Below are 1090622 nucleotides of genomic sequence, written 5' to 3'. Positions count from 1 at the left end.
AAGAAGATTTCCAGGGGTACTTGGAAGGCAGTCGAGTTTTTGTGTGTTGTTGTTTTTATTATCCTTTATTACTGCCAGAGGAAAAAGCTTATCAATTGAAACGTAGATTTTCACTGATCTTGCGTTAGTGTGATTGTGACGCAACAATGTGGTATTCACGGCTTTGCAGGCAAACTGAAATCTCTAAGACAGCGTGCAACGAGCATTAGAGAAAGTGATCTTGCGTATTAAAACTTGGAACGATGCTACGCCGCCGACCCGATTAAAACTTGCTTCGTGACTCGGGGGGTACTTGACAGAAAAAAGGTTGAGAGCCCCTTACTTAGACAGATTGCGGAACGTTCACACACAATGAAAAACACTTATTTCTCAATAACTCACTACAGAAAATAGTCATATGTCAGAATTGCATTGAAAAAATATGGCTTCAATAAAAACAAAATGTGTAATTCACCTCGACCATTGGCGGAATGAAAAAAAAAACAAGATGGCGGCGATTCAAAATTTGGCTCTGAAGCGATTCGAATAATTTACTATTCGATTCGAAGTGCCCAGGTCCGGTGGAGAACGGATAACGTGGGTTTACAAATTGACTTAACGATCTAAAAGCGTTTCATGCTACTTCTTGGTGCGCATACTTCAGGAGTACCGAAAATTGTAATGTGGGATACAGAAAAATGTTTGTTTTTTTATATTTCAAAAGTGGGGATTCAACCTCACCCCTGGCTACGTCCTTGCCTGCACGGTTAATTGAAACAAGTTCTTTAACATCCGATGCCGATAAAGAGCAATCCTCAACAATAAGGCAATCACGCCTATGATATACAGGGTCGTCATTAAGTCTCAATTTTTTTTAAATTGAAAAAAAACTTACGGCTAAAATTTACCAGGTCCAAGGTCCGTGAGTTGACAAGCTGATAAATAGACACGTGGATTAGTTTGGCCAATGACATCATTTACTCTATAGCAGTGGTTCTTAACTAGGGCTGGGCATTTCGAATCAAATATTCGAATCGAATCGAATAGTAAATTATTCGAATCGGTTGAGAGCAAATTTTCGAATCGCCGCCATCTTGTTTCACTCTTTCCGCCAATGGTGGAGGTAAATTTTTCAATTTTTTTTTCATTGAAGCCATATTTTTTTAACACAATTCTGACATATGACTCTTTTCTGTATTGAGGTAATGATGAAAACGTGTTTTTTTATTGTCAGGGATGTATTCTATGTTTCCAGTAATTTATGTGTCTGGAGGACCTAAAATAATAAGAAAGTTACATACAATTTCATACTTTTCAAGTATTCGAGATTCGATTCAATTCGAAAAAATTATTCGATTCGATTCTGAAATCATCAGATATTCGAAAATGCCCAGCCCTATTTTTAACCTTTACTGAACCCCTAAGTGACCCTGGAATCTGGACCTCCTGAAGTATGCGCACCAAGATGGCGCACAACCTGAACCCAGGTTGTGTACCAGGTTAGGGTTTAGTTTATGCGACATATTGGTGCGCATACTTCAGCTTTCGTCGAACCCCAAACCGCCTTCAATAGACGGAGTACAAATTTGTTGGGTATGAGGCCACATAAATTGCAACAAGACAACAAATAGACATGGCAAAAATTGCAACTTTTGAAATCCAAAAGCTAAAATTATTCTGGAGGATCTTCGTCGAACCCCTGAAACAGCTCCACCAAACTCTAGGGTTCGATCAAACCCAGGTTAAGAAACACTATTCTATAGTTCAACACTTTCGATGCCAAGGACGTATATATACGTCATTTGGCGCCAACCGTTCCGTGCCATCAATGCAAAATGACGTATATATACGTCATTCGAAAAGGAAAAAGTTTAATAGATAGAAGAAGGTCGAGTTCAGGTATTTGCCGTCTTTTTTCTTCTCTCTCTCTCTCTTGTTGTCAAGTTGGGGGGAAAGAATGACGTCGTCAGCCAATCGCGTCATTCAAGAAATACCAAGATGGAAGGAGGGTCTGCCATGAAGTAAATTATCAACTTATTTAGCATGGCCGAGGTACATATTAGCCGCAAATTATCATCAAAAATTTGTACGAGACCGACTGACGCCAACACACGGTTTCAACTTTTTACGGTGAAATGATTGAAAGGTGTGAGGAGAGATGATAATATTATCAATCATGTTACGAAGATGTAGAAAAACATTACTAAACCGGGAAATAATTCGAATATTTTTATATGCATGATCGTCGTCTTATTGGCAGGACGATGAAATGATTCAAAATGTTGGTATTTTTGAACGTTTTTTTAATTTTTTATCATTTTTGGGTAACGGATTGACGGACATCTGCAACGAAAGCAAGTTTTATCGTCCTGAGAGGTGAAATGTTACATTTTGAAATAATAAAGTGAGAAATTGATATTATTCGGAACATATATTTTTCTACTTGTCAGTGAGATATGATCCGAGATATAGTAATTTAGTGGGAAATATATTACCAATAACACAGAGCCCCTCGTATGCTTTCAGCTCATATTGAATTACTTCCGTAGCTATTGTATAACCATAATTATAGCAAAATTTGCAATCCTACGACTTTGTGTCGGATGAACAAGTTCAATAAGCAGCCATGGCGTAATGATTACGTAGCTACGCAATAGCGATCACGTGTCTGGCGCCACGAAGACGGGACTACGTGCAGTCGAGACGACTTGCGTAGCAAATTGCGTGAGATGACAATTTCGGAAAATCGTGTTCCTGACAGATCAACTGACGAATTTCGATGAAACTTTAAACCTTTTTATTATGTCAACTTAGAGACACTGGATGCGTATAATGAATATTGAAATTGCATTTGGAAATACTTCATTTGCACGCCAATATTAGTTCAAATATCCACACAAATAAGTATTTGCTCGCTATAAATACCAGATTGAATGAAATGTTTGCCGATGCAGGTAAAGACTTCGAATTTCATCGTTTACTGACTGAACTCACCAAATCTGGAAGCGCCCGACGAAAACTCAGGAGCAATACTAAGATACAAACGCACCTGAAATGTATTACGCATGTTTCGGTATTATCCGACACATCAGTCGTAGGTGAAAGAACTCACCTACACATGCGTATCTATCAAATCCTTGAGTCATTTCACGTGACAAAGTTAAAATCCAGGTGTGTTGGCGCCAATCGGACTCCACACATATTTTTTATATTTCTATTTGCGATTCATCGGCCAAGCTAGATATGTTGATAGTTTAGTGCATGGTAGACGCTAACTTCACCAAACCATAATTCGAAAGAGGCAACATATTGACTACGTCTGTGATTCCATAGCGTTTTTGACAAATTCCTCGATTGATGTATTATTTTATGCACCACCATACTGCACATTAATTTTTTATAATCGAGGAATTTGTCAAAAACGCTATACGATTTTGTTTTCTTTGTTCAAATTTGATATTTTCGTATAATAAAAAGATTCTGATTGCTGAATAAAATGTTCGAATTGAATCTTTATCGCAATGAGAGATCAAGACAAGTTATCATCAACTTATGTTATAATAGCATGAGAGAGCAATTCCGACAAGATACGCGTGTGTAGGTGAGTTCTTTCACCTACGACTGAAGTGTCGGAATGAACGATAACTGATGACACCGCTGGGTTCGCCCCTTTCCCGATGAATCAAAAACTAAATACGAGAGAGAATGAATAGGAGAGAACTCTCTCGTTTTCACCTTGGCACGGAACGGAAAAATTGAAAAAACTGATCTTGGCATCGAAAGTGTTAATTTACTATAACAGGGGCTCCCGAAGTATGTGAACCAAGATGGCGGACATCGGAATGTAATATATGTACTAGGTTAGGGTTAGGCCGTAATTTTAGGTATAAATACTACGGGAGGCTCTTGGCTAGTCTTCGAACTGATAATAGGACTAAAATAAGGTAAATTGGAAAGAAATTATCGCCTAACCCTAACCTGTTACGTTCCGATGTCCGCCATCTTGGTTCGCATACTTCGGGAGCACCCTATAAAAATTTATTAAAGGTTTGTTGATTTCTTTTGACGCTGAATATGGTTCATAAGAAATTGAGATTGAAAACCAATGATTTAGCCAATAATAATTCAACTCACACATTCGACTCATAAACAAAACTTATTTAATCAGCGGTATCGAAACCAACCAACGACAACATCTGCTTAAAAATGCGGAATATCGGGTGTTCCATCTCGATAAGGAAAACTTTTAAAAAATACAAAAAATACCCCAACATTTCAAAGTTAGTATATTTACCGAAAACAGAAGTTATTTCGGATATAAAATATATGCTTCTACAGGTAATTTGCGCTGAAGACTTTATAGTTCTGATGATCTTAACATCGCAGGTTCCAATCCCATGCCCGCTATCTTCTTCATGGGGTAATACATTGGGTAGAGTAGATATTGCCAAAATGAAAAATTTCTGACCCTTTCAAAGATGGTAATTTTTACATACCAGTAGCTGCATGCAAAGAGCCTTGTTCATTACAAATAAGCAAAACGCATTATGTAAAAAATCCCCCCCCTCCCTGTTTTATAATTTTTTTTTAAATATCTAACACATAAATTCAATGTAAATTAAACTACCTTTCTGAAAAGTAGTCCTTGTTTATTTTCAAAATACCAGCCTCCTTGAAACGCACTCTCGCAATTAGCCCTGAGGCCTATTTAATGAAACACAACATTTTTGCTTTGTAATTATAAACAGTATGTTTAACTGCTAATTTTTAAATCAAAACTCTTTTCTTGGGGTCAAAAACGGTTTTTAGGGTTAGGCTGATCAGTTTAAGATAGTTCAGTTTTCAAGGAGAGAGTGTGTGGGGATTGTGGGGATTGTGTTTTGGAGGGTTTGGATGAATAAAAATAAAAAGGGTCAGATGTGTCAAAATATTAAAAAAAAATCAAAAATATTGCTTTTTGGATAAATATGTTATATATAATAAATAACTCAGGAAATCGAAATGTTGTTGTTTTTTTTTGGTTCGGGGATTTTCTGAAATGTTGTATGAATTGAGAATGTTTTCATAACTTTCAGTGTACAGCAGAACTCCTCAATCACTTAGAATAGTCATCGTTGTGTAACTGTAAATCCTCTCTTATCCTTGCATTATACGCAAACAGATTCACAAATGCAAAAGCAAAGAATGAGGATAAAAAGCTAGTGTTAGTGTGCAGCAACACTCTTGAATTAGGCATTAGAATACCCACCTATTCTTGCATTATATACATGCAGATCCGCCAACACAAAACATAGAAGAAAGCTATGCGGCCACTTTCACGTAACTAATAGGTTAACTTTAATTACAACGAAAACTGCTGTGGAATGAATGAGCGCATATATTTCGAAACCGAAAATTAATTATCGAAATAAATCTATGATTGAAATGCTATGATTTGAATTTTTTTTGAGATCAATGAATTTGCCAGGGTGAGGCTGACGAGTCCAGACTAGTATATTTAGTATATTTTATTTTAGACTAGTATATTTTAAGCAAAATTTAAACATTCATTTCAAATTTAGAAATTTATTTTGATACATTTTCATAATTGTTTACAGCGTATAACTCGGTTATTGTAATTGTGTGCAATGAAGTTTCAAATTCGACAGTTTTTCGTTTTATTTGTATCTTTAGCAGGTATGTGATTTCAAACATATTTTTAATATATTCATAGGCTTTTATAATGTGCAAGACCGTATGTCAGAAAATTCCATTCCTAAGGTGCAACTATTTTGGTAGGGCTGTTTCTTCCATCAGCAAACGCTATAGGTGAGAGCAGTGGTCAGCCATAATTTATTTACTATGCAATGGCTAATCTCATCTTCACGTGCATGTAATGGCTGATCCGGCCTGGGTTAATACACATTTAGGGTGTATTCTGGCAATACATTGTCAAGACCCTCATGTTTCTAGCCTGTAAGACGCGGGTGTGGAACTATAGGGCAGTTGTTCCAAACTCAATTAACAAGTTACTTTTGCCCTCCAAACTTCTTAACATTTTATGTTTCCAATTTTGCGTTCTAGATATCGTTCGTAACAATTGAATTATACCGGTATCTTGATACCTGCATCGGTATCGGCTCTTTGGAGGGCTCCCCTTTCCTGGCCCGCTAATATCCTTCCGCTTCTAATTTTGACCCCCGGTCAATCAACTTTGGGAACCATTGCTCTATGTGTTGTGAACTAAACTAAATTGGCAACGCAGGTTAGGGGTTATCGGGGTCAATTTCATGCTTTTACAGTAGCAGTGGCTGTTACGTACGTACCAGAGTTTTAGGCAGAGCATTCATCGGGCTGAAATGCTTCTAAATACGACGTCGTTGAGCGTTGGGGCTTTTTTGAAGTTTTCCTCGTTTTGTAAATTATGTTATTCTATTGCAGACATTGTAAACACGTGCTACATTGAACTGACAGACGAGAAATCCGTGGAATACCCTGCCATTATAAACTCTTCTGCTTTGCCTAACTATGAGAAATGGTGGGGAGCTGTGTCAGATAAAGAATGCATGATATATAGAAAGCTAAAACCAAGATGGACGACGAAAATGGAAATTATAGATTTGGATATTTCAGAGAAGGGAATCGGGGTAAGGCAATAATATCGTCCAACCGAATCTTCCTGAAAACTCTTGCATTCATATGAAAGAATGTTGCTTTTTTTTGAGGGACGGTTATTCATGACTTTCGCTCTGATTAAGGCTTCATACAAGCAGCCACCGATATCTGACGATATGTAAAGAGTTACAATCATTTGGGAGGACCAGAGTCTCTCCGGTTCGGTACTGCCTGCCTAATTTATTACAGCATGAAGTTGAGCACGAGTTGAAATCCCGTACCACCCGGAACGAGAATATATATGCCTTTCAGAATACTATATCTCTTCCATGGGCGTAGCCAGAGGAGGAGGGTCGGAACCATTGTTTGGATTCAGCCGGTTCGCACCGGTTCTATAGAACCGTCTCACGGAATTTTATGAGATCAGCGAACCGGTTAGCATTACTAAAAAAAACATGTAACAGAACCGCCCGGAAAATATGACGTTTGTGATGGAACCGGCTGACAAAAGAATTTGTATCCCACAACATAGCAACCCCCCCCCCCCCCCCCCCCCAAGACACAGAGTTTGAAATGTAAAAAAAATATATTTTGCAGTCTGTCACAGACTTGCTTGGCATCTAGAAATCCCCCCTCAAAAATTCCTGGCAACGTACCTGGCCCCTTACCCAGCGGTAACTGCTTCTACATCGCCTTGTTCGAAGTGGTAATTATTTAAAACGTCGTATACACATATAAAGATGTTGACATTCTCGAGTGTTAGTATCTCAATTCACTATCGCTCCTATGATCTCGGAATGAACCTCTTGGCGCCGGGTTATATTATCGGCTTTCCTCTCGCATAGATAAATAACTATCTTTCCTACCCTTCTTCTCACACTTCTCGAATCAAATCGAATTTATGGAAAGTTTTCTATTTGGGTCCGAAATGGAGTCATTCTCTGAGCGAAGGCTGTAATATGGATAGGATAGGATTTACATATTTATCCCAGGGGAGAGGAAAGCCGATAAGACGGCTTATCCATATGGCGAACCACGGCCTCTCATCCGGTTACCATTCCAAGTCGGGTATGGGATTAGTTATATTGTTTGTTTTCGGAAGCATGGACTTGGTGGTGGAGGAAGCCGTAACCGACCAGCGGTTACGTGAACCACCCAACGACGGCGAGGAGTCCAGCAATCCTCTCGCACATAACCATCCCTGCATGGGATTCGAACCTGCGAACCCATGCAGAGTAATTAGAGGTGCGGTGGCGAGCGTATTCCTAACGCTTAGCCCGTTGAGCCACTCCGCTGCGCGGAAAATATGGAAATTCTCATCTCTTTCTTTCTACTATCACGTCACTCTCAACCAGCTTCAATCTTGTAATTTCATTCTTAAATCTTTTTATTAAGATATTCGTAAATAAACGAGAATCGAAGAAATCATGGCGTCCGTTAGAACAGATCAACCCAAACCAGAAGAAAATTTATTTCAACTTAAATGATTGGAAAAGCTTGAAAATTATAGCAAGAAAAAGTGACAAATTTAAAGTAGAATTTTCAAGTGAGTACAATTAAGATTTAATCGATATTGGGTGCAAGTATCTAAATCTCGAGTTCATCCGAGTCACGTCCTCTTGTTGTCTCATCAAAGTATGTACAAGAATTATGGGGACCAGCAAACTTTGGGGTTAAATATCACGTCCCAGACAATCTCAAAAAAATTGGAAACAGAGTAATAGCATTCTAGCAGCTTCTTCCATCTTGATGCTCTAAAAACTTCAAATTTATCATTCCATTATTTACGAAGGAGAGCGATTTGTTTCATCTACCAAAAATGTTTCCACAACAACCATTGATTAGCAAAACGACCCACATGATCGGTCAGTTTGTGTCCAATAACGAGATATGACGTTTTTACTTAGATTTCATTTGTCGCTTCATAAGTATGTGTACCGATATAGAGATACCTAAATTTGTTCGCCTACTTTACATCAAGTTGTATAAAGGGACTGAAGCCCATGGACAGGGGGTATATTCACTTGGCTAACACAGACAGTCTCCGACGTGTAATAGAACTAAAATAAGGGAAATCGGAATAAAATTATGACCTAACCCTAATCTGGTACATATACTACGGGAGTAGCTGCTCTTTTTGTCTCAAACATTTTTCATAGTGGGTCAATTAATTCACATTGTCAATATTCCCATATTTTTACAGATGTACACTGCCCACTACCGGTTGGTGCAAAATTAGGAAATTGCTCAGAGAAGCAAGACTGGTTGTCGTTCTGTACCTTTCAATGTGATGAACCCGATTTCATCCCCATCAAAGCAAATAGCAAACCATACTTTGCGTATTGCAGGTTAGTAGTATTTGTACCGGATATTGGCCTACTTTTTTCTGGTTATCTATTTCATTACATTTCAGTGTTAACAGAATAGCACAGTTTTTCATTTCTGTTCAGAAAGAATCGGACTTGGTCGGCGGAAACCGGTAGATATTGTATCTCAATGGATAAAGTCGTGAAGAATTGTCTGAGCGTTGAAGCTATCAAGGTATCAATGGTTTGCGTTGAGAATGTATGATGTTATGAAAATATTGGATCAAACTGATTCTTTATTTTTTGTCTGACTGCTGTTAAAATCGGACGTGTTGCTTTGTGTTCTATTTGTTCAAATCCGTACAATTTTGCTGAGAAATAAAGTTCTTCAATGGCGTCATCATCATAATATCGAACCTATTATGTGGCTTTGCAGCACACTATATTTTCTGAGGGTGTTACTTAGCGGACAAACTTATTTGTGAATCCACACCGCTGCAATATATATACCAATTATGCTTACACTCTGTTACATTCAGACCGATTGCCCGTATGACGATGACTTCTTACTTGACCTTTTCCCGGAACCGGATATCGATAAGGAAGAAGAGCCTTGGTTGATTGAGATGCTCGCAGAAATTTCAAGAGTAGGTAAACTTTTCTGTTTTCCTAATTTCCCGGCCATTCACATGGGAAGAAGAAAACCGATAAGACGGTTGTCAGTCCATGGCAGGTGCGGCAATATACACAATAAGCCCTCCACACATAATTATTTTACACGTATTTGACCTTGCGAAACCACACAGGGAAATCCAGGGTGCAAAGGCAAGTACGTTGCTAACGCTTGATAAATTTCGCGAATTGTTGAGCTTATTCATATACGTAACTAGGAGAGGCCAAACTGTCACACAATTATGGGTACTGTCGTAGTATGTGTACCAGGTTAGGGTTAGGCCATAATTTTATGCCGATTTTTCTTATTTTAGTTCTCTTACTAGTTTGAGGACTGTTTTAGTTAGCCTAGTGAATATACCTTCTGCTCATAGGTTTAAGTCTTTTTACACAACTTGATGTAAAATAGTGGAACAAAATTAGTTACCTCCATATTGGTACACGCAATCCGAACTGATCAATGGCGCAAAAGGCTACCAGATTTGAAGTTATTAGCGCCATAAACTATATAACAAAAACTACCTGACCTATCTTTAAGATAAACTTGCGATCACGCTCATTACTTCTTATATCTTCTTTCAGACAGAGAACGAAGACATAGACTTGACGATAGGAGGTACAAAAACGTTTGTTGTCGAGAGAGGAATATTTAGAACCTCAGTTATCAGAGACTGCTTAGAATATTGCTTGAGAAGCAGACGAACACGGAGATTTATACTGAAATGTGGCAACTGGCAATTGAGTACGTTCTTTCTACACAAGTTTTGTTGGAGCTCTAGTACAGAGCCCTTCACCGAAAACGCAAAAATGTGAAATTTAAGAAAAACACTCTCGCCGCGTTTTAAAATTATAAAAAAAAAATTAATTTCGGCGCAATCTGCATTCCTAACCCAACCCGAACTTTCATGTCTCGTGGCCCCCTTCCAGAGTCTTTTGTACATATGACCCCCCCCCCTCTGTTTATCATTTCCATTTCATCCTTCATGTTTCGTCTAGCATTGTGACCCCTGCAACTGCTTAGTGGACCCCGATTAGGAACCGCTGGTGTAGAGATTCCTGATGCAAGAATTTTGATGCTAAGGGCTGTTTATTGGTTCATAAGCGCAAGACAATGGGAGCTCCCAAAGTATGTGCACCAAGTTGGCGCACAACCTGAACATAGTATGTGTACCAGGTTAGAGTTAAGGTTGTGCGCCATCTTGGTACACATAGTTCAGGAGCGATCACAAATGTTTGTAGTTAGCGTCAGACATGGGAATTTTTATACAAATTTTCTCAAAGAAAAAAATTCCCGTTCAACTAAAAGAGGTGTGGCCAGGGAGTGGTTTTGCGGGTTTGAACCAGTGGTGGGTTTGCACCGGTTCAATAGAACCGTCTCACGGAATTTTATGAGATCAGCGAACCGTTACTGTCAATGTTCTGTTTGTAACAGAACCAGCTGAAAATATGACTTTTTTGCAAGAACCAGCTGACAAAAAATTTGAATTCCACCACTGGTTGGAATCCCCCCCCCCCCCTTTTGAAATGGGAAAAAATCAAACATAGACAATTTTTCGTGGTTTGAAAATTGGCAATTAGAAATTTCCGAATCCCCCATTTAAAAATTCTCCCATATTACTGACATAGGTCCTACCCAATTTACATTAATAAAAATTATATTTTATTTCAGGTTCTTCCCGGAAACGAGATTGTTTGATGTGTCGACACGTTTACAAAGTTTGTCGAAAAAGATTTATTTTTGTTTAGAAATCAGAAATGTGAATATTTATTGATTAAAATAAAATGTAAAATTATTGTATTGAAATGAGTGGCGAAGTTGTGCATTGTGCTGTCATAGTAGGGACTGTATTTACAAGGTCTCAGCTGCTGATTCCAGTGTATTTTAAAACCTTCAGGACAGGGGTTTTCAAACGGCGGGGCACGTCACAAAGAGGGCGTAGTCAATTTTTTGAAAGACGTGAAGATAATTAAAATTAAAAATATTTGTTAGATTTTAATCTTGCCGCCTTATTTTGGATATTTATATTTCAGCGATACGAGAGTATGTGTACCAATGTGGATGTAACTAATTTCGATTGCCTGCTTTACATCAAGTTGTGTAGAGACGGAAGCATATGGGCAGGGGGTATAATCATTTGACTAACACAAACAAGCAAAATCGCAATAGAACTAAAATAAGGAAAATTAGATTAAAATTATGGCCTAACCCTAACCTGGTACACATACTACTGGAGTACCTACATATTTGAGAGAGTGTAGATGGCTGTTGTGTTTGTATCTTTATTATCTTTAACGTGAAGCATCTTTAGGAGTTCAACTTCATTCTGTTAGTTCACAGATTCTAGAACATGCTTTCGCCTTACCATCAGTTATTTGTAGCTTATTGTTAGCTAGTTATTTTTGAGGCGCGACATCAAAATGTTTTAGGAATTAGCTAATATTTTTTTTTATTGACTAGGATTCACAGGAAGAGTTGCCATCGAATTTTTACACCCATAGCATAGCATGAGCATCCGTTTAAAATAAAAACATTGAATGATTAATGTCACCTTCTGACATATAATTTAAGAGAAAGTGACTCTAGCACAGGTTGTACCGTATGGTCGTGTCGCTCTCCCAAGTCTATACCGAATAACTTTGCGTATATTGTTGTATATATTTCTTATTGTTGCCTTGCTTGTTTTTCTGGTTGACGAATAATAAATCTCTCTCTCTATCATGGGCCGTCCTGAATTCAGGTTTAAATTTCATAAATCCATCTCGAAAACAGTGAAGAAAAATTGTAGATAATAAATGTAGTTTATTAGAGTAAATCATGCAATAAAAACTTATTCAGTTATTCAGGTTTGAAATAGACTAAATCGCCAGGACAAAATCTTTCTCTCAGTATTCTCTTCATGCAAAAACGGATCTTCGGTCGCAAATCTTTTTTATATGTCGACATTTTACACATTTTCCTTTGTCAGCAGCGCCTGAAAAAAGGAGAGAAATGTGTCACAATTTAAATGGTACTCCCGAAGTATGTGAACCAAGATGGTGGACATCGAAACGTAGTATGTGTACCAGATTAGGGCCAAGTGACTTGGCTAGGGTCAAGTGACTAGTATTTGTACCTAAAATTATGGCCCCAACCCTAACCTGGTACACATACTACGTTCCGGTGTCTGCCATCTTGGTTTATATACTTCGGGATTACTGTTTAATTTATGCTACTGTGGTTGTAAGATCAGAAGAACCAAGATTCCGGGTTATTTATTTAAAACAGCAACTTGACACTGTAAATAGTAGAAGCCTCAAACACAATTAAAACACAGCCGACCTTCATCCCAATGGCCGAAGCAGAAATATATTTTATTCTTGCACGTATCATTCCTGGTCGGGGTCTTATAAAACAATTGGAAAATTGAGATTTATTCACAATCTAAACAAATTCTTTGAGCTATTTTTAGCTGAAACATCAAATTTTGGGTTTAGTTTGGTTGTGGCAGCATCGTGCAGGTTGAATTACCCAACGTGCCGGATTTGGCTCGCAGGCTTTAATTTGCCCGTGTCAGCCATAACCTGTTGGCCATTACGCTAACTTGTATCGGAAAAGGGCCATATCTTTACGTATTATCGAATAACTCACTCAAATCAGGATTTCCACATGACGTCATGTACACACTAGTCGCTTTACTACGTAGGCAAAACTTATAACAATCGTCTCCTGGGCGATAAGCACGGGCGGAAATGGAACTGTCGAGTTTCCAATCGATGTCTTTATGCATCTCCTGTAAAAAAAAATCGAAGTTTTTTTTTATGTAAAGAGCGCTAGCGTACAAGAGCGTAGCAAGCCAAAAAATGGGACGGGCAATTTTTGGTACTCCCGAAGTATGCGCACCAAGATGTCGCACAACCTGAACCCTAACCTTGTACACAACCTGAGTTCCGGTTGTGCGCCATTTTGGTGCGCATACTTCAGGAGGTTCCAATTTTTTTTTTGTATAGTGAGATATTACGACGCTTACTTGTGTCTTTTGCTCCGTGCAAGGCTAGATGAAAGCAGACATTGAAATCTTACAATATCTTAAAGAATCTCTCTACAGACTTTCTTTGCTGTCGAAGTTATCCAAGACATATAAGCGCGCATTTTCGTCTATCTCGCTTGGTTAATTTGGTAAAGGATTATTGATAGCAAGTCGGAAAAGTCAGTTTTCAGTAAATCGTCCAACAATAGAGTAAAATCTAAGTCTATGCTATGTGCACTGAACTGCAAGTCTTTTCTCCTTGTTACCTCCCTACTTCGAATCCGTACGTGTCAGTGGCCTCAAGATGCTTGAACGAGATAATATTATAAAGATAAACAAGGGAGTGATACTCAAATGAATGTACACGAAGTAGCACAGATATATTCTATCACAGTAGCTTACGGATATCTAGTGTTCACGACTTCGTCGGACCACAAGATCTCTGACGCGAAGGCGTAATTTTTAATTTTGATGACGTCATCGCACACACAAAACGAATCTTATAGAATCCTCAGTAATTTTTGGAAAAAAATTAAAAAAAAAGCCTTCTAGCGAAAAATACAAACTTTACCTAATGAAAATTTGGACCTCCTGAAGTATGCGCACCAAGATGGCGCAAAACCTGAACACACGTTGTGTACCTGGTTAGAGTTCAGGTTATGCGACATCTTGGTGCGCATACATCAGGAGCACCGAAAATTTTAAGGCAATTGGTTCAGTAGTTTGGGCTAATGACAATAGAATTTATTTTCTGTATTTTTTTAGAAGTTGGAAATACCAAAATGAACTTGCCAACTAATAAACGAGAATATCGGTCGGAGACCGAAGACTTATCGATCTTAGATCGGTAATTAGTTAATAACTCGCTAATTATACGACATAATTAACCGATAATAAATCGATAGGCGTCTGGTCCGAGGTAAGGTGCATGCACATGCAAAATTTGGAGCAGATTCAACCACGCGTTCGTGAGATATCGCGTTCATCTAACAGACACACACACACACACACACAGACAGACATACAAATACCTATCAATATACTTACCGATCTTAAGATCGATAAGTAATGATTAGAATACTTCTACAGGATCAGATTGCTCTAGTTGATTTTACTGAAATTACTTTTCAGAAAGTTACAAAGCGATTTTAGTAGAGACATAGCTGACATAGCCATTTTATGAAAACACGTTAGTTTGCTGGTGCAATGCGTTACTGCTATGGTAGTTTAGCATTGGAGGAGACTATAATCATATTCATCATAGTTTGTTATTTGTGATTTGTTTCTTGTCTCAATCTTATTTTGCTTAACTAATAGTTCAATAGATCTACTTGCTGCACTGAACTCGGAATTACTGAATTGCAGCCTGTCCTGCATGTTGATTGTTTTGTGAGTTTAATATATTTAACTGCATCTGAGCCGTCATACACGACAGTGGCGTTGCCAGGGGGGTAGTTTTGCGGGTCGACCCCCCCCCCCCTTATTTGGGGGGGGGGGGGGGAATGTCAAAAAAATGAAATCATCTTCCTTCCATCATACAAAGCAATTTCCCGTTGCTTGAAATACTTTCTAGTCCCCCAAGACTACTGAAAACACGCGTATTCCAGCGTTCGGTCGGACCCGCTAGCTGTCTCGCTAATTTGGCAAAAAAAAAAAATTGGAACCCCCCTCCCCCCCCCCCTCTTTGAAAATTTCTGACTACGCCCCTGATACACGTGTCCCATTCGAACAAATTACTGTTTGAATTGATTTAGCAACAGCAATTCATAGATTCTCTTCGCGTCTAAAAATTAGATTCTTACCCTTGTAGCTCCAGCTAGGAATTCCACAAGTCCGATCGGAGAATTATCTGTAATTTCGGGTTCTGGGAAGAGCGTCACCAAGTGATCAATACCAAATGGGCATTCCTCCTAAATCAAAACAAAACCAGTTATTTGGAGTTCGCGGTAGCGCTTTTTGTAATCCGAAGACACAATTTATTATACGGTGCCTATTCGCGCCTTTCAGGATTTGTACAAGCAAGAACCCACTGGTGATTACACCACCCTACAGAGAATGAAAACCCTAATCCCCCATCAAAAATTTTATTTTTAAACACATACGCATTGTTTCAAGTTACAAATAATTTTATCACTAATAGGGAAATATCAATCACCCCTTAAATTTGGAAACACTCCGCTGAAATGAAATGGAAGCATACTGTGTTCGAACATTGGCGCTTAGTTAATGAGAAGTCGAATCATTCTTTTTGAAATAGATGACTTGAGTCTTTGATTGGTTAGCCGGGTAATCGGTTAACCGATTTTGAATTGTTAACGGTTACGATTTATTTTGACCGTCAACTAACATCTCAGGAACAATTAATTCAAAAATATTTAGTTTATTCCAAATTTATCTCCTGTGGCGTTTAATTCAACGGTAATAAAGTCGAATTTCCTTTTCTATGCGCCGTGATTTGTATTAAAGTTTGAGTTTAAAAAGAAAGAAGTTTCATATTTTCGAAGTACGCTTAAAATTTTTTGCAGTAGACTGAGTAGAGCGATTATGGAACTATCTCGATTCGTGAATAATTTCGAGCGATACCAGGATAAGATCACGCAAAATTACTTTGGAACCATTGTGGCGTGAGAAGCTTAAATTATGACTTAAATACGTCAAACGTCACGCTGCGAGTAACCGGATAATTTTACCGGGTAACGGTTCAAGTGTTTCCCCTTGAATTCCTATCCCTGTCTTTGACACATGGCGACTGGACAACGGTTTGTGCTATTAACGCCTCTTTAGAGCGTTTTTCGGACAGAAACAAGAATTAACATCTCTATTAGACACCACCTACCTCTGTTGAGTACTTTGACAAACATAAGTCGATAACTTTTGCTAATGAAATGCATTTGTGACTGCTATCTAGAGTCCAAGTAAAATTTCGTCTGAAAAAATGGATTCATTATTTTTTGAATGTCCAAAGGCCGTGCACAAGGGAGTTATTGACAAGTACTGAGAGCTATAAGGTACTATGGTAGTGTATTACGCGAAATTACTCAGATGCAAATAGGACTTATCTTCGAACAAAGTTACGGGCAATTATTCAGAAGTCATATACAATCACTACGATGAGAGTTATCTGCGTAAATTTTAAGGATAGAGTTCTATTCTGTATCGAGACCACTAACAGCAGGTTCCCTGATTTTAGAAAATGAATATATATCATGGGAACCGGTTCGTTAACTACCACAATATTCCAATAACGGGTTCGCTTGAAACCACCACTGGGCATCAGTACATTTTGCATATAGAACTAGTTATCCAGTTTTTTAATTCAGAATGAAAAAAATTTAAACCAAACCTGCATTTAACTCTGAACGCTTTCTTGTCTTTATTTAACGACACGTATTCCGGGTCGTTGCATTTGAAACTGCAAGTTGAACCTCTGTTGCGTTTCTTTGTGCAACTGTCAACTTTAACTGACTCGGGTACCGGGCAGTAAGAACCTTTAAAATCGTAATATTTTTGTATTATTTCAAAACATACATTTTTTTGAACATTTTTTATGACACCTGGCACACTTTTTTATGACATCTTGTAGCACTTTTATATGAATTTTGCTGGAAACACTTTTTATGACACCTGGCACAATTTTATGACATCCTGTAGCACTTTTATATGAATTTTGCTGGAAACACTTTTTATGCCACCTGGCACAATTTTATGACATCTTGTAGCACTTAGATATGAATTTTGCTGGGAACACTTTTTATGACACCTGGCACGCTTTCTCATGACATCTTGTAGTACTTATATATGAATTTTGTTGGGAACACTTTTTATGACACCGGGCACATTTTATGACATCTTGTAGCACTTTTATATGAATTTTGTTGGGAACAATTTTTTTGACATCTGGCACACGTTCTTATGACATCTTGTAGCACTTTTATATGAATTTTGTTGGGAACAATTTTTTTGACATCTGGCACACTTTCTTATGACATCTTGTAGCACTTTTATATGAATTTTGTTGGGAACACTTTTTATGACACACGGCACACTTCCTTGTGACAACTTGACGCACTTTTAAATTTGTTTTGTCTTCGTGTTCATATACACGAGCACTACTCCTAAACTTACTTTTATAATTCAACTTAAACTGGTCTTTCTTGCTTCCCACAATCTTCACAGCCCTGTATCCGTTGAAAACCAGCTTCGTATTGTTACCGAACGATGAATTGAATGAACGCATCAACTCCCAAGACTTCCAGTAGAAACGTTTGTTGACATATACCTGATAAATTTAAGATAAAGAAGGAATTTCATATTCATTTTTGGAGAGAGAAAAAGAGATTATATGGCTTGATTATATGGTGAGCATAAAACTCTTGATTTCCAATAACGTCGTTTGTTGACATAAATCTACTAATCTAGTGGATTAGATAGATATACTGGTAATTGTTAGTCAGCCGAAGTTATTTTCATTTTTTTTTATAAACAATTTACTCTAAGCAAGACTGTACACCAGTCCGTGCATCTGAAAACAAATAACTGACTAACTAATCTCATACTCGACATGGACTGGTTACCGGACGAAAGGCGAGGTTCGCCATATGATTAAGCTGTCTTATCGGCTTTCCTCTCCTCCTGGGTAAATATGAACTTTTTTTATAACAACTGTATAATACCAACCTGTATCTCCTCATCAAAAAGGTTCATTTCCTTAAACTCTAATTCAGTTGTGAGTCTTGGATTTAGCCGCTTCGCGATCGCGCATCTTTCCTTCTTAACTTCCCCAAACCATCTCGTCAGCGGGACGGGGGCAGCGGTTTCGATCATCGATGAGAAATCGAGGTCGCCTTCATTTTTAATCTCGATGTAACAGGATTGAGAGAAACCTGGAATGGAAAAGGCGATGCTTTAATGAATCTCACATTTGGTTATCCTGAATTCTGAGTCGATTAACTCAAAATCCAGAGGAGTTCGTTCGGAGCATAGGCGTAGCCAGGAAGAGCCTACGGGGTCATGCTTTTTTGTGTCTTGCCCTGACTTCTTTTGATCACTGGGATCTGGCAACCCTGCTCAACACCTTCACTACTCACCTAGGCATAACACAATGATAAAACATATTCTAATGTGGATGTCCATTCTAAATAATCGTCTGTTATTCCAATATCAGCATGTAGGTTACTGTACTAGATTAAGCTGTCTTTCTAGAAAATAAAGATAATAATGATTCCAGTCAGTAATTTCCGAGTGACGCGCGACTAAATCAACCCAATCATAATGCTAATCATTTATTAGAACTGTCTTGCAGTCAGTTTCTTCCATAACGGTAGGTTAGGAGCTTTTAGTATCGCATAAAACACCTCTTTGCCTTAGAAAAGACCTTAGCATTATTTTAATGTAGGGGTGTGCAACCTACGGCCCGCGGGCCAAATGCGGCCGATATGGAAATAGTGTGCGACCCGTGGAGAAGCGCCAATTTTAAATGCGTCCCGGGAAACGAGTTAATAATTAAGTTTAATCTGCGAGTAATTGCAATACGATCGCAGCTACAGCCCATGGTAAATGAAGGTGCGGCCCGCGGTATTTGTATCTTGCCTTTTTGCATTAAAGGTTGCACACCCATGTTCTAATGAATTCAAAGCACTTTATCAAGTCCAAGTTTAGTCATCTTACGAACAGTCGGCATTTATTGCGCGTAAAGCATCTCGATAATTCTATATATGGTTCAAGGTTTAAAGTAGATCTTGACATTCCAGTGGTCGCCATAACGACGCTGCCAAAGTATGTGAACCAAGATGGCGGACACCAGAACGTAGTATGTGCACCAGATTAGGTCCATAATTTTATTCCAATTTTCCTTATTTTAGTTCTATCACGAGTTCGGGGACTAGCCAAGTGACTCCCGTAGTATTTGTACCTGAAAATATGGCCTAACCCTAACCTGGTACACATACTACGTTCCGGTGTCCGCTATCTTGGTTCACATACTTCGGGAGTACCGCCATAACTATACTTATAGATAAGTTACTTCCAGTCGATTCACATGGCATTTCTTTGAACAAATTTTGCAAAAATCTCCACACTCGGCCTCCTCGACCAGTAGTCTGATAATTAATCATGTAACTAACCACTTCTACTCGCAAAAAAATCCTAAACTATCCTTGCCACGCGTTCTTACAGGGCTGGATTAATTTGATTCTATGATTACAGTTATATATATATATCTCACTAGCGAGGGTACTTTGGTAGATGTACTTATTCGACCTATTTGTATATTTATCTTACGTACCACATAGTTTTGCCTTTCTCTATAAATCTCTACAAATAAATCTAGAATACGTCTTGAAAGTAACTCTGGTTTCCTATTTTTCTGTACCAATATATTCTAAAAAAAGCTTAAAATTTGAAATTGCATTTCAAGGAAAACCCGCAAGCGCATCTCTTTACGTACTTATTCAACCCTTTGTGTATTTATAATACTTTGAAAACTGTTTCGCGTTACTCTATTATGGTTTGCTATTGAAAAGGAACGCCAATTTTACTTTTATTTATATGTATAAAGATTATTTTTTAATTAGCTATATTAGAGCCAAATTTACACTTTTGCAAACAGTTCAAATAGCCTCAGCCGCATGTTCACCACGTAAATAGCCTTAAGGCAGCGATAAATGAAAAGCATTAGATGCTTATCGTGTCTGTCAAATCACATTAAACCGCCGATCTGTCATCTAAGACTTAAACCGGCTTAAGACATTGTTGCGCGGATGTCTGGTCCACGCATCGCCCATATATGATTTTCAAAAAAAGGAGTTGTATGAATAAAAATTTAAATTTTAGCTTTAAATAACCGATTAACACGTTGGCGGGCTGTTAAAAAAATCGTATTGCCTCAACGAGTTGTTTTTCGCGACAATACGAACAAGGCTAAATCAGCAGCGAGTCATCGTCGAATCTCGAGTTGATTCGAGTTGAGTTGATTCGAGTGTCTAATTTGGCAATTAGGAATTTCGGAACCAACTTCCCTCCCCTTTTGTGAATCCCTTGCGCCCGACCTTGAAGCAACAAAACGATCAAGCGAGGTTAAACATTAGATTGCATCAATGTTATTTGACAAGCTTGATTGGCATCGATGAGTAGTAAATACCGAATCTATATACATGATATGTAATTAACATTCTATAGCGTTTTTAACCCCGCCTCTCTGGACTTGGCTCTGAACAATAAGCCACTCCCATCTACGCTCCATAATTTGGAGGAATTAGTTCGGAAAGTTCGGCTGGGGACGACGCTGTTAATTTTGCTTTGAATAGGGCTTGGAATGGTTAACCGGTTAATCGGATAACCAATTTTAGATGGTTAACGGTTACGATTTATTTTAACTGTTAACTGACATGCCAGGCATAAATCATCTTTATAATAAACAATTTCTTCAAAAATGATTAGTTCATCGCGAAGTTATCTCCCGTGGCGTGTAATTCAAAGAAATATCACTAATTGTATTGGAAAGGACCCAATAAATGGGGGAAACTATTTGAAATACAAATATTACTGATTATGAAAATTTGACAACGACAAATTCAGATTCAGTTTTTGGTCAAAATATATTGCTCACGATTTTATTGCAAAAGGGCCAATGTCACTCAACAAGTGCGCAGTTGCTACAGTTTTTGTTTGTGATATCTCAAAGTAGAATTTGCTGGGTGGAAGATTGCGTACCAAGATGGTGTCTACCAGGTTAGGGTTTGACCATAATTTTATTTCAATTTTCCCTATTTTAGTTCCATTACAAGTTCGGGGACTAGCCAGGTGACTCCCGTAGTATTTTTACCTAAACTTATGGCCTAACTCTAACCTGGTACACATACTATGTTCCGGTGTCCACCATCTTGGTACGCATACTTTCGGAGTAACAGATTGCATACCTGAACTACTTCGTTTCGACTTTCGTGCCCATTTATTTGAGCATCGCTCTCTTGTGCGTGGATGTAATGCTCAATAGTCAAATATAGTTCATTTCATTGAAAAAAAAAACATGCTCGGTTTCGACTTGGCGCTGAAACTGTAAACAGCATGACAGCCAGTGATACGGAATTGGCCACTGTTCCTGGAACGACCAAAATTTAACATTAGAATTTCATTTGATTTATGTGTTTACATGTTTTGTTTGAGGCATCTCTGACGTCAAAAGATTTTCGATTTCCCAGAAAGTCGGTATTTTTAGAAATGACTTTACTTTGTTAATGCCTCTTATTGTAAATATAAACAGCTCAGAGTGAAATTAATTAGGAACGCGATTAAATAGGCGTTAGAACGAGCTATAATTATAAGTTTTGAAAAAAAAAATTTAAGTAGGCTCTGGAACAGACACAGGCAAAGTACGTTTACGTCACCCTTTAATGGCCCGCCAGTCTGAGTAGGCAAACTTTCTGGCCCTTGTTCAAAAACCTTGCCCACCCCTGCTCGGGAATGAGATTATTTTATTGGACACGAAGTGGACATAACGATCGTTTCAATATTATGTTGTTGTTGTTGTTCTTGTTCTTGTTCTTTGACACGTTTTTAAAAAGTCGCTTTTCTCTTCGAATACTGGACCAATTGCTTTATAAATTTTCAGTGGTTAAAGATTAATTTTTTCGCTAGAAGGCTATTACTTTTATTTATTTCAAAATTTTGCGTGAATTCTATGGAATTTGATATTTCGTCTAAAATTTTGCTGTATTATTTTTTATCCATGGGAACACGGATTTTAGTCAGTGTCATGACTGGCTGTACGTTTTGATTCTGCAAAATTCTTGCTACTGGAAATTCAGAGCTTTTTTGAGGGTACCGGTAGCGTCAAAGGTACCGGTAAGGACTGATTCGCTCTGGTCTAACGTGTCCATATATTTGCGCGTAGCTCTCTTGTTCTGAATGAAAACGTTTTTGATAAAAATATTAGAGAATTGTCCGAAAACCCGAACACATGGTTGTCCGAAAGATTACTAAAATCGCGACAGAAAATTCTCATTTGTTATTGTATTTAAAGCTTTTATTCAAACTAGAAAAAGATAAAAGTTAAAATCCCATTCATGACAAGGCTCAGTATTTGTTGGTTAGTAACGAACTATTATTTTGGAACGAACAGAATCTTTGAGATTCGTCATCGCCCTGACCAGTTCGTTGTCCAATGACTCAAAAATCAATTTAATTTGTTCAATACTCCCGTTGTGATAGGAATTTATAAAGACATGGCTAATTTGAAGTAGGCAATATCAGTTTTGATGTAAATAAACAATTTTTGAAAAAAAAACGTAAAAATATAAACAGGAGGTGGTACCGTTACCTTGAACGTATACCGTTTCGTTAAAAGCTAGATCCGAGGGATCGTGATCAAAAATCGACGTTTAGTAAGGGCCCTTGAGCCATAGTTTCGTTACCGCGTAAACCCTTTAGTTTAACGCTAGATTCGCGGAATCGCAATGGAAAATCGGCATTTAGTTTCATGTTCTTCGTAATTGTCTAGAAATAAACGAAATCTAACGATGAAGTAATCAAAATACAAATGTGATTACCGCTGCAGTTAAAGAGAAGAGCGGTAACGATTAACAATAACAATAAGCAATGCTTAAATATATGGGCACGAAATCCAATACATCATTTGAATATACCGTGTTTCCCCCAAAATAAGTCCTCCCCTTAAAATAAGACCTAGTCAGGCCGCAATTTTTTTTTGACCTAGTCGATAGCAAGAAATCTCTCCTACACGTTTTAATATATTAATCTAAAACGTGTGAAAGAGAAAAACGTGTTATTATTAATTAAATGGATATCGGTTTTCACATTATGTATAATTGGAAATTTCGTAATTCTCTACTTTGTAATTTCGATTTTGATAAATTGAAATAAAACACGATGAAAATAAGCCCTAGTGTTATTTTTCGAAAGAAAATTGAAATGAGATCAAGTCATCTTTCCGGGGAAACACGGTAGTGAACTATTTCCTCTCATCCATCACCATTCATGTCGGATAGGAAAATAGTTAGGAGGGTATTTTTTAGACAAATGACAAAAAATTCTAAATTAATTCGTGCTTTAATTACGCAAAAAGCATTTTTTACTCGCCAAAAAGTCACCGAAGCAAGAGCAATAATAAGACTAACAACAACAGTTTTGCGCAAAGTGCGACACTCAAATATATGGACACGAAAGTTGAAACGAAGAAGGTATGTAATCTGTATCACGGCTGGCCACCAAAAACCAACTTACGCGAGAGAAAAACCGTCAAAAGAAGTCAATTTCAAATTTTGATTAGTCGTCGCTCACAAAAAGCGAATCTCATGGAGTCCACAGAAATTTTTGAAATAAATAAAAGTGATAGCCTTCTGGCGAAAAATACAATACTAAATCACTGAGAATTTCAAAGCAATCGGTCGAGAAATTGTAGAGAAGAGCGATTTTCATAACGCTAAGAAGAAAAATGAAGAACAACGACAACATAATAACAAAACAATCCATATGTACATTTCGTGTCCAAAACGACTCATGTGGCTGCTTCATCCGGATTTCGATTCTCCCCTGTCACCTTTTTATTCGCCACGCATACTTATTTATATATTATTTGAATACAACCAAAAACGGATAAAACAAATTAAATATATTTAACATAAATAAATAAACCTATTTTATTGTCGTTTTCCTTAAAAATAAGATAACACTACATTGCTATTTCATGAAATCTAACGATTTTTTTGTCTCCATGGCAGCGTGTCAACACCTGACGTCAGACGTCAACAAAATACGAAGATACTAAATTACGGAAAGATGTCCGTTGATTGTAACTTAAGGTAACTTTCATTGTGCTTATTAGTACATTTCCACCGGTTTGGAAAAGTATTTCACTGCAGTGGCGTGCTGAACAGAGAGCGATATTCCAGGAATTCAAAGTTAGCGTTTGGGGCAAGAAAAAGTCCATTGATGAGAATGACATGTTATAATAAAGTACACCAGGTTTGTGACAATCAATTTTATTCTCAAGTTTCATAATTCTGTAATTAGAGAATTACGCTAGAATTGCAAGACTGACTGTACGGTAAGTCTGTAAGTGTGAGACCTGTTATAACGCCATGCTGTTGTGCAGCTAGCTATAGGCTACCGGTACTGTGTAAAATGCAACAGGAAATTGTGTACTGTTAGACAGGGTGTGGGTGAATCAATGGTAACTTATCTTCAGAACCTAGCCTATCATAATTCAGTACCTAATTCTCAGTCTGTTAGTCACGTCTGTAATTATCAACTACTGAAGTAGATACAGTCTCAAGCAAATGTTTCCGTTTTTCGTATTGTTTTCACAGTGCAATCCAGTGGTGACATTTTTGCACTTTTCTCAGTTTGTTGCACAGTGCTGGTTTGCAGATTCTTGTCGATATGGAGGCCCAGACTGTCTCTCAAAGAGGGGGTTGCAATTACTGTTATAATCGATGTCTTCTAATGTGGGGGTTACTCTTGAATTAGAGAACAGTGCCATACTGATAGAAGAATGAATTTTGAGCTATTTGTTCTAGATGCATTGGATTCACTCAATTTTCTTTTTCAATTCTCTCATTATTTTTTGTTCTCCTGTTAGATTTTGAATTATTTTCTTTATTTAATCATGAATTGAAATTTGATAAAAATCATGTCTCATCACCATCGCCGCAGATCTTCTATGTCAAGCTATGAAGAGGAAAGAATTCTGGATGAATATCGGAAAAAATTTGATGAAAAAACAAGGAAAATGATGGACCAACCAAGAGAAAGGTTAGAATAATGGCATTTTGTTGAATCTTATTTTATATTGAACTTATTTTTTAATATGGCTCGGCAGTGTGGCTCATCATGCTAATCGTTAGGAATACGCTTCCCACTGCACCTCTGATTACCCTGCTTGGGTTCGCAGGTTTGAATCCCATGTGGAGATAATTATGTGCGAGAGCATTGCTGGACTCCTCGTCACCGTTGGGTAGTTCACGTAACCGCTGGTTGGTTACAGCTTCCTCAACCATCAAGTCCATGCATCTGAAAAAAATCTACCTAACTAATCTCGTACCTTACATGGACTGGTGACCGGACGAGAGCCGGTAGTTTGTCATATGATTAAGTCGTGATGCCGGCTTTCCTCTCCCCTGGCTAAATATGTAAATCTTATCCTATCCTTCATTGCTCTTGCTTTTGAACAAGACTGATAAAAAGCATTCACAGCTAATGATTGGCCAACCTAAGGAAAGATTAGGTCACAGTGGTTCTCAAACTGATCCATGGGGCAAGGATTCCCAATATTTGTGGGGCTGTGTCAAACTTTTCTGCTGCCCAAGGCGAGTTTCTGATGATGCTGCCCCATATACCAAACTTCAAAATAATTCGGGGGATGAATTGTAGATGTTGTACTACATGGGAATGAATAAATTAAAGGTCAAGTAAAAGTGAAATGTTTGTATTACTGTATTGCGCTCTCACGCAATGACCAGACAAGCACATTGGCGGGAAATGGCAGTCAGCTATTGCTGACTCACCATCACCAAAAGCAGTCACACAATACTATACACATAATGTCAGCTTTTACTTGAAAACACATAGAGAAAATGTGTAATATCACAAATTTTACAGCTTCGATCTGCTGCCCCTTGTTGCTGCCCTTATGGCCCTCCCCTAGGACCGCCTCTGCTCTTTTACAGAAATACATAGTTTTGATTTTAGTTATTTTTTGCATCACATTTAAAAGTCAAAGATTCAAACAAATGATTTACTTGAAATTAATTAAATCAACACGAGTGATACTTCCCTGCATATTACCAAAAAATTTCACCAACCAATACTATGTAATAAATTTAATAATATAAACTTTGTATTTTTTACTCGCAGGCCTCCATCAATCAGTCCATATCTACAATCTGTTGCACCAAGAAATGTTTCAGCGTTTTCAAGGGTGAGTGCTGTGGTAATTTATATTGCATATCCTCTTATTCTTAACTTTATCTGTTTACTGGCAACAGTAATTTTACCTGCTTGATTTTATCTGAGTCATGTTTTATTGGTGCTTCGTCATTTTATTGTGTACTGCTAAAGTGCTGCCAATATTTAAATGAATTAAGGCCTAATATTGGTGAAACTCAAAGATTTGTTTGTGAAGTAATAAACTAAACTTACCTAGGTTATGACAAGTTTAGGTTTAAACCAGTGATAAATATGACTTGGCACAGGTATCTTTGAAAATTTTTGAAACGACTTTAGTTGAAGATTTTGATGAATTTCTACTCACATAATTGAATTCAACTAACCCAGAGAACTTATTGGAACCCAAAATCTTAAATGTGTGATACCAACTTGATAACAAATTAATCGAACCCGATATTTTCACTCTTTATATATTCGGCAGCCTTCAAATAGCTACTTTTCATATATCATTCCATTAACCGCGGTTGTCATGGTTACTCCACCTGTCGTGTCTGGGGTCATTTTCTTCCATTGGAACGAGCGATACTGGAAATATCTGGTCACCTAAACGTATCTTTTGTCAGTATCTTCGGCTTTTTTTCAGCATTATTCAATGTTAGACTCGCTCATAGGTGACGCTGCTCGATAACCATCAGTGGTTCCTTCCACGCGAAAATGCATTTTTCGTATTTTTGAAATGTGATAAAATAAACTACTGACTGACTATTCAATATTTTATCAATCGTACAGCGACCCCAGTCAGCTCAGAAACATGTCAGGCGTAAACGACACACAAGTTTCGCAAAAGACAGCTCAACACAATTCATGTCAAAGTCATTTGAAGGTCGAACTAACGGAGGGGATTACTCATCTTCATTTGAAAGCAGCGACAGTGACGTCAGTAATTTGTATTATTATTATTTAGCACTTTTTTCGATACTACCGTAGTATATGTACCAGGGCAAATAGGGATTAGGGTTAGGCCATAATTTTATTTCGATTTTCTTTAAGCTTTCAAGTTGAACTGAGAATATTCTTACAAGTTCAGGGACTGTTTGTGTGAGCCAAGTAAATATAACTCCTGGCCATAGTTTTCAGTCCCTTTACACAACTTGATGTAAAGTAGGCGAACAAAATTAGTTACCTCCATATTGGTACATACACTTCTGGAGCGCCCCTTTTTCTTCTATTGATTACCTCAAGTGCAGGCATTTTCAAACTTGCATCTTTTCAGAAGGAGGGATGAGGTGGGGACCACTATCAATGGTTTTCACTGTGTACCATTCAGGATTGATAAATTTATTCAACCTGAATTAACTGTGAATATCACTAGACCTTAAATAAATTTACCCGGACTCAACTTTGGATAGGATAGGGTTTACATATTTATCCCAGAGAAGAAGAAAGCCGGTAAGACTGCTTAATGTAATCAGATGTGCGGTGGCGGTGAAGCCATGAACTTATGACTCGAACTTTGAAATTTGCTAGAAATTCAAACTCGGATGATGTGAGACCTTATTTGACCAATCACTAGAGACCGACATTAGAATTTTTCATTATATTAAATCATATTAACATTTTTAATGTTTCGATTGTTTTCCTGTAGGACTCGAATGAAAAAGAGAATCACCCAGATAGAGGAATGAAACAAATGAAATCGATATTGAGGAACAGGCCTTCATCTGCACCTATGCATAGAAGAAGGTTGGGTAGGATTTTATTTTGAAGGAAGGGGGATCCCCCCCCCTGACTGTCTAATCCGCTGGTTCTCAACCAGTGGGCCATGGCTCACTGTCGGCCCATAGAGTCTTTTCAAATGGCCACAAGCCTATTAAAAATTACTACGGTTATTGAAAAGTTTGGTTTCATTTGTGTCATTATAGTCAAATATTTATTGTAGTAGCAATGAGTCTTTTTTTTTCTTGTAGTTTTTCCCTTGCATGAGAAATTTAGTGGGCAACAGAATTTTCATGCAACGAAAATGGGCCACGAGGAAAAAAAGGTTGAGAACCACTGGTCTAATCCAATGGTTCCCAAACGTTTTAGGACTTGTGTCTCCCTTCCTGATGGGTTTTAGCACTCTCTTGGCCCCCTGTTTATCATTCCAGTGGTATTTATAGTGTTATTCTGATTGGAAGATTCCAAATCCCATTATGTTCAAACAATTAATGCTCAACAAAGCGAAAACACCCTGTGAAATAACCTTATCAACAATAAAACCAGGGAGAACGAGGAGTTTTCCTGTAAAGTGAATTTTTCAACGAATCGATTGTAAATCAAACTGACTCCACAGCCCCGATTCCAAAAATTGACTTCACTTAACGGCAACGAAAAAATGTCATGAATTTGAGCAAATACCTTATGATAATACTTTGATTGGGAACCGCTGTTTTATAATAATACTTCCAGACACACACATGAAGGATCCATCGACTCAGTATCCATAACATCAGAGAGAAAGAGAGATCTTCCAGTATTCAAGCGTCAACCTGTGACCATCAGATGCACAGCTTATAGGAATGGATCTCTCACTGATCCCGCTACCCTCGTAGCACCGAATGTTAAACAGGTACTTGTGCTCTGAACTTTGCTCCTAACCGAGTGAGGAATCCCATCTCCAGTATCGTTATAGTGATTACCTGTGACTTAGGGATGAGTCTATTTTACTTCTCAGTTTGCGCTGCCATAATTTTATATAGAATTTCAATATCTCTTGCCATCCCCATAGTCGCCTGTAATTTGATTAGAGATGCATGCGTGTTGGAAAAGTCCATGGGTTGGATAGGTAGACGGGCGAAAAGTTTGTAGGCCTGTACTAGATCTTGTTACTCTTAGTTACTTATTACATCACTGGTTACGGCTTCCAAAGTACAATAACTATTAACTAGGCTAATTCTCTATCCAAAAATGAAGCACTGTAGCATGGCCACACGAACTTAAAAACGGGCTTGAAATGGTTAGTAATCGCACACTTAAACCTCAGATTCGAAGGTCGAACACAAGATATAAAGTTATTTAATCATAAATTTTTTGAAGATTACAAGAACATCGACAGCAAAGTTCAGCAATGCTCTCTCACATAATAATCTCCCAGATTATTCAAACCCTCAAACCAAAAACACAAATCTTTAATTTTATTTCAATTTTCCAGCTTTTAGTCGAAGCAACTCGCAAGCTTGGCCTTAACACAGCGGCAAGAAGAGTTTACCTTGACAATGGAGCAGAAGCCTTCAGAGCCAAAGATATCCCGTACAATGCTGATGTCTTCATATCATGTGGAGAGCAGTTCAAAGACCCAAAGAAAGTGCTGAACAGTAAGTTGATATATTTATATTGAAATATGAGAGAGAGTGGTAAAGCCTTCTGCTTGCACATATAAATATTGCATTGACTTCTTCCATTTACCAACTCAAACCAGTGAGTGAATGATGAGACCCAACAAACATGCCCAAAATCTAAGAATGAAGGCGATACTAATGGTTTGGCGTGCGATGCATCATGCTAAGGATCAGTAATATGCTCGTCACCGCACTTCAGATTACTCTGCATGAATTTGCAGTTCGAATGCTGTGGGGAATAATTAAGCACAAGAGGATTTTGGACGTCGTCGTGGGGTATTTTGCGTAACCACTGGTCAGTTATGGCCACCTTATCGTTTTTTCTCTTCTCGGGATAATTATGTAAACCAGAGGTCGGCAACCTTTTGTCGCTCGCGGGCCAGAATAAAGGTTGCAAATCATTGGCGGGCCGCACATATTTTTAGAAAGTTTATAACCGAACGGAACGGGTTTCGATCTGTTTTCAGTAATTGGCTATATCCCGAAGTTTGTCCAAAGATTATATTAGTCAATTATTCTGAAGTGCTGTTTACCCACCTCAAGTGTGATAGCCTGTCATTGTTTAAATACCTCTTCATAAGTGGATGAATAGGCAAATTTAGGTCAAGTGTTTTCTGGGGAGCGTTTATACAGCGTTTTCACACCTCCACTTCGAGGAGGAGCTCTTTTTTGGAATGACCAGGAATCTTACTGATTGCTTGGCATTGCTTGCGCAATTTATTACACCCAGGTTTAAAATATAAATTTTTAATCTATGTAGTGAATTAGAACCTTGATATCATGCTCTATTCAGCTTAATCCTAAAGCTTATTTAGAATAAATCTGAAGAAAAACACAAAATGTTACTAAATAAGAAAAACAAATACATATCGAATTGCTGACGCTAACAGTAAGCTCGTCGATTGTAAAATAAGTAAGGTTGAATGAGGTAACAACACAATACAGCACAATTATTGCCGCCTGATTTTAAACCTGCGGCCCACCCCCCCTGCCTTCTTGGATGATTTTAAAGTGATTTCTCGTAACTTTGCTTAGAGATCAGTCAGTTTTCTTACCATCCTAGTGATTGGGGGCGAGCTTGCTTATAATAAATTCCCTTATGAAAAAGTATAAAATTTGAATTTTTTTAAAGACTCAGGCAGTCTCATTGCTTCAAACTCCTGGACAATGAAAGGTGTTGTGTTGGACGGTGAACGACGACCAGTGCGCAGAACAATGACAAATCGACTGAGACGTCTCGCAGGAAAAAAGTCGTCTAGGATTCTTGTCTTCTTGAATGGTGATGGAGCAAATGGGCACGATGTGATTCATTTAACTTCAGATGGATATAATAGGGTAAGTTTCCTTGCTGATCTTGGTTTTGAAAATGCTTTAGACCAGTGCTTGTCAAACAGGAGGTCCTATCTCTCAAGGGTCACAAAAAGATTTGGGAAATTATAAAGTTTGTATGAACGGGGTAAAAACAAGTCTAGTCTTGAAATATACTAATTTTAGTTTAAGCAGTGGTTCTCGAACTTTTTAATTCGCGCCCCCTTTTAAAAAATTGTGAAGTCTCGCGCCCCACCTCTAAAATAACTAGATAACAATAATCTACAAATGACAGATAGTAAAGCGGAAGTATGTTTTCATTCAAAAAAACATGTTAAAAATATGTGGGTGGAATTAAATCTATAAACAATGAAGAAATGGAAATATCTAAAATAAGACGGGCAAAATCTAATCGAGTAAATATTTTTATTTTCAATCAGCTTCGCGCCCCCTCAAAAATTATCCATGTCCATATTGTTCTTGCCCTTCGCCACATCGTTTGAGAACCACTGTTTGCGTGGGCTGGGATATTGGAAACCACATGTTCAGCAACCCTCTAACACTTGAATATCCTTCACGGTGTTCGCACTGTGTATCGAATTGGCCAATTTAACTTCATTGACTTCGGTTTATAAACTTATGAAATTATTTATTTTAGCTTCTTGATCAATCCACATCAAAATTAAAAATGACTTCTGCAGCTCGCACGACTTATGGATGGGATGGGAGAGAAGTCTGCAATCTTGAGGAAGGTAGGCACGAACCATTGTTGGCTAAAACGAATCAAATCATTTTCCACTCAATAAAAGTTATATACTATACTCGGCATAGGTAAATTACGCTACTGCTAGATATGCTCAAAAGCAGGGTCGGCCAACCTTTTTGGCCGACGGGCCACATTTAGTTTACTAATAATTGCGCGGGCCACCTAACATGGTAATTATGTTCTAGTTTTGCTACACTGACCAAAAGTTAATAAAAAAACAAACAAAACCCTTGCACCAAACTTTCTCAATATTAAGAACAATGAAAAAACAAAGATACAGCAAAGTCAACAAAGTTTTTTCTACACGTAGACATTTTAGTGTGAAGTTTGGCACTGTTTTTCGCTAACAAGTTTGTCAATAGTCGCTGAAAAGGACGATGTAGCAATGCGAAACGAATTTTCCATATGACTGTCAGAAATTAGTGATCTCACAGGGGATTTGACATGGTTCATCTGTGAAAAAACTTGCTTGTACGAGTACGTGCTGTCAAATTATGAGGTCATCAAAACTGCCATTCTGCTCTAGTGTGTAAGCTACTATTTATGTATCGATATCTTCCAGTTGGTGATGACACTCATGGCACGTTTGAAAGGGCTAGCAGAGCGCATTTCAGGAAAATGAACAACTTGTTTGTATCAAAACTTCATATTAACTACATCACTCCAAAAATACAAGTTTTACTAAATTTTTTTTTATTTAATTCCGAAAATACAGTGCGGGCCACTCGAAACTCCTCGGGCCACGGGTTTGACGACCCTGCTCAAAAGCTTAGTGAAACTTGTATTATATGGAATAAAACTTTACTCTTTCGTTGCTGTTAACTTCAATTATCTTAATCTTATTGCAAACTATGCTAACTTTTCGTTAGAGAAAATGGATGTATGGGATAGAATAGTCCATGCATCTGTACTTAACTGGCCAACTGTTCTGATGAAGGCCTGCACCAGAAAGTTCAAAAGAATCGTACTTCTTGTGATTGTAGCATTTGTAGGGTATTTCATTACATATAACCCATATTATTTTATTGCCAAAATCGACAGTCACCGGAAGGGTCGTTGCTCACCATATAATTAGTCATATTATCAGCTTTCTTCTCCCCCCTAATAAATCTCAATTTTTTGCTTTATTTTCAGTTCGACAACTTGACTCCTGCATGAAGAACGGTTCAAGTCTAATCCTGGGTCCAATATGGGTCAGTGCGGGTGAGGGATTCAACCCAACGGGGGCTCTCAACTTTGTGGAAGGCATCTTATGGGGACTCAAACAGAGGCTGGAGGCTGCAAAGATCAGAAGGTGTTTGACTTAGTCTGGATTTTCGACGCTCATGAAGTATGTGCACCAAGATGGCACACAACCTGAACCCTATCCTGGTACACATACTATGTTCAGATAGTTTGCCATCTTGGTTCACATACTTATGGAGCTCCGGATTATCTTAATTTTTCGAGCGAAAGTTTCCTATATTGAACTCGAGCTTTTCTTCCCAGATCTTCTCGCAACATAGGATAGAATTTACATATTTATTTCTCAAGAAGCCGATTGGACGGCCTAATCATATGGCGAACCACAGTCTCTCGTCCGGTTACCATTCCATGTTGGATATGGGATTAGTTAGTCAGTTATGTGTTTCAGATGAATAGACTTGATGATGGAGGAAGCCGTAATCGACCAACGGTTACGCGAACCACCCTTCGGCAACATGGAGACCAGCAATGGTCTCACACTTACGGTAAATACCCCTTAAATAGGATTTAAGCCTAGAAACCTACACAGGGTAATCAGAGGTGCAGTGATGAGCGTATTCCTAACACTTAGCCCGATGCACCAGATCACTGAGACTCTAATTTCGGTACTCCCGAAGTATGTGGACCAAGATGGCGGACACTGGAATGTAGTATGTGCACCAGGTTAGGGTTAGGTCATAATTTCAGGTACAAATACCACGGAAGTCATTTGGCTAGTCCCCGAACTAGTAATAGAACTAAAATAGAAAAAAATGGAATAAAATTATGGCCTAACCCTAACCTGGTACATATACTACATTCCAGTGTCCGCCATCTTGGTTCACATACTTCGGGAGTACTCAAACTTCAATTACCAAACAAGATTAAATAGCATATTTGTGATTCTTTTAATAAAAAAAATTTCTTGCGCCTTGAAACCTCAGGATATTTCCACAGCTAGGAATTAAACCTTGCCATTATCACAGTGAACAGTTGGACCATGCATGTAATGGGGATATGAATAAAGTCACACAACCTGATATCGTGATAATGTCTATGGAAGAGATATACAGCAATATTGAACAGGTAACAAACAGTCTTTTTCAATGGTTCTCAAAATTTAAAATTTGTGAAAAACTACCAAAAACATTGAAAAACTGTGAAATACCGCTAAAAATCTTGTAAAATTGTGAAAAATCGTCAAAAACATTGGAAAACTGTGAAAAACCGCCAAAAATCTTGTAAAATTGTGAAAAATCGTCAAAAACATTGTAAAATTGTGAAAAATCGTCAAAAACATTGGAAAACTGTGAAAAACCGCCAAAAATCTTGTAAAATTGTGAAAAATCGTCAAAAACATTGTAAAATTGTGAAAAATCGTCAAAAACATTGGAAAACTGTGAAAAACCGCCAAAAATCTTGTAAAATTGTGAAAAATCGTCAAAAACATTGTAAAATTGTGAAAAATCGTCAAAAACATTGGAAAACTGTGAAAAACCGCCAAAAATCTTGTAAAATTGTGAAAAATCGTCAAAAACATTGTAAAATTGTGAAAAATCGTCAAAAACATTGGAAAACTGTGAAAAACCGCCAAAAATCTTGTAAAATTGTCAAAAACATTGTAAAATTGTGAAAAATCGTCAAAAACATTGGAAAACTGTGAAAAACCGCCAAAAATCTTGTAAAATTGTGAAAAATCGTCAAAAACATTGTAAAATTGTGAAAAATCGTCAAAAACATTGGAAAACTGTGAAAAACCGCCAAAAATCTTGTAAAATTGTGAAAAATCGTCAAAAACATTGTAAAATTGTGAAAAATCGTCAAAAACATTGGAAAACTGTGAAAAACCGCCAAAAATCTTGTAAAATTGTGAAAAATCGTCAAAAACATTGTAAAATTGTGAAAAATCGTCAAAAACATTGGAAAACTGTGAAAAACCGCCAAAAATCTTGTAAAATTGTGAAAAATCGTCAAAAACATTGTAAAATTGTGAAAAATCGTCAAAAACATTGGAAAACTGTGAAAAACCGCCAAAAATCTTGTAAAATTGTGAAAAATCGTCAAAAACATTGTAAAATTGTGAAAAATCGTCAAAAACATTGGAAAACTGTGAAAAACCGCCAAAAATCTTGTAAAATTGTGAAAAATCGTCAAAAACATTGTAAAATTGTGAAAAATCGTCAAAAATCTTGGAAAACTGTGAAAAATCGTCAAAAACATTGGAAAACTGTGAAAAACCGCCAAAAATCTTGTAAAATTGTGAAAAATCGTCAAAAACATTGTAAAATTGTGAAAAATCGTCAAAAATCATGGAAAGCTGTGAAAAACCACTAAAAACTTTGCGAAAACCAAAAAGCGCCTATTTCTTTTAAATGTTTCAAAATAAAACTCTTTTGAAATTACAACATTTGCCTTATTGTCTTGAAACAATAACTAATCCCTATTGTCTTCAAATTTCTCTTCCTTGGTCAAGATTTCATTTCTTTCTGAAATTCATCCTTTTTATTATTTCTACAGCTTGATGAAGAAATAGAAGATATGAAGAAAGCACAGAAAAAATATAAGGAAAGAAGGAAAGTACTGAAAGAAATGGATGAAAAGCAAAGAAAGCAGGGAAACAATTACACTATGCAACATATTAAAGAGATAAGTGAGTAATTAATATTACCGTATTTATTCAATTATAACGCGCACTCGTGTATAACGCGCACCTTTAAATTTTGAATGAAAATTGGTATAAAATTTTTTTTTTTATTTTTTCTCTACTAACTACTGGTAAGCACATAAGGTAACAACTCACAGCATGAACAAAAATTTATTAAAAGCACACAGTAATTCAAAACTCTTCAAAATCGGATTCAGTCTCTGATTCACCAAACAACTGTTCGATTTCTGTTTGGGTTATGTTTAAATCAGTGTCCCAATCGGCGGGAACATCACTTTCAACCTCTTCTTCTGACCCTGATTTTGAATCCCACAACAAGTCGTCTTCTGTACCATCCATACTATTGCTAATGCTCTGGTACATTGAATTCTCTAGAAGCTTTTCTATTTCCATGAGTTTCCGCATAATCAACAACCTCCAGTTTGAATGCAGCCCTATATGCAGAACGTTCGCATGTGCGTGTGCTTGCACGAAATCGTCCTGCATTGGAATGTGCATGCGCGAGCGCACGCACGTTTCAGATGTTTAAAACCACATTTTCAATACCGCATTTCTCAGACCTCGTGTATAACGTGCAGCATTGATTTTTGCCTAAAATTCAGTTCAAAATTTTGCGCGTTATAATCGAATAAATACGGTATAACTTAAAACAAGCTGCTCTATCAAATCATGCCATGCTCTTACTTTGCTTTTCTTTCGCTTTTAACTATTCAATTGAAAATTTCGTACGATTTTATAGTAATGACAATTATAAGTTTAAATAAATTTCCTTGTATGATCTACAAGCAAAATAAGAACTGTTAATAAACAAAGACAAAGAGGGGCTCCCGAAGAATGCGAACCAATATGGCGGACATCGGAATGTAATATGTGTACTAGGTTAGGGTTAGGCCATAATTTTAGGTATAAATACTACGGGAGGCTCTTGGCTAGTCTTCGAACTGATAATAGGACTAAAATAAGGAAAATTGGAAAAAAATTATCGCCTAACCCTAACCTGTTACCCATGTTACGTTTCGATGTCCGCCATCTTGGATCGCATACTTCGGGAGCCCCGACAAAGAAATATTTAATTGTTATTAATATAAAATCGGGAGAAATATTCTGGACACCCTGTATTCACACTTCCTCACAAGTTTTCAGCATATTATATCTGCCAAAGCCTTTTCTAATCTTCGAGCATCATTCCAAAGCTCACAAAATTTGAATTTAGCCTTATTTTGCAGTTTTCTGAATTCTTGTTTTACTCTCCCAGAATCTGATGACCGAATTGTTGGGCAACATGGTCTTCGTCTTAAAATTTATGAGAACGGGAAAGACATCAATGCTCAGATGGTTTTCGTGAATATGAGGGAAATCCTGCGAGGAACTGGACAGGACCAGGACACAGAGAAATTAGTTAGAACTAGGGTAAGTGCATTAAAATTTTTACTCTGAGCAAGGACTGCCTTTTGAGTTTTCAATTTTTGACTAGCTATTCTTATACATTCATAAGGCCAATATAGTTTTTAGCGCTTCTGTGAGTTCTTACAACCTTTCTATCAGTTCTCCACTTGGGATCGCGTTCCAAGCAAACTTACATCTGTTTTATTAGTTTACTTTCTCCTTTTTGAGGGCTCAGGACTTTGCTTTGGGCAAACTTGCAACTCTTCTATTAGTACCATTCCCACTTTTAGTTGAAGGCTCAAGACATTGCTTTAAGCAAACTTGCAACTCTTTTATTAGTTTTCTTCCTACTTTTTTTTTGAAGAATCTTCTTTGAGATTTTTCTTTGAGCGAACTTTGATAGATATATCACTTATTAACAAGTCAAATAATGAGTTTCTAATGTATTTAATGCCTTGACTTCTAGTTTTTTTTTTTTTTTCAGTTCTTGGAACATCTGTCTCACTGGCACAAACCAGTCGATCCAACAGGGCCTGCGAAGAGTTCAATGGTTCGGAGAATGTTTGATAAACATGGTGAAGAGATCATGAATGTACATGAGTTACAGAATGAACAGGAGGTGAGTACAGAGTTGTCAAAAAACAATTGAATCTCTAGAAGTATGTGTAACAATATGGAGATAACTAATTTTGTTGGCCTACTTTACATCAAGTTGTTTAAAAGGACTAAAAACCTATTGGCAGGGGGTATATTCACTTAGTAAACATCAGTGTAACTTTCTCAGAATTTCCACAATAATCCTGACCTTGTTTCTTGCCTTAGATCTGGCTTTCCTATGGCGAAGAGTTCAAGTCAGCTCATGTTATGGCTCTTCATGTCCAGTTGCATCCAGTAATGGCATTCAGACTGAAGAATGATGAGAAAATCGTCATCAAAACTAACGCAGAAGTTCAAGCAAACACTAAATGGAAGGCTACAAACGGTTTCCCAGAAGATTATAATTGTCTGCGTGTTGAGAATATTGATGAGGTGTGTTTTATTTGCCCCCATTCTTTCGATTGTTTTTACTTATCGATCTTGATCGGTAAGTATATTGATAGGTATTTGTTTGTTTGTCTGTTAGATACACGCGATATCTCACGAAAGGTTGGGTTGAATCTGGTTGGTTTAAAGTAAATTGAAGACTTGTGGGGCCAACACCATTACAAATTGGCACTACTCCGCTGGTCGCACAATATTTTCTTGTGGGATTTTCTATGTCAAGAAAGTCACTAAAAACTAAATTTAGTTGCCAAACTATGTCACCCAAGGCCTGAAACATGCTGCCCTTTTTATTATTAATATCCAAAGTGAGGTGCAGGGTCATAAAGTTTGTTTTCCTGGGATAAATATCGGTGCTCCCGAAGTATGCGAACCAAGATGGCGGACATCGAAACGTAACATGGGTAACAGGTTAGGGTTAGGCGATAATTTTTTTCCAATTTTCCCTATTTTAGTCCTATTATCAGTTCGAAGACTAGCCAAGAGTCTCCCGTAGTATTTATACCTAAAATTATGGCCTAACCCTAACCTAGTACACATATTACATTCCGATGTCCGCCATCTTGGTTCGTATACTTCGGGAGCCCCTAAATATCGAAATCCCATATTTCTAACTTATTGATATTATACATCTCTTGATCACAGAAATCCGAGACATTCCCATCGGCTGATCATTACCTGCAATCAAAGGAAGATTCTCAAATTGTTGTCAAACCAATGCTCATGGGAGATCAGAAAACAGAGAAGAAGGAACCTGGGACTTCACAGGTTAGCTAGAACTGGGATCAAGGCTATATAATTTCTATAACCCTTTTACGTTGTTGTCCGTAACTTTGCTCAGAGATAAGTCACCTTTACTTTGGGTGAGTGCCTGGACTGAGCTACCTTAATTTAATTTATGCATCTCTTGGCAGTTGTCATCTATTAGTTGCCACGGGTAACCTCTCTCAAAGATGAGTCCCATTCATCTGAGTGGGTGAGCTTTGAAAAATATTTTTTTTTTAAAATTACAATGTTCCCAGCGCAAAGCAGTATGTCCCAACCGCAGAACAAAGCATAAAGAGAAACAAATTTCATTTTGCAGGCGTGGTTGATTCATCGAAGTGGTCTAATCACATCTAGGAATTACCCTCAACTGGCACTCTCATTGGATGAAGATCAACCAATCACAGTTGAGATGAGTTGTGGGGCGGAGGTCACTGGTTACGCTCTAACACTCCAGAAAAAGACTCGTGGAAACCCAGCTCAGCAGTGGGAATTCAATCCGTCCGGACAGATTTGTTCGTTGCATAGTCAGAGTGCAACACAGGTATGGAGATAAAATTATTGGACATGGTGTGGACCTATAGATCATGTTGTTCTTACTTATCGATCTTTAGATCGGTAAGTATGTTGATTGGTATTTGTCTGTCTGTATGAATGTCTGTTAGATGCACGCGATATCTCACGAAAGCGACGTTGAATCTGCTCCAAATTTTGCATGTGCATTCATCATATCTCGGTCCAGGAACCTATTGATTTTGGATGAGCTATGTCGTATAATAATGCAAGTTAATAATTAATTAGTGATTAGTGTTATTATTTAATTAGTTTCGATCGATAAGTCTCCGGTCTCCGACCAATTTTCTCGTTTTGTTGTTGTTATGGAAAAATCACTTTTCTCTTCAACGACTGGACCAATTGCTCTGAAATTTTCAGTGGTTAAGGTTCACATATTTAATATCATTGTGTCAGGAATCAAAGTAAAGCAATTAACACACATAAAAAAAAATTACAAAAACAACACATTGATTCATAGTAATTGATGAGTACTCAGTGAGTCATCTAGTTAGCGACACCTTGTTGCTGAATTCAAGCAGCAAATAAAGCTTGTTGTTGTTGCTGGAAAGCTAATACTTTTATTTATTTCAAAAATTTTGTGGTTCCCATATGTGCGATAACGTCATTAAAATAAAAATTGCACACCTTGTGGCGGTTCCGCGTTCGCATTCATTGTATCTGGTGTCCATGCTTCTGAAAACAAATACCTGTCCAACTAATCTCACACCCGACCAGGATCGGTAACCAGACGAAACCGACAAATAAATGGTTATCTAATCCCATTCCTGATATGAAAGTAACCCGTTGAGAAACCCCAGTCCACCATACGATTAAGCTGTCATAGCGGCTTTCGTCTTCCTGAGATAAATATATAAATCCTATCCTATGTTTTTGCATGACTAGTTTAGAAAGACTGCCAAAAATTTAAATTCTACCCCCCCCTCAGTTCATCAATTTTAAACGGGATGTTTTATATTTAGGTTATAACCATGCTCGATCCTGATCATTTCTCAAGTGTGGGTTGCAAAGGTCAAAGGACGGAGATTAAAGGTCATAAGGAAATGGAGCAGGAAGTTGGCAAAAATCAGGATCAAACTATACAAAACCAAGAAAATGCTGGAACTTCCGTAAGTCCAACTTCTATGAATTTTCTTTATTCACAGTTTTTAAACTATGCGCCCCTTCATTTAGGTAGCATTTTATATACATCAGAGAGATAAAATTTTGGCAAAAACATCCAGATAGGCCTATTTTAATGTTGTAAGCATGACGTATGCAAGACCATACTGACTTAAAACAAGAGTGTATGAGTTTATCGCGATTCCATGATCAACATAACAGGCGATAAAATTATTGATAGATAATCACACACACACAACCATAGGGCTATAATGAAGTTAGAAAAAAGAGAAAAGCTTTAGATAAATTAAATGGTAAACAAAAATAAAAAAAATATAAATAAATAATGAATTACTTGCCACACCATATTATTAGTTTTATAATCATTGCTATTTGTACATGTGCATGTTAAATTTCTTATATCTTCTTAAATATTTTTACCTTTTTTGCGATTGGATTTTTTAAATGAATGAATATAAAACGTTTTCTTACCTTTACAGGTGAAAATTGTAGTTCTTGAAAAAATGTCAGGATCGCGAGCTAAATTCCAAAGATGGGCTTTGAAACAGGATAGCATACCTAACCAATGGAAACATACTAAGGTATGCTTGACAAATGCTATTGATTCCGCTGATAATTAGGATACGATTTACATATTAATCCCGAGCGAAAAACCAATAAGATGGTATAATGGCGTACCATGGCCTCTTATCCAAAGACCGATGAATGGTTATCTGAATCACCCTACAGTGGCGAGAAGCCCAGCAACCCTTTCAACATAATTATCCCCGCACATAGTTGAGGAAGAGAACTTTACATTTGGAATTTTCTAATGGGTGAACAATAGAATAAAGATTGAGAACCCCTGTCCCCAGCTGGTTATTATCGCCCCTAATCAGTCCACGTAATGTCCCTCATTAAGGAATAATTCTTTTTCTTAAAGGTTGCAAATCCAACATGGAAGAAACTAGCTTATTCCTGGCCAGTGTTGCCAGACGGAAACTGGAATTTGGAATACAAATGGCCAATGGAAGGGACGTTTCTGAATTGTCCTCCGCCACTCAGAGGAGGGGGGGCAAAGAGTGAGACTACTGGTACCGTTCCACTCAAGGTTATGAGGAATGGGGAAAAGAACATGGACAGGTTGGTTTGTAAATTTGTTTGAATAGTTCCAATACTGTAGAGCTGGTATGAAATTGTTGTGGCCTTTCTTTTTATACCTCGGCTCGAACCAGTGTTTACATTACAACCCAACAGCGGTGAGGAGTCCAACTTTCCTCCATGGAATTTGAATTTGTGAAACCACACATAGTAATTAGATATGCAGTGGCGAGCGATTTCTAACCCTTAGCAAGATCGCCACACCACGGAGCAAGTCTACAATGTGAACAGTTCTTTCGTTAAGCTTTTTATATGAGCAGAGCAAGAATCGCCACATAATTGTAGTTTGGTGTTCTGAATTTTATTTATACTCATGTAGAGCGAAATTGTCAAAATCCCCCGAACAAAAACAATGTACCATACCTTAATCATATGGTAGGTTGTGGAAACACTTCATTTAAAACAAATATTGAAACTCAAATTTACAGATTTGTGACAGTTGTTGTTCCCGATCTCTCTTCGTCCTCTCTTGCAAACGAGAAAAATTCTCCCGATTCGGAGACAAATGTCATAAAGCTTGAAATGAACATGTTCCTGGAACGAGCCACGAGTTTACTGAATTTACCATTTGCGGCAAGGTTGGTATTGATGAGAACTATGCTTTATTCAAATTCTGTCACGCTATCGTATGGAGGTTTATTTCGAAAGATTTGAATCATTTTATTGCGACCCATTTTAACCGCTTTCGACTCATACATGCTGTGATGTGTAATTAGTGAGTAGTGATCGACTTTCTGCCTCCGACTTTCATTGAATCCCCATTGCTTCTAACAAAAAACTGCTCTAGCCACTTGTGAAGAAACAGCAGTTAACAGCGAAAACCACCAAAACCATTCAAAAACGTGCTGATGCACATGAGCCAGAACTACGAGAACAAAGAGAAGGCTACATGCGGCTTCGTAGAAGCATGTTGTCGGTTGCTGACTTAGAGCAATATTATTATTATTATTTTAATGGTGCTTATCACTGGCTTAGTTTTGTGCACCAGGCTGGCTTATAGTATCATTCTCATTCTGGCGAATATTTTTTTTATCCCTTTTCAGACGAATTTTCAATGATCGTGGTGTTGAAGTCTACTCCCTTCGTAAATTGAAACGGAATCAAGTCGTTTTCGTTACTTGTGGAGAAACCTGGCAGAACCCCACTGTGACTAAATCAGAAGCTCAACGACGCCAACTACTTGCTAAGTTGACAGCGGACGTCAAGAAAATCAACGATTATTGTATTCTAAGAGAACCGGGAGATGTGAGGATGATATTTTGCAATTTGCATTGTTTAGAATTTAGCTTGAACTGCTTCAAATTTAGTGTTAATCTGCATTGACTGACACACAATTCGCCATCATATTCAAAGAGCTGTCGTTATTTTAGTGGTCGTTTATAATTTTGCTCACGGACAAGTTGAGTGCGTCATCTTTCCGTTGGTTTAGTGTCATCTGTGCCAACATTTTTAGAAATGATCTGACTATTGTAGCATTGCTCGGCATAGCGAAAACGATTATCTGAGGCTGTAGCAAAACCCTTTAAGACAGGAGCGAGCGAATGACGGCCCGTGGGTTGGATCTCGTCCACTTGTCTCTGCTGAAATTATGACTATAGTTTTCATAGATATAAATTCACATTGAAAATCTCTATGAAAATAACGTCATAATGACCCTGATTGTTACATTGTTTTTCCCTTTTATATAAACGTTATAACAACGCCTAGCTGTTGTAAATGAACTGTTTTTTATTCTGTGTTCCATATTGAGCCTTCGACCCAGTAACCAAGTATATTATCAGTAACTGGCCAACTCAGAAAGTAATTGCCCATCCCTGTTTTAAGAAGACATGTAAGTATGCTTTATTTTTTCAGGTTGTTGTAACAATGGAATCAGGAGCTGTCGTAGGATCTCGCCTTGTTGTTACTCAACAGGTCAAAGTTCAGGATCCAGCTACAGGTTTGTGATTAGTTGATTTTTGGAAGTTGATTTCACTTCAGAATGTTCTTAATATAAATAGTAAATTATTATACTGTTCAGAAAAATACTTTTTTTTTTTACATTTCGAAAGAGGAGGAGGGTTTCGACCAGCAAAACCATCCCCTGGGTACGCTTCGATTACAACTTATAACAGGGATGGCGAACCACTGACCCGCGGGTCACAAAGTGACCCACCGCGTTTTATTCGTGACCCGCTAAGGCACGAATAAAATGCTAATATATCAGTGATAAAACCGGCCTCAAATTAATCTAACAATAACTAAACTATTATAATGTACCGTCAGTTGGGCAGTCAGGACTGCGATCGCTTATATTCAAATTGTTAATTTTTCGGTATGTTAATTTTCAAAACCCATAATCTTGGACGCATGTCTGCACCGTTGCGTGCCGATATTCAGCTATTGGCTCTGACATCGTTTATGACATAACAATGCAATTGATGTTCATTTCTCGCAACGTCTTGTCTCTTTCAGAAATGCATCCGCCGACAGTTTTAGGGGATATACGAGAACTAGATGCTACTCTGCATTTTATTAGTTTCTCGCCTACAATGCTGTTGAGAATACAAAATCTTTCAGACTTGAAATAAAAATCTAGCTAACAATGGGGCTGTGTAAAATTGCTTTTAATATGGTTAAAGCCGATAGAAAAATATAACACTATCAGAGTGGAATTCCCACCAAACTCTTTGGAACTTTGAAATAATTTGCCGCATCATCCTAAAAGTAATTTATATGCGTACTCTAATTTCATAAATTCGAGTGCCATAAAAAGTCCATGATACAAGTGCTGTATAAGTAAAGCCCTAAACTACACCAACATTAACAACCGCTAAATTACATCAACATTAACAAGCACTGTATCATGATTTGTTTCAGAAGTTTCTTATAGATACAAACATTGATTAAATATCTATCTGTGCTGACCCACTCTCTTCTGTTCCGCGATAAAAATATAATTTTTGACCCATTCATTGAAAAAGGTTTGCCATCCCTGTCTTATAACAACAACTGTATGGAATATTATTGACTGATACATGGGGTAATTCGGGCGATTGGTTACAAATTAATCTATTAAAGTCTATACTTCTGGAGCAAGTACACAGTTTCCCATTTCATCATAATATAAAGTCATCTTATCGACTTTCCCCCATCTCCTTGATATAAGGGTGTCCATTGAATATTGAGAAATTTTTAAATTGTAAAGGGAATATATCGATACCATATATTGTTCTGGCCCTCACAGATGTATTGAATGAAGTAAAAATACTTTATTAATTACGGATTAGAAATGGACAAAAAAAACTTTATGGACAACACCCTGTATATGAAAATCCAATGATTAATCCATTTGGTCAACTTTCCTCTCCTCGGGATGAATATTAAATTTACATCTAATATTATCCAGAAAATCAAGAAATTAAAAAAGAAACAAAAGAATCTGAAGCAGAGGACCGACTTTCAACAGAGGAGAAAGAAAAAAATGAAAAATCCTGGCATCAGAAATCCCATGAGTTTTCAGACAACTGGATGATGTCACGGAAGTATCCATGGCAACTTGAGAAAACTACTGAAGTGGAACCAGAAAAACAAAGTGAAGAAAAAAAGTCGCCAGGGACACCTAGATCTGGACGAAGGTCGATTTTAATTTCTTTACTTTTCATGAATTTGTTTTCTCTCTGGCTATGGACATGAATCAGCGGGCCCGAGGGCAGTTGGAGGGGTCCCCAATGATTGCCGCATGACTGATTTTACTTTTCCCTTCTTAGTTTCACAGGGTGTTTTCACTTTGTTGAGCATGAGTTGTTTGAACACAATGTGATTTGGAATCTACCAATGAAAATAACACTATAAATACAACTGGAAGGATAAACAGGGGGCCATAGGTGATAAAAGCACCCGGAAGGGGGCCACAATATATAAAGCATAAAATAAGAGCTGAAATATAAACAAAACAATGTATGGAATTGGGTGAAATTTTTTGAACATCCTGTTTTCACAGGGCCTTGTTCTAAGTAAAACCTATGAAACTTGTTTTATGAATTACATTCACTCACAGATCTCCAAGACCTTGGCAAAAGAATCCCACTGTGCTTCAGAAGTTGGTGTTCAAGGATGGGTACCTGATGCCTGAGATTGACCCAACTCTAGCTGTTGGGGTCCCTGGAGTTGATCTGGAAGGATTGACTGGAACCACTGAAGTTAGATTGTGCAGGAAAGACAAGGATGATATGAGTGAGTGACCAGTTTTTATAGTGTTTGGTTAGACCGTTTGTCACTGTTTTTAAGCCCTGCTAAAACGCTTAAAAACAGTGAAAAACAGGGCTTTTCTCAAAGCAAATTTACTCATTGCTAAATTTTTACTACATAACGCCTAATAGTGGAATCACTCTACATTTACAATTTCCTCTGCACCCCACATACTCATGATAACTTTTATTGTCTTCAGCTCAACGTTGGGAGATTTGTAGCGATGGCACCATTCGTCTGGTCTGTGACCATTCTGCTGGTTTGTCTGTCTGTCTGCCAGTAATAAACAATGATGAAGAACCTTCACCTAAGAACTATGCTGTTGTTCTACAGAAACTAAGGTCTGTCTGTCTGATTGTTTGGCTGGTTTGTCTGTCTGATTGTTCGGCTGCTTTGTCTGCCTGTGTGATGATTTTTTCTGTCTGTGTGTCTGATCATCCAGATGTCTGTTTGTCTGACTGATAGCTGGTTTGTCTATCTGTCTGAGGGTAACGAACAATCAGGAAGAACATTCAACCAAGAATTACACAGTTGTTCTATAAAGACTAATTCTAGTGATTGTATAGAATTTTCATGTCTCATATTTTTACCAGGAAGTTACTATCGAATTTCCTTTGTTTCAGAACTCAATCAGCAGGTTCAGCGAATCAACACTGGAAACTCGAACCAGAAAGTCATTTATTGAAAGCTTTTTACTCGAGTGTTGTGGATAAAGAAGTCACAGCAGCTAATCATGTGAGTGGTTTTGTTATTTCAGGAGATGTTCACTCAATGTCACTCTGAACAAGCTTATGTACAAACAGTCACTGATATGTAATGAACCCCTCACTTTGAGAGAGCTGTATATCTTTCATGGCTGAGCCAGGATGGTGCATAGTTATTAGCGTTAGAAATGCACTCGCCACAGCACCCCTGATAACCTTGTTTAGGTTGCAGGTTTGAATATGTAACTGCTGGTCGGTTACGACTTCCTCTACCATCAAGTCCATGCATCTGAAACTGATAGCTGGCTAACTAATACTTACTCGACATGTACTTGTAACCGGGAAATAGATTGTTGTTTATCATATGATTAAGTTGTCTTATCGGCTTCATGCTTCCTTGGAATAAATATGTAAATCCTTTCCTATGGCTGAGGTGGAGGCCACAGGAGATAAATTCTCGATCTTCAACCGGTGGTGCCAACATAGTAAAGTTAGACTGTAACCAACCAGCAGTTATGTGAACCACCTACGAGGAATTCTCTTGCACATAATTATTCTCCACTAGATTCGAACATGCATCCCGACGTGAGGTAGAGCTAAGATCAGGAGCCCGAGCCCCAGCCCGACCCGACCTGATATTTCGGGTCGGGTCGGGCCTGAAATATCAAGCATTGCGTTCGGGTCGGGCCTGAAATGACAATCATTACGTTCGGGTCGGGCTTATATATCGCTGGATTTTTATAAGTAAATATATGTTTATTAGAAACTATTTTTCAGAGTGGTTCCGATTTCATAAATATTAAATTTCGAAATTTAAAGTTTCGTAGTTCTTTGGATGATGATGCTTATTCATTGCTTTTTAACGGCATACCTCGTTTAATTTAATGTGCCGCACAAGTGGAGTGCAGCGGGACATTTGACACGTTTTTGAATGCCTCTTGATGATAATATGTGTGTCGCTAGGGAATTTCTTAGTTTGCCCAGTAAAACCTTTAGCTACCCTCTATCCATTAGCCCCGCATTGTCAAATGAATGTGCAGATTATAGAGCTCACAAAAGAAGAAATATGTCCCAGCATTCCCCTATACTGTACTAACCTCTTGCAATGACAATTCGAAGAACTCCTAAATAAAATATGAAATTTCGGGCCTGCGAATCCATATAATTTGTTGGGCTCAGGTCGGGTCTGCAAATCCATTTAATTAGTCGGGCTCAGGTCGGGCCTGCAAAGCCAGTTAGTTAGTCGGGTCAGGCCTGCAAATCCATTTAATTAGTTGGGCTCAGGTCGGGTCTGCAAATCCATTTAATTAGTCGGGCTCAGGTCGGGCCTGCAAATCCAGTTAATTAGTTGGGCTCGGGTCGGGTCTGCAAATCCAGTTAATTAGTCGGGCTCGGGTCGGGTCTGCAAATCCATTTAATTAGTCGGGCTCAGGTCGGGCCTGCAAATCCAGTTAATTAGTCGGGCTCTGGTCGGGTCGGGTTTAACACCCGCGGGCCGGAGTCTGGTCGGGCTGGAATTTTTTATCCCGATCTCACCTCTAACGTGAGGTAATCAAAGTTGCTATTGCAAACGCCTATCAGGATGCGCTGAATGCCAAAATGAGACATGAAATCTCATCTCTACTGTTCCTTCGTCAATATTTTATTCTCATAAAATCACCCTTTTCCTCTTGAATTTTAGTTCCCAAATTGTGATTATTTTATTTATGGTAACTACTTTTAAAACTGTTTGAAGTCATCTGCTGCTGAAAAATTGTGTCGCTGACTCGATAACTTTGATAGTCTTTTCGCGCCCCTCACCTATTGCAGTTGATGTCTGATTGTTTGACCTGTCATTTTGTGTGTTTGATTTGTCTGTTTGTTCCCTTTTGTTGCATATCGAAAAAAATCTGAATCTGTTCTAAGATTTGCTATTGCTCATCTCCTAGGTATCAATATGCACTCACACAGTACGTGGGCCAGAGCCGCTGAATCAAGACGGATATATAGTAGAGTTAAAAGGAGCGTCGCCTAGCAACCCAGTCATGGTCTGTCGATCATGCGCGACCGTCATGCGTGGACGATTCACACTCACACACGCCCCTTCTAATTGGTTATTCATATGTGCGATGGGGAATCCAAAGAAAAATGGTAAATATATACATGATATAAGTTTTTAATTTTATTTTTTTCCGGAGTCGAAGCCAGAAATTTGTTCTCACTCAATATTCATTGAGTTGCAGCGGCTTGAATCTTTCGGCTTCGACTTTGCATGCCATGCTTTTATTCCGACATGACCCAGTACAAGCAACTGATACGAAAAGAGGTCTTGTCAAAAATGGTTTTAACTTGGACCCTTAAGTTCAAATCGATTCCATATTTCCCTCCCCCAATGATGTCTGATCAGCTTACCTTTCCCTCGGGTAAATCTCAATCTTTAACCTATTTTTGCCAGGCCTCAAACTCCACGGATCGTTCAAATGCTTAAATGGGAAAGTCGATTTGTCAACATATGAAGCCGAGCCAACGTTAAAACACTGGGTGGCGCAGTTGCATACTCTACGACAAGAATCAAGTGTGAGATCAATCAACCGTGACCTGAACAATGCAGAATGCAATCAAGCGTGGAGATTACTAATCAGGCGTAACGGAGAAGGATATAAAAGTAAACCTGAAATTGTCGTTGGGAGTAGCGTAACTGGAGTAAGTTTTTTTATTATAAATTCTAGATTTATGGCCAAAAAATTTTCGGCAATTTTGAAACAAAATGTTATTGTTTGTGAATTTATTTACAATACGGCACATTAGTACAAAAGCAACGGGGAGTCCAGCAATCTCTCTCACATAATTATCCAGGCAAGGGATTCCAACCTGGCAACCCATGCAGGGTATTCAGAGGTGTGGCGGTAAGCATATTCCTCACACTCGACAAGGTGCGCCACACTGTCGATCCTTATTTTGAGCCATATTCAAAGCACAAAACGCCTCCAAACGAATAAACTACTTTTAACAGATTTTAGACCAATGTTCACACAAGCTTAGAATCTCGTCTGCGGCTCGGCGTTTGTACACAGAGGATGGGACTCAGATATTACATATGGACCAGTTAAAGCAGTGGGTTCAGAAAGTTGGCAAAAAAATGAAAAAGATTGCCATTGTGAAGCAACCTGATGTGAACACTGATAATGAACAGAATGGGAACACTACAGAAGTTAAAACTGATAAAGCAAATGATGGTAAAAATTTTTCTCTGAAAAAGGCCCTGAAAACGCAGTTATCCAAGTACTTATACTGGGTAAAAACCAATAGCATATTCACCCTTTTCAAGTGCATTATGTGTCTGATTCCAATTTCAATCTGGACTGGTGGTCAAATGAGTAGCTGTGGATAAAAATATAAATGACTCTTTCATGGGTCAGAGGAAAGTCGGTCAAGCGTCATATAGTCATATGGCGAACTACCATTTCTTGTACAGACCATGTCCACTTATTTGTTTCAAATACATGATGGTGGAGCAAGCTATAATTTACAATTTAATTTATTTATACCGGTAGTTTGAATCTTTAAAAATATTCAATTTGTTTTGGACAGCCATTAGTTCATAGTTCACCACGTGATTAAGCCCTACTATCAGCTTTCTCTGCAATGACGTCTTATCACGTTTCTAATTATAAAAATCTTATCTTAAATCGCCAAATCTACATTCACAGGGACAAACTCTACAGAAGGGACACCAGATCACAGTACGGCTGAGTTTGCCGCTCAAGATTTGACAAGGAAAAGTAAAAAGACGAAGCCCGCTCATGTGCAACCAACCATGACCGAAAGTTTTGCACAAGAATTACCCGCGTTACCGATAGTTGAAATATGGGTCTCGTGTGGAGAGAATTTTATTAACCCTGTCATGGCAGACAAGATGTCACAGGTATACTTAAACATAGAAAATAGGGCACTCCAGTAATGTGTATACCAGGTTAGGGTTGGGTGATAATGGTATTCCGATTTTCCTTATTTTAGTTCTATTACGAGTTCGGGGACTGTCTGTGTTAGCCAAGTGAATATACCCCCTGCCCATAGGCTTCAGTCCCTTTACACAACTTGATGTAAAGTAGGCCAACGAAATTAGTTACCTCCATATCGGTACACACACTTCTGGAGCGCCAAAAATAGCGTCGGGATATATGGGTTAGAGCAGTGAGTGATTCTTCCTGAGGCTCTCATTAATCTTTAGAAATTGATCGTTTTTTGATGAAAATTTTTCTTTGAAGATTAATCAATGACTTAAAATTGAAAGACTGAAATTAAGTAGTTGAATTGATGTTATCGTAGCTGCTAGGTTTTTTGTTTTCAACTTTTTTTTCTATTTCATAGTGTTTTTTCCCACAATGTTTGGGGTACCTTTCATTGCACTGATTGCACTGTTTCTTCAACTATTTATAACTCATAATAAAAAACATTTTGTGACAGTTTATAGAAAAGGGTGGTACACCCTTGCACTAGGCCATTGCATTCACTGAATACTGTTTTACCTTTTTCTCCCCCCTCAGGAAAGCCTTGCAGTCCATACTGAACGTAACGCCAAGAATCTAGTAGTTGACACTCAGCGTCACGTTATTCGTCAAATCCATGGTCGAAGACGAGTGCAAATGGCACCAGCTGAACTCATTCCAACTAAAGATACAAGGCAGCCTGTTGTGGTCACTGGAGGGTGGACAGAGGCGACTAGAGAAGAGGTGGTGCATTTTTCATGTTTTTCACATTTCGTTTCCAACAACACTTTAGCTCGGACATGGGGAGACTACAGCCTGCAAGCCAAATCCGGCCAGTAGGGTAATTCATTCTGGCCCGCCTGATAATGTCACCACCAAACTAAAACTTAATTTATAATGTTTTATCTAAAAATAGTATAAGTAGCTTATAGTATTCGGGAATTATTTGAAGGATCAGAATATTTTGGTTCAAAAAATTAGGTTTTTCCCGATCATGGCCCTGTAAAGGTAAACTTAGAGCTTATTACTTACTGCTTATTACTCTTACTTTTTGATCAAGATATCGCAATGCCCAAAGTTTTGGTACTCCCGTAGTGTGTGTACCAGGTTAGGTTTAGGGCATAATTTTATTTTGATTCTCCGTATTTTAGTTTTATTATGAGTTCGGAGACTGTGTTAGCCAAGTGAATATACCCCCTGCCTATAGGTTTCAGTCACTTTACACAACTTGATGTAAAATGTAAAATAGGCGGTGACCGTACATTTGAACCCATGTGTATATCTACTGGTTCAATCTATATGCGGGTGCTAAATCCCATGGGTTAGGGTTAGTATGGGTTCAACTATCCGTAAAACAAAAACAAAATCCTAGGTACAATAGCATACAGGTGCAATTGTCATGGGTTCAAATGTACGTGGGTTCAAATGTAATGGAACCAAAATAGGCGAATAAAATTAGTTAATTTCATATTGGTACTCACACACTGGAGCGTCGAAGTTTTTCCCACTTTTCATTCAGAAATTATTTTTTTGGAAATTCAGGATGAGCGAGCCGTCATCATGAACCAGGTAAAAGAAGATCAGAAGCCTAAACGACCTAAATCTGCTTCAAGACTGAAGAGTGGGATCTATAAACAACCACAAATGGTGAGAACAAGGATATGATGTGTATATTTATCATAAGGAGTAGATAGCTGATAGGTTGGCTCAGTCATATGGTGATAAAGAGCTTTTATCAAGTGCGAGTGAGCGCTTATAAAATAATTTAATAATTTTAGGTGAGTGAACACGTACCACTTCTTCTTGGCAAAACCTTCCATCTTATATACATTCTGTACGTTTTAAACCTTATCTAAGGTTTCATTTGCCATCCTGATTTCAAAATCAGTTTTTATTTGATTGTTTTATTGTTATGCTGTTTATAGAATTGAAATAAATTTATACTCATACTTTTATTCTTTCTGCCAACTATACTATAGCCCAGAGGTGGGCAAGTTTTATAAACCAGGAGCCAAAAATTTTGTAAGCGTGAGGTAAAAAGTTACTTTTACTGAACAATATTTACAGTGTCACAAAGCAAAGATGTAAAACAATAAGTCTCATGCCAAAACAAAATTTAATCGCAACAAATTCCTTGAGCTATTTTAACTGAAACATCAAAATTTGATTTCACTTTGGTTGTGGCAGCATCAAGCAGGCCAGATTGAATTACCCAAAGGGCTGGATTTGGCCTAGGGCCTCAGACTTTGCCTATGTCTGCTATAGCTTCTCCTCACTTTATTTTCAAATCTTAAAAAAATATGACACGTTTATCTTTTTAGAAACGAATCACAGTGAGACCAGTGGATGACCAAGCGGTGTCCGTCTACGCCTGGGGAAACTCGTTAGATTCAATGTTGGATGATGCAGCATCTCGTCTCGGAATTCGACGAATTGCTCGTGTTTTTTACACCAAGGAGGGAGTAAAAATAAAAAATTTTGAAGAAATTGAAAGAAATGCTGAGTTATTGGTTAATCCGAAACGTAAGCCTGCTTCTTGATTAGTTTTTACGCTGAACGAAGCTCTTGTCAAGCAGCCATATACGTGATACATCTAATATATTCTGAGTCATTAGGTGGAAATACCAATGCAGGGCTCTGTATGGAGCACTTTGAGAATCTATGGTCTGAATCAGGGTTCCCCAAACTTGGGTCTGGTGTCGATACAAAAAATCATTTTTTAATGATTGAACTATTGTATTTTTTTGATTGAGTGGACGAATACCCATTGCTGTCATTGTCAGAATTCTATTGCTGGAAATTGATAAATTGTGCGGGAAACTGAAGCCTCATCCATCACATCAATCGTTTATGTTGTAAATGAAACATCATCTATCTCTGTAAGTTTGGCACAAAAATTGGGATGGGAGTCTGCATAACTAAGATTCACAAACAGGGGTTCGTGGCACAAAAAGTTTGGGAAACTCTGGTCTTAACCTCTAGTCCACTAATTCATATTCTGAAATATTCCAAATGCAATATAACATAAAATAAAAATACCAACAAGAACAGCAGCTCTCTGCAATAAATAGATGTAAAATACCCAAAATAAAGTCGGCAAGATCAAATCTAACAAATATTTTCATTTTCAATTAGCTTTGTGTCTCCTCAAAAAATGGTGCGTGCCACCATTCGAGAACCACTGGTCTAAATTAATAGTCCATTTATTTATATTCTGAAATATTTCTCGTTCAGGTCCAGGAAGTACAATACGTATGAAGACAATTTGGGCCAGGACTCGTAAAGCCCATGGACCATCAGCTACAGAGATTGTACTCAATCACCCAACAAAGGATACAGCGCTGTCTTACGTCCCCCCATCTAATGTTATTGTTGATACCACTAGTAGTAGTAGCAGCTCCTCTGAGTCTGATGGTTAACTTTTCTTCTTACGGGAATTTCAAAATGTAAAGTCATGGACTCTCAATCGAAAATGGGGCTGTGGGGTCAAATAGAATTTATTTTTAACTCTAAAACATTTAAAATAAACAACTCGAGATCATTGGAAATTTGGTGACTTGCTCAGAGATGAGTCTTCTTTACTTTTGATTGAGTGCTCGTAGCTTTGCTTAGAGATGAGTCTCCTTTACTCTATCTAGAGTGAGTGTCTGTAACTTTGCTCACAGATTAGTCTCCTTTACTTCTGATTGAGTGCCTGTAGCTTTGCTGAGAGATGAGTCCTTTTTTATTCTGAGTGAGTGCCTGTAACTTTGCTCAGAGATGAGTCTCCTTTATTTCTGAGTGAGTGTGCGTAACTCGGGAAAATCTAATTTTGATGATAAAAAACTTTGCACACGCAAGCTACTCAAAGGGTTTATAAAATATTGACTAATATAAATTATATAAAATTTTGTCCGATTTTATAGAAGAGTTCAAATAACTGCAAGCCTAATAAGAACTATTATTAAACAAATACAAAGAAATTTTCAATTGTTATTACTATAAAATCCGGCGTAATTTTTTGGACCATTAAGTTTTGCTGTTGTTTTCAAGTCTATAAATTTAAGCGAATCAATTCATAGAATAAATGTTCATATTTTCATACTCTTATTGGATTTTATGATTTTTTAAATTCAAATTTTTTGCACTATTTTTTTTGTTAATGCTAATTTGATTTAAATTGACTTCAATTTTTTGTCAAAAATCTTCAGATTTTATTTTTCATGTGATTCTGTTTTACTGTATTATATTATTACTATTGGACACAAAATGGAACATCTCGCTGAATTGGTTTTGTAAAAATCTTCTTTTTCTGCACTTAATGGAGCAATCAATTTTATTACTTAAAAATGGAAGAAACCGTATAAAGGCTAGAACTCTACAAGGCGCCAAAATTTCACCCTCGATTTGGCTCTATATTTATATTGCACCAAACCTATTGCTCTACGCTTCTGTTTTCATATAATTTCTCATTTTACGCATTAGATTTTTCACGTATGCAATTCCAGAGTCCTGTTGCACACTAACACAAATGTATTTCTGTAACGTTGCATCTGGTTAAAGTCATCAGATTGTCCTCAAGTTGTTGTAAACTGCTTGTCTGAGTAAGTCTGATTTTGATCAGACGAAACGTTACAGAGAATACATTTGTGTTAGTGTGCAGCAGGACTCTTGAATTGCATATTATGATATTTTTATTCCTGCTACAGCATCCTTGCATTGTGAGCATACAGATCCATCTCGCAAAGTCATTGAGTAAGAATTGTGTGTTAGTCTCGCGCGATCTCTACTGATAGTTAGATTTCTCATCATTGCTAATTTTTAAGCATGAAGTTTTTTATTTCATTTTGTTTACTTCTTTTTAATTTCAAGTCAGTCTGCAGATCTTTTCATCGAACTCTGTGCTCTCAAGCCCTATCGTATGTTCATATGTTTGAGTATTGCTATCTTGTTTTAATTAAATTAAAACTAATGTTTTCCAATTTTTACCCAATTTTTTGATGTTTTCAATCTTTGCACTAGAATTCTTATTCATGTTAATTTTTTAAGAAATAAAATTATCTTCAATTTTTTTTTTGCTATTTTAGTTGTGAGCACTTCTAAAATCTCAAACAAAAATTTGCTCTTCATGTATTATGTGAATATTTATATTTTTTAATTACCGTATTCTTTTGTGCCTTTCAACATAGGTCGCTATATATTACAGTTTTAATGACAAGTCACAGCGCAGTCAAAATTCCTGGTTAATTTTGTTTTTGGGGGGAATGTCTAAGGCAATTTATCTTTATATAAATATATTAAACTTTATATTAAATCCTTTTAAAAGTTGTTTTCATGTAATATTCTCGCTCTTTTTCACTATGTTGCTGCAGTATTCTCACATTCAGTGCACATGGGCCTATAACACAAAGGCATAGAGAAGGGAGAGGTCGATTGTGCCCAACCTTCCATGGTTTGTGGTCCCCTTCCGCTATAATGGCTCCCTGTTTATTGGACACGTTTAGTGGCCATAACGATCGTTTCAAAATTTTGTTGTTATTGTTATTTTCCTTCGTCATTATCATTAAAAAATCGCTTTTCTCTTCGAATACTAGACCAATTCCTTTGAAATATTCAGTGGTTAAAGATAAAATTTTTCTCCAGTAGGCTATTACTTTTTTTTTCTTGCTATGACGTCATCAAAGTTATTGCCATTGGGTGGCGCTACGTGTCCATATATTTGAGCATAGCTCTCTTGTTATTCCAGTGGTATTTTGATTGGTAGATCCCGAATTTTCAAAGAATTAAAGAATTCAGGCACAACCACCCTGTGAAATGATCTTATCAATTAATAAAATTAGGAAGAACAGGAACTTTTCTTGTAAAGTGAAAAGTAAACTCAGTTTTGCGTCTAACCTTGTGGCCCTACTTCAATTGCTCTGTGGCCCTCTTGCTGGGCCACATGGCCCCGGTTGATGGTTTTGCACACTCCATTAAGAAACTTGTTTTGTATTTTGTGAATGTTTTCATTTAAAAATTTATTTTTGTGCCTTTTCACTTTTTCATATAGTTCTGTAGTATTTGCACTGTGTCTAATGTGATTGTTTGCGTTTGAAAATAAAATTAAAAAAAAACATCTTTATTTTTCAGAAAAAATTTTTTTTTAAACATGTGTAGTTTAAAACTCATCTTATTCCAGGCGACTTGAACAACATTTCAAAATCTTATCTTATATGAAGTAACTTTGATATTTTTTCACTCTGAGCCGGTCGAACGTTACTATCTTTAGAAATACTAGTATCTTTGGCAGGGGATCCAGAAGTGTATGTACCAATATGGCGGTAACTAATTTTGTTCGTCTACTTCACATCAAGTTGTGTGAAGGGACTGAAACCTATGGGCAGGGAGTATATTCACTTGTCTAACACAGACAGTCCCCAAACTCCTAATAGAACTAAAATAAGGGAATCGGAATAAAATTATGACCTAACCCCAACCTGGTACTCATACTACGGGATTACCCATCGACGGTACCTACCCAATTATTGCACCCTTGACTGGGGGGGCAACCACCATGCCAACATTGTTAAGTCTAACACTCTGACAAATAGACCATTGTGCTGACTCACTACTCTGAATAGGGCTTCAGGCAAGCACATACTTAGTTATCAATGGAGCACGCAATACCCATAAATTTACAACATTGAGTCAAATTTAATAAAAAAAGTTGTTCAATATCATATTATCGAATTTGTCATGAAATAATAGAAAAATCCACAAATAAAACATACAAGATAAATTGCAACAAATTTTTGTTCTCCCCCCCCCCACATAAAAACAATTACACAAACTCCTCTTCTCTGTAAATCTTTCCTCTCCTGCGGACATATCTCGTTTTTAGTTTAACTCTATTTTTTGCTGATGTCAGCTCTTTTGTGCAAGTGCATTTTGTCTTTTTATCTTTGTTTTTCTTCTGTTTGCGTCCACTTTTTTTACCTTTTTTATGTTTATTTTTGCGCGACTTTGGCGCATTATTTTGTTCGTCGTCAAGCTCCGACTCGTCTATTTGTTTTCCCTTTTTTCCGCGACCCTTCTGCGCGAACTGAACCCCATTTTTGTGCACGTTACATTGCTTAAACCCCTTTTTCCAAAGCTTTTTTGCGTTCTTTTTTTTCTGTTTCGAAGTAACCTTTTTTAGCTTTTTATTTTTTCCATGTTTCCCGGCACCCTTTCCCAGAACAGCAACTGTTGTCTTCTTAACAAGTCTTGACTTTGTGAAGTAATAATGACCTGACCATGCGCGCAATACTCGCATGTCCACCATCCACTCCAAGATGTAATTCAATAAATTATCGTTTTTTACTCTGTATCGTAACTCAATGTACTTTGAAATCGCTTCCATGGATGTTATTTTAAACGGTCTCAAATCTCGGATAGCTGTTTTTATCATGACGATAAAAGTAGGCAAACGGTGACTGCATGAAGGGGGAGGGGAGGCCTGTAACTCCGCCTCTAGCGCAATTTGTAATTCGATATCTGACGCTTTTGCGCTTGGTATCGGCGCCATATTTCTGCCCCCGACGATTCTTTTTATCAGTGTGTTTAAATCTTGGCCCGTTGGCTCGGCTTGGTTCACTTTTTTTACGCTCTTCGCCCCTGTGCTTGGAAATAAAATTGAGCTAACACTTTTACCACGTGTTGGTCTGCCAGTGGTTCTTATGATTCTGCGTGTTTTTTGCGCGTGAGAACGCGTTTCCGGGAGCATTTTTTTTGGTGCGTTGGAAGTTTGCTGCCCAATTGATTTCGTTATGCACCCGGCACTCCCGCTCGGCGCAACACTCTTTCTTCGAGCTGACATTGCGCGCAGGATACTCTTCAAACGCTTCATTGAGATATGTTTTCTGTATCTTTTGTCTCCGTTGTCAAATAAATCTTCCGGCACAAGGTGCTCAAGTTCTGATAAAGTCATGAAAAACTCACCACAGCAAGCGCAACGCGTATCCGGCTCAAGTTTTCGGATTCTTTTATGCAGTGTGCTATCAGAACTGAACAATTTGGAACCTGTTTTACTTAGGACATATCTCAATAAGCTCAGATTTTTATTCGCTCCTTTGGTTTTACGTTTCATCCGCTTTTGCTGTCTCTTACCTTTCTGTGTTTTCGATGTTATTTTTGTAAGTGAATTCGCGCTCAGGCAAGTCGAACATGTAACATTGCTGCGATTCTTTTTTGCTTCTTTTTTCTTTCCCGCGGTATTTGAACGTTTTTTCTTGGGCTGTTTTCCTTTCTTGAACAGCAAGTCTATTCCGCGATGTCGGCTACGAACTGTGTCGCTGTCTTCAGCGTCGCTGCGAACGCAGTTTTCGCACTCACATCCTCCACCGCTAGACGATGACGAAGAGTAACATTTCCTATATTTTCGTTTCTTCTTACGACCTCGTTTTCGCGACACTTGCTTCCTATTGCGATTTTTCGCGGCAAGAGACCCCAGCAAGCTTTCTTCCGACGACCCGGCTCTATGTCGGGAATACCTTCGCCCTGATCTCGTTTTACATGGCTGTCGTAGAAACGTGCTCACGAACTTTGACTTCTTTTGTCCGACTTTCCGGGGGATAGACTTCGAATTTTTCATTTTCCTACCCAAAAACCTAATTCCTAGAGCTTCCCAAATCGCTAAACTACGCGAAAACACTAAATATCGCCTATTTAAACAATTCATAAAAATCTATTATGTCGTCACCATACCTGTCAATTTTGACGTCATAGTATCATTTCAAGAAATCGGAAAAGCTCTTATAAAGGCAATTCCTTGTAATAACGTGATGCGCCGAATGCCCGCGAAAATATTTGATATAATTATGACGTCACGATGTGCTCGTTCGTGTGAAACGTTAAATTTGCTTACATTGTTGTTTATGCGCGTAAAATGGCTATTTATGGGGTTTTCATGTACATGCTGGTTTATTAGCTCGGCAATCTAGCGTTTGGAATACGCTTGTACAGCACCTCTGATTACCCTGCGTGGGTTCGCAATTTTCGAATCGCTTGGGGGGCAATTATGTGCGAGAGGATTGCTTGACTGCTCGCCGCCATAGAATTGTTCACATAACCACTGGTCGGTTACGGCTTCCTCCACTATTAAATCCATCCATCTGAATAAGTTAACTGGCAAACTAATCTCATACCCGACATGGACTGGTAATCGGACGAGTTGCGTGGTTCGCCATATGATTGAACCGTATTATCAGTTTTTTTCCCCGTGATAAATGTGAAAATCCTATCCTAATATTAATCGTCTTTTACTAACATACAGTCAACTACGAAGCAACTGGAATCTATTACAATAAACACAACAAAAAAGTCTGAATTTCTCTACAATTGCTGCAATTTTTACGTATTTACTAACAGTAACTGGTACAACCGGCACGTAATCGAGCCTCCAGGCAATGAACTAGCAAGTAAATGTAAGTGGTTCGAATTTTTTGCATCACATTTCACAAATTTCATTTTGTAAAGTGTAGACTGGCCGAAACTAGACTTTGTCAGACAACAATAATATTGCTACAGTGCCAGTACAGTCGGTCAGTTCTTGGGATTAATTAGGTGCGCGCTACTCCAATTAATTAGGTCTTGCTTACCGGGTTGCTTGTCAAAACCGGGACGTATGGTAAGCCTAATATTACCTATAAATGGATGTCTTCACAGCTTTGTATAGAACGAAGAAAGTCGCGAAAATAAATAAATATCTCATCCAAGCAAAATATTCTATCTTTTATTCCAGTTATAACCATAATACACACCCAATACGGTAACTTGATAAAGAATACTGCAAGTGCTCAATGGATTTAATCTACCATTTTGTGTTGATTTTGATTACGTTTGGGAGACTCACAAGCGCAGGTAAGATCATGAGAATTATTGTTGCCATAGGTATTGAATTTTTTGCCTGGGTATAAAGAAATTGGGGGATGTTCGTAAACATATGAAAATAATTGTTATACTGCGGTAAATCAGAAATGTAATAACTGCAATAAACTTGAGTAATATGAAATGTGTTTTCTGAAGAATAACGTTTAGAATATCACGCGAAAAAGGGGAGTTTTTCTCCCCTCCCCCCAAAAAGAAAGTCCGGGAGGACACTGGCGGAGTGGCTGTGTAAAATTTGTGTTCTTTCATGTTTCAGCGGACTTATGCCTAAGAGAGCTCCGTGGATGGGAAGGGTCTTTCACGTTCCCGGATACGAAGCCTTCAGAGACTTATGACAACCCTTTCTATACTAAGGGAGAGAACATGGAAGCAGATTGTGTGTTCTATATGGAAACTTATGGATCCAGAGACACTGTATTGACTTTCAGGAATATAAAAGTTGGGAAAAGTAACATTGAGGTAATGGGCCTATGTATCTATAGGCTAGTAAACATGGTGTATCAAACTTTACTGATGCCCGGAGCGAATTTTTGATAATGATGTCCCTTACGAAGTTAGAATTGAATGTTTGTAATACTATTAATCAAATCAACAAACTGAGCAATAATCTCACTTCTATAACGCGCTACCCGGGCGGATTCTCTAGAGTCTAGACTCACTCTGTCGCCACTCAAATCAGAGTGATGAAAATGCCGAATCAGGTATTCCAAAATGTACATCGTTTACGAAGTAAAAGTGAAATGTTCGTATAATAATTCTTTAAATCATCAAACTAAGCAACAATCTCACCCCTATAACGTGCTTCTCGGGGCGACTCATCCCGGAGCGCTAAAAAAAACGAATCAGGTTTTTCAAAATATAATAGTATTTTAAAATCTTCTACGCACCCGTGAAAACCTACCTGGAGCCTTGTTTAGAGCTAAATTCTAAAAACATCATATAAAAGACCTATGTTATAAATTTCCCTCTCAACAGATCAAAGAGTTAATAGAAGCAGAGGGCAAACAGACATGGCAGACTCTTCAAACATTGAGTGGTAACATCCCAAGAATTGACGTTCACGCTACAAAGGCAAATGTTAAAATTGTGGTTCCGAAGAACGCTGGATCTTTCGCCATGGATTACAAATGTGAGTGGAAATAAAACAATTTTTAACTCAAAAAATCGCTATTTTGTTATAAAAAAAACATAGAAAGAAGAAAGAGGTCGTCAGAACTTCCCACGTTCTAATATTTTTCATATTTTTGCTCCTACTGATCCTAATATTTCACCCGAAATCATGTAAGATTTTATAAATCATGGGAACACCCACATATGACATTCGGCACAATTCTTTTATCACTTGGCCTCGATTTTTGCTTACTTAACATTGGATATATTAATTTATTTAACTTTCGTGACCATGAGTTCAAGAATTTCCTTCTTCTTAATTATAGTGATAACATGCTCTCCTCCTACACCCATGATGACCGCACTTGCCTGCACGAAGGGATTTCACATGAATTCACATTGTATATTTGGATGCGGAGAAGGATATTTTCCAGCTTTATTGGACGACCCAAGACGACATGCACATTGCACGTGAGTATATGTATGTGGAAGTATGTGTGTATTTATGTGTGTGTGGCGGATTCACATTGTATAGAATATGTGACAGCTTTATTGGACGACCCAAGACGACACGCGCATTGAACAAAAGTATGTGTATGCGGATTCACATTGTACTTTTGGCTGCGTAATTGGATATGTGCGTGCGTGTATTTGCATGTGTACATGTACGTGTATGTGCGTTTATGTGTGTGCGGTGGATTCACATTGTATATTTGGTTGCGGGGAAAGATATTTTCCCACTTTATTGAACAACTCAAGACTACATGCACATTACACGTGAGTATGTGTAATTGCGTGCGTGTTTTGGCATGTGTATGTGTACATGTATGTGTGTGCGTTGATTCCTATTGTATATTTGGTTGTGGTAAAGGAAATTTTTCCACTTTATTGAACGACCCAAGACAACATGCACAATGCGCGTGAGTATGTGAATGTACGTGCGTGTGTTTGCATGTGTATGTGTACATGTGAGTTTTTGTGTGTGTGTGTCAATGTGGGCATGTGTATGTGCGTGCGTATGTTCATGTATTTGAATGTGTGTGTGTGCTTTAGAAGCACCTTATATTCTTCCGCCTCTTATTCCACAGACGAGGTTTTCTGAGCATCGTAACGGGAGACTCGACTCACGGATGGGACTCTCATAGACGAAACTTGGAAACGGCCTGCATTGAAAAGTCTGTTGTGTACAGAGACTGCTTAGGAGAAAGGAAGCCCCGGCAGGTAACGTGTTGTTTTTAATTGGTTTAAGGTAAAGTATCGTCCATTCACTCAGAAAGTCATTTATTGCGACTTATCGCAACCAACATGAATTTTCAGGTTTGTCCATGGGAATAAGAATCTTATCAGATGGGCTGGGATCCACGGAATAGGCTTGAATGGAACAAAGTGTTCTATGGAAAAGCCCGCAAATATTACAAAGAACGGTGTAAAATAGTTTGTTGCAAGTCTTCTGGCAAACAACCGCTTACTTTTGACATAGTAGAACCATGGATTATTTTATTTTTAAAATTTAATTTAGGAGACGGGGATTTTCGTCGTGACGCTTTCACCATTGAAACAAAGAATACTTTTAACACATGCGGGTAAATTTGAGATGTGACCAAGATATTTCCAAAAATTTGAATCTGTTGAATATCCGAATCTTGTCTGTCTCAATAAAACACACCATGATCCATGCAAGGGGGGTCCGTTACTTTTCTGGGTGGGCCAGTTACAGATAATAGACTCAAAACTGAATATGAAAAACTATGTATAAAAGAGGTTAATTGCAACAGCTAGGCTAACGTTTTCATGTTAATCAGAAGCACAATTATGACTATATAAAACAACTTTAGTTGCTCGGTTAGATATGGCCTAACTCAGGAGTGGGCAATTACTTTGCTGTGTGGGTCGGTTCCAGATAATAGACTGGGCCGGATTCTCAAGGCTCAATATAAATAAAAACAGTTTGTTTACAAGTAACTAGCGTAACAGCAAATGTACAACAAACCACTAGTGCACCAATTCGCACAATGATTAATGATTCGGACGGGTATGAGGTATATGTGGCTCGTTTTACACACAATATACAAAACGTGGGCAATGACGTATCAATTTTAGCCGACGATACGTTATTTTCATCGATATTTTTAACAGAAATTTATATTCATAAAAACTATAGTCATAAATTTAGCAGCCACAAGTGGGCCGGATAAACACTTCAATGGGCTGGATCCGCCCCGCGGGCCGTAATTTGTCTACCCCTGATCTATGACTATTTGTTTGTAATAAATTCATCTGTAATTTCACTTTTTTTTTGCATTGTCGGGAGTGACGGTGATGTATAGGGTGATGTAAGAGGCTGGCGATTTATGAAAGTTTGAGAACCGATGGCCCAAATGAGACACTGCCGGCAAATTGAAAAATGGAACAAAATTAAGAGCTCCAGAAGTATGTGCACTAAGATGGCGCACATCCTGAACATAGTTGTGCGCCATCTTGGTACACATACTTCGGGAGCGCCCAAAATTATATACATATAGATTGCGCAACTGTCTATTTTTCGTTTTACGTTTATTAAAAATCGTTTTACGTTTATTTAGTTTAAACCCAACATTGTTTATTCCAGCCTGACAAGTGTCCGTATTCTCTTTCTGATTTGCTGCGATTGTTTGGCGAAGATGGATTGAAATCAGAAGGGTCAGAGGTCAGAGGATCAGGAGGGTCAGAGGTCAGAGAATCAGGGGGGTCAGAGGGAAATCAAGCACCGCAGGTGGCACCACATGAGGCGCTACAGGAGGCACCACGGATGGCGCCTGTCCTCCTTACGGTAAGAATTTTCAGTTCAGAAGTTCCTCATTGACTGTGAAAAATGACACAAAAATACGTCAAATGTCTAATGTATCTATACAGGTACCCCGCAAATGAAATATTAGTTTATCAACTAAAAGTGGACAGTCGTATCTGATACGAATTGGCACAAGACTCGCTAATTTCGTGTTGCTATTTTTGTAACTATAATGCAAGGATGCTGTAGCAGGAATAAAAATATCATACTATGCAAATCAAGAGTTCTGCTACACACTAACAACACAAATGTATTCTCTGTAACGTTTCTTCTGATCAAAATCAGTCTTTCTGAGACAAGCAGTTTACAACAATGTTATTTTTGTTGTTGTTGTTATTGTAGTTGTTGGGAAAATCACTTATTTTGGCAACGAATTGAACAATTGATTTCAACTATTCAGATGACAGTCGAATTTTTCAATTTATTTAAATGCCATGGGACTCGTTATTTCCCCGAGAAAATTTTGCAATTTCATCTTAATCCATGGGAACACCTTTTAAAATATGTAAACACTTATCTACTGTCACGCTTGACCGCCGATTGTTCCAGTAAACCCGGTGTTCAGTTAACCATCCAAAGCCATACCGGTACCGATGTGTACCCATGTTATTTAAGGATTGCTTTCTTGTTGCACACGAAGTGGATCGTTTTGGTAGTATTGATATGTTGTTGTGGTTTTTAATGTTGTTACGAAAAATTGCTTTTCTCGATCACTACTGGACTAATTGCTTTAATAAATTCGGTGGTTCAAGATCATATTTTTTTATTAGAAGGCTATTACTGCTATTTTTTTCCAAACTTTCTGTGGGATCTATGGGATTCGTTTTTCAATTAGAAGTTTGACGTCAAACTACCGGTACTGTAATAAATTTATTACTACCTCATTTAGGATTTTGTGTCTTTATATTTGATCATTGCTGTGGTTGAATCTGCTCCAAATTTTGCATGTGCATTCATCATATCTCGGACCAGAAGCCTATTGGATGAATTATGTCGTACAATTAGCGAATTATTAATTAATTAGTGATGGGACACAAGGTGTCACTATGGAGTGAAAGCGCTGTTTTTGGGGATCCCCTAACTTTCGATCAATAAGTCTTCGGTCTCTGACCGATATTCTCGGTATTAATTTATCACAAATTTTTCAGCAAAGTTTGAAACTGTACAAAGTTCCCCCGAAATGCAAAAAATATTGCAACAGGAGCGGAGGGATCTTCGATACACCGTGTTCTCTTCCGAAAGGTCAGTAATTTGTTTTTTACTCCTACTTATGAAATATATACCAAACTACAATATTAGTTTAATTTGCAAAACAGAGGTCTGGGAGTAAAAACTTTCAACTCCGATTCCGGAGACCGACTCCACTTGAATTATAAAACACAAAATCACTGTGTAATACTTGTAAGGGTGTAAGAAGAATTGTAACAGCAAACCTAATACTGGCAAAAAAATGAACTTCAAAGTGTAACAGGTTTAATAATATTGACAAACCGAATAGGGATGTGATTATATTTAAAATATACACTCCGGGAGTCATGAATTTCAAATCCGGCTCCGGAGAATGTGAAACGTGACTATTGTTCTGTTTTGACACCGAAAACACAAAAATCAGAGTATTTGAATAGTTTAATTTGAAACCCGGAGTCAGGGAGTCCCCGAATAATCTAATAACGTTACTATTGTTCTGTTCCGGAACCAGTAACGCCAAATCACTAGTACATAAATAGCTTAATTTAAATCCAGAGTGCGGGAGTCAAAATTTTCAACTCCGGCTCCGGAGAAGACCACCGGCACCACTAGAATTATAGAACGCAAAGATCTGAGTATATTTTGATCTTAAAAACGCGACTTCGATCAAGCACCCCGAAAACTTCTACAACTAATACCTTCATATTTTTTCCAGCATCAAAAGCAAAGCGAACTTGCATTCGATGCAGATATTCACCAAAACGTTTTTGTTCTGGAGGAGGCATTCTGCTTAAATGAGGAATTCCTGATTCGAGAAAGACAGTTGCCAGAAATTTGAGAGTTTCAAGACAAAAAATGCGAAAGCTGAATTTTATTTAAGAATATTGCAAATTATAAATAAATGCCGTTTAAGCTGGTTTCTAATATTAGTTTGGAGCAATAATCATCAAAATATTTCAATCAAAAGTTGAAAATTGTAAATATGCGTTTTCTTTATTTTCTCAAAACAGCTTCAGATGCTGTTCAGGCTGGTATCAAGTCAGAGTTTGAGGCCATATTGAGCAAAGTATTTTATTAGGGGTTGAAAAATTAAAAAAAATATTCGTTTATACATTTTCTCAAAACAGTTTTTCCTTGTTATAGTTGAACTATGTATGTCTGAAGAAGTCTGACCTTGGTCAGACGAAACGTTACAGAAATATATTTGTTTTAGTGTGCAGCAAGACTCTTGAATCACTTCGGATAGTTATCTCTACTCTTGCTACAGCATCCTTGCAATATATACATACGGATCCGCCGGCACAAAAGCATAGAAGAAGGATAAGTAGTTAGTCTCGCAGAAACAATATCATTAGCGCAAGCTTTCCTAGTGGGCTCAAGCCTTTGTATTGCCTTTTTAGTTCCACGAATTAGTTTTCATGTGATTTTGTGATTCCAAATAAATACTACTGTATGTTTGCATGAAATGGCTTTTTAATAAAGCGTTTCGCGCTTAGGTCCTGTACAGTCGTCCAATGATATGCAAGGAGGCGTAGCCAGGCGGACACGCCTTCTCTAACACCATTTTGCTCTATTCTTTTACGATTTATTGATACCTGGCTTGCTATCAATATTCCTTTACCAAATAAACCAAACGAGACGGATGAAAATTCGACGAAGAATGTCGTCTGTGAAGAGATTCTAGTTAGATATCTGTGGATGCTTTTATCTAGCCTTGTTCGGAGCAAAAAGCACGTGTGATCGTCGTATTACGTTATTATACAAAAAAAATCTTTAAAAACTCCTTTGGACCGTTTTCTAGGCTTTTACTTAAACATTACTGCTCTAATGAATTAAGAGAAAGAACAACTTACAAGATGTAGCGATCTTGGCCAAATAAAACCATCGCTTCGCCACACGACTATAACATTCTCAGATCGCTCGGTGATGATACCACGTTGGCCCCATTAGGTGGCGCTAATTCAATTTCATTACAGGCCCATTCCTTATTGGTACTCTCGTAGTATGTGTATAAGGTTAAGCCATAATTTTTTTCCGTTTTCCCTATTTTAGTTCTATTACGAGTGGGACTGTCTGTGTTAGCTAATGAATATAACCCCTGCCCATAGGTTTCAGTCCCTTTACACCAGGGGTTCCCAAACTTTTTCAGCTTGCGACACACTAACAACGAGATGAAAAAGCCGCGGCACATTTATTACAAATGAACGTTTTATTAACATTATGCGTTTCATCTGTAAATGAGATGGAAGCAAGATTTCGTGTTCTTAATCGTTTTTAGCTCTTAAGTTTTTTCAGCGCAGTAAAACTAATATTTGCAGCATCATGAAAATGCAAATGGAAAAATTACTTTGGTGTTCCATACATTGTGTATGTGTTATACCAATATATATATTTTCTAATAACGATTGTTGAACACTCGTTCTTTGAAATTGATGACAGGAAATCTACATATGTCGAAGTTTAATACCAAAATTTGTGGCAAAAGTAAGAACTCTACATATATATAGTTCACAGAGAAAATGTGAAAAATTATAAACGTAATGTCATTTTCAATAATTTTAGACCACAACCCAACAATGCAAGCTGACTGTGAAAAAAATTTGAGTTCGAAAACTTTCATATTCGTTGATACAAAAATGTCGAATGAAAATATTTGTATCTATAGCTATAGACAAGTAATCACTGATACTTGGGCGGCTACTAATTTCGGAAGTATTGCAATTTTCCTAATTCCACTTTGTTTACACAGTACTGCTCTGTAATTAGTCAAAGAGGCCCTACGGAAAATTTCTGCTTTGGGACAAATTATCGTTTCTATTGAAATCCTGGAACAATCCTGGAAACCCGGCTTTGCACAACTTGATGTCAAGTAGGCGAACAAAATTAGTTACCTCCATATCGGTTCACATATCTCTGGAATGCCCCCTAATTAGATGACGAAAGGCGTAATTTGTGTAATGATAATTTAAAAAAGTTTTTTTGAAATATTTGGTAAATTATCCAAAATAAACGTTCGTAATGAAAGAGCATCCACCACCGACATCCGCTTTGTTTGAAATTAAGTTGGAATTAAATTATTAAAAAGTGTGAAGTGATAATTAGTTTATAAATAAACAAATACCTATAGCTGCGTTGTTTTTTTCTGAGTGTACCTTTATATCTGTAATAATGTTATAGAGTACGTGTGCACTGGCTGCAAGTAGACTGTGGAATTACACAAGCTCAACTTTTTTTGACCCAAATTTAAAAAAATATATATATTTGTAAAATTTCGCGATCAAAGTATACACACAAATACTGAACGGCATGTAGTTCTTTTATTGCCGCGAATTAATTTATTTATACAAAACTATCGTTTTTACAGGGTATTTATTTTACCAGAAATTACTTCAAAGTGAGGAAGCACTAGAGTTTTTGAATTTGTAGCGTGGCTTTACTTACAAAAACCAGGAACTTTATTATAAATTGCGATGAATAAATGAAATTGTTTGAAAAACGAGCGACGAAAGAGAATTTTCAGGCGACCTATACTTTGAGAAACACTGTTGTACACCGTCCAAAATAGCAGTTTTTCAGTAATTGATTATGCAGAGCCTACTTAAAGTGAACGTGTGAAAACACACCATAGAAAAACACACCGAACAAAACGATGCAATTTGAGCCCGATAACAAAATCCTCAAATTTGAACGCCAAATATAACGCATAACTCAGCATTCCACCTAGAATGAAGGGCCTTGTATGTGTGACGTGAAATGTTACATTTTATGAACAATGTATATTTATAGTGTTACAAAAGAAAAAGTGGTAGACAATGAGCCTTGCGCCAAAAGTAAATTTAATTGCAATATCAACAAACTTCTTGCTCTAATCTTTAGCTAAAACATCAAAAGTTGGTTTTGGTTTAGTTGTGGCAGCATCAGGCGGGCCAGATTGAATTACTAAACGAGCTGGATTTGCCCCGCGAGCCGTAATTCGTCCACGTCCACGAGTTTGAATGATAAATATGACTCATAGCACAGAATTTTAATTTCATACAAAAACCCAATTCGCCCATTCACGCGTAGTTTACCATTAAAAGAATGCTTAAAATTTAGTTTTAATGAGCCCAAGTTATTTTTATATAAACAGAACTGACGTCCGGCGAAGGCTTACGCGTAACCCGGGGCGCGACAATTAATTATATGAGCGATAACACGTAAATATCACTTTGAAAAAACAGTAAAAATTTTATGTTCAATTGCATTTTAGTGTAAGTCAAAAATTGTCGAATAAAATCAGGCCACTAGAAGGCGTGCCACTAAAATTTTATTCAAAATTCACCCCCCGAAAAATTCTTACCCATAATTTTGTATAAATTTGCATTTTTAGTTTTGGGTGATAATTTCAACTAATGATAGTAAAATTGTGGTGATATACTGTTTAATCTTAAAAGTGTGATTTTAGTTGAGCCGATTGAAAAATGAAAAGCGCTATTGTGTTTAAATTGACCTGTTTGCGTTAGATTATTTGTCAGATTATGGGTTTTGATAGCTAGATGCCACATTTTGAGGCGGTGGGCAGTTTGTGGTTAGAAGGACCATGTTGTATTTGCGGGTTAAATGCATTTTCACGACGTCCAAACGCCCTGTGCATGAGGGCAATTTTTTTTCGTATATTGACTTAATACGTGCTTTTTTATGCTGATAAGGTTAAATGAAAGCAGGCGCTGATATCTAACAAGGTTCTGTGAACAGACTTATTTTTATCCAAGGTATAAAAGCGCGCATATCTTGTTTAGTACATTTGGGGAAAGAGTTATTGGACACGTAGTGGACATAACGATCGTTTCAAAATTTTATTGTTATTATTTGTCTCCGTCAACACGTTTGGAAGAAATCGCTTTTCTCTTCGAATACTGGACCAATTGCTTTGAAATTTTCAGTGGTTAAAGATAAAAATTTTCTCTAGAAGACTATTACTTTTTTCTTATTATGTGCAAAATTATGCTACGTGTCCATATATTTGAGCATAGCTCTCTTGTTGACAGTAAGCCAGGAAACGTCCGGTTTGCAGTAAGTCGATTAAAAATAAATTAAAATGGCGTTGAAAAAAGAGAAGGCGTAGGAATTTATCTTTCATTACAAATGCCGCAAAATTGTATTTCAAAAAAACAAAACATTAAAAATCTGAAAATTCTAATGGCCAAGTTAGATCGTAACAGCGAGCGGGTCCGACTAGGGGCCGGAAGAGGAGTCTAAAGAGCGTTTTATGCTATGAAAAATTTCTTTATATCAGGGGTTCCCAAACCACGGCCCGCGGGCCAAATCCGGCCCGCATAGCGATTTAAAATGGCCCCCTGAGCTCAGATGAAAAATTGGTCAACAGATTATGTTTGCGTTCTAGTGTGTTACGTGATTATCACAGTTCAGGTATGTGTTTATTGTAACAATTCAATTAATCATACGAACCAGTATTAGGATTACATAGGGCAGTAATTTAGTTATCAACCACATAAGAAAGCTTAGAGATATCAAAACACAAACGAAAACTAGACTCTGTAAACAGACATTTTTTGGCAACTGTCGCACACTTTCGGGCGCTACACTTATCCGGCCCTCGAACACCCCCGATTCTAATTTTGGCTCGCTACTAATAAAGTCTGGGAACACCTGCATGGTAGAGAAAAATGTTTTTGTTTTTTACATTTCAAAAAAGAGGGTGGAGTTCCGGAGAAACCATCCCCCTGATTACCCCCTGCAAACATGTGATCTCCTATACGTTGAGCGCGGCTTTGTGCTCTTATGTAGCTGAAACTTTCAAAGTGTAACATGATATTCGTAATAGTAGAAGTTTAAATAGGCATTTTCGGGGCGAATTATGTGTGATAGCAAGATAAGATAACGAAATTGGTCTGGGCAACGATTTATTTAAGCTCGGAAACCATACTTGAGTCAAATTTTTCACAGTCAAACCCAACAAAAAATCGAAGCCAGGGAATTAGATAAATGCATAGGGTCAGAGTTTAGGTTTTTTTTTCTAGTAACAAAATCAGATTTAGAGTTGAATTTTGAAATTTTTCAGAATTTGAATTTCAGACTCTTAATTGAAAGAGAATTGCAAGTGCGATCATCTTTTGTAGTCAAAATCTCCAAGTTGAGATTAGATAGTTCCGGAGTCAGAAGCGGTAGTTGGAGTAAAAATTAATGTGATAAGGAGAAATATTCTGAGATAAACCAGTTAGTTAGTTTTCGGGCAACAAAAATTTTCGAGCACTCGTAATAATTATACACTAGGACACCACGTTTTGCGCATTTACATACAACTAAGTAAAAATAGACAAATAGTTGAGCAACTAGTATGTACGGTATACTAGCCTGTTATTAAGGATACTTAGAATGTAAAATAATTCTGCTTACAAACACAAAAGTACCGTTACTATTCAGTTGTATCTTTGATTTAGAATGCCAATATTTGAAGCAGCGAAAATGGTGAATAATCTAGGTCTTGCGTCGTCCGCTGAAAACGAGATCGCCATAATTTATAAAACAGCAAGATTTGGGCAAATTCAGAAATCAGAGTTATTCGGTAGATCAAATTTTAAAACTGGAATTCCATTACTAAAAACAGTTCCTCAAGAAGTCGGAGAAAACGATTTTTTCCAACAATGAATGTAGCGTAACCAAAATAGGTAGATAGCGGTACTTAAATAGAAACAAATTAAACCTATAAACACGAAAGTATCGGTACATTTGCGTTGCGTAGTACGTTGAGCACGATATTTAATTTGATCGTAACAATAAAGGGGGCGATAATTTTCAAATTAGCGATATTCAGCATTATTTTGGGTGAGATGAGAGTTTTTATCCTGGATAAAATACAGAGAAAAAACATTCAATGTTCGTCTTGTCAGACATTGTTGGAATTGAATTTTCAACTGAAATTTGAAGCCCAAATACGCTAAAGTACAACTCCGAGTTGAGAGTCGACATTTTTGTTATTCCGGAGTTGAATACTCCGGGATTGGACTCCAAATCCGGCATTGACTGAAGTCAAACTTTGTATTGAGTCGTGATGCAAAGTTATCGGCTCTGGACTAAAAGCGGCAGACCGTCAATATTTGTTATCCTTGAGTTGCGTAGTCGGAGTCAAACTTTTCCCGGTCCGGATGGTCAATATCCGTGATATCAGTCAAAATAATTGTTATTTAAAATTTAACCGGTCAGTTTTTCAAAACTCTTTGAGTACTAGTAATAATTATACACTAAATGCCACGTTTTGCGTGTTTACGTACAATTAAAGGAATGAAAATAGCTAGAACATAACTAGAGGATACATTAGTCAGTCTGTTAATAAAATACTTGGTCGGTATGAAAATGATCATCGACAAAATATTTCGTAAAAATCCTGGCGGTATGACAATTTTTCAAACTAAAAAATTTGGGGCAAATGGGGAAATCTGGGATTTCTAGCTAAATTTGGGGATGAATGGTGAAATCTGGTCTTTCTAGCCAAATTTGGGGATGAATGGTGAAATCTGGGTTTTCTAGCCAAATTTGGGGATGAATGGTGAAATCTGGGTTTTCTAGCCAAATTTGGGAATGAATGGTGAAATCTGGTCTTTCTAGCTGAATTTGGGAATGAATGGTGAAATCTGGGTTTTATAGCCAAATTTGGGAATGAATGGTGAAATCTGGTCTTTCTAGCTGAATTTGGGAATGAATGGTGAAATCTGGGTTTTATAGCCAAATTTGGGGATGAATGGTGAAATCTGGGTTTTCTAGCCAAATTTGGGGCTAGAAAACGAGGCCCGTGTAATGTAACAGAAAATCAAAAACGGTTGAAGTCGATAGACCCATAGACGAATAGAATTCCAGCGAGGGAGGATTAAATTTGAAAAAAAATGTAGAATTCTGTGGCTAAAATACGAGTGGAAATGAAATTTTTAATTAAAATAGCAAAAATCAGAGATAACTGTTCTACAAGTTTTAAACATGTTGATGAGATGACTTTCTAGGGCCACTTTTAATTTTAACTACTGAAAATTTTAATGTGAACTACTGAAAATTTTAAATTTTAAAGAAAAAATTGTTCCTATCGATAACATTATAATTAACAAATACAATTTAGTGAAGCAACTTTTAGGATTGCTAGTGTACGATTAAAAAAGCATGGCATCGTGCATTCCATTTACATGTTTTGGTGAATGAAGTCACTAAAGACGTGCGGTAGCGCAATTTTTGAAACTAACAAAGTTCCGGCTTAATCAACGGGGTTCAAAAAATGAGGACTCAATTTGGAAACAAATGAAAGTAATAGTCTTCTCATGTGTACTTTTTTTAACTGCCAGAAATTTAACAGCAGCTGCTTGAGTAGTTAAAAAGTGATTGTGCTTTGGCGACAACTGTAACATGTGGAGTTAGATGAGGGATGATAAATATCTACAGAGAGATATGGTATACAAGCAAGTTATTGAAAAAATCTGGTATTCTCGAAGTATGCGTACCAAGATGGCGGAAACCGGAACGTAGTGTGTGAACCAGGTTAGGGTTAGGCCATAATTTTATTCCAATTTTCCTTATTTCAATTCTATTACGATTTCTGACTAGCCAAGTGACTCCCGTAGTATTTGTACTTAAAATTATGGCTTAACCTTAATCTGGTACACATACTACGTTCCGGTGTCCGCCATCTTGGTACGCTTACTTCAGGAACACCAAAAATCTGTTTGTTAAAATCTATAATAATCCAGATGGAATGGTAATTTTAAAACAGTAAAATATGGGGAAATAAATAGAGAAAATCGCGACGATATATACACAACAATACGAGGCAACAAAATTGTTTTAATTTGCCCTCGCAATTTATAACTTTGCGAGGCGTAGAAATCTTAATATAAAAACCCTTATTGTAATCGTGATGCACCAAGTTAATTATAGTTATAAACATAGCGATCTTATCGCGTAAGTGCGCGGGTGTTGAAAGCGAAAGTGATTGCTATCTGTGGTTGGTTACCTTGTTGGACTTGAATTCTGAAAATCAGATAAAAGCGGATCATTAATTTGATAATCAAGCCGATTCTCCTTGTTTGAACTAGAATGAAAGAAGCATTTTTATGCAAGATTTTTGTTTATTTAAACTAAGGGCCCCGACCCGATTCTTCAACTAAAATTGGGAAGTGCACGTACACGAAAGTTGTAAGCATCCGCCTATAAGCTAATGTTTATGACAGAAAAATTCCCTATTTTTCATACTAGCGAGTCAAGACGAGTCACCGTTCATTCGGGGTCGAGTCAAGTATCAATAGCGGTTAGTTGATTTCGAGTCATTCATTCAGACGACGTGATTCATTTCAAGTCTTTGATGGTTGGTAATTCGAGTTCAACTCGGGTCAGGTCAAAGCAAGGATGGATTACCCTTTAGGCAAAATAAGCACGTGCTTAGAGCACCAAGGGAAAGGGGACACCACACAGAAATTTCCGTAGACAATTTTCAATGGAGTCCCAATGTTAAATGTAACAATTCGGGTTGGTCAGACGATACAGACCTCAATATTGTCCGGGTTGAAATGAAGTTCTCAAGTATCATCTTAATCCCCTCTATCAACCTTCGTGAATATGAGAACTGTTTACAAAAAAATTATGCAAATTAATCGTAATTTGCCCTCCATTAGCAATGAATACTGAAACTTACTTATTCAATATCACATAACATACAACACCAGTTTCGTTATTATTATTTTTTACATATAGCTCACCAAAGTATTAGGTGCCTAGGGCCTCTGAAAAGCATGATCCGACCCTGTTTCAAAGACCCGAGCATTCCCAACATTGGATCAAAGTCAGAGACCTTACTTTGAGTATGTTTCCTCAAAAACTAAATTGATACTGTTTTTATTATCTCTCTAATTACTCAATTTATATTTATTTTCAGTTATTATTTATTAAGTTTAGATAGATCTATAATATGGAATTTATTTTACGTTTCACTTTTGTCATCTTTACGTCAATGACGTTAGGTAAGTGTATTTTTTCGTTTTTTTTGTTGTGGTTTCGTTTCAATGAATCTTCTTTCAAGTCTTGTGCAAATACTCAAACCCAGCGGCGAGCAATTACTTTCCTGCGTAGGCCACTTACACAAAACAGACTTAAAAACTGGGCCGGAGGTTCAAAACTCATTTAAAAAAAATGAATAAGTAAAACAGGGTAATTTACAACAGCTAACGTTTACATAATAATAAGAAGCACAAGGCGACAATCTGGGTCATTATGACGTAATTTTCATCGATATTTTCAACGAAATTTTATATCCATACAAACCTCAGTCGTGATTACAACAGACACACGTGGGCCATATAAATCACTTCGGTGGGCCGGATCCGACCCGAAGGCCATAATTTTTCCAAAGGAAGAGGAACTACTTGCCAGAAAACAAAAAATGTTAATGCACATACCATAAACTATTCGAATCGCGTATAAGCCGAAGTGCGAGTTGATTCCCGAAAATTCATTTAACGTGATTTGTAAACGCCTTTCCCTATGAATAAGGCTCTGTATAAGCAACCACTGATATGTGAGAAACCACGAACCATACTATCCACGGAGAGTTATTTTTACTTTCCTTTGACAACGAAATTCCCTTCTACCTAGTTTTATTGCTTGATAATGTTAGTGAGTTCGAAAACGTGAACCCAGGATATTCAAACTAGCTGATAAATATGAGGCGCTCCCGGCATATGTGAGCAAGATGGCGGACAACGGAACGTAGTATGTGTACCGGGTTAAATTTCCGGTACAAATACTACGGGTGTCATTTTGCTAGTCCCCAAACTCGTAATAGAACTAAAATAAGGAAAATTGGGAAAAAAAATTTGCCTGGTACACATATTTTCAGATTACCCATTATAGTAGAGCCAACCATTGTTTGATTGGCAAAATGTCGACAAAGTTGCTAGCAACACTAAATTTCGACGACTCATTGTCAACAGGGTCGTCCAAGGTCATTTATTGTTGTTCAAGGTCACGTCGCACGTCATTTATTCCTGTTGAACACGTAAATCAGATTATTCCGTTCCTTGTCGGAATGTCAAGTCTGACGTTTTTAAATTTCGGGACTTTTGATTATTTTTAAAGTTCGCGATTCTCCATTGTTCATACGCACAACTTGGTAAATCGAGCTAAAATTGTAGAAATTAATCAGAAAACCGCTCAAACGTACAAAAACTGTTAAACATCATAAAATACCGCTAAACCACCAAAACAGCCCAAAATAGGTAAATAAAAAGTCCATATTCTCAAGAAAGTAGGTTCTCAAATTGCCTCATACAGAGCTACAGGGCTCCGCGAGGGAGACTTGAGTTCTCGGTGATCTATTTGTTTGTAAACTACTGCGATTTTTGCACAACAACGAGAAGAAAAATACCAACAAGAACAACAACAACTTAATAACAAAACGATCCACATGTACACTACTCCAATAGAAGGGTATAAACCTATTTAACAACAACATTATATTTTATTTCAGTAACCACGACATCCCCGTGTCAACACTATCTATTGGGGCAATCAGGAAACGTTACATTTCCAAATGATTTACAACATACAGTTTTGCAATCATTTTACACGGACGGATTGAACCTCACTGCAAAATGCGTTTACGCTAAAACTATCAACATGAAATTGCTGGCTCTCACCTTCAAGGACATTGTAATAGAAGCGCCGGGAATAAAAGTAAATATTCTTATTTAATATTTTGGAGAAATCTGCTCAGAGCTAGCTCACTCACTCAAAAAAAATAAAATAAACCCACTCACTGAAATACTAAAGGCTACTGAACTATTTATAGTTATGTATTAGGCACACTCACTCAGAAGTAAGAGCAACGTTACGGCCGGCCATATAAAGATACGGCCGCCCATAGGCTTCAGAACCAAACAAAATTAGTTACCTCCAAATTGGTACACACACTTCTGGAACGCCAAAAATTGTGTGTTTGCTCGCTCATAGTCTAGAAGAGCAGATTCATTATGCCTTTTCCTTTATATTAGCGGGTATTAATTCTCATTTATATTCATTTTCATAAATATCAGCCAGGATTACTGTCCAAATTGCAGTGCTATTAGTAGTCAAAGGTAATTCAATGTCTCATGACAGCCACTCCTCGTTCATTCAGCCTTCAAATATCATTTACGGCAGTGTCCAGGACTCTCAATCATGAGCTTGCTTACTCTATAAAATTTCAAAGCTCGTATTTTGATTTTATAGATCGAGACAATCAAAAAGAACTTGAAATCACCATGGAAAACATACCGGGAATTAACAGGAAATTTGCCGGAAATAGTGATCGAAATCCGCGGCGTAAAGTATCTTAAAATCGTGGTACAGAAAAATGCAGGGTCATTTATACTGGACTACAAAGTTGAAAAACCGCCAGGTAAGAAAGTGTTGATAATAGTTTTAGACGAACAACCTAACCTTACATATGACGTCATGGTGATATGACGTCAAATATTGCTTTTGTGCCCGGACAACTTCTTCACGGTCTCCCATTAAATGAAATCGGAGGAAATTCACAACCAACGTTGAAACTGAACTTTGGTTCAGTCATCATCAAGTTAATGAAATCATCAAATATTACGCCATTAACTTTAAATGATCCCTCCAATGAGCTAAAGTTGTATAACGTCATCGAGTCATCATTACGTCATCGAATCAATCAATTTTAAATAATCCACCCCAAAAAATCAATGATGTCATCAAATACTACGTCATACATTTTATATTAGATTATCTAAATTTTATTTTTCGCCTTTTTCATCACTGCATTATTCTATCGAATATCAACTCTACAGATATCAAATGCAGAGCACTGCCCGACAAAGTCAAAACCATCAAATGCTCTAAAAGTCGCAAAGCAGGATCGAAATGCACTTTGACGTGTCGGGATGGATTCGTTCATCATGAGTTTATTAATATGAAGACAGAATCGGAATTTGGAGTTATTTGCAGGTGAGGAAATTTTATTCTATATGTAGCTACGCTTATTCGCTCCGAACAAGGCATTGTAAAAGAAGTCACTTTTACAAGAGCGTAGCCATTTCAAAATTTATCTACACTTGGGAGAAAGGTGAGAAAGCTTGTCAAGGTGACGGGCCGCGTCTGCATAGAACGAGTTGAACTTTGACAATAGTTGGTGTAAGCATATAACCAAGCCCTATTGCCAGAGGGGACGAAAGCCAGTGAAATAGTTTAGTCGTTTCAGTCGAACAAAAAAGCCCATATCATATACAAGTGTGGAACGAAGTCGATAAGCAATACAACCTCCCGTCAAACTGTCGATTTTTCTTTCAGAAAAATAAGTCGAAGATCAGCAATCTGGCAACCTTCATTAGATAAGACTTTGTGCCGGAATGGAAGAAAGATTAAGAAAGAATGCAAAAAGATAAAGGTCGGTGCAGTGGTTTCCAACCTTTTAGGTTAAATTTCTCCTTTTCCCTGTTTCTACTTGTTGTTCAATCTATTATGGATCGTCAGAGTTATGCCACAAGTTTCGGCGCCAGAAGTTGTGTACATCAAGTTTTGTAAAGGGACTGAAACCCATAGGCAGGGGGTATATTTACTTGCCTAACAGAGACAGTTCCCGAACTCGTAACAGAACTTAAATAAGGAAAATCGGAATAAAATTATGGCCTGACCCTAACCTGGTACATAGTACGGGAGTACCACTCTTATAATAAGTATTATAGTAATGATGAAGAACTAAAAAATATAAGTTATACTACAGCGAATACGAACCAAATTTCTCTCTAAGAATGTCAATATTGTCCCATGGTGAAGAATACTTCCCCGATTGGTAAACATGGGGTAAGTTTATTAGGGACCCCGTCCAATACAGTTGAATGATCCCTTGCTCCAATATGAACTATTGCTTTGATTCTAAGCAGTGTTAAGGATACTCAAGTTTCCCTTACTACTTCTGGTCGTGCCATCTGCCACGCACCTGAAACAAATAACTGGCTAACTAATCCCATACCCAACAAGGACTAGTAACTGGACGAAAGGCCGGGGTTCGCTATATAGGACCAAGTCGTCTTATCGCTTTTACTGAGTCATCCGTTGCGCACGAGGCTTTGAACAGACGTAACAATAAATATATTTCAAGATGTCTAATTATTTTTGCAGTTCTGCGTTCCTGTACCAGAGACCACATCACTTGTATTTATGAACAATATGAACGAAGAAACAACAAAGACAACAACGAAGATGAACAAAACAGAGACTGTGAAATCACCAACCACGGAAGAGACAACAAAACAAATTAAACCGGATACTACTCTAAAATTGACTCCTTCCACCACAGAAGAATTAAATTGGTTGCTGATAAAGCCTATAGCTCGCAACACAGAAACTCCGACCCAGTCAAAACAACAAAATCTAAATACCGAACCAGCGTTACCGGGGCAACCTATTTCAACAAGAAATCCAAATCCAACAATAATAAAAGTGCTAACGCGAAATGAAGACGGAGCAAAGCTCACCCCATTGACAGATATGAATAAAAATACAACAATACAATTTTTATCGGAAGAAATTGAACCAACGCCTCCGACACACCTCTACCCGACTCACTCCGATTCCAACATTGTGTCGAAACATACAGAGCCAACGCCCCCGTCACACCTATACCCAGATGTGCAATGGATGAATGTAATAGAACATACAACCACTTTTCCACCAGCTACTACTCCGACCACCACAACAACCACTCCGACTACCACAACAACCCCTCCGACTACCACAACAACCACTCCGACTACAAAAACCCCTCCGACTACCACAACAACCACTCCGACTACCACATCAACCATTCCGGCTACCACAACAACCATTCCGACTACCTCTACAACCACTCTGACTACCACAACAACCACTTCGACCACTACAAGAACGACTCCGACTACCACATCAACCACTCCGACTACTACTACAACCACTTCGACTACCACAACAACCACTCCGACTACTACTACAACCACTCCGACTACCACAACAACCACTCCTACTACCACTACAACCACTCCGACTACCACAACAACCACTCCTACTACCACAACAACTACTCCGACTACCACAACAACCACTCCAACTACTACGAGAACGACTCCAGCCACCAGCACTGTCACAACAATGCGAGCAACTGAATCTACTTCAGCTAGCACAACTACCGCAACCACCAGAACTACGACGACTACGCTTACAACTAAAGTCAACACACCCAGGGTCAGTATGCAGGTGGCCGTTGCTATTAGGATATGATGAGCTTTTTCATAATCTTCCCGGATAAGAAAAGCTGATGAGATGCTACAATCGCGACTACCATTAAGATAGAATCAAATTTTTTGTTCCAAGTTTATCTCGGTTAAAAGAAAAGCCGATAAAACGATATAATAATATTTTGAACCATAGTATACTACACACAAGGCAACTATATAGCTAATACTTTTAGGAAAGAAATATATTTTTCATTTTTATCAGGAGAGGAAAGTCGATAGAAAGGCTCAAATACATAGCGGTCCATTGTCTGATAGAATATTTGCTTTTATTTGTCTTACAGAACATTTAATTTCTCTTAGTGAATATAACACAAACAATTTTTTTCATCCCACAGATTATTCTCTCACCTCCGTTGACGATTAAATATTGCAAACGATTCTGCAAAAGGAAGAGATACACCATGGACTACGCTCATTCCTGCGGATATTTTAAAGGTATTTTTCAAAGTAGATTCGACACTTCTACTCACATGAGTCGCCACCATTTCTTCGTACCTCCCTTTACTATCAGTATCGCTTTTGTGGCTTTAAATTGTGACCCACTCAGAAAAATAATTTCCCACCCTCTGAGATAGAGTATACCAACGCTAAAAATATTTTATATTTTGTAACCTATTGTTGCTTGTCGGTGAGATTATCAAACTTTCTCTAGTCTTCGGCTTCTTTATCTTCTTCCGTTTATTGGAAACAGATTTATGGTTTATCGTAGGGGTGACGGCAAGTTGGCCAACAGAGTTTTGTAATTCAATCCCCGGCGCTCCAGAAGTATGTGTACCAATACGGAGGTATCTAAGTTTGTTTGCATACTTTACATCAAGTTGTGTAAAGTGACGTAAGCCTATGGACACTGGATATATTCACTTGGTTACAACAAACAGTCCCCGAACTCGTAATATACCTAAAATAGGGAAAATCGGAATAAAATTATGGCATAACCCTAACCTGGTACACATACTACCGGAGTACTCAATCGCCTACTTGAAAATACAGATTTGGGTTACTCAAAACAGAATTTTTGATATTCTAAAAGTAGTTCCGGTGTAGGGATTTTTAGGATTTTTTATGAACGTGGAGTCAATATCGATACATATTTGGGATCAAAGTTTACCAATTTTACCAATCCGGCCCTCCTCAGTAATTCTTTATTTCCTCTTATTTCAGGTATCGGGAAGAAAGAATTCTGCATGATGTGCCGGTACTCACAGTTCAAACCTTGCAAACAGTATTCACATTTTGTATGAAAGAGAAACAGCAGATACTATTTCAACCTGGGCAGGGGAGTCAAAGAAATTTTACGCTAAACTCCGATCAATTAAAAAAAGTTTCTGCGCTAGGTTACTCCGATTCCCGACTCAAAGTAAAAGAGGAATTCAACATCAGTTCAAGCTCCCAACTCCGAGAGGATCTAACCTCTACGGTTCCATATGACTCATAAACAATGTAAAAATGAAAAGAAATAGCCTCTTAGCCTTTTGTCCCATCTTTGAGTACTGGGAATATGAACTCGATTGCTTCATTAGTTGCAGGGGAACAACAATTTAACAAAATGATCAATAGGCTTTGTTTGTGTCCAACAATATGACAAACCATGCGACCTCTACTCCGGGATTATCGTCGGATGAATAAGCTGGCAACGACGATGGTATAATTAATATAACGTTTTAACTATCAGGCCCGTGGTTCCCAATTTTTGTCGGTTAAATAATTCCTTGTTCTGCGTATTTTGGAAATCTTTATTTCCAATCCTCCCTCACTAAGCATGGAATCCTGTTATCGTTATTTGTGTGATCTTGATGGGTCTGCAGCCAGTTTTACACACAACTCCCACTTTGGTACACCAAAACGTGCATCACAATATTATTAAATATATTTGTTAAACTACACAAATTGATAATTATTCCGAATAACATCAAAATTCCTCCCCGGTTAGGAAACGTTGCCCTACGCCAGCGATCGGCAACCTGTGATCGGGTCCAGATTGTTCTCGGAGTTCTGGCTCCTGTAAGTCAAAGCATAAACAACAGTTTTTTCATTAGGAGCAGTATGGATTCAGTGGAAATGTCGACATAAACCAGATACACTTCACCAATTACGCATCACGCCGGTTCCCAAAGTATAAGTCGAGAACGGTAAAAATAGGTCGCAAGTCTGTCAAAACACACTTCTAAGTGAGAACTAGATTCATGAGTTACTAAAGGTTGCCGACCCGTGCCTAGGTCAGGGCTACTCAACTATTTTTACCAAATATCCGCATACAAAACTTTAAATTATTTGAGTCCGATCTTTCCAGAAATTATATTTCGGCATCCTAAACGCGCACTTCCTCGACCGGCTGATGATTATTAGCTAATCAAGATTGCTCATTATGGCGTTATAGTTTTTATATATATTCAAAACTATAAACGTCATTTTATAAAAGGAAACTTCAAAAGTGGGGCCAATGATTCAAAATAAAGAATTAGGTGCGGTCCGAATCAAATACTCAAAACGTCCGGATTCGGTCTGCCAGGTGAGTAGCCCTGTACTAGATCATCGCGCTCTGTGCCCAGCAGCACGGCGGCTCTGATCTCATACTAGCAAAATAGATGTTTTATTTGCTAATGTTACTGCATTTATTTCCTCAGTTCCATTATTGTCTTCTTTCATGTATATATTTGGTAAATTGACCTCACTTTGTACTTTTCATTATATTCTGTTATATTTTATCTGGCTTTTATATATTTTGATTTGTGTTTTTTAGCGCTTTTATTGAAATAGTCCAATCGACGGTAACCACATGGTGACCCCCAAAAACAGAACCCAGGTAGTTTTAAGCTTAACTTTTGTGCAAATCTTTTTTTGGGTCACTTTGGTATTTTGGGTCACTCTGTGATTCTGATATGCCTTTAAGTAAGGTGTATATTCAACTGCATTAGTAACTATCTCTGTAATTTCCCGGATGTAAATTTTTAATTATATAAATATGTGCAATAATATAAATAATTGAATTGTTTTATTGGACGAGGTAGGTTGTGAGTCTTTTTGTATATTTGTAGTTGGCGAGTTTAGTTACATAAAATTGGTTGTCATTCCGACGAATATTGCGAACAGTGTTTTGTACCTGGGACCTTAGCCCACTGTCCACTACATTGCCAGCAATATAATCATCAAGTACGATCATCAAAGCCAGAAAACTTACTGAACTGATTTTGGAAGAAGTGATTATACATGGACATTATTGAAACTGTTATTGAATTCGTTTTTCTTATGAGCAGAAATATTTAGGAATAATTACTTATTATATATATTAATTGATTTAAATATATATTTATTTATTTTCTTATATTGCATAATATGTTAGTATTGGACCACTGAAGTTATAAGCGCCTTAAAACATATAGCAACAACATTAAAAAATTTGCTAAACACAGATTATTCAAAAATGGCCATATCATCATCAATGTCTTGTAAGTCACTAGAATCATAAATTCCAACGAATATTTCATTTAACTTACTTTTCGATATAAACTAGGTCTCATTTTGGTACTTCCGTAGTATGTGTACCAGGTTAGGGTTAGGCCATGATTTCATTCCGATTTTACTTATTGGACACGTTGTGGACATAGCAATCGTTTCAATATTATGTTGTTGTTGTTGTTCTTGTTGTTTTTTGACACGTTTTGAAGAAATCGCTTTTCTCTTCGAATACTGGACCAATTGCTTTGAAATTTTCAGTGGTTGAAGATAAAATTTTTCTCCAGAAGGCTATTACTTTTTTGTTGTTGCTATGACGTCATCAAAATTATTCCCACTGGGTGGCGCTACGTGTTCATATATTTGAGCATAGCTCTCTTGTTTTATTTATATTACGAGTTCAGGGACTGTCTATGTTAATGAATATAACCCCTGCCCATAGGCTTCCGTTCTTTTACACAACTCGATGTAAAGTAAGCGAACAAAATTAGTTACCTCTAGGTTAGGTCTTATTTTCGGGAAAACAAGGTATGTCCCAATCATGCGTGCATTGGATACTGATCGAAGGTCACCAGAGTCCCTGGGTCGGACATTCACTAATTAATATTTCATCTGTTAAATCGCCGCTAACTTATTGCCGATTGATCACTGTTGTGGAAATAAATGAAAAAGTCGATATTCGGGAAAGATCTATTTTTTTTAGACATAGTACGTACCAAATAATCTAAAATAATATTAAAATTCTGACCATGCCGTGTTCACTTCTTGCAACTCCTTTCTCACAATGGTTTGAGTATGATTGTTCGGTAATAAGCATCTAATCGTCACAATGACTAAATGTAAATGAAATCTGTGTTGTAATTTAATTTCCGAAATCAATAAGTAAAACAAATATAGCATCTTATATTTGGTGATGTATTGGATTAAAAAAATGCAGAAATACTGATTATACTAGATAAATCTAATTTTGTTGCAGGAGTTCAATCCGACAAAATGCTGTGAATGAAGCAGCGAATCTTACCGCTTACAAATTAACATGATATGGCAAGTCCAACAGTCTGTTTTCGGAAGGGACCCAGTCTGTATCTTAGCAGTTGGCTAATTAGATTTAGTGGTTATTTCGTTGTTACAGGCCGTAGTTGAGTTTTTATCAGCAGACTAAAGAGGCAACATTTGGTAGTCTATGCTTTTATGGGACTATTTGCCGGATCAAACTACGGGTAACGTTGCAGGTTCAGAACTAGTTAAAGTTGTTGGTATCATGGTACCGGTAAGTCGAAATATATATATATTATTTATTTTTATTTCTGTAACGGAATTTTCCGAATTCGACAATATAGCTCAAACATTATTTTAAGACCCCTCCGATCATCAGATTTCCAGCCTTTGGAAAAGCCCGACCACCTTAGCGTTCCATTTGCATGTGCGTTATTGACGAAAGAGGCCGTTGCTACCAGAGTTAACCATATTGTGACCGCCCAGTATTCCTCTTGCACGTCGCCATAATACAGTTCCAAGGTTTCTTCCATGCGATATCAAGTAGTCAGCTCAGAAGAAACCCCAATTTGTAAACTTAAAAAATCCGAATGTTTGAAAACACACACACTTTTTTTTTGTATCTTGTATGATATCGTAAAGTACTTCGAGTCCCGGTAACGTTATTGAGAATATAAATAGGTAAAACAAACAATTCTGAAGAGTTTAATAAACCTATTACGTCAATGATATTCAAATACTTTTGATAAGGACAATAAGGGATTGAGGATCGCGGATCATGCCTAGTACAACATGCTGGCAATACCGGTATCGAATCGGCAATTTTATTTAAAATATTCTAATGTAGTATATACGTGATGTAATGTTTTAATTGTCTATTTCAATACTCGTATCTCAGTATACCGAAGAGTGAAATTTCCAATGAAAGCACCAGTAATTTCATCTGGTTAGTGTTGGCGAAATATAGGTATCTGATAATTATAGTTAGCTATTGTTGCGGGCTGATTAGCAATATATTGAGAAAGGTTACAAACAGTTGAGTCGAAAAAAGTAAATGCAGCTGATCTGGTGTTAACAGTTACAGAATTTACAAGCATTGTAGCAAAATGCTTGAGGGGAGAGGGACTACCATAGCATTAGCATATAGTAGGGATTAAGCTCAATGCTTTGACCATTACCTGGCTAATCGCCCTTTCAAACTGTATTGCGGAATAATACAAGAACATTCTAGTACTGGCCTAACGATATCCCATGATAGCGCCATTGCCACTAAACAACTCGGAGATAATTATTAAAGTAGAATATATAAGACTCACAACTAATATTCAAATTACGATAATTATACCTAAGCAACCTGAACTTTGCTAGGTTGCCCGGGAGATGTTGTAATATGACGAAAGAACAATTATCTTCGCACGGGACGGCTGACCAAGGCGAACTACGGTGGTGTCACAATGCCATCAAGCCATTTAAAGGAAAAGTCTAATTTTAGCCGTCCAATATGCGACGTTGTGATCCATGCATGGCCCATGCATTGCTTGTGGCAAATTTTTATTTTACCTTGGAACAAATAAAAGCAAATTTCCGATAATATGTCACGTATTTACATATCATTTTAAAATTCCCATTAAAAGTCATATTTACCCGAAGATCTTGGAATATATAATCTCAATTTTTATGAGATCGGTTAAATGATGCTTGTTTAATTATTGTTTGGTCATATAAACAGGATAAGCACATAAATCGTGTTAGTCCCGCTAACGCTTGTTATTGTCAGAGGGGGGCCTATTCTATATTTATTTTATGGGCGTTAAAATGGCGCAAAGTCTATAAACCGCTTTATCGAACAATAAAGCGTACGCGATGGCGAGCAAAACACGTTAGAGAAAGTCAAATACTCTTGTTTACTGAAGGAGAGTTTTGGAGTGAGAGCTAAATGAAAAATCTTACGCAAAACTATTCAATATTAAAACAGGATTTTCTCGGATTTCGAAGTCGAAATTTTCTACAATGCAGAGTGGGGAGTCAATTTTTTTTAACTCGGTGTCGGGAATCGATGGTAAATTTTCCCCAACTTTACAGCCTTGTCATCAACTATGGTGTGGAATATGAGGCGAACATGACCCGTCTAGAACCGCACTGTAGATATCCCATAATAACGATATCACAGAGACACACCAAAACAGCAATTTGGAGAGTAATATTTTTTGTACAAAATCGTAATAACTCGTTGCTGTATAGTTTGCTAGAAAACACTTATATGTATCATCAGAGGTAAGCTAAATACACTAGCAATCTGAACTCTGAAAGGCGGTCTGGCAGACAAGGCGTAATTTGACAAAAAAAAAATCTTTTTTTCGCGTGGGAATGGGATTAAATTACTAAGGCATATTATGATGGTGCCGTACATGACATCAAGCAATGTTTAATATTACGCTTGTGCTATTTTACTTGTACCGTGCGTGCATGGCGGTGGGGTCAGTGCATGGTTCAACTATGGCTCTCGGTAGAATTAATCAGAAAGATTTGTTTGTTCTAAAACATCTCTTAAAAATATTGTCAATATTTACTAAAAGATTCGGAATATTTAACCCTATTGTTTTATAACAACGACTGAATAGCAGAGCTCTGTGTTAATCATTCACAGGTCATGTGAACGGGGCGAGTAAATAAACCCTTTTAGTTCCACAGAAGCTTATTGTGTCGTTGTCTGCGCGGTCTGAATCAGTACATATTCCAGAAAGGGTTATGGAAGTACAGCGTAACTATGTTGCAAAACAAATCGCCGCTCTCAGTATGCTGAGGTTCGTGTTTCAGAAAGCAGCGCTTTTGCTTCTCAAAGCAAGATGAGAGCCATTTGGTAGAAAAATGATAAAACTAGTGAGATTGTTATATTTTTTTTTATACACTCTAAATGTGAGTATTAGCAAAACTTTCAAATTAATAAAACTCTCAGCGGGTTTTATTGTACCTACGTGGATCTTCGATAAATCTTGAATTTGGAAAATGCACCAGAAATAGCAGCTGCACTCTTACAAAATATATATTATATGATATATAATACTATGTTTTATATATATATTTATTCTTTTTCATCAGGTATGCAGTCAGTTGCATGCATTACATTGATAAACAAATTACATTACACACAACTCTCGGCAGGTTTCATTGTACCTAAGTGCAATTTCAGAAATGCACCACAAATTACAGCCATACTCCTACCAAATATATATTATATGATATATAATACTATGTTAGTATGTATATATCCACAATATATATTTGTTTTCATCATGTATGCATTTGGAATGAATGTTTGATTGGTGAATATCAGAATATTTTTTATCTAAGAAAAATATTCTGTTCTGACAATCACGGTACCATTACTTCATTAGAAACAGAAAATAAAGTAGAAAGAGAGTTTTAGTAAAATAAGTTTTTGCGAGTCAAGGTTGTCAGTTAGGTAATACGCCAAGGAAGAACGAAGATATTTGGTAAGTTTAAAATATTTTCATATTGTGATTTGCATGAATAATTCAGCTGATTTGTATTTTATATATTTGACGTAGGTAGACTTGGTTCTTCCGGCATACACTTAGTATTTGATAGTCAAAGTTTCGCAATATTCTACAGGCTGTGGAGTTGGAAGCAAATAAAGGAGTTCCCGGAATCGTTAAAATTACGTCGACCCGACTCCATTTTTTCTTTGCTATACACTCTCACGTTATCTCTATTATCCGTTCTCTGTATTATCTTAGCTTGCGAAATCCGTACATTGCAAAAAAGTCGCATTCCTCTTTATTATCTCGTTTATTGCTGAGCGAAATGGCTGTCTGTCACAATTCAATTGCCATTTCGCGCCCAGGGTGGCCTAACATTCGTTTAAAAATCCGCGATACTTTGAACAACCAAGCAGATTGGCTGCACCAGCTCATAAATAAGCGTTCTCTTTAAACGTAGTGCGAATTCCATGGAATGCAGAATTCCAATAACGCTTTTTGTGACAATTCTATCTGATCCAAAAAATTGTATTCGAATAACTTTTTTTCATGTCTACTACTACAAATTTAAACATACCCATTCATTGTTGATTGAATGTTTTGAAATAAATTAGCGTGTACGAATCCCGAAAACGTACTACCCGGGCCACTATGATCATCCCCCTCTAGACACGCCCCTGTTATCCATGTCTATCTTTTGGTAATCTCGATGTATGTGAACAAAGGTGGCGGACACCGGAACGTGGTATGTGTACCAGGTTAGGGTAAGGCCATAATTTTATTCCAATTTTCCCTATTTTAGTTCTATTACGAGTTCGGGGACTGGCCAAGTGACTCCCGTAGTATTTGTACCTAAAATTATGGCCTGACTCTAACCTGGTACACATACTACGTTCCGGTGTCTGCCATCTTGGTTTACGTACTTCGGGATCATTTAGCATATTTGTACAGGCCGTTGTTGATACACAACGATGTGTAAAGAACTACTATTTTTAGGCATACCAGAATCTTCTGATTCGGCGTTGCCTACCCCATCCATTACATCTTGGGTGAAGTGAAATAAATGAATAGAATTGAAAACTCCACAGTCTGTAATGATATTTATCCTGATTTGATCTTTGAAGCCAAATTCTTTAGTATAGTAGAAAGAAGGTATCTTCTTATATATATAAGCTGTTATAATTAACACTGGGTTAAACTTACATATTCCACACCCATATCTTAACGTTCAATAAGCTGAGGAATGTAATTTGTCTCATTTCATTTTAATAGCTGTTTTACTAAGCTTTCTATTTAAGACTTAGATATTTTGGGATGTGGATACTGTTGAATATTAGTTAGTATCCTGTAAGTCAATATATATATTGGATGGACATACGCTGGAAGAAAAATATGTAATAGATATGTTATTGAATATTTGTGTAGGTTATTAAATATTTGTTGGTACCTGTTAGTCAGAATGCTTATTTTCAATGAGCCGATTGATATGCGCTGAAAGAGAAACATTTACTTTAATAATGAATTACTTCAAAAACAAAATGGCGGTTAGATCACCAAGCCTAAATGATAGCTTTGTTCGACCCATGTACTCTAAGTCTAAGTGCTTTGAGGCCAAATATACCAACAGTACGTAATTCTTGGCTATATAAATTATTTTGTAATATATCGTCTACATCACCAGTTTGAATAAAATCTATGTATACACATATATATATAACATTCATGGCCTTAACACTGAGTAATCTAACAGTCAGAGGTTTGAAATGAAAATTTTATTTGGTAAGTGAAGAAATTTCTAGTTTGAATTTAATTTGCCTGCTCGATTAATAATTGTTGGTTTTTAAGGTTGCAGACAGGGAGAGTAGAAGAACATTAGAAATTTCGAAAAGTTTTTATGACTAGAGAGGTTTTAGCTACAAAAGCACCGGCCACTGACGAATGCTCCTTGTAGTAATTTAAAAGACTCAGGCTCTTTGCAACATGAAATATAAAATTGCAATACAAGGTGTTAGACGAATGATGCTGAAATTACTTTTTGCTTGGTGTGCATGCTAACTATATAATGCAATCAATATATGTTGTACCATTGTGAAAATTTAATTTGCGATGCATGACATACAAGAATCGTGTTTAAATTTATTATATGAGGTAGCTAGTGCAAAGTTTTCGAATGTGTTTACAACGAGTTACGAAGAATATTCAAGTCGAGATAAGATTGTAGTTCTAACGTTATCAGTTATATAGCTGATCGTGGCACAATGCAACAAATTCACCTTTCTCAAAGACTAAAGACACTAGACTGATAATCCCATTTTGTTTTGTAGTCATTGCACACATACGCTATCAATTATTACGCGTTAACCAAACGATAGAGGTAAAACTTAATATAAAATATGTTTTTTCAATTAGGCTGAAATTTAACACCATCAAAAGCCTAAACCTTTCAGATATTCATGTTGGGTAATATGCAAAAATACACATCTTTTTTAGAAAGCATAATTTTTACTGAAAGTCACCTCTACAAAAAGAACTCGATCAAACGCCGATTGGATTGGTGAAACGAGAATAATTTTAACAAGTCTTGAAAATAATAAAAAAAGTGAAATTTGACCAATGTTGTATTAAGCGAAAATGTGGTTAAATAACATTGAATTCGCGCGAGATAGTCTGTTCGAAGGGTCTTATTAATACATTTCATTATTCAATCTCCCATGGTTCGTACTCGGCAAGTTACTTTGCTGAATCTCTGACTTGACTACAGGTGCACCAAAATATCATTGTACGTAGCGCTGACTGACATATTATGTTGAGACAGACATTTTACGTTCAGTCACGAATAGTCGCAGATAAAACTAATGAGAAATGCCAGTCGAATTGCAAAACACGTAAACGGTCTTGAATCAGAAAGGTGGCCTAAAATCTGTGATTAAAACAGCATAAATAAAAATATTTAATTCCACCAACTAATCACTCACGTCATCACAAATATGCGACTGTTTACCGACGTCTGCCTTGCTATACCGCGTGATACGTATTATATTATTATTGGACACGTAGTGGACATAGCGATCGTTTCAATATTATGTTCTTGTTCTTTGACACGTTTTTAAAAAGTCGCTTTTCTCTTTGATTACTGGACCAATTGCTTTGAAATTTTCAATGGTTAAAGATAAAAAATTTCTCCAGAAGGCTATTACTTTTTTTTTTCCTATGACGTCTTCAAAAGTATTGCTATTAGGTGGCGCTACGTGTCCATATATTTGAGCATAGCTCTCTTGTTTAATTAGTCTTAGTGTGGGTTCGGTCGCGGAGTAAATGTAAAAATTCTAATTGAAAAAAAAAAAAAATTTCTTATTGGATATATATGACGAATAAACCAAAATACCACCTAAACCTAAATGATGTCTAGCCAACCACGCTTGATGTGGTATCCAGTGAAAACAGTGATAGAACTTTTTGGATTGCCAATGAAATAAATCGTTGAAGTTTTGAGATTGTGTAACACATTGTGTAACACAACACATGTTTTGACCAGGATATTGCTACAAACTATGCTCATTATTGCAAAATGTCGCTGATGTAGTTGTAAAATATACATATCACCGTATCTTATTTTGATCGGAATATTTATGATTGCTGTCTACAAAATATACTCTTTAGTGCAAATTTCGATGATGTATAGAACATTTATAGATTGCGCAGTTTGTTTGGTAACATCACCTGATCACGATACGACGCCAATAAGTCTCGGCTGCTGTGTACAGCGCACACAAAACTTACTACGGCTTGGCAAAAAAGTATACACGATAGTAAATAGATTTCCAATAGAAAAGAGAAAATATATAAAATTATTTTATATATCATCATTTGGATGAGATTTACGTTTCCAATATGTGGGTTGTTAATATGCTTATTTTGCAGAAAGCATATACAAATGCAATATTTTGTTTTGACATTATATTATTAGAAGTATGCAACAAAACACATTTTTCGCAATTGATAACTACCCATTTAATATAGATCTGAAAACGGTTTTTAAAAAAGTTTTGTGTGATGCCTCTGTAAAAAAACGAGAAAGTATTTATTGACCTTCCGCAAATAGAGACAAAAACCGCCTAAATTGGCCCCGAAATTATTTATGTTCATTTCTTATTCTTTCCGATAATTTTATATTATTTGCATGTGAACACCACAATCCTGCTCAATGAAATAATCGATAAAGTATGTTTCGAATTTGCAATAAACGTCGACCAATAATCGCGTATTTTGCCCGAAAATAGTTTTGGTTTTTCATTCTATGTTCCAAATTGGATTTGTTATATTAATACCATACCTCCAAGAAACAAAGCGACAAAGTATTTATTTGACATATGGTAAAATAAAACGCATGATTGGCTCCAAAATAGTCTTTGTTAAAGGTTCCAACTTGGCATATTTCGTATCGACACTACTCTAAAACATGATTAAAATAGTATTTTGGTGGTTAAAGTTGTATATAGTTTCTTAATAAGCAAAATTTGTAACCACGTTGGTACGTCTCGGGAGCAGGGCCAAAGGTGATAGAATGTTTAATGGATTTGTCTTCGTGCAGAATTGGGTGGCGGATTTGGAGACGAACAGTTAACCCAAGTCTTAGAGTTGAAATAGAATGTAAAGAAAAACTTTGTATACAATATATATATTTCTATTTAACCTGAATTTCGGAACACCTGTGGCACAAATCTTCAGTCATTGAAGTTGTGTAAAACATATCAGAGCGCGTCTTCCTTTTTGACCGAAATATATGTTATTGCTTTATAACATACTCTTAATAACAATGCGGCATATTGGGTTATAGAGTATATGTCCGTAAATTATTAGAATCTGAACAGTTTGTTTGTTCAACATCAGCTGATTGCCGATCGACGCAAATGAGTCTCTGCTGCTGTGTACACCGCATTCAGGCGTCACTGTTTGTTGTCATAAAGTATATTTCACAATGGCAGATTCGCCGCGGATAAAAAGCAAACTTTAACCGGCGAAACGTCGTATTTATTAATACATATACATCGCAATCCAACTAGACTTAACGATCTTTGATATCGTTGATAAATCATTTTGTGTAACGCATATACAAATCCGGCGTTTATTAAACGCTTTTTACAAAACACATTTTTCGCGTTTGGTATTCATTTATTTTTTAATACTGATATCGATCCGAAAACCACAACATCGAAAAGTTCTTGTTTATTTTTTGCTGGTTTGTGTCCCGATCATAGCTGGCTCTGAAAGCGATGTCAGTTTAGTGTTCAGTTGTCTGTACTTTAATTTGCATGCGTGATTCAAAATATCATTTGCAAGAATGAAGAAAGACTGAAGAGACTGTGTTGGTTGGCGTGAAGAAGGTATGTTATACTCGGTATACCCCGAGGTTTTTTTCAAAAGTGGAAAAAACGCCACAATCACTCGTGCTGCTTTCAAAAATGCATTATGTATTAGTATTGAAATTTTTGTACATTTTGAGAAGTTGGTAAAATATTGACATCCTGAAAATATCGCTGTGATGTTCAAAATATTACAAGGGCTATATATTATAGGCTGGTTGAATTTCGAATCTCGAACACTTGAACGATAATAAAATCGAATATTTTTCGTATCGAATCTCGAACACTTGAAGGATATTCAAATCGAATATTTTTCGTATCGAATTTCGAACACTTAAGAGATATTCAAATCGAATATTTTTCAATTTGAATCTCGGATATTTCTTGAAAGATATTTCTGAGATCGTCTAACATCTTCTTGATACTTAGCGATCAAAAGGTACTAAACCCAACGCTAAAGAGCAATTCTTACAGACGCCAGCTAGCGGGTGAAAGGTGGTCACATGGTCACCCTTATAATGACCCTCTTGCTTCAACTGGAAACTAGTTTGCACTAGATGTTCAAAAACCGCGCATTATCATTTTGTTGAGCAGTCGGGACTTGGAAAATAGTTTTCAACTTCTTTTTCCAACTTCATAAGATGTTCAGTGAATCTTGTGGTCTCAAATTGGGGATTGTGGCACCGAAATTTACAGTACTGTTACAGTACTAAACGTAAGACGGTCCTAATATTTTTCCTTCGCAAAACTGAGTTTTGCTAGAAATGCTTTGACTTAATCTACGAACTCACACACTGTTAGGTCTTTTCTTCCAAGACCCTTATTTAGCATATTCTTAACATCAACATTATCAACAAGGATGGGCAGTTTTCACAAAGATTGTTAAGAGCACTCCATTTACACTGTCCATCATCTTAATCACTAGTGATGTAACGTCGACGAGTTCGGCAGAAAAGATTTTGCATGGCAATAAAAATTGCATACGGTTCAAAAATATCAGATGAGCTAAAAAGCCAGACTATTTTTGTTCAGACGTAGTTGCACCCCATTCAGTGCACACACCCAGACTCTAAGATTTTCCCATTTCAAACCATGTAACTTAAAGAAGTTACAATTTGAAATATGTCATATTCTTTAGTTGCTTCTAATGCCGCCTTCATCAAAAACTCTTAATCGGCGCCATTATCTACATATCGAACGTAAATAAGCGTCGGAGCACAGTTTGTTACATCTGTAGACTCGTCGAGCTGAATTGCGGATCCACTTTACTATATACAAATATTCAGTGACAATCTTTAATTCTTCAGTGGACTGAATTGTTACTCACTTTGAAACGACACAACCATAATTTATTATCTCATGAGACTTACCTTTTCCTCACATTTCATACACTCATAGTGTGTTGCCAGTTTTGAAAGTCTTTTTGTTGAATTGTTATGATTTCCATCGTTGGTATTCTAAAAATCTCTCTCTCTATCTACTACTGAACCATGATGGCCCATCGTTATCACACATAAAACGAAAAAAAATCTCAAAAACAAAATAAAAAAATTATATTCGCAAAATAAAAACGGGCTAAAAATATGATAATGCAAAAAAAATAGAAACCAAAAATAGAAAATAACAATTGAAATCAATATGGAAAAGGTTGACGGGCCATGGTTGCCATCCTTTTTATTTTCATTTTAATCCCTTTTTTATTTTATTTTTTTGGATTTTTATTATTTTTACTTCGTTTATTTATTTCAGTTTTCTTTTTCAAATTTTGTTTTTGAAATTTTTTCACGCGTGGCAACGATGGGCCACCATACTAGACCAATTAATTTCATATGTTAGCAGTGAAAAAACGGAATCCAAATCTTAAGCAGTAGTATACCCGTAACAGACTTTATTTTTCTCGTGTCCATATAATTGTGCATAGCTTTACTATTTCCTTGTGTTATATTCCAGAAATTAGCTGAAAACCAGTAGGGTAGAATAGTGTTTACAATAAACTTGATCAATTCACGCTGAGGAATAAACAATGGGTAAATATCTTTCTCAAGTCTGCTGAGATAATTTGATTAATACAACATGTCGTAAAGTTTTTTTCGTTTGTTTTAGGGATTGTTATCGTTGGGTTGGTGACACCTTTATTAAGTCTGCTGTGGGAAAATGGATTAAAACAACATGTTGTGAAGTTTTGTTCTTCATTTATTTTAGGGAATTTCTTCGGTGAGTTGCTGGTTTAAACAGAAAATATGCACGATGAGTATATTATTATTAGATGAGCCTTTATCGAATTTCGCTTGAATCCCTTTTCCAATTAATCGTAGAAAAATTATTAAACACCATGCTATGTATTAGATATTCTTTGTTAACTAATATACCTACCGCCTTTCATATTTAACTCACTCTTTAAATGTACATACAGCGAATTTTAATAAAATCCATTTTCCAATTAGTCGTAGAAAAATACATCGCAGTAAAATTAATAAACACCATGGTATATATCAGACATTTCTTCATTGAACTAAGAAAACTCTATACATACTTTACCTTACTCTTCAATTGCAAGGACTGCGTGTATCGCCAAACATGATTACACTGCATTCGTTGTTCTTTGTTACTCAAATAGAATATATGATATTTTCAGTTCGTCGACGTTTAATACGGGAGGTCAATGGGGCCACTCGGAAAATTACAACGCCTTCTAAGATTACTGGATTGAAGCAACATGATTTTCAAGTTACGCCTACTTTAGTGGAAGTTAATTTCTACGAAACTGGGGCCGACGAACGAGAATACAAACCCGAGAAATCATTTAGTCCACTTAAACATGCCCAGGGAGGAACAAATACTTCGCCAGACGAATTCTTCAAAGATCCGAATGTTAGAAGAGTCGCATTAATAGGGGGAGCTGGTTATGGTAAAACCGAGATGACGAAAAAATTTTCGAATGACATGATGGATGAAAAGATTCCAGGGCTAGAGGAAGTTGAAGTTATACAGCACATGAACTTTCGAGACGTTCATGGAAACGAGAAATTAACCCTGGGAAGTCTCCTGTTAGGAAACGTTAACATGGCTCCGAGTGACAGAACGAAAGATATTGAGTGGATCGCTAGGAATCCCAACAAATATATGCTAGTGCTGGATGGGGCAGATCAATACGAAAACATAAAAGATTTAGGAAAAAATCAAGGAACTAGTAATTATCGAGACAAAATGAATCCAACAGATATGCTGAATGGTTTATTGTCAGGGAATCTTCTTCCTGGAATCCGTGTTCTATATTCGTCTCGAGAACACGGAATACGAAGCTTTGATGGCAGTGTCCGCGCGGATAAAGTTATTGCTTTATCAGGCTTTTCATACGAATCGGTACAAATACTCGTCAAAAAGCTTGGGGGAGATGACGGCGATAAAATCTGGAATCATTTACAAGAGAAAGCACCGGCTTTGATTCCCATCTGTACGATACCGATGTTTTTAGTATTCACGGTTCTGGTGGTTTCCAGGCATAAAGAGAATCCACCTAAAACATTCAGTGAAATTCTTTTGCTGGTGTTACGCGATATGACAGTGTCCGAACACGTTCGTGCTAAGGAAGACATCCACAAAGTAATTGATGCTTTAAAGATAACATGTTTCCAGGCAACCAAAAAAGGTCAAGTCACTTTCACAAAAAAAGATTTACCCGGAGAAATAACAGTTGAAGATATACAAGATCTGATCATCATTTATCCAGGTACCAGTGGAATAAATCAGAAGCTTGTTGAAGGAAACTATAAGTATATATTATGCCACCAGAGCATTCAAGAAGCCCTGGCCAGTTTGGAAGTGATCGATATGACAATCGAGGAATTCCGAAAGTTCCTGAACGTTCTTCATACTGCACACTGGTCCATGGTTAGAAGAATAACAAGTGGAATCATTTTGAACGATAATACTCGCACATTAGTCAAGGGAAACGACCCATCAGTCAGTTTATTAAGAACAGGTATTCAATCTTTCATTCCAAAAAAAAAAATTGCGCGAACAAATTTCAATAACACATCGATGCATTGTATTAGATATCAAAAACATGAAAATTCAAGAACAATATTATTTATTTGCAGATTTCAAAATATTATCGTCCGGTGCTGAAAAAAATACATCTCAAAGGACAGTCACACATATTTACCAGGGTCCGGTTAATATTGGTAAAGTTATGAGTTTTTAGAATTCGAAGGTAATTGGACGACTAAGTTATTTACCATGTATTTTATTTAATACCAGAAAAGAAGAAGCATATTGTTGCAGCACAATATGTAGAGTCTGGTGCATCAGTAAGCGGCCCATACAAAGATGTTAGCTTTACAGGTAGGAGGTTTGAGCTCTGCTTGTTACCTTAACAGATGAATATAAATATATTTTAATCTTTACCAGCAATTGCGGGAACACCAACACCTTTACAAGATGCCACACCTGAACAAGCAAAAAAAGATAATACAGGTGAAGTCAAATAACAAATGAACAAAATAATCAATTGTTTTGACGAATCTCGCTCAAGTGTTTATGTTTTTATAGCATTGGCAGATTTTCTTACATTGAAGCAAGACCCTCTAAAGAAGAGTTTTCAAGAACAGTTCCGAAACCCAGAACTTGAGCAACCAGATCTTCTTGAACTTTTGCATTCTTTGCATCAATGCGGTGACAGCGCAAAAGAAATCGTAGCTGATTCGCCAATGGAATCGATCAACTTAAATAAACTGCAACTCTCGGCTGCGGACTTCCACGTCGTTTTCGGTGCGACTCAGTTTTTCAAAAAGGTCAAATCTCTTCGTCTTGGGACGATGAACGAAGAACAACTCAGTGATTTGAAAGGCTTTTTAGCTGAATCTCGGATTGCGGTGATTGAATTTTTGTGATTGGTACTTATGTCGAGTTAGATCTCTGAATTAGTTTCATCCCAAAGTATTGAGACTGCCGTATTGAAATTGCCAAATACTAAATTACCAGTTATTTTTGTATTCATCCGTTGTAAAATCTTATTAAGTATGTCTATATTTGAGACATAGTTCGAATATTGCCGCTTGCTTCATTAAAAAAATGTTTCGAGGTTGAAGAAACTTGATTGATAGTATTTCATTTTTTAATTCATTTAACATGACCTATCTCGCACACTCTTTTTCCGTACAGCTTTGTATTAGCCATCGACCAATAATGCTATTTTTATTGATACGACATTGTGAAAATATTTTACTACATAGTATATTTTGAGAAAATTTCGCCATTTTTATGGATACGAAATAATCCCGTTATATTCCATGGGCCATATCGACAGAAAGTAAGAACATTTCTGATAAATGTGGCATGAGCTACTTTGGGTTACTCCGGCGAAGACTGCTTCACGGCAAACACAAACTTATAAATCAAATAAGACCTGAAGTAATTCGTTCGTTTCTAAACTCAACAAATTAAATAATCCTTAACAGGTGAACATTACAACCATCAAACAAACGATCACTGACAGTGGCATCTTCTTAAATCTTCTGAAGGTGCTTGCCAAATACAAGAAAAAAATGCATTTTAATGCCGTTCAACTGAACACTTTGAATGAAATTCATATCCCGGATTTGGAGTGCGTTTTTCAAAACTTTGACACAACGGTAGGTGTCCATATAATATAACAAAACTTGTTGAATAAATAACTTGAATCGTGAATCTTTACGCTCGAATACTCTGCCATCTATTGTTTATATCGGAGGTTCTAAAAGTGGGTTCTGCAGACCCCTAAGAGGTCCGGGAATTAGTCTTAAGGGTAACGTGAAAGACTAGATACTCTAATAATTGAATTCATAAGTCTTTAATGGCATTCACTTTTAAAAAAAACTTTGCATTCAGTGAGTGTATGTATTTATGGCTAGATAATTCATCGTGGTCATCATTTTCATAACCAAATAATACAAGGTCCATAGTTCTGAATATTTTAAATAAACTCATGCGCTGCAAGAAGACATAGTTTTTAAAAGAATCTGCTTTTATTTGTCCTTTTGCTTCCAAAATATGACGGATTTGACATATCTTCGTCACTGAGCATTTGAAGACCTCTTGGAACCGCTAATGACTTAGATACATTCTTAACCAAACAATAAATATGAAGATCTTGTTAGTCTGCAATTTTTACCTTTCGAAAATATCATAGTTAAATATGATTGTTATTTGTCATCAGATAAATGCGAACTACGTCAAATTGTTGGACAAAAAGGATAGCGAATTACTCGAACTTCTGCAGAAGGTTTATATATTCAGAAATAGCTTTGAATGCAGAATTATGGAGTTAGGAACTCTCAATATCCAACACATCGATGTTCTGAAGAGTCTTCTCGAAGACACAAACGTTGCGGTAATGCAGTCGATTCAATATTAGATTATATATAAGTAATAATAAACATCATTCCAGTTTCAGAAGCACTTTGCCATCTCTAACAAATATCTTAGTGCTAGAGTGTATATTTTAGTTAATGTCGATATCAATGGGCAGTTTCTAAGTATTTGGCAGATTTCATATAGATAAACAGGAAATATGTGAACAGAAAACATAAGTATAAAGCTCTGAATTTGTATGCTTAGTGTATTCATAGAGGTTCACCCCATAGCCAAACGCAAAATGCTTAAAACGTAGTCCGGCGTTGGGAATTAATTAATTCTGTTTTCGGACAAAATTATTCAAAATTTCTGCAAGTAGGCGTTGTATGTTATTGCCGGAACCTGAAACCCGGATTACCAGCCTCGTCATGAGGTATTGATTTGTCTAAGGCCACGGTTTAAATATAATATGGCCTGACGTATTTCCGTTCCAGATATTCATTCAAAATTTATTTCCATTTGTGAAGACGTCTGAAACTTCGGGTTATTATCAGAATTAAGAATCAGCATGTAATTAGGTTTTACCATACGTCCCGTTTTTGGCGGGACAGTCCCACTTTTCCACGTCTTGTCCCGGCCGGACAGTTTAAAGTCCCACTCTGGCGTTCATTCAGTCATTATAATACTGTACACAAAGGGTTCCCAAAGTTTATTGACCGCGGGCCAAAATTTAAGCAAACGGATATTCGCGGACTAGAGAAGGGGCGCGGCGGTACGGTTTGAGCGCGCCTTAAGAATATTATAAAAATTAAGCAATACAAAGAGCTGCTAGCTTGATTTTAGATTCACCTAGCATCGCAATTTGTCATGTAATCAAATTAATAATTATAATAGTTGGTGATACCTGAGAAATAACAAGAACAAATATCAACGACGAATTTGCAACAGATAGTGACTAATGAAGTTTCTTGTACATCTGCAATACGACTATATGGATACTTATGGCTTGTTTCGTTACACAAAAACCATTCCAATGTAAATAAATATAAATCAACGACATATCCACATAATTAAGTTGTGTATTTTTGTATATAGCAGATATATAAAATAGGCTACGTGTAACTAGGGTTGGTTCGAAATAAGGTGTTCAGAACGTGGCTCGTATTTGGTACATTCTATCCGCAATAACGCATTCAAGTAATTATCTGTCTGTCTGGATCGAAGTTCTGATTTGTTGAGGTTCATAATTCTGCGTGTGCATAAGATATTTACCCGTTGTTAGAAAGACTGATGCCGGAAAATTTACTTTTTATATCCGGAGAAATGACTTTCAAAACTTGCAGCATACATTCGCGGGAAAATTTCCCTCCAACAAACAGGCGATACTTTTTAGCGATGTTGTGGGCTACAATATAACTGTCCAATAACGTGGTCTGTGTTATTGCAACACATAGAAGGCTAAACTTTGTCGTCTTCTCATCCAGATAAGAATTCATCGACTCACCGTGGATAGTAAAGAAGCGAATCAGATATTCATCGATCTTCACAAATACGGTGACAGAGTTCAGTATGATGAAATAAAGGAGATTGTTCTCCGCGTTGACGACCCTGATATCACTGCCTCGGTGTTGAGCCGTTGCTCAAAACTTCAGTATTTGTTATATCATTCGCCTCGGGAATCGTTTGTTAGAAACCTTCAATCTTTGACAAACTCAATGAAGATATCAAACATCAAAGTGAATATCATGTTAAATTTCTATTTCTTTGCACTCACGGACATTTGCACTCGTACATTTCTAGTATAGTTAGTTCCACTGGTACTTAAAGTGGGCGTGATCGTAACCTAACAATGTTTGCATATGTCATCCCTGACGCCAATCGGAATAGGTCATTCAAATATTAAAATTACGTCTAACCACGTCACAATGTCAATGCAAATGATTGCCGAAATACCGTATATACAATATTCCATAGGCTCGCGTTATCTTTTGTTTCGCCGCACAAATCCCTGAGTACAAAAATTCAGAACATTGGAAAGTTTTTATCAAATAATATTGTATATTTAATTTTGTATATAGCACTGTGGATTTTGGCTGTTAGCTTTTATTCAAGGACATGGTAACGATGAAAGTTGTATTCAAATATGCACTGTATCGCTTTCCGGTATTCCCGCTCCCTAAATTACAAGTGCATCTGAGGTAATCAATTCAACACATTATAATTATTGCGGCGATTCAGAGGCGCATGCAGTAACACCCGTTTCTTTCTGGGAAATTTCCATGTAGCGACTTCTAAAACAATAGCCGCGAATACGCCAATCGTTAAAAGAGCCGACTTTTCAGCTAAAGGCTAATTTTTTTCATGACCAGTAACAACGTCTAAACGCCAGTTCATACTGAATTCATGTAAGACGAGCTCGAGGTTGTGTCGATTTAACCGAGCCTATTTATTTGACATTACTTGAACAACAAAATCATCCTTCATAATGAAGATTAGTAAATGGAGACAATGTATTATGCTTGATGATAAAAAAGAAACGGCCACATACGCCGATAGGCTTTCAACACGGCGATAAAGGGTAATTTGAAGTTTAATGTGGTGGTGGGTTTATAGGCGGAAATGTGTATAGTTAGCCCACTAGTATACGAGTATATTTGCTGTCCACCAATATAACATACTACCAGTGGTTACACTAAAATTAGCCGTGTGAAAATTGCGAGCGTCATGACTTTTCCGGTTTCTTGAAAGTTTCCAAGGTGAGCGTTCATGTTTGTGTCTGTTGTCCAGAGCGAAAATGTAAAACACGTTGTATTTCATCCAATCATTGACATGATGTAATTAGTAGAAGTGAGTTGAGCTCTATTCTACACCAATCGTAAACGGGTAGGCAACCGTTTGTTGCTCGCGGGCCAAAATTAAGGGTTGCAAGTCATTGGCGGGCCGCACATATTTTTAAAATATTAAAAACCGAACGGATGGCTGATGAATCACAGTTCACACAGATCAAAAGTTAATTTTAACAGCGCGCCAAGACTTCCCAACTCGTAAACTCGACTTTTGAAGAAAAAATTTACAAATGACTTTTGATGTGACACCTTTTGTTGCAACACTCTTTTCTAGAGGGGGTACTGGATGAAGCCACGATTAAAACATTTCATTAATGGGAATCACTAATCCGATTTCTCAGCTTGTTCTTTCAAATGTTCATTTTCGAAAATAATTGTTCGCATGCATATGTACTTCAAAAAGTGAAATTTTTGCATGATTTGTTAAGTTTGGATAGAGTTTTCTATGAAGAAGATATTTTTATTATGAACATCAAGTAGTTATACATATCTCGAATAGGATATAGATTTATTTTCTCATTGCATCTCAAAAAAATCCATTTGGAATATTTTCTGCGCCATTGAACCCTTTGCACCTAGCATCAACCTTTCTTCGTTTTGTTGCTATTTGTCTAATTATAATTAAATTATAGACTTATCAAACGAGTAATTGTGAATTTTATACTTGTTAGGTTATACTATAATTTAGTCGACACGTGTCTCACAATAAATTCTGTTAGGTAAAAAGTATAATCGTCAAAACAGCCGTTTTGTTACTATAATTCAGTGAATCGTCGCGGACTGGATGATATTACTTCCTTAGGTTGCTACCTCCTGATTTAAAACAATAAGTTCTTGTCAAGCGCTTTGTTCTGGAAATAACTTTGAAACGCCCGATAAAAAAGTGTGGCATTGTTTATCACCCAATGCAGGACCCGACTATGTTTAAAATTTCAAGTAAATCAAAACAAGTGTGATAACATTGCTACAATAAAATTCATAGGTCGTCTGGGGTCTTCTTCTGAAATAAAACACGGAAGCTTTCCACTGAATTCGTGGTTCAATCTGACTCTTCGCTTGACGAAAAATATTTAGTAGATAAAACTGTAGTATAATACTCGCCCATTCTTATTTTTAATGTAATAAGCTAATTACAGTGATAGGAAATTCAGGAGGAGCGTTTTGCCTCTGATATTCCCTATCCGAAGGCAGTTAACAGTCAAATATAATTACAGCAGTAAACTATAAAAGACCAAGGATGTCCAATTCCCATCTGCACGCCGTATTTCCTTGTCCAATGAATACTGGAATGCTTTTTTATCAAGTTATTAAAGGGATTAGCCCAAGTGATTGAATGGTCTTGCTGCACACTAACAAAAATATATTTCTGTAACGTTTTGTCTGACCAAGGTCAGACTTCTTCAGACATACATAGTTCAACTATAACAAGAAAGGCAGTGCATGCATATTTAAACAATCAGTGTAAAACAGAGTATTATGCAGAGTATTCTATTACGCATGTGCGGCATGTACCCCGTTTAATAAGTATAAAATAAATCAGATAGGTATGTGTGTGTGGTAACAGGGGTAATGGCGGGGTATACAAAACTGTTCGTACAAAGGAGTTTGTGAGACAAAACAACATCTATAAATAGAGACACGATATGAAATACACTGCATGTTAACAAAATAATAAAATTAAGTATTTGGACGTAAATAAAACACCCTTGAGTGATGATACCACATACTATAAATAGGGGGTATAGTCAAGTTTCACAGGTAAGCGTAAAGTAATTGATGTAAGTTTCGAATTTGGAAATTATCACAATAACACTGTTAACACATTCTAGAAATTACTCTATATAAAAAATGCATGCTCAGCGTAATTACGCTTCCGTGAGTTCTCGGTTATGAAAGTTGAATCTCCTATAAGCTATGACTCAGTGGTTCTTAAACTTTTTCGAGCGCGACCCAAATCTGAGTTTTATGAATACTCGCGACCCAATCCTAAATAACGCAAAATGTGTTTTCAATGTTAGTACAGTTTGACTCAAATACAGACAACTATCAGGGGCGGACACCCGGGGGGGGGGGGGCGAGGGGGGGCGGTCGCCCCCCCAATAATTTCGTAAAAAAATTTAATACATGTTGTTTCCGCCTTACAAAATTATCATTTCCGAAAAGTGCGAGAGTCAAGCGCAATTAAACGGTTGATAGTTACCGATATTATAACTGTTTTCTTACAATAATGTGGACCAGAGCGCCTTGGAGCACCTCACATTTTTGTAAAACATGCACGCCCACACGGGTAATACTCCGTCTTCAAACGCACCGCCGATCACGCGCCACGGTTTTGCACAACTAATTCATTTTTGTACAATTTAATATGATTTTCTCATTGTGTTATTGTTGGCACTTGCGAGAGAAGTGAAAGAGGCAAACTGTGTTTCATTACAACAATTAATTATTATCGCTAAAAAATTAACTAGATCTAAAGTTGTTAAGTACAATTTTCACCGCTGGACGTATCTTTTCACGTTCTGGATTTCGTGCAAGGCCCAACATAATTTGCGGGCAAAGATCAAAGCATTTACTATGTCGAATGTTAAGAAGCGGCAATATAAAATACTAAAATTAAAACTGTAAACAATCAACAAAGTTTTGTTGAGGCCCGCGACAGTCTAACAACGCTTTTCTAGGCATCGAAAATTGCAAAATTTCGTGTGCCTGCGGTACAAATTATGTTTGCTTGACTTTTAAAAACATTTCGTCACTAAAATCGAAACACGGTCAATTGTGAGCGGGATTTGCCTTTTTACCCATTACTTTTAAATTGACGTCGAAAATTTTCGTGTTAACAAACAAAGCTGGGAACGCGACTTTTCCCCGGTTTGTGATGATATATAAGATAATTAAAGTATAATCGATCACTTTTTGTATTTATTTTATGTATTTTTATTGTACTGAAATAACTTCTACTACGTGAGAATTGACAGAAAATTTACGGATTTTTCGAAAGGTTTTATCTTTAAAAATAATCGGAGTGACAACATTGCGATTGAGCGGAGCCAGTGTGACAAGTACATCTCAAATTTATCGAATTCGCAAAATAGCAAAAATACGGATCAAAACAATATATAAACGGGCAGTTTACCACACATTTTTATGTCCGCGGATTGCCGTTGTGTTTTAGAGTGGCTCTTGTTTTGTCGACTCAGCCGCAGTTTAAATTGAAGACACTTAAATTAATAAATCAAGACATTTTGAATTTGCCCGTATCGGTCTTTGATTGATTACTTTGCACAAGGGAAAAATCATTTTTCGTTGATAAAGTTGGCTCTTTTAACAAGTGGCGTAATCGCGGCGACTGTTCCGCGTGGATTTCGAGGCGGTGAATTTGTATTTTTGATTTACTAGTATACTTTATAATTATTTTCATTGTATTAATTAAAATGGTACTATATGGGATTTTATATCAGATATCGATAACGAGTTCGGAAGATTGCAAAAATTTGTATCAAAATTAAATACATCAGGCAGCTTATCTCATATTTTTATGTCCACATATCGCCGTATTTTTTGACGTAAGAAGTCGCACGTTGCACACTATTAAATTAATATATAAGAACATTTTAGAATCTCGTGGCTGTCATGGATCAAAAGAAAAATCATTATACGCTTAAATAGGCGGCTCTTTTAACGAGCGCGTAATCGCGGTGCTTGTTGCAGACGGCAATGGGAAGTTCCGACTTTTACCCCCCCCCCCCCCAAGGCTTTTTTTTAAATCCTGGCTGCGCGCCTGAACTTGTGCCTGTTTATTTTCGTATTAAATTATAAATAAAAACCCTACAAAGTCATTGCGTGAATACTGAATGGTATTTCGAGTTCAAATGATGATTTAATAAATCGGCAATAATGGCAATTCTACTACTCAAATGATAATTCCTTGGTAAAATTTAGGAAAAAAATTCGCACAATAGCTTGTTACCTTGTTTTGCATTTCTAATTTTACGAAACGGCGTTAGTGCGCTTTATGCAGAACTAGGAATTGAAACAATAACCTAATACGACTCCTCAAATTTGGTATTTTCTGTTTGTTAGCAAGAGCAGTGGGCTAATTCTCGCGGAATTCAAGAAATTGGTTCAGTAACGCGCAAGTTCCGTGTCCGAGCAAAGCAGCCTAGGTACTCGATATATGAGTAGCGAAATGACATGCTAATACTTAGAGAATGACATCGACAGGTTATTGTGACGTGACGATACACGGCGGGGTGTTTTTCGGTAGGCGATCCAAGTTCGCCCCCCCAAAATTATGGATAGTGTCCGCCCCTGACAACTATTTATTAGAAACAGTCCATTGACTCAGTGAGATTGATGAAACTGAAATTTCCTTATCATTATATCTTCAATACACAGCTCTATTTTACTTAACGCAATACGCAAGTTGTCACGGGTATCGAGGCGATTGCGAGCTTAGTTTTGATAACCGTCAGTGCCAAATATCCTTGCTCGCACAAGTGCCTTGTCGCGAATTGTAGCAGAAAAGGCGTCCGCTGTCGGCGCAAACACGACATCCTAGCTGGCCTTCGGTATCTCTCGCAATTTACAACTTTTTACTCATCAAATGTGCACACACTGCTTCGCTTGCGGTAAATGGTGCCTCGAGATGAAGTTTTCTCTAGATATTGAATAATCTAATGTCGAGAAGCGAGCTTTTTCATTGCGTCGTCTATTACAATTTACACCCATTTTTGGTTATTTTAATCCACTAAGACGACATTCCACGCGGTCAACACAACGACAAGCGACGTGCATGGTTACCGATACCATAAAAATAATACACGTGACTGGCAAATCAGAATTGTGATGTAACAATGAGCTCAAGACAGTTCTTTCCGTGAATGACATTTTATATTTCATTATTTTTAAATACCAGAGTTTAGAAGCTAAATTGAAACATTGGGAAAGCTGAAAATTCTTCCTTCTCCTCTTAGATTGCCCTTGCATTGACGACCTTGTCGCGACCCATTTTTAAACCTTCCGCGACCCATACTTTAAGAACCACTGGGCTATGTGGTTCATATTCATTTTGAGCTCTGCAAAATGATACCGAAGCGATAGATATCGTGAGCGAATAGGACTTTTCGACTGTACGCCATTTCGGGATATTTTTTTGTATAATTTGGCAGTGTGATATGAAACAACGGGTTGGCGTGATATTTTGTCCCAGATGACCGCCAAGAATGACATATGAAACATTTTACGACACTCCAGCTGTTGGTACTTGTTAACCTTTCTAACAGATATACTATATGTAGTCAGGATTCAGGCTTCTTGTTGTGTAAAGTTACAAAACCAGCAATATTAATATTATAAATAAATCTGAACCAGAATTTTTGTTTATCGCAGGAGATTTCAAACAATGATGTTATTTTTTTAGATGAGCCACATGGATATCGGGTCTTATGATGTGGTGAGTTATTTTGTAAATAATATTCCGTCCAAATGAAAGGATAAAGTACACTCATACACTATTACGCATTATTTCAGTATGAATTCTTTACCAGACGTCGTTTGGTGAATATTTTGCTCGTCCCATTTCTACTCATCGTCGACCATTGATTAATACGTGATCAACGGGAACCATGTCGCTCTCGATTGTTTTATAAATAAGCTAGTTATTTCCCGATATTAATTCTTACGCAACGGCAAACATCGTAGTTTATTTTTATATTACGTTCAGGCACAACTGTTAGTTTACATCGGCGAAGATGATAAAAACAGCTATTAACAACCCAGCTATTAATTTCATTCCTATTTTTATCTTTTGCGTAGAATTTGATTTTCCAAATCATAATTTCTAATTTACGGTCCCAATTTTAATCGAACAATTATATCATTACTGACCTCGGGATGCGATATCTATGAAGCTGATAGACTTTTTTATACTTTTAATTTTAAATTGTGTCCGTGTTACTTTTGTATTGAATATTAACAATTGAAACCTCCGCAAATTGGTCTTCGTAACTTAGCTTTGAGAACAGCGTTTAAATATTCTACAAACTGACCGAAAAGCCAGTTTTTGTCCAAAAAAGCATGGAAATTCCAAAGCTGACTATTTCGAACAATCAATCGCGTAGTTAGGATAAAAATAAAAGAGTCAATTTAAAATACGAGCATATTCCTCTTCTGTCAATGCCTGGAACCAATATCTATCTCATATTCATCAAAATCATACAATATAATGTTCACACAGTCAAAATATTTTATTCGCATTTGAGTGTTTCGCAGATTCACGATTTTAAACTTGCATCAATTTGCAAAAAAACTTTTTTTTTGTTATCAGCCTTAGTAAACAAACTGGTTGTATGTAGATACGTTTTAGATTAGCAATATCGTAAAGTTAAAATTATTTCAAATTTATATGGAGTGGAGATTGTGAAATAAATACGAGTGAATTCAGAATATGAGTAAATTCTTTTTGTATCACAACTAAGCAATTTGACTTGATATCTACCGTAAATTAATTAAAATTATACAACGAAATGTCCACCGCAGATAAAACATTGAATTTGCGTTAAGTACCCGATAGATTCATGTTTTGGAATTTGCTTTCATTTAATTGGTTTAAAATATAAATTTATATCATTAAATTCAACCAATGAAAATTACTTTTAAGATATTCCAGGTAAGTCATTTTATTTAAAATATGCAGATTAGGATTATAGTAAATATATCGCAGATATACACACGATTTAAAATTCTGGTTTATAATGTGATTTTCATTTAACAAATAGATTCGACATTAAAATTCATGGTGATTCAAGAGTCTTGCTGCACACTAACACAAAGTTAGTGTGCAGCAAGACTCTTGAATCACTTTGGATGGTAATCTTTACTCTTGCTACAGCATCCTTGCATTATATGCATGCGGATCCGCCGGCACAAAAACATAGAAGAAGGATAAGTAGTTAGTCTCGCAGAAACCAAATCATTAAAATTCGAATATTAAAATAACTTCCCAACTTCTAATCTGCTATATCAATAAAGTCTGCGGATCCAGGAGATAATGCTGTTTCATACCTCCTTCAGTAATGAGAAAGCATGTCAGCAAATGATTTGTTATTTATTTATATTGTGATTACTTTATATTAAACGAAAGTCTTAGCAAAGTATAGCACTTGTATTATTAGGTCATCTTTGTAAAAAGTATGGAATAGCTCACAAAAAGTTGAAAATATTGGAGTTAATTTTTTTTTCTCAAAACATTCTTTATATTCAAGTAATAATGCAAGATATATTTTCACAAAATTGCTGTGTTTATCGAGTGATTATGGGTTTAATGTTGTACAAACGAAAATTCACACACCTAGTACACGTTGTAAATAAATGGAACATTTCACAATCTAGTTCTGATACAATTCATTTCCTTATTTAACTTTTTTTTTATATATTTTGAGTTCATAGGCTGAAGTATATACCATGTATATTTTTGTCTATCAATTATAAGCTCCCGCAAAGCACCCTTTCCATTCTGTTTCCTACTTCCTTCACTCAATTCAACTAGAGAGAAAGAAATGTATAAATATATCAACACGTGCCTTTGCCGATAGACTGTCGTCCCGTTCTACTTGAGTCCTGATTTCATAGCATTTCAAGTTACTCAAGAGTCCTGCTGCACACGAACATATTTCTGTAACATATTGTTTGACCAAGGTCAGACTTCCTCAGGCATACCTAGTTCAACTATAACGAGAAAAGCAGTTGCACGCATAAAAATATCATACATTTATCAAAATTATACAATGAAATGTCTGCCATAGATGAAACATTGAATTTTCGTTCTAGTATCCGAGAGTTTCACGAGTAGGAATTTACCTTAAGTTCAATAGGTTTAAAAGTAGAAGTTTATGTTATCAAAATTCAACCGATGAAAATTACTTTTCAGGGATTCCATGGCTCGATAAGTCAATTCTTTAAGATACAGATCAGGATTATAGTAAATATATAGCAGATATCCACACGATTCAAAATTTTGTTTTATGATGTGGTTTTTATTACACAATAGATTCGATATTCATAATATTAAAATTGAAATTATTTCCAAACTTCCATCACAATCGTTATACTATTTTAATAAAGTCTGCGGATCCGGTAGCTAATGCTGTTTCATATCTGCATCAGACATGAGAAAGCATGTCAGCAAATAAATTGTTATTATAGTGATTGAAAGCCTTAGCAAAAAAGGTTCAGCATATGCCTCATAGGCCTGTATTATTAGGTCATCTCTGTAAAAGTATGAATTAATTAGCTGATAAAATTTATAAAAATTGTAATAATTCATTTTTTCTTCAAGATATTTTATATTTAACAATAATGCAAGATAATTTTTCACAAAACTGCTCTGTGTGCCGAGTGATTATGGGTTGCAATTTTGTGCAAACGGAAATTATCACACCTAGTACTCGTTGCAAATAAATTGAACTTTCCACAGTCTGGTTCTGATAATATTCATTTCATATTTTAATTTTTCCACTGACGGAAAATAAGCTTAAATATATAATATGGATATTTTTGTCTATTAATTATCAGCTCACGCAAAGCTCCCTCTTACTTCCATTCTGTTTCCTACTTCCTTCACTCAATTCAACTAGTGAGAAATATATGTGCAAATATATCAACACCTGCCTTCACCGATAGACTGTCGTATCGTTCTACTGGAGTTCTGACAGCAGCCAGAGTCGTCAAAATAATCTAAGGCAGGGTGGTCCAAACCCAGGCCCGCGGGCCACATGTGGCCGCCGCTCCATTATCTGTGGCCCGCGCCGCATTGGCGGGAGGGTAAAAAAAACGCATTTGGTGTTGTTTCGTCATAAAAAAAAAAATTCGTGAGTTTTTTTGTGGTTTTTGCATGTTTTAGCTTGATAAATGACAAATATTGAAAAGCGTTTGTTTTGTATTGCACTGTTTACTTATTCTTAACACTATTTTGGCCCGCGAACAATACAAAAATAATAGTGTGGCCCGCGAGGTCGACAACCTTGGACCACCCTGATAAAGCCTACTATTCCTACGCATCATTCGAACATTAATAAATAGGTTTCAATTAAACTTTACCACAGTTGTCACGTGAAGAATCGGTTGTAGTGTGTGATTGCCTACCTCACGTCACTGATGAGTTAAAAATAGTGTACGACGTGGAACATGCAGAAATCAAGATGCTTCAAACAAAACTGAACTCTCTGCCTCCGACGGTAATTATTGAGTATTCACGTAAAATTTCCTCTGTGGAACCACAAATACAAATTTTATTGTCGAGGGCTGTCCGGCATTTTAATTAAATTATTTTATCGATGATTATCTTCAATAATGGCCAGTCTAGTGATGAACTGGTATCACAACAAGCACAGACGAGAACTATGTTCATCAGGGCGATATCAAGCTGCGACTGAATAATTTCCCAGATGTTCTGTAAAAAGCAGTGTCACATAGTTATGCAATTTAATATAATTATATGAAATATTTACAAGTCTGTGTTTTTGCATAAATAATGATTAAGTGTTCTAATCATGTAAATGTCACAAACCTGTTGTACTGGAGACTAAAGATACCCGATTTTCAGACTCGTTTAGTTCAATAGTTTTTGAATTTAACCTGGTCTATGTTTTACTGATTATATCATAAATATTGTGGTTTCTTTTGTTTACCAGAATCTGCAAATTGTACTCTTTGATGACCACACAAGAAAGTGGATAGGATTTTCCCAGAAACATCGTACGTGAAACATCTGTTTGCTGCTGCTCATAAACTGACGTTTCATTGAATTGGCAAATTTATTTTGAAAGTGAATTTCTGTGAGACTGGTACCTCAGAACAGAGTCTATCTGACTGGCATCAAATTTGACGATACACTTTATTTTAAATTCTTTGTGCATGGATAATATTATCTGATATTTTATTTGTAATTTTATATATATATATGATATTTGTGGTATTCTTTGAAATGTTATTTTAACACTAAAAAACAGTAATTAGCGTTCTGAGAATCTCAATATTTTCTTGTATGATTAAAATCTTATTACAATAAATTAATTTTTTATTTCTTCTTTATACGATTCATGTACTATATCATTCATTTATTAACCTATGGTAATCTATTAGAAATAAATTCTGATTAAGATTGTGAGTTATTGTTTGAGAGATTTCTAGGAAAAGTTTAGCTCGCAGGTTTCAATGTAATTGTGCATTGGCCTTGACTCGTGAAATCTCCTGGGTTTTGTATGGCTACTGGCGAGCAGTTTCCCTTTAATAAACTGCAACGAATGACGTTGGATACCCCGTGGGTCATTTGGAAATTCCAACAATGTGTTTACTTCCAGAAATATTACGTGACTAAAAGCAGCAACAATGGTGTTAAACAACGTCTATAACGAATTCATATTTCAAATATATTGAAAGTTTTTTGTGGCATGGTATAAAGGTAGAACGAGAATATCGGTTGGAAACCGAAGACTTATCGATCGATAGTTAGGGGATCCCCCAAAACAGAAACTGCAGTTTCGATTCATCCGCTCTTGTAACTTGCGCACTGCGCATCGCACACACACACTCGGCGGGTTTCAAAATTCTCTCGCTTTACAAAAATCTAGATCACTATATCAATAATTGATTGATAACTCGCTAATTATACGACATAATACACCCAAAATCAATAGGCTTCTGGTCCGAGATAAGATGAATGCACATGCAAAATTTGGAGCAGATTCAACCTCGCATTCGCGAGATATCGCGGTCATCTAACAGACACACAGACATACACACAGACAAATACCTATCAATATACTTACCGATCTTAAGATCGATAAGTAATAAAGTAATAACCAATTTTCAAATATATTGAGGCATGGTGCAAAAGCAGATTAAACTGTTAACCGTCCTTCAAGGTTATTGTTTCCTAAAGAAATTACTTACACCGTTATTCAAAAGAAGTTCTTGCTAAATCCACTCGGTTTTTCTCGTAATTCACTATTACATATACTATATGATGCTCATGTTCTCGAGAGTCGGGTAACGTTGAAAGTATAGGTGTTGTTGCATATAGGTGTTGTAGGCATATAATTTCGATCCAAGGCAAAATAAAATTATTCAATATTCCAGTTATTTAAAACTAAATTTTGAAACTGATGAACAACTGAGTTTTTCCAATTTTTTCTCTATAAGATGTAAATTTACCGAATATTATTAGCTGGGGTAGAAGAAGATATTTATAATAAAAATGTCTAATTCATTCCGATTGATGCTTACATGTATATTAATTTGTAGAAGATTGTCTGATCGTGGTAGCTTGATTAAATACCTACGCCATGAGGGTTATAGTAGTTCAAATAATAGGGCTGGGAATTGCAGTAAAAACACTTAAACCGATAATCCGGTAAAAATATTTGGTTGACCGCCTCGTAAAGTTTGACGTATTAAGTTACAATTTACGCTTGTTACGTCACGATGATTCCAAATCAATTTTTACTCAATAAGTGTTCGAACCCCCTTGGCACTCATAATTTCGTTAGGGTGAACACTGATTGACAATAAAGCCGAGATGGATAATTTGAGATATTGATATGAAAGTGGAAATTTACTCAAATATTGAATATCGTCATTTACAAATGAATACTTTGTTTCAATATTCTATAATCTATTATACTACCGTATCTCAAAGTGTGTTCTGTGAGCTTTTTCGGAGCATACCGCAATACAGGGATTAAAAGTTCGACTAAATTGGTGGCCATGGCGATCTCGGTCATACTTCGGCGACTCGACTTCGGGTCATAAATTTGTCTCCCAACAGGATGTGAACAATCCTCGTGTCACCCTGGAAAGCATGGAATTTTCGTTAACCGTCGGCTTAATTTTTTAGGTGTCAACAGCATTTTTTTTATTGTTTGCTTTTCAACTTTTCAATTTTACCATATAGGCTAAATTTTTTGCAAACCATCAATCAATTTCACCTTCTGATTACTTGGTGTTCCGTGAGACAAAATAGAAGCGTGGGCGTTCCGGGGCAAAAAAGTTTGAAACGCTGTTATATACTATTGAGCACATTGCGTATTTTGCGTTATAATAAAATTTCCAATTTGATATGCCAGCAGTTCGGCGATACGTGTTTCGAGTTCTCAAGTATGTATTTGCAGTCTCTTTTCGAAACTTTTCGTGCTATGTTTATTGAGCTCTTTAAATTATTATTTTTTTCTTATATATGTGACAAACTCTGTCTGGAGTTCAATTGTTGGAAAAAGTGTGAAGGGTAGACTATGGGTGCGTAAGATTTCCTAGTCTTCTAGTTGCTATGATATTCTTAACTTTGTCTGTTATATCCAATGGCGTATCTAGGGTATGGCAGCCATGGGCACCGTTTGGATAAGCGCCCCAAAAGAGCAAAATTTTTTAATCGTAAAAAAATAATTTAAAGTTAGAGATAAACGAAACTCGTATTTTAACTTGAATAATAATAAACAAAGATGTCATTTCAAAAACAACCGTCTATATTACGGTAACCGTAGTTTAACCCTGCGTGAGATCGCAGGTTCGAATCTCCTGTGGGGACAACTATGTGCGAGAGGATTGCAGGACTCATTGCTGCAGTAGGGAGGTTCACGTAGACGCTGGTCGATTGGGACTTCCCCCGCCATCAAGACCATGCTTCCGAAAATTGAATAACTGGCAACTGGCTGACTAATCCCATAGACTGGTAATCGAACAAGAAGCCGTAGTTCGCCATATAATTGAGCCGTCTTATAGTCGTATCCCTCAATGCCAAATTTCGACGAAGGCTCCAGCCACCAACTCCGAGAAAACCAAACCTTGATAACATTTACGGTTGTATTGGAATCATAAACAATGTAAAAATAAAATAGCCTCCTATTCTTTTCTCCCATCTTTATGAAAAAATATGAAATCGTTAGCTTAATTAGTTGCAGGGAACCAAAATTTGTCAAAATGATCAATAGTTCGTGTCCAACAATATGACGAACCATGCGACCTCTCTTCCGGAATTATCGTCGGATAAATAAGCTGGCAACGGTTAATTTGGTATAACGTTTTAACCACTAGGCCCGTAGTTTCAAGCTTTTTTTTCGGTACTACCGTAGTATTTAAACTAAGATGGCGGACACCGGAATGTAGTATGTGTACCAGGTTAGGGTTAGACCATGATTTCATGTACAAATACTACGGAAGTCTTTGGCTAGTCCCCGAATTTGTAATAGAACTAAAATGGGGAAAATTGGAATAAAAATTATGACCTAACCCTAACCTGGTACACATACTACGTTCCGGTGTCCGCCATCTTGGTGCAAATACTACGGTAGCGCCCTTTTTCGATAAATTTATTCTTTTAACTTTTCTGGACACCTTCATTCCTTCCTCACTAAACATAAAAACTTTGTTTCCACTATTTGTACGATCTTGATGGGTCTGAAGCTAGTTTTTTACACAACTCATACCGTGGCTTTAGCACAGTTTATATTATAACATAACCAAAATCACGTATCACAATATTACTAAATAACTTTGTGTTAAACTACACGAAATGAAAAGTGATATTTCCTTCCAATAACAGCATGAATCCTTCCCGGTTGGGAAATGTTGTCCTAGGCCAGCGATCGGCAACCTGTGGTTCCAGAGTCGCATGCGGCTATTTATGGCTCCCATGAATCACATCGGGCACAGCAGTTCCTTGGTAGAAGGCGGCATAAAACCGGATACTCCTCACTAATTACGCATCACAGCGGTTCCAAAAGTATAAGTCGAGAGCGATAAAAATGGGTCGCCGGTCTGTTAAAACACACTTCATAGTAAGAAATAGATTTATGGGTTGCTTAAAGTTGCCAACTCGTGTATCAGGCCATCGCGCTTTGTGCCCAGCAGCACCGACCTCATAACTGTGAAATCGATGTTTTATTCGCTAATGTTACTGCATTCATTTCATTTACCCTTCCTTATATTATTCCTCAGTTCCATGTTTTTCTTCTTTTATTAATATATTTTGTAAATCGACCTCACTTTGTACTTTTCATTATATTCTGTTATATTTTATCTGACTCTTATAAACTTGATCAATCTTTTTTAGCTATTTTATTGGAACAGCCCCATCGACAGTAATTACATGGTGACCCCAAAACACTACCCAGGTCATTTTAAACTTAACTTTTGAGCAAAGCGTCATAGATTACAAAAAGCTTTGGGTAAAAACATACACAAACAGAAGTTCAATGTTGAATACATTCTCTTTCCTTTAAGTAGTAGTAATTGAGAAATTACTAATGGATACTGGGTCACTATGTGTTTCTGATATGCCTTTAAGTAAAGTGTATATTTAAATGCATTTACTACGTAACTTGGGTAATCTCTAAAATTTCGGTAAAAATTTATATTTCATAACTATATAAATATGTGCAATAATATAAGTAAATGAATTGTTTCATTGGATGGGGTAGGTTGCAAGTCTTTTTATATGTTTGTAGTTGGTGAGTTACGAAAGTGAGTTGCCAAACCTGGTACACAATACACATACCACACGAGTACCGAAAGAAGTGCTAAGTAACATGGACGTTTTGAATTTGTTTCGTCTATGAAATACTCAGGATAAATTACCTAATATAATTGACTCAATTGTATAACTATTTATTTATAAATATTGTATAATATGTTTGTATGGGATTTTTTTATTCGAATTGATCAATGGCGCAAAAGACCAGTGAAGTAATAATATAGCAACAACAACATTTAAAAAAACTGCTGAACGTAGATTATTCAAAAATTGCCATATCATCATCAATGTCTTGCAAGTCACTGGATTCATAAATTTCAATGAATATTTCATTCAACTGAATTTTCGATATCGACTAGGTCTTATTTCGGTACTCCCGTAGTATGTGAACCATGTTAGAGTTAGGCCATAATTATATTCCGATTTTCCTTATTTAATTCTATTATGTGTTCGGGGACTGTCTGTGTTAGCCAAGCGAATTTTTCCTCTGCTCATAAGCTACCGTCCCTTTATACAACTTGATGTAAGATAGACGAGCAAAATTGGTTACCTCCATATTGGTACACATACTTCTGGAGCGCCCATATTTTAAGGGAAGGGCTTATATTAAATTCATTTTTAAAATTTAGGCTAGGTCTCATTTTTAGAGAAACACGGTATGTCCCAATCATGCGTGCATACCAATCAAAGGTCATTAGAATCTCTAGGTCTAGGCGAGTTAGTCACTTTGCAATAACTTAACTTTATGTTTTGATTTCCCAACTAAGTTAATATTTCATTGGTTGAATCACCGCTAAGTTATTGCCGATTGATCATTGTTGTGGGAATAAACGAAAAAGTCGATATTTGGGAAAGATTTATTATATTTCCACATTTCCATTATTATGTACCGAATAATCTGAAATAGAAAAAAAATCTGACCATGCCGTGTTCGCATCTGGCAACCCCTTTCTCACAATTGTTTGGGTATAATAGTTCGGTAATAAGCATAGAATCGTCACAATGACTAAATGTAAATGAAATTTGTGTTGCCAGGTAATTTCCGAAATCAAAGAATAAAATAAATATACCATCCTATATTTGGTGATGTATTGGATTTTAATAATTGCAAAAATACTAAATATACTGAATAAATCTAATTTTGTTTCTGGAGTTCAATCCGACAAAAATGTTGTGAAAGCAGCAGCGAATCTTACCGCTTACAAATGAACATGATACGGCAAGTCCAACAGTCTGTATTTGGGAGGGACTCACCTGACTTCTGTCTTATAGCAAATTAGATTTTGTGGTCGCTTCGTTGATATTGGCTGTAGTCGAGTGGTTACAGCAGACTAAGTATGTAAAATTTGGTCAGTTTATACCTTTGGAAAGCGGATTAAAAATCATGTAACGATGTTGGGTCAGAACTAGTCAAAGTGTGAGGGTGAGTTGAAATATATTATTTTCTACGTTTATTTTTAGTTCAGTAACTAGACAGATTTGGTTTTCCGAATTCGACAAAGTAGCTCAAACATTGTTTCACGACTCGTCCGATCATCAGATTTCCAGCCTTCGAAAAAGCCCTACCACATTAACGTTCCATTGTTTTGCTAGCAAATGGAGCCTTTTTCACCAGCGGTTACGCGAACCATATTGTGACTACCCAGCATTTTTCTTGCACGTGGCCATATTACATTCTCAAGGTTTCTTCAATACGATACGAGACTGAAATGTTCTACCAATACTTTTAACTGACGGGTTGTTGAATTATTTGAATACAATGATGGTTATGAACATGAAACCCAGTTTGTAAGTGCCATCTCGCAAAAAAACTCCCGAAATAATCCTTAGAAATTTTGCATTGGCAAAATATAGAAAAAAAATTTCTGCGGCGAAAGGTCTGGTAAACATCCCCTTATGCCATCGTAGCCGTCACGTCCTTGGATAGCAAAGCCGTTTGTGCCCTTTGGTGTTAAGCAGTGTTACGTCCTTTATTTAGAAGACACACTGCAAAAACCATTCAGCGTAATATAATTGCTACAGGGGAGAATCAAGACTTGTCATTGAACATGAATTGCAACTATGGTTTTGTTGTTGCTGATAATGTTAGTATTTTTCTTCTTGGCATTATGAAAAATCGTTTTTTCAACTGCTGGACCAATTGCTATAAAATTTCCAGCGGTTGAAGATGGTATTTTTCGCTAAAAGGCTATCTCTTTCATTTATTTCAAAAAGTTCTATTGGCTCTAAAAATTATTTTTGATCGATGACGTCATTATTAAAATGCGCTCCTTGTCGCGGATCTCCATTTTCGTCAGCGATCTTGTGGTTCGACAAAGTCGTGATCACTGTTGGTACCGCAAGGCTTTTGTGAAATACTGTACTCCCGTACTACCTTGTGTCCATATATTTGAGAATCGCTCTATTGTTTTAAAATACATGCGTACATTTTGTTACCATTTCAAATATTGGCCTCTTTACAACTTTACGGTTTGAAATTTGACTCTGGAGAGAAAAAGAACCACTGGTTTGATATATGAAAAGTAAATTTTATTTTATTATTTCACATGCAAAGCGAGAATTGACGAGTGGTTTTTGATAACCATTGGTGCGATGCACGGCGGTTTACGCTCGAGAGGGTTTTAAAATAGTGGGTTTACTGCGATATCGCCAGGTATAACTGGAAAAATACTGAGTGTTCACAACAAATTTTCATAAGACCTGATATGAAAGACAACGCAAATAAAAAAATTATAATGTTAATTATTTGAAACTAATATTGAGTAACAATGCCGTTTTCTACATGGCCGCTGAATAATTAGAACAGTTTGGGGCAAAAAATGCAAACATATCTATATGGGAACACTGAGTTAAATGTATCGACCACTGGAGGTAAAAAGAACCACTGGCTTGAAATATGAAAAGTAAATTTTATTTAAATATTTCACATGCAAAGCGAGCATTGACGAGTGGTTTTTGATAACCATTGGTGCGATGCATGGCGGTTTACGCTCGAGAGGGTTTTAAAATAGTGGGTTTACTGCGATATCGCCAGGTATAACTGGAAAAATACTGAGTGTTCACAACAAATTTTCATAAGACCTGATATGAAAGACAACGCAAATATAAAAATTATAATGTTAATTATTTGAAACTAATATTCAGTAACAATGCCGTTTTCTCCATGGCCGCTGAATAATTAGAACAGTTTTGGGCAAAAAATGCAAACATATCTATATGGGAACACTGAGTTAAATGTATCGACCGCGTGAGCGAACGGGGTAAAATAAATTTTCCAATTCGATAATCTTGTAACGCTCTGTCTGGGATTGAATTGGTTGTTTTTCGAGACAGGGTTTACTATTGTGCGTTGAGATATTTCTCATTAAATCGGTGACTTATAGCTTGAGAAAGATAAATGAAATAATGAAAATAGTTACCAATAATGAAAGTAAACTTAGTTAAACTTATGGTTCAGCAGTCAAGATTTTTCTATTTATGTATTCAACCAGAAACGTCGACTGCTATAGACGTAACTTGAAATAAGGCATAAGTTCAGGGTTTTTACTCACAAACCAAGATGGGTTCAAGTATGCAAATGCCTAGTCGTCTCGGTTTCGAGACATTCAGCCAATCACAAAGCAATGCTTCACGCCATAATTATGTTATGTATAAAACAGTGTGTATGTGTACTATATATACAGGGTGTCCATAAAGTCCCTTTACAATTTCAATTTTGTTATCAAGTCGGTTCTCAATATATCTCAACCAGGTTTGTTGTTTTTTAATCAGTAATTGTTCAAATATTTTTTACTTCATTTAATACATCTGCGAGGGCCGAAACAATATATGGTATAGATAAATTATCTATGCAATTTAAAAAGAGTTTAAGACTTTATGGACACCCTATACATTATATAGGCCTAGATCATATTTCTGTAATGGATGTAGGAAATTACAGTGCATTACATAGATAAATCATGAGAACATTTTTTTCATCTTATTATTGGAAGAGTTGCGGTAATTATTGTATTCTTTACATAAATAAGACTAACGTTGAGAACGAACTACAACTCACAGTTGTTAGCTCATGGCACTTCAGGTGTCGTTGTTGGTAACTTTGTTCAGGGATCAGTCTGAGTGAGTGTGCGTAACCTTGCTTTAGCAAATTAAAAATGCAATCACTCGTTTGTACGAAAAAAAAACAAAAATCTTCATCAAACATCAGACTTTTATTTATCCTATTTAAACGAATATGATAAATTTGTCATTTGTGTCAGGAAGTAGTTTTCAGCTAAAAGTTGATGTAGATCAGTTTATTATTATATGGATCTATATGGAATGGGATTATTATTCGGATGGTGAGCGATTCTAAAGTATTATTACATTTGCATTAAGAATCGACCTGCTTTGTGTTTGATTGGAAATGGGTATACCCAGGGGCGCAGCCAGCGGGGGGCTACGGGGTTCCTAATTTATGGAGTTTTTTATTATTTAATTAATACCAAAGTAACACGGACACGATATAAAATTAAAACATAAAAAAGTCAACTATAAGCTTAATAAATATCCACATTCAAGGGTCAGCAATGATAATTCTGCTTGCTTAAAATTAAAACCGTAATTTACAAACTATAATATGGAGGATAAAATTTATGCTGTGATGTCACTCCTTAATAGCAGTCTTCAACATTTTAGCTGATGTGAACTCAAAGTATTGCATGAAATATAAAAACCCAACGTCGATGTCCGCCTTTGCGTAAGAATTTATATTTGTGAATGAAAAAAGGCTTTAATATAGTTTAACAACATTAATTGGAATGCCGGCCACCAAAACAATCTCGGTGACAAAACCTATCCACGATTATGACAGAATTTAACGAGGAAAAAACGTTGCGTTGTTATTAGGGCTGTCCAAAATCGAATATTATTGCGCAATCCTAAATTTGTCTCTGATGTACAAAAAAAACTTCCTCTTCAATATTTTGATAACATATGTGCAGTTATATCTAAATTATTGCAAAAATTTTGCATAATTGTCATAGTAATAAATGGATGAAACAAAGTATTGCCATTAGAAGAAATTACAAATTCTATTGGAAAAAGGTATTGGACCTTTAAAACGTGTTTCAGTCATGTACCATGTTCCTTATGATTACTGTGGCAACAGCTACAAATCGATTCTATTTATAGAACTGGCGTTTTTTGTTTGCTGACACAAAATTTGCTATTTTCTCCTTGTGTTCTCTCAAAAAACGTCATTTTAAATCATTGTTTCCGATAACTTTTCATTTATGACCATGCATGAAATGGATAAATACATGTCACCGGGCATTAGGAGAGACCTTTTTACAGCAAAGAAAGCGATAAAAACATGTTTTTGCTTGCCCGGTGAAAAACGCGTGGCAAAGGTGGTCGTGAGGCGCATTATATACCAAATTTTAGCGATTCGTAAATTGGCCGAAAAAAGCGTCGAATAATTTGCGATCCGATTCGATTTCGAATATTCGGTTCGCTTGGACAGCCCTAGTTGTTACCGAATTTTCAGTCTTCTTGTAATTTTCGAAAGATGTATCAAACAATTTCTTAGGAAATGGATTGTTTGTTCGAAAACCACTGACATATATCATTTGTTTATTCTCTACATTCTTTTTTTTTCTATTTCGTTCTCGTTGTATTTCGTGTACTATCAACAGTCAACACGCTTGTGCAAGGCATGGGTTATATTTGGGCGCTCCAGAAGTTTACTTACCAATTAAAAGGTAACTAATTTTGTCCACCTACTGACATCAAATTATATAAAGGGAATTTTAGTTCTTCAAACGGCTTCGGGAATCGCACTTTTGGCACATTGTTTCAATCCCACCGTATGGTTCCATCTACAGTATATGGAATGGATATGAAATTATTTATTATAATTTGGGTTTATATGGATGGAATATATAGAAATACGCAGCAGAAAACTGAAGATATTTGGTGAGTGATTTTATATTACTATTATATTTTGCTTCGCATGTGTTGCATGAATAATAGGGTTGGTTTGTGGTCGTTGTGGAGTGGGTTTATATAGGCTTAGTGAAGACAATAACACAGTGATACAAAATTAGTACCTGAAAATAGAAGTTCCTCATTCTTTAATATTTCATAACGTTTTGGTTCGGAGCAAACATAAGCAAGCTGATTTCGGGATCATTTATATGAAATCTTATGAAGCTAATTCAAGTTAAGGAATTATATTTGTCTGCTATTGTATATATTTTTTTCAAACATTCCATATCTTGTTGATAACAAGGCTCTGTGAACAAGCAATTAAGATGTTGGCAGTTCTTGAGTGTGAAATTTTCCAAAGATAATTTGTAATTTGCCGACTGGTTATTCCATCGATCTGTCAATTAGATATAAATATATGTAGAAGGTTTTAGGTGATAAATATCAAAGATGAAAGCAATAGGCAAGAGCAATCGACATATCCAAGATTGTAATTAATCTCACGAAACTATTTAGCTTATCATTGGTCAAGTCAGGCGAATCGAGATATTGTATTCATATCTATGTTGAATAGCTTATTTTTGAAAAAAAATGGAGGTTTTGACAGAGCTTTTCAAATATAAATGATAATACACGCCGATGCCAGATGTTGAAATTCTTTCACGTTTGGTATAAGGTTACGTTACTATAAAGCAGGGGTGTGCACCCTTCTATACAAGAGGACCAGATACAAATAACTTGGTGAAACCACAGGCCACATCGTTATTTGCACGATAAATTGAACCGTTATTCAACATTTATTTAACAGGCTTTTTAGCTGTTGCGGGCACAAACATTTTGGTTAAGGATCGAATGGCATGCGTTGTTCGCTTTACATAAGCTAGTAGTTTGGGCATTGTAACGTCATAGACATATATAATAAGTTCTACTCAAGTATGGGCTTTGCAGCGCGAAGGGATTGGAATTACTAGCACGTAATAGATCAGGCATGTCCAACCTTTTTAGTGTCGCGGACCACTTTCTCATGGGGAAATTCATTGCGGGCCGCAAACGTTTTTACCAAATTTATACCAACCCAATTCCGATTTACGTTAGAATTTGAGCGTCGCTAAATCAAACGCTTGGATTTCCGAACACAAGATGCACACAAAGACCATGAATCTTGAAACTCAATTTCAACTCAACTTTTGTGCAAAATGCACATACATTGGCGTAAAAAATCAAAAGAAAAAAAATCAGTAATTTTTTTCTTCAACTAGTGTGAAACTTGCTTTTGATTGTCATTGCTCAACTGTTTAATATCAACGGGGAGTTTTGATACCGCACAATGTAACTAACTGGCTTGTCAAATTTCCGTTCGTCAGCCTACTTCTATGCTTCGAGTTCATAAATTTCAAATTATAAGACTTCAAGCTCGAAACAGATTTACGGCATATTAGGCATACATCGTTGTCTTACAGCTCTTCCCAATCCTTTTGATATTTCCGATTTTCATCCTCAAGCTTCATCGTTTTTGTTCCAGACATACCGGTGGATTTGTTTTTGTGGTTCAACAACCATCGATAAAACAAAGTAACGATATGTGACTTCAATCTTGATGACTTTACAATGGGTAGAAAACTCATTGTATCGCCACAGATGTTGCACGCTTGAGTGGCCCTCTGTGAAACCATGTTCTGTGCCGCTTAACAACGCTTTTCTTATGCCGGAGTTGCGTGAAATTATAGCCTAAATTCAAGTAAGATTTGATATCATACCGCGGGTTGGACATCCCTGTATTAGATTAAACTAATTTAAAAATTCGTTTCTCGGGGAGCTCACCATTCAAAATTGGCACTTCTCTGCGGACTGCACAATCTTTCCTTGGGAGTCGTATTTGGCCGACGGGTCACATGTTGCACAAGTTTGTTGGACATCCCTGTATTAGATTAAACTAATTTAAAAATTCGTTTCTCGGGGAGCTCACCATTCAAAATTGGCACTTCTCTGCGGACTGCACAATCTTTCCTTGGGAGTCGTATTTGGCCGACGGGTCACATGTTGCACAAGTTTGTTTTAAAGCATCGGTATATCGGAACTTCGCTATTTGGTTTATAACAGACAGTTTTCGTTCAAGGCATAATGTCGAAATTTTCTAACAATATTTTATTTGTGCGATAGCAAATTGATGAAAACACACACGGTCATATATCGCCCTTATAGTATATAACTCATTAGCAATAGCAGTTTGGTTTGCATTTGTTTCTAATCTAATTTGCATGCATGATTAACAAATCACGTATTGAAATGGAGAAGCACAGAAGAAACTGTATTTGAATGAAGAAGAAGGTGGGTCATAATTTTTACTGTTTGTGCCTGTCTTGAGGCTTTGTCTAAACACCCATTTAGGTATGTGATTGATTCTCAGTTGAATGAAAGCGTTACTGAATTGAAGGTTTCAATAAATTTTCTCTATTTAAAATGCTATTACACAATAAAAACAGTTAGATAAAATGTTATGTTATTCACAGGCTATAAGACTCAATGAATCTAACAATATTACCCATAAAAGTTGATGTATTTTAACTGCTGTGTTTTTCAAATCCTCATGCCAGGCTGGTATTTTTAGCAGTTTGTTTAATATATTACTAGAGAGTAAGAGGTGTTAGAAATAATATTTATAGTAGCTTCGTATTTGTCGCTCAGTAAAGATATACCATTCAGAATGTATCTAACATGGTATATACTTGAACGCAATTCATATACAGGTGTCATAAATTGAATATTTTATTTGACCAGACAGACCATTAGCCGTATCATCGGAAATTCTGAATGTGACACCCCTGCTCACGACTAAAATGAAGCAGGTCTTAGATCTGAATTGTATGATTTAAATAAATCCTAAATATATGATGGAACGTTTACCCCGGGTACAATAAACTAAATCAAATAACAAAATGAATGGAACATTACAAATATAAATTTTTGTGGCGATTTTTTTTAGGAATGCGCCCACACAGCAGAGCAGTTTGGCAGCATAATTTTTACGATCGTATTACGGAGCAGTCGTTCGCGAGTTGTTTTGAAGATTTTAGTCGTTCGCGTTAAAAAGTAAGTTCGCCATCCGTGTAATGTATAACTAGAGAGAGAGGGGATGTGTTGTTAGTAATAAGTATTCGTCGCCCGGGAAACATGTTATTCACTTAGATCTAACATTGTATATAGTTAGAACGCAATTCATGTACAGATATTTATAAAGATTACTAGGTATCAGAAGCGATATAGAGTAGAACTAATTCAATGCCTGGTGAATTATATTTAACCGATAGAGAAATGAAACCACGCATTTTTTTAAATAATTCTTAGGCCCTTGTTATCGCATTAGTGTTTTAATGATTCCATCAGCATTGTTTTGTCAATTAGGATATGCGTGTTCTATAACCCTTATCCATCATTTTCAGTAGTAAGTAACAATTCCGAAGATGATAATCAAACACAAATGTATGTTCGAATGTATTTTTACTTGTCTCTAGATGAAATTGCATCTGCAATAGTTATGCAGCATTTCCAGAAAGATATCACAATAGATTGTTGACAAGTATCCAATTTTCCGCGTGTGTTCTGCTAATTTACAAGAAAGTAATCATTTCTAGTCTAATTAAATATAACTTGATTCACCTAGAGTTTCAATCATTATTTTCTGTTTCTCAATTTCCGCCTAAATCTACTTGATATTCAATTTATCAAAGTTGTAAAGAAATTCCTGTTAATAAATACTTAGATGGAAAAACTAGTTCTTTCAAACAGAAGGCGTAAGGCCTAACTATAAGGAAACTGTTTCCTTGATATAGCTAGTGAATGGTTTCAGCAATCTGCGTACGATACCTGTTCAATAATCGACATTAAAATCCATCGCAATAATCTGCTTGAGGAAAATTTATGTATCTACAAATAGATTCAGCCTCTTACCGAAATTAAAAGCAAATAACTAAATAAGTGTCTTGAAATTCACGACAAAATGCGAGAGATGTCGCATGCTTTATGTTTACCATATTATTACATTTCACACTATCACAGAAATGGTACAACACAAATTTTCGTACGAGAATCGGTATCAGTAAATTGCTCTCACTGTATAAATTAGCATTTACCCCACGAGTGTGTTACAATATACATATACATTTCCCCTCACTCAGTTACTTTATCCCAAAGAAGTTGACCGGCCGCAGAAAAACGAATGACATGATTACAAAAAATTTCCATTCGATCGATAAAATTTGGATCACGTGTTTACATGCTAATAGACAGCTTTAACGTATAGTCTTCAACGGCCCAATGTATTCGGGAATTAATCTCTCGTTCCTAAAGTATTCCTTTTGTTACTTACATTCCAGATATAAGTTAGGCATTTTAATTAAAATAGTGTTTCCAATACCATCAAGCAATACGCGAAAATACGAAAGAATAAGAAATGGGTAAATATATTTATCAAGTTATTTTGGATGATTCGCATGTCTCATCATTTATAATAGAACTTGCTTCTTTTCTTTCAGGGAATACTCTTGGGAATTTCTTTGGTGAGTTACTGATTTAAACGCGATATATACACGATGGATGAGTGTTTTAGATAAGCCTTATGTGAACTTCATTCTGAATCTTCATCTTCAATTCATCATTTATAATAGAATTTGCTTCTTTTCTTTCAGGGAATACTCTTGGGAATTTCTTTGGTGAGTTACTGATTTAAACGCGATATATACACGATGGATGAGTGTTTTAGATAAGCCTTATGTGAACTTCATTCTGAATCTTCATCTTCAATTAATTGTAGAAAAATGTCGAATAAAATAAACGAACACCATGCTAAATATCAGATATTTCTTTATCGAATTGCGTTTCGTACTTAACTGTACAATGACTACGTGTATCGCCAAACATATTTACGCTGAACAGATATCTTTCGTTCATTAGCACGTATATATTTTCAGTTCGTCGACGCCTAATACGAGAAGTCAATGAGGCCACTCGAAAAAATACAAAGCCTTCTAAGATTGCAGGATTGAAGCAACATGATTTTCAAGTTACGCCTACTTTAGTGGAAGTTAATTTCTACGAAACTGGGGCCGACGAACGAGAATACAAACCCGAGAAATCATTTAGTCCACTTAAACATGCCCAGGGAGGAACAAATACTTCGCCAGACGAATTCTTCAAAGATCCGAATGTTAGAAGAGTCGCATTAATAGGAGGAGCTGGTTATGGTAAAACTGAGATGACGAAAAAATTTTCGAATGACATGATGGATGAAAAGATTCCAGGGCTAGAGGAAGTTGAAGTTATACAGCACATGAACTTTCGAGACTTTCATGGAGACGAGAAATTAACCCTGGGAAGTCTTCTGTTAGGAAACGTTAACATGGCTCCGAGTGACAGAACGAAAAGCATTGAGTGGATCGCTAGTAATCCCAACAAATATTTGCTAGTGCTGGATGGGGCAGATCAATACGAAAACATTAAAGATTTAGGAAAAAATCAAGGAACTAGTAATTATCGAGACAAAATGAATCCAACAGATATGCTGAATGGTTTATTGTCAGGGAATCTTCTTCCTGGAATCCGTGTTCTATATTCGTCTCGAGAACACGGAATAAGAAGCTTTGGTGGCAGTGTCCGCGCGGATAAAGTCATTGCTTTATCAGGCTTTTCATACGAATCAGTACAAATACTCGTCAAAAAGCTTGGGGGAGATGACGGCGATAAAATCTGGAATCATTTACAAGAGAAAGCACCGGCTTTGATTCCCATCTGCACGATACCGATGTTTTTAGTATTCACGGTCCTTGTGGTTTCCAGGCATAAAGAGAATCCACCTAAAACATTCAGTGAAATTCTTTTGCTTGTGTTACGCGATATGACAGTGTCCGAACACGTTCGTGCTAAGGAAGACATCCACAAAGTAATTGATGCTTTAAAGATAACATGTTTCCAGGCAACCAAAAAAGGTCAAGTCACTTTCACAAAAAAAGATTTACCCGAAGAAATAACAGTTGAAGATATACAAGATCTGATCATCATTTATCCAGGTACCAGTGGAATAAATCAGAAGCTTGTCGAAGGAAACTATAAGTATATATTATGCCACCAGAGCATTCAAGAAGCCCTGGCCAGTTTGGAAGTGATCGATATGACAATCGAGGAATTCCGAAAGTTCCTGAACGTTCTTCATACTCCACACTGGTCCATGGTTAGAAGAATAACAAGTGGAATCATTTTGAACGATAATACTCGCACATTAGTCAAGGGAAACGACCCATCAGTCAGTTTATTAAGAACAGGTATTCAATCTTTCATTCCAAAAAAAAAAAAAAATTCGCGAACAAATTTCAATAACACATCGATGCATTGTATTAGATATCAAAAACATGAAAATTCAAAAACATTATTATTTATTTGCAGATTTTAAAATATTATCGTCCGGTGCTGAAAAAAATTCATCTCAAATGACAGTCACACATATTTACCAGGGTCCGGTTAATATTGGTAAAGTTATGAGTTTTTAGAATTCGAAGGTAATTGGACGACTAAGTTATTTACCATGTATTTTTTTAATACCAGAAAAGAAGAAGCATATTGTCGCAGCACAATATGTAGAGTCTGGTGCATCAGTAAGCGGCCCATACAAAGATGTCAGCTTTACAGGTAGGAAGTTTGAGTTCTGCTTGTCACCTTAACAGATGAATATAAATATATTTTAACCTTTACCAGCAATTGCGGGAACACCAACACCGTTACAATTTGCTAAACAAGATGCCACACCTGAACAAGCAAAAAAAGAGAATACAGGTGAAGTCAAATAACGAATGAACAAAATAATCAATTGTTTTGACGAATCTCGCTCAGGTGTTTATGTTTTTATAGCACTGGCAGATTTTCTTACATTGAAGCAAGACGCTCTAAAGAAAAGTTTTCAAGAACAGTTCCGAAACCCAGAACTTGAGCAACCAGATCTTCTTGAACTTTTGCATTCTTTGCATCAATGCGGTGACAGCGCAAAAGAAATCGTAGCTGATTCGCCAATGGAATCGATCAACTTAAATAAACTGCAACTCTCGGCTGCGGACTTCCACGTCGTTTTCGGTGCGACTCAGTTTTTCAAAAAGGTCAAATCTCTTCGTCTTGGGACGATAAACGAAGAACAACTCAGTGATTTGAAAGGCTTTTTAGCTGAATCTCGGATTGCGGTGATTGAATTTTTGTGATTGGTACTTATGTCGAGTTAGATCTCTGAATTAGTTTCATCCCAAAGTATTGAGACTGCCGTATTGAAATTGCCAAATACTAAATTACCAGTTATTTTTGTATTCATCCGTTGTAAAATCTTATTAAGTATGTCTATATTTGAGACATAGTTCGAATATTGCCGCTTGCTTCATTAAAAAAATGTTTCGAGGTTGAAGAAACTTGATTGATAGTATTTCATTTTTTAATTCATTTAACATGACCTATCTCGCACACTCTTTTTCCGTACAGCTTTGTATTAGCCATCGACCAATAATGCTATTTTTATTGATACGACATTGTGAAAATATTTTACTACATAGTATATTTTGAGAAAATTTCGCCATTTTTATGGATACGAAATAATCCCGTTATATTCCATGGGCCATATCGACAGAAAGTAAGAACATTTCTGATAAATGTGGCATGAGCTACTTTGGGTTACTCCGGCGAAGACTGCTTCACGGCAAACACAAACTTATAAATCAAATAAGACCTGAAGTAATTCGTTCGTTTCTAAACTCAACAAATTAAATAATCCTTAACAGGTGAACATTACAACCATCAAACAAACGATCACTGACAGTGGCATCTTCTTAAATCTTCTGAAGGTGCTTGCCAAATACAAGAAAAAAATGCATTTTAATGCCGTTCAACTGAACACTTTGAATGAAATTCATATCCCGGATTTGGAGTGCGTTTTTGAAAACTTTGACACAACGGTAGGTTTTATAACATATAAAAACTCGCTGAATAAAAAATTTAGGCCATGAATCTTTACGCTCGATTACTCTGCTATATTTAGTTTATATCGGGGGTTCTAAAAGTGGGTTCTACAGACCCCTAATTCAAAGTCCAAAAAATAGTTTAAGGGTAACGTGAAAGACTAGATACTCTAATAATTGAATTCATAAGTCTTTAATGGCATCCACTTTTACCTATGAATTCTGTGAGTATATGTATTTATGGCTAGATAATTCATCGTGGTCATCATTTTCATAACCAAATAATACAAGGTCTATAGTTCTGAATATTTTAAATAAACTCATGCGCTGCAAAAAGACATAGTTTCTAAAGAATCTGCTTTTATTTGTCCTTTTGCTTCCAAAATATGACGGATTTGACATATCTTCGTCACTGAGCATTTGAAGACCTCTTGGAACCGCTAATGACTTAGATACATTAACCAAACATTAAATATGAAGATCTTGTTAGTCTGCAATTTTTACCTTTCGAAAATATCATAGTTAATTATGATTGTTATTTGTCATCAGATAAATGCGAACTATGTCAAATTGTTGGACAAAAAGGATAGCGAATTACTCGAACTTCTGCAAAAGGTTTATATGTTCAGAAATAGCTTTGAAGGCAGAATTATGGACGTAGGAACTCTCAATATCCAGCACATCCATGTTCTGAAGAGTCTTCTCGAAGACACAAACATTGCGGTAATGCAGTCGATTCAATATTAGATTATATATAAGTAATAATAAACATCATTCCAGTTTCAGAAGCACATGTCATTTCTAACAAATATCTCAGTGCTAGAGTGTATATATTAGTTAATTTCGATATCAATGGGTAGTTTCTAAGTACTTGGCAGATTCCATATAGATAAACAGGAAATAGGTGAACAGAAAACATAAGTATAAAGCTCTGAATTTGTATGCTTAGTGTATTTACAGAGGTTCACCACATAGCCAAACGCAAGGTGCTTAAAACGTAGTCTGCGGATCTGCCTCAAACCCGGATTAACAGCCTCGTCTTGAGCTCTTGATTTGTCTAATGCCACGGTTTAAATATAATATGGCCTGACGTATTTACGTTCCAGATATTCATTTAAAATTCATTTCCATTTGTGAAGACGTCTGAAACTTCAGGGTATTATCAGAATTAAGAATCAGCATGTAATTAGGTTTTACCATACGTCCCGTTTTTGGCGGGACAGTCCCACTTTTCAACGTCTTGTCCCGGCCGGACAATTTAAAGTCCCACTCTGGCGTTTATCCAGTCATTATAATACTGTACACAAGGGGTTCCCAAAGTTTATTGACCGCGGGCCAAAATTTAAGCAAACGGATATTCGCGGACTAGAGAAGGGGAGCGGCAAAAAGGGCGCGACGGTACGGTTTGAGCGCGCCTTAAGAATATTATAAAAATTAAGCACTACAATAGGCTGCAAGCTTGATTTTAGATACACCTAGCATCGCAATTTGTCATGTAATCAAATTAATAATTATGATAGTTGGGTGATACCTGAGGAATAACAAGCAAAAATATCAACAACGAATTTACAACAGATAGTGACTAATAAAGTTGCTTGTACATCTGGCATACGGCTAAATGGATACTTATGGCTTGTTTCGTTACACAAAAACCATTCCAATGTAAATAAATATGAAAAAACGACATATCCACAGAATTCAGTTGTGTATTTTTCTATATAGCATATATATAATATAGGCTACGTGTAATTAGGGTTTTATCGAAATAAGATGTTCAGAACGTGGCTCGTGTTTGGTACATTCTATTCGCAATAACGCATTCAAGTGATTATCTGTCAGTCTCGATCGAAGTTCTGCGGGAAAATTCCCCTCCAACAAACGGGCGATACTTTTTAGCGATGTTGTGGGCTACAATATAACTGTCCAATAACGTGGTCTGTGTTATTGCAACACATAGAAAGTTGAACATTTTCGCCTTCTCATCCAGATAAGAATTCATCGACTCACCGTGTATAGTAAAAAAGCAAAGAAGATATTTACTCATCTTCATAAATACGGTAACAGAGTTCAGTATGATGAAATAAAGGAGATTGAAGTTGTTTACGATGACGACCCTGATATCATTGCCTCGGTGTTCAGACGTTGCTCAAAACTTCAGTATTTGTCATATGAGGAGTCAATGGAATCGATTGTTAGAAACCTTCAACTTTTGACAATCTCAATGAAGAAATCGAACATCAAGGTGAATATCGTGTAAAATTTCTCCTCAGATAAAGCATCGATGTGCTTGTTATTAATTGCTCTGTTTGGCGCTATCTTGTCTAAAAATATGATACGAATCACTAAATTTTATATATCCTTTTCATGTGGTATTTAAGAGAGTCTCGAAAAAAAGCTCAATACCTAAAAGTGACATTGCGAATCGAGACAAAGGTCAATCATGGGGTAGTATAGTTAGTTCCACAGGTGCTTGAAGTAGACGTGATCGTAACTTAACAATGTTTGCATATGTCATCCCTGACACCAATCGGAATAGGTCATTCAAATATTAAAATTACGTCTAACCACGTCACAATGTCAATGCAAATGATTGCTGAAATACCGTATATACACTATCCCATAGGCTCGCGTTATCTTTTGTTTCGCCGCACAAATCCCTGAGTACAAAAATTCAGAACATTGGAAAGTTTTTATCAAATAATATTGTATATTTAATTTTGTATATAGCACTGTGGATTTTGGCTGTTAGCTTTTATTCAAGGACATGGTAACGATGAAAGTTGTATTCAAATATGCACTGTATCGCTTTCCGGTATTCCCGCTCCCTAAATTACAAGTGCATCTGAGGTAATCAATTCAACACATTATAATTATTGCGGCGATTCAGAGGCGCATGCAGTAACACCCGTTTCTTTCTGGGAACTTTCCATGTAGCGACTTCTAAAACAATAGCCGCGAATACGCCAATCGTTAAAAGAGCCGACTTTTCAGCTAAAGGCTAATTTTTTTCATGACCAGTAACAACATCTAAACGCCAGTTCATACTGAATTCATGTAAGACGAGCTCGAGGTTGTGTCGATTTAACCGAGCCTATTGATTTGACATTACTTGAACAACAAAATCATCCTTCATAATGAAGATTAGTAAATGGAGACAATGTATTGTGCTTGATGATAAAAAAGAAACGGCCACATACGCCGATAGGCTTTCAACACGGGGATAAAGGGTAATTTGAAGTTTAATGTGGTGGTGGGTTTATAGGCGGAAATGTGTATAGTTAGCCCACTAGTATACGAGTATATTTGCCGTCCACCAATATAACATACTACTAGTGGTTACACTAAAATTAGCCGTGTGAAAATTGCGAGCGTCATGACTTTTCCGGTTTCTTGGAAGTTTCCAAGGTGAGCGTTCATGTTTGTGTCTGTTGTCCTGAGCGAAAATGTAAAACACGTTGTATTTCATCCAATCATTGACATAATGTAATTAGTAAAAGTGAGTTGAGCTCTATTCTACACCAATCGTTTAAAACAGGGGTAGGCAACCGTTTGTTGCTCGCGGGCCAAAATTAAGGGTTGCAAGTCATTGGCGGGTCGCACATATTTTTAAAATGTTAAAAACCGAACGAATGGTCGATGAATCTCAGTTCACACAGATCAAAAGTTAATTTTAACAGCGCGCCAGAACTGCCCAACTCGTAATATCGACTTTAAAAAAAAAAATTTACAAAGGACATTTAATTTGATCCATTTGAATATTTTCGGCGCCATTGAACCCTTTGCACCTAGAATCAACTTTTCTTCGTTTTGTTGCTATTCGTCTAATTATAATTAAATTATAGGCTTATTAAACAAGTAATTGTGAATTGTATACTTGTTAGATTATACTATAATTTAGTCTACACTGTCTCACACAATAAATTCTCTTAGGTAAAAAGTATAATCGTCAAAACAGCCGTTTTTTACTATAATTCAGTGAATCGTCTCTGGCTGGAAGATATTACTACCCTAGGTTGCTACCCCCGGTTTAAAACAAGAAGCCTTTGTCTACTTGTCTAGCGCTTTGTTCTGGGAATCATTCCGTGCGTCCCACAGACCAATTTTAGCGTATATTTGTATCTAATAGCAGAACGTTTTTTCAGCTATTCCAACCTAGATCCCGAGATTTAAACCCTATTTTCTAACGCTTTGTGCCTTTATTTTAGTAAAAACACCCCTCTGTTTTCAAGCGTGGGCCATGTGACAGTAGCGAAACGCGAAGCCGACTTAATGCCGCGCAATCCAGTTTTATTTTAGCTAGGTCCCGAAATACCAACTTTGACAGACTTGGTTGTTATTTGACGATGGCACTAAGCTTGCTCACGTTGCAAGTTTTCAAATTACTCAACTATGACAATTCGTACAAAAATGAGTGTCACAAGAAAGGTGACATAAGGAAAACACGACGGAAATGTATTTCCCTGCCCATCACACAGTGTCTAGTTTGATTTCAAGTGATATCTGTCTCAAAAGAATATAATATGAAGCGACATCAAACGCGAGATGCGAAAAATACGACGGTAATTCTCGGGAATTAATTTTAAAATAACTGAAGACTTAATATATCTTATTTGAAAGAACGCCACTCATGCAGCATAATAATAGTCTGATTAGAACGGTAAACTCTCGTTGTTTATTAAATTTAAAGTAAGTAAACTCGCAATTTTTTGATCACTTTCGGGTTTTTTTCGACTAGCGGCCCGCGAGATCTCCTCAAAAGTTTTTGCGGTCATTTACCCTAGCAACCCTAAACCACCCTAAGGTAGACTACTAGGTACCGGTAAAGTTTCAAACTACAGTTGTCTCTTATATTCTTTGGTATTTTGATTCACGTTGAGACTGGAGGCAATCTTTATTGTCACCCGCCCTCAGCATTAAAGCTCAACCGATATATCGGCCCGATATTGCGTGTTTGACGATATATCATATCGGCAGTGACCGGCCGATACATATATCGGCTATATATAACAGTTAAAAAACCTAAAAATGTTCGTTCGTTCGTTTTATTTACTGTTGGTTGGGATTATTTTTAATGGATAATACACTTATGTGGTTTATTTTAATGTTTTTATAAATAAATTACACATAAAGGGGACACGAAAGTCTTTAGTGCTTAGGGCACCGAAGGGGCATAATCCGCCCGTGAATGTGGTGGTGTGTTTATAGGCGGAAATGTGTATAGTAAGCCCACTAATATACGAGTATATTTGCCGTCCACCAATATAACATACTACCAGTGGTTATACTAAAATTAGCCGTGTGAAAATTGCGAGCGTCATGACTTTTCCGGTTTCTTGGAAGTTTCCAAGGTTAGCGTTCATCTTTGTGTCTGTTGTCCAGAGAGAAAATGTAAAACACGTTGTATTTTATCCAATCATTGACATAATGTAATTAGTAGAAGTGAGTTGAGCTCTATTCTACACCAATCGTTTAAAACAGGGGTCGGCAACCGTTTTTTGCTCGCGGGCCAAAATTAAGGGTTGCAAGTCATTGGCGGGCCGCACATATTTTTAAAATGTTAAAAACCGAACGGATGACCGATGAAACACAGTTCACAGAGATCAAAAGTTAATTTTAACAGCGCGCCAAGACTGCCCAACTCGTAAACTTTTAAAGAAAAAATTTACAAATGACTTTTAATGTGACACTTTTTGTTGCAACACTCTTTTCTAAAGGGGACACTGGATGAAGCCAAGATTGAAACATTTCATTAATGGGAATCACTAGTCCGGTTTCTCAGTTAGTACTTTTTAGATTATACCATAATCCGGATACACGTGTCTCACACAATAAATTCTGTTAGGTAAAAAGTATAATCGTCAAAACAGCCGTTTTTTACTATAATTCAGTGAATCGTCTCTGGCTGGAAGATATTACTACCCTAGGTTGCTACCCCCGGTTTAAAACAAGAAGCCCTTGTCTACTTATCTAGCGCTTTGTTTTGGGAATGATCTTGAAACGCCGTATTTCCATGTCCAATGCACACTGAAATGATATTTTATTTAGCTATTAGAGTGATTAGCTCAAGTGATTCAAGAGTCTTGCTGCACACTAACACAAATATATTTCCGTAACGTTCCGTCTGACCAAGGTCAGACTTCTTCAGACATACATAGTTCAACTATAACAAGAAAGGCAGTGCACGCATATTTAAACCATCAGTGTAAAACTATGAGAGGTACGCACAATAAAATGGGTGAATTCTTGATTAAATAACAATGAGTTACTGAAATGAAAGGTCATTGATGAGACCTATCTCTTTAATTATAATTTAGTGATTGTTTGTCTGTTGATGACCTATCTGGACATGTATGATCCAACTGGGAAAAACATAATAACAAAATTAAAAATACTATAAATGGGGGGTATAGTCAAGTTTCAAAGGTAAGCGTAAAGTGATTGATGTAAGTTTCGAATTTGGAAATTATCATAATAACACATTATATTCTAGAAAATACTCTATCAAACAAAATACATGCTCAGGTTGTTTACGCTGTCGTGAGTTCCCGGTTATGAAAGTTGAATCTCCTGTTTGTTTGTGGTTCATATTCATTTTGAGCTCGGCAAAAAGATACCGAGGCGATAGATATCGTGACTCATGAGCGAATATGACTTTTCAACTGTACGCCATTTTGGGATATTTCTTGTATAATTTGGCAGTGTGATTTGAAACAACGGGTTGGCGTGATATTTTGTACCCAGATGGCCGCGAAGCATGACATTTGAAACATTTTACGACACTCCAGCTGTTGGTACTTGTTAACCTTTCTAGCGGATATACTATATGTAGTCAGGATTCAGGCTTCTTGTTGTGTCAAGTTACAAAACCAGCAATAATAATATTACAAATAAATCTGAACCAGAATTTTAGTTTATCGCATGAGATTTCAAACAATGATGTTATTTTTCTAGATCAGCATCATGAGGATCTGGTCTTATGGTGGGGTGAGTTATTTTGTAAATATTATTCCGTCCATATGAAAGGATAAAGTTACACTCATACACTATTATGCATTATTTTAGTATGAATTCTTTACCAGACGTCGTTTGGTGAATATTTTGCTTGTCCCATTTCTACTCATCGTCGACCATTAATTATTACGTGATCAACGGGAACCATGTCGCTCTCGAATGTTTCACAAATAAGCTAGTTATTTCCCGGTATCAATTCTGACGCAACGGCGAACATCGAAGTTTGTTTTGATATTCTGTTCAGGCACAACTGTTAGTTTACATCGGCGAAGATTTTGAAAACACCTATTAACAACCCAAATTAATTTCATTCCTATTTTTATTTTTTGCGTAGGATTTGATTTTCAATATCATAATTTGTAATTTACGGTCCCAATTTTAAACGAACAATAATATCATTACTGGCCTCGGGATGCGATATTTATGAAGCTGATTTTTTTTATGCTGTTAATTTTAAATTGTGTTAAATTACTTTTGTATTGAATAATAACAATTGAAACCGCCGCAAATTGGTCAACGTAACTCCTCTTTGAGAACAGCGCTGAGATTGTTAAATATTGTACTAACTAACCGAAAAGCCAGTTTTTGTACAAAAATGCATCGAATCTCCAAAGCTGACTATTTCGAACAATCAATCGCCTAGTTAGGAAAAAAGAATAAAAATGTCAATTCAAAATACGTGCATATTCCTCTTCTGTCAATGCCTGAAACCAATATCTATCTCATATTCATCAAAATCATACAATATAATGTTCACACAAGTAAAATTTTTTATTCGCATTTGAGTGTTTCGCAGATTTTAAACTTGCATCAATTTGCAAAAAAACTTTTTTTTGTTATCAGTAGCCTTAGTAAATAAACTGGTAGTATGTAGATACGTTTTAGATTAACAATACTGTAATGTTAAAATTATTTCGAATTTATATGAATTGGAGATTGTGGAATAAATACGAGTGAATTCAGAATATGAGTAAATTCCATTTGTATCACAAGTCCAGCAATTTGACTTGATATCTACCGTAATAACACAGCGAAATGTCCGCCGCAGATAAAACATTGAATTTGCGTTAAGTTATACCCGAGAGATTTATGTTTTGGAATTTACTTGTATTTAATTGGTTTAAAATGGAAATTTACTTTGTGCTAGTGTGCAGCAAGACTCTTAAATTACTTAGGATAGTTATCTTTACTCTTGTTACAGCATCCTTGCATTATCTACATTCGGATCCGCCGACACAAAAGAATAGAAGACGGATAAGTAGTTAGTCTCGCAGAAACCAAATCATTAAAATTCAAATATTGAAATAACTTCCCAACTTCCAATATGCTATATTAATAAAGTCTGCGGATCCAGGAGATAATGCGGTTTCATACCTCCATCAGATATGAGAAAGCATGTCAGCAAATGATTTGTTATTTATTAATATTTTGATTACTTTATATCAAACGAGGGTCTTAGCAAAGTATAGCACCTGTATTATTAGGTCATCCTTGTAAAAAGTATTGAAAAGCTCACAAAAAGTTGAAAATATTGAAGTTATATTTTTTTCTCAAAATATATATTCTTTATATCTAAGTAATAATGCAAGATATATTTTCATAAAATTGGTGTGTGTATCGAATGATTTATGGTTTTAATTTTGTACAAACGAAAATTCGCACACCTAGTACACGTTGTAAATAAATGAAACATTTCACAATCTAGTTCTGATAGAATTCATTTCGTTATTTTAAAATATTTATATATTTTAAGTTAATAGGCTGAAATATATATCATGTATATTTTTGTCTATTAATTATAAGCTCCCGCAAAGCCCGCATAGCATTTCAAGTTACTCAAGAGTCCTGCTGCACACGAACATATTTCTGTAACGTTTTGTTTGACCAAGGTCAGACCTCCTCAGGCATACCTAGTTCAACTATAACAAGAAAAGCAGTTGCACGCATAAAAATATCATAAATTTATAAAAGTTATACAATGAAATGTCTGCCATAGATGAAACATTGAATTTGCGTTCTAGTATCCGACAGTTTCACGAGTTGGAATTTACGTTAAGTTCAATAGATTGAAAGTACAAGTTTATATTATTAAAATTCAACCAATGAAAATTACTTTTCAGCTATACCCATCGGTAAGTCATTTTATTTTAAAATACAGATCAGGATTATTGTGAATATATAGCAGATATACACATGATTCAAAATTTTGGTTTATGATGTGGTTTTTATTTAACAAATTGATTCGATATTCATAATATTAAAATTCGAATATTAGAATCATTTCCCAACTTCCATCACAACGGTAAACTATTTTAATAAAGTCTGCGGATCCGGTAGCTAATGCTGTTTCATATCTGCATCAGACATGAGAAAGCATGTCAGCAAATAAATTGTTATTATAGTGATTGAAAGCCTTAGCAAAAAAGGTTCAGCATATGCCTCATAGGCCTGTATTATTAGGTCATCTCTGTAAAAGTATGAATTAATTAGCTGATAAAAAGTTATAAATATTGTAATAATTCATTTTTTTCTTCAAGATATTTTATATTTAAGTAATAATAAATTGCTCTGTGTGCCGAGTGATTATGGGTTCCAATTTTGTGCAAACGGAAATTATCACACCTAGTACTCGTTGCAAATAAATAGAACTTTCCACAGTCTGGTTCCGATAATATTCATTTCATATTTTAAAATTTCCACTGGCAGAAAATAAGCTTAAGTATATAATATGGATATTTTTGTCTATTAATTATCAGCTCACGCAAAGCTCCCTCTTACTTCCATTCTGTTTCCTACTTTCTTCACTCAATTCAACTAGTGAGAAATATATGTGCAAATATATCAACACCTGCCTTTACCGATAGACTGTCGTCTCGTTCTACTGAAGTTCTGACAGCAGCAAGAGTCGTCAAAATAATCTAAGGCAGGGTGGTCCAAACCCAGGCCCGCGGGCCACATGTGGCCGCCGCTCCATTATCTGTGGCCCGCGCCGCATTGGCGAGAGGGTAAATAAACGCATTTGGTGTTGTTTCGTCATAAAAAAAAAGTTTTCGTGAGTTTTTTTGTGTTTTTTTGCATGTTTTAGCTTGATAAATGACAAATATTGCAAAGCGTTTGTTTGTATTGCACTGTTTACTTATTCTTAACACTATTGTGGTCCGCGAACAATACAAAAATAATAGTGTGGCCCGCGAGGTCGACAACCTTGGACCACCCTGATCTAAGGGTTATCAGCACTTATAAAGCCTACTATTCCTACGCATCATTCGAACATTAATAAATAGTTTTCATCTAAACTTTACCATAGTTGTCACGGGAACAATCGGTTGCAGTGTGTGATTGCCTACCTCACGTCACTGATGAGTTAGAAATAGACTTCTTCGTGAAACATGCAGAAATAGAGATGATTCAAACAAAACTGAACTCTCTGCCTCCGACGGTAATTATTGAGTATTCACGTAAAATTTCCTCTGTGGAACCACAAATTTTATTGTCGCGGGCTGTCCGGCATTTTAATTAAATTATTTTATCGATGATTATCTTCAATAATGGTCAGTCTAGTGATAAACTGGTATCACAACAAGCACAGACGAGAACTATGTTCATCAGGACGATATCAAGCTGCGACTGAATAATTTCCTAGATGTTTTGTAAAAAGTATTGTCACATAGTTGTGCAATAAAATAATTATATGAAATATTTACAAGTCTGTGTTCTTGCATAGATAATGATTAAGTGTTCTAATTATGTAAATGTCACAAACCTGTTGTACTGGAGACTAAAGATAACCGATTTTCAGACTTGTTTAGTTCAATAGTTTTTTATTTAACCTGGTCTATGTTTTACTGATTATATCATAAATATTGTGGTTTCTTTTGTTTACCAGAATCTGCAAATTGAACTCCGTGATTACCACACAAAAAAGTGGATAAGATTTTCCCAGTAACATCGTACGTGAAACATCTGTTTGCTGCTGCTAATAAACTGACATTTCATTGAATTAGCAAATTTATTTCGAAAGTGAATTTCTGTGAGACTGGTACCTCAGAACAGAGTCTATCTGACTGGCATCAAATTTGACAATACACTTGATTTTAAATTCTTTGTGCATGGATAATATTATCTGATATTTTATTTGTAATTTTATATATATATGATATTTGTGGTATCCTTTGAAAAATTATTTTAACACTAAAAAACAGAAATTAGCGTTCTGAGAATCTCAATATTTTCTTGTATGATTAAAATCTTATTACAATGAATTAATTTTTTATTTCTCCTTTATACGATTTATGTACTATATCATTCATTTATCAACCTCTGGTAATCTATTAGAAATAAATTCTGATTAAGATTGTGAGTTATTGTTTGAGAGATTTCTGGGAAAAGTTTAGCTCGCAGGTTTCAATGTGATTGTGCATTGGTCTTGACTCGTGAAATCTCCTGGGTTTTGTATGGCTACTGGCGAGCAGTTTCCCTTTAATAAACTGCAACGAATGACGTTGGATACCCCGTGGGTCATTTGGAAATTTCAACAATGTGTTTGCTTCCAGAAAGATTCGTGATATTACGCGACTAAAAGCAGCAACAATGGTGTTAAACAACGTCTATAACGAATTCATATTTCAAATATATTGAAAGTTTTTTGTGGCATGGTATAAAGGTAGAATAAAGTAATAACCATTTTTCAAATATATTGAGGCATGGTGCAAAAGCAGATTAATCTGTTAACCGTCCTTCAAGGTTATTGTTTCCCGAAGCCCTTACTTACACCGTTATTCAAAAGAAGTTCTTGCTAAATTCACTCGGTATTTCTCGTAATTCACTATTACATATACTATATGATGCTCATGTTCTCGAGAGTCGGGTAACGTTGAAAGTATAGGTGTTGTTGCTAGGCATATAATTTCAATCCAAGGCAAAATAAAATAATTCATTATTCCAGTTATTTAAAGCTGAGTTTTGAAACTGATAAACAACTGAGTTTTTTCCATTTTTTTCTCCATAAGATGCAAATATACCGAATATTATTAGCTGGAGTAGAAGAAGATATTTATATTAAAAATGTCTTATTCATTCCGATTGATGATTACGTCTGATCGTGGTGGCTTGATTAAATACCTACGCCATGAGGGTTATGGTAGTTCAAATAATAGGGCTGGTAATTGCAGGAAAAACACTTAAATCAATAATCCGGTAAAAATATTCGGTTGTCCGCCTCGTAAAGTTTGACGTATTAAGGTACAATTTACGCTTGTTACGTCACGATCATTCCAAAGCAATTTTTACTCAATAAGTGTTTGAGGCCCCTTTGCACTAATAATTTCGTTACACTCTAAGAAATATTTACCGGCAATCGCCTGGCATTACATATTACTGGAATGTAGTTGTGAAATTTTAATGCGATTTTAAGGTAAATATCACAAGAATTTTCGGTAAAATTGCTGTTGATCACCTGCGAATATTACAGGATTTCCCTAGTAATCCTTACAATTTCTTTCCGGTAATTTTCACCGGCAATGCGTAGTAATATTAACCGACGCTAGCCTGTGAATTTACATTACAAATTAGGTGAATTTACATTCAGAACCCGGTAAAAATTACCGTAAATATCCTGGCATTACATTTTACAGGATATGATCAGTAAAAATCACAGATTATTGTATGAAATAAGGTTTATTCAAAAAATAAAAGTGAACGTGAAATGAATTATAAAACTTGGAAAAATGAGAAATTGTATAGTGAAAAGTTAGAAATGCGAGGTAGACAGAAACTTCTCGTTGAAGAAGTTTATGCTCGCAGGGTATCCGTTCACATCAAACAAGTCACTTTAAACAAGTCTCTATAGACAGCCTCTGTGAGAGAATATTCTATGGCAGAGGGGGAGTCTTTCCGGGTTAGTGTTGCCCATGCTGATTGTATTGCATTATCCATCTGCTTTTACGAACTCGTGGTATTTTATTCTCCATATCTTCAAGTTATCTGAAATGGAATGTACAAAGAGTTTTACCCAAACAACTCCAAAATTTAAAAATATTACTTAATTTTCGAATAAGATTTAACATTTTGCAGTATTCAATCAATCAATCAAATTCTTTTGCAAGTTGGAAATATCTAAAATTATTTAATTGCATGTACTAGCATTCATTACATCTTTCACCTATCCCACCTTTCTATAAACTTTCATATTTTCTTTTCCTCTTGGAGTTCAGGGACAAAAATCTGTGGGCAATCAATCGATACAGACTTTTCCAGTATTACCAAACTTTGTAGATCAGATGGAAGAGGTACCTAAAATAGTATTTAAATGGAATAAAATTAAAAGTCCCTAAATGATAAAAATTACACTCCTAATATTTTATTGTCAGAGCAGATGAGAAAGGTTCTCTTCTAACAATTTAAAATTAACATTATAACTAACCTCAAATACTTCTTCCTTGAAATAACATGTTAGTAAGAATCTCAAATATTATGAAGCCTTAGACATTGAATTTTTCACAGTTCAGAGTTGGGGCAGACAATTTGTTCGTGCCTGCATAATCAGATTCTTCAGTTTCTAAAGAGAAAACACTGTTAAAAAGAAATGTATTCATTCCCCAACTTCATTATATGTAATAGACTATGTTCAAATTCGGTCTTATTCAAAAGAGAAATTCAACTATATTTACAGAATTGGTTCTGGTAAATATACAGAATAAGATAGATAAATATTGTTTTGATAAATTTTCTATTCATAGTGTCATAAGTTAAAAGGAAATCTAGTGTTTTTATGTCAGATAAATGTGAATTGCCTAAAATTGCTCTTTTTGAAATGAAACTGTTCTGAATTAGTCCTAGAATCAATAATTTAAAATATCATAATCAAATACAAATCTGTCTGTCTGTAGATGATTTTCAATCACTGAATCAGTATGTAATTATATGAGTATATAATTAATTGATACCTGTTTATTTTAATGTCATATTCTTCAAGCCACGGTTTTGGGGTGTAGAGCAACGTCACCTCTCTCCCTGTCTGCCTGTTCATGTGTTTCCTGTAGTCCAGCCTGCACGTAGTCCAGTAGTCCGAGTTTGCGATCATCATAAAGCTGTTGATAATTTGACGGTTTATCTTGATTCAGTAATTAGATGCTAACATTTCAAAGTCTAGAGCTGTGAAGAGGCCATATTCAGATATTGTATTGCCATTTTAACATTTGCCAGTCTACTGACAATAAAAATTCAGATTCGGAAATACGAATCAAGCTCTGGCTGTGTTAAATATCGCCAGGCGTAACATGGATCTGCGGATTTACTGATGTAAGCTAGTCCAACCAACCTTATACCAGTACCGTATACTGCTGTACTGTTATAGCCAGTATGTATTCAAATATATATATATATTAATTCAGTTATTGGTACGGTAGATCTTACCCTACTTCCCGACTGTCCCATACTGCTATAATCACACTGAACAATACATTAATAACCAGCATTAAACAACACGACACCTACACTGACATTATTGAATCTAAGATGCATTGCCTTACAGAAATACTGCCAACGCAGTACTGCAGTAATAACAAAAGCGACCAAGATATAACTGTCGGCCGACCAAATATCGAAGTCCAAAAGTCTGGAATTCATCAAATGTCAAATCAAACGGACAAATTAAGGAGTGAAGCAACAAAAAAAACGCGCGTGATTAATTACGCGTTTGAAATATAGCTTCTGATAGGCTGCAATCCTTAACCAATGTGCGCGCGCAACATTGACTAACGCCACGCCTCCAATGTCGGTGATTATTACCGACATTTGTCGGTGAATCAGTTTACCGACCTCATTTTTTAATTTTTTACCCCTAAAATGACGGTAAAATTTACCGAACATTTCTTAGAGTGTAGAGTGAACACTGATTGACAATAAAGCCGAGATGGATAATTTGATTGTTATGGATATAAAAGTGGAAATTTACTCAAACATTGAATATCGTCATTTACAAATAAATACTCTGTTTCAATATTCTATAATCTATTATACTACCGTATCTCAAAGTTTGTTCTGCGAGATATTTCGGAGCACACCGCAATACAGGGATTAAAAGTGCGACTAAATTGGTCGCCATGGCGATCTCGGTCATACTTCCGCGACTCTGGGTCATAAATTTGTCTCCCAGCAAGAAGTGAACAAGCCTCGTGTCAGCCTGGGAGGCATGGAGTTTTCGTTAATCGTCGGCTTAATTTTTCAAGTGTCAACAGCATTTTTTTTAATTGTTTGCAGCATACTTTTCAATTTTACCATAGGCTGAATTTTTTGCAAACCACCAATCAATTTCACCTTCTAATTTCTTGGTGTTTCGTGAGGCGAGATAGAAGAGTGGGCGTTCCGGGGCAAAAATATTTGAAACGCTGGTCTATACTATTGAGCACATTGCGTGTTTTGCGTTATAATAAAATTTCCAATTTGATATGCCAGCAGTTCGGCGATACGTGTTTCGAGTTCTCAAGTATGTATTTGCAGTCTCTTTTTGAAACTTTTCGTGCTATGTTTATCGAGCTCTTTAAATTGTTTGTTGTGTTGTTTTATAAATGTGATAAACTATGTCTCGAATTTAATTGTTGGAAAAAGTGTGAAGGGTAGAAAAAGACTATACGTGCGTAAGATTTCCTAGTGTTCTAGTTGCTATGATATTCTAAATCTTGTCTGTTATAGCCAATGGCGTATCTAGGGTATGGCAGCCATGGGCACCGAATCCCTAATGGGGCGCCTATATCCAGGTGCCGTTGTCCACGTTTTGATTTAAAAACCTTTTGAAACATCCGAATTCTCCACTTACAAAGGCGCTCCCTGAACGAATTAATTTTGTAGGTAGAGTTTTCACTGCAATTCAATTTTGCGGCCCTAGAAGCACTCAGGGCCATTTAGTGTTTGCGCATATCCTTGGTCGAGAGATTTTCAGGGATTCATAATTTCACAGAATTTGGATTGCTTGGAAACAAGGTTTGTTACCACATAGCCGTCTTACATTGTTGCCCTTTTCCGCGAAAAGTATGAATACATCTGGAGCGCCAAAAATTCTGTGTTTGATCGCTCATTAGTCTCTAGGCGAAAAGACCCTTTTTGCCTTTCTTTTATATTGACGTGTATTAATTTTCATATGTATTCATTTCTACAATTACCAGCCACGGTTACTGGCTAAGTTTCTCTGAGAGTGGTCAATGGCAATTCGGCCTCTCATATTTGACAAGCATTTCTAATTCATTTATTTCTGCCTTCACATTCTTTAAGGCAGTTTCCACGACTTAATCATGATCTGGCTTACTCTAGGCCAGGGGTGGGCAAGGTTTTTGCACCAGGGGCCAAAAAATTTGCCCACCTAGACTGGCGGGCCATGAGAGTATGACGTAAAAATGTTTGCATTTTATGAACAATATTTACAGTGTTACAAAAGCAACCGTGCATGAACAATAGGCCTCGTACCAAAACAAAAATTAAACGGAATCTCAACGAATTCCATGAGCTTTTTTTCAGCTAAATCTTCAAAATTTGGTTTAGTTTGGTTGTGGCAGCATTATTCAAACCAGACTGAATCACTCAACGGGCCGTACTTTGCCCATGTCTGCTCTAGACTCAAATTTTTTTAAAGCTTCTATTTTTATTATTTATATGAATCGAGATAATCGAAATGAACTTGTAATCACCATGAAAAACATACCGGGAATTATCAGAAAATTTGCCGGAAAAAGTGATCAAAATTCGCGGCGTAAAATATGTTAAAATCGTGGTACAAAAAGATGCAGGGTCGTTTATACTAGACTACAAAGTTGAAAAACCACCAGGTAGGAAAGAGTTAACAATAATTTTAGACGAACAACTTGACGTTATATATGACGTCATTGTGATATGACGTCAAATATTGATTTTATGCTCGGACGAAACCTCCACTGTCTCTCGTTCAGTGAAATCGGAGGAAATTCCGAACACTGAACTTCGATTCTGTCATCATTAGGTTTATGGTGTCATCAAATATTACGTCATTAATTTTGAATGATCCCCCAATTAACAATGATGTCATCAAATATTACGTCAATAATTTTGAATGATATCTCCAATGAGTTGAAATTGTATTACAAGTCATCATTACGTCGTCAAATTAATCAATTTTAAATAATCCCTCCAATGAATCAATGATGTCATCAAATGTGACGTCATACAGTCTGAATATAAATTATTCAAATCCTTCGCCCTTTCAACCGCCCACATTAACCTACCTACTTTACAGATATCAAATGAAGAGCACTGCTTGACAAAGGCAAAACGATCAAATGTTCTAAAAGTCGCAAAGCAGGATCGAAATGCACTCTAATGTGTAGGAATGGATTCGTTCCTCATGAGTTTATCAATTTGAAGACAGAATCAGAATTTGGAGTTACTTGCAGGTGGGAGAGATTTTATTTTATACCTGACGGAGCTCATTCTAGCATTTTGCCCAGAACAAGGCATTTTAAAAGAAGTCACTATTACAAGAGCGTAGCCAGCCCAATTGATCTACACTTAGATGAAAAAGCCTGTCAAGATGACGGGCCGCGTCTGCAAACAAAACTTGAAACCAAACTTTGTCGAACAACTTGAACTTTGACATTAGTTGGTGTAAGCATATAACCAAGTCCTATTGCCAGGGGAGACGGAAGCCAATAAAATAGTTTAGTTCAGTCGTTTCAGTCGAACAAAATAAACGATAACATCTACAAGTGTGGAACGAAGCCGATAAGCAATACAACCTCTCGCCCATCGGTATAAGCGCGATTGTCTAAAAAAACTGTCGATTTTCCTTTCAGAAAAATGAGTCGAAGATCAGCAATCTAGCAACCTTCATTGGATAAGACTTTGTGCCGCAAAGGAAGAAAGATCAGAAAAGAATGCAGAAAGATAAAGGTCGGTGTAGTGGTTCTCAACCTTTTTAGTAAAATTCCTCCTTTCGCATGTTTCTACTTGTTATTTAATCTCTTATGGATCCTTATTATAGTTGTGCCACAAGCCTTACTCTCCGCTTCTGTATATATAGTTTATATTGTAAGTAATGGTAAAGGACTAAAGAATATAGGCAATACTACAGCGAATACGAATCAAAATTTTCCCCCAAGAATGGCAATATGGTCCCCTGGTAACGTATTCCTCCAAGATTTGGAAATGTGGGATTAGTTGATTAGGGACCCCGCCCCATACGGTACAAACGGCCCCTCGCTCCAATATGAACTATTGTTTTGGTTCTGAGTAGTCATACTCGAGTTTTCATTACTACCGCTGGTCGTGCCATCTGTCATGCACCCGAAACGAATAACTGTCTAACTAATCCCATACCCGACATGGACATGGTAACTGGGCGAGTGGCCGGGGTTCACTATACAGTATAGCAGGGGTGGCCAACCTGCTTTCGTCCGCGATCGACTAAAATCTTCAAAATAGCTCGCGATCGACTGATTGGTAATAAGGTCATATACAAAAACGAATGGTTACTGATTATGCATAGATTATTGCAAACACGCATACAAAAAAAATACAGCACTGCCAATAAGCTCAGCTCTGTGGGCACATTCTCAATTAAAACGCTACAAAAATTTGTATTATTTATGTTCCATTTAATTTGTTAATTTGATTATGTAATAGTAGCCGGAGAAATGTTTCATCATTCATTTTTTCAAATCATACAATTCAGACCTAACACATGCCTATTTTTAGCCCCGAGTGTCGTAAATTTCTCAAAAAACCTTGCCAAGTATTAGCGTACTATACAAATAGAGAAAAATAAATTTTCGAAAATCATCAATGAAACACTACTGCTCGATTTTCAGCATCTAATTTACAATAACTTAACTCACAGCACATTTGTCAACTAAAACACACAATATTCGGCAAGTTCAATTTAAACTTGGTAGCGGCGAAACTTGCATTTTTACGTAATAACATGTAAATGGGGCTTGTCCAGACTCAAATACTGTATGTCTATTTCTGCACATGTACAGTACTGTATTCGTTCTGTTTTAAAACACACAACAGGCGGTGCATGAAACTGCTTCAGGAAATTTTGGGGGTATGTTGTTAAATTTACCAACAATAGACGCGATCGACCACTCGACACGTGAAGATCGACCGGTCGATCGCGATCGACGTGTTGGCCATCCCTGCAGTATAGGACCAAGTCGTCTTGTCGTCATTACTCAGTTCTCCGTCGCGAACAAGGCCTTGAAAAAGCCTAATATTAAAAATATTTTGAGATGTTAAATTATTTTTGCAGTTTTGCGTTCCTGTACCAGAGACCACATCACTTGCATTTATTGACGAAGAAACGAGAATATCGGTCAGAGACGAAGACTTATCGATTGAAAGTTAGGGGATCCCCCAAAACAGCGGTCTTACTCCATAGTGACACCTTGTGTCCCACCACTAATTAATTAATAACTTGCTAATTAAACGACATAATCCATCCAAAATCAATCGGCTTCTGGTCCGACATATGATGAATGCACATGCAAAATCTGGAGCAGATTCAACTCGCTTTCGTGAGATATCGCGAGTATTTAACAAACAGACATACAGACAAATACCTATCAACATACTCACCGATTAAAATCGATAAGTAACAACGAAGATAAATAAAACAGAGACTGTGACATCTTCATCTACGAAAGAGACAACAAAACAAATTAAACCGGATAATACTATAAAACTGACTCTTTCCACCACAGATGAATTAAATTGGTTGCTGATAAAACATATAGCTCGCAACACAGAAACGCCAACTCAATCAAAAGAACAAAATCCAACAACGATAAAAATGCTAACGCAAAATGAAGAAGGGACAGAGCTAACCCCGTTGTCAGTTATTAAAGAAACTACAATACCAAATACAACATTACAATTTTTATCAGTGGAAATTGAACCAACGCCTCCGACACACCTCAACACGACTCACGCTGAATCCAACATTGTGTCAAAACAAACAGAGCCAACGCCCCCATTCCACCTATATCCAGATGTTCACTGGATAAATGTAATAGAACATACTACCACCCTTTGGCCAGCTACTACTCTGACTACAACAACAACCACTCCGATTACCACATCAACCACTCCGATTATCACAACAACCACTCCAACTACCACATCAACCACTCCGATTACCACAAAAACCACTCCGACTACCACAACAACCACTCCGACTACCACAACAACCACTCCGACTACTACAACAACCACTCCGACTACCACAACAACCACTCCGACTACCACAATCACAACTCCGACTACCACAACAACCACATCAACTACTCCGACTACCGCAACAACCACTCCGACTACCACAACAACCACAATAACTACTCCGACTACCACAACAACCACTCCGACTACCACAACAACAACTCCGACTACCACAACAACCACAATAACTACTCCGACTACCACAACAACCACTCCGACTACCACAATAACTACTCCGACTACCACTCCAACTACCACAACAACAACTCCGACTACCACAAAAACCACTCCGACAATCATTCCGACTACCCCAATAACAACTCCGACTACCACAACAACCACATCAACTACTCCGACTACCACAACAACTACTCCGACTACCACAATAACAACTCCGACTACCACAACAACTACTCCGACTACCACAACAACCACTCCGACTACCACAATAACCACTCCGACTACCACTACAACCACTCCGACTACCACAACAACTCCGACTACCACAACAACCACTCCGACTACCACAACAACCACTCCGACTACCACAACAACCACTCCGACTACCACAAAAATCACTCCGACTACCACAAAAACCACTCCGACTACTACGAGAACGACTCCAGCCACCAGCACTGTCACAACAATGAGAGCAACTGAATCTACTTCAGCTAGAACAACTACCGCAACCACCAGAACTACGACGACTACGCTTACAACTTAAGTCAACACACCTAGGGTCAGTATGCAGATAGCCGTTGCTATTAGGATATGATGAGCCTTTTCATAATCTTCCCGGATAAGAAACGCCGATGAGACGTTGCAATCGCGACTACCATTAGGGTAGAATCAATTATTTTATTTTAAGTTTATCCCGATTGAGAGAAAAGTCGATGAGACGGTTCAATCATATTTCCAATCATAGAACAACCATACAACACACAAGACAACTACTTCTAGGAAAAAAATTGAATTTTCATTTTTATCAGGAGAGAAATGCCGATAGGAAGGCTCAAATACGTAGCGGGCCATTGTCTGATATCGTGATAATCGCTTCTATTTTGGTTCACAAAAGATTCGATTTCTCCCTTAGTCGATACTTATAGAGCCTTGTTCTGAGAGAAACAGTTTAATTAAACAAGTTTACCAATTTCACAGATTATTCTCTCCCCTCCGTTGACGATTAAATATTGCAAACGATTCTGCAAAAGGAAGAGATACATCATGGACTACGCTCATTCTTGTAGATATTTTAAAGGTATTTTTCAAAGGAGATTCGACACTTCTTCTCACATGAGTCGACACAATTTCTTCATACGGTCCTTTATTACCGGTATCGCTTTTGCGGCATTAAACTCTGGCCCACACAGAAAAGTAATTGCCCACCTTTGAGATAGAATATACAACGCTAAAGATATTTTGTGACTTATTATTACTTGTCGGGTGTCGTTGGAAATCTTTTCAAACCCGCTCTAGTCTCCGGGTTCTTTATGTGCTTCCGTTTATTGGAACCAGATTTCTGGTTTACCGTAGGGGTGACCGCAAGATGGCCAACAGAGTTTTGGAGTTCAATTCCCGGCGCTCCAGAAGTATGTGTACCAATATGGAGGTATCTAAGTTTGTTCGCCCACTTTACATCAAGTTGTGTAAAGTGACGAAAGACTGTGGGCAGGCGGTATACTCGTAAGTATATTCATTTGGCTAACACAAACAATCCCCAAACTCGTAATAGAATTAAAATAAGGAGAATCGGAATAAAATTTTGGTCTAACCCCAACCTGGTACACATACTACGGGAGTACCCAATCCCCTACTTGAAAGTACAAATTTGGGTTACTCAACACAGAAGTTTTGATATTCTAAAATTATCCCCGACGCCAGATTTTGATGAACGTGGAGTCAGTATCGATACATATTTGGAACCAGAGTTGAAAATTTATCAATCCGGCACTCTTCTCTAGTTCTTTTATTTCCTTGTATTTCAGGTATCGGGATGAAAGAATTTTGCATGATGTGCCGGTACTCACAGTTCAAATCTTGCAAACAATATTCACATTTTGTATGAAAGAGAAACAGCTGATACTATTTCAACCTGGGATGAAGAGTCGAAGAAATTTCCGCCCAACTTCAAGCAATTAAAAATGACTCCGGTTTCTGCCCCTGGTTGAAGAACAAATTTCAACACCGACTCTAACTGCCAACTTTGAGGAAACCTAACCTTAACTACATCTACGGCATCTATATAACTCATAAAAAAAATAGCCTTCTAGCCTAACAGCTGATACAATTTCAACTTGAGAACTCCGACATATACAAAAATGACTCCGGTTCCCGACTTTAAGTAAAACAGGATTTCGACATCAGTTCAAGCTTCCAACTCCGAAAAAACCTAACCTCTACGGTTCTATATGACTCATAAAAATGTGAAAAATGAAAAGAAATACCCTTCTAGTCTTTTCTGCCATCTTTGAACACTGAAAATATGAAATCGATTGCTCCATAAGTTGAAGGGGAATAACAATTTAACAAAATGATAAATGTGTCCATTTCGTGACCTATAAAATTATGACGAACTATGCGACCTCTATTTTGGAATTATTGTCGGACAAATAAGCTGGCAACGACTGGTATAACACTAGGCCCGTGGTTCCCAGTATTTTTCGGTAAATTTCTTCTTCTGCCTATTTTTGACACCTTTATTCCTCCCTCACTAAGCATGAGAATTCTGTTCCCGTCATTTGTACGATCTTGTATCATGTATCATAATAATACTAAATACCTTTGTTGAATTACACAAAATGAAAAGTGATGTTTCCTCCCAATAACATTAAAATTATTCCACGCTTGGGAAACGTAGTCCTAGGCCAGCGATCGGCAACCTGTGGCTCCGGAGTCGCATGCGGCTATTTGTTCTCGAGTTCGGGCTCCCGTGAATCAAAGCGAACACAACAGTTTTTTGTTAGAAGCAGTGGGGATTTAATAAAAAGGGCGACATAAAGCCAGATAGATACTTCTCGCAGATTACGCATCACAGCGGTTCCAGAGTATAAGTCGAGAGCGATAAAAATGGGTCGCAGGCAAGGTTCCCTCTACGGTGCGCAACTGCACCATTGCGCAGTACCAACAGACGATGTGCGCAGTAAAATCACATTCTTTTGCAATTGCAACATTACGTTTTTAAATCATGGCTTTTTATATTTTCTAACGCCCAGCTAGAATGCTTATTCCGTCTTTTCGAGTTAAATGTGTAGCCTACTTTGTTCGAATTCTGATATTATATTATACTGTTGCAGACTCTGCCCAGCCTTAAAATATTCCTGCTCAGTAACTCCAACATTTGCTCAGTGTAACATTTTCTTGGAAGGAACACTGGTCGCAAGTCTGTCAATTCGCACTTCGTAGTAATAAATAATTTATGGGGTTGCTTAATGTTGTCGACCCGTGTACTAAGTCATTGCGCTTTGTGCCCACACGACGGCTCCGACCTCATACTAGTAAAATCGATGTTTTATTTGCTAATGTTACTGCATTTATTTACCCATTCTTATATTATTCCTCAGTTCCATTTTTGTCTTATTTTATTTATATATTTTGTAAATCGACCTCACTTTGTACTTTTCATCACATTCTGTTATATTTTATCTGATTCTTATATATTTGATTCGTGTAATTACCGTCTTTATTGGAACAGCCACATCAACAGTAATTACAACATAGTGACCCAAACTCAGGTCATTTTAAATTTAACTTTCTGTATTTTCGTAGAAGTAACTAGGAAATTAATGAATTTTTACCAAAATAAATATGTGCAATAATATAATACATAAGAAATAGAATTGTTTTATTGGATGGTGTAGGTTGCAAGTCTTTTTGTATGTTTGTACTTGGGTATGTTTAAAGCTACATAAATTGGTTGACATTCCGACGGATATCGCGAACAGTGTTTTGTACCAGGGAACTTGCAATATAATCATCAGGAAAGTAAGTTCATTCGCAAAATCAGAAAACTTAAATTGGAACTAACTTTGAAATAAGGGAGTTCCAGAAGTATTGAATCATATTGTGACTGCCCAGCTGTATCTTGTAAGATATCGTAAAGTACGTTGAGTCCCGGTGACGTTATTGAGAATATAAAAAGGTAGAACAAACAATTCTGAAGAGTTTAATAAACATATTACGTCAATGATATTTAAATACTTTTGATAAGGACAATAAGTGATTGAGTATGGCGGATGGTGTCTAGTCCAACATGCTGGCATTACCGGTATCGAATCTGCAATTTCATTAAAATATTCGGTACTCCCGTAGTATGTGAACCAAGGTGGCGGATACCGGAACGCAGTATACTATAATTTTAGATACAAATATACTGGAGTCATTTGGCTAGTCCCCGATCTCGTTATAGGGCTAAAATAAATAAAATTGGAATAAAATTATGGCCTAACCCTAACCTGGTACACACACTAACTATGTCCAGGTATCCGCCATCTTGGTTCACATTCTACGGGAGCGCCAAATATTCTAATGTAGTCTAATATACGTAATGTATTATTCTAATCGGCTATTTTAATACCGATATCTCAGTATGCCAGGAAGTGAAATTTTCAATGGCAGTGCTGGAAATTTTAACTGATTAGTGTTAGCGAAATATCGATATCTAATTATTTCTAGTGTAGTCATTGTCGCGGGCTGCTTAGCAATTTTCTGAGAAAAGGAAGGTTACATACGCTTGACTTGAAAAAAAGTAAATGCAGCTTATCTGGTGTTAGCAGTTGCAGAATTTACAGGCATTGTAGCAAAATCAAACAAATTCTGACATTAGACTTAAGCCGTATGGGGAGAGCGACTACCATTCGTACCTTTAGTAGGATTACGCTCAATGCTTTGACCATTATCTGGTTAATCGCCATTTTATACCTTATTGCGGAATAAAGCAAGAACAGTCTAGTACTGGCCTAACGATATCCCATCATAGCGCCATTGTCAAGACAGACCAAAACAACAACTCGGAGAAAAATATTACCTGTACATGGGTAGAACATTTGTAACTAATACTCAAATTATCGAAATTGGGATAATTACCTAAACCATGTGTGTACAAACTGCGGCCCGAAAGGAAAAATTGTGCGGCCCGTGGAGAAGTACCAGTTTTAAATGGTGTACCCGCGACACGAGATATTAGTTTAGTTAATCTGGTACGTGCGAGCAATTCCAATCTCTTTTCGTCGCAAAGCCTATACCAGTCCCTGAAGGCCACTGTAATACTAGCTGGCTAAATCCTGTTGAAAAATACACAATGTTATAAAGACGTGTTTCTCAATTAATTTTTTCGAAGTCGAGGTGACAATAAATTTGAATAGCAGTTTTCTTTAGAAATTTATGCGTTTTAATTCAACATTTCTGCAATGACACTAACATTGCGGTAAGATCAATACCAAAAAAAGTTGGGCTTGCTGCGGCTTCACCCAGTTACTTGTATCTGACACTCCAGTGCTAAAAGTTGCACACCTCTGGCCTAGGCAATCTGAACTTTCATAGGTGGTCTGGAAAAAACGCAATATGACGAAAAAATAATCACCGCTGCATGGGATGAGTTAAACTTTAAAAGAACCAATGCGAATTACGGTGGTGTCATAATAGCATCGAGTCAATTTGAGGAAAAGTTCAATTTTAGTTGTGGAATGTATGATTTGCGACGGTGTCGTCCCATGACCCATGCATTGTTTATAGCAAACTTTCATTTCACCTTGGAAATGCGAATAAGTGCGAATTTTCCATAAAATGTCATTTCTCTTTATATTATATAAAAATCATGTCATATTTATCCGAAGGATTTAGAATATACAACATCATTTTTTTATTATTTCAGCTAGATGATGCTTGTTTAATTATTGCTAGTGCATATGAACGGTATAAGCACATAAATCGTATTAGTCCCGCTAACATTTGTTATTTTGTTGTCAGACACTAACCAGAAAAAAGTGAATGTAACTCGTGTTATATGTAACAGAGAAAACTATGCAGAATACAGCTTGGCTATAAGAAACCCATTACACGAAGAAAAAAATGGGGCGGCATAATCTATGCGTTCTCAAACTTTTGCTGCTATGAAGCCCGCGATGAGGTTGACTGTTATTTACAGACCCCACAATTAATTTATAGAAATTATATCTTGGAACTTATAAATAATGTCATATTTGAATTATCACCTTGTTGCTGCATTTCGACGCTACTGTTTTCAAATCTCATTAATGCGGTGAATTCTTCTTTTGACAGCTACAAAATCAACGAGTCAGTATTTTAATAAGTAAACGAATAGACCGTGAAGCCCCTAGGTCTCTCACATAGAGCCCTGGGGCTCCGTGCGGAGCACTTCGAGAGCCTATGCCTCAAACAACATTTTTTAACGCCAGGCCACACTTTGTTCGAAGCTTAATTATTTTTTGAAGCGATTATGTGGCTGAATTGCCTTTTGATCGCCATAACCAGCCACGTGGAATCGAAGTTTGGCATATTTTCACCGGAGCTGAATTGGTATTTTCATCGGCGTCGATATTCTGATATGGTCGGCGTCGGGATTTTAAATTTTCGTTGATGGCAGAAACTCATTGAGCATTAGATTTACGAGGCGCTCTTAAAAATCTGAAGGCTAACATACGCGAAAAACTTGCTTATTAGGGAGTACATTTGATGGCTAATATTACTGCTGAACATTTAATACAACTTTTAGCCGTTGGGCGCAGTCGACGTTGTGATCCAGCGCATCCTCGAGATTCTAAGGTTGTCGCTGAATTTGATTAATTAAGTAGAGAAGGTAAAGCATTGTTTGCAACTTTTTAACAATTGAAAAACGGTTTTCAAAAATTGTTCGGTATTTCATTTTGTCCTAAAACATCTTTTAAAAATATTGTCGTGATTTACCCGAATATTTTGAATATTTAACCTTATTGTTTTATATTACAACCACTGAATGATACGGAGTTAATTAATTACAGGTCATATGAACGGGGTGGGTAAACAAACCCTTTCAGTCCCACCGACGCTTGTTGTTTCTTTTTCTGTGCGTTCTGAATCAATACATAGTTGATAAAGGGTTAAGAAAATACAGCGTAACTATGTTATGCAATAAATCTTGTGCAATGATGAGCAACACAAGTTGTCGCATAATATGCTGAGGTTCGTGTTTCAGAAAGCAGCGGTTTGCTTCCCAGAGTAAGATGAGATCCACTTAGTGGATAAATGGTAAAACGAGTGAGTTTGTTATATTTTTAATATCCACGTTAAATGTGAGTATTAGCAAATCTTATTGTTGAGCTGTCGAATTATCTAAATTCCATAAATAGATTCCACAGGGAGTTTTATTCCACCCAAGTGCAATCTTGGATTTGGAAAATGCACTAGAAATAACAGTCGTACTATTACAAAATATATATCCACAATATATATTTGTATTCTTTTTCATCGTGTATGCAGTCTGTTGCATTACATTGACAAAACAAATTACATTACACACAACTCTCGGTGGGTTTCATTGTACCTAAGTGCAATCTCGGATTCGGAAAATACAACAGAAATTACAGCCATACTCTTACCAAATATATATTATATGATATATAATACTATGTTAGTATGTATATATCCGCAATATATATTTGTACTCGTTTATTGCGTGTGCGGTACATTGTATTACATCGATAAAACAAAAGCAACATGAAATTTGGAATGTATGTTTGATTGGTAAATATCAGAATATTTTTTGTCTATGAAAAATATTCTGTTCTGTCAATCACGGCACCATTACTTCGTTAGGAAAAGGAAAATAAAGTAGAAAGTGAGTCTTTAAAATAAGTTTTTGCGAGTCGAAGTTGTCAGTTAGGTTTTACGCTAGGGAAGAACGAAGATATTTGGTGAGTGAATTTAAATTATTTTTATATTGTGATTTGCATGAATAATTCAGCTGGCTTGTAATTATTTTATAGGTTTAACAGTTGATGTAGTTTGACTTGGTGCTACGGGCATACATTTAGTATTTAATAGTCGAAGTTTCGCAATATTTTGCAGGCTGTGGGGCTAGAGCAAATGAAGGCGTTCCTGGAGTTAAATTACTTCGACCCAGACTTCATTTTTTCTTTCTTTCCTCTACACTCTCACGTTCTCTCTATTACCTCAGGTTGCAAAATACGCACGTTGCAGAAGTCGCATATTCCCCTTTATTCTCTCGTTTATTTCTGAGCGAAATGGCTGGCTGGAGACTATTATGCCACGTCATCGGCCGATCATTCGATTGCTGTCTACGAATTGCGTAATTTACAAAACACGTAATTGCCGTCTCGCCCCGAAGTTGGCCTAATATTCGTTGAAGAATCCACGATACTTTGAACAACTAATTAGATTGTCTGCATCAGCTTATCAATAAGCGTTGCCGAGGGAGTAACATGATTTCGCTATAAAAGTAGTGCAAATTCCATAAAATGCAGATTTCAGATAACGTCCATTGCAAGAGTTCTTTCTGATCCAAAAACTCCATTCAAAAAACTTTTTTCATTTCTAAGACTACAAGTTAAACCAGCATATTTTCAAATATCCATTCATTATTGATTATATATTTTGTAATGAATTAGCGCGTGTGAATGCTGAAATACAATCTATTTGCACATTCCAATCCAATATTGTACTGAAATGAACCCTACAAGATATAATACAGAAGGTGATCGGTATTCATCTCAGCCCTACCGACGATTGCACTAAGAATAGAAATCAGTAATTTTGAGGAGAGTTTCTGATAATGATGTCTTTTATACCTAACTTCATAAAGAAAAAATATTTAGGGGGATAAAAAAAATTATATATGTTGTTATACATCAGAATAAATAAACTAAAGATCAAGCAATAGTGAAATCTTCGTATTAATCATCAAACTAAGCAACAAACTCACCGCTATAACTTCTGCCTGGGCGGCTCTCCCTATGATCATTCCCCTCTAGACTCACCCCTGTTATCAATGTCTATCATTTTGCATAATTGAACACGCAATGGAAACGTACCAGTAGCTTGTTTTACACAATGCTGTTTCGCGCATTTCGCTCCGAATAAGGCGCTGTGGAATACTCTCATTAAAGCATTTCGTCCTAAACAAGACCTGTACATGTGTCCGCTACAGCTACAAATTTAGGTGAATTTTTGGTTCGGAGCCACAAAGCCCCGCTGACGCGGTTGTGGCAGACTATACATATTTTTTAAACGACGCTCATTTTGCGCATTTCGCTAAATACTGTGCCCTGTACATGCCGTTGTTGATATACAGCGGTGTGTAAAGTAATACGTTTGTCAAAAGGACCAGGATCTTTCGATTCGGCAATGCTTAACCCATTTATTACACTCTGGGTGAAGTGGGATAAATGCGTAGAATTGGAAACTGGAGTCTGAGTCAAAGGCATTTGCGAAAACTCCACAGCCCTGAGCATTTAACTATAGTGATATTTATCTTGATTGGGTTATTGGGACCAAAGTAGTCTTTGGTAGAGTAGAAAAAAAAGTATCTTCTTATACTAAGCTGTTTATAATTAACAGTGGGTTAAACTTACATATTTCTCACTCAATAATATATTGTCACAAAGTTCAATACGCTTATGAATACAATTTGTCGACTTATTATTTTAGTAGATTTATGTTAAACTAAGCTGCCTATATTAAGACTAAGTTGAACTTAAATATTTTAGGGTGTGAATGCTGTTAAATATTAGTTAGTAACCTGTTAGTCAGTATACATATATTGAAAGAGCAAATGGTTAGGATCTGAAAGTGAAATATTTATTGAAATATTTCGAAAATAAAATAGCGGTTGATTCATCGATTTTAAATGAAAACTTTGTTAGATGAGTATTCTGAGGCCGATTACACCAACAGTCTATATTCTTGTCTTTTTAAATTGCTTCTTGTAGAAATTTAAAAGACTCAGGTTCTTTGCAACGTGAAGTATAAAATTGTATACGATGTGTTTGTAGAATGATGTTGGAATTAATTTTTGCTTGGTGTGATGAATTACTTTATGCCTACTATATATTGCAATCGATATACGTTTACTATTGTGAAAATTTAATTTGCGATGCATGACATACAAGAATCGTGTTTAAATTTATTATATGAGGTAGCTAGTGCAAAGTTTTCGAATGTGTTTACAACGAGCTACGAAGAATACTCAAGTCGAGATAAAATTGTAGTTCTAACGTTATCAGTTATATAGCTGATCGTGGCACGATGCAACAAATTCACTCTTCTCAAAGACTAGAGACACTGATAATCCCAGTTTGTTTTGTAGTCATTGCACACTACGCTATTTGATTTGTAAAACGAGAATAATTTTAACAAGTCTTGAAAATAATAAAAAAAAGTGAAATTTGACCAATGTTGTATTAAACGCGAAAATGTGATTAAATAACCTTGGATTCGCGCGAGATAGTCTGTTTGAAGTGTATTATTAATACATTTCATGTATTCAATCTCCCATGGCTCGTACTCGGCAAGTTACTTTGCTGAATCTCTGACTCGACTACAGGTGCACCAAAATACCATTGTACGAAGCGCTGACTGACATATTATGTTGGGACAGATATTTTACATTCAGTCACGAATAGTCGCAGATAAAACTAATGAGAAATGCCAGTCGAATTGCAAAACACGTAAACGGTCTTGAATCAGAGAGGTTGCCTAAAATCTGTGATTAAAACAGCATAAATAAAAATATTTAATTCCACCAACTAATCACTCACGTCATCACAAATACGCGACTGTTTACCGACGTCTGCCTTGCTATACCGCGTGATACGTATTGTATTATTATTGGACACGTAGTGGACATAACGATCGTTTCAATATTATGTTCTTGTTCTTTGACACGTTTTTAAAAAGTCGCTTTTCTCTTTGATTACTGGACCAATTGCTTTGAAATTTTCAGTGGTTAAAGATAAAAATTTTCTCCAGAAGGCTATCACTTTTTTTTTTCCTATGACGTCTTCAAAAGTATTGCTATTAGGTGGCGCTACGTGTCCATATATTTGAGCATAGCTCTCTTGTTTAATTAGTCTTAGTGTGGGTACGGTCGCGGAGTAAATGTAAAAATTCTAATTGAAAAAAAAAAAAAATTCTTATTGGATATATATGACGAATAAACCAAAATACCACCTAAACCTAAATGATGTCTAGCCAACCACGCTTGATGTGGTATCCAGTGAAAACAGTGATAGAACTTTTTGGATTATCAGTGAAATAAATCGTTGAAGTTTTGAGGTTGTGTAACACATGGAAAGAGTACATCATATTATTTTGACCAGAATATTACTACAAACTATGCTCATTATTGCAAAATGTCGCTGATGTAGTTGTAAAATATACATATCACAGCATCTTATTTTGATCGGAATATTCAGGATTGCTGTCTACAAAATATACTCTTTAGTGCAAATTTCGCTGATGTATAGAAGAATATTTATAGATTGCGCAGTTTGTTTGTCAAACATCACCTGATCACGATACGACGCCAATAAGTCTCGGCTGCTGTGTACAGCGCACACAAAACTCACTACGGCTTGACAAAAAAGTATACACGATAGTGAATAGATTTCCAATAGAAAAGAGAAAATATATAAAATTATTTTATATATCATCATTTGGATGAGATTTACGTTTCAAATATGTGGGTTGTTAATATGCTTATTTTGCAGAAAGCATATACAAATGCAATATTTTGTTTTGACATTATATTATTAGAAGTATGCAACAAAACACATTTTTCGCAATTGATAACTACCCATTTAATATAGATCTGAAAACGGTTTTTAAAAAAGTTTTGTGTGATGCCTCTGTAAAAAAACGAGAAAGTATTTATTGACCTTCCGCAAATAGAGACAAAAACCGCCTAAATTGGCCCCGAAATTATTTATGTTCATTTCTTATTCTTTCCGATAATTTTATATTATTTGCATGTGAACACCACAATCCTGCTCAATGAAATAATCGATAAAGTATGTTTCGAATTTGCAATAAACGTCGACCAATAATCGCGTATTTTGCCCGAAAATAGTTTTGGTTTTTCATTCTATGTTCCAAATTGGATTTGTTATATTAATACCATACCTCCAAGAAACAAAGCGACAAAGTATTTATTTGACATATGGTAAAATAAAACGCATGATTGGCTCCAAAATAGTCTTTGTTAAAGGTTCCAACTTGGCATATTTCGTATCGACACTACTCTAAAACATGATTAAAATAGTATTTTGGTGGTTAAAGTTGTATATAGTTTCTTAATAAGCAAAATTTGTAACCACGTTGGTACGTCTCGGGAGCAGGGCCAAAGGTGATAGAATGTTTAATGGATTTGTCTTCGTGCAGAATTGGGTGGCGGATTTGGAGACGACCAGTTAACCCAAGTCTTAGAGTTGAAATAGAATGTAAAGAAAAACTTTGTATACAATATATATATTTCTATTTAACCTGAATTTCGGAACACCTGTGGCACAAATCTTCAGTCATTGAAGTTGTGTAAAACATATCAGAGCGCGTCATCCTTTTTGACCGAAATATATGTTATTGCTTTATAACATACTCTTAATAACAATGCGGCATATTGGGTTATAGAGTATATGTCCGTAAATTATTAGAATCTGAACAGTTTGTTTGTTCAACATCAGCTGATTGCCGATCGACGCAAATGAGTCTCTGCTGCTGTGTACACCGCATTCAGGCGTCACTGTTTGTTGTCCTAAAGTATATTTTACAATGGCAGATTCGCCGCGGATAAAAAGCAAACTTTAACCGGCGAAACGTCGTATTTATTAATACATATACATCGCAATCCAACTAGACTTAACGATCTTTGATATCGTTGATAAATCATTTTGTGTAACGCATATACAAATCCGGCGTTTATTAAACGCTTTTTACAAAACACATTTTTCGCGTTTGGTATTCATTTATTTTTTAATACTGATATCGATCCGAAAACCACAACATCGAAAAGTTCTTGTTTATTTTTTGCTGGTTTGTGTCCCGATCATAGCTGGCTCTGAAAGCGATGTCAGTTTAGTGTTCAGTTGTCTGTACTTTAATTTGCATGCGTGATTCAAAATATCATTTGCAAGAATGAAGAAAGACTGAAGATACTGTTGGTTGGCGTGAAGAAGGTATGTTATACTCGGTATACCCCGAGGTTTTTTTTTCAAAAGTGGAAAAAACGCCACAATCACTCGTGCTGCTTTCAAAAATGCATTATGTATTAGTATTGATATTTTTGTACATTTTGAGAAATTGGTAAAATATTGACATCCTGAAAATATCGCAGTGATGTTCAAAATATTACAAGGGCTATATATTATAGGCTGGTTGAATTTCGAATCTCGAACACTTGAACGATAATAAAATCGAATATTTTTCGTATCGAATCTCGAACACTTGAAGGATATTCAAATCGAATATTTTTCGTATCGAATTTCGAACACTTAAGAGATATTCAAATCGAATATTTTTCAATTTGAATCTCGGATATTTCTTGAAAGATATTTCTGAGATCGTCTAACATCTTCTTGATACTTAGCGATCAAAAGGTACTAAACCCAACGCTAAAGAGCAATTCTTACAGACGCCAGCTAGCGGGTGAGAGGTGGTCACATGGTCACCCTTATAATGACCCTCTTGCTTCAACTGGAAACTAGTTTGCACTAGATGTTCAAAAACCGCGCATTATCATTTTGTTGAGCAGTCGGGACTTGGAAAATAGTTTTAAACTTCTTTTTCCAACTTCATAAGATGTTCAGTGAATCTTGTGGTCTCAAATTGGGGATTGTGGCACCGAAATTTACAGTACTGTTACAGTACTAAACGTAAGACGGTCCTAATATTTTCCCTTCGCAAAACTGAGAAATGCTAGAAATGCTTTGACTTAATCTACGAACTCACACACTGTTAGGTCTTTTCTTCCAAGACCCTTATTTAGCATATTCTTAACATCAACATTATCAACAAGGATGGGCAGTTTTCACAAAGATTGTTAAGAGCACTCCATTTACACTGTCCATCATCTTAATCACTAGTGATGTAACGTCGACGAGTTCGGCAGAAAAGATTTTGCATGGCAATAAAAATTGCATACGGTTCAAAAATATCAGATGAGCTAAAAAGCCAGACTATTTTTGTTCAGACGTAGTTGCACCCCATTCAGTGCACACACCCAGACTCTAAGATTTTCCCATTTCAAACCATGTAACTTGAAGAAGTTACAATTTGAAATATATCATATTCTTTAGTTGCTTCTAATGCCGCCTTCAACAAAAACTCTTGTTCGGCGCCATTTTCTACATATCGAACGTAAATAGGCGTCGGAGCACAGTTTGTTACATCTGTAGACTCGTCGAGCTGAATTGCGGATCCACTTTACTATCTACAAATATCCAGTGACAATCTTAAATTCTTCAGTGGACTGAATTGTTACTCACTTTGAAACGACACAACCATAATTTATTATCTCATGAGACTTACATTTTCCTCACATTTCATACACTCATACAAACAGTATGTTGCCAGTTTTGAAAGTCTTTTTGTTGAATTGTTATGATTTCCATCGTTGGTATTCTAAAAATCTCTCTCTCTATCTACTACCGAACCATGATGGCCCATCGTTATCACACATAAAACGAAAAAAAATCTCAAAAACAAAATAAAAAAATTATATTCGCAAAATAAAAACGGGCTAAAAATATGATAATGCAAAAAAAATAGAAACCAAAAATAGAAAATAACAATTGAAATCAATATGGAAAAGGTTGACGGGCCATGGTTGCCATCCTTTTTATTTTCATTTTAAACCCTTTTTTTATTTTATTTTTTTGCATTTTTATTATTTTTACTTCGTTTATTTATTTCAGTTTTCTTTTTCAAATTTTGTTTTTGAAATTTTTTTACGCGTGGCAACGATGGGCCACCATACTAGACCAATTAATTTCATATGTTAGCAGTGAAAAAACGGAATCCAAATCTTAAGCAGTAGTATACCCGTAACAGACTTTATTTTTCTCGTGTCCATATAATTGTGCATAGCTTTACTATTTCCTTGTGTTATATTCCAGAAATTAGCTGAAAACCAGTAGGGTAGAATAGTGTTTACAATAAAATTGATCAATTCACGCTGAGGAATAAACAATGGGTAAATATCTTTCTCAAGTCTGCTGAGATAATTTGATTAATACAACATGTCGTAAAGTTTTCTTCGTTTGTTTTAGGGAATGTTATCGTTGGGTTGGTGACACCTTTATTAAGTCTGCTGTGGGAAAATGGATTAAAACAACATGTTGTGAAGTTTCGTTCTTTACTTTTAGGGGATTTGTTCGGTGAGTTGCTGATTTAAACAGAAAATATGCATGATAAGTATATTATTAGACGAGCCTTACTTAAATCCTTTTTCCATTTAATCGCAGTAAAATTAATAAACGTCACCAGATATTCTTTATCGAACTAAGACACCACCTTGCATACTTTACCTACCTCTTTATTTGTAGAGACAGCTTGTATCGCAAAACATGTTTACACTGCATTCGTTGTTCATTTTTACTCAAAGCAAATAAATGATATTTTCAGTCCGACACCTAAAACGAGAAGTCAATGAGGCCACTCGAAAAAATACAAAGCCTTCTAAGATTGCAGGATTGAAGCAACATGATTTTCAAGTTACGCCTACTTTAGTGAAAGTTCATTTCTACGAAACTGGGGCCGACGAACGAGAATACAAACCCGAGAAATCATTTAGTCCACTTAAACATGCCCAGGGGGGAACAAATACTTCGCCAGACAAATTCTTCAAAAATCCGAATGTTAGAAGAGTCGCATTGATAGGAGGAGCTGGTTATGGTAAAACCGAGATGACAAAAAAATTTTCGAATGATGTGATGGATAAAACGATTCCAGGACTAGAAGAAGTTGAAGTTATCCAGCACATATACTTTCGAGACATTCCTGCAGACAAAAAATTAACTCTGGAAAGTCTTCTATTAGGAAGCTTTAGCATGACTCCAAGTGACAAAACGAAAAGCATTGAATGGATCGCTAATAATCCAAACAAATATTTGCTAGTGCTGGATGGGGCGGATCAATATGAAAACGCAGAAGATTTGGGGAAGAAAACAAGAAATTTTACCCACCGCGACAAAATGAATCCAACAGATATACTGAATGGTTTGTTGTCAGGGAAGTTACTTCCTGGAATCCGTCTTCTGTATTCGTCTCGAGAACATGGAATAAGAGACTTCGATAGCGATGTCCGAGCTGATAAAGTCATTGCTTTATCAGGCTTTTCATACGAATCGGTACAAATACTCATCAAACAGCTTGGGGGAGATGACGGCGATGAAATCTGGAATCATTTACGAGAGAAAGCACCGGCTTTGATTCCCATCTGCACCATACCGATGTTTTTAGTATTCACAATTCTAGTAGTTTCCAGACACAAAGAGAATCCACCCAAAACATTCAGTGAAATTCTTGTGCTTGTGTTACGCGATATGACAGTATCCGAACACGCTCGCGCTAAGGTAAATATCTACGAAGAAGTAATTCATCCTCTAAAGACGACATGTTTCAAAGCAACCAAAAAAGGTCAAGTCACTTTCACAAAGAAAGATTTACCGAAAGAAATAACAGTTAAAAACTTACAAGATCTGGTCATCTGTTATCCAGGCACTAGTGGAATAAATCAAAAGCTTGTCGAAGGAAATTATAAGTATATATTATGTCATCAGACCATTCAAGAGGCCCTGGCCAGTTTGGAAGTGATCGATATGACAATCGAGGACTTCCGAAAGTTCCTGAACGATCTTCATACTGCACACTGGTCCATGGTTAGAAGAATAACGAGTGGAATCGTTTTAAACGATCATACTCGCGGGTTAGTCGAGGGAAACGACCCGTCAGTCAGTTTGTTAAGAACAGGTATTCCATATTTTAATTAAAACACATCGAAATATTGTTTTAGATATCAAAACCATGAACATTCAAAAACAATAATATTTATTTGCAGATTCCAAAATATTATCGTCCAGCGCTGAAAAAAACACATCTCAAACGCCAGTCACAAATATCTACCATGGATGTTTGTTCAATAATGGTAAAGTTATCAGATTTTTGAGTTCGAAGGTAATTAGACGACTAAGTTATTCACCATGTATTTTTTTTTAATACCAGAAAAGAAGAAGCATATTGTTGCAGCACAATATGTAGAGTCTGGTGCATCAGTAAGCGGCACATACAAAGATGTTAGCATTACAGGTAGGAAGTTTGAGCTCTGCTTGTTACCTTAACAGATGAATATAAATTTATTTTAACCTTTTCCAGCAATTGCGGGAACACCAACACCGCTACAATTTGCTAAACAAGATGCCACACCTGAACAAGCGAAAAAAGAGAATACAGGTGAAGTCAAATAACAAATGAACAAAATAATCAATTGTTTCGACGAATCTCGCTCAAGTGTTTATGTTTTTATAGCATTGGCATATTCTCTTACATTGAAGCAAGACGCTCTGAAGAAAAGTTTTCAAGAACAGTTCCGAAACCCACAACTTGAGCAACCTGATCTTCTTGAACTTTTGCATTCGTTGCATCAATGCGGTGACAGCGCAAAAGAAATCGTAGCTGATTCGCCAATGGAATTGATCAACTTAAATAAACTGCAACTCTCGGCTGCGGACTTCCACGTCGTTTTCGGTGCGACCCAGTTTTTCAATAGAGTTAAATCTCTTGATATTGGGTCGATAAACGGAGAACAACTCAGCGATTTAAAAGGCTTTCTAGCTGAATCTCAGATTATGGTGATTAAATTTTTGTGTTTGTTATTCACGTCGACTTAGATCTCTGAATTAGTTTCATCTCAAAAAATTGAGTATGCGGTATTGAAATGGTCAAATACTAAATAACGAGTTATTTTTGTTTTCCATCCGTTGTAAAATCATCTTAAGTATATCTATATTTAAGATATAGTTCGAATATTCCTGCTTGCTTTATTAAAAAATGTTTTGAGGTTGGAGAAAATTGATTATTAGTATTTCATTTTTCAAATCATTTTACATGACCCATGTCGCATGCCATTTTCCGTACAGCTTTGTATTAGCCATCGACCAATGATGCTATTTATATTGATACGACATTGTGAAATTATTTTACTACATAGTACATTTTGAGAAAATTTCGCCATTTTTATGGATACGAAATAATCCCGTTATATTCCATGGGCCATATCGACAGAAAGTAAAAAACATATCTGATAAATGTGGCATGAGATACTTTGGGTTACTTCGGCGAAGACTGCTTCACGACAAACACAAACTTGTAAATCAAATAAGACCTGAAGTAATTCGTTCGTTTCTAAACTCAACAAATTAAATAATCCTTAACAGGTGAACATTACAACCATCAAACAAACGATCGGTGACAGTGGCATCTTCTTAAATCTTCTGAAGGTGCTTACCAAATACAAGGAAAAATTGCATTTTAATGCCGTTCAACTGAACACTTTGAATGAAATTCATATCCCGGATTTGGAGTGCGTTTTTGAAAACTTTGACACAACGGTAGGTTTTAATATAACATATAAAAACTCGCTGAATAAAAAATTTAGGCCATGAATCTTTACGCTCGATTACTCTGCCATATTTAGTCTATATCGGGGGTTCTAAAGACCCCTAATTCAAAGTCCAAAAAAATAGTTTAAGGGTAACGTGAAAGACTAGATACTCTAATAATTGGATTCATAAGTCTTTAATGGCATCCACTTTTACCTATGAATTCTGTGAGTGTATGTATTTATGGCTGGATAATTCATTAAGGTTCCCAAAGTTTATCGACCTCGGGTCAAAATTTAAGTAAACGGATATTCGCGGACTAGAGAAGGGGAGCGGCAAAAAGGGCGCGACGGTACGGTTTGAGCGCGCCTGGAGAATATTATAAAAATTAAGCACTACAAAAAGATGCTAGCTTGATTTTAGATACACTTGGCATCCCAATTTGTCATGTAATCAAATTAATATTTATAATAGTTGGTGATACCTGAGGAATAACAAGCACAAATATCAACAACGAATTTACAACAGATAGTGACTAATAAAGTTGCTTGTACATCTGGCATACGACAAAATGGCTACTTATGGCTTGTTTCGTTACACAAAAACCATCCCAATGTATATAATATAAAAAAACGACATCTCAACATAATTCAGTTGTGTATTTTTGTATATAGCATATGTATAATATAGGCTACGTGTAATTAGGGTTGGTTCGAAATAAGGTGTTCAGAACGTGGCTCGTATTTGGTACATTCTATCCGCAATAACGCATTCAAGTAATTATCTGTCTGTCTGGATCGAAGTTCTGATTTGTTGAGGTTCATAATTCTGTGTGTGCATAAGATATTTACCCGTTGTTAGAAAGACTGATGCCGGAAAATTTACTTTTCATATCCGGAGAAATGACTTTCAAAACTTGCAACATACATTCGCGGAAAAATTCCCCTCCAACAAACCGGCGATACTTTCTAGCGATGTTGTGGGCTACAATATAACTGTCCAATAACGTGGTCTGTGTTATTGCAACACATAGAAAGTTAAACATTGTCGTCTTCTCATCCAGATAAGAATTCATCGACTCACCGTGGATAGTAAAGAAGCGAATCAGATATTCATCGATCTTCACAAATACGGTGACAGAGTTGAGTATGATGAAATAAAGGAGATCGAATTTCGCTACGGTGACGACCCTGATATCATTGCATCGGTGTTGAGCCGTTGCTCAAAACTTCAGTATTTGTTAATTGGAGAGGTTCGGGAATCGTTTGTTAGTGTCCTTCAATCTCTGACAAACTCAATGAGGAAATCAAACATCAAGGTGAATATCATGTGAACTTTCTATTTTATTTGCACTCACGGACATTTGCACTCATGTACATTTCTAGTATAGTTAATTCCACTGGTACTTAAAGTGGGCGTGATCGTAACCTAACAATGTTTGCATATGTCATTCCTAACACCAATTGAAATAAGTCATTTAAATATTAAAATTACGTCTATCACGTCATAATGTCAATGCAAATGATTGCCGAAATACCGCATATACAAAATTCCATACGCTCACGTTATCTTTTGTTTCGCCGCAGAAATCCCCGAGTACAAAAATATAGAATATTGCAAAGTTTTTATCAAATAACCTTGTATATTTAATTTTGTATATAGCCCTGTGGATTTTGGCTGTTAGCTTTTATTCAAGGACATGTTAACGCTGAAAGTTGTATTCCAATATGCAATGTATCGCTTTCCGGTGTTCCCGCTCCTTAAATTACAAGAACATCTGAAGTAATCAATTCAACACATTATAATTATTGCGGCGGTTCAGAGGCGCATGCAGTAATACCCGTTTCTTCCTGGGAAATTCCCATGTAGCGACTTCTAAAACAATAGCCGCGAATACGCCAATCGTTAGAAGAGCCGACTTTCCAGCTAAAGGCTAATTTTTTTTTACATGACCAGTAACAACATCTAAACGCCAGATCATACTGAATTCATGTAAGACGAGCTCGAGGTTGCGTCGATTTAACCGAGCCTATTGATTTGACATTACTTGAACAAAAAAAATCATCCTTCACATTGAGTAAGTAAATAGAGACAATGTACTGTACTTGATGATAAATACGAAACGGCCACAAACGCCGATAGGGTTTTACCACGGAGATAAAGGGTAATTTGAAGTTTAATGTGGTGGTGGGTTTATAGGCAGAAATGTGTATAGTTAGCCCACTAGTATACGAGTATATTTGCCATCCACCAATATAACATACTACCAGTGGTTATACTAAAATTAGCCGCGTGAAAATTGCGAACGTCATGGCTTTTCCGGTTTCTTGGAAGTTTTCAAGGTGAGCGTTCATGTTTGTGTCTGTTGGTCAGAGAGAAAATGTAAAACACGTTGTATTTCATCCAATCATTGACATAATGTAATTAGTAGAAGTGAGTTGAGCTCTATTCTACATCATTCGTAAACGGGTGGGCAACCGTTTGTTGCTCGCGGGCCAAAATTAAGGGTTGCAAGTCATTGGCGGGCCGCACATATTCTCAAAATGTTAAAAACCGAACGGATGGCCGATGAATCACAGTTCACACAGATCAAAATTAATTTTAACAGCGCGCCAGAACTGCCCAACTCGTAAACTCGACTTTAAAAAAAAGTTTTACAAATGACATTTAAGTTGATCCATTTGAATATTTTCGGCGTCTTTGAACCCTTTGCACCTAGCCTCAACTTTCTTTCGTTTTGTTGCTATTCGTCTAATTATAATTAAATTATAGGCTTATTAAACAAGTAATTGTGAATTATTCGTCAAAACAGCCTTTTTTTACTATAATTCAGTGAATCGTCTTTGGGTTGCTACTCCTGGTTTGAAACAATAATCCCTTGTCTACTTGCCTAGCCCTTTTGTCTGGGAATATTTTTGAAACGCCGTATTTCCATGTCCATTGCACACTGGAATGCTTTTTTATTTAGCTATTAGAGTAATTAGCCCAAGTGATTCAAGAGTCTTGCTGCACATTGACACAAATATATTTCTGTGTCAGACTTCTTAAAACACGAAAGGCAGTGCATGCATATTTAAACCATCAGTGTAAAACTATGGGAGGTACGCACAATAAAATGGGCGAATTCTTGATTAAATAACAATGAGTTACTGAAATGAAAGGTCATTGATAAGACCTATCACTTTAATTATAATTTAGTGATTGTTCGTCTGATGATGACCTATCTGGCCATGTATGATTCAACTGGGAAATACATAATAATAAAATTAAGAATTTGGACGTAAATAAAACACCCCTGAGTGATGATACCACATACTATAAATGGGGGGTATAATCAAGTTTCAAAGGTAAGTGTAAAGTAATTGATGTAAGTTTCGATTTTGGAAATTATCACAATAACACATGATATTCTAGAAAATACTCTATCAAACAAAATACTTGATCAGGGTGTTTACGCTGTCGTGAGTTCCCGGTTATGAAAGTTGAATCTCCTGTTTGTGGTGGTTCATATTCATTTTGAGCTCTGCAAAATGATACCGAGGCGATAGATATCGTGAGCGAATATGACTTTTCAACTGTACGCCATTTCGGGATATTTCCTGTATAATTTGGCAGTGTGATATGAAACAACGGGTTGGCGTGATATTTTGTACCCAGATGGCCGCCAAGAATGACATATGAAACATTTTACGACACTCCAGCTGTTGGTACCTGTTAACCTTTCTAACAGATATACTATATGTAGTCAGGATTCAGGCTTCTTGTTGTGTAAAGTTACAAAACCAGCAATATTATTATTATAAATAAATTAGAACCAGAAATTTTGTTTATCAAAGGGGATTTCAAATAATGATGTTATATTTCTAGATCAGCAACATGAAGATCGAGCTATTTGATTTTGTGAGTTATTTTGTAAATATTATTCCGTCCATATGAAAGGATAAAGTACACTCATACACTATTACGCATTATTTTAATATGATTTCTCCACCAGACGTCGTTTGGTGAATATTTTGCTCGTCCCATTTCTACTCATTGTCGACCATTAATCAATACGTGATTAACGGTAACCATGTCGCTCTCGATTGTTTCATAAATAAGCTAGTTATTTCCCGATATTAATTCTTACGCAACGGCAAACATCGTAGTTTGTTTTTATATTCCGTTCAGGCGGCACAACTGTTAGTTTACATCGGCGAAGATGATAAAAACAGCTATTAACAACCCAAATTAATTTCATTCCTATTTTTATCTTTTGCGTAGGATTTGATTTTCCATATCATAATTTGTAATTTATGGTCCCAATTTTAAACGAACAATAATATCATTACTGACCTCGGGATGCGATATTTATCAAGCTAATAGACTTTTTCACGATTTTAATTTTAAAATGTGTCCGTGTTACTTTTGTATTAAATAATAACAATTGAAACCTCCGCAAATTGGTCATCGTAACTCAGCTATGAGAACAGCGTTGAGATTGTTAAATGCATCGAAATTTCAAAGCTGACTATTTCGAACAATCAATCGCCTAGTTGAGATGAAAAGAAATATCTCTCATGTGTGAAGCATAGGTTGCAAAATGAAAAAGTCAATTTAAAATACGAGCATACGCCTTTTCTGTCAATGCCTGGAACCAATATCTATCTCGTATTCATCAAAATCATACAATATAATGTTCACACAGTTTTAACATATTTCATTCGCATTTGGTGGTTTCGCAGATTCACGATTTTAAATTTGCATCAATTTGCAAAAAAACTTATTTTTTATCAGTAGCCTTAGTAAATAAACTGGTAGTATGTAGATACGTTTTAGGTTAACAATACTGTAATGTTAAAATTATTTCGAATTTATATGAAGTGGAGATTGTGGAATAAATACGAGTGAATTCAGAATATGAGTAAATTCCATTTGTATCACAACTCAAGCAATTTGACTTGATATCTACCGTAATATTACAGCGAAATGTCCGCCGCAGATAAAACATTGAATTTGCGTTAAGTTATACCCGAGAGATTCATGTTTTGGAATTTGCTTTTATTTAATTGGTTCAAAATGGGAATTTACTTTGTGTTAGTGTGCAGCAAGACTCTTGTATCACTCAGGATAGTTATTTTTACTCTCGCTACAGCATCCTAGCACTCATACGGATGCGGATCTACCGGCACAAAAGCATAGAAGAAGGATAAGTAATTAGTCTCGCAGAAACCAAATCATTAAAATTCAAATATTGAAATAACTTCCCAACTTCCAATATGCTATTTTAATAAAGTCTGCGGATCCAGGAGATAAGGCTGTTTCATACCCTCAATCAGACATGAGAAAGCATGTCAGCAAATGATTTGGTATTAATTTATATTGTGATTACTTTATCGTAAATGAAAAAAGTCTTAGTAAAGTATAGCACCTGTATTATTAGGTCATCTTTGTAAAAAGTATGGAATAGCTCACAAAAAGTTGAAAATATTGAAGTTATTTTTTTTCTCCAAATATTCTTTATATTTAAGTAATAATGCAAGATATATTTTCACGAAATTGCTGTGTGCATCGAGTGATTATGGGTTTTAATTTTGTACAAACGCAAAATTAGCACACCTAGTACACGTTGTTAATAAATCAAACATTTCACAATCTAGTTCTGATACAATTCATTTCATTTTTTTAAATTTTTTCTATATTTTAAGTTTATAGGCTGAAGTATATACCATTTATATTTTTGTCTATCAATTATAAGCTCCCGCACAGCCCCCCCCCCCCTCACTTCCATTCGGTTTACTACTTCCTTCACTCAATTCAACTAGTGAGAAAGAAATGTACAATTATTTAAACATCTGCCTTTGCCGATAGACTGTCGTCCCGTTCTAATTGAGTCCTGATTTCATAGCATTTCAAGTTACTCAAGGGTCCTGCTGCACACGAACATATTTCTGTAACGTTTTGTTTGACCAAGGTCAGACTTCCTCAGGCATACCTAGTTCAACTATAACAAGAAAAGCAGTTGCACGCATAAAAATATCATACATTTATCAAAATTATACAATGAAATGTCTGCCATAGATGGAACATTGAATTTGTGTTCTAGTATTTGAGAGTTTCACGAGTTGGAATTTACGTTAAGTTCAATAGGTTTAAAAGTAGAAGTTTATCTTATTAAAATTCAACCAATGAAAATTACTTTTCAGAGACACCCATTGGTAAGTCATTTTATTTTTATATACAGATCAGGATTATAGTGAATATATAGCAGATATACACATGATTCAAAATTTTGGTTTATGATGTGGTTTTTATTTAATAAATTGATTCGATATTCATAATATTAAAATTCAAATATTGGAATTATTTCCCAACTTCCATCACAATCGTTATACTATTTTAATAAAATCCGCGGATCCGGTAGCTAATGCTGTTTCATATCTGCATCAGACATGAGAAAGCATGTCAGCAAATAAATTGTTATTATAGTGATTGAGAGCCTTAGCAAAAAAGGTTCAGCATATGCCTCATAGGCCTGTATTATTAGGTTATCTCTGTAAAAGTATGAATTAATTAGCTGATAAAAAGTTATAAATATTGTAATAATTCATTTTTTTCTCCAAGATATTTTATATTTAACAATAATTCAAGACAGTTTTTCACAAAACTGCTCTGTGTGCCGAGTGATTATGGGTTGCAATTTTGTGCAAACGGAAATTATCACACCTAGTACTCGTTGCATATAAATAGAACTTTCCACAGTCTGGTTCTGGAAATATTCATTTCATATTTTAAAATTTCCACTGACGGAAACTAAGCTTAAGTATATAATATGGATATTTTGTCTATCAATTATCGACTTACGCAAAGCCTCGTCTTACTTCCATTCTGTTTCCTACTTCCTTCACTCAATTGAACTAGTGAGAAATATATGTGCAAATATATCAACACCTGCCTTTGCCGATAGACTGTCGTCACGTTCTACTGAAGTCCAGATTTCATAGTATTTCAAGTTACTCAAGAGTCTTGCTGCACACGAACATATTTCTGTAACGTTTTGTTTGACCAAGGTCAGACTTCCTCAGACATACCTAGTTCAACTATAACAAGAAAAGTAGTTGCACTCATGAAAATATCATAAATTTATCAAAATTATACAATGAAATGTCTGCCATAGATGAAACATTGAATTTGCGTTCTAGTATCCGAGAGTTTCACGAGTTGGGATTTACGTTAAGTTTAATAGATTAAAAGTAGAAGTTTATATTATTAAAATTCAACCAATGAAAATTACTTTTCAGCTGGTCCGAGTGGTAAGTCATTTTATTTTTATATACAGATCAGGATTATAGTAAATATATCGCAGATATACACATGATTCAAAATTTTGGTTTATGATGTGGTTTTTATTTAACAAATTGATTCGATATTCATAATATTAAAATTCAAATATTGGAATTATTTCCCAACTTCCATCACAATCGTTATACTATTTTAATAAAATCTGCGGATCCGGTAGCTAATGCTGTTTCATACCTACATCAGACATGAGAAAGCATGTCAACAAATAAATTGTTATCATAGTGCTTGAGAGCCTTAGCAAAAAAGGTTCAGCATATGCCTCATAGGCCTGTATTATTAGGTCATCTCTGTTGCTGATAAAAAGTTATAAATATTGTAATAATTCATTTTTTTCTTCAAGATATTTTATATTTAAGTAATAATAAATTGCTCTGTGTGCCGAGTGATTATGGGTTCCAATTTTGTGCAAACGGAAATTATCACACCTAGTACACGTTGCAAATAAATAGAACTTTCCACAGTCTGGTTCTGATAATATTCATTTCATATTTTAAAATTTCCACTGACGGAAAATAAGCTTAAGTATATAATATGGATATTTTGTCTAACAATTATCAGCTTACGCAAAGCTCTCTCTCACTTTCATTCTGTCCCCCTATTTCTTCACTCAATTCAACTAGTGAGAAAGAAATCTACAAATATATCAAATCTACAAAACACCTGCATCTACCTATAGACTGTCGTCTCGTTCTACTGAAGTCCGATTTCATAGTATTTGTTGCGCGCTAATAGAAGTCAGAGCAGTTAAAATAATCTAAGCGTTACCAGAATTTATAAAGCCTACTATTTCTATTTCTCAGTCTACATCATTTGAACTTTATTAAATAGTTTTCAATTAAACTTTACCACAGTTATCACGTGAAGAACCGATTGCAGTGTGTGATTGCCTACCTCACGTCACTGATGAATTGAACATATCCATTTGCGTATGCGAAGCAGAAATCAAGATTATTCAAACAAAACTGAACTCTCTGCCTCCAACGGTAATCATTGATTTAGTATTCACGAAAATATTTCTCAGCGCAACCACGAATACAAGTTTTATTGTTGAGAGCTGACCGGCATTGTAATTAAGTTATTTTATCGATGATTATCTTCAATAATGGCCAGTCTAGTGATGAACTGGTATCACAACAAGCACAGATGATAACTATGTTCATCAGGGCGATATCACGCTGTGACTGAATAGTTTCCTAGATGTTCTGTAAAAAGTATTGTCACATAGTTGTGCAATAAAATAATTATATAAAATATTTGCAAGTCTGTGTTCTTGTATAGATAATGATTAAGTATTCTAACCATGTAAACGTGACAAACCTGTTGTACTGGAGACTAAAGATACCCGATTTTCAGACTCGTTTAGTTCAATAGTTTTTGAATTTAACCTGGTCTATGTTTTACTGATTATATGATAAATATAGTGATTTCTTTTGTTTACCAGAATCTGCAAATTAAACTCCTTGATTACCAAACATCGAAGTGGATAAGTTTTTCCCAGAAACATCGTACGTGAAACATCTGTTTGCTGCTGCTCTTAAACTGTCGTTTCATTGAATCGGCAAATTTATTTTGAAAGTGAATTTCTGTGAGACTGGTACCTCAGAATAGAGTCTATCTAACTGGCATCAAATTTGACAATACACTTGATTTTAAATTCTTTGTGCATGAACAATATTATCTGATATTTTATTTGTAATTTTTATATATATATATGAGATTTGTGGTATTCTTTGAAAAATTAAGTTAACACTGAAAAACAGAAATTAGCGTTCTGAGAATCTCAATATTTTCTTGTATGATTAAAATCTTATTACAAGAAAATTAATTTTTTATTTCTCCGCATATAATTTATGTACTATATCATTTATTAACCTCTGGTAATCTAATAGAAATAAATTCTGAATAAAATTTTGAGTTATTGTTTGAGAGATTTCTAGGAAACGATAAGATTAGCTCGCAGGATTCAATGTAATTTTGCATTACTTGTCTCGATTTCGTGAAATCTCCTGGGTTTTGTATGGCTACTGGCGAGCAGTTTTCCCTTTAAAAAACTGCAACGAATGACGTTGGATACCCCGTGGGTCATTTGGAAATTCCAACAATGAGTTAGTTTCAGAAAGATTCAAAAGAAATCGATGACAATCAGGGTGTCATTTTATTTGGAAATATTTGATGTAAAAACTGCAAAATTTGAGTTTAATTTCTGTAAACCTTTTTTTTTCTTTGTTAGGATTTCTTGTGTTTATTTTATTGAATATCAACATTCAAGCATTTGCTTTCAGTAGATCATACACCGGCTTAGGGTATCATACACCTTTTAAGTTCATTATCAACGAGTATATAATATATACAGCAATACAGAAAATCCTCAACATGAATAAAAATTCCGATTCCAATTTTGCGATAATGAAGATTACTTAACCATTATTTTGAAATGTTAATTAGGAAGTAATTTCAAAAATTTTCAGTTTATTTGCCAAAAAAATATAATTTTTTGTAACAGAACCGGCTGAAAAATATGACTTTTGTGATTGAACCGGCTGAGAGAAAATTTGAATCCCACCACTGGTCATAAGCTAATTTAAGGAATTTCTTTTTCCGTCTCAATCACTTTAATTAATACAAATCACAGCGCATTGAAAAGCAAAATAGAATTTATTAACATTAATTTACAACGAGTTACGGGTAAGAATTTTCCGACGACTATCGCTGACAGGTAGAAACGATAACTGTGAAAAAAAAAATTCCTTGCCCTTTCGCATCATATTTTTCAATTTCTAATTTTGCATAAAGCGTGTCAACATCGTTTTGTAAATTTAGAAACGTCGACCCAGATAAGTAAGACGGGTAAATAATGTATTTTATGAAAATTTCCCGATATATTTGGGATAAATATTATTTTGACCACATAGAAATGTCATCATTGCCGATTTATTCATTACCATTTTGCGGAGTTTTTAATTATTATTTGTAACACGGACACGATCTAAAATTAAAAGCATAAAAATGCCGACTATCCGCTTCACAAATATCGCGTCCCGGGGTCAGTAATGATAATATTGTTCGCTTAAGCCTTAAAGGGACCGTAATTACAAACTGTGATTCAAATTTTACATAGAAGATAAAAATCACAATAAAATTGATTTGTAATGTGAATGTACTTCTTAATAGTTGTCTTTAACATCTTCGCCGATGTGAACTCACAATTCTGTCCGAAATATAAAAACCAAACTACAATATCTTCCGTTGCGTGAGAATTAATATTTGCTATATAATTGGAATGTCGGTGCGAACGATATAAAAAATGCCGCATTGTTACGGTCTTCTAGTAAAATCCGAAAAAAATAAATTGTTGTCACGGCGATCGTTTCGGCGGCCGACATCCCAATCAATGTTGTTTAAAATGACAATACTCCTTCTTCGGTGTTCGCTAAAAATATTCGAATAACTCGATTAAAAAATTCTATTTTGCCCGTCACTAATCACGGCGCATGTAAATAATTATCGAATGATCAGCATCATCAATATCATCGATTAATGGTCAATGTTTGAAATAGGACTTGCAAAATTTTTACCAAATACCGATAGGCAAAGAGAGGGGAGCTACACGTAACTGTGAAATTTCGCTGTGAACGACCATACATTTTGGTTTATGGATCTTTCCCCGACCTTTGACCTTTATTGTTTTGATTTTGGTCGCTCAGACAAACATTGGAAATATTCAGGCTTGTGTAGGGCGATAGAGTGGTACGTTGCTCATTTTAGAGGCCTTCGAATGGCATTTCACTGGTGATGGCGGTATTTTCGTGCTTCTAAAGTTATAACATATTGTCAAGTGATCTATTGTAAACGTTATTCCGCCTTCACATTGCCGTTACCGTGCCTAACTTAGTTCCAAAAGCCCATTTAACATACAAAAATGGAATCACTCAGAGATTACTTGGTTCTGCAAGAACTTTACTTTCCACCAGCTGGAGAAGGATACAAAACTTTTCATTAAAAGGTGATATTTAAACTTTTATGGTTGAAGAATGTCAGAGGACTAGAAGACCTGCGTGACTACCGGTAGGTACCGTATCCCATGGTGAATAGACTAATAGATAGCGTCCGAATTAGGATTGAATTGGTGGGTTTAGTATAGAAACAAATGAAATGAAGGGTTTAAAAAGTCTTTTAAATACATTCTTGGAAACATTGCACAAACTACAGCAATCTGTTATTATGAACAGATGAATATTTTTTTCAGATACATTCATGATGGTTCAGTCGTCAATCTTGGTTCAACGCTAGATTTCAAAGCCAAGTGCTATAGATAAGTTCAGGAGTCTCTGCCACCACATCATCTTCAAATAGTAGTGTCGCTGGATAGTCGCCGAGTCTCTGATGCAGTTTGTACATGCTGGGTACGGTGAGGGCACTTAAGTTTATGTCGTATCATAGAAACACAGATTTATTAGCTCGGTAAGATGGGTGCAAATATGCTATTGAAAGATTAGATTCAACAGGTTTATTGAGGTATTATGATCGATTACATACCGCATAAAATTACAAGACCAATAATGTTATAGTGATAAGCATATTTTAAAAATTGTTACATATTCATCAGAACTACTGGTGCTTGTTGCCATATCGTTAGACTAACCAACAGATGAAATTGATGGGAATAAAAGATTTTCTGCTGAGCCAAGCATGTACAAGCCTTCCCCAGCATTGGTAACAACCTATATGCAGGGAACAAAATAGATCCAACAGTTTTGTCGTCTGTAGTTGGGGCTAAGCCCACAAAGTCAGATCGAGCCAGAGTTCCAATCATACCGGTTCAACCAAAAACAGTCGGGTATCTGTACAGGGTATCGGGTACCGGTACAGGTTTTACAATATAGTTTATTCATTCGGTGTCGAAATAGAATATAACAGATTATAAAAAAATATATGATGAGGGAACAAGCAAGAAAAAAAATCCAAGAAAATCACTACAAATTATACAGTTTTCCAGATATTGTGTTGTATAGGATGAAAATACACACCAGATATACCGTATGCTTTTAAGCACAACGAACAAAAACCATGAAAGCAATGGAACGTCAAAATAATAGAATTAAATTCATTTCACAATTCCATTCACAGACATAATGTATCACAATGATTTCACTGCTGAGTTATTTTATTGAAGCTGCCTGGTTTCATGTCCTGATAATATGGAAGAATTGCGCTCACTGAGCACTACCTCATTGTTATATAGTCAGCCCATAGTAAGATGGGCAAACACCCACCACTTGGTTCGGTTCTAAAGTTATCAGATGAATATGAACAAGTTGTAATTTATATGACAGTTATAAATGCAAAACAACCTAACAAAATAAGGATATTTATCACAAACCACAGTTACTACCAAGTGCAGGGCCAACTTCTGGAATCAGGAGCAGCTTGGTGTGACTTTGCAGTCCCCACAAAAAATGATATTACAATACCCAGGGTCACACCGGACATGGCATGCATGCGAAGCATCCTTCATAAAGTAACATCATTTCATCATCAATGGATTGTAATAGATTCTGCATGAAGTCCCAAGTGTTCAATATTAATTTTCCTTCTTTATTCATCATTTTTACATTTAGCAAATATGACACCAATGCTGAAAGAAGTGTGTGTTTTCTCATTTTGAATTACATTAAAAGTGTTGCTCGATTCTGAATCTTGTTAATTCTTTCGTGCCTTTTTATTATTATTGTTTCTTTTTCTGGTAGGTAGCCACGTACTTTTTGAAATCTATTTTAAGTTATGCTCACCTTCCAGGTTTTTTGTATGTTGACTTTTTGTGTGATTTTATGCCAGAGAAACAAAATAAAATGATGGTGATGATGCTTGCTTACATTTTTCTGCTGTCTGACAAAGCGCTGTCATTTTCATCAGCGGCACTTGAGGTAGTTTCAACTAAGGAGTCTGGGGGCAGGTCTAGTTGGATCACTGACAATCCCTTCTCACTTTCGTCAGATTCGCATGTCTCTGTATCAAATGAAGTATTTGGTGACAGATCCTGTCAAATTATGATCCAAAGTTAAATTATGGTATAAGTAATCCTTACCTCACAATTTGATGGTGCATGTTGGGCGACAAGAATCTGATATAGGGTCAGGGTATTCATCAGTTGGTCCATCGCCTCCATGAAAATGCATGATGAAACACATTGCTTGTATGAAAATTTATTTCATATAAGAATTAACATATTGAATATATCATAGGTATCTAAAACAATATTAATGTTGGCCTACCTTGGTACACACGTATGTATTTCTGGTGATTTTTCCTAGATTGAATTGACTGTAAGGCCTGTTGCATGCCTTTATCCACCTCATTGCTTTTTACAGCGGTCAATATGTGGTATATGTGAAAATAGCACAAATCTTACTCCATTTGAACGGCAGGGGTACCGTACAGGTTGTCAGACCGACAAATACCATATGCGCAGCGTTTACACATAGTTTGTCTACGGAAATAATTCACTAAGTAATAGATTCTGTTTAATAAAAATGCAACATCGTATCGAAAGCGAATTATTTCGTACAGACATACGGTAGGCTATCGGTACCCTTGATTGCATCAGCATGACTGTCTACTATTTTTTGGTTCGAAATAGCAGTTGGTTGACCTGTACAGTACGTACCGGTACCGTACCTCCTGTAATGTGCCAGCAACGGGTACAGCCTTTTAGTATAGATATATAGATTTCGTGAACGTGATTTGCGACAAGTAACATACATTATTACAGCTCTCTAATTCTCGCAGCCCTGTGAAGAAAACAAAAAGCGAAAAAAAAAGAACAAAGATCTGCCTAAACCGCCAGCAACCTGTGCGGAACGCGTCCAAGGTTGTCTGAGCGACTTTTCAGCGGAGAATGTTTGTTTACATCTGCTCGCTTGTGATTGGTTGAGAATACGGATGTTTTGATGTCGGGGAAAGATCCATTAAACGCATCACGTCGTCGTGAATTTTACTTTTGGTGCAATGTTTTAATTTCACCGTAACCCCCCGTTGGAAAAATCCTGGCTGCGCTCCTGCATTTTTCGGTTGTGAATTCTGCCAACAAATTTGAATTTTTCGCTTCGCCCCATTCAAAGGTCAAATTTCTACTCGGCGGCGGTGTGGCGCATCGTGCGTTAAGAATACGCTCGCCACCGCATCTCTGATTACACTTCTTGGGTTCACAGGTTCGAATCTCATGCGGGGATGATTATGTGCGAGAGGATTGCTGGACTCCTCGCCGCCGTAGAGTGGTTCAGGTAACCGCTGGTCGGTTACGGCTTCCTCCACCATCAAGTCTATGCTTCCGAAAAAACAAATACTTGGCTAACTAGTCCCATACCCGACCTGGACTGGTAACCGGACGAGAGGCCGTGGTTCGCCATATGATTGGGCCGTCTTATCGGCTTTCCTCTCCCCGGGATAAATATGTAAAATTCCATCCTATCCTACTAGTTTTATAGTAGTAACGGTAGACCGTGGGACGGTGGGACCTGATCTGGTAATAGACAAATGACTCGGATCAATTAGTTTTTCAATTCACGTTGAAACTGAATCAAAAAGCATGGATCATCGTAACAAAACCTGGGAAAACTACGCTACCTTGAAAAGCTATCCCGATACAGGTAGTGATGAGCTGGAAAAATCGTAACAACCGGAACGCATCAAATTCCTGAAAATGTAATATATATTTACAACACGACGCTACTATAAGGCAACAAAGATTCGACCCTATCTGCGTGTCCACACTCCCGTGTTATTGAACACACGTTAACAGAGTGTAACTCCGATCTTGACTCCTTCAGAGGTCAAAAAGCACACAATGTATTGAATTCCAATTGTTATATTGTAAAGTTGCACAATCGAATTGATCCAAATAACGAATTACACTTGAAACCTTAAAGCAAGTATATGTGATGAAACCAAATTTCTAACTAACAAAGAACGGCAAAGACAAGCTACACTGAGCGAGAAAAATATATCATAAAGGAAATGAATTGGGACAACGACCTTGTATCAGGCAAATAACATGCACTACTAACAATAAGTGGTGAAAATATTAAAATACACAGTAACTATCCTTATGTACTTGCTACACTACCAGTAATTTTGTCTGTCGTAAGATAGAGCCGAAGAACTACAATGAAATATGAAAAAATTACCTGAAATATGACTGTTCAAAATTGAAAAAAATGTTCATACTAATTCAATACAAATGTTATTATTAGAAAGGTATTGGATGAATTTTCACGGGTGTCAAGGGTCGGCGAAACATCCATTACAGTTACACGTTACTGCTGTGCACTAATTATTTGCCAGCTGTAATGCAAAAAGAATTATGATGCAACAAAACATCAATTAATAACTAAGTTTCCCGAAGAAATTAGACTTTTCGAATCATAATTTTATTTTTGAAAACAGGAACGCAAATGCGATAAAATGTCCAACAACCGGAACGCCGTTCCGGTGCATTCCGGCTACAGCTCACCACTGGATACAGGTGAATTAACGTTACTACCTATGATTTTGGGGAGTTTTTTTAGAAAATGGTAGACTGCGGCACCTGATCTGGTAATACAGAAGTGACTAGATCAGTTAGTTTTTCAATTCACGTTGAAACTGAATTAAGGAGAATGGATCATCGTCACAGGACCTGAAAAATCTACGATAGTTCCTGTTCCGTCTCGGTACCCCGATACAGGTACTGGTAAGTTACTTCATATTATTTTTGTGAAATTAGTGATGAAATTTTCAGTTTTGCCCACTGCGTCCACATATTTGAGCATAGCTGTCTTGTTTGATTTCAGATGCATGGACTTGGTGGTGGAAGACAAGCGGTTACGTTAACCACCCTACGCGCCGAAACCAAACCATTATCATCTCTACCAAATAAGGGGAAATATTAGGATTGGGTTTGTATCGAACTCATAAACAACAGTTATCCTGATTTCAGAAAATTATGCAGAACGTATATAGACTAAAAAACGTCTGGATCTGAATCATCTCCAAATACGCGACGACTAAAGTCACGCGCGAGGGTTTTACGTAACGTGCACGCTATATTTCCGTGTTTCTAAATTAGTTGCTAAATTTTCGTGACGTAGCTTTGATCCATAATTCTACGTGTCGCTATTTTTGCGTAATTACCCGAATTGTATACAATTCCATTCAAGTATAACCCTAATACTCAATAAATTAAATACCTAAGAAAGAATAACGGCGCAGGAAACAAATCGGAAAACAGTTATTTTGTCGCGCGGCTTCACGCATCATCGACTTTAGTCCCAATTAGCCAATCAGATTGCTCCAACACCGGGTGACGTCGTTTCAGGCACACGTTGCATTTCCATGGCCCGCTGCTTCACAAGAAAGATTTTGTCGTGATTTTTCGAATTTTATTGACTTTATGGCAGTATGAAGTTGGGTTTAGGTAGTTTGAAGAGGATTTATGTCGTCGTTAATAAATTTACATGTATGCTATTTGGTTGACAGAATTCTGAGTTGCGAATAAGTCTTTCGTGAATTATATTCAGGCACCGGTAATACCGCACAGCCGCCTGGCCGTATTTATAATTCAAGAATTGTAAGTCTGTAAGCGTAATTTATATTTTACCAGGGGTAATAAGACGATGAGATCTGAAAACTAGATATGTCACGATTTTAGATTTTTGCTATTAGACTGTATTAAGTTACAGTAGTCAAAATTCCTGTGCTTCAAGAACATGCTGACATCTGGACATGTTGTATGACAGGGAAAAATTTATGATTTTTTTATGTTATACCGGTACCGGTACCGGCCGGTAGGCTTACTGTCTGACTGTTAATCTAAGCAAACAACATTTGACTGTGTCAGGTTTATTAAGTGCAGAACTGAGCTATTCTCATACTAGGCCAGGGCTACTCAACTATTTTCACCAAAGGTCCGTTTACGAAACTTCAAAATTACTGGGGTCCGGACATTACAGAAAATTTATTCCATCAAATAAACGAAACTTAAAATGCAATATTAAATTAAATACAAGAGCAATGAATGGCTCGCAAATATGGACACAAATAATATCGCACATCGGTACCAGTACGATAAGCTGTATAGCTGTGTATTTAAATTGTATCAAAATCATCTAAAACTACAGAACTATGAAACGATGCTTATGCTGCCAAAATAAACAAGCAGAGCGGTCCAAATTTCATGGTCGAAAGGTCCGGATTCGGACCGCCAGTTGAGTAGCGCTGTACTAGACCATTCCTGGACTTTCTCCAGTCGGCCAGTTACACAGGCCAGTCTCCAGGTCTCTGAGTCTGCCAATTTTTGAATGTCAGGATGTAGTCAGGTGGGGGTTAGAAATAACATATGCGAAAATGCTTATGCCACGCCAACTAGAAGGAATTGATGGCGTTTAGTGAACTGGCCTCAAATTTTCCAGTCCTTACTTTGAAAGAGGGGTTTGCGAGTACAGTTTTCATATTCCAAGGATGTCGGGCCCGACTTTTTAATACATATGTGGGGTATGTCTCACAAACGAGGGTCGCCTGGCATGACGGCAGATGCGTCTCATCGTGCCAGGATTGTCTCGATAATAATCTTATATTATTGCGGCCGTCTGGCCGTATTTGCTGAAAACTCTTCAATGCCATGCTAAAAAATTTTTTATGGTAAATCAGATTTTTTTTTTAAAAGAATTCAATGATAACTTTTTTAAATTGCGCTTCTTAGTTTATTGTGTGACTTCATTTTACTGTATTTCTACTGATATCGAGAGACAACCATGTTCAAACGACCCTGAAAGGAGGGGTGTCTGTTCATCATCAAAATGGGATTCTCTGATACGAGGCATTGTCACTCAAGATCATTATAGTGAATAGAATTATTCTAACCATCTCACTTTGACAATTTCAGTCATTTATTACTTTTACACATACCGGTAGGATAGTTAGAAACAGAAACATGAAGTTACTTGATGTTTTTTCCTGTTTGGTTGCCGTGGCGATGGGGAGTGATGTCATAGAACTCACAGACAACGATTTCAAAAATAAGATTGGAACTTATGACATCGCACTTGTTGAATTTTTTGCACCATGGTATGTTCCATTATTTTATTCTTTAAATTATTTTTTGCTGCAGTTCTAAGCACTATTCTGCTCGCCATGGTCTAGTCTCAGATAAGGCTGCAAGCCTGCAACTAAGTTGAAGATGATCGATTATATGTTATTAAGTCCAACAAACGCTTCAAAAGGGACCATTGAGTTATGGAAAAGCATGCCAATGGTTCTCACCCTGCCTTTATTTCTGTCCCATCTTCAGCTTATGGTTAGTAATATAAACAGAAAAGTGAGGCAATACGTGCATATTGCCTGACCATTTTAACCTATTCTAATACAAGATTGACAGCATCAAAAAAAAAAAGATCAAAAAATTATAGGCAATGCAATAATAAAATTTAGAAAAAAAAATGGTTTTGTAAAAAATTGTAGCTGATCAAATTTTGCCATTTCCTTGGGCAGAATGATAACATGAAAAACCTTGCAAAAACTGTGGAATAACATCAAAAATGTGCAAAAAAATAAAGAGGTTAAAATGCCCCAGCCAGTACTGTTGTTTACCTTAATTAATTTATATTTTCTTGACCTCCCCAGGTGTGGGCATTGCAAAAGACTTGCACCCAAATATGAGAAAGCTGCAACTGCACTTAAGTCAGATAAGTCCAGTGCTGTTTTGATCAAGGTAAGCATCCCTTAATAATAGATTAATTTTTGGGCGCTCCAGAAGTATGTGTACCGATATTGTGGTAACTAATTTTGTTCACCTACTTTACATCAAGTTGTGTAAAGGGACTGAAGCCTATGGGCAGGGGGTATATTTACTTGGCTAACACAGACAGTCCCCGAACTCGTAATAGAACTGAAATTAAAAAAAAAAAACGGAATAAAATTATGGCCCAACAATTTTTGTACAATGTTGCTCAAAGCAGGATTGCGAGCTACGGGCTGAAAGTGGAAAGAGTTTTTTTGGCTCTTTTTTCAAAAATGATGTTTGAGCAGTCAGTCAATAAGGGTTGCCACAACTTTTGTCAGTATTCCTAAAGTATGTGTACCAAGATGGCGGACACCGTAATAGCCATAATTTCAGGTAAAAATACGAGAATCACTTGGCTAGTCCCCGAACTCGTAATAGAACTAAAATCAGAAAAATTGGAATAAAATTTTGGCCTAACTCTAACCTGGTACACATACCACATTCCGGTGTCCACCATCTTGGTTCACATACTACGGGAGTACCCTTTTGTCGAAGCTGATGTTAACAAACTGTGCAAGAACTCGAAAATTTAAGTCCCCCACTAAAATATTGAAAACATAAAATATTGTGAGTTTTTTTTAACCATTGTGTACATGGAATATTGCACACCCCTGGGGCAAGCAATGCCAAACTTGATAGATTCCAAAATAAAAGGGTAACCTGTTACTCATAAGTGAAAGTTTGCTTAGAGCTTTATTCAGAGCTCAAATACCCATGAAAAATTCCACTAACTTTCTGGCCAGGTAAATTGTGTTGCGAATAAAGAGGTGTGTCGCGAATACAAAGTGGGCGGGTACCCAACATTAAGAATATTTCACCGAGGAGAAATGGTGGCTCCGTACAGAGGCCGCAGGTTGGCAGGTGGCTTGGTGGTGGCCTACTACGTTTAATATGTGGGGTAGTTGGCTTAGTATAGATATGTGGTTTGGTGTTGGGAGGATATTTAGGTGTTACGTTTTTAAAATGCCTTCCCATACTAGAGGTGGAAAATTCTCTCATTGCAGTATTTAAAACGGTCTCCCGATCATCTGATTACAACTTATGATACAAGATTAGACTTTTTCAGCTGATATTGATTTTTCTTGCACATAATGCACAAATCACGGGACTCTGACAATAAGCAATTATACCAAAATTCGATACTTTATTAGCAACTTTTGTGGCTCAAGTATTTTAGATGGCGATTCTTATAGTTGGAACATCTAAAAAATTTATTTGGTTAACTATACCCATACTCGACATGGACTGGTAACCTTCCGATAAGTGGTTGAGCCATATTATCAACATGGATCTGGGCCTATAGGCCTATATATTGTTTTGAACAAATCTAGTAAAATACTCATTTAACCCCTTGCCTATCATCGGTTATTTGCTTGAAATTTTTGTTTAAACTTAAGAGCAAAAAATGAAAATATTTTTGTGGAAGTGTTATGAATAAATTCCACATACCAGAAGCTGCTTGTTACACGCCTTTTTCAAGCACCCCATACAACTAGTTTAGTGTGTGTAGTAGTTTCATAGTGTTTTTTTTCTGCATGGGGGTAGGTTGACTGCACGGCTAATACAGGAACATGCGGAGAGTACGGTGTATCTGGATACCCCACGCTCAAAATTTTCCAAGGAGGGAAAATGGCTTCCGATTACAGTGGGCCAAGGGAGGCAGGTAAATATGGAAATAGCGTAGATCTAAACTTAACACTCCATGGTTCGACCCTTTTAAAAAAATAATTAGTTTTCCTTTTATTTATTTCCATCATCATCCGGAGAATCTGTGCCAGAGATGTCATGGCAGGTGTCATATAGCTTCTCAGTGTGATAGATATTATGTTCCACAGAATTCGCAGCCTTCTACTGCGTATTCGGCCCAGCAAACGATCAATGGCCCGGTAGGATATTTTTCTCAAGGGAATAACTCAAATTCTGCCTGGGGTGGGAATGGCCAAACTCGTGACAGTGGGAATATTCCCCAGTTTCACGCTGCTCCCAAGAATAAGGATGTGCCTTTAAACAGAAATCAGTGGCACGGGGGTCCTCAGTTGCTACTGAAAAGATGACGAATTTATGCATGGACCATGACTTTGATAATTTGATTTGTTCTTTGAGATTACCCACTAGCTGGTATGCTATGGTTTATGTGGATAGCATTACTGTACGTTTTCTTATTGATTCTGGTAGCGCTGCTACGCTTATAGATTATGCAGTTTTTTGTTCTATTGGTGGAAAGGAGTGTGACTCGTCTCCTTGTGATGTTTGTTTTCAAACTGGTAATGGAACTTCTCTGAAAGCTCGTGGTATGATTGACTTGAAAATTTGTATTGATTCTGTGTGTGCTGTTCAGAGAGTGATTATTGCTGATCTTGGTGCCCCCTATGGTTTGCTTGGTATGGATTATTTCCAAGAGCATGACTGTGTTTTGCATATGTCTGTAGGTCAAATGGAAGTTGATGGTAAAACTGTTTCCCTGACTAAGCCTGTTTCGTCTGTTCCTAGTTGTAGAATTGTTGTAGATAAATGTGTGACTGTTCCCAGAGAGAGTGAGATGGTGATTTATGGTCGTTTGAATTGCCCGTGGACACCCAATAGTGACGTCCTAGCTGTGGCAGAAGCTGCGTGTGTGTTTGAGAGCGAGTATGGCCATCGTGGTTTATTTTTATTTCCCGGAGTAGTGGTCGCCTCATGCTCTCATGGTGGTCAATGTTAGCAAGGAAGCGGTAGAAATACCTGCGGATTTGCTGATCGGTTTACTATGCCCAAGAGAAAACCTAACTGTCTTTCTCTGGAACAAGTGGTGCCTGGTGATGTCATGGACACCAAGCTCGTCTACGATCCAGAAAATTTAACAGATGAACAGCGTCAAAGTGTTCATGATTTGCTCGTCGAATTTCAGGATGTTTTCGCTGGCCCTGATGGAAAACTTGGACGAACTTCTGTAGTCAAACATAAGATTAAAACGTCAACATCTGAAACAATTAAAGTTCCGCCTCGACGTATGGGATGGGCGAAGAGAGAAATTGCAGGGAAACAAGTACAGAGCATGCTTGATCAAGGTGTAATAGAACTGAGTGAAAGTCCCTACAATTCACCTATTGTTCTCGTTCCTAAGAAGTACGGAAGTTCTCGTTTTTGTATAGACTTTAGACATTTGAATCTTGTAACAATCAAAGACGCCTACAGTTTGCCAAGAATTGATGATTGATTGCAAGTGTGTATTTCGTAAATATTATGCTGTATATTTGCCATACTTTCAGGAATGCTTTCTACTGTTTTAATATTTCGTTTCACTGTGTTTCATATTTTGCTAATACCTGCTGATTGACACATTGTGTTTTCTACGAGTTTTGTATTCCTACTGTGTTAATACCTTTCTTCGGGGATGTTTTTATTTTTTGAGAGTAAATTTTTTGTGAATTTTCTCTAAACAAATGGGGGGTATTGGGGCGGGGCTAGAATTGTCCTATTTATTATTGTTTTGTATTTTATTTATATTTCGTCTCTAGTTATTGCATATGCATTGGTGTGTGGAGTCTGAGCCTTAATAGCCCGACAGTTGGTTTCAGTTACTCGACTCCAACCACCACTGCGTATGTGAACTGTGCTGCGAATTCGCAGTGTCAGACTCTTCTTGCTTCTGCTGTCGCTGGATGAGAACCGTATTTTGTCGCTCTAATTTTATCTGCTTTAAGCGTGGATTTTACACCATTTTATAAAGTCTCTTCGTTTGCATTGTGAACTTCGAATCTATTTGTCTGTCTTTGCAGCACACTGGATCGATCTTCTGAACTAATTATTACATTATTATTAGACTGTATTAGTGGCGAGCACCTACCGGTATACCGGTTGAATCGTACTGTGCAATATAGCGTCTAATTGGCTGCTCTCCTTAACCAGTGTGCGCGCGCATTATTGACTAATGCCACGCCTCCAATGTCGGTGATTATTACCGACATTTGTCGGTGAATCAGTTTACCGACCTCATTTTTTAATTTTTTACCCCTTAAATGACGGTAAAATTTACCGAGCATTTCTAAGAGTGCACGGAATGTACGTATGGATCGCTTTGTTATTATATTGTTGTCAATTTCTTTTTCTTCTTGTTGTGAAAAAATCGCTTTTTTACCCATTCGCTTTGAAATTTTTGTGTGCGATCACGTTATTACATTTAAAAATTACGCTTCTTGTGGCGATTCCTCTTTCGCGTAATTTGATTTTTGCTGGTCAGCTGTGGTACGGTACTACTGTGGCAGATTACATACCTACTTTGTGTCCATATATTTGAGCATTGATCTTTTGTTCAATTGTTCATCCTTAATAAATAAATACTACAGAAACGATGCTCTATGACCCGTCGTGGTTTTATTCCTGGCAGTGTTAGATACACTATCTAGTACACTGGTTCTCAAGCAGTGGGCCATGGCCACTTCTGGGACACAGGAACATTTTCAGCTGGGCCGCAAACCCATTGATAATAGCTAGAGTTGTTGAAATTATTTAAACTTTGATTGTAGTAGCAATGGATGGTACTCTAGAGGTCGCCACAGGGCCTTATTTAGGGTCTTAATTTGAGACAATGAGAGGCCCTTGGCTATGCCATTTGCTAGACTCCTCTAACAATGACGTCACAAATATTTCATTATGACGTGTGTATGATAAATTTGACAGAGCGTCATAAATAAAATGTTAAATTTCGCGAAACGTTAACAATTATCAGTTTTATGAAATTTCAAACCGGTCTTATTTTGGAGTAAGCCTTCACAATTTAAAATTAAACGTCGGGGCCCAAGGCTTCAGCATACCAGGCCTAACGTTAAATCCCGCACTGGACCGCCCGTAACTTCGCTAAGATATCAGTATTCTTTGCTTCTGAGTGAGTGCGAGTTCTCTTGTGCTGGGTTTCAGTAATTATCATTGAACAAAATATAAGGAAAACCTACAAACCCACGGGGCGAATATTTAATTTAAAATCGTCCCAATATCGAGTCGCATAGAAAAAAAAATCTGAATTTGAACGAATACATCGACCCAAGCTGTGTTTATAACTCCAACGCTTAAAATGACAGTGTTGAACTAAAATACAAGTAAATTAACCTACATTTTCAACAGTCGGCTGCGAAAGGTTGTTCATCTGAGCAGACTTACCTCAACAAAAAATTTATCCAGACGTAGAAATAGTGCATATAACCTTCAGTTCATCCATACTCCAGAATAAAACAAAAAGCCGTTGTTTGCTTTTTTAGGCTTTTTAGCCGGGCTTCGTACATGTTATTTGTCTACCTGAAGTTGCGATGTTCCGCTGGACATTTGCCGGGATTTCGCTCTCCAACATGGGACAATTACACGTTACAATGAAAATTAGGCCAAGTTTGAAAAATGTAACAAGTTTGCAACCACAATAAGCTTTTGCCAATTCTCCAATAAAATGCTTTAATTTCATCACTGAACAAAAACAATATTTCACTCATCGGCATCATCCTCTCACCTTAGAATATATACGTCATCGAGGCAGTTCAAATACTAGAGCTGGGAGTTTTAAAAAACACTTTAACCGTTAACCAGGTTAAAATAACTGGTTGACCGCCGCATGAGTTTGACGTAATGAGTTACAATTTCGGCTTGTTACGTCACAATGATTCTAAGGCAAATTCACGTGATAGTTTTGGTATCGCTCGATAATTGTTCGATACAATTGTTCTTTCATGGCCGCTCTTCTGCAAGAGATATGCACCGCATTTCACACATATGGGAGTATTTTAGTAAAACCGATTCTGATAAAACTACTTTCAGCGTTTGATGTGCAACTTCTACTTTGAGATATCATAGAGAAAAACAGCATCACTCCGGAGCTTTTAGCTTTGCCTTTACACACAACAAGTACTCTAATTTATGAACAGTTTATTATACAACCCAAATTAAGTATCACAATAATACTAAACAACTTTTTCAAACTACACAAAATACGAAGTGGTATTTCTTCCCAATATCATCAAAATTCCTCACCTGCTGGGAAACGTTGCTCTAGGTCAGCGATCGGCAACCTGTGACTCCAGATTGTTCTTGGAGCTCTGGCTCCCGTGAATCAAAGCATAAACAACAGTTTATTTTATTAGGAGCAATATGGATTCAATGAAAAAGTCGACATAAAGCCAGATACACCTCGCCAATTACGCATCACACCGGTTCCCAAAGTATAAGTCGAGAGCGGTAAAATAGGTCGGAAGTCTGTCAAAACACACTTCGAAGTGAGAACTAGATTCATGAGTTGCTAAAGGTTGCCGACCCGTGCCTAGGTCAGGACTACTCAACTATTTTTACCAAATATCCGCATACGAAACATCAAAATTATTTGAGTCCGGTTTTTCCAGAAATTATATTTCGGCATCCTTAAACGCGCACTTCCTCGACCGGCTGATGATTATTAGCTAATCAAGATTGCTTATTATGGCGTTATAGTTTTTATATATATTCAAAACTATAAACGTCATTTTATAAAAGGAAACTTCAAAAGTGGGGCTAATGATCCAAAATAAAGAATTAGGTGCGGTCCGAATCAAATACTCAAAACGTCCGGATTCAGTCTGCCAGGTGAGTAGCCCTGCACTAGGCCATCGCGCTTTGCGCCCAGCAGCTCTGATTTCATACTAGCAAAATTGATGTTTTATTTGCTAATGTTACTGCATTTATTTCCTCAGTTCCATTTTTTTGTCTTCTTTCATGTATATATTTGGTAAATTGACCTCACATTGTATTTTTCATTATATTCTGTTATATTTTATCTGGCTCTTATATATTTTGATTTGTGTTTTTTAGCGTTTTTATTAGAATAGTCCAATTGACGGTAATCACATGGTGACCCCAAAAATCAGAACCCAGTTAATTTTAAACTTAACTTTTGTGCAAATCGTCCCAGATTACTAAAACTTTTCGGTAAAATCACACACAATGAGAGGTTCAATGTAGAATAAATTCTCTTTCATTGAAGTAATTGAGAAATTATGAATGGATTTTGGGCGCTCCAGAAGTATGTGCACCAAGATGGCGCACAACCTGAACCCTAACCTGGTACACATACTATGTTCAGGTTGTGCGCCATCTTGGTGCACATGCTTCTGAAGGTCCGGATTTTGGGTCACTCTGTGTTTCTGATATGCCTTTAAGTAAAGTGTATATTCAACTGCATTAGTAACTATCTCTGTAATGTCCCGGATGTAAATTTTTAATTATATAAATATGTGCAATAATATAAATAATCGAATTGTTTTATTGGACGAGGTAGGTTGTGAGTCTTTTTGTATATTTGTAGTTGGCGAGTTTAGTTACATAAAATTAGTTGTCATTCCGACGAATATAGCGAACAGTGTTTTGTACCTGGGACCTTAGCCCACTGTCCACTACATTGCCAGCAATATAATCATCAAGTACGATCATCAAAGCCAGAAAACTTACTGAACTGATTTTGGAAGAAGTGATTATACATGGACATTATTGAAACTGTTATTGAATTCGTTTTTCTTATGGGCAGAAATATTTAGGAATAATTACTTATTATTGATAATAATTGATTTAAATATATAATTATTTATTTCCTTATATTGCATAATATGTTAGTATTGGACCACTGAAGTTATAAGCGCCTTAAAACATATAGCAACAACATTAAAAAAACTGCTAAACACAGATTATTCAAAAATGGCCATATCATCATTAATGTCTTGTAAGTCACTAAATTCATAAATTTCAATGAATATTTCATTTAACTGACTTTTCGATATAAACTAGGTCTCATTTTGGTGCTTCCGTAGTATGTGTACCAGGTTAGGATTAGGCAATGATTTCATTCCGATTTTACTTATTTTATTTCTATTACGAGTTCAGGGACTGTCTGTGTTAGTGAATATAACCCCTGCGCATAGGCTTCCGTCCCTTTACACAACTCGATGTAAAGAAGGCGAACAAAATTAGTTACCTCTAGGTTAGGTCTTATTTTCGGGAAACAAGGTATGTCCCAATCATGCGTGCATTGGATACTGATCAAAGATCATCAGAGTCCCCGGGTCAGACATTCACTAATTAATATTTCATCTGTTAAATCGCCGCTAACTTATTGCCGATTGATCATTGTTGTGGAAATAAACGAAAAACTCGATATTCGAGAAAGATCTATTTTATTTCCAAATAGCACGTACCAAATAATCTAAAATAATAATAAAATTCTGACCACGCCGTGTTCGTTTCTGGCAACCCCTTTCTCACATTGGTTTGAGTATGATTGTTCGGTAATAAGCATCTAATCGTCACAATAACTAAATGTAAATGAAATCTGTGTTGTTAGTTAATTTCCGAAATTAATAAGTAAAACAAATATAGCATCTTATAATTGGTGATGTATTGGATTAAAAAAAATGCAGAAATACTGATTATACTAGATGAATCTAATTTTGTTGCTGGAGTTCAATCCGACAAAATGCTGTGAACGAAGCAGCGAATCTTACCGCTTACAAATTAACATGATATGGCAAGTCCAACAGTCTGTTTTCGGAAGGGACCCAGTCTGCCTCTTAGCACTTTGACTAATTAGTTTTAGTGGTTATTTCATTGTTACTGGCCGTAGTTATGTAATTATCAGCAGACTAAAGTAGGTAAAATTTGGTAGTCTATGCTTTTATGGAACTATTTGCCGGATCAAACTACGGGTAACGTTGCAGGTTCAGAACTAGTCAAAGTTTGTTAGTATTATGGTACCGGTAAGTCGAAATATATATATTATTTTATTTATTTATTTTTAGTTCAGTAACTAAATTTTCCGAATTCGACAATATAGCTCAAACATTATTTTAAGACCCCTCCGATCATCAGACTTCCAGCCTTTGGAAAAGCCCGACCACCTTGGCGTTTCATTTGCATGTGCGTTATTGACGAAAGAGGCCGTTGCTTCCAGAGTTAACCATATCGTGACCGCCCAGTATTCCTCTTGCACGTCGCCCTAATACAGTTCCAAGGTTTCTTCCATGCGATATCAAATAGTCAGCTCAGAAGAAACCCCAATTTGTAAACTTAAAAAATCCGAATGTTTAAAAACACACACACTTTATTTATTTTTTTGTATCTTGTATGATATCGTAAAGTACTTCGAGTCCCGGTAACGTTATTGAGAATATAAATTGGTAAAACAAACAATTCTGAAGAGTTTAATAAGCCTATTACGTCAATGATATTTAAATACTTTTGATAAGGACAATAAGGGATTGAGGATCGCGGATCATGTCTAGTCTAACATGCCGGCAATACCGGAATCGAATCGGCAATATTATTCAAATACTCCAATGTAGTATATATATACGTAATCTAATATTCTGATTGGCTATTTTAAAACTGATATCTTAGTGTGCCATAAAGTGAAATTTTCAGTGAAAGTACCAGTAATTTTATCTGGTTAGTGTTGGCGAAATATAGATATCTGATTATTTATACAAGAGGAACTTGGATATTGTGTATTCAACTGCAGTCCTTCCTCCTTTTTGATTGTTTATAGTGTAGATATTGTCGCAGACTGCTAAGCAATTTACTTAGAAAAGAAAGGTTACATACGCTTGAATCGAAAAAATAAAATGCAGCTTATCTGGTTTTAGCAGTTACAGAATCTCCAAGCATTGTAGCAAAATCAAACAATTTTGAACATTAGCTCTTAAGTGGAGAGCGCCTACCATAGCATTAGTACCTTTAGTAGAATTACGCTCAATGCTTTGACCATTACCTTGTCGGCTAATCGCCTTTTTAAACTGTATTGCGGAATTAAAACAAGAACAGTCTAGTACTGGTCTAACGATATCCCATAATAGCGTCATTGCCACAACAGACCAAAACAACAACTCTGAGAAAAAATTCTAAACATAGGTAGAATATATAGGACTTACAACTAATATTCAAATTATCGGAATTACGATAATTACCTAAGCAACCTGAACTTTGCTAGTTAGCCCGAAAAAAAAACGCCTAACACGACGAAAAAATAATTATCTCCGCATGGGATGGGTGACCAAGGCGAATTATAGTGGTTTCATAAGGCCATCAGACCAATTTAAGTAAAGGTCTAATTTTGTGCCAAATATGCCAGTGTTTTCCAACCTATGGGTCAATCTCCATTGGTAGTTATAGAAAATTCTAACCTATCTCATTTCATTAGAAATCTAGCCAGATATTATTTGGGTCGCCTGATAAGAAAGGTTGGGAACCACTGATATATGCGACCGTGTGATCCATGCATGGCCCATGTCACGTATTTTTATATTATTTCAAAATTTTCATTAAAAGTCATATGTACCCGAAGATCTTGGAATATATAACGTCAATTTTTTATGAGATCAGCTAAATGATGCTTGTTCAATTATTCTTAGGTCATATGAACAGAATAAGCACATAAATCCTATTAGTCCCGCTAACGTTTGTTATTCTGTTGTCAGAGGCGGTATGATTCTATGTTTATTTTAGGGGCGTTAAGTAGTACAAAGTCTAGAAACAACGTCATCGGACAGTATAGCGTACGTGATGGTGAGCATAAGCTCTAGCTACAGTGGGTCAAATACACAAATGAATACGATCTTATGACTTCACACTAAATGTGAAGAGAAGATTTATGTGAGTCGGTGGATAAAGCTGAGAGTAACGCATATATCCAAATGTTCTGCTTTGTGTATTATTTTCAACATTGCACCCCACCGAGAAAACGAAGGTCACATAAATACCAACTAAGAAAAAAGGATATAAATATGACTTATTGTATTGTTGTATAAGCAACAGAGAAACTACGCAGAATACTGTGTAGCTTGGCTATCAGAAACACATTTCACATGGAAAAAATGGGGCGCCTCAAACCATGCGTTCTCGAACTTTTGGTGTTATGGAGCACGTGAAGAGGTTTATTTACGCAGCCCCACAATAAATATATAAAAATTATCTTTTGGAATTTATAGATAATGTCATATTTGAGTTACCACCCTGTTGCCACATTTCGACGCTACTGTTGTCAAATCTCATTAATGCGGTAAATGCTTCTTTGGACAGCTACAAAATTAACGCAGTCAGTATTTTAATAAGTAAACGAATAGATCGTGGAGATCCTATGTTTCTTTCATAGAGCCTTGGGGCTCGGCATCGAGTTTCTAAATGTTCGGTGATGGCAGAAACTCATTAGGCATCACCAAGCGTTTTTTACAGTCTGAAGGTTAAATAGGATTTTGACAGATTTCCGGGCGCTCCAGATGTATTCGTGCCAAGATGACGCACAACCTGAACAACCCTAACCTAGTACACATACTACGTTCAAGTTGTGCGCAATCTTAGTACGAATACTTCGGGAGCACCGATTTCAGAGCTGGAGTCGTAAGTCAAATGTTTCGGTACTCCCGTAGTATGTGTACCCGGCTGGGGTTTGGCCATAATTTTATTCCGTTTTCCCTATTTTATTTAGTTCCATTACGAGTTTTGGGACTGTCTGTGTTAGCCAAGTGAATATACCCCCTGCCTATACGTTCCAGTCACTTTACACAACTTGATGTGAAGTAGGCGAAATCATCTCTAAAAATATTGTCATAATTACCCGAAAATTTAGGAATAACTAACCTTTTTTTTCAAAACAACGAGTGGATGGTACGCTGGGTTAATTATTCACAGGTAATAAGGACGGGGCGAGTAAACAAACCCTGTCAGTCCCACCAACGCTTATTGTTTCTTTGTCTGAGCGATATTGATCAATATATATTTAATGAAGGGTTAAGAAAGTACAGCGTCACCATGTTATACAATAAATCTTGGGTAACGATAAACGAAACAAGTCGCTGCACAGTATGCTGAGGTTCGTGTTTCAGAAAGCAGCGCTTTTGCTTCTCAAAGCAGGATGAGAGCCATTTAGTAGACAAATGGTAAAACTAGTGAGATTTTTAATATCCACGCTAAATGTGAGTGAGTATTAGCAAAACCTTTTTGTTGAGTTGTCGATTTACCTAAATTACATCAATAGAACTCGCATCGGGTTTTATTGTACCTACGTGGATCTTCGTCAAATCTTAGATTTGGAAACTGCACCAGAAATACCAGCTGCACTCTTATAAAATATATCTTATATGATATATAATACAATGTTAGTATCCACAATATACATTACTATTCTTTTTCATCGTGTATGCAATCTGTTGCATTACATCGATAAACAAATTACATAACAGAGAACTCTGGGTGGGATTCATTGTACCTGAGTGCAATCTTAATACACGATAATACACTACGAATGACAGCCGTACCCTTACTAAATATATATTATATGATATATAATATTATGTTAGTATATATATATTTATATATCCACAATATATATTTGTATTTGTTTTTATCATGTATGCATTCCATTGTATTACATTGATAAAACAAAAGCAACATAAAATTTGGAATGTATGTTTGATTGGTGAATATCAGAATATTTTTCATCTGAGAAAAATATTCTGTTCTGGCAATCACGGTACCATCACGTCGTTAGAAAAAGAAAATAAAGTAGAAAGAGAGTTTTAGTAAAATACCGTTTTGCGAGTAGAAGTTGTCAGTTAGGTTTTACGCTAGGGAAGAACGAAGATATTTGGTGAGTGAATTCAAATTATTTATTTTTGCGATTTGCATGAATAATTCAGCTGTTTTTTTAATTATTTTATATATTTAACAGTTGACTTAGGTAGACTTGGTGTTACGGGCATACATTTAGTATTTAATAGTCGAAGTTTCGCAATATTTTACAGGCTGTGGGGCTAGAAGCAAATAAAGGCGTTCCTGGAATCGTTAAATGACATCGCCCATACTCCATTTTTTCTTTTCTCTACACTCTCACGTTCTCTCTATTACCTCAGGTTGCAAAATACGCACGTTGCAGAAGTCGCATATTTCCCTTTATTCTCTCGTTTATTTCTGAGCGAAATGGCTGGCTGAGGACTATTATGCCACGTCATCGGCCGATCATTCGATTGATGTCTACGAATTGCGTAATTTACAAAATACGGAATTGCCGTCTCGCCCCGAAGTTGGCCTAATATTCGTTGAAGAATCCGCGTTGCCGAGGGAGTAACATGGTTTCGCTATAAAAGTAGTGCGAATTCCATAAAATGCAGATTTCAGATAACGGTCCATTGCAAGAGTTCTTTCTGATCCAAAAACTCCATTCAAAAAACTTTTTCCATTTCTAAGACTACGAATTGAACCAGCATATTTTTACATATCCATTCATTGTTGATTATATATTTTGTAATGAATTAGCGCGTACGAATGCTGAAATCTATACAATCCAATATTCTACTGAAATGAACCCTACAAGATATACGGTAATACAGAAGGTGATGTTCGGTATTCATCACAGCCCTATCGACGTTTGCCCTAAGAATAGAAATCAGTAATTTTGTGGGGGGGTTCTGATAATGATGTCCTTTATACCTAACTTCAAAAATAATTAGGGGGATAAAAAAATATATATATATGTTGTAATACATCAGAATAAATAAACTAAAGATCAAGTAATAGTGAAATGTTCGTATTATTATTAGTTAAATCATCAAACTAAGCAACAAACTCACCGCTATATTTTCTGCCTGGGCGGCTCCCTATGATCATTCCCCTCTAGAATCACTTCTGTTATCAATGTCTATCATTTTGCATAATTGAACACGCAATGGAAACGTACCGGTAGCTTGTTTTACACAATGCTGTTTTGCGCAATACTCTCGTTAAAGCATTTCGTTCTGAACAAAACCAGTACAAGTGTCCACTACAGCTACAAATTTAGGTGAAATTCTGGTTCGGAGCCATGTGCTTCATTAATGTAAATGCTTTATTGAATGAAAAAAAATACTTTCAATTCACGAAACCCCGCTGACGCGGTTGTGACAAACTATACATATTTTTTAAACGACGCTCATTTGCGCATTTCGCTAGATACTGTGCCCTGTACAAGCCGTTGTTGATATACAGCGGTGTGTAAAGAAATACGTTTCTCAAAAGAACCAGGATCTTTCGATTCGGCAATGCTTAACCCATTTATTACACGTTGAGTGAAGTGGGATAAATGCGTAGAATTGAAAAACCGGAGTCTGAGTCAAATGTATTTGCGAAAACTCCACAGCCCTGATCATATAACTATAGTGAGATTTATCTTGATTGGTTATTGGGACCAAAGTAGTCTTTGGTAGAGTAGAAAAAAGTATCTTCTTATACTAAGCTGTTTATAATTAACAGTTTGTTAAACTTACATATTTCTCACTCATAATATTGTCACAAAGTTCAATACGCTTATGAATACAATTTGTCGACTTAATATTTTAGTAGTTTCTTGTTAAATTAAGCTGCTTATATTAAGACTATGTTGAACTTAGATATTTTAGGCTGTGAATGCTGTTAAATATTAGTTAGTAACCTGTTAGTCAGTTTACATATTTTGAAAGAGCAAATGGTAGGATCTGAAAGTGAAATATTTATTGAAATATTGAATTATTTCGAAAATAAAATAGCGGTTGATTCATCAATTTTAAATGAAAACTTTGTTAGATGAGTATTCTGAGGCCGATTACACCAACAGTCTATATTCTTGTCTATTTAAATTTCTTTGTGATATATCGTCAAATTGAATAAAAGCTATATATACAAACTGAATAGTATAAGTCAGCTACGGTCTTGGAATAATTAGACTGACTCGGTTGGTCCGAGATCTCTAACATTCATGGCCTTAACAGTAACACTAGGGCGACTAGGCCATCTAACCGTCAGCAGTTTGTGATGAAAAATTTTATTTAGTAACTGAAGAACTTTCTAGTTTGAATTTAATTTGCCTGCTCGATTATTGATTGTCGGTGTTCAAGCTTGCGGAAACGGAGAGTAAAAAGAACATTAGAATTTACATATTCCACGTAAATTTGGTAAAAGATATGTCTGTAGAGGTTTTTGCCACAAACGTACTGGCCACTGACGACTGCTTCTTGTAGAAATTTAAAAGGCTCAGGTTCTTTGCAACGTGAAGTATAAAATTGTATACGATGTGTTTGTAGAATGATGTTGGAATTAATTTTTGCTTGGTGTGATGAATTACTTTATGCCTACTATATATTGCAATCGATATACGTTTACTATTGTGAAAATTTAATTTGCGATGCATGACATACAAGAATCGTGTTTAAATTTATTATATGAGGTAGCTAGTGCAAAGTTTTCGAATGTGTTTACAACGAGCTACGAAGAATACTCAAGTCGAGATAAAATTGTAGTTCTAACGTTATCAGTTATATAGCTGATCGTGGCACGATGCAACAAATTCACTCTTCTCAAAGACTAGAGACACTGATAATCCCAGTTTGTTTTGTAGTCATTGCACACTACGCTATTTGATTTGTAAAACGAGAATAATTTTAACAAGTCTTGAAAATAATAAAAAAAAGTGAAATTTGACCAATGTTGTATTAAACGCGAAAATGTGATTAAATAACCTTGGATTCGCGCGAGATAGTCTGTTTGAAGTGTATTATTAATACATTTCATGTATTCAATCTCCCATGGCTCGTACTCGGCAAGTTACTTTGCTGAATCTCTGACTCGACTACAGGTGCACCAAAATACCATTGTACGAAGCGCTGACTGACATATTATGTTGGGACAGATATTTTACATTCAGTCACGAATAGTCGCAGATAAAACTAATGAAAAATGCCAGTCGAATTGCAAAACACGTAAACGGTCTTGAATCAGAGAGGTGGCCTAAAATCTGTGATTAAAACAGCATAAATAAAAATATTTAATTCCACCAACTAATCACTCACGTCATCACAAATACGCGACTGTTTACCGACGTCTGCCTTGCTATACCGCGTGATACGTATTGTATTATTATTGGACACGTAGTGGACATAACGATCGTTTCAATATTATGTTCTTGTTCTTTGACACGTTTTTAAAAAGTCGCTTTTCTCTTTGATTACTGGACCAATTGCTTTGAAATTTTCAGTGGTTAAAGATAAAAATTTTCTCCAGAAGGCTATTACTTTTTTTTTTTCCTATGACGTCTTCAAAAGTATTGCTATTAGGTGGCGCTACGTGTCCATATATTTGAGCATAGCTCTCTTGTTTAATTAGTCTTAGTGTGGGTACGGTCGCGGAGTAAATGTAAAAATTCTAATTAAAAAAAAAAAATAAAATTCCTATTGGATATATATGACGAATAAACCAAAATACCACCTAAACCTAAATGATGTCTAGCCAACCACGCTTGATGTGGTATCCAGTGAAAACAGTGATAGAACTTTTTGGATTGCCAATGAAATAAATCGTTGAAGTTTTGAGATTGTGTAACACATGTGAAGAGCACAGCATGTTGTTTTGGCCAGAATATTGCTACAAACTATGCTCATTATTGCAAAATGTCGCTGATATAGTTGTAAAATATACATATCACCGTATCTTATTTTGATCGGAATATTTATGATTGCTGTCTACAAAATATACTCTTTAGTGCAAATTTCGATGATGTATAGAACATTTATAGATTGCGCAGTTTGTTTGGTAACATCACCTGATCACGATACGACGCCAATAAGTCTCGGCTGCTGTGTACAGCGCACACAAAACTTACTACGGCTTGACAAAAAAGTATATACGATAGTAAATAGATTTCCAATAGAAAAGAGAAAATATATAAAATTATTTTATATATCATCATTTGGATGAGATTTACGTTTCAAATATGTGGGTTGTTAATATGCTTATTTTGCAGAAAGCATATACAAATGCAATATTTTGTTTTGACATTATATTATTAGAAGTATGCAACAAAACACATTTTTCGCAATTGATAACTACCTATTTAATATAGATCTAAAAACGGTTTTTAAAAAAGTTTTGTGTGATGCCTCTGTAAAAAAACGAGAAAGTATTTATTGACCTTCCGCAAATAGAGACAAAAACCGCCTAAATTGGCCCCGAAATTATTTATGTTCGTTTCTTATTCTTTCCGATAATTTTATATTATTTGCATGTGAACACCACAGTCCTGCTCAATGAAATAATCGATAAAGTATGTTTCGAATTTGCAATAAACGTCGACCAATAATCGCGTATTTTGCCCGAAAATAGTTTTGGTTTTTCATTATATGTTCCAAATTGTATTTGTTATATTAATACCATACCTCCAAGAAACAAAGCGACAAAGTATTTATTTGACATATGGTAAAATAAAACGCATGATTGGCTCCAAAATAGTCTTTGTTAAATGTTCCAACTTGGCATATTTCGTATCGACACTACTCTAAAACATGATTAAAATAGTATTTTGGTGGTTAAAGTTGTATATAGTTTCTTAATAAGCAAAATTTGTAACCACGTTGGTACGTCTCGGGAGCAGGGCCAAAGGTGATAGAATGTTTAATGGATTTGTCTTCGTGCAGAATTGGGTGGCGGATTTGGAGACGACCAGTTAACCCAAGTCTTAGAGTTGAAATAGAATGTAAAGAAAAACTTTGTACACAATATGTATATTTCTATTTAACCTGAATTTCGGAACACCTGTGGCACAAATCTTCAGTCATTGAAGTTGTGTAAAACATATCAGAGCGCGTCATCCTTTTTGACCGAAATATATGTGATTGCTTTATAACATACTCTTAAATACAATGCGGCATATTGGGTTATAGAGTATATGTCCGTAAATTATTAGAATCTGAACAGTTTGTTTGTTCAACATCAGCTGATTGCCGATCGACGCACATGAGTCTCCGCTGCTGTGTACACCGCATTCAGGCGTCACTGTTTGTTGTCATAAAGTATATTTCACAATGGCAGATTCGCCGCGGATAAAAAGCAAACTTTAACCGGCGAAACGTCGTATTTATTAATACATATACATCGCAATCCAACTAGACTTAACGATCTCCGATATCGTTGATAAATCATTTTTTGTAACGCATATACAAATCCGGCGTTTATTAAACGCTTTTTACAAAACACATTTTTCGCGTTTGGTATTCATTTATTTATTACTTATATCGATCCGAAAACTACAACTTCGAGAAGGTCTTGTGTCTTTTATTGCTAGTTTGTGTCCCAATCATAGCTGGCTCTGAAAGCGATGTCAGGTTAGTGTTCAGTTGTCTGTACTCTAATTTGCATGCGTGATTCAAAATATCATTTGCAAGAATGAAGAAAGACTGAAGATGACGTGAAGAAGGTATGTCCTACTCCGTGTACCCTGAGGTTTTGTTCGAAAGTGAAAAAAAACATTCGAGGAAACAAAAAATAATTTACAGATAAAACTGAAAAATTGGTATACTATTGACAGCCTGAAAATATCGCTGTAATGTTCAAAATATTACAAGGGCTATTTATCATAGGCTGGTTGAATTTGCAAGTCTCGAACACTTGAAAAATATTCAAATAGAATATGTTTTCAAATCGAATCTCGAAAAGTTGAAAATATTCAAATAGAATATGTTTTTAAATCAAATCTCGAAACCTTGAAAAATATTCAGATTGAATATTGGATATCAGATTGAATATTTTTTCGAATCGAATCTCGAACACTTGAAAGATATTCAGATTGAATATTTTTCGAATCGAATCTCGAACACTTGAAAGATATTCAAATCGAATATTTTTCGAATCAAATCTCGAACACTTAAAAAATATTCAGATTGAATATTTTTTTGAATCGAATTTCGAACACTTGAAAGATATTCAAATCGAATACTTTTTGGGAGATATTTCAAATAAATATTTCCGAATCGAATCTCAAATGCTTGGGGAAAAAAATATTTGAATTATTACAACGTAAATACATACTTCAGGGGCGGCAACTTTGACTAACATCTTCTTATACTTAGCGACCGGGGGGAACTAAATCTTGGACCCATCGCCAAAGAGTAATTCTTAAAAGGCGCTAGCTAGCGGGTGAAAGGTGGTCATATGGCCACTCTATAATGACCCTCTGGCTTCAGCCGGAGACTAGTTTGCACTAGATGTGCAAAAACCGCATCATGATTTCCTCGAGCGGAACTTGAAAAACAGGTGTCAAATTTCTTTTCCAGCCTCATAAGATGCCCAGCGAACCTTGTGTTTTCAAATTTGGGATTGTGACACAGAAATTCTGTTATAAACTTAAAAAGATGCCAGAATAAATATTTTCTTTCCGTAAAACTGAATTTTTCATATTCTTTAAACTCACACACTGTTATCTCTTTTCTTCCAAGGCCCTATTTGGCATATTCTTACCATAAAAAATCAAAACCATGGATCAAACAAGGATCAGCACTTTTTTCGAAGATATTTGTGAGCACTCGCTTTACACTGCCCAATGCCCATCATCTTAATCACTAGTGATGGAACGTCGAAGAGTTCAGCAGAAAAGATTTTTCATGACAATATAAACTGGTGGACCATACGGTGCAAATATATCAAATGAGCTATAAAGCCAGACTTTCTTCGTCCAAACATAGCTGCTCCCTATCCAGTGCCGTTAGATTTTCTCATTTTAAACCATGTTTGCTGAAAATAATCACAATTTGTGAATTTGAAATATATCATCTCCTTCAGTTGTTGCATCTAATGCCGCATTCATCAAGAACTCTTATCCAACGCCATTTTTGTTTACATATCGAACGAAAATTAGTAGCTGATCACAGTTTGGTACATCTGTAGACGCGTCAAGCTGAATTGCGGACCCACTTACCTGTCTACGAACATCACTAAGCACTTGCACAAATCAATAGGCTTCTGGTCCGAGATATGATGAATGCACATGCAAAATTTGGAGCAGATTTAACCTCGCTTTCGTGAGATATCGCGTGCAACTAACAGACAAACAAACAAACAGACAGACAAATACCTATCAACATACTTACCGATCAAGGTCGATAAGTAATGATGAAATTAAGGTTGCCCTGTGGAATGTTTAGTGTTTGTTCTTCAACCCGTTTCATTTACAGTGTTAATAATTTAATAATAAACAATCTAAGAATGAAACAGTTGTTTGAGCCTTCTTATTTGTCATTATATTGCATTAGTACGTTGGAGAGCATGTGATGATTTCAACTAAACAATTTGGACATCCTAAATCTCAATTTTTCAATGCAAAGTGTCTGCAATTGATATATAGCATACTATAGGACAGGGGTGGCAAACCTATTTCAATGAATAGGTCAAAAATTATATTTTTATCGCGGAACAGAAGAGAGTGGGTCACAGATATTTAATCAATGTTTGTATCTATATAAAAAAAACTTCTGAAACAAATCTTATAAGCTTCTGTTGGCGTAGTTTTGGGCTTTACTTATGCAGCATTTCTATCAAAGACATATTATGGCACTCGATTTTATGAAGTTAGAGTACGAAAACACGCATATGAACCACCAAAAACGTTTAGGATTATGCGGCAAAATATTTTACGGTTCCAAAGAGTTTGGAGGGAATTCCACTCTGATAGTGTTATATTTTCAGATCATCTTTCAACCACATTGAAGCACTTTTACACTGCCCCATTGTTATTTCAGATTTCTAGGTTTTTATTTCAATTCTGAAAGATTGTTGTTTTCTCAACGGCACTGTAGGCGAGAAACTAATAAAATGCAAAGTAGCATCTAGTTCACGTATAACCCCTAAACAGTCTCCAGATGCACTTCCGAAAGAGACAAGACGTTGCGAGAAATGAACAGATCAATTGATTTGTTATGTCAGAGCGGATAGCTGAATAACGGTACACGGCAGTGCAGACATGCGTCCAAGATTAAGGGTTTTGAAAATTACCGGCCAGAAAATTAACAATTTGAATATGAGCACTCGCAGCTCTGACTGCGCAACTGACGGTACAATATAATAGTTTAGTTATTGTTAGATTAATTCAAGGCCGGTTTTATCAATTTTTATCACTGATATGTTGTATGTATGTATGTTTATTCGTCTCGTAAAAGCAATATAAAACAAGTTGGTAATTATCAACATTGAAGACGGGATGAAAGTTTGGCAGTTTTTTTTTATTTTATTCGTGCCTTTGCGGTCACTTTGTGACCCGCGGGTCAATGGTTCCCCATCCCTGCTATAGGACGACACATCCATAATTTATTATCTCATGAGACTTGCATATTTCTTACATACCATACAAAACGGAGTAGTCCGATTTTTAACAAGAAGTTTTTTTGTTGAAATGTTATTATTTCTATTGTTGGTATTCTAAAAATCTCCTGTCTACTACAGCACTATTATCACTTGCAAATGTTAGAGGTAAAAAAACGAAAGTGGCTCTTAGTAAACTATCACATCAATTTATTTTCAAAAGATTGCGTAATCAACCAACATTGTAAACAGTAGTATACCCGTAACAGACTTTTTTCGTGTCGATATAATTGTGCATAGATTTATTATTTCCTTACTATTTCCTTATATTCCAGAAATTAGTTAAACAAGTAAAGTAGAATAGGGTTTTCAATATAATCGATCAATGCACGCTGAGGAATAGACAATGGGTAACTATCTTTCTTGAGTCTGCTGATATAATTTGATTAATAAAACATGTTGTGAATTTTTCTTCATTTATTTTAGGGAATTTCTTCGGTGAGTTGCTGGTTTAAACAGAAAATATGCACGATGAGTATATTATTATTAGATGAGCCTTTATCGAATTTCGCTTGAATCCCTTTTCCAATTAATCGTAGAAAAATTAATAAACACCATGCTATGTATCAGATATTCTTTGTTAACTAATATACCTACCGCCTTTCATATCTAACTCACTCTTTAAATGTACATACAGCGAATTTTAATAAAATCCATTTTCCAATTAGTCGTAGAAAAATACATCGCAGTAAAATTAATAAACAACATGGTATATATCAGACATTTCTTCATTGAACTAAGAAAACTCTATACTCTTCAATTGCAAGGACTGCGTGTATCGCCAAACATGATTACACTGCATTCGTTGTTCTTTGTTACTCAAATAGAATATATAATATTTTCAGTTCGTCGACGCTTAATAAAGAAAGTTAATGAGACCACTCGGAAAAATACAAAGCCTTCTAAGATTGCAGGATTGAAGCAACATGATTTTCAAGTTACGCCTACTTTAGTGGAAGTTAATTTCTACGAAACTGGGGCCGACGAACGAGAATACAAACCCGAGAAATCATTTAGTCCACTTAAACATGCCCAGGGAGGAACAAATACTTCGCCTGACGAATTCTTCAAAGATCCGAATGTTAGAAGAGTCGCATTAATAGGGGGAGCTGGTTATGGTAAAACTGAGATGACGAAAAATTTTCGAATGACATGATGGATGAAAAGATTCCAGGGCTAGAGGAAGTTGAAGTTATACAGCACATGAACTTTCGAGACTTTCATGGAGACGAGAAATTAACCCTGGGAAATCTCCTGTTAGGAAACGTTAACATGGCTCCGAGTGACAGAACGAAAAGTATTGAGTGGATCGCTAGTAATCCCAACAAATATATGCTAGTGCTGGATGGGGCAGATCAATACGAAAACATAAAAGATTTAGGAAAAAATCAAGGAACTAGTAATTATCGAGACAAAATGAATCCAACAGATATGCTGAATGGTTTATTGTCAGGGAATCTTCTTCCTGGAATCCGTGTTCTATATTCGTCTCGAGAACACGGAATAAGAAGCTTTGATGGCAGTGTCCGCGCGAATAAAGTCATTGCTTTATCAGGCTTTTCATACGAATCGGTACAAATACTCGTCAAAAAGCTTGGGGGAGATGACGGCGATAAAATCTGGAATCATTTACAAGAGAAAGCACCAGCTTTGATTCCCATCTGTACGATACCGATGTTTTTAGTATTCACGGTTCTGGTGGTTTCCAGACATAAAGAGAATCCACCCAAAACATTCAGTGAAATTCTTTTGCTTGTGTTACGCGATATGACAGTGTCCGAACACGTTCGTGCTAAGGAAGACATCCACAAAGTAATTGATGCTTTAAAGATAACATGTTTCCAGGCAACCAAAAAAGGTCAAGTCACTTTCACAAAAAAAGATTTACCCGAAGAAATAACAGTTGAAGATATACAAGATCTGATCATCATTTATCCAGGTACCAGTGGAATAAATCAGAAGCTTGTCGAAGGAAACTATAAGTATATATTATGCCACCAGAGCATTCAAGAGGCCCTGGCCAGTTTGGAAGTGATCGATATGACAATCGAGGAATTCCGAAAGTTCCTGAACGTTCTTCATACTGCACACTGGTCCATGGTTAGAAGAATAACAAGTGGAATCATTTTGAACGATAATACTCGCACATTAGTCAAGGGAAACGACCCGTCAGTCAGTTTATTAAGAACAGGTATTCAATCTTTCATTCTCAAAAAAAAAAAAATTGCGCGAACAAATTTCAATAACACATCGATGCATGGTATTAGATATCAAAAACATGAAAATTCAAAAACATTATTATTTATTTGCAGATTTTAAAATATTATCGTCCGGAGCTGAAAAAAATTCATCTCAAATGACAGTCACACATATTTACCATGGTCCGGTTAATATTGGTAAAGTTATTAGATTTTTGAATTCGAAGGTAATTAGACGACTAAGTTATTTACCATGTATTTTATTTAATACCAGAAAAGAAGAAGCATATTGTTGCAGCACAATATGTAGAGTCCGGTGCATCAGTAAGCAGCACATACAAAGATGTTAGCTTTACAGGTAGGAAATTTGAGCTCGGCTTGTTATGTCAAAAAAGATGAATATAAATATATTTTAACCTTTACCAGCAATTGCGGGAACACCAACACCTTTACAATTTGCTAAACAAGATGCCACACCTGAACAAGCAAAAAAAGAAAATACGGGTAAAGTCAAATAACAAATGATCAAAATAATCAATTGTTTCGACGAACCTCGCTCAAGTGTTTCTGTTTTTATAGCATTGGCAGATTCTCTTACATTGAAGCAAGACGCTCTAAAGAAAAGTTTTCAAGAACAGTTCCGAAACCCACAACTTGAGCAACCAGATCTTCTTGAACTTTTGCATTCGTTGCATCAATGCGGTGACAGCGCAAAAGAAATCGTAGCTGATTCGCCAATGGAATCGATCAACTTAAATAAACTGCAACTCTCGGCTGCGGACTTCCACGTCGTTTGCGGTGCAACTCAGTTTTTCAATAAAGTCAAATCTCTTGATATTGGGTCAATAAACGGAGAACAACTCAGTGATTTGAAAGGCTTTTTAGCTGAATCTCGGATTGCGGTGATTAAATTTTTGTGTTTGTTAGTCACGTGGACTTAGATCTCTGAATTAGTTTCATCCCAAAAAATTGAGTCTGCGGTATTGAAATGGTCAAATACTAAATAACGAGTTATTTTTGTATTCATCCGTTGTAAAATCATCTTAAGTATATCTATATTTAAGACATAGTTCGAATATTTCTACTTGCTTTATTAAAAAAATGTTTCGAGGTTGGAGAAACTTGATTATTAGTATTTCATTTTTCAAATCATTTAACGTGACCCATGTCGCATGCCCTTTTCCGTACAGCTTTGTATTAGCCATCGACCAATGATGCTATTTATATTGATACGACATTGGGAAATTATTTTACTACATAGTACATTTTAAGAAAATTTCGCCATTGGATACGAAATAATCCCGTTTTATTTCATGGTCCATATCGACAGAAAGTAAAAAACATATCTGATAAATGTGGCATGAGCTACTTTGGGTTACTTCGGCGAAGACTGCTTCACGGCAAACACAAACTTGTAAATCAAATAAGACCTGAAGTAATTCGTTCGTTTCTAAACTCAACAAATTAAATAATCCTTAACAGGTATACATTACAACTATCAAACGAATGATCACTGACAGTGGCATCTTCTTAAATCTTCTGAAGGTGCTTACCAAATACAAGAAAAAATTGCATTTTAATGCCGTTCAACTGAACACTTTGAACGAAATGCATATCCCGGATTTGGAGTGCGTTTTTGAAAACTTTGACACAACGCTAGGTTTTAATATAATATATAAAAACTAGCTGAATAAATAATTTAGGCCATGATCTTTACGCTCGATTGCTCTGCCATATTTAGTCTATATCGGGGGTTCTAAAAGTGGGTTCTACAGACCCCTAATCCAAAGTCCAAAAAATAGTTCAAGGGTAACGTGAAAGACTAGATACTCTAATAATTGAATTCATAAGTCTTTAATGGCATCCACTTTTAAAAAACTATGCATTCAGTGAGTGTATGTATTTATGGCTGGATAATTCATCGTGGTCATCATTTTCATAACCAAATAATACAAGGTCCATAGTTCTGAATATTTTAAATAAACTCATGCGCTGCAAAAGACATAGTTTCTAAAGATTCTGCTTTTATTTGTCCTTTTGCTTCCAAAATATGACGGATTTGACATATCTTCGTCACTGAGAATTTGAAGACCTTCTCTTGGACCGCTAATGACTTAGGTACATTCTTAACCAAACAATAAATATGAAGATCTTGTTAGTCTGCAATTTTTACCTTTTGAAAATATCATATTTAATTATCGGTATGATTGTTATTTGTCATCAGATAAATGCGAACTATGTCAAATTGTTGGCGAATTACTCGAACTTCTGCAAAAGGTTTATATATTCAGAAATAGCTTTGAATGCAGAATTATGCAGTCAGGAACTCTCAATATGCAACACATCGATGTTCTGAAGAGTCTTCTCGAAGACACAAACGTTGCGGCAATGCAGTCGATTCAATATTAGATTATATATAAGTAATAATAAACCTCATTCTAGTTTCAGAAGCACATTGCCATTTCTAACAAATATCTTAGTGCTAGAGTGTATATTTTAGTTAATGTCGATATCAATGGGCAGTTTCTAAGTATTTGGCAGATTTAACAGGAAATATGTGAACAGAAAACATAAGTATAAAGCTCTGAATTTGTATGCACAGTGTATTCATAGAGGTTCACCCCATAGCCAAACGCAAAGTGCTTACAACGTAGTCCGGCGTTGGAAATTAATTTATTCTTTCTTAATTTCTTCTGTTTTCGGGCGAGATTATTCAAAATTTCTGCAAGTAGGCGTTGTATGTTATTGCGGATCTGCCTGAAACCCGGATTACCAGCCTCGTCATGAGGTCTTGATTTGTCTAAGGCCACGGTTCAAATATAATATGGCCTGACGTATTTCCGTTCCAGATATTCATTAAAAATTTATTTCCATTTGTGAAGACGTCTGAAACTTCGGGTTATTATCAGAATTAAGAATCAGCATGTAATTAGGTTTTACCATACGTCCCGTTTTTGGCGGGACAGTCCCACTTTTCAACGTCTTGTCCCGGCTGGACAGTTTAAAATCCCACTCTGGCGTTTATTCAGTCAATATAATACTGTACACAAGGGGTTCCCAAAGTTTATTGACCGCGGGCAAAAATTTAAGCAAACGGATATTCGCGGACTAGAGAAGGGGAGCGGCAAAAAGGGCGCAACCGTACGGTTTGAGCACGCCCTGAGAATATTATAAAAATTAGGCACTACAATAGGCTGCAAGCTTGATTTTAGATACACCTAGCATCGCAATTTGTTATGTAATCAAATTAATATTTATAATAGTTGGTGATGCCTGAGGAATAACAAGCACAAATATCAACAACGAATTTACAACAGATAGTGACTAATAAAGTTGCATGTACATCTGCAATACGGCTAAATGGCTACTTATGGCTTGTTTTGTTACACAAAAACCACCCCAATGTATATAAATATAAAAAAACGACATCTCAACATAATTCGGTTGTGTATTTTTGTATATAGCACATATATAATATAGGCTACGTGTAATTACGGTTTTTTCGAAATAAGATGTTCAGAACGTGGCTCGTATTTGGTACATTCTATTCGCAATAACGCATTCAAGTGATTATCTGTCAGTCTCGATCGAAGTTCTGATTTGTTGATGTTCATAATTCTGTGTGTGCATAAGATGTTTACCCGTTGTTAGAAAAACTTATGCCGGAAAATTTACTTTTTATATCAAGAGAAATGACTTTCAAAACTTGCAGCATACATTCGCGGGAAAATTCCCCTCCAACAAACAGGCGATACTTTTTAGCGATGTTGTGGGCTACAATATAACTGTCCAATAACGTGGTCTGTGTTATTGCAACACATAGAAAGTTAAACATTGTCGCCTTCTCATCCAGATAAGAATTCATCGACTCACCGTGGATAGTAAAGAAGCAAAGCAGATATTTACTCATCTTCACAAATACGGTGACAGAGTTCAGTATGATGAAATAAAGAAGATTGAATTTCTCCACGCTGACGACCCTGATATCATTGCCTCGGTGTTGAGTCGTTGCTCAAAACTTCAGTATTTGACATATAACGAGTCAATGAGATCGAATGTTAGAAACCTTCAACTTTTGACAATCTCAATGAAGGAATCGAACATCAAGGTGAATATCGTGTAAAATTTCTCCTCAGATAAGCCATTGATGTGCTTGTCATTAATTGCTCTGTTTGGCGCTATCTTGTCTCGAATAGAGTATAGTATAGTTAGTTCCACAGGTGCTTGAAGTAGACGTGATCGTAACTCAACAATGTCTGCATATGTCATCCCTAACACCAATTGAAATAAGTCATTCAAATATTAGAATTACGTCTAACCACGTCACAATGTCAATGCAAATGATTGCCGAAATACCGCATATACAAAACTCCATACGCTCGCGTTATCTTTTGTTTCGCCGCACAAATCCCCGAGTACAAAAATTTAGAACATTGGAAAGTTTTTATCAAATAATCTTGTATATTTAATTTTGTATACAGCACTGTGGACTTTGGCTGTTAGCTTTTATTCAAGGATATGGTAACGATGAAAGTTGTATTCAAATATGCACTGTATCGCTTTCTGGTATTCCCGCTACTTGAATTACAAGTGCATCTGAGGCAATCACTTCAACACAATATAATTATTGTGGCGATTCAGAGGCGCATGCAGTAACACCCGTTTCTTTCTGGGAAATTTCCATGTAGCGACTTCTAAAACAACATCCGCGAATACGCTAATCGTTAAAAGAGCCGATTTTTCAGGTAAAGGCTAATATCTTTCCATAACCAGTAACAACATCTAAACGCCACTTCATACTGAATTCATGTAAGACGAGCTCGAGGTTGCGTCGATTTAACCGAGCCTATTGATTTGACATTACTTGAACAACAACATCATCCTTCACATCCATGATAAGTAAATAGAGACAATGTATAGTGCTTGATAATAAATAAGAAACGGCCACATACGCCGATAGGCTTTTAACACGGAGATAAAGGGTAATTTGAAGTTTAAAGTGGTGGTGTGTTCATAGGCAGAAATGTGTATAGTTAGCCCACTAGTATACGAACCAATATAACATACTACCAGTGATTATAATAAAATTAGCCGGGTGAAAATTGCAAACGTCATGGCTTTTCCGCGTTCATGTTTGTATCTGTTGGTCTGTTGTCCAGAGCGAAAATGTAAAACACGTTGTATTTCATCCAATCATTGACATAATGTAATTAGTAGAAGTGAGTTGAGCTCTATTCTACACCAATCGTAGACGGGTAGGCAACCGTTTGTTGCTCGCGGGCCAAAATTAAAGGTTGCAAGTCATTGAAACTTGTACATATTTTTGCAAACTTGCACATATTTTTAAAATGTTAAAAACCGAACGGATGGCTGATGAATCACAGTTCACACATATCAAAAGTTAATTTTAACAGCGCGCCAAGACTGCCCAACTCGTAAACTCGACTTTTAAAGAAAAAAATTTACATGACTTTTAATGTGACACTTTTTGTTGCATCACTCTTTTCTAAAGGGGACACTGGATGAAGCCACGATTAAAACATTTCATCAATGGGAATCAGTAGTCCGATTTCTCAGCTTGCTCTTTCAAATGTACATTTTCGAAAATAATTGTTCGCATGCATATGTACTTCAAAACATCGATTTGAAATTTTTGAATGATTTGTTAAATTTGGATAGAGTTTTCTATGAATAAGATACTTTTTTTTTTTATAAACATCAAGTAGTGATACATATCTCGAATAGAATATAGATTTATTTTTTCATTGCATTGCATCTCAAAAAAATCCATTTGAATATTTTCGGCGCCATTGAACCCTTTGCATCTAGCATCAACTTTTCTTCGTTTTTTTGCTCTTCGTCTAATTATAATTAAATTATAGGCTCATTAAACGAGTAATTGTAAATTATATACTTGCATAGGTTATACTATAATCCGGGTACACGTGTCTCACACAATAAATTCTGTTAGGTAAAAAGTATAATCGTCAAAACAGCCGTTTTTTTTACTGTAATTCAGTGAATCGTCGCGGGTTGGATGATATTACTTCCTTAGGTTGCTACCCCTGGTTTAAAACAATAAACCCTTGTCTACTTGTCTAGCGCTTTGTTCTGGGAATAATCTTGAAACGCCGTATTTCCATGTCCAATGCACACTGAAATGCTTTTTTATTTAGGTATTAGAGTGATTAGCCCAAGTGATTCAAGAGTCTTGCTGCACACTAACACAAATATATTTCTGTAACGTTCCGTCTGACCAAGGTCAGACTTCTTCAGACATACATAGTTCAACTATAACAAGAAAGGCAGTGCATGCATATTTAATTAATCAGTGTAAAACTATGGGAGGTACGCACAATAAAATGGGTGAATTCTTGATTAAATAACAATGAGTTACTGAAATGAAAGGTCATTGATGAGACCTATCTCTTTAATTATAATTTAGTGATTGTTTGTCTGTTGATGACCTATCTGGCCATGTATGATCCAACTGGGAAAAACATAATAACAAAATTAAAAATACTATAAATGGGGGGTATAGTCAAGTTTGAAAGGTAACGTAAAGTGATTGATGTAAGTTTCGAATTTGGAAATTATCACAATAACACATTATATTCTAGAAAATACTCTATCAAACAAAATACATGCTCAGGTTGTTTACGCTGTCGTGAGTTCCCGGTTATGAAAGTTGAATCTCCTGTTTGTTTGTGGTTCATATTCATTTTGAGCTCTGCAAAAAGATACCGAGGCGATAGATATCGTGACTCGTGAGCGAATATGACTTTTCAACTGTACGCCATTTTGGGATATTTCTTGTATAATTTGGCAGTGTGATTTGAAACAACGGGTTGGCGTGATATTTTGTACCCACATGGCCGCGAAGCATGACATTTGAAACATTTTACGACACTCCAGCTGTTGGTACTTGTTAACCTTTCTAACAGATATACTATATGTAGTCAGGATTCAGGCTTCTTGTTGTGTAAAGTTACAAAACCAGCAATATTAATATTATAAATAAATCTGAACCAGAATTTTTGTTTATCGCAGGAGATTTCAAACAATGATGTTATTTTTTTAGATGAGCCACATGGATATCGGGTCTTATGATGTGGTGAGTTATTTTGTAAATAATATTCCGTCCAAATGAAAGGATAAAGTACACTCATACACTATTATGCATTATTTTAGTATGAATTCTTTACCAGACGTCGTTTGGTGAATATTTTGCTCGTCCCATTTCTACTCATCGTCGACCATTAATTAATACGTGATTAACGGTAACCATGTCGCTCTCGATTGTTTCACAAATAAGCTAGTTATTTCCCGTTATCAATTCTGATGCAACGGCGAACATCGAAGTTTGTTTTGATATTCTGATACTTGCATCAATTTGCAAAAAAACTTTTTTTTGGTATCAGTAGCCTTAGTAAATAAACTGGTAGTATGTAGATACGTTTTAGATTAACAATACTGTAATGTTAAAATTATTTCAAATTTATATGAAGTGGAGATTGTGAAATAAATACGAGTGAATTCAGAATATGAGTAAGTTCCATTTGTATCACAACTCAGCAATTTGACTTGATATCTATCTACCGTAATTATACAACAAAATGTCCGCCGCAGATAAAACATTGAATTTGCGTTAAGTTATACCCGAGAGATTCATGTTTTGGAATTTGCTTTCATTTAATTGATTTGAAATAGAAATTTATATTGTTAGAATTCAACCAATGAAATTTACTTTTTAGGTATTCGGATCGGTAAGTCCATATAAGAGTCTAATACTATTTAAAATATGCGGACCAGGATTATAGTAAATATATTGCAGATCAACACACGACTAAAATTCTGGTTTATAATGTAATTTTCATTTAACAAATAGATTCGATATTCATAATATTAAAATTGGAAGCGATTCAAAAGTCTTGCTGCACACCAACACAAATAGGGTGCAGCAGGACTCTTGAATCACTCAGGATAGTTATCTTTACTCTTGCTACAGCATCCTTGCATTATATACATTCGGATCCACCGGCACAAAAACATAGAAGACGGATAAGTAGTTAGCCTCGCAGAAACCAAATCATTAAAATTCAAATATTGAAATAACTTCCCAACTTCCAATATTCTATTTTATTAAAGTCTGCGGATCCAGGAGATAATGCTGTTTCATACCCTCATTAGATATGAGAAAGCATGTCAGCAAATGATTTGTTATTTATTTATATTATGATTACTTTATCGTAAATGAAAGTCTCAGCAAAGTATAGCACATGTATTATTAGGTCATCTTTGTAAAAAGTATGAAATACCTCACAAAAAGTTGAAAATATTGAAGTTATATTTTTGTCTTAAAATATTCTTTATATCTAAGTAATAATGCAAGATATATTTTCACAAAATTGCTGTGTGTATCGAGTGATTATTGGTTTTAATTTTGTACAAACAAAAATTCGCACACCTAATACACGTTGTTAATAAATGGAACATTTCACAATCTAGTTCTGATACAATTCATTTCATTATTTTAAAATGTTTAATACATTTCAAGTTTATAGGCTGAAGTATATACCATGTATATTTTGTCTATCAATTATCAGCTCACGCAAAGCCCCCCCCCCCCCTCCTCACTTCCATTCGGTTTTTTACTTTTTTCACTCAATTCAACTAGTAAGAAAGAAATGTACAAAAATATATCAACATCTGCCTTTACCGATAGACTGTCGTCACGTTCTACTTATGTCCTGATTTCATAGCATTTCAAGTTACTCAAGAGTCCTGCTGCACACGAACATATTTCTGTAACGTTTTGTTTAACCAAGGTCAGACTTCCTCAGGCATACCTAGTTCAACTATAACAAGAAAAACAGTTGCACTCATAAAAATATCATAAATTTATCAAAGTTATACAATGAAATGTCTGCCATAGATGAAACATTGAATTTGCGTTCTAGTATTCAAGAGTTTCACGAGTTGGAATTTACCTTAAGTTCAATAGGTTTAAAAGTAGAAGTTTATATTATTAAAATTCAATCAATGAAAATTACTTTTCAGCAAAACCGATCGGTAAGTCATTTTATTTTAAGATACAGATCAGGATCATAGTAAATATATCGCAGATATACACACGATTTAAAAATCTGGTTTTTAATATGATTTTCATTTAACAAATAGATTAGATATTCATAATATTAAAATTGGAAGTGATTCAAAAGTCTTGCTGCACACCAACACAAATAGGGTGCAGCAGGACTCTTGAATCACTCAGGATAGTTATCTTTACTCTTGCTACAGCATCCTTGCATTATATACATTCGGATCCACCGGCACAAAAACATAGAAGACGGATAAGTAGTTAGTCTCGCAGAAACCAAATCATTAAAACTCAAATATTGAAATAATTTCCCAACTTCCAATATGCTATTTTAATAAAGTCTGCGGATCCAGGAGATAATGCTGTTTCATACCCTCATTAGATATGAGAAAGCATGTCAGCAAATGATTTGTTATTCATTTATATTGTGATTACTTTATCGTAAATGAAAGTCTCAGCAAAGTATAGCACATGTATTATTAGGTCATCTTTATAAAAAGTATGAAATACCTCACGAAAAGTTGAAAATATTGAAGTTATATTTTTGTCTTAAAATATTCTTTATATCTAAGTAATAATGCAAGATATATTTTCACAAAATTGCTGTGTGTATCGAGTGATTATTGGTTTTCATTTTGTACAAACGAAAATTCGCACACCTAGTACACGTTGTAAATAAATGTAACATTTCACAATCTAGTTCTGATACAATACTTTAAAATTTTTATATAATTCAAGTTTATAGGCTGAAGTATATACCATGTATATTCTTGTCTATCAATTATAAGCTCACGCAAATTTACGTTAAGTTCAATGGATTAAAAGTAGAAGTTTATATTATTAAAATTCAACCAATGAAAATTACTTTTTTAGGCACGCCTAGGGGTAAGTCATTTTATTTAAAATATGCAGACCAGGAATATAGTGCATATATTGCAGATCTACACACGATTAAAATTCTGGTTTATAATGTGATTTTCATTCAACAAATAGATTCGATATTCATAATGTTAAAATTTAAAGTGATTCAAGAATCTTGCTGCACACCAACACAAAGTAAGTGTGCAGCAAGACTCTTGAATCACTTAGGATAGTTATCTTTCCTCATGCTACAGCATCCTTGCATTATACCCATACGGATGCGCCGGCACAAAAGCATAGAAGAAGGATAAGTAATTAGTCTCGCAGAAACCAAATCATTTAAAAATTCAAATATCGAAATAATTTCCCAACTTCCAATATGCTATTTTAATGAAGTCTGCGGATCCAGGAGATAATGCTGTTTCATACCTCCATCAGATATGAGAAAGCATGTCAGCAAATGATTTGTTATTAATTTATATTGTGATTACTTTATATCAAACGAGGGTCTTAGCAAAGTATAGCACCTGTATTATTAGGTCATACTTGTAAAAAGTATTGAAAAGCTCACAAAAAGTTGAAAATATTGAAGTTATATTTTTTTCATAAAATATTCTTTGTATCTAAGTAATAATGCAAGATATATTTTCACAAAATTGCTGTGTTTATCGAGTGATTATGGGTTTTAATTTTGTACAAACGAAAATTCGCACACCTAGTACACGTTGTTAATAAATGGAACATTTCACAATCTAGTTCTGATACAATTCATTTTAATATTTTAAAATGTTTAATACATTTCAAGTTTATAGGCTGAAGTATATACCATGTATATTTTTGTCTATCAATTATCAGCTCACGCAAAGCCCCCCCCCCCCCCCTCACTTCCATTCGGTTTCCTACTTCTTTCACTCAATTCAACTAGTAAGAAAGAAATGTACAAAAATATATCAACATCTGCCTTTACCGATATGCTGTCGTCACGTTCTACTTATGTCCTGATTTCATAGCATTTCAAGTTACTCAAGAGTCCTGCTGCACACGAACATATTTCTGTAACGTTTTGTTTGACCAAGGTCAGACTTCCTCAAGCATACCCAGTTCAACTATAACAAGAAAAACAGTTGCACTCATAAAAATATCATAAATTTATCAAAGTTATACAATGAAATGTCTGCCATAGATGAAACATTGAATTTGCGTTCTAGTATCCGAGAGTTTCACGAGTTGGAATTTACGTTAAGTTCAATAGGTTTAAAAGTAGAAGTTTATCTTATTAAAATTCAACCAATGAAAATTACTTTTCAGAGACACCCATTGGTAAGTCATTTTATTTTTATATACAGATCAGGATCATAGTGAATATATAGCAGATATACACATGATTCAAAATTTTGGTTTATGATGTGGTTTTTATTTAATAAATTGATTCGATATTCATAATATTAAAATTCAAATATTGGAATTATTTCCCAACTTCCATCACAATCGTTATACTATTTTAATAAAATCCGCGGATCCGGTAGCTAATGCTGTTTCATATCTGCATCAGACATGAGAAAGCATGTCAGCAAATAAATTGTTATTATAGTGATTGAAAGCCTTAGCAAAAAAGGTTCAGCATATGCCTCATAGGCCTGTATTATTAGGTCATCTCTGTAAAAGTATGAATTAATTAGCTGATAAAATTTATAAAAATTGTAATAATTCATTTTTTCTTCAAGATATTTTATATTTAACAATAATGCAAGATAATTTTTCACAAAACTGCTCTGTGTGCCGAGTGATTATGGGTTGCAATTTTGTGCAAACGGAAATTATCACACCTAGTACTCGTTGCAAATAAATAAAACTTTCCACAGTCTGGTTCTGATAATATTCATTTCATATTTTAAAATTTCCACTGACGGAAAATAAGCTTAAGTATATAATATGGATATTTTGGCTAACAATTATCAGCTTACGCAAAGCTCGCTCTCACTTTCATTCTGTCCCCCTATTTCTTCACACAATTCAACTAGTGAGAAAGAAATCTACAAATATATCGACACCTGCATCTACCTATAGACCGTCGTCTCGTTCTACTGAAGTCCGATTTCATAGTATTTGTTGCGCGCTAATAGAAGTCAGAGCAGTTAAAATAATCTAAGCGTTACCAGAATTTATAAAGCCTACTATTTCTATTTCTCAGTCTACATCATTTGAACTTTATTAAATAGTTTTCAATTAAACTTTACCACAGTTATCACGTGAAGAACCGATTGCAGTGTGTGATTGCCTACCTCACGTCACTGATGAATTGAACATATCCATTTGCGTATGCGAAGCAGAAATCAAGATTATTCAAACAAAACTGAACTCTCTGCCTCCAACGGTAATCATTGATTTAGTATTCACGAAAATATTTCTCAGCGCAACCACGAATACAAGTTTTATTGTTGAGAGCTGACCGGCATTGTAATTAAGTTATTTTATCGATGATTATCTTCAATAATGGCCAGTCTAGTGATGAACTGGTATCACAACAAGCACAGATGATAACTATGTTCATCAGGGCGATATCACGCTGTGACTGAATAGTTTCCTAGATGTTCTGTAAAAAGTATTGTCACATAGTTGTGCAATAAAATAATTATATAAAATATTTGCAAGTCTGTGTTCTTGTATAGATAATGATTAAGTATTCTAACCATGTAAACGTCACAAACCTGTTGTACTGGAGACTAAAGATACCCGATTTTCAGACTCGTTTAGTTCAATAGTTTTTGAATTTAACCTGGTCTATGTTTTACTGATTATATCATAAATATTGGGATTTCTTTTGTTTACCAGAATCTGCAAATTAAACTCCTTGATTACCAAACATCGAAGTGGATAAGTTTTTCCCAGAAACATCGTACGTGAAACATCTGTTTGCTGCTGCTCTTAAACTGTCGTTTCATTGAATCGGCAAATTTATTTTGAAAGTGAATTTCTGTGAGACTGGTACCTCAGAATAGAGTCTATCTAACTGGCATCAAATTTGACAATACACTTGATTTTAAATTCTTTGTGCATGAACAATATTATCCGATATTTTATTTGTAATTTTTATATATATATATGAGATTTGTGGTATTCTTTGAAAAATTAAGTTAACACTGAAAAACAGAAATTAGCGTTCTGAGAATCTCAATATTTTCTTGTATGATTAAAATCTTATTACAAGAAAATTAATTTTTTATTTCCCCGCATATAATTTATGTACTATATCATTTATTAACCTCTGGTAATCTAATAGAAATAAATTCTGAATAAAATTTTGAGTTATTGTTTGAGAGATTTCTAGGAAACGATAAGATTAGCTCGCAGGATTCAATGTAATTTTGCATTACTTGTCTCGATTTCGTGAAATCTCCTGGGTTTTGTATGGCTACTGGCGAGCAGTTTTCCCTTCAAAAAACTGCAACGAATGACGTTGGATACCCCGTGGGTCATTTGGAAATTCCAACAATGAGTTAGTTTCAGAAAGATTCAAAAGAAATCGATGACAATCAGGGTGTCATTTTATTTGGAAATATTTGATGTAAAAACTGCAAAATTTGAGTTTAATTTCTGTAAACCTTTTTTTTTCTTTGTTAGGATTTCTTGTGTTTATTTTAATGAATATCAACATTCAAGCATTTGCTTTCAGTAGATCATACACCGGCTTAGGGTATCATACACCTTTTAAGTTCATTATCAACGAGTATATAATATATACAGCAATACAGAAAATCCGCAACATCAATAAAAATTCCGATTCCAATTTTGCGATAATGAAGATTACTTAACCATTATTTTGAAATGTTAATTAGGAAGTAATTTCAAAAATAATCAGTTTATTTGCCAAAAAAATATAATTTTTTGTAACAGAACCGGCTGAAAAATATGACTTTTGTGATTGAACCGGCTGACAAAAAATTTGAATCCCACCACTGGTCATAAGCTTATTTAAGGAATTTCTTGTTCCGTCTCAATCACTTTAATTAATACAAATCACAGCGCATTGAAAGGAAAATATAATTTATTAACATTAATTTACAACGAGTTACGGGTAAGAATTTTCCGACGGCTATCGCTGACAGGTAGAAACGATAACTGTGAAAAAAAAAGTAAGACGGGTGAATAATGTATTTTATGAAAATTTTCCGATATATTTGGGAGAAATATTATTTTGACCACATAGAAATGTCATTATTGCTGATTTATTCATTACCAATTTGCGGAGTTTTTAATTATTATTCGTAACACCGACACGATCTAAAATTAAAAGCATAAAAATGCCGACTATCTGCTTCACAAATATTAGTCCGGCAGAATCGGGCCCTAACATTGTTTTGGTACATAAAGTTTTTTTTATTGTTTAGATATAATGTATATGACATATATAATGAGATACCCAGATGGGTGTGGAGTATATGATGTTGAGCAATTTTTATTAATAAGTGGATTTAAAGTATTCGGCCCAAGATGACGCACATCCTGAACCCTAACCTGGTAAACATACAATGTTCAGGTTGTGCGCCATCTTGGTACGAATACTTCAGGAGCGCCTTTTTGTTAAAAACAATTATTTCATAACTACATGGTTTAGTTTTGCATACATGGTAACATTGAATCTCCTTACAATGTCAGAAATTCAATATTAGTAGAATAAATGGTAGTTTATTTCACTGATACAAGCCAAGATCCATCGACAGCATCCAGCTACTTTCTATTGCGCTCTTCAACCTACATTTGCGTTGCCGCGCGCATTCCGTTTTCCTAGTTTAAGCTTAGAGACTTGGGAAATATTTTATTAGTTGAATTGGATTGGAATATTTGACCTCGTCTTTCACTTCGAACAAGGCCATGTAAAACCATCCACTGGTATCTAAAGAAGTGTAACGTGTTTTCTTTTGGAAGAACCGCAACCTTTCAGTGCTGCATTGACTTTGGCAAAATTAATATATCCTTGTGGAGATAGGAGATATGCGTATGCAAAACACGGATGTGCATCTGTTATGCCAACATAGTTGAGTCAAACGTTTTGAATACTAGTACATCACACACATTTTCCTGTGTGCTTCGGTTGTACGTAGCAACGCGCATATTTTTGCGCACATGCATCAAATTCCACTTGATTATTGAGCTATAGGTTTTTGACGAGCTTTTGTGTATGATTTCATTCCATAGAATTTGTATGCTGTTCTAAAGAATACTAGTTTCAGCTTTTTCATTCATTCAAACCGCGTGTTGAAAGTAAGTTTTGTAATATAGCCTTAAATCGGTGATGCCAGTAAATCTTTAATACAAAAAGATCAGTAACATCTGCAATAAAACAGCAATACCCACTCAAATGACAGATGGGTGATGGATACTCTTAGTATCTGCTCCATCGCGTGCCTCTTACAGTCTTACCAGTTTACATGAGTGTCAATTGGTATCTAAGCTCAGCCAGAGACAAAAAGTTTTGGACTTCAGTTGGCGTGACGAAATGTTTTTAAATATATATTCTACAATAAGATTATTTGATTGCATACTACTGAAAGTTACGCTTTATATGTTTTTTCCCATTGCACTATTCCTTTACTGATATTCGATAATATGACGCTCATCTGACATATTTCTTAAGGTGTGTAGATGGGTATAATCTTTTCCACGCTGTTCAGATGAATATATATAAGAATTGCTAATATTGGTTTGCAATGCGATGAAATCCCATCTTGGCATTTCTGCCTCTCGCAATTGCTGCGTATACTTATCGGGCAAGTTCTGTGGCGTGGTTATCAAATGAAAAAAAAAACATGAGAGTATTTTTTCTACTTCTCTACTACTGTCAAACCTTGACATTTTGTGAAAACTTTTTTCAATGCAACCTTTCTTTAAAACATCCCCAACAACCACAATTAATTCAGTTATTAAAATTTCGAAACAAACACATAAAATCATCAACAGATACATATCACCAAGTAGATATTGCTGAATTGATCTTTATTTTAACATTTTTCATGTAATTCATTTTGGTAAACCTGTTATCTATCGTAAATACAGCACATTTGACAATGTTGTAGTGTGACTTTTTTGGCCTCACATTTTTGATATTTGTAGTTAGAGCTCTTGGGGCTCTTGCAAACAAAGTAACATACAAAATATTGGTTGTAAATTGCAAAACATGATCATGTCGTTGGAATAACTTGGCATTTTACCACCCGTATATCATTCATTGTTGAGAATATTAATAAAATCATAAAATTTAAAAATCCGTTTTCGTGAAATTTGTTGAGAGTCTTTGGTAGTTTGAAAAGCATTGGCATGGAACATAAGAATGAACTACATTCTTTCCCAGGGATATGCTATAAAATGTAGCAATTTTCTCATTCTTGTTCTTGTGATATCATTATCTTTCACTGCTTCGTCGTGATCATCCCGCTGCATAACAATTCTCGCTAACAAATAATTGACTGTTCTCCACCGGGTGTATATCCACTTGAACCACTGGCGACTACATTAGCAGGCTTGTATTGTTAATTGCAACAAAAACGGGTATTTCAAAATAGTACTCTTTATTTTACGCGTGTGTTTCGACAGTATTTTCATATACTGTATATGGGTCGCGACCCAAAGCTGGGCTCAACAAATATCTTAAAGTTATTGATTTTATTTCCTAGTAAATTTGCTTGCGTAGTTTGTGCCCCAAGATTGCGCACAACTTGAATATAGTATTGTAACAAGTTATGGTTCAGGTTGTGCGTCATTTGGTGCACATGTTTGACGAAAAACACTAATACAAATATCTCAATAAATACCTAAAAGTTATTGATTTTATTTCCTAGTAAATTTGGTGTTTGCGTAGTTTGTGCACCAAGATTGCGCACAACCTGAACATAGTATTGTAACAGGTTATGGTTCAGGTTGTGCGTCATTATGATGCACAGGTTTGACGAAAAACACTAATACAAATATCGCGCCGTAAAAAAAATTTCTCAAAGCTGCAAACCCTCCACACCCATGTAGAAATGATGGGAAATGACCCCAAGATGAATAATCACAAATAAAAAAACTTTATGTCTGAAATCAAACTTGGGCCAAAAATGTCTCCTTATCTGCCAGACTATATCGCGTCCCGGGGTCAGTAATAATAATATTGTTCGCTTAAGCCTTAAAGGTGAACTGTGATACAAATTTTACATAAAAGATAAGAATCACAATAAAATTAATTTGTGTTGTGAATGTACTTCTTAATAGTTGTCTTTAACATCTTCGCCGATGTGAACTCACAATTCTGTCTGAAATAAAAAACCAAACTACGATATCTGCCGTTGCGTGAGAATTAATATTTGCTATTAATTGGAATGTCGGTGCGAAACGCTCGCGGCGACGAAAAAATAATGCAGCCTTCGATTATAACATAATTATGAAATAAAAAACGCCGCATTGTTACGGTCTTCTAGTGAAACCCGAAAAAAATAAATTATTGTCACGGCGATCGTTTCGTCGGCCGACATCCCAATTAATATTGTTTGAAATGACAATACTCATTATTCGGTGTTCGCTAAAAATATTCGAATAACTCGATTAAAAAGTTCTATTTTGCCCGCCACTAATCACGGCGCATGTAAATAATTATCGAATGATCAGCATCATCAATATCATCGATTAATGGTCAATGGTCAATAGGACTTGCAAAATATTTACCAAATACCGTTAGGCAAAGAGAGGCGAGCTGCACGTAACTGTGGAATTTCGCTGTGAACGACCATACATTTTTGTTTATTAAACGCATCACGTCGTCGTGAATTTTACTTTTGGTGCAATGTTTTAATTTCACCGTAACCCCCCGTTGAAAAATCCTGGCTGCGCTCCTGCATTTTCGGTTGTGAATTCTGCCAACAAATTTGAATTTTTCGCTTCGCCCCATTCAAAGCCAAATTTCTACTCGGCGGCGGTGTGGCGCATCGTGCAGGGCGTTAGGAATACGCTCGCCACCGCATCTCTGATTACCCTTCTTGGGTTCACAGGTTCGAATCCCATGCGGGGATGATCATGTGCGAAAGGATTGCTGGACTCCTCGCCGCCGTAGGGTGGTTCAGGTAACCGCTGGTCGGTTACGGCTTCCTCCACCATCAAGTCTATGCTTCCGAAAAAACAAATACCTGGCTAACTAGTCCCATACCCGACCTGGACTGGTAACCGGACGAGAGGCCATGGTTCGCCATATGATTGGGCCGTCTTATCGGCTTTCCTCTCCTCGGGATAAATATGTAAAATTCTATCCTATCCTACTAGTTTTATAGGAGTAACGGTAGACCGTGGGACCTGATCTGGTAATAGACAAGTGACTCGGATCAGTTAGTTTTTCAATTCACGTCGAAACTGAATCAAAAAGCATGGATCATCGTAACAAAACCTGGGAAAACTACGCTACCTTGAAAAGCTATCCCGATACAGGCAGTGATGAGCTGGAAAAATCGTAACAACCGGAACGCACCAAATTCGTGAAAATGTAATATATATTTACAACACGACGCTACCAGTAATTTTGTCTGTCGTAAGATAGAGCCGAAGAACTACAATTAAAAAATAAGAAAAAATTACCTGAAATATGACTGTTCAAAATTGAAAGAATGTTCATACTAATTCAATACAAATGTTATTATTAGAAAGGTATTGGATGAATTTTCACGGGTTGCAAGGGTCGGCGAAACATCCATTACAGTTACACGTTACTGCTGTGCACTAATTATTTGCCAGCTGTAATGCAAAATGAATTATGATGCAACAAAACATCAATTAATAACTAAGTTTCCCGCAGAAATTAGACTTTTCGAATCATAATTTTATTTTTGGAAACAGGAACGCAAATGCGATAAAATGTCCAACAACCGGAACGCCGTTCCGGTGCGTTCCGGCTACAGCACAGATTCAGATTCAGATTCAGATATTTTATTTCGTCATGCAAGAATCAATATGAGGCAAAAGAAAACACAGTAAACTGAAAAAACGAAAAACATTGATTCATTGCAATTGACGCGGGGTCGCGAATAGACTCAATGAGTCATCTAGTCAGCGACACCTTGGTGCTGTATTAAAGCAGCAAATATAGCAATGAAGCATATAGAACAACAAAAAAACGAAAATTTATCTTCAGAAATACACTAATCATTGAAATACAACAATAGATTCGAAATAAAATACACAAATCATGGAAAGACAACAGTGGATTCGACAACAAAAAAGGAAAAATTATCTTCAAAAATACAAAAATCATGGAAAGACAACAATAGATCCGAAATAAAATGCACAAATCATGGAAAGACAACAATAGATTCGAAATAAATTTAATTGTAAATAACCACACTACAAGAACCGCCAGTACGATTCATTCAGAAGAAGGCTCATTAGCGACATCTGGTGTTTAAGATGCGCATCGATGAATTCAAAACATAAAATAATGCTGAGTCATACGACCCAGCACTAAAAAGGACTGAAGTAGCGTCCCAAGCAACTGGGTTGCCATTTGATAGCTATTATATGTGGAAAGTAGACGACGACGAGTTCCCGTCACAGTAAGGTGAAGTACCGGTATGCACTATATAAATTGCACATGAGAAGTTGGCAAAAAATGACATAGTAAAACATGAAACAGCCAGCAAAAGAGGTACAGCATTCAGCTGTCATAAAAAAAAAAATAATGGATACAGCTGTTCAGTAGAGGAACGTGGATGGGTACAGGAAACTTACTTATAACGGAACAAGTTAGACTGCTAGCACCTATAAGCTTCAAGGTATAAAGTTTTCAATTTACATTTAAAAGAATTATAGTTACTTGTACGAATTGTTTCAGGAAGCAAATTCCATAACTTTACTCCAATGAACTTGATTGAGCGTTGGGTTAGTTTGGTAGAAAAACGATTCAAAAAATATGAGCAACTGGTCGAGGACCTTGTTCCATATGAGTGAACATCACTCTGCTTCATAAAATAATTAGTGAATGCAGGAGGGAGTTTTTTGTTGTGATGTTGGTGCATTATTTTTAGCACTTCGAATTTATGCATATCCACCATTTTAATTATGCGAATACTGTGGTAAATAGGAGTCAGATGAGTGCGATAACCGACATTGGAGATAGCGCGAATTGCTCGATTCTGCATAATTTCAATATTACGTAATAAATTTTTATCAGCCAAGCCCCATGCAACAATGCCATATTGAATGTGTGACTGAAATAAGGAGTGGTAGACCATACGTAATGTTGTGAGTGAAGCAAATCGCCGAAGTCTATATAGTATCCCAACTGACTTGGATAGTTTAACAGCCAGTTTGGATATTTGAATGTCCCACTTCATTTTGTTATCAATATGAATACCCAGATATTTATAAAAATTTACATTTTCAAGTTCTGTGTCATCAATTTGGACTACTAAACCATTTTGTGCTTTACTTTTAGGTGATATTAACATAGTTTTAGATTTATTTATGTTTATTGTTAATTTGTTTGATCGCATCCAGTTTGCTACTTTAGCAATTTCAGTGTTCACCCTTAATTCAAGGGCTGCACAGGATTTGTCACTGTCAAGGAGATTGGTATCATCTGCAAATAATTTCGAGAATAATGAAGAACAATGAGTTATGTCATTAACATATACTAAAAATAACAATGGACCCAAACAGCTACCTTGTGGAACTCCATGAGTCACTGGTAAGGGAGGAGAACAATAAGAACCTACTTGAACATACTGTGATCGACCGCTTAAGTAACTAGAAATGAGTTTATTTGCTATACCCCTAATACCATAATGTTTCAACTTGTAAATCAGGATGTCATGATTTACAGTATCGAAAGCTTTTTTTAAGTCTAAAAAAGTTGCACTAACATACTCTTTCTGTTCTAGTCTATCATAGATAAATGATGTAGTGTCTAAAATAGCATGCGATGTGGAATGACTGTTTTGAAAACCGAATTGAGATTTATTTATGACATCATATTTATTGAAAAAACTAGTAAGCCTCTTATGAATCAGGCGTTCAAAAATTTTATCAATCGTTGAAAGGATTGATATCGGTCTATAATTTGACACGAGTTTTTTATTTCCAGATTTAAGAAGAGGAATTACTCTTGCAATTTTGAGAGAAGAAGGAAATATGCCGAGAGAGAGTGAGCAATTGAAGAACTCTGTCAGACATGGAGCGATGAGGTCAGCAACTAATTTAAGAAAACGAGCTGGAATATTATCTGGCCCAACTGCCTTCCTATCCTTCAAATTTTGAATTTCTACCAACAATTCATTAGAAGTAGTCGGACTCAAAAATATAGACTGGCTCAGAGGATTATGAAGAAGTTGTTTGAAGTTACCCGAATCATTAGAAAACTTTTCTGAGAGGCTGGACCCTATGGTTGAGAAGTACTCATTAAATTCAGTTGATATCGAAAAGTCATCTTTGGTGATACTGCCATTTTTCAGATAAATTTCCTTAACTTTTTGTCTTGATTTATTATGCGTGTGCGTAATTTGGTTAACTATTTGCCATGTCGATCTCGGGTTGCCTCTGTTTTGGGCAATAAGGTTTTGGTAATAAATTTGCTTTGCTCTATCTACAGTTCTTGTCAGAACATTCCGATAATTTTTAAAGTACGAGCATTGAGAGCTGTTACCCCTCAAAAAATGAGATTTGAATAATTTATTTTTGCGTCGAATACAAGTAATCAATCCTTTAGTAAGCCAGGGTTTTAGTCTTATTCTTTTCTGACGACGTGAAAGTGGTTGTAAAGGGGCATGTCGATCAATCAAAGAAACAAATGATTGTACAAATTCGTCAAAGACACTGTCAAAGTTTTGTGAATTTAATTGAAGTGTGGTGAATTGGTTGTTAAGAGTGCCTATTATATCTGAACGAAAAGTGTCCAGAGAGAATGTGGACATGTCCCTTGACAATACACAATTATTAGAAGATGTTGGTTTTATGCCATTCAGGCAACACATAATCGGAAAATGGTCTGTGATATCAGACAGAATGACATAAGAATTGATTTGTGAATTGCTCATATTAGTGTAGATGTGGTCAATTAACGTTGCTGAAGTACGACTTATTCTAGTGGGCTTTGTTATCAGGGAAGTGGCATTATGTGACATAAGCATGTTAACATAACTGGCAACTTGGGTATTAGTAGAAGTTGAAAATAAATTAATATTAAAATCCCCTACAATCAAAAAGTGTTTATGTGCCATTTTGGATAAAGAAGTTTCAAATGCATCAGTACTGGACACCACTGGATACAGGTGACTTAACGTTACTACCTATGATTTTGGGAAGTTTTTTTAGAGAATGGTAGACTGCGGCACCTGATCTGGTAATACAGAAGTGACTAGGATCAGTTAGTTTTTCAATGCACGTTGAAACTGAATTAAGGAGAATGAATCATCGTCACAGGACCTGAAAAATCTACCACAGTTCCAGTTCCGTCTCGGTACCCCGATACAGGTACTGGTAAGTTACTGCATATTATTTTTGTGAAATTGGTGATGAAACTTTCAGTTTTGCCCACTGCGTCCACATATTTGAGCATAGCTGTCTTGTTTGATTTCCGATGCATGGACTTGGTGGTGGAAGAAGCCTTAACCGACAAGCGGTTACGTTACCCACTCTATGCGCCGAAACCAAACCAATATCATCTCTACCAAATAAGGGGAAATATTAGGATTGGGTTTGTATCGAACTCATAAACAACAGTTATCCTGATTTCAGAAAATTATGCAGAACGTATATAGACTAAAAAACGTCTGAATCTGAATCATCTCCAAATACGCGACGACTAAAAAGTCACGCGCGAGGGTTCTACGTAACGTGCACGCTATATTTCCGTGTTTCTAAATTAGTTGCTAAATTTTCGTGACGTAGCTTTGATCTGTAATTCTACGTGTCGCTATTTTTGCGTAATTACCCGAATTGTATACAATTCCATTCAAGTATAACCCTAATACTCAATAAATTAAATACCTAATAAAGAATAACGGCGCAGGAAACAAATCGGAAAACAGTTATTTTGTCGGCGCGGCTTCACGCATCATCGACTTTAGTCCCAATTATCCAATCAGATTGCTCCAACACCGGGTGACGTCGTTTCAGGCACACGTTGCATTTCCATGGCCCGCTGCTTCACAAGAAAGATTTTGTTGTGATTTTTCGAATTTTATTGACTTTATGGCAGTATGAAGTTGGGTTTAGGTAGTTTGAAGAGGATTTATGTCGTCGTTAATAAATTTACATGTATGTTATTTGGTTGACAGAATTCTGAGTTGCGAATAAGTCTTCCGTGAATTATATTCAGGCACCGGTATTACAGCATAGCCGCCTGGTCGTATTTATAATTCAAGAATTGTAAATCTGTAAGCGTAATTTATATTTTACTAGCGGTAATAAGACGATGTGATCTGAAAACTAGATATGTCACGATTTTAGATTTTTGCTATTAGACTGTATTAAGTTACAGTAGTCAAAATTCCTGTACTTCAAGAACATGCTGATATGTTGTACGGTATGACAGCTGGACAGGGAAAAATTTATGATTTTTTTATGTTATACCGGTAGGCCTACTGTCTGACTGTTAATCTAAGCAAACAACATTTGACTGTGTCAGGTTTAATAAGTGCAGAAGTGAGCTATTCCCCTAGGCCAGGGCTACTCAACTATTTTCACCAAAAGTCCGTTTACGTAACTTCAAAATTACTGGGGTCCGGACATTGCAGAAAATTTATTCCATCAAATAAACGAAACTTAAAATGCAATATTAAATTAAATACAAGAGCAATGAATGGCTCGCAAATATGGACACAAATAATATCGCACATCGGTACCAGTACGATAAGCTGTACCGGTACCGTATAGCTGTGTATTTAAATTGTATCAAAATCATCTAAAACTACAGAACTATGAAACGATGCTTATGCTGCCAAAATAAACAAGCAGAGCGGTCCAAATTTCATGGTCGAAAGGTCCGGATTCGGACCGCGGTCCGCCAGTTGAGTAGCGCTGTACTAGACCATTCCTGGACTTTCTCCAGTCGGCCAGTTACACAGGCCAGTCTCCAGGTCTCTGAGTCTGCCAATTTTTGAATGTCAGGATGTAGTCAGGTGGGGGTTAGAAATAACATATGCGAAAATGCTTATGCCACGCCAACTAGAAGGAATTGATGGCGTTTAGTGAACTGGCCTCAAATTTTCCAGTCCTTACTTTGAAAGAGGGGTTTGCGAGTACAGTTTTCATATTCCAAGAATGTCGGGCCCGACTTTTTAATACATATGTGGGGTATGTCTCACAAACGAGGGTCGCCTGGCATGACGGCAGATGCGTCCCATCGTGCCAGGATTGTCTCGATAATAATCTTATATTATTGCGGCCGTCTGGCCGTATTTGCTGAAAACTCTTCAATGCCATGCTAAAAAAAATTTTATGGTAAATCAGATTTTTTTTTTAAAAGAATTCAATGATAACTTTTTTAAATTGCGCTTCTTAGTTTATTGTGTGACTTCATTTTACTGTATTTCTACTGATATCGAGAGACAACCATGTTCAAACGACCCTGAAAAGAGGGGTGTCTGTTCATCAGCAAAATGGGATTCTCTGATACGAGGCATTGTCACTCAAGATCATTATAGTGAATAGAATTATTCTAACCATCTCACTTTGACAATTTCAGTCATTTATTACTTTTACACATACCGGTAGGATAGTTAGAAACAGAAACATGAAGTTACTTGGTGTTTTTGCCTGTTTGGTTGCCGTGGCGATGGGGAGTGATGTCATAGAACTCACAGACAACGATTTCAAAAATAAGATTGGAACTTATGACATCGCACTTGTTGAATTTTTTGCACCATGGTATGTTCCATTATTTTATTCTTCAAATTATTTTTTGCTGCAGTTCTAAGCACTATTCTGCTCGCCATGGTCTAGTCTCAGATAAGGCTGCAAGCCTGCAACTAAGTTGAAGATGATCGATTATATGTATAAGTCCAACAAACGCTTCAAAAGGGACCATTGAGTTATGGGAAAGCATGCCAATGGTTCTCACCCTGCCTTTATTTCTGTCCCATCTTTAGCTTATGGTTAGTAACATAAACAGAAAAGTGAGGCAATACGTGCATATTGCCTGACCATTTTAACCTATCCTAATCCAAGATTGACAGCATAAAAAAAAAACAGATCAAAAAATTATAGGCAATGCAATAATAAAATTTAGAAAAAAAAATGGTTTTGTAAAAAATTGTAGCTGATCAAATTTTGCCATTTCCTTGGGCAGAATGATAACATGAAAAACCTTGCAAAAACTGTGGAATAACATCAAAAATGTGCAAAATAAATAAAGAGGTTATAATGCCCCAGCCAGTACTGTTGTTTACCTTAATTAATTTATATTTTCTTAACCTCCCCAGGTGTGGGCATTGCAAAAGACTTGCACCCGAATATGAGAAAGCTGCAACTGCACTTAAGTCAGATAAGTCCAGCGCTGTTTTGATCAAGGTAAGCATCCCTTAATAATAGATTAATTTTTGGGCGCTCCAGAAGTATGTGTACCGATATTGTGGTAACTAATTTTGTTCACCTACTTTACATCAAGTTGTGAGGAACTGAAGCCTATGGGCAGGGGGATATTTACTTGGCTAACACAGACAGTCCCCGAACTCGTAATAGAACTAAAATTTAATAAAAAAAACGGAATAAAATTATGGCCCAACAATTTTTGTACAATGTTGCTCAAAGCAGGTTTGCGAGCCACGGGCTGAAAGTGGAAAGAGTTTTTTTGGCTCTTTTTTCAAAAATGATGTTTGAGCAGTCAGTCAATAAGGGTTGCCACACTTTTGTCAGTGTTCCTAAAGTATGTGTACCAAGATGGTGGACACCGGAACGTAGTATATGTACCAGGTTAGGGTTAGGCCATAATTTCAGGTAAAAATACGAGAATCACTTGGCAAGTCCCCGAACTCGTAATAGAACAAAAATAAGGAAAATTGGAAAAAATTATGGCCTATCCCTAACCTGGTACACGAACTCGTAATAGAACTAAAATCAGAAAAATTGGAATAAAATTTTGGCCTAACCCTAACCTGGTACACATACTACGTTCCTGTGTCCACCATTTTGGTTCACATACTACGGGAGTACCCTTTTGTCGAAGCTGATGTTAACAAACTGTGCAAGAACTTTAAATTTCAAGTGCCCCACTAAAATGTTAAATACATAAAATTTTAAGATTGTGAGAATTTTTTAATCCATTGTGTACATGGAATAATGCACACTCCTGGGGCAAGCAATGCCAAATTGATAGATTCCAAAATAGAAGGGTTACTCATGAGTGGCAGTTTGCGCAAAAGCATTATTAAGAGCTAAAATACCCATGGAAAAATTTCACTAACTTTCTGGCCAGGTAAATTGTGTTGTGAATAAAGAGGTGTGTCGCGAGTACAAAGTGGGCGGGTACCCAACATTAAGAATATTTCAACGAGGAGAAATGGTGGCTCCGTACAGAGGCCGCAGGTTGGCAGGTGGGCTTGGTGGTGGCCTACTATGTTTGATATGTGGGGTAGTTGTATTAGTATAGATATGTGGTTTGGTATTGGAGGATATCTAGGTCTTACAATCTTAGACTTGCTTTATTAAGACTCCCCTACTAGATTTTAGAATTTTTCATACCAAAGATGGAAAGTTCTCTTATAGCAGCTTTTGAAATGGTCCCGCGATAATCATATTTAAACGCTCTATGCAAGAGCTGACTTTCTCAGCTGATATTGATTTTTCTAGCACATAATGCACAAATCATGGCCCTTTGACTGAAACAATAAGCAATTACGTTATTAGCAACTCTTTTGGCCTTTCTAAAAAGGGTTTTCACTATTATTATAGTTAGAATATCTGGAACATTTATTTGGCTAACATGGACTGATAACGTTAACCCAATGTTAGGCTGTTGTTTACCACATGGTAAAGCCATATTATCGACATGTATCTTGGCCTATAGGCCTGTTTGAACAAATCTAGTAAAACACTTATTTAAATAAATCGTTTGGCCTTCTCACAATATAGTAACCCCTAGCCCTGAATCCCCCCCCCCCCTCTTTTGTCTCGGCCATGTGCAAGTTTTCACTTCATACTTACATTTTTGCCCCTCGTTCAAAAACCTTGCCCACCCCTGTCATAAAACTAGTTTAGTGTGTGTAGTGGTTTCATAGTTTTTTTTTCTGCATGGGGGTAGGTTGACTGCACGGCTAATACAGGAACATGCGGAGAGTACGGTGTATCTGGATACCCCACGCTCAAAATTTTCCAAGGAGGGAAAATGGCTTCCGATTACAGTGGGCCAAGGGAGGCAGGTAAATATGGAAATAGCGTAGATCTAAACTTAACACCTTTTATAAAAATAATAAGTTTTCCTTTTATTTATTTCCATCATTTATTTTTAGTGTAATCTTTAATAATAAAAAAACAAACTAAATGAAACTGAAAATAAATTCATTACAGTCAAAGCATTGACTATAGCACTGTCGATTTACTTTGGTGTGATGCAGCCAATCTTTGTACTCCTACATGTTCCGGTACTTTCGTACAGTTTTAATTACAAATTAAATGTCCTTTAACAAGTTTATTATGTGGTTAAATTTGAATTTTCCAATAAAATTTTTGGGCCTCGAAACCTTTTACTATTTGGGGCTCAGTTAGAAGACTTTGCCGACCAGTGACTAGGCTTGCACGTAATTGACAAAAATCAATTCCGTAATTACGGCAGAATCAATTACGTAATGACCCCGTAACTGCGATATTTTTCCACGCATTTAAACCTATCATAACAACCAATTGAATCCACTTCTTTTCCGAATGGGACATTGAAGTTGGGTTTTCATATTCTTGGCAGTACTACACGCCGTCGGCAGATGTTAAAGACAAATATCAAGGAGTGAATTCAAATTAATTTTATTCTTGATTTTTATCTTTTGTGTTAGCTTTGGTTTTCCTTTATCACCTTCGCAAATTAACCGTCCCATTTTTATGCGATCAATTTTATTTTATTATTACCGACACTGGTATACGGATATTTATGGAAACGATAGTTTTTTAAAACCACCTTAGTGCTGAATAAAAATTACGGGTTTCTAATTTATTAACTAACGACGAGCGTATTCTCTCGTTTGATTATACTTGTGATTTCCTCGCGACGAAGACTTGTTTTTGCAGCGTCTTCTGCATTGTCCGATATTACTGCCTTGTTAGCATTTTATAATAATAATTATTGATGTCGACTTATTGACGATATTCCGATTACCATGCTTCATTTTACATTTAATCATTTCGCGGACTGAATGTTTATAACATTATTTGCGATAAATTTAAGATCAAATATTATTTATTTGAGTATAATTTAAATATGGAACTTATATGATATGCCTTCTCCGAAAACACAAAGTTATATCGCAAAACAATGCATTTTGTGACATTTATTTTACACTCACGAGATTTATTTGCTAACTCAAGCGTCGATCCTATCGGCCAAGATTGACACAAGTTTGGTCGAGTGCCGGTGGTATTCAAGTCGACGATAAATCAAATTAAGTTGCCGCATTTGGTAAGACAGTTAATCATATATGGCCGAAATATTGAGAGGAATTGTGAAAAACATCATGAGCAAGGCCAAGTCCGGACTGATATATAACGATAAAACCGTTAACAGAACATCAAGATTTTGTAATAGAAAATGGATCTCGCACAGAATAAACACACTGGCTCATATTTGATTATATATGATAGCAGTTAAATTTTTAGCGGTCCGCGAGGAATCCGTCGTTTTGCTGTTTCTCTGCCGTCTCAATCGCTTTACCGATGCCGAGAAGACGAAGTTGCGTCGGTTCATTACGCAATCTCTCTTTTGTCGTCATATTGCTATTTGATAAGCGCGACATTAATTATCACGGCGAGGTATTGGCGCGAGTGATCAATCGCTCTTTTCGCTTATTCGGTTCCAATTCGTCGCGAAAGCTCTTCGTTAAATTTCACAAGATCGTCGTGCTGAAAGGTTATGGATATTTTCCTGTTTATACCCCAAGTCTGAAATAAAACAGCCAAAAACAGTATGATATTCCATGTCCATATATCAAGTGTTGATATTAACAATAAAGAATGGTTAAGCATTGCTAATCCACACTTGGTGGGGAATTCCCACTATTTAAACGCGTGACTATAAAATAGAAACGGAACATATATATTATATACCATAAGTAACGGAAAACTGGAACAAGTAAATAGTAAATAAAAGTAAAATGGATACAAATGTTTGATAGACCATGTTTGATAGATTGATCTCCTGCGTTCATTAGTCATTTCACCCGAAGAAGTTGAAACTGGGCGTGTTAGCGTCCATCGGTCTTAACACAATTCTTCCCCCTATCTACGGTTATTATGTACATTGGCCATGGCCATGCTAGATAAGAAGCGAGAGAAGTTGAAACCAGGTGTGTTGGCGTCAATAGGTCTCAACGCAATTATATCCCTTATCTACGGTTAAGTTACGGGAGAAGTTAAAACCAGGTGTGTTGGCGTCAAACGGCCCTACTCAGTTCTTCCCCCTTAACTACGGTAATAATTTACATTGGCCATGCCAGAGAAGTTGATAATAGGTTAGTAAATGGCAACGCGTCAGGCCTTCCTTCACCTACGTAACAAGAGAGAGAAAAACGGCTGCGAATACCGGAACTCTCTTCTACTTGTTGAGCTTTCATTTTTCGCAATCGACGAAATTGACTGCTTTGAAGAAAGCTCGTTTCAATGCAATAATTACGACTTTACGTAATTCGTAACTTCCCTTCCGTAACTCCAAATAATTACGTAATTCCGTAAATCCGTAAATTACGTGCAAGCCTACCAGTGACCACTGGTTTAGAGACTTTTAATTATGATATTAGCACTTAATTTTATTTTCCTCAAAATTAGGCGATTATTCTGAAAAACTAAATTTGATCTATATCAGATCTATCTTATGTGATCCTCATTTCCCCTTTTCCTGATCTGATTGTACATTGCATTGCTCAGAGCAGTCAATTAGGCGGAATTTGAGTAACTCAAAAAACTTTGGATTTGACTCACAATTACAATTCGAAACATAAAATTAGAAAGCATACGCCAAAAGTATTTGTTAATTGTTTTGTTTGCAATTTGGGGTCAAAATTTTCTTCACCTGGATCTGTATATTCAAGCCAACTCCAAGTTGAGATTGGGTGTAAATTTCTGCGACTACATAGAATTGTGCGAAAGGCAAACCTTATTGTTTGTTTACGGCAGATGGAATTGTGAAACACATGAAAAAGGCAAGCCAACCAGCTACAACGGATCTCAAAGACGTTGAAGCATTCGAAAAATTCAAAACTGGGGATTCTGGAGTTCTTATTGGTAAGTGAAAAACGGATAGCCGTGAAGTATACAGGAAGTTTCACAATAAATAGTTATAGCGATCTAGCAAAGAATACAATCTTCGACCACTGAAAATTTCAAAGCAATTGGTCTAGTAGTTAATGAGAAATGCGATATTTTTTTCCATAACAACGGGAAGAAATAAATTAAATATACTAAAATTATTAACAACAACGCAATAATAACAAAATGATCGGTGGTCCCGAAGTATGTGAACCAAGATGGCGGACACCAAAGCGTAGTATGTGTACCAGGTCAGGGTTAGGCCATAATATCAGGTACAAATACTACGGAGTCACTTGTCTAGTCCCCGAATAGAACTAAAATAAGTAAAAATAGAATAAAATCATGGCCAAACCTTAACCTGATACACATACTACGTTATAAGTAAAATTAGAATAAAATCATGGCCAAACCTTAACCTGATACACATACTACGTTCCGGGGTCCGCCATCTTGATTCACATACTTTGAGAGTACCAAATGATCTATAGGTCCACTGCGGTAACCAAATATACTTTGGGGAGAAATCCTGGAAAAAAGTACAATCGTTTGGTAACACTGGATGAGCCATGTTATCAGTTTTCAACTCCCTGGAATTAATATGAAAATCTGGTCCTGCCGAAGTATGTGAACCAAGATAGCGGACACCGGAATGTAGTATGTGTACCATGTTAGGGTTAGGCCATAATTTTAGGTTCAAATACTACAGGAGTCACTTGGCTAGTCCCTGAACTCTTATAAAATAATGAAAATTGGAATAAAATTATGGCCAAATCTGGTACACATACTACGTTCCGGTGTCCACCATCTTGGTACATAGACTACGGGAGCGTCAAATTGGATTAGCCATGTTATCATCTCTCCTCTCCCTCGAATTAATATGAAAATCTTTACTTATAACGCGTTTCAAACTTCAATTTTCCAGGTTTCTTTTCCTCTGCTGATGATGATGATTTCAAAGCCTTTTCCTCAGCTTCATCTGCTCTACGTGACCATTATACTTTCGGACATTCGTTCAACGCTGATGTCTCGAAGAAAGCTGGATTTGAGGGGTGAGTTCTGGATGTGAAATTTGTGAAAATTCATGCGATTTCCAGAATGCGAGTCATGTCGAGAATTATCTTTAATAAAGCTATCAAAATTCTGGTGTATGCAACCTGTCTCCATTTGGCATATTTGTAATCGGTCCTCTAGACTTTCTTCTTTTCTTTTGGAATTAAATCCCGATATTGCCACACCAAGCAGCAGAGCGTACCCAAATGGGGTTTTGCGAGGTCGGAACCCCACTTTTCAAATGTAAAAAAATAACATTCTTCTGTATCATACCTGGCAACTTCTGTAGCTTTACATGCATTTTATTAGACCAGGGGTTCCCAAACCAGGGGTCGCGACCCCAAATTGGGTCGGAGTGATAAGTAGGTAGGGTCGCAAACAGGTCATGGGGTCGCCGAGGTATCGTAGATGATAGATACACAAATCATTTAAGATTTGACAAATCGTGTTAAATTTAGCAGTTTGTACCATGGCTTACTGTAAAACAGGCTCATAAGCATCGCTCTATGCTTAAGCTATATAAAATGTACGAGCTTATTGTGACATCACTGTTTGGTTTTAGCTCATTTTACTTAATACCACCACATGACCAAACTCAAAAGTCCAGTGAAAGAAATTCTAAACTGAAGTTTCATGAAAAATATATATATTGACCTGGGGTCGCACTGGATGCTTGAAAGTTCTTCTTGGGGTCGTCCTGAAAAAAGTTTGGGAACCCCTGTATTAGGTCATCAAGCCTCTGGCTGGACCCTATCCCGGGATCATCCAAGCAATAAACAATAACAATTCAGATATTGGAATAAAGTGTTGCAATAATTTGACCTCAAAGCTATTCAATTACTTTTCAAAATACTCACTTGGCTGATTTTGTAACTGTCCAATGAAACAATAACTGTAGCAATAGATAATAAATTGGCAATTTTTCTCGCCCGCACAATTTTTCATTAAGGGCCACATTTGGCCCGCGGGCCACAGGCTGCACACCCCTGTTGCAATAATAGTTTGCGTTTGTCTGACTGAGTTATCTGTGAATTCTTGCATTACAAAATAAATTTATTGTCTTGCATTGAATAATTGATACGATATCATTCTTTTATTTCAGTGGAGACGTGGTCTACTATCGTGCCCAGCATATGATCAGTAAATTCGAAGAAGCGGTTGTAAAGATGGACGGGAAAGTTGAAACTGAAACTATAAGATCATTCTTGAAGAAAAATTAGTAAGTTACTATCATTAGAGATTACGAGACTAACTCCTTTCTCAATGCCTTAATTATTAAGTTGGCTCCTACATATACCGTATTTGCTCGTTTTGTAGCCCGGGCCCATATTTTTTTTAACCAACTCACTAACCGGGCCCTTATTCAAACCGGCCCTTATTCAAGCACGGGCGCTTGTTATTTTCGATCGTGACAATAATTAATATATTGTTATTTCCAGTTCTCAAGTATGATTTAAACGAGAATAACGAAAATTTTGACTTTCTACGCACCGCAGGTACAAATCCGCAAAAGAAGAAAAGTTTTGCGACGCCCTATCAATATTGAAACGACGCACTTGAGAACCATGGTGTTACGTAATCAATGCTATCTGTTATGTACTTGGACGTCTAAGGCGTTGGTGTTATCTAACGGCGCTTAAAATTCAACAGCGTTGTGACAAAAGCGCTTCTTATTTCCTATCGTTCTCTACCACTGAATCAGCTTTTACATCGGGCGGGTATTCAAGCACCGGCCCTTATTTATTTTTATGTTTTGTTCACACGGGCGGCTATTCAAACGGGCCCTTAATCAAGACCTGGCGGTAAAATGAGCATATACGCCTTTATACGTATATTAAATGATATAAAAAAAGTTGGATGAACCTTTAAATTGAAATAGAGTAGCAGGGTTTGACAGTGTTGCGCATCATACAGAGCATTTGGAATATGCTTGCCACCGTGCCACTGATTACATGTAAGAGGATTGCTGGTCTACTCACCACAGGTGGTGTAACTTCTGTAGTGTTACAACTTCCTTCACCATCAAGTCCATGCTTCTGAAAACAAATAACTGGCTAACTGACTCCATGCAAGAGAATGTGGTTCACCATATGATTAAGTCGTCTTGTCGGTATCCCTCTCCTCCAGGATAAATATGTTAATCATATCCTACTTTTTGAACATCCTGTATATCTAATTATGCATCTAATCTAACTTGAATTTTTCAAACTTTTAAGCAACGGACTTTGCGGACATTTAACTCCCGATAATGCCGACTCCTTCAAGAAACCTTTGCTTACTGCCTTCTACAATGTTGACTACAAGAAGAATGTCAAAGGAACTAATTACTGGAGAAACAGGTTTGGTGTTTTTTATCTTTTCTAGAGCAGCGTTTCCCAAACTTTTTGGGCCGCGGACCCCTATTTGTGAATCTTATTTTTGACGCCCTCCGACCCCCCCCCATTCTATGCAGTATTAATTTTTGTGCCTAACCAACGAGGAAGAATAATGGTTCGTTTTCTTTTCAACACAAATGACATTAATGTGATGAATGAGGTTGCCTTTCACTGCACAATTTATTGATTCTTGGTGCAATTTGTGACAAGCAAACTCGTAGATCCAACTTCACTGCAAGTCTAGACTTGTATTTCTTCATCATATTGATAAGAAGTGAAAATGCTGCCTCATGTAGGTCGTTGCAGAAAGTAATAAATTTTCAATTTCTGACAAAAATGGATATTCGTACGCAATGCTCAACCAAAAAGAGGCAATGGCTTTTCGATTGAAATCAATCATTAAAGTCTGTCAGACGCTTTCATATCGTTGCGAACCCCCTGTGCAGTCATCAGGGACCCCACAGATCCCAGTTTGGGAAATCTTGTAGTAGTAGCAATAATATGTTAATTTCAGGTTTATGTTGTGACCAAAGTATTTCCACACTAAATGAAATCATTGAAACTTGAAATGCATGCTTGATAAAAGTTTTAGTAAACACATCATCATGTTGCTTTTGTTCATCTTCTATTTCACAACATGGTTTATTTTAAATGTGTAATTAAAAGTATGTCGAAGTCCAGAAATATACAAAGAATTTCTTTTTATGTGAAAGAGAGTATTTTGATCTTCTGCAAATAATAAACATAGAAAGATGCTTAGACAGCTTGCACGTAATGGTAAGCTGATACGTAAAGCTCAGATTCACTTCGATATCTCGTGTTTCGTTTCACTTTATATGGAGCTACCAAATTCAGACTAACATTCTCTCTTATGCTTAGCTTTACCCATCATTTTCTTTTTTTAAAGAGTCATGAAATTCGGGGCAAATGACAAAGACATCACTCTTTCTGTCGCAAGCGTTGATGACTTCGGACAACTTCTCACTGATGTCGGACTTCAGGATAAATTCAGTGAAAAACCTGTCGTTATGATCAGAGATGACAAAGACAAAAAGTACATCATGGAAGAGGAGTTCAGGTGGGTGTGGGCTATGAACTAGAGCTGCATTTCTTAACAGGGGGCCCGGGGCACAGCACAGGGGCCACAAAGCTAGGCACAAAACCGGTTTTCCTCTTCACTTTACAAGTAAATTCCTGTTCTTCCTAATTTCATTGCTTAATAAGGTTAATTCACAGGGTGTTTTATCGGAATGATAAACAGGGGGAGCATTAGTGCTAAAAGCCCCTGAAAGGGTGCCACGAGTAATTGAAGGTTTGGAACCACTGAACTGGGGTCTAGCCCAGCGTTTCCCAAACCTTTTTTTGGTCCCGGAACACCCATTACTTTTTATTTCGCCTTGCTAGACAACGAAGAAATAAGAAGGTAAAAATAGTGTAATGAATATACTTTGTACGTCAACTTGCACAGCCGGCTTATCATGACATCTTTTGAGGCTTCGAGGTTTAAGCCAACAATCCATTGAGAATGGTGGTTTCAAAAAATTTAGCCTTGTGGTTGTAAACTTGCCGGGCGATTAACGAAAACGCTATACGTTCCAGGCTTGCACGAAGCCTGTTTATTTTATATTTTTTTCATGTCTATCATGTATTAAACGCTAAACCTGATGCCAAATATGTTGGTGAATCATAAAGGTTCAGAGACCCTGTACTATGTGGTCATGTTCAGTAAGGTCACTATTCTATATTCAACACTTTTTAATATTTCCAGCACTGACAATTTGAAAGCTTTTGTAAAAGCTTACATCGATGGCAAGCTGACCGCAAAGATCAAATCCGAACCAGTCCCAGAGTCTCAGGATGGACCAGTTACCGTTGTCGTCGGGGAGTCTTTCGACCAGATCGTTAACGACCAAAACAAAGATGTTCTGATTGAATTCTACGCCCCGTGGTGCGGACATTGCAAGAGTCTGGCTCCGAAATTTGATGAACTTGGAGAAAAGGTGGGTGAAGCTACTGGATAGTATTTGTGAATGGGGGAGAGGGAATTCGGTGTGATCATTAACCATGAACTTCTGTCCGGTAACCAGTCCATGTCGGGTATGGTGACCAGGGAAAAGAAAAGCCTATATGAAGGCTTAATCATGGCTTCTTATTCACTGAACCAGTGCTTCTCAAATTTTTTTGCTCCTATGTTACGCCTATGCTTTTTTATCTCGCCTTGCGGAACACCAAGACCTTAGAAGGTAGAATCGATGGGGGTGTCCAATGTTCCCTCTAATTTTTTGTAGTATGTGTGCGCAGAAATTTTGGTGAGTGCGCACTTTTTTGGAAATGGCTAATATTTGTGCAAAAGCCAAAGAAGAAATTTTGGCGTTCTAACCGGGTAATGGGTGGGCCAACAACAAACTTTCTCAACCTGCCAATCGAGAACATTGTTACATTACATCGAAGTACTTCTGTGCGCAGGAAATCTATGCGTGTGCGCAGCCTCTGAAAGCTGTGTGTGCGCGCACATGCGCACACCTTAGAGCAGTGGTTCTTAAAGTATGGGTCGCGACCCAAACATGGGTCGCGGAAGGTTTATAAATGGGTCGCAACAAGGTCGTCAATGCAAGGGCATCTAAGAAGAGAAGGAAGAATTTTCAGCTTTCCCAATGTTTCAATTTAGCTTCTAAACTCTGGTATTTAAAAATAATGAAATATAAAATTTCATTCACGGAAAGAACTGTCTTGAGCTCATTGTTACATCACAATTCTGATATGCCAGTCACGTGTATTATTTTTATGGTATCGGTAACCATGCACGTCGCTTGTCGTTGTGTTGACCGCGTGGAATGTCGTCTTAGTGGATTAAAATAACCAAAAATGGGTGTTTTTTTAGTAATGTAAATTGTAATAGACGACGCAATGAAAAAGCTCGCTTCTCGACATTAGATTATTCAATATCTAGAGAAAATGTGACTTCATCTCGAGGCACCATTTACCGCGAACGAAGCAGTGTGTGCACATTTGATGAGTAAAAAGTTGTATATTGCGAGAGATACCGAAGGCCAGCTAGGATGTCGTGTTTGCGACGGACAGTGGACGCCTTTTCTGCTACAATTCGTGCGAGCGAGGATATTTGGCACTGACGGTTATCAAAACTAAGCTCGCAATCGCCTCGATACCCGTGACAACTTGCGTATTGCGTTAAGTAAAATAGAGCTGTCAGCTGTGTATTGAAGATATAATGAAAAGGAATTTTCAGTTTCATCAATCTCACTGAGTCAATGGACTGTTTCTAATAAATAGTTGTCTGTATTTGAGTCAAACTGTACTAACATTAAAAACACATTTTGCGTTATTTAGGATTGGGTCGCGAGTATTCATAAAACTCAGATTTGGGTCGCGCTCGAAAAAGTTTAAGAACCACTGCCTTAGAGGGAACTCTGGTGGTGTCCTGAAGATTTAGCCTATGATAAAACTAAAAGGTTTCCTGTAAACTTGAATTAGGAAGTTAGGCCGACGGTTAGCAATATTGTACGGTTAATAAGAACTTCATGACTGGCAAGTAGCCAGTCCGCCTGTTCAGATGGCAGAGTAGCCAAAGTACAACCGAGATCTCGATGGTGACCAATTTAGTCGCAATTTCCCTGTTCCGCTGAACACAGTTTGAGAAACGCTGCGCTAAACAGTCAAACTTGGATAGAATATTCATCCTGAGGGAGATATTACCAATCCATGTTGGGCATGGTAAGAGTTAGGGATAGGTTTTCATATTTATCTTGTGAGGAGAGAAGTCTATAAGCCTGGGGGCCACAGAGCAGTAAGTAGAGGGCCACAATGCTAGGCGCAGAACTGATTTTACTTTTTCCTTTATAATAAAATTCCCTGTTCTTCATAATTTCATCGCCTATTTCACAGGTCATTTCCGCTTTGTTGAGCATGAATTTTTTGAACCTAATAGGATTAGAAATCTACCAATCATAATAACAATATAAATACCACTGGAATGAAAACGTGGGGCGTGAGTGCGAATAGCTGCCGGAAGGGGGCGACTAGCTCAGTAAGGTTGGGAATCACAGGTTCATAAGATGGTTCAATTGTTTGCCTCACTACGTAAATGAGTCAAATCCCAAACCCCTTCATAGGATCAATTTTATAAATCATGTGAAATAACGGAAAGTTGTTAAAATTTCAGTTGAAAGCCGTTGATGATCTTGTGATTGCAAAGATGGACGCCACAGCTAACGAGGTTCCGTCTAATTACCAAGTCTCTGGATTCCCCACAATCTACTGGGCTCCCAAGGATAACAAGGAAAACCCTGTCAAGTACAATGTAAGTATAGTTGGATGCTATTTTTGCATACGGGGTAAAAAACACATACAGGGTGAGAAAATAGAGAACCTGGGTTATTTGGAACAGGTTCTAGAGCAGTGGTAGCGTACCACTAGTGGTACGCTGGGCCTTTCCCGTAGTACGCGACCAGCTTTGAATTATTGCAACAATTAACTTTTGAGTTGATAAAACATGCTCGCTTTCTCTATATCTTCCATAATGTATGTATTCGCTAAACAACGTTAATAGCGCTACCGGCCCTTTTTTTGAATATTTCATGTTTTATATAACAAAGGATGTGTCACATTATAAAATACTCCCATAGCGTGTTTCATGTGCCATTGTTCACTACCCCATAAAACAGAGGGCTTTGTTGGTGTTAGGCGACCAAAGTAAAAAAGCTGTAGCTACGCAGTCATGAGGTTGAGAGAACCACTTTTTTGGAGAGAACTAACTTTTGAGCAGCGCCCTGATTCACTGAAGAACCATTGGGTACAATCACACACAAACAATTTTGGTTTAATTAAGTTTGCCTCATTTTTGCAGTTGTAACTGAATAACGGAAAATCTCACCGCTAAAAATTTTTTTGTTTTGGGTTCATTCACGAAATTAACTCAAAGTTGAATTCCCACTTTACAGAAGATCTCGTTTCCCAATATAATTACTATTAGCGTTGTGGAATTCCATAATGTTTACCCTTTTCCCAGACAGTGGTAACTTTATACTCCGTAAACTGATGTACAATGATATCTCGGTAGTCGAATATATTTTGTTCAAGATTGGCGACCACTAACTTTTTTCCGTAATAAACAATGGTAATAAGTATTTTATTACGTTCTTTTGCATTTCAAAATACTCTAAATAAAATACCAATTATAATAACGATAAACAGCAACTGCATCAAGTCGTTAGACTACAGAGGTAACACTGCGTACCAATATCTGACAAGTTGTGTCGTGAATGCCCTGAAGTGTTGCTGAAGCATAATGGCCAGTTTTCAGTAATTTAGTTTTAATGGTCAACAGTCACTTTTACTCCGTGGTTTACTTCCAAATGAGTCATTGCATAAAACAATTTTTTTTATTTCAGGGAGGTCGGGAGGTACAAAATTTTGTCGACTACATCAAACAACACTCAAGCAGTGAAAAGTTGAAGAAAACAGAATTGTAATTCAGGGCTCAAGTTCAACAAGAAATTGTACAATGCCTGTGCTTATCAAATTATCAAACACAATCTAGGTTCTTCTCGCTGTTTTTCGACTCCACACCCTGAATTTTGTCATCCCCCTTAATAATATATCCATTTGTTAATTATGCAAGAAATGCAGCGCTAGAGTTGAAAAAAATTTACACCAACATTTTTTGTTTGAAATGTCTTGTAGTTATTTTGAATGTTGCATTTATACCGAGGTTAGAATATTTTGTGTACTGCAATGAAGTAGAGGATACTCTCTTGTTATTTTTCATTTGATTCTGTGTAGGAGGGGAAATTACCCAACCCAACTTATTTTAATCTAACATAAACTGAAACCGATTCTGAAAATTAATGATTGGGGCGAAAACGGGGTAGTATTCTAACTGAAAATGAGCAGAATGAAAAAAAAATTTTTTTTTAATTTCCCGCATATCGGGTAAGAGTATTTATTGCTTCACAACTAGAGCTGGGCATTTAAAATGTAAAATAATATTATTTGATGCTCTCGGAGATGGCGCACAACCTGATCGTAGTATTGTACCAGGTTAGGTTTCAGGTTGTGCACCAAGATGGTGCACATACCTTCGGATTTCCTATTTTTTCGAATCTAATCGAATCTCGAATATTTAGAAAATATTCAAATGTGACTTTTTAATCGTGATGGGTCCTCGGCACATAAATTACTGAAAACATAGAATCCATAACTCTTGGCAATTTCTCTGATTGTTCACAAACAATAAGATGATGTTTCTTCAACACCTCACAAGAAAGAAAAAATGTCAAAATCGCATTGTAAAAATATTGATTAAATGAAAAAATTGACCAACTCAACTGGAACATGTTTGGCCAAATAAAAAACAAAATGGCGGCGATTTCAAAATCCCGTTTGAACGATTCGAATAATTTACTATTTGCTTCAAACTGCCCAGCACTATTTACAACTAAATTTTCAGTTTTTTTTGTTCATTTTTGGTTATGTTAGGATATGTATGAAAACCTTGGGTTAAGGAAGTTTATCCCAACCTATACCAAGTAAAAGCTGCTAAACTGGGAGCCCAGAAAATGTTTATTTTTAGCTACAGTGCCCCCAATTTCCTTTTTTTCATATATCATGTCTTGTGCAGTGCTAAAGTTGAAATAAGTTTTAGTTTTGCTCGCTTTTATATTTGTCAATCAACGGACGACACTAGTAGTTCATGTTCCATTTTAATTTTTTTGTCAATATTTTCCCATTTATGACCAAATTAGGTAAATTGTGGTGTTGGTCGAGGTCTTTACAGGCCTGTTGCCCCAAAGCTTTCTTCATTTGGGCTTTCGAAGCCTGAAACGCCCTTTAACACACACCCTTTATTTGACCTTGAAACTGGAATAGACTTGACGGACACTTTCGTTATTTGTCCTTCAACATCCTCTTATTTGACCTCCCTACACACACCCCCCTTTATTTGACCGTTTCCTCCTAGTTCATCTCTACTGCTTAGCTATCTTCAATCGTTAATTTCCACGCCATAATCGTAAAATTGTGCAGTACGAAAAATTTCATGTAAAAATATAGCAAAACATGAAATGTAGAACTGGCTTGTGTTAATGAAGATTTACTACCTTGTTTAATAACGTTATTGCACGATTTGAGGTGTTTGGGTCAAAAATTGTCTTCTTGGCGAGAACCAGAGCGTCTCCTGGAAAGGCGAGAGAAGAAAATGCGACTATCGCTAAGTCTTCATGCATTATGTATTTTTACCCGGTACTCCCGAAGTCAATGAACAAAGATGGCGGACACCGGGACGTTATATGTGTACCAGGTCAGGGTTGGGCAATAATTCTAGGTACAAATACTACGGGAGTCGCTTCGCTGGTCCCCAGACTCGTAATATAACTGAGGTAAGGAAAATTGGGATGAAATTATGGATTCGTTCCAACTTGTTAAAAAATTGAGATAAAAAGGTAGGTATAGTGTACGAAGAACTTATTACTTTGTCCGGGGTTTTCAATACGTCCATGAGATTGCCTTCTAATGTCGAGCCTAAACATTCGTGCTGAAAAATGCGAATAGCTGCCGGAAGGGGGCGACTAGCTCCGTAAGGTTGGGAATCACAGGTTCATAAGATGGTTCAATCGTTTGCCTCACTACGTAAATGAGTCAAATCTCAAACCCCTTCATAGGATCAACTTTATAAATCATGTGAAATAACGGAAACTTGTTAAAATTTCAGTTGAAAGCCGTTGATGATCTTGTGATTGCAAAGATGGACGCCACAGCTAACGAGGTTCCGTCTAATTACCAAGTCTCTGGATTCCCCACAATCTACTGGGCTCCCAAGGATAACAAGGAAAATCCTGTCAAATACAATGTAAGTATAGTTGGATGCTATTTTTGCATACGGGGTAAAAAACACATACAGGGTGAGAAAATAGAGAACCTGGGTTATTTGGAACAGGTTCTAGAGCAGTGGTATCGTACCACGTGGTACGCCGGGGCTTTTCAAGTAGTACGCGACCAGCTTTGAATTATTGCAACAATTAACTTTTGAGTTGATAAAACATGCTCGCTTTCTCTATATCTTCCATAATGTATGTATTCGCTAAATAACGTTTATAGCGCTACCGGCCCTTTTTTTGAATATTCCATGTTTTATATAACAAAGGATGTGTCACATTATAAAACACTTCCATAGCTTGTTTCATGTGCCATTGTTCACTACCCCATAAAACGGGGGCTTTGTTGGTGTTAGGCGACCAGAGTAAAAAAACTGTAGGTACGCAGTCATTAAGAGGTTGACAGAACCACTGTTCTGGAGAGAACTAACTTTTGAGCAGCGTCCTGATTCACTGAAGAACCTTTTGGATACAATCACACACAAACAATTTTGATTTAATTAAGTTTGTCTCATTTTTGCAGTTGTAACTGAATAACGGAAAATCTCACCGCTAAAAATTTTTTTGTTTTGGGTTCATTCACGAAATTAACTCAAAGTTGAATTCCCACTTTACAGAAGATCTCGTTTCCCAATATAATTACTATTAGCGTTGTGGAATTCCATAATGTTTACCCTTTTCCCAGACAGTGGTAACTTTAAACTCCGAAAACTGATGTACAATGATATCTCGGTAGTCGAATATATTTTGTTCAAGATTGGCGACCATTGTAACTTTTTTCCGTAATAAACAATGCTAATAAGTATTTTATTACGTTCTTTTGCATTTCAAAATACTCTAAATAAAATACCAGTTATAAAAACGATAAACAGCAACTGCATCAAGTCGTTAAGACTACAGAGGTAACACTGCGTACCAATATCTGACAAGTTGTGTCGTGAATGCCCTGAAGTGTTGCTTAAGCATAATGGCCAGTTTTCAGTAATTCAGTTTTAAACAGACACTTTTACTTTGTGATTTACTTCTAAATGAGTCACTGCATACAACAAGTTGTCAAATTTTTTTATTCCAGGGAGGTCGCGAAGTACAAAATTTTGTCGACTACATCAAACAACACTCAAGCAGTGAAAAGTTGAAGAAAACAGAATTGTAATTCAGGGCTCAAGTTCAACAAGAAATTGTACAATGCCTGTGCTTATCAAATTATCAAACACAATCTAGGTTCTTCTCGCTGTTTTTTCGACTCCACACCCTGAATTTTGTCATCCCCCTTAATAATATATCCATTTGTTAATTATGCAAGAAATGCAGCGCTAGAGTTGAAAAAAATTTACACCAACATTTTTTGTTTGAAATGTCTTGTAGTTATTTTGAATGTTGCATTTATACCGAGGTTAGAATATTTTGTGTACTGCAATGAAGTAGAGGATACTCTCTTGTTTTTTTTCAATTGATTCTGTGTAGGAGGGGAAATTACCTAACCCAACTTAATTTAATCTAACATAAACTGAAACCGATTCTGAAAATTAATGATTGGGGCGAAAACGGGGTAGTATTCTAACTGAAAATGAGCAGAATGAGAAAAATATTTTTTTTAATTTCCCGCATATCGGGTAAGAGTATTTATTGCTTCACAACTAGAGCTGGGCATTTAAAATGTAAAATAATATTATTTGATGCTCTCGAAGATGGCGCACAACCTGAACGTAGTATTGTACCAGGTTAGGTTTCAGGTTGTGCACCATCTTGGTGCACATACCTTCGGATTTCCTATTTTTTCGAATCTAATCGAATCTCGAATATTTAGAAAATATTCAAATGTGACTTTTTAATCGTGATGGGTCCTCGGCACATAAATTACTGAAAACATAGAATCCATAACTCTTGGCAATTTCTCTGATTGTTCACAAACAATAAGATCATGTTTCGTCAACACCTCACAAGAAAGAAAAGATGTCAAAATCACATTGTAAAAATATCGATTCAATGAAACTCAACTGGAACATGATCGGCCAAATAAGAAACAAAATGGCGGCGATTTCAAAATCCCGTTTGAACGATTCGAATAATTTACTATTTGCTTCAAACTGCCCAGCACTATTTACAACTAAATTTTCAGTTTTTTTTTGTTCATTTTTGGTTATGTTAGGATATGTATGAAAACCTTGGGTTAAGGAAGTTTATCCCAACCTATACCAAGTAAAAGCTGCTAAACTGGGAGCCCAGAAAATGTTCATTTTTAGCTACAGTGCCCCCAATTTCCTTTTTTTCATATATCATGTCTTGTGCAGTGCTCAAGTTGAAATAAGTTTTAGTTTTGCTCGCTTTTATATTTGTCAATCAACGGACGACACTAGTAGTTCATGTTCCATTTTAATTTTTTTGTCAATATTTTCCCATTTAAGACCAAATTTGGTAAATTGTGGTGTGGGTCGAGGTCTTTACAGGCCTGTTGCCCCAAAGCTTTCTTCATTTGGGCTTTCGAAGCCTGAAACGCCTTTTAACACACACCCTTTATTTGACCTTGAAACGGGAATAGACTTGACGGACACTTTCGTTATTTGTCCTTCAACACCCTCTTGTTTGACCTTGAAACAGGAACCTCCCTACACACACCCCCCTTTATTTGACCGTTTCCCCCTAGTTCATCTCTACTGCTTAGCTATCTTCAATCGTTAATTTCCACGCCATAATCGTAAAATTGTGCAGTACGAAAAATTTCATGTAAAAATATAGCAAAACATGAAATGTAGAACTGGCTTGTGTTAATGAAGATTTACTACCTTGTTTAATAACGTTATTGCACGATTTGCTGTGATTGGGTCAAAAATTGTCTTCTTGGCGAGAACCAGAGCGTCTCCTGGAAAGGCGAGAGAAGAAAATGCGGCTATCGCTTAGACTTCATGCATTATGTATTTTTCCCCGGTACTCCCGAAGTCAATGAACAAAGATGGCGGACACCGGGACGTTATATGTGTACCAGGTCAGGGTTGGGCAATAATTCTAGGTACAAATACTACGGGAGTCGCTTGGCTGATCCCCAAACTCTTAATATAACTAAAGTAGAGAAAATTGGAATGAAATTATGGATTCGTTCCAAGTTGTTAAAAAATTGAAAAAAAAGGTAGATGTAGTGTGCGAAGAACTAATTACTTTGTCCGGGGTTTTCAATCCCGTCGGGACATATACGTCCATGAGATTGCCTTTTAATGTCGAACATTCGTGCTGAAAAAGCATCGAGACTGCTGGACTTCCCACGTAACCATTACTGCGTTACGGCTCTCTCCACCAAAATTCAATGCGTATGTGGAAGGACTGCTGGTCTCCATTACGGCTCTACTATAAGTCCATGCATATGGACTATCAGTTCTTTACACCACACCCAACAGACCGCTTTCTCGCGAGACTTGTTATCGACTCCCCGGGACAAAAATGAAAATGCGTTGAAACAGGAATCGCTGTAGACTTTTTTCACCGTGGTGATTTCTATTACAGATAGTAAATACGACAGAATTTTAAAAGTCTGGGAAATAAAACCAGAATTTCTGACAAATGACTGGACGCCAGAGAACGTACCACACTTTGCAATCCCTCGGCCCTCAGCAATGTGAAACTCGGTCCATCGTAAACGATTAACCTCAAGCACTCTTCACATTGTTAAACTATTGGTTCATATTTCCATACTTGACCACTTGTTGTTTGATGCCAGACAAAGGTGAAACAGGAATTCGATTCTGGTAGGCATTGTAAACTCATGATTGATCAGACATTTACTTCGGTAAGACAATTTATAGCAGAATTGTGAGTGATTTCATTATGGGTGTCCGTTTTGAATTCAAGAACTCAAACTTGATATACATTAAATTCCCATATATCTCGAAATGGCAATAAGCTTCTACTATATATATCGTTTTCGGTAGTTATTGACATATATGTGATTACCTGTATTTTTGCTCAGCGACGAGTCTCCATTACTTCTGAGTGAGTGTCTGTAACTTTGCTCAGAGATAAGTTTCCTTTATTTCTGAGTGAGTGTCCGTAACTTTGCTCAGAGATGAGTCTGCATTACTTCTGAGTGAGTGCCTGTAACTTTGCTTAAAGATGAGTCTTCTTTACTTCTGAGTGAGTGACCGTAACTTTGCTCAGAGATGAGTCTCCTTTATTTCTGAGTGAGTGTCCGTAACTTTGCTCAGAGATAAGTCTGCATTGCTTCTGAATGAGTGTCCGCAACTTTGCTCAGAGATAAGTCTGCATTACTTCTGAGTGAGTGCCTGTAACTTTGCTTAAAGATGAGTCTCCTTTACTTCTGAGTGAGTACCCTAACTTTGCCTAGAGATGAGTCTCTTTCTAAGTAAAAGCGCGTGGCCTTGCTATGACAGGACTCTCTGATATATATATATAATGTGTGTAAACCTCAGGCCATCGTAAACGATTAACCTCAAGCACTCTTCACACTGTAAAACTATTGATTGATATTTCCACACTTAACCACTTGTTGTTTGATATCCAGACAAAGGTGCCGTAGTGTTAGTATTTACTAAACATTGTAAATTGTAGTACAGGGTATGCATAAAGTTCTGTTGCAATTATTGGACACGAAATCTGCCTATGGATCGTTTTGTCATTTTGTATTCTTGTTTTTATGACAAAATCGCTTTCTCTTCAATTACTGGACCAAATTTTCAGCTGTTTAAGAATGTTATTTCGCTAGAAAGCTATTACTTCTATTAATTTCAAAGATTTCTGTGGGCTCTATAATTCTATATGATTAGATTAGTTTTTTTTTGTGCGATGACGACATCAAAATTAAAAACTACGCACTGTGTGGCGATTTCGGGTTCGTGCGATTCGATGTTAGAGTGATTTCAAAAGGAAAGTTGTGATTGTTCTGTTATTTCCAAATGAGAATTTTGGATTATGGAAGAGTTTTTTAGCAAATCAGCTACTGATACATAAGACGCCAGTGTTTTGGGAAAGGCGGAATCCTTCTGTTTCGGCTTTGGCCAACACCAGGGGTGTGCAACATTTTTGTTGGCGACCTATACAACCAACTGCCATCTTTTTTTTTCTTTTCGCCAAAGGTCGATGTGAATTTCTCAATTTTTATTTATTGTAGCCACCATTTTTCAACGCAATACTGACATATGACTATTTTCTGTAGTGAGTTATTGATGAAAAGTTTTTTTGTGTATTTGAGATTCGATTCGAAAAAAATATTCGATTCGATTCTGAAATCATCAGGTATTCGAAAATGCCCAGCCCTAGGTGTAACCCGCAAGTTCAACAAAATAAATACCAGATCATTGGGTCAACGAAAATCAAAACCGTCTGTTGCCACGACAACATCCAAACATAAAATCTGCCAGTCAAAGCGCTTTCACATCGATGATCGCTAATATTGACGAACGCGACCACAACTCCTATTCAGGCGAGTTAAATAAATAAGCTTATCGTTACGTTAATTTTTTGATACATTGTCACTTTTGTTAAAGGAAAAGAGCACTACCGCGCTTGTCTTATTCAATTTGAGTTTGAAGAGTACAGTTTTGCTATATGAAATTTTAAGTGACACACTCTTGCCCAGGCCAGACTTTCCCTAGACAACCGGATTAATATACCTTGGACATTAAAAACGTTACAGAAATACATTTGTAATATGCGCAGCAAGACCCTTGAATAATATAACTACAGCACCCATGCATTATTCGCAAATACGGATCTTTAAAAGGACAGGTAGAGGATCTCTTGAACAAAGCCCCCGTCCCTAATGAGATCTAAGGAAACACCCTCGCCACGTTTTGAAATAGAAAATCAGGAACTATTCAGTTTTAATTAGGGTTGAGGTTACGAATGATTTAAAAATTTCTCACGCAATCTGCATTTCTCACCCTAACTGTAGAACGAGAATATCGGTCAGAGACCGAAGACTTATCGATCGAAAGTTAGAGGATCCCAAAACAGCGCTCTTACTCCATAGTGACGCCTTGTGTCCCATCACTAATTAATTAATAACTCGCTAATTATACGACATAATTCGCCCAAAATCAATAGGCTTCTGATCCGAGATATGATGAATGCACATGCAAAATCTGGAGCAGATTCAATCTCGCTTTCGGGAGATATCGCGTGCATCTAACAGACAGACAAATACTTATCAACATACTTACCGATTAAAATCGATACGTAATTACTAATCTTCTTGTTTTGAACGTGGGCGAGGCTAATCTCGCAGCTAATCTCGTAGGAACCACTGGCCACGGATAATAGGTACCTATTGCCCCTTATTACGTCACTGATGCTCAATGAGCTGCTGTATTATTGGCACGTCCCGCTTCTACCTAGCCTTTTAACTCCGAGATATTATAATCCCACAATGCAAGCATACTTAGATCTAACGCTATCTCCGCTGGGTCACCTCGCGCGGTTTAGCGATACATTCCCGATTCAGATAAAGGTAAAGTACCACGCATTACAGTTTTGCACAATTTCTACTAAAATTTCTGGTATTTTTAATAGTATAAACACGGACTAACGCATTCGCAAAACCTGTTACGTCTAAATACATACCACAATGCCAATGAAATTTCCCATTTTATTAATAGTATAAACAGAGGCGCCTGTCTTGCGTCGCATTTGCCAACTTCGTTATATCAGTTGAAACGCGGAGGTCGGGGTTTGTTTTGAAATTATGGTTCGCGCGAAAATAAATTTCTAGCGAGAGGTGCTATCCTGGCTTGTTCAGGGTGATAAAGGGGTAAATGAATGAAGTGCAAGAAGCAAGCAATGTAGTTTAGATGGCTTAACGTTTCAAACCCCTATGGATATTCTATGTTACGGGTTTTTCCGAGCATCGATTTCCTTGTTTATTTCCGTAACAATGACAAATCAACAAACATCAACGGTGTCGTAACAATTGTACTTTTTGCAGTCGCTTTGATACTTCGTTCTCTCAGATAGATATTCAAGCATGCACTGCCTCGTTTTTGCGGTTTTGCGTGTTATTTGTCAGTTTTCAGTTGTGTTCCCAAAAATTAGTTGTAAATGAAGTATTTTGATTGTCTTAGATGCAATAATCAAAAATTAGCCCTGGAAAAGCTGAGATAGACTGTGATGAGCTATCATATTGGTAAAATGGTACGTGCAATCGGCACTTGATTGTATACTGTATTTGAAGTAATGGTTTTGAGCATGTAAACTCTCCAAAACACACGCAAAATCTAAATTAAGCATCTAAAATTTTGCTATAGTAAAGTGTAGGAAAAAAAATTCTGGGGTCAGGGGTCGGGAAAACATTCATACTGTACATTGGTTATTCGCTGCCATTGCGGAATTTGTCCACATGGCCATTCGAAACGTTGACTAAACTTGAATAGCTTGTTCCTCACCAGTTAAGCGCGGAAGTAAAGAAAGTTTATTCTTTTTTACAATTTCTACAACTTTTTGAATAACAGTATAGTATAGATCAGAGGCTCTTGAACGGCCCACAAAGAGAGCGTGGACAATTTTTTGAGGGACGTGAAGCTAATCAAAAATAAAAATGTTCGTTGAATTTGATCCTGCCCGCTTTACTTTAGATATTTACATTTCTTTATTTTAGTTATTCACGTTCCATCCACGTATTTTCAACGTGTTTTTTGAATAAAATAAACTTTTGTCTCACTATTTTATTATTTGTAGCATATTGTTAGTTAGTGATTTTCGAGATGGGGCTTGTCAAATTCTAAAAGAGAGGGTGCGGCTTAAAAAATTGAGAACTACTGGACTATAGATAAAACTTAAATAGTGTTCTTCTGTTTACTTTTCACTTTTCCAATTTCTAGAATTGAGAATGTATCGATAGCTAACTAACCTGACGACATTATTAGAATATGGCAACTCTGATGTCCGAAACACGAACTCAAGATGTTCGTTTGCAAAGACGAAGACGAACCGATCCCCAACATAAGAATAGGCTTACAGGTGAGTTATTTGTTTATCACAAATTGCTCTTATGGGACGTTCTCACTGATACGCAAAGGATTATCAAGTATGGAGGTACCATATTCATTTTGGGCCAGGGTTGCTTTCTCTTTGTTGAGCATGGATTGCTTTGAACATATTTGGATTTGGAATCTACCAATCAAATTATTACTATAAATACCACCGGAATGATAAACTGGGGGCCATGAGTTCTAAAAGCCTCCCATGAAAGCCTCCCATCTGTAAGATGATGGTCACGGGGCTTAAACAATCACTGATCGTTTGCCAGTGACTCAAGCATTATTTGATCCAAGGCTAAGCTACTGTAGTCTTTTTAGATTTCTCTAGTACCAAGGACTTTTTTTTAGCTTCCAGTCATTTCTTTCCGTTTGTATTGACTTTTGCTGTTGCCTCGGTTTCTTTCACATTCGAGCACTTTTTGGAAGTCTCCTTGATAACTCCAACAGCAACAGTCTGCCGCACGTCGCTTATCCATTTTCGCGCACAGGACCTTCCATGCACACTATCACAAATATATAGGGGGGAAGGACTATGTCAAAGGTTCTCACATGGGCCCTGGTGGCCGCTGATCGGTTCTTTTAGGGCTAGGCAAAGCCTCCACTGAGTACCATTCACGATAACTACATTAATCGGAAGTGATTATTTTGATTAGTTGTAGGGTATGTTGTTCTTATGTGGTTATGATTTATTCTTTTAAAATTGTTTCTTGGCATCTTATTATTGAACGTGGCGGATGAAATAACTGATGGAATCCAGTTCAAACTTAGACAGGGGCCCACAAGTGTTGAAAGTCGTTGAAACGGGCCACGGCAAGAGCATAGCCATCCCTAAATTGGGAGAGGGGGCCCATATTTTTTTGTATAATGACGTACTACGATGCTTACTCGTGCCTTTTTTGCCGAGCAAGCCTAGATAACAGCTGACACTAATTTCGCATTTTCATGCTCGTTATTATTGATTAGCAAGCCAAGAAACGTCCAGTTTTTATTTAGTAAATCGTTCAAGAATAGAGCAAAATCCTATTGGAAAAGGCATATGAATTTATGTCTTACGGCAAATGCCACATTGCACTTAGAAAATGTCAAAAAAAAAAAAAAAAAAAAAAAAATTGGGAGTCACTGTCTGTAATAACCCGCATGAACCCCCAGAGTAAGATAAACAGTTTAGTGTGATTTATTCAGTTTTAGTAAGAATTTCATAGGGCTCAGTAAATTTTAGTGAGTGTAGATTCAACAATCTCAGATAGTAATGGGTTTCTACTATGTAGATGAGTATTCCTTGCTATCAACACACTACGGTACCGGTACCCGCTACACACGATGCAAATATTAGTATAAGATTAGACAAATTGTGTAAACTAAAATTTGACATAATAGATATTTCATTGTTTGCTCGAAGTTTTATTGTAGACACAAAGTGATCCTGTCGATCGTTTCTCAAAAATTTTGGTTTTGTTGTGAAAAATTGTTTTATTTTTAACTACTGAACGAACGAAAACTCTTCCACGTTTTAAAGTATCAAATTGATAATTGTTCAGTTAGGGTTAGAAATGATTGGGAAATTTGAATTCCCATCGAAATTTTCATTATTAACCCTAACAAGGGAATTACTAAATATTTTTTTTATTTTGACCAGTGCAGGGGGTTGTTTTTTTATGGCAGGGGCTTTGTGCAAAAGATCCGAAAATAGTCGCAATAAGATTGTTATACTTTTTGTTTCAAGACTTCCCAGGTCCCACGTAGTTGTCTCATAATTCATACGTTTATATTTACAACGCTAATAATCGCCGCCAATAAATCATCCGAGCAATTCCCACATTTATAGCTCTAACAAGAACATCTAGACGGTACAAGGCCGGGTGAAGTTTGAACAAGGAAACAAATAAACGGTTTCGAACTGATAAATGAAGCAATAATGACTTTGCAAAGACGTCTACTACACAGCGTGTAATAAATTCAGTAAATAAGGCAGAACAAGAAGATCCCAGCCCTTTCAATAATAGTAGATCCTCGCATATCAGTGGTTTCTTATTCACAGTCTTGTTTGTGAGGGAAGATGTAAGAAAATGAAACTTTTTAGCCCTTAGCAGGCTATTTTGCTATAAAATCCGCCGATAAGCACTCCGGAATTCTATAAAAAAAAAAAAAAAGTTGAATTTTACTTAAAATAAAGTCGCCTCATCTGCATCAGGTCTTTAACGTGCTCCCGAAGTATTCGTACCAAGATGGCGCACAACCTGAATATAGTATGTGTACCAGGTTAGGGTTCAGGTTATGCGTCATCTTGATACGATTACTTCCGGAGCGCCCTTTTAAACATTCGAAATTTCTCATAAACCTATATCGTTTACTTCCTAGCAGCCTACTTTTTCCGGATTCGAGATCAAATTTTTTATTAACGCATAGTGTGTACCGGATCCGGATTGCTGAATACTCTGGAGTTGAGTGGAACTTCTCGCAATCCCCTATTTTTCTGATAAACCGAACGATTTTCAAAAATACTTAGCCAGATGGTGAAGTATAATATCCCATTATTCGGTAATAATGTATTCAAAGCCCTATTGTTACTTAACAAATCCCTCATTGAAAAGGGATTCAATCCTTTGGCTTAAATCAACAAAACCAAGTAGAAACGCCTCGAATAGTAAGAATTAGAAAATTATAAACTGTTAGAAAATAAAAGATTGTTACTCAATATTCCTCAGTAGGTTACGAGAATATCAACATTATTTCGCAAGACCATTAAACTACTAAAACAGCAAAATTGGAATGAAATACTAGGTCCCGTAGAAAAATTCAAAATATTTGAAAGCAATCGAAAATAATTCCATAAATGTACAATTTAAACACGCTGACCTGCACATGAATATAATTTAAGTGATTGACTTTAGTAATTCAGACCTGAAATTATTGCGGCGTCCAATGTGAACGCATAGTTTGCAGCCAGTGACGTATCTTACATAAAACTGCGCCCCCTTGATGGTTTGTTGGCAATTTAACATGACTGTTGTTCAAATTAGATACTTGTTCGTTATTATTCAAGTAAAAAAACGAGTTTAAATTAGTATCAATTTGAAATAATTTTATTGAGACATTTTACGATTGAGACAGTTCGCCCTTTTTGCGCCCCGTCCAAAACGCAATTTTGAATTCATTGTCAATCTTAAAACATGTTTGTTTCTATATATTCATTCCTTCATCAATGGCCTATGTTGAAACGGGAATAAAATTTATACCAACCGGTTAAATTTTATTATGATGATACAATCCAGATCTAAGCATTTCAATCTAATCCATTATAGAATCATAAAGGATTTTCAATATTTACTCGGCTTTTCTATTGTTCGATTGTGGTTCGAACGCGGTTACGGCTTTATTGTGACGTAACAATCAGGAAAAATTAGCAACAATAGACGTTTTGTTACGTAACAATGATTGTCGGGCCAGAAGAAGACACGGTCATTATAAATATTTGTCAAGTCCGTGTGGTTACGAGGTAGCGAGAGATCGATTATGAAAAACGTTTTATAAAATTATTTTTCATTATCGCTTAGAATGAGGCACTGTGCAAGCAGATAGGGTATAGATTAGGTAGCTCTTCACGTCTACTTATTTAGAGCCTTTTCATAAAAAAGTATTTAACATCAGCTTTTCGAGTTTTTCAAGCAAATATGCGGTAGTTATAGGTCTTGTGGCAATCCTTTTATCAAGGTATTTGTAGTATCGCTTAGAATAAGACTTACTAGGAATCACAAAAAAGCGGTTCACTTTCATGCATGCTTAAAAAGACAGAAATCTTTTCGCTTCATAGTCATGTGGTAACGTATTTAGTCGATCGAGTGAATGATTTTCAGTCTTGAAAGTCTTGAAAGCCCTGGAATTATCTCGGTTCCATATTGTTGTTCAGGGAAACGATGGCGAAAGGTTATTTATTGGACATGAAGTGGGAGTGCTTCCGAAGTGTGTGAACCAAGATGGCGCACAACCTGAACCCTAACCTGGTACACATATTATGTTCAGGTTGTGCGCCATTTTGGTTCACATACTTCGGAAGCTTCGAAGTGGGCCTATGAGTCGTTTTGTTATTATGTCGTTATTGATCATAATGTTGTTAGTTTCCTTGATGTTGTGGAAAAATTGTTTTTCTTCTTAATTATAGGACCGATTGCTTTGAAATTTTCTTTTTTTAAAGATTGTATTTTTCGCTAAAATACTATTACTTTTATTTATACCAAAAATTTCTGTAGACTTTTGAGTTCGTTTCTCGTGTGCGATTACGTCAGCAAAATTGCGACCTTGTCGCAGTTACGTTCGCATTAGTCGTGATGCGTTTTGGATTTCGTGTCCTTATACGCTCTCTTGTAGATTAATGTAATGAATTTGGCTGAACCTGTGAACTCACTTATAATCAATGATAGACACTTTATGTTAAAATATTTTTCCGGAGATTCCGTGGAATTCCCTGCCTCGTAGTTGTTTTATTTATAACACTTATTGATTTTTTGTATCAAAATGTCCTTTTTACTTTATAGGGGAGGTGCGTTACACATCATTGCATGCAAGAAAGGCGTGTCTGGAACTGGGAATACCAACCAATCAGCTTGCAAGTGTAGGGCCACGCCCTCCTAAACATAAAAAGGAAAAACCGGAAAAATCATTTGTGACGTCATATTGTCGTTCACTACGATTGAAATCCAAAAAAAGACGACCAGCAGCTGCGACTGTTATTATAGGACGATTACGTAGTGATTACGTCACGATTACGTCACAAGTATCTCATAAATCTGTGACATCACGAAATCGAAGATATTCCGAGAGCAAAGCTATGACTAAGAGTGATATAAAAGGTAAAAAGCCTCTAATTTTTAATCTAACATGCAATAAAGCCCTCATAAACCCAGCTCCGAGTTGATAAAAATCGACATCAATTCCGGATTCGAGCCTGATTTTAAATCTGTTTTGACTCCGACTCCGGCACACAATTCCGGTTCTCTACTCTGACCTCTAAACAATTCCAACACCGGTCGTGAAATTGTGATTGAAAACCCGGATCCCAATTTTTAAAACGAGTCGTCAGCTACAACTAGAAACAATCTGATGGGAGGATTTTAAGCCCCTAATGATCCAGAACTACATATAGTCATTGATATGAGTTTGCCCAAATCAAGGCTCATATCCCTAAACTACTAAGTAAAATTAGGTTGGAAAATTAGAAACATATAATGATTTCCCCACAGCCATAGCATCTAACTTCTAGCTGAAAGTATAAACAGTACTGATAGAAGCGTTGCAACTAACCACAGCCTAAGCAGCACTCATAACACTACTTATCATACTTCATAATTTTGCAGGAATCCTTTCTCAGACGAAACAAACCGAGAACAACAAACGAGTCACATTCAACGAGCAAGTCGAAATTGAAGAATTTAAACCAGCAAGCGCTATCATTGAACAAACAAAGAGCGCGGGAAAGAAAAATGACGTCACAAAGAAAAACAATTACGAAAGCACAAAGAACAATAACCACTCGGGAAATACACACTGTGACGTCATTAATGATGTAAACAATAAAAAATACAATACATCGAATGAATCGAACAAAAGCAATAATGACAAAACAAATGTAATAACAAACAATAGTGACGTCACAAATAAAACGTTAGAACTGAACAAAAACGAGCATACCACGATACCCGACATTACCGCAAGTACGGACGATTTAATTCCTGTTAAGTGGCCAATCGAAACGAAAGACCCGTCGTTAAGTGACCCTCAACAGGAAATTGACGATGAAAAGCCTCTTTTATTGATTCCTAGTGGGAATTCAGTGGCGAAAGTGACAGGTGCAAGACTGGAGAACATTGGTGGGAAATTAACTGGCGATACTTTGGGTTTAAACGAAACTGAGGGCATAGTAGAGGCAGATAAAGGCCAGATTGTAGAGAAAATTTCACCTGAAACCTCCGAGGACGATAATCCGGTAACTGAAACGAATAACGGTTATCTGGGTAATGGATATAATGACATTATGGATATAATAGATAACGGTGAACCGAATTCTACCAAGAATATCTACGTGCGAAAGCATCTTAAGAAAAAATACGGAGAAAAGGGCAATAATTTACCAGTTATAAGAGAAGAACTGAACTTTAGTGGAACTGGTCGCGGTGACGTCATAGGAACTAAAGACGTCATATCTAAGAATGACGTCATAAATGAAGATGCGATGACCTCAAAAGAACTTGTTTCGAGGGAAGAGGTTAGAAGCAAAGCGCGCCAGGACGCGAGATTAAGCGCACTGAGGGGACAAATTGCTGCGGATAAGGCGGCTTGGAGCTGCGTAGTCCGGTACCCAAGGCGCGCCACTTCCGAACCAAACAGTGGTAGTAGTTCACCTTTGACCTATGGGGTAAATTTTGGTGTCAAAAAAACGTCCCCACTGGAGTTTCACCGCGAAAAGAGCAATATGTTCCCGTTGAATGGCGGGAAAAAACTCGCAATATATAGGCATAATTTTGGACAAAAGTATCGTCTTACAAACAATCCTTCCCCTACACTACCCCCTTTGATGACGTCACCACCTAGTGACGTAAATTTGGTGACACAAAGAAGGAGCGGAGTATGGATGCCAGATTTATCGGTGGTATCGAAAGAGAAGCGATACAGAGTGAAAACAAAATCATCGGGGATTGTATCTCATGAAAACATAAGATGACTTTATTGGGCGCCATTTTAGCTAGACGAGAAGAAGTGGTTTCCGTATACTTAAGCTGCCTTATCGGCTTTCACATAACGAGCGTAGCCAGCCCAAAATATTTGGAGGGGTTCCCTTCCTCCATTTAAAATTGAAAAAAAAAAAATTTGTGTCATTCATGGCAATTTTGCCATTTCAAGATTCTTAAGAAATCACATTTTTCGAACCCCCTAGCTCTGGGGTTCCCAAGCTTTTTTCAGGACGACCCCAAAGACAACTTTCATGTGTCCAGTGCGACCCCAGGTCAATATATATATTTTTCATAAAACTTTAGAGCTTCTTTCACGGAGCTTTTGAGTTTGGTCATGTGGTGGTATTGAGTAAAATAAGCTATAACTAAACAGTGATGTCATAATAAGCGCTTACATTTTCTATAGCAAAAGCATAGAGCGATGCCTATAGGCTTGTTTTACAGTAAGCCATGGTACAAACTGCTGAATTTAACATGGCTTGTCAAATCTTAGATGTTTTGTACATTCATCCTCTATCATACCTCAGCGACCTCATCACTTGTTTGCGAACCTACCTTCTTATCACTCCGACCCAATTTGGGGTCACGACCCCTGATTTGCGAACCCCTGCTCTGGCTGTCACGGTCAAACTTGACAATTAGAAATTTCAGAACTTCCCACCCCCTTCTTGGAAATTTCCTCCTCTGATGTTATTAGAGTATGTTGCTAAATATGTTCTGAATAATTGAATACTGTGTAACGGATTGATCCGGTAAAGTTTAAAATCACCACACCTCAATTTTATCAATTTAAATTATCAATTTTATTTATTTTTGCGAATGAAAAAGCTTGGCTGCCTGAGAATATATACGATAGGAGTTTTATCTCCCGATAAAAACTTCTTTAATGGAAAAGATATCTTTTTTTTTATTTATGACAGAAGTTTTTTTTTAAATAAAAAATCAAATCTGATATTGGCTAATATTTTGATATGTATAGCCAACAGGGTAGGTCTTTAAGGTTGAAGGAATGTTATGTCTTTTTTAAATGAAAATACAAGCAAGAATCGACTACACAAGTAAATGTTATTAAACGAGAAAATAAATACGAATCGAATTGCTGATGCTGACACTAAGCGGATCAATAGTTAAATGAATGAAGTTGAAAGAATTAACACACTACATCTACAGCACAGCAATGATTTAAAACGCTAGAGCAACCATCGCTTGACTGCAGCTGTATGAACAAATAGTTACACTGAGTTACATTTACAAGTTATTGCACGAGGCAACTCCTAACTCTGAGTCATTCAACGTTCTGACTACAGCTCCGAAAAAAGTGTAATTTTTATCACGTAAACTTTGACGTACGCAAATCTTCTTTATTCATTTGTTAAGAACACTCGGCAAATATTTTTCTTTTCGATTTCCTGTTGAAAACCCTGACTTTGATTTACTCAAGATTTGACTTTCGATTCCAGTTTGAAATACAACTCCAATACCAGAAAATAGAGCAATGCTCAAATATATGGACACGATGGCTAAAACGAAGTAGAACGGATATGCAATTTGTCACAGTAGACTATCGCCACAAGGTGCGCAATTTCAATTATTTTGATTAGGTCATCGCAAACAAAAAACGAATTTCACGTAGCCAAAAATTTTTGAAATGAATGAAAGTAATAGCGTTCTAGCAAAAGTACAAACTACAAAAGGAACTCTTTCATAACAAGTAAAATACTAACATAGAAATGAACAAGAACAATAACATAATAATAACAAAACGTTCCATATATGTATTTCGTGTTCACTTATATCGCGGCAAAGTCCCACAGTATACACCTAACCTACAAAACGGCAGGCAGGCAAGTATTTCGGGAATTATAACAGCAACCTCCAGATGTTCGTTCGTATTGAACAACTTGTAATCACAAAGCACTACTATTTTACATTCGTTAGATGGCGATGAAGGTTAGCCATTGTAAATTTTCAAACAATCAGCTCGGACATATCAAATCCAACAATCAATTGTCCAAACGAATGTTAAAGCCTTGTATTGCCCACGCGGTAGGTGTTTTCAATGACTATAATTAATGAAAGAACAGGTATTTTACACTCGTTAGATGGCAACAAAGGTTGACCATTGTAAATTTCCAAACAATCTCACAATCAATCGTCCAAACGAATGCTATAGTGTTGAGTTGCTCAATGTCCAGTATCCGATGGCATCGCCTAACTGAACGAGAATCTGTTGAGTAACATCAGATTTGGTCATCATGAAGTATGGCACTCATTTCCTGGAAAAAGGCTCCGCACAATCTGATACGTAAGGAATTTACTGTAAACTGACTTCGTAAAGATAACAAACAGCCCAAATCGAAATTTAAAGTCCAGTATTGTCCATTGTCCATTAGCGTCGCCTACATGAGAGAACCACTGCAAGATGACATCCGGTTGTTTTTCATGAAGTATGAAACGCATTTCTCAAAAAGGGATTTAGAAAGCAGCCAGTGGCAATGCAACAAATCGCGCAAACGAACTGTATAAAGTTGGACTGTTCATTGCCCAGTACCCAATGGCGTCACTTAACTGAGAGGCCTCTGTTAAGTAACATCCGCTTGTTCTTTAAAAAGTATAAAGCTCATTTCACCAAAAAAGACTCTAGACGAGATGCTGATACGTGCGGAAAAACTATCTTCGTATGGACAACAAATCGCCCAAATGAAATCTATAGTCTTGTATTGCTCATTACATAATACTCGATGGCGTCGTCAGAGCAAGCATCTGTTCCGAAAAGTGCTTTGATGAAAAGGCCAATTTTACGTAAAAGGCTGTCATATTTGAAAACACTAGCGCACCGGTCCTCAGCCAGTGAGACACTTTCAGGTTGACCACAACCCTATTTAAGTCCCTAGAGTTAATAATGAATTCAGTTTCATCTGTAACACTAATTACTATAAGTCAATTTCGGTCGTAGTGGCAATGAACGATGGTGCTGTTTTTTGTTACTAAGGGGCAATTTCCCTTCTATTTTATAAAGTGAAAATGACTATTTCATTCTATATTTGAATTTTCTTTTTCTCTGTTGACGCGGGGACAATATTATTTTATCACCAATTTTTATTGCAATTAAACATGCATTGTTTCGCCATAACCAAAAGACTTCCAAAGCATTGAAGCGTTAATAATACTTAATTACCTCCCATCGCCTGTTTAGGTAATATAGATCTCGCATGGCCCAGACATAAATCGTGTAGTATTATCCACTTGCCATACAAGGCTGAGTTATCTACAAAAGATCATTAAGCGACATCCGTCAAATGGAGAGGATGTTTATTACATCACAAAGAGTTTATATGACGTGGATTGTTCATTTGTCAGCAAACAATCGTTCCATTGTGAGTAAATAATTAAATAGCCTTCAATTAGCGACATTGTTCTAATCAATCAAAGACTCAATTCGACGTAATGACTTACATAATAATTGTTTTTATGAGGCGGTTTCCGCTCCAAACAAGGCTCGACACAAGCAGTTACTGATGGCAGCTATTGTTTTGCTGGGACTAGAATCGAAGATTTTGTACAAAGCCCCTTAAAAATACATCCCCGCCACCGCTCAAAATGAGAAAATTAGAAATTATCCAGTTACGGTTAAGAATGCAGATTGCGCTATGAATCCAAATTTTCAAATCATTTCCAAACCAAACTGGATAGCTACTATTTTTTTTATTATTTAGCAGTAATTAAAAATTAGTCCCACAAAAATTGCGATAGACTATGCTTAAATTATCTATCAGTATCTGCCAGCGGCACCCGGTTGTATATTTTGATAAAAATGATAGTAACTCAGTTTGTAAGTGCTAACTCTCAAAAACGCTTGCAAAATAAGCATATAAAATTCTGGGCGCTCCCGTCGTATGTGTACCAAAATGGCGCACAACCTGATAACCCCTACCTGGTACACATACTACGTTCAGGTTGTGCGCCATCTTGGTACGCATACTACGGGAGCACCAAATTTTGTATCAATAAAAAAAGGGAGAATATTTATGGGGCCAAGGGTCGGGGAAATATTCATCGCAAAAGAGTTCAGGAGATAGAGAATTCAAAGTACCCTTCAATATCATTTTCAAAAAAGCGGTTGCCAAATTTAGAAATTAATGTAATTGTTTCTCCTCTTTCTTGTATCAATTTCATGACCTTTGACTTCTTATGCATGGAAACATCTGGCAACGCTGATATTTAATTAAAACACAAACAAGACACGGAGACACGCGCTCACAACGCAAAACACGTAAACAATATATTGCAAAGGGATGCGGACAAGTGTTTAGAAATGTATAATATAAATTGTATAATATTGTATATCGATCGATTTGCTTAATTGTTAGTGTTTTCTGAATAATACTTTTTTTTTTCTACGGAGCGCGATATTTCGCCCAACATTCTGCTGTTTTATTTCAACATTTAACAACTTCGTGTCCATGTATTTGCGCATTGCTCTCTTCTTTTTTGGAGGCAGTACCCTATTCCTAAAGTTCTTAAACTTCTTTGCTGCGCTGCGTTAAATTTTTCGCCGTTTTGCCCAGTGCATTTATTACTGTAAAGCTAATCTAGACCGCTTTCTCTTCTCGCTCCCTCCCTTTATTGTTCGGCCCAGCTAGATGTCTGAAGTTGGTTTTATGGCCCACCAACAAAAATGTCGCACACCCATGCTCTAGCCAGGGGGTTCCCAAGCTTTTTTCAGGACGACCCCGAAGACAACTTCCAAGAGTCCATTGCGACCCCAGGTCAATATGAATTTTCATGAAACTTTAGAGCTTCTTTCACTGGACTTTTAAGTTTGGTCATGTGGTGGTGTTAAGTAAAATAAGCTAAAACCCAACAGTGATGTCACAATAAGCACCTACATTTTCAACAAAAGCATAGAGTGATGCCTATTGACCTGTTTTACATTAAGCCATGGTACAAACTACTAAATTTAACATGGTTGTAAAATCTTAGATGAGTTGTACATCCATCCTCTACCATACCTCAGCGATCCCACCAACCCCATGACCTGGTTGCGACCCTACCTATTTATCACTCCGACCCAATTTGGGGTCGCGACCCCTGGTTTGGGAACCCCTGCCTAACCAATATGTATTGCGCCCCGATATGAATTAATCTGTTTAAGATGGAATGAAGCTTTCATATTTATTGCCTTCCCCAAAGAATAAACACAAATTATGGTTCATATTACTGCATCGCCATCAATGTAGGTATACCCAATGGCGTATCTATGTAATGGCAGCCGTGGCATGTGCCATGTGCGCCATTTGAGGAAAGAATAGAAAGAAAGTTAATAATTTAAAGTTAGTATTAAATGAAACTCGTATTTTTACCAGAATAAAACGATCAAGAACCTGATTTCACCAACAGTCATTAAAAATTGTCAGTCACGAATCAAGGAGGCGCATTTTTAAACTTTGCCATAGGCTTCATTTCACGTACATATACCACTGTGTGTACCAATGATCATATCGTTTGCCATATAGTTATAACGTGTTATCGACTTTCTTTACACCCGGGATAAAATTGAAGGCACCGTACCTCATTCTAATACAAAATTGTGAAAAATTGTACTCGCAAATGTTACAGTTTTATCGTGAACGATGTGGACATATTGATCGATTCGCTTGTCAGTGTTTTTCTGACTAATATTTTGTTTTTTCTGCGAAGCATGGGCATGTTAAAGGGGGTCACAGGAGCAGCCTCTTCGGGCAGCACGTTTTACGGGCGAGTTTGTTGCTCAGTTTAATGATTTATATATTAATAATAATAATACAAATATTTCACTATTACTTTACCTTTAATTTATTTATTCTCATGTACAACAACTTCTATAATTTGTTTATCCTCGTATTATTTTTGAAGTTGGGCATAAGGGGCATCATTATCAGAAACTCGCCCCGGGAAGCAGAAAAGTTTGAAACACCCCGCTCGTTTCCTCTCGCGCGGGATAAAAATGTAAAGCACTGTACACTCCTCATTCTACCGACCTCGCCTCGTTTTTGCGATAAAATCGTCGAAAACAAACAAATGCCACTTTGAAGCGTGCGGAGGATGTTACATTAATTTAGCAACAAATAAAACGTTTTAAAGATCTGGGTTTAATGTAACAAACTGAATAATTGATGAAATTTGTCATTTTGTAACAGTCACAAAAATGCAACTAAAACTTTAAGTTCGCTGGATTTGAGAGTGTTGCTACACACTAACACAAATTTATAGGGTGTCCATGAAGTCTTAAATTTTTTTGAATTGAAAGTGGAATTTATCGATACCGTATATTGTTTTGGCTCTTACAGATACATTAAAGGAAGTAAAAACACCTAAATAATTACTGATTAGAAAACAACAAATCTGGTTAAGATATATTGAGAACTGACTTCATAACTAAATTGAAATTGTGAAGGGGGGTTTATGGACACACTGTATATTTGTAAGTTTGCAATATAGATGACATGAGAATTTTCAAAGCAAAATTCCAATTCCCAAGTAGAAAAAGTGATGATAGAAGGATTATATTGGGATAACTACTGGGATATAACTACTGATGTGATGTGGCCTAAATGTAGGTATTCATGCAAGGCTGTCATCACTCAATTAAAAGCAGCTAAAAATATTCCATTGTTACAAAGAAAATGTTCTGGTGAATTTGTGGCCTTATGATGCAATAATGCTGTAGGAAGAATTGAGATGGTAGTTTCAAAGTGGTGATTCCCAACCGCATGTGCGCGTCAATCTTCCTGCCGGTCCGCGCAAAACTGATTTTACTTCTCTCTTGACAAGTAAACTCACCGTTCTTTCCAGTTTCATTGCTTGATAAAGTTATTTCACAGGATGTTTTCACTTTGTTGAGCATGAATTGTTTGAACATAATAAGATTGGAAATCTACCAATCAAAGTAACACTATAAATACCACTACAAGGATGAACATGGTTGGTAAAAGGTTGGGAGCTTCTGCTCTAATTGCCCAAGATGAACTCATTGTAACACAAGGTGGCAGTAGGTAGTTGTACTTTTTATACGAGGAAAGACAGAAAATGCGACGGAAATATATATTCTGGTACAAACTATTTGAAGCGTATCAATTTTCACTCTAGCGTGACGAAATTCTGTCCAAGGATGCCCAATAAAATGTTTTAAATTATTAAAAAGTCACTTAAAAGTATCGTCGACATAAACGACAACATTTCTTTGTTTCGGATTAAATTTAAATTATTAATGCTTAAAAGCGAACCACACAACTTAAATCAAGACTATGTTTATAGCTAAAAAGTAGATAAATTTAATTGCATTTTTATAGTTATATGAAGTTGGTAAATTTCTTTGGGGCTCCCGAAGTATGCGAACCAAGATGGCGGACATCGGAATGTACTATGTATACTTAGGGTTAGGCCATAATTTTAGGTATAAATACTACGGGAGGCTTTTGGCTAGTCTTCGAACTGATAATAGGACTAAAATAAGGAAAATTGGAAAAAAATTATCGCCTAACCCTAACCTGTTACCCATGTTACGTTCCGATGTCCGCCATCTTGGTTCGCATACTTCGGGAGCACCATTTCTTTTGTATAAGGTGTCTTTATGTCTTCACGAATCCGCTCTGAACAAGACAAAAATCTTTTGTACGAATCCTTCGCATCAAATGCAAAAATGTGAGATTTGAAAAACAATACTGCCGGGTATTGAAATAACAAATTAGTGATTATTCACTCAGGGCTGGGGAATGATTTAAAAGTTTGAATTTCAGCGCAATCTGAATTCCTAACTCAAACCCTAACTAGATAATTACTAATTTGCCTTATTTTGAGCGTTGGCGGGAATGTTTTTTTTTTGTTTTTTTTTGCGAGTGCTTTGTACAAAAGATCCCAAGACTTTATACAATTTCACTGATACCTCATAAGCTACCGCAAAAATTTGGGGGAATTTGGTTTCATTTTTCAGAACACAGCGCTTTTGCGCTCCACTCAAACAAGGTTTTACTAGCAGACAATGATACGCGAATATTTTACGAAGATTATTTTATGGAAAAAAAAACTTCGTTTCACAACTTCCCAGTCCATGCAATGCTTATGAGTGAGAGTCGAACCCCCTTTTTGAAATGTGAAAAATGCATTGGGTCTGTATCATACCTAGCTATTTGTGAATTCTTGAAACGCTTTTTAGACCTTCAATGGTCAAGACTCTTGAAAACCTGCTAGCTGGGCGTAACAGTTTCTGCTGGATATTACGGTCTAACTTGACAATTAGAAAGTTCAGAAACACCCCCCATCCCCTCCCACCGATTTTTCATGGTATATTATCAATGATTTTAATTCACGATTGTTTCAACATAATTAAATTCGCTACTGTTTCTATTTCGCAACAATCGTCATCAAATATTAACAGACTACCTGTCATCATCAATCGTAGGCGTGTATCATTGTTTTGAAATAATAATGAATATGACATCACAATGACAGTTGCATTCCGCGTTATTATGCAATAAGAGGGATTTAATAATAATTGACAGACAGAGACAATCGGATTCATTTATATAAAAGGTTCGAGAAAATGTAATTTAAAAGAATCAATTCTTTTTTTATTAGCTGAAGACGTGGGAACTTTACATCTATATATCTTCCATACCCAGGGGTTCCCAAACTTTTGTTGTTATGGGGCCCATGAAGAGATTGTCTATTATTCATGGAGCCCCACAATAAATTTTAAAAAAAATGTAACTTACCGAATAATATTCTTGAGTCTTGACTCGGATGTTCAACGAAAGAAAATTAAACGAAGCAAAAAAAAACTACCATTGTATTAGCTCACAAAAATACAAAAGTTAAAAATCAACATTTTTGTAAACGGGGAACACAGTATTTTGATGGTATATAAATTTTACAAAATGCGACCCGTGACAAATGGCGTCCGAAGACCGGACGAAATCGTGGCAACATCCTTTTACGAAGCGGCTCCTATGTATTAAAATAATAGGCAGTCAGTCCATCGTTTCAAATTTGAAGACCATATATTTTTTTGTTAAAGTATCATATAATGTGAACTCGTAGGACATAAAACAACCATGAAAAGAAAATAAACCACAGATAGCTGAAATTAGATAAACAGGGTGGGGCGCTCCGGAAGTATGTGCGCCAAGATGACGCACAACCTGAACTCTAACCTGGTACACATACTAAGTTCAGGTTGTGCGCCATCTTGGTACACATATTTCGGGTGGACCCACGGTTGTTAGATTAAATAATTTTAATTTACGATAAAGAACAAAAACTGCAACTATAATAAGAACTATTAATAAACAAAAACATAGAAATTCTTATTACTATATAATTGCAAGACATTTTTTTGGAACCTTGTATATATAAATAAAACGTAATACCAACTGCGATTTGAATGGCTCTTTCTATGATAAATGAGAACTACATGCACGATAAAAACTATTGATAAACAAAGAAAAATAAATTTTTAATTGGTATTACTATAAAATTGAATTTGAAACCTTGTATATATAAAGAAAACGTAATAACAATTGCAAATTTAAATAATTTAATTGTATGATAAATGAGAATTACATGCACAATAAGAACTATTGATAAACAAAAAAAAAGGAAGTTTAAATTGTTATTACTAAAAAATCGATATGAGGTGTAATAGGATATTGTGTACTAAATTGCAAATATACTCACTATTTCGTGGAAAGAGACTATGTTATTCTTATTTATCTTTACTATGAAATTGGGCGAATTTTTTTTAACACCCTTTATATTCCTTTTTATTCGTCCATTAAAATCATCATCTGACGATTTCAAATAATTCATGCAATCTTGGAGAAAATTCCCACAATGTAAATCCAGAATAGTTCGCACCCTGCTATTAAGGTGACGAACTGTTGAGATAGTGCATAATTGAGCATGGGAACTATAGCCAACAATCAATTAACATGATTAAATAAATATAAACATTCCGAAAAGTTTGAATCGGAAATTTTTTAGAATCTAATGATTATTTTATGCAAATACCCGTCGTTCTTAAAGCACATCTTCGGCCGTGTCTGAAATCTTCTAAATTTTAATCAATTAACTTCGTTTTATATGTGTGCCATGTAAGGGTGGGACAAAATATGAGAGTATATGTAAATTTTGTCGATGAAGACTTTTCCCGCGTAAATATGGTTTATTTTGACAAGGAATAATCGTTTTCCCGTTGTGATTATTACGTCACAGCTGGGAATTTTTGTCTGATGACACTCCAAGAATAAAACTTTGAGAAGCATTGTTACGTCATAACAGCTGGTCATTGTGCGTTCTATGAATTATTATGTCTTAACAATAGAAATCGCGGGGAGCGCTAAAGAGTCACGGAAGACATATGTTAAGCGAATGACAAAGGATCGGAGAAAATTACTTTAGTTTACAAGTAGGAACGATAAAGCAAAACTAAATTATTATAATTATAGTTATTATATTCGTGACGGTTTATATGTTGATGCGATTAAATAATGTACATTGTTATCCCATTATAGTTGATTGTTTCGTCTCGCATACGTCACAATAGGTGTTTTTATTTAAACTTCGTGGGCAGGGAAACGAAAGTCATGAATGGTTTACGTATTGTTAAACGCCACAATCTTAAATTTTGCTAATGCGGCTTAAGCGGATTCAAATATTTAATTTAAAATACATTTGTGTAAGTCTGCCACAAAACTGATAAAATACATAAAATAGTAATTTTCACTCTTTCTAAACAGTATCTTTGCATTATACCATGGGTTTTGTTATTATGGAGACCGTGAAGGGTTGATTAATATTTGCGGAACCCCACAATAAGTTTATAAAAATAAAAATAATCTATTGGAACTTTGAATAATAATGTCACATCTGAATTACCTACCGCCTTGTTGCCACAATTTTACGCTACCGCTGTCAAATTTAGTATATTGCTTCTTTGAAAAAATAAAAGTTATAAAATTAGCTAAGTTAGTACTTTGATAAGAAAACGAATAGCTCGTGGAGCCCCTAGGTTTTGCTCATGAAGGCCTTGGGCTCAGTACCGAGGACTTTGCGAACACATGCATTATAATGCGCATCCTATAGCAAATACGAGCACTAGTAATATATGAAAAAGCATGTATGCATGCATGTTTATTTGCCTCAAAAATGTAACAGTATCTGCATAATAATTAAACAGCGCAGCAGATTTAAATAATCTAGAAGCGCTTGTCTCGTTCCATTTATGGATAAATACCACAAATAAGACAATTTTTTGGAATTGGGTATCTATTCTCATACCAGACCCCAAAGTAGTAATGTATATGAAATCGTGTGGCGTCACGTGTTGAAACCATTATATCAGCTTCCCTCTCCTCGGTATGATAGAGCTATGATCAAGTATATGAACACCAAAAATACCATGAAAGCCTTCTAGCGAATAATACAATCTCTAACCATCAAAAATTTCAAAGCAATTTGTCTAGCAGTAATAATGAAAGCGATTTTTCATAACGACACGACAAAAATACTACAAACAACAACATAACAAAGCGATCTATAGGTACATTTCGTGTCCAATTACGCGATCGTCGCAAGGTGGTTTTAATTCATTTAATTTAACAAACAATCCTGTGTTATGTCATAAAGCTATAAATGGCATCACAAATAGAGGAAATAGAAGTACATTTACACGAGATAATTTATTTAATCAAGAAATTTAATTCAAATGTAAACATGTTTCAGAATTCATTATTTTATCACAAAACAATAAATGTAGTATTATTCAAACAATAGGATCAATTTTCGCGTCGCTAAAAATAACATTTACACCCCATGCCGTACCTGTCAGGTAGATAAATTTGTAAATTATCCACATATCAGACATGATCTGGGTAAAAATTGTTTAATTAAAATACATTTTTATCTTGAATATAAACAAGAATTGTATGTGTTTGCGTTTCTTAAAAGCATGTGCGTTTGAATAAAACAAACGAAGATTGTGTGTTCGAAAAGCAATCAAGCATGTATCACATTTCAATTAAGTAAACTTCTAGGGAATATAAGAAAAAGTCGGCGACTCGATTCTAAATTTTCAAAGCTTCTGGCAGAGAGAAAGTGTAGCTAACCCAGATCAGGACTCGATTCCTTAGATATAGACCAGGAGTTTCCAAGCTTTAGGTGTTGTGGAGCCTGTAAAGTCTTATAGATAATATCATATTTTAATTAACGCCACCATTGTAGAATCGTATTAGTGCCTTTATTGCTTCTTTGAACAGTTGCAAAATTAGCCATGTCATATTTTTTTGTCATTAGCCATGTATATTTTGTATTGTGACGTCACATTCTATTTGTAAGTTTTGATTGGTCTGAAACCCCATCGAAACACGCTTTTGCATTAAATTCTACACGTTTATTTACATACACAGAATCTTAACGTTAGAAAGTATGTATTTTGTATAAAGGTACAAGGGCGTTAACTTATGTTCCAAATTGTTTACAAAATTTTTAGTTTCACGGCCATCACAATCTGACGTAAACGTGTCGCTATCCGTGTCGATTTTTGTGATTCTCCAATTTTTTTTTCTATTTATTCTAAAATCTGCCAACATTTCTCATGTTCTTGTGCGATGGAACCGTATAATGCAATATTTCATGGTTAGGTTTTGTTTGTTTAACTAAGTCTGAATTAGGTCAGACAGACAGTTACAAAAATAAAAATTGCCCCATGGCAAAGTTTAAAAATGCGCGCCCTTGTATGTTGACAGACAATTTTTTAAGGCTGTTGTTGGAATGAGATACTTGTATACTAATATTTGAGAAAAAAAAAAGTTCCAATTAATCCCAATTTGAACTTATTATATTAAAACATTTTACGATTGAGAGTTTTACCCTTTTTGCGCCCTATCCAAACGACGTCCATGTCACGAGCCATGGCGGCCTAGATACGGCACTGTGAATACTTTCCCTTCTATGCTTTCACATATGAACTGCATATTTAAGCAAGGATGTTGCAAAAGTAAATATGAATATTTTAAGTGATACGTGGCCTTTGTTGCTGAAGTATATTTCTGTAATGTTTCATCTGACTTTATTCTAACTCTGGTGAGATAAAACGTTAAATAAATTTGTTTGCTTTTGTGTGCATCGATAAGGTTTAGTACTTAGTTCACAAAAACTATATGCAAACTGAACACAAGAATATATTGTGTTATGTACAGCATGATTCTCGAACTTTTTCATCTTTCCCACGTAATCTAGCAACATCAGGTCTTCTGCGCAAAACCTAAATATCAAAATCGTTTACAAATATACCGAAAATCGCGATGTTTTGGCCAAAATATACAACCTATATTTTGCTTGTTTTGTGCCTACAGAAGTCCGCCTTATGAACTACTGATGAAAGACCAATAGTATGTTTAATGAACAGATTTTTATTTGCAAACCACTTGTAACGCAGGCTAGTGACGTTTTATTTTTATAAAATTAAGTTTCGATTATGATGTAACAATAAACTTGATCTTACACGTTTTTCGATGCCGTCTGCTTACTATTGTAAATGTCACAAATGTGGTTTTGCAAAAACATGACCGCGCACTTGTGCGCAAACAATGCAAAATATATCTAGGAGAGAGAATATGCACAAAACGAGAGAACATGATTTGAGAGTGAGTAAATTATGAAATTTCAATACCTTTTTTTGGGGGGGAGGTCTTTCTGAAGGTTTACAAATATTTACGTCATAATACAAAAGCTGACATCATAATGGAAACTATGTTGTCATAATACCTTTCAAAGTTGCGTTTATTTTGCTGACGGAAATACTCGTTTTAAACGTTTTAAAATATAAATCGTTTTACGTTTTTTTCTATCGATGTGTAAATTACTGTTCAGCTTCATCAAAAGTGCAATTCGTTTCCCAAACTACTTTATAAAACACGGACTAATGGCAGGCCTATCCGGGTAACCAGCGGTCCAGCATAGCAAGCCCTATAATTGGTTATATTTTAGAAACTCTTTACCCAGAGATGAGCATCCTACACTTCTGAAAGGGCTCCCGTTTCATGATGGCGCACAACTTGCTAACCTCAACCTGGTACACATAGTATGTTCAGGTTGTGCGCCATCTTTGTACGAATCCTACGGCAGCACCTCTGAAAGAGTGCGCGCGAGTCGCTTCGAGGTAATATAATTAATCAAGCACTTAAATATGAAAATTCTGATTGGTTGAAAAAAATCATGCAAAATGACGCAAAAACAGTCCTCGCAAACATCGCTTCAACGTAAAAGTAAAGTGTTTGAATCTAATATAAAGCTTTAATCTTGTTTTTATTTATTTTCTAAATCTCGGATTTGGCTTCCTATTACTTTCGATCGTTGTTTACGAAAAACCAGGTCGGCCACCATTTTGATGTCTCGCGCTAGAGTAGCGTGTTTACTTGTAGACTTGTATAAATGTAACAGTGCAAAAGTACTGCTACAGTGCAAAAGCTTTTATCAACTTAATTTTTTCTGCGAATTTAAATCAATTAGTCTGCTGTTAGAATTGGGTTAAGGTAGAAATAAAACTACAGGCCAGTAGCGAAGATAAGCTTTGAAAATGTACATCTAACTAAGAATATGAGTGAGAAGGGGGTACAGGTGAAAATTGTATTTCTTATTGACCCGTATTACAACTACCATTGTTTCCGTTTGTCCATCCATGATAAGCTACGCTTTAGCCGCAACACTGATCCGCATTTATGTTTTTATTTCATTCCGTAGTATTCTCAATCCTACAACACACCAGTGCGTAATATTTCTCTAAGCAGACGAAAACTTAATTTTATTTTCGAATAAAAGCAAACGAAGGGGAACACATACTCATTGTTAAACTTCTTTGATTTGTAATAATAGGCAAGTTCATCCTGAAACGCCCACATTATGATGTGATAATATCGATTTATGACGTGACAATACACGATCAATTAGATGGATTAATTACTCTCTATTATCAGGATAACTAAACACGTGTCCAAATTTTCGTGCGTTTTCGATAACATAAACAACAATTATTGTGACATCATAAACCCACCGGTATTCTTACATCACAATGACTTTTAATAGAATTATCGCCATAAAGCTTCGCTTTCCGCTGGTACACGTATTTAATCGTTTTATGTCTAGTTTTGCTTATTCGAAGTATTTCTTGGTTTATTTAAGTTAATCCCTTTAATATAAATTAACTAATCGCATTAAAAAACTCTCTCACGCCCCCTTGTTGATTTATAACTTAATCCTACTTAATTTATATTAAATCAAAAGCGGGAACTTCAAGTTGGTACTTCCTTGTAGAATACTTTAAAATAATATTTTTTTAAATTTGATCAAAGCAAAGTCGCGCGCCCACTCAAAAAACAACAGAATAGAACAATGCTTAAATATATGGACGTTCATCGGTCGTTCATCGGTTCATGAAGTCGTTCATCGGTACCGGTGCGGTCCGGGTTTGCTGAAAACATCGGTAGCGCCGGTAACGGTAGCAACTCAAAATGATTATCCAAAAGCTTCGAATCAAAATTAGAAATCAAGTCCTATCGCGAAGCAATTCACATCGGTACCGGTATGGTCGTGCGCCGAGTAATACGTAATTAAAAGTGTTAACCGTGAATTGAAAAAACGCAAAATTTCGAATAAATTACCTGGTTCGAAAAGTCAGGGAATTAAAAAAATGCCCCTTAGCGGCCTTTTACATCCCTAAGTACTGAGAATTAGTTGTTGTTACTGGGGTTGTTATTGTGTTTTATTTGAATCCTACGCGATATTTCACCAAAACTTTGCTGGAATTCATAATTCATTCGGTACAACTTCATATGACATTCGGTACAATTCTTTTACATTTGACCGGAATAATGGTAACATTACGGCGCCCATATTAGTCATTCATCTTCGTGTCCATATATCTAAGAAATGGGCTTCTGTTTCACTTCTCTATCCAATAGGAGCACTGTTATATGACATCTTGAAATACTTTTATGGGACATTTGTTCTTTGATTGTTTTTTTGGCTACTCCCGAAGTATGTGGACCAAGATGGCGGACACCGGAACGTAGTATGTGTACCAGATTAGGTTTAAGGCATAATTTTATTCCAATTTTCCTTATTTTAGTTCTATTACGAGTTCGGGGTCTAGCCAAGTGACTCCCGTAGTATTTTCACCTGGAATTATGGCCTAACCCTAACCCGGTACACATACTACGCTCCGGTGTCCGCCATCTTGGTTCACATACTACGGGAGTAGCCTTTTTTGATGCCTGTAAAAATCTTATTAATGCAAATTGAATCTTAAAATAGCGCTATCGCGAGTGAGAATTATTTTTTCGATTTCTGTAATAATTATTTATCAACGTTCATTTGCATAATTGACAAATTTGACACGATATCAATAATATAGAAAACTGTATTTGAATTTGCGTGTGAATTTTATTCAAAATGTGCGTTTCGTGTGGCCAAGCATGAATTGTATATAAATCGTGTTCTTTTAGGTAAAATTATGTACGGCCACTAATATAAACACTATAAATATAACTACACGTCGAGGCAATTGAAATTTACTGATTTTTTTGCCTTACAGATTTGTAAGATAAATAAACAAACTAATTCAAAACACCTGTTACTAGATTGATCACTAATAAACATATGTTCGTATTGTGATTGAATAATTTGAAATAATATTCAATTTTTACCTATTTATTGATGCTGGGCATAGGTCAAACACAGAATAATACTCCCTGTTAATCCTCTTCATGACTTTTACTTTTGCAATTTTCTGCAACAACAACAACAACAACAACAACAACAACAACAACAACAACACGCTAACAAAATATGCAACCATGTGTACATAAGCGCGTAGCCAGCCCAAAATTATCAGGTGGGGGGGGGGGGGGGATAACTATTATTGTCTGTCAGTCAGTCAGTCACTCGCTCTGAACAAAGCCAGTTACAAGTAAACACTGACATGGGCGTAGTCAAGAGTGGTGAGCGTTGTTTTTCGTTCCTGGCAACGCTTTTTAGTCTCCCCGTAGACATTTAGAGGGAACATGAAGCCAGTTACAAATAAAATTATTTATCAGATTTGATCTTGCCCGCCTTACGGATATCTACATTTCTTTGTTGTTTAGAGCAGCGGTTCTCAACCGGGGGCCCTCGGCCCCCTAAGGGGGCCACAGAGGAGTTGGAGGGGAGCCACAAGGATGGGCTGTAATCTGAATTTACTTTTCACTTTAAAAGAAATCTCACAGTTTTTCCTAGTTTGCTGCTCAAAAGGTTATTCGCAGGGTGTTTTCGCTCTCTTTTGTGCAAATTGTTTTAACATAATGGGATTTGGAATCTATCAATGAAAATAACCCTATTAATACCTCTGGAATATTAAAGTGGGGGCCATGAGTGCTAAAAGCCTCCAAAAGGGGGCCACGAGTCATAAAGGGTTGAGAACCACTGGTTTAGAGATTGCGATTCCATCCGTATTTTCGACGAGTTTTTTGAATAAAACATACTTCCTCCTTATTATCTGTTGTTATTCGTAGTTTATTGTTAGCTAGCTATTTTTGAATGGAGCGCGAGAATTGACAAATTTTAAAAAGGGGGCGCGTCTTAAAAAAAAGTTTGTTAACCACTCTCAGCTGATATCTAACTTGGCAATTAGAAATGTCAGACATAAAAAATTCCAGGCTATGACTCTGGTGACTGATATGGCTTTTCAGGAACACATACGCTGTTTTTTGGGATTAAAGAACGTTTATGAATAATATTAAACAAAAACGTATATATTCACCAAATGACGTAATGTGACGTCATAAAATATTATATCCAACCCAAAATAAGATTTCATGATAGATAATAAATTAATCTCTGAGCTGATATTTAATTAAAAGATAATACTGATACCGAGAAAACAGTTTTTCAAACTTAAAAACAAAGTCGAACACGATTTCTAAACAATAAACAAAATTTTTGTATTTTAGTAAATTTTTTATTATGTGAACCCTCATTTTTGATGATAGGTAATTTGAAGCATAGCTCCAATAGTCTATGTGTTTAAATATATGTTAAAATATCATAATTAAATTAGTCAACTTTATCTATGTGTTGTATCTATTTCATTTATTTTAATGTATTTAGTAAGTTTTTTAATATGTGAACACTCAGTTTGTAAGATGTGTAACTTGAAGCGTAGCTCTAATAGTCTATGTGTTTGAATATATGTGAAATTATCATAATTGAGTCAGTAATATTTAGTTATCATAATGGAGTTAGTAATATTTACGTAAGTGTTGTATCTATTTCATTTATTTTAATGTATTTTAGTAAGATTATAAATATGTGAACACTCATTTTGTGTGATGTGTAACTTCAAGCTTCATTAAAAAATTTAGGTCTATGTGTTGACATATATGTGAAATTGTCATAATTGAGTCAGTAAGGTTTACCTATGTGTTGTATTTTTTGATATCAGATTGTTATCATGTGTCAGTACATATGTGAAATTTTGTGAGAGTTTTAAAATATGTGTTATTGAAAAAAGATTATTACACAGACTGTTCTGCTATAGGGTCTTATATCTACATGTGAAATTTAACATAGGTGAGTTTTTTTGTTATGTGTCAGTATATATGTGAAATTTATCTATTTGAGGGGCGCGATGTCCACTATGAATGGGTTGAGTGAAAGGTTTTCTCGCAAATATATCAATCAGTTATCTGGAATGTCAGCGTGTTTTAAATTTTGATAAAATGAATTTTGTATCAGTTGATTATTCAATGAATGAAATAATAGGACCTTTCCGAGGACGGATTTTCTGAGTGGATTTTTAGTTTGTTACCCCGAGTTTGTGCATAAGCAACACTGAGTAGACCGAACCTAAAGTAAGGCTGTAAGCGCACAAGCGATGTTTGCCTACTTAGTGTTGTATGTAATAGGCCCCAAAGCGAGTCGGGAAAAAACTCAATGGGGGCCGCGGTAAAAAAGATTTCGACTGTAAACTTATGTTGAAACAAAATATCGATCAAATTTGAAAGATTTAGAACCGGTGCTGAAACCCACCGTTATTGAAATAAAGCTAAAATTCAATCTTTTGTGCGAGAATATGCAAGCACATCAGTCTCATTGAAAGCATTGTCAATTTGTTTTTTTTATATATTTTCTGTATATTTAAATTTTAGCTTTAGAGGGTCTCTGAATAATTTGGAAGTTCCAAGTGGGTCGTGATGAAAAAAGTTTTAAGAATACTAGTTAGTATTACACGTGTTTGTTAATGCTACATATATGTTTAAAGCATCGGGATTTCCATAGTACTTAATTGGCATAATTTATCATAATTTTTCGTGCGGTTTTATTAGAGCACAATCGCCGGTTTGTGAACATAAAAACCTATTGTTAATTTTTGTCAAAAATCTGTTAATTTTCTTCATTTCTGCCCAAAAAGGGCGTCGTAAATAGGAATCGAAAGACGCCATATGATCAATTAATTGCTCTAATTATCATTTACCTGAAATTGCCGGGTTTTGGAGCATTTTATCTGAGTTGTTTTAAAAAAATTTTGTTTTAGTTTTTATGTAGCGAAGTTGTGGAATTCCATCACCAGCAATTTGGAGTAGTTAGTGCCATAATTTTTCGTTTTTTTCAATACACCACTATCTTGGATTGTAAAAATTTATCTGAGTGTTTTTAGAGAAATTCTGTTAAAGTTGTAATGTAGTAAAGTTGTTGAATTATCATTACCAGTAATTCAGTTTAGTAATAGGTTATAAATTTTTGATTTTTAAATATATCGCTATTTGAAATGGTCAGGCTATGAAGCATTTTTATTGCAGTTTATTTTGGACGTGAAGTTATGCAATTAATAGCCCGGGGGCGCAGGTCGTATAAATTATCCGTGTTCTTAATATACTTCATTTATTACGTTTGTTTTTCGTATTATGACGTATCTCAATAATTTGATAACCTCAGTAAACAGTTATACGACTACGAATTTTGCTTTTGGACAATTTTGTCAAACTGCATTATTCAGCTCAAGTTGCCATGTAGCAATCAAAAATATTTAACGATAAAAGCTATTATGATGGGGTCCTAGTAAATTCATGTGCTCACTACATTATCCAGAGTGTTTACTGCGAAGATGTGAAACAGTTTTCGAGGAATGTAAAAAAAATTTGAACTCTCTTCACTCAGTGGGTAGTAGTATAAAAAATAGTAATGCATTTCTTGTACCTTGTTCTGGGCTCAAGTATCAACACGTTTCAAAAAACTTAACTCAAGATATTTCAAACTCGTTTTACAATCACACATTGCAAAATATTCGTTCCGAAGTATTTACCTCGAAAAGCGAGCGAAATCGCTTGGGGCGACACGAGGCAGTAAGGCACCAATGCGGTCGCTATAAGTACTAAAGGTGTCTGGTTTGCAACCGCAATCCTTCCGCTAAATAAACGATTTTACGATTAGTTTATTAATGGCGTAAATGGTATAGCGATATACATCTACAACCAATGGGGTATGCATATGTATACAACTCTCATGCATATACAACCAATGGAAACATGTATGTATAGAAATGACTCACATTAGTCCATAGCGAAGCTGGTAACATTATATGCATATGTAGCCAATCCACGTTTATATACAACTAATCGGGTGAGTACATATAGAAAAACATAATTTGCATATACAGGATAGCACAAAAACAGAACCAAGCTTATTTATATCACATTCATAGAAAAAAATAAAGAAACTAATTTTTGACAAAGCGTCCTAGATCACTGAAACTTTTGGGTACGATCATACACAAACAGCAGTTCAAGTTAAATGAATTTTCTTCATTTTCGTGGAAGTATGAAGATGTGTTGACGTGTTGACGACCACAATCTTTCGCTAAAAAAATGAATCTAATATTATTTTGCCAGTGGTCATTCTGTAGGCCGATCGAAATTGAAACATATCACATGTAGCCACCTAAAGAAGACTAATTTGTGGACAAAGTCACAAACAACACCTGAAAGGAGCTACTGAACCTATATAGAATTATGGAGTTGCATTCAGTCAGAAGTAAAGCAGATTCATCTCTGAGAAAACATATATGAAACCACTGAAATTCCAAATGCTATTCAAAATATATAAAAGTATGAAAATCAAATATTACTAAGATTCAAATCGTTTCATTTGATCAAGCGTCTTTTCCAAGTGTTTAAGGCTCTGTAAAAAGGACTGGATGCAGCACATACAATTGTACAGTGAGAGAAAGGAATTGATTGCCCTGCTGCTAATTTCTGATTTTGTTTATCTTAGAGCTTTATTTAGAGCTAGGCGGTAATTTTAGTCGAAGCTCAGTTACCAAAAATAGTATAGTAACAAAAATATTTTAAAACAAACATTTCAAAGCAGTAAAACATGCATAACTATGGTTAGACGCAAACATTACAAAATCATTTATATTCTGATTCTTGTGTTACGAAGTTTGCCTGCATAGGCATGTAAATAACGAAACTTGGATCGTTTTAGGAAATTGAAAATCATACAGAAAAAGGCACTTTAATTGTACATACATATGGCCATGTAAGTATTTTAGTAGGTATTTGCATAATTCACGCCGAAGAGAAATGATTTGTCTTGGTCTTGGAATAATAAAATTGCTTCGAAGGCGGAGATAGGCGAGAATTTAATACATTTCAGAAAAAGGCAAGTTGATAAATATCAGAGAGAGAAAGATAGACAAGAAAAGTGGGAATTATAATAAAGAGAGAAAAAAGAGTGGGCGTGGAGTATTGAAACACTGCTTTTACGTGGTTGTTTTAATTAGCTTGTTTATTAATCATTTGAAAATGACGATAAACGAGAGAGAGAGACATGGTCAAAACGGTCATTGCTTATTCTCGCCATTCCTTGTCTCCGCGGATGAAAAAAAATGCGTTTGCGTTTCCAAATCCTTATGGACGTAGTCGCGATAAGTGATTCAAGAGTCTTGCTGCAAACTAACACAAATGTATTTCTGTTGCATAAACGTATTGTGTGCAAGGATGCTGTAGCAGAAGTGAAGATAACTATTATAGGTGATTCAAGAATCATGCTACACACTAACACAAATGTATTTCTGTAACGTTTAGTCTGACAGAAGTCAGACTATCCAATCGCATAGGAAAGTCATTTTTATCTCGCTACAGGATCCCTGCATTATACTCACACGGATTTACCAGTACAAACGCATAAAAGAAGTATAATTAGTTAGTGTCGAGAATGGTTGTCTGTATTTCAGATCACAATTAGAATATTATTCTATTTATTGCCATAAACGATCATCTTTAGCTTTAAAAATAAGATTTTTATAGTTATCCCGGGGGAGAGAAAAGCCGACAAGACGACCACGACTTGATTACTCGAAATCTCCCAAGCAGCCTTGGATGTGGACATCTTATCACACAAATGTGTAGTAAACGCTTCAGCAGAATCGTGAAATGTCTTTTTCACCCAGAAAAAATTAGAGGAATTTTAAAGAATAGATTAATAGTATCATCATTTATTCTGGAAGAGAAGAAAGTCGATAGTACGACTTGACCGTTACAAATTAACAAATAGATTAGTGGAGGAATCAGTGGCCAACTAGAAGAGATTTGAAACATTAGAGCAGATCTTTTCCGATTACCGGTTGACCATGTTAACGATTAACCAGTTCTAAGTGTTCAGTAATATACAGGGCGATTTCATTTTTATATATTAGTTATTGGTAGATACGTGTACTAATTAGTCGGCCCGGGATCAAACACTTTTACGATTCTCCGACTTCATTTTAATTTTGATAATTTCGTCAGATTTACGGTTGTTTATTGAAGTCATTTAATAACAATCTGAAGACTAAATTGCTATACTTTACCATGCATGGCCCTTTCAAAATTGTGATAATATAGGTCAAATTTTCTCCGGCCTATGTGTAACGGACCATTAAGTTTGGAAATTATTTTTTCTCTTTATAATTACCACAAATGGTAGTTTAAAATTTTTATGGCTTTCTCGGCACTTGTGGTTGATTAGTCACTCAATCATCGCTATCGAGGGTTTGATACTGTAGAGCAGAGAGCGAGGGGATTAAGTGGTTCCATTCGCTTTGCAACGTCGGAGAGGACGCTTCTCTTGTTTTGAGCGGCGTAGTGTAAGTGGATAAGTCGTCAAGTGAGAGTGCTTTGTCGATTTGTTAGTGAAGAGATGGATATATGATCCGCAACCGTGGGCCGCAGTAGAGGGACATCAGGTTGAAATCAGGATTGAATAGGATGACCCGATCTAGGTTCTAGGTGGTCCCTAATCAGCCATATAGATAGCAGATCAAAAAATAGATATATGGTTCCGATCTCCATTTGTATGGCTACTATGTGGAGGGCTATCATTTAAACAGAAAATAATAAATAGAGCAGACAAATTGATAGACTTTGAGTCTTATTGCGCACTTCCGCACTTGCGCACAAATCAAATTCTGTAACGTTTTATTTATGCAAATTCATACTTCTTACAAGACAAGCGGTTTATAATTTGTATTTTTTTTTTTGAGTATACATGCGCCTATCGGCCCCTAAAAACTTCAAGTCTCGTATGAATCTGTATTTACTGGGGCGTTACGTAGTTTTAGTATCTCAGGGGCCAGCGATAACTTCACCCAGAGATGAGCCTTTTAGTTCTGATCGAGTACGCGTGATCTTGCTTTGAGTAAACTTTTTTAAGACAAATTACATTGATAGTAATTTCAGACCACAGCTGACAAAATCGTCACGTCAAACGAGGGATAAATATTTCATTCTTTTGAGTCATTATTTTTTCAGTCAAGCGTAAATTTTTCATCAATTTGGGTTCAAAGGACCAAAAACAATCGTGATTTACACATTTATTTACCGTCTTACTAAATTTCGGGTAGATGAGTCATTAATTTACCGAGAATCGGGAAATTTTTTCATGTTTACTTCATTTCGAGTTTCATCCCGTGAGGAAGGTGTTAGTAATCGAGGGAAGATTGTATATTAGAATGAGATAGGATTTAAATTTTATTGTGGGGTAAGGAAAGGAAATTAAACGTTCCTTTTATTTATACAAAGCTGTTCAAAGCAAGGTCCTGAGCCCTCAACTAAAAGTAGAAGGAGTACTGATAGAAGAGTTGCAAGTTTGCTCAAAGCAAGGTTCTGAGCCCTCGACTAAGAAATTTTCAAGTTCATTCAAACCAAGGTACCGATCTCCCCATTAAAAAAATGGCTTCCGCGGAAAATTACAATATTTTATGAAAACGATATTCAACGTTTTTCGCCATTAAGCGAATTAGCAATGTTAAATGTTTCAGATAAAATGGCGCATCGCTTCATTACGTATGATGATATATCGTGTCTATCTATTAGTTAGAAATATGGATATATCTTGCCATTTGAATGGACTCCTCCGTGGAGAACAGGTCGGGCTGCCAAATAAACAGCGGGAGTGTTTTTATGGCAGCTTCATAAGCCGTGTACAGTTATTAAAGTGCAGAATGTGCAAGCCATGTAAAAGATATGATATTTTAGCAGAGTTCAAGTTTAACCGGAAGCAATGGCAAAATATTTTTGTCGTGTGCTGATTGAAGTTAAGTATGAAATGCCGTAAAACAAAATGTTAGGTAAGGACACGCTAGCAATATTAAAAGTATAAAAGATACATTAAATTAAATAAATGCTATGCAGAATTTTTTACATACACAGCCTAGACGCTTCTTATCCACAGGCCCGCGGAGTCCGCCATTTTAATATTTTCATCGAATTATCTTCGCCGCGGACGACGTCCATATGTCTATTGTTTGCGAATAACAGCGGGAGTTGTCGAGTGATTATGGCGTAACAATAATTGCTGGGTGTTGTTCGCCGTTTGCAATGTCTATGTCGTATGCCTAAATAAACTTTTTAGTTGAGAGATGTCAAATACGAAGACGGTTGTTCTCTGTAGAGTGATTACTTCGCAAACGATATTAACTTTTGATTAAGTTCAATTATCTGCACAGACGACCTTAGAGCAATGACTAGAAATAAGAAAGCTGAAATATATATATATAAACGACATATGTTTTGAGACGACTAACGAGTGGTTGCTACCGTGTTTATTTAGAGTTAGTAGATTTATAACTGGTAAGTCGCAGGTAATATAAGTTTTCGTTGTTGAAAAAGTATTGCTTTGTCAAAACTAGTCGTAATTTTTCGCTAGTATGGTGTCCTAATGTTGGACCATATGTGTTATCGCTGCGGGTTCATACGTACTCATAAATACGCCTCAAAAATATTTACATCGTAAACTGATTGGAAACACAGCTAGCTTTTTCTCTGGTTCGTATTTTGAGAATGTTATCAGCTTGTAGCGTATATGCAACGGAGATAAAATATTCAGATAACGCGAAAAGAAATTCGTTAGAATTCGTTTTAATATCAATAGACAAACTTTGATACTGTTGCGTATATGAGCTACTTAAATCAAAGATTTTATTCCAAGATGATATTGCAAATATAGTATAATTTCAGGGATATATTAGTTTATTGTACAAAAGTGAATACGGATCCACTGGCAAGAAAGAAAGAAGAAGTTAGTCCCGCAAAAATCAAATCATTATTTTAAACATAATACTGTAATATGGTGTTTATTCATACATATATTTATGTATATATACAGTTACGAAGAAAAGGGCTAGCCGGAATATTTAAAGTCCAAACATACCCAACATATTAGAAAAATTTGGAGTGTATTTGGCTTGTTGTAGCTTTAGTCTATGCAAAGCTTACTTCAAATTCCTGGGAACATAAGACTAACTGATATTTTTCATTATCCAGATACTAGACTAGATTATTAATTTTCGAGTGATCATTTTCGATTTCTGAAATCCTGCAAAAAGGAACTTCAAGAAAAGAAGAAAAACTCGAAAAAAAGATAAAAATTTTGACCATTATCTCGTGACGTCATTCATTGTATTACGTCACAAAATAAGACATTCTTCGCAAACAATTGAAAGATGATGCTGGGAAATTTAGCTCAGGTGAGATAAGCATATTTTGTAAATTATATCATGACATCATAACACTTTGCAAGTAAATTGTGGTAATATATAATCAAATGTGACGTCATAATGTTTTCATGTAACGTAATAATGAGTGAACAATCAAATCACTTGCCATCGGCGGGAAAACGACGGATCAGATCGCAATAAATTTCAATCGATAGATTCTGATTCCCAAAGCTAATATAAAATTAAACTACTCATGTATATACTTCCCAAGCTTGAATTTTCGTGAATTGAATTGCTTTTTATCTCCTTGCCATACAAGACAACAGATAATATAAGCATATCAAAATTTCTTATTAAAGTTCTCATCCGTTATATTGGCAATTTTATTCAACCCTCGACGATTTGATCTATCGAGCGGTTGTTTTATATTAAATTCTGTAATTAACCAGTTTGAGACATCGGTTCAATATTGCAAGTATAAGTAAATATTTTGCAATATGAGAGAGGGCTGGGAGTGTTGCATTGCTTAAAAGCCCTTTACTTAGTACTGGGCAATAGAGGATATACTGATGTTTATGTATAATATGGAGTTTGTTTGTTTAAACATTCGAAACACTGGCACTACTTTATCGTTTGCCTCTTACGATTAGTGCATGCATTACTATCAGTAGTGGGTAATTTATGATCATCCAAACCATTACATATCGGGGTTACGCTCATTTATTCGTCCTAGTTCAAGAAGTACTCGAAAGAGATTGCAAGACTTGGTATTCACTTCACGTAATACACAATTGAATTTATATATACACCTTGTCTATATTCACACACATTGCAATATGCTTTTTTGTTGCCTAATGCTTAGAAAGAGCCTAAATATATTTGCGTTGGTGTCCAATCAATCGGAGAAAGCCCAGCCCGTACAGAATAGTAGCTCCCAAATATCAGTATCTGCAAGCCTATATCATAGTTTAAAGTAAAATGTGGGCATAGTGCCGTGGCATACATATCAGTTCGCACTTTACTATATTCTTGTCTGGGGTGCGGTGTGAGCATATGTCCAGCATATCCATGCCTTGTTTAAAGCGCATTATTATATATCAATAATTCGAAATGGCCCTCAATATAAAATAAGCCCAGCAAACTTCCTTACAAACTACTCCTGAAGTGGGTAAAGGGTTAATTTATGGTTATTGCAATGCTTTCTTATTGCGGATACCCAATATTAACTGTCATAAAAATAAAATACTGGCATCGCTCAAAATTGGCGCGAAAATCAATGTTTATTTGACCTCTGCGTGTAATTCGACCTTCACGCTTAAATTCGATTGTCACAAAATTAAAATATGATGTCATAACAAGATTTCTCATTGCATTATGAACCGCACAATGATATTAATATGTCTTACGCCAACCCTTACACTTAGAACCCATATTCGAATATTCTTTTAATAGAATTTTATTCAGAATAACTACAATGGATTTGGCATATGGGAATATCACTGATTATCAAATTCCATTTCGTAGAAGGGTTACGGGCGAATGCTTGCATGTTGGTATATAAACGTTGAAAAAAAATTTATATCGTGTGAAAATTCAATTTTCGTTTGTATCTTATAAAATTATATTTTTCTTTTTCAAGCTAGCTCTTATCTAGCCAATTGTTACTTTCAGCTATTCTATAAGTACTTTTGGAATTTTCAGATCTTGCGACTTTACCTTTAGTAGACTCATATGAGAACCTATTAAGTCAGAGGTGCTTTCAAATCTTCTATCAATCTTTTTTTTCGATTTTCAGTAGAGTTCAGTTGTGTTTAGTTAAGTTAAATGAAAAAATTCCAATTTTTCGGTTTATTTTATGTAGGATTTTTGATTCCTGAAATATTCTGAAAATTTTAATTGCCTTGGGAGTAACCAATCATGCAAATTTTCCTTTATTGCCCAACAAGGCGGGGTTTAATAGATAACCATGTCTAATTGTCAACGACACACGTCACAAAAGACACACAGACATTAATTATTACGAAACAATTCACAATCGAACAAATCCTCTTTATTACCATCGTAATATAAATATCCAACTGTTTCGGTAGCGTCCGCCTTTGTACAAAATCGTTTCGTTCGCGACGGGAATAATTATTTTATTGATAAAGTGAATCAGCTTACTCGACGGGCAGTTACCTTGATTAACTACCGGTTCTTTGTTTATTCTAAATAATTAACACAGGTGGTGCCATCAACTACTAAGACGGGAGAAAATAATAATTCCCCTCCCTCGCTTCGGGATAAATAATTTTATCCGCTAATTAACAAGAATGAATGGAAATTAAATCAATAGAGTTAAAAATACTTCTTTATTTTCAAGAAGACCACATAGATATGTGTGTATATGTGATACACACACATGTTTAATGAAAATGCATTGGGACTTTTTCCCATTTTTAGTTTAGGGTTCGAACCTTGTAAACTTTCGACTCTTCTATCAGTACTCTTTCTACATTTAGTTGAGAGCTCGGGACCTTACTTTGAGAAAACGTGCAACGCTTTTTTTAGTACTCTTTCCACTTTCGGTTGGTAACTCTGGTTTTGACTTGGGTAAACTTGTATAACACCAAAAAGATTAGATAAAATTTAACATATAAGATTTGATTACAATCAGTATGTCAAAAAGAGTTGCAGGAAGAAAATTAACCCCTTGTATTTGTGCACAAGATGGAGTCAAGCTTTCCTTACAGCCTTTTTTTATGGGAAATTTTGTCACTATTTTTGATAAACTCGTTTTTGCGAGTAGTGACTTGTCTATAACCTGCTACTCCATAAAACATTGTTAGGAACGTTTTCCATATATTTGCTGGAGAGTTCTATTGCAATGAGTCGAGATTTTTCTACAGACAATGGTGCAAAGTTGGAATTAATTTTTTTGTGATTTTTTTGTGAATAGTCGCTTGTCCATGTCGATACCATTTTCATAATTATGATAACTCCCCGGTTGATAGGCGTGTCGCATGTTTTTAGACTTCTTAAGAGTGAAAATGCTTCAAAAAATTCATATTGGAAACGCCCATCGTGGAAATCTGTTAAAGTGCACTATTGCAATGACATTTTATATCTATAAAATATTCAACACTATCGCTCATAACAACGTTCGCATCACGAAAATTTTTTACAATCACTATAAGATCATAAATCACTTGAAAAATTGATGAAAATCGTTGAAATATGCATGAAATTGACACCAATACGAATAAATATTGAGAAGACAACTTTTTCCGCCAATCAAATCAAAACGCATCAATTCAATTATTCATGTAATAAAGGAAACCATTGTTTACGTTACAATTGATTATTATTTCGCAACAATCGCCACCTGACATGAAAAAACATTTGGTAATTACCTTAATCTCGAGCAGACCTTAGGGCTTGAAGACGATTAATATAATAAACAAACAATCAAAATCTCAAAAAAAGAAAAAGGGAGTAATTTGGTCAACGTATACGAGTAATTTCTATAAACAAACTAATTGATTTAGAAATTAACTCCAAGCAATTAACAAAATTATTAATTATTGTATATTTATTTTAATAAAGTATCTAAAACAGAAGGGTCTTTATCTTGGTTTGATAACTTAGAAAATATAAAAATATCTTTTACGTGGGATCACTGTATTTTTACGCGTGTTACCGTATGTAAATTTATGCAGAATTAATTCACTCTCTCCATTTTTGGTCCAAATTATTGATTGATTTATAATAAGAGTGAATGTTCCCTAATAAACAACGTTCCCTACGGTATTTTTGATTGATGGAGCAGATTATCACTCAAATTAGGCTGGGTCAAAGTAAAACAATAACTGTCGCTCACCTACGGTTTTGATATAGCGAAAAATGAACGTGGTATTACCCAGTGTGGGTTCGGCTTGTCCAAATGTGCGGAACTACCCAGAATACTTATAGAATTAAATCCAGCAATACTGGCCATATTTGCTTTATGAGAGCTGCATGTTATTTTATAATTAGTTCAAAGTCATCCTATATACGTCTCCTGGCTACGATTTTAATGCAAGTGAATAACCAACCGTAGTATTTCTCGAGTGGGTTTAGCTCTCTTGAACTATGTGCGTAGCTATAGAAGACTTTGAATCCCAAATGCAACAATATCGGACATATTTGCCTCGTTAGAGTCGCGTAGATAGCATTCAGATACATAGAAAGACTATATTATTCATTACATTTATGAAATTTGTCTGCAAAGACATTTTGAAATTTCGCTAAGGTTTGCTCCTTACCATTTGTGCCTAATGAGGATAATACATGTCATATGGATATAGTTCAAGAGCTATTTGAATATATCTAAGTATTAGCTAATGCATTTTACAATTAAAAATTTTGTTACGATTACTTAATTGTTATAGTTCGAATCTAATTAATTTGACTATACACTTCTATAACAGTTAGAATTCCCAATTCTACGAAACAATATACGAAAATATTTCAGAGACTATATGAAATGCGCATGGAATTTTATTTTTGTAATTCTGTCAAACCGAAAAAAAATATAACAGTTGCGATCACATATCTATAACATTGAATTTACAGTCTTTCTTATCAATATATACCCTTGGCAATCAAAGAAAGGTTTAAAATGTCATTTAAAGATAAATTTGAAATTGCGACTGCAAATCTAAATGATAAAGTTGATATATTGAAGTGGGACATCAATTAATGTATTATAATTCATATAAGAATGAATCTTAATCAAGCTGGCCTACTTGTCTTTCACGTCACATTGTTTGACATTGAAAAGGTTCCAGTTCACCACGAATCTATTAATGTATTACTGATATCAGCGTCTATGTCTGATAATGTAATATCAACTAAGATTTAAAGACCTTTTTATCAAAGGTACTTAATTAGGCGCCATTAAAATATTCAGAATCGTAAGTGCATGTGTTAGGACTAACTACCTTGGCATAGCACGTTTATGCCCCTGCTAAACAGAATCATAGGGAATAGATCAGTTTTTTTGGGGGGGGCGTAAATCAAAAATTCTTTTGCTAAACTCTAGTTCAATTTAAGTGAACACCGGCCTCAAAAATAACATACGTGAACACTACTAAAGACTACTTCAAATTTCAAGAGCTTTGGAATGTATAGTCAGAAAGTCCTTAAAGAAGTTCTTATGTTTCATTGAATCATTAAAGGTGTGAGACTGACTCGTTAAAGAACTTGACCTCGGCTTCTTGGTGGGCCTTGTGATTGTATTGTTTATTGAGCGGAAGCCGAAACAAGTTCTGTAATCGACAATTATCTATATCTTTGTTCAAAGCAAAGTCCGTGGCCCTTGGACTAAAAAAAGTACTGGTAGCAAAGCCAGTTGCAAGCACCAGTAACTCACTAAGATATATGGAATACATATTTGTTACCTGAGTTTTCTCAAACCAAAAACACAAAACAAAGACGGCAAGAATACAGATGAAAGAGTTGCTATCACTCATATCCAATATATAGTTTATTGCAAAAGATATGCTTGCTGATAGTAGCTGACATGACCATAATTTTCTTTGTTTCAAATTCATACGAAAAATTTGATTATAAACCTTAACATCTGAACTCTATTGTTTCGAGTCAATTGCCCTTCAATTAAACATTGTGATTAAACAATTTATATAATTGTTGTGGTGTTGTGTAATAATACTAAAATATGTTATTGTTATTAAATAACCGCAGTTCAAAAAACCCTCAATGGCAAAACAACGTTAGCTCTTGTTACAAAATAATACCCCTTGTTACGAAATAATTTACCTTGTTAGGAAATAATAGCGATTGTATAAACATTCTTTACGGCGGCTCAAAATTATTATGTTTGAATAAAATTGCTTTATTTGTGGTTTGGAATTTTATTTTGGCGAAAGGAGAGTGAAAAAAGCGTTTTTTAGTTTGAAAATTGGGGGTTAACTATGGACCCACACGACGGGACACCCACGTCACAATGCCCCAAGCCTCGTAATCTTTGTTTGATATAAATTAGATTGTCTTTGATCCATTCACTGTCATGGTTCGATTATGACGATCAAAATGAGCATTGTTTAGTTTCCCGCCGTGTGTGGAAGAGGCCTCTTGTGTTTTGCGAACGTGTCCAAAGGAATAACTTATTTGCAAGCCGTGAAAAAGAGGCCGAAATTTGTGTTTTAAAGTAATAACATTTAACTGAGTATATGGATTTTATATGTAATTGTACTTGAAGCAAGAATAAAAAAAATGAAAGGGTGCTGATAGAAAATAGGGAAAATTTGACAAGTTATAAATTACATATATGTAATGCAACTTGAGTACAAATTGAAACAGTACTCATAAAATTACTGGTAATCCTTATGCATCATACTTGCTGAAAGCAAGGTATCGATCTCTCGACAAACGGAATATTGATAAGTGATGGTAAAGAATACATGTCACCACTGAATAGCTACATCATCTAGCTATAAGATATTTATTTGTTATACAGATTCGAAAGTAAAGTCTCTAACCTGAAAGTTACATACAGAAAAGTTACAAGCAAGTGGTGACTTTTCTGTCAATAAGTAGTTTATTTCTTGCCAAAATGAAAATACATTTAATGCAAACAAAAACTAGAAAAAAAAACATGAAAGTGGCATCCCATGTATTTTTTGTAGTCCAAACAACATCTTCTTTCTGATTTTAAATACCGTTTATACCAATATCTTCTTATATTTTCAACATTAAATAGTGATGTCATACACAACTAAAGCCATTCGCAGCAACAGGCAAGTTTGCAAACACAAAACAAACAACAGAGGTTCAGTTTCGCTCACGATAAAACCACGTAGCGCGTATTCAAAGATAAGTTTATGCATGCCGTCTTATCTATATATCTGTGTATATAAACCCCATGATTACAACAGCACGTAATGCTGTAATCTTTGAGATATTACATATTATGTGATGGTGCATTGGATTATAGATAGAATATGATATCAACATTTTTTTCATTGTTTTTGTAAAACTATAGATTTTAGTAGGTTTTTCGTTGGACAACAAATGGAGGAGGAACCTCATCTTACAAGAGTGCAAATGAACTTAACTTACATGTTCAGGCTTCACTGCTTTTTTTTGCAATGTGAGCTTTTTGACGAAAAATAAATTTTGCACTTTTTATGAAGACCAAAGGACAAATTTAGTTGCTATAACAGTGAAATGGTCTTTAAGGCGCCATGTTTAGTCCTAATATTCGTTCAAAACTCTAATAATAAAATGCATTAAGAATAAAAAAAACTATTGAATCCAACACTATGGGGTTATTTAATATGAATCAAAATAAATGAGATTTTCATTTTTTTTTGTTTTCTCTGAATAGGTTTACAGACAAGCAGACTAGTTACAAATAGTCTATCAGTACAGCAGCAATCTGTATTCGATTTACAAAGCCTGACATACTTCATTTACACAAAAAGAAAAATCGTGAAAATTTCTTAAAATCAGCATATATTATAAACCAAATACGCTCAAGTATTCGCAATAAACAAATCCAGTTTAACTAATTGGCTAATTTACTAAAAATTTATATTATTTTAAAAATGTAAATCTTCACAAAAAATGTCCATTTTGTTGTTTTCGACACAAAAAATCTCTCCTTTAACAACAATCGAAAATTAAATCTTTTGATTTATAAAATTTCATTAAATTGAAAAAATAAGAATCGAAAATTAAAACCTGAAATTAAATCTTAATTACGAGTTACATTTAACCACTAAAGCTTTCAAAGGCTCCTTTATATCGTATAAAAAATATTTTATCATTTATTTTAAATTCGGCCATGTATGAATATTGTGTACTTTTCTAAAATGTATTGTGGATTTCAATAGATCAAGTATGGTACATAAATGAACGTGTATCATTATGGTATAGTTATATATGGCCGCACTCGATCGGTTTTGAAATTCTAAATCCCGAAAGTATTTAATTGATGTTTCCGATTCATGAGTGTTTTGTTTTGCAGTTGTATGGTTGTGGTGACACGAGTCTTAAATTGAGCCGGATTTGAAATCCTGAACTAGAATCGGAGATTTATTATGAAAAAGTTTATTATAACATAGTAAGGGACTCCAATTTTGACAAAAAACTCGCAACTTACTTCCATAAGTTGGAAGGTAGAGACTTTGAGCAAACTATTATAAAATAGAGCTAAAATCAACTCGGTGAGGCTCAAGTTTTTGATTAATTATATTTGAATTTGTATTTTCGCCTATTTCGACCCAGAAAATCAAATTGTTTTTGTCTGAAAATCGTTGCCAAGGAAACGTTTTTAAAATTACACATTTAGATAATCTCACATTTAGACACCTGTATATTTTGCCCCATTATGATCAAAGAATACCTTAAATTGTAACAATTAATGAATCCATTATTTCATAATAATTAAAACCTAAAAATGTTTTAAATTATGTGTGAACGCACAAAGAATTTGTCTATGACGTAAACAGAGACATGCCCTGACGTCAACCATTCACAAAAACAAGTTTCTAGATTCGATTCACCTATATTTAAAGCTTTGTATATAACAGATATAATTATTTCAATTGGAATTGATATATATGTCGGGCCAATTTTGGTAAAATTGAAAAATATTAAGATTGAAAATAGTCAGTCTGATATGGGAAATGAAGGTAAATCTCGGGATATATTCTACAATTCTGATCCCAAGGTTTGTGTCTTTCGTAATATCATTTGTAGAAATACGAGAATAGATAAACGATCATAGAACGTAAGGAAACATAATAAGTCTATAAAATTCAGTGTCTGTTGGCATTTCAGTGGACGCCCTTGAATCTTCTCTAAGATCGGTCTCCTTCACTTTTTAGTTAGCGTGTTCTTGCTCTGAACAAATTGTCTCAAGGAAAAGTCTCCCATCTTTAACTTATGAAAATATAAAAGCCGTTGTTTCAATAGTTCTAGGAAAAGGTATTTTTGCTCAATAACAACATTTTTTAGCAAAACGATCTTATACCAATTCTATGTTCAAAATATTACAATTTACCATATTCGCAATTAAATGGCAGACCACGATTAGCGAGAGACAAGTGAAAGTAATGTCGCCATTTTTATTGGCCGTGACCTTGACTAAATTTAATTTAAATGCCGGAAAAAATGCCTCGATTCACGGCCGTCCGGGATTATAAATTCCGGCGGAATTATTTGAAAGAAACGTGACAACGTAAGCTGCTATTTTGGGGAATTTATCGACTTGAAATAAGTTAAGATTTAAATTCCATGTTTATAGGGAGGGAAAGAGATTGAGGAGGGGGCTGCTATGGGAGGAAATAAAAGCTCTGGGTTAGAATGAATATAAAATAAAACTGTAAGAATATGAAGTGAGATTCATGTTATGATATGGTTTAGGACTAATATAAAACAGTGAGGAGGTTGTTGGAGCAGGTCTATAAATTAGAATTCGTGATCTATTTGAAAGTTTATAATATGTTCTGAGTTAGGATAGATATAAAACTTCAGACAAATGGTTACAGTAAACATATGGAGTGGAATTCGTGATAATTTTTGTGTTAAAATTAATATAAACCATTAAGAAAATGTTTAGTTTACGTATATGAAGAAGGATTATGTTCGTGTTATGTTCTGATTAACTATTTATTCAAGCTTTGAAAAATCCGAAATCTTAATTTATAAATTTGTTTTGATAAAGTTTCACGTTTTGTGTGGAGTAAATAATGCATGAATCACTGGAGTAGTTATTTGTTGAAATTCAGTATTTTGTAACAAACAGACACGAGATAAAATTACAATGATTTTTCTTAGAAGAGATTATTTTCTAGATTTCTGATTTTAATAGAAATAAGGCCTCGAACGACCCTAAATATAGTTTTACATTTAAAAATGAAATTACTTAATTAGACAAAAGAATGAATGTAACAGTACCATACACAAATAAATTCATTTGAGGTTTCGACTGCCAGCATTTTGTTGTTGTTATGATTCTTATTTATTTTAATTTGTATGTATAAAAAAACGAAGTAACGGAAAGTAATATAAAAGCAATTTAGTTTTAAAATTTTGTGGACTCGTGGTCTAGTTTTGGTCAAATCTAACGTTACAGAAATATATGTTTGTGTTAGTGCGCAACAAGACTCTTGAATTACTTAGAATAGTTATCTTTATTCTTCCTATACAACATCCTTGCATTTTAAATAAATATGGATCCATGAACACAAATGTGCCTGTAACGTTACTTCTGGGTAAATCGATATAAGTGTGAATATACTTGTAGAACTAAGTTTGAGCTTTCAGAAATATACATGAGTTAGCAGTCACCAAGGTTATAAAATGGGTAGTTGTTTACAATTCTTCATGAATGATTTAATGGACATTATAATCAGCTAAAAATGCTTATTTCCGTCATGTATTACAGAACCTCACGCCTCGGTCTAATCCTACGCATCAGAATCGCATAATCTTAAATTGCCTTACCTCTCATCGAAACTTTAAAGATTTAGCTGGATTAGACTTTCGATAGACAAATTTCAACCAACTCTTAATCTTTCAAGCTTGTCTAAACTGCAAACAGACTGAGAACGCAATTTATATGCTTGGTTAAACTTGTTCGTCCTCAGCATTGTTACTAATTCTTGGTATTGTGCCGTAAACAAACAACCATGTTTTTAGCATTATTACATAAACAATATACGGTCATCTTCTTCATGATTCTTAGATCTGGGTGACAGAAAGGTCGCAAAATTTATTCCTATGCGTAAAAAATAAAATATAATTTATTAAAATTATTGAGCAACCTGTTTTCTCTATATTGTAGTATATTGTATACCGATCTGACATAAAAATGCAATCGGGAACGAACATACTTTACCGCAGAAAACTAATTAAAGCAATAAAGGCTTTCACGATTTTTGAATCACTCACATTTTTTTGTATTAAAATTGCACAAATAATTTGAAGGCCAAATCAAATATAAAATAAATAAAGTACATTTTAATATAAAACTACTTAATCCGCTATAAAGAAAAAATGATAATTTAGGCACTCTTTTTCAGATAGATTATTATTTTTACAAAGTATCTTCAATTTATAATCATTTGTTTAATACGTTATCTCAATTGGATTTCTATGTGACCAACTACTTATCCTTCTTCAATTCTTTCTGTTATTTTGTTATAATTTTTAATAAAATCTAAGTATTATTGAAATATGTTCAATTTATAATCATTTGTTTTATATTTTGGAAAAGTTTGACAGAAATGACAATTACAAGTATTTAATTCAAAAAACGTGATGTATTTAAAATTTCCCGATTCAGCAGAATCAAAATTTTATTTGTGCTAAATATTTACGTCTATGTTTTGCGAATTTAAACCCAAATTTGAGTTAATACTGCTATTCAAATCAAGTTCATTTCGCGGTCAAAATAGGAACAATTCTCACTTTATTGTTCATAGACTACTCTACTAAAATTAAACAATACTTTTTTATAAAAATGCAGAATAAATTATTTTTGGGAAAAAATATCTAAAATTATAAAATATAATTGTAGTTTTAAATAAAAAAATCATAGTTTCTTTTTTTTAAATAAACTATATTGTTTTGTAATAAAAATCCTTTTGTGCCGTCACAAAATCGTTTTTTACTATCTCCCACGTAATAATAATAAGAGACTTAATTTCCAAACGTTAATAAAAGAGAAGATCGAATATCATGGGAGAGAAAAAATGCCAAGAGTGAAATTTGACTATTTCATCTCGGATTAAATCATTCCGCTTGTGAGGTATTTACTGGTAGTAAGCTAGTGAGCTATATCAGGAATAATAAGTCGAATAGATTGTTTTGAGACAAAGAGTTTTGAAATAGTGATTGTGATATCATAGATATATATCTGACATCATAGATGAATTGTTTATACGTAAGTGACTTTTTATTGTTAGATTATAATACCACTTTTTCAAATTTGTAAATTTAAGGAAGTACGCTCATAAATATTTTGCTCAAGAGTTTACCAGTTGGAACAAAATTAGGAAAATCAAATAAAGTGCTTTCAGTTTTTGTTCATGAGTTGTTCTTACTATTATGACATTGCGAGTTACCTATCATTGAATTCTTGTGTGCGACCTTGTTCTGGGCAAATGTTCAATAAAAGCCCTATAAAATATAGATGTAGCAATTATAGTGTTATTAATATAAACATAATTGCCTGATTAAAATCACATATTTCTACTTGAAACATTTCGATCGTTGATATTGCAAATTTATTTGGCGGGAATTTGTTTTCATTATGCATTATGTGATCATAATTATTGGACTTTTGTATATTTTGTCGCGCACTTAGCATTGTGATATAAGAATTAAGCTCAATTAATTCAAGTATCATTATGATGAAACAATCAATCGTTGCGTGGATACAATTGAGACGTCACAGATAACCCTTGGAGTGTGTTTATTCGCTAATAAAGTATTCATAAGTACCAAATCATAATCTCAAGAAATCTTTTCAATGAAATATTTGCTGAACTGATTATGAAAGAACAATCATCCTCTCTAAGCTAACAATGGATTGGTCACACCTCACTGATCGCATTGTTCCATCATAAATTACATCCAGAAAATGAATAATGCGGTAAACAATGTCCAAATATAGTTATTCATTGCAAATTTTACAAATTTTTGATCTTATGGATTCAAATAAACATTCGATTATACAATCTTTTAGCTATATTATGTTTGTTTTAAGAAGTCTGACCTTGGTAATACAAAACGTTATTAAGATACTTTTCCGTTAGTGGGGAAAAAGATGATCTCTTGATTCACAGACATATCATATTATGGGGATATTCACAACCCCACTTAAAATAAATTTCAAAAAAGCATCCATTTATGTCCTTTCTCAAAGCCCTGAACTATCAACAAAATTGGAAGGAGTACTAAAATAACAATAGTATCATATGAATATATCTTATCTTCTTGAAGATAACAAAGATTATTTTTTATCAACAGGCACAACAGGAACTGATAACCGGTCTAGGTGCTGGGTTGGGGCGAACTGGGGCCTCAACCATGAAACTAGAGGCCGTTATGGAAAACCTACAGCGCCAGCACGAACAACGAATGCGCGATCAGCAACATCTCAAATCACCAGGTTCTGATGACGTCACAAAGGTTGATGACGTAAATCATGACGACAATGGTAATGAAGACTCAGAAGATAGAAATGGAGGTGGGTTGAGTCAAAGACTTATGGGTTGAGTCAAAGACTTATGGGTTTCAATCATTATTCAAGCGGCATATTTTCATAATTTTTATGGCTTTATAGAATCGGGTTCGATAACTCAATTCCGAATATAAGTTTTAGAAGAGATACACCATCTCTCGAACAGGCATCTTTTCATAATTATATTGACCTTTTTGACAGCCGGTTTGAAGTAAAGACAACTGCATAAGTGAAGTAATAGTAGACAAATTCGAGAATAAATAACAATCCTTCCTCTAGTCTGCAAATTCGAATTGTGCTATGTACTACCAAATACTAAACTACTAGAAACAATCTGTAGGTTCTTGACAATGTCAGGTGCCCACATATCTTATTCTTAGATCTATTTAGCTTATTTTAGGTAAAATGTTTAATTAGTTCAATAATTAATTATTGACAAAACGGAGTCACTCTGTATATTTTGTTAGACAAAATTTTTGTTCAAATTTTCGCCGTTTTACTCGACATCTACATGCGGAATGTAATAAACACTGTATTGTGTGTGTTCTCGTTGTCCCAGCACGCACGAATACGTTTTGAATTAATACAAACAGGGCCACCATCGATAATTTGATTCGAAGGAAATCAAAATCAAACAACGCGAAACCTTTGCCAAAGCGTAACAAGTCAGTTGCTAAAACTATTTAGTATCAAATTTAGGTATCTTCGCAACCCAGAGACCGGCGCTATCTTCGCCGTGTTCAGGATCACCAAAAGCCGGCAGTTTGGTTGGAAGTCACCGAGGTGAAAACAGTGAAAACGGAGATATGACACCAGATAGACACCACCACGACCACGTAAGGATTATTTTAAAATTTCAAATATTTGGATCATTTATAAATAGTAATTAATAATTAATTAATCACAGATTTACCATAAAGACTAAATATTTTTATAATTTGTTAATTTTTGAAATTGAAAATAAAAATTAGAAAAAAAACTCGGCCCGCGCACACCCACTATGTACAGTACATTAATAACAGAAAATAACAAACAAAGTACAATCAATTTTTTCCCGATTGAATGTTTCAAATTCGAAAAAAATTGATGGTTTATCTATCAAACAACAAAATTGCAAAATATAAAGACTTTAAATTTGTAAATCCTAATTGGTGACGTGTGGTTGATTAGATTGGCATGTATCAACTACTTCAACTCCCCGCATACTTACTTGAGGGTGCAAAAATTGAAAATGGCTATACTGGAGGTCGAGATTCATGCATTACACTTTGACAATTGTAATTCTGCATCGTTGAGCTACATTGGTGGTCGTTGTGAATTGTAACTAACAACATCTGTCTAATGTTATGCGTTAGTGGATTCATATGGCACTGATACTATATCAAGAATAAAAATGTCCACTTTTCAACGTTTACAAATGATATTCAAAGAGTACATGAAATCATTTAAAATTTCGTAATTCAGAGACATGATGATGACGATGACAGTGAAATCAATTATGTGATGAATTCACCTCGTGAGAATCGTGAAATTGACTCCTTCTCACGAAGAAGAAGTGAATCTAATTCACCAAGATCGGATAAATCACTTGGCATGAAAGGACCAGGGTAGGTTCATAAAAAATTAATGAAGAATTCATAAAGGATTTTGTTATTTTAATTGCTTCCCTTAACATTACTAGGAGATTTGTCTCATTTACTTCTGAGTTGGTGGCATATTGCACTAAGATTTTATATGATTTCGGTAGATCTTTGCATTTCCGTGGTCTCCGATAACTTTGCCAAGAGCTACTAAAATTATAATAGTATTATTGCGGTACTTTACGCGTACAGTCACTCAAAGGTAAAGAGAATTCATCTCAGAGCAAACTCATGGACGAGTTTTGATAATATATATAGTACTACATTGTTTCAGATTAAGTTTTTGTGCGATATTACTACCCAATTCGACAATTTATATTCGTTCTCGACACCCGTAACATAACCGGAGACAAATTAGCGAATTCAATAAGCGAGCGACGCCATTTTAATATTTTTTGTGTATTACAGGAACGCAGCGGCCGTGGCCGTTGCTCAACAGGCAGCCCTAGCAGCGGCCTTTGCAGCAAGCGCAAACAGTAGAGATGGATCCCCAACCTCCAGTGCGGGAGTCAGCATGGCACAATTCTTTCCTGGAGCTATGGCAGCCGCTGCTGGGCATTCGTCTCTTGCAAACATGCAATCTGCAGCTGTGGCAAATACACTTGCACAACAGTTTGGACAATTCCCACCTGGAATGGGATTCGACCCCGCACAGCTAGCTCAGCTACCCCAAGTAAATACGACTACTTTATACACATACCATACATTGTACTTGAAAACTTTCAAAATCGACTTTCGGAGTTTCAACTTTTAAAAGTAAAATTTTGGCAAGTGAAATGTTACAGAAATACTTATGTGTTAATGTGCATCAAGGCTCTTTAATCACTTAGAATAGTCAACTTTATCCATGCTACAGCATCCCTCTTATGACCTGCATATGGATCCACCGGCATAAAAGCATAAAAGAGTAATAAACTTAGCCAGTTCAACAAACTGTTACACATTCAAATCTCCAAATTTGGAATTCATAATAACAATCTAAAAAATAAAAGTAATGGCCTTCTGGCGATCACCTCATTCTTCAAACACTGCAAATACAAATATAACGACAATTTAATAAAACGATTATTCATTGATGAAAGAGATTTCCATAAGAGCAACTCTAAGAAACGTAAAAAAACAACAACAATATAGCAAACGACCCATACGTTCACCTCGTTTCTAATAATGATCTTTTACATTTCTCAGGGTGTCAGAGAGTTTGCAATTCTTCAGCAACAGCAAATGGCAGCTCAACGAATGGCAGAAGCTCACAAAAGAATTCAAGAACAACACGCCATGTCCGTGCAACACCATGTAAGTATATCATACACAATACAGTAATTTTCAACAGCTCTTTACTTCTAAAAAGGCTCGGTTCAAGCAGTTACTGTAAGAAGCTTACTTGGGAAAGAACAGAAATCATTCGGCCCGACATTAATTACCCAATTCATCACATCTTAAGGTGGCGTATGAGTTTAATAATAACCTAGTACCCCAAATTGGAACAATGACAGTTACTTTTTTGATTTGCCAATAACGTGGAATCAGTATCCGTTCTGCTTCCTCCCTGACAGTAAGAACATGCATTGGTTCAAGTCTCGTGGCAATATACAATGACACATGATAAATTTCCACTTTTTTCTCAAGATTCACAACCTCGCTTTGACACTTGTTTTTAAGTTACTCTAATATAAAACCTCCACCTATCGCAGAATTCTCTCAGTATGCCTCTGATTGGAAGCAATGGCCCAGGACATACGTCATCAGCGTCATCGACTACGTCATCACCAACAAACACACAACAACATGGCGACAGAAGAGGAAGTCAACAGGAATGGACATTTGAAGAACAATTCAAACAAGTAATTTTTCGATTCTTTATTTTTTCCGTGTGGGGGGTGGGGTAATGAAGATTTACTTGATTATCTAGATTTTTACTTTGCGAGTGGTTTTGAGTAAGTTGTTCAGTTAAAATTCAATATATTAATACTGTTCGGCGTCTTAATAAAACCAGAAATTCTTACATATCAGATGAAAACTATAAGCAATTTGTAGTATTAATTATGTTGTACAATTTTAGTTAATCTACCTCTGGTGAGTTATAACATCATTGGGTCATGTACGGCCATACATACTCATTTAGCTAACTATAAAGTAACAAAAATTCCAAAATCGGTGACGCGTTAAATTTTTAAAAAATTGATATCTTGATGCTATCAACGGACACTACAAGATATATAGAGCGCATCCAGTTAATTTTGGCAAAATATTTTTGTTGAAAACATCAAATTTTTACACCTGATTTCACAATTTGACGGGGCGAAGCGAGCCAGTTAATCTGAGTCCATATCTATAAAGAATTTGGTTTTATAAACTCATTTCTGATGGAATTTTGATATGCGTTTACGAAAGTTAACAAATTGGTTGCAAAATAGGTAAACGAAGTTTTATTTGCATGCCACAGCGTCTCAAAAGGTTTGCCTAGTAGTACATTGCCAGTGATACCATTTAATCCTCTGAGCTGTTTTCTTTTTTCTTTTGTTTATCTTATGCTAGGTTAGGATAAGTTAGAAGCTGGACAATGAACTAACTCATCCTGACCTCAATGAACATAAAGAAAGAAAATTAGGATATGGCGTAATAATGGGTATTCATAAAACGTTTGTTTTGCAATAAAGAGGCAAATAATCTGGCGGCAATTATTCTTATAAACAACTTCTATCGATGTCAATTAAGCGAATTGCACTAAACATACAATGTTAACCGTTGGTATTAAAGTATTTGAAGTTTTCAACTGACATTGGTGTTCAAGTCGGGACCTAAAAATTCCCAATTTCTAATCTTGGGAGGGTTCATATTTACTTAAATCTCAATTTTAAAAACAATGTCAGATTTGCACGCTCAGATGCGGTAGAAATATGGTAATTAATGTCGGATATAAGTTGGCTAGGTTGGTGGTAAGAGGTTTGTTGAGTGAATAGGGATCTCGTAATGAATTTTCAATCACAAAGTAAAAATACATTATTACGTTACTAATTAAATTATTACATCATAGTTAAATAAATAGGTTGCTAGTATACACTTGTCACGCCACAATAGGGTTGTTGATTTATTTCGTACGTGCCGTGAAAAACATTAGTAAGTAGTGTTGATGACGATAAGCTGTTAAATTTTGTTAAATTCAGTGTATGACGTAACAATGGCTATCCATAAAACGTTTGTTTTGCAATAAAGCGGCAAATAATCTGGCGGGAATTATCCCTATAAACCACTTCTATCGCTGTCAATTAAGCGAAATGCACTAAACACACAATATCAACCGTTTCGGCGCCTTAATGGCGGAATTCTTCTTCGGTAGATTAAGCATAATATTTGACTAAGATAAATAAACTAAACTTTTATGGCAAAATCTAAACAATGTTGTTGGGGATTTGCCATTGAGTAAAATATATGATATGTAAAAATGTAAAAACTGTGGTTAAAAATTACAGTTAACTTATCTTGCATAAAATTTGGTAAAAATTTAGAAATTCGAAATACAAATTTTAGCACATCAAAAAAATGAAATATAAATAAAAATGGCGATTCTTTGATGGAGTGGGACTTGTTCAGGCATTTAAAAACAGACAAATAAATCCATATGTTTCATTTCATGATCTGGGTCCTGGAATATTTTATTTCACAACTTCATCTTGGATATATTAAATTGGTTAGATAATTAAAGATTATAGAAAGATTATGATCTAACAATGAGACACGGTAGCTCATTACGTAATAATAGTTTAATGTTCAGAGTCTTATTCGAAGCGAAACTTTCTAAAACTTTTAATGAATTTCCTCCCTGTCTATTTTTCTGACATTTTTGCTTTCAAAATGTCTAAATCTTCAAAAGCAAAGGATTTTTATCTCACGCAATATCGCAAATTTTTACGCTTGATATGTGCTAGACAGCGCGATACATTGTGATCGAGTTGACAACTTGTAACAACATATAGGATACTATTGAAATGTGTATATACATGTTTAAAATAGGGGATTCGTTGAGTAAGTATTCGTTGAGTAGCTCAACAGTCTTGCTACATGAACATAAATGATTTCTGTAACATATGTGTGTTTAATACAAGAAAACTGTGTCAAAAATAAAAATAATTATTCTCTGTGATTCAATTTTGTTACATTAACACAAACACATTTTTGCAACGTTCCATCCGAAGAAAGTCGGACTTTCTCAGTTGATTCAATAGTTTATTATGATCGTCCGAAGAAGTCTGACTTTGGTCGGACGAAATGCTAAAAATTTAAAAAGATTCATTTTTGCAAATACATTTCTGTAATTTTCATTTGGCCGAAATTCATTACTCAGACAAGCAGTTTTACAATACTGTGTGTGATGCAATAGACTTTTGAACCAATCTATATAGCCGTTTTAATTCACATTAATTCGTACTACAGTATCCTTTCAGGCAGTGCATGCGGTTCCACTGACACAAAGGCAAAGCTAGAGAAGCAGTAGTTATGTATACACTACCCCATTTGACAAAATATTTTATTTACTCATAAAACCCAGCTAATTAGCCAACATTATTATTCTCCAATCGAAGTCTAATCAATATAAATCAAAATTGACCAGAAAACGATTCTAAATTTGAAGATAATAAAACCGCGTGGGATTAAATTGATTTGGGAATAATTTATTTTTCAATTCTGTTTATTATTCTGGGGTTTGTATTCAAAGAGAAACGATCTACAGCTCAATATATTATAATTAACTAATAAAATCACTTCCGGGTTTATGATTACCTCTCACCCTCTCTACCTTATTATCGATATATAGTATTTGTAACTCGAATGGTCAGTGATTAAATGACCTTTGAACCCTTGGAATTTGGAAGCAATAATATCATTGGACCCTTTTCCGGAAATGTATATACATTTCCGTCTTAAATTCTTTAGTATTTTTTAAATATTGGTCAAATTTTAATAATAGTCGGGTCTAATTAGGTTATGTCTAATAAACATGAATATAATTATTGCTTAAGGCCGCAATATATCGGTATTGCGTCCATTTTAGTTGCTAGATAATAAATAATGTTATAAGGTTATGTTTAAACCCTAATTTTAAGCTTAAAGAAATTTGAATTTTGTGGAATTCAAATAATTTTCATCGTTTTATCGATTCGGGGCAATATGGCGTATAATTCTCCCTTTGTGACCTCAATAATTCAATTTAACATCGATCGAGCCAATCATAACGCGTGAAAATAATTTGAAAAATAACAACCATTATTACAGAATAATGAAGTTCATCAGTGATGATTGATATTACGATTTTGTATATTGTGAGAAAACAAAGAAAATCTCAGCCGAGAAATGGTCTATAAGATTTTAATTTCTAATATATTTTTGAACATTTTAACACATGCACATACAAATGATGTGTATTAATATACATACAGTTACTTATAGTTCACATAAAATAAATACACATAAACATGCTATCATAAATACTTTTAGTTTGGTTTGGTAGTATAACTATCCTAGCATTACGATAAATAGAATGAAAGAAGATTAGCGGGGGAAATAACACGAATGAGTGTCGAATATACATAGGTCAGATGCTATCCACGAAGGCAGATGCGAAACACAAAAATAAAACATTAAACTTTTATCTGCGATCAACGGTGTAACGTTACCAAGAGTATTTTGCATAATAGAAATTAAATGGATCCAAATATCTCAAGTCCGTCCTAACATGAAAAGTAGATAATAAGACGAGTTTATACTCGTTTTATCTCCGATCTTACATGATGAGAATTCCGAATAAAAAATTTAATTTATGAAATTAGAAGGAAGTTTTTCTAATTCTGTAACTTGATCCCTCCCATTTTAATCATTTATTACGTCACAACACATAATTACTTTTTCTTTGTTAGGAAACAATTAACAATACAACGTGGATTGTCCGTTATAATCACATCGCCAAAGGTGCATTATTACACCATAATCAACGGACGAAACCGAATACACGTCACAATCAGATCAAATAGGCGGGAAATAAATTATTTAAATAACTTTACAATGCGAATACGACACCTGTATAAACGTGTTTTAATCTATAAATAATTATCGTCCGTGAATGCGAGAAATACAAATAAAAAACTATCTTACTGATTGACCCAATCAACCCGGAACCCGGAAGTGATATATTATATTCAAACTTCGAATGAGGCTCTTTACAAATAGTCGTTTGTATGCAAAGACCCTGAATATGATAGTAATAGAAAATACATAATTTTTCAATCCCACTATTGTGAATTGGACAAAATTTAATATTTCCTAGATAATTAACTATGACATGACAGTTCAAGTACGAGTTAAAAGTGAATACTTCATAGGTAACTTCACTGAAGCGAAAAGGTCAAATGTCAATTGCATGTTCTACATCTATACGCATTATGGTTTGTCGGCCATTTTGGATTTTGGAATCTGTAACATTGAGCGATAGATACAAGAGATGGCCAAATATCAAGAACTGATTTAAAAAATATATATATATATATTCAAATATAATAATAGATTTGGTAAATTTCTTCCAGTTGAGTTTTTTGGGACTAACCACTTATCCTTCTTCTTTGTGCTGGTGAATCCGTATGAGAATAATGTGAACTAGCCATTCTAAAAGATTCAAAAGTCCTGCTGTACATTGACACAGTTATATTTCTGTAACATTTTTTTTAATTCATTTTTTTTTTCTCCATATAATGCAAGAATGCTTTAGTATGGATAAAACTACTACTCTATGTAATTCAAGAGTAAATATATATTTGTATTAATGTGCAACAAGACAAACAAATTACTTGAAATTTTTAAATTGTGATGAAAGAGTTAAAAACTATTCTATTCATAACGGGTTAATAAATAGATTAATGGATACTTTCAGTCAACCGTGACGATACTTCTAACCAACCGTGACGATTCTATGACCCATCAGAGCCTGGACATCATAGTGGGGTGTTTTATGTCATCAATATCAACATAATTCTCGCCAAAGTGGGGCCTACGTACTTAAGTGGAATTAGTAATACTTCCAGTCTGTTTACACCCTCAGACTTAGAAGATTTAAATCAGTAATTATGTTGAAATGGATGACTTATGAGTTTTATTACTTGTTGGGGTTTAATAGTCATTTTGTTTTGCCCATTTCGTCCCGAATAAGGCACCGAACACAGGAAATTAGGTACAAATGGTGGAACCATGTTTTTATTGCAAGCGAGGGTGTAAGACTTATTTCGTTATAAAGTGTTTCACTCCGAATAAGGGGCCGAACAAGGCAAATTAAGTAAGAATAAGTAACTCATGGGTTGTTGAGAGACATTTGTTGTAAAACGGTCCGACCCGGACAAGTTTTTATACAAAGCACCACGTGTACATTTGAAATATAGCTTAAATTAAATTCGACTTTGTTCTTTTATGCAATTTTTTTACAAACTATCTCAAAAATATATACATTTTTGAAAAATCAAATATTTCGCCAAAAAACACAATTTTTTAGCGGTTATTAAAATAATGAACTTTTCAACTTTATGAGTCCATCCATTGTAGAAAACATAATGAAATATTAACACAGACACAATTCGAGTAAAACATTTTTCCTCGAAGTTTCTTCAGACCCGAAACCAACAATAAAATTTAAAGTTTCGAAAACTTGACAAAGCCGATGATTATTTGTGCTAATTATTGCTGAAACAAAAATTAACCAAATAGTGGTAATGCAGAGTAATTTAAATCGTCTACTCGTATTGTTTATCATATTGGATAATAGTTTTTTGTGTCTATAACGTCTGAAATGTAATAGTAGTCTGAGGACGTTTTACTTTCGTTAGATGAAACGTTACTGAAATACATTCGTGTTAGTGTGTAGTAAAACTCTTAAATCACTTAGAATAACATCAAAATGTAGATAATTTTTTGAAATTTTTTGTGCCGTGATCATTTACTCTTCTATTCGGTCATAAATAACCACCCAAGTGTCGATTCTTAATGAATAAAAGGTTTAATTATGCGTTTCCCGCATTCATTTCCCGCCAAATTGATTTCTTTTATTACTTGAACAATGGGTAATGTAACCGCTGATTTATCGACATTCTGATTGGCTTAGAGATAGTCGCCAATAAAAAAAAATTATTTATGACCTCACCATGTGGCATTTGCGACATCACAATTGTATTTTATTATTGTTACATTGTTTGCGTAACAATTGATCAAATAAATTGGATTGTCCCGAGAGAGGTTCATTACCAGAAGATTATTACGCAATAATTATTCCATTGTTACGACACAGCAGGGATTTAAATAAAACAATCAAGAGTGTGTCAGGAGTCATAATCCAGCTTAATTAGCTTTATTATATATAATATATGTATATTTGGGCAGGAAAAGCGTCAGACGGTTTTATATCATTACATATGTTAATTACGCCGGATAAAAAACAAATATAATTCCTGAATTACAAAAATTTCGTCTGAAATCTTTCCGGGCTGATCATACAAGCGGAAATAACTTAATACAGATATAGGATAGATTTTTTTTCATATTTAATCCATGGGAGGAAAGCCAAAGAGCCGACTTAATCATAAATGGTGAACGTGCCCGAGTTATTAGTCGTTTTAATTGCGTTTTTGGCAAAAATCTTGTTTTCAGCAAAATTCGTTTTCCTGAGAGCAATTAAGCGAATAAGCTGAGACAACATTGAATGTAAGATATTAAGCAATCGGAACGCATAAGGTCAAGTGTCGTTTCGATGGAATCCGCCCCGGTATATAAAATAAGATTCAACACATGATAGTAATGCCAACAATTTCCTTTCTAGACAATAGATATTTTTTGTCAAAATTTGTAAGAAAAAAATTTAACAAAAATTTCGGTGAAAGATTTTTATAGACAACTGATCAAACAAGGAACTGTCAATCAAGAAAATCGGCCACCAATAAGAAGGTCGGAGGTTATAAATCAGCCAATTAGAACAGAAGGCGGGATTAAATACCGCCACGCCTCATTTAAGCCAGACATTTGCCCAAAAACTTAAACTTAACGTACAAGATTGTTAAAAATATCCGGTAAAATAACATACAATTTTGTAGTATTAAATCTCTCGATCGAGGGATAAATGTAAATACCTCGCTTTCAGAGTCGAGATATATAATTGCGAAAACACGATCGAACTTGCATCATTACTGAAATTTTGGAAGCAAATTTTTATGAATAACACAAAAAATAGTAAGAAATGTGATTTTTTCAACAGCATGGACTCGACGACATGACAAGATTCTCATTTATGTACACAGTCTGTTTGCTTAGGAGCAAATGGGGTTTTTACATTAAAATAAAAGACTGAATTATAATTTTAGGTGCAAGCATAAGAACTTGCCCAAACACAGATAGGTCATGGGACATTGGATAGACTGATTCGGGAAAGATAAAAATTAAATTAGAATTAAAGTAATTTGAGAAGCTATTGTCTCGACTTCCTTGTCTGAAATGTTTTATTGCGATGCCTTTTCATATTTTCACTCAGAACGAGGCTTAGAAAAGCTACCAATGTCTTCTTCGGATACGCCGGCATTTTTCTAGTCTTGTATTACCTACCTAATTTGTTACATTTTGTGAAGTACTATGGATCACTATCTAGATCTGTAACTTGATTGATATATTGTTCAACTTTTGTGTATTACAATCTCAAAAAGGTCACGAAAAACTACTAAATTTCAGTATTGGTAGCTGTTTCCACAGAACTGTTTAAAATTAATTAACTAAGAAAAAGAAAATTTAATCATTTTACATAAATATATTTCTGCTGTAAAACATAAAAAATGTTTGCCAAAAATCTTCTCTTTGTTGTGGGTTATTAGCACTTGGCACGGAATAGTATCAGTTACAATTTACAAATACAACCAGAATTCTCAGACTGGACGGTCAATTTCAAAGTGTGATCTTACACACTGTGAAACATGCTACAAAATATACTTAAATAATTCTGTGTTACGATTCCTTAACAGAAGACTAATAGCATTATTATATAAATATAGAAACAAAATTTTTTAGCCAGAATTTATTTTATTTTAATCCCACACGGAAAAATCTTAAAAAACTACTATTTACAAACTTCTTTCAAAAATTGAGATTTAAATTACAGAGAAAATTTGAAAAACTTTACAATTTTGTTCAAAAAGTGTTGAAGTATCTCCTTGTCATTAAGGCATTGTCACGGTCAGTTTAAGTTGAAGATTAAACATAAATTGGGGTCGTTTTGGGCCGGATAATTTCGTGCGAACTTTTGTGGTGTGTGATAGCCAGAATACGACTATTATTTGGCCTCATTTATTTAAGGTGTCTGTGCCCCCGAAAGCGCGAGAAAAAATAAACAAAGTGCGACATCTAGTTGACTTGCACTTCTTCAAGTCCAGGGTATCAATGACCATTTACTGACGAACAATGCATCACAATAACTTTATCTAGTTTGAGATGAGCTTTTGACATATGGCTGTCCGTAACTTTGCTCCGAGATGAGTATCCTTTACCTCTGAACAAGTGCACGCAACGTACCATTCTAGTGCTATATAAATTCAGTATCACTTCAGCTTTTCAGTTGCTGCTCGTGATTTGTGTAGAGATGAGTCTCTTTTATATATGAGCGAGTGCGCGTGACCTCATTTTAACATCGCCTATTTTCTAAAGTAATATTACTCAGAAAATTTAGTAAATTTCTACAATTTTTCAACAAATTTGTTGACAATTGAACAGTTAATGAAATGAAACGAAAGTCGCGAACTTGGGATCAAATGTTGCTGATTTATCATTTTTTTTTACGGTTGGGTTCAGGTTGTTTGACATTTTATTGTTTTTGTGACTTTACACGATATAATTGGATACCAACACGATATCGTGTGAATCTGACACTTTCTGTTCGTGGTATTTGAATAGGAATTAGTTGTTGGCATTACAGGTTGAAAATTCCAGAATTCAAACCGCGCGCCTTCCAAATAACTCAAGGTGTAATAAATTAGATAGGAGACACCTACCTACTTGTCTTGAGCCTTGTTCGTGATGAAAATAGCTTGTAAAATCTGACATTTTCCATCTTAACATGTAGCTTGCAATATTGGAACGTATTGTAATATACGTTTTGCCTTTTAATTTTTTTTTTTGACCTCTTTTTTATATTTAAACTAGAATTCGCATTTTTGTTGTTTTTCATTGTCGTATCAATCTGTTGTTCTTCCCCCCATATCTCTAGATCGTGAAGAAAATGAAAACAAAAAAAAAATTCCATTTCTACCTGACAAATTGTTCATAGCCTTGTTCGATGCTAAAAAACACTTATGTTCAAACGACACAACCTCAAAATCCATACACAAATCCCCCGATTAAATGAATAGTTGAAACCGTCTTGAAAACCAGCGATTATCTTGTCTTCGGGAGACAAATGATTTTCCACTTCAAGAAATCCCTGAAATCCGCCACTCTATAATTTTATGGTCAGTTCACTATTATTTATATAAAGCTTATTCTACGTTTTGAAGAAATAATATTGTTTACCTTAATTTTTGTACACTATTTCAAAATTTTGGGAGCTGCGTTTCGATAAATTAATGTTATTAATTTTAAATGTGGTTGAAGTGTTGGACTTAAGCAAGTCGGCATCTTCAACTGCAAGCACTTCACCCCATCCAGTGTGTAATAATTTCGAAAAAAGTTTGTAACAGGTCCGTAAATACCAGTTGTAGTTTGCCCAGAGCACTGTTTAAAGACGCTGTGTGAAAAAAAAAACATACTTTCTATTTATAAGCAATTTTGTGTGTAGCTTCGATCAAAACTAGATACGGAGACCTTCATGCATGCTTGATGCGTCATGTACCTATGTTTGATACTATTTCCCGAGAATTATGATGCAGCCAATTTTGCTGGCTATAAATTACAATAATGATAGTTCTATTCTAGGCGTTTGTACGAGTTACAAAAATTAGGCGTTTCCGAAAAATAAAGAACTTTTTCGGTTTCAAATTAGATAAACAGAAAAACAATGTTTTTTCCAAAATCTCTCGCTTTTTTCTGCCCATAATACGTCTTTAATCAACGTATTTTAGTAAAAATTAACTCCTTGAAACACGATCAACTTTTTGAGTAAAAAAATACAGTGTAAAGTCGGCCAAAGTGCTGAAAGAGTTAATCGATACCATTTGATATAAACTATTAAGATGTAATCCTAGTCTTCTGCTCATAATCGTGACTCTCAATGTAAATAAATAAAACTTTTTTATTCATGTTATACAACGAACTTTCGGCCGAGAGGTCAAAACTTTGTCAGTTTTTCATAATTCTGTGAAATAGACAAGTTATATAAGCGCCATGTTCTAAGTTTGATAATTTTATTCTAATTTTCATTATTCTAGTTCTATTACGACTTTGGAGACTAGCCAAATGACTCCCGTAGGATTTGTACCTGAAATTATTGCCTAATCCTAACCTGGTACATACTACGTCCCAGTGTCCGCCATCTCGGTCCACATACTACGGGAGCATCCATGTTTGTTGTTACAACCTGTTTTTGACAATATTGAAACTAGATGGTCATGGATTACACGCTTATTTACGTCTTTTTGTTTTTCTTAAAAAGCGTCTCAAAACGTGCAAAACGTGGTTTGTTTTGGTTTCAGGAAAACACGAAAACTCAGGCGGGTAATAACAAGGTCACGCTATCGTATTATTTTATTATATTTTAAAAGTCAAATCAAGAATATTTTTGGAAAAACCAGAATCTGGCTATGTTATGAGCTATATATTAGTAACTCAATGCGATAACATGAGACCTACTAATTTAAGAACGGCAATAAATATATTTGAACTGAATTCTTTTCAAAGTTATAGTATTGTTTATATTCTAATACTTGAATAGGAGAGTAAAAACTATAGAAAAGACTCTTTGTATACCTTCTTAGTCTTCATTTATACGGAACGCGTAGTAAAATTGAAAATGAAAGAAATTAGTTGAACAATTTATTCTCAACAAATTTGTCACAGCATGTAGATTATAAACTAGATATCGGGTTCACAAACTGTTGCAACCCATGTTTTGCATTTTTCCGAGCATTTTTCAAAATTAAATGATTCATTTTATTCTCTGAGACATAATATTTTGGGGATTTTAAACGTATAAATAATTCCATCTCAACCCAATATTATAAACATGAATATTCGCACTTTTAGACGTGCGATTTGATGAAAAATGTGGGGAAAAAAATTACAAATTCAATTTTTTGAATAAAATTGATAGTTTTGTGAAGAAGTGCTAGGTTACATCTCCTCCTTTGATCTCCTTGCTCATTATTTGTCTCCCGAAACCAAGACTTCCAATTAAAAATATATGCATAACCCCTGAACCCAGTAATCCACCGTGAAGACAAACCACCAATTTATTGGACTGTTACAATTTCTTGTTCGCAAATATTAATTTGATTTTTCTATATTCCCCTAAAACATGCAGAGACTTCATATACGTTTATAATGGCTTTGCTCAAAACTATGTCATAAGCAAGCAACTACTGTTGTACATGTGTAAAAATTTACATAAATCATGACTTTTCATCTAAAAATGGAAATATATGTGATTAAAATAAGTATTATATTTAAAAAAATTATTGTGCAAGTCACATAAATTCTAATATTTTATAAACAATCAAAGGCGTAGCAGGGGGGAGGGGGTGAGGCAATTTTTCGTATCTCGAAACGTTTTTTATTCTCGCTAGCTGTGACGTTCAACTTGGTAATTGAAAAATTTAAGAATTTCCCTTTAAAAATGCTGGGTACGACCTTTTAAACGATTGTTGAGTCATCCCGATCCATTCATTCATTTTCAGTGAAAAAATACTCAATTCAGATCGCTTGAGATAGAATTCATGGTAAAACAATAATTCGCACAAATGGCGCCAATTTCGTAAAAAGCACCGAACTCTCTGTCAGTTCATTTTAATCACTTAAAATATTTTTATTTTGACGAGAGGTTTTACAATTGTAACAATGTATTAAAAAGCCTTTATCAATCCATTTTATCAGTTTAAATTATTCAAAACAATTTAGAAAAGCGCGCGAAAAATCATTGTAATTGTTATTTCACAGATGATTTTTTGATTCCATTCTTAAATTAACTGTCATGTATGACATGGCTGGAAAATAAACTTAAAATTGGAAATATTCTAAAAAGGGGAGGAATACGCTAAAAGAAATGAGTGCCGCACTCCCGCGCTTTTGCACTTCCTATTTCAGTTTATCTTTTAAATCCGATCTAGATTGTGTCGTCACAAAGGATACAATTGCAATAATGAATGTAATTAAAAATTCATCTCCACGCTTTTTTCTATTCTAATGTTTTTTGTTTGTTACGAATAATGGAAAATTCATTTTAAATTTGACGAAAATTGACCCCAAAACCATTTTAATCACAATCCCTTATCTAAAAAGGTTTTCTAATTCCGGAGAGGTAACATATAAATAAAAAATGCAAATTACTTGCATTTTATTGTAATTTAATTTTGCCAGCTGACTGTAATACATTTTAGGCGGCGCTGTAAACAATGTATGGTATCAATAAATTCCTATTTCATTTTTGAAAATTTTTAAGGCTTTACAGACACCTTATATATCTTTTGCAACTCGTCTGTCAATGCCATTTCTGATTTTAGTCAAGGGCTCGCGACCTTGATTTGGACAAATATTGTTTGAAAAAGCCGCAATAATTTTAATCTCTCAAAATCGTGACTGCGCTCATAAAATCTTAAAAAAGAAAAAATAAAGGACAATATTTTGGGTTAAAACATTGCTTATTTGGTTGTATTTGTTAAATATTTTTATTTATGTTACTTTCAGCGATTTTCCGGGTTTTAATTCGATGTTGGTAATTTTATTTGAAACCCACAAAAGAGAATTTCCTTTTAAAAATTAGAAATTGAAATTTTGATGACAAAAATTTTCTTTCTGAAAAATTAAAAAAAAAATGGCGGTCGATCTTAAAATATCAAAACATAGAAATCTTCCAGGTAATTAAAATCATAACGGGTTCAGTATGTACTTTGATGACGAGTGGTATGTCATGGGTGGCTGCATACGCATGCACATAGCGCCAAAATGTCTGAAACATATTGTAAAGTCTATCATCACATTATTAAATCATTCAGCAAGTTTCAAAAAATTTTCTTTCTAATTTTCGGATTTTGGATAATTAATGAGTAAAAATCGCTGAAAGCCGAAAAACGCGTTTTTTCGTATTTATACGATAACGATTTGTGTTTTTTTATTCAAAATTCGCAAGTGTCTTGGTTTAACGATGAAAAAAATTGTGCTATCGGCAGAGATATTGGTATCCAAAATATTCTTTCATTGATGGTCTATACAAGTTTATATTCAATTTTATATTCATTTTTTTCAACTTCATAATCAACTCAAAATTGAGTATTTGTTGCCTTCAATATTTGATCCATTAATATTTTTATATGTGATTTTATTCCAATTCGACCTTGCCCTCGTATCACACACACACACACGCACTACTCACTCTCCTATTAACGTTAAGACCATTCGCTATTCAAGTCGTAATTTGATCCTTAGATTGTTTTTCGCTATAAAACACCAATTCGCATAATGCGTTCCCTAATATCATAATTGGAGTCCATTTCTACCCGATACTATTCGATCCGGAACGATATCATCTGCAATTTAAGTCAATAATTTGATTACTTTAGGCGCACTTAACGTACGAGTTACATTACTTATTATATATTACGAGAAAATTGAGAATAAATTAGGTTTTGAAAGCGAATATTAAGATTTAAAATGTTCAAAAGCTGTTCAAGCAGCTAATGAATGAGAAATATTAGAGTTCGTTGGAAATGAAATTCTGACATGGAATTTCTAGAGTGTTCTGATAAGCAGTATTAATATTTTCGCGTCTCGCTTCACCCTGAAATGGCCTTCTTGATTGCATTTTTATATTCTGTAAGTAGGTTAGCCTTTTATGACTCGTTGCCCCTTTCGGGGCTTTTAGCACTCATGGCCCCTGTTTGTCATTCCAGTTGTATTTATAGTGTTTTTTGATTGGTAGATTTCAAATCACATTGTCTTCAAACAATTCATGCTCAACAAAGTGAAAATGAAATCAGTGGCATTGTGGCCCCCAATAAGTTCTCTGTTTCCCCCTTAATCCCTCGTTGTAAACCTATGTTATAGTAGGGAGTCTTGTTTGTAGCGAGAAGGTAAAAACATTTTATGTAAAAATCTCATCCCCCTCATTTTTGTCGCTTGTAACAGGCCTTGTTCAGATCGCAACGCTACACAATACCTCTTACTTTCAATTTCTCTGTTGTTACCGAATAAGAAATGGACAAACACTTGAAAAGTGAAATAAAACTGTTGAAATTCCTGACAGCTATTGAACACACACTCCACAATAGATCGGGCACACTTTCAACTTATAAAACCACTTTTTATTGTTAACAACACGATGACAGGGAGGCGTTTAAGTGGACCTCGGAGTGTTCCCTTTAACTTGAACGATAAATTTGTGGAAGTTGGATCGAAGCTATAAAATTTTTTGTGATGTGATTTATTCAATTCCGTAAAAATCAAAAATCAGATTAAAAACAAGTTTATAGCCAGGGACAGAAGTCTGACATACATAGGACGAAATCTCACAGATACGTCAGTATGAAGCAACACTCTTAATTCACTTAGAATCGTTATTCTTGCTACTGTGTCCTTGTATTATACATATAAGTTACAGAAACACTTTCGTGTGCATCAAGGCTATTAATCAACTTAGAAAAGTCAACTATATTCTCTTTACAACGTCCTTGTATTATGCTTATACAAAAGCATAACTGATAGGTAGTTAGTACCTCAGAAACCCCGAATGACAATATATAATTCAGGTTGGGCTCTACGTGAATAACTATTTATTTTTTTGGTGCTCCCGAAGTATGCGAACCAAGATGGTGGACATCGGAGCGTAACATGGGTAACAGGTTAGGGTTAGGCGATAATTTTTTTCCAATTTTCCTTATTTTAGTCCTATTATCAGTTCGAAGACTAGCCAAGAGCCTCCCGTAGTATTTATACCTAAAATTATGGCCTAACCCTAACCTAGTACACATATTACATTCCGATGTCCGCCATCTTGGTTCGCATACTTCGGGAGCCCCATTTTTTTCCTATGGTTTGGGAATGGTAGATTCACTCGCATATAATGCATGGATGCTGTAGCAAGAATAAAGATGAATATTTTTTTTTTCGAGAATCTTCTTAACACAGATTTATTTCTGTTTCGTCTGTAACGTCCTCTATTTGTGTTAGTGCAGAGCAAGACTTCGGAACCACTTAAATTATTATCAATTAAGATCGTAAAATACGAAAGGGAACACTGTTTTCTGAAGTGCATCCTAATCACAATACAGTTCACTTTCATTTATTGATTTTTCAACCTTTTTATTAACTTTCATTCCAAGGTTTCGTGGTTTTATCTGCGGTTTGGATTCCGCTTTCAATAAATTCAAAAACAAAACAGAGTCAGTAAAAATATTTAAATACTCCAAATTGAAAAAAAAAACACAACCCCTAAAAACTATCATAATGAGCAAATTTGAGTGACAGAAAATTAAACTAAGAAATGAACGTTCGCCCCTAACCGTATCAATTTAGAATAATTTTTTATATTAGGTTGGTCAACGTAAGGTCCCGAAGCCACTGGCATTAGAAGAATTATATGTAGGTTTATACTTGCGACATAGATACCGGGGAATAATATCAAGTAATCAAGTTTGTAGAGTTTTGTTTGTTTTGTTATCTTTGCTACAGCGATTAACATGAGACTCAAAAATTACAAGGATATACTGTGCGGGAAACAACAGATAAATAAAAAAGAATCCCATTTTTTTAATTGACTATTTATTTTCTAAATGTTCGTGGATTCCACAGCTGCTCAGAACATAGTAATAAATTTAGTCCTTAAGAGGTTTCGAGTCGCCTTCTGACAAAGAATTTTAATTTTCCATTGTTAAAATGACCTCTAGAATTGTCCGCAAGGTCACTTGAAATGTCAGATGTGACAATAGAAATATTTAATTACTTAAAGAGGAATTCGAGACTGATTAAAAGGAAAATGGAGTTTGAATATTAAATTAGGTCTAAGAAGCACAGATTTGACTTATTAAAATGTACAGAATTGTGATAACTATTGGAAATCTGGTTTTGAATCCCGTGTATCTGAATCCAAAGCTCTAAAAAGCATCCAATTTTGTTCCATATACTGCAAGTTAATGCATTTTAGAAAAATAATTATTAATAACAGAAAAAGTAGTGGTTATTTTTAATTTTTCTAACAGTACTCTTTTTATTTTAAATTGAGTGCTCGAGACCTTGTCTTGAGCGAACTTGCAGCTCTTCTATCAGTACCTTCATTTGGGCAAACTTGCAATTTTTCTATTAGAACTCTTCCCACATTTAGTTGAGGGATCGGGACCTTACTTTGAGTAAACATGTATAACAAATACATAGCTCTTTGTGTATTAGTGTTTTCTCGCAACTTCTTTATCAGTAACTCTTCCCACTTTTAGTTGAACAATTACAATAGTTGTGAATATTAAATCCTATAAAATGGCTCGCACGTCCACTTATGCTTTTCAATGGCGGACAATGTCGCATAAGTGGCAAACAAAGGTTTGAGAGTTGTTCAGCCAAAAAGCTGGACTAATAAATGTAGAAATAATCTCTCACGACCGCTGAGGTTACAAATTAAAATCTGGCTTTGTTAAATGTATTTATATAAATAACTTTTACTGCCATAAGAGGTAGCTTATTCGTTCGATATTAAGCTCTTCACTCCAAGTTCTGTTAAGGAATAACTGACCGCTTTTCAAACGCACGACATAACACCCACTCTGAAGCTTATCTTTCTGAACAATGCTTCACCCTTTCGGGGCCACTCGCTGCCCAATTTGCGCTATGTTTTTAGGAGATTAGAGGGTTGGAATTATGGATAATGGCCGTTTTGTGAAGAGATGTATTTACACGCGTGTCCCAAAATGCCGCTAGTTTTCATCTTCCGATCACAGTGTCAGCTCGAAACGCTATAGTATCTCTACATTAGTCTTTCATGATCTTAATGAAACTCACAACTCTTCTATCAATACCTTTCAGTTGAGTTCTCTGTACTTTTCAAACTTTACAAAACATATATACTACCATATCTAACAGATTTATTTCCTTTTCCAGCTTTACGAAATCGACGATGATCCCGTACGAAAGCAATTCCTGGACGAGTTATTCACTTTCATGCAAAAACGAGGTAAGTTTTATAGTCAGTATGCGTCATTTCATGACGTCATTAAACTTAAGACGTCGTAGAGGCTCAAACATAAAAGATGGATTCCATAATAAATGACGTCACAAAGCCTCGTACGGCAAGATAGGTTCAAAATGAACCATAAAGATGATGCACATTATTGACGTCACAGACGATCGCTATAAAATTTAGATACAAAGATGACGTCACAGTTGATGACTATAAAATTAGGATACGAAGATGACGTAAATCACAATGTCACAGTGGCTCGTACTACAATTTGAATTAATATATAAATACAATTGATGGCGTCACAAAATCTCACACCTCTAGATGGATATAAATTTAAAATAAAATGACGTCTCTCGTATGACGTCATGATTTCATATCTACAAAATATACTGAAGCTTATACATAAATAATGCGGTCAAAAATAGAAAAAACTTCTATAATATATCAAAGATTGTTTTGATGATAAATGAAGTTAAATTATTGAGCGCACCCGCCGTAAATTTATCGAGTTTCCCAGGAAAATTAACAGGGCGCCATAAACACTTTGCTTCGGCGATAATGAAATAATATGATTATATCGACACTTACTTCGTTAGAAAAATTAGAAAACAAATTTAGTGCGATTGAATGGAATTTTATGGTTGATAATTTGTTAAAAAAGATAAATGGTATTACATCCCAGCAAATGCATCTGAAGTAATTTACTGGCTAACTAATCCCATAACCGACTTGGACTAGTAATAGGACAAAAGGCCATGGTTCGCCATAGCCATCTTATCGGCTTTCTTATCCCCGGGAAGAATATGGAAAACATTTGAAAATTTTTCTAAAATTCAACTTTGTAATTTAGTACTGAAAGCTTGTCTGGTCAGAATACACCCTTGTATGATCCATTAAGGAAATTCTGTCTCTTTACAGTCGACTGCACATTTACAAAATATTCTATTATCAATTTCAAGTCCGTTTGAAGTGAGAAAATTTGATTAGCAAAATTTATTGTTTTGCTGTCAATAAATATGAAGAAAATTAAGAAAAAATTATCGCTTTCATGTTTTTTCCAGAAAATTTAATTAACATAGTCTCCATATAATTATGTTTTAATAATAAAGAAAATTTCTTTTTTAAATGTATTAAAAAAAATTTTGGTTATTACTCAATATTTTTTCAAAGAAAACCTTTTATAAAACAGTAAATTAAATTGATGTGACAGATTTTGTGATCTAATAATACATTTGTAAATCATGGATTGTCACGCAATAATATATTTTTCTTTCAAATTCAAGCTCGTTTATTTCGTCATAAAGAGTCCAATCAACTTTATATTGTAACGCAACAAAAACCACTTTGTGGGGGGTCAATGACCTTTTCCATGGTACAGTAAGTTAATCCGGTACCTTTCGTGATCAGAAGATTTGAGACGCTTTTAGGAGACATCAAAAAAATTAGAACAAAATCAAGATCTTCTTATCAGAATATTTTCTCTTCAAATCAAATATAAAACATATATAACTAAGGTATTCAAAGGTATAAAGCATCTGTGGCCCAAATTATACTTCCGATGAGATACTATACAGCTATTATGGACATTTTGGCACCAGTATCACGGAGCATGAAGGTCCTCATTCCCTATTTGTCAATTCCGTGTCCCATTGAAATGTTTAGTCTCACTTTTGACAGGTTTAAGAACCGTATTTATGTATTCAGTGGGCTTAAAAGCTGATATACGATATGAGGTGTTTTTAATTGGGAGCTTTTGTAACTAGAAACGGATAGAGACTGAAAAAGGGTAATTTGAAATCGCACCATTCTAACTTCATTATTAGTTTAAAAAATGGCCCATTCGCGCATCTAAATTGTAATATGATGTTACAATAGGCTCTATGGCGTCAAATTATGTATTATGACGTCAATTCATATATTACAACGTCACATTTTGATTATTGCGTTAAACTTTGTGTTGTGACTTCATATACAATTTTTAATTCTCAACTCCTTCGTTCAGAACGAACATTTATGACGTTAAATTTTGCATTATGACGTATTTTTTTTGTAGATTTTCACTCCACCCCACTCCCCCTCGTAGGCTCCCTAAAAATTGGGTTACAAGAGACCCCGCCACCCAAATTCTCTTATCAGATATCAAATCTGAAATATGCCACCTTACACAAAAATTTATGACATCGTGCCAATATGGTCGTTCCGGTCGATTCCTTAATCCAAGGCGACGGTATTTAGTGACAACACGACAATGAATACAGGAGCGATTACCACCCGCGTATTTGGAGGGTCTCCTATTCAATACATTGTGTTTTCTCATTTGTAGCCATTTTTAAATGTATTTTATGAAATTTTGAGGAATATTATGAGGTGGAAAAATATTACAGCTATTTCCCTGGCAATATTGACTTGAATTATTTCGGGTTTCAATTTGGAGATTTACTGAAATCTTGGTCGCAAGGATAATCATACGTAGCAATCTCAGTGCATCATTGGCCGTTTGCAATCTTTCTATCAGTAGTCTTTTCAGTTTTTTAGAGCCCGAGACCCTTCATTTAAGAAAACTTGTTTAAAATAGGTCTCATTTCACATGTAATCAAAACTGGATAGCAAAGATTCCGGAGATATTTTTTACGAAGCATTATTGCAAAAAATGTGAGATTTGAAAAACCACCTCACCACGTTTTTGGTTCAGTAATTATCCGGTTGGGGTTAGGATTGATTTAAAAATTTCCAAATCCTAACCTTAACTGGACTAATTTTCTTATTTTGACGGTTGGGCGGTGTTTTTTGGGGCGGGTGCTTTGTACGAAATATCCGATACCGGACCTTCGTACAATGGGCTTCTTGTACAAGGCTTAGATCGAAGTGCAGGCGACAAAAAACTTTGATACCTATAAGCTGGTCAATCAAACTACCATACCTTGGTCAAAAAATTAAACTTTAGTTCACAACAGAACCGCATGCTTCAAATTTTCTGCCAAACAATTCTGTCGATAAAAATATTTAATCTGAGTCAGCGGTTAAATTTTGAGACAATTTTTAACCGGTACCATAAACAAGAAACTTATGCCACATAATTCGTCCTAATATGGAAAGACCACCTAGACAAAATTCACATATATTTGAATTACCACTGGCCGTATATAAATGGGCCTCTAATCTAGGAATTTATATGTGGGCGAAGCTTGTTTTTTACCTAATTTCCCGATACATTTTGCGCATATTTTGGGAACGAAATTCTATAATGCAACGTCAATTTTTGTTGTTACCACAAATAGTAGTTTATACATTTGATATGAAACCTTATCAGGAGGAATAGACATAGATTTCCATTCTGTTGACAATAAAAACATGATTGCAACGCATTCCATTAATATCGAGACATTCCAATGACAACCAAGATAAAATCACCTAATTTGGGGACGTAGACACGCTTGTGTTCTTTTTTTTTATGAGACATGTACAGCCTATTCGAGGTTTATTGTAGTAAACTGAAGTTGTGGTACCAAATGTGACGTCACACTACGACAATATGACTACACAATATATTTAGAAACTAATGTGATGTCATATTACAAGAAATGTCGCATAATACATTTTAAAAGTATATTGTGACGTCATATTAGGGGCATGGCGACATTTCAAATGCTAAGAACCCAATGAAACGGAGCAGAATGCGAAAAAGTTTAAACGAAAATATTCTGCGATCTTGGAACGAGTCATACCAGACTAATGTGTATGGTGACCTGTATGAGGTCGCAATTCCTGTATCGCTATAACACTATATTTCAGCGAGAAAAATCTAATTCGTTGTTTCATATAAGTGATTAGGTTGCGGTAAATCGCGCATACATTTTTCAACAGTAATCGGGGTTCTGTCACCTCGACCTAGAAATTTGGAATAGTACCAGTTCATAATTGTACAGGTCGAAGCACTTTATTGTATTAGTTTATTCGCTCATTTTGTGTTACAATATACTTTCTACTTCATTATTTATTCATTTTATCTGATTTAGAAGTGACATGCGTTACGGGAAACGCAAATCTACCAATTTTCACAAAATATATGATTTGAAATTTTAACCCAAAACAGTCAACAGCGTTTATTTCTGGATATGAATTTTGCTTAAAGCCCTCGACCGTGAAGGGACCTCGGACTTTGCTTTCAGCCAACTTGTATCATAAACTATATACATCACGTCAGCGCTTGTTTGCAACTATAATACGTACTCTTTCTAGTCGGGGCTCAGAACCTTGCCTTGAGCAAACTTGCAACTCCTCTATCAGTACTCTTTTTACTTTTAGTTGAGGGCTCGGGACCTTGCTTTGAGCAATCTTGCAACTCTTCTATCAGTACTCTTTCCACTTTTAGTTGAGGGCTCGGGACCTTGCTTTGAGCAATCTTGCAGCTCTTTTATCAGTACTTTTTCCACTTTTAGTTGAGGGCTTGGGGACTTTGCTTTTAGCAAACTTGCAACTCTTCTATCAGTACTGTTTCTACTTTTAGTTGAGGGCTCGGGACCTGGCTTTGAGCAAACTTGCAACTCTTCTATCAGTACTCTTTCCACTTTTAGTTGAGGGCTCGGGACCTTGCTTTGAGCAATCTTGCAGCTCTTTTATCAATATTTTTTCCACTTTTAGCTTGAGACCTTGCTAGTAACTTCAAGCAATACCCCGAACCCTCGGCAAAGCAATACCGCAAGGGGTTAGGATTCTATATTCATATTGTAACAAGCGTTGCCACATTCTTTATACTAAACATATATAATTTTACTAAAAACTCATTAAAAATTCATAACTCTTAACCGGCGTACGAACCCATTATAATTCGTTTTTAATTTTTCAAAATTCCGGATTTCAAGCAATGTTAAATATTTATGGATAAGTTACATTTTAAACACTGTCAAAAATTAACCCAAATCAACATGGTATTTCATGGTTAATATATATAAAATACTTTGTTATATAGCAGTGCTTGAACCAAGCTTTGTACGAGCTGAAAGGCGTGAATATGTACAATTACTTCATTACTTGTTTGCAGCCTTTTTCGAAGATAAATCAAAACCAAAATTTAAACCAATATATCATTTAGTTAGGTATCACAATATAATCGGTAACAACATTAGCTTTACAAAATATTTTGGGTGGCGGGTATGATATGTGTACGGTAATGGGGCGTGAATAAAAATCCAATACCGTGTTAGTGAATTATTATAAACAAAGTATAATCCCGACAGTTTCACGGATTAGAGTTGGGTTCCTTAGCAATGTCGGACTGGCTCATTAGACTGTTAAAGTTTTATCAAAATTCCAAACCCAGGCACCGTGAATGATTCCAGTGTTATTTTCTGATAACGCTCCTAATGCGGTATTTTTTGCGCATTAAGGTCATTTTGGTACTCAAGTATGGGGTGGTCGAAATTCATATTTCATGTTTGGCAGACAGGAAGGTTTTTGTGGGTCGTTATAGTACAATAGTAAAAAAAAATTCGGGCTAGTTACCCCCCATGTATGGGGAGGTCAAAAAATCATATTTTATGTTTGACACACTAAACTAAGAGTTTTTTTTAAATTTATTTAATACAGTAATGAAAATCTTTAGGACTAAGTTACCCCCATTATGCACAAGAAGGGAAAATTTAAGTTTGGCACACCGAAGTGCACCCTTTCAGACAATTTTAAGTTTATATCTTTATAATCGAAGTTAATAAGATAATTGGGGAACATGAAATACATCTGCGTGGAATTTTTGATTCATCTTAAATTATTATCGGATGTTTTTCTGTCAGGTTTACCCAATTCATCAAAATCAACTCGTATTAATGTAAATGGAAGCACTACTTTTCGTTAAAAATTTTCTATATCGGTAATTTGATACGCATTGCGGAATAAGTTAGTACAATTAGTCTGTTTTTGTTTTTGAAAATCCAATTTTTTTTTTTAAATAATTTTTAAATAAAGTGTATTGAAAGTAAATTGAATTTAGCCAATCAATCAAAAAATCTTGATTTTAGAAAAATTTTACTCTGCTCATGAAAACATGTTGTTACAGTAGCAAAAGTAGGGCAAATTAAATATTGTAACTACTTTAATTCTATTTGCTTGTTTTTCGCAAGAATTTTGATTAAAATATTGAAACCGTAGTTTCAACTTGACACCCCAAAGAGCGTATCCAGTCCCAAATTAGAGGGGGGGGGGCGCTCTGAACAAAGCTAGTATATAATTTGACTTTGTACTAACATTTTTTAATAATGAAAAAATTTATCGAAATTCTTTATAATAAATGATTTTTATTTAAGATACCCAAGTAAAAAAAAAACGTGCGTACCTAACGCCAAAACGAGCTGAGAATAGAAAATCAGTTCGCATTTTTAAATTCCAGTTGGATCCTTTATCTTTTTGAGGTAATTGCGTTTCTGAACGTTCGAGTCAGTGGTTCAATGGAACATAGTCTTAGTTATTAAAACTTTTTACAATAGATAAACCACGATTTAAATTAAGATTTTGTAGATATAAGTTTATGTATAAATATTATGACGCAAATATTTCTTCAAAATCTTTCCTACTTATTGCCACATAATTAGTATTATTTCATCATAAAAGGGATTTGCCATCAAGATTCTAAAATTCTTCTTTCATAATTAAGAAGGATTGTTTTGTAACAATCGTAACAATGGATTTATTGTATCAATTATGACGTTATGAGAAAGATCAAAGTTCATGCAATCAAGCGTAACGAAGCTGCATTTCTAAGGTATTAAATTTTGACAAAAACAATTTTTTGGGTATTAAGCACCAAAAATAAGATATTAATTTTAGAATTTTTAGCCAAAACGGCGCCAAAATTGCAATAAGTAATTTAATACTAACCAAATGCACCACATGCCACATGAAAGACATCTAATCTCACTTACCAGTGACCCGCACAAATTAGAATGAAATTTTAAAAATTACCGAGATTTTATTTTTTTATTCGGGGGGGGGGGGGGGGGGGGGTTACTACAGCAATAATCATGGGATTTGAAACCTGCAATTTCAACATTGAAGGTCTAATAAGTCTATTTACAATTTAAAAAAAAAATGATGAGACATCGCAATGAGTTTTTTTTTATGTTAATCGGTTAGTCTAATAGGCCAACACGCCGACATTCGGTGGCCTTAACGGTGGTTTAAAATGTCAGACAAAACTGTAAATTATCCCCAAATTCCCACCCACAGTGTGTGTGTGTGTATTGTCATCCGAAACTTTTGTTTGTTTTAATTTTTCATGATATTCGATACAAAAATTGAAAACAATCGTCTGATTCAGCTTCACCGCAGACAAGAAAAAGAACAAAAATTTCAGTAAAAGTTGAAAATGGGATTTATTAAGACGGTGAATAAATCGTTGAATTTAACATTGTTGTAAACTGCTTGTCTCAGAAACTCTGATTTTGGTCAGACAAAACGTTACAGAAATGCATTAGTGTTAGTGTGCAGCGAGACTTTTAAATTGCATATAACTTATTTATGTTGGCTTTATAATTGTTAAATTTAGTAGTTTACACTAGGAATTAGCGCGGGAATTATAAAAATGCGACCGCGCTGGCTGTCCTGCACGATACTTGATCGTCTGTAGGTATTGTGTTGTATTCAGTGAATGAATCGTTGAACTTAACCATGTTGACTTCCGGGTTCACAATTTCCGGTTCATGTCCAATGCCCACCATCTGCTCACCCAGGGTGTGAATATTGGGTAGCACTGCCGAGATGAAAAGATTGCAGTACTTGGACCGCTTGTGTTAAACTTTATTCCGTTAAAGTGTGACCGCACGTATTACCTGTTCAATCATTTCTTATCCTTCTTACACTAACATGGGAAAACTACGGCCCGCGGGCTAAATCCGGCCCGGTGGATAATTCAATCTGGCCCGACTGATGCTGCCACAACCAAACTAAAACTAAATTTTGATGTTTTAGCTAAGAATTAGCTCAAGGAATTTGTTGAAATTGCGATCAATTTGAGTTTGGGCACGAGGCATATTGTTTTCCACTTCTGCTTTTGTAACACTGTAAAGAATGTTCATGAATTTTAACTTTTTACGTCACACTTACATGGCCCGCCAGTTCAGGTGGGCACATTTTTTGGCCCCTAGTACTGAAACCTCGCCCACCCCTGTATAAACATTCAATAAATTCAATTAGTTCACGAAATGACATAATTTTCCCAATTCAGTGTGAGTTCGTGAAGGTACAAAATGACATCACAATACGTGTTGGAAAATCATATTCAATATCATAATTGGTCTTTGACGTCATTAATTAACTTTAATTATAATGACGTCATACAATCATGAAATCATAATGAAAACAATATTTACCACAAGTTTCTAGATAGATGAATTATATTGTCAAAGTGATGTATAGCATAGATTTGATAACCCATTAAAGCTTTCTTTCATCTCAAAAATTTTTGGGTAAAAAAATTACACTAAAAGCTAAAAAAATTGATTTTCTGACACTTTGATCAAATATGTTTTTACAACAAATATTTTTTCCCGCCATGCTTGTTCTTGAAATGTTTTTATTTTTAGACATTTTTTGGGCAAAAATCCATTAATTCTCAAAAAATTTGATTTTTATAGCGAACGCAAACTTGGATCAAATATGGATCGGTTTTCGCAAAAATAAGTTTTACTTATCCCCATACTTGTTCGAAGACTGTTTCAGTTTTCTCCTATTATTAATGGTTAGAGTACTTATCGAAGTTATATCACCGTGTTGTTTACATTATCGATAAAGCCAGGATTTCTGTAATTTGGTTGTTAAAAACTCATTATTTGATGTTTTCCCCCAAAAATTCCTTTACGGTTCATATTTTAATGCTTTTAGCGAGTTGTTTTTATTCCCCCTGTTCTACTGCCCGATATATCTTAATTATCAGAATTAAAACAACATAAACTCAACTTATTTTATCAACAAAAAAACTCCGTTTTTCTGTTTTCAAAAATATTTTTTTTTTACGCTCCACAGGAGTAAGTTTACACGAGTAATGGGTAAAAATGAAAAAAAATGAAAATTTTTTTTTTTCTGGAAAAATACTCAACAGTAGATTGAAATAATAAATGAATATTACATAATACTAAAATGCTGTTGTTTTTAGACATCTAGACAAGCAAATGTATGTGATAAGGAACTATTTTTCCGTTTTTTTATTGAAATGTAATCTCGTAACTTTGCTCAAAAATGAGTTGAGACATGCTATATTATTGTGTATTAAAATCCGTTTGCAACCTCTCACAATATCGCTATAAACAAAACTATAGACATGCACACGCAATACTTTATACTATTTTTCCTTTTCTTCTATTCAAATGTAACACCATATACCGTGTTAAGTTGGTTGAAAATACAAAAGAGACACACTCCGAGACATGTTAGCTCGTGGGTTAGCTTCCTCTCTATTGTGAAAGTGTGGTTTTGTCAATCTGTGGGCTTTTGTGTTTGTGAAAACGATTAACATTGGCTACTTGTTATTTTTCGTCTGGTGGCTTGAGAGCGTCGTATCAGTGGACGTTTGCATGTAGATTTAAAAGTGGGGGGAAACGTTTGGGAAAAAATCTGAAACGGAATTTTTTTTTTTTTATAAAACAAAGAATTTCTTACAGCAATAAAAATTTATTTTGTATATTCAACTAGTGACAAATGATTATTTTACCTTAAAATCTTCTGTATTTTATGAATTTTTTTAAACTCAGAGAAATTTTACCCCTTTTTATCTGGTTTGTCTTTATTCAAAACATTGTGTTATCTGGCGATGAAAGCTTAAACTTAATTGTATTCATGTCAACCTATTATAATTTGATTTGTCGCCCTATTATCCGTGTTTGGTACACATATACGAATTCTTCGGAGCTATTCATTGGAAACAAAATTATTTAACTATTGTAACAGGATTAAATTAACTTTCAATACGATTATTAATAAAGTCTTTAAAACGAGGGATCATGTATGATCTCCCTAAAACGGGGTAAATGTCTGTCACCTCCGACCCCTATCCTCTTGTATACGCATCTGTGGGATATTAAACTGTTTCCTTGATATTTTGGGCACTTGTTATATAATAATTAAAGTATCAGGGTTATCAAAGTCTTTGAAACGGGGGAGCATACTTATACTGTCGAAAAAGGCACAAATATTGCAATTTTTCGTTTTTCTTGCAAAAATGCAATTTTTCCTCTCGAGTGAAAAGTGAGAAATACCCAAAATTGAAAATTATTGACAAGACTATTAGTCGTTCATATCGCTACAAAAGTTAGATATTTAAATATCAAATCCTGTGCTCAAAATCACAAAAATAGCAAAACAACATTAATACATCATTTTCAAATTTTTACCAAATTTAGAAAAATATTGTATTTTAATAAATACCAACAAAAAGTTGTATAAAGTATAAATTTCAACGATTATGAACCAAAAATAGCGCACCAAGGGCATTAATAACAGTATACCCGTATATGAGAGAAACATTTGATTGATTACCTTTACAGTATGTGCGTTCAAGCAAATTAATCCCCAATTTACCTTTAAATTTTTCTGAGTTTTCTTTACTCGACCGAAAAAGCGCGTCAAACGTTGATGAAGTGGCAAAAATGAAATTTTATTTCCTGGTAGAAAGGGGGAGAGGAAAGCTGATTATACCACTGATTTCTTAATTTCCTTGACACATTCAATGTATCCAACTTGTTAGAAAATTTCCATGCATCTGAAACAAATAACTGGCTAACTAATACCGTACCCCCGCAATGGATTGCTTACCGGCCGTGCTTTTCCATATGATTAACCCTCCTCCCCCTCTCCTCTTTATCGGCTTTCCTTTCTTCCGAGATAAACATTTGAACCCTATAATACATAAGTATCGCATTATCTATACTTAAATTAAGTATTAGTGTAAAACCCACTAATAGACAACCATTCACATTACTATAAAATCAAAGTATATTTACTTCTTATTTTTTGTATCATCGCCTCTAACTAACCGTAAAAGCTTCCTTTGTAACGATTTGATGTGGCGTATTAATTATTGACCTTTAATCTTTGATATATAACCTTTTATCCGCGTAGGATTGAATAACGATGTTTAATATTTTGTAAACATGTATATTGCGCGCCAAATTAATCCATTACATGATATTTTGGCGCCATTGACGTCATAAAGTACGATAGTGATGCTATAATGACTTTGATAACAATAAAAAAATATGTTTCCATTTGTTTAAATTAGATTTGTTCACAACTATGAATGATGAATGGGATGTGATAAAAAAAAAGTTGCCAGCGACACTTAGTGATCATCCCGTAGCGAAAAATAAGCCCGGACATGTAAATTTCACTACATGATCGAAATTATGGAAAAAAGATTTCGAATTTTAGAATGATTGGGCCGTGAGAATAATTTCATACACAAGATGGCAGTATTGCACAATTATGAAAAAATTCAGTGAAAGTTTCGCCATTTTGCGCAAATTAATCATAATTGTTATCGCTCGACGAATAATGGAAACTCTATTCAGATAAAATGGAGATTTTCGATAATATTACCCAGGGGTTCTTGATTTAGTTAGGTTCCAATCCCGTATTTATGTACCTTGAACATGGTATTAAAATACTGAGTTAACTGTCTATGATGCGAAAAACTAGACTCTTAATAGCGCTTAGTATATCGGTGACTAGTCGTAATTCTTCTATAAAATAATAATAAACAAACTCTTGTTGTATAAGTGGTTGCTTTTAATTTTTTTAATTAGTATTCCTCCCTCCTTTATTTTGGCAGATTTTTGTAAAAATGAAAAATTTTAATCATCTCACTCGTTGTTTAATTTTGTTAAACGATAAATCAATATAAATGTGTGGTCCCCATTCCGGGTTCAGGGTGAATGGTCCCTAAAAGGGGGGATTTGACCCCGAACTTGACCCTGTACTGGATTCTTGGGATCAAATCTCAAATTTATAAGAGAAGAAAGTGGGAGCGATGTTAAAAAGCCGCAAAAAGTACAAAATTTCGCAAAATTGCGGATTTTGACCCAAAAATATTAAATTCTTGTTTTTGTAAATTTACCTAAATATGTGGCGGAACGCCGGCATTTTGGTTATAATGCGTGAAATTTGATATTTTTGAATGTTTTTGTCACCAAACCCGCCTAAATTTTGTACATTTCAACATTATAATAAAACAATCTCGAAACATAGAAGAAATTCTCTACAATTACGAATATTAAATACGATAACGCATGTTTTATATGTAACCAGACTCAATCCACAAAAAATTGTATTTCTCCTAAATTTTTGTCCTTATAAGCGTCTTTACCGCTAAAATAGAACCGTGCGTGCCTGTATACAGACCTACATGACCCTAAATAGTTGCAAAAAATGTATTCAAAATTGAACAGATAATGTAAGATATAATGTATTGGCATATGTTGAACAATAGAACACCGAAAAAATTGAATTTTTTCACAAAAATAATGCATATCGACACTAGAATACTCTGTAATAGACTCAATAGGTTAAATAAATGTTTTCAAAATTGAACATATAATCTACGATGTGTCAATAGTATTAGTATATTAAACAATTAAATACTAAAAATGTTTAGATTTTATATCGACGCTAAATTTTTTTATTAATAAGTTATATGATCCTTGAATCCTACAATTCCCAACAAGCCGAAATTTTCGGGAAGTATCGTGTGGTAAAGTCGACATGTTTCGGAAAATCTTAGTCCGAATCCATAACATTTTATACCGAATGCAATAATAAAGAAAGTTGACTAATTCTTGCCGTAGAGACACAATTTCGCTGCCAAACACGCATTCGCAACGATAAATATTCATTCTTGGCTAATATGCACAAAATGGCGAAAGGTTTAATGGACAAAGCACTTACATTCGTATGAAGCGTAACACATTAAATTGCTTCAAAATGGAGACGAATGGCTTCACTCATAAACAGTTTAACACTTCAGGTTTTTACTGTTTCATGTTCTAGATACCGCCAATTGTTACGTCATTATCACACACAAGCACGTGTTTATTCGTAACAATTCAATTATATCGGTATCTTAATTATACGTACCGGTATCGTCTTTTGCGTGCGCTCTCGTCTACCGGCCCGCGAATATCATTCCGCTCTTATAATTTTGGCCCTGTCAATCAACTTTGGGAACCCTTGAAATAGATAGATGCTATACCTTGCAATATCTCCATTTCTAATCATTGCCTTGATGAAGTAGAGACATCAAAAACGTAAGCTGAACTTCTTCCCGGTTGCGTACGTACATACCTACACCGGGTTAATATTGTTAATGGGTATTTTGGTTTGGCATAGTCTACCCAATTTATCACTAATGAATGTGGTGGTCTTGTGTACATACGTTATCGAACATGGCCCACAGAAAATCGAGTCTTTTATGCTATTATTATGGATCGTTTAAGCTTGGCCCGTGTGTATAATTCACAAAACCACTTTCTAATTTGAACTTGATGGTATTGTGTTGTCACAGAGACTGAATAATGCAAATCAAAACAATGATTGTGAAATACCAATCTGTATTATCATTGAGCATCCACGGGTTCCTATATAAGAATGAATATACTAATAAATTTTCCATTAAAGTTTTTTTCACAAAACATAACTTTTTCAACATAATTCCTCCTCTCTAACCATATTTACATTAAAGCAACTCAGCGGCTCGAATAATCACTTTAAAATATTTGAAAAATATTAAACAAAAAAGGCGATGCTTTATATAAAAGAAATTTCAATAGTACCATATATCATAAATAATTTTGTAAACACTTAAGAAGCAAAAAAGTCGCCGCAAAAATTTAAAATATCACACAAAATGCGTCAAACCAATCATTTGATACTTCAAAACGACCAGGAACTATTTTTCAAACCATACATACCTAATTCAGTGTAGGTCATATATGGGGGACTTTTAAAAGGGCGACATTTTAGCCAGACTGATATACAAATATGAGATTTCTAACCGAGTTAACCGCAGCCGCATATATCATATATCAAACAGAAGTTGAACCATAATAAGGCGACAATGTCACCCTAATATGAGAAAAACACATTTTGGAATTCCTCAATGTGTTATATTACTTACTTAGGATAATAATGAATGATAAATTCAACTAAATAATAAAGGAAAAAATGCACCAGGAAAAACAGCAAAAGCTTTAACGCAGGAACAAGAACGAAAAACCGGATTTTGATTTTATTCTTGATAAGAAGATATCTGAGTGTTGACAAGGGCCACATAGAATAGCTTGATGGGCCGGGTTGTGGCCCGCGGGTCGCCTGTTGCATACCCTTGTCATACCTTGTTGCATACCTTGCATAGCCTCATCAAAGTAGCGTAAACTCTGCTACAAATGTTAACAACACTAAACCTTACACTGCTAACTTCTTTTATGGGAACAAAAACTTACCACAAACCCACAGAGTAACAACAAAACCGCTTCAATTTATTCTGAACTCATCTAATGTCACCTCAAAATACTTGCATAAAAATGAAGTCAATTATGAATTTTCGTCTTCGACCAAATATACGCATCGATACCCAGACTGTGCTCAAATAAAAGCTTGGTGAATCTTACAATTTTCTACCTTTTCACTTTGCACCAGTGGTTGCTATGCGACTAAAGATACTATTTCCGCATTCAGGGGGCGATCTAGGTACATCGCTTTCAGCAATCTTGCATGAAAACCTACGAATAACCCCCAGCGTGTAATTATTTTTTCATTTTTAATTGAAAATTCAGAGCCAATTCAAGCAAGCTTGCATATTACATAAATAAAAACAAAATAATCCATTCAAAACACCATAAATGCTTCAACAATTACAGACCACCGCAACCGCATGGAGTCTAATACCCCAAAACCCCAACTCTTGCGAAATCGAAAAATTTACCTCCAAACTTGCCACCCATCCAGTATAAAGTAGGGGCCTGTTTATGTTTGGATATGAGTCACTTACATTTTACATTGATCAAGTTGTTAGACCCCACAAAGGAGGTTTTATATGGGTTTTTATTTTGGTATAAAAAGTTGTTTTAAATGAAATTACAGAAAGATTACAATTTGAAAGTGTTGCAATTTGAAATAATCTATTTGCGATTCAGATTATCAAATTTGTGGCGGGTGATAGAGATTTTTTGTTACATTTTTACCTTTAGTTTAAATGAAATACGAACTTAGATTATCGCATTGATACTTTTTTTACAAATTTTGAGATGAAATAGCGTTTTTATTTAATTTCAAGAATTGAAATTTGTGTATGACCTAATACTCTGCAAAAAATCCAGTCATGATAATTTTTTTATATTTATTTTTAAAAATTTTCAATTTTATGATAAATGGGATGAAAATGTGTTTGAAGTTGTTTGCAGATGACTCAATCATCAAAAATTTTGTGGGTTTAATATGATATCACAATGGCAACAAACGTAATGATTTGTGACAAAACAATGGAAGGAATTTTATGCCAAAACCGCTGATAAACACATTCTTGCGCTGAAAATCACTAAAATTTTCAATCTGGACTCATGTTTCGATCACAAGTAAAAATCGCTTGTAAATACGAGTTATCTATGATTTATAATCAGAACAAGCCTGAATTATCCCTGATTTAGGGGATATTATGAAACCGGTACCTTGAAATAAAGAATTCTGTATTCAAAGGTTTTAAGATTAATCTTACTGACACATGTCGAACCAAAACATAAAGAAAATTCTTGGGTAATGGGTGGTATGGTTTGAAATGCGGGATGTAATATCAGAAATAACCGTTAGCGGTTATATTACTTGAAAACCATAGAATGCTTAGGAGTGGTTAAAGAGAGTTTGCTTCATTAGACTTACTTATTACCACAATATGTATCTTAAAATCATGTCAATCGCGCAACACGTCTTCGCGAAAATGTTTTGATTGTAGCGTAACTATTAAAGTATATAGGCAATCCATGAAATCCTAATAATTTTTTTAATTTGCAAAGAGAATTTATTGATACCATATACTGTTTTGGCTCTCACAGATGTATTAAATGAAGTAAAAATACTTGAACAATTACTGATTAAAAAACAACAAACCTGGTTAAGATATATTGAGAACTTACTTCATAACAAAATTGAAATTTTAAGGGATTTCATGGACACCTGTACATTTAAAAGTAAAAATGCTTATCAGGAGCCAATTACCGGAACTGGAGCCGAATTTTTTTTTTATAATTCTCACAGTCTTGCTTTGGATATAGTTTAGTATCAATTTCTCCGTCTCATTATCGACCGTAATATAATTCTGGGATTTAAAAACTTCCAATACTTAATCCAGCAATTTCACAGTTGGGAATTGTAATAATTTTACTGTCAAAAAAAATGAAAAAAATTACAGTAATTGGACTATCATTAGAAGAACGCCTGGTAAAACTTACGCCACGATTTTTAAATTAAAATTATTTTGAATTACTTTTTAGTACATGTTAATTTACTGGAATGTTTTGATAGTGTGGATAAAATATTCAAGCTAAAAAGTTGACTTTCGACCTTCCCCGTTTAAGGGATTATCCTCGCTGTTTGTGACGTCACAAATGTTCACTTTATGAACGAATAAATGCGGTTAATTTTAGTATTAAAAGGATGAAATTTGACGCACGACCGCTGAAATAATGGCAAAAATTATATTTTTTTGAGAATATAATTATTTACTTAACGGGGAGTGGGATATATCGGAACAAAATTAAATTTTATTCGAAAATTTAACCTCCCCGCCCTCGCGTGTATAACCTGTTATTAAATGTGGGATATTAGGACATTTTTCTTTCAAAAAAACGCATTTTTTCTAAAAAATGACAAAAACATGGGTTTGTGTTGAGGGGGATCAATGGCAAAAGCGTAACAGTCTGTTAGGGATTTAGCATTATTACAAAATAATTGAACCGCTATGTAAACACGGTACGCTTCACTGCACACAAAATATCGACCTCGACTTAACATTGCTATAGTTCACCTCGTTATATTAGATAGTAAAACACATAAAACCGAGAAAAGTACGTTTGCGCGAAAACGTTTTCCACTTCGTTGGCGCAAAAAACAGATTTGAAGCATAATAGTCGCACATAAATAAAAATTTGACAGTATGTTTTGGGTAAGAAAAATAATAAAACAAACGCATGTTTGGAGCATATAAATAAGTATTGTGAGTACATTTACGCAAAAATGAAACATTTGCGCGAAGACGTTTTGCGCGAATAAAGAGAATGAAATGTAACATACATATTTTGTTAATAAGATGAGGCTCTGTGACAATGCTTCAAATGTATTTCAAAAAAAGAAACATATGCCGAACCGCAAGCCATCTGTTTATGATAGTAATTACCAAATCGAGGGATTGAAGTCCTGTTACTGATATTTGATCATAATCCCCAATTATAAGGAATAAATGCCGTAAATAAAACTATTATTGTAGCGTGAAAGTTTTGTGTTACTTGTGCACTTTGACACCGACAAATTCGCGCTCAGAAATCGAATATGTACAACATTTAAAGGACATAATTTTACTAATAAAACCAAGTCTTCGTATGTGTCAGCCTTGTTTGAGTTGAAGGCGTGAGAACGTCATGTAATAAGAATATTTTGGTACTATACTTTTATTGCCAAGCACCAATATAACACAAATTACGTTTCTGTAAGAAAAAATGACGTCGATAAGAGAAAAATGACGTCATTTTATTATGATGACGTCATTACAATTGTCTTTTGTCAATATATATATTGGGGTTTAAGAACGTCGAACCTTGCGTATTCAGAAACCAAAGTAGCTTAAATAAGTCAAACCTCTTAAATCTCAATTTTTTTGCAGGAACCCCAGTCAATCGTATTCCCATCATGGCAAAGCAAGTTCTCGACTTGTACCAGCTATATCGACTTGTCGTGGAAAAGGGGGGGCTGGTTGAAGTTATCAACAAGAAAATTTGGAGAGAAATCACTAAAGGACTCAACCTACCTTCGTCTATCACTAGTGCTGCTTTCACATTGAGAACACAGTATGTATTTGTTGCAAGTTTGCTCAAAGCAGGGTAGGGTCCTGAGCACTCGACCAAAAGTGGAAAATGTATTGGTTGAAAAGTTTGCTCGAAGTAAGTCCTGCGCGGTTACTAGAGACTAGAGACATGAAAAGACATACCGGTATAGCTATTCATACAAACCCGAAAGTTCGTAAAACATAAAAAAGTTCCCAATTTTTCCTGAATTTTATAAAATCAAAACTTTTCTTTTCAGATACATGAAATATTTGTACCCATTCGAATGCGAGAAAGAAAAGCTCTCACAACCGAGCGAACTTCAAGCCGCAATAGAAGGAAACAGGAGAGAAGGAAGAAGACCTAGCTACAGGTTCGATTTAATTGTTGTAAAAGTTGAAGATCGAGAGTGCAATCATTGCCCATCACGTTACCCATGTAGAAATAATTTGGTAGAACACATATATTTAATTGTAAAAATTCCGGGTCTACTGGCCCATAAATAGGTCAGCAACCGTTTGTATAGAATCTTGTTAGTAGTCAGCTATTTCAGTTAATTCTGGAAGAGCTATTTGTAAAGTTCTTAAGACGTCGTATTGGCTTACCAATCTCTTGCATCAAACATAAAATCATTTATTTCTACAGCTCACACATGTTCTCTTACTCCCCAAGTGCAGCAACTGGATTGACACCACCAAAGCTACCTTACCATTCACATAACGGACTTTCACAATTTCCAAAATATGGAGGTAAGTTATATGACGTCAGTATATCATTGACGTATATTCTTTGTAATGACGTCACTAAATTTTGTGAGTAATAATTGTGATTATTCCTATTTCAAAAGCATTAATATATTCTTCGCAGTGACGTCAGTAAATTCTACAAAACCATTGTACGTCACAATTACCAAATACGAAAGATAGTTTTGTGACGTCAACATATCGTTGCTGAATTCATTTTGTGACATCATAATATTGGTGTTACATCAAATTATTATTAACAAACAACGGTATTTTATTTCAGTTGTTCCCGGACAATGCGATCTACCCACCTCACCCACACAACAATTGGTCGCCCAACAACAACAACTGATCCAGGCCGCCAATGCTCAACACGTGGCTGCTATGGCAGCCTTAGAAGCAATTCAGCATCAAGCTAAGGCTAGGGTGAGTTTCATCATTTATTAAGCAAGCGGGCTCTGTTACTGAGCCATTACTCTACATAAAATTAATTGCCATCTAGCGACTTTAAAAACTGAAACTGTAAAATAATTAGCCCTGGCAAGAACGGAGAATTTTTATAATAACCACAACGAGAACAAGAACAACAATTTAACAAACCACTCTATAGGTTCGCTTCATGTTCAGATAATAATATAAACCCATATCCTTTCAGGCCGCACACGCAGCACAGCAAGCCGCACACCACGCTGCTCAACAAGCTGCACAGCATCATCTAGCGGTCAAGCACGAACGTAATCTCGACACCGATGACTCTGACATGGAGCCGCCACAGAAGAGAAAAGCTTCATCTGACGACATGGCCAGGTATGCGCATGATGTTTTATTACGTTTTTAAACAGGGATTCATCGTTTTTCAGGTAGAATCGACTTTAACCGCCTCAATTATCAATCAGCAATTACTTGTGCTGAATATTATATATATTAGATGAATATACAGGGTTTGATGTTTTCAAACCCTAATATAGATATTGGAAAAAGACAATGGTGGTCTCAGTTTATTACGTCATACCAAAATGACGTCTCATTGTGTCTCATCTTTTTCATTGTGACGTCATTTTTATTACAGAGACGTCGCGTAACTTTTATCACGTTGGCGCCATTTTATTACGTAACATCATATTTAATACATTAACGCCATTTTTCTTACATGACGTCATTTTCTTATATGACGTCATTTTTATAACAATAACGTCATTTTTACCTCACTAACAATTATTTTATACAACAGACGGCACCAAATCACAGAGCAAGATAGAGAGGATTCTCACCATCATCAACCTCACGCAGAGAGTTCACAATCTCGTGACCACAACTCTGAATCTGTCAGCAATATGAAGATTTTAATGTCACATAAAGGTTGGTTTTGTTATGGTTTCGTTAAGTGGACTAGACGGTTTAGTCACTAATGGTTCCCAAACCGCGACCCGTGGGCCAATTGTGGCCCGCGTAACAATTTAATATAGCCCGCCGAAGTGAATTGAAATAGTTTAACACAACGTGTTTTTTTTTCTCTTCGCGATACCGCCAGATTGTTACATCATTATCATAGTTAGCACGTATATTCGTAACAATTCAATTACACCGGCGCACCTCTCACCTGGCCCGCGAATATCCTTCCGCTTCTAATTTTTGCCCCAGGCGGTCAATTAACTTTGGGAACCACTGAACTTAAGTGGTTGAAATGTAGGGCCGAATCACGACCTTGCGTCTAGTTTCCCTACGATTGAGTCAGCTTTCCCTCTTCGGCATAAATGTTTCTTCTATATGAATATTAACAGTAAACTCACATTCTCTCCAGGTTCAACACAGAGCGACGCATCCATGACCGTAGAAACCCTTGCAGATAGCAACTGTATAAACATGAGCATTGACGTGAACGGAGTGAGATATCAGGTAAGATCACTTATCAAATAATAAGACAATGAAATAAGAGTTTGTGCACTGTTTTTTGGGGGAAGTGGAAGATTCGGGTTATTGTGCAGCAGGACTCCCGAATTGCACAGTATGGTCAAGTTTATTCCTGTTAGCTCAAAAAATAATTGACATTGGGAGTTAGTCTTGCGTAATCTCTACTGATAGTATCTTTATTATCAAATATTGAATTATGAACACTGATGTGATATATCAGATAAATAAACTGAGAAATATCATCATGTTATCGAACGATTGGATAAGATCATAGATCAAATCTATGAATAGCAAGGGACATTGAGACAAGCGGGTTGTATATATCTAATTGTTTCCCATATTTATCGAATCGCACGAGAGGCTAAGATATAACTTCAAGAAAGAGTAGCTACTGTTTTTAGGTGTGAAAACCTCATAAAAGTTATACGTTTTTCTTTGAGAATTATTTCAGTTTTTCTAATTTTGCAGGGAGTACTTTTCGCTCGCGGATCAGCATCAAGTCCACCACCTGTCAATCACATTGCTACCAGTGAAGCAAGACAAAACCACTCGCCTCACTCATTATAATTGTATCGTCACAATACTACAATTCGTGACGTCAGAATCTACATCTTCAAATAAATAATATTGCACCAAAAGGGAAAAACGTCGCGCCAAAAACTATAAATTGTATGTACGTCATAGCGGATGACGTCACAAATTCTTATTACGTCACGAGCAATGAGATACAAGAGAGAATTTTGTAAACTCTGATGTGTATTTTCTTCAAGCGAGCTGTACTTTTGCTACGAATTTATTCTTTATTTTCAAATTCTGTTTTTATTGATTATTTTGTTTTCATGTGCACTGCCGAAAAGCTGCCATAAAGCCATTTCGAAAATGCCATTACTTTGTGATTCAGAGCAATAAAAACCAGCGAAATATCTGGTCAGGTCAAATCATCAACATTTTTGCACTACGAGCTTTCCATCTGCCATTTGCAAACAAATTTTCCGCGTTTCTTACCAATCTTAAATAAATACTCAAATAATTTGATTTCCAAAACCAAATTCCGAAATTAAAAATCATTACATATATGTTGATCCGCCAATCCGAATTGATAAGTACACTACGCGCCACCAAATGCCGAATTGTTAGAACTATTATGACATCATTAATAATGACGTCCATTAATAATAATTTGCCACATTATCTAAAAACATAAACGAGTGTTATTTTTATACCTCAATTTCTTTATTTTTAATTTTATCTTTCATTTAGTATGATTACGTCATTACATACGTCATCGGCGACGTTACAACTGGCTCGATATTACAGCAACTTGCCATATTTTATTAGAGGATTTCAATAGAAAATAAGTGTTGGGGGTGATTTTTTTCATTTTTAACACTTCGCTCCAAACAAGGTTCGGGACAAGCAGCCAAATTTGGGGGTTCTGACCCAAAAATGAACTTTTTCTTTGATCGACTGCAATATGTTCGTGAATTTTGTGTTTTTTCGTCAACAGTTTGCTTGCACTCTTTTATTTTTTGCTTCAAAATAACTGTTTTGGCAAATTTATACTGTAAAAAATTAAAGTAACCTTTTTTGTTACGTTTTTGTGTTATTTTATCTCGGTTTGAAATTGAAAACTGTTTCCTCAATTTAATTTTTGGGGAGGATACGGTTCATTGATTTCAAACGAATATGCTACCTTTTACATTACCTATTTTTTTTTATGGGCGGATGTGTTACTACTGCCAACCGTTTTCTTGATGATGACGTCACAGTATGACGTCATTTATTATATTTTGAAATATGCTATTATCATTTCTGCCTGCTCGTTACTGAGCCATCAATAAAAACTGCCCGAATAAAAAATAATTTGTGAGTTATATTTGTTAATTAGAGGTTTCGGATACTAAACAGCGCCCAAAGGGTATCGCTAAGAGGGTGTTCGTTATTTTGAAAATGTGACGTGATATTATGACGTCATATTTTTTTACTCTCGCGTACGAAATGTCGGGTATATAAATACAAAGTATCAGTGTATGTTTACCAGTTATTGAAAATACTAAGTACCTGAAGGGAAATATAGTCGACTTATTTATACACGACCGGGCTTCTAATCCAGTTATTTATCAAGTTGAGATTTTTTGGGGGGGTTATTCCACGGGATAGAAAAGCCGATAAGATGACCTAATTATGGTATCTCGATTCAGCTAACTTTAAGTTGGGGGTTAGAATACGCTTTCATGTTTATGCAGGGAGGAGAGAAGAAGAGAAGGCCCATTGAATATTTGCGGCTCTCACGGCTTCTCGTTTCGGGGGCGGAAATAAATTTTATAGATAAAAGCCGTTAATACGGGTTATCTATGAACTAAATCATGGTCTTTCGCCCGGGTACCGGCCCAGTTACGTGTCATATCAGAAGAGCAAAATCGTCTAGTTAATCTACTTTTACGAGATGAATGTGTGGGGATGATAGAGAAACGTGTACAGCTGGCGCTTGCGTGGACCGCCATGATCATCAAGGGTCCAGCAACAACGTTGCCTATTTAAACCTAAATTAGTGCGAAGAAACGCGACAGTAACAACGTCACTAAGCACTTCGCCAAACAATATCATGCTCGATTTGTGAGAAGCAAACGGTTTAGTTAAGAGTACCTATATAATATCATTTCATTTTTACGATTTTTGTATGTTTTACTATGTATAAACCTCGTAGTTATCACTCGAGACCAATTCACCTTCGTTACTGTCCGTACTTTTATCACTATCAGTTGAGGGTTCGATATCTTGCTTTAGACCTCGACAACAGTCATGAATAAACGTACATATATTCCCAATACGGTACTACTCACGGTACAGGCAAGCGCCCTTGTTCACTCGAACTTTAATCATTTATTTCACTAGATTACTTGCCTCGAAGTTGTCGCATCGTTGAGGTGCCATGTCCCTCCCAAAATTTTCAACATTTTTTTTAATGGAATTTTACGGCATTTGCAGTAAGACATACATTCTTTCGTCTTTTTGACAACCACTTTACTCTATTATTGAACGATTTAATGAATGACTTTTCTTGGCTTGCTATCAAATAATCTTTCATCAAATGAACCAACCGAGATAGATGAAAAATTGTCCTACTACAATTTTAGGCTGGCTACGCTCGAATTACCCTAATTATCAGCGATAGAATTGCTGCCTCCGTGGAAGTCGCAAAGTGGCTCTCATGGCGGCCGATCGCTTAACAGTGGGGTCGTGCAGTAGTTTACGTCAATGGCCCCAAAACGTACAATTACGGCCGTAGCCAGGGGCGCGCCAAAACTTTCTGGTGCCCGGGCTAGTTTCTGACAATGATGCCCCTTGTACCATCCTCAAATATAATTCGAGGGATAAACAAATTATAGTCGTTGTTATACACGAGAATGAATAAATAAAAAGTCAAGTAAGAGGGAAATGTTTGTGTTAATATCCAGTAAATCATCAAACTCGCATCTGCTACCACGTGCTGTCCATGTGGGGGGACAAACCATCGTACAACGCTTCAGCTATCGCAATTAGCAGAGTGTTTTATAAAATGGCGATTGCACATATCTGGCTTACACCACTATCAGAGTCAATGCAAGTCCAACTCAACATGAAACATCAAATTGATTTTTTCAATACCTGGCAACGGAAAGAGGGGTCGTGGTTCTAATTAAATTCACTTGTAACTTCCCTCTTTCCCGGGATAGATATGTAAATCCTTTCCTACCGTTCTGCCCTCCAGCAGATTTGCACTGCCAGACTATAGCTAGCAAGCAAACCCCATGAACACACCAGGACAATATCCATTGTATGAATGTTTTGAACATCAACAATATAAAAACAGACATCCTGCTAAATAACAATATGATGTAACAATTGCCACATTGTGATGCAAATAGAATCACAAATTATGACATCAACAATAATTATTTATGATATAATAATACATTCGCAAACAATGAACTTAAGCAGGCGAATTAGGAAAAGGCACAAAGCACAGACAAATGCCTAGAAAGACAATGTTATTCACCCTATCGAATCTAATTTTCATCGACGTGTAGTAAGTACACGTATGTAGCATGTTTTACCTCTTAAGTGTTGGTAGCTTATCCAGATCAAACACTCAAGATCAACTTTTGTTGGAGAAAGCACACACATTCCCGTTCATGTGAGTTTTAGTGCAATTTTCCCTAAATCTTATCAAAGAAAAGACAGGTCGAAAAAACATCACTTTTATGTCCAGCGAGTATTCACATTAGAGTCGATGAATTTTTTAAAAATGAAATTTGATTAACCGTTTACAGCCTCTTCCATGAAAATGAACCAGCTCATGCCCTTAAACATTCAGCAATCAATAAACTCTGCATTTCCATTACTGTTAACTACACAAATTTGGTTAAATGGTTAACCAGCCCCACTCATGAAAGACTATGGTAAGTAGGGCAAAGCATCAAACTACCATTAACATTTTGAACGGTTAACCATATAAATTGATTGAATGGTTAACCATTCCCAGCCCAACTTAAGATTGGATGTCACTAAATATCAAGGAAGAAATCGGTTAATGAAATTTACAATCATTATCCCTATAAATTCTATTGACAATTATTTTTATTGGTTTACCACACAAATTTGGTTAAATGGTTTACCACAACTACAGCCTTTCCAATGAAATAACTTAATCGCAGTAAGCATTACATATATATATAATACAATCACAAAGAAGTAAACATTTAAAATAAATACAATAATATAAGCAATTGGCTAGCTACAAACTTGTAGTGAAATAGGTGTTCTATATTTTGTATCAGAAACAAGGGGGAGTAAAGGGACTTCCCCCATTTACTGCGTTACAAGAAAGGACACTGGATGACAGTATATATTTAAATTTTTCCACAAAGGGTACTTCTACATACACTATGATATCATAAACCAAAAAATTTCACCCCCTCTCTCAATTCTGACATCACACATAAGAGCAGTTTGCAGATGACACAAGTGACAAATAATATAATACAACAAGCAAATGATTTTTATTGAGAATATATCGGCGGTTGCTTCATCTTATACTATTGCATTGCGTTTCATGCACATTTTATCATAACAAACTGTCTCTGACTTGGGCTCAGGCCGTAGGTGGCTTATATGTTGAGTGCCCTATAACTCAGCTAAGCATGCAATCAAAAGTCTGTGGAGACTCGATTTGAGAAGGCCTGCCATTATCAAAGTTCGGTTTTATTGAAGTTTGGAGCTAAAATTAAAATTTTCTACACCCAGAGTCGGATGTGAATATCCCCCGACACGCAGTCTTGCAACATGAACAACTTTTTATATCTAAGAAGTATCCTGGTTTAGGGTAAAGTAAAATTTGGTATAGAGATGCACACATGTAGGCCTTTTTATTAGTTAGGAGGTAAAAGCTTTAAGCACTATCTGTAAATAGTTTGGTTATTTTTGGCAGGCATGCCAGAACCTCGCTCTGAACAAGGCTTTAGGAAAGCAGTCACTGATTAAATAGAGATTCCAATACGGGCACCAATTTCCTAAAAAATTTTCAAAATATTATAATTTTCAGCCAGAAAAATTTCTCCCGCCCAAAAAAAATTCATATTTTTACCCCTCGTTTTTGAGGAGGGTGAACCACCTACAACCTGCCCCCAGTGTTCTAGTTAGTAAATCATCTTGTGTAATAAACCCGATAATAGAGTGTCTTCGATCTCCACAGAGAGTAACTGTTATCAAACTTTAACAAATAAACTCCTCTACCCGGATACCTGTGAGACCCTGCATGAACCTGAAACATAAGTATCGTATTATTAAAAGCAAACTCTCATCTCTCTAGTCTTCTATAAAAATAGGTAGTTTTGAATTCAACGAACCGCCATCAGTTATTCCATGCGTCACATTTAATAATAAAACAGATGACAGAGGAAATAAAGAAGAATGGGACCTACTGAAGTATGCGCACCAAGATGGCGCAGAATCTGAACATAGTATGTGTGTACCGATTAGGATTAGGGTTGTGCGACATCTTGGTGCGCATTCTGGAGCACCGAAGAAGGAATGCATCACAGTCAATTTATTTTGAAATTAAAGCTGTCCTCATGTATGATGCCTAGTGATGGCCTATGCTCGTGGCTCCCGAGCGAGCGAAAGACTAATTTGAGAGACAAGCAATCACTGGACAGTTATGACTTTATGCTACGCCATCCAAGTCCATGAAGTGCACAGTGTTAGGAATATGCTTGTTATAGCACATTTCAGGTTCGAATCACTTGGGGGATAATTTTGTGTAAAAGGATCGCTGGACTCCTCTCCATCATAGGGTGGTTCATATGATCGCTCGTCAAATATGGCTTCCTTCAACATGAAAGTCCATGCATTTGGAAACAAATAACTTGTTATTTAACCCCATACCCGACATAGGTTGGTAACCAGATGAAAGGCCACAATCCTTTAAAACATAATTATCCCTCATGGAATGAATGCAAGCCCACACAGGGTATTCAAGATGTGCTATGGCAAGCGTATTCCTAACGCTTGGCACGATGCGCCAACCCGAGCCATTAAAATTGTAACACAGATAATATCTTTACCTCAGTATGGCATTCTCTTCTAAACACGGGAACAATTTCATCAGTCATTGGGCGATTAGATTTGGATTCGGATCCCATTTCTATGTCATCTGGCCCACCTGTAGCACCTGTGAAAAAGAAAGAATCTTGTAACAAGGACACACAAATAGGTAACCGAGCGAATTTCGTCCATAATAAACCTGTTTTAACTGCTTTTATCTAACCGAAACCAATCTGACATAAATCTATCCTAACCCTCAATATTACAAAACTTTGACAAGAAGCCGTGGTAAATAATCAACCAGCCTTGTCAGCTTTCCTCTTTCCTGCATACACCTGGTTGAGTAAGGGGGAAAAGTTTTTAAATAGGAGGTATAGTGGAATTCATATGTCCCAAGCCCAGCACATTTTTATGATTAGGTGAATACAGCAAAACTTGGGAAGAAAATTACAATCATTGGAAGTTATATGGCGATGGAAACCCAGCTCAAAGGCAAATATTGATTGAAAAAGTTGAATTTATGAAGTCCCACTACCTTGAAACTGCATTTGGGATGATGTTTGATGGTAGTGGGCAGTGGCCATCCTAAATACGCGCTGATGATTATGCAGCAGAGCACAGCTGAGAGTATAAAAAATGAAGCTCCTGTGCCAGAGTTGGAACTCTTCATTTATTCCATCTATGAGGGCCAAAACAATGTATAATATCGATAAATTCTGTTCGCAATTTCGAAAAATTTAAGACTTCATGAATTCCCCATACTTTGGGAGCTTGAGCCAGAGTACTCCTGTAGTATGTTCAGGCCATAATTTTATTCTGATTTTCCTTATTTTAGTTCTATTACGAGTTCAGGGACTGTCTGTGTTAGCCAAGTGAATATACCCCTTGCCCAGAGGTCTTAGTCGCTTTACACAACTTGATGTAATAGGCAGACCAAACTAGTTATACTCTTATTGGTAGACACACTTATGGAGCCAGAACCCTTGTGCTTTCAACTATCTTCCCAGCGCTGGTTATTCATCAAACAAATTACTCACCATCCCCTTCACCTTCATCTTCTGAGCCTTCCTCTTCCGAACTCTCGTTAACATGAACAGAAACTTGCTGTGCTACTGAGTCCGACCACTCAAAATAAACGCCGAACCCAAGATCGTAATAATCAGTCGCAAACTCCCAGAAAACATAAGCACCTGTGAAAAAAGATTTTAAAACTAACATCTCTGAACAATGCTCTTGATCGCTATCTAAGGAGCTACAAGTGATGAAATGGCCGAAATTATTTTAGTTTAGCACTGACGAAACAATTTATTAAATCCTTGGTGAAGTAGTGAACATGGAGGCTGAACCGCAATTCAAATTTATAGTAATAGCCTGCTAGCGACAGATCCACTGACGTAAAGACAGAGAGAAAGAAGTGGTGGATTTAGGATTAACATATTTATTCCGGACGAGAAGGAAGCTGTTATGACGACGTAATCATATGGACGAACCACGGCCTCTCGTACGGTTACCTGTCAATGTTGGGTATAGGAATAGTTAGCCAGTTATTTGTTTTCGGAAGCATGGACTTGATGGTGGAGAAAGCCGTACCCGACCAGCGGTTACGTGAACCATCCTAGTATCCTACAGCGGCAGTCTAGCAATCCTCTCACACATAATCATCCCCACATGGAATTGGAACCTGTGGACCCAGAGACAATCAGAGGTGCGGTTGCAAGCGTATTCCTAATGATTAATACGATGCACGACCTCGCCAAGCAGACAGGGGCACTACTTTAAACAAACATTACGGGAAAAATTCGATTGTAAAACTTCACGTTAAAATCCATCCAACCTTCTTCGTGTGTTGGAACCCTCACAGTGACGACTTCTCCTCGTCCAACAGTCAGAACAGACTCGGGATCGCGCTTGATCTGCTCTTTGAACTCACTTATCTGTGGCCGAGTCCAAACTGATGGCTCCGCAATTCTTGGTTGAGATTCTGTAGAAATTAATGTCATTGTGCGTGTATGAAATAGTTTTACTATCAGTTTGGGTTACAAGAGACTAAATACCGTTCTATGCCTTACAATTCATTTTCAAATACCATCGATATTAGTTTAAGATAGATATCAGGACAAGATGACCTAACTATGGTGCAACAAATAGTATATGTGTTCATCACCTTGATTTGAGCAAATTTACTCATTGAAAAGATTAAAGTATTAGACCAGAGGTGGGCAGGGTTTTTGAACCAGGGGCTAAATATTTGGCCCACCTAGATTGGCGGGCCATGTAAGTGTGACGTAAAACGTTACATTTGAAAGCAATATTTACAGTGTTACAAAATCAAAAGTGGAAAACAAAAATCCTCGTGCCAAAACTAAATTGAATCGCAATCCCAAAAATTTTTTGAGCTATTTTCAGCTAAAATATCAAATTTGGTTTTAGTTTGGTTGTGGCAGCACCAGGCGGGCCAGATTGAATTATCCAACGGGCCGGATTTCGTCTGCGGACCATAGTTCGCCCATCTTAGTAATAGATTCTTAATATTCATTTGGAAATTATCAGCGGTTAAAGATAGTATTTTTTGCTAAAAGGCTATTAATAATTTTATTGGCACGCTTATGGACGGGAGGAATATTCACTTGGCTAAAACAGACAGTCTCGAACTCAAATGAGAAAACTTGGAATAAAATTATGGACTAACCATAACCTGGTACACATACTACAGAAATACAGGCCTCTATGAATTCGGTTTTTGCATGTGATGAAAATATCATCTCTCAAAAATAATTGTCCTAGCCAGAATAACTCCAACATTCACAGCAGAAAGTCGGTGGAATAGGAGACTAGCTTTAGTATTGCAAGCGTAAAAAAAAATGCTGCACAACTAAGAACAATGCAGCACAGAGTGTTACTTGCTTAGATTTACTGGTCAGTATAAAATACATTATTGTAGTAATAAAGTAACCTAGCTTTTATGGTAAATTTAATTGTGGGCGTATTCAGGTATTTGGAATGGATCCAATAGTTGAATCATAACTTTACATCAGAGGTCGGCAACCTTTTGTCGCTCGCGGGCCAAAATAATGGTTGCAAGTAATTGGCGGGCCGCACATATTTCTAGAAAGTTGAAAACAGAACGGATGATACTTTTTATAATAAAAATGAAGCAGTGATAATCTCTCGAATAGAATATAGATTTATTTCCTCGTTGTATTGCATTTTTGGCGCCATTGAACCCTTTGCACTTAGGATCAACTTTTCTACGCTTTGTTGCCATTTGTCCCATTATATTTAAATTATAGGTTCATTAAACGAGTAATTGTGAATTATATCCTTGTTAGATTATAATATAATTTAGTCTATACACGTGTCTCACAATGAATTGTGTAACGTGAAAAATATAATCGTCAAAACAGCTGTTTTGTTACTATAATTCAAGGAAGCATCGCGGGCCGGATTATGTTACTCCGCGGGCCGTAGGCTGGCGACCCCTGCTTTACATCTTTATTTAAATATATTCTCTAGCCGCCAGAGTGAATTATTTGTTTTTTAAATTTGTCGTATTGATTTGTTTTGAGTATGCTTTAATACAGAATGTCCCAAAATACATATAACCCATTGATTATTTAGCAATTTTGTGGGTTTCATTTATTTTGGAACACCCTGCATTTCCTGACGACAGCAAAAAAATATAACTAATAACATATTTATCATCACTACTGTGGCCTTTCCCATGAATCCACAAAATTATTGCACATTATTTTTTCTTGGAACAAAATCCATTTTAGAATATATTTATTCCTTATTTGAAATAATTTTCATAGAATATACACGAAATATCAGATTAATTGACGTAGACCACTTCTGAAATAAATAGCTTCTTACCCCCCCCCCTTCACATAAAAAAAAAATTACCTTCAGATACATCAGATTCTTCAGATTTACTATCAGGAGAGACATTCTGTTGTTGTTGTGGTTGAGGAGGGGTATTCCCCAATCCTGGATTTTGATTCAATGTTCCTGGTAAAGGAGGTTGCTGGGGAGCCACAGCTGCACTCTGGAATTAAAATTTTTTGAAGTTATTTTTATTGAAAGACGGGACTTCAAATGAGAGAGCTTTCTCCATAACAGGGCTGACTGGATCACTTGACAACGAAATTTTCTATTCTATTTTCGCCAAGATTTCACTTTCATCCTATGTCACCGGAGAGATCACCCATGAAGTGCTTTTATAACTTATGTTTTAAACCTTGCTCAAACTTTTGACAACCATCTTCAATTTTTAAAAAGATCAGCATGGAAGCGCGTCGGAAAACGTGGAAAAAGGCTAATTTATAATATTTTCAAATTTCCTCTCGATTCCTATGAAACCTAATATTTCACCCAAAATATTGCAACTTTATTTAAATTTACAGGAACACTTTTCATAAAAATGGGAACACTTTCTCCAACACGATTAGTGGCCGATCTTCTCAGCAAATGCCCAGCTAAGGCAAACCTTCACGCCCGTATACTTGGGCATTGCACTCTTGTTATATTATTGCAAAACTGATGATGACAGAAAACCGGGTGGGCTGCATTTAACTCAGAGGAAGGTTTCTTGTGTAATTTAATATATGATTTAATTAAACAAATCTAATATTGCATGATCACTATTGTCTGCAATGTTGCAGAGAACAGTTTTTTTCGACGATGCAGATAAATGTTGCACAAAAATTAGAACGCCCATAAAAATATTTAATTAATCATTTTATCGCGAAATCGTTATTGGCTGCAATATTGCAGAAAATGTTTTTTTTTTCTGACGATGAAGATAAATGTCACATAAAAATTGGAATGTCTACAAAGATATTTAATTAAACCACATCCAGATGAAATTTAATTGGGTGGCCTATTAAAAAAAAGTATTATCAATATTTTTTACTCATTTAGTATTATTCTAACACATATTATTAAAACTGTAGAAAGGCAGAGCAAATGTATAGATATTTGAAACAGCTAATGAATTTTTTTTTCTCTATGGATCAGAGTAAAATCTGTTTAGGATCAGTATAACATTAATACACCATGTCCGAGTCATAAAGGCATTTCGCTTCATATGCATGTCATTGCTGATACAACAGTCATACTAATCTATTCCACCTAAGAACAAACCTAGGGTAGTGTTTTTAATTTATCAACAACAAAATGAACAGAAGCACACTCAAGTCCACCACTCATCAATAGAATTCAGACTTCTCAAGTGTCATTCCACACTATAGAATTTATTCATCATTTTGAATAATTAGCTGCTCTACATACTATGGCAAAAAGCTATTTTCAAACTTATTTCGGCAAATTCTCAATAAATGAAAAAAAGAATATATTCAAAAAAATTTTTCAACAGAGAAATTTTCTCAAATCATAACAAATTTTTTTTGATAAAATTATTTGATAAACATTGTTTTGATTGGTTTTAGATAGGAAGAGCAAATGTATTTGAAACAGCTAACCTAATTTATCATACCTTAGGAAAGGGCACAAATCTAGGTTAGTGTATTTAATTTTTCAAACAATAAAATCAGCCAAAACATGTGGGGCGGAGCAGAAGGGGGGGGGGAGAGATATCCTGTTTTGAAATGTAAAAAAAGAACATTTCGCTGTATCATATAAAGCACTTTTTCATAGTTTGAATCACATTTCAGACCCACGAGCCTTTTTTTACGGTCGGGTCCACTAGTTGTTACGGTCTAGCAATTCCAGATTCGAGACCCCCCCCCCTTTGAAAATTCCTGGCTATGCCACTGCAAGACACACGAGTCCACCGCCCATAACAATAAAATTCAATTCTGAAGTATCTTTAAATCATTACACAAGAGTCTGACTGTCGTGACTGGGATTTGTTCATATATATGAATAGTTTACTAATCTATGTTTCTGGCTAGTTACTGTTTTCAATTTCAAATAAATTTGAGTTCCAAATTTAATCAACTTTGATTTATGTCTGCAGTGAAAATCAGGGTCAGTGATATAGAAGTTAATGTATATTTAATGAATTTGAAAATGACTCTTGATTGATTCTAGATTATTTAGCTTTCAGAATATAAATGAGGACTTTTCAATATTACAGTAATTTGTCACAAAGTAATGAGGCAATTTACGAATCAAAACACACATTTTAATTTCAAATCTTCAAAAACATTATTATTACTATGATATCCATATTTTAACATTCCCAATGTATTACGACATCACAACAAATTTGAAATAACCTTAATTAAATCTTGGCAAAGCGAAGCCTTAGGTCATGTGGTTAGATAATATAAGTATACGTGGCATGTCTAATAAACTTGCAATACTTCTAATACCAATAATTAATGATCTTCATGTTTTACATACTGCCGAGTGCCAAGTCAATCTAATACACCCTAGACAAGGTGGTCGACATAAGGATTGAGCCAGAGAGCTTTTACCTGCGATGACAACATAGTTTGGACCAACAACTCTACATATTTGTCCACTGGAACAAATTATCATGTTTTAAATACCAAAATTACATCACCAGCCATCTTGAATGTTATTCCCGTAAAGGGCAGTTTCGCATCTTTAATCTAAACGAGGTTTTGCGCAGCCCTGGCATATAAGGAGCAACTATATCATGACGGAATCAAAATCTTCCAAGTTCAGCATTGCCAACCCAATTTAATACAAAAACATTAAATCCATTAGCTTACCCACTAACTAGGCGTCCCTAATCAATATTTCCTATGAAGTCATGCTAAGCCTATGATCTTAATTAATCTTGGATTAATGAAGGTTTTCATATAATACATTTTGCTAATCTTGTCAAGAGGTTTTTGTTGCCAAGTATACTAGTGGAGGATGGTTACATCCAATATTAGCAGAATAAATTCCTAATTAAACAAACCTGTTGTTGCTGTCTATATAACTGCATATATTGCTGATAATGTTGTTCTTGTAACTGAGCAATTAGGACTCCTTGCTGAAATATAAAATAACAAATTTATTGAACAAATTTAAAGCTCAAACAAGAATGGCCAAAATCCATCCAACTATTACAAATATATTTCTGAAATGTAGGTAAAGAATGCTTGGAATGATTTTCTAATTTTTTTCAAGCTTATGATAAAGAATTACTCTCATACTGCACACTTCATTGTAACCCTTATGACATTGCCTTTAATAAATATTTGGGATTGGATTTTCATATGCATCTGGTTAAAGAGGAAAGCCAATCAGATTCATACTAATCATATGAAGAACCAGGGCCTCTTATCTGGTAGCCAGTTCATGTCAAGAATGGAAATAGTTGAACAGTTATTTGTTCCCGATGTGTAATCCAACATTGGGTAAATCGACAGACAACGACAAGGGATCCAGCAATCTTATCCCACATAATTATCCCCCTCAGAATTCTAACCTGTGGACCCATACAGGGTAATCCGAAGTAATTTGGAAAGTATGTTTATAATGTCCAGTATAACGCCCCATCAGATCAATTTGCTGATTTCAATTTTCTTTATTTAAGTCTAAAATTTCAACTTTGGATAATTTAAAACCCGACATTCCTAGTTTGCTACAATTAACATGTTTAATAACAAAATTCCTGATTTTGACTCCCAGGAAAGAGTAATCATTAGTAAATAGCGAGTGTGTCCATGAAGTTTTGGGCGATAGGTAAAAAGCCAGCCAGCCGTCAGTTACAATAAAATCACCATAATACCTGATCTGGGTTCCCGGGATACTGCTGTGCTGCATATTGTTGGAATTGTTGGGCCGTTTGTTCATTCAAGGCTGCCATGATCTGTCGCCTGAAACAAGAAACAATTGTTTTGATTGGATGAAGAATGTCCAAAATGAATTAAATATTAAAATCGAGTTGAAATTAATTATATCAAATATCTTAAAAAAATTTTGATTTTGGAAATATTTCCGTTCATAAAAATTATAAATTAAAGTCTCACAGGAAGATAAAAAAGCCTTCATTTAATTTCAGAAAACTGTAAAAAATAAAAGACCCATCGAATCATCACAAAAAAACTAGAATAAAACCCTAATTTGAATTCTGAAAAATAAATTTCAAAATACCAACAATGCTTTTATAGACTACACTTTAACACATCATGAATGAATTATGAAGCTTGAATATTTTATTAAATAATATTTTCAAATATGGAATATTTATTCAAAATTTGGTCAAGTTAAACAGTGATTCAACTAATTTTCAGAAATTAAATGAAGACCTTCAAGGCTTTCATTCGCTTATAATGAAATTTATTCAAAATAACCTATTTGTAACATCAAGAATTCAAAATATTCAATACAATTAATTTTAAATCGACTTCTGTTTAAATTCTGTTTCAAATCCTCATGTGAAAATAAAAACAAGAATCCAAAACTTCCAACTGTACCTTCCATGAGACACATCTTGCTGCTGTTGTTCAGACATTGGGCAGTTTGGACACAAAATGGCAATATATGAACAGAATTGGACAAGATGCCTTTACCAACAGAATTACTGATGAAACCTTACACCAGCTATTGATTGTATTAACTCACTATGGCTATGAATGTATTGAAAGGAATAAAAATCGATGAGGTCAAGAATCTTTCCAGTATGGCATTGCCTATTTAATTTATAATACTCTGGATGAAGTAGTTTTTATGGGGTTGAGCCAGAGAATTTTAAACTGTCATACCAGCATAGTCAAGAGATGCAATCATGCAGCGCTGACTTACTAAAGTCAAATTCGACATGAAACTCTTATCAAGAGGTTTTGAGCGAGGAAAGCCCGGCCTATTCCGAATCCTTTAATTCGGTGGCACCAAAGTTGATTGACCGATCGGGTAGCAAAATTGAAAGCTGGAAGGAGATTCGCGAGCTAGGAGAAGGGAACGCTCGCAAAGGGCCGATGTCATGTGTACAATTAAGATTCCGGTATAATTGAATTATAACGAATATACCGTTTTTCAACTGTGAGAATAACGTAACAATTGGCGGTATCCAGAACGCAAAAAGGTAAGAGTGTTAAACTATTTCCCCCAAGTTCGGCGGGCCATATTAAATCATTACATGGGCCGTAATTAACCCACAGGCTGCAGTTTGAGAACTCTGATAGCAATCTCTGATAGAAATGATGCCACAAATGCCATCCAAACCATTAATAATACCTAAAAATAATATCCTATTAGAACTACCCAAGTCAATTTAAAAGCTAATAAACTAAAAGCTCATACTCCCACAGAATCAAATATTTCAGTATTTTGAACGAATAGCGAATAATTCTAAACTCCGATCAAGCTGAGACCAGGACACTGAGGGTTGATACACAGTCACCAACAGTGGATACTTTCAATGTCCTATATTATTTTCATCTAATACAGGGTGATCAAAAAAAACATTAATTTCCTGATTACTTCTTCTAAAACTGTGTGAGCAAACTACTGCCAGTGGCCAAATCCGGCCCGTTGGGTAATTTAATCTGGCCCGCCTGATGCAACGACAATCAAATCCAAACCAAATTTATATGTTCTAGCTGTAAAAAACTAAAGGAATTTGTTGAGATTGCGACACAATTTAGTTTTGGCATGAAACTTATTGTTTTCCACTTATGCTTTTGTAACACTGTAAATATCGTTCATAAAATGTTTTTTGCGTCACACTTACATGGCCCACCAGCATAGGTGGGCAAAAAATCTTGCCCTTCTCTGTTCTAACAAGAAAGAGAATGTATTCAACATTGAACTTCTGATTGTGTGTGATTGTAACCAAAAGTTTCAGTAATCATAGACGATTCGCACAAAGTTATGTTCTCTCTAGATATGTGCCAAATGACCTGGGTACTAGACCACCGGCGACCACTGTTAAAATCACATCACCCACATAATACAATAGAATTTAATTAAATATAGTCCTATATCTTATTGCAACTCCCAGAATTTTTAATTCAAAAGCTAATAAAGCCAATGCTCGTACTCCTACAAAACAAATTGATATTGAATCAAATAAAAATAAAAAGCACAACGAGTGTTAGCAAAACGATGTAATTTGCAGATGTTTCGAATACACCGGTTGTGCTTTATTCATCTTCGACATGAATATACCTGGTGGCAATCATGCGCTATTGAATCAAATAATTCAGTATTTTGAAAGAATAGCAAATAATTCTAATATCTGCAATATTGCAATTCCCATAATTTACAATTCAAAAGCTAATAAAACCTAACACCCATACTTTTAAGAAACAAATTTAATTGTGAAAAGATTCCCATACTTCTGCTCAATTTGTATTCTCTCCTGTTCCTGTCGAACTCTCTCTGCTTCTCTCATTTGCTCTTCTTTCTTTTGAGCTTCTTCTAATTCTCTCCTTTTGCTTTCCTCCTCTTCTTGACGAATTCTCTCTTCTTCGAGCCTAAAAAACAAATTAATTGTAAAAAAGGCTGAGCAAACATGGGAGGCGGGAAAAATTATAGTTTCAGTTGACCTTGGCATTTCAATGGTTGTTTGTAACTTTTCAGAAAAGAAAACAGAATCAAGAACTTACCAGTTTTTATATGACTATCAATTTATGGTGTGCTGGCCTAAACATGGATGCCTCACACACATGTGGACTTACAAAAGAAGCCAATCATAACGCTGTATACTGGACATGTCACTAAACAAAACACATGACCCAAATTCCAGCAAAGAAAACGCATCCCTCTGTTAGCTCCAGCCGTGGAAAATGCTTTTTTTTCGAAGCTGGACAAAATTCAACCCTGGCCTCCATTAAGAGGCTCCTTTAGGAGAAAATTTATGCATTGAATTTTCCAGAAAATGATAATTTTGTGCTCTCATTTTGAGATGGAGATATTCGATTAAAACAATGTCCTACTCCCATTATATAATTTCAAATAATTTGTGAAATATTCCAGAAGCGCTGAAACTAGGAGGCAAGTATTCATGCAAGTTGCAATCTTTGAAATGGTTAGTGCAATGATTTGTTTTTTCCGTCTCGTAAGTATGTGTACCAGGTTACAAGTTAGGACATAATTTTATCCTAATTTTCCTTATCTTAGTTCTATTATGAGTTCGGGGGGTACTCCCGAAGTATGCGAACCAAGATGGCGGACATCGGAACGTAACATGGGTAACAGGTTAGGGTTAGGCGATAATTTTTTTCCAATTTTCCTTATTTTAGTCCTATTATCAGTTCGAAGACTAGCCAAGAGCCTCCCGTAGTATTTATAGCTAAAATTATGGCCTAACCCAAAACCTAGTACACATATTACATTCCGATGTCCGCCATCTTGGTTCGCATACTTCGGGAGCCCCGTTCCGGGACTAGCCAAGTGACTTCCCGTAGTATTTGTACCTGAAATTATGGCCTAACCCTAACCTGGTACACATACTACGTTCCGGTATCCACCATCTTGGTTCACATATTACATGAGTACCAATATTGATTATATAAGAATGGGGCCATGAGTTTGAGAGTCTATGAAAAGGGGACAGGGCTGATCTTCATAAATTCACCGTTTTAAAAGCGTTTTAATAAGGTTGGATATATATGCGAGAATATTCGTGAAAAATAAAATGTTGTGAAAAATGAACTTTACCGTTTTCTCTCTTCTTCCTCCTTTTGTTTTTGATGGGCTGTCATAAAAGGAACAAAAACCGGCGCTAAATCTTGAAGATGTTTTATAAAATTCCTACGAGCATCGTTTGAGGAAATGTCTTCCAAGGATTCCCAAACTCTCCTGAAAAGTAGAATTTAAATAATTATTTTCAAGTAAACACAGGAATCTCCGAAAAGGAGATTGGGTGCTCCCGAAGTATGCGAACCAAGATGGCGGACATCGGAACGTAACATGGGTAACAGGTTAGGGTTAGGCGATAATTTCTTTCCAGTTTTCCTTATTTTAGTCCTATTATCAGTTCGAAGACTAGCCAAGAGCCTCCCGTAGTATTTATACCTAAAATTATGACCTAACCCTAACCTAGTACACATATTATATTCCGATGTCCGCCATCTTGGTTCGCATACTTCGGGAGCCCCGGAGATTGTATTGCAGCGCAGCTTAGATGTAGAATTTTTATGGCAAAAGTTTTTCCAAAGACTTCAGTTATGTGGAATCCCCGGCTTCATAGCTGTTTTCACGATTTTATTGCCTTTTACTCAGTGACGATCTTGAAAAATCATAACAACCGGAATGCACCTAATTCGTGAAACCGTGTTATATTTACAAAACGAGCGTGGACACTAACAGAAATTTTTGTCTGCCCTAAGTTAGAGCTGAGCCAAGTATATTTATAGCAATTCAATACAAATGTTAATATTAGAATAATATATGAAGAAATTTGACTTATTGCGCATATCTCTGATCGCACTCAAACAAGATGGCATTATGCTAACTTAATTCCATCAGCTACAACCCGTTCGGCAAGTCACGATTTGTCGGGTCGGCTTATATGCGAGGAATGAGGATATACGGTAATTAAAAAATCTAGTGTAAAACCAACCTTCGATCATTTCCAAACATATCTAAATATCCGACTTCAGGCAGTTGTGTTTGTTGTGCGAAAGGTCCGAGTGTTGCTTGCTTAGTTAATGCGGCGAGATATACTTTGTCTTCGTAGCTCATGTCAAACGTTCGTTTGCCTTCGTTTTCTGGGAAAATTAATATAATTTGCGATATTGCAGTTTTTCTATATTAAAAAATAGCCGTCTTTAGAATCAGAAAACTCATAATTTGGCTCGAATAATTTGGAAATATAACGCTGCCATGAGTGCTCGTAGCTTTGCTCAGAGATGATTTTCATCAAATCTGAGTGAGTGCCTGTAACTTTGCTCAGAGATGAGTCTCCTTTACTTTTGAGTGAGTGAGCGTAACTTTGCTTAGAGATGAGTCTGCTTTACTTCTGAGTGAGTGCCCATATTTTACTTCAGAATGAGTTCATTTAATCTTGCTTTGAGCGAATGCTGAAAAAATAAATAAAAAAAACTAGAAGTCTAACAAAATTATGAAATATCACCTTTATAAAATTTGATTGCCTTTTTATATGCTTCGTGTAACGAAAACCCCCAGTATGATTCTTCATCTTGTGTATCCGTTGATGCATAACTTGCTGTAGTATTTCCTGTTGGTGGTGTAACTTGGTCCGCAACTTCACCTTTGACCTCTGTATGACCCTCCGTGAGCGACACATTATTCATTTGTTGTGCAATATTATTTACAGCGACTGCAGCAGGCATCGCCTCTGCCATGGCTTAGTTCTAAATTTGATCGAAGAATTTATTGAGTGATTATTATGCTAAAGAAGAAATATATTGCAGTATGGTTTGCAGATCAAAAATCGGTACTACCATGGGCGCAAGTTCACCAATCGCCGCTCCATTTTAAAATAATATGATGGGTACCAGGTAATCCGAACGAAACGTGCAATTATGAGAAGGGCCAACAGGAAATACTACAGTACCACAGGTTGTCTCACCTGTTGATAATGTATGGACTAACGATGATTGACACAGAATGCAGCAGCGAGTTGTGAACATGGCCGCTACCTTGTAGTCTACCACTAAAGGCTCGACAGTAGGTGCATTGAGCTGTGTTTAGGAATCCTGAGACTGTGAGATGGATATATTGACAGAAAATATGTGTGAGAGGATTGCAGGATTGCCATAATCTTCATGTAACTGCTGGTTGATTACGGTTTTCTACACAAGCGTTTCTCAATATTTTTCGGCCACGGAACACGTACACTTTTTATCTCGCCTCACAAAACACCAAAAAATGAACTGTAAAATTGATATAGAAAAATTGTGTAATGTAGCGGTTCCCAATCGTGGCGAGTTGCCAAATGCGCCGCGAAAACTAACAGAATTGTGGTAAACATACCTAAAGTACTGTAGTATGATTGAATATTTTACATATTGCATTTATTATAAATGCTTTATTGTTTCTCAATTTAAAGGCTGTGTATATCCATCAATTCAATTCATTAATTCTACCATTCTATGTCGTTTACTTTCCATTACTCAGTGTTTGCCTTTAATGTTACGTCTATTGGAGATAGAAGTACTTGTCGCAATTTCATGAGCTGCAGACCAGCAGCTCTGTAATTTTTTCAGCCTTTCGAAGTAAAACCAGGCAGAGATAGAAGAAGAAGATTTGACCTTTTGCCTTTATTCTTTAGACCAGGGGTTCTCAACCTGGACCAGGGGTACTTGGATAGCAGTCGAATTTTATATTAATATCCTTAACAAAATGAAACTGACATACCCAAACAGCCAAAAGGATTGCTGTAAACTTGATATTGAACTTACTGACTTGAACAGTCAAAAAGCTAAGCCAACGGTTTTATGGTAGCATACCGTAAAAGCAGGTAACTTCGGATGATTTCACTATATTATGAACAATTTCTCCGCCGTTTATTGTTCAATTGAAGCCAAAATTGGAATATAATACAATGAAGCCTTTCTCTTCACGATAAACTCGGTTTCATATCAGTCAATACCTTTTTTCAATCAAATTATTGACTTTATTTGTCTGCAGATCTGTATTCCCAATGTTTCTAACTTCGGATGCCCACTTTTCGCTTTGCGTCACTTCGTCGTGAGAGAGAAATGTCTGCGTGATCAGTGACGCGTGATAACGTCGCTGCGTAGAACTTACGATGCCGTGATCCGTTTTGCGTGTCGCACACTGACGTTCATCTATGACGGCCGTTTTATTTTTTCCCGATTGTTAATTCTTTCGGGTCGGCGGGTATTGAAGTTTTATATATCTGGTCAATGACATTAGCAGCATGCTTAATGTCATTGATCTGGTATACCCGTGCGTTTACATCGGCAACAGCTCTTGAAGACAAGAAGGACTGATTTCAAAACCCAAATTAATTTTATTCTGATTTTTATCGTATGTGTTGGCTTTGATCTTATCACTGTTTGTATATTATTAATCGTTCGAGTTTAAAGAGAACGATGATATTATTATCGACACCGGGATGGAGATGTTTATTAAGACGATGATTGACGTTCTTATGCTTTGCACCTGCGATTGCACGAATCCTGAATTTTTATTTATTATAATAATTGAATAAATCGGTCGTTATGCATTTATACTTGTCATAAGGCTTTTGGTCCTAATAGCGGGTCGGACGCTAAATATATATAACTATTTCCCTCAGGTTTTAACGTATTTTTTTTGGACAAAACAATAACCCGACGGTTATTATAGCTAAAATCGTTACCGACTAACTCACAATTTTATCTACGGAATTTGCGAACTCAGCACTTTACCCGCCGATTTTGACAGTGTCACGCCATAATTATTACCGCTAAAATGCTTCAAAATACAACGCATGTAATAATTTATGATTATTTTGCCCATCGCTATTTCTGACATTTCGCAAAACTAAACCATTTACTTCTGACTATTCTTAATTTCATGAAAGTGCTAGATTTTGCTAATATGATCATTTTAATACAAAACAAAAATTAGACAACATGGGACAAATGAAAATAAAAAAACGGACGCATAAACTAAGTCGTAAAAATGGAAGTGGAAAACAATTTTTAATACGAAACAAAAATGAAACGAATGAAAATAATAAAAAAACGAATGATGAATTACGATAGGTAGTAAAAAATGGCAGTGGAAATGGAAAACAATACGGAACGGTGGAGCTTGTGGCTCGTGTTCATAATTCAGATATAATGTATTCACAGGCAGATAGACAAAGTCAAATGACATGAAACGGATAAAACGCCAAATAGAAACTTTGATACTCTTTTCTTCATTTAGCGACTTACTCGTATGTGGTCCAACCTGCTACTGAGTGCACCTGAGTTTCATGCTCACCTGTGCAACATTCTACGCTTAAGATATTATCATCGTAAACATACATACTTTATCATTGTGATAGTATAGAAACGCGTAACTGGCTGTTCATTAGCCTTACGTATCAACAACATCTATACGTTCGGAGAATGAATGCAAAAATATTGACGCACAAATTTGATGTGCTTTAAACGGATTCACAATGAATAAACAGCAGATGACTGGGGCTATAATGAAGTTTTTGTAGGATTTGGTGACTACAGGACTAGGATCAGGTAGGAGCTTTCACTTTATATTTAACTACACGTGGCGCCACATAGTCTGGCGTTCAAATGTCGCAGCGAGTTACGCACGAGCTACGCAATGTGACGTCGGCGTTAGATGGAGCGAAATTGAATCACGTTGTTGACGTCACGTTCAGTGTAAGCATCGTAACGTCGATATTTTGACGAAATTTTCAAATCAAAATAATATATTTTACTTGAATCGCACGCGACATCTCGTGATCACTGTAATTTTCCTTGTACATTGTGTATGCCCTCTAGCGATTGACGGTCTTTTAGTGAAGTTAGCGTCGGCAGAAGTCGCTATGTTAGCCGCTCAAAAACAAGGCTGCAAGGTGTCAATTTTTGGCTAAAATGTGATTTTTTGTGTCAAAAAATAAATAAGATTAGGCGATTGAAAATGATAACAGATTTAGATATATAAGGACTCTCTATAGAAACTGCCAGAAGCAAAATATGACGTAATTTAGTCAAGATATAAACGACTGAAAATTTCATCCTAAGTTACAAACCATCCGAAGTTACCTGCGTTTACGGTTAGGCTGTGTTTCCCCATACATGCCATATGATTAATCAGTCTAATCGACTTCACTCTCCACCAGGATAATTATGAAAATCCTATCCTATATGCCCGTGGCTTGGTGTTTTACCTAAGCCTACCGCCTGAACCTATACTGGTGTCGTACCGCCACCGAAACACCAGTCCAGGTTGACGGTCCTGCCTTGGCACCGGTACCGTAACTCTTGAAGGTCCGCCCGGCTACGGACTCGTAGGACAACGAGATAAGCGTCTAACAATATAATAAGGCTGTTTCATCAGCCAATATACGTCATCTTTGTGGAATTAATACTGTATATATAATTCTGATTCCTCAAAGTCTAAAACAAGCAAACCCAGAGATCCCGCACAAGTTTTCAAGACACGTACTCTGAATTAGCTACAGCAAATTCGCCGAGCTTGTGGTTGGTCTTTGACCCAAGGCGAAGATTAGGGATTACGAACTAACATTCAAAAAAGAAAAGAGATAACTCAATTCAATGAGCATATATACAATGAGTGGAAACTTGCAAAGATTTGCTCATTTTGGTATTGTTCCCTGCATTTTTTACGTCGTCCGGCTAAATGGTTCGTTGCATATTAAGAAAACGCATTGCTCGCTGCCAAAATCCCTTGCTTCAGCTGAGTCGGGTGCGAAATTGGCCGTATTGAGGTCTTTAATTCTTCAATACATATTTGGTTTTGGGTTTCGAAGTATGGTACGCTGAAAGCATACAACTATGAGCATATTCTTATTGGGAATGCATATCTATTAGACAGAAAACGTAGCTACAGTACAGAATATGAACCAATCGCCCAGTGGGGTGCGGTTATTTATGTATTTATTAGGATAATGAGAATAAGGATAAGACTTTACATATTTATCCCGGGGGAAAGGAAAGCCGATAAGACGACTTATCCATATGGCGAACCACGGCCTCTCGTCCGGTTACCATTCCAAGTCGGGTATGGGATTAGTAATATTGTTAGTTTTCGGAAGCATGGACTTGGTGGTGGAGGAAGCCGTAACCGACCAGCGGTTACGTGAATCACCCAACGGCGGCGAGGAGTCCAGCAATCCTCTTGCACATAACCATCCCTGCATGGGATTCGAACCTGCGGACCCATGCAGAGTAATTAGAGGTGCGGTGGCGAGCGTATTCCTAACGCTTAGCCCGTTGAGCCACACCGCCGCGCATGGGATTTACATATTTATCCAAAGGGAGAGGAAAGCCGAGAAGAATGCCTAAACATATGGCAAACCACGGCCTCTCTCAATCATAGCTCTGTGCTCCATATGAATCACATGGCTCTGCGAGCTATTCGTTTACTTATTAAAAATACTGATTTTAACTATTTCTCTGGGATATCTTGCCATTGGAAACAAAAGTCAGAAATTGGAAGAATAGCAGAGAATGAAATGTGTGTATTATGTAATGGAGAACCTGAGTTTGTTTCACATATTTTCATGTATTGTAAATTTACAAAAAATATTTATGAAGATTTTGTTTTAGATATATTAAAATTGATTAGAATAAATTTTGTTATCAATATGATTCTTGCATATTATTTAATTTCAACGATCCTTTATATAGTCATATAGATACTGTTGATTTGGATGCAATTATACTTTTGTAATCAATAGTGAGATATAAAATTTTGACCATGAGAAATTCTATTATATTCGAAAATAAAACACCCCATTTTGCCTTTCTCAAAAAGCAGATAAAAATGGCCATAATATGTAGAAAAATATAGAGAATTATGGAATAAACAACCCATTTGAGAGGGAATTGAAAAATTTATGTAAAGCGTTATTTCAAAAAGAAAATTATATGTTTATGATATGTATTTTATATTTACTAATTTCATTTTTTTTGTTTTATATCAATGCATTTATTAAAATAACCTAATTATGGTATGGATTACTACTGGAATTGAACAAAATAAATACTGAATCATGGATGCAAAATGGAATATGAACTTATTTATGTTATATATATTATTTTATATTAACCGTAATTAAAATCACTCATTGAGTGAACGAATGAGCATACTGTAATGCTTATTGGGAATACATACGATCTATTAGGCAGAAAACTTAACTACAGAGCAGGATATGAACCAGCCAAGTGGTGACCTGGGATATTGTATTCATTGATATAGATAGAGATAAAAAGTCCACAATCTGACAATACAAACAAATAAAAAATGGAGAGTTCTGGAGAGCGAGCAAAACCTTTAAAAAAGTTTAAAACACGATGAGTATCATGTGCCCGCCGTGTTATAGCAAGTAGTAATGTGTAATGAATTTAATTCACTGTGGTAAATGAATTGCTATCTTTTTATTTGTTATGAGCACACTTGCTGGAACTCCATAATCTATTATTTTATTTGTTAGTAACACTTTTTATAAAAATATCAAATTGTTTATCATACTTGCATCCATATTTCGCCCTAAATTCTATGACACTTTCTCTGTATCCAAATATCTATGTACATGACCACATTATTTATTTTTTAGTAATACTTCATTTAAAAGTATCTTAATGTTTATTATACTTGCTATTCTGGTATTTAATCAGTTTTTTGCCTTGATTTTTATACTATGATACTTGCTCTGTATCCAAATATCTATATGTATATGAGCACTTTATTTATTTTTTAGTACCGGTAATACATATTTAAAAATAACCTATTGTTTTATCATTGCTATTTCAGTATATTATGAATATTTCGCCTTAAAATTCAATCTATGATACGTGCTCTGTAGCCAAATATAGATATGTACATATATATATATATATATATATCTGCCGGAGAAGGGTCAAATCCTGATCATGTATTAATGTGTGTCACTATCCTCCAAATCACTTGCCAGTCATAATCAAGTATTATAATTTGATGTGTTCAAATTAGTGTATAAAGAAATATACTCATGATTTCATTACTATTATCAAATGTTTATAATTAAAGTGCTATATTAATAGAATTTTCCTCATCTTTGCTCATAAAAAACCCATTCATTTTTAGTAGACAAATTTTCCAAATAATAGGTATCCTTGCTAACCCATTTTTATGCAGTTGATATGCAATACATGTCAACTTATCAGCTGAATAAATGATGATCTTAGGACAAAACATGATTATTTAGTACTTTCCAAATCAAAAATTCTTGTGAATAATGTATATAGTGAATACGGTATATGAGAGCTATTGAAGAATTAAACACCGAACCTGTTAGATGACCCCAAATGTTGTAACGTTGTCTCCCAGTCAAACACCTGAGCATCTGTTTTTTTTTATCATAATTTATATATGTTCATGGTTTGACGAACGAAATAAACTCTCTCTCTCTATTAGTTTAAAATACTGACTTCTGGACTTGGCTAATTTTATACATATCAAAACTTGTAAATATTTGCATATCAAAACTTGTCATTTATTTCGTTCCATCCATGTATTTTCAACTGTTTTTCCAATAAAACGTACTTATGCCTTACTGTTACTACTGTTATTTGTAGCTTATTATTGTTAGCTAACTATTTTGAGGTGGGGCGCAAGACTTCACACATTCTAAAAAGGGGGTGCGGCTTGAAAAGTTTGTATGTAGTAGACCTGGTACACATGGTTCCGGTGTCTACCAACTGGGTTTACATACTTCAATTCGTATTACAGTTGTAAAACAGAAAAAAGCTGAATGTCGGTCTTATTCCATCTGTAAATTTACCAAAATCTCCACAAAGAATGAACAATGTGCCAGACCATGTGTATTATCGATGAAATGAAAAGTGACATAGAAAAAATACAGAAGCTGTAGAAAATATTTTGCATTCCAAAAAAATTAGTTCACATATTAAATATTTTACATTACAAAAAAAATGATGCTCCAGAAATATGTGTACCAATATGAAGGTAACTAATTTTGTTCGCCTATTTTATATCAAGTTGTGTAAATGGACTAAATTCTATCGGTAGGGGATATTCACTTGTGTAACACAGACAATTCCCGACCTTTTAATAGAACAAAAATAAGGAGAATCGTAACCTAACCTGGTACACATACTACAAGAGTACCGAAAAAACAGCCCACATAGTAAAAGCAGTTATGGAAATACTTTACATTACAGAAAAATTAATTCACATAGTAAATAGCAGACGCAAGATGTATTTTGCATTGCAGAAAAAATAGCTCACATAGTTAATAGCAGTCCTGAAATATATCTCACTATTGATAACAAAAGTATAATTGCATCCAAATCAACAGTATCTATATGACTATATAAAGGATCGTTAAAATTAAATGATATGCAAGAATCATATTGATAACAAAATGTATTCTAATCAATTTTAATATATCTAAAACAAATTCTTCATAAATATTTTTTGTAATTTACAATACATGAAAATATGTGAAACAAACTCAGGTTCTCCATTACATAATACACACATTTCATTCCCTGATTTTCTTCCAATTTCTGGCTTTTGTTTTCAAAGGCAAGATATCCCAGAGTAATTTATAGTTAAAATCAGTATTTTTAATAAGTAAACGAATAGCTCGCAGAGCCATGTGATTCATATGGAGGACAGAGCTATGATTGTGAGAGGCCGTGGTTCGCTATATATTTAGGCATTCTTCTCGGCTTTCCTCTCCCATGAATAAATATGTAAATCCCATGTTATATCAATGAATAAATACATAAATAACCGCACCCCTCTCGGCGACTGGTTCATATTCTGTTCTGTAGATACGTTTTCTGCCCAATAGATATGCATTCCCAATAAGCATATGCTCATAGTTGTATGCTTTCAGCGTACCATACTTCGAAACCCAAAACCAAATATGTATTGAAGAATTACAGACCTCAATACGGCCAATTTCGCACCCTACTCGGCTGGAGCAAGGGATTTTGGCAGCGAGCAATGCGTTTTCTTAATATGCAACGAACCATTTAGCTGGACGACGTAAAAATGCAGGGAACAATACCAAAATGAGCAAATCTTTGCAAGTTTCCACTCATTGTATATATGCTCATTGCTCAATTTGAACTCTGACATGATAAAATAAATGACAACATACAAGACAAGTACAGCGCACAGAAATTTAGAAGAGATGTTGAAAATTCAAATAAGATTCAAAGCATGAGACATAAAAGTACTACTTGAGAAACCTCACCCTGTGATCAATTACCGGCATAAATACAATTTTATTTCGATCTGGGACGCAGACCCCTGTTTGTGAATCTTATTTTAGACGGACCCTCATTTGTCCGCAACGCTCAACCAAAACGATGCAATCTCGGTGGGACCTTCACTTTTTGCATTTTATGCTTATCATAAGGGGTGTATGCCGCACGTTCATGTGTTTTAGGCCAGTATGGTCTTGTGTATACATCCCGTCTTCAATGTTGATATTTACTAACTCCTGTGTTTTTGCTTTTACGAGACGAATAAACATACATACATACATACAATGGCTTTTTAATTGAAACCAGTTATTAAAGATCTATCAGATGATATTTCGACTAGTTCTACTTCTCAACGGCCTGAAAGAACAGTTTTTGTCGCTAATTCTAATACGTGCTCCCTAGTTTTGGTAACCCGGCTCTAAAACATAGAACAAAAGATTAACAACACAGACAGGCGGTGGGAGGATCGGGAAAATAGGAAACATCTAGATGTAGGTTCATAACAAGTAGATAGATAGATAAAGGCAATAGCTGGATAAGAAAAAAAATCCACAAAAAACGATTGGCGCATCGTGATAAGTTAGCGGTTCCCGGTATTTCTCGTTAAATTCATCCCTTCTGGATCTTTTTATTCCCTCCTAACCATGCATTATTATTCCCCGATTGGGATACAATGCTAAGCTTTTAAAAAACACGCTTGCCATAGCGCCTTCTGAGGATGGTTTACGACTTCCTCTGTATATCGAGTCCATGCATCGGAAACGAGTAACTATTTTATGTACCAGAAATAAATTGGTGAGGTGGCCGTACATTTGAACCCATGTGTATCTCCGCGGGTTCAATCTATATACGGGTGCTAAAACCCATGGGTTAGGGCTAGTATGGGTTCAAATGTATGTATAGGTGTATTACCGGCTTTGCTTTGTCGGGGGTAAGTATGAAAATCACCCCCACGGCCCCACCCTCTAATGTACACAATGAAGATATCATGAAGAAATATGATTTTATTCTGAAGTTATATTATAGGAAGAGTTATGAAAACAGTAACTTATTAAAGACCATCAAAAATACATGCAAAGTATATTATGATGAAAAAATAAGAAAGACAATTATCGAATGTATGGATACTGACGTCAGGAATCCGCAGGGTAACCTTAGCTGTCTAGAAGAGAAGCGAGATAGATGTATGGATATGACCGAGTGTCATACAAAGGTGTGCCTGTGAAGTAAAAAAATATTTGGGTGGAATATCAGCCTGATTAAATTATCATTGCAGAGTATTCAAATTTTTGAAATAGATTGGTCCAGTTGCTAAAAAAATGCTGCTCCTCGTAACAAAAACAATCTTAAAGAAATCGCAAAATGATCCATGGGAACACTTCTGTCAAAAAACATTGTTAATGCAAAAGCTTGTCAAGCTATACCACACCATTGGTATTTTCATATTTAACATGGGGATAAGAGAAAGGAATATAAGAGCCACAACAGTTACACAAAGTTATTTTTTTTTTGTGAATAAGGAATATTGCATAAGAATTCATAAAAATATTCAAATCAACACAAAATTAATTACTATATGCAGTATATAAGGTTGATTTAGAGTACCTAGCACATATTGACCTACGATAACAGAACCAAAGAAAGTGTATCAAAATCTTATGGTTGGCGATGGTTTTTTTTGTTGTTACTAAATGGTAATTTTTATTTCAAGTGGAATTGCCTATCTTTGCGAATTTTTTTTCAATATTTTTTTCTTTGCATATGAAAGTACACGGGCCACCGAATTTTTTGTGCAACAGAAGTGGGCGACGATAAAAAGAAGGTTGTGAACCACTGTCCTAACCTAACCAGAGATGAACAACATTAAAGAAAATCGATCAAAAAATAAGTCATGTAGCAATAACATGAAAGTACAAAGTTGGAAATTAACCAGCCAGCATAACGTTCCATATGAATGCACATCGTCAGTAACATGTAAATGTACTATATTCCTAACTCACCGACATTATTTCGTAACAGAAGTATCACAAATAGAAACTAACGGTAAATAGAAAAAATATTCCTGACTATAAAATATATAACGACTTAGAAGGTAAAATCATTTATATTTTTTTATTTGAAAAATTCAAAAGGTGGAATATCATGTAACAGCTGTTAAGTACAACAGCAGGAAAATTTTTAAAATTGGGGGGTTCTGAATGTTTAATCGTAACAGCCAACGCATTCAGTTGGAGGCCGGAAAACGTGGATTTTCAGGAGTTTTGAGGGTCTAAAAAGCATTTTGATTTTTTTTTTTCACATTTCAAAAGGGGTGGGGGGGGGGGGGGTTCATTCTCTATCGCACTGTACAACAGCTATGCATACTTTTGTATCTTTTTATACTAAAAAAAGCCCAAATAAATTGGTACTCATCACTAAACGCTAATAGATGTAGAGCCACTATGATGCAATGAAGAATGATAATCTTAAGGCCATTCCCCAAACCATTCTTAAGGACAACATGACATCTCGCTTTAAATTGAATATTTTTCTTCACTGTAAAGCTGATAGTTACAAAATAATACAAATAAAAATATTTACCATTACGGCATACAAACTAAACAATGAAGGGGGTCAACAATAAGGGGATTCCCCCACACTAACAAAGGACAAACAAGTCAAATTTTGCATATTAACATCAAGATTTGCTTTTATATTACTCATTTCAAATTTCACAAAATATTTTTCCTGAACATTTTTGTTTCAAAGTTTACATCCATTTGTGTAAAATAACACTTGCCACTTACAGAGTGTTTTCTCTTTGTTGTGCCTAAATTGTTTGAACCTAATAGGATTTTGAATTAACCAAATAATATGCTGCTCTATGCTATACACAGGGAAACTTCACAGTATATGAGTATTGGACAAAACATGGCTGCAATATGTATTGTAGGGAAAAATAGGCAAGTTTTTATTTAGGGCTATAGATGAAGGGTTCAGACGGAAATTTCGAATCGCCGCCATCTTGTTTTTTGTCTGCCTACAGGTAGAGATGAATCCTTCATTTTTTTATTGATATCAAATTTCCCAAATGAAATTCTAAGATATGACTTTTTTCAGTTTTCAGTTATAGATGAAACATGTTTCTTACTGTGTCTGAACACTCAGCGAACTGTCTGAGTGATAAATTATGTGTTTTCCTAATTCATGTATCTGGAGGACCGATTACATTAAATCAGTCAATACAACTACATATATCCCAAGTATTAAAGATTCGATTTGAAAAAAATTAACAATTCGATTCTGAAATCATCAGGTATTCGAAAATGCCCAAACCTGGTTACAATATAAAGAAAAACTATAGTAGAAAGAATAGGAATGGAGTCTTGTGATATAATACTGTAAGTATCGGGAAGAGTACCAAAGCAGATAGTACATGTCAGAATAGGGAGTACAAAAATAAGAACAAAATTAATAAAGTTTGATGTATTACTGTCGTATCTCATAGCTGTTTATTAGTTTATGCTTAAGACTGAACCTATTGATTAAGGCAGTTGTTTCCAAAGTTATCTGGCCTGGGAGCCAAAATTCGAAACGAAGGATATTCGTGGGCCTGGGAGCCAAAATTAGAAACGGAAAGATATTCACCGGGCAAGGCGCCGATACAATTCTGTATAATTAAGATACAGAACCGAATATACACAAACTGTGATAATAACATAACTCATGAAGTGATAAATATTTTTTCACTTAAATTCGGCGAGACATATTGAATTGTCGCACAGACCGTAATTAGTTGACAAGAACCACTGTTTTAGGGTTTATGAGTACTTAAAAGGAAGAAAGGCTTAAAATGCCCATAACTTCTTTTTAACGCTGATAGGAGCGAAAGAGAGGAGAATCAATAACATGGCTCAATCATATGTCAAACCACTTCTTCGTATTAGGTTACCGGTCCTGGTGGGGCATGGGAGGAGGTTCATGTTTATTAGAAAGAGAGGAAAAAATATAAAACGGTTTAATCATACGCTGAACCACGGCCTCTCATTTGGTTAACAGTCCATGTCGGGTATGGGAATTGTAAACCAGTGAATTGTTCCATATGCATGGACTTAGGATTTAGAATATAGAGGTTAGGGTTTCCATATTTATTTTAGAGAGAGAAAATATGACTTAATCATATTCTGAACCACAGCCTCTCGTTTGGGTACCAGTCATGTCGGGTATGGGAATTGTTAGACAGTAACATGTTTCAGATGCATTAGTTCTAGGAAGCTGGGATTTGCATATTCATTTCGGATAGAAGGAAAGTTGATAACCCAACTTAATATTATAGCAAATCACAGCGTTTCGTTCCATACCCAGCCCTTGTTGGGTATATGCTTAGTCAGTCAGTTATTCGTTTCAGATGTATGGGGTTTAGGAAATCATACTATATCACCTTGGATTAAAAAAACTTTGAAAAAAATTTAAAGTACGTTGTCTGTCCTTTCTTTTTTACAAAAACTAAAATTTCTTTCTCCAGGGTACGTAACCATAGCAACACAGATGAAAAACGCGACTGCGTGGCAAATGGAAGCGACAAGTAACATTATTTTGACTCCCCCATATGATGTAATAATAGGTCCACTTATTGCAGCATAAATGAGATTTCCAGCGTACATCTGGCAAGCAAGGATTGCACAATCAGTTCCATATCCTCGCTTCGTGGCACCAGGGCTCTTCATTACATACTGAAAAAATAGAGTAGTGCATTATTGCAACTGTATTGCTCAGGAACTTGTCTCTCAACCTGGGCTCACAGTCCCTCTAAGAAGGCAATAGATTGGTTCTCCAGGGTCACATGCAAAGGCAATCACTAAATTCCATTTGAGATTACTTCAATTGATTATTTAAATTTGCTTTAATTATAATTAAAAGAAAGTAAATTGACAGTAGCATTTCATCTTATGCTTGTTGGCTTTTTATTAGCAATTGTTGCGCAAAGAATTAATGATTGAAACACGTTAAAAGCAGAAATAGTTATTTTTATAGAAGAGCAAAGAGCTCGCAAGTAAATTGAACAACAATTTTCCACTCACATCTTTTTCCTGGTGGTATTTTCCGACTAGAATATACGGAATTGTTAGAGAAGTACTGACAGTAATTCCGATTGTCCAACTCAGCATTAAGATGACATATTTGTTTGGGAACATGTACATAACAGCTGTAGATAATGCAGTGAGGAGTTGGCCACCAGCGTACACGACTCTGAGAGAAACTCTCGTCAGTATATCAAAGTATTCAAGAGTAACTAAAACAATAAAAACAGAGTTAGTTGAAGTCTTGGTACTCCTGAAGTATGCGTACCAAGGTGGCGGACACCGGAACGTAATATGTGTACCAGGTTAGAGCTAGGCCATAATTTTATTCTAATTTTCCCTATTTTGGTTCTATTATGAGTTTGGAGACTAGGCAAGTGATTCCTGTACTATTTGTACCTGAAATTATGGCCTAACCCTAACCTGGTACAGATATTACGCTTCGGTGTCCGCCATCTTGATGCGCATAGTTCAGGAGCGCCAAAGTTTTCACAAGGTGTTCCCACCTTTACTCTAAACAAGGCTCTGTATCAGCTACATAGCTCTCAGTTTAGACCTTTTATTATTCCAGAATTTGTTGTGGTTTTGTTATTGACTGCTTGCAACGCTTCAAAATTATGTATGAAATACAAAACGCTTCATATTTTCGATTTTTGTTTTAAGAAGTTTATTTAGCATCTCATACGATAAGATTACAATACTAAAATGTTCACCTTGATGCGGACTGATTAAAAAAAATGCAAATGCTTGTTAGGAAATGTTTGTTTAGAATTTTGTGTGGTATTTTTTGTTTACAAAGATGAGGTTTTTACCATTCATACAAAAAAAGCTCCGATAAAACAGTCATTTATACATAAAGATTTATTTTCTCTGAAATAACAGGCATCTTTACAAATACCCAATTTTTTACTCCTAGAAGAGGTGTTTGATATAGGAGTTCAATGCCTGATTCTTGTGATGTGATGTCAACATGGTTATGAATATATATATCAGAAGTCTTAGTTTACACAGATTAATTTCAATATCTTGTTATTTCTACAATTACTATTTCTGAAATAACCAGCCTTTTTACAATTACCCAATTAACTGTACTCTGGAAGCGATGATGGGTATGAAAGTTTGATCCAAGATTTAACCTGTCATGTCAACATAGTCAACCAAACACTCAAACCACTAGTCTTACCTGAGAAAATCATCATGGACACTGCATAGACTGTCAAGCCCCAACAACCCATATGAACTCCATCATTGTATAGTTTCAGTTCGGTTGAGTTCAAAGGTGCCTGGGAAGAAAGAAAATTTTAAACAAATAATATTAACTCATTCATAAGTCTCTTTACACTTTTACTCTAAGCTAGGCTCTGCACCAGCAGTACACAATCTGTAATAATTTGGGAAAGAATGAAAAGTTTCTGGTTTTTGCCCGAATGTTGACTAAAATACCTTCAGTCCAAACAAGGGACGGTGTAAATGGTTAAGGATAGATATATAAGGAGCTACTTGAGCTCACTGATACAGAGCTATTACTTTTAAGACTAGAATTCGGTTGGAAACCGAAGACTTATCGATCGAAGGTTAGGGGATCCCCCAAAACAGTGGTCTTACTCCATAGTGACACCGTGTGTCCCATCACTAATTAATTAATAACTCGCTAATTATACGACATAATCCATCCAAAATCAATAGGCTTCTGATCCGAGCTAAGATGAATGCACATGCAAAATTTGGAGCAGATTGAACCTCGCTTTTGTGAGATATCGCGTGCATCTAACACACAGACAATCAGACAGACAAATACCTATCAACAAACTTACCGATCAAGATCGATAAGTAACAACTGGAATCTTTCTGGCATTCGCTACTCAATGTATTACACACAAAGTTGGGTAGTGAGAATGGATTTTAGACAAGAGATCACTGTGATTCAGCATTGGCTTCTCAATTTATAACACCCAGAAAAAAATGGTGCGGTGTTGAATCCAAAATCTATAACTCCAACCTCGATCCCATTGTGCCCACAAAGTTGCAGTGAAAAACTGTTGATTGAAGAAAATACCCAATACTGACAAATATTACAAATCTTCAAATGCAAGTCATCACTCACCACTGGATCTCCTTTATAGACAACACTTCCAAATATATTGGTGTACCAGAGCAATAGAACTTCGATTCCTATGAAACTGGAAAGCAATGAAAAGCAGAGGTATCGCAACTTCATTGGCATTGTGAGAATGGAAAGCCATAACTTCCTAAAAGACACTGGTTTGGCTTCACCTAAAAAAATTGTCAGAAGGTTGAAAAATTATTAAAGGAGAGCGACCTTTATGAATTATCTACACAAGAATTGCATTGGACAGGATTGAATTAGTTTTAGTTATTTGTTTTTCGGAAGCATGGTGGAGGAAGCCGTGACCGACCAGCAGTTATGTGAACCATCCTATGACAGCGAGGAGTCCAGCAATCCTCTCGCACATAACTATCCCCGCATGGGATTCAAACCTGCGAACACACGCAGGGAAATCATACATGTAGTGGTGAACGTATTCCTAACGCTAAGAACCTAAGCCTATTGACTACTCAATTTATTACACCTTGGGTAGAGCTAAGAAATTAGGGTCGGGCTTGAAACGTCAATCATTACGTTCGGAATAGGGAGTACAAAATAGGGAGTACTTCTCTATCGCCTCTGACTTTCAAGTCCAGTTTATTAGTTGGGCTCGGGTCAGGTTTAATACCTACAGTCCCGGGTCAGGCCGGGCTAAAATTTTTGGACCCGATCTTACCTTTGACACTGGGTGATATGTGAGGTCATGAGAGATGTGCAATCTATGATGCATTTCAAGTTTGACATTGAGATTACAAAATGTTTTGACAAAAAGTGCAATTTAAACACAGGCTATCACACAAGACTTCTTACGCAAAGTAGTCAATGGATTCACAGGTGCGAGAAAAACTTGTCAAAGCATGAGTTATAAATAACAAATGCGCTCACCATCGTCTGCAGTAACCTCATCAACTTTCTTTTTCCTTTTCTCTCTATTTCGTAATCTCTCTCCTTTCTTTGAGGTCAATAGATCATCATTATCTTTAGAATCAAAATTTAATCTCCGTACTGCGCCATCATTATTGCAAGAGTCATTATTATTTTCTTTAAAAGGGAAATCCCCCTCCTTTTTGAAACAAGAGTTCTCAATTGCGTCAACGATGTATAATTTCCCATTTTGTTCATTATTACTGTTTTTAATTAAATTTTTTTCAGGCATGGACTCCTCCCCGGTTAAATTAAAATAATTTTTTGGGTCCACTTCACTCCCTGGGTTATTAATGTCTGTGTTACTTGAAAATGCATATATTTTGTTTTTTAATATTTCTAGAAATGTTGCGGGGTGACGATCGTTGCCTGATGATAGATTAGGCATGGAACTTCCATACTGGTCTTCATCTGTAAAAATATAAACAAAAAAATGGTTAGTGGAGGTAGCGCAAGACTAACTCCCATTCCTTCCTCAATGCCCTTGCGCTAGTGGATGCGTACAATGCAAGGATGCTGTAGCAGGAATAAAAATACCATTCTATGCAATTCAAGAGTCCACACTAACAGACTCTTGAATTGTATAACAAAAAATTGTGATGTTAATTTTCATTGATTATTGTATGAAGTAGTGGTGTCCATACTGGGGGGTAATTACCCCCAAAGAGGTAATTTGGTAATTTAATAAGATAATTATGATGTTAACTGTTTACCAATTTCTTTTGTAATCCCTGTACATTTGACAAGTCTGCAAAAAAGCTGAACATGCAATGCTCGCATCAATGAGCCTAGTCGTCTAATCACATGATTCGTAGGGTCGTAATAACAATAGAAGAATCGGATCATAAGATGCAATATGCGCTAGTATCACCACCATTTTTGGTCAAAGAAAAAGTGACATCGATATGACCAGTAGTTTTATGGAAGGGGTAATTGAGCTTTTGGTAATTCGCTTTCTCAAACTCGTGGCCCAGCTAAGCTTTTATTGTGGAAAACCTGAGAGCCCCAGACCCACCGAGACTCTACCTCCAGTGGCCCCTAGTTAAATTGAGTTTGAGACCCCCGTTTTAAGGGTAACAATATTAAAAATGGTATAGATTAATCCTAATGTTCTTTGGCACATTTATGGTCATTATCATTCACTTAGAGATATAATGCTTTCAAGAGATTCTAACCAATATGAGATTTTCCCAAAAATGACGAGTCATTCTCATCAGACGATGAGTCATCTTCTGTTGCTAGAGAAGTAGTAGTTGCCGTTGACAACGAGGCAGGATCATTTAATCCTTCTGGGCAAGACATTGTTAAAAATACACTTTTGCATAGCGACACTCGAGGCAGCAACGTGATACTTCGGACGGCTGGAGACATGAAAGCTGTACCTGTGAAAATTAAAATCTGTGATTATTCTTTTTTAACTTGTTAATCAAAGCAGGATTGCAAACAAACTCTGATGTACAAAGAGCTATAAACCTGACATGAGCAAACTACGGCCCACGGGCCAAATCTGGCCTGTTAGATGATTCAATCTGGCCCGTCTTACTAAGACCAAATTTTGATGTTTTAGCCAAAAATAGCTTAAGGAATTTGTTGAAATTGCTATTAAATTTACTTTTGCCATGAATGAGGCGTAGTTTCCCCCATTTGCTTTTGTAACACTGTAAATATTGTTCATAAAATGTAACTTATACGTCACACTTACATGGCCCGCCAGTATAGATGGGCAAAATTTTTCACCCCTGGTCCAGTAACCTGCAAGAGTTTACTACGGTCCTGAGACTGATAAAAAAAAATGCAAGTGTCCACTAATGCACAGAGAGCTATATATTTGTAATGCACGTTTACTCAAAACAAAGTCCTAACTGAAATAGCGAAGAGGACTGATAAAAGGGCGCTTCAGAAGTAATTGTACCAAGATGACGCACAACCTGAACCCTAAGCTGGTACACATACTATGTTCAGGTTGTGCGCCATCTTGGTACACATACTTCGGGAGCACCGATAAAAGAGTAGCTAGAAACCACTGAAGAAACATATCTTGGAGAGCAATATCTTGAGTTTGCTCGAGGAAACATCTTAAACCACTAACTACAGTAGCAAGGAGACTAATAAATAAGTTCCAAATGAATACTTACACTCTATAACAGGGCTACTCAACTGCCAGTCCAAACGGACCTTTCGAGTATTTTATTCGGACCGCAACTAATTCTTTATTTTGGATCATTAGCCCCACTTTTGAAGTTCCATATTATAAAATGTCTTTTATTGTTTTGAATAGATATGAAAAGAACATTAACACCATAATACACAATCTTGATTGACTAATAATCATTAGCCGGTCGTGGAAGTGCGCGTTTACGGATGCCGAAATATAATTTCTTAAAACACCGGACGCAAATATTTTTGAAGTTTTGTATGAGGATTTTCGGCAAAAATAGTTGAGTAGCCCTGATCTATAACAGGGATTCTCAACCTTTTTCCTGTCAAGTACCCTCAGAGTCACGAAACAATCATCTCGAACCCCCAGTAATCAGACACCAAACAAAGTTGTAATATATTGACTAACAATTTATAAATTTTACTGTAAAGAATATTTGTGTTGATGTTATTGCCCAGTTCCATAAAATATTTTAATATTAATTAATAGTTGATTAATTACTCGATGAATCATAATTACTTGAAAATATTACCCACCAATAATTTTTTCCTCTCGGCCTGCAATTTCCGATTCCTCATTCTCCAGAACTTCATTTTCACAAAACGTACCGTCAACATTAGAAAACAAAACTTTTGGTACACTGACTTCCTTGTTGAGGTCAGGGGTCACAGTATCTTCTTCCTCAAGCAGGGGTGACCGGCTTCTATCATCAACACTTCTACCGTGCTTCTGAAACTCAAGAAATAACAAGAGGTTTATAATTCATAAAAAGCAATTTCTGTGCATTTACATATCATCAAAATGCGCATTTGTGCGTTTACACTAAATGCTTGGTTCATGCGTAAGATTGCAAGCCATTATTGGGGAACACCCAGCAGTGTGGTGGGGTTTTGTTTGAGTGAGTATTATAGCTTTATATTTTCCTAAGTGGGGGCGGTAAATCCTATTGCATTAATATGTATGTCATTGTTGCTGGTTTTGTGGTTGCACAGCCTAACCTAAGGGGTTAGACCGGTGCCTTTAAGTACATGGGCATAGCGGGTTACCAATATCTGGTTTGAACCATACATCCACCAGGGTGCAATACATTGTGTGGCAACGCAGAACCAGTAATATTTCGGTCATTCCAAAAACAATAGACATATCGGGTTTATTTTAGAGCGTAGTTCAGAGTGAAATTGTCTCATAAACACAAATATAACTGTTATACAATTAATTTATGAATGTCCAGCTAGCTGTGAAAAGGATGGCACCCAACTGTCAGCCATATAGCATTGCCGAATTGGGCATGTCTGATATTAATATTCTGACCGCACCAAGCTAACAAAATTATAAAACTCACCGTTCCCAATTCTTTTAAATTCGTTACTGCAACATATGGTTCGGACAGTGACTTAAGAGCACCATTAGTGATGACCTTTGAATTCTCTTTATGCTTCACTGAACTTGATCTGCCAACAGTGTGTCTCTTTTCCCATTGAACCTCCTAAAAATGAAAAAAAAAATTAATTTTAAAAATCTTTTCCAAAATCTAAAACCTGTTCAAAACTTTTACTTCCCAGGTGAAACTAATTTTATTGAGCACAAGTTGGCATGGCCTATTTTATAGACATAGTACTATTTTCCATATTTAATCCTGGACGAAAAAGACGCCTTCATGAAGGCCGAATTATATGATATACAACGGTCTCTCGTCCAGTTACCAGTCCATGTTGTGTATGAGAATAGCTAAATGCACAAAAGTTCATCTCAGAACAAAGTTATGGACAATCACTGTATGTCTGCTGAAACGAGCTGCTGAAACGAAATAAAACTCACTCACCTTTATACTCAGCATCGTCATGGCAGCAGTTGTGATGTAAACAATGATGGCAAAAATATAAACGACTTTGATTTGAAATCCGATCACATAATATTCAAATATATCTTCCCACTTGATTCCGTCCACAATAAAACCCAGAGCCCCACCAAGACCTGGAATTGAACCAAATGAAATTTTATTGATGTTGAAGACCAAAATCGAATATTTACTATAATTACCTAATATTTTTGAGTGCTCGATATAAAATATTCTAATTTACGGAATATATTCTAAACATGGAATACATATTGGCAAACCAAATATTGCCTGAAATTTTTTTTTGAAAATGAAGTATCATAAATCCTAACTTGGGTCTTGTCAACAGAAATTCATATATAGCATAACAAAAAGTAATGTTTGACCCGATGACATCGACAAATGAGCAAGCAATGCAAAAGTCATTTCGTGTATAAAAATCCCACAACCCCTCACCCATAAATAGCGTCTGGATCGTAAAAGCTCTTTGCTGGTCCGCTGGTGAGCAAACATCGAGAGTGAACGCTCGCAGCGGAGTCTCGAGTTGATCAAGACAGAAATCCATGACTTGGGTCCCGAGAACTCCAATAACGATACCCAGTGTTCGCTGGTCGGGTGGATGATCAGTGATCGCCATCGCTGTTAAATAAAATTTAGTTTTTTTGAGCATTTGAACATTTTCAGTCTGAGCAAGGCTCTGTATGGAAAGACACTAAGACTGAATGCCCCGCCATAAATTGGCATAATTTCAGTAAATCTTGGGATTTCAGTGGCCGCCCATTAATTTTTTTCAGGTTTTTTTGGGTGTCGGGGAAGGGGCTTTTTTTTGTGTATTCTAAATGGTCTCATTACAAGGAATGTTATATTACGATTGTGACATCACTTCTGAATGAATGTGTCATCTTAATTGGATGTGGTTTCCTATGGTCTTACTTGGCTCAGCAATGATTCTCTTTTACCCCCATAATTCTATATAATTTCAGTAGCTCATGGATTTACAGTGTTCGGCTCCAAATATGCTCTTGAGTACTTTTAAGCAAGTGTAACTTTGCTTAAAAGAAGTTTTCTTTACTTCTGAATGAGTGAGCGTAACTTTTCTCAGAGATAAATTTTTTGGAGCTCCCGAAGTATGCGAACCAAGATGGCGGACATCGGAATGTAATATGTGTACTAGGTTAGGGTTAGGCCATAATTTTAGGTATAAATACTACGGGAGACTCTTGGCTAGTCTTCGAACTAATAATAGGACTAAAATAAGGAAAATTGGAAAAAAATTATCGCCTAACCCTAACCTGATACCCATGTTACGTTCCGATGTCTGCCATCTTGGTTCGCATACTTCGGGAGCACTAATTTTTTTGCTCTGGGTGAGTGCCTGTAACTTTGCTCAGAAAAATGAGTCTCATTTACTTCTGAGGGAGTGCCCGTAACTTAGATGATCAGAGATGAATCTCCTTCCCTTCTGAGTGAGTGCCCAAAACTTTGATCAGAGATGAATCTCCTTTATATCTGAGTGAGTGCACGTAACTTTGCTCAGAGCTAAGTCTCTTTTACCTCTGAGTGAGTGCATGTTATTTTGCTCAGATATGAATCATCCTTATTTTGTGTGCAGGTCACCATTTTGCGCAAATTTCATTGAAAAAGAAGATGAAAAACAACAACATCCACTCACCTAGATCTCTGCTAAATATCAGCAATGTGAGAGCGATAATCGTGCCCACCACAAACCCTAGGATAAACGGTCTCCTCCTTCCCCATTTCAAGGTGCATCTGTCACTCCAACTTCCCATGATTGGCCCGAGTAGAAGTCCGACTGTAGGACTACAGAACCAGATATAGCTGTAGACGCTCTCGGACATGCCTGGATGAAGAAAACAGGGTTAGAAATTAATAAAATTCATTCTGAATGAATAATGTACAATAGAAATCAAAGAAAATGGAATTGAATTAGAGCAAAGAAAACGTTGGACATTCTCAGACATGCCTAGATGAAGAATATAGAACCAAACAAGACATAGCTGTATATGTTTTTGGACGTTTCTTGAAGACAATACAGGGCCAAAAATGCATGAAAGTTTTGAGCAAATTTGAGCAAAAAAACAGATGGAGCCATAGACATACTTAGACATTCATGGATGTGAATGCAGGTAAACAAGTAGACACAGTTTTAGGAAATTAAACGAAAATATATTCATCTGTTAACTTTGAAATAGTCGGAAAGATGAATTTAATATTAAACTATTCTATGTTATTCTCAAATTCAAGAATTAATAATATCGAATTTATTTAATTCACAATAAATTTGAATACTCGATTCGCTGATTCTAAAACCTCTATATTTCGCTGAAGATATCTCTTTCTAAATTTTACTCTCAATATCCAGTTAACAATAGTATAGAATATAGATACATACCTAACTGCAGCATGATTGGTGTCACCAAAACGACTTCGATTGCGTACAAGAAATCTCGTCCACACATGAGGGCAGCATGGAGCCATAGTTGTCCCCATGGTCTGTGTTCTGGAATGTGTCTTATCTTTGTACCGCTTGAAGATTTGGTGCAGTGTTTCACAGTGGGTTCTGGAGAATAAATTTCATGATTTGGATGGGAATTCGATTTATTTATTCATGTTAATAATAAATAAGGGTTCACACCTCACACTCACTACCTCACCTAGGGAATAATAAATATGGCAGGGAATGGCGCCTGAAGAGATTCTCGGTGTTTCCGAAAAGCTGCTTATGAAGACAAGTTACGCATAGGATGCAGCTGGAAATGCTCTAGTTATAGTTATAAGGTTCAGGGCATGATGGCAAAGTAAATATATCATTGAGTCAGTCTATGTTGGTGTCACCCATAGGGTAGCAATCTTCAAACCCTGTGCCAACCGCAGGATGCAATAAATTTGATAGGTGAAGATAAGGGAGCCATGCATATTTGGCTGTGCGAAAAAATTTGAACGTGCCAAGTGGGTCGTGATGAAACAACTTTGAAAAACACTTGCATAGAAGAAATATCCTATATAATTAGTTTATCTTGTGTAACTAATAATAATCACGGTTCGTTTGCAGAATTGAATTTTCACCAATGTTATGTCATTTCTCATCAATAGTATTAGTAACACCACAGCATTATTGATCCAAAAGAACATTTTGAAAATCAATTATTTCCCTTCATAAGAAGGATTATCCTTCAACCTAAACCAACTAATCTCCCCTTACATAACCACAACAAAACCTTTCCTGTAGTGAGATAGATTATTATTATGTCGAAGCAAAATAATCTTCTCCTCCCAATCTAATCTCAGCTAATTAGCTGGTAGTGGATACTTACGCAGAGCCTTGTTCAGAGCAAATGACTATAAAAATGTATTGTGCTCCTGTTCGCCTACTTTACTTCAAGTTCTGTGAAGGGATGGAAGCCTATGGGCAGGGGGTATACTCACTTGGCTAACATAGACAGTCCTCTAACTCGTGATAGAACCAAAATAGGGAAAATCGGAATAAAAATATGGCCTAACCCTAACCTGGTACACACACTACAGAAGTACCCAAATGTTCTATATAAATGTAGCTTGGTATTCCATAAAGTAGTAAACTGTTTGTCATTATCTAGCAAAGAACACAACGGTAATATAACATCTCTTGTAACGGGACAACAATAAAAATGCCCCAAAAAAATTCCTCCTTGTTGGGAAACACTGCCATAACATATCCTTTCCTGTAGTAAGACCATCCAGGATACACAATAATAAAAAAAATCCTCTTCCTGACAACAAATATATATAATTCCTCCTCATTGGGAAACACTGCTATCACATAACCTATCCTGTAATGAGACCCATTCAGTATACAAACGGCTGTGAAGTTCAAAATTTGTCATGCTTTTATTGATATCGGAGCCATTTTTTGAGACGACTTTTGGGGATAATCAAGTCAAAATTTTTGACAGAAACTCAGAAAGCAAAAAGGTGACTGAAAATTTGCAACAGACACTTGAACAGAAGTACCTTTAGTGGCACCTTTAAAGTATACACATAAGCAGTTTGTTAGACAGGAAGCCAATCATGATAAAATGCATATTATCATGATAAAATGTGCCCAGGGCACCGTGAGAGAAACCTAGGGCTCCCTCAGCTATTCGTTCACTTATTATTACAATAATAAATATTTTTTAAATAGAATGCAGCAAATACATCAGAGTCATCAAATAAAGTAATTATGGTTAAGTAACAATCTGTTTTATTTTTTATTTTTATAAATTTATTGTGGGACTTCGTAAATAATAGTCAATCCTTTCACAGGTTCCATGAAACCAAAAGTTTGAGAATCTTCAGGGACTTATACAGAGATGAAAAAAAATTATGAAAATTCACTTTACCTTTTAACAAAGCGATCTCCTTTGATTTCTCTAGAGAAGAAGAATCGTCATCTTGTCCCTCACTTTCCATATTATGACAAAACTAAGATATTAAATTATCTTTCTGTGACAAATAATAGATAATAATAGGTTGTTTGTTAATATTTTCCAACACTTCACAAAATTTGTATAGGCCTACAGAATAAGAATTAAAATGGCTCAGATTTGAACAAGTTCCTTCAAAGTTATTAAGGCCAGATATATGACCCCATTTACTGTTGAATTGGCATACTCAATAGAGGCCTTCAATTCCATGATATTAGACAAAATGCATACGGCTGTGCCGTCTGTGTAACAATGACGCAAATTCTATAATAAAGACCCTTGCCCATTTAATGTCTCTCAAATCCTTACAATACTGCAAGTCTGCAATACATCAAAGTTTAATTTAAAATCCCCACACATTTGGATACCAATAACATTTAATAGCAGGATAATATTCAAATTTATTCAAAATTAAATAAATGCAATATTGCAATGCAATGTAAGTTTAACGCAAACACAAAATCATAAAATGTCAAGTCATTACATACGAACATCCTTCTGCAAGAATAATTGCTAAATATATCCACATTATCAGCACTCTAACATTTCTTTGTTTGAAAAACTCGAACGAAAAAATAATCAAAGTCCAGACGTCCAAAACCTGCTATTTTAGGCAATTTTCCAACAGCACTGGCACTTATGCAAAATAAATTGACCACTTCAGGCAATTTGGAAGGATGGTAATTTGTATCGTAGCCGTTAAATTATGATCTTTATCTTTTTATAACGTGGCCAAAAATAATGCCAAAAGCTCTTATATAAATTTGCTATTTTACATTTTCCATGACTTCAATGCAAAATAGTTCTATGTCTGCAGTCAACCTGTACAGACATTGGAAATGTTGACAAAACTTTATTTTTTTCTTTTTATCGTGCATGTGATACCACGAATAAGCATGGCGGCAAATACTCAGTATGGCCATCCCTGCATCAACTGTATTTTATTAAAAACATAAACACTACACGTCGAAAGCATCTCAATTGATTTTTGTGCAGCCGGATGATGTAGCATTTCGAGACTTTTGGAACTTTTTAAAACACGATATTAATTTTTTTATACACAACTGTTTTGATTTCTTTTATTAACATGGCCTAACCCAAGTAACGTCAGGATCTGTTCTTTATTTATCCAGCACGATAATCAGAATTGCTGCTTCTATATACTTTGCATTTTCCAAAAAATGTTTGCATATATCATGGCTTCAATGCAAAATAGTACTGTAATGTCTGTAATCAGTTTGTATAGACATTCGAAACCTCAGCTAAACAATACTGTTCACTTCTCACCAGTTGCGAATGTATTACCATGAGTAATGTCTGGTGGTATACACTCACTATGGCTTGGTGGTGTCTGTGGATCTGTAGTGCTATGTTGAAACAAGGATTAGTTTTAAGGGGATCCTTGTTTGTCTAGAAATGGTCAATTTTTAGTGATTTAATATATTCTCAAATATATTCTGAGGTAACATTTCGAAACCGTGTCATGTACTGCAGAGAAATTTCTGGTTCAGTTACTTTTTTTTGTCCCTAATCAGTAATGGCAAACCCTAATTCTGAACTACATATTTTATACTTTCCTAGTCCAAACTCAGCATACCTGCATGATACATCAACTGAATTTTATTCAAAACAAAAACAATGCATCTCAATTGACTTTTATGTAGTCGGGTAGTTGGATAATTCATCATTTCAAGAAATTTGTTGAATATTAAAATGGCATAGCCCAAATAATGTCAGAAATTTAAAGAAAATTCTCTTTTTAGGCAAAAGCTTGATATACTAACACTGAAATGAAGATTTACGTTCTATGTTTCATTGCTAAACTAGCATGATCTCAATGCTAAACGTGTCCAATTAGAGTATTTGATGTACATAATAACATTGACAAAACCATATCGTTTGCTTTTTAATGATTTATACAAGTATCATATTGAATAAACCGGGTTAAGGCTATCCCTACATTAACTAAACACAAATTAAATCAAAACGGCTCAATTGAATTTTGTGTATTTTGATGATGCGGCAATCCGAGACTTTCATACTATGATAACATAAATACTGTGAATTGTGTAATCATAACCTCATTTCCTGTGATTGATAATGCAGCCGTGTTTCAATGCAAAATGAAGAACAAAATATTCAAAGGAAGCAATTCATAAGAATTTGTGGCGTTTTGTGGTTGTTGGGCGCTCTGATCTAGTGGTTAAATATTAGACTCATCAAATACCCTCAGACCTCAATAACCAAAATTCTTGTGCCAGCAACTACTAGAAAGCCTATGTTAATAAATGAAGATGCGGCAACAGTTTCACCCAAATATTTGTATCTGGCCCTTCTTTATTAAAGCTTGCATTGGCTGATCTTTGATAACTTGTGATATGCTTAACTTGCGCTCTTGTCTTTGAATAGTTTGTAATGTGAGAATTGAAGTTTCCCTCCCTGAAATGGTATAGATCCACTATATGGAAGCCGCTGTTGTTAAACGATGCGTTAGACAATAAGTTGAGAAATACCATACCATTACCGAAAAAATCGTTTCCTTTTTGTCTCATCTGTGTTTAAAACTTGGCACAAAATGGTCAAATTTTTGCCAAATTAACATGGAAAGGAAATATCAGTGTCTAAATCGTGATATGATTGTCTATGAGCATCAACCATTAATGAGTTCACACATCACGTTGATGAGCATATTATGTTATATTGTTTTAATGTTATGAAAGTAAAATTTTTTTTTCAATGAGTCGTGATAAAATTAGAAAAAATGAGTCATGAGTTCACAAAGAATGGGAGCCTCTGGTTTAGATAATTTATTTGTAATCTTTCATGGTACAAAAAACAAGACATAAAAACAAGAAGAAAATTCGAATGAGACATAAACATACTACATGGCCAATCTTGCCGTGTGGAATAGCATAGGGGTGTGCAACCTTTAATACAGGAGTGTCAGATACAAGTAACTGGGATAAACTGCGGGCCGCACCTTTATTTAACATAGGATTTTTTAGTACGTACCAGATTGAAGTAAATTAAGGACTCGTTTTGCGGACCACACCATTCAAAATTGGCACTTCTTTGGAGACCACCCAATTTTTGCTTGTGGGCTGCATTTGGCCCGCAGCAGAAACACGATCAGATCCTGTCTAATCTTACTTACTCAAGATTGTAAAGAAGCTTAACAATGCATTGCAGTAGCAAGTAAACCATGTTGATAAGAAGCAAAGATTATAGTTTAACCAGCATTTTAAAAGTTTATACAATTATATGCATGAATAGGGTCCCCTGCATCTGAACAATTATCTAGAGCCAGGCCCTACAGCTTGGAACCCACGTTTCCACCCTTCGAGCCGACCTTGCTAGCTGTTACGGTCTGACTTGGCAATTAGAAATTTCAGAACTGACCCGTTGAAAATTCCTGGCTACAGCCCTGGTATAATTATTCAAAGGTTGAAAAACTAGATTAATACCAAAACACCAATATTACACGTGCATTTCACTAATACAAAGTAAATGAGAATATCGGTCAGAGACCGAAGACTTATCGATCGAAAGTTAGGGGTTCCCTCAAAACAGCGCTCTTACTCCATTGTGACACCTTGTGTCCCATCACTAATTAATTAATACCTCGCTAACTATACGACATAATTCATCCAAAATCAATAGGCTTCTGGTCCGACATATGATGAAAGCACATGCAAAATCTGGAGCAGATTCAATCTCGCTTTCGTGTGCATCTAACAGACAAACAGACAAATACCTATCAACATACTTACCGATCAAAATCGATAAGTAACAAGCCCATCTATTATTAAGAGACAGCAGACAATTATCGCACAGTCCAAAGTCCTCTGCCCTTGATTAAGGGAAACTGACACAGCTATATTTATAAGTGTTTATTCAGCAAACTAATTGCATAATATAATGTTATCCTAATTGAGATAAGTTGGATAGTCAACCCTGTATATACAAGAGATAAATTAAAATCAATTGAAAAATCATTTATATGAGCATTTGATATCAAATAGTCAGAAAATAAAATACAAAATAATATATTCCATTTCAAAAACATAAAAGACTATAACTGAAATACTGGTATATTTGAATTGTAACGGATACACACATGCTTAGACTTTAATAATGACGTAACAATTGTCGCTATCTAGAATTGCTGTATTTCCCGGCGAATAAGTCGCTTTTCTAGACCCAAGTTTTTGGCCTGATTTTTGGGGGGGGGGGTCGTCTTATTAGGCGAGTATGATAGTTTTCATTTTTGTGGTGTCGCCATTAGGTAATGTTCTTTTATGGTGGACGCAATCGCGAGTTGAACACAAGTAGATTAAAATTTAAAGACAGTTTGAATTCCCATAGTTATCATGGATTGAATATTACGCTATAAGAAAACCTCATTATAGGCTATTTTGACCCCGACTTATTGGCAGGTTATATGCAAAAACCCATTTTTTCAGGCTTGAAAACGCGCCTCGTCTTATTGACCGAGTAGACTTATTTGCCGGGAAATACGGTATTTCACATAAATTCGGCGGGACATATTAAACCGGCCCGCAAGTCACGATTTGGGAACCACTGCTCTAAATAAACAGACCAAACTTAATGGACAAAAACGAGAGATAAGCTGACCCTGCTCTGATGCTTTCTCTAACTGACTTTTGAGTTACTGAGCCAAGTTAAATAAGAAGGTCAGTTCGAAATCACCAATAAAAATGTGTAATTTACAGTTTTATGAGGTCATAAAGTAGAGAATGTACACCACAGTATTTGCTCATAAAAGGATTATTGCATTAGAAGTAGGCTAGGCTATAAATTGACAAATAATAACTTCGCTTTTGTGGAATTTGGACTGGAATGGAATAAAAATATAGTTCAAATTTAGTTTCGTTAATTACTAGAGGGAGTTGAATGGGCAACAGGATAATGGGTACCATTAAAGCTAAAAATATTTACTTCAAGGATGGCAGGGTTACGGTTGCCATGGTTATTGATGAAGTAATATGTAGTATATTGTTAAACTGAAATATGAATAAGAATAACAATCTCATTCCACAAAATAGCAAGTACATTTGCTTACCACTCTAATACTGTCTCGTTCAAATATCCTTGGCAATGGTTACAGACATATTCGAAGTAAGAAGTAAACAAGGCTCAACAGCTCAATACATAATATTCTACTATCTATCCTAGCACAACATCCATCCATTCCAAGCACAAAATCATAAGAGGATAGGTAGCTAGTCCTACAGACAGGGCCGATGCCAGGGGGCGAGGGATTTGAGGGTCGAAACCCCCTTTTTTAAATGTAAAAAAAACATTTTTCTATACTCTTGAAAACCTACGTTTCCAGCAGGGCCCCACTAGCTGATACGGTCTAACTTGGCAATTCAAGATTTCAAACCCCCCCTTGAAAATTCCTGCCTACAGACCCTAACTGATAGCACACATTTTTCATTCAATATATTGCCAAATACCCCACCAATGTGGTTAGTTTAATTTGTGTACAAAGCAAACAAGGCTATCAATTATGGTTTCGCAAGACTTCTGCATTTTTTTTCTGTTTGCTTTCCGTTTGGTGGATCTGTATGCGTATCATTCAAGGATGTTGTAGTAAGAATAAATATGATTCTGAGTGATTTCTGCATACTAACTAAATCCTGCACTGGTGGTAATGTATATGCATATAATGCAGGAATGATGAAGTGAAAATAAAAATGACTATTCTGCATGCTACAACAGTCATGTTGCAAACTAACACAAATGCATGAATGATCAAAATGGGCCGACATAAGTCAGACTACTTCAATTAGAATACACTTTTTCCTGTTGTCTGACCTCGCTTAGACAAACATTACAGAAATATATTTGTATTAGCGTGCAGCATCATTGGTAAAGCAAACAAACTTATCAAAAGCAAACACTTCAATCTTTGCTCTTTTAAAGAGGTTTTCAAGGACGCAAAATATTACACAATATGACATTACAAATATTACATAAGTACACATCACATTGCTAAACTGGCTAGTAAATTTCTTAAAACAAAGTGAAGCACACATATTAGCAGAGCTGGCTAAACCAAATAATCTGTTAATCTGCATACCGTACTCTCTGAAATACCGTAATATTTGAATATACATTACCAGCATTATTGAATATGTTCTAACTTCTGAACTTGCTGACTTGGGTCATGTTCAAGAAAAGTACAGCACAGTGTTTCTATTCCAAAAATAGCCACCACAGTCCTGCAGCCTGAAAGTAATATGCATAAAACTACCAGTGACCAGGGTACCGGTATTCAGTAATTGTTGAATTTGGGCATAATCACCACAGGCTAACAGTAAGAACATTCGGTACCGGTATACAGGTTTATCGCTAACTACAACCTGCCTACCGCAGGTAACTTACTAAATTAGCGCATGATTTCTTAATCAATCTAGAGCTATTTAAGGCCATGCACACAAAAGCTTTCCTATTACATTATTACCGGTGCCTCCCTTTTCTGTGTTTTCGGCACTCAAACACAAAATCGTAACCCAATAACGGTACCGTACCGTATTCGAAATGGACTGAACGAGATGCCGTGATGTACCATATGATTGAACCGTCTTATCGGCTTTCCTTTCCCCAGGATTACACTTGAAAAATATTACCCTATGCCCGGTATACTAAAACCAGAAAAGCGAGTACCGCTACAAAGCCTCGAGCGCCGGCCTTTGTTGTTGCCCAAAGTGACTACAAATAGTTTGGTTGTTGCGATTTGCGAATCAGCTGGGGATGCGCTTGACCGATTCTTGCAGAAATCGATTTAGGAGTGGCTGGAGTAAAAACTCCGGAAACGAACGCGGAAATCAATGAAATACTGTTTTTTATTGATTATGCAAACTCACTGAACCACGGATGATATTTTTACACCGATGTGTAGATTTTTTGCACCAGAGTCATAGTGCAGGATAATCCTTGGCGTCATTAACGTAGAAAGCAACTCAACGGTTGAGGCAAGCATCGAACTAAACTTTAGAAATACCGTAAATGCTCGTTTTAACGCCCGGTCCTGATTAAGGGCCCGTTTGAATAGCCGCCCGTGTGAACAGGACATAAAAATAAATAAGGGCCGGTGCTTGAATACCCGCCCGGTGTAAAAGTTTTTTTTTGCGGATTTGTACCTGCGGTGCGTAGAAAAGTCAAAATTTTCATTATTCTCGTTTAAATCATACTTGAGAAATGGAAATGACAATATACGGTATTAATTATTGTAATAGATAATGATTTATTTCCGATACAAGTACATAATACAATCAGCATGAGCAAATAACAATAAGCTTAAAAATGTATACGGAAGGGGACGTGCAAGACTTCCAAGATCAACAAGGTCGACCGACCCCTAAGGTAAGATTCTACCAAGACAGGACACTCTAAAGCAGGCATCATAATTACAATAGAAGAAATATAAATTTTTGAGTTTTAAGCCCGGTTAAGAGGCCCCAGAAATCAATTCCCCGAAAGTATTGGAATAGGAATAAGAATTACAGGAACAAGAACATCACATGATTACACAGATCATGTTTTTAATAGTAATTGAAAATGCGAGAAAGAATAAGAAGGGCGTCGGGCTAATTACAATTAATTATACTTTATGTTAGACACGAATCAAATCGTGAGAATGAGGCAATTTCTATGAATAGGTGAAAAATTAAAAATACCATACTTCCCAAGCTATATAGTGCATATAATTATTACTTCAGACTATATATAATAACATCTTCAATAATTTTCACAAAGACATATGAAAAATCCATATATAAGATTGTGAATTCCTATCCATTTTATAAATCTGATAGCATACACTAAGATTTGCATGATATTGCATCATATTATGATCCGCTGAAATGCTGTTTTAATTTGCAAATAGGGTGGTATCATTCAAAGATTGAAAATTACAAGAAAAAAGAACATCGCATGATTATGCAGGTTATACTTTTTTTTAATAGTAAATAAAATGCGAAAAGAAGTGAAAAATTAAGAAGAGCGTAAGCCTAATTATAATTTCCTCAAATTTAATTTTACTTTATGTTAGACAAAAATCAAATAGTGAGAATGAGGCAGTTTCTATGAATGGGTGAAAAATTTTAAATACCATATTTCCAAAGCTATATAGTACATATGAACACTTCAGACTATATATAATAGTATCTTCAATAATTTTCACAGAGACATACATCTATAAAATGGTGATTTCCTATCCATTTGATGAATCTGATAGCATACACTGAGATTTGAACGTCACTGCATCACATTATAATCCGCTAATAAATGTTGTTTTAGTTTGCGATCAAATAATTGTGGGGAACACTGTTTCATACTCTGTGGAATACTTTGCCATACATTGATACCTTCGTAACGATCGATCTTATCCACCGGTATTTTTGTGTGTAATTTTACTTCAAAAATAACAAGCGCCCCTGCTTGAATAAGGGCCCGGTTAGAGAGTATGTTTGAAAAAATAAGCGCCCGAGCTATTAAACGAGCAAATACGGTACGCAAGTCATCGATCGGCGAATGCGATACTTAGAGAAGCATGTCACACAGCGTGATGTGGATATAAGTTTATTTATTATTTTATGGATGCTTTTACATATCCTCGTTTGAGGCGAAGACGTCTCATATGTAATCATTGAAACATTTAACCATAATATTACACACCATAGCCCTCGCCCACTTACGAACTTTTTTAGATTATTTACTTACAATAACCGTTAATCTAGTACACAATAGTGAATATCGAGGGAACCGACTCTGATGACCGAACGCTCCTTAACACTCCTGCTACACACAGTCAAACACAACAAAGCACTGCAGCTCGTGACTAGGCACATGTTAACACAATAAATAAATGTTTTTGATGCCTTTCTGCGTGAAACGTCCAAGACTATGAGTGAATATGATCAACTTATCATGAGGTGTACTGTCTGATGAAGAATGTCCCTGTACTCCATTCCATGTGCTGGTTGTATACCACTCGGCAGTGGGATTCAGTGGCTTCTGGCGAATACATCGTTAGACAACCATAGCAAATTAATAAAGTGTCTACAATGAAGACTAGCGTTATATTTGACTTTACAAAAGTTATGTATTAGATTTATAAAGTGTTTAGTGTTGTAGCTTACGCAGTGATTCACATCTTTTCTGACATTAGGGCACCTATGGTTATTAAGTTTGAGAACCCGTCCCTAAAATTCCATCAAACCTCCAGAAAAGAGACTTATAACTGTCATTTTATTAAATTCATTATTACGATATATATTCTATATATTCCGGATATATGAATTGAAAAATATTACAAGAAGAATCACAGTGTAGATATCGAAACATTAACCATTAATATTGAATTTAAATGAACTACAAGAAGCTGAGCTCCCCGAGGTGGGGGGGATAATGAATGTCAATGAATGCAAAAAATTCAAGATGTTATAGATTACGGCTGTTGGGTCAGAGTTCAACATGTTTTATTGATGGTTTATCGTATTTTCTAGGGTAGATGTTTGAGTTAAAACTTTAGAATTCAAAGTCAAAATTCCTGACAGAAACACAAAAATTGCTTTGCAGATGTGACTAGGAATACATTTCCCCTCAGTATACAGAATGATACAAAATGACAGAATACTGCTTTGAAAATATTTGAATGCAACAATATAATGATAATACAAGTCGGTGTTGAGTGTTTTGTGCTAAGTGTTATGATTACACCTCTTATGCATGAGGTGCATGTTTGAAGTTTCATATCTATGGGGAGGATAGTTGTGTGTGAGAGGATTGCTAGGCTCTTTGCCATTGTAGGGTATTTCATGTAACTTCTGGTCAGTTACAGCTAGTTTCACCATCAAGTCGATACATCTGAAACAGATAACTGGCCAACTATTCTTTTGCTTTTTGATTAGACTGATAACTTGACATGTGGCTATGAGAGTAAGTTATCTTATCAGCGGAAAATTGTATGCAATGGCAGGTTATTTGCTAACAAATTTGGATTCCAAATGGACTAAGACATAAGTATGAAATCAGTTATTTCAGACACTGCGATGGCTCTTCACGTCTGAAAGCATTGTCAGATTTAAGCCCGTATTGCAACAATTGGGTGACGCAATGCCAAGATATTAACGAAATGAGCATGGGTTCAAATATTTTGGTAACCTGGATATAATTTATTTTGCTGTATTTTAACTCTTGAATTGTGTCTTGGATAATAATGAAATGTTTTGAGTTTTCATTCAGAAATGGCAGTCAAATTTTCATGTGCATGAAGTCAAATATTTTGAGGTAAATTTTATGAATGGATTAGAATTTGATGTCCCAAGACTCCAGATTGAAAATGCCTAAATATTAACGTAATTTGATGCGCGTGGAGACATTTTTTTCAGCTGTTTTGACTCGTGAGAGACGTCTTGAATAATAATAATATATTTGAGTTTTATTCATTGCTGGAAGTCGAATTTTTGGTGACCAAGTATAAAATTGTGAAAAGTTGAAGTTTGAAAAAAAAAAAAGTATCAGATTCCAGAGCACTGGCTCTGACATAGAATGTCACAAAAGATATTGTAAGCAAAGATGAAATAAAAACATAAAATATGCGGTACCCCTGAAGTATGCGTACCAAGATGGCGGACACCGAAACATAGTATGTGTACCAGGTTAAGGTTAAGCCATACTTTTATTCCAATTTTCCTTATTTTAGTTCTATTACGAGTTTGTGGACTAGCCAAGTGACTCCCGTAGTACTAGTACCTGAAATTATGGCCTCACCCTAGCCTGGTACACATACTATGTTCTGGTGTCCTCCATCTTGGTTCACATACTTTAGGAGTACTAAACATACAGCAATACATCTTGATCACACACTCATTTAGAGCCTTGATATCCAAAAAAGCATTTACAAAATCTCTAAAAGGCTTTGATTAGAATAAAAAAGAATGAGATGCAAGTAATACATAGTACGATGGAAAAATATAAGTACAAAATAATAAAAGCACTTGCAAAAGGAACATTATATTTGAATAAATACTGCAGTGTTTTGTGATGGTCGGAGAATGAAAAAAAAAACTTGCTCGATAATATGGATATATGTAGTAGGAAGTAGGAGAGATGAGACTTAACAGACTTGCAAATGATAAGTCTCTCAGTATGGTGAGGGATTAAAGTGCAAAATAATTATAGCACTTGCAAAAGGAACATTAAAGACAAATAAATACTGCGGTGTTTTGTGATAGACATGAAGCAAAAACTTGATCAAAATGACAGAGTCTTGAAACCCAGAATCATTTAGTACAGGGGTTCCCAAACCAGGGGTTGCGACCCCAAATTGGGTCGGAGTGATAAGTAGGTATGGTCACAAACAGGTCATTGGGTCTGTGGGGTCGCTGAGGTATGGTAGAGGGTGGATGTACAAAACATCTAAGATTTGACAAACCATGTTAAATTTAGCAGTTTGTACCATGGCTTACTGTAAAACAGGCCAATAGGCATCGCTTTATGCATATGCTATAGAAAATGCAAGTGCCTATTGTGACATCACTGTTCGGTTTTAGCTCATTTTACCTAGTACCACCACATGACCAAACTCAAAGTCCAGTAAAAGAAGCTCTTTAGAGTTTCATGAAAATATATATATTGACCTGGGGTCGCACTGGACACTTGAGAGTTGTCTTTGGGGTCGTCCTGAAAAAAGTTTGGGAACCCCTGATTTAGAATAAGCCGATAGGCGCCCAGGATCTCCGCTAATAGTTGAGGCCCGTACTTAAACAACCGGCACAATCCTCAAAGACTTGCGGATCTATAATGCGCTGTGATCAAGTGAACGAGTTACCGAAACTGCCAATTCATTACAAGTTCTGTGCGTTTTCTAAACATTCTTGCAAGATTGATATACTGTAGCTAAAAGTTAAAATAAAGTTCACTAAGGCTTGGATAGTTTATGGAGTATCAGGATGGAAAACGAGTTTGAGAAAGTTTTTTCTCTGTGGAAGGTAGCATTCTTGGAATTTCAATTTTCGACTTGGTTGGCAAGAAAACAGCGATGAATTGTAAAAAATTTGAAACTTTCATAACGACTGGCACGTTTTTCATTGTTGCCATAGAAACGAAACTACAATCCGAACTTTCTATGAAAAGCACATTACTAGGGTGACAAGATAACCCATGTGTACAATTTAATCTAGATCGGTCCAGCCGTTAAGATGCTAAAGCTTAGACACACAGACAGAACGACCGATAAGGGTTTTCTATAGCAGAGATCCAATAGTCATCTTTATCCTCGCTACAGTACACTTGCAAACATTGATTAATCCTTAAATCTTCTTTTTTCCTATTCCTTGCATAAATCGTTTCATTTTTGTCCGGAAAACTTTGAAATTCAAGTTCGAAGCATCAGCAGTTAGCAAGTGCCGGGCAATTCGGCGTTCAAATAAACCTGAAAAAAGATGTTTTTTATTCGATTTTTAGAGCCGTTTAATAAAACAGTTATGTTTTGAAGAAGCAGTTAATAAAGTGTTGACAAGGGACACATCAAATCGCTTGGCTGGTCAGGTTGTGCCCCACGAGCCTGTTGCACAACTGTGGACCAAAACCGTTCTGATTTGAAGTATGGTTTACGTAACATAATATATATAAAACACCTCATTTTTGGATTTTTTTTTCTCATCCTTGCTCTAAAAAAGTTTGGAACAAGCATGAGAAGAAGAGCTACTTTGTTTTAAAAGGGCCAATTTATAGCATCTCTGACTGTCATGTGTTCAAAAAGGCCTATTAAAATTATTTCTATTTTAAATTTTGTGCGGCTTTTTCACAACTTCGCTCCTAACAAGGGTTCACTAATTCATCTAAAGTTTTGGAAGGAAGTTTTGGAAAAAATCATTTTTGTGGAACATAAATTGCTCATATTAATAATTTTTCAACTAACTATTCTGAATCATTCCTAGAGGCAAGAATTTAAAATAATGAATAAAAATAGTCGTCTTAATCAAATATCAATGATAACAAACTCATATTTTACCTTCATAATCAGTGTTGGCCAATTCCCTTGAATGTATGAATCCATCAAACATCTGCGTTCCCATGAACAAATCAAGGAAACGTCGCAAACTACGAGATGTTACGTCTTCATAAAATGATATTCGATTAAAGTTTCGTTGAATTTTCCTGAAATTAAAAATTAAATTTCGATTCCATATAATATATACTTAGGATCATAGTATTTCTAACCAACCGGATAAGAAGCCCAAATACTTCTAAATGTTATCAGCAGAAGTTACGCGAGATTAACTACCAATCCTTCATCAATGCTTTTGCACTAATGGATCCGTATGCGTATAATGCAAGGATGCTGTAGCAAGAATAAACAAAAGATTTACATATTTATCTCGGGGGAGAGGAAAGACGGCTTAATCATATCTCAAACCACGGCCTCTCGTCCGGTTACCAGTCCAGGTCGGGTATGGGATTAGTTAGCCAGTTGTTTTTCGGAAGCATGGACTTGATGGTGGAGGAAGCCGTAACTGACCAGCGGTTACGTGAACCCACGAAGGGAAATCAGAGATGCGGTGGCGAGCGTATTCTTAATGCTTAGCATGATGCTCCGCACCACCGAGCCAATTGCTATATGTAATTCGAGAGTCCTGTTGCACACTAAGACAAATATAACTTTTCTACATACATAAAAGCTTTATAGCACTTACCCCCAACGAGTTTGTTGCTGTGTATTCGATTGCACGTCAGTTTGAAAATGACTCGGATAATGTCCGATCATCTCGACAAATAAATGCATGAAGGATTCCGAAATTACAGTGTTGCGTTCCGCTGATTCTAAGAAGATTATTCATCAATTATGTTTATTGGTATCATTTAACACAGGCAATAGGTAACATGAGAATATCGGTCAGAGACCGAAGACTTATTGATCGAAAGTTAGAGGATCCCCCAAAACAGTGCTCTTACCCCATAGTGACACCTTGTGTCACATCACTAATTAATTAATAACTCGCTAATTATTCGACATAATTCGCCCAAAATCAATAGGCTTCTGGTCCGAGATATGATGAATGCACATGCCAAATCTGGAGCAGATTCAATCTCGCTTTCATGAGATATCGCGTGCATCTAACAGACAGACAGATATACAAATACGTACCGATTAAAATCGATAAGTAATAAACAGTTCAGTTGTCACCACAAATACCAGAATATAAAATCAGACATAAGGTCAGTTAAAGAGTGGGAAACAGAATTAAAGCACAATTATCCAAGGATGATAATCTTCTGCATTATCAAGTTAACAAACACAAGTTAACAAATTAGAACAAGAAATGTGATGTGGGGCTGTGTGATGTGGAGCTGTGTGATGTGGGGCTGTGTGATGTGGGGCTGTGTGATGAACTGCCTTCATTCCACATCTGAATTCAGTGTAGCTGTTTACTTGGTTGTATTGACTTGAAGTAGTTTCATATCAATTGCCTTTTTGGCAAGTTAATTAAGCACAGACCATAATTCTATACAGTTTTAGTAGCCCAGGAGTGGCCAACCTATGGCGCATGCGCCAAACGTGGCGCATTGCATGATTAGAGGTGGCGCATTGTATCTTTAACCCTTTTCATGCCAAAATTGTTAATTGCACTTGAACAACCAGTTGAATTGCCCAAGCCTAAAAAAATTATTATAAATCAACCCACAACATGCTGAAAATGACCCCTAAATACCACCTTTTTCATCCAAACTTCAAAACTTCAAACCGTTGTCAACAAAAGCGAAGCGTAAAATCGTTTGCTGTGACGCAAGTACTAATCTCGAAGAAGCCTGGAGTAAAATCACGCGACGCTAGGCCAAACAGCTGATTAGCAAAGGCCAATTAGAATCGAGGGTAGAGTAGAGTAGATATTGATACTAAAGGCCTGTTGTCACAATATTACGCCTAACTTTACTTCTTATTCGTACCTTTTTCTCTTCGATGTTAAAAACAGCTTTATTGCGTAATGCTCATAAGACAGAATGCGTTTTTCTCCTACTTTCAGGACGGCTGTAGTTTTTACTTGAAAAGGGCGTCACAATGGTTCCCTGTTTCGTAATCAATCGTAATCTGTTTATCGTAAATTGCTCGAATTTTTGCGTGGATACGAGAATTTTCGTTGAGTTAACTATATATATGCGGCTGTCATTGAAATTTATTCATTCAGTGATTCGGTAATTCTCTAAATGAGTGGTTTTCTGTAAACAGCAGCAAAAGTCTCATAAAGGCGGTACTTAAATAAAATTGATCAGTTTTATTTATTATACTTCCTTGCTCAATTTCTATTCATGTGAAGTTTTAAATTGTAAAAACTACATATACGTGTGTATATATGTGTGTGTATTATAAATTTATATAATTTCAACAAGAAGCGGACATTAGGCGTGGGAATACAAGAGATTTACGGCGCATCTGAAACATTATTTTTAAAACGTGGCGCATGGTATGTGAAAGGTTGGCCACCCCTGTAGTAGCCTTTGCTCAGAAATGGATCTCTTTTACTTCCGAATAACTACGCATGATCTGGCCGTGAGCAAATTCTCTACAACACCAACAACTTACCATAATCTATTGCAAAATCATAGCTGGGCTCCATTCCTCCACTTTGAAAATTATTGGCAAAATTAGTTAACGAGTTAATTAACGGCGTTTGTAATTTTCGAGGCAAAATCTCCATCTCGTCACCAGCACTTGAAAGAACTTCTTGTGTCGACATATTAACGAGAAAAACCTGTGGAGACAAAAATAGAATGTTTGAATAAAAATTACACGCATGAAAACACAATGTTCACACCTATGGGGAATTGAGGGGCAATAAAGTTGTAAAATATTACACAAAGTAAACCCAATGAAATAACATTAATACACAATGAAAAGCATAATTACACTTGAAAAAGAAAAATGCCGGTGCCAACAAGTACGGAGAGTTTTGGAGAAAATTCTTGTAAATATGTTGTGTATAATCACGGTGGCGCAACACATTGGCAACACTTTTTCCAATAACCACAAGTTTTTTTCAAAAGCTATTGCATTGAAACGAAAGCATCGAACTGACTTGGGGTCTTGATTTTTATACTCACTTAAACAAGTCTTATCAAATATTATTGGTGGCTTTAGTACAGGGATTCCCAAACTTTATTGGTCGCGGGCCAAAACTTGAATCGGAGGGTTGTTCGCGGGCCGGAAGAGTGTAGCGCCTGAAAACGCGTGACATGTCTAAGCTCTTATGGTTCATAACTAAATTACTGCCCTATGTAATCATAATACCGGTACGAATAACTGAGATAACGCTTTAATTGAATTGTTACGATAAAAACACGTGCTTAAAGTGTGATAATGGCGTAACACTTGGCGCTATCTAGAATGAAAAAAGGTGAAGCAAAATCTGTTGCACTAACTCGCACACTATTTCACTCAAGCTCGGCGGGCCATTTTGAATCGTTACGCGGGCCGGATTTGGCCCGCGGTTTGGGAACCCCTGCTTTAGTATGTGGGTGATGAAAACCCTCTTGTAAACCAAAGTGGGTAATTCAGAAAAAAGGTTGGGAACCACCGATCTAGGCTAATTGAACGTTATGGTAACAGATCTGATAAATACAAGCCAAATTGCAAACTTCTCCAAAAAGTAATTATCATAAACAGCTGTTTGTGGCTAAAAATGACTGTCTGTGTAGAACAGGGACAAGAAAATTACGGCAAATTTCGGATCGGATCTGGCCTGCCAAAGTGTTTCATTCGACCGACTCTGCTGAAATTACAACTATAGTTTTATGGATATAAAATTCCGTTGAAAATACCGATGAAAATAACGTCATAATAACCCAATTGTTACATTGTGCTTCTCATTATTATATAAACGTTGGTCTAGCTGTTGTAAACAAACTGTTTTTTTATTCATAGTTTTTCATATTGAGTTTTGAGTTCCGGCCCCATAACTAACCAAGTCTATTGTCTGTTACTGACCCATTCAATAAATTAATTGCCCACCCCTGGTGTAGAAACTCGTTCAGAGGAAACACAAAAAACAAAATTAAATTCTTGAATATCACAAACCTCTTCCAATGGCAGTGTCCTCAATTTGTGTAATGACGTTTCTAAAATCCCGATGAGTAGCGGAGTTGGTGAGCAGCATAAGTCTACCATAGGCTGAGGTAGGACAGGAACAAATACGTGTTGCCATATAAAAGGGTACAGCAGGGCTCGGAAAGCATGAATGCAGGCAGTTAATGTGCTTAGTGATTTCCCACTGATGATAACTCTCCTTTCGAGTAGAAGGGAAGCAAATATCTGAATAAATAAAAGAGAGCTTGATTGACCAGATAAATGAGATAAACTGAAGAAAATATAGGTTATGATATGGTGACTATATTAAGTGATCCAAGAGTCCCGCTGTACGATAGTTGCTAACACAAATATATTTCTGTAATGTTACACTGTATTTTCGGAATGCTCTATGCATTTATTTGTTCAAATGATCGGACGTTATCAGTCATTTTCAAACTGACGTGCAAGCAAATACACAGCAACAAACTTGTTGGGGGAAAATAATATAGAGTTTTTGGTGATTTCTGCAACATGAGACATGTTCATAAATTATAAGTAAAAGTAAGTACGAGAATATCGGTTGGAAACCGAAGACTTATCGATCGATAGTCAGGGGATCCCCCAAAACAGAAACTGCAGTTTCGATTCATCCGCTCTTGTAACTTGCGCACTGCGCATCGCACACACACACTCGGCGGGTTTCAAAATTCTCTCGCTTTACAAAAATCTAGATCACTATATCAATAATTGATTGATAACTCGCTAATTATACGACATAATTCGCCCAAAATCAATAGGCTTCTGGTCCGAGATAAGATGAATGCACATGCAAAATCTGGAGCAGATTCAATCTCGCTTTCGTGAGATATCGCGTGCATCTAACAGACACACAGACAGACAAATACCTATCAATATACTTACCGATCTTAAGATCGATAAGTAATAAGTGATTGCTGCTTAGTCTTTGTATTAATAACCATATTCTAATGTTTGTAAAAGATTCAAATAAGTCACCTTTATAGTTATATCCACTCCAAGCTCAGACAACAAGCATTGCAGATCAACATGTTCTAACCTTGTGTCAAACGGCCGGCGTAAAACAAAATATGCTCTCCCATCTATGAGAATAAAAATTTGAAAGTTGAAATGATCCAGAAATATTGTAAAAATTTAATAGTTCAAAAAACATGAAAATATGAACATGATGAAATATCGGGAATTCAGACAGAGATGCAAAGCTTCAAAAAGCTGTTTTGAGCAAATTAGGTAAAAGTATTTTTGATTTTTTAACTTGAATACTTATATTATTTATTAAATATTTCTCCAAACTACGATTAGATTCCATTAAGACATTAATTTTGCTGATATTGAGGCCAGGCAAATTCTGTAAAAAGACCCAAATTTAAGCATGTGATCCAAATGAAATATAATAATATAATTTCTGTATGAATAGAGGTTGGCTTGTCTAAAGACTTGTTCAAAGTGATGATGAAAAACGCCAAATAATGGTGTCATCTTGAGTATTGCATTTGCAGCCAAAGTATGAATCCTCCCTCCCAAAAAAAAGAGAATCTGTCTGAGGATTAGACACAATTCAGCACTGTGGGGAATTTGAAGCACATGAGCTAGAGTTGTCAATTGTTACTGATAGCTCGAAAAATCCCCCCCTCATCTAAACAAAAAATTTCTAACCTGGTTCTTCAATTTCAACTCTGACGTTTCTCCCCGGTGCTGGAAATCTTTCAACGAAAAGTGATTCAATGAAAACTGAGACTTTCTTCAGAGAAACCTAGAATTTAGATCGGTGTTATCAAATTAATGCAGTGTTTCCCAATTGAGGAATTCAATGTTTTTTTTTGAAAAGAATATCCTCCACGAATTTGCGAAAAGCACAATTCTTATCCTCAAGAACTTCTATCAGTACTCTTCCTATTTATAGTTATTTACTATAGGATGGGATTAACTTATTTATCATAGGCAAATCAAATGGCTAATCACGACCTCTCATCCAGTTACCAGTCTATGTCGGGTATGGGATTAGTTGGCTAGTTATTTGTTTCGGAAGCATGGACTTGATGCCGAAACCGAATAACCGCAACCGTTATGCGAACTATCATACGGTGGCTAGGAGTCCAGCAATCGTTCAGCACATAACTATCCCCACATGGGATTCAAACCTGCAGACCCATGCAGGGTAATCAGAGGTGCGGTGGCGAGCGTATTCCTAATGCTTAGCACGATGAGCCACACTGCCGAAGGTACTTGGTTCAAGCAAACTTGCTCAAAAAGAAAAATCAGAATCCTCACCCTATGTCTTCTCTCCAGTTCGTCAAGTATTGTCTCATACAAACCAAAGCTTCCCATAGCACTGATCAGACAGTAGACTACCGGGTATCGAGGCTCGTTTCCTGGTGGCAGAATTCTGACAATAAAATTGCGGAGATGGCATAAAAATATCTTATATTTATACAATACAGAGCGACCATAAAGTCTCTTTACACTTCAAAATTCATTGACTTTATTTACACTTTGTATAAAACCATATTATTTCTAGTTGCATTGTGCCACCTTCTTAGAAAATTTATAACAACTTGACCATGGAAACGCAGCCTAAGTGCCGGAATTGAACGAATATAGTTAATTACGAAGTGGCCAAGTGTTCAAGTGGCCCAGAGATGAGTGTGTGTGGCTTAGCTTCAAGCAAATTCTCTGATCTTAATTTTTATCACATGAAATACAGAAAAGTGTGGCCGGATGGAGTATTTAAATGATATTAGATATCATGCATTCACAACACTAAAAACTAACTATAAACTTTCCTTTTAAGCAAGACATAAAGATCCTTTTCCACTCCAGTAACGCAAAACAGACCTACCTTCTACAATATCCGAACTTTCGTGTCCCATCTTCACGAGTCAGCATAAATGAGTAGCTATGACTCATCATTTCTCTACATGGCTGTATTTCACCGATATCAGGAAAACAAAAATGAGCCAAAGTTTTTTCATCCCCGACAGTTTTACCGGGAGGAGGGGCGGGAAATCGGTATGATACTTTGGAAGATATTTTACCGGTCGGATCTGGAATTGAAAAATAATTTATAATAATTTATGGGCGTTAAGGTCTAGTAGTGGTTTAGCAGGTGCGTCGATCTAGTGCAGAGTATATATCACACTGGGTCCCAGGACCTCTTGGGAGCCCATGAAGCCGTTATCTGGAAGCCACAAGCAAAAATGGCCTCTAACTGGTACAATTTGTGATGAATACATTGATTTGAAATAAAATTGACTGTTATTTGTTTAATTCTTTGATTGTAATTATTCCTTTACTTTCGTTTGTTGCCTTTTTATTATTGAACATGTCTCACAAAATAACTGATTGAAACGCCATAAAACACATTTTTCGAAAAGCAAGGACAACTTTTTGACGGGGGTCATAGATCGTGAAAGTGTGATAACGACTGGGTTAGGGGTTAAACAAACGAGTCTTACAACCATACCTGGAACCACTTTGCAAATCAAGACTTGCTCAAACACAGTCGATGCATCAGATCCTGACAATTCTCGTTCCAATGATTTGTATTTCAAAGTACTTCTGTATGTTTTCTGCATAGTACGAGTGCGATCAAGAGTTTGCCTGAAAAAAAGCTTGAATTTTTAACAAATTTGATATCAGGATGAGGTCATTGTAGTTTTTTAGGAGTCAGTTGTTTTTTATGAGGCCCTAATGTGTGATTTATTAGCCTTAAATAAAGAAAACTTGTATAAAAAAATGCGTATTCGAGGAGTCCATCTTCACTGGAACTCAGGGACTTGGCATCACATTCAGATGCAATGCCAACCGACCAAGTGATAGACTGGCATTTCTGGATCCATTTGTAGCTCTTAGAATGTCAGTTGCCGCTAACCACCCTTTTATCAGCAATCTGTTTCTTTTAATTGAGAGATGACAGCCTTGCCTGAATACCTACATATAGGTGATAGCACATCAATGGTGGATTATAATTCTTCTATCAGTACTTTTTCTACTTGGGGATTGGAATTTTGCCTTGAAAATTCCCATGCCATCTCTATTGCAAATATAAACTTACAAATATACAGGGTGTCCATAAAATCCCTTTACAATTTCTATTTTATTATGAAGTCAGTTCTCAATATGTCTTAACCAGGTTTGTTGTTTTTTTAAATCAGTAATTGTAAGTATTCTTATCTTATTTATTACATCTGTGATGGCCAAAGCAATTATGAGGTATCAATAACTCATCTTTGCAATTTTAAAGAATTTTAGGACTTCATGGACACCCTATATATGAGTTGTTGATTGTAATTTTCTTTAAAATATAATACCACTAGACAGCGATCCGAGACCACCGACTTATCGATCTCCCGCATGTTAAATATTTTACTCGACCTGACAAACAAAGTCGAAAAGAAAGAAAAACATAAAAAAAAAAAGCGACGAAAGTTGTGGTTTCCATTCCTTCGTTCTGACTCAATAGAGACACCGCGTGTCCCATCACTAATTAATTAATAACTCGCTAATTATACGACATAATTCATCCAATTCGTTGATAGGCTTCTGGTCTGAGATATGGAGAATGCACATGCAAAATTTGCAGCAGATTCAACCTCGTTTTTATAAGATATCGCGTAACATACGAAAGTGTCTAACAGACAAATATCTATCAACATACTTTCCGATCGAAATCGATAAGTAATAAGACCTACTCACATACCTATGTCTACTCATGTCCATCTCAGTATCTGAATCCTCGTCCCCACTTGAACTCAAGGACTTGACGTCACCATCAGACCCAGTTTCCTCTAGATTATATTTCCAATGGTGTTTATATTTTCTACTGATCTGACTGAAAGCTTCCCGAATTTTATCTGTGATCTGAAGGAAATATGAATATAATTATAAGTGAGAAATCTCTAGGATAGAATCAGCTCAATCCTATTACGGCATGACAACAAGAGGGCTTAATCATATGCCGAACACCTGCCTCTTGTCTGATTACCAGTCAATGTCGGGTACGGGAATATTTGATCAGTCACAAGGAACAAATCATCAGGTCGAGACAGGAATTTTATATTAAAAGCCGAAGCTCGTTCCAATAGAAATGCATCTGGAAATGGTCGTATAAAAAAATAATTCCAATTTTACCTGCAGTTTCACACCGGACTCCATACTTCTCTCTGACTTAGAAATACTGTTGGTTCGAAGCAGGATTTCACTCATGTCAGAATTTTGTTTCGATAATTTATTGTGTGGTGTTGCTGCTAAAGCTGATGGCTTGGTCTAGAAATAAAAAAAAAGTTTTAGTCATAGCATTGAATCCTGGCTACAGGTAATAAATCATAAGCCATGATTGAATTATGCTAAGCTTTAGTTTTTCCTACATGTAAAATCAGGAACTCCTCGCACCAGTGTGAATGAATATACATGCACATATAAGTAACGATCATCGACTTTACTATTTTGGACAAAGATTAGCGATTGCATGAAAAGGAAAATATTTTCTTTCAAAGTGTTTCCAACACAAGATGAAGCCCGCACAAGTAGCAAATAATATGCTTTAGTTTGCCATCATTGCTACATGACACCACATATGAATCTTTTCTTCAAATTCACTACTAAAGATCACACATAAGGCAAAGACTACAACACTGATCCCAATGAAGCAAATGGGTAATTGTTATTAATAGATGCTACAGAATGAAGCATAATAGGTTTGTCACACAGCCCCATAATTTAAATCATCTCTCTCGATACTTTTATAATAAATCAAACACACAAGGCAAATACGCCACTATATGGTCTCTATATACGCCAGTGAGTGATTTCAAATTAAAAACAGAAGGATGGATAGCTAATTTATCACATGACACCACAATACAAATTATTCCACTTGATAAGACCCTCAAAACAAAGCCCATATAAGAAAAGGCAGTTTGCTACACGACCACACGGTACAAATCATTTTTCTTCAAATTCACTATTAAAGACCACACGCGGGGGGATTGCGCAGTCAGGATTTTCAAAATCGGGAATTCCCACCCCCTTCTAAACAGTCCCCACGATTATGCGCTCGTTGAAAGAGCCGACTTTTACAGCTTAAAATGACTTTTCTGTCGCATAAAATATTCAATCCATGACAACTACAAGAATCTAAAATGTGTTGTTTCAATTTAATTGTGTTCAACGTACCTCACGGTTGCGTCTTCTCACAACAAAATAAAAACATTACTTTACTACTCTAAAACACTATGGCAGTCTGTGGACACTAAACTCTTATGTGTAACTCTTAATTCAATGAAACAGAATAGACAAAAGATAGACAGTTCATCTCGCTTAATACTTTTATAACAAAGAACACATATATGGGAAGCACTAATAGGCTACATTATACTGCTTTACATATATGATAATGAGTAATTCTCAAAAGTATAATAGACATAGAAACTATCACTTCCTAAGTGAAACCTTCATCAGTAACGCCCACACGTGACTTTGTCAAATGCAAAACATTGCTATAGGCATTCTATGCTTAATGTATGAATAATACATTACGAATATTTTGGCCTAGTGCAATGTTTCCCAAACTTTCTATTTGTGCGGTGCCAACTTATTTGGCAAGAAATCTCCTTACACGAAAAAAATTGCTGCCGTTAAATAAAACTCAATTTTGTAAACGTTATTAATGTGTACTTTATGTCTTTCAAAGTTTGTAAACATTATATGACCTAGGGAAAAAAGGCAAAAGAATAGAAAGTCTAGTGAGCAACACTGACACTAAATGATGAATCAATAATATGATATGGGAGTGAAAAAAAAAATAGAAACATATTTACACAAATGAGATGAATTAATATTGTTTTTTCAACTGGAACCTATATTTTGAGACACTCACATATGAGAACTGAACTGATCTGGACCGTTGGGAAAACCTGACTTAGGCAGTGGTTCTTATTAACTTTTCCGAACCCCTACGTTATTCTGCACGCTTATACCGAACCCCAACAATATTACCAGGAAAAGGTCTTCTTATTATAACAGTATTTAGAATCCATATTGCACAGCACATAATGGTACAAATTTCGTTCGGCATACTCATGGCTCCTGAGCCTTGTGTCAGTTAACCCTGATAAATAGTGTTTTGGTACATGTCATCTATTTCTACAAACAAGTAGTGTTATAGACATGCAAGAGATATAGCAAGCTACTACACTGAAAGTACGATATGACAAATTAAGAGAATTGGGTGTAACAATTCAATAACACACAGAACCTACGAAAGTTAGTACAAGCACAGTTCACAGCGGTACAAAATTATCGGGCATATTAGTGAAAAAGCGCCTTTCTCGACGGTCCAGAAGTATGTGTACCAATATGGCGGTAACTAATTTTGTTCGTCTACTTTACATCAAGTTGTGTAAAGGGACTGAAACCTATGGGCAGGGGGTATATTCACTTGACTAACACAGACAGTCCCCGAACTCGTAAATTATGGCCTAACCCTAACCTGGTACACAAGGAGCACCCGTTTCTGTGTGTCGGTACACCCTTAGTTGATATTGGTGCCATTGCATCTATTTGTCCCTACAAGCCACTGAAATTGCCTACCAAAACATCGCAATCATGTCGAATTCAAAACTGTGATGATGGTTAATTAAATAGCACACTGAAACACACATGAGATGAGTCACTCATACCTATTCAAACAAATTATGAAAGTAAAAAACCCATAAATTTTGGGCATATTTATATTTATGGTAGAATCTAAAGTTAAGTGAAATTAATGTGTTGCTAGATCTCTACTAATTGGCAAAATATTTGGTACTCCGTAGTATGTGAACCAAGATGGCGGACACTGGAACGTATTATGTGAACCAGGTTAGGGTTAGGCCATAATTCCAGGTGCAAAAACTACGGGAGTCACTTGGCTAGTCCCCAAACTCGTAATAGAACTGAAATAAAGAAAATTGGAATCAATTATGACCTAACCCTAACCTGGTACACATACTACGTTACGGTGTCCGCCATCTTGGTTCGCATACTACGAGAGTATCCTATATTCTAATGGCATTGTGCCATGGCAAACTACAACTATATAAAACTACATATGTGACATGAGTTAACAGAAATTAAACAACACACATGAGAAAAGAAGTGTGATATATGGAGAATTGAACATTGGTGCATCTTCAAAATCAAACTACAAACATGAGAACCAGACCACACTCTAACCTTCTTAGTAAACATTTGCCATTTTCTGACCCATTTTACAACAATGGTGTCAATGGTGTGAGATTTCTTAAGAAAAATTGTTTGTATATGAATATATTGGAGCATTGGAATTAACCCGGACTGTTATTCCGGTAGATCCCAGCCCTTCACATATCCGAGAGATGGCGAGATTGTGTAACTCGTTTGTCAGATGCTTGTGACATAGAATTGAATCTATATTTTCAGATATAGAATATCAAATGCATTCTAAACTGGCTCACGCTCGACAAAAACTTGCAGAAATCATCGTGAATTGTAATTAAAGTAATTAAATTTAGTCATCCAGAATAATTGATAAACATTGCTCAATTATATTTTCAATTTTAAAGTTTGTTAATTGACATCTATTTTATGCCTGACAGCCCTAATTTTTCAAATAAAAATATTCCGAATTCTATGTAGAATCCTAAAATTCTAGGAACAGGAACCTAGGTTGTGGCCAGGGCTTGGAAGAGCAACTGTGACATTTTGGTTGAGCTGTTCGAATATACGGCTCCCTGATTTCAAACCAGCCCTGGTTGTGGCCTATCCAGTATACAGAATATTCGTTTTTTTCCACTGCTCGTCTATGCTTTTATTTCCTCTTAACTCTCTTATCTCTATAATGAAATAGCACAGAACAGGTCACTCACCTCTCTAGGTTTTTGCAAATTCTGTCGGAAAGTCAGATGAGAATAATTACTGTCGAGATCAGATAAACTGAGAGGCCGAGCTGGTTTCTGAAGATCTATTCTATCATAGTTGCCCGAGTGTGGAAGAGAACCTGGATTTATTGGAAAATATAAAAAAAATTAGGGGCTTTCCAAAATTATAGTTCAAGCAACAGTACTCCTGTGTGTGTACCAGGTTGGGGTTAGGCCAGTTTTATTCCAATTTTCCTTATTTTAGTCCTATTACGAGTTTGGGGACTGTCTGTGTTAGCCAAGTGAATATACCCCCTGCTCATAGGTTGCAGTCTCTTCACACAACTTGACGTGAAGTAGGCGAACAAAAGTAGTTCATTGATTGTTACATGCACTTCTGGAGCGTTCAAGCAACTCATATGTGAGGACATACTATGGTTGGAAGAACTAGAATCCCAGTGGGAGGGTGCGTGTGGCGCAGCATGCAAAGCGTTAGGAATACTCTCGCCACCTCCGATTACCCTGCATGCGTTCAAATCTAGCGGGTAATAGTTATGTGCGAGAGGAATGCTGGACTTCTCGCCGCCATAAGGTGGTTGCCGTAACCACTGGTCAGTTACGGCTTCTTCAATCATCAAGTCCATGCATTTGGAAAACAAATAACTGGCTAACCAATCTCACACCCGACATGAACTGGTAACCGGACGAGAGGCCTTGGTTCAACATAATGATTAAGTCACCTCATCGTCTTTTTTTTCCCCCAAGGATAAAAATGATATGCTATCCTTTTCAGTTTGGCACTGCCCTCTCAATTTATTACCCCTGAGTGGACAGTAGTGTTGAATCTATGACATCAACATGATGAATAATGAGCAATGCTCTAACCACGAAGTCATCTGCCGCTTCTGCTAGAAACAAGACTCTAAACAAGGGGCAACTGATATGTAAGGTTTTCAAAAGAAAAGGAACATTTTCAGTTTGGCATTTTTTACACTCCAACCAGGGTAAGGGCAAAATTCTATATAGTTTCAGTAGCTCTTGGAATTTTAGTGGTGAGTTATCTTTTCCTTCCGAGTGCACCACCATGATTCTTTAAAGAGTTTCAGACGCTCTTAGTGTTACAATGGTTGCCCATAACTTTACTCAGAGATAATGAGTCACCTTTAGCTCTGATTGAGCACAATTAATGCACCATCAACCATTTTTACATTTTCAGTATTTCAGTTCTCGCCCATAACTTGTTTAACCTTAGTTCTGAGAGAAAGCTTATGACACTGCTTTGGGCGAGAGCACTTCAAAAAACCTTAATACCCCAATATGGCATCAGAAATAGAAGAGGATAAGCCATCTTAGCTCTTGAAACCTGTTTAAATGTATATTAACGCTCTAACACACAAAATTAGCTCTCTTGTCCTTTCTTACCCACCGGCATATGTAGCCAGCTCATTAATAATCTAAACCTTATGTAGGAAATGAGTCAAAACAATAACAGGATACCAGGAGTTGGTCAGCGTGCATAAAGCATAATAATATTAGTGTAAAAAGAGAGCTGTTTGACATATGCAAACTACTTTGATATTAGGTAAAGGGCGTATGTGTACCAATATGGAAGGTAATTAATTTTGTTCGCCTACTTTACATCAAGTTGTGTAAAGGGACTGAAACCTATGGGCAGGGGGTATATTCACTTGGCTAACACAGACAGTCACCTAACCCATGAAAGAACTAAAATAAGAAAATAAGAATAAAATTATGGCCTAACCCTAACCTGGTACACATACTACAGGAGTGAGGAAGGAATAAACAGGCAAAGAGAGGAATTTAGCAAACAATGTTGGGAATCACAGGTTTATGTTAAACAGCATAGGATTCATTTAGTTTCTGAAAACCGTGTGAAGACTAATTCATAGCAAATGTAAAAAACAACCAGATAAATGCTTAAAATCTATTTACCATTTGCATTGCTCATGAGCGTGAGATCTTCCACCTCCTCATAGTTGTGTTGTCGGTTCCATTTAGTCATTCTATTGTCTTCAGACATTTGTTGTTGTTGGCCAACTTAATATATTAATAAATTATTTAAATTATAATCCAAAGTAAATTACAAACGTAGTCACAAACCATTTTTTTCAAGCAGTTCAAGTCCCAAAATTTGCCAAACTAGGGTGTCGCACTCAAATGAAAAGACATTATGCTAACTTAATTCCAACAGCTACAACTTGAATTTGCTGTGATAGGTGGGTACAGCATGTTAAGAGTTGTAGGGTCGGTTTATATACAAATTTTCATAATTTTACTGTTTTAGGGCCATTTTTAGAGGATAAACATATATGCAAAGATATAAGGTAATAACTATTCATTAGATATCAGAGGCTACTCATCTGAAGCCTTGTTCAGAGTAAAGTCATAAAAAATGCAAAAAAGTACAGGGTGTCCATAAAGTCCTTTTACAATTTTGCTATAAAGTCAGTTCTCAATATATCTTAACCAGGTTTGTTGTCATTTTTAATTCGAAATTGTTCTGGTATTTTTACTTCATTTAATATATCTGTGAGGGCTATAACCATATACGGTATCGATAAATTCCCTTTGCAATTTCAAAAAAAAATTTATAACTTTATAGACACCCTATATTTATCAACTCACCATTTGGCTTGAAAAATGTGACTTCCTCATATCCTTCCTTAGGAGCTCTGGAGATAGAAGACAAATCTGGGTTAGACTGATATAGCCCAGGGTTTAGGAACGCTGTCTCTAAATTTCCTTGTATTCCGTCCCCCTTTACTGTGGTTAGATCAGACGAAACTCGGATGAGATTCCGATGTAATGGCCTGGGGGGCCGAACAGGACGCGGACTGGCATCAGCGGCACCAAATGTAAACGTTCTGTGTGGCTTTGGAAGGGGGTTAACGCCAGTATTATTGTTAGTGTCCTTTTTGTTCATTATTTTCCCGTTAAAAAATGCTGTTTTTGCACCAACCGAACCAAAATTTTCTTCTGATTGGGTTTTCGTTTCTTTTGGAGACTTCGGAGATGGGGGTGGGGTTTTGACAGCTAAAGGAGACACTGGTCGATTAGGGAATTCCCCTATCTTCAATTTTGCACCTACAGGAGTTGGCTTATGTTTTTGTGGGACACTGTATAAACTAGAAGACACTTTAGGTATCTCAGAAACTGGTCTATTGTTTGGAAAAGGGTTTGAGGGAATACGCAACCCCGATGCTGTTGTCATAAACCTTGGCCTTGATGGAACTACTGGTTTTTCTTCATTTTGTGGGGGTGAAATTTGCAGCCTATTTTTTGGTTTTAAACTTGGACTCGGAGGGGAAATCCCGGTTGGTTTATTCGGCGAGGACGGCCTTAAAGAATTTGAATTAGGAAAAGTATTTTTCGGCCCTAACTGGGGAGGGGAATCCATTTCTCCACTAATAGAATCAGTTTTTGAAGAAGAGATCGGTGAAAAAGTTTTTCCGTTAAATAAAGTTTTTCCGTTAAATGAGGGGGAGGTAGAATTCAAATTTGAATCTGATTTATAAGGAGTGAGCCCTCTAGTGGTAAAATTTCTTCTAGGTTCTAATTTATGTTCCCAATAGTTCCGTGCGTTTGTAATTCTTCTTTCCTCCTTTTTATCCATGTTTAAAAACGGACTCCTTGCACCACTGTTCGCAGTTCTTAGTAGATCTGGTGATTTTTGCCTGAAATTTTTATTTTCCGATGCAGTTATATTGCTATTTCGGTTTGACGACTGCACTATACCATCAGAATCAATAGCTGGTTTTTTATTTTGATTTGATGACACTTTTCCTGTTGAAAATTCGTTTTTATTGCTTCCTTGAAAATTTTGTTCCGAAAAATTCGCGGCGTTATTTCCAATCACCTTTGTGTTTGTTTCAGCAGTTTTTTGATTGTTTGAATTATTGCTCAATATTGTTCGTGTTGTATTTTGCTCTTTAGCTCTTTCATTGGAATGAGTCTCTTCCTTTAAGAATTGCTTTGGCACCCGTACAGATGTCCCTTCCTTTAAGAATGGCTTTGGCACTCGTATACCCACTGAAACAACATTTGTTCTACTTGGCGATTTTGGGCTGGTGACGGCATTGTTATGTCCGAATGTTTTATCACAATCAACGACTTCCTGCAATTCTTTCTCGTTGGCAAAAAACGTAGAATTTCTGACGCACGGTTTTGGCTTAATTGACGCAAAATCAACACCTTTTTCTCCGCTAAATAACTCAATCATAGACGTAACTTTTGAAGCACGAGATTTATTATTTTGCAACGGGCTGACTTGCGGTTTAGAACGTAACTTGACAACGTCACCTTCAAACTGTTTTTTCGTTTTGCTCTGCGCGAAAAACATTTCAGATCCCATGACTACGACTTCCTCTCGATGTCATCCAAATAGCGTCATAAAAAAACAAGATAAAATAGTTCTGTCCAATGAGTCATTCCATGCATATTATTGCATCAAATAATAGAGCATAAACTACATTACGTATGTCCTATTCAACTGCAATGAATTATAGTTCTGAATAATAGATGGATTTCGCTTCTCAATGTATGCTCTTGTATTGAACAGACAGGATATCATCGCATGTTAATTAACTCAATTTGTGCAGGGTGACCCCCCCAAAAAAAAAAATAGAACCCATATCATTTGTTCCAAATTACGGAAACTTTTGGGTACAATCCTAGTCAAACTCTGAAGTTTTGAGTGTTTATTGAAAAAAAAAAGTCCATTTTTGTATGAATTTATGAGGAAAGGGAATTTATGAGTTATTTTTTTGGGGTCAGCTTTTCTCTTATGCATGAATTTTCAGACGTAAAGTTGATTATCCAAACTTAATGAAGTTTCATTATATCACAAAAACTATAGATAAACGTTCCTAAAATGAACAATATCATATGGGCCTTATTGAACTGCAAAGCTGCAAATAAGCTCAGGACATAATTACATAATAATTCACTTAATTTTTAAAAGGTGACCCCCCCCTCCCCCCCAAAAAAAAAAATAAAAAATAATAATTTGGAACATTTGTTCCAGATTACTAAAACTTTTAAGTACACTCATACACAACACAGAGGTTTTAAAAATAATATATTTTTCATTTGTGTGGAAATAAGTAGAGATTTTATGAGTAACTTTTTTTCTGGGTCGGCCTGTCTGTATTACATGAATTTTCATACATAAAGTTAATTATCTAACTTAAGGAAGTTTCATTATATCGCTAAACTGTCTAACATAAACTGTATTAGATAGGTGTTAACTGCAAAGAAATATATTATAGAATAATAGAGTTTTGCTTCCCAATGTATTTTCATTGAGTGTTACTTGCTCTTTGAATAGATAGACTGAACTGATATTATAAAATAAAGGCATCACCGCATAATGGTTGACTTGTTTCATATCCACTACATAGATTGCCACATAATAGGGTTGTTATTAAAGGACCTTACATTGAATAGACTTGCTTAAAAAATTCTGAATTAATTCAAACTAGTTAGCGATCGTAGACCGCCGACTTATCGTTCTGTGGTTTCCATTCCTCCGCTCTGACTCAATAGCGACACCACGTGTCCCATCTCTAATTAATTAATAACTCGCTAATTATACGACATAATTCATCCAGAATCAATAGAGATATGATGAATGCACTTGCGAAATTTGAAGCAGATTCAACCGCTCTTTCGTGAGATATCGTGTAACATACGAAAGTGTCTAACAACAGATACTTACCAATCGAGATCGATAAGTAATAATGATGATGTCTTATTAACAGCCAACACTATATGTCTATATAACATTATTATGAACATATGCCCAGAGGCAGGAATGTAATTCTATACATACTGCTGCACCATACTCATGGGAATGAACACAGGCTGTTCTATTCCCAAAAGACGACTCATGACAGATAAGTAACATGGGATGTGCATAGTTCCATACATCTGGTATAATCATAACTGATTAACTACAAGGTGACCTTAAAAAAATCCGGGTCATCTGGGATATAATATGGAAAGAACATAGATAGCATTTATTACAAAGCCACTTGAATGGCTAAAACTTTCGGTACAATCGTACACAAACTGAAGTTCAAGTGTTAAATAAACTTTTCTCTTCTCATTTTCGTTGAAGTGTTTAATAAATTTATGGATTTTTTTTTGTGTAATGGATGAAAATAATACTGAATGCAATTAACTGTTCCCAAACCGATGTGGACTTTTAAGCGGACAATAGGCGTTCACCATATCATCCCGCGCACCAGATCTTGCCTGGTAACCGGATGGTTTGCATGAATGTGGTTTTACCATGTAGGTTTTCCTATTCCTTAGGATAATATAAATCCTAATCCTAAAGTACATTCACACCTTCTAAGAACCCAATGAGTTTATTTTTACCAATGTTTGTACAGACACAGGGAACATGTTGCCATGCGAAACAAATTTTTGACCACTATCAAGTGTAATTCAGAACACTTCAACTGCGGGGCCAAAATGGACATATCATAGATATTCATGGCTTTCATAAAATCATATTTTATAAAAAATCAGGTAAAAGAACTTTTTCTTGTGCTCAGTGCAACTAATGGGCATGGGAATAAAATAACTGCAATAAACACTTATTAATAAAATAAAACAAACCTTGTTAAGATATGTCGAGAACAGACATTTTTTTAAATTGTAACACAACTTTATAAAAAATGTGTATAAACACCTAAACAAAAATTTTCAAGGCAATCTTAGACATCTATGCTTCTGTCAACTTAGTATTACCAGTATATCCAACATAAGTTTCTCGGAACTATGTCTTACCACGACAAATACAGGATGTAATTATTATTCAACAGCTTGTAACCAACCACAAAAATGCCGAACAACAGCCTCGTATTCAATAGTTAAGCGTAAAGTTAACCAGTCTTTTGTTTCAGAAACATGAACTCGATGTCTAAGGAAGCCGTAACAGACCTCGGCAACTAACACACAAAAATTTGCCAAATTATGGTAGATCAAAGAGTGATAGTTGGTCTTTGAGTGTACACCATTTTTATACCAGAATGATTTCAAAATTTCATTCAACGTTATAATTTGTACGAAATATTTCAAGGCAAAAACAAAATGAGCATATAAATTACTATCATATCATTTCTTACTCCAATAAATTATTTCATCAAAAACTTTTCAAGTGACTCTTTTATGCCTTTCACTTCGGACAAAGCTGTGTACTCGAATCTATTGTCGAAAAAAATTCATTCAATCTATTCAAAAAACCAAAATCTTTCCGTTTGGAATTGCCCAGCGCGGCGATGGCACTTCTGTTTGCCCTATCTTCATGTATCATCTCATTTTGAATACAATAAATATCAAAATCTGAGGTTCTGTACTAGTAAATCACTCCTTCAATCCTAATCCAACTTAAGATCCATAATCTACATTGAAGGTATAATAGCCTATTGACGTACACTCTCTATTGTATCAGGTATTTTATTACGTTAACCCGGAAATGATTAAATCTCAGAATGTTTCCAAGAACCCAAGCATAGTGAGTAATATTCAACATGACATTACGCATGAATAGCCAGCTTATTATTACCAAAATTATTGAAGCATAACTGAACAGACAGGTCAATTCAAAAACTCAGTAGAGCATGAAATAAGCAGAATAAATAAATCTTGAAGGGAAGATGCCACTGCTGCAGGAAATTCAAACCTAACAAAAAAATCATTGAAGCATAACTGCCATAACTGGACAGAATTAATGAATTCAATATAAAAATATGTCAATGACCCAAGAGATTTATGTACAATATGTTCTTTACTTAGCGACAGCAGAAGAGACTGACACTGCGAATCCGCAGCAAAGTTCGCATATGCAGTGGTGGTTGGAGTTGAGTAACTGGGTCGACTATCGGTGAATTTGGGCTCAGACTCCACACACCAATGCATATGCAATAACTAGACAATGAAGCATAACTCTGACTGGGAAAACTAATGTCTAATACAGCAACATAACTTCATCCTTTCAGATACCAACCAGTGAAGCAAGCAGAAAAATAACCAAACGACAAAATTTCTAGCAAACAATCATTTAGGAACTACCAGCCTAGATAGCCTACATTTTTTTAATTTTATCATAGTAACTCAACTCCAAAATTATTGTGATTTTTATCATTGAAGTTATATCTTGTGAAGCATATAAATACATTCCCTAATTTGTGGGAAGAGATTATATTATTCTTCATTCATAGTTTGTCAATTATTTACAAATATTTCCTGTAGTCAGGAAAGCCACTTTTTGAAATGATTGCAGGCAATAAAAGTCAATGTTTGCCTATTTGCACAAGACTGTACTAATTCATGGGTAATAAAAAATTTATTGCCCCCTCAAGATAAGACTTGGAATGCAATAAAATAAACAATTTTATGAGCCTAAGTAGTTCATGTAAACTAGGATAGGACTCATGATATTTAATTAGGGAGAAAACCGATAATACTGGCTCTATGATTGGCACATTGTGCCGAGCATACACTTGCCATCACATCTACTATATTACTGTGACATAATTTTTGGATGGCGTAGTCAGGTGGGGGTTAGGATTGATACGTGAAAAAATTGTTATGCTACGCCCACTAGAAGTACGTTGGGTACTAAAACACACGAGACCCCTTTTGTCAACCAAATACAAATAAATTATAAAATATTAAATTCCACAACTGGGAGATGGCGATATGACCAAAGGTCATCAAAGTCAGTCAAAACCTATTCCAGCCAAATAATTATTGAAAAAGAAATAAAAAAATAACCGTCAACTAGTTACCTTCAAGATATATTTAAATAAAGGGTGCTCCTGAAGTATGCGCACCAAGATGTCGCATAACTTGAACTCTAACCTGGTACACAACCTGGGTTCAGGTTGTGTGCCATTTTGGTGCGCATACTTCAGGAGGTCCGATAAAGTATACAAAATATCAAAACAAATATAATGCAGAGGCAAGACGTATTAAGAAAAATAAGTTAATAGTTGAAAATTATTCAAAAAGAATAAAAAATTAAACATAGTGAGCAAATAGTGGATGGGGGATGAATGATCACAATATGTTTAGGTTCAGATCCGGGAGATAATTATGTACGACAGGGGCGTGGCCAGAAATTTTCATAGGGGAGGATTCTGAAAGTTCTTTTCTTTGAAAGTTAGATCCAAACAGCTAGCGAGTCTGGCGAGTACCACCAGTGCAGGAGCATATGGGGAGGAAAAACCAATTTGGTCACATGCAAATATATTTAGTTAGTATGCAGACTCTTGAATCACTCAGAATCATATTTATTCTTACTACAACATCCTTGAATGATACGCATACAAATCCACCAAACGGAAAGCAAACAGAAAAAAAATGCAGAAGTCCTGTGAAACCCTAATTGATAGTCTTGTTTGCTTTGTACACAAATTAAACCAACCACATTGGTCGGGTATCTGGCAATATATTGAATGAAAAATGTGCAATCAGTTGGGGTTTTTTAGGGGGGGGGGGCTGAAATTTTAATTGACAAGTTTGACTGTGACCGGGAAATGTGGGCTTTGAAGGATCTTGAGGTCTAAAAAGCGTTTCAAGCTTCGAAAAATTGCTATGTATGAAACAGAAATATGCTTTTATTTTGTTACATTTCAAAAAGGGGTGGTTCCAACCCCCAAAATACCCCCTTGGCTACGCCCCTACCAACGTAGGGTGGTTGACATAATTGATCACGATTTCCCCACCATCAGGTCACCGCGACTTCCCTTCCCCAATGAAAATGTGTGTTCGATTTTGTCAATTTCATATGTCATTTTTTACTGGATGGAAAAAAGAAACTGACTATGTCTGATACAAATAACCTACTAATCCAGTAATCCCTTATCGTACCTGAATGGAGACGAGACCATCCAAATTTGGAGTCTCCTGAAGTACACCCCACGCATATTTCTAGTTGGCCTGGCTCAACAATTTTTGCATATGTCATTCCTAACCCCCACGTGATTATGTTATCTGAAAATTACATCACTGCAACGTCGCATTGGGGGGAAATCCGGCCCTCCAAAGTATATGGATGGTTGCGCAGACAATCCAGCAATCATCCATAATCGAGCAAGCTATTTCTCTCGTTTTCTTGACAAAACGATACCGATAAGAGAGAGAACGCTGACGTTAGTGAGTTCATTATAGTCGTCACAGATGCCATTTCGGACGATACATACTAGCTATATTTAGCTCTATGACGCAATTGTGACGTCGCAATGATGTAATTTTTAGGGTGAAGTACCTACTCAGGTGGGGGTTAATATTAATAAAATCGTTAGGTTACACCCACTAAAAGTACTTGACGGCGCGTACTTCAGGAGACCCCAAATTTGATTAGATCCGATTGCAGCCTTCCCAGAAAATGAACATTTGCATAGAAAAATCATGAAAACAAATGAATCATACCGTACATCCACAATGAGAAGAACAAAAAAATAAAAACATATTACCCAATACCCATATTCACATCGTTGATGCAATTTTGATATTCCAGTCCATGTAATATTTCACTCATGGGTACCGGCATTCTAGGCTACATATAACACAGCAGCTCTCAGGGCAAAATTTTCATTTGCGATGTATCAGTGTCATCCCGGGAATTTAGACTAAAATTTAGCAAGTCAATGCTGACATCTTGCGGAAAGTGGTAACCTATCCCATTTGGCTCAGACGACACTTTCATCCACTTTTCTTTCCCTAAGATAAATATGGAAATCCGAACTATTCAACTACCTTCACCCTACAACGCTGGTAACTCGGCTAGAGGCCACGGTTCGTCATATGATGAAGCCGCCATATTCCTCTCCTCTCCACTGGAACAAATATGAAAATCCTACCTCAAAAGTACTTTATTATTCAATTGGATCTGCGAAATACAAGTTCCTAACCTTCCCGATACCTGCATTTGCACATTTTGTGATAATAAATACCTCTCTCTCTCCTCAAAGGACCATCGGCGACTTTATTCCGTATCATGCACATGTCAAAGGTGAGTTTTGCCACACAGGCAGATTTGGCGGTACGTTTTCGTGGTTTGGTGTTGCCGGTTCCGATACCGTATTCGTTTTCACATTTCAGGCTTTTTAGTCAGGTTTTCGAAGTTTAGGTTCAAATCGAATATCGAAATAATTTATATTGATTTTTTTCACGGTTTGTGATGATATATAAATTAATTAATCTAGAGCAGGGTCGTCCAACCCGTGGCCCGCCAAGGAGTTTCGAGTGGCCCGCGCTGTATTTTCGGAATTAAATGAAAAAAAATTTAGTAAAACTTCTATTTTTCGAGTGATGTAGTTAATATAAAGATTTGATACAAAAAAGTTGTTCATTTTCCTGAAATGCGCTCTGCTAGCCCTTTCAAACGAGCCATGAGTGCCATCACCAACTGGAAGATATCGATACATACGGTAAATAGTACCGGTACCGGTAGCTTACACATTTGGGCAGAATGGCAGTTTTAATGACCTCATAATTTGGCAGCACGTACTCGTACAAGCAAGTTTTTTCACAGATGAACCATTTCAAATCCCCTGTGAGATCACTAATTTCTGACAGTCATATGGAAAATTCGCTTCGCATTGCTACATCGTCTTTTTCAGCGAATATCGACAAACTTGTTAGCGAAAAACAGTGCCAAACTTCACACTAAAATGTCTACGTGTAAAAAAAAACTCTGTTGACTTTACTGTATCTTTGTTTTTTTTATTATTCTATTTATTGAGAAAGTTTGGTACGAGGGTTTTGTTTGTTTTTTCATTAACTTTTGGTCAGTGTAGCAAAACTAGAACATAATTACCATGTTAAGTGGCCCGCGCAGTTATCAGTAAACTAAATGTGGCCCGTCGGCCAAAAAGGTTGGCCGACCCTGATCTAGAGTATATCAACACTTTTTATTGTACCGAAATAAATTTTACTTCATGAGAATTTACAGCAGATTTACGGATTTTTCGAAAGGTTTTATCTTTAAGAATAATTAGAGTGGCAGCATTGCGATTGAACCAAGTCAGTGTTACAAGTACATCTCAAATTTGTCTATTTTGCAAAATAGAGAAATACGGATCAAAACTATATATAATCGGGCAGTCTACCACACACATTTTTATGTCCACGGAATTCCGTGGTGTTTTAGAGTGGCTCTTGTTTTGTAGATGCAACCGCAGGTTAAATTGAAGACAATTAAATTAATATAGCAAGACATTTTGAATATGCCCTTATCGGTCACGGATTGATTAATTTGCACAAGAGAATAATCATTCTTCGTTGAAATATGGCAGGCAGATTTGGCGGTGCGTTTTCATGGTTTGCTGTTGCCGGTACCGTATTCGTTTTCACATTCCAGGCTTTTTAGTCAGGTTTTTGAAGTTTAAATCGAATATTGAAATTGTTATTTTGCCATCTGAAGGATTTTTTTTCTGTTATAGTTTTCAATACCGGTAACTAGTAAGTAGGCTGTTTATCATCTAAACAAGGACGATCCAAGCGTGGCGCCGCCCGGGGGGGGGGGGAGTGGCTCGGGGTCGCCGATTGTTTTCATCAACGTAGCGTGTTATAAAGGCCGTAAATGCCCTTTACACTGGTGGTTATTCTTTCTAAATCACAAATTTGTGCCATGGTAAAAAGGCGAGGTTCTAAAGACAAATCAAGAAGTAAATCCACGATCTGAATTTTTTGATTAAAAAGCGACAATATAAAATACTGAAAATAAAACCGTAAACAATTTAAGTTTTGTTGAGTCTCGCGACAGTCTAAAAACGCTTTTCTAGGCATTGAAAATCGTAGCATTTTGTGTGCTACGGCACACATTATGTTTGGTCGCCGTTTAGGAACATACCGTCAATAAAATCGAAACACGGTTAATTGTGGGCGAGATATGCCTTCTTATTCATTAATTTACAATTGTTGTCGAAAATTTTCGTGTTATCATTAAACAAGGTTGAAAACGCGATTTTTTTCCAGGTTTGTGATGATATATATATTAATTAATCTAAAGTATGTCGATCAATTTTTATTGTACTGCAATAAATTTTACTCCATGAGAATTTACAGCAGATTTACGGATTTTTCGAAAGATTTTATCTTTAAGAATAATTGGAGTGGCAGCATTGCGATTGAACTGAGTCATTGTTATAAGTACATCTCAAATTTGTCGAATTTGCAAAATAGAAAAATAGGGATCAAAACAATATATAATCGAGCAGTCTATCACACATTTTTATGTCTGCGGAATTCTGTGTTGGGTTTTTAGAGTGGCTCTTGTTTTGTCGACGCAACCACAGGTTAAATTGAAGACAATTAAATTAATAAAAAAGGACATTTTAAATATGTCCTTATCGGTGATGGATTGATTACTTTGCACAAGAGAAAAATCATTCTTCGTTGAAAAAGTCAGCTCTTTTAACAAGTGGCGTAATCACGGCGACTGTTCGGTGTGGATTTTGGGGCAGTGAATTTGTATTTTTGATTCACTGGTATAGTTTATATTTATTTATATTCTATGAAGTAAAACTGTACTAAACGTGGGGGGGGGGGGAGGGGGCGGTCGCCCCCCAATAATTTCGCAAAAAATTTTAATACATGTTGTTTCCCCCTCACAAAATTATCATTTCCGAAAAGCGCGATAGTCAAGCGCAATTAAACGGTTACCGTATTTTCCCGAAATTACACATATCGAGAATAGGCAGACTCCCTAAAAACGGCCTTAAAACAACGATTTTATAAAAAATCGCACATAAGCCGGTCCTACGAATCATTACACGCCGGACGCTTCAAGGAAAACGTAGAAAGAGAACAAAATTACTGTGAAGCAAACATTTCTCTTATTTCTCGTTTCTGCATGTTAGCAAGGGCCGTAGGTGGATTATTACCTGTAACTCTTACTTGTTAATTTATGTTAATAAAGTCTATGTTGCTTTTCAATATGTCGTGATTGTGTCGGGAGATTAAATTGAGTTCCTAAATCAGCATAAAACAATTTCCTTTGATCGCCACAACGACGATTAATTTTCGTTCCTTGTCCGTTTCAAGGAAAGAAATAACGCTGTATTAACACATTCTTATAAATCGCTACGAAGCTTAACACGCCAGGCAATTAAGAAAGGCGCAGAAGGAAAACAAAATTACTGTAACACAAATATTTCTAACGTTTATCATTTCTGTTTGTTAGCGAAGGCCCTAGGTTTTTACTCGTAACTCTTACTTGTAAATTCATGTTAACGAAGTCTATATTGCTTTTCATGTGTCATGATTTGTATTAATGGAAGGGATTGTTGTCTGGAGTTTAAGAGAGTCCCTGAGTCAGCATAAAACAATTTCCTTTGATCGCCCACAACGCGGTTAATTTCGATAAGAGTCCTTATCACCGCCCCTTAACGGATAACATATCGTAAAGGTGATTAAAAGTCGCGCACCGTTAATTGCCACGAAAGTTTTCACCACAAAACAACTGGCCGTAAATCGACACTGTCGCTGTTATGTAAAAGAAACGCAAGCGAAAACAAACAATCACAGACTGTACAAGCCATCAGCTGTATGATAAGACAATCCACTTTCACAAGCGAGTGTGTGTGTGTGTGACGCTTTTTATCGTGAGAACTTGGTATGGTTTGAAGCTTTTGGAATTACCGGCAAGTCAGCATAATATCATCTCGTTGATCAAATTCTGTACGCGAATGAGCCGATTTTTGGTGCAATCTGAGTTATGCGAGAATGAGACGGTCCCTTAGTTTGGCAATTTTTTTTTTAGTTTTAAACTCGGCCTATTCGCGAGCATATACGGTAATAGTTACCGATATTATAACTGTTTTCTTACAATAATGTGGACCAGAGCGCCTTCGGAGCACCTCACATTTTCGTGAAACATGCGCGCCGCACGGGTAATACACCGTCTTCAAACGCGCCACGGTTTTGCACAACTAATTCATTTTTGTACAATTTATTATGGTTTTCTCATTGTCAAAATCTTTCAATAATGTTATTGTTGGCACTTGCGAGAGAACTGAAAGAGGCAAACTGTATTTCATTACAACAATTAATTATTATCGCTAAAAATTAACTAGAAATAAAGTTGTTATAAACAATTTTCACCGCTGGACATATCTTTTCACGGTGTGGATTTCGTGCAAGGCCCAGCATAATTTGCGAGCAAAGATCAAAGCAATTACTATGTCGAAACGCCTATTCGACTTTTCAGACCACAGAAACTACCTAAAAAAGAGACCCCCACCCCTTCTGAATTTTTTTGAAAACTGAAAAAGTCGCCAATAACGCGTGCAATTGCCTTTTGCTAAAATCGCCGATTGTTTTCATCATTGTGACCTATTATTTAGGTCGTAAACGCCTTTACGTTGGCGTTTATCCTTTCTAAATCACAAATTTGTGACACGATGACTATGATAATTATTTTGTTTTCGTTCAAGCACGGACTTATGAACCTGGCGAGAATTCTAATAAGTATCCATAAGTTGAAAAGCGGCAATATAAAATACTAAAAATAAAACTGTAAACAATATAAGTTTTATTGAGGCCCGCGACAGTCTAAAAACGCTTTTCTAGGCATCGAAAATCGCAAAATTTCGTGTGCCTACGGCACAAATTATAATTTCTTGACCTTTAAAAACTGTAGTCACAAAAATCGAAACTCGGCCAATTGTGAGCGGGATTTGCCTTTTTATCCATTACTTTTAAATTGACGTCGAAAATTTTCGTGTTAACATTAAACAAAGCTGAGAACGCGACTTTTTTCCAGTTTGTGATGATATATAAAATAATTAAAGCATATTCGATCAATTTTAGTATTTATTTATGTATTTTTATTGTACTGAAATAACTTTTACTACGTGAGAATTGACAGGAAATTTACGATTTTCTCGAAAGGTTTTATCTTTAAAAATAATCGGAGTGACAGACAACATTGCGATTGAGCGAAGCCAGAGTTACAAGTACATCTCAAATTTATCGAATTCGCAAAATAGCAAAAATACGGATCAAAACAATATATAAACGGGCAGTTTACTACACATTTTTATGTCCGCGGATTGCCATGATGTTTTAGAGTGGCTCTTGTTTTGTCGACTCAACCGTAAAATTGAAGACAATTAAATTAATAAATCAAGACATTTTGAATATGCCCGTATCGGTCTTTGATTGATTACTTTGCACAAGTGAAAAATCATTTTTCGTTGAAAAGTCAGCTCTTTTAACAAGTGGCGTAATCGCGACGACTGTTCCGCTTGGATTTCGAGGCGGTGAATTTGTATTTTTGATTTACTAGTATACTTTATAATTATTTTCATTGTATGAAGTAAAATTGTACTATATGGGATTTTATATCAGATATCGAGATATTTTTTAACGGTGATAACGAGTTCGGAAGATTGCAAAAATACGTAGCAAAATTAAATACATCGGGCAGCTTATCTCATATTTTTATGTCTACATATCGTCGTGGTACTTTAGTTTAGTAATATTTTTATTTTGATGTGAGAAGTCGCAACGTGGCTGTCATGGATTGAATATTTTACGCGACAGAAAAATCATTATACGCTTAAATAGGCTGCTCTCTTAACGAGCGCGTAATCGCGGTGCTTGTTGCAGACGGCAATGGGAAGTTTCGATTTTGACCCCAACCTTTTTGTTTTAAATCCTGGCTGCGCGCCTACCCTTGTGCCTGTTTATTTTCGTATTAAATTATAATTAAAAACCCTGCAAAGTCATTGCGTGAATCCTGAATGTTATTTCGAGTTCAAATGATGATTTAATAAATCGGCAATAATGGCAATTCTACTAGTCAAATGATAATTCCTTGGTAAAATTTAGGAAAAAAATTCGTACAATAGCTTGATACCTTGTTTTGCATTTCTAATTTCACGAAACGGCGTTAGTGCGCTTTATGCAGAACTAGGAATTGAAACAATAACCTAATACGACTCTTCAAATTTGTTATTTTCTGTTTGTTAGCAAGAGCCGTGTGCTAATTCTCGAGGAATTCAATAAATTGGTTCAGTGACGAGCAATTTACGTGTCTAAGCGAAGCATTGTAGGTACTCGATATATGAGTAGCAAAATGACATTCTAATACTTAGAGAATGACGTCGAAAGGTTATTGTTACGTGACGATACACGAAGCAGTGTTTTTCGGTAGGCTATCCAAGTTCGCCCCTCCAAAATTATGGAAAGTGTCCGCCCCTGTATATAAGGACATTTTAGAATCTCGTAGTTGTCATGAATTGAATATTTTACGTGACAGAAAATTCATTATACACTAAAAGGCGGCTCTATTAATGAGCGCATGATCGTGGGGACTATTACAGACGGCACTGGCAGTTTCCGATTTTGAAACCCCATTTCAAAAATCCTGGCTGCGCGCCTGGCTCCGAGTGACTTAGAAATTGCATGAAGTCGAATCACTGATTTCAAATGGCTGGTATGGTATGCAGGTATGAACTGAACTTCACTCACTATTCTCCATACTAAGGAGAAGCAATTGGTTGGCCATTATCTGTATCAGAGACTAAATTATTCTGGCTTTCTGCCAGTCACTGTTGTAACAGTGCGGCACACTATACCAGAAAAGCACCTAACTTTGGACAAATTTAGCAATAAATGTTCAATTACTTTGGTCATATACATTCAAATCGCTTCAAACTTGTATAGTGAGATGTGCATTCAGGGTGTGCTTTCCATGTTCTAAAATAATAAACTAATCTTGATATCTATTTGATGAATATTATTCGATTTTCTTACCTGGCATCTGATATCCTTCACTGCCTTAACTTGATAGAGGCTGCGTCACTCTTACGCAAAAAGAGTACAGAGCATGTGTAACGCCGTCTAACGCTACTAAATGACATGATACGAGCGTCGTTAATATTATCGCTCCATGTTATAGAACATGTATCATATATGCTCGCGAATGGGCCGAGTTTAAGATTCAAAAAAAAAGTTGCCAAACTAAGGGACCGTCTTATTCTCGCATAACTCAGATTGCACCAAAAAATCGGCTCATTCGCGTACAGAATTTGATCACGCAGTGAGATGATATTATGCTGACTTGCCGGTAATTCCAAAAGCTTCAAACCATATCAAGTTCTCACGATAAAAAGCGTGCACACACACACTCGCTTGTGAAATTGGATTGTCTTATCATACAGCTGATAGCTTGTACAGTCTGTGATTGGTTGTTTAACATGTGACGCTTGTACAGGCTGTGATTGTTTGTTTTCGCTTGCATTTCTTTACGGCCAGATATACGGCCAGTTGTTTCGTGGTGAAAACTTCACTATTTGGTGCACTATCGCCGTAGAGGCAATTAACGGTGCGCGACATTTAATCACCTTTACGATATGTTATCCGTTAAGGGGCGGTGATAAAGACTGTTATTGAAATTACCCGCGTTGTGGACGATCAAAGGAAATTGTTCTATGCTGACTCAACTTAAACTCCCGACAACAATCCCTCCCATTAATACAAATCACGACACATGAAAAGCAATATAGACTTTATTAACATGAATTTACAAGTAAGAGTTACGAGTAAGAATCTACGGCTTTCGCTAACAAACAGAAATGATAAACGTTAGAAATATTTGTGTTACAGCAATTTTGTTTTCTTTCTGCGCCTTTCTTAAGGCGTCTGGTGTGTTAAGATTCGTAGCGATTTATAAGAATGTGTTCATACAGCGTTATTTCTTTCCTTGAAACGGACAAGTAACGAAATTAATCGTCGTTAATTGTTTTGTGCTGATTCAGGAACTCTATTTTAATCTCCCGACACAATCACGACGCATTGAAAAGCAATATAGACTTTATTAACATAAACTAACAAGCAAGAGTTACGGGTAATAATCCGGGTAATAATCCACCTACGGCCCTCGCTAACATGCAGAAACGATATACGTGAGAAATGTTTGCGATACAGTCATTTTGTTCTCTTTCTACGTTTTTCTTGATGGGTCTGGCGTGTCACGATTCGTAAGACCGGCTTGTGTGCGATTTTTTATAAAATCGCTGTTTTTAGGGAGTTGCGCCTATTCGGGCGATATAGGCGTAATTTCGAGTAACTACGGTATATCTAAATTACCTGTACCTTTTAAATGTATTGCTATTTACCTCACAATGATACCTAATCACACTAATTTGAAACCACGTATCTTTTTCTAATTATTCTATGTATTACCAAGTACAAAAGTGAAAGTAAATGAAACGACTAAATGAAAAGTAACTACGTCAATTAGAGTTAAAAGATTAATAAATGATAAAAATTGGAAAATGGTAAAAAAACTTGAATTAAAATTTTCCACAAGGATCACGTGGATCTCTACAACAATTGTAATGAAACCATTACGTAACATCACATGATTCGCATCCAATCCATTTATCTTTTTAGCTTGAGCAGCCTCTAGGATCATTCCACAATTCACACGCTGTGCAAGAATTATCCGATGAAGTTGACTGTCCTGAGATTTTGTTTCGTCTATTCCCAATTATATTTTTTGGTCGAGCAGACATAAATTCCGCCCCGGCGTAATCTTTGGGCCTCTTCCGCGGCGCACTGGACTCGCAGTCTCTTTGTGCATTTGACTCAAATATTTAATGAAGCACGATGTGGTAATGCCGGGTTCACTTCCTTCTTCATCAAATACCGGTACTGAAATGTAATCAGTTTGGTTATGTGGCAAGTTCTTCAAAACAATCTCAGGGATGAATGGGTGGAGACCGCAAATTCAAAATCCCAAAATGAGATTTTTCGCCGCAGTTTTCTCTGTGTCTAAATTTAAAGTTTGTTATGAGGAAATGCTCATTTGGGAATCCCCTGAAACTTGTTTCCGTTTGCCATTGAGACAAAATTCCCCAAACGTTGACTTGAAGAAATGGAGAAAAAAACGAACAATCCAGTGGTTGCAAGATGTGGGTGCTGTATTATTGTGGCGATCGGCCATTTCGATTATGTCCATACTTAGGTGGGAAATTAGGTTATTTAAGAACTTCTTTTTTTGGAGTTGCTGGCAATGGGGAACAAGCAATTCTTTGAACCACCTTATGAATGTTCTATCAAACCGACCACTGAGTATGGCGTTGTATATAGTATCCGGTGGTGGACCATCAGACGTCCAGTAAGTATAGACGTTCATTGCAGCGTACACAACCATTGGAGAAAGCAGAACTCCAGCTGCTGATCCGCAGAACATTAGAGATATGGATGTTTTCGAATGCTCCTGTATTCTCTCGACCCTATTTGTTCCAAGCGGGACAATCAACCTCTTCCCAGGGTTGTCTTGGAGGTTAGTCTCGTCACAGTTGAAGATATTTGCTTTTGGAACTTAGCATAGTATGTGCTTCAGCTCTGCGAAATATGATTCAATTTCTTTGCGTCCGACTGCAGCTCTTGCCCGTTTTATGTTAGAAGCTAGATGTTTCGCTAACCGCTGTCTTTTGCAAAAGTTATTCATTCACTTAATGCCAGGTTTGTTCTCTGGGAATTCAGACTTCACCCCTTTTCTGTCCAATATGTTTGACGATGTTCCTTATGTCGTCTGGATCGACCGGAAACCCCAATCGAGCTACTATTTCCAGTCATGAAGCAAATCGGCACTCCTCTTCAGTCAGTTCTGTTGAATTTTTTTTGGATGACGGTTCTTCATTTTGTCATCTTAACCCCATGCAGTTTTGCATATTACATCCCCTTTTCGATGTCATACATTGCTCTTTTCAAGTCCTCCGAATTAAAGGAGTTGTAATCTCGTTTAGCCATATTTTCCAAGTCGTTAGAAGTTGTAGTAAATGACCAAAAACCATACCAAGAAATCTTTTTCTTTATTTCGAAATTTGCCAGTAAATGCTGGGATCTCCTGTTGAGCATGCCTGTACGGAGATATTCCGTCATTTCAGAGCATATCTATAGCCATGCGTAATTCATGATTTAATTTTTGTAATTTTATCATTGACTTTGACACTCAGTTTATCTTTTCTAGGCGGTTCGCCACTTTCAAATCCACGAACTTCAAAGAGTGTAATCGGCGCCCACATGACTGGTGTCAAAATGACGTCTGATTCAACATGATTGAAAACGACTAACGTGACGCCAACGTAACTATTGACGCAGGCACGAAATTCCATTATTTTTATGGAATTTAAAATTCAGAAATTTACATTTTACATGAATCTCGTGATCAGTTCAATGGATTATGTACATTGTTAGTTAGGCGCTTTTACGGTACAGCATTGTCTCGCTTCAGAAAAATCCATTTGACCGATGATCAGACCCCTCTCCTTTTGGAGGCGTCTGGACATTGTTGTTCCTCAATATGGGTAATAATACAGTATAATTAAGTTGCGCAAAATACTACCAAAAAGCGCAATTGAGCAAAATTCTTGCAATTTTGGATAGTGTGCTGTACACACTAACTTAGGACAAAAATTTTAAACAGCCATATCTGGACTAATAAGCGCCGTATATTGACAATTCCAATTATTATAGTTAGAGCTGTTATATATACATCTATTCTCAACTTTTTCAATGTTGCATAATTATTTTTTTCCCAAAATAACTGAAATATTGTCAAAAAACGATTGGCCATTATCAGGGTTGTCCAAAACGAATGGAATATTCGAATATCATAGTATTCGAATACCTTTTCGGCTGATTTTCGAATAATTCCGAATAGTAGCCACTTTTCGCCGTAAACGTGGTGTTTCGTTTTACGGGAATCTTCAAACAACTTTTTACGCTGTCTCACGTATTGTAATGACGATGAAATAGAATCGGCACTTTGATTGTTTATATTCTGAGCGATCGTACGTCGCATAGTGTTGCGACACATTTGCACGTTTGCGTGGGTGGACATTGCCGACATTCGTCCACGAGGCTTTTAATTTACAAATTCATTTCCATCACGTCGAAAAATTGACAATTACCGCTTTTCTAGGCCCAATTTTTTGGCCTGATTTTTTTTTGGGGGGCGTCTAATTGAGAAAGTATGTTTATTTTATTTCTATGTGGCCTGCTTATTAGTCTTCTCAAGCATGATTTGTGTAACCTTATATTTGGGTCTTAGGGTCTGCCAATCATGATATTTATTCGCAGGCCGGTTATTGTTACTTTAAAGAGAAACATGGCCACCGAGTGAAAGTGATTTGTGACCCTTTCGTTTTGCCGATTCAGCAGAACACGACAGGGACAGGAAAACACAGCTGTGAAATAACCCGTGGACGTACAGTGTAGTACTTATCACATTCCAAAATTATTTTAACATTCGGGTTAATAGGTTGTCCAAAATGATTGCCGCTTTACAACTTAAATTTACCGCTCAATTGTTAAAAATAGTTAATTCTGTGAGTATGATTCTACCAAACTAACATGATCTGGTTCTAAACATATAAAATTATTAGCGCATATCACAGGGACACATTTTTCTACCAGTCTTATTGGAGGCCTATATGGAAAAAACCCTTTTTTGAGTGCTAAAAATAGACATCGTCCTATTTGCCATGTGGACTTATTAGCCGGGAAATACGGTATTTATAGCCGTCATTGTTACGATATCCAATAAATTGGCACAAGTTGGAAAAACAAGTTGATTTATTAGAAAATAATTTCTGGCAAATAATTTTGATAACGATAGTTAAAAGTATCGATCCTTTACCAGGATGATTTTTTGTTGCGCAAAATAATCCAATCCTTGACTGGTACCAGCATTTAAAATGTCATGTCCTATTAATTTAATTCCGTTCAACGTAACTCAATGTTGTATGGACAATCTGTGGACATAAAATGTGTGGTAAACTGACCGATATTATTAAATATTGATTCCTATTTTCATATTGAGAAAATAATGAAAGTATTAATACCGAATACCACGGGTATTTGTGGACATGAAATACGTGGTAAACTGCCCAATTATATTTAATTTTGGATTCGTATTTACAAAATAATAAAACTATTATAATTCTAAAATGCAACGGCAATCTGTGGCCTTAAAATGTGTGGTACACTGCCCGATTTACCAACATTTGAGTTATGATTATAGAACTAAATTAACATGGTAAGGCATTTTAAATAGTGGTATCAGTCATGGATTCGAATATTTTACGCAGCACAAAATCATCCTAGTAAAAAGTCCATACTTTTAAATACAAATCAATGGCAACCATTATCCAAATTAGTTCCCAAAAAGCGAGATAAAGTATAAATTCTTTCTCCGACTTGTGACAATTTTTTCGTGAGTGCGAAAATAAGAATCAAAAACTAATTATATTCGGCACAATATCACGGCAATCTCGTGATAGATATTAATTTTTGATTCCTATTTTTGTATTAACAAAATACAACGGCGATCTGTGGACTTAGAAAAGTCGGAAAAATAACTCGTACTTTATCCCGCTTTTTGGCAAATAATTTGGATAATGGTTGATATTTAAAAGTATGGACGTTTTACTAGGATGATTTTGTGTTGCGCAAATATTCAAATCCATCACCGATACCACTATTGCCGTATTAATTTAATTCTGTTAACATGACTCAAGGTATATAAAATATATACTGCAATAATCTGCAAATATGAAATGCCTGGTAATATAACTAGGTTGTAACTTGTAGATACTAGGTAGTAACTTGTTATTCCATTGCTTATTGTATGGAAATTCCTACATACATTTAGATAAGCCTCAATTAGTGAATTTTATTTTCGAAGTATTCGAAATTTCATATTCGAAAAAAATAATTTCGAATGTATTCGAAATAGTGAACTATTCGGTATTGGCCATCCCTGGCCATTATTCAACGGCACAGAGCGTCGCTTCTACTTAGCTATTATCGTCAAAATACCATCATTGGTGGAGGTCGATAACAAGGTATATAATGTGTGATAGTGACCACGAGATGTCGTAGGAGTTTCGTTCAAATAAATGTGAAATTTTGAATTGTTATATTGTAATTTCGTTAAAATATTAAGATTTCATGAGACTGCGTCGCGGGAATGAATTTTGACGTCCGACACGACGACGCCAAATTTGCAATTCCCTTTTAAGTTAAAGACCCGCTCCAGTGTAATATTTTTGTATTTTGTTCGGTCCATGTGTGAACATATGCCAAATCACATTAACGAGAGAACATTTCTTATGAAATCAATGTCGTCAGGATTTGAAAATATAAAACTAGAAAAATGTGACGTCCTTATGGCATTATATACTGACTAAAACAACTATTTTATGCTTTGAAGTAAAAATCGACAGTTATTGAATACAATAGTGTGGGGAATTCATTTTATTTCTAATCAAAATCACGGGACCTATCTGAATGTTAATTAACCAGATTATATTGAAGATTAAACTTTACAATTGGGTTCGTGGTATGTTTGATGAAAAATTAATTACTTATAAAAGATAACAGCGCAACATCAACAAAGCACAACTTTGTCAAACCAATATTTTTCCGTATTACAATTTCAAGCATCAGGACATGTTTCAGTTTTCGATTGCATTCATGATTCGATTTTATAAACTTTGTGTTGTTTATGGAATTTATGTATTTTAAACCTCATGTTTTGTCTGATTTTCAGGTACTCTATCATTTTTATTTGAGCTTATTGTAGGGAATGAATAATAAGTACGTCGTGTTCCAACACAATTAATATGGAAAAAAAACCTCATGCTTGCGAAATATGTGGTAAAAAATTAACTAAGCCATGTTATTTGAAATACCACATGCGAACACATACAGGAGAAAAACTTCATACCTGTGAAATATGCGGAAAAGACTTTTATTGGTTGAGTAGATTAAAAATCCACAAACGAATTCATACTGGAGAAAAACCTCATGATTGTGAAATATGTAGAAAAGATTTTGTCAGTAAAGGTGAATTGAAAAATCACATGTATACGCATACTGGAGAACAACCTTATGCTTGCAAAATATGTGATAAAAAATTTACTAAGCCATCCTCTTTGAAATACCACATACGATACCATACTGGAGTAAAACCGTATGCTTGTGAAATATGTGGAAAAGATTTTACAACATTGGGTGTTTTGAAACAGCATATTCGAATCCACACTCAGGAAAAACCTCATGCATGTAAAATATGTGGAAAAGATTTTACATGGCCAAGTAATTTGAAACGCCACATACGCACACATACTGGAGAAAAGCGGTATTCTTGTGAAATATGTGGAAAAAATTTTGCCATCTCAAGTCATTTAAAAAAGCACATGCGGACACATACTGGAGAAAAACCTCATGTTTGTAAAATATGTGGGAAAGATTTTGCATTATTGAGTAATTTGAAACAACATATGCGAACTCATACTGGAGAAAAACTTCATGCTTGTAAAATATGTGGGAAATTTTTCGCATGGCTGAAAACTCTGAAAAACCACATGCGAACTCACACAGGTGAAAAACTTCATGCTTGTAAAATATGTGGAAAATATTTTTCATGGCTTAAAACCTTGAAATACCACATGCGTACGCATACAGGAGAAAAACCACATGCTTGTAAAATATGTGGAAAATGTTTCGCAATACCTGGTAACTTGAAACGCCACATTCGAATTCATACTGGAGAAAGACCTTATGCTTGTGAAATATGTGGGAAAGATTTCCCAAATACAAGTAATTTAAAAATGCACATGCGAACGCATACTAGAGAAAAACCTCATGTTTGTGAAAAATGTGGGAAAGATTTTTCCCGAAAAGGTAGTTTAGAAACACACATGCGAAGCCATACTGGAGAAAAACCTTATGCTTGTGAAATATGTGGGAAAGATTTCCCAAATACAAGTAATTTAAAAATGCACATGCGAATCCATACTGGAGAAAAACCTTATCCTTGTGAAAAATGTGGGAAAGATTTTTCCCGAAAAGGTAGTTTAGAAACACACATGCGAAGCCATACTGGAGAAAAACCTTATACTTGTGGAACATGTGGGAAAGATTTCTCAATTAGAGGTAATCTGAAAATTCACATGCAGAGGCATACTGGAGAAAAACCTCATGCTTGTGAAATATGTGGAAAAGATTTTGCACGACGAAAGACTTTGAAAAGCCACATGGGAGCACACACCAGTGAAAAACCTTGAGCTTGCAAATTAAACCTCATGATTGTACTGAAAGGCCACATTTAAACACATACTGGTAAAAAACCTTACACTCATGATTTTGTAAGATTTCATAAATTGAAAGAGCACATATGAAGCCATACTCTAAAAACACTAACACTTTATATATATTGGAAAATTTTTTCAAGATTAAATACCTCAGAAGCAAACTCATGTCGCAAAGGAATCTTCTTGAATAGGAAGCTTTTGTAGGCATGGGTGGTAAAAAAGTACCTATGTGATCTCATACTAAAAAAACTTCTAAGATAAGCGTTAAATGGAGAATTGGACTAACCTGAAAGTACTGATAACGCAGTGTTCTTGTGAAATACGTGAGAAAGGTTGTGCAATACCACACATGAACTGCATACTGAAACAAGCATTTGAAAGATGTGAGAAAGGTTTTACGGTCTGTTCATTTCGTTTAAAGCATCGAAACGGTAAAGACTTTTTAAGACCGTCTGTTCTTTTGTTTTTGTTGATTTTCTTTAACAATAGATTTCGGTAAAGGTTCTGTTTTGCTATTCAGCTTTTTGTCCTTTTGCTATTCTGTGAATCAGTGGTTCTTAAACTTTTCAAGTCATCCCCTTTTTAGAATTTGTGAAGTTTCGCACCCAAATTTAAAAATATCTATCTATAAGGCGAAAGTATGTTTTTTTTAAACACATTGAAAATATGTGTACATAATAAAGAAATGTAACTATCCAAAATAAAGATCAAATCTAAGAAACAAATGGCCAAACAAATATCACTTGTTATCAATAGTTTTCTATTAACTTGATACTACTTCCCCAAGAGTATAAGGCAATGAAACCTCCCAAATATCTGCCCCATTACATTGTGTATTTGTTGTTTAAATGATCTACATATTTTGCCTTCTTCTTTGTTCTGTGTTCAACCAATGAGTTTCTGCGAACTCCTAGCTGCATGTAACCATTATTATATTGTATCCTGGAAAGCATGCTTTTCAAGTATCACTAATTTCATTTTTTCTTGGATTAAATATAAAAAAATATACATTGCGCAGATACCACAATCTACGAATATATTGACACCAAGCGCAATTTGATGATTCAAAAAAAGCCCCCTATTGAAAGACATGAATTAAAAAAATCTGAGACTGCAGACTGCAGGCCCCACCTTCAAGAGACAGTTTAGGCTTCCATATGGGCAAAGCGGCAACGGATTTTCCAAGTTCTGTGATGATTCTGTTTCAAGATGAATTGAACTGATTCGAGTTGCAGTAGATACCGCAGTCTACAAATATATGGACACCAAGCGAAACAGTACCGTAAAACCGGCTAACTTTGGTTGGGTTGATTTCACTATACTTTAATCAATTACTCAGCCATTTGTTGTCCAATTTGCGTCAAACTTGAAATATATTACATTGATGTAATTCTCTGTACATGCATTTAATTTTCGAAAAAAACCTCATATTTGTGAAATATACAGAAAAGATTTTGTATGATGTGATTACTTGAAGAAACACATGTAAACCCTTATGGTGTAAAAATCTTTGAACTTTTTTTATTCACTGTCTGATTTTCTATAGCAATGGTTACCCTGTGATGTTTATTTAACCTTACTTTCTAGGTGGGTTTTGTGGATATAAATAGAAAGTACCCAGGTGTGATCTTATGAACAATCAAAGCAGTTACAAATCATATATCATTTGTTTCATATCAGTTTTGCTTTGAATTCATTTGCGCCAACTGTATAGAGTAGTGAAAGTATTCAATTAAATATCTTCTCACATTGTGTATGTATGCTCTAGAACAGGGTGGTGGGTTACGCGGGCCACAATAGTACCAAGAATAGGTAAACAGTGCAGTACAAAAAAAGCACTTCTATTGTGTAAACACATAGTTATCAGGCATTGCCAACCTAGGCTAAAGTTTTCTATTATGTCTAAATTGTTAGCACTAAAACGACAGAAATCCAGGTAACAATTTAGACTGCCCATCACATCTTCAACTCAGCTAGCTGCTTCAGCTAGCCATCATACTAGTCAATTCAGTCACAGAGAATGAAGCGACGTGCCACAAGTGGTCCGCGGGCCTGGGTTTGGACCACTCTCATCTAGAACAAGGTTTCTCCAACTGAACCTTTACAAAGAATCAGAACAGGTTGCTAGGGACAATGAGAAAAGGGTTTCACTATGTGCTCGACCACAATGACTACGTTAATTTGAAGTAAATTCATGTAGGTTTACATTATTTAATGTGATGCATATAATAATTGATGGAAACTTATTATGGCGAATCTGGCTATTAATATGGAATAACACGAATGTCGGAAGTCTCCATTTGCCTATGTCATGTGCCGCCAATAAGTCCAACTTTCAGCTTTGTGCAACCATTGTTGTCATTCATCCCAGTAACCCTTCTGAGCATGCTATTTAAATAATATTAATTCCATTTTTTTTTCTCACTTATACATATTTAACTCATTACATATCTGTGTTTAGGCCAGTAACGTTTTATCAATGATTTTGTCTTTAATAGGAAAAAAATAATAATAAAACAAATTTTTAAATAATAGTCAGTACCATTAATCCGAAAGTTGATATGGGAGAACAACATGATTGTGAAATACCTGGAAAAGATTTTACAAAACCAAGTATTTCGAAATTCCGCATGCGAATGCACACTGATAAAAAACCATATGCGTGTGAAATATGTGGGAAAGATTTTACCAGGACAAATGATTTGAAAAGGCACATGCGAATGCATACTGGTGAAAAACCATATGCTTGTGAAATATGTGAAAAAGATTTTGCCAGGAAAAGTGATTTGAAAAGGCACATACGAATGCATACTGGTGAAAAACCGTATGCTTGTGAAATATGTGGTAAGGGTTTTGCTTGGACAAGTGATTTAAAAAAGCACAGCCGAAAGCATACTGGTGAGAAACCCTATTTCTGTAGAATATGTGGAAGAGATTTTGCTTGGGCGAGTGCTTTGAAAAAACACATGGAAACGCATACTGGAAAGAAACCTTATACCTGTGAAATATGTGATAAAGAATATGTAAGGTTGCATCATTTTATATTCCACGTACAAACCCATACTAGAAAAAAACTTCATGTCTGTGAAATATGTGGGAAAGATTTGGCAAGGAAAGATCGTTTGAAAAAGCACATGCAAATGCATACTGGGGCACAACTTTATGCTTGTGAAATTTGTGGGAAAGATTTTGCCAGAACAAATTATTTGAAAAAGCACATGCGAACCCATACTGGAGAAAAGCTTAGTGCTTGCGAAATATGTGGAAATAATTTTGTCTGGACAAGTAATTTGAAAAGGCACATGCGAATGCATACTGGGGAAAAATCTCATGCTTGTGAAGTATGTGGGAAAGATTTTGCAAGATCAGATTACCTAAGGCTACACATAAAAAGTCATATTGTGTAAAACGTTTTTTCATTTATTTTTTTCTTTGTCTGATTTTCTCCAGAATTTTATTGTGACAAGTTAAAATACTTAGAAATCCGAAAAACACATGTAAACTCATATGGTGTAAAACTGTTTTAACTTTTTTTAGACAAGCGTTAGTTACCCTGTGATGTTTATTTAACTTTACTTTTCTGATCTTTCTAGGTAGGTGCTGTAGATATAAATAGATAGTACCCAGGTGTGATCTTATGCAAAAGCAATTGCAAATGATATATCAGTTTTGCTTTGAATTTAGTTGCGATAGTATTATAGAGTAGTGAAAGTTCTTAATATCACATCCTCTCATATTGTTTATATTTGTGTATGTGTTGTATGTAAGATATAGATTGGGGTTTCTCAAACTGAACCTTTACAAAGACACAGAACAGATCGTTATAGGCAATGAGCAAAGCAAGCCTATTTCTTTGACTGTAATGCATTTGTTCTTTCACTTTTGTTATTTGGTTTTTACTATTGAATGTGAAAACTGATGAACTTGTTAATCCAAAAATGGAAGAACCTCCGGTTACATATGTTGGTTTTCAGAAGGAGGTCACAGATCAGAAGTCCCTTCATTCCATTTGTCTATACTGTGCACCACCTATAATATGAGTAACTCAGCTGCTAGCAACCATTGTCATTCATCCCAGCAAGCCTTCTCTGTTCAATAACTATTGATTTCCTTTTTCTTTCACCCATACATATCTGTATTTAGACAAGTAATGTTTTGATTTTGTCTTTAATAGGAAAGGAATAACAATATACGAATATCTAATCAAGATAGCGATCGGAGACCGCCGACTTATCGATCTTTCGCATGTTCAGTTAGAGGATCCCGCAAAACAGAAACTGCTGTTTCGATTTCTTTGCCCTGACTCAGTACCGACGTGTCCCTAATTGATAAATAAATTGCTAATTCATCCAAAATCACTGAGATATGATGAATGCACATGCAAAATTTTAGTGAGATATCGCGTAACATACGAAAGTGACTAATCGACTGAATACAATTGATAAAGTTTATATGGATGAATCTTATGATTGTAAAATATGTGGGAAAGATTTTACAAAGCCAAATGTTTTGAAATATCACATGCTTAAGCACACTGATGAAAAACCATATACTTGTGAAGTATGTGAAAAAGGTTTTATCTGGACAAGTAATTTGAAAATGCATATGCGAACACATACTGGAGAAAAACCATATTCTTGCACAATATGTGGGAAAGATTTTACTTCGACAAGTGATTTGAATAAGCACATGCGAACACATACTGGGGAAAAACCTTATGCTTGTGAAATATGTGGGAAAGATTTTGCTATACATGGTAGTTTGAAAAGCCACATACAAACTCATACTGGAGAAAAACCTTACACTTGTCAAATATGTGGTAAAGGTTTTGCCCTGACAAGTTATTTAAAAAAGCATGGGCGAACACATACTGGAGATAAACCTTATGCTTGTGAAATATGTGGGAAAAATTTTGCTTGGACGTGTGATTTGAAAAAGCACATTCAAACACATACTGGAAAAAAACCTCATGCTTGTGAAATATGTGGAAAAGGTTTTGCAAGGCGGCAGCATTTGAAAAGTCACCTACTAACGCATACTGGTGAGAAACCATATTCTTGTAAAATATGTAGGAAAAATTTTGCCTGGGCAAGTTGTTGGAAAAACCACATGCGAACACATACTGGAGAAAAAATTTGTGCTTGTAAAATATGTGGAAAAAGTTTTGTCTGTATGGGTGATTTGAAAAGACACATGAGAACGCACACTGGAGAAAAACCACATGCCTGTAAATTATGTGGAAAAGATTTTGCTAGGAAAAGTCGTTTGAAATGCCACATGCAAACACATACTGGAGAAAAACCTCATGCATGTGAAATATGTGGAAAAGAATTTGCAAGGCTTCAGTATTTGAAACGGCACATACAATCCCATACTGGTAGAAAACCTTATCTCTGTAAAATATGTGGGAAAGGTTTTACCAGCACAAGTGATTTGAAAAAGCACATGCGAACACATACGGGAGAAAGACCTTATACTTGTAAAATATGTGAAAAAGCTTTTGCATGGCCAAATACTTTGAAATGCCACATGCGAACACATACTGGAGAAAGACCTCATACTTGTGAAATATGTGAAAAAGCTTTTGCATGGCCAAAAAATTTGAAACGCCACATGAAAACACATACTGGAGAAATACGTGGGAAAGACTTTTAAAGTCTGCATCATTCAGAAGGCCAGGAAAAAATTGGTAAAAAATGAGGGAAAGATTTTGCCTGGACAAGTAATTGTATATGCAGCCATATTTGTGAAGAGCCACAAAACCCACCAGACTCTCTTATAACTGTTTTGCAAAATAAAGATTATTACACTAACTACACCTGCGCCAGAATTGGTTAAATTTCTGGTAGAACTTGAGAAAGAGTCAGGAAAGGATATAAGCATGATAAAATTTTGTTCAATATTTTGGACAACATTAATCTAAATGATATGAGCATTGCTTTACGAAATAATATTACTTTGGATCATATTATTTAAAAACTCGTTGCTACCAAAAAGCTAGAGTTTTAAATTCAGTTCAACCACCCAAAAGATCAAAACATTGGCCTTCGCAAAGCATTGAAGGCAAAATTGGGTGGTGAGAAGCCATAATTTTTTATTCAATTAGCCCACTTAGATACTTCTGATCATGTGTGACATCTGGAAAATATATAGGTGTGTACGCAGTGGTTGGATTCAAATTTTTTGTCAGCCGGTTCCATCATACAAATGTCGGATTTTCAGGTGGTTCTGTTACAAAAAGTCATGCAATCACGGTTCGCTGATCTCATAAAATTCCGTGAGAGAGTTCTATAGAACCGGTGCAAAGCGGCTAAATCCCACTACTGTGTTTACGTTGGGGCAATGTTCTACCCAAAACCCGAAAAAGTTTTGTGCATATTTTCAATGCTATTTGTGAATGATCTCTTTTATGGTCAGGAGACTCGGTGATCTAACCCTCACAAATAATGGTAATTATTTTACTGTTTATTCAAATTTATCATAGTGCTGACATGGTTTGTGATAATAAAATGTCTCTCATTTTTCTTAAAGATAACTCTTTGTAGTACAGAAAAATTATATTAGTGCTGACATAGTGTGTGATTCTCTCGCATAAAACCAACTCAATTGTAGTACAAAAAAATGCATATTACAAGTTACAATTCCAGTAGTAATCCATACCATAATTAGGTTATTTTATTAAATGCATTGATAAAAAACAATAAAAATAAAATTAGTAAATATAAAATACATATCAGAAACATATAATTTTCTTTTTGAAATAATGCTTTACATAAATTTTCCAATTCCCTCACAAATGGGTTGTTTATTCTATAATTCTCTATATTATGGCCATTTTTATCTGCTTTTTGAGAAAGGCAAAATGTTGTGTTTTATTTTCGAATATAATAGAATTTCTCATGGTCAAAATTTTATATCTCACTATTGATAACAAAAGTATAATTGCATCCAAATCAACAGTATCTATACGACTATATAAAGGATCGTTAAAATTAAATAATATGCAAGAATCATATTGATAACAAAATGTATTCTAATCAATTTTAATATATCTAAAACAAAATCTTCATAAATATTTTTTGTAAATACACAATACATGAAAATATGTGAAACAAACTCAGGTTCTCTATTACATAATACACACATTTCATTCCCTGCTTTTCTTCCAATTTCTGGCTTTTTTTTTCAATGGCAAGATATCCCAGAGTAATTTATAGTTAAAATCAGTATTTTTAATAAGTAAACGAATAGCTCACAGAGCCATGTGATTCATATGGTGCACAGAGCTATGATTGAGAGAGGTCGTGGTTCGCCATATATTTAGGCCTTCTTTTCGGCTTTCCTCTCCCCTTGGATAAATATGTAAATCCCATGTTATATCAATTAATAAATACATAAATAACCGCACTCCTCTCGGCGACTGGTTCATATTCTGTTTTGTAGATACGTTTTCTGTCTAATAGATATGCATTCCCAATAAGCATATGCTCATAGTTGTATGCTTTCAGCGTACCATACTTCGAAACCCAAAATCAAATATGTATTGAAGAATTAAAGACCTCAAGTCAAGTTAATACGGCCAATTTCGCACCCGAGTCGGCTGAAGCAAGGGATTTTGGCAGCGAGCAATGCGTTTTCTTAATATGCAACGAACCATTTAGCTGGACGACGTAAAAATGCAGGGAACAATGCCACAATGAGCAAATCTTTGCAAGTTTCCACTCATTGTATATATGCTCATTGCTTAAACTTAAAAGAGTAATTATAGGAAACGAGATACGATCTCGCGGCGTGTATCCTTCGCCCTGACTCAATAGCGTGGAAAATTTCTCGACGGAAACTTGCGCATCGCGACGACGTCAAAGTTACAACAGAGATATGGACAATGCTTAAAGATTAATCACGAGATACAATCTAGCGGTGTGTATCTTTTGCTCTGACTCACTAGCGTGAAAACTTGCGCATCGGACACGCACACACACATTCAGCGCGTCTCAAAAATCTCTCGCTTTGTAAAAATCCAGATCTCTTCATCACTAATTAATTAATAACTCGCTAATTATACGACATAATTCATCCAAAATCAATAGGCTTCTGGTCCAAGATATGATGATTGCACATGCAATTTGGAGCAGATTCAACCACGCCTTCGTGAAATATCGCGTGTATCTAACAGACAGACAAATACCTATCAACATACTTACCGATTAAAATCGATAAGTAATGAAGTATTGGAGGTCGAAAATATTAGGTCCATATTATTAAGTTCATACAACATGCAGCTACCCGAAATCCATAATCCAACACATTCCCAAAAAATACTGGTTAGCTGAAATGAATGAACAGCTTTGGTGGCAAAAAAAGCTAGAGGTTTGGAGAACCGACTGACAAGACCTCTTGCATATATTTGCAATGCATGGTTAGCAGGTACTTTTTTTGCATTCCTGGAATCACCCATATCCACAAATCCCAGCATCTTATCTAATGAAGAGCTGTACACAATGTTTACTTTGACTGAAATTACAAGAATAAAAAACACCGAGAATATGCCTATTGCAATCAGTAACCACAAAGCCAATTCAAAATATAGAAATGTTCTAACTGTTTGCTTTTCTTATACGAGACTGACTATTGAGTCAATTTAAAAACATCTTACTCAATTTGCTCAGTTGAAAATAAATAAAATTTCTTCATATTTTTATCATATGCTCAACATTTTTCATCGACAACCTTTCAATGTTAAAAGTGATACTAGGCCCGTAGCTCAGAGCCTTTAATTATAAAGAGTAACACTGGCTGAAAGTGTGCGAGTATATTACCCTTTATTTCATCCATAGATAAAAGAACACAGGAAAACGCACGATGATTTTGGAAGCAATAATCTGTCTGAGCCTAGTCGGGCGTGACGGTGAATCCAACATCGGGACCAAATATCGGAAGTTACACGGGGTTGACTATCGTAGATATATACTACTACTGTACTATTACCATCGGGCAAAACGACGTTGGAAATATTAAAGCAGGCGCGCAGCCAGGATTTTTAAAAGGGGGGGGGGGGGGTTCAAAATCGGAAATTACCAATGCCGTCTGTAACAGTCACCGCGATCACGCGCTCGTCAATAGAGCCGCCTTTTCAGCTTCTGTCGCGTAAAATATTCAATTCATGACAACTATGAGATTCTAAAATGTCCTTACGTATATATTAATTTAATTGTCCCCAACGCAACTCGCGGTCTCGACTTTCTACGTCAAAATAAAAACATTACTGCCGTGGACATAAAACAATGAGATAAGCTGCCTGATATATTTATTTTGGATCCGTATTTTTGCAATCTTGTGACCTCGTTATCACCGTTAGTAAAATCTCGATATCTGATATAAAATCACGTTTAGTACAATTTTACTTCATACAATGAAAATAGATATAAAGTATACCAGTAAATCAAAAATACAATTTCACCGCCTCGAAATTCACGCCGGACAGTCGCCACGATTACGTCACTTGTTAAAAGAGCCGACTTTTCGAAACGAAAAATGATATTTCTCTTGCGCAAGGTAACCAATCCATGACCGATAAGGGCATATTTAAAATGTCCTGCTTTATTAATTTAATTGTCTTCAATTTAACCTGCGGTTGCGCCGACAAAACAAGAGCCACTCTAAAACACCACAGAATTCCGCATAAAAATGCGTGGTAAACTGCCCTATTATATATTGTTTTGATCCGTATTTTTTCTATTTTGCAAATTCGACAAATTTCAGATGTGCTTGTAACATTGACTCCGTTCAATCGCAATGCTGCCACTCCGATTATTTTTAAAGATAAAAGCTCCCGAAAAATTCGTAAATCTGCTGTAAATTCTCATGGAGCAAAATTTATTTCAGTACAATGAAAATTGATGGATATACTTCAGATTAATTATCTTATATATCATCACTAACGGAAAAAATCGCGTTTTCAACCTTGTTTAATGATAACACTAAAATTTTCGACAACAATTTTAAAGTAATGGATCCCACCCACAATTAACCGTGTTTCGATTTTAATGGCGGTATGTTCCTAAACAGCGAGGTGGGCACACGAAATTTTTCGATTTTCAAAAGCGTTTTTAGACTAGAAAAGCGTTTTTAGACTGTCGCGGGACTCACCAAATCTTATAGCCTACTGTTTACGGTTTTGTTTTCAGTATTTTATATTGTCGATTTTCAGTCAAATTTAGATCGCGGGTTTACTCTTTCATTTGTCTTTAGAACCTCGCCGCCGATGAACGTATAATAACTCTCACCGAATTCACAATTCCTTGCAAAGTACAAAAATAATCATCATGTTTATCGTGGCACAAATTTGTGATTTAGAGAGAATAAATACCGACGTAAAGGCGTTTACGGCCTAAATAACACACTGATGAAAACAATCGGCGATTTTAGCAGAAGGCAATTGCACGCTTTTTCAGTTTTCACAATTCCGTGCGAGTACAAAAATAAAATAAGTATAATTGTTCCCGTGGCACGCACAAATTTGTGATTTAGAGAGAATAAATACCAACGAGAAGGCGTTTACGGCCTAAATAACACGCCGCCTTGATGAAAACATACGGCGATTTTAGCAGAAAGCAATTGCACGCGTTATCGCCGACTTTTTCTGTTTTCAAGAAAATTCAAAAGGGGGGGTTCGACCCCGAAAACGTGTCGCGCGTACCAAGATGACCGCCGCGACCTTCAATTCGGCACAAAATCGCAAACGTCTAGCGCCGCCAATGCGCACTCTAGTTATATACACCTCAATGCTTATCCCTCGTAGCTCTGCGAAATTACACTAAAATGCGGCAACAAACAAAAAAGTTACGACCGTAGACCCGCCCGAAGAAAAAAACGGACCATTTTTTCATTCGCCAACTACCCATTGTTCCTTCAAAAAAGCTTGAAAATCTATACAAATATAAGAGATAAAAAGATGAAACTTGGCAGATGGGTAGAGTTGTGTTTCTTTTAACCATCCTTAAAGTTTCGTGTTTCAACATTTAAAAGAGGGGAAATAGGAAGGTGCGCATTTCCACCCTCCTATTTTCGAGTTGTGTTCGAAATAACCTCTCAAAATATATGACGGTCAGAAATGCAATTAGAAGCCCAGTTTTTTCACACATGGCTGCGTATGTCAAACCTCTCCCAGACAACAGTGGTGCCAAAGGTCAGTGCTAGTGTCACGGACCAAGATGTCGTTACCGTGGTTGTAGAATGAATCAGAAGACTCCAAGGTTCCGGATTGGTTGTTTATTGTACGGCAATTCCAAATCAAACTTAAAACAACACAAACAGACAACACAACAAAATATAACTAAGGAACCGAAAACACGACCGCCCGGCAGCCGGAGAAAAGAGATCGAAAGACAGTTTTTGCCTCACATGTAGTGAGAGGTCGGAGTCCAAATCCGACAAAACAGCATTAAACAAATGTCAACATAACAGTCTATAAATATATATATATACACAAAACATAAACGCGGACACTTCAGTCCGCGACTCTAGTCTCAACGCAGCATAAGCGATGTTCAAGGCTTGAAATCCGCGGTCGCACACTGGTCTTTCGGTCGCGAATACGTCCTTTGGTGGTTTGTATAGTTTTAACCCCAGGTCGTAGTTAATTTGAGGTTTACCGTATAGAATAAATGCAAATGCACCTACGGTGAAAAAATTACCGGGTTAGAAATATTAGTTTTTATTTTGTAGCGGTTTGAATGAAATCGTCCGCAGACTGGCTGCATGCCTGCACCACCCTACTTTCGCAGTTTATTTCTTGTGCGATTTCTGTATTTCTATGCGAATTACCGGGTATATTAAGTGTTTGCCGATAAGATAGGCTTTGTGCTATATCTTTAGTGTCATACTAGTTATTCCTATGTATTTCTAGGTATGTTTTGCCCGGTTTTTGTATATTCCATTATAGGTCAATAGTTTATGACTGTAACGTCATAGACCAATTCCTATTTTGTGTTCCATTTGTATGGTCTTTTGTGCCGTATTTTTATTTGTTTATTGTATTTCTTATTGGCGTATTTGGTTGTATTAAGTTCTTACAGGTGTATAATTAATCTAATTAGATAACTTAGTTACTCTGCTGTATTTGGAACCGCAAGAAGATTATTTTGTGATCAATATCAATTACAGTACAACTTCAGTGTCCGATAAGCTGGCAGAAACCTGAGTGGTGATACCAATACTGGTACGCCACAGTAGCAAACATTGCAAGAGATTTGGTGGAACAAACAGTGAATGGAGGAATATCAGTTCTGGAATCCGTTTTAGAATAAAATAATATGCTATTGTTTTTGAGTTTCAAAATCCCAGTGGTGAGGTAAATATTGCATCGCACTTTTTTTTCAAATCTCCAATTTCTTTATGGTATATCGGTAGCCTATAGTACTTTGATATTACCGTTTTTGTGGAGGTCTAATTGCATGAGTTTTGTTGTTTCCAATTTTGATAGGCATTTTTAATTTAGGAATTGCACACGGGAAAAACAAAATGCAGAGGACCTGGAGGACGGGCATAACTCAATAAAAAAGTTAAAAACATACAATATGTGTTTTAATAATGAGAAGCTTATATGCCACGTGGAAACCTGTTAAAAACGACAGAATAATTCACAGTGGTAAAATATTAACGTAATCCCGTTGTTATTGCGACGAAGGAGATTACATTCAGGGGCACAGCCAGAAATTTTTCAACGGGGGGTTACGGTGAAATTAAAACAGTGCACCAAAAGTGCAATTCACGACGACGTAATGCGTTTAATAAACTGAAAAGTATGCGTCCTTCACAGCGAAATTCCACAGTTACGTGTAGCACGCCTCTCTTTGCCTGATGGTGTTTGGTGAATATTTTGCAAGTCCTATTTCAAACATCGACCATTAATCCGTAGTCTGCGGGTACCTGCATTTAGAAATAAAACATCAAAAATTGCGCAAAGTGATTTTGGAGAGAACTTATAACTAGCGTAATTAAGGTTTCTACGTACAAAAACACGCTCGCATGTAGCGCCGATCAAATTCGTGAAATATGAAACTATCACTTGGAATTTATTGTCAATGAAGTTGATTTTTTATTGCCATCCAATGATTACCGTATTTTCCAGAAATTACGCCTATATCGAGAATAGGCCGACTCCCTAAAAACGGCCTTAAAACAACGATTTTATAAAAAATCGCACATAAGCCGGTCCTACGAATCGTTACACGCCGGACGCTTCAAGAAAAACGTAATAGAGAACAAAATTACTGTAACGCAAACATTTCTCACGTTTATCGTTTCTGCATGTTAGCGAGGGCCGTAGGTGGATTATTACCCGTAACTCTTACTTGTTAATTTATGTTAATAAAGTATATATTGCTTTTCAATGTGTCGTGATTGTGTCGGGAGTTTAAAATAAAGTTCCTGAATCAGCATAAAACAATTTCCTTTGATCGCCACAACGACGATTAACGGACGTTCCTTGTCCGTTTCAAGGAAAGAAATAACGCTGTATTAACACATTCTTATAAATCACTACAAATCTTAACACGCCAGACGCCTTAAGAAAGGCGCAGAAAGAAAACAAAATTGCTGTAACACAAATATTTCTAATGTTTATCATTTCGGTTTGTTAGCGACGGCCGTAGATCCTTACTCGTAACTCTTACTTGTAAATTCATGTTAATAACGTCTATATTGCTTTTCATGCGTCGTGATTTGTATTAATGGAAGGGATTGTTGTCGGGAGTTTAAGAGAGTCTCTGAGTCAGCATAAAACAATTTTCTTTGATCGTCCACAACGCGGTTAATTTCGATAAGAGTCCTTAACACCACCCCTTAACAGATAACATATCCATATCGTAAAGGTGATTAAAAGTCGTGCGCCGTTAATTGCCTCTACGGCGAAAGTGCACCAAATAATAAAGTTTTCACCACGAAACAACTGGCCGTAAATCGACACTGTTGCTGTTATATAAAAGAAACACAAGCGAAAACAAACAATCACAGCCTGTACAAGCGCCACGTGTTAAACAACCAATCACAGACTGTACTAGCCATCAGCTGTATGAAAAAACAATCCACTTTCACAAGCGTGTGTGTGTGTGCGCGACGCTTGTTATCGTGAGAACTTGGTATGGTTTGAAGCTTTTGGAATTACCGGCAAGTCAGCATAATATCATCTCGTTGCGTGATCAAATTCTGGTACGTGAATGAGCCGATTTTTTTGGTGCAATCTGAGTATGCGCGTATAAGACGGTCATTTAGTTGGGCAACTTTTTTTTTTAGTTTTAAACTCGGCGTATTATACGGTATTTACATGCGCCATGATTAGTGGCGGGCAAAATCGTATTTTGTATTCGAGGTATTCGAATATTCCAAACAACATTAATTGGGATGTCGGCCGCCGAAACGATCGTTGTGACAATAAATTTTTTTTTTCTGGATTTTACTCGAAGACTGAAAACTCCGTAACATTGCGGCGTTTTTTATTTCATAATTTTGTAATAATCGTAGGCTGTAGTAAATTTTTTGTCACCGCGATCGTTTCGGCGGCCGACACTCCAATTAATGTTGTTAAACTATATTTTTTAACTATACTAACTTAAACAACTTTTTTTTTATCCACTAGCAAAATTAATTTTCGCTCAACGGCGGATATCGTAGTTTGGTTTTTATATTTCGGACAGAATTGTGAGTTTGGCGAAGATGTTAAAGACAACTATTAAGGAGTGCATTCACAACAAAAATTAATTTTATTCCGATTTTTATCTTCTGTGTAGGATTTGTATCACAGCTTGTGAATTACTCTATTTATTGTAATCAATCCCATTTCTTGTATGGTCATTAAGCCCAAAAGACAGTTGAAATTATTCTTGACAACAGTAAATCTTACCTCTGCGACTTCATCATTTTGAGAATTTTTTTACCTTTAAAATTGTCTCACCAAGTGGCTTCATTTTCGTTTTATGCCACATCACAAAATTGTCAGTACTTGGTCTGATTTCGTTTTTCCGCACGTATTACTCGCATATTGTGTTGACATCTGCAGCCCTATCAATTTGAAATCTGACATCATTATTGACTTCCATCAGAGCAGTAATTCTTGAACTGTTGACGTTATTCACATTCTGCTCACGCTGATGGCCCTCAAGCGTTTCCTCATTTTGGTCATGTTTCTTCATTTGTCGAACATAGCTTGCGTTCCTACACTTCACCCGGAAATGATTTCTACCATACACATACTGGGGAAAAACCTCATACTTGGGAAATATGTGGCAGAAAATTGACGAGGCCATGTTATTTGAAATTCCAAATACGATCCCATACTGGAGAAAAGCCTTATGCTTGTGAAATATGTGAGAAAGATTTTGCACGCCGGAATACTTGAAGAGCCACATGCGAACACATATCAGTTAAAAACTTTGAGCTTGCAAAAAAACCTCATGATTGTGAAATATGTAAAAAAGATTTTGCAGGGCTTGGTAAATTGAAAAGCCACTTATAAACTCGTACTGGTAAAAAACCTGACACTGAGAATTTCCATATGAAGCCACAAGCAAAAACTCATGTCACAAAGGAATCTTCATGAATAAGAATAAGTAACCATGGGTGAGAAATGCGATCAAATACAAGAAAAACCCTTCACACTTATGAGATAATCGGAAAATGGAGAATTTTGCAGATAAAAATAGATAAGCATTTGTGACCTACTGGAAATTCGAAGCAATAAAAAACACTAGTTTTCCATTACCTTAATAATCTTTCTTCGAGAGTAAATATTATCGTTGTGAATAAATATGAGCAGGGCAATTTTTGAAATCTTAGTCATCATAATGTGGCCATGTATCCGCAACGAATAACTTGTACCTATTTTCATACCCAACATGAACTGGTCACCATATTATGATTATAAGGCTGTCACATCGGCTTCCAGTCCCCACAGGATAAATATGAAAATCCAATCCTATCTACTGGGAAATCAGTCTCCAATGTAAGAACCTGTGAAGTTTTCATTCTAAGGCAGATATGTCTACACAAAATGCCTATACATTGTTTCGGTTTTCCAAAGGTTGATTGTTGTATATTTTTGTAACTGACGGCACAGCACAACTTTGTCAAACCATTATTTGGTTTGTGTTACAACTCAATAAATTCATGAATTGATTTTACTGTTCGATGAACTTTGTGTTTTTCATGAAAATTGTGTATTTTAAATTTTATGTTTTGTCTGATTTCCAGGTTGTAGGAAATAAATAATCTAACAACTAATAATTTAGTAAATTCAATCTGGAGAAAAACCTCATTCTTGTGAAATATGCGAAAAAGATTTTGCAACTATAAGTGGCTCGCAAAGACACATTCGAATTCATACTGGAGAAAACTCCTGTGCTTGGGGAAGATTTTGTATGGTCAGGTAATTTGCAAACCCACATACGAACCTATACTGAAGAAAAACATAGTGCTTGTGAATTATGCGGGAAAGATTTTGCAAGATTAGATTACTTGAGGCTACACATAAAAACTCATATCGTGTGAACATTTTTTTTATTTTAGTTTATTCGTCGTCTGATTTGCTCCAACATTTTGTCAGTTTGAAACATTTGACATAGAGTTTTCAAGGATCACACAGGAGAAACTAATATGATGTAAAATTATTTGGAACTTTTTTCAATCACTGCCCTATTTTCTACAGCATTGGTTACCCTGTTATGTTTATTTACCTTTACTGCAGGGGTCACCAAACTCTTTTGACCGCGGGCCGGGTATGACTCAAACTGTGTTGAAACGGGCCGGACAAATATTTTTGTCAATGTAATACAATAAATTCACAAAAGTTGGGAAATTCATTCAATTTATTCAACAATATGTATTCTACATTTCTGAAGATTTGAATATTGAATTCTATCTATATCGCAGAATATAGATCGAGAACATCCTAGGAGAACAAATATACAAGATTTCTATATCTAGACAACTATCCTGAGTTTAGCTGTTATCAAAACGTTGCAGTCATGGATTAGGAATGTTACAACATCCGCCTTTTCGCGCCAAAAAATGTACGCATCACGTACCGTACGTACGTAAGTGCCGTTACGCCGTGTCGGAATACTGCTCATAAAAAACGACTACGGACTGCCTGCTGTAGCATTGAATTCCAAGAAATATTGGCATAATTAGATAAAATAAACAACTATTATCTGGTATTTGATTTTATAAATTCCCCAACATTCGGAGCTTTTAAAAATTACGCTCAAGTTATACGTAGTGCAAACTAATGATATTGTCCATGGGCACCAATAAAATTTAAGTCGACGTGTGTATTTCTTTCCTAACTTGATACTTACCAATTTTTATGAAGTTTGTACTATCAGAACATTGTTAATTATTACCCCCAATGAATCACTGTCAAACTGTCATGCACAACTCCAGCGTTTATTTGCACGATCTTTCGGCGGTGTCAAGACCGTTGCCAGAATAAAATCCTGAAATAGTCTCAATATTCCATAGTGACGCAATCGAAAGGTTAGTGATTGATATATATGTACATTTCATATTTATTACAGTTCTTATCAAAAAAGTAATAGAATCTTTATGGAAAAAATTGGCCTGTCGGGCGGTTCTAAAATTCCGATATCTCCGTAAACTTGGTATTGTTTTTCCTTTTCACTCAGATCTATCCAATGACGCAGTTTTTATTTAAATCGGATGAACTTTAATTTTTTTTGTAACATACCTACATGAATATCCGCATTTAGGCAGTACAAAAGTTAGTGTGACTTGTGAAATTGGAGCAGTACGCGAGGGATTACAGTTACTGTTAGCGCGACGTGCACATTCGGCATTAATTTCAGCACAAGAAGCGCAAACAGTTTCGCCCCACGAGTGCATCTTCCACAGAAACGTTGCGTACCCGGTAGAGAATTTCAGCCTATTTTGTCACAGCTATTTCTAGACTAATTTTTCATTACTACTATTAAAACTACAATCCCTAAGGAGACAAATGATGATTGACTTATTTGATTCATACTTAAATTTCCCAAACCCAACCAAAAACTAACGAATAGCATTCAAAATCGCAAAAGCGAATTATTGTTTACAACCACGACTGAAAATATGTCAGGGTGACAAAAGTGTCTGAGCGGATGCGGAAAAGAACAACGATGCTCGGGAAAATTTCTCTTGGAAAAAAATTTCGCTATTTTTTACGTGTTATTGCGGGCCGGATGCGGCCCCCGGGCCGTAGTTTGGTGACCCCTGCTTTACTGCCTTGGTTGCTATAGATAATTTTTGTTTATATAAATAGATAGTACGAAGTGTGACCTTATGCACAATCAAAGCAATTGCAAATCATGTATCATTTGCTTCATATCAGTTTTGCTTTGAATTCAATTGTGCTAATAGTATAAAGTTCTTAATGTCCTCTCATATTGTTTATAATTGTGTATGTGTTGTATGTACGATGTAGATTGAGGTTTCTCAAACTGAACCTTAACAAAGATATAGAATGGACCGATAGGGACAATGAGCAAAGGCATTCACTATTGATCGACCAGAATGACTGCATTAATTTTATGTAAGTTCATGAAAGTTGCTTATTAGTTTTTACTATTGAATGTGGATCATACAATAACTGATAATCATACAATAACTAGATTTCCTGTCCTGCCATTTGCCTATACTGTGCACCACTGATAAGTCAATGTAAACACTCAGCTGCTAACAAACATTGTTTACATTCATCCCAGCAACCCTTCTTAGCATTCTATTCAATGACTATTACAGTAGAAACTCTACCTACGAACAATTCTAGATATAAAATATCCAATTCTTTTGGTTGAAATATTGCTTTGACAAACGTAACGAAAGGCCGTAAATAAAAAATGTGTGTAGTGATATTTGTTCATTTTAGGTTAATTTAATGCAAAGCTTGAAGCAGAGATGTCCAATTCAAATATGAGGACTTTCAAATATCGTTTTTTGTGTTTATAAGAATACAGAATATGGCACACACCCTAACCAAAAGCAGACTTGTGCGGCGTGTCAATAAATTAAAGCCAACATGAGAGGGTTTCAATTAGGAGGATGTTTTTGAGTGAAAATATGTTACGAATATTATCATATATTTTAATTTTAAAGGGTTTTAATTATGGCTGACATGAAATATTTCAATCAGTGCCCTCGAAAAATGATTCTACACCATCGACTGATGGAAATTTGGGAATTGGGTTTACTCAGTTGATAATGAGGCCGCGTAATAACATTTGCGCTTTCCTGAATTAATGAATGATTCCATGACCAAAATTAATAGTCTGTGGTAGCTGCCCTGAAGACCACCGAGCAACTAGTTGTTATCACATTGGCCAGTTTGTTTCCCACAGTTTTCATTGCATTCTCTCAATTCCTCCGACCACTAACCACGGTCTGTCTTCGCTTAGTCAGCAAGCGCTGAAGGAAAAAAAAAGGTTCATAGTTTTTATTCATTATTTTCTGATTTTTCTTCTTTCCCTTTGTACATTTTCAATTTATTATGCAGTAAGTTAGTTTTGGCGTGTATTTGTTACAGGTTTTAATCATTCTTATAATTTATACAAATATTATGTCCTAGTTTTGTGGGAGCTTGGAACGAATAAGGGCATTTACAGGTGAAATATATTCCCCCTCTCATTTTCTACTTAGTCCGTAACGAATTAATTTTGCAGGTAGAGCAGAGTGGTCCAAGGTTGTTGCCTTCGCGGACCACAAAATTGTTTTTGCATTGTTCGCGGGCCACAATCGCGTCAGAAATAGGTAAAAAGGGCAATGCACAACAAAGACTCTAAAAGCGAAATCCCTTAAAATTTGAAAATGCTTATTGCTCCCATGATAGCAAAATGTAGTTTTAGATTATATTTTCCATAACTGCAGATTGATTGATTCTCAAATTTTACCAGATGTAAGGTGCAGGAGAGTAATTATTACAGGCCATAACTTTAATTAATTTAGTTATTATGTAGTTAGTTAGTAAACTGTTGAAATATATTCCCAACCAAAAAGATAGATAGTCAGTGAACAATTTGGACTACCCAAGCACACTATTCAACTTTGCTCTGGCTAGCCGTGATATTAGTCAATTTAGTGACATTAGGGATGTAACAAGATATCGGAAAGATTTTCTGATTATTTTTATGACGAAACAACACCAAATGCGATTTTTTAAATACCCTCCAGCAAAGGCAAGGCAAAGGCCACAAAAAATGACGCTGCGGCCTGGGTTTGGACCACCCTGAGGTAGAGTTTCTAATGTAATATTATTTTTCTTTCATACTTTTGTTTAGACCAGTAAGGTTTTGATTTTGTCTTTATTAGACAAGGAATAACAACACAACTAATCTTTGAATAATACTGAGAACAACTGATAAGAAATTCCATATGGATAAATCTTATGAGTGTGAAATATGTGGGAAAGAATTTGCCAGGACAGTTGATTGGAAAAAGCATATGCGAATCCATACTAGAGAAAAACTTTATGCTTGTGAAATATGTGGAGAAGATTTTGCCAGGACAAGTGATTTGAAAAAACATATGGGAATCCATACTGGAGAAAAACCTTATGCTTGTGAAATATGTGGGAAAGAATTTGCCAGGACAGATGATTTGAAAAAGCATATGCGAATCCATACTGGAGAAAAACTTTATGCTTGTGAAATATGTGGAGAAGATTTTACAACACTTTGTCAATTGAAAATGCACATGCGAATCCATACAGGAGAAAAAAATTATGCTTGTGAAATATGTGGAGAAGATTTTGCCAGGACAAGTGATTTGAAAAAACATATGGGAATCCATACTGGAGAAAAACCTTATGCTTGTGATATATGTGGGAAAGGTTTTGCCTGGAAAAGTAATTTAAAAATACACAAGCGAACCCATACCAGAGAAAAACCTCATGCTTGTGAAATATGTGGGAAAGATTTTACAACACTTTGGCATTTGAAAATACACATGCGAACGCATACTGGAGAAAAACCTCATGCTTGTGAAATATGTGGGAAAAGTTTTGCCCTGAAAATTAATTTGAAAATACACATACGAACGCATACTGGAGAACAGTGTTAACTCTAAGCAAATTATGAGTGCGAAAGTGCTTCGCAGTCGAAAAAAAAAGTGCGAAAGTGCTTTTGCCGATTTTAACAAGTTAGGTGCCCTAGCCTTTCATATAACCCATTTAAAACGGCATAGATACTCGAAAAAGCGCTCCTCCGGTTAATATTATGAATTACAGAGAAGCCTTTTCGTTAACCGAGTTCCCTTTAAGCGAATTCATGTTTAATTAAAACAAGCGAATTCATCGGCAACGAAATGACATCTGCTAACACCTGCCGCGGACAAAACTTCCATGCAATGTATCACGGTGTCAGTTGCTTACTCGCGTAAACAGCAAAGACTTTCACATTTGTTACTCCTTCCATCTAACAGACACGAGGCAGGCTGGAAACCATATTAGTTACAGGGTGGATCGTTTGTACAAATCCCGTGCAAAATAATCCCCCCCCCCCCAAATATAAATAGCAATCAACTAATTAGGGTTAGATGCGCTGGAAATTCAACTTTTCAATTTATCCCTAAACCTAATCTGATTATTATTAATTTGTGATTTTGATCCACTTTGAAAGTCGCCACCCGCTGTTGTAAAAGATAGGTTAACCTACGTTCTCTCCGAAATATTACGCAGGATACTCCCCTGTTTTAGGAGATAGGTTGACCTACTTTCCCTCTCAAACTTTTTCCTCCGAAATATTACACAAGATCACTTTGAAAATCCTCCCGGTTCGTGAACTAGCGTGACCTAATTTCTCATTTACATTTATATTATACTATTTCAGAGCTTACCCAAAGACAAGTAATTTTTAAATGTCGACATGCCTTGGTTTGCGTGCGAGTTAGTTTAAACCGGGCAGAAAACATCATATATTGGCAAAATGTTCAGTAATGTCATGTACTTTCAGCATTCATAAATAGCACTCTTTGTAATGCTGCTGACCTAGTATCAAATATTCGCATCACAACGCCACTTGCGAGGTTCCCATATATTTCAATTACACTAATAGGAACGATGACACCAAAGAGTTTTCTTTTGCTAAGGTACACTAAATATAACGAGGGTGATTCTTGAGAAAAACATGAATATAAAAAATAAACGAATGATATGATAGTGGATCCCAAATAATTTTGAGAGTGTCTCGAAATACCAATCCATTTGATAAATAATTTTTATTCGACCACATGACCGCTGATATCCTGAAAATTAATGTTGAAAGAGAATTACGCATTCTCAGATATCGGACATCCAGTCGCGATATTCAATCGTTTATCGTTTATATGCACAAATCTCACATTAATAGTAATTGCTACCCAAGTTTGTGAAGTTTAGAAACCAACAAACAGAAAATAACTTATCCTAAAACACAATTAAAATTCAGTCGGCAATAAATTCGTCGCCAAGACGATGTCATACAAAACAAAAAGATTTGGTCGCGAGAGTTACGTGCGTTGTTTTTTAAGCATAATGTAAAAAAATTTATAATTAATAAACGGGAGTTACGACGCCCTTAACACATCGTGTGTATTAAACTTCCCTTGTAAGTACTATTATTATTGTATTTATACACCTGTTGGAGTATTTCGGACAATTTCGAATTTAAAATAAATGAAAACCCGACATTTTATTCGACCATACATGGCCGGCGGGATGTTAAAATTGTAAACAAGAGAGAGGTAAAATCAATCGCGAGTTTCGTTATAACGGCTCGTTTACGAATTGTTGCGCCTGTTATCGTCGAAAATGATTACATTTGTTGTATTTTGAGGCATTTAAGCAGTAATAATTAGGGCATGACATCATCAAAATCGTCAAGTGAGATCTTGAAATTGCAAATTCCGTAAATAGGATTGTGAATTATTCGGTAACGAATTCAGCTTTAATGACCGTCGGGGTATTGTTTTGTTGAAAATGATTATTAATGTGAGAGCGCCAAAAACATACAGTCTATACCGATGCGACTGCAATTTATATGGTCGCAATTGGTGTGGCGCATTTATTAATAGTGTAAAATAAATTAAACGAATATCAATTATAACCAAGCCTGTCAGCGTGTTTATTTTCTGTGGGCAGGAATCGTAAAATACCACCTTGAGACAAATTCACTTCTATTATAAAATCTTAATTTTCAGTTATTATCGTTATACAAATACCGTGTGGCAACTTTTTAATTTATCGTCGACCGAAAAACCGCCCCACACTCGTCCAAACGTGTGTCGAGCTTGAACGACAGGAACAGATTCATCGACGACCTTAATTAGGGAAAATATGTATTTTATTGGGAATGCAAAATAAAAGTAACAAAACGCATTTTTTTGTGATATAACTTTGTATTTTCGGAAACGAGTTGCCGTGAAAGGTAAAATTTGATCTAAATTAATCGCAAAAAGGTTTTATTTTAAATGTAACAAAACACATTTCTCGAGATACAACTGTATTATCGGATACCGGGTGTCATGGAGTAAAATATGATCTGAATTAACCGTAAATAATGTTTCATTCCAAATGTATCATGACGCATTTTTTGCGATATAACTTTGTATTTTCGAAAACGGGGCGTCACGAAAATTATTAATCTAATGTTTTATCTATCGTCTAACTAACGTCTGGAACACATCATTTTCGGGGAGAACTCTAGCCCGCGAAACGTCATTTAATTTAAAATAGAGAATGTTTCACGCATTTCAAAACGGAAAATCACCAGTAAGTGGAGAGGGATTCAACCCTCCGGATTCAGTATTCTATATCCCCCCTGTCAGAACTTTCTGAAGAATGGAACAAGGAACCTGTCAAACCGCCGCCGAAGGAGGGGAGTATTTTTTGCACTAATAATTAGGGCGTGACATTATCAAAATCGTCAAGAAACTGGTGAATTTGCAAATTCCATAAATAAAATTGTGAATTGCTCGGTAACATTTTATCTATAATTATCGCCGGGGTATTGTTTTGTTGAAAACACGTTGAAACTTGAGGGAATTAGTTACAATTAGCGCCTGACCTCTATTAGGCACTCGAGCACTCAAAAAAAAAGCACTCGAACCCAATCTTTTTAGCATTAAGTCGCATAAGTAAAATATCCTGTAAAAGAAGTGCTGTTCATTAACGTCATCTCGTCTTATGACCACGCAGAAATGCCTTTATTGCCGAATTATTCGATCACTATTTTAAATCAACATTCAGGATTGTCACAATTTCAGATTTGCGAAGTTTATCACCATAGAAATACATGAGAAAGTTAATTATCGTCTTAATAAATATCTGCATCACGGTATGGACAATAATATTACCATTCCCATAAATTGGGACGGTAAATTTACAAATCTTGATAGGTAATATTAAAGCCAACGCAAATGTTAATTTGAGTCCTCAATGTCTTCAACAGCTGTTGCCGATGTGAACGAACGGGTAAACCCGAAATATAAAACTTCGATGTCCGCCGACCCACAAGAATTCATATTTGTAAAAAAGAGAGGGCGGGAATATAGATTACCCAAAACCTGGATATCGCCGCCAAAACGATCGGTGACAAGAACAATTAGCGATTACAACGGAATTAACCAGTAAAAAGGCTTTGTTGTCGATTTTTTAATGTTTTCACCACGTTTATTCGGTACTCCTTAAAAATATTCGATTCAAAAAAATATTGAATTTTGCCCACCCAACCTCGCATATCAATGAGAAATAGTTGTGTAAATATTGCAAAATTACGGAAAATGCCACTCCTTCCAACATTGTGATTACAATAAAATGGCACTTAATGGTATTTTGTGAATTTGGTGATTTTGCAAATCTGTGACATGCTGCTAAAAGTTTCGTCTGATTTGAAAATCGTGCAGTTTGGTCACAATTCATCCGAAGTGACTATAACACATAACACTTTTATAGTCATTTTGAATTCATCGATATCATTGATAGTCACATGACCACTCACTTCAAAGAAACGCACTGCACTGCCTATTATTCCAACATCTGGTTTCAATCACCCGGGAGCGTTTTTTGCGGGAGAAGCGGAATCGGTGTGCTTGTATAATAATCATATTATAAACAAGAATTTTGCCGTTAATGCAAAAGCTTTATCTCCTATGTCTGCATCTCATAGGTTAGAATTCCCGTAAATATCGTTATGATATGCAGATTTGAGTTACAAAAGTACTAGTATGTTACTTATTTGTCAACTTAATACTCGAAAATATTTGTTAACTTTAAAATTTTTATTCCATTCAAAATCGGAAAAAAGTGCTATTTCTCTTCAAAATCGGAAAAAAGTGCTATTTCGCAGTCCCTAAAAAAAGTTGCGAAAGTGCTTCGCAATTTTCGCAAAAAAGTGCGCTAATAGTGAACACTGCTGGAGAAAAACCTCATGCTTGTGAAATATGTGGGAAAGATTTTACCCAGATGAGTTATTTGAAAATACACATGCGAACACATACCGGAGAAAAACCTCATGCTTGCGGAATATGTGGGAAAAATTTTGCCAGGACAGGTGATTTGAAAAAACATATGCGAATCCATACTGGAGAAAAACCTTATGCTTGTAAAATATGTGGGAAAGATTTTACAACACTTTGTCATTTGAAAAAACATATGCGAATCCATACTGGAGAAAAACCTTATCCTTGTGAAATATGTGGGAAAGATTTTGCCAGGTCAGATGTTATGAAAAAACATATGCGAATCCATACTGGAGAAAAACCTTATGCTTGTGAAATATGTGGGAAAGATTTTGCCCAGATGAGTTATTTGAAAATACACATGCGAACACATACCGGAGAAAAACCTCATGCTTGCGGAATATGTGGGAAAGATTTTACAGCATTTGGTCACTTGAAAATGCACATGCGAACACATACTGGAGAAAAACCTCATGCCTGTGAAATATGTGGGAAAGATTTTGCCCAGAAAAGTCATTTGAAAATACACATGCGAACACATACTGGAGAAAAACCTCATGCTTGCAAAATATGTGGGAAAGATTTTGCCCAGAAAAGTTATTTGAAAATACACATGCGAACACATACTGGAGAAAAACCTCATGCTTGCAAAATATGTGGGAAAGATTTTGCCCAGAAAAGTAATTTGAAAATACACATGCAAACCCATACTGGTGAAAAACCACATGTAAAATGTTGCCAGGACAGTTAATTTGAAAATACATATTCGAATTCATTATGTTTTAAAAAAAAATTTAAATCGGAAATTTCCATGCAATGAGTTCTGAAACAGTCTTCATGATTACAACGTCTCTCTATATTTATTTGTGTTCAACGTAGGCTCAATCTCACGTCAGATTTGTGTTTGTTAAAAGTGTTTGTTTTGTATTGTTTACCTATTCTTGGTACTATTGTGGCCCGTGAACAATGCAAAAATAATTTTAGGGCCCCAAAGCTGACAACCTTGGAACACCCTGCTCCAGAATGTTACACCAAAACTACTGCTGTAGAAATAATTACCGGTATGTGCTTGACAATTTCTGAATCCCTCTTACTGGTAGCTGGGTGAGATGCGGTGGTTCATTTGGTTAATTAGGCAGTCATATCATCTTTCTCTCCCCACAGGTTAGATATGAGAATCCTATCTACTGAATGCATCAGTCCCAAAAGTAAAAACATGATAACTTACTGTTGTAGCGGCTATATTAAGCAGTACGACTATAAAATGCCCATACATTATTGTTTGGTTATCTACATGTCGACAAATCATATTTGTTTCTTTGTGTTATAATTTACTTTGTTTTGTTAATGAATATTTTAATTGTGTATATTTGAGTTTGTTAATTAATTTTGACCTAAAAATCAGAATGAGTGATGTCAATGAATATTGATTCGTGAGAAAGTACATCATGTTCCAGCAAAAATGATATGAAAATTCACATGCTTGTAAAATATGTGGCAAGAGAAATAGCAACCAAGCATATTCGGGCACATACTGTAGAAAAAAAGTCTTATGCTTGTGAAATATATGGAAAAGATTTTACGAGATTGGATATTCTGAAACGACATAATCTAATCTATACTCACACGGTACCTTTTGCTTGTGAAATATGTCGAAAAGATTTTGCATGATCAAGTAATTCAGAATGCCACATGCGAACACATACTGAAAAAACCTCATGCTTGTAAAGTATGTGGGAAAGATTTTGTAAGATCAGATCACTTTTTTCTTATTGTAATTTTTTTTTTTTTTCTGATTTGCTCAGAATTTTGCCTGTACAAGTTATTTGAAAAATCACATGCGAATATATGGAAAAGCTTCTGTATGATAACACATGCAATTTTCTCATATGGTGCAAAACTGTCTGATTTTTTATAGCATTAGTTACCCTGTGATGTTTATTTGGCTTCATATTTAGTTATTATGTAGTTAGTAAACTGTTGAAATATATTCCCAACCAAAAAGATAGATAGTCAGTGAACAATTTGGACTACCCAAGCACACTATTCAACTTTGCTAGTTGCTTCGGCTAGCCGTGACACTGGTCAATTTAGTGACATTAGGGATTCGGAAAGATTTTCTGATTATTTTTACGACGAAACAACACCAAATGCGGTTTTTTGAATACCCTTCAGCAAAGGCAATGAAGGCCACAGAAAATGACGCTGCGGCCTGGGTTTGGACCATCCTGAGGTAGAATTTCTAATGTAATATTATTTTTCTTTCATACTTTTGTTTAGACCCGTAATGTTTTGATTTTGTCTTCATTAGAAAAGGAATTACAATACAACTAATCTTTGAATAATACTGAGAAAAACTGATAGGAAATTTCATATGGATGAATCTCATGCTTGTGAAATATGTGGAAAAGAATTTGTCAGGACAGATGATTTGAAAAAGCATATGCGAATCCATACTGGAGAAAAACTTTATGCTTGTGAAATATGTGGGAACTCTTTTGCCAGGACAGATGATTTGAAAAAGCATATGCGAATCCATACTGGAGAAAAACCTTATGCTTGTGAAGTATGTGGGAAAGATTTTGCCAGGACAGGTACTGTGATAAAGCATATGCGAATCCATACTGGAGAAAAACCTTATGCTTGTGAAATATGTGGGAAATATTTTGCCCTGAAAGGTTATTTGAAAACACACGTGCGAACGCATACTGGAGAAAAACCTCATGCTTGTGAAGTATGTGGGAAAGATTTCACAACACTTGGTCATTTGAAAAAGCATATGCGAATCCATACTGGAGAAAAACCTTATGCTTGTGAAATATGTGGGAAAGATTTTGCCAGGACAGGTAGTGTGAAAAAGCATATGCGAATCCATACTGGAGAAAAACCTTATGCTTGTGAAATATGTGGGAAAGATTTTGCCAGGACAGGTGATTTGAAAAAGCATATGCAAATCCATACTGGAGAAAAACCCCATGCTTGTGAAATATGTGGGAAAGATTTTACAACACTTTGTCATTTGAAAATGCACATGCGAATCCATACTGGAGAAAAACCTTATGCTTGTGAAATATGTGGGAAAGATTTTGCCAGGACAGGTAATTTGAAAAGACATATGCGAATCCATACTGGAAAAAAACCTTATGCCTGTGAAATATGTGGGAAAGATTTTGCCCAGATAAGTTATTTGAAAATACACATGCGAACACATACTGGAGAAAAACCTCATGCTTGCGAAATATGTGGGAAAGATTTTACAACATTTGGTCACTTGCAAATGCACATACGAACACATACTGGAGAAAAACCTCATGCCTGTGAAATATGTGGGAAAGATTTTGCCCAGAAAAGTTATTTGAAAATACACATGCGAACACATACTGGAGAAAAACCTCATGCTTGCAAAATATGTGGGAAAGATTTTGCCCAGAAAAGTAATTTGAAAATACACATGCAAACCCATACTGGTGAAAAACCACATGTAAAATGTTGCCAGGACAATTAATTTGAAAATACATATTCGAATTCATAGTGGAGAAAACCCGTCTGCTTGTGAATAAAATTTAAAAGGGCACATGCGAACTCATTCTTGTGAAAATACACATGCGAATCCATACTGGAGAAAAACCCTATTCTTGTAAAATATGTGGGAAAGATTTTGCATGGCGAAGAACTTTGAAAAGCCACGTTCGAATACATACCAATGAAAATCTTGAGCTTTCGAAATGGACCTCATGATTGTAATATATGAAGAAAATATTTTTATAAAGGCCACATTTAAACTTTCTTATGTAAAACTGACTTATTACATTGTATATTGTTGTGTATGTGTTGTATATATCATCTGCATGTATAGTCCTCATTTGTAGTCTTTGTGAACTGTCAGCCATTATTATGGATATTGTGTCCATTTCATTTTTCTTCCATTATGTTTTAAAAAAAATTTCAAATCGGAAATTTCCATGCAATGAGTTCTGAAACAGTCTTCATGATTACAACGTCTCTCTATATTAATTTGTGTTCAACGTGGGCGCAATCTCACGTCAGATTTGTGTTTGTTAAAAGTGTTTGTTTTGTATTGTTTACCTATTCTTGGTACTATTGTGGCCCGTGATCAATGCAAAAATATTTTTAGGGCCCCAAAGCTGACAACCTTGAAACTTGTAAGAAGTTACACTGCCAAAATGGGTAAAAAACCACTGCTGTAGAAATAATTATGTGCTGGACAATTTCTGAATGCCTCTTACTGGTAGCTGGGTGAGATGCGGTGGTTCATATGATTAATTAGGCAGTCATATCATCTTTCTCTCCCCACAGGTTAGATATGAGAATCCTATCTACTGAATGCATCAGTCCCAAAAGTAAAAACATGGTAACTTACTGTTGTAGCGGCTATATTGAGCAGTACGACTATAAAATGCCCATACATTATTGTTTTGGTTATCTACATGTCGACAAATCATATTTATTTGACTTTCAGCACAACTTTGTCGAACCATTGTTTCTCTGTGTTATAATTTACTTTGTGTTGTTAATGAATATTTTAATTGTGTATATTTTTGAGTTTGTTAATTAATTTTGACTCGTGAGAAAGTACATCATGTTCCAGCAAATATGATATGAAAATTCACATGCTTGTAAAATATGTGGCAAGAAAAAAGGCACATAGCAACCAAGCATATTCGGGCACATACTGTAGAAAAAAAGTCTTATGCTTGTGAAATATGTGGCAAGAAAAAAGGCACATAGAAACCAAGCATATATGGACACATACTGTAGAAAAAAGTCTTATGCTTGTAAAATATTTGGCAAGAAAAAAGGCACATAGCAACCAAGCATATATGGACACATACTGTAGAAAAAAAGTCTGGAAAAGATTTCACGAGATTGGATATTCTAAAACGACATAATCTATACTCACACGGTACCTTATGCTTGTGAAATATGTCGAAAAGATTTTGCATGGTCAAGTAACTCGGAGTGCCACATGCGAACACATACTGGAAAGATTTTGTAAGATCGGTTACTTAAGGAGACACATGAAAACTCGTATGGTGTAAAACGTTTTTTTATTATAATTTTTTCTCTTTTTCTGATTTACTCAGAATTTTGCCTGTACAAGTTATTTTAAAATCACATGCGAACATATATATACTAGAGAAAAACCTCATATTTGTGAAATTTATGGAAAAGCTTCTGTATGATAACACATGCGATTTTCTCATATGGTGCAAAACTGTCTGATTTTTTACCATTATTTAGCATTAGTTACCCTGTGATGTTCATTTGACGTCACTGCCTTGGTTTTGTTATTTTACATTTTTGATACTGAGTTAGTTGAAATTTGATGATATAAATAAATAGTATCGGATGAGATTTATGAACAATCGGAGCAATTGTTCATAATAGTTTTGCTTTGAATTCAAATGCTCGAACAGTATAGAGTTGCGAGAGTTCTCAATATTACATCATCTCACATTGTTCATCATTGTGTATGTGCTGTATGTATGATTCAGAATCTAGATCGAGGTGTCTCAAACTAAACCTTTACAAAGACACAGAACAGATTGCTAGGGACAATGAGAAAAGGGTTTCACTATGTGCTCGACCACAATGACTACGTTAATTTGAAGTAAAGTCATGTTATTCACATATTTCTCTGACTGACTGTAGAGCCCTTGTTCTTTTATTTTTGCTCCTTGGATTTTACTATTGACTGTGAATCATACGATAACTGATGAACTTGTTAATACAAAAATGAATATTTTATGAAAAATCTTTGGGTCACATATGTTGGTTTTCGGAATGAGGTCACTGATCTAGATCAGGGGTCACCAAACTGTGTTGAAACGGGCCGGATGAATATTTTTGTCAATGCAATACAATAAATTCACAAAAGTTGGAAAATTCATACATTTTATTTAACAATATATATTGTACATTTCTGAAGACTTGAAATTTAAATTCTGTCTATATTGCAGAATATATGTCGAGAACATCATAGGAAAACAAATATACAAGATTTCTACTATTCTGAGTTTAGCTGGTATTAAAACGTTGCTGTCACGAATTAGGAATATTACAAAATCCGCTTTTTTCCGCAAAAAAATGTACGCATTATGTTTTATGCAAAAGCACAATTTTTTTCATGTAGGTGCGCTGTGAGTTTTCTTCCATGATGATTGGCGATCAATTGTTTGTTTTCTTATTATTCAGAAATCTATTGGAACTGCATTTGTATATACCCAAGTGACACTAAAATTCATTTCAGCCTTTTTTGTATCTCACGATCTGTTTGGCGAGCGGTATTGTGTTGGATAATACATTTAGTTGTATCCAGATGAGTAGACTGTTCTTTTTGGGGATTTGGAGAAAATAGACTGTAATATTCATTTCTGCGGGTGCCATTACTTTTGTTGATCAGTTGGGTGCTCCGTGCTAAGCATTAGGATACTGCATTCCTGAAAGAGTGGCTTGTTTAGTTTTAGTACTAATGAACAGTGCCGTAATACTATTGCTCATAATTATTCCTCACTGGATTCAACTTCACCGTGTAATAAAAGATGTGGGGGCAGGCGTGTACGCAACACTTGCATGGTGCGTTGGGTTACAAATCTGAACTGAGTAGAGGGCAATTATTGGATTACTGGAGTTTTTGCTAGACCAGGTTGATTTACCTAAACGCTGACCAATTATGATTTCCATATCTGGTTAACTATCCATCCGCAGGTTGATTTACCTAAACGCTGACCAATTATGATTTCCATATCTGGTTAACTATCCATCCGTACACCTGACTTGAATTCTCGTCATATGTTTTGCCAACTTTTCTTTCCCTTAGGATGAACTCAATCTCACTGCATCATTACTGGCAAACTTAATGTGAGAAGGTATCATAGCAGAATGGCAATATGATATCGCCTAAATCAATTTATTCAACACTTGTGTGTGCATGATTGTACCCAAAAGTTTCAGTAATCTAAAACGTTCTTCATAAAAGTTATGTTTTCTCAAGAATATATTCGAGTAATCTAGAACAATTCTCACAAAAGTCAAGTTCTCTAAAGAATAGGTCCCAAATGACTTGGGTTAGTCAAACGGTCGCACTTTAAATACTATTTACTTGTTTTTGAAAACTCTATACTCACTTTGCATCATCAATTAATGTATTATGTTCATACTAAAACAGACATTTTATAACAATGATATTCACAGCATAGAATTACACGAAAAGAGCAGTAACAGCAAAGACAAACGAAAGTGTATACAGAAAAAATTGGTAATACCTCCCGATATGCTGTGGATAGATAATTAGGCAAGTCGATCAATATTTACTAGAAAATTATTATATGCAAAAGTTCACAAGATGGCTTAATCATGCGGCAAACCATGGATTCTTGTCTGGTTAATAGTCCATGCCGATTTTGGCATTAGTAAGCAAATGTCAGATGCATGGACTTGATTGTGGAGAAAGCCATAATTGTTTGTTGTGACAGGATGTCTCTTAAATCATGATGACTAAGGATGTCTCCTTCTGCAAGGGTTAGAGCGTTGGTTGCGGTCTAAGGGCCATAGGAATGGGGCCACGAGTCATGAAAGGCCTTTTTACCCGAGAACTAGAGTTGTTTCGTTGGTTTTCCACTCGCCCAGTTTCAATATATGAATTGAGTCTCTCCAGGATGTCGAATACGGGTCATTTTTGTCTATCAGTAACATTCGACTGGGTTTACCCTGTTTGACTGTAGAATGGAAAATCGAAATCCACTTTCCCAGTGTGCCAACTTGTTCAAAGCCTTGCTCTGACCAAACATAGTGAAAAAAAAAATTACAGAAATATTCAGATGAACAAGAACAAAATATAAATTGACAGAGTAAAACATAGAAGACTGCATTTGAAATATGGAATGCAAAAAATTAGATGTAAAATATAAAAAAAAAATGTTGGACTAAAAGAAATTGAGGAGCTTTATCATTTATTGAATCCCCACCACTGAAAATTCAAACTCATTGCATATGCATCGACTCCTACAGAAAATGAGCCATTCTAAAATAGGTTGATTTCTCTATATACGAAACTATTTCAAACATATTTGGGATAGTCAAAATGTCGATCCAGAATTGTGTGTACCAATATGGAGGTAACTAATTTTGTTCGCCTACTTTACATCAAGTTGTGTAAAGGGACTCTGAAACCCATGGGCAGGGGTATATTTACTTGGCTAACACGGATAGTCCCTAAACTTGTTATATAACTAAAATACGGAAAATCAAAATAAAATTATACGCCCAACCTGGTTACACATTCTACAGGAGTACATTCGAGATCAAGTCATTTGTTGGTCATATACAGAGCTTATGCTATATTTTTAAGATATTTTTTTCGAGTTTCGTAATAGTCAACAAAAATAGAATAATTCGCTTTCGTTTAGACGAAAAAGCTTCCTTGATTCCCAATAATAGGGAAGAGATTAAAAAAGAAATTGGGAGTAAATTCCCACAAATAATAATATGAAACAGCTCATTATAATTTATGTTTCATTCACAAGAGCCTAGCACATGATGCACGACTATAATTCTGAACAGGTTCAGTTGCAATAAGTCTCCTTTACTTCTGAGTGAGCAATTTGTTGCTTTGCAAAACTCCTCAGAAAAAAAACAGGTCAGCATTTGGGATGGAATAGCAAAGAAACACTATTTCTACAGTAAAACAGTGAATATTAAATTTTTATACAACAAATCCCCCATTAATATTTCATTTGAAAAGGGGGGTGAAATATCAATTAAACTAATATTTGAAACTGTCCGCCTCGCTTTTTTAATTTGACCACGCCTCTCCCCCACCCCCAATCTGTTAATGGAGAAATCTAATCAACAGTGTAAAATAAATTGCTCTGGTTGCCAATAAAACATTTGCTCAATTATAAGATTGAAGTTTAATGCTGGGTTGCTCTTGATCCTTGGGCACATGTGTATAAATCAGTGATTCCCAAAAAATTAAGAGAGTAAGATATTCGCAGGACATGGAATGGCCATGTATAAAAGATACTGGTATAATTGAATTGTTACGAATGTACACATGCTTGAACTGATAATGACGTAACAATTGGCATATCTAGAACAGCTTAACAATAAAAAACATTAAGTGGTAAACTATTTCACTTGAGTTTGGCAGGCCAAATTGTTACATGGGCCATAGTTTGGGAACCACTGATATATATGGATCATTTTGTTTGAAGTGTTGTTATTATTGTTGTTGTTATTGAAACAAAAATCGCTTTCCTATGAAACTAATGAACCGATAGATTTCAAATTTCGAGTCCTTTTTTTACCTAGTCTAAGGACCTGATAATTCACCAAGATTTTGCTGCTTTTGTTAATTGAAGGGACGCAGTTTTTTTTCTGTTCATTTTTGTGACATAGGTCACATCATATGGATTCGTGTGTATAAGATAGCAGAATGAGGAATAGACATTACATCACTTTATCGAAAAAACACTCATCAAACAAGAATCGTCACTCGTCAAAACAAGAATAGTTAAAGCATTTAATACTGCATATTAAGGTCTACTGTAATCAGGGCTGTGAATTGTGAGTTTGGTTAGCTTTTACTGGAGTCATACCCGTTTTCAGAGACAGAATTTTCAAGTCAAAATTTTCTACATAAAGAGTGTTCTAAATGGACAGACAAAGAAACCAAAGTCTTTTTGATTTTCTCAAGAGTTTTAAGTCTTTTTCAACTCAAAGTAGGGAGCCGAAATCAAAACTTTTACGGCTTGAATTCAAGCGATGGTTTTAAATTTTTCAAAATCCATGGTAATGTACATCAACAGCCGGGAACATCATATTAGTTGACCCTCTCCATACCAGGATGTAGATTTTCCTAGACAGTAACAACTTGAATTGCTATAAATTGTTATGGAATTACACAAAAATTTTAAGTTTTTGTAAGTTCTGACGAATTATTGAAAGCAGGATTCCTGAAGCTTTTCCTCTTCAACATTGCTTTAACAAGAATCTGCAGAAGAAATGATTTCAAACATTATTTATACATTGACCAGTATAGTTCCTAGGTTTTCAAACAAAGACCTTCGCTAGACATCATTTGTGATGACTACATTAATCTGAAGTTCTCTAAATGTAATTTGTTCAACTCTTTGATTGTAATGCACTTGTTATGATGCCTATTATATCACTATTAAACTGTACAAAACACCGTGATTTTCCATATCATTAAGCTGTATTATGGTCTCTCCTATCCCCTGGGATAAATATGTAAATCTTATCCTAATATTATAAAGCCAACTCACTAAAGTATCGAGCCTGGGAATCTGTTTCACACAGGTTTTGACGTCTTCTTCTGTTACTGTCACTAGGTGGCAGTTGTCCTTCTCTGAGGTCAAAGGTGATGAACCATTACATGTGACCCATGGATGAACTTTGACCTCTGACATCTTGATACGCTTCAATGGATCCTTGATCAACATCTTTGTGATGAGATCTTTGCAGGAAGAACTGACTTTGGGGCTGGAAATACAAAAAAAATCAGTTCTACTTATGAATAGTACAACCCAGCCCACCAGGCCTTCATGATGTCGCTTTACTCAGAAAGAAATAGATAATACTTTGCATTCAGACAAAAAATAGAAACAGTGGATAACAGATTGCCCAATAACCTATTTTATACAATCTTCATTCTTCAAGCTTTTCTCTCTGAACAAGACCGTATAATAGCATTCACTGATATTTGTAATATCAGGTGAAATATTTAACAGGGTACTATCAGTAGTTTATATTTTCACCATACTGAAAGCACCAGATAAACAATTCACAATAAATTATGGATGAGCCTTTCCAAGGTGAAAGGAGCCTCGAAAAACCAAATTTGGTTATCGAGCATTGGCACCAATCGTATTTGGAAAGAAACAATGAATACGACAAGGCAACCTGGTATGCCCAGCAGTACTAAGACCGAAATCCTCCTTGTTTGGCATTGCCTATCCATCGTGCGACTACTATGTATACCTTTCACCGCCCAGTTACATTCAACCAATCAAAATACAATAAAGATTCAAACCAACCAATTAGAAATCAATAAATATTCAAACCTACCTATCAGGAAAGACCAGAGGATCCTCTTGTATCTTACTGTGTAACTCTAATATATGTTCGCTCTGAAACGGGCAATTCCCGTACATGAAGCAATACAGTGTGATACCAAGCGCCCAGATATCAAGCGGTTTTCCCTGGAAACAAAAAATATTTTGAATAAGGATAGAGTTTTATTGTTTTTATCTCATCTAGTTACCAGTCCATATTAAGTATGGGATTCGTTAGCCAGTTATTGCATCAACTTGATGATGGAGGAAGCCATAACCAACCAGCGGTAAAGTGAATCCTAGGGCAGGGAGAAGTCCAGCAATCTACTTGCACATGATGACCTGCAGAGTAATCAGAGGTGTGATGGATAGCGTATTCCTAATGCTTACATACACCAACAGCCGATTTGCTATCCATTCCCGACATGGACTGGTAACAGATGAGATGCTCAGGAATAAATATAAAAATATCTTCCATCCAGTTCATGCTAAGCAGAACATAATTAGCTACATACCTGATACTTTTCATCACTGCCCGATACTGCCTCCGGTGCATGGAATGCTGGTGTTCCTGCGGAAGTTGTTACTTCCAGGTCATGACCTATGAACTCTTGACTGACCCCTAAATCAGCAATCTGTGGAAACAGTTTGATCAAAATCAAATATTTAGCAATTGAGATTTGAATATCTTTGTCCTATGCTGAGCCATGCATGCTAAATTGAATATATGGAATTGAGTTTGACTATGGTTTTTGAGAAGGCGCATTGTCAGAAGAGTTAGGAATACAAACGGTATGGAACACTGCCTACCTATACAAGAGACAGAGGTTTTATTCTTGCAGATATTTGTGAGAGAGAGCACTTCCGATTGTGTGATAGTCATTCACTAACACATAATTCACTGCCATTCTATATGGTTTCAGTAGCCTTTGGCTATTCATTGATTGTTTGTAACTTTGCACAAAAAATGAGTCTACTTTATTTCTGGGTGAGTGTTTGTTATCTTGCTTGGAACAAATTCAAAAGTACATATATATGGAACCAATAACTGCTTAGATATTTTCATCCTTGACTTGGAGAGAATAGCGCTTCATATGATTAAGCCATCTCATTAGATTTCCACTTCCTTGGAATTAGTAATGAAATTATTTACCATTATGATTCATAACTAAACTAATCTGTTAGGTTGTTAAATCACCTTGACATGACCTTGATCGTCGATCAGTAGATTTGAAGGTTTTATATCTCTGTGGATAATCTTCTGGAAGTGCACTGGAGAAAGAAAAAAGTGTTAGGGTTTCGAGGTGGAGCCAGGACTTCTCAAAGAGAGGAAGGGGCTTCTGAGATTTCTAATTGCCAAGTTAAACCATAACGACTAGCAGGTCTGGTGGAGTTTTGAAGTTTTAAGAAGCGTTTCATGCTACGAAATTGCTATGTTTGGAACAGGAAAATTCAAATTTCAAAAAAGTGGTTCCAACCTTCAAACATGATTTAGAAATCCTAAAATAAAAATGTCCGACTCACAATACTCAAGTCCTAGCGTTGCATCTCTGAAATAATTTCTGGCTTTATCCTCAGTGAACGTTTCAGTTGTGGGAACATCCATCACTTCACTGGAAGAAAAAAAAAAAGTTTAATGAAATGTTTTCGCAGTGTTTACTCAAAGAAAGGTCACTCATTCAGAAGTAATTGAAACCTATCTCTGAACAGAGTTATGGGCGGCCAATGACAAGCCAAAAGCTGTTGAAACACAAATTTGCAAAATAACGAAATTAATTACAATTGAACTTCTGCTTGTCTATAATTGCACCAGAAAGTTTCGGTAATCGAGGGAGGATGTTTTGCATGAAAGTTATGTTCTCTCCAGAACAGTGGTTTTCAAACTTTTTACGCCACTCCCACTTTTTAGAATCCCACACCTAGAGGAAACCAGCTAACAATAAGCTACAAATAACAGATAGTAAGGCGAAGGTATGTTTTATTTAAAAAGCACGTTGAAAACATGTGGATGGAACGTAAATATTCAAAATAAGGCAGGTAAGATCGAATCTGACAAACATTTTCATCTTTAATTAGCTTCAAGCCCCCTCAAACAATTTTCTGCGTTCCTGTTGTTGGGCGCGCCCCACCATATAAGAACCACTGTTCTAGAATATGTTCCGAATGACCCGGATTCTGTTTTTATGTCGCCCTACAGAATTATTTCTTTGTCAGAAGTTTGGATACTGGAGTAGAATTTCCTCGACTCCACTTAGTTGGTGCAAGCAGCCGGGACTTAGTCATGTCCAATCCTATTATTTCAGCCTAACCCACTTACCCTTTTCTCATGAGTTCAAAAACCATGTATAACTTGTCTTGTCCAGGGTCATCTAGAACCTGGAAAGTAATTGAAAAATTATCATAATGAGTTTATCTTTAAATATGGCCGGAGTCAATTTAGTTAGGCGATTTGGTCTCCTTACAGCAGGGAGAACAGCAAAATTTTTTTCGACAGCCAACATTTAAAGTCAAAGCTTGGTTCTATATCACTTCCTAAAAGTGATTGGCAGTGATGCTTTTCATATAACATGATGTGATAGAACAAATTGCATCTGTCCGATTCGGCTGCGTGGCAAAAACCTTTGAGCAGCTGTTAATTTGCCGGCTTTTTCAGTGCAGAATTGATCAGTTTTGAAGGACAAAATTACAATGATGTATTAACCTCATATTCACTTTTAACAGGACTTATTACCCTGATTATAACCTCTGTTGGGGTGCCATATCTGCTATACATCTGTCAGATGGTGCGAGCCGCAGCCAATGGGGTGGCCAAAACCAGTGCCATGGAATTTTATAACACAGAGTGGCACTCAAATTTCAATCTTGAGCTGGGGTCTAATATAAATATTTTTCCTTCCCACAGCTTTGGGCAAAGTGAGGCCGCTTAGTAGGCCTGATCTCCAGTCACACCCACCTCAACTAGTTTAATAATATTTGGATGATCAAGTTTCTTCAGTAAAGCAATCTCTTGATAAACCTTATCGAGTGGTGTCGACATCTTCTTGCCTCCTTTACGTGGTGGAGGCCTCCCTGAGAAAAGAATCATTATGGTAATATTAGTAGGCGCTCAACTGGAAATATAGGATAGGATTTACATATTTATCCTGAGGAGATGAAAACCGATAAAATGGCATAACCACATGGCAAACCATAGCCTCTAGTCAGGTTACCAGCCAGTCAGGTGTTCAGTCCATGTCGGGAATGGGATTAGTTAGCCAGTTATTTGTTTCGGAGGCATGGACTTGAACAAATCAAAACCTCATCTGAAGATGGATAATGCATGATAGCCAAAATAGAATAATATTAACTTCGTTGACATCACAGAATAACATTTCAGGCCAAACCTCATTTCCGCCACCTCATCCACAGTGTGATATTTGTTTACCAATGCTGAACAAAAAAGATTCTCATCCCCCCCAAAAAAAAAATAACTTTGCTTACAAATCACCAAAATTCCAAATCTAAAAGTTTGTGAAAAATATAGCTCAATATGAATAACTTACTCAAGAAACCAGCTTGGCGAAGAAGTTTCTTTTTTGAGAGGATTTTCATTGCCTGAAAAGTAAAAAAATCTATTTTGTAAATTTTATTTGTGATGGTTCGAGATTCCCCTGTAAGAGATGAATTCGAAATATAGAGCAAAACATGTTGGATATTGATTTTTTTTACAGTATTATGATAAAAATTCAATAGTAGACTTGTAAGGCTCGGCGGTGTGGCGCATCATGATAAGGCTAAGCAATACGCCATCCACCACAACTTCGATTTCCCTGCGTGGGTACCATTGGGGACAATTATGTGCGACAGGATTGTTAGACTCCTCGCCGCCAAAGAGTGGTTCACGTAATCACTGGTCAGTTATGGCTTCCTCCACCACCAAATCCAACAAGTAACTAACTAATCCCATACCCGACATGGAACGGTAACCAGACGAGAGACCGTGGTTCGCCATAGGAATAAGCCGTTTTATCCTCTTTTCTCTCCCCTGGGATAAATATTGGAAATCCTATCCTGTCCTATTTCCAAGCATATAGTAATACTGAATAGACAATATGTACATAGATAGGCGGATAATAATCAATTCCATATGGCTCAGTAGCACTTGGCAGATCAATAGATGCTTGTAAAAAAAAGATTGCCAAATAATCCTTTGCGCAATAGGTGTTTAGAATAGTGCTCTTTCAAATAGTTCATTCACAGCACACTGGAAAAGTCAGTCTATGAGGGGGTAAACTGTAAACACTCGGAATTTCTCAGAATAGACAGTTTCCGCCTCTAAGGGGTTAAATTTGTCTTCCCAAACAAAGAGTTCAAAATGTTGGTCTGATCAAAGACCAGCACCCTTGTTGTACTTACATAATGGTTTTTATCATCTTCATTATACGCCAACCGCACCATCCCATACGATCCCTGGCCGAGATCTTCTTTCAGATGATACTGATTCAATTTCTCTGACTCCTAAACGAAAACAAAGTCAAGGTCACTGAAGGTCATGAAATTCAAGGTCACTGAAGATTACTCAAATTGGACCCAAATTTCTCTTGGTGGTGACAGAGCAATCGAAAATTTAAGTTGTGCACCCTGCTCTAGGTGACAGAGCAGTTGAAAATTTACAAAATATACCACATCGATTTAAATACTGGAGCTCAAAAATTAATAAAATCGAATGGTAGTGATGTAAAAGTACCACTGAAACACTAAGGGGTGTATATCGGGATTTTATTATTACAGATATGTCAGTGGGTCCACAAAAGATTCTGATCAGTGGCTCAGCCAGGAAGAAGGGGTTGTTTCTGGGTCGCCTAACCTTTGAAATTTGAAAGGCTTGAAAAGTCGATAATAACACAAGCGATTGCATTTTGCTAAAATCACCGATTGTTTTCGTCGGCGTGAGGAGTTATTAAGGTCATAAACACCTTTATGTCTGTGTTTATTCCATTTGATTTACAAATTTATGTTGAAAAAACAACTACTTTAACCAGCGCATAATCATGACGACTGTTTCAGAAGGAAATTAGAATTTCTGATTTTGAAAATCCTGAATGCGCCCCTGATTCTGATTATTGGCAAGCTGTATGCTTTGCATTATTCTTGCAATTATTATCAAAGACCATAATAATGATTAATCACAATTAGTGGGAATTCACAAAAAACATCACGCATGAAGCGATGATTCATACTAACCTGCGTACAATCAAAACTCATTTGCTTACAATTCATTTTGCATGAGTTTCAAAAGTTTTCTATTGTTTCAGGTATTTGCTAATTTTATTACTATTGCAGTTTACAAATTGTACATTATTCGAAAACTGATAAAGTCACAAAAAATTTTTAATTTAGTAATACAATAAAAGATAAAATAAAAACGATCAAAATATAACGAAGTGCTAAATAACAGCCATTATTAAGTCTGATTTCAAAGATTTCCTTACGAACTATCAATGTCACATTCGAATCCGCCTCCCTAAATCACGAATGGCAATCAAATAATCAATAAAAGTATATTAAAACAAGAGTCTGATTAGTCTCAATGAAACTGGCAGGCTTCAAACTGATGAATGGGATAGTGGGATTAAGCATGTAGTATGGATATATGGTTAAATCTCTCCACTTTAGCATTGATTAAACTGAAAGATGAGAGGGTGACTGACTCTCAGTACACTACAACAGGAGTAGCCAACCTATTGTGGACTGAGGTTGGTTGATCGATGATAGGGCCATGCACAAAAATAAATGACTTAGTGCAGTTTTACTATATAATGTCAAAATCCTAATAAATAATTTACTGTTACAAACATTCGAACCGTTATAATTTCATTTGAAATATTCAATATAGTAGATTCTTGATTTTAGAAATAATTTCATCAGAAAAATTATTCATTTTGAGCAATTGGAGTCAACCAGTGAAAAAATAAATCAATCAATAGCATTTATTTAATCAAACTTTCCTGCATTTCCAAATTCATACTTATTGAAATACATGGTATCCAAAAAATTGCGCCCGATTTTATGATAATAACAATTGTAAGTTCAAATAAATTTTATTGCATGATAAATGAGAACTACAAGCACAATAAGAACTATAAATAAACAAAAACAACATACTTTTCAATTGATATCACTATAAAACCGAGCAAGATTTTTTGGACACTTTGTATATTGAGTTCTATATGTTCTTTGTCGAATATGACACAATTTAATTTTCATTCCCTTCCATTTTATATTCAAAAATATTATTTGGAAAATACTAAAAATAGCATATTATTCGGTTTTGACCATTTTAGACCTGAATCTGAATATTCATTTTGTTTTCATGCAAAACATTCGGAAAATAATTGCAACGCTGTGCAAACGTGGGCTATAATTATTTTACATAATCAATAATAGATAGCATTCATTATATGACACGAAGCTATATTTAAAATGATTGAAAACAAATGTATACAGCACATTAGTGTGTAATTTTATAATACATGCAAATTGGTCAAGTCAATATAATGATAGGCTTGGTATTTCAGTGTTTTTCATTTTTGGATATAATGGATTATTGTATAATGTTCAATGCATCTGAAATGAACACCCGGACAAGTTGGGACAACCATCCACATATCCTACCAGAACTGGACAAGAGATCGCAGTTTGCAGCAGCGATGGTGAATTATAAACCAGCAAATATATTCTGTACATTTTAAACCTTGTCCAAGGTTTTGTTTGCTCTCCTGATTTCATAATCAGTTTTTATTTATTTGTCTTTATCAATCATTTTATTGCCTGCTATGCTGATTATGGGGTCAAAATAATCTTATACTTTTATGGGAAACCATACCACAGCCTTTTCCTTAAGTTAAAACATTAAACCGTCTTACTCAATCCCATATAATGCTATAAATTGTATTAAAATTGTAAACAGACATTAATGGGACACCTTCATACCACAGCCTTTTCCGTAAGTTAATACAACACAACACTGAACCACCTTATTGAGCATGAGCATAGCTGGCATTTCAATACTAAACAAATAAACCACCTAATTTTATTACTAGCTGGCAACTGCTTGCTATTTCCTCATATACTCCCTTGTCTGTTGCTTTATTATCAAATTGGCCTCTGCTTGTCTCACAGGAAATTATCTCAGCATGAATAGCTTTTTATAGGACAATCAATGATATCAATACTGGTGAAGAGAAGATATGCAGGCCTCATTCAAGAATGAAATTGAATTTATGAGCTGCAGAAGTGTTTGTAGTTACAATATGGTTGTGAATGTTTTACTTACACAAACTTTCATAAATTCATGTTGTTGTCGTTGACACGAATCATTTTTTTCTAGATCTATTAAACCCCGATTAATTTTTAATTTTCAGTATTTGAAAATGGGAGAATGGTCACCAGAAGGCTATCACTTTTATTTCACACGAATTAGGCTCATAGTTGTTTCGGTAATAATTTATTGTTGTTAGGAAAAAAAATCTTTTTGTTTCTAACTAATAGACCAATTAATTTTAGATCTCCATTACTTATTAAAGATGATTGAAGCTACTTATACACAATAAACGAACATACATTTTTTAAAATTAGTTAAGCCTGTATCAAGTAAGAATTCGGGAGTGCTATAATTGTGTAGGGTGGTAAGAACAAGATGTGGTTTTGCCAAAATTTCCAATATCCATAATGACATACTTCATCACGAAACCATCCTCATCAATCATTAAGGTTGCTGAAACACCATAAATGAACTGAAACCATGGCAACTCCTAATAAACAGATGCACAACACAGAACATCTATTCCGACAGCTTCAGCAATGACTACCGGTAATCTTATTATTATTAAAGTTGCAAAAGAAATGCACTAAACCATGATGATTCAGTCTGTCTTACAGTCATCCCACTCGCTACCGTTACGTTTATTGCTTCCTCTTACATGAATAGCACTGGTGGACAAACAGTTACACAAAGTTTGTTTTCAATCAAACAAGGCTCTATATAAGAATTCAAAGCTGTCATTTTTTTAAAGAACTGGACTCTTTATAACACCTGTTTAGCATTGCAACCTAATAAGAATGATTCAAAACTGAACATATTGACTAATGTGAATTTTACTTCATATTTGCTTGTAGTATTACCAAAAAGAAATTTAAATTAAAAATGCTATATACCGGTAATAAAAAAACGACCAAATCTTCTTGTTCAGTATTGCCTGCCTAAACAGGTTTTCATTTTTTTTTTCAACTTTGACATTTTTCGAATCAAATAAACAGATTCGGAATTATTTATATATATTTACTTTGGATCTTGAATATAATTTCTTTAGTTTCATCCCAAAAATTATTAATTTGGGAAATTGGAGTCTCACTGTATGATTGAAAAAGGCAACTAAATTTTATTTTTTATAATTATTATAAGAAATACAAAGCACTTTAGACAACTTCAGAAAATATGTCACTCCAATGTGATGAAAAAAAACACTTTAAACTATACCGATCTAAATTTCAATCACTGTTTATCTCAACTTTCCTGCATTCCAATTTGCAACTATTCATTGATAAGCAATTGAACATATAACTCAAACAAACTAAATTGACCGTCCTAATATAGTAATAAAACGAACATTTCTTTTCTTTCTGTTGCCCACTAATGATTTGCTATCATCAGGCATTTTTGATAATGCCAAAACACTTTGTTATTACCCCACCACTGGCACTGATGCAGTGGTGTATCTGGGTAAAAAATGGCGCCCATGCCAAAGTTTAAGTTGATCATTGACTATCAATTTTTAACGACTGTTGTTGAATTGAAATACCTAAAAGAGTTTAACATATTCCCAATCTTGTTTCACCTTTTATATATTCCCATAAAACATTTCACCATTAAAACTTTTACCCATTTTGCGTCCCAATCCAAACAGCGCCCATAACACGAGCCATACAGCAGATACACCACTGCACTGATAATCACATAACTATTCCAAATATAGTAAACTGGAAATCAGTGCTTCAGCATAACAAGATAAGTGCCTTTTGCTGCAATACCGAAGAAGTGCAATTCTGAATAAAAAAAATTAATTCCCAATTATCTATATTCCTAAGAACTCCCACAAAATTATGTGATTTCAAATTTTCACTTCCAAACTAAAGCACTGTATTTTATGGATCTACTTTCTAATGGGTGATACAGAACATCAAACAAGAAGAGCGCCTGCACATCTATGAATAATTTAACACATTTATAAAAAGATAACATCGCTGTCTGAAAGGTTTTTTTCATCCCTTGTTTACATGAAAAGCAATGTTTAACTGGAGTGGATCTAATTTCTGAATAAAAATGATTTATTTTTGATATTACAAATTCTGAATTTTAGGAATAACTTGATAAACAAAATAGATCATCTAGCATTCGATGTTTAGGCTAGGCTAACCTTTTCCTGCCCACAAAAATTTATAATATTGTTGCGAGGCTGTTAGCTGTTTTTCTAGTCCAAAAAGACCTAAATATCTTAAATAATAGAAACTTAAAACTTCAAGAAAAAATATAAAATATTACTATTGGAAAACATTTGCTTGATAGGACAAAGATAAATTATTTGAATCTATCATACAGAAAAACTAGAGTAATTTAAACAACCTTGATTGAAAAGCAGTTGTTTTAAAATAAATCACCACCAGCCATTGTTCTACATAATTTCAGTAAATCCTAGCATTTCAGTTGCTTTCAACATTGCTCACAGATGAGTCTCCTTTACTTCTGAGTTAGTGCCCGTAACTTTGCTCAGAGATGAGTCTCCTTTACTTCTGAGTTAGTGCCCGTAACTTTGCTCAGAGATGAGTCTCCTTTACTTCTAAGTGAGTGCCCGTAACTTTACTCAGAGATGAGTCTCCTTTACTTCTGAGTGAGTGCCCGTAACTTTGCTCAGAGATGAGTCTCCTTTACTTCTGAGTGAGTGCCCGTAACTTTACTCAGAGATGAGTCTCATTTACTTCTGAGTGAGTGCCCGTAACTTTGCTCAGAGATGAGTCTCCTTTACTTCTGAGTGAGTGCCCGTAACTTTGCTCAGAGATGAGTCTCCTTTACTTCTGTGTGAGTGCCCGTAACTTTGCTCAGAGATGAGTCTCATTTACTTCTGAGTGAGTGCCCGTAACTTTGCTCAGAGATGAGTCTCCTTTACTTCTGAGTGAGTGCCCGTAACTTTGCTCAGAGATGAGTCTCATTTACTTCTGAGTGAGTGCCCGTAACTTTGCTCAGAGATGAGTCTCCTTTACTTCTGAGTGAGTGCCCGTAACTTTGCTCAGAGATGAGTCTCCTTTACTTCTGTGTGAGTGCCCGTAACTTTGCTCAGAGATGAGTCTCATTTACTTCTGAGTGAGTGCCCGTAACTTTGCTCAGAGATGAGTCTCCTTTACTTCTGAGTGAGTGCCCGTAACTTTGCTCAGAGATGAGTCTCCTTTACTTCTAAGTGAGTGCCCGTAACTTTGCTCAGAGATGAGTCTCCTTTACTTCTGAGTTAGTGCCCGTAACTTTGCTCAGAGATGAGTCTCCTTTACTTCTAAGTGAGTGCCCGTAACTTTGCTCAGAGATGAGTCTCCTTCACTTCTAAGTGAGTGCCCGTAACTTTGCTCAGAGATGAGTCTCCTTCACTTCTGAATGAGTGCCCGTAACTTTGCGCAGAGATGAGTTTCCTTTACTTCTGAATGAGTGCATTTAATTTTGCTCAGAGATGAGTCTCCTTCACTTCTGAATGAGTGCCCGTAACTTTGCTCAGAGATAAGTCTCCTCTACTTCTGATTGAGTGCATGTAACTTTACTCAGAGATGAGTCTCCTTCACTTCTGAATGAGTGCATGTAACTTTGCTCAGAGATGAGTCTCCTTTACTTCTAAGTGAGTGCCCGTAACTTTGCTCAGAGATGAGTCTCCTTTACTTCTAAGTGAGTGCCCGTAACTTTGCTCAGAGATGAGTCTCCTTTACTTCTGAGTGAGTGCCCATAGTTTTGCTCAGAGATGAGTCTCCTTTACTTCTAAGTGAGTGCCCGTAACTTTGCTCAGAGATGAGTCTCCTTTACTTCTGAGTGAGTGCCCGTAACTTTGCTCAGAGATGAGTCTCCTTTGCCTCTGAGTGAGTGCCCATAAATTTGCTCAGAGATGGCTTTCCCTTACTTCTAACTGGTTGTAAATTCTCTTGAAAAATTTTATTACAAAAAATTCTTATGACCTCACAACGTCACGAGCTACAATACCTATAAATGATCCACTAAAAATCAATCCTAACATCGTCATATTCGAGCAATAAATACACTAAACAAACATTGTGCGCGTCTTACAGGTTCTGAACAAATATTGAGGGAATGACATTTTTTCTTTGTCACTAACAACAAATACTTGATGCTACTGGGAAATGGTTTCAGGGCTTCAAATTTCCAATTAAAATGTCATTATAAAATATAGCAGTGGTTCCCAAACCACGTCCTGTCGGCCAATTGCGGTCTGTGTAACAATTGTTTTTCCATGAATAGATAGCCAATTGTTACACTGTTATAACAGTTTAAGAACATGTATATTCGTAACAAATTAGTTCTTTATCTTTACAATTCGCCTCACTGGACACTCCCCACAGATTTCCATAGGTAAAGAAGCTTTCAGTGGGAAATTAATATGGAACCTTTCTTCAGTTCTTCCACAAATAGTAGGTCCTTGTATGAATGCTTGCTTGTCAGAAGCCTAGTTCAGAGTGAATGTATGAAAGCTTCATAAAAACACCCAAAACTTTTCACATTGAGTGTCAGCTTTATCTTGTGGTAAATTCCAGCTTTTAAGTCAATTCAACTTCAAACAATTCTCTATTTTATCCTTTAGTTCCCTTTGTTTATTTAAAATTAGTGAAAGGCCTATACTGTAAGCCGATGAAACCAAAGTATAAATACCACAGTTTATATTGCAAACGTAAGCCTATTGTCCACAAAACAAACTAAAACCTCTGGTTGTCCAATTCTTTTCAAGAAAATTTGCTCAAAGTAAGATCACGCCCAAGATTGATTTTTGAAAAAAGTTACGAGCAATTGATGAAGTGTCAAGAGCCACTGAGATGATAAACAATTATAGTGGTGAACAACCAGCGAGTAAGGGTGGAATAAGATTGGATTTACATATTTATCCCAGGGGGGAGGGAAAGGCGATAATGCTTCATAATTATGGCTTAATAATTTTGGCGAACCACGGCCTCCCCTCCGGTTAACACTCCATGTCGAATATGGGATTAGTTAGCCAGTTATTTGTTTTCGGAAGCATGGACTTGGTGCTGGAGGAATTCGTAACCAACTAGCATAGACCGCCCTACGGCGGCGAGGAGTTCAGAATCCTCTCGCATACAATTATCCCAGCATGGGATTCGAACCAGGGAACCAGTTCAAGTCAATACAACCAAGAAAAAACACCTATGAGGTGATGTAGGTAGGAGGTGGATGATGTAAAAAAAACTGGTGCTAAACAATATTGGGGATCCGACTTGATTAAATATTAAATTCAAAACCACTGCCGTTTACCTCATCCACACAAGAAAAATCACTGGTGCATGACCAGTCAGAATAAACTTAATTAACCAAATCAATGGTGCTTAACTGGTCAGAATATACTTAATAAACCAAATCAATGATGCGTAACTAGTCAGAATAACTTGATAAACTGAATCAATGGTGCGTAACTGGTCAGAATAAACTCATCAATCCAAAATTCCTAATGAAGCTTGACAATAAAATTAAAATCTATTAGTGAATCTAATACAATTGTGCCCATTCATTAAGAAAAACCAATGATGCATGGCAGGCCGGAATAATCTCATTAAATCAGAAAAGCCTACACATGAGAAACATATGTAGTTCGAATAATTAAATTATGATTCTGGCTATCTACCAAGGAAAATCAATGAACTACTTCCATGAATAAGAACTGAATAAAGTTAGTCAATAAAATTGAAATCTTATATTGAATATATTACGATTCCAGTCAACTATATTTTCAATAACTAATATGATCACCAATAAAAATTGAAAACTTTATTAGGAATATTGAAAATCCGCTCTCCAAACAGTACATGAACCACTCTTTTTATATCAATGTTACAATAATATTTGCTCATACCAGTATCAACAAAACCCTTTTAGCTGTATAAACAGAAAGCAATGAAAAGATTTCTATCAATAAATCTATAATACCTGTTCAATACTGTTTTTTCACAACCCAAGATTGTTCTGTGGGTATAGCACACAGCCATAATTTTAAATAGTTTTCTTAGCTCGTGGCATTCGAGTAGGCGCACAGAGATGAGTCTCCTTCACTTTGGAGTGAATGCGATTGACCTTGTTATGAGCTCATTCTCTTGCCCGACCAATATTTTTTCAATTACAGGAAACAAAGTTCATACAAAGCCCTTTTAGTCATATAAGAAAGAAGTTTGATGGAATTTTAGTTCAACTCTACAAAAATTATCAAGTTTATCCAATTTACAGGCTAATTTTTGATATGTGACACAAATGTGAGGTGTTGACATAGAAAACCAGAATCATATTTCAATTTTTATTGACGAGTTACATAATACTGTGGTTCTCATTTACTGGCTTTTCTGGTTCAATGAGTCTATGCCACACTATCACTTTTGCGAGACAAACTTCTTTTTTTCACCATAATATTCTGTCCCTAAGTTGCAAACAATTAACGAAGAACTACTAAGAGTTGCATATATATGAATTCATTTATGCTGAGCACCAGTTGACATGAGAATTGAATAATTCAATACACTACAACGTCGTGGAAATTTGGATGAGGATGTATGTAGACCTGACATGAACAAACTATGGCTCGTAACCAGGGTTATTCAATCTGGCCCGCCTGATGTTGCCACAACCAAACTAAAACCAAATTTTAATGTTTTAGTTAAAAAATAGCTCAAGGAATTTGTTGAGATTGTGATCAAATTTAATTTTGGCACAAGGCTTATTGTTTTCCACTTTTGCTTTTGTAACACTGTAAATATTGTTTATAAAATGTAACTCTTCACGCCACACACACATGGCTCGCCAGTCTAACGGCCGCTGGTCCAAAAACCTTGCTCACCCCTGATGTAGATGATGTCAAGTAAACCTTCCATTATTCCCAACTGAATAGTTGCAAGCAATCATTGAGGACTAAGCGCATGTAGATTTATTTATATGTAGAAGCCAGTTAACACGAAACTTGAACAATTCAAAGTTAAAACTGTTATCGCTTTAGACCTTTTCAAGAAACCTGAACAATTCAAAGTTAAAACTGTTATCACCTCATACCTTTTCAAGATTTTGCAAGAATTCCGCTTTACCATCAATACTTTTAGCCGAAGATCCCTGAGAACCATTAAAAGGATTGGTTGAGTGAGGGCTGCTATGTCCACTGTCACTTTCTTTGGATGCCTGAAAATAGGATTGGATTTTCAATTTAATACTGTAATACTTGGGGAGAGTTGGTAAGATGGCTTAATCATATGGCAGAGCATGGCCTTTCGTCTGGTCCCTAATCCATTTTTGATTGCACAGACTTAAAGGCGGAGGAAGCCGTTTCGCAAACTATGATTCCCAACTGTTTTTTTTACAATCTATCTCAAGGGAGAGAAAAGTCGATGAGACGGCGTAACCGGCGATGCACAGCCTCTCGTCCGAATAACTGTATCTATAGGATTAGTCAGCCAGTTAATTGTATCAGTGACTGGTGCGCATAATTATTCCCCACGTGTGAACCCACGCAGGGTGATCAGAGATGCAAAAGAAAACAATATTTTTACTACTTAGCACGTTGCATCAAACGGCCGCCAAACAAAGGAAGAGAATGAGTGATATCAATAATCAGACACCCACATATCTGCACATTCTTATGTGAATATTTCCATTTTTCTGAAAATGAGTAGCTCCTTACATTTCAGTTGTTGCTTATTTCTGTATTTGGAGCCTTGCTTGGAGTGAACGTGTGATTAATGATCCATAAAAATGACTATGAGTTGGTTGTTAACGGGCTTTCCCTTTACCTCAGTACTTGGAGTTGAATAAAAAATCTTGTCTCAAAAGTCACATGATTTGGCATAGATAGAAATATTTTACAATATAATCACCTTCAGTGCATTTACATCATCCCTGTTCTCACTCCCTTCATTACTTGGGAGCAAAATCCCGCTATCGCTTCGGTTTCCTAGTTTCACTTTGGACAATTTCTTCTCTGTGTCTTTCAATGCATTCTCCATGATATTCTCTGGGAATTTTCAATAAAATACGGCGTTTCAAAATTAACGAATCTTTTTATGTTATTTTTTCTGGTTGATAGACTATATATAAGGCGAAAACGATTTTTCTCTCTCTTCTAAACTGCCTATTTCTTCCCCAAACTTCGAAATATTAGAAACACGAGACTTCAAAACAATAAGCGACAGGCGACGTATCGCGAATATCAAACGAATGGCACAGGAAAAGATTAATTTTTGTTTACAAATTCTCAGCGCTAGCGGTCAGACATGAGGGTTTGAGCATTTCACATTCGGGTATATTTTTTTTCTTTTATGATATAAGATAAGATTTAACATCAGAATGAATCTCTCAAATTGAATGCGCTAATTCAAACAACATTTTGAATAGAACTGTCGAATAGTCATCTCATAAACTTACGAAAATAATAAGTCGTAAATGATAGGTTTTCGTATGTTTGCTCTCCTTTCTCTGTTATCAAGTTTTATTTGGTTTTATCTATTATTTTATCGCCCGTCATGCTGATTATAATGAATCGAAATAAACCTATACCTAATAAAAACAGATATATTCATTTCATTGACGCAGATCTAATGGATTGAATAAACAGTCGTAACACTTATTGATTTTAGAAAAACCGCCGACGTGACGAAAACACCGTACGCGTTCACAAGAAATTAGACACCTGAAATACGTCAAACAATCGCCTCAAAACAAATACTGGTACAAATTTTTGCCCACATTATTTTTAGAATTGGACTGAAATTTATTCATTAATTAAGAATAATAATAAAAACTCTGAAAATCATACGAATAAAACAACAATAAAATGATTCTTCAAATTTATCTCTTTTTCTACCAGTTTCATGTATTTATACGTGTTTTAAACCCTACTCGAGGTTTTGCCTGTTTTCCTGATTTCCCATTATTCTGTGTGTTTGTTTTATGTGTTCATTATTTGTTATGTGTATGTTTTTTTGGGGAAATCAAAATAAAGATTATTATTATTATTATTTCTGGAATCTATTCATTTGTTTGTAGTGGTGTCGCTGCTGAACAACAGCACCGGAATTGTTGCTTATGACCTTCCACGAATTTTGTTTGGAATTTGTCGCGATGTTTTTCGTGCAAATTCTGACTGTAAGTTGGCGATGTTTGGCGAGTAGAATGAATTTTATTAAAATTAGAATTAGATTGGACGATTACCGTATTGCATACCGGTATCTCTACCGGCTATAGGCAATTTTTGGTACCGGTATTCTACAGCGCAATTTTACAGTGTTTAGTTTCATAGACTACGGTACCTAGTTGACGAAAGCCTTTACTGGCTACCGGTAGCAGGTTCTAAGGACCAAAATACAAAAATAAAAGCATGTGTGGATAGCCTAAAACTAAATAATCTTGGCTAGATTGTCTATCATTGCTGCATTGGCTGGGCATTCCTGCATTCACATCTTTCTTTACCTACAAAACTGGCTCGATTGCAAGTTCTGGAGATATAGAAATGACGCTCTTACACCCAAATATCTTCAAATTGAACTGCAATAAAAATTAGTGTCTCAAACTATACTTTTTCGGATATTTAGAAGGGGTCTGGTATAGTTTAGTACCACATGCACTTCTAGTTGGCCTGGCTCAACAATTTTTGCTTATGTCGATCCTAACCTGACTACGGTACGTCACCGAAAAATTACGTCATTTGGACGTCACGGTGGCGTAATAAGACCCACCAAAGTATGCGGATGGTCGTCCAATACGCGCATACGATCACTCGAAATCGAGCAAGCTATTTCTCTCGTTTTTTCGTCACAACGATCACCGTAGGAGAGAGATCGTCGGCGTTAGCGAGTTCATTATCGGCGGCGCAGATGCCTTTTTGGGCGATTGTAATTATACTTTGGCAAGCCATATGACGTGATGGTGACGTCATAGTGACGTAATTTTTGGATGGCATAGTCTGGTGGGGGTTAGGAATAACATTTGCAATATTCGTTATGCTACACCCACTGGAAGTACTTGTGGTACTTAACTATACTAGACCCATTTAGAAGTATACGGTACCGGTGGCGGTACTGGTGTGAGTGAATTTATTTGGTTGCTCATTTCAGAATTCGGATTTCTTCAAAGACCTTTTTCATTTGGTTTAAGGTAACGTGGTTAGACTACAATATGCCTTTGTTTGCTGGGCATTTACCTGTACAGGAAAAAGATTTTGATGACGCTCCACAAATAGCTAACCAATTGGATCCTGAAACAAAAGAGACTTTGCAATATTTAAAGAGAGGGGATCTCGGGATCCCAAACCATGCTCTAAGATGTGCGGCTTATCAGTATGCTGGTCAATGTGTTGATGTAAACAGAGAATACATGTTGTGCAAACAGGAAGAGGGAGACCCAAGAAAATGCTTGAAGTATGGAGACAGAGTCAGTGAGTGTGCTGCAAATTTTTTCCGTAATGTTTCAGAGGCTTGTACGGATCAATTTGTGAAAATGGCGCAATGCGTTGAGAAAACAAATTCTCGTAAATTGATTTATTGCCGCGCTGAACAACTCGCTCTCGACACTTGCATGTTCGAAAAACTAGGATATGATAAGCTTCCGGACGCAGGAGTCTACTCGGATATAGAAGTGAAAACAGATCGTCCCAAGCCGAAAAATCCTTACAACTTCCGACCCATTATTGACAGCAGGAGACTTCCGGCAGAAGATTACTTTGAGCGCCCAATCGGACAAACGAGAGACGGCGACGAAAAGAAATAAATATTGATATTGAACTTCACAAAACTAAATAACTTTTTAATTATTTATTATCTTGAGTTCCATAGACTTGAAAAACTTGGTGTTTTTGATTATTTGCAACTGAGCAAAAAGGATCCCCTTATTGTTATATACATGCACAACTGGCATGAAATCAAATTTGTGTCAGTTTTGTTAAAGATTCAAAAGTTTATACGCACACATCTTTCTTGGGATATTTGTAAGCATTTGGAATGTTTGCAACCCTGTATTGTTTGTAAAGTGGGAAAATTATCTTGTTGGCCTTTTCACTAAGTGTGCATATATTTAACATAAGTCTGGCAGCAACCTACTTCTCTTTAAACCTAACCATCTTTATCCTATTTCAATTGAGTTATTCAAAAAATAAAGTGTCGTGCTGTCCTGCACTATATTTGAATTATGTTGTCAGCAAAATGCCACCATTTTCATGTTTCATTGATATCCCGCCATTTTATGCTCCTTTGGTTTTTGATGAAAAACTGGGCCAGATTAAACTAGATAAGACCGATCTTTCCAAATGATATATTGTGTTTTTTTGCTGAAGGATTTTTAAAAAGGACATTGAATCTAAGCGAAGTAGTTTTTCTTCTATTTTTCATTGAACTGCAAATGGCAAGACGGAGATTGCAAGCGGCTGTTGCTCTTGGAAAAGAAATAGATCTATCCAACTGGGCGGCAACTCCTCATTGTGAGGATGAAGTTAATTTGTCAAAGATCGAAAATGTGAAGGTGAATTTGAATTTTTATCTTTTGTGCATTCTGTGATTTATTTTATAGGCGCAGTGGTAAGTTTCAACTACAGGGGCACCGCAAGGTAAAAATCTCGATTTCACCATGCCGCCCGGGAATTTGATAAATAAGAGTCTGGGCCTTACTAATATATTAGTTTGTGCGTCAGTATAGTTAGATGCGTGTACAAGGTCTTGTCTGTTTAATTGTTTGAAGATTCTTAATGAATGGGCTTGAATATGTCTGTCCAAAATTTGCTTCATGATTGCAATTTTCCCTGTTTTTCCTAACAGTATTGGCTTAACTTCTTTTAGATCTCATATCAACAGTTGCTTTGAGCAAACTCTCATGTGTAAGTGGGCACTTATAATTCTTCCATTGGTATATTTGGATGTGGGTCATCAGGTTAAGCACAAGTATAAATTCTATTTTTTATTCAGAGCCATGCGCTACCTCTCCTCGACAAATGGGGAATCTACAGTCTACAATACAGCCATGACGGAAAATCACTGGCGGTTGGATTTGGAAACGGAGGGGTTCTGAGCATCGATAACGAAACAGGACATCTACGAGAGCTAAGCCTCGGCCACCAGCGAGACGGGCTTGCGATTATGGCTCTCTATCACCACCCTAACAAAGCAAACATGCTTTTATCCGCTGGAGCTTCCGGGAACATCCATCTTTGGGATTTAGCCAGTGCTGGCTCGTATGAACCGGTTGAAACCGTCGTCGAGGACAATGAAATTAACGCTCTTGATTTCAGTCTCGATGGTTTTGTCTTTGGCACAGTCGGAAGAGATAGGAAAATCCGAATTTATGACGGAAAGACTTTACATCTGCTGAAAGAGCTGGAAGGACCTGAGTATTCTACAACTGATGATACGAGTGTCTATAGGTGAGAATATATGTTTGTTTTGGTGCTCCTGAAGTATGCGCACCAAGAGGTCATATAACCTGATACACATACTATGTTCAGGCTGTGCGCCATCTTGGTGCACATACTTCAGAAGGTCCGTTTGTTTCTTTATGTCTTGAACTCTAACACAGCCAAAAGTTTTTATTTTTGGAAATTCTCATACTGTACTCTAAAATTTCACTGCAAATGCTCTTGAAATACACACCTGGTAACAAGAATTGCTGAAAGAGCTGATTTTTAAACCTGATATTTTATTGCGGAAAGTAGAGAATCTATGGCCAGTATTTACTTCTAAAATGTAATGTCATAATAGTTGATTCAACGAAAACTGGAAGCGCCACTTGCTGGCCAGATGAAGTTCATTCCTCACTTACATATCTTTGATTCATTCATTTTTTCTTTGATTGATTTCTCTTGAATAATTCTACAATATTTCTGCCATTACAAAACTGAACGCTCGAACTGGAATATACCATAATCCCACATCCATTCAGCTATTCCTTTAGTTAATAAATATTTCTTTCCAGCGGACACACCAAGAGGATCTTTGCTTTGAAATTTCACCCTGAAGACAACAATCTCTTCATCACAGCAGGATGGGATAATTGCCTGAAGGTTTGGGACAAACGAATGGCAAAGAATTGCAAGAAATACATCACTGGTCCTCACATATGTGGACCTGCTTTGGATATCTGGAATGATCAAGTTCTAACTGGTGAGGTATTCGGTTTTGTGTGCGGCCTGACACATATTGCTTTCTTCACGAATGGCCAAATGTGTCATATTGTCTGATATATTCAAAAGTATAATCAATATAAATTTTTGATTGAAAATTTGTCATTGAGAAGTTATACATACTTCAGACCCAAACTACATTTCATTTAAGGTGTGCTAACAGTACGAATATAAAAAAAAAACATTTAGAATACTTTTGTGTGAAAGATTCTCTTTTACAGCTATTGAGAATTTTCCAATGAGACACATTTTAAGTTTTAAACTGAATGAATCTAAGAAAAAATGTCTCGACTTTTCAACATTTATTTATCTCCTTTAAAATGCGATGATTTATGGATGCTCTCTCTTTCTGCCAATTTGGAATATATTCACTTATAAACGTTTTTTGGTACTATTCCTCCACCAGAGTTCGTTTAAGTGTGACAGGAGAGAAATATTATTAACAGACGCTTGCAAATGCTGCTAATTTTCCTGTTTGTTTACCTAGCCTACCTGTTCATTCTAGCGCTTCTCCAAACTTTATATCGCTGTATGCAGCATACAGTGAGAAACCTTTGCGACTAGCAAAGTTAATTGTTTTACTTTCAATCTTCAGGGTCCTGGAGAGCCAAAGATGCATTGCAACTTTGGGATTTGCGTTGGGAAACATCGTTGATCAAAGATATTCCGTATCCACACGATGAACATCATGAAGGTGTGTACTTGCTGTTATAATAGATAGTTGTCATATAGTGCCAAGCTAAGCATTATTTTGCTAGGTTTTGCAGGTTTGGATCCTGTGGCGATTAAATTACCATTCAATTGAGTGGATTCCAAACTAGATCAAGAAAATTTTGTTCCAGCAATGATGTAAAATAGTATTCAGGATCCAATTTTAATGGTTAACCCAGGGGAAGAAAATCGTATTTATTGTGGCATCCTTATCATATGTCTCTCATCCAGTCCATGTTTGGTAAAGGTTGCTTTTTGCTTCAGGAACACTGTGTTAGTCATTAAATAAAATCCTTATTGTAGTAATCCTATTAGCTTTACTGATCTCTCAAACTCTTGAAATTTGCTAGTTTTATTACATCGGCAAATATGTTCCAGATTTTACCTTTGGTAAATAGATTATCTGCTGAAAGCATTGTATGGTTTTACTGCCTAGAAAAAAGATTAGTATGTGAGAGTAGCACAGAGGGGTACATACGTTGTCATGGTTATTACACGCTGGAAATTAAATTGTATTAAAATCTATCCCAAAATAAATACATCTTGTTGAAATAGTCAATTGCAGTGATTTTTGCAAATTCCTCTGGGTAATGTTACCCAATTTTTTATATTTAGTGTACCGACCATTATTCTTTTCAATTTACAGGCATTTTATATTAAGCGTCTTGATTTATTGGCTTCTTGTAATGAACAAAGCATATTTACACAGACTCCCTTTTGTTTGTTATCGACTGCTTGGCTGTATTTGTTTGGCAGTAATTGTTGTATACGCACATAAAATATGGGAGGCGGAAGAAATTAAAATAGAATAAACAGTGAAATAAATTGGTTTATTTTGTCCCACCCGTTGTGATTATATCGGCGTAATTTGAAAATTTGGTAAAAAAAAATATCAAAATATGTGCGTTCAGAATTCAATTTTGAAATATAACTATCATTTGGAGTTATATCTGTAGGAATGTATTGGGAAAATATGAAAATTTAGTTTAAAAAAATTCGAATTCATTGTTTCTTATTAAAAAGTGTTCGTTCTTTTGAAATTTAGGTGTATGAGAGAGTTTTGCAGAACTAATTATTTTTCTTCTATGCTTTTGCACTGGTGGATGTACGAATGCGTAAATAAATATGTGTTGCAGTAAATTTAAAAAAAAATGAGTAAAATTTTATCCCAACTTCCCAGTTGGATAATGCTGTATTATACTATCTTATCAAATTAAAGAAACATGAAAAATCCAACTTGATAGCTAGATTGAACCTGCACTTCCATATTACTTTCAGGTGAATTTCTATACTACCTTTGCTACAAATGCAAAATTCTTACTTTCAGGTGAATTCCTTTACTGTTGCCAGTTCGCGTCAGGTGACACCATCATTGCTGGAGGGAGCGGAACTAATAATGCTTGCGCTATGTCAATCAAGTCTTGCGAGGTGAGGCTTGGTTATTTGTGATTTACTTGAATGATTTATTTGCTCTAATTTAACATGTATTTTATAAAAGTTCATGTGAAGAGATTTCTTACCCTCAAATCTTTTGTTCAATGAAAAGTTTAGGAAGCGGATGAAGCATTTACAGGGCCATTACGAAACGGCTTCTAATATAGCAGCTCTGTATCTAATGTGCAAATTATTTAGACTTGCTCATGGCTTCATTCAGAGCAGAACATAATAAATACGGGTATTGTTGTTTGAACATAATTAATTTCCGCTTGTAACTCTTCCCTTTATTTCCACAGTTAACAAAAATGGTTATAAAATGCAGTCTTCTCAGGGCTTGCTATGGCCCTATTTGTAGAAAACAATTTGAATCTATATATATGAACCCCTTAGCATCCTATTATATTTCAATTTTCCTTATTTCTCAGGTCCTTGGTACAATACAGTCACCCAAGCCCATCATGGCATTGGATATCCATCAGAGTGGAGGTCAGTTCGCAGTCGCTGGAATTGATGGACATTTACACATAGGACAACTGGCATAGGAAGCGGGATATAATATGGGTGCACATATCTGGATAGTTTGGTTTTCTGAGTTTTTTTCATAATGTTTGGTGGTCTATATTGTACTATCTAGCAGTGATTAGTATTGTCTGTGCGTACATGTCTGAGTATTTGTTGTAATGCATTGGGTTGCTTTTGCTGTTAATTTACAATTTCCACCCATTTATAAATTTGTTATTTTTTTTCCATCCCAATTTGTATATTGCTTGACCATTCTGTCATGCTTTTTGAAAAGCACCTACTGGTGCCAATGTAAACTGCTTGGTTGCAATCATCAATTTTGAGCCTCATGTTAGTCCTTTCATTCTGGTTGTATTCATATATTCATGCCTTGCTCTCTTGGTTCTGTTTGTCAAATACTTGGGAACACTGTTATATGACATCTTGGAACACTGTTAGTATATCACCATAGTATTAATACACTTGAGCATCTTTTTTTACTAAGATTCACAGGAACACTGTTTTATGACATCTTGGATCATTGTTGTTAGTTATTAAGAATTCAACCATAGTATTCATATGCTTGAGCATCTTTCTTTACTAAAATTCACAGGAACACTGTTTCATGACATCTTGGAGCCCTTTCATTAGATATTTTACTACCTCCTTGTCCATTGCTCTTCAATTCATAGGAACATTGTGGTAAAGTGTTATTAGGCTTGTCCGTATATTTTAGCATTGCTATCCTGTTTTATTCATTTACTTATCATCGCTAGTGTTCCTCCATTCTGTAAATCCGTTCCAAAATTATTCAAAAAATTGCAAAATTTACTACATTACCTTAAAATTCTAGATTTTACCTCAAATTCTTCAAAACTGTAATTTCTTTTTAAAAATCGTTTCCAGTTAATATTTTAAGTATATTTTTGTATTTGTAAAACGTTACTGTGTTCTATATTTGCTGTGCATATTATATATAATTCTAAATCGTTGTTCACTGAAAATACTGTTGCAAAAAAATATTGTGTAGTTTAGGTATCAAGTTAAGGCACCAACTGTATCTGTATGCTTTCTGTGAGAAGCCTTTTCCCTGCTTAAGGCCAAACAAAAACTGTTATGTAGTGAGCCACAATATAATTGTATAACTCTGACCACTGAAAATTCTGCAAAAATGAGGTGAATTCCAACAGAAGTTTCTTTTTACTTTTAATATATTTTGTATTTGTAAAGTGTTACTGTGGTTATAGATTTGCTGTGTATATTATTAGTTTTATAATTTCATGTCTCTGTCTGCGACCATTACGTCCACTGAAAAATCTGTTGCAAAAACTCATTGTGTAGTTTTAGAATCGAATTGAGTTAGGTTCACTTAGTGGGATATTCAGAAACTAACATGCAGGGGCATCTGTAATATAATCGTACATCTCTGTATAATGAAATAAAAATTATTTGCAAAATATCGAGAAGGAAACAGTAGTATTAGTCATTTTGTGATTTAGGCCACAATGCCGCCATCGGTGTTATATATGCGCTTCCAAGATATGTTTTCTCTCTGAATAAGACAAAAGGTAATCTCCAACTAACATTTAGGGATCTATAAAATAATTGTGCAACTCTAGACACTGAGAATTCTCCTGCAAAAATCATTGTGATATTGGATTTGTAATACTCAAATACATTTTACACCCACTGTATACTGAGATTTTTTGTAATATATATATTAGGTATATGTGTTAGCCCTGTGCTTTTGTTATGTATTATGTGACACCATTATGCCACTTTTTTATGCCGTTAGTTTTTCCAACCCATCTCAATCAAAATCTAAAAAATTCCATTTGATACAAAAACTTGCCAGAAATTTGAAAAAAAAAGAATCTTCCTAGTTTTCATTTATATTTGTCCTCAGTTCCTTATGGTGTTTTAGTTGTAGAAGTTTGATTGTAGATTTATATTGTTTTGTACTTAATACATGTTTCTGAAATAATTTATGTGTTTGTTAATAAAAGGGTAATTTGGGGATCGTAGGAAGGATGTCTCATGGAACGATTCTAAAAAGTCTCTTTTCATATCACTAGAGAGGACAGTAAAGTTTCCAGTCTGTTATAATGAGAGTTGATAATTAATTGGTCACCATATAATCATATCAGTGCTGAGAAGGTTCATGTAACAATTTATTATGATAGACTCAAGCTACCTAAATGAAAGGACTCATGGTCAACTAGCCACCAGTATAACTTAACTCGACTTCAGATTACGCGTTTTAGATTACCGGTACACGTTTGAAATAAAGGGTGTCTATCAAGTATTGAAATTTTTTACAATTGCGAAGGGAATTTATCGATATCATATATTGTTTTGGCCCTCACAGATGCATTAAATGAAGTAAAAATACTCGAACAACTACTGATTAAAAAACAACAAACCTGGTTAAAAGATATATTGAAAGCTGACTTCATAACAAAATCGAAATTGTAGGAGATTTTATGGACATTAGCCCATTTTTTTAAATTTGAAGGAAAGTGACGTGAGTCTATACGGAATGACTCTGACTCGTAATCACCTAACTGCCAGTGAGACTCAAGCAGGCGATCGACTACGATGACATGAGACTTGGTAAATGTCCTATCCACTTTCCTCTCTGGCTCTTGCTCGATTTCTCTTTCATTACCAGGAACTATCTTAGCCGGCTGACTTACACAAACTACAAAAAGACACCGCATATTAAGTTTTCAAAGAAATTATAATATTATGCAGAGACATTGTTCGCAAACAATAATATTAAAAACGTGTGTATTTATATATTAGTATAAGTTTTGCAATTAGAAATTGATGCAATAAATGTTGTCAGTTGGGGAGGGTAACAAAAAAGAATGTATTTCAAACTATTTTATGTGAGTTTACCCGCAACGAAGTCGTCAGTATTTTAACGGCATACTCAGAGGAATCGCAAGCAAAAACACATGACTTCAACCAACTCAAGTCGACAGCGATACAAGAATTTTACGGAAGAGCGGTTAGAAAGCAAATAAAGGTTAGACGATTGGATAATTTTATAATCCTGGCATTTTTAATTAGTTAATTTAAATAATTAATTTAATTTTAATTCCTCTAAAGGTTCAATTCACGATTGAAAACATTCAGCTTTCCTCATTTTTTGGTTTAATATGAAACCCCATCCTAAGCTTGACAAAGTTTTTGTTTTTGCCACACAATACATTAAACAAAAAAGACGTAGTTGCCACACAATGCATTAAACAAAAAAGACGCAGATAGAAGTCTCATGAACTTTTAGTACCGTTAGATATAGGAAAAAAGTGGCCGTTCTTCCATGGCCATGTGTAATACAAGATATGATATAACATAGTTAAAGGACTTTGAGAACAATATATATTAATATGTTCAGAGAAAATCACCAAATGAATTATCGGACCAAGGTTAGAATTCCTAATGCGAGTATATTTCAATAATTTATCCAAATCTATTTATGTTAGTGTGCAGCAAGACTGTTGAATCATTTAGAATAGTCAACTTTATTCTTGCTGCAGCATCCTTGCATTATATGCATACTATTCCATTAGCACAATAGCATAGAAGAAGGACAAGTGGTTAGACTCACGTAGACCCAACTAATAACTATTTTTATTTATACTCGTCCTAGAGACACAGTCGAAACTTTTGTCAAATTCGAGTTGATGGTTGTAGCCTGGTATGAATGGAAATTTTCAATTGGTGTTTAACAGGGCCTGTTAAAGCTAACATTTTAATAGTGAAAAAAATTTGGTAAAAATAAATTCCTTCCAAAATTGGGACTTTGTTGCTCTTGAATGATATAGAAGCTGAGGCATTTGCCAATCTAGATACCAGCAGATTAACTGGTGTTTCTGCCAGTTTTTGAAACAACGTGTTTCAATTTGAAACAATTCATACATAACAAAAATATTGTTAATTGAAATTGAAGTTTCTAAGATTACAAATAAAAATAAACTTCCTTGTTCCAAAAGCAAACCTGAGATGACCTTTGACCTTGAAAACTAGTGAAGCATGAATATTCACCCCAATGGATTGAACTTAACAACAGTCACCGTTATATCATCTCTATAAAATCGAGATTCGCGCTGCGGCAGATTTAACATTGATCTGACTTGGCGACGGGACGAACCATCGAACGTTTGACCAATACAATGTCGAATTATATTAGTCGCCGCGTTTGTGTCCTCAAAGCCGAAAAATGCAGAGTCGGTGTCTAAAATATCTGAAGCTGATATGTCTGCGTTATTCATGTCTGTCTTCCCTTCCATTCGGTCGATTTGCTCTCCTATGAGTTGTATGACGTAATGCTTATGCATCGTCTCCCACAGTCCGTCCGTTGCAAGGACCAGAAACGCATCGTTAGGTTGGATTTCGTGTTGTATGATATCTGGCTTGGCAGTGAGATATGGTGGTGATCTGTGAAAAATATGGCAGAATATTTAGGCCTGGATTACTCTGGTAAAATTCTGACTTATCTGGCCATGTACAAAAATCTACTGATATCAGACAATATGTAACAAGCTAATATTGTTGGAAAGAGTGGAATCTGTACTGTTTGAAAATGACTACCCAATTTATTACATTCAATGTGAGATGGTGAGTATGGGTTTGAACGATGATTTTAATTTGCGGTGCAAACACAGTTAGGCTCAACAATCATTATAAATAGGGACGCACAGAAAATTCAGTTAACATGGAAAGGTTGATAAGATTCATTTTATGAACAAATCAGAAAAAATCATGTACGGGTAAAAGCTTCAGACTTCAAGTATGGCACCATAGCAAGAATCTTAGGTTCATATCCCAAGCCTACCAACTCATCCAGGTGTTAAATTGAGTGGGCAATGCAGACCGTGAAAATTTGACACTTCAAACTATAGTAACTCATTACCTAACAATAGCCTTTGCTAGAACAAAAGGTTTATGAATGCGTAGTTTGAAAAAAGAATAGTTTACCTGTAGAATGGGAGGACCCAATTTGATTGGTCAGGAATTCTGTAGTCCCCGCCCACTCCTATATCATCGTCACTGTCGGTTGATAGAAATGCAATTTCGTTGATGGTCTTAGCCGGCCACTTGAATCTTGCGTTACCAAATGCTCGGAATGGGGCCAAACTCCCTGGAATATAGAAAATTGCTTCAAAACAACTGTGTTAACATGTTAGGATGGGATTTACATATTTACTCGGGGGTGAGGAACGCCAATAAGACGACTTAATCATATGGCGAACCACGGCGTCTCGTCCGGTTACCAGTCCATGTCGGGTATGGGATTAGTTAGTCAGTTATTTGTTTTCAAAAGCATGGACTTGATGGTGGAGGAAGCCACTCTCTGAAATTTATACTATTACCAAAAAACAGATGATGTGATGTGACCAGACGCTGTTTTCCTGATCATACTGAATTGAACAGCTTCAGGTCATGTGTAAGTTAGCATAAACTGGCCTGCATTTTCATAATTCTGTAGATTTCAGTAACTGTTGGCATTTCGGTGGCCGCGTGGGAAACCTTGCTCAGAGATGAGTTTACTTTCAACAAGTCCCTTACTTTTGAGTGAGTGTTTGGGCAAATTTTTCAAATAAATTCCAATGTTTAATAATATAATGTGAACTCAGGTTATAATAACTCTCTGCAACTCACCCAGCAATCTCTCATTCTTAATTATGTTTCCTCTCTCAAACTCTGGATGTTCAGAATAAATTCGCTGTTTTTCTTCCTCATTCATTGCATTGTGTTTACGGGAAAGTGGTGTTGCAATCCATCTGGGATTAAAGAAATACCATACTTATTCTGGGAAGGCGAAAGCCAACGAAAAAGGACGCTGAAAGCCGACTTAATCTTATGGCAAACCATGGTCTCTCGCCCGGTTACCAGTCCCTGCGTATGGGAATAGTTGAGCAGTTGATGTTTTAGATACACAGACTTGATGGAGGAGGCCGTAACCTACCAGGTTCACTTATACATGATTATCCCCGCAGAATTCCACCCAAAATCGAATACAAAGAGCTGTGAATTTTTAATCTGGTTTGAGAACGAACAACTTCATCAAATATTAAAACCACCCTATGACAGTGAGGAGTCAAGCAATCCTTTTGCACAAAATTATCCCCCACACGATTCAAATCTATGTTACTAAATTTTTGGTCACCCCTGATCCATACCTGTCCTTCTTGACCATATCCCTTGATCCAAGCACAGCCCTGCAATCACCTATGTTAGCCACAGTGATAATGTCTTGTGATATGTGAGCAAAACATGCTACGGCACCTGCGAAGAATAAAAATACAGATACTTTAAAATGATTGTCACTCAGAAAAACACATATTTTACAATTAAAACAAACACACCGCAATAAAACCAAAGCAAGTTACATTTTTTAGAGAGAGATCTTCTGTCATTATGGATCATGGGCTATCTATTGGTTTGGGTTTCAAAGCTGAACTGTTATAGTTCAATATTAGATAGTGTCTTTATGACTGTTATGAGAATTAAATTCGGTTATTCCTATTGCAGTGTGCTACATTTTGGACTTCCTTGTTTATATCTCGTCATTACTACATTATTGTGCTTTGTGTTGTAACCAATGATTATTTTCAGGCGACAATGGACTGCATCCGTCTCACTGCATTAGCTACTAGCTGGTAAGTTTGACTATACTTAGTGAGGCAATGTAATTATGTTGCACGTTCTTGTGTTTAAATTAAGATGCATTTTTAGTTTCTTGAAGTCATAATTTTGGTTATAATAAATAAATTGTCACAAGACTCACAACAATGACCATTTTTAACCAAACCATTACAAAAATAAGATTTCCTTATTAAAACCTTGTTCTCAAATCCAATCAATTCTCCAAACTGTCTGAAGGGCGAGTGGACTATACAATGAGGATATGATATAACTCATCTTTCTCATTATCACTAATGAACCTAATCAACTCAATTTGACACTTTAAAAACTAATTAACAGGTTTGAAGTATTAATAATTAATCACTGTAAATCAATATCTAATCAATCAAAGCTATATTGTATTGATCTGTAATGTTTAGGCAAGAAAACAAAAAACCATTGACTTATGGTGGCATATTAGCCAGGTCACATTGGAATATCAGATCTATCAAATTAAAAATTTATTTAGCATGACCTTCATGACCCTACCTCTCCAAGATAAACTGGGTCTACTTTGTGAAAACAAACAATTAAAAAGATTGGCAACGGTGTCTTGATTATGCATTATTGTTTTTTAGCCATTTTTACACTATCACTCCAATCAAGATTCGGCAACTGATATAAAAATTTAACTTTTTTGGGGCCCTCTCTGACATATCACTAAGTCAATACTTCAAAGTTACCAGCAAAGTATTTTACTTTTACTTACCAGACATTGCACAATCGATGGCTGCAAGGTCAGGACGAGCATGTTTTAACATTTTATAAACAGTTTGTTTCTGAGCGTCGTTTAATATGTCTGAGTCAAGCTCGATACATACATGATGCATTGCATCTTCAATGTTCTGGAAATAAAAATAATAAAAATTTAGACTTTAATGTTTAGAATGAAAATTACCACTCAGTAGCGAAAAAACAGCATCATCATTCAATGCTACTAAAATCAAAATTTAACTATAGCGACAAAAATGAACTAAATTTATCAATAACTCTAGCAATTTTTGATATGTTTGTGGCCCACCTGAGAATGTTCCTGTGGTCCACTGGTTAAGAACCCATGGTCTAAACCAGGGGTTGGCAACCTACGGCCTGGATCCAACCCGCGGAGCAATATAATCCGGCCCGCGACGCTTCACTGAAATATTGTAACAAAACAGCTGTTTTGTTGATTATATTTTTCACGCAAAAGAATTTACGTGTAGACTAAATTATATTATAACGTTACAAGTCCCAATTACTCGTTTAATGAGCCTATTGTTTAATTATAATTTAGACAAATGGCAACAAAACGCCGAAAAGTTGATGCAAAGTGCAAATGGTTTAATGGCGCAAAAAATATTCAAATGGTCAGTCTTCGCGCGCTGCTTAAAATTTAATCTCTGATCTGTGTGAAAAAATGTGATTCATCGGTCATTCGTTGGGTTTTTAACTTTCTAAAATTATGTGCGGCCCACCAATGACTTGCAACTTTTAATTTTGGCCCACGAGCGACAAAAGGTTGCCGACCCCTGGTCTAAACGCTAGCGAGAATTGACTAAGTGATTGACTTGTCGCATGATTCAACTTGACTTGCGTCTCTGGATTCAAGGACCTCTGCTCTAACTAATAACCATAGTACATAACTTTATTTTACCGATATGACAATTTCTCCGCTCAATCTCTTTTCCATGAATCTACGTAATCGTTGCACTTGATGGGGACGTAAAGACTTCCCAGGTGGTAGTTTACTGTGTTGATACCTGCAACAAAAAATCTGTAAGATCAACTGGTTTCCCAATGATGCCAGTATTCATTGATTACTTTAGGCCTACAATGGGCTTAATGGCTTTATTATATTAACAATGAAACTTCAAAAAAAAATTATTACTAAAAACGAATAATCTACTATTCTGAATACATTCTAGAATATAATTTTCGGATATGAAATATCAAACATACAAGGTGTCTCTGAAGCCCCGCTATAATTTCGATTTTGTTATGAAGTCAGTTTTCAATATATCTTAACCAGGTTTGTTGTTTTTTCAATCAGTAATTGTTCAAGTATTTTATTTCATTTAATACATCGGTGAGGGCCAAAACAATATATGTGTCTTTGAATTCCCTCTGCAATTTTGAAACATTTTAGGACTTTATGAACACCCTATATTGTAAATTGGATCATGTTCAACAAATAACACAGAGAAATCAATGTATATTCAATGAGTTTAAATTTGAAGATGTATGAAAATTGAGATAGAAAATGAATTTATTGGCGTAGTTGGCGTAGTATAATTTCTGAAATTAACTATTGTTCACACTGTGAGACTTAAATTGTCGCGCTCAGTTCCGATCTAAAACTCATACTCAATGTTTTAGTTGGAATTATCTAAAAATGCTTTACTTGTCCAGGCCTAGAGCATTTCCTTGGTTAAAATAAACAAACCTGGGCAGCACTTGCTGAACTGGTTAGAGTAAAAGGAAATGATTGATACTATTGATACAGTTCCTATTTGTATTGATTGCTGGTTATAGAATTGGGAATTTTTTACAGTTTTGAGAAATTGAATTAAGGTTTTTTTCGTGCATACCGTTAGACTTCAATTGATCAAAATGACAATTTTTCAATAAAACTATTCTATCTTTCCTAAAATCAAGAATATAAAATATTGTAAGTGTTAATGAATCTATTTTAATATTCTGATTCGTTTTGGATATGTCTGTTTCAATGTATGTAAAACATAACTCAAATAAAGCCCAGACTACAAATTTGGTTCCTATATTCAGCATCGCATTTCCACAAATTTTATTGTGTAACATCTCGTCAGACCAGTTAAATTCCTCAGACAAGCAGTTTATAATTATAATAAAATATTTTTAACTAATTCCCAGAAGTCATACTCAGGGTGTTTCCCTGGTGTTGGAGCCCAATGCAGAATCTGATAGACAGAAGTGGAAAAACACAACGAAATTTGACGTCACGTATGATTGTGTTTCTGTTTACTCTCTAAATATGAGATTAGAAAGTCAAACATAAGGAATAGGTACGGACAAAACCGCACCCTATCCACACCCCTCAATGAACCAATACAGTTTAAGGGGCGTTTATATCATATTGTGAGTTTTTCAATGTTTTAAACTGATTAGTAAAATTAAGATTATATGATTAAAACAATACTATAAGTCAATCACAATTAGAAACTTGGAAATATCTTGGATATCACCAAACCCTAAAGACGCCCATAAAGAAGATGTTAAGGGTAATAGAGGTGGTAATCATATCATATGGAATTTTTTTCTGATGGGTGAGTTTGAAAATTTTGAAGCTGGCATGTCAAAAATATATTAAATGAGCATCGATACTACAAGCTACCTTTTTAATGTTCTATAGATAAAGAAAACCAATCGAAATAGTGTTCCTCTCGGATAGGCCTGGTTTCTATATTGGACTTTAGAATGTGTTCAACAACAATATTTCAGAATACAATATGTACAGGGACTACATTCACATGAATAAAAAAAAGGGGGTATTCAATGGCACACAAATAACCGTAACTCAATCTTTTGGTGTTGAAATGGATTGAAATAAAATGACAAAAATTTGGATAAAAAATTGCCCCTGGAACTTGGGGGAAATTTGAAAAAATAAAATCAAATTGCTTCTAGTTACTTTTGCTTCGTACTCAAAATTTAAAATCGTTTGGTCCATTAGCTGCAGAAAAAAGCTATTTCTAAAAAATTTAGCGTAAAGATCTACAGGTTTCCTCCAAATAACACAAAAACTACCCACCATTCAAGCAACGCAGGCCAAGGTTTCCCAGAATCCAAATCTCTCAATGTCACACTCAAATCTTTATGAGGAAGCAAAGCTAATGCCAGATACATGAACAAACGGTCACAAACAGCATTAGCACACTGATGCCCACCATGTCCATCAAATACTCCAAATAGCATGCCTGTGAAACAAAACACCAAAATTCAGTGAAAGAGAAAATTATAATTATTATAACAAATTATCGGCTCGAATCACAACTAATCAAAGACTCAATTGGAATAGCATTGCTGTAGAAATAACAAAACACAATTTAAGCAAAAAATGTTGTTTCGCTAAAATCTGAAAATTGATTGAGACGAAAGGCTATAGAAGAAATTATATACACAGAATACAGCAGTCTATCGTTCGATTACAAGGTCAGGTATGGGAAAGATATTCACTCTAGATATGAAGTTTACACAAATCCTATCGTACAAGAATAGACTCAAAAAATCAAAAATTATACTGGATTACCATGTAAATCAGTTACTTTTCCAAGCAAACTAAGTGTGATTAGAGCAAAATAAAACTACCTAAATCAGTATTGTGATGGAACTTTGCTTGTGCTCTTCGGTCCTCTAGTGGTGAATTAGACGGCAAAATGTTCGAGTCGAAACCAACAACAGGATTCAGATTCTTGCTGTCAAAATCTTCTTTCATCACCATAGACATTTCGTGCTCTCTAAGTATTTTTGTTGCAGCTTCATCAGTTATTTCTTCTTCTGCCATGAAACTGTGTCTGCAGATAAAATTGAATTCAGTCAATATAGAGCACCAACTTGAATAGCTCCCATTATTGTGTAGCATTTTTAAGAATTATTTTTTTCAAAATTTCAAAATTTGTTATGACTCGCCGAGCAATGAATTTATCAAATATGCAAATTATACCTTCCATATTCTGGTCCATGATGAAAGTTTGAGAGTTTCCTTCCAAAACAGTATTTCTTAGAAAACAATTTCCCACGGTTCTTGTGGACGCATATTGCTTGTGAATTGTGTCGATGTAGAATCACATAATTCAGAGTTTTATCTTTCAACAATGATTTTTCAAAAAATTTACATAAATTGTGATTTCTCCATGAGTTCCGAAGCTTTGAGACTGATTTGCACGAATTGTTCATTACAAACTTTGAAACTAGAAAAATATTCTGATATACTATAAATGAGAATTCGAGTTAATATCAGAATATACATGCCCCCACTCCATTCAGAGTGTAATAAATTGAGATGGCAATACTAACCGCAAAGATTTCGGCTTTCCTGAATATAAATAGCTCCTTACATTCCTACATATTGATATCCTTGCGAATAAGCACCGTGAAACAAATTCTTAAGTAAAAACTTAAAAGACCGGAAAAAAGACATAACGTTAGCTCCATTTGCTACTGTGTATGAATGTCTATTTGTCTCAAAAATATAACAGTATCTGCATAATAATTAAACAGTAAAACAGAGACGGGATACATGTTCAAGACCTTACTGGCCTAAGACACGGATGTGCGACATGCGTGAGACTGTAGGTACTGAAACATGCAATTTTCATTTTCCTATATCTGTATATATGCATCCCTTTCCTCTCCCTGTGATAAAATTAAAAATTCCTATATCAATATTGGGTCTCATGTAGTTTCGTACCTAACATACTTCTAGTGGGCGTAGCATTTCACGTATCAATCCTATCCCCCACCTGACTACACCATCCAAAAATTACGTCATTACGACGTCACAGTGACGTAATACAGCCCTTCAAACTATAGAAACTGCCATCCAAGACGCACAAATGAGGGGTCTGGTATAGTTTAGTACCACATGTACTTCTAATTGGCCTGGCTCAACAATTTTTGCATATGTCAATCCTAACCCCCACCTGACTACGTCACCGAAAAATTACGTCATTTCGATGTCACAGTGGCGTAATAAGGCCCACCAAAGTATGCGGATAGGAGAGAGATCGCCGGCGTTGGCGAGTTCGTTATCAGCGGCGCAGATGCCATTTCGGGCGATCGTAATTATACTTTGACAAGCCCTATGACTGTATGACGCAATGATGACGTCGTAGTGACATAATTTTTGGATGGCATAGTCAGGTGGGGGTTAGGAATAGCATATGCAAAATTCGTTATGCTACCGTATGCCCACTGGAAGTACTTGTGGTACCGTAAAACCGGCTAACTTCGGATGCCTTGTAACTTCGGATGAAATTTTCAATTGTTTATATCTCGACCAAATTGCGTCAAATTGTGCTTCTGGCAGGTTCTATACTGAGTCCTTATATATCTAAATCTGTTATCATGATCAACTGCACAGTTTTATTTATTTTTTGATTGAAAAATCACGTTTTAGCAAAAAATTGACACTCCGTTTTCGAGCGGCTCAAATCGTGACTTCTAACTACGCTAACTTCGTCAAAACACCGTCATTCGATAGAGGGCGTTACCAATGTATATACAAAATTAGACTGATCGCGAGATGTCGCAGGAGACTCGAGAAACAATTAAAATTCAAATATTCTTTTTACATCAAAATAATAGAATTTGACGCACACATTGAACCGACGTCACCCTGACGTCGCTCGCTTCGAAGACGACGTCATGTTGCGTCGCCGTTACAGATTTGACGCCAAACATTCGGGCACCGACGAGTTGGCGTATATTTGAAAATGACAGCGATATTTTGTTCGATTGGATCAATATCGGCTAAAATATACACATCAACAGTTTCCTGTGGATCTTAAATTCATGCCGTCAAATGTTGGAAATGTAATTTAATTAAATTTATTGAAATGGCAATTAACGAAGAATATTTTCGTTCGATTTGTCGATTCAAATTCCACCATTTGGAACGGCAGCATGGTTTAAAATAGAAAAATTGTAAGCAGTCAAGAAATGTTGCGTAAATATAAAATATATAATCAGCGATAAATAACAAGAATCATTGTTGCAACACTTGCAAGTGAGTTCTGTTTAATGAATTTAACTAAAGTAATTTTTGCCAAATCGGTGTTTTGTCGTGATTTATGCACGGCGGACATTTTAATAGGTCAATTTAGTAAAGAATCCGGTCATATGCATGCTCAATAATATTTATCGTGCGACTTCGCTATCCAAACATTATCGGCTATGATCGGTGAATATTCGGATCTAAAGTTACGATAATAAAAAATAAAACGAGACATTTTAGTATAAAAACAACTTGAAAGTGCCGCACTAGAAATCCAACGGTCATCATTATCACCGCCACTCGCGACGTGGATTGAACATCTGGCATTTTCGCAACGACGTAAAGCGTGTTTTAACTTCGCGCACGCAATTTTCGCTCGAGTTGCGGTGACGCATGGAGGTGATTCCCCATCCGAAGTTAGATATTTAGTGGTGTAGTGAAAAATGAGACAATTAAGATAGAAAAAACGATCCGATTGACGAGAAAATTAAATGCATGTGCAGAGAATTGCATCAATGTAATATATTCCAAATCTGACGCGAATTGGACAACAAACGGCAGAGATATTGATTGAAGTATAGTGAAACCATCCGAAGTTAGCCGGTTTTACGGTACCAAACTATACTAGACCCAAACGAGCACCCAAAATCTAACAGTTATTTCTCTCGTCGCAACGATTCCAATAGGAGAGAGACCGATAACATCAGTCAGTTCTTTATCGTGGGCACCAATGCTATTTCGGGCAAGCGTACGTATATTTGGCAAGCTCTATGACGTAATTGTGATGTCGTAGTGACGTAATTTTTGGAGTAGTCAGATGGGGGTTAGGATTGACATATCAAAAAATTGTTATGCTACGCCCACTAGAAGTACGTTAGGTACAAAACTAAACGAGACCCAACAATTTTTAGGGTATCAGGGTATTGATACTTTCACTATGCCATTGGTTTTGTTGCTGCAAAATCCTGAAATACATCCACAGATTGAGCTCTCCCCTGACTTTAAGACTATGGTAACATTGTGCACTGGAGTTTTATTACCTAATAGCTCGTAAAGTACCGACAAGGTGAAGAAAACGCAGCTGAAACTTAAATGTGTCAAACCATTGAACTACAGATTCGTCAATAAACTCGCGAAAACGCTGAACGCCGCCGTCCATCCGTCGAGCAGAGCTCCGACCTTTTTGCCAGCGAAAGTCAACGCGCTAGTGTTACATTTTAATGATGCCATATATGTTAGTGCAACTCCTTTAAAGTTTAGGCGTTCTTTCAGTAATGCTAATAATAGTTTGTACGATATATGCAATATGCAATACATATTATATTACATGTACAAATAAAAATTAATACAAAATTTTTTGAATGTTGATATTCGTATATAATACAGCACAACTTGATAACGAGATCGAAATTGTAAATTAGGATCTGGCATAGTGAAATCAGAAAAAGTTTTTAGCTGTTTTTCGTGTAAAATATGGCTCCAATTCATTAGGCAATTACAAAGAGTTTATTATGATTCATCGACCCAAAAATTGTTAACAGACAAATTATTACTTGTAATATTCTTAATTTTTCGTGTGTTTGGTCAGACTGAAATACGACGTCTGAATAATCAAAGTCAACTACCGCCCATGCAAGCATTCATAAGATTTGGTTGCCATTATATTATCATTCATCGATCAGACGATAAGAGATGAACAAAATTCATGAAGATCGAAATTTCCCGTATAGACTGATGGTGGTTATGTGATCTATGGGTCATCGAAGTTGGTCACCACCCAAGCGAATATACACAATATTGACCTGCTTTATATAAAATTACGTTGGTGGAAAAACCAAGTCAATTCAATGACTATCACCTCTATAATCATAGGTGCCTACATTGTATATGCACAAGATATTTGTATTGTAATGAATTGAATTTTAACCATAAAATTGATCACACACCGCTATAATTCGTTAGTTTGCTTCGGAAGTAAAAAACTGTCTTATCCATGCACGTTGAAATGCTTGAGAATTTCTGGTCCGCTTTTTTTGGTAATTTTTTTTATCAGCTGGTAGTTTGTTTAGTCATGGGTTTTACCGTTTCAGGTTTTAGAGGGAATGACATGGGTTTAGTTAGGGTCTTTATCGTTTAGATTAAATATACAATTTCGCAAACGGTGTCCCTCCGGTTAGTTTATGTTTGAAGGCACAGATATGTTTATAGCTTCGGGACGAGAGAGAGAGATTTTATTCCCACAAAACAATGTCAAAAAAGGACAAGAGTACAGATTTTCATGAAAATACAGTGCAGTGGATGTTTAAACATTGAATTGTGATGGTCAGTATGCAAGACCTTTACAGGTCACCGAGGCTCCCGACCATTTTATTTACGCTGTGATCAAACTGTCAGCATGGATTATCACATTATGAAATTATAAAATAAAGACAGAAAAATGAATGAATGAGTCCGCTGATAAAAAAATTTTCTACTATCCAACACTTTACATTAGATTTATTGTATAGTTCAGAGGGCATGTGTAAATATTGTATATATATACATTATACGGGTCTAGCATAGTTTAGTACCACAAGTACTTCGGGTGGGCGTAGCGTAACGAATTTTGCATATGCTATTCCTAACCACCTGACTGTGCCATCCAAAAATTACGTCACTACGACGTCACCATCACGTCATAGGGATTGCCAAAGTATAATTACGATGGCATCTGCGCCGCCGATAACGAACTTGCTGAAGCCGACGATCTCTCTCCTATCGTGATCGTTGTGACGAGAAAACGGGAGAAATTGATTGCTCGATTTCGGGTGATCGTCTGCGCGTTTTGGATGACCATCCGCATACTTCGGTGGGCATTATTACGCCACTGTGACGTCGAAATGACGTAATTTTTCTGTGACGTAGTCAGGTGGGGGTTAGGATTGACATATGCAAAAATTGTTGAGCCAGGTCAACTAGAAGTACATGTGGTACTAAACTATACCAGACCCCATTATACTACACTTTAATCAAGTGCAATACTGATTCAATCCACAGAACCTGGTTCCGTATAGAAAAGAGATAGATATTTGTCATTTTGTCAACCAAAATGCAAACAGTCAACTTCACAAAAAAAAACAAATTTGGCAAAATTAATATAAAAATTGCTGCGTGTGGCCCAGAGCTGTAGAGGTTGTTTCCTTGATTCAGTGTTTTTACATTTCACTTTATATTTTGGAAATTTCAGACCAGAAGATTTACTACATTCAGACATTGCTTTATATTTACCGATGTATGCCTGTATGCAGAACCTAATGCCCCGATCAGCCTGTCGGTCGATTCTCTACTGTGTTTAGTTCTGTAGTTCTTTTTCAGTTTGTGGGGTTTGTTTGAGAAGCCGGGATAAAGATTAAGGGTCAAAGCATGGCGTAACCATTTTTGTGAATGTAATTTCTTGCCCCCATCTACGACAGTGGTTCTCAAACTTTTTTAGCCGCGCCCCCATTTTTAGAATTTGTCAACTCTCGCGTCCCACCTCAAAAATATTTAGCTAACAATAACTCGAAAATAACAGATAGTAAGACGAAGTATGTTTTATTCAAAAACACGTGGTAAATATGTTGATGGAGCGTAAATATACAAAATAACGAAATGTAAATATACAAAATAAGACAGGCAAGATCAATTCTAACAAATAATTTTATTTAGCTTGACGCCCCCTTAAAAAATTGTCTACGCCCCTCTCGTTGGGCGCACCACCGCTCTACGGCATCACAGTGATGTTATAAGACCCGAAAAATATGCGGGCGGTCAATCAAGATCACCCGAAATAGAGAAATGATCCAACGAGAAAAGGAAGTTTTACGAGAGTTTGATATTGAGCCTGCTCGATTTCGGGTAATCGCCTGTGCGTTTTAAAAGACTGTTAGATGACAAGGTCAGACGGGGGTTAGGACATAGACAAAGATTATTTGGCCACCAGTAGTACTTGTGGTACTATACTAATCAGATACGGTGAATGGTAAATCAAACCAACTCGTGAAAAGTCAATGACTCGACTCAACACTAGTGATAACCATATTCCAACACTGATATAAGTGTATATGCCACTGATTTAACAGTACCCATACGGCACAGTTCTCCAATTCCAAGAATAGTCCAATGTTATTCCAAGAATAATTCCAATGTTAAAAGACATCAATTATAACAGTGATTGCAAACCCCTTTTTTACAAGACAGTCTGGGCCTTCATACTGGCACAAATTGCAAAAACTGACACTGTGAAACAGACTAAAAGGAAGTGCAATCTAAAACATTACTATTGGATTGGTTAGAAAAAAATATCTGATTTATCGAAGTAAAAACAATTTCACTGTAGCATCCGAGAGTTTCTAGCATAAAACCTCAATTTGGTCATGTGACTGTCAGCGCACGTCCCAATTAATTCAGATTAGCATTGAGATAAGCATGGCCCGATCTGACGCATCTGCTGTCACGCCAAGACACCCTGGTTTCTGAGAAAAATTGTCCATTGAATTGAATGTTGGAACATCTTATAATCTGAGAACTCTGCCCTACTTACTACTATTATATTTTCACAGAAATTTTCACAATGTGTTAAAACTAATCAACGTTTTGAAACGACAAAGACATCGGGATATTTTACAAGGATGTCGTTCACTTCATCGTTCGTCACACTCGATGGAATCGAGTTTAAAATCTCAGATGTTCTGGATCCTCCAAAAATTGAGGAATTATCATCCGATTTTCGAATGAAAGATCCAACTAATCTTCTTCTTCAAAGTGAGGTAAGGTCAATTGTAGGATTTAAAATTTTTCATTGTTAATATTTAGAGTGATTGCTTGCAGCAGGGCTGGGGGGCTGGTTAGAAATAACAATGACTCCAGCCTCCGCCTCGGCTCCCGCTTCTGTTCCGGCTCCCCATCCTAGTCTTTCAGGCTTATACATTATAAGCATGTGTACAACTGGTGAGAAACAAACAATATAAGTTCCCCTATAAAGGACAATACAGACAGAATACTTGACATGGCTATATACAGTGAGGCTCAGCTTTCTGATTCCAAGATATTTAGATTCATACAACAAACACTCCATTTGTCACAGGGCAGATGGCACGACGGTAGACGCATAACATCTCGCAAAATTTGTTGGCATAAATATAAATCATTTGTTACGTGCGTCGCCTTCACAGGACCAAAATTCTCTCCCGTCGACGCTTTTTCATTCAAAACTTTCAAATTCTCTCGTGATACTCTCTCTCACTCTCGTAATTTTTATTCGAAAAATTATCGAGTATCTCACTCATCTCAGTATAACGTAAAAGGGTGCCGTCCTTTTGAATTGTAAAAAATTGAGAACTAAATCAAATCATTGTTTATCTCAACTTTCCTGCATTTCCAACATCAAACTCACTTAATACATATTGACGTATGTTACCTGTTGAACTCTCTTCAGAACAATAGGCCCGATTCAATATATGGAAACTATTCTCGACCATCCCTGCCTATTGACTATGATTTGTCTCTGTTGGTCGATCATCTATAGTTCATTTTGTTTGGAAGATTTCTGGTTATGTAACATTGCATAATATCATTATTATTATTTGTAACTGGATATTGTTTATTTTGTAAGCGTACTTGTAATCACATGTTTATAAAAAGCGAAGCTCTTCAATTCAGAATACATAGTGAAATAATATGTAATAATGAGTATATTCTGAAAATCTGTCAATCTATTGTAAATTCATGAAAATTTAATTCGGCAATGCAAAATAGTTTAGATCAGTGCGTTTCCCAACTGAACCACAGTTTGGTTTCCCAACTGAACCACAGTTTGCTTTACCCAAGGGTTCTGCCCTGGCAGTACATTCAAGGGGTTTCACAAGTTTATCTTCAAATCCAAGATAGTCTATCAAAATGTGTATCCCTATATATTTTATGTTTGCCACCATTATTAAATTTGCGATACCCAAAAGATCGTTTTGTTTTGCCAGTATTAGGTTTGCTTTTATATATTATTTATAGTTCATACAATTCAGACAATAAAAAACTATTGAACCGAGGTTTCCCAAGCCTCTGGAATGTTTAATGTGGGATTCTTTTCATTAAAAAGGTTGTAGACCACTGGGTTAGATAAACGTAATTGTTATTAGGGCTCTTTCCGCAGTGTCAGATCGTGAACTGGATTCATTTTTTGGTACTCCCAAAGTATGTGTACCTGGTTAGGGTTAGGCCATAATTTTATTCTGATTTTTCTTATTTCAGTTCTATTACGAGTTCAGGGACTGTCTGCGTTAGCCAAGTGAATATCCCCCTGCCCATAGGTTTCAGTCCCTTTACACAACTTGATGTAAAGTAGGCAAAGAAAATGAGTTACCTCCACATTGGTACAAATACTTTTTTGTCCATTTTTTGTCTGACCATCAAAAGTGAAATGCTCAAGATGGCAAATTCACTAATGAAAATATTTCACATAATTCCTTAATAAAGGAATTGTTTATATATGGAATGTATCCGTTTAGTTTCAAACATCCCACCCTAATCAATACCCTATATTTCCTGTTTATTTATTTAAATCATCCTGTTCTTGTATTGATTATATGCACAGGTGTTGCATATGCTATTATTTAGTTTTCATAAGAAATTTCGCCCAAACGAAAAACATATGCAGTCACTCGAAAGTAAGATCTTCGAGCTACCAAGAGCTGCTCGAACTTTAGGAACCATGTATGATACACGCCACTAATTGCCACATACTATTAGTCAGCAGTTCATTTTTCACACACCGAAAATACAACATCAACAAACAAAGTAAAGTATAATAAAAGAAAAATGTATTTCAGCGTGGAGGGAGAAGCAATTACTTAATAACCAACTACCGTAATCAACTTGGTATGACTAATTAATGTGGGATAATGACACTGAAGTGACTCAGATATTTCCTGGTATTAATTAAATGTTGAATATTTTTATCAATAGCCTACTGTTATATTACATTGTCGACAGGGATGGCCATTTTCGAATACTAAACTATTCCGAATACATTCTAAAATAATGTTTTCGAATCTGGAATTCCGAATACATTCTAAAATCGAAAATAATACATTTTTGTTTTAGTTTATTAAAACCCAGTAAATTAGGAGATAAGCTTCAATAGAAATATCAGAATAAAGCCACAAACCAACAGTATATGTACACAAAGTAATTGATAGTTTATAGCTATCAATAAAAAATAATAGCAACTTGTGACACAGTCAGTTTATTAAAATTATTCACTTTGTACAAATGACCATATGAAAAGATAGCCAAGGAGTTGTCTGACGCTTTCTATCATTGGTACCATGATATTACGATAATAGTCAAGTCTATTGACAAAAATACTACTTGTATTCAGATAATTGTGTATATTTTCTGTGAGTAATCAAATTTATTGGCAATACAGGCAACTGAAACAAGCAACAACAATCGAAAATCCATTATGCCTTTAAAAAATTCTAATATTTAAGCTTAGAGTATTCTACTACCTACCAGTATATTTGTATATCAATTTATGTGAACCATATTGTTAATATGTGTAACATGTTAATGTAATAAATTAATAGAGAATAGATGACCACCACTGCCAGCCGTGCAATCTTGCCAACTCTGTATCGCCGATAGAAAATTCTCAAATAATGATAGAAAATCCTGTTAAGAGTAGTGTATAATTCATTTCATACAATGAATATACATATAAAGTTTAGCAGTAAATTAAAAATACATATTCATCGCCGCGATTATGCCACCTGTTAAAAGAGTCGACTTTTACAACAAATGATATAACAACGAATATATATTTTTCTGTTGTGCAAAGTGATGAATTCGTGACCGATACGGGCATATTTAAAATGTCTTGCTTTATTAATTTAATTGTCTTCAATTTAACCTGCGGTTGCGTCGACAAAATAAAATCCTCACCACTCTTATATACCATTGCAATCCGCGATCATAGGAATAAAAACGTGTGGTAAACTGCCCGATTAAATAATGTTCAGATCCGTATTTTGCGAATTCGGCGAATATTTAGATGTAGGCCTACTTGTTAACAATGACTCCGCTCAATCGAAATGCTGACACTCTGATTATTTTTAGATAAAACCGTTTGAAAAATCCATAAATCTGCTGTAACATCTCAGAGTAAAATTTATTTCATCACAATAAAATTGATTGAATATACTTTAAGATTAATTATATTATATACATCCTCACAACCCGGGAAAATGTCGCGTTTCAAACCTTGTATAATGTTAACACGAAAATATTCGACGGCAATTTAAAGCAATGAATAATCAGGCAAATCCCGCTCTCAATTCGTGACGATATGTTTCTTAACGCCCGACCAAACAGAATGTGTACGGTAGGCCCACGAAATTTTGCGATTTTCACAGCCTAGAAAAGCGTTTTATAAATTTTCGCGGGCCTCAATAAAACGTATATTGTTTGCGGTTTTATTTTCAGTATTTTAAATTGCCGCTTTTCAATCAAAAAGTTGCATTGTCTTTAGAAACTCGCCGCCGATGATCTGTGCGCGTACAAAAATAAAATAATTGTTATCGTTATCGTGGAACAAATTTGTGGAAAATTTTCGTTTTAGAGAAAATAACACAAACGTAAAGACGTTTACGGCCTAAATAACACGTTACGCTGATGAGTGATGAAAACAATCACGCGCATGTTTCTATCGAGAATATTTTCATTCAACGTAAACGTCTTGGAAGCGGCGTCGGCCGAAAATGTGTGACGTCACACAAATATTCGATATTCTTATGAAGGCTAATTCCCATATTCGAATGACGAGATATTCGAATACTTTATTCGAATTGGCCATCCCTGATTGTCGATGAAGAAAGTCTTTGTTTTTAATAATTTCTTTTATTCTGTAGGCCTATTAATCTAAAAATCATTTGTTTTTTTTTATGTTCCAGTATTTTTTATTTTCCAGTATGACTTTAGCAAAGAGCGAAATGTTTTATCAAGAATTGAAGAGAGGCGAACTTCTGAAAGAAAAATGGCCGAACAAGAAGAGAAAAGAAGACAGCAGTCTTTGAAAAGGAGGTACCATAGTTTTTATCATATAATGATAAGCATTTCTTGGTGGGCATGATGGCCTAGTGCAAGATTTATCAAACTCCTGATGTTAAACTATCCATTGGGGCCTAGATAATGTCATATTGGAATACCGTCTTGTTGCCACATTTCGGCGCTAATGTTGTCAAATTTGAGCAGTTACAAAATTAACCAAGTCAGTATTTCAATAAAAAAACGAACAGTTGGTAGGAGCCCTCGCCTCGGTTTCTCTTGCGGAGCCTTGGGGCTTTGTATGGGGCACTTTTAGAACTTATGGCCTAGAGTGGTTAATATGTTAGATCAGAGATCAGGGGAATGAAAGGTACATATTTTCAATTGCTTTTCGGTGCGAGCCATATATCATTTTTCATTCCCTAATCAAAGTAGGCTGATCATGTTTTGTATTTTGACCCAATATTCAACACATTCAACACATCGTACAATGTAAATACTGTTAACAAATTAAGGTGATTTCTGGTGCTGCATGTTGTCGTTGAGGGACGCCTGAACGACAGCTCACATGCACCACAAGTTGATATTGCAACTTTGCAAAACTTTCTTTTGGGCATCTTCGTAGTGCTTTGCTAGACCAATTTGAATATTACAAATAAACAGTATAAACGAATGGAATACTTCTATTGCTCCGCGACTCTCCTCATATCACAAAATATGTTCCAGAATCCCCTAGTTTTGTCACAATGCCTGCCTCTCTGGCAATTATCTCACATAATATAGACATGCGCACAACGCTCTTCAACGTGTTGGCGAATTTTCTGCCAAATTTGGCTATAAAAGATAAATCTTGTAACAATAGTAAGCTTAGCCTAAGAATATTGAAGTTTTCAGGAAGCCATATGTCGTCATCAAAAGAGCCATATATGGCTCGCGAGCCATGGGTTCCCGACCTCTGTGTTAGACTTATTCACTGCTACTATAAAATACTACGGCAATCTGGGGATATAAAAATGTACTTTAAACTGTTTGATTATAATATCAAGTTTTGATGTGTTGTTTTGCGAAGTAATATTAAGTTGAGCTGTTCTTGCAGCACTGACTCCACTCTATAGCAGTACTGCCACTTGCGTTATTTTTACGATAATTTTAATTTATTTTAGTACAATAAAAATTGGGTAAACATGCTTTACATTGGATTGCTTATTCAACACCCGGGGCTGCGGTATTATGCTGTCTCGCTTGAGTATTAACTTGAGCAACATATTGATAGAGTCTACCAAAATCAAGCATGTGAATTAGCTAGCTGATTAACTAATTGTATACCTGGCTTTGTAACCAGAGTTTGAATATGATTAAGTGATTCTAAACAGGCGAACATGCCTCGAGCGAGTCGGGAAAGCACGGCGTTTTCGTTAACTGTTGGCTTAATCTTTTAACGACCAGGTTTACAGCAATTTTTTATTTTTATCATCGGCTAAATTTTTCGGAAACCACTCTTGTTTCAATATAATCAACAAGATTTAAATGCACACCGAGATCAGCTGAGTAAGCTTGAATCAGATAAAAAGAAAATGCTTGGACCTTAATTAAGATGGTTGAAGGTCAACTTTGGCGAAGTGTTCAGTGCATGGATTCATGTTAAAGCGCTGAGGGTGTTTGTTGAATCTGTTTTACGATATGGTCTTTCTGTCAATTTTCAAGCGGTAGTTCTTCAGCCACAGAAAAAGCAACAAAAGAAATTGAGAGAGACTTTAAAATCCTCAGGTCCTCAATCCTCAAAATATGCCTGGTATGCAGGTTGATGCACAAAGTTAATCCTTTACAAAAAAAATTATTATCAATTTTACCTTCTCGTTTCTTGGCAAAAAAAAGCTGTGTTGGCAATACTTAATTTCTGAAACTAAATCAGGAACCATTAATTTTGTAAAAACTCTGAAATTTTTATTTTGCAATACTTTATTCCTAGAGCTGATCTAGAGAAACAAAAAATGGGAAAAATGATCGAAAGGCAGCGAGAAGTTTTGCAAAGACAAAGAGAATTATTCCTGGAACAGAAGAGAAGGCAGCAAGAGAACAAAGAAAATGGTAAGTGGATAAAATTTTAGTTCATGTTTTATTTAAACATTCTGACCAATTTTGTTTATTTCTAAATAAGGCCTTAAACAAGCAACTGCTTTTTGCAGGTTATCAAGTTTGCAAGCAATCGTCCTGCACTGAACTATGCAAATGTTTACACTTGCAACAGAGATGGGACCTCTTGAAGTATGCGCACCAAGATGGCGCACAGCCTGAACTCAGGTTGTGTACCAGGTTAGGGTTCAGGTTATGCGACATCTTGGTGCGCATACTCCAGGAGTACCCAGAGATGTTAATAAATAAGGTCGACATGGATTATCTTTGTTTGCTCAAACCAAAGTCCCAAACTTTCAACTGAAAGTGGACTGATAGCGGGATTGCAATTTTGCCTAAACTACAGCTAGGTCCCAAACCCTCAGCTAAATGTGTTAATGGATTCCTTTTTTTATGCCAGGTGCAACAACACCAGACAGAAATAGCCCGAACCAAGATCGAGAATCGCCGACTTCGGACAGTAAGTCTTGTGCTAACTATTTATCTATTATCTGCAACATCGGTTATATATAAAAAAATTTTTGTATTCTTTTCCCATACAAGAGCCACCTGCTGATATCTAGCCATATGTAATTTTGGAGGACTGGAATCTTTCCTGAAGTCATACTCTTTAATAAACTTTAGGCGATCATGCTTTTCTCTCGATATGAACTTTTACAAAAAATAATACCTCACAAACAATATGATACAGTATATGGTATCTTCTTTTTTTCATATATTTCAGAATATACCAGAGTGACCGAAAAACACAATCATAAATTCTTAATTACTTCTATCAAAATGGAGAAAATTGGTTAAATGCTCGAAGTTCTGTTTGTGCATGATTGTATTACGTTCTCTCTAGAATATGTTCCAAATGACTCTGGATTGGGTCGAGCCATTTTGGATTTTTATAAATATTAAACTATTCAATGTTGACAATTTCTGCTTACTTTTTATTATTTCATATGTCCCGTTATCGCGATGGCCTAGTTCAGGGTGGTCCAAGGCTGTCGGCACCGCGGGTCACAAAATTATTTTTGCATTGTTCGCGGGCCACAAACTTTGCCAAGAATAGGTAAACAGTGCAATACAAAACAAACACTTTCATTGTGCAAACACATAGTTATCAGACATAGCCATCCCAGGCTAATAAAATCCGCATTCGATTTTTAGTTTTCTATGATGCCTGTATTGTTAGCATATATTTCCGACCAAAGATAGAAAGCCAGATAATAATTTAGACTATTAAGCACATCATTCAACTTTGCTAGTTGCCTCAGCTAGCCATAACACTAGTCAATCCAGTGAGTGATGTAACAATATGTCAAAAGATTTTCCTGATTAATTATTTTTTTTATGAAACGACACAAAATGTTATTTATTGATTACTCTTCGAATGTGACGCAGGCCACAGATAATGAAGCGACGGGCCAGGCTCTGGACCACCCTGGCCTAGTTGCTTGATTGCTGAACTAGCTATTTAACTATGCTGGCATCAGAGATAAAAATCCTGTTTCCAATCCCATGCCCACCATCTTATTTACCCAGGGTGTAATAGATTGGTTAGGTCCCAGTCTTTTTTAAATAATGAATAGCTCCTCATCTTAGGCTGCTTGTGCAAAACCATGTATGGAGTAAAATGCATATAAAATATTGTATAAACCAGCTGTTCCTGACCTTTTCGATATATTCCACCCTTCGCATATTTTTAAAACTCTTTATTTTTCTTTACAAAGTATATTTGCGGTATTTCGTCATCCTTAAATGGATCCTTAAATGGAGTAATATTTCCCTATTTTCTCCCCCAAAAAACAACAAGATTTCTCCCTGGGTTGCTGGTAAATGCTCGTATAAAGAAAATAGTTGACCATAATTGTTCAAGATTCTATTTCTATATTCCAGGTGCTTCAGAGGACAAACCACCGCCTCTGCCTCCTAAAAATCCATTTTCGCAAGTTGGGAACACAACTATCCTGACCCCACTGCCAGCAGCAAGGAAAACCCCAGGTAACCCATGGTTGTTTTTTCTGACAGTGTTGAATTGAATAGTCAACGCTCTCTAATGGCATCTCTGTAACCAGAAATGGATTGTTATGTTTTTGGTCAGTTGCCTGATATGTCAGTGGTTGTTTTCAACTGTTCTATCAGTACCCTTTCTGCTTTAGTTGTAGATTGTGACCCCACTTTCCAAAAAAAAAATTGGGGTCGTCCCACCAACCTGCTTTTTTCTATCCATACACCGCAGAGGTTTCCACTTATAAATGAAATTTCTATCATATTTAGAGTTTTTCATCAATGACCCCTTTCTGGGTAATTCCCTTTCACCTGTCTTTTTCCATAACAGTACTGACTAGAATATTTCATATTAAAAACTGCCACACTTTGGTGAAATATTCCATTTTATCATTAATACAGTTTCATCACCTTTACATCAAGCCAGATTGAACCAAGCACAACCGGTTTTATCCGGTCAAAACCAGATCTGGGTGGATTTTGAAGATAAAGAACAGGATCCTTTTACAAACATGGAATTGAAGACTATTGATGATATGGCTGAACTACAGACTGTTCTTTCAAACATTAAGATTGGTCAGTTTTTGGACTTCAGTTTTTTCAATAATAAAACGTTTTGAGCAATATCGCACTCACTCAAATTTAACTAAGTGGACTTGGTTCTAGTGCAGGAATTCTCAATCCTGGGGGGCTGAAGTTACCTGTTGAGGAGGGGGCAAACTTGACATGCATTGGGGTCAATTTTGCAACCAAGAATTCAAAACTGAGATGGGCAAACCATGGCTTGCGGGTCAAAACCGGCCCATTGGGTAATGTAATTTGGCCCGCTTGATGTTGCCACAACCAAACAAAACCAAATATGTTTTAGAAGAGAAATAACTCAAGGAACTGGTTAAAATTACGATTAAATTTAGTTTTGGCGAGGCTTATTCAATTTTGCTTTCGTAACACTGTAAATATTGTTCATAAAATGAAACTTTTTACATCACACTTACATGGCCCGTCAGTCTAGGTGGGCAAAACTTTTGGCTCTTGGTCTAAAAACCTTGTACACCCCTGATTTAAAGCTTTCCCCATTACAATAATAGGCTAACAGTCTCATTAAAGAATTATACGTAATATTGTGGAATTAAATGGAAGAATTTGATGGTAAATTTTACTCTTGTAATTCGTAATGGGTAAAAAAAAAGAATCCTTTGCTCCAGCAGTCACTCGTAATAAGGATCATAGAGCCAATTATTTAGGAGCAAAAGTATGAAAAAAATAACAACCACCTTATTCATGGGGGTAGTTGTGCACGCAATGCCGAATTTGAATGATTTTGAATCTCCCAAAAATAATGGATTTAACATTAGTTGCCACACATAATGAACTTTCTTGTCTAATTGAACATTATTCAATTTTTCCTTGCAGAGCCCCCAGCACGAAACACCGATTTCACTTTGCCATCCTATGAGGAGGCAACAACATCGAATTATCCTTCTGTTGAAGATGGCCATGAATCTCTGGATAACGATACACAAGAGGGCACTGAAGATACAAAATTGTCATCGACAAACCCGTTTTTATCTGATATTGCGGAAATCTCTTCAAAATTGAAGACGATTGTTAAATCAGACAACGAGAGCCCAAGATCTTCGTCATCTGAAGAAACACAAGATTGTGAAAATGTGGAAATTAAACGTACACAAGATGGCACCTCTTCACCAGAATTCACTTTGCCTAAAAACACAGCTGGTTTGTACGAGAACGTTAGCTTGTCAGAAGTTAATGAAATCGCTACAAAACTCAATCGGCCCACAATGAGGTCGCCAACAAGTGAGACAAGTTCAGTCTATGAGTTTGCGAAAGATCCCGTACCCCCAAATGAGGAAAGATCTCCTCTCCAAATTCAATTTGAGCGAAAAATGTCTCAAAAGGGGGTCGGATCTCCCCCAGCAGATCCAACTGCAGTATATTCTTCAATAGTAAGGCCCACATCAAGAGCAGCAAAATCACCTGAACCAGTTCCATCTAGTCAAAGCCAGTCAGTTGCAGTACCAACTGGTATAAACCAGTCAAATCAATCCACTGAAATGACAATAAACCCAATATTATCAAGGTCAACTATGCCCAAGCCAGAACAACCTGGAACAGGTTATAACCAGAATATTCTAAGCCAAGGGCAGATCAATCCAGTTTTAACTGGTTCTAACCGCCCTAATCAAGGAACAAAATTATTGCCTGTAAGTTTTGGTGCTGTCTTTAGTTCAATGAGTGCGACTGTGCTGCCCCCTATTTCATCGAGCAACACCCAAGCAGGTGGTGCTGGGAATTATGTAAACATAACCCCTGGGTCTATTTCTGACCCCAATTTGGGTCAAACTACGGTACAAGATCCCCCAAACCCACCCGTCCCACCTCGTGACCCAACAGGAGCATCTGCACGTTTACCCCCCATACCAGCAAAAATTCAACCATCTACTGTTACAGCCTCTTCAAACGGTACCCAATCAAACTTACCCCAAACCGGACATAGCCATTTGTACCCCCCTTACGCTCTCCCTAATTCAACCGGCCCCAGCGTAACACTCAACTCCACGACAAATGTTGTCGGGTTCACAAATACAAAACCAGCAGTTTCGAGACCGGCTCCTCCTCCTCCAAGAAAAACCCAGAATGGCCCCAATACGTCATCGTCGACCCCTGAGATAAGTTTTATTGCAAAATCACGTCAGGATCGAGCAAAGTTTGAAGAAACAATCAACAAGGCATTGAGCAGTTTGCCGAAAAATCCAATACCAGTTAAAATAAATAAACCAACATCTCAGGTGAGTGAAGGCTTGCTGGTCTGTTTTCATTTGAACATGACGGTTTAGTGCGGGAGTGGGCCAATTACATATAATAGAATTTGTTACTGGGCCGGCGGCTAAAAACTTGATATAAACAAACAGTTTATTTACAACAACCATTAGAAAAAGAACAATGGAATTGGGGTCATTATGACGTTATTTTCGTCGAACGGGATTTCATATCCAGGAAAAATATAGTTGTAATTTCAGCAAACACAAGTGGGCCGGCCTTGGGCCATAATCCGCCTACCCCTGAACTCTTTATACTAAAAGCTAGCCCATCTTTCTGAACCAAGGCACACTCTTTGTGTACAAATCATGGCGCATCACAAGTTTATCTTATTAACATTAAATTAAGAAAAGAAAAAGTTTTATAGAATTGTAGGTCCAATAAAATAAATACATGATAATAACGGGACTGAATGTCCCATTTATACCCAGTCGTACTTCTCTGTCAACAATCAACATTAATTTGAAAATATATCAAATATTCAATCACATGTTTATTTCCGAACAGAGGCACATAATGGAACATTTCGACGGGCCATAATTTACCCACCTCTGGCTTCGTGTCATCGAGCTCCGAGTCTGAAGTAATTTCCCACCTAGCCATGGGTACTACTTCGGAGTAAAATTAAATTCAGCTTTATGTGCTGATTTCCGTTATGAAATTTGTTTAAATATTTTCAACTCATTGCTATTAACAGTAATTCCAAGTAATACATAAAACATGATGGTGCATCTATTGGTTCATTCTAACCATTTGGAATGATCAACTATTTCCATACTGGCTTGGACAGGTAACTGTACGACATACCGTGATATTAGGCCATAAAATAAGTACATAAATCCTATCTGTGATTCTCAGCCTCATACGACTATTGCTGAATAGCATATGAGCTTTTCTTCTCTTTAAATCTATAATAATTTCATTTTCAGCCTTCATCTGTGAATCATACGGCATCTGCAAAACCAAGAACTCCATCGCCTGTGAGTTATGATTCTTTTCTATGAATAACTAAAATAATATTAAGGCCACCATGTTAAATATGCCATATTGGGCCTTTCCTAGCTGAACAAAGTGAATACCGATTTGTTAGAAGGGCGCGGCGGTGTGGCTCAACGGGCTAAGCGTTAGGAATACGCTCGCCACCGCACCTCTAATTACTCTGCGTGGGTTCGCAGGTTCGAATCCCATGCAGGGATGGTTATGTGCGAGAGGATTGCTGGACTCCTCGCCGTCGTTGGGTGGTTCACGTAACCGCTGGTCGGTTACGGCTTCCTCCACCACCAAGTCCATGCTTCCGAAAACAAACAATATTATTAATCCCATACCCGACTTGGAATGGTAACCGGACGAGAGGCCGTGGTTCGCCAATGGATAAGCCGTCTTATCGACTCCCCCCCCCCCAGGATAAATATGTAAATCCTATCCTAAGAAGCTGGTGTATTAGGAATTGAAGGGCCCAGCGGTGCGGCACTTTGTACTAAGCGATAGAAATGCACTCTGTACATCTCATTAGCCTGAGTGGATCCGGGGTTTAACTCCCATGTAGAGCCTAACAATGGTTTCCATAATATGTGAACCAAGATGGTGGACACTGGGACGTAGTATGTGTACCAGGTTAGGGAATAAGATTTTGGCCCAACCTGGTACACATACTACGTTCCGGTGTCCGCTATCCTTTGTTCACATAATTTACCTGCGCCGATGTGTAACATTTTGAAATGCAACTATATAAAATAAGGCCTCATCTTTATTAATGGTGATTTCTAAAATCTTTTGCATTTTCTCTTCAGAATTCTCTCCTTCTTGCTGCTCTGTCTTCAGAAGAACGTGAGTTTGTCCAATCAGTGACCTCTATGGGATTTGATACAGAGGCTACGATCCGTGCAATGCAGAAGTATGGGCTTGACGCTAAGGAGGTGAGTTGGCATGAGATTATCGATTTATATAATCAGATCCAGGACGAAATTAGGCGCCCCAAAAGTGTATGTACCAATATGCAGGTAATTAATTTTGTTCGACTACTTTACATCAAGTTGTATAAAGGGACTGAGACCCATGGGCAGGGGGTAAATTCACTTGGCTAGACAGTCCCCGAACTCTTAATGGAACTAAAATAAGGAAAATCAGGATAAAATTATGACCTAACCCTAACCTGGTACACATATTACGGAAGAACCCAAAATTTCATATTTCGGGGGTCTCAAGACGAAAGGGCGAATAACAATATTTTAAGGTGTATTTGAAAATATTGCAAAGAAAACTCGCAGCTGAACAGTCCACATTTCATTTCATAGCTCAATACAAAATTTGAGGGCTTTAATGCAAAAGGGAGAAACTCGGGAAAGTGAAGAAAACATATATTTTCAACTTTTAAACATTTCTAACTTTTTATTGGAATACTTTGTGAATATGGCTCCAAACTTCAACCTAAAAACCAGCTTAAAAAGCGGCTGGACCATTAATATTATTTTAAAAATTCAAAGTTAATATATTTTTAATAAAGATAAAAAGTTAAATTAATTAAAATCTAAATGTATGTAGAAATTTTTACAGCCTTCTCCAATAGCACCCACACAAAATGATTCTATCCAATGGTTGTACTTCTATTTTATCTTTCTCAGGTTGTCGATCATCTGTGTGACGTGCAGCGAATCGTTGAACAAGGTTTTTCAACAAGAATGGTGCAAGATGCGTTGGAAATGTTTCAGAACGACGGTAAAGAGGTGAGTCTGAACAATTGATCTAGAGTAGTAGTTCACAAAGTAGTAGCTCTTCCAAATGTTGGTAGTTTCTTACATATTGCTAAATCAGTGGTTTCCAAACTTTTTTCAAAAAAATTCCATGACGGACCCCTTGCAATTTTATAAATGATTCCCGGCCTTATGCACTGAAACAAAACATTAAAAGAACACAACAAAAACCAATACGCCATATAGTGAAACGAACAAAAGAATATAAAGCGCAACTCTCATGACATGACAGTATGACCAGTCTGTTTTGAATTTTGGTAAACGTTCAAAAGGGCAGCGTCATCTACAGCTCTGCCGTTAATAAACTTGTTGTGGCATGAATTGAACTCTCACTGTGGTGTCACATGCCCATAGCTCTGTGACGTCACAATGGGGTAGCGTAATCGAAACAGAAAGTGAAGAACCGGCGTCTCCCGCGGCGATTGCGAAGCAGCAAAAAGCGACAAATGTGTATTCGCTAATTTGAGAACTTTATTTTTGTATTATCAAGCCTTATTACAGATTTGTTTCGCGGACCCTTCGAAAGTGCTTCACTGACCCCGAAATGTCCATAGACCCTAGTTTGGGAACCACTGTGCTTGTTTATTATTTAACCCTAATTTATTTCTTCTAATACTACTCCTTAATCCACCATAGGTTGTCAAATATCTTCAACAAGCCGGTCAACTGATGGACATGGGATTCAAAGAGGAAGACGTTCGTCAAGCATTGAAGAATAGCAAGAACGATCAGGCTTTAGCAATTGATCAATTAATGGGACAAACATGACACAAGCCAGCTTCGATATTCTACGTAGTGTTGGAGAACGAATATCCATCAAAGACTTGGGTCATCAAATAAACAGACCTTTTCCTGTCCCCCCCGCTTCTTCCCCCCTACTCGCAATCACCAATAAAAGTATTTTGGTTACTCCCGAAGTATGTGAACCAAGATGGGGGACACTCTAACGTAGTATGTGTACCAGGTTAGGGTTTTGCCATAATTTTATTTTAATTTTCTCTATTTTAGTTCTATTACGAGTTCTGGGACTAGCCAAGTGACTCCCGTAGTATTTGTACCTGAAATTATGGCCTGCACACATACTACGTTTCGGTGTCCGCCATCTTGGTCCACATAAGTTTACCCAAGAAGTATCCAATTTTGTTTATGGGGCCCATTCATCTACTGAATACTCACACAGACAAAGTATTTGTTTTGCTAATATATTAGTTCTCATGATATTAGTTTGGGGGATGGTTATCTGGAAAAGGTTCAAGTTAACACCCGTGATTTACTTGACTTTGGATGGCACATGACTTGTATCATTGGAAGTAAGTAGATGCAGTGCTAGGGAGATGCCTATAACCCCAACTCGAACTCTCAAATTTTGACATAGGAGAATCGATCGTTATCGCGTAGTTATGGTAACTATGACTCCCAGATGAGCTAATTTTGAGAAACCCTGCCCTAACCTGCCAACCAACAGTCACTGGACTAGCTTCTCTATCAGTTCACTTATTTAATATTTTTTTTCTCATGGCTGATACCTATTCATTAGCTTAAGCTTCATTATATATTGTTTGCCTATTGTATTGCAATGTATGTATTTATGCACTTTCACATGCTATATTGTGTAATATAATTTCGTTGTTTCTTTGTGTCGAATGAAATCGATGATTTAAATATGGGATGACCAGGCCAGTGTATTCTAAAATTGGCTTTAAAGACGGATTTTGCGTGAGTATCGTTCAACAACTGTCGAGTTGTGCTGAGCGGTTAAAAACAAAAAACTCTTTGATGCTTCTTCATCTCTCATTCTCCTGAGAGGAATTACTGGACCGGTCAGCTACTTTAGGGGCGTACAACACGTGTGTCCTTAGGCTCAAAAATGACACGCGAACAGTTTGGTGAAAAACGTAGTCGTATATATGATAAATTCTAATAATACTTTATATTAAACTCACTGATGGTGCATCGTGCCGGAGATTAGGAATACCATGCCATAGCACCTCTGATTATCTTGAGCAGGGTCGCTGGTTTGAATCCTGTTGAGAAATAATTATGTACGCAAGGATTGCTGGACACAACTTCACCATAGAGTGGGGTTGCTAAAAGGTCGCTGGCCCGCTATTCCAATTTTGGCAGGAGAGGGATTGATTGAGGCTTTCTTGCGTATAAATATAAAAAGCAAGTATGAGTAGAGGACGAAGATTACTGGACTCTTCGCCATGTAACAGATCCCAAAATAAGTACATTCATATGAACCAGTTAACTAACTCCCAAACCCAACTCAGACTGATAATTGGATGATAGGCTGTGGGCATGACTGTTGCAAGAATAAACATGAATACAGTCTGTTTTCCAAATCCCCAGAAATAACAGACTACTCGACCGGATACATTCAAATGTATTATGATTCAAAAACTTTCACTCAAGGATCGTGAAATCAGGTTGATGACACTCGCCAAACAGTTAAGAAAGTGTATTAACTTAAGCGTCTTTTGGGTATATACAAATGCAGTACCAATTCCATAGATGTCTGAATAATAAGAAAACGAACTATTGAACCACTAAAATGAATCAATTACAAATACCCAACAATAAAGTACATGAAGCCCACAAAGTTTTATTAAGGCTTTATTTCCAAAAAATCTAATTTTGATAGTGTAAAGAATGGGTAGTGAACTTATTGTTTTTTTACTTGGTTTCTCACATTTGAAAGTCTCAAATTGGCAACTCTGCATTAAGTCTTGTTTAGTATTTACGTAGTGTCTATTTTGGTTTAAATATGATCAAACAAAAAATGAAATTCGTAATATCTGTTTCTGGGATACAATATAAAATTTGTTGAACACTGTACAAATGAAAATCACAAGACTATACATGTAGATCATATCTAACGTAGCGGGGTTTGAAGTCGACCGACAGTATAGAAAAGACCATCCTTCTCGCTAAATGACTATTTAACAGTCTTTGGAATACTGGCGAAATACTCAGCTATTCTGTTGCCTCAATATACAACAAAGTAGTCAGAAATATCAAGAGTGCAATTGTGTATTGGTGCACTGTTTAGATCAGTGGTTCTTAAACTGGGTTCGATCAAACCCAGTCAAACCCCTGGGGTTAGGTGGAGCTGTTCCAGAGGTGCGACAAAGATGCTCTGAAACAGTTGCATATTATGAGACTTTTTTATCACCCTGCATACTAATTATGCAAAAATAACTATAGTTCATGATTACTAATGACTTGAACAATTGAATGAAACAATTAATTGGTGTTACCCTTATTCATATTCTACCGTACTAATAAAATTTAACTCAATTTTACGGATAAATCGAAGATAGGCAGTAATTGTACATGAATGAATGCAAAATCAGAGCGTGTTTGAATTTCACTAGGTGATAAATTTGCGACAAGGAATAGTTTATCGCAGAGCTTTATCCGAAATTATTATGATCCATTCAGGACAACCTCGATATGGCGCCGAATTAATCCTATCTCTATTTCTGTAAAATAAAACAATTGGCAAACGATTTTATTCGCATTTCAGCGCAGTTTAAAGTTTGAGAACAAATTGCTTGAACTACCAACGTTTATGGAGTATATTATCATCTTTCGGATTTTCAAAGTTATTTTTTATCAGTTTTCGCCTGTTCACCCGCATAACTTATACAACAAAAACCATCTGCTCTTTCTGCCGCCAACGCCATTGTGACAAAACAATGGTTATTCCCACATGGTTATTGATATCTAAGGTTTCATCACAATGTTCATATTCTACAACCTTGCAAGAATTAGCTTCCGCTTTATAACGTTACGGTTTGGCTTCTAATTTCAACCGTTCAGTACGATGGGGTTCGGCGAGAGCTTGCAGAATAGCGCAGGGGTTCGGCAGGCTCACAAAGGTTAAGAACCACTGGTTTAGATAGATATAAGAAAACTCAGATAAATGTGCAGTGCAAGTGAAGCAATATATACGGAATGAATAATAAATAAAGTAATAATTGAAAATATGACACAATAATGTCAATGTAAGAGCGTCATACGACAGAGCAAGAGAATTACCGTATACGCAAAAACACTTTCACAACAATAAACAATCTAATATGCCAGATATTGGGGAGTTTCATTGCTTTATACCTTTGAGGCAAAAGTATTGAGGTTAATAGAAAACTTTTAAAAACAAATGATATTTGTTTTGCCAATGCTTTGACTGTTCAATAGGGCGCATATATAAACTATCTACAGCAGGGGTTCCAAACTCAATTTACTCGGGAGCCGCTGGGGCAGAGTCTGGATGAGTCCGGGCCGCATCAGGCTTTCCACAATAAAAACTTAGCAACTCATTTAAATTGTACTGTATTCCTTGTGCACTGCAACTTTAACTGTGCAGATAAAACACGTCTGGATGCTCCCATGCTCAACAAATGAATATTGCATTTCCCAGTTTTTTGAAATTGTCTGTGCTCATCACCAGTGTTCCATCTAAGGTGTGCACGCGCACAAAGCTTTCAGAGGCAGCGCACACGCATAGATTTACTGCGCACAGACGTATTTCGATGTAATGTAACAATGTTCTTGGTTGGCAGGTTGAGAAAGTTCGTCCCACCCATTACCACCCACCAGGTTAGGCCCACCCATTACCTGGTTAGAACGCCAAAATTTCTTCATTGGTTTTTGCACAAATATTAGTCATTTCCAAAAAGTGCGCACACACCAAAATTTTTGCGCACACATACTATAAAAAATTAGAGGGAACATTGCTCATCACCAACCTTTCTATTTACTGAAACTTCACTTCCAACGACACGTTTAGGAATGTGCGAAATTATAAAATTCCATCTTGTAATAACTGTTGCGCTGATGTTTCAATCAAGCATTTAGTCAATGAACAGTGGTGTTTCGCCACATGGGAAACATGGTTACAATGTATGAAAATAAATCTAAGCGTTAGTGACTGTGACGTCAAAAATCATGAAACACTGTTATCAAATTATTTGAGGCGGTCCCGCGATCCAATATCAGGCCCACAGGTATGATACTGGTAGGTTACCGTACCGCATACTTCCTTCAGGGGATAGATGATAAAATTCTTTGTTTTGCCCTACGTGAGAGTTTCCCTTTGCCACGAAACACTTACACTTTTTATATCTTCTCGCGGAACACCAAAAAATCAAAGGGTTAAATTGAAAAACGGTGCAATGTAGCGGTTCCTAATGAGTTGCAAATGCGCGACAAATTTTCAGCATTTCCAAGTAAAACCAGGTAGAGATGGAGGAAGAACGGTTGACATTTTGCCTTTATTCTTAAGACTTACTTGTGTGTCTTTAACAAAACCAAAAGAAGTACTGTAAAAACCGACGGTAAACGAAAATGCCACTACCCTGACTTAGTTAGTCCACTTTAGGCCGACGATGAGGCGATTTTAAACGGTCAGTTGGGCAACAACTTCATGATTCTCAATTTAGATGTATTTTTGATTTTCTTTTCCACGTAACACTCGGAAAATGGTCGCGAAACATTAGTGTTCCGCGGAACACAGTTTGGGAAACGCCATTGCTAACTGAGCTAAGTGACTTGCCGTCCGCACTAACATTAAACTTTAATACCAAGGCGGGGGCCACAGACTATCATTGGCCCACGGGCCACGAGTTTGAGACCCCTGATCTACAGTATGGTAAAAGAACAAAAAAGTGAAGGCGTTAAATGAATACTACAGCCTTCACAGACATATATTGTTGAAGAAAATCTAATAAAAAAATAGTACGGTCCTAAAAACTATCTACCATTTGATGCTCTGAACAGATAAAATTATGAACAGGCCGATAAACCTTTTTCACATCTTTCAAATATTTGTTCCAGTATGCAGTTCATGTGTTGTATTTCAGAATCCTTGGTTTTGCGAAATCACTCGCAAGAATACTCCAATTCCTCTCCATTTTCCGATTATAAAGTGTTTTTCTTGTATGAGATCCGATTGGAAATTTTTTTTTCAATATTTATACCAAGTGTAAGGTGTTTTTAAGTATGGTTTCATATGTAATTAATTTTCCAGACTTCATGAGTGCAAGGTTTTCCTCCAGCACTAGTTTAAATGTGGCCTTTCAAGATCTTTTCTACATATTTCACAATCATGAGGTTTTTTTGCAAGCTCAAGGTTTTTAACTGATATGTGTTTGCATGTGGCTTTTCAAAGACTTTCGCTGTGCAAAATCTTTCTCACATATTTCACAAGCATAAGGCTTTTTTTCAGTATGAATTCGCACGTGCATTACCAGATCACTTCTACAGACAAAATCTTTCCCACATATTTTACAAGCATGGGGTTTTTCTCCAGTATGCCTTTGCATATGCATTTTTAAATTACCTCTGATTGAGAAATCTTTCCCACATATTTCACAAGTATAAGGTTTTTCTCCAGTATGGCTTCGCATGTGTGTTTTCAAACCACTTTTACAAGCAAAATCTTTCTTACATATTTCACAAACATGAGGTTTTTCCCCAGTATGCGTTCGCATGTGCATTTTCAAGTTACTTGTATTTGGGAAATCTTTCCCACATATTTCACAAGCATAAGGTTTTTCCCCAGTATGCGTTCGCATGTGCATTTTCAATTTACTAAGTATTGCAAAACCTTTCCCACATATTTTACAAGCATGAGGTTTTTCTCCAGTATGCGTTAGAGTATGGTATTTTAAATAACATTTACGGGCAAAGTCTCTCCCACATATTTCACAAGCATGAAGCTTTTCTCCAGTATGAGTTTGCATGTGCTTTTCCAAATCCCTTTTCCTGGCAAATTTTTTCCCACAAATTTCACAACCATGAGGTTTTTCTCCAGTATGTGTTTGCATGTGCTCTTTCAAATTACTTCGCCGTGCAAAATCTTTTCCACATATTTCACAAGCATAAGGTTTTTCTCTAGTATATCTAATAATATGCTTTTTTAAACTATCTGTACTGGCAAAATTTTTCCCACATTTTTCACAAGATATTTTACCTTTTTTTTCGTTATGTGTTCGCATGTGGGATTTTAAAGCATCAAGCCTTGAAAAATCATTCCCACATATTTCACAAGCATGAGGCTTTTCTCCAGTATGGGTTCGCATGTGCTTTTTCAAATCACTTGTTCTGGCAAAATTTTTCCCACATATTTCACAAGCATATGGTTTTACTCCAATATGGGTTTGTATGTGGTACTTCAAACTGTTTGGCCAGGCGAAACCTTTTCCACATATTTCACAAACATGTAGATTTTCACCTATGTGAATTTGCATGTGGTATTTGAAAGTATCAGGCCTCGAGAACTCTTTTCCACATACTTTACAGACATGTGGTTTTTCTCCGGTATGAATTCGCATGTGGTATTTTAAAGTACCTAGCCTTGCAAAAAATTTTCCACATATTTCACAAGCACAGGATTTTTCTCCAGTATGAGTTCGAATGTGTCTTTGCAAGCCATTAAAACTTGTAAAATTTTTTCCACATATTTCACAAGCATGAGTTTTTCCAGTATGGGTTCGCATGTGCATTTTTAAAGTACTTGACCGTGCATAATTTTTTCCACATGTTTCACATGCATGTGTTTCTTCAGTATGGGTTCGCATGTGTATTTTTTTATAATTTAAACAGGCAAAATCTTTCCCACATATTTCACAAGCATGAGGTTTTTCTCCAGTATGGATTCGTATGTGGTATTTTAAAGTACTTGGCGCAGTAAATTTTTTGCCACATATTTTACAAGAATGAGGTTTTCCTCCAGTATGTGTTCGCATGTGGTATTTCAAACTTGACTTAGTAATTTTTTTGCCACATATATCGCAAGCATGAGGTTTTTCTTTCTTATTAATTTCCATATTTTTTGTGTTGGAACATGAGAAGAAGTCAATATTCGTTGGAAAGTCCTTTGTAGTTACGACATCACTCATTGTTTCAAACCTGTCTCCTCAATATTATTGAAATATCAGTTCTATCAGACTACCTGGAATCAGACAAGATATAAGATTTAAAATGCACAATTTACATCAACAACACAAAGCCTAACGAACAGTAATATTGAATCATGATTTCATCAACTGAAATATGTTCAGGCGCTTAAAATTGTAACACAGAGTGACAATGGTTTGACAAAGTTGTGCTGTCAGTCAAATTTGTCAACATGTGGAAAACCAGAACAACAATGTGTAGGCATATCTAAGACAACAAAAATTTAAAATAATTATCAAATAACTGCAGAGGTTTTTGTGAGGTACGAAAAAGTTCCACACTCGAATATATATACATGCAGTTCCAATAGATTTTTGAATGAAAAGAAAACGAACAATTGATCTACTAATACAAATTCATGGACAACCAGCAATAACTGCAGGAAATACTGATGTACAAGTAACGCAACAGAGTATCAGAAAGCTCACACTTGGTTCTTACCCATAATTCAAATAAAAGTTAAAAGGTGAATAATCATGCTACACATCCCAAAATTTTATGAAATGGCAGCAGAGCGATCGGAGTCAGTGTTTCAAGAACAGTTCAGATTTTTCAAATAAGCAATGCAAGAATCAAAAGAAGCACTTTACCACACATTTTTATTTCCGGAGACTGCCATGGTGGTAATGACTAATGATCTTATATTTTTGACGCAACCACATTTTAAATATGTCTGTAATGGTTATGGATTGATTACTTTACGTCACAGAAACATTATTCTGTGTTGGAAAAAATCACCATTAAATAAAAATATAGAGTGGCATAATTGCGACGACTGCTTCGGAAAGAATTTTTCCAAGATGATATAAATGTATTTTAGATATACCAATATACCTCATGTGTATTTTAATAGTATTAAATTGAATTCTCTGGGATTTAATCACAGATATTGCAATATTTCTAAGGGAGATGACATATTCGTAAGATCACAAAAATACTTAATATAAGTTAAAATCTTTCCCGAAACTTTCCGAAGGAACTTGTAATAAAATCAATTCAAAGTTTGCAGAGAGGTGCGACCGATTGGCTGGGGACTCGAGTCATGGGTCGATAACAGGGCCGTTTATTTTCTGACAACCATCCATAGCCCTGAAGATACCAGCGACTATTCTGGTTCAAAAACCGTCGAGCGAAAAGGAGGTTGTTCTACATCACAGACTTCGGAAATTCCATGCTCCCCTGAACTCAGAGATCACAACTCTCACATGGGGGGTGTGGATCTTTCAGACCAAATGCGACAATATTATAATTTGACGAGACGTTCTAAAGTATGGTATCGGCGCGTATTTTCTTACATTATTGAAGTGGCACGCCCTGATTGGGGACCGCAGGTCTTCTTGGCGAGTGTCTGGGTCAGGCACCATTCTAAGACTGCAAAACGGTGGGCGCCACCTTCCATCGTTTGATGGAAGACAGGGTGTGTGCCCAGTGTGTTCGAAAAAAAGTCAGCTGGCATCAAGACGTTCTGAAGAAAAACCACATGTTTCACGAAGCAGAATGAAATGCGCCGAGTGTGATGTACACCTTTGTGTACTTTCAAACAAATCTTGCTTTGCTGATTGGCATACTAAACTACAACATTAGCGTTAGAGAGTTAGTGTTATATTCTGTGAATAGTGTTTTTTTCTTTATTTTTTTCTGAAGTTTTCTGCTCAGTGTATGTAATTTGGTTTGTTGGTATCGGTGTTTTTTTATATTGTTATTGTTTCGTTTTACTGTACATTGAAATATATTTTACTTGACACCAGCCGCTTTGTTATTGTGTATCAAATCTGTACAGTATCATACTTGTCCCAAATCAAATACAACATCTGTGTTGCGCTGTTATTCAGTACCAGATCATACTTGTCACGAGTCAATTGGAATTTTTTTGTTGTGTTGCGAATCACTCACGGCAGCCGTTATCGGAGATAAAATATTTCGTGCTGAGCGAACATTTTCGCTATTAGGTTGGATGCAAACGTGTTTTCGGCTACGTGGGTCAGATGCGTAATATACCAAGTTTACACGTCAAAATAAATGCTATTTAGTACAATATTTTCGGCTAAATAGGTTATGATACAACACGAACTCACTTTCGGCTAAGTCACTGAGTAATGAGAAACAAACAAATTTACTACGCCTGGGAAAATGTTATAATATTTGTTTCATAATAATAAACACGCACGCAATACTTATTTCTTGAGCTACATAGGCCATGGAATAAAGTTCACACAAAACATAATCATACAATTTACCGCTTGGTAGGTTACGATATTTAACACAGGCACATTTTTGTCTAAGTCGCCTTATGCGAAACAAACAAATTACTGTGTCTGAGAAAATGTTATAGTCTCTGTTCAATAATAATAAACACGCATAACAATAATAAATCATTCATGAGCTATAAAGAGAGATCGACAGCGTTTGTTGAAGCGAAGGAGTGAAACAAATCCTCTGTACTTAGATAACGATTTGACTTACTCGACTGGTTCTACGATAATAAAAGCATTGAAAGCCTACTTGGAAAAATTTAACAGCGACCTCTAGCGAATAGATTTATAGTAAACAATTTAAGCAAACTTTGAGTGATACCTTTGGGGTTTATGGTTGACAGGGGGGTTGAATTGGGACATGCAAAATAGGCATGGGGCAACGGCTGGAAGATGGTATAACATTGGTCTTCAGGAGTGAGCTTGCTTGTTTTTGAAACCAATTCAAGTAACAAATTATTGCAAATTTTTTTCACATTGTTCCCAAGCATGGGGTTCTTCTTCAGTATGGAATTGTATGTATTCAAAGTAGGCCAATAAGTTTTTTATACAAACAATGAGTTTTTTTTTCAATAAGATATCACATATGCATTGATCATTACAAAACTTCCAAACTTATTACCGGTATATTATCATGATGTTTTCTTAGCAGTATGGGTAGGCTTGTGTCTTTTCAAGAAATCCATTCTTGCAAAACATGAGCTTTTTCTCCAATGTGTTGAAGCCCGTGATTTTTCAAATTACTTAGCCATGTGAAATCTTTTCCACATACTTTAAAAAAAAGAGGTTTTTCTCCAGCGTGTGTTCGCATGTTATTTATTAAATCACTTGGCCATGAAAAATCTTTTGCACAAATTTCACATGAATTGGGTTTTTCACAAGTATGAGATCGCTTGTGATCTTGCAAAATTTTTCCCACATTATGGTTTTTCACTAGTATGAGTTTGCATGTGGGATTTCAGGCTACCTGATCTTGCAAAATCTTTTAAACATATTTTACAAGTATAAGGTTTTTCTCCAGTATGCGTTCGCATGTGCGTTTTCAAACGAAGTGTCCTGGCAAAATATTTTCCGCAAATTTCACATGAAATAGGATTTTCACCAGTATGAGTTATTATCTGATCTTGAAAAATCTTTTCCACATATTTTACAGGAATGAGGTTTTTCTCCAGTATGAGTGCGCATGTGATTTTTCAATTCCCCTGTCCTGGCAAAATATTTTCTACATATTTGAGTTAAAGTATGCGTTCGCATGTGCCTTTTCAAATGAGTTGTGCAGATATAACTTTTTCCACATATTTCACAAGCATATAGTTTTTCACCAGTGTGCATTCACATGTGGTATCTTAAAATACTTGGCTTCAGTGTTAACTCTAAGGAAATTATGAGTGCGAAAGTGCTTTTACCGATTTTAACAAGTTTGGTGCCCTAGCTTTTGTTTAACTCATAGATACTCGAAAAAACGCTCCTTCTGTTAATATTAGGAATTAAAAAGAGGAGTCTTTCCGTTAACGAAATGTTTCGTTTAAATCCTTGTATAAAACAAGGGAATTCATCCGTACCGAAATGACACCTGCTAAGCACACCTGTCGCGAGCAAAACTTTGGTCACCCATGTCAGTTGCGAAGCGTACTCCTTCGCGTGAACAGCAAAGCGTTGTACATTTGTGTTACTCCTTCCATCTAACAGACAATGATTGTTAAATGCAGGAATCAATATTAGTTACTACCGGCCATAGCTGGGGAAAGGGGTCATTTGTAAAAAGCATGTGCAAAATAACATCCCGTCACTGATATCGCTTTAGTATAACACGCTTCCTCGTCCGAAAGAATATGCATGGAATTAGTCCCTCCTCTCCCCATTTAAGAGATGATCACTTTGAAGATACTTCCCCTTTTCATGAGCTATCTTAACCTAATTTTTTATTTACATTTATAGTATACTATCTCAGAACTTAGTAATTTTCAAATGTCGACGTGCCTTGGTTTGCGTGCGAGTTAGTTTAAATCAGGCAAAAAACATCATATATTGGCAAAATGTTTAGGAATGCCATGTACTTTCAGCATTCATAAATAGCACTCATTGTAATGCTGCTGACCTAGTATGAAATATTAGCATCACAAGGCCACTTGCGACGTTTCCATATATTACAATTACACTAATAGGAACGATGACACCAAGGAGTTTTCTTTTGCGAAGGTACACGAAATACAACGAGGGTGATTCTTGAAAAAAACATAAATATAAACGAATGATATGATAGTGGTTCCCAAATAATTTTGAGAGTGTCTCGAAATACCAATCCATTTGGTATATAATTTTTATTCGACTGCATGAAATGCTGATATCATGGGAATTAATGTTGAAAGAGAAGTACGCATTCTCAGATATCAGACATCCAGTCGCGATAATCAATTGTTCATGTGCACAAATTTCACATGTAGCATCGGTTAGTTGTGCATGAAATGAAAAACTCTTATTTGTGTTTTTGAATTTCAATAAAATTAGATTCGTGATTCCGTGCAACCTAAATCAACATTAGGCGAATTTTAAATAGTAATTGCTTCCCAAGTTTGTAAAGTTTAGAAACCAACCTAAAACACAATTAAAATCCAGTCGACCATAAATTACGCCAAGGCGATGCCATACAAAACAGAAAAGATTTGGTCGAGAGAGTTATACGTTAGATGACAGTAAACAATCAAATGACAGAACAATCTAATTAAAAAAAAAAAACGGGGGTTACGACGCCCATAACACATCATGTGTCTTAAACTTCCTTCTTGATACACTTGTTAGAGTATTTCGGACAATTTAAAATTCGAAATAAATGAAAACCCGACATATCATAATAAAGACACAAAAGTAAAATAAACAAACATTGTAAAAATTATTATTTAAGAAAGACAACATGATCGTACAATTCCGTCAAAACCTCGATGTTCGCCAGTGAGATGATAAATAAATACTTCCCCTGTATTCGATCAATTAACTTTAGCGAATCGTTGTTTTGCAAACAAACAGCCAGATGCAAAATATTTCCGTCATAACCTTGCATGTTATTTCGCAGTCCCTAAAAATAGTTGCGAAAGTGTTTCGCACTTTTGCAAAAAAGTGCGCTAGTAGTGAACACTGCTTGGCTTTGTAAAATATTTCTCACATATTTCACAATCCTGAAGTTCTTCCATATCAATTGTACTCGGTATTATTTATATTTTAGTTATATTATTATTCCTTTTCTAATAAAGACAGAATCATTGTTTCAATGGAATAAAACATTACTGGCCTAAACTGTGTTTTTTCAGTTCTCCCGTAGTATGTGTACCATGTTAGGGTTGGGTCATACTTTTATTCAGATTTTCCTTGTTTTAGTTCTATTAAGAGTTGGGGGTCTGTTTGTGTTAGCCAAGTGAATATACCCCCTGCCCATAGGCTTCCGTCCTATTACACAACATGATGTAAAGTAGGCGAACAAAATTAGTTCCCTCAATATTGGTACACATACTTCTGGAGCACCGTTTTTTTTTATGTATAAGTGAAAAATAATTAAATAAATAAAAATCGAACAGAATGCTGAACAGATGATTGGTTTATCTTCCAAAACGTTTCCCACATATTTTGCAAACATAGGTTTTTTTTCCATTATGTGTTTGCATGTGGTGATTCAAATTATTTGGACTTATAAAGTATTGAAACACAATGTACTTTTTCTACTGTCAATATCTGGCAACTAAGTTTGAAATCTTTTGCAGTTAATTGCATCACTCATTTAAAATTTTACTTGAGATTACCAGATTTCACGATTTGCCTTTTTGATATTAAATAAATACAATCGGTCGACATGTGGAAAACTAAAACAACAACGAATGTAGCCTACATTTTGAGTAGATTTCTGCAAATACATAGCACACATACGTAGTGTGATTTTGTGTCATATCTGCTATGTATAAAATATACAATTTGTATTCTCTTACAAACAGGGATGGACATAACCGAATACTTGACTATTTGGAATACAATGTAAAAAAATATTCTCGAATCTGGAATTTCAAATACATTCTAAAATCATAAGGTTTTAACAAGTACAAGTGGATTTACATGTGCAGTTTTAAAATTTCCGCACATAGTTTGCAAGATCAAGGTTTTTCACTGGTGTGTGTCCACATGTGTCTTTCCAAAGCTCTTCGTTGTGCAAAATATTTCTGACATATTTCCCAAGCATGAAGGCTTTACTTCAGTATGGATTCGCATATGCCTTTTCAAATTACTCGCAATTCGAAAATCTTTCCCACATAATTCACAAGTATAAGGTTTCTCTCCAGTATGGATTCGCATGTGTATTGTCAAACCACTTTTTTGGACAAAATCTTTTCCACATATTTGACAAGGATGAGGTCTTTCTCCAGTATGCGTTCGCATGTGCAGCTTCAAATTACTCGTATTTGGGAAGTCTTTCCTACATATTTCACAGGCATAAGGTTTTTTTCCAGTATGGCTTCGCATGTGCCTCTTCAATAGACCAAGCATTGAAAAACCTTTCCCACATAATTCACAAGCATGAGGCTTTTCTCCAGTATGTGTTAGCGTATGGTATTTCAAACCCCTTTCTTGGGCAAAACCTTTCCCACATATTTCACAGGCATGAGGCTTTTCTCCAGTATGTGTTAGCAAGTGGTATTCCAAAGTGTTTCTCCGAGCAAAATCTTTCCCACATATTTTACAAGCATGAGGTTTTTCTCCAGTATGAGTTCGCATGTGCTTTTTCAAATCACTTGTCCTGGCAAAATCTTTCAAACATATTTCACAAGCATGAGGTTTTTCTCCAGTATGTCTTCGTATGTGGTTTTTCAAATCACTCGTCCAGGTAAAATCTTTCCCACATATATTACAAACATACGGTTTTTCTCCAATATGAGTTCGTATATGCTTTTTCAAATCACTTGTCATGGTGAATTCTTTCCCACATATTTCATAAACATGAGGTTTTTCCCTGCTATGTATTTGCATGTGGTATTTCAGAGTATCTGAACATGCAAAATCATCTCCACATATTTTACAAGCACAAGGTTTCTCTTCAGTATGGGTTCGCATGTGGTATTTCAAAGAATTCGAATTTGCAAAATCTTTTCCACATATTTCACAACCATAGGGTTTTTCCCCGCTATGTATTTGCATGTGGAATTTCATAGTATTTGAGCATGCAACATCTTTCCCGCATATTTCGCAAGTAAAAGGTTTTACTTTCATATAAACCTTGTTATCCATTCTACTGGAACAAGATGCACTTTCTCTATTGTCAATATCCATGTTTTTACGACATTAAACTTTTTCAAATTTATTGTTAAAATTTGTAGTTTATAAAAAGTCTAGTTTTGTCTCTCTCTTCCAAGCTTAAAATGTTAACAATGAACACAAATAAAAATGGTATAACACCTGAAAAACAGACAAGACGTTTAAAAAACATAATTTCCACTAAACACACGAAGTGGAACGAACAGTGAAATCGTATTATTAATGTTTTATAAAATAAATTCAGGTCGCAAAGAAAAATTACAGTTTAACAAAGTAATCAGTGGGGCTGTATGTCCAACATATGGACATTTTGAGTACCGTAGGTGTATTTGCTTTATATTGTTGGCAATAACGAAAACTTCACTTCATTTATACCTCTGGGGAAGGTATGATATAACATCCTAATTACACCCAGCTAGTAAGTGTTGGGTGTGAGAATCTTCATTCTCTTGAGCTCGATGCGTGAAAACGCCAGATGTCTGGGTATGCGTCACAGAAAGTCTCGTACAGATCAGCACGGCCCTCGAATTTTGCTAATTTGATTTTTGTTTCTCACCAATGTATTCTGCCCTATATGATTACATGTACGATGTATTTCTGAACCATTTTATTCAGTTTAATGTTGGTAGTGCCAACAAAATTATGGCGCGTAAATGCAAAAGTCTGTAAATAAAATAATTACTTCTAAATAAGACCAAGGGATTACAAAATTATGCGTTTCGATTAATACGAGGAGTCGTACTGATTTTTTTATAAGTTTTTGTGAATCCATGACATCGTTTGAATTGTCGTATAACGAAGTCAAAACGAATCGATTAGTGAAACTTTGCATGCCCGTCAATACCTGTAATTACAACAATTTAACATAGCCTCTTCGGACTTCCACAACGCACAATGGATTAAGATATTCTTCAACTTCGAGATTTTTATTTAAATTTGAGCGCCAACTTTCCATAGTAAAATCAAAGCCTCGATGCGTCATTGGATTAAATTATTTTGCCAATTTGATTCTTATTTTTCACCGATTGCGCAAGTTAATCATTACGCAAGTTAATCATTTGCGGCATACGAATGCATCAATGCGGCGTTATATTAATTTGATTCTTGTTTTTCACCGATCTTTACGCAAATTAACATTTGTGGCATATGATTGCCTTGACGTGGCATTGAAATAAACTATTCTCATATACCGTAAATGAATACCGATGTATGAATACATCGATGCTCCATGATCCATTTACTTTGATCCATTTATTGTCGTTAACACGCCATCCTATCAACAATAAAAATGAGAGAAACATGTCAAGACAGGGTTTGCGTAGAGGAACGGCCGATGCGTACCTGCGTGCGTCGATTGAAATTCAGTGATCCGCCGATCATTTTTTGTTCATTTCTCTCAAGCGCTTTGGTAAAAAAAATTCTCCTTCGGTAGATCTGATTATTTTTTCCCCGAGGATTCCAATGGTGATAGTCTTTTAAATTCAATGCGCAACTTCGTCTCAAAGTCTCTCCATCTGTATAGTGTGCCGTACTGGATATACCGGTATTTGTATATTAATAATTTTAAACAACTTCAATGGCAACAAAAAATCAAACTCATACCGTTAACTCAACCGGTGTAACAATCTGGTAATCTTTACTAGTTAACTATCAGTAATAATAAGTTAGAATTGTGGGTTGGTTTATTTGTTGCGGGACCGTCTTACCGCACAAGATGATATTATGCTGACTTGCCGGTAATTCCAAATGCTTCAAACCATACCAAGTTCTCACGATAACAAGCGTGCACGCACACACACCATCGCTTGTGAAGGTGGATTGTCTTATCATACAGCTGATGGCTTGTACAGTCTGTGATTGGTTTGTTTTCGCTTGTGTTTCTTTTACATAACAACAACAGTGTCGATTTACGGCCAGTTGTTTCGTGGTGAAAACGTTATTATTTGGTGTGTTATCGCGGTAAAGGCAATTAACGGCGCGCAACTTTTAATCACCTTTACGATACGTTATCCGTTAAGGGGCGGTGATAAGGACTCTTATCGAAATTAACCGCGTTGTGGTCAATCAAAGGAAATTGTTTTATGCTGACTCAGGAACTCTCTTAAACTCTCCACAACAATCCCTTCCATTAATACAAATCACGACGCAAGGAAAGCAATATAGACTTAATTAACATGAATTTACAAGTTAACATGAGTTACGAGTAAGAATCTACGACCATCACTACCAAACAGAAATGATAAACGAGAGTAATATTTTTGTTACAGCAATTTTGTTTTCTTTCTGCACCTCTCTTAAAGCGTCTGGCGTGTTAAGATTCGTAGCGATTTATAAGAATGTGTTAATACAGCGTTATTTCTTTCCTTGAAACGGACCGCTGTGGCGATCAAAGGAAATTGTTTTATGCTGATCCAGGAACTCTATTTTAAACTCCCGACACAATCACGACGCATTGAAAAGCAATATAGACTTTATTAACATAAATTAACAAGTAAGAGTTACGGGTAATAATCCACCTACGGCCCTCGCTAACATGCAGAAACGATAAACGTGAGAAATGTTTGCGTAACAGTAATACTGTTCTCTTTCTATGTTTTTCTTGAGGCGTCCGGCGTGTAACGTTTCGTAGGACCGGCTTATGTGCGATTTTTTATAAAATCGCCGTTTTAAGGGAGTCGGCCTATTCGCAGGATAGGCGTTATTTCGAGAAAATACGGTACGCAAAACTGGGCAACTTTGGATGATTTCACTGTAGCCTACTTTAATTCAGGGCTTCCCAAACTTTTGAGCTCGCGGCCCCTTTTAATATATTAAAATTTACCGCGGCCCTTGTTCGCATTAATAATGCTAAACAGCTCGAATTATGCATTTTTGATGTTTTATTGACAATGTTTTTTTTCAACTTTTAGTAGGCCTACTCAATTACAAAAACAAGCACATATTCATTCAGATTAACGTTACTCAATTATTCAGTGTAAGGGTGCGAATACTGTTTGCTTCATAGCAAGTCCAGCCTTGGCTCAATCTTTGTTTATGCAGGCCTAAATGATAAATTACAATGTCTGGCCACCGATGGCATGGTCCTTATACGGAATTGTTCACTCTTTTTGATCAAACTGACAGCGGTTTGTGTGGCGCCAAATGATCCCGGAAAAACTCATGGCGCACCTACATGTAAAATATGCTCCCTGATAATAAAACACAATTTTGTCATCGTTAATATGTACTTATCTTATCTCTGCCTGGTTTTTCTTCAAAATGCTAAAAAAATCACTCATGTTCAGCAAATAAATAAACTGCAGCCTACGAAATTACATGTAGGAAACCCGAAGTAACAGAGCGTACACAACATAGAACAGTAAAATGAAATTGATTCGTATACACATCATTTGCAACAATGAGAAACAATAAAACATTCAAATAAATAAAATATGAAACATATTTCGAGGTGCACTTTGCAAATCGCCTTCGGGAACCGCTAGCTTATTAACGATTATTAAAGCCGGCATTGTTATGCAAGCACACGCAAATCGGGTCTTACGATCAGAATATGCATTGTTATACAAGCGTGGTGATTCTACTGCGTTTCCCCGAAATCAAACCAAGTCTAAATTTTAGAAATTGTTTTAATATAAGCGCTCCCCTTTAAAAAAGACCTAATTCCGTGGAAGTGCGTCGTTTCAATTTTGCTAGGACGTCGCGAAATTTTGTGATTCATGAACCTTTCAAACAACCCATATTTTCTACTTTCACAGAAAAAAGGGAAGATTATATCGATCATACCTGTGATGGTGTTACAATAAAAAAGTTTAATTCTAAAAATTCATTTTTTTGAAGATAAAGATTCTTTGTTCAAAAAGCGTTGGGACTCCTATCCCCTTTGCGATTTCGTTTTTATATAAAGCAGGCTTTTCTACCAAGCCCCATTTATTATGATTTCACTGACTGTCGTTATGTTTTGTTTGTTTCTTCACATGAAACTCATTGCAAAAAAAGTCTTTTATTGAAAGGTATCAATACGTATTTTCACGGGTAGTCGTAACTTGAGCATATTTTTGAAGGGCGTCACAATACAATGAAGTTTGAGAACCACCGAGTCCTAGTCGATAGCAAGAAATTTCTACTCAGGAAATTTCTACTCTCTCTACTTTTTAAATGGTTAATAATCTATATGTAGCAGTTATTTTAAATGAAGACGTGCTATTTATAAGTAATGGAAATCGGTATACATATTTGGCATAATAAAAAATCTCGTTATTCTCTACATATTCCCAAAATAAGCCCTAGTGTTATTTTCGAAATAAAATTGAAGACACTGTCTTATTTACACAGTATGATGATGTGTTCATTAGGAATCATGACATTTTTGTTCCACAATATTTTTAATAATTGTATTTCGAATCAAGAGTCTGAAAAAGTACAATAGATATAGTACTTTGTGTAAAATTGGTGCTCTCTTTGCGGCCCCTAAAATTCGTTTCGCTGCCCCTAGTTTGGGAAGCCCTGCTTTAATCAATTACTCAGCCATTTGTTGTCCGACTCGCGTCAAACTTCTAATACATTACATTGATGTTATTCTCTGTACATGCATTTAATTTTCTCGTCGATCAGATCATTTTTTTTTGTCTTGATTGTCTCATTTTTCACTACGCCACTAAATATCTAACTTCGGATCGGGAATCAGCTTTCTGCGGCACCACAACTCAAGCGAAAAGTGTGCGTGTGAAGACAAACACGCTTTACGTCGTTGCATAAATGCCGATGTTCAATCCATGTCGGAAGCGACGACGATAATGACGTCCGTAGAGGTGCAGCACTTTCAAGTTGTTTTAATCTAAAACGTCTCGTTTCATTTTCTATTATCGTAACTTTAGATCCGAATATTCACCGATCAAAGCTGATTTTTATTATAGCCGATAATGTTTTGATACCAGTAACTCCACGTCGTAACTAGTCGCACGATAAATGTTATTGAGCATTCATATGACGGTTTTTTATGAAATTGACCTACTTAAATGTTGGTCGCGCATAAATCATGACCGACCGATTTGGCAATAGGCAACTTTGAATTAAATTACTTTCGATAAATTAATGAAACCGAACTCATTTACGACAATTTATCGCTGGTTTTATATTTTATAATTACGCAGTATTTCACGACTGCTCGCAATTTTTCCATTTCGAACCAGCTGCTGTTCCAAAGGGAGGAATATTAAATTGTCAAATCGAACAAAAATGCTTTTCGTTAATTGCCATTTTTCCTAAATTAAATTACACTTCCAACATTTGACGCCATGAATTCAAGATCCACAGAAAACTGCTGATGTATATGTTAGCCAATATTGATCCAATCAAACAAAAAATCATTGCTATTTTCAAATCTACGCCAACTCGTCGGCGCCGGAATGTCTGACGTCAAATCTGTAACCTTCGTAGGTAGTGACGTCAAGTTCAACTTGTGCGTCAGATGCTATTATTTTGATAAAAAAAAGTTATTTGAATTTTTACTTTTTCTCGAGTCTCCTGCGACATCTCGCGATCAGTCTATTTTTCTATATACATGATAACGCCCTCTATCGAATGACGACATTTTAAGAAAGTTGGCATCAGTAGAAGTCATGATTTGAGCCGCTCGAAAACGAAGTGTCAACTTTGACGTAAAACATGATTTTTTAATCAAAAAATAAATTAAATTGCGCGATTGAATATGGTAACTGATTCAAATATATAAGGACTCACTATAGAAACTGGCAGAAGCACAATATGACCTAATTTAGTCGAAATATAAACGATTGAAAATTTCATCCAAAGTTAGCCGGTTTTACGGTACAAGGTACCGGTACCGGTACCCGTCATTACCAGACTAAAGCTACTCAGAAAACAAAATAAACATTCAGTTATATGAATTTTACCGGTACCGGTATCTCGACTTTGGAAACACCGAGTACCGTTCGCTACCTGCAGACCTGTAAAAGCCTTAAAGCTGCCGATACCGTCATGACCCGGGAACAACACGGCTACACGGATAAACTGTTAGAAACAACTTGTCTGCATACACCAGTAGGCGAGGCATTTTATTACTTATCGATCTCGATCGTTACTTATCGATCTTTCCACGACCTTTGACCCCCGAATTCGTGGCTTATTTTAAGAGAGAGAGAGAGAGAGATTTATTGCCACAAAAACAAAATCAACACTAATATAAACATAATACAATAACGAAAATATTCCACAGTAATGGATTTTTGCCTTGTGCGGTTCGGTGTGCAAGACCGATTAAAGTCATCTAGGCTCCCGACCCTTGTGTATGTGCTATATATAAGTTTATCATAGGTGGATACAAATGAGATTAAATATAAATATATAAAAAATAAATACGAGGAAAAAGGGAAACGAGTCGGCAATTTAATGGTATTATGGAAGTTACTAAGGGCAATTTAGGATTTAGAAAGGTCATGTGTTGGTTGAAGCCGGACATGTCTAATGGAAAAATTTTCACGAAAAGCATAATTTTTTGTTATTGGACACAGACCGGGATCAAAAATGAATACCAAGGACGAAAAATAATATTATCACAGATTCAGTAATAGACCGAGTGCATGATGTAAAAAATATCATTACTTGTCGATCTTGTTTATCGATCTTTGTCTGTTTGTCTGTCTGTTAGATGCAAGCGATATCTCGAGAAAGCGGGGTTTAATCTCCACCCAATTCAATTTTGCATGTGCGTTCATCATTTCACGGACCAGATGGCTATTGGTTTTGGTAAAGTTATGTCGTATAATTAGGGAGCTATTAATTAATTGGTGTTTGGACACACGGTGTCACTATAGAGTCATGAATCGAAACCGCAGTTTTGATCGATAAGTCTTTGGTCTCCGACCGATACTCTCATTTGACACCTTAATTAGTTCATGATATAAAAAGGTTATTAAATTAAAAGTGGCTACCAACATTCTTAAGTATTAATACATACTTTTGAAATAGAATAGTAGTTAATATATGATCCACAGTTGAATATGAACAATTAAATATGCAATTATTATTGCAGTTAATCACTTTTTCACAATATATAAAGGTTATTAAATTAATTAACAAATGGGCTACTATCATTTATAAGTATTTATGCATACTTGGAGCTAGAATATTAATATATGATCCACAATTAAATATGCAATAACTATGCAGTTCATCAGTAATACCACAATAACTTTCAATGACATAAAAATGTTAACTACAGTATATTAGGCAGTACTATATGGATCAAGGGAGCAAGATTTTATACTCAATTACATGGAGAAATGAAAATAACAATGAGCCAATCATATTATGACATGTTTAGCAATAATTCAAAAGATAGAAATATCAATAACAATGGCTTTTAAAGTCGAACATAGAAATCATCAAATTGATGCCAATGAAAGAAAAGAGGACAGCAATTTTATTACCTATATACATATATACATGAGTTGGAAAAAAGGGCTATGACCCTCAGTGTGCAGTGTTTATATGAAACAGTTAAATTTATAGTAATGTAGTAATTTATATAATGCAGTTTTCAACACAGTTCTAAAGGCATATTAATTAAACTACAGATATTAGGACAAGTTAGAATATTTCAGTAGGAAATATTTTTTCAGTTTCTTACTGAAAATATGCACAGAACTTTTTTTAGTTTCAGGTGGAACATTGAGTGGTTTTGCAAGTTGGCACCGTAAAATGGGATATGTGTTTCAAACAATCATTATGATTCCACGCATACAACAATCCGTTTTTTGAAAGTACCAGTAAAGAATTTTAGCCTAGTCTATCACAGCTATTTCTACACTAATTTTTTTTACTGCAATTAAATCAAAACTCCCAAGAAGACAGCGTGATCATTGAATTATCTGATTTATATTTAAATTTCCGAAACACAACTGAAAACTAACGAATAGAATCAAAAAAACGCGAAAACGAGGTAATGTTTACGACCACGCCCGAAAATCTGAGTGATAATGGTGTCTGGGCGGATGCGAAAAGGGAGCATTGTTACATCACTTTTCACATCATGCTGATTGGCCAATGTCACGAGGTAAACAAGGATGTCGATGCTCGAGGAAAGGTCCATCGGTAATTATGATGATAAGTATTTGTCTGTATTTTTGACACTCGCGATATCTCACGAAAGTGAGGTGATTTTGGACGAATTATGTGGTATAATTAGCGAGTTATTGATTATTCAGTGATGGGACACGCGGTGTCGCTATTTAGTTAGAGCGAAGGATACACGCCGCTAGATCGATAAGTCGGCGGTCTCCGACAGCCTTCTGTCCGGTTATCAGTCCATGTCGGGTATGAAATTAATTAGCCAGTACTTTATTAACTATAGGAGTGTAATCTCCGTCGTTGCAATAACACCAGGATTACGTTAATATTTACCACTGTGAATTATTCCGTTGTTTTTTTCCACGCGGTTTATAAGGTTATGACAGGTTTCCACGCGGAATTTAAGCTTCCCATCATTAAAACACACCAAAGAGAGATGAACCCTGCGCAAAATTAAAGTTCTCACATAATGATACTGAAATGTAAAGATCTATATGGGCGCATTAAAATAACACCCGGTAAATTGCAAAAAGTATACATGGCAAAAACAGATCTGTACTACAAAAAAAAAGAATGAAAAAATACCATTCCCATTCATTCTCAGAAAAATTCAAAGTGTTTGCAATCGTTTTATTAAAAGAGTTTTTCATAGAGGAAATCGCAAATAAATTGATGACTTATTTAAAGAGCATAGACTACTACGACTTGTGGATTTAGCTGAATTCGAACCATGTACTATGATGTTCTCTTGCTACATTGGATAACTTCCGTCCAGCCTGTTCCGAGCAAACCCAAATTCAAACATAAATAAATAAGTTTTTTTTATTCCATTCGTCAGTAAAAGTATTTCACAAAAATCAATTGCAGTATTTGGACTAAAAGCTTCGAATTCCCTACTCAATGACATCAAAAAGGTAAAATCAAACTCTGAATTTCTGCCAAACTCAAACAATATATATTATCATCATATCAGCAAATTCATCTGCTTTGAATATATTACTGTTTCGGAGATTATTTTCAAAGGTGTATTCAACACAGAAATGAAGAACTGTAGATTATTTGGATTGGAAGAACTATCAAGAAAATGTCAAGATCATCAGACACCACAGACCATATGGCATATTCAATAACTCCACATGCTACTTCACCCGGATTCAATATGGAACAATGGACTGATTTAATAACTAGATCAATTTTAATTTTATTATCATCTTAATTAGACAAAAGAACAGCAATTCAAGTTATAGATAGTAAAATACAATAGAACTTTAATGCAGCAAACAGTGGTTTTTGTTTGAGTTTATGCTGTTCAATTTCTTCCCATTATTGTTGCCTATCACAAATTAAACATTTTCTTCTCTTCATCCCAGAATACCATCATATTCCATTATTATTTTTATTAACTTTGGAAAATCCATGGCATGGTAAAAGTGCTGCTCTTTATAATTTATTATTCTCTATCGCACTGTACTTCTATACCTTTCTAATCTTCTGGCTGAAATCCGATCATAATAGGTTATGTGGAAATGCTTTTTATTAAGTCCTATTTTTTTCATTTTGAATCTCCATTCCAAAAAAACTTCTTTGAGTTTTGGCTAAATTTAGAATTAGAAAAATACCTCAAAAGAGCGAGTAAATTGATAGAATTTGATACATAACATTATCATATTTCACCATAACTTGTGGGGTGACATTTGCGCCAAAACAATCATAGACGACTTATAACACTATCACACTTGAGTGGTGCATGCCATATATGTACACATCCCTAAAACTTGATCATTCCCCCGATTTACAGTGTGTGGTATCATCACTCAATGACGTTGTATTCACATCCAAATTCTTAATTTTATCACTATGTTTACATGCAGTGTGTTTCATGTTGTGTTGTGTCTCTATTTATAGATGTTGTTTTGTCCTACAAACTCTATTGTACGCACAGTTTTGTATACTTCATTCTTACCTCTGTTACCCACCACCTTGCATACAGGACCATATTGTATATATTCGATTTATAATATTCTATACATATCAAAAAGGGTGTAAGCCGCACATTCGTGTTTTAGGCCGTATGGTCTTGTGCATAAATTCCGTTTTCTGTATTTTCAAATACTAACTCTTTTATATTGCCTTCACGAGACGAATAAACATACATGCCACATCACAAGGGAACACCAACATCCTTGGCTATGTATGTCACCGTAGTATTAGTATATGCCAACGGTGGGCAAACCGCGGCTCGCCGGAGTTTTGTTGCGGTTCTTCTCGCTGGCAATAGTTATATCAATGAGCATATGTATATATATGTGCTCATTGGTTATATATTATCCAAATTTCACTAAGAGAAACCGTAGCGTAACAGTTTTTTTAATTCATTAGGCGTTTGCAGAATATATACTTCGCGATATTGTCATTATACTTTTGTGTAAAGTTTTTGTCAATTCATAGTATTCTAATATTATTAATTTTAAAAATAATGCGGCTCTCACATATTTCTGACTTGCTCTTCTATTGAAAAATTTTGCCCAACCCTTATACATACATTTGAGGTGAAAGTCCCACAATACGCCGAAAAACTTTTAACAATAATTCTTAACAGTACATGTACCATGTTTCCCCGAAAATAAGAACTAGCCTGAATTTCAAAAATCATTTTAATATAAGCTCGCGGCTTAAAATAAGACCTAGTTAATAACGCAAAATTATTTTTTGAGCTGGACGATAGCAAAAAATCTTTTCTACACGATTCAAAGATTGATAAGCTATGTTTAGCATTTATTTTAAATAAAAACGTGTTATTTATGAGTAAATGGATATCGGTTTTCATATTTTGCATGTTTGAAAATCTCGTAATTATTTTGTAATTTTGTATTTGATAAATAAAAAAAAAAGACATCTCCCGAAAATAAGCCCTAGTGTTAGAAAATTGAAATAAGACCCAGTCTTATCTTCGGGGAAACGTGGTATCCATAAGTAACATATAAAAGAGTCGGCGGGGTTTTCAAATCTTGATGAACCGAATTCGAATATGTTGCTCTATTTGCCTCAATGATTCGTGATCCGCAAAGAGCCGACGACTTTTAACAGTAATGCTGAATAGTATAGTGAAAATGTAATATATATAAATATGGTAAGATACAATCAGGGGCGGATTAAGCCCCTTTGGTGCTGTAAGCACTGAAGAATTTGGTGCACCCTCATGTGTAATTTGTAGTCGGATAGATAGATAGATAGATAGAAGTTTATTCAGAGAGTTCACTTACTTTAAATTTAATAAACAACGAGAGTTCACCCTTCCAATCAGACTATTATTATGTTGCATGGGTGGCGTTCTTTTAGAAATGATATTTATTCGTGACAGATATTACTTAAAATCAAACCAGACACTGTATGATGGGCAAGGAAATACGTTTCCGCCGTGTTTTCCTTATGTCACCTTTCTTGCGACACTCATTTTATTACGAATTGTTATATTGAGTAGTTTAAAAACTTGCAGCGTAAGCAAGCTTAGTGACATCGTCAAATACCAGCCAAGTTCGTCTAAGTTGGTATTTCAGGACGTAGCTAAAAAAAATGGATTGCGCGGCGTTAAGTCGGCTCTGCGTTTCGTCAATACTCTCACATGACCGACGCCTGTAAACAGAGGAGTGTTTACAAAGCGTTAGAAAAAGGGTTTGAATCTCGGGATCACAACCCCAGTTGGAATAGCTGAAAAAAACTCAAAAACGTTCCTCCATTAGATACAAATATACGCTAAAATGATTCTGTGAGCCGCACGGAATGTATCAGCATGACAGGGTTTGGACCACACTGGTCTTACCCGGTTTTCATATTTTGTATATTTGATAATTTTGTAATTCTCTACTTTGTAATTTTGTTTTTGATAAACGAAAATATAAGACATTCCCCCAAAATAAGCCCTAGTGTTATATTTCAGAAAAAATTGAAATGAGACCCAGTCTTATTTTCAGGAAACGGTATATACACAGTACACAGTAGCAATAGATTTCTAAATAATAAGAAACGAATAATTGATTCACCAAAATGAATCAATTACAAATACATGGTCCCCATGGGATAACCGGCAATAGCTTTTGAAATAATGACAAGGCAAGTACCCTAACATGACAGAGTACATGACGCCCACAAGTGCGGGCGCATGATTTTACTATTATAACTTTGTTTCCAAGAAAATCAAATTTTGACGAAACTCAGTGAACTCATTGCTTTTTGACTATTTTTTTTTATACTTTGTTTCTCACAATTGAAAGTCTGAAATTAGCAACTCTGTAGCAGTGCTTGTCAGAAGATGTCCTGACGCAATGCGTATTATTTTAAATATAAAGGAAGTAAAAATGAAATGAGTACCGGTAATATCTGAATAGCATGCTTCATGGCAGTGGTTCCCAAACATATTTTTTCGCGACCTCAATTTTCATTAAATCGAAACGTTCTGCATGTGGACAAAACATGTAGCCTACTCGTAGAATTTAGACACGGGCCCGAATTAACAAAGCGCTTTCGCAACTGATGGAAACCTCGGCAATCGCCAAATGAAGCCGTTTGGACAATAAATGGTTGGGTTATTGCTGAAAAATCCGAAGTTAAGCACTTTTACGGAACCTGCTGACTAGAACAAATTTCGCTTTCCAACTTTTAAATCCTACTCACTTGTGTGCGCATGTTTGACAGAAATTAGGCGATCCCGGAAAATAGACTCACAGTTTGGGAAACACTGCATTCTGGGCGCGTCGTTTAAAATTTTCTAGGGCGTCGCAGAACTTTTGCGAGATTGTACCCGAGATGCGTAGAAAGAGTTTAAACTTTTGTTATCATCGTTTGAATCACAATTGAAAAATAGAGAAGACAATCAATTTAAAAATTATAACGATCAACCCCATTCATATGAGACCTCCCTAATGTCGTCACAGGTGATTCAATACTGTACCAATTGTGACATCACACACACCAGGTAGGCTTGAGTTGAGCTTCTTTCAGCACTCCGCCTGCGTATGGACTCAACACATATTCAATATTTATACCACGACAGTTCTATTCGGGCAGTCCATCTGTATCTTTTCCACATATTCCATTTCTCCAGTATGGGTTAGCGTATGATAATTCAAACCAGTTTTACGGGCGAAACCTTTCCCACATATTTCACAAGCATGAGGCTTTGCTACATTATGTGATAGCGTATGGTATTTCAAAATATTTGACCTGGCTAATTCTTTCCCACAATCATATTTCACAAGCATGTGGTTTTTTAGATTACTTGTACTTGCAAAAGCTTTTCCCCAGTATGACTTTGCATGTGGCCTTTCAAATTACCAAGAGTTAAAAAATCTCTTCCACAAGCATGAGGTTTTTCTTTACAAAATTATAGTTTCAATCCATGCAAAGTGTATTTTTATACGCACAAGCTACAGCATGACCAGTGTTTCCGAGTCTGTGGAGAGCGTTTGAATGAGTCTACAACGAGCCAGAAATTCACTACGGGCCAATATCAGCCAAGTTAATAATTACCGGTTACTGAGTAGAACTGGGCATATATTAGAATAGCAATTTACTATTCGGAAATTTGGTAATACGTGACGCGACAGGTCACTTGTGCGTCGCTTAATCAAACGATTGGATTTCACTACTCACTTCTAGATTTCCGAGGAAAACGCGAGTCGGCACACACGTCATTAGCTACCTAAGTGGTGTTTCTCGCGAGTTCGAACAGCGAGGAATAAATTTTTCTGGTAGGTGTCAACCCAGATTTTCTAAATTGAAAAGAGCAATACAAAATACTAAAATAAAATGGAGAACACCATAAGTTTTGTTTTATGATAGTCCGCGACCGATTAAAAGCGCTTTTTCAGACAATGCAAATCGCAAAAGTTCGCCACTGCAGTATACATACCAGGGCAATTTCCCTTAGGATTCTTTGCTTTGTTGTCTCCACATTGGTACGTACAGTAGTAATGGAGCACCGTAAGTGTTGTACGAACAGCTCAGATTTGTCGAATTCACAATATATGAATCAAAATATAATCAGGCACTTTGTGTCCACGGATGGTCATGGTATTTTCTGAGTAGTATTGCTATCATTTCATCAACACAAGCACAGATTTAAAGGATCACAAATATGTTATGCAACAGAAAAAATCATTGAAATTTGGAGAAAATTGAAAAACGAGTGATGTACATGCGACACTTACCGTATTTCCCGGCGAATAAGTTGCTTTTCTAGACCCAAGATTTTGGGGGGAGATCGTCTTATTAGGCGAGTATGATAATTTTCATAATTCAATTTGGACCATAAAATACCTTCAGCAAAAGCATCCCCCACGTCCTCATCAGGTTAGTTTAAATAAGTCAGCATTCTCGCGCTGTGAATCTGGAATTTCAATGCTGTGATTATCATATTTGAAGTTGTCGCATTTAGGTGTGCATCACGAGTGAAGGGCTATTACCGATACACGTGGGATTGCAATTTGTGAAAATCGTCAATTGTTTTTGTGACAACAGACTGCGATAAATAAAGGAATGAATACGTGGCCCAAATTTTTTTGATTGAAAAGAGGCATCGTAAACACCATTCAAGTTTATTTTAGGATGACAGATTCAAGATGATTTTTATACATTGCCAAGCACAATAACCGGCAGGGCTCGACGCGACTATGATATATGTATAATACTGTAATTACGGTAATTTGAAATGAGTTGTACTCGGTGGGACAACATGTAATTTGGAGCAGTGATACTATTTATAATGTCGCAATCGCAGATTAAATTGATCACAATTAGATCAATAAAGCAACACATTTCGTTTTGTGGAGATTTCGAGGTTATGAATATGTATGTTTCATATATACATTTTTTATATGGTGGACACAATCGCGAGTTACATTGAACACAGTTAGATTGAAACTGAAAGACAGTTCGAATCTCTGTAGTTATAGATTAAATATTTCGCTATATTAACCAATGCGCAAACGCGGCGACCGCTTCGCACGTGATTTTACTACCCGTCTTATTGGCAGGTGATATGCAAAAACTCATTTTTCAGGCTTAAAACGAGCCTTGTCTTATTTACTGGGTAGACTTATTCGCCGGGAAATACGGTACATCAGAAGTTGTCCGCCAAAATTTCGAGGCGATGAATATGTATTTTTGATTTACTGATATACTTTAAATATATTTTCAAGTACTAAATATCAAGTTGTACATTATGGAAATTTAAAGCAGATAGTAGGATTTTTCTGAAGGCGATAACAAATTCGCAAGATTGCAAAAAATAGATATCAAATCTGAATGTAATCGGGCAATATATCCTCACATTATTATGTTCGCAGATGGCCGTGGAAAAATGCTTTCTTCTTAAGTATAAGTTTATTTCGACTCCATAATCAGCAATAGACGATGAAAAAAATAGATAAAAACAAAAGTAACTGATTATAGAATCGGGAAAGCGAACAAAACCTAGAGTAAGGTTTGAAACGTACAGATTTTAGATGGAAAGGTATTGATAAAAGAAGTAGTACGTGTTCGCTCACACAAAAGTAAAAAAAAAGTAATTAAGGCACGAACACACACACACACAATCATCGAGACATTATACTGTCGGAAGTGAAAAAAGCGAGACTTGAAAGTAAAGAGGAAGGAAAATATACAAACAAATAAAAAAAAATGAAATTCTTTTGCCACACCAAATTAATAATTTTATGAGGATTGCCAAATTGGATACCGAATTAGTCAACAAGAGTAATGTATTGTGGATAGAAAAGATATCGTCAAGCTGATTATAATTGGAGTCACCTAATGCCAAATTGCCCAATCAGAATTGCCAAGTTGGATGTATGAAGAGGTGGGCTATACCTGCTTCACTCATCAAATAGAAGCCACAACAAGCCAAATTATTTTAAATACTATTAATCAATAACAGTACCAGTGATCATAATTAATTAGGGCGGTATGATACAGAGGTAGGAAAATTGGTTAAGGGAATATATATGGTGTTTAAGGTTCAAGTAAGGTTTCCAGGGTCATGGATTATAGGCAAGTAACTTTAATTGAGGTTGTTGATCCCTGCGGTCAGTTCAAATTCATCACGGATGATTCATCAGTCTGCAAGTTTTGTTGATGTATACACCTTTCATGTTGACATAGATAGCATTTAAATTGATCATCATGACGTCCTGAAAAACGAAAAATATATCTGCGAGTACAATATTCAATGATTGCAAATAAGGAATCAATAGAAAACTACCCTACACCTTTGAGTGGAAGTTGTTGAATTGTGTAAATATTGATTAATATTAATTAAATATCATTAGACTGCTAGTTGAAAGACCTGAGAAAGAAGAGATTGTGGTTGGGACACAAGATAACAAACCATGCAAAAACCTTTCGATGTCGGTCAAACCACACACATGTATGCCATTATCTTCATTAGTCATTAACATCACACTAACCCTTACGCATTTGCATGCTATACACAGCATAAATTTGACCAAGGATAAAAACTTTGTACACACGCAGGACACAGCATATAGTACTACAGCAAGTTAAAATGTAGGGGAGAATCCAAATATACCTCGACTGGTCACCTAATTACAATATTAGGTACAGGAGTTAAATTATACCGTCTACAACCCTCACAAAGAATCACACCACCCAAACAGAAAACAAAGTTCACGCATGTTGAATATCAGAAACCCGACATTGAAAAAAAAGGAAACATGCGCATGCAGATATCAGAATGTGAACAGCCATATTAAGGAAAATCTTATGCTATAGAACAAAATAAATGGCCAACTAGAGTGCAAAACAGATGGGGAGAGCTCAACTGCTTGTTCAAAATTAATTAGTAATCTCCGAAACAATAGGGGAGAATCCAAATATACCTCGACTGGTCACCTAATTACAATATTAGGTACAGGAGATTAATTATACTGTCTACAACCCTCACAAAGAATCACACCACCCAAATAGAAAACAAAGTTCACGCATGTGGAATATCAGAAACCCAACATTGAAAGAAAAGGAAACATGCGCATGCAGATATCAGAATGTGAACAGCCATATTAGGGAAAATCTTATGCTATAGAACAAAATAAATGGCCAACTAGAATGCAAAACAGATGAAGAGAGCTCAACTGCTTGTTCAAAAATAAATTAGCAATCCCCGAGACAATAACAATGTTATGGCTGTTCAACATTCTCATGAAAACAATAAGTATGTGCAAGTGCTGAGTGTCCCAACTTATGTCATGGTCTTTCTTTTGAAGTTGTAGCTAATTACATACGAAAAATATATAACAGTGTGATTCTAATAATAAATTTTAATATTTTGATACCAAGTAGGACTTGACTTTTTTCTGAAAAGATTTTTTGGATTTCAATGTCTTCAAATTCAAGGGGAGAGAATTCCACAGCTTGGGCCCAGTATAACACAAGGCATGCTGGCTCACAGATGTACTCATAAAAGGTATGAACAGGTTGGAACTACTTCTTCGATTGGAAGTAATTTTAGTTAGTATGTCGTCGAAGCAGTTTGGCAGTTCTTGTCGTAAGTCGATGCAACCGCGAGTTACCATGAACGCAATTAGATTAAAATATGTTGTCATGGATTGATTATTGTGCTACGGAAAAGTACATTCTACACTGAAAATTTAACAAACGTGTGATTGCGTCAAATATCCGATTTTGAAGTTCTGATATTAGGATTCTTTTGCGTTTGGTTTATTGCAGTGGTTTTCAACTTTTTTGTCTTTGACCCCTCAGAAGTTTTTCTATTTGAAATTTAGTTTATAGCTTAAACAGCAACCTAACGTTCCATACAGATTTAACCGAGTCAAAAATAACACCAAACTAGTGGACGTTTTAATTTATTTTGCAAATCGAATACACTTGATGGGATTTCTGCTGTTGCATATCAGAAGCAAGTCTTGAAATACGCGTAATGACGGACGCGTTTCGTCTTCGTAGTTTAGTTGGTTACGAACCTTGGTTTTGATATGAACGGGAGCAAAAAATTCACTTTCACAAAGATATGTGGAGGTGAATAGAACAATACCATGTAATGCTTCCATTGATACTTTTGGGTACGACGGCAAAATGGCGCACCAAAACTGAGAAAGTGATCACTGTAGTTGCGTTCTCGCATTTATTATTGGCATGTCATAACTCGTATTTGTCACAATAGGTTACGGGAGATAAATCAAAATGATTTTCGTGGGCTATCGTCACATTGTCATAGTCATTCACTTTAATGTACATCCACCCGTTATTTGATGCATTACATTGAATTAATAATTACATTTAACTTGAATTTAAAAGTTCTTTTGTATGGCACCCAAAAAACACTTGGCTCATTGCCCATGGCGATCTGTTCTTCGATTAAGCACTGCTTGTCAGGAGATGCCTAAGTCATTCAATAACAAAATAAGCGACAACCAGAGTGCTGCGAGGAATGGCAGGAGAATAGAATGCAGATATCCCTTTTTAAAAAATATTCAAAAACGGGTTTTACACAATATGAGTGTTCATGTGTCTCTTCAAATAATCAGATCTTGAAAAATCTTCTCCACATACATTACAATCATGAAGTTTTTCTCTAGTATGAATTTGCATGTGGCTTTTCAAAGTATCACGCCTTGCAAAATCTCTACTATGTGTCTTTGTGTGGCATTTTAAAGAACTTGACCACGCAAAATTTTTCCCACATATTCTACATGCATATGGTTTTTCACCAGTATGAGTTCGCCTGTGTGTATGCAAGCCACCTAATCTTGCAAAATCTTTTCCACATATTTCACAAGCATAAGGTTTTTCTCCAGTATGGGTTCGCATGTGCAACTTCAAAATAGATGACCGTGCAAAATCCTTCCCACAAACCTCACAAGTATAAGGCTTTTCTTTAGTATGAATTCGCATGTGGTTTTTCATATTACTCTTACTGGCAAAATCTTTCTCACATATTTCACATGCATAAGGTTTTTCTCCTGTATGGGTTCGCATGTGGTATTTTAAATCACTTGGCCATGCAAAATCTTTCGGACATATCTCACAAAAATAGGGCTTTTCACCAACATGAGGTTTTTCTCCAGTATGAATTTGCGTGTGCTTTTTCAAACTACCTGTTCTGGCAAAATATTTCCTACATATTTCACAAGCATAAGGTTTTTCTTTGGAATGGCATTTTACATGACATTTTAAGTTATCTGATCTTGCAAATTCTTTCCGACATATTCCACAAGCATAAGGTTTTTCCCTGGTATGGGTTCGGATGTGGTTTTTTAGAGTACCTGACCATGCAAAAGTTTTCTCACATATTTTACAGACAAAGGGTTTTTCACCTGTATGTGATCGCATGTGCTTTTTCAAATTAGTTTTCTCTGCAAAATCTTTCCCACATATTTCACAAGCATAAGGTTTTTCTTTGGAATGGCATTTTACATGGCATTTTAAGTAATCTGATCTTGCAAAATCTTTCCCACATATTTCACAAGCATAGGGTTTTTCCCTGGTATGGGTTCGGATGTGATTTTTCAAAGTACCTGACCATGCAAAAGCTTTCTCACATATATTACAGAAATAAGGTTTTTCACCAGTATGTGATCGCATGTGCTTTTTCAAATAACTTGTCCATGCAAAATCTTTCCCACATATTTCACAAGCATGCGGTTTGTCTTTCATTTAAATTACTATATCAAATATACTGAAACAAGATTACAGCATTATTAATTCTGAAATTTATACTCCAGTTAAATAAAATTCTGGTTTTGTCTCTAGTTCTGTACGATTATTTATTTCCTACAATTAACACAAACCAAACGAAAATTGTGGAATATCTGAGATTTCCAATAAACACACAAGGTGAAACAAACAGGTAAAATCAAATCATGAATGTTTTATGAAATAAATGAATTCGGCCTCTAAAAATAGTTGCAGAGCAAAAATAATGGTTTGACAAAGTAATCAGTAGTGCTAGATAAATGCAATTGGAATGCAATGGAAAACCGAAACAACAATGTATGGACATATCACAGGACTATACAGGTAAATCATATAAAAATCATACACAGTAATATAAGAACAGATATTTAGTATTTTTATTACTCTGTACTCTTGAGGAAGTAGTATTAAGTTAATAAAAAACTAGTAATAACAAATGATATGTGTTTTGCCATTGCTTCGATAGTTCAACAGTGGGCCATAGACATTTTACTGGGTCACACAAGAATTTTTTTTTCTATGTACACAACAAATTAAAAAATTGGAGACAACTAGAGCGTCATGAGTGAAGGCAAGAATATCGCTTAAATTTTTAGTAATGAAGGCACAGGGCAAAGTGGCAAAAGATCTATCATTGTGTAAAACTGGAATAATCTAACTATTGACAAGAGCCACACACACTATATTGCTTGGTGGGCCAGGTTGTGACCAGGGAAACGCAAGTTATACACTCCGGATCCAACAAAAAATAAAGCGAGAAGAAAATAAAAATTAAAAAAAGGGATTTACAATATACGAGTCTTCATGTGTCTCCTCAAATAATCTGATCTTGAAAAATCTTCCCCACATATATCAAAAGCATGAGGTTTTTTTTTCAGTATGAATCCGCATGTGGCTTTTCAAAGTATCACGCCTTGCAAAATTTCTCCCACATATTTCACAAGCATGAAATTTCACTCTGGTATGTGTTAAAATGTGTCTTTTTAAATTTGCACGCCTTGTGAAATTTTTCCCGCATATTTCACAAGCAAGAAGCTTTTCCCCAGTATGTGTTCGCATGTGGTATTTCAAACTAGTTGACCATGCAAAACTTTTCCCACATACTTCACAAGAATTAGACTTTGTCCTGGCATGAATTTGTTTGTGGCTTATCAAATTACCAAGTGAAGCAAAACCTTTCCCACATATTTCACAGGCATGAGGTTTTTCCCCCGTATGCGTTCGCATGTGCACTTTCAAATCACTTATCCTGGCAAAATCTTTTCCACACACTTTACAAACATGAGGTTTCTCTCCCGTATGCGTTCGCATGTGGGTTTTCAAATTACCTGACCATGCAAAATCTTTTTCTCCATTGTGCGTTTTTATGTGGCTTTTCAAGGTACTTGGTTGTGCAAAATACTTTCCACATATCTTACAAGCATGTGGTTTTTCTCCGGTATGTGTTCGCATGTGAAATTTCAAAGTTTCAGCCATTTTGAAATCTTTTCCACATATTCCACAAACATAAGGTCTTTCACCAGTATGAATTCGCATGTGGTTTGTCAGAGTGATTGGCATTGAGAAATATTTTCCACATACTTTACAAGCATATGGTATTTCTCCAGTATGGACTTGCATGTGGTTTTTCAAAGTATCACGCCTTGCAAAATCTCTACTATGTGACTTTGTGTGGCATTTTAAAGAACTTGACCACGCAAAATTTTTCCCACATATTCTACATGCATATGGTTTTTCACCAGTATGAGTTCGCCTGTGTGTATGCAAGCCACCTAATCTTGCAAAATCTTTTCCACATATTTCACAAGCATAAGGTTTTTCTCCAGTATGGGTTCGCATGTGCAACTTCAAAATAGATGACCGTGCAAAATCCTTCCCACAAACCTCACAAGTATAAGGCTTTTCTTTAGTATGAATTCGCATGTGGTTTTTCATATTACTCTTACTGGCAAAATCTTTCTCACATATTTCACATGCATAAGGTTTTTCTCCTGTATGGGTTCGCATGTGGTATTTTAAATCACTTGGCCATGCAAAATCTTTCGGACATATCTCACAAAAATAGGGCTTTTCACCAACATGAGGTTTTTCTCCAGTATGAATTTGCATGTGCTTTTTCAAACTACCTGTCCTGGCAAAATATTTCCTACATATTTCACAAGCATAAGGTTTTTCTTTGGAATGGCATTTTACATGACATTTTAAGTTATCTGATCTTGCAAATTCTTTCCGACATATTCCACAAGCATAAGGTTTTTCCCTGGTATGGGTTCGGATGTGGTTTTTTAGAGTACCTGACCATGACCTGACCATGCAAAGGGTTTTTCACCTGTATGTGATCGCATGTGCTTTTTCAAATTAGTTTTCTCTGCAAAATCTTTCCCACATATTTCACAAGCATAAGGTTTTTCTTTGGAATGGCATTTTACATGGCATTTTAAGTAATCTGATCTTGCAAAATCTTTCCCACATATTTCACAAGCATAGGGTTTTTCCCTGGTATGGGTTCGGATGTGGTTTTTCAAAGTACCTGACCATGCAAAAGCTTTCTCACATATATTACAGAAATAAGGTTTTTCACCAGTGTGTGATCGCATGTGCTTTTTCAAAATACCTGTCCATGCAAAATCTTTCCCACATATTTCACAAGCATGCGGTTTGTCTTTCATTTAAATTTCTATATCAAATATACTGAAACAAGATTACAGCATTATTAACTCTGAAATTTATACTCCAGTTAAATAAAATTCCGGTTTTGTCTCTAGTTCTGTACGATTATTTATCTCCTACAATTAACACAAACCAAACGAAAATTGTGGAATATCTGAGATTTCCAATAAACACACAAAGTGAAACAAACAGGTAAAATCAAATCATGAATGTTTTATGAAATAAATGAATTCGGCCTCTAAAAATAGTTGCAGAGCAAAAATAATGGTTTGACAAAGTAATCAGTAGTGTTAGATAAATGCAATTGGACTGCAATGGAAAACCGAAACAACAATGTATGGACATATCACAGGACTATACAGGTAGATCGTATATAAAACATACACAGTAATATAAGAACAGATATTTAGTATTTTTATTACTCTGTACTCTTGAGGAAGTAGTATTAAGTTAATAAAAAACTAGTAATAACAAATGATATGTGTTTTGCCATTGCTTCGACAGTTCAACAGTGGGCCATAGACATTTTACTGGGTCACACAAGAATTTTTTTTTCTATGTACACAACAAATTAAAAAATTGGAGACAACTAGAGCGTCATGAGTGAAGGCAAGAATATCGCTTAAATTTTTAGTAATAAAGGCACAGGGCAAAGTGGCAAAAGATCTATCATTGTGTAAAACTGGAATAATCTAACTATTGACAAGAGCCACACACACTATATTGCTTGGTGGGCCAGGTTGTGACCAGGGAAACGCAAGTTATACACTCCGGATCCAACAAAAAATAAAGCGAGAAGAAAATAAAAATTAAAAAAAGGGATTTACAATATACGAGTCTTCATGTGTCTCCTCAAATAATCTGATCTTGAAAAATCTTCCCCACATATATCAAAAGCATGAGGTTTTTTTTTCAGTATGAATCCGCATGTGGCTTTTCAAAGTATCACGCCTTGCAAAATTTCTCCCACATATTTCACAAGCATGAAATTTCACTCTGGTATGTGTTAAAATGTGTCTTTTTAAATTTGCACGCCTTGTGAAATTTTTCCCGCATATTTCACAAGCAAGAAGCTTTTCCCCAGTATGTGTTCGCATGTGGTATTTCAAACTTCTTGACCATACAAAACTCTTCCCACATACTTCACAAGAATTAGACTTTGTCCTGGTATGAATTTGTTTGTGGCTTATCAAATTACCAAGTGAAGCAAAACCTTCCCCACATATTTCACAGGCATGAGGTTTTTCCCCCGTATGCGTTCGCATGTGCACTTTCAAATCACTTATCCTGGCAAAATCTTTTCCACACACTTTACAAACATGAGGTTTCTCTCCCGTATGCGTTCGCATGTGGGTTTTCAAATTACCTGACCATGCAAAATCTTTTCTACATATTTCACAAGCAAAAGGTTTTTCTCCATTGTGCGTTTTTATGTGGCTTTTCAAGGTACTTGGTTGTGCAAAATACTTTCCACATATCTTACAAGCATGTGGTTTTTCTCCGGTATGAATTCGCATGTGGTTTGTCAGAGTGATTGGCATTGAGAAATATTTTCCACATACTTTACAAGTATATGGTTTTTCTCCAGTATGGACTTGCATGTGGTTTTTCAATTTTCCTCGATCTCTAAAATCTTTTCCACATATTTCACAGACACGAACATATGTTTTCCTGTTATGTATTCGCATGTGGTATTTCAAGGTTTGATGCCCCCACAAGCATATGGTTTTTCACCTGTATGGACTCGAATGTGGATTTTCATATAATCTGGCCTTAAGAAACATTTTCCACATATTCCACAGGCATGTGGTTTTTCTCCAGTGTGGGTTTGCCTGTGGTATTCCAATTTACTTTTCCCTGTAAAATCTTTACCGCATATTTCACAGACATGAGCTTTTTTCTCAGTATGTGTTCGCATGTGGTACTTCAAATTAATGGCCGTCGCAAAAAAATTCGTTTTTTCTTCCATGTCTATTGTACTGGAACACGACGCATTTTCCCCATTGTCAATATCCATTTTATTTACCTGTAAATCCGTATTATTTCATTTAATATTAGTTCTATGTTCATTTATCGCATGTCATAAATATTGAAACGAAATCATTGCAATAAAAAATATAGTACACACAGAGGGCAGATAACTTTTTTATGGTTTTGCAGGCAGGCAACTAGAATAAAGCCAGGCCACAGAAAATTCAGGGCCAGGCAAGCCTATTTATAATATTATATACCGGAACTTATCTTATTTATGGTTAAAACAAAAAATTTTGGACTGGGCCAAGGGAAGTTTCAGGAGTCAAGACTGATACCGGTTTTAATATTGGGTTAATATCGTAGTACCGGTCTGACACTTCTATCATGCTAGCAAAATCCTGCTGCTTGAAAACTTGATGTCATAAAAAATGTTCCTTTATGAAATTGGAAAAAATAATTTAATTGTATTCTGCAAACGTGGCCTTACATTTCCGTATATTATTACAGTATCCAATCTCTTGTGAATAAACTTTGATAACATTATGTAAGTATTGCCATGAAATGCCGTATACGTGTGAGTAAAATACAAATAAAGTTCCAAAAAATTTGAAATTTGTAACAAAATTTAAACATGACCTTGGGGTCTCAAATAAAATTAGAACATTGATAGATAGATACTCTTTCCAAAAAAGAGACTGCGAGATAACATAAATTTCCTAAAATTCCAAATAAATAGTTAAATTGACCCAAAATGTTAACAAGATCCGCTTTTAGAGCTCAAAAAATAGTTTGGGTATGTTCAACGTATTTTCAATGTAAAATAAAAGAAAATTGGAAAAAAACTTGATCAGTACTTACTTGGTAAAACTCCAAGAATAACCCAAAATTTGAACAAGATCTGCTTTTAGGGCTCAAAAAATATTTTGGGTATGGATTGATACTTTCAACGTCCTTTCAATCAAAATAAAAAAAAAAAGAGGGAAAAACTTGATCAATTTTACAATAAAATACTTAAGGTACTCAGCAAATCTCCCAAGAAAATTGTTAAATTACCCAAAATTTGAACACGATCTGTCTTCGGGACACAAAAAATATTTCGGATGTGAATGAATGGTTTCAACATCTTTTCAATCAAATGAAGAAATTGGAAACAAACTTCATCAGTTTTCTAATATGATACTTTTAATAAAGTGTAATAACGTAAATTTCACAAAATTCCAAAAATTAGTTAAATTGACCCAAGATGTTAACAAGATCTGTCTTCGAGGCTCAGAAAATATTTTAAACATCGTTACAATAAAAATGAGAAAATTGAAAAAAAACACTATCAGTAATACGTCTTCAATACAGCGTAATAGCGTAAATTTCATGAAAATCCGAAAGAGGTTTGAATCAGACATAGTTTAAAACCTAATCAGCGTTGAACCCATTTTAAATCCTACATGGCCTATTAATTCCTGTGTCCTGGCTCCAAAGCTACAAAAAAGTCATGCTTACATGCTTACAAGAGTTGCTGGGATCCAATACAATATTATGAGCAAGATTTCTTGGCACTACACAGTATAACTATCATAGATTGAATGGAACAAAATGTAAAATGTTCCTCACTTTGGAGCAGTATCATAAGGTAAAAGTCATCTGTAAACCTATCTGTGGCAGGATAGTCCCCGTTTGCAAGGTTGAAGGGCCACAAAAACTGGAAAAGTCTCGCGTGCCGCAGTCCGAGAAAACCCAAAGGTGATCAGAATATTGCGAATCTACTTACTTTAAACGCATTAAAGAATGAAAGTGTACAGTTCTGATAGTCCTATTATTATGTTGCATGAGTGGCGTTTCTTCAAGTAAGATATGTAAAGCCTTCAGTTATTTTAAAATTGCTTCTCAAGAATTACTGTTGTATTTTTCGTCAAAGAACAAGTTGGGATTTGATGACCTAGGTAAAAAACATTCAGTTCTGCACTTCGTCACTGCTGTCACATGGCCCACGTCAAAAATGTTTCGTCAATAAATACAAATATACACTAAAATTGTTCTGCGGGATGTGCAAGTTTAAGGAATTTAGTCAAAACTAGAATTTTATGAAAATGGGTTAAATTTGAGCAGAAAATTGGTATTACAATATTTTTAAATAACTTAGCATTGTTACATATTTGCCACATAATTCTCAAGCATATGAATTTTTTCTTTCGAATGAATTTCGATATACATTGTACTGAAAAAAGACAAATTAAAATTCCTTTTGTTGTTGCACATAGATCATTTTTAATTTTCACAAGATTAACAGTCACAGGGGCGCAGCCAGTTACATGGGTCGTAACTCCCCCGTTTAAAAAATTTTTTTATCTGAAATTTCATCTACAAAAATGCAACAGCGTCGTTTACGATCGCGCATCATACTTTCGCGGTCAAAACGATATTCGACTCAATCACTTTTATTAATACGAATCAAAGCAAAATGGAATTCCTTAACATCAATTTACAACGAGTTTCGGGTAAGAATTAACCTACGGCTATCGATAACAGGGAGAAACAATAAATTTGAAGCGTGTCAACACTGTTTTTGTAAATTTAGAAACGTCGAAACAGATCAGTAAGACAAGTAAATAATGTATTTTATGGAAATTTCTCGAGATATTGGGGAGAAATATTATTTTGGACCACGTAGAAATACTATTATTGCTGATTTATTCACTTGTTTAGTATCAGTGTTTAAACCCAATGCTGAGTTACGTGAATACTTAAGTTTTTTTCAATTATTATTTAATACTAAAGAAACACGGACACTATCTAAAATTGAAAGCATAGAAATGTCATCAACTATCCGCTTAACAAATATCGCATCACGGGGTCAGTAATAATATTATTGTTCGCTTAAAAATGGGACCGTAATTTACAAACTGTGATACAAATCCTACACAGAAGATAAAAATCAGAACAAAATTAATTTTTGTTGTGAATGCACTCCTTAATAGTTGTCTTTAACATCTTCGCCGATGTGAATTCACAATTCTGTCCAAAATATAAAAACCAAACTACGATTTCTGCCGTTGCGTGAGAATTAATATTTGCTGGTGAATAAAAAAAGGTGCTTTAATATAGTTTAACAACATTAATTGGAGTGTCAGCCTCCGCTTATGAAAAAAAGTATGAAATAAAAACGTCGCATTGTTACAGTGTTTTCAGTCCAGTAAAATCCAAAAAAAAAAAATATATTTACTGTCACGGTGATCATTTCGGCGGCCGACATCCCAATTAATGTTGTTTAACCCTTTCCGTGCGGTGGGCACGTATACGTACCCACGACAAAAGTCGCTAGATTGCGGCGGGTACGTTGATGTACTCCACTGTTTTATTTAGCAATCGGTCACAAACTGTTGGTCTAGTTTTTCCGGGTTTTAGTTTATTGATAAAAAGTCTTCTTCGAGATTAACATAAGCGACGATAAATCTCGCTTTCGTTTACGACGGGAATTTTATTTGCGGCAGAACGAGGGAGTGTTTTTGAAATTTATGCAAATTTCGGTGTTTTTTGGGTGGTAATAGAAGACATATTATCCCTTCCATCTACCAAAGTATTTTGAGTTGGATCACGAAATTGCTACAGCAATATTATGCTATTGTTTGCCAACCACGAAGCGATAACAGTAAAGGATTTAGCGAATATTTCTATTTTTTATCACGGTTTGAAGTTTCAACTCCCAAGAAAAAAAAATGCCTTTCTTCTATCCGGTTTGTGACTCAGACCACCACTTTTAAAAAAACTTTTTTTTAATCGCCAATTGCAAGCTCTTTAAATGAGCTTTCCAACGAGCAGAGGATCATTAGTTTTTAGTTAGTCGATCGATTAGTTGTGGGGGTACAAATGCATAAAATCAGCGTAGCAAATACGATTATTTAATAAAAATCGCATGGAAGGGGTTAATATGACAATACTCATTATTCGGCGTTCGCTGAAAATATTCGAATAACTCGAATAAAAAATCAGATTTTGCCCGCCGCTAATCACGACACATGTAAATAATCATTGAATGGCAATAAAAAATCAACTTCCTTGACAATAAATTCCGTGAATTGTACTTTTGGTGCACTGTTTTAATTTCACCCTAAAACCCACCCGTCTGAAAAATCCTGGTCGCGCCCCTGTTAACAGATATAACCAATTCCCTTTCAGTATTATTTAAACTAAAGTACAGCATTGTAATACAGGACATAACAAACCCCAATATAAGCATTGCTGGGAAAAATAGCAGATGAACAAAATGTATCCTTTCAAATACAACTGAAACTAGTAATATTTAAGTTTAGTAATTTTATAGTTGCTGGAATGCAATACGGAAGAACAAAAATAGAAAGACTATACATGTAGTATGAATCACAGGTTCTCAAACAGTTGTCAGATTTGATTTCCGCCACCTTATTTTGGATATGTACACTTCTTTATTGTTCAGAGCAGCGGCCTTTTGTCGCCCATTAAAGGTTGCTAGTCTTGGCGTGCCACACATAATTTTAGATAGTTGAGCACTATCACAATTTTTTCACACAGATCACAAGTTTAAAATTTAAGCATCGTGCAAAGACTGCGACAACTCATGAACTCAACATAGTCATCTTATCTGTAGAAAAAAAATCAAAAAATGTGACATTTTTTGTTGCATCACACTTGATAAGTTTTGACATCTGGCCCCATACTAAATGAAGCTAAGATTAAAAAATATTCTAAATGGAAATCACTAATCCGAGTTCTCAGTTCGGACGCATGTACTTCCAAACATCGATATGAATTTTTTCGCATGGTTAGGCAAATTTTGATAAAGTTTTCTTCAAGAAGATAATTTTTATAAAAATCAAGCAGTAATCCATCTCTCCAATAGAATATAGATTTATTTCCTGAAAATTCCATTTGAATATTTTCTGTGCCATTAGCATCAACTTTTATGTGTTTTGTTGCCATTTGTCTAATTATAATTAAATAATTGTAGAATACCTAAAAAAAACAAGAGGATACACAATATTTATCAACAACACAAGTTGAACAAATAGTACGAACACATCATGAATGTTTTATAAACTGAAATATATTCAGGCACTTATAATCGTGACAGAGAAAAATTATGGTTTGACAAACTAGTCAGTGGTGCTCCGAATTTAATCAAGAGCATCTAAAAATCAGAAAGGTAAACAAAACAAAATGAAAAAGAAAGCCAACCAATGCCAGAACTAATCAAGACAAGAATATTTCACAAAATGAGTTTGCACATGTTTCTCCAAGTTATCCTGATTTTGCAAAATCTTTGCCACATTTTTTTTCCATATGATTGCACTGCAACAAGATGCACAATGTTTTATTCTATTGAAAAGGTCACTTCCTGTTATATTCTGATTGATCGGCTCCATGCACTTGGTTTTCCCTCATAATACAATAATGACTAAATGCAGCTAAGAGTTCACATAGATTCACGGGTGTTACACAGTACGAGTGAAATATTTGACAAGTGAAAATCACAGGACTATATATGTAAATCATACATATAAAACACATACACAATAATAGGACAGAATAGTGAGATGTTTTATCACTCTAATCTTGGGGAAGTAGTGTAGCGGAAGTTAAAATAACATCTAGGGAAGGAGTGTGCAACATTTTTTGTCTGTGGGTAGGGCTGTCCAAGCGAACAGAATATTCGGAATTTTATTCGGCCAATTCGCGAATCACTAAAATTTAGTACATACCGCGCCTCACGACCACCTTTTTCATCGAGCAAGCAAACGCATATTTATATCGCTTTCTTTGCTGTAAAAAGGTGTCTCTCTTATTGCCCGGTGACATGTAATTATCCATTTCATACATAGTCATAAATGAAAAGTTATTGGTAACAAAGATTTAAAGATGACGTTTTTTGAGAGACCACAAGGAGAAAAAGACAATTTAATAAAACACCAGTTTTATAAATATAATCGATTTGTAGCTGTATAGTCAATAATCACAGGAGCATGGTACAGGGCTGAGACACGTTTTGGAGGTCCAATACCCTTTTTCAACTGAATTTGTAATTTCTTCTAATGGCAATACTTTGTACTGTATTACCCATCTATTACTATGACAAATAATTGCACTCTTGAATGTTGATGGCTGCTGTACAGCAACAATATGATCATCAAACTAGCTCTGAATTTGTGAGTTACCAAAATGCAATTCTAAATTTTTTGGACAACAGTTATAAATATATTAATAGTTATTTATCATTTTGCTGAATAATACACAAAAAATCTTGAGTTAATAATACTATTAACGAGAATATCGGTCAGAGACCGAAGACTTATTGATCGAAAATCCCCCAAAACAGCGCTCTTACTCCATAGTGACACCTTGTGTCCCATCACTAAATAATTAATCCCTTACTAATTATACGACATATTTCATCCAAAATCACAAATCTGGTCCGACATATGATGAATGCACATGCAAAATCTGGAGCAGATTCTATCTCGCTTTTGTGAAATATCGCGTGCATCTAACAGACAGATAGACAAATACCTATCAACATACTTACCGATTAAATTCGATAAATAATGATAATAGAATTAAAATAGCAACTACAGGATTTGCATGCCCTATTAAAATTGAATTCATTAAAACTGAGTAAATAATGTAATGATGAGAGTCTGTGCAATTTCCAACTCTTAAAACTTGATAGTTTTCGAAACCCTAATTTTTTCACCAGTTAAAGGATGCTTGTGATCTCTTTTTATAACGCTGGAAACATAGTTATGCAAAATATTAGCAATAATTTGGATGTAACTGCACATACGTTATCAAAATATCGACCAGGAAGTTTTTATTGTGCAATAGAGACAAATTTAGGATTGCGCAATAATATTCGATAATTAGTTTAATTCGGGAAAAGTATTCGGTTCGAATCAACTAAATATTCGATTTTGGACAGCCCTATATGTAAGCTAATGTTGGGCCACACAGGAACATTGCTTTTCCATGTACACAACAAATTTTAAAAAATGGCGACAACTAGAGCATCACAGGTAAAGGCAAGAAAATAGCTATTGCTTAGTTTTCCAGTAGTAAAGGCACCGGACAAAGTGGAAAAAAATTCAACGCCGCAACAAGAGTGAAGATCATTATGTAAAATCATCGGATTAGGATTTTATGCTTAATAGGGTAAAATCTAACTGTTGACAAGAACCACACTAAATTGTTTGATGAGCCGAGTCATGGGATGTAAGTTTTAAGTTCTGATCCAAGGAAACAGAGCAAGAAGCAAATCAGACAAAAAAAATATTAAAAACAGGTTTTACAACATATGAGTCTTCATGTGTCTCTTCAAATAATCTGATCTTGAAAAATCTTCTCCACATACATCACAAGCATGAGGTTTGTCTTCAGTATGAATCCGCATGTGGTTTTTCAAAGTATCACGCCTTGCAAAATCTTTCCCACATATTTCACAAGCATGAAGTTTCACTCTGGTATGTGTTAAAATGTGTCTTTTTAAAGATTCACGCCTTGTAAAATTTTTCCCACATATTTCACAAGCAAGGAGCTTTTCCCCAGTATGTGTTCGCATGTGGTATTTCAAACTAATTGACCATGCAAAATCTTTCCCACATACTTCACAAGCATTAGGTTTTGTTCTGTTATGAGTTTGTTTGTGGCCTATCAAAGAACCAAGTGAAGCAAAACCTTTCCCACATATTTCACAAGCATAAGGTTTTTCACCAGTATGCGTTCGCTTGTGTACTTTCAAATCACTTATACTAGCAAAACCTTTTTCACATATTTTACAAACATGAGGTTTTTCTCCCGTATGCGTTCGTATGTGCTTTTTCAAATTACCTGCCCATGCAAAATCTTTCCCACATATTTCACAAGCAAAAGGTTTTTTTCCAGTATGAGTTCGTATGTGCTTTTGCAAGGAACTTGTTAGAGCAAAATGTTTTCCACATATCTTACAAGCATGAGGTTTTTCTCCTGTATGTGTTCGCCTATGAAATTTCAATGTTTCAACCCTTTTGAAATCTTTTCCACATATTTCACAAGCGTAAGGTCTTTCACCAGTATGAATTCGCATGTGGTTTTTCAGAGTGATTGGCAATGGGAAACTTTTTCCACATATTTCACAAACATGTGGTTTTTCTCCAGTGTGGGTTCGCATGTGCCTTTTCAAGTGACTTGGCGTTCTAAAATCTTTTCCACATATTTCACAGACATGAACATATGTTTTCAGATTATGTATTTGCATGTGGTGTTTTAATGTATCAGGATATGCGAAATTTTCTCCACATATTTCACAACTATATGGTTTTTCCCCTGTATGGACACGCATGTGGATTTTCACACAATCTGGCCTTATGAAGCATTTTCCACATATTTCACAAGCATGTGGTTTTTCTCCTGTATGGGTTTGCATGTGGTATTTCAAGTTACGTTTCCCTTTAAAACCTTTCCCACATATTTCACAAACATGAGGTTTTTGTTTGGTATGGCTTGTTACATGGCATTTCAAGTGATCTAACCGCGCAAAATTTTTTCCACACATTTTACAAGCATGAGGTTTTTCTCCAGTATGGGCTCTTAGGTGTTGATTCAAGTGAGCAAGTGTTGTAAAATTTTTTCCACATATTTCACAAGTACGCGATTTTTCTTTAATATCCATGTCGAAATAATTATTTGTCACAGCGCCACTCAGAGGTTTGCTTTTCTGTACTATTAAAACTACAATCACTGTAATGAAGAAATAGGAAACACATAAAAACCCAACTGCTTAGTTTTATATTTCATTGTTGGCCATTGGGGCAATTGTTCACAGTAAGTCGTCCTATCAGTTAGGGGTAGCAATAGAGACAAATTTAGGATTGCCCAATAATATTTGATAATCAGTTTAATTCGGGAAAAGTATTCGGTTCGAATCAACTAAATATTTGATTTTGGACAGCCCTATATGTAAGCTAATGTTGGGCCACACAGAAACATTGCTTTTCCATGTACACAACAAATTTAGAAAAATGGCGACAACTAGAGCATCACAGGTAAAGGCAAGAAAATAGCTATCGCTTAGCAATTAGAGCATCACAGGTAAAGGCAAGAAAATAGCTATTGCTTAGTTTTCCAGTAGTAAAGGCACCGGACAAAGTGATAAAAAATTTAACGCCGCAACAAGAGAAAAGATCATTATGTAAAATTATCGGATTAGGATTTCATGCTTAACCTGATTCAGACGCCTAATCGAGCCCAATTTTGAATACATTTTTATTAATGTCATACGACCCCCAAAATTTACCCAATATACAATAATTATATACCATTGGAAAGGTATTTTAGAGTACTATACGCTAGATGTCACTGGAGGACCGTAAACTAAAACACCTCTTTCAAGAGGTCTCTCGTAACGTCAAAAAATAACAAAAATATTTACACTCTCTCATTCTATCAGCTGTTGGACGTCTATCGCTATTGTAAAGCTGAAATGTGACTATACAGTTGACTGCAGATTGGTTTTCTCTTTCATATGATACTAAACGCTTTTCCATAGCGCGCGTTGTTCAAGCGTTTTGGAAATTTTCCGTTTGAGAAGTCACCACATCGAATCAGGCCAGGCTAAGCTTGATAGATCGATCGGTTGTTTGTTTGTGCTTTATCGCGTTGAAAGCTTTTGTGAGTCATAATAAAACATTTATTATGAATCATAAAAGCTTATAATCGTCAGACAAGGAGAATTTGCGAGATAAAACGCCTAACTTTTTCTCGGTGAGGCAGCTGCGATCAAACGACTCGATATTTTTATAACTTCCTGACGTTGTGAGATGTCCACTCTCCTATGTTATGTAGCATATAAAATGACCTTCAAAATAAGACCTTATCATGCTAGCTTTTGTTATTGGTTTGCGCGCAACGCCAAGGTTTATGGAATCATTTTCTTGTTGTGCGACGTTTTTATATCGCAGCGGGAAGTACACGCGTGATATGTAAGCGAAATTTTATCACTTCTAAATGTCATATAAGGTTCATTCTCATATCGTTGTGTGGGGAATAAGATTTCCTTTCAAGCAAGACCATAACAAACATTCCAGACCTCATGGTATACACACAGCATTGCAAAACGTCTGAAACGCCGCGCATGCGTCAAACCGGGAGGATTAGGTTAATAGGGTAAAATCTAACTGTTGACAAGAGCCACACTAAATTGCTTGGTGAGCCGGGTCATGGGATGTAAGTTTTAAGTTCCTGATCCAAGGAAACAGTGTGAGAAGCAAATCAGACAAAAAACATGTTTTACAACCTATGGAGTCTTCATGTGTCTCTTCAAATAATCTGATCTTGAAAAATCTTCTCCACTTACATCACAAGCATGACATTTGTCTCCAGTATGAATCCGCATTTGGCTTTTCAAAGTATCACGCCTTGCAAAATCTTTCCCACATATTTCACAAGCATGAAGTTTCACTCTGGTATGTGTTAAAATAGGTCTTTTTAAAGATTCACACCTTGTAAAATTTTTTCCGCATATTTCACAAGCAAGAAGCTTTTCCCCAGTATGTCTTCGCATGTGGTATTTCAAACTAATTGACCATGCAAAATCTTTCCCACATACTTCACAAGCATTAGGTTTTGTTCTGTTATGAGTTTGTTTGTGGCGTATCAAATTACCAAGTGAAACAAAACCTTTCCCACCAATTTCACAAGCATAAGGTTTTTCACCAGTATGCGTTCGCATGTGTACTTTCAAATCACTTATCCTAGCAAAACCTTTTTCACATATTTTACAAACATGAAGTTTTTCTCCCGTATGCGTTCGTATGTGCTTTTTCAAATTATCTGCCCATGAAAAACCTTTTTCACATATTTTACAAACATGAGGTTTTTCTCCCGTATGCGTTCGTATGTGCTTTTTCAAATTATCTGCCCATGAAAAACCTTTTTCACATATTTTACAAACATGAGGTTTTTCTCCCGTATGCGTTCGTATGTGCTTTTTCAAATTACCTGCCCATGCAAAATCTTTCCCACATATTTCACAAGCAAAAGGTTTTTTTCCAGTATGAGTTCGTATGTGCCTTTGCAAGGTACTTGGTAGAGCAAAATGTTTTCCACATATCTTACAAGCATGAGGTTTTTCACCAGTATGCGTTCGCTTGTGTACTTTCAAACCACCTATCCTAGCAAAACCTTTTTCACATATTTTACAAACATGAGGTTTTTCTCCCGTATGCGTTTGTATGTGCTTTTTCAAATTATCTGCCCATGAAAAACCTTTTTCACATATTTTACAAACATGAGGTTTTTCTCCCGTATGCGTTCGCGCATCGTGTTGATGAAAGCAATCCCGTGAGAATAGTTATGGGCGAAAAGATTGCCAGACTCCTCGCCGACGTTGGTAAGTTACAGCTATGATTCAGCGCATTTTTTATCCAATAATTTCACGCAAAAACATTCCCAAAATTAATGTCACAGTATAAAAATAATGTTTGGGGCCAAAGGTCAAACATCCATTTTTCCTCTGATTCAACGTATTTTTTATTCAATAATTTTACGCAGATGTACTAAACAGTACCGGTATGCGGTATCTATAGTCGCACAACACTCTCAAAATTAAAGACAAAGTAGAGAAATATTGTTTGGGGTCAATTGTCAAACGTCCATTTTGCTCTGCTTCAAGGTATTTTTTTTATATTACGCAATACAATAATTTTACGCGGATGTACTGAACAGATACAAATGATCCGAATTTAGATTTTTTTATGTACAGCAAAAGGAATAAAAAATAACAAAATAGTCTGCCGTTTTCAATCATTGAGATTCACTTATTCGCCAAAGCATGCTTTTCTGTAGATAACACCTTCAAAAAGATTTTGTTCAATTTTACATTTATGGAACGTCCAAACAGGACCAATTAGAATTTAGTTTACATGTACATCACATACGCTCGCTAACAATGTTAGCAGAAAAAAACGAACTAAACAAAACGGAATATCCGAAGAATTATCGATCGAAAGTTAGGGGATCCCCAAAACAGCGCTCTTACTCCATAGTGACACCTTGTGTCTCATCACTAATTAATTAATAACTCGCTAATTATACGACATAATTCATCCAAAATTACTAGGCTTCTGGTACGACATATGATGAATGCACATGCAAAATCTGGAGCAGATTCGATCTCGCTTTCGTGAGATATCGCGTGCATCTAACAGACAAATACCTATCAACATATTTACCGATTAAAATCGATAAGTAATAACGCATTCACCTTCAGTAAGTAGGCTAGCGTGGCGCTACACAGCAACAACAGTACCAGTAACGAGAACATGTTCGTGTATTATGATGAATAATTGAACGCCAAAGCGGGACTTTTGGCTGACTTGTTGGGACAGCGGGTAAGGACGTATGGTAAGCCTAGGTATAGGAATAATGTTTGGCGTCAAGGTCAAACGTCTATTTTTGCTCTGATTCAACGTATTTTTATCCAATAATTTTAAGTGGATGTCTTGAACAGTATATAAAGTCAAAATCAGTTGCACATGGGCAGGGTCATTTTGCACGCCGTGAGCTGTAATTGCTCGCCGGGAATTCTGATTTGCACTCGGGAATTTCTGATTGCACGCCCGATTTCCAGTTCAAAAAGGGCATGAAATCCAGACCTACCAACAGTTCTGTAAAACCGGCTAACTTCGGATGAAATTTTCAAAGGTTCATATCTTTACTAAATTACGTCATATTGTGTTTCTGGCAGTTTTTATAGCAGTGTTTCCCAACCCCAGTCCGCGGTTTCAAATGAGTCCTCAGAGCGTTCGAAAGAGTCCGCAACAAGCCAGAAATTCACTGCGGGCCCCAACACTTAACCATCAGCCAAGTTACGATTTACGTTAGAATTTACATAAAACATAAAAAGCCAGTTTATTCACATGACATTAATCGAGTCAATAATTACTGGTTACTGAGTAGACCTGGGCATATATTCGAATATTCAACTATTAGAATAGCAATTTACGTGTTTGGTAACACGTGACGCGACAGGTCACTTGCGAGTCGCTTAATCAAACGATTGGATTTCACAACTCACTTGCAGATTTCCGACGAAAACAAGAGTCTGTACACGCTTCGATAGATAATACGTAATACTGTAAGTGTAGTAGATGTTTCTCGCGAGTTCGAAAAATGAGGAATAAATTTTTTTCTGGTAGGTGTAAATGGTGGCAAGCCAAATTTTCTAAATTGAAAAGCGATCAGCGACCAATTAAAAACGCTTTTTTAGACATTGCAAATCGCAAAATTTCGTTTGCTACTGTAGTATACGTACCAGGGCATTTCCTTTTGGATTCTTTGCTTTACTGCCTCCACATTGGTACGTATAGTAGTAATGGAGCACCGTAAGTGTTGTACGAACAGCTCAGATTTGTCGAATTCACAAAAAAATGAATCTGAACAAAATATAATCGAGCACTTTACCATGCATTGTCATGGTACTTTCTGAGTAGTATTGCTCTTATTTCGTCAACACAACCGCAGATTAAAAGGATCACACATATGGATGGATTGAATATTTTATGCAACAAAAAAATTCATTGAAAAGTCGGCTCTTTTACCTAGTGACGTATACACGACGATTACTTCAGAAGTTGTTCGCGAGAATTTCAAGGCGATGAATATGTATTTTTGATTTACTAATATACTCAAATATATTTTTAATAATTAACAAATTTAGTTGTACATTCTGGAAATTTAAAGAAGCTATAGCAGGATTTTTTCTAGCGGTGATAACAAATTCGCAAGATCGCAAAAAATATGTATCAAAGCTGAATACGAGAATATCGGTCAGAGCCCGAAGACTTATCGATCCTAAGTTAGGGGATCCCCCAAAAAAGAAACTGCGGTTTTACTTTATCCGCTCTTACTCCATAGCGACACAGTGTGTCCCATCACTAATGTATCAATAACTCGCTAATTATACGACATAATTCTTCCAAAATCAAATGATGAATGTACTTCAAAATTTGCAGCAGATTCGACCTCGCTTTAGTGAGATACCGCGTGTATCTAATAGACAAACATACAGACAGACAAATACCTATTAACATCCCTATCGAGATCGATAAGTAACAAGAGAGCTACGCCCAAATATATGGACACGTCTGTTCGCAGTACAGTACGGTTTACCGTACCGTCAGATCACAGTCTACAAATATATTCACACCAAGCGAAGCAGTCCAGTCAGACACAAAATAGCGTCCTATGTCCGCAGAACGTTCAGTGATGTCATAGCAAACAAAAACAAATCTCACAAATCTAACAGAAATATTTGAAATAAAAAAAAGTAAAAATTTCACCTTTAACCACTAAAAATTTCAAAGCAATTGGTCCAGTAATCAAAGAGAAAAGCGACTTTTTAGAATTTCCACTAGGTGTCCAAAAAGTATGACGAAGGAGAAGAATAATAACAAGAACAACAACATAATATTGAAACGATCGCTATGTCCACGTGTCCAATAAATCGGGCAATATATTCTCTCATTATTATGTTTGCAGATGGCCATGGAATTTTAAAGAATTAATTCTTTCATCTAGTCGTAATTCGATGCAACCGCGAGTTACCCTGAACACAATTGAATTAAAATACATTTTAAATTCTCGTTGCTGTCATGGATTGAATATTGTACGACAGAAAATCCATTTCCAATTTCAAAATTCGTAAAATTTCTGTTGTGTTTGGTTTTATTGCTACTGTTGTACAGAGTACAGTTGCAATAAACGCACCTTGAGGCCGCAAAGGTTTTCGCCGGTGAGGAAATAGTCCACGACCAAAACAAGTTGCGAAATGCTGTTTTATAGCGAGGCCTTATATATCTAAATCTGGTATCATATTCAATCGCGCAATTTAATTTATTTTTCGATTAAAAAAATCACGTTTTAGCATAAAATTGACACTCCGTTTTCGAGCGACTAAAATCGTATCTTCTACTGATGCTAACTTCCTCAAAATACTGACATTCCATAGAGGCCGTTATCAATGTATATAGAAAATTAGATTGATCGCGAGATGTCATAGGAGACCCGATATAAAATTGAAATTCGAATAAATTTTTTATTAAGATAATAGCATCTGACGCACACGTTGAACTTGACGTCACACCGATGTCACTCACTTCGGAGACGACGTCATGTTGCGTCGCGTTATAGATTTGACGCCAGACATTCGGGCACCGACGAGTTGGCATCTATTTGAAAATAGCAACGATATTTTGTTTGATTGGATCAATTTCGGCTAATAACATATACATTTTTCTGTGGATCTTGAATTCATGGCCCCAAATGTTGGAAATGTAATTCAATTAAACTTATTAAAAATGACAATTAACGAAGGGCTTTTTCGTTCGATTTGACAATTTCAAATTCCTCCATGAGGAAGGGCAGCATGGTTCAAAATAGAAAAATTGTGAGCAGTTGTGAAATATTGCGTAATTATAAAATATATAACCAGCGGTAAATTGTCGCAAATGAGTTCGGTTTCATGAATTTAACAAAAATAATTTAAATCAATGTTGCCTATTGCCAAATCGGTGTTTTGTCGTGATTTATGCGCGACCGGCATTTAATAAAGAAACCGTCATATGAATGCTGAATAACATTTTGGAGTGGAGTGGAGTTCAGTACGGCACACTATCCCGAATCCGGATTTGCGTCTACATTCCGGAAGAGCCAGAATATGAATAGGCGTCTGTGAAACCGGGGGCGTCGAGTTGTCTGCGAGCTCGATGCGTGAGAACGTCAGATGTCTGGATATGACGTCAAAGAAAGTCACGCACAGATCGGCAGTTCGGCACGGCTCTCGAATTTTGCTAATTTGATTTTCGTTTCTTACCGATGTATACTGACCTATATGGTTAAATATACGATGTATTTCTGAATCATTATATTCAGTCTACTGTTGGTAGTGCCTAATTAAAATAATGTCGCGTAAATGCAAACGTCTGTGAATAAAATAATTACTTTTAAATAATATCAAGAGATTACAAAATTCTGCGTTTCGATTAATACGTCTACGAGTCCAACTAATTTTATTATAAGTGTTTGTGACTACATGACATCGTTTGAATTGTCGTATAATGAAGTCAAAACGATGCACGATATCGAAGTTTTTTTTTCAATAGTTAAATTAATATCGATAGCGAAACTTTGTATGCCCGTTAATACCTGCAATTACAACAATTTAACATGGCATCTTCGGTTATTTAGAACTGAAACTTCCAGAACGCACAACGATTACGAATTACGATATCATTTAATAATTATATTCGAGATTTTTATTTAAATTTGAGCGTCAACAATCTATAGTAAAATAAAAGCCTCGATGATTAATTGGATTAAACTATTTTGCCAATTTGATTCTTGTTTTTCACAGACTACGCAAGTTGATCATTTGCGGCACACGAATGCATCAATGCGGCATTATATTAATTTGATTCTTGTTTTTCACCTATCTATTCTTGCATAAATCCCGCAAATTAACATTTGCGGTATATGATTGCCTCGACGTGGCATTGAATTAAAATATTCTCGTATTCCGTATTCTTCGAAGTTAAACATTCGCGACATATGAATGTATCGATGCCGCATTATATTAGTTTGAATCTTGTTTTTCATCGATCTATACTAGTATAAATTACGCAAATTGAACATTTGCGGCATATGAATACATCGATGCGGCATGATATTACATTATTTTGCTAATTTGATTCTTGTTTCTTGCCGATCTATTATTGTGTAAATTACGCAAGTTGATCATTTGCGGCATATGAATTAAATTATTTTCGTATAGATTAACATTTGTGGCATATGAATGCCTCGATGTGGCATTGAATTAAATTATTCTCGTATACCGTAACTTTCGAAGTTAAACATTTGCGGCATATGAATGTATCGATGGGACATTATATTATTTTGAATCTTGTTTTTTACCGATCTATACTAGTATAAATTATGCAAACTGAACATTTGCGGCATATGAATACATCGATGTGGCATTATATTAACCCTTTCCATGCGATTTTTATTTTTTAATAAATAATCGTATTTGCTACGCCGATTTTATGCATTTGTACCCCCACAACTAATCGATCGACTAACGAAAAACTAATGATCCTCTGCTGCCCACTGACGGCTCGTTGGGAAGCTTATTTGAAGAGCTTGCAATTGGCGATTAAAAAAAAAAGATTTTTCAAAAGTGGTGGTCTGAGTCACAAACCGGATAGGAAAAAGGCATTTTTTTTTTCTTGGGAGTTGAAACTTTATACCGTGATAAAAAATAGAAATATTCGCTAAATCCTTTACTGTTGCCGCTTCGTGGTTGGCAAACAATAGCATAATATTGCTGTAGCAATTTCGTGATCTAACTCAAAATATTTTGGTAGACGGAAGGGATAATATGTCTTCTATTACCACCCAAAATACACCCAAATTTGCATAAATTTCAAAAACACTCCCTCGTTCCGCCGCAAATAAAATTCCCGTCGTAAACGAAAGCGAGATTTACCGTCGCTTATGTTAATCTCGAAGAAGACTTCTTATCAATAAACTAAAACCCGGAAAAACTAGACCAACAGTTTGCGACCCATTGCTAAATAAAACAGTGAAGTACATCAACGTACCCGCCGCAAGCTAGCGAGTTTTGTCGTGGGTACGTATACGTGCCCACCGCACGGAAAGGGTTAAGTTATTTTGCTAATTTGATTCTCGTTTTTCGCCGATCTATTCTTGTATAAATTACGCAAGTTGCACATTTTGCGGCATATGAATGTCTCGTTGCGGCATTAGATTAAATTATTACTTTATGAACTAATTCATCTAATGCTATATCGAGGCATTAATTTTACTGTTTATCGATTGTGTGTTATCAAAATGTAATTTTTATTATCTCTGATCCATTTATTATCGTTAACACGCCATCCTATCTACATTGAAAATGAGAGAAACACGGCACGCCAAGGTTTACGTCGAGGAACGGCCGATGCGTGCCTGCGTGCGTCGATTGAAATTCAGTGACGTCACACGCCGTCAATCGTTTTTTGCTCATTTCTCTCGAACGCACCGGTAAAATTTTTTTTACATCGGTAGATCTGATTATTTTTTCACGAGGAATTCAATGGTGATGGTTTTAGATTGCGCTTTTTGTTAGTTTACTGCGCAGCTTCAATTTATCGATATCGGGAGACAAAATCCGCCAGACGTCCATCGAAGGAGGGATATTCGATCACCGTTAAAATAGGTTTCTCTAAAACGAGAGATTGTCTCTCGATCTGTAAAGTGTGCCGTACTGGAGTTTGACAAACGGTATCAAAACATTATCGGCTATAATAAAAATCGGCTTTGATCGGTGAATATTCGGATCTAAAGTTACGATAATAAAAAATAAAACGAGACGTTTTAGATTACGTACTTTTCGCTCGAGTTGTGGTGACGCAGGGAGGTGATTCCCCATCCGAAGTTAGATATTTAATGGCGTAGTGAAAAATGAGACAAGACATAAAAAATGATCCGATCGACAAGAAAATGAAATGCATGTATAGAGAATTACATCAATGTAATATATTTTGAGTTTGGGCGAATTGGACAACAAATGGCCGAGTCACTGATTAAAGTATAGTGAAATCATCTGAAGTTAGCCAGTTTTACGGTACTGTACCGCAATAATTCAACCTCAACTCTAATGCCAGTGTCTGAAAAATGTCCACCTGTTCAATCAAAACCGGTACAGCCATTGCTTTACTTTACTGGTACCAGTACCATACTTACTTCAGTACAGGTACCGTACTTCCCTACTTACTGATTTTTAAAAACTGCCACTAAACTAATAAGATACCGGTATACTACTCAGAAAACAAGATAAGGTATCGGTTAGGTTATTCGATTTGTGCTGTTATGCATAATCTTCGGAAACAGGAACAAAGCTCCATATAGTCTACAGAAATAATGTTCAAAAGCGGACAGACGCCTCGTCTACTTACGGTACAGTTACAGACTCAGAGTTATGCGGCGACGTTTGCCGATTATAGCAGTGTAATCCAGGTCCTTTCTGGGTTGCAGTAATGACATCACACGTCAATATTTGCATTGCTGGACTCCTCGCCGCCGTAGGGTGGTTCACGTAACCGCTGGTCGGTTACGGCTTCCTCTACCATCAAGTCCATGCTTCCGAAAAAATAAAACAACTAACTCATCCCATACCCGACATGGAATGGTAATCGGACGAGAGGCCGTGGTTCGCCATATGGATAAGCCGTCTTATCGCTCTCCTCTCCCCCGGGATAAATATGTAAATCCAATCCTATCCTATTTTGACATGATATGAAGTAACTTGCCCAAGCAGTCTACAGAACGAGCAAGAGTCCATTCAACGCTGTCAGACGTTAACATGTATATTTTATACATCTGAAACAAACAAGAGAGCCACGCTGAAATATATGTACACGTAGCGCCACCTAGTATCAAATTCGGATGACGTCATAGCACTCAGAAAAACGAATCCCATGCAACTCATCGAAATATTTAAAATAAAACAAGAGAGCTATGCTCAAATATATGGAAACGTAGCGCTACCCAATGGCAATAATTTTGATGACGTCAAAACAAAAAAAAAAGTAATAGCCTCCTGGAGAAAAATTTTATCTTTAACCACTGAAAATTTCAAAGCAATTGGTCCAGTATTCGAAGAGAAAAGCGATTTTTTAATGATAATGACGAATGAAAATAACAATAACAATAAAATTTTGAAACGATCGTTATGGCCACTAAACGTGTCCAATAAATATAATACTCATCTAGGGAAAAATTCCATCTTCAACCACTAAAAATTTCAAAGCAAATGATCCAGTAATCAATAAGAAAAGCGTTTTTGGACACGTAGTGGACATAACGATCGTTTCAATATTATGTTGGTCTTGTTGTTGTTGTTCTTTGACACTTTTTGGACATCTAGTGGAAAATCTGAAAAACCGCTTTTCTCTTTCATTACTGAACCGATTGCTTCGAAATTTTTACTGGTTAAAGATAAAACTTTTCTCCAGAAAGCTATTACTTTTATTTATTTCAAATATTTCTGTTAGCTCTGTGAGATTTGTTTTTGTTCGCTATGACGTCATCGAACGTTCTGCGGACGCATAGCCGACACTCCTCTTCTTTTTAATCACGTGACATCGAACGTCGATGGTTCGTAACGAAGTCCTTACGGTACTTTGCTACAATTTTTTCCTTACGCTGATCGACGGTACGGTAAACCGTTCTGTACTGCAAACAGATGTGTCCATATATGTGGGCGTAGCTCTCTTGTTTTTATAACGATACCAAGAAGAATTCAAATAATAAGAAGAAGAGTGCCAGCATAAAATGCAAAACGATCGTTATGTCCACTAACGTGTCCAATAACTAATCCCGTAGGCCAGGGGTTCTCAACCTTTCACTTACCGCGTACCACTGTACTGTTTTCCACTCTGGCCCCGTACCACCGACAAATATCCGCAACACGCAAAACGGGCGAGAGCGATGTCTAAAAAGGACTGGTAGTGTTTGTTGTTAATTGTTGCAATATTTCGAATCTGCTCGCGTACCACTCAAAAAGCTCCTGTGTACCACTACTGGTACGCGTACCATAGGTTGAGAACCACTGCCGTAACCGGACGAGAGGCCGTACTTCGCCATATGATTGAGCGTCTTATCGGCCATCTTGTGGCCTTTCCGCTCTCCCGCGATAAATATGTGAATTCTAAATTATATTCAAAAAATTCGATGGATTCAAAGTCTAAAAAGAACTTCTTTTCCTGAAATCCTTTACAAACTTTTTTTTATTTTTCTACCCTGGGGGGAGCTAGCCTTGGTGATCGTGTACGGTCGTATCGCTCGCTCAGTCTATGCTGAAAAACATGTTATTGTTTGTACGTTGGTGTTTATTTTTATTATCGTTGCAATGCCCATTTCTTCTGGTCGTTGAAAAATAAGTTACTATTTCTCTCTTATTCAAGCTCTTTTATATTGACACCATTTCGATTTTTTCTACTGGAATTCTGATTGGATTCGGTAATTCGCATTTTTGGATTATTTATTCTTTTTATCTTGAACACTAATTTTAATCAGTATTTATTTTATCACCATAAAGAAAATACACTTAATGCGAACAATAGGAAGAAAAGACAGGAATTTGGCATTTCTGGGTGAAAAGTGGCGCGAGAAACCAAAACTGGTTAAAACGAGCATCGACACCCATGATTAAGTCCAACAGTAATTAATATATGAAAAAGAAAAAAGTCAAACATTCAATATTCACGACGCAATGAAAACAGCACGTCAACTCAAGGAGCTGGTAGGAGATTAGTAAGATGAGAGCATGAGATTTGTATATTTAAATATAAAGGTGGCATAAGTGGAGTCACGCAAAAGGTGGGAAATACCATTCCAACTTAAAACACCTGTATATTTTAGGGAATTTTGAGATTGAGATAGAAAAAGCGGGGTACATACCGGTATAGAGGACTTTGTCGAAAAGCGAGTGTTATGCTCTCGCAGGTTACTGAGCTAATCCGAACTTAATAAAATCACTAACTATTATTGTTGATAGTCTTCTAAATTCGATTCAGTAGTATAGAATATTCTAATTCGTCATTCTTATTCTTTATCTCTTCACACGTTGTATTACTGTTGACAATTTTCATGATTTGCATTATCATGTAATATTCTTTGATTGAATTGACTTGTTGAGGCCTTTTAACCACACTTAAAACTTATAGCGCCAAAGTGTCTTGTCCGGACAGAAACTTTCCTTAGGGATCGGTCGACCTAGAAGTCTTTCCTTCCTCTTTGATTATATTTTTTGTTAATTTATTTTTACTGCAATGTGTACTTCAATGAAATATTCGGAAATAAATCATCATCTATCTATCATGTTAATTTTTCAAAATGTTCATCTACTATTTTACTTCAAACACAGATTTGAATTCAGATCCATTTTTTTTAGTTGCTATAGATTGATTTAATATATTCAATAGATTCCAGTTTGATAACATTTTCAAAATTGTTCATCTACTCAATTTTATTTTGGTCACTCTGACATAAAAACAAACGAAATGAACATGACCTTGACGGGCATAACAAAATTAAAATACATACAAGTACTCGCCCATCCACCAAAAACAGTTTGTTCAATCGCTAAATATAGAATATTATATTCGATCAACTCCAGTTCGATAATATTTTTGCAATTGTTCATTCACTCTTCAATATGGAACACAATTTCGATTTTAAATTTGTTCTTCATTGTTGCTTCCATCTCTTGAAAACCGAGGCTCGCTTTCTTTGCCGTCTTTCTCCCGATTTTAGGAATCACTTTAATTATGATGCTGTATTTCCCTGGTTTTATATCTTCCTTATAATGAATGGAATGGACGCCATCTTGTTTTTTAATCCTGAACATTCTGCCCTTGTTTCCACCGATGATTTTGTACAATGTGTGATCCTTCAATGTCCGAATAGCTGGGATAAGTTGGATCAATCGTTGATGAGGGTTCAGGTTTTGTAGGCTGAGATGCATAATGATTGGAACTGATGTATTAACTGGTGGACGGTTCTCATCATCCCCGCTTATCATTTCCATTTGTGCTGACTCAGTAGAACTGAGGGAATGGCAGTCATAGCATTGCCCGGTTTGTTGCTGGAATCCACTGATAGCTTTTATGCATTGACTGAAAAACGAAGAATTATGTCAAGTACAGAGAATGAGATTTATTTTTGGCGCATAGGATATCACGCTTCTAAACTTTGTTGAGAGAACAGATATACTTGTAGTGTTAGGCAGCAATCCCAAGTCGCAAAGCAAATACTGGGATTTCGAGGTATCTTTGTCTCAGCGGCCCAGGAGCCACAATTTTGTCCATTTAGACTGGTGGCCATGTAAGTATGACGTAAAAAGTTACAATTTATAAATGTGTAACAGAATGGCAAGAATACGAAAACTATGAACAAAAAAGTTGATTACATAAAATTGGTTAAAAGCAGAAATTTACGGCAGTATCAGGCAGGCCAGATTGAATCACCCAATGGGCCAGATTTAGTTCGCGGGTCGTAGTTGCCCCTGTCAGCACAGTCTGTTATTGACTCAAGTCTCTTTAAGTCTTCGTTATATGGTGATTTGAGCCTTCCAACAATACATCGTAACTACACTCACCTTCCACCAAGACCGAAGTATCCTCTTGGGCATCCACATTTGAATCCACCATATGAATTCTGACATTGATAAGAGCAAGGATTGTTCTGGAATCTGCATTCATTGATGTCTCCGCATCCTCTACCTCCCATCATTGCAAAGCCCCTGAATGTAAGTGTGGGTTATCAAACTGGGGTAGCAAGGGTACTCGTATATTTTAATTAATAAAAAGAACAATTTGGGACCATTACGGAAAAGGCGCTGCCTGGGACAAATACAATATCCCACAAATCTTTTTATTTCTCGAAATGTCATTAAATAATAAGAAGAATAACATGCCACTAACTTCTTTAGACGAAACACTATATAACTCAAACGAACAGACTTGATTTCGACATAAGTAAAACCGCTTAACCTTTATCTAATTTTAATAAAAATCAGTGTTACATTGATTGCATTTGAAGTCATAACACATTACAGATCACAGCATGCTCGCACTGATAAAATCACATCAAACATGTGGAATTGACATAAGATTCATATCCAATTCATGTGGGATCTCAAGCAGAAGCACATAAAATGTACACGGCGTTAACCTGACCGTGGCAATAAATAACACATAAAGATATGTGACATTATCTGTGATATAACGCATTCACATGAACATATGAGACGTCGTGTGTCTAAAACAACGCACATAGAAATACATTTACCTAACGTTTGACCTTGGTTAAAATCACATAAACATTTAGGACCTTGCATGAGAGTAAACAAAATAATACTCTTGTGTGACATTGAAAGATCACATACCACATATAAGAAATTGCATATGACCTTGAACAAGACAAATGCAATTCATGTGTAATCTTGAGCAGAGTCACATAAAATGTGCACAACGCTAATTTTACTTCCAATTGGCTTCGACAATACTTTACACAATATCTATCTACCTTCCGCATTCACCCCCAGTGCATCCGTATTGCCCTTCAGTAGTAGGAACACATCGATCATCAGTTTCGCAAGAGTGTGCTATGCAGTCGTTGATGTCTAAATATGAAGAATCAGTTGCAATACACCGGTAAATGTTGGCATTATGGTCTGGTGCAACATTTCCCAGCCTGAGAGGAGTTATTCCCAATGTTAGATGTGCATTTATGGGGTGGTTGTTTTCTATTTGCGTGTAGAATTAATATTACCTTAATTTAGTAGTATTGCATGCAATACATATTTATTATTAACAGACGAGATTTTTTTGTGAAATCTTTTACTATAATATTAGGTCATTCTGCCCCAATAGTTTTGTCAGTGTAAACAGTAAAATCCCACAAAATTGTTAATTTTTCTGTCATTATTATTAATAAAAATAGCTAATCACTCTATGTGTCCAGACTTTGCGGACACCATATAGATTATTGGGGAATTATATTTTACCAAATTCTCTACCTTCGCAAACTCTGCTCTCTTCATTAAGTTTGTAGCCTTCTGGACATTGGCAGATAAAAGATCCGAAAATGTTGATGCATTTTCCACCTTGACATAAACCTGGTAGATCAATACATTCATCCACGTCCAATAAGTCCTCTATGATTGGGTCCGATTCAAAATCGTGGATTTTATCTGAATAAATAGGTTGGAATATTTCACGAATTGATGTAGAGGTCTTACAATATAAAAAGCTTTATAGTAGCTGAAAAAACTCGTGGAGATGCTATGCTAGTTGTTTTTTAACCAGGATTACGTATCGCCCTGGGGAAACGTTACAAAAATACATTTGTTTTAGTGTGCCGCAAGACATTTGAATCAAATAGTATAGTCATCTTTATTCTTGCCGCAGCGCGCATACAGATCAACTTCCACAAAGGCATAAGGCAGGGAAAGGTAGTTAGTTAGTCTTGCGTAACCCAACTGATAACTATAAAAGATTCCAGCCATGAATTTAGTGTCAAAGTGTTTCTAAAATTATCATAGCCTAACGTGAGATCAACAGAAACAAAAAGAACAGAGGTAAAAGTTGGTAATGGGGCAATGGCAGAAGAGTAATAAATGATAAATCACTATTCGATAACTTAAGAGATCTTTAATGTCTCACTGTCTTTGATTTTGTGTGTGTTATTCCAAGTAATGTCGAATAATTGCCCTTTTTTTTTCTTAACCAGTGGTTAAAAGAATAAAAAACACATCTGATAATAAATACTTGTTTTAATAGTTTTTAAGATGTTCCAGTGGATTTTTGTTGAGTTTGAATGAAGCGATTATACCATCAATTTTTAGTTTGAGCCAGCGTTTTCTATTCGTGGAGCAATTCCTCACCAGGTGGGAAGGTAGGAATAAAAAGTGCCAAAACAGGCAATTTACTGTAAAAGTTACTTTGGGCTGTGTAGTAGACATACTCACGGATGCATTCAACACCATTAGAATCGAGAATGTATCCTTCTGGACATTGACATACATACGATCCCACCACGTTGACACATTCCCCGTAGATGCAAATGGACACGTCATCACATTCATCAATGTCGATGCAGTTTAACCCTTGTTCATCTTTCTTAAAACTGGAACGAGAACACAATCTTGAGTCAGAACCGCGGTATAGAACTGGTTAATCGGTATACCGGTTGCAGATGATAAACGGCAATACGGTACAAATAATTTTGAGAGTTAACCGCTAACAGAAATACCATGGCTTGCGTCAACAATGTATTGTTGGTATTGGTTTACGGTCTTTGATTACGGTACCTTTTACTTATTGGCAGATGTTGTTCATTGACTTTTCATATGTTTCCACTAGTATGCGTAAGCATCGTTTTCTAGAACAGTGATTCTCAAACAGCGGGGCACGCCCTACGATTGCTAATTAAAAATAAAAAACATTTGTTATATTTAATTTTTCTCGCCTTATTTTGGATATTTACATTTCTTAGTTTGTTCAGAGATTGCTATTACATCCACATATTTTTGAAGTTTTTTGAATAAAACATACTTTTACCTTACTATCTGTTATTTGTAGCTTATTGTTAGCTACTTATTTTTGAGGTGGGGCGCGAGACTTTGCAAACTCTATAAAGGAATTGGCTCAAAAAGTTTGATGAACCTTGTGTTGCATTAGTTGATTTGTAGGCTGTGTTAAGTTAGCTTGCTATGTGGTGTTGTTTTCATTGTTTGTTTTCATTAAAACTGACGTTTCTATCAAGTTGCATTCATGTGTAGTTCGTTAGTCAACGTCATGTTCATAACAGCAGGTTGGAATGCGTGGTGCATAATTTAGGATGTCAGATATGGGATTAGTTGGGCAGTTATTTGTTTCCAGAAGCATGGACTTGATCGTGGAGGAAGTCGTGACCAACCAGCTGTTACGTGAAACCCTTAGACAGCGAGGAATCGAGCAATCTTCTCGCACATAACCTCTTGCATAGGATTTGAACCTGCGGACCCACACAAGGTAATCGGTGGCGAGCATATTCCCAACGCTTAGCACGATGCGCTACATCAACATGGATTGGTGAATGCCGACAATTTCACTAAGCGTCTCTAAAGTTCACGGTTTCAATTTACCAGATAATTTTCCCCAATTTTGTCTGTTAATTTGAATTTATGGGAGCACTCCTACATGGTATATACGGACACTTTATTATTACATCCATCTTTCATGCTATTTTCAAGTTTTGAAGATAATAAAGGTATAGAACCTGGCTCAAACTGATCTCATAACTCTGTTGTTTTATAAAAGTTTAAAATATATTCACCCCTGATTGCATTCGCAGTGCAATCCATCTAGACTGCTGATGAAGCATATACCGTTCTTACAACCATCATCCGAATCACATGGCTCATAGGCTAAAAACACAGGAAAAATTTGAAGATAATATTGTGAGGCAGGGGAAGGCCTTGTGGGCTTCTCTAATTTGTTAATCCACCGAATTATTTTGGAAGTTAGGTTTAAGGGGCATCATTTTAAAAACTCGGCCCGGGCAGCAGAAAAGTTTGACACGCCCATAATGATAAAACTAAGCGCGTTCACCAGTGCAGTCAATAAGTACAAAATCAAAATGTTTGTAATTTTGTTTTAGGAGGGAAGCGTTTATAGTATTTTCATGTTTGCCTATAATATGAGTATATGTCAGGATGGTTGAATATACACCCGGAATTAATGCAATGGCCAATGCGAAAGTATAAGTTGTTGTGATCTCAACGCAGTTGTTCCCAAACTGTGCGTTGGAAGATAATTTCGAGTGCATTTGCAAGGTCCCTTTTGTATAAAGGTATTCCATATCTGCCTGCTTCATGAACTTGCAATGAAATGATAAAAATTAATGAAAATTAACGCTGGCGATAAATGCAACTATGATTGATCTTTAATACGTGAATTCTTACTTGTGCATGGTTCCTCTGGACATTCACACTTAAAAGAACCGTATGTATTGATGCATTTTTCTCTTGGACATAAACCTGGAATCTCCATACATTCATCAATGTCTTCCAACAATACCGTGATGGGTATCGGTCTGAATTTTTCATTCTCCTCCGGGTCGTCTCCCAGGCAGAGTGTTTGGTACTGTATGAAGAAGGAGTAAGGTGATTTTTGATGTTAATAGTTTGTATTGAGCACTAGGGAATCATTTCCCTACACATCCCCCACAGAGGGTGAACAAGCTCCCCAAATTTCAAACACTTCTCTAATTTTGAATTGAAACTAAATATAATTGTATTCAAATATCCAGAAAGTTGCGCATAACCTGTGCAGATGGTCAGTGAAAATATAACACATCATGAGTTACAAATAGTTTTATTGCTAATAGCAAAATATTTACCACTCCTCTGAATTCGGAAACAACAACAACAAGAAAACTCCAACATAAACAACCTTAAAAAATTAGTCAAATATACACTTTATGTAAAAAAATAAAACAATTACGTCGTCAGTATTTTTCTCCGGGCATATTTCACATGGATTTCCTCCCCAGGCTTTTCCATAGGGACTACAACAACAAGTCGCGCGGGAAACATCAACTCCGACACCATTGGAACAGATCGGAGCTGATTCATCGCCTTCCACTGTCAGGAAACAGTTTCCAGTGACTGGTACTTCTGTTCATGTGAAAAAACAAAACATTGGTGCAATTACTAGTCAAGTGGCTTTGCGGCGTGGCACATTGTGCTAAACGTGAAAAATACGCCTACCACCGAACCTTATAATTACCCTGAATGGGTTCGTACGTTCAAATCTGATAAATATGTAAGTCTTATCCTAAGTGAGGTATCATATGAGGAACATTTCAAATTTACCCATATATATTCATAAAAATTATGAATTCTGATTCGTGGATCACCCCCTATTATTGAACCTGTTCAGGCGACAGGGCACGAAGACGCGGTTTGCCATTCTGACATCACAAAAATGTAAGAAATATGCGGTTTTGATTACTTTGTGTGGGTTCGTAGGTTCGAATCCCATGCAAGGGGGTAGTTATGTGCGAGAGGATTGCTGGACTCCTCGCTGCCGCAGGGTGGTTCACGTGGCTCCTTATCTAAACCCTCCCGAATCCCGGGGATCAATCGACAAAACTACATTGTAAAAGGAATCCAACGACTTGTTCAGATGTAAGGATTTCTACCCAAAACTGATCTGACCATAAACTCAGTCAGCCCAAAATTTTGGGTTGGGGCAATTTTTTTACAAATACATAATAAGACGCTTACTCGTGCTCTGAATAAGATTTAACTTGATCCCGACTCTTCCTGTGCAGAGTGTTTGATACTGTAGGGGAATTCTCTAAATCTGCATTATTAAATAGTTAAATTTTTTCATATTCTCTACCTTCGCAAACTCTGCTCTCTTCGTTAAATTCGTAACCCTCTGGGCATTCACACGTGAAAGATCCGAAGGTGTTGATGCATTTTCCACCTTGACATAAACCTGGAATCTCCATACATTCATCAATGTCTTCCAACAATACTGTAACCGGTTGCGGTCTGAATTTTTCTTCCGACACTTTTTCCGGGCAGAGTGTTTGGTACTGTATGGAGAAAAGTAATCTGTGAAGTTCTTATTTTAATATGTTTCCATATTTTTGTTTTATTTTAAGGGTAGAGTTTTTTAGATTGGTCAATTCGAATGTTTGATTTGCTAGAAATGATATTAGATTAGAACCTCATTAATTGCTACGCGTTCATTCATAACGTAATAACAGCAAACTAATTGCAACAGTGACAAAACAATACCCCACACCGGCGAAGATCAGTTCGTGTAATTTAAATCAAAATATGACTTGGAAGTGGGATGGAACAGATTGTTTCTAAGAATAAACAAAACTCCCCTAAAATATAAATACCCCCCCCCCCCCACTCTTATAATTTTGTGGTGTGACACAACATTTCAAAATCCCAACTTACCGTAAATGTAATTAAATTTTATTATTCAGAAACTGGCGCCCATTCTGGTGCAGTTCATAACACATTGTTATCGCTAATAGAAAAATATCTATACCCCTCCCCTAAATTTGGAAACAACAACAAATCCCTATCATGAACAACTACAAAAATTTAGCAAAACGGTTTAAATGTACACTTCATGTAAAAAATAAAAACTTACGTCGATAGTATTTTTCTCCGGGCATATTTCACATGTATTTCCTCCCCAGGCTTTCCCGTAGGGACTACAACAACAAGCCGCGCGGGAAACATTAACTCCGACACCATCGGAACAGGTGGGAGCTGTTTCATCGCCTTCCACTGTAAGGAAACAGTTTCCAGTGACTGGTACTTCTGTTCATGTGAAAAAACAAAACATTGGTGGAATTACTAGTCAAGTGGCTCTGCGGCGTGGCACATTGTGCTAAACGTGAGAACCCACCACCGCACATTTTGATTACTCTGAGTGGGTTCGTACGTTCAAATCTGATAAATATGTAAGTCTTATCCTAAGTGAGGTATCATATGAGGAACATTGCAAATTTACCCATATATATTCATAAAAATTATGAATTCTGATTCGTGGATCACCCCGTATTTTTTTAACCTGTTCAGGCGACAGGGCACGAAGACGCGGTTTGCATTCTGACATCATAAAAATGTAAGAAATATGCGATTTTGATTACCTTGTGTGGGTTCGTAGGTTCGAATCCCATGCAAGGGGTAGTTATGGGCGACAGGATTGGTGGACTCCTCGCTGCCGCAGGGTGGTTCACGTGGCACCTCGTCTAAACCCTCCCGAATCACGGGGATCAATCGACAAAAAAACGGAGTCCAATGACTTGCGCCTCCAGATGTCAGGATTTCTACCCAAAACTGATCTGACCATAAACTCAGTCAGCCCAAAATTTTGGGTTGGGGCAATTTTTTTACAAATACATAATAAGACGCTTACTCGTGCTCTGAATAAAGTTTGACTCGATCCCGACCCCTCCTGTGCAGAGTGTTTGATACTGTAGGGGAATTCTCTAAATCTGCATTATTAAAAAGTTGAATTTTTTCATATTCTCTACCTTCGCAAACTCTGCTCTCTTCGTTAAATCCGTAACCCTCTGGACATTCACACTTGAAAGATCCGAATGTGTTGATGCATTCTCCACCTTGACATAAACCTGGAATCTCCATACATTCATCAATGTCTTCCAACAATAGCGTAACCGGTTGCGGTCTGGATTTATCTTCCGACACTTCTTCCCGGCAGAGTGTTTGGTACTGTATAGAGAAAAGTAATTTGTGAAGTTCTTATTTTAATATGTTTCCATATTTTTGTTTTATTTCAAGGGTAGAGTTTCTTATACCGGGCTCTTAGATTGGTCAATTCAAATGTTTGATTTGCTAGAAATGATATTAGATTAGAAGCTAATTAATTGCTACGCGTTCATTAATAACGTAATAGCAGCAAATTGATTGCCACACTGACAAAACAATACCCTACCGGCGAAGATCAGTTCGTGTAATTTAAATCAAAATATGACTTGGAAGTGGGATGGGACAGATTGTATATTAGAATAAAGAAAACTTCCATAAAATATAAATACCCCCCCCCCCCCCACTCTTATAATATTGTGGTGTGACACAACATTTCAAAATCGCAACTCACCGTAAATGTAATTAAATTTTATTATTCAGAAACTGGCGCCCATTCTGGTGCAGTTCATAACACATTGTTATCGCTAATAGAAAAATATCTACACCCCTCCCCTTCCCTTAAATTTGGAAACAACAACAAGAAATCCCTATCATGAACAACCACAAAACATTTAGCAAAACGGTTTAAATGTACACTTCATGTAAAAAAAAAACTTACGTCGATAGTATTTTTCTCCGGGCATATTTCACATGGATTTCCTCCCCAGGCTTTTCCATAGGGACTACAACAACAAGCTGCGCGGGAAACATTAACTCCGACACCATCGGAACAGGTGGGAGCTGTTTCATCGCCTTCCACAGTCAGGAAACAGTTTTCAGTGACTGGTACTTCTGTGACTGTGAAGCATACAAAATATTGGTGAAATTACTAGTCAAGTGAATCGGCAGTGGAGAACATCGTGCTAAGCATAAGAAATACGCCTATCACCGCACCTCTGATCAGTGATTTCCCTACACCCCCCCTATAGGGGGTGAACACCCCCCCTAAAATTTCAAACACCCCCCCTAATTTTGAGGTGCGATTCCACACTGTAATTCTTAACTCAAGTATAATTGTATTCAAATATAACGCCTATGGCATATTCATCAGTGTAGATGAGGGGTTCCAAACCGCAGTCTGCGGGCCAATTACGGCTCGCGTGACGATTTAAAATGGCCCGCCGAACTTGAGTGAAATAGTTTAACCCTTCATTTGGTACCTTTTGAGTTTTAGATACCGTCTATTGTTACATCATTATCACAGTTTAAGCACGTTTGTTTCGTAACAATTGAATTATACCGGTATCTTATGTATACGTATTGGTATTAGGATTACACACTGCAGTATTTTAGATGTCAGCCGTATATTAAGAAAGCTTAATATGTTACAAAACGAAAACTAGGCACCGAAAACAGACGTTTTTTAGATGAATGACAGCGTTTTTATTTCTCTATTGAAAAGAATCACAAATTCCAGCGATTTGTCTTCATTGCCAACAAAATATTTCAGTTCTGAAGGAATACAACATTATGCGACATTATGATCAGTTGACGCGCGTATTTCAAAATTTAATTCATTGCATAATTCATACAAAATTCAAACAAACATGTTCAAAAAAATGTGAAATGTGTAACAAAACAAGTCATAAGTAGCTATTTATACAATGCCAGATGAGCTAGTAACTTCATTAGTCACTATCAGTTGCAAATTACCAGTAGTATATATTTACGGTTGAAAGTCGTGCTTGTTATCTATTTCCCGGGAGTTCTATCAGCTAAATATTATAATTATTGATTTCATTACATAACAAACTGCGATGCTAGGTGTATCTAAAATCAAGCTTAGAGCCTATTTTGGTGCCTATTTCTCAAAATTTTCTCCCCAGCGGTGCCGTCCCGCACTTTTCCTCGCTGCCCTTTTCTGGCCCTACCATTTTATTCTGCTGTGGATTTTGGCTCGCCGTCAATCAACTTGGGGGGCCCCTCTTGTACATCGTTTCTTAATTACATACCATTTTTTTAAGAATACAAATAGCCTAGTTTTATCTCAAATAGCAAATTATTTACCACCCCCTAAATTTCGAAACAACCCCCCTAAATGGAAAAGCTGGGGAACATACTGCCTCTGATTACCCTGAGTGGGCTCGTACGTTCAAATCTGATGGGGGATTCATTATGTACGAGATGATTGCTGGACTCCTTGCCACCTTAGGGTGCTGGTTACGGTTTTGTTCCATGCTACTGAAAACACATAATTGGCTAACTAATCTCATACCTGACAAGGACAGGTAACCGGACGAGAGGCCATGTGACGCCTTATGATTAAGTCGTATCGTCACTGCTGCAATTTTGTTGCAACTAGGCTATACCGAGGAATATTAATGCACTGTCAAAAACACAAATACGACTGAATTCAAGAAGGTTCAGGAAAACTTGATATAGCATGTGTGTGAGTGAGTGAGTTTCTAGCAATGCCACGCGAAACAATATTGAAAAATTAATATGTAATTGTGTCACAATCCGCACATCTAAAAAAAAACAATTAGCATATCAGTGACCTGAACATTCCGGGTTGCATCTGATCGACTGGAATTTGCATGAATACACACAATTGTACACAAATGCCAAAAATTATTTCGGGCATCTTAAACTTTCCACAATGTTAACATACTAGGATATATATAGCCTACATAAGATTTCCGACCCTAATGGTATTGAATCATCCAGTTGAATGAATTTATAACCCAATAGGACAGGGATGGCGAAGCTTTTATATTGATTGGGTCAAAATTTTTTACCGAGGAACAGAAGAGAGTGGGTCACAGATATTTAATCAATGTTCGTATCTATAAGAAACTTCTGAAACACATCATGACGCAACGGTTCTGTTAGTGTTGGTGTAGTTTAGACTTTAGAGCAGGGCTACTCAACTATTTTTACCGAAGATCCGCATACATTCGTGCCTTTGCGGGTCACGAATAAAGCGCGGTGGGTCACTCTGTGACCCGCGGGTCAATGGTTCACCATCCCTGCTATAGCCTTTTAGGATGTGTCTAAGAGGTAAAGCGGAACATATTTCATACAAGACACGATATTTGTACAACGCGTCCTGTATTACTGAATCTTCTCAGTTAAAATCATGAACAAACAGAAGTTCAAGTGTAAATGAATAAATTTCGCCATAAAAGAGATCAAGAACGGGACACGAAGACGTGGTTGCTCATTCTAACAACACAGCAATGAAATGAATATGCGGTTTCAAATGATAATAGGTGTATGATTATGCTGATAAGCTGATCACCTGTCTCAGGATTTCTGTCTCTATTTCTGATTTCGTCAAGCGGGCAAAGTTTATCGAATTCTGCAGTTCCTACTACCGGGCATCCTTCACATGGGTTAGAGTCATGACGCCAGCCCTGTCCCACGGTACAGCAACAATCAGGCTTTCGCATAACGTCACCGAAAGTTGGGTTGCTACATTCGTTTGTGCTCCCTTCGAAATTGTGAAAGCAAGTTCCAACACGAAGATCTGAAAATAAAATTATATAAGTTCTTGACTTGCAGATTTGCTGGATTTGTCTGAGAAACCATCGCGGCTTAGACATTTCTATCGTTACTCCTCACCCAAGTTCCGAAAAACAATGCTAAAGCATATGGCTCAGGTGGGTCAACTGCTTAACCCAGTGTTTCCCAAAATATTTCGTTAAATTCACCCAAAGCCTATTTTATTTCAAAATCTTTTATCAATATTTCCGCAGTATGCAAACCTACTTATAAAGAAAATAGACAGCAAAAAGTCCTCAAAAGTGAGAGGTACTGGTATAAAAATCAGGGGTATCCCTGGTCCTTGATTAAACAAAGATGATGGGAACTGAATTGTTTGTTGTCATATACCATGAAACGCTTCATATTTGATACCAGTAGAAACGACAACCTCGTGAAAAGGCCAGGTGGAGCAATATTAGCCAAAATAGAAGATCAAGAGTAAAATGCCGATACCTGTAAGGCTCGTAACAGTTTTGCAAAATAGTCTTCGTGATTACAATGAGCATTCTGCATTTCAGCGAACGCTTGTAGATTTGCTTAAAGGTGAACGATTATTTCATAAATCTGTTGAGTATGTTAATTTATCAAGTCTTGTTCTGGACGAAGGATAAAAATACGGTGGTCCCGTAGTATGTGCACCACGATGGCGCACATACTTCGGGAGCACCAAAAATACTTTATTTGATATCTTCCGATTCAGACAAACAGTTCTTGTAAAATTGAATTAATTTGATTTGAAGTTATTAGAATAGACATTGGATGTATATAAAATTCATATAAGTCTCTAAAAATAGGCTTTAAATTTAAAGTATGAAGTGCTTGTTCCAAGTCTTGTATATAACAAATGGAAGAAACACTTTAATCTAAAAATGTACCTACCTTGACAAGCAGTCCCTGTTTCATCTAATGTAAGATGTTCTGGGCAGACAGGATCAAAAGACCCGAGAGAAACTTCTGAGATTTCAAAGCAGGTATCGGTAGCAACATCGTACGTGAATCCTTCTGGGCAACTCAGGTCTGCAAATAAGGTGTGAAGCGTTAACAATCGAACTTCTATTATGTGTAAAGTATAGGATGAGATTTTCGTGTTCACCACAGGAGGGAATCCAGATTGACGGCGTAATCATATGGAAAACCACGGCCTCTCATCCGGTAACAAGTCCATGTAGGGCAGTGTCGTATCTAGGGTGTGGCAGCCATGGCTCGTGCCATGGGCGCCGTTTGGACAGGGGCGCAAAAAAGGAGAAAGGTTTCAATCGTTAAATGTTTCAATAAAATACTTTCGAATTGGTAATACCTGAAACTCGTAGTTTTACTAAAATAATAACGTACAAATAACTCATTCCCATGAGAGTCATTATAAATTGTGAACTAACTATCAAGGGGGGCGCATCTTCAAATTTTGCCATGGGCGCAATTTTATGTAGATACGCCACTGATGTAGGGCAGGGTTTCCTAAACTGGCGTCCGCAGACCCACTGTGAAGTCATTACGGACCCCATTTTGAAAAACCCTGTCCTACATGAACTTGTTACCGGATGAGAGGCTGTGGTTCACTATATAATTAGGCCATTTCATTGGATCCCCCTTATGGGAAATATGGTATTCCTATCTGTTGGTAAGCGATGAAAGTGTCGTCTCACATATGTAGATTGTTTTCCAAACTGGGGTTCGTGATGACCGCACAGGGGGGCCGCCTTGATATGAGAAGAGTCTGATCAATCTTCAATGATTGATTCCAAGCCATTGCATTTTTTGTTGCTCTTGAAGTATGCGTACCAAGATGGCGGACATCGAAACGTAGTATGAGACACCAGGTTGGGGTTAGGCCATAATTTCATTCCAATTTTCCTTGTTTTCATTCTATTACAAGTTCGGGGACTAGCCAAGTGACTAACGTAATATTTGTATCTAAAATTATGGCCTAACCCCAACCTGGTAGACATAATACATTTCATTGTCCGCCATCTTGGTACGCATACGTCAGGAGTACCCATTTTTTTGGTTGAGCTTTGCGGACGAATATTCATTGCTGTCAGAAAAGGCAATTAAAACTTTATTGCCTCTTGCCTACATGCGTGAGGCAGCATTTTCAGCCCTTACCATACCAATACTTATGTAGTTTGTTCGTTTCGTTCGCCATACACCGAGTATTTTTGTCATCATTACAGTAGTATGAGAATACACTAAATACAGTTTATTCATTCATTACACAGATTGCCTCAGAACTGTGCCGTCACCGATTATGAATACGTCATCTCAATTAACTTACCAACCACGATGCATGGGCTGCAGCTTTCGTTTCCCCAGCCGGCACCACCGAAGGAATCACAACAATCTTCAGCGGTCAACACTCGAAAGTTATCTGAGCAAGTATCGTTCTCGTATGATTTCCAGCATTTTTGAAGCAGGGCTAAAGTATAATTGAAAAGATATCGTCATGTGATTAAATCCCAGAAAAGACAATTTTCAACTATCGTCAGTGAGACCCAAGTCAGCGATTGACATGACATTGATCTCGTGACTCGCGACTCGGGTTTAGGAACTAATACCCAGCAGTAGGGGATGACATTTTATCATATGTACATATAGAGAAATAGTATGGAAACAAATTGTTTACCTTCGCACACATAGTTCTCCTCATTGAGCTTGTAGCCCTCTGGACATTCACAGACAAAAGTTCCCCAAACGTTGACACATTTTCCAACTTGACATAAAATTGAAATTTCCATACATTCATCAACGTCTTCTAAGTCCTCTGTGATCGGGTCGGATTCAAAATCGTGGTTTTCATCTGATTATAAAGGTTTGAGCATAACTTATTGATGTAGAGAGAAGTCGTACTGTGTACAAGGTACAAGGCCCAATACTAGTATTTGAAAAAACTTGAGTACCCCGAAGTATGTGAACCCCGAAGTTGGCGGACACGGAAACGAAGTATTTTCCAATTTAACTTATTTTAGTTCTATTATGAGTTCAGGGACTAGCCAAGTGACTCCCGTAGTATTTGTACCTGAAATTATTGCCAAATCTAACCTGGTACACATACTACATTCTGGTGTTTGCCATCTTGGTACGCATACGAATATCTGATGATTCCAGAATCAAATCGAATATTTTTTTTTGAATCGAATCTCGGATACTTGGAAGATATTTAGTTGTATTGACTGTTTCATTGTAATGGGTCCAGTAAATTAAATTTTTGAAAAAAGTGATCTATCAGGCAGACAGTTCGCTAAGTGTTCAGACACAGTAAGAAACATGTTCCATCAATTACTCATTCAAAAGAAGTAAGTCATATGTCAGAATTGCATTTTAAAAATGTGTTAATAATAGAAAATAATGAGGGACTCGGCGGGCAATAAAAATGATAACGATGATTTGAAATTCACATCTAAACAGATTCGAATAATTTACTATTCGATTCAAAAGGCTCAGCCCTAATTGAGACGCTATTCTAGTTGTTTTCAACCAGGGTTACATGGCGCTAAGGGTTTCGCCGATTCCCAAATCCTAGAGTCTACTAATCCTAGACTCCGATTCAACTAAAATGCGCATTCAGATAATACTCACTAATGCATCCGACATGAACAGGATTATAAATAAACCCTTTTGGACATTGACATTTATAGGATCCGAAAGAGTTGACACATTCACCGTTGATACAATTGGCCACGTCAGCACATTCGTCAATGTCGATGCAGTTTAACCCTTGTTCGTCTTTTTCAAAACTAAAAATAACAAAAATTAAGATGGTCTGATGGGTAAAGCGTTGGACTGAGCCGCGATGGCATCGTACTGTTGTAGTCAAATCTCAGGTTCAAATCCCATGCCCACCACCTCACTCAGGGTGTGATAAGCTGGGGAGAGAATTTCGAAGGGTAAGATTTTGATCCTCCCATAAATAATAGTTAAATATTGTAAGGCTCGGCGGTGTGACTCATCGTACCAAGCGTTTGCAATTTGCTCGCGCCGCACCTGTGATTGCTCTGCGTGTGTTCACAGGTTCGAATCCCAATGAGGATAATTATGTGCGAGAAGATTGCTGAAGCCCTCACTGCCATAGGGTAGTACACGTAACCACTAGTCGGTTAAAGTCGGCTAACTAATCCCCTACGCGGCATGGACTGGTAACCAAAAGAGAGGCCGTGATTTTCCATATGATTACCGTTTTATCGACATTTCTCTTCCCGGGATATATATGTAAATTTTATCTTTCTATATCATTGACTATACTATATCTATACTATTGATCTTCCCATAAATAATAGTAAGATATTGGGTGTTTGAAATTGTCCAGCTATGGGGTATGTAGGAAATTCACTCTTCGTTCGCGAGCATCGCTCTATCGGTATTTAGTTAGAGTCTTATATGAGAAAGTTGTATTTACCCATCAAGGCATTCACAAGTGAATCCTCCTGGTACGTTGATGCATCGACTGTTCACACAGACGTTCTCTTGATCGCAGTTATCGATATCTGAAATAGAAAGCTCAAGTTTTGTCTATAATTCGCTGCACTGATTTCCCTACATCCCCCCAAAAGTCAACCCTAATTTTCAGGGTGACACTATATAGTATATCCACCACTCCCTAACAAAATATCTACCTCCCCCTAAATTTAATCCCCCCTGAACTAAAAAAAAAACTAAGGATTATACTCAGTCGCTGTCAGTCAGGGCAATCGGAATTCTAACCAGTCTAAACTCCTAGCCGCCTTCTTGACTGGAGCACAGGTTCTCAAATAGTGGGCCATGATTCACTACTGTGCCACAGTAACATTTTCAGGCGGACCACAAACATATTGATAATTGTGGTATTGATTAATTCAGTTTCATTCGAGTCACTATATGTAAATTGTGATTGTAGTAGCAATGTATGACGATGCTGTTTTTGCTACTGAGTGGTAATTTTCATTTTAATTATTGCGAAGTGATAATGTGTATTTTGCGAAAAGAATTTTTTTCTTTTTCTGTAGTTTTCGCCTTGCATGAAAAACTTAATAGACTACGAATTTTTGTGCTACAAAAGTGGGCCACCAAAGATAGATAGTTGAGAACCTCTGCACTAGGGTGAAATAAATTGGTTAGACAATCTCGAAATATAAATTACCTTTTCACGTGTCAGTGGATATTTGTCCAATGCTTTGTTCATAGAAAAAAATTTGTGAAAGCATGTTTTAAATAAGCCTTCTGTAGTTGGGCCATAATGCTAGGCAAAGCTGATTTTACTTTCACTTCCTCGATTAATTGCTTGATAACAATATTTCACAAGATGTTTTCAATTAGTTGAACATGAATTGTTTGAACATAATGGTATTTGGAATATTCCAATCAGATTAAAACTATAAATATCCCGGGAATAATAACAAACAGGGAAGCATGAGTGATAAAAGTCTACATAGGGCAGCCACGAGCCATAAAAGCTTGAAAACCACTGTCATAAATTATACCGTGGGCTTCCCAAGCCTTGTAGATGATATTGTGATATTGCTTGTGTGAAGCCTGATTCAGAGCGAAGAAGGAGAAATGAATCAAATAAAAAGTTTACTCACATTTCCCTTGGCAGTTGATGACGCCGATTATAATAAGTAAACCAATAATCTTCAGTCGGTCAGTCATTCTATTGAACTTTTATTCCTAACAATATGATCTAAAATACAAACACAGAAATAAAAAAGAATTCTCCTTTTCCCGTTTTCGCAACGTTCGTTTGGATCTTTATGGTATTTTCACCTGACAATTTTCCCTTGTTTTCAACAACATCTTAGGGGTTACTGTTTTATTTTTAGAACATTTTTGATTATTATATTTAGCATCGAGATACCGCTCAATAGCAATTATATAGCGTAAATACTTGGCATTATGTATTTTGCTTAAGTAAAGACACGCCACGATTTCAAATGTTCGCTAATGGCATACAATCGCAGCTTTCTCATTTTGAAGTAATTTGGGGAAAATAAATGTAAAAATAATTGTTTTATATTAGTACAGGAGTCCTCGGGTTACGACGGTCGCGACTTACGCTGTTTCGAGGTTACGAACGCACTTCCAATAAAATATAATTCTGTACTGTAATATCTAAGCCCTTAAACTGGATAATTGTGATCAAGAAAATCAGTGCTTTGGGCTCTTTGGTTTTCCTCATTTAGATTGCACTTTTTGCATTATTTGTACATTTTATTACAGTACCATACTTTACAATACAGTACGTTGTGTATAGAGTAATTCATGCACTGTACCACTGTATAGTATAATGTTCCGACTTACACTGAAATTCGGGTTACACCGCTTCTCAAGAACGGAACAACGTCGTAAGTCGAGGACTCCCTGTATTTAATTTTGCGACCATAAGAGCTCAACCCATGCCTTTTAGAATTTGAGCATATTATTGGATCACGATATTTTACAAAATTTATTTTTGAAGAAAAAAGTTGAGAGCCACTTCTTTGGGCAACTCATGCGTATAATTCATCGGTTTCCCAGCGATTTACGGCGTTCGACTTTAAAAACGCACTGTTGTGTTGCTGCATAACCAGCGAGCAATTATCTGAGCTCATTCTGTAATATTTTCGGTCGATCACCATCGTTCAAACGAGCCTCTCTTTATCAGATCTAGGATTAACTAATGTATAACCAGACCAGATCACTCATTGGGAAGGTTAAGTATAATTGACAAGACGCTCTGTTTAGGCACGCATGGTTGCCCGCCTACTTCGATCTTGCTCTCATTCTTCAGCGTTTCAGCTTTAACCTCCTTATGCGCTTCTTTCTCCACTTAGGCCTCATCTCCTCATCTCCTTTTATAAACTCGAAAAAAGGTAAATAATAAAACAGTTGTAAACAACCCGAAGATGTTTAGGCAACCAAGTCAAGCGACATATAATAAAATATTTTGTAAAAACTCGCGATCGAAGTAGATGCTCAAACACTAAACAAAATAAAGTGTGCTTTTATGGCAGCAAAAATGCTAATATAAAGCATTTATTTTACCAGAAATTACCTCCTCATAGTGAGAAAACTGCATTTGTTTGCCACCTTGTAAATTTTTCGTGGCATGGCTGTAAGGCTGAATAGATGCTGTCACATTAACGCGGTAATAACTCCCACACAATTACTCTTAAGTTACACTTTGATACAAATATAAAATTAACCAAAAATGGAATCAATATTTTCTAAGTTTAACAACCAAGCCAAGAGGTTTTTGATTCGATCCTTGAGTTAGCAAGCCAATTTATCCTATATTGAGTCGATCACCGCCTTTCAAATGACTCTCTCTCTAGCGTTAACTAATTTATAACAAATTAGAAATTGGCAAAGGAAAGCCGTTAGTTGCCGAGACTTTCTGTTTGGGCACGCTTGGCTGCCTAAATCAGTGATCCACAATCTTTTTTTCAAGCTAGCACTTATTTTTTAGAAAATAAATTTTGTTAAATCTTGCCACCGAAGGATATTTTCGAAGTGGCTTTACATGAGCAGAATGTAAGTTGTCAAGTTTTAACAGTTTTTTATTTCCCATATAATGTATACAATTACTACTGAGAAACATTCTAATTCCCAATAAACAATCCAATTTACCAAGGAATAAATTGACTAGCTTTTAAATCTTTGCTTAAAACAAATCGACCCAAGAGAATTTCCAAGCGACCCAGCTTCGAGTCGCGACCTATAGGTTGGGAAACACTGGCCTGAAGCATGGACTTGGTAGATTTGCAAACTGTACAAATTAAACTGGAAACGACCGTTCTGACTGTTGCGCATTTCCATAATTTACTTTGTTACAGTCTGTATCTACTGATAGTTCTCAAAACACAATCGCCGGTGAACAAGTGACAGTTGAACGTGCATGTGCCCGTGCTTTTAAAAGATTTTTCAGTTGTGAAAGTAAAAACACAAACCAAATTGTGTTATGGAAACACTATTGTCTGAGTCATAAGTCTCAAAAATTGCTTACGAGACGAATAATCGAAACTAGATTCTCTACGTCATCGTCTCGTAAACATTACGTAAACATTGGCCCCCTCTACATATATGGTGAATGTTGGCTCTCGCTGCACGAATGAAAATAATATTTTAGAAACAACGTACCCGGTTTTGTTTGTCTGGATTTAGTAGATGAACACCGAAATTGAATTGATTTAGTAAGATAGATTTTTAGAACCTCAATATTCTTGAAAGCTCACGTTTCCGGCCTTCTGTCACAATCTAACTTGACAATTAGGAATTTCAGACCCTTCTCCTACCCCTTCCTGCTACCCCCCTGACGCAGCCTTGCACCCGGGTCGGCAATACCCACTCCTATATTTTAACCTGGTCTATTGACTATACTCCCCACCCCAGGATAAATATGAAAAAAAAACAGCGCAACAATAACTTGTTATGTTTATTTCTGTCGACATCTCGCCATTGCCAGCTACATACAAAGTAAATAGTTTACTCAAAGACGAAGTGTTTCCGCAATTTAGTGACGTTCAGGAACCCTTGAGGTTTACCTTTGTTTATTTTAAAGAAAAAACTGCTAAATGACGGGTTTTCAATGGTAGGCCACGGTGAACCGTTTAGCCGACATAGGTTTTGTACTATTTTTCCATTTCATATGAGGAATCGCCAACATAACAACTCTAAATCATGTGAGACGACTGTCTATTTTGGTAAATATCACAAAAGCTACGCAACTTTCCAAACCACGATAAACCGATATGCTTTGCCATGCCGTTAAACCAATAAACCATTCAATATTTCAGAAGTGACGTCCAACAACACTTTTCGGTAACGAGAGAGAGAGAGAGCGTGACTGCTTATTTCTAAGAAAAAATTGCGGTTTCTCAAAACCAAATCACCGTCAACCGATTAACCGTTATAGCTTTCGGTCAGATGATCAGAAATATTTCCGCAATGCGATGACGCCTAAAAACCCTTGTCACTAATGGGAGTTTTGTTTGTTTATTTAACAAAAAAAGATGATAAATTGTCATTAATTACGATGTGTCGAAGGAAGCAACACTTGTCGGCAACGAGAAAAATCTTATTTGTGCATTTAATAAAATAGAAAGAACGGTTAACCAATATATTGCAATTTGTCAAACTCAAATACGGTTTACCAATCAAATCTTGATTTCAGCAGTGCTTCGATGACGCTCAGGAGCCCTTGTCTGTGATGAGAAACCATGTTTTTTTTTAAGAAAAACTGATAAATTATATCATTTATTACGGTTTGTCGAAACTGAAACCACGGTAAAGCATGAATCATTCTTAGTTTCAGAGGTAAGTGAGTGACGGAAGGAAGTCTTGTTGGTAATGAATGAAGAGCTTGGTTGCTCATGTAAAAAAAAACGTAAACACGGTAAACCGATAACAATTCTTAATTTCAGAAGTGCCCCGGTGAGGTTTAGAACAATGAGAAAAAACGCGACTATCGTTTAACCACGGTACGCTTGGAACGGTACTGCCGATATCCTCTAACAAAAAACGAACGAACTCACTTTTAACAGAAAAACTGATCATAAATAATAAAAAGAAAGTGTAAAAATAATAAAAATTATGAAAATTGAAGATTTATTCGGAAATATCGTTGAGCTGTAGATATAAGTTGGGGTTACGTCAGACTAACTCCCCTTCCTCTTTCTGGGGCGTTGCTTTTTAAACTGGGTTTCCCGACCCCCGGTGGATATCGAAAGGGCTCATTGGGGTCGCAGAAAATTTTTTTTGACACTAACTTATGTTAAAACAAAATATCTATTAATTTGGAACCAGTACTAAAACGCACCATCGCCGAAATAGAGCCAAGATTAGGTATTTTGTTTCAGTTCCTCAGGGGCCACCGAAAGTTCATAAAGTGGGTCGTGATTACAAGTCTGTAGAACAATAACTAAGTCAGTCGTTTCCTATTATTTTTATTTCGTGGCCTATTTTCGTTGCACAAAAATTCCGTGGCTCTACAAGAAAAAACGAAATATTCTTCCCGTAAAAATAAACAATTCCACTTCAATAATTTAAATGTGAATTACCAACGAAAAATTCTTTCCGTAAAAAAAAAACACTTCAATAAATTAAATGTAAATTACCAACGAAAAATTCTTTCCGTAAAAAAAAACATCTCAATAATTTAAATGTAAATTGCCACTCAGTAGCAGAAAACAGCATCATCATTCATTGCTGATACAATCAATATCAATCAATCACTCTAGCAATTTTTAATAGCTTTGTGGCCCAACTGAATATGTTTCTAGAACCCAGCAAAGGGCCATGACCAACTTGTTGGAAAACGGTGAACTGGGCCCTCGTGCCGGACGATCCGTGATTTGGAAGGGTTTCTGCACACTAACACAAATTTCAGTCTTATTTTACAAATACTTTCATAAGAGAAGATAATATATTTTGAACTTTGCCATGATAAAATGCGCTATTGGGTCCTAAAGGCGTGGGGTTTTAATATTTAGATGGGGTTAATGGGAAGTCGATTAGACGAATTAATCGTAGGTTAGGATTCCTATATTTATCCTGGGGAAGGGAAGCCTTAATCATAATGATAAACGGTCACTTTCCCGGTTACCAGGCCAAGTCGGGCATGAAAATTGTTAAACAGATAATCCTTCCAGACGCATGGCCTTTTTTTATATTTTCGACGACTTGATTATATGGCACGGTAAGGGGGTGGTACAGATACAATTTGGTTATTCCGGATTGGGACCCATAGTTAAGGTTATTTTTTCATCTTATATGCATCACTCAAAAGTCAGTAAAAAATACACACAATGATGTTTAGGACGTCATCAAGATGTGACGTCGTCATCGTCTTCTAAAAATGGCTCTTTACTGGCGGACTTTATATGAACTTTCCCGTTCTTTAAAGTTGATTTTGTTTTTGTATAAATATCTGGCATTGAGTTGTATCTCTGCTCAGTGACGCCAGTGTTATGGGCTACGTCATTATCGTATATCGAAGCTTCAGTATGTTGTGGCGTCAAAAGATGGGCACCCTGTGACGTCATATCATTTGATCCATAAGACGGAGGCATTACTTGCTTTTGATGCGCAGCCAATTCCAACGCTGCGGTATCAGACGTCATATCCGGCGTTTGTCGTGACGTCATATCTGACGTTTGCCGTGACGTCGTATCTGGTGTTTGTCGTGACGTCATATCTGGTGTTTGTCGTGACGTAGTGAAGGAACAATTGTCTTCAATCCCGGAAGACGACAGACGACGTTTTCCCGCGTTTTTGTTACCGGGTGGCGGCGAAATCTTCGGAATTATCTGTTTCATTTCCATGTTATTTCCGACACACTTTTCAACTTTTCCTGGGACTTTCCGCTTTTCTTGCGGTTTTGGGGTTGTCGTTGTTTCTAACGATGATTCATCTTCACTACTCATGACGTCATTCACTGGAGGTTTCGTGACGTCACTTCCGAGGAGTTTTTCGGATTTATTCTTCTCATTCCATTCGTCAAGACGACTGAAAAAATAAAATATTGCTCAGATTATATCTTGTAGGCGTTTCCAAGTTTACCAACATGAGATTATGTTTCTAAGTGATTTCTGTGTCTTGCCGCACACTAACAAAAGTATATTTCTGTAACGTTTCGTCTGACCAAGGTCATACTTCCTCAGACAGTTATAGTTGAACTAAGTATGTCTGAGGAAGTCTCATTTCGGTCAGACGTAACGTTACAGAAATATATTTGTGTTAGGGTGCAGCAAGACTCATAAATCACTTAGGATAATAATCTCCATAAGTCTATACCATCATCGTTATACGCACACGGTTCCACTATCACACGGGCATAGGAGAAAGATAAGTAGTTAGTCCCGCAGACACCAAATCACTAGCATGGGATTATGTGTTTATATTTTACACAGTGATGCAGGATAGGACGTTTATATTTATCTCGAAAAGGAAAATCCCATAAAATGTTTTGATCAATCAACTAAAATTAAAAAGGCTGATAGAAAGTTGAGAGAAAGAAAGTTGACTCTAGCCGACTGAGTTGAATTTTACTGGAGATGATGATTATAAGACAGTTCATTTAGATCAGTGGTTCGCAAACCGCGGCCTGCGTAACTATTTGATTTGACCCGCCGAACTTAAGTGAAATAGTTTAACACTCTATGTTTTTTTTACGTTCTAGATACCGCAAAATGTTACATCATTACAACAGTTTGAGAACGTGTATAATCGTAACAATTCAATTATACCGGTATCTTAATGATACCGACCAGTACCGGTATCATGCGGGTGCACCACTCTCCCGGCCCGGTCAATCAACTTTGGAACCACCGATTCAGATTAATCGAGTTACTTTGAATTTCTGATAAACGGGGACTCGAATGTTCGAATCGAATAGTGAATTATTCAAATTAATTCAAACAAAAATTTTTAATCGCAGCCATCTTGTTTTTTTATTTGGCACCAAAGGTCTCGAGATAAATTCCTAATTGTTTTGAATTGAAGCCATATTTTTGCAATGGCATTCTGACATATAACTATGTTTTCAGTAATTTATGCGTCTGGCGGATCCATAACAATAATAAAAAATTACATACGATTAAATATATTTTGAGTATTCGAGATTGGATTCAAAAAAGAATTCTATTGAATATGAAAATCTTCAGGTATTCAAAAATGCCCAGCCCTAACGGGGATTCAAGTCAATCGATGACTCGACCCAACACTTGCTAGTGATCTCAATACAAATGAGAACCTGTTTCTAAAATTAGGAACCCGTTCTCAAACATTTAATTCTCATCACTGGCTACTTACCTATACAACGCATAATTATATTTATCTCTCGTGAAGTTGAAAACGGTTGAAATCTTGTCCCAATGGTCCTTGTTGCGTTTCTTTTGCAAAAATCTGGCAACGGTCTCTTTCTCTACCTCTTCTCTGATCTGAAAAAGAGATAGATGCTTGAATATACAAACGCTAAATATATAGTATAGAGAAGGCAAGTGTCGGAGAAAACGCATCTAAATGCGGGAGTGTTGTAAAAAAAAACAGCTATAAATGTTAAAAATGGGTCAGAAGCCGCGATGTAGATTCGAGCGAATATATGTTGCAGTCAACCATTTACAATTTGATCGTTGCGTAGCCTCATTTTCAACATTTTTTTGTGAATTTTTTTTGCAAAATTTGATGAAAATGCGCGCCCGTATACTTTGGATAACTTCGACAGCGAAGTAAGTCTTTCGGGATGGCTACGCTGTTGGACTTTCTCACGATTCGGGATTTTTTGTACAAATTTCCCGCCACTAATGCAAAAATGTAAGCTCTGAGGGACCCCCCCCCCCTTTTTTTTAAATAACAGTCTAGTATCCACCATTTCAATCACTGCCTTCTCACTTTGGGGTAATTTCTGTCGAATAAATGTTAAGGTAACATGATTGATTTATATTAGTCGTTGAATTTGCGGCCATAAAAGTATCAATGCCATTTAGTATTTGAGCCTATTCTTGACTCGCGAGGTTTTGCAAAATTTACTTAAAAAAAACTGAGTTGCGTTAAAAAAGTTTGGAAAACCTCTGGTCTACAGCACCTGTTCTTTTGCTTTCTTCTCGAATGCGTCAGATTCCAGTTCCCGGTACCATCTTGCATACTTCCGGTGGTGATAGGTCAAAGGTGAGAGGCATCTGAAAAAAGCGCAATTAGCGAAAATCCAAAACAGGGCGCGGCTCAAAAAGTTCAAGAACCACTGCGACCTAAGTCACGGTAGCAGCGTACTTACGAAATATATAATAAATAAACCAACCTGTGAATCATATAAAAGATTGATCCTAGAAAGAGCGTGAACGCGATTAGACACCATCCGATAATTTGGGATTTCCGCTTGTTCGCTTCGAATTCGGCAGTGGCTGAGAGGAAATATAGTTTTGAGTTTAGAATTACAAATAGAAAATCACTCAAATATGAGAGATTAAACCCAACGACCGGCAACTTGTCTAATGTTAAAACAAGTCCGTGGACGTCATTTTGTGCCATCTTTGGGAAACGTGGAGCAATGAAATCTTATGGGGAACTTTCGTCGTGTGTTGTACCGAATCGAATAAGTTAGCTGTTATAGGAGATAGCATAAAATCGAAAGATGGAATTTGAACTTTAAGAAGCTATAAGAAATTTAAATATATAACGCAATTTTGATCAAAAAACTATCTAATGCGGTAAATTAAGCCACAAACACAGCGTAGCCCCATTTTTGTTCATTTTTTGATCGCGAGTTATATTTACGCTTTGGTCAAACTCTTTTGAACTTCTGAACTGTGAAAAACTGTGACGTCACAACAATTAAATGGCGTTACATATTTAAATGCTTTCACTCGCTTGCTTCTAATTAAAATTAATTCAACTAAGTAAATTATTCAAAAAAAAAAGAATGGAAGATGACGTCACAATCTATTAATGACGTAATTTGATAAATGACGTTGCAAAGAAAGGCGTTGGATATCTCAAAAATATTACGAGTTGTCCATCGTCGTAATGAAAAAAATGATATTATTTCAAATCTATTCTACAATGACGTCATCCAGTGACGTAATATTACTTACTTGTAGTTAACTTTCTTGTCAGTACATCATCACAGTTGTTTTTATACGGATCTTTTGAAACTGCGCATGCAAAATATTTCCCGTCCAGAAATGCCACGGACATCCATGCTAAAGGTGCGACCATTGCCTGGGAATTGTGTTATAAGGTTAGCAAAAACGCAGGTTGAAAGACTATTTTTGAGGCTCAATATAAGGCAAACTACAGGCAATCATCCGGTTACCAGTCAATGTCGCATGATTTCAGTCCTCCTAAAGGGAGTAAGTAACTCCTTACATGTCGTTTGATATCAGTGGACGCTTGTTTGGAAGCAAAGGAGTAAACAAAATGAATAAATTTCGCAAATAAAAATTTCAAACCCACCTGTACGTAGACTTCCAATATTGTTACACATCCAGCCCCATATCCTCTCGCTGCTTTGGAGCTTCTTCGGCAGCAACCTGTGATTGAAATGATACAAAATGCCAATATAAATACCATGCAATTCAAGAGTTCTGCCGCACACTAAAAGCAATGTATTTCTGTAACGTTTCATCTAATTGCTGAGTTAAATCGTAACAGCTTTCGGGCCCGATAAATATCACGGACTATAGTGTTCGTGTTAATATTGCGTGTATTTATAAATTTTTATGTTTATGACCAGTTGTGTTGACCCTTGTTCAATGATGGTTTGTCGGATCTGGACTCCGACCACTCACTACACGTGAGAGAAAAACTATGTCTTTCGCTCTCTTTCTCCGGCCGCTGCGCTGGCGACCTCTGTTATTTGGCGGTGTTTTGTTTGTCTGTTATATGTTTGTAATTTTGCAGTTGCCGTACAATAAAACGACCAATCCGGAATCTTTGAGTCTTCTGATTCATCTTAAACCAAAGTAGCAACATCTTCACACTGTGACAATGGCGAGCACGCCAGTATTTGATCAACATCTTGAAACTGCGTGACAATACACGTGGTTGGGGTAAAGATGACTATTCTAAGACATTTTAGAGTCGCGCTGCAAAGTAACACAAATGTATTTCTGTAACGTTTCGTCTGACCAATCACAGACTTCCTCATTCAGTCATTTGTGTTAATTTTCAACACGACTCTTGAATTGCACAGTATGGTCATGTTTATTCTTGATGCATAAGGAATAATGAATGTATGATGCATGCATTATACACATACGGATCCACTAGCATAAATACACAGAGAAAGAATAGAGGGGTTAGTCTCGCGCAACCAAACTCATATTTAACAAAATAAAATTCATAATTCCAATACAACAGGATTAGCGACAATACCGAATGTCGCGCTGCGAACTGGAGCGAGTGTGGGGCAGCAATCAAATTTTGCACTTGCAGGCGCGATATGTCGGGTCTAAGTTTATTGACGCGCAGCGTACAAATGTGGGGTTCAAATCTCATCGCTACTCCCATGGACGAAGCCAGGAATTTGCCAAGTCAGACCGTGAAAGTTAGCGAGTCTGGAGGCTTTAAAAAGCGTTTCAAGCTACAAAAATTGATATGTATGATACAGAAAAAATGCTTTTTTTTTACATTTAAAAAAGCCCCCTCCTTTTCCTAATTTCAGGTCTGACACCATACTTTAATTTCTAACGTAAATAATATTTTATTTGAATATTCAGAAAGTGGTTTATATGCCAGTACAGATGATCAGTTGAATAAATAACACATTTTTCTAAGTTACGATTAGTTTTTCTTCTTTCGTTCTTTTTCAAATTAAATAACCACGTTACCTGTCATGAGTTTCCACGTCTTTATATTCATAGCGTAACCCAAGATGAAAAGAGCGAATGCTGGAACGAGAATGAAAACCCATCCGTAGAGATAATTCTGTTGAACCGCTGTAAAAGATACGCATGACTGGGTAAATTTATTAAAATCTCAATTCTAAAGATAGTTCTGTTGGACTGCTGTAAAAGATACGCATGAATGGGTAAATTCATCAAAATATCTATTATAAAGATAGTTCTGTTGGACTGCTGTGAAAGATACGCATGACTGGATAAATTTATCAAAATCTCAATTTTAAAAATAGTTCTGTTGAACTGCTGTAAAAGATACACATGACTGGATAAATTTATCAAAATCTCAATTTTAAAAATAGTTCTATTGGACTGCTGTGAAAGATACGCATGACTGGATAAATTTATCAAAATCTCAGTTCTAAAGATAGTTCTGTTGGACTGCTGTAAAAGATAGATATGCATGAATGGTTCTGTAATCAGAAAAATATACGTATGGCTGGGTAATTATAGTCAGAAATAGGACTCCCTTACTTCTATGTAAATGCGAATAAGTTTGCTCATAGATGGGCGCTCCAGAAGTATGTGTACCAATATGTAGGTCACTAGTTTTGTTCACCTACTTTACATCAAGTTGTGTAAAGGGATGGGAGCCTATGGGCAGGGGGTATATTCACTTGGCTTACATCGACAGCCCTCGAACTCGTAATAGAACTAAACTAAGCAAAATTGAAATAAAATTATAGCCTAACCCTAACCTATACACATACTACTGGAGTACCCAGAGATGAGTCGTCTTTACTTCTGAGTGAGTGCCCATAACTTTGCTCAGAGATGAGTCTCCTTTATTTCTGAGTGAGTGCCCATAACTTTGCTTAGAGACGAGTCTCCTCTACTTCTGAATGAGTGCCCGAAACTTTGCTCAAAGATGAGTCTCTTTTACTTCTGAGTGATTTCTTTTTTACTCTTGGGTGAGCGCCCGTAATTTTGCTCAGAGATGAGTCTCTTTTACTTCTGAGTGAGTAACTTTACTCAGGATAGAGTATTCTTAAATAATCTTGAATGAGTGCCTTACTTTGGGCAAAATTAAAAAAAAAATTAAAAACACTCACGAATGGAAGTTTCATTCATTCCATGTTCTGGGCAAGGACAATTGAACGCAGCGAAACTGAATAACTGCTCCGACCCGACAGTGACGAGACAGATCACAATATTTATCGCAGATCCAGAGCTTGTCTTCACTGTGTTCTGTACGGAAGTGAATATGGAACCGATTCCGCCCATAGACACCACCATGGTGGACGTTTAAATAATAATACCTATTACTATATTTGAAAAAATATTCAAATAATAAAGGATAAAAAAATCGTGGATCCAATACTCAAAATGATATGTAATGATATTCAAAGTTTCAAGAACGGGTTCTCTTTTGTGTCGAACCCATTAACAACGGGTTCCCATATTTCAGATAATGAAAGTATGTCACTACGTAAGCTACATTAACATAACACTTATTCCTGTGATTGAGATAAAATTTTGAACGTAAATAATAGAACTAAATTTGTGGAAGTTTGAAGCGAGGCTTTGATCGTTTTGATTTTTACTACAGTATCGTATACAGTGGTGTTGCGGGTTGTTGTTGATAAATTGTAAAAAGCATTTTTCTGTATCATACATAGCAATTTGGTGTAACTTGAAACGCCTTTTATGACCTCATAAACTCTTAAAATCCACGTTTTTGCTCGGACCTGATATCTGTTACGATCTAACTTGGCAGTAGAAATTCCATGACCCCGTCTTTGACCCCCTTGGAATGTCCTATGCCAGTGGTTCCCAAACTTTTCAGAGTTGCGACCCACTATTTATTACCACAGCTTATGGCGAAATTTTTTATGACATAACACAGAATACAGCAATGGCCAATCATCGTAAAACTGCCGTGTTTTCCTCGAAAATAAGACCTGGCCTGAAAATAGGACCTAATTTGAATTTTAAAAGTGATTTTAAATAAACCCAACCCTTAAAATGAATTTAAAATGTGTAGGAGAGGAAAAGTACGATGACCTGAGGTAAGGTGAAGATCGCACCACTATTCAAGATTGTGTGGTGTTACAATTATGATATTGATTTTTGTATAGGAAATACAAATAAAAACAATGGATGTCAGTTTTTGTATAATGTTTATCTCGTGATTTTCTACAATGTAATTTTATTTTTGATAAATGAACTCAAAAGACCTCTTCCAAAAAAAACATAGTGTTATTCTTCAAAAGGAAATAAATCTAAATCCTGTCTAAATTTCGGGGAAACACGACCCATAGTTTGGGAACCGCTGTCCTATGCTATCCATAACCACCAACTCTAAACGCTAAGTAGCAGTTAAGTACGCGTTACTCCAATAACCATTCAATGTAGCCTATTTGATTTGATCTCTTGTACAAAACCACACACAAAAAACTCCCCGCCAACCTTTAAAATAAGATAATTAGTGATAATCCGCTTAGGGTCATGGTTAAGAATGCAGATTGCACTGAATATGCAAATTCCAAACCCAAACAGAATGGTTCCATTTAAGACGCTTAAAATTTGGCGTAAAATTTTAAAACACCAATTCACCTGAATACCGACACTCGAATAAAATATTCATACTCCTACAATAGTACGCGATACTTTCTAAGCAAATCGAGCTTTTCAAATATTTGCTTTCAGGACTGTAGAATGAACTTAGTATTTACACAACACAGAATTATTAAGCGACTGTGTCGTAAATTTTTTATTAAAGTGATTAGTTGTCTTATATTTACGTAAGATCCTTTGATTTTTACTGCAGTATTTTTGCGTTGAGTTCAACCAAATAATTTTCGAAGATGTGGGGGAGGGGGGGGAGTTTTTAAATTTTTTTTTGCCAAGTTAGATCGAAACAGCTAGCGAGTCCGATCGAACGCTGGAATACGCGTGTTTTTAGAAGTCTTGGGGGCTAAAAAGCATTTCAAATTGCAAATTGCAAATTGCTATCTATGATACAGAAAACTGTTTTTTTTTGCATTTCAAAAAGGGGGGGGGGGGCTCGGCCCGCAAAACCACCCTCCTGGCTACGCCACTGCCTTCGACACACTCAAAATATCGGTTTTGAGCTCATACGGATCAACTAATACAAAATCAGAGAAAAGGGAGAAATGGTTAGACAGATACACGCTCAGAAAAAGTAGTTAGCTTTTGTATCCTTCAAAGATTTATCAGTTGGGTTCCTGCGGGACTAACTACTTGCTGTAGCAAGAATAAAGAAAACAGTAAAATTTATATAAAAAATAAGTTTGCCGGTAAGACATATTCATTCTACACAAAAAAGCCGTCGCCAAATCACCTATTGCGCGAAATACACAGCTCACAAACTGCCGCAGCCGAACTGATGGCCTTAAATACCGAAGCCCCAAGACCCTCAGCATACTCCATCGGAATAGTTTTATCCAAGACTCACGAAATTTGGCGCAAAACACCAAACAACCTGATTACGGACACTCAGATAAAATATTCATATTCCTACAATAGTACACGATACTATCTGGCAAATCGCGCTTCTCAAATATTTGCATTCATGACTGTAAAATGAACTTAGGAATTCCTAAACGATAGCGTCGTAAATAACATTTTTTAGCGAAATGATTAGTCGACTCATATACGTATGATATGACGTAAAAGACGTTCAAGTCTTGAAGAAATATAGAAATACACTTGTGTGAGCGTGCAGCAAGACTCACATATAATATAAATTTATTAATATTGCAAATTTCTAAGACATTCTAGAGTCGCGCTGCAAATTAAAACCAATATATATCTCTGTAACGTTTCGTCTGACCAAAATCAGACTTCCTCAGACATATAAAATCCAATTAGCGTAGTTTGGCACAGAATAAATTACCAAATAATTTTTATGAAGTTATTTTCAGGAAGTTCCCAACCAATTTGACGTTGTGTACACAATACATTCGAATTTTTATAATCTATACCCCGATGTTTTATCGTTTTTTTTTTTTGAGAATGACGGCACAAAATAATAATAAATTGGACTAGAACGGCCGAATAATACTAATACAAAAAAGCCATGAATGTTGAAAAACGATAGCCAGGGTTTTATGCAATTTACGGGAATTAACAATTCGTTAAATCCATTGAATTATAATATTAAGTGGCGCAGTCGTAGGGGAGGGGTGAGTATGTATCTGTTTCCTGTATTTATGATTACAGTTACCAATAACAGATCGACAATTCGCCGCTATAACTGAGGAATAAGTTTTTAAACCCTTCTATCGTTATTCTAAGGAGAAAATCACAAAATAAAATTGAATTTCAAATGGGCAGATGAATCTTTTATGATGTCAAATTATAGTAACATAAGCGGTGAAAACTCTTTGCTTAAAACTTCTCCGAGTACCGCCCCAATCGGTACTTCCTAGCACGTAATTCCCCGCCATGAATCTATATGTACAAGTAACTCTCGGTATTTTGGTGGTTGCCCGTGCCTTTGCTCAGAGATGAATCTCGTTTAATTCTGATTGAGTGCGCATATTGTATCACCATACTGGTTCCATTACATTTGAACCCACGATAATTGCACCTGCATACTGTTGCACCTATGGGATTTTTTTGTTTTACGGATATTAGAACCCATATTAACCCTAACCCATGTGTTTTAGCACCCGCATATAGATTGAACCCGCGGATATACACATGGGTTCAAATGTACGGTCACCCACCATACTGTATATAGTTTCAGTGGTCGACCGTGTTTTTTTTCTGAGATGAGTCACTATCACTATCATTTTGTTCTATAGTCAAAGTATTACTCGAGATTGCTTGCTTTCAACAACTTATCTAAAAAATGACTGAAAAACTAAAAAACGAGCCCTCGATCGACAATCAGTCTGACTGAAAACATGTCAAGGCGAATTGCTAGATTATACCTGTTACGTACGTAAGAATTGCTGATTCGCCGTTTTCACGGAAACAAGGAAGTCGGTGACGTCACTGGAAATAACCCAGCCGGAAAAATATTGTTCTAAACCGGTCGCAGACCTCTTGGCCCGTAATGTACTACACACTCTTACTAGAAATTTGATACCTTATAGAAAAGCGCCCATTATGACTCATGTTCTCGTCACAATCGATGCCAATAAAGGGCGCTAAAAGTGATGTCGAAGGTGGGAATGGGAATAGCAAAACATGCTTCTAAAAAGGTAGGAAAATTCAACTGGTATTTTTGCGTTAATTCCATTTGTTTGGTAGTGCCTTGGCCCGGGAGGAAGGAAAAGTCATTACCTATCATCGACGTTGGCGGTGTTGGCAGTACTCGTGAATAGGGCTGGGATATTCAAATACCTGATGATTTCGAATACGAATCGAATATTTTTTCGAATCTAGAATACCTATAATATATTAACATTTGAACGATATAATTTTATGCGTATTTTTTTTATCGCAATGCGTCCTACAGACACATAAATTACTGAAAACATAGAATCTATACCACAGACAGTTCGCCGAGTTGTCACACCCAATAGGAAACATTCATCAAAATAGTGAGACATATGTCAGAATTGCATTTTAAAAATATGACTCCAATAAAAAAGTTGCGGATTCTCTTCGAAACGAGATGGCGGCGATTCGAAATTTTTGTTTGAACCGAATCGAATAATTCAAAATCCGATTAAAATAGTCGATTCGAAATGCCCAGTCTTACTTGTAAATTATCTTTAAAAAACGTCCATCCCGGTACCCAATCTCGTCTAAGGAGTGTCCGTACCCCAAAATGTCTGCCCCCCTGACTTAAACTGGCCGCCTCTGTTTTCTATTCATATTTTGTAAACATTCATCGCGTCACGGTCCACTAGTTTTCACACTCGATTACACATATTGAAATTAATAATTCTGTCAGGAACACTCAGGCCTCGTGTTTAGTTGATGATTATTTTTTCGGCGCATTTTCTTAGATTTGCTCTGAAGAAGGCCCTGTACAAACAGACACTTGATAAGAACAGTTCAACTTCTTCTGACACTCTTTTATATATAGCCTGCATCGCCTTATCTCGCCCACTAAGGCCACGGCAGATTGCCGCAGGGTAGAAGCTCGATTGCACATTTACGCAAGTAAATTTATTGCACCATATCTGTGTCGTAATTACATTAATGATTGCATGCCATCGATTAAAAATAATTTCATCGTGTTTTTTTCCCTATTTTCTACCACAGTGCTCACAAGTTCAAAGAGGCCGATTTGAGATATCTCATTGTGATTTATTAGTTCAATTTTATGTCACAAGGTGAGATTGCTCAGGTACAGTTTGAATCAAAAATAAAAACAGAACCCATCAACTTTCAAATACTTCTACGGAAAGAAGAAAAATTAAATACTTAAACTTCTGTTTGTGTATGAATGTACCCAAAAGTTACAGTAATCTGGGACGTTTTTTACAAAAGTTATGTTCTCTCTATGATATGTTACAAATGGTTCCGAGGCGGAGTTTGTAATGAATTATTGCATCTAACTATATAAAAAGAGATTATTATTACTGGAATTGAACAGTAAATGTTTGCCTGTGGACGAGGGACAGTCGGGAAATGCTTATACCCAACGATTTACATTGTTCTTCTTTTTGTTATTAATTCGACTTCAAATATTAAATTCAAAGGCAGGCCGAGGATTGCTGTATATATGAATGAGAACTTCCACCAGCTTTCCTTTCCTCCCCAAATAAATATGCAAATGTCTATTCTCTTCTCTGTATGTAAAATCAATCGACTAATCTAAAAAATTTCAAATTTCACTCAGACGTAAATCACCGCAAAAATGACAAATTTTGAAACCAAAAAAGGGATTTTGATCATCTGGACAATATAATCAATGCCGTGTCGGGGGCGATTATTTGTCACCCTTACTCAGAAACAGGACGCGGAAAATGTCAAACGTCACTTTTTTGATATAACTGAATATTATTGAACTGAAAAATCACTCCTCGCTCTCAACTAGATATTGTCACACACAATCGTCTCACCTAGTAAACAAAATGCCCAATCGAAAAATATTTTCCCTTTTAAGTAAAGCATTGCTACCTCCTACATATTAGTCATTGCTTGTATGTATGTATTGCTAGTCTAGAGCCTTGTTAATATGCAAATTGCGTCATTAAAACTGATAACAGACAATTTTCTCTGATAATAAGTACAATATCGCTCTAAGGGATGGAATTTTATCTGATAATGCACAGTTGGGCGAGTGATAGCAGATGACACAGGGAACAATTTAAAAGAAATTGCGAAATGAGTGAGTAATTCTCATGTGGTCAGAGCAGCGATCCTCAAACTGTGTTCCATGTGTTCTTCGGAGCGTTCCGCAAGACAGGGATCAAAATTGCGATCTCGGCCGTACTTCGGCGACTAGGAGTCGTGAATTTATCTCCAACTGGCGACAAACAGGCGGACAATCCTTCCTATCTAAACAGGCGAACAGGCCTCGTGCCAGTCTGGAAGGCATGAAGATTTCGTTAACCGTCGACCTAATTTTTCATCAAAAATGCCAAACTTCAGATCTGCAGTCCTGGGATTATAACGTAACAATGTACGATTTTAACTCAGCAGGCGACTATATAAATGCTCGCCACCTATTGTATCCTTCCCATAAGATTAACGCGTTACAGACATGTCATCCTTTCAATTTGACATTGACTCGATGGCCTTGACATCTGCCAATGACCTTGGGAGCTACAAATGACATTGACATCTGTTTTCCCGCCAAAATTGACACTAATTTATTAAAAATTAAATCAAAAAAGACTTCACCGAAAAGTATACTAGCCTGTCCTTTACCCTGCCTCAAAACCACAACATCTGTTAAAACTTTTCTCCAATGCCATCCCTCAATTTAAGCCTGTATACCAGTATGCTCCCGAAGCTTTTAATATTTGATCTACTTAATTCTTTTTTGGGAAGGGGTGATGAGGGGTTTCCATATTTAGAGAGTGATATATATTTTACTATTAGCGATAAAACAATTTGTAACTCATAAAAATGCGTTATGTACATGACTGACCCATGTGGTATATAAGCCACCTATTTCTACAAGATATCCAAAAAATAATTATAAAACTTTTCTTCCTGTTTTGAACAACGTTTTACCTACGCTAGTACTCATAACCATGAAAGTTGGTAAAAGCAATTAGCAAACAGTGCGCGCGAACTAAAATAAACAACCGTTTTCCCTCCTATTAAACCATTTTTTGCAAATATAAATTGCGGTATGCCACCAAGTTCCGCTTCTCCTTCAGCCTATCCCATGTACATCACAAGTACGAATATTAAGCTTTTTCCCACGAATACCTAAAATAATAATAAACCGAAGTCTACGGCAAACTGTAATCACAGAACAGTATAAGGATACTTCAAAAATTTATATTACCGTACCTAACGGACGATAACGCGCACATTGGATCCGTTTTTTTTCCCTCAAAAATCGACCGTGTGCCTAATGTATGGATCCGGTAGTGCTTCATTGTCACCACTCAAAACTAGTACAAGCATTGCTTAAAAATCTGTTTCGTTTCATAGCCCGGCCTCATGTATGAATGAAAACTCAATCTAAGCAATTTGTTGGGTGCTTTCCGTAGTATGTGCACTAAGATGGCGCACAACCTGATAACCCTAACCTGGTACACATATTATGTTCAGGTTGTGCGTCATCTTGGTGCACGCACATACTACCGGAGCACCATTTATTGTTAGTGCGCCTTATAATGTGGTGTAAGGATGCTGTGTGGAAGTAACGGTGACTATTGTTGAATTTGTTTATCTGAAAATTTCTGACTTCGTTCAGACGGAACGTTGCAGAAATATGTTTATGTCAGTGTGCAACAAGTCTCTTGAATCACTTAGAATAGCAACCTATCTGTTTTGATGAATAGGAATAACATAATCTCTTTCCACTAAATAGTAGTAAGTTGCTGATCTTACTATTTCGTTGAATGAGATCATGTTATGTTTACTTATCACTTTAATACTATCTCGTTCAAGCATCCTTGTGGTAACTGATACGTACGGTTTCAAAGTAGGGAGTAAACAAGGTGGAAGGACTTGCAGTTCAGTACACAATACCCTAGTACACGCCATATCTACTTTGAGTTTGAAAAACAGTGGATTATTCATTTTTTTACTTTAACAGTATTAGTTACTTGATCGATGTTCAGTAAAATAACATAAACCATGGGTGTGTCACAGGCAGCCCGCAGGCCACAACCGGTCCGCGAAGCCATTTCGTGTGGCCCTTTCCGACACTCAGATTGTTCCCCACCAAGCACAAAATCCTAATCCAACAGATTATGTTTAAAAAGGCGCTCACATGGGCAAAAATACACGTTTTTTGCTTTTGTGACTGCGTTAAATCCTCTGTTCTGATAAGGCTAAGCGATATTTTTTTCGTGTGGTCCAGCTAGATTTCTGAAGTTGGTTATATGACCCACTGACTAAAAAATGTTGCACACCCCTGGTCTAAGCAATAAACTTTCTTCTTGGGCAAGAATTCCCCTAGTTGTGTGATGTAAGACTTTTAAACATACTCAATATTATACAGAATTGCATATCTAGCTGTATATTCTCAAACGTGGGCCAAACTAAAACAGCATATAATAGGATAATTTAATCATGGCCCATACGTAATATGAACTTAATTCGATTGCGGTTTTGAAGCTTTGAATATTTCATAAAGGACGGAAAACGCAGCGCTCGCTATTGAATTTCAGTGTTTGAAAAAAAACAGCGAAATCACCATGCAATTCACGGTTAATAAATATTGCTGGCTGAAAATGACTTCTGATTTTTAAAGGGAATTTTACCATGGAAGACCACGCTCGCTCACTCAGAGTTAAAGGAACCTCACAACAAAAAGTTTAGATTACAGTGTCAATTTGCAATTGCTAAAATCTGAGTCTCACTATTGGAAGATAGTAATGACGCCATCGGTAATGACGTAACACGTAAACAAATTTTTGTTCGCTATTTGTGCTATATATGATTCTAGCGATCTGAATGGCTGGAGAAACTCGACAGGCTCGAGACTTCGCTGGTACATCTTTGTACTTACCTTGTGCATTAGTGACTGCCTGCAACTCTTCTATTCTCTATACTCTACGTCATCAGTAGTGACGTAATGGAAGTCCCCGCCTCCTTCAGCTTGTAATTCCTCGAGTGAGTGTCTCGAGTGAGCGACAAAGATCAAACAATCCGCTGCGTAAACAAAGCCGAGTGTTTGCTCAGACAAAATGTAAGCGGATATATTCGAACAATTGCGATCACTTTCCGCACAAATATATAATGTTTGGGGCTCCATCATTTTTTTGTCTGGCGGATCCAGTTAGGGTGAGAAATGCAGATTGCGCTGGAAATTCTTGACCCCAAACTAGGTAATTACTAATTTGTAATTATAAAACATGGCGATGGTGTTTATCTCAAATCTCACATTTTTTGCATTAGTGGGCTTTGTGCAAAAGATCTGTAGAACCCATGTGTGTTTATTCGATGACCGTACATTTGAACCCATACATGTGCACTCGTATATCCGCGGGTTCAATCTCTATGCGGGTGCTAAAATCCATGGGTTAGGGTTAGTATGGGTTCCTTAAAACGAAAAGAATTCTATAGGTGCAATAGTATACAGGTGCAACTGTCGTTGGTTCAAATGTACGTGGGTTCGAATGTAATGGAACTGTTTATTCTGTATATACATGGCTCACGAAGTTGAAGTTACTTTCTAGTTAAAAGGGCATTAAATGCAATCACTTACAAATCTTATTTTTCTGGTATTTTCCCTATCCCAACCCGGACAGCCAGCTCTGAGATTCAAAATTTTAGGAACGGGTTCTCGTTGTACTTATCCCACTAACAACGGGTTCTCTTGTTTGAGGAGACTATGCCGGACTAAAAGCGCTATACCAATAAAAGAACGTAATATAGGATTACGTGAGAAACAAAACTTAAAAAATGATTACTAAAACCAAACTGGGGTATCGCAGTTGTGAGGTTTGAAACTTTAAGAACGGGTTCTCTTTTGCATCGAACTCACTAACAACCGGTCCCCTCATTAACAAACCCATCCTGAAGTTTATATGGCTCTCTAATAATAGAGATGGGAAAACTACGACCCGGGGGCCAAATCCGGTCCGCTGGGTGATTCAATATGGCCTGGTGCTGTCACAACCAAACTGAAACAAAAATTTGCTGTTTTAGCAAAACATAACTTGAGAAATTTGCCGGGATTGCGATCAAATTTAATTTCAGCACGAGGCTTCTCGTTTTTCATTTTTGATATTGTAACACTGTAAATACTGTCCATAAAATGTAACTTTTACTTGATACTTACATGGCCCGCCAGTCTGGATGGGTGACATTTTTGGCCCCCGATCCGAAAACCTTGCCCCCCCCCAAGCCCCCCCCCCTGTTCTATTACGATACAAGAACCCAGTACGATTTCATGATAATAACAACTCAAACGCCATATTTACTAATGATATCACTACTTGAGCTTCGTTAGTACGGCACACTTTACATTAATCCAATACGGAGGTGTGCAACCTGTGGCCCGCGGGGCAAATGCAGCCCACAAGGAATAAATTGCGCGGCCTACAGAAAAGTGCTCATTTTAAATGATGTGCGGCCTCGGAACAAGTTTTTAATTTAGTAATTTCAATGACTTGGCGTTGCGAAGAATACTTTACTATGCGTGACGGCTTCTCATTTGTATTGAACTCACTAACAACAGGTTCCCTCATTAAAAAAATATGTGTATGTCACTACGTAAGCTACATTACTATGACACACTTTACATGAATCTGATACATACTTCTGTAGGTGCTCATGTAGTATGTGTACCAGGTTAGGCCATAATTTTATTCCGATTTTCCTTATTTTAGTTCTGTTACGAGTTCGGGGACTGTCTATGTAAGCCAAGTGAATATACCCCCTGCCCATATGCTTCCGTCCCTTTACACAACTTGATGTAAAGTAGGCGAACAAAACTAGTTACCTCCATACACATTGGTACACATACCTTTGGAGCTACCTACTTCTGTAAGCTAAACCACTCTGCAACTAGACTCGCTACAAAACAAATCCTACAGACGAGAACCTCTCGACTGAATGAGCGATTGTTACGATGCCATTCACCAAATGTAACGCTTCGCTAGCTTTGTTTTCAGAATTTTACGGCCCCGTGATGACGTCACATACTGTTAGCCACAATTGTCAATTTAATTATTATCGCTGTATGGGTGAAATTTTGAAACGGCGTTTTAGGAACTTTGCGGATCTTTTGTCAAAGCCCCCGGAACTGATACAAAAATGTGAGATTTGAAAAACAACCCTCGCCACGTTTTTGAATAAAATATTAGTAACTATCCAGTTGCGGTTAGGAATGATTTAAAAATTGGAATTTCCGGTGCAATCTGCAGTTCTAATCCTAACTAGACAATTACAAATTTCCTTATTTTGAGCGTTGGCGGGGTGTTCGTACAAAATATCCTGCCCTTTTCCCCCGATACGGCTCTGCACAAGCAGGTTGCGTAATTAACCTTATTTTGAAAAAAACGGAAAATGCTAGATTTCAATTTTATTTTAAGATATCACGCCCTCGTGTTGACGCCGTATTTTGCTTTTAGCTATATTTGTTAATTACTTAACGATCTTAGGTATTTGTCTGTTTGCTTGTTTGTTTGTTTGTCTGTCTCTTAGATACACGCGATATCTCACGAAAGCAAGGTTGAATCTGCTTCAAATATTGCATATTGTCGCATAATTAACGAGGTATTAATTAATTAGTGATTGGACACACGATGTCACTATGGAGTAAGATCGGATGAAGCGAAACCGCAGTTTCTGTTTTGGGACCACTAACTTTCGATCGATAAGTCTTCGGTCTCCGACCGATATTCTCCTTTACTTGTTATTTAGTTAAAAATTAATTTCGAATTATTCTTTGATCGTTAAATGGAATAAATCAATTAATCAACTGTTTACCCGACGCTCTTGTCGCGCGGCAAATTGGTATTCAAATTAGTAATCGAACATGCCTAACCTAGTTATTAGCGGGAGATGAGATATTTTCCATAACCAACCTCGACTCTAAATACTTCTTACTTAACCTCAAAATCATTACCATTTGTCTGATAAGCTTGCAAACGCCAGAGTATTTGTTATCGGAATTTGATTTTCTTGGAGTCCGATGGTGGAGTAGGAATCAAAATATTTTTCAACCCGGAACTGGAGCCCAAAACCTTTTCACGCCACGCCCCAAACCACACCTCCTTTGAATCCCAATTTTCATCAGGTTAAAATGTATTGTTAGTATTTAATTGAAATGTTGAAATAACAAAATCAGTTCACATTAAATACAATTTTGAATCAAACTGCTTTAAGAATATTTAACTTTTTCGTAGCATAGAAGGCAATGAAGCGAAAGATAGCAGCATTAGAATAGCGTTATTATGCTCGGGTAAATCTGGCAATTCACACCTCAGTGGCGAACCGGGTAATAAAAACCAGAAGTAGAGTCAATGAAGCGTGATATATCAGCTATAATATTATGTTGGCAAGATTTGGCCATTCTGGCAAGTTACGCTTCAACGAAACGAAAGAACTGGGATGATATATAGACTAGGCCAGAGCAGAGGAAACCGAGTTTGACATGTTTATATGATATTGGGGTAAAAGTTGGGGTGAATGTGTTTTCAAACTCATACTTTCAAGTTTCCTGTCGGAGTCAAAATTTAGAAAAACCGGAGTTGGAATACTGAGAGTTACGAACATAAACGAAAAAGTTTTTGTAGAAAAAAAAAATGTCACCGCGTAATATGACTTCGAAACAATGAAATACTGCGTTTTTGGCACAATGACCGTTTAAGATATACAAAAAGCACTGCAGGTAATCATGTTTAATTTATCGCCTTCCAGCTTCAAGTCGAAGTCAAAGTTTTGAAACACTCAAATCCGGAATTTTTATACTACTCAGAGGTAAAAGCGGAAAAGTTTTTGCCGCCAAAATGCCAATCCGGAGTTGCGAGTTAGACGCCGACTCCGGGCCCAGAACTAAGGTTTCGGACCCGGTTTAAGAGAAAATTGCAATATATTTGGCACAATAATTGGTTGAGATTGTTAAAAATTCCTTTAAAACATTAAAAAGCACAAAACGTCTCAAATTTAAGAGCAAAAACGTAACTAAAATTGATTTTTACCTATAGCGTACAAAAAAGTTTTTCAATATTTTGTTAAGTGCAAATTAAAATAGTGGTGTTAATATTTTAGAAACAATGCTGTTGAGGGGATGATTTTCAATAACATTTTCAAACCAGAAGTTAATTTGAACAACCCGGAAGAGCTTCAGGGTTCGTGTCATGGGTCATTATTTGGTTTAAAATCGGGTTATGTCGGAGTTGGAAATTAATTTTTGTGTTTACGGTCAGGAGGCAAACTTAGATTCATATTCTTGTCAGACTGTGGAGGAAAGTCGTAGCTTGAGTTGTTTTTGAAATGAAGAAAATATTTTTCCGTCAATGTAACGATATTGAATATCCTGAGACCGGGTCTATGAGCGAACAATATTTTCTTCAAATATATTTTTTGATATTATGAGTCACAATTCTCAAATTAATGACCAATCAGGAACATGTGAAATAATACTTTATCCTTGATTGTCTGTAAATATTTACTATTCAAAGGGATGTACAAAGTCTAGTGACGAGTCTATATTGTCTGGAATTATTTATTCGAATTCTTGCATCAATATGTCACGTGATGTATGGTAACGGTGTTTACACTCCCTCTGTTGTGTAACCGTTGTTCCGCACTCCCTGCTCTACGTCCGATCTGTCACTGACGCTCTGATGTGCTAAAAAGAAAATTGAAAATTTAGGTCTTTTTTATTTTATTTTTGGAAGTGGGGAAAGGGGGGGCTATAAAGAAGTTTTTGATCAAATGGAGTACTTCCGTAGCCTCATAGATGAAGTATAGTCGAAAAAATATATCTGGACTTCAAAAGCTTGCTCCGGTTTGCGATTATTTTGACTCAGACGTAAAATCAGATTTTTCATTGATGGCATAATGAAATACTGTATTCATTTATGATTTCATAATTGAATGCTGAATTGATGAATATACCGTGCAATTGTGAAGAAGAATGACGTCGAGTAACTTATGACGACATTATGCAGTGTATGCGTTCAAATGTACTTATTCATCCGTATCAGATATGCCCGTAGTTAGGTGCACGTTGCCCCTATCAACCACGTAGTTTTAGACATTTTGAATTTGAAAATTGATGGATTTGCTTTTAGTTTAGATAACTTTTTCTATGAATTTGAGTGCAAAACGAAACAATACAGTAATTGATGGGAGAAGGCAGAGTGATTAATATGGCAATCAAATTTTAACAAATTACTATAAAAACTATATATATAACATGACTTATAAAAGAACGCACCGCACATCATACAAAGGCCCCTGAAATGTAACAAACATGAACATGGTATGAGTACCAGGGTTAGGCCATAATTTTATTTCAATTTTCCTTATTTCAGGTCTATCACGAGTACGAGAACTAGCCAAGTGACTCCCGTAGTATTTGTGCCTGAAAATATGGCCGAACCCTAACCTGGTACACATACCACGTTCCGGTGCCCGCCATCTTGGTTCACATACTACGGGAGTACCGGAATCTTTACCTAATCAACGTTCTAAATAATCCGTCCCTATGGTAACAACCTACAAGACCAAATTTCATGCAGTAATCTACTGCCTCTAGTGACGTCTCATGCATTTTGTGAAAAGCGATGACTCATGCAATGGGTTTTCTGTGTCACCTTGTTTCGTTATTTTGTATTTTTCGCTTTGGATTCTTTTAAGTTCTTCAAAGGAAACAATTTGAAAATATATTAGTTGGTTATTCAAAAACCACCGCCACGCCTGGGGTGCAATATATTTGGTAGAAAACCCCGAATTACAGTTCTCCCACAAATTTATCAACCTCTACTTATCAACAAAAAACGCGGTGTAGAGTCGTAGTCAAACCTTTAGAACTATCCGGATCCGGAAGTCAAAATATTGGACGTTTTCATGTTGATAGCCAAAGTCTAAATTTTTGAAATCGGAATCCGGATCCGGATTTGGGAGCTGTGGTCGAAGTCAATTCTGTATTGAGAGGCGGGATTGGAGTTAATCCGGAATTGATAGTCGGAGTCGAGCAAATTGTAGGTCAAAATTGGAGTCAATCCAGAATTATTAGTCGGAGTTGGAATCCATTCTAATTTTTCAATTGGAGCCGGAGTTAAATCCTTTTTGTGAGTCGGGGTTAAAGTCAATCCTGCGGAATCGATTTTGTCTTGTGTCAGCCTCTCAATTAATAAGCTCGCTACTCAACGTATTCACAATTAAAAGTCACCCAAACCTGATCTCAGTTTCTTTTCTGTCTTTTTAAGATCGATCTCTTCTTCATCTGTGAAAATAATGAACAATTTTAGGTTTTTCTAGGATAATGCCTTTTTTGCAGGTTAATTCGTTTTCCGGGCCGGAACCCTGGCTGGAATGCTTGTCTGAAGAAGTCCGACCTTGGTCAGACAACGCGCTACAAAAATATCATTGTGTGAGTGTGCAGCAAGACTCTTGAATCACTTACGATAGTCAACTCCGCTCTTTCTGCTGCATCCTTGCGTTATACGCATACGGATGCATTTGCACACTCATACTCTATATCAGAGCTACTCAACTATTTTCACTGAAGGTCCATTCACAAAACTTCAAAATTACTGGGGTCCGCACATTTCAGAAAATTTATTTTATGAAATAAACAAATGCATTATTAAATTAAATACAAGAGCAATGAATGTCTCACAAATATGGACACAAATGTTGCACATCTGTACCAGTAAGGCAAACAATATGGCCGTGTATGTTAATAGTAATAAAATCATCAAAAAATATAAAACGATGCTTATGCTTCAGACGCAGTCCATATTAAATGATCGAAAGGTCCGGATTCGGACCGCTGTCCGCCAGTTGAGTAGCCCTGCTCTTTATCGTACTTCGCGCATGTACGGTACTGTATTTGTCCTGTTTTAAAATACACAACAGACGTTGCATGAAACGGGTTCAAGGCAATTTTCAGCGGGTATGTTATTAGATTCACTCAACATCAGACGCAATCGACATCGACCGGTCGGTCGATCGCAATGGACGTATTGGCCACCTCTGCCATAGAGCAAGGAAGAGTAGTTAGTTCACGTAACCCCAACGGATAGTAACAAACTCAAACTTACGTTTTAAAATTTCCGATCCCGGTAAAAATCCTTCATAACTGATAACCGGGTAGGCTGGCTCGTTATGCTTCGCAACATCGAGTCCCTGAATTTCGATGTCTCTATCCACTCGAAGAATCCCTATCAATCGCATGATACCAAAAAGGATCAAACTAAACACCGCAGTCCAGAATGTGATGACCAGAGCTCCAAGTAAATTCCAACCGAATCCCTGAAATAAAAGCAAAAATAAGTCAAGTGAAGTAAAGTAAATTTTATATATACGCTTCAATCTGCATCACCCAGTAGCGTAGCATCCACCCCCGCGGTCGCGGGAGGGCCCTCAGCGCAAAGAGGCCCAAGTCGTTAGAATTTAGAAATTTAAGCCGCAAACCAAAAGCTACATTGCAAAACAAGTAATGCACATCTATAACGTTGATGTTGGTTCTGCTCAAATCGTTTTGTTACGTAACAATGCCAGGGAGTCGTCGATTTTCGGCGTCTTGTGGTTTGATCGCCCCGGTGAGAGTCTTGCTACGCCACTGGCACCACCCGTCCCACCTACTGCAATTGAACCACCCTCCCGCCCGTCCAAACTGCCCCAATCGAACCACACACCCCACTAGCACCACCTGCCCCAATCGAACCACACACCCCACTAGCACCACCTGCCCCAATCGAACCACACACCCCACTAGCACCACCTATCCCAATCGAACCACCCACCCCACTAGCACCACCTGCCCCAATCGAACCACCCACCCCACTAGCACCACCTGCCCCAATCGAACCACCCACCCCACTAGCACCACCTGCCCCAATCGAACCACCCACCCCACTAGCACCACCTGCCCCAATCGAACCACCCACTCCACTAGCACCACCTGCCCCAATCGAACCACCCGCACCTCTCTTCCCATCTACACCACCCGCTCCACTCGCAATAATTTCCCACGTATACCACCTCCCCAACTTGGCACCCGCCCCACTTGCGCCAACTTTCACACGCGTCTCATTTATATTTACCTGGAATGCTTTCCAATGTGCTCCATATATGATTCCTCCCACAGCAACCCCCTCGTGTTCCTGTCCGTTGATCGCAAAAATTGGTGCAAGGATAATTCCGGTCATTCCACCGCCGAAGTGAACTATTGTAATAATAAAAGCGCAATGTTTAAGAGAGTGGAAACGTGTTTGGTGGTGTTAATTCGGAAGACTATTTACTATTTAAAAAAAATGAATTGTATTTTCAAATATGGAATAACAGGAAAGATTACTCAAACAATTGTATATGAAAAGAAATTTAATTTGGCGATGTGGGAATGTTAAGATAAACTTTGTTTTCGTTTATATTATGTCAAAACCTCACAAAATGCAAAAATTCTGGAACAGTGGTTTTCAACCTTTTTTTTCTTTTGTGGCCCACTTTTGTGGCACAAAAATTTTGCGGCCCATTCACTTTCTTGAGTAAGGGTAAGGCTATAACAAAAATAATCTTTCCGCAAAGATAAACACTTCCACTTTAATGATTTATATGTAAACGAAAAGAGCGTCATCAGTCATTGCTACTGCAATCAAAATTAATTGAATGTTCAATAACTCTAGTAATTTTCAATAGCTCTGTGTCCCGCCTGAAACTGTTTCTGCGGCCTTGCTTTTTCATGCAGGGAAAAAATTTGCTACGTAAACAATAAATTCTTTCCGCCAAGATCAAAGACTTTCATGAACATCATTCAACGCTACTACCAAAATTCAATCAAAAACTCTAGAACGATTTAAAAGCTTTGGGGCGTTCTGTAGCCCAGTGGTAGGTCATGACCATACACAAGGGAACAACAACAAAACCTAAATTATGGATAACAAACTCACCTGCCACGGCATCCAGAGGATCATCCACTTGCATTTTCAACATAAGGTGATGCCAGGAAAGGAAAGCCATGCCAGCTACGGAACCGATAACACAGGCCGCCCACGGGTAGATGTCGTTGCAGCCAGCACACATTGCGACCATACCTGAAGAATTTTAAATGTTAGTGACAATGAGTTAATGTAACTAAGTTAATGTAACGATATGGCTATTGTATTCAATGCTTATTCGATTAGCTGATTTGATTATTCCTGACAATGAGGCTTTTTAATTTGAAAAATAATATATCTCTGAGCTGCTTCTACACATGACGTTCATTCACACATTAATTCGATCGGATAATCCAATAATATTCGTATAAACATCAACTCCTATCACTACATCTTGCCTAACATGATATTGAAACATAATAAAATGATTAATTCATCGAATCTAATAAAAAATATACAGGTTATAAAACGGATAATTCAAATTCGGATAATTCAGTGATATCCGGATAAAAAAATTAACTCCTAGCACTACTTCTTACCTGCTAAACCAGCGTTGATTGTAATCAAAAGCGACCAGAAATTTTCTTTTCCTCTCACTCGGTTCCAAAGTTTGTACGCTAGGAGCGCTATGATAGCTGATGAGGACCCCCCAATAATTGTATTCATGAAGACCAGTGCCACCTTAGCGCCATCTCCTGGACCTGTGATTGTGAGAAGCGATCCTCCATTGAAAGCCAGGAATCCAACGAATAGGATGAAAGCGCCCAATGCCGTGATCTAGAAGAAAATTATGTAGTTAAGTTTTATGCGCTCACTTTCTATAACTATTTTCGGACCTCCTGAAGTATGCGCACCAAGATGGCGCACAACCTGAAATCAGGTTGTGTATCAGGTTAGGGTTCAGGTTATGCGACATCTTGTTGCGCATACTTCAGGAATATCCTATTTTTCTTGGCAAAGTTATTTTTTTTTAAACTGTAAAAATTTTAAAAGGAAGTAGGGTGCAAAGAAGGGGGGAGGTGTGGTTTAAGGTTTGATTGGTCATTGAAGCCTTGATCGTTGAAAAATAAGCGGGTTGGTGCATTTTTTTTTGGTTTCGCAACAATTTGGAGTTGAACATTCCAGGGTGTTGAGAGGTACCTTACCCCCTTTCTTGGTTGTTGCAAATTTCAAAACGATTGTCCCAGCAGTTGAAGAGAAGGGCGATTTTAGTGGCAAAACGATTTATTGAACCGCATTACACCAAGATTCTGCTACCCCTAGTTTGCATATTACGCTGAACCCCTGACAAAGCGGTATATTTTCATGTAAGTTAATAATGATTGATGGCCGACAGCAGAACAAAGCGCGTTGCCACATTTTGTCAAAACAACTTTAATGGACCTCATATGCCATAATAGAAGATCGTTGTTTCCGCGAAACCTAATTTCCATTTAGGTTGAAAACCCCCCACAAAGTCGGATATTTACATGTTAGTTGTAATGATTGATGGCCGACAGCACACCAAGGCGCGTTGCCACATTTCGTTGAAACGATTTCAATTACCCATTTGCGCCAAAGCCTATTGAATAGAAAGCCGATGATTTCGCATAACTCTGTCTAATTTCAATTAAGTTTTAAACTTTCGTCAAAATGTAATATTTGCGCAATTTGCATTCTTAACATTACCTGGATAATTACTGATTTTCTTATTTTGAGCAGTGGCGGGAGTGTTTTTGCGGGGATTTGTAAAAAAGATCCCTCGATTACGATTCATTCATAGCTTTGACTAAAAGAACAGTGAAAGCTGTTTATCGCATCGTTAACAGTCTTTCTGGAGTTGTAGCTCCCACATAAAAGTGTGTGTAAAGCCTTGTTATGAGCGAACCCCATTTTAAATAAATTGCTTTCAATTTAGCAGTGAATACTGTTATGCTTTTTCATGGAAAAAAACATAAGTGGAATATTTGCATGTTAGATATGATCTAATGGCCGGCAGCATATTGCGACACGTTGCCACATTTTTTAATAACAAGTTTAATCGCCCAAGTGATCGATGCTCGAATATATGAACACGAAAGTTAAAACAAGGTCGAACACGCGATCTGTCACAGCAGACTACCTTTACCAGCCGTCCCGATGTCATAAAAACATGGAAGGTACTCGTCATGATGTCATAAGAACATGATCCCATGAATAAATATATACCAGCAGAATTTTAGATGAAATTTATTGAATAGATTAATCCCTGCCCTATTTCTATTTGAATTGATCGTATCATTATTTGCTGGCATTGTCACAAGGCACGTTGCAAGGTTTAATTGACTGGAACTGTTTCAATAAACACGTTAATCGCATTTACTGGCGTGTAACGCATCACCATATTTTTATATAGTTTGAGAAGCTCTTGGTATGTCGGGGTTGCCCGTAACTTTGCTCAAAGATGAGTCGCCTTTACTTCTGAGTGAGTGCCCGTAACTTTGCTCAGAGATGAGTCTCCTTTACTTCTGAGTCAGTGCCTGTAACTTTGCTCACAGATGAGTCTCCTTCACTTCTAAGTGAGTGCCCGTAACTTTGCTCACAGATGAGTCTCCTTCACTTTTGAGTGAGTGCCCGTAACTTTGCTCACAGATGAGTCTCCTTCACTTCCGAATGAGTGCCCGTAACTTTGCTCAGAGATGAGTCTCCTTTACTTCTGATTGAGTGCCCGTAACTTTGTTTAGAGATGAGTCTCCTTTACTTCTGAGTGAGTGCCCGTAACTTTGCTCAAAGATGAGTCTCCTTTACTTCTGAGTGAGTGTGACCCTGCTCAAGCAAATTATCTTAAAATCTAAACGTACAAACGTTTGTTGACAGCAGACGTTACTAATCGAACACGTTGAATAAATAGGTCGTCTGAACCCGGTGGTCGATTTAAATCAGATTTGTAGCGCGAACGTTTTTTCTTTGAATGATTGAGTGAGATTGGCCATATTATTTTAAGCCGTTTTATTGGCTCTCCCTGCAATAAATATGAATTTGCATTCTGTATCTCCGTATGCTATTATTTTATTTTCTGTGTCGCAGAACCACAAGTGGTAGGTTTTTCGTTAAAGTGTGTGGCGTCAAAATATGTTAACCGGCATGGCTTTTTGCAAGATTTGTGGCGTCAAAATTTGTTAAATGACATCTCTTCCCGCAAGGTTTGTGACGTCGAAATATGGTAAATGACACGACTTCTTGCAAGGTTTGTGGCGTAGCAATTCCTTAAGTGACATGGTTTTTCGTTAAAGTTCGTGGCGTCGAAATATATTTACTGTCATGGCATCGCGCCGAAGTTTGTGGTGTTTAAACATGTTCTCGTTATCAGAGTACATTCATCTTGTTTATAGCACGTTCTTGCAATAACAACAAAATATCACATTTTATTCTGAAACTGCCGTTTTTGGCACCGGATTTCAAAATATTCTGGATTTAATTTGATATGACCCTCAGCTGTGTTTATGCTAACAATTTTTGTGAATTTATATAAAAAATGATTTCTTTGTTAGTAAACCTCTGGAGTGTTTAAAACGCCACGTGTTGTAAAAATAAATATCGCCTCTATCGCAGTATCTTGCTACACCACGATCGGCATCGGATGAACATTGGCGCAGAAAACGATATTTTAATGTCATTTTAATTATAACGGTCCTTTCTATCGGGTCCCATATCTTAATCACCATATATACAAAGAATGTGACATGACCAGAGCTGGGAACGGTTAATCGGCTAACCGATTTCAGATGGTTAACGGTTACGATTTTTTGACCGTGAGCTGATATCTCAGGTACAAATCAACTTTATACGGTACAATTTCTTCAAAAGTGATTGGTTCAACACCAACTGAACGTATCTTTATTCGAAGTTCACTTTTACATGACTATGTACGAGAAGTCACAGACACGTAAGGGGGCTGCTACTGTATTTGCGGAGGGGCCATCATATTCCCGGTTTAGCATTGTCTACCTAATGTTTTATACCCTGAGTGAGGTAGTGGGCATGGGATTAGAGACGAAAATTTTTCATAAATTCACTTTCAAAATATTCTGGATTTAATTTGATATGACCCTCAGCTGTGTTTATGCTAAACAATTTTTGTGAATGTGTAAAAAAAATGACTTCATTGTTGTTCAAGTGCATGTGACTTTGGCGTTTGGCAAATTTTCACCAGACAACAAGACTTTGCACCAAAACCAGCGAAAATTGAAATAAATTATCTCGAGTTTCGAAACTTGTGTTTTTATAATGATGAATACAAAGGCCCACGCATCACCTGCGTGCAATAAACATTTATATACACGACTAGAAAACAAAACGCTGTTTAGCATAACTGAAGTTATTGGATAAAAAAAACCGCTTATCGGCTCTCCTTCCCTTGAAACAAATATCATTGCAAACGCCTATTAATACAAAGTCAATCTAGATGAGTATATATCATATAATCATCGCCTAAAAAGTCTGACTTAGGTCGGGCGAAACAATACAAAGGATAAGATTTACGAAGTATGATGCAACACTCGTGTCCATAACCGTAGGATCAGACACACTCGTAAAATGGGATCATAACCTGCCTAAAAATATGCGTTCGCGCTCAAAACAGAAAAATATTCATGAAGTATGATGCAACAATCGTGTCCACAACCGTAGGTTCACAGCCCCACTCTAAAAATGGTAGTATAACTTCCCTAAAAATATGCGTTCGCGCTCAAAACATTGAACTTGAAATAAGAAAAATCGGCAAAAGAGCGACTGAGTCACCTTCCCTGAAGGCAGGTCAGATTAGCATAAGAAGTTGCATAACATGACGAATAATATTTATGCGACGAGATAAATATTTACTTAGTTTATCAGGAAATCTTTATTACCAACTAGGTCATTTGCCCTGTTTTGTGTTAAAAGTCAAAAAAATGGCAAAACGGAACCAGGAGATAAATTTGTATTTTAAACAAAAAATTTCACGGTCCTTATATTCATCACCTTGTCCTTAGGTATAAAAATTGGCTGAAGGGGATACAAAAGTCCCCTCCCCTGTAGCAGTGGCTGCGTGTTCAAACCCGAGTGTGTCGAACGGGAAGCCTTTTCGAAGTAATGAATTAAGCAAGTAAAAGGCCGGAAAGATTCCGGTTCTCCTGAAGTAGTAGGTGAACACGAATCAGTAGCCGCATATACGGAGCCTTGCTCTGGGCGAAAGTGCCCCGGAGACTCAAGAATTTAAGGAATTAGTCAGCATCAGATGGACGAGATAGACTTTAAATAAAAAATAAAAAAATTTGTACATTTTTGCAACGTTTTTGGTGGTTTTTCATGTTTTTTTGCATAGACGCCTCGTATCAGATCGGGCATTGCATTGTTAACGGCTAAGTTGGATGAACGTAACTTTAAAAAAGGCTGTTCATCGCTTAACAGTATAGGCGGTTAGATAGATAACATAAATATAATAAATATCAACTCTTTTACTTATTCGCGACTGGGCGTGTAGATTAGATAGCCAAATACAATACTTCCATCCCCTGGGGAGATTTTGCTTCATATTCGCTGTAGTATTCCTCGTATTCCTTGATGATTCTAATTATTACCATATTACTATTTAAAATTGCATAAAAAACTATTTAATCCGTGCAAAAACATGAGCACGACTTGCGCATAACATTAGCTGAAGATCTATCAAAGATTGAACTCATTGAATAGCTTTTAATCATATGGAGGGAGAAATAAAGAGTTGCGAAATAGGCGAAGGAATTCAACGGAAACGACTGGGAACCACTGGATAACAATTACATAAATTTAAACAATTTTTGTTTTTACGTAACATCTGCCAGAGGCATATTACAAATAATTAGAAAATGACGAATCTTTCCACTTTCGATTTTGCCTTTTTTTACATAATACCAATTTATTAGAAACGATGATTCACTTTTACGCGTTTTTCAATACGTATTGTGGCCTTTACTAACGTGAAATCTCGTGCGAAACAGATTTCGCGGGACTAGTCTGTGTAGAGATAATCATCCTTATTAAGCTTGATAAATTTAAATATGACTGCTTTCTTCTTGGTGAGGTATTGATGAAACATGTTCCTCATTGTGTATGACAACTCAGCGAACTGTCAGGGTGATAGATTCTATGTTTGAGTAACTTATGTGCTTTGAGGACGCAATACGATAACAAAAGTCAAATACAATTGAATATATTTTACCTATCAAAGATTCAATTCGATTCTAAAATTAGCAGGTTATCAAAAATGCTAGCCCTATATGATGGCTTACGGCTTACACCAGCTTAAGGACAAGTTTAATTTTAAAACAGCTAAACAATTAATTTCACACGGCTTGTATTTGCACCTTCCGCTCAAAACAAGGCCATATACAAACAAACATTGTTTCACCCAGAATTCTCGCTAATGCACTAACTTTTTACACATCTGACGCTGCTTTCCGATATGCTGCCGCTCAAAACAGCGTAAATATTCAGTAGCCCAGTCATATTCGCGTGAGCACTAATAGCTTCACTTGAAATTTTTGTTTATGTTAGCGGTTGGCCTCGATTATGTAACAATTTTCTAGTTTTATGTAACAAAACCACAAGACAACTTTTGCCATAGGAACATGACGAAGAAAAAAATGTATTCTCAGAAGTGAAAATCTAGGAATTACATAATTGCCGAAATAATTCTGTTTTGTTCACTATTCTATCAAAACATGAGATTGTATTTATGTATTTTAATCAAACTTCATTTTTTTATCGATTCACTTTGTTAGATTATTAACAATAGACGGAAGCGTGGTGCGAATGGTAATATTGACATTAAATTGCAACAAGTAAGAATAACCATTTCATGCACATTTGATCGTTGCCAGATGTGAGCTTATTTCCGTACAAATAAACCACAATACGCGATGTCGTACTTCTCCTTCAGCATTGTTTTTAACGATTTTTACCGTTTTATGACATATTAAATTTAAATTCTGGAAGCAGAAATAAATATGATTCCATAGAAAATGGATTGATATTTTGCGACTCTCTCCGCTCAGAATAGTTTGGAAGCCACCGGAACAAGATTTACTATAGGCAATCAACTATAGGCAATCAACCTCACTCGGGGCAGTTCTGTGGGGCCATACGCATAGGCCATTTAAAAATCTCTGTTAATTCAAAGTTATTTGCTTAATTCTTGACTGTAATGCATTCATTCTTCTGTTTATTTATTATAAAACAGCGGTCCACGGAATGTTGAGAGTCTTTAAAAGAGGGGACGAATGGGGGACGTTCGAGAACCACTCCACTATATTAATCCAAGAGGTCACTCACCGGTACAGTATGTCCTGGTATATCATTCGGTCGCCCGTTTTCGTCAAATCTCCCGATTCGGGGACCAAGCAATACAGCTCCACAGAAAGCGGCCGTTCCTCCAGTGATATGAACTATAGCTGAGCCGGCGAAGTCCTTGAACACGAGACCGTCTGTAAATGTAGGGATTAGACGAGATTGGTGTTGAAGTAACTCAGGCGAGGGCAATTACTTTTTTGAATTGGGCCAGTTACAGATAACAGACTTGTTTAGTGGGCCGGAGGAAACTCAATATGAAAACTATTAATAAAAACAGTTTATTTACAACAGCCAGCCTGACGTTTGTATAATCATAATAAGCAGAATGTAACAATCAAAGTCATTATGACATATGATATTTTCAACGGGAAATTTATATCCATAAAAACTATGGTCGTAATTTCAACAGTGGGCCCTATGAAACACTACTGGCCGCCATTTGCCCAGCCCTGGAATAACTCAATAATTCGAGTTGAAATCAAGTCAACCATTTATCAAAAGTAATCAAAAAGTTATCAAAATGACTCAGACAACCTTCTGTGAAACTTCATAAAGTGGGTTTCGGTGCGTTAACCAGCGTTTTTTCTTAATGAAAAGGAAAACCGATTACATGGTTCCATCATATGGCTCTCGTCCGGTTGCCAGTCCATGTCAGGTATGGAATTTGTTAGCTAGTTATTTGTCTCAAATGGTTCCATTACATTTGAACCCGTAATTTGAACCAACGACAATTGCACCTGTATACTATTGCACCTATGGAATTTTTTTACGGATATTTGAACCCAAACTAACCCCCTAATCCATGAGTTTTAGCACCTTCATAAAGAATTGAACCAGCGGATATACGGTTGCAAATGTATGGCTTCAAATGTACGGCCACCGTCTCAAATGCATGAACCTGGTGGTGGGGAAGCCGCAACCGACCAGCGGTAACGTGAATACCACTGCTGCGACAAAAAGCCCAATAAAAATTCGCACAAGATTTTCTCTGCGGGATTCGAACATGCGAAACCCAAGTTGCAAAATATAAGCGTGTTTTTAACGCTTAGCTCAAAGCGCCAATCGTCAAGTCTTGCATCATCAAAATTTCCAAAGCTCAACTTACTTGGCCCATTTGCCAGCCATCCTGAACTAGACCAGCCCCAATGTGACACCACGGGGTAAACGAACGCAGTCAGAAAGAAGCAGTAACCAAGATATGCTTTAAATTCAGTTCTTTCAGCCATTGCCCCCGATACGATAGTTGAAGCGGTTGCTGTGAAGACAAATTGGAAAAACCACGACACGTAGTAATGGTCTGCGGTTCCTACGTCACCCTGGAAACAGAAATAGATTGATTGGGTATAAATCAAATATCTAACTAAGTCAGTGTTGAGTAAAAGTCCTTGAAATCTTCAATCTCTAATAAAGTCTGAGTCCCAGAAAATTGAAGTTTTAATCCAAAGTCGAGTCACTTTAATTTTTATAAATGTGAGTTTGCCTTGAAATTATCGATGAAAATAACGTCATAATGACCCCCATTGTGCTTCGTATTATTATTTAAACGTTATCCTAGCTGTTGGAAATGAACTGTTTTTATTCATGGTTTTTCATATTGATTTTTAAGCCTCCGGCCCAGTAATCAAGTCTATTATCTGTAAATGGCTCACTCAGAAAAGTAACTGCCCTAGAGGATCTAGAGCAGCGTTTCCCAACCTTTTTTGGTCGCGGACCTTTTTTTCTCACGGGCGAAAACCTTTGCGGACTCAAGGTGCGTTTTTTGTAACCGTACTCTATGTGAAGAAGCAATAAAGCTGAACAAAACAGAAATTTAACGAATTTCAAAATCGGAAATTCGGCGCAATTACGCGTTTGTTAAAAGAGCTGACTTTTTTTGGTGTATAATAGACTTTTCTGTCGCACAATATTCAATCCATGACAACGACGAAAATTTAAAATGTCGTTTCTATTTTAATTTAATTGTGTTCATGGTAACTCGCGGTTGCGTCGACTTACGACAAGATGAAAGCATTACTTCTTTAAAATTCCACGGCCATCTTCGAACATAATAATGAGAGAATATATTGCCCGATTATATTCGGCTTTGCGTGGTAAAGTGCCCGATTACGTTATCGTATAGTAAATTGCTATTCTAATAGTTGAATATGCGATTATATGCCCAGCCATACTCAGTAACCGGTAATTATTGACTTGATTAATGTCATGTGAATAAACTGGCTTTTTATGTTTTATGTAAATTCTAACGTAATTTGGCTGATAGTTAATTAAGTTTCGCGAAAACGTTTGCGGACCGCAGTGAATTTCTGGCTCGTTGCGGACTCATTCGAACGCTCTGCGGCGGACTCATTTGAGACCGCGGACTCGGGTTGGGAAACACTGCCCTAAAACAAAGACTCACGTATGTAGTGTTGACTCCATCGAAGTTCTGTTGAAGATTGGAACCGAAAAAGTAGTTGTGACCGATAAACCCGTTGCCAGGTTCGCCGTATGCAAAACTATATCCAACCGCCCAGTATGTGAGTGCAGCCATCCCTGAAAAGGAAAGTGATTTTAAAGGTTTTACATTTCCATTTCAAATGATGCACCCTAAAACTGAAAGAAAAATGATGCGAATTCGTTTAAATTTTGGTATTGTGAAGACGGTTTCCCCAAAATATATTTGTGAGAAATAATGATATAAAACACCATAAAGCTCTTAATATAAGGTAGTCTGTTGCTATATTTAGTGTTTTTGATATTCCTCGTATCGTGTGTTGGTTGTGTATACAAATACATGTTAAATAACTATTTGGCAAAAAATTTAAAAGTAACGATTCAGAAGCTAACGGGAAATCAAGGTAAAACCTGGTAACGGAAAACAAAATCGCCACACTGTTATTTATAAAAAAAACTAGAGATGTTCAACTTTCCATGCAACCATAGGCCGAACAACGGAGTTTCCTAACTAACGCAGACTCATGGATAAAGTTCGGACCTCCTGAAGTATGCGCACCAAGACGGCGCACAACCTGAACTCAGGTTGTGTACCAGATTAGGGTTCAGGTTGTGCGACATCTTGGTGCGCATACTTCAGGAGTACCCAAAGTTCTATGGACACATGGACATACTAAATACTTTTCGACTATGATTTAAATACTCCAAATCGTCTGAACTTTTCTTAAAAAAAAATTTCCGAGATAAAAGAAATTTTACTGTTTTATAGTCTACTGTTTTTATTTTTCTCCTTTTATGGACCTCGCCCGAAAAATATTGAATGAAAATGAGAAAATAATACGCCTTCACCTCATCGGACACGATATGGACCTACGAATCGTTTTATTATCATGCTGTGTTCTTGTTCTTATCATTACTAAAAATCGTTTTTACAACTGGACCGATTGTTTTGAAATTTTCAGTGGTTAAAGGGAATTGTTGTCGCTAGAGTGCTATTACGTCTATTTATTTCAAACATTTTGTAGCCGCTATGGAATTCGCATTTTAGTGAAATAATAATTTCACCATCTTGTTTAGAACGAGTAATGATGTAATCTATACAATTATCGAAACACAATGGAACGCATTTACGCACGCCACGTCAATCGAACGTCAGTGCGTAAACATCCGTGACGCAATACGGCGATTTTTGATGAAAGTCAAATTACCAAAATGAAGATGTTTTAAAGATAATTGATATGATATTGAGCCACTGTCCCATTATTAATTGTCCGATTTGTTCTTTCGATTAGATTTATACAAAGTTGGATTTGATCCAGGGCTTGAAATCGTATTAGGGTTGCCAGGTTTTATATTGGAATGTTTTTGTATTTTCTGCGATGCGACAGGAACATATTAGTGTTGCCAGATTATATTAGGCAATGCCCAAATATTTTATGTAGAGTCGATTCAAGTTCTGAAAATATATCATGGTTGCCAGATTTTTTAAGCCGTTGAAGCATGTTACAGTTGCCAGATTCTGTCCAGATAACGTATAAAATATTTTAGTTGAAACAATTTTTTTTATGAAAATTTGCTCGAAGCAAGGTCGCGTGCACTTAACTCATCGGAGAGACTCATAGAGCTATTCAAACTATATAGAAATGCAACGCAGAATTAACTGTGCGTTGATAAAAGGCGATATACGCGAGACATATTTTCTGCGAATAAACGTCGTTAATTTGCTCTGGGCGTCGATTATTGTAACCAAAATATGGTTTGAGGTACTTAAAAATTCAAGAATGTAGAAAGATTAAAGCTTTAATTTGTTTTTCTCGGTTGGTTGTGAGTTCAAGTTTATTACCAAGTTATCTTCATACAATTTTCGACCGCATTTTACCACTTTAAATTTATATAGTTCTTGATATTTAAATGATCGACTGTAACTCTGCTAAAAGTGTGTCGTCTGCACTTGCGCTAGTATTCAAAACAATGATAATAAGAAAACGCAGAAGATAGGCTACATTGTTAAATTTGACAAAGCGTTTTGAACTCAACGCCAATTATTCACTTTTCGGTAATTTCGGGACCAATCATTTTGTCACGTGTTGAGTTAATCAGCTAGCTTCCACTGAAAATAGGTTTCTGCAGGACTAAATGCTATCTTCTATGCCTCTGTATGTGTCCCAGCTTTTTTTCTTATACACTTCAAAACATCTACTGCGATCAAAACAGAAGATCCGAGGCTCGACTGCGGCTTTATTCTTATTTTAAAAACAGCAATAAATCAACTTAAAGTGAAATAGGTTCAACATAAACTGCCCACACGAAACACAAAACTCGACTGTGTGTCACCGCCCCGAACGTAGAAAACGATGCCTTCTCATTCTTGCATTCGGGGTTAATAATTACGAAACACAACAATAAAGCAATAGAAAATCATTACTTAACACAGCAATAACAAATAACAAATACAGGAAAACAAAGAATCATGAGCACGCGGAAAAAATACTGTCACATATGCATGTAATGCAAGGGCGTAGCCTTTGAAATGTAAAAAAAAGCATTTTCTGTAAAATACATATCAATTTTCCGTAACTTCAAATAATTTTTAGACCCTCAAGACTATTGAAAACTCACGTTATCATTAAAGTTTTATTTTCATTTTATTTTTTTTAATAAATAAAGGTAATAAACATGCGACAGCTAGGGCTGGGAATGATTAACCGATTTAGATGGTTTACGGTTACGATTTATTTTAACCGTTAACTGACATCTCAGGTACAAATCATTTTTTTTCTGTACAATTTCTTCAAAAATGATTACGTCATCGCAAATTTATCTCATGTGGCGTTTAATTCAAAAGAATATCACTAACTGTATTGGTAAGGACCCAATAAAAGTGAAAAATAATTGAAGTGCCAAGATTGCTGATTATGAAAATTTACAATGATAAATTCAGAATCAGTTTTCGGTCGAAATATATTGTTCACGATTTTATTGCAAAATCGTATATTCAATGTTATACATTTACAACAAGTGCGCAGTTGAGGTTGTTTTTCTGTATGAAATATATCTCGAAGTAGAGTTTGCACATCGAACACTAAAAATTTGTCACATAAATGACGTTTGATAACGGAATCGGATTTTCTAAAATACTTCCACACGCCCGAACCACGCTGCATATCTCTTGCAGCAGAGCAATCATGTCTTATCTCGATTCGTGAATAATATAAACTAGAGAAAACATCCCTCTTGCGCAAAGCGTCCCAGATTACAGAAACATTTGGGTACAATCATATACACAAACAGAAGTTTAAGTGTTGAATGAATGTCCCTCATTTTTTTAAATTAATAAAGAAAATCACGAGTTCCATATTATGGGTTACCCTACATGTCGTTCCAATTCATCATTTTTTACCTAAATTCCCTACGCAGAAATAACGTTTATCAAAAATTATTTCAAAAAATTTGATGATGTCGACTATTCCGCGGTAAAATTTTCCGAGCCTGGAGTGATTTTGGTGGTGAACTAGATTCGATGTATTTGATTAAAAAGAGGATTACAAAAATTGAATACTTCGATCTAAAATTTAATACATGTGCGATCAATTTCCTTCAATTGTGGCGGATTAAAATAGGAAATATTGGCCTTACATGAGTAGGCGTTGTTCATTATGTTAATTTCAGATTAAATTGCCGATTGGAAAGTTTCGTGTCAGCCGATATCTATTCACATCTCGGTAGCGAGCCAATTATGCCCGCTTAGCGTAATTCCCTCGCGTTTTTCCTGGCAGTAAAGGGAGTGTTGAAGCTTTACAAGTCCGTGAATAACCCTGTATGACGTTTCAATTCACAATATTTTATCTAAATTTCCCACGCAGAAATAATGTTGCAATTTCAAGTTCTGTATCGACCAACTTTCGATACTTCTGCGGCATTATGAAAAACACCTGTAACTTATAGCGTTTTGGTGGTTGCTTGGTACTCCCCTATTTTAATATTTGGTACTCCCGTAGTATGTGTACCAGGTTAAGGTTACACCATCATTTTATTCCGATTTTTGTTATCTTCGTTCTATTGCGAATTAGCCAAGTGAATATATACTCCCTGCCCAAAGATTTCAGTCTCTTTACACAACTTGATGTAAAGTAGGCGAACAAAATTAGTTACCTCCATATTAGTTACTTACAATATTCTACTAATGAAAACCACTTCAATAGACAAAAAGATCAGACATTTTGAACCCACATCCTTGCGATAAAGATATGCAGTGTGCTTTCTATGTATTCACTCAAAAAGAATTTTCGGGCAATGGCAATCGTTAACAGAATATAATACACTAGAGTTCGAATTTCTATCAATTATGGCGGATTAAAATCTTTGAAAATGGGAAATCTAGATTATCTGTGTGACATGAGACACTTATTGCGGTATTTGCTTAATATAAGATTCAATTCACGATTCAGAAGGCAATTATCCGTCGCTATCTAACGACATCTCTGTAACAAAAGCAAAATACAGCTCAGGCCATAATCGTAGCCAAGCATGCTCTTCCCCCCTCTCAAAGAAAAAAGTTTTGACTTTTTTTGCGGCATTTGCAGAAACATTCGTATGACAATATACGAAAATTAATTGCCTTCACACCCTCCAATTTTGGGCTGGCTTCGATCTTGGTCCAGGGATCTCTCTGATATAAAATTCGGGAATAACTATCTGGCACGAGACATAAAAGTTGATATGCAAACAGTCAACGGTTACTTTCAGTAGTCAAAGGTTCTCATGGAATCCACTTAACAGTCACGGACTTTAATCCTAATGGGCTCTCTAGAAGTAGGCGTTGCAGAAGACCTCCAGAAGTATGTGCACCAAGATGACGCACAACCTTACCACAGTATGTGTGTGTACCGATTAGGATTCAGGTTATGCGACATCTTGATGCGCATACTTCTGGAGCACCGTTGCAGATTATGATTAATTTGAGATAAAATTTACAATCAGTCTCGTGTTATCCTATATAAATCTGAAACGATAGGCCTTAAGTTTTCAAAATATCCGATTTGAAACGAAATTACAAGATCTGGAAGTTCATGAATCGGATCTAATACAGTTATGATGAAGAACATTTACGGTGAGAAACTTCTGTATACTATATGTCCTATTATAAGAAGTGGGCGTTCTGGATTATTTTTGATTGAAGATTTAAAATGCGGTTTGTCGTTTCGCCGTCCGCGACATGCGACAGACGGTTGCTGTTGAAGTCATCAAGGAAACTACCAAAAAGGCCGGGAATGTGAAAGGCAGCAGCTAAGGCCAATAAAAAACAGGAGCAAAGAAGTGACTGAAAGCATCTGGCGCCCATCAACAGCCTAAACCTAAAGCCTCTCCTTGCTGACGTATCAATGGTTTCATTCTGGTCGATAGGAAATACTCGCCTGAGTGATCGTTGCATAAATTATGTTTAATTTGAGATTCAAATTGTGATTTGTCTGGCTATTAAATTTTGGGCGCTCCAGAAGTGTATGTATCAATATGGAGGCAATTATTTTTATTTCGCCTAATTTACATCTAGTTGTGTAAAGGGACTGAAGCCTATTGACAAGGGTATATTCACTTGGCTAACACAGACAGCCCCGAACTCATAATAGAACTAATATAAGGAAAATACACACTATGGGAGTACCGACGTTTGTGCCCCAAAGGCAGAATACTCTCCAATTATGGAATTCCCCTCTCATTGGTAGAGTTGGCTTGCAATCGTTTACAAATTTTCGGTGGGTAATTAAAAGATCTGAAAGTCCTCCCAGTTGGCCACTTTCAATTCTAATGGGCTCTCTGGGTTTCATTTTTTGGTTTTTATGACGCAATAATGTGAACGTGACGTCACAATATAAAGTAAACGGCACAATGTAAAATTTGAGTTCACAATGCTTTTTACAGCAACACTAGCTACGTCAGCGTATTATCCTTGTACAAGAAGTGTTATCGTAGGTACCGGGGATAGAAGACGTCGGTTTCAATTAAAAGGAACGTCATAATGCAGAACATGACGCAATAATGCAAAATATGATGTAATAATACAGACATGACATCATAATGCAAAAATGTGTCGTCATTATGAATTGGAAGGGTGAGAGAGTCTTATACTTAGACGTGTAATTTTTGAATACCAGAAATGCAAGAGTGAAACGTTGTCGAGGAAATGTGATACTAAATCAAACGGGGGTCATAATGCAGATCATGGCGTCATAATAAAAAACATGACGCCATAATACGAACAAGACTTCATAATGCAAAATTACATAATAATGCAAAACATGGCGTCATACTCCAGACATAACAAATAAAATGTTAGTTTACAAAAAAAGTGACGTCAGTAGGCTCTCAAGTGCTGACAGAGACGTATAATTTCTGAAAACCACATGATGGTGTAAATCGTCGGAAATTGTATTTCTTGTTTAACCTCACTTATTTAAATTGTAATTATCTGTCTCAGAAATTTCAATAATTATACGAATTATAATTGTTAATGATCTTCATCACGTAGGCGTTTCCTTTTTGAGTTGGATTTCAGACAACGTTTCTCAAATACAAGTTAGCTCATAGCAAGATCTCGAACCCATCAATGAGAAGCAAATATGTTACTGATAAAGAAGCAATAATCAGCCGGTAACGTACTAAGGTGCTAAGTGCAATATACACAAGCGGAGCGAGTTTCTAAATGGACGTTCCCCCAACCCTTGAGCCCAGAAAAAATCTCTCTATACTTACTATTTCAAAAAATATTATGCTTATTTTGAGAGTGTTTCGGAGAGTTGGCGCTTATTAACTGGTTTACATTTACATGCAAGATTTCGATCCCTGAATGGAAATCAAAAAAATTACCGATGAAGGGAATTATAGTCAGCCACTAACGTGCTAAGATCAATATACATAATCAGAGCGAGTTCCCGAACCCTCAATTTCCGTTTCCTTGACCCTTGACCCGAGAAAAATTCTATCTGTACTTTACTATTGCAAAAATTGTTATGCTTATTTTGCGAGTATTTTGGAGGGTTGGCGCTTATAAACTGGTTTACATTATCAAAACCATAATTTTTATCAATTTATTCAACCACTCGCCGCTTACAGGTACTGATAGCTAATTTTAGCCCAGTTTATCGCGAATTTTGCGAGACTAATGTTGGATTGCTACAACTAAACTAAAGCTCCTGGAAAGACATATTGACTATTAAAAGTTATTTGATTTGTAACTAATTTTTGAAAACACAACTAAAAACTGACAAATAACTCGCAAACCATAAAAATGGGTTATTATTTACAAGCATGCTGTTTTACGAGTTCCAGAGGTGTCTGAGCTTCTGTTACGTCATCGTTAACTTATTGCTGATTGGTTATGGTTGCGAAATAAACAAGGAAGTCAGGGATCGAGGAAACATCCACTAAAAGTGGGAGAACCCTGATAAGAAACTTCTGATCGGCTAATAATTATTTATAAGTTTATACAAAATTACTCAAAGCCATCCCGAGCCACCATTAAAAAGTATCGATATTAGTGCAACAAGCGGCCATTGACGCGCTACGACCTCTATATTGCTTCCAATGTTACCTAAACGCTCTCTTATTTAAATTGGAAGAATACTGATAGTCGAATTACGGGTAACCGCCGACTCGTTAGGAGTTTGTATACTTTGCGGTATACAAAAGAAACGGTATACATGCTGTTTGAAGGGTAGGGATGTGTCCAGGGGAAGATGCACGTTATGAAGGATGAATTTGTTGCTTAGTTCGGTGATTTAAATAATATTAATACAAACATTTTACTCTTACCCTTACTTTATTTATTCTCATGTATAACAACATCTATAATTTGTTTATCCCCCGAATTAATTTTGAAAATTGGGACATCATTATCAGAAACTAGGGCTGGGCATTTACGAATACCTGATAAATTCAAAATCAAATCGAATTTTTTTTTTTTCGAATCGAATCTTGAATACTTTGGAGATATCTAATTGTATGTAACTTTCTTATTGTATTGGGTCCTCTAGACACATTACTGAAAACATAGAATACATCACTCAGGCAGGCAGATGTTGCCGATTCAAAATTTTGCTCTGAACCGATTCGAATAATTTCATATTCGATTTGTTCGAATATTTGATTCGAAATGCCCATCCCTATCAGAAACTCGACCCAGGCAGCAGAAAAGTTTGACTATCCCTGGTTACAAAATATCTCTGAGATAGGAATAATGTTTACTTACAGACATCCACAACGTTCTTTAGAATAATATTCGTTGTATTCTTGGCACGGACTGAACCTGCTTCAAGAAATGCGAATCCAGCTTGCATGACTGTAGAATAGAAGAATATAGAATAAAAATAATTCGAAAATAGAGGAGGGTGTGGGGTAATTTTTAATTATCGAGGGGATGAAATTATCGAATAAAAATAGGTTCTTGAGACGTTCCAAGCTTTCATGTATGACACATATGATGATAAATATTTTTTTAAATTTCAAAATGAGGGTCCCGACACTCACCCCCGCCCCCTCCTCTCCGAGGTTACTCCCCCTGGCTACTCCCTAATAATTTTTATATATATCAGTGGCTGCTTGCTTAGGTCTTTGTTCAGAGCACACGCATTTTAAGATTACATTAGATAACTTTACTTACATAGAACAAACAGTCCGCATATCAGCAGATATAATGTATTAGTTCCACTTTGCATTTCGCTTATCTTAGCTTCCAATTCTTCCATCGTTGCCATGGTTTTCGATGACGTAATAAGTACTAGATTAGTATTAAATTATGAACTAGAAACAAATAAATAGGTTTTTGTTTTTATAATTTTTCATCTTTCCCCCCTTCAGTCTAAGCAAGTAGCGCTGGAACGTGATGATCTACCATAATTTGAGAGGTTGAAAATCAGAGGCAGGCGTGTGCAACATTTGTTGCCGGCAGGCCATATAACAAACTTCAGAAATCTAGCCGGGCCACACAAATTTAGTTTATCTATGCGGGAAAGACAAGAGATGAAAAAGGCGTTTATTGCTTAGCATTGCAGTAATAACGACACCGGACAAAACAACGAAAGCTTTAATGCAGCGACAAGAGCAACAAAACATCATGTATTTTCACGTACATGAGCGATTTTTTAAACATTAATTCTCAAATTCGGATTTTACTCTTGATGGGAAAAAACCTGAGTATTGATAAGGGCCACACTGAATGGCTTGGAGGGACAGGTTGTGGCCCGCGAGCCGAGTATTGCACATCCCAGCTATAAAGTCTTATAGCAACATTTCCCAATCAGAGAGAAATTTTGCCGTTCTTGGGAAAGAATTTTACTTTGTATTTGCCGTGGTATTACAAATATTCACTGGTTTTTCCTTATTACTATAATATTTCTTCAGGGACATATATTAAGCTACTCAAACTGTACAATATCGAGAGTGCACGTTGCGCATAAGAGTAGCTAAGCATCCATCAAAAATTGAATAAATAAAGCACTTTTTTCGCATATGAAGGGAGAAATAAAGGCGAAAAAATAGGCGAAAAGAGGAATTTAACAAAAAGGTTGGAAACAACTGTCTTATAGGTAAAGCCGGAATTATGAATCCAAGCCAACAAAGAGATTTGCAAAACTCAAAGTTTATGAACTCATTAGGTAAACAACGGCAAACCCGGAAACATTCCGATCCATCAAAAATAATCGTCAATCAACTGTCAGTCGCTGCTTGTCTTGAGCTCTATTCAGACTGAGAATAGCTTACTAGGAAACGATCCCTGCGTTTAAACTCAAAAGACAAATTTTAATTTGCATAACAGAAATTTATGTAAATAAATAGGTTTTTAGAAGAAAATAAAAAAAAATACTTTTCTTATATTGTGGCTTTTTAAATAAAAATTTGACACGCCCGCAGGGAGCTTAGCGAACCGCTCGTTAAAATCTCGTTAGCGTTTAAAATGACAAGCAACCTGTTTTAATGTCTCGGTCATTGTTAACAAGATAGATTTTTAGCGCGAACTTATCTTTATATGACGTTTTGTAACCAGATAAGAAATTTTGTTACTATCTGTAATGTCATTAGTTTGGGCTTCGTATAAGACCAACTGATTAGCATAGCCCATGACCCCTTTTCCCAAGCGGAGAGGGATCCTTCCCAAGAGAAGAATTATGTCGTTCTTGGATAGAATTTTGTTTTGTATTAACTGTAGTATTCGTTACTAGTATTACTTATTATTGCACACGTAATAAACTACTTAGACTTAGACTGTACAGTCACGAGAGTGCGACTTGCGCATAACACTGGTCAAAAATCCATTACAAATTGAATAAATAAAGCACTTTTCATGCATAGCGAGGAGAAATGAAAAGTTCCAAAACAGGGGAATGAAGGGATTTAACAAAAAAAGTTAGAAAATGCTAACAGCTACTGAAATTTTATTAAATTATGTATTTTTTGACGCAAAGCTGAAACTTTCCTGAGCGATCTGGCTTTAGTTTTGTTTTCTATCTTCTTGCGTCGTATCTTTCCCAGCTTTTTTGCTCCGCCCTTGCTTTATTTCGCAACCTCTCTAAATGACGAGCACTATTACTAAAACCTTCTATGGTTTTAATAAATTACTGTTACGTATGTCTTTCTTTCGTTTTGCTAAGTTTCTTGCAAAAAACGGCTTTCCGCTCTTACGTAATGCTTCAATTCACTCAAGAAATTTACCTGTAAGAATTTAATTGTAAAATACTTAGAAATGACTTTTTTTTATGTTATCTAACTCATCTACCAATGCAAGATTATCAATTAAAAAATATCAGTATCATAATCTATAGTCAGTTTCTCGAACTGAACCTGTGGCCAGAGGCTTCCGTTGTTGACTATTTCATTCACAAACATGGCGCATAAAATACCAGAATGATACGAGTGAAAATCCAAAACTAGGTAACTTTATCGAAAGTCATGGGGCAATACCATGTCTTTGGCCACGGATCACGGCATTCTGAAAACCGCTGGTCTGGAGATTTCCGTTGTTTTGCGTTTTTATAATATTTTTTTGTATAAAGCGACCCCCTCATTCTGTTGGAGAAGTTGCGTCATCAAACTCACTAAATTTTACAACTGTTTTTACTTTTAATTTTTATACTTTTTTGCAGAAGACGATCCGAACACCCCCCCTCCCCCTACACCAGAAGTCGGCAACCTTTTGTCGCCCGTGGGCCAAAATTAAGGGTTGCAAGTCATTGGCGGGTCGCACATATTTTTAGAAAGTTGAAAACCGAAAGCCTGATGGGATACATCTCTCGAATGAAATCTAAATTTATTTACTCATGAACTTAACATCAACTCTTCTGCGTTTAATTGTCATTTGTCTAATTGTAATTCAATTATAGGCTCATTAAACGAGTAATTGTGAATTATATATTCGTTAGGTTATAATATCATTTATTCTACACGGGTCTCACAATAAATTCTGTAAAGAATATAATCGTCAAAACAGCTGTTTTTGTAACTATAATTTAGCGAATCGTCGCGGGCCGGTTTATATTACTCTGCGAGCCGGATCCGGCCCGCCGTCCGTAGTTCTACATGGTGAAGTTGCGTCACTACACCCAGAAAATTTTACGACTGCGTTTAATTTTCGTTTTATAATTTTTTTTTGCATGAAACGACCCCCACTCCTCCCTCTCCCCGGTTCTACCTGGTGAAGTTGCGTCAATCGACCCACACAATTTTAACGACTGTCTTAAATTTTCGCTTTTATAATTTTTTTGCATAAAACAATCCCAACATCTCCTCTCTGCCTGGCTAAGTGGCGTCACTAAACTCGCTGAATTTACGACTGTCTTTACTTTTAATTTTCATACTTTTATGCAGAAGACGACTCGAACACCCCCCAATGTGAAGTGTCGTCACTTAACTCACACTGGATTTTACGACTGTCTTTACGTTTTGTTTTTATACATTTTTTTTTGCATAAAATGACCCCCTCTCAATACCTTGTGAAGCGTCGTTACTAAACTGAATAATCTTTTTTACGCAATTGTATTAATAGGAGTCCGTCATTTTTTTCCTTTTTCTATCGTTTCAAGAATTATTTCAATCCCACAAAAAAAAATTGAATGCAGTTCGCCTGAGGGGCTTCTACGTATACGTTGTGGCGCAACAACGCAAATTCTCGCAATTGGTTAAATTGATAGAATATGAAGAGTTTATTACTTCAATTGAGAATTATAAATTTATTATTATTATTATTGGCAGTGATAGAAATAAATGCGCCAAGATTTCTTGAAATATTTCACGCAGACAATATTCAACCTATCCTATTTTAGATTACCCAGATCTTATATATTGTTACATCATAGTAGATGCATGTGCAAGGCAATCATTTCCCCACACCCCTTCCCCTCTATAGGAGTGAACATTCCCCTAAAATTTCAAACACCAACCCTCTTTTTTTCAGGCGTGTCACAATACTATAATTCTTAACGTAAATAAAAATGTATTTGAATATTCAAAATTGGCTGATATGCCCGTACAGAGAATTAGTTAAATAAATAACACATTAAGAGACTATGGGGAATTCCACGATTCACAAACCCTGGGCTGCTAACCATGATTTGTCTTATTAGCTTGCGTATCTCTTCAGAAAATATCTTTCGCACAAAAATATATGTTTGATGTCATATTATTTAGTTCCCTGAGGCTTTTTAAAATACCAATTTCGATGAATATTGGCGGCAATAATATGATAAAACATATTATTTAAACATATTAGATAAAATATATTATATAAATTATGTTTCGTCAGAAGAAATCTGAGTATGATCTGAAGAAAGCTCACAAATATACTGCGGAAAAAGTTATGTTTTTTCAATACTAATTCGTTTAGGAATCCTTGCGGCGACACCAACCTTCGTTGCGTTTGATTTCACAGTTATCTTAGAAGCAATTACACACGACGTAACACACGTCAACATTGAGAAATGAAAATTAACTCGTCTTGATTCAAATAATCACTTCAAAGAATCCAATTCAAACAAAACGGGCCTACGGCATTTTATTCGATCATAATAAAAATATAGTATCCGAAAGTGCAACAGCGTGTAAATCAGTTTTTAAGACCACCGGCCTCTGAATGTCAATCAGATATGTGTAATCGTGGTTCCTCTAACAGAAAGTAAATGAGTTTTCCCGGCGTCGACTGACCACCAAACCGCGACGATCGCGAACGCACTGGTACAAGATGCGCAATTTTTAATTTTGACGATGTCATCACACAAAAATTAATAGTGAATCTGATAGAGCAGCAGTTCTCAACCTGCGGTACAGGGGCTTTTGAAGTGGTACACAAACACTTTTGAATTATTGCAACAACTACCTTTTAAGCCAAAATATGGCACCAACGCTTTCTCCTCATCTTCCATACTGTATGTATTTGCTGAACGGGTTTATAGCGATACCAGTCCTTGTCTTTAGAGATCGGCCTCGTCCGTTTTGCGTGTTACGGCACAAAGGATTGGCCATAAAATACATCCATAGCGCGTTTCTTGTGCCATTGTTCCTTCCCCCCAAATAGGGGCTTTGTCGGTGTTACGCGGCAAGAGTAAAAAACAGTAAAGTGGTAAACGGTCATTAAAATGTTGAGATCCACCATAGAGCCTACAGAAAATTTCGAAATAAATAAAAGTAATACCCTTCTAGCGACAACAACTATTCGATGAAATTGGTCCATTAGTTAAGGAGAAATTCTCAACAACAACAAAAATATTAACAACAACATAATATCAACAAAACAATTTATGAGTCCATTATGTGTCCAATAAAACCAATCATAAATATTGTTTTGATTAAATATACACAAAGTATAAAACTTTTTCTTCGTCTTATTGTTGATATGATTTACGACCATTTCTTGAAAATCAAGATTTGAACAGTCAAAACCGGTCTCAACTTGACTTTCAATTACATTTCGACAAACCATCTCGATCATTATCAATTTATTGATCGCGACATAAAGGTATATAAATAATAAACAAATATAAAATAAATATTTTGATATATCAGGTTATTTATTATCGCCTTCGCCTCACAAATATTTACCGATCCGTTTTTTGTTGTTGTGCTTATCTAAGGTTATAATAAGTCAGGTTGAAGCGGTTTCCAATCTTTTTTTCAAGCGACCCTAATTTTTTGAAAAGTTAATTTTGCAACTTCTCGCAAACCAGAGCGACATGAAGTGATTTTCGAAAAATTAAATTACTAATATAAAGTATTCATTTTGACATAACATTTATTTCCCCACATATCACTTATCGTAGCATTGCCTTACTTGTAAAATAGATGTTGCCAAGTTCTTACGCTTTGATACTTCTCATATATACAGTTATTATTGAGCAACACTTCAATATCGAACAAGAGAGCTTTGCTCAAATATATGGACACGTAGAGCCGCATAATTTTGATGACGTCATAGCAAAAGGTAATAGCCTTATGGAGAAAAATTCTATCTTTAACCACTGAAAATTTCAAAGCAATTAGTCTAGTAATCAAAGAGAAAAGCGATTTCTGCAAAACGTGTCAAAGAACAAGAACAACAAAACGATCGCTATGTCCACTACGTGTTCAATAAAATTAACAAGTTTGTTGAATAAACGAGCGACCCAAGAAAATTTTCAGACGGATATTGTGCTTTTCCCGAATGGCTAATAAAAACGATTCATTGTTGATTGATTTAATATACACACATAACCATTTACTTGACCTTTGCCTGATTCGAAGCAAAAATAACAACAAACGTACCAAATACGTAACAATTGCAAAAACGGTCTCATTCCTACGAAACACGAGTCAGAATTGATGACCGTACATTTGAACCCAGGTACATTTGAACCCATACATTTTCACCCGTATATCCGCGGGTTCAATTTATATGAGGGTGCTAAAATCCATGGGTTATAGCATAGGCAGTGGTGGGGTTCAAATTTTTTGTCAGCCGGTTCCATCATACAAATGTCGAATTTTCAGGCGGTTCTGTTACAAAAAGTCATGCAATGCTAACCGGTTCGCTGATCTCATAAAATTCCGTGAGACGGTTCTATAGAACCAGTGCGAACTGGCTGAATCCCACTACTGGTTACAGGGTTAGTATGGGTTCAAATATCCTAAAAAAAATGTCCATAGATGCAATAGTATGCAGGTGCAATTGTCGTGGGTTCAAATGTAATGGAACCGTCAGAATTACTTGTTTTTGAGCGCGGACGCTATCGAAATAGATATTTTTAGCAATATTCATATTATATGATTTTTGAAAAGCCTCGGGGAAAGCTTAATGCTATGACAACATAATAAACAAAAAATCCATTTGTTCGTGATATGCAACCGGTACAGTGTCGGAAGGATCAAGGTATTAACTCGACTCCAGATCTTTTCGAGTTCACGCGCACTCTTTTTTGGGTGCTCCTGAAGTTTTCGTACCCAGATGACGCACAACCTGAACATAGTATGTGTACCAGGTCGGGGTTGTTCAGGTTGTGCGTCATCTTGGTACAAATACTTCAAGAGTGCCGTCTCGTGGATGTCGTCGACAGCGAACCAGTTATTCTTTTTACTTATCGATCTTAAGATCGGTAAGTATGTCGATAGGTATTTGTCTGTCTGTGTGTTTGTCTGTTAGACACTTTCGTATATTACGCGATATCTCAACGATCTCAATTCAACGATCTTGACATGAAAGCTATTAATATTAGACATAAAAAATGTATAAAAATGAACAAATATAAAATAAATATTTTGAACTATCAGGTTATTTATTATCGCCTTCGCCTCACAAATATTTACCGATCCGTTTTTTGTTGTTGTGCCTGTCTAAGGTTATAATAAGTCAGGTTGAAGCGGTTTCCAACCTTTTTTCAAGCGACTCAAATTTTATAAAAAGTTAATTTTGCAAAATCTCGCAAACCAGAGCGACATGAAGTGATTTCCCAAAGAAATTTTCAACCGACCAGATTCTGGGTCGCGAATAGGGCTGGGCGAATATCTGTTGATTTCAAAATCAAATATTTTTTCGAATCGAATCTCGAATACTCGGAAAATGGTAATTGTATGCGACTTTCCATGGTGATGGCTCCTTCAGACACATAAATCAGTAAAAAAACAAGTATTGTAGCACCAATACAGTTCGCCGAGTTTCCACAATGAGAAACACGCTTCACCAATAAGAAGAAAAAAGTCAAATGTCAAAATTGCATTTTTAAAATATGGCTTAAATAAAAAACGAGATAGCGATCGGAGACCGGCGACTTATCGATCTTTCAAAAAAAATTAATATGTTACTTTACAATTTTGTTATGAAGTAGGTTCTCAATATATCTTAACCAGGTTTGTTGTTTTAATCAGTAATAATTATTTAAGTACATGTTATCGATAAATTCTCTTTGCAATTTAGAATTAAAACTTTACAGACACTCTATACTTTTTTTAACTCAAAGCGAGGTCACTAAAACCATGGAAAATAGAAAAGAATTATAGCGGCGGATCACACGACAGAAAAAAACAGATTTAACTCGCGATTTTAAGTCCAGATCATTCCATTTTAGAAAACTTCAATAATTAATTTCGTTTTTTAACTTGTCACCATGACTTCCCTGAATTTATTGTAAATCCTTGAAATCCCATCCCACGCGGTTAAAGTAAAAGTGACGCAAGCAAGACTAGAAATAATCATAATGGCGAATTACATGATAGTGAAAACAGATTTACCACACGAATTTAAGTCGGCTAATTTAAAGTTATTTTAGAAAACTTTAATAATTTATTTTGATTTTTACCTTGTCACCATGACCTCCCTGAATTTATTGTAAATCCTTGAAATCCCATCCCACGCGGTTAAAGCCAAGTGGCGCAAGCAAAACAATTTAACAATGTGGAATGTGGCCACATGAGCAGAAATTTTGCTATAAAGAAACAATATATAAATCCACAGATAAATTAACTACAAGAGAGCGATGCTCAAATATATGGACACGGAACCCAAAACACCGTAGTACGGGTATGCAATCTGTCACGGTAGACTACAGGTTTCATGTTTATTTGTTTAAATATTTCATGCACGACGGGAATGAATATCTGAATCTGGTACCCATCATCCGTCACGATGTCATAAAAACGTGGAAGGCGACCGTCACGATATCATAAAAACGTGTTCTCATTAAACAAAGTAAAGTAAAAATAATAGCCTTTTAGCATAAAATAACTTTAACCACTGAAAATTTCAAAGCAATGGGTGCATTGGCGAATGAGAAAAGCGATTTTTTTCATAAGGTCATAATATTAAGAATAGTGAATTTATTTTAGCTGGACTGAAGACTGTTATTATGCGGTCAGCAGACCTTAGTCATTGAATCCCATCCCACGCGCAAATTTCCCAATTTGCTATAAACAAACAAAATATAAAACTATCTATAAATTACCTATAACGAATTATAGCGGTGAAACGCGAGACCAAATTTCTATTTTTTTCATAAAGTTGACTAGTCTATTCTTGTTTTAAATTGTCACCATGACTATCTAGCATTCACTATTTCAGGCAGACTAAACATAGTAAGTATGCGGTCATAGTCAATATGCGGTCATTTTGAAACACGGCTCATTGTTTCCATATAAATCCCTCTTAGATTATAATCAGCATGAGGTCGATGACTAGAAAACGATTAATGCAATATATAACCTTACAACATGTATATGGTCTGTACTTATAATTAAAAAAAGGTATATTGTCAACACGTTTATTTCTTTTTCTTTTATCTAATCAAGGCAAACGTGCATGCCGGAAAGCGGTTTAGCGATTATTCAGAATTTTGTATAGTCATTCAGGCCAAGACTTTTAATCTCGCCTTTAATTTTTTTGTATCCCGCACGATAGTGATATCACAATTCGTGTTAGGTGAAAGCTCAGAGCCTATCATGGCCGAGTGTAGACTTATTTGATGACGATCCTCACGCATTCCAGTTTGAAGATACTTCTTCAAGTTTTTAATAAATTGTGACCCGAGCTTCACCAGCAGCGGCATAGCCAGGAAAAGTTAAATTGCTCGCGGGCGCAAAAATTTGTTTACGGGCCCCATCTAGCCCGCAGTTTGCCCAACACTGTGGTACAGTCTTGGCATTTTAGTGGTCGCGTACATACGAACTTGCATTATCATACATTCGTACCTTCAATATATTAATGTGAAGACAATTTCTGTGCACTTTTGTGGTCCTCCCGTAGTATGGGTACCAGGTTAGGGTTAGGCCATAATTTTACTCCGATTTTCCTCATTTTAATTCTATTACAAGTTCGGGGATTGTCTGTGTTAGCCAAGTGAATATCCCCCTGCCCATAGGTTTCAGTCCCTTCACACAACTTGATGTAAAGTAGAGGAACAAAATTAGTTACCTCCATATTGATACATACACTTGTGGAGCGCTCTCTTGTGGCCACACACGCGTCACCATATTACAGCATGCATTGGGACGGAGTTTAAAATGTGATTCTGAATTGAAACCCACACAGCTCATGTAAATGCGTATATGCAAATTTTCTATACTACACATTCGTACCTTCAGTATTTCCTCGCGAAGATTATTTCTGTGCGCTTCTGTGGTTGCACTCTTCCACGAGTGCACGTATATACATCATCACATTACAGCATGCATTGAGATAGAGTTTAAAAAATAAAGTTTAAAATGTGATCCCGGGTTTCCAAGCAGGTATTTGGATCCCGACCCTTGACCCCAGAAAAATTCTCCCTATATTTTACTATTGCAAAATTTTTTATGCTTATTCTGTGAGTGCTTCGAAGAGTGGACGTTTACAAACTGGTTTGCATGTTCAAAACCGTCATTTTTATTAAAATATTCAACCACGTCCCTTTTCACAGGTACTAATAGCGTTAGCCTAGTCTACCACAGCGTTTGCGAGACTAATATTTGATTATTGCCAATAAAATAAACTTCATCGGAAGACATAATAGCAACTTCATTTACAACTAATTTTTGAAAATACAACTGAAAACTCATATGAGAATTACGCCATCGTTGACTTTTTGTGGATTGGTCATTGTTACGAAAATAAACGAGGAAATCGATGCTCGGGAAAACATTTATTGCATGGACACGGAATGAAACTATTGGTAGGTTTGCAAAATGTTTGATGTTTTTCATGTTGGGTTTGTGTAAAAATTCGCTTTTCTCTGCAACTAATAGGGCGAACGACTTCAAACTTCAGTGTTTAAATATGGAAGTGGCCTACAGAAGATTCTACTTTTGATTTATTTCTTAATTCCTTCCTATAAAAAATTTATACCCCCCCCCCCAAAAATCGACCAATCCATTTCAAATTACTAGTACCTGAATATCAAAACAGAGACGGGATACATGTTCAAGACGGCCTATTACACAGTTGTGTGACATGTAACCTTCACTAATAACAAGACACAACGACAAAATTGCAATTGCTCTATCTCCAAATACCTGAACGCGAGTATACATGATTATATATATTGGTTAAATTACATGGTTTACACCCACAATTAGCGCGGGAACCATAAAAGCGGTGCCTACTGAAATATAATAATCGCGATAGAGTAAACATTCTGCCAAATAATAATACCACAACTCGTAGTAAATTTTCCAACAACGGGCAGAATTTTATTAGCGATAGCGAAGCGTGAACATTCTGCCAAATACTATATCATAACTTGCTGCTCGTTACTTCCACGCCTTTCACCCCGTACTGACCATATTGAAACAAAAACTTCCCGGAGTTCTATTTATTCGTATTGATTACCTGAGATGACAGTCAATCATTTACTGCTGAGAATAAGCGCAAAATTAACTTTCATTTCACCGTATTTGAAGTTACACGTGTTGCGTTTATTGAAGAAAGACGAATCGTGCTAAGCGGAGAAAAATGTTTGATTCGGTGATGACTCAACTAGAATCGGAGCAAAGGGACTTGCACCCATCTCATTTGATTGCCCTGCGCTAGAATCCCATGGGAGATAGTTTTGTGTGAGAGGGTTACTGGACTCCTCGCGGCTAGCGCTGGTCGGTTTTGGCTTGCCCTATCGTGTTCATGCAGTTCAGGACAGTGACGCCAATGTCCCCCCTCCCCCCAAATAGATAAAAAAAAAAGAAAATTCATCATTTCCTGTACTTGTCTGTCTGTCAGTGTATGATATGCTTTAGTTAATTTGCTGGTTTATCTGAACATTTAGTTGAGTTTACTGAAATTTGTTAACAGTATTCAAATATTATTCAAATTGATTTATACCCGGAAAAAACTTTTCAATAAAATCAATTTCTTGATCAATTTGTTGATTAAAAACGTGTGGGATTTAGTTCAAGTGTTAGTTAATAAATTCAAATATGAACTGGCTGAGGGCAAGACCACGCGCTCATTAAAAATCGAAGAAGACTCACCTCTGAGAAAAGTTTCGGGCACTTGCTCAAGAGTAAAGAAGCCTCATCTCTGAGTATAGTATGTCGTTTAATACAAGGACATGGATGTTTGGCCATTCAATTTGGCGCCAGTCAAGTATTGAAAAGAAAATACAGTCAAATAAAAAATGATCCGGAGTCGCGATCCGAACTATATATCATATCCAATAGTAGACATCTAGTTCTAGAAGTAGACAGTAGCCTGCAAGATTTTTACACTGCATATTTATACATCTTCCGCTACGAACACGGCCCGCCAAGCCACTCAGTGAGGCCCTTGTCAACCCTCACTCACTTGTCATTTTTCCCACGAGACGTAAAATCCTAATCCGACAATTTATGTTTGAAAGTGCGCGCGCATGGTTAAAAATATACATAATATTTTTTGCTCTTGTCGCAGCGTTAAATCTTTCGGCGTTTTTCCCGGTGCCTTTATTATTGCAAGGCTAAGCAATAGTCGCATTCTCTTCTCTCGCCTGTGGGAAAACTAAATGTTTTGTGTGGCTCGGCTAGATGGATGTCTCCAGTTGGTTATATGACCCACCGGCTAATTTTTTTTACAGCCCTGGTTTAGAAGAACCGCGATCCAAGTTATTACACGCTGGGCGAGACACTTAAATGTAAATTTTCATTTTTTCAAAATATAAAAATATTATGACATAAGAAGATCATTTATTACGGATAAATGGAAATGTAATAATACTTGTTACATCATAATCAATCATATAAATGGAACACGAACAAATACAATTAGGTCTTTGATTAATTAGACAACAGTAGTCTTATTTAATTAACGTAAGAAATGCCCTCGTTAATTATCCACGTTCACGCATCCGCACGTGACTTACGTTTTATGAGATGTTTTCCGGGTTTATCAAAACGAGGAATTCCCCAAAGAGGCCGCCATTAATACCTAGCTATACGTAAAAAATACGAAAAATTCCCTGTGAGAGCAGCCATCGATATCTAACTATACGTACTCTCGTAATGTGTGTACCAGGTTAGGGTTAAGCCATAATTTTATTCCGATTTTCCTTATTTTGGTTCTATTACTAGTTCGGGACTGTCTGTGTTAGCCAAGTGATAATCCCCCTGCCCTAGGTTTCAGTCCCTTTAAACAACTTGATGTAAAGTAGGCGAACAAAATTAGTTACCTCCATATTGGTACACATACTTCTGGAGCGCCGTTTATTTGATGGTAAAGAAAAGTCACATATCTCAATGGTACTATGAGCCAGCCTCTCATACGGTTACTAGCAATGTAGAGTAGATCTAATTTAAGTAAATGTTCAAGTGATATTCCATAGTCACTGTGTCATCTTTTTATTTCGAGTTCTTCTTTTTTGTTATTTCTTTATATGATTATGTTTAATTAAGCAAATGTTTTTCAAGTTGTTCTGTTGGTATATTTGCTGCTTCAATTCATCTGCAAAAGGGGACTCATTTCTGAGTAAAGTTACCCGCACTCACTCAAGAGTAAAGAAGACTCATCTCTGAAAGAAGTTATGGACGATTGACTGGATGACTCTTTCGCGACCCCTCGTCAACTGCAATAGGCCGATATTCGTTTTTGTAATTTGTTGCATGCATTTTATTTATTTCATATCGCACATTGGTTTTGCACGAAGAATTGAAATATTTAACGTCATTGAATTATTTTTTAATAAAGCGAAAAAAAGCAATTATTTGTCATCAATTTGAATTGTTACGTCAAAGCACATTTAACGAACGAATTCATCATTAATAAAATTATTTATTACGTCACTATAAAAAACTAATCCAACAACTCAAGTTATCATTAGATTATGAGTCAACAATTCAATAAGTTCAAACAATTGATGTCACCCCTCCAATTACTCAAAATAAAATTAATCAATAAGTAAACGATCGACAAGTGATCAATATTATTTAGGTAATTATACAATATCAAACTAATACTGAAAACTATATGCCGCAGAGTTAACCCAGCTTAAGTCCAAACAGTGTTACATAATTCAAACTTTTGTGAGATGAACGGAAAGTTTGAGCGCAAAGTTTGAACCGACTTTCCTTGTCTGAATTTTTCTGCGGCTGTTGTTTGCCTTCACCACTTTGAACAAGGTCATGGAAAACCGGCCACTAATATGATATGAAGCTGTTATAGTTTCCCCACCGATGAAGTTACAAATTTGGCGATTGAAAGTTATATCAAATTAATGCATAACTCTAGAGTTCGCAATGTGCGTACTGGGCTTATTCAACAGCCTTTTTCATCTTAACTTCCTAGCATTCCCCCCCCCCCCCTCCGAAATAAAAAAAATTGGACGTCTCACTAAATTGGCCTTTAGTTCTGAATCATACTTATAAATGATTTTCAAGTGTTTTCAAACATAAAAAGCTTTAAATAAACAGTCATTCATATGCAAGGAGCAACAATTATTGGACGCATCGTAATCTGTTCAGATCAGCGTTGTCCGAAAAATTTAATTACATCGTGGGCATGGTATTCGAACTCAAGATATCGGTCACCATTATTGATTGAGGCAGTTATATAATATCCGAACCATTCAAAAACGTTTATTACGTCACTATTTAAAGAAACCAATTCAACAATCAAAATAATCATCAGATTATGAGCGAACAATTCAATAAGTTCAAACAATTCATGTAACCCCTCAATCACTCAAAATCAAATTAATCAATAAGTAGCCGATCGATAAATGTTCAATATTTATTAATTATATAATACTCCTAAAAATAAATAATTGAAGTATCATGTGTTGACCCAACTTTGGGTTCATAATATATTACATAATTTAAACATTTTGTGTGATAGAGGCAATACAACGGAATTTCTAATTTTTTTCTTATTCTGTAATGTGCCATTCCATTGGTATTTCCTAGACAATGTTCAGATTCAGGTATTTATTTTTGTAGACAAAACCAATATACGATATGAAATAAATAAAATGCATATAACAAATTACAAAATCGAATATCGGTTTGTTGCAGTTGATGAGGGGTCGGGAAGGACTCAAAGAGTCATCCAGTCAACGACACCTTGTAGTTGCATTGAAGCAGCGAATATAGCAACGGAACAACTTAATATCTTACCAAGTTTGGTTAACGCATCAAAAGAACCACGACAAACAACTGACGCTACTTACTGCGCTTTACATTAGCACTTGTTACCACGTACATCTGTGTCGTGACAATAATAAATTGATAATTAAATTTTGTTTTATGCCTTAAAAGTCGGGACGTTTGTGGGCCGCAAAAAATCAGTTCGCGGGCCGCAGTTTGCCCACCCGTGAGTTGGGGGATTCAAGAAAAACAGATTTGAGGAACAGGTACTCTCTAGTATCAAACTCAGTACGGGTTCTCTCATTTCAAAGAAGATGTCGAACTTACAGTTCCTCAAATATACATAATATTTAGAAACGCCAAGTATAATCCTTCTCGTCAGTTCAAGAACGGTTTTGCTGATATCACGACTTCCAAGGACGGTTTAGCGCTACCTGCCATCATGAAAGTCCATACACCTGCAACGAATAACTAATCCCATAGCCCAAAATGGGCTGGCAATCGAGCGAGAGGCTGTTCATTGAAGCCTGAAACCTGCATAAAATGGCAATGTTTCTCGTCTGGGGCACAGGAAAACTGGTCTGTAGGCAATCAACACACATCCACTGCCGCTCGTACAGGCTGGCTCATGCCAAGAAAGTAAATTTTTAAATATTCAGCTCAAGTTACTTGAACTTGCTTGTAACAACGAACGGTCATCTCCTCGCTCATATTCACCATTCGTTTCAAATTCCAGCCTTTGAAATTACAAGGTGATAAGCGTGGAGCGTCGTGCTAAGTGTTAGGAATACGATTGCCATCGCACCTCGGTTACCCTGCGTAGATTCACAGGTCCAAATCCCGCGGGGGATATATTGTGCGAGAGGGGTGGTGGACTTATGGCCGCCCAAGGTGGTTCACATAACTGCTGATCGGCGATGGCTTCATCCAACATCGGGTCCAAGGATTTGAAAAGAAATACCGTAACTGGCGCGGCGGTGTGGCTCAACGGGCTAAGCGTTAGGAATACGCTCGCCACCGCACCTCTAATCACTCTGCGTGGGTTCGCAGGTTCGAATCCCATGCAGGGATGGTTATGTGCGAGAGGATTGCTGGACTCCTCGCCGTCGTTGGGTGGTTCACGTAACCGCTGGTCGGTTACGGCTTCCTCCACCACCAAGTCCATGCTTCCGAAAAACAAACAATACAGTAAAAACTAATCCCATACCCGACTTGGAATGGTAACCGGACGAGAGGCCGTGGTTCGCCATATGGATAAGCCGTCTTATCGGCTTTCCTCTCCCCCGGGATAAATATGTAAATCCTATCCTATCCTATCCTAACTAATCCTATACCCAACATGAACTGGTAACCGGACGAGAGGCCGTGGTACACCATTAATAAAATGAAGCAGTCTTATCCAAAAAAGCCTGTTTCTAAATTTCACGGCGCTAAAAACAAAATTCTAGGAAACAGGCGCTCGTCAACGCGGAGTAAAGTTGCACTCACTCAGAAGTAAAGGAAATTAATCTGTGAGCAAAGTTACGGGCACTTCCTCCCAATGAAAGACGACTCATCTCAAAGTTACGGGCGGCCACAGAATTGTCAAGAGATCTTGTGACTATACAGAATTATGACCGTGCATTGCGCGGTATCTACCTCCCATCAATCTAAATTATACTTTGCAAACTAAAAACACAATTTACTTCCATAATGTTAACTTTGACCGGGATTAAAATCGCTCAAGGAAACAAAAAACAGCGGCGTCTAGTGGTTAACCCACACGCCCTTCAAAATAGTGTTACGCAATAATACCCGGTGCCGATTTATTACGTCATAATTAAACTAATTTTAAATCGACCAATCACGATCGATCTGAAATAGCAAAAATGCGTGATTATATTTTAATTTATTCTTTATTTCCCATTTTGTGATTTTAGCTTAAGTTAGGGTGTTAGTAATGCGTATAAATTGTAAAATATTAACTTTTAGTTAGGAAATCGAAATCGCTGCAGCAAATTTCATTTACCGGAAAAGACGTCATAGGTCTTTAAGTTCGCGATCCACGTCCTTTACGAGTCCTTTCAACAGTCGGCGAGCGGAACATTCGGAGATAGGTCGTTTCAAAGTGGTTTGGCTGGAATAAATTGGAAGAAACCGTCGCAAATTTCAAATTCAAGTTTCATTTCTATATTTTCTTCAACTTTGCACTAGGAAAATGCCTTTCAACCCAACAGATTTTGCCAAAGATTTGGCTATCGGTGGAACCGCCGCTGCCATTTCAAAAACAATCGTCGCTCCAATTGAGAGAGTAAAGCTTTTGCTTCAGGTGAGATATTTAATAGACTATATATTATTTTTGTTATTGCCGCAAGAACTTGATAAACCAGCCATAACTGCATAATTTATATGTTCTTTTCGCTAACTCTAACTGTCAGACTGTTACAGTGTTCCAAAATTTGTGATGTCTGAATGCTGGAATGTCTGAATGTTAACAATTTCTTCTTTCAGGTTCCTGTGACTGAAATATATTTTGGTATTAAGATATTCCAGAGTGTTTGTGCAATGAGAAACCATTATGATTACAGTTTTAAATGGAATTTCAAAAATTAATCAGCTGCTACAGTGCTAGGCTCACAATGCCTCAGCTGGCCTCCCGTCCCTATACCTAAATATTTATTTAGTTTTCCATTTAGGTTAGTTTTTCTGCCTTTTGCATCTGGATTCGGCTTTCTTGTAACCGCAATAATGTTTTAATCATAATTAAATTGCATTTTCGGTTAACTCAGTAACTGGTGGCTAATATTGGAATTCACCATACTCAACTTCGTAACTTTTTTTTTTTAACTGTGGTTAATATCAATGATAATTTCAATGGCACCCAATAATTTTATCACAAATAATGATGGAAGTATTTTTTACCCTTAATTCAGTGATTTGGGTTTATCTATTGCCTATAATCGGATTGACATTTGTTTTGCTCGTACCAAGTTACTTTAAACTCAATTAAACTAGAGTTATACTTTCAAGATATGATTCCCATAAGTTTCTATTTATTTATGAAAGGTGATATTTGTGATTTCCTAATTTCACCACTCTTATATTTGCTAGCTAGGCCTACTGGTTTTCAAGAGTTGAATGGTTTAAAAGTTTTCATGTATTTGTAGTTTTGAATATTTTTAAATTTTCAAGTATGCCTGCCTGAAAGTGACTTCTGCCTTTTGTTTGTACTTTGTGTTTTCTGATTTGTGCAATAGAGACCAGAATGCAAGATTTTAATTGCTCTTATTAAAAGCATAACAGGTCCCATGTCAAATGTTAACTCCAGGAACATTTAAAAATTCAAGTACCTAATGCATGCTTGTCCAATTTAGTTGGAATTCATTTGTGTACTCAAATTTAATATGACTGTTATTGAAAGTATTAATTTGATATATTTAAGTTTTATCCCAGGATATTTTCCTTTGTCATTAAGGTTCTATCAAAGCTGTACTGTTCTTGGGTATAAAGAATGCCTCCAAACACCCAGTTTCGCATAATCCGACCTTCAAATCTCAAATTTAAGTCGTGCCTTTTATTTTCAGGTCCAACATGCGTCAACTCAAATCACAGCTGAAAACCAGTACAAAGGTATCGTTGATGCTTTTGTCAGAATTCCCAAAGAACAAGGATTCATTTCATTCTGGAGAGGAAATATGGCCAATGTCATCAGATATTTCCCCACACAGGCCTTGAATTTCGCTTTCAAAGATACCTACAAGAAAGTCTTCTTGTCCGGTGTTGACAAGCGCACACAGTTCTGGCGTTATTTTCTCGGAAACCTTGCCTCTGGTGGAGCCGCTGGTGCAACCGGTCTGTGCTTTGTCTATCCCCTCGATTTTGCTCGAACCCGTCTTGCTGCTGACGTAGGAAGTGGTCAGGCTCGTCAGTTCACTGGTCTCGGCAACTGCATCGCAACTATTGCAAAGAAGGATGGTGTTCGTGGTCTATACCAGGGATTCTTTGTCTCTATTCAGGTATGCGTTCTAGATTTGTGATTTATTATTTCGCTAAGGAAATGATTTGGGCCTTCAACATAGGATCTTGAATGTATAAGACAGATGTTACCCCATGCTTTCAATATTTATGACAACTGATCGATTGCAAAGGCAAATTATAAATGGACATTTGGGATTTTATTGACTTTTTAAAATCATAATGGATGTCACTCAGCCAAATCATCAATGCTTGTTGGCCCTCGATTCACAAAATTTGCCCTCTCGTTATTTGCCTCTTACCCTTGGTGGACAGGAGAAGAGGCTAAATGCGCTGCATAATGATGACAGTTCGGCGGCTTGTAGTCCCAAACTGCCTACTATTTGTTCCATTTACCTCCCTCGCGTGGGCTGGGTGTAACTTGCGCTTTATACTTCCTAACAAATCCGAATTCCCTTTAACTATTCGATTTTTTTCCCAGGGCATCATTGTATACAGAGCCTCATACTTCGGAACCTACGATACAGTCAAAGGAATGTTGCCAGATCCCAAGAACACTCCAATTATTGTCAGTTGGATGATTGCTCAGGTAAATAGTTTTCTGTGTTATTGGGATTATGGTGTGTCTGAAAAAGACTGAACCAGTTTTAAATGAAACTATGTGTTCATGAAGTCTAATATGGAAAATCCATCACTTAGAGTGTCCTAGTGACATTATGCTTTTTAGTAAAATTTGACATTTTGACATACTTTTGGTTTTTATAATTAATATTTTAAGACTTCTGCTGCATATGGGCCGCTGTTTTATTTTCGGGAGGTAATGTTAGGTTCTATAACAATTTCTTAAAGAGCATTGCATCGAACAAAATTAATTTTAAACTTAATTAAAGGATCAACTTTGTTCGTAAGATGCAAAGTTTTAGGAGGGGTCGGAACACTGGCATTCTAAGAGCTGATAGTGTTAGGCCAAAGTACATTATCCTGCTACTGGGAATTCTATGGACTTGCACAGGCTATGGCAACTAAGATTAATTTGATTTTTCTTTCTAGACTGTCACAACTGGTGCTGGTATCATCTCATATCCATTCGACACCGTCAGACGTCGTATGATGATGCAGTCCGGTAGATCCAAGGCCGACATCATGTACAAAGGAACCTTCGATTGTTGGAGCAAAATCTACAAGAACGAGGGAGGCGGAGCTTTCTTCAAGGGAGCCTTCTCCAATGTTATTCGTGGCACAGGGGGCGCTCTTGTGCTCGTACTTTACGATGAGCTCAAGAAGTTGTTTTTCGGCACCTCTGTCCACGGTTAGAAACTTTGAACTTTCGCTCGGCCAATAAAATGTTTCAAATTATGATTCAATTCCGTTTTTTCTATTTATTCGTAAGAACAGTTCTTTTGTCGTCGATCTTTCGTTCGAGAGTTGCCCCGCGGTTCCGGCCGCGGCGTCCTGTCCTATCTGTTCCATGATTTTACCCCCACCTTTGAAAATCTAGAAAATTGTACCTTTTTGGAATGCTTTTCTTCCTATGTTTAGAGTTCAATAAAACTAAAATAATTTGACAATTGTTTTGTGATGACTTCTGATCAGTGTTGGGACCGTAAACGGCGCTCCAGAAGTGTGTGTACCAATATGGAAGAATTAATTTGTTAGGGACTGGAGTTTATTGGCAGGTATATTTACTTGGCTAGCACAGACAGTCCCCAAACTCGTGATAGAACTAAAATAAGGAAATCATAATAAGGTTGTGGTCTAACCTGGTACATGAACTGGGAGTGCCCGTGAACTATTCAATAGTCTTATCAAAAGAGTCTCACTGTTAGTTAGTTTTGTTTAGGTGGCATGGTTCTCCTAGGTGGCATGGTTCTCCTAAGTTATATATGGTCCCTGATAAGAGACCAGAGTTGGGTTTTATTCACTTCAGTCTGGTCAAGTTATAAGTGGGTCGTCAGGATAGGATAGGTTTTGTTTAAATGATTTGTTTCTGATAAATGTTGCCTTCAGTGAGACAGTAACTCTGCCTCCCCGACATTTCTTTGGTTATATAGAGTGTTGAATTAGACGGGTTCTGTATGGTGGGTTAGCTTTTTGAAACTGCAGAAGCCTAAATTTTTTAAGTATATGCAAGCTTTCCAAGATGGCGATCGACTTTCATGTCATGGGAGAGAATAGACGCTGTCATATGGCGAACCAGGGCTTTCTGTCGGTGTTAAGTCCTGTATGGTAGTAATTGAAAAGGTTTCGTTAAGCATGGCCGTTATAATCAAAATTTGTGTGCATAAGCCGTCCTTATTTCTGTGGTATAGCTAAAACGTCTCGCCACACGGTCTGCCATCTTCATTAATAATGCGGTATCCTAGCACTAACTGTGCTCGTTGTCACTATGAGGCAAAGGTCGTTAAATAAAGGTTAAACAGGCTTTATTATTGTAAAGTCACAATGAGGAAATTGAGACGACACAATACCAGACGCGGTGACGTCGATCGTGTATTCATCTGAATGACTTTTTTAATTTGTGGCGTCCCAAGCGTGGGGGTAGGCTATTGTTGTGGCTGGTTCAGTATATGTATTAATATTTTTTCGGCAATGAGTTTTAGAAAATGCTCGTGAGGCTTTATACAAATGATTGGGCAAATTAATTGTCGAATCCCGTGCATCTGAAACAAATACTCCCACTCCCGATATGGACTAGTAACAGGGCGAGAGGCTTTTGTTCGCCATATGATTAATTAAGTCCATAGTCTCATCGTTCTTCGCCCCTGTCGCGATCATAACTTAAACCTTGGTCAATTTCATGACGTAGTAGAGAAACCAAACTACCCGGGCGGGAATTGATAATTATTTATTGTGTTGACTAATAGAATCGAGTTGCTCTAAATCAGCGTTTCCCAAACTGTGTTCCGCGGAACAGTAGTGTTCCGTGAGCGTCTTCGAAGTGTTCCGTGGAAAAAGAATCAAAAATACGTCCAAAATAGTCGCCATGACGATCTATGGAACGTGAAGTGGTCGCCCAACTGACCTTTCGATATCGCGGTCACCGTCGGCCTAAAGTGGGCTAATTAGGGTGGGGTAGTGGAATTTTCGATAACCGTGGCTATTCCTCCTCCACCTTTGCCTGGTTTTACCTTGAAATGCTAAAAAAATTTCTCATTTTTGCTAAACTCTATTTAGTATATAAATAAACTGCTGCAAGTACCTCTATCTTCATTAGACGTAACATTAGAGGCAAACACTAAGTTAGGGAAAGTAAACGACATAGAATGGCAAAATGAATGAATTGGTTTATATACACAGCATTTAGATAAATAAACAATAAAACATTTATATTAAATGCAATATGCAAAATATTCAATCATTTTTTAGGTATGTTTAACACAATTCTGGTAGTTGCATTTGGCAACTTGCCACGAGATTGGAAACCGCTACATTACACCGTTTTACTTTATCAATTTTACTCTTTCAATTTTTGGTGTTCCGCAAGGCGAGATAAAAAGTGCAAGTGTTTTCGTGGCCAAAAAAGTTTGGGAAACGCTGCTCTAAATAGGCATCGTTACATACGAGAATACTTATTGACGACAATCAGAGTCCCTTCTAATCTTGAGTGGGTGTTCATAACTTTACTCAGAGATGAGTTCTCTTTACTTCTGAGTGAGTGCCCGTAACTTTGCTCAGAGATGGGTACTACCGTAGCACGTGTACCAGGTTTGGTATAGGATAGGGCTATAAGCAGTAGTGGGATTCAGCCGGTTCGCACCGGTTCTATAGAACCGTCTCACGGAATTTTATAAGGTCAGCGAACCGGTTAGCATTACTGAAAAAAAATGGAACAGAACCGCCCGAAAAATATCACTTTTGTGATGGAACCGGCTGACAAAAAATTTGAATCATACCACTGGCTATAGGCCATAGTTTTATTCCGATTTTCCTTATTTTAGTTCTATTACGAGTTCGGGGACTGTCTGTGTTAGCTAAGTGAATACACCTGCAGCCCATAGGTTTCCGTCCCTTTACACAACTCGATGTAAAGTAAATTAATGCAAAGTAAAGTAAATTAGTCACCCCCATATTGGTACCCACACTTCTGGAGTGCCAAGAGATGAGTCTTTTTTTACTTCTGAGTGATTGTCCGTTAATGCACCACCATAATTCTATATAGCTCAGTTGGTCGGTTCCCCGCAATTTTGTGCAAAGATGAGATTTTTTTATTTTCGAGTGATTGTGCGTAAACTCGCTTTGAGCAAGTTCTTTCATAAAATGCAGTTCTCTCTTACCCGACTTGATCTAAGCATGTGTAACGGCTCCCTGTCATTATTGATTATCGATTTTCTGAAACGCTTTTCCGAATGAGATTCAAGCATATTACTCGTGCATGATGTGAGAACAGAGTTTTTAAAATATTCGTAATTGGAAAAGGAGAACACTTATTCGTAATACATTAAATCAGGGGTTTCGCATCTCTGGGAAAATCCAAAATTTTTTCCAAAATAACTTATGACAGAATTAGACGCACGTTATTTTTTAGGGTTGAATTAATTTATTTGCTTAAATAGCGCTATGTGGAACACGAGTAACTCACGATGGGGCACGAACTCAACGATGAGGCAACGATTCCAAATTCTTGTTTAACGAGAATTCTGTAAGTTTTAGGCAATGCATTAACGTAGGCATACACCAACTATACTCATTTATAGAAATTTTGAAGAGAATTTTTTCAAAGCTAATAACACACACACCAACCTTCTAATAAACCTTAGTAAGTTCGTCCATTTTGTATTGATACTCCCGTAGTAAGTGAACCAAGATGGCGGACACCGGGAAATTAGGGCCTAACTAACACTAAACAGGTACCCATACTACGTTCTGACGTCCTACGAGAGTACCTTTGTATTTTATAAACACTTGAAAAATACATTATGATCTCGCGAAACACAAAATATGACTTACTTTTTACCATCGAACGTCCCCGACCCCTTGAACAAGATTCTGCGTACGCCACTGACAGTGTGGGCTAAACGAGGCTTAAATCGGAGGTCTATAAACTGCGGGCGGAGTAGTTATGTAAATCTCACAATTAGTAAATATAGGACTGGCTGAACAAAGATATGTCTCTTTCGCTTTGCGCGGGAGTTTTGCTTTGGTAAGTAGTAAACAAATATGACATATGAATGGCTTTGCTAATACATTGTTGTTGTTGTTGCTGTGTAAAAAGTCGCTTTCCTCCGCGACGAATGAACAAATTAATTCAAAACATGGATGGAGTCGACAGAAGGTCTGTCTCGGTGATTTACCAACAACGTTTCACGATTTCCTCAAATTTTTGTCATGAATGTTGTATTTTTTGTGCTGAGGCGAAAGTCAAAACAAATCTAATGCGAATAAAGATTTGCAACTTTGGATGGAAATTTCAAGTCAGCATTCCTTGACTTAAATCAGTTCTCGTAAACCTTTTTGAAATGGTACACCCTTTTATCCTCCACTCAGGAATTAGTACACCCCAGCCATCTTACATTTTAATCGAAAAGAAAAAGAATGTTTAGAAGAAGTACATATATATTTATATCAACATAATATTTCGTTTTTTATCAAATGTAAGAGTTGCTCTCGGATTTTACAAACCGGGATAATAACCTTGTTTCGAACGCACTTCTCATTAGTGTATCTACATCCTTAATTGATTTTCCTTTTCATTTCTCTTGTGAATTCTGGTCATTTGAACCAGAATGAAGACAGTTTATTGCGCAAGATCGTTGTACTCAGGAACTTCTAGTTTTGCCACCCAGAGATGGTTGTAGTTTTTTTTATTGGACACGTTTAGTGGACATAACGATCGTTTCAATATTATGTTGTTGTTGTTGTTGTTCTTGTTCTTTGACACGTTTTTAAAAAGTCGCTTACCTCTTCGAATACTGGACCAATTGCTTTGAAATTTTCAGTGGTTAAAGTTGAAAATTTTCTCCAGAAGGCTATTACTTTTTTTTTCGCTTTGACGTCATCAAAATTATGTGACTCTACGTGTCCATATATTTGAGCATAGCTCTCTTGTTGTCTCCGTCTCCATTTTTAAAATATCGCTTTTCTCTTCGAATACTGGACCAATTGCTATGATATTTTCAGTGGTTAAAGATAAAAATTTTCTCCAGAAGGCTATTACTTTTCCCCCCGCTATGACGTCATCAAAATTATTGCCACTGGGTGGCGCTACGTGTCCATATATTTGAGCATAGCTCTCTTATTATTATTGAACAATACTAACAGAAATGCCCTCCCGACGCACATTATGCTCGGAAAATTCAAATGACTCAAGTATACTTATACTAAGGTTATAACCTTGGCTACTCTGTTCAAACCATTTTCAGATAATAGTGTTAATGAATCAATATGTTTGCATCATGACTAGCAGGTAACAAAAAATTGGGAATCGCTAGACTATACATACACTGTGCATAAGTTTAAGTACCTACTTTGTGCTTTATTTATGACAAGCTGCCAATTTTCTATAGAAAACTTTTTAAACTAACGCACCGTGTAGTAGAAGTAAAGTATATATTCCCCGCAATACTTGGTACATCCCACCAGCGGTGGGATTCAAATTTTTTGTCAGCCGGTTCCATTACAAAAGTCATATTTTTCAGCCGGTTCTGTTACAAAAACTCATGTTTTTTTCAGTAATGCTGACCGGTTCACTGATCTCATAAAATCTTGTGAGACGGTTCTATAGAACCGGTGCGAACCGGCTGAATCCCACCACTGCACCCCACCCCAGTACACTTATCGATGTGGTAAACCCTTCAGAGATTTTGGTACACCCCGGAGTGTATCATACACCCAGTTAACGAGCACTGACTCAAACGCATCACATTTTATTTATTTCAATTTCTATAGCAAGTATAAAATATGCTTTTGCTAAGTACTAAATAAATGAGTTTCACTGACTGAATTTGTCGTCGCATAAACCAAATAAATGTCCCACTGAAATATCTAAGGATATTGTCTAAAAAAGAAACGGCCTGAATACTTAACAAATAACTACGTTCATCCGATTGCTCCTTTTTCGGTCAAGTCAACCAGACAGACACTCACAAAACAAAAGACCGAATCCTTTTTTCCTACCGAGTTGGCGTGAAATCCGCCAATGTAACTATTCAATCTGAGGACAAGAGAATTCCATTTGCTTTTAAAGCTTAAACCTTCGTTCATATGCATTTAAAAAAATCATAAAACTGTCAGTTTAAAAACATTTTAAATTGATAAATTCTTGAGCAAGCTTTTAAATTCAAAAACGACCTGAAAATGATTAACAGTTTGAAATTGAATGTCGAGGCCCCTAGGCTTCATCCTATCTTGCCTGATGGTAAATCCGGCAATTCATATGTCTTTGTACAGGGATGGACTCTTGTAAGTAGATTGCACGGGATCCAGTCTTGGACAGTGTTTAACAATCTTTCCAGACCGTGGACCATTCTCGAAGCTAAAATAATGGCGGCGGAGTCACGACAAATGACTGGAATGAAGGCAATGTTTTATTCGAGCAAATATAAAGAAGTTTATTCATCATTCAGTCATTAGCCAACAAATCAAACACAAGCAACAACATTCAATAAGTAAAAGAAGAATAAATCGACTAACAACGGAATTGATAGGAGGTTGGAAGGACCATACGGTCACTAAATCTAAACAACTTTCCTGGCATAAAAAAAAGTTTGACAGATTACATTATTTATTATACCAATTATAAAACATTTTAACTTGTAACTAACAATCAAGCAACAAGAGTAATGTGACACATATTGAGACAAATTTGAAATAGAAGCGGCAAGAAAACGCGTTTAGTTTTATATCACATAAAATAAAAAACGTACAAGTTGAAAAGTTATGAATCAGTACTTATTCAGAAAAGACTGGAAATACTTCTTGGAAAAACATTAAAACTGGAAATTTCTTTTAGGTTTCCGTTAATATCGTTCCAAATTCTCACACCCTGGTACTTTATAGAATTTTGGGCCCGCGAGGATGAAAATCGTGGTACAAATAATCCTCCCTTTCGAGATGAACGAGTACTATGTGTATGTGCATATTTTGTTGTAACAAAATATTGTTGTATTACGCGAGGTGCAGTGCTATTTACCGCTTGATACATGAGCCTTCCCATTTTATAAAAATATAGATCTTTTATTTATTATTATTAAGAATACCAAGGATTTTGTAATAACTACTCAAATTTGCCCAGCGTGGCACTCCGCAGATTGCTCGAATTACTTTATTTTGGAATAGCTGTAATTTGTTAAGACTGGTTTTGTCACAACAACCCCAAGTTACGATACCATACAGAATACAAGAATGAAATGATGAATAGTAAATGATTTTCAAGGTATGGAATGTCAAATAGTGTCTAAGTTTGAACATAATCCCAGTCATTCTTGATAACTTGCTATATAGATATTCTGTATGTGCATGCCATTTAAATATGTTGTCAATATTTATCCCAGGATATTTCATGCATGACACTTCAATTAACATTTTATCACCAAAAGATACATGGAAAGCTTTACTTATATTTTTTTGGTGAGAAAGCATATAGGTCGATTTAGAATAAATTACAGTCAATTTATTTGCTCTCATCCAGGCATTCACTTTGCTTATTTCATTATTTATGAAGAATATGAGGGGAGTAGTGGCTTTTAGCAATAAATGTGTCATCAGCAAACATTCTGGTGTCACTATTGGTAGCATTATTTAGATCAGGGGTCGGAAACCTTTCGGACGCAGAGTGCCAGTTTATGAATAATAAGCAACTTCGCGTGCCAAACATTTTTATGTGTTTAATTTGCTTAGTCAACTGCCTGATTTGAATAGTAAGCAGATGAAAGACAAATTTATTTTATCGAATAATGTCTAATACAGTCAAAATACTCGCTTTTAATGAGATCCTTAACCATGAAATCCGAAATTTGTCGTACAGGATTCCTTGAAATATATGATTTGATTTAAGTATCATAAGAAAGGCCATCAACTATCAAGAAGTCTACAACGATAACGGTTGTCCGACCCGTATGGAAATTAGCCTACGAAAGATTTCGGCATACAGCATTTCTACCTTTGACCTCCTTTTGCACGACTCCATTTACAGATGGACGTTTCCCCAAGCTTTGACCCCTGGAAGATTCTCCCTATACCTCATCATAGCAAAACTTTCCACTCTGATTTTGAGAATGGTTTGAAAAGTTGGCGCTTACAAACTGGCTCACATGTTCAAAACGGTCTTCGGAAAACACAATGACGATTTGGTTATTTTATTTACAACTATTTTTTAAAAACACAAATAAAAACCGAAAAATAACACGCAAAATTACCAAAATGAGGTCGCTCGAATACTTCTGAGCGGCAGCATAAAATCCAATTGTTACGTCATTGTTAACTTATTGCTGATTTGTAATTGTTATGGAAGTAAACAAGGAAATCAATGATCGGAGAAACATCCATACGAAGGCCACTCGCGATTAGTTTTGTAGCCAGAAACAATGGGAACACGACAATACTAAAGAAGAAAAAATTTATTACATCGTTTTCCTGTTGGTAACCAAACTTGCTATAAGTAGCCCAATCTGGTAACACTGCGCGCACGCGGTTATCTACTGGTTCCGCGTGCGCTTCAAATCACTTGGCGTGCCATGAACAAATCCTCTCGCGTGCCAAGAGTGGCACGCGTGCCAGGGGTTGCCGACCCCTAGATAAGGGGTTCTCAAACTCTTGGTGTTGCGGAGCCCGTGAAGAGGTTGACTATTATTCACGGAGCCCAACAGTAAATAAATTTTAAAATTGTTACTTTTCGATTTAATTTTCGAGTAATTTAAAGGTGCTTCACGAATTTAAAAGCTAAAAGCCATAAATAAATCTAAATTTCACAGATAAATTATATATATAGGCTGTAAATTCGACACTTGACAAACGTATTAAAGAATTAGGGGTCGAATCTTGTCTCTTTTGATATTTTTTAAAGACTTGATGGGGCCCTAATACCGTGCGCGATTGCATTTTGTTACAATCACTGATTGTTTTCGTTAGCGTGGCGTGTTTTTGTAAACCTTAACATCTTTACGTCGGTGTTTATTCTCCACAAATCAAAAATTTCCTAATGACGACGATAATAGCTCTTTTGTTCTCGTGGGGAATTATGAGTTCAATGTGAAAACATCGTTACCATATTTTAGTCAGTGCTTGATCGGCGACGAGGTGCGAAAATATTTAATAAAGAGGTAAATCCGCAACTCAAATTCCTTGATTGAAAAGCGGCATTATGAAATATTAAAACTAAAACTTAAAACGGAGGATAACACTATAAGTTTTGTTTCAACAGACTCACGACAGATTAAAAACGCTTTTTTAGACATTGTAAATCCCAAAATTTCGTGTTATGTTAGGTATTGTTTGGTTATTCATCGTAGTAACTGAAATCGAAACACAGTCAATTATACGCGCGATGTATCTTTTATCCATTCTGAGACTACCAACGGAGCCGCATGCAATAACATAAATTTCTATCGTTCGTATTTTACCCAGACCTTGTTATTTTTTATACGGTGATATCTTGCAAAGAATCTGAGTGGCATACCTGCGCGGCAGGAGTTAGTGTTGCAAAAACAGCTCAAATTTGTCGAATTCGCTAAATCTACCACACTGCCTCGCAATCAGCCATGATTACGATTATGAATTAATCGGGAAGGGCACAAATATCTCATCAAACTACTGGCACCGGTAGTAGGTATGTTCTTTTGTGAGCAATATGACTTTGTTTCTAATACCTTATAATAACAGCGTTGTTCAGGATATACCTTAGTCCACGAGAACTTCGTTTAATTAACTTTGTTTCTCATTTCATGTCCGCGGATTGTCGTGGTAATTTGAGAAGTAATGATTTATTACATTGAACACAATTAACCCAATGAACAAGTCATTTTAAATATGCCCGCATCTGTCATAGATTGCACAATTGTACTTTTTGAGTTTTAACGTCAACCTAGGGCTTTTTGTAGCGGCGATATCTTGCTTACAAATACTCTCGAGTGCGAAAGAACAAATCAAGTTTGACAAATCCCAAGATCGCAAAAATACGATTCCAATTTATATATTGTTGGCTGTCTATCACGTATTTTATATTATTTTAGAATAGTAATATTTTATTTTAGTAATTCTAATAGTAATCTCGAATCAAACGTGAATAACGATAAGCACAATTAAATTATTATGACAAGACATTTTAAATGTTGCTCGCAATGGTCATGGATTGAATATTTTACGCAACAGAAATCTCGTTATCCGCTGAAAAAGTTTTTTTTTAATCGCGAAGAATGTTGCGCGAAAATTTTCGATTTCAATTTTGAACCCCTCTCCCTCTCAAGAATCCTGGCTGCGCTCCTTCTTATAAATAATGTCATTTCTGAATTCCGCCTCTTTGCCATATTTCGAGACTATACTGTTGTCAAATTTTATTAACGCTGTTATTGCTTCTTTGAACAATTACAAAATTAGCAAAGACAGTTTTTTGAAAAGTAATAGAACAGCACGCGGAGCCCCTAGGTTCCTCCCGCGGAGCCCTGGGGCTCCGTACGGAGCACTTTGAGAACCTATGCCCTAGATCATTAACATAGATTATAAAAAGTAAAGGCCCCAAAATTGAGCCCTGTGAAACTCCGCAAGATATTGGGATATTTGTGAAGTTGTGGAATCTAATTTGACATATTGGCTTCGCTGACACAAGTAGCTTGTCAGTAATTTACCAGCAACACCACGAATTTACCAGCAACATCACAAAAACACCACGATTAACATTCGCGGAGATTGTCGTATCGTGCTAGCGCTAAGTACATGCATACCCCCAAACCTGATATTGCCATGTGAGGGTTGGCAGGTTTGAATTTAGCAGAAGATAATTATGTGCGAAAGGATGGCTGGACTCTTTACAGTCGTAGGAGGGTTCGTAAAATAACGGCTAATAAAAAACAATTTGATTGAATGATTGATTCGTATATGAAGCTCGTCGGCTGCGGGCTCCATGTACCATAAAGTTCATGCATCTGAAAATAACTCTTCCCGATATGCACTAGTATTCTGGCGAGAAGTCATGGTACATCATAAGTTTAAACCGCTCTATCGACTTCCCTTTCGCCCGAAATAAATATGAAAATCCTGTTCAAATCTTATTTTGCAAGCTTGCAACGTTGGGCATTCTGCAGTGAACCGTAGCGAATAACCCCTGACGTCAGTCAACAATCGATGCTGCGAAGGATCTCAGTTCCTTTGGTCGAGCTGTTTTTGTTTTTCGTCGGCGATTCCAACTTTTTCTACTGGTACCGGTAATTGTCTGTAATTACTGTTGTTATCGTTTTTGTAATGGATTATTGGTAATAAAGTTATAGGTTTAGGTGGCAGTACTGCTTTGAATATTCATTAGAGGCGAGATAATACTGTAATAACGTACCTTGTTGACGTTCGTGAAGTCTGATTTCTGGATAAATTTTATAATTAAATTGCCATGAATTCCGCTACTGCACCCAGTGCACCACTGACAGAGACACTGACTGGGATTTAAAAAACGAATGGAATACTCCTGATTCTGTAATCAGTTTTATTTATTTTTTTTTTATCAATTATTTTTATCGTTTTTTATGCTGATTATGAAGTCAAAATAAACTTATAGTTCAAAATCAATAGTCGTCATACAGTCACATGATTAAGTCATCTTATCGGTTTTTCTCTCCCTGCTGCCCTGTGATGATTTTGAAACTTCTAATTAAAGAATTTTATTTAACAATATTGTTTATTATGAAAAATAATCATAAAATTTGGAACAAAAATAGGTATATGGACACGTTATTTTATTATTATTTCGTAAAATTGTGAAGAATTTTGAAACATTAGATTATTTTGGTTCCGTTCATTCCTGGTATTAACTAATGTTCAGAATTATCGACACGTGTTGGTGGAGTCTTGTGTCATTTGCTCGATTCGATCCACCATTTGGGTCTGGTCTAGTTTAGTACCACAAGTACCTCCGGCTGGCGTAGCATAACGAATTTTGCATATGTTATTCCTAACCCCCACCTGACTATGTTATTCGAAAATTTGGTCACTATGATGTCACAATCATGTCATAGAGCTTGCCAATGGATAGCTACGATCGCCCGAAACGGCATCTGCACTGACCATAACGAACTCTCCAACGCCAGCGATCTTTCTCATATCGGGATCGATGCGGTGAGAAAACGAGAAAAATAGCTTGCACGATTTCGGGTGATCGTCGGCGCGTTTTGAACAACCAATTGTTCACTTTGGAGGTTTTTAATACGCCACTGTGACGTCGTAGTGACGTAATTTTTCGGTGAAGTAGTCAGGTAGGGGTTAGGATTGACACATGCTAAAATCGTTGAGCCAGGCCAATTAGAAGTACATGCGGTACTAAACTATACCAGACCCCTCCATTTAACCCTTTATTGAAAGTCGAAATGAAATACTTGGAGTTCTACCAACCACCAGTAAATACAGTACGGCACAGTTTTCCAATTCTAAGAATAAACCCCGCATTGAAAGACATTAATTATACCAGTGAGTGCGAACCCCTCTTACGAGACAGTCTGGCCACTGTATCTGCAAACTGGCACTGCGCAATATACTAAAAGGAGGTGCAGTCTAAAAGTCTCACTAAATATAATTCGATTTATCGAAGAAACGAAAATTGTACTGTAGCATTCGGGAATGTGGACATTACAATTGATTTATATTATTATCAAGTCAAGCATGGCGCGATCTGGTGTTGTGCTAGATGCCCTCAATTTATAGACAAACATAGTGTTTGTTTTATTGAACCAAATGTCGGGTTGTCTTAGAATCGAAGAACGTTATCCTACTGAAATGAAGGTGTGATAATGACAAATTACCAACTTCATACATATTATTACATCATACTGTGCTTATTTTTAGCTTTGTGTCCTTGTAGTTATAAAATCAATATTGTTTAAACGTTTGGTAGTTACTGATCATACATGGTAGTTTTTCAACGTCATCATCACTTTATGGTTCAAAGATCTCTCTCATTGTGTTGCACGGTTCAGCGATCTCTCCTGTCATCTTCTCTGGTTAAAGTAACAACAGAATAAATTTGAACTTTTAGAAAAAAACTTTTCTTCCAAGTGTGTGAAAAAAATTCATATTCACGGTTGAGTGGGTTTTGTCGTGGATGAATGGTTTTGTGCAGGTCATAATTGGAAAGGTCACAGTTGGGTGGATTTCTCTCACACAAAAACACTGGTCACAACTGAGTGATCTCTTCTCTTCACTCTGGCGGAACAACGTTTGACTTCGTACACCCGCTCCGTATTCACATCTGCCGGACTTCTCAAGTCAGACAAACAAGGTAGAGTGACTTTAAATTTTTTCAGAAGATTTGGCTCAAAGTAAGGTCATGCCCCAATACGCCTAAGTAAAGGGGTCTAATCTCGCATGTTTCATCCATTTGTAATTTAAAATCGCTTATAGGGCTGTCTTAGTCTTTTGCAACCTATGTGGACGCAATGGGCATGGCTTTTCTCCCACCCGGGATAAATTTATAAATCCTATCCTAGCAATGACAGCTAGTACGGAGCCTTGTTCAGACTAGACAGCACATAAAACTTTGTATAAAAATTCTCTTCTAGTTATGGAGCAGGAACACGCAGGGGAGAGCAATGGACAAATTGGTACAACATCTGGCAATAGTAAATCTGGGACTAAACCTATGAACGGGCGTGCTGGGGGCTCTATGGGCCCCGGATTAGCAATGAAAATACCTGGAAAACAGCCCCCAAGGGTCGCTTCAGCCCCGAAGAAGTCTCGACCGATAAAATCTAACGGAACGGGCAACAAGGAAGGTCAAAGTTCAGTGACTCTAAATCTTCCAAACGGAGGAAATAACAATCATACGGCACCGAAAAGTGCAAGAGACGGAAGAAGGTATTTGGTCTTTAGTTACGTTTCATTTTTTACGGCGTCTATAATTTAAACTGGGCTCTGCACAAACAAAATACTGATATGTAATGGGTTACTATAGTCCGGAACAAGCAACTCTCCATTTCAATATTGCCTCTCTAACTTTTGACACCTGCGGGGTGAGCATGTTGTGGACATGGATTTTCAAATAGAGATGCATCTGCAGTATTGCCATTTTTCGATGTCTGTAATAGTATCGGTATCGCTAAAAATATACCAATTACCGATATTCGGCCCTTTATTTTCATCTATAACTCTTCTAATTATAAGTTGTTGTACGTGGATGGAACATGCGCGTAGCATTTACTTTTTCCAAACTCTAGTGACACACCATTTATGCATTTGATTCACAAATACGAATTTGAAGTTGCGCGTTCTTGTGTTCTGGGATATCTGTTCCTCTAGTGCACTAGGAATACTGTTTGCGAAAAATATGTTATCCTGTCCATCACGTACACTCAAGAAAATTGTACATACTTAGACTTTAATAATATATCATTGAAATATCTATTTCGTTCATATCGACAGGTTTTTGTTGTTAACGGTAACGGCGAAATAATCGTCACTGTCATATTTTCTAGGATTCTACATAAAAATAATAATCCAAATTATCTGAATTTATATTTTCCAAATAGTATTATTTGAAACTTTATTAAACTAAATTTACCACTCATGTATTATTTTGATGTCCAGAGCTCAGAAAGAAGACAAAAATCGTCTCAGCACTTCACCGGGAAGTTCGAGCACTGGCAAGGTTAAAAGTCGAGGGAGTTCTCGGAATAATTCTGCTTCACCTGTCGGACGGATGGATAGCGGGGACGCTCTGAGGTGTGTAGCAGAAATATCACCAATAGTAATTGACCAAATTGAGATGAGATTAAGTTAGTGCAGGGGTGGGCAACTTCTCTAGTCGGCAGGCCAGATGTGGGAAAATGAAGTCCTCGGTGGGCGGGATTATTACAAAAAATAGGTTAATAAAACTTAATATAAAATCGAATTTCTAAAATCTATTTATATTTAGAATCTAAATATAACTGATAACAGTAGTGGGGAATGTTTACAACACTCTCTGCTTTGACATTATATTGATTGTTTAACAAGTGTGCTAACGCAATTGTTTGTTCACTAAGGCAATTGTTCATTTCACCAACTCGCACTGACAGTGCGGTGAGAGTAGAGCGATCAGCAACTTTCATGAATGATGCGTCGGACCACATTACAGAGTGTGGTTGGATACAGTCAGCGGGCCGGTCGAAATCTCGTCGTGGGCCGTATGTTGCCCACCCCTAAGTTAGTAGTTCGCAGCCTATTTAATTCATGGGCTGCTGAAATTCCAAAACAAATTTTGTAGGTTAGTTGTAACCAACCAAAAATAGCATGAACAGAAAACAAATTATGCAATTTGAAAATACAGACGCATGAATTATTTAAGAAATCATTTGTTGTATCCTTGATTAACATATAATGGTGTTTCACGTCAATATTCCCATATTCTATATTGAAAATTGCGTAATGGTATTGGTGAAAGTAGCAGTATATTGGTGATTCCAGCCTGATTTGTCTGTTTGGTCACAATGATGGAGACTGAAATACTAATTACTATGTTTCTTATTCAATAACGGGCCAGCCTTATAAAGATGTTTCCATTTTGACCACTTGTACACATAGATGGTTCTGCAATTACCGAAACGTTCAAAAAAATTGTGAACCACTGGTCTTGAAATAGCTAATATTATTTCATTTTCCACTAGACCTGAACAGCAACAGCAATCAACATCTCAAAATGAAGGCGGTCTCCCTCTTACTGATGTAGAAGTCACAACACAAAACCTCAAACAACTGTTGCAACTTGGAAACCCTAGCAGAATCGTGTATAGCCGGGTAAGCTTATAGATTTTTCACACAACTAAATTACTGGCTAGTTAGAGTTGCCATGTACAAACTATGGCCTGCGAACCAAATCCTGTCTGTTTGGTAATTCAATCTGGCGTGCCTGATGCTGCCACAACCAAACTAAAACGAAATTATGATGTTTCAGCTAAAAAATAGCTTATTAAGGGATTTGTTGAGATTGCGATTCAATTTAGTTTTTGTGTGAGGCTCATTGTTTTCCACTTTTTCTTTTGTAACACTGTTAATATTGTCCATAAAATGTAACTTATTACGTTACACTTACCTTGCCCACCCTTGAGTTGAAGCAGGGGTGCACAACCTTTTTGCTGTTGGCGGCCACGTTGCATTTATTTGTATTCAATACAGCCTCCAGGGGGTTAATGAGCGTGCCGAAAACGTGCAAAATTTTTTTTGGCCTCTGACGCCGTTGACCCATGCGAGGTGCAGTCTGCCCAATTATGAAGTATGTAGGACTACTTGGAAGTATAATATTCGCATTTTAAATGGATTTTTCTTTTTGGTGGACCTATTCTTGAGCAGTGCTTCTGATTTGCTTCAATATACGCGAGCATAGCTGCCAAATCCTTGTTTTTTGTTTATAGGATTTTGTATGTGGACGGCCGCATTATTTTTTCACGACGGCCGCAGGTTATGCACCGTTGAGTTAGAGCATTGGCTTATTGCATCACGGTCCAGAAGTCTTGCTTAAACCGCGAGCTCGCGATTGTAATAATGTCAGAAAGAAAAAAGAAGCAGCAATGGTTGCTTTTTTGAAACCTCGCTTCCAAAATTCTCATGAAAAACAATTCATGAAAAGGTTCTCAGTAAGAATTTACAACCTGGAAAATTTACTCCTATATAAAGCCATTAAGATGGTTATTGAGGATATTCATCCATCTTGATCCCAAATCCAGTTTGGTACTCCCGTAGTATGTGTACCAGGTTAGGGTTAGGCCATAATTATATTCCGATTTTCCTTATTTTAGTTATATTATGAGTTCGGGACTGTTTGTGTTAGCCAAATGAATAAACCCCTTGCCCATAGATTTCAGTCCCTTTACACAACTTGATGTAAAGTATGCAGAACTAAAGTAAACAAAAGTAGTTACCTCCATGTTGGTACACACACTTCTGGAGCACCTCCAGTTCAATATAAGTTACTAACTATCAAGGATTTATTTCTCAGATTCAACTTCTCAATATTTCTGAAAATCCTTCATCAAGACATCGACCTGACTGCCTGGAAGAAAGTTTCAATGCGTAAGTTTTTGTTGTGGAGTGTTGCAATGTCATAGCCATAGTAATGCATTGGACTCAGGTATAACCTTTGTAAGGCAAAGCGATTGGAATTACTCGAACGACACAAATTTTTTTTGTAAAATTCCACGACCCAACGATTGTTTTTGGCGGCAGAATTCAATTACTAATACAAAACAATCATTTTTGCAAAACATTTATTTTAACAGAACTTTGTGCTAGTGAGATGGTTCCGCCATCAGTGAGTTATTGATATCATTGCGTTGCTTCACGCAAAATAAAAGCTGTCAAGTTCTTGCACTCTGATACTTTCCATATATACAATAAATATTGAGCAACACTTTAATACGAAATATGAAATAGAATTCACCACATAATAAAATCAATAACTTTTATATTTTTTTCAAAAAAACAAGTGAGCCAATTAAAGAGTCCAGTTGCACACTAACACAAATGTATTTTTTTAACGTTTCGTCCGACCAAAGTCTAGACTTCCTCAGACAAGCAGTTTACAACAATGGCAAGAAATGAACAATCAAGCAGTTCAAATATAGTGATAAATAAATTTGTTCAAAATTGAAATCTCAAATCAATTATGACAAAACAATGAATAAACATTTAATTTATACTTAGCCGTGGAAGTAATGACAAGAAAATTAGAACCGCATATATCAGTCAGGCTCATTCCAGATGTGATTCGAAAACTTATCGCATTCTCGAAAATGATGAGTAACTAAATGTAATACATAGGTTGGGAAACACTGCCATACCTGGCGTGGACTAGTAACTGGGCGAAAGGCAATGGTTCACCATTTGATCAATTCGTTTTATCGGATCCCCTTGTCTTTTTCAATATGAAAAACTCTATTATCTACTCCTTTCAGCTCAAACGGTCGATGGGATCCTGAGAACTGGCATCGCTCACTGACATCACCTGTGCCTACCCCAACACCCGGGACTGCTGGAACGGAAAAAGTTCGTAAATTCTCCTTTTCAGGTAAATGGGTTTGTCACTGTATGATTAAGATCTTAGAATGTCACTACTATTGTTGATTACTATTCATCGTACAGTAGGTTATCTGTGCAGTCAGAGTTTTGCAGGCTCATTACTTATCGATTTTAATCGGTATGTTGATAGGTATTTGTCTGTTTGTCTGTCTGTTAGTTGCACGCGATATCTCACGAAAGCGAGATTGAATCTGCTCCAGATTTTGCATGTGCATTCATCACGTGTCGGACCAGAAGCCTATTGATTTTGGATTAATTATGTCGTATAATTAGCGAGTTATTAATTAATTAGTGATGGGACACAAGGTGTCACTATGGAGTGAGAGCGCTGTTTTGAGGGATCCCCTAACTTTCGATCGATAAGTCTTCGGTCTCTGATCGATATTCTCGTATTGATGTTTAGGACCGAGCCAGAGTTGCATTCACAAATCCCTGGTGCGAAAGTGGGGGTTTCGATTCTGGATTTCTGACATTTCTTAAAGGTTCCTGAAGTCTGGATTTTAGACTTATAGTTTACCAGAGATAAACAAAGTCATAATTTCAGACAGAAATTCAGAAATTTTTCAAGATTACTTGACGTTTTTAACTTAGGCTCCTTTGTTTCTGTGATCAAAATCTGTCTGGGACTCAGAGCCAAATGTTGTGCTGGATAGGAGTCAGATCATGCAGATTGAGTTTGATGTAAATTTCCTAAGTCAACAATCATGGTTCAATGGCTTGAATCCTGTGGAAGATAATTATATTAGGAATGTTACAAAATCTTCTTTTACACGCCAAAAAATATACGCATCACGTCTGCTAAGTACAGTTACGCCGTGTACCACTTACATAAACGACAACAATTGCCTACAGTGTTTTTTTTCCTATTTTCACTTGGCTGATTTCCACTGGCGCAGTTTATATTAAAATCTGATTCATTGTTTTGTATCATACCTACCGGTAGTTATATGCAAGAGAATCTTGCAATCCTTGCTGTCGCTGGTGCTGTTTTTGACACAACTGATGATTGCTTACGGCAGGGTCGGCAACCTACAGCCCAGAATACTATAATTTGACCCATGACGCTCCACTGAATTATAGTAACAAAACAGCTGTTTTGACATTTATATTTTCTACGTAACGGAATTCATTGTGAGACACTTGTAGACTAAATTATATTATAATCTGACAAGTATAAAATTCACAATTACTCGTTTAATGAGTCTATAATTTAATTATAATTAGACAAATGGCATCAAAACTTTTTGAGATGCAATGCAATGAGGAAATAAATCTATATTCTATTCGAGAGATGTCTCACTGCTTGATTTTTAGTATGAACAGTATCGGTTTTCAACTTTCTAGGAATATGTGCGGCCCGCCAATGACTTGCAACCCGCAATTTTGGCCCGCGAGCGACAAAAGGTTGCAGACCCCTTGCTTACGGCTTCCTCCACCAAGTCAATGAACAGATTTTAGTCACTATTCTACTGACAATTCTTTTTCTTACAGAGAGTCGAGACAGATTTCCTGACGATGCCCCAGGGCAGGGAGGCGGAGGAATAATACTCGGTCCGCAGAGACGCAGCTTTCAAGATGGTTGTCATGTGACCAATTCTACCACTTCACGGTTGAGTAAACATCATCTACCAAGTCCAACTGAGCGCCATGGTGGGTGTTTTTTCTCATGGCTTCAGAAAATTTTCAATTGTGTGATCCTAAAAAAAGTAGGGATGCAATATTTTATTGCAGGGTGGTCCAAGGTTGTCAGCTTCACGGGCCACAAAACTATTTTTGTATTGTTCGCGGGCCACAATAGTGCCAAGAATAGGTAAACAGTGCAATACAAAACAAACACCTTTATTGTGCAAACACATAGTTATCAGACATAGCCATCCCAGGCTAATAGAATCCGCATTCAATTTTTAGTTTTCTATGATATATTGTATATATGATATATTGTTAGCATATATTCCCGACCAAAAAGATAGAAAGCCAGATAATAATTTAGACTGCCAAGCACATCATTCAACTTCGCTATTTATATAATAATATATATATCCTGAGAAAATAGTGAATAAATCAATTCTTTTTCCTATGATCGTCCCAACATATCCAAATTTCAACTTGTTTTGTTTGAATTTGACCCAATTTAGATAGCCAATATCTATGCATTATTTGACCTTTTCTGTTTCAAGGTCGTCCACGTCTCGTTCTTCGCCAGCGATCCGAAACTGGGGGAGTTGACTATGAGGGTTCCACTCCACCGAGTTTGCGACAAATTGAGTCTGCAAGTATTTCCAGGGCTTCAGAAGAGTTTGACTGGGACAGAAGAGGGGAGGGGTGAGATTTATTTTTTTTTTTGAACCACACTTATAAATGAAAAATTAAAAATTCAATAATTTAGTAGTTTGTGTATTTTCTCTGATACTATTTTCAATATGGTATGTCAATTAGTGTTGTGTTTAGTAGAAAAATTTACAGTAACATTTGTAAATTTATACAAACAGGAGGAATTCAGAAAATAAATGTTCTGTTGCGTTTTGAATTATTTCAAATTTCCCAGAATTAAATAAACTCTATTATTGATTTGGTTTGGAATTTTTTCAATATTAGATTGATTTCAAACACTCTTGATTCACTAATGGCAGAATTCCTGATTTTATTGACTTCAATCGCTTCACTTTCCTCAAACTTAATCCACCACAACAATCCTATTTAGTTTCAGTAGCTTTTGAAAAATCATTAGTCGCCAGCAACATGGTCCAAAGATTAGTCGCTTTCACTTCTGAGTGAGTGCGCTATCGTAATTCCTCATAGTTTCAATAACTCTCTGCATTTCCATACTCACCCATACCTTCACTCAAAGATGAGTTCCATTACAGCTGAGTGAGTGTGCGTCACCCTGCAATTCTGCACCTTCAATTCTAATCCTTTTTTCAACTTTTTTACAGTCGCTTCAGAGGTGATCGAGACCTGAGTGACCTTCGACCTGAACCCAGGGGTCGGGGTCATCGAGAGTTACCAAGGGATCTGCATGAGCTCAGAAGTGAATACGCAAGAGATCACAGGTTTGGAATTTTTTTTTTATGTTTGATTGACTCCCCAATCACACTTTGAACAAAAAAATATACTCGAATACACACACCATTGAATCAGATACATATGTTGGCATTAGCATAGCCACGAGATCAGGTGTTCCCAAAATTTTTGACATTGTTACCCCCAAATCGAATCAAAAGCTCAATTACCCCTTTCACCAATTATAATCACAGTAATAAGTTGTTGAACATTAAGGCCACTTCACGTCCAGCTTTTTTGCAAACCACCCAAAGGACGGGGACTACATTAGCGATTTTTAAGACAGTTAAAAACGAATGATTTACCTCCTAAAAATATCAAATATCCCTCATGAAGTAATGATGCCCAGTTTAGGAACCACTGCACTAGGTAGATATACTCATGTATGCCTAATAATAAAGCTATGACCTCTATGTCTTTTTCTCTTTTCAAATGCTAGGTAAAAATGGACACAGTTCTCCACTTTGGCGATTCTCCACTTACCCTGTTTATTTGCACCACATTTTGGTACCATCAGTCAAGTTGCTCATCCCCAATACTTTTTGGTCTGTTAGAAATTCATGTCCTTGTTCTGAGAGAACTAACCAGATCTTTCTTTTTCAGAGATGGGGATTACAGAGACAGAGAATACAGAGAGAGAAAGTTTTCCCATGTAAGTTATTCATCAACAAGTCAGGCAACGGACTCTCGTATGTGGAAACTTTTGAAATATTTTTGCCGATCACGCAAGCCCAACACGCGTTCATGCTATCCCCTTTTTCTTTGGTACTCTCATAGTATGTGTACCAGGGGCCTCATTCGCCAAACTTCGTAAAAAGCCTTGTTTACGAGCACATAACCTTGTCTCTCAAAAACGCAGTTACGAAATCTCGTTAAGTGCGATTCACGAAACATCTCGTAAAAACTTCACGCACACGCACGGTCACGCAAGTTCTCTCGAAATCTAACGCACGGTCGTCATTGGACAAAAACCACTGTATGATCTCTCAACCGTATCAGTCAATGCAGCTGGCCGCCCTGAGTGCGAAGATCTGTAGCGTTTCCCTGTTTACAGACTGTGTTTTAAAATTTGTCATATACCAGTAATCTATGGATATATGAAATAAATGCTGGAGTACATATTGTGAACTACTTCTGTGACCGACAATAAAATAGATGAATGAATGTAATCCTATATTTGATGTTAGTTGGCATATATAAGTGGGTCCACAGCTACAAGATTACAGTCACTCTTACCTAAGTTAGGCATTTAAGGATTTTTGATACCAATTTTTCACAAAGTATGCAAACACCACAGCATTTGTTGGGGTGCATGTAGCACATACTTGTCTTAGGCCAGTAAGGTATTGAACATGTATCCCGTCTTAGTTATACCGTTTAATTATTATGTAGATACTGTTACAAATAAACACAAATACGTTTTAAACTGAATTCATGCTGAGAACATGCCGCACTACTGTTAACGAGCAAAATTTTCCTGTTGTTAGTTTGCGAGAACTATGGTGCGTTAAAGAACTTTGGTGAATACAGATTCTCGGTAAAATGAGGGAAGGCACTTTACGAGACGTCTGTTTTGGCGCGCAAAAAATTCTCTCGAATAATTTCTCTTTTTTTTGCCTTTTACGAGAAAGTGGGTGCTTAACTAACACGTTAAACGATAAAGAAGTTTGGCGAATGGCGCCCCAGGTTAGGATTAGGCCATCATTTTATTCCGATTTTGGTGCTTCCGAAGTATGCGAACCAAGATGGCGGACAACTGAACGTAACATGGGTAACAGGTTAGGGTTAGGCGATAATTTTATTTCGATTTTCCATTTTAGTTCTATTACGAGTTCAGGGACTGTCTGTGTTAGCCAATTGAATATCATCCCCTGTCCGTAGGTTTCAGTCCCTTTACACAACTTGATATAAATTAGGCGAACGAAATCAGTTACTGGTACCTCCATATTGGTACACATATGTCTTGAGCGCCTTTTTTCTTTTTGTTCTTTTCATTCTTCCCTCACTATAAATAAAAGCTTTGTTATTTGTTAGTCTTATAAGGACCCTTTATACAGTTAGTTGTTAGTAAGTTCGCCCTTCTAAAATTATGGAAAGTTTCCGTCTCTGCTAGGGGGGAATTTTTTCTCAGTTTGGATAATTGGTTTTAAATGTATATCCAAAATTCAACCTTTTTATTTCAAATCGACGAAATTTTTATTTTCTAGTCTCGAGATTTCAACAACAGTAATTCTTGGTACCAATCGCAACAGAGGGATAGACGAGAAAGGAAATATTCAAACCATGAACCGGAACCGGAATGGTACACTGCTGGTCCTACCAGCCAATTTGATACCATTGAGCTGGCAGGTATGGTCTTATACGACTAAAAACTGTAGAATAACTTTTTATACTAAAATAATATTTTCCAATATAGAAACTAGAAATAGTGACTTGTAAATCGTGCATGAGTGCGGTTAGGGTTTAATTCATATAACTCAGATGGTATTTGAGAAAGAAATAAAAACAAGAGAGCAATGCTCAAATATATGGACACGTTAATTAGAGCGAAGCTCAGGAATTTCGTTCCACACCACCGACGTTCGAAGAGCATGCGATCAAAAGAACAACAAGAAGAGTGCCAGCATAAAAACAAAACCGATACGTGTCAAAAAAACGAATTCCACAGTGCTACCAGGAATATTTAAAATAAATGAAAGTAATAGCCTCCGAAAGAAAAATTTATCTTCAAAAATTTCAGAACAATTGGTTTAGTAATCAGAGAGAAAAGCGACTTTTTAGGGTTTTCCACTAGGTGTCCAAAAAGTGTCAAAGAACAAGAGCAACATATTATTGAAACGATCCACAGGTCCATTACGTGTCCAATAACAGATATCCATCTTCATTGTTCGATTGTGTGGACATATGTGATTTCTTTCAAACAACCATTTAGCAAACATGCCTAACAAATTATTCTGAATTGAGGTCATGTTTAACCCTTTCCGTGCGGTGGGCACGTATACGTACCCACGACAAAACTCGCTAGATTGCGGCGGGTATGTTGATGTACTCCACTGTTTTATTTAGCAATCGGTCGCAAACTGTTGGTCTAGTTTTTCCGGGTTTTAGTGTATTGATAAGAAGTCTTCTTCGAGATTAACAACGGTAAATCTCGCTTTTTTTTACGACGCGAATTTTATTTGCGGCGGAACGAGGGAGTGTTTTTGAAATTTATGCAAATTTTGGTGTTTTTTGGGTGGTAATAGAAGACATATTATCCCTTCCATCTACCAAAGTATTTTGAGTTGGATCACGAAATTGCTACAGCAATATTATGCTATTGTTTGCCAACCACGAAGCGGTAACAGTAAAGGATTTAGCGAATATTTCTATTCTTATCACGGTTTGAAGTTTCAACTCCCAAGAAAAAAAAAAATGCACTTTTTCTATCCGGTGTGTGACTCAGACCACCACTTTTAATCAAACTTTTTCTTTAATCGCCAATTGCAAGCTCTTTAAATAAGCTTTCCAACGAGCCGTCAGTGGGCAGCAGAGGATCATTAGTTTTTCGTTAGTCGATCGATTAGTTGTGGGGGTACAAATGCATAAAATCGGCGTAGCAAATACGATTATTTAATAAAAAATAAAAATCGCATGGAAAGGGTTAACAGGCAACATATAGAAGGTCAATCTTATTCAATTAGTTCGAATTAGGAAATATAAAAAGATAACTATCCTAAGTGATTCAATAATCTTGCTGAACACGAACACAAATATATTTCTGTAACGTTTCGTCTGTCCAAGGTAAGACTTCTTCAGACATACATAGTTCAAGAAATATAGAAACTAAAAAAAAAGACAGTGCTCAGAGTTACCCAAACTTTTTGGTCTGCAGACTCCTGTTTGTTAATCTTACTTTTAACGGATCCCCAAGGATCATCTGTTTTTAGTTCTCATATTTGTAAGAGCTGAAATTGCTGCCTAATACATGTATTTATTTGCAAAGGCGATAAAATTTTGATATTCCTGCCTAACAGCAATTGATACCGTCCGCAACGCTCCACCAAAAGACGCTTCCTATCGTTGCGGACCCCCAGTGCAGTCGTCACGAACCCCCTGGGGTCTCCGGACCCCAGTTTGGGAAACCCTGCGCTGACCCTTTGATTTTTAAAGACTCTATCAACATTAGTTGCAAGTATCTCTTGCAGTAGACAGAGTTATTGTGTTCAGTTCCCAAACATTTTCAGCACATTCTTCCCTTTCCACCTATTGCCTAATATTGTTATTTGTTCAATTATTTAAGGTAGTTATGCATAACTCTGGCTCAACTGTTTAAAATAGTTTATAATGTATCCACAATTATGTCACAATATTACTAAATGAATCAACAATATTATTAAAACTACCCACAGCAGTAAAAATTTAGGTGAGAATGTCATGACTTGGGTCTCCTCGAGTCTTTGCCACAAATCTCCCCGACATTGTGAGATTTTAATCCTAATTTGATCATTTCTCTTTAGGTTTTGAGGAAGACACACCAGCGGCTGCTTCAGATTTCAGTTCTTGGGGAGGGGAAATACCCATGGATGATTTAGATGAGGGTGGAAATAAGAAAGACAAAAAACAAGATGATGGCGAAGAGCTAGAGAAAGGTAGACTCGTATTTAATTGCTGTAGCGGAAATTAGGCTCAGCATGAATGAACAAAAAACTTAAAATTTGCCGTTGTCAAGACATAACCACCGGTCTCTACTAATCTAATCATTTTTAAACTCTTTCACTTTCAATTGTGAAATCACAATGATTTTTTTTGTCTGATTGAAGGCCGAATTATATTATGAATATGAGATTTTTTTTTGAATAAAAATTCATTACTATAATGAAAGGGAAAATTTTTTTAATTTTGAAGATACTCTGTATATTATTTTTCAATCCTACTGTAAACTGTGACTGTTTTTGAAAATTTCTATTGTCTTTAAAGTCTCTCTAAAATTTGATTTATCAAAAATTTAGTCAGCTACTAATTATGTTGTGTTATACTTCAGGTTTGGAAGGCAATCAGAAAGCAGAAAATGAAGATAAAGGACAACAGCTAGATGGTGCTAAAGATCAAGGTTTGTAGTATGGCTTCGTAGGATTTAATAAAATTGAGTTTTTTATTCCGTGTATGGCACTCAAAAAAACATTTTTTCAGGTTCGGAATTGGAAGGGAATAATATGGACCAAAGTGAGTTGGAAGAGAAGAAATTGGCGGATCTGGATTTCAATGATTTGCTTGGAATACCAGGATTTTCAACTGTGAGTTATATAGGCTGTGAATGGGTACGAAATCATTTACGATATGGCGTGGAACACCCCAAGTTGGGTTTCAGCAGGGCTGGTTTTGAATCACAATTGCGCCTTTATTACTGTCAAAGCTAAACAATAGCCACATTCTCGGTCTTTTCCCGCATAGATAAACTAAATTTTCTGTGTGACCCAGTTAGATGTCAGAAGTTGGTTATCTGCCCCCCCCCGACAAAAAATGTTTCACACCCCCGGTTTATAATGTGTACGTAAATATGTGTTGCAATAACAACAAATAAGTAAATAATATCAGTAATAATATTCTGTGATGTAAAGCAATACCTTCTTTCTGAACCAAGAAAATTTTTCCCCAAATATGAAATTTAAATGTTACACATTGTCTTTAGGTTATGGAACAAATTTTGAAGGAAAATTCAGTGTCAGTCAGTCCTCGTGTGGATGAAGTATCAGCCGAACCTCAACCACAAGCTGGCAGTAATGCACAGCAAGCGTCATCAACGTCGAGTCGATTCAGCCAATGGTTTCAGAGAGATCAAAATTTGAAAGAGAACGGAAGTGGAGGTTTGTTTATAGCATTATGGAAGGCATGACAGCCGACGATTCGGTAAATCAGTGTCGATTAAGGAAGTCGGTGGCAATTAAGTAAGTTCGTGGCAATTAAGTAAGTTCGTGGCAAATAGGCAACTCATGGCGAATAAGTAAGTCGGTGGCAATTAAGTAAGTCGGTGGCAAATAAGTAAGTTCGTGGCAAATAAGCAACTCATGGCAATTAAGTAAGTCGGTGGCAATTAAGTAAGTTTGTGGCAAATAAGTAAGTTCGTGGCAATTGAGTAACTTCGTGGCAGTTGAGTAACTTCGTGGCAATGAAGTAACTTCGTGGCAATTAGGTAACTTCGTGGCAATTGAGTAATTTCGTGGCAATTGAGTAACTTCGTGGCAATTAAGTAACTTCGTGGCAATTGAGTAACTTCGTGGCAATTAAGTAACTTCGTGGCAATTGAGTAACTTCGTGGCAATTGAGTAACTTCGTGGCAATTAAGTAACTTCGTGGCAATTGAGTAACTTCGTGGCAATTAGGTAACTTCGTGGCAATTGAGTAATTTCGTGGCAATTAAGTAACTTCGTGTCAAATTAGTAAGTCATGGCGAATAAGTCGGTGGCAATTAATGTCTCGTTCGTTATGGAGGGTTTCAGCTTATTGCGCAACTGATTACTCTGAATGGGTTCGTAGGTTAAAATATTGTGTGAAGTCAATTTTTGTAATGCGTTTGATTGTTCTTGGCGATTGGTGTGTCATGCTATTCGTTAGTAATTCGTCCACCGTCGCACTTCTGGTTATCCAGCGTGGATTCGCAGATTTAAATCCTGGGGAAAAATTATGCACGAAAGGATTGTTGCAATGATGGTTCACAATTCACATAACTGCTGGTCGGTTACGGCTTCCTCCACGACCAAGTCTATCCTTCCAACTAACTAATCCCATATTCGACATGGAATATTAACCAGAGGAGAAGACGTGGTTCGCCATATGATAAGGCCATCTCATCGCTTTTCCTCTCCCCTCAGGAGAGGAACTCCTAATTTCTGGTCAGATATGGCTTGTGGCTGCCTTCCTGAGGCTTTCAGCGCTCATGGCCTCACCTGTTTATGATTCCAATGGTATTTATAGTGTTATTTTGATTGGTAGATTCCAAATCCCATTATGATCAAACAATTCATGCTCAACAAAAAAAAAAACTTATCAAGCAATGAAGCTAGGAAGAACAGGGAGTTTTCTTGTAAAGTGAAAAGAAAAATAAGTTTTGCGCCTTGTGGCCCCTTTCCAACTGCTCTGTGGCCACCCGATTGGGAACCGCTGTACTATGTCAACGTGAATTCTTAATTAAAAAACAAACTATTCCGCGACTCAATGCTGTAACCACCCATTCTGATCTATTGATCATTCTATATTCCAGGTTCAACTCCTCATGAAGAACTTGAAAGTTTGGCAGAGATTGCAGCTGAACGAGGTCTGGCTTCACCTGTGGATGTTGAGTCTAAACAACAACAACCGATAAAGGTGAGATTCTTCTGCTTTCTATGTTTTTTTTGTTGGGGGGGAGTTGAGATGCCATTCTATGAATATTTTTGGGGGTACGTTGGCCCCAAAAGGTTTGATTTTGATATTGAAATTTGTGAGCCACGGATTTGAACATTGCTTCTTTTATTTTTGAAGGGGTCATGGGTCATGAAAAAAGAGGGAAATAAGTTAGCCTAGAAAGGTTGGATCCACATTATTGAAATTCTGGTCAGGTCATGGTTAGTTTGAAATTCTGAGTCTTGGTCTGAACTGTGGCTTTGTGGCCTAGATTCGATACAACCCTCCCTTTTGTCTGTTTAAAACACTTCATTTTTCCCCCACGTAGTAAAATGCTGTTGAATATGAATCATCAATTATTATTGGGGGCTCCTGAAGTATGCGAACCAAGATTGCGGACATCGGAATGTAATATGTGTACTAGGTTAGGGTTAGGCCATAATTTTAGGTACAAATGCTACGAGAGGCACTTGGCTAGTCTTCGAACTCATAGTAGGACTAAAATAAGGGAAATTGGAATAAAATTATGGCCTAACCTGTTACCCATGCTACGTTTCGATGTCCGCCATCTTGGTTCGCATACTTCAGGAGCACCTATTATTGATTATTATTGATACTCGGGCTTTTGTACAGTTTGTGTAATACTCCATGCAAATACAAACTAAAATATTTCCCTAAAACAGTAAAATTCCTCCAGGGTTGGTAAACTCTGTACTATACATAAGTGCTACTCAACTATTTTTATCGAAGGTCCGCAAACAAAACTTCAAAATTATTTGGGTCCGGTCTTTCCAGAACTGATATTTCGGCATCCTTAAACGAGCATTTCCTCGACCGACTAATGATTAGTAGCATATTAAAATTGTTTATTATGGTGTTATAGTTCTTATATATGTTATAGTTCTCGTATATATTCAAAACTATGAAAGTCATTTTATAATAGGAAATTCAAAAAGTGGGGCTAATGATCCAAAATAAATAATTAGGTGCGGTCCAAATCCAATACTCGAAAGGCCCGGATTCGGACCGCGGTCCGCCAGTTGAGTAGCCCTGCTATACATTATGGCATTGTTCCCCACATATTCCAGGCCAATTCTACCTGGTTTACTGTCTGTGTTAGCCAAGTGAATATATCCCCTGTCTATATGTTTCAGTCCTATTACACAACTTGATGTAAAGTAGGCGAACAATATTATTTACTTCCATATTGGTACAAACACTTCTGGAGCGCCAAGCTTTGACCTCAACACTTTAATCTATGAAATTAACACAGCTGGGTCTAACGCTTTGAACAATTGCAAATTTTTTTGTTTTCATTTTCAGGCCGACATTATGAAACTCCTCACTCAGAGTAAGTCCGGGAATTCATCTCCGAAAACTGATATGTTATCGATCGAACAACAACAGGAATTAGCGAGAAAGTTACTCATGCAACAGAGTGAGTTTCGAATTATTTTTTGAACGAGTTCCCTCAAAATGTTTCAAACTCTCAAATAAAAGTAGACAGAGTACTGATAGAAGGGTTAAAAGCAACCGAAGAGACAAATTGAAATGACTCCAAAATTTTAGCTTCCTATCGTAATTTATCAAGAATCAACTCTTTTCATCAACTTTCCTATAAACACGATATTGCGGTTAGTCGACATGGCCTTCTCTTTTTGAAAGTGCGCACAAATTGAACCGAATCTTTAACCTGTGACGCCAATATGGCAAATTCAACGCTTTAACCACTCAGCACAAACGGTGAACAAAAGCCTTCGAGCTCACGTCGAGCAGGGCTTTCCTTTGTTCCATAAAAAGTAACCATTCACTGATCAGTAACTAACTACTTTTTGAAATGGATGTGTGAAAATGTCTTATAGATAAAAAAAAGCGAATAGGCAACGCCCAACAAGGAAGATTTCTTGCAATAACTCTTATTTGACAGTGACAACTTATATCAATCCTTATTCAAAGTGAAAAGTTGAAAAGCTTTCACTAATGATTTTATTACTTCAATTCAGTGAAATCTGGGGCTGTCATGAGCGTAGCAGAGCTGGAAGCGAAGGCTGGGGCTCGTCAGTCGCCTTCACAAACCTATGGGGGAGTGGACGTGCAGAACACGGATGCCTTCAATAAACTTGTTGCCTCTATCAGAGAAAAGGATAAAATCAGACAAAGGGTAAGTAATTCGGTGGGATATTGAAAAAAAATTTTTTGGAGTGGGGGTGAGTACTGATAGACATTGCACCGACCACCGACTTTTCATATTTATCTGCTGAAAGAGAGCCCTTAATTGAACATTTGAAAAAATACCATCGAAGATGGTAAAAGCAAGCTATATATTCCTTGTTGTGTTGAGGTTTTTGGAAACTACTTTTTAAAAGTTTATCTCAGAATGTCAATGTGAACACAAGTTCTCGCTCCATTCTGTATTTACTAACAGGCAATTCTACACTATAATTCTCTAGAGCAGTGGTTCACAACCTTTTATGGTTCGTGACCATCTTCCGGACTCTCTTAGCACTCATGGCCCGCTCTTTATCATTCAAGTAGTATGAGAACAAATGAAATGAAAAGTTGACAAGCCAGATGGATTGCAAAGAAAATTGTCTCGGAAAGTATTTTGTTGTAAATTATCTTTTTTTATTCCAGCAACAACTCTTAGCTCAACAACAACAACAGCAAGCAGCATTGAATCAATTTCAAATGAAGCAAAATCTGGGTGAGTGGATTTATATTTTGAGATAAAGATGAGTTTTCTCCAAAGTTTTATTCCAATTTTCCTTCTTATAGTTCTGTGTTAGCCAAGTGAATATACCCTCTGCCCATAGGTTTCAGTGTCTTTACACAACTTGATGTAAAGTAGGCGAACAAAATTAGTTCCTTCATATTGATAGACACATACTTCTGGAGCGCCGAGGAAAGTCGATAACACTGCTCAATCATAAGACCACAGCCTATCGTCAGGTTGAAAAATACTTCAACAGCCCTTCAAAAATAGCGTCTACAAGTATCAGTGTTCAGAGCCTTATTCTGAAACAAACCTTGCTCTAAATTTTCTTATTCCTAGGCATTCCCGGAGGGCGTATCCCATCTCCCGAAGAACTGGCGGCTCATACTCAGAACATATTCCAACAGGCTTTGATCAAGAAACAACTAGAAAAGCAGAAAGATGCATACAGAGAGAAAGTCAGGTAGGTTGCGAGTCTTTTTAATAGAAATCTTTTTGATCTTCTGACTTTTAACCCACTGACCTTTTCAACCTTTTTGGTGAAGCGAAGTATTCCAGAAGCTTTTACCCCTCTGCGATGGTTTAATTGTCTTTTCGTGCCTGAATCGGGGCTTTGGGAGGGGGGGGGTGCAAACTTATAAGCCTGCGACCCCGGTTAATAAAGTATACTCTTTGAGACCCCTAAAATTTGTTGCGTGACCCCTTGCGAGGACGCAACCCCCAGTTTGTATGATTGTTGAATATGAATATGTTGTATGAATATTTTTGTGTATCACTGCCATAATTGAGATTACTAGGAGGCCCACTAGGGAATGTCCGGCGGCCCATGGTTGAAAACCATAGCACTAATGAAAAGGTCTTCTTGAGTACTATGCACTGGGTTTCCCTAACAGCTGAAAACAGTAGAAATAATTCATATGTCTTGCACAAATTGAATTGTGGATTCAGCTTCTCGAATCTTGAATTCGCTGGACTAAGTTATTCTGGGTGAATTTCATAAAAAATGTTTATATTGCAGACAAATAGAACAACAACGTCGGGAAGAGCAACTTCGTGAAGCGATACGATCGGCTGATGCCAAGATTCAAGAAAGCAAACAAATGAATAAAGTAAGGCTGTAGGCTGTTGTTGTCATCACGGAGAGTCAGATAAACCTTAAACCTTATCGATATCGACTCCTGACTTTGGGTTGTAAAGATTTTGACTCAGATCCTGGGGTGAAGTCTAGAATTTCCAAATAGGAAGTTCTGAAATTCTAATTGCCAAGTTAGGGCATAACAGCTAGATCAGGGTGGCAAGGTTGACGGGCCACAAGATTATTTTTGCATTGTTCGCGGGCCACAATAGTACCAAGAATAGGAAAACAGTGCAATACGAAACAAACACTTCTATTGTGCAAACACATTTAGTTATCAGGCATAGCCATTCTAGGCTAATAGAATCCGCATTCGATTTTTAGTTTTACATGGTGCCAAAATTGTTAGCATATATTCTCGACCAAAAAGATAGAAAGCCAGATAATAATTTAGACTGCCAAGCACATTATTTAACTTCGCTAGTTTCCCCAGCTATCCATAACACTATTTAATTCAGTGACATTAGTGATGTCAATATGTCAAAAGATTTTTCTGAATAATTTTATGACGAAACAACATAAAATTAGATTTCTTGATTACTCTCCGAATGTGACGCGGGCCACAGATAATGAAGCGGCGGGCCACATGTGGCCGGCGGGCCTGGGATTGGACCACTCTGATCCAGATGATCTGGCCAGAGGTCGTAAAACGTGGGTTTTAAAGAGTGTTTGAGGGTCTGAAAATTGCTATGTTCGATACAGAAGATTTTTTGTCCGACCCCCAAACCCCCACCGTGCTCCGACCCCAGCTATACAGATATTCAATGATCGAAAATTTTTTAGAAATAATTGCTATTCCTATACTTGACACGAACTGGTAGCCAGGATAAAAGTTGCGTTTTGATTGAACGCTTTCTTCTCCTCTTTATGACAATTTTTTGATTATTTAGAGCCTTGCATTCATGCCAACATCAGTGATGCGTAAAATGCAAGAAGGTCGTGACAGCAAGCAATCCCAACAAGACGATGTCATGGGAGCTGAAGCTGACGGTTGGTGATATTTTTTTTATGTGGATGGGGATCTTTTGATGGCATGGGTTAGCATGAGTGACTGTTAGCCTGAGCCTTCTTCAGCGCTAATGTGTGAGACACCCCAAGATTCAATTTTTTGTAGTGTTGGGTAAAAGTCCATAAACCCCGGGTCAAAGGTCATCCAGATCTCAGGTCGAGTCAATTTAAGTTAGTTGAGATTTTGAGTTCGAGTTATTTTATTTAGATGGCTTTTCGAGTCACTTTGGAGTCTTCTATAGATGGTGACCTACTTGTGCTAAGTCATGAAATTTAGCCTCTCCATAATTGGTATGGTCATCTTTATTCCTGCTACAGTACCTTGCGCACAAAAGTCAGGTGGTCTTTTTTTAGGGCGGGTGTGTAAAAAGATGTCGTATTCCGATTGAAAATTTATGTTGCTTTCTATTAATTTTCCAACCTATTATTTGCTACCCCTCCCCCCCCCTAAAAATTTTTTTTCAACTTACTGAAATTTAAGAGTTTAACAAGTAACAATGAAGTGCCTCCAATTCCATCTAACACTAATCCCATATTTTAATGTTTCTTGGGACAGAATTTATAGAAAAAACATTTTTTGTTTGTTTATTATAGACTTGGCGTCCGCAACTGCTTCGTTCTCTGCAAAACTTGCTGCCAACAGCGGAAAGAAAGTTGATCAGCCGGCAAATGACTTACTTGCAAGAATTTATCAAAGTGCCAGCATGAATCCGTCTAAACAACAAAGTAATCCAGGTGAGACGCAGTTGCTTCTGAAAAGGTTTTATCATAATATTTACAGAGAGGGAGGAAATACATAAGGGCTGACATGGGCAAACTACGACCCGCGGGCCAATTCCGGCCCGTTGTGTAAATCAATCTAGCTTGCCTGATGCTGCCACAACCAAACTAAAACCAAATTTTAATGTTTCAGTTAAAATAACTCTCAAAATTTGTTGAGATTGCGAATAAATTTAGTTTTGGCAAGGGGCTTATTGTTTTCCAAATTTGCTTTTGTAATACTGTGAAGATTGTTCATGAATTGTAACTTTTTACGTCACACTCAGGGGCAAAACGTTTGGCCCTTGATCCCGAAACCTTGCCCACTCCTGCGTAAAAATCATTTGATGGGAAGCAGTTGCCATTAGTTGCCGGTTTCAGTTACATATGCCTTGATAGTGCAGAAGCATTTGTAAACCCTACATTTGTTAGGAGTTCGGCAATGATGAAAGTGTTCCAAGGTGGGATGGTGTGCAGGGTGACTAAAAAAACAGAATTCATAATTTTTCTAATTACTTCTATGAAATAAGAAAAATTGTACTTCTATTTTTGTATGATTATGCCCCAAAAACAGTGATGGCTGTTTTTTAGAATTGTAATTGCCTGGAATATTCTTCAGCAAAACCAGACTTGGGAATAACCAGGAATACTTACACTATGATTAGGGAGTCTTATCGGCTTTTATCACCTGATATAGATAAAATTCCAATCCTTATGAACAAAATTCAATTCAATATTTGCAGGACTTCGGCGCAACGCCAGTTTCCCGGAAGTTTTATTAGAAGCGAATAAGCATGGCCGAAGTAGTGCTTTCCACCAGCCTGCAAGACAAGGAATGGCGGCAAATAGTATGGATTTGAGCAAGATAAGTGGTGAGCAAACTCGTGGTAACACTAACAGTCTATGAATATATTGGTCTGTGGCTTTCTATATTTCCCGGATAGGCCCCTGGAAGGATGGGTGCGTTATCCAATTCGAAAAAAACATTTTGATTGTAAATTCGCCTGGTTGCCAGAAATACAATAGAGATACAGTTAACACGAATTATGACTCATTGGAGAGAAATTTGAATTACGTCAAGTTCATACACGTTTAATCAATGCGATATGTGAGTTGGTTTCTCAATATTAATTTTAGCATTTTGGGATAATTATAAATACAGACAGACAGGAGCAGTGTTATGGAATGGTTTAATATTTGATGATGATCTTATTTTATGAAGCACTTTTTGTCATTCAATGAATTGATTATTATTAATGATTATTTTGCTTCTAGGTTCAAATGATCAAGAAAGGATTAGAAACTTACTTGAAATGCAGAGTGCAGCCTTGCTGAATAAGCAGATGCCTAAGCCTACAGCGCTGAAACAGCAGCCTAATAGCCTTGCTGCTGATATTTACAACAACAATATGCTCAAGGCTGAAAATCAGCAAAACTTTGCTGGTGCAGCTAAGCCTGACCTTGCTGCTGTTGACAAGCATGAGCCTGACATGTCAGAGCTTAAAAATCAGCACGAAGTAGCCTTGCTGACACAATTTGTGTTGAATAAATTCGGCATAAACGAGGACCAGCTCAGCAGGCTCAACTCCCAGCAGCAGCAGGCTGTCGTCAACATTGTTCAGGAACAGTATTACCACCTTCAGGTGAGGATTTCAACAGTTTTTTTTGCTATGCAGAATCTGGGTAATCCCCCCCTGGAATACAGAGATTCTAGGCAGAGTCGCTAAATTTTCGAACTATTTCAAACTTGCCCTCGCCTATAATTTTGTTTGAAGGATATTATTACTCCAAACCCGGCAGGAATTCCAGTTAGGAAACCAAATTCTGAAAAACTGAATATGCAAACCTTTGTTTATTATTGAAAATGCTTAGTCAACCCGATATTCGAGTTTCTGTCAAAATCTTTGACAAATTCAACATCTTTACTTCGGTTCTTACTGCAGGAAATTTGGAAACATTGCTTCGCCCCTGAAAATAATATCAATAAATACTTTCCACAGTCATTTTTATAATTTGCCCAATTTTTTTTCTATCTAGGTTCAGAAACAAAGACTTCTTTTGGAGAAGAAATCGCCCAAAGATCCGAACAACCCCATGAGAATCAAACAAGGAGATCTACCCCCAACGAGTGTCACGAAAAACGACATGAAAAAGCCGGAACCGCAACAAATTGACCCCCGGACCACCCCACAACAGGGGTCAGCTTTACCTAAATCTTCCACTGCTCAAGTACCAAGTTCACAAGGGGTTAAATTCCCCCAACAACCCCCAAATACGCTCCCTGGAATGACCCATGGAATGCCGGGTCTAATTCCAACCACAAACCCACAATTGCACCCACTTCAACTTCGCACTCTGGTTCCCCCACCAATGCAATTTTTACCCCCACCCATGGCACGGGGCCCAACTATGATCCCCACAATTCTCCCCCCTCAAACCCACATGCAAGGACGTATCATGCCCCCACCTCCGCCCCCAAATGTCCCGTTAGCTTCCCCGCTGGGCCCCCCTTACCAAGCAGCAGCCTTGATGCACATGCAAATCTACCAACAACAGCAGCACAGAGCCTTGCTGGCAGCAGCAGCCCTACAGCAACAGCAGCAGTTACAGGCTCAGGCTATTCATGCAGCAGCAAGACAACAACAACAAAATATGAGTAAGTTAATAGAATTTTTCTTTTTGTGACAAATCCAATATTGGGGAGGCTCAAGTTGGTACTCTGTAGTATGTTTACCAGATTAGGGTTAGGCCATAATTTTATTCCAATTTTTCTCATTTTAGTTCTAATACGAGTTCGGGGACTGTCTGTGTTAGCCAAGTGAATATCCCCCTGCCCATAAGTTTCAGTCCCTTTACACAACTTGATGTAAAGTTGGCGAACAAAATTAGTTACCGCGATATTGGTACACATACTTCTGGAGCGCACTCAAGACACCTACTCGAGTTGGACTAGAGTTTCATCTATCAAACACTCAAAGTGACTCGAGTCATCCAACGGAAATGACTTTAACTTGTGACCTCGGTGATGGACTCCCCTCTAGGAGAGTCAAATTCAATCGCCCAGTGAGATTCTCTGCCCAAAAGCTTGCATCATCATGTAATGACACACAACCTGTTTTATAGGAGACAACCGGGGCGGTGCTGATTTCTCCAATCCCCTTGAGAAATGGTTTGGGCGTGACGTTCTCAGCCAATCACATATGCCTGCTCCAGTTTTGAACCAATCACAAATCCAGAATTTTGGACAACGCCCGATGACCTTGAGTGACATTGAGAGAATCAATCCGTCGAACCAAAAACAGGAATAAAGGTGGGAGGACTTTGATTTTTCAAAATTTATTTTTGATATTCTAAATAATGGCTACTCAACGACGGACGAATCAGGACCTTTCGAGTTTTTTTTGGAACGCGTCTGCTTCTTTGATTCGGAGCATTGGCAAAATCTCCAAAAAAGTCAAAATTTTTTACTGGGAGGAATTCCTCCCGCTTGAAAAACATTGCTCTCACCGTCAATTTAACTGCAATCACACAAGAGGTCGAGGTTTCATATTTGATTAAGCATTCTCATGTGGCAGTTTATTCACAGCAGAATTGTGATACACTTGCAGTGTTTTTTTAAGTGAGGCCCAAATAGTAAAATGGAAAAGGTTTCAAGGCCCAGCAATTCATTGAAAATTTCATTTTTAATCATGTAATAAACTTGTTAAAAGGAACGTAATGTATGATCGTTTGGTATATGAACAAAAAGTATATGTAAAAGTAAAGGTGATGTTGGATTTATGAAAAACTTTTTTGTTCATCACAGCCATAATTTAAATTGAGGCTCTTAGAAAATGCTTGGTGCGGCACGATTGGGCCACCGACCACAGTTATCAAGAATTCTAAAAGATTTTTAATTCTTTTTTAGATTTCACACATAACTGCCAAACGCTACCGATACTTCGCTATGGCCGATACTCCAACTCCCACGAACTTGAAAAAAAAAAACTGAACTACGCCCTTTAGTGGCAAATCATGTATATAGAATTACTTTTTATATTATATTACAATGTAGCGTGTGTACGTGTTGGTGTTTTTTATTATGTTTCGTGATTTCAATTTTCTAAATTTTTCCATTGGTTTGGTTTTTGACCAAACTTTTCCAATATCGTTTGTGATTTGTGATCCGGAAATAGAATTTATTCGGGATCCTAAAAAATCAGAAGTCATACACAGAACATTGAAACGCAGTCATATCACGCCACGTTCTTTGAGGAGAGCGAAGGAGATTGCAAATCACTCAACAGCGTTCTGTCACCTATTATGGATGGAAATTATGAATTCTGACAACTTCGTGGCATTTCATTGAGGAAAGGAAAGATGATCAGGTTAAGCAACATGAATCTGGTCAACCTTATACACTTAACCACGATCAGATTAAAATCTGGCATCAGTACTTGGAGAAAAATTGAAATCTGGCAACGGTGACTTCAAAAATTAATATCTGGCAGCTACAACTGCAAAAACAAGGAAATCTGGCAACAGAACCTGCAAAAACAATGAAATCTGGCAACAGCCTGCAAATGAAAATTCGAGTAAAATGTCAAGTCACATACACCATAACATTGACTAAACGTTATACCTAGATAACTATATGGTTTAGAAAGTTATTTTGGGTAGTTGTGTTGAGAGTTTATAACTTTGTAAATATATTATTAATCCATCCAGGGCAAAATATATAGGGTTAGGCTGCAAGTTGTTCCTTGCAAGAATTCTGTGAATTTTCGGTTGATTTTGAAACTGGATGTCGAAATTTTCAAACATTGATTGAAATCTTGAAAAATCGATTGAATATTTCATCAGAACCAGAATTATTAATTATTTCCTCCTGAAATCAAAAAGGATTCAAAACAAAATTCCATCCTATGACACAAGTACAGATATTATGATAAAACAATGCAAAGCTTTGTCACCAGCTGTATTGTGTTTTATAATTCTTCCATAAAACGTTTTGGAAATATAATCTTGATGCCATTTTTGATATTTTAAACTTGCGGGCCATCAAGCTTGGGAAATTATGATAGAATTTCACGGCCTTTGACTTTTGACAGCCTCTTCCATATAATGGACTGTTTACTGGATGATAGGCTATGGTTCGGGCGTCTTATGGACTTTCCCTTGGATAAATAGAAAAATCTTGTCTTACTAGTTTTACAGAGTTTGCTTAAGACAAAATGCCTAGCTGACCACCAGCTGTTGTGTATTTGTATATGTGAGCCAAATTGAGTTAACGTCTCATAAATTAAATTTGAATACTTTTCAGAAACACCACTTCCAGACTGTTTTAATTATTTTGAAATTACTTATATTCGCAGAGAGATGCAATATTGCACAGCCTTTGACTTCAGACACCCTTCCCATATGATGATCATATAATGATAACTGGTCAAGCTGTCTTATCGACTTTCCTAATTTTATAAAATAATTTGATATAAATTTCAGAGAATACTGCCATTTTAATATTTAAAATCGTGAGCCAATCACACTTCTGTGATTTTCATGGAACTGGCTAATTTCCTTATACGCTGTAAGATTTGATATTGTCTCCCTTCTGTCTCTTATATTAATGGAATGGCACATGTTTTATGTTGCACGCCTAACCTCTTTATATTTTGCCCTGGTAATCCACCTTTTGTACATAGATCGCCTCATGTTTTTTGCTTGACTGTGAATTTTTGTGCACGGTTATTTTTCTCGTCACCCCGTTTTGTGGTCAGTACTTGTTTTTGGTTGAACGGATACCCTGCATTGGTGTCTGCAACTGCTCAATGAATATTACTGATAGGTTGCGAGCCATAATACTAAAATTGTGAATCATATAAAACAAGGCAAGGATTGTTATTTCTTTGTTACCTGAAATTTTGAAAAATGAAATATTCACATTTCTCCATACGAAAATCTTATTTCCAAAAGCAACGATTTTAGAATTTGTTTTGAACTAACTGTAAGTTCTCTGAGCAGAATTGATTTTTATTATATCAAAAAGGCATCACAACACACTTTGGTGCCTATTGGCCCCTAGATGGTGCTCATTAGTCACCAGGTGGCGCTCACTAGTCACTGGGTGTTGCTTATCTGTATGAGCGGCACTTCGTGATTTGAACCAATTTTTATTTACCAAATTGGCCTCTAGTTGGCAGTCAACTTCAATTCTGCAATGAATTGCCTCCCCATTCACATGTTTCTAACCAAAGCATTTACTGACCCTCTGTACATAGTTGTGTAGCAAGGCCTGCCTGTAGAAATTTTTGCTTTTTCACTATTTTCTTCGTTTATTTTTTCTATTTTGTGTATCTTTTTTGTTATCGCCAAATTTTTTTTGACATTGTTTTTTTTTCTGATATATCTGGTTTCAATGTGAAATAATTTTTTCTTCCCGATATTTTTTTTTCGGGAAGTGTTTTTCTGACTATTCAAAAAAAATTGGTTTCTTCAAGCTCTACAGAAAAACTTCTTTTTGTCGACATCAAATTTCAAAAAATTTTCTCTAAATATCATATATGACAAGTTAAATTGAATAAATATGACAAAAATTAAAAAAACAGTTTTTCTAAATTTTCACAAAGTTTCTGAATTTTCATCACAAAAATAAAAAGTTCCGTAACTGTTGTCATTTTTGAGGTGTTTTTGTAAATAATTTTTGTTTGTTTTCGATTATATTTTGTTATTATGATTTTGAAGGTCATACTATTGATTCAAAGTCATTTCCTCCGACCTTGAGAGGAAAATTGCTAATTAAGTTCATATTCTAATTATTTGCGAATTTCCGAAGTATTTACATGATTCGTCATTACAGAATGAAAAATTTAAAAAATTTTCTATTTTGCGACATTTTTAGAAAAACACAAGTGAAAGTTCTTGGTTTTTATGTTTTTCGTAAAAAATATCGAATATTCGGGAGTTATCTATAAATTTTAATACACTTTTAGTTTTGCACTGTGAATTTTTCCGTTTATAATGTAAATAACCCGCTGAGTACCGAGTACTAGTGTCACAAAAACATAAAAAGCAAAAAAAAAATCGAAAAAATGTAAATAAATTTTGTGTGTGTTTTTAACTGTCGAAAAATTTCAGTAAATTGGTTTATTTTTTGTGTAATTCTTGTACATCTACTGAATTACTATTAAGAAATACAATTTGCTGTTTTTTTAAATAGCTTATGCTCTATATAAACTCTAAAGTAGGCAAAAACTGCATTGCTACCGAGTTAGTTATCTGTAAATAATGTACATAGCGTTTCTTTGCAATATATTTTAGTTGCTATGGCAACTTTTGTCGCCCCTGGCAACTGAACGTGTGAGTTTCTTTGGCTATATTTTTATGTATGTTGCCATGGTGATAACGGTAGCCTGGTAACCTGTCAATTACCGTTGCCATGGTGACATCGTACCATAGCAACCAGTCTTTGTTGTGGTAATGATTTGCCATGGTAATTACCGCCCGTTTAATTACTGTATATTTCCAAATTTGTAGTTCAATTATATCATCATAATTTCTTATCAATGCTTTCGTCATGGTAACGTTTGTTCCATCATAATTAATATTTCTATGTCGTAATGGTAGTTGTAAGCTGGGCCCAAAAACGGAAGAAACTTTTTTGGCCATAGTCTTATTTTTAAGATGGAATTAAAAAATGTGATGTCATATTATTGGACTGTGACATCACAATACTGTATCAAGGCTTGAAGGGGCTTACCCCTCCCAGTAAATACAACCTCTTCTATAGTGTCAAGGGCCCAGCTTCAATGTAAATATTGTTGTATATAGACTTTGTTGTAAATACTATTTTGAAAATGTAGATTTCCCGGAACCCTCACGGCTTGCAAGCTTGAATGAATTCGGCCCTGCGACATGAAAATCTCATATTTACCTTTTTTTTTTTAAATTTCACCCCAACAGACTCTCAGATATGTTCAAAAATTTACATCCCAGTTACTAACTTCTAAAAAAAAAAGATTCAAAATAAAATATATTTTGCACTTTTTCAATTTTAAATTCAACTCCCAAGATTTTTCGAATTCCAGATTAATTCGAAAATTTCTGCAAATGACAATTCAATTCTTCAATGAAGTCTTGTAATGCTGTGAAGGGTAAATCAAATCACTAGAATGGGGATGAACCAACTTTTTATGCGACGTTTCCACTATGAACAAGGCCTATCACAAGCAGCCATTGGAAAATAGTGAGCCACCGAACACTAGTCCCGGACATTACCATTCATATACCAGTGATGGGTAAAATTCCCCGCACCCCAGGTTATAAGCCAAGATTGAGTCCCAATCGAGTCGATCACTGAGTTAAGTCTCACTGGCGGTTTCTTGATAAGTGTCATTTTCCACTGTTAAATTCGACACTATTATAGCGAATGCGATTAGTATCGTCACAGTAAATTTTTCAATGCGTATCTTGCAAAAAATTCATTGCTTGCATCGTGCATAGTCCAAGTTCGTCAGTTATATTGACCTGGTAAACTTCTAATATGTGGAATATGATTATGCTCTTTGTTTTTGAAAAATAACACGATCACAGAAAAGCCAACAACTATTTAGAATTATGGTGAATCATCATACACCAGTAAATACTGATTTGATACTAGCAAAAGTTCATGAATTTTTGTTCTGCAGAACGAGATGTATTGGATTGGTTATGGCTTTTCCGACCCCGTATCCGCCAACCCCACCCTAGTGTTCCCATATCTGTTTTTTTCACTCCATTCTAGTGTTCCTATATATCAATTTGTTGTAAATAGTCGTGATGTGGACCTATCATTGATATTGTACATAATATGTCTAGTGTACCCGTTGTAGATGTCCTCCCTTTAGGGAATTCCCTTCATTGTTTTATTAAAAGTGAGGAGGACATCTCATCTGGTTTGTGTATATACATAGTGTCGTAAGATTGTGTGGAGACTGAGCACATATGAGAATCGAATGCTTTCTCATCAAAACTCCCCCCCTACTCCCCAAAAAAAATTGTTGATAAAAACTCAAAATAATAGTTTTTTCCCTCTTAATCAAACCATACAGTTTGAACTGCCGAAGTTAGTATTTTTCTGGTGATTTTCAGTTGTGCAGATAATGAAACTAAAATTTCAAGCATTTTCAGAAAGCTGTTTTTAAATATCTAAGTTGCACTGATAGCCCACTGGCATTTACTACACTGAGAGAACTGGGCAATGTGTTGTCATCATGCTACAAATGACATCATAATATGAAATGATGTCACAATGAGGAATGGCATCCCAATTCATAAATACGGTGAATCCCCCAAAACCTCCCCCCTCTGTGCTTAGTCTCTTCATTGTGATATTGCGTGGTCGTTTTTGTACAGAAATTATAGTTCAAAAAAAATTTGGTGGAAAATTAGGTATCCAAGGACCAAACATGGTTATTGCATAACTTATCTTGTGTTATGTAATTCTTATGTTTGGGCCGAGGATAATATGGATGAAACTGATATGGAAGAGTAAAATTAACTTGCTTTTGAATGTTTGTTCAATTACATATGAAAGCACGTTAATTTAACTGGTTTCTTTGTATTGGAGAGGAGATTTCATAAAATTCGGAATAAAAATACAGTCTTAAGAATTTCTTTAGTTTGTGTTTTTTTCGAGACAGGGTGGACATGTTGATTGGAGTGCATATTTTGCTCAGGTTGCGTAGAATATGACTTTCATTGATTATTCGCGGGTTTAAATTCTGTTGGAGATAGTTGGTATGCACCAAAAGATAGTCGATCTCCATCACCGCAAGATGTTTCACGTTGAACCTGTGGTTCCCTACTTTATGAGAACCCCTTTTTCAGCACTCCTGGCCCCTCTTTTCCCACAATTCAAGCACCGTGCACGTTCTATCTAGAAAAGGAGTTCGCAAAACGGGGATACGTCCACCCACTGGGGTACATTTTGACTTTTCAAGGGGTACATTAGATTAAGTATGGAAGTATTCTTTTCATAACTCGAAATCTGCCCTAAAATGTCTTTTATTACCTCGTGTTAATAATTTGAATAACCCCTCAATAAGTCACTAAAGTAAAAGCAGCGTGAAATGTCGCTGTATTTTCGTTGGGCACGGAACAATTTTAATTATCATGGCTCTGAGGGATTTTTTTTTTTTTGCTTTTCTGCGATGACGTCATCAGAATTAAAAATTGTTGTGGCGTTTCCGCCCTCGCGTTATCGATCTGGCGGTCAGGCGATAATCTACCGTGACAGATTGCACACGTACTACTTCGTTTTGGATTTCGTGTCCATATATTTGAGCATAGCTCTCTTGTGCACCAGAATTTTTTTCTGCGTCTCTAATACTTTTATTAATACGTGAAATTGCTCTACTGTTAGACAAGATTCAGCCGCTTAACTGTAGGCAGCGGTGAGATTCAAAAAATTTTTAGAACGGATTCTCTTTTGCTTCGAGTTCGCTAACAACAGGTTCCCTTATTCAAGACAACGTTTCTAAACTAAAATTTTAGAAAAATATGAAGAACGGGTTCGCACACACCCCTGCATGTAGATTAGACTCATCATGTCCAACCCAAATGCATTCGGGAAAGCAAATTATATTTCAGTTTTGTCCCAGCCCGCACATTGAATAACTTGTCATACATCATGAACTACAGTTTTATTTTTAGAAATATAATGAATGAATACTTGGATCTTTGTAGGAAGCCCCCGAACTAATGCGAAAATGTTAGATTTGAAAAAAAAACGCTACGTTCTCATAATATACAAGGAAGCAACGCTCAAATATATGGACACGTGGACTAGAGCGAAGCAGGGTTTACCTTTGACGTTACCGGTACCGTACCCTCAAAAAGTTACGGGTTTTCAGTCGCAAGAATTTTCACAGTCAGCCGTCACGCTTGGCGGATTGAAAACCGTGTTCCCATAATTAAAATTTAATACAGCGCAATTTTGGATGAAATATTAGATCTCATAGGATTCATAGAAAATTCAGGAATAAATGAAAGTAATAGCCTTCTGGCAAAAAAATTAATCTTTAACCACTGGAAATTCCAAAGCAATTGGTCCAGTATTTGAAGAGAAAAGCAATTTTTTAATGATAATAATGACGAAAGAAAATAACAACAACATAATTTTGAAACGATCGTTATGGCCACTACACGTGTCCAATAATAATTAGTCCTGTGTAGTCTGGGTTTGGAATGGTTTTCAAATTCAGCAGCAGGATGGCCCACGTAACCGCTGGTCGATTGCGTCTCCCACTGTATATTAATAAGTATAAGTTCAATTCGACTAAATAATCAGCAATGGACGATAGAATAATTAATAAAAACAAAATAAATGAAACTGATTATAAAATCGGAAAAGCAAACGAAACCTCAAGTAAGGTTTAAAGCGTACAGATTTTAGGTGAGAAGATATTGATAAAGGAAATAGTACGTGTTCGCTCACCCAAAAAATAAAAACTAATTAAGGCACGCACGCACACACACACACACATACAATCATTGAGACTGAGACATGATAAGGTCGGGAGTGAAAGAGGCGAAAAAATAAAATCAATTACTCAGTAAAAAGAAAAATATATAAATTTCTTTGCCACACCATATTATTTTATGAAGATTGCCAAATTGGATACCGAAATAGAAAATTGGATACCGTGGATAGAAAAATATTCCTCAAAAGATTAGGTGAGTAAACGCGTACCACTTCCTCTTGGCAAAACCTTCCATCTTATATTTTGCACGTTATAAACTTTATCTAAGGTTTCGTTTGCTCCCCTGATTCCATAATCAGTTTTTATTTATTTGTTTTTATCTGTCAAATGTATTGTTATGCTGATTATGGAGTCAAAATAAACTGATACTTATACTAAGATATCGCCAAGCTGATTATAATTAGAGTCACCTAATGCCAAATTGCCCAATCAGAATTGCCAAGTTGGATGCATGAAGAGATGGTCTAGACCTGCTTCATTCACTAGATAGAAGCCAAAAGTATCCAAATTAACGTCCAAATTATACCATAACTCAATAGAAGCACCGGTAATTATAATTAATTAAGGCGGTATGATACTGAGGTAGGAAAATTGGTTACGAAAATATATAGGTTATTAAAGTTTCAAATAAGGTTTCTAAAGTCAGAAAGTCATGGATTATAGGCAAGCAAATTTAATTGAGGTTGTTGATCACTGCGGTCAGTTCAAATTCATCACGAATGATTCATTAGTCTGCAAGTTTTGTTGATGTATACACCTTTTATGTTGAATTAGCTAGAATTGATCATCATGACGTTCTGAATGTCCACTGCCATCAGGTCCATGGATCTGAAACTAATAACTAGTTAACTAATCACATAGTCTCTCCTGGTTCCGCAGTTACCTGACTGGTCGCAAACAAGTGTTAGTTTATGACGGGCACTCTTCAAGCAAATACTGTGACTTAACAATTGGGACCCCCAAGGGTCGCTAATGGGGCCTATATTCTTCCTAATTATGATTAATGACTTTCCTAGAGCACTCGCCAACTCTGATGCTATCCTATTTGCTGACGACGCCACACCTTTCCTACAGGGGAAAAATTTACCAGACCTTATTAAAAAAGCTAATGCTGATCTTACTAATATTCAATCTTGGCTTACTGCAATCAAACTAACAGTAAATGCGGACAATACCAAGTACATGATTTTCAGTGCACATAGACAAAAACTAACCACTCTTAACGATGAGCTAATTCTAAAGTCCAAATACATCAAAAAAGTAAACCAAATTCGTTTTCTGGGTGTTCATTGGAGTATTTGGTTGTATTAAGTTTGCAGATGTTATTGTTGTAATCTTTGATTAGACTGAAAGTACGATAGCCTACTACCTTCTGTACTATTATTGTACGTGGATCTTACTGGATATACTATCTGCATACCTACCTAATTTTACCTTGCAATCAATCACACTACTGCACTAACGTTACTTCAAGATGAACAAGGAAGTCCAAACCCAGATTCTGGCAGCTATCTCATCTCTTCAGGCCAAGCAAGAAGAGCTAATGTCACATGCAACTCTATTATCTGCCTCTAAAGACCATGGCAACCAGTCCCAGGATATCATTAAGTTCCAGAATGACGCGGCTCAATCTCCTCCAAGATCCAGGAGATTATTAGCAGGCTGGAGACTTGTGAAAAGCAACAGGACGATTTAGAACAATACAGCCGAAGAAACTGTGTGATTCTCCATGGCTGTAGTTCTGTGCCAGAAACTGAATACCATAAGTTCGAAGACTTCGTAGTGAAAACTCTCAACGACAGCCTTAAACCCAACCATCCTATTGTGAACACTGACATTGATATTACTCACAAATTAAAATCAAGATCTCCGAAGAACCCCATCATCATCAAATTCGTCAGAAGATCAACGAAGAATATGGTGTATGGTAGAAAAAAAGAACTCAAAGGCAGCGGATTGTCCATCACTGAGTCCTTGACCCGTAGCAGGCTCAAGCTACTCAGCGCTGCCAAGGAAGCCTTCGGAAAACAAAAAGTGAGCACAATGAATGGGATTATCTACGCTTACCTAGATAAAAGGCGAGTAATATCTTCCTTAAATGATATCACTACTTTCTCTCGTCCCCTCTACTCCAAGGCTGCTGCCCGTTCAGTGGGACCAACCTCAAGACGTAGCGGTAGCCTATGAGCAGCGGGGAACGATTAACTCATTCCTAATCTCCATTTTTCTTATTTAAATAGGCTAGTGCTGTCTAATCAATGGTTCTCCATCTTTCAAACATCTGGAAACCTATATAGCCAGACTAGATATTTGACTTATTTATTCATTTTTACTTTTATTTTGTTGTGCCACTGCCATGAAAACTAATTTAAAATACCCATGTAGAAATTGCCACAAATCAGTTCGAATCAATCAAAAAGGTCTTTATTGTGACATTTGTTCTTCTTGGATACATTTAAAATGTACCAATATTTCTGGACAACAATATGAAAACCTTGAATCTGAAGCTGATGAAATACCTTGGTGCTGTTTCCTTTGTGAAATAGACTGTATGCCATTCTCTTGTCTCTCTGATTCTGAAATATCTGAGTTATTTGTTCCCCTTCATACAGAAAAAGCTGAAGCCCAGGCACTTGCCAAAATTCTTGATCCTGAATACCTCAACAAACTGTTTCTTGAATCAGCCAATACTGATACTGATGAATTCAACAACGTTGATAGTGTTTTCTTGTACAATTGCTCAAATCAATATATCTGCTCCAGTGATGTCAATGCCCTTAAATTCAACGACAGCCTTAAACTAAGTGGTTTCATGACTCTCTCCATCAATATCAGATCTTTAGCCTCTTTCAAAAACTTCACAAAATTTGAAGCACTAGTTAATTCACTGAATTGTAAGCCTCATGTAATTGCTGTAAATGAAACATGGATTGTATCTGATACAAATGGCCATTTCAATGCACTGGATGGCTATGTTTTTATCTCTAATAGTAGATTTCATCACCGAGGTGGTGGTGTTGGTCTCTACATTCGAAATGATTTGAAATACATTGTCCGCAAAGATATTACTATAATGTGCGAAAAGGTTTTTGAATCTATATTCATTGACATATCATTGGAAAATAAAACAATAACCTGCGGTACTATTTATAGATCACCACTAACTGATGAATTGAACAATGCTAACTTTCGGAATCTCTTGTCCCAAGTTCTCTCAAAGATGAACAGGTTGAATTATAATTATATAATGGGTGACTTCAACTATAATCTTATTGATGAGTCCAATATGAATACCAGCCTATTTGTTGATATTATGCACAACATGGCCTATTATTCTTTGATAAACTGCCCCACCAGGATAACTTCAAGTTCTGCTACCTGTATAGACCACATCTGGACAAACGTATATGATAAAAAAATTAACAGTGCTGTTTTAGCAGAATGTGTTTCTGATCATCTGCCGATTGTACAATGCTCTCTTCTAGAAAAGCAAATTCAGACCAGAATTGAAACGCTTTATCGCCAGTTTACTTCGTCCAACTTGAATACTTTTATGAATGAACTGAATTCTATTGATATTGATGACTTGAGCAGCATCGAGGATCCCAACACTTGCTTTGAAATTTTTTTTGAAAAATTCTCCACTGCTTACTCTCAATCTTTTCCTTACAAAAAACAGACAGACAGATCAAACAAACCTTGGTATGATACTGAGTTACGCAAACTCAACAAATTCAAACAAAAACTTTATAAGAAATTAATAAACAATAAAAACATAAATGACAAGCACAAATTACAGTTCAATGAATGCAGGAACCTTTATACTCGATTGCTCCACAAAAAGAAATCAAATTATTACAAATCTAAATTTGCTTCTCACAAAGGCAACATCAAGGCAGTGTGGAAAACAATTAATGAACTTATTGGTAAAAATAAAACAAATTCTTGTCCGTTGATTGGACTTGATTGCAGTAATACACAAACTGCAAATAAATTTAATGAACACTTTTCCCAAGTGGCACAAAGCCTGCTTGACTGTATGCGACAACCAGCTGGCTGTGACAAAAATTACATTTCATATCTTGGAAAGCAAGAATCCTCATCCATGTTCTTAAGGCCAGCTACATCATTAGAAATAAAAAATATTATACGCGATATGAAGCCCAAGTCAAGTTTTGGAATCGATGGTATTCCATTTAAAATATTGAAATATGTTCCAGAACATATTATTGACATCCTGACATATATATTTAATCTTTCACTATCTAGTGGATTATTCATTGAAAGCTTCAAGACATCCAAAGTTCTTCCTCTCTTTAAAAAGGGTAGTGTTTCAGATCTTGGAAACTATAGACCTATTAGTCTTTTACCATCATTTTCTAAGATTCTTGAAAAAATAATGTATAGTAGAATGTCAAACTACTTTGAAACTAACAATGTTTTCCACTCGCATCAATTTGGTTTCCGCAAGCATCACTCCACTGCTATGGCTGCTAATGTTTTGGTACACAAACTGACCAATGCGTTTGAATACAAACAACATGCAATTGGAATATTTCTTGATATCTCAAAAGCTTTTGACACCATTGACCATTCCATCCTCTTAAGTAAGCTCTATCACTATGGAATTATCATTATGGAATTGGATCAGGAGCTACCTGCAAGACAGGAAGCAAATTGTGCAATATGACAACTCATTCTCTACAAATATTTGTGTCATGAAGCACGGAGTTCCACAAGGATCTTTACTTGGCCCATTATTTTTTCTAGCTTACATTAATGACATGTCCAGGTGTCTGAAATCCTCTGAGTCGATCATGTTTGCTGATGACACTAACTTGATTCTTCATGGGAAAAACCTTGAAGATCTATTCACAGTTGCAAACCAAGAACTAACCAACATTCATAGCTGGATGTTAGTTAATAAATTATCTCTGAATGCTAACAAAACTAAATTTGTATTATTCCATCCAAGCAAGCATAAAAGTGTGAGTTGTTCAAAAAAACTACTGCTCAATGGCAATGAAATTGAAAGAGTGAAAGAAATAAAATTTCTAGGAGTTATCTTTGATGAAAATCTGTCATGGAAATCACAAATAATGCATGTTATTGGTAAAACAAAAAGAAACCTAGCAGTTTCTGCCAAAGTATCCCAGTGTGTTGATCAATCAGCTCTACTAGCAATGTTTCAATCATTACTACTTAGCCATATTCGATATTGTTGTTCAGTCTGGCTTCATGGTAATAAAACACTTGTCTCAAAACTGCAGAGTATTTGTAATAATTTTTTAAGAATAGTTTTTGGTAAAAGAAAACGTGAAAGTGTAGACTCTTACTTCAAATCACTAAATATACTTAAGGTTGAAGATATGATGAAATTTGAAATATTATCTCTAGCTCACGACTTCCATAATAATGCGCTGCCCAATTGCTTTAATGACATACTTGTCAAAAATACCTCCAACCGAAGAAGCAGTTCTGATTTATTCGTACCTTTCATGAGTAAATCCGTGAGTCAGCATTCCTTGTCTTTTACTGGACCCAAACTTTGGAATTCTCTTCCCTTAAATTTGAAGACCTTAAAGTCCAAAAAATCTTTTCAAAAACAAGTCAAGTCTCATTTAGTTTCCAAATATTAAAAATTACTACTGGTGGTATTCGATGACAAAAACTTGGGACACTCCACACTTGCACATTATTGTTTTAATGAAAATGTTGAACAGCTATAATAATATTGTTATATCTTGCCACGACTTGGCCAGAACTAGTCCAGCACCAAAGAAATGGTATTGTGACATGCTTGAGTATATATATATATTTTTTTAAATATATAGGTAGCTAACGTACCCGGATGATATTTTCTTTAAATAACTGCACACATTCTATCACTTCACGCTCGTGTTTTTATCTTTTTCTAGCTGTGATGTCCTTATCATACACGCTTGGTCTTATGTTTGAGTGGTGGTATAAGGGTTGTAGATAGTACAATATTGTTCCTGCAAGGTTACTAATTATTGCAACTAGGCGAGCAGTAGAGCTATGTTGGCTTCTCCCCTTCAGATTTTAATTTGCTGTGGGTCATTGTAATTGGATGTGGTTTTTATATCATTTATGTATGCATGCGTTTTATGTTAAGGCATGGTGTTTGAGTTGACTTGTTGGCCAAGGTATAGATAGTAAAATTTTGTGTGTTTTTTGCATGGTGTGATAAATTTTTCTCTGTCCCAAGCAGAATGTCATCATAGATCATCTATCCATCGCTATATAATGACAATACATCCCATTTAATTAAACAATTATTTTTTGCCTGTAATAAATAGTTCAGAGCGTTCCCCTTCACCCAATCATTGAAACATCTACTCGCAGTTTTATTTTTTGTTTTTCAGGCAACTTCAAAGTGATTAAATGAAGTAAAACACATAAGAAAAAAATCAAAAAAAGACTCCGATATCCTGTGAAATAACAACCTTATTCCTATATCCTTGTCTGAAATCAATACCCAAGAATGAAAAACCTCACTTACACCCTTTGTAACCAATTTATTTCCACATCCTACTTTACTTAATTATAGTAATTTTAGTGTTACCGGTAACTTTAATTACTTACTACAATCTGGACTATAATTTGGCAATAATAGGCTCTAATTTGGGGAATGAAATGGTCTCGCCCACCTCTTCATGCACCCAATTCTGGCAACTTTGGTTGGGCAACTTGGCATTTGACTCCAACTATAATCAGCTTGGCAATATGTTTTCAATAGAATCTTCCTTTTATATCTTAATTAACGATTAGAAGATCGATCAATTTGGCAATTGCAACCATTACAAAAATATCAATATGGTGTGGCAGAAAATTTTTTTTTTCTTTTCTAGTATTTATTTATTTATTTTTTTTGTTTACTGTATAGTATACCCTAAATTTATCGCGTCTTATTTTTACTTAAATAAATTCTCAGTGGTTGTGTGTGTGTGTGTGTGGCTGGTGGGTGCATGTGAGCGTGTGTGAAATAACTTAATAATTTTAGGTGAGTAAACACGTACCACTTCCTCTTGGCAAAACCTTCCATCTTATATTTTGTACGTTATAAACCTTATCTAAGGTTTTGTTTGCTCCCCTGATTTCATAATCATTTTTTATTTATTTGTTTTTATCTCTCAAATGTATTGTTATGCTGATTATGGAGTCGAAATAAACTTATACTTATATACTTATACTTACTCGATGACAAATAGTCATGGAAATATCATTCACACTTGGTACTATCTAAAACAAAGACCGCACTCGGAGCTATTTCAAAAATCAGTAAAAACCTCAATAAGCCGTGTCTGTTAACATTATACCAGTCATTAATAGAAAGTCATATACGATATTGCATACACACGTGGATGCATTGTCAAAAAGTATCACAGCAAAAATTCAAAGTGTCTGTAATCAGTTCTTAAGGATGACTTTTGATAGGGGTCGGAGAGATAGTGTCGTAGATCTATTCAAAAGTAAATTACTACGTGTTGAAGATTCACTAAAGCTTGAAATATGTACTCTGATATTTTTATCTTCTACTGGTCAACTCCCTAGTTCAGGGGTGGGCAACCTTTTACGGCTCGCGTGTCAAAATCTGCTAAATTTAACGACAAAATTCTTCCGCGTGCCGACCAAAATTAAAAACAATGCTTTTTTACTTTCGAAGAAAAAATCCATAATAATAAACCCTTTAAACATGTACAAACATATTTAATATTCGGAAAAATATCAGTCAGATAAATAGATTTGTTTACTTTTCTTATTCTATATCATGGAGACTTCTACTGCTGCATTACCTCTGATAGAAATTTCACATTGGGTTTATATTTTGTAACTTTCAAATATATACACGAACTACTGGTTTCATCTTTCAGGCTACTCCTGTTACGAAACTTAATGAAGTTCACAACTGAGAACAGAGATTAAAAAGCATATGTAGATGAAACATGGAGAGTAATGTAGTTGCAAAGTTTTTAGAACACGAAAATTTTCGGGAATGACATCTCAATCACGCAATAGTTCGTTTTCTCCACTTCTCTTCTTACTAGTACGTTAGCAAGTAAATGTAACCAACATGACCTGTATAGCTTCATAAATCAAACAGCAATGAAGAAAAGGGGTGGCAAGGCGAACTATTACGCCAGAATGTAGCCAAATGAATGATGCGCTCTTCTCGAGAGCTGACTGATTTGTACGTCATAATATATTCCTTTGTAGCCATATGTCATGGAAGGACAAAAAGAGTTTAAGTAAATTAACATCAAATTTCATCAGATAATTCAGAGTATTGAAACTTTTATTTGGAGAATGATCTCGCTTCCGAATGGGCTCGCGTGCCAGGGGTTGCCCACTCCTGCCCTAGTTTCTTTGATCACGTAGTCGCAAATAATAATACCCGAAATAGCAGAAGTCACGACAATTTTTTTGATCCGTATGTTAGAACATCAATAGCACAAGAATCACTCACATTTTTTGAGCCGAAATTATGGAACTCATTGCCTAATAGTATTAAAAGGTCGAAAACGACGTCCGAGAATATAAATCTAAGCTTAAGAGACATTTATTGGAATTATATTAGATTTAGTGCGTTGAGGACATTCTACTTTTCAGTCATTCTTCTCCAGGTACAAAGGGCTCGTAAAAGATGAGAAAAGAATTACAGAGATGAAAAATATCTCCAACCGATCAACCATGTCGTCATGCAACAAACCTCCATCTGTCGGCGATAGAAGTTTCTTTTCAGTTGATAATATTTTGAACGCTGTTCTTCTTTGTGTTCGACCTGCTAATTTTTATCGATAATTGCTTTTCTGTTTTGACGCGAGTTTCGCGGGCTTTACTGCATCTGACGTGTCACGCGTGGCTCTTGCATCTCGACTTTACGCGTCGTAGGACGTTCTTGTTTAATCTTGTTATGATGTTAGTGGTGTGGTTTCGCATTATCCGCTTTATTGACTTAGCGTGTGGGTGGCTTTTGGTCTCGTTAGGTAGACCTGTGGTGAAGGTATCGTAACCGGGGCCCCATATGACCATCGTCGTCATTTATTGCTGTAATTGTTCATGTATTTTATATTTCATTCTTATTAACTGCTTTCTAAATTTAGTTGCTATTTTTATGCCAATAACGTTATCGTTCACGTTTCCTGTCAGTTTCTTGTCGATTTAGGCCTTTGGAGCGTTATCATATGTAAGTTTATTTTCTATTAACTTCTGGTTATGCACTTTCTTTCCGCCCTCATCTTGTGATTATTGTCATCTTGTGTTTATTGATTATTTCATTTTATTTACAGTCAACCGTTTTACAATAAACGCGTATGACATGGAACATCTGTGTGCCTAAATCTGACAAAGTTGAATATGACGCATTTGTTGAAGAAGTCAAATACTAAAGAATCTGAAGCAACAGTGGCTTCATCGTCGACATTTACGGAAGAAGGCGACTCTGCAGCTGACGAAACGTTCGAGGGCTTGCCATCCTTAACCACGCTTAGACAAAAGCGTATCAACACAGAGACTGAGTTTGAATCATTGTTGACCAAAAGTCGAAATTTGATAAACGAGAAGGCTCGAAGATCGCAGCTGGCATGCCTAAAAACAGAGTTACATTTTAAACTGGCCGCCTATAATCAAATTATATCGAACATATTACCTCAAATTCGCAACGCAGAGTCGAAAGCTGCTTTCGAAGAATGCGTTCAGAAAGTGATATCTGAAGTTGAAGGTATGAACGATGAAATTGATAGTTACATCGACCGTGAACCTGAAATATCGTGCGTGGCTCCTGACGAAGGGAACTCTCAGATTTCAAGTGAAAGGATGGAAGAGGACAGCGATAATACAATAAATCTCCAGCCAGCGTGCGCCAAGCAGTCCGGTGGTGAAATGGGGGCGGCGACTGACCAACTTCGAGAATCTAGAGCACGAGAACACGACGATCGCCGAGAAACACCAACTCTTTTAAAGAGTCCCTTTATGAGCCACAGGTTCAATAACTTTGACGAACACGACGTGTTACAATCAACTCGAAGAAAAAGTGCCCGCTTCGAACCAGAGACTTTTACCGCGTCAGATAAACGTCGTGAATATACGATTTCTTACACTCCAAGACATTACCAAAATCCTTCACCAGCAAACCAAATGCCGTTGCCAGACCAATCGGTAGACTCCTGGATCGATAATCTCCAACCAAATCAAGCAGGATCCAGAACGGTAAATGATAACATTTCTCTAGCGGAGCAAACGTGTTTATCTTTGAGTTTAAATTCTAAAATGTGGGCTGAGCATCATTTGCCGCCGGTACAAATAAGTCCGTTTGATGGGAGTGCTATAAACTGGCCTAATTTCATTGAATTGTTTTATGAAAATGTTCATTCACGGTTAGACGATGATGGTCAACGCATGGTGAGATTGTCCGCGTATTTGTCGGGTTCGGCGAAGCGTCGTGTTGAGGGATTAGGTACCGCCGGTAGTCATTACATACTGGTTTTAAAAGAATTAAAACGCCGCTACGGACAGCCGGTACTGATCGCACGGGCGGTGCTTGACCGAGTTGTAAATGGAAAACGTATGTCGCCTCTTTCGGCCGATAGATTGCTAAATTTTCACTCAGACGTGCGTGACTGCGTGGTGAATCTCAAAAAGATGTGTTATTTGGCTGACATCAGTAGCGTCGAGAATGTAAGAAGGGTTTCAAGCAGGATTCCTCAAGAACTGAACTCGAGTTGGAATAAATTTGTTGTAGGTTTTATTCAAAAAAACTCTAATCCGACATTAATTGACTTTGAGCAATGGTTGTGGGAAAGAACTGAAGAAATCGCCAATCCTTTTTCTCCAGATGTTACTTGCAATGTGATCAATAGAACTGATTTAACTGACCACGAGATGCCCAGAAGCGCTCGTCGCCGATTTCCGACTCCATTTTCAACGTTATCAAACTTGGAATCCGATTATACGTCATATAGTGACGCATCACGTTGTCAATTCTGCAATGCTCGCCATTCTTTGAGAAGTTGTGAGACGTTTTTCGGTGCGACCGATTATGTAAAACGTAACTTTGTTGTTGATTACAGACTTTGCTTTAAATGTCTTGAACCGGGCCATCGTGCATTTATGTGTAGATGTGATGTCGAGTGTAGTATATGCAATGGGAAACATCACAAATGTATTCATGGAATTCGCATGTTTGAAAGCGTCCCAAGACCAATAAACCGACAGGGTATAAACAATGCGGTGTCGGTAACAACTAGAGTTCAATTTCAGTTGCTGCCTGTTCTGGTTAGAGGAGCTAATGGACGCTCCGAGTATACAGTTGCTTTGCTTGATTCGGCAAGTCAGGTCTCTCTCATTCATCCCAAACTTAAAACTAAATTGGATTTGCGTGGACGTCGTAAAAGGCTCATGTTAACCACCCTCGGAGGAACTGGGGTCTTGCATGACTCGGAAGCGGTCGAACTTTTTGTGCGTGACAAATTAAATCCCGACGGCGAAGAACTACATCTAAAGTCAGTTTTCGTATGTGGCACCAGAATTCCCCACCCTGAAAGAAGTCATAAAGATTTTGAAACCTTCCATCATTTACGTGGATTATCACTTCCTGACATTAGAGAAAACGAAGTTATGTTGCTCATAGGTGCGGACCATCCATTTGCCCACTTTCAACTTGAAAGACGTGTAGGGGGAGACAATGAACCGATTGCAATAAGAACACCACTCGGATGGACTTTGCTAGGCGCAAACAAACGCGCCTGTGAAGACGATTTAATTCATGCTAGTTGTCATTTATTACACGATGATTACAATATCTTGCAACACCAAGTTAAGCAATTTTCGAGTACGGAAGCGATGGTAATGAGCTACAACACGAAGCGCGCCGAATCTATGGAAGATCGCGTGGCTGCGAATGTGAATAGAGCTAAAACGTCTATTGTTGAGGGGCATTATAAAGTCGGCTTTCTGTGGCGTCGCGATACTTCCATTATGTCGGAGAACAGTCTTATTGTCCGTACGAGATGTAGGAATCCGAAAAAACGACTGTTGGAAAATGACGGTCTGAGAGATGTGTACTGCACCTCTATGAGCAAAAACATCAAACATGATTGGGTGCGAGAGCTGACTGTTAAAGAACGTGATACTTTGGGTCCTCGAACTTGGTATCTTCCTCATCATGGAGTTGAGAATCCAAATAAACCTGGCAAGATACGAATAGTTTTTGACGCCGCGGATACATATTGTGGAATCGGTTTGAATAATCAGATATATTCGGGACCTGATCTCATTAAGAATCTGATTGGAGTTTTATTGCGCTTCAGAACAAGATTAATTGCATTGAATGCTGATATTGTAGCCATGTATCACATGGTGCGTCTACCACAGTCGGACACGGATTCAGTCAGATTTTTCTTGCAAGGAAATCTGAGATCCACAACACCGCCTGATGTGTATCAATTTCTAGTGAGAATATTTGGTGTGGTCGACTCGCTATACGTTGCAAAAACCGCGCTTGATAACACCGGGCAATTTTCAATGGAAGCAGTAGAAACGGTTTTTAGGGATTGCTACGTAGACGATTTGCTTTCATCAGAATGTAATGGTGACTCCGCTTTTTCCGACGCTCAAGAAAATTCTAATATATTAGCAAGCAGGAGTTTTCGATTGAAAAAATGGCTTTCAAATTTCAAAACATTATTGTCGAAATTTAACACAGGGGATTGTCGTAATCCTGACGTTGAATCAAATTTTGATTATGTGCCCAGTTATAAGGCGCTGGGACTTCATTGGAACACTAATGACGACAATTTCTACATTGTTTACAAAGATAACCTCAGGAAGAATGCTCGGGAAGAGTGGACCGAATCATTAAAACAATTGACTAATTTCCATGTGCCTAGACAATATTTAGGCGCCTCGAACACCGCTATTTATGAGATTTGCGATGCGTCTGAACAAGCTTACGTCGCAGTGGCTCACTTGCGTGCCAAGAAATGTCAGTGTGTGAATTATAGTTTGTCGATGGCCAAATCAATTGTTTCTCCGATGAAATTTATGTCCGTTTCCAAATTAGAGCTGCAAAGTGCTTTATTAGCCGCGCCCGATATTATAAACAGTCGTCCTTTTCTATTAGCGACAACGTACGTGATCCAGCTCCCCTCACGCCTAAATACACCTTTGGATCAACAGCGCATCAGAGAAGATGGAGACAAACCGAAGCAATTTCGAATCGCTTTTGGAAGCGCTGGCGACGAACGTATGTACCAATGCTGATGACTCGAACAAAGTGGAAAAAAGAGGAATTTATTGATGATGATATCGTAATTGCTGTAGATGACGACGTGCCAAGAAGACGTTGGTTACTAGGAAGAGTTACTTTTAACCGTGTGTGTGTAACTACCGTCAAAACAGCAGGTGTGGAAATAACCAGACTGGTGACGAAACTATGCCTCCTGGAAAATGAATAACCCCTTGGAGGGTTATTGGGGGCGGCTGTGTCGGCGATAGAAGTTTCTTTTCAGTTGATAATATTTTGAACGCTGTTCTTCTTTGTGTTCGACCTGCTAATTTTTATCGATAATTGCTTTTCTGTTTTGACGCGAGTTTCGCGGGCTTTACTGCATCTGACGTGTCACGCGTGGCTCTTGCATCTCGACTTTACGCGTCGTAGGACGTTCTTGTTTAATCTTGTTATGATGTTAGTGGTGTGGTTTCGCATTATCCGCTTTATTGACTTAGCGTGTGGGTGGCTTTTGGTCTCGTTAGGTAGACCTGTGGTGAAGGTATCGTAACCGGGGCCCCATATGACCATCGTCGTCATTTATTGCTGTAATTGTTCATGTATTTTATATTTCATTCTTATTAACTGCTTTCTAAATTTAGTTGCTATTTTTATGCCAATAACGTTATCGTTCACGTTTCCTGTCAGTTTCTTGTCGATTTAGGCCTTTGGAGCGTTATCATATGTAAGTTTATTTTCTATTAACTTCTGGTTATGCACTTTCTTTCCGCCCTCATCTTGTGATTATTGTCATCTTGTGTTTATTGATTATTTCATTTTATTTACAGTCAACCGTTTTACAATAAACGCGTATGACATGGAACATCTGTGTGCCTAAATCTGACACCATCTGATCGGAAAACAATTTTCGTATTCGTATTTCGTACAATTTTGGCCCGTATTTTATGCTAGACTCTCTATTGTATGTTTCTTTTGTCCAGTTCAAACAGTGATTAACAAACTCAAGCCTAAACAAAAGATTTTTACATTTTCCTTTTAAAATTATTGTTCTTGTGTCGTTGTCCCATCTAACGTTGGTTTCTGGCAAGTTTATATCCCGAACGAATCTTTACGTGTTTTGTGAGATTCATTGTAAAAACTTAAAAACATACCATTCTAGCGACCCATACCCGAGCCTCATCCTCTCACACCGGAACATGGACGTGCCATAAACTAACTCTCTATATTACACATATCGTCGTTGTGTCGTATCTCCTTGTCTAGTGTATTTTACTAGAGTTTTATTTGTATAGCCTACTTTATGTCTGTTGTCCTATTATAACGCAGCAGTCCTAAACTGCTGTTATATTTGTTAGTAGGGGTGCATATCGCACATCTGTGTCTTAGGCCAGTAAGGTCTTGAACATGTATTCCCGTCTCTGTTTTACTGTTTAAATATTATGCAGATACTGTTATATTTTTGAGGCAGATAAACATACATAGCCTACCTGACATGGACAGGTATCCGAACGAGAAGCTGTTGCCATGTAGTGACGCCGTTTTGAGTGAGCGAACACGTACTACTTCTTTTATCAATACCTTTCCATCTAAAATCTGTACGTTTCAAACCTTACTCTAGGTTTTGTTCGCTTTCCCGATTCTATAATCAGTTACTTTTACTTTTGTTTTTATCTATTTTTTTATCGTCTATTGCTGATTATGGAGTCGAAATAAACTTATACTTATACTTATACTTTTGTCGACTTACCTCTCGAGATAAATATGGGAATTCTACATTTAAGAAACATGAACAAGGATCCACGATAATAAGAAGTTTCACTGATTAAGCGCCAACATGGGGAGTCATAAACAAGAAGACAGATGATTTGCGAATGTGCAAATATCGTCGGATGTTTTGGCGCAAAAAATTCCTCAAAGTTTTGTCGGCATCGCACATGCGCGAAAACTTGCGGTTTTACTGTTTTACACTTCCTGCCGATCGCTGCACAAGGGGCGCCGTTCCAGAAATTTCTCCTCATTCACATTTCACAGCTGGTCTTATATTGTGAACGTGAATTTACGATGCAAACATAAATGTACTTTCATTGTGTTTTATTTTAGTTGAAACAGCATAAAACTTGTTACAAGCTATAGCATTATATATATTTAACAAATTTTGATAAATGTGTATGATTTGTTAGATTTATATCAAAATTGACGATTGACCAACATTTTGTTATTTTGCAAATATTCATTTTGCATCGTAATTTCCCCATGGCGAAGACGAGCATGCTCATTTCGAACTGATCCGGGAGTTCTCGATGTTTCGTAAGTCGCGTTTCACAGCAGAATCGGTACCGGTACGTCGTTGTTTTGTTAAATTGTGAACGTTTTTTGGTGTTAAACGTGATACGGTATACCGGTAACGCTGTCACGCTATTTATTGTTCAGTCGAGAGCGGATAGTTTTATTAACGTAGCAGAATTGTAACACGTAGGTATGGCAGCCGCAGCGAAGCTAGGGGAAAACGCTGAATCCAGGTTCAGAAGTTATTGAGTTCTGACTCCCTGAAGTTATTACGGTACGATGGCACAGAACGCTTTAACAAGGAAAGAAGAATAGTTAAGATATCCTAACCTTGAAAAAACTTTACCGAAATAAGAATAACATAGACAGACTGACAGAAGGTTTAGGTAAAAAAAAATAAGAATAAATAATGAAATGAGACTTTTTGAACTGGAAAGACTCCAAGTGGTCAAAGCGGATTACAGATGTTTCGCTTCTCTCAGCCTCGGACCTTCTCGTTTACTGCGTGGCATATGCAGATATGGCTGTATGATGATTTCAGTTATGAGAATTGTTCAATAAAACCTGAAAACGAACACTTTATTTGTCTCTGAAACAAGGATGTCTGGCATGGTCGTCAGATCGTGCCATGCTTGTCTTGATAATAATCTGAATCAATCATGCATTGACCATCAGATGACCAAAATTTTTTCCTAAAACTCTCGAATGCTATTAGACTAGTAATGGCAGAATGAGAAACCCTTCTACGAGTTAACAAGTTTTCATTTTTTAACCCCTCGTGGGTCATCCTTTTTTATGGACTAACAGCCACAACAACAACAACAATAACTATAATAGTTTTAACATCTATTCATGAATATTTTTTTCCAGATAAATTACACACTGTAAATAAAAACTTCGTAAACCGAGTTGTAAATCTTAAAATCAACAAGGATCTTTTACTCTGCTTTGTGAATTCCTATCACGTCGGTTTTCATTGATTATTTCCAGCAACTCTGATTGAGATCAAGCTTTGAAAATTATTGAAGGACTTTTGCATTGCAGTCAATTGATCAACTTTATTTTTATTCCTAATTCATATTTCTCCCGCAAGTAAATATGGCAAAGTGGGGGGAAGGCGATCCACGTTGGATAGTTGAAGAGAGAGCTGATGCTCATAACGTTAATAACTGGCATTGGAGAGAAAGTGACGCCACCCAGTGGTCAAAGAATAAGTTTAAAGGTGAGTCATAAATATATGGCAATAAATATAACTTATTTGGACGCTATGTGTACATGTGATTTGTTTTGCTAAATACTTGTTGTTGCAGTAGAATTACCAGAAACTATTTTTTAAATGAGGGTATTCCAAACCAATGGTTGCGACCTTTTTCAGCAAATTTCTTCCTTCGCCTGTGTTGAAACTTGCCATCACACCCTCACTATGTGCAAAAACATCTGTTTTCATAAATTTTTCATTCTCTCGAGGCATTCAGCTAGTTTTAAACGTAACTCGCACTCTGGTTTTTAGTACGTTCAAACGTGCATGTTTATATGGATTACAATAATACTGAATAATATTAGTGAAGCTGCACTGAATATAGGTCATGTTTCGAAATTTTCCTCTATAAAGCAGAGAGCCCCAGTTAGGAACAGGAATCACGCCCCAGTTAGGAATTTTTTTTTAAATTATTCCCAATATCAAGAATATATCGAAGTGACCAATTATGAATAATATTCTGATATTCAAATTTCTTTGGACAACTCTATCTTGGTATTTCTACAGTTAAAAATTTATAATTTAATTTTTTCTTGAATAATTCAGAACTTCTTGACGGCATGTTGATCGGTGATGAGAGTGTGGGATCCTGTACCTTATCAAATATAGTCTGTGAAGGAGAGGCTTCCGTTAGCAACAGAAAAAACAAAATCATTTGTTTCTATGAGTGGAAAATCACAGCTAAATGGAAAGGAGGCGTGAAGGTGGGCGTGTACTTGATTTGAATATTTTTTATCAGAAGTTGCCGATGGATGTCTTCTGAAATTCAGCTAACATTCCTCCTCTATCAAAGATTGATTGGCAAATATCTGCTATTTTGGGAACGAGCGTCATTACATTCTGGGTGGCCAGTTTAGTTCAAATTTTCAGTACTTCAATGGAAGGGAATGTAAGAAGGCTATTACTTTTATGTTTTCAACTTTCCTTTTACCCCCAAAGGACTCGATACTCCACCCAGATTTTTTCTGTGTGATTTAAATTGATGGAAACACTTCTGTATGACATTTGGCCTTGTGCGATTATGTGTGAGAATTTTTTATACAATGCTTCTGCATGTCTTTCGCTCTCAGTAACTGAACTTCTTGATCTTTTCAATTAGATATTAGATCCATGGATGTCACTGCTCGATATCCAGCTTTGGTTCCTCACGGCTTCCCTTCCCCACTTGAAATGTGTGATTATCTTTTCTCTTCGTATTTTGTGTAAAACTTACCTTTTTCACTGGTTGGAAAATATAAACTTGTCTTGACTTGAACAAAGTTCTGTGTGAGCAGTCACTATATGTAACAATATGTAAAAAGCTGCCATCATTTGAGGATTGCCCTCTTCTTTCTCCTCTTATGGGAAGTGGGAACACTTTTATATGACATTCAGTCACGGTTTATTCTTGTTTTCATAGAATGATGCCACAGTCTACAAAGGCGAACTTATCATAGAAAACATGTCGGAAGAATACGAACCTGATGAAGTTGATGTGGAAATCAAGATTAATAAAGAGAATAAAGAGAACACGGTGAGTGGGAGTGGGATTATTTAGTAAAGTGAGCACGAGGAGTGGGAGTGAATACGAGAGTATTTAATAAAGAGAGAAGATCATGGGGAGTGGGAGAGGCATTTACAGTAGAGAGGACACTGAGTTGGGGTGGCTTTCAAATTCAGTAGTTCGCAACCTTTTTTCTTTCGTGGCCCATTTTTGTTGCCCGAAAATTCTTGTGGGCCTTGTTCTCCTAAAACTTCTAACATTAAGAAAAAACTACAGGAAAAATCAAGATATTCCTGTAAAAATGGACACTTAATTAAACGTTTATAATTAGAATGGAAATCATCTCTCAGTAGCAGAAAACAGCATCATCATTGATTGCTGCTACAATCAAAATTACCTATTGTGATATAATTGAAACTAGCAATATTTAATAGTACTGTGGCCCTTTGTTCAGAGATGAGTCTTATCTGCTTGTCTGTGTTTAAGTCTGAATCAGGGCTCTTCAAATGGGGGTGCCTAATTGGTCATTATAGATCTCAACATGAGTCACAGTAAGTTTCAGGAACATTATTAAAATACCTTATTTACAAGAAAACATTTTAAACAGATCCTGACTTAATGAAGCGAAATGTTACACGCTTGAGTGTGCTGTGAAATTTTATTTATTGAAACAAAGGAGTACGGCTATCCCAGCCAGAACAAAACCAAATGTAGACTAGCCATTATGCGTGACGGAACTAATATTATAGTTCATCGGTACTGAGGGAAGTTAAATCCAATTGACCGGGTTTGATATAAAGGGCAAATGGGCAATATGTGTTCTGTTATTGAAATATGAAACGTAGGCGAGTTAGTATTTATTGGCTGCAGTTTTGGATGCATACGAATTTTCTGTATTATTTAATCTGACTTTATTTTAGTTTTTTGGTGGGGCAAAACAAATTGGCCGTACCAAGTAGGTTGCAATGAAAAAGTTTAAAGACCAATGGTCTAAATTACCCCAATTAGTGAAATATGACTAATTTCTCATTCTTTTAATCTCAGACAATCACAGCACTGATGAAAACATTCGGAGTCGTACTGGTTCGTGAAAAACTTCAAGCCTATCTTGATCAACTACGGACGAACTACGGCACACAACTAATTCTTCCCCCCAAAGATGCAAAAGTTGATTCGAAAACTGCGGTTTCAACGATGAAAAATAGTACGAATTTAATTAAAAAGGAAATGAATAATCTTGCAATGAACGACAAGAAAACGGATAAAACAAATGTGAGAAATTTTAGCTTGATTTCAATAGTTGCTCTTAATTTCCTCAAAGAAGTCTTTTTTACTTCTGAGTGAGTGCCTATAACTTTGCTCAGTTGAGTCTATTTTACTTCTGAGTAATTGCCCGTAACTTTTCTCAGAGATGAGTCTATTTTACTTCTGAGTGAGTGCCCATAACTTCACTTAGAGATTAGTCTCTTTTACTTCTGAGTGAGGGCCCGTAACTTTACTCAGAGATTAGTCTCATTTACTTCTGAGTGAGTGCCCGTAACTTTTCTCAGAGATGAGTCTATTTTACTTCTGAGTGAGTGCCCATAACTTCACTCAGAGATTAGTCTATTTTACTTCTGAGTGAGTGCCCGTAACTTTTCTCAGAGATGAGTCTATTTTACTTCTGAGTGAGTGCCCGTAACTTTTCTCAGAGATGAGTCTATTTTACTTCTGAGTGAGTGCCCCTAACTTTACTCAGAGATTAGTCTCCTTTACTTCTGAGTGAGTGCCCGTAACTTTTCTCAGAGATGAGTCTATTTTACTTCTGAGTGAGTGCCCCTAACTTTACTCAGAGATTAGTCTCTTTTACTTCTGAGTGAGTGCCCATAACTTCACTCAGACATTAGTCTCTTTTACTTCTGAGTGAGTGCCCGTAACTTTTCTCAGAGATGAGTCTATTTTACTTCTGAGTGAGTGCCCATAACTTCACTCAGAGATTAGTCTCTTTTACTTCTGAGTGAGTGCCCGTAACTTTTCTCAGAGATGAGTCTATTTTACTTCTGAGTGAGTGCCCCTAACTTTACTCAGAGATAAGTCTCTTTTACTTCTGAGTGAGTGCCCCTAACTTTACTCAGAGATTAGTCTCTTTTACTTCTGAGTGAGTACTCCTAATTTTGTTCAGAGATGAGTCTATTTTACTTCTGAGTGAGGGCCCGTAACTTTACTCAGAGATTAGTCTCTTTTACTTCTGAGTGAGTGCCTCTAACTTTACTCAGAGATTAGTCTCTTTTACTTCTGAGTGAGTGCCCATAACTTCACTTAGAGATTAGTCTCTTTTTCTTCTGAGTGAGTACTCCTAATTATGTTCAGAGTTGAGTCTATTTTACTTCTGAGTTAGCCTCTCCTTTATTAAAAAACACTATTTTTCTCTCCAGGCCGGTATCAAAATCACAACAAAGAAACTTACGATGTCCGAGACTTTCATGACAACGGTGGACGAACTCTATCTGACCCTGACACTGAAAGATCGCATCTCGGCCTGGTCTAGAAGTGAAGTGAAGTCTGACGTGGACGTTGGGACAGTCCTCACTTTGTTTGATAAGAATGTGGAAGGTAGGATTCTGTGAATAAATAAAGCATGACCAGTGTTAACAAATAATGTAATTCGCGTAGTTTTGAATTTCTATTCAGAAGAACTTCGTCAGGGCGTAATAAAGACAAAGTAAGAGAAAAATCATCGAGACATAATAATAGATCTAAGTGAATTAGCGCAAGTTTAAACAAACATGGGGATATCTAAACTGCGTTTTATACACAGGCGAGAACAGGGATGTTTCTTTATCAATCATCGAATTCGAAAATCACAAATTGACAAATTATATCGTTTCGCTATGGTTATGCTTTTATCTATTTTTCACTTGAATGTATCCGGTAGCGATCATGCGCTATGCTGGTTTGGTTCTCTCTGAATGAGGCTTGAACAAGCATTATACTAGTAAATTTTTCATTCTTCAAAAACAAGCAAACAAGCTTTTCGATCAATCTCTTGGTATAAGGCTTTGGACAAGTAGGTATGGGCAAGATAGAGTAGTGGTTGTCAAACTATGTGCTTTGTTTGATGAAAATGTGGAAGGTAGAGTCATATTTCTCTCTGAAGTAGGTTTGGAACTGCTAGCACAAGTTGCCGGTCAAATGATAAGAATCATTGTCGGCTTTTCTCTTGTCAGACTAAATGATCCAATATTTCATTTTATTTTTCAGCTGAATTTACTGAATTAGTCCGTGACAAGAAACTCGTTATGAAATGGCGGATGAAGTCATGGATGGCTGGTCACTACTCAACTGTGACATTGGATTTAGAGCAAACAGTAGATGGCGCTAAAGTATCTCTACAACAATCTGGAATCCCAGAGAATTCTGTCGAAGCTACTACCAATGGATGGCGCCGTTACTACTGGGACGCAATTAAAATGACCTTTGGCTATGGGTCGCGGATAATGTGATGTTAGCTTGTCTTGTTGTTATCAAAACTTGAATTTTGTCGTTAGGGACTCTAGTATGGAACATCAATCAAGATGATTAAAATAATTCTTGGTTTTAGGGTTAATTTGGCCTTTTGTGGCAAAATTCAGATGCCACACACAAACACAATTATATTTTGAGGTCAGACTTTTGAACTGTGTTTTATGCTCATTTGAAGAAGTCCAACCCATAGGCTACCGACATATATTGTGTTAGTGTGCATCGTAAGACTTTTAAATCACTTAAAATAGTCATCTCTGTTCTTGATACAGCTTCCTTGCATTATACGCATACATATCCTTATTTTTGGGTCAATATGAAAATACTATGCTCACACTGGGACCCAAAAGCATATTTTATCATAGCGAAGTGCAACTCATAACGGTAAAATAAGACTCTCGAATCACTTAGAACAGGGGTGCACAACACAAATAAGGACATGTGCCAAATTTTTCAAATTAATTTTGTTGCGTGCCACGCACAATCGTTGTTATTGTAAATTAACTCCCATAAAACGAACAAATTCCAATAATAATACATATTACCGAATATCTATTTATTGAAACAGTTGAATGTCCTGAAAAACTGCTGATTTTGATATAAACGTGATATTTTAATGTATATCATAAAAAATTTTTTTTTTCCAAAACCTTCCACGTGCCACGTTTGAGCGTCCGCGTGCCAAATTTGGCACGCGTGCCCCGTGTTGTGCACCCCTGACTTAGAATGGCCACGGTCTGTATTGCTACAGCTTCCTTGCTCTATATCCATACGGATCCACTAGTGGAAATATGCTTACAAATTATGTGATTATCAGTTGAAGGTTACGCAAGACCAACTACCTTTCCTTGCTTTATGCCTTGGCCCAATGGAATCCGTATGCGAGCCACGTAAAGATGCTGTAGCAAGAGGAAAAATAACTAGCCTAAGTGATTCAATTGTCTGTTCAAAAATAGAAGAAATATGTGCTGTTAGCTTATGTTTTGGATGTTTTCAAGACCATTGCAAAATTTTTGATGGGTATTTTGAGCACATTTTCACAAGTTGACTCAAACTGGTTTGCATGTTTCATCATAGTTTTGAATTTATATATTCCACCGCCTGTAATTCAAAATTACGATAGCTCATTTCAGTCAAGTCTATCACAGCATTTCCTGGACAATTTTTTGATTACTGCACCTATACAAAAACTCGTCCTAAGACTAAATAACCTTTGAAATATTTATATCAAAAATGTCGTAAACAACTAAAAATTCATAAATTGCTAAAATGACAGCCGAAGCGAAGCAATTTCACAACCAAGCTCAAAAATTTGAGTCTACTAATTTGTCATGTCACTGTTATTGTTAACAACATGCTGATTGGCCAATGTTAAAGGAAGTAAATAAGGAAGTTGATGCTCATGTGGTGTTGTTAAATTTTGTGCTGTATGTCGCTGAGACTAAAATTGGGATATTTCTCAGAAGACCTCAAAAATTCATAAACACAACAAAAAAATTATAAATTGCTGAAATGACAGCCAAAGTGGAGGACATCTGGACATGTTTCAAAACCTTAGTTTATAAATATTTCTGTTGTTGATAATTGATTTTCTCTCAGTACTTGGTAATATAATAATTGTGGTAATATGGAACATAAAAAGATTACAAGAACAATCCAGGGATTTCTTAAATCTCAATTCAAATCCGACAGTCTATTTTGATATATGGATATTGTTTAAATTAAATATATTATTCGAATACGCTGGTATAATATAATCATATAATAAGTGTCTCGCGAGTGTTTTATGACAAATTTGTGATAACAAATATACATATGATCAATTGCATAAGGATTCCTCGAACCTTTGAAATGTTTCATCAGGCCACTGCTCTACCAAAAAGGTTGAACAAACGCGAAATGTCTTAGATTACAGTCCTTGATTATTGAACCACTTTTTTTTGAATTCTCTTATGCTCAAGATACAGTGGGCATTTTGGCCCTCAGCTGCTTTTCCCTGTTGGCTGTTTAAAAGTTCATTGAATGAAATTTGTGTGATTGTATTTAATATATTATGATAATTTTTGAAAATCTGCTATTTTTTGTAACGGTTCTACTCGACAAGTAAGCATTGGGAAGCAACATGTTTACTCTGTTACTGGTTGGTTATTACTCATCGATCTTAAGATCGGTAAGTATGTTGAAAGGTATTTGTCTGTCTGTCTGTTAGATGCACGCTATATCTCACGAAAGTGAGGTTGAATCTGCTCCAAATTTTGCATATGCATTCATCATAGCTCTGACTAGAAGCCTATTGATTTTGGATGAGTTATGACATATAATTAGCGAGTTATTAATTAATTAGTGATGCGACACGCGGCGTCACTAAGGATATTTATTGCTGGAGTACTTGTCGCTGTAGACCAGGGGTTCTCAACCTTTTTTCTGTCAAGTACCCCCCAAAAATATTTGTAGCAAGTACCCCTGGAAATCTTCTCGTGAACCCCAGGTTGAGAACCGCAGCTGTCGAGTATAGGTTGTTTACTTAACTGCTGATCCGTCACGGCTTTTGCCATCGAGTCCTATAAATATAAAAGAGGACGTGGTTCGTCATATGAACAAGCCGCCTTCTCAACTTTTCCTCCCTCTGGATATCTGGGAAAATCGAAAGCGTCAAAAAATTTATCTTACTAGATCTTGAACAGGAGTTTTATGTTAATTTGGCCGGGGGGAATTTCATTAAATGGAATTAAACTTTTGAAGTCTCCAAACATTGCTGTGTTGACGTCTAGGAAATGGGTCGCCGTTGCCTAAAATAGTTTGCAAGTTTCAATGGCTTTCAAATTGACTTTAAAAACTGTTTGAAGTCGGTTGAATTCATCCTGTTGACGATGTCATTGCGGAAATGTTTGAGATTTTGATTAAAAATAATGTAAGTGTCACTAGAATATATGTGTGCCTAAATCACCCCTCCTTGTAGATTTAGAAATCCTATCATTAAGCTGTCTCATCGATTTTCCCCTCCTTCGGGATAAACATGAAAGTACCATGCTGGTACGACAATGGCCAGCCACATCAGTAGTGCTGAGAATTTTAACATAATGCTTTGACCATTAACCGGATGAAATTTAACGGTTAACCGCCACTAGGTGGTTGAAAAAAAGTATTTGATATCGCAATAAGATTCATCCGATTGCATTTTGAATCACTTAGAAATTCAAGATTATTTTACGTGTTCTTTAACATCAAAAATTTTGTGTCTCGTTCGAAACTTGTTCACGAGCAATTGCAGTAAATGAATCGCTTTTAAATGTTTCACCTACAGCAAAAATTTTCGCTTTTTTGTCAAAAGATTGCAAACTAGCAATCGATCGAATACTTTATTTGTTTTGACATTCAGCGAGTTTGCGTTTTTTTGCGCGTTTATTTTGGGGATATTTACGCCCTTACGTTGCCGTCGGACAGCTATTTGGTGAAGGTCCGTAATTTGGGATTCCGCGTGTATCTAGCTGTTTAGGGAATGTTCTGATTTGGGATGTAAGTTTCGAATATTTTTGTTTTGAAATTAAACGAGTTTGCGTTTTTTCTGCGCGTTCATTTTGGGGATATTTACGGCCTTACGATGCAGTTGGGCAGCTATTTAGTGAAGGTTCGGAATTCGAGGATTTCGCGTGTATCTGTTCTGAAATGACGTTATTATGGGTGTAAGTTTCGAATATTTTTGTTTTGAAAATCAATGAGATATCTAGACCAGGGTTCTCAAACGGTGGGACGTGAAGCTACAGCGGTTTGGCTTCTTGGGCAGCTATGCAAGACTCGCACAGTCAATCAAGAGAAGTAATGACTTCGCATAGATTTCGGACTCATTAAAACATATCAAAAGCAGCTCGGCGAAGCTCATTGCCACGTTGAATTTATCTTGAATTACGTTTTGGGAAATGTTTGTTATTCAGTTATTACCGGGGAAACAAAACACAGTGCAACGTTTAAATCAAAATTGAAAGCCAGAGCAGTTGATCATTTGCTATTTCCAAGTAGGATTTATAGAAAGGATTTTTGTATTCTGGGGCAAGGAAAGCCGATAAGACGGCTTGGTCATACGACGAACAATCTCGTCCGGTTACAAGTTCACGTTGAGTATGAAAATAATTATTCGTTTCGGATGTTAAACTTAATGGAAGCTGTAACTTGTTTTAGGCAGATCTCGTAGATCAGTGGCTCTCAAACATTTTAAGCCCCACCCCTTTTTAGAATTTGCCAAGCCTCGCACCCCACCTAAAAAATAACCTGCTAATAATAAACTACAAATAACAGATAGTAAGGTGATAGTATGTTTTATTGAAAAAAAAAAAAACGTTGAAAATACGTGGATGAAACGTAAATATCCAAAATAAAAAATATAAATATCCAGAATAAGGCGGCAAGATCAATTCTAACAAATATTTTCAACTTTATTCAGCTTCACGCCTCTCAAAAAATTGTCTTCGCGATTGTGTGTGGCCCGCCCCACCGTTTGATAACCACTGTCATAAATAAAATAAATGTAGTTGTATGCACACTGGAACCTTTACTTTGTATTCATTAGACTTTCAGAACGTTGCAAAACTGTATCGCTTGGTTTTTACTAGTTATGCATGTGTTACTATATAGTTAGGTCTAATGCGTGTATCACTAAAATACAATCTCACACATTGTTAAATACGAGTTATTTTACTTGAATTTTAACAGTGTTCTGGAAATATCTGAACATGCATCCCGTCCTTGTTAGGTCACAAACGACGACATTGACTACAAGAATCGTGTTTGCAAACTCGAAAGTTGTTTTTAGAATGTTTTGAGATTTCTAGAAATGATTTTCAGAGTGACCCAGGCAAACAGAATCCAGGTCATTTAGTTTAGAATATATTAAAGAACAGTGATTTTAACCTATTTGGTAGAGCGCTGATCTAGCAAACTATGCGCAATAGTTTATTTGTCTTTTATATTCTGATTTGTATAAACTAGACATACACAGGATGTCTTAATTTTGATTTGCTTTTCAGAGAGCTTTCATTTCTTCAGGAAACATAGTATGGATAAGTAGTAAAATTTAGGTATTGTTTGCATTTATCATCAACCTACAGAATGACAAGGAGATTAATCCTAAAAATGAGGTGTAAAATTGCTGTTTGGCAAAAAGCATATAAATAAGTAAGGCATACTCAGGGCCTGGTTTCCTTTAGTATTTTACAGAAAGTTTAAAAAAGACATTTACTAATTTAAAATTTACTAATAAGCGCGCATGCATGGTTAACCGTTGCCTTTCCATCCGGTACAGCGAACGAACAGAATTATATTTGGATATCGAAAAGCAAAAACTTTCGGTTTACCGTTATTCGGATAATACAACCAACAGAATTATACCCGGCTATCGGACAAAAAAAACTCCCTGTTAACCGTTTTTTGGATAATAAATCCGATAGCATTATAACCGGTTATCGAATAACAAAAAATATTTTGGTTTACCGTTATCCAAATAATCCAAACCTATCTTTAACCTGTCTTTATTATTTTATGTTAGTATTTTATCCAGGAATAATTATTTTCATACTTTTAGTTTATAAGATGGAGATCTGGGCCATTCTTGGTTTGTTTATTATACTTGGAGTCGCCAACTGCCAAGATACGAGTGAGTATAGAAATTGTTGAAAACATTCAGTAAAATTGATAGTATTTAAGCGTAATTTGAATTCACTGCCTCATCGGTGTTTTCCTGACCGTATTGACTTGAACTACTTCTAGCGTCTAGCGGACTGGTTCTCAACCAGTGGGCCATGCATGGTCCACTGCTGGGCTACGGAAAGGCCACAGAACTATTAAAAAAATTGCTAGTTTTATTTGTATTACTTTCCTTAATTTTGATTGTAGTACCAATTATTGAAGATTTTGTTTTCTGCTATTGAGTGGTAATTTTCATTCTAATTACTTGAGGGAAAGTATTCATTTTCGCAGGAATATTTTGATTTTTCTTGTAGATTTTCGCTTGCAATGAAAAGTTAACAGGCCACAAGAATATTTGGGCGACGAAAATAGGCCACGATAAAAAAAGTTGAGAAACACTGGGTTAGCGTCAATCTGGCATTTTCTGGCGAACACTGCACTATGATATTTCAAAAAGTTTTAGTATCTCTTGGCTTTTCAGTAGTCGCATCTAATTTGCTCAGAGATGAGTCCCCTCTACTTCTGAGTGAGTGCCCGTAACTTTGCTCAGAGATGAGTGTTCTTACCACTGAGTAAGTGCCCGCGCTTTGCGAAAATTCCCATAAAAACAGTCATAACAGCGTTACAAATTACGATATCAATTATCATCGATATAACATAGAGTCCGAATCCGTTAATCCAGCAACCGAACCGAATTTAATAAAATCTTTTTCTGTGTTTTAGTCCACCGGGAACCATCAGGTGAATTCACCGTTACTTCGCAATCCTACAATAGATCGAGAATTATGGTCGAGAAGGGAAGACAAATCATGGTACAAGTGGAAAAGTTGCGCCTTGAAAGAGGATCTTACTTGAAGGTTGTATTTTAATATGACGCTCATTCATGCCTAATTCCTGCTGCAACATCCTTGCATTATACGCTTACAGATCCAATTACGCAAGGAAAGGTTGTCAGTCCCGCTTCACCCCAATTAATAGTGACGTAGTAATATTTATTTTTCAGCTGCAAGACGGTCAATATGGAGATGCGTATGAATACAAGATGTACGGATCTCAAGCTTACAGATCATCGAGGTAATGTAGAAGATTTTTTATTTTCATATATTATTTACACCTTTTCACTCCAAACAAGGCATTGTGCAAGTTCCACTGTTAAGTAGTAAGCGACTATTGATTAATTCAGCGATTTTTAATCGGGGCCCGAAGGTGGTGGTTGGAGGGGGGGGGGGGCAATGCTAGGCCCAAAACCGATTTGTACCTGAAAATATGGCCTAACCTTAACCTGGTACACATACTACGTTCTGGTGTCCGCCATCTTGGTTCACATACTTCTGGAGCGCCTTTTTGAATACCCGATGATTTCAGAACCGAATCGTATATTATTTTCGAATCGAATCCCGAATACTTGGAAAATATTTGAATTCAAAAGTAAAACGACGTAATTGCATGGTTTTTTTATTGTAATGCATCCTTCATACACGTAATTTACTAAAATCATAGAATCTATCACCAAGACAGTTCGCTGAGTGTTCACACACCATAAGAAACATGTTTCATCAATAACTCAACAGAAAGAAAACAGTCGCATTTCAGAATCGCATTTTAAAAATTTGGTATCACAAAAAAATGAGGAATTTGCCTCGAAACAAGATGGCGGCCATTCCAAGTTTTTGTCTGAACCCATTCGAAGAATTGACTATTCGATTCCCCTTCCTACACGTTATCAGCCGAGTATGGCGGTTGTAACAACATGCCATAAACTGGCTAGCTATTGTACACATCGTCGTTCTGCAGTATACCTCTTTGTTACTCTTGTGTACTGTACCAGAGTTTCATTTGTATATTTCATGCTGTTGTCCTACCATAACGCAGCAGCCATAAACTGCAGTTACACTTGATAGAGGCGCATGTCGCACATCCGTGTCTTAGTCCAGTGAGCTCTTGAACGTGTATCCCATCTCTATTATACTGTTCAATTATTATGCAGATACTGTTACGTTTTTGAGGCAAATCAACATACATATATCACCGAATTGTATTTTTTCTTTCAGATACGGCGGATTACAACGAACAGACTTGCCAATGAGAATGGAAACGGTGACGAGAAAGTTATTCATCACCCTGAGCGGCCGAGGAGAAGTCAGTGTCAAGTATACAAGTAAGTTGATACAAATTGTGATTCCGGATCCGGATTTGAAATAAAAATGACTCCGACATCTTCAAAAACAGAAAATTCAAAATCGATTGGTCATGTCCAGTAGACAACTTTTTGATTGGCTTTATTGTGAATCACGTGTGTGTGACGTATCATGTTTCGACCAATCACACCATATAGACATATAAAAGCTGTTGAGTTCTTGATTCTATCTTTCTCTTAGTCAGTGTGCCTTACTGTTAAACTGTTACTGTGGGAATGTGTTGAACTGATTGTATCTTAATTTGAATAAATAAATAATACGAACGTATTATTACACGATTGGTCCATTAGTTGAAGAAAAAGGTGCTCCCGAAGTATGCGAGCCAAGGTGGCGGACACCGGAACGTAGTATGTGTAACAGGTTAGGGTTAGGACATAATTTTATTCCAGTTTTCATTATTTTAGTTCTATTACGAGTTCGGGGACTAGCCAAGTGACTCCCGTAGTATTTGTACCTAAAATTATAGCCTAACCCTAACCTGTTACACATACTTCGTTCCGGTGTCCGCCATCCTGATTCACATACATAGAGTACCGAAGAAAAAGCGTTCTTCTTACAATAATAATTCGCCAAGATCATCTGTAGCGGGGGGGAGGGGGGGGGGGGGAAGTTGATAAGACGATTTAATCATATTGGCGGACCACAGTCTCTCGTTCGATTACCAGTTGATGTCGGATATTTGATTAGTTAGCCAGTTATTTGTTTCAGATGCATGTGATTGTATTTGATAGGTTACGTCGACGACGGGGTGACAACTTGCCTGAAAAGCGACGCTGAAGAATTATACGAAGACGCGTTGAGCATTGATTGTGGATCTGACGAATTAAGTCCTGTTGCGTCACAATGCGAAGTTACGCTTCAGTGCTCCAACGGTCTCTACCAGCAATACAGGTGAGATTTTTGCCCTACTTTGATTCTCGTTATTCAATCAATCATTTATTTTGGTTCTCTGACATAAACAATACAAAAAGTAAACAGACAAAACAAAATGCAGATTTACCTGGGAGACGGGCATAACTTAAAAGTTAAAAAACGTACAATGTACGTGCCCGCCCACCAAAAAAGAATAAAATAAACTCAGAAAAACGCGATTTACAATCGGGCAGTACTTTGAAAAGCAATTGAACAAAAACAGCAAATTGAAGTAAATAATTGAACGCAATAAACTTCTACCTTTTAAATTGAAATGTGAGACGTGTATGTGTAACACAACACTGCTTTTCCTACAAAAACATGGAACAAAAAATACTCCCTGACGTAAAACAGTGATGCTGTAGGCCTAGTTCAATTTCATTGCAAAAACAACAGTGACAAAAAATTGTTACTAAAAAAACAAGCTTGGTATATGGATTGGATGTTCCATAGCAGTCCATGCACAAGTCATGGATTGGGGAATCGGGTTCTTTTGTCGTTTTCGATTAGTTCAACCTAAAATCACCGTATCCGTTCCAATGCCTCCAACATCAATATCGAAATTCCACGAACAACCACCATTCCAACAGGTGAAGTGGTCCAATCTTATCTGCGCTTCGTTCCATCGTCCACAACCAGTTTCATTCTCTCTCTCTCAAACTATTTTTCTCTCTTCTTTCTCCGTCTTTCGCTTGCTCCTCTCTCTTTTTCTTTCTCTCCCTCGTTTTGATGTCTCCTGTTCTAATTTGACCTTCGATTCCCTCCCCGAGTTGTTCGAAAACTGAATGCTGAAATCGGGAATGGATGAGTTAATTCCGACTTTCCTTGCGGGGAGCCTCGGGATCTTTTGTACCCGGCCAGCCCACACCAACGTTTATAATACGAAAATGATGTGTGGCGCATCGTGCCAAGCGTTAGGAATACGCTCGCCACCGCATTTCTGATTACCCTTCGTTGGTTCGATTCCCATGCGGGGATGATTATAAGCGAGATGATTGCTGGACTCCTCGCCGCCGTAGGGTGGTTCACATGACCGCTGTTCGATTACGGCTTCCTCCACCATTCAGTCCATGCTTCTGAAAACAAATAACTAACTAATCCCATACCCAACCTGGACTGGTAACCGGACGAGAGGCCGTGGTTCGCCATATGATTAAGCCGTCATATCGGCTTTCCTCTTCCCCGGGATAAATATGTAAATCCTATCCTATCCTATTTTAGATATACACCAAGCTACGTTTTGAAATAACAAATTGGTGAATATCCAGTTTGGGGTTAAGAATGCAGATTGCGCTGGAAATCCAATTTTTTAGATCATTTCAAACCCCAAACGGATAGTTACCAATTTGTTAATACTTATCACCAGACCAGAAACCTATTGATTTTGGGCGAATTATGTCGTATAATTAGCGAGTTATTAATTAATTAGTGATGGGACACAAAGTGTCACTATGGAGTAAGAGCGCTGTTTTGGGAATCCTAACCTATTCCTATCCTAGCTTTCGATCGATAGGTCTTCGGTCTCTGACCGATATTCTCGTTTTAATACTTTGCTGGGTGTTTATCTAAAATCTCATCTTGTTCGTATTAGAGACGGTGGCTTTTTACAAAAGATCCGAACCTTGTTCGAAGCGAAACGGTTGATAACCAATGTGATTTATATTTCAGTCGAACCTTAACTTGTCAGGACGGGCACTGGGAAGGCAATGTACAATGTCAACCAATGGAATCTGTCATAGAAGACCAATGCTCCTTTGATTCCGACGAATTTGAGGTAAGGGGAGAGGGAGGGAGCATCGTGGTCTTCACAGGGCACTCCCATAGTATGTGTACCAGATTAAGGTTACACATACTTCTGGAGCGCCGCTGCAAGGGCACTTGGCGCTTAAGACTTTGTTTCCGTATATACAAAAATATAATAATAGAAATGAAACTAGTGTTATCTGAGATTGGATAAGCAGTTTCAGCATTCATTACTGATGTTAGGCCAAGTTATGATTCATTTACATGATAATATTTGGAATAGCTCTCATGCCTACAAACATATATATGAGTTTAAGATGATACTTAGGAACGAAAAATAAGCAAAAAATATTTTAACAAGCTAATATTGAGGCTTGAGTCGTCTGACCAACTCGAATTCTTTCAGTAAACACTGAGGCACAAGCGAAAATTATTCGAATATTGCAAATTTCTGTGGTGCCTGCCTCTTTTCGTTTTGTTCTCTAAGCACGTGCTTTTTTGTTTAATGGTTAATCCAGCTCTGATTATGGCTGGGCATTCACGTATATCTGATGATTTTAGAAACGAATAGAATATTTTTTTTGAATCGAATCTCGAATACTTGGAAGATATTCAATCGTGTGTGACTTTTTATTGTGATGGTTCGCTGAGTTGTCACACATAATGAGAAACAAGTGATAAATTACTGAAAAATAGAATCCGTCACTCTGACAGTTTACTGAGCGTTCACATAAAATAAGAAACATGTTCCATCAATGATTAACTAGAAAGAAGAGTCACGTGTCAGAATTGCATTATAAAAATATGGATTCAATAAAAAAAATTGAGAAATTCACCTCGACATTTGACGTCCAGATGTAGTAAACAAGATGGCGGCGATTCGAAATTTTTGCCTGAATCGATTCTAATAATTTACGATTCGATTTGAAATGCCTAGCCGTAGATATGACTCGACAATTCTAATTAGGACCTTGCTTTGTTAAAACTTAAACAATGAATGAGTCAAGAGGGCTATGCTCAAATATGCGGACACGTAGTGTCACGAAATTTTGATGACGTCATAGCAAAAAATAAAAGTAATAGCCTTCTGGAAAAAAATTTCCATCTTTAACCACTGAAAATTTCAAAGCAATTGGTCCAGTAATCAAAGAGAAAAGCGATTTCTTCAAAACGTGTCAAAGAACAACAACAACAACATAAGAACAAAACGACCACTATGTCCACTACGTGTCCAATAATATAATTTTTCTTGCATATATCGTTAAAATATTCTTTTTTAATTCACAGGCCGAGGATTCCTGCCCGTACTCTGATGAAGAAATCATAGACTATTACGTGGATGTGGACGGAGTCGATCCTTATGAACCGGGTTTGGGGAGAGGAAACTCGAAGGGAATCAACTGCAGCCCGTTATGCGCTACCAATAGAGTTGGAAAGCCAATAATATCCTGTTCGACGAGGCACTATAGCTTCAGGGCACTCAATCGCAGAGGTAACTTATTTTATTGGTAGGCTACTGTAGCAGATTACATATCGATACCATTTCAAGTCCATATATTTGTGCATCGATCTCTTATACTGATATAATCGCTAGATTAAGCTAAAGACGTTTCATGCTCATTAGCAGGCATGGCGTAACCGTCGTCAGCAGTGATTTCCCTTTCTTCTAAATTTCAACCCCCGTCCTAAATTTCATGTGTGACACCAGACTTTAATTCTTAACGTAAATAAAATTGTATTTGAATATTCTGAAAGTGGCTCATATGTCGGTGCAAATGATCAGTCAAATACATAACACATTTTTACAAGTCACAAATAGTTTCATCACTAATAATAATATCACCTCCTGAATTTGAAAACACCCCCCCTCTAAAATAAAAAACTGGGGAACATACTGGTCGCCAGGCTGGGGGGAAGGGGGGCAGGGGTTAAAACAGCAATTTTTTGAAGCGGTCCAAAGTTCTAATTGCCAAGTTGAACCGTAACAGCTAGCGGATCCAGCCGGGGGCCAGGAAACGTGGGGTTTCAATAGTTTTGTGCGATTAAAAAGCTTTTCAAAGTCACGAAAAATTGCTATGTATGTCACAGAAAGATGTCGACACTGAGTGCCCCTTTTAAGGGTTTTTATTTCCTCAGATAATAAACATCCATCCCATTTACTCTCAGCGCGAAAAAGAAGATACATCAGGTGCCGTATTTGTCGAATGAAGCGAGGCTGTGGAGGTCCTGGCAAAGTGGGGTTCTAAGGGAGACAAGACTACAAGCATCTCATGAATTCGGAAATTGACTCCGGATATGAACTCCTGGCACTACATTTGAAATTTGTTAATTACAGTCCAAACACGTTTTGTGAATATATTTCGGATATCGACTTTGACAGTTTTAATTTACTTCCGGATATGAACTCCTGACACTGCCATTTAATTTTGTCAAATACAAAGAGCTGAAATAAGTTTGTGAATATGTTCCAGATATTCACTCCAATAATTGCTTTTATTTCAGATATGACTCATGCCACTACATTAATCTTTTTTTGTGCTTGTTATGAATTTTGTAAATAAATGAAATTCAGTGCTAGCAGTGCTCTTTATATATTTGAGCGATTCTGAAGTTTATGTTTGTAACTTCCGCTTCCTTATGGGAAACCAACCGGTCCATGCATCTGAAACAAATAACTGGCTAACTAGTCCAGTACCTGACATGGACAGGATCCCGGGCGAGAGGCCATATTATATGTCATATGATTAGGCCAGGGTCGGCAACCTGTTATCACTTGCGGGTAAAAATCAAGGGTTGCGGGTCTTTGCGGGCATAATTTAGAAAAATAAAAACTGAACCAACGGCCAATGAATCTACATTATTTCACACAGTTCAGAAGTCGAAATTTTAGTTTTTAAGCAACGCGGGAAGACTGCGACAACTTGTGAATTCAACTTAGTCGTCTTACTTGAAGAAAAAAATTTACAAATGACATTTAATGTGAAACTTTGAGTTGCATCACGCTTGATACGTTTACGAGATTACTAAATGGGGAACAATTTCTAAATCGAACACTGGATGAAGCCGAGATTAAACCATTTTATAAATGGGAATCACTATCTTCATTGCATTGCATCTCAAAAAATTTCATTTGAATACTTTCTGCGCCATTAGACCCATTACCCTCAGCAGCGTCCACTTCTCTTCTTTTTGTTGCCTTTGTCTAATTATAATCAGATTATAAGCTCATCAAACGAGTAACTGTTTACTAAATTGTTAGATTATAATATAATTTAGTCCACACGTGTCTCACAATTTATATTGTTACGTAAAGAGTATAATCGTCAAAACAGCTGTTTTGTTACTATAGTTCTATAATTCTATAGTTCTAATTCTATAATTGTTACTATAAGTGAAGCGTCGCGGGCGGATTATTTTACTTCGCGGGCCGGATCTGGTCCGCGAGCCGAAGGTTGCCGACCTCTGAATTAGGCTGTCTTATCGGTTTTCCTTTTTTGGGAATAAATATGGAAATCCTATTTAATCTTAACCTAACCAGTTAGTTCTGGTTTTGGACAGAGCGGATGTCCGATTGGTTGTTATCAATATAATCCTTCGATGATAATCCCACTGAAAATTAGAAACCCACTGGTCATGGAGCAGCGCAAAAAAGAGAATAAATAAATAGACAGTGAGAAAGAGAGTCATTTAAAAAACGGGAAAGGAAATTGGAGCAGTTGTCTAACATATATAGCGAATAAAAAAGGTGACTTCTGGCAAAATGAGTTCGCGCAAAATATACCTCCAAAATCGTTAACTTGATGTATATTTCTTTTATCGAGTCGTCTACTCTAAACTTTATTTGGACACGAAATGAACCTGGGTGATTTGTTACTTTTATTCATTTCCAAATATTTTGCAATTTCTATTGGATTCGTTTTTCACTTCAAACTTTTGCGCGATGAAAATTTAAAAATTAACCACCGGGCCGTGGTTCCGTGATCGCATCTCAGCGATTTGGTGGTCAGACTACCGGTTTATGTGAGCCAGGGGTGTGTAACCTTTAATGCAGGAGGACCAGGTACAAACAAACTGGGTGAAACCGCGGGCCGCATCTTTATTTAACATAGGATTTTCTAGTAATTGCAGGTACAAAAAGACATTGTAACGTCTTATGCATAGATAATAAATTTGACTCAGGTATAGGCCTTGCAACATAAAGAGATTGGAATTAATAGCACGTACCAGATTAAAATTAATTAAAAACTCGTTTCGCGGGTCGCACATCATTCAGGCTGATCTGACCTGCGGGCCGCAAGTTGCATCCCCCTGCGTAAAAGATTCGATACCACTTCATTTTGGTTTTCGTGTCCACATATTTTAGAATTGCTCTCTTGTTTAATTCAAAATCCAACATACGGTATGTAGATTTGAATCCGGTAATTCCAATATCCAGATTATACTTGACCGGATATCCGATTCACAATAATTATAATAATCCATCGATAATGATCTTACTTTAATCCACCGGTTCTCAATCAGTGGTCTCTGGCTTACTACCGACCGACAAAAACATTTTCCGCTGGGCCGCAAGTTTACCGAACATTGCTAGAGTTATTGATTGATGAAATAATATGTTGCTATTGTTTGCTGCAGTGGTAATTTCCATTCTAATTGCTGAAATGAAAGTGTTTATATTGCGGGAACGATTATTTGTTTTTCTCGTAGTTTTATCCCAGCATGAGAAAGTTCATGGAATTTTTATGCAAAAAGGTTGAGAACCACTGATTTAGTCAAATAGATAATCGGAGCAGTTCCCACACATACGGAGATTGATAAATAAAGGATTTGAATCTGTTATCTCTTGTTGTTTCTTTCTTTGTATTTGGTAAATGAGTCTTCAAAATTTCATTTGGTATTGAAGGTTTCATTGTTTATTTCGTTTCAATTTCCTTGTTTTTTAATTTTGCCAAATCGGCTTTTTCTATAATTTTTTCGATATTCGTTTTTCTTTCCTTCCAATGTTTTGTTTTTCAGTGATTTTCTCCGAGATATTTGCTTACTTTAGTCAATCTGCGCAATAGTCTTAAATATGTTTGCTGTCGCAACTGCTGTTTTTAGTAGTTGTGCCTAATTCAGTTTCTTTTCCATACAAACCTGTATCAGCGTTGTAGGTGTTGAACATATGTCTTGGAACCTCGCGAATCCGGTTTTATCTACATCGTTGAAAGATACAAAAAAAAACCTTTTTTTATAATGTTTTTTCCACATATCTGTATGAAGTGAAAGAAATTGAACGGTACATTGCATACAAAAATTGCAAAACAAAAAAACATGATCAAAAATGGAAATTCTTTAGATATATATATGTACAATACTACAATAATTGATCATCTTTATGTGATTAGGTGTATTTTTTATGATTGGTGATTGATGATGCCGTAACTGCACCGATCAACTGTGTTTTATATCTTAATAATAAATATAAAAAAGTACCCCGGTCACCAATGTTCCCTCTAATTTTTTGTAGTATGTGTGCGCAGAAATTTTAGCGTGTGCGCACTTTTTTGGAAATGACTGATATTTGTGCAAAAACCAATGAAGAAATTTCGGCGTTCTAACCGGGTAATAAGTGGGTCAACAACAAACTTTCTCAACCTGCCAACCGAGCACATTGTTACATTACATCGAAATACGTTTGTGCGCAGTAAATCTATTCGTGTGCGCACCCTCTGAAAGCTGTGTGCGCGCGCACACGCGCACACCTTAGAGGGAACACTGCCGGTCACTCAATCAACATAACTCGTATATTTTTTGTTAATTATTATTTTTCTGTACACTTGTTTTTTGTGATGAAAAATAAACGATTGATTGTCTTGTGACTTTTCATCCACAACTTCCAACGGTTCACGTCACTAAAAGCGCCTTTTTCGGGAGCGATTGGATAATTTTTTTTCAACGCTGACATAATCTGATTTGCTTCCTTGGCATTCTTTACCATGCATGGCTTGGCGGTGTGACGCATCGTTCGTTGGGAATGCGCTTTCCACTGCACCTCTGATTACCCTGCGCGGGTCCGCCGTTTCGAATTTTATGCCGGGTTAATTATGTGCGAGAGGATTGCTGGATTCCTCGCCGCCGTTCGCGTAACCGCTGTTTGGTTCCACCATTAAATCCATTCATCTGAGAACAAATACCTGGCAAACTAACCCCCATATCCGACATGGACTGGTAACCAGACGAAAGGTTATGGTTTGCCATATTATTAAACCGTCTTATCGAATTTCCCTCCCCCCGGGATGAATATGTAAATCCTATCCTATTATATCATTATTTTATGTGACCCATATCCGTGTCAATGTGCAGCCTTCCTACTGAATTACTCCACCAGAAAAAAATCATAAAAGCAAGATAATATGTAGTCAACCAGAAATTTAAAAATGCATTTCCATTAGTGAGCAGAAAGACTCTTGAAATACCATATTTCCCGGCAAAAAGTCGCTTTTCTAGGCCCAAATTTTTGGCCTGATTTTGGGGAGTCGTTTTATTAGGCGGGTATGATAATTTTTTTCGTGTCGCTTATTATTCAATTCGTACCAATTCGCCGGGAAATACGGTACTTGGAATCGACTTTTCGTATTTTATTGGCCATAAGGCGCCTTTGAAAAGCCCTTTTTCTCATAAATCGATCATGCGCCTTATAGGCCTAATGTATGAATTAGGTAGTACTTCATGCTTTATTGCCTACACTCTACTCAAGACTAATACAAGTATTGATTTATAAACCGTTGCGTTTTATAGTCCGATGCGCCGGTGTGTGTGGATGTAAACCAAATCGAAGCAATCTATTGACTGTGCGACGTAAATGTGTGTTAATCAATCCTAGGAAATTGGGGATTCCAATTAAATCAACGGAAGCGCTCGATTTGATTGATCTATATTTTCGCAAACAGTAAAAGCGATGAAATTGAATCTGATTTTCAATCCGGAGAGTAGAGATCAATGCTGCGTGGAAAAACAGTTTGCTAAAGTTTAATTACTTGGGAGTGTGGATCGAATATTGGCTCGTTATATACCTTAATTGTCATGAAATCCTTAATAATAAGAAATACGATTGCTTAGTTCACATTTGAACTCTGCAAATAAAACATCGTCCTGAGCAATGACATATTTATTCTAATGTTCAAGAGCATCTGACTCAATGTCCATATGATCGTATCGTGCATCTGTATGAGTGATTACCACACAGCACCGGTAACTCTGTAATTCGCCCGATTTGGTGGCGTACAGATCTGGCGTTTCTACTCAATGCTATAATAATTGTATTACCTGTTTATCTATTATTTCTTGGTGTCTTTCAATGCCCAACCTCCAACACACCACCTCTGGATCTAATTGAACGACAGTGTTAGTAACTAGACTCCAGCAGTTTACACAGTCCAGCATTTCTGAACTTTGTTTACCTAGCCAATCGTGGATACCCCACGAGTTATTATAGGGGTTGACCACATGATCTCTCTGTCTAATGAATGCTGCCGAAGCCATGATAACAGTGTTCTGAAAACTTAATTTCCGACCTTACAAATGTAATTAGATATTGAAACTTGGGTGTCGCTGTTCAATAACCAGTTTTGATTCCACGCGACTTTCTTTTTCCAGTAAAATGTGTGCTGAATTTTGTTATTTTTTTTCCTTATTTGGTATGTTATTTTTTACTGTATAAAAAGAAACAAGAGAGCTACGCACAAATATATGGACACGTTAGACCAGAGCGAATCAGTCCTTACCGGTACCTTTAACGCTACCGGTACCCTCAAAAAAGTTCTGAATTTCCAGTAGCAAGAATTTTGCAGAATCAAAACGTACAGCCAGTCATGACACTGACTAAAATCCGTGTTCCCATGGATAAAAAATAATACAGCAAAATTTTAGACGAAATATCAAATTTCATAGAATTCACGCAAAATTTTGAAATAAATAAAAGTAATAGCCTTCTAGCGAAAAAATTAATCTTTAACCACTTAAAATTTCAAAGCAATTGGTCCAGTATTCGAAGAGAAAAGCGACTTTTTAAAAACGTGTCAAAGAACAAGAACAACAACAACAACAACATAATATTGAAACGATCGTTATGGCCACTAAACGTGTCCAATAAACTTGACTATGACTATGATAATACACGATACAAAACATTGTGGGAAGTGAAAAAAGTTCACGCCTCCCTCGTCAAGTCCACGCATCTGAAACAAATACTGTACCTTATTACTAATTCAATACTTGCTAAATGGGACGAGTTGTTTTGGTTTGCCCTACGATTAAGCCATCTTGTCGGGTTTCCTCTCCCCGGGATAAATATGTGAATTTTATCCTCCCTATTTGACTCTCGGTCATCGCCCTCTAGCGGTTATATTATTTTGAACACGCAATTCGCGGGGGCCACTCGATCTGGTGGAAATTCTGGAAAGGTGAGTACCATGTTTTATTGCATTATTCCTAGGCTTACCATATTCCTGAAGCAAAAAACCCGCTTAGTAATAGTTTACACATTTCGCATGCCATTGTGGGTAGATTACGGGTATCAAAATTAGCTGTAAATCCTATTAAAATATCCTCTATCGGCCTTCGCTTCAAATACGGTACCTGTAACTGAATAATGGAAATTGTTCAGCTCATTGGAAAACTTGCACTTTGTTTACGGCTTTAATGCTTCAACGACAGTACAGTTGGGTGTTAAATTAACGCATGGTTCATACTTCCTGTCATATGGCTATGACATAATAATTTTTCTCTCTATCTGAACAAATGAAGTGAGACACAAATCAGTGGTAAATCGGCTGCCTCAATTTTGTAATAGTATCAAATAGAAAAATTATTTATGACTATCATACTGCAAAACCAGGACAATTTAGTCTATCGCCAGGACGGTCGAAAAACCGGGACTGTCTCGGCTAAACCGGGACGTATGGTAAGCCTAATTATTCCTGAATTTTACAAGATTTTGACCACACTTTGGAAACACGTTTACAAGACTCTTCGCCGTTGTAGGTAAACAGTAAATGAATTTACCGCTACCTCATAACAGTTCGTTCCGGAGCTCCCGCCATCGTACCGATAACCACAACCAGACTACCATATTCATGTCGTTCAAGAATACGGCAATACCGTGTTTCCTTTACCATCAAGTCCATGCAACCGAAACAAATAACTGGCTAATCGCTACCTGACAAAGACTCATTTAGGCTTTCCGTATCAAAAAATATTATTTTTTTGGTATTACATCTGCACTTTTTACAGTAGACAGGTAGAAAGCAAAACAAAAATTGAGTTTTTAATATTATATTCATAATTATATTCCTGTATTCATACCTCCACTGCATTTCAAATCTTTACTTCCTTTGTCCACTTTCCTATTTGGACATGCAGACATGCTGACATGGGCTTTCTCTGTTTTTACACTTGTTCAAATCAAGACGAAAGCAGGGAACAAACTTGATGTGCAAGATCACATGAGATAAATTAGTAAGCGCATTTATGTCGCGCACGTGAGAAGTGGCAGCTAATTTTAATGTGTTCCGAATAGCTCGATGCTATGTTCGTCTATTGTGTTTTTGGTTTGAAAAGTGTTGGAGTCCGCGGTTACTTCAGAAAAGCATAGGGGTCTGCAGGCACATAAAGTTTGAGAACCACAGGTCTATATTAATATATGTATATCGTTTGAAAATATTAAATACACTGGAATAATATAATCGTATAATAAGTGTGTGTTCACGAATGTTCTCTGACATACTTTGTGGTCACAAATATTCGTATGATTAATTTTATAGGCGTTCTTGAGGAGCCTCTGGCAGTTGAAAATGTTGATTCGTTTGGGCTTCGCTCCACCAAAAATTTTTGATTTGAAATATTCTAAATTAATACTTTTTTTGGAAACCCGCAATTGCTGACCGGAATTCTACATAGTTCCAGTAGCGCTTGGCATAACTCGCTTTTAACTTTTCTCGGAGATGAGTTTTAATTAATTTTGAGGGAATACTCGTAACTTTGTTTAGATATCTTCTATTTCTGATTGAGAGCACATGTAATAATTCTAAATGGTCTTAGCTCTGTATTTCATTGGTTGTCCGTAAATCTGTAGCCTTGCTCAGAGATGAGTCTTCTTCACTTCTGAGTGAGTGCCAGTATTTTTGCTCAAAGATCAGTCTCTTTTACTTGTGAGTGAGTGCCCATAACTTTGCTCAGACATAAGTTTCTTTTATTCCGAGTGAGTGTTCCTAAATTTGACTTTGCTCAGAGATAAGTCACCTTTACTTCTGGATGAGTGATCGTAGTTTTGCTTAGAGATGAGGCTCCTTTTACTCCTAAGTGAGTGCCCATAACTTTTCTCAGAGATGAGTTTTCTCTACGTCTGAGTGAGTGAGCGTAATTTTGCTCAAAGATGGATCTCCTCCACTTGTGAGTGAGTGCTCATAACTTTGTTCAGAGATGAGTCTGCTTTACTTCTGAGTGAGTGCCCGTAACTTTGGTCAGAGATGAGTCTGCTTTACTTCTGAGTGAGTGCCCGTAACTTTGCTCATAGATGAGTCTCCTTTACTTCTGAGTGAGTACCCATAACTTTGATCAGAGATGAGTCTGCTTTACTTCTGAGTGAGTGCCCGTAACTTTGCTCAGAAATGAGTCTCCTTCCCTTTTGAGTATGTACTCATAACTTTGCTCATTGATGAGTCACCTTTACTTCTGAGTGAGTGCCCATAACTTTGATCAGAGAGAAATCTTCTTTACGTTGAGTGAGTGCCCGTAACTTTGTTCAGAGATGAGTCTCCTTTACTTCTGAGTGAGTGCCCATAACTTTGATCAGAGATGAGTCTGCTTTACTTCTGAGTGAGTGCCCATAACTTTGATCAGAGATGAGTCTGCTTTACTTCTGAGTGAGTGCCCGTAACTTTGATCAGAGATGAGTCTGCTTTACTTCTGAGTGAGTGCTCATAACTTTGCTCATTGATGAGTCACCTTTACTTCTGAGTGAGTGCCCGTAACTTTGGTCAGAGATGAGTCTGCTTTACTTCTGAGTGAGTGCCCGTAACTTTGCTCATAGATGAGTCTTCTTTACTTCTGAGTGAGTACCCATAACTTTGATCAGAGATGAGTCTGCTTTACTTCTGAGTGAGTGCCCTCAACTTTGCTTAGAGATGATTCTCCTTTACTTGTGAGTGAGTGCTCTTAACTTTGCTCTGAGATTAGTCTCCTTCACTTCTGAGTGAGTGACCATAACTCTGCTCAGAGATGAGTCTTCTTTACTTCCGAGTGAGTGCCCATACCCATGCTGATCGATGAATTTACTTTACTTCTGGGTGAGTGTAAACTTGCTTTGATCAAATTATCTTTAGAAACATCTATTTTAGAATCTGTGTGTATTTTCGTATTTATTACATTCGGATATTAATACTTCACACTTTTCGGGCGAACTTTGAACTCCACAAACTCTTTGATTGTTCCAAAATCTCACTAAATTAACCCTCAATTAGCCTCTTCACCAGTGATTTTTGCTAATGTATCATCTATCAGTATTAAAAGGGTTAATATCCTACTCCCGATTCCCTCGAGAGTTCCGCTTAAATGTCAAGGACGCTACGAGTCTTTACATCATGTTTAAGAATACATGTGAACGTCGTGTGTTTTCTGATGCTTTTCTCATCACTGTATATAGTACTGGATGCACTCGAGACAATAATATATGTGTTCGAAGCAAGGTTCTGAGCCCTCAACTAAAAGTGGAAAGAGTATTGATAAAAGAGCTGCAAGTTTGCTCAAAGCCAGGTCCCGAGTCCTCAACTAAAAGTGAAAAGAGTACTGATAGAAGAGTTGCAAGTTTGCTCAAAGCAAGGTCCTGAGCCCTCAACTGAAAGTGGAAAGAGTACTGATAGAAGAGTTGCAAGTCCGCGAGTACATTTCATTTATTCTACCGGTCCGCCAGGGTAGAAAAGTTGGGAACCACTGTACTAGAGTATCTGTAATCGTATAATGCTATCGCAAGGGTGTAAGTTGTTTAAGTGTGTTTGCTGCAAGACTCGCTTGTTATATTCAATATGGTGAAGTTCACTCAAGTTCAATGATTAGCCTAGATAGATTTATGAAGAAGTGGCCACTTGTGCCATTTCAGCCAGCTGCTGTAGCTCTATAGAATACCGGGGATGTGGCGAGTATGCCATCTGTGACCCCAGCTCTGTTTGCACTGCTAATATGATGCCCGTCCGGGCGAGCATTCAAAATTGAACAGTTTTAATTAGACATCAGTGTGAGGGGGGGAGGGTACTTTTGTATTCTTGGAAGTAATCATTTGTATTCTAAATTGGGTCATATTCAAAAAATCACACAGTTGGTCATCTACAATTCACAGACACAAAGATTCGTGAAGTTTATTTTTGGTCTTGAATATCAGACTCCAAACGCTCAAGCCATCATGGCAAGCTTATCTCTGATTTATATCGTAATAGTGCCCATATCATATATTGTTTTTTATCTCATATTTTAAAATGGGCATTTTTCGATATAATAATTATTATCAATCATTTTTTTTTTGGCCAATTACATCTCCCGAGATCTATGAAAGCAGGAAAATGTTTACCAGGGAAATGTTATCTATTCAAAATAAATACCACTTTGATCAATTTCATAAATAGAGATTTTAAAAATGCAAAAAAGTAAATCCCAATTATCTGAATTTTTAGAATATATTTTTCTCAATATAATTTCAATAGCTCTGATTTTAAATTTTGTTTAATCTTTTTTTTTATATCTTTATGATTTCAATAGCTCTGATTTCAAATTTTATTTAATCTTCTTTTTTATATCTTTCTAATAAGCTCAATATAACTTTTTATATAGCCTATCTGAAAAAGTTTACTCAAAAGAGTTCTTGAATATAAACAAATTTAAAATTTGTTAAAACTTCATTTTTCACATTTCCAGTTTGATCTATTATGTTATAAATAACAGTTTTGTGCGTTAGGTTCCAGGCTTTGTGTTCATGAGATAGAGGAAGTGAGGTCATATTTCAGGAAGGGGACAAGACACATTGCACTGCTGTACTGCAGAGGTCAGAAAAGTCCGTTTTGTTTATACTTCGATAATATGATCAGCGCTGTGCATTAGTTTTTAAATTGATTATATTCTTGATTTTATGAACTTTTATTTGGAAAATCAGAGGAACAAACAAATTGTTGTTTTTCCTAACTTTTTATGCATTGTTTGTTGAACATCACCAAATTAAATATTTGATTTTCCAAATTTGAAAATATTATATTACTAATTATATCATTACTTAGGATAGTACCGAATATCGTTGCATATAAGCCGATCCTCTGAAAACGGCCTTAAAATGGTGAATTTATAGAAGTTCTCGTATAATCCGACCTCACACATTGTACACTCTTATCGTGGGAACGCTTAGTTGTAACTGTTGGAATTAATTCAGCATAATGTCATTTCGTTTGAGTGCGATCAGAGTTATGCTTGTATAAGCCGACCCCTTGGTTTGGCAATTTTGTTTGAGTTTTAAACTCTGCCTATATGCGAGGATTTACTGTAAATTATTTGGTTTTAGGCCTTCCTTGCTGTGCACATAATATAGAAAGTAGATCATGGTTTTTAGGTTCTGAAAAACTGAATTCAAAGGATTTTGAATGAAGCAGACTGAATATTTATTTACTGTCTGAATCAGTTGTATTGAATATGGATAATTTGTTTTGGGACGAATTTAGAATATTATTTTGTTTGAAAATTTTGTCTTTTATTAATTTAACTTTTAATTATTTTGAAGAATTTGCTGAAAGTTTCTGATACAGAAAATGAAAAAGGAATGATAAAAGTGTTGCAAAACAGAATATTGGTCGGCTCCCAGCAAGGTCCTCCACCTCAGACCAGGGCTACTCAACTATTTCCACCAAAGGTCCGTGTACAAAACTTAAAAATTACTGGGGTGTGCGGTCTTTCATTCGACAGCTTTGAATGCGACTTTCTCAGGCGGCTAGCGATTATTCGCTAATCAAAATAGCGCTTTTCTCATTGTATATAATCGCATGTGATAAAAGGAAACCTTCACGTATACCAGGTGGGCCAATGATCCAACATAAAGAATCAGGTGCGGTCCAAATCAAATACTCAAAAGGTCCGGATTTGGACCGCGGTCTGCCAGTTGAGTAGCCCTTCCATAGACTACAAGTGGAAAGACTGTTTTTGGCAATCAGCCAATCACCGATGTGCCAGTAACTTTATTTTTGTTACACAGGTTTAATAGGAATGCAAACATCACTAGCGATCGTACTTAGTGCTTAATAGGTTTATTTTTAGTGCTGTAAAAGGCTTTAAATGTCGGCCCTCAATTTTAAAATTTCCACTCGGCATTAGAAGCTAATAAAATATTAATCTCATGATGCGGGGCTGGTAAAATTTTTCAAAGCAAATAAACCTCACCAAGTGTGGTATGTGCTAAATCTCAGTATTTTATGGTCAAATTATTTATGTGGTATGTTTGAACAATGATAATTTTTCTGTTGAATATTAACAGGCCCCGCCCAAGAAAACAAACTTTAGATCGTGCGCGTTTGAATAGCTTGCTATTTGTTGCTTAGAAACGAGTATTAGGCAGTTACCTAGCACTTTGTTTGAATATGAATACTAAAGATAGATTAGGTGTGGTAGCGGTCAGGGACCGTTTATATCCAAGTCTAGAAACAGGGATGCCAAAAGCCAATCTATAAATTCTTTTTTAATTGTTCTGTTTGATATGGTATGTTTTTTATTTTAAGTATACAGTAATTTGGAAGCTCTATACTAGACTGCATAATAGCACCTTTCATTTTCAAAAGAATGATTGAAAATTCGTTTATATTAAATTCATCTCTTCAACTTGGCCTAATTTACAGTGTGTCCATGAAGTACCTTTACAATTTCAATTTTGTTATGTCAGTTCTCAATATATCTTAACCAGGTTTGTTGTTTTTTAATCTGTAATCGTTATTATAAGTATTTTTACTTCATTTCTTACATCTGTGAGGGCCAAAACAATATATAATATCGATAAATTCTGTTTGTAATTTTAAAAATGTTTTGGCTTTATGGGACACCCTATATATTAATATAGGTACTATGATATATTTGTATTCAGTGTTTGAAACATTTATTTCAAAAATGTATTCGGAATGGTATATTATTATATATAGGGTTTGTATGGATGGAATTGCTAAAGATAGATTAGGTGTGGTAGGTTTTAGGAGGCTGTTTAATAGTACCTCAGTTGTTTTGTATTCTGGGGCCTCTTGTCTTCTTGAACAGGATATCAAAAAATGATCTGAATAATTGGTGCGATATTTATAAAAAAAATAAGCTTCAAGTATTTCTGAAAGTGTAAAATAAGAAAATTGATCAGAAAACGGTTTTGCCAAATTAATTTTCATTTTCAATGAGTTTGTCTGTTGATCGTGACCCAATTTATTATAGGCTACTCAAATTTCATAATTGGAAATAATAATATTTGAAAATGTTTACAGAATAGTAGACACTTCTATTGTTAGTGCTTTTTCAGCAGGGTGAAAATAAACAACTGATTACTGATGGAGATCTGTGTAATATCTGAGTAATTCCAAGTTTAAAATTCTGGGAACAGGGATACAAATCAATTGAATATTTAAATTCCGTTTTGAAATTTTCTATATATTCGATATAGTATATTCATGATTATATTATTCGCCAAGGCAATATAAAGTATCATGACACAATAAAAATACAGAAAAGAGACTAATGTAAATCGTGCAACAGGAGTCACGAGGGGTCTTGAAATTCTTGAAAAATCAGCCATTATCATTTGAAAAATTGGAATTTTTTAGCATTTCATAACGGGTCTTCAAGATGAGGAATTGACTTCATACTTCTCCTGACAGTGTAATGATACAAAATTAATCCAAAACGGTTGTGCTAATCTTTTATTTTGGGGTTACTTGCTTATTTCATCAATTTTCATCAAATTTTTTAACCGTGCAATTGGTGCAAATTTATCTAGTGAATATGGCTCAATTTAGAGAATATTCAAATCTCCTATTCTAAATTATATTTCCCCCAGATAAAAATCTGCACATGTAGCATTGAAGTTAACTGAATTTATCCCCCCCCCCTCTCCATATTTTATTTTGAAAATTCTGACCCCGAAATTGATACATGAAATCTGTTAATTTTCTATTAATATTTAAAAATTCCAAACACACTTTCAATTTCAAACAAGAAATTGTACCCCCCCCTCCCCAAATTCTCCTCAGTTCAGCATATGTTGCTTTTCTATCAATAGATCAATGTAATGAGCCTTCCTGTCTACTTGAGTTTCCTGCTGGATTACACAATTGTAATTAGAAGCTAAGCCAGTCATTAAATAGGAATTATTGAATATATCGATTGAAAAATTGTTCCCTCCCTTATCTGATTGTGTATTATAATTAGTGTTCCTTTAGGATTTCCCTCACCTAGATAGTTGATCTGACGGTTGATGCTCAAATATACACGGACACCGATGTCATATAAAAGTGCTCCCAAATGGTATAAAAAAGCATTCTCAAATGGTATAAAAAGTGTTCCCAAGTGGTATAAAAAGTGTTCCCAAGTGATATAAGAAGTGAACCAAATGGTATAAAAAATGTTTCTAAGTGGTATAAGAAATTATCCAAATGGTATAAAAAGTGTTCCCAAATGGTATAAGAAGTAATCCAAATGGTATAAAAAATGTTCCCAAGTGGTATAAGAAATTATCCAAATGGTTTAAAAAGTGTTCCCAAATGGTATAAGAAGTGATCCAAACCTTGTACGCTGGGTTTTGTACATTTGTAATAGTTCATAATAAGTGAAAAATATTAATAATAAACAACAAAAATACAAATTTTCTCCCCAAAAACATTCAAATTCTTTCCCAGTTAAATGTTGAATTAAAGCTCTCAAGATTCTAAGTCAATATTCAAGAAATGTGTGAGAATTATAAAATTATTTGATTTTAGCATCCAGGATTCGACTTCTTTTATGCAATTTGTTACAATCTTCCAAAAATAGAAGTTTCAAATCTTTTAATCAGTAACTGTCTTTATTTAAACAAAAAACGACACGATTTTATGAATGGAACCGATTGTTACCATATAAGGGAAGCATTTATGACACAACAAGTTAATGATTTATGACATCACATTGTAATAAAATCATGATCAGATATGGCCAAGCTAGCTTTAGAAAAGTCTCTCTTATATTAGAGTGTGTTATAATGGCCCTTATCAATTGTATGTTAATTGAGTTTTCCTGTTATGTCAGTTGTTGCCTACAATGTAGTTTTAAACGATGAGTTTCTTATAGACTTGCAATGACAGTCATTTTTTTCATTAACTACTTGACAAATTGCTTTGAAATTTTCAATGGTGGACGTGTTTGTCGCTATCAGGCTATTACTACCGGTATATTTATTTCATTTCTGTAGGCTCTATTGGATTATTTTTTTTGGTGTGCAGTAATATCATCAAAATTAAAATTTGTGCATCTTGTGGCAGATCCCTGTTCCTCATTATCTGGTGGTCAGGCGAAGCCGTGAAAATTTTAGTACCAGTAGTCTTCTGTGAAAGATTGTATACCTGTACTACTTCGTTTTGGCCTTCGTATCCATATTCTCGAGCATTGCTCTCTTGTTATTACCGGTAATAACTAACGAAAAGACAGATCTCTGAAGTAAGATCGTATCAACATTTATTACTAAGCAGAGGATGTTGTAATCCCAACAGTGTTGCAATCTGCTATGTGGTTAATTATCCAAAACCCCATAGAAGCATTTTGATTATTTTAATCGCAACCACGGCGAACTCTTTCTGAGGTTACAACCTCATGGGGATAGGATTAACGTGCTTGTCGTAGGGTGATTCGTGCAGTATATTAGGTTGGGAAATCCCACACCTAACCATGTGCAGTGCCTTCAGTTTAACAAATTTATTTCTCTATGAAGAATGTATTCAAAGAGTTAATCAGTGTTTCTTTTTCAAGATCCGCGAGCCAGAGAGTCTCAACACCTGTGGCCACCTCCTATTCTATACCAATAATTATTTTTGCTTTCAACGAGTTGCAGAGTGATACATGCCGTTCATAAAGTTACTAATCCCTTACCTATGGATATGTGATGAATTTTGCTAAATCGCAATTATAGTTTTCTGAAATATAGCTTTCTAAGGGTACAGATATTTGAAGTTACTTAGTCAATTCACCATTTTTGCTTATGTTCAATTATTATTTACTGTATAACAAGGATATTCCTGGTTCGTGTTGCAGATATATTTATGTATAGGCTGGATAGGATTTACATATTTATCCCCGGGAGGAGGAAAGACTATAAAACACTTCATCATATGGCGAACCACGGCTTCTCGTCCAGTTACCTTACCAGTACATATCGGGCATGAGATTAGTTAGTCAGTATACATGAACATGATGGTGGAGAGAGCGGTAACCGACCAGCAGTTACAGGAACCACCTTACCTCGTTGAGGAGTCCAACAATCAATCCTCTCACACATAATTATACCAACAGGATTGAAAACTGCGGGCGCGGTATGTGTTCTGTGTTCACTCACTTATTATTTCTGTCTGCCGTTCACATGTTCACGCTGCTTCTTGTCCTGTAATAATTACCGTATTTAAAAGACGCTATTATCCCGACATGTTCACGCTGGTTCGAATGCTGTGGGGATAATTATGCGCGAGGGGATTACTGGATTCGTTAGCGCCGCAGGGTGATTCACGTAACCGTTCAATGCTTCTCCGCTGTCCATATTGGGAACAATTAACCAGTTGGCTATTTCCACAGGATAAGTCCCTCGTTAGGTTCTTAATTAAGTCTTCCGATCTTATCTCCGAAGTATTTAGGAAGAAATCTTATTTACGAATAAACAATCTTTCCCGTCAGCAACAATTTTGAAAAACACCAATCTACGTTTTGTTTTGCGCTTATCTATGCTTATATGTCCCGTGATGATAAGATCTGTAGATAATTATCAGTCGCGCGAGACATGCTCATTATCTTTCTATGCTCTTGCCCCGGCGGATACGTATTCGTATATTGTAAGGATGCTGTAGCAAGATTAAAGATAACTATCCTAAGTGATTCAAGAGTCTTGTATGTTGTAGCATAATAACACAAAAAATACATTTCTGTCGGTGTGCAGCAAGACTGCTAAATCGTATAGAATATATAAATAACGCGGGAATTAATAATAATCTGCTTCCAATCGACTCCTCTGGATAAATGCGAATTCGTATTGACAAAAAAATCCATTTTATCGATTTTCGTATCCGTAGGGTAATTATTATGTAAAGTGGTATTCTTTCATCGACTTTCCTAGCTATGTGTGCTTTAGGATGTCCGCCCAGCGTTTATCTGAACTTAAACTCGTGCTTTGAGTCCTTTTTAAAGCCGAACCCCGGATTTTTTACGAGCAAAGTCCAGGTTTTAAGTACAATATAAAGTCATACCTACGTGCTGCTGACACCTAAATTCCCAACAGGCGTCGTTCAAAAATTTTCCACTAATAGTGAATAAAGGTCGTGGACGCAGAGTGATTGCGAAAACCTGAAACCATGGTTTAAAAATAACGAATCCGAATCAGACACACTGTTATGCTTATTTGTCTCGTAAATATAAATTGGGATTTTTCCCGGTACCAAAATGTCTTTTCGACCATAATGGCCCGCAAATGCGGGGCAATTTTACAATTTTTGTCACAGTATGTAGCAGAAGGTCCTGAAACGAATGCATAATTCAAATGCCATGTAACCTACAGATGGCAGGTGCTCATCAATAAAATCGCAAGCGCCGTTCTGACTTCGACAGCAAAGGAGCTAATTATGGAGAACCCGGCTATTTTCATAATCGTGATCAGCTTAAGCGGGAGCCTGCGTTTCCTCGGAATAATGGTCAAAGCGATGTTCCAGTGCGATTGTTTCCAACCTTTTTCGTTGTATTGCTCTCTTCGCCTATTTTGAAACTTTTTATTCCCCCTCGCTATGCATGAAAAGTGATTCATTTATTCAATCTCTTATGGACCCTTAGCTATTGTTATGCTCAAGTCGTACTCCCGCTTTTGTACAATTCATAATGTGGGCTTAAATGAGTATTATAGTAATAATACAGAACTAAGAATATTAGTGATACCACAGCAAATAAAAAGCAAAGGTTTGAACATTTGCTGGTATTTAACAATCCATCAGCCTTTCACTTGCGAATCCGTTTTTGTAAAACAGGAAATGACCTGATAGTTTAATTATTCAAGTCCACGCATCTGAAACAATTAATTGGGTATATATTCCCATATCCGACATGAACTGGTAACCGGACGAGAGGCCGTGAGCAGTCCTATACCTAAGCTATTCTCTCCCCCGGGATAAATATGGGTATTTTGACATGGAATTGACATTAATATTACTATGTTCCGAGAAAACAGCGCCAATAGCGCACTTAGAATTTAACTTGCCATTGGAGTTCAGAGCGCACCGAGCGATTAGTGGTGCTGTTGCCGAGTTGATGTATTATTCAGTCCATTCGTTTTAAATCTTCAAATATTCACGTATGCGATCTTTTATGCATATCCTCTGAAATCTGCATTCTATCGTCATAAAACGTGATCGAATTAGGATGTGTGTCTACATAATAGAGTGGCAGCTGGTGCCTAGCGACCACTTTTTGATCGATAGTGACGAATCAATACAGTAATTCACGCCTATTATAGCTTCACAATGCTTCGACGGTTTTATAGGCAGCTAGTAAAATCGAAATTTAGAACGTACATATGTGGTTTTTGAGGAGAGAAAAGGCGGGAAACATCGCGAGTTATCGGCAATTTAACGCCAGTTTGAGTCCATACATCGGGCCTGGCGTGCGTTTAAAATCAAAATTACCTTCCCAAATCTGATTTTGTAGGTCAGGCCGCTTCATATTTTTAGTTGTATTTGGCACGATTTTTTCGCCAACTCAAACACGTTTCGCTTAAAATATGAAGGTAGCAAACAGACGTTTCAATATTTTTGCTATTCCATTTGAAATGGAAGTTGAATCGATTTAAAACATTGAATAGCTTCACCTTTCCACGGCAATGGCAATATGAAATGATTTGAAAATGTTAATTTCCTTGATTCAAAAAAGCACGTCCTACTTTGAAAAAGCCTGACCCGTTCCACAACCTAGCGCACTTGTGTACAGTTCTTGTTGAATACTTGAAAGTAATTCGGTTTCGACGTGATGACACTTTTGTTTAGATTGCTAGAGAGGCATGATATGTAATGGAAATCGTAAATAAATTACCCTGTCGGTATTTATTTGGGACGTCGAAAATCATGGCGAACAGCACTTATACAGGAGGTAATTGGGAGGTCGGCAAACTTTTGGCGTTCGCGGGCCAAAATTAAAGGTTGTAAGTCATTGGCCTGCTATAGACCCACATGTTAGAAATAGGGATGGCTTCAATCTACATTCGAATGGCCTCGACGGTAGAAGTCTTTTCGGCGGTGTATAGAGACAGTAGGATAGAAATGAGGATGGATATCTGATACCTGTCGCTATTAGAAAGTTAATACCCCGCCACATTACTAGCAGGTGTGATTTTTAACGTAGCAGACTCGATGTGTACTCGACAGATTTGAAATCCCTCGAATAAATAATACAAATTGATCAATATATGCTCATCAAAAGCAGTCATTACCGGTTAATCCGGGTAATTCTTCCGTCGATTTTCAAAAGCTTCCATCTTGCTCTTCCCTTCATCGGCAGCTGGGATCAATACACCATAATTACTACCCGCTGTTTCGTCCGCGTCTGTCTATAAAATATTAAACATGTGGCTCCGAAAAAGCTTTTAAAAACTCGAGGGTAATCAATTCCGCGTCGTATATATACATTTATTCAAACCCTTGTTTATTTATATTTGCGTGTTCTGGGCGAAGCGAGCTTGTGCTTTTAGATTGGAGAGTGAAGTGCTGACTTTTCTTTGAGTAAGCGAACGCGAGTATTTCTTCAATTCTACTACAGCTTGACTTAGAGATCGTTTGGGAATACTCATATCTGGTAGTGTTAAAGTTTTGTCACTGATTTTATGGCCTGTTCTTTGATTCGTTGAGATACCTCACGTTTAGTTATTGTCTCACCTTCTAAATTATCCTAACTTACGATAAACAAGAGTAAAAATAAACGATTCGAAAATTTGGCAGGAAAATAATAGAATAGCACCCCCTGTTCGTATAAGCTAATTTTAATGGGTACTATCTAATATGTTGAACGACGAATTATTCGACCTGTGGTGCGATGCGTTTAGGTATAAAGTTGGAATTTTAGAATGCTACTTTATTTCGACGTAACTTCTATTTAAAATCAGTGTTATGTTTTTTGTGACGTGGCATTCATCTTCATTCCGAGCTCAGACAAGCGCAATGATTTTGTGTATCGTAAAGCCCTGATTTAAAAAAAGTGTGGAATCTTTGTTGCGTAATGAAATTATTGTATATCTTTTTTATACTTTGAAGGGTTTTACAATGTTTATTCGAAGAAAGTGAATAGTTGCAAGTATTTTTGAAGATCGGAAATTTTTCAGCGCAGATTTTAAACTAAAGAAGCTCGCAATCTGTCTATCAAAGTATCTTGCAATCTTCAAAACTCGCGATAGCGCTCTTTAAAGCTTTTTGTTTATTTGTTTGTTTAAATTTTGCCTCCTTTGTATTCGTGTGGAGTATTTTGGTCCACCCTTACTAGTGGTAAAATAAATAAATAAAGCTAACCGCCGGAGCTTATAAAAACACTGAACGATCGTTTATGTGTTAAAATTCGTTCCTGGAAGGCTATTGAATACCGTCGAAGCGGGATATTCATCCATACAGATTTTTATATATATTTATTGTGACAGGGCTGAGTCTTCGCGGCCAAATATAATAAGAAAAGGTGAAAACTTGATTGAACTGCTCCAAGCCTCGCTTCAATCGCTTATTTGCTGGCTCGTAATGCACCACCAAAATTTTATATAATTTCAATAGCTCTTGGCGGTTCCGTGATCGTTGATAACTTTGCTATCATACATATGAGTCACTTTTACCTCCGAGTGTGTGCTGGTAATTTGGCTCAGAGGGAATTGAAAGGGTTTTGGATATGAGTAAGGCTGTATGACCAATCTCCCCTAACATTCTAATTTTATCTAGGACCTTCTTTAGAGAATATTGCACAAACTTTTCTTTTATTGATTAATAGAAAAATAAGTGGCACGGAACTCAGCGGCGAAGTTTCATGTCACGTCCTGCGTAATGTATTGATCATTAATTTGGCGACTGATGGGAGCCGGTCATTTATAAATAGTTGTTTCGCTTTAAGACTAAAACGTTTTCTAAAATTAAAGTGACCGAATATGGGATTTCCATATCCTGCGCAATCAATTTCGCATGGAAATAATTCTTTGTGCTCAGCGGGTATTATTATTTATCGAAGTGGCATTGTGTCTAATTACTACTCCGTTTCCTGCCTTTGTGTTGGACGTTGTGGCGCCCAACCTTTGTCGTAAAATTTGCGATTTTGTTGCGATTCGCAATTCGCGAGTTTGTGTCATTTGCGGGAATAACTTTTATTATAAATTATCAATAAAACACCCCTTCCCAAAAAGCGGAAAAATACTGATAGAGTTGCAAGCAAACACTCACATTTTAAATGGTGATTTTTTGTCATGGTGACGTTAAATGCGAGAATTGAAGCTTCTCCATCTGTGCTGTCGGGGAAGCAGCTAACGAGGCGAGCCGACCCGACTCAGCCTATTCAATGCGTATTGTTTGCATGCTGAATAAATTAGCTACTGAATCGCCGTGCTATTTTGGGAGCGTGGTGGTTTTAGATAGACGAAATAAATGTTCGTATTGTAGCGGTTCGCCAAGTATTTGAATATTATATGAAAACACAGTTTGGAGAAAATACGACGATCCATGATATTTTACGAATGCTGACATTCATTATGCGGTGCGGTGCACTTATTTTGAACTCATAGTCTTCTGATTTTTGGTGTACCACTTTTTCTTACAAAGCAGTTACCCGATTTCCCATTAACCCGTATTTATTTCACAGTGACTTAATTAAATATAGCTCTTCGGGTCGGCAGCGAGTGCTGGCTTGTGACTATTATTATATCAGTAGCATTTCCTTGTTAAAGGGCGGTTATGGATGGGTATCATGGCGAATGGTGTGTATATTGGGACATTTTTGCGAGCGCGTTAAAGGATATGTATCATCGCGTTTATTTCTAAGGCAATGCTGAAGTCGGAAGATTACGGACTTGTAGTTCTTTACGTATCGTTAGATAACGGTAGGCTCCTTAGATAGGTTATTTTTCGGAGCGAAAGTCGTGAATAAACGTCGTACGAAAACTTTTTGCTCAAATTCTCCCAGAGTGAATTCATCCAAGTGCGACGTGGCCGTGACTTAGCTTAGAGATGCCACATTTTCCAAGTAATTACCGGATTGAGAGAATTGATGTATTCTGATCAGGAACCGGCACTGAGATTATCATCGCATTGAAATACTAGTGAAATTTCGCGTATGTAATGGAGAATTAAAAGACCCAGACGGCATTGTCGACATTCGATATAACTAGTTTGAAATGTCGAGGGATTTTAGGTTTGTGACGCAACAGACTTAAAAAGAATTTGGAATGATGCCAGATACGCGTCATGTTACAGTTTTGCAACAAGACGGGTGGCGAATTGTTCTGGACTTGTCTTTCTCTCTCAAAGCTCAAAAATAGGGCTGTGCAAGTTCAAGTGACCTATTTTTGTATATTGTGTTCATGTCTCTTGAGAGGATTATCTTGAAATCGGTTTTGAGGGATTTGGTTTAAGGTTTAAATTGTTGGCTTAAAAATAAATACTTCCTCGTGAGCTCGATAAAGATTGAAAAGCCGGAAATGATTGGACAAACGCTTATGTCATCAACTCTTCTTGTCGTGCTACGCCGACCGGCATTAAAGTTTTTCGGTCTTGATATCGATTTACCAATAATATATTATTTTTCGTGTCGTCTGTCTCTGACGTTCAATCGATAAAAAACCAAATTCGGCTTTTGCATTTCTTCAATTTTGTGTTGCGTGGAAGAGAAACGTCCCACCCAATCGATTGGATAAACTCGTAAGAGAAACCATGAAAAATCAAGAATTTAACTGGTATTAATAGATTTCCTTCTTAGCTTATTATGGATATTTCGTATTATCGACATGGGATAATAAATCGTATCAAAATTCAATAATTCTGGGTATAAATTCAGCGACCGTTCCCGGCCGAGTAGAAACCTGGCATCCATTCGAGAGAGAAGCACGGTGAAAAAGGCGCGCTAAATCCATGCGTAATGTCGTTTTCCGTCTCACGTGAATGAACCGACCAATCAGAATCGAGCCCGCCTCGCCCTCTCTCCTGCGTAACTTTTGCGTGAGAATGGTCGAGCTCGGTTTGATTTTGGGTTTCGTTGTGGGATGTTTGTTATTTAGGGGAGATGTTTTATTTTTTTTTTTGTCAAAATTTCTGTGGTACACTTGCATTAGATAGCCAGGCGTATGAAACGCGAATGTTAGCGCAAGGCGTCGCGTAAAATACGCCTGTATCCCAGCAACGCAGTGGCATTGTGGTGAAATTCTGCCGTGCATGTAAAACTATTTCAGCCAGTCTACGCTTTTAGGCAGTTTAGGTTTGCTGACGGAAGTGGTATATAAATATTCTTGAGAGGTTTGTATGAAAGCGATGTTAAAATAGAAGGACGTGGACCTGTTCAAACCAACGCCGACGTAATGTTTGATAAAATGGCGACGGTTGGTCCTTTTTCTTTACACATTACGACGTTCTTCTATTCGTCTACGCCCAAACCGTAACGGTTACCTGTGCCATAGTAACAGGACGTGCTGGTCGAGTCTCGAGGAAGCGTGGGCATGAGTGAGAAACCCTAGCCATGAGTCTTGGTTCAACTTTTATGAGTTTAGTAGTGAGTTTTTCATGTTGCTAAAAAGCAATTTATTCAGATATGGAAATATTTTTGATAGTTGTACAATATTCAGATATTGTTTTATTATAATTGCTGAAATCTTGTTTGGGAGACATGTCACACAGCATTGTTAATCTTTCAGTTCTCCTCTCCAGTACACAGTATGGTGCATAGTACAGTATTATATTCTTGACTGATTGCTGGATTGACTTATTTTAGTTAAGTTCGACCATTGGTCCTATTCTGTTAATCCGTCAGGTAAAATATATCATGGACTAGTCTATTTTAAGTCGTTTCCAAAGGGTAAATGTGAATTTTGAAGTCTTCATACAGTCATAGATTACTAGGACATACTGCTTACTTGAACCTTACTTATGTTTTGAATTTACGAGCTAAGGGTAACACCTTTTTCACCATTGCTGATTACGCTGAACAGTTCTCAGTTTTTTCATTTAATGTTTTATTTGAATGATTAAGGTTGCTGAACTTCTAGCGATGCCCGGTTACAGTTTTCTAAATCTACCACGCACATTGGGACAAATTATACTAGCTAACTAGTTAACCCATATGTGACTCGAAGTCTCGAACCAATAATTGTTTAATCAAAGAGGCCATGCGTTGCCACAGAATTAGTTTTATCTCTTTTCCTTCAAGTATGAATCTTCTTTTTCTATCCATCTCGTATATACAAATGTTAATTTCATCGACATTAATACCTTCAAGTTTGAAATCTCAAGGGAGAAGTGAACCAGTGCTGGCAACGTTGCCGCCTATGCGAGCGAGCGTTAACAAATGTGCCGTGTCATGGTTTATGTATAGCTTCAAAATGCCATGATAGCCATTGATACACCAACCTACTTTGAAATTCTTTTTAAAGTTGTACTACTAGTCTGAGGTGGTTGCTGAATAAAATTTTGAAAGTGTGATGATATACCGTACTTCTGTACCACAATATATTTTGAGGGTTCTAATTTTTCGACTTATTGTCCAATAAAATTTCTTATAGCCTGTAGCTGGTCTCACAGGAGTGAATCCTACTTCTTGATGTCACAGGGTAAAAAACCTGGATTTCAGTCTTCAATCAGCCATCCCACCCAGTACCCAGTGATAGTACCTATATTACCGTAGTTCCTAAGATATCAGAGAAAATTTGTGCAAATCTGCGTGGTACCAACGTCTAAACATATTTTTCTCATCTTTTCCAGCAATATTGTCTAGTAATTACTTTGGTAATAATAAAGTATTGTCATCAACTTCAGCATCTGAGGAAATAGTCATTCATCTTTTTATTTTCCATCCTATATCACAACAAATTTTATAAAATGGTAAGTTTTGATCATTTATTCTTTCAACTTGTATTATTTTTGAAAAAAATTACGAATAACCTATTACGAAGCAAACCCAAACCCAACTTTACTTGGCTCTAAATATGTACGAAACTGAGCTAAAAAACTCAAAGCAGCCATTAATGCACTAAAGTTGTAGTCAGACCAACAAATATTTGACTGCCATCAGATATTGTTGTTCGTTTCAACTGGTCTTTCTTTAGAAATATTTTGATAGGCTTAGCTTTTGTAGTCAAATATAATCATAATTGAGAAATTTTGGAAAAAAATTCACACAATTTTACGTAAAATTTAATTTATTTTTTCATATTTTTAGGCCGATCAGCTTACAGAAGAACAAATCGCAGGTAATTATATTTTTGAATATTCATTTGAAAATATAGAACATGGGTTTTTACCTCGCCGTCATACTTGAACCCCCTTGGGTGAAAAAAATATCAAAATTTTTATATAAAGCTGGTCATGTATTTGCCCACAACAAGGCAAGTCGTAAGCAGGGGTATCTGTGTGGCTAGATTGAGTTGTATTTGTCATTTAGATGAATAAATGAATAAACTTCTTCGATTCACTCAGAGCAAGTGTCCACTTAGCTGACATATAAGTTTAATATTTAGCTTTGTATTTACTATGATATACCTTCGAACAGAAAATGGTGTGATCAATTTTGAAAGTGACTTAGTATAGGTATTTAGATAAAACATATTTTAATGATTAACTATCTGTTAAGCTAGTTTTTATATGTGATTCCTGTCACTATGTGTACTCTATTGGTTTGGATTCTGATTCCACATACTTCAATCTCGTTGAGTTTGTTATTTTGATTCAAAAAGTCAACACTTGTGTCTGATATTTGTTAATCTTTGATTTTATGGAGCCATTTTCTTGACAGTTTTGTGATCCTCGCTATGAAAACACTATTCCTACAATTTCGATTTCAAATGTTCCAAATTAATTTGATTTGTGTGAATGCAAACAAGGTAGTTGATGGGACCATCTGACCATCTTTCTAGGCTTAGCAGTCACTGGGTGGAGGGTAATTGGGGGTGGGGATGTCGCCACCGTAGAACCAAAGTAGGTCACATTTTAGGGTTTTGTAAAAATAACATTTTTTTAATAGTTTAGTTCTAACTGTCAACCACAAAAATGGACATTCGGCACAACCTAAAATCAAAACTAATACTGGTACAAATTTGAAACTCAGACCGAGAGATTTCTTCATAATAATAGAAGATTGAAAAAGTTCATTACTGAAAAACTTGGCGTACGCGATATTGGTGTTAATGCGGCGATACAATAATTAACCCCTGATTCGTGCATAGTTAAGGTTTGGTGCTCTAACTTTAGGCCATCTATGAATCGCTTATATGATATTTTGTAACTTTTAACAAAGCTTTCTCATTTCGAGCTCTTTCGAGCTCTTTGTTGGGCATGTGTTTCTTTACTTAGTAATCTAAAAGGATTTTGCAATAATTAATTGATAATCAGCTTAGTTACCAAAGGTTTCAATCAAATATTGAAAGAATAGTTGTTTGCTTTGTGTCTGAGTCTTTTGTAACAAATTTATTGAATAATCTCTTTGAAAATGTGTGTAGTGGCTTTAGAAATTCGTTGCCGTCCCGCCCTATTTAGGTAACATGGTAATTTGATAAGAAAAGATTTGAATGCTTGGTTAAGATTGTTTTCTTCAATTTGCGGTTGCCACGAAGTGCAATGCCACGTTCTCACGTTTGCTCCTTGTGAATGCCGTCTGTGCGTGATTAATTTTCCCAAATACCGGTAATTTAGCCTTTCTTCATGTGATGTAACGGATCATTGCACTTGTATATTCTTTTGTCGTATTTTGTTCCGATCTGGCGACCTAATTTTGTTCAATTTTGTACTAATGTGAAATCTTGGGCAAAATTCTTCTGCAGAATCGGCAAACTTGAGTCGAGACAATTGCTCAAAATATCGGAATTTCTAAAATTAACGATTTCAAATTTTCATAAATTTTGGCGTTCTTTATTTGGCATTTTGTTCATAGTCTTATAATACTCATCCCAAATTCTGCTTCATTCAGAATTCAAGGAAGCGTTTTCGCTTTTCGACAAGGACGGTGACGGCACAATCACAACCAAAGAATTGGGAACAGTTATGAGATCTCTGGGACAGAACCCAACAGAAGCTGAACTTCAGGTTTGTGGATTGTTATTCTAGCTTTTATCCTATACACGAGTAACTATGGTATTGTGCATTAACTGCAGGGTCTTTCACATTGTTTTTGTCGTAAATTGGATCTGTATGTGTCCATTTCCACAGTTTGCTTGAACAAGATATTATTCAAGGGAGACGATTTGTTGTTTGAAGTTATATCTAGTTTTGTTTAAAAAAGACAGATGATGTTGTTTTTCATTTATCACTTTGAAGCAGTATTATATTGCTGAGAAGTGCTTTGATGCACCAAAAATGAGTTCATTACAATCATGCTAATGTGACAACCTAAATTCTCTTTTTTATTGGCCCAAATAACATGTATTTTCACAATACTTTGGTCAATCTTCGTTTTTAACAACCTTAAGCACAACTCCACTTCATTCATGTATGTTATTCATCTTTACCATCATATTCTGACACGATATTGCCTGTCAATTACTGTCTGAGTCAGGCTTCCGTTGTAAGGCATGTGGGCTGGTATTAGTTGTTATAGATGAAATTCCTATTTTGGTAACAGAATACAACAATGTGTTCTTGTTTAAATTATGCATGATTTAAATCATTTGCAATCATGCAATTTGAATTGTTTACATTTACGTATCATTTTAAATAAAGTGAAAAGGACACATTTCTAACCACATTTCATGTTAGTTACACATTGATATATTTTATATAACTAACTCCGCTTAAGTTGGTGAAGTACAAGTTTTCGAAAAAGCATTTCAAGCAATTCTGTATTATCTATTGTCACAACAGTATTAAATAATTGGTTGGAGCAGTGTGCCTTTCTCTTAGTAAATCTGTCTGCATCAACTGTGGGGATACTATGGCAAGAATCAACCAGTTAATCTTAAAAGGCATTTCAAATTGTTTGTCTGTCGAAATTTATAAAATTAGTCAAATATAGGGTCCTTTTACAATAGGGTCCTTTCCATAGAGTCCTTTTACAATTTCAATTTTGTTATGAAATCAGTTCTCAATATATCTTTGTTGTTTTTAATCAGTAATTGTAAGTATTTATTTTTACTTCATGTAATACATCTGTGATGGCAAACATTTTGAGTGATGTACATTCAATAATCAATAACTTAAAAATCAATCAAAAATGTAAGAATACTGCAAGGAAGAGCTCCTGATTGCAGTTTGTTGGCTGACTGTGTTTTAAAATATTTGGGTAGAAATTTCATTGAATGATTATATTATTAATCAGCTGTCAAATCGATTTAGTTTGATTGAAATTTGATATTTAATATTAAAGCTTGCTTGTTGAGTTCACTAAATAATATTGCACTTTGAATACATGCTCTGTTGAAAAAAATTATTCTGTGGAATTATTGGTAGAGTAAACAGGGATAATTTGTTAATAAAGAAAGCATTTTTTATGCAAGTTTATTTTGACTTATCAAACCGTGCTGTGAGAACTACGGTCTACGGTAAATCAAAATTTTTGATGATTGATGTGTCTGTATTTTGACATTCAATTACAAACTTTATTGATTTGATTTGTTTTTCACTTAATTTAGAAATTAGCAAATTTAACGGTCCCAAGCTGTTAAATTGTAATCCAATTTAGTATAATGTCATATTTAAAACGAAATCTCTATAGCAGGTTATCTTTGTCAAAGATATAATACTCTAAAACGAGTATTTGAATTTATTTTATCCCAAATTGTAGTTTAAATTAACTAACCCAAATTGTGTAAGCTGCCTTAGTTTTTATCCAAAATGAGAAGAAAACATATTTCATACAAAAAATTTTTTTTCACTCTTTAATATCTAGTTTTCCTGAACAGATTATTTAACTAAAATTGGTAATTTTGGTTCCAAAAATCCCAATTTGGTTATTTTCAATAACGCAATGCAGTAGCTCATTTACAAATAGTGTTGATCGTTGTCAATTACGCAATCCTTCAACTCAAAAAATGCTTCCACTGCATTAGCAAGACGTCATTTTCCTGATCAATACAGCATTTAAGAGCCAACATTGGCAGAGTCATATACATGAGCCTAGATAACGGCCTGTTTGCATAAAAACACATATTCTTATTCAATGGGGAGTAAGGGGGGGTAAATTTGTTTGAAAATTCACAATTAACCTTATTTTGAAAAAAGGTCTGTTACAATTTTAATTGAAATTTCAATTGAGATCGTTTTCATTTTGTTGCTCAGCAACTTTTTTAACCAACCTAAGTATCCTTTTTTACGTTTCCTTTTACGCGGAAATGTTACTTTTAAGTTCATTTCTGCATTCTGCTGTACAGTGTGTATGCATGTAATTGTGAAAAAAAAAACGCTGGTTAATGACTGATATTATTATATTAAATTTGCTATTTTTGTGGCAAAACTATCACTTTTATTTTAACTATTTTGTTGTTTAAAGCAGATTATATTATTAATATATGGAATTTCTGTCTTTCTGACTCAAATTCTCTTTTTAAATCTTTTTAGGACATGATCAATGAAGTTGATGCTGATGGCAACGGAACGATAGATTTTCCAGAATTTCTTACAATGATGGCGAGAAAAATGAAGGACACGGACAGTGAAGAAGAGATCCGAGAGGCTTTCAGGGTTTTCGACAAGGTATGTGCAGTGTTTTTAATGATATCTCCACTCTGAACCAGGCACTGCATAAGAAAATACTACTATAGAAAACTGGAACCTTTTCGGCATTGGCTTCCCTATTTATTACATACTGAGTAAGGTTGCTGTTTTTTTAGACTGACATTCAAATATTATCGTTCAAATGTTTTCTATGATAAAATTTCATGCTACTACTAGTAATACTTAGTGCAAATAGTTCAAAACTAATTCTATTCGAACAAACTCATGATAAACACATAATTTCTATCACATGTCAATTTTGTCCTTGTTTGGAGCATGGGGTGGATCCTGTGCCATAGGTCATAATGTGATAGAAGTGCATACGCAAAAACACCTGATAAAAAGTTTAAAGCAAAACAACTTGTAAACCAGATACAAACGACCAAAGTTACTCCGATATGATTGTCTGCGTTCAAATGATGTCATTATAATCCAGAGACATGCTTCACCGCATGACAGACGTTAAAAAAATTACTTTCGTTACTCAGCCATGTAAAATTACCTGCTAGTCGAACTTCACGCAGGTTGCAATAAAATTTTAGGCGGCACGGTACTAAGTTACGAACAGTAAATGTGTCAGAACTGGAACTTTGTTTCCCACTTTGAAATTCATTATTTTTATATTTGAATATATATATTCAGCTAATTCAGGTATGAAATGATAGGCTTTAGCCATCTCTCTTGTTCCGGCATACATTTCTGAAGCCTAGTCGGCCTGGGTTAGGCGCACATGATTACCTATTATGAACATGGCCGTAACCAGAGGCTTCTTTGAGGGTCAGATCACCCCTCTTGAAATGCGAAAACAAAAAAAGCCTTTTTCTGTATCATACAAGCACTTTTTCATGGCTTGAAACACTTTTTAGACTTAAAACTCTGGATCAGCAGATCTGATGATGCGGTCTATCTCAACTTTTCTGGCTTATAAAATCAATCTCTATGGCTATATGGGAATATTAAAATATATTCAATAATAAATATTGGATGCATGTGGAATATTAGATCATTCAGTAAAAATCTATCTTCGTGATTATATGGGATTTTTTTTAAACCTTAGAAACCAATTTCAAACATTCGGTTTCCCATATTCAAAATTATTATTTCAGAATGTATTTGTATGGTTATGGCCATCCATTCTTATATGCCTCGTAGTGTAAGAAACGGGATTGTATCTAATAATGCAACAGAAAATCATTCTTCCTGGCATTGTCTTATCGATTGTCGTGCCTAGCGTGTCGAAATAACGCATATACAAAATTTTTCATTTTTATGAAATCCTTTTTGAAACCAGTTCTTGAATAATTAATGTTGGATGCCTTCCTCTGTGTTTATCTGAGTTCAAAGATGTTTCTACGGCCATGCTTGATAAGACAGTGTGCTATTTGTGCTTCTGCGGGCCATGTTTGTAGAAAAGACGATAGTTGTTCTTGCTTTTTAAAGTCTCCTTGATAGTTTTTTTCTCTAATAGAGGGGTCCATAATAGTTTGGCACTCTGGAATTCTCAAAATTTTTATTTTGAATAATTCAAACAGAACTGTTCTTCGGCAAAATCATGAAATATTTCTAATATTTTGCGCAGTGTCCATGTATTTTAACACCCTTTTCACTAAATATTTTTTTCCCAATTTTTATGCGACGATCACACTTTTTGCTCAGAACAAAGCCTTGCACAAGCAGCCATTGGTATATGACAATATGTAAGGAGCGACAACTATTTGGAAAACCCGAAATCTGCCTGGCATTGCCTACAAATTTATTAGCCTACCTGTTGGTTTCACAATTGGCAATATTTATTAGTACAACCTGACTTTTCCATAGCAAGCTGGCGTTACATCAACTTAAATGCACACAATAAATACTTTTAAACCAACTATTTAATAGTTGACACAAAATTTTTGGACACACTGTGAGACTTACATAGCTCAAAGCGATAAATTTTCAGATAAAAATATTCTAAATTATTCTTAATAAAGCCGAGAAATGTTGAACAAACCTAATTTTGAATCGATTCGATTTATTCTGGACATGCCTGTTTAAAGAATTCAAATTCCCAAATGACTTATCATCTAACAGTCACGTTGAAATTAAGTTTAATGAATAACCTTTTACTGAATTCAACATTGGTTTAACACAAACTATCAAAGATATTTCTTTATTGTTGGGTGATTTACGAGCTGTTAAGTGACTTTTTATTGGCCTACTTTACTAGACATTTTTTTTAGGCATGGATGGCATTTTCTTTTGTGTAATTCCAAAATAGACCTAAAACGTGGAATTTGCTGGGTTTTGGATGAGTTGAATATTCAATGCAAGCAACTACACTCCAAGTACATAACAAGTACACTCCAAGCAACTTTTTCACAAAATCTATATGTTGCTGTTCCATCAGTAATATTTTCACTTTTATGTGAGAAGTGAGGACTTAAATCTTAAATGATCTTGCTTTGAGCCATACTACATGATGAAGCCATTCCAAACATGCTCATTTGTCATTGTCACAAAAATTATTTTCTACGTAATCTCTTTAGACTTGTTTGCCAAACTTCAAAGTTTTATTCAAACATTATTTGAGCACTCCAAAGTTTAGAGACATGACGCTGTTTTCCTGAGTCCACATCACACAATGCTATGGTAAAGCAAACATATTGCGTTAGTTTGTAAACCATGAAAGTTAATGGTTAATCTGCTGAGCTCTTCAGATTTCAAGATTTTTATTTGTCTGGTATTGTCGGATGTTGAGAATCGATAATTTTGAGGCGTTGCCCTAGTCTGGTAGCTGTGCAATAGCAGTGACTTTCAAGTGGGGTTCTGCCAGCACAGTCAAGGGGTTCCGCATGTGAACATTCAAATCCAAGAGGCCATATTTTTACATGTACATTGTTCAAATATAACCAAACACCTGTTAGGTTTACCACTTGATACGCTTTGAAGATCAGTTTTATTCGCCAGTATTAGGTTTCCCCCTTTTTTTATTTTTTAGTTGATACAATTCATACAACTCAGACAATTAAACTTTTGAACAGGGATTCCTATAGTCTCTGGAATGTTCATTTGGATGTTAGAAAAACTATTTCCCCAGGATGAATGTAAAAATATACAAATGAAAACAGTTCGGAATATTAATACAAAATTTTGATTTGAGATGGCAATTGATAATGGATAATTTTCATAATTCAGTTATTGGCCGTATATATATATCCAAAAGGGATCTTAAGTTTTGAAATAATTTTATCATTCTGAGTAATTGAAGGCGCGCAAGTATGATAAGATAATTTAAATCTTGTTATTAAGGTTTGAGTAACTTGGTTATATAGCGTGATAATATATATAATATTGAATTTATTTACAATTTATTTCAACTTTCCCCCATTTTCAAGTTCAAACTTTTTTGAATATACATAAGACTTCTATATGTTCTTTGTTGAACATGATTATATTTAGAATATTATATTAGAATTGTATTGGGGCATTTTATAATAGATAATTCAATTCTTTTTAATAGAGTTTAATTAACTTGGTGATATAGTGTTACTGCCAATATAATGAGGTATCATACTATCGTATTACTTTTCTGCGACCGTTATTTATTGAAAAAGTCTTTCTTGTGATGAATTATTAATATTATTTGACTTAGCCGTGACAAAAGTCTCGCTTTATGGAAAGGCCGTTATTAGCTTGTGTATCGTTGTTGTAAAGGATACTTTAAAATAGCAATAAGCTCTGAAATTGGTTATTTTCAGATACCCTCAGTGTTTGTTCGCGAGCAAATTCACGTTCTTGAAAATGGCATTGAAATTGTTTTATTTTTAGATTCTGTTTTCTTTCAATCCAATTATTCTAATCCTTTATCCTAACACACTTTTGGATGCTTTTTTCTAATAAAGTACAATCATGGATGGATTTATAGAAATTGCTTTTTTCTGTTTGGTGCTAAATATTTCAAACCAATTGTTTCTAACCCTTTATTCGAGCCACTCAAATTTTATGAAAAATAAATTTTGTAAAATAACGTGCCCCAAGAATATGTTCAAATCATGGACGGCAATGTAGAACTTCCATGATAATTATGTAGGTTCAACATCACATTTCGAGCGTTTTTAGGCAGTATTTCTATGACAATTGATATCACTATTTTCATTCAACTAGAGGTGTTATGGCGATTTAGGATTGTGCACTAATATTCGATTCGAGAAAAATATACAATTTGAATTAAAAAAATATTCGATTCTGGTCGGCCCTAGGACTTGTCCATATGACAACCCACTCACTACCTCCCAAGATGATGTCAACTCTAAAGCAGCACCTTTATTTACCTAAATGCACGAGACTCTAAAGTTCGAATTTTTTTACAGGACGGCAACGGTTTCATTTCCGCCGCAGAGTTGAGACATGTAATGACAAACCTCGGAGAGAAACTTACAGATGAGGAAGTCGATGAAATGATCAGAGAAGCAGATATTGATGGAGACGGACAAGTCAACTACGAAGGTGAGGGGGAACTTTTTATGTTATGCTCTGTGCAAGTATTTAAGGAGATACTATTTCTGGAAGGATTGGAACTTTCCTGTTCAGAATTCCCCACCGAATTACACCAAGGGTGGGGGTTTGAAATTTTTTAATTATGAGCTGTGAGCAAGACTTTGGACAAGCTAAATGCAGCTTATAATCCCATTTATGTTCAAATAATCCATGCTCGACAAGGTGAAAATACCCTGTGAATAACTTTATCAAGCAATGAAATTAGGAAGAATTCTTGTGAAGTAAAATCAGTTTTGCGACTAGTATTGCCCCAGGTTGTGAACTGCTGGTCTAAAATGTATTTAGAGTATTGGATTGTTTGATTTTATCATCCCTGGTTAAGATAGATATATTACTCAGACATTGATCGACTCTGGCTTGAAAAGTTATTTGCAAACGACGCTGTTAAAAATAGCATAATTGGGGAATTATTTTCAATTTTAACATTTTTTCGTCATAAAGACATATTTTAGTTCGGCGTTAAGGCAATTTACTGCATGGGCAGACTAATTTACGACGTATTGAATAAATTGGTTTGGAAACCCGATACCGACGTCGAGTATTGAATATTCTTTCGCTTTGTGAGGTGTCTATTCATTTTGTGAGGGAATAATAAAACTTTAAATATATTGTTACATCACATAGCGTCATGATTGTATTTGTAATAAATCAATTTCTAGCAAAACAAATCTCAAATGTCACATATATTTGATTTTTGAAAATTATAAATTCTAGCACTTTTTGTACTGGCTGTGAGACTTGAATTATAATTTTCCAAATGAAACAATATGAAATTATTTCTAAAATCAAGAAGTTGTATTATTGACCATAATTCGGAATATTGGATTGGACATTCCTCACTATAAAAAATGCAGATGCTGCCTAGTAAGTTGTAGCGTTGAAGTTAGAAGGTTTTCCATTTTCAAATTTAGTTAGTTATTTAGGTATATTAAACTTCTATGAATACAATTTGCATTTTCTAAATTTTTTAAACATCATTTTGAATTCCTCTTAAACTAAAACCCTTGGACATCTAGAATGAGATAACAGTTAAAAATATAAATGTATCTTTCTCCCGTGCGACCTGTACATGCCGTATCGATTTTTCTATTTTTTACCGTTGTACTCTTATCTTTTACATCATGCATTATTAATTGCCTATATTGGCTTGCCCTTCAAAGGTGATACGTTTTCATTTCAATTAGAAACGAATCGGGTATTTTCAGTCGTTGAAAACGCAGCTTAGGACTTCTATTTTATTAAAATGAATGCATTTTAAATATTATTTTATTCAAACAACGGCTGCACCCTCAACTAGAATTGGAAAAGTTCTAGATTGTGAGTTGTATTGGTGATCACTCTTATAGTGGTGTAGTTAGCTCGTAACTTCACTTCAAACGCCTCAAATATGCGATTGCATATAATATATCAGCGATAGTTTGCAAATTTTCATATCAGTCGTTTTTCCCACTTTCAGTCATTGTGTCATAAAGCAATGGGAACACAAAATATCACGACAATGCTGATTTTAATCTTCCTTTTTTCAGAATTCGTGACAATGATGACCTCCAAATGATTCAACCAGATATTTCCAGATGTAACCGGTTAATTTCCAGTCTAAATCGGTCATTTCCAGAATCAACATAACTTGGGACAAAATTCGTGCACTTTTCTGAAACATTGTAAAAAATACCGAGGCCACGATTTCGTCTCGAAGAAATTTGGTTTTATTTGTAAATAAGAGAAAGAATAGATTTCGTAAGAGTATTTTGCGACTAGCGCACCATGTATGGCCTATGATAAATTGTACGTTTATGTGCATATTATCTAGTGCCCATGTATGGTATGTATTAGTTTGTCAATGATAATTTTGTTCTGGGTTAGATCAGGGTCTATTTATTCTGGGTTGACAAAATTTTTCATTTTTGAGCTTATTTTGAGTCATATTAGATTTTTTTTTCCTCAAATTGACTGATTTTAGTTATATTATACCAAAATTCGACTGAAAATTTCTATTTTATTTCCAAAAATTCATTTAATTTCTAGGTTTCCTGATTACATCTAATTATCAGGTTTTATCTGCATCTTAGTTTTTGTAACATTTTTGAAAAATGAAAAATATTGTAAAACCCATCAGAAATAGACTTGTCTTGAAATGTTCCCATATCTGTACAGTTATTAGAATATTCATTCCGTTAGATTTTTGAGCTTGCAAAAATTTTAGTCAAAAATTACCCCTCTATTTATAAGGTGTGATTTCTTTATTATTCCCTTTTTGGGGGGGTGATTTTGCCCAAAAATTTTTGAGCGTTTTGAGGAATTCGAAATATTAGTTTTTTTCTGGTTTGAGATTTTTCATTTGAACGTGTATACTAGCATAATTGGCACCTTTTTATTTGTTTTTCTATATATAATCGAAGCTGCATATTTTTGGGCTACCCCCACTTTAGGGGAATACCCAATTTGGTTAATAATTCTGTGCACGGTAATGTGGAAATGTCTGAAATTCTGATTTTTCCCAATAAAAGTAGAGTTTTGTATCTTGAAATTACCATATGGGGATTCACCTTACTATGTTCTGGAAAACTGGAATTCCCCCTTTTTTTATAAATCTAAGGGGTTTTCCCTAAAATTTTCTTGTAGTAATTTGTATAGGACTGTATGTTTTATTACTAAATGGGAGGAATTTTTATCAGCAGTTTGTGATGTCATAATTGAGATTATTGAAGTGGGACATGTGACCTTTGAACTTTTATCAAATTACGTCATGATAACTTTCAGGCAAAATGTTGAAGTGGAAAGTAGAGCTGTATATTCTGGTTTGTTAAAAAAATATCTAAGAATGTTATTTTGCTGGTGTTTTGACCCAAAATGTGATTTCTCAGTCGCATAGTTTTGAATAAATCGCACACATTTTGTTACATAAAGCATTAGTTCAATTTTTGGCCGGAAAAAGTTGATTTTAGAAATATTTGGCCGTTTTAAATTTAACAAAATTAAATGTTTTTAGCAAATTTTCCAGAAATCGTTGCATGGTCTAAAAATTGTCTTGTTATGTGAAAAATTTTGTTAAAATTATTATAATAAAATTGGACTGATTTAATGTAGAAAAACTAGACTAGTTTTTTTCTTTGAGTCAAGGGAGGGGAGGTCTAGAAATCGACTTGAAAGCTTGACTACTGGACAGGGATGTTAATTTCTATATTAATTTAATTGTTTTCAGTGTAACTCTGGTTGCGTCGACTTACGACAAAATGAAAGGTTACTATTCTAATATACCACGGCAATCTGTGGAAATAATATTGTGAGATGCGGTTGGGTCAACAAAATGAAAGCGTTAATACTCAAATTACCACGGTAATTCGTGGACATAAAAATGTGTGGTGAAGTGCTCGATAATATCTTGTTTTGATTTGTATATTTGCGGATTTGACAAATTTGAGCTGTTCTTGTATCGCTGACACGGCTATATCGCAATTCTTTTAAGATATCAACGTTAGACGAATCCCTGCGCCCGCAATAAAATTTCATGGAGTTGAAATTATCTTAAAAAATTTATTGAAGATACTTTACATTGATTATTTTATATATCGCCGTAATATGGGAAAAAGTTACGCCAGTTCCTGGTCGTTAGTCTTAGAGTGGATAAAAAGCGTGCACAATTGACAAAAATAAATGAAAAGTAATTTTCATCTTTCTCGTGATACAAGATATAAGTGTTCGGTAATTTGTGATTTCGGAGAAACACCAAAATAAAAATCATTACGGGCCAAATAACACGTCACGCTGACGAAAACAATCGGCAATTTTAATAACAACATTAACGCTGCGCGATCCATTTTTTTCAGCAAGGACCCAAAATACCAACTTAGACGGACTTGGTTGGTATTTGACGGTGTCACTAAGCTTGCTCACGCTGCAAGTTTTTAAATTACTCAATATAACAATTCGTAATAAAATGAGTGTCACAAGAAAGGTGACATAAGAAAAACACGGCGGAAACGTATTTCCTTGCCCACCACACAGTGTCTGGTTTGATTTCCAGTAATATCTGTCACGAAAGAATATAATTTGAAGCGACATTGAACCCGAGATGCACAAAATACAACGGTAATTCTCGGGAATTAACTTTAAAATAGCTGAAGGTTTTATATATCTTCTTTAAAAGAACGCCACCCATGCAACATAATAATAGTCTGATTAGAACGGTAAACTCTCGTTGTTTGTTAAATTCAAAGTAAGTAAACTCGCGATATTTCGATCACTTTTGGATTTTCTCCGACTTGCGGCCCGCGAGACCTCCTCAAAAGTTTTCGCGGTCCTTCAACCTAGCAACCTTGAACCACCCTGTTGTAGACTACTAGGTACCGGTAAAATTTCAAACTACAGTTGTGACTTGTATCCTTTGGTATTTCGATTCACGTTGAGACAGGAGGCATGAATCTCTATTATCACACCCCTCAGGACTATAGATCTCAACCGATATACCGGCCCAATTTTGCGTGTTTGCCGATATATCATATCGGCAGTAAACGGCCGTTATATCGGCTATATATAACAGTTACAAAAAACCCAAAACGATTCGTAAAAGGTATTTTATTTACTGTTGGTTGTGATTATTTTCAATGGATAATACACTGTGGTTTATTGTTTTTATAATTAAATTACACATGAGGAGGCACCAAAGTCTTCAGTGCTTAGGGCACCAAATAGGCTTAATCCGCCCCTGCCAGCAGAGCTAATAGGTCGGACGCTTCAGCATATCCACTGACGTACCGAAAAAGATCACCCAGCGACGTCGACTTTTTTACACTATAAATTACGACTAGCCGAAATTGAAAAAAGCTATTCGAATACAGCTCTAAACGAAAACGGAAACGATAGGGACATTCCTAGGTAAGGCCATAATTTTATTCCGATTTTCCTTAGTTTAGTTCTATTACGAGTTCGGGACTGTCCTTGTTACTTACCCAAGAGAGTATTCACCTGCCCATAGGTTTCAGTCCTTTTAAACAACTTGATGTAAAGTGGGCGAACAAAATTATTTATCTCCATATTAGTACACACACTTCTGGAGCACCGTCAAAAGGGATAATCTTGGTTCGGGCTGGGCATTTACAAATAATTGCTGATTTCAGAATCGAATCTTAAATATTTAAAAGGTATTCAAAAGATGTAACCCGTCTGTGAACTTGTAATTGACATCCAGATGCGGAGCCGGATTTAGGCGAGGAGAGGCTGTAGGGATAATCTTGTTATTTTAGTTAGATTCTACTGTTATATTTTAAATTAATAATATGAATTGTCGTAAAACCAGTCAAAACAGATTTCTTAAAATTATAAACCGCCAAACAAGTTTTGCTAATGGACATATTTAATTTAAATAGCCCCAAGCAATATCACAATGACGAATCAGTTTTAACACAATTCATCTTTGTACCACACTTGATTAGGATATTTCCATACATGCTTATTTTCTATATATAAGAGCACTATTCACTGTTTTATTTATCCTATTAGGATCATATCCTTTCGGCAATAAAGAATTAGCATCGTTAACGGGTGTCGTTCAGACAGGGGGATCGGTGCAGCCGTTAGAGTTGTATTCGTCTCCAGCAAACCAACAAACATTAGCCAGAAGTTACGTTTTTGGCCATAAGGCAGGGCTGGGCCATTACTTTTCTGAGTGGGCCGGGTGCAGATAATAGACTGGGTTACTGGGCCGGATGATCAAAACTCAATAAATCGGTTTATTTGCAAATTCGCAACTCGCAAGTCTATCGGTCATTAGTCAATCGTCTTCCCGTTTCACTAATCGCGTTTAAGTGATGTAAAGCAACAGGTATTTGCAGCAGGGGATATAGTAAATAACATTAAAATATTAGCACTGAAAAAACATTGAAAATGTCATGAGAATCATGTATTGGACCAGTGGTTCTCAAACTTTTTTCGCCCCATACTGTACTTTTAACGTTATCATTGCCCCCCAAAACTACAAAAAAAAAAAACACATTTATTGCGAATCAATTAAGAAATAGCATGGCATGTGATGTTGTTAATAAGATGGTGGAATTTTAGTCAGGTACAATCTCAAATCATCATCAATATTTGATTTGACCCTTTTCTACCATCAAATATGATGTTAGAAATGAAAGAATCAACAATTTCACTTCGTCAAAAATGCCAGATGACTTGCGGGTATTATATTTTCAGTACATTCACAGGGAAAACGAGTCGTCGCGCTTACGACATTCATTAAAATTGCTGACTTTGTCACCGATGATGATTTTCTGTTGCGTGGAATATTCAGTTTTTGGCCGATACGAGCATTAAAATTGTCTCGCGATATTAAATCAATTATTTGCGCCGAGTTACAATAAATTAAAATTTCACTATTCTGAAATACTACAATCTGAATTTTGGTTTAAGATAATTTTAGGATATCACCGTTTGCAAAATCCTAATGTCTGAGTACAATTTAATACGATAAAGTAAAAGCATAATAACTCTAATGCAGTAAACTGGCGCCTTACAAACAAAATGTTTGAGAACCGCTGGACTAAGCAGTAGTTTCCGATTGAAAATTTCGATATAATTTAGTTTACCGACATAATTTCGATGTTCTCGGCTTAAATACCCACGTCAGGAAAACAATCGGTGTTTTTAACTTAATTTTACTTACCGAGAATGCGCAATTGCCCCCTGTTGCCCCGTTTCTTATCTCTTTTGGATCCGGCCCGCGGGCCGTAATTTGCCCACCCCTGCTATAAGGCCTCTGCCTAGGCTATGTCGTTAGTAAGACCTCTCTTTAACAATGGCGTCATAATAGATCTTATGTAAAATTCATCGTGACGCTATGAATAAATTTTAAATTGCGTGAATACGAAAGCTAATCACTCGAGTAAATTGCGTAGTATGTTGGGTTCATTTAAAAACATAGTTCGAAACTGTGTCACAAGCCCCTAGGCTCCGCAAATCCGACACTGTTCAGACGCAGAAATTACTGAAAACATAGAATTATTCACTTGGAAAGTTCACCGAGTTGTTTTGGTTATCGGTGGCACAGATTGAGTTGGGCTATTATTTGTTTCTTTCTACTTTTTTTTTTAATTTGACTTATCTATCGGCACTTCAGTACTCAAGTTTATGATGTTTGAAGTTCCGTAGAGTCTTGACAGTCCACAGTTGTTTGGTATAATGAACACGAGCTGTGCCAATGAATTGTTTCGTTTTTATGTTGTTGTAAGGAAAAAAAATCGCATGCTTAAAACTCTTGTTTCAGTAGATGAAGATTGTATTTTTCGCTAGAAAGCTATTACTTTTATTTATTTCAAAAATTTTTGTTAGCTCTATGAGATTCATTTTCACTTCGAAATTTTGTGTCATGACGTCATCAAGATTAAAAATTGCGTGCCGTGGTTCCGTGATCTTAATGATCCGGTGGTTAGACTACCGACACTGTAAAAGATTTGATATTAATCGACTTTCGTGTTCATAAATTTGAGCATTGCTCTCTTGTTTATATCAAGAGTCTCGCTTCGCGCTGACAAAAATATATTTCTGTATCGTTCAGGCAAAACGTACAGAAATACATTCGTGGTATTGTGCAGCAAGACTATTGAATCATTTAGAATAGCCATTGTTACTCTTGCTACGGTTTCACTGAATTATGCGGATTCACTTGTGCAAAAGCATATAGCAAGGAAAGGTAGTCAATAGGGCTTGGAATTTCAAATCGAATAGTAAGTTATTCGAATCCGTTTAGACGGGAATTTCGAATCGCCGCCATCATGCGCCGCGTGTCTGAATGTTGGATTACGTGTTATCACAAATTTCTATGATTGGAGGATACATTACAATAAAACAGTCATACAACTTCATATCTTCTTAGTATTAAAAAAAAAATATTCGATTCGATTGTGAAACCATCAAGTATTCGAAAATGCCCAGCCCTAGTAGTCTCTCGTAACCCCAGCTGATAGGCTTTGGTTGGATGTGGATTTCCGTTCTATGGCCGTTGCTTCCACCTGGCTGGGGTAAGCGCTGATTTTTCATGCAACGCATTGTCTCTTTGACTGCTTTTTAGAACCCAACCAGACTAAATTGCTTAATTAAACGTTATCTTCGGTAGACTTGTCTCGGTGCCATTGGTTTTCAACCTTTTTGGTGGAACGGAGCTCAATGTAACCATTCAAAGGCTCGAGAACTACTGTGCAATTGATTAATTGTTTTTTTGTCCGACATGCACGGACTATAAATATATACAAAAAAAAAACATGACGTTGAAGCATTACTACCTGCGTGGCCGTGTCAATCAATCTTTTTAGACGGCATTTAGCTTCGTTAATAACGCGTGGCCCTGAGAACTAGAGGCCTCCTCATTACGAATATCAAGACTTGGATCTATATAGCACCACTGTGTGACATCTGGTGAAACTATTTTTACCATGTTATGCAGGGAAGGTGCAGCCGCCCGGTCAGTACGTTGTACGGGGCAGCAGATAATGTGTTTGATCTTATACATGTTAGTTTGTAGCTTAATTTGATGATTCAAAAATAATAATTTAATCATTTCACTCTTTCTTTACCTTTAATTTATTTGTTCTCATGAATAACAACAATATAATTTGTTTATCCTCTGAATTGGTTCCATTACATTTGAACCCACGATAATTGCACCTGTATACTATTGTGTATACACAATATATACCTAGGGAAATTTGCACCTACGGATATTTGAACCAATACTAACCCTAACCCATGGATTTTAGCACCCGCATGTAGATTGAACCCGCGGTATACGGGTGAAAATGTACGTGGGTTCAAATGTGCTGTCACCTTTGAATTATTTCTCAAGTTAGACGTAAAGGACATCATTATCAGAAACTCGCCCTGGGCAGCAGAAAAGTTTGGCACGCCTCTTATTACGTGTTTTTTCGTCGTGTTAATATGTAGACACGCTGGGAATCAGAACCTATTTTTTCTATAATGTTGAGGTCATATAATCAGAAAATACGACAGCCCTGTCTCTGCAGTTACAAATCGTTGCGCGATCAGATGCGGGGATGTACTCTATTTATGTAAAATTCACTCCAATTCACTTTCGAGTGAGTGCGAATGACTTCACCTTGAGCAAATCCTCTTAAGAAAAACCGTAAAATAAACTTGAACCCCCACATCATTTGTTTAGTTTTATTCAGTAAGTGCAAAAGTGCGTGATATGGCAATAAATAATGAAAAAAACTAAAAAGTGTTGGTATTGCTTTCATTTCTTTTGTGAAATAAACATATTACGTCAACAATCTATGACGTCATCATTGTGGACTCGATGAACTTCCGCCGCTCCACATTCGCCACCGATTCATGACTGAAAAACAAAGATTCCAATTTAATATAGCTATGTAATAGATGTATGTGTGTCGTGCTCAGCGCCGGATTAACCATTAAACAATATGAGCACGTGCTTAGGGCACCAAGCAAAGAGGGGCACCACAGAAATTTTAGAGCAGAATTTTATATAGTTTATCGGTATTTATTAAAATATTACGAGTTCACCAGGCGAGTCAAACTTCAAAATGTTCGCTTATTTTTTGTCTTCACGTATCATATTAACCTTCTTTACTAAAAATGAACACTGAAACTTATTTATTGGACACGAAATGGGTCGTATGAGTCGTTTCCTCAAATTGTTGTTGTTGTTTTTTTCTTTCTAGTATTCATCTTGTTGCTGCATTTTTATTTTCAAATTTTTTTTATTCTCTTCAACAATTGGACCAATGAACTATTTACACTATGTGGCGGTTCCACGATCGCATTTCAACGATCTCGTGGTCAGCGAAGTCGGGAGTTTTTTGATAAGGTAGGCCAGGGTGGTCCAAACCCTGTCATGCTGATACATTCCGTGCGGCTCACAGAACAATTTTAGCGTATATTCGTATCTAATGGAGTAACGTTTTTGAGTTTTTTTTTTAGATATTCCAACTGTGATTGGGATCCCGAAATTCAAACCCTTTTTCTAACGCTTTGTGCCTTTATTTTAGTAAAAACACTCCTCTGTTTACAAGCGTCGGCCATGTGACAGTAGTGACGAAACGCAGAGCCGACTTAACGCTGCGTAATCCAGTTTTTTTTCAGTTAGGCCCCGAAATACCAACTGAGACGAACTTGGTTGGTATTTGACGATGTCACTAAGCTTGCTTACGCTGCAAGTTTTTAAACTACTCAATATAACAATTCGTAATAAAATGAGTGTCGCAAGAAAGGTGACATAAGAGAACACGGCGGAAATGTATTTCCTTGCCCAACACACAGTGTGAGTAATATCTGTCACGAAAGAATATAATTTGAAGCGACATTAAACGCGAGATGCGCAAAATACAACGGAAATTAACTTTAAAATAACTGAAGGCTTTATATATCTTCTTTAAAAGAACGCCACCCATGCAACATGATAATAGTCTGATTAGAACGGTGAACTCTCGTTGTTTATTAAATTTAAAGTAAGTAAACTCGCGATAGTTTGATCACTTTTGGGGTTTCTCCGACTTGCGGCCCGCGAGAGCTCCTCAAAAGTTTTTGCGGTCCTTCAACATAGCAACCTTGAACCACTTTGAAGTAGACTGCTAGGTACCGGTAAAATTTCAAACTACAGTTGTGACTTGTATCCTATGGCATTTCGATTCACGTTGAGACTGGAGGCATGAATCTTTATTATCACACCCCTCAGGACTATAGATCTCAACCGATATATCGGCCCAATTTTGCGTGTTTGCCGATATATCATATCGGCAGTAAACGGCCGTTATATCGGCTATATATAACAGTTACAAAAAACCAAAACGATTCGTAAAAGTTATTTTATTTACAGTTGGTTGTGATTATTTTCAATGGATAATACACTTATGTGGTTTATTGTTTTTATAATTAAATTACACATGAGGGGGCACAAAAGTCTTCAGTGCTTAGGGCATCAAATGGGCTTAATCCGCCCCTGGTCGTGCTAATGTAGCTTAGGCAGGATATGATGATTGGGTTATTATAAGCATAAAATATTATAATAGGTTTCTCTATTGTTATAATGTTAAGTTCGGCATACATTTCTTGAAATGAGGAAACCTGTTGTTAGTGAATTCCGCCACTTTTTGAATCCCGCCACTGGCGATCTCTGTATTATACACTCTACAATCCCGCATTTTTCTTAGCAGAACCCATTTCTTTTATTTTATGTATAGGGGTGCATGTCGCACAACTGTGACCCAGGCCAGTAAGGTTTTGTACATGCATCTCGTCTCTGTTAAAAGCATTATGGTCGTAGCAAAAGAGACTCGAAAATTACGCCTGTATAGAAAACTGTGTTGGAATAATTCCACCTCACACACCAACACAAAATGGGCAACAAGTCTAAAATTATGACACTACGTGGCGGATCAATTTAAAAAAAAAGTCGCTCAGGTCAGGTTAGGGTTGAATTTGTCTGATATTCTATGAAAGAATTTCATGGCGGAACTTTCCAAGGGTGGGTTTTGAAAATTCCTTCCATCTATATATTTTGTAAATTTTTAGATGGTTGAATTGTGTTTGACTGATAATGTCTGATTTCGGTCAGACGAAATATTTCAGAACTATACTTGTGTTAGTTCGTAACAGGACCCTTGAATCACTTAGAATAGTTATTTTGACTCTTGCGTCTTGTCACAGCATCATTGCATAGCATAGCAGTAAAAAAGGATTAGTAGTCGATCCCGTAGAAACCCAATAGATAGCACATATTTTAAGCTTGTTCTAGAGTTTTTATGAACGGAAATTTTTCAATGGAGAAATTTGCCGGTGAAACATGTAAAATGAACATCGCTTCCTTACCCCAATCTTTGCCAGCTGTCTGTGGTCTCTCTGCATACAAATAAACTCCATATGGCGCATTCTTCCTGTAATATTGTCGCGGGATTATGGGGTCTGGGCCCCCGCTTGACTGGACGTGTCGAGAGTATCTAAATACAATGTAATTAAATCAATAACTTATCTTAGTGGTTAGAGCATGGGGGTCCAAGGTTGTCGTCCTCGCGGGCCACATTATTATTTTTGTAATGTTCATGGGCCAAAAATTGGTAAACAGTACAATACAGAACAAACACTTTATTGTCCGAACATATTGATCAATATTTGTCATTCATCAAGCTAAAACATGCAAAAAACTCACGAAAACGTGTAAAAATTTTACTATGTCTACATTTTAGTGTAAGATTTCAAACTCTTTATAACGGAAAAAGTGTCATAAAGAGAAAGGCAGTTTTAGATTGTCAGCAACACAACTTGCAGACATATTAAGCTAGCATTGTGGTATTTTCCTCCCATATCCAATCAAAAATCTGCCTAAATCGGTCAGCTTTCTTTTCAAACTCATGTTTACAAAATAACTGCAGGTTGATTGATTACAAAATTTTACCAATTTTAAAATACAGGAGGGTAATTAAAACACTATATTTTCTGACATGTCTATGCAGCATTTTTTGTAAGACTGTTTATTATAGTTGCAAAAAATAAAAATAAACGGCGGTGGTTATATTGTTCTGCCATAATTAATACATAGTTATCAAGCATAGCCGACCCTAGGTCTAGGTAATAGATAACCTAATTGATTTTTAGTTTTTTATAAAGTCTTATTTGTTGGCATATATTCCAGACTAAAAAACAACTCCAAATGCGTTTTTGTTCACCCTCTCGCAAATGCGACGCGGGCCACAGATAATGAGTCGGTGGGCCACATGTGCCCGCGGGCCTTGGTTTGACCACCCTGGGTTAAAGCGTTAAAATAGGTTGTTACGCCCCTGCTATGATGGCATTGCTGGGTAAAAATCTCAAGTTCATATTCCCCGCCAACCGCTTGATTTCGAATCTTCCAAAAATGATTTTTTGACAGTTTTTTTCTGAATCGAGAAAGCTGTATACTAACATTCACAGGAGCCACTGTATATTAGAGAACCGGAATTTTGGCGGTTGGCATTGCCTAACAGGTTTATTACTTCTTTTTATCCGAGATACAACGCTCCAATTCGCCGAGTAATGCCAAGGAGGTTTCTGTTACAGAAGCTATTGAACATGTGTGGCTGTGGTTACCTGGAGAACGTTCCATTTAAAGCGTGTTCATACATGGACAGTGGATGCTTGTATTCTCTCTTAAGAAGGCCGAGTGGTCGCGCAATTTTAAGTTCTGGATGATGAACAGAGTCGGTCAAGGCGTCGCCTCTGTCACTCAATTCGGATTCGAGTTCCTCTGTCACTGGAATGAGAGAGATAGAGATTCAGATATTTATTTTCATCGCGCAAAAACAAATAAAACAATGAAACACAACACACACACAAAAATATTAAAAACCCGGAAAACATTGAATCTAGCAATTTATGAGGGGTCGCGAAAGACTCGGTGAGTCATCCAGTTAATGACAACTTATTGCTGAATTTGAGCAGCAAATATAGCAGAGGAACAGTTTAAAAAAATAAATTTAAAATACACAATCATGAAGAGAACAACAGATAAGTAAAAATATGGATAGAGATTAGCTTATGAGAGATTAATTTATGAGAGGTTTATTTATCCTCACTCCCAATGCGGCCATGTACAAGTTGACACTCATACGGGAGGGATACTATTTATGGAAGAACTGAGCTTTCTCCTGCTGGGAATTACCTTCACAATTAGTTAAACCCTGGGCGATCTGGTGGTCATGGGAGTAGAGTCTAAGATCTTTTATGTGCGATAGCTTGCGGTCTCAATTTAAAAACAAACTTTCATAAAAAAATTTTACGGTGACAATGAATGGATTTCAGCGGCTCGAGCTGCGAGTTAAGAATACGCTTGTCATCGCACAACTGATTGCCCTCTGTGACTTTGCAGGTTCCAATTTCTTGATGAATAATTATGTGCGCCCGTCATAGGGTGGTTCACGTATCTGCCGGTCGGTTACGGCTTCTTCCACTACCATGTCCATGTATATGAAACAAATAACTGGCTAACTGATCCCATACCCGACGTGGAGCGGTAACCGAATGAATAGCTGTTGCTCTTTAATGGCTTCCTTCTCCTCCGGGATAAATATGAAAATCCAAATAAATTCTTAATCTAGAACTAACTCACCGGCCGGGGCTTCTATTAGAACTTCTCTTTTCTCTGTTGTGTAGGGAGACCATGAGGCCTCTCTGTTGACGCTGTTCTTATGGGTTCGTCTATTGATGAAATGACCCGGAACATAGGTCAAGTCGGAGATGTAACTTCTGTTCTGAAAAAAAAATCGCCATGTTTAGTCCATGCTAGTGAACAACATCCGCCATTTATAGTCCTAATTTTTTATACTTGAATTAATCTCACGACGTAGAATACAACGGGAATGGGTACAGGAAGTATTTGTATACCAGGCCTGAAGTAGTATTTGAAATGGTATGGTATAACGTCGAGTAGATCGCAATAAAGTTCAGGCGTCTTTGACTTTATTTTCCTCGAATATATGGAATACACATTTCATACACATAAAATGGCGCTCTTGAAGTACGCGTACCAAGATGGCGGTAACCGGAACGTAGTATGTGTACCAGATTAGGGTTAGGTCATACTTTCAGGTACAAATACTACGGAAGTCACTTGGCTAGTCCCCGATCTCGTAATAGAACTAAAATAAGGAAAATTGAAATCAAAATATGGCCTAATCCTAACCTGGTTCACATATTACGTTCTGGTGGCCGCCATCTTGGTTCGCATACTCCAGGAGTACACATAGAATGTATTATTTTGATATTTCCCTCCACAAGTTTTTTAATCCTGTTTATTTTAGGTTGTGTTAAGTTAGGGTGCAACTATGTTATTTACACGCCGCGAAATTTCTATCTAGTTTAGATCTGAATAAGTTGTTGCATGTTCTTCTGACTTATCTTAAAACACGGTGAATAGAATCAAAGAAAAGAGCTAAAACATAGTGGTGGGGCAATACCAGAATAGAAAATTTCTTCAATTCGAATTTTTAACAATGAAACACTCACTATATTTGAGAAACTCACTCATTATTGGCCTATGATCATATCACTCTCATGCATTTTAATATATATTTTTTAATACACGTTCAATATTATAGACTCTCAGATTGCAATGGAAACATGCGGAACACCTGAACTGCGTTGGCGGTATCCTGCAGTTCCACGGAATTCCGACTGAAAACCACCATCCTAACTCAACCAAAGTTGTTAGCTCAAATATTTTTCCAATGAAAAACTCACAATATTCGGAAAATAAACGTTTGGTCTCTCGTTGTTGACATTCCAGGTCACCAGTCTCGGTGTGATTGGAATCATAGCGCCTCCTGATATCGTTGGTCGGTGACGCCTGTGAGTAAAAAGATTTAAGTGAATTAATTACTCACTCCGATCAGTAATTTTTGTTGCGTAATGCATCACTGTAGTTTTATATAGCTCTTGGCTCATCATTGGTCGTCCGTAATTATGCTCAGATATGAATTGCTTTTACTTCTGCGTGAGTGCCCGTAACTTTGCTCACAGATGAGTCTCCTTTACTTTTGAGTGAGTGCCCATAAGTGAAGGCAGTCCCCTATCCTATAGGGTTGTTGCATCCTGCCCTTCAGCACCCGTAGAAGTATTACTAGATCGATGGGAATCTTAGAATATCACATAGTTAACAAGGAATGTACATTAACATTGAAAGCCTAAAAGGGGCAATTAAGTCGAGCGAAGTACAGCGCCCATTCGAGATACAAAGATATTCGATGAGTTGAGATGGGTAGAGGACTTTTCCTTTGTGTGGTTAACTGGCGGTCTGAAGTGTATAGATGAAAGAGGTATGTCGTGTATTGCGATATATACTAAACTACGAGTAAAAGATTTACGCCAAAGGAAATGACGCACAAGCCAGTGACTTATCCACGTAAAATGGCGCCCATGGCAAATCTAAAATTTCACACCCTTGATTGTTGACTGACAATTTTTAAGAAGTGCTGTTGAATGGATATACTACCTAATTATTTGACTAAGAATATGAGTTTGAAATTATTTTATTAAAACATTCCACGATTAAAACTATTCTCCCTTTTTGCGCCCTTTTCCTAACGGCGCCCATGACACGAGTCACGGCTGCCATACCCTAGATAAGCTACTGCAGAAGGCATAAAAGTGGCTAAAAGACTAAATGACGAGCAGTCATAGAAAAAGCGTATGTAAAATCGTTTTCAACAACTAAATCAAACCTTTCTCGACTCATAACTTCCATATCAATTCGCTTTAAAGCAACAATGTCGGACATAGAAGCCATTTTTAGTCCAAAAAATTAAATTATCCAAAACTGTAAGACTGAAAAATACCATTATACGATTATACATTCTAATCCATTTAAATTCCAAATTGAAACACTATTCCTAATAATATTATTGTCAATGTTTACTCGCTCACAGATTTCTCAATATTTTGCCATAAGGCTTTTTTATAAGGCCCAAGCCATTGTCAACTTCCATAACTTGATACGATTCATTACCAAACTGATTCGAGTTAAATCTTGAAAATATCGGGCATGTTTCGACTAGGACTCAGCCCTTTCATTATTGCAATTTCTAATATCACCAAAATGCAATCACACGCATGTCTTGCAACCTTTATCGGGCATGTTTATCAAGCCCTGCTGCTTCTTGCACATTTGCTTTCTCTGCACAAAACTGAATTCTAAATTATCCACGTGCTAATAACTAATAATAGTAAATACTTTTAACAACTCCTCATTAAGCACATTGTTTATTAGCAAATAATGATCACGACACACGATCTATAGTGTCGAAATAATGTCCCTATTATTCGATAATAATAGTCTGAAAATGTCCTTACAATATCCTATATTACGTCACACAAGTGCTATTATTCCTTTGTTTGTTTTTCTTCGAATAAAAGAAATCACGTGATCAAGTCGCCGAGCTACCAGCCGTCACGTGACTTCAGGAATTCAAAAATGATCTCGAGGATAAATCAGTTGTTATCACAGGCTATGAATGGGCCAGACTAAGACGCCGAAATATAGTATCCACGCCAGAGCATTTATAAAATATTAAAACAGAGGTTCTGAAAACATCCACGGACCCAGTGATTCCCCTGCATCCCTTAAAATCTCCCCCTGATTTTCATGTGTGACACCATACTTTAATTCCTAGCGCAAATAAAATTGTATTTGAATATTCAGAAAGTGGCTCATATGCCGTTGAAAATGATCAGATCAACACATTTTGATAAGTTACGAGTAGAATTATCACTAATAACGAAATATCTACCACCCCCTCAATTTGGAAACACTCCCCCTAAAATAAAAACCTGGGTTTGACCGCGTTTGATAATAGCAAAGTCAACAAATGAAAGCAAATAGATAAATAAATTACAGTCAGAACAGTATAGAATTATGGTGGCGCATCACGCGCACTCATTCAAAGTAAAGGAGATCCATCTTTACAAGGCTCTATGCATGCAATACTTCAGAGAATAAAAGTTAGTGCATGCATCGCAACATGCAGTATACTCACGCAAAATATGCCGATCTGGCTCTGTCCTCCATTTTGCTTGAGAGCTTTCAAGGTCTAACTAATTAGATTTTATGCTGCTAGTTTATTCATCAAAGGTAATTTAAAAATGGTCTCAAGCTCTCAACTAACGCTGAAAAAGTACTGACTGATAGTACAGTTCTACCCGATCAGTGATGCGTTAAAGGCAAATATACAAATTTGCGTTAAGCAGGGTCCCAGGTCACATGACAGCCTCAGGCCAATGCGTCTGAATTGGGACCCGTATATCCATAGGCCCTGTTCCAATTCTAGGTGATATTTGTCAGAATTCAACCATTGGGTGGGTTAAAAGCAAAATGTCGTAAATTAGGCTCACTTTAATCGTGATTTTGTACTTTGTACTGAACTAAAAGTGGAAAGAGTTCTGATAGTAATATTGAAAGTTTGCTCAAAGTAAGGTCCCGTAACTATATATATAGAGAGAGATGGCGACAGCTTTACCATAGTTTTTCAATACTCTTCTCATTGCTCGGAACTTTGCATGATGGAATTAAAAGAAGATAAACGACACTACCTATACGTCCACAACCTACGAATTCTCATTGGTGACAACTCGTATAAAAAAAAAACTACCCTAGCCGTGAACTCAGGAGCCAGATCTCTTTGCATAAAAATGGTCTCGGTTGACACAATATTATAAGCCGAATTATTATCAATGAAAAGAATTCTAAGGTGATATCTGCGACGCTACCAGTACTATTTGAATAGCAATCACACCATCAATAAACCACTTTAAATGTAAAAAATATTACACCTTCACTGGAATTTTATAGTAATTGAGATACCTTTGATTTGCTATTTAATATATGAGAATAGGCATGGGCCAAAGATAAATCTCGTTTGATGGATTGACCGAGGCAAAGGTCATCGCGTACGAGAAAAATTGTGACGCGATAATGATATAAGAAAGCATCTGATAAAACTGCTCAATCACATGGTTAACCGCTACCTCTTGTTGCTAGCAAGATAAACAAAAAAAGTGGTAAACTAATCAAGGATATAGAGAATTAAATAAAGGAGATTTCAAAATTACTGACGGGGGATTAGCGGGATAGCAGCAGGGTACGTATGCGGGAGAACTTTCTATCTAACCCAAGGTGTATACAGGCATTATCCACTGTGAACCCCGGTAAATAGTAGCAACGAGATGTCGTGGAAAATATTTGCATCCACATCGGGACTGATTCACCGCAGACTTGCATTCAAACATGGTCTAAAACTCAACCACACTCACGGGCCTACTTTTATAAAGAATTGCAGTAAGGTCACGGGATGAGAATTCAAAGAGACTCATCTCTGATTCAAGTTACGTGCGACAACTGAGATACCAAGAGACACAGAGATAATGATGAAGAATTATAGCGTAGAATACCACGCCTGCAAATGCCGATTGGCTTGAGACCCGATTAGTTCAAACCAATACGATTAGGACAGCATGATACGAAACAGTGAATCCCACATAAGTAAAATCAACTTTCTTGAGCGCTAACGGCGTCGCTCCAGGAGTGTATGTATCAATATGGAGGTAACTAATTTCGGAGGTAATCGCCTACTTTACATCAAGTTATGTAAAGGGCCTGATTACTATGGGCATAATATTCACTTGGCTAACACAGACAGTCCCCGAACTCGTAACAGAACTAAAATATTCTCAGTTCAACCGGAAATTTGGGGAAAAATCGGAATAAAATGATGGCTTCTGACCCTAATCCGTATTTGCCCTGGTACATACCCCAACAGTCGCACTCCGACTCAAAAATCCGAGTTAATCCTACGGATTTGTTTACTGTATAACATTTTCCAGCATTTACACAAGGGTTTCCCTGAAGCCATTATGGCGCCTCCTATATTTGCTAAAGGCGAATGGAGAATTGACACTGTTAAGAAACTCGTTATATAAAATTCATTTCTTCTTGCTTCGAGACAATTTCATTATAGTTATTGATAGTGTTATTAGTCAGTAGGTGCTTGGAATTTTATTATCCCAGATTTCCGCAACTTCAGATAAGGTTCCGAAGTCTGAGTAAATCTGAGTAAAAACTGAGTGGATTTTTGCTTTTGAAAATATCTTTTTTTCAAAAAAAAATTCTCTCAAAAGAAAGTGACGCACGCCTTAAGTTAGGAAAGCTCAGAGCAAGTTACTAGCAACTAAACACTAAAAAGCCAGGAAACATAAAAAATGCACTACATGTAATCATAGTTGTGCATTCACTCTGAGAGTTCATTCACACATATCTGAGCGAAGTTTAGCGTGATTACTGAGGGGTCAAGAGCTACGACTCACAAAATTATTCAGACTCGTCTTATGCGGAGGGTTTTCTATACAAATTCATCAGCGCCAATGCATAGTATACATTTACTTTCCATGGTTTTGAGTAATCCCGAATTTACAGGTCACTTTTTGTCACTTTTTTGACAGCGAACAATCTTTACTAAACTAATATTTGCTGAGGAATTTTAAAAGCCTCCATTGTGATGCCATAAAGACAGGCGAGAAATTAACCCGCTTTTCACGGTAGCTGAATGTTCGCACATTAAATTATATAAACACTCAAAAATTGAAAAAATCAACTAAAAAATACGTGCAGTCATTGAAATGGTTAACACTTGTATAAAGGACACTATTAGTGCGATTGGTCCAAGCTTAATACAGAAATGTCATCACATAACGTACTTGAAACAATTCAAGTTATCCTGTAAGGCAGGGGTGTGCAATTTTTAGTACGGGAGCGCCAGATTCAAGTAATTGGGTGAAGCCGCGGGTCGCACTTTTATTCAAGGTATCATTTCTAGTAGTTAAAGTTAAAGTAGTTAAAGTTTTTGCTAGCTAGTTTTGCTAATATTACAGTGGCACTCGGGTACTAGTATAGACTTTGCGACGCAAAGAAATTGGAATTGCTCGCACGTACCAGAATAACTAAACTAACAGGAATAACGTACTAGAATAACTCGTTTCGTGGGCACACCATTCGAGGGTTAAACTTCTCTGCAGGCCGCACAATATTTTCTTGCGGGTCGCATTTGGCCCGCGGGCCGCAGTTTGCACACCCCTGCTGTAAGGGAAACATTACGATAGAAAAGAGATGTTCTTGGGAAACAACTTTATTTAAATTTTTAACACGACTCCGCGATAGGACAAATTTGACCCGGAAACTTTAGCACTTGAATTCCTTTTTGATGAAAGTTTTGTGTGTTTAAAGCTACAATTTGAACTTTGAACTCTGGTGAATATTTGAGAATATGGTTCCAGCTATCACTTCTCCGGCTCGAAAAAACCTGCTCGCAACTAACCAATGGGCCGAGAGTTAGCCCATCTATGTTGTCATCGCAGGGGTGTTACTTTGGTATGCGATCTCGGCGGTTATGATCTCTCAGTGATTCAAGTTAGCGTTAGGAACTGAATCCCATGAGATCGCACACCAAAGTGACACCCTTAAACTTTATGTTCAACACCTCACCCAAAGCGTGATTGTATAAGTAGGTAATGCTGAAGCGGAAATATTCTAAACCATTCAGAGATAGTAGCTCTCCACATATCAGTGATTCTTTGTACAAAGCCTTGCTCTGGGTGAAGAAAATAAAACGACCTAACCCACTACTGCAATATAATCATCAGGGAATTCAAGTCATGCTAAACTAGGAAACCAAATTAGAACTGACTTTGAAAGAAGTGCTTAGTAACATGGACGTTATTGAATTATTGTTTCGTCTATGAGAAGAAATATTTAGGATTATTAACTTATTATATTCAATTTATTTGTACAATTATTTATTTGGTAATTTTGCAAATTTGTTAATTCGAATTGATTAATGGCGCAAAAGATGCTGCACAACAACAATCAACCAGGTCTCTTAATTCGAGTTGGCATGGCCCAAAGTTAGGAGTTTTATTATATTTGAACATTTGTATAGTTGCGGCCTTACGCGAGTTAAGTGTTTAACAATTTAAAGTTCTTTGTTCGGTAACAAGCGTTGCTTTGTCACGTAATAAAGGAGGACCATCGACGACACAATGCGCGGTGTCATATTACGATTAAACTCGTTCTAATGTATTAAAGTGCACGAAGTGGGAGAGTTAGGAATGAAATATTTCAGCCAGAAAAGGTTATAATAATATGAAAAACTGTTCAAAATTAAGCATAGAATTGACTGGAATTTATGCGTTATTAATTACAGATGGATGTAGATGGTCGAGTGGTGAAATGCTAACAATGTTGGCTTCGCAGTTTAGCTTGTATTTATGTATGTTTTTGTTTTAAAATGTAGCAGCTTGTGTAAGATGAATAAACAATATAACAGAAGGAATACATGAACAAGATGCTGAGGCAGTGTTTCCCACCTATGGCTCGCTTGAAAATTATCTTGGGTCACTTGTTCTTTCAACAAAACTTATAAGTTACTGCTTCTATTTTCTAGTAAATTTTATTGCTTATTTTATATTTGTATTGAAGTGTCGCTCAACAGTAATTGTATATGTGGCAAGTATCACAGCGTAAAATCTTGACACCTGCTGTTATTAGTCAGCCAGTTAATTTTGTGACCATTTACGGCATAAGCACTACATATCTCCTAGTATTTGAGCATATACTTATCTCGCGAGATTTTACAAAATTTATTTTTTTTAAATTTAAGGTCGCTTGAAAAAAAGGTTCAGAACCACTGGTCTATGCACAGTTGTGTGATGTGTACCCCTTCATAAGCGTAGCTTCTGTTTAAGTCTGCTACGTTATGATAGGTCAATAATAGACATGACTGAAATAGTGTGTATTAAGTAGCACTTCCACACAGCACTGTGACAGTATATACAGTTAGTTGAAAGAGACTTGATTCCAGGGTGTAAAAACTTTGAGTACATGGGACTGGGAGAGGGACCTAGGGCATAAAAATGCCAATATCTCAAAGATTTTTTTTACTTCAAGAAATCTCGCCCAGCGACAGGTTTAAGATGATCTGCTCTGGTGGTAACCCCGGGCAACTGACCAGCTACCTACTTCAAAGACTCGCTCTGGAAGATTCCAAAGATATTCTCGCTTCGGAAGATTTTTAGGTTATTTAGGCGTCGAGGCTGATTTTCATTTAAAAAATTGATTTAATGAGTGAAATAAGCGCAACAATTTAGACTGATGCCAAGTCGCTTGGCATTTGACCCCTCAAAGAAATCATCTATTTAATTATATGAATAGCAATGTAGAACATGCAATCTTTTTTTTCAGAAATTAATTCAATTTCTATTACGTCATCAACACTATTACTATGGCGAAGACAAATGCACAAGTACAAACAGAAGTGTAAGTAAATATATATTTTATCACGATTTAAATTTTCTAAATATTATGATGTAAATTTCCTGTAGCGCAGTCCTCGGTATTACTAAGTACTGACGTCATCACGCGATGACGTCATTTTTATAAAAAGCAAAATAGACAAAATCGACTCACCAGTAAGGCTTCTTCGACGAACGAAATTAACAATTATTTGAAACGATAGAAAGTCATTATTAAAGCAGTATTGTGACGTCACATATCAAGGTTATAAATTTTCTAAAAATGACAAAAACTTACCATTCTTAAGTTAATAAAGCGTAAAAGTAGGGAAAATATGGATAGCCAAGAAAAACCTGTAAATCCTGAGACGAAAAATGACGATTCAAAGTAAGTTTGCGATAATAGTATAGATATAAGGCAAAGTTCCGAAATGAATTTTAAATTCAAACATTTTTTTGAATTACTGCCCAGAAATGAAGATATTTAGCGCTTAGTTTGACTCTTGCGTTGATGGCGGCTATGTTAGAATCTTGAGCCTTTCTTATATATTCCTCCCTTTGCATTTGGAATCTTTTTATCATCCCGCAATTCAAATTCCAACAATGCTTACTGTTCTTATTTTCAGCACCCAACGGGCCCATATCATCCAACACATGCCCTCGTTCTCACGGCTTCATCCCATCATACCAAAGCGATACGTACCAGAGTGGAAAACAGACATGGTCAACAGGACCAGACTGATAAAGGTAGGGCAGTTAAACGTAGTAACTTTCCTTTTTTGCCATTTGAGTAGCTTCGTTCTTTCCCCAGTAGTCATAAAACTTAGTTTACGATATTTGTTCAATTCAAGGGCCCTTAGCTAGTGTTGCGCACAACTCGCACTCTGGATCTTGTGCAATTTGAACAGTTTATATTAAATCCATAAAGACGTAATATACCAATAGTAAATATATAATAATGATTCATTACCGCGCACTCACTCAGAAGTAAAGGGGGCTCATCTATGCTATGAGTTAGCGGATCACACCACATAACTGCAGTTCTTTGAGTTTTATCTTTCCATTTCTTTATTCTGAATGGACATTGACATGGCGCATCCTATGATGATTTAACGCGCTACTATTCCATTACTTTTAACGGTACTCCCGTAGTATGTGAGCCAAGATGGCGGACTCCGGAACGTTGTATGTGTACCAGGTCAGGGTTAGGCCATAATGACATTCCAATTTTTCTTATTTTAGTTCTATTACGAGTTCGGGGACTAGCCAAGTGACTCCCGTAGTGTTTGTACCTGAAAACCCCAACTTGGTACACATACTACGTTCCGGTGTCCGTCATCTTGGTTCACATACTTCGGAGTACCCTTTTTTATCCTTTTATCGACAACACAGAGCGCAAAGCGAGCTGGAATCTACCCGGGCATATTTAGGGTTTTCTCATATTTTGGATAATTTACCTTTACCCACAAGATATCGTAAATAACTGAAAATCCGAAAAAACTTGGAATAATTTTACAATTCTAATTTTGAAAAATACCAACTATGGTTTCGAATCCTTATCGATGACAATGGAAATTTTCATGTGCAGAAGATCTTGGTTACAAAATTATAGAATTAAGTTTATTACTCAGTGGAAATTACCTAAGACACTATACTGTTCATTGAATTCAAATAATATCTCGATCAGTATTTTGCAATGCTAAAAGCCTTCGCGCCACGGGTATGGTATTCTGAGTGCGTATTTATCAGTTGGCCACACCAGGTATTCAGCCAAGCCAAATTGAGGGCGCTCCGGAAGTATTCGTACCAAGATGACGCACAACCTGAACAACCCTGACCTGGTACACACACTCTGTTCAGGTTGTGTGCCATTTTGGTACAAATACTTCGGGAGCATCAAATTGAGAGCATTACTAGTTCTCCCACTTTATTAATTCTGTTTTACTTGCAATACAGAACGCAAAGCAAGCCGGAATCTACCCTGGCCCTCACGATGAAAGCTTATTTCTTGAGAAGAGAGAGAGGCTGAACCACGGTGAAAAGAGAGGGTAGGTAGAAATAGCGCGAACGCGTGTTGTATGAGCTTATGTAATCAGCCGAAATACTTCCAAATTTCCAAAATACGAGAATTCTAATTATAACTGCTTGGAATATTGAACTGGAGTTGGAGGCAAAAGTTGGCAAATCAGGGTTTCCAGACACATTGTCGACTACTCCGCAGTTAGATAAAACATTCCCGTGATCTCGGTGCCAAAGTTGCTAAATAAATTTTCTACATAATTCTCCGATTTACAGATAAACGCACCTACAGAAAAGTTCGGTCGAGTCGGAGTCAAGATTTTATCTTAGTTATATTCTGCTCAAACCCGAACAGGATCGTAATTCTTGAGTAAACCGGAGCCGGAGTCAAGAATTTTTCAACCGGAGTCTATATTTGAAGTTACATTTTTCGCCAAAGAAATCGCTATAAACATTTCGATTACCCGAAATCGAGAAACGGTGACGAAGTAAATTTTTCGAGTATACCGAAGTTTGATAAAATCTTTCTCACACACTCATCCATGCGCATCGGTCGTTAGTAAACTTTTTTAAATATATTTTGCGAGATATGTTGTCGTGAAGACAACTGCACTACCTCGTAAAGCTCTTGAAATTTTATCAAGTCGGATTTAATTTGTTTTTTAATCAGAATTTTTCATTAGGTCGAGATCGATTTATTCATTTTAGCGTGGTTGGAGTCAAATTTTGTGCTGATTCGGAATCGTATCCGGAGTCAATTTTTCGACTACACGGAGTTGCACAAAGCTTTCCCGCGATATTACCGCTGAAGGCACAAATGAATTTTCGACATACTTTTCTATTTCTCAGATACGTTGTCGTAAAAACAACCGCTGCACCGCGTAGAGAACTCCTTCGACCCCCGTTCCCATCTCACATGAGCAAATATCAGAGCGAACTCATGTACAGGAGAGACCCATGGGAAGAAGACTGATCGAATCCATGGAATTTTTGGTGTTTTTTAGTTTTTAGGAATATTTCATTTATATTCTTTGTTGTTTTCTCAGTTTTTAGGAATATTTTGTTCATTTTATAATAAGTATTCAATTTGTGAAATAAAACACGTTAAAAATAGATTTATTTTGTATTCAAAACTCGTTTGCGGTATGTCTTTTTGGGGCTTTAAATTGCGATATACGGTAGAGGAATCTGGTGGAGAGGAACTTTTTGGTGGTACGCCGTATTAGCTCAGTAATTGGAATCTTGCATTTAACTACACTGGTATAGAAACCACTTCTTAATCATGGTGTAAAGAAAGAAGTTGGGAAGGTGATGCTTGTCTTGAACGATTCTGTTGAATAAGTGATACCCTCCAGATTATGCACAATAACGAAATTTACCTTGAGAATGAAAAAATTTACCCCTAAGAATGAAGAAATTTACCCCTAAAAAAATGAAGAAGTTTACCCCTGAGAATAAAAAAAATGTACCCCTAGGAATGAAAAAATGTACCCCTAAGAATGAAAAAATTTACCCCTAAGAATGAAGAAATTTACCCATAAGAATGAAGAAATTTATCTATAAGAATGATAAAATTTACCTCTAACAATGAAAAAATGTACCCCTAAGAATGCAAAAATTTACCCCTAAGAATGAATAAATTTACCCATAAGAATGAAAAAATTTACCCCATGTTAAGAGATGCTGGATTAGACGTAGTTGGATGTTTTGGTGATACGTCGTATCGAATCAGTGATTGGAATCTTGCATTCAACTACGCTGGCATAGTAGGTAAACCCAGATTCTGGTCCTTGCGATATATGAAAAAAATGAAACTAGGAAGAAAAGAGGAGTCTTACTAACGGAAAGCGAGGGAAGGGAGAAATAAACTTTTGCGCCCCCTTCAACTCCTCTGTGCCCCGCTCGGGACCCGCCGGTTGGGAACCGCTGACATAGACGAACGCTAGGGAGTAGGGAGGGAGTCTGACGTATCCCCTAGGGCTGGGCATTTTTGAATACCTTGTGATTTCAGAATCGAATCGAATAATTTTTTCGAATCGAATCGAATCTCGAATACTTGAAACTATATAATTGTAAGCGACTTTTTTTTTTATAGTAATTGGTCTTCTCAACAAATGAATTACTGAAGACATAGAATAAATCACTCAGATAGATTACTGAGCGTTCACACAGAATAAAAAACACGTGTTATCAATAACTCACTACAGAAAATAGTCATATGTTAGAATTTCGTTGAAAAAATATGACTCCAATGAAAAAAAAATTGGGGAATTCACCTCGACCATTAGCGGAAAAATAAAAACAAAATCGCGGCGATTCGAAATTTAGCTCTGAACCGATTCGAATAATTTACTATTCGATTCGATTCGAATATTCGATTCGAAATGCCCAGCCTTAATCCTCTCATAGCCACATAGCTCAACGTTCTTTCCGAATAAATATTCAATTTTAATTTAATAATTTATATTATTTCAATATCTTGTTTTTATTTACAATCAGTTTTTATTAAATGTGAGTTTTTTGTTATTTCTCATTGAAGATTTCTAATAAGATGTCGGTGGTACAGTGCCTAGCGTACCGCGGTTAAGTTCGTCTGTGTTCAATAAGTGTTCCTGAACGTCACCGGAGCACTGCTGAAATCAAGAATGGTTAATCGGTCAACCGTGTTTTGACAAACTGCATTATTTCTTCGAACCTGTTTTATTTTTAAACAAACAAGCTCTTTCTCATTTCCGATAAATGCTCCATCCTGAACGTCACTAAACTACTTTTGAAATCAAGGATGGTTTATCGGTTTACGGTGGTTTCAGTTTCGACAGGCCGAAATTGATGATAATTCAGCAGTTTTTTTCGAAATGAAAATACAAGCTTTCCTATTATTGAAAATAGTTCCAACTAAATTGCGTAAATACTTTGAACAAACTATGGACTCTGTATATAGGGCTATTAGTGATAACAAGACGTCAATAGAAGTACAAATAGCAAGTTATTGTTAAGCTGGACTTTTACATTTTAACCTGGGGCGGGAGCCAAAGGTCAGCTTTTTTTTTCTATATAGGAACACATAGGAGTGGGCATTGCTGATCCGAGTGTGAGAGAATTCACAAGGGCGGGGTCTGAATTTCTAATTGCCAAGGTAGACCTTAACAGCTAGCGGGCCCGTAAAGCCGAAAACATGGGTTTTCGAGTGTTTTTGGGTCTAAATATAGTTTCATGTTACGAAAAATTGCTATAATGTTTCTCAGTAGTAATTGTATATACGGAAAATATAAAAACTGTTAAAACTCAACTTACATTCTGCTCATGTAAAGCCACGCAACTACATGCCTCTTAGAATTCGAACATACCTTGGGTTGCAAGCTTTTACAAAATTTCTTTTCTGAAAAATAAGTGCTAGCTTGAAAAAAAGATTGTGAATCAGTCATTTAGGCAGGTATGCGTGCCCAAATAGAACGTCTCGGCAACTATCGGCTTTCTTTTGCCAATTTCTAATTTGTTATAAATTAGTTGACGCTAGAGAGAGGGTCGTTTGAAAGGCGGTGATCGACTCAATATAGGACAAGATAAGTTGGCCTGTTAACTAATGGGTCGAATCAAAAACTTCTCGGCTTGTTTGTTAAACTTAAAAAAATATTGATTCCATTTTTTGTTAACTTTATATTTGCTATTAAAGTGTTACTTAAGAGTAATTGCGTGGGCATTATTACCGCGTTAATGTGACAGCATCTAATCAGCCTTACAAAGCCACGCCACGAAAAATGTACAAGGTGGCAAACAAATGCAGTTTTCTTACCTTGAGGGGGTAATTTCTGGTAAAATAAATGCTTTATATTAGCATTTTTGCTGCCATAAAAGCACGCTTTATTTTGTTTAGTGTTTGAGCATCTACTTCGATCGCGAGTTTTTACAAAAAAATTTAATATAAGTCGTTTGACTTGGTTGCCCTAACCTCTTCGGGTTGTTTACGACCGTTTTATTATTTACCTTTTTTCGAGTTTATAAAAGAGATGAGGCCTAAGTGGAGAAAGAAGCGCATAAGGAGGTTAAAGCTGAAGCGCTGAAAAATGAGAGCAAGATCGAAATAGGCGGGCAACCATGCGCGCCTAAACAGAGCGTCTTGTCAATTATACTTAACCTTCCCAATGAGTGATATGGCCTGGTTATACATTAGTTAATCCTAGATCTGATAAACAGAGGCTCGTTTGAACGATGGTGATCGATCGGAAATATTATAGAATGAGTTCAGATAATTGCTCTCTGGTTATGAGGCAACACAAAAGGGCGTTTTTAAAGTCGAACGACGTAAATCGCTGGGAAACCGTATTTTCGCTGGGAAACAGTATTTACGCTATACAATTGCTATTGAGCGGCACCTTAATGCTGAATATAACGAACAAAAATCGAAAAATTGCTGTATTTACTATGACCCGTTTCCACATTTATTCCCCGAACAAAACTTTAGAATAGTGGTTTTCAACCAGGGCGACACGGCTCGTTAGGGCTGGGCTTCTCAACTATTTCCATCAAGGGTCCGTACACAAAATTTAAAAATTGCCGGGGTCCGATAACTATGCAAACAAAATTTCAGTGCATCGCTTGACGAAATACAAGCACAATGATCAATATCACCCTTCAGTGCTGGCATGACAACGCTTTAGTTGTGTGGCCGCGCACGTGAGATATTGTGCAATATTCACCCATAGTACCCGTGAATATATGTATTTTAAAGTCTTCCATCGACTTGATTTATTTTTGAAACTGAATATATTAGTTGAGGAAATAAACAATTTCTTTCAAGCAATATTAACGATAAAAATGTATCCAAGAAGCCAATAAAACTTCACTTTTTACGCCACCAAGCAAGTCTTTCTCATTAGCCAATGCTGAGTAAACAAGTGAGTCGATGCTCTTAGAAACCTAAATTGCTATGACAATTTTTCCTCAGTAGTTCATCGAACAATGCATTACATCACAATTGTGAGATGGAAAGAAACGGTGCATTCAATGTCAAGAAGCAGCTGCGGTCCGAATTTACCACTAGAAAGGTCCAGATTCGAACCGCAGTCCGCCAGTTGAGTAGCCCTGCCCTAGGGTTCTGCCAGCACAGTTCAGGGGTGCCGCAAGTTTCTATTCAAATCAGAGCGGCCCTTTTAAAATACGTTTATCTTTTAAATATAATAAAATACAAGTATCTATTGAGTTTATCAGTATGATTAAACTTTCCAGAACATAAAGATCACTTTGTTTCGGCAGTATCAGGTTTGCTTTATATTTATTACTTATCGATCTTAAGATCGGTAAGTATGTTGATAGCTATTTGTCTGTTTGTGTGTTTGTGTGTTAGACACTTTGATGTCTCCTTTACTTCTGAGTGAGTGCCATACCTTAGCTCAGAGCTGAGTCTTCTTTACTTCTGAGTGAGTAACTTTGCTCACTCAAAGAAGAGTCTTCTTTACTTCAGAGTGAGTGCCCGTAACTTTTCTCAGAGATGTCTCCTTTACTTCTGAGTGAGTGCCCGTAACTTTAATCATAGATGAGTCGTCTTTACTTCTGAGTGAATGCCCGCAACTTTACTCAGAGATGCCTCCTTTACTTCCGAGTGAGTGCCCGTAAATTCGATCATAGATGAGTCGTCTTTACTTCTGAGTGAATGCCCGCAACTTTGCTCAGAGATGTCTCCTTTACTTCTGAGTGAGTGCCCGTAACTTTGCTAACTCAAAGATGAGTGTTCTTTACTTCTGAGTGAGTGCCCGTAACTTTGCTCACTCTAAGATGAGTCTTCTTTGTTTGTGAGAACGTGTGTGTAACTTTGCTCAATAAAATCACTTTCAATTTGGAGTGAGTGTGTGTGACCTTGCTTCGAGCAAATGCCCTCAACAGAGTGTAGAAGCGTAATATCTTCGGCGCCAAAATTAAAACTCATTCACCGTCATTGATATATACCCTCATGTTTCAGCCAATGCATAAAAGCTAACAGCGGTTTCCAGCAACCAACCGGGCAATGCTACGACTGCGAACATCTTGGAAATGCTGACTTTGCAAGAATGGAAATGCTAAGCGGGTATGTTCAGAATCCTCGACCAGTTAATACATCTGTTCCAATCATTATGCATCTCAGCCTACAAAACCTGAACCCACGTCAACGATTGATCCAACTTATCCCAGCTATCCGGATATTGGAGGATCACACATTGTACAAAATCATCGGAGGAAACAAAGACAGAATGTTCAGGATTAAAAATCAAAATGGCGTCCATTCTATTCATTATGAGGAAGACATAGAACCAGGGAAATACACCATCAAACTCAAAGTGATTCCTAAAATCGGAAGAAAGGCGGCAAAGAAAGCGAGCCTTGGTATTCAAGAGATGGAAGCAACAATGAAGAACAAATTCAAAATTGAAATTGTGTTTCATTTTGAAGAGTAAATGAATAATTTCAAAAATATTATTGAATATATGTATATCTAATAATCAATATTTAGCGATTAAACAAACTGTTTTTGGTGGATGGGCGCGTATTTGTATGTATTTTATTTTGTTCTCAAGTTATGCTTGTCAAGGTCTTCTTCACTTTGTTTGCTTTTATGTCAGAGTAACCGAAATAAAATTGTTTAAAATCGAGTATATGAACAATTTCAAAAATGTTATTGTGTTAATATCGATCGAATATAATAACTGATATTTAGCGATTAAAGAAATTTAGAATCCAAATATGAATCTGTGCTTAGGTAATATATTAGATAATACTACTAGAAACTCGAAATAGAATATTCGAACCTACTGCATCGAATTTCCAAGAATCATCACCAATAGTTTTTGATTATATAAAGTTGGGATTTGAATTCGTGTTCGAAATGAAAGAATAAATAAGCAAATTAATAAAAGAGAATTTCGAATCAGAATTCATGTAGAAAAAAATCGAAATGGTGTTCAATATAAAATAACTTGAAGAAGAGAGAGAGAGATGTTTTTTCAACAACCAGAGATTGGGTAACTTCGACAGCAGAGTAAGCATGTGGAAAGCTTCTTTGAAATATTACTCACTGGCTGCTTGTATGCGCCCTATTTGGAAAGAAAGACGCGTGTAAGCGTCGTTTTTAAAAAAAAGTTCAGGTTGAAGATTCGGCGATCCCGAAGTATGTGCACCAAGATGGCGAACAACCTGAACATAGTATTTGTACCAGGTTAGGGTTCAGGCGGTGCGACATCTTGGTGCACATACTTCTAGAACTCCACAAATTTTGGGAAGGCTTACCTGCGCTCTTGGATCGTAATTATAAATTTTTCAGTGGTCAGGGTAAATTATTTTGTCGGAATTCGTGTTAGCCGGATTTGTGGAACGGTCTGATTTTTGAGAAAACGGTGTCAGCATTTCGATTAACCGAATTTGAGAAAAATAATCGGAGTCAATTTCCCAGATACTTCGAGGTTGCATAAAGCCTTCTTGCAATATTTGTACCAAAGTCACAAATAAATATTTTACATACTTTTCTATTTCCCAGATACGTTGTAGAATACAACCGTCCCACTGCGAAGAGAACTCGAAATTGTGGTTTCAATTTCGTCAGACCGTGATTGGTGACAATTAAGCACTTTTTCCGAAACAAACATACACAAGCCTTCTTATTATTGACAAGACTTTCTGAACGTCGCTTAATTGCGGAAACATTTCTGACCAACTGACTGAAGCTATAATGGTGAATCGGGGGACCATAGTTGATTTTCGACGAAATGGAATTTTTTCTCAGGAATAAACTGGCGCGCTTTCTCTCATTTGAAAAAGTTGAAAAGTTTCGAAAGGTTTAGTGATAATTATCAAAATATCCAATCGTTTTACCGTGGTTCAAAGTTGCTATGTTGGCGATTACTCATACAGGGTATCTCAAAAGTAAGTATACACTTTTAATTTTGATTTGTCTTTCAATTACTCATCATAGAGTGATTATTTTTTCAGGATACATAGTATGAATAAGTAGTAAAATTTAGGTATTGTTTGCATTTTTCAACAACTCACAGAATGACAAAGAGATTAACCCAAAAAATGGGGTGAAAATTGCTGTTTGGCAAGATGCATATAAAACAGTGAGGAATTCAGCACTTAACGACGAAGAATTACGCAATTCATCAAAAATTCATGGAAATTGGATCTGTAATTAATGCACAAAGATCAGGAAGGCCAAGGAGCGGACGCTCTGGGGATCCTGACTTAGTTTCAAATTCTTTGTTGAAAAGGCCCTAAGTTATATGCTTCTTGCCAATCAGCAATTTTGCTTCTAATTTTTTGGGTTAATCTCCTTGTCATTCTGTGGGTTGTTGAAAAATGCAAACAATAACTAAATTTTACTAGTTATACATACTCTGTTTCCTAAAAGATTGAACGCTCTATGCTGAGTACCTGAAAAGCAAATGAAAATTAAAAGTGTGTACTTACTTTGGAGATATCTTGTATAAAATCCAAAAATACATGAACCTATATTGGTAAACCGGTTGCCATGATCTCTTATCAAAAACCCGTCATTTAGCAGTTTTTCTATAAAATAAACAAAGGTAAACCTCAAGGGTTCCTGAACGTCACTAAATTGCGGAAACACTTCGTCTGAGTAAACTATTTACCTTGTGTGGAGTTAGTAACGACAAGACGTCAATAGAAGTACACATCACAAGAACAATCAAAAAAATAATTCTCGAGTCTCTGGAATGTTTCATTGGGGTTCCGGCCCAACAAAAGGTTGAGGAACATTACTCTGAACTTATCTAATGCATGAAGGATTGTTGCGTAGTTAGTTTTGTGTAATCCAAACTGATAAATTAGATGTAGACAAAATTCAAGAACTTTTATAGATTATTAGTTATTTGGACAACATTTTTAACAGTATAGAAAAAGGTAATTGTTTAAAATTGGTCCAATTGAGGTTTTCATAGCATCACACTTAACTGTTGAAATTGTTGTCTACTGGTAGCGCCATGATTCAGCATTGCTCACCCAATTTATCACACTCTGGATGAAAAGGGGACTATGAATTGATTCCCTTTGGTTCACTTTTGGGCATTTGAAATTAAAACAACAAGAAATCTCCAACTTTAGTATTCAATCTACCGAATCTAGACATAAACAAAACCGGGTATATGTCGTTTTCAAAAAATTATTTTCATTAATGCAGCGAGAGCCAACATTTACCATGTATGTAGAGGGGGCCAATGTTTATGTAATGTTTACCAGACGATGACGTAGAAAATCTAGTTTCGATTATAGTCTCGTAAGCAATTCTTGAGACCTATGACTCAGACGATTTTATTTATCAAAATCTTTCAAAACCTGGGTCACATATGCTGAGATATCGGTGCAGGATTGTAATATAGTGAAAACACAACATAGTCAGGTGTAGGATTGAGCTGCAGTCGCCTTCAGTTTTTTTTTTTATCGAATTTGATCGCTAAGTATGTTGATAGATATTTGTCTGTTTGTTTCTTATCGATCTTTAGTGATGGGACACGCGGTGTCACTATAGAGTCATGAATCGAAACAGCAGTTTCGATCGATAAGTCTTCGGTCCTCGACCGATATTCTCGTCTGTCTGTTAGACACTTTCGTATGTTATGCGATATATCACGGAAGCGAGGTTGAATTTGCTCAAAAAAATTTTGCATGTGCATTCATCATATCTCAGACCAGAAGTCTATTGATTTTGGATGAATTATGTCGTATAATTAGCGAGGTGTTACTTATCAATTTTAATCGGTAAGTATGATGATAGGTATTTGTCTGTCTGTTTGTTTGTCTGTTTGTCTGTCTGTCTGGTATATGCACGCGATATCTCACGAAAGCGAGATTGAATCTGCTTCAGATTGCATTTGCATTTATCATATGTCGTACCAGAAGCCTATTGATTTTGGATCAATTATGTCGTATAATTAGCGAGTTATTAATTAATTAGTGATGGGACACGAGGTGTCACTATGGAGTAAGAGCGCTGTTTTGGGGATCCCCTAACTTTCGATCGATAAGTCTTTGGTCTCTGACCGATATTCTCGTTTATTGATTATTTAATTTTATTTTGCGGTCTTCGATCGCTACCTCGTTTTGTGCAGTTTGCAAATCTATGAAGCCCATGCTTTAGGTCAGTGGAAATCCCCTGAGGTCGCTTTGTTTCAACCATAAAATTAAAAGTTATTCGGTTTATTTCCTAGTAAATTTTATTGTTTGTTTTGGAGTGTTGCTTAGAAGTAATTGTATTTGTGGGAAATAGGAAATCGTAAAAACTTCGCAGCATCTAATCTGCTTAAGTAAAGCCACGCCACGGTTTCAAAAAATGGCTGATGGCAAACAATACAGTTTTGTCACTTTGATGTAATTTCTGGTAAAATAAACGCTTTATATTAAGAGTGTGCAATCTTTAATACAGGAGGGCCAGATACAAATAACTGGGTGAAACCGCAGGCCGCAAACCTATTGGCACTCCCGTAATATTCGTACCAATATGGCGCACAACCTGCTAACCCTAACCTGGTACACATACTATGTTCAGGTTGTGCGCCATACCACGTACGAATACCACGGGAACACCCACTATTTCAACATATGCTTTCTAGTAGTTGCAGACACAAACATTTTGGGTATTGATCTAATGACATGCGTTGTTCACTACGCATGAGCTCAGGTATGGGTTTTGCAACGTAAAGGAATTGGAATTACTAGCATGTACTAGATTTAATTAAATTAAAAACTCGTTTAGCGGGCGCACACCATTCAAAATTGGCACTTCCTTGCTGGCAGCACACGTGTGGCTTAACAGAGCGTCTTGGCAACTAATCTTACGCCTTTCCCTTCCCAATGAGTGATCTGGCCTGGTTATAAATTGGTTAATTCTAGATCTGATAAAGAGAGGCTCGTTTGAACGATGGTAATCGATCGAAAATATGATAGAATTAGCTCAGATAATTGCTCGCTGGTTATGCAGCAGCACAACAGTGCGTTCTTACAGTCAAATTACGTGAATCGCTGGTATCTTTTTCAAAAGACCCAATTTATAAAAAAAATCTTAAAAATAATGTTAAATCTCGCGACCCAAGGGTATGCTCAAATACTAAACGGCATGGGGTGAGCTCTAATGGTCGCAAAATTAAATACCAATTTGAAAAAATCATTTTCACATAACACCCAGAAGTTACTTTAAAGTGGAAAAGCTGCGCTTGTTTGCCCTTAGCGAATTTTTGAAATTGTGGCGTGGCTTGACTTAAACAAAATAGATACCGCTAAGGTTTTACTCCATTCAATTGCTATAGAGCGGCTACTCAATGCTAAAAATAATGAGCAAAAAATGTTCTAAATATAAATCACTAACCCCTAAGTTTTTGTTGAAAACAAGTGAAGATTGTCAGGCGATGAAAATCAGAACAAACTTTACGAAAACCGGAAAAGTAAAGGTATTATTCATTTTTTTGTTTGTATCCTAGATCATATTGTTAGCAATAAAAGTTAGATAAAATGACTGAACGACTGAAGATTAACGGTTTACTTATTATATTCGTCGTCATCAACTGTCAAGGGAAATGTGAGTAAATTCAACATTTAGTTCATTTCTCCTTCTTCGCTCTGAATCAGGCTCCACATAAGCAATATCACATTATAAACTACAAGGCTACTACTCTCTATTAGACTAGAACGCGATATAATTTAAGACAGTGGTTTCCAAGCTTTTATGGCTCGTGGCTCCCTTATGTAGACTTTAGCACTCTTGTCCCCCTGTTTATCATTCAATTGATATTTATAATGTTATTTTGATTGGTAGATTCCAAACCCATTATGTTTAAACAATTCATGCTCAACAGAGTGAAAAAACACCCTGTGAAATATTGTTACCAAGCAATCAAACTAGGAAGAGTTTACTTGTAAAGTGAACAGTAAAATCCGTTGTGCGCCCAGCATTTTGATTTCGGAATCGAATCGAATATTTTTTCCGAAGAAAATCAAATACTTGGAAGATATGTAGTTGTTTTGACAGTTTTATTGTAATGGATCCATCAGGCAATTAAATTTGTGAAAACATGTAATCTAGCACTTAGACAGTTTGCTGAGCATTCACACACAATGAGAAACATTATTTATTATTTATTCACTAGAAAGAAAAAAAGTCATATATATGTCAGAATTGCATTGTAAAATTAGAATATAGAATTCATCCCTCAGACAGTTTGCTGAGCGTTAGAAAACAATACAAAACATGTTTCATCAAACTAATTTGGAAGGAGTTAGTCATATGTCAGACTTGAATTTTTAAAATATGAATTGAATAAAAAAAAGTGAAGATCCCCCCCAACCTGTTGAAGGACAAAAAACAAAAATATCAACGATTCAAAATGCCCCGGTCTACTAGAAGTTTAGACTGGTTCAGATTTCAAATGTTCTGACTGGCCACGACTTGTCGAGCAATCCTTTTTATTTCAGATATCGATAACTGCGACCAAGAGAACATCTGTGTGAACAGTCGATGCATCAATGTTCCAGGAGGATTCACTTGTGAATGCCTTGATGGGTATGATAGTATTTACATATTTATCTTCAGGAAGAGAAAACCGACAAGACGGCGTAAACATATGGCGAACCTCGACTTCTTTTCTGGTTACCATTTCAATTTTGGTATGACATTAGTTAGCCAGTTATTTGCTTCAGATGCATGGACTTAATGGTGGAGAAAGTTGTAACTGGCCAGCCTATGGTGGCGAAAGGTCCAACAATCCTCTTGCACATAACTATAACCGCATGGGATTCGAACCTACGAACCCACGCTGAGTACTCAGAGGTGTGGTGACGAGCGTATTCCAACGCACACCGCCGAGCCTTACAATAAATTACTATTATTTATGAGAGGAACGAAATATTTTACAACATTTTGTTATTTTTAGTTTGCAGATTGACGAACAAGGATTAAACTGCATTGACATTGACGAATGTACTGACGTGGCCAAATGCATCAACGGTGAATGTGTCAACTATTTCGGATCCTATGAATGTCAATGTCCAAAGGGGTTTATTTATAATCCTGTCCATGTCGGATGCATTGGTGAGTGTTGCCTGAATACAAATTTTAGTTGAATCGGAGTTGGAGTCAATCCGGATAAGGTATCGGGTTCAAATTTTAGTCAGACAGGATTTTGGCCAATATTAACATGGACACGAATTCGACTGGAAACCGGCGGAATCCCAGGGCGTCACGTAATGGTGGTTGAAAACAACTAGCATAACGTCTCAACTAGGGAAGGGCCTTTTGAATCTTATCAAATAGTATATTATTTGAAACGGAAGACAGGAATTTTGAATTGTCGCCATCTTGTTTTATTTTTGCCCGCCTAGTCAAGTCGAGTGAATCCTTCATTTTTTTTATTCATATAAAATTTTTAAAGTCAAATTCTGAAGCATGACTCTTTTTTTTCCGAGTTATTGATGAAAATGTTTCGTAATATGTGGGAACGCTCAGTGAACTAACTGCCTGACCAATAAATTACATGCTTTCACAAATTTATGTGCTTGAAAAGAATCCATTACAATAAAAACAGTCAAGACAACTATATATATTCTAAATAATCGAGATTCAATTTAAAATAATATTCGATTTGATTCTGAATTCATCAGATATTCGAAAATGCCCAGTCCTAGTACCAACAAGTTTTTTTAGCTACTAGTATTAGGCCTTGTACACAGTAAGACTTCTACATCGATAACTTGAATGTTGCAACCTTTATAATCAGATGAAAACCATGATTTTGAATCCGACCCGATCACAGAGGACTTGGAAGACGTTGATGAATGTACGGAGCTTCCAGGTTTATGCCAAGATGGAAAATGCGTCAACGTTTTCGGATCTTTTATCTGCGAATGTCCAGAGGGCTACAAACTTTTTGCGAGCAGAGTTTGCGAAGGTAAAAAACTTGTTAAAATATTAATCCTCAATAATGTATCCGTAAGATGTCTGCATAGTCTGGGTGATTAAATATTTTTATTGAAAATAATTATTAATATTTATGACAGAAAAGTTAACAATTTCGTGAAATTTTACTGTTCATACTGAAAAAACTACTGTGGCAAATCGAACTGATATCATAGTAGAAGATTCCACAAAAAAACCTGTCTGCTAATTAATATGGATATACCATCCCAAAGAAACTCCTCTGAAAAATATTGGAAAAACTCGCAAAATACTAGGATCTAGAATTCGAGATATGTGGTACAGATTTAACCCTATCTGCGTGTTATTAAACACACGTTGGCGGAGTAAAACCCCAACTGACCCTTTCAGAAGTCAATAAGAACGCAATGTATTGCAATGCCCGATGTTCGTATATTGTTAAGTTGCACAATCGAATTGATTCAAATAAAAGATAACGAAATACACTCAAAACAAAGAACAATAAATACGAGTAATATTTGGTGAGAGAAAAATATTATAAAGGAAACGAATTGGAGCATCGACCTTTGTCCAGGCAAATAACATACACTATTAACAATACGTGGTGAAGAATATTGAAACATACAGTAACTAACCTTATGTACTCGATAAGGTAGAAACTTAAAACTTCAACAATATATGTGGAGGCTGGGACCTAATCATGAAGTAATTTGGAAAATATGTCTAAAATATTTCAGAAAAAATTAATGCAGAACGTCACCAAAAAACGGGCACTACCGCAGTATGTGAACCAAGATGGCGGACACCGGAACGTAGTATGTGTACCAGGTTAGGCCATAATTTCAGGTACAAATACCATCGGAGTCACTTGGCTAACACAGACAGTCCCCGAACTCGTAATAGAACTAAAATAAGAAAAACTGGAATAAAACAATGACCGAACACTAACCTGGTACACATACTACGTTCGGTATCCGCCATCTTGGTTTACAAACTACCAGAGTACCAAAAAACGTCTTCCTGATACAGTCCATGTAAGTCCTATGTAAAGTACTTTCTATCAACTGATGATCTTTACATGACCTCAGCAAATTCCCGGTTGCGAGAAAGTTAAAATAATAACAAAAATGGAATTTAGAAATATTAATAATAAAACAAATTAATAATAATATTTATAATATTTAAATAGTGAAAATAATATTAGTTTACATAACTAAACCTTTCTAATTATATTATGTGTCAAGCTTTTATGGACACCCTGCATATATGAGAAAATGTCATACACTGCTGAGCATCGATTCACGAGTCGGGAATAGGGCTGAGAAATCGAATCAAACATTATTCGAATCGGTTCTTACGAAAATGAATAGTTACTACAAAACCCAATTTAAATACACAATATTCTGAAACAAAGGAGGGCTTTCTTCAGGGATAGTCATATTACTTACGATAACTTTTCAATTATATTTTAGCCCTGTTGCAAAAATGTTGGAAATCATACGAGAACGATACTTGCTCAGATAACTTCAGAATAACGACGGGCGAGGATTGTTGTAACTCATTTGGTGGTGCCGCCTGGGGAAACGAAAGCTGCAGCCCATGCATTGTGGTTGGTAAGTTCATTGAGATGACGTAAACGTAATTGATGACGTCATAGTTATAATGCGTGAGAAATAAAATACTGTAATTAGTAAATTCTTATACTGAAATAAAATGTATAAGTTAATTGAGATGACACATACGTAATTGATGACGTCATAAATATAATGCAAAGTGTGCAAAAATACTCGGCACAAGTCGAACAGAGACAGCGCTACAACGATGAGAAAAAGCCAAATGTATCCAAACTTCATTGAGTCGAGATTCTGGATTGGAGTTCAGAACTGAAATAGGAATTTGATACCACTCGGTATTTTCTGCTCAAAGTCGAGAGTCGGTTGTGAGTTTTCTTCGGTTCCAAAGCACTGGTCAAGCCATTTGGGAAATGATCTACCGTACATGTGTGAGGCAGCATTGTCACCACCAACCAACGAATAGATTTTTCCTATTTACCACAAGGGAGCAGTCTGTAATGACAGCACAGGGGGTCCGCGGACACCAGTTTGGGAAACCCTGCCTTACATGGATTTGTTACATGTTGTATTGAATGAATTTGTTACTGGGATTTGTCATATGACCAGGCCGTCTCACCGGACTCCTTCCTGTGGTAAATATGAAAATCCTATAATTCATCCACAATCCGGTACTCCTGAAGTATGCGCACCAAGATGTCGCATAACCTGAACCCTAACCTGGTACACAACCTGAATTCAGGTTGAATCTGTAACTTCTGCTGTCTTTGCTTTCTAATTAAGCGAATTAGATAAGTATCTGACTCCAAAAACAGAATATATAGTAGGTTACGTGTTCAAATTGAGATATCTGTTAATTTTATATAACAGTAAGGATCTGACCAATTTGCCTGTAAAGATTTTTATTTCCACGGATAATTATCACAATAAATTTACTTACAATAAAACACACTCACAATCGTGAAAACCAAGTCGGTGATGAATCAGCATTGTTGTATAGAACGAATTGAAACAGAAAAGCCGTGAAAACCAAGTCGGTGATGAATTAGCATTGTTGTATCGAACGAATTGAAATAGAAAAAGCCGTGAAAACCACGATCAAATGTCTATTTAAACGGTAACATCTTTTTCATCTCGCTCGCCAAAAACGGTACCTTTCTTTATTATCCAAAAATCTCGTTTCCCACGGAGCAATTTTTGCTCATATCTAGAATGTTCGGTACCCTTCTTACAATAATTACACTTGTTTATAGGTTACCTGACATGGGAAATATCCATTTTCCACATACACGAGAAAGATCTAGACACAATATTTCGAATGATCTAGAAAGATCTCTTCAATATTTCGGTTGTTTATGGGTCACCCGACATGGGAAAATATCCATTTTCTCATACACGAGAAAGACTAGAAAGATCTCTTCAATATTTCGATTACGTCAATTATTATATAGAATTTGACTTCCATTATCCAAATTATTGGTTAATTTGTTACACATTCCTGGCACCACAAGTGAAATATTTTAAAAGCACATATTAAAAATTAACCGATAATTGTAGAAATATAAGGATGAAATCGAAATTATCATGACAGTAATCAAATCTCGTAACTTTTGAAGATGGCAATTTGAAATGTCAAAGTAATTTGTTCGAAAACTGTCGGATGAAGAGCAAAACATCCACTACGAAGAGCAAGAAAAAATGGTCGAGTGTAATTAATCAATAAGACATAAGACTCAGAAACGACAAGACAAATTCCTTAATTTTGGTTATTTAAAATGGCAATTGAAAGATTTATATACAAGAAGAAAAACATGAAATTTGAGCACTAATTATACATGCAAGAATTAAAAACATACAACTTAAGAACTCATTGTAGCCCCATTTATTATGATTCTGACTTGGGGTCTTTTCAAAATATAAGGATGAGACATTTGTATTGTGAAAGGCATTTGAATTGTGCAATTCAGTGAAACAGTAATGGTATTATTATACCTTCTTCTCACCTACACGACTTTCAAAATTGTGAGCACTTGTTTAATGTACGATTTACTATTAGATAAATTAGGCGATAATGACTTTAAAAAATGAAGAAAAGATGGTTTATTGATTCCCAAAAACAAAAAAATCTTACAATATGACTGTATTGTAGGTCTTTACGTTATCAGTGTTAAACCTTATTAAACATAAGGCTTTTTGGTAGGTCGTTACGTTTCAGTGATTGCAACTAGGTAGGTCTTTACGTTTCAGTGATTGCAACTAGTATTGTTACTACTCATTCTACATTTAATTGTCTGTACCATTTGCAATAAAAATGGGGGGGGGGGGAAAGATTTAGATGTAAAACACAATAATTTGTCATGAAATTTGAAAAATACAACAAATAGACGAGCGTTGTAAAACCAATAAAAGAATGCAACAATAAAATTAATTTTGAGACATCGGTACCGTGATATTTCCTATTAATCTCATAAATTCAATAAACTGCGGAAAGAATTAAGATAACTTTTGTGAAAACTTTGTGCACTTTATTTGGAGATAAAACTTGGTGGAGAAAACAAAAAAATGATTGGAGTACTCCATTTGGGGAATCATTGGTTGAAAAAAATGATTGAGGGAAAAAAAATAAGGCTTAAAAAACTTGTGAGCCTTTGGATCAAAAAAAAAAAATGTTAAAAAAAGGTATTTATTTTCTTGATTATAATTTCTTGATTATGTAACCTGTCATTGTCTTTTATCAGGTCATAAGTTTTGTTTATCGCCGCGAGCGCTATAAATTTTTATTTATTCGCTTCCGCTATCCGACACGAGATTTATGACCTCGACATTTCCACCATTGCTTCTGAGGTGTTGCATAGCATTGGCCCTCTCGTTTGCTGGGGGAGCTCTTTGCATCGGTGCCATAGGACGAGCTGTGGATGATTGGCCGATGGGGGTTCGGCTTCTGGCTCCGCCACGGGACGACCAGAGACGGTCCCATCTATCCCTTACTGGGGTACGCGTGACTCTCGGTTGGTGGTGGACATGCGTACGTCTGGAATGATTTCCGTTCGGTTCACGGAAGCGGGTACGTCGATATCTGGGGCCTTCCTGTTCTCTCGGAGTGCTTGTACGTCTGTCGGGAGGAGAGGGACGCCCCCCAAAAATTCTATCCCTTATTCTTCTCCCGACAGAACTTCGGATTCCACTTCCAGCCAAAGTTACAGTCCTGCCGTAAGCAAAAATAATAGACAGAATTAGCCCGATCAGTATTACAATGGCAAGGAATTTATTGCCTATTCCACTAAGAAAAGATATCAATATTTTTTTAATATGTTTAGCTAGTATTTTCAGGGGAAGTGCAGGATTAGCACTAGTTGTTTCCTGTTCGTCATTAAAAGAATTGGCATAGTCAATTAGACTTTTAGTAAATATGGAATTCTGGCTTATGGACATTAGCATTGAATCTATGTCGTTAGAACGCGGTACGTCGTTCTTGAAAAATTTTGACAATGAAGTAAGATAATTTGTATTGTAAGGATTTATTTTCTTAGTTGTTAGGTAAGGGTGAATTTTCTTTGGGTTTGTGGTTTTGTTTTGTAGAATTCCCTTTTGATAGCTATAATAAATGTTATTCATTTTAAAGGTAACGAACTCCTGTGGTTCGGTACTATAAAAGTTTATACCTGGAAGAATTCTTCCCGAAGACAAGTATTGGGCGATAACTGTAGTGTTAGTGTTATCAGTATAGTTAACTAAGGGACGAGTAGAATATAACTCGTTAGGTAATATTAGACTATTTAAGAGACTCGCTTTTATGGGTTGACACAAAAGGGTGCCCAGCACGTCGCCTCTGTTAACCGCAAAGAGATTATTTGTTCCCAAAATTTCGTTCAACACATCCGACGGGTACGTTTTCGCTAAAACTCTATAAATTTTAGATAATATTCGTTCGGTCTCACATTCCAATTTAAAGATTTGGCTCTGTAATTTCGCGGACAGAGCGGTTTGTGAGTCTGCGACATTTTGTATCATCAACGTTAATGCCGTCGAAATGTCTGCGTGATCAGCAAACTCACGTAACACGTTGACTTTCTTTAATAAACTACAATTCTTGACTTGAACCAAAAGTTCGTTTTCAAGGCAGAAAATACTGCCAAAGCAATCAGTCGTTAATTCGTTACACACTGAAAAGGAATGAAAGGTCATATGTAAATCGTTTAGTTCTACAGCATATATGTAATTAGTGTTGTTTACATGTGCAGTTAGCGAAGAGTTTATTTCCTCCGCTTTGTTTGGACATTTTTCGAATTTTGCATCGTCAAATAAAAGTGTATAACTACCAATTTGGCAGGAGGATTGATTTACAGAGCAATTTGCGCTGTCAGCTAGAGGAAAAATAATTTTTGAGTTTAGATGGTCATACATTACATAGGATGTTATTAGGGCAATATTTTCAGTTGTTCCGAAATCAGTTGTAGGCCATTTATAGTTGATAGATCATTGGTTTTCTGAACAAACTTACCGAATTGATTCGATTCGTGAGTCTTAAACCAGTTTCTGCAATTTTGTTCGGACGAAGGTACTCCTGATTTTATTTTAGTAAAGTGAGTCTTAGCTCCAAAGAAATAAAAGTGACTTTTCCATTCAGTTATACTAGTTTGGCAAGCTCTAATTGGAATTTTAGTATGCAATTTAGGTGCGTGATAGACTTTAGCTTGACATTTCACTATATGTTCGGATTTGTGCTGTTTGCAAGACTTATCATCCGATATGTCGTACTCTTGATTGATTTTGTCATTTTGGCAGATATAGCCATGAACCTCTGGATTTCCAAAACATAGCCATGGTAATTGCATAAAAACTAGAAGTAATAGTATAATGGATAAATACCTGAATTCTTGATAAAATTCTTGTCCCACCATCCTGCCACGTTTCAAATAAATGATTTCTCTATCGGATTTGTCGGTCCGGGTTATTTCGTCATTGTCCGAATTTTCCTCTTCCTTTTCCTCTAGACTTCCGTCTCTGCCTGTCCATACCGGTCTGGCGGACGTACTGTCCGGCCGTATCTGGTCTTGGGCTGGTTCTCCTTCTTCCATAGGATGTCCTTTGTCGTTGGACTCGTGAATTCTGAAATAAAAGATTCATTGTTATTCTTGGGAGTAATTACTGTTTTTATTGGTGGTTTTTCAATTTCAGTGAGAAAATTTTGGTTTTCCACGCCATGTTTTTGTTCAGGACGTTCTTCCTTATCTGTTTCAAAAATAGTAATTTCAGCAGGTTTTAATTGGTTAATAGAAACTCGTTCTATACCCTTATTTTTTTTTATAGTGAAAGCAGTCTTATTTCGAAATATCACTTCATATGGCCCCTGATAGTTGGGTTGCAAAGACTTTTTTACGTGATCTATTCGTTGAAACACATGACTACAAGTGAACAACTTTGGTGGAATATATACATTAGACCTTAATTTCTTTCTTGTTGGAAGAGCTTTAAAATTTCCAAAAAAACGTTTTAATTTAGAAACATAACTGTAAGGGTCAAAATCTTGGGTTATGTCAGAACTTTCCACTAATTCTCCAGGGAGTCTCAGTGTTCTCCCATATGCAAGTTCGGACAATGAAAATCCGTTTAATTTCGGAATGGACCTCAAACCTAAAAGGACGTATCCCAAGTTTGATGACCATTCACTAGGGTTTTCCTGACACTTCAAACCAAGTTTCAATTTTCTATGAAATCGTTCTATTTGTCCGTTTCCCTGCGGCATATATGGCAATGAAAATTTATGTTTTATTCCTAAAAAATTCATAAATTGAGCCCAATTTTTACTTCTGAAAGAGGAGTAATTGTCACTCTTAAGGAGAGTTGGACACCCAAATCTGGCAACCCAATGCAATAAAAATGTATCTATAAGAGTTGAGGCGGTCAGATCACATATCGGGATCGCCTCTATCCAACGTGTGGTACGGTCAATCATAGTAAAAATATAAGTAAAACCTTTGCTTGGTACAAATGGTCCAACAATATCTATTTGAACCTCTGAAAATCTTTCATTAGGAATAGGAATAGATGACAGTTGGGATACAGTGTGTCTAAAGATCCTGTTTTTCTGACATTTCAAACAAGATTTCACATAATTTGTAATATCTGCATGCATTTGTGGCCATACGTAACGTTCTGAAATTAAATTATTGGTGCTTTTAATACCTGGATGACAAAGGTCATGTATTTTGTCGAAAATTCTCCTACGTAAAATCTTGGGTATTATAGGTCTAGCTTTCTTATGTTCCAAGGATACGTCACATAGAATAACTCCACCCATGTTGTCTATGGCTATTTCTGCAAGCTTGAGTGAATGGCCAGAGTTTGCTTTTAAACTTTGTATTTCTTTACAGTTTTCTTGCTCTTTAGCTATTTCCGTTAAAGGAATGGCATCTTGTTGTTGATAAATAATATTTACAGTTTTATTTTCTAGAACATTTCCATTTTCTATCACAGATTTATTCTCTACTCCACACGTATTATCAGTTCCGCGGTTACGTTGCTCAGATGGCGTTATGTCAGACATCGCGTCAACGGTTTTACACGCTTCACCGGTTCCTTGCGTCTGCTGTCTGCTTGCGTCGGCTGACGTTACGTGCGTCATTGCGTCGACTGATTTATTCGCTGCACCGGTTTCGTGCGTCTGTGGTTCGGATGACGTTATACGCTTCGCTGCGTCGTTGTCCTTGACGACCGCTGTTTTTGCTTCGCGCGTCTCTATTTCGTCCATTGTCCATCCAAAATTTGTTTCAGTTTTTCATAATTATTATTATGTTCATCGAGCGGCTTCCTTGCCCTGACAAGATCCAGTTGTGGAGAATTTAAACACCTTAGTATATAGTTTTTCTTTTGCGAATCGCTGACTATTTGATTTTCAGCGAATTCGTTTTCCGTTAAAAAGATCCAATTTTTCACCGAATTTTCCCAAAGTGGTCTCGTGGGAATTCTATGCTTTTCATACAATATTGTTCTAGGTTCAGTTATCTGAGAGATTCTGGAATTTATGCCGTAATTCGGTCCGGAATCTTCTACTCTATCTTTATTGGTCAAAAATGGGTTGTTTGTGTCATTAAATTTCCTAACCGACGGCAATTGAAAAGTTATTCTCTGTCCAGAATCACCTCCCAAATCCTCGCACTGCGTAAGCTCCATATCAACAACAGGTTTTGTTTCCCTTGGGGACGAACTTTGCCAATTACAATTGTCATCTTCACGTTCAATTGAATTTGATTCAGAAATATTCAAATTTTCAAGTCCAAACTCTGTTTCGTCTTCAATATCTCGACGTTTTGGTATTTCAGGCGTAATATGTGTTAATTGATATGGATTTACACATGATTGTTCTGATTTACGAGCTTTGCTTCGCGTAAACATTTTTTGTAATTTGGACATTTATTTACCCAATAATCAATATACCATACAACCTTATACACACTTAAGTAAAACCAGGTACAAAATTACAACAACAATATTTTATTACTACTATCGATAACAGGTACAAAATTGTAAGGAGATATTACAAACCAGGTCAACAGTTGATTAATCACACAGAATAGTTAATAGAATAAAATGACTACGATTGTTGACGATCCATAATAATCCCGACGTCGGGGGTCACCAATGTAACTTCTGCTGTCTTTGCTTTCTAATTAAGCGAATTAGAGAAGTATCTGACTCCAAAAACAGAATATATAGTAGGTTACGTGTTCAAATTGAGATATCTGTTAATTTTATATAACAGTAAGGATCGACCAATTTGCCTGTAAAGATTTTTATTTCCACGGATAATTATCACAATAAATTTACTTACAATAAAACACACTCACAATCGTGAAAACCAAGTCGGTGATGAATCAGCATTGTTGTATAGAACGAATTGAAACAGAAAAGCCGTGAAAACCAAGTCGGTGATGAATTAGCATTGTTGTATCGAACGAATTGAAATAGAAAAAGCCGTGAAAACCACGATCAAATGTCTATTTAAACGGTAACATCTTTTTCATCTCGCTCGCCAAAAACGGTACCTTTCTTTATTATCCAAAAATCTCGTTTCCCACGGAGCAATTTTTGCTCATATCTAGAATGTTCGGTACCCTTCTTACAATAATTACACTTGTTTATAGGTTACCTGACATGGGAAATATCTATTTTCCCCATACACGAGAAAGATCTAGACTCAATATTTCGAATGATCTAGAAAGATCTCTTCAATATTTCGGTTGTTTATGGGTCACCCGACATGGGAAAATATCCATTTTCTCATACACGAGAAAGACTAGAAAGATCTCTTCAATATTTCGATTACGTCAATTATTATATAGAATTTGACTTCCATTATCCAAATTATTGGTTAATTTGTTACAAATCCTATACTTCATTTTATTCGCAGAACTGAGCTGCCCGGAAGGATTCACGTACGATGTTGCTACCGATACCTGCTTTGAAATCTCAGTTTCTCACGGCCATTTTGATCCTGTCTGCCCAGAACATCTTACATTGGATAAGACGGGGACTGTTTGTCAAGGTAAGAACATTTTTAGATGGAAGTTTATTTAACAAAATCAGGCAGTTGACCAACTTGGGCCATATGCTTTAGCATTTTTCTCTTTTTCCGAAACTTGGGTGAGGAGTAACGATGGGAATGTCTAAGCCACAATGGTTTCTCAGACAAACCCAGCAAATCTGCAAGTCAAAAACTTGCATACTTTTATTTTCAGATCTTCGTGTTGGAACTTGCTTTCACAATTTCGAAGAGAGCACAAACGAATGTAGCAACCCAACTTTCGGTGCCGTTATGCAAAAGCCTGATTGTTGCTGCACCGTGGGACAAGGCTGGCGTCATGACTCTAACCCATGTGAAGGATGCCCGCTAGTAGGAACTGCAGAATTCGATAAACTTTGCCCACTTGGCAAAACCGGAAGTACAGGCGGAAAACCTGAGACAACAGGTAATTATTGGCTTACCAACATAATCTTACATCTGTTATCACTTGAAACCGCATATTCATTTCATTGCTGTGTTGTTAGAATGAGCAACCACGTCTTTGTGTCCCGTTGCCATGCCATGTCGGATTTGAAAATACAGGGTGATCTAGAAAACAGAATCTCCAGTGGGTTACCCACAATGCCATACAATCATACTGTGCTCTCATTGGTCAGTTAAAGAAATAGTATTAGAACCAAGTTATCCTATTTGGACAGAATGTTGATGACGACACTTGTTAACAGAATCTATAAAACTATTGATCACTTTTATGAATATGGCATAGTTTGTTTATTTACACTTGAACTTTCGTTTGTTCATGATTTTAACTCAGAAGTTTCCGTAATACAGGACGTTTTGTTGGAATAGGGCGTGGGTATGAGATCAAACATTATTCGAATCCGTTCAAACGAAAATGAAGGGTTACTACATAACCCAAGTTAAATACACAATATTCTGAAACAGGCAAAGGAGGGCTTTTCTGAGGGATAGTCATATCACTGACGATAACTTTTCAATTATATTTTAGCCCTGCTGCAAAAATGTTGGAAATCATACGAGAACGATACTTGCTCAGATAGCTTCAGAATAACAACAGGCGAGGATTGTTGTAACTCCCTTGGTGGTGCCGCCTGGGGAAACGAAAGCTGCAGCCCATGCATTGTGGTTGGTAAGTTCATTGAGATGACGTATACGTAATCGATGAAGTCATAGTTATAATGCGTGAGAAATAAAATACTGTAATTAAGAAAATTCTTATATTGAAATAAAATGTATAAGTTAATTGAGATGACACATACGTAATTGATGATGTCATAATCATGATGCAAAGTGTGCAAAAATACTCGTTACAAGTCGAACAAAGACAGCACTACAACGATGAGAAAAAGCCGTGTATTCAAACTTCATTTAGTCGAGATTGTGTATTGGATTTTTATAGAGTTCGGAGCTGGAATAGGAGTTTGATACCACCCTGTATTTTCTGCTCGAAGTCGAGAGTCGGTTATGAGTTTACTTCGGTTCCAAAGCCCTGGTCAAGCCATAAGTAAGAGCTATTCTTCATGGAAGCTCTGTGAAAATAGTAACATGCTCCACTCTCAACTCCATGTATCTGAAATAAGTAACTATTTCCATAACCTACATCAGGTCCGACTCTACAGCAAGTATTGACCTGTATTTTGTCATCATCATTGTAAGTGCTGAAAATGCTGCCTCACACATGAAGGTTGTTGCAAAAGGCAATACAATTTTGATTGTCTTTTCTGACAGCAATGGATATTTGTTTGCAACGCTAAACCAAATAAATGCAATGGCTTCGAATCAATTAATAAAGATCAATCAGACCCTTTCCACATTGTTGCAGACCCCCTAGTACAGTCATTACAAACATTGGGACGGACGCCAGGTTGGGAAATGATTTACATGTGTAAGGCAGCATTTTCGCCACCTACCAACGAATAGATTTTTCCTATGTACCACATGGGAGCAGTCAGTAATGCCTGCACAGGGGTCCGCGGACAACAGTTTGGGAAACCCTGCCTTATATGGATTTGTTACATGTTGTATTGAATGAATTTGTTACTGGGATTTGTCATATGATCAGGCCGTCTCACCGGACTCCTTCCTGTGGTAAATATGAAAATCCTATAATTCATCCACAATCCGGTACTCCTGAAGTATGCGCACCAAGATGTCGCATAACCTGAACCCTAACCTGGTACACAACCTGAATTCAGGTTGTGCGCCATCTTAGAGCGTATACTTCAGGAGGTCCCACAATCCTATACTTCATTTTATTTGCAGAACTGAGCTGCCCGGAAGGATTCACGTACGATGTTGCTACCGATACCTGCTTTGAAATCTCAGTTTCTCACGGCCATTTTGATCCTGTCTGCCCAGAACATCTTACATTGGATAAGACGGGGACTGTCTGTCAAGGTAAGAACATTTTTAGATGGAAGTTTATTTAACAAAATCAGGCAGTTGACCAACCTGGGCCATATGCTTTAGCATTTTTCTCTTTTTCCGAAACTTGGGTGAGGTGTAACGATGGGAATGTCTAAGCCACAATGGTTTCTCAGACAAACCCAGCAAATCTGCAAGTCGAAAACTTGTATACTTTTATTTTCAGATCTTCGTGTTGGAACTTGCTTTCACAATTTTGAAGAGAGCACAAACGAATGTAGCAACCCAACTTTCGGTGCCGTTATGCAAAAGCCTGATTGTTGCTGCACCGTGGGACAAGGCTGGCGTCATGACTCCAATGCATGTGGAGGATGCCCGGTAGAAGGAACTGCAGAATTCGATAAACTTTGCCCGCTTGGCAAAACCGGAAGTACAGGCGGAAAACCTGAGACAACAGGTAATTATTGGCTTACCAACATAATCATACACATATTATCACTTGAAACCGCATATTCATTTCATTGCTGTGTTGTTAGAATGAGCAACCACGTCTTCGTGCCCCGTTGCCATGCCATGTCGGATTTGAAAATACAGGGTGCTCTAGAAAACAAAATCTTCAGTGGGATACCCAGAATGTCATACGATCATACTGTGCTCTCGGAAATGATTCCGAAATGTGTTGGGAAATGTTGCCAGACCATAATGCCAATATTTATACTATAGCTGATTCTTTATACATAGACATCAACGACTGCAGAGCAAACCCTTGCAAAACTGGCGATCGATGTGTTCCTACTACTGAAGGGCAATACGGATGCACTGGGGATGGATGCGGAAGGTAGATAGATATTGTGTAAAGTATTGTCAAATCCGAATGGATGTAGAATTAGAGTTGTGTATTTTTCATATGACTCTGCTTAAGATCACATATAAATTACATGTGTCTTGTTCAATACCACATTTAATGTCTTATGTGATTTTGATTAGGGTCCCACATTAAGTGCATGTGTCTGATCAAGAGATATGCAATGTCTTTTATGTGTTATGTGATCTTTTCAATGTCACACAAAAGTACTATATTGTGTGCTGTACTGTATGTGTTAACATGCAAGGTCTTAAATGTTTATGTGATTTTAACCAAGGTCAAACGATAGGTAAATGTATTTCTATGTGCTTTCTTTTAGGTCACATACGAAGTTTCATATGTTCATGTGTATGGATTAATATCAAAGATAAAGTCAGATATTTTTATGTGTTATATATTGCCAAGGTCATCACATTTTATGTGATTTATCAGTATCATAATGTGATGTTCTCCGAATTATTCTGATGTCACATGCAATCAATGCAGCAGTCAAACACACACTTGTGATTTTTATTAAAATTAGATAAAGGATATGTGGTTTTACTTATGTCAAAATCAAGTCTGTATGATTAAGTTATGTATTGTTTTGTGTTAAGAAGTAAGTGGCAAGAGATTATGTTATTCTTATTATAATGTATTTGTCGAATGCCCGAAAGATCGCAGATTGTGATTCTTATTGATTGAAAAACATGAGTACCTTCTACCTCAGTTAGATTACCTACACACTTTCATTCAGGGGCTTCGCAATGATGGGAGGTAGAGGATGTGGAGACATCGATGAATGCAGATTCCAGAACAATCCTTGCTCTTATCAATGTCAGAATTCATATGGTGAATTCAAATGTGGATGCCCGAGAGGATACTTCGGTCTAGGTGGAAGGTGGGTGGATTGCCATACTTGCCTTTTTATTTAAGCACTTCTGCCCAATACTACAAGTATAAAATCAGATCATAACTGTTTCTCTATTCGTATTGTCTTGAACTTCTTCTAGTTTCGTATTGACCAGCATTTATTAACGCACATTGCACCATCATATTTTCATTGCACTGTAACTTTACTCAGAGATGAGTCCCCGTTAAATCTGAGTGAGTGCCCGTAACTTTACTCAGAGATGAGTCCCCGTTAGTTCTGAGTGAGTGCCCGTAACTTTACTCAGAGATGAGTCCCCGTTGCTTCTGAGTGAGAGTCTGTAACTTTTCTCAGAAATGAATTTTTTTTTCGTTTTAAGGGAGTAATGCATCACCACAATTTTATTTACCGCAGTTTCAGTAGCTCCTGGCATTTCATTGGTCGCCCGTAACTTTGCTCAGAGTCGAGTCTCCTTTACTTTTGAGTGAGTTCGCATCACCTCTCTTAGAGTTTATTTCATCAACAAAGTTTAGAAGCGTGATATCCCATGCACCGAAAACAAATCTCATTCTCCGTACTTGACACAGTTCTTCGTTTTTCAGTCAATGCATAAAAGTTATCAGTGGATTCCAGCAACCAACCGGGCAATGCTACGACTGCGATCCACTTAATTCCACTGAGTCAGCACAAATGGAAATGATAAGCGGGGATGATGAGAACCGTCCACCAGTTAATACATCTGTTCCAATCATTATGCATCTCAGCCTACAAAACCTGAACCAACGCCAACAATTAATCCAACTTATCCCAGCTATCCAGACATTGAAGGATCACACATTGTACAAAATCTTCGGAGGAAACAAAGGCAGAATGTTCAGGATTAAAAAACAAGATGGCGTTCATTCTATTCATTATAGGGAAGATATAAAACCAGGGAAATACAACATCAAACTCAAAGTGAAACCTAAAATCGGAAGAAAGGCGGCAAAGAAAGCGAGCCTTGGTATTCAAGAGATGGAAGCAACAATGAAAAACAAATTCAAAATCGAAATTGTGTTTCATATTGAAGAGTAAATGAACAATTTCAAAAGTATTATCGAATTACGATCTATCAAATATGATATTCTATATTTAGCAATTAAAGAAATTTTGAATCCAAATTTGAATCTGTGTTTGAGGTAAAATAGTTGATAAAACTCCAATGAGAATATTCGAACCTACTGCAGCGAATTAGAATATTTAAACCTACTGCAGCGAATTAGAATATTCAAACCTATTGCATCGACTTGGAATATTCGAACTTATTTCATCGATTTTTAAAGGGTGTCACAGATAGTTAGTGATTATATAAAGTTGGGATTTGAAATCGTGTTCGAGATAAAAGAATAAATAAACAAAAAACAGATTTATGAATCAGAATACCGGAGTTAAAATTGAAATTGTGCTTAGGTAAAACAGCTCAGTATAGAAGCGTTTATTGAGAATTTCAAGAAAAAAAACTTTTATCAGGTTCTGAATCCATCGGATCTTATATTTATAATTTGACGGTTATTCAAATTCGTGCTTAAGGAAACGAGGTTCCATTTGAAAAAGAAGCTCAAATTTTGCGGTTTTCAGCAGCTGATTCACTGTTAGGAGGATGTCATGTATTCACCACATTCAATCTTATGTTTTTAATTTTTGTATGACGTTTTAGATCTAAACATTACCTTTTACTTTATTACTTTGTAAAAATTCAACCTCTCAAAAATTACGATTGCGTCGAATAAAAGCGATAGGAGTTGTTTCTAGTAATGTGTGATACCGAAGTGTTTTCTAGAACTTCAGTTGTGCAGTTCAAATAATTACTTTGTAACCGTATAGACTTGAAATGCTTCATATCTTGCGCCAAATGCTTCCTCCACCATGAAGTCCATGCATCCGAAATAAATGACAGGCTGACTATTCCTATAACCGACATGGATTGGTGACCGAACGATAGACGTCTTCCCCCGGATAAATATATAATCCTATCTTAAATGGCGTTTTATTGACGCGTTATTCACCAAAATAAATATATCTATAGTTTCAGTCATTATTGGCATTCCAGTTGTAACTTTGATCAGAGATGAATCTTCTTTACTTTTGAACGAGTAAGCGTGGCAATTCGAATTATATCAAAAAAGCTGTGAACTGATATTAGATTTGACTGATTATTTATAGAAGTGCACTCTGAACATTACGTTTAAGTTTTGAATGAATGTTTTCTGTTTACTTTGAAATTTTCCGGTTCGTCATACGATTGCGGAAATACTTCTGGCAGTTTAAAAAGCTTTAAATTTAATTCTGTTGTTTTCTGTTAAGTTTGTGCCATGCATACCCCACTCCCTATTCCTGCATTTTTACATATTTCTATGCTTGTTGGTGTCTGAGCATGGATAAAAGTGAATGAAAGAAATGATTTATCAAGTCGTGTTAGTGCTCTTTATTTGAGAAATTAAACTCATCAAAAAGGATGTTTTAATGGCAACAGGAGCAGGGTAATTACTAGCAACACAGTTCGCAATCACACTTGGGCTTTCTATACTTCGTGAATAAACAAAGTAGATTTGAGTTGAAAAAAATGGGCGGCACTGTAAAATAAAATGTAGACACGTTAGGCTGGATCTGACCAATGGGTTTTCATCCAGGGTGCAGCAATACTCTAGGCCAGTGGTTCTTAACCTTTTATAACTCGTGGTAGCCCTTGTTTATCATTCAATTGATATTTATAGTGTTATTTTGATTGGTAGATTCCAAATCCATTATGTTCAAACAATTCAAGCTCAACAAGTGAAAACATCCTCCAAAATAATCTTATCAAGCAATAGAACTAGGAAGAACAGGGAGTTTTCTCGTGCAGTCAATGGCGAATCGAAAAATTTCCAGTTATTTCCAATTACGGTAGCTTACATGTCGATGATGCTTGGATGTAAATGCTAAATGACAGTTTGAAAATATTAAGCGCAAGTCTGCGATGAATTTGCAAATTAGATTTAATATAAAATTACATATGTGTGCAATAAATTTTCCAAAACCGACTCGAAACTTTGAAGACGTTCTAATTGCGTCAGAAAATGACGTCACCCGATACGACTTGCTAACTTATGGAAATTTCCCTGAGTTTCAATTGCCGGAAATCGTCGATACCTGATGTATAAACCAGCTGAACGAGTAGTCTTACATTTAGTTATGATCGGTAAAGACGAGTGCGTTCGAAATTTGCTTCGCGCTGTTTTCCTGATCGCATTGCCCACATTTACTTGGACGATACAATTTTGATCTTTATTTTTTATTCTGTTTATTTTCTCAGTGAAAAATAATAGTAAATAAAATGGCTTGTCACTGGAAGATTATTGCTTTATTTATTATACTTGGCGTTTTCAACTGCCAAGCCGAAGGTGAGTGTCATTATTATTCAAGTTCAAATACAGAATAGTGGTTGAAATATTAGGGAATAACCGGATAACCACGCCGCTTTGTTTGACACCTAGACTAAGTTTCATAATTGTTAATTTTGATGTATGTGTGTCCGTACATTTTCCTTTGGCATCCTGATAGACCGTCCAACCTAGTATGTGATACAGGGCGGCGGATTTGGGGAAAATTTGAAAGATCGGCTTCAACGATTGGTCGGTTGAAAAAAAAATTAAAAAATATCGGTATCGGTTAAAAAATATCATTAATCGGTATTATCTCCTGTCAACTCTGCCCAGAGATCAGTCTTATGTACTTTTGAGGTGTCTGTTTAATCTTGCCGCGCGCAAATCTGTCGGGAGAGTATTGGCCAGGGGTGAGCAATTACTTTTCTGAGTGGGTCCATTACATATAAGAGACTTGGTTACTGGGCCAGAGAATCAAACTCAATATATAAAAGTATGAATAAAAACGGTTTATTCCCAACAGCTAGACTAACGTTTATATAATGATAAGAAACACAATGTAACAATCGGGTTTATTATGACGTTTCCTAATCGATATTCTCAACGGAAATTGATATCCATAAAAACTATATTCGTAATTTCAGCAGAAATGAAACACTTCGGTGACCCCAATTTGTCGTCCCCTAGTATTGGTGGTGATATTATACGAATTTTTATTTTTAAGTGTACAAAGCAGCCACCGGTGACATAGGTATTACGGCAAACTCAGAAACGAACAAGATAATAATGGAAAAAGGAATGAAAATCATTGTTTCACTCACGGACGTGACACTTGGATCAGGAGCTTCTCTGAAGGTGAGTATTTCAACCGTAAATCCGCGTGTCCCAAGTGCTGGAATGACATCAGTTTAAAAGCGCATGTTAATGACGGCGCGACTACCTGTTTCGGAGCATAGACTTTGACAACAACTCTTGAGATATTTAAAACACGACTCCGACATAGAATGCCATTTAAATAAGTTTTGACTCAAACTTCACCTCGAAAATCCGAAAAAAAAGATAGTACAATTACATAATACAACTGGCTGTCAAATACAATTTCCGCTTCTGCTCTATTAGAAATGAATCCACGCCATGATAGGTTCCAATGAATCTAGAATATATTGTTCAGGGCAATGGTAAAACGACGGAATTTGTAGTGAATTCAATTTTTCTAAATACCTAATACACACCCCTATTATTTTTTAAACGCAGAACTGGAGTAGTAATTATAAGAATCATGGTGAGCATCCGAAATTGATCAATTAGGGTCGGTTTGTCATGTTGAATTAAATTTCGAAATTAGATTTATTTCCTAAATAGGAATCTCCTTTTTACTGAGCACAAAAGAACTCTTTATTCCTTCGATTGAAGTTAAAAAAAAGTAAATTTGGTGTAGAAGCTGAAAATAGGTTTTATATGAGAAAAGGAGGGGTTCTAGAATATATCAACTTTAATGTTCCAGATAATTTAAATTTTTTCAAAATCTTTCAGCTAAGAGACGGCAAATCTGGAGAAGAACGCTTATACAAGAAGTTTGGGTCGTACATCTACATGCAGAACAGGTAAGAATAATATAATAGAGCAAAGCTCAAATTTAGCGACACGAAATAGCACGGGTATACAGTCTGTCACAGTAGCTTCCCATGCCCAGTGTTCACGATTTCGTCGGACCACGAGATCACTGATGCGAATGCAGAACCGCCACAAGGAACGCAATTTTTCAATTTGGTGACATCATAGCACAAAAAAAACGAATCTCATAGAGCACACAAAATTTTTTGAAGTTTATGAGAGGAAAACCTTTTTAGCGACAACAACTGTTAACCACTGAAAATTTCGAACAACAACAACAACAAAATAAAAAACGATCCATAGGCCCACTTCGAGTCCAATAAATCAAAGCTCAGTGTTAATTTTGAAGCGACCTAAAGCCGATGAGAATTAATCGATAAAGGCAGGGATTGGATTCCATATTTTGTATCGAACTCACTAACAATTCAAAAAACGCATGTATGGCGCTGAGTAAGCTGCATTACTACATTAACATAGCACGCTTTACATGAATCTAATACATAAGTTCCGAAACGACTAATATGACGAAAGTCATCGGCAGCTGTGCAAGTTTTGCTTTCACTGTAGTCAACTGACATAAAACAAATACAAGAACGTGTAAGCGCGAACCTCTTGGACCCTACCAACGGGTAAGGATACATTAGAAAACACTAGATCCGAGTAACATGTTTGCTACATTCATATTGCCGCTATCTATTTTAACCTTCCTATTTTTTTTCAAGCTGTGTTAGACCTCATCTATGGTGTCGCTGCTCAATAACCAGTGTTGATTTTGTTCACATCTCCCTCCACCCTTATTCTGATCCACATCATATTTGTACGGTACACATTTTCAGCATTGGTGGAAAAATAAATTACTGATATCTAGATAATCTGCCTGTGTTATTCCGATCCCAACTACACGTATGAGCGGCTTTGCGAATTACACTTGAAAGGAAGTTATTATACAGCAACTCTATTTCAGGGATGGATCGCCAACAAAAGCAATTCTTCCTATCGTCATGGAAACGCAGACCAGGAAGCTGATCATTATAAAGAAGGGAGCAGGAACAGTTGTTGCTCATTACACAAGTTAGTAAGCCTATTTTCTTTGCAGAACTTTGCTTAAAGTAAGGTCACGAGCCCTCAACTAAAAGTGAAAAAAGATTACTGACGGTATAATTGGAAATGCCCCGGATGCACCAAAAACAAGCTTCATCTGAGAATGGCCCAAAGCTTTCAAGCTGCAAGTTTGCTCAAAGCCCGGTTCCCTCAACACTAAAAGTAGAAAGACTACTGCAAGTTTGTGCCCTACTGTGGACATATACTTAGATACACTATTATTTCTTCTCAACAGGTTTTTCGGACAGCTCGCCTACGTCTTGCCACAAGGAGGATATTCATAACACCTACAGCAATGAATTGAGAGTTGAGTGCGATTCGGATGATTTAAGCCCTGTTGCTTCACAATGTGACGTCACGCTTCAATGCTCTGACATCTATCAGCAGTACAGGTATGCAGTACCGTGTTTCCCCGAATATAAGACAGGGTCTTATTTCAATTTTCTTTCAAAAAATACCACTAGTGCTTATTTTTGGGGATTGCATTAGCTCTCTGGAGTTCAAAGACCCTGTTTGGATTGATATCTGGAAGTTGAATTCTCATATCTGATGTTACGTTGTCGTGCTATAGTTGGTCTTTGCTTGTCTATATCGAGAGAGACCTGGCTTTGTACGCTGATGTGAACAGGCGGAACGACGGCCGTTAGCTGTGTTGGCATTGTAGGTTAAACATATCGGGTTCAAATTCCATGCCCCACGGGTTCAATAAATTAGGTAGGCATTGCGGACCGAGAAGATTTCGGTCCCTCCACATACCAGTAACCCGTTACATATTGTTAGATAAAGTTGGCGGCTTGTTTGGAGTAAGAGGCGTGAATGAGCACAGATTGTTGACGTACCAAAACTCCAAATATTTTTATATTTTTCCTTTGGCAGTTGCTGGGAATTCCCCTTCTGTTTGCTAAACTAACTAATATAACTAACTATCTAAGATCAACTAACTTATCTAATCACTAATCTCCTGACTCTCTCGATTTGATTTGTTGTATTCTCGATTTTGTTGAAAAATATTTAGTTGATTCTATTTGACGTTTGTTTGACGTTATCTGCCGACTCTGGTAGTCTCTTTATTTCAATTGATATTATTGTTACCTTTTTTTTATTACTTGTGTCGGTACAATATTTCATGGCCCCCGTAAATAAAATATCTAAATCCGTATTTAAAAAAACATATATAATGACATAGCTCGCTCAACAGCTTGTACAGTGGTGTACCTAGTGGTTCTGTAATCTTACGCGACCTCACATAAGGTACATACTTCCAAAGCGAAAGCCGAACCCGATTAAAAATAAACGAAAATTACGTCATCAAATATGACGTCACTGGAGTGTGAATAGAACATTTGAGAGAAAATATTGAATAGAATATTTTCTTGTTTTCAGCAAAAATTTAACCTGTGAAAACGGTCACTGGGAGGGTATGATTCAATGCCAGCCGAAGAAGAATTTATTAAAAAAATGTTCCTACGATTTTGATGAATACACGGTACGTGATATTTCTTTAAAAGTGATTTGCTTTGGTTATTGTTACTTGCGCTGTTATTGTTGGTTTGTCTTTTCTCTCAACTACCCACCCATTGATTTCACAATTTCAGTAGCCAAAGATAGAAAGCAACTGCTTCAAAGTTTTTATTTAGAAATTACTTTTCTATCTTGAAGCATAAATGCTGTTGTTTCTTGTGAAAGGATTTTTCTGTATCAATTCTTTCAACTATAATTCTTTTGACATTGTTTTTATAGGAAGATGAACGTTGCCCTTATTCAACAGCAGAAGTTGCGCATTACTACATGGATGTGGAAGGAGTCAATGTTTTCGAACCCGGTCTAGGTAGAGCTCCAAGCCACAAGATAAATTGCTACAGAACATGCGCTCACAATGCCAGAGGAGAGAGAATCGTGAATTGTGGAAACCGTAATGATAAGAGTAAGTGTCAAATAGTTCTAAAAACAAGTCAATATGAAACTTTTCACTGAATAGGCAATTCACATCTCATGCCCTAACAATCAATGCTGCTTTCTATATTGTATCACAATGGCCTTCTAACAAGGCGACTATTCAAGTGTCGACCGGGGCCATTTTCTATCCCCCATTCCCAATCGGTGTATACATGACAACAGTGGAGTAGCTACGTAAAGTTTTTAAAGATGCATCCCCTTCATCGTTGACTGACAATTTTCACTGACTGATGTTGGTTGAATCGAGATACTTGTACGTTTCAGTTGTTTCCGATATGAAATTGAAATTTTACGATTAAAACATCATGCACCACTTTCCAAACAGCGCCCATGGCTTAGATACGCCACTGTATGGCAGCTCAATAACCCGCTGCGGAAGAGGTCATACAAATAGGTTATAGGACCATATATCCAGTGGTGGGATTCAAATTTTTTGCCAGTTCCATCACAAAAGTCATATTTTCCAGCCGGTTATGTAACAAAAAGTCATTGACAGTAACCAGTAACGCTAACCGGTTCGCTGGTCTCATAAAATTCCGTGAGACGGTTCTATAGAACCGGTACGAACCGGCTGAATCCCACTACTGCATATATCTATCCATATCCTACCATCATCAGTTTGGCAGCTCTCTAGAGGGGAGGCCATTCAAATGGCGATTGGGACCATATATTCTTTCCTATTCCTAAGCTGGAGGAAACTACTCAAATGCCGATTGGAAACATATATCAGTCCATTTTCCTAACCTGCTATCTATATAACAGCCCAACAGCACTATTGAAAAACGACATTTATATGCGATTGGGACTATATATTTACTCATACTCCTACATTACTGTCTAAATCCGTGGTTCCCAAACTTTATTGACCATCGCCACCCTACAGTAGTTCATACAACTTCATCGCCCCCCGGCACTGCAAAAAATGTGAAGTCAGAAACGAATATATTACAGACCAAATAAGAAGACAAATCATATTTTATAGTGTTTTTAATGAGATGAATGAGCTTGGTGTTCTTCAGCGAGTTTTAATTATTATTAGGTGGCATTTTCGTCAGACACAATCTTAAATCACCCCGTTTACTGATGGCGATTTCGTTGTTTTGATAGCAATAGTAGCACGGCTGAAAACCCCTTTTTTATCATATATATAAGAGGTCGGGAATGAAAGAATCCAGGGTTCTACCTCCTCAAAAACCGCCGTGTACCTACCTCATTGCATTTTCCTCCCCCGAATTCACCACATTTCACATTAAACTAATGAAAACAAAGTTAATTTTCCCAAACTTTTGATAAGGATTTTTGTATATTTACTGCGATATTGAATCCCTGCACCCAGCATCAACTTTTCTGCGTGTTGCTATTTGTCTAATTATAATTGAATTGTAGGCTCGTTAAACGAGTAGCAGCTGTTCACCAGATTGTTAGGATATAATATAATTTAGTCTAAACGTGTCTCACGATAAGTTCTGTTACGTAAAAAATGTAATTTGCTCCTCGAGCGTAGATTATAAATAAAATTATTTCATCTAAAAAACGCCGTTTTGTGTGTATATTAGATGATTCCCCAGGCATAGACTTCCTTGTTTACTTCGTGACATTGGCCAATCAGCAAGATGCAAAAATAAACGTTACAATGTCCCCCTTTCACATCCGCTCAGACGCTTTTCTCGCTCAGACTGATTTTCAAGCGTGGTCGTAGAGTAAACATTACCTCAATTTCTCGGTTTTCAAATTATATTCGTTTGTTTTTAATTGTGTTTCGAAAATTTACCTAATAATCAAATAATTTATTGAACACTTTGTCTTCCTATGAGTTTCAGTTTGATTGTCGTAATCAAAAATTAGAGTAGAAATAGCTGTGATAGACTAGGCTAAAAAATTTTACCGGTAATTTCAAAAAACAGATTGGTGAATGGTATGAATTAGAATGATAGTTAGAAATACCCCATTTTAAAGTCGACAACTCGCGAAACCACTCTTAAAATAAGCACCGAAAATTTTAAAATGGTAAAGTATAAGGAGAATTTCCCGCGGTCAAAGGTCGGGGAAAGGTCTATTCAGTGAAGCGTCCCGGGTTAGATTATTTTACTCCGGCCGTATTTTCTTGACCACTGGGATACGCAAACTACCGTGCCTTACTGCGAAGACGAGTCCAGCAATTCTTTCGCGTGTGATAATCGCCCACGTGATTCAAACCTACGAAAGCACGCAGAGTACGGTAATCAAGTGCACGATGCGCCGAACAAAACCAGGTTTCGCGAAATCGCCCCCTCCGACTTTTTCGCCCTCCTCTGTATCGTTTTCGCCCACCGGGGGGCGATATCGCCCACTTTGGGAATCACTGTTCTAAATGACAGCTAAACAGCAAGGACATATAATAGTTTCTATTCACCGTATCCCCGTGTTTTTACCTGGTCACTATATCCTCTTACCCGATGCTAATCTACAATTTTTTACTTCCAGGACAATACATGCTGTGTGTAATCTGCCGCATCATGTACGGTTGCAGCTCAAACGTCGTCGTTTTCTGAGGTCGATGACAACGAATCAAAATTGATTGTAACATATTGGACCATTTTTGTAAATAAATAAAAGAAGTCATATTCGTGTTTTTCACTATTGATGGCGGTGGTGACCAGGATATTTGTCAGTGGGAGAATATTGGTACCAGTTTTTTGATGTTCCCGAAGTATGTGAGCCAAGATGGCGGGCACCAAAACGTAGCACGTGTACCAGGTTAGGGTTAGGCCATAATTTTATTCCAATTGTCCTTATTTTAGTTCTATTACGAGTTCCGGGACTAGTCAAGAGACTCCCATAGTATTTGTACCTGAAATTACGGCTTAACCCTAACCTGGTACACGTGCTACGTTCCGTTGTCCGCCATCTTGGTTCATTTTACTTAGAGGCGCAGGTTCTGAAGAATAGATTTCAAAATGAGATATTCGATAAAAAAGTAATATTATGTAGAGCCTGTTAACAATGGTATTCTGCGTGGTTGCGACCCCCTGATTTAGGATGAGATTCGCAGCTGTATCGTTCTTTTATTTGAGTGTATTCGCCAAATCAGTAAAATCTTTAGAAGAATTCGTGAGACGCAGAGTCATAGAATATGTTCGACAGTACAATGACACAAGTAAAGAACTTCATTACGCAGCAGAAATATAGAATCTTTTGTGGAAAGCTTCAACCACTAAATGCAAAGATGTGGCATTTGCAAAAAACTACCTTCGGAGGAAACCAGGAAAAGTCACTTTTCAGTGAATCGTTTAAGAATAAAAAAAAAATAGTTCTTGAAAAAACGTAAGAGTGGCCCACACTCCGATGCGGGGTAAAAATATTTTAATCGAAACCACGGCTATGATTCCGCTTCAAAGAAAACAAAAACTAGCACCGTCACACTAGCACCTAAACTACAAGACGCTGTTACCCAAGACTCTTGTAAATCAATGACATACCGTTGACATACCATGTATTCTGTATTGGCGGATTTTTTGCACAAAGCCCACGACACTAATATAAATAAATATTTGAATAACATAACCCCCGCCACGTTTTGCAATAAAAAATTAATGATTATTCAGGTAGGTTTAGGGTTAGGAATGGTTTGAAAGATTGAATTTCCAGTGCAATCCTAACCTTGACTGGATTATTACTAATTTTCCTTTTCGAGCGTTGGCGGGGGTCTTGTACAAAAGATCCGTATTGGCTACAGCATAAGTTTACGAAATTTAGATACCATATTAGTAAATTGTGTGGTGATTATGACGTAACACAAAAGTTCTAACATACAATTATTGATACCAGACTGTGAGAGTCTCCTTGAAAGAGAGAGATTTATTGTTTCATCAACCAAAAAACAAGAAATGGTACAATAAAATATATACAAAATATACAAGTTAATTCGGTATAGACTGGAGGAAGCGATGCGACCATAAGGTCATCAGAGTCAGCTCCCCCCAAATTCATTATTAAGATTCACAGTTAATGTATATGAACATTGTATAAATAAGGTACTAGTTGGGGGGTTGACTGAATCTTTTACAGAATATTATTGGGTTTTAGCTAAGTTACAAAATGGATTCAAATATGACTATTAACTTTGCATATGTGGATAGAATTTGTTTGTGTAATCTGCTCTTCTGAATGGTACATTTCTCGGATGATTTAAACAATATTAATGATATAAAATAATATTTTCAGCATGGGTTCTAGTAACGGAAGCATCCCTGGCTTCAATGGCAAGACTCAATTTAAAACAAGTCTTCTGGGAAAAATACCAGATATCGAATAATCATCATGCTTACGAAAGAAACTTCGTGAATCTTGAAACGATATTTTGGTTGTTAGATGCAAACTAATACAAGTTGTCGCTATTCAAAATCTGGTAACGTAAATTTGCTGTGTCACACCGGTCACGGCATTAAGCTCTATTCTTCCGTAGGCCGCTGAATTCAAGTATTTATAATTTTCAAAATAATAAAGTGTTTTTAGTTGAATTAGGACGATCCAACGTCATTGAAACTCAAGATTCATCAGGGGTCAACTGCGACCCTGCAGTGAGAGATTATACTGATTGGTCTTTATGTTATAGACGAGATACCGGTAGGCAACAATGTTTATTCTAGAAATCTAATTTCAATTCATAGATGTTTGGGATTTACAAAGTAGTTTTTTTGATAATATGTCAAGAGGAAAAAAGTATTGGTTCGTGTCTTACAATGTGGTGCAAAATAGAACACTCCTGGAGTCAAACACCGTTAGAAAAGATCACCATTCCGCAGGATGAGTTTTCACTCATCCACCAGTCTACGGAGACAGCAGGGACATGACTATTCATCTAGTCTAGGACGAAGGACTTCCATAGATTGATGTCTGCGATTTCAAGGTGCGTCTTTTTAAAAATTTTAATAGGGTAAAAGAGTGTTATTCAGTTATTGGACTGCCAGTTATTTTTCGAATAGTTTTCTGCAATTCTGTTTATCTTAATTTTGATTAGAAGATAGCTCATTGCTCCATGTCCTAACTTATCTAATATTAGTTTAGATTAGGATAAGATATAATATATAACTGATAAGAATAAAATATCAATTCGTGGTTGGACAATAGCAGTATTTCACCAAAAATTGGACTCTATATTAGGATGTAGTCGAATTTTATAAAACCTGTCTGTGCAATGATACATCAGATTTAGTACCGATGTGCCGGTAGTTGTTCTTATAACTACCCCTATCTCTAAACAAGTGCGCGGGCGAGTAGACGTTGTCTGAGTACTATTTCAGTAGGATCAGTTCTCATTTAACTAGAGATAGACCATGCAAATAACGAGGGTAGAAACATTGACCAAGGTCATGCATTACACCAGGGTGGCAAACCTGCTTCTGAAAGCGATCGACTAAAATCTTCAAAATAGCTCGCGATCAGCTGATCGGTAACAAGAAAGCTATGTTCAAATATATGGACACGTAGAGTCACATAATTTTGATGACGTCATAGCGAAAAAAAAAGTAATAGCCTTCTGGAGAAAATTTTTATCTTTAACCACTGAAAATTTCAAAGCAATTGGTCCAGTATTCGAAGAGAAAAGCGACTTTTTAAAAACGTGTCAAAGAACATGAACAACAACAACAACAACATAATATTGAAACGATCGTTATGTCCACTACGTGTCCAATAAGGTCAAACATAAAAACGATTGAGTATATGCAGATAACTGCACATATATAAAAATTATACCGCTGTTAATGAGCTCGTCGCATTCTTAATGAAATCGCCACAAAAATTTGTATTTTTTATGCTTCATTTAATTTGTTAATTTCATTATGTAATTGCACCCAGAGTGAGGTTTCATCGTTTATTTAAAATTTATACAAATAATTCAATTCCAATCTAAGGCCTGCTTAATTTAAAGTTGTCGAAAATTTTTTTATAAAACCTTGCTAAGTATCCGTGTAATATCTAAATGCAAAAAATAATTATTTTCAAATAATAAATATTACATGACTAATCAAGCTTTCCTAATCAAACTAATTTCCTCCCCTGACCCTTTGCTCGCATAGAATTAGAAAAAATCGGGTATTCTGATGCCACTGCTACCTTTGTGAATAAAATTTATCGCACTGCTCTTGGAGGGAGACAATAACTTTTTTGTAGGCCTACTGCGGAAGCTATTGTAGGATCGTTTGTCAGTCAAGACGAACGATAATCGCACGTTGATTCCTAAACTTTGGCAGCAGCGAAACTTTTATTTGTTACGTAATAATATGCTCTATCGGACTTGCACAGACTCAAATATTGTAAGTGTATTGTATATCGACGGTACAGCACTGTTTTCCTACTGTTTTAAAACACACGCATGCGCTTCATGCCTATGGTTCAAGACAATTTTTGGTGTATGTTAGTAAATTGACTTAACATCAGACGCGATCGACTACTCGAGACGTGGCGATCGACGTGTTTGCCACCCCTGCATTACACGATTACAAGAATAGTACCGTACATTAGACTGGTTAGCGGTAGCTGATTTGAGAATTGCTTGATTTCTGGACCGGCGATCGTACAAGTACGTGTGTCTGGATTTTTTATTTATGTCTATCTCTAGTGTTTTGTTTTTTTATCAATTTAAATGAAACATCGTGTTTTAAAACAAGGGCTCGTTTTAAATCAATTTTTTTCTGTATTTTTTATAGAAATACCCCTTGCATTGCTGCGAAACTATGCCAAAAAGGTTCAATTCTGGCAGCTTCACACGCAGCCGGAATTATAATTTGAAAAATGTGAAAAAAAATTTCTATTTTGACTTTTACTTCTATTGCGTACATTTATCACCACGTTTGTATCTCCACCAAAGTCATAAGGTATACTCCGGAATGTTTAGCCGAGATATCAGAGAGACGTTTTGAGTAAGAAAAATTGGTGAAAATTAGCTCACGAGCCTACTACAAAAGCAATTAGATGAAGTGCAGCCCTTCGACAAAACGAGTTGATGTCGATAATGAAGAATATGTTTATATCGGCGGTAATTTACTAATATAAACGATGAGACACCCTAGCTTAGCCTATTTTAATTGTAAGAGTCCCTGATGCAAAGAGGCCTCAACTAATCTGTTATGGCGCCATAATATGGATTTCGAGTTCATGTATTGACATTTTTCTCATAAAATGAAGGCATTATTACGGGTAATACTGTACTTAATTTATGCTTAGCATACTTTGTTTTTAAGGTTGAAATGATAGAGTTTTTCAAGGTTATACAAACTCATTTATTCGATCGCATTTCAATTCGCAAGGTGGTTTTATCGCAACAGGGTCGTTCATGTAATGGCTTATCTGTTGCGTCTTACTGCGCCAACCACTGAACTACAGCTTGAGAAGGTGTGCATGAGCCTCTTTCGATATTTGTGGCGTTTTGAAAGATTTATTGCAAATAAGAAGCGCTTGGCGAGTTTTTACATCCATTTTCCTTCAACCTATTTAATACAAAATCAAATAGTACAGCCATTTTGAATAAAACAGGCAAAAAAAAGACTTGATTTAAAATAATTGTTTCAAAACAATTCTATTTGAACGAATCCCCATCTATCTCCGTACGATACCAAAAAGAGTCTAAAAATTGAGCACGTTTATGCATTACCGTACATTAGACTCGCTACAGATAACTGATTTTAGAATTTACCGATTCTAAACCGGTTTGCCTATAAGTACGTACATCTGGATCTTGGTTATGCCCATCTCCGTACGATTTGTTCAGGCGATACTATTAGGACAGCGAAACGAAAAAGAGTCGGAAAATCGATAAGTTTATGCATTACAACATCAGTACCGTACATTAGACGGGTTACCGGTAGCTGATTTTAGAATTTACCGATTCTAAGCCGACGGGTGGACGATTTGAACTTAAACTAATCTGAACATCAAAGGCGTCCAAGTGTAAGAGCATTAATGCCTTTTCTAAAACGGGACTGCGCCCTTCAAAAGAATAAAATAAGTCCATGTATCTGAAACAACTTAGTGGCTAACTAATCTCATACCCGACATGAACTGGTAACCGGACGAGAAGCGTGTTATATCATATCATTAAGATATCTTATCGTCTTTCATCTCCTGGGATAAATATAATAAGAATTGAAATATTGAAGGACTGCAAAGTGCATACCATTGCCTGTGGCAGCTGCGAAGCATATTGTCATATTTACTGAATTGTGTCATCTCATATATTCTAGAAAACCTTATGTATAATATTGGCGAAGCCTTCTTTAACTATTTGCATTAAGCTTAATATCTAGTTCAGGGGTCGGCAATCTTTTGTCGCTCGCGGGCCGAAACTAAGGGTTGCAAGTCATTGGCGGGCCGCACATATTTTTAGAAAGTAGAAAACCGAACGGATGATACTTTTTATAATAAAAATCAAGCAGTGATACATCTCTCGAATATAATATAGATTTATTTTCTCGCTGCATTGCATCTCAAATATTTCCATTTGAATATTTTCGGTGCCATTGGACTCTTTGCACTTAGCATCAACTTTTCCGCTTTTTGTCTAATTATAATTAAATTTTAGGCTCATTAAACGAGTAATTGTGAATTATATACTTCTTAGGTTATAATATAATTTAGTCTCCATGTGTCTCACAATAAAATATTATACGTATAGAATATAATCGCCAAAACAGCTGTTTTGTTACTATAATTCAGTGATACTACTTCGCGGGCCGTAGGTTGCCGACCCCTGAACTACCCTTTTATCCCCCGCGACATATCATCAAATCCACTTTATCTACATACACTAGACTTAAAGTGAGCTATTTGCGCACAACGGCACTGCTTTCATATTCATTGACACATTCTGTTAATAACTTTTTTATTTCTCTTCGAATTTGAATCCATTTAAATATACGGAAAGTAAAAAACGGTTATGATGAAATTGGAATGTTATTTGTAAGTGCCACAATGTAGTGTTTAATTCTCCAGATATATTGTTTTGATTATTGTGATTGCATAATAATTGGAAATATCACAAACGTGACATAACAATAGAATTGTACATTTCATTATCAAGTAACAATAACGATAAAATGTTCTAAAGAAATATCTATATACTGAAGATAGTATGCTTTAATTTGAAGAAATCGGGTTATTTTAATCTCCTATGACTATGACACAATACTGCACAACTCTAACCTAGAAAATAACTAAAAAACACATAAAATCGTATTCAAACAAGATACTCTTAGACTGAATGATGTAGCATTATGTAAATTAACTCCTGGACGGTGACGGGGGACTAGTAAAAGCGCGAACGCACACATTATTGTTAAATTAGAAGCATTTTCTGTGGACAATGGAAGGGCCGGATTCATCGTACTCCTGTTTGGAGATCCACATTTGTTGGAAAGTGGAAAGAGAGGCGAGAATGGAACCTCCGATCCAGACGGAATATTTACGCTCAGGTGGGGCGATGATTTTGATCTTCATTGTTGGTGGAGCGAGTGCGCTGATCTCCTTTTGCATACGGTCGGCGATTCCTGTAGAAAGCAGAAAACAATATTGAAGGGTTTTGTAGATGTTCGGCAGATCTATGTTTTGCTAACTACGTAATCTTTCTCAATTATCGTCTACTACTGTAAATCAGAGTTGCCAGTATGTATATGTTTATGCTGTTAAACCTTTTCGACAATTAGAGACTTTATTTCTTTCAAATCTTAATTTTATAGCGCGCGCGGTTCGAAACACAGTAGTTATAACAGGTTATTTGTATATTGCTTCGGCGCCATCTGTTTCAACAAACCAAATCGCAGACTGGCGAATGACAGGACATTCTAATTAAGGGCCTATAACTGACATGGGCAAACCACGGCACGAGGGCCAAATCCCGCGGAACATCAAGGAATTTGTTGAGATTGCAATTTAGTTTAGTTTTAGCACGAGGCTTAATGTTTTCCATTTTTGCTTTTTTGATACCGTAAATATTGTTCCGTTCATAAATTGTAACACTGTTTACGTTATGCTTACATGGCACGCCACTCTAATTGGTCAAACCTTCGGCCCCTGGTCCGAACACCAAACATAGTCCTTGAAATTACAATACGTTTGCACTAGGTAGGCTTTCAGTGAGCATTAAATAACGCAGCGAAACTCGAAATACAAAATGGTAATCTGTTCTTACCGGGGTACATGGTGGAACCTCCAGACAAGACAGTGTTGGCGTACAAATCTTTACGGATGTCGACGTCACATTTCATGATTGAATTGTATGTGGTTTCATGGATTCCAGCGGATTCCATTCCAATGAATGATGGTTGGAACAAGGTTTCGGGACAACGGAATCGTTCGTTTCCGACGGTGATAACCTGAAGATAGAATTGGTTTTAAGAGCTTTGGATATCAATCTATCGGTTATATGATATCATGAGCTGCGATAACTTGAAGATTGATGATTAGTTTAGGAGATCGAAAAAGCATTTTAAACAGCATGACAGTATAAGAAGTAATCAGAAAGATATTTTTGAGTATTTTTTGCGTCCTTTCAGTGCACAAAGCACTATAAACGTTTATATAATTCTATAGATATTTTGAGAGCTCTACCAAGCTGTATCACTAATAATACATAGATACAACATGGTTGTGAGCAGAACTGTGTAATCTCTAGCACTTTGCAACAGGGGTTGACCGAGGGTTGAAAAAATGCTGATGATCATTCATCTCTAGAATGACAACATTTATGCAAAACATATAAAAATAAGCTTTTGCGAACTATATTTGTGTTTAGTTGACTCACCTGTCCGTCGGGAAGTTCGTAAGATTTTTCCAACGAGCTACTGGATGATGCTGTTTGCATCTCTTCTTCGAAGTCAAGGGCAACGTAGCAGAGTTTCTCCTTGATATCACGAACAATTTCACGTTCAGCTGTAAGTGATATCAGAAATATTGAATATGTCGTATTAAGCTCACATCTTAATCATAAATGTGATTTATAAAAAGCACCGACAGGCGGCAGCTGTCGTTATTTTTATAAATGTAGTCAATTGTAAAAAACCACATTAGAAATTGGAAAAATATATTAAATGAGCAGCCATCCATGCCCAAACGTGCAATGTAAAAACACCGTACCAGTTGTGGTGAAGGAGTATCCTCTTTCTGTGAGAATCTTCATCAAATAATCGGTCAAGTCACGTCCAGCCAAATCCAAACGTAAGATGGCGTGAGGGAGTGCGTAACCTTCATAGATGGGGACAGTGTGGGAGACACCATCACCGCTGTCGAAGACGATACCTAGAAATTGAAATACATAGGTTAAATAGATTAAAGAAATTTTGGTAAAAGGCGTTCGATGAATTCGGATAGAAGAAGAAGTTACAAAGATAGTGCCGTGAAAATTGAGCTTCTATATATGACACCCTACTCGGGAATATACTGTATAATTATATTATACTAGAGAATACTGTTTGGTATTGCTCTCGGAGACGTGTCGGGTGCTCTTTCATGGCATACAATTTGGTGGTATCATAACCGAGTGTCCTAACTTTAACGCCAGATGTTTTCGCAACTTGGACTTACCGGTAGTACGTCCAGATGCGTAGAGGGAAAGTACGGCCTGGATTGCAACGTACATTGCTGGAGTGTTGAACGTTTCGAACATGATCTGGGTCATCTTCTCTCTGTTGGCCTAATAAAAATGAATAGGATTTGGAAATTTTTGGAAGTATAAAATAAACTACCTGAAAATGAATTTTTAAATCAGTAGCCAGCCACACAGGTCAATAAAAAATTACAAAGTCAGTTACTGGGTCGGAGCAGCTCATGTAATTGCACAGAAATCCTGCAATTACAGTCGCGAAACTATTCTCAAAGGGATGACCTCCCCACCTCATAGCGTTATTTTTAACGCATATTCAATTGGTTTAGAAATCTCAAAATGAATTGCTAAGTGGAATAAAGATCTGTCCAACATGCGCACTTCCACAACGTTGGTTGTTCTTTGACTGGCGTCCTTGCTTCTTGACGTCAATACCATTCTGACATAATTTCAGAAGTGACGTAATCATATTACCCAAAAATAACCTACCTTGGGGTTGAGTGGGGCCTCAGTGAGAAGTACGGGATGTTCTTCTGGAGCAACTCTCAATTCATTGTAGAATGTGTGATGCCAGATTTTCTCCATATCATCCCAGTTTGTGACGATTCCATGTTCAATCGGATATTTAAGTGTCAGAATTCCTCTCTTGCTTTGGGCTTCATCTCCGACGTAGGAATCTTTCTGTCCCATTCCTACCATGACACCCTGAAATGTAGAAGAAGATTCGAGTGTTAGTAATAGCGGCACCTCACAAGCGGTATCATTGAGCAAGCAAGGTAATGAATGCCTCATTTGTATATCGACTGAAGAATTAACATGTAAACTTCATGATAAGAGTAAGTATTCCGTCGCTACAAAATGGCCTAAACTACCTGGAACATATTTTCGTATTTAAAATAAATTTTACCTGATGTCTTGGCCTTCCAACAATAGATGGGAACACTGCACGTGGGGCGTCATCCCCGGCAAATCCGGCTTTGCACATTCCGGAACCATTATCGACAACAAGAGCAGCAACATCTTCGTCACACATTTTGATAGTTTGGGTTTAGATTTACAGTTAAGTTAGAATAACTAAGGATTTAACCTGTGACAGCTAAAACAAATACAGTACAGGTAAGAACCAGCACACAACTAAATAATTGATATATAAACAATGGTGACCACGGGGCGGGGTGAGAATGAAAGAAAATGTTTCAAACAAAATGCTGTGCAAAATAACGTCACAATGACAACACAATTGAAAATCGTCGTATTAAATTCCATCACAATATGTAGTAGCACTGTTACTTATACATCACAATACTTCGTTAAATATAGCTGACGACGTTGTTTGAAAGGGAATGTGGGATATCGCCACTTTATTTTTCAGCATTCACATAATGACACATTACATTTTATGATATGTTGGGAATAAAACTATTAGGATTATCAGATGAAAACGCTTCACCGGGCATAAAAGTTCCAAATATATAATTTCAATAAAGTACGGAAAGGTTGGAGTGTGCGACGTAATCTAAACACAATGCCATTCGGAATGTAGAAACATTTTGAAAAAAATAAAAAATGACCGAGACGATCCAGTCAGAAGATTTATCACGAATGTGATGTTATGAATGAAAGGCCACTCGTGACCGCATTTGTTATATGTAACCAAATTCACACACAACCGCATTGGGAACTACCTTCTGGCCGGAATAGCCTTGTCAGCGCGATTTACATGTAAAGAAATAATATAACGTTGTTTGAAGATTGTAAGCAGAAACATTTTCAACGATACGTCGTTTGAAGCAACATGCTAAAATGGTAATATTAAAAACACCAAAATAACCAATTTTTGTGAATATTTCATTTAAATTAAAACAATTTCGTTTGAAATATTCCCCATACTTTGACAGTGCATATAAAGTAGAGTCATTTTTACACCAACGAGATTATTTTCATTATAATTTTGAAACAATTTCTAGACCGTTTTTATAATTCTAATATTGATATCCCGAGTAAATGAATATAAAATATATTGTTTCACCAATTTAATTTTGAAAAATATGTGAAATAAACTTGAATTTAGCAATAACTCTTTGTTGTTTTATCAACAAATATCGTAAGAGTTAGTACACGTAGCAAGAATAAGTTAAAAGAACCGAAATACAAGACGAAAAATTATATCATCTAATTTGGTTTTTTATTATTATTTCGTGCTAATTTATAAGTTTATTTCACATGTTTTATCCAAGTACGAAAATTAGATGACGGATCATCTTAGCGCAAAAGCGAATTTGATCTTGGAGTGCTTAGAAGCATTTTCTGTGGACAATAGATGGGCCAGATTCGTCGTATTCCTGTTTGGAGATCCACATTTGTTGGAAAGTGGAAAGAGAGGCGAGAATGGAACCTCCGATCCAGACAGAATATTTACGCTCAGGTGGGGCGATGATTTTGATCTTCATTGTTGGTGGGGCGAGGGCAGAGATTTCCTTTTGCATACGGTCGGCGATTCCTGCGGAAAAAACGAAAATGCATTAAAGCCAAGGCTATTGAATTTATAGATAGAATCAAGTAATCTTTTGTCATGTAGGACAGCAACTTCTTTCTCATATGAAGTCTGTCATATTGCTATCAGTCCCTAACTAATTCTGAAAAGTTTTATCATTTTTTAATTTTACTTGTCTATAGATAGAGTTTGGAGGGCTAGTTCGATATCTAAACACATAGCAAATTATTTATAGTTTTTAATCGCCTAGTTGGCAACCGTGTACTCGACCTCAACTGGTAATATAGAGGGATAATTTGGTCGCCTTCGTCTAGGTGTTATCTTGGTTGTACAAGATAAAATTCAACCGGAGGTTATGATTCTTATTAGAATGAATAATCCTACTTACCAGGGTACATGGTAGAACCTCCAGACAAAACAGTGTTGGCGTACAAATCTTTACGGATGTCGACGTCGCATTTCATGATTGAATTGTACGTGGTTTCATGGATTCCAGCGGATTCCATTCCAAGGAATGATGGTTGGAGCAAGGCTTCTGGACAACGGAATCGTTCGTTGCCAACGGTGATGACCTGAAATAATATAAAAGTGAAGTGTTTATTTATTGTGGCGACATAGGCTATAAATACATCTCAATGCTCATTTTAGTGAATTCAGTAGACTATACTAAAGCTGGCATCTAAGTGTATACTTTAGTTCGACAGCACTAGCCTTTGCTTTGTGAGTATTGAGTGCCAGAAACCAAGATAAGCTCACATACCTGTCCGTCAGGAAGTTCATAAGATTTTTCCAACGAGCTACTGGAAGATGCTGTTTGCATCTCTTGTTCGAAGTCAAGGGCAACGTAGCAGAGTTTCTCTTTGATGTCACGAACGATTTCACGTTCGGCTGAAGGATGGCAAATAAACATTAATTATTTTGTTTAAACGTTGCTTTATTTGAAGAATGGAACGAATGAAAATTGATGACGAAAAAATAAGTTTATGCGCCATGTATCGTGGATAGACTTTTACTGGCAGGTCATAAAAACCTTCCAATCGACCGCTGGTACACTAACTGATGCATGTAGAAAGTTGGTGATATTGTTATACTGTATATTTATCATCAACATCATCAGAAAGACAACATGACATCTTCATCATAAAAATAATGGCTATTGGGCAAAGTCGATAATTATGCGCAATTGGATGTACAGTGTTGGAAAATAGAGTCTCTTACCGGTAGTGGTGAAGGAGTATCCTCTTTCTGTGAGAATCTTCATCAAATAATCGGTCAAGTCACGTCCAGCCAAATCCAAACGTAAGATGGCGTGAGGGAGAGCGTAACCCTCATAGATAGGGACAGTGTGGGAGACACCATCACCGCTGTCGAAGACGATACCTAGAAGGTGCAAAAATAAATTGTCGTAAGTGGTAAATAGAAAAATAGGTCTCAAAGCCAGACATTGGGAAATATCTTTTTAAAAAACTGACATATGCAAACGTTCGACGCTACCACGAGTTTAAAAGCTATTATGATATTTCATTGGACACGTCAGTGGACATAACGATCATTTCAATATTATGTTGTTGTTGTTCTTTGACACGTTTTTAAAAAGTTGCTATTCTCTTTGATTACTGGACCAATTACTTTGAAAATTTCAGGGAGTAAAGATTACATTTTTTGCTAAAGGGCTATTACTTTTATTTTTTGCTATAATGTCATCAAAATTATTGCCACCAAGGGGTGCTAAGTATCCATATATTTGAGCATAGCTCTCTTGTTTTTTTGTACCATGGTTTCGTCAGACTTTAATTTTTAAAATATATGTGGACGCTTATAAAATCCTTTTATAATATTTTATTCAACTTCGCACGGTGTTTTGTATAATCACCAGCCCAATTTATGTTAGATTTGTATTGACAGGATTCATTCGCGAGACAACGTTCTTCGTCAAAGATATCGCCCCATTTAGAAGCCTAACTTACCGGTAGTACGTCCAGATGCGTAGAGGGAAAGTACGGCCTGGATTGCAACGTACATTGCTGGAGTGTTGAAAGTTTCGAACATGATCTGGGTCATCTTCTCTCTGTTGGCCTGCGAAAAAAAAGTATATCATTTTCTGTAGAACAGTCCATATACAATTGCTCAAAACCTATTTCACCAACTAGGAATATAATGCTTTTACCCGTTTATTGTATAATCCGAAATAGCTGTCAGCACTTGAGTTTAAAAAAAAAACGTATATGAGAATGAAAGACGAAAGATACTGGCTGTTTGGATATAGATATCAAAGAATAAAATTATTCTGATGACATTATAATCATATCTCCATTACGTCATACGAATAATCTATTATATATTACGTCATCAATGATGATGTAGACAACTCTAGTTTAGGATACAGAATTGGCTGTAACGATAATGCCGTGTATGAAAATAAACTAAATTATATTGATACCGTCATAATTTTTTTTATAAACATGACGTCATAAATTAGGTATATTCACCTTGGGGTTGAGTGGGGCCTCAGTGAGAAGTACGGGATGTTCTTCTGGAGCAACTCTCAATTCATTGTAGAATGTATGATGCCAGATTTTCTCCATATCATCCCAGTTTGTGACGATTCCGTGTTCGATTGGATATTTAAGAGTCAGGATTCCTCTTTTGCTTTGAGCTTCATCTCCGACGTAGGAATCTTTCTGTCCCATTCCAACCATGACACCCTGAAGTAAAATGCCGTTTATTAGAAACTGTAAAGATGCTGGGTAAATCACCAAAAGCGATCGCTATATCGGGGTCATTTACTACCGCGTTCAAGAGCCATTATCAGAACACCTTAGCTCTGAACGAGGAACAGAAAAGCAGACTTACATTATCAAGTCTCTTGTTGAAATTAAACCGCCAAGTACTAGTTTCATTTACCTGATGTCGTGGCCTTCCAACAATAGATGGGAAAACTGCACGTGGGGCGTCATCCCCGGCGAATCCGGCTTTGCACATTCCGGAACCATTATCGACAACAAGAGCAGCAACATCTTCGTCACACATTTTGATAGTTTGGGTTTAGATTTACAGTTAAGTTAGAATAACTAAGGATTTAACCTGTGATAGCTAAAACAAAACAAGGGCAAGTTAGTACTGTTAGGTAACATATAGTTCAAGTAAAGTACTATGACGTAGGGATAGGGAAAGACAATAATGGCGGGTAACAAAAAATGGCGTTGAAGACAAGATTGGACGGAATGTAAAAGGGTTTTCGACATTTATAACACAATGATGGTAAAGTTGCACACTGAGTATAGTATTATAATACAATGAAGCTAAAAATAGTTATGACGTCATAATCGAAGAAGTGACGCCATAAAAACTTCATTTTAAGTAATTATGATGTCATATTCTAGCATGACTAAATTCAATAATGACGTCATAACTGCGACACAACACAATGTAATATTCACAATGATGAACCTTTGTTGCTCACGTGACATCTAAGTATATTTGATACATTCTGTTATCCAAGGACAAACACGGACCGTGGATAACATGTAAATTTATTCATGGTCCGAGCTTGCCCAAAGAAAAGTTAAGTATATGGGTAAGAATTTGCAACAATAGAAATATATAAAACGCAATTGCTAAATTTTAGGCAAATATCAAAAATTTAAATTTTGTACCATCCGAGTAAGAATAAAACATGGAACACATTACGGTATGCCAGTATCAACAAGTATTTTACAACAGACTCAGATATGATCAACAAACAGATTGCACGAGTCCTGTTTGATAATAATACAATTTCCATATATAATATCGGTACGGTTGATGGTTCAGGATTGAAACTACCTAATGCATGGATATTACTCTTGGAAATACATGATGGATATAATGTTAGTTGACTAGATGATAGAGGAAAAATTCATTACTACCAAGTAGCGCAGAAAGCATCAAATTTTTCAAAATCTAAACTAATCTTCTTATCGGAAAAAATTCAGAAGACAATTTTAGTTTTCTTGAAATAATTTGACACGGTCTACTCTACATTAGTAGTTGAAGCTATGATGGCTTAGAAGCATTTTCTATGAACGATTGCGGGGCCGGATTCATCGTATTCCTGTTTGGAAATCCACATTTGTTGGAAAGTGGAAAGAGAGGCGAGAATGGAACCTCCGATCCAGACAGAATATTTACGCTCAGGCGGGGCGATGATTTTGATCTTCATTGTTGGTGGAGCGAGTGCGCTGATCTCCTTCTGCATACGGTCGGCAATTCCTGTAAAATGAGAAGACTGCTTGAGTATGTGGACGCATAACACAACTAGCTACGTGACATGACGGTACCATTTTTGTGAGAGTTAAAAAAACTTCAAGTGTCTTTCTCCCATGAATCCCAGAGAGTAAAAAAGGCGACAGAAATAATTCGTGGCATGGTGCTATTTAAATCCTTGCTTGAAACTAACTGTTATTAGAACTTATATTCTCCCCTTCCCCTCTTCCTACCGCGGGATAAATAAAGTACCTCTTCAAAATTGTATTTGCTTTGTAATTATTTTTTTTTGCAAGTAATAAAAGTTAAAACAATTACAAAGATTTAGCAGTGGGATTACACATTTTTACTTTAATATGTGAGAAGGGCATTGGATACTTGGAGAACACTATAACTTGTGTAGCAATGAAATTAATTCTTACCGGGGAACATAGTAGAACCTCCAGACAAAACAGTGTTGGCGTACAAATCTTTACGGATATCGACGTCACATTTCATGATTGAATTGTATGCGGTTTCATGAATTCCAGCAGATTCCATTCCAATGAATGATGGTTGGAACAAGGTTTCGGGACAACGGAATCGTTCGTTTCCGACGGTGATGACCTGAAATAATAAAAAAATAGGGCTTCAGTGTGTTTTCTTCGACCACAAACGGGCAATCATTATATACAACTGGTCACTGTATTTAAACGGAAATGAATCATACCAATCATCTTGAGCAATACGTGACTGTATCATGATATAACATAAAGATAACCAAACGGGCAATCATTATATACAACTGGTCACTGTATTTAAAGGGAAATGAATCATACCAATCATCTTGAGCAATACGTGACTGTATCATGATATAACATAAAGATAACCAAGCAAAACCCGATAATTTGTTTTCTTTTTATAAGATATATAAGGTGTTGCTAATTTATTGAAACGTAAGAATATTCAATAAACTAAATACTTGACTAGATTTTATATTATACTTGGATTCTGGGCAAAAACACCTACCAACACAAGAGTACTTTGGTGTTTTCCCACCATTTTCATCACGCGGAATGTTTCATTTTCGCGTAATCTGGTTCAGTTGTTGTCACGACTCATAAAATGGTATGTTACGAGGTTATTTGCAAGGTAAAATCCAATTAGCTCACCTGTCCGTCAGGAAGTTCGTAAGACTTTTCCAACGAGCTACTGGTGGCTGCTGTACCCATTTCTGCTTCGAAGTCTAGAGCGACGTAGCAGAGTTTCTCTTTGATGTCACGAACGATTTCACGTTCGGCTGGAAAATGAAACAGAGTTAATGATGAGTGATATCACTTTCCTGGTGTAGAATATGAAGAGTTGAAAGAGGTTGCAATTTTTAAATTGATAGTGAACTATAAGTAATGGAATGGTATTATGGCACAATCTAAGATTTTTGGATTTGAAGCCAAATTTGAGATAGATTGTTTTAACCTTGCTTGTCGACTCTGGTGCCATGATTCATGCTTGTATTTCACAAATTTACTTCTCCAATTTGTTATGTAATCATCACATGGGTTGAATTATGCCCAGAAAAATATATTTACTTAACAGTCCAGCTAGACTATCTGATTCCTTCGCATAATCTGCCGTACTCTGACAAAAGTATCTTTCTCACCCATCCAAAGCCGCTTTTTTGTGTCCCTACAACAACAATTTTTCCTACATTTACCCTTATCGAAATATTTACTTACCAGTTGTGGTGAAAGAGTATCCTCTCTCGGTAAGAATCTTCATCAAGTAATCAGTCAAGTCACGTCCAGCCAAATCCAAACGAATGATGGCGTGAGGGAGTGCGTAACCTTCGTAGATAGGGACAGTGTGGGAAACACCATCACCGCTGTCGAAGACGATACCTGAAAAAAGTTAAGAATGTTGATGTTGTCTGAAATGTCAGGTAGTGGGAATGCTTGCATTCGATAGTTCTACATACCAAAATCTAGGCTTGCAATTCAATTTTGTGCTTATTCAGAGAGTTTAGTAATCTAGAATTCTTCACCATATTTCGTTTTGATTTAGAAAATAATTCTAACTGACAAATTGGATGGATAAATCACGAGACATGCACCAAATTCATCTGCACAAAATATAGAGCTCTAACTTACCGGTAGTACGTCCAGATGCGTAGAGAGAAAGTACGGCCTGGATTGCAACGTACATTGCTGGAGTGTTGAAAGTTTCGAACATGATTTGAGTCATCTTCTCTCTGTTGGCCTGTAAAGGGAAGATACCAATGTTAAATGACGATACCTTTTGATGATGTACAAATTTTGAAACCTATGTGACATTCAAACACAATTGCTGTCTACAAGACATGCGAAATATTCGTCATTGTTTTTAATTCTGGGCCCATTACATTTCAGAGTAGCATTATTAAATCTTTTACTGGGGCACTATTGAACTGAGGTCGCCACTCACCACAACCGTGATGTCATATCCAAGATTTTTACCTACCTTGGGGTTGAGTGGGGCCTCAGTGAGAAGTACGGGATGTTCTTCTGGAGCAACTCTCAATTCATTGTAGAATGTGTGATGCCAGATTTTCTCCATATCATCCCAGTTTGTGACGATTCCGTGTTCGATTGGATATTTAAGAGTCAGGATTCCTCTTTTGCTTTGAGCTTCATCTCCGACGTAGGAATCTTTCTGTCCCATTCCTACCATGACACCCTGGAAAAGATAAACAATTTGAGTTGATACAAAAAGAACAAACATGAGCTTAAAATAAGATGGAAATGCGATGCCTCCTCAATTCAAAAGCATTTATGATTGATAGAGTATAGGAATTCCTATGAGGTTCTTGCTCCATTTTTGCACAAGTAAAACCCCAAACCACCAACAAAATAGACATGAAGAGCTAATAGATTTAAGAGGACTGGATAATTTCAATTCGACATTCACTTGGTGTTTAGGAATTCTTAGGAGTACTCCTGTTACGTAATGGGTGAATGAATAACCCCAGAATGGTCACTTAGCTCACCTTACCTACTAGATACATACAATTTGTTAGATAATAAAGCAAAAACAGATCAGAACGTTGGCCACAGGGGTTTTGTTTGGGCACCAAGGAATCATGCATGACCGGACCCTATTTTCAATTCTGGCAGAAATACGATAACTCTTACCTGATGCCTTGGCCTTCCAACAATAGATGGGAAAACTGCACGTGGGGCGTCATCCCCGGCAAATCCGGCTTTGCACATTCCGGAACCATTATCGACAACAAGAGCAGCAACATCATCGTCACACATTTTGATAGTTTGGGGTAAAACAGACTAAGTATTTTACGTAAAAAGTTAGGTTCTGTGACATTAGAGAGAAAATATGGGTCGGATTAGTCAAAGTTAGTTTGTCATTTTTTACTGTTTGGGATATATACAGCGACGTACCGAGTAGTTCAAAATAGAATTCGTGATATCACGTTATGTATTAGTATTTTGTAGACATATGACGTCATCTCAATGACGTAAAATATTTGAATGCAGTGTGATAAAACATAATCAGGAACGGGCAAAAAGCTATACAAAGTAAAAATTCATGGCACTTGTTGGTAGAGTAAAAATGAACATTAGATGGTGTTTTGAAACTATTGAGACGAGATGAAATATGACAAATTTCAATATTGCAAGTTCATACTCGGTGATACTTCGAGGTATTCAATTGTGAATATGAAATATGAGATTAATATGAAATTAAGGAGAAATATAGAAAATCTGGAAACAAATGTAAGTGCATGTGGTTTGATGCGTTATGGAGGCAAACTTCTATTTAATTTTGATCAATGGTAAAGATTATAAAGCCAGTTGTCCAATTCCTATGCTAAAAAGATACCAGTACTAGTGATGCTGACATTTTTGAAAAAAGGAACATGACGTAATGAGATGGTGACGTCAACGCAAGGAACTCTTAAACATAGTTTTCACATTTATGTTGGAACATCTCTGTAGCAAAAGTAGACAGCCATTCAAAGACTGGTTAAACTTGTCTATCAAAATCATGCGAAGGTTTTGTCGTTGATCGGGTTAGAGAAAAACCAAAATAAAGGAATAAATGTGTCGTTGTTTGAGGTATATGTTCATAACTTTGGGTTCATAAGTTTAAGAATTATTCGATCTTTGCGACAACGCCAGTGCCGATCTCTTCGTACTGTTGTTTTGTGATCCAGAGGGGTTCAAAGGTCGGAAGGGCGGTTAGAATCGCAGAACCGATGAACGAACTGAACTTCCGGGTATCATGGGCTTGGATTGTCACTTTCTGTGAATGCAACGACGCCGTTATTTCCTTTCCAATCCGCTCTTTTATTCCTGTAAAGTTGAAACAAAGTTTTATCGTGATGTTGTTTGAAGAACTTGATGGGGTTAATTGAAATCAAAAATTACAAACTTTTACGTTACACAGAGCTAGACACATGTTGTCACAATATAAAAAAAATTGATGGGGAGGTCTCAAAATCGGAATAAATAATGAAGTGATTTCGTATTGCAAATCGAACACCAAAATGCAAAAAGTTACGTCATGATATCTTCACGGGGCTATAGTTCAAGTGCCAATACGCCAATATTTTTTAACATGACCAACAAAATAATTTGATGACAAGAGATTTGGTGGGCCAGTGCCCTTGAATATGTTAGATCGTAGCCGTAGATTCATTGTTGTGTGATCCTTTTAGGCCTGTTTTGTTTAAGTTTTTTTTTTTCATTTTGAATTAGTTTGAGTGATATACCAAAAAAAAAATGGTTAGGGACGTTGCTTAACGCTTCAGTTGATGCTTGTAATCTAGAATGCTCGTTTTAGGGCGTGATGGTTATATTCATTTGTACTTGAATTATAAATGTCTTCACCTGGAAACATTGTGGATCCTCCTGTCAGCACGATATTCTCGAACATTGTTTTGTCGCCCTGTGTTTCCACCGCGTCACAAACCAACTTCTGAACGCTGGGTACGTCACTTCCGCCCAACTGAGGCTGAAAGAGATGTTCCGGGCACTGGAATCGCTCCCTCCCAATAGCTATTTCCTGAAAAATAAATTTTCCCGGATTTTAGGTCATTTTGTATTGAGGTAGCTAGTTGAGGGTGACAAGAGGCATCAACGTATGAGTGACGATGTCAAAGATTTAAAGCTGGGAAGAGATACTCTTCTTTTGTAAAAATCGAATATTTACTTGGCTATGTTAAAATATGACAGAATGCGGTATTTTTCTAATATTGGCTATCTTCCTATATGCAAACCTGGAAAGTCGGCCGCCTAAAATTAATGAGGTATTCAAAAAACCACAATAATGTGACATTTCACCTTTCCATCAGGAAGTTTGTATTGTTTGTTGTCTTCAGCTTTCTTCATTTCCGCATCGTAATCTTGTGTGGCGTAACAAAGCTTCTCCTTAATGTCACTCGCAACTGGGAATAGGTTGAAATTCTGTTAGTAATTTGGATTTTTTCGATCGAAAAAGTTTCTATTTTCCATTCCACACTTGTCCGTGATAGAACTAAACTGAGTAGCAAGTACAACCAGGAAAGACCGTTTTAGTTGTATAATCTCTAAACATCCAATTCCTTGTCGGAATAGAGATTTTTCAGCGGTATCTTTTTTTGGAAATTGACAATTTTACGCTCTATTTACCTTCTAAACTGACGTCACATCCTTTTGATTGCATCATCTCCTTGAGACGGAAGTCCAGATCCTGTCCCGCATGGTTGGATCTTTTGTAGGATTTTGGAACGAAGAATCCCGCTTCACATGGAACCGCTTGCATCGTGCCGTACCCGATGTCAAGCACAAAACCTGGTAAATAAGGAGTGGTATATAATAAAGTATACTTCAAGTAAGTACAGTAAGTAATGAGAGTTGCCAACATGGGGATAAAGTATTATCTAAAAAAATCATACGCAGTAGGCGGTAGATACTTGAATATATAGCTCCTCATCAATATTATTAACAAAATTAGACATGGTAAGTGGTAGAGAGTTATCACGGTTATAGACCAGATATGAAGTTGGACACAGGAGGCGTTAGAGAGCCGTAGATAGTGATATATTATGAGTACAAGAGGTGGTTGAGAGTTTCCGTGGATGCAGATTCAGCAATAACGAAAAACTGCAGATATTTAGAAAAAACTTGAAAGCTTATTTCCGAGATGAGATTGTATGATATTTTTTAGGTTTCGAATAAAATTAGGACTCTTGAAAATGCCCTGCAGTCCCCTTTAGTTGGTTTTTTTCATTTACTCACTAATATTGTTAATATGGGAGGTGGCGTTATTTTCTTGTTAATTATTGACTTGTGCTATTATTTACCTGCCATCTTTCCATAGGCGTAGAGTGCCAGTACAGGCTGGAATCCGAAAGACATCTTGGGAGTGTTGAACTTCTCGAATAACATTGTTGCTTGTCTTTCGCGATCTTTCTAAGAATTGAAAAAGAGTCGCGTTAGATAAAAATTTGAAACTTTAGCAAGCTTTGGAAAATAAAGTATTGCGTCTTAGTGGCGAAGGACATCAGTTGTCGTATTAATATTAATATGAGTTGTTTGAAATCTCGTGTATCGGCGCGCATTGCACCACAATATTCCAAATTGTTTCAGTAAGTTGCTCTTGTAATTTCAGATGTTGCCTTCAACTTCGCATGAGATGGCACTCCTTTACTTTGAAGAGAATACGTGTGACCTTACTTTGAGCAAACATCTAATCTTAATTTTACGGTGTTGAGAGAAGTTATCCTATTCAACATGTATGCAAACCGCATTTATAAGTTAACGCTGATAAGAATTTGGCTGGATGGGAATAATAGAGCAATCTAAGCTGGCTACTCTGCCAATGTTGAAGTCAGAGTTTAAATTTTTTTTTACCACCTTAAAAAAGTTTTTCGACTGCGAGTTGAGATTTACATCATGCCGCGGACAGGGTTAGGTTACTGTTCTTATATTAGCCCACCGCCATTTTTATTGACCTGTTCTACTCGATTCTGTTTGTCTTAGGTTTGAAAAGGTCTAATCCCATCTTCCCACTTATCCCAACCCAACATAAACAGAATCGAAGGAAGCAGATCAAAAATTATTGGTGGGACAATATCAGAACAGCACCGAATCGGGCTAGGATTTATATGAAATTCACGAGTCGTATCAAACCGGATCCGGAGTTCTGAGTAAAACTTTATTCCGACTCCACAAATCCCTAGCACCACTTGCATACCTGTGGGTTGAGAGGCGGCTCTGTGAGAAATATCGGATTCTGTGTCGGATCCATCTTCAATTCATTCTCAATACAGTGTTGCCAGAATTTCTCAATTTCATCCCAGTTTGTGACGAGTCCTCGCTCAATCAAACGCTGTGATAGAAAGGGATAATTTTGCTCTTGGGAATTTTGATTATTGAAACTAGTGTCCGTGTAACAGGAAGCTACTGTATCAGGGTCGTATCTATAATGATAAAGCATCATCTGTATAATCGCCCCCTTGGAAAGGAAATCGAGATTGTTCTGTTTTAAATATAAACATCCTAAGGAGATATGGTTTGCATTATCACACGATATAGCATGGGTGATAGTTGGAAGAGATAATTGAAGCCTGATTTACGTTGGGCCATGTGTGGGGATAACAGTGTTCAATATAAAACAGTAACGATGTTTATATTTACTAAAACTGTGAAAAATTGTTAAATTAACTGGAGTTTTGCGGTAAATATGAGTAATTAACCAAGACGTAACCAAGTCAAGTATTCAACGCGGAAAGAACCATGTAACATTTTTTCCGACTCGATTCGAATACCCAATTCATTTTAGACCTATATGAATCCTTGCATAACCAAGTAACCACTCGCAGGGGGAAACTCCGAGGAATGGTTTTGTAAATAATTTAGAAATTTCGATCAGCTGCACTGTGAGAAAACAGTAAAATTACTGATAAATCACAGTATTCGCCGATACTGGAGGCTCTTTATATGGCTTGCTGTAACTTCGCTTTGAATAAAAGACAAGCAATCATAGAATCGGAACATAATCTCAAAATTACGTCGCATATCAGTCAAAATCTATTCCATAATCGAACTGTTGCGAGAAAAGTCTGGAAAACCTGATTCCAAAGTACTGGCGGGACATTATGAATCGACAATTTTCAACGCCATGAGTTTTCAATCAATAAAAGATCCAGGTAACTGTGTAGTTGAATTATTTAGTGGAGTCGACAATCAATTCCCACGCGGATAATTAATTAAATCAATGTGCACTTACCGTTTTCTTATCACTGATGGAAACCGTGGGGAGCACTGTTCGTGGTTCCTCATCGCCAGTCGAGCCAAGCTTGGTGTTGGCCGAACCGCTATCAATGATGATCGCTGGAGCCATGTTGTCGAAACTAACAATTCACACTGCGGACTGTTCTATATTTTCTGTAAATAGAGAAAGATTTTGTGAGTCGTGTTGCAAAAACAAAGCCATCGAATCGCGGATTCTATACATCGAAGAAGTTTATGCATTTGGAAGGGTCAGTATAGGAAAGGAAGCATTTTCCATATTTGAGGGCATGCTTTTGCGTGTAATATACCAACAATTTGTAGGATTGAATTACCCCCACCTTAAGCCCCAAAACAGTATTTATTCCCCATTCAGTCACTCCCTCACTAAGATCCTATCAATATACGCTAATATATATGACAACACTCAAGCTGTCGATGGGGTTAAGGTTTATGCTGTATTACAGGTACAATGTGAAGTTTTTTTTTTATATTTGTAGGCTTTCCTCATCGCGTGTATTGTTCCAGCGCGTTTGTAGCATTAGATCACTTTCTTATTCAAGCCCTATCAAAGACGCTTATGGATACTTCTAAACTGAAGCTAGTATAGTGCTTTGTCGGGTTGTCCATACGCAATACACTTTACCGTCCATTTCCATAAAAGGCAATCAGACACTTTCGAACTCATTAGAAGACGTTACTATTGAATTGCACTGATTGATCGCGGTAGACTAATCACAATGAAGTTGGCCTCGCTGCGCAATTTAGCAAGATGTTTGGTATCGATTTTACTTTGCCTCAGGCATTACGTAACTGATTTGTGCGGAAGGAAATTTGCTTCGATTTCAAATTTTTGGCAGCGTTTGCAAGGCGTCGTCTGCACGCTGTTAAAAATAAACGTCGATTTTATGTGATTTTAACGTCACGACGAGACTTCTATTTGAGCGGATATCTACAGACCGTCAAGAAGTCTTAGCTGTTACACCTGAATCTTGGTAACAGATATTTGAGATAGAAACTTCGCTCAGAAAAAGAATCTGTTCATCACGGGCAAACGAATCTAGTAAGATTAAAAATAGGACAAATTGTAATCCGCTGGCATCAACATTAGCAGGAGGCTACATTGACCGACGAAAATTACCTTTTAATCCCGACGCTTCATTTTCAATATGGCTCCAATCGCTTTGATATATCGCGGCAATATATATATTATAAATTTATTAGTATTTCAATTATATTAATTAATGATCCCGTATCAAAAACGTTCTTGACAACACTCTGAGAACAAGTGGTCAATCTATTATGTTTAGCAAGGCCGTGAGACATTAAATCATTAATAACGTCTGTTTGCCATATACAGCGCTCGTTGTTTACTGGTCATTGTCCAGCCATCACATCCCTTGGGATAAACGACTGATATAATACAATCAATTTCACGTAGTGAGGTCGCGTCAATATGTCAATAAGCATGATTTGCCTGCAATACTTAACTATGTCTGGTTTTATATATTTCCCGATAGCTCAATGTTCTAGGATTCCCTTACCAGGTTTTCTTCGATTTAGAATGTTCTAAGTTTACTCATTGAAGTAACTATATACCAGATTGAGCCCCATAAAGAATTGAATTTTGTCAAACTGAATTTAGCTGACATTTCTAATATTAATCCAAAAGCTGTATTTCATTCTTTTAATATATATCTCAAAGCATTGCTGATCATATCATCAAAATATGGCTGCCCCATTATTGCCCATCTTGTGTCTCAATATCTAAGAGTAGCACGATATATAATATACGTTCATAGAAGACTGTTTGCTAGTACGAGCAATATCTACTAACTGACACCAAGCTGAGATTTATCTTTCATAAGTGCTACCGTCCTCTCACAAATGCATGATAATCTAACTAATGTCTTTCTGTATCACTGGGCTAGGCCACAGTGCGACTGCTAGTCATACACAAGACGTGCTGACTCTAGTAGGCATCGTTGCCATATATGGAATGAGAGACCGGGTCGCGGAAATGAGCTGTCACGGTTTGTTGGTGTCTCTTGCACCATCTGACGGAAGGAAACACATTGCCACGCCCCACGAAATCTCGATCGATTTAAACACTTGCCAGATGTTTTGGGATTATGCCGATGTTTGTTTTCCGTCGTGCACGATTAAGATAGGATTAATTGTTAATTAATTTATTTTGGAAGGGAATTCCGATATCAATACAGTAAATCATCGCTTTTAAACGACGTAATCACGACTTTAGTTCCAAACAAGGCTCTATACAAGCATACACTGATACATGTGGAACTAATTTTAAAAAAGCCGGAATTTTTTAACGATATATTGCCTCGCCCCGAAGCCAGCAAGTAAAAGGTGTCTCATACAGTTAATACGATATTATATTTTTAAATGTCTCCCATTAAAAAAAAACATTCTGATGTTGAGCATATAGGTTTTGTTTAGCCGCTCACAAAATTTTAGAAAAGCTTCCAAAATCATAATTTCAAACAAATCCTGAATCCCGTTTTTATAGTTTATAATAAGTTAAGGATTGTACATTCATTACAAAAAATTTCCCTTTTCTCCACACTTAATGATATTTTTATTTTCGGGACTCATTGAATTTATTTATCTATTAATTCCTTCATAAAACTAATGTTACTTCACAAGCATCTGCTACAAGTCTAATATAAATGAGAAAGTCCCTTTTCATGGTCTGAGACACCCTTGCTAATGTTGGAAACGAACTACAGACACGACTGTCGGAGATTAATTCAAGAAATAACTCGAAACCATAAATCACGGATCTCAGTTTTCACAAAAATATTGACAACGAAGCACGATTTGCTGGTCAATAACTAATTACTAATGCATGTTTCTGGGCGTAGTACGATTTGGCTTCAAGTTGGAATCTTAGATTTAGATAATCTCTGACTTAATTCTAACCAAACTTGGTTGAGTTTACTTCAGAAGACAAATCTCGCAGTGTAGATGTTCCGTGCTTTATTTGGCGCGGAAATCCAGCCGGGAAGCTCAAATAACTCATTGTGACGTATCTGTTACGTCATAACTTACGAGTAACTACAATTATTCGGAAATAAATACCACACAACGTCATGATCGCCCTTTCTTTTCTACAATAGTGAATGTCATCAATTTTGCAAATTAATCCAAAAAACACAATCTAACAGAAGATTAAACGACTAAAATACTTTTGCATTAATGCATATTACGCTCACAAGAATTCATTCTGGGTTAGGGAATCGGAGAACGTAAACCAGCGCATACAATTTAGCATTTAACTTAGATTTTTGTTCCATTTCACTCAGCTAATTTTCTAAATATAAACAATTTTCAGAACGCTCTCCCTCTTTCAACTAAGTTTTCGAAGTTATCGTGTAACACCAGCCCGCTATATATCTATATTCATAAGATATTTATTACTAAGGCTAATGTCGACGTTCAGGTATTTGAAAATACTAGAAAAATAATACTAGAAAAAAATTGCCATGATGGTAGTGGGAGTATATGGTAAAAAAATTTACAGCTCAACGTCATAATACGAAAATGTTAAGTCATAATATCCCAGGTGGGCGACGAGGTGGGGCTATGAAAAAATCCCTCCCTCCCCCCAAATAAAAGGGATGTTTAAAAACGATATATTGAGTAAAATTGCATAGTATCCGAGATTTCTCTCGCTTACAAATGGCCGTTCCGCAAAAAGCCCACCGATATTATATTACTCGTACTACTGGTTCTTGTTCAGAGCAAACATTAAACGGAAGAGCTTTACCTGCTTTTGCATGAACCTACGATTTATACAAACCTTATGCTTGCTTGTTTATATTCTGATTCAAGACGAATACCATTTAGTAGGTTCTCTTATGATGCCTACTTTAGCATTAAAATGATATTTATAACTGACAATAGATTTTCACACCCATATGTTAAAATATGATTTACTGATTTACAACATTGCGTCGGGTAATGAATATTATTTCATATTGACACGATGCGCAAGGCTCTGAACTTCTACTGTTAATTAAAATAATAAAATTTTCGAAATTTTTATTTTTAAAACGGGCCGATGATAAATGACGCCCCCCATGCTTGGCCATTCATGAATTATACTTTGATGTTTCACACATACTCACTCCAAGTAAGGCCCTTGGTGAGCACTGCTTAAAAGTTAAAGCCACCATATTTGTAAAAGTATCAAAACATTTTGGCTACCTAAACGCAACGTACTTATCACTCTCTGGGTGCGCTGGTCTAACCCAGAAACGTCAACGATTAGAATAGTCAAATTTTTTTGAAGACTCGTTAATTTAATTCGAACTAATACGAACATGGCTTTAGACCACCCGACATTGGAACGTAAAGAGCTAATATTTTCTAAGGACTAAATTTGTAGGTCTGACGTAGAACAATCATTTATATCACACCCTAGGGTCTTGGTAATTGTTATTCTAGGTGTGTTAACACTTTTCATCACTATATTCTGATATTAACAGTTCAATGGGCATAATGTACTAAAATGTTATAGAGTAACTCACAGTGATATACCTATAACAGAAATCTCTATTCTCGATTATGATTTTTAAATCCAATATACTTTATTCTTGAATTGGCAAAATCTATAAATTTCTTGTCAATTAATCTTGGAGTTTCGTAAAAAATTGAACAAACTTAATATCACCGACAACCAACATGAGGAATACTTTAGCATATGTTTTTCAAATAAGTTTGCTCGAAGCTAGGTTCCGAACTCCCGATTAAAAATAAATCAAGCTACCACCATTTTTAACGCCTAATTATACAATATAAATAAATGGTATAAATTGTATATATATGAAATTATTAATGCAAAAGGGATGCCAGACATTTTGATCCATGTTCTGTGAGAAGTACTGAATACAAAATACTATCCTCTATGTATATATACTAGCTGACTAGCTGTATACAGGTTCATCGGTGCAACAGAGATTTCATAAATTTAAATTCGGAACAAAGTTTCTGCGACAAGTATTAAAGTAAACCACACTAACCTTCTGTATCATCAATCCTTTGATCACTTGTTAGTACGAATCTTTCGATTTTTCAAAAGTTACATTTTTGTCAAAGTGTTGCGATTTTTCCAAGAACTCCTCTTTGACGAGCCGGCTCTCCGCACTCTCTTCGATAGACAGACACAAAATGAAACGAACGCTTCTAGTAAGCCTGCAATTTCGACAGCAACAAGGCGCCGCCCGCATGAAACGTCACTTCCTGTTTCCTGTATTGTTTTGCTCGTTTCTGATTGGTTAGACGTATAACTTATGCCCTTTTATGGAGTCTAATGCTATTATGATATCAGAATGCAATACGCACGACGCAATACCGGTGCCCTTATTTGGTGCGGCACCTGCAAAGCAGATTTGTGGCTGAATATGTTGCAACTAACGCCATACTAGGCCCATACATACTTGATACGTGTTATCATAGGATCATGCTTGGAAGTCGCGCATGAAAGAGTGTGAATTACGCCGCCATGCGTGACTTATTGATTACAAAGCGTCGCACAGACATGTATGGTTTAATGATCTGATGTTAATTAGAAACATCAAATAGTGAAATAAGATCTGGCGACCGGTCTGCGAAATTATTTTTAAAACATGATTGATAAGTCGGGTCAATGGAATCGGTTTTGACAGAAATATATCACATTTTATTTTATTTATCTGATCGATCAGTATTCAATAACGGGCAATTCACAGATGTAATTTTCTGAAGTTTTGCTCTCGGCCAATCGGTGGCCGTCCGTAATCTCGCTCGGAGATAATTCTCTCTTGCCTCTGAGTGAGTGCCCGTAACTTTGCCCAGAGATGAGTCTCCTATACTACTAAGTGAGTGACCGTAACTTTGCCCAGAGTTGAGAATTCCTTACTTCTGAGTGAGTGCTCGTAACTTTGCCCAGAGATGAGTCTTCTTTACTTCTGAGTGAGTTCCCGTAACTTTGCCCAGAGATGAGTCTTCTTTACTTCTGAGTGAGTGCCCGTAACTTTGATCAGAGATAAGTCTCCTTCATTTCTGAGTGAGTGTGCAAAACTGTAATTAGCGATGAGTATCTTTTCTTTGCGCATGATGCTCCGCCATAAATCTTTATAGCTTTTGGCGTTTCAGTGTTCGCCTGCAACCTCGCCCAGAGGTGAGTCTTCTTTACTTCTGAGTGAGTGTGTGTGATGCACTTCATAATTCTACATAGTTTCGGCAGATTTTAGAATTTCAGTGACCGCCCATAACTTCGAACGGAGATCAACTCCGTTGGCTATATATAAGTGTATGCGAGTGACCTTTTCGGCAAATTTTCTTTCAAAAAGTGTCGGATTGGTTGGAAATTTGGGTTTAAAGGAGGCTATGGTTGGTGTAATATACAACGATTGGCGGCGGTTTGTGCATTAAAAGTAACACGCTTGCTACTCACTTGGTTATACTGTGTGGGTTCACAGGACCTATGAGAGAGGGTTGCTAGACTTATCTCTGTCGTGGGTGGTTCACACAACCGTCGGTCTGTTACGGCTTTTTCCGTACCCGACATGGCCGTGGTTCTCCATATATATAATTAAGTTGTCTTATCGGCTTTTCTATTCCCTGAAATAAAAGAGGGAGAATAATACAATACGTAACGAATGACGCCATTTGATATTAACTTCATTTATATGCTTTATTTGCTATTCCTCATTATAAAATCAATCAATTCATTTTTTGTGTCAGAGAAGGATTTATAGGCGCCGCAGCTCCTAAGATTTTAAAGGTGCGAATTCCTTCCTTTGGGAAGGATGACGTGGCTTTTGTATGCGGGGATTTTGATTTCATCCGGTTACCTCGCAATGCTATAGAACACGCAAAATTGCGGCCAGAAGCTGACAGTTCATTGAATAGTCGTTTCGTTCATTCCAATTCTTTCCTATAAAAAAGTTGGTTTTTCTTTGTTTCTTGCTGCGGGGGTTCGAATCTTGTGCTCATCAGCGTTCACTAGCGCATAATGCACCACCATAATTCTCTAGTTTCCTTGGCTCTTGGCATTCCAGTGGTAGACCGTAAACTTGCTCAGAGATGAGTCTCTCTTATTATTGGGTCAGTGCGCGTAGCCTTACTTTGAGATAATCTCTTAAGAATTGCGATAGGTTATGCGATCAGTCAATCGCATTATAGTTGAATTGACGTAACTACTCACCAAACATGATGTCATAATTAAAAGACTCAAGGTCACAATATATTAAAGTACACGTCATTGTGCCTCTTGAACATAAAATAAATAAGATTCACGCAAAATAGGGTTTGGCATTCAAATAACCCGACTATTTTTATCACATATTGCAATCCCAAATCTGCGCTCTGCAGTAAAAACGTAAATGAAAACATGTCCTGATTTATTGGATGGTATTTTTGGATTTTTTAAATACGTGTTTTACAAGCATAAATCGATAAGTAAAAATACATCATTTTATTGAACAACCGATATCTTCATGGTTTAGCATTGCCAATATCTGATAACTTAAATCATAAATCGAACACGAACAGTTTATACTCTACCCATAAATACGCATTGCAAAAGTATCAAATGACTAAACATGTTTAGTAAAACTGCACCAAATACAAAGTATTCCTCCCCACGAACATTAAAATTCCTCACTGTGTAGAAAAACCTTCCGATTGGGAACCCTTGGATCTACTCAATATCTGATAATTTTATCGAACAACTAGTAGATTACAGTTAACTGACTGAAGGATTTTAAAAGTATTTTCAAATGATACGATGTTGTTTTGTAACAATAGACAAATCATTATGAATTAATAATGCGTCTGATTACACCTGTTATGAACTAATAATTAATGTCGGTAACTAGACACGAGTCACAGTTGACGATAAGCGCAGATGTTCAATGAGATCTAGTCTGTTTCCTGCGAAATCGACACGGTTAATCGGTGACTTTACGACATGTGGTTATTAGGGGTGGAATTACCCAACCGGTTAACCGATCCTAGACATTTATCAGGTACAATCATCCTCATCGACGAGGCGAATAGCTTACATGAACAACACGTGGTTATTAGGACTGGTGATGGGTAATCGGTTACCGGTTACTCATAATTAACCTTTTTAACGGTTAATCGGCTGACCGTTCATTGATTTTGGTTGAAGGTCAGAACTTCTGGAATACCCAGTAGGTTAGTCATCTAATACGGTGGTCCCTTTCAGCGCTATGCAATTAATGTCAATTGGTCGCATAAGAAGAAGTCGAAATACGTATATAAAACACAAAAAACGGTACTCAATGAATATGTGAACTAAGTTGGCGGATACCGGAACGTAGTATGTCTACCTGGTCAGGGTTAGGCCATAATTTTATTCCAAATTTCCCTATTTTAGTTCAATTACTATCACGACTCCCGTAGTATTTGTACCTGAAATTATGGCCTAACCCTAACTTGGTAGACATACTACGTTCCGGTGTCCGCCATCTTCGTTCACATAATTCTAGAATACCAAAAAAAAAAACTATACCAAAACGTATTTGTTAATGGTCTCTAAATGTTCAGCCATCGAGAGGGAAATCAAGGATATCACCTCACTCAGCAATAAATTGAATTGGGAATACCGAACCGGAATCCAGTCCTTCCGAACTTTAGTAGTGTAAGTAAAACGTCGTTTGTAAAAAAATATTCAACAAAATTTTATTCGATAACAAAATTTAAAATGTTCAACCATCGCGGGATTTACCGCGGAAATTTCAACTGGACGGTGATATGCAAACAGTATTATGATTCAACAATGACTCGAACGTGTCGCAATAATCACTGTTCTGCATAACATTATGAATCATAATAAGAACAGGAAGACCTCGATTCCATATAAGGAAAGTCAGCCATGCTAACGGGAAATGACCAATTTTTCGTCCTCCTGTGTGTCGTGTTATACCCGTGACATTTCACAATGCCGGTTGTGGCCCGAATATAATATGCACGCTATACCCAAAGCCTATCCTTATTATTAGGAGAATAAATTCGGCTAAGTTAAAAAATTCATGATTTGCAAACTGCCTTACTGCTTAGTGGATCAACTCACTCTGAACCGAAACAGCTTTATGATCCACCAAAATAGTTTTCATTTATCATGCATATCCACCAGCCATGTTGCCTTGCTATGTTTACTTTACAGATGTTATACGTAATGTGCCTTTCTGATAGTTGTTAAATTCCTGTTTTTGCTGTTCAAAAAGCGCCTTTCTCCACAATTATTGAAGCCACTGATTACAAAGATTGAGAACTTGAAGATGGTTGATGCCGTTAGGAGACTCTTATGTCGTTTATCTCTTTTCAAATCTTTCATAAGAACCAATATTTCAACTAAATGGAAACATATTTTATGATATATGCCATGGGAACACTTTATTAATGAATATAAAAAAATTTTACTGAGCCAAGCTTGTCCGCTGCAAACTCGATGCTCATCCGATAGCTCGTACCGCGTTGGTTGACATTTGATTGACCACTGACTACGACTTTACTGGGATGAAAATCACCGTGAACTATCAGCCGTTTAGGCCAAATTTTTGTTTCAAAATCGTTCCCTAGAGCTATGACTACGCGGAAGTTCTACCAGCATTGATTCCCAACCTTTTATGGAGAGGGGAACAGGGGCATCTGGTTGATAAACCCTGCTCTATAGTCGACACCATGACCGAATTGGATTCCTAGAAATGTCTTTTATCGCCGGTATTACCAAGGTATTCAATATACACATAGACATTCAATTGATGGTATGTATCCGGTGACCTGATCCATATTGTGAAATTGTTTCAAGACATTGCTTCGGGCATGTTCAAGTTATCTTTATCGCGACAATTTTATATTTATGTGATACATATTAACATCGGATATTGGAAGCAATATTTTCACAATCCACGCTACAAAACAGCAGCCTTTCGCTTCACTGCATGGCGGGAGCTGCCACAATTATATTAAAGTTGTAAACAAACGTTTTGGCTGAACCAGGGGTGGGAAAGGTTTTTGAACCAGGGGCCAGAATTTTACCCACCTAGTCTGGCGGTCAATGAAGGTGTGACGTAAAAAATTACATTTTATGAACAATATTTACAGTGTTACAAAGCAAAGGTCGAAAACAATATGCCTTGTGCGAAAACTAAAAATAACCCCAATCTCAACAAATTCTTTTATTTTTATTTTTAGCTAAAACACCGAAATTTGGTTTCAGTTCGGTAGTGGCAGCATCAGGCGGGTCAGATCGAATTACCCAACGGGCCGGACTTGGCCCGTGGGTCGTACTTTGCTCATGTCTGGGGTAAACGTTACAGAAATACATTTGTGTTAGTCCGCAGCAAGACTCTTGAATCAAATAGTAAATAGGCATGAGACAAGGGGAGGTAGTTAGTCTTGCGTAACACCAAATACAAGTAGTTCCTATAGAAAATGCAGATCTTTTAAACAAAAATGAAAAGTGCTTTATCATGCTTTTGAGAAAGACGGGCAAAAATTATATCTTAATTTACTTTATAGTTTTACTTAACAATAGCGCATAATAGTTATAATTGATTGCCTTAGTTTATCTAAGTGGACACAGACACGGGTGTGGTGTTGAGCTCAGACTGTCTTCTAATAGTGGCAAATATTTTAACTCCAACTCGGAGTTGAAAACCATTTCAAAATTTTTCGTCAAAAACTTTGTCGCATGCAAGATCTAATACATTTCAAGTTTTGTAAGAAATCTCGACGATTATCGCCTTGAAAAGTCTGAAATTTCGACTTCGAGGAATTCAGATTTTGACGTCGGGAGATTGTAAACACGACTCCACTTCAGACTACAATAAATACTCACCAACTCCGGCTCCGCATCCTCGGCTGCAGAGTAGCGTTCGCCATTTTCACCATCTAGCGACATCCAGTGGTCTAACACGAGATTGCTGTAATGAGCCTCAATCAATTTTGAATATAATTTGCTCAAACACGTAATGCTTCGCTAATCCCCGCGCGAGTCAAGTCGAGTCACTTGTGTTTCGAGTCTAAAGTCGAGTCAATCACTGGTCAAGTCTTTGAGTCCCAGTCCCAAATGACTCTAGCTTGTCCAACACTGCTCAGAAATAATGGATACTGATCTCTAGGTCGTCAAAGGCAACCACTAAAAAGTGAATAAATGAGATGTTAACATGAAATCGACTGATCAATGAGGATTTGAATGAGGAACCCAGCTTAGCCTGCGAGTGCTGGGCGTCTTGTCTTGAGAAAACATTTTTCATAAATTTGGTTTCAATGGACATATGCGACACAGTTAAGTTCTTTCATAAATTTATATTATGTTATTAAATATATATTTTCTATTATAAAATTAATGGAAATTTCATCTTTTATATGAAGATTGAGACATTCAACGCGATTTTTTATTCTTTAGGAGGCTGTTTTTCATTGTTAAATCTGGCATCGGTATTGGAGAAAATTTCTGCGATTGCTTCCTTGGAAGAGGAGTGCAGGGCTCAGTGCTGCTACTGTTGCCAGATTCAGGTTCTAAATCGTAAGTTTTTCTCGGGTGGATTGATGCAAGCACAGTGGTTTCATTTGAAAGTCTTTCATTTTGTTTAATATCTGGCAACGTGTTTTCATCACCATCATCGATTCTCATTGGAGGGGTCGTCGATAGTAAAGCTTTGTCGCTGCCTTGTCCGGAACTTGTTCGACTATATGAATTGTCTGTCTGTTTGTCTGGGGATTCTCTGGATGTAGAAGCACTAAATGGCTCGTTCGAGATAATCTCGCTGAGATCTAGTTTGGATTCTTGCTTTTTAGGCGAACATGGTAAGCTATTCCTTGATGTCAATACATGTGAACGAGTTAGAACATTGTCGTCGCTCACTGACTTGACAAAGGGAATTTTTGCACTTCTAGTGTTTTTATCAGGAAGAATGTAACTTTCTCCAGCCCTCGGATCTAGACTTCTTAAAATATCATCAAAGTCGCTAGTAAATGACTGAAAATCGCTTAGTTCATCTTTTTCTTCCAAATTTGGATTTCCAGGTAATCCCGGAAGTTTAGTCTGCCTGGAAGAAGATACAGGCATCACTTGACCAAGTATTTGCTCGTTCTTTAGTGATGCATAAGATGATCTTTGAGATTCTCCTCGGATTACTAAAGTTGAATCTGATTGACTGACAGCAACTTCATATTGCGTTTTTCTTTGTGAAGTTCTGTCCGAGTCTGTTTCTAATTTGTGAACATCTTTTCTAATAGAGTACCTATTTGCATTGCGTGTTGCAGGGATCTCGTTTTCCGCCATGTCACCAGTGACGCCATCACAGAATGAGGTCATAGCAGGAACGCTTGTATGTAATTGATTTAGCATTGGTTTTCTATGGTTTGTTTTAGATATCCAGGGCAATTTACTATCCACTGATTTTGATACGCTATTACCTTTAGGCCTCGAACTTCTAGGTTGCGAATTCGTAGAATGTTGGGTTTGTCGTTCGAGAAGTTCGATCGGAGGGGCGGATTGAAACGGTGTCGGCGTCCGAGTCAATAAGTCAATGTTTGGTATTTTTCGTTTTTTTCTGCGTTTTCGTCCCATTCTCCTTCCATTGATGACGTCATAATCATCTCCGGGGTCGTTGCCAAGCCACACTGTCACTGGTCTTGCGTTTTGATTGTATTCGTGTGACGTCATTACGAACCATTTATGACGTAATCGAAAGGTAACAACACAGTAGTAAGCGAATATATAGATGGCCTGAACAGAAGAAAAATACATTTTGTTGAAGATTTATTCTCTCTACTATACTCCACTTTATACTGTTCAACACGAGTACAATGGACACGAAGACAAACACCTAATACAAGGCTAAAATCAACCATTTCTTGTTCAACCACTGTAGTAGTTAACATCGGCCCTCCACGTCTTAGCTTGACACTAAGTTTGCCGAGCAGAGGGTGGACTAGCCTGATGTCGCTATTCAGTAATACAGGACCATGGACAAAAATTAAAAAAAAATTCTGTTTAGAAGATTCATTCCCTCCACTATACCTTTACGTTTCAACAAGATAGCAAATATTTCGCCATAAAAATGCACTTGTAACGACCAATTGAGTATCAAGTTTGCTGAAAATATGGCGGAATGTTCTGGCGGAAAGCAGCAAATTGAGAACCTTACGACTCCGAGGAAAAATACATAATTAATAGTATTTAGCGATTTCCTTAATTTTTGAGTGCTCAAAATTTTATTTGGCGACAACAATTTTCAAATCGATCTATAAATTCACTTCGTGTCCTATAGGCGCGTTGAACATACCCACGCTGACGACGCATGTCTGAGATCTTCAGTTCCAGCTCTTATAGGAATCGTTTCGGCCTACCTTGGGTGGTGTAATAAACTGGAGAGGCTGTTTTGGCCTGATAATATTGAAGCATGCAAATGACGTCTCTTTATCGGTGAATGCTATTCAAAGATTTGATCAGAGTGGGTGTCTCGTGAGGTTTGAGTTAAATTAAAAAAGGCGATGGAATATAGGCGAATGGGAATGAAAGTTTAACCTTTACCTGTAAAACGTTGAGGACGCAGAAAGTATAGATCAACGGCACCAGGCGGAAGTTGATGGATAATATCCCACACGCCCAGGTGGCGCTGACGAGTGGTATTAAAAATAAATTCCAATGCACTGCACTAAGGTAGTTCTGGGCTGGTTCGTTAGATTCGCTGAAAATAAAGTAGATCGTTATAGAGTTATTAACTGATATCAGTAACGTATCTAGGGTAAGGCAGTCGTGGCTAGCGCCATTAGCGCCGTTTGGACATGACAAATGTTTCGATAAAATAATTTTAACTTGGAAATATTAAATCTCATATTTTTATTTAATTAAATAATAACGTTCGAGTATTTCAATTCAACAACGGTCGTTAAAGATTGTCAGCCTACGATCAAGGGAGACATTTTGCACAAAGTTGTAAAATATATATATAAGCTTTCTGAAATACATTTTAAATCAGTAAGGACCGGGCTACACATATATATATATGAAAAATGCATGAAACTGAAACCGATGTTTCGGTTCTCTCTTGCGACCCGTCTATCAATTCTCTAATGTGCTGTCAGCTCGGAACCTTGTTTTAGGCAGACCGGGCGTAAAAATAAAATTGTTTTGGAAGTCTTCTAGATAGACGGCGTGTACAGTTGCACACGGGTATGAGAATGCTCATGAACACGTACGCTCTTTCATAACCGGCGCTATTGGACGAATCTGTGTTTTCTTTGTCATTAAGCGGAATACGGAATCAAATAGAAAAAGTTTCGGCTGGGCACTGATCCATTTCTGGCAATTAGGGGCGGCCTGTGAGTTATTGATCATGGTGGCTCAGAATGAAGCAAAAACTGCAAACTATTCATATTTGCGCTCTTTATTCGAGGTTTCAGTGATGATGTCATTTGGACAACTGACGCGCATATGATAATTTCTGGCATTTCAGAGATGCATGTGTCTCACAGTCCATTCACTCATAAGTTGTCGCGCGAGTTATCTTAAAATTTTTATTGAATTTTGAATAATTGTTTTGTTTTTCAATCACGGCTAGGTTTTCAAAAACATTCTGCCTTAGCAATCAAATCGGCACTACTAATTCTGAGAGTACTAAGACTTCATCTTTTCTCAGTATTTCTCTGAATAGAACTCTGCACAAACAAATACCATCACACTTACTCATCAGGAAGCGTTACCGACAACGTCTTCTGAGTGACTTCATATATTGGAGGATGAATCATCACGTTGTTATGGTAATCGTCATGGTTGGTTGAGTTGTTGCCATTTTTCATCCTGACGTATTTGTAAGCGTTGTAAGTGTCATCGCTTTCGTCGTCAGATGAGATATTTCCCAGTTGACCGTTCTGAAACGATAAATGATATGTGATCCCATGTGAGCGGCGTACTTTACCTATGTTGCCACCACGTGCTTCAGTTAAAACTCCATGCCCACGAGCTCACTACACAAGATGTAATTAATAAAATAGGTAGGCAAAGGCAAAATAGAAAGTGGCCTCTTGAACAGGGCCTCATTCGGAGTGAAAGCCGCGATGGAAAAAATCAAATGAAATGTCGACAGTTGAAGGAACACGACTCCCGCGGCACCAAGATCACCCTGCGCAGGTTCACAGCTTCGAATCTCACAGAGATAATTATGTGCAAGAGGATTGCTGGACTTTTCATCGTCAAAGATGGTTCACGTAACGCTATTCGGTTGCGGGTTCCTGCATCATCAAGTTCATGCCTCTGACAATTACCTGGTTAACTAATCCTACTCCCGGCTTAGACTGGTGAGCGGATAAGAGGCCGTGGTTCGCCACACGGTTAAACCGCTTTATCGACTTTTCTCTACCCAGGGATAATATGAAAACCTAACAGTATTCTATTCAACTATACTGCGAATAGAAAAGAGGTTTACGGATATATGAGAGGTTAGGAGGGAACTTTAGGGGAACAGCGCAGAGATCGTAACGATGGTTTGATGAATGAGATATTTGATATATGTTATATCACACTAATTCACATCATACTTTTAAAAATGGCTGTCATTTTGCACATTGGAATATCGGTATTCACCAGTTGGTATCGATCAAAGCTGGGGCATCTCAAATTAGTCTGCTGCTTTATCAGTGTTTGGGCCATGAATAATGGACACTGCGAAATTTAGTTATATCGCTGGTTCAAGCAGGGCATTGAATATTGCATCCTGTCTTGGATGCGTCACCACATTTACCGGGATCGTTCCAAACCAAAACAGCTAGTGTTGTAAACATCATGGTTGATTGGTTTACAGTCACGGATAATTGAATCTTTGTGGTTACTTGTTGCGCTCAATTTCACGACAAAATGATCCAATTTGTTTCATGTGATAATATTATGTTTACACTTTCAAGTTTTTATTTCTTTGTTGGATATACAATGCTCAATTTTAATGCATTAAAGTTATTGTTTTGAGTGTCCTGTACTATATATTCTAATGGTATGTGTCAGGAGTCCAAAGAACGAAATTTCGACTTTATATATGTCTGATAAAGCTATTCTTATTTCGTTACTCCCGTAGTATGTGCACCAAGTTAGGGTTAGGCCATAATTTTATTCCGATTTTCCGTATTTAAGTACAATTACAAGTTCGGGGATTGTCTGTGTTAGCCAAGTGAATATACCCCCTGCCCATAGGTTTCAGTCTCTTTACACAACTGGATGTAAAGTAGGGGAACAAAATTAGATACCTCACACACTTCAGAAGCGCCCTTATTTCTCTATCGACATTAATTTTAACCGATCCAATCTTGTACAACAAGTGCTGACAAATAACAAATATCTCTTTAGGAAATGAATTGATGTTCCGCGACGTACTCCAAATTATCCCGCTACGTACAGCTAGGGAACTTTAACACAACCGCATCAACCCTGTTACGTACTGGCTTCCTTCACGCCAATTACCAGCTTGCCTGTAAGATTTGTTTTTGCAAAGGTTCAAAACATTTCACAGAAAAACATGAATATTTGTTCTGTTATACTGCATTTTTGGTGAATAGTGCGTTACGTATTTGGGATATGGAAGTCACGCGTCTGGGATCTGAACAAGGATTATGGACTTTAGCAAATAAACAGGGTGGTGGTAGACTCAATAGACTTATTAGACATTCGGACTTGGTATCGGGAGAGCACAATTAATCTTATTGTGCGGCATTTGGGTGCTCTGGTTTTTCATCTGATTAAACCATCTAATCGACGTTCCGCTTGGACAAATATGAAACTCTTAACCCGACTCCTAGCATTTCTTTATTATTGTCACTTTTTTTTCATCTTTGTAGAAAGTATCTCAAAATATAAGTCTTTCGGATTCAACATTCGTCGCATACATATATCTAGTTTTTAAACTAAAAAGTGGAGAGATTGCCGATAGAAGAATTGTAATATTATCAGCCCCGAATAAATTTCAGTACGCCCTCGCCATGAATGTGACTGATAATGACCTTCGGCATTTGCAGGTTTTATCTACATCACATTTAATTTTCTAAATTGGTTGATCACTGCAGATTCAAAGTTGATTTGACGGGTTTTCTAACAGCCTGCGTCACTGTTTACCAAACTTTAGGCCTGACGTTGATGAATGGCCTCGTCACCCACTTTAGGTTCATGGTTGAATATTCGCAACAAAGACTTGCGCGGATAAACAAGTTCACGGGCGCGGGTGAGGTAAGATTTCATATCTATCAAAGGTAGCAAACCCGATAAAAAAGATGAAATTTTGTCTGGATATTTTGTACAAAAAACCAACCAACGCTCTATAAGTCAATACAACGGCTTAATCATATGGCGAACCAGGGCCTCTCGTCCGTTTACTAGTCCATGTCTGGTATGGAATTAGTTAGCCAGGTATTTTTGGCTTCAGATGCATAAACATATGTGCTAAAGATATAGATACTAATAATAGCAATGGTAGATTAAACAAAAAGCTATTAATCAAAGTAGTGCCACCGCCTTTTTTTAATCCACGAAACAATATTAGGGTGGTTTATGTCTAATCAAATTCCTTTTTCAGGCTCCACCTTATACTTCCTTTTTTTTAAGGAATGAAACCAAAAGCTATCACGACAAATCACATGGAGCACCCGTAAAATATTCATCGGAACATTATTAGAGACGAAATGGACGGATGCATAGTTTTCGTGTCCATACATTTGAGCTTTTCTCTCTTGTTTGCTTCCCTTCATATTTTGGATAATATGAGGGACAAGTAGTATATATTGACAGAATGACTTGTACTTTACATCGGTATATAAAAAGGCCATTCTTTCCCAATTCCTACTCTCACCATGATTGCGTTTCGGTTGTTTTCGACTTGCACCATCTGATGTGGTTTTCCACGTTGTGCGATCCTACTGTCAGTCCTCGCCAAGATTGGCGGAGTTGGCGCTTCGTCAGCTTCAACATTCTGAAATATTATTTTCTGTTAAATATTTTTGGGAACGAATATTATTTACGTCAGTGATTCAAACTGATATATAATGACAGGGTGGTTCATTATAACTTCAAAATAGAATCGATTATTTTTTTCGAATCGAATCTCGAATACTTGGAAGGTATTCAAAACTCTCCGAAACTGGACCAAGAGAGGCCGAAGTCTGATTTTTGCAACTTACTCCTGACTTTATGACTGACAAAGATTTGTTATTCTGAAACTGTGAGAGTTTCGAGTCAGATTCATGGAGACTTTGTTAGAAACAGCTCCGCCTATGGATGTATCTGTTCCCCATATTTCCTATATAGTCACCTACTTGAGTGTGGGGGTCTCCTGTGTTCATCTCAGCATCAGTCAGCTTAGTTCTCTCGTTTTGTTCTACAAGATTCTCTCGTTTTATTCTTTCTTTATAGTTCAATATTGCGAGCATTGTTGCGAGACAATGGAACAGAAAAATGGCTGGAAGTGGAGCTCCAAATACCCAAAGGATTTCATTGTCTGTCGCCAACCAGCAGCTGTAGTTGGGAAAAGTAAATTTAATAAAATCAAGAGAGCGATCCCCAAATAAATTGGCGCGAAAGCCAAAACGAAGTAGTATCAAAACTTTTACAGTGCCGGTAACCTGACAACCAGATCACTGAGATGTGATCACTGTGAGCAATTTTTAATTTTGATGACGTCATCACACAAAACCTCGAAGTGACAGACGAAGTCCATAGAACCACAGATATTTTTGAAAGAAATAAAATAAAAAATAGCCTTTTAGCGGCAATAACAAACTTTAACTACTAAAAATTCCAAAGCAATTGGTAAAAGAAAAACGAAAAAACTATCCGCAGGACCACTTTGTTGCCGATATCATTCACGTAAATATTACCGCTATGCCATCGCAATGGGCAATAGAAATTTATTGAACGCTGCTTCAGAATAGTGGAGTAGGCCACAGACGGATGTATTTGAATTTTATCCGGCATATAATTTTTTTAGAATATATCAGGTAACATTCTCTCTTAATTTTTAAAATCAATCAATCAATTTTAAATTCAAAATTTTATTTCAGGCACTAGAGTTTTTTTTTATTATTTTGCGATTTTTTGATAACTCTGCATTTTTTGGTAAACTTTTCGTCATTAGTAGCAAAACGAATTCAGCAATTGCTGAGTAATAAGAATTAAACGAGAAAGTTAACGTGAATTAAAAACATAAGACATGATGGTGCAAACTCATCAAATAATATACAACATGTGACCTCAGCTCAAGTCGGAGTTTTCAATAAAAACAGATTAAATCAAAACCGATCTTTGCATAGATTTATCTTGGAAATAAATACTACAATACTAAATGGCTTCCCCCAACACCAATCTGAAACAAATATCTGGTAACTAATCCCACACCCGACATGGACTGGTAACCGGACGAGAGGCCATGGTTTGTCATATGATTAAGTCGCCTTATCGGCTTTTTTCTATCCCGGGATAAATATGTAAATCCTCACATTCTATCATCTCATTAAAAAAAATTGGGGTGAAAAAAACAAAAAATATTTACTTTTGCGATCTCCCGTATCCTTGTAAAGCTGCCGGTACAGTCGCCCCGATAAACATCGCAGGCCCTATCCAGCCGATGACGTAGTACGATAGCAATCGTGAGACGCAACACGATTCTCCTTGTTTTAGTTTCAATAATTCCTGGTCGTTGTATACTTGATCATTCCCGCTAGATGGTGTATTAGAAGGTTCCCCTATGTTTTGGTCTTGGGTGACGTCATCATTCACCGATTCGGTCGGTCGGCCACGGTGACGACCGGTGCGAGGATGAAGCCTGTTTAATGAGAAGATTGTTTTTGAACATGGCCATGGTTCAAATAATGACAAATTAATCGCATGACATTAAATTCAGAGAAGTTGCCGAAACTTCAAATGAGGCCTAATCAAGAGACATAAAGTACCACATGGGCGATATCACCTTTTGACGAAAAATATGACGAAGAAACCCATGACGAGCTACTCTCTAATTATGTGTAGCGCGTCACCAGAATACAAGAATGCAAATTAACTATGCTACTCGGTTAGCATGGGATGACAGACAGGGGTGCGTGTGCTGTTTCAGTGAATGGCACCGGTTAGCTGAGCACCAAGTTTGTCGAAAAGATCTCTGTACAAGTTTGACGGAAAACCACGTGGTCGCGCAATATACGCGAAATAAGCAAAATTTGTGTTGAAATATCGGTTTCGTTAGTATTCAGATTTGAATTAGAAAAATTTATTTTGAAATAGAATGAAGCAATAACTTTGTAGCGGCCTCGTTCATCTTTAATTAGTAACAATTGGGAATCGATTGGTCTGGAAGTTGCCGAGAAATTTCCACAAAACAATAATTTAGCAAAACGATCCTTAAGTCCACTTTGTGTCCCATAATGAGGCTGGCATTAGGTTCTGACCCATACAGCTATTTAGACAAGTTTACTCACTTATGGTTATAGCCAGTAGCAGGTTGTTGCTCAATTCCAATGACGCTGACTCTTCTTTTTTTCCGTCTTCGTTTATGATTAGTTGTGAAGTCACTGCCGACCATCGATAAATGAAATAAATGAATTCCTTCTAACATCAACCAGGTTAAACCGACCAGGATTGAGAACTGTAAGAGATAAATGCAATTATTATATGAACAAGAAGGCTATGCTTAAATAGATGGACACGAAAGTTAAAACGAAGTAGGTTTACAATCTGTCACAGTAGATTATCGGTAATGCAGCCTTCACGACAAAAGCGAAAGCTGCCTCAAGGTGCGCAAGGTTATTGATGACGTCATGGCACACACATAACGAACCTCGTAGAGCCAACAGGAAGTTTTGAAAGACATAAAATAGCCTCCTAGTGAAAAATACAATTTTTTACCACTGAAAATTTCAAAGCAATCGGTCCATTTCGTGTCCGAAGTTTTAGAAAACCTGTAAGTACTTCAATCCCTGGACAATTTCTCTTAAGCAAATACGGCTCCACAACAAGTTTGAGGGTTTAGAATAATAGTTAAAATAGAGATATAACTTGTTCATGTTTTTAGGTTTTTCTGCTTATTTGACGAACACGAGAGCGATGCTCAAATATATGGACATGAAGACCAAAAAAGTAGTAATCTGTCACAGTAGACTACCTGCACTGTAGCCTTCACGATTTCGCCTAACACAAATGATGAACCGCCACAATGTGATGAATTTCCTAAATTTGATGGAGGCATCGCACTCAAAAAACGAATCCCATGGAGCCCACAGAACTTATGAAACAAAGAAATAAAAGTAAGAGCCTTCTAGGGACAAATACAACCTTTAACCTTAAAAATAACAAAACTATTGATCCAGTAGTTAATGTAAAATGCGAGTTAAGAACGAGAAAGCGATGCTCAAATATATGGACACGAATTCCAAAATAATGTACTTTTCGTACCGTACCTATCGCTATCAATTACTCTACGAGTTTCGCGTAGCGTTGTGTCAAATCGAAAACAGCCGTCACGCTTGGCGTATTGAAACCTTGTTCCCATAAAAATAAAAAAAATATAGTGACATTTTGGATGAAATATCAGATATCATAGAATTTAGGAATAAATAAAAGTGATAGCCTTGAAGCGAAAAAATACAATCTTTAACCACTGAAAATTTCCAATCAATTGATCCATTAGTGAATAGGAAAAGCGATAATTTAATATAAACAAGAAGAAAAATATCAACAACAAAAACAAAATAAAAAAAAACGATCAATAGGCGCAATAACTGACTTTTACCGACTCGAACTCAAGACAAAATAATTCTTACTTCATGGCTTCGGAGAGCTTGGATGGATTTACTGAAATGTCTTTTGGATCTTTTGATTATATAGATTTTTTACTCCCGAGTACTGGGGTTACTTAATTTGCATAAATATTTTCTCACCTGCGTTGCCATGGATACTATCTTGCACTCAGTGGACCCTGCTGTACGATCTGATCCAACGAGAAGGAGAATATGTGACGTCATAAGGGAGAAACAAACATTACTAAAAATAAGGAAATGAATGTTACGGTGATATCAGCTGTTGCGCCATTACTCAGACCAGCGTTTCTAACTTTTTTTGTGAAGTATTACAGGAAGTAAAGACGTCGTGACTTCGAGAAGAAACTATTGTCATAAGGGTTATCGTCAGAATTAACGATACTTCAAGTGCGGTACAATGCGCGTTGTGCATTTGAAAATTTGAACTTCTGATTGGCCATGAAGGTTCACTCACCAGTGTATATGGGATCTGACTCCTCGCATTCCCATTCCAAATAATAATCCAATTATACAGAAATAAATAACAATGGCGGCTATAGATCCAGCTAACGTCACAGTAGAAATTATTGCATCATTTTCGTCAGCACCCGTAGTTGTCATAGCTATCGTTGTCCTTGATAATGTGACGTCATTAGTTGACATTGTAGTATTGTCATTCACTAAAGTTGTGTTTGTGACGTATGTGACGTTCATGTCTACAGTAGAAGTGACGTTTCTGACATTCAAATATGTCGAATTGTTTGTGACGTATGTGCTATTTTTCGTCACTAATGTGACGTCATAATATGCTATCGTCGTCGTCATGGTTACCTCTATTCACAGTACATTAATTTAAATAAATAATAAAGATAACGTCATCTGGAAATCAATGAATTGAAAACTGAACTACTATAAGTAACTGATTGTAGACACAATGTTTTGAGTATTTTTTCACTTAAATTTTCCCACCAGAGACTGTCGAGAATTATAAAACATGCAGTAACATGGCAGTAAAAGACATTACTCGCATATGAACTCAACAACTTTTAGAATAACCGAAAATAAAATTATTCAAACTGCCATAAACTGATACAAATTGTTTAACAAATCAACGACCATCACTGCGATGGTTTATACTTCAACACTAACGCATCGCAACCCTTTAATCATGAGCTTAACCAGACGACTGGTTTTCTATTGTTTAGGTTACCCTGTCTAGATACCATATTAATACTACGCACGTATTACGTGCTCACTCTCTTGACCGTAAATGCGTTCAGAAATGGCGACTAAGCGTCTACGGCGTAGCGTTTCACTAAAATTTAAAAGGAATGTGATTGGATCCAATACTAATTTTAGTCTCGAAAATCGTCCTAAACTTTCTTCCGTGGCAGTATTGACTAGAATTGATCGAGTCTCGTACTAACTTCTACCTACCGACGCACTTTTTACAATAAACTTAACAACCATGTATAATAAAAAGCGATTGTGCATTAATTAGTGGACGTGGTTTTATAGTAGTTACTTTGTTATATTTAGGGTTCGAACATCTTTCGCAACACTGAGACGGACACGAGTGAACCGGAGTTCTCTACCTTGCACTTTCGTAATCATTAATCCATCATGAAAACCGCTAATCCATTACGCTTATAATACAACCAAATTCACCCAGGTTTGGACCCAGATGACCAATTCTGCGGGCAGATGATTGGCAGCCTCACCCTGCGAGATCCAATTAGTTCAGCACGCGATGTAGCAATGAGCCAGCGGAAACTGTCATCATCATTATTTATATCAGATTACGTATGGTTTGATCCAAAATGCACAGTTACATGTGGTTTAGCTCTTATGCATTTTGACCGATTTGCAGCCGATAAATCTAGCGTGGGGGAGATGACTTCGACAGCTTACTCTGCTGCCACTTAAGAAAGTCGAAGAAACATATTTTTACTGAATAGTTTCCGTTTTTTTTTTTAAATCTCAGTTATTAACCACAACGAAAGAACACGAGTGCGCTCTGTTACCAATGTTATCTTCACCCACACATCTCAAAAGAGTCCGCACACAAGCGGTTATTGATACAGAAATACAGAGCGAGCGGCATTTAAACGGATCAACAGAACGATTGGGCTGAGCGTTTGGCGCATACTTCTGAGCGTTAGAACCACTCTTGCCACCCACCGCCGATTAACTCATCTGGACAAGTCAGTATCTTTTGAAATTTTGTGCGCGCGGATCGCTAGAGCCTTTCAATAGCATGGTATTCTATGCATCCGCAGGTCGGTCATGGCTTCCAACACCACAACGTCAAGCGGCAACTGTAAATTTTATTAGTCAGCTATTTCGATTTCTGTTCAGGAATGATAACCACCATTTGATAGACAGTCTTATCGGCCCATTTTCGACCGAATAAATATCAAAATTTCATCCAAAGGCACTTAAAGTTCGATCGAGACTAAATGTTATTCGCCAACATTTTCACTGAAAAACCGCAGAACAAAATCTGACACTTTTCTCTTAGATGTTTACCAGGGCATGTGTGCAACCGCGATCACGTTCGGCCCGGACATAACCTACAAGACGCAAATACGGCCCAAGTTAGGTTACACACGTAACCTCCGTTTCCTCAGATAGCGTGCAACTAACCGACCGTGGTAAGATATTTCTGCATGCGAATATAATAACCCTCAGCACACCAGGCGACACATGGAAAAACAGAATCTTAACCCCCGTTATACCAGGCGCATTATGACTCTTTGTCATTAAATATATTATTAACACTTTAAATACTATTGTAAATACTAAACTAAATGTTAATAAACGTTAAATACTAATTACTATACCATATACAGATGTATTACAAATGTGCAAATGTAATGAAACTATCTGAAATATTGAAACGATATCGTGGCGAGTCATATCTAGAACCGATATATATTCCATATAAGATTTCTTGAATTTATTGAGAGAAATTAGTTATCGCACTATTGACCCTGTCTTTTTCTACCAGCGGGGGTTTCCCAACTGGGGAAAAGACTGCATTTCAACCTGGGTGGGGTAATGGCTCGATTCATCCATTGACATATCAGGGAACAAACAGTAATATTTTAATCTACTTGCCATCATTGCTTGCCTACCTCAGCCATGTTCCAACCATAAAGTATATGTGGGCATGAAAAAAATTATTTGAGTAAGATGATCCTACGGGCGTCTCAAAAACTGAGAAATAATCTATAAACTATCTAGAAATTCCAAACTGTTATTTGCACCAGTTGTGCACGTTTTACCATAACATCAATGATACCGCTACACGGGATTGTATGAAGACACCAATTCTCTTTTCAATGCTCGATGATTGAATTATTATATATATAATTGCTAAACTGTATCGTTTTCCTTTTACCCGTTGTGCATTTTGTACTACATATAACACTTTTCAACGTCAAAATATAACCCAAATCTGCAGAATATTTTGGATTTGTTTGTAATCTGCCAAACCGCCCATTCTGAATGTCAAGTCTAGGATCGCATTGTTGTGAATCAGATTAGATTCGGCTTCTTGATTTAAAAAGGAAGAATTTTAATGTTTGTTGACTTTGTTCCGGTTGGTTGGCCAATCATGTGTCGTTTTGTGCGATAACCTTTAGCGCGACCCACGGATTTCAAGCAAGGCGATTTTATGAATACTATTGGGTAATGTGTTTTGATTTTAGTCACAAATGGTATTGTAATTTGGATATATACATGTGACGACTTGCGGCAATATTGGAATTTTTTTTCAGATGGCGTAAATTAAGAACACGGTTTGTCATCGCTTATTACCCTGTGCAGATATACAAGTTCACATCCCACGAGTATGTTCGCAAGAAGATCGCTGAGCTCCTACCGCCCACAATGTGATTCACAAATCACTCGTATGTTGCGGCTTTCTCCAACAACCTAGTTCATGAATTTGGACCAATTAATACTTTATTATTTGGACTTATTCAGTAATACTCGCGTCAATATAGGGGCTTCACTTGCAAACGACACTAACCGACAGGCTTGTCCATGGGACATGCCCCATCCCATTGCAATTTATGCCTGCCCCACAAGTATAGGAAGAAAGTGTAGTAAAAAGAGTAAGAAGCCTTTCAAAGAAAATGCAGAAAAACTTCGGAAAGTATCTTTGGAAAAGCGCGAGTTTCTCTCAAAAACGATATGAACAACGCTATTAATAATTATTAGTACATTACATAGACCTAGTTCGTTCTGATGAATTCTTTAACAAAGCGATTTTACATGATCACTCAGAACAAGGATTACTATACTGTACTACCATTACGATACTGATATACATTGAAAAGTGGAATCGCCCACATCCTGCTAACTATAAGTTTTGTCATATTCTCGAAAACTTGAATATTTCTGATATTTTTTCCACATTAGGCGTTTCCACACGTAGACTGAGACAGGGCTCTTCACAGGCCAAGATCATACTTCCTTGAATACCGATAATTATATTAGACTCTCTCCAGTGTTTTTGATAAATCCAACGCCCATTTATAACGCATCGCCGATGCTGTTTTCATCACTAGGAACCGAGATTTATGTCACAACAATATTCAACTCATTATCTTGTTCAATGCGCCGTGAATTCATCGCTCAAGTCACGATATCTCAGGTAATAATGCGTGGGTTGCACAAATCGGTTCAAAACAGGCGTAATTTATAACCCACTGCGTAATAAATTGGATATGCGATGTCTAATTCGAAAGATTCCGATATTTCCAAGAACATATACCCCATGCATAACAGTGGCTGCATATACAGTTCGAAGATACCGTGTGGTAAATTCATACAAAAATATTGGAGCTCCTGAAGTATGCATACCAAGATGTCGCACAACCTGAACCCTAACCTGGTACACAGACTGAGTTCAGGTTGTGCGCCATCTTGGTGCGCATATACCCAAAACACATTACATATCCTATTTAACTAAGACACCCATGCTTAGAATCTAAATAGAAAATATGTGAACCAAGTCTGAGAGAGCTTGAGAGCGATAAGATAGGAATAAATTATTTTTAACAGAAGGATACCAGACTCATCACATTTCAATACTGTTCAAACAGATACGTTTGGACGGAAGGTAGTATCTTTATAGTTCAGGTTTCAAATTTATATTTTTGTCTGAACCACATCGGTTCGGAATGCCGACAGAACTGTCGTATCCATAAACTCGAACTTTGCGCATCCCCCACCCAACCTTATGATTTCTGCGGCCATTATTTGGAATATATTGCCGCACTAATAAACCTCTTCAAGATCATAATCGTCACAGTCATGTCTATAGCTAAAGGAGTCAAATGTGCTTGTGTTACCACACGGTCCTCATCATCAACCTTTGGACGTTTTGTATCACATCGGAATCCCAATCGCCAAACAGGTAAAATGCATTTACGTATTTAGAGAATCAAATGGCTTGAAAGGAGGTTAAAACAGACTAAGAGTCAATATTTTGTTACAACAGGCCATCAGAAATTCTATGTTTGAAAACCGCTAACTCCCACGCTTGGTTTCATAGCTAAAATGACAAAGGCCAAATCATAAAAAACAAAACAAGTTTCCAATATTGTGAAACTGTAGGCGTGCAAGTAACGCCTAACGATAAATGACCTTATTCCAAGTCAGCGTAAAACACATTCGTATTCTGTATCCTGACTAATAAATATCAATATTCTCTGAGTTATAGAATATAGACCTTCCTGCAAGTCAACATTAAATAAACTTATTCAAAGTCACCAGCACAAAACACATTCGTATTCTAATAATAAATCCCAATATCCTCAGAATTAGCATATAGACAGACCTCCTCCTCGACTGATACTCGGCACCAGAGTTAGATAAATTATGGTACTCCAGATCGGAAACTAGTGATTGATTTGCTATATCCCAGTGAGAAGCGGAAATGCCAAACGAATCAAGATGCGAATATATGGGATTAAGCGGCCTATGAAGCTAAATAATTACAGATTAATCACATCGGCAAAGAGGTAGAAACTTTATATTCGTAAGCGCCAATGCCTAAAATACAATAAGTTTGCCATTTGCCAACGCCTGAAATAAAACAAGTCTGCACCATAGACAAGCCTATAAGCGTGCTAGTCACGTCTGACAATAAATAAACCTATTCAAAGTCGACAGCGTTGATAAACATTAATATTTTGGCTGTTCGCACCTTCGTTGGGTCTTAAACAAATCATTCTTATTTGTTGACGCTTACAATTGTGTTCTACTTGACCGGAACAAACCAAAGTTCGATGCTTTTGTGGCATCGTTTAACCATTATGTAAATTATTATTATCGAGGGATTATAATTGCGAAGAATAGTAATTAATAGCTTCGTTTGCCAGCACTGTTCTGGAATTATGCACTCTATCTATCCATTTTATTTTTCTCAAACCTCTTTGCGACGTGCCTCTCATGCTACTCTGAATAAGCAATCAAACAAGCATAAAATATTCAACCTACAGTTAGATATTGCCCACTGAATACTTACGAAGCAGGGCTTGTCTAAACTGGACATTTGATAAATATTAAAAAGACAATTGGTTTATTCTACCTAGTATAAAATACCTCAGACAAGTCCCGCTGATCAACTCTTCAAAAACCCGCTCCGCTCTAGAGCCTAAGCACTTTGCATATTTATCTATGACTCTGTTGATTACTCTAAATTACCTTATAATTACATCTTAATTGGAATATGGCTCTGAAAAAGCAGTCACACAAGCTTAATGAGGTTTAGCACAAAGCTTTTGATCGTATAGCCATGCGTAACACTACGTAGCATGGTTGAGACTTTATATTTAATAAAAGTTGATAATCCTATCCAATATAAAATGGTGGCCCACCTCTGGGGTCAAGGCGTATGTTTTCATAAGCACTCATACTAACATGATAAGCAATCAAGTCCAGCACACACCTTTTGATTCCACAGGGATGGTACACCTAACCCGTATAGAGCGAATATTATACCTCTTCGCTCCGTGAGCAAAATTGTATTCGTTTTAAATTATTTCTTGGAAAACAATGGTTCCACACAATTTTTTCAATCACTTCCCCTGATGAGCACGTTTTGTCTAAACTTAACATTTATTGGTTAAATGAAATAATAAATAGTTGCGTACTCATACCGAATAAAATATACTCCCGACTCTTCAAAATTCCGCTCTAACATGCGAACAAGTTTCCTTATAACACGGCGCTCCAAACTCTAATTTACCCCATACGTCTGTTTGCCAATTTCCCTTTGTTACAATCCCGGTATAAATTGTCTGCCGCTGTTTTTTGTGTTTTTCTGCTTGAGTGAAATCTCGTTGTCGCTCAAATATTTGTCTTGGAGAGAAAATTTAACTTGTTGACTGCTAGGAAAATGCGGTGGATTTACTAGATTTTCACGGTATGCAGTGGTGAACAATACTTCGACTGGTCGAGCATGTGGGATTGTAAATTTAGAATTACTTACGGAAAATAGGCCCAAAGAATGATATTAACGTTATTAACTTGTTACACTATTTGATTTAGTACCCCATGCTTTGGAGACTTTTTTATTCCCATTTACACCGCAATAAGTTATTACTTGGCTCTATCATTGGATCATTCACTTAGACATCAATAATTTATTTTGTCTTCGTTGCACACGTATTTTTGCAGTGCATGTCGCAATACTAGCAACAAGTCATGATTTTTTAGAAGCTTTCATCTTATTTATACAAATAATATGATATATATTACTCTCAAGAAGCGACCACTTTCCCTGGTGTGACGCCACGAGAACGGTGCGCGTTGGTGGTTTCCATCAAATGCCTAATACAGCTAAGATTGGACTACTTTTTGAAGTTTTTACTAATTTTAGAATGGAACAGTAGTTTTATTTTTGCATTTACCTGAAGTCAGAGATTCTATCGGAAATGAAAACTAACCAATGAGTTTTATAATTAGCGCTGATGACGCCAAGTCGCTATGTATTAACGAATACGATATATTTTGGAAAATTTCAATCATGAATCCGATGTGACCTCGGTTTTGAATAGCCAACACCACACCACCCGCATACAAGTTGGCCATATTTGTACGAAACGCAACTAGCCAAAAAAGTTGTTCGCACGGAGTATAGCATGAAAAGCTCTACAACCCCAATTTAAACAAACCCTCTGTACTTTTACTTTCTGAAGGATCCATAACTTCACAAATTCACCATATTTTTTAGTTTTTGATGATTTTTATTGAATACAAGTGAAAAAATAATGAATGTGAAGTAGCGATTAATATTTCGTAAAAATTCCTACTTTACTTTATTTGCGAAACGATACCAACTACTATCTAAATTTTACATCAAATAAAAATGGGAAAATTTCGATGCGAATTTCAGTTTATTTATGACTACAAATAAAGGCCATTAGTGAATGCTACGGTCAAAATAAAAAAGCGAAAAAAAAATGGAATGACTAGGCCGGGAGTCAAGAAGTTGACGTCATCGATGCGCATCACTGCACATCCTTCTATTCTTTGACCAAAACTGATAAATCGCATGAAAACCAATGCGCAATTCAGGCCTAGTTTTGCAGGCAAATCTTTGGAATGAATGAGGGGTTGAAATTTGGCAAAATGTGATCCACTAATGGAATGTTTGAATGAATTAATTTTAAGGAATGTAACATGTGTGCTCTCATTTTGTGGGGGGAAAGGGTGAACAGCATTCATATGCGTTCAATAACTTTGCATGGGCTTCTAAAAACTGTAATCTGACAAAGATGAAACTTTTCAAAATTGCGTGTGGTACCAATACATGATACTTCTTCTTAGTTTTTGTTTGCACTGAAGAGTGAGATATAAATTACGCTTGGCTGTTATCAATCAGCACATAGTAACAGATTCACTGTTAAATAATACAAATCTTGTCAGTTTCATGAATACAGATAACAACAAATCTTTGCTGAGCAACGCATGGTACATTCCAGGCCAATACAAGCAATTAAAAAAGTCATGATTATTTACAAACATTTTGGCTAATGGAACAAAATAAAAAAGTGACTTTTGCTGTCCATCAAAATGCTTATCTAATCCCATCCAACCATCTTATCATAACCTGAAAACAAGCAAAAACGATTTGGAGCAAAATACATGAATATTTTAAACTTAAAAGCACATTTATTCGTCCGCTTATATATTTTCATTATTAGCAATGTCTTATCATTTCAACTTTGACTAATATTCAATAACTAGGATTAATATATATTCGATTGATTTTGTGCCTGGTAATGGGAAACAATAATTAAAATTTTTATTTATTCAAATTTAAACCTGTTTAACCGCAGATCAATTGTTTTAAATTAAATTAAAAAAAGTGGGATAGGGTTGTGATGGAAATCATTCCGAACGCACAAGGCTGGATATAAACTATAACATTCTGGATAGCTGGATTACTTATTCAATGATGATATAAAAAATTCGATTCGAATTTAAGTTCGTTATGTTATCTTGCAGCAGATTCGTGGGTTTAAAAATTGTTTTATCTACTTTTCGATATCGAAAAGAACCTCGAACTTGACGGTATTCTCCATTGCTTTCTCTATCTGGGGGTTGTCAAGGCTGGCTTTCTTTGCTGTCTTCTTATCAATGGTTGGTTTGGCTTCAACCTTGATCTTGTATTGGCCTGGTTCGATCTTTCCTTCCTCTCTCTCGAAACCACGGTTAAGATGGATGAAGTGGAAGCTGTCTTGCTTGTGAATTCTGAACATTCTGCCTTCGTTTCCTCCGATGATTTTGTACAATGTGTGATCCTTCAATGTCCGGATAGCTGGGATAAGTTGGATCAATCGTTGACGTGGGTTCAGGTTTTGTAGGCTGAGATGCATAATGATTGGAACAGATGTATTAACTGGTGGACGGTTCTCATCATCCCCGCTTATCATTTCCATTTGTGCTGACTCAGTAGATCTTCGTTGTCTGTGCGGTCCAACCGGTCCGCAGTCGTAGCATCTTCCCATTGGTGCTCCACGTCCTCCCATGAATGGTAGTTGACCGTATTGCTGAGGGTAGACTGGAGGTTGTTGGAAACCACCCATACCGTTCATACATTGACTGCAAAAGAAAATGCAGGACTAAGAAATTTTTCCAAAATAATTTGTTCAAAGAAAGACCTCTAATTCAGCAGTAAAAGAGGCTCAGATTTGAGCAAATTCACAAGCGACAGCTAATGTGCCATCAGCTACTGAAACTATGTTAGAGTGCAATATGTGTATCACAGAGAAGTAAAGGAGATTCTACTCTAAACAAAGTTACGGGCGACCATCAAAATGCCAAGAGCTGGTGAAACTATATAAAATTATAGTGGTGCGTTGCGAACCAGTAAATAGTAATGAACGCGAGACTTGAAGAAGTTCGAGTAAATAAGATCAGTAAAACAGCTATGAAGTGATTAAATCCTTGCTATCAAGTCACCCACCTTCCACCGAGACCGAAGTATCCTCTTGGGCATCCACATTTGAATCCACCATATGAATTCTGACATTGATAAGAGCAAGGATTGTTCTGGAATCTGCATTCATTGATGTCTCCGCATCCTCTACCGTAACCTCCCATCATTGCGAAGCCCCTGAACGGAAAAGCAAGTTTTTTAACTGGGAGAGCAGGGACTCGTATATTTCAATTAATAATAATAAGAATATAGGACCTTCACGGGTAAGGCACTGTCTGGGACTAATAATATATCCAAAAGCTCTATTTTGAATTTGTTGTTTCAAATTTGATGTTACTGACTTATTTGTGGCATTGAATAAAACTACTTAGAATGTGGTAACTTTTATTGTGATCCGAAGAAAATCACCTCATAAAAAGATAGGCCATGTGTTTGCCTTCTATAGTTGTTGGGTTTTACTCAGCTTCCGACATCAAACGAGAGCACTCAGAGACCTGAGCAGAGATGCATAAAATATGCACAGCGTTGATTTGGCCCTCTTTGACCTTGACTATATATTGCGCAATATCTACCTTCCGCATCCACCGCCAGTGCATCTGTATTGTCCTTCAGCATTAGGAACACATCGGCCTCCAAATTTGCAAGGGTTTGCTCTGCAGTCGTTGATGTCGTAACATCTCATGTTGTGAAACCTGAGCCTCGTGTTGGGATTGCATCCTGGCACACATCTGATGGACTCGCCAACGTTCATGCACATTTGAGGTCCGCAGATACCAGGTCGGGAATCACATGGTAGACCTTGAATAGATGAAAAATATATGCGATTTTCATATTTATTTGAAAGCCAGATAAAGTTAAAAAATTTGGCAATGACCAGGTTTGTATCGTTCTAGCCAGCGCTTACGCAGACCACCCTGCTCCGACTTGAAGTATAGCAATTATTTGGCACATAATTGATTCGAGCGCCAAAGAAATAAATGAAAGAGAAATTCTTTATTATAGTTTAATATAGCATTATTGATGAATCTCAAGTTGTAGAAATCAGACAAGCTGATGTGTCACCCTTTCACTTGGAATAAAAAGTAATGCTCAAATTTAGAAACATAAATTTCCTACTGGAGCCAACGCCAATATTTGCAGTTTTCCGATTACTTTAGCTAAACGCCCAGGTCCCATAACACCCGGATCTATAATTTTTCATTGAAGTATGTTCCCACCCTCCCGCCCCTAATTCACATTAACAAATATTCCATCTTACCAATGCATCCATCTCCATTTGGAGTCTTCTCAAATCCTGGTGCGCATACGCAATGGTATCCACCGACATCATTCTCACAATCAGCGTTCTCACCACAGATATCTGGATCCATCTTGCATTCATCTTGGTCAACGCATGATTGGTTCTGAAATCAATGTGATGATTTTGAATATCTTGATCAAGTTACAACTTGTAAATAATTATATAAATGATGTTTTTCTATAAAAAATTTCACTTCTCACTACACTTTCAAGCATGTTTTTGTGGCAATTTACCTTCCACCAAACTGGGAACAGTGTCCATTGATATAGTTTAAGATATGACTCAAACATATTCAAGTATACTGTTTACAGGTACTGTTCACTGGCATCTTTAGTCATAAGAATATACACAACTCTCAGCTTGTCAGTGGTGCTTTCAATTTTTGCTTTATGGGATTCAACTTGCGTCCATACCCTTCAAGTGTTTTAAAATTCTATAAGGTCTTTTTAAAGTCTTACATTACACTTTCCCAAATTTATTCTACAATGTTCCACCTGACCAAATTCAGATTTTCTCGGGCAAGCAGTCAACAACAAATATAGTCGCAATGGTCAGCTCTTTTCGAGCGTGTGACAGAACGCACCAACCATAAGTGAATAAGCGGGGAATTTAAAACTTACGTTATGCATAGCGAATCCGTGTGGGCATCCGCAGTGGTAGCTTCCGATAGTGTTGATGCAGATGAATTGACATTGATGATCTTTCCTGGTGCATTCGTCGACGTCTATGAGAAACGAGAGAAATTTGAATGTGAGAGAATTTAGAAAGAAGGTGTCTTGGAACGTTCGTTAGTAGCCATATTTACAAAGAATATGGGCCAAGTTAACTATGGTTCTAACTCCGATTGAACTCTAATCAGTCCACGCGATGTGCACTTTAAGCGTTCTTTTGTGGTAAACTATGTTTTATATGATTAGGTTGAACCACCGTACTGTAGGGATAGTAAAGATAGCCGAGATAAAGATTAAGAGTGATTCAAAAGTCTTTTTGTTAAACACTCGATCCACCGCGCATCACTTCGAAGGTATGTTCCATATGCTAGTTTCTATATTCTATATTTGTTACTGAGGACTCTCTTTTATGTAATACTCACCAACGCATCTCATAGTGTTGGTGATCTGGTAACCAGCTGGGCATTCGCATTTATATCCACCAAATGTGTTTCTGCATCGAGATCCTCCAGCACATCCGTTTGGCATGGCACATTCGTCAATGTCTGAAAAAACAGAGAGCATTACATTTTTTGTTCTAGATGAGCTGACGTATTCATGCAAGAGAAGCAATGCTGAACAAAATCTCTCCCCTAGAAGGTAAAATGTATGCTAAGGTTTTATCTCGTAGCGAAGCACCTGTTGGAAAAAGTATTCAGTGGGTAACAGTAACACACATCATGCATTGTGCCTGCATAAAACTACGACTCTTTGGTTGAATGGAAGGAGTTTGGCCTTTTATCAAACTACAAACTAATATGAACTCAATACTTTGGTTATTGTAAAATAGAAAAGACAGAATATCCCACAAGAAAGTGCTTGATCCTATCGACATTACCAGTTCAGTGGACCTTGATCTGGGTGACTGTATGTTACCTTATCAATATCTGGTCTAAATTTATTGATCCTTTGTTGACATCACTTTTTTTTAAAAATAAACAACAACAGTCAAATATGCTACAAAAACATCTGTATGGTGTCTCTGATTCGTGTTCTCATGTTACTAAGTTTAACAACTCACCAATACAAGCTTGCATGTTCTCAGTTGGCATGAAACCTCTGTCGCAGATACATTTGTAGGATCCTAGGAGATTGGTGCATGTGCCGTTGGCGCAAAGTCCAGGGAATACAATACAATCATCGATGTCTTCTCCTCTCTCGTCGAATCCAGGTCCGTGTGGGCAAAGTTTCACGAATTCCTCTGCGTAAATGAAATTTTATGGTTAGATACCCTTTGATGCTTCTAACAATTTTAATAAGCATGATTTGTATAAAAGAAAGAACAGGTTCCTTAGAAGGTACATAGACCAATTTCAGAAACGAAATAATAAAAATACCCAAACTAACAGTACAAAATTCAACCGCAATTTATCCGTTAAAACTCCAAGTAATCCCATGCCCTTCGACTGCATGCTTATCCACTCTGTTGGTTTCATATTATAAATATCAGTTATATGGAGATGTTGTGTGTGACATGTGAGTCCAAGTTCCTATTTAATAGGGCACATGCCACTGGTTCAACTTACTTGAACTTGGAAGCGGGCAGATATCACAGTCAGGTCCCCATCCTGCACCGTTGTTACAACAGCAGCTTGTCTTTGAAACGGAGAAGCCAGTAGTAGCAGTGAGTTCGCATGTACGTTGGTGGACAGCGGCATAGCAGAGTCCCTCACGATTGTCTGAAATAGGAGGTAAATGTTATAAATTGGTGCAGAATTGGTTCAATTGTATGTACCAACCTATTGTGATAGACAGCGAGAGTAACAGTAGTCAGCATATTTTAAGGCCAATTATATTTCTGAGTGCTATGAGGAGGAAAACCAGAACCAAGGGGTGACGTGGGTGAACAGAAAACAGTTTAAAAAATTCTGAGTCATCAACTACATAATATATCAATAATAGATCTTGGTGATGAAGAGAAAGTTGTCATTGTAGCGATACTTCCAATTTATCAATATTTACCAGGAACGCGGATAGCTTGAGATAAAAAAGCAAGCATATTGAAGCATAATGTTCCTAAATTAATCGCAAATACAATATTCTTCAAAAGAGTCTTAGATTTTAGTCTGCTTGTCAACTCACCAATGCAACGTCGTCCTTGTTCGTCGTATATGTAGCCTTCACCACATCTGCACTGATAGCTTCCTTCCAAATCGATGCATTCGCCTCCTGCACAAACTCCGAGAGTCAAACATTCATCAATGTCTGAAAGGAATAAAAAAGAATTTAAGTTGCGTTGTAATGTGAAGTTAATTGTACATTTGAATCTATGGCCACGCCACTCGGATGCCCAAAGGAGTTGAAGCGCATATAGCAACAAAAAAGCAGAATTTTCTTCCAGTAGTTTCACAGAAAAGTTTTATGATAGAAACATTGAGGAATTGTTTAATATACCGTGTCAGCCCGTATTTGCGATCAATTAATCAAAACTACATAAAGCTCTCTGTTTATTTATCGCTTTTAATTTTACATAATGTATGCTGTCAAATTTAGACATAAGTCGATGTCAGTAACGTGAAAGATTAAATTTATGAAATGTCCGCTGCATATGTTTTGACTGCCGCTCATGTGGACAATTCACGCTGCATTGCCTTTATAATAATTGTAAAAGTACGTCAAATATAAATTGTATTTTGCTTACTCTCGCATTGGTCTGCCACTCCAACTTTCTTGTATCCTGGTTGGCAAAGACATTCGAAACTTCCAACAGCGTTCTTGCAGAGCATTCCTTTCTCTTCACATCTGTTTAGGTCATCATCGGAACATTCATCAATGTCTGTTGAATGCAGAATAAATAAGATTCCAAAATAAAGCAATCAAAGCAGTTGTTGAAGAGTAAATTGAGGAAAGGAATAAACATGAAAATCTGCTTTGAATATATCAACTAATCCTGTTCTAGGGCAACACAATTTACTGACGCGATTGACCAAGTAATATTCGATTTCAGTTATATTCAGTCAGTTACATTTGATTTCATTTTTAGGCCATCTTTAACAACATTATATTAACGTTGGTTAAGAGCTTCTGATGCTGGATCGAAAATGTATAGCATAAATCTAGTATTTAAACAGCAACTTACCGCTACATGATCGATCATCATCATTCAATTTGTATCCATCAGGACAAGTACATACGTAGCTTCCATCTGTATTGACGCATCTGAATTTACATCCGTGGGTCTGTTCAAGACATTCATTGATATCTAGAAAAGACAAATCAAGCGAATCGATCAAAAATCCATGAAAACATGTCTACGAAAACATTCCAAATTTCTTGAGTCTCGAGCGTGGTCTTAACATTGTATCTAATTTTACAGTTTAGGTTCATATTACTTCTGCAGGCCCGTACAGCTCGGAGTATACATATATAACTGAATCAGTCAAGCAGTGTTTACTACTAAGCTAATATTATTAAAATAAAAATGCAACTTTGTTTTTTTGCTTTGTAGGACTCTCTTTTGAAAAGTATATATGAATTAGACACATTCTGGAAAAAAGTGATGTTCGTATAGTCTGGTTTATCAAATCCGAACACTGAATCGCCTCAAAAATGTTATCTTATTTGATTTGAACATTTTGTTCAATATCAAGCCAACTCACCAAGGCATTTCATCATAGGTCCATTGTAGTATCCGTCCTCACATTCACAATGAAATCCACCAACTCTGTTTGAACACGTTCCAGGTCCGCATGGGTTACCTCGCTCAACACATTCGTCTTCGTCTAAATTGAAAAATATATAGATTTGGTATTGTTGTTTGATATTAATTAGACTTCTATTCGTATTTATCAAAAAATCAATCAGAACTGAAACGACAGTGCCAGGAATTAAGATTGGCTAGTTGGGCTGCAAAATAGACAGGTTTATTTAGAAGGAAAAACAACACAAGATGATGCATACTGACAATCCAGTGCAGTAAAGTCATTCAAAGAGTTTACTGAGCCTACATATAGTTCTGTATTCATTCGGTAATGGACTGGTACAATCATTTTCGGGACCTCCTGAAGTGTGCGCACCAAGATGGCGCACAACCTGAACTCAGGTTGTGTACCAGGTTAGGGTTCAGGTTATGCGACATCTTGGTGCGCATACTTCAGGAGCACCCATTTTTGTTCAGTAACATGGAACCATCAAATAACAGATTACATTTAGAGATTCAGAGAACCCAAAGAAGATTGTGTAATGATGACTAATAGTAGTAGCTACCTGCATACCAGTGTTTGCTAAAATTAAAATGTGTGGAAGAATTTCACAATATTTGAGGAAGTTTGATGTAAGGATTTAGAATGAAAGCAGTACAAAACAAGTCACTCACCAACACAGACAAAGTTCGTTTCGTCAAGTTTGAATCCAGTTCTGCATTCGCATTTGAATCCTCCCGCCAAATTTCTGCAGATTCCGTTCACGCATGGATTGTTCGTCACGCACTCGTTGATGTCTGAACAAAAAAAAACACAGAATATTTTAGAACAAATGGGTTGGATAATATAAAATACAATTGAAGGAAGCAAAAATTTGAAGATAAAGAAATTCTTGAATTTAATTGTGTTTTGATACATAAATGTGTAGATCTGACGCGAGAATTATTGTCTAGAATGAAAAAATTAAAATAATAAAAAGAAGGAAACGCAATGCTATGAATAACCAACCACTCGCTATCTCTTACCGTCTCCATTTGGTGTGAATCCACAACCTTCAGGGCAAAGGTTTTCGAACTCTTGTGTTCCTTCAGCAGGGCAGGCCTCGCATTCACCAGCAGATTCACCCCAGGCTGAGTCAGTGCATGTACAGCAGCAGGAACCGCGAGTAACTGCAGTTGGCATCTCGTTTGAACACACGCCAAGGTCGTATGAACTGTAGCATTGGCCTTTGGTTTGATCTGTCGGTTTATAATAGAAATGCATCAGGTACAAAATATGTTTGTTTACGAAAGAGATGTGGGTGCCTAATTGAAATAATAGTTACATTTAACACACTTTATACCGAGAAATTAAGGATATATATATATATGGTTATATATGGTCACTAACTGCATTACTGCAATCGGTTGTCTTCGAGTATGCTATGCTATTACTAATGGGTGCATAAACGGGTTTGCAGATCGATTATCTGTACAAAATTATCTACACTAACATGGATGTTATGAAACATGGGTTATTAAATAACATAATACATACCTATGCAAAGTTTCTTGTTGGTGCTGAGAGCAAAGTTGGGCGGGCAAACGCATGTGAAGCTTCCTGGCGTGTTAACACAATCGCCATTTGTGCACATATCCAACAATTCACATTCATCGTCATCTAAACACAGAAACGTTTGTTAGAACGAAAAATACCTCAACTTTTTCTAAAGAAGGGGAAAATATGATGAACTCATTATAATAAATATCTTAGTTTTTGTTCATTTGATGGATTCACGAATGAAATTGTACATCTTTATACTTCAGATATAAATCCATTACAAGGCAAATTTATTGAAATATATTTCGCTATCGAAAATATGATCTTTACTATTTGGTGCCAGTGTGGGACACATGAGGAACCCCCGGTAACATTTATGGAGTACTATTTTGCGACTACGATTGAAATTGCTATCGGTCCAATGGGCTTGATGAACCTAGTCTCTTGATTAATTACTTCCATTGTAGCTGCTCTGTTTACTCATTCGTTACACTTCAACATGACTCAAATCCATCGCAATTCCAACTTGTCTCATCAAAGTTGCACACTTAGCCCGACAATTCTATTAGATTGATTACAGGTAGATGTTAACGTAGTTTTTAGAAGAGTAGAATCCACTCACCAATGCAAGATTTTCCATCAGGGCTAGAGTATCCATCTGGACAGAAACATTTGAAGGAACCGTCCATATTTTGGCAGGAGCCTTCACCGCATACAGCCGCATCCTCCATGCATTCGTTAGCATCTGAAAAGTATGCGTATACGCCATGTTTAACAATGAAAATTCCAACAATGAAAATTAAAAATAAATGAATGAATTACAATTAAGTTAAAATTAATGTAATCGCAAATGGTATCTAGTGAATGCGTTTGTTCGTGGTTCTTAGAGAACCGCTTCGTGGGACTCCAGAGAACCGAGGGCACGTTATGAGAAACACCTCACTGTGATGCTGCATAGTAATCACGTCCATTTATCCTATAAATTTATCACTCATACGGACAAACAATCTAATACTACGAAAAACCGATGTATGTAAAACATATGCAAAATAGATTTTTGAAATAAAATGATACCATGGTAAAACATTTCTTATTTCAGCTTACTATATGTAATCCACGAACTTCCATTAGGTTTGGATAATTTTTGCACTCATAAGTTCTAATCGCTCTACAACTGAGGGCATCTTGAGAGTAATCAAGTCAATTTTAAATTTGTTATTTCTAAGGTGACTATTGTTTAAAAATTTAAAAACTTTTCCCTCAAATCGAAAATATTTTCATTCCACTTACCGATACACGATCTTCCGTCGCGGGCTACCTTGTAACCATCATCGCACATGCACGAGTACGAACCATCTTCGTTGATGCAAAGTCCGTTACGACAGACAGATAGTTCAACACATTCATCAGTATCTGAAATTATATTTTAAACATATTTTTAAAATATATTATCAAAGTTTTTAACTATTCCAGAATTCTTCCTGCCATAGACTACGTTCTCACTATGGGTTGAAGCATTTGAACATTTAATGATAAATATCATAAACCAGTTGCGTCAATCTACGCCGGTAATAAGTACCGTATAATTGTAATAAAAATGCTTTCATTTAAATTTTTTAATCCAAGTGGAGATACTACCTTACTACCTTAATATTTATTCCACAAACTTAACAAACATTTAACGCTTTTATTCTTTAGACTCACCAACACAGTCTCCGTTGTCACTCAGGGTGAAACCGTTATAGCATGTACAGATGTAACTTCCAACCATATTCTGACAATTTCCGAAACCACATGGATCAAAGTCACACTCGTCGACATCTGTGAATAAAATTTTACTCAAATTACTGCAAAATACAGAAAAAATATTTCAGTAACTTGCCCAGGTTTAATTATCTTCCTCCACATAGTCTGAGATACCGAAGCTATAACACAATACATCGATATAAAAAACATGATGAAAACAATATTGGCTTTGACTTTGAACTGGGCTTTAAATGAAATCAAATTCCTGAAAAACATAATACTCTCACCAAATTTTGAAGTTACTTATAGTTTACTAATTGCTTGTGGTCACAGCACTGAATTTCTATTTTCAAATGCTTTGGCTCTGGACTGTAATGAGGTACTGAAGGGCCGTTTTGAATCGTACCTTTCTGAGTGTAGATATTCTGATTTATTCAGCGAAAGAATTATTTATCACTAAATACGCTACTGTAGAGATGACCTACCCTCGCATGCTTGTTCATCGTTGATGCTCTTGAAACCTTGGTTGCAAATGCAAAGGAATCCGCCTTCCCTGTTCTCGCATTGACCGTTGGAACAGGCTTCTTGCTCGATACATTCATCAACATCTAAGAGAAAGAATATTAAATATTACATGATTTTAACCAGAAAAATCGAACGATGCAAGAATTAGAAAGTTGTTCATCAACCCAACAACGCCCAATTGAGTACTGATTTAGGGTATGGCGCTCTTTTGCATAGGAATAGAATAAAATGGTAAATTCTGGTTTAGGGTAAGGAATCATATCTGAAATTCATGGAAGCTAATCTAATAGATCTGTTTGGTAAGTTGCTTAGTCTTAGATAATGAACTTTTTTTTTTCAGTTTTCTTCTTTTTTTAAATTTTCAATATCCAATAATAAACCTAAAAATTCCCAAAGACATTAAGTTAGACTCCCAGGTAACTTACCGACACATTCTCCATTCCTGTCAGTGTAACCATCTTTACAGCTGCACCTGTATGACCCTTGCAGGTTGACACATTGTGCATTGATTCTGCAGATGTTTTCATCAGCAGCACATTCGTCAATATCTGGAAGATAAATTAAACTGAGTTATAATTATCACACTTTTAACATAATAAACATTAGAAGTAAAGTAAAGAGTCGGTAATGCGTCATGTCAGAAACTTTACGTCCAAAATATTCAAGAAGATTCCCACAAACGCAACAGAATGCAATATTATCACTTATTATTTAATATTATTATTTATTACTCAAAAGATTTCTTGTAAGTATATTCTATGTCGGATGTAAACTTGCCTCGACTGTGCAAGACCTGTAATCCACGTTGGTGCCCTTACATAAATCAAATTAATATTACCTTCACACATGAGCATTGCTTCGTTGTATCTGAATCCCATCGGACATTCACACTGGTATCCGGTATCGGTGTCGACACAGATTCCATTCAAGCAGAGATCTGGAACTTTCTTGCAGATAAGTTCACCAGGTTCGTAGATATCAACGCCACACAGCTCTTTGAAGGCAGTGCCATCTCCGGGAATGGGGCAAACCTGAACATGTTAAGATTGTTACTACTTTGAGCATATGAGTATAAAGGTTTTAGCAAGCTGCCGAATACTTTATTTGAAGTTGAGATTTATCAAGAAACATTCCAAGTTGGATCAAATCCTATTTTTAACAGTCAGTGACTTGTCCCCAGTATGGTCGCTGTACTGAACTGAGTCAGATCGAATCAATTTCCAAAGATTTCAAAATTAACTTGCCATGTCGATATTCTAATGGCAATTGCCCACTTTTTCTTGGCCATTTTTGCGTCATTTTAGAATTCTAGTGAAAAATAAATAACGGAAGTGGATGGGTGGTCAAAGAAGGCCAGAAATATGGAACTTTATTGAAACAATCGCTCAACTGAAGCAACTATTTGCGTATGTTCTTTTCTGTTTTATTCAAGCCATTTTTGTTTTCATTTCCAGAATGAAAAATTACGACGAAAGGCGCACTCAATTCTACGACTAACCTCGCATGGATTATTCCATCCTTGTCCGATCTGTCCGGTGCAACAACACAATTTCTTTGTCACATTGAATGGGAGTTGTTCGGTACATTGGAATGAAGATTCGTTGTAATATCTGTAGCAGAATGCTTCTCTTTCGTCTAAACGAGAAGATAATTTTTTCATAAAGAATGCACATTATTCACACACATAAATATCTGATGAATGCCCCGTTTTCTTTGTCACATTAATAGTTTCGTGGCGCACTCTCACAAGTATCCAAGGCATAAACTACCTGACATAATAATGTGGAGCAATTCATAAAGGAGTGGTCGCCAGAACTGAAAAAGATTTGGCTTTGTTCGTTGAACATTATTTTTGCCACCACAGATATACTGCATCAGTACTGTAGCGGTTATAACAAGAAACTTTTATTTATCTGGCAAAAAGTAAAGTACTTTCCACCTTCTTCTATCGGCACAAAGCCGTTACTGCCCGGGTATATCAATATTGGAATTGTCGTCTTACCTTCACAGATTCTTCCTCTATTGATTGGTTTGTATCCATCAGGACATAAGCAACTGTATCCGCCAACAGAGTTGACACAAGTTCCTGGTCCGCAGACAGCTTCTGCCTCCGTGCATTCATCAACATCTAAATACGAAAAAGTATAAATCTGGTTTGCTTACTTTGAAACAACTTAATTACGCTTGGTACATTATTGTGCTGTCCAATGACACCACATCCTAAAAAACGTTTAGTCAAAAGCAAAGTTCCACTGGGATATCTACAGTTGCAAATAATTGGCTGAATTTAATAACTTTGCCATTTACTAGCTGACTTTTAGTGATATTCTCTAAAATCTACATTATTGGAAAGTTAAGTTTGAACATATTCTCTACCTTCGCAAACTCTGCTCTCTTCGTTGAGTTTGTAGCCCTCTGGACATTCGCAGATAAAAGATCCAAAAACGTTGACGCATTTCCCGCCTTGACATAAACCTGGAAGCTCCATACATTCATCAATGTCTTCCAAGAATACTGTGATCGGGTTTGGTTTGAATCCGTCTCCTCCTGGACAGAGTGTTTGATACTGTAGAGAAAAAAAACATATGATGATAGTAAAAGTTTTGCTGTACACATGAATCAGCTCTAGCTTAGCACTCCAATCCCAACGACATAATAAACCAGGTAAAGCGATTGCAGTTCTGTCAAAAACTCAGTAGACTATAACTTCTAAGAAGATATTTGACACTTGAGTAACATTTGCCTTGCATGCAGCGATAATGTGCAACTTTATACGGAAAACCATAATAAGTTTTGAATCGATATTTAATGATATCTTTGTGGCGAGGATAACCTCTCATAAATATGTTACTGAGTATACCATTAGTTTCACTATCATTACTCTTTCAATTTAAGTTGAGGGTTCTGTCAGTTTTGAGCAAACCTATTAATAAAAATAGAACACCTACCTCGGAAGTATTTCTCTCAGGACAGATTTCACATGGATTTCCCCAGGCTTGTGCGTAGTAAGAACAACAGCATGTCGCACGGACAACATCAACTCCAATAGCACGAGAACAGATGGGAGCGTTTTCATCGCCTTCCACTCTCAGGAAACAGTCGCCAGTTCTGGTATCTACAAAGAATACATAACATTGGTAAGTGTTATTCGCTGGGTACGCTTTCGCCGGCCTTTGAATCAAAACATAAAGAATATATCAACATACAGGTAAAATAACCACATCCGCCCACTTTTGCAGGGCCTAGTTCGGAGCAGAATAATAAAACTCTGTCAAAATTCCGTTTACAAAAACACAATTCATACGATAAAATTAAAAACTTTGGGAGATGTTAGGTAGAATGCTAACATGCCAGATTTACATCTCAAACTTATTATTCTCTCCAACACATTAAAATTTCAATGTATCTGTATGAACAACATACCAACACATCCGACACCGCCAGGGTTGGGGGTGAATCCTTCTGGACATTGACATTCATAGGTTCCGATTGAGTTGACACATTCACCGTTGATACAATTGGCAACGTCATCACATTCGTCAATATCAGTGCAGTTTGCTCCTTGTTCGTCTTTCTCGAAACTGCAGCAAAGAATGAGAATGTAAAGCAGATTCGTAAGGTGGAGGAGAGAATATATGAGCTCATATACTTTAAAACCAGTACAGAGAGACAGAATTCAATCATAAAATATAGAATTACATTAATTTTCACATAATTTACTGAATAAGGCAACTAACATAATCAGGTTTATGCGTTCATATTCCCTTATTCATCGAGTCAATTACGCGCTACCTGAATAAGTTCTAACAAATGAAAAACAAACAAACGATAATATTAATTTATATCTCTTTGTTATGAGAAATCTGATAAATATTGCTTACCCTTTGAGGCATTCACATCTGAATGTTCCTGGAACGTTGTGACATCGGCCGTTGACGCAGATGTGTTCGATTGCGCATTCATCAATGTCTGAAATGAGAAGAAAAATTGTAGCAATGTTGTTACTTTGATGTTGTGAGAAAAGCCTAACAACACCCTTGTACCCTTCTTTTTGCCTTCTAATGATATTCAAATTATTTGTTCATACAACTTTGAGATGTGAAAAGTAAATTCCAATTTTAAAATTAAACAAAACGCTAACGTTTTATTTTCTCTGGTTTTTCAAAGTCATTAGAATTGTGTATAACTAACTCGTCTTGGACTATCAACACCTGACCACTATCTTTACTTCCTTCTTATCAGGGAGTAACGTTTCATTTTACTGACCCTTCATTCATCACAAGATCACTAAAATTCATTTAAAAGTTGAATTACAAAGAATCATTACCATTCAAAGTAACATACCTTTGCATGCTTTCTTGTCAGCGGTTGTCATGAATCCCATTGGGCATTCACACTCGAAGCTTCCTTGAATGTTTAAGCAGGTACCATGGGGTCCGCACAAGTTTTCATCGGCCAAACAATCATCCTTGTCTGAAAAAATATTAAGAAAATGTTTACAATATTTTCCTATATAAATCAATTTAATAAAATACTATAACCAAATAGAAGTACATTATATTATATTCACTATATAGAAGTTCAAGTGACGCCATACCATCACATTATTAGCGAACGATATAGCTTTTGGATGACATTCACTCCTCATTACATGTTCACGTCTATTCATTGCGCTTTCAAAGTTTATCTGCAGGGATATTCCAAACGTTGACTAAAATAAGTTGCTTGCTTCTTGCCAGTTGTGAAACAAAAGGATATTAATACAACCAAACACCCACCAGAGCAAGAGAAGCCGTCTCCGTGGAATCCATCATCACAGTTGCAAGCATATGATCCATGAGTATTATCACACTCCGCATTCTCATCACAAGTATTGTTGCCATTAGTACATTCATCTTCGTCTGCAAAAATTCATTAGATGGGTGGATTAAAAATTAACCTGTGAATACGATTGGTGGTTCTGACAATTATTGACGTCTGCTGGTTACCTTAATTTGATATATAAATAATGGATTTTGGCGCATTTATAAATATATACGCGTGTATATATACGAGTATAAATTTTATATTATTCCATCTAATTAGCATTTGAAGCAGTAATTTTCAGCTTCTCAGAGTAATTCGAATCCAGTAGCAATGATTGGGAGATTTAAAAAATAAGAGTAATATTAATAACACATTAGAATCGGGATTATAAATTTTTTCTCCTCTCACAGCTTTAAATATCTTGGCTAACTTGTTTATTCGACTTTCTGAATTGTTTTAAATTTATTTTTGAATCAAGAATGTCTTGTAAATTATAAACCTTTTGCTGAATTGACAATTTTGGTGTTGCTTGAAAAACTCTAGAAAATCTCTAATCTTTATCTTCATGTGGTGATTTACAGAGTAAAATCGGTACAAAATGGAGATACGAAGAAATATTTTCTTATAAATTTAATTTAAAAATGTTCGCTACATTCGAACTGTGAGTGATGTTCTGTACAAAGATATCAGATTGCCACCTCACTCTGTGTATGTGCAACTTACCGATGCAATCAAATCCATCACCGGAGAATCCATCAATGCAGGAGCATTCAAACCCGCCATCAGTATTTGAACAGTCTGCGTTGACATCGCAGGTATGTTTTCCCAATTCGCATTCATCCTCGTCTAAAAAAAATGCGAATTCAAAAGTTTGTTTAAGTTTGACTACAATAGAAATGTTCTTTGAGTGGGACAAAAGTCCTGCTTTCCCCTTCCCGAATTTTATTCTATAATATCATTATTTTACGGTGCTTAATTGAGAAAAGTTTGACTTTGATCAGACATAACTCAACAGAATAAAATTTGTTAAAGTCAGTAAATGTGGAGGAGCCACTGACACAAAGACACTGAGAAAAGATCCGAAAGACACAAGCTCATCAGTTCAACTTGAATATTTATATAATAGTTCGGTCAAAGTAGAAGTACTAGAATTTGATAAATTTTATTGAGATTTATTGGTTGAGAACATTGACAGTATATAACAGCTAAACAGCCAAAACGTTAAGCGTTAACAGCTAAAAACCAGAAGCAGTATAATATTAACAGAAAATTGCAATTGCTCATGCTCTTGCTAATGTACAATAATATGATCTGTTTCTCGCAAAGCGACCCAATCCACAACTATCGAATCTTGCAGTTTAACAATGTGTACAGCTACTAGGTTAACAATGTTTGAATCTATGTTTAGTAAAAAACGGCAATTAAATGAACTCAATATTCCCACAGTAAGTGAAGCCCTAAAATACGCAATGGTGCCACCTACCAACACAGATCATTTGTCCTTGTGGTACACAATATCCTTGATCGCAATTGCAGGTGTAGGAACCTCTTGTGTTGTGGCATTTACCATTCATGCATATGTTGGGATTCATTGCACATTCATCCATATCTTCGCAATATCTGGAATGAAGTTGGATTTTTAATTATTTCAGAATCCTAACGTTAAACCATTACCCCCTTATCCTATACTAGAAAGCCATCTTTACAGGTAATTCAAAAATTAGTAAACTTTTCAACAAATATGATTATAGATAGACCATGTACTAGTACTTAAGATTATAAAAATCATGGATTTTTAACAAAATTCAATTCTGTAGCAATTTAAAAAAAAATGTCGATGTTTATCCAGAGATATTTTCGGGAAAAATTTCGAAACGATACTTAGATATTATAAACATAGAATCAAATTTCAAAAACAAACGATGATTTTGAATCAAACGATTTTATGAGGCGTTTCTACTTTTTCACTTCGAATAAGACTCTGTACAAGCGAATCCACTGTATAACGCCATCAATCATCCCCTTAAAAATAAAATCACAATACCTGGAAATGAGAACCCATGCAAACAACACTTACTGGAAGTCCATCGTAGCCATGAATCCATCAAAGCAAACACATTGGAAACTTCCTTCGATGTTTTCACATCTTCCTCCGTCGCATCGGCTTGGTTGGTCCATGCATTCATCAACATCTGGAAAACAAAATGTTTGATGTTAAAAAATGAGTCAACTGCTAGGAGATTACTTCAACAGAAACAAATTTTGTCTATCGTTTTGTACAGGTTCAAATAGATACAATTTTAGGTGGAGTTTTTTCATAAAAAGGTGAAATTATTTTCCAAATTGCTCTTTTAGCGTCATAGGGAACTAGGAAACTTCACTTGTGAGATTACTGCCGCAGGAAGTTCTAGTTATGGAAAACTTTTTCAAGACAAAATATAAGCCAGACTCTATTCTCCTTTCCCTATAGAATTCCATTTTTTACATTTTTGCGTATATTTTGGTGCTTGGAATTTGCCGATATTGTTATAAAAGGCTTTTATCAAAGAAGCTTTCAGCGATCTGTTGCATATACAAGAATACTTACCAGCGCAAGTGTGTCCGTCAAAAGTCAAGGTGAATCCTTCTTCGCATCGGCATTCATATGATCCAATAGTGTTGACACAGATGGTAGAGCATCCACCGTTTTCGATGGCGCATTCATCTTTGTCTGTAAAGTGAAAGTAATGCTCAATATACAACTATGTTCAATACATTCATTTAATGTAACGTATTTTAATTTTGTGTGCCGTATAGAGATAGGAATATGCTCACAGGCAGAGTGAATAAATATAAACAAAAATTGTCTACATATTTCCAGTATAATGGGCCTCAGGTGCTAAAAGTAGGAAAATTGCTGATAGTGGTAAATATATATTCAATAATCGTGCTGGTTACTGACACAATATATTTTATGTTTCACCTGACCGTTACCAGACTTTAAATTTGTTCATTTGAATTATAATTCAAGTAGAGTTACCAAACTACGGTTATATTACGTGAAGTTACATACTGACTATGTATTAGACACTCACCAACGCAAATTGTTTTATCTTCAGTAGTTTCGAATCCAGGATCGCATACACAGACAAAGAAACCGAGCATGTTGACGCATTCTCCATATGGTTTGCATAGATCTTTCATGACCAAGCATTCGTCAACATCTGGAAAAAGAAATTGACTGTTCATGCAACTTCGAGGGCAAATTAAAAAGCGCTAATAGTCATGGTATTCTGCGCGTAATCACGGGGTGAGAAGCATTCTACTAGTGGAAAGTGTAGAACGTTGAAATTGCATTGCATTACGCCAGGAATAAAAAAAAAAACTATAAAAAATTACTCACCGACGCATCTTGTTCCGTCTGGGCTCAATGCTCTTCCTTGAGGACATCTGCATTCGTATGAACCATCTGTGTTCAGGCAATCTCCTCCTGTGCATTTACCTCCAGCAATACATTCGTTGTCATCTAGAAGTAAGAAATAAAAGGTTTAATGTTCCGAAGCTGCGATAACTGAAGTAAAATACTACATAAATATCTCTGAAATTCGAATAACCCAAAATAACTGCTAGTAAATATCGAGCTTAAATAGAAATGAAAAAATGATATCTCAGATTACATTTTTGTACTGAAAAAGCTGAAGAGAATTTTTCAGTGGCAATTTCAAGATATAGATGTATGATGTCATGTGGGCCTAAGGAGCAATATGGACATTGGCCCAAACGAGAGGGGAAACACCTTTATCACTTTTATGTGTCATATGTTGACTATTTGATCCATCATTATAGGCAATTATATGTTCTTTTTAATATTCATTGGAATTGCTTCATGTATGCTGATGTCATTTTTTCACGAGGATTTAATTACATTCTTCCTGACTATTGACTAAAAATTGATTTATTAAAAAAATTAGCTATCAACTAATGAGGTTCCCGGATAAGAGAAATACTGAGACCGAACGCAAGCAAGCTCACCTTCACAGAAGTCTCCAGTTGAACTAAGAGTGTATCCTTCTTTACAGATGCAGTTGAAGCTTCCATCTGTGTTGACGCATTCGCCCTCACCGCAAAGTTCGATGCTAGAATTGATATAAATTGTGTTAATCAAAGAGAAATATTTTAGGTTAATGGTTAAACCGTTGTCTACAACAGGCTTCGATGCGATGCTCGCATAAATGGCCTATATCTAGAAGGTTTTCTAGGCACGTCCCACATCTTTTTCGCGGCTGTAAAGAACAGTGTTATTAAGATTCAATTTTTATGTATCATGACGTAACTCATTATCAGTTGCGTCACTTCTTAAATTCGTAGGAGGCCTTTGATATACCGAAAGCAGTTATTATATCTGGAGCGGTTTGTAGCCAATGTTAGAGCATCAGAAACAACCATTTGGTATCTCCGCTAATGGTTTTGACATCGAATACATTGAGTATGCAATGACAAACTGCGAAAAGACGAGTAATTTCAAAATTAGTAGGTTCTCGCGTATTTGGGCCTGCTTAAATATAGGCACATTCAGAGCAATTCCAGATATCAATATTTATCATATTCACCTGATATCACATTCATCAATATCATTGCACATCCTGCCTGTCTCATCCAAGGTAAAACCAATGTTGCATCTGCATATGAAGCTATCCACTGTGTTCTCACAGATACCATTGTTGCAAAGATCAGGGAATCGAATACATTCATTAACTAAAGGAAAAGTTTGATAATAGGTGAATAATATGAATTTCTTTTGAAGCTAGTAATACAACATTAAAGGAACCATAAGGGGGTAACTTTCCCCATACCCGAACTGATTGACTTTTGGACAAAAGAGCGTGGTTTATAGAAAGATAAAGATATATGATAGAGCACCTTATAGACTTTTCTTTCCCCGAATAAATACAATCTTATTGTATTTTATATTCCAATGCAAACCGACTTGCATACAACCACGCACCAAGTCCTACTCGTTAATTAAATTATTTGATGAAATTGCAGAAATTTAAAATAATTCAAGTTAAGTTAATATTGGTATAACTTGGGCCAAAGTTGGATGCAATTTGGATAGATGCTAATATTGCAAAACAAACACGACTTTTATACTGGCAACTCGTATTTCTCCAAACCACGAGATGATACAACAATCCATTTTCTATACCAATCATCGCCATCTATTCAATTTATTTTATTTCGTAGAATGTTATCAATTTATATTTATTAGCAATTCAGGATAAGCTTTGTTGAATATTAAGAAGCTTTCAACTGCCAAAAAAGAGACAAAACCTGGCATATATTCACAGAATAATGTTAATGTGAGAAATGGCGCTGGTTAAATAGGACCCTGGCGAGCCTATAGTATCGTCTATTATTTTCATATGTCGTTTACCTGTTGGTCCGAGTTTTCCGTCTGTGCCTCCGGTTTTGCCAAGCGGGCAAAGTTTATCGAATTCTGGAGTTCCTTCTACCGGGCATCCTTCACATGCATTGGAGTCATGACGCCAGCCTTGTCCCACGGTGCAGCAACAATCAGACTTTCGCATAACGGCACCGAAAGTTGGATTGCTACATTCGTTTGTGCTCTCTTCGAAATCCCAGAAGCAAGTTCCAACACGAATATCTGAAATTATAAATTATGTTAATGATTTTCATGCAGACCTACATGGAAAGCGATTAAACACGAAGGCAAAATTTGAAGTGAAATATCAAGTCCCATGGAACTCAGCCACAACAACAATTTTGCGAAACGATATTCGTGTCTAATTGCACCCTTGATTCCTTGGTATTTCAGTTTAGGCTCGTAAACTTGCTCGCAGCCTAGTTACAAAGCTCAAATATGCCGGGTTATCTTTTGGTGCTTGACATCATCACAACCACACAGACAAGTATTTTGTTTCGGCCATGTTCACGATAAGTCCATGCTGGTATATAAATGGGAAATGAGTAGAATCTAATAAAGTTCACAGATGTAATGAGATGCGATAAAAATGTGATTTAAATTGAAAAGCAGCTTGTTCAGAATATTGTTCCTGGCGAATATGAGGGGCACTTTAAAAGGAATGTTTCTACCTAGACAAACAGTTCTTGTTGCATCCAATGTGAGATGTTCTGGGCAGATGCATTGGAAGGAGCCCTCTGTTTCAATACATTCAGCAAGTGGATCGCAGGCCCCGTAAGAACATTCAGGGATGTCATCACATTCATCGGTAGCAACGTTGTACATGTATCCTTTCTGGCAACGGAGTTCTAAGACAAAAATGTCAAATGTTAGCAAACTAAAAATATGTCATTAGATCGATGACTGCATTGGACCTGCATTTTGTGATAGACATTGATACGAGCAAGTGTTTTAATAAAAAAGCATCAGCCAGGATTAACTGAAAATGATATAATTGTGAAATTGGTATAGTATAATAGAGTTGTATGTTTCGTAGGCTTCATAAATACTGACCATTGCTGAAGGCATATGTGAAAACGAATTCATCTGGGTTAGATACTTTGCATGTTTTCTTAGATCAATAGACCTCATTCAGGAATCGCCCCAAATATGGGACCAATAAAAACTCCTTCAACAGCTCGTATCGTTGCGTCATTTTTTGTATCACAGACATTATAACGCACTAAATCAGATGTTCTTTCAAACTTGCTATGAGTATTGACGGCCAGGACCTTGTTTTGAACCCTGGCACAACTTTGTGTGTGCATTATGTCAATTATTTCCGCACTACAAAAATTATTCGATAAATTTTATTTTAGACGCAATTTATGTCATGGGATATGACGTAATCAAGCATATATGCACGACCTCAACTTACCAATCTCAGTACATGGGATGCAATTCTTGTTGCCCCAAGCAACCCCAATGGAGTTACAGCAAGCCTCAGCAGTCAAAACTCTGAAGTTATCTGAGCAAGTATTGTTTTCATATGATTTCCAGCATTGTTGCATTTGAACGTCTGAAATATAATTGAAAGGTTAACGTCAGTGCTGTTATTGCATCTCATCGCACAATCAATGAACCCAAATATTTTTGTATTAATTTTATTTCAATTATAAATAAAAGTAGGGAATTGACACTATTGGTATAATAGGGGAAACTTTATGCCATGTACCTAAACCTTATGTTTCCATACCCTTTGTGATGAGCTTGTATATGTTAGCACGCAAAAACAGTGTCTCCAATAGGTTTAGCTAGAAAACTCTAAGTTGCCATCGTCGATAAGCTAAGACAGAATACTGTTTAATCTCGGACTCATACTTACTGTAGCAAGCCAGTCCATTTATGTCAAGCATGCTTCCTTCTTCGCATCGACATTCAAAGCTTCCAGGAAGATCAACACACTCTCCGTTGATGCAAGGGTTGGATTCACATTCAGGAATGTCTGCAAGTTTCGAAATGTTAGTTGTAGTAAGATAAGGAAAGCAATCACCTATGATATTGGACTATTCCAGTAATCTATTCCAGTGTCCTTTTGGTCAACTGTGAACTGCGGAGAATTGAACTCACAGAAACAGACTAGTTGTTATTTGGAATTAGGACATATTGATGATACAAACTATTGTCGCCGTCGTCTAAGAGTCAAAGCGGTCCCAAAGGATCATGACCATTCAAAACTTTAACAGTTCCTAATGTATAAGCAGCTTGTGTAGTTACTTTTGAAGATATAAAATACATTTTAAAAAAGTTTAAAGAAACCTCTTCCCTAGCTCAGATCTTGTTTATAAACGATCCAGCATTCCTTTTTTTAACAGTTTTCAAACCGAAACAAAGACATACCTTCGCAAACGTCTCCTTTAAGAACGAATCCGGGATCGCAAGTACAGACAAATGATCCTGGTGTATTCCTGCATTGTCCGTTACTACATTGCATGGATTCGCTGCATTCATCAATGTCTGTAGAAGATATTAAAACTATTTAGTAAAACGTAAACATACATATCTATCGCTAAATTAATTATATCCCGAGCTCGTATCTGTAGTTTCTTTAATTTCCAAATAAGAAATAATGGAAAATTTTCGTAGTTTCCAGAATACAACCTTAGATTTCAAATTTTGGCCTCCTTAAGATTATCAGCCACATAAAGTACTTACCAACGCAGGCTTTCTGATCAGCTGTCGGTAAAAACCCAGGATGGCATTCGCATCTGTAGTTGTTTCCTTCCATGTTAATACAGGCTCCATTGTCACAAGGTGAAGCGTGCATTGCACATATATTGTTGATGGTGACACCACTGCAGAGAACTCCGTGGTTTTCTGAAATAAAATAAAGTCAATAGTTTGTGCTATTAATTTGGTTTCTGCGTGACTTTTCTTTCTCCTATGACTTTGTGTCGGTGGATCCGTGAGCCTATAATGCAGTAGCATGAGGAAAAGATAACAATTCTACGTGGTTTTAGCGAATTTTCAAATCACTTGGAAAAAGTCAATAATTGCAGCCAAAATGAAAATTGGGACTTGGAAATTTAGCTGAGTCTTGTTGTCAGCCAGTCGTCTTACATAGATTGCCACCCGAATGGATATCGCAAGATTTGATACCTTCTAGCTAGACTGTCCCACTACCAACTACATGACCAGCGATATTGTACAGCAAATGGGAGGGCTCGAAACACTACGGCGTCCGGCTTTCAAAATGCATGCTGAACTTAATTTCGTGAGTTCATATTAAAATTTAACAAAAGGACTCTCTGGATCTGCAATTTTATATAGCATTGTTCTTATCGATGCGTATATTTTTATTGGGCAAATTCTGTGATGCCAGATAAAATAAAAGCCTTCGTTTTCAAATTCTGCTTGTGAATAGCAGAGTTCATGAACCGCAGACAAATGACATTAGGGAACCACATTTTTTATCACATCAAACACTCACCAGATCCTCTCTCCGGACAAGGTTCGCAATCATCCCAGGCGCTCATTCCTCCTGGCACCGCACAACAGCACTCAGCTCTCGTTGTCAATGCTGTCAGTGCATTTTCTGCATTACATTGTCCATTCCTTACATTTCGGAAGCAGTTGGCGACTCGAGACTCTGAAGAAGATAATATATTGATAACGCCATAATTTGGAGGTTTTGAATCAGGTCCGAATCATTGGAATTCAGAAAATTAACAAAACACAAAACATGAGCCATATGCTATACGGTTGATGCCATACAGGCTTTTTTGAATCAGTTAAGTTCTACAAATCTTGCAGAAAAAATGCTTTATTCAAGCAGCTGAATTCTTGATTTAGCTTTTTCTGGGAGTTAGTGGGTTGCCATAGTTAGGTTTGAATCTTCAGATATTGCGTTGCTCTTGATACGAAAAATCATATATACAAATAGCTCATGGGTTTCGAGTTCTGTTAAGGAATGCTCGACTATTTGAATTATAGTTAATTACATTAAGTTCGAATCTGTAAATCTAAGCAAGAAAGTAAATCTAAGTTAATCTTACCAAGTAAACAGCGTCTGCCTGATTCGTCCAGTTGTTGGAATCTATGGCAGTGGCATCTGAAGTCACCGATCAAATTCTCGCATTCTCCGTTGATGCAGGGTTTCTGCTTGCATTCGTCGATGTCTACGCAGTGTTTACCGTCGTGCTAAAGAAGAGAAACTCATAATTTCATTAATCGCAACACAACATTAACACAATTATTGGAGTAGAGATGGATATAAGGTCTAAATCCCCATATCAAATATACCGCTAATCAAATCATACCACGAAATTATACAGAATTAATTTGACTACAAAGCCAGATAGAGAAAGTCAATGTAACAACATAGTCATATTTATGGCAAACTGCGGTCTCTATCGCGGTTACCAGCCATAGAGCGATATACATGAATATTTTTACTGATGTGTACTTACTGTGATTTCAAAGCCATTATCACACATACACTCGAATCCACCATTCCTGTTGATACAAGATCCATGTTCACACATTCCTGTCGCCTCACATTCGTTCTCATCTGTGTGAGAAATGATTTTAAAGTGATTTTAGGGAACAGCAATATATATTGTTAATATAAGGAATTAATCAATTTTTTCATGACGCTCTAACGCTGCATAGGATTGTGGCGAAAATCGGCTACGCCGTTAACTTGAATACGGATTTCCATGTGTGTGCTCATGTGAGTTGGTGAGTCACGAAGAAGGCATACACATGTGATACAAGCCATATCATTGTGCAAATGCAAAGTAAGGTGGGCATATATGTGCTTTTCTTCTGGAACAGTGTGTCAATGACAGATGGGATTAGCACATAATAATACACTACTAATACGAAGAGGAATTGAATGAGGAGTAGTTCTTGGTAGAATGTTTCATGCTTCTGCGCCGTTGTGCAAATTGCAAAGTAAAGCGGACACATATTTGCTTTACTTCCGTAATCACAGGCCAGTGCTGTTTAAGTAGACAATCATGTTGAACCACTCTATGTGAAAAATAAAAAAATCTATTTTTACCTTTGCAGCTTCTCTTATCAGCAGATTCAACGAATCCTGGGTTGCACACACATCTGAATGCACCAATAATGTTGACGCATCTTCCAAATTCACATAGATCGTTATCTTCAACGCATTCGTCGTAGTCTGAAATTTTTTATTACGTAATTGAGTAATGTTAACTGTCAAGTGGCGCGCGAATAGCCGTACACAAAAGGCGACGTCAAAACGGTGGCGCTCTATCTCATTCCAAATTTTGATTTCGTTTAAATGAATGATTTAGGACAACAGGGATGCGCAAAATTCATCCTACAAGAAGGCAATTAATTGCTGTTTGCACAGAGTTTAAATTGTGAAAATGTCTTAATAAGCAAGCGCCATGCTGCGATAATTTTTGTCAATTTTTTGAGCCCACTGGCATTTCAGATGTTGTTCGTGACTTCAATTTCTACCGGGGCCGTACCATACTTATGCTAAATGACAAGTACGTAAATCTGCAATTCCATTTCTTCGTGAAAACTTAGACCTGAATCAAAACATACCTTCGCATGCCTGACGTGTGGCAGTTTGTCTGTAGCCTTCATCACAGCTGCAGATGAAGCTTCCGCGGTTGTTCACGCATCTCCCGTTCTCACAGAGACCTTCAGGGGCCTCTGCGCATTCGTCAATATCTGGGAATATAAACAAGAAGTGAAATGAATGTGTCTTCCGATCCTTGCAATTTACAACTCTTCAGAACTCTGCTTAATCCCCATCCGCAACCCAAACAATGAAAGCAAGCTTTAGATTTCAGTTTTGCAACCATACTACCCCGGAACGCATGGACTTTGCTTTCCCAGAAACTGCCGGAAAGGTTGTCATGGAAACGCTTCCCAATTGCTAGTTGGGGCCGTTTATAGTCAGAACTACGACGGTATCTGATCGTATTCGAACCTCTGACTTTCGCTCTATGATTTAGCAAATTTGCTAAATGTCATAAAATCATTTTGAATTAATATGACATCATTTGAAGGAATATTAAGGACCGGTGTCTGTCAACACAATTTCAGCATTACTTCTTTATTAAAAGGTGATTGAAACAACGTTGGATCATGTCGTGATTCATTGAGTGAGTAAGCAAGGCCAGACTTAAAAGATTCTCGTAGTTGCTTCTGACGTTTCAGTGATCGCTTGGGCCTTGTTCTTTGTTAAATGGAAAAACGCTACATGAAATACCAGAGAAAATGTTCTCTCCATGAAGTAACTATTTAGATCAGGACTTACCAATGCAACTTATCATGTCTTCTCCGTTTGCAAACCCGGGATCACAATGGCAGCTGTAACTTCCGATAGAGTTAACGCAAGTTCCATATAAGCCACAGATATCTCGTTCACTCATTCCGTCACCACATTCATTCTTATCTGTGATATAGATTACATAGTGAGTTGGTTTCAAATTTCGAGGTTGTGGTCATGGAAAAGATTCTGTAGCGTGTTAACATTTACTGAAGTCGTCGTCAGGCAAAGTCTTTTACAACATAACACTGTTCCCCAATTACTGCTCCTCACTTTATACATGAGAGTTTGGAGTAAGGAAATAACCTGGCTGGTTTTTCGTTAACTGTGGCTGAAAACCTATGTAAATATGTTTTCAGTGTCGTGAAGCATTAAAATTACAGTGGAATAAAGCGAATATAAAAATAAATATTCATGCCCTCAAAATTTTTCAATTTTGAGCAAATCAAGCAAAAAAAAACAGAAAATGTAAAACAATCACAACAACATGACGTTAAACAACACAGACAAATTTTACGTACGAGTCTAACAGTTTATTTCTTTATGTTAATAGTACTAGTACTTGCACAACCTCAGCGTTGCAGATTACACCGGTGTATTTTTTGAATTGCGCTCGTTTGTTTGAAATAAAATTACAAATAAATACATTTTATTTATTGTGGGGTTCCAATCATATTAGGATAGGATTTACATATTTAATCATTCGTTGCCAGTAGGAGAGCGTTTTAAATACAGTGAAATCATTGTTTCAGCCCAGGTCATCATGTGTGTTAGTATCACGGGGGAAAACATGTAATCACATTACCTACGCATCCTTTCATGTCTTCAGTGGGAGCAAAACCTTCGTTGCATCTACACTGATAACCTCCTGTAGCAGTGCCGACACATTCGCCGTTCTCACATGCTTGGACGCCCATGATTTGGCACATGAGATCGGGATCAGTGATGTCTCCTTTCCCATGACCAAGATCGGTACACTGGTGAATGAATTCCGCTGTTGCCACATATTGACCAATGTGTGCCGTTCGTGTATTCATGTGTGTGGCCAATTTTTTTTATTTATTTATTTACATTTTGATATAATATGTGACGTGATCCGAATTGTGACCCACAAAATTTCAAATTAATTTTGCATATATGTATATACATGTATGAGAAAATATGTAAAATCAATGATAGAGTACCATGTGCAATTGTTTCGAAGTTTAATAAAATATAACATAAATGATTATTCAAATACATGTTCGTGTGATGTATTTTTAGGTAATATTGTTTTGACAAAACGGAAACATTGTCCAAAATGTTTGTCCGTGCATTGAAGAACGCCCATTGTACATGCAAAAGAAACAAAAAACACACATTAGAAAACACACAGATTCACTCGTCGTCTCACCAACACAGGTTTTCGTGTTCTTATCTTGGATGTAGCCTTCATCACATTGACATTTCCAGCCACTAGAGATCGAAAGCACTTCAACACAAACACCCTTTCCACACGCGTCGAGATTTGAGGCGCATGGGTGACCCATGAGACTACTCAGTAACCCCGCGCCAACAAGCGGTGCCGGTCGGTCATAAATACCAAGCATGGTATCAGTTTGGCAGTCTCGGTCAAATTCAGCTGAATGCAATTTAATTGATTTATCCAATTTATAGGTCATTACTTGAATCTATAACTTCATTCAGCATAACCAAATTGGCTGGACAATGCGGGACCAGAAGTTTTATTAAACTGAACCAATTAACCAAAGAAAAAATCCAAATGAACGGGTTAAATTACTTGGTTCAGTCTCACTTTATTTACTCGGTGTACTGTACTTACGCGTTCCGAGAGTTGGGCAACGTTCTGGATTGCTGTTTGGAACTGCGAAGCATTTTCCGAGGGTTTCTTGTTCATGCTCTCCAACAGTAGAACAGCAGCATTCAGTTCTTCTGGTGAGCTGTGGAAGAGGTGTTGCGCACAATCCACTCTCAATTGAAGTGTAGCAGAATCCTGGTTTGTCGGCTGAAAACAAACATACAATATTTTAACAGCAATATTGAAAATTGTTGAATTTAAATAGTTCTTTTCATTTTTACGAAAATGTGCGTCCAATGTAAATATCCTCGAGGACCTCAACAGATGGAAATGTTTTGACAATATTCTAATGAGACGATCTAATGAGTTGTTTGATCCAGTGCAAATAAAATTTTGTAGAAATTGGAAAAAGAAAGAGACTGGCTGGTAGGAAGGGTTCGACTGAAGTCTCTTAATTACTCTATAGTCAGAATAGGATGTGACAGCGGCCAACGATAAATTAGCGCCATTTAATTGGGCGGATCATTTCCCGAGCCTATAACAAAGATTATAATTAGAAAATTCGGCGCTACCGAAGTATGTGCACCAAGATGGCGCAAACCTGAACCCGAACCAGGTACACATACTATGTTCAGGTTGTGCGCCATCGTGTTGTACATACTTCTGGAGGTCCGAAAATTTAGCGCCGGAAAATTTATTTTTTCAGTTTGGGGTTCAAATAAAGCTACTTTAAGACACAAAATGCGATAAGTAGCTAAAACTATTTACAGCCGCTCTTACTATTTCTAACATAGAAACATTACTTACATATACAGTACGTTTGGTCAGATGACAATAAATAATCAGGCGGACATTTGCACATGAAGCCTCCGACTGTGTTTGAGCATTCTCCATTCTCGCAGTATCCTTCAAGACATTCATCGATATCTAAAAAGATATATTAAACTTCAGGGCAGGATCTGACAGGTGGGGGTATACAGAAGCTTCAATGTAATTAAACATTTAATTGTCATTGTAGGCCATGAATATAATTCGGGTTGTATTAATGTAATAATACCAGTCCAATTCCTCTGTCAGATATAAGTTGAGAGCACTAAGATTTGAGTAAAGTTATTTAAATCAATCAAATGATTGGAAAACAAGTTCTGTTTACTCCGTTTTGTCAGAGTTCCATTTCAGACAGGCTTCCGTCATTCTCAGAAATCAATACTTCGAATTTGTTTCTAATCATCCAGTCTTGTATTCCAAAGGTTTACAAAAATTGACTCCAAGCACCACCACTCACCTTCGCACTTATGAAGTTTGTTATTGTAAACGTAACCATCGGCACATTCACATCTGAACGATCCATCAGTGTTGACGCATTCGCCGTCCTTGCAGAGTCCTGGGATCATCTGGCATTCGTTGATATCTGAGAAAAGAGAGAGTAATGCGGTTAAAGTAATACCGGTATCGCATATTTAGGAGCATTATGATCGTCTTATGACATTGATTGGAGGTACATGTATTGTGAAAGGTTTTTAGTCGTAGTTAATGTTAACAATTTATCCTTCACTTTATTTTGCTGTTATTATGCAGCTTTAAGTTAGTATAGAATAAATAAAACAAGAAATTATAAAACTAGTGGTGGGGCAATAGCAGTTTTTTCAGCAATTAAAAAATGATGGAATGGCATATTGAACAACTGGAATGATCAGTAAAAGGTCCGCAGTCGAGTATTTAATCTTACCTTCACAATGTGGAGGCATTCTTCCACGTGAGCAGTTTCCAGCTCTTGCGGGGCATTCTTCACAGGGGATTCCCCATCCTTGACCAATGGTGGCGCAGCAGATCTTTTTGTTGCAAGTTACGCCCTCGATCTGGTCCATGCATGTATCATTTGCACGAGTGAGGAAGCATGGTCCAACTCGGTAGTCTATAAAATTAAAAGTAATGTTAATTATTTGGGACTCTTTTCTGGACAAAAGTCGGTGAACACCGGCCGAAGTTTTTGGATTTCGCACAGATTATGATACTTCTTAACAAATGAATTAAATGCCAACAATACTATGATAATGTTACGTCACTATATTTAGACGCAAATCTCAAACACGTCATCGATTAATGACATAAGTCATTAGCAATAAGCTTTATTGAGTTGGTATTGTGTGAAATACACATTCACCTATGATTCACTAAATTATGACAGCATAGTGTGCTATTGTGAGACGGGACAGTTTGAACTACACATTCACGATGACGCCACTGATTGACAACGTTGTGATTTATTAACAAACGAATATATTAGCACAGTATAATATGTATAAAAGTACGCATTCCGAATTACTACAAAACACGTCGCGTACCTGTCTGGCATCTGTTTCCAGTGAATCCATATGTGCAGAGACATTTGTTCGGGCTGATGCATCTTCCGCCATTTTGGCATCCTGGTCCACAGATGGCTGTAAGTAGAAATGTCAAGTTAAACACGTGAAACATCAACGGTGAATGATTTAGTTGGTACTTTTTGGTGAATCTAATAAAGTTTAATTGTCTTAAAATAACATTTTTAAATGAGACTCACTATACCACCAACATCCTATTTCAGTATCAATGACTAGTATTTATTTATCTGAATGACTATATGCTTGCACAACGCTTTATGCACCCCCATAAATCTACATGGTTTTAGTAGCAGTTGGCATTTCAGTGCTTGCCTGCAACTTTGCAAAGAAATTTGTCTCTTTTACTTCTGGGTGTACGCGTGTGACTTAAAGACCAGCCAGGCCTTTGCGCACTATTTACTGTCATATTTTTTCACGCTATATAAGACAACAAAATAAATACTCACGCTGGGAGCAGTGGGCACCAGTGAAAGCGCCACTGCAAGCACATTCGTTGTTGACGCATTCTCCACCGTTCATGCAACGAAGTCCGCATCTCTGACCAGCTGCAAAACAATTTTTCGTTTTAGGAGATTTACTCATAAAAGTATTTTCCGTTATATGAGAATCTACAATTACTAGTTTGTAGAATAATATTTCCCCAATTACAGGTTAAATATTCCGTAAATCTGCAATATAAGGAATAACAAAAGTGTTAAAAAGCATCTTTATAAAGTACTGAACTCGTTCTGCGATACGGAATAAGGCAAGTCGAACACTTTAATATTTTTAACTTACTTCTGTATCTGGGTTCTGCTCCACAAGATGTCGCAATTGCACCATTTTGACAGATACATTTTTTAGGCTGAATGCACACACCGTCCCCGCATTGATTGGGATCACAAACAGCTGGAAAAAGTACATTTTATTACATCACTTAAAGACGAAGAGAAAGCACTGTTTTATTTTGAATGATATAGATACGCTTACAAATTTCTTTAAATTAAAATTTTAATTCTAAAAAAATTAATTAATCCTTTTTATTTCAACCTTTCCAAGATAAATTTGCTGATTTTTGACCAAACTGAATTAGTTGTGAAAAATGTTGTGAGCCCCTAGTTGCGAGTTTTTGTCTTATTTCTGTATGACAAGGTAATAAACAATACAAATATCCATGGTAGAGATATGACAAAAAGCAACCTAATCATATCACCGTGGGTGCTTGGTAAAGTCTACGTAACAGGAGCTTTCTCCATCTCTCTTACCTTGAATACATTTGTTCGATCCTACTAACGTCGTCCATCCGGGGCAACAGAAACTTTGACCATTTTCTTTACAAACGTGGGGTCCGACCATTCTGGAATAAGAACAAAGATCCGGTTAATACTAGCATACCAAACAAGTCCTTGATCAAGCTGACATTGTGAATACATATAGGCAATATGCAATCCCTAAATCATTTATTAAAATGTTGCAATATTAGTGAACAATGCAATTACTAGATAATGTTTTTGTGGCGTCACACTGGTATATTGGGTCTTATTACGTGACAGTCATCAACGGGAATGGAATCTTACTTAGTTCGTCGCAGATTCTGAACATTGCTTCGATTAGGAACGATGGTTCAGAACTATCAAGGTGATCTCGTTCGAATTGTTGTTATATAACCTTATTTGGATGATTTACAAGTTTTTATGATTATGGCAAGACAACCAGATTGGTGAGTAGACCAGATATACACTTTAATCGCTAGATTGATATCCTTCTTAACAGAATTTTGTCTAGTGGCATTACTGCATTCCGACAAGGCGAGATCGGGTATTGGAAAAGTAGACTACATACAATTTTCAGTTAAAATAATGATTGTAATGATTTTGGTAGGCTGTGCAGTGCCGAAAATTTTAAAGTCAAAGAACCGAACTTCTCGCCTTGTGAAGGGATGCTAGGAATGCAACCAATTGATATTCCGAACAACAGGTATTCCTTTTTGCTAGATATTACCCTACTACAATCTGTTTATTTTAGTTCTGATTCTAAAGTAAATTAAAGAAATCCAATTGACTCTCAAGTTTGTTTTTAAATTTTTTTCGTTGCAACCCTGATACGGTGCATTCAAAGGGTCGGTTTCCCCAACATCGTATTTGCAATATTATAAAGCAAACTTGCCGACAAAATATGCTAAAATGAGTCGATGCAGGGGATAAAATTAGATCCGGTTTCCTAACAAGTATCGGAACCCAAAATATTGCACAAAGAACCATATTTAGAGCGCTGTGCTATTATCGAGCATATGCAACGACCAAGCTTTCCTTCCAGTATCGGCCCAAGCTAAAAAATGGTATGGCCTTTCAAATCATTGATGAGTGATACGTATGGACTTGGCGAAATTTCAAAGTTTAAAAATTAAAATCTGTTTTTTTGCAAAACAAGCCTTTGACTTCCGACAAACACCAGCTTTCAGACATGCTCGTGGGACATAGATAGGCTCATTGGGACCATTCATAATTTCATTGTAACGTTTATAATAATTGGCCTTTTTGACAAACATACTGCTGCGAGTTATTAGTCCTGTCAGACAAGTTTAATAATGAGCGTTGTGGTGTACATAATTTACATACAAGAAAAAGCATATAGCAACCAGCCAATCACACATAAGCGCGTGGATTAACTTTTCATTAATATGTTTCTATCTAGTGACTTGCTTGGGCCGGCGAAACGACTCATATTCCTAACCAAGTCTGGAACTCAACATAATAGCCTTAAGCGCGGTAAATGCTGTGGCCCAATGGCCCGGGTATATGATTGTATACACGTGTACCTGCAGTAAGCAGAAACATTTTCATAAAGTTTGAATCAGCAACGATCTTGCCGATCATGAATTTTTGTGGCGCCAAAAAGGCAATCGATATGCAAAATACGTCATAATTCAAATTCAATTGAAACTCACGAACTTGGCGTGAGATAAGTGTCGCAGGTTACGTATCGTATGAATGCTATGAAAATTCTCATACTTTTAATTTTTGATAATCTTTAACTTGCATAGTAACAATTTTAAAAAATCTATCATTTCCATAATAAAATTATATAAACCTTGATAGTGTCTAAGAAGTAATTGAAAACCCCTCTAAACATTTCATAACAACAGTAACATAAAATAATACCCTTTATATAACAGTGTATTTTCTGTGAGTTAATGGAAGTGTATGCCGCAGCCTAGACATTCGGCTCCACAGAAAGTGATACCTGTGCATTACAAAACGCATATCGGCATTTTATTCACGTTTCTCGCAATTGAGTTTTATTGCCTTGTACCTGCGTGTCATTATTGCTTCTGCGTATGTTCATAATATTGCAAATGGGAAACTGCGTCACTAAACTTGGCCGAAACACACCACATGTTACGAAATATTCTATTCTGTGCTGATTTTCCAAAATTTCAACAATTATAGAAGTGTGACGTATTCCAAGGTAGCTTCCCTATTTTCAAATTTTGCTTTAAATTACTCTAAATTTAAATTAGTGAATTTTTAGGATTTTGCATCTGATTCCAAAATATATTCATAGATTTTATTAACAAGGGCACTTTATTAACTTTAAATGCTTTAATAGCTATTGGCGGACATAAGTGCAACGAGACAATTCGAAATATCAGACACTTTGACTATATTTACATGTTCCACTTTCTGCTGATAAAATTTTATTTATTTGAAGTCTAGGGTTGCCAGACTTTTACAGCATACTTCCGAATGATACAAAAATAAACCGTCGATGAGTCAACACATTAAATTACATCCAACATTTAAGAAATCGAACACCTGGCAACCTTGCCTGTGACTAATTTCCTTTAAGACGTCTGCGGTTTTGCAAAATTATGATGGTACAATAGGGATTATCATTGTCGAAGATGTGTCGTTATTTTTAACGATAAATTTCAAGTTAATACATATTTTTACAGTGGCTATACGATTCCTTCAATAAGATTTGCTTCGCCCAAGATGAAATTCTCTACTCAACTGAGTCCTTCAAGTTGGTTTAAGTAAAAACAGGGAAAATCGGTGATTTTTTTGGATCATTTATAGTTTTATTCGCAAAGGATTTTTAATTGAGATATTCTGTAACGCCACCAAAGATACTAAAAAATTAGCATATAATCGAATACAGTCGCTAATAGTAAAAATGACCGATATTTAACATGCTATTGCCCGAGCTTGTAAATACTAGCACTATGGCATTGGATAAAAACGCGGCAATGATTTGAAATGCTCTAGATCTCGCAGAAAACTATCGGAAATTCTGCTGTAAAAGTTTTTACCAGACGACTTCCGCAAATGGTCTACTGTGAAAATTCCGCCAAAAATATTTCTTTCGCAAGATTGTAATTGCTTAGTATCCGAAATATAGTTGTGAATGTGATTAATTTTGCTTCGCTTCGTAAACATTTAAAAAACAAGAAGTAATTCTGCATGAAACAAAAAAACCTAAAATTGCGATATATATAGTTTTAAAATGAGGTAAAACCAGAGCTCTCAAAATACAAATTAATAATCGTCTATTCCCAGCAGATTACTAACGTATTAACCGCTAAGCCGTTTGTTGGAAGTGTCGGCCCGCACCGCAATAGATCGTTTCTCCTAACCAGTCGGTTTCCTGGCGCGTTGATTAAAAGTCAGGTAAATATTTCGCAAAATCTCACACAATGAACCTTTTCAAAACATTTAATTATGCGTCTTAGTTAACGTCTTACGGTGTTTAAGCCCACAAGATGTGTTGTTTATTTGTCAACAATCCTGCATTATTTGTAAATAGACAGGTATCAAGTGTATAAACAATCTATAGATGTCTCGATGGTCAGGCAAAGACTCTTTCACTTCGTAAAACAACGTCTTTCTGAAAGTTTGAAATCGAAATAAGATTACAGGGGAGTCTGTAATCCAATATACATCTATAACATCATTCTAAGTGACCATTATCTGCAGGCTAAATAGTTTTGAGGATTATTAGTGCTAGTCTGGACTGGGCTATATTAAGTTTTGGGCCTTTCCCCATAGTTAAATCTCGTGCGCACGCATGCAAAAAAAAAATCAGACAAATGACCCATACTTGGCACAAATCAAATTTTAATTTGTCCTATGCCCAAAGGTCAACAATGGCAGCCTGTTAACAAAGATTACAATCTAATGTGCCGATTTCCGAATTGGTTGAGTCGTTAGCTGGCCGCATAGAAGGTTTAAATTGTAATTATTTAATATCTTGTCATAAATCTCAAATATTCCGTCATTATTAAAGGGCCAAAAGGAAACCGTCAACCGTTTCTCTTTACCTTGTCGACCATAAAGAATTAGATTCATTGTGCTGCGTTGGATATGTTATGCTCGTGTGACAACATTCTCGTTCGAACATGGGGTGAAGATGTACAATTATCGCGATTCAAAATTTGACATTTAAATATTAACGATCGATGTCGAGTCGGGTTACAAAATACAAATGCTTTCATTTCATTATTATTGAACCTGGACTTGCCAAATAGTATCTGGTATTTACTCTAATTTTATTGCAATTTGAATTATTACAACGTTCTTTCGTTGTAACACTGCTAAACTGTAATATATTCAAAATGTTAGAATTGTGGTAATGGTACAATAATGGTTTTAATTTTTCCATAATGAATATTGGAAATACTCTCACCAATTCTCTGCATTCGATACATTCTAGTTAGCCGCTTATAACTTTATAAACCGATCTTTATTGATGGAAAGAGGACTCAGATTTTTGAGGAATTAATTATGTTCTAATGAAGCATCCAACACAAACTACATTCGCATAGTCAAGCATGTAATATTTGTTATTACACATTAACGCCAGCAAGTTACTGATTATTTTTCACATCGGGTGAAGTCATTTAGCACATCTAGAAAACAACAGAATGCGCTTGTTTCGTCATAAGAACTTAAATGTAGGTCAACCGTTACATCACAAACAAACACGATAAGCGACCAAACAATCGGTTATTTGATTTGGACTTATAATATGGCTAAATTGTACAATACGTTTATTAGTTTATTGTATAAATAGGCAGTAGTTTTCTTGTTTTGATTGCTTCTTATATAATATACACATCGCTTATTTTCAGAAAAAAAAAAACGTGGCAGTTTGGTAAGAAGCAAACGTCCTCTCCCGCGCACTTTCTCTCAACAATTTTGTATGCGAGGAAGGGCTCGGGTGTCTTTTATCTTACCGATTTCCAGAGCCTACCGAATTTATTGAACCTTTGGCTATATCTCAATGCTAGGCAGGTATAAGCGACACAATGTGTGAATTAAACAAACTATTCGCCAGAGCCATCGTTTGCATTCAAAGAATAACTTTCTAAATTATCAAAAATTTCGGAAAATTTACTATTGTTTAGAATTCGGATTATCAATCTCAAATATCGACCTCAAATATATATCGGAGAAGAAAAGCTTTGTGATTGATTAACGAGTGGTTCATTGGTTAAAAATGCTAGGGCAAATCGTTCGGTGAAAAACCCGCAGACTCTTACGAAAATCTTGGTCTAACGAATAGCTATAGCTATGGTATGTACTTATTCTTCATAATATGCCGATGATTGGCATAACCATACAGTATTCCCCTCCCACAATCGGAATACTGACGTATACAGATCGATAAAGTTCGATTTGATGATAAAAATCAAGTTAGTTGTACAGTTATTTACACAGCGCAATCGAGTACAGTCTCGGAAACGACAACAAGTCTATTCAGATGATAAGAACCGTGTCGTGATGTCAACATTGGGTCTACTTATGAATATTGGGTTTCAGCCTGGGTGGCGCAATGTAAGAACAAGTTACGAACTTTTGACATTGCAAACTTATTCTACTTATTCTCATAGCGAAGGTGTGCAACAAAGAAAGCGGCGGAACGTGCCCTTATCCGAATTAACAAACAGACAAAGCAGTTTAAAATAATTCAATAATAACTACGAACTATGCATTGACAGGTTGTTTTTCGAAACCACAAAGAGGTTATATAAACCCTGCTTACCAGGACCAAGAGTTCCAAGTGGTGAAATTTACATATCAGGTTTCGAATCGGTGTCATTTTATTGATAGTTTTCAGTTTCGAAACTTTGCGTAAACTTATCTTAACTATATTTTGCGGATCGAACTGGTGTGCTAGATTACAAAGTGTCGTACTCACAAAAAACATTCGATAGCTCTGATTACTTGCAACATCACAGCAGATTATTGCACCCAAGTGGTTGTTTGCGACTCTACCCCCAGAATGGAGTTTCGTTTAATGCGTTGTGGCCTTGCTGTGAGCTAATATTTACATTTATAAAAACAATGATAGCTTTTAAAGTTGGTACCCACAATTAAAACAACACAAAACTTTGAACAAAGACCCAACCATTCAAGGAAAGATATTCAGCCATTAACTTATCCACGGATTGTTGATGCCACACAGAGCGTGCAATACAATGAAAACAACGTTCAAATTGATAGACACACGGACACATCGATAAGTGCACACCATCTACGGGTTATATTTGGCAAAGAATAAGTTTACCTAGAAATCTCAAGGAGACAAGTTTGACATTTCTTATAAAAACTTTGTTTTGCTTTCTCTCTGCAATGTCGATTTGTGATCTTACTTTACATTCGGACAGTATTTTGGTATTTTCATGAATTTAATTGTTGTTTTAGCACGCCTAGATCGTTTCACATAATTTAACATAAATTCGTAAATCGGTTTCCTTTATAAACGAGGTAAATAATAAAATCAAATGGAATTTGTGTGTTTTATTCATCAAAAATAAACATATTCTTGAAATTTAGTGGGACGTTTGGTGGTGATTGTATTGATAACATTTTCTCTATGAATATATTATAGGCGAAAAGCACTCGGTCGCAATCCATCCTGAACTACGTTGGTAAGACAAAACGCTACCAATATATGCCCGGTAATTGTTGCAGCGAGACTCCTGATTCATTCCAAGCTTTGCAACCATTTGGCGAATGAAAATTCTCTTTGTTGCAAGCTACTTTGAGATTATTTGACCCACTCACCCAAGGGTGCAGAGATAAAGTCAGAGCTATCAAGTTACGGAAATCAGTCTCCAATTTGAAGCCACTATTTGCATGGTTGAATGCAAATGCCGGGTGGTTGCGGTCGCTATTAGACACGGTTGACGTTTTAAAGCCAACCTTAAGCCGAAAATTGCGAAATGAAAAAGTGGAAAAAGTCAACCTTGTATGATATGACAGAACAGCTGATCTTTGTCGCACTAAGTTTAAAACTTATACATTAATGTCATATATTAACAATCACGTAGCACTTGAAACATATTAGATATGTTCATTACCGTTAGTAGTAATCCTAAATTCTGTCTCCACAATTAATAAGGCGGCTGAATATTTCCAAAACTTTTAGCTTGTATTGGCTTCTTTACTTATTTTGTAAATTCGCACAAACAGCTGCAAATATTTTTATCTAAATGCCTCAGATCAAAATGAATGAAGTAAGAACCATTTCTACGGATATTGCTGAATGCAACAACTAATGTTTTCTACTGTTCTATGTTAGAAGAGATTTCTGACAATTTAGTTTATACGAAATTCGAAACCATGCCGAGGAAAATGCGATTCAAAAATTACTATTTCCTGTGTTGCTATAAAGAGGTAAAATGTATTCATACAGGAAATTAAAAAAAAAATTAGATTAATCGCGAGATACAATGTCGTACAGAACACACGTATATTTAGTTATGAACATCACTACATATAATACGGCATTGAAAATATTTTTGCAGATTCAATTCTGGTTAGAACTATTGAAAAATATGGTTTCAACAACAATGATGATATTGAACTCAAATAAACGTCAAAGCGAGGCAATTTTGCAAGAACGGGCAGGCAAAAATACTATTCATAATAGAGCTATAATGATATATATAAAAGTCCCCCCTGTCCCTCCCCCCTCTATCAAAACAGAAAAACAAGTAAGTCCACAAAAATATATATTTATCTCTTGCTATGTTTAGTTTCTCATGTGCCGTTTTAGAAATTACACTTCAAAAATGAAGTAACAAATTAGATATCCCCCCCCCCCACACCAAGAATCAAAACTCACATATTTCCGTTTCTTCTTGGTCTAACGAGGTTCTGGGGTCTGCCGAATCCATAGTTTCTCCAGTGTTGAGGCACATGAAGTCTTCTGCTACGCATCTGCCCGATCGCGCCCACAAACAGGCAGGTGAACGTTAATACGAATAGTCCCCGCATCTTGAACCCAAAATTAGCAATGTTGTGCGTACTGGACGAATTCCTACGCAACTATGAATGAAAAATCTGAAAATGGGGACAAAATTAGGACGCATTTTTTCTTTTCCAAATTCTTGACGGGAAAAAATAATTGTGCTTGTTCAGAAATTTTGCAAAGAATGTTCAATATGGCAGCCATGTAAGGCAGGCGGTATATTTACGGCTTTAAATCGTGTACCGTGCTGAGGGGTTCAATGATAATATACTATTGCCATATAAAAGATATAGTTGTTTTCAGTGAATTTGGCATAAGCATTATGGCAATATATTACTTCGATCATGCTTGGCCTAGCATGATTCTCTACTATTTCATACAAGAAAATATGAGAAGTTATACGCCATGCTTGAATAATCATCTCTCGAATCACAACTATAAAAAACGAGAGATTTTTTGCGAAGAATACAAGGCGAAAATTTCAGACATCCGGTTGTTCTGAGACGTCGGCAAACATTTTGATGCGGTTTCTTTTTATGGTCAAGCACTTCTCAACTTAATTTGCTGACTAAACAATACCACTAAAGAATTTGCATTGTGCAGAAAATGTACTATCGATATTTAACACCTCACATTCTGTATTTACGATTGCATAAATAAGTGATTAATTTTTTCAAAGTATTGGGGGAGGGGTTATAATACGTCCCCATAAAGGGTAAAAGCATTTGAACATCCAACGCGTAATATCACAGTCCTGGTGCACATAACTACGCCAGTTATAAGCACCATTAAAGAATATTAATCCAAGGTTTATGAAGATAGTATATAGCGGAAGCGGGTGACTGCAACAATGTTGTGTTTTCTCATTATAAATAGCCATCAAGTTTTCAAGCCTTTGATTCTCTCTGCGATTTTTTTTAGTTTTCAATACATATTTTAGAGCTAGGCTAACTGATAGCTTGATCTTGAGCCGGAGTGCCCGAGCGTATAAGTCAGTTCTCACCCGGGCTGCTTTAAATATTCTCAATATTTTTATTCCTGCATTCTTCTTATTAACCTTGGTGATATGTTGTAACTTCGTTCTGCATATGACCATAATGAACTTGATCTCAAGGGATCTGCTAATGGCCTCTAAGTTTGCTGTCTTTCAAACCTCTATTAAACTAAAAACAATTTTGAGATTCATCATTGAGCGTTTCTAATAAATATCCATTTTGCAATCCCATGCTTGCAACGTCCCACCCTTTATCAATTAGTTTATGTCACCTCATTGAGTTTATTTGCATTTGACTGGTTAGTCTTCTTTTTTACTAAAGGTAAATGAACTACAATTACCATACTTGAATAAAGAGACTCGAAAACACCGGCTTTATATAGCGTTTTCACAAATTGAATTCTATAACTTTCTGATCGAAGTCAATCAGACATTATGCTATTCGCGTAGGATTTGAATATACATATTTATCCGCAGCATATTTTCATACTATGTTTTCCATTCGTTTTTACGTTCTATTCCTCAGTTATAGTTTCGATGCCAAAAAATGCCGGGGGATTACTTGTTCGCTCGAGCGGAATCAGCGGTGCCTATTATGGGGATGATTGAACGAAATTTGTTCTCGACAAACAATCAATGCCGTATTTGCTAATCTGAGAACTTTAAGTATTGCAAATCGCCCAAAATAGACTCTCTAGTCCCGGAAATCAGTCTCCTTGCTGCAACAGGGCTTAGATCTATTTGGGAATAGGATTAATTGAGCAAAATTCACCGAGATAAATCTTCGTAGTATCAGTAGATAGATTGGCCCGCATGACCGGGATTTGAAACAATTTCATTACAAAAGCTCACCGATAATGCTTGGCCGACTGCGCTAACAGTACAGATAAAATATTATGCGTCTATTTGAACAAGTAACACGAAATATGAATTTTCATCACATTACACTCTACAATGACCTTCGTCGTTGAGTCCCGCAGAGATTCAACGGCCCATAAAGTTCTGGAACCGACAAATCTACGCTGTGATAATCGTTTGATTAAATCGCCAACGACCAAATGGAATTGCGAAGCGTGGGAACGACACATACTAAATGAGAGAAACCATTTAATGGAAATTTCATTGCAAGCAAACACTTTTAAAGACAGACAAACACAATTGTTGAATAACGAATCTAGGTTTGTAAGTAACAAGAACTTTAGTATGTTCATATTCTGATATATAATATTTAAGATATCGTCCTTCACTTCGCTGTGACCTCATGTGAAAAAACGTTTTAAAATTCGAACTCGCTTTTTCTACATCGAAATTAGCGATCACAAAGCGAGCGTGTTCTTACTCATTCGGGATAACCGTCGAGCTTGCTATCAGCCTTAAATTACTAAAATTCTCATGCGAACTGAATATGAAATCCTATTCTATGAGAATTACAATGCGTTGGAGAATCCAATCGATTTTATGATTCTGCTTCTCTCAACAATTTCTCACTACGATGGAGTTTTTGCCGATCCCGCACAACTAAATGCTCTCTTTGCAATTTGTCGCTTGTTTTAAAGACTTGCAGTGAATAAAGCAAACAAAAAAACGAAATTTTAACTAGAGCGTGAAAACGTAAAATTGTCGTCAAATGGAACGGCCATTACGGAAAGCTTTTATGACGAAACTATATTGTTCACATATTGTTTAAGCATGGAACACACATAAAACTAAAGTAGCAATCTGTGGGCCAAGTTTAAAAACGACGTCATCGAAAAGATCATCAATCTACAGTGATGTGGCATCTCGAAATGTTTGAACAAAAGCTTAATTGCAATTAACAATCGCATATTGGTTAATTACACAATGCTAAGTCTTTTCGTTGTTTATTCGCGAATAATAAAGTAGCATAATGATGCAATAAAAGTAATTAATGCACAGCAATGAATATAGCCAGAATTTTAACCACTATCGGACCAGGGCCATGGCTGAGCGACGCATCAACGTGGATAAAATAGACAAATAAAGAATTTTGAACGATCAATATGGCGAAGCTCACCTTTAGTCAGAAGTTGCTAATGGGGTACATTACCACCTTGACCATAAAAATAGCATGGTTTATTTCCTTGCAATTTTGGGCATATTTGTGGGCACAACGAGGTAAAATTGCTGCTAAGATTTACTGTAAACAATGCGAATGATGTGTTACATTGTGTTTTGTCTGAGCCGTAATTCAACGAAAAATATCAGAGCAATTTGAAAAAAATTGCCCCATTTCAACCAAACTTTTTGTTCATGAATCCCTCATTTATTATTTGTGAAACAGATTTTACATAATGGACAAAATGCCTCTCACCTTCGATTCGATCAACCCTTTCGTGATATCGGGACTTCAGACTAATTTTATTTCTGTCCTAAAATGAGATTGTTTCAAATTCCACTTGCGTTTACTCACTTTCATTCAATACAAATCGCCAACTTTCATAAGCGAAGTAGAATCTGTTCATCAAACATCAAACTTGATATAGAAAATTTTATTTAGGTTTTGTGTTTCAGAGTTTCTCCCGGAGCAAGGCTTGACAAAATCAACCTCTGCTATGCAAGAGATTGCTTGTATTGAAAAGGACGATGAATTTCAGATCTTTTGTGTTTCATACACAATTAAATACAACCCAAATAAAGTGGTTTAAAACCTACACATTAATATATATTTGAATATCAATAAATGTTGTTATTTTTAACCAAAGCTTCTCAACTCAGCCTCTCATTTCCGATTCTTGATTGGACACGTCATCAACAAGGTATTTGTAAAACTGTTTTCGGAAATGGTTTCTACGTATTTATGACGTTTTTTGACCAACTTAGCGTCAAAACAAGGCATTTCATCAGGGTCCTATATGCACTTCATCACGTGTAATTACAAAATATTTACTAGTGGTAAATATCCAGCAGTAAAATCTCAATGCGAATGATTACGAAATCAATGTTGATTCAAAATTGATTTATCAAAACATTAATATTTTCAAATTGAACTAATTGCCAAACACCAGTTAGAACTGCCTAAATCGATGATATACAAATGTCATTCCCATTTTTGCCAATGTAGAGATAGGGCTAGGAATATTCAAATTGGTGAGATTTCTTAGTTCGCTTAATTAGAGTTGAAGATTCGAGATGAAATTCCACATGAAAAAAAGTAGAATTAAAGGCTTTTTTATTATCAGACTCGCATTTTGCGGGTGCTTACTATTATTGAGCTCTTATACTCTTATAAAAAGACTACATAAATATTTGTTAACTTTTCTTTGCACAATTGCAGAAACATTGTAGTAATAAGTGCATGAATGAGAAACAACTAACGTTATGAAAGCTACAAAAATATTAACCGCATTTCTCCCTCTATAATATATCATTCAAATATAATTTTGGACTTTGCCTTTTTCTATCCAACATTAGCTAAAATAACATTTATTGGACTCATGGCTGCACAGAGACGTGTTATCAAGTCCAATTTAGATATCCTACTAGAACAAAGTTCCACGATAGTTTCTCTGCCAAGCGACAATGAAATTCTAGATCCACGGCAATCCTAGTCATTTTCTTCACACGTATTTTAATATCCATCAAATTTTAGGTTGTCTCGACAGCTTTGTCGGTTTTTGTAAATTGAGACACATCATTATCAATTTTGGAATTTCAAATCTAGGAAACGATCCAGACGACAAATGTAAGTTGTGGTTTCTCGACATTTACGTTCCGACATGATTTGTAATGAGGTTGATACGAAAGAAATTATAACTGAAAAAGTATACGGAATGGTTCAAAGCTTCAAATATTCCTTTGAACTACTCGTTTTTATTCTGGCTCGGATATACCAGGGAAAAACTGAATACATATTGTTATCCATGCCGCTAAAACATGTTTATATTTTTGTGATAATATTGTATTCTGTGGTAATTGCCTCCAAACTCGAGCTTGATCTGACATGTACTATTCTATCATGCGTAAAACATGGCGATTTTTCTACGAGAATGGAATAAGATTTTCATATTTATTAGAGATACGAAAGTCAATAAGACGGCTTCATCACAGTGGAATGTATTTCGTTCATTCGGGCATTGAATTTGATCAATATACTATACAGCTTCACGAATCGTCATAAAAGGTAATCTGTGTAATTATAGGATTTCGGTACTAATATGTTAACAAATTATACTGTTATTGCTCCATCGCTAACTTTCTTATTTTTTTCTTCGATTCCATTCACCTTAGGCGAAATAAAACAAGGGTTGAGCAATAACCTAACTTGGCGTATAAAACAGATCAGAGAATTATTGGCGGAACAGTAACAGGATGGTAACAAGATTTCTCGTTTCATTCACATACACTCTAGATTCTAGAACAACCCTTACGGTTTCCTTGGCCAGACTTATATCGTGGGTCTCAGATAATGAAATTCTGTGGTAAGTAAGATAATTTTACAACTGCTTTTCAAAATCCAAAAATGTATTAAAATTATTTATACCAAAACGTACTTCACGGTAATATAAGTCATGATTTTGTAATCGTCTAAAAAAGTATAATGTCAGCTGAAACGAAAAAAAAAAAGCGACAAAATTGATTTGAACCCACACTAGTCAAAGAAATATACCCGGGTTTGACAGACTCAAAAGATTTGAATATGTTCTTGTCACACGGAGAAACCGCGATAGTACTTCTCTCAATTGAAGATCTATCTGACGCTGCTATCGGGCTTGTTCTACCACGGGGGGCAGAACGGCATTACAAGTTGCAATTATGAAGCCTATAGTCTTTTACGGTCTAATATTTTAATGTTTTCGTTTGCGATCCCAGTTCTGAACTGTTGTTTTATATAAAAAAAACTCATTTGTGCGATTTTAGGTGACTAAATTTTGCCCCATAAAACGAGGAAGTTCGGCCAAAATCAATTTTTCGAACAAAATCAAAAGAAACCGACAATCTCAATAAAATCTTCAAAAAGGGTAAACTGAAACCTTTTCAAAGTGATGGTAGACCCATACAGACATAAAAAAAAACGAAATACACAATACACGTCGGTTGTCATTAATACATTTAGCTGGCTGTTAGCCCTAAAGATTGCAATCTTCTAAGATACACGCGCCCAGCTAGCCTTACTTGTCTATGGACTTGTCCAGAGGAAAGATATGAAAAAGCAATACTCAATTAAATAAAAGGAAGCCAGCAAAAGGTATAAGGCATTTCGTTTATCGAAAAGTTCGGCACACACATGATGTTCATCTACAAATATCAAACAAATGCCTTGGCATTTGCACGGCATTGGTTGCAATTTTGAAGTGATAAGGGATATTGAAGTTATTTTTGCAACGAAAATGTGTTTTTGTCTGAACGAAGGCGTTGACTCAGAGGGTAGACCTACAGGCGCATAATTCGCGCCATTATAGTTTCCTGTACAACTCAAACAAGGTAATATTGAGCCATTCAAGCGAACAGACGGAAACCATTGTCGGGTCTTGCTGGAAGGCCTCGCTAAGCAGCAGCCCCATTTGTACTAGGTCGAGTGTGGGACAGTCATGAAACAAATTAAAAAACAACTTTTATCTTTGGCCATTGCTGATATTTTATCAAGTTTTACAGGGGGCTTATTTGTACAAATGCCCTTTTATTTTCGTCGAATTATCAATTTAGAACTGATCAGACTTGGGCCGTTAACAAAAGTTACTTTTTATGCATCGCCCATGCATGGTTGTCACATCAGCTTAGCGCTTTTCTTCGAATCCTAAAGCTTTTAAACAATTGAAATATGAATATTCAGGCCATTTATGTTCAAATTCAAAATATTCCTTAAATTAACTAACAGATTTTTAGGGGACATTCTCCAAATATTGCAGGATTGCCGTGATTGTGAAATATTTAAATTCTTCCACCTGTGAGATTTCTAAGAAAAAGTGTTCGTGAACGCGAATATTAAAAAAATGCAATTTATTGCGAAATCTCTAAGACTTGTGAATGCAGATTGCATGCAAGGTTGGATCAAATATTAGATCAAGGGAGCCACCAGCGACGCCAACGAGATTTGTTCCTCGATTTCAAACTGACAAATGGAGCAATTTTTTTTTTGTTGAAATCGAGCATCTTTTTTCGATGACGGGAAAAATTTGTTCTTCAAACTCAAACTGACCAAATTTTGTTTTGTAATTATTGATTGTAACTATTGATCAGTCAATGGACAATTTTTGTTGGGAGAATGTATTATTTATCTCTATGAATGTCATCAACACAAATACTTAAACAAATACTTGAATTCTGATTGGAATTGATACCAACATGAAGCTTTTATACGCTCAGCCAGCCATTGTAACGAGCACGGTTTATATATTTATTCACGGTCATTGCAAAATATAAAACTTTTTTTTACATATTAGTGGATGTTTGTACATAGTCTTGTTCGAGGTGAAGGGGTGTAAAAACGCCATATACAATTAAAAAAGCAAGCGAGGCCCAGGTTCATCGGCTTTTTTCATCATGACTCCACTGAAGTGCTCTACTATTATTGACGGATATCTTGACCGCCGTATCTGGGTCGACAGTCTGGCTATGAAAGTGAATAATAACACTCAAAAAGCCTTTTAATAAAAAAAAATTACTTCAAGCAAGGTCATGTACACTTAATCAGAGGTAAAAACATCCCCGATCAAGTTATGGCCGAAAAGTATTTGTTAGTAAATACCTATTACTGCGATGCTTGAAGCAGTCCAGGCTGATACGATCAGGAAACAGATATGGCGAAGTGAAGTTCGCATATCTAGAGTTCCTGGAAAAATGTGAAATATGTTTGTCCGTGCTTCATACAATTCCATTCTTAATCACGTGGGTCTGTCCGTTTGATAAATTGGTTCGAACCGAGCACTTTGTAGTTGAATATTTAAGTGTTAATTAAGCAAACAACGCAGATAAAGTATCAGCGAAACGGCTTACCAGAGACATTCCTCGAGTTTATGCACTGCAGAATGATAAATGACTTTGGGATAATAGGCCGCAATAGTTTACAATGATTTTACACTGCTTTAAAATAAGCTTTCCATTTTTTATGGATATTCACTCATAGCCAGAACACCGAGAATGGAATGAAATCGTCAAAAATTAAGCAAGCAGTCATCACATATTGGCTAGCACGAAACTCCAGAAAAAGTCGAGTCAACACGGCTAATAGCAGAGGCGGATTGGGGTGACTGCAACTTTTGCGACCGGAACGGGGCCAACACTTCGACTGGCTCTCACTGATTATAGGTGATGATTATGAAATTAAAACATTCAAAATAATGTGCAGGTCAGCTGCCTCGTAGCTGTTTCCCCGACCGTATTGACGCTACCCCATTACCTAACTACCTCAAGTCTCGCGTCGATCGGTATTTACTAACGCGCTAGATCATAGATCCGTGGTTTATAACCTTCGCGCGTCTTCCGAAATTTTTAGCTATCGTGTAGAACCCCATCGCATTAAACAATTATACCTAAAAGCGCAATCAGATCTTCAAGAATCAGAATTTTCATCTCATAGTCCTGAACCTCCGAAACAGATCTACTGAACCCCAGGGGTTCTTTTTAACCCCTGTTAAAACAAACACTGTTACAGATAGTCTCAGTAGCTTTTGGCATTTTAGTGGTCCCCAGTATCTTCGCTCCGAGATCAATCTCTCTGATTTTTGAGTGAGTGACCTTGCTTTTAAGCAAATATTCTTAAAAATGTATTTGATGTAACTAAATATGTTTAACAATACCTGTAAATGTGGCAAATGATGGAAGAAGCTTCCCCCTCATCGAACTGATGGAGTAAGTATTACTCGTGGTCAACAATTCACGAAGATATATTGCATAAATAAAAAGTTATTAGCACCAAGCGTGTCCGGTGATGAAAACAGAATTTTGAGGATGTACAGCATGGCGTGGTTGTGCGCAAGGCTCGTAAAGTATAGTTTCTTTAATCGTAAGTAATTTTATATTTAGCAAAGTAAAGTCTCAAACTTCATTTATTGTCCTTATCACTACCCATCTGTGCCCCGCGCAATCAATAGTTAAGACCGGTCCTGACCTAAACTACTAGATTGGTAATGAGTGTGTGCACCGTATCCCTTCTCAGTGAAACCTGAATTATTATCACGTTTGGCAAAGAGTATGTGAAATTACTCTTGTTTCCTCTACTATTTATTGTAGCACTCTCTATGCCAACAGTTTCTAAACGCTTCGATATATTCCAGATAGAATTGTGATGTAAAATAAGAATGGAGTTATCTAAACCGAGATCTTCATCTTGTGTTACCACCTTTCATGACCTATTGACGATTAATCCAGTTCCATTGCAGATAGGCTTTTCTGTAATGTAAACAATGTCTCGATAAGAAAGGCAGGGCAGGCTCCTCATTACGTTAAATCAAGTGAACAATAGGCATACAAATGATAAAAGATACGTCAGCAGATAACTTACTGACGGTAGGTAATTAAATGATTACACTGTTAACAATTTCATCAAAACAGTCCTGATACAGTCAAGATAAAAACCAAGGGCAAATGAGTAGGAGTTTGGATGGAGTAGATTGAAATTTCTTGTCAATCCGGAGTTGGAATTGGATCCGGAGGTGTGAAGTCTATCCAAATTCAATTTTTTTTTATTGTATTTTTATAAAATAAAACAATATTATAATAAACAATATTAACCAATTAAAACAATACTGAAATAAACAATATTAACCGATATCAATATATGCACAAAAGTAACTTGTCATTATGTACATTATTGCAAAAAAACATTATTAATCACTACAAACACAGAAATAAAACGTAAGTTATCGTAATGAACGAGGTTTTCCTACAATTCCTACAATAAAATTCCTACAATATCCCAAAAAACATTCAATTTTGGTAAAAGCAAAATTAATTCCACTTTTACATACATCCATTGGTTCAATTGCAGAATATTGACGAGTTATTACATTCATAAAATAGGTGATTAACATTCTCAACTTGTATATTACAGAAGTCACACAGATTAGATACTACTAAATTGAATCCGTATAGTACATTATTCAAAACAATTGCCCTATGAAATGAGTTGATGTGAAAAGATCGGAGTTTGGTTTTAATAGTAGAGAAATATACATTGGTATAGCATTTGTTCCATTCAAAGGTGGAATAAACATTCAAATCAAAAGTCTACTTTTCTCTAGATTTTATTGGCAAAACGAATTGTTTGTTATTTTAATCGAAAATAAATTTCTTTGTTGCAGTTCTTTTGCATAATATCAGTAATAAATGAATCTATATTCATGTTATAAAAAGTGACATTGCTAAGGTTATCCATCCATTCATCTAGGATACAACCAATCAGTTGATAATATTCTGTATACTCTGATGCACTATATTAAATTCCATATTTTTGACACAATTCAAAATATGTAAATAAATTATTACCATTTGCTAAATGGTTAAATAATTCAACTCCTTCGGAATACCACGAATGAATAAAAAACGGGTTTTTCCTATAAACAATCTTTTATCAAGACAATTCAAATTACAATCAAATAAAGATTTCTCGCAAAAATATCAATTTTCTGAAACATTTCTCCGAGAACAAAATGGAATATTTTTTCCAAATAAGAATTCCAATTTAATCCACCTTTGAGCAAAGGTAACAATATATAACCTAAATAATCCAGTTCTATCTGTTTTCAAGGGTGAAATTTATCATCTGTTACCAAAGTTTTAAGCCATTTGATTTTTTGTGCAACACAAAAATTGTGCACATTAATCATATTCATTCCTCGCTTTTGTATCACTCCAATCATTGTCTTTCTTTTGACCCTCTCCCAATTCAAACCCCATATAAAATTGTAAATAAGGTGATCGACCGATTTCAAAAATGTCTGTGGTAAGTCCACGGGTAATACACTGAAAAAATATACAAGTTGTGAAAGAATAAAACATTTTACTATGCAAATTTTTCCAAGTATAGTCAAGTTTTTCATCTTTCAACTTTTCAAAATATTTTTGATTTCATCTAGTATCTGTGGGAAAGTTTTCGCGACCAATAACTTAATATTATAGGTAAAAACAATTCCCAAAAATTTTATACTTTGACTTGTGGTAAAATTAACATTCCCACAAGACAGTGTTTTGGGATTAGATATGCTGCCAATTGACATCATTTGGGTTTTCAACATGTTTACTTCGCAACCAGATATTTTCCTAAATTTTGATAATGTTTCATAGAGTGCATTTAAACTTTCTTGAGATCCATCTGTTATCACAGTGCCATCATCTGCTAGCACAGTCAATTTGCCTCTGTTTATCTTGAAATTTTTTGATAAAAAATTATTATTGATAACACAATTTTTGGAGTTTTTATATAGTACTTTTATCTAATGTACAAATTTTTTATCAAATCCGAAAAGTCTAAGAACTTCAAACATGTAGTCCCAGGACACGCTGTCGTATGCTTTGCATATATCCAGACTGATTATAGCACCTGGGATATTTTCATATTGAGCTATGTCAATCACATCAGTTAATAATCCTAAGTTATCTTCAATATATCTCCCTTTGATAAAGCCGTCTGATTTGCGTTTATTAAATCATCAATCACTTCATCTAATTGATTTTTCAATGTCCTACCCAAAATTTTATAATCCGCATTCAATAAGCTGATGAGTCTGTAATTTTTTAGAATGTTTTCTTCTTTATCTTTCTTTGGTGCCAAAGTTATCACACCAGTAATTTGAGTGTCGCTCAGTTTTCCAGATTGGAATGAGTGCATATAACTTGCTATTAAAGTTTTTTTTTTTTTAATTCCGACCAAAATGTTTTTATAAAATTTACTAGGTAGTCCATCCAATCCTGGAATTTTATTATTATTCATGTCACTAACGCTTTACACACTTTGCCTTCAGTTATTTCTTCATTACACAATTCATTATTAATTTCTAATTTTGGAATACTTATGGTTTGTTTTATACAGTTCAGTACTTCTGTCGAATTCTAAATAAAGTTTGGCATAGTAATCTTGGATTTCTTTAAGTATTTCACTTTGGTCCGTAATCATTTTATCGTTCTTTTTCAAGATTGTCACATGGAATTTTTTTATTTGTCTTTTTTCAAGGTTTAAAAAATTGTACTAGTAACAACTTGCCTACAGACTTTCGCTCCCTCTGGCGGAAATATCAATAATGATCAAAAATGCTGAATAAAGTATAAATTCAATAAAAATGTTCAAGACATTCAGGAGGTGTTTCAAGTGAAGTTTTACTTATGCCAATAGTGGAAACGTGCCAAAAATTTACTTTCAAGTAAAAAGATAAATAATGGAACCCGGGATAAAACTCGTGTTTCTTCTTCATATTGTAAATTTGGATAAATACTGCAAAAAAATAGCTGACCTGAAATTCAGGTAAACTATGGTAAAAGACATTGGTCGACCGGTACAGGACGTGCTGAAATCGTTATGAAATAAAGTGCGTCCCTAAGTTAGATTGTAAATTTGAAAAACTACTGCAATATGGCAGAACTGATCGGAAACATAGGTAAACTAAAGTAAGAGACATGTGTCGACCGAGAGCCGCACACGGAACTAACGCTTGAAATGCAACAACGCTAACCGTTACACCACCAACGCGTGCGATCACCGTGTTCCTGATCCCGATGTAAAATACCGCATGTTATCCGTAAGATTGTAAATTTGAAAAATTGCTGCAATAAGTTAGATAATCTAAAATTTAGGCAAATTATGATAGGAGACGTCGCCAAGCATGAGTCGAACCAGGTACGGTACGGTAACTGCAGTAAGGCAACTGAACTGGAATTTCGGGTAAACTAGGATGAGATACATGCGTCGACCTGGAACCGCTGCTTGGAAGGCAACAATGCTAACCGTTACACCATCGACGCGGACTAATCAATTTATACTCATCCCGCTGTTAAATAACTTTTGTTTCTTATTCGAACTGTAAATATGAAATGTTACTGCAATCAGGCAGTTGAACCGAAATTTAGGAAAGAGAAATGCGTCGACCGGGAGTCGAACCCGGAACTATTGCTTTGAAGGCAACAATGCTATCTGTTACACCATCGACGATGACGATTCTCGTCATGCTCATCCCTCTGTAAAATACCTTCAGTTAAATATTTAAACTGTAAATCTGAAAAGTTACTGCAATAGGCAACTTAACTGGAATTTTGGTAAAGTAGATTAAGAGACATGCGTCGTCCGGGAGTCGAACCCAGAAATATTGCTTGGAAGGCAACAATGCTAACTTTTTTGTTTTTATGCACTTTTATTCAATAACATGTACATTTGCCAGTAACCCTGGCCTCCCCCGCGCAGGGGGGCAAAAACGGTATTTATGAATAAATACAAATAAGAATTTAACCTTAACAAAAATGAAATTGAACATGTAAAGAATAACAAGTCATTATAAAGAATGAGTACGGCTTATCTAACTGAGCCAGCCCCCCTCAAAGAATATAGGAAAGAAAATCGAAAGCAAAAATAACAAATATAAAGTGGTGGCGAGGGGCTGGCAAACTCGGCGATGGGTTCTAAACATGGAAAAATCTAACTGAATTATATTTACCGCTCGCCTTTTCCTGTCAACCGGGGTGAAATTCTGAATCAATAATAAGGAAAAGTTTGAAAAATGATCAGATAAAAAAAAAAAAAACGAACGAACCAATAAACCGTGGAAAAGTGCGCAATAACTGCAAATTAAAATTGGGATAACTAAGGCAAGCGGTATACACTAATATATATATATGGCATCTAAGTTGGACAAAGCCCATCGCCGAGCGTGAGTTTGTGCAGGCAAGTGGTGGGGAAAAGGTGCAATACAAACAAGATAATCCGAGTAAATGACTCAAGGGCTCAAACTATCTCGAGAAACTACTAGTGGGAATCAAAAGGGTTAATGGGACAACGAAACACACACGCAAGCTCGCAATCACACAAATACAAAACAAAGGGAAGAAGATAATAAAACAGTGTCAGAAAAGAGGGTGCAGTAAGATTAGCCGACACTGTCAGAAAGTCCGCACCAGGCCCTCCAGACGCGATGGGATCCTCGAATGACGTTCCTAACGCAGTTACGGGAGACCGCCGCAGCACCACCTCCGGTCACACCCAAAGCACGAAGAACAGTCTGGTTTCCAACGGCATAACTGCCGAGAGAACCAACCACAAATGCATGGAACTCCACGATTTTGCCAGAGGCGAGAGCAATGGAGCGACATAACTCTTCATACTTTGAGTGCTTCCGACGGGCCGCGTCATCTATAGCGTCCTCACCGTTGTCGAATGGGCACGCCACATCGAGTACTACGACCCGATTCGTTCCAATTTCCTCGAGAATCAAATCGGGCCGCAGCATCTCAGCTGTTCTAGCGGCGTGCTCCCGACAAACTACGTCGACTTCGCACCTAGAAAACCTGGCTGGAGGTAGGTGATCCAAGATCTCTTTTTGCACCGAATCATGCCGCTCCTTGATGATATTCATGACCGGACGACAGTGATTCAGCACATGAGGAAGAGTCTCGTTTGCGTATCCACACTTACTACAATTCATCCGTGGTTCCGCATATGCCGTAAACCGTCTACGAACGGATCGCAGCGACAGAAGATTCAATTGAGCTTTCAAAACCCACGAAATCTGAAACTGAGCGAGAGAGACAGACGTGAGGAGAAAGTGGTTAGAGCAACCGAACCGGGAATGACAGGAAATTGTCTTCCCCCGGTCCCGAAGCTCGCCCCACCGCCTCAACCAACGGGTGTTGGACACGTGGTGTAACACCCGAGTTATCTTCTTGCCGCTCTCGATCAGGAGATTGTTAGTGGTGATCGTGAAGTTCCCCACCGAGGAGACAGCCCAGCAAAGACCGATACGGCGACCCATAGGGCGCAGTTGGCCCCACAGATCACCACTAGGGCCAATGCGCCGCTTATCTGGCTCACAAGAGTTATCACGATTGAGAAAGTCGATTACTAGGGCCTGCGTCGCTTCCTGGACTCGATAAAACCTCGCCACAACCTCGCCCAGCCGAGCACGAGCAACCGAACGGACCATAGAGTCGGGAGAATTCAAAGTTTTGAACGCATGGGTGACCCGAAATATGTCCACTTCGAGGGCAACATTCGGGACGCCCAGACCCCCCACCACAGCCGAGGAATGAAAAAACGGCTGACAGGTACGGACTGGTAACCGAAAAACGGTCCGCATTAGACAACGATTGCTCGCGTCCAGCCGCTCGAGGTCGCGCCGACGAAAATACCGTATCCGTAATTGGAAGAAGAGCTTAGGTAGAACAAATCTCTTCAGCGCCAACAGTTTTTGAAACGGAGTGAGCTCAGAAGCAAAGAGCCTCCGAATGTAAATTAAAATTTGGTTCAAAAAGTCACTCTGTCCGACGATCCGGTATCCCATATTCTTGCCAGGGTACCTCCAGAAGTCATCTCGACCGAGAACAGCAACATCATCACCATTGAGATGAAAAGGCTCACTGTCCGCGACCATCGTGCCCCCCGACCGAACCAATGCAAGAACACGACATTTGGATGGTTTGAATTGCATACCGGACCATCGCGTAAACTCTTCACATATTGAGAGTTGCGCCTCTAACTGTTGCCGCGACGACGCACACAGAGCAGAATCGTCTGCGTAGCCCTGGCCGTTGACGGTCACATCCGGCGCACATCGTAACTGGTAACCGACGCCCGACAAACCCCCGACGTCCCGGAGAAGAACTTCCATGACCATATTGAAAATGATTGCCGAGAGAGGGCATCCTTGACGGACTCCTCTACCAGATAGAATAGGGGACGTGTTACCATCCATAGTTTGAATGGTGAACACGTTATCCCTGTAAACGTCAGCAATCGTTTCCAACATGTAACCCGGTGCACCAAAATGTCGTAGGACTTCGAGAATGGCACCATGCCTTACCGACCCGAAAGCATTACGGATGTCAAGCCACGCTACATAAAGATTACGCTTATGTTTCTTGGCATCCGCAATGACCGAATCAAGCAAGACGCCTTCGGAAGGAACGAAGCCCTTCTGTTCCGGGTAAATTACTTTCCCCCTAGCTGCCCAAGACTGAAGACGACGTGCAATCAAGGCTGCATAGATTTTATACAGCGTGCGGCGGATTGCGATGGGTCTCCAGTCCCGACGTCATTCATATTGCCCTTCAGGTCCTTAGGAATAGGGATTTTCTTAGAGGAACGCCATGAACTTAAAATACGCCGGGAACTCCTGCAGATTTCGAAGAGCTTGGAGAGAATGTCACCCCGTTGGTCGAGGCTCTTCCAAAATCCAAAGGAGAGCCCATCTGGTCCCGGGGAAGTGCCAGTTTTTAAATCCCGCAAGACCGAAAGAACTTCCGCCGCACTGACAGCCACGTCCTCATCTACCACCACGTTATCGTGGTGGTAAGCGCTCTGGGAAATCCACGAAGGCATCGTCCAGTCACCATCCACGTGCGGAGCCGAATCAGTGCAATATTTCTCCTCCGGTATTGAGGATGAAATAGAGCACCGCAGATCACCAAGGAAATCTTCAATTGGTTTGATTTAGCCCGTTTCTGGGATGAACGTGAATAACGGTTTGGGGGCCGGCGTCCAGCATTCTGGAGATCAGAGGCACGGGTAGACCAAAGTTCAAACTGCCCCTCGAGATGGACGAACGCCTCGTCTGGTGAGGACATCCAGATAGATTCATCCACCAAGCGGGACAGTTTTTGACGCAGCTCCTCCAGGTTAAGAACACCCAAAAAAACCGCACCCTCCTGAGGAGATGAACTCTGGCGATCATCCGGCGCAGAAATCAAGCTGTGATGTGTCATGGTTAGCGTGGGGGTAGGAGTGGCTGCATTAGTAATTTTTGCAACCACAGGAAGATCAGGAATATGGGTAACCACGGGCTCAGGCTCAACCACGAGAATAGGTGAGGTCGGGCCCGAGACCGCAGATACGACAACATCAGATCTTGAGTGACCTAGTCCGTTAAAATCCCGGCCAACAGGACCGGAATTTTTCGCCGACTCCCCGATCTCAATTACTCGCTCAGGGCTTTGGGGCGGTGGGGTAACTACAGTGAATAAGTGTGGATCAGGTTCGGGTCGGGGAGAAGCTTCGTCCCATGCCGTACGCAGCCACGAGAACAACGACTGCTTCTCGCAGTCCCTATTGACATATCGGCGCACGGGCCTGGAGGCGCGTTTAGGCGGAAATTCCTTTATTGGAGGTCGGATTTGACCTAGGGGAGGAGTCTTTACGGCCATAGGAAGGGGAAGAGGTTTTACTTTACGGGGAGGAGGTTCTGGTGTAGCCAGCTTCAGTGGGTTTTGCCTTTGAGAATCGGGCGAAGATGAAGAGGAAGCATAAAAGGTGACAGATTTTTTCTTTCGGTTTAAATTTGGAGGTAGAATTAGTTTTTGAATCCGGGGAGGATAAAGATGGGGTGGTGTTTTTAGAATTTGAGAAATATAAATTATTGGTTTAGGTAAGGATGAAGAAGCGGGAGAGGTAGGGGGAGGGGAGCCTGGAAAAGAAGTTGCGGCAGAAGATAAGGAAATGCTAGATGCAAATTGCTCCGGTATGGGAGGAACAAGAGAACTCGATGATCGAGCTGAGGGGCCCGACTCGGCTGACGAGAACCCTAAGATTGGAACAGGTGACAATCGGAGAAGGGTACGGGGACCCGATTGCTCGAGTGGCGAGAGAGAGCACCCCGGGCGGCAGGCAATCCAGTGGGATTTTACAGGTATGAGGTTTTTTTGGTCCCTGCATTTCCACCTAGAACACCTGCCGCACACCGGATCCAGCGAAAGTTTTGCTCGCGGAAGCCTGTGTACATTCAGGAAATGTCTATTGTATATAAGAGGAAGGGGGGTTTAGCAGTAGTAATAAGAATCCCCACTCCAAACTCGCCATCCGGGGGAACAGTTTTTCCCTTATGTACACGTCTAAAATGGGACTTACCCTGTACAAGAGAATTAAAATCGAGTGAGCAAATGGGACACACGATCCGTGGACGAGACATTCCTTTCCCCTTGCATCGGTTCAAATGACGGGTCAAAAAATTTTGCGGGGAGGTTGAATTATAATTCTCGCAACGAGTGCAAAAAAAGTTTATTATTTCATGACGCCGGTGCATAATGTTCCAGTGCTTTAATAAAAGGGTCGGGGATGCTAATTTAAGTTTACAAGATTTAAAGGGGCAAGAATATTCGCCCACGGATCGCTTACCTACGAGAACAGTGGCATAGAAGGGCGGATCAGAAGTTACACCACTTGCCATGCCTAATCGGGATAATAGTAAAATAAAAACAAACAATCGGGAATAGAGCAATACGAACAGATAACTGATCTAAACTAAACTGCCTAATAATAACAATTGCCAAACGGCAAATCAGTCCAGCGCTAATAATGCGCACAAAGAATCTACAGAACTCATATTTAGCTTTCCCTGAGGGACCATCAAATGCCGAAAACCTTGACTGCTGATTAGCTATTGGGGGGAATTAGCGATCTTCAGATTCCTATTAAAGTTGAGCGCCAGCAGGCGCAGAATTCGACCTTCGAAGCTCCCTCGATGTTCGCCCAAAGCGATGAGTTGCACAGCGCTGCCGGGGGCAAGAAGTTGAAAATTCCCAGGATGGCCCCCCGGCACGCTTCCGATGCTCACAACTTCCACTCTGTGGAGGGTTCACTTCCAGGGCTAAAGATGTAACTTTGTCGTCGGCATCAACTGCTGGTATTCAAAACATAGATAGTGTTTCATATGTCCTACCAGCAGTTGTATTATTGATGTTACACAGCCGATGGCAACCCAGGGAGACTTTGTTCTTCTTAAGACGATTCTTCTAGCTCTTTGTCGTTGGGCTGCAAACGGTGCTGTCGGCAACAATACTAACTGTTACACCATCAACGCGGACGATTCACATCATGCTCATCCCTCTGTTAAATAACTTCTGTTACTTATTTAAACTGTAAATCTGAAAAGTTAATGCAATAGGCAGCTGGACTGGGATTTAGGTAAATTAGGGTAAGAGACATGCGTCGACCGGGAGTCGAACCCGGAACTATTGCTTGGAAGACAACAATGCTAATCGTTTTACCATCGACGCGAACGATTCATGTCATTCTCATCCCGCTGTTAAATAACTTGTATTTAATAATTAAAGTGTAAGTTTGAAAAGTCACTCTAGTAAGGCAAGCTGAACGAGAATTTAGGTAAACTAGGGTAAGAGACATGCGTCGACCGGGAGTCGAACCCGGAACTATTGCTTGGAAGGCGACAATGCTAACCGTTACACCATCCACGCGGACGATTCCCGTCATGCTCATCCCTCTGTAAAATAACTTCTGTTACTTATTTAAACTGTAAATCTGAAAAGTTAATGCAATAGGCAGCTGGACTGGGATTTAAGTAAACTAGGGTAAGAGACATGCTTCGACCGGGTGTCGGAACTATTGCTTGGAAGGCAACAATGCTAACCGTTACACCATCGACGCGGACGATTCCCGTCATGCTCATCCCTCTGTAAAATAACTTCTGTTACTTATTTAAACTGTAAATCTGAAAAGTTAATGCAATAGGCAGCTGGACTGGGATTTAAGTAAACTAGGGTAAGAGACATGCGTCGACCGGGTGTCGGAACTATTGCTTGGAAGGCAACAATGCTAACCGTTACACCATCGACGCGGACAATGTATGTCGCTCTGAACTCGCTCTAAAATATCGTGTGTTCCTAATTTAGATACGCGAGCTGCTACAATGAGACAGCTAATCTAGAATTTAGGTAAAAAATAACATTAGACATGTGTCGACCTGGAGTCGAACCCGGAACTATTGCTTGGAAGGCAACAATGCTAACCGTTACACCATCGACGCGGACGATGCATGTCGCTCTGAAATCACTGTGAAATATCGTGTGTTGCTAATTTAGATTGCTGAGTTGCTGCAATGAGACAGCTAATCTAGAATTTAGGTAAACAATGACGAAAGACATTTGTCGACCGGGAGTCGGAACTATTGCTTGGAAGGCAACAATGCTAATCGTTACACCATCGACGCGGACGACGCATGTCGCTCTGAAATCACTGTGAAATATCGTGTGTTGCTAATTTAGATTGCCGAGCTGCTGCAATGAGACAGCTAATCTAGAATTTAGGTAAGTAAACAATGACGAAAGACATGCGTCGACCGGGATTCGGAACTATTGCTTGGAAGGCAACAACGCTAACGGTTACACCATCGACGCGGACGATTCATGTCATTCTCATCCCGCTGTTAAATAACTTGTATTTAATAATTAAACTGTAAGTTTGAAAAGTTACTCTAACAAGGCAAACTGAACGAGAATTTATATAAACTAGGGTAGAGATATGCGTCGACCTGGAGTCGAACCCGGAACTATTGCTTGGAAGGCAACAATGCTAACCGTTACACCATCGACGCGGACAATGTATGTCGCTCTGAACTCGCTCTAAAATATCGTGTGTTCCTAATTTAGATAGACGAGCTGCTGCAATGAGACAGCTCATCTAGATTTAGGGAAACAATAACATTAGACATGCGTCGACCGGGAGTCGAACCCGGAACTATTGCTTGGAAGGCAACAATGCTAACCGTTACACCATCGACGCGGACGATGCATGTGCTCTGAAATCACTGTGAAATATCGTGTGTTGCTAAGTTAGATTGCCGAGCTGTTGCAATGAGACAGCTAATCTAGAATTTAGGTAAACAATGACATTAGACATGCGTCGACCGGGAGTCGAACCCGGAACTATTGCTTGGAAGGCAACAATGCTAACCGTTACACCATCGACGCGGACGATTCATGTCATTCTCATCCCGCTGTTAACTTGTATTTTAATAACTAAACTGTAAGTTTGAAAAGTTACTCTAACAAGGCAAACTGAACGAGAATTTAGGTAAACTAGGGTAAGAGACATGCGTCGATCGGGAGTCGAACCCGGAACTATTGCTTGGAAGACAACAATGCTAACCGTTACACTATCGACGCGGATGACTCACGTCTTGCTCATCTTGCTGTAAAATACCTTCTGTTACTTATATAAACTGTAAGTCTGAAAAGTAAATGCAATAGACAGCTGGACTGGGGTTTAGGTAAACTTGGGTAAGAGGCCATGACGATTCCCGTCATGCTCATCCCTCTGTAAAATAACTTCTGTTACTTATTTAAACTGTAAATCTGAAAAGTTAATGCAATAGGCAGCTGGACTGGGATTTAAGTAAACTAGGGTGAGAGACATGCGTCGACCGGGAGTCGAACCCGGAACTATTGCTTGGAAGGCAACAATGCTAACCGTTACACCATCGACGGGGACGATTCATGTCATTCTCATCCCGCTGTTAAATAACTTGTATTTAATAATTAAACTGTAAGTTTGAAAAGTTACTTCTAACAAGACAAACTGAAAGAGAATTTAGGTAAACTAGGGTAGAGACATGCGTCGACCAGGAGTCGAACCCGGAACTATTGCTTGGAATGCAACAATGCTAACCGTTACACCATCGACGCGGACGATGCATGTCACTCTGAAATCACTGTGAAATATCGTGTGTTGCTAATTTAGATTGCCGAGCTGTTGCAATGAGACAGCTAATCTAGAATTTAGGTAAAAAATAACATTAGACATGCGTCGACCGGGAGTCGAACCCGGAACTATTGCTTGGAAGGCAGCAATGCTAACCGTTACACCATCGACGCGGACGATGCATGTCGCTCTGAAATCACTGTGAAATATCATATGTTGCTAATTTAGATTGCCGAGCTGCTGCAATGAGACAGCTAATCTAGAATTTAGTTAAACAATAACCTTAGACATGCGTCGACCGGGAGTCGAATCCGGAACTATTGCTTGGAAGGCAACAATGCTAACCGTTACACCATCGACGCGGACGATGCATGACGCTCTGAAATCGCTGTGAAATATCGTGTGTTGCTAATTTAGATTGCCGAGCTGCTGCAATGAGACAGCTAATCTAGAAATTAGGTGAACAATGACGAAAGACATGCGTCGACCGGGAATCGGAACTATTGCTTGGAAGGCAACAATGCTAACCGTTACTCCATCGATGCGGATGATTCCCGTCATGCTCATTCCTCTGTGAAATACCTTCTGTTACTTATTCAAACTGTAAATGCAATAGGGAGCTGGACTGGGGATTATGTAAACTTGGGTAAGAGACATGCGTCGACCGGGAGTCGAACCCGGAACTATTGCTTGGAAGGCAACAATGCTAACCGTTACACCATCGACGCAGACGATGCATGTCGTTCTCATCCCGCAGTTAAATAACTTGTATTTAATAATTAAACTGTAAGTTTGAAAAGTTACTCTAACAAGGTAAACTGAACGAGAATTTAGGTAAACTAGGGTAGAGACATGCGTCGACCGGGAGTCAAACACGGAACTATTGCTTGGGAGGCAACAATGCTAACCGTTACACCATCGACGCGGACAAAGTATGTCGCTCTGAACTCGCTCTAAAATATCGTGTGTTGCTAATTTAGATTGCCGAGCTGTTGCAATGAGACAGCTAATCTAGAATTTAGGTAAACAATGACATTAGACATGCGTCGACAGAGGGTCGAAGCCGGAACTATTGCTTGGAAGGCAACAATGCTAACCGTTACACCATCGACGCGGACAATATATGTCGCTCTGAACTCTCTCTAAAATAGCGTGTGTTCCTAATTTAGATAGGCGAGCTGTCGCAATGAGACAGCTAATCTAGAATTTAGGTAAACAATAACATTAGACATGCGTCGATCGGGAGTCGAATCCGGAACTATTGCTTAGAAGGCAACAATGCTAACCGTTACACCATCAACGCGGACGATGCATGTCGCTCTGAAATCACTGTGAAATATCGTGTGTTGCTAATTTAGATTGGCGAGCTGCTGCAATGAGACAGCTAATCTAGAAATTAGGTGACTAATGACGAAAGACATGCGTCGTCCGGGAGTCGGAACTATTGCTTGGAAGGCAACAATGCTAACCGTTACTCCATCGATGCGGATGATTCCCGTCATACTCATCCCTCTGTGAAATAACTTCTGTTACTTATTTAAACTGTAAGTCTGAAAAGTAAATGCAATAGGCAGCTGGACTGGGGTTTAGGTAAACTTGGGTAAGAGACATGCGTCGACCGGGAGTCGAACCCGGAACTATTGCTTGGAAGGCAACAATGCTAACCGTTACTCCATCGATGCGGATGATTCCCGTCATACTCATCCCTCTGTGAAATAACTTCTGTTACTTATTTAAACTGTAAGTCTGAAAAGTAAATGCAATAGGCAGCTGGACTGGGGTTTAGGTAAACTTGAGTAAGAGACATGCGTCGACCGGGAGTCGAACCCGGAACTATTGCTTGGAAGGCAACAATGCTAACCATTACTCCATCGATGCGGATGATTCCCGTCATACTCATCCCTCTGTGAAATATCGTGTGTTCCTAATTTAGATAGACGCGCTGTTGCAATGAGACAGCTAATCTAGAATTTAGGTAAACAATGACATTAGACATGGGTCGACCGGGAGTCGAACCCGGAACTATTGCTTGGAAGACAACAATGCTAACCGTTACACCATCGACGTCGAACCCGGTTCTACTCCCGGTCGACGCATGTCTCTTACCCTAATTTACCCAAATCCCAGTCCAGCTGCCTATTGCAGTAATTTTTAGATTTACAGTTTAAATAGGTAACAGAAGTTATTTAACAGCGGGATGAGATGCTCATCTTGCTGTAAAATACCTTCTGTTACTTATATAAACTGTAAATATGAAAAGCTACAGCAATCAGGCCGTTGAACTGAAGTTTAGGAAAGAGACATGCGTCAACCGGGAGTCGAACCCGGAAGTATTGCTTGGAAGGCAACAATGCTAACCGTTACACCACCGACGCGGACGATTCCCGTCATGCTCATCCCTCTGTAAAATAACTTCTGTTACTTATTTAAACTGTAAATCTGAAAAGTTAATGCAATAGGCAGCTGGACTGGGATTTAAGTGAACTAGGGTAAGAGACATGCGTCGACCGGGAGTCGAACCCGGAACTATTGCTTGGAAGGCAACAATGCTAACCGTTACACCATCGACGCGGACAATGTAAGTCGCTCTGAACTCGCCCTAAAATAGCGTGTGTTCCTAATTTAGATAGGCGAGCTGTTGCAATGAGACAGCTAATCTAGAATTTAGGTAAACAATAACATTAGACATGCGTCGACCGGGAGTCGAATCCGGAACTATTGCTTGGAAGGCAACAATGCTAACCGTTACACCATCGACGCGGACGATGCATGTCGGTCTGAAATCACTGTGAAATATCGTGTGTTCCTAATTTAGATACGCAAGCTGCTACAATGAGACAGCTAATCTAGAATTTAAGTAAAAAATAACATTAGACATGCGTCGACCGGGAGTCGAACCCGGAACTATTGCTTGGAAGGCAACAATGCTAACCGTTACACCATCGACGCGGACGATGCATGTCGCTCTGAAATCACTGTGAAATATCATGTATTGCTAATTTAGATTGCAGAGCTGCTGCAATGAGACAGCTAATCTAGAATTTAGGTAAACAATAACATTAGACATGCGTCGACCGGGAGTCGAATCCGGAACTATTGCTTGGAAGGCAACAATGCTAACCGTTACACCATCGACGCGGACGATTCATGTCATTCTCATCCCGCTGTTAAATAACTTGTATTTAATAATTAAACTGTAAGTTTGAAAATTTACTTCTAACAAGGCAAACTGAACGAGAATTTAGGTAAAATAGGGTAGAGACATGCGTCGACCGGGAGTCGAACCCGGAACTATTGCTTGGAAGGCAACAATGCTAACCGTTACACCATCGACGCGGACGATGCATGTCATTCTCATCCCGCTGTTAAATAACTTGTATTTAATAATTAATCTGTAAGTTTGAAAAGTTACTCTAACATGGCAAACTGAACGAGAATTTAGGTAAACTAGGGTAGAGACATGCGTCGACCGGGAGTCGAACCCGGAACTATTGCTTGGAAGGCAACAATGCTAACCGTTACACCATCGACGCGGACGATGCATGTCGCTCTGAAATCACTGTGAAATATCGTGTGTTCCTAATTTAGATACGCAAGCTGCTACAATGAGACAGCTAATCTAGAATTTAGGTAAAAAATAACATTAGACATGCGTCGACCGGGAGTCGAACCCGGAACTATTGCTTGGAAGGCAGCAATGCTAACCGTTACACCATCGACGCGGACGATGCATGTCGCTCTGAAATCACTGTGAAATATCATATGTTGCTAATTTAGATTGCCGAGCTGCTGCAATGAGACAGCTAATCTAGAATTTAGTTAAACAATAACATTAGACATGCGTCGACCGGGAGTCGAATCCGGAACTATTGCTTGGAAGGCAACAATGCTAAGCGTTACACCATCGACGCGGACGATGCATGACGCTCTGAAATCACTGTGAAATATCGTGTGTTGCTAATTTAGATTGCCGAGCTGCTGCAATGAGACAGCTAATCTAGAAATTAGGTGAACAATGACGAAAGACATGCGTCGACCGGGAATCGGAACTATTGCTTGGAAGGCAACAATGCTAACCGTTACTCCATCGATGCGGATGATTCCCGTCATGCTCATCCCTCTGTGAAATACCTTCTGTTACTTATTCAAACTGTAAGTCTGAAAAGTAGATGCAATAGGGAGCTGGACTGGGGATTAGGTAAACTTGGGTAAGAGACATGCGTCGACCGGGAGTTGAACCCGGAACTATTGCTTGGAAGGCAACAATGCTAACCGTTACACCATCGACGCAGACGATGCATGTCGTTCTCATCCCGCAGTTAAATAACTTGTATTTAATAATTAAACTGTAAGTTTGAAAAGTTACTCTAACAAGGCAAACTGAACGAGAATTTAGGTAAACTAGGGTAGAGACATGCGTCGACCGGGAGTCAAACACGGAACTATTGCTTGGGAGGCAACAATGCTAACCGTTACACCATCGACGCGGACAATGTATGTCGCTCTGAACTCGCTCTAAAATATCGTGTGTTGCTAATTTAGATTGCCGAGCTGTTGCAATGAGCCAGCTAATCTAGAATTTAGGTAAACAATGACATTAGACATGCGTCGACCGAGGGTCGAACCCGGAACTATTGCTTGGAAGGCAACAATGCTAACCGTTACACCATCGACGCGGACGATTCACGTCATTCTCATCCCGCTGTTAAATAACTTCTGTTACCTATTTAAACTGTAAATCTAAAAATTACTGCAATAGGCAGCTGGACTGGGATTTGGGTAAATTAGGGTAAGAGACATGCGTCGACCGGGAGTAGAACCCGGAACTATTGCTTGGAAGACAACAATGCTAACCGTTTTACCATCGACGCGAACGATTCATGTCATTCTCATCCCGCTGTTAAATAACTTGTATTTAATAATTAAAGTGTAAGTTTGAAAAGTCACTCTAGTAAGGCAAGCTGAACGAGAATTTAGGTAAACTAGGGTAAGAGACATGCGTCGACCGGGAGTCGAACCCGGAACTATTGCTTGGAAGGCAACAATGCTAACCGTTACACCATCGACGGGGACGATTCCCGTCATGCTCATCCCTCTGTAAAATAACTTCTGTTACTTATTTAAACTGTAAATCTGAAAAGTTAATGCAATAGGCAGCTGGACTGGGATTTAAGTAAACTAGGGTAAGAGACATGCGTCGACCGGGAGTCGAACCCGGAACTATTGCTTGGAAGGCAGCAATGCTAACCGTTACACCATCGACGCGGACAATGTATGTCGCTCTGAACTCGCTCTAAAATATCGTGTGTTCCTAATTTAGATACGCAAGCTGCTACAATGAGACAGCTAATCTAGAATTTAGGTAAACAATGACATTAGACATGCGTCGACCGGGAGTCGAACCCGTAACTATTGCTTGGAAGGCAACAATGCTAACCGTTACACCATCGACGCGGACGATGCATGTCGGTCTGAAATCACTGTGAAATATCGTGTGTTCCTAATTTAGATACGCAAGCTGCTACAATGAGACAGCTAATCTAGAATTTAAGTAAAAAATAGCATTAGACATGCGTCGACCGGGAGTCGAAACCGGAACAATTGCTTGGAAGGCAACAATGCTAACCGTTACACCATCGACGCGGACGATGCATGTCGCTCTGAAATCACTGTGAAATATCATGTATTGCTAATTTAGATTGCCGAGCTGCTGCAATGAGACAGCTAATCTAGAATTTAGGTAAACAATAACATTAGACATGCGTCGACCGGGAGTCGAATCCGGAACTAATGCTTGGAAGGCAACAATGCTAACCGTTACACCATCGACGCGGACGATTCATGTCATTCTCATCCCGCTGTTAAATAACTTGTATTTAATAATTAAACTGTAAGTTTGAAAATTTACTTCTAACAAGGCAAACTGAACGAGAATTTAGGTAAAATAGGGTAGAGACATGCGTCGACCGGGAGTCGAACCCGGAACTATTGCTTGGAAGGCAACAATGCTAACCGTTACACCATCGACGCGGACGATGCATGTCGCTCTGAAATCACTGTGAAATATCGTGTGTTCCTAATTTAGATTGCCGAGGTGTTGCAATGAGACAGCTAATCTAGAATTTAGGTAAACAATGCCATTAGACATGCGTCGACCGGGAGTCGAACCCGGAACTATTGCTTGGAAGGCAACAGTGCTAACCGTTACACCATCGTCGCGGACGATTCACGTCATTCTCATCCCGCAGTTAAATACCTTCTGTTACTTATTTAAATTGTAAATCTAAAAAGTTACTGCAATATCCAGCTGGACTGGGATTTTGGTAAACTAGGATAAAAGACATGCGTCGACCGGGAGTCGAACCCGGAACTATTGCTTGGAAGGCAACAATGCTAACGGTTACACCATCGACGATGACGATTCATGTCATTCTCATCCCGCTGTTAAATAACTTGTATTTAATAATTAATCTGTAAGTTTGAAAAGTTACTCTAACATGGCAAACTGAACGAGAATTTAGGTAAACTAGGGTAGAGACATGCGTCGACCGGGAGTCGAACCCGGAACTATTGCTTGGAAGGCAACAATGCTAACCGTTACACCATCGACGCGCACAATGTATGTCGCTCTGAACTCGCTCTAAAATATCGTGTGTTCCTAATTTAGATAGACGAGCAGCTGCAACGAGACAGCTAATCTAGATTTAGGGAAACAATAACATTAGACATGCGTCTACCGGGAGTCGAACCCGGAACTATTGCTTGGAAGGCAACAATGCTAACCGTTACACCATCGACGCGGACGATTCCCGTCATGCTCATCCCTCTGTAAAATAACTTCTGTTAATTATTTAAACTGTAAATCTGAAAAGTTAATGCAATAGGCAGCTGGACTGGGATTTAAGTAAACTAGGGTAAGAGACATGCGTCGACCGGGAGTCGAACCCGGAACTATTGCTTGGAAGGCAACAATGCTAACCGTTACACCATCGACGCGGACAATGTATGTCGCTCTGAACTCGCTCTAAAATATCGTGTGTTCCTAATTTAGATAAGCAAGCTGCTACAATGAGACAGCTAATCTAGAATTTAGGTAAACAATAACATTAGACATGCGTCTACCGGGAGTCGAACCCGGAACTATTGCTTGGAAGGCAACAATGCTAACCGTTACACCATCGACGCGGACGATTCACGTCATTCTCATCCCGCTGTTAAATAACTTCTGTTACCTATTTAAACTGTAAATCTAAAAAGTTACTGCAATAGGCAGCTGGACTGGGATTTGGGTAAATTAGGGTAAGAGACATGCGTCGACCGGGAGTAGAACCCGGAACTATTGCTTGGAAGACAACAATGCTAACCGTTTTACCTTCGACGCGAACGATTCATGTCATTCTCATCCCGCTGTTAAATAACTTGTATTTAATAATTAAAGTGTAAGTTTGAAAAGTCACTCTAACAAGGCAAACTGAACGAGAATTTAGGTAAACTAGGGTGGAGACATGCGTCGACCGGGAGTCGAACCCGGAACTATTGCTTGGAAGGCAACAATGCTAACAGTTACACCATCGACGCGGACGATTCCCGTCGTGCTCATCCCTCTGTAAAATAACTTCTGTTACTTATTTAAACTGTAAATCTGAAAAGTTAATGCAATAGGCAGCTGGACTGGGATTTAAGTGAACTAGGGTAAGAGACATGCGTCGACCGGGAGTCGAACCCGGAACTATTGCTTGGAAGGCAACAATGCTAACAGTTACACCATCGACGCGGACGATTCCCGTCGTGCTCATCCCTCTGTAAAATAACTTCTGTTACTTATTTAAACTGTAAATCTGAAAAGTTAATGCAATAGGCAGCTGGACTGGGATTTAAGCGAACTAGGGTAAGAGACATGCGTCGACCGGGAGTCGAACCCGGAACTATTGCTTGGAAGGCAACAATGCTAACCGTTACACCATCGACGCGGACGATGCATGTCGTTCTGAAATCACTGTGAAATATCGTGTGTTGCTAATTTAGATTGCCGAGCTGCTGCACTGAGACAGCTAATCTAGAATTTAGGTAAACAATGACGAAAGACATGCGTCGACCGGGAGTCGGAACTATTGCTTGGAAGGCAACAATGCTAACCGTTACACCATCGACGCGGACGACGCATGTCGCTCTGAAATCACTGTGAAATATCGTGTGTTGCTAATTTAGATTGCCGAGCTGCTGCAATGAAACAGCTAATCTAGAAATTAGGTGAACAATGACGAAAGACATGCGTCGACCGGGAGTCGGAACTATTGCTTGGAAGGCAACAATGCTAACCGTTACTCCATCGATGCGGATGATTCCCGTCATGCTCATCCCTCTGTGAAATAACTTCTGTTACTTATTTAAACTGTAAGTCTGAAAAGTAAATGCAATAGGCAGCTGGACTGGGGTTTAGGTAAACTTGGGTAAGAGACATGCGTCGACCGGGAGTCGAACCCGGAACTATTGCTTGGAAGGCAACAATGCTAACCGTTACACCATCGACGCGGACGATTCACGTCATTCTCATCCCGCTGTTAAATAACTTCTGTTACCTATTTAAACTGTAAATCTAAAAAGTTACTGCAATAGGCAGCTGGACTGGGATTTGGGTAAATTAGGGTAAGAGACATGCGTCGACCGGGAGTAGAACCCGGAACTATTGCTTGGAATGCAACAATGCTAACCGTTACACCATCGACGCGGACGATGCATGTCACTCTGAAATCACTGTGAAATATCGTGTGTTGCTAATTTAGATTGCCGAGCTGTTGCAATGAGACAGCTAATCTAGAATTTAGGTAAAAAATAACATTAGACATGCGTCGACCGGGAGTCGAACCCGGAACTATTGCTTGGAAGGCAGCAATGCTAACCGTTACACCATCGACGCGGACGATGCATGTCGCTCTGAAATCACTGTGAAATATCATATGTTGCTAATTTAGATTGCCGAGCTGCTGCAATGAGACAGCTAATCTAGAATTTAGTTAAACAATAACCTTAGACATGCGTCGACCGGGAGTCGAATCCGGAACTATTGCTTGGAAGGCAACAATGCTAACCGTTACACCATCGACGCGGACGATGCATGACGCTCTGAAATCGCTGTGAAATATCGTGTGTTGCTAATTTAGATTGCCGAGCTGCTGCAATGAGACAGCTAATCTAGAAATTAGGTGAACAATGACGAAAGACATGCGTCGACCGGGAATCGGAACTTTTGCTTGGAAAGCAACAATGCTAACCGTTACTCCATCGATGCGGATGATTCCCGTCATGCTCATCCCTCTGTGAAATACCTTCTGTTACTTATTCAAACTGTAAATGCAATAGGGAGCTGGACTGGGGATTATGTAAACTTGGGTAAGAGACATGCGTCGACCGGGAGTCGAACCCGGAACTATTGCTTGGAAGGCAACAATGCTAACCGTTACACCATCGACGCAGACGATGCATGTCGTTCTCATCCCGCAGTTAAATAACTTGTATTTAATAATTAAACTGTAAGTTTGAAAAGTTACTCTAACAAGGTAAACTGAACGAGAATTTAGGTAAACTAGGGTAGAGACATGCGTCGACCGGGAGTCAAACACGGAACTATTGCTTGGGAGGCAACAATGCTAACCGTTACACCATCGACGCGGACAAAGTATGTCGCTCTGAACTCGCTCTAAAATATCGTGTGTTGCTAATTTAGATTGCCGAGCTGTTGCAATGAGACAGCTAATCTAGAATTTAGGTAAACAATGACATTAGACATGCGTCGACCGAGGGTCGAAGCCGGAACTATTGCTTGGAAGGCAACAATGCTAACCGTTACACCATCGACGCGGACAATATATGTCGCTCTGAACTCTCTCTAAAATAGCGTGTGTTCCTAATTTAGATAGGCGAGCTGTCGCAATGAGACAGCTAATCTAGAATTTAGGTAAACAATAACATTAGACATGCGTCGATCGGGAGTCGAATCCGGAACTATTGCTTAGAAGGCAACAATGCTAACCGTTACACCATCAACGCGGACGATGCATGTCGCTCTGAAATCACTGTGAAATATCGTGTGTTGCTAATTTAGATTGGCGAGCTGCTGCAATGAGACAGCTAATCTAGAAATTAGGTGAACAATGACGAAAGACATGCGTCGTCCGGGAGTCGGAACTATTGCTTGGAAGGCAACAATGCTAACCGTTACTCCATCGATGCGGATGATTCCCGTCATACTCATCCCTCTGTGAAATAACTTCTGTTACTTATTTAAACTGTAAGTCTGAAAAGTAAATGCAATAGGCAGCTGGACTGGGGTTTAGGTAAACTTGGGTAAGAGACATGCGTCGACCGGGAGTCGAACCCGGAACTATTGCTTGGAAGGCAACAATGCTAACCGTTACTCCATCGATGCGGATGATTCCCGTCATACTCATCCCTCTGTGAAATAACTTCTGTTACTTATTTAAACTGTAAGTCTGAAAAGTAAATGCAATAGGCAGCTGGACTGGGGTTTAGGTAAACTTGGGTAAGAGACATGCGTCGACCGGGAGTCGAACCCGGAACTATTGCTTGGAAGGCAACAATGCTAACCGTTACTCCATCGATGCGGATGATTCCCGTCATACTCATCCCTCTGTGAAATATCGTGTGTTCCTAATTTAGATAGACGCGCTGTTGCAATGAGACAGCTAATCTAGAATTTAGGTAAACAATGACATTAGACATGGGTCGACCGGGAGTCGAACCCGGAACTATTGCTTGGAAGACAACAATGCTAACCGTTACACCATCGACGTCGAACCCGGTTCTACTCCCGGTCGACGCATGTCTCTTACCCTAATTTTCCCAAATCCCGGTCCAGCTGCCTATTGCAGTAATTTTTAGATTTACAGTTTAAATAGGTAACAGAAGTTATTTAACAGCGGGATGAGATGCTCATCTTGCTGTAAAATACCTTCTGTTACTTATATAAACTGTAAATATGAAAAGCTACAGCAATCAGGCCGTTGAACTGAAGTTTAGGAAAGAGACATGCGTCAACCGGGAGTCGAACCCGGAAGTATTGCTTGGAAGGCAACAATGCTAACCGTTACACCACCGACGCGGACGATTCCCGTCATGCTCATCCCTCTGTAAAATAACTTCTGTTACTTATTTAAACTGTAAATCTGAAAAGTTAATGCAATAGGCAGCTGGACTGGGATTTAAGTGAACTAGGGTAAGAGACATGCGTCGACCGGGAGTCGAACCCGGAACTATTGCTTGGAAGGCAACAATGCTAACCGTTACACCATCGACGCGGACAATGTAAGTCGCTCTGAACTCGCCCTAAAATAGCGTGTGTTCCTAATTTAGATAGGCGAGCTGTTGCAATGAGACAGCTAATCTAGAATTTAGGTAAACAATAACATTAGACATGCGTCGACCGGGAGTCGAATCCGGAACTATTGCTTGGAAGGCAACAATGCTAACCGTTACACCATCGACGCGGACGATGCATGTCGGTCTGAAATCACTGTGAAATATCGTGTGTTCCTAATTTAGATACGCAAGCTGCTACAATGAGACAGCTAATCTAGAATTTAAGTAAAAAATAACATTAGACATGCGTCGACCGGGAGTCGAACCCGGAACTATTGCTTGGAAGGCAACAATGCTAACCGTTACACCATCGACGCGGACGATGCATGTCGCTCTGAAATCACTGTGAAATATCATGTATTGCTAATTTAGATTGCAGAGCTGCTGCAATGAGACAGCTAATCTAGAATTTAGGTAAACAATAACATTAGACATGCGTCGACCGGGAGTCGAATCCGGAACTATTGCTTGGAAGGCAACAATGCTAACCGTTACACCATCGACGCGTACGATTCATGTCATTCTCATCCCGCTGTTAAATAACTTGTATTTAATAATTAAACTGTAAGTTTGAAAATTTACTTCTAACAAGGCAAACTGAACGAGAATTTAGGTAAAATAGGGTAGAGACATGCGTCGACCGGGAGTCGAACCCGGAACTATTGCTTGGAAGGCAACAATGCTAACCGTTACACCATCGACGCGGACGATGCATGTCATTCTCATCCCGCTGTTAAATAACTTGTATTTAATAATTAATCTGTAAGTTTGAAAAGTTACTCTAACATGGCAAACTGAACGAGAATTTAGGTAAACTAGGGTAGAGACATGCGTCGACCGGGAGTCGAACCCGGAACTATTGCTTGGAAGGCAACAATGCTAACCGTTACACCATCGACGCGGACGATGCATGTCGCTCTGAAATCACTGTGAAATATCGTGTGTTCCTAATTTAGATACGCAAGCTGCTACAATGAGACAGCTAATCTAGAATTTAGGTAAAAAATAACATTAGACATGCGTCGACCGGGAGTCGAACCCGGAACTATTGCTTGGAAGGCAGCAATGCTAACCGTTACACCATCGACGCGGACGATGCATGTCGCTCTGAAATCACTGTGAAATATCATATGTTGCTAATTTAGATTGCCGAGCTGCTGGAATGAGACAGCTAATCTAGAATTTAGTTAAACAATAACATTAGACATGCGTCGACCGGGAGTCGAATCCGGAACTATTGCTTGGAAGGCAACAATGCTAAGCGTTACACCATCGACGCGGACGATGCATGACGCTCTGAAATCACTGTGAAATATCGTGTGTTGCTAATTTAGATTGCCGAGCTGCTGCAATGAGACAGCTAATCTAGAAATTAGGTGAACAATGACGAAAGACATGCGTCGACCGGGAATCGGAACTATTGCTTGGAAGGCAACAATGCTAACCGTTACTCCATCGATGCGGATGATTCCCGTCATGCTCATCCCTCTGTGAAATACCTTCTGTTACTTATTCAAACTGTAAGTCTGAAAAGTAGATGCAATAGGGAGCTGGACTGGGGATTAGGTAAACTTGGGTAAGAGACATGCGTCGACCGGGAGTTGAACCCGGAACTATTGCTTGGAAGGCAACAATGCTAAGCGTTACACCATCGACGCAGACGATGCATGTCGTTCTCATCCCGCAGTTAAATAACTTGTATTTAATAATTAAACTGTAAGTTTGAAAAGTTACTCTAACAAGGCAAACTGAACGAGAATTTAGGTAAACTAGGGTAGAGACATGCGTCGACCGGGAGTCAAACACGGAACTATTGCTTGGGAGGCAACAATGCTAACCGTTACACCATCGACGCGGACAATGTATGTCGCTCTGAACTCGCTCTAAAATATCGTGTGTTGCTAATTTAGATTGCCGAGCTGTTGCAATGAGCCAGCTAATCTAGAATTTAGGTAAACAATGACATTAGACATGCGTCGACCGAGGGTCGAACCCGGAACTATTGCTTGGAAGGCAACAATGCTAACCGTTACACCATCGACGCGGACGATTCACGTCATTCTCATCCCGCTGTTAAATAACTTCTGTTACCTATTTAAACTGTAAATCTAAAAATTACTGCAATAGGCAGCTGGACTGGGATTTGGGTAAATTAGGGTAAGAGACATGCGTCGACCGGGAGTAGAACCCGGAACTATTGCTTGGAAGACAACAATGCTAACCGTTTTACCATCGACGCGAACGATTCATGTCATTCTCATCCCGCTGTTAAATAACTTGTATTTAATAATTAAAGTGTAAGTTTGAAAAGTCACTCTAGTAAGGCAAGCTGAACGAGAATTTAGGTAAACTAGGGTAAGAGACATGCGTCGACCGGGAGTCGAACCCGGAACTATTGCTTGGAAGGCAACAATGCTAACCGTTACACCATCGACGGGGACGATTCCCGTCATGCTCATCCCTCTGTAAAATAACTTCTGTTACTTATTTAAACTGTAAATCTGAAAAGTTAATGCAATAGGCAGCTGGACTGGGATTTAAGTAAACTAGGGTAAGAGACATGCGTCGACCGGGAGTCGAACCCGGAACTATTGCTTGGAAGGCAACAATGCTAACCGTTACACCATCGACGCGGACAATGTATGTCGCTCTGAACTCGCTCTAAAATATCGTGTGTTCCTAATTTAGATACGCAAGCTGCTACAATGAGACAGCTAATCTAGAATTTAGGTAAACAATGACATTAGACATGCGTCGACCGGGAGTCGAACCCGTAACTATTGCTTGGAAGGCAACAATGCTAACCGTTACACCATCGACGCGGACGATGCATGTCGGTCTGAAATCACTGTGAAATATCGTGTGTTCCTAATTTAGATACGCAAGCTGCTACAATGAGACAGCTAATCTAGAATTTAGGTAAAAAATAACATTAGACATGCGTCGACCGGGAGTCGAACCCGGAACTATTGCTTGGAAGGCAACAATGCTAACCGTTACACCATCGACGCGGACGATGCATGTCGCTCTGAAATCACTGTGAATAATCATGTATTGCTAATTTAGATTGCCGAGCTGCTGCAATGAGACAGCTAATCTAGAATTTAGGTAAACAATAACATTAGACATGCGTCGACCGGGAGTCGAATCCGGAACTAATGCTTGGAAGGCAACAATGCTAACCGTTACACCATCGACGCGGACGATTCATGTCATTCTCATCCCGCTGTTAAATAACTTGTATTTAATAATTAAACTGTAAGTTTGAAAATTTACTTCTAACAAGGCAAACTGAACGAGAATTTAGGTAAAATAGGGTAGAGACATGCGTCGACCGGGAGTCGAACCCGGAACTATTGCTTGGAAGGCAACAATGCTAACCGTTACACCATCGACGCGGACGATTCATGTCATTCTCATCCCGCAGTTAAATAACTTCTGTTACTTATATAAATTGTAAATCTAAAAAGTTACTGCAATATCCAGCTGGACTGGGATTTTGGTAAACTAGGATAAGAGACATGCGTCGACCGGGAGTCGAACCCGGAACTATTGCTTGGAAGGCAACAATGCTAACCGTTACACCATCGACGCGGACGATTCATGTCATTCTCATCCCGCTGTTAAATAACTTGTATTTAATAATTAAACTGTAAGTTTGAAAATTTACTTCTAACAAGGCAAACTGAACGAGAATTTAGGTAAAATAGGGTAGAGACATGCGTCGACCGGGAGTCGAACCCGGAACTATTGCTTGGAAGGCAACAATGCTAACCGTTACACCATCGACGCGGACGATGCATGTCGCTCTGAAATCACTGTGAAATATCGTGTGTTCCTAATTTAGATTGCCGAGGTGTTGCAATGAGACAGCTAATCTAGAATTTAGGTAAACAATGCCATTAGACATGCGTCGACCGGGAGTCGAACCCGGAACTATTGCTTGGAAGGCAACAGTGCTAACCGTTACACCATCGTCGCGGACGATTCACGTCATTCTCATCCCGCAGTTAAATACCTTCTGTTACTTATTTAAATTGTAAATCTAAAAAGTTACTGCAATATCCAGCTGGACTGGGATTTTGGTAAACTAGGATAAGAGACATGCGTCGACCGGGAGTCGAACCCGGAACTATTGCTTGGAAGGCAACAATGCTAACCGTTACACCATCGACGCGGACGATTCATGTCATTCTCATCCCGCTGTTAAATAACTTGTATTTAATAATTAAACTGTAAGTTTGAAAATTTACTTCTAACAAGGCAAACTGAACGAGAATTTAGGTAAAATAGGGTAGAGACATGCGTCGACCGGGAGTCGAACCCGGAACTATTGCTTGGAAGGCAACAATGCTAACCGTTACACCATCGACGCGGACGATGCATGTCATTCTCATCCCGCTGTTAAATAACTTGTATTTAATAATTAATCTGTAAGTTTGAAAAGTTACTCTAACATGGCAAACTGAACGAGAATTTAGGTAAACTAGGGTAGAGACATGCGTCGACCGGGAGTCGAACCCGGAACTATTGCTTGGAAGGCAACAATGCTAACCGTTACACCATCGACGCGGACGATGCATGCCGCTCTGAAATCACTGTGAAATATCGTGTGTTCCTAATTTAGATACGCAAGCTGCTACAATGAGACAGCTAATCTAGAATTTAGGTAAAAAATAACATTAGACATGCGTCGACCGGGAGTCGAACCCGGAACTATTGCTTGGAAGGCAGCAATGCTAACCGTTACACCATCGACGCGGACGATGCATGTCGCTCTGAAATCACTGTGAAATATCATATGTTGCTAATTTAGATTGCCGAGCTGCTGCAATGAGACAGCTAATCTAGAATTTAGTTAAACAATAACATTAGACATGCGTCGACCGGGAGTCGAATCCGGAACTATTGCTTGGAAGGCAACAATGCTAAGCGTTACACCATCGACGCGGACGATGCATGACGCTCTGAAATCACTGTGAAATATCGTGTGTTGCTAATTTAGATTGCCGAGCTGCTGCAATGAGACAGCTAATCTAGAAATTAGGTGAACAATGACGAAAGACATGCGTCGACCGGGAATCGGAACTATTGCTTGGAAGGCAACAATGCTAACCGTTACTCCATCGATGCGGATGATTCCCGTCATGCTCATCCCTCTGTGAAATACCTTCTGTTACTTATTCAAACTGTAAGTCTGAAAAGTAGATGCAATAGGGAGCTGGACTGGGGATTAGGTAAACTTGGGTAAGAGACATGCGTCGACCGGGAGTTGAACCCGGAACTATTGCTTGGAAGGCAACAATGCTAACCGTTACACCATCGACGCAGACGATGCATGTCGTTCTCATCCCGCAGTTAAATAACTTGTATTTAATAATTAAACTGTAAGTTTGAAAAGTTACTCTAACAAGGCAAACTGAACGAGAATTTAGGTAAACTAGGGTAGAGACATGCGTCGACCGGGAGTCAAACACGGAACTATTGCTTGGGAGGCAACAATGCTAACCGTTACACCATCGACGCGGACAATGTATGTCGCTCTGAACTCGCTCTAAAATATCGTGTGTTGCTAATTTAGATTGCCGAGCTGTTGCAATGAGCCAGCTAATCTAGAATTTAGGTAAACAATGACATTAGACATGCGTCGACCGAGGGTCGAACCCGGAACTATTGCTTGGAAGGCAACAATGCTAACCGTTACACCATCGACGCGGACGATTCACGTCATTCTCATCCCGCTGTTAAATAACTTCTGTTACCTATTTAAACTGTAAATCTAAAAATTACTGCAATAGGCAGCTGGACTGGGATTTGGGTAAATTAGGGTAAGAGACATGCGTCGACCGGGAGTAGAACCCGGAACTATTGCTTGGAAGACAACAATGCTAACCGTTTTACCATCGACGCGAACGATTCATGTCATTCTCATCCCGCTGTTAAATAACTTGTATTTAATAATTAAAGTGTAAGTTTGAAAAGTCACTCTAGTAAGGCAAGCTGAACGAGAATTTAGGTAAACTAGGGTAAGAGACATGCGTCGACCGGGAGTCGAACCCGGAACTATTGCTTGGAAGGCAACAATGCTAACCGTTACACCATCGACGGGGACGATTCCCGTCATGCTCATCCCTCTGTAAAATAACTTCTGTTACTTATTTAAACTGTAAATCTGAAAAGTTAATGCAATAGGCAGCTGGACTGGGATTTAAGTAAACTAGGGTAAGAGACATGCGTCGACCGGGAGTCGAACCCGGAACTATTGCTTGGAAGGCAACAATGCTAACCGTTACACCATCGACGCGGACAATGTATGTCGCTCTGAACTCGCTCTAAAATATCGTGTGTTCCTAATTTAGATACGCAAGCTGCTACAATGAGACAGCTAATCTAGAATTTAGGTAAACAATGACATTAGACATGCGTCGACCGGGAGTCGAACCCGTAACTATTGCTTGGAAGGCAACAATGCTAACCGTTACACCATCGACGCGGACGATGCATGTCGGTCTGAAATCACTGTGAAATATCGTGTGTTCCTAATTTAGATACGCAAGCTGCTACAATGAGAAGGCTAATCTAGAATTTAAGTAAAAAATAGCATTAGACATGCGTCGACCGGGAGTCGAAACCGGAACAATTGCTTGGAAGGCAACAATGCTAACCGTTACACCATCGACGCGGACGATGCATGTCGCTCTGAAATCACTGTGAAATATCATGTATTGCTAATTTAGATTGCCGAGCTGCTGCAATGAGACAGCTAATCTAGAATTTAGGTAAACAATAACATTAGACATGCGTCGACCGGGAGTCGAATCCGGAACTAATGCTTGGAATGCAACAATGCTAACCGTTACACCATCGACGCGGACGATTCATGTCATTCTCATCCCGCTGTTAAATAACTTGTATTTAATAATTAAACTGTAAGTTTGAAAATTTACTTCTAACAAGGCAAACTGAACGAGAATTTAGGTAAAATAGGGTAGAGACATGCGTCGACCGGGAGTCGAACCCGGAACTATTGCTTGGAAGGCAACAATGCTAACCGTTACACCATCGACGCGGACGATGCATGTCGCTCTGAAATCACTGTGAAATATCGTGTGTTCCTAATTTAGATTGCCGAGGTGTTGCAATGAGACAGCTAATCTAGAATTTAGGTAAACAATGCCATTAGACATGCGTCGACCGGGAGTCGAACCCGGAACTATTGCTTGGAAGGCAACAGTGCTAACCGTTACACCATCGTCGCGGACGATTCACGTCATTCTCATCCCGCAGTTAAATACCTTCTGTTACTTATTTAAATTGTAAATCTAAAAAGTTACTGCAATATCCAGCTGGACTGGGATTTTGGTAAACTAGGATAAAAGACATGCGTCGACCGGGAGTCGAACCCGGAACTATTGCTTGGAAGGCAACAATGCTAACGGTTACACCATCGACGATGACGATTCATGTCATTCTCATCCCGCTGTTAAATAACTTGTATTTAATAATTAATCTGTAAGTTTGAAAAGTTACTCTAACATGGCAAACTGAACGAGAATTTAGGTAAACTAGGGTAGAGACATGCGTCGACCGGGAGTCGAACCCGGAACTATTGCTTGGAAGGCAACAATGCTAACCGTTACACCATCGACGCGCACAATGTATGTCGCTCTGAACTCGCTCTAAAATATCGTGTGTTCCTAATTTAGATAGACGAGCAGCTGCAACGAGACAGCTAATCTAGATTTAGGGAAACAATAACATTAGACATGCGTCTACCGGGAGTCGAACCCGGAACTATTGCTTGGAAGGCAACAATGCTAACCGTTACACCATCGACGCGGACGATTCCCGTCATGCTCATCCCTCTGTAAAATAACTTCTGTTAATTATTTAAACTGTAAATCTGAAAAGTTAATGCAATAGGCAGCTGGACTGGGATTTAAGTAAACTAGGGTAAGAGACATGCGTCGACCGGGAGTCGAACCCGGAACTATTGCTTGGAAGGCAACAATGCTAACCGTTACACCATCGACGCGGACAATGTATGTCGCTCTGAACTCGCTCTAAAATATCGTGTGTTCCTAATTTAGATAAGCAAGCTGCTACAATGAGACAGCTAATCTAGAATTTAGGTAAACAATAACATTAGACATGCGTCTACCGGGAGTCGAACCCGGAACTATTGCTTGGAAGGCAACAATGCTAACCGTTACACCATCGACGCGGACGATTCACGTCATTCTCATCCCGCTGTTAAATAACTTCTGTTACCTATTTAAACTGTAAATCTAAAAAGTTACTGCAATAGGCAGCTGGACTGGGATTTGGGTAAATTAGGGTAAGAGACATGCGTCGACCGGGAGTAGAACCCGGAACTATTGCTTGGAAGACAACAATGCTAACCGTTTTACCTTCGACGCGAACGATTCATGTCATTCTCATCCCGCTGTTAAATAACTTGTATTTAATAATTAAAGTGTAAGTTTGAAAAGTCACTCTAACAAGGCAAACTGAACGAGAATTTAGGTAAACTAGGGTGGAGACATGCGTCGACCGGGAGTCGAACCCGGAACTATTGCTTGGAAGGCAACAATGCTAACAGTTACACCATCGACGCGGACGATTCCCGTCGTGCTCATCCCTCTGTAAAATAACTTCTGTTACTTATTTAAACTGTAAATCTGAAAAGTTAATGCAATAGGCAGCTGGACTGGGATTTAAGTGAACTAGGGTAAGAGACATGCGTCGACCGGGAGTCGAACCCGGAACTATTGCTTGGAAGGCAACAATGCTAACAGTTACACCATCGACGCGGACGATTCCCGTCGTGCTCATCCCTCTGTAAAATAACTTCTGTTACTTATTTAAACTGTAAATCTGAAAAGTTAATGCAATAGGCAGCTGGACTGGGATTTAAGCGAACTAGGGTAAGAGACATGCGTCGACCGGGAGTCGAACCCGGAACTATTGCTTGGAAGGCAACAATGCTAACCGTTACACCATCGACGCGGACGATGCATGTCGCTCTGAAATCACTGTGAAATATCGTGTGTTGCTAATTTAGATTGCCGAGCTGCTGCACTGAGACAGCTAATCTAGAATTTAGGTAAACAATGACGAAAGACATGCGTCGACCGGGAGTCGGAACTATTGCTTGGAAGGCAACAATGCTAACCGTTACACCATCGACGCGGACGACGCATGTCGCTCTGAAATCACTGTGAAATATCGTGTGTTGCTAATTTAGATTGCCGAGCTGCTGCAATGAAACAGCTAATCTAGAAATTAGGTGAACAATGACGAAAGACATGCGTCGACCGGGAGTCGGAACTATTGCTTGGAAGGCAACAATGCTAACCGTTACTCCATCGATGCGGATGATTCCCGTCATGCTCATCCCTCTGTGAAATAACTTCTGTTACTTATTTAAACTGTAAGTCTGAAAAGTAAATGCAATAGGCAGCTGGACTGGGGTTTAGGTAAACTTGGGTAAGAGACATGCGTCGACCGGGAGTCGAACCCGGAACTATTGCTTGGAAGGCAACAATGCTAACCGTTACACCATCGACGCGGACGATTCACGTCATTCTCATCCCGCTGTTAAATAACTTCTGTTACCTATTTAAACTGTAAATCTAAAAAGTTACTGCAATAGGCAGCTGGACTGGGATTTGGGTAAATTAGGGTAAGAGACATGCGTCGACCGGGAGTAGAACCCGGAACTATTGCTTGGAATGCAACAATGCTAACCGTTACACCATCGACGCGGACGATGCATGTCACTCTGAAATCACTGTGAAATATCGTGTGTTGCTAATTTAGATTGCCGAGCTGTTGCAATGAGACAGCTAATCTAGAATTTAGGTAAAAAATAACATTAGACATGCGTCGACCGGGAGTCGAACCCGGAACTATTGCTTGGAAGGCAGCAATGCTAACCGTTACACCATCGACGCGGACGATGCATGTCGCTCTGAAATCACTGTGAAATATCATATGTTGCTAATTTAGATTGCCGAGCTGCTGCAATGAGACAGCTAATCTAGAATTTAGTTAAACAATAACCTTAGACATGCGTCGACCGGGAGTCGAATCCGGAACTATTGCTTGGAAGGCAACAATGCTAACCGTTACACCATCGACGCGGACGATGCATGACGCTCTGAAATCGCTGTGAAATATCGTGTGTTGCTAATTTAGATTGCCGAGCTGCTGCAATGAGACAGCTAATCTAGAAATTAGGTGAACAATGACGAAAGACATGCGTCGACCGGGAATCGGAACTTTTGCTTGGAAAGCAACAATGCTAACCGTTACTCCATCGATGCGGATGATTCCCGTCATGCTCATCCCTCTGTGAAATACCTTCTGTTACTTATTCAAACTGTAAATGCAATAGGGAGCTGGACTGGGGATTATGTAAACTTGGGTAAGAGACATGCGTCGACCGGGAGTCGAACCCGGAACTATTGCTTGGAAGGCAACAATGCTAACCGTTACACCATCGACGCAGACGATGCATGTCGTTCTCATCCCGCAGTTAAATAACTTGTATTTAATAATTAAACTGTAAGTTTGAAAAGTTACTCTAACAAGGTAAACTGAACGAGAATTTAGGTAAACTAGGGTAGAGACATGCGTCGACCGGGAGTCAAACACGGAACTATTGCTTGGGAGGCAACAATGCTAACCGTTACACCATCGACGCGGACAAAGTATGTCGCTCTGAACTCGCTCTAAAATATCGTGTGTTGCTAATTTAGATTGCCGAGCTGTTGCAATGAGACAGCTAATCTAGAATTTAGGTAAACAATGACATTAGACATGCGTCGACCGAGGGTCGAAGCCGGAACTATTGCTTGGAAGGCAACAATGCTAACCGTTACACCATCGACGCGGACAATATATGTCGCTCTGAACTCTCTCTAAAATAGCGTGTGTTCCTAATTTAGATAGGCGAGCTGTCGCAATGAGACAGCTAATCTAGAATTTAGGTAAACAATAACATTAGACATGCGTCGATCGGGAGTCGAATCCGGAACTATTGCTTAGAAGGCAACAATGCTAACCGTTACACCATCAACGCGGACGATGCATGTCGCTCTGAAATCACTGTGAAATATCGTGTGTTGCTAATTTAGATTGGCGAGCTGCTGCAATGAGACAGCTAATCTAGAAATTAGGTGAACAATGACGAAAGACATGCGTCGTCCGGGAGTCGGAACTATTGCTTGGAAGGCAACAATGCTAACCGTTACTCCATCGATGCGGATGATTCCCGTCATACTCATCCCTCTGTGAAATAACTTCTGTTACTTATTTAAACTGTAAGTCTGAAAAGTAAATGCAATAGGCAGCTGGACTGGGGTTTAGGTAAACTTGGGTAAGAGACATGCGTCGACCGGGAGTCGAACCCGGAACTATTGCTTGGAAGGCAACAATGCTAACCGTTACTCCATCGATGCGGATGATTCCCGTCATACTCATCCCTCTGTGAAATAACTTCTGTTACTTATTTAAACTGTAAGTCTGAAAAGTAAATGCAATAGGCAGCTGGACTGGGGTTTAGGTAAACTTGGGTAAGAGACATGCGTCGACCGGGAGTCGAACCCGGAACTATTGCTTGGAAGGCAACAATGCTAACCGTTACTCCATCGATGCGGATGATTCCCGTCATACTCATCCCTCTGTGAAATATCGTGTGTTCCTAATTTAGATAGACGCGCTGTTGCAATGAGACAGCTAATCTAGAATTTAGGTAAACAATGACATTAGACATGGGTCGACCGGGAGTCGAACCCGGAACTATTGCTTGGAAGACAACAATGCTAACCGTTACACCATCGACGTCGAACCCGGTTCTACTCCCGGTCGACGCATGTCTCTTACCCTAATTTTCCCAAATCCCGGTCCAGCTGCCTATTGCAGTAATTTTTAGATTTACAGTTTAAATAGGTAACAGAAGTTATTTAACAGCGGGATGAGATGCTCATCTTGCTGTAAAATACCTTCTGTTACTTATATAAACTGTAAATATGAAAAGCTACAGCAATCAGGCCGTTGAACTGAAGTTTAGGAAAGAGACATGCGTCAACCGGGAGTCGAACCCGGAAGTATTGCTTGGAAGGCAACAATGCTAACCGTTACACCACCGACGCGGACGATTCCCGTCATGCTCATCCCTCTGTAAAATAACTTCTGTTACTTATTTAAACTGTAAATCTGAAAAGTTAATGCAATAGGCAGCTGGACTGGGATTTAAGTGAACTAGGGTAAGAGACATGCGTCGACCGGGAGTCGAACCCGGAACTATTGCTTGGAAGGCAACAATGCTAACCGTTACACCATCGACGCGGACAATGTAAGTCGCTCTGAACTCGCCCTAAAATAGCGTGTGTTCCTAATTTAGATAGGCGAGCTGTTGCAATGAGACAGCTAATCTAGAATTTAGGTAAACAATAACATTAGACATGCGTCGACCGGGAGTCGAATCCGGAACTATTGCTTGGAAGGCAACAATGCTAACCGTTACACCATCGACGCGGACGATGCATGTCGGTCTGAAATCACTGTGAAATATCGTGTGTTCCTAATTTAGATACGCAAGCTGCTACAATGAGACAGCTAATCTAGAATTTAAGTAAAAAATAACATTAGACATGCGTCGACCGGGAGTCGAACCCGGAACTATTGCTTGGAAGGCAACAATGCTAACCGTTACACCATCGACGCGGACGATGCATGTCGCTCTGAAATCACTGTGAAATATCATGTATTGCTAATTTAGATTGCAGAGCTGCTGCAATGAGACAGCTAATCTAGAATTTAGGTAAACAATAACATTAGACATGCGTCGACCGGGAGTCGAATCCGGAACTATTGCTTGGAAGGCAACAATGCTAACCGTTACACCATCGACGCGTACGATTCATGTCATTCTCATCCCGCTGTTAAATAACTTGTATTTAATAATTAAACTGTAAGTTTGAAAATTTACTTCTAACAAGGCAAACTGAACGAGAATTTAGGTAAAATAGGGTAGAGACATGCGTCGACCGGGAGTCGAACCCGGAACTATTGCTTGGAAGGCAACAATGCTAACCGTTACACCATCGACGCGGACGATGCATGTCATTCTCATCCCGCTGTTAAATAACTTGTATTTAATAATTAATCTGTAAGTTTGAAAAGTTACTCTAACATGGCAAACTGAACGAGAATTTAGGTAAACTAGGGTAGAGACATGCGTCGACCGGGAGTCGAACCCGGAACTATTGCTTGGAAGGCAACAATGCTAACCGTTACACCATCGACGCGGACGATGCATGTCGCTCTGAAATCACTGTGAAATATCGTGTGTTCCTAATTTAGATACGCAAGCTGCTACAATGAGACAGCTAATCTAGAATTTAGGTAAAAAATAACATTAGACATGCGTCGACCGGGAGTCGAACCCGGAACTATTGCTTGGAAGGCAGCAATGCTAACCGTTACACCATCGACGCGGACGGTGCATGTCGCTCTGAAATCACTGTGAAATATCATATGTTGCTAATTTAGATTGCCGAGCTGCTGGAATGAGACAGCTAATCTAGAATTTAGTTAAACAATAACATTAGACATGCGTCGACCGGGAGTCGAATCCGGAACTATTGCTTGGAAGGCAACAATGCTAAGCGTTACACCATCGACGCGGACGATGCATGACGCTCTGAAATCACTGTGAAATATCGTGTGTTGCTAATTTAGATTGCCGAGCTGCTGCAATGAGACAGCTAATCTAGAAATTAGGTGAACAATGACGAAAGACATGCGTCGACCGGGAATCGGAACTATTGCTTGGAAGGCAACAATGCTAACCGTTACTCCATCGATGCGGATGATTCCCGTCATGCTCATCCCTCTGTGAAATACCTTCTGTTACTTATTCAAACTGTAAGTCTGAAAAGTAGATGCAATAGGGAGCTGGACTGGGGATTAGGTAAACTTGGGTAAGAGACATGCGTCGACCGGGAGTTGAACCCGGAACTATTGCTTGGAAGGCAACAATGCTAAGCGTTACACCATCGACGCAGACGATGCATGTCGTTCTCATCCCGCAGTTAAATAACTTGTATTTAATAATTAAACTGTAAGTTTGAAAAGTTACTCTAACAAGGCAAACTGAACGAGAATTTAGGTAAACTAGGGTAGAGACATGCGTCGACCGGGAGTCAAACACGGAACTATTGCTTGGGAGGCAACAATGCTAACCGTTACACCATCGACGCGGACAATGTATGTCGCTCTGAACTCGCTCTAAAATATCGTGTGTTGCTAATTTAGATTGCCGAGCTGTTGCAATGAGCCAGCTAATCTAGAATTTAGGTAAACAATGACATTAGACATGCGTCGACCGAGGGTCGAACCCGGAACTATTGCTTGGAAGGCAACAATGCTAACCGTTACACCATCGACGCGGACGATTCACGTCATTCTCATCCCGCTGTTAAATAACTTCTGTTACCTATTTAAACTGTAAATCTAAAAATTACTGCAATAGGCAGCTGGACTGGGATTTGGGTAAATTAGGGTAAGAGACATGCGTCGACCGGGAGTAGAACCCGGAACTATTGCTTGGAAGACAACAATGCTAACCGTTTTACCATCGACGCGAACGATTCATGTCATTCTCATCCCGCTGTTAAATAACTTGTATTTAATAATTAAAGTGTAAGTTTGAAAAGTCACTCTAGTAAGGCAAGCTGAACGAGAATTTAGGTAAACTAGGGTAAGAGACATGCGTCGACCGGGAGTCGAACCCGGAACTATTGCTTGGAAGGCAACAATGCTAACCGTTACACCATCGACGGGGACGATTCCCGTCATGCTCATCCCTCTGTAAAATAACTTCTGTTACTTATTTAAACTGTAAATCTGAAAAGTTAATGCAATAGGCAGCTGGACTGGGATTTAAGTAAACTAGGGTAAGAGACATGCGTCGACCGGGAGTCGAACCCGGAACTATTGCTTGGAAGGCAACAATGCTAACCGTTACACCATCGACGCGGACAATGTATGTCGCTCTGAACTCGCTCTAAAATATCGTGTGTTCCTAATTTAGATACGCAAGCTGCTACAATGAGACAGCTAATCTAGAATTTAGGTAAACAATGACATTAGACATGCGTCGACCGGGAGTCGAACCCGTAACTATTGCTTGGAAGGCAACAATGCTAACCGTTACACCATCGACGCGGACGATGCATGTCGGTCTGAAATCACTGTGAAATATCGTGTGTTCCTAATTTAGATACGCAAGCTGCTACAATGAGACAGCTAATCTAGAATTTAGGTAAAAAATAACATTAGACATGCGTCGACCGGGAGTCGAACCCGGAACTATTGCTTGGAAGGCAACAATGCTAACCGTTACACCATCGACGCGGACGATGCATGTCGCTCTGAAATCACTGTGAATAATCATGTATTGCTAATTTAGATTGCCGAGCTGCTGCAATGAGACAGCTAATCTAGAATTTAGGTAAACAATAACATTAGACATGCGTCGACCGGGAGTCGAATCCGGAACTAATGCTTGGAAGGCAACAATGCTAACCGTTACACCATCGACGCGGACGATTCATGTCATTCTCATCCCGCTGTTAAATAACTTGTATTTAATAATTAAACTGTAAGTTTGAAAATTTACTTCTAACAAGGCAAACTGAACGAGAATTTAGGTAAAATAGGGTAGAGACATGCGTCGACCGGGAGTCGAACCCGGAACTATTGCTTGGAAGGCAACAATGCTAACCGTTACACCATCGACGCGGACGATTCATGTCATTCTCATCCCGCAGTTAAATAACTTCTGTTACTTATATAAATTGTAAATCTAAAAAGTTACTGCAATATCCAGCTGGACTGGGATTTTGGTAAACTAGGATAAGAGACATGCGTCGACCGGGAGTCGAACCCGGAACTATTGCTTGGAAGGCAACAATGCTAACCGTTACACCATCGACGCGGACGATTCATGTCATTCTCATCCCGCTGTTAAATAACTTGTATTTAATAATTAAACTGTAAGTTTGAAAATTTACTTCTAACAAGGCAAACTGAACGAGAATTTAGGTAAAATAGGGTAGAGACATGCGTCGACCGGGAGTCGAACCCGGAACTATTGCTTGGAAGGCAACAATGCTAACCGTTACACCATCGACGCGGACGATGCATGTCGCTCTGAAATCACTGTGAAATATCGTGTGTTCCTAATTTAGATTGCCGAGGTGTTGCAATGAGACAGCTAATCTAGAATTTAGGTAAACAATGCCATTAGACATGCGTCGACCGGGAGTCGAACCCGGAACTATTGCTTGGAAGGCAACAGTGCTAACCGTTACACCATCGTCGCGGACGATTCACGTCATTCTCATCCCGCAGTTAAATACCTTCTGTTACTTATTTAAATTGTAAATCTAAAAAGTTACTGCAATATCCAGCTGGACTGGGATTTTGGTAAACTAGGATAAAAGACATGCGTCGACCGGGAGTCGAACCCGGAACTATTGCTTGGAAGGCAACAATGCTAACGGTTACACCATCGACGATGACGATTCATGTCATTCTCATCCCGCTGTTAAATAACTTGTATTTAATAATTAATCTGTAAGTTTGAAAAGTTACTCTAACATGGCAAACTGAACGAGAATTTAGGTAAACTAGGGTAGAGACATGCGTCGACCGGGAGTCGAACCCGGAACTATTGCTTGGAAGGCAACAATGCTAACCGTTACACCATCGACGCGCACAATGTATGTCGCTCTGAACTCGCTCTAAAATATCGTGTGTTCCTAATTTAGATAGACGAGCAGCTGCAACGAGACAGCTAATCTAGATTTAGGGAAACAATAACATTAGACATGCGTCTACCGGGAGTCGAACCCGGAACTATTGCTTGGAAGGCAACAATGCTAACCGTTACACCATCGACGCGGACGATTCCCGTCATGCTCATCCCTCTGTAAAATAACTTCTGTTAATTATTTAAACTGTAAATCTGAAAAGTTAATGCAATAGGCAGCTGGACTGGGATTTAAGTAAACTAGGGTAAGAGACATGCGTCGACCGGGAGTCGAACCCGGAACTATTGCTTGGAAGGCAACAATGCTAACCGTTACACCATCGACGCGGACAATGTATGTCGCTCTGAACTCGCTCTAAAATATCGTGTGTTCCTAATTTAGATAAGCAAGCTGCTACAATGAGACAGCTAATCTAGAATTTAGGTAAACAATAACATTAGACATGCGTCTACCGGGAGTCGAACCCGGAACTATTGCTTGGAAGGCAACAATGCTAACCGTTACACCATCGACGCGGACGATTCACGTCATTCTCATCCCGCTGTTAAATAACTTCTGTTACCTATTTAAACTGTAAATCTAAAAAGTTACTGCAATAGGCAGCTGGACTGGGATTTGGGTAAATTAGGGTAAGAGACATGCGTCGACCGGGAGTAGAACCTGGAACTATTGCTTGGAAGACAACAATGCTAACCGTTTTACCTTCGACGCGAACGATTCATGTCATTCTCATCCCGCTGTTAAATAACTTGTATTTAATAATTAAAGTGTAAGTTTGAAAAGTCACTCTAACAAGGCAAACTGAACGAGAATTTAGGTAAACTAGGGTGGAGACATGCGTCGACCGGGAGTCGAACCCGGAACTATTGCTTGGAAGGCAACAATGCTAACAGTTACACCATCGACGCGGACGATTCCCGTCGTGCTCATCCCTCTGTAAAATAACTTCTGTTACTTATTTAAACTGTAAATCTGAAAAGTTAATGCAATAGGCAGCTGGACTGGGATTTAAGTGAACTAGGGTAAGAGACATGCGTCGACCGGGAGTCGAACCCGGAACTATTGCTTGGAAGGCAACAATGCTAACAGTTACACCATCGACGCGGACGATTCCCGTCGTGCTCATCCCTCTGTAAAATAACTTCTGTTACTTATTTAAACTGTAAATCTGAAAAGTTAATGCAATAGGCAGCTGGACTGGGATTTAAGTGAACTAGGGTAAGAGACATGCGTCGACCGGGAGTCGAACCCGGAACTATTGCTTGGAAGGCAACAATGCTAACCGTTACACCATCGACGCGGACGATGCATGTCGCTCTGAAATCACTGTGAAATATCGTGTGTTGCTAATTTAGATTGCCGAGCTGCTGCACTGAGACAGCTAATCTAGAATTTAGGTAAACAATGACGAAAGACATGCGTCGACCGGGAGTCGGAACTATTGCTTGGAAGGCAACAATGCTAACCGTTACACCATCGACGCGGACGACGCATGTCGCTCTGAAATCACTGTGAAATATCGTGTGTTGCTAATTTAGATTGCCGAGCTGCTGCAATGAAACAGCTAATCTAGAAATTAGGTGAACAATGACGAAAGACATGCGTCGACCGGGAGTCGGAACTATTGCTTGGAAGGCAACAATGCTAACCGTTACTCCATCGATGCGGATGATTCCCGTCATGCTCATCCCTCTGTGAAATAACTTCTGTTACTTATTTAAACTGTAAGTCTGAAAAGTAAATGCAATAGGCAGCTGGACTGGGGTTTAGGTAAACTTGGGTAAGAGACATGCGTCGACCGGGAGTCGAACCCGGAACTATTGCTTGGAAGGCAACAATGCTAACCGTTACACCATCGACGCGGACGATTCACGTCATTCTCATCCCGCTGTTAAATAACTTCTGTTACCTATTTAAACTGTAAATCTAAAAAGTTACTGCAATAGGCAGCTGGACTGGGATTTGGGTAAATTAGGGTAAGAGACATGCGTCGACCGGGAGTAGAACCCGGAACTATTGCTTGGAAGACAACAATGCTAACCGTTTTACCTTCGACGCGAACGATTCATGTCATTCTCATCCCGCTGTTAAATAACTTGTATTTAATAATTAAAGTGTAAGTTTGAAAAGTCACTCTAACAAGGCAAACTGAACGAGAATTTAGGTAAACTAGGGTGGAGACATGCGTCGACCGGGAGTCGAACCCGGAACTATTGCTTGGAAGGCAACAATGCTAACAGTTACACCATCGACGCGGACGATTCCCGGCGTGCTCATCCCTCTGTAAAATAACTTCTGTTACTTATTTAAACTGTAAATCTGAAAAGTTAATGCAATAGGCAGCTGGACTGGGATTTAAGTGAACTAGGGTAAGAGACATGCGTCGACCGGGAGTCGAACCCGGAACTATTGCTTGGAAGGCAACAATGCTAACAGTTACACCATCGACGCGGACGATTCCCGTCGTGCTCATCCCTCTGTAAAATAACTTCTGTTACTTATTTAAACTGTAAATCTGAAAAGTTAATGCAATAGGCAGCTGGACTGGGATTTAAGTGAACTAGGGTAAGAGACATGCGTCGACCGGGAGTCGAACCCGGAACTATTGCTTGGAAGGCAACAATGCTAACCGTTACACCATCGACGCGGACGATGCATGTCGCTCTGAAATCACTGTGAAATATCGTGTGTTGCTAATTTAGATTGCCGAGCTGCTGCACTGAGACAGCTAATCTAGAATTTAGGTAAACAATGACGAAAGACATGCGTCGACCGGGAGTCGGAACTATTGCTTGGAAGGCAACAATGCTAACCGTTACACCATCGACGCGGACGACGCATGTCGCTCTGAAATCACTGTGAAATATCGTGTGTTGCTAATTTAGATTGCCGAGCTGCTGCAATGAAACAGCTAATCTAGAAATTAGGTGAACAATGACGAAAGACATGCGTCGACCGGGAGTCGGAACTATTGCTTGGAAGGCAACAATGCTAACCGTTACTCCATCGATGCGGATGATTCCCGTCATGCTCATCCCTCTGTGAAATAACTTCTGTTACTTATTTAAACTGTAAGTCTGAAAAGTAAATGCAATAGGCAGCTGGACTGGGGTTTAGGTAAACTTGGGTAAGAGACATGCGTCGACCGGGAGTCGAACCCGGAACTATTGCTTGGAAGGCAACAATGCTAACCGTTACACCATCGACACAGACGATTCATGTCATTCTCATCCCGCTGTTAAATAACTTGTATTTAATAATTAAAGTGTAAGTTTGAAAAGTCACTCTAGTAAGGCAAGCTTAACGAGAATTTAGGTAAAATAGGGTAAGAGACATGCGTCGACCGGGAGTCGAACCCGGAACTATTGCTTGGAAGGCAACAATGCTAACCATTACACTATCGACGCGGACAATGTATGTAGCTCTGAACTCGCTCTAAAATATCGTGTGTTCCTAATTTAGATTGCCGAGGTGTTGTAATGAGACAGCTAATCTAGAATTTAGGTAAACAATGACATTAGACATGCGTCGATCGGGAGTCGAACCCAGAACTATTGCTTGGAAGACAACAATGCTAACCGTTACACCATCGACGCGGATGATTCAAGTCTTGCTCATCTTGCTGTAAAATACCTTCTGTTACTTATATAAACTGTAAATATGAAAAGCTACAGCAATCAGGCCGTTGAACTGAAGTTTAGGAAAGAGACATGCGTCAACCGGGAGTCGAACCCGGAAGTATTGCTTGGAAGGCAACAATGCTAACCGTTACACCATCGACGCGGACGATTCCCGTCATGCTTATCCCTCTGTAAAATAACTTCTGTTACTTATTTAAACTGTAAATCTGAAAAGTTAATGCAATAGGCAGCTGGACTGGGAGATAAGTGGACTAGGGTAAGAGACATACGTCGACCGGGAGTCGAACCCGGAACTCTTGCTTGGAAGGCAACAATGCTAACCGTTACACCATCGACGCGGACAATGTATGTCGCTCTGAACTCGCCCTAAAATAGCGTGTGTTCCTAATTTAGATAGGCGAGCTGTTGCAATGAGACAGCTAATCTAGAATTTAGGTAAACAATAACATTAGACAAGACAACAATAACATGCGTCGACCGGGAGTCGAATCCGGAACTATTGCTTGGAAGGCAACAATGCTAACCGTTACACCATCGACGATGACGATTCATGTCATTCTCATCCCGCTGTTAAATAACTTGTATTTAATAATTAATCTGTAAGTTTGAAAAGTTACTCTAACATGGCAAACTGAACGAGAATTTAGGTAAACTAGGGTAGAGACATGCGTCGACCGGGAGTCGAACCCGGAACTATTGCTTGGAAGACAACAATGCTAACCGTTACACCATCGACGCGGACGATTCCCGTCATGCTCATCCCTCTGTGAAATAACTTCTGTTACTTATTTAAACTGTAAGTCTGAAAAGTAAATGCAATAGACAGCTGGACTGGGGTTTAGGTAAACTTGGGTAAGAGACATGCTTGGATTACTATTGCTTGGAAGGCAACAATGCTAACCGTTACACCATCGACGCGTACGATGCATGTCGCTCTGAAATCACTGTGAAATATCGTGTGTTGCTAATTTAGATTGCCGAGCTGTACAATGAGACAGCTAATCTAGAATTTAGGTAAACAATGACATTAGACATGCGTCGACCGGGAGTCGAACCCGGAACTATTGCTTGGAAGGCAACAATGCTAACCGTTACACCATCGACGCGGACGATTCATGTCATTCTCATCCCGCTGTTAATAACTTGTATTTATTAGTTAAACCGTAAGTTTGAAAAGTTACTCTAACAAGGCAAACTGAACGAGAATTTAGGTAAACTAGGGTAAGGGACATGCGTCGACCGGGAGTCGAACCCGGAACTATTGCTTGGAAGGCAACAATGCTAACCGTTACACCATCGACGCGGACGATGCATGTCGCTCTGAAATCACCGTAAAATATCGTGTGTTGCTAATTTAGATTGCCGAGCTGTTGCAATGAGACAGCTAATCTAGAATTTAGGTAAACAATAACATTAGACATGCGACGACCGGGAGTCGAACCCGGAACTATTGCTAATAACTGTAAATCTGAAAAGTTAATGCAATAGGCAGCTGGACTGGGATTTAAGTAAACTAGGGTAAGAGACATGCGTCGACCGGGAGTCGAACCCGGAACTATTGCTTGGAAGGCAACAATGCTAACCGTTACACCATCGACGATGACGAACATGTCATTCTCATCCCGCTGTTAAATAACTTGTATTTAATAATTAATCTGTAAGTTTGAAAAGTTACTCTAACATGGCAAACTGAACGAGAATTTAGGTAAACTAGGGTAGAGACATGCGTCGACCGGGAGTCGAACCCGGAACTATTGCTTGGAAGGCAACAATGCTAACCGTTACACCATCGACGCGGACGATTCATGTCATTCTCATCCCGCTGTTAATAACTTGTATTTATTAGTTAAACTGTAAGTTTGAAAAGTTACTCTAACAAGGCAAACTGAACGAGAATTTAGGTAAACTAGGGTAAGGGACATGCGTCGACCGGGAGTCGAACCCGGAACTGAACGAGAATTTAGGTAAACTAGGGTAGAGACATGCGTCGACCGGGAGTCGAACCCGGAACTATTGCTTGGAAGGCAACAATGCTAACCGTTACACCATCGACGCGGACGATTCATGTCATTCTCATCCCGCTGTTAATAACTTGTATTTATTAGTTAAACTGTAAGTTTGAAAAGTTACTCTAACAAGGCAAACTGAACGAGAATTTAGGTAAACTAGGGTAAGGGACATGCGTCGACCGGGAGTCGAACCCGGAACTATTGCTTGGAAGGCAACAATGCTAACCGTTACACCATCGACGCGGACGATGCATGTCGCTCTGAAATCACCGTAAAATATCGTGTGTTGCTAATTTAGATTGCCGAGCCGTTACACCATCGACGATGACGAACATGTCATTCTCATCCCGCTGTTAAATAACTTGTATTTAATAATTAATCTGTAAGTTTGAAAAGTTACTCTAACATGGCAAACTGAACGAGAATTTAGGTAAACTAGGGTAGAGACATGCGTCGACCGGGAGTCGAACCCGGAACTATTGCTTGGAAGGCAACAATGCTAACCGTTACACCATCGACGCGGACGATTCATGTCATTCTCATCCCGCTGTTAATAACTTGTATTTATTAGTTAAACTGTAAGTTTGAAAAGTTACTCTAACAAGGCAAACTGAACGAGAATTTAGGTAAACTAGGGTAAGGGACATGCGTCGACCGGGAGTCGAACCCGGAACTATTGCTTGGAAGGCAACAATGCTAACCGTTACACCATCGACGCGGACGATTCACGTCATTCTCATCCCGCTGTTAAATAACTTCTGTTACCTATTTAAACTGTAAATCTAAAAAGTTACTGCAATAGGCAGCTGGACTGGGATTTGGGTAAGAGACATGCGTCGACCGGGAGTAGAACCCGGAACTATCGCTTGGAAGACAACAATGCTAACCGTTTTACCTTCGACGCGAACGATTCATGTCATTCTCATCCCGCTGTTAAATAACTTGTATTTAATAATTAATGTGAAAGTTTGAAAAGTCACTCTAACAAGGCAAACTGAACGAGAATTTAGGTAAACTAGGGAAGAGACATGCGTCGACCGGGAGTCGAACCCGGAACTATTGCTTGGAAGGCAACAATGTTAACCGTTACACCATCGACGCGGACGATTCCCGTCGTGCTCATCCCTCTGTAAAATAACTTCTGTTACTTATTTAAACTGTAAATCTGAAAAGTTAATGCAATAGGCAGCTGGACTGGGATTTAAGTAAACTAGGGTAAGAGACATGCGTCGACCGGGAGTCGAACCCGGAACTATTGCTTGGAAGGCAACAATGCTAACCGTTACACCATCGACGCGGACAATGTATGTCGCTCTGAACTCGCTCTAAAATATCGTGTGTTCCTAATTTAGATACGCAAGCTGCTACAATGAGACAGCTAATCTAGAATTTAGGTAAAAAATAACATTAGACATGCGTCGACCGGGAGTCGAACCCGGAACTATTGCTTGGAAGGCAACAATGCTAACCGTTACACCATCGACGCGGACGATGCATGTCGCTCTGAAATCACTGTGAAATATCGTGTGTTGCTAATTTAGATTGCCGAGCTGCTGCAATGAGACAGCTAATCTAGAATTTAGGTAAACAATGACGAAAGACATGCGTCGACCGGGAGTCGGAACTATTGCTTGGAAGGCAACAATGCTAACCGTTACACCATCGACGCGGACGACGCATGTCGCTCTGAAATCACTGTGAAATATCGTGTGTTGCTAATTTAGATTGCCGAGCTGCTGCAATGAGACAGCTAATCTAGAATTCAGGTAAACAATGACAAAAGACATGCGTCGACCGGGTGTCGGAACTATTGCTTGGAAGGCAACAATGCTAACCGTTACACCATCGACGCGGACGATTCCCGTCATGCTCATCCCTCTGTAAAATAACTTCTGTTACTTATTTAAACTGTAAATCTGAAAAGTTAATGCAATAGGCAGCTGGACTGGGATATAAGTGAACTAGGGTAAGAGACATGCGTCGACCGGGAGTCGAACCCGGAACTATTGCTTGGAAGGCAACAATGCTAACCGTTACACCATCGACGCGGACAATGTATGTCGCTCTGAACTCGCCCTAAAATAGCGTGTGTTCCTAATTTAGATAGGCGAGCTGTTGCAATGAGACAGCTAATCTAGAATTTAGGTAAACAATAACATTAGACATGCGTCGACCGGGAGTCGAATCCGGAACTATTGCTTGGAAGGCAACAATGCTAACCGTTACACCATCGACGCGGACGATTCACGTCATTCTCATCCCGCTGTTAAATAACTTCTGTTACCTATTTAAACTGTAAATCTAAAAAGTTACTGCAATAGGCAGCTGGACTGGGATTTGGGTAAGAGACATGCGTCGACCGGGAGTAGAACCCGGAACTATCGCTTGGAAGACAACAATGCTAACCGTTTTACCTTCGACGCGAACGATTCATGTCATTCTCATCCCGCTGTTAAATAACTTGTATTTAATAATTAATGTGTAAGTTTGAAAAGTCACTCTAACAAGGCAAACTGAACGAGAATTTAGGTAAACTAGGGTAGAGACATGCGTCGACCGGGAGTCGAACCCGGAACTATTGCTTGGAAGGCAACAATGTTAACCGTTACACCATCGACGCGGACGATTCCCGTCGTGCTCATCCCTCTGTAAAATAACTTCTGTTACTTATTTAAACTGTAAATCTGAAAAGTTAATGCAATAGGCAGCTGGACTGGGATTTAAGTAAACTAGGGTAAGAGACATGCGTCGACCGGGAGTCGAACCCGGAACTATTGCTTGGAAGGCAACAATGCTAACCGTTACACAATCGACGATGACGAACATGTCATTCTCATCCCGCTGTTAAATAACTTGTATTTAATAATTAATCTGTAAGTTTGAAAAGTTACTCTAACATGGCAAACTGAACGAGAATTTAGGTAAACTAGGGTAGAGACATGCGTCGACCGGGAGTCGAACCCGGAACTATTGCTTGGAAGGCAACAATGCTAACCGTTACACCATCGACGCGGACGATTCCCGTCATGCTCATCCCTCTGTGAAATAACTTCTGTTACTTATTTAAACTGTAAGTCTGAAAAGTAAATGCAATAGACAGCTGGACTGGGGTTTAGGTAAACTTGGGTAAGAGACATGCTTGGATTACTATTGCTTGGAAGGCAACAATGCTAACCGTTACACCATCGTCGCGGACGATTCACGTCATTCTCATCCCGCAGTTAAATAACTTCTGTTACTTATTTAAACTGTAAATCTAAAAAGTTACTGCAATATCCAGCTGGACTGGGATTTTGGTAAACTAGGATAAGAGACATGCGTCGACCGGGAGTCGAACCCGGAACTATTGCTTGGAAGGCAACAATGCTAACGGTTACACCATCGACGATGACGATTCATGTCATTCTTATCCCGCTGTTAAATAACTTGTATTTAATAATTAATCTGTAAGTTTGAAAAGTTACTCTAACATGGCAAACTGAACGAGAATTTAGGTAAAGTAGGGTAGAGACATACGTCGACCGGGAGTCGAACCCGGAACTCTTGCTTGGAAGGCAACAATGCTAACCGTTACACCATCGACGCGGACAATGTATGTCGCTCTGAACTCGCCCTAAAATAGCGTGTGTTCCTAATTTAGATAGGCGAGCTGTTGCAATGAGACAGCTAATCTAGAATTTAGGTAAACAATAACATTAGACATGCGTCGACCGGGAGTCGAATCCGGAACTATTGCTTGGAAGGCAACAATGCTAACCGTTACACCATCGACGATGACGATTCATGTCATTCTCATCCCGCTGTTAAATAACTTGTATTTAATAATTAATCTGTAAGTTTGAAAAGTTACTCTAACATGGCAAACTGAACGAGAATTTAGGTAAACTAGGGTAGAGACATACGTCGACCGGGAGTCGAACCCGGAACTCTTGCTTGGAAGGCAACAATGCTAACCGTTACACCATCGACGCGGACAATGTATGTCGCTCTGAACTCGCCCTAAAATAGCGTGTGTTCCTAATTTAGATAGGCGAGCTGTTGCAATGAGACAGCTAATCTAGAATTTAGGTAAACAATAACATTAGACATGCGTCGACCGGGAGTCGAATCCGGAACTATTGCTTGGAAGGCAACAATGCTAACCGTTACACCATCGACGATGACGATTCATGTCATTCTCATCCCGCTGTTAAATAACTTGTATTTAATAATTAATCTGTAAGTTTGAAAAGTTACTCTAACATGGCAAACTGAACGAGAATTTAGGTAAACTAGGGTAGAGACATGCGTCGACCGGGAGTCGAACCCGGAACTATTGCTTGGAAGGCAACAATGCTAACCGTTACACCATCGACGCGGACGATTCCAGTCATGCTCATCCCTCTGTGAAATAACTTCTGTTACTTAATTAAACTGTAAGTCTGAAAAGTAAATGCAATAGACAGCTGGACTGGGGTTTAGGTAAACTTGGGTAAGAGACATGCTTGGATTACTATTGCTTGGAAGGCAACAATGCTAACCGTTACACCATCGTCGCGGACGATTCACGTCATTCTCATCCCGCAGTTAAATAACTTCTGTTACTTATTTAAACTGTAAATCTAAAAAGTTACTGCAATATCCAGCTGGACTGGGATTTTGGTAAACTAGGATAAGAGACATGCGTCGACCGGGAGTCGAACCCGGAACTATTGCTTAGAAGGCAACAATGCTAACGGTTACACCATCGACGATGACGATTCATGTCATTCTTATCCCGCTGTTAAATAACTTGTGTTTAATAATTAATCTGTAAGTTTGAAAAGTTACTCTAACAAGGCAAACTGAACGAGAATTTAGGTAAACTAGGGTAGAGACATGCGTCGACCGCGAGTCGAACCCGGAACTATTGCTTGGAAGGCAACAATGCTAACCGTTACACCATCGACGCGGACGATGCATGTCATTCTCATCCCGCTGTTAACTTGTATTTAATAATTAAACTGTAAGTTTTAAAAGTTACTCTAACAAGGCAAACTGAACGAGAATTTAGGTAAACTAGGGTAGAGACATGCGTCGACCGGGAGTCGAACCCGGAACTATTGCTTGGAAGGCAACAATGCTAACCGTTACACCATCGACGCGGACGATGCATGTCGCTCTGAAATCACCGTAAAATATCGTGTGTTGCTAATTTAGATTGCCGAGCTGTTGCTATGAGACAGCTAATCTAGAATTTAGGTAAACAATAACATTAGACATGCGACGACCGGGAGTCGAATCCGGAACTATTGCTTGGAAGGCAACAATGCTAACCGTTACACCATCGATGCGGACGATTCCCGTCATGCTCATCCCTCTGTAAAATAACTTCTGTTACTTATTTAAACTGTAAATCTGAAAAGTTGATGCAATAGGCAGCTGGACTGGGATATAAGGGAACTAGGGTAAGAGACATGCGTCGACCGGGAGTCGAACCCGGAACTATTGCATGGAAGGCAACAATGCTAACCGTTACACCATCGACGCGGACAATGTATGTCGCTCTGAACTCGCCCTAAAATAGCGTGTGTTCCTAATTTAGATAGGCGAGCTGTTGCAATGAGACAGCTAATCTAGAATTTAGGTAAACAATAACATTAGACATGCGTCGACCGGGAGTCGAATCCGGAACTATTGCTTGGAAGGCAACAATGCTTAACCGTTACACCATCGACGCGGACGATTCATGTCATTCTCATCCCTCTGTTAAATAACTTGTATTTAATATTTAAACTGTAAGTTTGAAAAGTTACTTCTAACAAGGCAAACTGAACGAGAATTCAGGTAAACTAGGGTAGAGACATGCGTCGACCGGGAGTCGAACCCGGAACTATTGCTTGGAAGGCAACAATGCTAACCGTTACACCATCGACGCGGACGATGCATGTCGCTCTGAAATCACTGTGAAATATCGTGTGTTGCTAATTTAGATTGCCGAGCTGCTGCAATGAAACAGCTAATCTAGAATTTAGGTAAACAATGACAAAAGACATGCGTCGACCTGGAGTCGGAACTATTGCTGGGAAGGCAACAATGCTAACCGTTACACCATCGACGCGGACAATGCATGTCGCTCTGAAATCACTGTGAAAAATCGTGTGTTGCTAATTTAGATTGCCGAGCTGCTGCAATGAAACAGCTAATCTAGAAATTAGGTGAACAATGACGAAAGACATGCGTCGACCGGGAGTCGGAACTATTGCTTGGAAGGCAACAATGCTAACCGTTACTCCATCGATGCGGATGATTCCCGTCATGCTCATCCCTCTGTGAAATAACTTCTGTTACTTATTTAAACTGTAAGTCTGAAAAGTAAATGCAATAGGCAGCTGGACTGGGATTTAAGTAAACTAGGGTAAGAGACATGCGTCGACCGGGAGTCGAACCCGGAACTATTGCTTGGAAGGCAACAATGCTAACCGTTACACAATCGACGATGACGAACATGTCATTCTCATCCCGCTGTTAAATAACTTGTATTTAATAATTAATCTGTAAGTTTGAAAAGTTACTCTAACATGGCAAACTGAACGAGAATTTAGGTAAACTAGGGTAGAGACATGCGTCGACCGGGAGTCGAACCCGGAACTATTGCTTGGAAGGCAACAATGCTAACCGTTACACCATCGACGCGGACGATTCCCGTCATGCTCATCCCTCTGTGAAATAACTTCTGTTACTTATTTAAACTGTAAGTCTGAAAAGTAAATGCAATAGACAGCTGGACTGGGGTTTAGGTAAACTTGGGTAAGAGACATGCTTGGATTACTATTGCTTGGAAGGCAACAATGCTAACCGTTACACCATCGTCGCGGACGATTCACGTCATTCTCATCCCGCAGTTAAATAACTTCTGTTACTTATTTAAACTGTAAATCTAAAAAGTTACTGCAATATCCAGCTGGACTGGGATTTTGGTAAACTAGGATAAGAGACATGCGTCGACCGGGAGTCGAACCCGGAACTATTGCTTGGAAGGCAACAATGCTAACGGTTACACCATCGACGATGACGATTCATGTCATTCTTATCCCGCTGTTAAATAACTTGTATTTAATAATTAATCTGTAAGTTTGAAAAGTTACTCTAACATGGCAAACTGAACGAGAATTTAGGTAAAGTAGGGTAGAGACATACGTCGACCGGGAGTCGAACCCGGAACTCTTGCTTGGAAGGCAACAATGCTAACCGTTACACCATCGACGCGGACAATGTATGTCGCTCTGAACTCGCCCTAAAATAGCGTGTGTTCCTAATTTAGATAGGCGAGCTGTTGCAATGAGACAGCTAATCTAGAATTTAGGTAAACAATAACATTAGACATGCGTCGACCGGGAGTCGAATCCGGAACTATTGCTTGGAAGGCAACAATGCTAACCGTTACACCATCGATGCGGACGATTCCCGTCATGCTCATCCCTCTGTAAAATAACTTCTGTTACTTATTTAAACTGTAAATCTGAAAAGTTGATGCAATAGGCAGCTGGACTGGGATATAAGTGAACTAGGGTAAGAGACATGCGTCGACCGGGAGTCGAACTCGGAACTATTGCTTGGAAGGCAACAATGCTAACCGTTACACCATCGACGCGGACAATGTATGTCGCTCTGAAATCACCGTAAAATATCGTGTGTTGCTAATTTAGATTGCCGAGCTGTTGCTATGAGACAGCTAATCTAGAATTTAGGTAAACAATAACATTAGACATGCGACGACCGGGAGTCGAATCCGGAACTATTGCTTGGAAGGCAACAATGCTAACCGTTACACCATCGATGCGGACGATTCCCGTCATGCTCATCCCTCTGTAAAATAACTTCTGTTACTTATTTAAACTGTAAATCTGAAAAGTTGATGCAATAGGCAGCTGGACTGGGATATAAGTGAACTAGGGTAAGAGACATGCGTCGACCGGGAGTCGAACCCGGAACTATTGCTTGGAAGGCAACAATGCTAACCGTTACACCATCGACGCGGACAATGTATGTCGCTCTGAACTCGCCCTAAAATAGCGTGTGTTCCTAATTTAGATAGGCGAGCTGTTGCAATGAGACAGCTAATCTAGAATTTAGGTAAACAATAACATTAGACATGCGTCGACCGGGAGTCGAATCCGGAACTATTGCTTGGAAGGCAACAATGCTTAACCGTTACACCATCGACGCGGACGATTCATGTCATTCTCATCCCTCTGTTAAATAACTTGTATTTAATATTTAAACTGTAAGTTTGAAAAGTTACTTCTAACAAGGCAAACTGAACGAGAATTCAGGTAAACTAGGGTAGAGACATGCGTCGACCGGGAGTCGAACCCGGAACTATTGCTTGGAAGGCAACAATGCTAACCGTTACACCATCGACGCGGACGATGCATGTCGCTCTGAAATCACTGTGAAATATCGTGTGTTGCTAATTTAGATTGCCGAGCTGCTGCAATGAGACAGCTAATCTAGAATTTAGGTAAACAATGACAAAAGACATGCGTCGACCTGGAGTCGGAACTATTGCTGGGAAGGCAACAATGCTAACCGTTACACCATCGACGCGGACAATGCATGTCGCTCTGAAATCACTGTGAAAAATCGTGTGTTGCTAATTTAGATTGCCGAGCTGCTGCAATGAAACAGCTAATCTAGAAATTAGGTGAACAATGACGAAAGACATGCGTCGACCGGGAGTCGGAACTATTGCTTGGAAGGCAACAATGCTAACCGTTACTCCATCGATGCGGATGATTCCCGTCATGCTCATCCCTCTGTGAAATAACTTCTGTTACTTATTTAAACTGTAAGTCTGAAAAGTAAATGCAATAGGCAGCTGGACTGGGATTTAAGTAAACTAGGGTAAGAGACATGCGTCGACCGGGAGTCGAACCCGGAACTATTGCTTGGAAGGCAACAATGCTAACCGTTACACAATCGACGATGACGAACATGTCATTCTCATCCCGCTGTTAAATAACTTGTATTTAATAATTAATCTGTAAGTTTGAAAAGTTACTCTAACATGGCAAACTGAACGAGAATTTAGGTAAACTAGGGTAGAGACATGCGTCGACCGGGAGTCGAACCCGGAACTATTGCTTGGAAGGCAACAATGCTAACCGTTACACCATCGACGCGGACGATTCCCGTCATGCTCATCCCTCTGTGAAATAACTTCTGTTACTTATTTAAACTGTAAGTCTGAAAAGTAAATGCAATAGACAGCTGGACTGGGGTTTAGGTAAACTTGGGTAAGAGACATGCTTGGATTACTATTGCTTGGAAGGCAACAATGCTAACCGTTACACCATCGTCGCGGACGATTCACGTCATTCTCATCCCGCAGTTAAATAACTTCTGTTACTTATTTAAACTGTAAATCTAAAAAGTTACTGCAATATCCAGCTGGACTGGGATTTTGGTAAACTAGGATAAGAGACATGCGTCGACCGGGAGTCGAACCCGGAACTATTGCTTGGAAGGCAACAATGCTAACCGTTACACCATCGACGCGGACGATGCATGTCGCTCTGAAATCACTGTGAAATATCGTGTGTTGCTAATTTAGATTGCCGAGCTGCTGCAATGAGACAGCTAATCTAGAATTTAGGTAAACAATGACAAAAGACATGCGTCGACCTGGAGTCGGAACTATTGCTGGGAAGGCAACAATGCTAACCGTTACACCATCGACGCGGACAATGCATGTCGCTCTGAAATCACTGTGAAAAATCGTGTGTTGCTAATTTAGATTGCCGAGCTGCTGCAATGAAACAGCTAATCTAGAAATTAGGTGAACAATGACGAAAGACATGCGTCGACCGGGAGTCGGAACTATTGCTTGGAAGGCAACAATGCTAACCGTTACTCCATCGATGCGGATGATTCCCGTCATGCTCATCCCTCTGTGAAATAACTTCTGTTACTTATTTAAACTGTAAGTCTGAAAAGTAAATGCAATAGGCAGCTGGACTGGGATTTAAGTAAACTAGGGTAAGAGACATGCGTCGACCGGGAGTCGAACCCGGAACTATTGCTTGGAAGGCAACAATGCTAACCGTTACACAATCGACGATGACGAACATGTCATTCTCATCCCGCTGTTAAATAACTTGTATTTAATAATTAATCTGTAAGTTTGAAAAGTTACTCTAACATGGCAAACTGAACGAGAATTTAGGTAAACTAGGGTAGAGACATGCGTCGACCGGGAGTCGAACCCGGAACTATTGCTTGGAAGGCAACAATGCTAACCGTTACACCATCGACGCGGACGATTCCCGTCATGCTCATCCCTCTGTGAAATAACTTCTGTTACTTATTTAAACTGTAAGTCTGAAAAGTAAATGCAATAGACAGCTGGACTGGGGTTTAGGTAAACTTGGGTAAGAGACATGCTTGGATTACTATTGCTTGGAAGGCAACAATGCTAACCGTTACACCATCGTCGCGGACGATTCACGTCATTCTCATCCCGCAGTTAAATAACTTCTGTTACTTATTTAAACTGTAAATCTAAAAAGTTACTGCAATATCCAGCTGGACTGGGATTTTGGTAAACTAGGATAAGAGACATGCGTCGACCGGGAGTCGAACCCGGAACTATTGCTTGGAAGGCAACAATGCTAACGGTTACACCATCGACGATGACGATTCATGTCATTCTTATCCCGCTGTTAAATAACTTGTATTTAATAATTAATCTGTAAGTTTGAAAAGTTACTCTAACATGGCAAACTGAACGAGAATTTAGGTAAAGTAGGGTAGAGACATACGTCGACCGGGAGTCGAACCCGGAACTCTTGCTTGGAAGGCAACAATGCTAACCGTTACACCATCGACGCGGACAATGTATGTCGCTCTGAACTCGCCCTAAAATAGCGTGTGTTCCTAATTTAGATAGGCGAGCTGTTGCAATGAGACAGCTAATCTAGAATTTAGGTAAACAATAACATTAGACATGCGTCGACCGGGAGTCGAATCCGGAACTATTGCTTGGAAGGCAACAATGCTAACCGTTACACCATCGACGATGACGATTCATGTCATTCTCATCCCGCTGTTAAATAACTTGTATTTAATAATTAATCTGTAAGTTTGAAAAGTTACTCTAACATGGCAAACTGAACGAGAATTTAGGTAAACTAGGGTAGAGACATACGTCGACCGGCAGTCGAACCCGGAACTCTTGCTTGGAAGGCAACAATGCTAACCGTTACACCATCGACGCGGACAATGTATGTCGCTCTGAACTCGCCCTAAAATAGCGTGTGTTCCTAATTTAGATAGGCGAGCTGTTGCAATGAGACAGCTAATCTAGAATTTAGGTAAACAATAACATTAGACATGCGTCGACCGGGAGTCGAATCCGGAACTATTGCTTGGAAGGCAACAATGCTAACCGTTACACCATCGACGATGACGATTCATGTCATTCTCATCCCGCTGTTAAATAACTTGTATTTAATAATTAATCTGTAAGTTTGAAAAGTTACTCTAACATGGCAAACTGAACGAGAATTTAGGTAAACTAGGGTAGAGACATGCGTCGACCGGGAGTCGAACCCGGAACTATTGCTTGGAAGGCAACAATGCTAACCGTTACACCATCGACGCGGACGATTCCAGTCATGCTCATCCCTCTGTGAAATAACTTCTGTTACTTAATTAAACTGTAAGTCTGAAAAGTAAATGCAATAGACAGCTGGACTGGGGTTTAGGTAAACTTGGGTAAGAGACATGCTTGGATTACTATTGCTTGGAAGGCAACAATGCTAACCGTTACACCATCGTCGCGGACGATTCACGTCATTCTCATCCCGCAGTTAAATAACTTCTGTTACTTATTTAAACTGTAAATCTAAAAAGTTACTGCAATATCCAGCTGGACTGGGATTTTGGTAAACTAGGATAAGAGACATGCGTCGACCGGGAGTCGAACCCGGAACTATTGCTTGGAAGGCAACAATGCTAACGGTTACACCATCGACGATGACGATTCATGTCATTCTTATCCCGCTGTTAAATAACTTGTGTTTAATAATTAATCTGTAAGTTTGAAAAGTTACTCTAACAAGGCAAACTGAACGAGAATTTAGGTAAACTAGGGTAGAGACATGCGTCGACCGCGAGTCGAACCCGGAACTATTGCTTGGAAGGCAACAATGCTAACCGTTACACCATCGACGCGGACGATGCATGTCATTCTCATCCCGCTGTTAACTTGTATTTAATAATTAAACTGTAAGTTTTAAAAGTTACTCTAACAAGGCAAACTGAACGAGAATTTAGGTAAACTAGGGTAGAGACATGCGTCGACCGGGAGTCGAACCCGGAACTATTGCTTGGAAGGCAACAATGCTAACCGTTACACCATCGACGCGGACGATGCATGTCGCTCTGAAATCACCGTAAAATATCGTGTGTTGCTAATTTAGATTGCCGAGCTGTTGCTATGAGACAGCTAATCTAGAATTTAGGTAAACAATAACATTAGACATGCGACGACCGGGAGTCGAATCCGGAACTATTGCTTGGAAGGCAACAATGCTAACCGTTACACCATCGATGCGGACGATTCCCGTCATGCTCATCCCTCTGTAAAATAACTTCTGTTACTTATTTAAACTGTAAATCTGAAAATTTGATGCAATAGGCAGCTGGACTGGGATATAAGTGAACTAGGGTAAGAGACATGCGTCGACCGGGAGTCGAACCCGGAACTATTGCTTGGAAGGCAACAATGCTAACCGTTACACCATCGACGCGGACAATGTATGTCGCTCTGAACTCGCCCTAAAATAGCGTGTGTTCCTAATTTAGATAGGCGAGCTGTTGCAATGAGACAGCTAATCTAGAATTTAGGTAAACAATAACATTAGACATGCGTCGACCGGGAGTCGAATCCGGAACTATTGCTTGGAAGGCAACAATGCTTAACCGTTACACCATCGACGCGGACGATTCATGTCATTCTCATCCCTCTGTTAAATAACTTGTATTTAATATTTAAACTGTAAGTTTGAAAAGTTACTTCTAACAAGGCAAACTGAACGAGAATTCAGGTAAACTAGGGTAGAGACATGCGTCGACCGGGAGTCGAACCCGGAACTATTGCTTGGAAGGCAACAATGCTAACCGTTACACCATCGACGCGGACGATGCATGTCGCTCTGAAATCACTGTGAAATATCGTGTGTTGCTAATTTAGATTGCCGAGCTGCTGCAATGAAACAGCTAATCTAGAAATTAGGTGAACAATGACGAAAGACATGCGTCGACCTGGAGTCGGAACTATTGCTGGGAAGGCAACAATGCTAACCGTTACACCATCGACGCGGACAATGCATGTCGCTCTGAAATCACTGTGAAAAATCGTGTGTTGCTAATTTAGATTGCCGAGCTGCTGCAATGAAACAGCTAATCTAGAAATTAGGTGAACAATGACGAAAGACATGCGTCGACCGGGAGTCGGAACTATTGCTTGGAAGGCAACAATGCTAACCGTTACTCCATCGATGCGGATGATTCCCGTCATGCTCATCCCTCTGTGAAATAACTTCTGTTACTTATTTAAACTGTAAGTCTGAAAAGTAAATGCAATAGGCAGCTGGACTGGGATTTAAGTAAACTAGGGTAAGAGACATGCGTCGACCGGGAGTCGAACCCGGAACTATTGCTTGGAAGGCAACAATGCTAACCGTTACACAATCGACGATGACGAACATGTCATTCTCATCCCGCTGTTAAATAACTTGTATTTAATAATTAATCTGTAAGTTTGAAAAGTTACTCTAACATGGCAAACTGAACGAGAATTTAGGTAAACTAGGGTAGAGACATGCGTCGACCGGGAGTCGAACCCGGAACTATTGCTTGGAAGGCAACAATGCTAACCGTTACACCATCGACGCGGACGATTCCCGTCATGCTCATCCCTCTGTGAAATAACTTCTGTTACTTATTTAAACTTTAAGTCTGAAAAGTAAATGCAATAGACAGCTGGACTGGGGTTTAGGTAAACTTGGGTAAGAGACATGCTTGGATTACTATTGCTTGGAAGGCAACAATGCTAACCGTTACACCATCGTCGCGGACGATTCACGTCATTCTCATCCCGCAGTTAAATAACTTCTGTTACTTATTTAAACTGTAAATCTAAAAAGTTACTGCAATATCCAGCTGGACTGGGATTTTGGTAAACTAGGATAAGAGACATGCGTCGACCGGGAGTCGAACCCGGAACTATTGCTTGGAAGGCAACAATGCTAACGGTTACACCATCGACGATGACGATTCATGTCATTCTTATCCCGCTGTTAAATAACTTGTATTTAATAATTAATCTGTAAGTTTGAAAAGTTACTCTAACATGGCAAACTGAACGAGAATTTAGGTAAAGTAGGGTAGAGACATACGTCGACCGGGAGTCGAACCCGGAACTCTTGCTTGGAAGGCAACAATGCTAACCGTTACACCATCGACGCGGACAATGTATGTCGCTCTGAACTCGCCCTAAAATAGCGTGTGTTCCTAATTTAGATAGGCGAGCTGTTGCAATGAGACAGCTAATCTAGAATTTAGGTAAACAATAACATTAGACATGCGTCGACCGGGAGTCGAATCCGGAACTATTGCTTGGAAGGCAACAATGCTAACCGTTACACCATCGACGATGACGATTCATGTCATTCTCATCCCGCTGTTAAATAACTTGTATTTAATAATTAATCTGTAAGTTTGAAAAGTTACTCTAACATGGCAAACTGAACGAGAATTTAGGTAAACTAGGGTAGAGACATGCGTCGACCGGGAGTCGAACCCGGAACTATTGCTTGGAAGGCAACAATGCTAACCGTTACACCATCGACGCGGACGATTCCAGTCATGCTCATCCCTCTGTGAAATAACTTCTGTTACTTAATTAAACTGTAAGTCTGAAAAGTAAATGCAATAGACAGCTGGACTGGGGTTTAGGTAAACTTGGGTAAGAGACATGCTTGGATTACTATTGCTTGGAAGGCAACAATGCTAACCGTTACACCATCGTCGCGGACGATTCACGTCATTCTCATCCCGCAGTTAAATAACTTCTGTTACTTATTTAAACTGTAAATCTAAAAAGTTACTGCAATATCCAGCTGGACTGGGATTTTGGTAAACTAGGATAAGAGACATGCGTCGACCGGGAGTCGAACCCGGAACTATTGCTTGGAAGGCAACAATGCTAACGGTTACACCATCGACGATGACGATTCATGTCATTCTTATCCCGCTGTTAAATAACTTGTGTTTAATAATTAATCTGTAAGTTTGAAAAGTTACTCTAACAAGGCAAACTGAACGAGAATTTAGGTAAACTAGGGTAGAGACATGCGTCGACCGCGAGTCGAACCCGGAACTATTGCTTGGAAGGCAACAATGCTAACCGTTACACCATCGACGCGGACGATGCATGTCATTCTCATCCCGCTGTTAACTAGTATTTAATAATTAAACTGTAAGTTTTAAAAGTTACTCTAACAAGGCAAACTGAACGAGAATTTAGGTAAACTAGGGTAGAGACATGCGTCGACCGGGAGTCGAACCCGGAACTATTGCTTGGAAGGCAACAATGCTAACCGTTACACCATCGACGCGGACGATTCCCGTCATGCTCATCCCTCTGTAAAATAACTTCTGTTACTTATTTAAACTGTAAATCTGAAAAGTTGATGCAATAGGCAGCTGGACTGGGATATAAGTGAACTAGGGTAAGAGACATGCGTCGACCGGGAGTCGAACCCGGAACTATTGCTTGGAAGGCAACAATGCTAACCGTTACACCATCGACGCGGACAATGTATGTCGTTCTGAACTCGCCCTAAAATAGCGTGTGTTCCTAATTTAGATAGGCGAGCTGTTGCAATGAGACAGCTAATCTAGAATTTAGGTAAACAATAACATTAGACATGCGTCGAACGGGAGTCGAATCCGGAACTATTGCTTGGAAGGTAACAATGCTAACCGTTACACCATCGACGATGACGATTCATGTCATTCTCATCCCGCTGTTAAATAACTTGTATTTAATAATTAATCTGTATGTTTGAAAAGTTACTCTAACATGGCAAACTGAACGAGAATTTAGGTAAAATAGGGTAGAGACATGCGTCGACCGGGAGTCGAACCCGGAACTATTGCTTGGAAGGCAACAATGCTAACCGTTACACCATCGACGCGGACGATTCCCGTCATGCTCATCCCTCTGTGAAATAACTTCTGTTACTTATTTAAACTGTAAGTCTGAAAAGTAAATGCAATAGACAGCTGGACTGGGGTTTAGGTAAACTTGGGTAAGAGACATGCTTGGATTACTATTGCTTGGAAGGCAACAATGCTAACTGTTACACCATCGTCGCGGACGATTCACGTCATTCTCATCCCGCAGTTAAATAACTTCTGTTACTTATTTAAACTGTAAATCTAAAAAGTTACTGCAATATCCAGCTGGACTGGGATTTTGGTAAACTAGGATAAGAGACATGCGTCGACCGGGAGTCGAACCCGGAACTATTGCTTGGAAGGCAACAATGCTAACCGTTACACCATCGACGCGGACGATGCATGTCATTCTCATCCCGCTGTTAACTAGTATTTAATAATTAAACTGTAAGTTTTAAAAGTTACTCTAACAAGGCAAACTGAACGAGAATTTAGGTAAACTAGGGTAGAGACATGCGTCGACCGGGAGTCGAACCCGGAACTATTGCTTGGAAGGCAACAATGCTAACCGTTACACCATCGACGCGGACGATTCCCGTCATGCTCATCCCTCTGTAAAATAACTTCTGTTACTTATTTAAACTGTAAATCTGAAAAGTTGATGCAATAGGCAGCTGGACTGGGATATAAGTGAACTAGGGTAAGAGACATGCGTCGACCGGGAGTCGAACTCATGTCATTCTCATCCCGCTGTTAAATAACTTGTATTTAATAATTGAACTGTAAGTTTGAAAAGGTACTGCAATAAGGCAAGCTGAACGAGAATTTAGGTAAACTAGGGTAAGAGACACGCGTCGAACCGGAGTCGAACCCGGAACTATTGCTGTTTTGATTAAGGTAAGCTTGACTCCCTTGATCAACAGCACGGAGAATCTGGTAGTCTTTTCTGCCATTCCGCGGCTTTTGCCAGCCCGCTCCGAACCAGGTGTATTGGGAGTGGCCTCTCCCCTTTCGGGAATTTCTTTTAGGCCACCCCGGCGTTTCCGTAACGGTTTTTATATATTAAACCGTTACCGCTTTTGTTTGTTTCTCTGTTAGTTTATAAACTTCTGTTAGCTAATAGCCCTAATTTCTACTACTACCATAATATCTAGCTCGTTTTTATTATCCTTCAGTTAGTTTATTTGTAGTAGGTTTCCTGAATAACTCTTAGTTGAATAACATCTGGGGTTCCACATTTCTTCTATAGTTTTTCGTAAAGATCTTGATGTCTGCCAGGACACACCTGCCTCTCGGCAGTCAGAGTGTCTCTGGCAGACCGGCAACTGGACCATCTGACCCGCAGACCTCTTCTTCTTCGGCAGCCAAACCACTATTCTCAAGTGTCGCAGCGTCGATTCCGAAGGTCGCGAACGTGAAGGGGATCGAAGTTCAACGTGGGGAGTCAATTGACGCCACAACATCGCAGGACATCCCCACTGTCGCCGCTTTCTACCAACTTTTTTCGTCGGTCGACCCTTTAGGTCACTTGTTGAAGGAGTGTCCCAATTAGGTCGGGAACTTGGAATATCACCTTCCAGGCGGCAGATGGGGGAAATCGTGACAAGTTCCTATCTACGATAGGAAACAAGCTTGATACCCCATCTGGCCGAATTAATTTTTCTTTGTCGCGTGGTTTAGGCACGCGCATTAGTGTGCGGAGTATCCCGACGGAGGCGACGATCGAGCAAATTACCACCATGCTCGACTCGCTGAAGTTCGGGGAGGTACGCCGCGTATACCGAATATACCTTAAAAATACCAAGGTATATAATGGCTACATTCAAGCCATTGTTGATGACTTCGACAGGAATAATTTTCCTGACTTCATCAACATAGCCGGTATGCGCTGTAAGACGTACCTCCCCGCGGAACTCTATGTAAAATCATGTTTAAACTGCTTCGCTACCGAGCATTTGGCCCGAGAGTGCATTAACCCCCCTTTTTGCCGCCTGTGCAAAAAAGCCGGGCATGTGCAGAGGGACTGCGCCGACTTCCCCTCCATTCCATCTGGCAGGAAGTCTAGTGAAGCAGCACCACCGCAAATTAAATCTCCCGTACAATCTGTTTCTAAAACCTTGATGAGGAAGGCGAAATACACCTTCGCCAAGATCTCATCAAGTGCTCCAGCAATGCCTGTACGGATAGAAAAGGAAAATAATATTTATAATAAGGAGAACTCTTCTAGTAAGACTGGTAATTTTCTCAGTCGGGTTAGAGTTGATTTCCATCCTGTCCCGACTGAGATACACGAAATTACCGACTCTCTAGAGTCGGAAAATATGGGAAATAAAATTAATAGGGTTTCAAATAATGGTAGTGGTCCTGGAAAGGACTCGGCTAACCTGGAAGAAAACAGCGACGATGATGAGAGCTCTCTGGAAGCTGACTTACTTAATATAGCCAAACTTACAGAGTGCTCGGAAGAATAACACGTGTCTTTTCGCGAGAAGATACGCATCCATCGTAAATCCAAAGAGCCGGGTCCGGACTGGGACTACTCCAAAATTTAAAAGCCTTCGATTCTCAGGGACGAGAAGAGGGGATGCGAGAGCTCGTCTTCGGACGCGTCATCAGCTCACCCCCCCACTAAATCCCGGGGTTTTTCAGAACCATCTGCCGGTGAATAATAAACCATAGCTCCGAGTTTTCATAATCCCTCTTTTCTGTCTCTTCTATGCTGGTGGATTAACATCCACAATAACCATTCTAATAATCGTACTATACCAACTGTGCGTAATTTATTGAGCGGCATAATATATAATTATTACCCAAATCTCTAATGGATACTTTGAATTTAGTTTCACTCAATGTTAACGGACTGAACTCAAATAGACACAGGTTGGGTCTCTGGATACGGAGACACCAACCTGGAATAATTTCCTTGCAACAAGTACACTGTTGCAAAAAAGATGAGATTGATTCCTGGGCAGCCGACCTGGGATACACCGCGCACCTCAACCAACCGCGTACCATCCCCCATGAAGTCACCTCGATGAAATATTTCAGAGCTCGGACTGGAATTCTAGTTAAAGATAACATCCCCTGTACCATTCTATCGTACAGGGTTTTAATTCCATACAGGCTCGACCGTCTGGACTTTTTATTCAATAGTAGCATTACATGCTTAATGAATGCTTATTTCCCTTCGGTTCGGGCCGTACCCAGACTGACTTCATGGTGAGGATGTGCGGTGTGTTCCAGACCCTAGACCCCCTGGACCCACTTATAATTTTAGGGGATTTTAATGCCGTCTTGGATGAATGTGATGTTCTAATTAAACAGAACTTCAGGCTCACCAAGGCGGAAAAAATACTTGGATCCTCTTTAAAATCTCTTGGTATGATTGATATCTTTCGCCAAAAACATCCGGCTGGTTAGGTATATACCTGCAAAGTAGATACACAGGCGCGTAGGATTGATCGATTTTATATCTCCGATCACTACGCGGCCTGTGTGAAAGATATCAATCATATAATAAATACAGCTTCAGATCACACCCTTGCTCCAGCCCTACTCTTGAAATCCACCTTGAAAAAGGTGGATGGAAAGGCTAGACCGAAATCTTCAACGAAGATTAGATGGGGCAAGGGTGCCTGGAGAAATAACACCTCTCTGTATAGTGATCCAGAATATCGGGAAATAATAATTAATAATTATAAAAATCTTGTTCACCGCATGGAAGAATTTTCATATATTCAAGATTGGTGGGATTTCACTAAAAATAGTATTAAAAAAGAGTAGCATTGCTTTTTCCATCTATAAAGCAGATCTACATAGAAAGAAAAAGGACCATCCGGGTTTTTTAATTAGAGATGGACAACATCATGCGGAAATATTAAATTCAAGAAAGGAACTTCTTCTTCACGAGACTAAAAAATTAGAGTATATCAAATTAAAAGCACGTATTCAATGGATGGAAGAGGGTGAAGAGCTCACCAAAATCTTCTATCAGAAACTTAAAAAAGAGATCAGGACACCATAATTACACAACTTAAGGATAAATTCGGACAAATTAAAGAAAAACCGGAGGAAATAATTAGTATAGTCCATGTCTTTTATAAGGATCTCTGGGGAACCACATCAGATATTGATGTGGCAACCCAGGATGAACTTTTAAAAGTCATGGAAACCACTCAATTATCGAGTGATGACAACGGCCAAATTGAGAATGGAACTACTGAGGAAGAAGTCTTTTCTATAATAAAAAATATGGACAATGGCAAGTCGCCGGGTCTCGACGGCTTGTCAAGGGAATTTTACTTAGCGTTCTGGACCCTAATCAAAAAAGAACTCATAATTATAATTAATAACGTTTTACTTTCTGGCATGCTGCCAGAATCATCAAAAGTAGCAAGAGTTAAATTAATTTATAAGAAATCCGACGCTATAGATTTGAAAAATTGGCGTCCGATTTCAAATCTAAACGTCAATTATAAAATCATCACAAAACTTCTTTCGAGGCGCCTTTTAAATGCCTTCTCTGGCATAATCAGTCCGACCCAGAAAAGTACCATTCTGGGTCGGTCTATCTTTGATGTGCATTATAATATCACAAGTGCACTCAATTATGCCAAATATACTAATAGTCCGTATTTCATTGTTTCCATTGATAATCTCAAGGGCGTTTGACATGGTTAATCATAATTATCTTTTGAGACTTCTCGAAAGCAATAACTTATGTCCAAGCGCCTTGAGATTGATAAAATCCATTTACACCGGCATTACCAGCATCATTGAGATAAATGGGGCTTTCACCCAAGAAATTAACATACTGAGAGGCATCCGTCAAGGGTGTCCTCTTAGTATGTTACTCTACACCATCAATGTGGAGCCCCTCAGCCGATGTGTAATCAATAATAAATTAATAAAAGGTATTCGTATTGGTAATTTCACCCACAAATTGGATCAGTATGCGGACGACGCAACTTTTGTTGTGTCGGACGCATACTCGATTGATGCTATTTTCAATAACTTGCAGCTCTTTCGTCTAGCCACAGGGCAGCGGATCAATAGAGAAAAAACCTCCATCCTCTGTACTAATGATAGGGCGAAGGAGATTCTATTTTTTTTCCCTATCATAGGTACATAAAGGACCACATTAAAATCCTTGGAATCTACTTCGGTGAAAACCAAATTAATATAACTTGGAGCGAGAAGGTCTCCAAGATCGAACAGATAATTAATTTTAATCGGTCTAGATCATTATCCTGGTACGGCAAGATCTTGGTTATCAATTCTTTGATCTTGTCTCAGGTTCTTTTAAGCGCGAGGTCGGTCCCCATACCACCTCCTGTCATAAAATATATTGATCGCAAGATCTTCTCTTACCTCTGGATCTCTGAGCCTGTGGAAGTAGAGGGTTCAATGAGTGTGCATCAGGGTGCATTTCTCCGAACCCTCCCATGTGGCGGGAAATGTTTCGTCGAGGCCAGGCTTTCTGTTAATCTTTACCTTTTATTTTTCAGAAAAAGAAAGACCATCTAAAAGCCTCCCCTGCAACAAGTAAGTATAAAAAGGTAAGTATCGGTGGGTTGAGGCCTACCAAAAAAAAAAGAACGTAAGAGACACGCGTCGACTGTGAGTCGAACCCTGAACTATTGCTTGGAAGGCAACAATGCTAACTGTTACACTATCGACGCGGACGATTCATGTCATTCTCATCCCGCTGTTGAATAACTTGTATTTAATAATTAAACTGTAAGTTTGAAAAGTTACTGCAATAAGGCAAGCTAAACGAGAATTTAGGTAAACTAGGGTAAGAGACATGCGTTGAACGGGAGTCGAACCCGGAATTATTGCTTGGAAGGCAACAATGCTAACCGTTACACCATCGACGCGGTTACACCGTCGACGCGGGCGATTCATGTCATTCTTATCCCGCTGTTAAATAACTTCTGTTACTTAATTAAACTGTAAATTTGAAAAGTTACTGCAATAGGCAGCTGGACTGGGATTTAGGTAAACTGGGGTAAGAGCAGCGCCGGATTAACCATTAAACAATATAAGCACGTGCTTAGGGCACCAAGCAAAGAGGGGCACTAGAGAAATTTTAAAGCAGAATTTTATATAGTTTATCGGTGTTTATTAGAATATTACGAGTTCACCAGACGACTCCAACTTCAAAATGCTTATTTTTTGTCTTCAAGTATCATATTAACCTTCTTTATTAAAAATAAACACTAAAACTTATTTATTGGACGCGAAATGGGCCTATGAGTCGTTTTCTTAAATTATTGTTGTTTTTAATTTCTAGTATTCACCTTGTTGCTGCATTTTTGTTATAAAAAAAATCTTTCCTCTTGAACAATTGGACCAATGAACTATTTACACTATGTGGCGGTTCCACGATCGCATTTCAACGATCTCGTGGTCAGCGAAGTCGGGAGTTTTTTGATACAGTAGGCCAGGGTGGTCCAAACCCTGTCATGCTGATACATTCCGTGCAGTTCACAGAACAATTTTAGCGTATATTTGTATCTAATAAAGGAACGTTTTTAAAGTTTTTTTTAGCTAATCCAACTGGGTTTGGGATCCCGAGATCCCGAGATAAAATGAGTGTCGCAAGAAAGGTGACATAAGGAAACACGGCGGAAACGTATTTCCTTGCCCATCACACAGTGTCTGGTTTGATTTCCAGTAATATCTGTCACGAAAGAATATAATTTGAAGCGACATTAAATGCGAGATGCGCAAAATACAACGGTAATTCTCGGGAACTAACTTTAAAATAACTGAAGGCTTTATATATCTTTTTTACGCCACGCCACCCATGCAACATAATAATAGTCTGATTTGAACGGTAAACTCTCGTAGTTTATTAAATTTAAAATAAAGTAAACTCGCGATAATTCGATCACTTTTGGGTTTTCTCCGACTTGCGGCCCGCGAGACTTCCTTAAAAGTTTTTGCGGTCCTTCAATCTAGCAACCTCTAGCTACCTCACTCTGAGTTGTGACTTGTATCCTTTGGTATTTCGATTCACGTTGAGACTGGAAGTATGAATCTTTATTGTCACACTCTTTCAGGATTAGAGCTCAACCGATATTGCGTGTTCGCCGATATATCATATCGGCAGTAAACGGCCGATATATATATCGGCTTTATATAACAGTTAAAAAACCTAGAAATGTTTGTAAAAGTTGTTTTATTTACTGTTAGTTGTGATTATTTGTAATGGATAATACAAACATGTGGTTTTAGTTTTTATAATTAAATTACACATGAGGGGGCACCAAAGTCTTCAGTGCTTAGGGCACCAAAGGGGCTTAATCCGCCCCTGGGTAAGAGACATGCGTCGACCGGGAGTCGTACCCGGAACTATTGCTTGGAAGGCAACAATGCTATCCGTTACACCATCGACGCGGACGACTCATGTCATTCTCATCCCACAGTTAAATAACTTGTATTCAATAATTAAACTGTAAGTTTGAAAAGTTACTGCAATAAGGCAAGCTAAACGAACTGAACCCGGAACTATTGCTTGGAAGGCAACAATGCTAACCGTTACACCATCGACGCGGTTACACCATCGACGCGGACCATTCATGTCATTCTCATCCCGCTGTTATAACTTGTATTTAATAATTAAACTGTAAGTTTGAAAAGTTACTGCAAATAGACGAGCTGAACAAGAATTTAGGTAAACTAGGTTAAGAGACATGCGTCGAACCGAAAATACGGACAACAGTTTGGTTGCTCGATTACTTAGCGATTGGTATTCGTTATCAAGATATATCCAAAATTGTGACAGTGATTCTTTTTTAAATCTTGAACCCGGAACTATTGCTTGAAAGGCAACAATGCTAACCTTTACAGTAGTGGTTCCCAACCTTTCTACCCTGGCAGACCTGTAAAATTAAATTAAATGTACTCGCGGACCGGCAAAAATTTGAAATGACCGGAACATAAAAGAATAACATATATTTGCGTAATACAATACAATGTCGGGCACTCAATATGCATCTAGAGTCTAGACAAAAAAGGCACACTTAAAAACAGCTCACACGAAGAAAAACTATCAAATAATGTGACGGCCAAAAATATTTGCGTAATGAAATGCAGTGCTGGGCACCCATTATGCGTAAGAAAGGCACACATAAAACATCTCACATAAAAAACACGTACATGTCAAATCATGTACAAACGCAATTAACTCTAGTGAAAATTTTGCTGCTGTTCAGTTGCCAATATAGGATTGCAAACAATGCCTCAAGGAAGTTTCTGCAACGCGTAGCCCTGCAGCGGCGTGCAGCCAATTTCCTTGCTTCGCTTTAACTAAAGCTAGTGATGAAAATATTTTTATATATGAGTAATAAAAATATAAGTAACTCGTTGAAAATACGGACAACAGTTTGATTGCTCGATTACTTAGCGATTGGTATTCGTTATCAAGAGATATCCAAAATTGTGACAGTGATTCTTTTTTAAATCTGACTGTAAATTAGAATCACAATTTGAATCAAGCTTTTTCATTGGGTTTATTATATTAATCCCTCTGCAGTTGATTGATGCTTCAAACGGAATGAATTTACATTACAATGACGAAGTCGTCGGTAATTTGGCACCAGGCTCAAAATCCTACTTTGTCTGCTCAAGATACTGGAAAAGATCTCAGCGGCCCATGCTTTTTTGCGCTCCTCGTGACCACCTGCCATATTTTACTGGAGTATTATACTTTCTTGACTGTTTTTTGGTTTGAACAAAGAAATATGCATAACGTTTTATTTGGATGGTCATATTAATCAGGAAAAGCATGCAAAACAGAAAAAGCACGAGTGCCGATTTTTAGGTTTTTGAATCTTGCGAGATTTGATGGAGCGCATTCACGATGAGCAAAAAGTGTGATTACTCGGCGCCAAGATGTCGCGAAAGACGTCACAATATGACGGCGGAAGAGAAATTGCGTAATAAATCGACCTCGTCTTCAGTAAAGAGATCGGAGGTCGAAACATTTGTGTTAATTTGTTTTCGTGTTAACATTAATCAAGACTGAGAAGGCCGACTTTTTCCCAGTTTGTGATGATATATAAGATGATTTAGGTATATTTGATCAATTTTTACTGATATATAATACTGAAATAAATTATTTCTCCGTGAGAATTGACAAAAAATTTACGGATTTTTTGAAAGTTTTTTTTTAAAATAATCGGAGTGGCAACATTGCGATTAATCGGAGTCAGTGTTACAAGTACATCTCAAATTTATCGAATTCTCAAAATAGCATAATACGGATCAAAACAATATATAAACGGGCAGTTTACCACATATTTTTTGTCCGCGGATTGCCGTGGTGTTTTGAGAGTTGAAGACAATTAAATTAATAAATCAAGACATTTTGAATATGCTCGTATCGGTCTTTGATTGATTACTTTGCACAAGTGAAAAACCATTTTTCGTTGAAAAAGTCGGCTCTTCTAACAAGTGGCGTAATCGCGGCGACTGTTCGGCGTGGATTTCGAGGCGGTGAATTTTTATTTCTGATTTACTAGTATACTTTATAATTATTTTCATTGTATGAAGTAAAATTGTACTATATATACTGGATTTTATATCAGATATCGAGATTTTTGTAACGGCGATAACAAGTTCGGAAGATTGCAAAAATACGTATCAAAATTAAATACATCAGGCAGCTTATCTCATATTTTTATGTCCACAGATCGCCGTGGTATTTTAGTTTAGTAGTATTTTTATTTTGACATAAGAAGTCGCAACCGCGAGTTACGTTGCACACAATTAAATTAATATATAAGAACATTTTAGAATCTCGTGGCTGTCATGGATTGAATATTTTACGCGACAGAAAAATCATTATACCTTAAAAAGGCGGTCCTTTTAACGAGCGCGTAATCGCGGTGACTGTCACAGTCGGCAATGGGAATTTCCGACTTTCGTATTTAATTATAGATAAAAACCCTACAAAGTCATTGCGTGAATCCTGAATGTTATTTCGAGTTCAAATGATGACTTAATAAATCGACAATAATGGCAATTCTACTAGTCAAATGATAATTCCTTGGTAAAATTTAGGAAAAAATTCGCACGATAGCTTGTTACCTTGTTTTGCATTATCAATTTTACAAAACGGCGCTAGTGCGCTTTATGCAGAACTAGAAATTGAAACAATAACCCAATAGGACTCCTCAAATTTGTCGTTTCTGTTTGTTAGCAAGAGCCGTGGGCTAATTCATGCAGAATTCAAGAAATTGGTTCAGTGACGCGCAAGTTCCGTGTACAATCAAAGCAGCCTGGGTACTCGATATATGAGTAGCAAAATGACATTCTAATACTTAGAGAATGACATCGACAGGTTATTGTTACGTGACGATACACGGCGCGGTGTTTTGCGGTAGGCGATCCAAGTTCGCTCCACCAAAATTATGGAAAGTGTCCGCCCCTGCTTTGCGGCTCCACCTATCCAACATTGCTGATCTCCATTGTACTCGTAAATCACATTCGGTGATGGTATTCAAAAGTAGAGTACAAATTAAAAACGGATTCGTTGATTACCCGTGCGAACCCTTTGAATCCCCCCACCACTCCCAACATATTTTACTTCACATAATCAGATTGATAGACTTTATCACTTTATTTATTTACAGCAGTTTGGAAAGAAAACAAGAAGAAAGCAGAAGATAAATGTTAATATGTTGGATTGCTGATCTCCCGGATGGAGAGATTGCTTAGGAAGCCAAGACCCAGTAGCTCCCCAGGATTATGTGGCTGCTTGATCAGAGTATTGTTTAGGGTGAAAGATACTTTATCTGTGGTACAGGAAGAATTATGTGGCCCATACTTGATATGAACATAGTATTCTCACTTTTACAAGTCTGTCAGAGAGTTACAAACGGGTTAATTCTCAATCATTAGAATCTCATGTCCTAAGGGTAAAAAATCACGAACCTTTTGGGTTATCAACTACTAATTAGCAGATGCAATCAGACATGCGAGATGTATAATTTATACATGTAGAAACTATGAATGACACAGAAACTTGAGCTGGCAAACAGCAATTATTCGTGATTCAAATTTAAATGCTTTTGACTTCAATCAAATCTCGTTTAATATTCCAAATTTCAATCATTTATGTTTCATCCAAATATCACAAACAAGCGGTTCTTACGGCAGATATGGCTCAATGGTTCAATTCAAATTAAAAAATCAGCCAGCCTTGACCTACACATAGCAGAATGAAACAGAAGCCAAAACCAGTCTCCATAATAGATTGAAACAAATTCCAGCCAAATATCAGTAAAAAACAAATGGATCTGATTGTGGAATACTCTGTGAAATAGCAGAATCAATAACGTTATAATATACATAGGGTGCACCATAAAAATAATAATAAAAAAACGATAAATACAACAATTAGTGACCCCAGGTTGGGTATGGTATTAGTCAGTTGAACTTATTGCAATGTCACAACCCCTGCAGTGCCTGCATCCCGCTGGCATTGAATTTTAAACCAATGAAGACACTGCAATATAGCAGGGAATGAAATGACGCTTGGTGCCGGACCAATTATTTGATTAAATTTTTACATTTCATTGTGTTATTGTACAGGGAAGGGAGCGTTTCTCACGTCTATCGGTCTTATTGGTCATACGCAATATTGCAAGGCTAAAGCCAACATTGCAGCCACTGGCTCGGCATTCAGTCTACTCTGTACAGACATTTATCGTTGTTTTACTGGCAAGTTTCTCAGCTGCATCATCATGGAACAGTTCAACGCATCTTTAATTTTTTGTGTACGAGCGAGATCCCATGGTCTTGTTTCATCAGCTGTTTCTATAGTTACGCTGGCACCACGCGTCATCAGATATCTGGTCTCTTGTTCAAGTTCGTATCCTACCGCTAGGTGGAGTGGAGAGCAACTGTCGAGAATATAAAAATAACCAATTTTAGCAAGGAGAAATGTGAATTTTGAATACCTGGAATAAAATGGCCACCTCACACAGAAGGTGATGAAATTTACCTGACCCCAAGACACCCCATCAGGATATTTTATAAAATAATTCATTTGTTTCAGTCAAATGAATCGACTCACAAACACTAGAATACATTTTATGGACATGAATTCGGGTCAATTTGACTCAAATAAATTGACTTTAGGTTGAGATATTTCATTTTCACAATCTATTTCATTCTCTCAATGTGAACAGGATCTAGTCAGCAGCTGCTAATATACTGTAAGCTTCCAGGCTGGTGCCAACCCCAATATTAACAAGCTAATTCTGATTTTAAAGATGTACCGATACCACTTTTGTCACCGATACCGATCCGATACCAACTAAAAACGCCGATGCCGATACGCCAATATTACAAAATGGCCGATATTCCGATACTATGTAAATATTGCCTCACATATGCTGGGCAGACGGCTCAAAACACTATCTTTGAGCATTATTCATACTACACATTATTTCAGATATCAAAAGGATATAATACATCATGAAAAATTGATGGTTTGGATTCAGATGTGTTAATTAATTTAAAGGCATTGTGTACTGACGCTAGTAATCTCGGTGTTCAATTAGAAAACTCATAGGCAGGGATGGGCAGGAAATTAATTAATAATATATCGCAAATATTATCGTATATTTCGAGATAGTCTGGTCGACCACGGCATTAAAATTACTAGGAAATTGTATAGTTAAACAAAATTAAAATTATTGGAATCACAATATTTAATACCTGTGTAGAGAGATAATTGAGTCGGAATTTAGCTTAATATCGATGGACTAAATGACACTAGTCAGAACACAGTCAGAATTCATACCCGTGCCAGAAAATGCGTATGCTGTTAATAAAGACTACAGACTTTTTTACACTATGATTTAAAACTGGGAGCGTAGTTGCTCTTATTTTTGTGCTTGTCAATTACCACCACAATTTATAGTTATAAATACCGTAATGCCTATTAAGTCTACCTTTTTAGAGCAATTTCATTTATATCACTGATGCCTTATGACTGCTTTACAATGATAACATTATCAAAGCCTAATTTATATGTCCCTGGATTTTAGGAAAGTGAATTATATTTATGAGGGAGATTTTACAATGTATTCGGAATTTCAGTATCGAAAATATTTTCAGAATGTATTCGAAATAGTCGATGGGTATGGCTATCCCCGCTCATAAGGTTTTGCTACCAGGGTGGTAAAATAAATGAATGAATGTTTAGCCTACTTATCCTATCAAATTGATACATTGAGTTACGTGCGCAAGATTTTGTTCCAATATGACGACATGTTTTGTATTTTACACATTAGAAAATCCACTAATATTCGATTGATATATTTGTTCATAAATACTATGTAATATTAAAAACGTCAATATAAAAATTTGGCACTAAAAATAGCCAAATTAGTTGAGCGTTTGGCTGATAAATAACTAAGAACAGGTCAGAATCCCATTCTCGTTTCTACTTGCGGGGGTGGGGACGTGTGTGGCTCATAGTTCACGATTCCCCCCCCAAGCAAAAAATAATTTAAACATCAGTCTTCTAACTTATTTTTTAAGACATTCTGGATAATATTAAAAAGGTAAACATATCGGAAATATCGTTCTTCATTTAGCCGATACCGATACACTACCGATACCGATACATCGGTACATCTCTAATTCTGATATTAGATTCATTGAAGCCTTTGCTTCAAACAAGGAACCTCTGATATGTTAGACACTATCCGACAACTGATAGTCTTAACTTGAATACGAAAGTTGCAAATCTGGGTGAATGAGGAAAATTCAGCCCAAGGTACCATATAGTAGGCATTAACTCTTTAACAGAATCCTAGATAAACTTACCCATCATAAGTTGTTGCATTCACATTCGCTGACATTTTCAACAAAATGTAGAAACACTCTGAATGTCTGCGTTCAAGCGCGTGATGTAGGGCTGTCCGTCCGTACGTTGAATCACCAATGTTCAAGTTGATAATGGGTTGGCGAACCAGGAAGTTCACAACCTCCACTTGATTGTTTATTGTAGCTAGATGAAGCGGAGTTAAACCTGAAATAAAATATGGAGTTGTTGGATTTCAAAATAATTTTTTTGAACCACGGTCATGCGCATTCTGAGGCAGAGGAAGCTCATCTATGGGCAAAGTTTCAGGATTTACTGAAGTGTGAAAAGATACTGAAACTATATGGAAATATAGTGGTATATTACATGATAGAAAGTGCAGTTGACTTGAAGCGGTTGATTAAAAGGAGGGGGGAAAACAGATAAAGGGACTTCAAGATAACTGAAGTTTTTGAAAAAAACCATTGGCATAAAAAATGCTTTGCTCAAGAGGGTAAAATGCCAGTAACGGCCTAAACTAGATTTTTTAGATGCCGACCTGGCATACAAGGTATGTGGAGGGAATGTCAGTTATATTTTTCTAGTGGAGTTCGAATGGTTGAAATAACGAATACATGTACACAGTTTATACTGTTTGACTTCAGATACCGTCCTGAAATAAGGAAGAACAATTGTATATGAATGGTTGATATAGTGATGCGAACACTTTGGTATGAAATGCAAATATAATCTCAACCTTCCCTGGGTCGTGTCCTCGCAAATATTCCTCAACAAATTGCATCAAACATAGAAAAGCAGAAGTTGGACGAAAGTATATTAAAACCGTCATCTTCAGAAAGGGGAAATATATATTTTGAAAACAAAACAGTGGTGATGGGTGTGGAGCTTGGGTATGTGTTGCTTGTATGGTATGGAAGCATAAACTGTGTTCAGTTATGTCAATAGGACTTGCAGAAAAAACTAATAATTAAAACTTCAATTATTCCTCTGAAAAGTGCTTATATTTCAAGTAAATTCCTAGAGCACTGTTTTGAATTGAACCCATGCACACCCCTCAATCCATTCATTCATGAGTTTTGAATTTTCTCGTTGTGGGATTCACCAAGAATTGTTTTGACATGAAGTTGTCAAAGGACAGAAAATAACATGTTTTATTTTGAGTTTGTTATTCATTCCGAAGAATAACAATAGAGGTTTCAGTTGCCACCAGGTGTCAGTAGTTCTGCTTTTGTAGTCACTTGATAGTTTCAATAAATAACGTCGATTCCCCTCCAAACTTGATCAGTATAATTTTTGTTAGTTGGAATCCTAAGACATAAGCCTCCCAGTTTTACAGCATTTGCCATTTCATGGTGAAAGCGAAACAAATTAATTCAGGCTCAAGATTCTGTGAGAAAACCCGATTTCATTTCCAAATCATAGGGGAGCCAACACCTAGTTACTGTTGTGTTGATTCAATAAATGACATTCAGACCATTTGTATAGCACTCATGTGTATTGACATTTATAAAGGTGTGTCCCACACCTGGTGGAAACCCCCAGTATAACCTATGGAATGACTTAGCTAGAATAAGGTATGTTTACTGAAATAATATGAGAAGCCTTGAGTGGGATACGAAAGATTTATGATTCCACTTAACTACAAATTCAAATTTGAATATTAGCTTTTAGAAGGGGCTAACAGGCTTCAAGGGCATATAATGAAATACATTTTGTAATGATCCAGGATATAAGTGATACTTCAATAATTTGGTTAGGTGATACAAACTTCATTTTAACCCTTAAATCATGCTAATGTAGCAGCCTATGAGGAGAATGTTCGAATGAAATATGTGTTGGGTGATAAGTGGGCATGCAGTGTGTTAGGGAGCATATTTCAGCTTGAGCTTTGGAGCCTGCTATTCATTCTTCTTTTAGCTCCCCACTGTGTTGATTGAAAATAAATTCCATTGAATGCCAGAACAACCCACAACACAAGGGAAGTCGGTAGGAAATGCCCGTAACATTACACCCAGCCAGTCATGGGGAATCATATTACAACGCTTGTCCTGATTAGTGTGATATCCTAGACTTATTCTTTGGGTTTGAATTAATTTTCGGTTTTGAATATCAAATGTTCCGCATAGATTTATTCAATGCTACTTATGAGGCAGAAAATTCCAATTCACACATAATCACATATATTCATGTCAAACTTTGGATTTCCCCATATTATGTTATTCAATTATCAAAGTTGGATAAAATAACTATACTTCACTGATAGCATTAAGTTTTATAAGCTAGGAGGGAAACAATAGCATGAAGTTCATACCCTATTTGAATCAAACTATGAGGAACTTACAAGATTTCATATTTTCAATGGCCAAAAATTTTCAAAAATTACAAATCAAATTTTAAATTGTGAAAAGGTTTATTTTCTGTCATCACCTTTCACCTAGTTCACAAAACAAAAGCAATGTGAACAATTCTGGAATTTTTTAACATGATACTCGAAATTATTCTCCCATTAGCTCAGAATTATTAGCGAATCCACAAACATATAAAAAATTTGAATGATCAAATGAAAATCCCAGATAGAGGTTTAAAAAAAAAAATTTCCAGATGCCAATCGGAACAATTTATGCAGAGGTTCAAAAAAAGATTATAACAAAACCTTCGCAATCAAAAAGTTTTTTTTTATGTGCCATGGTGATTACTCGATTTGGCAGTTGCTATTATTTACGCATTTTAAATATATATTCCTTAATAATCTCTAAATGTAATATTATTACATTCACAATTGACTTGAGAAAAAAAAAAGTTAAACCTGGCATAGCATTACAGATTATTTCCTGAAAATTTCAGAAACTTTCCAAATCTTTTGCATAACCTATGAAATTTTCATTGAGTATAATTAGCTGCAGATGCGTAGAAAACTTTTCTGAAACTTTCCATTAACAACTGGCGTCAGTATACGTAACCATTTGATAAAGTACGCCCTCAGGTCATGAATATGGGATTTATCAACTAAAACTAAATTCCTGTTGCCAGAAGAAATAAAATTTATTGCATTCCTAGACTAATCATAGTTTGGAAAAGATGAAATAAATAAAGCAGACACTTTGAGAACACTTTCATAAATTCCATATCGGAATACATTAAATTCTTAAGCAAATTGTTCTAGTTCTCAATAAATGAAGGTATTGTTATTTGTAAGTTTGTGATTCTGGCTGGCAGGAAGTTATCAACAAACCGAGACATATTTGCTTGTCATAATTTTCGGTTGACAAATTTGCATTCTGTAGTTTTACCATAAAAAAATTTTGTGAATATAATTTAGAAATACCAATCATCTTTGCTTTGGTATTTCAGTCAACAATTCTAAGAAAGATTTGAATTTTCAAAATGTAAATGAAAACTACAATATTCCATGGACATGAATCCGAATTTTACAGATTTGACATGAAAAAACAAGAATTTAGACTAGATTTTGAATTCATAGCTTTTTAGAACAGTTCTGAATCATATTTATTATTCAGGAATCTGAGACAAAACACGTTTTCAATGGAACAACAGACAGATTATTCAAACAAGACCAACCCAAACGGAAATGTCGGAAACTACCAGAATGATAAATAAAAAACAAATTCAAAACAGTCACAGAATGTCACATCAAAATCCCCAGTCATGAAACCAGTAAACAACATAATGTCTGATAGAAGAACATTCAATTATGAATTAAAGGAGAATGAATAAGTTTATTTGAAGATAAAATGACCAAAACTTTGTGAAATTTAAATAAATTACAGCCAGAACTAGGTCTCAGTTTGGCAATTTCTTTACAAAATTATACTTTATTTAGTCACAATATCCCATTGGTGATTATTTTTTAGTCAACTATGACAAATATGGCGTCCCTCATGGTGAATATATCTATCTGTCTGTATTTGTTGTTGGTGACATATGTCAGGAAATTTCAATATGAGTCTATTTTTTGATAAATCTGAAAAACCCAAAGTATGAGCAAGTCATTTTGAATCATTCGCACACTTTTCTATTGCTGAACATTAGTTTTTATCAAAATCCACAACTCATATAAGCATTAATTTAGAATTTTCATTTTGGGGTAAATATTATTCAAATATGATAGGCCTTGTTGAAAGTGAAAATTCTCAAATTATTCCTTTCTGCTATCTACAATTTTGTTAACAAAAACACGAAATAGTCTAGGAACACAATATTCAAATACAATGTCTAACATAGACTACTTTGGCAAACATTCGTGGGGTTTTCCATAATTCTTGACATCAATAATGCATGAAAGCTCTAAGCAGTGTTACAATGCATTAGGAGTCAAGGTTTTGACAAAATTTTGTGAAATTTGATCCAACAGTTTCCTTGACAGTGATGACATGGATTACTTCTCATATAGAATGATATATGGTAGTCTTATCATATTTGCTAAATTTCACTTTGTGACACTTTTTTTTCATGTGTCTGCTTTACAAAAAGTCTGGCTTTTTTGATCCTATCTCACAAACATGGAATACTTTTTTTGTCGTAGTTTGACCTTGAACTAATCCAGTAAGATGCAGGAAGACTCTTAGGCCCTTCCACTATGACTTGCATTATATCTCAATTAGAGCTCATTAAATTCTCCATTCCTTCTCACTTATATCCGACAATCTAAGATTAGCAACTCAATACATTTTATGGCGAACACACAGGAGGGATTTTCCACATGAGCTATTAATATTGATTTCCTGATCAATACGATTGCTGAAATATCACGCTATTTGTGAAGAAATAATGATTTTCCCATCTGCGATTCATGACCTAATAAAGGTTTCTAGAATTATCATTGATGACACTCTCATTATAAATTCAGATAAATTATTTGGTCATAATATGGCTATTTTAACCAGATAGTTGGGCTGAAGCCAAGCAGACACTGCTGATATCTAAGCCATTTCACCAGATTTGATATCTATTCTCAAAATATGCTATTTCATATTGTATTTCCATTTATATTATTAGAGATCAAATTAATAATTGCAAGGCGAGTTGCAGACGTTGCACATAGTTGGCCTCTACTCAGGGAATTATTTGAATTACCATATAAATATAGTTGAACAGCCCCATTTTCCTCAGTTCATTTTAATTGATGATGGTTATTCAATATTTAACTGTACTTGTTAGACATAAGCGTCATATCAATATCCCTCAAATCTCCTAAAACATTGTTTCCTGACCATGAAAGAATTTTGTTGTTTTCGATGTACTTTTACTAAAATTGTTTAGTTATTTAGTATTCATGTGATACATATTTAGAAACTATTCGAACTGTACAAAAAAGCCAGAGTGGTGGTTGAGCGAACCAATAACTGAAACATAGTTTATATGAGTAGTGAAGGGGAGAATGAGGAGTCGAAAAGTACCCAAAGAAAGAGAGGAATGTGTCGAAAAAATTTGGGAAAACCAATACTCTATCAGCTTTACAATTTAACAACATAATTTACCTTCATAATTCTTGTCATTGATATTCTGAGGCAAGTTGGATTCCTGAAGTCCGATGGATTCCGTTCCATCGAGAGGGGAGAGAATCATTCTAACACAGGATAACCGACCATGCTCGCATGCTGTATGGAGAGGTGTGTTCCCTGGAGTAAGATGGATATTATGAGAGTTATTTTCAGTTGGGATAAAATTACCGCATGTTTGTGAAGAAAGCTGACATCAAGAAATAATAAATAATTGCCCTGTTATAAGTTTGCTGGATGATTTTGTTTCGATTACATTCTAAAGACACTTGCATGTCGAAACCCTAGTTTGATTGTTATATGTGAGAAAATTTCCGGGAATCTCACAGTCTCAAGGTGGTTCATGCAACCCCTGATGAGTAAGACTAATCCTCTACCAATCACTTCACGCAATAAATTATTTTGGCTTAATAACCCCCACATCCGATGTGAAGCAATAATAGGAAGAAAGGTTCACAGCTTTTCTCTCAACTGACCTCTTTTATCTTTTGAGTTGAAATCTGCTCCATAAACAATGAGGAATCTGACAACTTCAGGTAGGTTTGCGTAGACTGCTAGATGAAGGGAGGTCTGAATGAGAGTTCATTTGTCAGTGGCTGCAAGTAAATCTCAACCCACAAAATGCACAAATTAGTCGATAATTATTTTGTTACTGCTTCTCTTATGCACCAAATAGTAGGTGATAGCTGTCCCAGTGATTGAAATCCTTACGTTTGAAGTATAAGCTTTCGCTAGTTATGAGTGAATGAAAAATTTTTACCCAATGAAACTACTCACATGAACTTCCGTTGTGAAATAATTCAAGCATTTGGGATCAGGACATTCTTGGATTAAATTGACGATTTCTTTTATATTCTTCTCGAGGATCGCTGTGTGCAGTGCCCTAAAAAAGGATTGAATTGGTTGAAGAAGACATGACCTTTGGAAAGGGTGATACGACCTCTTGGTGACTTTTTATTTTTATCCGAGCATAAAAGAGTGACCTGGCAGAGCAGCAACAATCACATCAAAATTCCAACAAAAATAAACAACAATCAGGATTGAGGGTGTGAGCTTTGTTGTGTGAATATCTTTCTATACTTCAATACTTGATTGAAAAACAAGATATTCATTCATGCAATTTATTGTTTGGTTGTTGACAATAGTGATTGGTAGAATGGCAGGAAGTGAATTGAACCATGAACTTTCACTGCAAATAATGATAAGAATAGAAGAATGGTCGCCGATGCCCATTGAGTGAATTGTAAAGGAAATTATTGAAGCGCTAAGCTGGTGACTAAAGCCCCATCAACACCAGCATAATTTTGGACCGACATTTATGGGTTGAAACTGCCATTATTTTATTTGAAATAAATTATTAGAACACTCCATGCTGAAAGTGTGTCTAATATGAAACATAAATACACACTTTACCTGACTGACCCAATTTCATGCCAAAGGGTGAATTCCTATAGACTTTGGACATTGGATGGGCATTTGTAAAAACGAAAGTACTTTAAAAATAGATTGACCTATATGTGACCTGAAGTATGCTTCAGTGAAACCATATTTTCTGTTTAGAAGTAATCGGAAAGTGTGTTCCAGTGGTCATTGTTCCAGGTAATATGAATATTGTCGAATAAATCAATTATCCCAATATTAGGATTCCATTTCAATAGGATTCCGATGGCATTTCCACTAAACAGCTCTAAAAAGTGAAATTGCTCAATCAAGGTCCCAACGGACTGAATACGGACAATGATAAAATGAAAGTGCACATTGGACACAACCCAAGTCACGTTTCACACCGAAGGGAATCCTAAGGAATTTGTGCAACAAATGGATAAAGTGAAAGTACACATTGCACAAAAAAGATCAAACCAAGTAACGTTCCAAACTGGAAGGGGAGTCCCAAATAGGCAATATGATAAATATGGACAAATGGCTGACCCGAGTCACGTAGACACTGTGGGGAATCCTAAGGAATTTCTGCAAGAAATGGACAATGGACAAAATGAGAGTAAATATGGGAATTGGGAAACCTAATGGCAAATAACAAAAACCAGAAAAAGATTTCAAAACTAATTATTAATTGGGTTCTTGGTAATTGTTCTGAGCAAAATCCCCGTCATTACAAGACGCCTGGAATTTGAAAGCAACGATAAATTTCAACTGTAATACTGCACTCAAGCACTTTGATATCAAGACTGGAATTCCCCTCTTTCAGACAATTTAATACCAAGAAATCCTTCCGAGGCCACAAGAGTTAATTTTTAACAAATTCTATTTTTGCTCTCAATTTATGATTAAATATTTACACATCCCTGATTTGATTTTTATTATAATCTCAAATTTGTTTCCAATTCGTACACCAGGAGTTGCCTAGAATCAAAATATTCAATATTCTTGATTGAAATATTTCAATATTAAATCAGATCATGCCATAACTTTGCATAGCCAACAGAACAGTCTGCATGAGTTGAAGCCAAATTTATTAAACTCATAAGTTTGTAGTATTCAGGTTTTCTCAAAGATGTAATCATACACAAACTAAAACGAAAGACATCTTAATTTGACACTCACAAACAACCATGAATATTAATCAATATTTACTGAGTATCTAAGTCAGGGGTGTGCAACAGGCGGCCCGCGAGCCACAACCCGGCCCGCCAAGCCATTTAGTGTGGCCCTTGTCAACACTCTGATTTTTACATATCAAGCATAAAATCCCAATCCGACAGTTTAATTAGACCTGACGATTAAGACCTCTTTTTGGTAGCTCAGATCGAAACAGTAATTTGATCATGACAGTACGTGACGTAAGCATTCTTTGGATTTGTGGTTTAGACTCAGTCAGTTATAAGCTCTGTCTAGCAGATTACGTTTATAGATAAAATGTGTTATCTCACTAGACAGGAATTGTTGTTAGCCGCTATTGCTTTTTCACTTGATTTGCTCGTTTACAACAATACATTGTGATGTAATAATCCCTCATAGTGATTGCTAGACACTTTCCAGTCACTAGGTTTCAAGAGTTTGAAGCAGTTCTGTAGCCTATTTTGCTAGTTTCGTGAGGGTAATATTTTTTTGATAATTTCAGAGCTAGTAATATGTCGGCAGCTAAGAAGCAAAAAATTGATGAAGAAGGAAGGGTATTCAACAGTGAAAGGTGTACAAAATATTTTGTTGTCCCACACAACCAAAGTGCTGTCTGCCTCGTTTGTCAAAGTACTAATGCAGTTATCAAAGAGTATAATGTTAAACGTCATTACATAACTGAGCACTCCTCCCAGTTTGATAAAATTCTTGGTCAGGCACGAGTAGACAAAACGAAACATTTAAAAAAATCCATTGAAAAACAACAAAGTTTTTTACCACTTACAAGAAGGACTCAGAACTGGTGACAAAGTTGAGTTTTAAACTTTGTGAATGTATGGCGGAAAAGGGAAAGCCTTTCAGTGACGGAGAATTTATTAAAAACTGTTTGACAAAATTTACAGAATATGCATGCCCAGAGCAAAAACATTTGGTGGAGCAAATCAGCCTTTCCCGCTTTACTGTTTCAGGCCGAACAAATGATCTTTCAGATAATATCAAAGAAACTTTGAAAGAGAGATTGAAATCGTGTGAAGATTTCAGTCTGGCATTGGATGAGAGCACTGATATCAGTGACACAAGTTTGCGTTCAACTCACTATTTCTGTAAGAAACCCTAATATTGCCGTAATATAACTAGCAAAAATAAACAATTTTTGTACCGGTAATCACGAGAAAGTCTATATTAAATAAAGTTACTTGAATTTGGCCCGCCGGTGAAAAAGGTTGCACACCCCTGATCTAAGCAATGTTAATTATATTTGGAGAACAAAAATAAATCAGGAAATCAGCCGAAATCAAATTAATATCATGAATGAAAAATGCATGCAATAAAGCAGTTGGACTGAGATCAATCGTCTGCTAACTAGAATTCGCTTGAAAAAACCCTAGATTTTTTTTTTTTGAGAATTAAGATAACAAAATTATTTCGTTTTCTATAAAAATCTAGAACGCATAGCCGTAGTTGAAATTGAAAAAGATAATTTTACAAGTTTTGTTGGACAAAATACTTTGAAAAATTTAATAAACGATCATGGTTTTTTAAAAGTGTGAATTTTCATTTTAATTGCATAAACAAACTGACATGAGATGACTCATCAAGTGATATTCCTCACCATAGATACAGCCCAAGCATGAAAAAAACATAATATTGGGGAAATTATCACTGGGATACACTTGGGCTGAACATGGATGAGAATACTTGCTGCAATGCTTGCAATTGTGCAATTGCCTGGGATATTATCATTTTATCATAGATGGGACAGACTAACTGCGGTTGCTCTTCATGTGTTACCCACACATGAATGACACATAATCAAATGAAATCATCTCCTTGATAGCAGGACAAAGAACAAGGGTTTATGAAATCACAATGTAAATAAAACTATCATTGTGTGTTTGATCACAAAGCAACAGCAAGAGAATGGAGAAAGTAAGAAATAGTCCAAAAAGTGTGATCTCAAAGCGACATGATAGATAGGGATGGATTTTCCCTGACCACATACTTGGAAAGGGGTGAGCGAAAATTTTCCAATTCCATGAATCATGTGGGATTATCTGGAGAACTGGAAATAGGCGCTGTGGTAGTACCAACATTTATGAAATTGATCGTTTAATATCTGGAGCTGATTACATGATTTCTAATAAATACGTATTCTAGAGATACTATCCCTTCAGCCTGCTTGACCAGAGCCTTCTCAGAAGCAGATGTATGCAAAACACCTCACAGCATTTCCATGAATTTGACAAGCCATTTCCGCTGGCTGAAAAACCACTGGAACCACACAGCCAGTACCAGTCTAATGTATGCACATGTTTATATCTGTGGTTTGACATTCATGTTCAGGCTGGTTAGAGTTGGTTGATGAGCTTAAGATAAAGTTGAGAAAACTTACAACCCTCAGGGCTTCTGAATCTGAACACTTTATTATTGATTTATTAGGATATTTACGCCCAATAAATCAAAGGAGGAACGATAATATGAAATTTTTTTTTAATTTAAAATTCCAAAATCCCATCAACAAGGTGAATTTTGATCAGCTAAAATATAGGAAGCATTTGGCCAATGGAAACGAAAGTACAGTACTCGGGAAGTATCAGACTTTCAGATATTATCAATTGGAATATATTTGGTTATTCTCCTATTCACGGTGCATCGTGTGAGATGATGATATTTTAAAAACTTATCTAATTTACATTTGAATAAATAACACATTATCAGTTCACATCAGAAAGAGAAGAGTTCTGTTTATATATATTGTAATGACTACATTGTGAAGATAATATTGATCTTGTTTACTGGTTGCCGATGATTCACTGCTATATCTGTCGAATCAGTCTAAATTTAAACCTTTCCCTGGAGATTCTAATTCAAATTATATTTGGCACCCGTGGAGAAAGTATGCCTTCATTGTAAAATCCACAAATAAATTTAGTTTTGATCACATTTACACATTGGAACAGATACTAAGGTCGGAAAAGTCTCCCCTGCAGGAAAGTCCATTGGTATAAGGTAAAACCATTTGTTACCATATTTACATTAAATTAAATATTATTAATCTAATTTCTGTACAATAACCAAAAAATTGCCATATTTACAATAAAATATTCTCAAAACAGTATGATTCATCAAATTTAGTCCAACATATTAGGACAAAACAATTTATATAAATTTAAATTGTGAAACTAATACCTGAAAATACATCATTATGTAACAATGATTCATCTGGCAAACCCCCATTGTAACATAACTTGATATTATTCCAGAACAATTATTTTCAAATGAATGAAGGTTTGTATTGAAAGGAAAATAAATACTCTTCCCCATTAAATGAGTTCAAAGAAATTTGATTCATCAAAAAAATTCCCAGCCTACCTAAAAAATGTTTCATGAAGATTCAAGAAATTGAAAAAATTTTCAGGTTTGTGGGTTCCAGATTGATAAAAATATTTTTCCAGAACTACTGGTCGATAGAATTTGATTTACAGAGACTGTTTTGACTTATTCACAGTCGAGCCCCCGTTTGTATTTCCTGACATTCATGCTTTTGACTGTGGATTCATGTGAAATTCATTTTCCAATCATGTGCTGTGTCATATTGATCAATGATAGTGTCTTGGTGTAAAACAGTGATTCAGAAATATGTAATAGGGAGAAATTATAATTTAGTTAACAGGGAATTGAATTCTGCTTCGTGAACATTTTTAACTTTGAAAATAACAGAAATTTTATGACCAATCCTAACCATCCCACTAAATACTAAAGCATGCATTGAATAAACAACTTCAATGAAGCATCAACTTACGATAGTCCGCCATCAGGAATGTATCGAGCGTACAACTCATCTTCCGGCTGCATGCTTCTGTACCCTATGGACTCTAGTCGTTCCGGTTCAAATTCTTCAGCTGTAATTAAAAAATATTGGCCGATTGCATGTTCGTCTTGTTACAAATGCATACATTTATGTGGCAGGATGATGGTAAGTAGCCTAGCAATTATCACAGAATCAATCCATACCAGATTCAAACTTGCAAATATTTCCTACTCAGCATAACCTTCAAATTAAACCATATTAAAACGCCATAACAAATTTATTCATCATACCTGAAGATTCAACTTTGTCAATTTTAATTTTAATAATTCTCATATTGGAAGTCTACACTGACTATAATAAGCCAACTAACAACTGACATATTTTGCATTCATTTGAAACGGTTTTTCCAAATTGCTCTGGGAAATTCTATCTTCAGGTTGACAGGAGGCAATGCAGCAGATTGACCAATGAGATGGAAAACCCGTCAACTGCTAATTACAAAACCATCAATTACCAAGCTTGGGCCATTCTAAATCACACATTAGAAACAAATTTTCCTCCATAATATTTCCATCGCTATTCATCGCAGAGATGGGAAATTAATAGGCTGTCATGAACTGATGCTAACTTGATGAAAATTTTTCAGTGTTTTCTTTTTTAAAAAGTTCCAAAAAATTTACAAAATAATTTTCCATGGTACAATGAAGTCATTTAGGTCAAATGACGTGTTCTAATTGGTTAAGTAATAAGTCATGACATTAGTTAGAAAGCTGGATGAAATAATATTGAGAACAAAACAAACAATAAAGAACATGCGAGTCTGGACTTTCTACTGATAATTTTTAAATTCCAAACATAAATTATGGCTTCGATGAAACAAATATTATTTTAGTTCATGTAATAAAATTTGGATCGTCTGTTCCTCTTTGAAAACAAATATGAGAGATGTGAGAGTGCATGAATAAGGCCCAAACTAAACCACAAGACATTTTGGAAAATATCAATTACTGAGGCAAATAAAATAATCATGCCGAAACCATGATTTAAACAATCACGAAACCAGATTGACTCCCAATCCAATCAATCCTAATCTCAATATTAAATGCAAGGATTCGCAATCCTCACATTCACAAGACCATTCTGGAAACAAACGCGTTTAACGTTACGATCTAACACAAAATATGCCAACACCACAAAACAACATACAAAGCAGGTACTTTCCAAAGTACTAGTACAACCGCAACATAATACATCCGCAACATAATACATCCGATGTAAAGAAGGATTATCTTGCGTTACACAAGAATAATAGAAATCACACTTGCATTACAGCATGACTAATGCATGTAACAAGACCCATTGAACATAGAGATAGACAGTGCTGCATAACACATATTATCTAATATCGACTAAACCAGATAAATTTTATTGGTAACAGTTACGGTATTATATAGGGTTATCACTTCTACCTGATACAATAACACCACTAACAACGCAAATAAAACCTACTTGTCTGTTTCTTTTCTTCTGTTGTGATTTGTTGTTGACCTTGACACATTGTGTTCGTTTCGCCGAGTTTCTCGTCGATAATCTTCAAATTCTCAATTTCTGAAAGAGTAATCGAACCAAGTCCTGAGTCAAAGTTTTCATCGGTGATCGACGCACATTTTTGGTCGTCATGAAAATCATCATGCGATTGTGACGGCATATAATGCGATGTATTTATATTCGACATTTTTTATGTCCACAAGAGTTTTTTCCTTATACTATTTGCTTCAAATGCACTTGATACTGTGATATTTGAACTTTAATTCAATGCGATATATTGTACGTACTTCTAGAAATATCAAAATAGGTTGGTTGCCTGAATATAGTTACATGAACAGCTGAAATCATTTAAAAATAATAATAATTTTTTTCAATTTCAGAAATGTGGTACTTTCATGACTTCATTCCTGAATTCATTATACTGTTTTAAGATAATGGCCAAAATGCCTGCCACCTGCTGGAATCGAGAAATTCCATTTCTATCTGGTCATATCAGTAATCACAAAGAGCCTGATAACTTCATATACTCGTTCGTAAGCGCATAATCATACTGTCTGCCTGTCTTATAATTCCTGAATTCAGGTCAATATGGCGAAACTGTGAAAGAGTCAGACGGGAAGCAACTAAAATTTTATCAACATATAGACAATAAATCGATAAAATAACCAACTATCAATCTGCAGAGATCGGAAATTTTACATTGATATATAGACGAAACAGTTCAAAAGCAAAGTGTGGTATTTAACAAAAAATCGACAGAACAACGGTCAGATTTTAAAATGGCAGGAATATCGCAATGGCAGTCGACACGAAATATTTTGGGAAATCCCCGGAATCAACCAATCAGGACCCAGAACTGAAACGAGAGAATTTTCTTTTTTCTTCATCTCTCTCGAATATTTTTACTGATCGATACGAAGCAAATTGGAATTCCCCAACTGTGTTGATCGTCACCTAGATTGGACAGTCGGGGCGATTTTTCTAGAACGGGCCAGGCTTGATTCGTACTTCATCCGAAGATACTTTTTGGATAGTTTCAACAAGCTGAGATTTTGCGATTTTTCTCAGAAATTCGAAGTTTTAAAAGTGAGTCATCAGTTTAATTGGTTTCCTGGATGAGTAAACTCGTGCCAGCTTGTACGATATCTCTAGTCAGATAAGAAATATGTTTCCTCGCCAAATAAATCACGCACTAATAACGATTCTATGAAGTCCCGATTTAAATCATGATATTCGTATGCCAATATATATTCTAAGAAATTATTCGAGTTTTATACTGTCATAGAGAACGAGCAGACCTGGCTTAACATGTTTGCATGCTTGACGGCATCGCACATCTACAAAAGCAAGTTGGGCTTCATTACCGAACCTGCACTCAACCCTCCCGAAACGACGAATGAAACTAATCATCGCCGACAGAATACAATCTTACTAAAGCTGTAGTCAGCGTTCGACAAGTGCATACATCCCGTCTTCAGTATTTATAATTACTTACTCTTTTATATTGCTTTTACGAGGCGAATAAACATACATACATACATACATATAAATGAAGAAGAGTGAAGCGTGGCAATGCTAACTTAAAGTTAAAAATACCCTGCGCGATGCCCTAATCCGAAGTGCGTGACAACGCCGCAGATATTGGTACTATCAAGGACAGTGCAGTTTACTAATTCTTGTCTGTAAATAGGCTATCTGACAATATATCACCGAATGATAGACCTAAACCAGTGATCCATTCAGAGAAACTTACTAAATTCTGCTAAACTAATACTAAATTATCTCGATGAACGATCATCCAAGCTTCACTGGTATCAAACAACTATTTGTAGGTATTATACCATATATCACATTCAATGCACAAACTCCACATTTTGTACCTAACATACTTTACTATACAATTCTTTCACCTAAAATTATACTTCGTATCAACTACAGGCAAGGTTTTTGCTTTCCCCCTCCGGCCATGCCACAAATAAGATGAACTACCCCGCCTGGCAAAGTTCATTCCTGGTTACCGGAACCTGTCTGTTCCCGAGTCCTCCCCCCTCGTGAATCATCACGGGATTGAACGAGGGAACGTGTCAATGATATTTCAACACCATGACAAAGAAAAAATACCAAATATACGCGGATTAGATATTCATGTTTGTGAGAGTGTCAAGTGTCGCTCGAGATGATAGACAATTCCAGTGGTGTAACCATGTACTTTTCTCTGCGATACATATCCGAAATACCGTATATTCCAAGGGATAATTGATATGATCTCTGTTAAGTCGATTCGAGTGCATTTGTCTCGATACTTAATCCGTCTCACTCATTAAAGCTTATCTAACAGTATAAAAGAGTTTTGGCATTTGAGCTGTTTGGAATCTGTAATAATTCTGAAATAATGAATATTTCACTGTAATTTGTTTACAGTGTATCGAATTGTAGTCTTATCGCCGATTTGATCTACAAACACAATAGAATAAGACCGACCGGAAACGTTATGAAAAGTCGAAATGTCCGATCAAAATGCGTCACAGTTGATCTCTCTGTCTATTTCAACCATTCTGTGACGCAACAAACATAATAAACATTTCCCATTATTGCTCATCAATTCCTATTTTCGTTGAATTGCTAATGACTTCAATCCCATTTATAGACTTTTGATATTTTCGATGTTAGGTTTTATAAGTTAAGCGATATTAGGCCGAAAAATTCCTGCCATTAATCAAAATCTACGCACGATGTTAAAGCCGACGAAATATGAGTACGATGCTGGTATTTTACACATGATTCAATAATGCACATTTCAAAACAAAATTTACTCAGAAATAAACGGTGAGCAACAAAGGAAGGGATATAAGGAAATCGGACAGCGCAGAAGGCGCAAATAAATATCGAATGACGTTTGATATGGACGAAATGTAACCGCACACATATATTAAACTAACTAACAATAGACTCAATAGCACACTAAAATTGGGACAAGCTGCGTCTACGCTAAATCTGTTTAGAATACTAAGATACAAATATATCTTGATAAGTCTCTAGCAAAACTAAACAAACAAACATGCACTGGTTCTCTCTTGGCCGACTATTTGTAGCAGCAGACATACGAGACAAAAATCAGAGTGACCTTGCGAGCAGCGTTCTTCTTTATATTATAATCCGTACACAATTATAGAAAACTACCGCCTGTTTACCTACAGTCGTCTCAATAAGGGCCCGCGTAAATCCCCAGGACTGGGTCGAGTCGTCGGAGTAAACAAGGTCTTTGTATGGAACGAGGCGTATGTATGGAAGGTTCGAAAGATGGCTGTGAAAGAGAGTTACACAATGTAGATTGCGAATCGAATATTATAATCGAACGAACATTGCGATTTCGGAAAACTCGACAAGTTTAATTGACGAATATTCCTTTACTGAACCAGGGAAAAAAAGATCTGTTTAGGTTAGTGAAAGAGTAGTAGAGCTACTTATCTGGAAAGTTAGTGGAAATGCAACATAATTATCTCGAACAATTTTCCAACAAAACATCTCGGCGAAGCTTGCTCGCGTGACATGTGGTAATTGTGTCGTTTACGGTTTCAGTTTGGCGTGAATTACATTTTCTCGCCTAATGATTTTTTCATTAGAATAATCCAAACGAATTGAGGGATGGCAAAGTATTTGAATATGCATCCCACAAGGGTTCGGTTGTTGGAAACTACGACCGCGATCACTGCAACCGCTCGTATGGTCTGGCCTTCAGTAAATCATCAGCAAACAAAGATCGAACGATATTGAAACGAAAGATATGAAAAGCAAACAGTAATTCTGCCTACTTTGTTTGTTCTGTGATAATTCAGCAATTACACTCTGTTGATGGCATATTGTCTCAGGCTTATCCATTCTCAGAATATTGTGGTGAAATACTGAATGCGGTTTCTTTTGCGGTTTTTGTTACAAATTGACAACGCAAGCGATTTCGGAAGACTACGATGGAACGCCAATAAGAATATTTTAATATTTTGAGCGCCTACCATATTCAATGGGTTACATATACTTTTCTCTATGTCGCAACGACACATTTCCTGAGATAACTGCAAAGCGTGCAACCGTTCCCACTAACTCACTGAAGCATATCAAAAGTAACAATGACAAAACAAAACTGTCTGTCATGCAGTAAGTTGGCAACGATCGGTACTCACGGTAATAAACGGTACTAAAAGGAGCGGAATAAACCGTGACCGCGTTAAAAAACTAGCCTGTTGTTCGGAAAGTTGGTTCTTTGGAATGAAAAATTTACTCAGACTTTTTTTTCAGCCAGCTGACCAGATCGCGTGTTTAGCGCACTTGCCCCTCCTCACAACAATCCTGCAAAATACTGATCCTTCTCTCCTGGGTTTAGAGTTTAAATCACGATGATAGTTCCCTTCGGGGAATACCCAGATTCCACCCTACTATTGCATCTGTATGTCGCCCTCATTTTCCAGCCTTGGCCATAGATACCCCAACATACGCGATGAGTTAGAAATATCGTCCTCGCATAACGTCACATGTGTTGCCCAGGGCACTGCAGAGAGATATTGATGAGACACGAAGGCATACTTCTATCTACTTTATGAAACAGAAGTCAGCGCATATACTGCATCCAACCACTGCGTGAGAAGGCTCATTCTTTCAATATGCCATGTATGGCCAAGCCTGATCCGAGCAATATACGACAACATACCGGCGCAATCTTTGTCGCAAGAAATAATCTTACGTTACGTCATTTTGATTTTGCACTGTAGTATCAAGTAAAATGACTGTAGACCGCCGCTAAGATACGTGCGTTTCATGTAGCCCATATATTCTGCAATAAAACGGGCAGCATAGACCAAGTTTAGACGAAGAAAATGATAAACACGGTTATGTCCCGTAGTGGACTATTTTTATTCCTTGTAACAAACTCTGATCATACGCCTTTATTTATTTTTGATTACGCGGGTCACGTGGTCAATATTTGGTCACGATAGCGCAATTAGATTGAACCACGCTTGAGTCGGCAAATATTATGTGGGAGGAAATCGGGGATTCCCCGAAATAAATGCAAAGACCTGACATTAACCTATAATTGATTATCAGGTTAGGATATTATTATAATAATTATTGTTCAAGGCGGAGTAGTATAGAATAAAAGAAAAATTGAAGTCGTTGCTCAGTTAACCCTAACAAATCTCAGCGCTTCCGAAGTATGAGCACCAAGATGGCGCACAACCTGAACCCTAACCTGGTACACATACTATGTTCAGGTTGTGTGCCATCTTGGTGCACATAACTCTGAAGCTCCCAAATCTCACGTCATAGTTTCGAAAGCGCCGTAGAGCGCTATTCACTTTCGTGGGTCTATCATCAAGTCGCCTCTGATTAGAAGAATCAGCTCTGTTCTTCTTTACAATCCTGTCTATTCACAACTTCGAACAATGCGAATATAACTCTGTTTCAGTTGCCTAGCACCGAAACTTCGATCACGTGACTCATGGTCGTAGTAAACAACTGTGACGTCACATCACATTTTCCACAACTTCCTCCTTCCACTTTCTATGCTTTTGAGTGAGGCGTTGGCCGTTGTGAGAATTTAAATCGGGTTCTTAGAAAATTCTCCCAAACTACATAATTTCATGAGTTCTGCCAATTTTTTTAACGAGATGTTCTCGTTTCGTCCTTTTGTATTTTAAAAGTTTTTTTTGTGATCAGCAGCGCGTAGAGTTTTATGTATGACTTCGAACATGACCCGGAATCATCCGCGCGCTCATTTGTTCTGTTAGAATTGTTTGAAGTGAGAATTGTTAAAAAAAAGAGCTTTTTGGGAGTCAATTGGTCAAGATCGCAAAATAGGGGTGTTGGTGATCATGGTCCTTATTTGTATTTTTAAGCAAAATTACTTCATGAAATGATCGTACCTGCCCAATCGAAACGTAAAATCTCGTTCGATATCATTTAGACCAAAAATTCGCCGGCCTGACGCTCAGGTGACTTAATACAAACTTTCCGAAATTTGATCCAACGCGTCTGTTTACAGCCATATATGCTTGTTCAGAAAGTTGCGTGCGTCATTTCACGGCCTGCTTGCTTGCTCTGTGACGCTACAATACGCCGCATGTACGTACGTAAAGATTGAAGTTGATTTTGGGAAAATATTCGAGAGTTTGTTCGGTAAAAAATGTCGTTTGTACGTTTCTGTGGATATTAAGAAACCATAGTTTGTTTACGTTTTTATATGCAACCAAAATATCGCAATCGTGTTCGAAAACTGCCATTCTACGCTCGCCGACCCAACACAGTGTGGTCAAGACCAGCTGACCGGTCCGTTCACTGCAAAATTCGGCACTCCAGAAGTATGTGTACCAATATGGAGGTAACTAACTTTGTTCGCCTTTTTTACATCAAGTTGTGTAAAGGGACTGAAACGTATGGGCATAGGGATATTCACTTGGCTAACACAGACAGTCCCCGAACTCGTAATAGAACGGTTTCGCATAGCTTAGTAAAATTATCTCATTGTAATTGGGATTGATTGTTCTATTGTTGCGACGAAACAGTTCAAAATATAAGTTAAAATTATAATTGTGCTTTGAATTATTTGTTGTAAATTCATGGCGCCATAGTGGGGTTAAAGTTTATTGGGGAAATTCCCTATTTTTCACACCGAAAATCGCGCCTCCGCATGCTATTATGAATCATAAACACGGGACTTTGATGTCACAATATGACTACGAGTATTCTAACACGTCCTCACAAATAAACGATAAATCATGATCCTCCCCGGGGGGAATTCCCATTTTCATCCGCGGGGTAGTTTTACAGCACATCTCGTGACAGTATTATACGTGAAAAACATATTTTCGAACATAAATCATCAACCCGTGAGATTAACCCAATCATGGCAACGCCTTTACAACATTCAGAAACCGGACTAATTCAGCCCAACACACCGTGAAGACTTTTGGTATTTGCTCGTTAAACAAAAGCAAAAATGATTGCATGGCCCAATGGCGCCATCTCGTTGTTGCTTGTTGTGAGAAACACATTTTCGGTAATTCACATTGTTGCGTATTTAGAGATCTAGCAAGATATCACCTTGTGGTGGGTCCAATAAAGAAACATCGTGATGGAAAATGCACTAAAATTACTGTTTCTGTAAACGTACTAAGGAAGGTTTCTATTTCAAGATACTAAACATAGCTCTTACCAGAATATAGGTGGAGCTAATTTTGATAAATAAAATAGTTTTTATCATCTTACACAACCTGTGTGGCCTGTTCTACAATAATGATAACTTGGAATAGAATGTCTGTTTGCTGATTTCAGCTTGAACCCTGAAGTTCCCCCTGGCGATGCGGCAGTAAACTTGATTCTATGCCGGCTTGTAAACATCTCTTGGCAATAACTCGGTCAGAAAAAAGCCAGTAGAGATTGTTCGATGCGTCTGTTAAATTGTTTCTGTTATAGGACACGGTTACATGATGAACTTCAAATAAATAATTATGGTGTCAGTACGTTAGAATTGGTGACAGTACACGGGCCAATAGCTGAATGAATATGAATGTTTTGCCGACATTTGGCACCCGGCAAATTCTTCTTATACTTTACCATTGCAAAGTTTTTGTTGCTTATTTGGTGGTTTCGCGAGTTCGCGCCTATAAACAGGGGTATATTTGAAACCATCATTTTGATTCAAAACATTCAACAACTTGTCATTCAAAAGTACCTGTTTAGCCTAGTATATCACAGATATTTTAGACTAATTTTTTATCACTGCAATTAAACTGAAATTCCTAAGAAGACAAAATTTTGTTTACAGCCATGCCTGAAAATCTCTCCGAGTGACAAAACTGTCTGAGAGGGCACTGAAAAGTCTATTGTTACGTTACTTTTCGCATCTTGCTGATTAGCCAATATTACGAAAGTAAACAAGGAATTGCTCTCCTGTGTCTGGGGAAACATCTATTGTCCGGATCTGTGGTCGGGTGAAATGCCGAACTAAATAGAATAAAATTACTCACCGAAATTTGGATTTCTTTCTAGTAGTTTTATTTTCTTCTTCAAAGTTTATAGTCCTTTGTGCGTTTCCAGTTACGTTCAGTAAGACAAATACCATTAGTTAAAAGTAAATAATATCTTTCAATATAAAGTGGAAATATAGTAAGATACGCATGGGTAATATATTAATGAAACAGCGAAATCTATGAGCAACAGAAATCGAATAAGCAAATAGAAGGCGATTTTTAGTCTTTGCCAAGTCTAGATTATCTGTATAGTTTTGGCAGTCCTTTACATTTACGTGGCCGTGAGCTAGGTCCTCTTTACTGCTCGCATTTGAGTACACGTGACCTTGCTTTGAGGTAGAAAATTTTACTCAATATGTAGAATAGGAAACAACACCTCGACTGAATGCATCTAAAATTAATCGGAACAAGATATAGACGAGCATAGGATTATACGTAATTTGTTTTGAAAATAATTCTTATTCGGTTTATAATCCCCTATCTATAACACTCAGGGCTGAGTGATAACTAGAACGATCTAACAGGCGATATCAATGTGTCTCGGCGTTTACGCGTTCAAATGAAATAACTGTTTCAGGCGTTTGCCACGGTGCCTACCTACAGAAGCCCAGCAGACACAGAACCTCATTCCAGGTGACCGTTGCTCAAACTGACTGCCCATCCTATATTATCTTTTATATATCATTGAATACCGCAACCAGCAAGCAGAGTGTGCTGAGTAAAAGTCAAAGAAGGGTCTTCCCCTAGGTAGCAAGCCAGATCAGCTGTTGAGTTCGGTAAATAGATTGTTTGGTCATAAATATGAAAATATCGTCACGCTAATATTTTAGCAGTTTTGAGAAAAACGTAACAAACTACCTAATGATATTGTTATGCCACTGAGAGTCAATAATTTGTCATGGTTCAATTTTTTGATCGTAGCCGGATTTAAGTTAATTCGTATGACGCAGTTAAGTGATGTCATAAATGCGCACTGTGACATAGACAGAAATGTGTCTATGACTTGGGGACATACGCAATTTTGCAACTTTACTGTGCACCAGTCCTGAAAACTAAACATTCCAAAAACGAATGTAATTCTCAGTATCTACAATGTCTAATCCCCAAAATAGCTAATCAGTTTCAATTACATTATTTTTTATGTTTAAAAATATATATTTCATCAATATAATACGTTCTGCACACCCACCGAAATAAGACTAAAATTAAATATAAAGAATAAAACAGCAATGCACCCAATATAAAAGCCAACCAAGGTGAATTGGACTCGGACTGTGAATATCACAAGTGCACGCCTTCCTATACTGTAGTATAAATTCACAAATTAATACGCGCTAAGCTAGAATCCGAGATGCAAAAACTCGAAAATACTTCGCCGAGGTTATTTTGCCTTTGTGACGGTACAATAGCCCTTCGGTAACCATGATAAATCATTATGACGAAACAATTGCACAAATGCGCATGTCATACTAAATCTCCATTTTTATGGGTTTCGGAATTCTTAAAATAAAATCTGAGTTAACAGACAGGTGCGCAACATTACATAAATACTTATTTTATGAAAAAACTCAAAATCGCCAAAAATGACTTACGCAATTTGGTTATTAGCGTGACGATATATAATGAAAAATCGATAATTTTACTGTGTTGGCTACCTCGACTTACGCAGATATCGTAGAAATGGTGACCGTACATTTGAACCCATGCGTATATCCACGGGTTCAACCTATATGCGGGTGCTAAAACCCATGAGTTAGGGTTAGTATGGGTTTAACTATCCGTGAAACAAAAAAAATTCCATAGGTGCAATAGCATACAGGTGCAATTGTCATGGGTTCAAATATACGTGGGTTCAAATATAATGGAACCCGTAGAAATAGTAGTACAATAGGATTAAATTTTATGATTTTTCATAAAGTAAAATATTACGCTACGTGCAGAAGTATTTATTTCTAAGTGTTTACGATAAAAAGAATTCGAATTATTACAAAACATTGTGAGAATGCAAATTCACGGAGATAGACGTTTTTTGGTTCTTTTCTGGGATTCATCTAACTTGGTTGTTTCCCCAAACCGCGTAAAGTCCTAGAATAGCGAATGACAAAATGGCTGGAAATATAACTAGTCAAGTCATATTTCACCAACTTTAAATATCGAATCAAACATTGCCCATATGAAATTTAGGTCACACTAGACCAAGTATCGGCATCCATTATATTAACCAACATACATCGGTTCTTGATTAATTGGTTCACTCAAACCAAGAAAAATCTCTCTCTCTTAAAAGAGTGAAATACCGTTACAAGCGACTACGGTGAAGGCAATATCTAACCTAAATAACAGCAGTGAGCACATCGGCAGTTAGCGTATGAGATGTTACTTTTGAATAAAATTTGATCACAGCAAGATCACTGACATCGATGTGAAATTCAGGAATTTTCGTTCGGACAATGAAATACTGAGAGATGAATGATATCGAATATTATGGCGAGCGATAGTTCATATGGATCTCAACAACAAGACAGTTGAGAATTCCATTAGCTAAGGTCTTTGTGATCAAGGAAACAGCTCAGTGATTCAACAAATGGGGAAAGGGCGAATAAGAAAATCCTTGTAGATTAACAGGTAAGTTTACCGCAAACGGATAGCTTCCGATGAAGTTACTAAGTTAAAACTTCGATGGAAAAACGCTAGAAACATATCAGTTTACTGTTTGGCCTAACATAATCAGATAATATAAAGTAGAAACTGAGTGGTTGAATTTCAAATATACCAGTGATATTTATGTTTATCTATCACAGCGTCAATAAATATTCCCAGGATTAGATTCCTCGTGGATGTCTGTGGTTATTTTCCTAACCGGAGAATTTGTTTTGTAGTCTCTCCTAGCTCAGGTCAATGCAATGTCAGCTGATCAGGGAAAATTATGACGTCACTAAGCTTCAACCTCTTCCACCTGTTACATTTCCCTGGTTTCCATCCAATTTGCATTTATACCAAGGAATAGAAGATCTGATGGGGTCTTACATCGGGTACTTCAATCTCAATATTGTCATCAGTACGACGTATGGTATTACCTCTCCTACGTAAAATCGTGGTATTTTCTGATTGGCAGGAGCAAATATTGTTTTAGGTGCGAAGTTATTTTCGTATTTCGCGAATATGAACTCCTAACTCCAACTTATTCAGGCTATATTGGGGACGACGTTCGGTTCCGCATGAAACGAAATGTTAATAGTTTGTCGCGTGATATAGCAAGGTTGGGTAACTGATCGAGTTCCAAACTACAACCGAGTATGACTAACTAAGCCGCTTGCCGAATCAAAGTATCTTTCATGGCTTGTCTGACAAAGCGTTTACAATTCTCCATACAAATCGAGTCAGCTCAATTTAAATAGTGTTTTTATTTTTGAACAATGCTGGAGTCTGAACCCAATGTATTTAACATACGATGTGACCACATTAATGGCCGGCACATCCCGGTGATTTAAAAAGCAACTTGCGTATCGGTGAATATGTTTCACTGATTAAAATCAGATGGATAATAAACCTTGCTAAGGCCTTACTAAAATTGCTCTTGGAATAATTTTTCACCAAGGGCAGCAAACATACCTCTACTCTCCGAGGAAATTGAATGTGGACATTTGCAATCGAATATATCAGTTTCACACGGCCAGAGATGAATATCGTTTCTAATGCGCGAACCATGCATGCTGGTCGATGTTTTGCATCTACTGCTTAGTCAGCAAACAAAACCTACGTATCGTGTTTGCGAAACCAGTGTAGCTTATAACTTAGAATACCAGGATCGGCCTTCGACAAACACTGACATGTAAATGTTAGTGGGATTTTATAGTTATCATAAGCGTATTTGTGAAAAGAGGCAATCCGACAACATTGCTGGGATATTCTATACGATGAGGAGCATATAAAACCAGTTGAACTTAGAAATAAATTTAGTATGAACATCGCAAGCTTTCTGAAGATATTTGAATGTCATAAATAAATTAGGTGAGATCGCATGTATCGGATTGATATATACGGAATGTATTATGCATTTTAAATTAGTATTTCAAACATTAACATTAAAAATATCGAACATTCTGCGACCTACAACGTGAGTCATTGCATGCATATCTAAGATACAAAACTAATAAAATACCAACACCAGCCCCTCGAGCCACGACAGCATAGGCTATATAGCTCGATTGATGCTCTGAACCCATTACTACTAAAGCCAGTTTAAAAGTGTTAGTTACCGGAAATGTGATTCGCGGTGATTATTACTGCTCCGCAAACCTACTGAGAAACAGCAGACACAAAGAGTTAATATTTCAGGTTTCGTCGCAACTGAACCTCGGCTAAACGAGCTAGGACGATATAATGAATTCCCTCGGTAATTCAATATGCAACCAGCAACAACCGAGCCCTTACTACGATTAATCTTTGTAACTTTTGATAAAGCCAATGCATGTGCTGCGTTTCCGACCATTCGCGCGAGAAATGAGACTCCTGTACTGGTCCTTTCCTTCATATTTGCGGCTGCGCCGTTTGTTTTTCGATGTAGCTTCATGGGCGATAAATAAAAGTGAATAATTTTTAATTGAAGTATTCTAAAGAAGTCAACTGTTTGGTTGGTGGGTAGAAAGGATGTTAAATTATAGAAATTTCGGTGTGGTTGCTTTTACTAAGCACGACTTTTATCGCAGTTTCAAAAAAGAGTTTTTCTGTGTTTTCCCAAAATATTAGGGATTACTAAGTTCCGACAAAATTCCGAATACAATTCTATCTCCTATTCGGAACATGGTTTATAAACGGCCCTAGTATGATTCATAGATACAGGGACAAACAAGAACTCTACCTGCAATACTGTGGCCACTGACCTTTCCTTTTAGTCGAGCACAAGATATAAGACAGTATAATTATTTATATTATCAACATTTGTTTCAGTTCCTCCGCAACCAAAACTATAAACAATGAAAAAAAACGCGGGGAAAAAACTATCTTTCCCGCCCATAATACATTTGAATTTATTCTGTATTCAGTTTCGACAAGGGATTGAAGCAGAATATCACATAGAATTACCACGGCATTTCACCAAACATATTACATGACTCATTTTAGGCTTTGTGTGTTTTAATAAAAGACCAAGATATAAATCGAAGTAACAAAAAGTAACAAATCTAAGATCGCGTTATATGAGGGACATCATCTTTGGATTTATCTAAAATAGGCCTTAACCCAGAGCGAAACCTATCTTTGCATATTGTGATCGCGCAATCCTTTAATACGTCTTTCTTTGCTCTTGGAGTGAAAGGCAGGCCCGAGTATCTGGCGTAAGAAAGGCAGAGTACACAATTTAATTAAATATGAGTATACAGTAAGACAAAAACACCGCGATACATAAGTTATGATTTTCGGTAACACTTCGAGTTCTGTGCTCAGTTAATAGTTGCGACATCTGTGAGTAATCGGATAGTACATATTGGATATTTCATCTTCCAAGAAAGAAAGAACATAGCTAATCCCCCATCCTACTTCATGATTACTAAATTACGTACTTCGTGGTCTATCGTGTATTATAAAGCCCCGCCACATCAAACATGAAAATGTGAATGATCAAACATTATCAACCCGTGTTCTGGGAGTATGCCCGCAGTAATGAGTTACGTTTCACTTTCTTGCGAACATGATTACGAAATTCGGCCATTCCCAATTATTTATGTTTGGCGATATGTGATCGATATCAACTAATTTCAGTTAAGGATTCGTTATCTTTATAGATCGTCGTGATTCGTTTAAAATTAAATTACTTTGGACTAAAGAGTTGATATCGAACCATGTATCTCTCATATTGGGCCATTTCATTTATTTTGCTGCACTTTTTTCACAGTGAAATAGAACAGAGAATCTTATCCCACGTGAAACCTTTTTCCTCAATTCAACGTACTGTCTGGCCCCGTGGAATGTTCAGCGATCGAATTTGCTCAATATCCTAGAATAACGGTGCATATAACCATAGCTATTTTATTCTCCCGAGTCGTCACCCAAGGCTAGAGTTCCATTCCGGGGAAATAAATTTACATTTCTATGACTATTGGTTGAAGCATTATAATATCTTGAAAATATAACCTATAACATTCACCCACCGAATGTTTAAAAGTTGGGCTAATTAGCTGAATAGATTAACATGTCATTGAATTTGACCAGAACCTTTGGCCATGGATAATCAGTACATAGGCCACAAGGAAGAAAAGGATAGAATACTGGAAATTGTTATCTATTTTACCGCTCATTTCTAAAAAAATAGCGCGACTTGCGAGCATTTTCTTTGCTTTATCATAGGGGAATCCCCAGGCGAGTAATTTTATTTTTACAAAACGCTGACTGTGTTTGTCTGTGACGCCAAACGTGACGTCAACTTTTTAAGCCGCGCCCCCTATTTAGAATTTGTCAAGTCTCGCGCCCTTTATAATGTAGAAATGGACGCAACCGGCTCTTAGTCTTAGTCGTTTGCAATACGCGTTATTGCGTCCACGATGTTCCGGAATTCACAGTGTGTTTACTTACAGTCTGCTGTATAAGTATTTTCATTTTATGACGCCTCTGCACATGTTCATTGGGGGCAAGGCCTCGTACATGTAGCCACTGACGTGTAGAGAACTTATTTTTTCGGTAGATCCGGAATATCTCAGGTTCGACATTGTTGATTTATCGCACACTGACTAAGGCGGCGGACTTTGAGAATGAACCGAGACGTTTGCCGTGCGTCTGAAGCGCCTGAAGTCGTATTATCAAGACAAAATATGTAAGTATCTGTTCATTTATTCACGTAAATACATCATCCTACCAGCGATGCTATACTGAAACTGTGTTGTGTTGCTAAAACTTGTGGTAAAGGCCTCGAAATACCAAAAAAATATAGGTTTTCGCAATACACGGTTTTTTGTTTATGACGTCACACTCAAGTAAAAGTCTGTTTCGTCATAATCAATGTTTTATTTAATTCCGTTTATTTTATAAATCTGACTTTGTTCGTTGCTTTAAGAGCAGCGAACGAAAAATAATGCTTCAAGTTCAGTTTTTGCTTGAAAATGTTTGTTTTAGGCTACTTGACAAAAAATTACGGCTGACTCTCTGAAGCCATGGAGAAAGAAAAGATGAAAAAGCGTTCAAACGCGGCAGACATTCTAGATACGGAAGGGAACAAAATAAGGAAAGTTTCGAACTCTGTGAACTCTTCTAAGCAAGGAAATGAGAAATTGAGACCAAATGACGTAGGTTTGACGTAACAATAAAATGTCATATAATTGAGACCTTGATTTGAGATTGTTCAATTTGCATGGCTCATTGGCCGCTTTGCCGACATTTATCTGCCCATTGCTCGGAACTGAGCCACCGTTCCACACCTCCACTAATTCTATATTAAACCAGACTTCTTGCTTTTACCAGGTCATGAAATCAGCGGAGAAGAGAAGCTCGCTCGATGTTTTGTTGGAGGGAATGACGAATGTTGAACTCGGAGAAGACTTGGAGACGCTGATTACAAGGTCGAGGTTAAGGAGAAGAAATGAGGTTTGTTGCGGATGATTCTTATTTTAAAGGGCGATAAAACTTGTGATCAGCCTGCGTGGCTGTCAGTAACAGTGCGCGGAAACCTGGTTATCGATGCGCGACAGACCGCCATTTTGTCCAACCATACATAACTAATACACAGCATGTTGTTATTATTGCTTTCGCTATTTATTCTAATTCTCGTTGTCAAAGTCCCAAAGTATGGGTATGTCGGAAGACGTCGATAGACAAATAGATATTTGCGCAAATCAATCGGCATTCATTATCATTCTTCCAAATTTCCAGGAATTCGTAGAATCTGCCTCAACCAGTCGCGACAGTTTCTCACCAATCGGAAAAGGTAAGAATCACTTTACAGATAAAACATTGGGTAATTGCGTACATCACCCATCAGATACTATCCGCCTATGAAATATAGTAAATAGACTATAGAACTCACATGGTCGCGTATACTTGTTCATAGTTTGGCCAACCTCAGGAGATGACATATCAAACATCTAAACCGCCATTAATATAATTTGGACATGACATCAACTTGCGCCACCTAACGTTTAATAAAACCTGCAACTGTTAAATAATATCAAAACGAATGTGTTTTAGTTACTATCGCTCCGAAACCGCCTGTTGCCATGGATGATGCCATAGAATCAGATGCCGATGCAAGTGACGCAGAATCTGAGTTTTGTCCTGCTTGGTCAAGTTCTCCCGGAAGCAGTTCGACGAGTCTCGATGACATCGAAGATGACATGGGTAGTGACGTCATCTATGACAGAGAAGGAGCGTATTTCCTTCCGGAGAGTGAGATTGATTTCACGATGGAGAATTCAGATGATGACGGAAGTCTGCAGTTTGCAGATATACAAGAGTATGAAGATATAAAGAGAAGTACGCGGCGAATATTAATTATTATAACATACTATTCTTTACTCTGTCCATTTGTTTCTAGTTCTCTCCAAGAAATCAGCGTTTTCTGACGTCACGAACCTCCCGATTCCTGCGGCCGGAAACGAAAAAGAAAGAACTATGTCGTCACAAACAACAAGCTCAGATGGGCGGAACAGTCCTGTCGCAAAATTCAAGTAAGTTTCAGTCTTCGTGGAAGTCAGGATTACCACAGGGATCCCATTCAAACAAGACACCCGTAAAAGCGAAGAAATCCGGTACAATCAGAGGATAGGCTATGTACAATAGAAAGGTTTCTTGAATATGTCTTGTCTTCCCAAGAGTCCGCAGGTATCGATGTTTGCTGGCAACATCCCTCGTACTAGGTGAACACAAATGCATGCCTATAAAATCTTATGTTTTAAAATAACTTTCAGGCCGCAAGCGATCAGGAGAGTTAAGAGCATGATATATGAGGTTGCGATGGATAATGAGATTGATGCGGGACAACGGTCCAAGGTTCTATTACGTAAGCATGCTCGCGACGTTACACCTTCACAAATATCGATGTCGCCTTCACCATTGCTGTCTGCGGAAGATGCCGGATCACTGAAGGTATCCACTTTTATTGGTTCACATTCGAGATCTCATAGTGCAAAGTTGTTAATTTTGTTTCACTAATCGCGAGTCGCTTTTTCGTGTCATACGTAAATGTAACCGATAGCAATTTTCTATTTCCACAGCGTTCGCCTTCTCAAGTCAGTTGTTGCAAGTTCAGTTTGAAACGTTCCCGATCAAACCTGACGGTCGCTGAGAACTACATCAAGAGGCATCCCATATTTGAGGGTGACGTCATCCACGAAGAAAGCGATGATGACGTTAGCAGTGACGCAGGAATTGAAATGAAAATTGAGACTGATGGAGAAGTGACATCACGAAATAGCGACGTATAACTCTGCTTCTTAATTATATATTTATGCTGCGGGTCCGCGAAATAATAAAAACTCATTTAATTACTGTTGTTTTCCGGTGAATCAGCCAATATATACGAAGCTCGTGATTAGGCTTGCACGTAATTGACAAAAATCAATTCCGTAATTACGGCCAAATCGATTACGTAATGACCCCGTAATTGCAATATTTTTTCACACATTTAAACCTATCATAGCAACCAATTGAATCCACTTCATTTTCGATTGGGACATCGAGTTTGGGTTTTCATATTCCTGGCAGTACTACACGCCGGCGACAGATGTTAAGACAAGAGTGAATTCAAATTAATTTTATTCTGATTTTTATCTTTTGTGCTAGCTGCGATTTCCTTTATCACCTTCGCAAATTAACCGTCCCAATTTCATGCGATCAATTTTATCATTACCGACACTGGTATACCGATATTTATGAAACGATAGTTGACTTTTTTAAAATCGTATTAAAAAAAATGTCGGGTTTCCAATTTATCAATGCCACGACGAGCGTATTCTCTCGTTTGATTATACTTGCGCTTGCCTTGCGACGAAGACTTGTTATTGCACCGTTTTTAACATTATTCGTCTTTAAATACCTAGTCAGCATTTTATAATAATTATTGATGCCGACTTATTGACGTTATTCCGATTACCATGCTTCATTTCACATTAAACCATTTCGCGGCCTAAATATTGTAACATTATTTGCGACAAATTTAGATCAAATATTAATTATTTGCGCATAATTCAAATACCATATGACATGGCTTTTCCGAAAATACAAAGTTATATCGCAAAAAAATGCATATTGTGACATTTATTTTGCACTCACGAAAAAATTAACCTATTTTTCTAACTCAAGTCGACGATCCTATCGGCCAAGATTGACACAAATTTGGTCGAGTGTCGGTGGTATTCAAGAATCAAAATAAGTTGCCGCATTTGGTAAAGACAGTTAATCATATTTGGCCGAAATATTGAGAGGTATTGTGGAAAATATATTGAGCAAGGACAAGTCCGGACTGATATAAAACGATAAATCCGGTAACAGAACATCAAGGTTTTGTAATTGAAAATGGTTCTCGCACAGAATAAACACACTGGCTCATACTTGATATTTGATAGTAGTTAAATTGAGAATATTGAACTGTTAAAAACAAAAAAACGATCGTCGAAATTCTTAAATCTTGTTGCCTTGGTTAAATATAATCCAATGATCAGGACATTTTCAATTAAATACTGCACAAAGATAGTTATACATTAAACATTTAGGCTACAATTTAGCTTTTTTTTAAATTTTAATCATGCATTGTGGTGGAGAAATCCCACTATTTAAATACGGGTAACTATAAAAATAGAATAGGATTCTGGATTCGATTTAGGTATTCTAAAACAGTGGTTCCCAACCGCCGGTCCGCGGACCGTCAACGGTCCGCAAAGGATTTTCACCGGATCGCGGGAAATCCCGTCATATTGTTGTCATATTGCTAATTTTTACCGGATCGCGGGAAATCCCGTCATATTGTTGTTTCTCTGCCGTCTCAATCGCTTTACCGATGCCTAAAAGACGAAGTTGCGTTGGTTCATTACGCAATTTCTCTTCCGTCGTCATATTGCTGTTTGATAAGCGAGACATTAATTATCACGGTGACGTATTGGCATAAGAGAGAAAAACGGCTGCAAATACCGAAGCTCTAACTTCTTCTACTTTTTAAACTTTCATTTTTTCCAATCGACTGCTTTGAAGAGAGCTCGTTTCAATCGCGAAAGCGCTCGACCAATAATTACGACTTTACGTAATTCGTAACTTCCCTTCCGTAACTCGAAATAATTCCGTAAATCTGTAAATTACGTGCAAGCCTACTCGTGATTAGAATAACAACAAAGTAGTAGTCATTGGTTGTTGTTTATAAGAAAAGTGTCTTGTATGAAAATATACCGGGCTGCTACAATAATGTTCATTGCTAAATATCTGTGTCTCACTCAATTTTCAACCGATATCAACATAAATTGTTTTCAATATTTGAAAATCGATATATTTGCAATACTGAAGTTGGAAAAATTAACCGAACGATATATATTTATTGATGACGAAATATAAAATACTGCTCAACTCTTCCGTGATAAAAACAATCCAAAATCAAAATATCCAGGATGACTTCATATTCTCATTTATTACTACATGAAACGATTTACATATTTCTCACTATTACTACATTTGAATTAATGACATTTAAAATAGCAGATAGCACGTCGATATTGTGAAGGAGCTGGCAACAATAGCCGGCAAATCTATTCAAGAAACAGATTAACTATTTATCAGCGTGTTCAACACTGACAGGTACAGGACCGGTTCTTGATGCTTCTATCGCAGGAGCAGAGCATACTTTCGTTGGGGCGTCGATTTGTAAAACTCCAGCGTTTGTTAGAGAGGATGTCAGCTTCTCTGCGTCGACACCCTGCGGAAGAGTGAATGCACGCTTGAACTCTCTGCAAAAAAAAACGAATCGTATTAATGGGTATAATAGAAAGTTTGGGTAAAATCACGGATAAAGTTTTTGTCATGAATAACACTCAACCCCAGACAAACGACCACTTATCCGTTAATAGTCTTTCTTGCTTTAGGGAATGAAATAAACGCCCATCACGGTTGATAATTATATACTGGGAAAAAAATTTATGATTCAGTAACTCCATTATCACAGATAGAAGTGAAAATTATTTTGTCCCCACTCATAGAAGGCGACAACGAGAAAGTCTTCGATTGGCCTCACAGAACTGTGATTTTTGAATATATTGCCATCTCTCAATGAGCGAAAGTGACCGTTTTTCCGAGTAATCTTATTGAAAGCTGCAAGATGCAAAACTATCAGTAAATATATATTTAAAACTATCAAATTTGATAAATATCTTTTATGGGTACTCCTGAAGTATGAGCACCAAGATGTCGCATAACCTGAACCCTAACCTGATAGACAACCAGAGTTCAGGTTGTGCGCCATCTTGGTGCGCATACTTCAGGAGGTCCCTTTTATGTGCTATAAGACAATCCGTGCAAACGATTGGAGAAATTATGGAAGATGGAGTATCCGACAGCCAATTCCTGGTACTTGCCAAGTGATTGACGTCATTGATAAATCGTGTTAATGATATGCGCCGTATGTACGGTCCATGCATGGCAAAGGTTAGTATCATTCTCGGCTTACCTGAAACTATAAGCATACATTCCGTCGTCTTCATTTTTATTTTCACGTTTTGCGTGAACAAACACCTGACCTCCTTGAACTTTGACCTTTACTTCTTCCGGGCGGAAGTCTTGAACGTCGACTTTTAGAGAAAAATCCTTTGCTTTTGGCGTGATTACTGAAAATGTATAAATAAAAATATGTTAATCCATTTCGTGTAGTTGTAAAAAAGTATTTGGTGTTTTGTGAGTTGACCCCGTTAAAACACCGTGGTTGGGATACTAAATGGAATCACTTGAACAATCTTGGCCATATCAATCGCAACAAATACTTGAACACTCCGCCGATATCAGCAAGTTGTGAACATACCTTCTTGCTTGCCTTCATGTTCGACTTCAACTTGTTGTCTTCCGAAGAACTCTTCGTCGTCAAGAAGCGAAAGAATTCCAGAGAACCTGAAAATAAGTAGCTTTGGCCATTCCATTTCCACTCAATTTGAAACAATTGACAACGTTTTTCAGCATCGGTTAACAAAAACAAAACGGTAAACTCGTGCCTAGGTCTGACTAACCATTACGTCAGTCTTACAGTTAGTGACGCTTGCTCAACCACTTTACATCTTTAGCGTTAAAAATCCCTTCGTCGATGATGGCACGTGAATGCAGTAATAATATCTCAAAATTCACAACATGGTATTAAAAGAGCAACAAAGGGATAATTTATAAAAAGCATTGACATTTGTTTTTCTTCAGTTTAATCATATTCCCCCATAAAAGAATCGAGAACAGATTCATACCTGGAATCGACTCTTCGAACCATCTCTTCAAATTTTCGTTCCATTTCGAAGAATTGTTCGCTTCTATGTCCAAACGGCACAATGTCTCTTCTCCTTCCAGTGTATGGAGTCATCCAGTCACGTGATGAAGATGACGCCATCAAATCAGGAGATCCCATTAGATCTCGTGACGTCATACCTACATCCCAAAGAGGATCACGAAATCTTCGACGTGAAGACCAGAAATCATTGAATGGAGTTAACGCCATTATTTATATAAAAAGCTTATTATCTTATGTCAACAAAACAGGAAATAATGGTTGATGTACACCAAACTGCACTCAAACTATCTTTTGCGAAATGTATCAACTAGTATGCACTCTGACTGGATCACGTGACTTTAACGTTACAAGACTTTGGGTCGCAGGTTTGCCTCGAAGTTTTATCGGAAGCTTGTGGAACTCCTAATTGACTGCAATAATATGCCTTCGTCTCCTTCATATTTCATAATTTCTATCCCATCGTTAACGAAAAGCTGAAGGAAGGCTTGAGACTCTGGCTTAGAACCGGTAAATAACAACTGAAAATCCGACCATCATTTTTCTTATAGATTTGACCAACTTACAAGTTATTTTATCCATCACGTAGCCAGAAACAGAAACCAAAATTTGTCACTGATACAAACAAAACTGTTGAATGCCTAAGTGAATTCAATGATTATACGCTGGTTTAATCTTCACTAAACTCTGAAAATAACACAGTAGTGGTAGAAAAAGCTGCCACTTAGAAGATATTTTCGCTACACTACAGCATGTAGGCAACTAAAGACATTCAAACACGAGTTCAACTTTAGATTGGCAGAGAGAAGACAACCACTACCAACTGTATTATGACGTGACACTCCGCATGCGACATCGACACAATCACTTGGGAATTACGTCATTGTCACTTCTAGCATTATAGTAACTCGTTAACACCTTAGATAATGTGGTCATCCGTGAATGTCGATATGAATTTGTTGAATAATAAGTTCAATATCCTATTCGTAATGCCACAAATACGGTATCTTTCTAAAATTTCTAACGAATGCTATTATGCATCTGGGGTGTGCTATCTTATTTTGTGAGTTCAGTGGTTTTGTATGGGAATCATTTCCTAAAATAGAGATTTTTTAATGTCAAGTGTATTCATAAAGTAGCCTAAAACGGAATAATTGAGTCATTTACTGGTGATCTAAGCTTTTTCATCTGTTTTCGTTTTCACTTTTTCTCAAGGTTTCTGCAAAAAATTCCCATCTAAAAGTGCTAACGTTGTTGCAATCCCCGGCGCGATAAAAAAAAAACTATTTGGGAGATAATTTTCAATGACCGGACATTAAAATATTTGGAGAAATATTAATAATGAAATCATATTTCAGCTATATATTTTTTGATTTATCCCTATTTATAACCTTTTTTAATTTGGATATCTGTGCTTCGACATAAAATACACATTGCAAATATATTTGAAATGCCAATCCAAATAAAAAAGGTTTATTATAAACGTGATATGATTTGCGTTATAGGTGTTATGTGAAAAACTTTCGCATTGTCTTTTAATTAACTGCACACCAACAAATTGTAATCAATTTTGCAGCATTCTCAAAAGTGTAACGTAGTCCGACCTTAACTGAAGCGTCCCTCAGCATTGTATCTTCAGAGAAAATGGGACCGACCAAACATAAGATTGTTGAATCGTATTGTTTTTTTTCTGCAAATTCAATTAAGATGGAATTTACATATTTATCCCTAGATAGATGAAAGAGGATAAGTCCACTTAATCATATGGCGAACCACGGCCTCCCGTCCGGTGACAAGTCCGCGTGTTGGGTATGGGATTAGTTAGCCAGTTAATTTTTTTCAGATGCGTGGACTTGATGATGGAGGAATCTGTTACCGACCAGCGGTTACGTGAACAACCTACGGTGGCGAGGAGTCCTAGCGAAAGAGAGTTAACCTCACATGAAATTTTCGTTTTGGGTGGGACAGTCCCACTTTCCAACGTCTTGTCCCGGCCGGTCAGCTGAAAGTCCCGCTTTGGCGCTCAGCCAGTCGAAATATTACACGAACATTACCAATTAGCATGTTCTCTATACTGTTGTTGCTGTGTAGCCTACTTACCGAAGGTGAATGCGTGGTTTTGATTGTTTCGTTGTTTTAATGGCTACAATTTGCTACGTGTAAGCCAAAAGAGTTCTTAACGTTAACGTAAATTCCTTTCTAATTTTCGATATTTAGAAAAACCGACATTTAGACAGACAGCGCACGAACTCTCGATGACAATATGGAAGACGGCCGGGATGGTTTTAAATGTAGGCCCTTAATGTAAAACCGGTAAATTTAAAGTTAAAAAAATCTTTGGAGGCGTCCCGACCCAAAATATGGTGAATAGAGAACACCTCGCTCCTGTCAGTTGCTAGTCGCGTTATTCGTTTCCGTTTTGCTGGACTGTTAAAAATGGTTATTTCGTATAGTGCTGTACGTATAAACAACGAAATGGATCTTCAGTTGTATTCCATTGTTTTCAAAAGTTCTGGAACGTCGCACAAGGCGGATATCATCTATTGGGAAAACTGGTTGGTGTCCCAGCCATCTCGTTCGTGTTTGGGGCAGCACTTCGTTGGTGGTAGGTGATGATGTGCCGTTATTGATTTCCTTAAATACTCATAAGCTCCGTCATTTTAATGGAAAACATATGACATACTACCGTTATTGGTAGGCATACTTGCATTTCAAATTGAAAGAAATCTTCATCAATGGTCAGAAGACATTGTTTCGTTAGTTAGCATGTAATCTATCACTCTATTTATAAGCGTGAAAAGTTGAATAAATCAAGTTTAACAAGACTGAAACCTTCACTACTAGAGCCACCGACACAAAAAATTTTGCTTGATAGGACCGTACTGTGTTAAAGTCGCATTCTTTCAAGCACATTGAACACTTTATCTCCACTGATTCAAATCCACAGCAATAACAAGTCACTTGCCATAATGATTAGCATCAAGAAATGGATACTGAGGATGTATTATCGAGTCATACAAGCTGAGGTCTTGTGCCACTGTGGTCTTGTTGCAACTCATACTTTGCAATCCCATCTATTTCATGGTCACATCCATATCTGTAAAATATTGGATACAAATTCATTCAGTATCATGACCCTGTACTAGCTTTGTAATAATTGTGGAGTTTTCATAAAATCTACGGACCACAGCCTATCCCACGATTATCATTTCATGTCGGGATTAGTTAGCCAGTTATTTGTTTTCAGAGACATGGACTTGATGGTGGAGGATGTCGTAACCGACCAGCGGTTACGTAAACCACTCTCAGTGGGAGGAGTCCTGCAATCCTCTCGCACATAACTATCCTCGCATGGGATTGGAACCTCTGAAACTACCAACGTAATCAAATATGCGGTGCCGAGCGTATTCCTACATGGCGAATTCTGGTTATTTTTTGCATGACCATTGGGGTTAAACTTGAGTTATCTATTCAACTTTTCACACTTACTAATAGAGTACCATAGATTACCTCCAAACTAGGGAAACAATGGCAATTGATGACTGATTTCTTACACAAGTCAAGTGGACCCGACTAAAATTTCCATAAAAATGACGGAGCTTATGAATATTTAGAGAAATTGATAACGGCACATTATCACTCACCACCAACGACAACGAAATGCTGTCCGCAAACACAAGCGATATGACTTAGACATCAAATAGTCCTGCTAATAGATGATATCCGCCTTGCTCGACCTTCCGGATCTTTTGGAAACTTATGAAAAGTAACTGAAGATCCATTTCGTTATCTATATGCTACGTACAGCCAAACGGCACAAGACGAAATAACCATTTTACCAGCCAAGCAAAACGGAAACGAATAACGCGACTTGCAACTGACAGGAGCGAGGTACGTGTTTTCTTGCCCCTCAAAATGGCGGCGTAAACAAAGTCACGTGATTCGTGCAAGTCCTCTATATATCATCTGATCAGTTATATTTTTTCTGCTATGAATATTAAAATATCATGACTATTTTATCAACATTTTCAGTTGCTTTTCCAACGACTCGCTGACGATAATCGTTTATTTTGATGACGTCAAAATAAGTGAAGCGTATTATGATTGACAGCCATATATCGATCGTTATCGCGTCAGGGTATTTTTCGTTTTGGTGTTTTGTTGGCAGCTTATTCAGTTATTGCAGTGTTACCGGTACCGGTAGCGCTTTTGTACAGAGCGGTATTTTGGTAGATTGTACGGTATGAATTCGTCTGGGGTTTTTGGTATAATGTAGTCCATAAGTCGGTAGCGCTGACAGCAACATCAGATATCAGGGGTCTCCCTAAAACCAGGCACTTGCGAATTCAGGCACTCAGGTATATTTCATTTTTACTGTATGGTACGTCATTGGGGTTTCCAATTTGCTTGACAAAATAATTTGATTTTAAATAAATTTTTGCATCCCTGTATTGCGATAAAACAATAATATTTCCTTTTATTAGGGGACGACTCGACGCCCCCGGTTTCACAGACGCCTATTCATATTTTGGCTCTTCCGGAATGTAGACGCAAATCCGGATTCGGGATAGTTGCTGTACTGTTGTGACTGGTGGAGACGTGTCAAATTCCAAATTTCGCAAGTGCCTGATTTTTCATTTTTCCCGATGACAGTTGCCATATTTTTTCACAATTATTTTCTTAAATAATTTGCATCAGAACTTACTATTCTTTGCTTTCTAAGGCAAATTTGTTTTTTCACAACAATTTGAGCATTTTTTAAAGAAAATGAGCAAACCCCAATAACTTACGGGAAAAATAAAAAAATCAATTTGCCTGAAATGCTGCCTGAATTCGCAAGTGCCTGGTTTTAGGGATATCCAGATATCAGGCTGGTTCACGTGCAGACAGAAATGTACGGTATCCCTGTCTGCCTTTACAGTTTCCTCCACCATCAAGTCAATACTTCCGAAAACACATAACTGGCTAACTAATCCCATGTGGTACCTGACCTGGACTGGTAACCGGATGAGAGGCAGTGGTTCGCCGTATGATTAAGCCGTCTTATTCACTTTCCTCTCTCCCGGATTGAATATGTAAATCCTACCATTACCAGTATCCCATCAGGATATACCATAGGCAGGTAGATGTCTCGTGTATTGTACAAGAGTGTTAGTTGTATATTTCATTTCTGGTGTCCAACTATAACGCAGCAGTCCTAAATTGCAGTTATACCGGTACCGTTACGGTACTTGTTGGGACTGACGGATAACTAGGGATAGGCAATGTAGAATAATTTACTATTCTAGAATATTCTAGAATAGTTAAATCGAATACCGAATCCTATTCTATTTTCATACTTATTCAAATAGTGGGAATTTCCACATTGCTGGATTTAGATATTAAAAAATTGCAATGTATTACTTACTATAAATGTATTATTTATTTGGAAATGTCCTGAACATTGGATTTCATTTGATACTAAACAGGCAGTTCCCAGGACAATAAAATTTAGGAATATTTTTTGCCCTCAATTGTTCCAAATGTATGTTATCCCTAAATTCTAATAAATACTGATATGCTAAACTAAGACACGCTTTACACACTTTAATAGTAAGCGGTTAAATACAAAATAGACATGAAACGGCGTTAAATCATTATTAATGTAAGTCTGTCGAATGTACTAAAACATACCCGCTGAGAATTAATTAGATGCAGAGCCAGCGTGTGGCCACTGCAACCTATGCGCCGTTGTAAAATATTAAATTTAACCACTATCAATTAAAATCAACATTTTATTCTGTGCGAGCAAGACACGTAAAACCAAGTTCCCGTAAACGCGATTTCGTACTTAGTTTTTAGGTAATAACATCTAAAGACGAACTCATTTTCTATGATTATCGTTACATATCATTATCTACCCAGACTTGGCCCTACTAAAATTCAATACGTCACTATCTTCGCCAGATGCGGCAACTTTTTTCAAAATTCATCCGCCGTCTAAAATACTACAGACTTTCGATCAAACGTGCGTCTATCTTGAACGATAGAAATGTTATCATTAATCATTATCTACCCAGACTTAGCCCTACTCAAATTCAATATGTCACTAGCTTCGCCAGATGTGGCAACTTTTTTCAAAATTTATCGGCGACTAAAATACTACAGACACTCGATCAAACGTGCGTCTATCTTGAACGATGGAAACGGACCGAAAAATATGTAATCTTTTGAGAGTGAAATTTAAATGTGACAGATGTTGGCGTTTTGCGATATAACTTTGTATTTCGAAAAATGGTATAATAAAATGATTAGTAAATAATATTTGATCGAAGTAATGTTATAACATTTAACGCCTGGCTTTTGGTTTACGTGCATCATTTTTTTGGAAAACTCGTAGGTCGCGAAAAATCATTTAATTTAAAATGAAGCAAGGCACGTCTGTAAACAATTAAAGATTGTTGCATTCAGATTCAGATTATCGGAATATCACCAGTGAGTCGGCACAAATAACGCTAGCTAGATAGCAAAGAAGGAAAACGCAAAAATGGTGCAATAACGAGTCTATGCGTGAAGTTATATTGCCGACTTCTTGTCCTGAATATGCCGATTGAAATTACAGTGTTTGATGTTTACCGATTTACGGGTTCTTTGCGAGCAGCACAAGTTTAATTAAACGAGAGAGATTTCCACGCGAGAAAAACGCTCGTCTATAATTGATAAATTAGAAACCCGAAATACAAAAATTGACGCATAACGCCGGAAAGGTATTCTATATTGCCCATCCCTACGGACAACTCAACTACACGGACAGCTCAACAGAGACAAATCGACTACAGAGAGGTCTGGTGAGTTGTCCGTCTTTTCACATTTTCTACGGCAGCGTTTTAAGCCTATAGCAGTGTAAGTAATTTCGATCTTTTTAGGGTTCCAATGTTGAGAAAAATGCATAAATATTTTCTAGAAAGCATTTTTATGTGTAAAAGTGACTTATTTTGCTCATTTTATATGAATACAGATACAGTCTACAGACGAAACTGGGGTCTGTCTGTTGTAACGTTAGCGAAGTTAGACTGTTGACTTATAGGAATTTTTGAATTTTATTGATATTGGATGTTTTGAATACATACTTTTAAATATATTAAAACCTTTATACATGACAGTAACACATACCTATATATTCAAGAATGTGAGCTTAGTAGCCTATGATAGCATTAGTCTAAACTCACTTACTGAGCAAGCAATCGCTCTGCAAAATTACGATGTCGATGCTCGAGAGGAAAACAACCCGACTACTCGTATAGCGTTTACTTAGTGCCGATCGACATTAGTTGTAAGCCAACTCACCGCGACAAGGTTTCAGTCTTAGAGTTGGGATTCCTAAAGTTATTCGTGAATAATTTTTGATTTAAATTAGTCGCAAGTAATGTCATAAAATTTGATGCCTGGCTTTTGGTTTATATGCATCATTATTTTGGGAAAACTCGCAGGTCGCGAAGAATCATTTAATGTAAAATAAACCAAGGCATGTCTGTAAACAATTAAATATTGTTGCAATTATATTATCGGAATATCGTCAGTAAATCAGCACAAATAAATGTTATACCCTAGCTAGATAGCGAAGCAGGAAAACGCAAAAATAGTGCGTTAACGAGTCTTCGCCGTGAGGTGTACTTCGACGACTTGTCCAGAATACGGCGATTGGGATTATAGTGTTTGATGTTTACCGATTTTATGTTTGCGAGCAAACGCAAGTTTAATTAAACGAGAGCGATTTCCACACAAGAAAAATGCTCGTCCTAAATTGATAAATTCGAAACCCGAAATACAAAAATTGACGCATGGCGAAAACGCAAAAATGGTGCAATAACGAGTCTTCGCCGTGAGGTGTACTTCGGCGACTTCTTATCCAGAATATGCCGATTGAGATTACAGTGTTTGATGTTGACAGATTTTACGGGTTCTTTGCGAGCAGACGCAAGTTTAATTAAACAAAAGAGATGTCCACGCGAGAAAAAACGCGCGTCTTTTATTGATAAATTAGAAACCAGAAATACAAAAATTGATGCATGGCGGTGAAAATGCTTTCTAGAGAATAGACTATTAGTTATGAGCGTTCAGAATCTCATAATTCATCACATATTGTGCACTGCTTGTTTGAATGTTGTACCTTCAAATACTTTATATTCCTTTGTATACAGTAGGACACAGTTCCCAGATTCCAAGATGTCTCAACATCTGGTTCAATAAAAAAACACTCATTTTTAGAAAAAGCATCTCGTTCATAAATAATGGCAATCTTCAAAATGCTCAAACTACGCAAATACTTGACAAAATTTGTTCAAATTTTTTTTTTTTCATATTTCCTAGCAGGAAGTTATCCAGA

General features: G+C 36.8%; 51 protein-coding genes, 3 long non-coding RNA genes, 113 other non-coding genes and 1 pseudogene across 196 annotated transcripts; 28 read left to right on the top strand and 140 right to left on the bottom strand.

Annotated features, from left to right (window-relative positions):
- Positions 1 to 5584: 5584 nt before the first annotated feature.
- Positions 5585 to 11349, top strand: LOC120348259 (uncharacterized). Of its 2 annotated transcripts, XM_078114158.1 has the most exons (8): positions 5585 to 5655; positions 6400 to 6605; positions 7969 to 8119; positions 8777 to 8921; positions 9024 to 9114; positions 9419 to 9526; positions 10134 to 10293; positions 11221 to 11349. In XM_078114158.1, exons 1-8 carry the CDS (start codon positions 5607 to 5609, stop codon positions 11295 to 11297), a joined length of 987 nt encoding a protein of 328 aa, XP_077970284.1. In that variant the 5' UTR covers positions 5585 to 5606; the 3' UTR covers positions 11298 to 11349. The 2 variants fall into 2 exon arrangements, with proteins under 2 accessions (XP_077970284.1, XP_077970282.1); XM_078114156.1 differs by lacking the exon at positions 5585 to 5655 and having other exon boundaries at positions 6276 to 6605.
- Positions 11350 to 12340: 991 nt separating this feature from the next.
- LOC120348260 (uncharacterized) lies at positions 12341 to 18763 on the bottom strand. The gene is made up of 8 exons (XM_039418371.2): positions 18646 to 18763; positions 18236 to 18441; positions 17684 to 17837; positions 16902 to 17046; positions 16395 to 16485; positions 15361 to 15468; positions 13180 to 13321; positions 12341 to 12523 (listed from the first exon to the last, which is right to left on the bottom strand). The coding sequence occupies exons 1-8, from the start codon at positions 18689 to 18691 to the stop codon at positions 12447 to 12449; spliced, it is 969 nt and encodes a 322-aa protein (XP_039274305.2). The 5' UTR covers positions 18692 to 18763; the 3' UTR covers positions 12341 to 12446.
- Positions 18764 to 24429: 5666 nt separating this feature from the next.
- Positions 24430 to 56685, top strand: LOC120348395 (doublecortin domain-containing protein 1-like). 3 transcript variants are annotated; one of them, XM_078115820.1, is made up of 35 exons: positions 24430 to 24538; positions 25229 to 25327; positions 26429 to 26504; positions 27251 to 27397; positions 28107 to 28204; positions 28910 to 29069; positions 29652 to 29814; positions 30971 to 31173; positions 31805 to 31898; positions 33047 to 33206; positions 34123 to 34222; positions 35654 to 35786; positions 37057 to 37211; positions 37672 to 37806; positions 38010 to 38216; positions 38874 to 38996; positions 39313 to 39537; positions 40529 to 40675; positions 41168 to 41269; positions 41611 to 41810; positions 42257 to 42406; positions 42872 to 43073; positions 43683 to 43767; positions 45217 to 45445; positions 45868 to 46043; positions 46258 to 46399; positions 46682 to 46793; positions 48691 to 48892; positions 49197 to 49444; positions 49755 to 49977; positions 50452 to 50666; positions 51289 to 51474; positions 52273 to 52377; positions 53052 to 53253; positions 53965 to 56685. In XM_078115820.1, exons 2-35 carry the CDS (start codon positions 25236 to 25238, stop codon positions 54147 to 54149), a joined length of 5382 nt encoding a protein of 1793 aa, XP_077971946.1. In that variant the 5' UTR covers positions 24430 to 24538; positions 25229 to 25235; the 3' UTR covers positions 54150 to 56685. The 3 variants fall into 3 exon arrangements, with proteins under 3 accessions (XP_077971946.1, XP_077971945.1, XP_077971943.1); XM_078115819.1 differs by lacking the exon at positions 24430 to 24538 and having other exon boundaries at positions 24919 to 25327; positions 26429 to 26492; XM_078115817.1 differs by lacking the exon at positions 24430 to 24538 and having other exon boundaries at positions 24919 to 25327.
- An 824-nt stretch (positions 56686 to 57509) lies between these two features.
- LOC120348611 (uncharacterized) lies at positions 57510 to 59384 on the bottom strand. Its single transcript, XM_039418771.2, has one exon. It carries the CDS (start codon positions 59318 to 59320, stop codon positions 57530 to 57532), a length of 1791 nt encoding a protein of 596 aa, XP_039274705.2. The 5' UTR covers positions 59321 to 59384; the 3' UTR covers positions 57510 to 57529.
- A 907-nt stretch (positions 59385 to 60291) lies between these two features.
- On the top strand, positions 60292 to 66963 carry LOC120348689 (uncharacterized). Of its 4 annotated transcripts, XM_039418897.2 has the most exons (9): positions 60302 to 60588; positions 60872 to 61074; positions 61591 to 61744; positions 62052 to 62196; positions 62814 to 62946; positions 64334 to 64411; positions 64460 to 64534; positions 65701 to 65794; positions 66456 to 66963. In XM_039418897.2, exons 1-9 carry the CDS (start codon positions 60528 to 60530, stop codon positions 66536 to 66538), a joined length of 1026 nt encoding a protein of 341 aa, XP_039274831.2. In that variant the 5' UTR covers positions 60302 to 60527; the 3' UTR covers positions 66539 to 66963. The 4 variants fall into 4 exon arrangements, with proteins under 4 accessions (XP_077970044.1, XP_077970052.1, XP_039274829.2 ...); XM_078113926.1 differs by lacking the exons at positions 65701 to 65794; positions 66456 to 66963 and adding an exon at positions 64618 to 65047 and having other exon boundaries at positions 60294 to 60588; XM_039418895.2 differs by having other exon boundaries at positions 60301 to 60588; positions 64334 to 64534.
- Positions 66964 to 75635: 8672 nt separating this feature from the next.
- LOC120348617 (uncharacterized) lies at positions 75636 to 84893 on the top strand. The gene is made up of 8 exons (XM_078115778.1): positions 75636 to 75735; positions 77241 to 77446; positions 77981 to 78149; positions 78568 to 78724; positions 79067 to 79163; positions 79898 to 80995; positions 81384 to 81483; positions 82210 to 84893. The coding sequence occupies exons 1-8, from the start codon at positions 75684 to 75686 to the stop codon at positions 82287 to 82289; spliced, it is 1959 nt and encodes a 652-aa protein (XP_077971904.1). The 5' UTR covers positions 75636 to 75683; the 3' UTR covers positions 82290 to 84893.
- Positions 84894 to 96308: 11415 nt separating this feature from the next.
- LOC120341846 (uncharacterized) lies at positions 96309 to 113643 on the top strand. Of its 3 annotated transcripts, XM_078115771.1 has the most exons (13): positions 96309 to 96387; positions 96464 to 96574; positions 96996 to 98342; positions 98461 to 98544; positions 98621 to 98704; positions 98771 to 98836; positions 98912 to 99234; positions 99820 to 99993; positions 100557 to 100730; positions 102178 to 102429; positions 108959 to 108991; positions 112641 to 112772; positions 113229 to 113643. In XM_078115771.1, exons 1-13 carry the CDS (start codon positions 96384 to 96386, stop codon positions 113298 to 113300), a joined length of 2856 nt encoding a protein of 951 aa, XP_077971897.1. In that variant the 5' UTR covers positions 96309 to 96383; the 3' UTR covers positions 113301 to 113643. The 3 variants fall into 3 exon arrangements, with proteins under 3 accessions (XP_077971897.1, XP_077971898.1, XP_077971899.1); XM_078115772.1 differs by lacking the exon at positions 100557 to 100730; XM_078115773.1 differs by lacking the exons at positions 102178 to 102429; positions 108959 to 108991.
- A 14739-nt stretch (positions 113644 to 128382) lies between these two features.
- LOC120346016 (uncharacterized) lies at positions 128383 to 180116 on the top strand. Of its 3 annotated transcripts, none has more exons than XM_078115776.1 (15): positions 128383 to 128484; positions 128563 to 128586; positions 128716 to 128739; positions 128998 to 130344; positions 130466 to 130549; positions 130625 to 130708; positions 130775 to 130852; positions 130937 to 131250; positions 131836 to 132009; positions 132562 to 132735; positions 134000 to 134254; positions 138964 to 138996; positions 141144 to 141155; positions 142331 to 142462; positions 179647 to 180116. In XM_078115776.1, the coding sequence occupies exons 1-15, from the start codon at positions 128481 to 128483 to the stop codon at positions 179716 to 179718; spliced, it is 2811 nt and encodes a 936-aa protein (XP_077971902.1). In that variant the 5' UTR covers positions 128383 to 128480; the 3' UTR covers positions 179719 to 180116. The 3 variants fall into 3 exon arrangements, with proteins under 3 accessions (XP_077971902.1, XP_077971900.1, XP_077971903.1); XM_078115774.1 differs by having other exon boundaries at positions 128384 to 128484; positions 130928 to 131250; XM_078115777.1 differs by lacking the exon at positions 128563 to 128586 and having other exon boundaries at positions 128407 to 128484; positions 130928 to 131250.
- Positions 144854 to 145598, bottom strand: LOC144428310 (uncharacterized). Its single transcript, XR_013478264.1, has 3 exons — positions 145445 to 145598; positions 145193 to 145314; positions 144854 to 145005 (listed from the first exon to the last, which is right to left on the bottom strand). It is a non-coding gene; the product is annotated as an uncharacterized LOC144428310 (long non-coding RNA).
- On the top strand, positions 167455 to 172197 carry LOC144424588 (uncharacterized). The gene is made up of 9 exons (XM_078114013.1): positions 167455 to 167458; positions 167535 to 167642; positions 167890 to 169236; positions 169325 to 169411; positions 169489 to 169572; positions 169639 to 169716; positions 169792 to 170114; positions 170700 to 170873; positions 171928 to 172197. The coding sequence occupies exons 1-9, from the start codon at positions 167455 to 167457 to the stop codon at positions 172195 to 172197; spliced, it is 2475 nt and encodes an 824-aa protein (XP_077970139.1).
- Positions 180117 to 182815: 2699 nt separating the features above from the next.
- On the bottom strand, positions 182816 to 185036 carry LOC144426186 (uncharacterized). The gene is made up of 3 exons (XR_013477740.1): positions 184478 to 185036; positions 184079 to 184242; positions 182816 to 183840 (listed from the first exon to the last, which is right to left on the bottom strand). It is a non-coding gene; the product is annotated as an uncharacterized LOC144426186 (long non-coding RNA).
- Positions 185037 to 189134: 4098 nt separating this feature from the next.
- Positions 189135 to 194337, top strand: LOC120346037 (protein disulfide-isomerase A3-like). Of its 3 annotated transcripts, XM_039415673.2 has the most exons (4): positions 189135 to 189305; positions 189861 to 189948; positions 191566 to 191683; positions 192908 to 194337. In XM_039415673.2, the coding sequence occupies exons 1-4, from the start codon at positions 189172 to 189174 to the stop codon at positions 192925 to 192927; spliced, it is 360 nt and encodes a 119-aa protein (XP_039271607.2). In that variant the 5' UTR covers positions 189135 to 189171; the 3' UTR covers positions 192928 to 194337. The 3 variants fall into 3 exon arrangements, with proteins under 3 accessions (XP_039271607.2, XP_077971932.1, XP_077971936.1); XM_078115806.1 differs by lacking the exon at positions 192908 to 194337 and having other exon boundaries at positions 191566 to 192699; XM_078115810.1 differs by lacking the exons at positions 191566 to 191683; positions 192908 to 194337 and adding an exon at positions 190764 to 191544.
- On the bottom strand, positions 190012 to 500365 carry LOC120345419 (calcium/calmodulin-dependent protein kinase kinase 1-like). 3 transcript variants are annotated; one of them, XR_013477745.1, is made up of 13 exons: positions 499702 to 500365; positions 498887 to 499009; positions 488935 to 489036; positions 488082 to 488133; positions 487493 to 487608; positions 486857 to 486915; positions 486064 to 486152; positions 485738 to 485811; positions 485055 to 485174; positions 484553 to 484686; positions 483751 to 483967; positions 481637 to 483458; positions 190012 to 190065 (listed from the first exon to the last, which is right to left on the bottom strand). XR_013477745.1 is itself a non-coding variant. In XM_039414865.2 (12 exons), exons 1-12 carry the CDS (start codon positions 499828 to 499830, stop codon positions 483378 to 483380), a joined length of 1296 nt encoding a protein of 431 aa, XP_039270799.2. In that variant the 5' UTR covers positions 499831 to 500365; the 3' UTR covers positions 480592 to 483377. The 3 variants fall into 3 exon arrangements, 2 of the variants coding, with proteins under 2 accessions (XP_039270799.2, XP_077971908.1); XM_039414865.2 differs by lacking the exon at positions 190012 to 190065 and having other exon boundaries at positions 480592 to 483458; XM_078115782.1 differs by lacking the exons at positions 190012 to 190065; positions 498887 to 499009; positions 499702 to 500365 and adding an exon at positions 489763 to 489902 and having other exon boundaries at positions 480592 to 483458.
- LOC120341827 (uncharacterized) lies at positions 212203 to 217966 on the top strand. Its single transcript, XM_078114139.1, has 7 exons — positions 212203 to 213376; positions 213498 to 213581; positions 213658 to 213741; positions 213810 to 213887; positions 213963 to 214285; positions 217237 to 217491; positions 217865 to 217966. Exons 1-7 carry the CDS (start codon positions 212338 to 212340, stop codon positions 217964 to 217966), a joined length of 1965 nt encoding a protein of 654 aa, XP_077970265.1. The 5' UTR covers positions 212203 to 212337.
- Positions 238029 to 257873, top strand: LOC120346026 (protein disulfide-isomerase A3-like). Its single transcript, XM_078115779.1, has 12 exons — positions 238029 to 238224; positions 238779 to 238866; positions 240596 to 240713; positions 243670 to 243777; positions 244727 to 244853; positions 245957 to 246073; positions 247071 to 247193; positions 248137 to 248307; positions 248998 to 249229; positions 251410 to 251547; positions 252638 to 255093; positions 256191 to 257873. Exons 1-11 carry the CDS (start codon positions 238091 to 238093, stop codon positions 252716 to 252718), a joined length of 1437 nt encoding a protein of 478 aa, XP_077971905.1. The 5' UTR covers positions 238029 to 238090; the 3' UTR covers positions 252719 to 255093; positions 256191 to 257873.
- LOC120348596 (uncharacterized) lies at positions 262201 to 270774 on the top strand. Its single transcript, XM_039418759.2, has 4 exons — positions 262201 to 262252; positions 262939 to 263077; positions 267630 to 267944; positions 268449 to 270774. The coding sequence occupies exons 2-4, from the start codon at positions 262987 to 262989 to the stop codon at positions 269810 to 269812; spliced, it is 1770 nt and encodes a 589-aa protein (XP_039274693.2). The 5' UTR covers positions 262201 to 262252; positions 262939 to 262986; the 3' UTR covers positions 269813 to 270774.
- On the top strand, positions 295683 to 352703 carry LOC120343344 (protein dead ringer homolog). Of its 3 annotated transcripts, none has more exons than XM_039412487.2 (16): positions 295683 to 295896; positions 308890 to 309109; positions 309791 to 309939; positions 310568 to 310710; positions 311152 to 311416; positions 311932 to 312039; positions 312438 to 312587; positions 330040 to 330112; positions 348027 to 348210; positions 348446 to 348559; positions 348832 to 348935; positions 349213 to 349355; positions 349585 to 349736; positions 350161 to 350288; positions 350731 to 350825; positions 351309 to 352703. In XM_039412487.2, the coding sequence occupies exons 1-16, from the start codon at positions 295873 to 295875 to the stop codon at positions 351405 to 351407; spliced, it is 2151 nt and encodes a 716-aa protein (XP_039268421.2). In that variant the 5' UTR covers positions 295683 to 295872; the 3' UTR covers positions 351408 to 352703. The 3 variants fall into 3 exon arrangements, with proteins under 3 accessions (XP_039268421.2, XP_039268440.2, XP_039268431.2); XM_039412506.2 differs by having other exon boundaries at positions 295684 to 295896; positions 309803 to 309939; XM_039412497.2 differs by lacking the exon at positions 295683 to 295896 and adding an exon at positions 307655 to 307801.
- On the bottom strand, positions 354652 to 370714 carry LOC120342494 (Golgi resident protein GCP60-like). The gene is made up of 11 exons (XM_039411339.2): positions 370429 to 370714; positions 369916 to 370063; positions 369012 to 369152; positions 367688 to 367825; positions 365137 to 365224; positions 364321 to 364395; positions 361329 to 361470; positions 359260 to 359406; positions 358463 to 358615; positions 357446 to 357552; positions 354652 to 356643 (listed from the first exon to the last, which is right to left on the bottom strand). Exons 1-11 carry the CDS (start codon positions 370658 to 370660, stop codon positions 356527 to 356529), a joined length of 1488 nt encoding a protein of 495 aa, XP_039267273.1. The 5' UTR covers positions 370661 to 370714; the 3' UTR covers positions 354652 to 356526.
- Positions 380231 to 395817, bottom strand: LOC120340683 (solute carrier family 45 member 4-like). The gene is made up of 13 exons (XM_039409023.2): positions 395715 to 395817; positions 393746 to 393913; positions 393005 to 393193; positions 391789 to 391971; positions 391318 to 391469; positions 390838 to 390981; positions 390032 to 390224; positions 388513 to 388719; positions 387299 to 387748; positions 386411 to 386580; positions 385490 to 385589; positions 384307 to 384518; positions 380231 to 383958 (listed from the first exon to the last, which is right to left on the bottom strand). The coding sequence occupies exons 1-13, from the start codon at positions 395782 to 395784 to the stop codon at positions 383695 to 383697; spliced, it is 2502 nt and encodes an 833-aa protein (XP_039264957.2). The 5' UTR covers positions 395785 to 395817; the 3' UTR covers positions 380231 to 383694.
- Positions 405059 to 426334, bottom strand: LOC120342211 (DENN domain-containing protein 2B-like). 2 transcript variants are annotated; one of them, XM_039410951.2, is made up of 16 exons: positions 424455 to 426334; positions 423762 to 423866; positions 421818 to 421948; positions 421147 to 421212; positions 418063 to 418197; positions 417632 to 417792; positions 416396 to 416532; positions 415772 to 415976; positions 415204 to 415318; positions 414589 to 414685; positions 413911 to 414014; positions 412906 to 413139; positions 411415 to 411583; positions 409529 to 409655; positions 408847 to 408992; positions 405059 to 408264 (listed from the first exon to the last, which is right to left on the bottom strand). In XM_039410951.2, exons 1-16 carry the CDS (start codon positions 426178 to 426180, stop codon positions 408143 to 408145), a joined length of 3780 nt encoding a protein of 1259 aa, XP_039266885.2. In that variant the 5' UTR covers positions 426181 to 426334; the 3' UTR covers positions 405059 to 408142. The 2 variants fall into 2 exon arrangements, with proteins under 2 accessions (XP_039266885.2, XP_039266894.2); XM_039410960.2 differs by lacking the exon at positions 421147 to 421212 and having other exon boundaries at positions 424455 to 426333.
- Positions 432598 to 444140, top strand: LOC144427280 (uncharacterized). The gene is made up of 2 exons (XR_013477852.1): positions 432598 to 432855; positions 442834 to 444140. It is a non-coding gene; the product is annotated as an uncharacterized LOC144427280 (long non-coding RNA).
- Positions 441169 to 442745, bottom strand: LOC144423754 (uncharacterized). Its single transcript, XM_078113317.1, has 3 exons — positions 442655 to 442745; positions 441654 to 442181; positions 441169 to 441569 (listed from the first exon to the last, which is right to left on the bottom strand). The coding sequence occupies exons 1-3, from the start codon at positions 442743 to 442745 to the stop codon at positions 441346 to 441348; spliced, it is 843 nt and encodes a 280-aa protein (XP_077969443.1). The 3' UTR covers positions 441169 to 441345.
- On the top strand, positions 445309 to 451707 carry LOC120341807 (uncharacterized). The gene is made up of 2 exons (XM_078114137.1): positions 445309 to 447934; positions 450496 to 451707. The coding sequence occupies exons 1-2, from the start codon at positions 446492 to 446494 to the stop codon at positions 451369 to 451371; spliced, it is 2319 nt and encodes a 772-aa protein (XP_077970263.1). The 5' UTR covers positions 445309 to 446491; the 3' UTR covers positions 451372 to 451707.
- Positions 451850 to 453935, top strand: LOC144427111 (uncharacterized). The gene has a single exon (XM_078115787.1). It carries the CDS (start codon positions 452417 to 452419, stop codon positions 453617 to 453619), a length of 1203 nt encoding a protein of 400 aa, XP_077971913.1. The 5' UTR covers positions 451850 to 452416; the 3' UTR covers positions 453620 to 453935.
- Positions 466199 to 477362, top strand: LOC120341797 (uncharacterized). The gene is made up of 3 exons (XM_078114133.1): positions 466199 to 469060; positions 473406 to 474189; positions 475786 to 477362. Exons 1-3 carry the CDS (start codon positions 468383 to 468385, stop codon positions 476946 to 476948), a joined length of 2625 nt encoding a protein of 874 aa, XP_077970259.1. The 5' UTR covers positions 466199 to 468382; the 3' UTR covers positions 476949 to 477362.
- Positions 500366 to 501900: 1535 nt separating the features above from the next.
- Positions 501901 to 503150, top strand: LOC120345397 (NADH dehydrogenase [ubiquinone] 1 alpha subcomplex subunit 8-like). The gene has a single exon (XM_039414831.2). It carries the CDS (start codon positions 501998 to 502000, stop codon positions 502586 to 502588), a length of 591 nt encoding a protein of 196 aa, XP_039270765.2. The 5' UTR covers positions 501901 to 501997; the 3' UTR covers positions 502589 to 503150.
- A 51-nt stretch (positions 503151 to 503201) lies between these two features.
- Positions 503202 to 508639, top strand: LOC120345388 (uncharacterized). Its single transcript, XM_039414824.2, has 6 exons — positions 503202 to 503335; positions 503776 to 504230; positions 504779 to 504966; positions 505582 to 505680; positions 507025 to 507125; positions 507560 to 508639. The coding sequence occupies exons 1-6, from the start codon at positions 503216 to 503218 to the stop codon at positions 507674 to 507676; spliced, it is 1080 nt and encodes a 359-aa protein (XP_039270758.2). The 5' UTR covers positions 503202 to 503215; the 3' UTR covers positions 507677 to 508639.
- A 1717-nt stretch (positions 508640 to 510356) lies between these two features.
- LOC120346736 (pyruvate dehydrogenase [acetyl-transferring]-phosphatase 1, mitochondrial-like) lies at positions 510357 to 519295 on the bottom strand. The gene is made up of 9 exons (XM_039416553.2): positions 519010 to 519295; positions 518655 to 518860; positions 518098 to 518263; positions 515965 to 516070; positions 515041 to 515176; positions 513827 to 513932; positions 513306 to 513427; positions 512622 to 512784; positions 510357 to 512081 (listed from the first exon to the last, which is right to left on the bottom strand). The coding sequence occupies exons 1-9, from the start codon at positions 519240 to 519242 to the stop codon at positions 511685 to 511687; spliced, it is 1635 nt and encodes a 544-aa protein (XP_039272487.2). The 5' UTR covers positions 519243 to 519295; the 3' UTR covers positions 510357 to 511684.
- Positions 519296 to 525620: 6325 nt separating this feature from the next.
- Positions 525621 to 541470, top strand: LOC120341786 (uncharacterized). The gene is made up of 11 exons (XM_039410350.2): positions 525621 to 525848; positions 530042 to 530154; positions 532088 to 532206; positions 532652 to 532711; positions 534136 to 534240; positions 534649 to 534822; positions 535660 to 537056; positions 538017 to 538067; positions 538878 to 539003; positions 539709 to 539810; positions 540474 to 541470. The coding sequence occupies exons 1-11, from the start codon at positions 525711 to 525713 to the stop codon at positions 540603 to 540605; spliced, it is 2517 nt and encodes an 838-aa protein (XP_039266284.2). The 5' UTR covers positions 525621 to 525710; the 3' UTR covers positions 540606 to 541470.
- Positions 541471 to 541793: 323 nt separating this feature from the next.
- On the bottom strand, positions 541794 to 555510 carry LOC120341775 (uncharacterized). Its single transcript, XM_078114131.1, has 4 exons — positions 554204 to 555510; positions 550976 to 551244; positions 549878 to 549891; positions 541794 to 547761 (listed from the first exon to the last, which is right to left on the bottom strand). Exons 1-4 carry the CDS (start codon positions 555359 to 555361, stop codon positions 545978 to 545980), a joined length of 3225 nt encoding a protein of 1074 aa, XP_077970257.1. The 5' UTR covers positions 555362 to 555510; the 3' UTR covers positions 541794 to 545977.
- Positions 555511 to 570088: 14578 nt separating this feature from the next.
- LOC120341764 (uncharacterized) lies at positions 570089 to 575139 on the bottom strand. The gene has a single exon (XM_078115797.1). The coding sequence runs from the start codon at positions 575120 to 575122 to the stop codon at positions 573953 to 573955; it is 1170 nt and encodes a 389-aa protein (XP_077971923.1). The 5' UTR covers positions 575123 to 575139; the 3' UTR covers positions 570089 to 573952.
- A 9-nt stretch (positions 575140 to 575148) lies between these two features.
- Positions 575149 to 591110, bottom strand: LOC120339685 (uncharacterized; annotated as a pseudogene).
- Positions 577854 to 579651, bottom strand: LOC144427115 (uncharacterized). Its single transcript, XM_078115798.1, has one exon. The coding sequence runs from the start codon at positions 579517 to 579519 to the stop codon at positions 578722 to 578724; it is 798 nt and encodes a 265-aa protein (XP_077971924.1). The 5' UTR covers positions 579520 to 579651; the 3' UTR covers positions 577854 to 578721.
- Positions 591111 to 600040: 8930 nt separating the features above from the next.
- LOC120348526 (uncharacterized) lies at positions 600041 to 619827 on the bottom strand. 3 transcript variants are annotated; one of them, XM_078115747.1, is made up of 19 exons: positions 619694 to 619827; positions 618532 to 618619; positions 617715 to 617872; positions 616762 to 616935; positions 616414 to 616554; positions 615021 to 615158; positions 613897 to 614124; positions 611275 to 611453; positions 610481 to 610679; positions 609589 to 609761; positions 608815 to 609013; positions 607912 to 608084; positions 607371 to 607551; positions 606743 to 606833; positions 605394 to 605551; positions 604443 to 604616; positions 603950 to 604046; positions 603021 to 603164; positions 600048 to 602538 (listed from the first exon to the last, which is right to left on the bottom strand). In XM_078115747.1, exons 1-19 carry the CDS (start codon positions 619758 to 619760, stop codon positions 602067 to 602069), a joined length of 3234 nt encoding a protein of 1077 aa, XP_077971873.1. In that variant the 5' UTR covers positions 619761 to 619827; the 3' UTR covers positions 600048 to 602066. The 3 variants fall into 3 exon arrangements, with proteins under 3 accessions (XP_077971874.1, XP_077971875.1, XP_077971873.1); XM_078115748.1 differs by lacking the exons at positions 607912 to 608084; positions 608815 to 609013 and having other exon boundaries at positions 600041 to 602538; XM_078115749.1 differs by lacking the exons at positions 613897 to 614124; positions 615021 to 615158; positions 616414 to 616554 and having other exon boundaries at positions 600042 to 602538.
- A 3323-nt stretch (positions 619828 to 623150) lies between these two features.
- LOC120348529 (calcium homeostasis modulator protein 6-like) lies at positions 623151 to 632253 on the bottom strand. Its single transcript, XM_039418681.2, has 8 exons — positions 631534 to 632253; positions 630413 to 630520; positions 629037 to 629113; positions 628676 to 628802; positions 627883 to 627985; positions 627670 to 627763; positions 626898 to 627025; positions 623151 to 625592 (listed from the first exon to the last, which is right to left on the bottom strand). The coding sequence occupies exons 1-8, from the start codon at positions 631715 to 631717 to the stop codon at positions 624911 to 624913; spliced, it is 1503 nt and encodes a 500-aa protein (XP_039274615.2). The 5' UTR covers positions 631718 to 632253; the 3' UTR covers positions 623151 to 624910.
- Positions 632254 to 643764: 11511 nt separating this feature from the next.
- Positions 643765 to 668150, bottom strand: LOC120348528 (putative ammonium transporter 1). Of its 3 annotated transcripts, XM_039418678.2 has the most exons (12): positions 668015 to 668150; positions 667604 to 667693; positions 659324 to 659457; positions 658031 to 658241; positions 656908 to 657059; positions 650139 to 650376; positions 649612 to 649755; positions 648769 to 648890; positions 647764 to 647974; positions 646896 to 646943; positions 646312 to 646356; positions 643765 to 645341 (listed from the first exon to the last, which is right to left on the bottom strand). In XM_039418678.2, the coding sequence occupies exons 1-12, from the start codon at positions 668106 to 668108 to the stop codon at positions 645265 to 645267; spliced, it is 1566 nt and encodes a 521-aa protein (XP_039274612.2). In that variant the 5' UTR covers positions 668109 to 668150; the 3' UTR covers positions 643765 to 645264. The 3 variants fall into 3 exon arrangements, with proteins under 3 accessions (XP_039274612.2, XP_039274613.2, XP_039274614.2); XM_039418679.2 differs by lacking the exon at positions 646312 to 646356; XM_039418680.2 differs by lacking the exons at positions 667604 to 667693; positions 668015 to 668150 and adding an exon at positions 661409 to 661638.
- Positions 668151 to 684783: 16633 nt separating this feature from the next.
- On the top strand, positions 684784 to 688403 carry LOC120348536 (ADP/ATP translocase 3-like). The gene is made up of 4 exons (XM_039418690.2): positions 684784 to 685189; positions 686445 to 686876; positions 687317 to 687424; positions 687886 to 688403. Exons 1-4 carry the CDS (start codon positions 685079 to 685081, stop codon positions 688147 to 688149), a joined length of 915 nt encoding a protein of 304 aa, XP_039274624.1. The 5' UTR covers positions 684784 to 685078; the 3' UTR covers positions 688150 to 688403.
- Positions 688404 to 700805: 12402 nt separating this feature from the next.
- LOC120348524 (uncharacterized) lies at positions 700806 to 731671 on the top strand. The gene is made up of 28 exons (XM_078115746.1): positions 700806 to 701245; positions 701526 to 701820; positions 702550 to 702684; positions 703608 to 703737; positions 704936 to 705009; positions 705891 to 706003; positions 707506 to 707664; positions 708192 to 708336; positions 708948 to 709064; positions 709678 to 709726; positions 711282 to 711423; positions 713574 to 713705; positions 714098 to 714166; positions 714247 to 714350; positions 714746 to 714920; positions 716315 to 716418; positions 717760 to 717874; positions 718440 to 718597; positions 719071 to 719140; positions 719489 to 719612; positions 720168 to 720258; positions 721175 to 721274; positions 721887 to 722027; positions 722795 to 722923; positions 723327 to 723694; positions 724089 to 724707; positions 725175 to 725361; positions 725959 to 731671. The coding sequence occupies exons 2-27, from the start codon at positions 701528 to 701530 to the stop codon at positions 725357 to 725359; spliced, it is 4041 nt and encodes a 1346-aa protein (XP_077971872.1). The 5' UTR covers positions 700806 to 701245; positions 701526 to 701527; the 3' UTR covers positions 725360 to 725361; positions 725959 to 731671.
- Positions 731672 to 749937: 18266 nt separating this feature from the next.
- On the top strand, positions 749938 to 757098 carry LOC120348533 (activator of 90 kDa heat shock protein ATPase homolog 1-like). Its single transcript, XM_078115752.1, has 6 exons — positions 749938 to 750306; positions 750889 to 751046; positions 751742 to 751855; positions 752870 to 753097; positions 754240 to 754417; positions 755066 to 757098. Exons 1-6 carry the CDS (start codon positions 750183 to 750185, stop codon positions 755305 to 755307), a joined length of 1044 nt encoding a protein of 347 aa, XP_077971878.1. The 5' UTR covers positions 749938 to 750182; the 3' UTR covers positions 755308 to 757098.
- A 3768-nt stretch (positions 757099 to 760866) lies between these two features.
- On the top strand, positions 760867 to 768435 carry LOC120348535 (uncharacterized). Its single transcript, XM_039418689.2, has 8 exons — positions 760867 to 760973; positions 761729 to 761862; positions 762009 to 762079; positions 763057 to 763163; positions 763935 to 764094; positions 765784 to 765889; positions 767146 to 767350; positions 768025 to 768435. The coding sequence occupies exons 1-8, from the start codon at positions 760910 to 760912 to the stop codon at positions 768102 to 768104; spliced, it is 927 nt and encodes a 308-aa protein (XP_039274623.2). The 5' UTR covers positions 760867 to 760909; the 3' UTR covers positions 768105 to 768435.
- Positions 768436 to 774281: 5846 nt separating this feature from the next.
- On the top strand, positions 774282 to 805657 carry LOC120348541 (calmodulin). Its single transcript, XM_039418696.2, has 7 exons — positions 774282 to 774302; positions 793089 to 793208; positions 793546 to 793576; positions 795289 to 795404; positions 797871 to 798005; positions 802379 to 802514; positions 804092 to 805657. Exons 2-7 carry the CDS (start codon positions 793206 to 793208, stop codon positions 804118 to 804120), a joined length of 450 nt encoding a protein of 149 aa, XP_039274630.1. The 5' UTR covers positions 774282 to 774302; positions 793089 to 793205; the 3' UTR covers positions 804121 to 805657.
- Positions 805658 to 811722: 6065 nt separating this feature from the next.
- On the bottom strand, positions 811723 to 820187 carry LOC120348538 (uncharacterized). Of its 2 annotated transcripts, none has more exons than XM_039418694.2 (6): positions 820097 to 820187; positions 817806 to 817911; positions 816676 to 816817; positions 815658 to 815820; positions 814404 to 814531; positions 811723 to 811911 (listed from the first exon to the last, which is right to left on the bottom strand). In XM_039418694.2, the coding sequence occupies exons 1-6, from the start codon at positions 820126 to 820128 to the stop codon at positions 811859 to 811861; spliced, it is 624 nt and encodes a 207-aa protein (XP_039274628.1). In that variant the 5' UTR covers positions 820129 to 820187; the 3' UTR covers positions 811723 to 811858. The 2 variants fall into 2 exon arrangements, with proteins under 2 accessions (XP_039274628.1, XP_039274627.1); XM_039418693.2 differs by lacking the exon at positions 820097 to 820187 and adding an exon at positions 818786 to 818913.
- Positions 820188 to 825348: 5161 nt separating this feature from the next.
- Positions 825349 to 828532, top strand: LOC120348542 (sperm-associated microtubule inner protein 10-like). Of its 2 annotated transcripts, none has more exons than XM_078115759.1 (4): positions 825349 to 825423; positions 826025 to 826145; positions 827355 to 827446; positions 828267 to 828532. In XM_078115759.1, the coding sequence occupies exons 1-4, from the start codon at positions 825389 to 825391 to the stop codon at positions 828388 to 828390; spliced, it is 372 nt and encodes a 123-aa protein (XP_077971885.1). In that variant the 5' UTR covers positions 825349 to 825388; the 3' UTR covers positions 828391 to 828532. The 2 variants fall into 2 exon arrangements, with proteins under 2 accessions (XP_077971885.1, XP_077971884.1); XM_078115758.1 differs by lacking the exon at positions 825349 to 825423 and adding an exon at positions 825652 to 825786.
- Positions 828533 to 838871: 10339 nt separating this feature from the next.
- On the top strand, positions 838872 to 856962 carry LOC120341748 (uncharacterized). The gene is made up of 13 exons (XM_078115750.1): positions 838872 to 838971; positions 839865 to 839952; positions 840323 to 840480; positions 841166 to 841336; positions 842796 to 842936; positions 851305 to 851439; positions 851633 to 851863; positions 852428 to 852568; positions 853702 to 853836; positions 854030 to 854260; positions 854545 to 854641; positions 855405 to 855548; positions 856121 to 856962. Exons 1-13 carry the CDS (start codon positions 838905 to 838907, stop codon positions 856590 to 856592), a joined length of 2211 nt encoding a protein of 736 aa, XP_077971876.1. The 5' UTR covers positions 838872 to 838904; the 3' UTR covers positions 856593 to 856962.
- Positions 844527 to 850673, bottom strand: LOC144426511 (uncharacterized). Of its 5 annotated transcripts, none has more exons than XM_078115756.1 (3): positions 850493 to 850665; positions 847764 to 848003; positions 844527 to 846099 (listed from the first exon to the last, which is right to left on the bottom strand). In XM_078115756.1, exons 1-3 carry the CDS (start codon positions 850507 to 850509, stop codon positions 845676 to 845678), a joined length of 681 nt encoding a protein of 226 aa, XP_077971882.1. In that variant the 5' UTR covers positions 850510 to 850665; the 3' UTR covers positions 844527 to 845675. The 5 variants fall into 5 exon arrangements, 3 of the variants coding, with proteins under 3 accessions (XP_077971882.1, XP_077971881.1, XP_077971880.1); XR_013477741.1 differs by lacking the exons at positions 844527 to 846099; positions 850493 to 850665 and adding exons at positions 846106 to 847057; positions 848871 to 849533; XR_013477742.1 differs by lacking the exons at positions 844527 to 846099; positions 850493 to 850665 and adding exons at positions 846106 to 847057; positions 849081 to 849533.
- A 1834-nt stretch (positions 856963 to 858796) lies between the features above and the next one.
- Positions 858797 to 866193, top strand: LOC120348537 (uncharacterized). Its single transcript, XM_039418691.2, has 8 exons — positions 858797 to 858937; positions 859644 to 859774; positions 860453 to 860523; positions 861498 to 861604; positions 861870 to 862026; positions 863018 to 863120; positions 863375 to 863558; positions 866054 to 866193. Exons 1-8 carry the CDS (start codon positions 858871 to 858873, stop codon positions 866119 to 866121), a joined length of 888 nt encoding a protein of 295 aa, XP_039274625.2. The 5' UTR covers positions 858797 to 858870; the 3' UTR covers positions 866122 to 866193.
- Positions 866194 to 872433: 6240 nt separating this feature from the next.
- Positions 872434 to 876208, bottom strand: LOC120348530 (actin, cytoplasmic). Its single transcript, XM_039418682.2, has 7 exons — positions 876073 to 876208; positions 875655 to 875870; positions 875147 to 875255; positions 874700 to 874861; positions 874368 to 874495; positions 873756 to 873939; positions 872434 to 873114 (listed from the first exon to the last, which is right to left on the bottom strand). Exons 1-7 carry the CDS (start codon positions 876196 to 876198, stop codon positions 872909 to 872911), a joined length of 1131 nt encoding a protein of 376 aa, XP_039274616.2. The 5' UTR covers positions 876199 to 876208; the 3' UTR covers positions 872434 to 872908.
- Positions 876209 to 876261: 53 nt separating this feature from the next.
- LOC144426386 (actin, cytoplasmic) lies at positions 876262 to 880707 on the bottom strand. The gene is made up of 7 exons (XM_078115751.1): positions 880564 to 880707; positions 880149 to 880364; positions 879627 to 879735; positions 878878 to 879039; positions 878420 to 878547; positions 878048 to 878231; positions 876262 to 877665 (listed from the first exon to the last, which is right to left on the bottom strand). The coding sequence occupies exons 1-7, from the start codon at positions 880687 to 880689 to the stop codon at positions 877460 to 877462; spliced, it is 1131 nt and encodes a 376-aa protein (XP_077971877.1). The 5' UTR covers positions 880690 to 880707; the 3' UTR covers positions 876262 to 877459.
- A 45-nt stretch (positions 880708 to 880752) lies between these two features.
- LOC120348531 (actin, cytoplasmic-like) lies at positions 880753 to 885249 on the bottom strand. Its single transcript, XM_039418683.2, has 7 exons — positions 885051 to 885249; positions 884380 to 884595; positions 884031 to 884139; positions 883620 to 883781; positions 883056 to 883183; positions 882327 to 882510; positions 880753 to 881910 (listed from the first exon to the last, which is right to left on the bottom strand). The coding sequence occupies exons 1-7, from the start codon at positions 885174 to 885176 to the stop codon at positions 881705 to 881707; spliced, it is 1131 nt and encodes a 376-aa protein (XP_039274617.1). The 5' UTR covers positions 885177 to 885249; the 3' UTR covers positions 880753 to 881704.
- On the bottom strand, positions 885227 to 895354 carry LOC120348534 (actin-like). Of its 2 annotated transcripts, none has more exons than XM_078115753.1 (8): positions 895196 to 895354; positions 890149 to 890306; positions 889114 to 889339; positions 888221 to 888329; positions 887547 to 887708; positions 887220 to 887323; positions 886767 to 886941; positions 885227 to 886229 (listed from the first exon to the last, which is right to left on the bottom strand). In XM_078115753.1, the coding sequence occupies exons 2-8, from the start codon at positions 890199 to 890201 to the stop codon at positions 886030 to 886032; spliced, it is 1029 nt and encodes a 342-aa protein (XP_077971879.1). In that variant the 5' UTR covers positions 890202 to 890306; positions 895196 to 895354; the 3' UTR covers positions 885227 to 886029. The 2 variants fall into 2 exon arrangements, with proteins under 2 accessions (XP_077971879.1, XP_039274621.2); XM_039418687.2 differs by having other exon boundaries at positions 889114 to 889248.
- A 6138-nt stretch (positions 895355 to 901492) lies between these two features.
- Positions 901493 to 912835, bottom strand: LOC120348527 (uncharacterized). Its single transcript, XM_039418677.2, has 9 exons — positions 912436 to 912835; positions 912102 to 912204; positions 910644 to 910810; positions 909722 to 909994; positions 908490 to 908688; positions 908027 to 908146; positions 904885 to 905069; positions 903730 to 903886; positions 901493 to 902922 (listed from the first exon to the last, which is right to left on the bottom strand). Exons 1-9 carry the CDS (start codon positions 912783 to 912785, stop codon positions 901573 to 901575), a joined length of 2904 nt encoding a protein of 967 aa, XP_039274611.2. The 5' UTR covers positions 912786 to 912835; the 3' UTR covers positions 901493 to 901572.
- A 7368-nt stretch (positions 912836 to 920203) lies between these two features.
- On the bottom strand, positions 920204 to 961920 carry LOC120348523 (fibrillin-2-like). 2 transcript variants are annotated; one of them, XM_039418668.2, is made up of 59 exons: positions 961703 to 961920; positions 953836 to 953927; positions 953369 to 953479; positions 953038 to 953136; positions 952553 to 952648; positions 951937 to 952122; positions 951493 to 951618; positions 951015 to 951134; positions 950232 to 950414; positions 949803 to 950030; positions 948398 to 948535; positions 947677 to 947805; positions 947156 to 947281; positions 946560 to 946660; positions 946146 to 946290; positions 945581 to 945739; positions 944806 to 944967; positions 944491 to 944607; positions 943976 to 944095; positions 943529 to 943669; positions 942783 to 942959; positions 942103 to 942333; positions 941279 to 941423; positions 940701 to 940804; positions 940072 to 940194; positions 939764 to 939892; positions 939277 to 939399; positions 938767 to 938881; positions 938173 to 938309; positions 937413 to 937535; positions 936662 to 936784; positions 936228 to 936356; positions 935765 to 935852; positions 935307 to 935464; positions 934832 to 934998; positions 934260 to 934449; positions 933886 to 934011; positions 933382 to 933518; positions 932722 to 932914; positions 932309 to 932431; positions 931844 to 931966; positions 931317 to 931433; positions 930903 to 931025; positions 930235 to 930357; positions 929610 to 929732; positions 929099 to 929311; positions 928748 to 928870; positions 928032 to 928154; positions 927512 to 927634; positions 927074 to 927208; positions 926515 to 926637; positions 925959 to 926111; positions 925454 to 925633; positions 924816 to 924938; positions 924343 to 924446; positions 923681 to 923825; positions 922995 to 923220; positions 922450 to 922599; positions 920204 to 922085 (listed from the first exon to the last, which is right to left on the bottom strand). In XM_039418668.2, exons 1-59 carry the CDS (start codon positions 961852 to 961854, stop codon positions 921518 to 921520), a joined length of 8670 nt encoding a protein of 2889 aa, XP_039274602.2. In that variant the 5' UTR covers positions 961855 to 961920; the 3' UTR covers positions 920204 to 921517. The 2 variants fall into 2 exon arrangements, with proteins under 2 accessions (XP_039274602.2, XP_039274603.2); XM_039418669.2 differs by lacking the exon at positions 949803 to 950030 and adding an exon at positions 949215 to 949403.
- Positions 961921 to 982416: 20496 nt separating this feature from the next.
- Positions 982417 to 982488, bottom strand: Trnag-ucc (transfer RNA glycine (anticodon UCC)). Its single transcript has one exon. It is a non-coding gene; the product is annotated as a tRNA-Gly (tRNA).
- A 116-nt stretch (positions 982489 to 982604) lies between these two features.
- Positions 982605 to 982676, bottom strand: Trnag-ucc (transfer RNA glycine (anticodon UCC)). Its single transcript has one exon. It is a non-coding gene; the product is annotated as a tRNA-Gly (tRNA).
- Positions 982677 to 983507: 831 nt separating this feature from the next.
- Positions 983508 to 983579, bottom strand: Trnag-ucc (transfer RNA glycine (anticodon UCC)). Its single transcript has one exon. It is a non-coding gene; the product is annotated as a tRNA-Gly (tRNA).
- Positions 983580 to 984062: 483 nt separating this feature from the next.
- Trnag-ucc (transfer RNA glycine (anticodon UCC)) lies at positions 984063 to 984134 on the bottom strand. The gene has a single exon. It is a non-coding gene; the product is annotated as a tRNA-Gly (tRNA).
- A 1771-nt stretch (positions 984135 to 985905) lies between these two features.
- Positions 985906 to 985977, bottom strand: Trnag-ucc (transfer RNA glycine (anticodon UCC)). The gene has a single exon. It is a non-coding gene; the product is annotated as a tRNA-Gly (tRNA).
- A 306-nt stretch (positions 985978 to 986283) lies between these two features.
- Trnag-ucc (transfer RNA glycine (anticodon UCC)) lies at positions 986284 to 986355 on the bottom strand. Its single transcript has one exon. It is a non-coding gene; the product is annotated as a tRNA-Gly (tRNA).
- Positions 986356 to 986670: 315 nt separating this feature from the next.
- Positions 986671 to 986742, bottom strand: Trnag-ucc (transfer RNA glycine (anticodon UCC)). Its single transcript has one exon. It is a non-coding gene; the product is annotated as a tRNA-Gly (tRNA).
- A 125-nt stretch (positions 986743 to 986867) lies between these two features.
- Trnag-ucc (transfer RNA glycine (anticodon UCC)) lies at positions 986868 to 986939 on the bottom strand. Its single transcript has one exon. It is a non-coding gene; the product is annotated as a tRNA-Gly (tRNA).
- A 117-nt stretch (positions 986940 to 987056) lies between these two features.
- Positions 987057 to 987128, bottom strand: Trnag-ucc (transfer RNA glycine (anticodon UCC)). Its single transcript has one exon. It is a non-coding gene; the product is annotated as a tRNA-Gly (tRNA).
- Positions 987129 to 987624: 496 nt separating this feature from the next.
- Trnag-ucc (transfer RNA glycine (anticodon UCC)) lies at positions 987625 to 987696 on the bottom strand. Its single transcript has one exon. It is a non-coding gene; the product is annotated as a tRNA-Gly (tRNA).
- A 314-nt stretch (positions 987697 to 988010) lies between these two features.
- Positions 988011 to 988082, bottom strand: Trnag-ucc (transfer RNA glycine (anticodon UCC)). The gene has a single exon. It is a non-coding gene; the product is annotated as a tRNA-Gly (tRNA).
- Positions 988083 to 988599: 517 nt separating this feature from the next.
- Positions 988600 to 988671, bottom strand: Trnag-ucc (transfer RNA glycine (anticodon UCC)). Its single transcript has one exon. It is a non-coding gene; the product is annotated as a tRNA-Gly (tRNA).
- Positions 988672 to 988788: 117 nt separating this feature from the next.
- Trnag-ucc (transfer RNA glycine (anticodon UCC)) lies at positions 988789 to 988860 on the bottom strand. The gene has a single exon. It is a non-coding gene; the product is annotated as a tRNA-Gly (tRNA).
- A 504-nt stretch (positions 988861 to 989364) lies between these two features.
- Trnag-ucc (transfer RNA glycine (anticodon UCC)) lies at positions 989365 to 989436 on the bottom strand. The gene has a single exon. It is a non-coding gene; the product is annotated as a tRNA-Gly (tRNA).
- A 117-nt stretch (positions 989437 to 989553) lies between these two features.
- Positions 989554 to 989625, bottom strand: Trnag-ucc (transfer RNA glycine (anticodon UCC)). Its single transcript has one exon. It is a non-coding gene; the product is annotated as a tRNA-Gly (tRNA).
- A 321-nt stretch (positions 989626 to 989946) lies between these two features.
- Trnag-ucc (transfer RNA glycine (anticodon UCC)) lies at positions 989947 to 990018 on the bottom strand. Its single transcript has one exon. It is a non-coding gene; the product is annotated as a tRNA-Gly (tRNA).
- Positions 990019 to 990330: 312 nt separating this feature from the next.
- On the bottom strand, positions 990331 to 990402 carry Trnag-ucc (transfer RNA glycine (anticodon UCC)). Its single transcript has one exon. It is a non-coding gene; the product is annotated as a tRNA-Gly (tRNA).
- A 510-nt stretch (positions 990403 to 990912) lies between these two features.
- Positions 990913 to 990984, bottom strand: Trnag-ucc (transfer RNA glycine (anticodon UCC)). Its single transcript has one exon. It is a non-coding gene; the product is annotated as a tRNA-Gly (tRNA).
- Positions 990985 to 991108: 124 nt separating this feature from the next.
- On the bottom strand, positions 991109 to 991180 carry Trnag-ucc (transfer RNA glycine (anticodon UCC)). The gene has a single exon. It is a non-coding gene; the product is annotated as a tRNA-Gly (tRNA).
- A 124-nt stretch (positions 991181 to 991304) lies between these two features.
- On the bottom strand, positions 991305 to 991376 carry Trnag-ucc (transfer RNA glycine (anticodon UCC)). Its single transcript has one exon. It is a non-coding gene; the product is annotated as a tRNA-Gly (tRNA).
- A 490-nt stretch (positions 991377 to 991866) lies between these two features.
- Trnag-ucc (transfer RNA glycine (anticodon UCC)) lies at positions 991867 to 991938 on the bottom strand. The gene has a single exon. It is a non-coding gene; the product is annotated as a tRNA-Gly (tRNA).
- A 313-nt stretch (positions 991939 to 992251) lies between these two features.
- Trnag-ucc (transfer RNA glycine (anticodon UCC)) lies at positions 992252 to 992323 on the bottom strand. The gene has a single exon. It is a non-coding gene; the product is annotated as a tRNA-Gly (tRNA).
- A 483-nt stretch (positions 992324 to 992806) lies between these two features.
- Trnag-ucc (transfer RNA glycine (anticodon UCC)) lies at positions 992807 to 992878 on the bottom strand. Its single transcript has one exon. It is a non-coding gene; the product is annotated as a tRNA-Gly (tRNA).
- A 1771-nt stretch (positions 992879 to 994649) lies between these two features.
- Positions 994650 to 994721, bottom strand: Trnag-ucc (transfer RNA glycine (anticodon UCC)). The gene has a single exon. It is a non-coding gene; the product is annotated as a tRNA-Gly (tRNA).
- Positions 994722 to 995027: 306 nt separating this feature from the next.
- Positions 995028 to 995099, bottom strand: Trnag-ucc (transfer RNA glycine (anticodon UCC)). The gene has a single exon. It is a non-coding gene; the product is annotated as a tRNA-Gly (tRNA).
- Positions 995100 to 995414: 315 nt separating this feature from the next.
- Trnag-ucc (transfer RNA glycine (anticodon UCC)) lies at positions 995415 to 995486 on the bottom strand. The gene has a single exon. It is a non-coding gene; the product is annotated as a tRNA-Gly (tRNA).
- Positions 995487 to 995611: 125 nt separating this feature from the next.
- Positions 995612 to 995683, bottom strand: Trnag-ucc (transfer RNA glycine (anticodon UCC)). Its single transcript has one exon. It is a non-coding gene; the product is annotated as a tRNA-Gly (tRNA).
- A 117-nt stretch (positions 995684 to 995800) lies between these two features.
- On the bottom strand, positions 995801 to 995872 carry Trnag-ucc (transfer RNA glycine (anticodon UCC)). The gene has a single exon. It is a non-coding gene; the product is annotated as a tRNA-Gly (tRNA).
- Positions 995873 to 996754: 882 nt separating this feature from the next.
- Trnag-ucc (transfer RNA glycine (anticodon UCC)) lies at positions 996755 to 996826 on the bottom strand. Its single transcript has one exon. It is a non-coding gene; the product is annotated as a tRNA-Gly (tRNA).
- A 517-nt stretch (positions 996827 to 997343) lies between these two features.
- On the bottom strand, positions 997344 to 997415 carry Trnag-ucc (transfer RNA glycine (anticodon UCC)). Its single transcript has one exon. It is a non-coding gene; the product is annotated as a tRNA-Gly (tRNA).
- A 117-nt stretch (positions 997416 to 997532) lies between these two features.
- Positions 997533 to 997604, bottom strand: Trnag-ucc (transfer RNA glycine (anticodon UCC)). The gene has a single exon. It is a non-coding gene; the product is annotated as a tRNA-Gly (tRNA).
- Positions 997605 to 997721: 117 nt separating this feature from the next.
- Trnag-ucc (transfer RNA glycine (anticodon UCC)) lies at positions 997722 to 997793 on the bottom strand. Its single transcript has one exon. It is a non-coding gene; the product is annotated as a tRNA-Gly (tRNA).
- A 315-nt stretch (positions 997794 to 998108) lies between these two features.
- On the bottom strand, positions 998109 to 998180 carry Trnag-ucc (transfer RNA glycine (anticodon UCC)). Its single transcript has one exon. It is a non-coding gene; the product is annotated as a tRNA-Gly (tRNA).
- A 124-nt stretch (positions 998181 to 998304) lies between these two features.
- Positions 998305 to 998376, bottom strand: Trnag-ucc (transfer RNA glycine (anticodon UCC)). Its single transcript has one exon. It is a non-coding gene; the product is annotated as a tRNA-Gly (tRNA).
- Positions 998377 to 998502: 126 nt separating this feature from the next.
- Trnag-ucc (transfer RNA glycine (anticodon UCC)) lies at positions 998503 to 998574 on the bottom strand. The gene has a single exon. It is a non-coding gene; the product is annotated as a tRNA-Gly (tRNA).
- Positions 998575 to 998691: 117 nt separating this feature from the next.
- Trnag-ucc (transfer RNA glycine (anticodon UCC)) lies at positions 998692 to 998763 on the bottom strand. Its single transcript has one exon. It is a non-coding gene; the product is annotated as a tRNA-Gly (tRNA).
- Positions 998764 to 998887: 124 nt separating this feature from the next.
- On the bottom strand, positions 998888 to 998959 carry Trnag-ucc (transfer RNA glycine (anticodon UCC)). The gene has a single exon. It is a non-coding gene; the product is annotated as a tRNA-Gly (tRNA).
- Positions 998960 to 999085: 126 nt separating this feature from the next.
- Positions 999086 to 999157, bottom strand: Trnag-ucc (transfer RNA glycine (anticodon UCC)). The gene has a single exon. It is a non-coding gene; the product is annotated as a tRNA-Gly (tRNA).
- A 125-nt stretch (positions 999158 to 999282) lies between these two features.
- On the bottom strand, positions 999283 to 999354 carry Trnag-ucc (transfer RNA glycine (anticodon UCC)). Its single transcript has one exon. It is a non-coding gene; the product is annotated as a tRNA-Gly (tRNA).
- Positions 999355 to 999471: 117 nt separating this feature from the next.
- Positions 999472 to 999543, bottom strand: Trnag-ucc (transfer RNA glycine (anticodon UCC)). Its single transcript has one exon. It is a non-coding gene; the product is annotated as a tRNA-Gly (tRNA).
- Positions 999544 to 1000039: 496 nt separating this feature from the next.
- Positions 1000040 to 1000111, bottom strand: Trnag-ucc (transfer RNA glycine (anticodon UCC)). The gene has a single exon. It is a non-coding gene; the product is annotated as a tRNA-Gly (tRNA).
- A 314-nt stretch (positions 1000112 to 1000425) lies between these two features.
- Positions 1000426 to 1000497, bottom strand: Trnag-ucc (transfer RNA glycine (anticodon UCC)). Its single transcript has one exon. It is a non-coding gene; the product is annotated as a tRNA-Gly (tRNA).
- A 517-nt stretch (positions 1000498 to 1001014) lies between these two features.
- On the bottom strand, positions 1001015 to 1001086 carry Trnag-ucc (transfer RNA glycine (anticodon UCC)). The gene has a single exon. It is a non-coding gene; the product is annotated as a tRNA-Gly (tRNA).
- Positions 1001087 to 1001203: 117 nt separating this feature from the next.
- Positions 1001204 to 1001275, bottom strand: Trnag-ucc (transfer RNA glycine (anticodon UCC)). The gene has a single exon. It is a non-coding gene; the product is annotated as a tRNA-Gly (tRNA).
- Positions 1001276 to 1001779: 504 nt separating this feature from the next.
- On the bottom strand, positions 1001780 to 1001851 carry Trnag-ucc (transfer RNA glycine (anticodon UCC)). The gene has a single exon. It is a non-coding gene; the product is annotated as a tRNA-Gly (tRNA).
- A 117-nt stretch (positions 1001852 to 1001968) lies between these two features.
- Trnag-ucc (transfer RNA glycine (anticodon UCC)) lies at positions 1001969 to 1002040 on the bottom strand. Its single transcript has one exon. It is a non-coding gene; the product is annotated as a tRNA-Gly (tRNA).
- Positions 1002041 to 1002361: 321 nt separating this feature from the next.
- Positions 1002362 to 1002433, bottom strand: Trnag-ucc (transfer RNA glycine (anticodon UCC)). The gene has a single exon. It is a non-coding gene; the product is annotated as a tRNA-Gly (tRNA).
- A 312-nt stretch (positions 1002434 to 1002745) lies between these two features.
- Trnag-ucc (transfer RNA glycine (anticodon UCC)) lies at positions 1002746 to 1002817 on the bottom strand. The gene has a single exon. It is a non-coding gene; the product is annotated as a tRNA-Gly (tRNA).
- Positions 1002818 to 1003327: 510 nt separating this feature from the next.
- Trnag-ucc (transfer RNA glycine (anticodon UCC)) lies at positions 1003328 to 1003399 on the bottom strand. Its single transcript has one exon. It is a non-coding gene; the product is annotated as a tRNA-Gly (tRNA).
- Positions 1003400 to 1003523: 124 nt separating this feature from the next.
- Trnag-ucc (transfer RNA glycine (anticodon UCC)) lies at positions 1003524 to 1003595 on the bottom strand. Its single transcript has one exon. It is a non-coding gene; the product is annotated as a tRNA-Gly (tRNA).
- A 124-nt stretch (positions 1003596 to 1003719) lies between these two features.
- On the bottom strand, positions 1003720 to 1003791 carry Trnag-ucc (transfer RNA glycine (anticodon UCC)). Its single transcript has one exon. It is a non-coding gene; the product is annotated as a tRNA-Gly (tRNA).
- A 490-nt stretch (positions 1003792 to 1004281) lies between these two features.
- On the bottom strand, positions 1004282 to 1004353 carry Trnag-ucc (transfer RNA glycine (anticodon UCC)). The gene has a single exon. It is a non-coding gene; the product is annotated as a tRNA-Gly (tRNA).
- Positions 1004354 to 1004666: 313 nt separating this feature from the next.
- On the bottom strand, positions 1004667 to 1004738 carry Trnag-ucc (transfer RNA glycine (anticodon UCC)). Its single transcript has one exon. It is a non-coding gene; the product is annotated as a tRNA-Gly (tRNA).
- A 483-nt stretch (positions 1004739 to 1005221) lies between these two features.
- On the bottom strand, positions 1005222 to 1005293 carry Trnag-ucc (transfer RNA glycine (anticodon UCC)). The gene has a single exon. It is a non-coding gene; the product is annotated as a tRNA-Gly (tRNA).
- A 1771-nt stretch (positions 1005294 to 1007064) lies between these two features.
- Trnag-ucc (transfer RNA glycine (anticodon UCC)) lies at positions 1007065 to 1007136 on the bottom strand. The gene has a single exon. It is a non-coding gene; the product is annotated as a tRNA-Gly (tRNA).
- Positions 1007137 to 1007442: 306 nt separating this feature from the next.
- On the bottom strand, positions 1007443 to 1007514 carry Trnag-ucc (transfer RNA glycine (anticodon UCC)). The gene has a single exon. It is a non-coding gene; the product is annotated as a tRNA-Gly (tRNA).
- Positions 1007515 to 1007829: 315 nt separating this feature from the next.
- Trnag-ucc (transfer RNA glycine (anticodon UCC)) lies at positions 1007830 to 1007901 on the bottom strand. The gene has a single exon. It is a non-coding gene; the product is annotated as a tRNA-Gly (tRNA).
- Positions 1007902 to 1008026: 125 nt separating this feature from the next.
- Positions 1008027 to 1008098, bottom strand: Trnag-ucc (transfer RNA glycine (anticodon UCC)). The gene has a single exon. It is a non-coding gene; the product is annotated as a tRNA-Gly (tRNA).
- A 117-nt stretch (positions 1008099 to 1008215) lies between these two features.
- Positions 1008216 to 1008287, bottom strand: Trnag-ucc (transfer RNA glycine (anticodon UCC)). The gene has a single exon. It is a non-coding gene; the product is annotated as a tRNA-Gly (tRNA).
- An 882-nt stretch (positions 1008288 to 1009169) lies between these two features.
- Positions 1009170 to 1009241, bottom strand: Trnag-ucc (transfer RNA glycine (anticodon UCC)). The gene has a single exon. It is a non-coding gene; the product is annotated as a tRNA-Gly (tRNA).
- A 517-nt stretch (positions 1009242 to 1009758) lies between these two features.
- On the bottom strand, positions 1009759 to 1009830 carry Trnag-ucc (transfer RNA glycine (anticodon UCC)). The gene has a single exon. It is a non-coding gene; the product is annotated as a tRNA-Gly (tRNA).
- Positions 1009831 to 1009947: 117 nt separating this feature from the next.
- On the bottom strand, positions 1009948 to 1010019 carry Trnag-ucc (transfer RNA glycine (anticodon UCC)). Its single transcript has one exon. It is a non-coding gene; the product is annotated as a tRNA-Gly (tRNA).
- A 117-nt stretch (positions 1010020 to 1010136) lies between these two features.
- Trnag-ucc (transfer RNA glycine (anticodon UCC)) lies at positions 1010137 to 1010208 on the bottom strand. The gene has a single exon. It is a non-coding gene; the product is annotated as a tRNA-Gly (tRNA).
- Positions 1010209 to 1010523: 315 nt separating this feature from the next.
- Positions 1010524 to 1010595, bottom strand: Trnag-ucc (transfer RNA glycine (anticodon UCC)). The gene has a single exon. It is a non-coding gene; the product is annotated as a tRNA-Gly (tRNA).
- Positions 1010596 to 1010719: 124 nt separating this feature from the next.
- On the bottom strand, positions 1010720 to 1010791 carry Trnag-ucc (transfer RNA glycine (anticodon UCC)). The gene has a single exon. It is a non-coding gene; the product is annotated as a tRNA-Gly (tRNA).
- A 126-nt stretch (positions 1010792 to 1010917) lies between these two features.
- On the bottom strand, positions 1010918 to 1010989 carry Trnag-ucc (transfer RNA glycine (anticodon UCC)). The gene has a single exon. It is a non-coding gene; the product is annotated as a tRNA-Gly (tRNA).
- Positions 1010990 to 1011106: 117 nt separating this feature from the next.
- Trnag-ucc (transfer RNA glycine (anticodon UCC)) lies at positions 1011107 to 1011178 on the bottom strand. Its single transcript has one exon. It is a non-coding gene; the product is annotated as a tRNA-Gly (tRNA).
- A 321-nt stretch (positions 1011179 to 1011499) lies between these two features.
- Trnag-ucc (transfer RNA glycine (anticodon UCC)) lies at positions 1011500 to 1011571 on the bottom strand. The gene has a single exon. It is a non-coding gene; the product is annotated as a tRNA-Gly (tRNA).
- Positions 1011572 to 1011883: 312 nt separating this feature from the next.
- Trnag-ucc (transfer RNA glycine (anticodon UCC)) lies at positions 1011884 to 1011955 on the bottom strand. Its single transcript has one exon. It is a non-coding gene; the product is annotated as a tRNA-Gly (tRNA).
- Positions 1011956 to 1012465: 510 nt separating this feature from the next.
- On the bottom strand, positions 1012466 to 1012537 carry Trnag-ucc (transfer RNA glycine (anticodon UCC)). The gene has a single exon. It is a non-coding gene; the product is annotated as a tRNA-Gly (tRNA).
- A 124-nt stretch (positions 1012538 to 1012661) lies between these two features.
- Positions 1012662 to 1012733, bottom strand: Trnag-ucc (transfer RNA glycine (anticodon UCC)). The gene has a single exon. It is a non-coding gene; the product is annotated as a tRNA-Gly (tRNA).
- Positions 1012734 to 1012857: 124 nt separating this feature from the next.
- Trnag-ucc (transfer RNA glycine (anticodon UCC)) lies at positions 1012858 to 1012929 on the bottom strand. Its single transcript has one exon. It is a non-coding gene; the product is annotated as a tRNA-Gly (tRNA).
- Positions 1012930 to 1013419: 490 nt separating this feature from the next.
- Trnag-ucc (transfer RNA glycine (anticodon UCC)) lies at positions 1013420 to 1013491 on the bottom strand. Its single transcript has one exon. It is a non-coding gene; the product is annotated as a tRNA-Gly (tRNA).
- A 321-nt stretch (positions 1013492 to 1013812) lies between these two features.
- Positions 1013813 to 1013884, bottom strand: Trnag-ucc (transfer RNA glycine (anticodon UCC)). Its single transcript has one exon. It is a non-coding gene; the product is annotated as a tRNA-Gly (tRNA).
- A 124-nt stretch (positions 1013885 to 1014008) lies between these two features.
- Positions 1014009 to 1014080, bottom strand: Trnag-ucc (transfer RNA glycine (anticodon UCC)). The gene has a single exon. It is a non-coding gene; the product is annotated as a tRNA-Gly (tRNA).
- Positions 1014081 to 1014204: 124 nt separating this feature from the next.
- On the bottom strand, positions 1014205 to 1014276 carry Trnag-ucc (transfer RNA glycine (anticodon UCC)). Its single transcript has one exon. It is a non-coding gene; the product is annotated as a tRNA-Gly (tRNA).
- A 490-nt stretch (positions 1014277 to 1014766) lies between these two features.
- Trnag-ucc (transfer RNA glycine (anticodon UCC)) lies at positions 1014767 to 1014838 on the bottom strand. Its single transcript has one exon. It is a non-coding gene; the product is annotated as a tRNA-Gly (tRNA).
- A 126-nt stretch (positions 1014839 to 1014964) lies between these two features.
- Positions 1014965 to 1015036, bottom strand: Trnag-ucc (transfer RNA glycine (anticodon UCC)). Its single transcript has one exon. It is a non-coding gene; the product is annotated as a tRNA-Gly (tRNA).
- Positions 1015037 to 1015936: 900 nt separating this feature from the next.
- On the bottom strand, positions 1015937 to 1016008 carry Trnag-ucc (transfer RNA glycine (anticodon UCC)). The gene has a single exon. It is a non-coding gene; the product is annotated as a tRNA-Gly (tRNA).
- A 296-nt stretch (positions 1016009 to 1016304) lies between these two features.
- Trnag-ucc (transfer RNA glycine (anticodon UCC)) lies at positions 1016305 to 1016376 on the bottom strand. Its single transcript has one exon. It is a non-coding gene; the product is annotated as a tRNA-Gly (tRNA).
- A 125-nt stretch (positions 1016377 to 1016501) lies between these two features.
- Trnag-ucc (transfer RNA glycine (anticodon UCC)) lies at positions 1016502 to 1016573 on the bottom strand. The gene has a single exon. It is a non-coding gene; the product is annotated as a tRNA-Gly (tRNA).
- Positions 1016574 to 1016994: 421 nt separating this feature from the next.
- Positions 1016995 to 1017066, bottom strand: Trnag-ucc (transfer RNA glycine (anticodon UCC)). The gene has a single exon. It is a non-coding gene; the product is annotated as a tRNA-Gly (tRNA).
- A 187-nt stretch (positions 1017067 to 1017253) lies between these two features.
- Trnag-ucc (transfer RNA glycine (anticodon UCC)) lies at positions 1017254 to 1017325 on the bottom strand. Its single transcript has one exon. It is a non-coding gene; the product is annotated as a tRNA-Gly (tRNA).
- A 125-nt stretch (positions 1017326 to 1017450) lies between these two features.
- Positions 1017451 to 1017522, bottom strand: Trnag-ucc (transfer RNA glycine (anticodon UCC)). Its single transcript has one exon. It is a non-coding gene; the product is annotated as a tRNA-Gly (tRNA).
- Positions 1017523 to 1017728: 206 nt separating this feature from the next.
- Trnag-ucc (transfer RNA glycine (anticodon UCC)) lies at positions 1017729 to 1017800 on the bottom strand. The gene has a single exon. It is a non-coding gene; the product is annotated as a tRNA-Gly (tRNA).
- Positions 1017801 to 1017925: 125 nt separating this feature from the next.
- Trnag-ucc (transfer RNA glycine (anticodon UCC)) lies at positions 1017926 to 1017997 on the bottom strand. The gene has a single exon. It is a non-coding gene; the product is annotated as a tRNA-Gly (tRNA).
- A 311-nt stretch (positions 1017998 to 1018308) lies between these two features.
- Trnae-uuc (transfer RNA glutamic acid (anticodon UUC)) lies at positions 1018309 to 1018380 on the bottom strand. Its single transcript has one exon. It is a non-coding gene; the product is annotated as a tRNA-Gly (tRNA).
- A 124-nt stretch (positions 1018381 to 1018504) lies between these two features.
- Positions 1018505 to 1018576, bottom strand: Trnag-ucc (transfer RNA glycine (anticodon UCC)). The gene has a single exon. It is a non-coding gene; the product is annotated as a tRNA-Gly (tRNA).
- Positions 1018577 to 1018693: 117 nt separating this feature from the next.
- Trnag-ucc (transfer RNA glycine (anticodon UCC)) lies at positions 1018694 to 1018765 on the bottom strand. Its single transcript has one exon. It is a non-coding gene; the product is annotated as a tRNA-Gly (tRNA).
- A 490-nt stretch (positions 1018766 to 1019255) lies between these two features.
- Trnag-ucc (transfer RNA glycine (anticodon UCC)) lies at positions 1019256 to 1019327 on the bottom strand. The gene has a single exon. It is a non-coding gene; the product is annotated as a tRNA-Gly (tRNA).
- A 500-nt stretch (positions 1019328 to 1019827) lies between these two features.
- Trnag-ucc (transfer RNA glycine (anticodon UCC)) lies at positions 1019828 to 1019899 on the bottom strand. The gene has a single exon. It is a non-coding gene; the product is annotated as a tRNA-Gly (tRNA).
- A 320-nt stretch (positions 1019900 to 1020219) lies between these two features.
- Positions 1020220 to 1020291, bottom strand: Trnag-ucc (transfer RNA glycine (anticodon UCC)). Its single transcript has one exon. It is a non-coding gene; the product is annotated as a tRNA-Gly (tRNA).
- A 1273-nt stretch (positions 1020292 to 1021564) lies between these two features.
- Positions 1021565 to 1021636, bottom strand: Trnag-ucc (transfer RNA glycine (anticodon UCC)). Its single transcript has one exon. It is a non-coding gene; the product is annotated as a tRNA-Gly (tRNA).
- A 694-nt stretch (positions 1021637 to 1022330) lies between these two features.
- Trnag-ucc (transfer RNA glycine (anticodon UCC)) lies at positions 1022331 to 1022402 on the bottom strand. The gene has a single exon. It is a non-coding gene; the product is annotated as a tRNA-Gly (tRNA).
- A 313-nt stretch (positions 1022403 to 1022715) lies between these two features.
- On the bottom strand, positions 1022716 to 1022787 carry Trnag-ucc (transfer RNA glycine (anticodon UCC)). The gene has a single exon. It is a non-coding gene; the product is annotated as a tRNA-Gly (tRNA).
- A 316-nt stretch (positions 1022788 to 1023103) lies between these two features.
- Trnag-ucc (transfer RNA glycine (anticodon UCC)) lies at positions 1023104 to 1023175 on the bottom strand. Its single transcript has one exon. It is a non-coding gene; the product is annotated as a tRNA-Gly (tRNA).
- A 686-nt stretch (positions 1023176 to 1023861) lies between these two features.
- On the bottom strand, positions 1023862 to 1023933 carry Trnag-ucc (transfer RNA glycine (anticodon UCC)). The gene has a single exon. It is a non-coding gene; the product is annotated as a tRNA-Gly (tRNA).
- Positions 1023934 to 1025204: 1271 nt separating this feature from the next.
- On the bottom strand, positions 1025205 to 1025276 carry Trnag-ucc (transfer RNA glycine (anticodon UCC)). Its single transcript has one exon. It is a non-coding gene; the product is annotated as a tRNA-Gly (tRNA).
- A 316-nt stretch (positions 1025277 to 1025592) lies between these two features.
- Trnag-ucc (transfer RNA glycine (anticodon UCC)) lies at positions 1025593 to 1025664 on the bottom strand. Its single transcript has one exon. It is a non-coding gene; the product is annotated as a tRNA-Gly (tRNA).
- Positions 1025665 to 1026350: 686 nt separating this feature from the next.
- Trnag-ucc (transfer RNA glycine (anticodon UCC)) lies at positions 1026351 to 1026422 on the bottom strand. Its single transcript has one exon. It is a non-coding gene; the product is annotated as a tRNA-Gly (tRNA).
- A 304-nt stretch (positions 1026423 to 1026726) lies between these two features.
- On the bottom strand, positions 1026727 to 1026798 carry Trnag-ucc (transfer RNA glycine (anticodon UCC)). Its single transcript has one exon. It is a non-coding gene; the product is annotated as a tRNA-Gly (tRNA).
- Positions 1026799 to 1027484: 686 nt separating this feature from the next.
- Trnag-ucc (transfer RNA glycine (anticodon UCC)) lies at positions 1027485 to 1027556 on the bottom strand. The gene has a single exon. It is a non-coding gene; the product is annotated as a tRNA-Gly (tRNA).
- Positions 1027557 to 1028829: 1273 nt separating this feature from the next.
- Trnag-ucc (transfer RNA glycine (anticodon UCC)) lies at positions 1028830 to 1028901 on the bottom strand. The gene has a single exon. It is a non-coding gene; the product is annotated as a tRNA-Gly (tRNA).
- A 694-nt stretch (positions 1028902 to 1029595) lies between these two features.
- On the bottom strand, positions 1029596 to 1029667 carry Trnag-ucc (transfer RNA glycine (anticodon UCC)). Its single transcript has one exon. It is a non-coding gene; the product is annotated as a tRNA-Gly (tRNA).
- A 313-nt stretch (positions 1029668 to 1029980) lies between these two features.
- Trnag-ucc (transfer RNA glycine (anticodon UCC)) lies at positions 1029981 to 1030052 on the bottom strand. Its single transcript has one exon. It is a non-coding gene; the product is annotated as a tRNA-Gly (tRNA).
- Positions 1030053 to 1030368: 316 nt separating this feature from the next.
- On the bottom strand, positions 1030369 to 1030440 carry Trnag-ucc (transfer RNA glycine (anticodon UCC)). Its single transcript has one exon. It is a non-coding gene; the product is annotated as a tRNA-Gly (tRNA).
- A 686-nt stretch (positions 1030441 to 1031126) lies between these two features.
- Positions 1031127 to 1031198, bottom strand: Trnag-ucc (transfer RNA glycine (anticodon UCC)). The gene has a single exon. It is a non-coding gene; the product is annotated as a tRNA-Gly (tRNA).
- An 887-nt stretch (positions 1031199 to 1032085) lies between these two features.
- On the bottom strand, positions 1032086 to 1032157 carry Trnag-ucc (transfer RNA glycine (anticodon UCC)). The gene has a single exon. It is a non-coding gene; the product is annotated as a tRNA-Gly (tRNA).
- Positions 1032158 to 1032851: 694 nt separating this feature from the next.
- On the bottom strand, positions 1032852 to 1032923 carry Trnag-ucc (transfer RNA glycine (anticodon UCC)). The gene has a single exon. It is a non-coding gene; the product is annotated as a tRNA-Gly (tRNA).
- Positions 1032924 to 1033047: 124 nt separating this feature from the next.
- On the bottom strand, positions 1033048 to 1033119 carry Trnag-ucc (transfer RNA glycine (anticodon UCC)). Its single transcript has one exon. It is a non-coding gene; the product is annotated as a tRNA-Gly (tRNA).
- Positions 1033120 to 1033433: 314 nt separating this feature from the next.
- Positions 1033434 to 1033505, bottom strand: Trnag-ucc (transfer RNA glycine (anticodon UCC)). The gene has a single exon. It is a non-coding gene; the product is annotated as a tRNA-Gly (tRNA).
- A 304-nt stretch (positions 1033506 to 1033809) lies between these two features.
- Trnae-uuc (transfer RNA glutamic acid (anticodon UUC)) lies at positions 1033810 to 1033881 on the bottom strand. Its single transcript has one exon. It is a non-coding gene; the product is annotated as a tRNA-Gly (tRNA).
- Positions 1033882 to 1034002: 121 nt separating this feature from the next.
- On the bottom strand, positions 1034003 to 1034074 carry Trnag-ucc (transfer RNA glycine (anticodon UCC)). Its single transcript has one exon. It is a non-coding gene; the product is annotated as a tRNA-Gly (tRNA).
- Positions 1034075 to 1044094: 10020 nt separating this feature from the next.
- Positions 1044095 to 1061130, bottom strand: LOC120338253 (NF-kappa-B inhibitor alpha-like). Its single transcript, XM_039406216.2, has 7 exons — positions 1060754 to 1061130; positions 1059236 to 1059335; positions 1053634 to 1053739; positions 1053333 to 1053426; positions 1052836 to 1052976; positions 1047340 to 1047544; positions 1044095 to 1045403 (listed from the first exon to the last, which is right to left on the bottom strand). Exons 1-7 carry the CDS (start codon positions 1060977 to 1060979, stop codon positions 1045205 to 1045207), a joined length of 1071 nt encoding a protein of 356 aa, XP_039262150.1. The 5' UTR covers positions 1060980 to 1061130; the 3' UTR covers positions 1044095 to 1045204.
- Positions 1061131 to 1075842: 14712 nt separating this feature from the next.
- On the top strand, positions 1075843 to 1078286 carry LOC120348232 (uncharacterized). Its single transcript, XM_039418341.2, has 7 exons — positions 1075843 to 1076090; positions 1076266 to 1076388; positions 1076674 to 1076728; positions 1076989 to 1077273; positions 1077335 to 1077467; positions 1077708 to 1077885; positions 1078014 to 1078286. Exons 1-7 carry the CDS (start codon positions 1075959 to 1075961, stop codon positions 1078221 to 1078223), a joined length of 1116 nt encoding a protein of 371 aa, XP_039274275.2. The 5' UTR covers positions 1075843 to 1075958; the 3' UTR covers positions 1078224 to 1078286.
- A 2107-nt stretch (positions 1078287 to 1080393) lies between these two features.
- Positions 1080394 to 1082510, bottom strand: LOC120343422 (body wall muscle protein HR-29-like). The gene is made up of 4 exons (XM_039412592.2): positions 1082220 to 1082510; positions 1081793 to 1081878; positions 1081445 to 1081601; positions 1080394 to 1080728 (listed from the first exon to the last, which is right to left on the bottom strand). Exons 1-4 carry the CDS (start codon positions 1082465 to 1082467, stop codon positions 1080551 to 1080553), a joined length of 669 nt encoding a protein of 222 aa, XP_039268526.1. The 5' UTR covers positions 1082468 to 1082510; the 3' UTR covers positions 1080394 to 1080550.
- Between the last annotated feature and the right edge of the window lie 8112 nt (positions 1082511 to 1090622).

Source organism: Styela clava, chromosome 1 (genome assembly GCF_964204865.1).
Source record: "Styela clava chromosome 1, kaStyClav1.hap1.2, whole genome shotgun sequence".
NCBI lineage: Eukaryota > Metazoa > Chordata > Ascidiacea > Stolidobranchia > Styelidae > Styela > Styela clava.
Note: the sequence above shows the minus strand (reverse complement) of the source record. Positions and strands in the feature narration are given on the sequence as shown.

What these genes read in the sequence shown, in the direction of transcription:
- LOC120348259 (XM_078114156.1), top strand. Translation starts at nt 6,318, where the DNA reads ATGCTTCTAAATACGACGTCGTTGAGCGTTGGGGCTTTTTTGAAGTTT. An exon ending in ATTTAAAGTAGAATTTTCAA is followed by an intron (nt 8,120 to 8,776) that starts GTGAGTACAATT and finishes ATATTTTTACAG; the next exon opens with ATGTACACTGCCCACTACCG. An exon ending in TGAGCGTTGAAGCTATCAAG is followed by an intron (nt 9,115 to 9,418) that starts GTATCAATGGTT and finishes TGTTACATTCAG; the next exon opens with ACCGATTGCCCGTATGACGA.
- LOC120348260 (XM_039418371.2), bottom strand. Translation starts at nt 18,691, where the DNA reads ATGGACATCCACATTAGAATATGTTTTATCATTGTGTTATGCCTAG. An exon ending in TATCATTGTGTTATGCCTAG is followed by an intron (nt 18,442 to 18,645) that starts GTGAGTAGTGAA and finishes TTTCCATTCCAG; the next exon opens with GTTTCTCTCAATCCTGTTAC. An exon ending in TCCTAGCTGGAGCTACAAGG is followed by an intron (nt 13,322 to 15,360) that starts GTAAGAATCTAA and finishes TTTTTTTTACAG; the next exon opens with GAGATGCATAAAGACATCGA.
- LOC120348395 (XM_078115817.1), top strand. Translation starts at nt 25,206, where the DNA reads ATGTCTCATCACCATCGCCGCAGATCTTCTATGTCAAGCTATGAAGAG. An exon ending in CCCAAAGAAAGTGCTGAACA is followed by an intron (nt 29,815 to 30,970) that starts GTAAGTTGATAT and finishes ATTTTTTTAAAG; the next exon opens with ACTCAGGCAGTCTCATTGCT. An exon ending in AGAAATTAGTTAGAACTAGG is followed by an intron (nt 37,212 to 37,671) that starts GTAAGTGCATTA and finishes TTTTTTTTTCAG; the next exon opens with TTCTTGGAACATCTGTCTCA.
- LOC120348611 (XM_039418771.2), bottom strand. Translation starts at nt 59,320, where the DNA reads ATGAAAAATTCGAAGTCTATCCCCCGGAAAGTCGGACAAAAGAAGTCA.
- LOC120348689 (XM_039418895.2), top strand. Translation starts at nt 60,528, where the DNA reads ATGGATTTAATCTACCATTTTGTGTTGATTTTGATTACGTTTGGGAGA. An exon ending in GAGAAAGGAAGCCCCGGCAG is followed by an intron (nt 62,947 to 64,333) that starts GTAACGTGTTGT and finishes TGTTTATTCCAG; the next exon opens with CCTGACAAGTGTCCGTATTC. An exon ending in ACCGTGTTCTCTTCCGAAAG is followed by an intron (nt 65,795 to 66,455) that starts GTCAGTAATTTG and finishes TATTTTTTCCAG; the next exon opens with CATCAAAAGCAAAGCGAACT.
- LOC120348617 (XM_078115778.1), top strand. Translation starts at nt 75,684, where the DNA reads ATGGAATTTATTTTACGTTTCACTTTTGTCATCTTTACGTCAATGACG. An exon ending in AAGAATGCAAAAAGATAAAG is followed by an intron (nt 79,164 to 79,897) that starts GTCGGTGCAGTG and finishes TTATTTTTGCAG; the next exon opens with TTCTGCGTTCCTGTACCAGA. An exon ending in TTCCTGCGGATATTTTAAAG is followed by an intron (nt 81,484 to 82,209) that starts GTATTTTTCAAA and finishes CTCTTATTTCAG; the next exon opens with GTATCGGGAAGAAAGAATTC.
- LOC120341846 (XM_078115771.1), top strand. An exon ending in TGAAGATATCAAACATCAAA is followed by an intron (nt 102,430 to 108,958) that starts GTGAATATCATG and finishes TTATTTTTTTAG; the next exon opens with ATGAGCCACATGGATATCGG. An exon ending in TGAACTCTCTGCCTCCGACG is followed by an intron (nt 112,773 to 113,228) that starts GTAATTATTGAG and finishes TTTGTTTACCAG; the next exon opens with AATCTGCAAATTGTACTCTT.
- LOC120346016 (XM_078115774.1), top strand. An exon ending in CAAAGATGTCAGCTTTACAG is followed by an intron (nt 130,709 to 130,774) that starts GTAGGAAGTTTG and finishes AACCTTTACCAG; the next exon opens with CAATTGCGGGAACACCAACA. An exon ending in TGAAGAAATCGAACATCAAG is followed by an intron (nt 134,255 to 138,963) that starts GTGAATATCGTG and finishes TTATTTTTCTAG; the next exon opens with ATCAGCATCATGAGGATCTG.
- LOC144424588 (XM_078114013.1), top strand. An exon ending in ACTTTTAGGGGATTTGTTCG is followed by an intron (nt 167,643 to 167,889) that starts GTGAGTTGCTGA and finishes TGATATTTTCAG; the next exon opens with TCCGACACCTAAAACGAGAA. An exon ending in CAAAGATGTTAGCATTACAG is followed by an intron (nt 169,573 to 169,638) that starts GTAGGAAGTTTG and finishes AACCTTTTCCAG; the next exon opens with CAATTGCGGGAACACCAACA.
- LOC120346037 (XM_078115806.1), top strand. Translation starts at nt 189,172, where the DNA reads ATGAAGTTACTTGATGTTTTTTCCTGTTTGGTTGCCGTGGCGATGGGG. An exon ending in GTTGAATTTTTTGCACCATG is followed by an intron (nt 189,306 to 189,860) that starts GTATGTTCCATT and finishes TGACCTCCCCAG; the next exon opens with GTGTGGGCATTGCAAAAGAC. An exon ending in CCAGTGCTGTTTTGATCAAG is followed by an intron (nt 189,949 to 191,565) that starts GTAAGCATCCCT and finishes GCATGGGGGTAG; the next exon opens with GTTGACTGCACGGCTAATAC.
- LOC120341827 (XM_078114139.1), top strand. Translation starts at nt 212,338, where the DNA reads ATGATGGATGAAAAGATTCCAGGGCTAGAGGAAGTTGAAGTTATACAG. An exon ending in CAAAGATGTTAGCTTTACAG is followed by an intron (nt 213,742 to 213,809) that starts GTAGGAAATTTG and finishes AACCTTTACCAG; the next exon opens with CAATTGCGGGAACACCAACA. An exon ending in TGAAGGAATCGAACATCAAG is followed by an intron (nt 217,492 to 217,864) that starts GTGAATATCGTG and finishes TTTTGTATACAG; the next exon opens with CACTGTGGACTTTGGCTGTT.
- LOC120346026 (XM_078115779.1), top strand. Translation starts at nt 238,091, where the DNA reads ATGAAGTTACTTGGTGTTTTTGCCTGTTTGGTTGCCGTGGCGATGGGG. An exon ending in AAGAAAGCTGGATTTGAGGG is followed by an intron (nt 244,854 to 245,956) that starts GTGAGTTCTGGA and finishes CTTTTATTTCAG; the next exon opens with TGGAGACGTGGTCTACTATC. An exon ending in TCATTCTTGAAGAAAAATTA is followed by an intron (nt 246,074 to 247,070) that starts GTAAGTTACTAT and finishes CAAACTTTTAAG; the next exon opens with CAACGGACTTTGCGGACATT.
- LOC120348596 (XM_039418759.2), top strand. Translation starts at nt 262,987, where the DNA reads ATGGCAACTCTGATGTCCGAAACACGAACTCAAGATGTTCGTTTGCAA. An exon ending in ACATAAGAATAGGCTTACAG is followed by an intron (nt 263,078 to 267,629) that starts GTGAGTTATTTG and finishes TTTACTTTATAG; the next exon opens with GGGAGGTGCGTTACACATCA. An exon ending in GACTAAGAGTGATATAAAAG is followed by an intron (nt 267,945 to 268,448) that starts GTAAAAAGCCTC and finishes ATAATTTTGCAG; the next exon opens with GAATCCTTTCTCAGACGAAA.
- LOC120343344 (XM_039412487.2), top strand. Translation starts at nt 295,873, where the DNA reads ATGATGCTGGGAAATTTAGCTCAG. An exon ending in CACTTTCATGCAAAAACGAG is followed by an intron (nt 330,113 to 348,026) that starts GTAAGTTTTATA and finishes ATTTTTTTGCAG; the next exon opens with GAACCCCAGTCAATCGTATT. An exon ending in ACAATTTCCAAAATATGGAG is followed by an intron (nt 348,936 to 349,212) that starts GTAAGTTATATG and finishes ATTTTATTTCAG; the next exon opens with TTGTTCCCGGACAATGCGAT.
- LOC120342494 (XM_039411339.2), bottom strand. Translation starts at nt 370,660, where the DNA reads ATGGCAGAGGCGATGCCTGCTGCAGTCGCTGTAAATAATATTGCACAA. An exon ending in AGAATACAAATTGAGCAGAA is followed by an intron (nt 365,225 to 367,687) that starts GTATGGGAATCT and finishes TTCTTGTTTCAG; the next exon opens with GCGACAGATCATGGCAGCCT. An exon ending in AGATGAAGGTGAAGGGGATG is followed by an intron (nt 357,553 to 358,462) that starts GTGAGTAATTTG and finishes TCTTTTTCACAG; the next exon opens with GTGCTACAGGTGGGCCAGAT.
- LOC120340683 (XM_039409023.2), bottom strand. Translation starts at nt 395,784, where the DNA reads ATGGAAAGTGAGGGACAAGATGACGATTCTTCTTCTCTAGAGAAATCA. An exon ending in GGAGATCGCTTTGTTAAAAG is followed by an intron (nt 393,914 to 395,714) that starts GTAAAGTGAATT and finishes TTTATTCTCCAG; the next exon opens with AACCCACTGTGAAACACTGC. An exon ending in TTTGGGAAAATCTCATATTG is followed by an intron (nt 387,749 to 388,512) that starts GTTAGAATCTCT and finishes ATATTTTTACAG; the next exon opens with ATGAAGACCAGTATGGAAGT.
- LOC120342211 (XM_039410951.2), bottom strand. Translation starts at nt 426,180, where the DNA reads ATGGGATCTGAAATGTTTTTCGCGCAGAGCAAAACGAAAAAACAGTTT. An exon ending in GCTCATGAGCAATGCAAATG is followed by an intron (nt 421,949 to 423,761) that starts GTAAATAGATTT and finishes CAATAAATCCAG; the next exon opens with GTTCTCTTCCACACTCGGGC. An exon ending in GGACACTGCCATTGGAAGAG is followed by an intron (nt 411,584 to 412,905) that starts GTTTGTGATATT and finishes TTGTCTCCACAG; the next exon opens with GTTTTTCTCGTTAATATGTC.
- LOC144423754 (XM_078113317.1), bottom strand. Translation starts at nt 442,745, where the DNA reads ATGACGGAATATCTCCGTACAGGCATGCTCAACAGGAGATCCCAGCAT. An exon ending in GAAAAAGATTTCTTGGTATG is followed by an intron (nt 442,182 to 442,654) that starts GTTTTTGGTCAT and finishes TACTATGCTAAG; the next exon opens with TTCCAAAAGCAAATATCTTC. An exon ending in GGATTCCCAAATGAGCATTT is followed by an intron (nt 441,570 to 441,653) that starts CCTCATAACAAA and finishes GCGGTCTCCACC; the next exon opens with CATTCATCCCTGAGATTGTT.
- LOC120341807 (XM_078114137.1), top strand. Translation starts at nt 446,492, where the DNA reads ATGGAAAAAAAACCTCATGCTTGCGAAATATGTGGTAAAAAATTAACT. An exon ending in CACACACCAGTGAAAAACCT is followed by an intron (nt 447,935 to 450,495) that starts TGAGCTTGCAAA and finishes AATTTTTAAATA; the next exon opens with ATAGTCAGTACCATTAATCC.
- LOC144427111 (XM_078115787.1), top strand. Translation starts at nt 452,417, where the DNA reads ATGGATGAATCTTATGATTGTAAAATATGTGGGAAAGATTTTACAAAG.
- LOC120341797 (XM_078114133.1), top strand. Translation starts at nt 468,383, where the DNA reads ATGGATAAATCTTATGAGTGTGAAATATGTGGGAAAGAATTTGCCAGG. An exon ending in TACGAACGCATACTGGAGAA is followed by an intron (nt 469,061 to 473,405) that starts CAGTGTTAACTC and finishes ACTGCTGGAGAA; the next exon opens with AAACCTCATGCTTGTGAAAT. An exon ending in TGTAAAATGTTGCCAGGACA is followed by an intron (nt 474,190 to 475,785) that starts GTTAATTTGAAA and finishes CTAATCTTTGAA; the next exon opens with TAATACTGAGAAAAACTGAT.
- LOC120345419 (XM_039414865.2), bottom strand. Translation starts at nt 499,830, where the DNA reads ATGGAGAATGCATTGAAAGACACAGAGAAGAAATTGTCCAAAGTGAAA. An exon ending in TCTTGCAAAATCTTGAAAAG is followed by an intron (nt 489,037 to 498,886) that starts GTATGAGGTGAT and finishes GTTTTCGTTTAG; the next exon opens with GAGTCAGAGAAATTGAATCA. An exon ending in ACGATCAAGGTCATGTCAAG is followed by an intron (nt 485,175 to 485,737) that starts GTGATTTAACAA and finishes CTGTTTCCACAG; the next exon opens with ATTGCTGATTTAGGGGTCAG.
- LOC120345397 (XM_039414831.2), top strand. Translation starts at nt 501,998, where the DNA reads ATGCCTTTGTTTGCTGGGCATTTACCTGTACAGGAAAAAGATTTTGAT.
- LOC120345388 (XM_039414824.2), top strand. Translation starts at nt 503,216, where the DNA reads ATGGCAAGACGGAGATTGCAAGCGGCTGTTGCTCTTGGAAAAGAAATA. An exon ending in GATGATACGAGTGTCTATAG is followed by an intron (nt 504,231 to 504,778) that starts GTGAGAATATAT and finishes ATTTCTTTCCAG; the next exon opens with CGGACACACCAAGAGGATCT. An exon ending in ACACGATGAACATCATGAAG is followed by an intron (nt 505,681 to 507,024) that starts GTGTGTACTTGC and finishes TCTTACTTTCAG; the next exon opens with GTGAATTCCTTTACTGTTGC.
- LOC120346736 (XM_039416553.2), bottom strand. Translation starts at nt 519,242, where the DNA reads ATGAACAATTCGTGCAAATCAGTCTCAAAGCTTCGGAACTCATGGAGA. An exon ending in TGGCCTGCGTTGCTTGAATG is followed by an intron (nt 516,071 to 518,097) that starts GTGGGTAGTTTT and finishes TTTTTGTTGCAG; the next exon opens with GTATCAACACAGTAAACTAC. An exon ending in GCGGAGAAATTGTCATATCG is followed by an intron (nt 515,177 to 515,964) that starts GTAAAATAAAGT and finishes TTTTATTTCCAG; the next exon opens with AACATTGAAGATGCAATGCA.
- LOC120341786 (XM_039410350.2), top strand. Translation starts at nt 525,711, where the DNA reads ATGTCGTTCACTTCATCGTTCGTCACACTCGATGGAATCGAGTTTAAA. An exon ending in CAGCAGTCTTTGAAAAGGAG is followed by an intron (nt 530,155 to 532,087) that starts GTACCATAGTTT and finishes CTTTATTCCTAG; the next exon opens with AGCTGATCTAGAGAAACAAA. An exon ending in AGCAGCAAGGAAAACCCCAG is followed by an intron (nt 534,241 to 534,648) that starts GTAACCCATGGT and finishes TCATTAATACAG; the next exon opens with TTTCATCACCTTTACATCAA.
- LOC120341775 (XM_078114131.1), bottom strand. Translation starts at nt 555,361, where the DNA reads ATGGATATTGACAATAGAGAAAGTGCATCTTGTTCCAGTAGAATGGAT. An exon ending in CACATGTGGACACACACCAG is followed by an intron (nt 551,245 to 554,203) that starts TGAAAAACCTTG and finishes GGGAATTGAAAA; the next exon opens with ATCACATGCGCACTCATACT.
- LOC120341764 (XM_078115797.1), bottom strand. Translation starts at nt 575,122, where the DNA reads ATGAAAGACAAACCGCATGCTTGTGAAATATGTGGGAAAGATTTTGCA.
- LOC144427115 (XM_078115798.1), bottom strand. Translation starts at nt 579,519, where the DNA reads ATGCGAATACATAACAGGAAAACATATGTTCGTGTCTGTGAAATATGT.
- LOC120348526 (XM_078115747.1), bottom strand. Translation starts at nt 619,760, where the DNA reads ATGACTGACCGACTGAAGATTATTGGTTTACTTATTATAATCGGCGTC. An exon ending in TGTTCATGTCGGATGCATTA is followed by an intron (nt 616,936 to 617,714) that starts GTGAGTATTATC and finishes CTTTATAATCAG; the next exon opens with ATGAAAACCACGATTTTGAA. An exon ending in CACTGCGAATGCAATCAGGG is followed by an intron (nt 605,552 to 606,742) that starts GTGAATATATTT and finishes TTCTCGTTCCAG; the next exon opens with TTTTAAGAAAGATGAACAAG.
- LOC120348529 (XM_039418681.2), bottom strand. Translation starts at nt 631,717, where the DNA reads ATGGTGGTGTCTATGGGCGGAATCGGTTCCATATTCACTTCCGTACAG. An exon ending in TATTGGAAGTCTACGTACAG is followed by an intron (nt 628,803 to 629,036) that starts GTGGGTTTGAAA and finishes CACAATTCCCAG; the next exon opens with GCAATGGTCGCACCTTTAGC. An exon ending in AGAAGAAAGCAAAAGAACAG is followed by an intron (nt 627,026 to 627,669) that starts GTGCTGTAGACC and finishes TCTCTTTTTCAG; the next exon opens with ATCAGAGAAGAGGTAGAGAA.
- LOC120348528 (XM_039418678.2), bottom strand. Translation starts at nt 668,108, where the DNA reads ATGGCAACGATGGAAGAATTGGAAGCTAAGATAAGCGAAATGCAAAGT. An exon ending in TACCAGGACATACTGTACCG is followed by an intron (nt 650,377 to 656,907) that starts GTGAGTGACCTC and finishes ATTTTCTTCTAG; the next exon opens with ATCACGGCATTGGGCGCTTT. An exon ending in AATCAACGCTGGTTTAGCAG is followed by an intron (nt 649,756 to 650,138) that starts GTAAGAAGTAGT and finishes AAAATTCTTCAG; the next exon opens with GTATGGTCGCAATGTGTGCT.
- LOC120348536 (XM_039418690.2), top strand. Translation starts at nt 685,079, where the DNA reads ATGCCTTTCAACCCAACAGATTTTGCCAAAGATTTGGCTATCGGTGGA. An exon ending in GAGTAAAGCTTTTGCTTCAG is followed by an intron (nt 685,190 to 686,444) that starts GTGAGATATTTA and finishes TTTTATTTTCAG; the next exon opens with GTCCAACATGCGTCAACTCA. An exon ending in TCAGTTGGATGATTGCTCAG is followed by an intron (nt 687,425 to 687,885) that starts GTAAATAGTTTT and finishes TTTTCTTTCTAG; the next exon opens with ACTGTCACAACTGGTGCTGG.
- LOC120348524 (XM_078115746.1), top strand. Translation starts at nt 701,528, where the DNA reads ATGGAGCAGGAACACGCAGGGGAGAGCAATGGACAAATTGGTACAACA. An exon ending in GATAGCGGGGACGCTCTGAG is followed by an intron (nt 702,685 to 703,607) that starts GTGTGTAGCAGA and finishes ATTTTCCACTAG; the next exon opens with ACCTGAACAGCAACAGCAAT. An exon ending in GGATTTGAGCAAGATAAGTG is followed by an intron (nt 722,924 to 723,326) that starts GTGAGCAAACTC and finishes TTTTGCTTCTAG; the next exon opens with GTTCAAATGATCAAGAAAGG.
- LOC120348533 (XM_078115752.1), top strand. Translation starts at nt 750,183, where the DNA reads ATGGCAAAGTGGGGGGAAGGCGATCCACGTTGGATAGTTGAAGAGAGA. An exon ending in AGAAAACGGATAAAACAAAT is followed by an intron (nt 753,098 to 754,239) that starts GTGAGAAATTTT and finishes TTTTCTCTCCAG; the next exon opens with GCCGGTATCAAAATCACAAC. An exon ending in GTTTGATAAGAATGTGGAAG is followed by an intron (nt 754,418 to 755,065) that starts GTAGGATTCTGT and finishes TTTATTTTTCAG; the next exon opens with CTGAATTTACTGAATTAGTC.
- LOC120348535 (XM_039418689.2), top strand. Translation starts at nt 760,910, where the DNA reads ATGGAGATCTGGGCCATTCTTGGTTTGTTTATTATACTTGGAGTCGCC. An exon ending in GGTCTCTACCAGCAATACAG is followed by an intron (nt 764,095 to 765,783) that starts GTGAGATTTTTG and finishes TTTATATTTCAG; the next exon opens with TCGAACCTTAACTTGTCAGG. An exon ending in CAGGGCACTCAATCGCAGAG is followed by an intron (nt 767,351 to 768,024) that starts GTAACTTATTTT and finishes ATTTACTCTCAG; the next exon opens with CGCGAAAAAGAAGATACATC.
- LOC120348541 (XM_039418696.2), top strand. An exon ending in TACAGAAGAACAAATCGCAG is followed by an intron (nt 793,577 to 795,288) that starts GTAATTATATTT and finishes TGCTTCATTCAG; the next exon opens with AATTCAAGGAAGCGTTTTCG. An exon ending in CAACAGAAGCTGAACTTCAG is followed by an intron (nt 795,405 to 797,870) that starts GTTTGTGGATTG and finishes AAATCTTTTTAG; the next exon opens with GACATGATCAATGAAGTTGA.
- LOC120348538 (XM_039418693.2), bottom strand. Translation starts at nt 818,850, where the DNA reads ATGGCTTCTATGTCCGACATTGTTGCTTTAAAGCGAATTGATATGGAA. An exon ending in GAAGTTATGAGTCGAGAAAG is followed by an intron (nt 817,912 to 818,785) that starts GTTTGATTTAGT and finishes TTTTACTCACAG; the next exon opens with GCGTCACCGACCAACGATAT. An exon ending in GACAGCTGGCAAAGATTGGG is followed by an intron (nt 811,912 to 814,403) that starts GTAAGGAAGCGA and finishes TTTGTTTTTCAG; the next exon opens with TCATGAATCGGTGGCGAATG.
- LOC120348542 (XM_078115758.1), top strand. Translation starts at nt 825,734, where the DNA reads ATGGATAGCCAAGAAAAACCTGTAAATCCTGAGACGAAAAATGACGAT. An exon ending in ACGAAAAATGACGATTCAAA is followed by an intron (nt 825,787 to 826,024) that starts GTAAGTTTGCGA and finishes TCTTATTTTCAG; the next exon opens with CACCCAACGGGCCCATATCA. An exon ending in ACAGGACCAGACTGATAAAG is followed by an intron (nt 826,146 to 827,354) that starts GTAGGGCAGTTA and finishes CTTGCAATACAG; the next exon opens with AACGCAAAGCAAGCCGGAAT.
- LOC120341748 (XM_078115750.1), top strand. Translation starts at nt 838,905, where the DNA reads ATGACTGAACGACTGAAGATTAACGGTTTACTTATTATATTCGTCGTC. An exon ending in GACGGGGACTGTCTGTCAAG is followed by an intron (nt 853,837 to 854,029) that starts GTAAGAACATTT and finishes TTTTATTTTCAG; the next exon opens with ATCTTCGTGTTGGAACTTGC. An exon ending in TACTTCGGTCTAGGTGGAAG is followed by an intron (nt 855,549 to 856,120) that starts GTGGGTGGATTG and finishes TTCGTTTTTCAG; the next exon opens with TCAATGCATAAAAGTTATCA.
- LOC144426511 (XM_078115754.1), bottom strand. Translation starts at nt 849,519, where the DNA reads ATGACGCACGTAACGTCAGCCGACGCAAGCAGACAGCAGACGCAAGGA. An exon ending in ACCATTTGTACCAAGCAAAG is followed by an intron (nt 848,004 to 848,870) that starts GTTTTACTTATA and finishes CTTTTATTTCAG; the next exon opens with AATTCACGAGTCCAACGACA.
- LOC120348537 (XM_039418691.2), top strand. Translation starts at nt 858,871, where the DNA reads ATGGCTTGTCACTGGAAGATTATTGCTTTATTTATTATACTTGGCGTT. An exon ending in GATCAGGAGCTTCTCTGAAG is followed by an intron (nt 859,775 to 860,452) that starts GTGAGTATTTCA and finishes AAAATCTTTCAG; the next exon opens with CTAAGAGACGGCAAATCTGG. An exon ending in ACGATTTTGATGAATACACG is followed by an intron (nt 863,121 to 863,374) that starts GTACGTGATATT and finishes TTGTTTTTATAG; the next exon opens with GAAGATGAACGTTGCCCTTA.
- LOC120348530 (XM_039418682.2), bottom strand. Translation starts at nt 876,198, where the DNA reads ATGTGTGACGAAGATGTTGCTGCTCTTGTTGTCGATAATGGTTCCGGA. An exon ending in AGGCCCCACTCAACCCCAAG is followed by an intron (nt 875,256 to 875,654) that starts GTAGGTTATTTT and finishes CATTTTTATTAG; the next exon opens with GCCAACAGAGAGAAGATGAC. An exon ending in ACGAACTTCCCGACGGACAG is followed by an intron (nt 873,940 to 874,367) that starts GTGAGTCAACTA and finishes TTCTATCTTCAG; the next exon opens with GTTATCACCGTCGGAAACGA.
- LOC144426386 (XM_078115751.1), bottom strand. Translation starts at nt 880,689, where the DNA reads ATGTGTGACGAAGATGTTGCTGCTCTTGTTGTCGATAATGGTTCCGGA. An exon ending in AGGCCCCACTCAACCCCAAG is followed by an intron (nt 879,736 to 880,148) that starts GTGAATATACCT and finishes TTTTTTTCGCAG; the next exon opens with GCCAACAGAGAGAAGATGAC. An exon ending in AGGTTCTACCATGTACCCTG is followed by an intron (nt 877,666 to 878,047) that starts GTAAGTAGGATT and finishes TTTTTTCCGCAG; the next exon opens with GAATCGCCGACCGTATGCAA.
- LOC120348531 (XM_039418683.2), bottom strand. Translation starts at nt 885,176, where the DNA reads ATGTGTGACGATGATGTTGCTGCTCTTGTTGTCGATAATGGTTCCGGA. An exon ending in TTGGAAGGCCAAGGCATCAG is followed by an intron (nt 884,596 to 885,050) that starts GTAAGAGTTATC and finishes TATCTTTTCCAG; the next exon opens with GGTGTCATGGTAGGAATGGG. An exon ending in ACGAACTTCCTGACGGACAG is followed by an intron (nt 882,511 to 883,055) that starts GTGAGCTAATTG and finishes TTATTATTTCAG; the next exon opens with GTCATCACCGTCGGAAACGA.
- LOC120348534 (XM_078115753.1), bottom strand. Translation starts at nt 890,201, where the DNA reads ATGAGGAACCACGAACAGTGCTCCCCACGGTTTCCATCAGTGATAAGA. An exon ending in CGCCTATGGAAAGATGGCAG is followed by an intron (nt 887,709 to 888,220) that starts GTAAATAATAGC and finishes CTTATTTACCAG; the next exon opens with GTTTTGTGCTTGACATCGGG. An exon ending in ATGTGACGTCAGTTTAGAAG is followed by an intron (nt 887,324 to 887,546) that starts GTAAATAGAGCG and finishes ACCTATTCCCAG; the next exon opens with TTGCGAGTGACATTAAGGAG.
- LOC120348527 (XM_039418677.2), bottom strand. Translation starts at nt 912,785, where the DNA reads ATGACGACGACGATAGCATATTATGACGTCACATTAGTGACGAAAAAT. An exon ending in GGATACGGGAGATCGCAAAA is followed by an intron (nt 908,689 to 909,721) that starts GTAAATATTTTT and finishes TCCCAACTACAG; the next exon opens with CTGCTGGTTGGCGACAGACA. An exon ending in CAGGAGACCCCCACACTCAA is followed by an intron (nt 908,147 to 908,489) that starts GTAGGTGACTAT and finishes ATAATATTTCAG; the next exon opens with AATGTTGAAGCTGACGAAGC.
- LOC120348523 (XM_039418668.2), bottom strand. Translation starts at nt 961,854, where the DNA reads ATGCGGGGACTATTCGTATTAACGTTCACCTGCCTGTTTGTGGGCGCG. An exon ending in CTGAGAGAAATACTTCCGAG is followed by an intron (nt 934,450 to 934,831) that starts GTAGGTGTTCTA and finishes TTTTCTCTACAG; the next exon opens with TATCAAACACTCTGTCCAGG. An exon ending in TACTTCGGTCTCGGTGGAAG is followed by an intron (nt 922,086 to 922,449) that starts GTGGGTGACTTG and finishes TTTCTTTTGCAG; the next exon opens with TCAATGTATGAACGGTATGG.
- LOC120338253 (XM_039406216.2), bottom strand. Translation starts at nt 1,060,979, where the DNA reads ATGTCGAATATAAATACATCGCATTATATGCCGTCACAATCGCATGAT. An exon ending in ATTCCTGATGGCGGACTATC is followed by an intron (nt 1,053,740 to 1,059,235) that starts GTAAGTTGATGC and finishes ATCCTTTTTTAG; the next exon opens with GGCACTGCACACAGCGATCC. An exon ending in CAATGACAAGAATTATGAAG is followed by an intron (nt 1,047,545 to 1,052,835) that starts GTAAATTATGTT and finishes ATTTTATTTCAG; the next exon opens with GTTTAACTCCGCTTCATCTA.
- LOC120348232 (XM_039418341.2), top strand. Translation starts at nt 1,075,959, where the DNA reads ATGGAGAAAGAAAAGATGAAAAAGCGTTCAAACGCGGCAGACATTCTA. An exon ending in TTTCTCACCAATCGGAAAAG is followed by an intron (nt 1,076,729 to 1,076,988) that starts GTAAGAATCACT and finishes AATGTGTTTTAG; the next exon opens with TTACTATCGCTCCGAAACCG. An exon ending in AAGATGCCGGATCACTGAAG is followed by an intron (nt 1,077,886 to 1,078,013) that starts GTATCCACTTTT and finishes CTATTTCCACAG; the next exon opens with CGTTCGCCTTCTCAAGTCAG.
- LOC120343422 (XM_039412592.2), bottom strand. Translation starts at nt 1,082,467, where the DNA reads ATGGCGTTAACTCCATTCAATGATTTCTGGTCTTCACGTCGAAGATTT. An exon ending in GTTCGAAGAGTCGATTCCAG is followed by an intron (nt 1,081,879 to 1,082,219) that starts GTATGAATCTGT and finishes ACTTATTTTCAG; the next exon opens with GTTCTCTGGAATTCTTTCGC. An exon ending in ACATGAAGGCAAGCAAGAAG is followed by an intron (nt 1,081,602 to 1,081,792) that starts GTATGTTCACAA and finishes ATACATTTTCAG; the next exon opens with TAATCACGCCAAAAGCAAAG.